Below are 1,153,433 nucleotides of genomic sequence, written 5' to 3'. Positions count from 1 at the left end.
GACTTAATCCCACTGCTGACAGTTGCTAAGGAAAATCACCCAACAGAGAGTAGTACTAACTAAAAACCTACAGCTAATTTTTCAAGGTTCTCAGCACTTCCTTGCTTGTTTCTTCCCTTTTCCCTGCTGTTTACTGCCAGTTTAACAGAGAAACTAGAAGCCATCATGTGCAAATCCTTAGCTTGCAATAGCAAACCTTCTCACCTGCATCTCACAGGTGTTGTCCCCTAGCTTAGCTTCACCTTCCAAGCCACCTATAATATCACCTGTCCTGTGGATGGCTATCTCTGTCCTGTCATTTCTACAACTCTAAGGACAAAGTACCACCATAAACTCAGTGCCATCATGACTGGGAATTATCATCTCACAGCTCTGGAGACTGAAATCTGATTTCAAGGTCTTGGCTGTGGGGACAATCAAGTTTTGTGCCTCTCCCAGGGCTTTTCTAGCACACTGGTAATTTATGATGTTCCTTTGACTGTACATATGCCACTCTACTGTTTACTTCCATTGTCACGTGACATTCTCCCTCTGTGCATGTCTCTGTCAAAATATTTTTTTTAAATCCTATCCCTACTGTAGGAAGTTAAGGCCTACCAACCCAAAAGGAGACAACCTGGAGTCTTCCTTGCACTGTCAGAGGTCCTGGCAGTGCCTAGCCAATGATCCAGGACAAAACCCTCAAAGATTCTGGTAGTTTGGAGATCAGCACTAGATGCCTTCCTCAGCCACTCTCTACCTAGCTTTTAGAAACTTGCTAAATCTCAGGCTCATCATATCAGCTAGGCTAGTTGGATAGTAACCCCCAGGATCCTCCTTGTCACCTCAATCTCAGCCCAGCAATGGAGTTACAGGCAAACACAGCTGCATCAGGCATTTGTATGGGTTATAGGGTTCAAATTCAGGTCCTCAAGCTTGTATAGCAAACACTTGGCCCACTGAGCTATCTCCTAAGCCTTCAAAGGTCTGTAGAAGAGTCTCATAACTTTATATCTCTATATCTCATTCTATTCCTTTATTTGTTTGAATTTTTATTAATTAAATGTATTCTTGACAGTTTTTATATGCAGTTTTATAATGTACTCTAATTATTCTCTTCCTACATCCTCATTAATATCCCTTTTTCCATAATCACACCTCTCCTCCCCCACCAGTCCTTTTCTTGGCTTCATGACTTTTGGGTTGATTTTGTGACCCATTGACTAGGATATGTATGTGAACATTGCAATAGACTACCCATCGGAGCCTTATAGCATCACTATCAAGCACATAACTGAAGGCAAGACTATCCCTCTCCAAGCTCTATCAATAGGCAGCAATTAAGTGGTCACATTCCATTTCCTTCCTATTTCTTTTATTTACTGGAGGTGCAAGGCACCATGCTGTGCATATAGAGGTCAGAGGACAACTTGGAAAAGGTGACTCTCCTTTTTAACTATGTGGATCTCAGGTTTTACACTCAAAATCAATCTTTTTGGCAAGTACTTTTACCCACTCTGCAATCTAATGACCCATGTCTCATTGTGTTCTTAATCCACTCAAATAACACTTCAGTAGTTTTCCAAAAGTTAGTCATGGCTTCCTATAGGCAAGTACAAGGTTTCTTTTAGCCCTTTGTTTATGTGATCCCACAGAAGCCTTTGGTAGCATCAAACATGTTTGTCTTATTGAAATACTCTTTTCCTCTTGGGACATAGCACCACCATGGCTTCACTTTTAGCTTTGTACAAATGTTTACACTTCTTTTGCAAATAAATCACCTTTCATGCAATCAATTGAAGATGGTCGCTTAAAAGAAATCCCAAGCTGGCTCAGAATTGAGAAATAGATGGTTATTTATTTAGGGGTAAACTCACAAGTCAGAGTCCTCTGCTGGAATGGAGATCAGAAACCAAAATCTGCAACCAGAACAGAGAGGCTGGAAAAGAGGCCAGACACATGCTCTGCATCAGCATATATAGTATAAAAGGCCACGCCCCAGTAGGTGGATTACCGCTAGCTGTAAGACTTCCTACAGCAGTCAATAAGCAAAAGAAAAAAAAAACAGCTCATCTCCTCATCTCCTTTTGTAGATTCTGAATTACCTGTCTGGGGGGAAATGTGGTGACTAAGAACCAACTGTCAAAGTATCAGTTGCCAAGAGACTGAAAAAAGAGAAGATAACAAATTGAGGGTTTCTCAACGTGTATTGAAAACTGTCTTAGTCACTTTTCTATTTCTGTGAAGGAGACACCATGACCAAGGCAACTTATAAAAAAATTAATCAGATGTTTATTCTTTTCTTCTTCTTCTTTTTTTATGATCAATTTCTTGAGTACTTTGTATGTCGTTTTGTCTTGTTGACTGTGTCTTTTGCTTTACAGAAGCTTTTCAGTTTCAGGAGGTCCCATTTATTAATTGTTTCTCTCAGTGTCTGTGCTACTGGGGTTATATTTAGAAAGTGGTCTCCTGTGTCAATGAGTTCAAGTGTACTTCCCACTTTCTCTTCTATAAGGTTCAGTGTGGTTGGCTTTATATTGAGGTCTTTAATCCATTTGGACCTGAGTATTTTGTAGATGGTGATAGATATGGGTCTATTTTCTTTCTTCTACATATCGATATCCAGTTATGCTAGCACCATTTGTTAAATATACTTTCTTTTTTTATTTGATTTTTTTTGTTTCTTTGTCAAAAATCAGGTGTTTGAAGGAGTGTGGATTAATATCCAGGTCTTCAATTCAGTTCCACTGGTCCTCCTGTCTGTTTTTATGCCAGTACCAGGCTGTTTTCAGTACTTTAGTTCTGTAGTAGAGTTTGAAGTCAGGGATTGTGATGCTTCCAGAAGTTATTTTACTATACAGGATTGTTTTGGCTATCCTGAGACTTTTCCATATGAAGTTGAGTACCATTCTTTCAAGGTCTGTGAAGAATTTTGCTGGGATTTTGATGGGCATTGCATTGAATCTGTAGATTGCTTTTGGTAAGATTGCCATTTTATTATGTTAATTCTACCTACCTAAGAGCATGGGATATCTTTCCACTTTCTGGTGTCTTCTTCAATTTCTTTCTTCAAAGATTTAAAGTTATTGTCATACAAGTCTTCCACTTGTTTGGTTAGAGTTACTCTAAGGTATCTTATGCTATTGGTGACTATTGTGAATGGGGATGTTTGTTTACATTTTCAGAGTTAGTCTATGACTATCATGGGGGTAAGCACATGAGCAAGCAGTCAGGCATACACTGGAGCACTAGTTAATCTGATCCTAAGCCAATTGTTCATTTTGTTCCCTCTCTGAACCTTCTTAAACCTCCATTGTCCACATTGCACTCAACACTACTGGCTTTCATGGTTCTACTTGGATTTAAGCCCCATGTACAGTATTCAATCACTTTTCTAGTTCAAAGTTCTTGAGTCTTTCACATTCCTCTAAACAATAGCATGATCAGTCTTGCAACAATAATATCTCAGTTCCAGGTGCCATTTTTGTCTTAGTTATGTTTCTATTGCTATGAAGAGACACCATGACTAAGGCAATTTATTTAAAAAAGTATCTAATTGGAGGCTTGTTTACTGTTTAAGACGGTGATTCCATGATTATTATGATGGGGAGCAAGACAGCAGGCAGTAATGACTCTGGAGCCATAGCAGAGAGCTTATTTCTGATCCACAGGCTGGAGACAGAAAGAGAAACTGGGTCTGGCATCACGAATTTTTGAAATGTAAAAACCTACCCCCAATGGCACACCTTCTCCAACAAGGCCATATGTCCTAATCTTTCCTAAACAGTCCACCAAATAGAAACCAAACCCTCAAATATACAAGCCAATGGAGTCATTCTCATTCAAATCACCATAGAAATGCAAAGACAGAGCCAGTCTTGGGCAACAGTAAGTCTCATTTACTGAGGCTATTCATAAGCAAAACTAAGCATAAGTAGACACTAAGCATAAGCCCAGAATGAAACTGGGCTTGCTCAGAAACTACCAACATGGCAAAAGCATTCTGGTTCAGTGATGGGTCCAAACATTCAGTGGATAATCTTATTTTGTGTGTTTTATCCTATAACATACACAAAGAGAGAGAGACATATGTGTGTGTGTATACATGTATATATGTATATATGCATACATGCATATATATGTATATATAAATTGTGTATGTTACAGAGTCACCGTGCAAGCAAGAGTATGGTTCTCACCATCATATCCTATCAAGGGAAGCTAGATTCCAGCAATGTTGAAGGTTTCTATAACATCTTAGATACAAATAACTTGAAAACTGCTATCTCCAGCTCAGAACCCTCCTACATTTCTAGACCTTTCAGTACTACAGCCCACTTGTGTCTTGTTAGTAATATTAAGCTATCTTCATCCTCACGATTCTAAAATCAAATGCATGTCCTTCATGTCATCACCACCATTACTTAGTACAATAGTCCTGCATTCCCAACAGCACTGAACTGAAACGTCCTGCAAACTTACCCACAGCACCATATGCCAAGACCGAATCTTTAACTCCATGTTGTTTTCCACTTATGTTGGTACTAAAAGAACATATAGAGTACCAAGGGACATGACTATTCAAGGTGAAACTTTATTCACACTTAGGAAATTGCAATCTGATTGGAGCAGCATTTAATATAATTAAGATGCATGCAGAACTGTCTATAGTTGCTAATTTCTGTATGTACTCTGTTAAGTATTTTATATTGAAATGCTCATTAACTGTCATAAGTATTCTATGAGGTCATCTTTCCATTTATATTTTACAGATGAAGAAACTGTATTTGGAGAAGCTAATAACTCCCCCTTACAAGCACCTAACTAGCAAATGATGAAGTCTTGCTTCACATCAAGTCAGAATCTGAGCCTTCAGTCACATTACAAAATTTTGATGAGCATCATTTGTAACGGAAATCATTGGAGAAAGCAGAAAAGTGTATTTCTCTTTGATTTGAAGGAACCGTAGAAACTGTGGGTAGATAGAGAAATGAAGAAATAATGCTTTTTGAGCAACAAAGATTGAAATGACCCTGACATATGATGGGGACAGCAGAAATCATTCCAGTAGAGCAGAGTCTCCAGTGGGGACTATTATATAAAGGTGAAGGTACAAACTAGGGTCATGAAATGGGATTTCTTGAATGTCAGGCTGAGAAGTTAAAACTTGAAACTCTGGCCATGTGAAGTCGAGAGCAGAAACAATTTGAAAAGTGTACAGTAAGATGGTGTTTTTATTTCCACTGTCTTTTTTGGTGACATGAAGCCCTCCAGTAGATATTGTCAGTTAATGTTCAGACGTACATTAAGGGCTTTAACTGTGAGAACAAAAACTTCTCCCACCTTGGTTATCGCCTATAACTTGTGAATGAGCACAGAGATGTTATTCTAGAGGTTAAGATATATGAATATATTCAAGATACCAAGAAAAATATCTAGAGCCTTGACTCTGCCATACAAATTATTTATAAAGTATGTTTTAATACCAGTCCTGTCTTGTTTGTATAGGAATGTAACTTTCTCTGTAAAAAAAAAATCTGTACCTGAAAAGACAGCAGGGATGGACACCATCACCATGGTAACACTACTCATAATTACTTATGATAACTGCTCACATTTGGCTTCCGAAATGATTTAGTCTTGACCTCATAGGATGTGTGGGCTCATTCCAATATTATGAATGCCTAAAACTAACCCTAAAGGCTCCAAGGAGCTAAGGGTAAGTAAAACAAAACATGTCTGCTTTCATGAAGTTTCTAGAGTTTGGGGTAAGAGAGATACAAACTGAATCTGGGTACTTGTTGTCGTTTTGGTTTTGTTGTTTTGTTTTTTTGTTGTTATTGCTGTTGATTTTCACTGCTGTGAAAAATGTTTGACAAAAACAATAGAGGGAAGATTTATTTCAGCCCATGCTTTCAGAGGGTGTCAAAGACACTAAGCAGTTTAGTCCATGCTGCTGGAGTGCCTGTGGGCAGCTATTCTCATGTGGACAGGGAGCAAAAAATAGTCATGGAACCAAGGGTAGGCTTAACCTTCAAAGGCATGCCCCTACAACCCACCTACTACTTCTCCCAACTCTTAAAGACTGCATAGCCTTCAAAATAATACCATAAGCTGTGGACCAAGTACTCAAAACATGAACCTGTGGGAACATTCCAGATTTAAACCATTGCACTAACTTAATAACCACATATCTAAACCGATAGTGGTGATGATGTCATGCACAAATTCAGAGGAATTCCCTTCCGTGTTGCAGGTAGATTAAATTAAAAGTCTGTTTTGTTTTTGTATGCCATCGGCCTTGAAATGAAACTCTGAAATCCTTGTGAACATGATCTATGTATTTGCAGCCTCTGGCAAGCTGTTTAATTTGTCTACCTTTCAGTTTTCCCATATGTAAAAATGGGGGTGACAATACATGAGGAATGAGGGAAAGTGAGATAACGTAGCTGGAACACTTAGCATTGTCTCCAAAAAAATTAAATATTAAAATGTGTTGGTTATTGTTAATCCTCCAGCAGTGCCTCATAGGAATCTGCATCTTTCGTGCTAGAGGATACGGCATCTGATTAGTCAAATAGTTCTTAACGACAGCAATGTCAACAATGTTTTGTGATAGCAATAAATGTTTACTAAACACCTCTTGGAGGCAAATCATTGGATAATGCTCTGGAGGTAGGGAAAAAAATGTGGTTTGCAATTTAGTGAGGGAAATAGAAAGATGACTTTGGATCACTGTGGTTACGGGTATACTTACAAGGATGTGAGGTGAGCATTCTGTGTAGAAGTTCCCCTAGGTCTAGAGCAAGAGGAAAGGCTGGATGAAAGCAGAAGAGTGATCCAAGGAACATGGCAATTCCACATCTACCCCTCAGCAGCATTGTTCTGTGTACTCCAGAATAGAATAAAAGGAAACAGACACTAATGTCAGAGTCCTGTTCAGCACGCTCTGACAGTTATCATTCTGGTTGAGGTTACCTTCAAAACATGGTAATCTCAGATATATAAGCAGTCCTGAGTTCCGAGTCTTTAGGATTTCTAGCTGTCATAGCTACTTCAAAGTCTCAGTATGGACTCGAAAGAAGGGTCAGCTGCTGATAACACTTACTGCTCTTCCAGAGAACTGGAGTTCAGCTCCCAGTGCCCATGTTGGGTGGCTGTTGTCGGAGCTCCTTCAGGCAATAGCTTTTAAAATACTAGCCCACTTGGGCGTGGTCTCATACACTGTAAATGCAGTCATGAAGTTTGTTCACGAAGGCTGTCTCTCTTCCAGCTGCTGGCTTTGGTTCCTATTCCTTGTCCATTCAAAAGATGATCTGTGAGTCCCCTAAATAAATAACCCTTTGTTATACTCAATTCTGAGCTAGTTTGGGATTTTTTTTAGCGTCCATCTTCGGGTGACTGAGGATCTGAGGCTGCAGTTACAATAGCTCCAAAGCATCTCTTAGCCTTTCCTCATTCTGCACTGGCCTGTAGTCAGAAGCACAAAGCCACGTGGAGATAAATATACATTTTAATGTAAATATAAAAACTTACATCTTTACAAAAGCCTTCACACAGCTCAGTTTATAATGGGCAAAAGAAAAGAAGCCCCTGAGATGCCCTTGAGCCTATGAGTACAGAAGTAGTAAAGAATATGAACAACAGGGAATAATGGGGGTGCAGAAATCACAAACAACAATGTTCCGCAGAGGAAGAAGTCAGTGAGAAAGGGAAATTCACTATATCCTTGCAGCTATGGGAAACTCTGAAAAAGTGGAGACAGGAAAAGAGCAGTCGTCACTGGAGTTATGGTAAACTGGCTGAACAGATGTAACAAAAGGGATTTATTAAAGCCCTTGAAATTGCTCTTCATGATACTGTAAGAATGGACACATGTCATTCTACATTTGTCAAAACTCAGAAGGCGTGCAATACCAAATGAGAAGCTTAATGTGAATGGTGGCCGTTGGCTAGCGGTGCTGCCTGGACAGCAGTGATGGATTATAATAAATGTCACACTGGTGTGGGGTGTGGGAGAGACTGGAGAAACAAAGGTGCAAGTGGGTGCTCTCTGCCAAATTGATTTATAAACCTAAACCTGCACAAGTAATTACGGTCATTTAATTTCAAAAAAATAAAGTTTTATTGACTGGAAACTGAAGACAGGCAGTGGGGAAAGGAAAGCTTTTCCTTATTTATCCTGTGGATTTCGCATCGCCACACTATTATCTATTTGTGAAACAGCTATTTTTAAGTGTTTAAAGGTAAATTGAGAATCAAAGGTGTTTGTCTGAAGCTTGCAAGGAAGTGAACAATACTAACTGTGTGTGAAGCGCATGACCAGCAATGGAAAGACAGCTTTTAATGAGGATGTCACTTTATCTCCCCGAGAGCAGAAGCGGCTGCACCAGGGGTACACTGTGCACCACATACCCTGTGCTTCCTAGCCCCAAACCTCACCACCGTTTGAGGAACCCTTCATCTGACAGGGAGGATATTCCGCTTTGCTGTCTGTTGCTTCACGAAGCATTAAGGGTAGCAGTTCTATAGGCTGTTCTAATCCCCTACAAAAAGATCAGCACACACATCATGATAAACTACAAAAGCACTGGACTGGCTCAATAGTCTGGGTCCCCTTACAGCCAAAAAATTATAAATGACCTTTCGCTGGCTTCAGCACGGCGTCCCATCCGTATCTTTCCAGCGGGTGAAAGACTTAAAGGGAATGTCACAAAACTCACAGCATGCAGGAGCGTAGCACAGGAGCACCCTTGTAGCAGTCAACAGACTGAGATCCCAGACAAAGTACTAGAATAGGAAAGGTCAGAAACGTAAAGGAAGGCTAATGCTTATGCAGATCAACGTGTGTGATAGTGCTCTAACTATTGTTCAAGCAGTAACTCATTTAGTACCACACACACACACACACACACACACACACACATCTTGAAAGGAAAATTGAGCTCTCGCTCCCATTTTGTAGATGAGAAAATGAATGCACAAGGAGGTTAACTGATTCATCCGGCTCATTCAGAAATTGGTTGAATCCATGAGCTAACTCTCAACAAGCTACATCCACTTACTATAATGCCTTTGCCTGCTCTACCTGAGTGCACTAAGGTTTAATAATAAAGTCATGTGCGTTAGCAGGACTGGGCGAACTGCTTTCAGAAAAGGCCCATGATTTTCAATCTTTCTGGGAAACAGAAGAGGTATGCGGTTCAATTTAGAAGTCCCTTTCTCACTGGCACCCAGTCTGCAGGGCAGTGTGAGCACTGAAAAACTTTCCAACTCCTAGACTCAATGGCTCAGGACGCCACTGCGTAGGAAAACATACTGGTGTCATCATCAGTGACTGAGGGTTCCCAGGCCCAACTATCCAAAGCCAAGGAGATTGTAGGGTGCTCCGCAGAAGAGTGATTCTCCAAATGACTTCCCTGCCATCAGCATTGCTTAAGAACTTGATGGAAGTGTTCTCTGGCTCGATCTCAGACTTGCTGCTCATAGGGCAGGCTCATGGCGGAGCCCACTATGTGTGTCTGCCAGGTGACTCTGACGTAGGCCGGAATTTAAGAACTCCTGCCTTGTAAGGACTCCATATTCAGTTTGCCGTCCTTCTTGATGCTAATATGTGACTTTCTGTGGAGCTTCTGAGCTCTAACTCTGCGGCACATGCGCTTGCGGTAGTGACTTGTGAATGGGTGAGGGAGACCGGGACCTGTGACTTCTGGTTTCTTTTCTGTTTTGGAAGAAAAGAAGAATGCTTTCTCCTCATCTTCCTCCTCTCCCTTCTTTTTATCATATCAGAGGCAAATAGAATTATTGTGTCAAATTCTGTCAAGTGTGGAAAGATGTTTCCTACTCAGACCCCAAGTTGTGGAGCAGCCATGTCTGGCACGGTGAGATGCCCGCTGAATCAAATGAATAAATAATGCCTGCCTAAACTGTCTTCAGCCTGAGCCACTCCCAGAATCCAGCATAGTAACCTCACGGGAACTCCACAACCTTCCCTTCGACTCAGTTCTGCACGAAGAGCGTGTTAGACAGTCATGCAAATGGTTGTTTTCAGGTTCAGGTCCTCCACTGCGCAATGCAAGATGTTGCAGGATGCCGAGTGCCAGCAAGGTTATGGTTTCTGAAGCAGATTCTGATGATTGTGTTCTTCACACCCCCTCTTGTGGCAATTTTGGGTAAAGCAGGCAGGAAGGTCCTCAAATCCCCTTTTTTCTTTCCCCATATTAAAGTTTCTTTGAGAAAATTAAATATCTAATAATCTAAATATTTGGAAAACTCACTTGTCCATAAATTATGTGTGCCTTGGGCCTAGGAGACTCTACTGAGCTGTACTTTTATAATGATTGGGAGCTACGAACCAACTAATGCTCTTCTTCCAGAAAACAACTAAAATATTTGCCTTTTGTTCAAGGTCAACAATGAAGGGAGCGTCACATTACGACTATACAGAAGACATCACGCTGCCCCTTCTGAAGTTGGGTTCACCAGAACAAAACCAAATATAAAAAGAGTTTATGTCATTACAGAGCAGGAAAAAGCAAACTGCTGTGTGTGTGTGCAGGCGTTTGTGTGCGTTTATGTGCGTGCGTGTGTGTGCTGACACGATGCATGTTTAGTGGATCTTGCTCCACCATCACAAATTACTTCCTACTGCTGGTAGATTCTGAAAGTCAATGTTCTTTACTGGATCCTACACTGACCTGGGAAGCTATCAGGAAGCTCTCTGACTAGTCAGAAGGGAATATGAGACTCCCCTCCCCTCAACTTTTGTTCTTCACCTGAAATGTTTTCCTTCTTTCCCATTAAAACTTAGCTCCTGAACACCCCCCCCCCCCGTGTGAGGCCAGCAGGGCTCTTCTACAGCTTCCTTTCTTCTCTTTAGTGACTGCCTAAGGTTATCCATGCCTAATAGACACAAGATCTAATCCACTGTGCGCTCTCGCTAATCACTTCTACAAATAGATATTAATGAAAGTTTGATAATGGGAAGATTCCATGAATTATGCAGTTTTTTGAATTTTATAGAAATAAAAATGGATCAAACGAAGCTAGGCAAAAGTTTTTCAGCACAAAAAAAAAATGCAGAGCTAGGTGAGGGCATAAGCAGCATATGGGATCTGGAGCAGCATGTCTTGGCTTTGACACTGCTGGAGATTTGAGTTGGTCGTTCATCATCGTGGGTTGTTTAGTGAGCTTGTGGTACCCTGTAGCAGCTATGTCTAAGTTGTGGTATTCCCAAGTATTGCAACCAGAAAGTAGAAAATTATTAAAGGGCCTCAGACATCAAAATTACCCCAAATGAGAACCACTGATGGTGGACAGGGTTTCCTAACGTAATCGTTAAACATTACAGTGGATGAACTAAAAAGACAAGGTGAACTTCGGATTCCAGAGCATCATGTATGAAGAAGAGCAGAGAGGATGACTTTGGGGGTTGGCAATAAATACCAAAGCACAAATCACATGATGTGACCCTGTGCCTCATCAATTTATACACGATTGCTGCAGATGTTAAAAAGCACCAATACCAACATAATAGTGGGGAATAAATAGCCTTGTGATAACATTATTATTACTAGTATGTATGTTGTGTGCCAGTCAGTATTTTAGATCATTTATGAACAACATCAGTAGAGTGTGGAGTCTTTCCCTCACCTCCAGAAATTTCCAGAAATAAATAGCATAATATCTTTGGGATTGTATCAAAGATTTCTGTGTGGCAGGTGATGCGTCGAGTGGGAAAAGCTCTGGCCTTGGTGTCTCTAGGAACATTGTCTTGGGCTTTGCCAGCATAGAAAAGCAGCTCAGTTTGCTTAGCTGACACAAAGAGGGTCCACATCAGGCAGCAAAGCAGGTAAATCCATTCAAATGCAGAAATGCCGAGAATCCCTTTTCGGTCTTTTTTTTTCCAACCAGAAAAAAATAAATACTCCTTTTCCATGTGTGGAGTAAAATGTTGTTCCACTTGTCTCAAAAGTAGCCTGTTGGAGAATTTGTAGGATATAGGTAACAACAATGGACATCGAATCTGAAATATGACCCTTCTCAAAATAGTGGGCGTTATGTGTTAACTTCTCCTGATTTCTTCCATGGAAGTCTTAAAGAATTGTGCGGCATCACCTCTATTGTTCTTACTGCCTTCTGAAGCTTAATTAAATTATTTACTTACGTCTTTTATAGATGACTAAAATTTAAAAGATGCATTAAAACCAATTTAAAACACATGTATATTAGCATTTATTATACTTTCACTTTAGCCATTGGAGTATACTTCCTCGGACCGGAGACATTGTTCTTTGGTGAAGAGGGCACACTGCTCTTGTAGAGGACCAAGTACCTATGTTTGTCAGCTCTCCATCATGTGAAACTCCAACTCCTGAAGTTCTGATTCCTTCTTCTGGTCTCCTTGGGCATCTGCACTCATGTACACACACACACACACACACACACATAATTGAAAATAAAACAAAATATTTTTAAATTCTATTGTGTTTCCTGGAAGTTTGAGAAATTACTCAGCATCTAAAAATACTTGCTTCTTTAGCACCTACACTGAGAAATTCATTGCCACCTATAACTCTAATTCTAGATATCCAAAGACCTCTTCTGCCTCCCCAAGTATGAATGTGATGTGTATATTATGGGCTCAAAAATATTTTTAAAAACTCATGCAGGCACAAATATATGCAACAAATAAATGGATAAAAGATAGATAGATGATAAATAGATAGATAGATAGATAGATGGATAGATAATATATTACTTCTCATTACCAAAATATTCTAAGCTGCTCACATTTCTATTTTATCCTAACTTTTAAGAATCCTGGTTCTTAAAAGTAATCCCAGAGCAGGTCTGAAATGTCTGACTCTAAAAACGCTGTCCATTGTCACTGCTTACTGTCACTAATATATTTTAAGTGAATCCATGAGAAATAATCAATGCTTGCCTTTTTTGACCTACAAAAGCATGAGTTCATGTGATTCAAACTAAAACTTGACATTCATGGGGAACCAGTGTTGGAGCTAAGACCCTGGGAAATCAGAGTCCACCTCAGGTGAGCATCTCTGCAGCAATGAAATCTGATATTCTGTAAACATTGACTGATAATTTTATTCACTAATTAATCATTTCTCCTTGACATATTCACTGCTTGGTATTTCATTTCAACTTTCAGATTCTGAAGATTTTGTTAACATAACCAAGCAGTATAGAAATTGTGATTAAAATGAGCAATTTGGTTTATTCCACCAACTAATGTGCTGTATGCAACATATTCAGTAAGGTATTCAACAAATACACAATCATATCATATAGGCCTTGGTTCAAATCATCCATAGCCATACTATACGAAAAATTTAAGCTCTACAATATTAAAAAGTTCAGAAAGCCAAATCATGACTGAACTTGAAGAATCATTTAAAAAACATACCACATTAAAAAATACTGTGTGCCCAGCCAGCACTTTGGAGGGTTCTAGGAGAGCTATAACAGGAAGGGTTAGGGCTCTGGTGACAGGCAGGACCTTGCAGGCCTGTGAAGACAGGGACACTTGTGGGACACTTGCATATGCAGTCAGATGATAATTCAAACCAACACATTCATTTCCCCAACAAAAAAAGGTTTGGAGCCAACTTCCTGCCAGGCCTTCACTAGCAGCTAGGGCAAAATTAAACAGACAGACTCAGATGTTGCCCCATGAACTACACAGGTTAGACTCATGGCAGAATTTGTGGGAAGAATCACCGTTTGGAGAGTTCACTGACAGCTAGAATAACTGGAGAAGTGTTCTTGGATAAGCATGGAACTTAACTTTATTCTTCCTCAAACGGTATAAAATACCATTAAGCTACTCAATTCCCCAACATAGCAGTCACCTATGAGAGAATATAGCATCCTTCCTTTCTTATTTGCTGCAAAAGACATCTAAAGGAAAAATAACTACACTTTTCAATGTATGCTTTCATATGCATATCAACCTTGGCAGTGTTTAAAGATTGGTATTTCTATTTCATTCACTGAAGAAAGTAAAAGCAACATCAAATCTGAAAACACTCCTTACAAGGATTCTGTAAAACTACGTTAAAAAGTCAAAGTCCTGAATGATAGCGAAAACTGAGGTGTTTTCCATTTCCGTTCAAAACTTTGATTTTCAGTCTTAGACTTTTCAATTCCAGGCAGGGGAGTTTGGGCACAGAGAAACCATTCTCCATTACTGTGCAAAAGGAGGGAGCAGGTAGGTAGCCTACTTCCAGAGTACGAGTGCTGACTGTCTTCTTTAAAATGGTTAAGTAAGCAACCCAAAGAAAAATATACTGAGGGTAAATGGCTAAACCAATCGAGATGAAAGACCTGGTTAGGTCAAATTGTCACCCTCCCTGCTCCATTTTCTTTAATAATTGTCCATTCTGTTAGCAAGAAGCCCAGCTACCCTCCCCCAATGAAGAGCCCTCTACAATATAATTTACATGGTATTAGGGATTATCTTTTTATCTGCAAACTAAACAAGATGAAATTATGTCAGCCCAAGTCTCTACAGACAAGGTATGTCAAAAAGATAAATTACATAATTTATATTTGCATTCCTTTGCATTTTTAATATTGTTATATTCTTTGCATTTCTAATTATATTTGCATTTTAAATATTGAATTCATTTTTTAATTTCAGTGGCAAAATGACATGACATAATTAGGAATAGATGGACATGGGACATATTCAGAGCCTGTGCTATGCCTCCGCTGCAATCAAAGACTTCTTTCCTTCCCATGATACCTGAGTATCCAAAAGAGCGGCATAATAAAGCTAAGCTCCTCTGGTTATTAATTTGGTATATTCTAGTGTTGTTTGAAATCTTTCTTCTGCTCTCCCCTGTAAGCAGATTATACACCTCTACCCGTGTGATGCTTTCTTGGAGACAGAATAGGTACTTCTTCTCCACCATTACGCCTCATTATGTTGACAGAGAGGTTGTCCTCGGTCAGTCCAGCCCCTTGCCACGAGAACAGCATGCCCCAGATAGGGGTTGTCGCTGTAGCCAGGATCTAGAAATGAAGTAGGGCTGCAGATGGCCCCCAGCACAAAGCAGATATTTAGCCAGCTCACCGACAGCTTTGTTTCTTTATGTGAGAAATAAAGAAATGATTATACGGTGGATCAAGAAAATTATGAACTGGATAAACAGCAAGTTTACTGATATAATTATCAGGAATTTGTATACTGTTTGATCATCATATACAAGATGGTCTAAGTGAAATACTACCATTTTGTGTCAGCTACATTAGATTTACCAGTACAGTTCTCTAGCGAATTTGTGTGTGTGTGTGTGTGTGTGTGTGTGTGAGAGAGAGAGAGAGAGAGAGAGAGAGAGAGAGAGAGAGAGAGAGAGAGAGAGAGAGAGAGAGAGACAGAGAAGTAGTCATTTATTCATTGTTAGAATACTGCTATGGTTTGAACACCATCTAAATGCCAAAGAGTTAAAGGCCTGGTATTCAGGGTTCTGCTACTGGAAAACATTTTCAAGGTAAAGTCACCAATGGGATGTCCTTACATCACTGTGGTGGACCCTAGAGTAGGATCATCATAACTCCTAAAATTTTTACAAGTAATCAATTAATTCAGCAAAGTAGTAGGATTCAAAGACAATTTCAGAAAAGTCAGTTTCATTTTCTATTTACTCACAGAGGAGATTGGGAAAGCAGTTCTGCTTATAGTAACTTTAAATAGAGTAAAACACTTATTAAACCATGTAGTTTAAAGACTCATACAATAAAAATTACATACTATCGCCAAAAGAAGTCTGAAATCTAAATAGAGGGAAACCCAGGCTTCCAGGATTGGAAGCTTAAAATTGTTAACAGTGTCAATCATTCCCAAAAATTACCTACCAATTTAGTTTGGTTCATTATTATCAAAACCTACTTTTACAAAAAAAAAAAAAAAAAAAAAAAAAAAAAAAAAAAAAAAAAAAAACCTACCATGTAAATTCTCAAGAGATACTGAATTGCCAAAAACAATCTTGAAAAAGGATAAGCGGTGTTGGTGGAGTCATTCTTATTTTAAACTGTATTCCAAAACTAAGTAATCAAAACAGTGTGGTATTAAACTTACATGTGTATGTATGTAAGAGGGGCTGCAGAGACGACTCTGCGGGTAAAGGCACTTGTGGCCAATCTCGGAGAGCTCAGTTCAATACCAGAACCTGAAATAAAGAAGAATATAACCTACTCGAAAGTTATCCTTTGCCCTCCACACATGGACCATGGCATGTAGAATTGATTAATCTGTTAATTAATTAATATTGATTAATTAATCTAAACTAAAAGGCCCTCCAAAATATACTTAATCAGCTTCTAAAGAAATGTCAAAACTTGAAAACTGGAAAGATATTCAGTGGTTAAGAGTCCTGGCTGCTCTTGCAGAGGATCTGGCTTCTATTCACAACACCCATATAGTATCTTATGACAGACTGTAATGCAAGTTTCAGTGAACCAATACCCTCTTCTGACCCCTATTAGTATTGAACATACATGAAATGCATACATACATACAGGCCAAACCCTCATGTATGTAGAATAAATAGATCTAAAAATATTTTTAAGAGTGTAAGAATATTACTCAATGGGAAAAGACCTCGTCTTTCTAGCAAATGGTTTGAGTGTGTGTGTGTGTGTGTGTGTGTGTGTGTGTGTGTGTGTGCATGTGTGTGTGTGTGTGGTGTGTACAAATGAATGAAGTTGGACTCAACTAGCCCCATATACAAGATGCAGCTCATAAAAGGTAAAAACATAAACTGGAGCTTAAAGCTCTAACAACTCTTGAAAGTAAGCATGCCGTAAAAGTCTCAAAACATTATGGAATGATTTCTCAGATTTGATACCAAAGGTGTAGGAACTGAAAGAATAACTGGAGGCCCAGGATTCTAGGATAGTTTTTTAGCTTTTATTTATGTTTTAAGTACCTTATATATGAGTACTGCATTTGCACCATTCTTCCCCTGTCTCCCCCTTGCCCCAGCTCTTCATAGTTGGCCCCATTCCTTCTCAAATTAGATTTGTATGTCAAAAGACATCATGAGAGAGAATAAAGTGGCAGGTAAGATGATGAGATTAAATATTTACAAATCACATATCTGATAGATGATTAATAGTCAAAAAATATAAAGGACTCTTAAAAATAATAACAAAGAAACAACCCAAATTTAAAACAGATGAAAGACTTGAGTAGAATTTTTTTTTCTTTTTGGGTTTTGCAAAACAGAGTTTCTCTATGAAACAGTCTTGGATGTACAGGAACTCACTTTGTAGACCAGGCTGGCCTTGAACTCAAAAAAGATCCACCTGCTTCTGCCTCCCAATTGCTGGGATCAAAAGTGCACCACCACCACCCAACCTGAGTAGACATTTTTCAAACAAGTAAGTATCTAATTAGGACATGAAAAGATGCTCAAAAATATTAATCTTTAGAGAAATATACAATAAAATAAGAAGATTCCACTTCATGTCCATTAGAATGATTGTTAACAACAATAAAAAGTTTTTTAAAAAAGATAAGTATTTCACACTGTTGGGGATCTAAAATAATTGAGACTCTTGGGCCCTGTAGACAAGAATATAAACCAGTGTAACCCCCAAGAAAAAATATAACTATCCTGAAAATAAAATAGCTAACAATTAAAACAATTATTATATGGTCTAGCAATTCCAATTTGGAATGTGTACACAAAAGATTGAGAGAAAGAACTTTAAGAGATATGAGTCTTCAGAGCAGCTTTACAACAGCCAAAGTACAAACACTACTCATAAGTCTACTAATCATGATTGGGTAAGCCAAGTGAAGCATTTGCCTTGAAAAGAAAATTCTGACATATACGATATACATCTTTGAGACATGATGATTGTATACTAATGAGCAAAATGCATCAGTCATGATGAAATGTGACTGTCTGTCCTACTGCAATTAGTGAGTTACTTATAATAGCAAAATCACAGAGACAGAAGGCAAATTGGGGGTTCTTAGAGTCTGGGGAGGAAATGGGAATAGAAAGTAATCATTCAGTAGATGTATTACTCACTTCACAAGGTGAAGTGGTTTCTGTAACATGAGGGGGGCCTGTTTGTTGGGGTTTTTTTTTTGTCCTGTCTGACCCCCCAGCTGTTTAGTCTCAGAGAAAAATCACACAAAGGACTCTGTAAGTTATAAAACTGATTGGCCCATTATGTCAGGCTACTTATTAGCAAATTCTCACATCTTGATTAACCCATTTTTCTGATCTATGTTAGCCATGTGGCTCAGTACCTTTTTCAGTAGGGCAGCTCACATCTTGCTGCTTTGGTGATCTGGGCAGGAGTGGGAGGAATTAACTTCCTCCTTCCCAGAATTCTCCTGCTCTCTTTGCATCATTTTCACTTCCTGTCTGGTTTTTCTGCCTATACCTTCTGCCTGGCCAATCAGCATTTATTTAAAACATGATTGACAGAATACAGGCAATTCTCCCGCATCAGGTTTCTAGGGAACATATACTGGTGAATATGTTCATTGAGGGGATATTTAGTGCCACTGGACTAAATACTGAAAATGGTTAAGATTGTAAATCACAATAAAAACCAAAACTTGTAAAAATAATAAAGATAATGACCTGCTGCATTGAGAAGCAAGTCTTGTTACTAGACACTGACTTGATGAGAAAACCCAGAACATGTTGAGCTGTTGGAACTCACCTAGGGAAATCTTAACGTTCATGATTCAGGATTTCTTTCCAACCAAAACACCAATTGACAAGGAAGGCAAAGAGGCGCAATGATTTTCAAGGCTTTAAAAGCCAAAACCTTATTCCTACAAAGTTCTAAGTAGACATTCAATCTTAAATAAGACAAGAAGTAAATAGAATAATAAAATGAAATAATACGGTCATTTTCAAAGTGTAAATCTAAGTTGGCTACCGCATCTCACATTGCCACTGTTTACTCAGACATAACAATATTGAGAGGAGCATGTGCTTTACAGTTGATTTGAACTTAGGTGTTTTCTGAAAGACATTTTTTTCTTCATTGTATTAGACTTCTGTCTGTGTGTGTGTGTGTGTGTGTGTGTGTGTGTGTGTGTGTGTGTGTGTGGTTTTTTGATTTGTTGCTTTTCGAGACAGGGTTTCTCTGTAGCTTTGGAGTCTATCCCTTCCTTTTTATCCAAAGGACAGGGTATCTTTTAGACATGCTTAAACTAATTTTAAAATATTTTCAATATTTTTATTCGATCCTTGAGAGTGCCATACAATGTATTTGATCATATTCAGCCCTTCCTCCAATTCTTCCCAGATCCACCCCACTTGCCTGCCATTCAATATTGTCTTATATACACACATACATACATGCATACACACATACTTAATCCTTCAAGAACAATTTATGTTACCCAAATATTCTAGGATATATGTTCTTCTTCCAGTTAATTTCAGGCTTACCAGGGGCCATGTTCTAAAAGAAAACTGTCTATCCCTTGCCCTGAAGCTAACAATTGCCGATAGCTCCATAACCTAGGCTAGGATTGTGTGCCCAACTCTACTATCCATGCTGGAACTCAGTCTGACTTGGGCTTGCCCAGGTTTTGTACATGTTGTCACAACCTCTCTAAGTTCATGTGTGCAGCTGCCTACTGTGCCCAGAAGATAATGCTTTCTTGTAATCTAACACTCTTTCTGCCCTACCCCCTTTTCTGCAATGATCCCTGAGCACTGGGGCATTGAGAAGCTATGTATGCTCTTTAGGACTGATCATTCTAAAGTCTCTTATTCCCAGCACCTTGACTAGTTGTGAGTCACTGTGTTAATCACCAGCTACTGCAAATAGAAGCTTTTCAGATAGGGCTGAGAAATTTGTTAATTTATGGGTATAATTGTAAGTCATGAAGAGACAGGTCATAGGCCCTAGAGGAGGACCTACTAACAATTCTTTTAACATTTAAATATAAAATTCTGTATTACTTTTCCAAATTTATCATTTTCCAAAAGATTTCCAAAATTAGTGTGCAATGACCCTTAAAAATAATTAATTTGAGAGTCTGTAAGATGGTGCAGCGAGTGAAATCATGTTCTTTGCCTAAAGACCTAAGCTTAATATTTGGAACCCAACTCTTCAAAATTGTCCTCAGAAATCTATATGCACACAATGGCACATGTGTGCATGCACGCACACACACACACACACACAATATACACACACACCACACACTACACACACACACAAAGAGAGAGAGAGAGAGAGAAGGGATATAGGGGAAATTAAAATAGGAAGACTAAAATGGGAACGGGATCTAGGAGAAAAGAAAATTGACCCTAAAACACTACTCACAATTACGTCTTGTCCTGCCAATTAATGTGATAGTAATAACTGATTTTCATTGGGCCTAGGTTTTTTGTTGTTATTGTTTGGTTGGTTGGTTTTGGGTTTTGATTGTTTTGTTTTCTTTTGTTTTTCAAGACAGGGTTTCTCTGTATCTTTGAAGCCTGTCCTGGAACTAGCTCCTGTAGACCAGACTGGCCTCGAACTCAGAGAGATCCCCCTCTCTCTGCCTCTCCCGAATGATGGGATTAAAGGTGTGCACCACTACTGCCTAGCAGGCCTAGGTTTTTTAACTATACTATTTATTATGTAAAATAACACATGTTCCACAAAATTATCATGATTATTAAATGATAAATTCTACGAAGTAGTTACAATAGTGCCTGACACAATAAGCTAAAGATTCCTGAGACATTGTTTACTGAGTGTGTAGCAACCAATGCACTGCAGCTACTGGAAGAGGACACAGACGCAGCCCTGAGCACACCATACATTCTGTTGAGTGAGTGCCAGGCAGGGGCCTGTTCTTACAAGAAGAGGAAGTGTCATACGCTAAAATAGTTGGTGGTTTTCTTCCTTTCTCGAAAAAGGCGACAGTTCCCCCTCTGGATTCCCTTAGCATCATATCCATGCTTTTAACCTAAAGTTTCAAGCTATAGGGTCTCTGAAGCAAGAATGGTTTCTTGTACAAGTGTGTGATAACAGAGCTAGAAAACATCTGAAGTTTAATAAGATGTCAATAAATATCTTCTAAATTGATAAATTTCAATATTTAAAAAAAAGAAAGTACACTTCGGTAAAGTAATCTTCTGACCAAACTCTACTCTTAAGGGGAGAGAGGATAGCTCTCAGCAACACTGAACAATTTAATTTAAAATAAAGAGGCAGGAGAGGTGTCTGACAGTAATTAGCAATTATTGCTCTTGCAGGGGACCTGTGGTCAGTTTCTAACAGTCACATGGAGCCTCACGATGATCTGCCACTCCAGTTTCAGGCGATCCTATCCATGCCTTTCTCTGGTCTCACCAGACATGGAGACAGCTACATACACATATTGCAGACACTCATATAGACACATAAAAATAAATACATTTTTAAAATAAAATTCAAAGGATCATGATTCCCAAAGTGTCCTCTCATCCCCATATGTGTCACACACACACAAACAAATAAATGCATAAAAATTTAAATAAAAGATGGAAGCTCATGGGGTCTGCATTGTCATTTAGTGAGAGCCTACAGTGAGGAAAGCACAATGTAGCATATATAAACAAAGGAAAATATTTCCCTTGTGAATGTTCATGTTGAGTAAAGAAAATAGATGTTTTTACATAAATTCTTCAAAATCCCACCTGTTAATCTATTTATAATAAACAATTTTACTTTTTTAAAAGGAGGAATTTCTAACTGGAGTGGTAGAGATGTGAAACTTTAAGGAAAGATACTTAAGTTAGGTATTAGATACAGCAGCCACTCAGCGATATGTACATGTTAAGAAAGGATATGCAGTAAGACGGTACATGTGTTGGCATGTTAGGAGACATGGGGTTAGACCACAGAATGAACTAATGAGTAGATGAATGAATGAATGAATGAATGAGTAGATGAATGAATGAGTAGATGAATGAATGAATGAGTAGATGAATGAATGAATGAGTGAGTGAATGAATGAATGAATGAATGAGTAGAAAAGCCAGATTCCGGGCATACTTAGCTCATCTGAGGAAACTGAATGCAAACCTGGCCTTTGTCCCATAATTGAGGGAGATTAATATGCTCTACTGAACACAATGGCCTGACACTAGGAAGAAATGTAGTGTGCACACAGTGGTGGAGATGATTAGTGCCAGAACAAAGAATTAAAAAGATGAGATGTAGATGAAAACATCCACAAGGTCAGGTTGCTAATGTTTGGCAACTGGCTAGATATGTATGTTCAGCAGAGAGAAGGCAGAGTGACTTTTCATCATTAAAAGACAGTTGCCCTTTGGCCAAGAGAAATATCCCTTTCCTGTGACTCATTCTTTACCAGAAGCAAGCCTCTGATTTCCTAGAATTGTTGATAAAATTTCTAAGTTTCTCAATGATGAATGCTTAAACCACAATTGGAGCAGTATCTTGGGGACACAAACTTCCTCTTCCAGCTCTAGACATGCTTCAGACTCAATTAGCTCATGTTGAGTGACCAGTCCTATTTCTAGAGCCTATGAATAACTGCCAACCATTCTGCCAAGTGGCAGTGAATGGACGGTCGGATGAATGGATCCCTATGAAATAAGAGTGCGTGTGTGTGCACACATGTACACAAAAGATCTGCCATGTCACAATATTGGTTAAAAGTCTCCAATACAGGAGTAGAAGAATTGGCACCTGGTTTACTTGGTTAAGTGCTCTAACCCCAGCGCTGAAGGAGCTGAGACAGGAAAAGTGTATACACAGGGGACAGCCTTCTGAACCTAGTGACTTCCAGATTAACCCCGCAAGGCCCTGTCTCGAAACACAAATACAACGAACAAAAACTATCAAAAGGCCTCTACTTGTGTGCCCCACAGACAACTTAAGGTGAACATAACAGGCAGTTACCCATTATCCTTCAGCCCAAACCTGCTTGCTTTCCTACTCCACTTGTCTCAGTCTTAGTTCCACATCTCCATTTTAAAAGTCCTTTTCCAAACATAGCCCAGCAGAAAAGCACTGCATAGCCACTCTACAGCAAGCCTTCCTCTTCAGTCAGTGTCTCCTTAGTCCTCTTGTCTGTTAGTAAGGTTTGTAAAGAATGCTTGCATGGTTCACCTTCTTATTTAGCTTCTCTAGGATCACGAATTATAGGCTCAATGTCCTTTAATTATGGCTAGAATCCACTTATGAGTGAGTACATGCCATATTCCTCTTTTTGGGTCTAGGTTACCCTTGTCCCATAGCCACACTGATGAATATCTTGCATATTACCATAGAACCTTCATCTGGCGATGGATGGAGATAGAGACAGAGACCCACACTGGTGTACTGGACTGAGCTCCCTAGGTCCAAATGAGGAGCAGAAGGAAGGAGAACATGAGCAAGGAAGTCAGGACCACGAGGGTTGCGTCCACCCACTGAGAATGGCGGAACGGAACTAATGGGAGCTCACCAAGGCCAGCTGGACTGGGAGTGATGAAGCATGTGATCAAACTGGACCCTCTGGATGTGGCTGTCAATGAGCGCTGACTGAGAAACCAAGGACAATGGCACTGGGTTTTGATTCTACTCCATGGACTGACTTTGTGGGAGCCTGGTTTGTTTAGATGCTCACCTTTATATACCTGGATGGAGGGGGGAGGACCCTGGACTTCCCACGGGGCAGGGAACCCTGACTGCTCTTAGGACTAGAGAGGGAGGGATAGGTGAGGGGGGGGAGGGAGGCAGGGAAGAGGTGGAAATTTTTAATAAATAAATAAATAAATAAATAGAATGCTTGTATGGAATCTCTGAGCTAGCACTACACAGGTTGCTTGGTCTCCATTCTCAGCCTTCTCACACCCACTCACTATGTTACAACTCTAGCTGTTCCTCTACCGTGGAAATTCAAAGAATATTATTTTACTTTGAATCTTGTCACTGGGTTCTACTTTTAAAATAAAGTCCTGACTCTTTAGTCGCCTGTGACAGTACTCACTACATTGTATTATGTCAGGCTGTTCCTTTCTGTGAGTCCTCTCACATGCTAGAAACTCCTAAATGGTTTTAGGATGAAATAGCATGTTGAATAATTTTATATTATTCAGCTCTTCAAGAACGTTATCAAATAAATGTTGTTTTGCCTATTTTACAGAAAAACATAGGACTCAGGGTGCATAATCTGATTAAATATGACAGAGGCAGGATTGAAGAATCTATCTAACCCCAAAGCACTGTAGCTGAACACTTATTCATATTGCTTTATTTTCTGTTCATTGTTTTTTAATTTTACGAGCTCTCCATGAACCTGTTTTAGGGCTCTAATTTCTACTGGAGAGTGTGCATATGTGGTGGACAAATCACTGAATAACGAGTTTCTGAAATACAAGCCATATTCACTTCCAAGGCCTGGTACCTAGCACAATGCCTTTTATACAAACACACACTTAGTACATTCTGAAAAATGATTTTTTGAATTAAATAAAATGTCACAATGGTGAAGTGATTTTCAAGTACCATTTAAACACTAATACTTATGAGATATATAAAAGATAAAGAAAAATATTGGTTAAATTCATTTATTATTTTTAGCTCATGAATTTTAACTACTAAAAGGGACGGTCTCTCTCTAAATCTTATTTAAATAATAGCTCAATAATTTTTGAACAATTTTTTCCATTTAGATTATTAATAGGATTTCACCTTGCTCTGGGAATCCACTCATGGTTGGCTAATGTCTTTATTGAGTCTTTTCATCAAGAAATCTCTACAGAAAATTTTCTTTGGAGTCGTAACTTCTACCACTAATGGAAACTTCCAGAGCAGATGAAGTTGTAAAATCTAAGGCAAATGACCTCAAAAAAGCTTCCAATTTCTGCTCAGATGACCTTAATTCTACACTTATCAGCTCTGACAGAATGAGCTTAGAGCAGCACACTTTTAAGGCAAAATTTAAATGAGTAAGAGAAGAAACTGAATCGTCTTAGGAATGTTTTCATGTGTTGGAAGAGGCTAGCCTTGCGAGATGCCTTAGTATCCAATGATGACTGAGTATGACTGCTGTGATATGTGTGGAACATCTAGGGAGACCTTCCTGTTCTGTGCTCCTTGTGTATATATTGCTCCTTTTTGTCCACCCTTTTCCATATCCTAGTAGAAAGGCCACCTTCATTCATGACTTAGCATACAGAAACAGTAGGTTTCTCTAAGAGCAGACCTTGATCCCACCAGAGCAATCACCATTCTTTGTAAGAAGTAGGGGAAAATCACATTCCTTTATAATAAGGGAGGAAGGGGTCATAGCAATCTCACTTCTCTTTCTAGAATGGGGAGCCAGTGGAAAAGGATGCCCCTGGCTCCATAAGAGAACTCTGTATTCTTCCAAATAAATTCTTCTTCATGTAGACTAATAAAAGTAGAAAAAATGATATTTTCAAATTAAAACATCCATAATAATACAATTGGGGGCTTCTAAATATGATGGGGTAATGAAGAATTTCATCATTGAAAATTATACAGTTTGATATAGGTAATATACAATATGTGAAAGAACCATATACTTGTTGTATAAGTTCAGGAATATGTTGCTGTGTGAATGCCCTGTTCCTGAAAACTTTACAGCAGAGGCTTGTTTTTGATTGGACAAAGACGTAGTTTAGAAGAATTCTGGTTCCTAGAACTTTGATGAGATAACTTGTAAGGCTCTTTCATGTTGGGGGATATTCAGTCACACTGTGAACCCTGAGTTTGCATTTACATTAATTTAATAAAATTTAGCATGGGTCAGGAGGTTATGTTAACAACTAATTGACAGAAAGTAATCATCAAGCACCAGAGGGCATCAGGGAGAGAGAATAGATAGACACAGGAAGGAGTAGGGTGGGGCTTCGCGTGGCACAGCTTTTTGTGCTTTGGCAAAATCAAAGTAGGGGGTCTTCCATGGATGCCAGCAAGGAGAGAGGGTCTGCTAAGTGCCATTCGGCCTCCTTGAACTGCAGACTGTAGAAGGAGTTCTAATAGATCGTAAGAATAAAAGCCCAGACTCCGATATAGAGGGAAAGGCTGAGAGATCAGAGAAAGGAAGGAGCCAAACCACAGCCGCCTTACCTACTCAACTTCCCAGTCGAAAAGAAACTGAGTTCCTGTCTCCTCCTGCCTTATCACTTCCTCTCTCTGTCCAGCCATATCACTTTCTGCTGTATAGACCTCCAGACTTCTAGGGTTAGCTAGTGGCTCGCTCCAGCCTCTGATCTTCAGGCAAGCTTTATTTGTACCAACAAGATATCACCGTAGCAGATTTCCACCCAACCTTTGAATCTTGAGTTTTATTCATAATTAGAATGATAGAGCTTGATTTAAGTCTACCTTTAGCGGCAGTGACAGGACTGGTACCTGCAGGAGTTGAATTCTTACCAGGCTGCAGTCCGAGCAGCAAGGCCGCTGATAGAGAAGCAGGCCAGTTAACTGTGGGATTGCAATTGCCAACTGAGATAGCAGGCGATTAAGGCACAGCCACTGTGTTAAGTTAAAATAACACTCTCCAACTATGATTTCCAGGAAGTCGTATGAGGATCCACTTTCAATCTCTTGGTCCCTTGGCACATACTTGACATGAAATTAGGACCAACCATCTACTACTGCAGCATCTCTGCTTCCAGCCCTAATAGCTAAGCCCCAAGATTATTTTAAAATCTACTGCTTGGCATAGCCGATATAGTAACTATAAATGTCAAGATGAGGGTGGGAACCAGAAAGGGGATGCTGATCTGATGTGAACAGTCTTGCAGGGGGCAGTGCTGGTAGGTGAATGAACGGGAGGGAAAGACAAAGCAGAGCTGGATAGCTGGGGTGTCTGTGAGTACCCATCAGATCCGAGACAGTATATCAAGCATTCCTGGTGCCCATACAGTGCCTGGCCACGTAACAGAAGCTTAGGAAAGTCACTGGATGAATGGATGGACAGACAGACAAAGGATGAGTAAATGAACAAATGACTGGAGAGAAGAAGCAAATGAGAAATTTATAAAAGAAACTATACGAGATGCCTAAAGACAGAAACTAGAATTAACTGTCAGGGTTAACACAATCAGTGAGAAGAATCCATCTCTCTAAAAGTCTGGATTGTGTACATAGGGTCTAATTTGTGATTTTGACGTTCCTTGTGTTCACTTGGTTTCTAAAGTATGTGTCAGTCTGATCACTGGCATTAATCCCTACTATCTTTCTAGATGTCAGATATATAAACTATGTATCCCCCTTCAGAGCTGCAAACACATTGCCTCACCATAGCTCGCAGCAACCAACTACAGAGAAACTGTTATATCTCTGTCCCTCAACTGGAAGCAAATTCTAAGTGGGCAAAGTAATTTCTGAACTAAACAAGTGGTTTGAAAACAATTCTGATAGGTGGAGATAAGTTAAGGTGCTTAAAGTGCCCATTAAAGTCAGTGAAGAGGTTGAGTCATGCTGGCAACAATATAGAAGTCAGACACTTTGGACTCTGAAATCTCTTGAGTTACATAAGTGACCTAAGAGTGCTGGGAAGAGAAGCCTCCAAGGGCCTTGTTCAGACACCCATCTCCAGCTCAGGTGCTATGAAGATTAGCAACCAATGAGCTGTTCCTTCCCAGCATTCGTTTCTCTCCTTACATCTGATGGTCAGCCTTAGGGACTTAATTTCTTCCATCTTACTCCTCGTACAACCTTGTCTTTCACCTGTCCTTGTCCCTCTTACCTAGTACTGATACTCAGAAGTCTTTCTGCTATGTGCCTCGAGCACTGAAGGCCAATTAGACTGGGAAAACTCATTCCTCTCACCCTGGACAGGAGCATTCTAATTATGTGTTCCTGGCAGTAATTTCCCATATGTTAACTCAGCTCCCTATTTATTTTCTCTTTGACTTTTTTCCTTCAGATATTCCCTTTAAATTGTTTTAGGCCAAACAAGGAAGAATATCTCCAGACAGACTGCCCCATTAGAGTGTTTGCTGCATAACAGTGAGCAAGGACAGTTTGTTTCAAGAACTGAAGGCTTCAAACACTTCCAGTGTAGCTGTATAACTCTCTCTACCCCAGACCTGGATGGATCTGGACTCTAACTATTTGCATGATACCACTTCAGCGTTTCCTCCTCCCATTTCACATGTACTGATGTATGTATTCCTTCATAGACAACCTTGTTCGCAGTTGAGAAACATTTTCACATGTGAACCTTTGGTGGACTCTCGCCACATGCTTTATAACAAGGTAGAAGTTCATAGCTGCTAAACACATTAACTCACAAATCACAGTGATTTCACTGCACTATATTTATTACTAGGTGAGTCCCACTGGGCAGATGGAACTCAAGAGGCTCCAGTGTCCGTACTGCTATTCAGGGGCACAGGCTCCTTCTATGCCACTGCTCTGTGAAAGATTTGATGTCCTCTGTATTACCGTGGAAACCAGTAATAATGGTAGCACATGGAGGAAGAGACCACCCAAAGATCACGTGATGTTTCATAGGCTGGCCTAAGTAGTACTGTCCTTGCTTCTGCCCAGAAACCAATTCCCACAACCCAGTTTGATGACCTTGGGTATTCCAGTGAACAGGACACGGAATAACACTGCGCAAGAAGAACAAAAATGTGAAAGAAAACTAGACAGTCTTTGAAATTCATAACACTGAAGAATAGCAGTGACTCAGCTAATATCTAACATCTCCTGGATGCATTCTTTGGGCCAACCATTGCGACAAGAACTTTAACCTTGTTGGTATATTAACCACTAATCCTCTCAACAAAGGAACCTTGAGAGATGAGCCTGCCCATAAACGAACAGTGTGAGGCTGAGGGGTGGTTTAATCAAAATCAGAATATGGCTAAGATTGAAGTCCAGCTAGTATTTCTGGTGGAATATGCTTCAGTATATTCAAGACTTTTGGTGACCTCAGCCACCTGACCTCCAGACCTCCAGTATGCAGATCCAACTTCAGCCCCAGGACAATGATGTCCCTTGCTTCCTCAGCCATCTCTTCCTGGCTGATCTTTCCAATGTAGGTGAATGAACTAATCATTTCTTCACATGAAAATGGATTTTCAGTGCTAGCAGCTCCCTCTCTAAATGTGTTCATAGCTGATGGAAAATTCTATTGTTTTGTTCTAACTAATAAGACAGATACAATACAGACATAAATATAGCCTATTAATTAATTTTGGATGGAAAGAATGCTCAATCATACCACAAGGGCACTTGCTCAACTATGTCCACAACAACTTTATTTGTAATAGCCAGAACTGGAAACAACCTAGATGCCCCTCAACTGAAGAATAGATAAAGAAAATGTACCACATTTTTGTATTCACACAATGGAGCATTACTCAGCTATTTTTTTAAAAAATGACATCATTATATCATGAAAATTGCAGGCAAATGTATGGAAGTAGAAAAAAATTATCCTGAGTGGGACAACTCAGACCCATAAAGACAAGCATGATATGTACTATGTACTTACTCATAAGTAGCTATTAGCTGTAAAGTAAAGGATAACCAGGCAACAATCCACAGTCCCAGAGAAGCTAGGTAACAAGGAGGGCCCAAAGAGGGATGCATGGATGTCCTTGGGAAGGGGAAAAAGGAGAGATTTCCTGGGTCAACTGGAAGTGGGGCAGGGGCAGGGTTGCCAAAAGGAATATGAAGAAACAGGCTGGGCCGGTTGGGGGCAGTCAGATGAGGAGAGTAATGCAAGAAAAGTCTTGATGGGTACCTGAGCTGGCCATCTCCTATTAGCAGATTGGTGACAACCAATCTAATAAAACAACCCTAATTGTCATCATAGGGCCTTCAGCTAGTAACTGGTGAAAACAGATGCAGAGATCCACAGCCAAAGCACCAGGTGAGCTCCAGGAGAGCTGCTGAAGAGAGGGAGAAAAGATTGTACAAGCCAGGTGGGTCAAGGTCACCACAAGGGAACTCACAGAAACATCTAACCTGGGCTAGGAGGAGCTCAGACTCAGGACCAACAGCTAGGGAGTCTGCATGGGGCCGACATATCCTCTCTGCATCTGGGTGACAGTTGTGTAGCTCAGTTTATTTGTGAGACTCCTAGCAGTAGGATCAGGGCCTGTCCTTGATACTTGAGTTGACTTTTAGGAACCTATTCCTCATACTGGGTTGCCTCTCTCAACCTTAATACAAAGGGAGGACTCAGTTCTACCTCAACTTGATATATCATGCTTTGTTGATACTTATGAGAGGCCTGTTCCTTTCTGAACAGAAACAGAGGAGGAGGGTATGGGGAGGGGGCAGAGGGGAGGAGAGGGAAAACTGATCTAAATGTATCAGAAATGAAAAATGTTAATTACTAATAAAAAATTAATTTTGGTGGGAAAATAGCTTCTGGGCTGTTAGACAACCACAGAAGTCATTCCCCATTGACTGCATATAGTCTCCTTCCTCTAGCCTTTCAGCAGAGATTGCAATGACGTGGCTTCCAGATAAATCCATATCATCAATATTTATATCATTTATTCCTATCAATGTATATCTGTATCATCTATACCTTTCTATCTTTTTTCCTTTCTTCTTCTTTTGCCACAGACAAAACCAAAACTTCCCAGGAAGAGCTGGAGTGTCTTTTTTTTCATTCTCCGAATGCCCTACCCTTACACATTTGGATTACATCACCATACACATGAGAAATAATAAAGAAAGTAATAGGATGATATTAACTCTAACTGCTGTGACCTGGGTTTCCTGGAATGATTCTTAAGTGTTGCACTGGGATGGAACTGAAACTGAATAAAAGACATTAAAGACAAAGGGGGGAAAGTGGTTGGTTGCAGCTTTTGAACTAATTCCCAGTTTCCCATCGTCCTCCAGATAAAGACAGTGCAGCCTGAGGCCATGTGATTTCAAGCCAGCTAAGTGAGCCTGAAGCATCCTTTGCAGAGCACTGAAATTCTCAGCAGGCTCCAGAGAGCCCTTTTAATGGATTCAAGTTTTAGACTCAAATGCAAAGGTGAACTCACAGAGGCTTCTCTCAACCTGAAGCTGTTAAACAGGCGAGAACAAAAGCTCACCCAGCGCCTCTTTCAAGCGGCTCTCAGCAGCAGGAAGGCTTTTCCCCCCACACAGCCATGCTTTTGGAGCAGCAGACAAGGCTCTTCTGTTTAAATGCAGGCAGGATTTGGGCAGGCCCCGTGTTGTGAGAAAACACCAGTCTCATACAGGACATTTTGGTGTTTTTCTTTGCGCCATTGAAGAGGAAGTTGTCTGGCTTGTTGGATCAGAATTGCAGATGGATGTGCTTGTGATGAAAGCATCATAACTGTTTTAAAAGGACGACGCCGTGGTAATGAGGGCAGCTGTGGTACAGTTTGCTGAACAGAGCAAACCGTGAGGAAAGCAAAGCTCAGGAATCTAGTTCTTCCCTGCACATCGGTCTTTGTGAACAGAAACCTCTACAGCTCGGGTATCTCTAACTAGTGTCTCGAGTCCACGCTGCTCTAAAATTAAAGAGGTTTGTAGACCACATGACAACATGACTGGAAAATTCCACAGCTGAGTTCACGTAAAAGGCTGCAGCCAAAACTCAGGTGTACAATAAATTTACACTAAAAAAATACATATACTACAATATAATACAAAATATAGTATATATGTGTTTTACTTGCATGAAATTGGCTTCTGGTCATGTGTATAAGGTTACATAAAGTATATAAATAAAATTTTTATTTGGACTATATCCGCAAGTTATCTCATTATATATGGAAATTTTTCAAAATCTGAAAACATTAGAAATCTGATACACTTGTGCTCCAAGCACTTCTGATAGAAGTCACTCACCCTGTATCCCAAAAAGGACTGAGGAGGTTTTCATAAGAGAACTCAAAAGGTAAAGTATGCAAGCTCAAGTGGGCCTCTAACTGAGGTGGATTTTGTTCTCTGCACACCAGAGGAAGGGGGTCTTCCCAAAGCACCATGGAGACAGAGGAGGTACAAATAAAGAGTCAGAATCAGTTCTGCCCATCGCTATCTGAAGAGGCAAGTCCCTTTACCTCATGGTCTTGATCTGTGAAATGTTAGCAATAATAATAATTACCATGTCATGAATCTATTTTGGGAAAAAAATGTGTATGTGCACCCCATACACACCACTCCCTAACTAATGGAATTAGCAGCTAATATGTGAAGAAAAATAGAATAAAACAGCACTGGCTGAGCTGATGTGAGACTCAGTCTGGCATCCTGGAGACTAAAGAAATGTCCTCAGGATACCAGATACCACATACTGATTACGACTTCTGCTTTGCAAAGGATAACCAACCTATGGTCCACAACTCCAGAGAGGCTATGTAACAAGGGGAACGCTAAGAGAAACATATACAGATCCCCCTGGAAAGGGGAGATAGACAAGATCTCTTGAGAAAATTGGGAGCAAGGGGGTGGGGGAGAAGGGAAGGTGGTAGAGGAGGATGAGAGGAAGAGGGGAGGAAAACATGAGGGAATGGGATGTTCGAGTGGGGGAAGGACAGAGAGGGAAAGCAATGAAAGAGATATCTTGATTGAAAAAGCCGTTATGGGGCTAGCAAGAAACCTGGCTCTAGAGAAATTTTCAGGAATCTGCAAGGATGACCCCAGCTAAGATCCTAGGCAATAATGGAGAGGGTGCCTGATCTGGCTTTGTCCTGTAGTCAGATTGATGACTATCTTAAATGTCACCATAGAACTGATGGAATCCAGCAACTGATGGAAGCAGATGCACAGCAAAGCACTGGTCTGAGCTCCCATGGTTCAGTTGAAGAGAGGGAGGAGCAGTAATATAAGCAAAAAGGTCAAGACCATAATGGGAATTCCCACTGAAACAGCTAACTCCTAATGGGAACTCACTGACTTCTAGACTGACAGCAGGGGAAACAGCATAGGACCAGACTAGTCACTCTGAATGTAGAAGACAGTTGTATGGCTGGGGCAGACTGAGGGGCCACTTGCAGTGGGAACAGGCTTTATTCCTACTGCTTGAACTGACTTTTTGGAGCCCATGCTCTTTGGAGGGATACTTTGCTCAGCCTAGATGTAGTGGGGAAGGCATTGGTCCAGTCTCAAAGCAATGTGCTAGACTTTGTTGACTCCCCATGGAAAGCCTTACCTTCTCTGAGGAGTGGATTGTGGGTGGGGTGGGAAGGTGGAAGGAGCAAAAGGAGAGGAGGGAGTGGGAACTGGGATTGGTATCTAAAATGAGAAAAGATAGCTTTTTAAATAATAAATTAATTTTTTTAAAAAAAGACTTCTGCTTTGCCAAACTGAAAAAAAGTTCCTGGCGTTGATGGCTTGCTTATCTCTACATTTCTAATGCTTAGAATATACTAGAAATAATAAATAAATAAAAAATGCCCAGATATCTGAGTGAATGATTATATCACCATCTCATCCATCTTCTAGCAAATTTAACTCAGTTTGCTCAGCCTTCCCCTCTGCCAGTTTACACTACAGAATGGAAGGCGTGGACTGTCCATCTGTTGTGGTTAAAAGTGAAGCAAATCTGGTAGAAATAAATGACCAGCATATGTCTTGTATTCTGAGTCTCTTTCACAAATACTCTAAACTTCAAAAAACTAAATAAAATAAAAATAACTGCCATTGTGGAGAAAATCTATTGCCTGATAAATCCATAATGCACTTGTTAGCTAACACTTTTTAGATAAATAATGAAAAGACCATTGCTGAATAATTAGTCCCTGTGTATCTAGCTTTCTCTCCAGCCTCCCAAGCCCCCAGGCATGCTAAGGTTGCTCTTCCCTTTGTGTCCTGGAGCAGAGGGATGTGCTGAGCAGAGCTGAACTGTAAACAGGCTCCCTTTGTTGGGGCTCCTCCTCTGCATTCCAAAGCCAAAAGAGATTCGCTGCAAACACAGAGAGCTGCAATGCAGTATTTGCCTCTGCAACTTAGCGGCCATGTTAGAAACGATAGATATATAGGGTAGGCATGTTGTTTTCAGTGCTCAAAGGTGATTAGATGGCAGAACTCTGAAAGGAGGAAGCTCGGGAGCACCTTTAAAGCTGGCCAATCATAACGGTGTATGCTACTGAACTAAATTATTTTAGGTTCTCCTGAAAACTACGTAGCTCATCCCCAGGGGGAAAAAAAATCAGCTGATAATAACTGGAGTCCTATGATACCATTATGACAAGCAAAGCCAGAGTTATTTACCAACAACAGTGTGTCTGAATCTTTCAAAGCCCAGGAAGAAAACTGATGTAGCGTCAGTATGACGTGCAAAGTCAAATCATGGAAAATTCCAAGCTACTCTCCCTCCTAGAGGTCATTTGCCTCTGATCCCATTGATACTAAACATGGGAATTCTGATTTTTTGCTGGGGACTGGGGCTTTGCTCAGCGTTACCCAGGGGTTCTCTCCTGCCTCTGAACACCGTGTCTTCCACAGTCTGCACTGCTGCCTTCCATGTCAGCTTCTTCTTTCTCTGTCTTGCCTGCACTCTCCTTTATAGGCGGCTAAAAACTCCCTAATTTCAATATGGTAAAAATGTCTGTGCTACTTAGTAGAATATACCTCAGCTCCCAATGCCCAAGTTCTGCTTGCAGATATCAGAGGACGATGAAGATGAAGGAGAAGCTCTGCAGCATCAGAGCTCAGTGTCATGGGGGATTATGGAAACGATGGAGGAAAACAACGCAGTGTTTTTTATCCACTTGCTTTCATTTATGGTCTGCTTTAGAGATGGAGTTTGATCCTGCACTTTGGAAGGTAGATATGCAAGAATCCATTAACCCTTCTAACTCCTCAAAAAGGTATAAACCTGGCCTTATAAGTGTGGAAAGGGATGCAAACAGGCTAAGAAGCATAACAAGAACAGCTTAGCAAATAAATGCAGAAAACATGGTGTGTGTGTGTGTGTGTGTGCATGTGTGTGCTACACTGAGTCATTGTTCTATTTTTCTATTATTTTCTTTGTGTCCCCTATTGTTTTTTGTTGTTGTTGTTGTTGTTTGTTTCTCTTTCCTGAACTCTTGAAATGATTTGAGCAAGATACCGTAGTCTATTTTCATTTACACAGATGTTTCTTGCTTCCGTCCGTTGCATGGCCTATGTGTACATAAACACATACAGAATTTTTGTAAGAACTCTGACCTACCATCATCTGCCCGTTTCCAGACAGCCTGCAATCTTTAAAAGAGCAAGAACAGTGTCAAATATGCTTTTCAGGGATAGTCAGCCTTGAATGTCTTGCTTTCTTTTTAAATATATTTCCCTCTCCTGTCAACTCACCTCCCTGTCACTAAGCCAGGTCTATGAAACTGTCATATGGTAAGTTCACATCATCTTGCACTCAGGGTTAAAATGTTAAAGTTTTAATTAATCTGCACCTTTCCTCGGAACAGCTAGACTCTCTCCTTCCTGAATGCTAGATAGTGACTTCTTTTTCTATGCTAGGATCTGTGCAAGTGTTAGGGTTCTGAGGGGAAAGGCATCCTACTGACCTGGAAGTCATGCGATACCTGAAGCTGGGGTGCACTTGAGGGGTGGTCTCCCTCCAGGATGTAGCAATCCTGCTCCTCTCTAAGGGAAAACTGGTACAGCTGTGCTCTTCTCTGTCCCCCTAAAGAAACACCCTAGCATAGGAATCCATTTCTTCTGCTCTGCTCAGTTTCAGTCCAAGATAGTACTTTTTCAGCTTCGCTCTGCTAAAGGGAAAAGCCCTGCAGAAATGTAGCGATCTCCTCGGGCTCCAGTGAAAAGAACCGTTTTCTGTTCTGTTCCCAAGGTAGTTTCCCAGCAGATGCTAACTATTTCTTTTGGTTTTTGTTGTTGTTGTTGTTGTTGTTTTGTTTTGTTTTGTTTTGTTTTTTTTCTGCCCAGCCCTCTGAAAGGAAAGCCTAAACAAAGGTTCTACTCCATGATGGCGAAAGAAGATCTCCACCCAAAACTCTTTTAAGAAAGAGATTTATTTGGGAAAGAAGAGTCCAGGAAAATGTCTGCCTCTGCCAGGATGGGAAAGGATCGCTCACAACTGAACAAGCAGAGGGGCTTATATAGGGCTTCTTAGGGGCGGAGTTTTCCTGGGGAGAAGACTTTCTGCTCAGGGATTGGTTAGTTTTCTCACTCAGAGATTGGTTAGTTTACTTGGTCAGGGGCAGAGTTGGCTCTGGTTTCAGGGCCAAATTGTGTTTCTTTCACTGTCCCTTTTTAGCCTTTCTTGCTCTATTTTCAGGGCTAAGGCATATTTCCCTCACTGGCTCTGTTTCTAGGGCCAAAGTGTGTTTCTTTTGTTCTGGTTTCAGAATCAGGGTTTTTTTGTTTGTTTGTTTGTTTGTTTGTTTGTTTGTTTGTTTGTTTTGGCTCTACCATCAGGGCTAAAATGTTTCTTTCACTGGCTCGAGTTTCAGATCCAGGGTGTGTTTTTTACTGGCTCTGGGTTCAGAGTCAGAGTGGTAAATTTTGTGCTCAAGGATTGGTTGGTTTTTCTGATAGTGGTTTGGTTGGTTTCATGTTCAGCTGGTCAAGGATAGAATTGGCTCTGATTTCAAGACCAAACAATGTTTATTTCACTGGCCCTTTTTAGATTTTTGTCTCTAGTTCTGAGACCAGAGTGTATTTCTTTTATTGGATCTGGTTCAAGGGACAAAGTTTGGCTTTGGTTTCAGAGTCAGGATGTGTTGCTTAGGTTCTGGGTTCAGGCCTAAAGTGTTTCCTTCACTAGCTCTGGTTTCAAGGCCAGGATGGGTTTCTTTGACTAGCTCCGGATTCAGGACCATAATGGCTTTCACTGACTGACCCTTTCCCCTTGTAATCTGAAGAAGATTTTCACAGAAAACTTTTCCAGAGCTCCTAAGTGAAATCTCTGCTCTCCTTTTGTTAAATTGTGCTTCCATGGAACACTTCAAATGACCTTCTCAAGTGCCATATTTGAGCTGATTCACAGGTTCTGTGAGAGCAGCCACATGCAGATATGAGAGAGACCATACAGCTCTTTGGCCCAGGCATCCCATGAATTTAGCAACTGCTTAAACTAAGTGGGCTCTAATAACATTGGCAAGTCTATAGAGTATGTTATGTGCAAGGTAATGACTCTGAAACAGCCATCTTGACTTCTTCCTGCCCCTTAATTCTTTTAGCCTATGATTAGAAGGCAAAGGACTTGAAACTTTTCATCTTACCCTTGGAAGTGAATAAATCATCAGTAGAGAGACTGCAGCAGAGTTCTGGCTGCAGCAGCACCTGGGGTTCCCATAGGTTCTCTGTGGGAATCCTGACATACGCCCTGCTGCCATAGAGTGAAGAGAAACCAAGTATTTACAATGCCATGCATCTGAATTCCTTAGCAGGAACCTGTAGGCTGATAACACCAACCTCCCTCCACCTCTTCGGAGTTCTGATGCTGTGCTCTGCAATTCACCAATCTGTAGCTTAAAGATACGTGGCAGCTTGGAGCACTGCTAGTTCTGCACAATAATTATCCAGTGAAGCCACGTTTCTGGTCCCAGCCGTCCTCGCTTCCACAGAGTCTATGCTTGTTGCCCAGGAAGTCAGAGCTACATCAGCTACATGCTCCCACATCCCATCAATATCCAGATCTTCCTTGCATATTTGTCCTGAGCAGTGTCTTCAGACTTGCTGTTTCCAATGCAGGTTTAATATATCCTGATTCATTTCTGTGCTCTTAGCATTAAGAGATGGCTTTTCTCTCTTTCTTTTGTACATCTAGTACATGTTTTGTGTATACAAGTACATGTATGTATCCAGGTGAGAATATGTGTTCTGGTGGAGGCTTAAGGATTATACCAGGTGCTGTTCTTAAAGAGTCATTCATTTTTTTTTTTTTTTTTGAGGCAATGACTCTAATACCCGAGGCCCACCCTCTGGAAGGCTGCCTAGCCAGTGGAACTCAAATGTCTTCCTATCTCCACTTCCATAACACTGGGATTTTAAGCACATGTCACTAAGCCGGGCTCTCTGCACAGGTGATGGGGATCTAGCACATGTCTTCACAGTTACACCTCAATCACTTCCCCAGCTGAGCTATTACCCCAGCTCCAGTTTTGATTTCTCTACTCATCAAGCACCTGTGCTTGATCAAAAGTGGTCAGACTAAAGGAAGATGGGCCAAAGAAGTCCTTCTAAATAAAAAGCCCTAATTAGCAGAAAGAGATAAAGTTGAGAAATCGGATATGAATACTTTCCCTTTCTTGGGATAGAACTCTAATGAGAGGCAAAACAGAAGCATCCAGAAAATCAGGAGATGCCACCACAAACATTAAGCGAGGTCACATTACCCAGGAAGTCTGACATGCATGAGAGCATTTGGAGGGATTCCTGCAGTCCAGCCTGCACAGGAGCAACAACAGAACACTAGCAGGAGCAATGACTCTTGGAGTGAGAGGCAAGAGTGCCTTCCCCACCACTGCGTTACACAAAGCCCTGTCTCCATTTGCGCCAACAGTGCCATGCGGACTGAGCACTTAATGAAAGTGGTGAGAGGAAACAGCAGAGATCCATGGTTCGCATAAAATAATTTTAGTAAGTGACAACTTTTAACCACTAAAAAGAGCTAGAAGCACAGTATCTAGTTTGGGATACCAACTTAGAGAGATGTCCAGCGCTCAGCAAGCTCAATAGGAGGACAAAAGGTTCTGGCACGTTCCTACCTCTCCTCACTGATGCTTCATAATTAAGCCTCAGAAGTCACCTCAGCAAGGGACAGAGGAAGGAGGTAAAATGTAAAATCTAAAGATCTGTCCTATGATATACAAAATATACTGCTTAAACCAAAAGAGTGTGGTTTATCACCAATCAACCAGCTTATATTTCTCCCATATTGGGGGAGATGTGCATGGGAAGGAGCAGTATCAGGGAAGTGAACTAGGAAAGGTCTTTCTGTATTTAATAAATAAGGCTTAGGATTTGTAAGTGCTATTGCTCTATAGAAACTGAAGGAAAAATCTCTCTCATGAATATAAGAAGACATATAAGTATTTATTTCAGATTTGTCACTGCAAAAAGTTCATATTCAACCAAATGTCCCACAAAAGAAAGCCAAGTGCATCAGTTAGACAAGGAAGTGTGTGCCTGTAATATAAACCTGAGAGAGTACAGAAGGGAGAATCCTAGTTGAAGACAGTGTCTCAAATATAAAATAACTTTAAAAGGAAAGAGAAGAGAAAAAAGAAATGAAGGGAAAAGCCATATATATCATGATAGATGAGTACTATAAACAATATTATGTAAAGAGTTGTAAAATGAACATACACATACCACTAGATCACTTGTATAAACATTAAACATGCAGAACTAGAGAGTAGTTGAAAGTATTTCGTCCGGAGCTTTGCATGTGCCAAGTACTCTTCTAAGGTTTTTCATATACTAAATGGATTCTTCTCTTTAACCTTAAGATAATGGCAATATGAGTACCCCAACTGCTTAAACGTATATTTAGAACTAGATTCTATATAAAGATGTTTAGCGAATTCTGAAGGAATCAGATCTAGTAACTGGGATCCGTGGGATTCAAATCAAGACAGTCTGATTCCAGAGTCTAGCAATTATGCTTGACTCCCTCAATTGCTAACATGTGAAGCTAAAGCAAAGAAACACAAGAAGGTGAAGAATGTGGAATCACAAAGGCAAATATTAAAGCAGATTTAACCTGCGTGGTAAGGACGAACAACTGTGTGGGGCCGGGAGAAAGGGGGGATTTAAGGATGGCTGCCATTTTATTTCCTAGGTGCAATGAGATTCTTCCTATTATCCTTTGTGCTTCAGTGCAATGCATCTGAAACTCATTACTGAAAAATATTAGGTGGCTATGTTTTCTCTCCATACTTCAGTTACAGTATCCTAAACTAAAATGCTTTTATGTATGGCAACATTCTTTTGGTTCTGCTATATTATGAAATCTGCATTCACATCAGGGTAAAATCTAGAAAAAAACTTTTTAATATCAGTGAAGTGAGTAAAAGCGGTCTTGGAGAAGAAAGTCAAACTTCCCTTCAATGGTGGCCCAAAGGACGTGAAGTTCAGGGGCACCATTCAAACCAGATGCAGTATTTGGAAACACGCAGTTTAGAGCAGATGTCACAGGAGGATAGAAATGTCTGTGAGTTCTCCGTGAGATGTATAAGGTTACAGCCCAAGAAGGAACCAAATGAATGGAGCCAGAAGCAATGATTAAGTAAGGTGAGGTCTGAGACATTTCCCCCTATTGCAGACCCCTCAAGCAGTAGGCCACTTCTCCAAGAAGAATCAGTCCCTGTCTCAGATCCAATATCCCTTCTCGTGCAGCTTGGAATATTGGCTTCATCAAATGAAACCCAAAGCATCCATTCAGCAAGAGGGATCTCGGAAATCATAAAGAAGACAGTGACAGGCAGGACCAGTTCTCCCGTTCTCACGGCCCTGGGGCCAGTTCTCCTGCCCTTTACCAGCTGCAGCAACTGGGAGAGTGGGTCATATAGCTCACCTAGGAAAAACAGTAGAGTTGGCCCTGATTGTGTGAACACAGGAGAGCTGGACTGGAGGTCCCGAGCATAGGAGAACTTGCCCCACTCCTTCCTGCCTGTTGCAGTGGATGAACTAGCTGGGACAGTGCTGGGGAGCTCAGGCTAGTGATGGCATTGAGGGAAAGCTGGAAAGTTGACCAATCTAGCTACCACCCAGGCCCAGAAGCAGGGTTATGAGTTAGCCTGCCTCCAATATCCGCCTGAACAGTTGAAGAAGGTGAAGGGGTTAGATCTGCAGTTCCAAAGCCACTGGATCTCCATGACACAGGCTAACCAGGAGAAATCCCAGTGAGGGCCCAATATGAATAGCAGAAGCCAGAGAACTCAAACCAGGCCAATGACTCCTCGCAATGAACATTTACAAATAGAGATGTGTGGTCTAAATGTGTGAGTCACTGTGTACTCACGGGGCCACAGTATAGCTTCTAGGCTGAGGATTTTTGTTGTTGTTGTTGTTGTTTTGTTGTTTTGTTTCTTGGTTTGTTTTAGTTTTGGGCTATACTTTTGAATTCTGTTTTGTTTAGGGGAAGGTCACAAGGGCAGAGGGCAGAGGAGAGGGAATGGGGAGATGAATGGGATCGAGATTCATGATATGAAATCCACAAAGAATCACTAAAAAGTTAATATTAATGATGATGATGATGATGATAACAATAAAAAAAGACATTCAAAGGACAGCCCTGCATTAGCTCATAAAGCCCCAATAGACCTACGGGGGATATCTTTGGGGCCCAGGGTTGAAGACCAAGGTAGAACAGGAAAAAAGACTTAGAGAATGTCTGGCAAGTAGCCACTATATTATCTAGTAGATAAACAATTTTCTCACTTCTTGTGAATAAAAGAAAAATAAAGAAAAATTCATAGTTTTCCAGTTTGGAAAGTTCTGGTAGGAATTTTTTTATTCTCAATTTATGGATGAATCTCAGTAATGCCCCAATTTTCACACAGATTCGAAAACTGTTTTTTATTATGTTCCAAGAAAGTGTAGTACCTACCCAAAACGACAAAAACATTTTAACTAAGTTCCATGCTGCTTTCCAATCTTGGAAATAAGCTCCAGCTCTTTATTGCAGCGTGCAAGGGATGTTTGCTGCCAACCAAAGCACAGAACCAAGGTAAACACAAAGAAAGAAGATAAGAATATAGAGAAAGGAGGAAATGGAGGACATTTTACTGACAATGTAAAATTTCCAAACACTACACTTTTTGTTTTATCAAACATGATTTTTCACACATACATGCAATTGTCTGAGCTCCCCACCCACCCCCACCTTCTTTTCCTCTTGGATAAGTGGATAAAATCTCTAGCCTCTGTCTCAACACTTCTCTGAGTCAACAGTCATGCAGGATCAATGTGGTCCCCATCCTTTCTGACTAGAACTACAGAAAAATGGAAAAGAATACAAAATAAGGAAAGTGGCTTTAATTAAATAAGTGAGAATACAGGAAGGGGGAGGAGTAGAGGAAAAGGGAACATCAGTTTAAAAGGTAGGTAAACCAATGAATAAATTTGCATAAGCAAAAGAAACTGGATAGTTAGTTTACAGATTCTCTGATTTGGGAACTGGTGAGAGGACTGGACCTTCTGTCCTGGAAGCGTGGTTCTCATTTTCCCAGATACTAAGGAACGGTCCTCAACCCAGTTCCATAACAGTCCTCTACAAGGTTCTACAAGATGAGAGCGCTCTAAAACTGAAGGAGATGGAAAAGATTTGCATGGTGGAGGGGACGAAGACTCCAAATAGAGGGGCTGGGTTCTCCCAAAATTTCTACCCCATGTCCACAGCGTTTCTGAGGCTTATAATTTTTCTCATGAGGTCCACTGTGTGTGCACAAGGTGGGCAAGCAAACAGCTCTACCCCTGGGAGCCTTGACCCAAACCCACATGGCTTTCAAAAGTGGAAGTAAAAGCTCAAGAGTCAGCAACATCCAACAGAAATCCCCAGAGTCGAATACAAAGTAGCAATCATGAACCCCAGAACTGAAATTTGATCCCTCCTCTAACCACTGCATCAGTGGTTCACAGAGGGAAGCAACCACTCCCCAATGGTAAATTTTGCAACACCTGGAGACAACTATAGTTGTAGCAAATGGCAGAGAAGAATTCCCACAAAAACAGTAAGCAGTACTTGTGACAATGAAGTTTGTCTGTCAACTTAATTTACAAGGAATCCACTAGGACATACACCTCTGTGGGGTGTCTGGAAGGGTTTTCCTGGAAGAATTAGCTGAAGAGGAAAGACCCTAGCCCAGAGCAGGCAACACATTTTGACAGAATTCCTGCTGTGTAGAGTCTGAGGGGAAAGTAGAGCTGCATTCACCTACTTGCCCGCCTTTACCCCTGCTGGTGAGAGTGCCAACTGTTGCTGCTGCTGTCAGTCGTTCTTGACTGATGCCTGCAGCCTCTCCTGTCTTCTAACATAGGCTGAATACTAGAAATCCTCCAGACCGGCAGAACAAGACCGGTGCTGCCAAACCTGCCCACCTCAAGGACTGAGCAGCTCCTGGGTTCCCTAGCTCCAGCACGCAGACGGCCATTGTTAAACTACACAGCCCATGTTGTAAAAATATGACATAACAAACTCCCCTTTGTGAGATAAAAACAAAATGTTCCAAGGAGAGGAGATGTTGCGATGATAAACCTCGACCTTTGGAACTGGTTTTGAGGAAGAATGTGGGAAATTTTGAAACTTTGGGCTAGAGAAGGTCTTATATTGTAATCACAGCATACGGGACTATTCTAGTGAGATCCTGAAAGACAGGAATGCTGAGGGCAACACCAAGCGTAGAGGCTCAGCTCATGAGGTCTCAACGTTTTATTTGGAAATGATGTAGAGACCAATCTTGCTCTATTCGGACAAAGAATCTGGCTGTCCTGTCTGTCCTGAGAACCTGCAAGAGAGTCAATTAAACAGCAATGAACTAATTTTTTGTTTGTTTTTTATCTTTTTTATTTATTTATTTTTCTACAGAATTCCAATATAGCATTGTAGATGGACTTTTCTTTGCCACTTACCAGTTCTCAAATAATTGACATGGAGTCTTTTTTTTTTTTTCTGAGACTTGGTATAGTTTTTTTAAGGTCACCTTAAAAGGAAATGTTTCATACAAATCACCAGGGAAAAATCACTTTAAAAATTCTAAATAGTTAAATAGTTAGCCAAAACTAAGTTTGGAGGTAGACTATCACTTATTCTCTACCTTAGATAAGACAGCTTCAGCGTGTTTTAGAGAGACAGGTAGGCTACAGGTGTGGCACCAATAAGATAAATGAGTCAAGGAGCCTGGTTGGCCTGGCTGACATAGTAGAGAAGGGGGGGGGGGTCCCTGGGCCTGCTCCTAGCCAGCCCTGCAGCAAAGGCTCCGTATAACTGTCAGTGTCAGGGTCAGTCATATCCCAGAGGTTACCTAGAAACAAGGGACCGGTGCTTGAGCATGATACCAGCTCCCTCCAGGTTTCCATGCACAGTGAGGGCTGCACTGTCACAGCAGAACAACAGGGCCTCTGCCTGGCAGCTCAACTGCAGGATAACCTGCCCTTCAAGGAAGTGGGCACCAGCTCCGTGTCCTGCACAGATATATAAGTCATACTCCTGACATGGAGTCTTAATATTAATTTTAAATTCTCTTCCAGTATCTCAGGCTTATTACTAACTAGCTCTTACGTTTTAAGTTAACCCATTTTCCTTACCTAAGTTTTACCACGTGGCTCATGGCTTGTTGCCGCATTTCGTACATGTCCTGCTTCCTCTGTTTCTTCCTGGCAACTCCTCTGATCCTATCCTTCTTCTTCCCAGCATTCAGTTTGTCTATTCCCCAACCATATCCTGTCCATCTATTGGCCACCCAGATTCTTTATTAAACCAATCACAATGACATATATTCACACAGTGTTAAGGACTATTCCATACAGGATAGCATCTAGGCTGTGACACAGCTACTGCTCAATGCAGTAATTATGATCTTTGGTGAGAGAAAGCAAACAAAGCAAAGTTTTGAGAACAAATTTCTGTGAGCAAGCTGAAAGTCATGAACAAAGAGAGTTAGGATTATACACATCTCTAATCGTTAAAGAGGAACCCCTCATCTTCACTGGAACAATAAGAAAGCAAACGTTCCCTGAAGGCAAGACCCTACCCATCAAAGGCTCCATTTTGTGAAAATGTAAATTTTTGTGAATGCAAATTTCATTCTGAACTTAGAATGCCTCAGAAAGGGTTCCCTGATCAAAAACGACTGCCTAGGAAAGTTATTGTGCAGATTTAGGTACAAGTGTACAGAGACTGAGAGAACCGTAGTCCATACAGGTCAGCACTTGGCAACATCGTCTACATGGTACCAGCATTGCGCATATGAAAGATATAAAATGGAGGGGGGTCATGCAGTCTTACACCTTAGCTCTGGAGAGCTGCTGAGGCAAGGCAATCTGTGGTAGGGCTGAAGTCCCTGAGCTGAAATCGCGTGAATCTGTGAAGGTGAATTTTAAGTTGCAATGGAGATCTCAAGATCCTTGAAACGAAAATCAACATGTGATACCCACCAAGGAGAGTTGTGCAGGGGACCCAGATCAAGAGAGAGGTCACGAGGGCTGCAGTCCACATGGTTCTCTCCTGAGCTCCAGACACCGGACAGGAAGTTGCAGTATTTGGTGTCTGCTCTGCTGCATTTCAGTTTTTCTTTCATCCAATCATTTTTTTACGCACCCACACCTCCATTTCAGGACAGGAATGTTGATTCTGTGCCATTGTATGTTGGAAGCACATGACTGTTTGGTTTGTATTATACAGGGGCTCAGAGTTAAAAAAAAAATCATCGGCATCACAACAGTAACACTTTCAAGATTTGGGTGTTTGTTTCTTTGTTTTGTTTTATTTTATTTTATGTTTATATTTTGCCTGCATATATGCTTATATACCCCCTACATGGCTGGTGCTATGAAGGCTAGAAGAGGGCATCAAGTTCAAGGGAATTCGAGATTACAGATGGTTATGATGTGCCATGTTGGTGCTAAGAACTTAATCCAACTCTTCTTCAAGAGCAATGGGGAAAGCTCGGGGGACTGGGATTGGGGGGAGGGAGGAAGGATGGATATGGGATCAGGGAAGAATATATTTCAACTTAGGGAATCATTTTAGGGTTTACAAGAGACTTGATTATAAATGGGATCCCAGGTCCAAGGAGAGATTCCCAGATTTTTCTCTGGACAGAGGAGAGGGTGCCTGAACCGGCCTTGGCCCATAACCATACTGATGAATATTTTGCTTATCACCATAGAACCTTCATCTGGCGATGGATGGAGATAGAGACAGAGACCCACATTGGAATACTGGACTTAACTCCCTAGGTCCAAATGAGAAGCAGAAGGAAAGAGAACGTGAGCAAAGAAGGCAAGACCAGAGGGAACCTTCATCCGACAATGGATGGCGATACAGACGGAGACCCACATTGGAGCACCGGACTGAGCCCCCCAACGTCCAAATGAGGAGCAGAAGGAGGAAGAACATGAAAAAGGAAATCAGGACCGCGAGGGGTGTGATCACCCACTGATACAAGGGGACTGATCTAATGAGAGTTCACCAAGGCCAGTTGGACTGGGACTGAACGAGGACGTGATCCAACCAGATTCTCTGAATGTGGCCGGATTCTCTGAACGTGGCTGGCCCAGAGTCTTTCTGAAAAGCCATTGACAATGACACTGGGACTTGTTTCCTCTGCATATACTAGATTTTTGGGATCCAGTCTGTTTGGATACTCACCTTCCTGGACCTGTAGGGAGAGGGGAGGAACTTGAACTTCCCACAGGGCAGGAAACCCTGACTGCTCTTAGGGATGGAGAGGGAGGAGGAGAGGGAGTGGGGGAAGTGGGAGGGTGTTGGGAGGAGGGGCGGAAATGGAAACTTTTATAATTTAATAAACTTTGAAAAAAAAAAAGAGCAACAAGTTCTCTTAACCACACAACCATCCCTTCAACCCCAGCACTATCACTTTTAAACAATGTTAGAACTGTTAAAAGAATATGGAGACTTCTGAATTTGTACTGAGTACATTTTTGTATTACGAGATGGCCATGATCCAATGAGGACAAGAGGTAGAAGATGAGTGTTTTATGGTGATTTGCTTGAGTGTCAAGTTGACAAAGGATGGAGCTGCAGCTAATTGTAACTATCAAGTAGATGGGATCCAGAATCACCCAGGAGATACATCTCTGCCAATACCTTAAAGGATGATCAAGATTAGGTAAAATGAAGTAGAAGACTCAAGTATAGCAGACAACAACAGCCTAGTTGGGGGGAGCGGTTCTAAAGGGGCAGCACCATAGGGGTGTGGGGAGTTTTGAGTGGGCAGCACCATCCTGTGGCGGGGGTATGTTCTGGGTGAGCTGCACCATCCTGGGTTGGGGGGGGAGTGTTCTGAGTGGGCATCACCATTCTGTGGCAGGAGATGGGGGGTAGACTTGGACTTAGTAAAAAGGAAAGAAGATGAACAACATCAAAGTTCTGACTGCAGGTGCGTGCGTGTGATTACCACAGGATGCTGCCGGCATGACTACCCCACGATAGAATAAACTAAAATGAACTCTTCTTTAACTGACTTTTGGCAAGTATTTGACATAGCCCGCTCACACTTAACCGAGTATACCTCCACAACATCATGAATTCACGATTCAGATCATCAAAAACACAGCTTAAGTGAGACCCAAGCCAAGTATTAAAACTGTAGAAAAAAAATAAGTGTGTTATATCACATTTGTATTCTTTAAAAACTATGTAACAGATTTGTAGAATACATATGAGAATATAGTTATAAAAATACCTGCAAAAGTATACAAGCTGGGCTTGGTGGTACATGCAGTAGCAGCTCTTTGAGGCATTTCAAGTCCAGTGCTAACATGAAATACACCGTGAGTTCAAGACTGCTCTTGGGAGAAACATGTGAGAACTTGCCTCAACATCTTAAAAATACAGAAACATGTAGTAACACTAATTCTGTGATCTGAAGGAATAAATAACTCCCTAGATATAACGAATGAAACAAATATTTAATTAACTTAAAAAGTATTTGGATGGTTCTTTTTAGGAGAAAATACTTTCATTTGTCTGTGAAAATGTTTTTGCCACCCTTTGAGAGAAATAATGGTTAATATTATAAGCTGTATGAGAAGAAAAACAGGTTTCTATGGCATATTAAATATATTAAAATGTGTCCCTTCATTGAAGTTCTTTAAACTGCTCCAAATCTCATTATTTCTGCTAACTTACTAAACAGAAAAAATAAATTGCCATTTAAACAACAATGTCTGCTAAAACAGCCACTTACTACATAAACACATGTGTCTATTCATTCAGTCAAATTTATCTGAGTGAATTAAACTCTATTTAGGACCGTTAATTAAAGTTTTCATTCTTTATCTCTGTTATAACACATAAGGAATCTTGTTTGAAGCAGAACACTAGTTCAGGTGAGAAGACATGAGGTGAGGGCATCCTTATTTCAGGGAAGAAAAAGAAGGCCAGAGTATCCTTAGTTCAGGTGGCTACTTCAATAGCATTACCTTTTTTTTTGAAGGATGCACATTAATTGAATATTACATTTATTCTCTACTCATATTTTAGTTCACATTTATACCTTTATGTTTTTATAATAAGACCATAGACTGTGAATTAATCTATGTAAATGAAATAGTATTTCACAGAAATGAACATCCTCACAAATCCCAGAACTCCTCACAGAGATGAAAAGACTATGTTTAATAAAACAGTATTGAATTACACAGCACCCGTAATTGTCCTGCTTCCCTCTGCCACTGAGAATGGTAATAAGGAAGGTCTCCTCAGACCAGCGTCCACTGTCTTTCAACATCTGGGCGGGTGGGTTGAACAGCCCTACCGATTCTAATTAAGATGACTAAATCTTGATTTAGAAAAGAGAGAGAAAGAGGTTTTAAAAATACAGCATGCCCTAATCAAATAAGAAGATAATTCAGATGTCTTTATTTTGTCCATGAAAATTACTGCCAGTTGAGACACATAAAAGCAAATTTAATCAAGTTGATATAATCTAATATGTAGGAACTGATTTGAGCTGCATAATATTAAAAGGAAGTTTTCTGTGACCCAGGCATCCAACATATAATGAATATTGTATCAACAGAATCTACACACATTACTGATGTTCTTAATGAATATTTCTAATTATTCTGAATTCCTTCAACGTAGTTGTCTATATTAAGCAAATGGAATAAATAATTATAAATTAGCACAGCAACGACTACATGTTGGCTAGTTTTGTCAATTCAACCCAACCAAGAGTCACCTGGGAAGAGGAAATCTGAAACAGAAGAATTGCCTCCATCAGCTGGTCTGGGAGACTGTCCATGGGCTATTTTCATAGTTGTACATTAGTGTAGGAGGACCTGCACCCAGCAGACAATACATTCTTAAGCAGGTGTTTCTAGGGTACATAAAACAGCCAGCTGAGCATGAGCCTCAGAAAGAGTCAGAAGGCAAACCAGTAAGTGGTCTGCCCCTCAGGATTTCTGCACCAAGTTCCTGCCTTTGAGTCACTGCCCGACCGCCCTCAGTGGTGAACTGTTACCTGACCATGTAACAAGTCCTTTCCTCTCCCATGTTGTTTTGGGTCAGTGTTTTATCATAACAACAGAAAGTAAATTAGGAGAGACTACTTTTAAGAGCCAAAGATTTGGGAATCATGCTATAATAAAGCTCAAAATAAAGGAACCTGGGGGTACTTGGCAGTGGGGTGACACATAGCTCACAGACTAGAGGTGCCTGTTTCAATTTAAGCTAATTGGTTGTTTGATTGACTAGTTGATTGGTTGCCTATTAAATATGTGGATTTAGTGAGAACAAGGAAGAATTTGAGGGTCAGTTCTCATTTTGATCATGGCATAAATTAAGAGAATAAGAGGAAAAAATTGATTCCAGCCTGATGATACCCACCTAAGTGATGTGATGATTCCCAGGTTGGCTAATCAAGTAATCGCCTAAAGAGAGAACTTGAAAGAAGATTGAAGACCACTTGAATCTATTAATCAAGCTGATGACAGAAGCACTGCCTAGACACCGTGTGTGCCCAGACGATGAATATGAAATCATGTTGGGTATCACTTCGCTGTACTTTTGTCAATACTATTTAACCTATTTGTAATCAACATGTAAGCATCAAACTTATGTTCAGAGCCTTCTCTGGAGAGAGAGAGAGAGAAAGAGAGAGAGAAAGAGAGAGAGAAAGAGAGAGAGAAAGAGAGAGAGAAAGAGAGAGAGAAAGAGAGAGAGAAAGAGAGAGAGAGAGAAGAAAAAATTTACTTTCGAAGTGGAAGAAAAGTCAGGCTTCTGTATTTACTAATTTTTGTGGCTGAGAGTATTCCCCAACCTAAAGGACATTGTAGGTGAACAGGCCCAGGGGCACTCACGGAAGGTGAACAGGCTTGAGATGCACAGAACAGAGCCTGAAACAGACTGACATTGAGAAGATGATGGGCCCCAAGACAGGGACCATCAGAGAGGCAAAGATGCTGCATTAGGCCAAAATCTTTAGGCATCTGGAAAGGTTTGCAGATACAGAGCTCACCAGCGGGTTCATATTCAACTGGGAAGGCTTAAAACCAACAGTGGAAAGTGCAGTTAACTGCAAAACGGAACTAGATCCCAGTACCCCAGAATTATTAGACTCCTGAAGAAACAAAACCATGACCAACATTCATGAAAAACACCTGTCCACGAAAACTGATTGCAGTTTTGTACAGATACTGAATTGAAAAGCTGTTGTGGACAAGCTGTTCTCTGATTTCTCAGTCTGTATTGTGTAAAAATGGTTTCAGGCTTTCCGGGCCCATGGTGACCCCTTCACACACAGCGCTTTCCTCCATCCTGAGAGCCAATGTAAGGAAGGAAAACTCTGGTTCTTGGTCACATACATTCTGCCACTTCTCCAACACCATGCATGAGGTCCAGTTGAGAAATAGCTTATTTCTAAAAGCAAGACAAGATGGAACCCTCTAAATCTATCCAAGTATATCAGAGCCATGTAAAGAAAAGCAGACCCAAGAGCTGACCCAATACATAAAGACAAGAGGCCAAAGGCAAGTACAATATCTTTGCCTGGTCACATCTAAAAGGAGGTTAAATAGCACTGTCACAAAGAGAGCACCCATCAACCTTTCATTTGACCACCCAGGATACAACAAGGACTAAATGGTACAAAACTCCCAATTGCCCAGATCTTGAACTTGACCCAGTTGTTCGCAGCTGTTGTGGTCTAACTGAAATGCTCTCTGTCCGTTCACATTTTACCCATCTGGACCCTGCTCTGTACCTTGTCTGTGTGGGCCTATGATCCTGTAGTTTACCTCCAATGCTCTGCTCTGCCCTGTTCAAAACAGAGACCTGAGCTTCTCCAACTGGTTCATTGTCTAAAGACTTCAACGGTTTGTCTCACATCCGTCGGCTCTCTACATCTTCTAAGGCCCTTTGGACACTTTTAAACATAATCCTTTAGAAGTCATTCTGTAAACTACATATACTACATAGACATAATTACTGTTTGATATGTAAAGTGTGACCCGAGGGTTAATGTTAGTAATTAAAATTGGAGTTGTTTGTTTCCAAATGGCCTGTTATTAAAAGAAATTGCTCTACTAGACAACTTGCAGCCAAAAAAAAAAAAAGCAGTTTGTGGGTTTGTTGTTATTCAATAAATTCTGATACTTTGGAAATATACATGCATGTCCATCTATATTTCTGCTATGACATCCATAGCAACATGTCAATGAACCTATTATAAATATATTTGTCTTAACCCAATTTTGCTACTATTACAAAATACATAAGACTGAAATTATTTTCTATTATTAAACAACATCTCACTATGCAGCCCTAGTTATCTTGGAGCTTACTATGCAGATCAAACTGGTCTCAAATTCACAAAGATCCACATGCCTCTGTCTCTTGCGTACAGTGGTTAAAGGTGTGCTGCACCACACCCAGCCCAAGACTGGGTAATTTATAACAGAAATGGGTTTATTCTGACTGAGAGTTACAGGAAATCTAAGATCATGTGGTCATATCTGGGGAGGGCCTTGTGCTGTCTATGACATGGTAGAAGCTAGAAGAGAGTCAGGAAGATGAAGAAGAGAAAGAGGCGCTAGACTTGTTTTATAAGAACACTTTTTCATGAGTAACCCAGGATTGGAGCAAGGCATTGATCTTTGAAGAATCACTACTTACAGGCCCAACTGCCAAGGAAACCACAATGACAATCAAATTACAATATGAATTTCAAAGGAGACATGATCTATTAACCATAAACAATAGGAAATATGCTGGACTAGAAGAAAAATTTCTAGTACTAGGAAGTCGTAACAGAAAGTAAACATTATTTTTTCCAAAAATTATTTCTTAGAGATAAGATGAAAATAACTGAAATTGAAAACAGCCAAATTGACAGGAGTTGACATAAAATAAGAAAGAGGTAAATCATTGTAATTGAAGACAGATCCATATAATGCAGATATCAAAAGACAGACACACAAAATGATTAAAACTGTAATTGTACTTCAAAATACCTAGAGAATGGAGCAGTGGGGCTCAAACAGGCTCAGAGGAATCCCCCGAGGAAAACAAATTTGCAATATCTGAAAATTTTCCAAATCTATTTAAAAACATAATAAATCTCAGAATCTTAATGAATCATAATCAGAAGAAGCACATAGAAAGTCCAGAGGTGTAGCGCACTGGTAGTGATATCTAGTATATAAAAGGCCCTAATTCAATATCTAGCACTGAGTGAGGAAGGATAAACAAAAAAAAATCACTCCTAGGCGTATCATAATTTTATAGATAAAAAGAATGTTCAGCAGTGGTGAAATCAACAGCAGTATGGAAAGCTGAGGTCAGATAAAAAATTTAAGTAAATCAACAGCAGTATAGAAAACTGAGGTCAGATAAAAAAAATTTAAGTAAATCTATAATCAACAATGAGATGGAAACATTACAAGGAATATATCTCCCAAGTAAAACTTTCAAGGCCCAGATGTGTTGATTACTCAGTTCAATCCAAACTATATAAAAAAGGACTAATTCCAGTTCTTCTCAATTTATGGTTAAACTTGGAGAAGAAAGGGTGCTATAAAGTCTCCCTACAAATTCAGCATTAACCTCATATCAAAAACACATAAAAGCACAACAGAACAGAGAGTTGCAGTCTCTTTGATGAAGATGAACACCAAAATATTCTCAATGTTCCATATATATTTGTATGAAAATGTTCCTCTGTAAATAATACCATTTACAATGAATATACACAGTTTAAAACAAAATAGTGAATTAAGAAACAAACTATGAGACAGGAGAAATTTCACTTTAGACCCTACTTATATTAAATAGATAAGAAGTGTATATTAATTTAATATAAATATGTAAAAATAGGTTAAATTAGATTCATTATTTGAAAATCACAAATCTTGAGTAAAGCTGAATTTTAAAGCTCTATAGCACGTTGGAAAGAGGAAACATGGGAGGGCTTAGAAGGAGGACAGGTTATGGGGAAGTTATATAATTATATTTCAATTAAGTATTTTTAAAAAGTTTATACGTATTAAAATTTTTAAGTCAAAAATATATAATAAAACATTTTCACAAAAAAGTTCTAAGCTGCAAAGCTTATTGGTAAACTCTATGTGGCATTAAAAGGAAGATGAAGCTGGGAGGTAGCTCAATGCCAGAGCACTTGCCTCACATGTTTGGGGCCCTAGGTCCCATGCCCAGTAAGTATCAAAACAATAAAGCAAAAACAAATGGAATATTAGAGGAGAAGCACACTCATGAGCACACACACACACAAAAAAAATCCTTCAGAAAACTGTGTAGGACACATTTCAAAGTTCTTCTTATAGGTTACAGTTAACTCCTGATGTGGAACTTCCCTCTGTATACTGTGCTTACCATTAATGGATAAAGAAACTGCTTTGGACCTATAGCTGGGCAGAATTTAGCTAGGCAGGGAAAACTAAACAGAATGCTGGGAGAAAGAAGGGCTGAGAAAGAAGTCTTGGAGCCACTGCCGGAGACAGACATGCTGAAACTTTTCTGGTAGGCTACAACCTCGTGGTGATGCACAGATTAATAGAAATGGGTTAAATTAATATGTAAGAGTTAGCAAATAAGAAGCTAGAGCTAATGGACCAAGCAGTAATTTAAAGAATCTAGTTTCTTTGTGGTTATTTCAGGTCTGAGCTGCCGAGCAGCCGGGAACAAACAACAAACTCCAGCACTGTCATCAGATTGGACTCTAGCCAGAAAGCAAAGCCATAGACCAATATTCCTCATGAACACAGATGAGAACTTTTCAAGTTAGGTTGTGGCTGCTGTGATAAAAGAAGGACAAAACCAGTTAGAGGAAGAATAGGCTTATTTGCCTTGCAGGTTACTATCGGTCATCAGGGGAAGTCAAGGCAAGAACCTGGAAGCAGCTACTGATGCAGAGGCCATGAATGAGTGCTACTTACTGCTTGCTTCCCATGGCTCACTCAGCCTGCTTTCTTATACAGCCCATGCCCATATGCCCAGGGATGATACCCACAGTGAGCTGGGCCCTCCTACATCAACTAGCAATTAAGAAAGTGCTGCATAGATATGCCCACTGGTCAATCTGATGGAGGCAATTCCTCACTTTCTGCCCAGTCTTGCCAAGTGTCTCTAGTTTGTGTCAAGTTGACAGAAACTTACCAGCATAGCAATTTTCCATACAATTTTACAAGCGAAGCAATACACAGAAGGAATTACACATTGATTTATACCAGACATTTTGCAGAATTATAAAACTGAATTAACATTTAAAACACAATCAAGAGGCTGAAGATACGGCTTGGAGATTAAATGTACTTGCTGCTCCTCTAGATGAGTTTAGTTCCTAATACCCACATCCAACACCTGCACTCATGGGCACCCATTTCAAAATAATAAAGCAAATCTTCAAAATGGAATGAAAGTAGATTTATCAGCAACAGAGAGGAAAAGCATACAGTGATCCCAATACAGAGACAGAACACTTGACAGAAACTTGACATTTATTTATGATTTAAAAAATTATCAGCAAAGCAGCACTAAAGGGGCTATTTCTCAGCTTTACAGGCAATATATAATATTTTTAGAAAGTTATAGCTAACAATGCATCTACTGTTAATACTGGGGCTTTCTCTTCTTCTTAGCCTGTGACATGGTTACTGTTTCTTTTAGCATTTTATCAGTGTTCCTACCCAGTACAGTAAGTCAAAAACACAAAAGACATGGGTGTGAAATAACAAAAACTTTAATTTGTAGAGTCCGTGAGCATCTATAGAAAAAAACTACATAATCTACTATAATTGGTAACAGTGATTAGCAATGGTAGAATACAATATGCAAGAAGTAATTGTGTTTATGACTACTAATAAGAAAAAATTCAGCACTGACTAGAAAAGACTATTGCAGCACATCAAATTTGTAAGCAATTTAAGCATAAACCAGCAATGAAAAGGGCTGTATTTTTCCACTGAGAATCTCAACTCCTGAGGAAATCAAAGAACCCTTACTGAAATGTATAGAAATATCTCCTTTTGAATTAAAAGTCTCAATATTGTTAACATGTCAAATATATTCAAGTTGATCAACATAATGAACATCTCAGCAGACACTCACAGACTGGTTTTACAGCTTTGTATGAAATCTCAGAGGAAGTAGAGCAGTCACGAGATCTGGGAAGGAAGAACAAAGTGTAAATCATACAGCATGGATGAAAAGACCTAGCAGAAATTCAGAACTTAACAGCTGGACTGTTATAAAAAGCAAACACGTAACTCAATAAAATACAATGGAGTCCAGAAATAACACACACACACACACACACACACACACACATGACAAAATACCATAGTAATTCTATGGGGCTTGAATAACCATATGCCCAAAATGTCTGCTATTTTTGTCTGGTAGTATTCGAAGTATTTTGACTGGAAATGGGAACTATGGAATTTACTAAGGAACATAAGGAAGGAAAGTGCTGGTGATATTAGCTTGCCAAATATGTCTTTGCAATTTTACCAAAAAAAATGCAGGAATTAAAGGAAGAAATTGATGATTCATATCTCATCAATATTAAAACCTTCTGTTTTTCAAACTTTACACTTAAAAATGTAAAAGCAAAAATCAAAAGCATTTGAAAAATATCTGGTAAAACACACATTGTGCTAGCTAGTTTGGACCTGGATAAGGTGTGGTTTGTTTGTTTTTCTGCTTGTTTGTTGTTGACTTGACACAAGCTATGGTTATCTGGAAAGAGGAAACTTCAACAGAGAAATACCTCCATTGAATTGGCATGTTCCTGATTAATGATTGATGAGAGAGGGCTCAGCCCACAATGGGTACCCTAGAGAGGTTGTTCTGGACTGTACAAAAAAGCAAGCTGAGCAAGCCAGTAAACAGCTATGTTCTTCCATGGTTCTGCTTCAGTCCTACCTCCAAGTTCTTGCATTGAGCTTCTATCCTGATTCCCTTCATGCAGGAGTGTGCAAGCTGAAATAAACCCTTTCTGGGGTTTGATGGGTAGAGCTGGAGCTCAGAATGTGTCTCCAAGGACTAGGGTCTATAGAGCAGGGCCCTCCGAATGGTAACTGCATCGAATGGGAATTCCAACTGGCTGCTCCAGGGTCTCTGGGACTTTGGTGGGTTGAAATGGGCTGTGGGATATTCCTCTGGGGACTGGGGCATAGAGAAAAGGGCCCTCCAGTTGGGAACCCAGACACCAGACACTCACCTCTTGAGGGGCAGTAAGAGCCAAGGCTCCAGTGGTCACAGACGCAATGGGGGATGGTTATGGGGGGGGGGTGAGACTGCTCCAGGGACTTAAGGGTTTGACGGGTGAGGGCGAGGAACAGGTTGAGCCTCTGGGGGCTAAAGCCAAGAAGGTACTTGAAGTTCTAGCTAAAGAAATAAGACAAAAAAAAATAGATTAAGGTGATACAAATTGGAAAGGAAGAAATCAAACTTTCACTATTTGCAGGTGATATAATAGTGCACATAAATGACCCCAAAAAATCTACCAGGGAATTACAGCTGATAAACACCTTCAGTAATGTGGCAGGACACAAGTTTAACTCAAGAAAATCAGTAGCCCTGCTATATACAGATGACAAATGATCTGAGAAAGAAATCAGAGAAACATCACTCATCACAATAGCCACAAGTAATATAAGATAGCTTGGGGTAACTCTAACCAAACAAATAAAACACCTGTTTGACAAAAACTTTAAGTTCAGCAGTCATGTTTCTGTGGATTCTGTATGTCCAATTCATACAGCATAGCATCAAGCAGTCCAAGAAAGGGGAATTTCTTACCCAAATGACTAGCAAACTCCATAAAGGAGCCTCTCTGATGATCATCTTCCTCTTGAAATAGTTGGTGCTGCCAGAGCAGATATGTCTTACTGTTTAAAAAAGTCTAAATTCTTAAAAATCTCTTAAATTCCATATTCTGTAGATCTTTGATGTATTGAAGAGCATCTATCTGACTGAAATATACCTTTATGTAAAAAAACTAACACGACTACAAGTTTGACTATTATAAATAACTCTCTATCAATCTGTAATTTTAATTATACATTTTTAAATGAGCTATTTAAATATAATACTTTAAGCAAGGATAGAAATATACATATAACAAAATTGACCTTAAATCTGTATCAATAAACCAAAATCCATACCAATGTAAAGTATTCATTTCTATAGCAACACACACACACACACACACACACACACACTGTTTAGAAAGAGATTAACTGTGATCATTAGCCATTTATAACCAAACTCTTTCAAGTGAAAACAAACATTTATAAACAATCATTTTGGAAATTTGTGCATTGTTTTCTCAAATCTGCTATCTGCTCTTTGTTGGCCAAAGTATTTTTAGGGTTCATGAAGATCTTTCAGGAAATCTTGTTCCATCAAACTACACTAGTCTGGAAGATATTCAGACTCATATATAGAAATGAGTTCTCATCTACAGAAACAAAAGCAGAACCTCTTTTTCAAAGCAACAAATCCTTAAACTCAAATTTTGAAGTCAAGGTACCCTTAAAATATATATGTTGGTTTAGCTTGGTAGCCCCTAGAATCAAATGTTACTTGTAGTCAAAAAAAATTTTAAAAAACACAATAATATACATAGTGTAGACTCTTTGTGTCTTTTACATATGTTTTTGACCCATGATGCTTATTTTATTTATTTTTCTTTTAAGAACCTCACTTTAATATCCTTAAATTATTTTTATCCATGATTTTGTCTATTTTTTATCCATTCTGTCTTAAGCCCATGCACATTTATCATACTTACTGTGCTGTGTACTTATTTAGAGGCCTTTTTGTCTGAATCTGTCTTCACTGTGTATCTGTGATCATTGCTATAAACTGTTAAGGAGACATGACTAGGACTAGAGGAGCTGCTTTGGCTTCTGCTTCCAGCCTGCTTGGCTTTTCAACATGGCAGAGGTTCATTTACCACCAGCTCTGGGAGCCATGTTTACCATGCCAACTCTGGGAAGTAGCTGACCCATGTCAAGTAACTTCTAGCAGGCTGCCCACAAACCTCATTCATGTGTTCCGTAACAGGACCTCCTGAAAGAGTCAGAGACATTTCTGAAAAAAAAAACACAAAAACATGAACCAGGAGGCTGTATCTTAAGGGAGCTGCACAATTTTTGTTGCTAACTCTGAGTCAGAAAGCCTTGTCTTAAAGGAGCAGCATCTCTGCTCACAGCCAGCAAACAGAATCTATCTGAAAATATGAAGCTCCAATTGACTCCCACTTTTGTGGGTCTAGAAGCTATTTTTTTAAGCTTTTTTAGGCTTTATGTGGATATTCTGGTCCCACAATGGGCACTATTTTTAAAAGAAGACTGTTCTTTCATTTTCTGGCTGCCCAGACCCAAATAACCACACAGAAACTATAATTACAACACTGTTTGGCCAATGAATTAGGAATAGTCCTAAATAGCTTTTACATCTTAAATTAACCATTTCTATTAATCTATGTATTGTCACAAGGCTGTGGCTTACTGGTAAGGTTCCAACATCTTTCTCCTTTGACAAATACATGACATCTCTCTGACTCCACCTTCTTTCTCTCTGCCTTTAGTTTAGTTTTCCTGCCTATATTCTGCCCTGCCATAGGCCAAAGCAACTTCTTTATTAGCCAATGGTAATAAAACATATGCATAGCATAGAGAGAGGAATCCCACATCTCAACCCCATGGTTTCACTATGCTAAGCCCATGCTTTATCACTTAACCATACCGTTAACCTTTTTCCTTTTTATTTCCTATTTAATTGATTAATTGTTCATCTTATTTTGGGGAGCCAAGAGGAAACGCAGTGTTTCCCTTTGCTTGGTATCTGAAGCAATAAGAAATGGAGAAAGCAAAAAGACAGCAGAGATCAATATTTACTCTTTATTAAGTGCACGTATTTGTTTACAAGAAACATGAACCTCTGAAGCTATGATGCAGTAAATTCCCATTAAGATTGAGGAGAAGGGTTTTGCTCTTATCTGTGAATTGTTTTCTACCTCTGGTTTGAATAAGAAAGCCTTAGTATTCTCCACGGTAGGCAATATGTTTGAGATAAGGAAGAATGTGGAAAACTCTGTATGAAAGTGAGAGACATTGGAGAATATGATGGGCAAGAAATATAGAGGCACCACATATTCTCCTCTTCTGCCTCATGTCCTAGACTCTCACTGAAATGCTCAGTGAAATCCTTTGTAAAACTTGGGGAAAAAATCAGTATTTTCTTTCACATCTAATACATTAAACACGTTTCAAAGGAAGACTTTTCTAGGTATGTGTCATGGTATAAATAACCTAAATTTTATTCTAAAGGAGGCGGTTACTTTTGCTCATCTGTTCCATTGAAGAAATGGGGTTTTTTTTTTTGGTTTGGTTTTATTGAGGCAGGGTTTCTCTGTGTAGCTTTGTAACCTCTCCTGAAACTAGCTCTTGTAGTCCAGGCTGGCCTCAAACACACAGAGATACACCTTCTCCTGCCTCCCAAGTACTAGGATTAAAGGTGTGCACCACCACTGCCTGGCTTCAAATAAATAGTTTTTAAAGTTAGTAGTTTCTCATTTTGTCCAGTTTCCCTAATCTGTGTGTTTGAGATGGGAGGGAGCGAGAAGCAGAGAGGCAAGGGGAGAGAAATAGAGAGAGAGGGGAAAAGAAGGAAAGAGGGAGAGAGGCAGGAAGAGGAATAAATATGGAGAAAAAATGATAGAAAGAAACAGAAACAGAGGTAGAGGCAGAGAGACACAGAGAAAAAAATGGCGGAGATATCGAACTTACTATAGACAGGGTTCTGTTACTCCCAACTAAAGAGTGAAAATGAAGAGCATTTCCTGAGAAATGAGGAAAGTTGCAGCAGTAGCTAAAGTCTGAAAGTTTGTCACTTTTAAAATTTATTGTCTAAAAATATTTTCATTGGTGACTGATGAGATGACTCATCAGTTAAGAGCACTGTCTGCTCTTCCACAGAACCCAAGTTCAATTTCCAACACCCACATAGCAGCTTACAACTGTCTGTAACTCCAGTTCCAGGGGACTTGACACCTGTGCAGCAGTACAGATAAAATGAACTATTTAAAAATATATTTTTTCTTTTATGGTGCTGGGGATCATATCCATGACCTCCATAAGCTACAAAACTCAATATCCCAATTCACTGTCATTGGATACTTTTATTCAATGGCTTTCCTATAGTGTCTCAAACATAGAAGCACTCTACATCTCTTTTAGAAATGCTGGTGCATGCCTTTAATCCCAGCACTTGGGAGGCTGAAGCAGGTGGATATCTATGAGTTTGATGCAAGCCTAGCTGCACAACACCTAGGGCTGTAACACAGAGAAACTGTGCTTCAAAAAAGAAAAGAAAAGGAAGGAAGGAAGGAAGGAAGGGAGGGAGGGAGGGAGGGAGGAAGGAAGGAAGGAAAGAAAGAAAGAAAGAAAGAAAGAAAGAAAGAAAGAAAGAAAGAAAGGAAGAAATGCCTGAAACTGTCAATATTCAAAAAACTGGAAACATCACTAGTTTTCACACTCAGATATCTTTCCCTCCTAAAATGGTATCAAAATACCACTTATTATTATTTATTTTCTTTTTTCTTTTTTAAATTTATTTATTTATTAAAAATTTCCCCCTCCCCCCACCTCCTCCCTCTCCAGTCCTAAGAGCCCTCAGGGTTCCCTGCCCCTTGGGAAGTCCAAGGTCCTCCCCGCTCCATCCAGGTCCAGGAAGGTGAGCATCCAAACTAACCAGGCTCCCACAAAGTCAATCCACACAGTAGAATCAAAACCCAGTGCCATTGTCCTTGGCTTCTCTGTCAGCCTTCATTGACAGCCACTTTCAGAGAGTCCAGTTTGATCACATGCTCCATCAGTCCCAGTCCAGCTGGCCTTGGTGAGCTCCCCTTAGATCAGTCCCACCGTCTCAGTGGGTGGACGCACTTGTCGTGGTCCTGACTTCCCTGCTCATGTTCTCCCTCCTTCTGCTCCTCATTTGGACCTTGGGAGCTAAGTCCAGTGCTCCAATGTGGGTCTCTGTCTCTATCTCCATCCATCGCCAGATGAAGGTTCTATGGTGATATGCAAGATATTCATCAGTGTGGCTATGGGACAAGGCCAGTTCAGGCTCCCTCTCCTCTGCTGTCCAGGGAACAAGCTGGGGACATCTCCTTGGTCCTGGGAACCCCTCTAGAGTCAAGTCTCTTGCCAACCCTAAAATGGCTCCCTTAATTAAGATATTTACTTCTCTGCTCCCATATCCACCCTTCCTCCATCTCAACCATCCCATTCCCCCAAGTTCTCCCCAATCCTCCCCTTCTCCCTTCTCTCTACCCATCTCCCCTTACACACACATCCCCATGCACCAAAATTTTGCCTGGCAATCTTGTCTACTTCCAATATCCAGGAGGATAACATTATGATTTTCTTTGGGTTCACCTTCTTATTTAGCTTCTCTAGGATAACAAATTATAGGCTCAATGTCCTTTAATTATGGCTAGAATCCACTTATGAGTGAGTACATATCATATTCATCTTTTTGAGTCTGGGTTATCTCACGCAAAACAACTTTGAGATACCATCTTATACCTGTCAGAATAGCTAAAATCAAAAACACCAATGATAGCCTATGCTGGAGAGGATGTGGAGTAAGGGAAACACTCATCCATTGTTGGTGGGAATGCAAACTTGTGCAGCCACTGTGGAAATCAGTGTAGTGGTTTCTCAGGAAACTGAGAGTCAACCTCCCTCAGGACCCAGCAATTCCACTCTTGGGAATATACCCAAGAGATGCTGGATCATACTACAAAAGCATTTGTTCAACTATGTTCATAACAGCACTGTTTGTAATAGCCAGAACCTGGAAACAACCTAGGTGCCCCTCAATAGAAGAATGGTTAAAGAAGGTGTAGAACATATACACTTTAGAGTTTTACTCAGCGATAAAAAACAATGACATATTGAATTATTTATTTTCTTTTACAAAACAAAAATATATCAGCAAGAGTGGTATGGTTAATGCAACATTAAGAATTTTATATTTGTACATTGGTAATATTTCTATTAAACACATAAATAGAGAGAGAAATAAAAAATCAAGATATAATAAAATTGTATTATCTGTATATAATTTATAAGACAGTAGTAAAGACAGTTAATTTCTCATTATAATAAGAACAACTATTTAGTAAAACTGATAAGCAGATGGCACTGGGCAAGGCATTATGTAACTTGCGGACAGGCATGTCTATCCTTACAAAGAGTAATGTTTGACTAAAAAAAAAATAAACAGTTACAGACATAAATACAAAAGCAGCAATGTGAGAGACACCATAAGGCAAGTCTACAGATGGTACCAGGGGAACCACAATTAAGCAGTGGTGGCTATATGTTGCAAAAGCAGATGTTCTGTGCAATTTATCCCACAGGAAAGATGCAGAAATCACAGCAGTTTTACTTTAATGGGAAACCAGACTCCACCATCTATTAAAATCTTGGGACTCGCATTGCAAACACAAAAACAAAACAGTCTCGTTCATTTATTGTGAGGATTCAACCAAGCAACATAGAACACATCCTGCACATATTGGGTCTGTTGGTTTAAGTTAGAAGATATTCCATTATATTGTCATTGAATATTAAGCACTAACATTGAAACCCTTTTTTTTTCTCAGAACTGAATCCCATTTTCTGGCTGTAGAGAACAGGAGGACTTTCCTAGGCATCTTCATAAGCTTCCTTCATGGTTCTCATCCCTGTTGGCTAGAGATTCACCACAGCTGGTCACGAGGACCTACCTGCTTCTCTGTGCTCTTTGAAACTGTTTTCTAAGATTCGCTTATTCTGATAAGCACATGGGGCATCTTCACTCTAATTATGTATGCAATATGAAGTCCAGCCATCCACTGATTGCCAGTAAACACAGATGCAACACACACACACACAGAGAGAGAGAGAGAGAGAGACAGAGAGAGAGAGAGAGAGAGAGGACTGCTGGATTGAATGAGAATGATTTTAATATCCTCTCTTCAATTTATAGAACTGTCTGAGAAGTATTAGGAGATGTGTTTTCATTGAACGTGGTGTGTCACACAGGTGGGCTCTGAGATTCCAGAGCACGTTTGCCATTTGCATTGTGTCTCTAGATCTTTGTCTACCTCCTACTTATAGAAGAAGATGTGAGCTCTTAACTGCTCCTGCTGCCATTCATGCCTTTTTTCGACCATCATGGACTATACACAGCCCTCTTAAACAATAAGCTATATTAAATACTTTTTTATAGGTCGCCTCGGTCATGGTGTTTTATCACAGCAATACTAACATGTGCGCACACACACACACACACACACACACACGCACATGCGCACACACACATGCACACACATATACAGACACATATGCACACACACACATACGCACGCACACATACTACTAAAGTAATTTCACAGACACTTTGGATGTGGGAGAATCAAAATGAAAAATATTTTCTATAGAAGCCCAATACACATAATTCATTTTGTATCCTATGTCACAGTAACCCATCCCCGTTTTCACTCTTTAACATTTCAGTTTGGCTTACTGGCTCAATTACCTTTTTCCTAAGAGAAAGGACATAATTTCCTGGCATAATGTTTTCAGTTCACTAGATGATGGTTGCTATCAGAAGGAAAAGCAGTACCATTCATGTCTTCTGCACCAAAGGATTGTACTAAGTGTAAGTAAAAACCAAGAAAAACATGATAAAGTGAATTCTGTTTATTTGCTGTCATTTTCAAAGGCATGTAGGAGTATATTTTACTCTTAAACTTTTGAAACATAAATGATATTTCTACATGTATTTCCAGAAACAAGCCTTAGGCATTTACATGCAGCTAAAATACCCTTACTGACTAACCAAACTTTTCAATGCTTAGTGATATGTATATAATTTGTGACTTTTAATAGTTTCCTTACATGTACTAGTGATGTTTCAACTTTTAAGATAATTTCTAAAAATGGTCTATTCTTTATAATACTTTATAATTTTAGGTCATTTTTAAATAAAAAAAATGAGAACTTTACTTTCTTGTTATTTAAAATGAGGAAGCAAGAGCAAAATGAAGGTGCAGATTGGTGCCCTGTGAAGTCTCAAATTCTTTTTTTTAATGTATTATTTTTATTTTTATTGATTTTTATTGAGCTCTACATTTTTCTCTGCTCCCCTCTTTACTTCTCCCCCACCCCTTCAACCCTCCCCCAAGGTCTCCATGCTCCCAATTAACTCAAGAGATCTTGTCTTTATCTACTTCCCATGTAGATTAGAGTCCTCATTGTTGTCTAGGTTCTCTGGGATTATGATTTTTAGGCTGGCTTTCTTTGCTTTATGTTTAAAAACCACCTTTGAGTGAATACATGTGATAATTGTCTTTCTGGGTCTGGGTAACCTCACGAAAATAATGGTTTCTAGCTCCACCTATTTTCCTGTAACATTCAAGATGTCATTATTTTTTCTGCTGTGTAGTACTCCATTGTGTAAATGTACCACATTTTCCTCATCCATTCTTTGGTCAAGGGGCATTTAGGTAGCTTCCAGTTTCTGGCTATGACAAACAATGCTGCTATGAACATAGTTGATCACATGTCCTTGTGTCACAATTGAGCATCCTTTGGATATATACCCAAAAGTGGTATTGCTAGGTCTTGGGGAAAGTTGTTTCCTAATTTTCTGAGAAACCATCACACTGATATCCAAAGGGACTGTACCAACTTGCACTCCCACCAGCAATGCAGAAGTGTTCCCTTTTCCCCACAACCTCTCCAGCATAAATTGTCATCAGTGTTTTTGGTCTTGTCTATTCTTACAGGTGCAAGATGGAATCTCAGAGTTGTTTTGATTTGCATTTCTCTGATGGCTAAGGATGCTGAGCATTTCTTTAGGTGCCTTTCATCCATTTCAGATTCTTCTGTTGAGAGTTCTGTTTAGTTCTGTACTCAATTTTTTTATTGGATTATGTGGTCTTTTGATGACCAATTTCTTGAATTCTTTGTATATTTTGGAAATCAGTCTTCTGTCTGATGTAGGGTTGGTGAAGATCTTTTCCCATTCTGTAGGCTGCCATTTTGTTTTGTTGACATTGTGCTTTGCTTACAGAAACTTCTCAGTTTCAGGAGGTCCCATTTATGAATTGTTTCTCTCAGTGTCTGTGCTACTGGGGTTATATTTAGGAAATGGTCTCCTGTGCCAACACATTCAAGTGTACTTCCCACTTTTTCTTGTGACTTGCAGTGTGATTGTTTTTATGTTAAGGTCTTTGATCCATTTGGATTTGCATTTTGTATATGGCAATAGATATGGATCTATTTTAATTCTTCGACATGTTGATATCCAGTTATGCCAGCACCATTTCTTGGATACACTTTCTTTTTTCCATTGTATGTGTTTTTGCTTCTTTGGCTTGGACATATCATTATTCAAAGTGAATAGTAAGACCTATTAACTTTTGTATCCCACTATGTTCCTATTAAATACCTGTGTTAAATTCTAGGAATAAAGTTAAAATTAATGAATAACTAAAATATAATTATGAAGGCCTTTGTCAAACGGAGTCTGGGGGATACCTACTCTGGTGATACAAATGGTAATAGAAAACTAACTGAGATACAAAGGCTCTAGGATAGAACTCCTGACCTAAGAAACCAAGGAATGCAAACAGGAGTCTCAGTGCAAAAGGCCTATCCCTCTTGTGCCTCTTCTCTTTCTGCATCTTATTTTTAAACTGGCTATACTCTTAGTCTAGTACAACATCTGACCTCCCAAACTTTAATAGTACAAAAAAGTGCCTCATTTTAAACCACTGAGCTTATAGCAATTGTTGCAGTAGCTATAAAAAACTAATACACTTGGACACAAAACTTTGCAATCTTATTTCTTTGGCATTTCAAATATTGTCTTTGTGTAACTCATTCTTCCATTTCACTCTGCTCTAAAAAGGTGAACTCTCATAGCAAGATGCTAGTATATACATGAACACACATGTACACATTTAAAATCAAATGATCACTGGTGCAAAAAAAAATTCAAGAATTTGAAAGCCTAAAGAAATTACAGGCAAGCTACCCTCAACCACATGGCTGACAAATAAACTCAGTAGTGCTCTATAAACATAATAAATTCAAATATCAAACCTATAATATCCTGAATACTATGACTTGAATATTTAAAAAATAGTTATTAACTTAGAAATAAAGTGAACTAACATCCTGTGAAGGGTAAGATGATCAAATGGCATGATAAATATCAATAAACTATTCTGTTATGGTCAGAATTTCCATATTACATGATAAAGCTCAGGTATATTCAAATTATTGTGCTACCTGTTTTTAAAGATTGTGATAGATGCTAATATGATCAAATTCTGCCCTTGATGATTTGCCAAACTTTAGTTAGCATGTACATTTTTGTGGTGATATGTTCTTTATGCTCTAGCAAATTAAGCTTGTCTGGAGATCAGAGTGCAGAGCTAGCCACTAGCTAACCATAAATCTCAATCCTGAACATCTATGTCCCAAATGCAAGAGCATCCATATATGTAATAAAACATTACTAAAGCTTAAATCGTACATCAAACCCAACACACTAATACTAGGAGACTTCAACACCCTATTCTCCCCAAAGGACAGGTCAACTAGACTGAAATTTAACAGAGAAATAAGAGAACTAACATATGTCGTTATTCAAATGAACTTAACAGACATCTATAGAACAATTCACACAAACACAAAAGAAAAACATCTTCTCACCACCTCATGGAATCTTCTAAAACTGACCACAAAGCAAACCTCAACAGACACAAAAAACTTGGAATAACCCCCTGTATATTATTGGTTCACCGTGGTATAAAGCTTGAATCCCACAGCAACACTAACTGCAGAAAGTCCGCAAAATCGTGGGAATTGAATAGTGTGAAATGAAATCACCTCTGGGTCAAAGAAGAAATAAAGAAAAAAATTAAAGACTTTCTCAAAATCAGCAAAAGTGAAGGCACAATATACCCAAACTTATGGGACACTATGAAACCAGTGCTAAGAGGGAAGTTCATAGCACTAAAGTGCCTACATGAAGAAAGTCGAGAAATCTCACATTAGTGACTTACCAGCAAACCTGAAAGCTCTAGAACAAAAAGAAGAAGACTCACCTAGGAGGAATAGATGACATGAAGTAACCAAACTGAGGGCTGAAATCAATAAAATAGAAACAAAGAAAACAATACAAATAATAAGACAAAGAGCTGGTTCTTTGAGAAAATAAAAAAGGTAGACAAACCCTTATCCAAACTAATCAAAAGGCAAAGAGAGAACATCCAAATTAACACAATCAGAAATGAAAAGAGGGACATAACAACAGACAAGGAGGAAATCCAAAGAATCATCAGGTCATACTACAAAAACCTACATTCTACAAAATTGGAAAATGTAAAAGAAATGGGCAATGTTCTGGATAGGTACCACATCCCAAAATTACATCAAGACCAGATGAACAATTTAAATAGACCTATAACTTGCAAGAAAATAGAAACAGTCATCTAAGGCCTTCCAACCAAAGAAAGCCCAGGGCCAGATAGTTTCAGTGCAGAATTCTACTAGAACTTTAAAGAAGAGCTAATACCAATATTCCTCAAGTTGTTCTACAGAATACAAACAAAATGAACATTGCCAAACTCTTTTTATGAGGCTACACTTACACTGATACTCAAACAACACAAAGGCTCAGCCAAAAAAAGATCAGTCTCCCTCATGAACAAAGATGTAAAAGTAGTAAAATTTGGGCAAACCAAATCCAAAAATATATCAGACAAATTATCCACCATAATCAAGTCAGCTTCATCCTAGAGATGCAGGTATGGCTCAACATATAAAAATCTATTGATGTAATCCACCATATAAATAAACAGAAAGAAAAAAACCATATGATAATCTCATTAAATGTTGAAACAACATTTGACAAAATCCAATATCCCTTCATGATAAAGGTCTTGGAGAGAGCAGGGATACAAGGAACATATCTAAACATAATAAAAACAATATACAACAATCCAACAGCCAACATCAAACTAAGTGGAGAGAAACTCAAAGCAATTCCACTAAAATAAGGAACAAGAAAAGGCTGTCCACTCCCTCCATATCTAGTCAATATCATTCTTGAAGTTCTGGCTAGAGCAAGAAGACAATAAAAGGAAGTCAGGGGATGCAAATTGGAAAGGAAGAAGTCACAGTTTTGCTATTTGCTGATGATATGATAGTAAACAAAGTAACCCCAAAAACTCTACCAGGGAACTCCTACAGCTGATAAATACCTTCAGTAATATGTCAGGATACAAAATCAACTCAAAAAAAAAAAACAACTGTATCCCTCCTATATACAAATGATAAAGAATTTGAGAAAGAAATAAGAGAAACATTACTCTAACAATAGCCACAAATAACATAAAATATCTTGGGGCAACATTAACCAAACAAGTGAAACACCTGTTTGACAAGAACCTTAAATCTTTAAAGAAAGAAATTGACAAAGATACCAAGAAAATGGAAAGATCTCCTATGCTCCTGGATAGGTAGGATCAACACAATAAAAATGGCAATCATATAAAACATTGTCTACAAATTCAATGCATTACCCATCAAAATCCCAAAACAATTCTTCACAGACCTTGAAAGAACAATAAAATATATAGTTATATGAAAAAACAAAAAACCCAGGACAGCCAAACCAATCTTGTACAATAAAAGAACTTATGGAGGCATCACCATCCCTGACATCAAACTCTAATATAAAGCTACAGAAATGAAAACGGCCTGGTATTAGCATAAAAACAGATAGGTTGACCAATGTAATCAAATTGAGATCTGGATATTAATCCACACACTTATGAACACTTGATTTTTGACAAAGAAGCTAAAATAATACAATAGAAAAAAGAAAGCATCTTCAACAAATGGTGCTGGCACAACTGGATGTCAACCTGTAGAAGAATGAAAATAGATCCACATCTATCCCATGCACAAAACTCAAGTTCAAATGGATTAAAGCCCTCAATATAAATCTGACTACCTGTACCTAATAGAATAGAAAGTGGGAATTAGCCTTCAATGCACGGGCAAAGGAGATCACTTCCTCAGTAGCACAGATGCTGACAGCAGCAATAAATAAATGAAACCTCTAAAGCTGAGAAGCCTCTGTAAAGCAAAAGACACAATCAATAAGATAAAAAAGGCAGCCCACTGAATGGGAAAAGATCTTAACCAACCCCACATCATACAGAGGACCGATCTCCAAAATATATAAAGAACTCAAGAAATTAGACATCAAAATACCAAATAATCCAATTTAAAAATTGGGGTACAGATCTAAACATAGAATTCTCATCAGAAGAATTTCAAATGGCCAAAAGACACTTAAGGAAATGTTCGACATCCTTAGCCATCAGGAAAATGCAAATCAAAATAACTCTGAGATACCATCTTACACCAGTTAGAATATCTAAGATCAAAAACACCAATAGAAACTTGTGCTGGAGAGGATGCAGAGTAAGGGGAACACTCATCCATTGCTGGTGGGAATGCAAACTTGTACAACCCCTCTGGAAATTAGTATACCAATTTCTCAGAAAATTGGAAATCTACCTACCTCAAGACCTAGCAATACCACTCTTAGACATGTACCCAAAGGATGCTAAATCATAGTACAAGGACACTTGTTCAGCTATGTGCATAGCAGCATTATTTGTAATAGCCAGAGCCTGGAAATAACCTTGATACCACTCAACCAAAGAATGGATAAAGAAAATATGGCACATGTACACAATGAAGTACTATTCAGAGGTAATAAATAAATAAATAAATAAATAAATAACATCTTGAAATTTCCATGCAAATGGATGGAAGTAGAAAAAACACCATCCTGAGTAAGGTAGCCCAGACCCAGAAAGATGAGCATGGTATGGACTCACTCATAAGTGGATACTAGCTCTATAGCAAAGAATATGGAGCCTATATTGTCCATGACACCAGAGAAGTTAACTAATAAGGAGAATCCTAGGAGAAACATATATAAATCCTCGTTGGAAGGGGAAATAGACAAATCTCCTGATAAAATTGAAAGCTTGGGGGTGGGGGAAAAGGGAGTGTGGAAGTGGAGAAGGAGGGAAGAAGGGAATGGGGAGGAGAACTTGAGGGAATGGTGTAGTTGAGATGGGGGAAGGAGAGAGACAGCAAGCAAGGAAAGAGATATCTTGATTAAGGGAGTCACTATAGGGTTATCAAGAAACATGACACTAAAGAAGTTCCCAAGAATCCACAAGAATGACCCCAGCTAAGATCCTAAACAATAGTGGAGAGGGTACTGGAACCAGCCTTGCCCTGTTGTCAGATTGATCACTATCTTAAATGACACCACAGAACCTACATCCAGCAACTGATGGAAGCAGAGGCAAAGAGCCACAGTGGAGCACTGGGTTGAGATCCCAAAGCCCAGTTGAAGAATGGGAGGAGTGAGAATATGAGCAAAGCAGTCAAGGCCATGATGGGGACACCCACTGAAACAGCTTAACTGAGCTAATGGGAGCTCACCAACTCCAGCTGGACAAGGAAGTAATCAGCATAGGACCAAACTAAGCCCCCTAAATGTGGGTGACAGTTGTATGGTTCGAACAGACTGTGGGATCACTGTCTAAGATTGATCCCTACTACTTGTCCTGGCTTTTTGGAACCTATTGTATTTGAAGTAAAAAAAAAAAAAAATCAGCCCACCCTGAAATCTCAGTTTCTCACTTTGAGCATGGAGAGATGTTCAGTGTTTTGTAACATTCCTTGGTACTTCCTTTAGTTCCATCTTGTGGTTCCTTGTTCCTTACAGTTCACGGAGCTTTTATCTAGTCAGAAAGTGGGACAAGGAGAAGATATGAATGGGTAGATTTTATTGATCCAGTAAAGACTTGGGGCACTTGAGTTCTGCTCACATTCCATTGGGCAGAGCTCAATTCTGAAGCACAGATAGCATGGCCTGGGAATATATTAAATGTACCCTTCCAGAGACTGCAACATTCTATGTCTTTCCCCATCCACCCCAGGTTCCATAAATTCAGTGAATTCCACCAGCACATAGAGAAATTAGTATGGTTTATAACTGGGCAAAGACAAACGGCATATAGCTCATTGACTACAATTCAGCTTCCTGGCCACATTAAATCACCAGAAGCCTAAAAGTTCATATTTAATTGAGACCCCTTGAAAGGACATCCCTTTGGCTGCCTCTATGTGGTTTGCTTTAAAGAGAGCTCTTAGCAATCTACGTTTTGAATGAGAAATTTAATGACTCAAAAAAAAGTAAAATGGTGAAGATCTAAAGTAATATAACTAACTCAAAAGCAAGTATTGAGACTAAACTTCAGATTTCATAATAATCCATATCTACTTAATTCACTTTGATTAAATCCATTCAACGTGGTTAGCTCTGCACTCAACATTTTAAAGAGAGGCCTGATAGTTTCACTGTAGGAGTTTGGAATTTATTTTAAGGAAATAATACTTTTTAAAGCATAGAAAATGCATACATTTAAGTAGTCTTTAGAGTAAGTGGCAGATGTGCAACCTCTGCCCAAGTGCTTCATGATACTTCATAGACAAGAGAGATTTATGTGAAATGCGGCCAAGGGCACATTTCTTTCACTGACTTCAGATTCAGTGAGATACAGACAGAGAAGGAAGGGAACTTATTAAAATGACATTGGAGCTGAGAAGAAGCATGAATGAAAACCTTTTGGGAACACAATAAGGGGGATGGGTGGCTCGGGAGAACTGGCATTGGCAATGGTGGCCATGTAACAGAGCATTTGTGACTCCATTCTAGGTGATTCTGAAATCAGAAGCAGTTAGAGCACTATAGTGGGGACTTGAGTCAACCATAGCATGCCGATCTGAGGGTTTAACAAATATTTTTCAGGTGACATTGTGACGGTGTACTGAGCACCTTGAGCAGAGAGAATACCTTTGAAGAAACTGAACATCAAGACACCAAGGGACTAGATTTAGTGGTACAAGAAAGCCCTCCAGAAGAGAGAATACAGGAGAGAATGACCCCAAACCCCAAAATACTGCATTTATAAAACAATACATGAGAGTGTCAGTGTTATTATGGGAGTAATACCCAAGCAAGTAATTTAGGTCAATGTCCCAATATGGTGGCCTGCTTGTCCACGCATCCCTGTCCTGTTTACATTTTCATTGCAAGAGAAATTATATAACCACCTAAATAAGACCCAGTGCTTTTCTTGCAAAACAATAATTTTTTTGGCAAGGACATTAAGTAAAACCACAAGCCTATTAAGAAATGCAAGATTATGCACATTATCTCTTACAGGCAGGCAGCGATGTTGGTAACACATTGCAGAGATATCTTCTCAAAAGAAACAGATGTTCTCAGTTGACAATAGAAATGCAAACAACAGCTTCAGAATTTTTTCGTCATTTGGTCTACCCATCTATTTATATATTGCCTTTGCTAAGAAAATAAATAAAATAGACAAGCTCACAGATATAAAATAAAGCCAGATAAGAAAAAGTAAAAATAGATGATGGAATCAAGACAAAGAATAATAAAGTAGAAAAACAATGTAGCGCAATGAGTAATACCATTGGAGCATTTAAAAAATGTATGCACATACATAATACTAAACACAAAAATATGATGGCAATGCCCTAGATACTACACAGAAGTGAATGTTCCTAAAAACAGTTTGCATAATAAAGTATATAAATTGAATTATTTATTCAGAGAGGGAAAGACCATTTCTGGACCTGAGACCCCTCCCAAGTACTTTCTCTTGAGGACTTTCTACAAAATAAAGATGAAATAGTAAAAAAAAAAATCATTAATATTGTGTATTTCCCAGGTTGACACTACTTTTAAGAGACAAAGCCTGGTATGAGAGACCTTATATCTCTGAGTATGCCTTAAAAGAGCCAGTGGGACCCCCTTTCTTTACCTTTCTTTCTCTCTCTCCTTTTCACCCTTATTCCACCTCTCGTTTTCATTTTTACTCCCTGGCCATGAGGTAACAGTTTTGTTTTCTTTTTTTTTTCCTACACAAACTTGACGTGATGTGCCTTTTGGTGGCCCAGTGCTGACAAGTCAATTAATCATGGATTAGCACCTACATCACTATAAACAAAAGTTAAACTTCTCCCTTTGTGAGTTGATTGATATGAGTTTGAGTGTTTGGTTCCATATGTGCAGGGTTGCATTCATATATGTGTGCAAGGACGCCTGAGGTCAGCCTCTAGTGTCGTTCCTTAAAGGCTCTCCATTTTGTTTCTGAGATAAGGGTCTCACTGAACCCGGAACAAAAAAAATTGGCTAAACTTGCTGGCCAGTGAGTTCCAAAGATCCATCTGTGTCTTTCTTTCCAGTACTGGGATTATAGGGATGCCTCGTGATGAACAGCTTTTTAGCATTTTAGAGCTCAGACTCGGGTCACCGTGCTGACATGGCAAACACTTCCCCAACTGAGTTGTCTCCTCATTTGCAAATACAGGTATTTCCAGCATTGATGAAAAGCTGACTAGCATGGAGCCAGCAGAGTTGGCAAAGGGCAAACTGGTGACAGAGTCTACAGTAATAAGTTTTGTGCATCATTGAGAAGAGAAATGTAAAAATGTTTTTAAGAGAAGATAGAGAAGGGGAATGGAAACCATCATACCAAAATTTTAGACACACCCATCCACACACAACTCACCAACTTTCTGACTGTCCTCAAGTAACCCAAGAGCAGTCACCAAAAGCAACAATGCAGCAAATTCTCCTTCCTGACTTTCCCTCCTGAAGAAACAACCTTGCGAGAATAAGAACTGATCGGTCATAAGGCATCTTTCCCCAGCAAAATCCCCACTGGTTCTGCCACTGGAGTACACAGTCTCCCCAAGTTCCTGTCATTTGTTCTATAGGTTCCTTATCTACTTCTCCAGCAGTATGTACCCTATAGGTATTCATGAAAGAAATCTTGTTTTCAAGTTCTAACCATGGTGGTTTTCTTGCCACAATAACAAACTCTTACTGTAATATTTGAATAGATGATATTAACTCAACCATTAAAGGGAACAGAGTGGCTCAGCATCCCTCAGTGCATCTTTCTAGATTCTAATTCTTTCCAGCAAGCCTTTGACACCAGTGCTTCTGTGAGATTGAGCACAGACATTACGTTTCTCATTAGTGCTCTGTTCTGTGCTCTTTGACACTCAATATGGTAACATCAGGTCAAAGCTGATGCGCTTAATAAGCACAAGTTCCCAAACATAAGAGCACTATTTTCAAAATGAGATCATGCAAAGGAAGACCATAGCCAACGATTGAAATACTCTCACAGAGAAATTTGGGTTTAGATGAAACCAAGGAGAATTAAAACCCAAGGCTACACTGGTTGAATTTTGAAATTATTTAAAAACTTATATTCAGCCTTTCCATTCACTTGGAAATGATTTATACATAATCACTTCAGTTTGTACTGTTTGGGGTTTTGCTTATTTGCCAACAGAGGGCTGGCCTAGGTTGGCAATCTGCTTCCATCCACCTATATCATTAGCTTCCTCATCCAGTATCCGTGGGGTATAGCACTGAGATGAAGACAGAGAACTGAGTGAAGAATGAGCAGTCCCAGGCTTCTGAGAGATAGCAGCCTAATATATTCTAAAGTCAGCTGATGGGCTTCTTGCAATAGATGCAGAGGAGGAGGATTAAGTTTGGGTGAGAAAACACAAGAAACTTCATGGGACTATGTGAAATTGGTTTTAAGCCCCGCACTAAAACCCAGGGTCATTCTAACATGAGACAACTGACTAAGACAGTTTCAGACAGACAGATATCCTTCCGGGACTACATCCACTCACTCCTTGGCATTTGTATCTTTCCTCCCTACAAACTTTAACTTCTGTGCTGCTTTTTGAACTAAATAAGACTCTCAAATGTCCAAACAAAAATTCCCCATGGGGAATCTTGTTGAATCTTCTAGAGTTGGGCATGACTTAATCCAACCCTTATATAAAAGTTGCTCTAGCCAACCCACTTACTACCCTCTTTGTTTAAACTGGGAACCATGGTCCGTGTTCTCTGTTAACAACCACAATACCAGGCTTCCAAACAACACAACTGGATTATTGAAGACAGACATTAACCAACAAGTTGCCCTTTGACACAGCCCATAAGGAAAACTAACAGACATATGTCTAAGGCAAGTTTTGTATGGTGGTAGCTTGAATAGAACCAGACTGTTCATGGATACTATTCAGTGCATAGATGCCATCATTGAGGGGGCGTTCTCCAGTAGATATCTATCACCTCTAAATCTATACTTCACCTGAAGACCCAAAACTTCTCTTCTTTCCTCCTGTCCTAGTCCTTTATCCTAGGATATTCTTTCAAGGACTGGAGACTAAAAAATGTGGCTCACACATTATGGTCAGCACTAGCCAGTTTCAGTCATGACAGAGGCAATCCGTGACTATGAGCTGTACAATACAGTAACCCAACCACACTCCACTATTGACATTTTCAAAGTGGCTAGTACAAATAAAGACCTGGATTTTTGTCATTGTTGGTTTATTTCATTTCAGCTCTGTCTACTATGAGCTAGTGGGTACTCTACCTGATGACACAGGTCTAATCCTTGACCCTTAAAAACTAAGAATTAGTTCCATTTTGTTTTTCCTCCTGATTCTTTCTGATTTTCTCCTAATATTCCTAAGAAAATAAACTTGAAATTGCCTAAATCATGGAAAAATTAGTCTACTAAGATCTATTTGAAGCGTTGTTCTATTAGTAATAAAGGCTCAGGAGTCAAATATTGGCTTAAAAATCTGATAGATCAAGAAAGCAGTAGAGGCCATCTGATCCTTTCTCTCTACCTCCCCAGATTGTAAAAGTCCACAAAACTGTCTAAGCACCCCCACTCTTTCCTGTGCCTCTGTATTATATGCTGGTCCTCCAAATTCCCTATGGCCAATCCCAATCAGTTAGTCATGGACACTGCCATCTGATTCAAGATTTAATGTTGTTAAAAGTCTCAGAGTGTTGAGCATGACCTTAAGTGTGTTTTGGCCATTCGAAGTTCTTCTGTTGAGAATTCTCTTTTCAGTTCAGTACCCCATTTTTTAATTGGGAGGAGAGGAGGAAGTGGAAATTTTTATAAATAAATAAATAAAAAGTCTCAGAGTGTTTCAGTATGATCAAATAATCCTGTGACATCCATTAGTTTACCTGAAAATTTTATGAGTTTATTTTTTCTCTGCAGCTGAGTAATACTCCTTTATATTTATGAACCATGATTTTCTAACCCTTTCAATTGTTGGTTGACATCTACCTTTACTCATTTCTTGACTGTGTTAGTCAGCATTCTCTAAAAGAACAGAATTGATAGAATGCATGGGGTGTGTGTGTGTGTGTGTGTGTGTGTGTATGTGTGTGTGTGTGTTAGGATTTCTGTTGCGGTGAAAAGACACCATGACTACAGCAACTTTTATAAATAGAAACACTCAACTAGGTGGCTTACAAGTCCAGAGGTTTAGTTCATTATCATCATGGTGGGACATGGAAGTGTGCAAGCAGAAGTGCTGGAGAATGAGCTGAGAGTCCTACATCTTGATCCACAGGCAACAGGAAGTGAACTGAAACACTTGGTGTAGCTTGAGCATACATAGGCCTAAAGCCACACACCCCACAGTGACATACTGTCTTCAACAAGGCCATACCAACTGCAAAAAAAAAAATATACCTGCTAATATTGCCACTACCAATAACCTTAGGAGGTCCAATTACATTCAAACTACCATAGTGTGAATGTATGGATGGATGTGTGCTTGATTTATCAGGGTGGTTAGCAGATTGGTCAGCATAGTCCAACAATAACCATCTACTGATGGAAAGGACAGGAGTGCAGCAGTGGTTCAGACCATGAAAACTGGATGCCTCAGAAGTACCAATCTAGTGCTGTAATCTCAGGGGGTTCCTAGAGAACTGTGGATCTTCAGTTTAGATTGGGATATGATGAACTTGCTACCACACACACATATATATATATATATATATATATATATATATATATATATATATATTATCCTGTTGCCCCAGTAACCAAGCTGTTGGTGATGCAGGCCTCATAGTGGTTCTTTGCTAGTACTATTGAAGTCCATGGGACACTCTAGCCTCTGTTCTCCCCTGGGTCAAGGACCACTGCTCTGTAGAGTCTTGGGGCTTAGGAACAAATAACAATAATTATATGGACTTATATCAAGTCCTCCATTTTATTACACTGCTTTTAGGCCAGGGCCATGCATTTTATTTGAAATCAAGTATGATGATAACTCCGGCAGTATTCCTTTTGTTCAGGATTACTTTGGCTAGCCTTGATCTTTTGTGTCTCTCCATATCAATTTTCAGATTCTCTCTCTCTCTCTTTCTCTCTCTCTCTCTCTCTCTCTCTCTCTCTCTCTCTCTCTATCTGTGTGTGTGTGTGTGTGTGTGTTGGTGTGTTGGTGCTGGAAATCTGAACCCCATGTTTGCACAGCAAATACTTTACAGACTGTGCCATCTCTCCAGTCCATATTTCTTATTTTTATTGTTTTTGTTGAACTATATTTTTTACTCTGTTCCCCTTCCTTCTGCCCCCCTTCCACCCTCTCTCACGATCTTCACGCTCCCAATTTACTCAGGCAATCTTGTCTTTTTCTACTCCCCATGTAGATTAAACACATGCATGTCTCTCTTAGAGTCCTCTTTGTTGACTAGGTTCACTGTGATTATGAATTATAAACTAGTTTGGTTTGGGTTGGGGGGTTCCTTATGTCTAAAAGCCACTTAAGAGTGAGAAAATATTATATTTCTTGTGCCCAGACACACGTGTCATGTGTTCTATCTTACATGCGAATCCTAATTTCAAATATTTGGTGTGAGTATCTAATGTTATCTCAAGGCTCTACTGTTGTGATAAAACACCATAACTAAAAATAACTTGGAGAGAAAATTTCAATCCTGCATGAAGGGAATTCAAGGCAGGAATTCAAGGTAGGAAACTTGAAGCAGGAACTGAAGCAGAAGCCTTGGAGAAAGGCTGCTTATTGACCTACTCTTTGTGGTTTACTCAGCCTATTTCATTATAGTTCCCAGTATCACCAGCCCAAGACTTGGCCTTCTCATATCAATCATCAATTAAGAAAATGTACCACAAGATTACTTTCAGACCTGTCTTGTGGGAATATTTTCTCAGCTGAGGTTCCCTCTTCCAGAATTTGATGTGGGACTCCCCACTGTATGCTGTGATTACCATTAATGAATAAATAAAACTGGCTTGGCCTGATAGGGTAGAATAGAGGTAGGCAGAGAAACCTAAGCGGAATGCTGGAAGAAAGAAGGGAAGAATCAGAGAGAAGCCATGTAGCCCCTCCAAAGACAGATGCTGGAACTTTAGCCAGTAAGCCACGGCCATGTGGCCATACACACATTAATAGAAATGAGTTAAATTAATATGTAAAGGTTAACTAATAAGAAGCTAGAGCTAATGGGCCAAGCAATGATTTAATTAATACAGTTTTGTGTGATTGTTTTGGGACTAAGGGACTGGGAACCAACAAGAGGCTGGGAACCGATAAGTGACTCTCTCCTCCTACAAGAATCTCTCTAGCCTGTGTCAAGTTGACATAAAAAACAACCAGCACAAATAACAACAGTCAAAGACCAGCTTTATTAAATGACACTGCTGTGGATTCCAGAACAGACAGATAGCAACAGATGTTTCCTTATCCCTGAAATACAATGAAACCACATGAAGGTAGAAAGCCCACATGGTGGGTGGGGGAGCAATTCTTTAACAATCCCAGAATATTAATCCAAAGAGTTAGAATTTAATATTAGTCACAGAAAAACAAATTATTCTTTACCTAAGTTTAAGAACTATTATATTATTATGAGACATTATTGTGATATATATGTGTGTTCATTTTCTTTTATTCTCCCTAGTGTAAGTGTGAACTACAAAAATTAAACAGGATTTACAATAACCCCCTGCTATTTATAAATCTCCAATAGGCTAAATTAATACATTGAGTCCCATGTATAGCTCCCTGGTTCCCAGCAGGCATAGAAAAAAAAAGAAATAAAGAAAAGACAACAATAAAGCACTATGAAACAATCTACAATGAGCAACAATTATAAATTTTATTTTGACGGGGGAGAAAAAGTACTTCCTTTTTGTTGGATCTCACTTAAGCACAGTTAGGTAGCACTGAAAGATTTAACAGCAATGTGTGCCCATCATTGTTTTCCATCCTAGAACTTTTTGAGTGTGCCAAATTAAACAATTGTTGTCATTAAGCAATCATTCTCACTTTCTTCTCCCAAGTCCCTGTCAATTGTTTTTATAATCCTTGTTCTTAATGATTAGGGTCTTCTAGGTACCTTATAAAAGGGAAATCACACATCTGTTCTCTGTCTTGTTTATTAAACTTAGCATAATGTTTTTAAAGTATATTCATCTTAGGAAATATATGTGTATCTTGTATGTATTTGTAGTGAGATATAGGTGGCATACTGCAAGATAGAAATAAATATATACAAACCTGTTTCCTTTTAACACTGAATAATAATCTACTCTCTATATATACCATAGCTTGTTTTCTCGTGCATATATTAATGGAAACCTAGATTCTTTCAACCCCTTGGCTATTGGGAATAAAGTTGATATAGATTTCTACATATTGGAGTCCCTACTTTTCATTATTTTGAGGCTTATAAACATAACAGAAGGCTGACTCATTCTGTGTGGTGTTGTTGGGGCTTCTGTCCTGCCGGTTCCGACAGTTGTTAAGTCCCAAAGAAATCACACAGAAGTCTACATTAACTATAAACTGATTGTCCCATTAGCTCAGGCTTCTTATTAACTCTTTTTTTAATTAATTAATTTATTTGTTTATAAAAATTTCCACTTCCTCCCCTCCTTATTAACTCTTATAACTTATATTAACCCATTATTCTAGCATATGTTAGCTACATGGCTTGGTACCTTTTTCAGTGGGGCAGGTCACATCTTTCTTCTTCTGTGTCTGGGCAGGACATCAGAGGAATGGGCTTTCTTCTTCCCAGAATTCTCCTGTTCTCATTGTCCCACCTCTACTTCCTGTCTGGTTGTCCCGCCTATACTTTCTTCCTGGCTACTGGCCAATCAGTGTTTATTTCAAATATAATTGACAGAATACAGACCATTCTCCCACACCAGTGTGGTGTCATGGTTTGAAGGGAAAAGCCCCCATAGGTTCATATATTTGAATGTTTGGTCCCAGTTGGTGGAATTGTTTGGGAAGGAGCAAGAGCTATGGCCTTACTAGAGTGGGCACGATCTTTTTGGAGGAGCTGTGTCACTGGTGATAGGTTTTGAAGTTTCAAAAGTCCACACCAGTGACAGTTTCTCCCGCTATCTGCTGCCTGTAGAACAGGATGTAAAGCTCTCAGTCACTGCTCTGGTGTCATGCTGGTCTACCTACCTGTTACCATGTTCCCTGCCATGACATTCATGGACTAACCTTCCAAAACTGTAAGCAAGGCCCCAATTAAGCACTTCCTTTTATATAGGTTACCTTGGTCATGCTGTCTCTTCACAGCAGTAGTAACTAAGATACATGGTAATTCAATTTTCATTTTAAAGGAACAGGCACACTATCATGCAACTATGACATTGTCTGTTTTCACTAGAAACCCGCAAGGGTTCCAATTTCTACACGTAACTACCAACATATTTCCTTTTTAAAAGATGAAGTTTGAGTTATCTCTGGTGTCTTTGGCTGGAACGACATTCTGTGCTTACTGCAGCTGTCCAGTCATACTCACCGCGCTGCCTTTATTAGAGGTCCAGCAAGGGACTCCCCATATCTGTCATTCTCTTCCCATTTCTGTATGCAGTTTTCCTAGCCTGCCTGCCAGTTCCCAGATAACAGATGCAGAGGCTTAATATGAATTATAACTGTTCGGCCAATGGCCTGGGCTTGTTTCTAGCTAATTCTTACATTTAAATTAACCCGTATTTCTTATCTATGCTTTGTCACATGCTGTTGGGAGCCACCTGGAGGCACAGGTGGTCCTGCAGTTTGGAGGTATACCTGCTTAGCCACGTGGGCTGAGCACCCTTGCCTGCACCCTTGCTTGCACATGCTCAGACCAGCAGAATGGCATTAACCAATCAGGACAGTGTTCAAGCCTCTCCACCGTTTAAAAGCAGCTGCCTCGGGGCTCAACTTCCTCTCTCTAAGCTTTCTCTTGTCCCTGCTCTATCTTCCCTTCCCCCAATTTTCCTCAATCAAAGGGCTCCGAATAAAGACGTGACCAGGGAAGGAATTCTCGTTTTTGGTGGCGTTCATTCCTGCTGGTCAGGATGCGCGCCGCAACTGGTGCTCGAAACCTCGGGACGCCGAGGGACCCTGACAACTATGCCGGGGGACCCTGAGCAGGAAGCGCCCAGCAACTGGAGCTAAAAGCCTGGGAAGAAAAAGCCGAAATCAGACACCAGGACACAGAGAGCCGTGAATTTCAGAACTCTGAACACGTGGAGCGGTGAGTGACGTCAGTTAAATCCTCCAGAAAGGGGAGGAAAAAGAATGGAAAAAGTATAGGCCTAAAAAGAAAAGAAAATAGAAAGAATCAAAGTTAAGGTATCTGAAAGAAGGTACAGAAAGCAACGGGGAAGAAAAATCCCTTAAGTTCAGTGCAGGAGGAATGTAAATAAAAACAACAGCAAAAAAGGCGAGGTTTACGGTTGGGAGATCCGCGGCTTCCTCCGTCCGTACTCGCTGTTAGAGACCAGGGCAACAGTCTCGTAGGGAGGCGGGCTTGATCGAGTTCGAAGACTGCCTTTCCTGTTCTTAAAGAGCCACACAGCTTTTGGAGGTGATTTTCGCCTAATTTTGTTAAGAGAGCTCAGTCTCTGGCTCTCACGTACAGAAAACTTTAATTTTGATTGAGGAAGTAGCCGGCGTGGTGGCGCACGCCTTTAATCCCAGCACTTGAGTTCTGAGCACAAACTCTGAACCGCGTTTCCATAGCAACATGGGCGGGCGTCAGCGGGGACACGTGCTGAGTGCTCGTCACTCCCTGGCCCCTGGGAAGGTCTGAGACTGGGGCCCCCCGCGGCCCTAACCGGGCTCTCCCCGAGCGGGGAGGTGAGTTCCCAGAGAACGGGGCTCCGCGCGCGGGCAGACCGGGCAGGAGAGGCTCCCCCCTCGCCGGAGCTTGGAAAAGGCTCATGGCCGGCGGAGTTCTATGCCTGAGGTGAGGCAGGGTGCACAGTTCGCAGGTACGGGATAAACGCAGGTACGGGATAAACGGCGAGCCCGCGCACGGCCCGGGGCGGAGCCATGCCTTTGGGCCATGCGGAGTGCGCCACGGTGGGCCGTGCCTCAGAGGCGGAGCTGCTGCTGCTGCTCACAGCCAAGGTCGCCAAAAATTTAGTCAGATAAAAACATTTATCCCCCAAACATCGTCCCTTTGTCAGCAGGAAGTAGTCAGATTGATGGTCTACGCCCATTTTCCCTCAAAGACCTGGTCCTAATTATCATAATAAAGGCGCGTCAACCTGGTTACCATTACCTATTGCCTCTGACAATGGGTGGAATAAAGCAATGCTACCTAGAGGTTTTTTCATTTGAATGTGGGCCTGGAGAGATGGCTCAGAGGTTAAGAGCACTGCCTGCTCTTCCAAAGGTCATGAGTTCAATTCCCAGTGACAACTGTTTTGGTTTTAGACAATAGAGGGGGACTACCAGTGACAGCTTCCCCCAGAGAAAGGATTTCTCTTGCATTCTTTACATTTAATTTTTAATTCAAAATATTGCTGGAAAAACTGCAACAGACAGACATGCTCTGTTTGAAAGCAATTCCGTTTAATTCTAAGGCCTGCTTTGATGGCACAGACAAACAAGATTTGCTCTTTGAAACGGAGACATGCAAATCTCTAAGTTCAAAACCAGCCTACTTCCAGTACTGATTGTGCTGAATTTTTACACTGAGAGTTTTTAATACTCTTAAATGTTAATTTGGGAGGTAACATTTAATACTCTTAAATGTTAACAAAAATAACATAGTTTTGTTTATGTTTTTCTAGGAATGCTGACATACATCTGGGTGCCAGCGAGACTGACAAGAGAAATAAAGAAGAAAGATGACCCAGTGGATGCTGAGTGTCCTGCTGTGGAAGATTCGTGCAGAGACAGCAGAGATGACCTTCTGGGCGGTGTCAAGAGCAGCTGTTTCACACCATCGACTTGAGCAGCACCCTGTGCAACCTCTTATCTCTTACTCTATTTTGCCTTTTCCTTCCTTAGGAATGGGTGGGAGCAGAGATATTCTTGGCATGCTGTGTCTAGGTGGAAGAGCTGTATGTCTTTGATTGGTGTGCTACCTGCTAGCCCAAGTGAGGTGGGACAAGGTCTTTGTGGCACAGGCCTTGGCAGCCTTGGAATGTGTATCCTCACCCCAGGTTTGGCTCTCAGCCTCAAAAGAGCTCATAGGCAATTAGCCATGCATAGCCTTTGCACCCTCTAGGGACCAGATAGTCCCACAAAGCACGGAGGAAGGTATGCATTGGCAGAGGGTGTGTCTTGCTTTTCTTTTCTTTAATCGGTCCACACATCATGAGGTGGGGACCAGATTGGAAAATAGTTTTGCCTTATTGCTCTTAAAGACAATAATAGGGGGAGCTGTTGGGAGCCACCTGGAGGCACAGGTGGTCCTGCAGTTTGGAGGTATACCTGGCTTAGCCACGTGGGGCTGAGCACCCTTGCCTGCACCCTTGCTTGCACATGCTCAGACCAGCAGAATGGCATTAACCAATCAGGACAGTGTTCAAGCCTCTCCACCGTTTAAAAGCAGCTGCCTCGGGGCTCAACTTCCTCTCTCTAAGCTTTCTCTTGTCCCTGCTCTATCTTCCCTTCCCCCAATTTTCCTCAATCAAAGGGCTCCGAATAAAGACGTGACCAGGGAAGGAATTCTCATTTTTGGTGGCGTTCATTCCTGCTGGTCAGGATGCGCGCCGCAACATGCCCATCTTGTTTCTCTCTGTATCTGCTGTGACTCCTCTCTTTGCCCTTCTTCCCAGCATTCTCAGTTTGGATCTTCTTCCTAACCCACCCTGTCTAGCTATTGGACAGTCAGCTTCTTTATTAAACCAATCACAGCAGCATATATTCGCACAGTATAAAGAGTATTCCACACATCTCCCTGCTTTCACCATTATGACAACGTAGACCAGGGAAGTCTGGAGAATAGTGGAATTCATCTTCAGGGAATCTCAGAATTATATTACCTGCAAACTGAATGTTTTCTCTCTGTCTCTAGCTCAAGGTCTAACAGGCCATTCAGCATGAGTACATCACTCCCCTCCACACTCTAAAACAATGTTTCTCAACCTTCCTAATGCTGTGATCCTTTTAAATTGTTCTACATGTTGTGGTAACCCCCAACTATAAAATTACTTTCTTTGCTACTTCATAACTATAACTTTTGTGAATTGTGACAAAAAGATATAATATTTCTGATGGTGTTAGGGTGTCCCTGTAAAAGTGTTGTTCAATCACAAAGGGGTCACAACCTACAGGTTGAGAACCATTGCTCTGGAAGAACTGGAAAACCCTTAAAATTGGAAACATCAAGTACATGAGTAGGATGCAGAAGAGATGCTCAGTACAAAGGACCCTGCCAAGAACCCAACCTGATAGAAAACTTTAAGCAAGCCACTTCATCTTTCTGGGACTTGATTTTTCACATGTGTACCAGATAAAGTCTTTCAATAAAAAAGTTGGAAGTCTCTGGTTTCACCCATGTAAACAAGTGCATGTAATGAGCAAAGTAAGATAACATCCATTAGTAATAAACTATGTACTCCATTTATAAGGTCTGTGTTATCTGATACGAGAAACCTGTCACAGTAAAATTTGGTGTCCATGTAGACACAAAAGAGAATACCAGAAAGCACAGAAACAGACCCAGGAACACCAGATAAATGCTGAACATCAACTGAGCCTCTGGGCACATGCAGGATATGTGCTTTGTGTATTATTGTTCCTCAGATTATCACTTAATCCCTGTAACATGGTAACTGATATAAAAGGCTAATTCATTGAGAACATAATGATGTCTGTTATTTGTTTTCTCTCCTTGCTTAATACTCCTTGGAACCCAACCAAAAGCAAGCTTTACCTAGTCCCCATCAGGGGAATCAGCAGAGCTGTATTGATAAATTCTAGTCAGAATAACAGTTATCCATACTATAAATGCTGCCTACAAATGGTAAAGCAGAAGAATAGACTACTTTTTAATATATAAATAAAATAACTGTTGCCAAAATTTAAAATTAGGCATGTTTTATGTTTTGTTTTATTTTAAAGATCCAACATTTTTACCTTTTTTGGTAAGCAACTACAAAAACAAACAAAAATTGGACAGCTGGGCACAAAAGGTAGCAGAACAGGTTCTGGGCTGCTTGCTAGGCAGACAGGAGCTCCTTTGATAACTTTATCCTCTGGGAGAGCTGGATAGTGCCCACAGGGACAATGAACACCTAACTTCTCTCCAACCTGAGTGGAGGGTAAGAACCTGTATTTCTCTTAAGCTTTCCTGGAGGAAGTGTCATACAAGACATCCTGGCTTTGACTATTGGCTCATATAGACCTCCAAAATTCATGATGCAAGCAGTTCTTTTATAAGAAAGTGTACTGGAGATTAGAAAAATGGTGGAAGTCTCAAAAACAAGAGTAAGGCTCAATGGTCATCCTGGTTATGATAAACTGACTACTGATGTTCCTGGTTTGGTAACAAGAGCCTATGTAAAACACCAAAATTCTAATCTACCAATCTACTAATGTTATCATCAAAGTTAAAGCACCTTTAGTTCATAAGCAGTTAATAGCAGTTAGCAGTACAGCATAGATAACTCCTCCTGGTTGGACCCTGGCATACTTTTGGACCTTAACTTTCTAGTAATAGTTGTAACTGTTAGGTGTATTTCTTAAGACACAAATAATTCCAATCAGACCAAATTAGACTGAATTAAAGATGTTCATGTTTAATGCAATGCTCCTGGATGGAGCCAGGAAAGCATGGCGAGGGGAAAAGAGCAGAGAAGACCACACAAAGCCCAGAGACCATGTGTTCCTTTTCTGGGTAGCAGCCTAAATAGCCTGTGGGAGTGATCCACTTCTTGGCAGGCTTTTGCAACCCTCCCTGGAAAGGGATCACTGCTTAGTGGGCTTACCTGGAGGTAGAGTCCAGACCAAAGCAACTCCCAGGGGAGGGGACTTGAAATGGAGCTTCCTGCTCCATTTCTGCTCCATTGACACTCTAAGGATGAATGCCAGGGGCTGGGTGATGCTTCCAACCCAAACAGTAACCTCAGAATATACAGCCAATAAAAGTTTGAGTAGCATTGATTTCTCTTGCATTGGAAATGGGAGTCTATGCTTGATGCAGCTCAATGGTGTTGAACACAGAGACTTCAAACAAAGATGATCTATCATAAATTTCATATTCAGCCATAGAAAGAAATGAATAAGATAAAGGAGGCATGGACAATTTTCCTATGGTGGTTACAGCTCAAAACTTACACAAACAATGTTTGAGTTTAAGATCCCATTGTCTAGAATTAAGGTTCTTGCTTTGGGATGATGGAGATAGAGAAAATACAGTAGCCCAAAGGAAACTTCCATCAGAAAAGAAGAATAGCAGACAGTGGAGAAATAGTAACAACCTCTGTCACACAGGACAAATCCTGGTGCCAGCCTCCATTGGGAAAGTCAAATGGCCTTATCCATAGTTGGTACCTATTCAGCCAGGAGGTGGGCATCCATCCAAGAATGGACAGTTGGATACTTCTTCCTAGGAAGCTAAAACTCGAGTGTGGGAGGCAAGGAGGGAAAGCAGCCTCAGAGATTCTATGGTAGAGGGTTGCTGGGGAGTCCACTTGCTGCGGAAGAGGTTGCTGTGCTCCCTTCTCCACTCTGAAAACTATGAACTCCTGCTGCCCCCAACCCTGACTCAAACACTACTGCTGTGTGTTCTACAACCACTCTGCCTCACCACTCCATTTTGGATGTCTTCCTGGTATATTTCCTCTTGCTGTTCTTGGCTACACTCTATGCTCCACCGAGGAACACTAACTGAGCTTCAGCCTGAGGAAACAAAAAGTGACTCAAAGTCAAGGGGCTGGCAAACACTGGCCCTCAACCTCATGTGCAGTGGGATTGGAGCCATGCCATCATAGTGTCCTACTTTCAAAGACATGGGACTCACCTCAGAATTTAGCACTGCATCGTAATCTCTATATGCATAAATTACCTACTGCCACATAGCAAATAGTCCAAATTGCTACATTTCAGATGTCAAACATTTAGTACCTCACAGTATCTGAATTAGACATCTGACACTCAGTTGTTGCCTATGGTGCCTGAGGTAGACAGTTAGCGGTGGCCAAGGCTATTGTCTTCACTGGATGTGTAATCAGGGAAAGGGAGTCTGTTTCCAATTTAGCCGTGTGCTTGTAGGCAACTGTGACTCTGCTGATGGTGGCCTTACTGCAGGGTTGCTTATCACAGGATTTTTGATTTTTCTCCACCTACAGAGCACGAGTAAGAACCCAAGACCTATGTCTCATCTTTTATAGCCCAAGTATAAGATAGTGCCCAATTTCTATAATATCCTGTTTGTTAGACAGGAGTCACTAGAGAAGAGTAAAGATACATCTCTGATTCCAATACTTGGGAGACTGAGGCAAAACTTACAGTAAGTGCCTCCTCTAAAGAATCTCAAACTTCCCTCCCACCTGTTGGAAACAGAAGATTTGATCCATCAAAGCAAAAATCAAAAGAAAAACTATCATTAGTAGACTAGATCTAACAGAAGTAACGATATCAGGACTGGAAGAGAATGCTGAAAAATAATGAAGCATATTCAGATTTCAGTAATGAACAAATAAGACCACAACACTTTTAACACTGGGACAAGATCAGAGGTTCGAATGTAAGCATCCATGGCACAGAAAAAGAAGCTGAGATTTACAAAAGGAAAGAAAGAAGAAAATAAGAGAAGAAACCAAAAACATTAGGAATCCTATTAACTTATGCCAGAAAATTTCTCAAACCTTGGCAAAGTAGATAACCAACCACAAGAGTATTTATGGCCACAAAGAGGCATGGCCAAAGAAGAGCCTGTCCCCACACATAGTCAAAAACCAAGAAATAATATTAAAAATTGGAAAAGGAAAGTGTTACTTCACAAATCAAAACAATATCAGACCTCTCAGCAGAAGCCCAAAGTTCAAAAAAAGCATGGTATGATATATTTCAAGCCCTGAAAGTAAGTAATTGCCAACTAAGGCTGCTGTAATGTACTCAGGAAAGTTATCTTTTAAAATCAAAGGAAAATACAGGCATTTCAAGCCAAACACAAGCTAAGGCAATTTATGACCATGAAACCAGCATTGCAGAAAATCTTTAAGGCAACACAACACAGAGTGAAGAGGGAAAATCCCAATCATAAAAGCATAGGAAAGAACACATTCCATAAGAAATACATGAACAAAAAAGAAATAGGAAAGAATTCATCATATCTAATTTTATAAGCACATAAAACTCTTAATGCAATGAAAAAAGATAGGAAGTATAAACAATAATCAAATAAATCAGGAAAATAACCAACAAAGGTACAGAAATCAGAACATCTCTGTGAACAATGAGGCTAAACATAAAAGAACTTAATTCTCCGATTAAAAGATGCAGACCAGAGCCCTGCGTTGTAATGCATGACTATAAATGCAATCAATCTCTTAGGGGATCAAAAACAAGAGGATTGTTGGAAGTACAGGAGTAGCCTAGTCTATTTAATAAGTTCCAGGCAAGGCAGAGCTACATAGTAAGACTTTGTCTCAAAGAAAGCAAAACAAAAACAAGTTATTATGATAGATATAGAATGAATGATTGGTTTAAAAGCTATTTATTTTATAGAAGAAGCTCACCTCATTAGTGAGGACACATGCAGGCTGACAGTGAAAGGAATGAAATCCATATACCAAACAAATGAAAGCCAAAAAAAGAAGGCAGAATCCCTTTTTGTCTGTTCCAGCAGTCTTCAAGCCAAAATTTGAAGAGATATAGGTCATTCAACATTACTAAAGAGAATAATCAGCTAAGGAGGTGAAAGACTTCTGCTCTGGAAATGCTAAAACAATGAAAAAATTTAAAAAGGTAGAAGATGGAAAGGCCTCTCATGCCCCTACATTGGCAGAACTAACACTGTGAAAGTGATTGCATTCCTAAGAGTGATCTGCAGGGTCATTTCAGTTCCAATCAAAATTCTTAATTCTATGCAGAAAAACTAAAGCTGTGTGTATCAAAACACCTATCATCAAATTATATCATAAAGTCATAGTAGGAAAAACAGCATGCTGCTGTAGACAGACTGAGCAGAATAAAAGAACCAGAAATGAAACACAGCAAAGGAACCAAAACCATACATTGGAGAAAAGGCAGTCTCTGCACTGGAACGTCCTGAAAAACTAAATATCCACATATGGGAGAGGGGAGCTACTTTCAACACCCCTCACAGTAAAAAATCATAAAATTTGAAACTGCTAAGAGAAAACATAAGGAAATACATCAAGCTCTAGACATAGCCAAGGACTTATTGAAAAGAATTCCAATCTCTAGAAATAATAACAGGAATTGAAACGCAGAATTACCCAAAATTTTAAAGTTTCTACATTGCAAAGAAAATATTTAACAGAGTAAGGAGACTGCTTACAAAATGGGCAAAAATGTTTGACAAATATGTATATAACAGGAAAATCATTATTCAGAATATATAAAAGAATCCAAAAATTAAAACACTAAAAGAATCCGATTAATAAATTAGAAAATATATAGTTTTCAAATGAAGTAACACAAATGGTGACTAAATATATAAAAACAATGTTCTACTTCTTTAGCCAATGGGGAGGTATGGATCAAAACTGCTTTAAGATTTCCTCTCTCTCCAATCAGGATTGCAGCTATCAAGAAGAGTAAAGACAAAAATGGTGCTGAAGTGTAAGAAAAATGGAACCCATATAGCTTTATGACTGGATTATGCAGCCACCATGGAACTCAGTCTCCATGTTCTTCACATGAAAACTTAAAATATAACCATATATGGATGTAATCTATCTAGACTACTCCTGTGTGCATGCGTGTGTGTGTGTGTGTGTGTGTGTGTGTGTGTGTGTGTGTGTATCAACCAGCATACCACAGATATACCACTTCCTGTCGATGTTAAACTTCAGTCACATTGTCAAGATGAGGAAGCAGCCTAGAGGCCCACCAACAGAAAAACACGTTTTCAGATGGGTATAGATATATAATGGAGTTTGTTCAGCAGTGAAGAATAAAATTATGACATTTTCAAAATATTGATGTAACTGGACATCATCATGTTTAGTGAAACACTGCCTCTCATGTAGACTCTAGACCTCTCTCTGTGAGCATGTGTGTGTTGTGTGTGTGTGTCTGTGTGTATCTGTGTGTTGTATACATGTCTGTATATGTATTGTGTGTGTATGTGTTTGTGTATGTGTGTATGTGTGTTGTGTGCGTGTCTGTGTGTGTTGTGTGTGCATGTCTGTTGTGTGTGTATGTGTGTTGTGTGTGTGTGTCTGTGTGTGTTGTGTGTGTATCTGTGTGTTGTGTGCATGTCTGTGTGTGTGTCTATGTGTTGTGTGTGGTGTTTGTGCGTGTGTTGTGTGTGCGTGTCTGTGTGTCTCTGTGTGTGTGTGATGTTAAAGCTGAAGAACTATTAGGGAGGAATAAAGGGACCAATAGGTGGGGAAGGTGACCAGTGGTAATAATGCAGACCAAAAGTCAGTAATATATTAAAATGTTCTATGGGACCCATTACTTTTTATATTAATTAAAAAATGAATTTAAAAGATTTTTGAATGCTGTGCATTGCAAATTCATTTATTAAATGTCATCCAATGATAAATTGAAAATATTTCTTCCAAGATCAGGAACAAGACAAAAATGTCCACACTTAGCACTTTCATTCACTTGGAAGAAGAAAGAAAGAAAGAAAGAAAGGAAGGAAGGAAGGAAGGAAGGAAGGAAGGAAGGAAGGAAGGAAGGAAGGAAGGAAGGAAGAAGAAAGAAGAAAAAGAAAAAAGAAAAAGGAAAGAACTCTGACAGAAGCAGACTCAGCTGAATTTGACTGTGGATTAAAGCGATCTGTAAGTGAAATGGCAGGGATTTCAGCCTAGCATTGAGATAAGCCATGCAGAAGGAAAACTAGTGGTGAAGCCCTTGCTTAATGAGCCCAGTGGAAGGGAGTGGAGCCAGTGAAGGGAAATGATGCAATCTCAGACTGTTTGTGGCTGCCATGAGGTGAACAGATTTCCTCTGTCATTAAACACTGTCTGATCATAGCCTGCCGATCAAGAAAACACCCATGAGTCAAAATTCCAGCTCGGCTCTCCTCCTTTGTTGGTTTTCCTGAGCATTTTCACACCGTGATCGAAAGCGGCCTAAAGGATGGCTACTGGAACTGACAATTTCAATGTCAACCTAAGTTTCTCAGGTTTCTGATGTCTCTCCAAACAATTGTGTGGAGCAGACTGTTAAGGCTCCCTGTATTAAACGTCAATACCAAGAACAGATTCCACAAGCATAAAGCCTATCTTAACCTAGAATAAAAAGGATTTTCTTCAGTTGACCGTCGTAATAATAACAAACAGATGCCCTCAAAACCCCTCTTTATAAAACACAAACAAAAAACAAAACTCCTCTAGCCCTTTGGGCATGGGAGCTTGACAGAGAAGAATAGCTAACAACAGATGAAGAGGAATGACACGGGGTCTCTCCCCGTAACCCCCTCCTCCTGTCCTGAGAGGCCATGGAGCTAGAACCAAGTTGAGGGATCTTCTTCAAGCCCACACTAGGCATTACCTCTCGTCATCTCAAAAATAATCCTGTATCAATAATTGGTTTATTGCTTCATCTCCAAAGTCACTCTTCCTCACCTGCTCTGCAAAACTGTGTCTGGGCCTCTTAGTCTTTCTTTACCAGGTAGCAGAACATCAGATTTTATCAGTAAAGGACTCTGGAGAGCTGTCACAGGAAGTGGTCCTCTCTTTTGCTTGGAACACGCTGTCTAGAATGCTACTTAGGCAGCACAGATTGGAAGAGAATGAATCACTCGACAGCCTAGTTCAATCCGGTGACACCAATAGGTTCACTTAATAGGCCAAACTTCCAGTGGTGAGCTAATTCGATTCTTGTGACTGTGGATATACTTAGGAAGGATGGTTCCAAGTTGCAGTTAAGAAAAGTAACTTTTAAATGGAGTTAATACTATGTAGTTCAAAATTGATTTTAAAATAAAAGATCTAAAATGACATCCTGAGGTAACAGACATGTTAACTGGAGCAATTTAATCACTGCCAAATGCATGGGTATGTAATATCATTGCCCTCATGAATTCATACAATTTCTTCAGTCAGTTAAAAAATTGAAAATTGAAAAAAAAAAACAGAAAAATAACCCAGTGGCTGATGAAGTGCAGGTACCTCTTCCTACACCTAAGTTCTTCAGGGCCAACAACAGAGCCCTGATCACACAACAGTTTTCAGCCAGCCAGCGGTTTCCATGTTGTGTCCTCTCCAGGAGAGTTTGCGACAGTCATCATCCTCCACTGAGATGCTTCTGCATCAGCAGCTTTCGAGGACTCCCCTGACATTCAGCAACCTCATCACCCGGCCTTCTCACTCCTGAAGACGGTGAGAGGAGCTCTGCCATGAAAAACTACCCCAGCCCTGGGCAGTCTGTTCCATAGATCTGCCACTCCCATACTCTTTGATTCCGTTGTTTTTAGCCAATCTCTTGAACTTCTAATTCCTACTAATTATTTCAACCTTCTCTGTTGAAATGTCCATGTGAGTTTTTCTCCTGGAAGGACCTAGGTACATCTTAAAAGCAGGCACCCCCTAAAGGGCTTCCATTAGCTTAGTTATCTTGGGCATTTCCCTTTAAGACACGTGAGGAGAGAACATGCAAAGATGCTGTAATTCTCTTTGTGACAGATCACTTTATCTAAGACAAATTAATAGTATTTTTAGAAAGTCAGCTCATTGTAATAAATGAATAATTCCAACCCATTTAACATTTTCTCACAAGGTTTTATTGACTCATTCCACACTTCCCATTGGTCTTTGGGGATCTCCCAAATGTGAGGAGGGACTAGGTGATCTCAGACAACCAGGCACACAGCTGGGTACTTCTGTCACAACGGCCACAGTCTCATAGGTTATAGAAAGTGAGAAACACTTGAATACAAAGACTCAATTAGTGGGCAGGTAGAGGTGCACTCTTTTTCTCATCTGTATTAAAAATAGAAGTGTGCAAACAAGACAGAGAACAAAATACTAAGCAAATGGAAGAGAATCTGGGGGTGGCTGGATAGTTGAAAGGGAAGGACACAAGAGTGAGTGGTCTGTGGAGTTTCCACATCCATGCTCCGTGGCTCTGTTGTTCTGTTTTGTTTTAACATTTCCACTGGCCTTTGAAAATCTCTGACAGACAGACCCCAAGTGCATATTATCCCATCATTTGAGTTAATCCTGTGTTTGCCTTTGTCCAGAAATAAGTCCAGAGAATTCAACACATCAAGGTCATTTTCTGTGGCAAGAGCAATAGAATTTTGCAGCCAATGTAAGTCGACTGGCAGCTGTAATAACATTAAGGCATCTGCAGCCTGCATTTGGAATGCAAATGAAGTAAAACAAAGGTCTAGCGTCAGTTGTGATGCCTTAATGTCTGTCCTTCTTTCACATTGTTCACCTCTGGCTGTGTCTGACTCATTCATTCCTACCTGAAATATGTGGTTCCTGACAATCTGTAGGTACTGACTTAACCAGCAATGGCAGAGGAACCTGCTCTATTCCCTTGATTTCTCGTCAGTTAATATTCCACTCCCTAGTAGATTCACTTGTTTCCCCCAAAGAGCCAGAATCCACGAGCTATTTACCTCTGCATTCTACCAGCCTCCTAAGCATGACAATGATCTCAGTGTGTTTGATGACCCAGTAGCCTCTACAGATTCCTAGCCTAGCAACTCACACCAAAGACTTCATCCAGTTAAGCAGAAGCCTATAGTCACACAACAATTTTTTAAAAAGATCTGTTTCCTTCTTTTTCTTTTCAGTGTTTATCCTAATGTGTCTCATTCATTCCCTCAACCACTTCTTTGTCTAATCAATGGCATTATCTGAGAAATTTTCATATCTTTTCAAATTCTTTAAGAGAATTCGTAACATCTTTCAGGTACTCTGTGTTTGTCTCAATGCTTTCCGTGGATATAAACTGTGAGACCTCACTGATTCTCACGGAAATTCTGGCAATTTGTCTTGCTGCTATCTTCTCAGGTTGTTAAATGAGCCAAGTTGCTGATGAGAGAATGTTCACGTACTGGACAGTACTAGAATCTGGAGAAGGGCGATATCCAGCTCTAGAGCTGTGGATCTAAGAGCAATACCCACTCCAAAAAAGACAGCTCAGTGAAAGATCATCTGTTATCACCACCCAGCACCCAGGAGGAAGGACACTGAAGCCTGGTGGGGACCCTTCTGCTATTTCCACACATCAAATAGATTCATAGTCACCACAGAGACAGCTCCCACAATGCTCTTTTTGCTCAAGTTCAAATCTGCATCTAGTACAAATATACCTAATTATTAGCAGACTGAAGTCACATTCCTGGACTTGAAGGGAACCAAGGAATGTAGGTACTCAAAATTGAAGCTAGAACATTCATGAAAAGAGAACTTGTGTAACTATGACAAACTGCCAAAAGGCAAAGACCCCTTGTGTGCATTTTAATAATAAATAGATTTCTACTATTTATTTTTTAATTAAAATATAATCATTTTTTAATTAAATTTACTTTTTAAATTATTAATATTTTAAAATATATAGCTAAATTATAATCGTTATTTCCCCTCCCACTTTTTCATTCCTGTTTTTTAAAATTCCATCATTAATATCAGCTTTCAAATGGCATATAAGCCCTTTTAATGTCTTTTTCTTTTTTTCTGCCATTATATTACATTTCTGGAAAACTGAAATGCTACCAGATGTACATAAAACAAAACAGAAGCATTAGTGGTTCCCAACTCTGCTCGTAAGTGTATTTTTCTTCCCTGTGTGGAGGTCTTTCTCCTTCCTGCCGTCCAGTCTTGGCCCAGTGTATAAATTATCTACCAAAGCATGGAATGTGACTCAGAATGTAAAACTTACCAAGGAATTCAGCAGGATGAGAGAGAGACAGAAGGAAATGGAATAGAAACATAAGGTCACTATTGGCACCAGCATAAACTGCCGGAGGACCATGTGGACCCAAATGGGGGGTTAATGAAGGTGCTAGGGTTTGAGGGCAGACTCCAGAAAGACTTGGCAGGACATTGTAAAACATCTTGGTGTAAAATGATAGTGCCAGCTGGTACATCTTTTCAACTTTCTTCCCAAGTAAAGAGAAGAACAAAACCTCCATTGCTATCTTTGTTTCAAAGCCTGTTCCTTTAGAACTCAGGTCATAAACTAGCAGTCTAGGGGTGGGGGACACAGCCTACAGCCTACAGACACAATTCATTTAGCTCAAACACTGTTTTTATTAAATTAGAATTAGTTGTCAATATAAAGCAAATAATTTCATGTGACTCTAATCGTGAGCTTCTGTTTAAAGCCTGGAAAATTTGCAGACTGTAAATCTACATGCTTCAGAACATCAATAAGCACAAGGTTAGAGGTAACTGCTCTTTTAAATGGACCCAGACCCCACCTCTCCCTAATTCCCTGAACTCTCACCTGCTTCAGTCTTTTCTATTCACTAGCTTACCCTGTGTGAGTTTTCAATCCTTGCTTTAGAAACATTGAGAGAGCCTTTGGAGGGGTTATATGAAGAACCTGTACTATAGATAGATTATACAAAAATTGGTTCTGAAAGAAGCCCTGCATTACTACAAGGGATACAGAACAGTCTCTGGGTACAAGAGTAGCACAAATGCAGCCTATCTTCATGACCTTGAAGCTCTGGAGATGCCATGAACCCCCTGAGACATAAAATAATTATTTGAATTCCTTATCAGGAAACACTGACCTACACTTCAGTGTCCATAGGCCAAAGAGGCACCAGACAGTTGCCAATGGAAAGGAATTAGATGCTTATCAGAAACCTATATTAACACAGTCATGTTCCAAAAGGGTTGTTTAACTCCAGGAAAGAAAAAGATTGTGAAGAAGATTTCTACAACCGTGAAAAAACATAAAATGGAAATCAAAATTACCTACATGATTTTTAAGTGTTAATACATTCTTGCCAAAGTTTATAAACAATTATAAAACTACACAAAGTGCAGAGTGACATGGGGGTACACAGCAGGTGATAACAAATATTCAGCAAACCAGCCTACCAGATGAGTGATTCCTGATGGATCATTCCTAGGAAACATTCATGGGGTTACTGGCTGTGGAAACCAGTTGATTTTTTCCCATATTTCCCTCATGTGTCACTTCATTTCTTCCCTAACAACTGCATTTCTTCTCTAAGAACAGCTGTGGGTGTATTCCAACTGTTTGTGTGCTTATCTCATGTAAATATTCCCTCTATTGGGCATACATATAGCTGTGGATGGTCAGGAAGATGATTTCTGCTGAACCGTATAATTTTGATGAACAGAGAAAGAATAATAGGATTATTTTACATTTCCCTGATTGCATAGGATTCTCAACCACAAAGACAACCTTTTACACAATTAATTTTAGACTTCAGAATATATTCAGAGAAGACTGCTTGTCCCTGGAGACAAATATCTGGTTGCTCCTAGAGACAAATAAATGATGTCATTTTCCCAGATGCTTTGTTGAATTAAGGTCAGTCTACAACCCACTTTGATAGACATAATTTTCTCAGTAATTGATTTTTTGCATAGTACTAGTCTCAGGCTCAAGGTTCAACCCATTGTTTACTCTCTGGGAACCCTCATCAATTTAGGTTGTGTGCATGGTCAAGCATTACTCACTGGCAGGTCAGTGTAACTTCTCCAGCTTAAGAGAAACTACATAATTTATCTTGTGCTATGAGTATTGGTTGGGACCTAAAAATGTAACATATAATTGTCCAGAATTTGACTGTGGGAAGAGCAGCAGCAGTGTATAGAGAGATGGCTCTGTAGAGCTGTGAAAGAGCTATGCAGAAAGAGAGAGGGGGGAGGGAGGGAGGGAGGGAGGGAGAAAGAGAGAAAGAGAGAGAGAGTTGAGTGAGGGATATAGTTGAATGGGCAGAGAGTGAGTAACTAAAGAGTGAGTGAATGATGTAGAAGAAGCATGTGTGTGTGTGTGTGTGTGTGTGTGTGTGTGTGTGTGTGCAAGAAAGAAAGCTGTGTGAAAGAGCTGCTGTTCTGTAGAGGAGCAGCACTTAGGAACTGTGTAAAGTAATGTATAGTGGAAGAGTTATACAAATGAGATGTATAGCTGTGGCTGTGTGGAGATTTGTAACTGTGTAGAGGCAAGAAAGATGAAAATTGTATTGAAAAAAGATGTAGAAGAGAAATTTATGTAAAAAGAAAGCTGTGAGGCCATATGAAAAGAGATGCAATTGTGTATAGAGATGTAATGTTGTGTGTAAGAGAGATCTAGGTATGTAAAAGAGACGTGTGTGTGTGTGTGTGTGTGTGTGTGTGTGTGTGTAAGAAATATGGCTGTGTGAAGATTAGTGGCTGTGTGGAGACAAAGAGATTCTCAGAGAGGATATTTGAGATTAAATAAAAGAGATAATTACCTCAGAAAGTGTGTGAGTATTTCCTTATTTTTCCCTCTCAGATAGAAAAAGTCTAGCCCTCAGATAGACAAGAATTTTCCTTAAACATTCACCACATTCATGTATTTTTTTGCATACCCTGGGTGCTGACTGCAGGCAGTCTCCCCAAGTCAATCATAGCAAGGATCTAAAATTAACTATATTTACTTTGAAACATAGAGAAGAAGTACCTCCAGGAATAGAACACTAACACAGTAGCATTGTGATTCACAAAACTGACATGAGTACATTTGAGCTATATTCGAGAGATTAAGATGGAGCAGGGTCTAAGAAGAGAAAAGGAGCCAAGAAACTAACCATGAGAAACAGAAAAAAAAAAATGGAGTTAATTTCCAGGCAACAGAAAGCAACAGGAATTTCAATATTCCACAAGTTAGATCAGTAGGCAAGAAAATGGTAAGTTCAATTTTAGACATACTGATTTTGAGATTTCTCAAGGACGTCCAAATTGCTATTCCACGGGAATATGGGTGATAAATGAGGCTTGGGGTTATTATATTTAGAAAAGGTAGAAAATATTTAACCACTGTAAAGAACTGCCAAACAGGTGGCTTCAGAAACACATAGAGCTGGCTGTGTTGCAACCAGATGAGGCTGTTGATGGTTTTATGAGGGTTGCAATCATACTGGCTGTATAGACTAAAGATCCAAGTGCAAAATGAAAATTCAAAGGTCCTTTCCCAAAAACTAGGAAGAAAGAACCACCAAAGATACTAAAATTTACTTCTGACTTCTCCCTAAGTCTCTTCATTGACTTATTCTGGTGTTCTTCTTTGCTAATTAAGTTCCACTGTCTCTGAAATGGGAACATAGGTGAGGAAATTCTGAGGATCTAAGATGCTGACAGCATCACATGTGTATATGATGATCCACCTCACTCAGGGCCAACTTCCCTTCTACACCACACATTCCAACCTAATGTAGACAGCGTAGATGGATGACGCCAGTGACTTATCTAGGGGTGGAAATTGTGGTCCAAGAAGATCGACAGACTCATCCAGGAATTTATGCCTGGTCTCTGCTAGCAGAGGATGAGGGAAGAGGAGATATGAGTGAAAATGGAGGGGACAGGTGCTGGGAATGGAAAGGAATTGGCACCAAAAGAGTCAGATTCAAATAAAACCCCAAGGTTCATACATAGTAGTTAGCATAGTATGTACCCACTACTACCTCTTCAAATACTAAAGATGGGTAAGGGAAAGAGGTATGCAGACTTGTTAATGCACAGAATTATTTCTGAAAAACAAGATTTTATCATAAATTTTCTCTTTGTCAGAGAGACTAGGAGACTAACAATATGGAGTGAGACGGCATATTAGTTTCCAAGTATCCTTCTTTGTGTTTGAATTTTTAAGCATATACGTGTATATTTTTCTAGCTTTGTGGTACTCATAGTGAGAGTTACTGTATTTCTGAATTTTTTTTGCCTGCTCTTGAGACCATTTTCTTCCTATTGGGCTATCTTGTTCAGTCTCCATACAAGAACTTTTGCCTTGTCTTGTTGTATCCTGTTTTGTCTTCTTTGTCTGACATCTTTTGGAGGCCTGCTCTTTTCTGAAGAGGAAACAGAAGGGAGAGGTTATGGGGGAGTAAGAGAGGTAGAAAGAAGGGGAAACTGTGGTTGGGATAAATTGTATGAGATAATCTATTTTCAATTAAAACATAATAAAACAAAGTCATGTGAGATAGCATATACCCATATTCCTGGCACTTAGGAAGTGGAAGCAGGAAGATCATTAAGTTCCACACTAGGCTGTAGTAAGTATCAAAACTATATCTAAATACATACATCAATAAATAAATTAAATGCATGTGTACCTACCTACAATTTGCTAAAGAAAGAAAACAAGTGAATAGCAGGTGTGAAACAAAGCCAAAGGCTCTGGATATACTTGCCGTGATGTGAGTGATTGTAGAGAGTAAGATTGCAGAGATTGTTCCCATTGGCAGCATTTTACTGAATCAGTTACCAGGGGAGAGATGTGTGCATGTGCAGTCTGTGATAGAGGGTAGCCCGGCAGTGCATCCAGCCACACGAGAACTAGAAAATGGAAAACTGAAGTCTTCTGAGGCTTTGAGGTTGGAGGAGGGGTTCTTTGTTTGATCCTTTGCTGTCTTCTCACAAATATCAGATTACTGTGACTGTAGAGGACCTGTGGAAAGCCAACCACTCTTGTTTCCTGTAAAGTTGATAGTGAACCGTGTATATAGACAGAATGAGGAGAACATCTATGCCCCAATACTAAAAGAAGTAGTAAAATGATTGGCCATTGGTGTGTCTAAGACATATTGCATTTGATTCTTTCAATTATTGCACTTTCTCCAAATTTTCTAAAGACTTAAAATATAATTTAATTACACTGGTTCCACTTACCCAGAATTGGACCTTCTGCAGTTTCATTTGTAAGTTGACTGCCATCCACAAGTGGCAAAGGGAAGATTCCACAAACAAACAAATGACAGATTGTCAATCCCACTGCACCTCACATGCATGGGAATGATCCTCCCTAGATCTATGTGAGTAGTGTATGGTACCCAACCTACCAGTCATAGCCATGACTCAGGTATTCATCTGCTGTTTGGATATCACTCTAGTGATAAAGTCAGGTAACCCTTATTTTACTTTTGTCCCCAAAACACTGCAATATAGTAATACAAAGATTTCATCAGATATAAAACATGGAAGGGGAAGAATCATTATGATACGGTGTGATGGTGAGTTAAGGCACATTAAGACAGTATGTTGAGTACCTCAGTGGTAGCAGGTACACATTGCAGGTCTTGGAATGTATCCCAGGAATAAGGAGGATTTCCCAGAGTTTTGGATAAAGTGTATCAGAAATGTAAAGGTGGACAATATTGTTTTCATTTAAGTCTGAATGTCATGCCTGTGAGTTCACACCAGGAAAAAAAATGACCAAGGCCATCTGCTGGGTTAAAAAAAATATATAGTTCATCTCTGTGCTGTCTAGTCTGGTCAACAACGCTTGCTATAGAACCTTCTCCAACACCAATCAGAAAACCTTCCAAAGAAAACTCAGTGGTAGAACACAACATGCAAGAGGCTGTCAATTCAATCCTCAGCATCCCAAAATATAAGGTTCCCTGCAAGCATCAGGGTCAACAGGGAAATGAATTAGAAAGAGGCAAGAAAGAAAACTCAGTTCAGCCCAACTTAGTCAGTGCTGATTCGAACTGCTAGAGAGTCTGACACCAACTGATTTATTTTAAGCATATTTAAACGCATTACAATTTGGGGTAACAAAGCAACCTGGGATAATACAATCCACAGTGCAAAGAAGGCATAATTATATCAAATCTCATTTCAAAATACATGTGACCATGAAGATGGGTTCTATAATTTATGAGCATAGATTATGGTGTTGTCTCTGACCATGACAACCTAGAGGGCAGCAGACTATAAACTACATGTGATGTCTCCCCTACAGATGGATTCTACTGACAAAACTAAAGACAAAGATCTAAGGAGAGAGAGCCTGGGACAAGTATTCTGGGGGATTTATGTGAGGACTGACTCTACATATAGCAAAGGTAAGATAACCAGATCATTAGCAAATGCACCTCTGTGGGACAATGGTCTATACCCTGTCACTTGGATTTTAAATGAGTGCTGATTGGCCAGTAGCCAGGCAGGAAGTATAGACGGGGTAATCAGGCATGAAGGTGTGGCAATGAGAATTATGGGAAGAGGAAAGCTCAGTCTGCAGGAGTCGTGACCCAGCCACAGACGAAGCAAGATGTGACTGCCTCACCAAAAAAGGTACCAAGCCACATGGCTAAAATAGACAAGAAATATAATATGAGCTAATATAAGTTATAAGAATTAGTTCATAAGAAGAGCCTAAAATACTGGGTCAATCAGTTGTAGACCTCTGTGTTTTTCTTAGGGACTGAATGACTACAGGACTGGGCGGGACAGAAACCTTAGTCAACAATCCACATCCAGCCTTCTGGATGGAAAACAGGTATTCATTTCCTCCTTTGAAGAGACAGCCGTACATGATTCACATTCCTGGTTTCCCTAGTGATCTGCAAGCCCCCATGCCTGCTACACTAAAGTGAAAGAGACAAAAAAAGCAAAGGGAAAAATTATGAATACAGTTGAAAGTGTGTCCTTCCACATGATACATCAGAATAGCTTCTCAACAAAGATTTCAGTTCCTGGGAATCCAACCAATCATCTTCCACCTCCCCTGCTAGGTAACCCAGAGAACCCAAGCTCCCTGAGGCTCCCTTCAACCAGGGCGAGTGCCCTCAAAGGAATCGGAGGCTGTGGAAAGAGCGCCCACTTAACAGACAGCTTCCAACAAGAACATATACAGAGATACGCTGAAAATAGAACAAACTTGGTAGCATAGAATAATGAAAGCAGAGAAAGGACTTGCAGTCTTGGGAGTCCTAAGTAGACAGAGCGCTGCAGAAGAACTGCTATCCAGGAAATGTTTGCATTTTTAACTTTTATTGTCTAATTCATATACTCAGGGAACGTTCTGTCATGTTGAGTATGTGACTTCTGTGGTTATTTAGTTCTGTTGGAAGTGAACATCTTGCCCCTCCAACAAAGGTGGGAAATAATCGTTGCATTCTTCTCTAATCTCAGATACTAATTAATCTGAGTTTGTTAATTTACGTCTCAGTTGTCTGAGTTCCTACTGTCATCACACAGTCTTCTCTGTCCAATCTTAAAATCTCTTTGAAATGTTTGGACAGGATGGCCATTCAACAATCATTCCATCTCACACTTCCTTTGCTCGGTCTCAAAACAGAAAAGAGGGCAACAGGGCTGTTGAATTTCTCCTTGAAATTGACAGCAAAAAAAAAAAATTAGTAGTTATGCAATTTAAACAAAAAATAACTTTAAAAGTTATAGGCCCTTTCAAAATTGATTGAATTTTTAGAAAAATGTGTGTCTTCTTATTACCTCTGAACTCAGGGAAACTAAACTGAATAAATGCCTATATTGAACCAAGAATAGCTGTCTATTTAAACCATGTGAAATGGTGCTGATTTTCATGACTCTTAACTAAAAATTCATTTCCCTCACTCTTAAGCCTAAATCACATTCAATTCCCTTACTGTTCGGAATGATTGCGACTTGAAGGCTCACATAATCTGACTTTTGCTGATGACCTGCATCGCGCTAAAAAGCTGAACTGCCTCTTCCCTAAGAGAATTGGCGCTGAGGTTAATCCAGCTCATTCAAAGGGCTGCTAACGTCCTTCCCCATCCAGTGAGGCTTAATTCGGACCACAGTTATAAGCATTTTCAGAGAACCTTTGAAGTGCGGGAGGCTTTAGAGAGCAACCAGAACAGTGGCACATTTGCTTCAGGAATTCCAAATGCTGGTAAAAGACAAACTCTTCTTCTGACTGTAAAACAAGGTGCAAAAGAATAACCTCAGAGAACCTGGAGCGAACAACTGGGTGGGTAGACAGCCATCTTTCCCGACAGCATGTGGGTGGAAGAAGGTACTAACATTTTTGTCCAGTCTTGGAAGTTAAGTTCATGCTTCATTATTGGACTTTAAATATATTTTAAACAAAGTCACAGAAATATTTATAGCACTATAGATAACTATGTGTGTATATATTTTATATGCATATATTCCAGCATATAAAAATATGACAATGTGAATTCACTCTAGGACTTCTCTCAAAGAACAGTGAAAACAGTTTTAAAAATGCTCTACTCTCATCCTAATGGAAAATGTTTCATTTTTAATGTTCAGGTTATAGTAACTTTTTCCTTATCCATATATAAAAATGCCATATGTTAGGGAATTCTCTAGTATTCAGTGTAGAATCATAAAAGATTCATAAGTAGTGTTGGTCAATGTCATAAAAACAGTGTCTTCTCATAAAAGCAATGCTCCTTACCAGAACAGCAGCCTGCCCCCCACCCCACCCATACTCCCTGTGTTCTCTGTGTCTGCTGCTCACCCTCTCATGGGTGAAGTTCCGGGAAATCTGCTGAGCTGCTTCTCTCAGCTACTTGTGCTGGTTTTGATGCTGCCTAAACTCATGGCCTCAAACACCTTCATTAACTGGGAGTTTAAACATATCCAAACTGGAATTATAACCTGAATTTAAACACATGTATTTGATAACAGTCTGATGTCACTGTTGAAATATATTATGGGGTTCCCCGACCTACCTCAGCTTCTCTAACCAGCCAGCAGGCAAGCTCCCTGCAGATAGGCTGCTCCAACATCACCACCCCATCCATTGGACCCTGCAAGCTACAAGTCCCACTCCATCCCCAAACTCTCCTATCCCCCACTACACCCTTCTATCCTCCATGACCTCAGAGGAAAACTGAAGCACAGGCTGTGATGACACAGAGAGGAGCAAGAGGTGAGTGATCACCAACCTAGCTGGACACCCCACTCTCTAGGTCCTTGGTACCAGAGGCAAAACCCTGGGCCCATTCCCCACCTGTTTCACCTTCTCTAGACAACCAGCAGGCAGTCCTGCAGATAGGCTGCTCCAAACTCCCACCCCATCAATTGGACCCTGTAAGCTACAAGTCCCACTCAGCTCCCAAGCCCCCATCCGCCTGCAACATAAAAGGAAATCTGAAACACAGGCTGCAACTACACAGAGAGGATCAAGAGGTGAATGATCACTCACCCAGCCGGGCACATAACTTTCTAGGCCCTCCATACCAGGACAAAACTCTGGGCCCCTCCTCCACCTACCTCAGATTCTCTAGTCAGCCAACAGGCAAGCTTCCTGCAGCTAGGCTGCTCCAACAACCCCACCTCATCAATAGGACCCTATAAGCTACAAGTCCCACTCTGCCTCAAAACCCTCCTATACCCTCTCTGTGACCTGAGAGGAACTCTGAAGCATAGGCTGTGACTACACAGAGAGGGCCAAGAGAGCAAACTAAAAGAGCAGACCAAAGGACTAGACTAAAAGAACAGGCCAAGGGAGACCTCAGCGGCTCCCTGAGACACAGACAGAGACAGCGCAGTGCATACCAAAAACAGTTCCCAAAGACAAAGATAGCAATTGTAAGGATTGGACCAAGAAGCAAAGACACTGCTGGCACAAATTGGAAGAAGAGATGGGTAGGCACCAATGCAAGAATTCATTCAACAACCTAAAAAGCAACATGGTAACACTGAACCCAGTGGTCATACAACAGGAAGACTTGATCATCCTAACCCAAAGAAGCAGAAGAAATCGATTTTAAATGTAACTTTATGCAGATGATGGAGACCTTTAGAGAGGAAATAAAAAAAAATCCCTTAAAGAAATGGAGGAAAATACAAACAAAAAGTAGGAAGATATCAATAAATCTCTTAAGGAAACCCAAGAAAATCAAAAAAAAAAATCAAGCAGGTGAAGCAAATAGTTCAAACAGTTGAGGACTTGAAAACTGAAATAGAAGCAATAAAGAAAATGCAAACTGAGGTAATTCTGGAAATGGAAAATCTGGGTAAATGAATGAGAACCACAGAGGCAAGCATATCCAACAGGATACAAAAAATGGAAGAGAGTGGTGTGGGAGGTCCACGTGGTGGACTAAATCCATGTGAAACCTGAGAAAGCTTGAAAAGAAATTCTAGATACAAAAACACAGAGTTTAACACAGCTTCTTGCTCTTTGTTGGTTGTGTGCCACAGCTCCCTTAAGAAAGGCTTTTATGATTCAACCATGACTATTTTGAGATGCTGGCTTTCTGGGCCTTGCTGCCCGCATGACCTCTGCAGCAGATATGCTGCAAATGCTAAGAGACCATGGATAGAAGCCCAGACTACTATGCCCAACAAAGCTTTCAATCACCATCAATGGGGAAAACAAGATATTCCATGACAAAACTAGATTTAAACAATACCTATCCACAAATCCAGCCCTATAGAAAACACTAGAAGGAAAATTCCAACCTAAGGAAGTTAATTGTACCCTCCAAAACATAGGCAACAGATAATCTCATATCAGCAAACCAAAAGAAGGGAAACACACAAACACTACCACCAAAAAGTAAGAGGAATTAATCAATGGTCATTAATATCTCTTAATATCAATGAATTCAATTCACCTAAGGATAGACACAAGTTAAGAGAATTGATATGAAAGCAAGATCCATCCTTTTGTTGTATACAAGAAACACATCTCGACCTAAAAGACAAACATTACCTCAGAGTAAAGGGTTGGGAAAAAGATTTTCCAATCAAATGGACCTAAGGAACAAGCTGATGTAGCTACCTAATATCTTAAAAAAAAAAAGACTTCAAATTAAAATCAATCGGAAGAGATGAAGACTCGGTACACTTTATACTCATCACAACAAAAATCCAACAAGATGAAGTCTCAATCCTGAATATCTATGTTCCAATTACAAGAGCACCCACATATGTAAAAGAAGCATTACTGAAGTTTAAATCACACATCAAACCCCACACAATAATAATAGGAGACTTCAACACCTCACTCTCACCAATGGACAGGTCAACCAGACAAAAACTTAACAGAGAAATAAGAGAACTAACAGATGTCATGACTCAAATGAACTTAACAGACATCTACAGAATATTCTACCTCAAAACACAAAAGAATATACCTTCTTCTGACCATCTCATGGAACCTTCTCTGAAATTGATCACATACTCAATAACAAAGCAAACCTCAATAGATACAAAAAACCTTGGAGTAACCCCTTGTGTCTTATCAGATCACCATGGTTTAAAGTTAGAATTTAACAACAACACTAATTGCAAAAAGCCTACAAACACAGGGAAATTAAACAGTATTCAACTGAACCACCCCTGGGTCAATGAAGAAATAAAAAAATATTAAAAACTTCCTAGAATTCAGTGAAAATGAAGGCACTATGTACCCAAACCTAAGGCAGTGCTAAGAGGTAAGTTCATAGCACTAAGTGCCTACAGAAAGAAAGTGGAGAAATCTCACACCAATGACTTAACAGCAAACCTGAAAGCTCTAGAATAAAAAGAGGCAGACTCACAGAGGAGGAGTAGATGACAGGAAACAATCAAATTGAGGGCTGAAATCAATAAAATAGAAACAAAGAAAACAATACAAAGAATAAATAAAACAAAGAACTGGTTCTTTGAGAAAATTAAAAAGATAGACAAACCCTTATCCAAATTAATCAAAAGGCATCAAAACAATAAAGCAGAGAACATCCAAATAATAAAACAGAAATGATAAGGGGGGCATAACAACAGAACTGAGGAAATCCAGAGACTCATTAGGTCATACTACAAAAACCTATACTCTACCAAATTGGAAAATGTAAAAGAAATAGACAATCTTCTGCATAGGTACCACATATCAAATTTAAATCAAGACCAGGTAAACAATTTAAATAGACCTATAACCTGCAAGGAAATAGAAACAGTCATCAAAAACCTCCCAACTAAAAAAAGCCCAGGGTCGGAGGGTTTCATTGCAGAATTCTACCAAGACGCCCAAGAAGAATACCTATACTCCTCAAAGTGATCCACACAATAGAAACAGAAAGAACATTTTCAAACTCTTTTTGTGAGGATACACTTACGCAAACCACACAAAGACATTACTAAGAAAGAGAATTACAAACCAATCTCCCTCATGAACATTGAAGCAAAAATATTCAACTAAATATTAGCAAACCACATCCAAGAACACATCAAAAAAAAATCATCCTCCATGATCAAGTAGACTTCATCCCGGAAATGCAGGGATGGTTCCACACACACAAATCTATTAGTGTAATCCACCATATAAATAAACAGAAAAAAAGTCATATAATCATCTCATTAGATACTGAAAAAGCATTTGACAAAATCTAACACCCCTTCATGATAAAGGTCTTGGAGAGATCAAGGGCACAAGGAACATACCTAAACATAATAAAAACAAAATATAGCAAGTCAGCAGCCAACATCAAATCAAATGGAGAGAAACTCAAAGTGATTTCACTAAAATCAGGAACAAGACAAGGCTGTCCACTCCCTTCATATTCATTCAACATAGTTTTTGAAGTTTTAGCTAGAACAGTAAGACAAAAAAAATTAAATTTGGGCTAATCCAAAGAATCAGGATGCCAAGTGTGTCACACACATGAAATTCATTAAAAATTTCAAGAGTGTGGGCAAAGATGCACAGACCAAAGGATATCACTATAATCACAGATTATTCCTGACTTTGTGGTTCAGATGCATCCTTAGAACAAATGAATTCTCCAAGTGAGATGGGTTTGTTTCACACAAGAAGTCTTTCAGGTTAATATTTATACATACAACTAGTCTATGTCCATAAAGTTAGTCGGCACTATTTTCTAGGCTTTTGTATATCCTGAAGAGTCATAATTCTAGGTTTGTTCAGTACACGTTTTCTGAATCCGAAGCATCTGACTAGAACATTATACAGGTAAGAACATCCCTTGACTAACACATTTATAAGGCTGTTCTATATAGTCCCTTCTCTCCTAAACATGCACTTTCTAGTTCACTTTAAGGACAGAGAAAGAAATTAGAAAAAAAATTCTTCTTTGTGGTGTTGACACCTGAGGTAACAGACTAGAAACAATAGTGGCAATTACTATGGAAACATAGTTAGCTATCTGGTGGTCCTTTCAATTTTAATCTTAGACAAATGTAAACAAAATAGCAAACTGTTCCCTGAAATTACTACATAAGATCTTGAGAAAGAGGGACTCTTCAAAGTCAAATATCACAAGTTTTAAATAGCAATACAATGAGCCCAGCATAGTGGTGCATGCCTTTAATCTCAGCACTTGGGAGGTAATGGTAGTTGGCTTTCCATGAGTTCAAGGACAGCCTGGTCTAAAAAGGAAGTTCCTTAACAGTCATGACTGTGTAAAGAGACCCTGTTCTCTGAGAGAGAGAGAGAGAGAGAGAGAGAGAGAGAGAGAGAGAGAGAGAGAGGAGGGAGGGAGGGAAGAAAGAGAGAGAGGGGAAGGAAGGAAGGAAGAAAGGAAAGAAGGAAGGAAGGAAGGAAAGAAGGAAGGGTGAGCAGTATATCCATAAAACATGGTGAAACATAATGTTGACAGTACCAACAATGATTTAATAACACTGCTATTTCTAACTATTTTCTGCAGAATTGTGCTTAAACATATATTGTACCTGTCCTCTGGTTGTTTACTCAAAAAGTCTTGTTGAATGGCCCAAATCTCATGACTCCTTTGAGAATCGTTCAGCTGAATATGGTTATTTGTCAAAACTCTTGCAATGTCAAAATTACCAAATTCCAAGCTGAGTTTAAAAAAAAAAAAAGAGCATGCTACATTCCTGCTTTAGTGTAAGGCACACAGCATACTTTATCTGTTTTTATAAAGTTCTCTCGGGTGCCATAAAAAACAAATTAAATACACAGGTCTTTGTTCCCAAGAAAATTGCAGTTTAGCAGACTCAACAAACTGAAAAATCAGCAAAATGACTGCTACAGCTGCCCATGCTGAACTGTCAAGTGTCACTCAAATGAATGGTGGGACAAGAGCTGGAGTGTTACTGCCTGTTACCCAAGAAGACCAAAAGCTTTGCTCTGCTGAGCTGTGGGCTCGAGCCTGGTCTATGCCTCCTTTGCTGGCTGTCGGCTTCATCATCCGCGAAACTTGTTCTGAACAAGTACAACCAAATTCTAAATTCATGGGGAAAACACGACAAAGAGAATGGTTATACAATGTGTCACTAAGTTCCAAGAACTGAAACTTTCCGGTGCACATTTTGTTTGGAGAAAAATATTTTTCCTTTCAGGTATGAGAATCATGAGTCACTGCATGGAGAAAAAACTTGAAGTATCTTTACCCTGGTGCCTCTCTATGACATAGAAGCTATGATTTGGATATAACTTGTGCCCCAAGAGTTTGAGAACTGGAAGTTTGGCTCCAGAAAATTATTTTGAAATGTGGGGGAAGCTTAAGAAATGAACCTAGTAAGAAGTCACTAGGTACAGTGAAGCCTAATAAGAAGTCATTGGGTACAGTGAAGCCTAGTAAGAAGTCATTGGGTACAGTGAAGCCTAGTAAGAAGTCATGGGGTACAGTGAAGCCTAATAAGAAGTCATGGGGTACAGTGAAGCCTAGTAAGAAGTCATGGGGTACAGTGAAGCCTAATAAGAAGTCATGGGGTACAGTGAAGCCTAGTAAGAAGTCATGGGGTACAGTGAAGCCTAGTAAGAAGTCATGGAGTACAGTGAAGCCTAGTAAGAAGTCATGGGGTACAGTGAAGTCTAGTAAAAAGTCATGGGGTACAGTGAAGCCTAGTAAGAAGTTGACAACAACCTTCCTACAAAAGGTTGTTGCCGACTGCGCAGACGCGGAAGCTTTCGGTCTGGCCTCAGCATGGCTGCCCTGCTTGTGAGAAGCGCGGTGGCTTCGCTCATGGATCCACTTCTGCACCTGAGTCGCCTCGCAGTAAAGCCCCGGGTTTTCTCCTCGTTCCTGCTGGGGACTCTTCCAAGCGCCAGACTCTGCGCAGAGGTGCGCTTGCTTCTCTGGGCCCGCCCCCTGCCGCACCTGCAGCCCTCTCTGGGCTTCAAGACCAAGGGTGTCCTCAAGAAGCGCTGCCGGGACTGCTACATGGTGAAGAGGCGCGGGCGCTGGTTCGTCCTCTGTATGACCAACCCCAGGCATAAGCAGAGGCAGATGTAAGGACGCATGCCCATAGGAAGTTCGTTTCGCCGAATCAGAGAAAAATAAATGTAAGCATTCTGTAATCGAAGATCTGTGGGCCTTGGAGTTTTGTCGAACTCACCCGTTTAACCCAATCATAGCCCAGTTCCTTCAAATCTAGCCAGACCAGAGCTGCAGATGGGAAAGGATTGTTACTGTTCCTCAAACTGTGTTGAGCTGGAGGACAAAAGAAACAAGAATACAAAGCCGACTTTATCTCTTGAGACAAGGTCTGGCTCCATATCCCTGGCTGTCCTGAAACTTGCAGAGAACCTCCTGCCTCTGTCTCCCTGGAGTCATCAAAAGCAGCAGAATGCAAGGTTTAAGAAACCAACTGAGCCGGAAGGCCCCCTTGGGGAGCACAGCAATCCCAGCTTAAAAATAAATGGTGTTGTTGGGTAACAACTATCCCAACCTTTACTCGAGGAAAACCTTGTTTGCATAGAGATGTCTTTCAGAAACCAATTAAAAATGTTTGTCATGACTGCCCTTAAAAAAAAAAAAAAAAAAAAAAGGTTGTTGCCAAGGAGCAGGACGGATCTTGGTGTGATGGTACACACCTGAAGCAAGAAGTGACAAAGTTGTAGCCAGCCTGAGCTACATACACACATAGCTACATAACAAAAACAACAAACAGGAGCAAGACTGTCTCTTTTTCTGTTTCTCTAGTTAACTTCCTGCCTCGTCATGGTTTCTTTCAGCAATGTGATATTACCAATCAAGAAGTGACTCCGCCAAGAGAACGTCCTCACCAGATGGCAAGCATGATGAGCCGTCAGACCTCAAGCAATCAGCCTCCAAAACTATGGATTAATTAAACTTCTTACTTTTTGTGTTGTCCAGCCTCAGGCACTTTGTTGTGGCATCGTCTGATTTTAAGCTTAACAGTTCAGATGGACAGGTGTCCTGGCAGTCGGGGTCAAGGAATACAAAAGAGGCACACTGCACAATAAATCTCACCCAAGAAATTTTCAGGAAGGGGAAAGAACAGGAGGGTGAGTGCCTCTGCATAGGGGAGAAACAGTGAAGAATGAAGCAGAAGGCAGGGTTTATATAGTTTCTTGGGGAAAAGGAGGGGTGGAACTTTTCAGGGTGAAGCTATTCAGGTTGGGGATTGGTGGAATTTCAAGTCCCTGAGTATGGACTTTTTGCTCTTAGAATGGGGGCTGGGTCCAGCTGTTAGGGGAGGCAATTAAAGTGTTCTGGGGATGGAAGCTGGCAGTTAGAGGTCCTCAGGAGAAAGGCGTGGCCACTCATGCACCCAGAGGGGCTTACAGTAGTAAGAATTTCTCCTGTAGTTGGGTAGAAAATAAAAAGAGAGAAGGGATGGAGAGAAAAAGGGGGAAAGAGAAAGAAAAAAGGAAGAAAGAGGAAAGGAAGGAAGGATGAGGAGAGGGAGGAGGAAAGGAGAGAGGAGGCAGGGAGGCATGGGGGTTTTTTGCCAGAAAAGAAAAATAAACCATGACAAACTCTTTAAAAGAGGCACCCAAAATTCTCAGGGCATGCATTCATGCATTCTAGTGGACACTACATTCATGTATCATATCCTAGGGCACACTTCCAACAGAAGCTACGTCAACTTCATAAACCTTTGAAGGTTCATTGTCAGTTTCTCACTCCTGTCACGGAACACTGAAGACCAGGGCAATATGCTTCAATGACAGAAATAATCTCCCTAGCCCTGGTCACAATAAAGAGAATATCACCAAGGAGTTAGAAAACTGGCTCAGCCTATGCTGACTGTAGCAGTTACGTAACTAGCTTTCTGACTCTAAAAATAAAGAGGGGGAAAAATTCCAGCTTAAAAAAATTCCAGCTTAAGCCTTTAAAAAAAATTACTTCATAATGGAAGAAACGTTTGAATTTTTTAACTGGTGCCCAAGCACACGGAAGAAAGCAAGATGGGTAAAGATTTAAATTCAATCCCTTTCTTCTATTGTGTAAGACTACAGCATCAACAACTGGCAATTGAGAATAGAGATACATCATTATACTTATTTATAGCATTAACTACTTTACATTCATCCACACAAGTGAAACTGTAAAAAAAAAAAAAAAAGATAAAGGGAGTGTGTGGTTCTTTCATTAGCTTGTCTGTAATACTGGATTGGTCCATAAATTAATGTGTGTAAGAGGATGAGAGCGAAGAAAGAATTCAAAGTGTTACCATTGTAATTATAGCTCTTTAAATATCAAAAGACACAAAGAAAGATTCCTTTTTGAAAAGACTACCGACTCTCTTGGCAAGACACTATTAATTACTCACATAAATCTGCAGTTTGCACAGCCAGAGCTATGGGTGACATCACATTTGCCAAGTTCTGGGTCCCCGTGGTCACAGAGTGTTTCTTTAAACTCCTGTTTGCCAAATGATCCCTCTGTAAACTCTGGCTTTGTGCGTGAGGAAAGGAGCAGAGAGCTCTGGATCCAAGTAGCTATGAGCCTCTCACATAGGCTGCAAGTCATTCAATTCAATCAGAAAAACTGCAACATGTGAATTACTAAATTATGCTGGCGAACGCCATGAGCAATAATAATATCACAGTCTTATTTAAAAACAATACATATAGCTTCCATAAACAAAGGTTTATGAAAAAACCACACAGGCAGGTAAAATATATGAAGTGGACTCCCAACCTAAATTAAGAGGGATAGCCCCAGAGGAAAGAACACTCTTTCCAACTACATGGGAAGCATTTGCCTCTACATTTTTAGGTTTTATAGGCACACTTAATCAACACTTCTCTTTTGAGCATCCATTGTACAGAAAAGTTAATAGGATTAAAATCTGGCCTGTAGCTCTACATTTTTATAAGAAATACTGGCTCTAGGGAGCATCTTCCAAGTTGCTTCAGAGGAGAGAGGGAGATTGTGTTGCTTGATAAAATAAAAGCCTAAATTCTAAGCAGCATATGTGCCCCCTGCTGTTCCCAAGCACCAAGTTTTGCCTTTAAACATGCACAAGAAATTCTGAAAATTTTGTGGAAAGGAAAATGGACTAAGGACCCAAGGGAACCTGGTCATCTCCTTGGAGAAAGTGAAGCAGACACTGAAGGCAGCAAAACCAAAATCCAAATTTGTGAAGACGCTGGAGTGAGAAGAAAATGGCCGGTGTTCTTCCCAATGTCTACCTGCTGAAAACCACGTCAGACTATTGCCAGGACTGTGTACACTGAGGACATGAAGACTGAGCCAAGAGGTAATCGCACTCACCTACCTGTTAAACTTGATGTGACATCATTGAATAATGCACATGTAGTTGGGCTCCTAATTATTCAATAAGCCAATTAGCTCTGAGTGTTGGCAAACAGCCAAATTCTATCGGCATCAAAAAACTTGGTCATACAGCAGAGTCTGCCTGTGCTGTGAATGCCCTTACAAAAGCTCAACTTTGCGGAATTGAGTCCAGTATTAAGAAGGGCATCAAAGAGGTGACTAAGCCATGTCATGAGAACTTTGTCTTTGAGAATGTGCTGCACATTCATGAATGAGTGCGTAAATGGGGTATCACAAAAGCGGGTCCAATACAAAGCCAGTTTGTTTGTCTTACGGACGCAGCTCTCTCTGTGAGTCTCTCCAGTAGCCGCCATCAAGAGGGAAGGCACCAAGTGCAACCTGTCAGCCTCCAGTATTAAAGGCAGAAAAACACTTACACAAATTACCTACTCTGTGGTGTTCAGTTACAGTAACAGACAATGAATTAAGATACTCCTCTTCACAAACACAACAATGGACAACAGCAAGGTCAAACAAAGAGTTTATTTTGGAATAGCAAAAGGTTGTTGATGGGACTATGTGTTCAGCAGCAGGCCATGGGCCGACGGAGGCAAAGGAAAGCAAAGGTTCTAAAATGTAAAACGAGGAGGGTCATATCAATTTTTGTAACAATTATATTTGATTACAAAAGGTAGTAATAGCAGAGATGCTCTCCACTCACGGACACTCAGTTAGTGGGCCGACATCCCTGTAGAAGGTTTCGCTGCAAGGTTGTAGCATCCATGCTGTGAGGTTACAGTTCTCCATCCATTACTGGGATCACCGGCACCACAGGTCAAGGGCGCATCCTGCTGTGGACTTGTCAGATTCACGAGTGACTTCGTTTGGGTATTGACAATTTTTAAAAACTCCTGTGTTCCTAGTCACGTAGATAAGCACCGGCATGTTCTGAAGTGTGGAGACACGGAGAAGCCTTGACTAGGCACATCCATGTGCCAGAAGGCAAGACAATGTATAGGCAGACCAACCCAACCACAGAGCTGATAAGGAAAACATGGACATTATCTTGTGAAGAACTTGCTGGGAGCATCCAAATGCCACCTGGAGAAACACTGCAAAAATTTTCAACAGATCAATATTCTGTTGATATCCATAGATGAATCCTTTATTTTAATATATTATTTTTAATTTTTAAACACCATACCCTGCTTTATGTATAGTCTACATATTAAATAACACTATGATTAAATGATTTGCAACAGTTTTTAAAACATGAGAGAAATTTCAGGTTGCAAAACTCCTCCCAGGAGAACAAATTTAGAAAAAAAAATCTTTTTTTCTAAGTAGGTCAATGAAACTAATGTATTCAGTGACTAATTATGTCTAATTCCTATTCCACTGATGGTTAAAAGAATTCAAAAGAGAGCCCAACTTTCACAATTACTGACTCAAAGGAGCAATGCATGTTGGATTCTTTTGGTATGCAAAACTGAAACCTTTTACTCATAAGGAAATAAGTAGGGAATGTGTGTCTTACACCTCCCATCACTCCACATCGCCTATATGATATGTTTACTTTTATGATGGTCTCTAATTTCTTTTTCTATTTCATTCAAGTTTTACAAATAATTAAGACTACCAAGATAGCTTCACAGGTAAAGGTACATTCCATGAAGCCCAGTGACCTGAGTCTGATTCCCATTCCCATGCCCCACAGTGAAAGTTGAGCACCAGCTCCCACAAAGTTGTCCTGTGACCTTCACATGCATGCCATGACATTCACGCACAATCACACACACAGACACACACAAAAACTGATAAAAATTTTAATGTAATTAAAAGATATTTAAATGAACTACTCTAATCATCACCCAACCTACTACTATACTAACCTAAACTGATTTTCTTAACTACACTGCTGATCAAAGAACAAGAGGACTATTTGTTGTCTAGTAAAGGAAAAGGAATTATTATGGTACATTCAGCAACTTTAATGTGTTGACCCTGGCTGTTAGTCAGGGTACTTGGCTTGGCAACTTTCCATAACTTTAACAAAATACCTGAGATAAACAACTTGAAAGGAGGCTTGTGGTATTGGAAGTCGTGGTCCAAGCACCTTTTGCCTGGATGTTAGATCTTTGGATAATCTAAGCAGATCATGGCAAGAAAGCACTATACAGGGGGAGACATGCTCACCTCACAGTGGCCAAGAAGAAAATGAAGGAGCTCCAACATCTCCTTCAAGGACATGTCCCCAGTGGTCTAATTTTCTTACACTAGGCCCCATCTCCTGAATCTTCCATGCCTCTGACAGTGCCACAAGCTGAAGATGTGAGCTACAGAGAACAGTGACGATCCAGACAGTACTCTTGGTTTGCACGCTGCCATGCTCTAGAGCCAGATGTATGGTAACAGAATGATGTCATTGGTTCTCTCCTTGCCCAGCTTGAATGAATGAGTAAGAGGTGAATTTCTGCCAACAGCCCTCTCCAAAAAATGACAAGACCTTCAGTAACCTTGCAAAGTTTGGGCCAGTCATGTCTTGTATGCTGATGAAAGCTCACACCATCACTACAAAGCAAGCTCTTATTGGTCATTTTCTCACATGCTATCCCATCAGGATCTGTGTTTACTTCCTTTGTGTACACACATTTGTAGTAGAATGGTACATGGGGGCAGGTGTTAGTCACCTTGTCTTGTTGGAAATAATTCTCAAATTTTAAAACATTTAAATAATTTTATATGCTACCTAGTATAACATTGGTTTTGATCTATTTTATTTATAAAACACAACTAGCGTCCTAAGCAAATTTTTTTATCTGCTCTGTACTAGAAAGATTTATGTCAGTTTGACACAAACTATAGTCACCTGAGAAGTAGAAACCTCGATTAGAAAAACACCTTCATAAGACTGGGTTGCAAGTCAGATTGAATAGTTTCTTAGTTAGTAATCAGTGGTGGAGGGCCTAGCCCATTGTGGATGGGGTCGCCCCTGGGTTAGTGGTCCAGGATTCTATAAGAGAAAAGGCTGAGCAAGCCATGTGAGCATGTCAGTAAGCAGCAACCATCCAGGACTTCTGCATCAGCTCCTGCCTCCAGAATCCTGCCCTGCTTGAGTTCCTCGCCTGACTTCCTTCAATGATGAACAGTGCTTTGGAAGCATAAACTGAATAAACCCTTTCCTCCCCAAGTTTCTTTGGTCATGGTGTTTCATCATAACAATAATAACCTAATCATAACATAATAACCCTAAGACATATTCTTTTACTCAAGTCAAGAAGATAGAGATAATGTATGTGTGTGTGTGTGTGTGTGTGTGTGTGTGCGCGTGCGCAAGTGTGTGTGTGAGAGAGAGAGAGACAGAGAGGGAGAGATGCTGAAAAACAGAGGAGAGGATATTTGATAAGTGTTAAAGAGAACAGAAAACCAAGATAGGTGAAAGACGATGGGGTCAAATTGGAAGAAGGCATGTCTGATGGGAAGGTTTACTAACTATAGTGACCTGTACAAGTTGGTCTTGAGAAGACTCCACGAGGGAGCAATCCATGACAGTATCTGGAAAATGAGAGTCCACCCTCAGGAAATGGGAAGTACAATTGCGTCTATAGGAAAATATGCCGTTTCAGTGTGTGTGTGTGTGTGTGTGTGTGTGTGTGTGTGTGTTCTGGTTATGAAATTTTCATGAGGTTTCCTGTGAGTAAGACACACTCCTGCATATACGTGTCTGTGGTTATAAAACTTAACACTATGAAGAATGCATATTTTGACTTCAAATATTTTCTTTATCATGAACACAGTGTTCTAAGGGTACTATCTTTGGTCACACAGTGAACTAGGCATCAAAACTAGAACGGTCAGCCTACGCTCTCCCTACTCTATCACATTCGCTTGGCTTTCTTTTTGAACTTGAGCAAAACGCATTTACTTTTGATATATAAAGTCATACCCCATCAAATGTTTAAGACACAAATGCTACACAGAAACTTTAAACTTAAAAAAGAAGCCAGTTATGTTGAATTCATAACATTTGAAAATATCAAAAAAAAAAGTATTCTGAGCCCATGGCTCAGTGGGATACGTACACAGAATAGATTCTGCCAGTTGACTGGGGGCAGGTGAGGATGGAAACAGGAGGGACAGGCAGGAAATTAGGAAGGAAAGATATGGGGGGAGAGAGTACTGGGAGAGATGACTTAAACTGGGGGACTTTGGGGGCTGATGTAGAAACCTAGTACAGTAAAAACACCTTGGAATCCATTAGCGTAACCCTAGCAAAATGTCCTGGTAATGAGAGCTATGGAGCCCAAATTTGTCATCCTCTGTAAACAGCAAGGCTCCTAGCAGTGGGACTGGGAAATCAATCCAGACACAAAACCTTCATCCCACAATCTGTCCTGCCTATAAGACATGCTGGAGCAATGTTGCAGAACTTATGTGAGTGGCCAACCCATGACTCGTACAACTTATGGCCATGTTATGAGATGAAGAGGTATTTTGGGAAAGTCTTTTTGTGCACTGTGAAGAAATGTCACTCAGATTGGTTTAATAGAAAGTTAAACTGCCAATAGTTAAGCAGGATTTTCCAGGCAGAGAAAATGCTGGGAAGAGAAAGGCAGAGTCATGAGGAGACACCGGGGCTGCAGAGCAGGCACCATGAACTTTACAAAGTGAACGTAACTGGGCCACATAAAAGAATGTAGATTAAAAGATATGGGTTAATTTGAGTTATACGAACTAGTTAGAAACAAGTCTAAGTTATTGACTGAGCTTTCATAATTAGTAAGAAGTCTTCTTGTGGTTATTTGGGAGCTGGCAGGTGGTACAGAAAAATCTGCCTACAATAGCTGTCATGCCTAACACTGCCTGGATGGCCAGGAACCAGAGTCAGGACAGTCCAGAGATACAGGATAGAACCAAATACAATCAGAAAAAAAAAAAGTCAAAGAAATGATTCCAAATGATATTGGACTATACTCACAGATCAGTGCCTAGCCCAGTTGTCATCAGAGCGGAATCTTCCAGCAATTGATGAGAGCAGATGCAGAGACTGAAGGCCACACAAAAGGCAAAGTCAGGGGAACCCCAGAGAAGAGGGAAAGAAAGGATCGTGAGAACCAAAGGGGTCAAGGACATCAGAATCAATTAAGCAAGGCTCATAGTGTCTCTGTAAGACTGAAGCAATAAACACCAGACATGTATGGGTCTGACTTAGGTCCTCTGAATATAACTTATGGCTGTGTAGCTTGGTGTTCTTGTGGAACTCCCAACAAAGGGAGGAGGGTGCCTCTGACTCTTGTCTGTGTGTAGGACCCTTTTACTTCTATTGGGTTGCCTCATTCAGCCATGATATGAAAGTATGTTAGGTCATGTTTGGTGCATATCCTTGGGAGGTTGCTCTTTTATTTTTTTAAGGGAAACACAAGAGAAGTTGATCTGGGGGAGAGAGGAGGTGAGGGAAGGGATTGGGAGGAGTGGAGGGAGGGAAAACAATGGTCTGGATATAATGCATGAGAGAAGAAGAAAAGTTAATAATGGATAAATATTGGTTTTCATCATGAATACTAAAATCTTAAAATTCAGCCATGGCTGGAACTTAATCACACATTAGACTTCTGCATAGAAGCAGAAAACATCACACTGACCAAGTCCCTCAGCAGGAGATAACAAACACTGAGAGTCTTAGCTCAACCCCTTGGGTTTGAGATGACTAAGCGGGAAGGTGCCAGGCAGAGAAGGAGAATCAACAACAAAATTATTTGAAATTGTTAAACCCTAATTCTGTATATGCCAATTAAAAATAAATGTGACAACCTCCATAACTCCAGTCCCAGGGGACCCAATTCCCTCTTCTGGTCACAAGAGGCATCAAGCACACACATGATACACATACATACATGAAGGCATACACTCATACACATAAAATGAACACAAATAAATCTTAATAGGACATTAAAATAAAATCCTAAAACACCACCAAGCGTCATTAGGTTAACCTAACAGTTAATAGTTACATGTGCTATCGGTATTCAAAAGCTTATAAACTCTTATGAAAAGCAAGACCATAACTTTTTAACTACTGAAAGAAATAAAAAGGCAAGCTTGCTGATATGGCTTGAGAAGTGTCAGAGTTTAATTTGTTTCAGAGTGTGATAAAGGTATTAAGACGACATTAGTTAACATACTGGCCTACAGTCACACTCCGTTATAGTGTTCCGTTGAATTTGTCTTTTAAAGTGTGAAATCCTTACATTTCCCAGAAACTGCTATTGATGTTAACTCAATCAGTACTGTTATGCATGAACAGTCTTGAGAGTGGAACTCCCGTCTGTCTCGGTCACCTCTATATCCCAGAGCAGGTGGAAGAAACGAGATTAAACCTTGCATTTCCCTGGTCTCCTGCTTCTGTCTTGCTATGTGATCTCTCCTCACAGGCCTCTGTCACCGTGGAGCTCTTGGCTGTAAGGGTTTTACCAGGACTGAGCAGGTGGATGCTGTAACTATACATGTGACTAAATGACTTTCTCATTTCATAATCGTCCCAGCTTCAAGTATTTTATTAAAAAATACAACATGGACCAAGAAACTCCCATCAACATAACTGGTGGTGTTTTTTCAGTCTTTACTTTCATCTAGGTATAATTATAAAGCAGTCATTACTGTTTTAGCTAACCATGTGTGTTTCTCAGTGTTTTTATTTTTTGGGATAACTAACAACAGGGGCTGCATTTGAAAACGTTCGAGTAAACATAGGAAATGCCAAGCTATAGCAAACTGAAACCACAGTATCCTGCAAGACTGCTCTGAGCATTAGCGCTGTGAATCAGCTCTGATGCGAGTCTGCAAAGGCTTCCCAGACCTTTTCTAGTGACATGCCGCTGGGGACTCAAAGATTACGGAACCCTCTGTGGAAACAAACTCTAGCCTAGACACTGTGGGAAATGGAGGAACTGAAACAGAGACATCGCTCTTCCAAGCCAATAACCCTGCTGAGCATGTGGAGTTTGAGACAGCAGAGGGTCAGTCTTCCAGGCACCCGGCATCTGGAAAGGCAACTTAGATACAGCAGCAGTATTTACAGCCACACTGAGCCCTGGATACAGTGGTATTTTGAGCTCTCTGGTGTGTATGCGGTGTCTGAAGCTCTGCAGGTACGTACCACACCTCCCAGGGAGATGTGTCTCAGGATATATGTCAAAGGTCCAATAAAGGACTAGGCAAAGAAAATAAGCACCAAGAACTTGACAAATAAAGAAATATAAACTTGTCACAAGAATAAAGTACACTGTCCAACACAGTGGCACACACCTATAAAAATTCTAGCACTCTGGAAGCAGAGACAAAAAGTTTGAGACCAGCCTGAACTACAGGAAAAACAACAGGGATGGAGAGATGGCTCAGAGGTTAGGAGTCCTCACGGTTCTTGTAGAGGACACAGGTTCAGTTCCCAGGACCAATATCAGGTGACCTGCACGTTCCAGCATCTACATCCAGAACTGCCAGTAACTGCTTTCAAGGGCACTGCCACCCTCTCCTGGGTTCCATGGGCACACACACAAACCTACACAGACTCAGGCACACATACACACACATAAAATTAAATAAATTAAAGAGTAAAAGCGTGTGGTCTTCCTTGAGGCAGTGGGGCTTCTGGGATGTCCTCAAGCTCATGTCCTCCCTCACCTTAACCCTTTAGTTCACGGGTGCTTCCCAAATTCAGAGCTCAGGAGCCTTTCCACTCATCTTTGAAATTCTGCCATCGGGGGTAAAACTTTCTAGGCCTTATGTAATTCTTAACTGAATAAGAAAAGTAGCTTTGATCAAGATTCAACATTAACTTTCTGAAGTCCCCACATTTTAGTCAGCACATGGTTCAAAAATCAAATAAAACAGTAAAAATAATATCAAAAATAAAAGTCCCTCAGTAAGCCTGAAAACTCTCTTCTAAAAAGGAAGGAGCATGATGGGATGGTCGATTGGGTAAAGTCCTGAGCTCAGAATCCCAGCACACATATAAAACCGCTGAACCTGGAAGTGCATGTCAGCATCCCCAGTGCTGAGGGACAGAGGCAGAATAGATACCAATAGGTCACCTGGGAGCTTAATGGGCAGCCAGACCAGCCAATCAGCAAGTTCTAGGTTCTTTAAGAGACGAAGGAAGCCACCTGGCAATGACTGCTAGACTTTACACACATGAACACATGCATGTCCACCTGGACACACATCTACACATATGAACACATGTGCACCATACACCAAAACCAGAGGGATGATATAGAGTATGGCTTGCTTACAGTTTGTTCTCTAAAGAAGCAAGGAAACCTTCAACTATGTGGTTGTGCCTGCGTGTCTAAGACAATAAACATTTTACACACCAAATACTACCTTAGTAGCTCTTTCTACACATAGTTAAACTACATTGCATGCATATTTGTTTTTATTTTTAGCGGATGCATTGAGGTTTGCTCACAAAATACAGCAAAAATTATTTAGGCATAGATTTAGAGGTTATTCAAAAGGTTAAAAAACACTGGTCAAACCTTGGTGAAGGGAAAAAAAAACTTTGCTAATATATAATTGAAATTCAAGAAACGAGGTTTTTAATAGCAGAGAGACAACTGATAAAGACCTCATTTCTCCCAGCTGACTAACCTTGGAGCCACAGCAACTGTAGCTGGTTTTCACCATCTTTTCAGAAGACCTTCTGAGGTTGCCATCTGTTGGCATATGACTGATACAGCAATTCAGCAAAGCAGAGAGTGAAGCAAAAACATAGAAAATTGAGGAGACAGATGTGGAAGACACACACACTCATTTGCCTTTGCATTTCACATCTGTTCTCTCTGAAGCCTTCCCAGCAACACAAATCTAATTCCTGGATTCAGATCCTTGAAACATTATGCTATAGAGCAAGCAGCTCGCCTGTGACGTTCCAGCACATCATTTATCTTCTTCTCAACATTGAGAGTCTTGTATTCATAATTCAGTTTCTGTTACCATGGGAGAGTTCACATAGATCTACATATGTATGTGTGAAACTGCATTGATGAATCCATGCTCCACTTGCCTATTTTGTATTTCAATGATCAACCATACATTATACATGCCACTGTAAAATCATGAACACATTTTACTGGCAGTGAAAATAATACAAATATTAACCTACTCCTACATGATGTATAAAACTATTCACCTAAATAGAAAACCCCTTTTCATATTTTGAACATGTTGGACCATGTAATTATAGCACCTATTCAAACAATTCAGTTAAAAATGTTATGAGATTGGTATTTAATTATTTCAAAAGACTTGCTTGACAACACACTGCAGTCAAACCATTTTCTATGACCTTCCCATTGTTTAAGCAATGTTATAAAGGTCAACAATGGACAAGTCATTATTTCTCAATTTGAGACCTATAGATTAGTGGGGTCATCAGTTATATTATTGATAGCATGAATATTACTGGAAGGATATTTGAATTTTCCCATCTCTAGTAGATTAATCACTTTCTGAGAATTAAAAGCATATTTTTTAATCACATGAATAAAAAAACAGATAACTTATTAGGCAAAACGCGGTTTTACCCCTTAAACACATCTTTCCAGAACCAAACATGATGCTACATTCCTGGAATCCTGAATACTTAGGAAGCTGAAGCAGAAGAATTGAAAAAAGCAGGCCTAAATTAGGCTACATGGAAAGACCTTTTCTCATAAAACCAAAAAATAAAGGAAAGAAAGAAAAAACATAAAACAAAAGGTTCTGTCCAAAGGCTAAGTTTAAGTGCCATGGTGCAATGCTTGGCCTGGTATTTATTTTTCTGGATGTGTTGGCACCACATGGTTTTGCATGGAAGGCTTACACGGCACCACAGGAAACAGATTTCTACAGGAAACCTGCTTTCAGCCAGAGGAAGGCCCTCACAACATCCTCAACTGTACCACAAAAGGATTCAGGGGTCCCATAAAGAAAGACTCTAAGGGCATTGGTCTCTGACTGAAATGGGGTTGAAAATCCTGCTGGTCTTGTACCCTTAAATCAGCCCCACAGTGGCAGCATCTCTCCAAACATGTCTACTTGGTCTTCAGATGGCACAAGCCTAACAACATTGAACACAAATAATTTACATACATAACGCAGATACAAGAATTCTTTTTCATGCAAAGAAGCCATTTTATTTATTTGTTTGCTTATTTATTTATTTATGCTAAAGTTCAAGAAAAATCATGCATCAATATGACGATCTTAACAGTGAGACTCGCCGGCCTGAGCTCCTGCAGGCTCTGGCTCTTCCTGGCTGCTTGCTGTAAGGTGAGATACTCGGGCCCTCTAACCCTGTGTCTTCACTGAAAATGAGGACATGCTACCAAGCAGTCTGGGAGCTGGTGAGGTGACTCACGGCACCGAACCTCACTGAGAGCATGAACTCACTGTGGGTTAGCTAAATCTGTTATTCTTTACTCTTCAACATGGCACTCTGAGATCAAACTTACTGAATCCATTCTGCAGGTGAAGAAACAGGGAGGCAAAGAGGTTCCAGAAATTGAGAGAACTGCCATAGTACCATGGCCAGATTCGGGAACCTGCTGTCTTCCCACTAGGTGGCGCTACTATCCAGGAAGCAGCCAGGAACTCTTCGATAGATGACCCTGCTTCTGGCCGCCTTGGCCAGCAGTCCCAGTCGGAACTGCCTTTTTAACTGGAACTGGGATGGGGGCAGCATTCCTCACTACAGTGATAAAAACGTTATGATTATCTTCACAAGAGCAGCTTCCCCAGACAAAGCAGAGGCCACTGACTGCTAATGAGACAAAAGCCGACTCTTTTTCACCTCCTCCTCTGTCTCGCTGAGCAGAAAAGCATCAGGGTCTTATTTCCCTTCAAGAGTGCCATCTGTGGAGAGTCCGAGGTAAGAAGGACTGCGCAGTCGACGCTTGGTATCTTTGTTTCCTGACAGAATTTTCCTACTTACCTAATACAATTGTTCCCAAAAGCAATATAAAAACCAAACAGTCGTGAGATTTCTTTTTCCTGCGAAAGCAAATCCCTTCTACATGATGCTGTGCCCTCAGAATCCCGGAGACGCAAAGGATAAGTTGGGGACATAGGGAATGTGGTGCCCCTCACTTCAGGCTCTACGCTGCCGTCACCATACAACGGGGAGAGAAAATTCTCCACACTATCAAATGTGACTAGTCTGCACGGACAACTAATCCTTCTGATTTCTTGTCATTACGCTGCTCCTCACTGGTATAATATGCAATAACTGCCCACGAAATGGATGCCGTTAGCCTGGCTGTCAGTGATGGGAAGATGGAGGTTTGTGATGTGGAGAGTCCGGTGGTGGTGGTGGTGAAGAAGAAGGTGATGCGGACGTATCATTAAAATGTCTTCTTTCGAGATTGTGACCTAAAAGATCATAACCAGTGAGTGAGCATTTCACAGCTAACCTTTTTAAAGAAACGTGTCTTCGCCCAAATTCTTTCGGATTCCTGTTACATCATGAACACAGGACAGGTCAGTCTCTGCCATGAGCACTCACCTGTGCTCCTGGTGATGTGCAAGAGGCATAGAGACAGGGCAGGGTGATAGAGCCATGTGAGCAGCCCTTGCCCTGCCGTCCTCTTCCCACCCACAGTCTCAGGTTCAACTTTCTTGCACTAACGTTACAGCTTCATAACACATTAGACCAGCGTATAGCCCTCTTGCTGCTTTGGGTGCTAGGGAGGATCTGGGAAAGATGCGACCTCCAAGGAGCTTGTGACCTATTACACTGGCCTCTGCAATACAGCGTAACAGGTGTGACAGGAAGACTGGGCATCTCGCTAAGGAAGGGTAGCAGTGGAGGCTGGAGGGGAGGAGCATGGAGGGAGAGAGAAAGATGAAAACTGAGCAGGAAGGTGAGAGACGAGAAGGCAAAGCCTTAGAAGTGTGAGGATTTGGTCTTCCATCTAAGGATAAAGACGGCTGTCCAAGGTTTCTAAGGAACAGGAGTAACACGGAGAAACCAGTAATTTCGATACTCTCTTCTCGCAGTAGAAAAGAATACAAGCCACTGCTGTGAGACACTCGGTACCCTGGAGGTGGAGGCGGGAAGGGCTTGGGTTTGAGGCCAGGCTGGGCTACATACACGGCAAGACCCTGTCCCCAAAGGGAAGAATACAAAAGTGCTGAAATCAAAGGCCTATTTAGAGGGAAGTACAAAATAGAGAAATGGGTGTTTGAATAGACTTGTTAGCATAGTGATGCACAGGAATTGTCAAATGAGTGTGTGTGTGTGTGTGTGTGTGTGTGTGTGTGTGTGTGTGTCTGTGTGTGTGGTGTTTAGAAAGAAAAGCAATGCCCCTGTGTCTATAGGAGAGGAGAAAGCCAAACCAATCAAGAATGGCTGGGGAATGGGGAACTAAAGGCTAAGCCATACTTGTTACTGTCAAAGAGATTCAAAGAAGCATGTTAGTGAGTAGGCGACAAAGTTACATTTATACAGAAACATGTAGATATTTCTCAGTTGTCTTTTTCTATGACCTGCTCATTTAACTTATCCTTTTAAACTGTAACACTCACTGCTTCCTAGGATACTTAGAAAAAGCTGTGGCCAGTACCATTATCTAAATCCAGAGTACTTTCTTTACTGCAAAAGGAAACCTCATACCTACTAAGCAGATATGCCCCCATCCTTCACTCTTCTAGACCCTGGTAGCCAGCAATCTCTTCTTGACTCTGTATACTTATCGGTCATTCATATAAAAATTTAGGGGGCTACTATATGTAATAATGGTCAAACAAGGACTGTTAATTAACCATGGAAAGAAATAAAATACCCACAATATTATATGGGTAAACCTTAAAAACACTATGCTATATTTATCATAGCCAGAACCTGGAAACAACCTAAATGCCATTGCCATTGCCTGAAAATGGTTAAGGAAAATGTGGTGCATTTACACAATGGAGTACTATACAGCAGAAAAAAGTAAAAATCTTGAGATTTGCAAGCAAATGGATGGATCTAGAAAACATAATATTGAGTGATGTAACTCAAATACAAAAAGACAAATATATGTACTCACTCATAAGTGGTTTTTAATCATAAAGCAAAGAAAACCAGCCTACAATTCACAATCCCAAAGAACCTAGACAATAATGAGGACCCTGAGATAATGAGGACAAAGGTCTAATCTACATGGGAAGTAGAAAAAGACAAGATCTCCTGAGTAACTATGGAACATGGGGACCATGGGGGAGGGTAGAAGGGAAGGAGAGAGAAAGGGGGGAGTAGAGAAAAATACAATATAAACAAATAAAAAAACTATGCTAACTAAAATAAGTCAAGTTATCTTAGGCTGGATGTAGAAGCACACACCTTTTAATCCCAGGACTTGGGAGGCAGACAGAAGAGGATTTCTGTGTGTCCTAGGCCATCCTGCTCTACAAGATGTGTTCCATGCCTAAAAGGGTTACCAGATTTACAGGTTTATAAGGGCAGAGGCTGGTCCCCAAAACCATATTTTTAAATATTTATTTATTGATTGATTTTTTTTTTGAGACAGGGTTTCTCTGTAGCTACGGAGCCTGTCCTGGAACTAGCTCCTGTAGACCAGACTGGCCTCAAACTCACAGAGATCTGCCTGCCTCTGCCTCCCAAGTGCTGGGATTAAAGGCATGAGCCACCACCACCTGGCAAATCATTTATTTTTAATTTTTTTCTTTATTTTATTTTACATAAGCAACCACAGTTTCCCCTTCCTCTTTTTCTCCCATTCCCTCCCCCACACCTTTCTTCTGGTCTCCCATTCACTCCTCCTCTATCTCCATTAAGATGGTGTAAGGTCTTTCTTCCTTGAGAATCAACAAAGCATGGCATATTGAGTTGAGACAGTACCAAGGTCCCCTACATCAAGACTGAACAAGGTATCCCTCCGTAAGGAATAGGTCCAAAGAGCCAGCTCATGCATCAGGGACAGGTTCTGGCCCCATTGCTAGGGTACCCACAAAAGACCAAGCTATATAACTGTCACCCAAATGCAGAGGTCAATCCCATGTCCGTCCAGAGTCTGTGAGCTCCCACTAGCTTAGGTCAGCCAACTCTGTGGGTTTTCCCATAATGATCTTGACCTCCACTTGCTCATATAATCCATCCCCCACTATTCAACTGGACACACAGAGCTTGGCCCAGTGCTTGACTGTGGGTCTCTGCATCTGCTTCCACCAGGTACTGGATGAAGACTCTATGATGACAATTAGGGTAGTCACAATCTGATTTCACGGCAAAGCCAATTCAGACACCTTCTCCACAATTGCTTAGTCTTAGCTGGGGTCATCCTTGTGGGTTCCTTGGACTTCCCCTGGTACCAGATTTCTCCCTAACCCCATAATGACCCCCTCTGTCAAGATATCTCTTCCATTACTCTCCCTCTCTGTCCCAACTTGTTCTCCAACTCGATCATCCTGTTTTCCTGTCTCCCCATCCCCTGCTCTCTAATCCCCCCACCCCCAGTTTACAAAGGACATCTCATCTCTTTCCTCTTCCCAGCGAGATCTATGAGTTCCTCTTAGGGTCTTTCATGTTACCTAGCTTCTCTGGGGCTGAAGACTGTAGCCTGATTATCCTTTGTTTTACATCTAATATCCATTTATGAGTGAATACATACCGTGCTTGTCTTTCTGGGTCTGAGTTTTCTCACTCAGGATGATTTTTTTTCTAGTTCCATGAGAGAGAGAGTTTTTGAGTTTTCTGTTCTCTGTCAGTCTCATAATTCTTCTTTTTCCCTCCCAACCCCACCCCACTGCTCCCTATAAGTAAGTCCCTTCCCAACATTCGGGGTTTTTTGTTTTATGACACACTGAGTTGAGCCACGGTATCTGTGCGACCATAGATTTGAAACATGGTGGGCTCATCAGCTGGTAAACTGAAGACACTATCTGGCACATAGTTCAACAAGGAGGGGTAGGGCCATAAGTTTCCTCCACTTATAAGTGACTATTGGCAGGCCCAGACTTGTATAGATTCATCGCAGGCAGTCACCACTGCTGTGAGATCATGGCTGCAATGACTGAGTCACGCCTGGGAAGTAGCATTTCTCAGCCCACCTTTCTCTCTTCTAGCCCCTACACCTACTATCCCCTTCTCCTTGCTTCCCAGGCCTTTGGAAGGATGGTAAGAATGTCTCTTTCGGGAATGAACTCACTGTAACTTAGTGGCACGCCTTAGTCTCAGCACCTTGAGCAGCCATGTGTCTCTACATGTACTACTATCCATTGCGAAAGAAGCTTCTCTGATTAAAAATGAGAGTAAGGGAGGCTGGAGAGATTGCTCAGTAGTTCAGAGCACTTGCTCTTAGAGGAACCAGTTTCAGTGAGTACCTAGTACACACGTGTTCGCTCACAGCCATGTGTAACTCCAGTTCCAGGAGACACAGTATCCTCTTCTGCCCTCCACAGCCACCTGGTACACTCAGGACACACATCAAAGCAAAACACTCATTCACATAAAATGAAATATTTAAAAGACTGAGAACAGTTGTCTACGGGTATTTGGAAGGCAGCTTGCGGCTGTGTCAATCTAGCTCAACAATAGAAGTAGGTTCCAGCTAGAACCTATGACTTCTCTTGTCAAGGGCTTTTAACCAGGTTTATAGTACCTGGTATGAATTCTTTCCTCTAAAATGAGTCTCATATCCAATCAGAAAGCACTTGGTTACCCCCCCCCCCGCCCCGACAAGAGTACACCACTGCTGTACTAGTGGGTACACCTTGTCAGGCAGGGAAGTATTGCAGTTTGTAGGGTTGTTGACAGGTCAAGAGCCTGATGCCTTCTCTCCTAGAACAGCATGCGTAGCATCTTCTGTCACTAGGACATCTGGCCAGCTACAAGGAAGCTTCCAGCTCAGCTTCAATTTGATTTCTCTGTACCTTATGTAGAAGGCATGTGGTGTCTTCCACAATCGGGTCTCAACACCTGGTGCTGGTAGGTAGCCAAGAGGAATGACAAGAGCCTGTATTGATGTAGGAGCCTTTGAGGCCTCCCTGACCAACAACACATAAGGAAAAATCCCATGCCTAAAACCCACATATTTTAAGATACAATTTCTGTGAATATTCCAAACAGGCCAGTCTATATAGATAGAATAGCAATTTTGCAGTTGCCAGAGACTTTAGATATGGAAGAAGAAGAAATGACCCCATAAGTTGCCAGGGTTTCTGTTTGAAGCAATGAAAATTTTCTAGAACAATATACTGGCTGTACAACATTGTGAATATACTTAATGGCACAGAACTGTTTGCTTGAATGTATAGATTTATCTGACATATATTTTATCATAGAAAAGTAAAAAGAAGGAAAAAGCTGACCTACCCAATCCTCTATGGGACAAGGCTTCTACTTTTGAGTAATGTAGGCATGTTCTGGTAGGTCCTCGGACTCTGGAGACCTGTGTAACCTGGAATCATTGCTCTCCTTTTAAAAAGTGTGGGCCTATGCATGTGTTGCACAACTTTTTCGTGTGTGTGTGTTCCATGTGCCGTGGAGGGACATATGGAGTTCAGTAATCAACACTGTTTTCCTCGGTCTCTCCCCATCTTAGAATCTCTCACAGAACCTGGACTTTGTCAATTCTTCTAAACTAGCTGACCAGGAAGCTCCAGAGATCCTGCTGTCTCCACACACCCAACACTACATTATAGACACATACAGCCACACTCAGATGTCAGTGTGAGGGCTGGGAGTCCAATCTCAAGTCATCATGCTTACCCGGCAATCAGTTTATCACATGAGGTGTCCCTCCAGCCCCAATTACTCAATAAGCCTTCATTTGCTTTCATACTGGGAACTCTGATAGGAATCTAAATGCTGTCAGCAGCCATGTAGAAAACAGTCCAGCAAGATAAACCAGCACAAGTGTGTAGATCAGTGCCTGTTGGATTAAGGTTTCCCACTGAGTGTGGGAAACCTGATAATATATTCTCATTAATTCTCCATTTTATCTTAAATGCTCTCAGTCTTTTAAATTTTTATTTTACATTTGTTCGATGAATTTTGGAACTATAGACTTGTGAGTAGAGAAATTTTTGACTACCGTGACCAACGGGCATTGACGTGGAGATGTCCAGCAGCCTGTGCATACGTGGGCTCAAAGGCAAAACTCCAAGGTAGAAACTTAGAGTAAGAAGTCATTAACCTACAAAAGTAACAAACTTGGCTGAGCACGGCAGTACAAACCTTTAATTCTAGGACTTAGAAGGCAGAAGTAGGCAGATCTTTATGACTTTAAGGATAGCTGGGACTACATAGCTGTGGAGGGCCATAACCACATTCTCCATTACTTTAAGGAGTCAGAGGTAGTTGACCTCTGTGACTTCAGGGTGTGGCAGTACACACCTTTAATCCCAACACAAGGGAAGCAGAGGTAGATTAACCTCTGACTTCAAGGGGCAGAGGCAGATTGACCTCTGTGACCTCAAGGTATGGTAGTACACGCCTTTAATCCCTATGCCTGGGAGGCAGAGACAGATCTCTGTGAGTTCAAGGTGTTGTAGCACACGCCTTTAATAACTTTCCACTGCTGCTGTCCCTGCCTACTCCCGAGGCATCATCTGGGTTGATGGGCAGCGGACCAATCCAAGAATGACACGTCCGAAGCGAGGACTATTTCCTATATAAGGGATGGGTTTCCCTCATTCTGGGTTTCCGCTTTGTAAGCTTATGCTCTCTCTCTCAAGACGCATTAAAGCTTTTCTGCAGAAGGATCCTAAGTGTGCCGCGTTGTTCTTGCTGGCGAGACGGTAGCGCGGGACACATAGCAAATTCTAGGCCAACAAAAGCTACATGGTGAGACATAGTCTGAAAGCAAATAAAAAATGATATTAAGAAAAACGATAACAAACCCATTAGAGTAAGTAGGCCCAACCAGAGAGTTGGTATAGAGTAGGGATATGGGGAGATTTAAAACGAGACTCCATGTAATGAATGTTTGTCAAGTAGACACAAAGAAGGTGAGCTGGAGAGGAGCTGAGAAGAGGGACAGAAAGTTAGGCAGAACAAGGGAGCACGGCACTATGGAACCAAGGGCTGGAGAGCCGTGTGCCCTCGACCCTGAGTGAGTTGGTGTGTACCACCATCCTATTGCCTCAATAAGACAGAAGCACTCACACTACAAAGGCAGGAACATTGGAAAAAGACCACTTAGCAATGCTATAAACAAGAATTATCCTATCAAGAGTCATGTGGTCAAGGGGCCACTTCTCTGGGACAGCTGTGCCAACAACTGGTTAGTGTGATTACACACCCAGAGAACCCAGAGAAACTTGTGCTAAGCCCACTGACTTCCCACTGTCCCCATGATCCAGAGGTGCCCAGCCTTTTGTACCCCAGAGCATCCCCTATGCAAAACAGATGTCCTTTCCAGAGTGTTTCCTAGGGAACCCTTTCCAAGATGTCATCATCAGAAAACCTGACCCTCTGTGGCAGGTGATAAGACAATGTGGGAACCCAGAAAGGGTTGTGTCGACAAGCATCATTAAGGAGGAAAATTTCTAAACGGTACTTTTCAGGTGTTACCTGCTTCACTCCCTGGAGATTAAAATACCAAATCTATAAAGGAGGCAGTGTGTCACAAGTTATGTCCTGGCTGGAGACCCCAATCTATAAAATCAAGAATGGCACTGGTAATAACCCAAGTCATTTTCATAGGTACCAGACTCAAGAGAGACAAGAAGAAACCCAACATGTGAAGGGGGGAAGAACAGGAGGGTTAAAGGCTTTAAGGAGTGTACGGGACACTCACACCACCTGCTAGCCGCACGGCTCAGACCAGATTCCTGCACACCAGGGCCTACATCTGTCTAAAGCAAATGATGACAACACAAGGTGATATTTATACAGTGTGCACACCCTACTGGTGGCCTGACCCTGCTCAAAGTCATCTTCAAAAATTCATGATCTCACTTGTCATTTGGATCCAGGAGAGTTAATCTCATAGAAGTAGGGTCAGAGTTACTGCCTGGCAGAAAATGAGATTCTGTGGCAAAGCAAGGTGAACTAGAGTAAACAAAATGCTCTGTAGATCTCCAGTGAGCTTGAGCAGAGGAAGGAGAACACCACTAGAGAGAAGGGTTCATGGTTTAAGAAGGTGGATATGCTGATCGCTGAGGGGGTCACCCCTTATTGTGTGCAGGAACTCAAGCATCATACCACAGCTCATAAATATGTGCAGGTATTAATGTGTGTCAATCAAAAATGTTAAATGAAAAAATAACAATTACTCTAGGAGCTTAAAAGGTTTTTTTTTTTTTTTTTTTTGGTTAAGGACCTTGGTCTAATTACATGTCCAGAGGAGCTAGAATACCTGCCCAGTTTCATCTCATGGACCCCACTTTCAGCTAACCTGGTACCAAACACCTGCTCAGGGTCACCTTGGCAAGGATCTGCTGATGAACATGAGCCCAAGAGATGGAGTCCGTCACCCTTCCCTGGACCACAGGCTCCTCAGGATGCTTTTCTGTGCTGCCTGTGTTCTCTCTACCACAGCCTTTCCTTTCACACCCTTTAGCTTTGGAGCAGCCCACACACTGTCTAAAGTTCTCCACCACATCTCCCTTCTCCTCAGTTTCTGCTCCAGCTTCCCTCCTTGTTGTATTTATAGTTTGATGGCAAAGGGTCTCAGGGCAGAGACGTCACCGTTCAATATAACCTTATTTATTGTGTAAAGCTATGTATTCTGAGTCACATATAGACTGTAAAATAAACATTACTTAAAAACTAATAACTTCTATCAAAGTTCTGTTTCGTGAGGGGGTGTGTTAAAAGCTCCTGTCCCCATCTCTGGTTCTACCCTAGGGCCTCTCTCCACTCAGGTTTTATCTCTTTTGTTCTGGGTTTTCGAGAAGGTGGACACTGAACCCAGGGCCTTGGCCTGCCAGGCAAGCACTCATCCACTAAGCTAGAAACCCAGTGACTCTTGGCCTCAAACACTTCTTCAGCTCTCCCATGCTATGGGACAATAGTTTTACCCTGTAACGATTTGTTTCTTGTACTTTTTAAATAAAACGCTGATTGGACAGTAGCCAGGCAGGAAGTAGAGGTGGGGCAATGAGAACAAGAGAATTCTGGGACAAGAAAACTCAGTCTAAAACTTCTCTACTCCAGCCACAGAGAAAGCAAGATGTGACTGTCTCGTGGCTAACATAGACAAGATGTGTGTCTATGTGGCTAACATAGACAAGAATAATGGGCTAATTTAAGATGTAAGAATCAATTAATAAGAAGCCTGAGTTACTAGGCTAATCAGTTTATCACAAATGTAGACCTCTTTATGATTCTTTGAGACTTAATGGCTGTGGAACTGTCAACACTTCTACTCCTTCACCTTTTCTGGATCCTATTGTCTTCCTATCAGTAATCACTATCCCCACAAATGTCTCTCCCGCTTCCCTCTGAAGCTTCCCAGATAGGTATCTGGGAAGATATCGTGAGAGGTATTTTATCTGTCACTCCCCAATGCACAGGATACTATGTTCTGGTCTTCCACAACCCCATGACAGCGCCTTCACTTTCATATATATGTCACTAACTACATTATGACTAGAGACTGTCCATTATTTCAGGACATCCTCCCAGTCCTCGTGATGTTAAAAATCTAACTTTGAGGAAGTGGTAAATGGGTAAATGGTAAGGGTAAAATGTTTCTGTTCAAGTTTGTGTGCATAGGTGTGTGGGCAGGATCTGTGCAGCCATGCATGTGTGTGTTGACAGCAGAGGCCTGAACTGCTCTCTCCCTTATTTTTTGAGATTGGATCTTCCACTGAACTCAGAGCTCACTGATTCTCTAGACTGACTGGCCAATGAGCCACCTGGGGACCCGACTGTCTCTGCCTCAGATCACTAAGTGTGCACGGCCATGCCCCGCCTTTTATGTGGGTACAAGTGACCAAACTCGGTTTCTCACACTTGTACAGCAAGTGCTTGCTTAAACAGCCCTAATGTACTTGGATAAATAAAATATTTGCAACTGTAAGTCAGCCCTCAGAAGTTCTTAAAATGTCCACATACATACGTTGGGAAATCATTATTTTAGGAAAATGACTGAGAAAGGACGCCACCCAGGATCAGAAGAATTTAGATCAGGTTACATTGCCAGGTGAGGAGGAAAGGAGCGGCAGGACATGCTATCCCACCCCAAGCAGGAGTCTAGGTAGGGCTCTTGACAGATATAAGCACATGACGACGTCACCAGTTCCACGCTACAGATGGTGAAAGGGAGTTGCACAGCAGCTGGGAAAGCAGTTTGCAGCCATCAACCAGGAATGTGGCACGACTGGAGACAGCAAGTGGACAAGAGTCCTGCTGGCGTAGGAGTTGGTTTCAGAGGTGGTAGGGTTAACTGTTAGGTTCACGACAGAATCTGCCCTATTCTACGGGAAAGACAACTGCATTTTCCTGAGACAGAAGTCTGTCCAAGACAGGGCTGGGGAGTTGGCTTGGTGGTTCAGGGCACCTTTTTGTTTCAAAGGATCCAGGTTTGATTCTCAGGACCCAGATAAAGGCTCACCCCTTGCTTGGACACCAAGCACACACATGTGGTACACAGAGGCACATGCGGTCAAAACACTCAGACACATAAAATAATAAAACTAAATCTAAACCATAAAGATAAAAATCAATCCAAGAGCCTCGGAGAAGAGCCTCACTGAAACCCCCCTCACAGCGCGTCCACACACATCGGTCAGCTGGAAATTCCATCCCCTATCTACCACAGGTTTCTGTTCTGATCTCTGCCACAGAACTTTGTTTCAAGTTATTAGGATTTTTTTTTCTCGTCTTTCTGTTATAATGTAGCTAATGCACTCTGACAGAATAATAATGCTAGTCTGGGAACAAGACTTGTTCTGCATTAGAAAAAAAAATGTTGTAGACAGTTTCCTTTAGATTCTCCAGCATGGCTGACAAAGGATTGGTACACAGAGCATAAAGTTAAAGACCTCAAAGAACAAGGGAAAGAAACACTAATGATTCCCTAGATGGTGGAAAACCTGGTAAGCTTTGGGTTGGACACCTGATGTGGAGTGAAGTGATGCTTCATTCTTTATTTTGATTTTTAAATTGGATATAACCCAAAAATGCTGTCTGTAATGTCACGAAGGCTCAGTAATGGTGGCACTGAAAGACATGCTAACTCTTGTCAGACAGACGACCCAGGTCAGTCTCCTAAGGGTTGGCACAGAGCTAACCCTCTGTAGAATTATGTGTTGGTTTACAATATGGGGTTTTGGTGATAGTGGGGGTTTTGTTTTTAATATGCTGTTTCTGTTTGTCAGGAGGGACATCTACAAAGCCATCAGAGTCTAGGGGTGAAAAGTGAGATCACCTAGCCCAAAATCAGTTTTAAAAAAATAGAAAACGGCATGGGAAATCTAACAATAAATGACAGTCACAGGATAAAACCCAAGTGCCTGTCTCAAGTGTCCCCTTGAGACAATTATCCAAAACTATCTTTCAGACTGTCCTATCAGGATGAGTAGTAACAAGAGGATGTCCATCACTAATTAGAAACTTCATAATTGACTACAGTGATATTTCCACCAAAAAGTCAGCTATGGAAGTAAAGAAAAATAGAGGAATGCTTATTAACGTGCTACTCTAATATCTTTTCCAATTCGTATGTCAATCAGTCTACACATTTTTAACTACAAAATGAAGCAGTCTATAGGAAAATATTTGGATGATTCTTCAGCACTTGTTGGAGGTGGTGTATTGTTATTACATTATTTTCACAAGCTATATCACTATCAAATTTGGATATAGTGTTGAAACATATAATACAATAAACTAATTCAAACTAACTTGGAGAGAACAATCTAATAACATACTGTGCTACTAATATACTGTGCTAGAAAGATGCTTGGCAGTTAGGGCTGGAGAGATGGCCCAGCAGTTAAGATGATGGCTGAGAACAAAACCAAGCTCAATTCATAGACCCCCACCTCAGGTGTACCCAGCTGCCTGCAACTCCAGCTCCAGATAACCTGACACCCTTTTATGGTCTCCCTGGAACTCTACTCAAGTGATGAATCCCCATTCAGACACAGAAAGATACACATAATTAAAACATTACAATTTAATTGTTTTAAAGATGAATGGCAGGCACCACAAAGTTCATACTCTAGAGCAGTGGTTCTCAACCTTCCTAAGGCTGTGACTCCTTAATATGGTTCCTCATGTTGTGGCGACCCCCAACCATAAAATAATTTCATTGTTTTTGCATAACTGTAATTTTTGATACTGTTATTAATTGTCATGTAACCATAATGTAAATATCTGATGTGCAGGAGATCTGATACACAAGCCCCAAAGGGATCGCCCCCCCCCCCACAGGTTGAGACTTGCTGGTCTTGTACAGTGTTACTAGAGCGGTCGGCTTGGGCTTCGTCTGTCTTATAACAGAATAAAAAAAAATAAAAGATTTCTATTTGAAACAGGTCTGTCACACGATGAGTAACATGGTAAAGTCTTTTTAAAATTATTTAACCAGTCTTATAAACACGTCTAGAAATGTATTAAAATCCCACTAATCCAAACCCCTAATAATTCCAAGGTTAAGTTCAATTTTCTCTATGTCTATATGAAGTTCACCTTTCTTTCAAGGCATGCAAAGCTGCGTTTCCATAAACGACAAGCTGAGTGAATGAAATTTAACTATCTAGTCTTTGAAGAGATCAACAGTCGAGACTTTCAAAATCCTACATTGCTGCCATCTGGTGGTAAAATGAAGTTCTCTCTTCTCTTCGAAACTGCCTACAGTTCCCAAACCATTTGAGCTCTACAAATAAGTTCTTCTTCCCATAAAGCATGGTAATAAAAGCAGAGAATCAAGTCATTGTTTTTAAAATGTTCACTTTTATTATATGCAGTTTAAAGACCCAAATAAATGTTCCTTTTGAACATGCTGTCTTCAAATTACTTATTAATTACTGCCCAGAACAAGCTCTTAGCCTAACGAGTTAAACACAAACAATAAGGAACAGTCTTTGCTAAGCCCACCTATGCTATTAGGATAACATGGTTCTTAGTATCTCGTGTGTTTCAGAGCTCCACCTCCATAGGTTATCATCAGACCACAACTTATTAGAGAAGTATCTTTGGACAAGTAACCTAGCTGTTCTATACTCTGTTTCCTTACCTGTGAAGTCAAATTTGTTTGGAAAATTAACTGTGTATGTATATGAATATGTATGTAGTGTCAGTATATGGCATAGGTGGTGTGTGTGTGTGTGATACTTATACTGTCATTAACAGTGGCAGTCATTTATTAGCATTCCTGCCCTAAATAGTATCCCATCTACGAAAGGAGTTGCTCAGCTTGTGTCTGTTCTCTAATCCCAAGTGTCTACCATCCGTCTACCTAAAAATGAATCCATCATGTTTTCTACTCTGTTCCTCCAAAAGTCAAGGGGACTTTCTTTGCCACTGCCCCAACTATGAACATTACCTCTTGAAAGACAAATATTCCCTGCCATTTTCAAAGAAACAAAGACTATGACGACAACAACAAAGACGTCTATTCAAGCATGGCTACAATAAGAAGCACTGGATTCACCCTATGCCTTCAAAAACCTTCTTAAAGGATTAAGTGATAAGCCCGAAGGCTTCCCTCCTATTACTTAGAGACAGTGACATAATGAAATGGGGCATTCTGGGTCACCTGCCTGAGCATTCTGAAATAGAAGATGAAATCGGCCTACCCAGTTGATGCTCACTGCTATGCCCTGTGAGAGGAAACTTGCTGGCTCCCAGGAGCTAACACCAATCCACCAGAAACTGTTTCTACAGTCTTGTTTCTCACAGGACCTGCCTTGGGTGTTGATTCTCAGATGTTAAGCCTCAAATTCATAATTCTGAATTATCACGCTTTGTAGCAAGAAAACCACATTAGAAAAAAAAAACATGTTAGCAGAATAACAATCATGGAACACCATGAGTATGCTGAGTTCCCCACTAGATCTAGTGACAAAGAGTGGCCAGAAACAACAAACCAAAAACATAATTCATTTTTTCAAAGTAAACGATATTTAGCTGGTATGATCTCATAGTGACAAGAGAGAAATAAATCTAAAAATTGCATTAATATAACACAAGGGCAATTCTTTGTAACATGAGAAAGCTGAGAACAGGTGCATAGACATGGCTTCCTCTTTGAGTGGCCCTCACTCAAAATTAGCATGTCTACCTAACACACTATACACTTCTGTCTACCATACAACTTAACCCTAGTCTATCTCTCACAAGGGGTGATAGTCATATCATTTAAAAAATACTTTGTGGATCATCAATTGTGTATATGCGGCCAATATTTTCTGAAGGCAATATTTTATCAGTCATCAATTATGTGCAAGAAACAATTCTGTATAACATTTTGTGCTGTGGCACGCGAACAGAAATTGCTTTATAAACTTGAGTCAATAAGCTTCAAAGAAAACTAGAATGGGATTAATGTGCATTTCAGGTGCATTATAACTAACTCCCAGATGCGAGAGTCTAGACAGGCAATAATAAAGATTAACAGTCTTACCAGGATTATGAGGCATCAAATTATTGGAAAAGATATCTTTGATTTATTATGGTCATCAAAAGAATAATTCCTGGGCTATAGAATAATATGAGCCCAGTTCCAGAGGAGACAAAGAGTCAATTATTAATCATAGAAATGACTTATATTTTGGTATCTCAAAAGTCATTTGAAAACACAGCAAAGAAATTAATTTTGTCTATTTATCTTGGAAAGGACATGAAACTAAGTTATTAGTCTATATTTGGCCTGAATCACATCAGGTCATATCACGTCTTTTGGACAGAACTAATGAAAGAATACCTGAGTAATGAAAGCTTACTTAGACTTTCACAAAACCCTGGGCATTCTTTTAGCACGTATCTGTAAAAGCTTGGTATATTCATGAAGAAGGATGGCATAGCAATGGCAAAGCTGACCCTGGAAATAAATAACAGTGTTGCTGCTTACGATCTTCCTTCCTGAGACCCAAATGCAACATAGAAAATTGCATTTTTTTATATACCTCGCTCATAAATTAAAAGACCCATCTCAGATCACCCCAATTCTCAGAGTGTGTGATACATCATGAAGAAGGAGAAACAGAGGTAAACTGGAAAGAAACTTCTTAAAGTGGTGAAAGAATTCAGAACAGCCGGGTTGTAACACATTGGTAATTTTTCCCAAGAGCTCATTCTCTCTCTCTCTCTCTCTCTCTCTCTCTCTCTCTCTCTCTCTCTCTCTCTCTCTCTCTGTAACTGAGACTGACCTTGAACTTATAAGATTCCTGCCTGAGTCACCAAAGAGGTGGCATTACACATAAGGTCTCTGTTTCTGATAAAGAAGTAGTGTCTTAATTGACCATCACCATGTTATTTCCTGAAGGATGTAATTGGGCTAGAAAACACTTATTCCATCAGGATGATATGTTTCACTGTTGATGGCTCTTTAGCTATTTTATGTATTAGATGTGAGCTCTACTAGGATATGGGTTTTGTGTGTTCCTCTACATGCCACTTGGCATAGTGTTCAACACAGTTGTTGAATGAGTGGTAAACATAACCAATAGACTCACTGATGTAATTTGCTGGCTCTGTATGAGATACATACTTTAAATCAGTAGTTTTTCTCTCTAGTAATAATAAGCACATACAAACCCAAATGGAATATACCCCATTCACAAAATGACAACTATAGTCACAATATAAGAAGGGAGAAATAATTTTAAAAAACAGGAATGTTTTTTAAATGTCTATTATTATTGGGGACTTGGGAGTATAACCCAGAGATAAAAACCTTGTCAAGAATTCTTGAAGCCTTAGGTTTAATTCACAAAACTGCAACAAGTATAAATAAATAAATGGCAATTCTCCCTAAAGTAATAAGCAAATAAATACAATTCTAATTAATGTCCCCCAAAGACTCTTTTATCAGTATAGTTATCTTATACATCATGTAAATAAATATCAAGAGTAGTTCCCAAAGAGTGTTTTTAAGACCTAATGATAAACTGCCACCCACACAGGTGCTGGGACAGTGGTCATCTCATCCCAGAAGTTCTCTTCCAGGACAGAGGGAACCTGCAGTCCCACACACCCTGAGTAAGGAGCTGCTGAAGGACCATTCTGTCATTTTACTTGTCCTCAGTCCTTTCAGTGAGACCTACCCCACGGGTCAGTGATATTCGGATGTTACAGAGTTCTCTCAGGGGGCACTGAATGACTTCAAGCCCATTCAAGGATGTTTGCACAGATGTGAAGTGTTGAAGAACAGTTGTTTTCTGGTCTCTCTGGGCTGCTTTCAAACCCAAACTACTGTGGCTAATGTTGACACATACACGGAGGGACAGATAGATCACCTCAGAACACAGATTTGCATGTATTTGCATACAGGATATTACCAGATGTGAAATGTAGATCATATGGTCTTCCTACTTCTAAACCAGGTAAAGACTTCTGAGCTAAGAAAGGTGTGCTTCATTCTAGACCTGTGGGACTCTTCATACTGGAAACATGAGCAGAGCTATGAACAGAGGAAATTCAAAGTCATAGCCTACACAGACACTCTGCATGTGGGTGGCCTGTCTGTAACCATCCAAGAAAGCTGGAACCAACATTTGTGGAACATAATAGGAGAACATTTGCTGGGGAGATGACTCACAGAGTAAAAGTGTCAGCCATGCAGTTCTGACCACCTGAGCTCAGTACCCAGAAGCCATGTAAAACGTGGGCTGTTGGTGGCATACATCCATAATTCCTGCACTCTCAAGGTGATATAAGAGGTGAATTAATTAGAAGGTCTTGCTTGGCTATTTTGGAATATATATATGCTGTGCAGCCAAAACAAGGAAGACCCTGCCTCAACAAGGTGGAAGAACTGGCCCAATAAAATTATCCTCAGATAATCATGCTCATGGGCATATATGTGCACATTCACGTGTGTCTACATGCTCATGTGTTGACATATAATAAAGTTTTTTTTAAAGTTTTTTTAAGGAGAGGGATGAATGAAGAAAAGCATTAAAACTGGCCTAGCGCCATATTACAAAGCTGATTATAAATCACAAAATGTATTCTGAAAGGAACTGAGAGGTTCTGCAGATGTCAGAATATGCCTTTGGTGAACGCAATGAACAACACTCAAAAGAGGGGGACACCTGGGGACCAAGGTAGAGCTGGGAAATCCTTCAGATAGCCCCCATTTTGACTCCATAAAACTCCAACTGAGCTGCAGGATTTTGAAAACAGTGGACAAGGAAAAGCCTCTACCAGAGGCCTCTCCAGACAGCTAAGGGTTCCTAGGGACAGCATATGGTGATATCAGTGGGAAGGGCTGTGTCAGGGGACTTTGCTGCCCAAAGGATGGCTCGGGTACGAGAAATGGTTTAAGGAACAGAGGAGACTGCTGGTGAAGAACCGACCCCAGCGTCTTCACCGAGCTCATTTGCAGGAGAATGCCATCAATGTGATCAAAGTGGGACTCATTTGAGCATGAAACTACACCCCAGTCACCCTCAAAGAATTCACCCCAAAGAGAAATTTGGTAAATATAATGTGTGTGGTAAAAGTTCCCAGAATAAAATCTAAACCCAGTAAACATCAGAAAGTGCACACGGGAGAGACCTCCTAAGACCATGGTGATTGTGAAAAAACCTTCATTAGCAAATCCTACTCCTCAGTGCTTCACAGAACACACAGTAGGGGGAATCCAGAGCATGTAGTCTATGTGAGAAACCTTTTTGCCAGCTCGCATTGTGCATCAGAGAAAACACACAGAGCAAATACTGCCAGTGTGAAAAATGCAGAATGCCCTTCTGCCAGAAAATATCAGAGGACAGGAGACGACTGAATGGCAGAAAGCATTTGGCCTCCAAAACCACTCTTTTCTATTGCACCCACAGTTGTCCTGTTTCTCAGCTTCCTGTTGCTCTAACGAATGCCATGTAACCAAGTTCAGCCACTGGAATGAGAGGAAAAGAGAAGATGACCACTTCCAAGACTGGCACCAAAGCCACTCCCCCCCTATTCTCCCTGACTTCTCAGTCTGTAAGACTAAAAGGCAGACGCTGTTTGATGGCCTTGGGATCCACGGGTGGAAGGTAGATCGTGACTTTCTGCTGGTTTCAGTAAGAACAGTCTCCACGGGCATGTGTATTTGGATGTTTGGTTCCCAGTTGGTAGACTGTTCAGGAAAAACTAGGAAGTGTGGCCTTGTTAGGGCAGGTGTGTCATCTGGGGTGGCTTTGAGGTTTCAAAGGCCAACCCATGCCAAGCCCAGTCTGGTCCCCTTTGCCTTTTGCCTGTGGATCTGATGTGAGCTCTCAGCTGTGGCTCAGCACCGTACCTACCTGCTGTCATACTTCCCACCATGATGATCATAAACTCGTCCTCTAAAACCACAAGCAAAATTCTTTTTTATAAATTGTCCTGGTTGTGGTGTCTCTCTGCAGGAATAGAACAGTAACTAAGATACCTGAAAAGTGTCAAGTCATTCAACCTCCTCACGATAAGGTCTCTACTTCTACTCTACATGAATGAGAGATAAATAACAATTTTATTTAAAAATTTATTACAGGGGCAAGGGACTATGAAGTCACTGTAACAAAATCTGAATGGTATGGATATAGAAGCAGATTAAAATAATAAATCAGCTGAGGGTGGTGCTGCATGCCTTAATTTGCAGTACTTGGAAGGCAGAGGCAGGTGGGTGTCTGTGAGTTAGAGGCCAACCTGACATAGTGAGTTTCAGGCCAGTCAGAGCTATGCAGTGAGACCTGTCTCAACTGAAATAAAATATCAATATAGTAAATCAGTGCAATAAAATAGAAATCCAGAAACGGATCCCAGGTGTGTGTGGCAAAGGGATATATTAATGTTCTGAATAAGGACTTGGGTACTTAATAAAGTAACTAGCACAGTATTGAAGAGAAAGTGAAGTAGAGCTTTTATTAATGCTTTTATTTAATATATGCAAAACAAACTCCAGGGGTATGATTTAATTCTAAAACCAGATAAAAACAAAAGAAATTGAAAATAGGAAGAAAACGGAAGACTCTACTCATGAAATCCAGATACAGAGAAAAATCTTAACTAAGAAAAACCAAACTTTTAAAGAAAAAAAAAAACCAAGAAATCGGGAGTGCGAAAGAACATAGAAGGAAATGAGGGCAGATATTAAACAATCTTTAACTAGAATGGAAGTATCACCAACAAAATTTATACACAAAATGAACTGTGCTTTGTGGAGCTCACATTGCACATGAGAATATCATCAAATTATTATTTATAACATACAAAAGGCTCTTAGGAAATAATGCCTGACACAGGCAAGGCCTATAAATAGGCAATTCACAGAAGAGCACAGTCAAACAGCCATCAGACACATGAAAAGATGTTCAGATTCATTAGTAGTCAAATAAATGCAAAAAGTAACGATGACAGATCATATTTGACAAAAACGAGAGTGAAATAAAGGACCAACAGTGACAAGAGTGTGGAGAACAAGAGACTGCTACCTGACAGGGCAAAATATCAAGCTAAATGGTTTAGCATCTATTACAAGTTAATGCACTTCACATCCCTAGACCTAGCAGGACTACTACATCACATTTGGCATTACATAAGAACACAGGCATCATAAATAAATATGTATGCAATTGTGTTTACTGCAGCATTGTGGAAAATGGTCAACACTGCAAGTACATGGGTGAGCAACAATGTGTTGGGTTAGTTATAGCATAAAATATTGGGCATTGTTTTTTTAAATTTTTTTTTATCTAAAAGGCTTTTTTCATTGTACATACCAACCAGAACTCTCCCTCTTTTTCCTCCTCTCATTCCTCCCCACACCATCTCCCCCACCCAGCCCTTGATCCACTCCTTAGAATGGTAGGGCCTCCCAAGGGGAGTCTAAGAGTCTAGACTATCAAGTTGAGGCAGAACCAGGGCCCTCTCCCCGTATCTAGGCTGAGCAAGGTATCACCTCATAGAAAATGTGCTCCAAAAAGCCAGTTCATGCACTAGGGAGAAATCCTGGGCCAACTGTCAGTGGCCCCAAAAACTGTCCAAGCCACAGAACTGTCACCCACATTCAGAGGACCTCGTTCGGTCCTCGGGAGGCTCCTCAAGTATCAGTTCAGAGTCAGTGAGCTCCCACTAGCTCAGGTCAGCTGTCTCTGAGGGTTTCCTCATCATGATCTTGACCTTCAGCTCATACTATCTCTCCTTCCCCTCTTCGACCGCTCTTGGCCTTGTGCTTAGTTGTGGGTCTCTACGTCTGCTTCCTTTAGTTACTGGATGAGGGCTCTAAGAAGACAATTAGAGTAGTCACCAATCTGCTTACAGGGGAAGGCCAGTTCAGGCACCCTCTCCACGACAAGATTTTAAGTGGATTCTTCTACAACAGACACTTAAGCAACTTTAGTTCGAAATATTATGGATTTTTGGATTTTGTGATTTTCCTTCCCCTTTCCTCCTGCTATTGTTTGAGGGTGGTCTGTCCCTGAAATTCATGTTGGGACTTAATCTTTAGCATGAAAAGTTTAGATGTAGACCAGCCAATGGCTCTTAAGAATGATGAGGCCTCTGTCCTCACGTTTAGAGTCGTCCCTTTGTGTGATCAAAGGAATCAGGGACACATGCATTGATTTCTGGGTTCTAGAGGGTGAGTCTACTATAAACACCAGCTTGCCCAACTGTCTTTTGCACTCCTGGTCTCCCAATTCAGTGGCCTCAGTATTTTGCTGAAATGAGAAAGATCAGATGTAGTCCACTACTGAAGCAGGACCATGAGCAAAATGAATTTCTTTTCTTTGTAACTGCTTCATCTGTGGTAACTATTGGTGTGGAGGGGGGGCAAGCTAAGGGCTGCTAAGATGGCTAAGCAGGTAAAGGGCTTGTGGCAAAAACCTGATGTTTGATCTCCCAAAGATCCATGGTGGGAAGAGGGATTAGGCTTCTCAAAGCTGTCCTCTCACCTCCACTTAGGCAACATAGCAGGTATGCCTATAATCACATCACACACATATTCACACGGAAGCACGCACATGCACACACAGTAATAATAACGAATAGAAATTTTAAAAATTAAAAGATAAAACCAAGTCACCTCCATAGCTCTTACCTATTTTAGAAGCAGGATCATCCTCTGATCACTTGAGAATGCCATCTACATGGCTCAGAATGGTACCTAACTATGTGAAAACATCATAACCTTATATGTCTATTTCTGAGTTTTTAAAAATTGTGTGGTGTATGTACATGTATGCACATGTGTTTGTGGATGCACTTGCCCACAGAAGCAAGAAGTCAATGTTGGGAGTCGTTTTCTACTTACCTTTATTTTCTTTTCTTGAGAGAGATTCTCCCACTGGACCTATTCCAGCAGGACTAGCTAGGCAATGAGGCCCCAGTAGTAGAGTTACAGATTTATGTAGGTGTGAGGAATCCAAACTCAGGTTTTCATGCATGTACAATAAGCCTTTACCACTTGAGCCACCACCCCAACACTACTTCTTTTAAAGCATTTTATAGCATGTACAAAATTTAGAACAATCTATTCAGTCAGAGGTTTCTCCAAAAACAAAACTGTTCAATCTAATAAAAGCTTGCTTTTTCAAAACAACAAAAGCTTTGATGTCTTGCAAGTAATAAAAAGCTAGAGGTTATGTTTCTTTTTTTAATTGATTTTTATTGCGCTCTACATTTTTCTCTGCTCCCTTCCCTGCCTCTCTCCTCCCCTTTAGCCCTCCCTCAAGGTCCCCATGCTCCCAATTTACTCAGGAGATCTTGTCTTTTTCTACTTTCCATGTAGATTAAATCCATGTTTGTCTCTCTTAGTGTCCTCATTGTTGTCTAGGTTCTCTGGAATTGGGATTTGTAGGTTGGTTTTCTTTATGTTTAAAAACCACTTATGAGTGAGTACATGTGATAATTGTCTTTCTGTGCCGGGGTTACCTCACTCAAAATGATGTTTTCTAGCTCCATCCATTTTCTAGCCTGCAAATTTCAAGATGTTGCTATTTTTTTTTCTGCTGTGTAGTACTATATGGTGTAAATGCACCACATTTTCCTTATCCATTCTTTGGTGGGGGCATTTAGGTTGTTCCTAGGTTCTGGCTATGACAAACAATGCTGCTATGAACATAGTTGAGCACATGTCCTTATGGCACGATTGAGCATTTTTTGGATACAAACCCAAATGTGGTATTGATAGGTCTTGAGGAAGGTTGACCTAAACAGAGAACTCTCAACAGAAGAGTCTAAAATGGCTGAAAGACACTTAAGGAAATGCTCAGCATTTTTGGTCATCAGAGAAATGCAAAACAACTCTGAGATTCTATCTTACACCTGTAAGAATGACCAAGATCAAAAACACTGATGACAACTTATACTGGAGAGGTTGTGGGGAACACTTCTGCATTGCTGGTGGGAATACAAGCTGGTACAGCCCCTTTGGATGTCAGTGTGTAATGCACAAAACAATCCCACACCAGTTAGGTTTTAAAGAGGTATTTATTTTGGAGGGTAAAACTTACAAAACACAAACCATCAGGAAAGGAGCCTAGTCGCTGGAGCAGGAGCAGGAACCAAGCGCCGGAACCAAGAGAGCAAGCCGAGGCTTGCCGCTCTTTTTTAAAGAGAAATATACCACACCCTAGTGGGCTGGTATTTCAGCGGCTATTGGCTGAAGGAGCGGAAGGTACTCCCACAGTACCATTTGCTTATAAATGCTGCAGAATTAATCCAAGATAGATATTTTGATACCTTGACTTCAAAATTGAAGTCAAAAGGTATGTTACTTTGGAGAAGAGAGTTTGCTTTTGTTTCCACAGAAAATGAGAGGCTCTGGGTTTATTCAGAGTTAAGAAAAATCACCTTTGATCAAGGAAGACCACCTGAAAAATCTCTGGTAGCAATAGATGCTCCAGATGTCTAAGTTCTACAAATCCAGAACAGATTCAAGACTGCTGCCTGAGATGATCAAGACTCACAGGATACTTCAGTCAGGACTTGATCATAGCTCTAAATTTTCTTTAGGTCACCATAAGATTTATCAGCACCCCCAACCAGCTGTAAGTAGCCTGGAATACTATGCCCACATTCCCAAAAAAATGGACTATGGATATTTTCCTTTTTTTTTTTTTAAAAAAAAAAAAGAGGGAGAAGTGGTGCGGGAGAATTGTCTGTATTCTGTCAATTATGTTTTAAATAAACGCTGATTGGCCAGGCAGGAAGTATAGGTGGGAAAACCAGACAGGAAGTGGAAATAATGCAAGGAGAGCAGGAGAATTCTGGGGAAGAGGAAGTTGATTCCTCCACTCCTGCCCAGACCACCGAAGCAGCAGGATGTGATCTGCCCCACTGAAAAAGGTACTGAGCCACATGGCTAACATAGATCAGAATAATGGGTTAATATAAGCTACAAGAACTAATAAGAAGCCTGACCTAATGGGCTAATCAGCTTTATAACTTACAGAGTCCTCTGTGTGATTTTTCTCTGAGACTAAACAGCTGGGGTACCGGGCAGGGACAGAAAAACCCCAACTAGCAAGCCCCTCATGTTACAAGTGTGGCAATTTGTCATAAAATTAGGAGGCTATGTTTCTAAGACAAGGAGGCAATTTCTGAAATACATTCCTAAGTCTCAATAATTGTCAAAACACTTAAGAGAAGCCAAAAACCAAAGGATATCAATTTATCAGAAAAAAATCAAGGTCAAAATATTGATTTCTGTCGCCATTTAACAATTTATATTGAAATCAAAACTGTCATCAAAAATCATTAAAAATTAATTACAATGAACATATTTTAAGGTTGTGTATTAGTTGGGCAATGGTGGTGCAGGCCTTTAATCCCAGAACTCAGGAGGCAGGAACAGGCCTGTGAGTTCAAGGCCAGTCTGGTCTAGAAGAGTTAGTTCCAGGACAACTAGGACTGCTACACAGAGATATCCTGTCTCAAAAAAAAAAATATTAAGGTTGTGCATTAGCACATGGTGTCAATCAAGAAAGTATGAATAGTGGTACTGTTAGAGGCTTAGAGAACACTACATGATATATAATACTGACAGAGAGTAAATTGGTAGCATAAAATATTAAACTTGAACTCAGTATAATGCCATTCCAATAATCTCTACCCATTTACATTTTATATTTACCCTTCATCTAGTCATTCAACCAATTAACCTCCCTCATTCTTTTCCACTTTAAGAAGAATAGTAGGCTAGCCCTGAAGTCCTCAGTTAACAGAAATCATAGCTACATTCAGTCCAGACCCTGGTCCATGAGAGGCACTCGGCATATTTAATTCATTTAAGCATAATAGCAAGATAAACTGTGTCTAGACCTAGCAGAAGCTCTAAGAAAACGAGGCTGGAGAGCTGATTTTATATACGAAAAGACCTGAGAATGCGGCTGAAGCTTTGGTTGCTGCTGTTAAACTGACAACGCTATCATTAACATACTCATCAACACCAGAGGTCTGAGAAGGATCAATGTCACTGGAGCAAGCAAGAAATATAAACTAAGCAGCTCCCAATCTATTGAAAACGACAGAGACTTGCCTGCTACCTGCACAATCACCCTACGCGCCTCACCTTGATTCTGTTGGGGACGGAGGTCCTAGGGCAGCATCAATCTTTGTCCGCCAGGCCGAGAAGATCAGGCAGATTTTTCTGGGGAGTACGAACTTGGGGAAACTCACCGACTTTGTCTAGGTAAAGTGGGGTAATAAACTCCCCCATGTTTGTCCATGGTGTTGACAGGGTTCTGGTAGCAGGTAAGTGAGGGGCAGTTTTCACCCTGTGGCAAGTTTTGCCACATTTAAAGCTCCAGGTAGAGATCTGTGTGGCATCCAGATCTTGGGGCTGATGCCAGGAGCAGAAGCTTTCTCTATTAAAGGAAGCTCTTCCTAACTTTTCCTGCTCTTCCCTTCCATTAAACATGTTTGTAACACGAGGGGGCTGGCTTGTTGGGGTTTCTGTCCTGCCCAGTACCCCAACAAGCCAGCAAGTCCCAAGGAAAATCACACACAAGATTCCATAAGGTTATAAACTGATTGGCTCATTAGGTCAGGCTTCTTGTTAACTCTTATAACTTATATTAACCCATTATTCTCATCTATGTTAGCCATAATGGCTCCGTACCTTTCTCTGCTGGACAAGTTACATGCTGCCTCTTCGGTGGTCTGTACAGGAATGGCTGAGGGAGCTCTGCTTCCAGAATACTCCCAGTCTCTTTGCTCCACCCCTACTTCCTGTCTGGCTTTCCCGCCTATACTGCCTGCCTGGCCAATCAGCGTTTTATTAAAATACATGATTGACAGAATACAGATAATTCTCCCGCACCACATGTTAAAAGCCATATTCAACAGATCTCTGAAAAGTTTTAAGGATCATTATCTATTAAATATATCTAAACTAAACAAACTTTGCTTAGTTTTAGCTGCTTATTTTAGGCTTACCTTTGAAAACACACAGAGGAGGCTAAATAAAGCTCGTCCCGAGACTCATTATGTCAGTACCTAGCGTGACTACAAGGATATTTCTGAACAAATTAAAGAATTTAATCATTTAGAAAGAATTTGATCACTATTAGCTTGTCTGTCTTAATTATCTTTAGTAGTTTACAATAAGTTAGTAGCTTTCATAAAATTGGAATTTTTACAGCTTTTTCCTGTTAAGTTTGAGGCTTAAGATTTGAGTTGAAGGTTTAACTGAAGATCTTTTAGCATCAAAATAAGACATAAATTCAGTACGAACATTCTTCTTCTCTGAGACCTCTTGAGCCAGGCCCCCACAGTTCAAATCAAGCTCAGTATCACCATCTTCTATGTTCCTACCAGTATGGTCCATTCGGCAGCACTTAAAGCATTTCACTGCTTTCCTAACACCTAGTCCCAAAGTTCAAATTCCTCCAAACAAAACATGGTCAGGCCAAGAACAACAATATCCCTAGTACCAACTTCTGTCTTAGTCAGGTTTCTAGAGTTGTGAAAAGACACCATGACCACAGCAACTCTTATAAAGGAGAACATTTCATTGAGGTTGGCTTCCAGTTTCAGAGGTTTAGTCCATTGTCGTCATGGCAGCAAGCAGGAAAACATGATGCTGGAGGAGGAGCTGAGAGTTCTACATCTTGATCTGCAGGCAGCAGCAGGAGACTGTGTGCTACACTGGGCATACCTTGAGCATATGAGACCTCAAAGCCTACCCTTACAGTGACACACTTTCTTAAACAAGGTCACACCTCTTACCAGTGCCATTCCCTGTGGGCTACACATTCAGATACCTGAGTCTACGGGGCCATACCTTTTCTACCACTCACCCTAATCCTGAGACTTCTCAGTGAACCCTTTCTTAGGAAAGTTTCCATGTACTTCACAGCCTCTACCAATAGAATATAACCTTATGCTTATTCCAAATCCCTCCTTCTTAGGTCCTTACCCTGAGCACTGCTTATCAGCAATAGATCTCATTCTTATTATAAAGGTCACAAGTGATTCGCTGTCTCACTAGGGAGTTTGTATACAGTTATGCCTAATTAATTCTCTATTGCAAACTTTTTAATGCTTTAACTTTTGTGTAGATTTGAGGATGACTTTAATATTTAGTGTGTGTGTGTGTGTGTGTGTGTGTGTTCACATGCACCATGGCGCACATGTGGAGATCAAAGGACAATCTGAAGAGTCTATTCTTTGCTTCAACTATGTGGGTGCCAGGGATTGAACTCAGATCATTAGTTTTAATGGCACTTTCATGCACTGAGCCATCCCACCAGCTCAAGGGTAGCTTCAATGTGAGAAAAAACCTACATAGTACCCTAGAACTGAAACTATCTCCAAGGAAAGACCAACATTGAACCTCAAGGGTACAGCTAAGTTTTCTGTGAAGAAGATGTAGTTACACCCCTCTGGACAGCAGAGAAGCTTTCTGGTCCACAGTCAAAGCAAGGAAGAAACAACCATATGTAGGTCCTGCTCTTCTACAAGATCTGATCCAGATCCAAGAACCCACATTAGGTAGCTCACAACTGCCTAAAACTCAGGTCCGTAGTATAGGGATCTGCAATCACATGGCATATTCTCACACCAACATGCACAAATGAAAATGAATCTCTCTTAAACAGAAACATAGTTGGACATAGATGGTGGTGCACACTATAACCCCAACACTAGGTATGTGGAAGCAGAAAGACAAGCATTCAAAGTTATTTTTGGCAATGTAGAGGCAATCCTGGGCTGCATGAGATTCTATCTCAAAACAGAAATTACAAGAAAAAAAAACACATGGCAAATGTGAAAAGCACCAAGGAAAAGTATATTACCCCATGGTCTTTCAATGATAAAATACCTAGGTCCCTATCTTAGTTAGGGTTTTACTGCTCTGAAGAGACACTGTAATCATGGCCAATGGTGTGGGAGGTCCTTCTGTCTGTGTTGACTTTATTGGTTAATGAATAAAGGAACTGTTTTGAACCAATAGCAGAGCTATAGGGGAACAAAGCTAGGCAGGGAAAACTAAATGAAATGCTGGGAGGAAGAAGGCAGAGTAAGAGAAAAGCCATGGAGCCACCAGAGACAGATGCTGGGAATTTTACCCAGTAAGCCACAGCCTCGTGGCAATACACAGATTAATAGAAATGGGTTAGATTAATATGTAAGAGTTAGCCAATAAGAAGCTAGAGCTAATGGGTCAGTCAGTGATTTAATTAATATAATTTCTGTGTGATTATTTCGGGTATAAGCTAGCTGGGCAGAGGGGACCAACAAGCGGCCTGCCTCCCACGACAATGGCCATTCTTACAAATGAAAACATTTCAATATGGCTGGCTTACAGTACAGAGGTTTAGCCCATTATCATCATGAAGGAGAGCATGGTGGCACACAGGCAAACATGGTGCAGGAGAGGGAGCTGAGAGTTTTACATCTGGATCCACAGGCAGTAGGAAGCGGCAGTGACTTAATGGCAAGACTTGAGCTTCTCAGACCTCAAAGCTCACCTACCCCATAGTGACACACTTCCTCCAATAAAGCCACACCTACTCCAACAAAGTCACAGCTCCTCACAGTGTTACTCCCTGTATGCCTATGCATTTATATTCAAAGCACCAAAGTCCCATAGTGTCGTCATGAACGTCTACTGTATTAGTTATTTGTTGCTATATAATTATTTCTAGACTTAGTAGCTTACTATTACTTTTATTTCTTTCTGTGTGTGCATCAGAATCTTAGACAAGCCTCACAGCAACTTCAGTATCCCAGCTTCTCCATCAGTATCACAGGCCTCCGTCAAGGTACTGTCTAGGGCTAACTGTCTCACCTGAAGACCCACTTTCAAAAGGATTTGCTCCCAAGATCCCTGAGGTAATTGTTGGCAGGATTAAGTCCCTTAAAACCTGTTGGACTTGAAAGAGCTATTTTGTTGCGTAATGAAGCTGCTAGTAAGTTGTCCAAACTCCTGTAAATAACTGTTCCTGTAAGGAACCCTAAGTAAACTCATTGGTTCACCAAAAAGATGTCAAAGCAGAAAGAGAACTCTCTGGGAAAGGGAAGATATATAATGAATATGTGTTACTAAAATCATTTTTTTTAACAAAATGAACTGTTGGATGAAGGTTAACAGTGTAACTCAAGGGCTTGCCTAGCATCTGAGGTACAAAATAGAGCCTCAGGTGGCTGGGGTTTGCCTTCAGTTCCTTTCTCCCTTAGCCTGTCCTGTCTATTTTCTCAGTATACTCACATGAGAAGACTCAAAGGAAGCACAACAGAAATGCTAGACTTTTAGTCTGCTTCTGCCAACTCTACAGTGTCCCGCTCTTTAGAAGCACAGGGATGTCTAGCACACAGCTAAGCTCACAGGATGAGAAGAGCAGGGACTGGAGCCAAGGTGAGACTGACAGCAGTCATCTGCCACCGTGGCTGCTGCTCTTCATTTTGATCTGGAATAGTATATTTTCAAAGTCAAAATTATGAAGGAAATTATTACAAAAGCAGTACCAAAAGAAGAAAAGCCCTTTACAATTAATACTGGATATGAAATGTTTGAAATGTCTGCAAATTAATTCTATCGGCAGATATGAATAGATATTTGTGTTAGCATCTACTTGGCATCTTTACAAGTTACACATACACATTCCATACAGCCCATCCACAACTTACAGTGGTTTGATTTAGATAGATAGAAAGATAGATAGATAGATAGATAGATAGATAGATAGATAGATAGATAGATATAGATAGATATTTGCTTTTCAATAGTATGAAGGCAATATACATCCAATAGAAGGTAGGAATCAAATTTTAAACTTTGAAATTTTCTCAGTCTAGAAATTCACAGTACAATACTCTCTTGTTATGGTCACTTTTAAATTTCTGGAAGTGTATTATAACTCTGAGCATGTTTAAAGCAGGCTGAATTATGAGTTCAGTAGCCTTGGTGTATTAAATACAATGCTGACTTATGATATAGTCAACTTAGGATGGATTTATTGGTAGATAACTATAACTGTATAATATATTCCCCAATCATATGTATTTATAAATTGTTTCTTGAAGTTTTATATTATGTATTTCTGGGTAACCAAGACACTGTTGCACTACACTACAATGATGAAAAAGTTAAATATTAAGTTATGCCCAGTGCATATAGGACTATATAAGGTCACTCTAGTATCTCACATCACATAAGATTTAAGCCTGATATGACTACACATCTATGGAAGCATGGCAGGACTCTAGTATACCTTTTTAAAAACTTGTTTATCTTTGTGTGTATGTATGTTTCTTGTAAATATATATATAATGTGTGTATGTGAGTGTGTGTGTACCACACGCTTGCAGTGAGTTCCTGTTAAGGCCAGAAGAGAGCATCAGATCCTTTCAAACTAGCATTACAGATGGCTGCTAGCTACCAAGCACCAGGGAAATATTGGAAATAAAAGCTAGTTTGAGCATCAAGTGCACTTAACCACTGAGCAATCTCTCCAAGCTCTGTGGTACAATTTCTTATCTATGCATGGTACCATTCTAAGGCTAAGAGATTGCAGAAATTTATATACTACACTATTGTTAGTTCAACATATTCTTATTAAATGCACGCTGTGTGCCAGTGTACATTTGGCACTGGAAATAGGGAATAAAGTAACAATTGAGACATCCGAACACAAGAAGTCTCTGTACTTGGATGGACAAAAACATATGTAAATTGATCAACAATAAAATCAGTGATTGTGATAATTGCTACAAAGAAAATCAATATGGTTATAAGAACAGTGGTTCTACTATGTTCAGTGTTAACGAAGGATGTTTTTGGGTGAAAGATATATTTGCCCTGAAATCCAAAGAATGTCAATGAACTAGATTTTCAAGGAGGTAGGGCAATACACTCCAAGCAGAAAGGAAGGTAGGTACAAAGGTAGGTGTGCTAAGTTTAAATGAAATTGGTCCCCACAAGTTCACTGAGAGTATCACTATTAAGAGGTGTGGCTTTGTCAGAGTAGGTATGACCTTGTTGGAGGAAGTACGTCAGTGTGGGGGCAGGCTCTGAGGTCTTGTATATGACTAAGTCATACCCAGTGTCTCAGCCCAGTTCTTATTACCTTCTATCAAAATGTAGCCCACACCATGTCTGCCTGCACGCCACCATGCTCCCCATCATGATGATAATGGACTGAACCTCTGAAATTGTAAGCCACCACCTCAATTAAATGTCTTCCTTTCTAAGAGTTGGTGCGGTCATGGTGCCACTGCACAGCAACAGACACCCTGACTATGGCAGACGGTAAGAACACTCTGCAGCAAGGAGTTTGAATGACTGAGAAATGTGAGAGGTGGTGTGTTGGGTGCGTGGTGGCAAAGGAAAAAAAATGTGTAAAATCAGCCTGGGGATGAGGAGCAGAGAGGAGCCTGCGTGTGGGGCCCAGAGCCAGAAAACGGATTTGGAGTTTAGTTATAGAAATGACACAACTAATTCACATGTGTTAAGTCTCTGATTCTGTGCCATGAATGAACAAGTGTCTAAGCTCAGCAGGAACAGCAGGAGCAGCAGGAAAGCTGGATGGGGTAGACAGAAGCTGGGCAGTGATGGCTCCAAGCAGATCTCCAGCAGGGCCATTAGAAAGAAATGGGTGGTTTCAGCAATCATGTCTGAAGGGTTAGACATGAAGAGACAAAACGAAGACTCTTTTTGGAAGGCAGGCATTTGCTGAAGCTAGGCAGAAAGGAAACAGCACCCCATGCCGATGAGGACTTCATAACCAATATGTAACACTTCTTATTCAGCTACGTAGGAGTCATAAAGTTGAACCTCAAGAAACAAAACCTGTTAAAAATACCAATTCTAGTGTAATCAGCAAATAGGTAGCATTTGAAACAAGAGAGCATTATGGCAAAGTTGGAAATGAAGACGTAATGGTGTACAGGAATAAGCCCAATGTATTAAAACAAATGAAGAGCAAATGGGCAAGGACAAGGTGAGACACGGGAGGAGGAATTGGCAGTGAAGATTTAGTAGAAAGGAAAACCAAGTAAATGCGATGTCTGGGAGTTCAGGAGAGGAAAATCTTCGAAGAAAAGGAAACAGCATCAAATGATGCTGACCTAAACACTGAGACACGTCCTTCTCATATGGCAGGTCAGAAGTGTTGACCTTGTGTGGATAGTTTTGAAAAAAAGTACTAGAAACAGATATAGAATCTAAGTATGTTGAATGAGTAAATGCAGCTTAAGATGAAAAAAATAAATGATTTGAGAAATACTGGAATAAAGGGAAACTTAAAGTCAAAAGCATTACTATCTGAGTAATTCACCCAATAAAGCTCTCAGGAACAGTAGATAGATGTCGGTCAATACTTGGGAATGATAAGATAGATCTACTAAATGTACATTTATTAAGTTCTCTATTGAATGTAAATCAGTGATAATACTCTGCAAACTGTTACAATTTCTACCACTTGACAGTCACTTGTCTCTTTAGACATAAAAGATTCAGCCCCTTCCAACACAACATGACATATTCTAGGACAGAGACAGACACATGAACCTGGATGATGGAGGAGGGTCATCTGTCTATGTGTTACTTTCATTGGTTAATACAGAAACTGCCTTGGTCCTTTGATAGGACAGAAAATTAGGTAGGTGGAGTAGACAGAACAGAATGCTGGGAAGAAGGCAATGAGGCAGATGCTATAGCTCTCCTGTCCAAGATGGACGCAGGTTAAGATATTTCCTGGTAAGCCACCACCTCGTGGTGCTACACGGATTATTAGAAATGGGGTGATCAATATGTAAGAGTTAGCCAATAAGAGGCTGGAGGTAATGGGCCAGACAGTGTTTAAAAGAATGCAGTTTCTGTGTAATTATTTCAGGTAAAGCTAGTCGGGCAGCCGGGAGCCCGGGAGCCGGGCTGGTGGTGGGAAGAGGCCCGCCATTCCTTTTACACCTGGACAAAGGACAGCTGTTCAGAGGCATTACCACTATATGGTGGAGCCTAAAGACCAAGATTTAAGCACCTACTATATAGGCCAGACTCGCCTTCAAACACACTGCGGATATACACATATTAATACCTGAAACAGTGAAAAAGAGGTGTTATCATCTCTATTTTACAGACCATGAAATAGAGACACATAATTTAACCCTCCCAAGACCATCCGTCCACCTTCTAGACACTGCCGTCAGGATTCAGAACTGTGTTTAAGACTTCACACCACATCTTAGTCCTCACATCTGAAGGTGTGACCCCAGAGCAGCGGCATTTTCATCACCCGAAAACTTGTGAGAAGTGCACATTTAGGATCTTATAATGGCTCACCAATCTGAAATGGTAGAAAAGACTCTACAGTGCCCCTTTAGTGCCCCTTCCATTGTGATCATGCGGAAGGCGGTGAGCTAATGCAGTACCTCCAAAAGTTATGCAACCTGACAAGTAAACTAAGGTGGTGAAGACATCAGGTGAGCAGCACAAGGGCAAGAACGCACATACGTGGCAGCTGGTAGTCACGAACTGCTCCCCTTTCTGCATCTGCCCTACTTCCAGCCACTGAGCTAGCACTCAGTTCTGCACAGCAGTGGCCTGCTTGGCACAGGCGTGACCTTGTGCATTTGCTGCAGTGGGGGTTCTCTGAAAGCTTGCTATAGGATGCCCCTAGAAATCACCTTGACACCCACACTCCATCTGAACCCACCACCATCCAGCAACAGAGGAGGCAGGATGAATGTTGACAACATAGTGAGACCTCTTTTCCATTCTCTTAGCAGGTAAGTTTGTGGCGGCATGTGTCAGGAATTGGAGTGCTGAGGGAGAATGCCAACCAGAAGGAAACAAACACTTATGGGGCACATATGAGTCATGGAGGCAACAAAGAAGCCTGAAAGCATGGTGCCGAGGACAGCAGAATTCATACTGCTGAATTCAGCTTCACGTAAGCCAGGGGACAGAACATTTCCAGCAGAGAACGCAAGCAACCCTGAAGATTCAAGGAAGGTAAGGACTGCAGAGCATGGATTTGATAACACATGACTGGTAACTGCTGACTCCGTTGAAAGCAGTTTCCATTGCCAACATGAAGGACAACCTACAGGATGCTGAGTCTTTGAAGAACTATGTCTACGGTACAGGAAGAGATAAAGACAGAGGTAGCTGAAAAAAGCAGACAAGAGAAAGGTGCTGATTTCTTATCTTGGGGGAAGGTCAAAAACCTTTATGATCTATTGGGCAAAAAGGAGGCAAAGATAAAAGGCTGAAGAGGGGCAGGGTAAATGACAGGGTAACTTCTCTTAGCAGGGAGGACCCAGCATCCTAGATGGAGGTCATTTAGTAGGGGAAATTCTGGCCTCATTGCCACTAAAAAACAAGAGGGAATGAGAATAGAAGCAGCCACACATGGGTGCAGTGACTGAAAGGTGCCTGGGATGGCAGTCTGGGATTTCTGTGTTCTATATGAAGCAGGAATGACAGCCGTGTGCTGCCGGGGAGTGAGATTGAGTCTCAGGAGATGTGAAGTAGGAGGTGTGAAGAGGGCCGAGTGAAAAGATGGGATAAACTGAGAACAGTGAATCAAGTACCAGAACAGGCCAGCCTGGAGAGGATGCTCTGCTTTAGTCAAATATATCGCTTACTGTTTCCTAAGAATGAACAGAGTGAGCTTATGTAGACTTTCCCCAGATCACAGCAGTGGGAATATGTGACTGTCTCTCACTTGGGATGGGCTCCAGGAAGGAAGGAGTGAACACACTGAGCAGCTGCAAGCCTCTCTCCTGTCACTGCCACCACCATCTGGGTTTTTCACAGAATGTTTATTTTATCTACAGTCCAGCTTCTTGTCCTACAAAACTGGCTCTTAAAGCAGGATAACACAAAGCCCATCCACAGACACAAAGCATGGGGCAGTGCGGGTCTCTCCCCTTGACCCCTTTATCTGGGGGGGCAGATTGGAATTTTTCTTTCTGGGTATGATCATCTCTAGAGGGTGAGGTTGGTTGTCTTGAGGGAGAATCTGGTGGGCAGAGTTTGGAGTGTTAGCAGATGGACACACACATACACACACACTCGGCTCAGGGCGGGACTGGAAAAGTCAAGTGGTAGACGTGGTTTCATAAACTATTTTAAGCAGGATCTGTAAAGTCTGTAGAATCCAAAATTAATATGAATAGAAATTTCTGCAAGTACGCTGCACATGGCTGTGAAGGAAACTCCTGAAAGGAGTCCTCTCTGCAGAGACTGACCACTGATCAGCATTTCACTCCTGGGGAGGGGCTGGCCTGTTGCAGGTCCAGAGGCTAACCACCTTATCTTGGACTAAGTTCAGAACCAGTGGGACAGCCATTGCTTGGCCCACATGTGTCTAATATCTTGATAGCACATAAAATCCTTTTAGAATCTATTGACTTAATAGGCAATTGCCTCCTACCAATCCAAAAGCTTAGAATATCCTCAGATAGCATCTTCAACCTATAGAAAAGCTTTCCTCATTTTGATTACCTGTCTCTCTGATGAACCCACTAATGTAGTGTAAAACTTGTCTTGCTTTATGACTTTCTCTGTTTGTGTCAAGTTAACCTAATACAACATGTGTACTAGAAAACAATCTTTTTCACATGTGCAGACTCAGATGCTTAACCAGGAATTTAGTATTCATGAAAAAAGTGCACTTTTATAATGTACTTTTATAAAAAATTATTTGATCATGTTTTCTAGAAAACTGAAGAAATTCAAGAGAGACTTAAAACAGCAGGGCCACAGGAGAAAATGGAATTAAATAAGAGAGCAGTAAAAAATTAATCTCAGAGGCCAAAATGACCAGCAAGATCTGAGAAAGGGCAGTCCAAATGGAAAGAGAAAGCAAAGGACAAAGCGGAGTTTCTCACACGGAAGGGACACTTTGAACAACAGATGAAAGTAGTAAGTTCTGAGAAGAGTTCGGTCATATGGGTAAATTGGATATAAGCGTCTTTTATCTTTTACAGTATGTCTGGCAATGAACTCAAGACCCTAGGTGGCAACCAAGATCTAAGGAAGCATGCATAGAAGGAGGATAAGAACCCACTTCTGGACAAGCACCCCTAAATGCACCAGCAGAGACACAACAGAAAGGCTAAGGAGCTGCCTGTGAGGGACAGCAGCACAGGTTTCTCCCCTACTCTACAAGACCCCATGGTGTTAATAAGATTACAGCAGTAACTACAGGGGCCAATGCGATAACTCAGTAGGTAAGGGCACTTGCTGCTGAGCCTGATGACCTGACTTCCATGCCTAGGATCTGTGTGGTGGAAGAGAGAACCAATAACAAATGCAAGCTACCCTCTGACCTCTAACCACATGGTAGGGCAGGGGAGCACACATACACATGTGTACACATACTACACACACACACACACACACAATAAAGGACAACGTTTTTAAAAAGACATTAGTAATCACAGAAGGCATACTCTACAACACATATACCTGATCAACTAGAAGTACCCCACTCTTGTCAAACCCACAGAAAAGTTGAACCCTAAGTATGGAATGGAACACATTGAATCAAGCTATCTTAATCACTACCAAAGAAGTAACAGAGGAACTGGAAACATGAAAGTATAAACAGTATCTGTAACAGTCAGGGTTCTTTGGATGAACAGAATGGATACAATGAATATAACATGAAGGGAATTTATTAGATTGGCCTACATGATATTGTCTGGGCACTCCAAAAATGGCTGTCTTATAATAGAAAGTTCAGAAACTCAGCTGCTCAGTTCAGGAGGCTGGTTGTCTCAGCAGTCTCTCTCTGCTGCTGAAGGCCCAAATGATTCCTACAGATATACTAGTCTTCAGTCCACACTGATGGCCTGAAACTGGTTTCTAAAGTCAGCACAGGAATGCAGCAGCTGTAGCGACAGAGTAGCCGATGAACCTATCACAGACAGTGAAAACACGCAGGCAAAGCAGTTTCCCTCATTCATCCTCTTTATCTGAGCTGCAAGTAGAATGTGCAAGAGGACATCTAGGTGGGTCTGCCTATTTCAAACAGTCTGATCAAGAAAACCATTAACAGGGCTGGAAAGGTGGTGGCTCACAATCATCCAACACTCCACCTCCAGAGGCTCTGATGCCTTCTTTTGCCTCCTCGGGCACCAGGTATGCACACATTCAGGCAAAAATGCCATACACATAAATAAGATAAATACATCTAAAAACTTAAATAAAACAAATAAAAGCATTCGCAAGCATGCCCAGTAGTTTGTCTTTTAGATGATTCTAGAACCAGTTGACAACCTAAACATCACAACGCCATCCAAACAGAAGTGAAATGTCAATGTACAAATACAAGAAATGTGAAAATACAAGTGGCAGGACTCTTCCAAAGTATTTGTAATTCTTTAGCAACTGATTCCAAGGTTACTGCAGTAGAAAAATACTTAATAACAAATGATTCTTTCCAAAGATCATCAAATTCTGGAAAAACTTCTGAAAGCCCCAAATACAGGTAATTCCTACCCGTTATGACCTGTTATTGACTTGTCCTGTCCCTTTAAGAGAGAAGCCCCGCCTTCTAGCCTGAGTTCTCTTTTTCTGTCACTCCCCCACCTCTCTCTGCCTCTCTGCTCTTCCCCCTTCCCTTTCCCCTCCACAACCCACTAAATAAATACCCACTTTCTCTGCATGGCTTGCTTATCCATCTGTCTCTCACCCACTTTGGCTCCTCGTGGAACGGGCTGCCCCGCCAACTACCCGCTGAGGTCTCTCACGTGCTGCTTCCCACCTGCCTGGGGCCTACACCCATAGGGAGCCCCTGCTGCCCTTTTGGGAACTGCACCATTTTACTACCCCCATTACACTACCCCCACTAGTTACTAACCATAGAAAGCTAGGAAGATCCTACCACTACCGATGCCACATGCCCTGGTAGTAGATGGAGAAATCAATCTGGAACTCAGAAATTAGTCCCTACAGTGTCCCCCATAGTGTCTAAAGGTGCTATGCAGGCTTCTGAAGGACAGCTTATCAACTGCCTTACTCAGCTGTGGGCCCTGCATGAAACACTACTGACTGGCCAGTCTGGTGCAGTGGTAACATGTCTATCACAGGGGTATCCAACTACTTTGTGATTGAATTTGAGGCTCACTCCACAGGAGGAACGCCTCGCCTGACATTGTGCCCTGGTAAAATACCTGAGGTCACAGAGGTCATAGACAGGAGTTGTTATGATAAGAGTAAAATGCTGTGGATCCCCAAACGGCTGCAGTGGGCAGCGGGCCATGAGACCACACCACAGGTACCCAAGCAGTGGTAGTGAATCCGAGAGCAGCCAGTATCAGGCAGGGATGGCCAGTTCCCCAAATGGCTGCAGTGGGCTAGGAGGGATGAGTCCCAGGCAGGGAGCCGCAAGCCCAGCAGGTAAGACAGAGACAAATAGGCACACCACGCAGAGTGAGGTTAGATCTTTATTTAGTGGGTTATGGAGGGAAAGGGAGAAAAGAGCAGAGAGAAGGGGGGGGAAAGGGAGTAGTGGAGAGAAGGGAGAGACAGAGCTGCCTCTTTGAGAGGAAGACAGAAAGGAAGGGACTCAGACAGGAAGTTGATTCAGACTGGAAGATCAGTTTGCCTCTGCAGAAGTGGGGAAGGAGTAGGCGTGGGTTGTCTCTTAAAGGGACAGGATAGATCAGTACAATTGTCTCCTGCTGTAGTTGATGCATTAGTGAGGATTTACCCCATTGGTTTCCACAATATGGACTATGTAGTCCAACAGTTGCTAAGAATCTGGTAGCTGCCCAATCTACCACAAAGCTGCATGTCTTCTTTTTTTTCCTGTATGTAAAAGTTTGCAAACTGGGACTCTCTGCGTATCCAACATATTGAAGTGATCGGATAGCCCCAAGTTCAGTTGAGGTTGGGTTTTTATAGTAGCAAAGGTAGGGGTGAGGAATTTCTAAAGTTCAGGACCAATAATTGGGTAACATTTGTCTAGGGGTATCCTGGTGAAAAGTGATGGGTGTGTGCTGGGCTAGGACATTTGTTCCTGGGTGGAGCATAGATGGTCTCAGTTTGTGGTTTTTCTTAGAACTAGGTAAATGGAGACTCGCGCCTACCTTGATTTGTCTTAGTAGTACAAATGTGGTGTTGAAGGCCTGGAGGATTCCTGGCACTGGCCTTCAGTTGACATCAGAAGATCAGAGAAGCTGAGTCCTACTGTTAAAAGAAGAAAGGCAGCAGTTGTGAAGTAACAGAGTAGCTACTGTGATTAGCAAGTAGCAAACGCAAAATGGCAGGCCACCATTGTTATTCGACTAATAGACATGGTGTAACCCTCAGACTGCCTTCTAAATTATTCATGCATGCTCATAGATCAGTGCTAATCTCAGCTCTGGTCAGAGAAGCTTCTGTTTTACATTGGACAGCAGTTACTGCAGAGACTTATTAAAATGCTGAGAATAAGAAACTGTTCAACCTTACAAAGGCCATCTAGATCACACTTTTCAAAGTGCAGGGAACATTATGGAAGAAAGGGCAAGAAGAATTTAAGAGCCAGAGAAATAGGAAGAGAAATTGCAAGATGTCATCTGTGTAACCCATGGACCCTCAGGACCTATAATGAACAACCTGGGGATTTAGAGGCAATTATTCCTAGCATCATGGGGAGGAGCACATGAGGCCCCACCCATACCTCTCTGAGAAGCTACTGGCAGTTAATTGGTTGCTGGGGAGGAGACGTATTATTCAATGATGGATCATTATGTTGCCCATGCTCGTGTTAGCAGTTGTAATCAAACTCACTGCTGTCCTTTAATGGTCCTTGACTATCAAAAAGTAAAGGAGGAGGTCCTGCCCACATGTATAAGATCCTTTAATCGGTGGTTTTCACCAGATATGTGGGTCATAATGACAGATACGACTGGTATGGTTTCACTCTAAAATCCTTTTGCCACCATGTGATAAATTGGGAATTCGCAGCCTGTCAGGCGTGATGCTGGGAAGGAGACTTCACTTGCTTTACTACAAGTTACCTCACTTGTTCTCAGGAATATTGAAACCGTTCTTGTGGGGTTGTAAAGGGCTATGTAATGGGCACAGGCCAAGAGAAGTTCTCAACCACAGCTGCTACTTTCCAGCTTTCTGACCCCAGTACCGCAGATCACCCTTTTTCTTTCATCTTAGCTAATTCTCTCTTCGAGCTGAGTCTTCCTCTTTACCATTTCTCTAAGTTCTTTCCTGTTCATCCCAAAGTCAGATCCATGTGATGTGATCGATCACGTTTAGTTTCCATCAGGAACTCAGTTTAAAGAAATTACTTCTGTGGTCCCTACATAAACCACATGTGGGGACCTAAGGAAGCAACTGTGCTATACTCTTTCACCTTTCTGTAGGCTGAGTAAACTCAGCTGAGATGTTCTGCTGAGGGGTCTTTTGGGAGCTGAGACAGGTGTGACTCTATGTACGCAGTGTCATGTGAGCTCAAGCACAGGACAGTCAGATTTACATATATCCAAGTGGGTATCCGTAAGTTACAAGACTGGAAGCTGACAGACACTTTTAAATCTTGGGGTCATTAGGTAAGGTTATCTCATTCACTATCTTCTTCTGGTTACAAGTCCCAAGGCCTCATTCATGTGGAAGATCATCTCTAGTTCCAAAAGTGGGGAAGCAGGCATGATAAAAGATAATGATCATTTTTACTTATCCCAAAAGGTTTAACAAAAAAAAAAAAAAAAAAAAACAGAAAGTACTTCCTACCATATTGGCATATTGACCTTCTTGGCAAAGCCTTTGCCATGGTGATTTGGAAGTGAACTGACCTCTTAGCTGTATAGTGGGCTTCAGCACAAACTGTGTTTCAGTTTTATTAAGGCACACTTTCTTTGACTCCATTTCCCAAGATAACAATCTTAGATATGAAGGAAATTGTACCTTTAATTTGCTCTCAGAGAGACGAGTAAGCAAGGTTTAAAACAAAAGAGGAGACACCAACTGCCACTGGCCTGACTACTGATAAAAAGCAAAGGGTACGGCGTGGGGGGGACGACAAAAAATCTAAAAGCTAACACCAAGCCCATTTTCAGCTCCTTGCTGGGAGGAGGAACTGCAGCAGCAGGCACTGAATTTTTACAGCATCTATTTCTGCCACGCATTTCACTCACCTTGGGGTGGCAGCTTTTCACACCACTGCAGGACTGGGTGCAGGAAGCAAGTCAGAGACGTGAAGCGTGCCAGGTCTGCGAGCTGTAGACCAGAGTGCTTCTCAAGAAGCAGGGGGAACAGCCTGACTGGATTCCTCAACAGAAATGGCAACAAGCAGATACTATCAGGATTGGACAAAAGCCATGGGTAGATTCATGCATTGTTCATTCAGAAATCTGTGTTGAGAAGATTCTGACAGTGGGCAAATGCTGCTACCAATTTCAAAGCGTAGGCATGATAAAAGGCAGCAGTGAGAAGGGCGTCTGCAGAGCGCGGCTGCTAAACCTGCAAGACCAGTCTCCCCGAAGCAGCAGCACGCTGGCCTCTCTGCTGTCTCTCTGGAAGATGAATCCTCACGCCCATAAGTGGCCACAGGAAAAATCAACAAGAGCATGGTTTCTGGACTGGAGAAACATCTTAGCCAGTAAAGGTTCCTGCCACCAAGCCTGAGTTCAAGTCTCAAGACTCACATGGTGGGAGAGCATGGACTCTGACAAGTTGTCCTGAGTTCCACGTGTGTGTCATGTTCTCCGACAGCCAGACACATATACACACAAAACAAAGATAAACAATTGTAAAAGTTTAAAAATCCGGTTTCCTGCTAATTATATTTTTTAAAAGTACATATAGTGTAAACATAAATAACCTGAATGGCTACTGCATTTTCTTTAACTGTTTTCCCAACAGGATGCCTGAAGCCAACATTTAGATTTACCTGAAACCACTAGAGGGCCCTGGGAGACATGTGAGTTGGCTACAGTATCCAGTCATAGACAGGATTGCTTATCTAAGTACTTGACAGAGAGAGAATATGGCTCAGAGTAAATGATACAGAGAAGCCTGAAAAATACTTTCAAAGAAAACATGATGTTTCATATAAGTGTCAAGACCATATGAAGAAAGCAATCACCATGATCAGCGGTTGTGGTTTTTATGGGTATTCCCCCAAAGACCTATCTTAAAGGCCATGTTAAAAGGTGGTAGGATATGTAAACTGGGCCTAGTAAGAGTCCTTGGGTCACTGGAATAAGCCCTTGAGAATATCTTTGTTTCCTGGCCCTTAGGTAAACAATTATGTCCTATTGCATGACCCCTGAGATTACTACTCCTACCAAACACATTCATCAATAGTATCAGTTACTCGATGCTGAGACAGAACAGCATGTGCTGAGACACCAGATGCCAGCCTAGGCAAGACAGAGAAACCCTATCTCAACTAAATCACAACCAGGAATAATGCCAGAGAGCAGCAGACCTTCATAATCCAGATTTACGCAATGTAATCAGCTCATGGCTAAAATTTGGATAAATCTACCATTACTTTCCTGACACCAATTATGGTTATAGAAGTGAAAAGGATGATAACAGGAAAGATGGTAAAAAGCTTTATATTATATATATATATATGTGTATATATATATACAGACAGCAATCCCTCAGTCTTCAAAATGATAAAATTTTCCTGGATATTGATAATTGAGATGATAAAGTTTAAATCAAAACATTGTATTTTGGATAGTAAATATCTATCTATAAGGAAAGTGATTGCCTTGCAAAATGGACAGCAGAGGGAGCTGTTCATCCCTGGAACACATGATAAAGATAAAAAACAACCAAACAAGAAACCATTGCAGCATGTGGTTGCAATTCCACCACTGCAAACACAAACAGATCCCTGAGGCTCCTAGGCAAGCCAACCTAAAAAAAAAAAAGAGGCAAGCAGCAGGCCAATAAGATATTTAAAACGATTAGGCAGACAGATTCTTGTGCAATGATACCAAACCTCCACACACTTTGACTTACACAGGTGCATGCACACAAATCCACATGCCTACACACAAAACTTTTAAAAAGCATATTTTGAAGTAAAAACAAAAAAAATCCAACAAATATTATGAAAAATGCAATCAAGACTCAATAGCTCCCTCTGCTGTCCATTTCTGTAATTGTTGATTTATCTTTTTAAAACTGGAAGCCAGATTAAGCCAATTTAAACAGAGTTCCTGCAATGCCTGACACTTTTTTTGTAGCCTGTTCCTGTATCACTGGTTCATTTCTTTTCCTGTAAGCTAGAGTACAAACGAGGGCTGGCTAGGTTCCTAACGATCAGCGTCTATGCTTAACTTGTATAAACAAATTTGGTCATCGTTGAAGTCACTGGCTGCAAGAAGCATCTGTAGGGTTTATATTTTGATACAGAAAAAGAACAAACAGTAGTGAAGTTCGGGATAACAGAAGTTCTCAGAGGAGCCAGGGCTATTGCTGATCTTCAAGATGCCACCAGGAGTCATTCTTATTAATCCATTTACCAACTTTAAAATCATTGTTTTACAATACATCAGTCATCAACTGAAAATATCTTTTCTTTGAAGAGGGAATTAGAAAGTCTAGCCTTTCAGTCCTGTTGTGGTCACTAGCTGGGAGATAACTGGGGCTGAGGCAAACTCTGTACATGGCTGAACAGTGATCACGTATTTAACTTCACTGGAATGTGCAGCTCAGGAGGCAAATTGCCAAGCTAGTCTTCTTTAACTTACAGATTGTCAAATTGCACAGAACTGCTTAGCTCTTGACATGACTCCTGCCTGGAAATCTATTTCCACAACACCCTAAGCTAGGAAAATGATTTTTATTCTTTTGACCACCGGGTAGTCATTTTTGCTATCAAAGGAAAAGCAAGACTAAAGTAACATCTGCATGTTACTCTCTCACAAAAGTCCTCTCAATATACAAGCAGGACAGCAGGTGTGCACCTGTAAGCCTCAGCTCTTCTCAGAGGCTGAGCCAGGAAGATCATCTGAATCCACGAGGTCAGAGTAAGTCTGAATAACACTGTATATTTCAGAACAGGAAAATCCAAAGTACGTTTGCTTGTTAAACCTTTATGAAGTGTGAGAATGGTAGGTGGTGAGACGGCAGGAAGGGAAAGGGAAATCAGCTATCAAAGCCGACTCCAAGTCCCTTGAAATTGATTCTCTCAGTGAGAAGTGCACCCAATTGGGTGTAGCTAGATCAAGAGGGAGATGGCCAGGGGGCCTGGGTGTGGTGGAGCTTATCCAATAGAACTGCCAAAGAAAATCCATCTACACCGAGCGTGGAAAAAGATCAACTTTTTTTCATTTTAGTATTATTTATTTATTTTGGTTCTTTGAGACAAGGTTTCTCAGTGTATCCCCGACAGTCCTGAAACCAGGCTGGCCTCAAACTCACACGATCTTCGCCACCTCTGCTTGCTGAGTGCTGGGATCAAAGAACCACCACCCAGTTTTGGTTTTTTTTGTTTTTTGTTTTTTGTTTTTTTTTATGTCTGGAAGCCTGGCTACTCCATATTTTGGGAACTGGGGATGTTGGATTTGGGGGTGCAGTCCATGACCAATGTTCTAAAAATGTGTGTATGTGGGTGAATGAGAAAAAGAGATAGTGTGTGTAAAGACTATGCACCAACATACCACCTGGCCAGACAGCCATGCACGCGCGCGCGCATGCACACACACACACACACACACACACAGAAGCAAACAGATGGATACATAATTAACAAAGCTCTCTAAAGGAGACCCAATGCCAGATGGATCAGAAAAGACTCACTGAGCTCCTTCACGTGTTTTCTTTCACGTGACAAGAGATGCTGCAACAGGCTGAATGCAGAAGACAACTGAATTCTACTAAATGAAGCAGTGCTTTACTATTTGTTCTGACTTACAATGTCATAGTGAATGCCAGTACCTAACCCACAGGAAGAAAACATCTTTAGGTTTGCTAGGTGTGTAGAAAGGTCTTGAGATGAGCCAGTTAATATTTAAGAATAATTAACTTTACATCACCACAAGTCATGTAAACAGTACAAATTTGTCACGACTGACACTACCATTAGAAATTATCTGAAGACTCAATTACGAGTGGAGTCTGAGTATGCTGAGCATCAAAGTTACTGAACCAGCAAAGGCAGTGGGCTGACACGCTTGTCTTTTGAAACCTGAATCACCGTGCTATCCAAAATAACTTTTGTCGAATTCTCACTTTCTAACTTTGATTGTTGTGGTGGCTACCCTTGGTTGTCAACTTGACTGCATTTGGAATTAAGTAAAACCCAAATGACTAGGCACACTTGCGAGGGGCTTTGGTTCTTAATTAAATCATTTGAAATGGGAAGACCCACTTTTAATCCAGATTGGTTGAGGTGGAAGACCGAATAATAGCTAACATTTGAGGGCATAAAGCAAGCCCAGGAATAGAACTAAATGCATGATGATATTATCTCATTCAATAATTTTGAAATAAATCTTAGTATCATTATTTTACTATTTGCTCTCTTAACCCACCAGAAAATACAGACTGATTTAGGCAGGATTCTCAGATTCCAGGAACAAGTTTGTTATCCACCTCCAAAGCTAATGCTCTTGGACATTATAATAAAAATCATTTTAGAATGTTCAAAAGAAGTTCATCAACATTATGTCAAGCAAAGCAAGCCAGGCACAGAAAGGCAAATATTGCATGATCTCACATGACCTCTGAGAGCATTAAGACAGTGGTTATCAGAACCTGGGAAGAGTGGGGAAGAGAGGTGGTCTTTCTACAAATGTCCCCTTGATTCTGTCATTTAGGCAAGCCATAAACTCCATTGCCTTATCACACAGTAAAGAAGCTACAACTGACAACAGTTAATGTTAGTTAAGTCAGAATGACAGACATGACAGCTATTTTCACCTGATCGTTACATGTTGTACAAAGATATCACAGAACCACACAAATATGTGCAAATGCTATGCTGATTTTTAAAAGCATATAAAAAAGATTCAATTATAAAAGATGCTACACTATTTCAAACACTTTTTCCTTTTAAAGGAACACACCAGTCCAATTACAGCACACATCTTCTACCTCCAATTTTTCTCCAGCAAAAGCTAAATGACTATCAGTTCCTACTCACACACAATAGCCAGAACCTCCCCATGACCTAACACTTGCTTCGACCCCTTTAGTAGAATCCCTAGTTCTTCATACAGACAATTACACTTGAAATGGGTATGAGGCCTATGAAAATTCCTTTAAAGATCTCTGCTGTTCCCTTGAAAAAGGTAGAGGAAGTGAGGTGATGTATCTTTCTAAAGGGGAAATACTGACATACAAGCTTTCAGCAATTGAGGGTGAATAATTAAGATCCCTATATTTCTGCATAAAATATAGTATACAAATTCTCCACTCAAATGTGGATTGTGGCTTCCTTTGAATACAGAGTAGCAGCCTGCAGGGCATTGTGATGCACATTTGCACTCCTGGTAGAAGGCAAAGGGCAGATGATAACCTGAGGGCAGAATGAGTCACACAAACACCCTATGCTTTAGGTAGACATTTTCTAACACTGTGACCAAATACCTGAGGAAACAAAACATTTCTGCTTCCTTGATTTATCGTGGCAGAGGAGTGACACATCGCAGTGGCCAGGAAATGGAGATGGCTACGCATTCTTTGTCCTTCTCCTTTTATTCCATCTGAGCCCAAGTCCTACCTGGAAAGTCCTCGCTCTCACAGAGGCACCCCAGGGGTGTGCTTCACAACCTCACAAGCTACTTCTCAATTCAAACAATCATACCTTTGTCTCACCAGACAAAGAGAAGCTAATTAGGTCAGCAGTAAAGTACTTTACTAGAATGTGCTAGGCTCTAGGTTTAACTTCAGGCACAGTACACTGTATATAAGAAAGCTGACAAACCCACCTCAGCCAGTCATCAACGTCAACAGCATGTTACTGTATTCAGTCCTGATGTGACAGAAAAAAAAGACAGCCCTCCTCCCTCAAGCTTATAACCCATATAACCAGCCAGATTCCAGAGGAGAAACATTCTATACAGTATCAATCATCATCATTAAACAGAAGCCCAAGAAACCATAACAATCAAGGAGATGTGAAAACTAGAAATGCCATGGTATTCTTGGGGCAATCCTGACAAAAGGAACATTAGGTAAAAACTAAGAAAAATTTTAAAGTGTCATTTAGGAAGTGAAGGGTCTATACTCGCGAATTTCTACGATATCAGAAACTAGGAGAGCTGGGTACAAGGTAGGTAAGAACTCTGAAATCTTTTCACATTTTATGTAAAACTGCTCTAACCTGATTTATGAAAAAAAGATACTGTCAAATGGCAGAAGAAAAAAAAATAGATGTTTTGGGGACATCTGTTCAATATTCTGAATATAATACAAAAAATCATATGGGTGGCCAAACTTACTTTCAAAGAAGAAACATTTGACATTGTTAGACACTATCATAGCCTACAATTTATCAAAATTCTCCAATTAGCTAAATAAATCATGTTACAAAATCTGAGAAATGCATTCCTAGCTGCATTCTATCTGCACACTAATAACAGACTGCTGGCTCAGTGTAGGCCACCAGCTAAATCAAACTCAAGTGATGTATTTCTACATACCCCAGATACAAATCTATCCTGTGTCTCAAAATAAACAGTATGTAAAAAAATCAAACTTTAATATATATTATCTTCATTTTGCATTTTCATGGGGATAGCTTTTCACTTAAATTTAGCTCCAGTGTTACGCAGATAACCAAAATAAAATGAATTTTGGATTTGGAGCACTACTTATGAATAAACTGTACTTAGCCTACTACACTACACTACGGTACCACTGCTACATATCAGTACTACACAAGAATTCTCTGCATCGTTTTAGCAGGAAGAAAATTCTACATTTTGCAATTATATGCTCGTAAGTACTAGATATGTAGAAAGTAAACCACCTTGATCAGTTAACCCTAATAATATCTTAGTTCCTAGAACGGAATTTTCAAATCCAAACAGAGACAACCAGTGAAAAATAATCAGGTTCTAACCGCAGGTGATGAATGACTGACCTCAGCTCTATGTACAATGATGAAATACACACTTTCTCTTGGGGAGATGACCAAATGCAGGCTCCCGCTGCTACTGAGGTGGATGCACCAGACACAGGCAGTCATTTTTGTATACTCACAACCAGTTTTGAGAATAAAAAACTAAAGTTTTGCTTTTCTTACCTGAACAAATGTTTTAAAGAGACCTAACCTAATAACAAACATACCATTCAGAATTACGATGACCAGCCACATAAATTCCTTAATTCTGAAAGATAATGTAAAAATTGTTAGAAAAGAATCCCTTGGGACCAAGGATAAGATAGGTTTTTAGACGGTTGTCATTACTTTCCTATTAAATTTAAAAGGGGAGGGGCCCCTCTCTTCCTCTTTTCTATCGTTAAGTATTAAGAACATGTAAGTCAACAGTTTGCTTACATGAGGTAAAGGGATGTTTCCTGTCTTTAATTCACTTAATTTAAATGACCAATAAAAACGAGTATACACTTGCCAATCAGGAAAACCACAATAGGAAAAAAAAAATAATTCTAGCAAGCAAGACATATTTATAAAGATAGATAAAAAGGAAAGAACACAGATATGAGTGAACAATTTTTATTGAAACCCTCAAAGATTAAAGAGGACCAAATGGTGAGTTCAGTACCATAACAAAAAAAAAAAAATCTCACCTACTGTACCATCATTCACAGGAATGAACAAACCCAAACACGACAAAATTCAAATTCTCATTGATAACTGCTACAAGTGAATGTAAATGAACTAATCATTTCATCATACCCTTCCTTTAATCATATGAAAAGAGAATTTACATGGCATAACAAAAGATATGCAAAACTTAATGAAAACACAATTCTCTTAAAATCTCACAAACTTACTTTTAAAGGATGCAGAATGCACTTGAAATGATTGAATGACTTAAGCTGATTGGATTTTTTTATTGCAAACTGTTTGAACATCAGCTTAACCCTCATGCATAGTACTCAAAAATAACACAGCTTTTCAATTAAAAGATCACATGTTAAAATGAGGAATTAAGCACTAAAAGGCTGAGTTTTTTGTTTGTTTTTAAAGGAATTTTCAAGTACCAATATGTATAGTGAGAGAATACTAATTTTGGTTACACTTTCCCCCTTACTGTTAAATATACAAACTATAATACCTTTAAAAATAAGATACCCACATAAGATAACTTTAATAGAATCATTCAAATGACAAATTGGAAAAATATTAAGCAAGAAATCACGGGACCAATAATGTCTTAATTTAAGATTATTGAAACATTTTATTATAAATCTACCCTTGTAGAGCCCAGGCTCTCTCCCTTTTGGTCCCCGCAGTTAAGAAACATTCCTCTGGTTGTACTCTAGAGACAACCTGTAATGATTTCATTTTATGGAAAAATAATTTTGTAATATACTGACTGACCAAGAAGGAAGAGAAGGTTGGTGCTTTGGGGAATACTTAGGTGAGAAAAACACAAAATTACCACGTGGAAGCTTTTTTCCCAAAGGAATGCTGCACCCATTTCACTTAAGATTAGAAATTCAGGTTAAAGGCACTGGGATGTTCTTCTCACCACGAACAGACTCAGCTACACTGGCCCTGTCTGCGTCTACTGCAATCAGCCTGCTCGTTGGGTATTTCGATGACATTCCTTACATAAAACCTAATGTAAATTAAACAAGACTGAATTAGTTTATAATGTAACTAGTTTTATAAAAATATCCAGAGTTGCTAATAAAGCACCAAGAAAAAGAGAACCTCAGGGGGAGGACTCAGCTCCTTCCGACAAGGTCACCCTTTTACAGTTTTCTCTAGTAGGAGCTCCAGAATGACAGGCGTCATCTTTGAAATGTCCTACCTATACAATCTTAGGGATACAGAACATTGCTGTGCTGGCTATACCCAAATGCCAATTTTCATTATAAATAGTTAAGAGACATGTTACAAGATTTCATGGCTTAGTCTCAAAAAGGTAAAATAGGTGCAATTTTCCTTTATGAAGTTCTCATTCTTTAATATACCATTAACATTTTGATGTTCCCTTCAGTGAACACTGACATAACTACACTGGGACTACCAAGTAACTGTGAAGTAGCTACGGTTATCTACAAATACTGTATTCTAATAGAAAATACAATATTTGTACATTCTAAAACATTGTACAAAAATTATATAAATCAAAGTTTCAAAGAAATATCCATCACGAGGCTTTCGAGTTGAAGTGAGCAAAGACGAGAGCAAATGAAAATCTCTAAACACGATGTAAACATAAATGGAGTAATGCAAACATCAAGGTATTCAAATCTACTGTATTGCTATTTTCACCTTTACCGTATCATTCTACATAGCTGTCTCCTTTCAAAACAGTAAGATAAGGGGCAGGACATTATTTTCATAACCTTATGCCATCAAATCACTCAATACAGATGCACAACACATTGAATTATACAAAATCAATTTGTTTCAAGATACAAAATTAATGTTATGTAATTAATGAAAAAAATAGGACGCTAAAAAGGTAATTATAAGAATAACCAGTTATATGCTGTATTCCCACTTATATAGATCTGATCAATAAAACATCAACACATTCACTTAGATACTGATTTAATTCATGGATCAAGGCCATATTTTCAAAGTACTTTAAGGATGCCAGGACACTGCAAAAGCTGAAGAAGAATTGAGGAACAGTATATGCTTGCTAAACAAGAACTATGTTTATTTAGCTAGTTGAGTACCTAGAGTAATAAATTTTTAATTCATGATAGCAATCCGCTCGCAAACACCCAGAAACAGGATTGAAGGGTTTTAAATATAGTTATAAAGGTCATAAAAAGTCTGATTAGACTGAGGTACATTTACTCAAAATGTTGAGATTCATTAAGTGGTAGAAACAAAATAATTAATCCCTCAAACCAATACACATTCTCAGTGTACATATAATTGGGGAGGGGGTGTGCATTAATTGGTGAAGTCCACCAAGCTGCATATCAATATTCTGTTACACCAAATAGTTTGAAGACAAGGGAAATATTCTAATATAATTTTAGATTATGTTTCTTTTGGCTAAAATAGAGCATAAGGTTGCTTTGCCATATTAAAAGTTTACTACAATAATTTTTCACATAAACATTCAGACTTCAACTCCAGGACTAAATATGGCATGATTATTTTGCTTTTAATCTGTCAAATAGCTAAAAATTGACAATTTAAAAACTACAACAAAGAAAAGGTTGAAGCAGTGAGACTCTTACATCATTGAACCACTTCTAATGGTTAACTGTTAGTACTTAACAAATTCAAAGAGTTAATGAATCCTTGCATTCATTCAGTCTTCTGTGCCTTAGCTAGGATGCATAATTACAAAAGACAGCAGGTACTGGTCAAAGCTTCAGGACAGAAAGTGCTTGATGAAATTACAGTTCTCAAGTGTGTTTGGTGAGAGTATAAGGGCAGATGCGTTGATGAAAACCATTACAAGAAGAGTCAATCTCGTGTTAAAGTGTTCAAAGATGTCACCTTAAGCAGAAAGAAAGCTTTGCTAACTTAGTCTTCTATGACTTCTTAGGCATTTCCAGAGTCTGCATCATTAGTGTTGTCGTTTAACAGGACATCTCCACACAGTGGTTATTGCTTGTTTCTAGTTCTCTCCTGAAAGAAAAAAAAAAAAAAGATATTATGACATAAGACAATCACTATGCAGTGATTTTTAACTAAAGGAACATATACTGCAAATCATCTCTAAACACAGTTCTTCAATTACTAATTATTATCTCTATGTATCACAGTGAGATGATTATTACAAACTTTTAAATAAAGAACTCCAAAAACAAGTCTATTTCAAGATAGTTTATATCCTCTTTACTTCCCTAATTTCCTACAAAGATTTAAGATGAGAATATTATGTGTTTTTTTTTAGTCCTTCCAATGATGTTTAAATAGTGTGGTGTATCAATTTAAAAACTTTTTATTGACTGAGATGGAGACAACATTGCATTCGACTAAAGGTACATTAAGAGTTCGCTACAATTCTGAAATGAGTTTGATTAAAACATGTCCACCATTTATTCTCACATTCCGTACACTATAACTTTCACATCAAGAATAAAGAAGGCCCAAGACTATCTCCCAATGGGGGTTGTTTGCTATTCTAGGGGGAGAAAAAAGGGGGAACAGGAATGAGAGGGAGAGGGGAAGGGGTGACTACATAAGACCACATTGGACAGGAAAGTATGATGACAGGCAATCAGTTACAATGAGAATAATGTACTTTGTAAAAAGAAATAGAATGCTTCAGTTTGAAGTGTAATAAACTTTTTGAAAAAGAATTTATTATGCATACAGTGTTCTACCTGCATAAATGTCTGCAGGCCAGAAAAGGGTACCAGATCTCATTATAGATGGTTGTGAGCCACCATGTGGTTGCTGGGAATTGAACTCAGGACCTCTGGAAGAGCAGCCAGTGCTCTTAACCCTGGGCCTTTTCTCCAGCTCCCGTGATACTTTTAAAGTATCACCAAAATACACAGATTGCATACTTAACTCATTTCTCTTTATAAAGCGTAACTTTCAATTCAGGGGACAGAAAACGAGATAATAAAAGTATAAAAGAAAATATTCCCACTAATCTAATAGATGAGAAGACTTAAAAATCATAGATTAGAAAAGAGGGTGAACATAAATATGCTTACATTTTTATAACATGAATCACCATAAATGTACATTGATCCATGAAAATGAAAACTAAAGAATTTTTAAATCTCATATTACATATTTATGAAAAATAAATCCAAAATACACGGACAAGGAAAAGTTTAAAAACAGCAGAAACATATTACAACATAGAACAAACAATGTCAGACAAAATATTCAATAATCTGAAAAAAAGGCTACTGCTACAGATAGACATTTAAATGGTATAAACAGTACATTCGAGTTTCCAAAAGCTCTAACTATACTAAACACAACTTTACACTAAATAGAATTACAAGAAATAGTAAATTCATGATAGGAGAATATAACATGTTTCTTAGTAAAACAGACAAGTACATCAAAAGTTAAACATAGAAACCACAAAAAAACCTGAATTTAGGCTGTGTATTCTAACTGGGACACCAAGGTGATGACCCCATGGCAGCCCAGAACCCAGAATAAAAGACTGATAATGCCAGGTGAGTTCAGAGTTGTTTTCCTTACTTTGTAAAAACCTTTGCTGGGGGAGGGGGGGGAGAGAAGGGGGTCAGTCAACTTGTGGAATCGCTTTCCTCCTTCCACCTTGTAGGTTCCAGAGTTCAAATCAGCTCATCCCACTTGAGCACCTTCACCTATTGAGCCATTTTGCTGGCCCAAAGAATCAGTTCTGCCTGCCGGTGGTGGGGCACACCTTTAATCCCAGGACTTGGGAGGCAGGAGGATCTCTGTGAGTTCAAGGCCAGCCTGGTCTACAAGTGCTAGTTCCAGGAGAGGCTCCAAAGCCAGAGAAACCCTCTCTCAAAAAAACAACCCAGAGAGAATCAGTTCTATATACACACTCTATTTTCGAGCATCAATTTCAGAAGCAAAATGGACAAGGCGAAACACATTCACATCACACCTGAAATTTCTTACACCTCTCAAACTCTTCAAAAAATACTGTTGTTGGAACATTTTTCTATGAATAAAATGTTAATTATAGCCCAACAAAGAACTAAAAATTTACATGAGTAGAATTTCAAAAACCATTGAAAGCTACGATATAATGTGTTCATTACCCAACACAATAAAACAAAAATAAAAAGTTAATTTTTCCTAACAGTGAATGACTGGTTTGAAATCTGAAATAAAGCCAGTCTTGGTGGCACACCACACACAATCCCTGCACCTGAGGGGCTGAGGCAGAAGGATCATGAGCTCTAAGTGAGACAGAAATAAATAGGAAATCTTGTCTAACAAACAAATAATTAAACAATCATTAAATTGAAATAAAAGAACTAAAAATGCCAGTAAGTTGAGAAGGTTAAGACAAAATGAACAACTTTTAAAAAGGCAGAGTCAGTGAGAAACACTGAACCAATATTTAAAGTGTAGTCTCAAGACTAACTGATGGACTAGATTAAAAGTAAAGAAGTGAAGTATTAAACTGGCAAGACTTCTCAGTGAAGAAAGGAACTTGGAATGAGAAGATTTGAATCTGATCCACAGAACCCACATAAGTTAAGGAGAATCAATTTCTAAGTTGTCCCCCTAACCTCCACAAGCATGTTGTGAAATGCATGTTTCCCTCCCCAATTCTTCATACACAGGAAAACAACAATTATATCTACATGATTTTTTAAAAAGAGAAACAACATAGTACCCTGCCATCTAAAAGATAGAGAAAAAGTAAGGGGCAAGCAAAGAAATAGGGAGTATATTAGATTTAAAATGTTTTCAAATGAGGACTTCAAATAGATATTGAGATAGACGCTCCTGGATACAAAAAGGACCATTCAGCATGGGAATACAATTGGAAATTACCAGTGCATAGTAAATGTCCACCAAGAAAACTTGTCTCCCCAAAAATATATAATCCATTTCATTCAAAACAGTAATAAAGCTGAGAGATGACACAATGGGTAAAGTGTTTGCCTCTCAGACATGAGGACCTGAGTTTTTATCCCTGTATGCACAAAAAGATGGCCAGGAAATATACATCAGTAAACCACATGAGAATTCCTGGAGGCTAGGATAGCACTTGCACTATAACAACCTGAGACTCTGTCTCAAACTGATAAGCATACACACACCTACTCATGACTACACATACACATCACATGAAAGAGCAAGAGACAAAAAGAGAATGAGAGAGAAAGAGAGAACAAAAACTTACATTTACACTACCAAAATAGTCAAAGTATACATTTACAAGAAGGTTTTTGTAGGCTACCAGCTACAGATCAGAAGATGAAACTCAGAAATGATAGACTGCCAATGATCTCATCGACTTGTTATAAAATGAAAATTTACCACACAATTGTTATAAAATGAGAACTTAGCACACAACTGGCATCACAATTACATGTGCTAAAGAAAGTTGAAGGAAATATGATTTACATACAAAGGATCACCATTTAGTGCACTTAGGAAAGGATTATTTATGCAAAAAGTCATTAGACACTTTTTTATGTTATAATCCAAAGTGATTCCAGAAAATTTAATTTTTATTTTAATGGCTGTCACTTTAAAAAATAATATAGGAAAAAATCCTTCTCCCATTTTCCATCAATAGCAAAATACATCCAGTAAGCAGAGACACTGATACAGGAAAGCTCCTGAGTCTTTGAGGAAAACAACCGTGTAGTCTAAGTGGTCTCTACCCCAAGCTAAGCCAAAAACACTGGAGAGATGAAAGACCACCATAGGCCAGGACCAGAAGTATGCCTGAGGAGATTAAACCCTCCGCATATTTACTGTCTTCTATTCTTTTGAAAGGACTAAGACTCCTTCTTTCCACTATCCTAAGGAGGCCCTGCAGCTTCTTTTGTATCATAGACAAATTGCCAATTTTTCTTCTAATGACCTGAAGGCTTATCACCATTAGTATCATTTCCATAACCAGACCTAAATCTGCAAATGAGCCATGAAGGCATTTAAGAAACCATAGCACCCAGCAAAAGAAATGAACAGAAGCTCTCAGCTGAAGGAGGTAGTGAGTGCCTGGAAAAAAAGCAAAGCAAAACACTCAACGTCAAACGCAGCTAACAAGCATATTTTTTGTTAATTTAAGAGATCTAATTTTCATCCCAGAAAAGGTCTCTATGGGTAATCCTGGCTGTCCCAGAACTCACTCTGTAGACCAGATAGGCCTCAAACTCAGACATTTGCTTGATTTTGCCTCCCAAGTGTTAGGATTAAAAGCACAGGTCACCCCTACCCAACAAAATCTAATTTTTTTTTATTTGAAAAGAAAAGCAGCTTGTATATTAAAGGGGTAAGTAATTACTCACTAATAATATCTGAGTTAGGGAAAAAAAACCAGTAAAGTACAAAAAAAGTAAAAAACTTAAACTACTGGATAGATAAAAGAAAACCTAAGAGACACTAACACAAACAAGTAATCTAAACTAAAATCACTAATACTAAGTGATCTATGACAAACAAACACATTTCTGTTACAGCCATGGCAAAATTCATAACTTCAATCTAATGAATGTCTGAAACAAACTGAAATTAAGGGACATTAAAAACAAAACAAAACAAAACAAACAAAAAAAAAAACCTTACTGGCTGGAGAGACTGCTCAATGGTAAGAGCACTGGTTGATTTGATTCTCAGCATACACATGGCATCTAGCAATCATACTGTAACTAACATTCCAGGTAATTTGACAACCTCTTCTGAACTCTATCGCCAGTGCACACACATGGTGCAGTCATACATGTAGGCAAAACGCTCAAACAACATTAACAAAAAACAAACAAACAAAAAAACCCGCAGTCAGTAATCTTTAAAAATACAAGGAGAAACAAGACAGAGAAACTGTAATAGACTGGAGGTAATTGAGACAACATTAACAAAATGCAACTCTGGTATCCAGACAGAGTTTTGAAACAGAGGATAAAAGAAAATATACCAAGATGTAGGAAAAGTCTGTACTAACATTACAATGGACCATGACTGAAGTTAAAATAGCTAATAGACTCAATATTTCAGGAAATTTGCTAACTTATATGAAAAAACATTTGTAATGTGAGAAAAATCTATGCTCCAGGGTTGAACAGGGGATGGGGCTGTGGCCCAATGGGTAAAGGCAAGTATTGCACAAACTGATAACACTCCCAGAATCCATGTGGAAGAACTGCACAAAACTGCCCTCTGACAGGCACATGTGCATTATAATGTGCACAAACTCAATATACACATATGTGTGCACACATGCATGCATGCACGCACACCACACTAAATGGTGTTAAAAGAGTATGTAGGATAAGGACAGTTTCAGTGGATTAACACCCTATCCACTCAGATGTCAGAGCAAGTGTGATAGCCTTTCATCCTCCTCTACAAAACTAACTCTTCTATTAGAAAGCAAAGGACAAGAGAACGTAAAGAAAACAGAACAAGCCTGTAGTAAACAACAAATTCTAGATTATAGTGTCACTAGGAAAAGGGCAATGAGTATGCTTTGAATAAAGAGGTTGTTTGAACTTCCGTTTCTATTATATCACACCTGCTCTTTTTTACGCAGCCACAATATGATCACAATATGAACAGGTCCCAGTGCCTAAATCTACACTTACAAAGTAAGTATTTCAGTGGTTCATGAGATGGCTCATAGGTTTAAAGCACTTACAGGACACATGGCAACTCTCTAAGCCCACAATCCAAGATTCTAAAGTTATCCTGTACACTCTGAAAACACCCTACACTCATGTAAATATTTTTTTAATATTTCAAAACTTGAAAAACAGTCTACTAATATATAAACAAATAATTGCTTGGCAAAGATCAAATAAACTAAATGTGTACTACAGAAACAGGAAAAATGAAGAAGTTAACAGAAAAGGTTTTTTTACGAAGTGTTTCCTGAATGCTGGGCAAGCACCCTACCAAGAAGGTGCTTCTTCAGCCTGGTAAAGTAGCTCATTGTCAAAAAAAAAAAAAAAACAAAAACAAAAACAAAAAAAAAAAACCAAACAAGGTCCAGTAAGCTTTGAACTACATTCTGCCAAAAATGCCATGATTATAAAGCAAATCTTCCACATACCAATTGGATCTTCAGATGAGACTCTAGGCCCAGCTTAGATTGACACTTTGTAACCATCTAAAGCTGAGACTCCATCCAACACCGTGCCCTGATTTCTCCGAAAAAAAAAAAAAAAACTGTGCTAAGTCACTGAGTTTTATGCTATTTGGTAACCAGAGATAACTAATACAGTAAATATTGCGATCCATCAGCAGCAAGATCCTGTGCATGGAATAGCATATATTCAGAACTGAAAGGGGAAAAGAAGTCTTTCTAATTTTATTAGTATTCATTTCATGGGTTAAAATAGACAAGAAATATGCCTAAAGATTGGGGGAAGGGGCACTACTCTAAAATCAAGAACTTTGGTTTAATGCCAAGTCAATTTTTCCTGAGGAATGAAATCACATGTAAATTCCTTCCCATGAAATAAATACTTTGGTGATGTATATCTCAAATCCCAGCATTTGAGAGGCAGAGGCAGGTGGATCTCTGATCCATGCCAGTTTGAACTACAGAGTTCTATGATAACCAGGGCCTACACAAAGAATCCCTGTCTCAAAACAAAAAAGAAAAAAGACTTTGATTAAAAAAATACATCTTACATTTGTTTATTAAATTAAATGGTTTAAGGTACATTCCTATAATGCCACACTTGGAAGGCATAAGCAGAATTAAAAATTAAAAAACAACTAGAGTGAACCAGTGACTTAAAACAACAAAGCCTGCAATACGTATGATCCTCAATTAGCTGTGGAAAGCTATATATGAAATTTTCTTCAGCTTAATAATATGGATTCACAATTAAAGTATGGAAGAAATATCTCCCCGAAGGTCTATGACTAATCTGAACAACCAGAGAGGCCATTAATTCCCTGAAAGCTTCCCTTTTTTTGTTTTTGTTTTTTCGAGACAAGGTTTCGCTGTAGTTTTAGAGCCTGGCCTGGAACTAGCTCTTGTAGACCAGCCTGGTCTCGAACTCAAGAGATCCACCTGTCTCTGCCTCCCGAGTGCTGGGGTTTTTAAGCAACACTGGAATATAAGGTAACCACTACAAGCTGGTGGAGGGAGGGAAGATCAATGTCATAAAATGTTAACCAAAGATATTGTCATGCCAACAAAAACAAAAATAGGCCAGCTATTAAAACTAAAACTTAGAGCTGGAGAGATGCCTCAGTGGTGAAGAGCAAGGGGGGGGGCGAGGTTCCCAAAGGACCTGGGTTCAATTCTAAGCACCCACATGGTAGCTCACAAATCATCTTTAATTCCAGTCCCAAAAGATTTTATCCCTCTTCTGGCCTCCACAGGAACTGCACACATGGTAGACAGACATACACACAGGCAGAACCTCTGAATCCACAAAAAAAGGGTTAAATTAAAAAAAAAAATACACAGGCACACATAAAAAACCCATACCAAATTGTCCATTGACAATAAGAATTTATAAGAGTAAAAATAATATAGGATATAAAAAGCGATTCATTCAACTAAAAAAAACTAAGGATTACCTAGATGCCGGGTTCTCTGAAAAGGAAGGGGCAAAGCCCGACCCTCCTGTCTTTCCCTGAGTGAAAGACCCAGCCCTCCTAAATGGACATGGGGAAACACACCCACTGAGTCTGGAGTCTGTCAAAGCAGGATCTCATTTAATAGTATCAGGCTGGAACTTATATAGGGTTGTGATGGGGTTGAGAAGGTTGGGATGGGTTGAGGCGGAGCAAAGAACACAAGAGCCAATAATATTCTGCCACATTAGTGGTGGCTGGGCAGAGGCAGGCCTAGGTCAAGTAACCAGAGACACATCTCCAAACTCGAGCTAGGCTCAGGAAGTTACACTAGGCCCCACTAATTTCAAGTTAGGCTTAGAAGTTACACTGGGCCTCATGAGGCTCAACACCTAAACAGTCTACTACTGTGAGGATACTAACATTTATACTAGACAAATAGAGTCAGCTCTTCTCTATTTTCCTGTCATGTTCAAGGATTATATTAGCTTTACCAAAGGGGCAACATATACAAATAATTCTGGAAGCAAATCAAGATTGGGCAAGCATGCTTCCATTTTCAGATAAGTTTATCAAAATCAGTGTTACGTATCAGAACTTTAAATAATAAGCCTAAGGCACTAGTCCTTAAATTATCATAATTTGAATAAACTTCAGAAAGATAAAAATGGTCATGTGTCCCCCAATGTTCTACCTAGAACTGAACTTCTATAACTTACTGTTTGCACAAATGGAGAAATCAAATCAATAGGCAGCATTTACTAAATACAACTAACAACCAGTAAAAACTAGAGATTAGACCAGTAAGGAAAAAAATTCTAAGACACTCAAACTCTGAAAAGTCTTTAAAGCACTGGTTCTCAACCTGTGGGGTCACGACCATTTGAAAAGTGCAAGACCCACAGATATGCTCTTCGACCATCAGAAAACAGATATTTACATTATAAATCATAACAGTGGCAAAAATCAGTTACAAATTAACAAGAAACATAATTTTATGGTTATGTAGTAAAGGGTCTCAGCACTGGGAAGGTTGAGAACCATTACTTTTGAGACTCAAATTTACTCACTTGATAGTATCTTAATACGACTGCCTTTGTGAGGGCCCTACTACCTGATACTAAGAAATAAGAGAGCAAACGCTGCTCCTGCTCCTCTCAATCAGCCTCGAAACCTATCAACAAAGATTATCGACAGGTTTTTTTCTTCTTCCCATATTCCTTCCCTCTGCCAAGGATAGTGGTTTCCAATCATAAGCCCATTTTGTTTGCTAGACTCTTTCTGTTCTTGAGTAACAAATATGTTTAACTGAAAATATGTTCAGGATTCCTGTGGAGGGGCATTGTTCCAATATAACCAATAATTAACAGGGATTATCAGCATTTCAATTCTTTTTTTAATTTTGTTGAAATGTCTCTTTCAACCTTTCTTTAAAAAACTATGGAGGCAGCCAGGCAGTGGTGGCACGTGTCTTTAATCCCAGCACTAGGGAGGCTGAGGGAAGTGGATCTCTTAAGACTTGAAGGCCAGCTTGGTATGCAGAACAAGTTCCAGGACAGTCCGAGCTATTACACAGAGAAACCCTGTCTCAAAAACAAAACAAACCAAATAAAAAAACCTATGAAGACTCAGGCTTTACCTACCTGAGGAATGTAATTCTATACTCCCTCTTTGCACTCTGAAATAAGATTTCACTTTTCATTCCTAGGGTCAGAGAGGAGACACTGTTGATTACCCTGCTTATCTTTCCTTTGTAGTATCTTTCATTTAGGAAGTTTTAAATATTTTTCTCCTTTCATGTCTTTTATCATTTCAAACTAGCCTGCTAATCATGTGGGAATCCCATTATTCCACCCGGAAACATGGGTTTAGGAAAGTTTCCTAAAGTATCTTTTACACTGATTGTTTTCTTCCTGCTTCTTAAAAAACACAGACCACTTCTCTTTCCACTGTATCTTTTTCCTTTCCTATTTTCATGTCTATTGCTCTGCATCTGGTTAACTTTTCCAATTTGAACTTCTGAAACTTAAACAAGCTCTAACATGGGAATATAGTCACATTAAACTGCTAACTAACCTACTTTTTTAAACTATGATAATCATATTCTAAGTTTTCAATAACACTTTTTAGTATTCTACTCCAATTATGTAAGAACAGGAATCCTTCCGACAAGGAAAACTGTAACTTTTGTTTTATATGTGTATAATGTATGTGTGTATATATGTATGCATGTATGTATATAGCTGCTTGTTTCTGAAGGATCTCTCTGTATAGCCAGAGCTGTACTGGAAGTCTCAATGAATAACAGACTGGCCACAAACTCAGAAATCGCCTGCCTCTGCCTCTTGAGTGCTGAGATTAAAAGTGTATACAACTACACCTGGCTTCTACATTTTAAACTATCTTTTGTTCCACAAATTATCCAATTTTTTTATCTTGGTCCTTTCATGAAACTTCATTTTACTCAAATATAATGAAAACCGGCTGTTCAAATCTAAAAATGTGTGCACATCAATGAGTTAGTACCTATATAAATACTGATGAAAGATTTTTCTTGCAGCTTCAAATTTCCCTGAAATTTCTCATTCTGAAATAAGAGAACCTGACATGTAAACTTATATGGCAGAAAGGATATGCCAAGTTGGCTCCTCCACAGGAATCTTGTTGACTAGAAAAACAAGCTGGAGAACCCTCATTGCCAAAATAATTATGAGTGGGGAAAACTCAGTAAATAAAATATATATTAGAACATCAAAAATAAAACCAGAACTAAATTTTCAGACTAGGTAGGAAAGGGATGTAAAAAAAATGTACTTGGTGGTAGAAGAAAGAAAAAGCTTCTATGTATTTCTTTGCCATCTTTTCTCCTGGACAATCTTATCTCACTTCAACAGACTCAGCTACAGAAAAACAAAAAGTTCCAAGTCTGATTCCCATGTCTCTCAACTGTCTAAATTAGGAAGGCCCCTACCTGTATTTCTCAAAGATCCTAAAATAAGCATATCCCAAATGACATCTTTACCTATATCACACCATCCACATTCCAAATTGTTCTCCTGATCCACTGTCGTATAATAGCAATTACAATCTGACTATTACTTAACCGATAAGCTAAAAAGACAGCCTGGCAACTTCTGATCCTTATTTTCCTCACTTCCCTCATTTGACTAGGAGAAAATTCTATTTAGCAATTCATTTAAACAGCTCCTACAAAGGTGCAAACAGCAGTCTGAATCACTCCAAAGCCAAGTTTCTAAATGTTCAGCACAGCAAAACTGGCACCAGCATCACCTAGGGTGCTTGTCAGAAATGTAAAGTCCTTACCAAATACAAAAAAGGGGTGACACTCCAATAAATACTTCTGAGTCTAATGGTTTAGAAACCACTACAGATCCTTATCTCAACAGAATTCACTACTGAGTGCTCAATGTTAGCTGAAGAAGTTTTCTCTGCTCCACATATGTAAGAAGTCATATGATATTTGAGTTCATACAAAGAAATGAATCAGTGCTGTGTTTTCATGAAGAAAGAAGTGTGTGCCTTAACATTAAATTTCCCACAAATATTTCCACAGTGGCTAATGTTATTTACTCTTGCTTACTTTCAATAGAAACTTAAGTGTACTAAAATTCATTTCCTACCCTTCCCATTCCCTTTACATTTAAAATCAGGCCCCCCAGTTGATGTTTAGTTCTGAAGAGAAAGCAACTCAAGCCTGTCTTACCTTGGGACCACATTCCAGGCTTATACAAATATATGTAAACTCAGAAAGTCTCCCCAAGTCTCACAGAAAGTGTGCTAACAAGAGAAAATCAAATACTACAGATCGAATTCGAAAGGTCATACCCTTCTAATTTCCCACCCTAATGTCAAATTCTTGCTCTATTTTGTTGGAAATGTTTCGGTTCTATAAATTATATACTATAGTTTTACATAACACACACACATACACCACCTTTCTCTTAAAACAAAGCACTAACAAATACTTGAGAATACAGCAACATAACAGAGCAGGAACTAGAAGGGCTGCAGATAAGAGGTAGATTAGAGTTTTGTTTTTTAAGCTTTTGATTTCTCTCAGAATAAAGTTCATAAACTGTAACATTCAGAGGCATAAAAGAATGTCATCCCATGCACTCCACCCATGAGGATAAATCCTCACACAAAAGATTACTGGATTTGTACTTACCCTTCGCATGGCTTCCTCCTCCTCTTGACGCTTTTCATAATGTGCAAAGTCATCAAAGATTGAGGTGGTATGCTTGAAAGTAGCAATTATTTTAAGCACTTGCTTTGCTTTCTCTAGGGGTACTTCTTGAGTGTCCCTTGAATTGGTTACTGGTTTGTTGTCATTATTTTCTAAGCGAATATGTCGTAATTGGTTATTGGGAACATCTTTGACAAAGATCCATTTAACTTCAAATTTGCCCTTCCACTTATCCTGAGACCAGACACCAGCATATGCATTATAGTCCACAACAGACTTCATTTCAGCCACTCCACAAAAATGTCCACTGCCATTCACACTGAAGAGCAAATAGAGTGGGCCTTTCCCATTCAGGGAACGATAAGCTGCATCCAAACGCTTATTACCATGCTCAGTACTACACCAGATAGAGTACTTAATGGAACGATGTATATCATCCTCAGAATAGCTCTTAATTATAAACACACGTCCATTCTTCAGGTTCCAATCAAAGTCTTTGGGATTATAGTTGTTTATGGCCTTTAGTTTTTCCAGCACTGGATGCACCTCTACACTAGCAGGTGAAGCACTAACAGGTACAACACCTAAACCAAAGTTTTCATTGCCCGCTCCATTATTCTGGTTGAAGCCAGTTCCCCTATTCCGAGGAGCTACCCAGCGATTCTGCAGTTGAGGCTGTTGAGACTGCACTTGGTGAGGCTGGGCCTGTGGCTGAGGTCCTTGTTGCTGCTGTGGTTGTGGTGGCTGAGGCTGCTGTTGAGGCAGTTGGCTTTGCACCAATGGTGGTGGTTGAATTAATGGCTGAGGCTGCTGGATTATAGTTTGAGGAGGCAGAACTGGTTGGGTTGGTGGAGCCTTTACCACTGACCCCTTTTCATCCCAAGTTCCAATATTCATGTTGTGTTTTATAGGAGGTGGTGGCACAGCAGAACCCCCAATGCCCACATTGCCCTTGGGTTTAAGTTTCGGTTGAGGTTTGGCAGGCTTTCTGGCAATAGCAGCCCAAGAAGTTGGTTTAGGTGCTGCACTGCTAACAGGGGGCACATTATTGGTTGCAATGCTAGTCATACCACTGCTGCTCAAGGCTGTACCTACAGTTTTTGTCACTGCAGCCGTCAGGTCACCACCAATTTTCAGTCCAGTCATGCCTTGCTCAATACTACTAATGCCAGGCACCTTACTCAAAGTATCATTGCCAAATCCAGCCTGTCCATCAGTAATAGCTCTCCCAAGAGAACTAGGTGGATAGCCATAACTGCTACTATAAGCAGAATTTTGTGTTGATTGTCCCTGAGATCCACTTGTCCCCCATGTAGAGAAATCAGCATTACCAGGAAAAAAGTTAAATCCATGTTGACCAAGAAATGGAGGGGTATTTCCTAATGCCCCTGGTTGACTAAAAACACCATCTGGTATATAATGATGCTCTCCATTACTCATTTGTCCATAGGTTGTCAGATACGGCATAGGCTGGTCTCCAGCCGTGGACCATGCTGCTTCCCCAAGAGAATATGGAAATCCAATGGATGGAGCATAGTAACTAGGCATATATGGATCTGACATTGGTGGATAGCTGTTATTCTGCAAAACAGAAAACCATAATCAGTAGTGAAATGTACACTTGAGAAGAGAAAAAGGTTATCTGAAATACTGAAAGCAGTTTTAAGTGAATGAAAGAGATGTCCCTAGTCAACATAATTAAAATTTCAAATCAATATTATCAGCAGAAATATTTACAGATGAGTACCATCACCCTTAAGACAGTCTTGCTGCCCAGCTGGACTCAAACTCACTCTACAGAAGACTGGCTTCAATCTCACAATCCTTCTGCTTCTCCTAAGTGCTAGGATTAAGCATATAAAACTATGTCAGTGGTAATTTTGAAATATTACAAAATTATGGCATTTTTAGGCAGAAAATGTAGGAGTAAAATAAAGATTGTGTTTCTGTCACAATTTTAAAATACTGAAATTTTTACAAAATGCTAATAAGCTTTACAGGTACAAAATTAAAATGTACATACAAGATTTAAACAAATTTGGAATATTATGTCAAACAGAGGAATTAAATTGCAGTCTTTATGATGGAATCAAGTACTGCCACTTAAATTTTGTACTTAATTAAGAAAAAAGTGTAAAAATGCTGTATCTGAGAAGAAAAATCAGTATCATGCCTACACCATGAAACACAATTAACTGTTTTACTCTCCTCTACTTTAAAGACAAAATACAATAAAATATACTCTTCATCTTAATGCTGCTCTCAGAAGACACAGATTTTTAAAAGAAAATCCCATTGCCAATAGGGAGACTCCAGAGGCTCTCAAAATAACAGTCTGTTGCTATAGCACTTTGGCTGCCCATCAGAACTAGATGATAAGACCCCACTACTGAAGACAACGTACACTTTCAGTTGCAGTAATCAAGAAGTCAAGAAGGAAATAAATTAGAAGCGTCCTCTCTTCCTCTACTTGATAGCTTGCATAGTGTAAGACGACATTGGATCTTATGGGAGGAAGGCATCAAGTATGGACCCAGCTGTAGACCTTTCAAGTTGCAATACCAACCTGCCAGACAAGATGCCTTCAATGGTACAACACCGGCATGACTGTTATGAGGGGTAACCAACAGCTTGCTGCTCGGGTAGATTTAAAGCCTGTCTGCACCGCATGACATGGCTGGGGAGGTCACAGGCCCTAAAGAAAAACCTACTACTGTTCCTTTTCTGAATAGATATGGTGTCAAAGTATTTATTCTCATAAATTAACAATGCTTTCAGCATTAGTCAGAGAAGCTTGTTTGCAACAGGTAGCAGTTAATACAGAGAATCCATAACTGGTCCAAGTGCTAAGAGGTGATACGTGCTTAGCACTAAATGGGGTATCTGTATCACCCTCTCCAAGGCTCTGGGAATACCATGAATGGAGAATGCAAAGAGTCTAATAGCCAGAGGATAAAAAGTACAGGGGAAAAAAAATCTATCTTCTGGACATGGCATAGCTGTTATACCTAGGAACTCTCAGGAACAGTGGCTATCTAAATAAGATCTGCACAAGAATTAGGCCCAGATCGTTATATCATGGATGGGGAAGGGAACACTCATAAGGTCCCATAACTCTCAAGTGAGTTATAGGAAGATAATGGCTGTTGGGGTACAGGAATCCTCTACCCAAGCTTATACAAGCAATTTTAAATGTCTTATACAGAAAGAAAGGAAGAAGGAGGGGGGAGGTCTTGTTAAGAAGAGACTACACAGGAGAGGAAGGGGATAAGAAGGTAACAAGGAGAACCAAAGTTGTGTGTGTGCGCACGCGCAAGAGAGAGAGAGAAAGAGTGAGAGAGAGAGAGAGAGAGAGAGAAGGGGGGTAACAGGAGCCAAGGGAACAAACACCCATTCAACAAAGACAAAATCAGATTATTAGCACATAGATCTACAATCATCCCAATACCAAAAGGTGTTAGAAGAAAAACTCCAACCTAAGGTTAACTACCACCATGAAAACCATAGGAAATATCAGAACAGCAAAGTCAAAATGGAAACACTCTCTCCCTTATCTCTCTCCACCACAACCACAACAAAAACAAGAAAATAATGGGAAAAACAATTATTTGTCATTAATCTCTCTCATTATCAATGGACTGAATTCCACCAATAAAAACAGACTAACAGAATGGATGAAAAGCAAGACACAACCTTCTGCTGCATCCGAGAAACACACCTGAACATCAAAGATAGACATTACCTCAGGGTAAAGGGTTGGAAAAAGATATACCAAGAAAATGAACCTAAGAGTCAAGCGGGTAGCCATTTTAATATCTAATAAAATAGACTTCAAACCAAAAGTAATCAAAAGAAAGAGGACACTACATAAGCCACCAAGATATAACTGAATTTTTAACATCTATGCCCTAAATACAAGGGTACCCTAATCTGTAAAAGAAACACAATTAGAGCTAAAATCATACATTGACCCTCACACATTGATGTTGGGAGACTTTAATACCTCACTCTAATCCAGATAGAAACAAAGAAATGCTGGAGCTAACGGACTTTCTAAACCAAATGAACCTAGAAGATATCTACAGTCACACAAACACTTTTAAAAGACTACACCTTCTTTTCTGCATCTCAAGGAGCTTATTCAAAACTGACCACTATGTGGGATTCCCCTCTGTATGCTGTGAATACCACTGGTTAATAAAAAAAAACTGCTTTGAGCCTATAGCAGAGCAGGGCAGAAAGAATTAGGTGGAGAAAACTAAACAGAATGCTGGTAGAGAGAAGGCAGAGTCAGAAAAGTCATGTAGCCCCTCCGGAGACAGACACCAGAACTTCACCCAAGTTCCGGTGAGCCACAGTCTCATGGTGATACATAGATTAATGGATATGGGTTTAGTTTAGGATATAGGAGTTAGCCAGAAATACGCTTAAGCCAAATAATATGGTTTCTGTTGATTACTTCAGGGTTGAGCAGCTGGGAACAAACGAGCAGCCTCATACTATAGACCACGTACTCAAGACACAAAGTAAGTCTCAACAGATACAAGAAAACCAAAATGACACCCTCCATCCATTCAGACCACCTTAGATTAAAGCTAGATTTCAACAAAAGAAACAGAAGCTCTACAAACTCATGGAAACCGAACAACTTTCTACTCAAGGAACAATGGGCCAAAACAGAATAAAGACAGACTTTCTAGAATTGAATGAAAAATAGACAAGCCACATGCCTTTAATCCCAGCACTTGGGAGGCAGAGGTTTGCAGATCTCTGTGAGTTCAAAGTCAGTCTGGTCTACAAGAGCTGGTTCCAAGAACTGCTCCAAAGCTACAGAAAAACCCTGTCACAAAAAAACAAAAGAGAGAGAGAGAGACCCAAAAAGAGAAAATTGCAAGTTATGATCAAACTCAGGGCTGAAATCAGTAAAATAAAAACAAAGAGAAAAACACAAAGAATCAAAGAAATGAGTTGATTCTTTGAGAAAAATCAGTAAAACTGACAAACTCTTACCCAAACTAATAAAATCAGAAACAAAAAGGGAGTTACAATAGCAGACACCAAGGAAATCCAGAGAATCATAAGAATATACTTCAAAAACCTATATTGCATCCAAATGGAAAATCAAAAAGAAATGAATCATCTTTTCAATAGATACTGCTTACCACTGGTACAGGAAAAACATTTCTGAACAGACCCCCCTTAGGACAAGCAGTAAAACCAACAATTAAGCAATAGTACCACATGAAACTAAGAAGCTTCTGCATAGCAACGGACCCATTAATATCACAAAATGGCTCCCTACAGAATGAAAATTCACCAACTCCAGAGCTGAAAAGCACTAATATCCAAAATATATAAAGAAGTCAAGAAACTAGATAGATATAAAAAGCCAAAAAAATCCAATTAAAAAATGGGGAACAGATATATACAAAGAATTCTCAATAGAGCAATCTCAAATACACTTAAAATCATTAGCCATCAGGGAAATGCAACTCAAAACTACTTTGAGATTTCATCTCACACCTATCAGAATGGCTAAGATCAGTAACGCAAATGACATCACATGCTGGAGAGAGTGGAGCAAGGCAAACACTCCTCCACTGCTGGTGGGAGCACAAACTTGCACAGTCACTATAAAAATCAATAAGGCAACTCCTCAAAAAGTTTGGAAATGATTTACCTCAAAATTCAGCATACCACTTTTGGGCATATACCCAAAAGACACTCTATCACACTACAAGGACACTGCTGCTCTACTCATAATAGCCAGAAGCTGGAAGGACCTAGACATCCTTCAACAAAAGAATGAATAGAGAAAATGTGGTACTTTTATACAAGGGAGTATTAGTTGTTAAAATGACATGCAATTTGCAAGCAAATGGATGGAAGTAGAAAAAGAAATCACTGAGTGAGGTAACTCACTCAGTATTGACATTAGCCATTAAATAAGTGATAATCAAGCTACAATCCATAGATCCAGAGTGGGCAGGTATTGATGAAGGGTTCAGAGGGAACACATAGATCTCCCGAGAGGGAGAAATACAATGACCTTTACGGGTGGACTGGGACAGGGTTTCACCACATTCCCCTGGCTGACCCAGAACTCACTCCACTAAACAAGGCTGGTTTCAGAGATACTCCTGCCTCTGAGTGTTGGGATTAAAGGTGTCCACTACTACTGCCCAGACAACATATCCATTTCTTAATGTTTTTCTTTTTAATAAATTTTTATTAATTCTCTGACACTTAGGATTTTTTTTAAAGTCATTTGCAGCTGCCTCTCTCAACTCTTCTTAGGTTCAACGCCTTTCTCTTGTTTCAAAATTTAATTTTATGTCTCATTTAAAAATTTTTTTATTCATTATAAAAAGTTACAGACTTATAATTCTCCTTAAGAAAATTAGTTCGTCACTGGATCAGCATTCTCATTTATAAGTAGTATTAAATATCTTATTTTCTTGTAGAAATAAAATTTATAAAAAATGTGCAAAATTCAAGTATACCTATGGAACTGAAACCAGTGTCCAAATATAGACCGTCTTTCACTAAAAATTTTCAGTTCTTAATTTTGTCTTGACCTCCAGGGACATTTTGATGATTCTTTTTCTTTTATGAATCAAGTGTTTAGAGTTATATATATTTATATGGTTATGATTCATGAATATACAACATGGAATGATTATATCAAGGGATTTAAACTATACCCTAAATAGTTTTAATAGTATTTTTATGCTGTGAAAACTTGAAATTTCTACCACTATCAGTTTTGGAATGAACTAGTTATTAACTATATTTATCACACTTTGGCTTCTTTATACATTAAGAGAAGCCATAAGAATCAAGAACCCACTCATCCACACATTCAAGAGTTCTGTAAAAATAAAATGAAAGCTATAATTCATATGTCCATGACCCATGTAGTCCCTGTGCTTGGATCTTCAGTCTTTGGAGTTGATAGGATCCTTGCTCAGTTGACTTAGAAGGCCTTGTTCTCCTGTTGTCCTCAGTTACCACCTACCCTACCTACTCTTCTTGCTCTTCCCCTGAGCTCTGAGGGGAGAGAATTGATGGCAATATACCAATTAAAGCTAGATGTTCTAAGATCTCTCTGGATTATGTCTGACTGTGCGTATTTGTTCCCATGTCTGCAGGAGGACGCCTCCCTGATGATGGCTGAGTAAACGGCTGATCTATGAGTATAGCAAATATCACAGGAGTCATTTTATTGTTACTTTTTGTTGGTGATGCTTAGACTAGTTGTATTTGGTTTTATCAGATCTTTGAACTGTCTGTCTAGTCTCTGGTTCTTGGTCACCTAAGCAGTATGGGTTCCAGCTCATGAATTGGCCTTAAGTCAAATCACATATTTCTTGGTTACTCCCATAAGCTTTGTGCCAACATTGCCCTAGCAAATATTTTAGTTAGGAAGATTGTAAAAATTTCAGATGGGTTGGTTTTTATGTTTCTCTTGGTAACCTGGAGAGTATCTTCCCATACCAAAGACGCTAGAACATGGGGGTAAAGGTTCTTTGTGGACACCAGCTCAAATTCTTCATCGTCAGTGAGTTATGTGGGTGTCGTCATCAATGGGGTCTTGTTGGCAGTTTGTGGAGGGCAGCTTATTATCTTGGCAGCAGCCTGGGTTGTTTGGGGATTTTCATGTGTCTGTTATACCAACTTCAGTTAGATGAAATGCAGTCCTGGTATTGGAAACTTAGTGGTGAGAAGAGATGGCCAGTTGGGACTCGATCTTTCTCATTAGTTGGAAAATTAATGAGAATTGACTACATATGTTAAGGAGTTTTCATTGTCCTAGGTTTCCTTGCTGCTCCTCAAATGCCCCTTACATCTAGTTGCCTCTCCCAACATTCCCTCCCTCAGCTCCTCTTCTGCTCCCCAACTGATCCTTCCATTTCAGCTCTCACCCCCTTTTCCCAGTCCACTCATAAAGTTCATCTTATTTCTCCCTCTCAGGAGATCTATGTGTTCCCCTCTGAACCCTTCATCAATACCTGCCCACTCTGGATCTATGGATTGCAGCTTGATTATCACTTATTTAATGGCTAATGTCTATATAACGTCAATGAGTGAGTTACCTCATTCGGTTTTTTTTTTAAATATTTATTTATTATGTATACAACATTCTGTCTGTGTGTCTGACTGCAGGCCAGAAGAGGGCATCAGATCTCATTTCAGATGGTTGTGAGCCACCATGTGGTTGCTGGGAATTGAACTCAGGACCTCTGGAAGAGCAGGCAGCGCTCTTAACCGCTGAGCCGTCTCTCCAACCCCTCGGTGGTTTTTTTTCTACTTCCATCCATTTGCTTGCAAATTGCATATCATTTTAACAACTGAGTAATACTCCCTTGTATAAAAGTACATTTTCTCTATTCATTCTTTTGTTGAAGGACGTCTAGGTACACACACAAAAAAAGTACTTCAGACTCCCAACTTCCAAGCCCAGAATGGTAGCATGCAAATATGATACTAATACATGTGGAAACTGATGGGCTCAGAGCCAAAGCCAATGTGGGCTACATACATCAAAGCCAATCGCAAACAAACATACACAAACAAAAAAGCTCTCCTGATTTCAGAACCAATGGGTTAGTGATTTTTTCTGTATCTATAATGATTTTATTTACTTTCTTCTATTGGTCATTGCAAAAACTGAGATTTACTGCAAAAGCACTGTCAAGGCAATAATCCCAGTACCTGGGAGGCTTAAGTTTGAAGCCAGCCAGGGCTACAAAATAACACTATCAAAATACAATCATACAGGTGTCGTTGTGTTAAATATAATAAAATCTGTGTTTCACCAACTGCAATTCTTCACTCTGCAATTCTACCAAATAGCCTTAACACATGCACTCACTTAATACTATGTCATGAATCTCTCGTCCCTGCCAAATACCATCATACCAGTGACTAGGGACAGAAAGATGAAGACCTCATTCTTTGCACTGGAATGCTACACAATACAGCAACAAAAACGGACCCTCCAACTTAACTAGCACACCAGCAAAGAGCTAACTCATAAATATAAAACTCCACAGTGTAATGAGTTTGAAGGTTTACATTAAAAAAAAAAAATAAGGTGCTTATTTTTGGTTTTTTGTTTTTAAGAAATCAAAAAAAAAAAAAACCCAATTTCAGAAAACGGCTGTCTTATTTCCCAAGGATGGGCAATGCTGACTAAAGATGAGCTAAAGCATGCAAGTCATTTTAAATGCACTCATATGACAAATACAGCTACTTGTGAAACTCTAGTAGTGGCTTTATGTGTGCTTTATTTTTTGTTTTGATTTTTGTGAGACAATCTTACTATGAAGTGCAGGCTAAATGCAACTTCACTTAGGAAGTTCTAGGAGTACACCATCACATCTGGCAGGTAATTTTTTTTTTATTATTAGTATTGACAATCACAGAATCAGACATGGATTTTGGACTGTGGAGTGTAGTTACTGAAACACCAGTGGAAAAATCACAGCAATACCCAGTCATCGTTAAAATACAGGGCACAATGCCAAAACAGAATAAAACTTAAACATAATTATTTTCTCAAGCCTCCACTGGGAAAGCATAAGGACTGGTTTAGTGTCTTGGGATTCCACTTGGTTTGTGGTATGTACCTACCCCTCTGCTAGTAATATACTTACTATGCACACACTCCTCTCCAATCAATGCAACCAGCAACCTCAGAGCCACACCCACAGAGAGGATATGTTTCTATTCTTCTAACAACAATGAAACGTGGAAAGTTTCTATTCGAAAGTATGCTCAATGCATTCTACTCTGAAGATCAGAGGAGAGATCCAGCCAGGGCTGATCTGGGGTACATGAAGAGTAAAACAAAACTGTATCCTTTTAGGAATTATACTCTTAAATCTACTTTATTCCTATGTATATGACAAAATTAGATGCATATGGAAAGAAATATGCACAATGGAAAAATTATTGTATGACCTAATCAATCAAAATAGAGAACCAAGCAAATTACACCCTTAGCAATCAGCCCATCCTTCCTTTAGACCTTATAAAGAGAGATCTCAGACAGCAACTTGAGATCTTGAATATTTTCACTCATGTACCTGGCTGCTCCCTTGCACCATATGCTAAATTTTTCTACTGCTTTGCTTTAAATAAAATTTCCTTGCTACTTTTGCAAATCAGCATGGGTTTTAATTTCAATTCTGTGAATAAATGGCCAAGAATCTGGAAACATAAAACACCAATAAATAATGTATAACAATAATAATAATAATAATTAATTAATAAATAAATAAATAAATAATGTATTTTCAATTTACATGGCATCTTTACCAAAAGGGCAATTGAAACATGAAACCTGGACTCTATTACCACATTACTCTGAAGATTTACAGGGAACCAATGATCTGTTTCCTTCCTTCTTTAAAAAATAAAACACTATAAAATGGAAGAAGTATAGTGTCAGAGGAGTAAGATCAACATTTTTAACACAATCCTACAGTTAGCCGATATTAATTAGATTTAAGCGCAGAAAACAACTTAAATCACCAGGAGAAATTAAAGCACCTTTCCCACCAGATGATTCATCTTTGTTACTTATACTTTTTAAAATTACATGAAGGGATTAATTTTAAAGGCACAATATGTGGAGCTGGAGAGTTGGCTCAGCAGTTCCTGCTTTTCTGGAGAAGCCATAACTTATGGTGAACAACTCACAACTTATAACTCCCAGGTCCCGGGCTGGAGAGATGGCTGAGAGGTTAAGAGCACTGACTGCTCTTCCAGAGAGGTCCTGAGTTCAATTCCCAACAACCACATGGTGGCTCGTCAACCATCCAAAATGAGATCTGATGCCTTTTTCTGGTGTGTAGGCATACATGGAATGTTGTATACATAACAAATAAATAATCTTAAAAAAATATTAAAAAAAATAACTCCCAGGTCCCAAGGATTTAACACCCTCTTATGGCCTCTCCAGGACACACACACACACACACACACAATATATATTTGCACACATACACATAAAAATAAATCTTAAAAAGAATCTCACAATCTATCCATTTAACTTTAGCTAAATCAGGACTGCAAGAAATTAATTCATTAAATACCTGAACAACTTTATAAAGTTTGTCAATCATGTTTACTTGAGCTATTCCAGCAATACACTTAGTTTCCATTAAACTAGCAATACCCAAGTTACTTTTATAATTCAGCTAAGAAATTCTGATTTAAAATTACATAACTGCCCTTTAAGATTTTAGACAATTTTCCAATTTTTTCCTATACAACAAACCTAGTTTCCTAGTTCTGTATTGTTAATGCTTTCAAATGCACGCCTTGTTAGAGGTAATCCTTTTTGGTCCTGTGGAAAGACACGGTGACATCTTTTCCACCCCTTCCTGCCAAGCACTCACAAATTCTACCACTTGTTTCCACTCCTCCTAATTTATTTACTCCTCTCTGATACACACTAGGAATCTAAGACAGCACACAAAGTAAGGCAGATGAGGGCGACGGAAGCCATCACTTCTCTAAGCTACAAATCAAGTCTACACTCCACAAAGCAGAATCTTTTGTTCAAATTGTCTAACGAATCACTTCTATGGGAATACTTAGTGCCTTTTCCTCTTACGCTTTTAAAAGAATCTAGGTTAAAGTTACAGAGCACATTTTTCAAATATCATTTTACAAGTGGAAGAAACTACTAGAAATTTCATTCCAGAATATTCTCATGAACTGGTAAAGGTTGAAATTTTGTTTTCAAAATTTGATTCTACCAGTGACCCAAATTTGACAATAAACATAACGGCAAAAATTTTATCAAAATGTAAAATATCTTCATTTTATTGCTTCTTAGAATTTAAATTATCCTTATGAACAAATTCTCAGAAGCTACTAGGGGCTAGGCATGTGGCTTAATTGGGGTACATGTCTTAGCATGTACACTATCACAGATTCAAATCCCTGAATTTTGAGTGGGGGGGGGTACTGATGATCTATACTTAATCTCCATGTTCACAATAAGGAAGTATTTGTAAAGTCCTTAATTCTATTCTCTAATACTGCCAAATTAAAAACTGCAATAACTTAATGAAATTCAAATTTGAATATCTTAAAAGAAAATATACTTAACTAAAGTTGTAAGACACAAACTAATCATTATCCAGTGAAAGTTTCCAGCTATTAAGTCTAATCTGCTTTAGTTAAAATATGTGGCTGTAGCAGGCAATAGCAGAGCACTTCTTTAATCTCAGGACTTGGGAGGCAGAGGCAGGTGGATTTCTGAGTTCAAGGCCAGCCTGGTAGACCAAGTGACACAATGGACAGACAAGGCTACACAGAGAAATCCTGTCTTGAGAAGGGGGAGCAAGAGAAGGGGAGGAGAAGAAAGGGGAGGAGAGGGGAGAGGAGCAGAAGGAAAGAGAAGAGAAGGAGAAAAGGAAAGGAAAAAGGAAGAGGAAAAACATGGTTGCAATAGTAAAAGATTAAACCATGTTAATATTCAAAAATTCTAAGCATACTATATAAAAATAATACTCATTTTTAAATATCTTAGAACCTCATTCAGTTACTTATAATCCTAAAAGTAGTCTCCAATGCCATAAACCTTCAAGTGTTTTTCACCACATGGAGGCAAATTTCACACTACACTAATCTTGTATTCAATTAGATGTCTAGTTGGAAAAAAAAAATCAGTAAAAGCTAATAGAAGTTTAACTTCTTAAATCTGAATCTGCAGAAAACTTACCTGATTTGTCTGGCTACTTAAGTATGGCTCAAAATCATCATCATTTACAGCATCTTTTTGATGAATCGAACCATTTTGTACTGAAACTAAAAAACATATTTGTATTAGAAATGTAATCCTTATAAAATTTATAGCACAATGTTAACATTTCAAACACTTTTCAAGCCAACTCTGAAAAAAATAGTACAGAATTTCTTGCTGTTTTATAGATTTAAGAACTCTCTTAAGGATAACCTTTAGAAATAATGTGTGCCAAAGAAAACTTAGAAATCCCATGATCTAAAACCCAATATTATATAAACCATATCTATATACTCTCCTTGATCAAAATCTTAAATATACCAATTTCAAAATTGTAGTAAGCAAAGCAACACAGAAATGTTGGGAAGGCTCCCTAAAATTGTGTATGACTTTAAAATAACTTTAAGTAATAATGTAGATAATATATTTGAGTATGTGACCTAACTTTGTAAAAGTCTATTAATTTGATAAAGGTAAGAAAGTTTTTCTTACCAAAACTGGGTCTTCTTCCTACATTACCAGGCTAACCCTGAATTCTCAATCATCCTACTTCAGCTTGTGAAGCAATGGGAATACAGGCATACATACAACACCACGCTGAGCCTTCAAATAACTATTTATGACCTGAAGTTCCAGTAAATTACTTAAATGTCTCCAAAGTGGTTAAAATTCATGATTATGAAAAATCTAGAAAGGGCTAGGTCTGATGCCACATACTGGGTACCACAGCACTTGAAAAATAGAAGCAAAAGGAGAGCAAGATAAAAACCAGTATGGACTACACAGACTGGGCTATGTAGCAAGACCCTCTCATCAAAAAGGAAAGGCCTTATGTTGTTTTGGTTTGGTTTTTGGCAGTACTGGGGGTGCCAACCCAGGCCTCATGTACATTATGTAAGCACTCTAGTTAAAATCTATAAGACTTTGATTCTCTAATAAATGTGTGTGCACATACCTTGATTCTCAAAGACTAACAACTCACTGGTGAAATTAGCATGCACTGAGGTTTTGTGTTCAAATCTAAACACCAATAAATAAGACTTTCACATGAAAGTAAAACTACAATTAAGACACCAAAGATGATGATGATTACTCATGAAACACATGAGGAAACAAACTAGAATGTAACACTAGTTCAAAACTACTTTATACACTGTAAAAAGACATATTTTGTAGTCAAGAAAAAAATACATTTGGACACTGTCCCAGTAGTGCCTGGGTATAGCATATAAAACCACCTCCTAGATTTCAATTTCAGGTCTACTACCGAGGAGGCGAGTGGTCTCCAGTCATGATTTGAGCTCATTAACCTAATAATAACTCAGGTTATTCAGTGCCTATTTCATTTCATCTTCGTATGAGATTACTATATTAAATAATCTTTTATACTAAATGCTGCAATACCCCAAATAAAACTAAAAATTATTCTAAACCAGAAAAACAGACAAAGGTTACTGGAAAAGTATCTGATACAGTAGCAGTATTTGTTATTGAAACATGAAATAAAAAAGAAAAGGCAATTTGTGAGGGATGTCAATCTCTTAGAACTACTGCTCAAAACTACAATGTCACAATGTATCGCCAAGTAATATGGAGTTAAGTTTACCAGAGCATCAACTCTAATTTTGTCCTAAGTGTACATTACCTAAAATGTAACATTAGTGAGCAGTGGCTTATGAGCAAAGATCTATTAAATCCCTTCATTCTTCATCCAATAATGTTCAGGGATAGCTCAAAAGTAAAACTACTCTGAGCCTGAAGGCTTCAGAGCTGACCTCTATGGCCCAAAGATCAAAAGGATCCTGACTCCACTTAAAGATTTAACAGTGTTTCATAATGACTTCACCAGGGTCAGGTTTGGCTAAATGGGTTCCAGAATTAAAATATATAACAGACTGATACACTTGTTCTTCCCATTGGTTTGACTATTCCTTTATCAACAATAGTGATGAACAGTCTTTTATTTCTTGAAGGCCCCCCCCAAAAAAGTTGCTGATGACTAGAATAGACTATTAAACTAGTATGAATATCAGCCTGAATTTAAAACAATTATTTCTATCTCTTGTATCCATCAGTTCTTGGTTATCTAGTCCGTACTGCTAACATAATCAAAAAAGTATCCATTTAAAGGCTCCTAATAAGATACTAACTAGCCCTTTAATTTCAGAAGCATACTTTCTTTAAACAACTGTTTCATAAGATTTTAGCTGTTGATCATTACTTAAGGACAATCTAATGCCTTAGAGACTGAAAGTCACTGAACATTAATGAAATCTAAGCCACTTCTATATTGTGTAAAAGTCTTCAGGGAAAAAGAACAGATGACTTACATGATTCTTCGCCTGTTTCCTCTGCCCTATGAAGCAAAGTCAAATCAAGATAGAACATGGGCCTTAGAAGCCAGGTGATTCTCTGCTCTGGTCCTGACTACATCAAGTTAGGAAAGTCAACAGATGTGTGCATCATGTTTTCCCACCTACAAAAACAGCGACAATACCATATACCCTCTATCTCCTTACAGGAATGTTGTGAGGATTAATAATAGTATGAAGCCAAAATAATGATAGTATGGTGTTTTGAAATCATTTCTTGGGAGGGACAGAGAGAAGACACAACATCATATTGCTAAAATACACTAATTTTCTGAAACATTCAAACAACCAATTTCAACCTAATTCTTTTAAACTGCAGTTGTATAAAATGATGTACGTGTCCCTCCTACAAAAGGAATAAGGAGGAGGAAAAAGAACCAATTTCCACGTGTTGCTTACTTATATAAACTTAAGGAACAAAAGAAAGGAAGGAGGAAGACCTAAGAGGACATCTGGACACACAAATGAAGACACAGCAAGCAAAAGTTCTTGTTAATAAAGAAAATTATGGACCAACAAGTAATTATTCTTACATTTTAACTATCTTTTGGTATCATCTTGCCAAGTGTAACAAGCAGTTCTGAAATTTTACACAGAAAAGGTTTTTCTTAATTTAAAAAAGGAATATGTAAAAGTAAGTATACCAAAAATTAGGAATTACATTTCAGAAATATTTTTGTCTTTCCAAATAGACTGACAGAACTCCTTTTCATTCTTTTAGTCCAATAAGCCTTAAGGATATGCTTAAAAACACTTTGCAGAAAAAGACACTAAAGCCAGCTCTTAGGCTAACAATGTCAACTAAAGGTAATTCATAAAAGAAGTAGCATCTCGGAATTCATATTAAGTCAACTAGTTTAAAAATCTTAACCAATAGCAACTTCTAAGGAACATAAAGTTCTTAAACTCTGAAACTCAAAATTATTATCTTTACAGTTGTAAAACGAGAATAGTTACAGTTTCTGCTTAATAATAGAACACAGACTTACTATAAGACAATTTCACTAACTTAAAGTAAGTCAGCTAAGACAGAAGTTTTTCTCAAACACACAAAAGCTCCTAACTGCCATGTGTTATCAATCCTGACTTGGCTTGTAATGTATTTGTAAACTTACAATGGTTCCTATCATTTTATAATGGTTCCAACTTACATGATGTTAAGCATACCAATACTTTTGGACCAGCAGAGCTTTTCTTCTCTTCCTCAAAAGAGGATAAAAAAATAATCCAACAGATAGCATCTAGAGCAATAAGCTGTTGTAATTACAATATCTTAACAACACGACTTACAGTCACCCTTCTTTTGTTTATAGAAGAGAATTTTTAAAAAAAAAAGTGCAATGTGCTCAACAAACTTGGTAACTCAGTAGCTACATGTTTAAGAAATCCCAGCCTTCGTCCTAGAATAAAACTATAAATTGAACAAAAAGAGTCAAAGAAAAGCTGGGAGAATAAAGAACAAGAACTATCCAAAAACCACAATGTGTATGTGTAGCTACATATCAAATCAGAAGTGACATTATCAATTAAAAATTCTCATATAAAAATGCAGTCACCAGGTGATGCAGCCTGTGGCTGTCTTCCGTATTTGAGACAATTTATAAGTAACTGGTGTGTGACAACAGGTCACTAGGCCACACCAAAGTGAAGTGATTCCTGAGTAAACCAAACTCATGAAAATCCAGGACAAGCTTACAATACCCAATCTATATGGTGGTCTACATTTCTTATCCAAAAAGAATTTCACATAAGTCACTTACCTTAAAATGCGTAACAAAACACTTAGCACTTCAAATAGCCTTGCATAGTTCTAGGATAAAACAGTTTACACTAGGCAATAATGACCACAGATTTCACAGATGGTCAGATTAGCCAAAAGAGAAAAAGAAATTTCTTTTAAATTTACAAATGTTTAAGAACTATTTTTAAGTTAACCTCTAATTCTGAAGTTTAAAATTATAACTAAAATTCTGTAAGTTAATTCCTAAATGTTTATGTGCTGAAAGAAAACATTAATTAAAGTAAAGCAGTAAGTTTGTTACCTACACACTTCAATGTGTCTGGCATATACAAATTCTTATATAAAATGCAGCATAACATGAAGGAAATTATTCTGTGAAGAACATAATTATTTTCCAATTAACCAGCATTGCCACATAAAAACCCAGGAAAAAAATTTAAAGCATCAAAAGAAACATGAAAGTTACACCTAAAGGGCTACTGCAGATCTTATTTTCTAAGCAGTACTTGGTTACTGGGGAAAAAAACAGGAAGTATAATTGTACTGAGTGTCATTTCCGGCACTGCAAAACGTTATAACTATATACTTCATTGGAATGTTCTTTAATTGGCACCACCCCAAGAAAGGAGTTATTGTCCTATACTAGTATCACATGATTCATGTCATAATGCTTCAATCAGCTGACTACTGAGTTCCACGGGCATAAATACAAACTACATTTCTGTTTTAAATGTTTTACTTTTAATGGTAGTTTTTAAACAGTAAGTCATATAATGCTGGCAATACTGCACAAATAATTTCCTTCTCAGGTCTTTGTAAGACACACCTTGCAGTCAGGGCTATACAATGAGATACTTGTTGTTAGGAGTTAGTTCTGTACTGCTGTTGCCTCTTTGCAAGCAACTTTTATGGATCAGTGATTAACCGTACGATTTTCATTCATGTGACATAGAACGCCATGTGAACTGCAAGTATAAATGTTATCCAGACATTTCAAACAGAATGTCCACTTCAAGAACGTACTTAAAACTAGACACAAATGTAGAAAATTGTGACCTAAGTTATGTAACAAAGATAAAAGAAAACTAATAAAGAAATATCTTACGTTTACTGAAATACAAGCAAGACAGCTGTTTATTCTTGCAGAACTTCGGTTTCTACAAACGTAGCTCCAAACCCAGGAACTACCTAAATGTTAGCTGTCTTAGCTGCGATGGATGTTTTTCTAACCTTTACATTTAAGAAGAAAAGCAAAAACAAGACAGAAGCCGCTGGCGGTTTAAAAATAACATCAGGGCAACATCTGAGAGCAAAAAAAAATAAATAACCAAACTCACCTTTATTTCCTTGCCCTTTAGGTCTCTGGAGCAAGACGAAAGATGTGGTAAAGGGAGGGGGGGAGGAGAGGAAAGAAAAGTGTGTTAATCAGAGACATTCTCGGAGACAAGTTATTCAGAACAATCCGCGTAGGAGTGAACCCCTCCAGCTCCTCCGCAGCCACTCCGCCCGTCCGCCTCCCGCCGCCCCTCCGCAGCGCTGCCAGCGCCCGCCAGCCGCCAGCTCGGGGCCCCGGCGCGGCCACCGGGACATCCGGCCCTCGGAAGGCTCCCGGGCGCCGGCCGCGGGCTCCGTCGCCAGCACGCACGCCGGCCTGGGCGGCAGCCGCTCCGGGCAGCCTCCGCCGCGCCGTTACAGGGCCGCCGGCGGCTAGAGGCGCGCGAGGGTGGAGCTCTGCGGCTCGGGCCTTGGCCGAGCCCGGGCCCTGCTCCCTCACCTGATCCACGCTAGTGGCTGACATTCTTCACCGCAAGCCGAGAGGAGGAGCCGCCGCCGCCGCCGCCTGGGCCTCTCCGCGAGCACTCACAGCAGTCGGCTGCCGCCCTCGTGAAGCTCTGCTCCAGCCGCCGCCGCCGCTCGCGGGGACTCCGGGAAGCGGGCTCGCGCTCGGGAATCGCCGAAGGGGCCCGAGCTCGCCGCCGGCACGCCGCTCGTCCCCGCTCGCCCTCCGCTCCTCGGGCCCACAATGGCGGACCAGCTCCCGAGCCCCACTTCCGCTCCGGGCCGCCCTGACCTTCCGCTATCCAGTCTGACGTCCACGCACACCTCGCAGTTCCTCCCCCACTCCCGCCACGGACCCTGGCTCCGCCCTCGCCGCTCACGTCATCGGACCGGAGGGCGGGGCACGGGGAGGGAGGGGAAAGCTGCCGTACACGAGACGCATGCGTGGGCCGGAGCGCGTCGGGGGGCGGGCGGGCGGACCGGCGGCGTGGGCCTTCGGGTTCCAGCAGGCGGAGCGCAGCGTGGGGTGCTCCGGTGCCGATCCCGCAAAGCCAGCGCGGGGTCCGGGACCGCGCTCTCAACCGCCGCTTTGTTCCTCTCGGCTCGCCGCGGTTTTGGTCTTTATGAATACAGTGGCCCTCCGAGAAAGAGTTGCCAGACTTCCGAGGGGAGAAAAAAAAAATTGTTAAAAATTCCACTAGGAACTAGTACTGTTACTTTCTTACCAGTTGGCAAAAACAAAGGAGGTCGATCATTTAAGCTTTTGATATTTTTATTAAATTCCCTTCCAAGGAAGATTTCTTTACAGGTGCGGCGTGGACTCCTAGTAAAGAACCGATATACATAACTAATCCCATCCTTTCAAAATCACCCAGTTTAAGAGGTAACTTATAAAACAGAAAATTAGAAAAGCACGTACACGTGCTGTCGTGGTTTGACAATATTTAGAAACACTAGGTTAGGTCTGTTTTTCGTGTAAATCCTCAAATGGCATTTTTTGTTTGTTTTTTCGAGACAGGGGTTCTCTGTGTAACAGACCTGGCTGCCCTGGAACTAGCTCTTGTAGACCAGGCTGGCCTCACTCACACTCACAAAAATCCGCCTGCCTCTGCCTCCTGGGTGCTGGGATTGAAGGCGTATGCCACCACTGCCGCCTGACTCGCAAATGCCATTTTTAAGGTGTGGTAAATCCAAATCTCTTCCTCTTCTGTTCTAATCCCAAACTGTGAATCCTTCAATGTCCCAAGGTTTCTCTTTACTCTCCAGTGTTTTGCCTCATCTTCCTCTTCCCAGTTTGAGTTTTCAGCGTTTATTGGAAGAGGCAGTAAGGTGGGAAATTTAAACTACACAAGAGAAAGAGCAGGAAAGCTCCTAAGAAGTTTGTCTTTGGAATCCCATGAATCTCAATTGAATTCTTACCTGGCAATGATTTGTTTATTGCTCCTGTCTGAAAAGCATTGGCTTTGGAATTCCATGAATCTCAGCTTGAATTCTTACCTGGTAATGATTAGTTTATAACCTTGTAAAAGTTACAGAACCTAAACGTGGCTTCAACAAGTATAATCAGTGGCATACCCGAGCTCCCCACAACCGTGGCCTTGTAAAGCTAGTTCTTACTTCCTTTGCTGAGCGAGTCCCAGCATCAAAATTGTAACTTAGTATTCATTAAATGTCAGGCATAGTAATCGATTGAATATTCAGCATATGTTGTATGTTAAGTCCTGTTGTAAAAATTGAAGACCCGATGAGGTACTTAGGAGCCAAAGGCAGGCAGATCTCAGTGAGTTTGAAGATAGTCTGGTCTGCAGAGTGAGTTCCAGGACAACCAGCCAGGGCTATGAAAAGAGACTCTGTCTCAAGAAAAAATAAATAAATAAATAAATAAATAAATAAATAAATAAAATTAAGGTTACAAAATAAATCCAAGGCTAGAAAGATGGCTGGGCAAGTAAGAACTATATGAGTTCTGTATCTGGAACCGATGAGATAGATACAGAAAACCAACCACTTCTAAAAATTTTCCTCTGATCTCCACATGTATATCCACACACATACAAATAAAAAATTAATAAATACATGCATGCATACACACAAATAATGGGCTGAAAAGATGGTTGGTCTATCAGTTAAGTGCAAGTACTGCTTTCACAGAGGCCTGCAGTTCAGTTCCCAGCACCTACCCCTTGTGATTCAGAAACCCCCATAACTCATCTCCAGGGGTTGGGTGTTACCCTCTGGCCTTCACTGGAAGCTACACTGGTGTTCACATACCCACACAGAGACACATGCAGCATCTAGGGATATAAGTAGTGACAGAAGACTTGCCTAGACTGTGAAGGTCGTGGGTTCAAGCTCAGTCCCTAGTACTGCGCAAAGGAAAGGGCAGGGTTCTGGAAAGGATGAGGAATCTCTGATTAGTTTATGTGAGGCACAATTTGAACACAGGTCTAGAGTTTCTATATAACCTTCACGTAATACTGCCTAATAGCATAACATGCTATGTCTTTCTGTTGTCCTTCATTCCTGCCCTTCCAATCAACTCTGTGTCTTCTGACCATGGCCTTTCCTCCTAACAATGAGGTCTGAACTTGATGAGTAGAATGCTCATTTCCTGCTCATAAAATCCACTTAAGTTAATGCAGAGTTTTAGCTGTTACTGGGGATAAAACTCAGCCCTTTGCTTAAGCCAGGAAGTCACTCTGTCTCTGAACTTTGCGCCCAGCCATTCTCAGCGCTTTGAAGTATGTTTAGAAACTAGCTAAAACCACGTCCATTGCTGCCAAGGACCTGTAGATGAACCTGGGGAAATGCTTCTGCAGAATCTAGATGACAGAGAAACTACTCTCTTAGAGGACCATGAGTCCATCAGCCCGATGGTCTTTATAACATAGTACCCACAGCCCAGAAAAGAAGCCTGTTGGCTTGGCTTCGTCACTATGTCTGACCTGGTGCTCTTATGCAGCGAAGTTCCTTTCTGCCTAACTGTAATTTTTGGATGTTTTTTGTGTACATTCAAGTTAGGTTCAATTACAGGCGCCAACAAGTTTAAAGTACCAGGAATTTAAATGGCCGTCTGTGTTTCTTTTCTGTAACTGTGATCCAGAGGTTGGCTGGGACTGAAGCTGCTACTGTGTCAGGTTTTTCTCAACTATGCAGTATGCTAATCAATGAAATGGCAGGTTTTGTGAAGGACCAGAAAGTCAGGTGTGTAGAAAGTAACAAGCCAGTCTCAAACTCACCTCCCTAAGTACAGCATTTAGGGATATTTCTAGAAGAAGCCAGGCAGTCTAAGGCACAGGGAAAGGTGATCCCAGATAAGGAAAAGTGGCGTGTAAACGATGCATGCATGATCTGACTCGGTGGCTCTTTCTGGAGTGTAGGCTCAAAACATGATGTTAGGATGCTCTAGAGGTCACCCACCAGATGCTGAGTTGAGAAAAAAGGGTTAGTTCCTATCATTGATTTGAGCTGCTTTCATAGGCTTGAAAAACAATGCAAACTGTTATTACGTGCATAGGAAGGTTAATAGGAATCATTACGTAGTGCTGTGTACCTTCACATCCCTGTGTTGTAGTACCTAGGAAAACGAAAGAGAACGGATGTACTGTGGCTCGTGTTTTCAGAGGTGTCACCCACAGCTACTTGACCCTATTGCTCCTGCTCCTGGGGAGCGTTGAACAAACCAAAATGACTCACTTCCTGCTGGGCAAGAAGCACAAAGAAAGAAAAGGTCGTGGACAGATGGATAAACTCAGCAAAGATGCACTCACTCCCCTAGTGACCTGTTTTCCCCCATCTAAGCCCCACCTCCTCAGAGTCCATTCTGCCCTGAGTTAATCCCTTATAAGGTTATAGGGCTCCTAAAACAGTCAAAAGCCATCAGCTCCCATCTGCTTTTTGATAAGTGAGCCTTCGGAGGATGTTTTTCGATTCAAACCCAGAGTGGGACACAGTATTTAAAATTTGAAACAAAAGTGACAAAAAGTAAGTTTTCCCCTAGGTTTCACCTCTAGGGCACTAACACTTCCACCAGTGGCCCATGGTGGCTGCTCTGCTTCTGGGCTATCATTATCACATTCCCATCTTGCAAAAGAGAGAGAAAAAAGAAAGAAAAAGAAAAGGTGGGGGAAGGGTAGAGCCCTGTCTAAGGATATTTCATAGCAGTTTTATTTCCCACTTCTACCTCCTAGTAACCGCAACATTTGTTTTCTGAAAATTCTTAGTTGCAGGGAAACTGGAACGTGTATTGTGAAATGGAAGAAACTTAACCACCCAGATGACAAGAGAGATACATAATGAGGGATGAGCTGTGTGCACAGTTCTCCCCTGGTTTCACTCTGTTCATTACTAGTATTTAAACTTTAATTTTGCCCAACATCTACAGGAAAAAAGTTTAAGAACCTGCATTATGTTCAAGTAACACAGTAAGTGAACCAAGCACAGTGAATTCACAGGATTGACGGCTGCATTTCAAAGGTAAGATATCTAAATATTGTACATACAAAGGTAAAATTAATAGTCAAGAGCACTGAATAAGGCGAAAATAAAATAAGGCTGTTTGGAAGCCCGCGTATTTCTCAAACATGCTTGTGGTTATTGAAGGGATATTTACAGTGGCAAGAAAAAGACAGAAGAAAACATGGAGCCTTCAGTTGCCTTTCAGTGATGTTTCTCAAGCGTGACTCTTATCTCTTGGACTAAGTACAGCTTTTCTCAGGAATTTGTTATAAAAGCAGTCTCTAGACCTAGGCTAAATTTACTGTCAAGTTTGGAACAAAGTGTATATTTTTAGAAAGAAAAACAGGTGTCTATTTTGAAGTAATTTTAGATTTCCAGAAGTGTTGCAAAGATGGTACCCACAGTTCCTACACATCTCTTACTCAGCTTCCCCTACTGTTCTTGTCTTATGCAACCACACTACAATTTTAAAAACAAGGAAATTGCCTGCTGGTTAATAGACTCAAGCTATGCATGTCACAGGCTCCAGACCTTAGTAGCCCCTCAGACCTTAGCACAACTGACTTCATGATGGAAGTCTCATTCAGGCTGTGAAAGTCTAGACACCTAGACAGTACCACTAGCTAAAATGGAAACAAAGACCTAATCCATTAAAGCCTCCAACGTACTAACCTTGCTTTTTGGCTTCTGTAGTTCCACTTCTGGCTGTTTGTGTTAACTAAAGTATACCAACCCAAGACATGGTTTTTGTGCTTAAAGCCTCCCACTGAGAAAGGCCCAGGGCTGCACTGGAATCCTGATCACCCCGGAAGTACAGTTGCTATCTTATTAATAAACACTTTCTATTGGCTTAAACCCATGCCTAAGCAGTCTTCTCTGGTGAATACCCGATAATTCACACTGCTGAGTTTTCCCTAGTTTCCACATTCATAGTACTTTCCTGTTCTGGAATACCACGTCACATTTCAATATCATGTTTCCTTCACTTCTTCAGATCCATGACAGTTTCTTCATCTTTCCTTGTCTTGGGACAATGAATACAATTTATCGAAGGGCATTGATTTAAGTAAAGCTCCTTCCTGGGACCCCAAAGTCTATCATAACACTAAAAGTACAAACGGAGCCGTACATACTTACGTTCCTCGTCACCAAACTACTTTTCTTACTTTCAGAAGTCAGGATTAAAGAAAACAAAATTCCTTAGTCTAATTTAATTGACACAATAATGGAACTTTCCTGAGCTTTAGTTTTTTACAGGAATAAAACCAAGCAATATGATTTAACTGAATTTTCTTTCCCTTCTCCTGTTCGTTTCTTTTGAGATGCTGTCTCGCCCAGGCGGAACTCCTCCAAGTAATGGTCTTCCTGCCATAGTCTTCTAAATACTGGGGTTACAAGTGTGTTCTACCACCCCGAACTTCTCTCCCAGTGCTGTACAACCCCACCCCACCCCATTGGTTGGTCTTAGTTCTTGCTTCTGTCAAGTTCTTCTAAACCGTGACGAGGGCAGATGACAACGATGGTTTCCAAGCAAATCAAGCAGTCATATATTCCTCCCTGCCCCGAAGTGAGAAACTTAAACCTCCCAAAGTAGGCATATGTTTTCCTTTCCCATTCCTGGGCTTGTGAGAGGAGAACATTCCCAGAAGAACGAGCATGAAGAGCAAACAGACTGTAACAAGCCAGACAGATGTTTTCGTTCTTCCTGGTGCACACCAAAGCTTACAGGCAACACCCATCTCCCAACATCCTCAACTGAGGCTCGCCCACCTCCCCAGAGAGTCCAACAGCCAGTGTTCATTTCACAATCCCCCTTGCCCTCAGTGCAACCACCGGCTTGATGCCTTGCTGCTGCGATCATCATAAAATAAACACAGCCTTTGGCTAGTCCTCAGTTTGCTGCTATCTGTCTGACTATACAGAAGCAGCCCATCCCTGCTTCCCACTATGGGGTGTGGGAAAGGCCAGCATGCAGTCAAATTAATCCGGAGTGGGCTTGGCTCTAGAGCTACATGGTGACAGGGTCAGTCACGATCTGTGCTGGCTATTTTTATGTCAATTTGAGACAAGCTGAAGTCATCTGAGAGGAGAGGACCTCAGTGAAGAAAATGCCTGTGCAAGCAAACTATAGGCAAGCCTGTGAGGCATTTTCTTAATTGTTGATTGATGTGGGAAGACCCAGCTCCTTATAGGTGGGGTCACCCCAGCACTGATGGCCGTAGGTTCTGTAACAACATGGGCTGAGCAAGCCACATAAGCGGCACTCCTCCATGACCTCTGGGGTTCCTGCTGTTTGAGTTCTTGTCTCCACTTCCTTTGATAATGAACTGTGATGAGGAAATGTAAGCCAAATAAACCCTTTCCTCCCCCAAGTCACTTTGGTGATGGTGTTTCATAACAATAGTCAGTCTTACTAACACATGGAACCTTGACCCTCAGCACCTTGCCTCTTAGGAACTCTTCTAGGCTGCATCTACTCCAGATAGTAGTAGGGGCAAATGTCACCCACCCACCCCTTAGGCTTCGACTTAGCCCAGAAGCTTCTCCAATCTTCTATCCCCCGTGTGTTCTCAGTAGGTCCATTTTCTAAAAGCTGGGGATCCTGTCCCTAATGAACCATCCTGGGTTCATAGCCCTGACCATAGGAAATGTGGCACAGAGAACTTAGGAAATGTGCCAAAGCACAGACCATATGACGTCATTCAGTCTAGGCTCCCCCCCCCCCCCCAGTCTCTGCCCACTAAGTAGGTTCCATGCTGCCACTGCGGCGACTGAAGTTATTTTTATATTATTTTGTCTCCCTTGCCCCTCCTGCCAAGGAAACTCGAATCCCCTGGAGAGAAGGGATTGGGGGAATTAGAGAGGAAACAAGATTGGTCATGAGTTAGTTATTGTTGAGCCTGGGCAAAAGCTTTCTAAGAATGAATTATATTATTCTGTCTACTTACTTATTACAAGCTTTCAACAATAAAAATATTTTTAAAATATTTCAATTATAAAAACAAGTGTTGCTATTCACAAGTTAGATTCTCTATACAGTCAACTCAAATGCTGAGTTAACTATCATAGGACCATTGCTCCCAGGTGTAACACAGGGTTCTATTCCCTCAGGCCTTGAGTCACATTTTCATCAACAGATCATTTACGTAGCCTTGTTTTGCCAATGCTTGCACTTAAAGACATCTTGTTTAATATAAACTGTTGATTCATTAACCTAAACTCAAAGACAACAGCCCAGGGACACCTGTCAGAATGAGGCGAATCTAACACACTTATTTATTCTGTCTGTCTATCACAGTCTCTTGCAGGAGATATACTAAATTTCGGCACTAAATGTGGCAACCATTTTAAACAATGGAATCAGTAAGGCAAAGGTTTGAATGTGTGAAATACACTACCGAAAGGAAGCTCATTTACAAGGTAAGATGTGAAACAAGAGGCCAGAGCATGGCCTGATTCACATCTTCTGGGACCAAACCCTTCTTCCAGCAATTCTTTTGCCACCCTGCACATGCACATGGATGGGACCAAGAATGTACTATCAGGAAGGTTTGGAGCCGACCGACACCTTAGAATTGGTAAGCATGTTATAAATACAATGTTAGCAAACATAGATATATTTAAATTGACACGTTGCGATAATTGAGTGTTCCTTCTCATTGGTGGAGACAATAGTAAATTATTTGGGTTGACTAAAGGGTAACTTATTATCTGCTGACAATTTCATGCAGATGCAATGTATTTTGGCCATTTTCAGCCTCCATTATCTTCTCTCATTCTCTCTCGCTCCCGCTGAACCCTTTCTTTATCCGAACAATTCCCTCTCCCGTTTTCCTATCTTTTGACTGTTGGTTTGTTTTCGTGACTCGCTGAATTTAATTACAGTTGCTAAGAGCAAAGGTGGCGGCTATTTGCTGGAGCTCGGGGAGCTTAATTGTGTCTACACCTGGGAACATCACCATGCCTATATCATTGGGAAATGTGACTCCCCGAAAACCTTAACAGCCAGTACCTCCTCAGAGAAGGGTAGAGTCTCCTGAACCCCTCCTCTCTCCCTGATGGAAATTGGACCAGTCCCATCTTGTGCAGGTGCAGGTAAGCACAGCTGCTGTAGTCCTGAGTAAAGCCACATCATGCCCAGACGGCAGCACTTTACAGCACTTTCCCAGCCTCCGCATCTCCCATTCTTGCTGACTCCTCTTCTGTGATGCTTTCTGGATTTTAGAGGACACGACAGAGATGTCCCATTCAGGGCTGATGATTCAGTAGTCACTTATTCTCGGCACTTTGAGCAGCTGCAGGGTTTGGCATTGGCAGTCACCTACTGTAAAGAGAAACTTTCCTGGCTAAGGTTGAGAGTAGATTTAATCTGTAAGTGTAAGCAGAAATATTTAGCAAACAATTTGGCACCATGTCTGTTTCACAAAACTACAGTAAATTACCCCCTGGGGCCTATGTATCTCCAGATATGAGCATTTGACCAAGTTTATGATATTAAACAGGAATTCCCTCTCATAGAACAGGCCTCACATCCAGTCATAACGCTCTTAGCTACCCCTGTAACGGCCATACTAGTGGGGGCTCTTGCTGTATGGTTGGTAGTATCACTCACAAGGTCCCTGACTGGGTAAAACACTGGAGACTCTTCCTCCTCATTCAGCCCACATAACATCTTCTGGTCCTATGGAAAGCTAGACAGTTTTTCAGGGGTCTCCCTGACCAACAGCTCATAAGGAAGCATGGGTGTTTTCACTTAAAAACCTATGGCTTTTGGGAGCAGATTGTATAGTCACACAGGGTACCTCCATTCAAACTTTTTTTAAAAAAAATCATATTTAATTAACTTACAGACTAGTAGTTTACTGTATAACTTCTCATATATGCTACTATAATTTCTGTCCTTTTTTGCTCTTGTGATAAAATAACACAACGAATACAACTTAAGGAAGCATTTATTTGGGACCTATAGCTCCAGAGGCATGGAGTCTCTCACCATCATGGCGAGGAGCGTGAGAGCAGGGAGGCATAGCACTGGAGCAGTAGCTAAGAGCTCACAACCCTATCTATAAACAGGAAGCAGAGAGAGACACTAGGAACAGCTAAAGTCTCTTGGAACCTCAAAGCCTCTCCGCAGTGACCCATACCCTTTAACAAGACCACAGCTCCTAATCCTCCCCAAATACTTCCACTAACTAGGGACCAAGTATTCAACAGGAGTCTATGGGGGCCATTCAAATGTGAACCACTACACATCCTTAGGTTGGTCAACCCCCTTTCCCATTCCATCCTCTCCTATATGGCCCCACTTCTATCCTCCTTCAAAGATTTCTGCTCCTGGGGATTGGGAGATGGCTCAGCAGTTAAGAGCATTGGCAGCTGTTCTCGAGGTTGTGAGTTCATATTCCCAGCAACAGCATGGTGGCTCACAGCCATCTATAATGGGATCTTAGCCCCTCTTCTGGCATGCAAGTGTACGTGCAGATAAAATACCATATGCATAAAATAAATACATTAAAATATTACAAAAATATTTCTACTTCCAGTATTTTTCTCCTCTACCTTCATATCACATGTATTCTACCATCTTTCTTCCCTGGGGGCTTCTCTCCTTTTTCTCCCAGTGACCTCTTTCTAGCTTTCTGGTCCCTATATTGTCAGGTAAATCCATGAGAGACCACTGCTCTGATGCTCTTAAAACCAACTAGAAAGTCTGTATTGCTAGCCAGAGGCTGCGTTGGGAATTTGCCCAAATCATGCAGCCCAAGCCTTACAGTTTTTTTTTTTTTATTATGCACAAAATCCTTATCCTACTTGGTCCATGTCAATTAGCAAGAACCAAAACTACAAAAGCCAAAGAACAAGGTTAGTACATTCGGAGCATTTGTTTGTTTGTTTGTTTTGTTTTGTTTTGTTTTGTTTTCTTAGAGACTTTCCTGGAACTATGGACTAGGTCTTTGTTCCAATTTGGTAGGTCTTGGGGCCTATGTGCTGGATTTTAAGGTGAGAATGATGTCTCTAACACGGCACCACTTGTGCTAAGGTCTAGGGACCTGTTACATTCCCACCAAATCGGTGGGCATGCGTTAAATCACGGGCTCACCTTGAAGGAGGGGATTATAGCATCTCAGCACTAACAATTTAGTAGAATAGTGATGTATGCATTTGAGCAAGCAGGGTCCTATAGTGAGGGCAAGAATAAAAAGGATTAATGGCTTAGCAATTGCCACAAGTAGAGTAGTTAACCAAGAGAACAAGGATAGTCGGTAGGCTGTCAGATTCTTGGTGTCTCTTCTCTCCTTCATTGAGGTTATTTCTGACCATAGTTAAGCCTTCTCTAATTACCCTGACTGGTTGGCGTAGGAGCCACAAGTTTCTCCCAGTGCCATACAGAGGCCTCCTTATTTCAAGAAAAGGAGACCTGAACCTCTGCGAACCTAAACAACAACCTCCACTAAGGAGTCTACCTGAGCTTCCAGATGGGAAATAGAATTTCCCAGATGGCCTAGATCTTTGTCTTCTTGAGCACTGAGTTCCTTAAGGTTTTTATCCCGCATGATTAATGCTGAAATTTCTACTACATTGGAGCCTACAGCCGGCTTCTATGAACAAGAGAACAAGAACAGAGGTGGCACACCGTGCACAAGGAAGCTCAGAATTTAGATTTAGTTGGGCACTGTCTTCTTCTCCATCATAGATGAACACTGGAATAGCATCCACCAAAGAATGGGGTATCCTACGGTGTAAACAATTCAGAAGAAGCACACTTGGTTAAGCCGATAGTGCCAACCAGTCAGGTCGTGTCTGTAGCCTGGAAATATACTTGACTGCCATTCTGGAGTTAACCTGCTGTGTATGGCTAAAGGTATCTACATAGGAAGAAATATCTGGGGAGTATCTTTGGGACAGTAAGTAAGTCTTCCAGGTTCCCCAGAATAAGTTTAGGATGGTCCCATTTACAATTGTAAGGATTGGAAGTAGAGCATGTTGCCTAATTAATTCTAATCCCAACATAATATGGGGGCTTGGGCCAATGGGCCAGATGACTCTAGGCACAGGGTTTTGAAATAGTAAATTTGGTGGGTCTCTCTTATTTACATGTAACCTGACTCCCCCGGGCTCTACCAGTTTCTCAACAATGACCTTCTGTTTCCTGCCTGGTCTTAATCTTTATAGATAAGGGATTATATTGCCCAAGACCATAAGATGGTTATGATGGTTTCCTGTCTAGGACTATGAAGGAGTCAGAGTGCCTTCCGGTGGAATCAGTTTTGCAACCCCGCTGAGTACAATGGTATCTGCCTGGCTCTTGGCAGATGAAAGGGTGAATCATCTGGGCAGGCACAGATAGATCAAAACCCCCTTTTCTTCAATAGTGGAACCATAGCCCCAGGAACAGATGCAAACTCGGATATCTGTCTGCCTCTACCTCCCAAGTGATGGGATTAAAAGTGTGAACCACCACCACCCACTCTATTCATAAACACTTCTGACTTCTGAAGATTCTGTGTAATATCTGGGACCCTGTGCATAAGAAAAGCAATATTGATTGCTGGTTTCCCTGAATGTTTGGGGCTATAAGCCTAACAAAAGTGTTTCCAGGAAACCAGGGGATGATTCTTTTTTTTGTGGGGGGGGTTTATTTTTTTTATTTTTTATTTTTTTTTTTTTGTTTTTTTTCGAGACAGGGTTTCCCTGCAGTTTTAGAGCCCATCCTGGACCTAGCTCTTGTAGACCAGGCTGGCCTCGAACTCACAGAGATCCACCTGCCTCTGCCTCCCAAGTGCTGGGATTAAAGGCGTGCTCCACCACCGCCCGACAGGGGATGATTCTTAAGGCTACTGTATAACCTCATTCACCATCAACAGATTGGTGGGTTTTCCAGCATCTGCCTTCAATCCTAACTTCTTCTGGCAAAAATTATTCAGAGCATCCTTGCCTTAGTTGGTGTTCAGGTTCCAGTCAGGTTGGACAGAGGGGAAAACTTGCTCTATTCAGGCTGTGTTGTCTGTCCTCAAGTGATTTTCCACCTGGCTGAGGGCACCTTTTCTACACCCAAGCTACATCCTACCCACACCTCAACCATAAGGAAGGTGGCCAAGAACTATTGGCATTCATCCCAGGTCAGCTCATGGGGGTAAAAGACAGTCTTGAGGAGACTAACGAGAGTCTGCCCCCCATTCCCAAAGAACAGTGGTTTCTGAGTTTTCCAGCTATACAAATCATTGGTTGAAAAGAAACCATATATATACCATGAAAGGAGTAGAGGGGAAAACTTAGGCCCACTAGAGCTGCCTCCTTTAGGAGGAGGGCAAGTTTCTTTCAACCTATGGAAATTCCTTCCAGAGCTCCCTCCATAGCCAGAGCCACTTCATGTCTGTGGAGGGAAGAAGAAATCTGGGGTAGAAGAGACTACAGCCCCACTCCCCATGAGCAGGGCAAGGGAAACTGTTTCTCCATCCCCCAGAAATGGACACCACAGCCATCTTCATTGGCAAAACCCTCACTGAAGTGTTTTAACATGCCCTTCTTGGGTCTGTTCACTCTCTTTCCCATTTTAGATCGTTTCCCAAACCAAGAGAACTGGCAGAAACACACAGAGATATATAAAGACAGGCTGCACCACATAGAACTAAACCAGGGGCCTAGTGATCCTGGAAATTTAGGGCCACATCCAATCTTGTTAAGTGTTCTATTCAGAAGACACCATAAGCAGACTTATCTTCAAAGGTGACATATTCAGGAGACATTCTGTAATTATCCATTTTTTTGGCAGAGGCATTGGGAGCCTCTGGGGCACTAGAACTAGAGGCAGGAGAAGTTCATGGGGCCCTAGATCTTCTCGAGGACCTGTCTGTTTTCTGTGCCAGCCAGGACTTCGGAAGAAATCCTAATTCTTGAGTTACCTTAAACGCACTATATGAGAGAAGTCTGTTTGCTTACTTGGCTCCTCCTTCCCACGAAGAAACCGGATACTTAGCCAAAGAACTCTTTATCTGAGCTGTGGAGTGTGACCCATCAGAAGGGAGTTGCCACCTGCTTCACCCCAGCAGTAAGATGAGGTTGTAAGGTGCCCTTTCTCCCTGCAGCTCCAAACCACAGCTCTGCTCTCTTCACCCGGAGGCCAAAGTGGCCCATGGCTTCAGACATGGTGGACCTTGGAGAGAAAGAAGATCAAATACATGGGACTTAGACAACCAGGAGTCAGAGGGACCATGGCATGGAGTGCAGCTGCTTCTGGTTCTGCAAGAGTGGCAATGTACTGGTACAAAGGAAGGCAGTCAATGGATAACTGGCGGTGTCCCCAGGTGGGGACAGAGGATTGAAAACCGTTGGTGGCTATCAAAGGGCATCTGGAAACTCCTTAGCAGTGCCGGTGAAAATGGATGGCGAATGATGGCTGCCACTACTCTGGAAAGAGTCATCTGTACTGGTCCTGATTCTTCCACCCGGCAGTGGCAGCATGCATGAACCTGTTGTCTTATGCAGACTTTGCCATGTCAATGCCCCCTTTTCACCTATTCACATTTTCCCTATTCTTCTAGGCCATCTTTTTTCCTTGAAATGCCTCCTAGGGTTTTATCCACCAAAATTAATTATCTTGCCCTTCTACCCCCCTGAGTACTTTTCAAATAATAAACTATCGTATTGTTCTGACTCATAAATATGATTAATGAGTGCTTGTCATATGGTTGATGTGGGTTGAGCTATTTGCATATGTTAATTAATTTAGGCATACTGCAAGTATACCTTCATTTTACACATGCGACAACTGATATTTGGAAGTATTTAGTAACTGGTGTAATGCCACTTAAGTAGTCATATTAATTTGTTGTGCGTAGATAAACACTCTTACTTTGGTTAGTGTCTTCGTTAGGGTTTCTATTGCTCTAAAGAGGCACCATGACCACAGCAACTTTTATAAAGGAAAGCAAGCTATTGGGCGTGGCTTGCAGTTTTAGAGGTTTAGTACATTATTATTATGTTGAGAAGCATGGTGGCAAGCAGGCAGACATGGTTCTACAGAAGGAGCAGAGCATTCTACATCTTGATCTGCAGGCAGCAGGAGACTGCGTGTCGCTCTGGGCAGAGCTTGATTAGAAGTTGTGGCCTTTTTGGAGGAAGTGTGTCTCTGGGGTTGCAGGGGTGGAATTTGAGGTACCAAAAGCCCATGCCAGACCCAAACACATCTTCTCTCTGCCTGCAATTTGCAGGTCAGATGTGAGCTCTCAGTTACTGCTCCAGCTAGGACCCTGCCTGCCTACCTGCCTGCCTGACACTCTTTTCCCCACCATGTTCGTGGACCCACCCACTGAAGCTGTAAACAAGTCCCCAATTAAATACTTCCTTTTCTAAGTTGCCTTGGTCATGGTATTTCATCACAGCAGTGAAACAGTCACCAAGGCAGTGGTTGTCATGTTCCTTGTTCTGTGCTATTAAAATGTGCCAAAATGTCAAGAGTGCCAGAGTTTCACTAAGGAAGTGTGAGTTCATCTGTTCTGATGCCTTGAGGGCAGTTTCTCCCTCAACAGCTTAGTTCTGGAGTTTGATCACTGCTGCAGCAGTGTTGGCAGGGAACCTAATAGGTGTTTGGGTTTGAGGCAATGCGCCAGCGAAGGTATTAAAGTTATCGTCGCTAGAAGCTGAGTTAGTGATCGTGGAAGCTGAACCGTCTGTCTCTCTTCCACAGAAGAGAGTGGCCTTCTAATCTTCGCCAGAGTTGAAGCAACCCAGGACCTTCATCAGATGCGACTTCCTGATCTTGGACTTTTATGTGCTGTATAAGCTTTTTCTCATTTATAAATTACCCACTACTTCATTTTATAATTTTACATTTTTATTTCATATTTAAAAACTCAAAATTTTCTCATTTTATAAATGATAAATTCATTTAGAAACCCCAACTGTTTTGTTATATAAAAGTGAATTAAGATTTGTGCTAAGTTTTCCTGTGAAGGGCCGCATCCACATTCTCCATTACAAGATGGCGCTGGCATCCGGCTTCACCGCCAGGTGAACGCACATGTGCTCGGTAACTTTCCACTGCTGCGTCCCCGCCTACTCCCGAGGCATCACCTGGGATAATGGGCAGCGGGCCAATCCAAGGGTGACACGTCCGAAGCAAGGACTGTTTCATATATATAGGGATGGGTTCCCTCATATCGAGGTCTCCGCCATGTTGGCTTATGCTCTCTCTCTCAAAGGGCATTAAAAACTTTTCTGCAGAAGGATCCTAAAGTGTCCCTTGTCGTTCTTGCGGGCAAGACGATAGCGCGGGACATTTTCCTTTGAAGTACCTGTATTCAGAACAATAGTTAAACACCCTCATTCCAATATGCTAAATTTTATAATGGAGTAAATGCATAGTTGCAGTTTTGAGGCATAAGTGAGGAATTAGGTCCAGAAGTACTTTGTGGGGCTGGAGAAATGGTTGGAAGTGAAGAGCACTTGCTACTCTTCCCAAGGACTGGGGTTCAGTTCCCAGCACCCAGGCTGGAATTCCATTTCTATGGCTCCCACAGCCATTTCCGGCTTCTGCTGTGACCCACAACCATGCATACAAGGCCCACAAATATGAAAATAAATATAAGAAACCGTACCCTGTGAGGAATGAAATTATAGCTCAGTAGTAGGGTACTTCTCATTATATGTGAGGCTCTGGGTTCAATCCCTACCAACACAACCAGGCACAACAAATTATGAAAATATTATTTTATTAATTCATTATATCAGCAATACTTATTAAGAGTCAATCTTTAAATATTTTGAGCATTATAATAAACTATATAGCAGTAGGCATTTCTAAATCTGAAAGTGTCTAGCTAACAATGAGAAACTGACATATTTACTAATAATTGTATTAGTAAATAAGTTTATAGGAGCACAATTCCTCAATTTATAGAAACTTAACCACTAAATGTTAGTTCATTGTATATAAAAATAACTTGCTTTTTTGGTGATGAGAATTTAGTCTTAAGGTATCTAGAACCTTAAGGGTTTAGTTGTTTCCTGCCTAATGTTGAAATCCAAAGCTGGGGCTGTAACTCAGAGGGAGCATGCAATGCCCTGGCTTGACTCCTCAGCGTCTGGGCTCTGTGCGGGAACCTCTGTGGAGGTGTAGTGCTTAAAAGCTTGGCGTATAAGCTTACTAGGAAGTAGGGTTCTTACCAGTATAATTACTTAAGATGCATTTATACTGGTGTATACTGGGATCTTAAGCCAATATGACTGCTGTCCGTGTAAGAGGAGGAAAACGACACAGACACACATACAGGGAGACAGTCTATGAAACAGGAGGCAATGCAATATGTGAATCACATCAACAAACCTTCTGAAACTCGGAAGGGGAACAGGAGTACTTCAGGTTTCAGCGGCAGTGGAACTGGGAGACAATATGCTTTTTTTTTTTTTGTCTCGAGACAGGGTTTCTCTGTAGCTTTGGAGCCTGTCCTAGAACTTGCTCTGGAGACCAGGCTGGCCTCTAACTCAACAGGGATCCGCTGTCCTCTACCTCCCCCGAGGGCTGGGATTAAAGGCGTGCACCACAACTGTGCAGCAACAGTGTTTCTTATAGATGGTTATTATTTTCCTCATGGGGACCCACAATAGTGAAGGAAAGAGCTAGTGCATCTCCTTCCTGAACATCAGGCTCAGTTCAGAGCTCTACGAGAGTCAGAGAAACTAGTGGAAAGGCGAATGTTTCACCGAATGTTTCTTCAGGTCCTTGCTGAGCTGTCAATATTCAACAGCTCATTGCAATTTCATTTTTTCATCCTATGATAACTGCAGTGTGTGTGTGTGTGCACATGGTTGCCATACTATGATGTGTCTGTGAAGGTTGGAGGACAGCTTTTAAGAGTTGGCCTTCTGTCTGTGTCTTGCATCTCTCTTTAGGGAAGCTAGGAGTACAAACGAGTTCAGCTACATCAGGGTTTTTTAGGATTGCATTACAGATGGCTTTTGCTTGTTACAGGGTGGCCTCTATGTAGTCCTGACTGTCTTGGTACTCCTTATATAGACCAGACTGGCCTAGAACTCACAGAGATCCCCCTGCCTCTGCCTCCAGAGTACTGGGATTAAAGAGTATAACACCATGCCTGGTCCATAGCAAGTGTTTTCGTCACCTCAGCCATCTTGCTGATCCAGTTTTCTCTTTTTAAAAATGCAATCATCACGCCAACTTTACAGGTATTTTCAATACCTGGGAACCAGAGGGAACTCGTCGAATTCCTCTGAGATGATACCAATAGTCGGTCAGTTCAGTGGCATTGTTTCATGTTCTCCCATGAATAATATGCAAATAACCCTACATTCCACTGCGAGTATTTCCTTCAGTTCTTTGTGTTAGTTTATTGTCACTGTGTTATATACCCAACACAAACAGCTTACACAGAAGAAAGGATCATTTTGCTTCACTGTTTAAGGTCATGTTGGTTTAGCTCTGCTGCTCTGGTTATGGCCGAGATAGGGGAGAGGCCATAACAGAGTAGATATACTTACCCCATGGTTTTGCAGGTCAGAGGGAAGCAGGAAGGGGACAGCATGGTCCCAGTGACCGCTTCCTCCAGCTAGTCCCTCCCTCCCCCACACACTTCTCACAGTTTCTATGGTTTTCCAAAGCAAACCTCAGCCCAGACTTCCATGTGCCTGAGAGAGACAGTTCATATTTAGACAACAAGAGTCAAATATAAGTTATATATTTTGGTTTTCAAGACAGAGTTTCTCTGTGTAGCCTTGGCTGTCCTGGAACTCACTCTGTAGACCAGGCTGGCCTCGAACTCAAAGATCCACCTGCCTCTGAGTCCTGGGATTAAAGGTGTATGCCACCACTGCCCAGCACAATGTTTATTTTTGTCTAAATTCATTCTTTCATTTTCATTTTGGTTATTGATATTTTTACAATTTTAACACAAAACCCCGTTCTTCTGTTTTCTCTTGGGAAAGGAATGTAGCTATTGAGAACAAAGCAGGGGTTTCAGTCAGATGGGGCGAAGCTCCCCTTACCTTTTCAGTTTTGGAAAGCAGAGGCCAGAAGAGAAAGCACAGACATTGAGAAATACATAGGAAAGAGAGGAGATAGAAGTAACTATAAAGTTTCTGCTTCCTCTATTTTTTAATCTCTTCCTCTTTTGTATCTGTTTACATTCTGTGCAAAGAAGAGTCCCTCAAGGCCGGGAATTCAGATTCTGGCAGGAGAAGCACGGGGAACCTGTGCAGAAGCTGAACCCGGTGAGCTGAGGGGCTTACCTCCAAGAAGAACTCCACAGTGCAGTGAGCTCCAGGGGCAAGTGCTGCCTTTCTATGTCAGGCAGGTCTGGACAACCTCATTGGAAGTTCTAAAATAGCCCTGAAGAGGAGCAATACTAAGGATCAAATACCTTCTCTCCAATAATGTAGCTCCATGACAAGGAAGGGAGAGGACAAGAATCTGACTGTCCTGACCAAGGCAAAGTTTCTGCCTTGCTCTATAAAGACACCAGAAAATAGAAGTCATGTTAAAATACAGATAATGTTATACTTCTTATACAGGAATTTGCAATTCCTGCCTATTAGAGCTATTTATATTTTTGGCCCATAAAGCTCAATTTATGCCAGGAGCTGTCCTTGACCTCATGGTGCTTACCATCCATCCAGGTGGCAGGTTCTAAAAATATATCACAGATCAAAGAAATATTGCCAAAATGTAATCACATCAGAGCATATCGATAAATTCTCAGCATCATGCTGTGAGGCTCCTTGAGGAAACTAGGCTAAAGCTACAGCCTGCCGTAAGAATCCCCAAGGTGAAATGTCAGCGGTGGAGGAATAGCAAAGGGGAGGAAGTAGAGCCATGTCAGAACTGCGAAAACAGACACTCAGGGTTGGAGATCAAGGGTGAATTTCTGTGACTACAGCCAGGAGGAAGTTTCAACTTTTGATCACTATTATATTTGATGTTATGATATTATTTTAGATACTGGCTTTGCTTCTTTGGATTTTTGTTTGCTTTTACTTTGTGTTCATGTTTTAATACAGGGTTTCTCTGTGTAGTCTTGGCCATCCTGGAACTCACTCTGTAGGCCAGTGGACCTCTGACTCAGAGACCTCCCTGCCTCGGTCTCCCAAGTGCCAGGATTAAAGGCAATCTCATTGTCAGACACTACTATTTCATTTGTTTTTTTAAGCCTGCTGACTCGAAAATAAGATAATGTAGCATATTTAGGTCAAACGCAGAGAGGAAAAGCAGCCATTATTTAAAATAGCATTCTGTCACAAGGCTCCAAATAACTTGCATGACTGAGTTTGGGAGCGAAAATATGTTCACTCCCTGTGCCTATTTCTAGGCGTTGTCTGCAGCTTCCCGTGGTTTTCTGACAAGATTCCTCTCAGTAGTTTAGGGCTCAGGAATTATGTCACTGTCTTTCATAGAGTTTACGGTATTTACAAAAATAAGTGAATGTTGAACTTTAAACCAGTTCTCATTGGAATCCATAAGTTTTCAAGTGGATTAGAAGTTTCCGCAACACATCCACGGTATTATGGTAACTACGTGGCCTGATAATTTAGACGTGCCAGTGCATTCTCCCTTTGAACTAGTACACACAATAGACATATGGCTGTACTGTTGCTAAGCAACTTATTTGGTCCTCTGCTCTTGGATGTCATCACCCCCTGGGGGATCCACCTCATGCTTCTGTTTCTGCTTCCTCTCCCGTGTTTCATGTGCTGCTTTCCCAGGCCTTATCTGTTTTACTTCTGCGGCGCACGCTCTTATTTTCTCACTATTCTCGCGGCTGCGGACTTTTTTCCACCCACATTTCCCGCGTTGGCAGAGTTCCTTGAAGTGCTCTCTGCCATCAGCCCCCTGATACTCAAGTTGGGAATTTTACTTTACTTCTCCCTTAAGATCTGTCCTGGGTGCCTTCTGTCTAGACAGTTGTCTTCAAATTTCACTAAACCTGTAATTCAAAAATAACTTTCAGCCTTCATTATCCTTAGGATACACACCCATACACACACACACACACACACACACACACACACATATATATATTTGTATTGTATGAAACTCTGCTCAAATATCTTTTATCACATAACACAGGCTGACCTCAAATTCACTATGTACTAGACTACCTTGACCTCCTATTCCTCCTCCATCTCAAGTGCCAGGATTATAAGCATACACTACTTTGCCTGGCTGCTATTAAATAGTTAAAATATAAAAACGTAAAAATACATAAAATATCATATAGTGAAAAAATAAAATCAGGAGGAACTATGTTTTACTCACTGCAGAAGACAGACATTAGGCCTCTCTGTTCTGTGAGCCTGTCCCCTCCCCTCCTTCCCCTGAGTCCTGTCAATTCTCCTACTCATGAACTCGTGCCTTCTAGCTGGGATGGATTCTATAGAAGGTTCTCGCGGCACTGCCTTGCCTCTCGACATTGTGCAGGCTGTTCCCTCTGCCTGCACATAGTTTTACACTTCTTTTTTTTTTCTTTTTTTTTAATATTTATTTATTTTATTTGTTTATTATGTATACAATATTCTTTCTGTGTGTATGCCTGAAAGCCAGAAGAGGGCACCAGACCTCATTACAGATGGTTGTGAGCCACCATGTGGTTGCTGGGAATTGAACTCAGGACCTTTGAAAGAGCAGGCAATGCTCTTAACCACTGAGCCATCTCTCCAGCCCATAGTTTTACACTTCTATCTCTGTCACAGACCCTTCCTTAGCTAATTCACAGTTGTTCTTTATGGGGCACATGGGGGTTCTTCTTACAGAGAAACACTAGGAGAACCATGAATGTCAAACACACAGGGCTGTCTCCTCAGACGGAGAGATGTCTAACCTGTTTTCCACCCTGAAAACTGGGTGGAAAAAGCAGATGTAGTTAATAACCCGGTGACCTTTTCATTACCTGTGTGGCTGAGAAATACTCCAGATCATCCACAGGCCTTAATCATGACCTTGTTTTTTTTTTCCCCCCAGCTAATCTACAGAACTTATCTCTCTATCTCTCTGGGGGGGGGGTGTTTCAATGTAGCTTGGGAGCCTGTCCTGGAATTAGCTCTTGTAGACCAGGCTGGCATCGAACTCACAGAGATTTGCCTGCCTCTGCCTCTTGAGTACTGGGATTAAATGGAATTAAAGGTGACGCCCGGCCTTATCTTTATTCTTTATGGAAGAGGTCACATATACTTTAGAAAGGATTTTCTTTCTTTCTTTCTTTCTTTCTTTCTTTCTTTCTTTCTTTCTCTCTCTCTCTCTCTCTCTCTCTCTCTCTCTCTCTCTCTCTTTTTCTTTCTTTCTTTCTTTTCGAGATTGGATTTCTCTGTGTAGCTTTGGAGCCTGTTCTGGAAACTCACTTTTTTGAACAGGCTGGCCTTGAACTCACTGAGATCCGCCTGGCTCTGCCTCTGCCTCCCAAGTGCTGGGATTAAAGGCGTGTAGCACCACTAGGCAACAAAGAATTTTAGTATAGTCATATCTTAAACTTTCTTGTGCACATGGAATTGAGTTGCTTATCACCAGGAAACTTTTCATCAAATTGCGCTGTGATCAAGTATACCTAGAACAAACTGCTGGTGTGAAAGTTCTGAAGTTTAAACCAGCTCCGGTGGATTCTTCCTCTGCTGGCCACGGTGATTGCAGAGACATTCGCCCAATGTGAGTGGTTTAGTCAATGTTCTGCTGCTGTGAAGAAACATCGTGACCACAGAAACTCATAAAAGAAAGGATTTAACTGGAAGGCTCCATATTAAGTTTTGTCCATTAATTTCATGCAGGAAGCACGGTGGTGTGAAGGCAGACATGGTGCTGAAGAGGTAGGAGTTCCGTATCTGGATCAGAAGAGACACTGGACCTAGCTTGAGAATTTGAGATCCCAGAGCCCACCCCTAGTGTCACACATATCCCAACAAGGCCACACCTCCTAACTCCTGCCACTTCATAATGTCAAATATTCACATCTATGAGCCTATGGCGGGGTGGGGCACTTTTTTATTATTAAAATTACCACAGTGGGATTGACTCTCCCAGAAGGTAAGAAAAGTTTTCTTTAAATACAAGTGAAGAAGAGGAGATTGTCCTTTCCCCTAAGAAATCATGACCAAAAGTGAGAGAGTGACATAGAATGGGTTCTTCTCAATCCTCTCAGGCAAACATTTTATACAACTACTGAGATGTCTGTTAAGATCCAGAGGAGCAAAATTTTCCCAGTAACAGCTCTGTTACTTTGTACACGTGTCTGTGAATTTAATCTGTCCTTTTGAGAACTAGGAAACACTGATGTTGAAAATTGGAAACCCATAAGAACTAATGTAAAAAGAGCCCATGCAAAAAAGGAAAAAATCCCTTTCAATCACTTTGCAAATTGTGCTACAGCAATGTATTACTTGGACCTTATGAGGAGGATCATTTAAATAATTTCTCTGCTAGCCACATCGTGGCAGATCCTGGCAGGGCAGGCTGGGTAGACTGAGTCGAGTTCCATGGAGTGGTGGTCAGGGTTCTGCTGCAGTGTGAGCTCCAGGGCTTGGTTGCCCACTGTTTGTTTTTCATTTTCCCTTGAGTATAGATAGATCAATTGCACCTTCAAGGAGAAATATTGCAGCAGACTTGACTTCTAGTATAGGAGCAATTGCAACAAGGACATAAAGAACCTTCAGTTAGTCCTTGGAATTGCCCTATTTCTATAATTCATAAAAAGGCTAAGGATGTATTTCGACTATTACATGATCTCAGGGACATAAATTTTACTATGAAGAAAATGTGGACCCTCCAGCCAGAGCTCCCTCCTCCTACTGTGGTTTCTTAAAGATATTGCATTATACTTGACTCATTATACTTGACACTTTTTTTTTTATTAAAAATTTTCACCTCCTCCCCTCCTCCCATTTCCTTCCCTCTCCTCCCATCCCCCTCTCCCCTCAACCCCCCTCCCCCTCCCTCTCCAGTCCAAAGAGCAGACAGGGTTCCCTGCCCTGTGGGAAGTCCAAGGTCCTCCCCCCTCCATCCAGGTATAGGAAGGTGAGCATCCAAACAGACTAGGCTCCCACAAAGCCAGTCCATGCAGTAGAATCAAAACCCAATGCCATTGTCCTTGGTTTCTCAGTCAGCCCTCATTGTCAGCCACATTCAGTGAGTCTGGTTTGATCACATGCTCCATCACTACCAGTCCAGCTGGCCTTGGTGAGCTCCCATTAGATCAGCTCCATCGTCTCAGTGGGTGGACGCACCCCTCACGGTCCTGACTTCCTTGCTCATGTTCTCCCTCCTTCTGCTCCTCATTTGAACCTTGGGAGCTCAGTCCAGTGCTCCAGTGTGGGTTCTCTGTCTCTATCTCCATCCATTGCCAGATGAAAGTTCTATGGTGACATGCAAGATATTCATCAGTGTGGCTATAGGATAAGGACAGTTCAGGCGCCCTTTCCTCAGCTGCCCAAGGAACAAGCTGGGGACATCTCTTTGGACACCTGGGAACCCCTCTAGAGTCAAGTCTCTTGCCAACCCTAAAATGGTTCCCTTAATTAAGATATCTACTTCCCTGCTCCCATATCCACCCTTCCTCCATCCCACCCATCCCATTCCCCCAAGCTCTCCCCATCCTCCCCTTCTCCCTTCTCTCTCCCCCTCTCCCCTTATCCTCACCCCACCCCACCCCCAAACTCCGAATTTTTGCCTGACAATCTTGTCTACTTTCAATATCCAGGAGGATAACTATATGTTTTTCTTTGGGTTCACCTTGTTATTTAGCTTCTTTAGGATCCGATATTGGCAAGCTGAACATAAACTTAGAGACCGGGGACAGCCAAAGTCATCAAGACACCTGACCCCCAGGAAAGTGGAAAAATCTGAGAGGCAAAAATAGGTCTTCAAAAATGAGATGCTGCTGTCTATGTAAATCCATGTGTCAGTTTATTGAGTGACTGAAGAGAAATTAGACAGAGTCTTTCAGTAATAATGGGTCGTTTTGGAGCCCCAGTTGGCACATCTTCACGTAAAATGACTACCCTAAAGGAAGACTGAGCTTCAACATTAACTGACCTCATGTATAAATTAGCACATAAAGGATCGAGATACATTGAGATGGTAACTGGCCTAATGAGAGAAAAGAAACATTACGGAAGGGTTGTCTGTAGAGAGGGAGTAGTGAAAAAGGATGGAGTCATTTGAGATGAGGTTCTTGAGGATGGCAGGAAGGGTGAGAACCAGTAAGACATGAGTAGCTTGGAGACAGAAATAGAAGGCAGGTTTAGTAGACCCCATCATCAGTTGGGTTTCCTTGCCTGAAAAATAATGATCGGAAAAATAAATCCAGGTCTGCCTAGCAAACCTGGCAGGCTGCTTGCAGACATTCTCCTGTCTCTGTTCTCTCAGACCCAGTCCCTGAGTCTCAATCCTAGAGGGGCTGCAGAGCATCAGCTGGGGTCTTTGCTTACCCCTGCCCTTTGATCCACCCCTGTGGATCCCACAAATCATCCCCTCCCTACCTCCTTCTTGTTGCTTTGTCCCAGACACCAATGCCAGCAGCAGCCCCCTTCCACTAACCCAAGGGCTGCTCCTCCCAGAGCAACAAGCAGGCTGAAGACAGAACCATACCTCCCCTGTGGCTGTAGGCTGTCAAAGCCAACCCCTCTCCCCCCCCACAGTCTTATCTCCCGCTCTGTAACAGAACACCTGCTGTGCCCTCCCATTCCTTTCTGACACTATCCCCAAGGGATCACAAAGTCCATCTTCTCCAATATCCCTCCCCCAACTCACCAGTTACCCAGCCTCCAACATCGGTATGCTCTCCCTGAGAACACACCAGCTGAACAGACCAGGAAACCAGGCAGCACTCAGCCTTCAAAATCACTGAAAATTCAGAGAGGAAACAGAAACCAAGCAATAAACCATTCACCCAACAAAGATTAACCCAGAAATCAGCACCTTTAGTCATCTCAAACCCAAATGCCGAGATGCCAGCATCAAACCACAATCAGCAACAGCCAGGACAAATGTGTCCACGAGAGCCCAGCTCGCCTAGCAAAGCAGGCCCTGATATTTCAGCGCAGCTGAAGAACAAGAAAATGATCCTAAAATAGGTTTTATGAATATGATAGAGATCCTTAAAGAGGAAGTGAATAAATCCCTTAAAGAAATTTGGAAAACACAAACAAATGATGTAAAACATTGAATAAAGTTGTTCAAGACCTGAAATTAGAAATAGACTAATAAAAAAAAAAACCAAACTGAGGGAATTCTGGAAATGAAAATTTTTAGGAATTCGACAGAAGCCACAGAGGCAAGCTTCACCAACAAAATACAAGAGATGGAAGAGAGACTCTCAAGCACAGAAGAAATGATGAAAGAAATGGTTATATTTCTCAAAGAAAATGTTAAATCTAAAAAACTAATGTTACATATTAAAAAAAAACAAAAACTCAGGATATTTGGGACATTATGAAAAGACCAAATCTAAGAAAAATAGGAAGAAGAAGGATAAGAAACCCAGTTAAAAGGCCCAGAAAATATTTTCAGCATCTAGAAGAAAATCTAGAAGAAAACTTTTCTAACTTAAAGGACGAATTTTCTATAAAGGTACAAGAAGCACACAGAACACCAAACAGACTGAACCAAAGAAGAAAGTCTCCTCAGCACATAATAATCAAAACACTAAACATACATAACAAAGATTAAAAGCTACAAGGGGAAAAGACCAAGTAACATAGAAAAAGCAGTCATATTTTTCTTCTCAATAGAGGCTCTGAAAAACAAAAGTACCTGGACAGTTGTGCTTCAGACTCTAAGAGAACAAAGATTATCATACCCAGCAAGACTTTCAATCACCATAAAATAAGATGTTCCATCATAAAGTCAAATTTAAACTATATCTATCTACAAATTCAGCACTATAGAAAGAAATAAAAGAAAAACTCCAACCTAAGGAGGTAACTACAACCATGAAAACACAGGGAATAAATCATCTCACACCAGGAAATCATAAGAATGGAAGTTCATACCCCCACCCACACCACTACAGCCACCACCACAACCAACAGCAAAACACAAGAATCAATAATCGTTGATCATTAATAGCCACCAATATCAATGGTCTCGATTCCCCATTAAGAAGACACAGACTAACACAATGGGTATGAAAACAGGATAATTCTTCTGCTGAATCTAAGAAACACACCTCAATATCGAGAATAGAGGATAGAGGGTTGGAAAAAGATACACCAAGAAAATGAACCTATGAGTCAAGCTGGTGCAGCCATTTTAACAAAATAGACTACAAACCAAAACTAACCAAAGGAAGGGGAAGACACTACATATTCACCACAGGAAAAATTCACCAAGATGACATCTGAATTCTTAATATCTATTCCCCAAACATAAGGACACTCAAGTTTGTAATCATATATTGATGGACACGCGTTGACTAAAGGAGACTTTAACGCCCCACTATCACCAATGGACAGGTCATCCCTCAAAAACTAAACAGAGACATACTGGAGTTAACAGACATTATAAAAGCAAATGGACCTAATAGATATTTACAGAGCATTTCATACACACATACAACAGAATATACCTTCTACACCTCATGAAGCATTCTCAAAAACTGAACACATACTTGGACACCAAAGTAAGTCTAAACAGATAGAAGGAAATTGACATGACTGACTCCCTGCATCCTACCAGACCACCATGGATTTAAACTGGATATCAGAAACAATAGACAGCTTACAAACTCATGAAAACTGAACAACTTTCTACTAAATGAAGAAAACAGCTCAAGACAGAATAAAAAAAGAAATTAAAGACTTTCCAGAATTGAGTGAAAATGAATACACAATAAACACAGTGAAAGTGATGTTTAGAGGAAAGTTCTTAGCACTTCCTAAAAGAATTAGATCTCATACTAGCAACTTAAGAACACAGCTGAAAGTTCTAGAACAAAAAGAAATAATTATACCCAACAGGAGTAGATGGTGAAATAATCAAACTGTGGGATGAAATCAATAAATTAGGGGGGGGGGAAGGAGCAACACAAAGAAAAGCATTCATTCTTTGAGAAAAATCAACAAGACAGACAAACCATTATCCAAACTAACTAAATGACACAGAAAGAATGTGCAAATTAACAAAATTAGAAACAAACCAATGTAAAGGGAGCATAACAAAAGATATCCAGGAAATCTAGAGGCTCATAAGAAAAATGTTAAAAACCTGTACCCACCAAATTAGAAAATCTAAAAGAAATGGATAATTTCTTCAATAGGTATCATTTACCAAAGTTAAATCAGTATCAGATAAAAAATTTATACAGATCTATAATCATTAGCAAAATAGAAACAGCCATTAAAAGACACCAATCAATAAATAAGAAGACAGAATTTTACCAGACTTTCAGAAGAATTAATTCCAATGCTCCTCAAATTATTCCATAAAATAGAAACAGGAAGATACTTGCCATTTCATTTTATGATGTCACAGTCCCATGATGCCCAAGTCACAGAAAGTACCAACAAATAAAGAGAATTAAAAACCAGTTTTCCTTAAGAGCATAGATGTAAAAATACTCCTTAAGATATTTGCAATCAAATACAAAAATATATCAAAAAGATTATCCATCATGATCAAGTAGGCTTCATCCCAGAGATGCAAGGATGGTTCAATATACAAAAATGAGCAAATTTAATCTATCATGCAATCAAACTGAAAGAAAAAATGTCACATGATCATCTCATTAGACATAGAAAAGGCCTTTGACAATATCCAACATGCTTTCATGATAAAAGAATGAAGAGGAACAAACAACATGGAGGAAATCATCATGTCATATTTCAAAAGCCTGTACTCCACAAAATTGAAAAACTTAAAGGAAATGGACAATTTTCTGGATAAATATCACTTACCATAATTAAATCAAGACCAGATAAGCAAATTAAATAGACCTATAACTGCTAAAGATATAGAAACAGTCATCAAAAGTCTTCCAACCAGAAAAAGCACAGCAGCAGATGGTTTCAGCCCTGAATTCTACAAGATTTTCAAACAAGTACTAACACTAATACTCTTCAAATTGTTCCACACAATAGAAATAGAAGGAATAGTGCAAAAACCCTTTTTATGAGGCTACAATTACCCTGATATCCAAACCACACAAAAACATTACTAAGAAAGAGAATTACAGACCAATCTCACTCGTGAACACTGATGAAAAAATACTCAATAAAATACTGGCAAACTGAAACTAAGAACATATCAGAAAAATCATCCACCATGATCAAGTTGGCTTCATCCCAGAAACGCAGGGATGGTTTAACATACAAAATATGTCAATGTAATCCACCATATAAAGAAACTGAGAAAAAAATTAAGAAAAACATGATCATCTCATTAGATACTGAAAAAGTCTTCAGCAAAATACAACATTTTTTTCATGATAAAGGTCTTGAAGAGAGCAGGGATACAAGGAACATACCTAACCATAATAAAGGCAATATACAGCAAGCCAACAGCCAACATCAAACTAAATGGAGAGAAACTCAAAGCAATTCCACTGAAATCAGAAACAAGAAAAGGTTGTCCACTCTTTCCATATCTATTCAATACAGTACTTGAGGTTCTAGTTAGAGCAATACTAAAATAAAAACAGACCAAGGAAATACAAATTGGAAAAGAAGTCAAACTCTCAGTTTACTGATGATATGATAGTTTACATAAGTGACCCAAAAATTCTATCAAGAAACTTCTACAACTCATAAACACTTTTAGTAAAGTAGCAGGATACAAGATTAACTCAAAAAAAAATCAGTAGTCTTCCTATACACAGATGATAAAAGGGCTGGGGAAGAAATCAGAAAAACATCACCCTTCACAATAGCCACAAATGACATAAAATATCTTGAAGTAATACTCATCAAACAAGTGGAACATCTGTATTACAAGAATTTGAAGTCTTTGAAGAAAGAAATTGAAGAAGACACCAGAAAATGGAACGATCTCCCATGCTCTTAGGTAAGAGAATTAACACAGTAAAAATGGCAATCTTACCAAAAGCAATCTATAGATTCAATGAAATGCCCATCAAAATCCCAGCAAAAGTCTTCATAGACCTTGAAAGAACAATACTCAACATCATATGAAAAGCAAAAAGCCCAGGATAGCCAAAACAATCCTGGGCAATAAAAGAACTTCTGAAGGCATCACAATCCCTGACTTCAAACTCTATTACAGAACTACAGTACTGAAAACAGCCTGGTATTGGCATAAAAACAGACAGGAGGACCAATGGTAGTGAATCAAAGACCTGGAAATCAATCCACATGCCTACGAACACCTGAATTTTGACAAAAAAGCAAAAAATATAAAATGGAAAAAGAAAGCATATTCAACAAATGGTGCTGGCATAACTGGATAGCAACATGCAGAAGAATAAAAATAGATCCATATCTATCGCCATGCATAAAACTCAAGTCCAAATGGATCAAAGTCCTCAATATAAAACCAACCACACTGAGCCGGGCCATGATGTGGCACACTGTGGTGCACCATGCCCATTTGTGCTCTATGTGCTATCATACAGTTTGTGAACTGGGAAAGGGGCTGGAGATTGAAACACACAAAGACTCACAGACAGAGAGAGACACAGGTCATCCTTGATGCCAGAATATCCCAAAAATGCCCCCTTATTGTGTCCAGGGGCAGCTTATATAGGGATAGCCATGCCCCAGCCAAACGTACCAGAAACCATTTCCCTGCCATCAGGAACTCCTGAGGGTCTCATGCTCAGAGCAGCAATAGGCATTCAGATCAGGGGAAAACAAATTGTTTACAAGAAATTCAAGATCTGGGAGTTCACAGCTCCCAACAGTACACCTTTAGTCCCAGCACTTGGGAGGCAGAGGCAGGTAGATCTCTGTGAGTTTGAGGCCAACCTGGTCTACAAGAGCTAGTTCCAGGACAGGCTCCAAAAGCTACAGAGAAACCCTGTCTCAGAAAAAAAAAATCAGAAACCCAACAAACCAGCAACCAACCACACTAAACCTCATAGAAGAGAAAGTGGGAAGTACACTTGAATGCATTGGCACAGGGAACCACTTCCTAAATATAAACCCAGTAGCACAGACTCTGAGTAGCAAAGTTAATAATTAGAACTTCCTAAAACTGAGAAGCTTCTATAAAGCAAAGGCCATGGTCAACAAGACAAACCAGCATTTGTATTTTCCCAAATACAGAATGGGAAAAGATCTTCATCAACCCCACATCAAACAGAGGGCTGATCTTCAAAATATGCAAAGAACTCAAGAGAACAAATAGTTCAATAAAAAAAAAATGGAGTAAAGACCTAAACAGAAAACTCTCAACAGATGAATCTAAAATGGCACTTAAGGAAATGTTCAGCATCCTTAGCCATCAATGAAATGCAAATCAAAACAACTCTGAGGTTCTATCTAGCACCTATAAGAATGGTCAAAATAAAAAATACTGATGATAACATGTGCTTGAGAGGATGAGAGGTAAAGGGAACACTCTGTCTTTGCTGGTGGGAGTGAAAATTGGTACAGCCACTTTGGATATAAGTATGGTAAATTATCAGAAAATTAGGAAACAACCTGCATCAAGACCCAGCAATACCACTTTTGGGTATATACCCAAACGATTCTCAATCATACCACAAGGACATGTGCTCAGCTCTGTTCATAGCAGCACTATTTGTCACAACCAGAACCTGGAAAGAACCTAAATGCCCCTTGACCAAAGAATGGATAAGGAAAATGTGGTATATTTACACAATGGAGTACTACACAGCAAAAAAAAATGACATCTTAAAATTTACACACAAATAGATGGATCTAGAAAACATCATATTGAGTAAAGTAACCCAGACCTAGAAAGACAAGTATAATATGTATTTACTCTTAAGTATCATTTAAATACAAATCAAAGATAAAAACAGACTACAATTCACAATCCCAGAGAACCTAGACAACAAAGTAGATATATATGAGACATCCATGGATCTAATCTACATGGTAAGTAGAAAAAGACAAGATCTCCTGAGTAAACTGGAAGCATAGAAGGGGAGAGGAGAGGAAGAGAGAGGAGTGGAGAAAAATATATAGCTCAATGAAAACAATTTTTAAAAAAGTATGAAAAGATTAGGGATACCAGGGACTTACCTAATCAAAATAATGACAATATACAGCAAACCTTTAGACAATATCAAATTAAATAGAAAAAAACCCTCAAAACAATTCCACTAAAATCAAGAACAAGACAAGGCTGTTCCCTCTCTCCATATGTGTTCAACATAGTATGTGAAGTTCTAGCTAGATATATCAGACACCTGAAAGAGATGAAGGGGATATCAATTGGAATGGAAGAAGTCAAAGTATCATTATTTGGGGATGATATAGTTGTTACCCAAAAAAATTCAACTGGGAACTTCTTCTACAGCTGATAAACACTTTCAGTTAAGTTACCAGGTACAAGATTAACTTAAAAAAATAAGAAAATAAGAAAAGCAGTAGCCCTCCTATATACAAATGACAAATGGAGTGAGAAAGGAATCAGGGAACTAAGACTTTGACAACATAGCCTCAAATCATATAGAATATCTTGGGATAGCTGTAACCCAAGAAGTGAAAGACTTGTATGATAAATCTTCAAGTCTTTGAAGAAGAAATTGATGAACATATTAGAAGATGGCTATGCATTGGTAGCATTAACATAGTAAAAATGGCCATCCTACCAAAAGCAATCTACAGATTCAACACAATCCCCATCAAAATGCCAACACAGTTCTTTACAGATCTTGCAAGGAGAGTTTTCAGCTTCATATGGAAAAATAAAAAACCTAGGATAGCTAAAACAAGGACGCATAATAAAAAAAAACTGCTGAAGGTCCCACCATTCCTAATTTCAAGTTGTACTACAGAGGTATAGTAATAAAAACCACACAGCATTGCCCTAACAATAGGCATATTGATCAATGGAATCAAACTGAAGCTCCAGTCAGAATCCACAAACCTATGGATGCCTGATTTTTGATAAATATGCCAGAAACACACACTGGCTAAATAGACAGTATATTCAACAAATGGTGCTAATCAAATTGCATGTTGGCATGAAGAAGAATGCAAATAGATCCATCCAGCATAAAACTCAAGTGCAAATAGATCGAAGACCTTAGCATAAAACCAGATATACTGAGCCTGATAAAAGAGAAATTATGAAATAGTCTTGAACATATTGACACAGGGGACAATTTTGTGGCCAGAACACTGATAGTGCTGGCACTAAGATAAACAGTTAACAGATTGGATGTCAGGAACTGGAAAGATTCTGTAAGGCAAAGGACACCTACAGTATGGGAAAAGACTTTTTATTAATTCCACTTCTGATAAAGGACTAATATTCAAAATATATATAGAATTCAAGAAACTATATATAAAAAAACCTAATTAATACAAGTTAAAAATTGGTAAAAGGTCAAAACTGAAGATTGCCAATAGCAGAATCTCAAGTAGTTGAGATTCTCAACATTAAAGAAATGTTCAACATCCTTAGATATCAGGGAAATTCAACTTAAAAATACTTTGAGATTCCATATTACACCTGCCAAAATGTCTAAGATCAATATCACAAGTGAGAGGTCATGCTGGCAAGAATGTGGAACAAAAGAAATGCTTCTCCATTATTGACAGGAGTGCAAACTAGTACAGGCACCATAGAAATCAGTATGACAATTCCTCAGAAAGTTGGGAATTAATCTACCTCAAGATTCAATTATACCTCTCTTGAGCATATATCCAAAAAACATTTCATCTGCCACAAGGACACTTGCTCAGCAAGTGCTGTTCATAGCAGCTTTCTTTATTCATAATAGACAAAACCTGGAAACAACCTAGATGTTCCCAACAGAAAATGGATAAATAAAATGTGATGCATTTACACAAGGGAGTATTATTCAGCTGTTAAAAATGACATCATGAAATTTGCAGGCAAATGAATGGATCTGGAAAACTCATCCTGAGTGAAGTATTTCAGACCTAGAAAGATATATTCACTTATAAGTGGATATTAGCTACCAAGTAAATGATAGACAAGCTACAAACTGCAAACCCAGAGAGATTAAGTAAAGATTAAGCATTAGGGGGAGATGCAGGGAGGTACAGGAGCTTGGGTTCAGGTTGAGGGGAGATAAGTTGGAGGTAATAACTATGGGGAGAGATGGCTGGAATTTTGGGGGTTGTGAAACCTTAGTACAGTGAAAACTTCCTGGAATCTATCAAGGTGATCCTAATAAGGATTCCAAGTAATGGGGGATAAGGAATATCAATTGACCATCTCTTGTAGTCAGGGAAGGCATTCAGTGGTGTAGCATGAATTCTAATTGGTCTTAATATTAAAAACCCAGAGGCAGATATTAGGGTGTGAAAGTTGAAAGATCACAAAAGCAGAGCAGCCAGGCACTATAGTTTTGATCTCTATTAATTCTCTGACTGAAAAGGACAAGATCCTGTCTCCACAAATCCTTAGAGTGAAGGCTCTGAGCTCCTGTTTCCTCCTGTTTTATATTCCTTTCTCTGCCCATACATATCCATCCTGTCTCCACCTCCTTAGTGCTGAGATTAAAGGCATATGGATCTCAAGTGCTGGGAATAAAAGTGTGTGCCACCACTGCCTGGCCTCTATGGCTAACCAGTGGCTTAGTTCTGCACTCTGATCTTCAGGCAAGTTTTATTTGTTAAATCACAAGCAAAATATCATCATATTTCCCCCCTTTGTATAAAATAAAGCATACGATTATAACTAATATAAGAGAAATATACAAGAAGTATAGTAACTATATACAATATTTACAGTTAATAAATATATCAACAATGTCTAGTCCATAAACATTGAAAAATTCAGAGAAAATACTCAAATAACTATCAGAGACCCACTCATTCTCTTTATAAGGCTAAAGAACATTTTAAGCTTATAAAATATTTTATTATAATATATTTATTAATATGCAATCTTGATAAGTAGGTTACTTTAACAATAACAAGCACCCAGCTCCTTTCTCCCAAGACTTCAGCTGCTTTGTCAACCCTTTTAATATATAAAATCAGACCACAGGCCTTACTCTGTTGTAAATAGAAGTTTACTTTTCTCACAGCCATCCAATCCCAATAAAGCACGCGGAGGCTTATATTCATTATAAACTGTTTGGTCTATTAGCTCAGAATTATTATTAACTAGCTCTTATAACTTAAATTAACCCATAATTCTTGTTTGTGTTAGTCACATAGCTTGGCTCCTTTTATCAGTGAGGCATTCTCATCTTGTCTCTTCTGTTTCTGGGTGGTAACTACAGATTGAGACTTTCCTCTTCCCAGAAGTCTCCTAGTCTGGCTACCCTGCCTATATTTCTTGCCAGGCTACTGATCAATCAATGTTTTATTAAATCTTTACAGGATACAAGATCATTATCCCACAACACTTTCATTTTTTTCTTTTCAAAACAAGAACTCTGAGTCTAATTTCCTTTGTTTAACTTTTTTTCCTGACCATTATCCATAACGACTTGTAACCAACATTCTAAACAAAGACAAACATCCATAATCCATTTTTTGGGGGAATGTGGGCATAATTTTATAGGCTACTTCCTGCTGATTGGGGGTGCTGATTATCTTATGGGAACCTTAAGAAAATTTAGGTTTATAGTAAAGTCCTGACTGGAGTATTGTGTGAGGCTAGATTATCTCAGCCAGAAGTCTTGAAGCTGTTCTTGATGTGGAACTAAGAAGAAACTTCATCAGAGGTGCTCTGAAATGTTGGATCATCTGGGCCATCTGCTCTTACTGGAGATTTTTCAGGAGGTCTTCTTTGATCAAACCAGATTTTCTTAACCAAGAATGAATCCGCCCCTCATTTTCTGTGGAAACAAATCAAAACCTATTCTCCAAAGCAATGTATCTTTTGTCTCAAGAAATTGATCATCAAAAAAATAAATAATTCAATAAAAAATGGGGTACAGACCTAAACAGAGAACTTTCAACAAATGAATCTAAAATGACTAAAAGACACAAAGAAAATGTTCAACATCCTTAGTCGTCAGCAAAATGTAAATCAAAACAGCTCTGAGAGTCCATCTTACACCTGTAAGAATGATCAAGATCAAAAACACTGATGACAACTTATGCTGGAGAGGATGTGGCACAAATGGAACATTCTACCAATCCTGGTGGTCATGAAAACTTAAACAGCCTCTTTGGGTATCAGTATGGCGATTTCTCAAAAATTAAAAAAACAGCCTACCTCAAAATTCAGCAATACCATTTTGGTTATGTACCCAAAAGATCCTCAATCATACCACAAGGTCTGTGTTTAACTATGTTCATAGCAGCATTATTTGTCACAATCAGAACCTGGAAACAACCTAGATGCCTCTCAATCAAAAAAAAAAAAATGGATAAAGAAGTACTCCATTTTCACTCACTGTGTGAGTACTACACAGCATAAAAAAATGACATCTTGAAATTTGTGGGCAAATGGATGGATCTAGAAAGCATCATATCCAGTGAGGTAACCCAGACCCCGAAGGATAAATATAATATGTACTCACTCATAAGTGGCTTTAAAACATAAAGCAAAGAAAAACCAGCCTACAATTCACAATCCCAGAGAACCTAGACAATAAAGAGGACCCTAATAGAGACATACATGGATCTAATCTACGTGGTAAGTAGAAAAAGACAAGATCTCCTGAGTAATTAGAAGCATGGGGATCATGGGAGAGGGCAGAAGGGGAGGCAGGAGGAAGGGAGGGGAGTGGAGAAAAGTATGTAGCTAAATAAAAGAAAAACAAAAAACCAACGAACAAACAAAAAAGAAACTAGGCAGTGCATGCCTTTAATCCCAGGAGTGTGTGCTTTTAATTCCAAAACTAGACAGGATTATAAAACGAGAGGAGTCAGCTCTCAGTCATAGTTTCATTCTGAGGTTTCCTAGATGCAAGACTGCCATTTTTAGACTGAGGTCAAGGGAAGAGCCAGTGACTAGCCACTTTGCTTTTCTGGTCTTCAGGTTGAACTCCAATTTCTCTCTTTGAGTTTTTACTAATTGTGCTTCACTCCATAGAGCTAGACAGAGTTTATTTTATTACCAGACTCCAAAAAAGGGTGATAAATTAAAAAATCAAATTTTAATAAAACTTTTTTTATATTATTTTTCTAGAAAGAATTTCTCTGTGAAACTTTGTAACCTATCTTGAACTCACTCTATAGACCAGGCTGGCTTCGAACTCACAGAGATCTGCCTGCCTCTGCCTCTTGAGTGCTGGGATTAAAGGTGTGCTCGCTGCTGCCTGGTTTCAATGAAACTTTTACTATTCCTTTATTTAAAGGAACTCACTTTGCAGTGACTATGAAAGATTGAATAAGAATTAAAAGGTGTAAAGTTTATTTAAGGCCTGAGAATAGGAAAGTTTAAGTGGTGAGAAATGTTTTAGGGTTTAAGGAGGTGCTTTAAAATGTGCAAATTCATGTTATACTGGTATGAAGACACAAAGGCTTGCCATATTAGGGTCTGAGAAGGAGTTTTGAGATAAATGGTTTCAACTTGAAGGTATAAAAAGATGACATAAGTCTATGAGAAAGGTGTCAGACTTCTTTCCTTTGCTATGCTATTGCTATCCTAAGACTTCAGTAGTTCAGCGTCTTAGCATTCATCAGTGGGTTTGGAGAAATTGTTGACCTAGCTGTGGCAAAGCACCGTCACCATTGAGGCACAAACTTAAGATTTTACATTTCCTTTGGTTATCTTCTAATTATAGAGTTTTGGGCTAAAGTCATGTCTGTCCAATCTACATCTGGCCCTCTGGACAGAGAAAAAGATGTTCGTTTGAATCCAAAGTTAAAGCTTTTGCTAGGCCTGGAAGGCCTAAGTCTGCTTCAGCTGTTTTACAGACAGCAGTTAACTGCCTTTTCTGCAGTATGGATTTCAGTGACAGGGCTAACATCTCTGGAACTTCTGCCTGTCTTTGTAAACTTAAGCAAGCTCCCTGTAAGCTTCAGGGAATTGGCTTGGATCCACTCACAGGTCAACAGCCTGTTTCCCTACCTGTCCATTCCTGTGGGGGTGGGAACTCTTCTCCTTTCCTGTTCTTGTGACTCCCCTTGTCCGCTACCGGGACGGTGGACCTGGAAATTTCAAAGGCACACCTAAGAAAAAAAATTCCACTATAATTTCTTAACTTTGTATCCTACCCCTACTATGTATGTGCTCCACAGTTATCCAAACAATTAAAGACTATAAATTGCTCCAACTGCGGCCTGCACCCCCATAGTGTGGAAGTTCCTACAGAGCCTGGACAGCAAGTAAAACAGCTGCTCTTCCTGGACCTGGTTAACATTCCAGGTTTTTGGGTCCCCAACTACAATGTCCTAGTGTCAATGGGAAGAAGTCATAGATAATTTCATTGTCCTTTATCTTTCATTTATTACCAGCAAAAAGACTGGGCTATTAAATTTCAAAGCCAGGACAAAAAGCTAAGGGGCCTATTTAACATAGCAAAGCTGGACCTGGCCACCAGGTTCTCCAAGCATCCCTCAGCACCCACCTGTTACAGAGTTTGACTTGCAGACCCTGCCCTCTACCCTGAAATACCCAGCTCGGGAGCTGGGCTGCTCTTAAAACAAAGAAGTATTATTAACTGTGTAAATTCTTCCCACAATCCTTTTTATTTATAACCAGACAGCCTCCATATGCACTTTTGCAGCTAATTCTAGACAACCCTGGTATGAGGATGAAATTGAAGGGCTCTAAACTTCTTGACAGTAGAAGGGGAGGGGGACTGGGGGGAAAGGAGAGGAGGGGGCGGGAGCTTATATGATGTTGATTCTATGTAAATGAACGTTGATTCTATGTAAATTAATCTAGATTGGTTGACCAAAATAGTAAGATCCTCTGCGAACTCCAACAATTTGAAGTCCCAATATGTCACTTCCAATGACCCTGCCCCGCTGCTACCCAACCCCTCATCGCCTGACTCTTGACCTTGATAGACCTCATTGTACCCGTCAGAGCCATCCTCGTTGCCTCATGACTTATACAGTTTCTCAAAAAGCAAGTTACTAATATAGCCAAAGTCACAGCCAACCAAGTTTTGGTATACTCTCAAACTATTCCCACAGACTTTACTGACTCGTTTGACGACATGGTCCCATTCTAAAACACAAAGCCGGAGATGTGGGCTCCCAGTTCTGATGAGGGACAGCAGAACATTACCCATACCCTAGACATCAGCAGGAGTGGGGCCGCTTTCTACCCAAATCAGGCTTGGACCCACTCGACTCCACAGAAACAAAGGCCACATCATCTTAGAGTCAGTTAAACTTCCCTTTCCTCGCCAGAGAACTGGCTCCTCAGAAATCACGTGACAGGACTGGCAGTCCGCTAATCTAATGCTTGGAAAGTCCCTGCCTCCACTGCAGCGCTTCCTCCTGCCTGCTTTGGTGTTTGAATTGGTCATTAATCGTTGCCTGACTTGAATCAGGTCTGCATATGCAAATTAGGTGCATTTCCTCCCTTGCTCATTTGTCCTCCCCTGCCCCCTGATTCGAGCTATATAAGCTGGTCTGTTCTTTCAATAAATGAGACATCCTCTGACATCATCTTCAGGATTGTTTATATGTGTCATACTTACCACCGCTCTGCTGAGACCCTGCTCCCCAACTCCTCTTCACCCTGAAACCACTGGGGGACCTACAGAGGGGAACCCACAGGAGTCTAATAAAATGCTAAGCTAACAGGTATAATATATACACAGAAGACCTAGTGTAGAGATGTGTAGGCCCTGTACTTGATGCTTTTAGTCTCTCTGAGCTCTTGTGTCTCTTTTAGTTGATTCAGACGGCCTTGCTCTCTTGGTATCCTCCACTGCCCTGGCTCTTACAAAATTTTGCCCTGTTCTTCTGTAGGATTCCCTGTGCTCTGAGGGGAGAGATTTGATGGAGAAGTTCAATTTATACTCTCCCTCTGCAGTTTTGGGTGTCGGTATCTGCATCTGTTCCCACCTGCTGCTGGAGGAAGCCTCTCTGATGATTAAAGATCAATGAAATGTTTTCTAATGATATTCTGCTAGACTCATAGATCAGTGCCTTATCCAACCATTGGTCTGACATATATGATCAGACTCTGACAATGGAGAAAGGTAGAAGAAGCTCACAAGAGCCTGTCTTCCATTGAAGATTTTACACAGTATTTCAAGTTTCTAGTGCATAGTTAATAGTGGATGGTTTTCACATCAACTTGACATCTCAAACTATGACTGGTTGTGCCAGAGGCCTTTTCTGTTATTAGCTGTAGTGATTTGAATAAGAATGACCCCCCATAGGCTCACATATTTGAATGCTTAAGGAGTGGCATTAGGAGGTGAGGTTGGAGTAGCTGTAGCTTTGTTGGGGTAAGTGTGGCCTTGTTGGAGGAAGTATATCACAAGGGGTGAGTTTTGAGGTTTCAAAAGCTCAAGCCAGACCCAGTGGCTCTTTCCCACTTTTCCCGCTGCCTGCTCACCCAGATGTACACCTCTCAGCTACCTCTCCACGCTTCCTGTCATGATGATAATGGACTGAACCTCTGAATGGAAGCAAGCCCCAATTAAATGTTTTCTTTTATAAAAGGGGTTGCCATGGTGGAGGTTTGGGTGAGCCAGCCCCACCCTAAAGTTGTGAGTATGGCAGAACTCTACCCATTACTCATCTGTCATGTGGTGGCGTGGGTGGAGAACAGAAACCCGCCTTCCCCCCCATCCATCAATGCCAGAAGCAGGCAGGTCTGAGCTAACCCAGAGGTCATAAGAGTGGGAAAGCTGCTACTGTACCCCATCAGATGCAGCACAAGGGAGAACAGGCCCTGCACCTTGTCTGGGCAATGCAATAGAGCCAGCCCCATCTGTAGAGGTGTGGGTGAGTAAGCTCCAAGTTGTGAGCACGGAAGAACTATTCTCATTACTCATCAGCCATGTGGTGGTATGGCTGGGGAAGAGATGCCTTCCCCCACCCCCACCCTCCACCCATCAAGGCCCAAGGCTTGGGGTAAAAACAGGCCCTGAGTCTATAAAGACAAAAGCTGATGCTTCTCATCAGCTGTGGAACTCAGGAAAGTGCCCCTTACCATTTGCCTGGGCAACACAGAAGAGATGTCCCTGAAGGTACAGATGTTGGAGAACTGACCCTGCAGACATGAAGGCAGGAGAGCATGCTCCGACCCTTGCTCATGGCTGCAAGGAACAAACTAGCCAGGGCAAGGCAGGAGAGCAGGTGTGCTGACCAATCCTGCAACTACTCAGGCCCAGAATTAGGGTTAAGAGTTTGCCCACCCCAACATCCACCCAATCTGTGATCTGCTGCAGCATGTGAAGGGACCAATCCTGAAGACGCAAAGCTATAGGATCTTCATGGCACAGGGCAACAGCAGGATAACCAAGAGGAGTCCCAGTGAGGGCCCAGCATGGATAGTGTAGGAGAGACCAGAGACCTCAAACCAAACCAATGACTCTGCAGTGAATGCTTACAAGTGAAGATACAGGGATGAAAGGTCTAGCTGAGTGACTCACCGTGTCACCCTGCAGCTTTCATGACGAGATTGATTTTTTTCTTTTTTCTTTTTTTTTTGTCTTAAATTTTATTTTATGTTTTGGGGAGGCATTGCAAGGGCAGAGGGTGAATACAAAGGGACAGGGAAATAAATGGGATGGAGATGCATGATGTGAATGACAAAGAATAAAAAAAAGTAAGTTAAAAAAAATAAGAGTTGCCCTGGTCTCGGTGTCTCTTCACAGCAATAGAACAATGACGAAGACATCAGTGCATAGAGACCGGTGCCCAGAGTGCACAAGGCCTCTCTCTAACTAGTCCGTTGAAGAACCTGGCCCCAGACATGGCATGGAGTGCTCTGGAAAAATTCCACTGTGTCACATGTGGTACATGACTTTGTCAAATAACTCTTGATGTCTTTCCTTTCGGGGACTCTTATTACAACTAAAGCCTGGTAATGGTCTTGCTTATATGATCAAACAATTTAAAGAGTTTTGCAATTCATGAAATATTAGTCATGGTACTAAAAGCCCTTACGATCCAAAGTGTTATGCTAGTATGGAAGGACACTATCAAATACTTAAATGTCAAATTTTAAAAATAAAAAGGTGTTTTATATACACTCACATAAATCCCCACACACTATACTACATTTAGCCATGCTAACTTTAATTTTTTTCACTTTAAAGGATAATGTTTCCTCTGTTGCCCCACAGCATTTTGTCCTAAAGGAGTCACAGCATAACATATATGTTAAGTGAAAAGATGTAAAAACAAATCAATATAAAGGGACTGATCCTCTTCAAACACTGGGGCAAGATTATGCTTGTATCTTTCCAGAAAATAAACAAAGTACCAGATGGCTCCTACTACTGACCCCAAAATAATGCTATTATATTTATTAGCTTTATTACATGTTAATTCTCAGCTTCTCAGAGCAGTATGAAAATAACTTTTGTCAAGGAGAATAAGAAGCACTCCTATAATAGGAGAGAATATAGTGTTGTTTTACAATGCTGAGAATCATTTTTAGGGATTTTTATTGTCAGTTCTAGGGATGATTACTGGAATACACAGAGAGGCCTGTATGATTAGTAAAACTACTATTATTGCAGTAAAAATTTTTAGCAGAAATTAATCAAGAGATGGGTGAGTTAAGAACTACGGTTTTACAAAATAGAATTACTATAGATTATTTGCTGCTCAAGCACAATCTTGGTTGTCAACAATTTCCACATGGGATTTGAATATGTCAGATTTTTCTCATATCGTCAATGGTCAAATTTATGACCTGCGTAAAGAGATAAACTGTCTCTGCTGGACTGCCCTAAAATCTAGACTCTGACTAAACCCCAGGTCACACCCCTTGCCTCTCTCCCTCTCCTCCCAGAACCAGCAAGGCAGCTGGGCCCTGCCCCCACCTCTAGTGGAACTCCACTGCCCTGATGCAGTCCCCAGCAGCCTGCAAGCAGGTGAGAGACCTGCCTCCAGGCTGCACCTCTACTCCTGTCACCCACTGCACTCTGTCCCTCCAAGCCCCACTCTGCTGCCCAACACTATGCAACTGAACATCCTCCCCATGGAGAGCCTTCCCCTGCAATCCCAGCAGACTACATAGGCACAGGCCACGTGAGTTGGAAGAAAAGATGACTAAACACCAGTGTAAGAATACATTCAATAACTGAAGAAGCATTATGGTACCCCAGAACCCAGTGATTCTACAGCAGCAACACCTGAACATTCCAATGCACATTCCAAAGCAGTTAACACACACACACACACACACACTACACACTTTAAAATTACTTTATGAAGATGATAGAGGTTCTTAAAGAGGAAATAAAAATTCCTTTAAAGAAGTGATGGAGGAGGGTTAACTGTCTATGTGTTACTTTCATTGGTTAATAAAGAAACTGCCTTGGCTTTTGATAGGACAGCAGCTTAGATAGGTGGAGTAGACAGAACAGAATGCTGGGAGGAAGAAGGCAATGAGGCAGACGCCATGACTTTCCTCTTCGAGACAGCCGTAGGTTAGAATCCTCCTGGTAAGCCACCACCTCGTGGGGCTACACAGATTATTAGAAATGGGTTAGATCAATATGTAAGAGTTAGCTAATAAGAGGCAACAGATAATGGGCCAAGCAGTGTTTAAAAGAATACAGTTTCCATGTAATTATTTTAGGGGTAAAGCTAGCTGGGAGGCGGGTGGCAGGAAGTGGTCCACCACTCCTTTTACAAAGAAGTCTAGGGAAAGACAAAAAAATTGGAAGAAATCAACAAGTCCCTTAAAGAAATCAAAGAAAGCCAAGAAAAAAAAAACCAATCAAACAAGTGAAGGAAATGGTTCAAGACTTGAAAATTAAAATAAAAACTAAAGAAAACACAAACCGAGCAAATTCTGGAAATAGAAAATCTGGGAAAGCAAGCAGGAACTAAAGATGCAAACAACACCAACAGAATACAAGAGATAGAAGAGAAAATCTCAGGTGATAAAGATACAATAGAGGAAATAGATTTCCTTAGTCAGAGAAAGTGTTAAATCCAATAAATTCCTAACAAAAAACATACAGGAAATCTGAGACACTATGAAAAAAATCAAACCTAAAAATAATAGCAATGGAAGGAGAACCCCAACTCAAAGGCACAGAAAACATTTTCAGCAAAATCATAGAACAAAACTTTACCGAAGCTTACAGAACACCAAATAGTCTAAACCCCAGAAAAAGTTCCCTCGCTACACTAATCAAAGCACTAAACATAAGTAAAGAACTTTAAGCACTGCCAAGGAAAAAGTCCAAGGAACATATAAAGGCAGACACATCTGAATAACACCTGACTTCTCAATGACTTTAAAAGCCAGAAGGTTCTATGCAGACATTTTACAGACACTAAAGGACCATGGATGCTAGCCCTGACTACTATAGGCAGCAAAACTTTAAACAATATCTGTCTACAAACCCAGCACTACATACAGAAAGTACTAGTTGAGTTCCAACCCAAGGAACTCAGCTACATCCACAAAAACACAAGCAATAGATAATTTCACAGCAGTAAAGCAAATAATAAAATAATAATAATAATAATAATAAAGAAACACACACATCACCACCACCAAAACCAAGAAATAACAGGAATAAAGAATTCCTGCTAAACAACATCTCTAAATATCAATGGACTCAATTTGCCAATAAAAAGACATAGGCTAACAGAATGGATATGAAAGCAGGATCCATCCTTCTGCTCTATACAAGAAACCCATCTCAGCATCAAAGACAGATATTACCTCAGAATAAATAGTTGGAAAAAGATTTTTCAATCAAATGATCCTAAGAAGCAAGCCAGTGTAGCTATCCTAATATCTAATAAAATAGAGTTCAAACTAAAATTAATCAAAAGAGATGGAGAAAGAAATTTCATATTCATCAAAGGAAAAATCCATCAAAATGAAGCCTCAATTCCGAACATCTCTACTCCAAGTGCAAGGGTACTATATCTGTAAAAGAAAATTTTTACATCTGAGTTGATAAACACCTTCAATGATGTGGCTGGGCTAGCTAAAAAAAAAAAAGTCAGTAGCCCTCCTATACGCAAATGATAAATGGGCTGAGAAAGAAATCAAAAAAACAATACCTTTTATAATACTCACAAACAATATAAAATATCTTGGTGTAAGTCAAATCAAGCAAGTGAAAAGTCTGTAAGAATTTTAAATCTTTGAAGAAAGAAATTGGACAAGAGATTAGAAAATGGAAAGATCTCCAAGCTCATGGATTGGTAGGATTAACATAGCAAAAATGATAATCTTACCAAAAGCAATCTACAGATTCAATGCACTCCCCAACAAAATCCCAACACAATTCTTTACAGACCTCAAAAGAATAATACTCAACTTCATATGAAAAAAATACCCAGGAGAGCTAAAATATTCCTGTACAATAAAGGAACTTCTGGAGGAATTACCATCCCTGAGGATTCATGCTCTACTATAGAGCTATAGTAAGACAAACAATTTTGAATTGCCATAAAAACAGACACATGGAAAAATGGAATCATAGCAAAGACCCTGACATAAATCCACACACCAGTAAACAAAGATATTTTTGACAAAGAGGCCAAAAATATACATTGAAAAAAAGACATCTTCAACAAATGGTGCCTGCTGGATGTCAGCATTCTAGAATGCAAATAGACTCATATCTATTTTCCTGCACAAAACTCAACTCCAAGTCAACCAAAGACCTCAACATAGATCCAGTTACACTGAATGTGATAGAAGAAACATCGAGTAGTATTTGTGAATGCATTGGCACAGGAGACTACTTCCTGAGTATAACACCAGTAGTACAGACCCTGAGATCAACAACTAATAGCTGGAACCTCCAGAAACTAAAAAGGCAAGGGACACTGTTAATAAGACAAAATGGCAGTCTACAGAATGAGTAAAAATCTTCACCAGTCCCATAGATGATACTGGAGGATAGTTGTACTAAAGGGCACCAACATTACAGCACATCAGGAATATCAATATAAAACCTTGAGTTTGTCCTGCTTTCTACGATATCCAAGAATGCGGAACATTTTGATTGGAAATCCAAGAGTATGTCCTGTGAATTCACAAGAGGAAAATGCCGCTTCTGTGAAAGACAAATCATCACAGGCATGACAGAATTTGTCCAAGATCATGAGGATGTACAGGAAAAAAACAAAGAATGACCAAACAAAGGAGCAATCTCATTTCATGGGCTCCATGGCTGCTGCACATATGGCAGGAAGTAGTTGTGATGATGATAGAGCGAACTTGCTAGCCTCCTTCTGATACACTGCTGACTATCTGTGTGTCTTCAATGACATCTTCCACTCTAACTGAATAAAGCTTGGACACCTAGGAGTGCCTCCCCAGTTTTCAGGTCTTGAGGAAACCCTGCCAAGCCTCAAGTCCTTGCCCATCTGATTTGTAAAAAGTTGAAAAAAACCTTTTGAACTGAATTTATTTACTATTTTGTTAATTATGGTTATTTGTGTATATGTATGTGACATGTGAGTGGTGTATTCATGCCACAGTGTGTATGTGTGTGTGAGTGTGTGTGTTTCTGCATGCACATATGCTGGATTGCCCCAAGATTTTCTCACATCTCTTGTCTGCACTCTGTAATTTTTCTAACCATGTGTCTTTCTCATCTTAAACAATGCACTGGTTTTGTTTCATGGTGACCCCTCCTGAAATTCCTCCCTACAGTGTAGTCCGTAATCCAGCCTTACTTGACTGAAGTTCCACTAGGGAAGGGGCCTTCTCAAGGTGAGGGTAACAGCTGCATTGTTTCCCTAACACTTGACACCACCAGGACTGCTGTTGGAATAGTGGTGAAATAAACATGGATGTGCATACATTTCTACTGTCAAGTATATATCCTTTAATGACAGAGCTATGAGATTTACCCTAGTGAACCTTTAATGTGTTGTTGGACAAACTCGAGGCTGGTTCCATTTCTCTGCTGTTGTGAATAGAGCAAATATAAACGTGGATGTGCAAGTATCTCCATCCAGGATGTAGAATCCTTTAGATACACGCCCATGAGTGCAACAGCTGGGTCTTATAAAAGTTCTATTTCTTTTGAGAAACCCCCAAACTGGCTTTATCAGCTCACACTCCCTCCAGTTGTGAATAATGACTTCCCTGTCTCCAGCTACAATGATGTTGTATTAGCAGTAGGCGAGGAGCCTATTAAATATACTGAGCAGACTTTTGAGTGAGTCCTGTTTCACTTGACATTTCCATCTTTTTTTTTCTCAAAGTTTATTAAATTATAAAAGTTTCCATTTCCGCCCCTCCTCCCAACACCCTCCCATTCCCCCCACTCCCTCTCCTCCTCCCTCTCCATCCCTAAGAGCAGTCAGGGTTTCCTGCCCTGTGGGAAGTTCAAGTTCCTCCCCCTCCCTCCAGGTCCAGGAAGGTGAGTATCCAAACAGACTGGATCCCAAAAATCCAGTATATGCAGAGGAAACAAGTCCCAGTGTCATTGTCAATGGCTTTTCAGAAAGACCCCGGGCCAGCCACATTCAGAGAATCCGGCCACATTCAGAGAATCTGGTTGGATCACGTGCTCGTTCAGTCCCAGTCCAACTGGCCTTGGTGAACTCTCATTAGATCCGTCCCCTTGTATCAGTGGGTGATCGCACCCCTCGCGGTCCTAATTTCCTTTTTCATGTTCTTCGTCCTTCTGCTCCTCATTTGGATCTTGGGGGGCTCAGTCCGGTGCTCCAATGTGGGTCTCCGTCTGTATCGTCATCCATCGTCGGATGAAGGTTCCCTCTGGTCTTGCCTTCTTTGCTCACGTTCTCTTTCCTTCTGCTTCTCGTTTTGACCTAGGGAGTTAAGTCCAGTGTTCCAATGTGGGTCTCTGTCTCTATCTCCATCCATTGCCAGATGAAGGTTCTGGCACTCTTGTCTATTTCCAATCTCCAGGAGGATAACTACATGATTTTCTTCGAAGTTGACCTATGGAATCGAATAGAAGACCCAGATATTAACCCACAAACCTATGAACACTTGATTTTCGACAAGGGAGCTAAAGGTATGCAATGGAAGAAGGAAAGCATCTTTAACAAATGGTGCTGGCAGAACTGGATGTCAACCTGTAGAAGAATGAAAGTAGATCCATATCTATCACCATGCACAAAAATCAAGTCCAAATGGATTAAAGACCTCAACATTAATCTGACCACTTTGAACCAGATTGAAGAGAAAGTGGGAAGTAGTCTACAAGACATAGGCACAGGAGACCACTTCCTAGGTAGAACCCCAGTAGCACAGACAATAAGCGACTCAATGAATAAATGGGACCTCCTGAAACTGAGAAGCTTCTGTAAAGCAAAGGACATTGTCAGTAACACAAAAAGGCTACCTTCTGACTGGGAGAAGATCTTCACCAACCCCTCATCAGATGAAGGCCTGATCTCCAAAATATACAAAGTACTCAAGAAACTACACACTAAAACTCTAATTAACCCAATTAAAAAATGGGGTGCTGATCTGAACAGAGAATTCTCAACAGAAGAACTTCAAATGGCCAAAAGACACTTAAGGTCATGCTCAACATCCTTAGCGATCAGGGAAATGCAAATCAAAACAACTATGAGATACCATTTTACACCGGTCAGATTAGCTAAAGTCAAAAACACCAATGATAGCCTATGCTGGAGAGAATGTGGAGAGAGGGGAACTCTTATCCATTGCTGGTGGGAATGCAAACTTGTGCAGCCACTATGGAAATCAGTGTGGCGGTTTCTCAGGAAACTGGGAGTCAACCTCCCTCAAGACCCAGCAATTCCACTCTTGGGAATATACCCAAGAGATGCCCTATCATACCACAAAAGCATGTGTTCAACTATGTTCATAGCAGCAGTATTTGTAATAGCCAGAACCTGGAAACAACCTAGGTGCCCCTCAATAGAAGAATGGTTAAAGAAGGTGTGAAACATATACACATTAGAGTTTTACTCAGCGGTAAAAAACAACGACATCTTGAATTTTGCATGCAAATGGAAGGACATAGAAAACGCTTTACTGAGTGAGGTAAGCCAGACCCAAAAAGAGGAACACGGTATGTATTCACTCATAAGTGGATTCTAACCATAATTAAAGGTCTTTGAGCCTATTATTCGTGATCCTAGAGAAGCTAAATAAGAAGGTGAACCTGAAGACATTTCCATCTTTGCAAACTTTTTTTTAAAAACGTGGATTCTTCTAAATGCCCACTAGGTGGCGATAGAGTGAAAAGCATCGACCTCCTCCCTCCCTGACACAACTTTTGTGTGTGTGTGTGTGTGTGTGTGTGTGTGTGTGTGTGTGTGTGCTGTTTAAAAGGCAAGCAAAGGTGTCATTCACAGACCTCACTCATTCTCCTCATTGTAACACTATTATTCACTGAAAAATATCAATTCACTGCAAGTCTTCTGACTTACGGCAGATTTAAAGATTGGCATCCATTAAATACCTTAGAAAATGTATTGATGTATGTTAAATTTAAATAGATATTTTAAGTAAATATAAATATTTAAATTATACACTCTAACACCTAGGGCTGTGGGGCCCTTGGAAAAACTGAAACTATGTGGACCATTTGAAATGAGTCACTCATTTAAAATACGGTACTTTTACAAATTGAGTAATGGGTTAAGCACCATCTTTTCTTAACTTTCAAATATTCAGCTACAGCAATGCAAAATTATGCACGCCGAACTTACTGCCCTGAAATTACTATAAGGGAAGTTGTGATGGAGTACAAGAAAGCAGGGCAAATGAATTTCTTATTGTAGCACTGCACACGGACAGTAGGGTTGGGATTAGGCTTTACACAGGAATACAATGCATGGTGTCTGTAACATGACCAGCACACAGTAGATCTTTAGAAAACATATACCCAACTGACTAAAGCATCACACAGTGGCATATTTGCAAAAATGAATGTCCTTCTACTATAGGGAAAAGTAAATCCTGCATACATCAGTTTGTAAAGATTTGCTCATACATCTTTGAAGTTGCTTGCCTCAGAAGAGCAGGTCATGTATTTCTAAGGACTGTGAGTCTTAAAAACAGAGAAAAACTGTAAGACTTTTACAACAGCTGGAACTCTAGCAATGCTCCTCACAGATAAGTACTATAAGAGCAGGGGAGATTATTTACAGGAACACAGAACACATACTCATTTACAAGTGTTGCACTTCATAACGACATTAGGGCTAAGGTGAGAACAGCGTTAAGGTTAGAACAAGAAAGGGACATGAGAGAAGAGCAGAGAGAAGAGAGTAAGTATCTGTAACTTCAGCAGTACAAGGTACCATCTTCAGGAAACACCCACCCAGGTGACCAAAACATCTCCCAATGGTGTATTTGCAAAAACCAATCTACTTCTACCATAGTACAAACTCAATCCTGTTTATAATAGTTAGGAAGGAATTACCCAGACATCTCTGAAGTTGTTTGCATCAAGAGGCAGAGCATACATTGCTAGGCTTACTGAGTTCTTAAGAAACAGACTGCAAACAGTAGCACTTTCATACAACATCAAGAACTTCATTGTAACAGTGCACCTCCCGCAGAAGTACCCAAGGGTATGGTCATTATTCCCAAGAAAGCACAGCACAGGAGTGATACAACAGAATGTTGGTGCAGTGCATAACGATGTTAGGGTTAGGGTGGCATTATGGTTAGGGCTAGAGTAAGAAAGAATCCTGAGGGGAGAGGATGAGTGTCTGTAACTTTAGCAGCACAATGACCTCTGCAGAAACCACAGGCACCACTGACTAAACCATCACAAGGTGATGCATTTGCAAAAATCAGCGTGCTTCTCCTGAGGTGAAAACTGGCCCTGTTTACAGCAAGGTGGACGATTTTCCTCTTGAGACTCTGAAGTTACTGCACCAGGAGAGTGGTGAGTGCATTTCTAAGTAAAATGAGTTTGCTAGGAATAGAGGGCAAACCGCGGCACTTTGGCAAGAGAAAGAACTTTGTTAAAGCAGCACCACTCTGAAAAATCCCATAAGGGAAGGGGAGCTGTAGAGTAAGAAAGCAGGGCAAAGGAGCTGATTATTGTAGCACAGCACTGTGGCATTTGAGTTGGAGTCATGGCTAGTATAACCAGAAAGGACTGGGAGAGCCCAGAAAGAGTGCCTGCAACATTAACAGTACACAGTACTAGCTTTAGAAAGCACATGCCCCAGTGACTAGAACATCACACAATGGCATATTTGAAAAACTAATGTACCTTTACTGTTACAAAAAAGTAGAAACCAATTGCACAGCAAGATGGACGGTCTTACTCTTATGTCTCTGAAGTTGTTTGCACCTGAGGAGCAGTGTGTGCATCCCTCAGTAAAGCAGGTTGGTTAAGAACACAGTGAAGAACGTGCTACCATTACAACAGAGAGTACTTTGTTCAACGAATTCCCTGCACCAAAATTAGTGGAAGCGAAATTGTGATTGACTTCAAGAAAGCAGGGGAAATGAATTTTTTACTGAAGCACTGCACTGGGACAAGAATAAAGTGCAAGACAAGAGCCGAACATGGTCCCCCCATGTGGGGGTAACATGGTCCCCCCACAGCTGCACTTTAGAAAACACACACACAAGGGACTGAAACATTGCACAGAGGCATGTTTACAAAAATTGCCATTCCACTATAAGAAAAAGTAAATCCAGTATTCATCAGTTTGTAAAGATTTACTCATATATCTCTAAATTTACTTGTGCACTTACAGATAGTTTAATTGACTGAGAAATGTTGGGAATTGACCTTGAGGCCTTGCAGGTATCTGGCAAGAACTGTACCAGTGGGATATCACTGTAGCCCACGGAAGGAGTCTGTGAAATATATGAACCAGTCTTCCTGAGGGTCCTTTGCTTGACATATGAAGCATCGATAAACATACATGGGGTGGTCTGTCTTTCTGGGGATGCTGCAGGAGTGAATTTTCTCCAGTGTCTTTGAGGAATTTTTTCAGTGCCTTTGAAGATCTGAAGTCACACTTTAGTAACTGTTTTTATTTTTATTTTAAGTGAAGTTGAAGATATGAGTAACATCAGCTTTCAGGGGAAACCTCCAGCCTCCCCGAGATTTATTTTAACGATATCAACTTTGGATGTTGTGTTATCATTCTTCCAAAGGTGGTTAAAGCCATCAACTTTTTTTGGAAACTATTAGAGGATTCTAGTGACAACAGCTTTCACTAGCATAAACCGACCAGGGACTAATAAATAGAAGTGTTTTTCTTGATACAGCTAATAAACAAACAAACAAATAAATAGATAAATGATCTTGATGGAATGTATAAGCGAAAAGCATTCTAGCTGATCATGTCCGATACTAAGTGGGGGAGAGTATTCGGGAATGCAGCAGGTGGAGAAGACCTTGAAAGGTTGCTAGCTTGAGGAAGGGAAATATCAGATCTCTGCAGTCTTTCGGGAACAAAACACACCTTTCGAAAAGGCCTAGCATTTGAGCCAAGCTATAAAGTGACCTTCCAGACTGGTCGGCTCGCCCTGCAGTTTTCTAGGAAGAGTCAGTCCCTGCCCCTGTTCACGGGCAGCAGAGCATTTAGCAGAAGTAAGGAAATGATTGCTGACTGGGGGAATGATTGTTATTTCTCACCAGCAGATAGGTCAGGAAAAATGATTGGGCAGTTTACAGCCGAGAGCTGTGAGATTGAACCCAGCAGGGGGTTGGTTCTGTTGGAATCCTGAGGCTGCTTTATTTCCTCTGCCCTGAATCATGAGTGACTGTTCTTGCTGGTGTTCTCTTCCTCACTCTAAATCCTACCCTCAGAGTTCCTTTGCTATTTGCAAAGGTATCGAGACAGCAGCAGACTGAAAACTCAGGCGCTTGGGTGTGGGTCGTGGCGAGAGGACAGTGTTTCATCTGTCCCGTCAGTATGAGAGGTACTTCCAAATTTTAAAGCTGAGATTATTCTGCTCCACTCTCATTCCTGGACAAAAACAGGCCTCTTGTCTGGATCTTTTCTTGTTAACAATTTCTATGAAATCCAGACACTGACATGACTATCAGAATACACATTTCAATGCAAGAGTGTTTAAAGGGCTATTGACATTCCCCCATGGAAAAGAAAAGTACTTTTAAAAAGTCCATCTGTCCACACACAAGTTAATGCTATTACTTTCTTTTCTCCCCTCTCTTTCTTTCTTTCCCACCTTATTCCCCACCCTTTCTTCTTTCATCCCCTCTGGTACAGGAGAATTGTCTGTATTCTGTCAATCATGTTTTAAATAAAACGCTGATTGGCCAGGCAGGAGGTGTAGGCAGGAAAAACAGACAGGAAGTGGAAGTTATGCAAGGAGAGCAGGAGAATTCTGGGGAGAAGGAAGTTGATTCCTCCTACTCCTGCCCAGATCACCGAAGCAGCAGGATGTGATCTGCCAGCTGAAAACGGTACTGAGCCACATGGCTAACATAGGTCAGAAAAAATGGATTAATCAAGATGTGAGAGTTAGCCAGTAAGAAGCCTGACCTAACAGGCCAATGCCAATCAGCATTATAACTTATAGAGATCTCTTGTGTGATTTTATTTTGGGACTAAACAGCTGGGGGGCCAGGCAGGACAGAAATCCGAACAAGCAGGCCCCATCATGTTACATCCCCTCCCTGGTTAAAGCCATAATCTGGTACAAGGCTTGTATGTCTCCTATGAGTTGTCACTTCAATACATTCATTGATGGCTCTGATTAATTTAGGTTAGATCCAATGATATTTAGTAGTGGCTCATTTCTCTGTCTCTCTGTGTGTATCGTGGATATGTGAGCAGAAAGAAAAATCGGTAGATTAGAGATGCTCGACACAACAGGAGTGGCCTGTGGCATTGGTGAGCAGGAGCTCACTTTGCCATGAGTTTATGAGGTATTAGTGGGGAATCGGACTCATGTCAGATTGCTGAGCAGTGTAAACAAACGGGTTCTGGAGTGTAGAATGAGGTTGGTAGGATTTTGATTAATGTATGGATGTGTGATTATGGAATTGGTGATATCCTAGTTTAGTAGAGAAGGTTGTATCTATTAGCTACTTGCTCATCGCTGCTTTCTCTTGTCACCTGAAGTGTGGTGGTTTTCTTCAAGGGGAAAGAGTGCAAGCAATGATATCTATAGTGGCAATGGAAGAAACTGCTACTGAATATGAGCTTTCAAGTGACCCCCTCATCTCATCTTTCTTTTCTCTACCGTGGTCATGCTGCTTACAGACACTTATGCCACCTCCCAAGTCCTAACTATGTTCTCACTGTTGGTCTAGATCTTCTTCCTGCTACCGAAAACCCCCCAAGTTTTGATGACACGGTGCGATCGGTAATTAATGGTCCACCAGACTAGCTTACAAAAGATACAGCTTTAATAAAACAGAAGGAAAACTTACACCAGAATCCCAACCGTCCGGAATGCTGGAGCCAGGTCAGAGAGAGAGAGAGGCGAGAGGCGGGGAAGTGCACCTGCCAGGTTTATAGGTAAACTTTTGCCTTAGGGCAACACGCCCCAAGGACGAAATGTGATTGGCTGAACTCTCCTATCATCTCCCTCTTTTTTCTAAAATAAGACAGAGCAAAACCAAATACCACTATATACAATAGAAACAAATAATAAATATAAAATTACAAACAACAAACAATATTAAGCAAGAAACATACAACAAAAGTTTTGCTAAACATTCTATTTCAAGGAGTCTAAATAATGTAGATGGTAACTACAGCTATCTAATCTTCAACTCCATCAAAGATCTGAGAAGGGAAATAATTTTACTCAAGCAGCCCGGAAGTAAAAGCGAGAAACTTCCGAAATGTGCAACAAATGGAAGAGATAACTGATTACCTGGGCAATCACCCAAAGTCTCGTATGCAATGTTGAGTCAACCAACTTTGGCTAAGGCCTGATGTAACTGACATGTCATTTTTCAAAGGCAAGAAACCTTTTAGGACTCTCTCACCCTGTCTTGGCAAGATAAGACAATCCTGCTTTTATGTCCCTCATCATCCCTCGTGTGTGTGTGTGTGTGTGTGTGTGTGTGTGTGTGTGTGTGTGTGTGTGTATGTGTGTGTATGATGAGTTCTGACTAGAATTATAACTATTTTTATAGAAAATGAAGTTTTAAAAAATATCTTACAATCTTTAGGTAATATAAAACCTTTTCATGTGCCAGACTTAGCAGGGCCTTAATGAGTTGGTGATTGTTAGTCTATATTTGCATAACAGGCAGGGGTGTTTTCTTTTGATTTGAAGGTAGTCACAGTTTAAGTTGTCACTAGTCCTCGAAGGGTTATCATTAAGTGCCATTTCCTCGTAGAGATTTAAAAGCTGTGAGTTATGTCTTGATTTTTTAATATTGAAATGCTTTCTTTCTTTCTTTCTTTCTTTCTTTCTTTCTTTCTTTCTTTCTTTCTTTCTTTCTTTCTACCTTTTCTTCCTCTTCTTTTGTTTGTATTTTTGCTGTTGTTGTTGTTTTGTTTCTTTGAGACAGGGTTTCTCTGTGTAGCCCTGGCTGTCCTTGAACCGTTTCTGCAGAAGAGGTTGACTTCGAACTCACAAGGACTAAAAATGTGTGCACCACCATCACCCAGCAAAATGTTTCTAAAGATGAATAGGCTTTTGCTTCTTATTAGACTTTAGGTTATATAATGAACTTTTAAAAATATAATAATTATATAATAATGACTTTATTATAACATTTTCATACAGGCATATTTTTTATCATATTTGGTTACCTTTCCATTCTTATGCCTCTTACTTTTTCTGATTTTCCCTCTTTTTTTCCTATCTACCCTTCTTCTTGCATTACATTTTAAATTTTAAGGAAAGTTTGGTATTGGAGAACCAATATAGAGAATTAGACCAGATACTTACCCTCTCTACTTTCGAGTCATAACTGCTCCGGCTTTGTGTGTGAGTGTGTGTGTGTGTGTGTGTGCACGCGCGTGTTGGTATCAACCCCCAAACTTCAGGCATGGGGAGCAGGTGTTGGCTTGCTGAGTTACACACAGCTTCTCCCTTAGTGTTCTGTCTTGCATTCGTGAGGCATACTAGTTATAACTGATAGTCCAGCAATGAATTTATTGCCTGCTTAAGTTCCTAGCATTTGTCAGAATGTACCTTGTCCAGTGCTGTGGGTATTGATCTGCTCAGTGCCCATCATTGTAGCACTCTGAAGAACAGCTTCACCAACTGTCACCCCATGTTCTTCATATGTGCATACCCATGACCTCCTACCAGTGTATTCGGTCTCTGTTGTTTGTTTCTTCCAAGGTGTCGTATGGGGTGAAGCCTGTCACAGTGACCCATGCCCCCACTCAATACTGTGTACATATGATTTTTCTGTTTCTTGGCTGGTTATTTTTATTTGCATAATAGTTTCATGAACGTTCCTTAGTGTGTCCATCCGTTGCTTCAACGTTTTGCCCAGTGAGACCGCAGAGTCTGTATGCGCTTGTGCACTGGTGTTTTCTATTGATTCACATTTCAAAAACCATCTTAGTCAAACTTTCACAGGATGATTGCTGAGTCCCATGGTTAGTCCATGTCTGTTTTGCAGAAGACTGCTAACCTCCCCACAGGTGGCTCTGCTAGACCACACGAACACCCACAGTGCACCAGCTCCTTGCTTCACACTTCAAGGTCATTCTACTGTCATCCCTGGCTTTTCGGATTTCAGTCGTGAAGGTTTGGTATGGGTCTTCTGTAGGTCTGGCTTGTTGGGGTTTCTGTCCTGCCTGGTACCCCAACAAGCCAGCAAGCCCCAAGGAAAATCACACACAGGACTTCGTAAGATTATAAACTGATTGGCCCATTAGGTCAGGCTACTTATTAGCTCTTATAACTTTTGTTACCCCATTATCCTTATCTATGTTAGCCACATGGCTCAGTACCTTTCTCAGCTGGGCAGCTTACATCTTTCCTCTCCGGTGGTCTGGGCAGAACTGCAGAGGGAGCTTCCTAGAATACTCCCAGTCTCTTTGCTCCACCCCTACTTCCTGTCTAGCTTTCCCACCTATACTGCCTGCCTGGCCAATCAGCGCTTTATTAAAATATGATTGACAGAATACAGACAATTCCCCCACACCATTTCCCTCTTTTTTTAACAAAGGAAAATACCCATAGTCCATTTGTTGGGAATGTGGGTGTAGTATTTCAGGCTACTTCCTGCTGGTTGGGGGTGCTGATGATCTTATGGGGACCTAAAGAAAATTTAGAGTTATAATCAAGTCCTGACTGGAGTATCCTGTGAGTCTTGATCATCTCAGATAGCAGTCTTGAATCTGTTCTGGATGTAGAACTCTGTCATCTGGGCCATCTGTTCCTATCGGAGATTTCTTGGGTGGTCTTCCTTTTTCGAACCTGATTTTTCTTAACTCAGAATGAATCCACAGCCTCTCATTTTCTGTGGAAACAAAAGCAAAATCTCTTCTCCAAAGTAACATACCTTTTGACTTCAATTTTGAAGCCAAGGTATTTTCAAAATACCTATCTTGGATTAATTCTGCAGCATTTATAAGAAAATGTCTTTTGGCGACTGTTGCTCCTTCCTCAGCATTCAAACAATTAAAAGCAAGCATAATAATATACAGTATCAAGATTCTCTGTGTATTTTCCATCTTTATGCGGCTTTATTTCAACCTCTATTTCTTTTAATTTTACTTTTAACTTTTGGCTTTTTGAGACAGGTTCTCTGTATATATCTTTTTCCTGGAATAACTCTGTAGACCAGCCTGTCCTTGAACTCACAGATTCCTCTGTCTCTGCCTCACCAGTGCTGGGCTCAAAGGTGTATGCTACCACACCTTGAACTCACAGAGACCTGTCTGCTCTGCCTCCCAGGCATTGGGATTAAAGGTGTGTACCACCATACCCTATATCTCCCTTTCTTTCTTTTTTATTTTTAATGACTTTAACCTTTTAGCTTGCATATATTTTTAACACACTGTAAACCATTTAGAGGTTTTCTTCGTCTTTGAATCTCTCTTTACTGTATATCTCTCTTTTTCTGACCACATGAGTCTTTAAGGAGAGGACTAAAGCTGTGGCTTTTATGGCTGGAATTAGCGCATTCCTTAGCTTTCCAGCCTCGTGGCTGAGATACCGCCATAGCCATTTTTATCACCACAAGTCTATGGCGTTTCAAGGTCCCTGCCAACAGGCAAGCTGCAGCATTCTGCTCACAGACCACACTCAGTTGGACCGTCTGCCTGAAAGAGTCAGAATTTGCCCTGGCAGGACGGCCAGCATTTTAAAACAGCACAGTTTTTTTCCTGCTATGGCTGAAAACCGAAAAGCATGCGTTGAACTTTTCCTCAACACAGTTTAAGTGTTTCATGGCAGTACCTCTTAAAAGAGCTGCAAAGTTTTGCAGCTAATGCTGAGTCAGGAAGCCTCTCTTAGATGAGAGTGCTTGCTTGCCTCTAGCAAGCAGAGTAGACCCGAGAAATTGCTGCTACCAAGAAAACATGCTTTACTTTATTCTTTCCCAAACTTTTTCAGGCTTTCTGTGGTGCAGTTAACCTTGTGGGCACCATCTGTAACATTAGGGCTGGCTTGTTGGGGTTTCTGTCCCGCCCAGTACCCCAACAAGTCGGCAAGCCCCAAGGAAAATCACACACAGGACTCCATAAGGTTATAAACTGATTGGCCCATTTGGTCAGGCTACTTATTAGCTCTTATAACATATATTACCCCATTATCCTTATCTATGTTAGCCACATGGCTCAGTACCTTTCTCAGCTGGGCAGGTTACATCCTGCCTCTTCGGTGGTCTGCACAGGAGTGGCGGAGGGAGCTTCCTGTTTTCCCAGAATACTCCCAGTCCCTTTGCTCCACCCCTACTTTCTGTCTGGCTTTTCCCTCCTATACGGCCTGCCTGGCCAATCAGTGTTTTATTAAAATATGATTGACAGAATACAGACAATTCTCCCACACCAGCCTCCTTTCTGTCTTAACTAGAGATTTCATAATCTTGCTGTCTTCATTCTTTAGTTTGCTCTCTGCCTTCTCTCATGAGACATTTATGTCTTTTGCCCACTTTGTAATGGTAGTGTTCATTTTCATTATATTGTTCTACAATCTAGAGTGTAGGTTGTCTTTTAATTCTCTTTACAGTGTCTTTTGCAGAAAGATTTTTATTGATTTTAGTAAATTCCAACTTAGCAGTTTTTTCTTTTCTCTTCTCACCCCCCTTTTTTTTCTTTGAAGGATCATGCTTTTGGCAGTATTCCTGAAAAGTGGTTACTGAACCCAAGGGCACCCAGATTGTCTATATGATATCTTTTAAAATTAGATTGCTTGTTAAGAGAAATCCATATGCATCTGTTTAAGGGGTACCAAGGATTTATTAAGATATAAAAGGGAGGAAATACACTCGCAAATACAGGATTTGGTAAATTCAGTTGCAGAGTCCTTGGAAAGCTGGGGATTGATTACATGCTGCTTCATGCCTGACTTGGTCTTCACCACCCAAGAGAGCACGACCATCCTCTCTCCTTTCTTAAAAGAGGTCACATAGGCAGACAGGAAGTACAACTTCTCTCGGGCCAGATAGCCCAAGGTCATGGGTGGAGTGAATACCCACTACAGTTGAATATATAGAGTTGTTATACCTTTGAGTTGGTTCTTTTTGTGAATGACATTACAGTCTGTGTATCGATCCATTTTATTGTGTGTAGCTATCTAGTTCTAACACTGCTGAAATTATTACCCTTTTTATATTGCGTTATCTTTATTTTCCTTTCAGAGATTAGTTGACTCTGTGTGGGTGATTATGGATTCCTGTCTGTCTAGCCATTGTTTTTTCAATATATCATATTGACTTGATTATTATGGCTTTATGGTTAGTTTTAAGGCTAAGCATCCTTCTCTTCAACACCATGACTTTATTTTCCTTATCTGTATTTTTTGACTATTACATGTCTTTTTTTCTTTCCATAGAAATTTAAAAATCAACTTGTCATTACTTACTAAGTATCTTGTGTAAGTGTTACAGCTCTGAAGGAAAAAGTATCCTGGTAATCATAGGCCAAGGAAAACCTGTATCTCTGAAGGGAAAGGTATTGGGTAGTCATAGTCCAAGGAACCTACAGCTCTGAAGGGAAAGGTATCCAGGCAGTTGGAAGCCAAGGGATTCCTGCAATTGTTACAGCTTTAAAGGGAAAAGTATCCTGGTAGTCTGAGGCCAAGGATTACCTACAGCTCAGAAGAAAAAGGTATCCCAGCAGAAATGTTACAGCTCTGCTGTTGAGGACCAGCTTCAACAAAAAATACTTATTGCAAGGGTAGAGGTGTGGGAAAAATAAAAACACAAACCACAAGACAGTGTTGGGAGGGAGTTTCAGGGATTATTCAGAACCCAAAATCATTTGTGTTTATTTTCCACAGCTTTTATATGAAATGTAAACTGGGGAGAAGAATATTAATCTTTGTCAATTACTTGCTTTAACATCTCTTGTTAATGATCACATGTTGATCACCTGCTGATGTAAAAAATTGCATTGATTTTTGAATGTCAGGTCTGCCCTTTTTATCTGTAATAAGTCTCACATGCTGTGGTATATAATTCATTTGATATATATTATTAGGTTTGCATTTTGTTGAAGATTTTCACATCAATGTTCATTAGAGATATGGATTACATGTTTCCTTGTGACTCTACTTCTTCCTCCAGATCGTTGGTGCATTGGTTCACAAGGAAGGAGGACACAGAAGTGGGGACAGGGTTTAGATAAGCTGTGGATAGGACAGGGATAGCCCTCAGGAAGATGATGTCAGCGAACCAGGCTAACTTTATTCCAGAGTTTAGGGACTAGATAGGATTGGGAAGCCTGGAAACAAGCTCTACTTTGCAATAAGTGGCAAGCCCCGATCATAAGGCTTAGTATGTGACAGCAGGGTCCTAGAGCAAAGTTCCTATTGTAAGTTGTAGTTACCAGATGTGCAGCAGGGGGAAAGCTTCTAGCAGGAAACTGTGCCAAGGGTCATGCTAAAGATAAATCAAGCACCCAGGCCCAGAGACAGCTTTCAGATAAAGTCAATCCTCCAGACGTAGAGACATTCCCCAGGTAAGGGCAGGTAAAGAGCAGGAAGTCTCGGTGAGTTGAGGTGGGAGGAGGGAGTTTGCCATGTTGCCAAGCTTAGAGAAAACTGCCAGGCCATGGTAGACTGCAGCTCTGACCAGTAGGGCCTCCCAACATTTCCTTTCTGATATTACGATAATAATGCTGGCTTCATAGGATGAGTTAGAAAGTAGTCGCAATACTGTTTTCTTTTTTTTTTTTAGAAGGATTTTAGACAATTCTAGTATATTTTTCTTAGATGTTTAGAGGACTTCATCAGGGAAACAAGTAGACTTCTGGTACATTGAGAAGTTATTGATGACTGATTCAACTGTCTCAGTAGAGATAAGTTAATTTTCATATCAAATTTGTTTGTATCTCCCAAGAAATTGCTCTTTGTTCATCTAACTTATCTAATATTTGGATTTAGATTCATTACTATTATTCTTTTGTTACAGTAATATGCACAGGCATAGTTGCTAGGTTGCTTAGATGCTTCTCTCTTATATTTCTGCTCTTTGTAACTTCTTTCTTCCCAACCCTTGAGAGCATAAGCCTGGCTAGAGAAACATCAGTTTTTCTCCAAGAACCAACTTTGGTTTTTGTGTTTGTTGTTTTCATTTTCGTTAACTGTTATCTGAGTATAAGAATAATAGCTTTGTTTTGGATGGCTGTCGATGTGTCTTACTGCCCTCTTTCCAGCTGCCTTTAGGCTCCTTTCGGCTGTCAGTTCTATCGGTTCCTGCCAGCACCCACGACTCATCTGCTCAACTGTATACTGCACATTTTAAATTATCTTTTCCTTTTAACTTATTTTCTTAACAAATCTTTTTTTATTATATAGTTTTTAAAAGGGTGCACTGAGGATCTTAGATACTAAAATTTGGGATTCTGAAAGCTCCAAAGTCTGAAACTTTTGAGGATCAACATGATATCTGGCCTGTGGCCACCACTGATCTGCTTCTCTTTCTGTGGATTTACTTTTCCCAGGAATCTTTCCCCCTGGCCTTTGTGTGTGTGTGCATGTGCACGTGCGTGTGTGTACATGTGCACATGCATGTGTGCCTGTCTGCCTTCTTTCTTTTGGTGTAAACATGTAGCAATTCATTTGTTCGTATTAACATACGTAGCAGTGATTTCCCATTCTCTTGATGGATAGCAATCCACTTAATAGTTTCTCCATAATTTTAGTTTTTTCGAGTTTTTCTATTATGCCCAGAGCTCATTAATATGTATGTATAAGTATTTGTGTTGGTAACCAGCTTAGTCAATAAGTGAAAGTGCTGTTGTTGTTTATATGGTAAGTGATGTTTAGCTTTTTCAGTTGTTCACTATGTACCATTTTGTAGTCCTAACATAACATGTTCCAGTCTTGCTACTTTTGTGGAGTGCAGGCCTTTTATTTTTTGGGGGAGAGTGTCATAATTTCATTTCATTGTTTTCAAGGTCTGACCATTTATTTGTTACTTAAAGACTAGTTTTACTGAACTCATACTTAGAAGTAGAGCTCTCAACAAGGACAGACTGTATTTCTTGATAATCTAGTTCTGGCATTTTTCTTTGGTTTCTTTCATTCTCTTGGTCAAAAGTTGAGCATATTCTGCAATCTTCTCCTTGGCTTTCTTAGTGGATTGTTTCTTCAGACAGCAATACATTGATACTTGGCTTGCAGGATACATGGAGTATCAGGACTCTGAATCTTCAGTGCTTTCGTCCTGGGCTTCTTACCTTCTTTGTTTAAGGGATTTCTGATAACACTTTCGTGGACATCATCTTCTTTGCTGAGATAGAAAAGCTTCTGAATTCTGCTAGTTTTGGGTCTCAACCCACTGAAGCATGGCATTATCTGTTCGTCTAGAAATATCCTTCTATTCCTTTCTCCAATGACCAAAGAAAACTCAGATGGGCTTCCACAATGCATCTGTGAACAGACTTGGGCTTCCTCTAGTTCTTCTTGGTCAAGAATGTCCCTTATTCAACAGTAGATGCATTCTGTCATGTGTCTCAAGACACACATTACTTTATGGGAAAACCTTGCTTGTTGTTCCCACCACTGACTCAGACAAGATAACCCTTCCACTCTTCATCAGCAACTCCGTCTGTGGCTAGGTGTTTCTCATAGAAAGTGTGACGCTTGAGTTCATCATCCATGTCGATGTATTTTTTATAGCCAGTGGCCAGGAAGGATATGCGCTACTTCATCTTCAAACAACAAACTACTTAGAAGGTACCATGCAAAAGAACTGGTCATAGTTTCAAAATTACATAAGAGCCACAAAGTTAGTGTAGTTGCTTCCCAAACTCCTTCTTCTCTTAGGCTAATATATTAATGAACCATGAAACATTTGCATTTATGAAAACTTGGAATGGAAAGCTTCATGTTTATAGAAATGTGTTAGCTAATGCTAGAATTTACTTAGATTCTCTCAGTTTTTCCACTACATCCGTCATGTGTTCCAGGAACCAGTTGAGGACCCGGTGTTGCTTGTAGTTGTCATATCTCTACAGGTTTCTCCAACCTGAGTCTATCCCTTAGTCCTTCCATAATCTTGACATCAGTCCATTGTTTTGGAGAACTCCTAGTTTGGATTTGTGTGAAGCTCGTATCAAAGTTGTATTGAGGTTCTGCATGATTAGGAAGGACACAGAGTTAGTAAATGTGTCTCTGTGCATCATGTCAAGGCTACACAATAGTGGTCTGTCACCAGTCTTGATACCTTGGTTATGTGGTATCTGTCAGAGCTCTCTTGTGTTAACGTATTGTCTCTTTGGAAGACTCTACACACCCCTCGGCTGAATGTGTTAGTTCTTCCTCTGCACTGTTTTGCTTTCTTTGTCTACCATCTGTCTGCCACACAAGCACATAGTACATGGTCTTCCTGGACCTTTACAGTTAGTTTCAAAACCAACTACTGTAGAGAGTCTCCAGTGTTGTTTCTGCTCCACAAAATTGTTTTGTCTCTTGAATACACTTTATATTTCTATACATCTTAAAATCAGTTTGTCAGTTTCTGCTGGGACTCAGGTCCGTGTGCTTGCTCAGTTAGCATTCTTATCCAGGGAGTCACCTCTTCAATACTATTTTTAATTTTTTGAGAGGTGATTTTAGTCTAGGCTAGCCTTGGAGTCTTCCTAGTCTGATTAAGGCTAGCCTTGAACTCTCCATCTTCCTATATCAATCTCCCAAGCGTTGAAATTACAGGGATGTGCCATAACACCTGGCTTATTAATAAGGCATGCTGTGCCAGGAAACAGGGGTAAAAACACTACAGGAAAAGAAGATGCTGCTCCCTTCATCATTTAGGAAATTACAAGGGAAGTAAAGGTTTTGTGCCAGCTGCTAAATGTGACCCAGTGGATATGTTCTTGTTTTTTTTGTGTTTATTTGTTGGTTTTATCATAACATAATGGCATCTCAAAATAGTGTTTAGGGAGTCTTTAAAAAGTCTAAGATGGTGGTGTATTTTCTTGGAAAAGTAGCATTTAAATGTATGATATTTCCAGTGCTGGGAATTGAACTCAGGCCTCACACATGCTCAGCTTGAGCTCTACCACTGAAATGTATTCCCAGCTCTCATGTTTGTTTTTCCTGAGACTTGATGCACTACTATGATGCCAGAACGTGCTAGGTCTCTGTGATTAACTTAACCTTTTGGGAGATGACTTTAGTATTTTGTTCATTTTTTCTTATCTGCATTTTATGTTCACCATCTCCAGAAGTGGACATCTTTTACAGTTCCTTACCTTCACCTATGCTTAATGAAATTTGTCAGCATAATATATAAATTACATTTTTATCTTACAAAATTTGCATAGTAAATGTTTTATCCATATTAATTCAAGATATGAGTTTTCAAATAAATGGAATAATATTTCTTGATATTTATGTTGCATAATTTCTCATTCTTTTTTTTTCCTCTGAACTATTTCCTAACTAGTTGACACTTGCCATTCCTACTTTTTCCTCCATTTTTATTTGATGCATAATGATAGTTCTGGAATCAAAATTATTTACCGGCCCTCTACTGTATACACTTATGAGTATAAATTTGGTCTTTGTTGGCAGTCTACATACCTGCTGTAGCAACAAATCCAATTTTCAGTTAGAGAAGGAATAGAAACCTTTAACGTCATGGGCAAACACCTAGCTTTAAGTTAAAACTGGGAGCAGAATCTTGTGTGACTGTGTAGTTTTACACCTAGCAAGAAAATATGTCTACAGTGCATTTGAGGAAGATTTTATAAGTTCCAAATGCGTCCAAGCCATTCTCGCTGTCATATTTTGTTAGCTTAGTTCTTTTCTTCTTATGGAAAACCTGTATTTTGTAACATTATTTTGAAAAAATATGACACCATTAAAATGGATATTGCAATCAGTGTCTTAAAGCTATGTCTGCGCTAATGAAAAGGTCTGTGAAAGAAGCACAGCAGAAAATGTGCCGTAAGCATTCAGGCAGAATGGACAGTGACTGCCGGTTAGCCCTGTTTGTAATCGCTTCTGACTTTCTAGGGAACAGCAAACTAATTTGGTTTCCTTTCTGAAACATGTTTTACTTGTTTCTTCCCTGGGTAACAGTGAAGCACTTAAGAATAATATTTCTAGAACTCACGCTGACAATGGCCGAGCTTGGTGAAGCAGACGAAGCAGAGTTACAGCGCCTGGTGGCAGCGGAGCAGCAGAAGGCGCAGTTCACTGCGCAGGTGCATCACTTCATGGAACCATGTTGGGATAAGTGTGTTGAGAAGCCAGGAAATCGGCTAGACTCCCGCACTGAAAACTGCCTCTCTAACTGTGTGGACCGCTTCATTGACACTACTCTTGCTATCACCGGTCGGTTTGCCCAGATTGTACAGAAAGGAGGACAGTAGACCATACCTCAGAATGGTGGAAGACCCAAAACTTGATGCTGAGCAGATTGAATGGCCAGTGGAGCAAGAGTGGTCAACGTGTCAGGTTAGCCTCAGGCAGTTACTAAGTCTGTTGGTGCTAAAAAGTAACAGATCAAATGTCCAAAAGTGAAATTTTATTTATTGGAATTCAGTAATTCCAGGTTGTATAACACCAGTTAATAAATGTGAAGTCTCCAATTTTAAAAAAATAATATTTCTAGACAGGCAGTCCAAACTGGAAATTTCATGACTTCATTTTGATTGACCCTTACAGTCTGCCCTTTAATTTTTCATGAGATACTTATATCAGCAGCCTTTTATATTCTTTTATAAACTCGGCCTTATTTATAAAGCCTGGTGTGTAGGATGACGTCATTGTCCTTTAAGCTCTTCTCTACATATTTTTCACATCGAGTGGGCACTAGAGAATTGTCTCCCATGTTCTCTGATGCTTTTTCTAGCTGTCTGCTATTGTTTATCAAATTCCAACTGTTGTGGAAATTTTGGATCATACATTTTATTCACTTTGCTCTTTCTATAATGCTTTTCACAGGTTGACTAAATTGCAAAGATGGTATTAGGTTTTTCCATGGCTACTTAAAATTTTGGGGTAGAAGAAATTTGAACCCTGTGTCATGACATCCATCTTTCCAAGCTTGTGTTTTCTGTGGGTGAGTTGGTGGGAGAAGCCTTCAGTGTTAATGAAACTATTGATACAAACAAGGAAGTATTGGATTTTGATGGACTTTTTGGATGCTTGTTCTATGTCAGTCAGTGCTGTGTACTCTCACAAGAGTCAAGTAATGAAATGAGTGAGTGATATCTTATTTTTTGAAAACAAATCTATATAGCCAGTCTGACTTTGAAGTAATGATTCTCCTGCCTCAGCGTCTCAAGTACTATGGTTACAGGTGTGTGCTACTATGCATGGTTTTGAACCTTGGAACCTTTGATAGAAACTTTGAATGTGGTCAAAGCTGAGCTTTGGAATCCACAGTCTTCCCTCCTTCCCTCCCTCCCTCTCTCCCTCCCTTGTTTTCTTTTTCTTTCTTTCTTTCTTTCTTTCTTTCTTTCTTCCTTCCTTCCTTCCTTCCTTCCTTCCTTCCTTCCTTTCTTTCTTTCTTTCTTTCTTTCTTTCCCTTCCTTCCTTCCTTCCTTCCTTCCTCCTCCTCCTCCTCCTCTTTCTTTCTTTCTTTCTTTCTTTCTTTCTTTCTCTCTCTCTCTCTCTCTTTCTCTCTTTCTCTCTTTCTCTCTTTCTCTCTTTCTCTCTTTCTCTCTTTCTCTCTCTCTTTCTCTCTTTCTCTCTTTCTCTCTTTCTTTCTTTCTTTCTTTCTTTCTTTCTTTCTTTCTTTCTCACCCAGGCTCTACTTTCCCCTTTCTCCTCGCCTCCCAGTCTCTCCCCTGCTCCCCTCAGTTCCCACCCTCCCAACCCACTCCTCCACTGACAGTGTTTTCTTTTTAACTTGAACTGTTACAGGGGAGTCAAGCACAGCAGTGTAGTTCCAATTATTTTCTCACTGGAATTTCTTTCCATTCTGTGAAGGTCAGAGCTCTTTATAACCTTTCTTTGGACACTTTGTATTAGAATGTATATATACACTTTGTATTTTCAACAGGTTTCTACTCACATTTGCAATGCATAGTGTCACATTCACAAACTATAGTGCTATACACATGTGTCTTTTTACAGATTTGCTTTGTTATCAGTAGCTTATACAGTGGAAGACTGAATTATAATTGCAGTTTTCATCATGAGAGACTTTTTCTTTCAGAAGTTGCCTTATATGCATTTGGATTCCCTATCTTTGGTCTCAGCAGCATCTTACATTGTCAATGGTATACCACTCAGTTTCGCTGGACTCCCAGGATCATGCTTCACTGTCACGATAATTCACAAGATGTAAATTCATCCTGGTCTTTCTAGTTAGCCACAGCAAAGGTGGTACATGCTTTCTATGACAAACAGGGGTTGTGTTCTTTATTCTTTCCTTGACATAGAGCAGCTTGGATGTAGTTTTGGAATTTCTTCTTATCCTTGAATGTCTTTTTTCGGAAGCCCTTATTTGAAACAATGTTGTGTGAGTTCTAATTGGTATTAATAACAAAACCCAGAGTCAGATATTAGGGGATAAAAGCTAAAAGATCAGAGAAGCAGAGCAGCCAGTCACTAGAGATCTTAACTTTACAACTCTTAGCCCTAAAAGAGACCGAGTTCCTCTTTCCACACGACCTTTTCACTTCCAGACCTCCAGACCTCTGTGGTTGACTAATGTCTAGCCCCTGCTTCTGATCTTCAGGTAAGCTTTATTTGCTAGAGCACAAACAGAATATCACCACAAAACAATGCTTACATCCCAGTATGGCTTTCTCTCACATCAATTTTCATTCAGTGACTAGTAAGCCATGTTAGATCAGCTATATCAGTTTTTAATGTAAATGAATGAGGAAATAAAAAGAGGGTAAAGTACATGAGGAGGTTGCTGGTGGCTTGTCACACTTGCAACTACTTGTTTTCAGATTTCCTTTAAGTTTGCTGTGGAAAGTTGCATGACCCATACTTTACAGACCACTAGAGGTCAGTGTTGTGCTGATAATCACAGGCCCCTTTCGGTTCTGAACTCTGCATCTTACTGCTGGCAGTCTTGGGGCCTAGGACTTGCATTCTTTAATAAGCTTTTAATTAATGGTGTGTATAGGATGTTTCATAGGCAATTGACAGTGTTAATGGTGACTTCTTAGGTTCACTGCTCACATTAGGCAACATTTGTGGCTATGCTCACAACCCACTACTGATTTTTAGTGGGTTATCCTTTAATTTCAGGGACCAGATCATAGTCCATTCATCATCTGCTGAATTCCTGTAGTAAGCTTTGAATCTCAATTGACCCTGTGTGTTTTAGGTGTCTGAACTGGGGATTCCTGCAGTGGCAAAGCACCCCTTTCCAAATTGAGAAGCATTGTTTAGTATTTTCACCTGAATACCCAGCAGACTTATGGTGCTCAACTTAGCGTTTCATCATTTAGTCTATAATTTACACGGTCCCTATTGCTAGAGGCAGCTCCATTGTATAGCCATTGAGGCCAGAATACTTGTTCTCCTTGAACGCGAGTTATTCTCTTTTCTTTTTCTCTCTATCATGTTTAGGATGCAAATCAGCAGATCAATTGTCTCCTGTGTGTGTCGCTACCATACTTCAGCTCTCGTCATTGTTATTTGGGGTGTTCCAGTGATCTATGCTGCTTTTCCTGCCTTTAGTCTGGTTCCCCCAGTAGACCATCCTCTGTACCTAGATGATTTGCCTGAATTGTAATGCTGTGTAACATGAGAAGGAGCCTGTTTGTTTGGGGGTTTCTGTCCTGCCCGGTCCCCCAGCTGTTTAGTCCCAGAGTAAAATCACACAAGAGATCTCTATAAGTTATAATGCTGATTGGCCCATTAGGTCAGGCTACTTATTAGCTATCTCTCACATCTTGATTAACCCATTTTTCTGATCTATTTTAGCCATGTGGCTCAGTACCTTTTTCAGTGGGGCAGATCACATCCTGCTGCTCAGTGGTATGGGCAGGAATGGGAGGAATCAACTTCCTCCTCCCCAGAATTCTCCTGCTCTCCTTGTATCATTTCCACTTCCTGTCTGGTTTTCCCACCTATACCTCCTGCCTGGCCAATCAGCGTTTATTTAAAACATGATTGACAGAATACAGACAATTCTCCCACACCAATGCTGACCTTGTAATACTCGGTTCACACTCCATTGTCTCACCTTTGCCTCCTTGACATTGAAATTGCTTCACTTCAATGTGAACATTCAAGTACACATTCGAAACATGTTTTTGTGAAAGCATTAATACAAAAAGCACCATTTTAGTTATATATAAGGAGCACTGCCTTTCCCCCCCTCCTTCTTCCCTCCCTCCCACCTCCCTTTCTGTTCTTGTTCTCTTTCCTTTATTTATACATGTTTAAAAGACAGAGTCTTATGCATCATAGACTTGCCTTGAACTTACTATGGTCATCCTATTTTCATCTTCCAAGTGCTGGGATTACAGGTGTTCACCTCCAAGACTGGTTACAAAGGCTTCCTATAGGAAAAACTTGATACGGTTTTAGAGAAAACACTGGATTCAGAAATATTATCAGGCAGAAAAATAGTCTAAGTATGAAAGTTCAAATATCCCTAATATTTTCTGTAGGTGGACTTTTTTGTTTTATCAACTGTAACATGAGGGGGCCTGCTTGTTGGGGTTTTCTGTCCTGCCCGGTTTCCCACAGCTGTTTAGCCCCAAAGAAAATCACACAGAGGTCTCCATAAGTTATAAGCTGATTTGCCCATTAGTTCAGGCTTCTTATTAGCTCTTATGACTTATATTAACCCATTATTCTGATCTATTTTAGCCATATGGCTAGGTACCTTCTTCCTCGGTGGTCTGCGCAGGACTGGGAGGAATCAGCGTCCTCCTTCCCACAATTCTCCTGTTCTCATTGCATCACCTCTACTTCCTGTCTGATTTTCCAGCCTATACCTCCTGCCTGGCCAATCAGCATTTATTTAAAACATGATTGGCAGAATACAGACAATTCTCCCGCACCAGCCAACCAGCTTCCAAATAATCACACATAGACTTATTAATTATAAATGTTTGACTGATAACTTAGGCTTGCTATGAACTGCTCTTAAAACTTAAATTAGCCCATATTTTTTTTAAATCTGTTTTCTACCAGGTGGTGGTACCTATTTTCAGCATGATAAACTCATTTTCTGCTCACTCTATGTCTGACTGATGATCTCATGACTCTACCCTTCTTCCCAGTGTTCTCCCAGTCTGGCTCTCCTGCCTAACCTCTTACTGTCTAGCTTTTTGCCAGTTGGCTCTTTATTAAACCAATGAGAGCAAGACATCTTCACAGTGTACAAAAGGATTCTTCCACAGCAGTTTTAGGATGTGATCTGATCTAAATGAGAGTGATGTGGAATATCCTTCTGTATATGTGGTCTTTTATTGATTGATGGATAAAGGATGTTTAGGCAAATAGCTTAGCAGAGTAAAGCCAAGCAGGAAATCTGAATATATATATATATATATATATATATATATATATATATATATATATATATATATATATATATATAGAGAGAGAGAGAGAGAGAGAGAGAGAGAGAGAAGGTTGAGTCTAAGAGACAATGATGTGGGGTCCTCTCTGTATGCTGTAATTATGTTTTATTGCCATTGGTTAATAAAGAAACTGTTTTTGGCCAATGACTTAACAGAGTAAAGCCAGGTGGAAATCCAAACAGGGATATAGAGGGAAAGAAGGAAGAATCAGGGAGACACCATGTAGCTGCCAAAGGAGACCAATGCCCTGGAACCTTACTGGTAAACCATAAGCCTCATGGTAAAATATAAAATAATAGAAATGGGTTATGGGTTAATTTAAGATGTAAGAGCTAGCTAGAAAAACACTTAAGATATTGGTCAAACAGTATTGCAATTAATATAGTTTCTGTGTGATTATTTCGGGTATAGGCAGCTGGGAAATGAATACTTAAGTAGTCTCTGCCTACAGAATGGCACACCAATGTGTGCTAACTATATCCAAATAAAACCTGAGAGAGTACCCACATTGGAGCACCGGACTGAGCCCCACAAGGTCCAAATGAGGAGCAGAAGGACGAAGAAAATGAAAAAGGAAATAAGGACTGCGAGGGATGATATCACCCACTGATACAAGGGGACGGATCTAATGAGAGTTTACCAAGGCCAGTTGGACGGCGACTGAATGAGGAAGTGATCCAACCAGATTCTCTGAATGTGGCCGGATTCTCTGAATGTGGCTGGCCCGAAGTCTTTCTGAAAAGCCATTGACAATGACACTGGGACTTGTTTCCTCTGCATATACTGGATTTTGGGGATCCAGTCTGTTTGGATACTCACCTTCCTGGACCTGGAGGAAGGGGGGTGGAACTTGAACTTCCCACAGGGCAGGAAACCCTGACTGCCCTTAGGGACGAAGAGGGAGGAGGAGAGGGAGTGGGGAGAGTGGGGGGAGTGGGAGGGTGTTGGGAAGAGGGGCGTAAATGGAAACTTTTATAATTTAATAAAATTACTTTCAAAAAAGAAAAAAAAAACCTGAGAGAGCTTGAAAAGGAATTCTACACACACACACACACACTCAAAGTTTAGCACAACTACTTGGTAGCTGCATTTTTCCAGGTAGGCTCTGTTTGCTGACAGCACAGCTTCTTTAGGAGCCAGCTTCCTGGTTCACCAGGAGGATTGATTCTGACTATTTCAGAAGGTCTGTCTATGGAACATTTAAATGGGGCTTGTGAGTAGAGTGATACAACTTGCTCAATGGCAACAAAGACCCACTGTGTGTCTGGAAATGGGACTGTGAATATGGCTCACAGATTTGATGCTGAACACACCTTCACAATGCTGGGCTGGGCAGAGTTGAAAGGCAAAGCAGCTTTAGTCTTAGCCATGCCACTTAGTATTTTAAGAAGCAAACACTCTCTGGGCAAAAAAGAATTACAGATAAACAATAGGACAGATTCAGACATAAAAGGCCCCTAAACAAGACACAGTGTGCTTAAAAATGTACGTAGGCTTGGGAGAAAGAGGAAAAATAGCATAGTCAGATATAATACAAAAGAATACAGATAATCATAGATTAAAGGAGTAAACATAATAAAATAAATATTAAACATTCAGAAAAATTAATAGAGTAAGAAAAATAGGCCATGCAAAGAGGGAAATACACAAAGAGTCTGGATTATGCATATTATTGTGCTTTTTAATTTTTTTTTTTACTGTGAATGAGCTAAGTACAGACATTTCATTGTACAGGCTGCTAAGCTAAACCAACATGGATATTTTAATGGTATCTTGACTTCAAAATTTGGGTTTAGGGCTATGTTGCTTTGGAAAAGAGGTTCTACTTTCGTTTCCACAGAAGGAAACCTGTGGATTCCTTCCAGGTTAATGTGGTTTGATGGGCCAAGAGCCCCTGAAAGGTTTCCATAAACCCCAGAATTATTTCACCCAACAAAAAGCAGGAAGCGGTTTGGAGAGAACTATGCCCATATTTCCAAATATAGTTATATTTAAATGGGGATATGATACAGAAATGAATATTTTCCATTGGTACAGACTTTGATTTATTGATACGAATTTAAGGTCAATTTTGCTATATATATATATATACATATATGTATATATATACATACATATATGTATGTATATATATATATGCTTTTGATTAAGGTATTGTTTGTGCAGCTCATTTAAAAATGTAATGTATAATTAAGAAATACAGGTTAATAGATAGTCATCTATTAAAGTCAAACTGTAGTCATGTTAGTTAGGTTTTCTAAATGCAGAGCTGTATTTCACATGGATAGATATTCAATGACATACAGAATATGGCATTTAATGTGTTTTAAGAACTTTTGATGACAATGAGACTCATCTGTTCCTGGCAGCACTAATCTACTTCAAGAGAATGATGGGCATCGAAGAGGCTCCTTATGGAGTTTGTTAGCCATTTGGCAAGAAACTGTTCTTGCCTGAACTGCTTGGTGGTATGCTATATAAACTGGACATTTAGGACCCACAGAATAATGACTACTAAAGTTGCCTAAAGAAGGTCAGAAAGTCCTTCAGTTTCCTACTTCATGAAGGAGTCTGCCAGACATTCTTCAGGACACACAAGAAAGTGAATGTCAAACTGCCAATATAGGCAAAACAGTCTTTCAAATTTCCTGCTTCATGGAAAAGTCTGCTGAATACTATGGGCCTTAGACTGAATATGGATGCTGCAATGTTACAGAAAAACTTTGGGTGACTGTCCAGACATCAAGTTTCTGTGTGGTTATTTTGGATCTGGGTAGCTGGGAAACTAACAAGCAGTCTCTGCCTTCAAGATGCCACATAGCCACCAAAGGAAAAGGAAGCCAGAACATTATTGGTTAGCCACAGCCTTGTGGTAATACATAGATTAATATAAATGGGTTAATTTGTGATGTAAGAGCTAGCTAGTAATATGCTGAACCATTGGTCAAACAGTGTTGTAATTAATGTGGTTTCTCTGTGATTATTTGTTTCTGGGCAGCTAGGAAATGAAAGTACAGTCTCTGTCTACAATGGAGAGGCTACTGATATTCCTGCTATGTGAGATGTAGGTAATTAGTTTTGGAGTTTGGACTTGTGCTTCTTTATTCTTCATTCTTAATTTTCATAAACAGTGAACAGGAGCATTAGTTGGGGGAGAGGAGTTTCACTGTGTTAGAATTGAAGTGTTATCAAAAAATAGATTTGATAGAATTGTTATCAAAAAATAAAAAATAGGAAAATGGAGACGTGTTGCTGGGGCTTAGAGCAATAAGAACAAAGTTGAGGAATTCTCAAGGAAGAATGGATATGAGGTGGTAGTTGAAATGAACATTATCCACTGGAAGAATGAACAGGATGAAAAAATGCACTGGTACTAAGTTCTTGCTACTATTATGTGCTTTGTACTCTTTTTCTTATAGCCCAGGCAAAAGGTCAGATATTAGTTAATTGGTGCTGCAGCAGCTCTGAATATTATTAGTAAAGCTGCTTAACCTGTTAAGAAAGAGTTCTGAAAGTCTCTGAGAGGAAATTTTCATAAACTTGAACACCACATTTTCATGATGATATGTGTTGCATTTATTTATATGTGTTTTCTGTCCTCGTCACCTCCTTCTAGTCTCATATATTTTGAAAGATGGTGGTTTGACTGGGTGTCTGAAATTTTAATATCTGAGTATTTATGTGATTGAGTCACATGATTTTGTTTTTACCTGGGCCAGTTTCAGTATGACAGGTTATCTGTGATGGGCCCTCTACAGATGTGGAGAAATTGTGATTGCTTAGACCATAAGCACTGAGCTTCTGGGTTTTAGACTACAACACAAAACCCTGTGACTTCTAGTCAAGGGTTCACTAGTTCAGCATGGTGACTGCCCCAGATGATCTTATACTCCCTTAAATTGATAAGAAAACCCTATGTCAACAACAAAACAATGACACCCAAAACAAAACTATCCAAACAATTTTTTAAAAAAAAGTATAGAAAATCTAAAGCTACTTTCCTAGCTACCTTTTCAATTTGTATGGACTCAGGATTAAATATCAAATATTACTGTGGCTCCTCTGAATGCTTCTACTAACCTGACAGTATCTAATTTATAGTTGTTGTAAAAGGAATGGTGGTTGGGCCCCACTCTGTTGTAAAAGGAATGGTGGGCCACTTCTCCCTGCCCGGTTCCCGCCTAGCTTTACTTGAAATAATTACACAAAAACTGTATTCATTTAAACACTGCCTGGTCCATTAGTTCTAACCTCTTATTGGCTAGCTCTTACGTATTGATTCAACCCATTTCTAATCAACTATATCACCACTTGACTGTGGCTTACCAGCATGAGTCTAACCAGTGTCCGTCTCAGAGAGAAGAGCCATGGCATCTGCGTGAATCTGCTTTCTTTCTCCCAGCATTCTGTTTGGTCTACTCTGCCTATCTAAGCTGCTGTCCTATCAAAAGGCCAAGGCAGTTTCTTTATCTGACCAATGAAAGTAACACATAGACAGAAGATCCTCCTACACCAGATAGTGAATGAACACTAATTTGCTTGGGATTTGATGTCAAGACATACTTATGGAGAACTGTGGCATTGGTGTTCTGAAAGACGATAGAGAAAGAAGGGAGCAAGAAGTCACTCTGCAATTGAATATCTACTCGTTAGAATGGGGAAGCATGGAAGTTCCTCATTCCCTTTGCATCCTAGTTCCTGGGTGCATGATCATTGTAGTAGCTACAATGCAGGTTGCTGCCTCATTGAGACAAGAACCTGCCTGTAGGAAGAACACTCTATTATACTTGAGATCATGAAAGCTGTGTTAAATTGTTTGTGAATGTCTGCTCCAGCTCAATTTGTTGATAAATCCAAATGTCAATGAAAAATGAAGCATCCTGGTTAAAATGCCAAGGGAAATGGGCTGGGCCAAAAATTTGGGAGAAAAATTCTGGCAGAAAATATGGACACAACAGCTGAAAGCAAAATAGTGGCAAAAAGTTCAGAATAAAATGAGGTTGAAAATCCTGATAAAAATGCTGGGTGAAAAAGTTGCTCTAAAGTTTTCATCAAAAATTCAAGCAAATTGTTTGGGCACTGAGGCCACCTGAAAAATTCTGGTAAAAATCCAGGGTGAAAAGTGTGGGTGAACACCATGGGTGAGATATGGAAAGAAAAATATTCAGATAAAAAATACAGGTGCAAAGTTGTGGGTCAAATACCTTTTTAAAATTTATTAATTTATTTAAAAAACAATACTTTCTCATTTTATATACCAATCCTAGTTCCCACTCCCTCCCCTCTTCCCACTTCCTCCACTTTTCTCCCACCCCACTCCCATCCATTCCTCAGAGAAAGGTGAGTTAACAAAGTCTAACCCTTCGTTTTGAGGCAGGACCAAAGCCTTTTATCCCTCCATATCTAGGTTGAGCAAGATATTCTTCTAGAAAGAATGGACTCCAAAAAATCCAGTACAAGCAGTAGGAATAAATCCTGGTTCCACTGCCAGTGGCCCCACAGACTGCCCCAGCCATACAGCCACCAACCACATTCAGATGGCTTAGTTTTGTCCTATGCTGGTTCTCTTGCTTTCAGTCAAGAGTCAATGAGCTCCCATTAGCTCAGGTCAGCTGTTTCATTCGGTATCTCTAGCATGGTCTTGACCCCTTTGCTCACATTATTGTTTCTCTATCTCCTTGGCTGGACTTTGGGCACTTAGCCCAGTGCTTACCTGTGGATCTCTGTATCTGCTTCTGTCAGGTATAGGATGAAGGATCTATGATGACAGGGTAGTCATCAATCTGTTTACAGGAGAAGGCCAATTCAGGCACCCTCTCTACTATTGCTTAGGGTCTTAGCTGGGGTGATCCTTGTGGATTCTGCTAGTGCCAATTTTATTGCTAGCCCCATAGTGGTTCCCCCAATCGAGATATCTCTCTCTTTCATTACTCTCCATCTCTGTTCTTCCCTCATCTCAACCACTCCATTTCCTCATGTTGTCCTTCCCCCTCCCCTTTCCCCTTCTCCTCCTTCTACCCTTCCTTCTCCCCCACCCCTACACTTCCAATTTTCTCAGGAGGTCTTGTCTATTTCGTCTTTTCAGGGTAATCCATGTATGTCCCTCTTAGGGTTCTCCTTACTATCTGGTTTCTCTAGGATCAAGGATTATAGGCTGCTTATCCTTTGCTTTATGTCTGATATCCACTTATGAGTGAGCACATACTGTATTTGTCTTTCTGGGTCTGGAACACCTCACTCAGAATTTTTTTCTAGTTCTATTAATTTCCATGCAAATTTCAAGATGTCTTTGTTTTATACTGTTGAGTAGTACTCTATTGTGTAAATGTGCTACATTTTCTTTATTTGTTCTTTGGTTGGGGGGCATCTAGGTTGTATCCACGTTATGACTATTACAGATAATGCTACTATGAACATAGCTGAGCAAATGTCCTTCTAGTGTGATTGAATATCATTTGGGTATATGCCTAAGAGTGGTATCGCTGGGTGTTGATATAAAGAACTCAAGAAACGAGACATCAAAATACCAAATAATCCAATTTAAAAATGGGGTTCAGATCTAAATAGAGATTCTTCTCAACAAAAAATCTCAAATGGCCTAAATACACTTTAATTAATTGTCCAACATTCTTAGCCATCAGGAAAATGCAAATCAAATTGACTCTGAGATACCATCTTATACCAGTCAGACTGACTAAGACCCACAACGCCGATGATAGCTTATGCTGAAAATGATGTGAAATGAGGGGAACACTCCTTCGTTGCTGGTGGAAATGCAAACTTATACAGCCACTCTGGAAACCAGTATGGCGGTTTCTCAGAACATTGTGGTCAAATTCTAGGCGAAAAACCCAGTGCAAAATCAAGTACAAATGTCAGGTGAACAGGCTCACCACATAGGTCATGCCCACCATCTAGGAGGAAAATTCAGGGAAAACTATGGGCAGAAAATCAGGGATCAAAGTCTAGAAGAAAAGAATGGCACAAAGCCTACTGAAAATCGCTGGTAAAAATGCCAGGTGAAATGCTGAACAAAAAGTCTGAGAAGAAAATTCAAGAGAATCATTCAGGTGAAAAATAATGGAACAATACCAGAGGAAAGTCTGCTCAAATAGTCCAAAAGAAAGGCTGGGTGAAAAGTTGTAGTGAAACTGCCAGATTTAAAGTGTGGGCAAAAAAATTTGGGCCAAAAATTTAGTTGAAAAAGTAAATGGGAAGATCTTCTCCCAGTAAGAAGGTAGCCTTTTTGTCTTAATGACAGTGTCCTTTGACAAAGGTCTGATCTCCAAAATATACAAAGAACTCAAGAAACTAGACACTAAAACTCTAATTAACCCAATTAAAAAAATGGGGGACTGAAATGAACAGAGAATTCTCAACAGAAGAACTTTGAATGGCCAAAAGACACTTAAGGTCATGCTTAACCTCCTTAGCTATCACGGAAATGCAAATCAAAACAACTTTGAGATACCATCTTACACCTGTCAGAATAGCTAAAGTCAAAAACACCAATGATAGCCTATGCTGGAGAGGATGTGGAGTAAGGGGAATACTCATCGATTGTTGGTGGGAATGCAAACTTGTGCAGCCACTTTGGAAATTAGTGTGGCGGTTTCTCAGGAAACTGGGAGTCAACCTACCTCAGGACCCAGCAATTCCACTCTTGGGAATATACCCAAGAGATGCCAAATCATACTACAAAAGCATGTGTTCAACTATGTTCATAGCATTACTATTTGTAATAGCCAGAACCTGGAAACAATCTAGGTGCCCCTCGATAGAAGAATGGTTAAAGAAGTTGTGGGACATATACACATTAGAGTTTTACTCAGCGGTAAAAAACAATGACATCTTGAATTTTGCATGCTAGTTGATGGAAATAGAAAACGCTTTACTGAGTGAGGTAACCCAGACCCAAAAAGAGGAATATGGTATGTATTCACTCATAAGTGGATTCTAGCCATAATTAAAGATCTTTGAGCCTATAATTTGTGAACCTAGAGAAGCTAAATAAGAAGGTGAACCTGAAGAAAATCATAGTTATCCTCCTGGATATTGGAGGTAGACAGGATTGCCAGGCAAGGCTTGGGTGCACGGGGGTGGGGGGTGGGGGTGGAGGATGGATGTAGGGAAAGATGGGTGGAGAGAAGGGAGAAGGGGAGGATTCGGGAAGGCTTGGGGGAATGGGATGGGTGGGATGGAGGAGGGGTGGTTTTGGGAGCAGGGAAGTAAATATCTTAATTAAGGGAGCCATTTTAAGGTTTGCGGGAGACTTGATTCTAGAGGGGTTCCCAGGTCCAAGGAGAGGTCCCCAGATTGTTCCTTGAGCAGCAGAGGAGAGGGTGCCTGAACTGGCCTACTCCCATATCCACACTGATGAATATCTTGCATATCACCATAGAACCTTCATCTGTCGATGGATGGAGATAGAGACAGAGACCCACATTAGAGCACTGGACTTAGCTCCCAAGGTCCAAATGAGGAGCAGAAGGAGGGAGAACATGAGCAAGGAAGTCAGGACCACAAAGGGTGTGTCCACCCACTGAGACGGTGGGACTGATCTAATGGGAGCTCACCAAGGCCAGCTGGACTGGGAGTTATGGAGCACGTGATCAAACTGGACACTCTGAATGTGGCTGGCAATTAAGGCTGACTGAGAGGCCAGGGACAATAGCTCTGGGTTTTGATTCTACTGCATGGACTGACTTTTTGGGAGCCTGGTCTGTTTGGATGCTCACCTTTATAGACCTGGATGGAGTGGGGAAGACCTTGAACTTCCCATGGGGCAGGGAAACTTGACTGCATTTAGGACTAGAGAGGGATGGGGAGGTGAGGAGAGGGAGGGAAAAGGGAGGCGGGGAGGAGATGGAAATCTTATATAAATAAATAAATAGTTTTTTAAAAAAATTAAAAAGAAAAAGTAAATGAGAAATACAAGCAGAAAAGCCGCGAGGAAATCTAAGTCAAAGACTTGTACAGGGTCTGGTGAAATATCCTGGTGAAAATTCCCGGAGAAAAGCTTAGGCCTAAATGGTCAGGCCAAAAATCCAGACTGAAAATGCAGGTGAACAACAGTTTGGAAAGTTCTCCTCATACTCCTCGGAAGTTCACTAGAAGAGCAGATGCCAGCTTCCTTTCACAGCCGTACCATCTTGTTACAGCAACGCGCCACAGGGAAAAGAGCAGGGAGGGAAGTGGCGACTTAGTTTTCAAAAGCAGGGCCCACGGAGCTGATCACTGTAGCTCTGAACTCTGTTTGGGCTAGAGTTCATATTGTTAAAACAAGAAAGGAATGGGGGAGCAAAGTGTGAGTGTCTGTAACATCAGCAGGACAGAGTACCCCCTTTAGAAAACACATGAACATGTGACTAAAACATTGTACAGTGGCATATTTGCAAAAAACCAATGGGCTTCTACTATAGAGAAAATAGAAGTGATTACTGACAACAGTTTGAAAGGTTTTTCTCATACATCTCTGAAGTTATTTGTGTACTTCACATTTCTCAAACAGATCTCACATTTCTGAGTAATGTGAGTTTTTTAAAAAGAGTGAAATCGGTAGAGCTTTTCGAAGAGCAAGAACTCTGTTACACAGTGCACCTTACAGAGAAGTGATTCAAACAGGTGGTGACTATTCATGAGACTGCACAGCACAGAAGATTACTTTTCCTGCCCTGCATAAGGACATTTGTTTATGTTTAATGTTAAGGGTAGGGTTAGAACAAGAAGGAAACATGGTAAAACCTTAAAAGTATCTGTGACTTTAGCAGCACCGAGAATCTTTAGCAAACAAAAATGTAAGTGTCTAATAGATTACACTGTAGAGCATTTACCAAAAGAAATGTATTTCTATGATAGCAAATATAGAATTCTGTTTACAAAAGTAAAATTTGGAAAGGGGTTCCATGCATATTGAACTGGTATGCCTCAGAAGAGCAGAGGCTACATTCCTAAATAAAGAAAGCAGAGGTAAAAGACAGTAGCATTTTACAACCATAAAAAACATATGAAAAGAAATGCACCCAAGGGAAAATCACAGAAAGGGAAGTGGTTATTTGGTATAAGGAGCAGGGCACATGACTTGATTACTGTAGCACTGCACAAGGATGTTTGGGGCAGAGTCATTACTAACTTTATAACAAAAGGGACTGGGAGAGCAGAGTATTAATGTCTGTTACATTAGTAGTGCACATTATCACTTTAAGAAAACACAAGCCCAGGTGACTGAACCGTCACACAAAGGTGTGTTGGCAAAAACCAGTGAATTTTTACTGTATCAAAAACTAAACCCAACATTGTGGACAGGTTTACTCTTACATCTCCAAAGTTGCTTGCATCAGGAGAAAGAACAGACATTGCAAGGTAAAGTGAATTTTAAAAAAGGAAACTAAAAATGTTAAGACTTTTTACAACAGCAGGAATTCTGTTCTAACAACGCTCCTCACTTAGAAGTGCTCTAAGAGGAGTGGAGACTATTTACAGGAACGTACAGGAGCGTACAGCACGTGAATTTACTAATACTGTACTTCATAAGGACATTAGGGCTAAGGAGAGAATAGTGTTAAGGTTAGAACAAGAAAGGGACAGGAGAGAAGTGAGTAAGGATCTGTAACTTCAGCAGTACAAGGTACCATCTTCAGGAAACACACACCCAGGTGACTAAACCACCACACAATGGTATATTTGCAAAAACCAATCTACTTCTACTGTAGTGAAACCTCAATTCTGTTTACAATAGTTAGGAAAGAATTACCCAGACGTCTCTGAAGTTGCTTACATCAGGAGGCAGAGCATACATTGCTAGATTTACTGAGTTCTTTAGAAACAGACTGCAAACAGTAGCACTTTCATACAACATCAAGAACTTCATTGTAACAGTATACCTCCCGCAGAAGTACCCAAGGGTATGGTCATTATTCCCAAGAAAGCACAGCACATGAGTGATACTACAGAATATTGGTGCAATGCATAACGATGTTAGGGTTAGGGTGGCGTTATGGTTAGGGCTAGAGTAAGAAAGAAACCTGAGGGGAGAGGATGAGTGTCCTTAACTTTAGCAGCACAGTGAGCTCTGTAGAAACCACAGACACCATTGACTAAACCATCACAAGGTGGCGCACTTGCAAAAACCAGCGTGCTTCTCCTAAGGTGGAAACAGTCTGTTAATTCTTCAAAATGCTAGACATGAGTTACATAACAAATAAATACAGATCAGACTAATCCCAGTTAACTGAACATCTTCTTGTCCCTTCCCCTTTCCCCTGTAGTCTCTGTTAGCCCTGCAGTGACCTAAAAGAGTATGTGGTATAGTACGTAGGGTCCACAGGCTATCTATGGCGTTCACCATGGGACTCTCCTCCTGCTTCCCCTCTGTCATCCCTCTCCCTGTTGACCTTCTGTTCTCCTCAGCTGGTCCCTACGTTCTTGCCCTTTTCTAAGTATGCAAGTCTTGTGCACGTGGTCAAGGTTGCTCTGTGTTCATGATTGCAACAGCTGTGTCCTATCCAGAGGAGCATTCTTCAAAGCACTCTTCCCCACCCTCCAGGTCTTGACTCTTGCATACCATCTGTCCCCTTGGACTTGGAGAAGGTGGGATAAACAGTCAGTTTAGGGTTCAGCACTCAGCAGCTGCTTATTAGCAACACACTGACCTTTGATGAGTCTCCATGTTGCCAGCATTCATTGCAATAAGGAACTTCCCTAACCAAGGCTTAAATGAGCACAGACATACATGTTAGTACTCAGAAGGCAATTTCTCTTTAAATCAATTTAGCAAGATAAACTGGGCGGTGTTGGTGCACGCCTTTAATCCTAGCACTCAGGAGGCAGAGGCAGGTAGATCTTTCTGTGTTTGAGGCCAGCCTGGTCTACAAGAGCTAATTCTAGGACAGGCCCCAAAACTACAGAGAAATCCTGTTTATTATTATTATTATTAAATTTATTTATTTATTTAAAATTTCCACCTCCTCCCATCCTCCCATTTCCTTCCCACTCCCCTCCCCCCTCCCCCTCCCTCTCCAGTCCTAAGAGAAGTCAGGGTGCCGTGCCTTGTGGGAAGTCCAAGGCCCCCCACCTCCATCCTAGGAAGGTGTGCATCCAAACAGACTAGGCTTCAAAAAAGCCAGTACATGCAGTAGAATAAAAATCCAGTGTCATGATCATTGGCTTCTCAGTCTGCCCTCATTGTCACCCACATTCAGAGTGTCCAGTTTGATCATATGCTCGTTCAGACCCAGTCCAGCTGGCCTTAGTGAGCTCCCACTCAATCAGTTCCACAGTCTCCGTGGGTGGATGCATCCCTCGTGGTCCTGCCTTCGTTTCTTATATTCTCCCTCTTTCTGCTCTTCATCTGGGCTTTGGGAGCTCAGTCCAGTGATCCAATGTGGGTCTCTGTCTCTATCTCCATCCCTTGCCAGATGAAGGTTCTATGGTGATATGGAGGATATTCATCAGTGTTTCTATGGGAGAAGGCCAGTTCAAGCACCCTCTCCTCTGCTGTCCACGGACCTGGTTGGGGAAATCCTTTTGGACACTTGGGAACCCCTCTAGAGCCAAGACTCTAGCCAACCCTAAAATGGCTTCCTTAGTTGAGAGATCTTCTTCCCTGTTCCCATATCCACCCTTCCTCCATCTCAATTATCCCATTCCCCCAAGCTCTCCCCAATCCTCCCCTTCTCCCTTCTCTCTTCCCTTCGCCCCTTCCCCCCAACCCCCTTGCTCCCAGCTTTTGCCCGGCGATCTTGTCTACTTCCAATATCCAGGAGGATAACTATATGTATTTCTTTGGGTTCACCTTCTTATTTAGCTTCTCTAGGATCATGAATTATAGGCTCAATGTCCTTTGTTTATGGCCAGAATCCACTTATGAGTGAGTACATACTATATTCCTCTTTTTAGGTCTAGGTTATCTCACTCAGTAAAGTGTTTTCTATTTTCATCCATTTGCATGCAAAATTCAAGGTGTCATTTTTTTTTAACCGCTGAGTAAAACTCTAAAGTGTATATGTGCCATATCTTCTTTATCCATTCTTCTATTGAGGGGCACCTAGATTGTTTCCAGGTTCTGGCTATTACAAATAGTGATGCTATGAACATAGTCAAACAAATGTTTTTGTAGTATGATTTGGCATCTCTTGGGTATATTCCCAAGAGTGGAATTGCTGGATCCTGAGGTAGGTTGACTCCCAGTTTCCTGAGAAACCGCCACACTAATTTCCAAAGTGGCTGCACAAGTTTGCATTCCCACCAACAATCGATGAGTATTCCCCTTACTCCACATCCTCCCCAGCATAGGCTATCATTGGTGTTTTTGATTTTAGCTATTCTGACAGGTGTAAGATGGTATCTCAAAGTTGTTTTGATTTTTCATTTCCCTGATCGCTAAGGAGGTTGAGCATGACCTTAAGTGTCTTTTGGCCATTTGAACTTCTTCTGTTGAGAATTCTCTGTTCAGTACCCCATTTTTAAAGTGTCTTAATTAGAGTTTTAATGTCAAGTTTCTTGAGTTCTTTATATATTTTGTAGATCAGACCTTTGTCTGAAACGGGATTGGTGAAGATCTTCTCCCATTCAGTAGGTTGCCTTTTTGTCTTAATGACAGTGTCCTTAACTCAGGCTTAAATCAGCACAGATGTACATGTTAGTACTCAGGATGCAATTTCTCTTTAAATCAATTTAGCAACATAAGCTGGGTGGTGGTGGTGCGCATTTTTAATCCCAGAACTCAGGAGGCAGAGGCAGGCTGATCTTTCTGTGTTTGAGGCCAGCCTGATCTACAAGAGCTAGTTTCAGGACAGGCCCCAAAGCTACAGAGAAACCCTGTTTTGAAAAACCAAAAAAAAAAAAACCCCAAAATCTAAAAAATAAAAAAGTGTTCAACATAATCAACTATCATGTAAACGTAAATTAAAAATATGTTGAGATTCCATGCATACCAGTCAGATTGACACTCATCAAAAAAAAAAAAACCAAATAACAGCAAATACTGAAGATGATATAGAGAAAGGAAAACACATTTAGTATTGCCGGGTATGTAAACTATGTAGCCACTGTGGAAATCTATATGTCTATTTCTCTAAAAATAAAAGCTATTCATGATTGAACTATCTCCAAAAGTCTCCATATTGTATGACAGAGATACCTGTCTATGTGTCCCTACTTGCAATAAGTAGGAAATAGAAGCAGCCTAGATGTCCATCAACTAACAAATTGGTGGTGGAAATGTGAACATAAAAGAGGGACCCGTTGGGAAGAACAAGAAGTCAACAGGGAGAGGCATGAGAGGGTAGTGGAGTGTGAGTATCATCGCAATACATCGAATATATGGATGGATTCAATTATTAAAATAAAAAGAGATGCTAATGGAAGACGGGTGAAAGTGTCAATTTGTTTTCCCCTTTCTGGTTAGTTATAGAGAACTTCAGTAGGGAGTCAAGGAAAATTTAAATCAAATTTATAATTTTGATTATTAAATACCACTAAATATTTTATTCTAAGTTAAGCAGATGGCAACATTAAATGACAAAGGAAATGCATTACATGAGAGGGACATGGGAAACATTCCAATGGACAGTTGGAAGTTCAAGTGGGACATAAAAATAAATCTGAATCTTATTGATTAATTTCATAGTCCTTTTTACTCAGTGTGTGGTTTTTACTCAGTGCTCATTGTTTTAGGCAAGCCTTATTGAGGTATAATTCACACAGAGTCTAATCCACATTTACACTATGCAGTCAGATGGATTTAGTACTTCAGTGTTTGATCACTGCCATACAGCCCTCTTGCAGTGTATTTGCCGATTGATTTTAATAATCATTCATTCCCTCTTTCTTCACGATATAGATCCTGGTTTCTTAAGTATCTCTTCTGGCATTTCTGGACAGATGGTAGTTTTATGCTGTGCTTTCATTGTATGAAGTTTGGCACATAACCAGCCTCATGACAAATATTCCCGCTATGGAAACAAAGAACATTCTGACACATGGTTAAATGTCTTCAAAGTAAGAACTTGTCCCTTGTGGGGAAACCACTGAGAGCTCCACCTCTGCCCCTTCCATTCTGTTTTCTATCTATGGTGTATATTAGACACTACTCAACACATAAGTTAAGTATTAGACCCTGTTCAGTACATAACATGGAGGCGTCTTTGGAACTTTGGCTCTCCTAAAACTCTTCTTGAACAGGTTTAAACCATCCCAGGAAGCACTCTGGTCCTTTGCCCTCACAGCTGTGAGGGCAACGACTCCTGGCTGCTGGTTCCTGTCTCTACAGCATCTACGAGCAGGGATTGCACTGCTGTTTTCCAATCAAGAATCAGACACTGATCTGCCAGATCTCCCTTGTAATAGGAGAATTGCATCTGTTCTCTTGGCCAACTCTTTTGAGAAGAAAAAGAGAAGCCCTTACTGAGTCCTACAGAGATAAAGTTTGAATCTCTTCAGAGGCCTCCTCATTACATTGACTTCCCTTCATCTCCATTTTTGGCCTTTCATACTACAAATGAAAATTCATGAAAAGAAGCCATGTTTGCAAACACTGCTTGACTAAACTGTACTGACATGGAAAGGTTGGGACATTGCAGGACCAGAGCCAATTGTCTTATTCTTTGCTAACTTTAGCATCCTGAATAGTAATGCCCTGCTCACTTCTGAGTCATACTAGCATCCAGTGAGTAACAGACAAGACCCTTTGAAATCTGTTAATTTGGCAGACCTCTAGCTTCCGCCAGCCCCAAAGTGAAGACCGTCATCAGATAGCGTTTGAGCCCTACGGAAAAGCTTCCCCAACTTGCTGCAAGGACTTCTCTTGTGTATCCTCCAATGGATTTTATATGTGCCTTAACTTACAGTTTCCTTCATTTTCTAGACCTAGAAACTGTGCCAGGTGGTGGTGGCCCACGTCTTTAATCCTATCACTTAGGAGGCAGAGGCAGGTGAATCACGGTGAGTTTGAGGCCAGCCTGGTCTACAAAGTAAATTCCAGGACAGCCAGGACTGTTACACAGAGAAATCCTGTCTCGAAAAACCAATTAAAACAAACAAACAAACAAACAAAAACAAAACAAAACAAAACAAAACCAAACCAAATACAAGAAAGTGCTGCGTGCTGCAATGTGGAATGTGTAGTAACTTAATTCTTTGTTCCTGGGCCATGGTCGCTCAAAATGCTCAAGAATAAGACATCCCTTTTTCCCTTTAATTTGAGAGCTAAGATTTTGTTGTTGTTGTTGTTGTTGTTTTGGCATCTACAATACCACATTCAGAAGTGAGTTATGAGAAAATGACTTTGATAGTCCTAAGAACAATTTTCGTGTTGTTCAGTATGACAATGTGATATGTAAACACCTTGGAGTGTTCCGTTTTATCTTCCTGTGGGTCTTGATCAGGTTATTTTCCTCTGTCAATTAAAGAATTAAAAGGCAGGAAAGAATTTCAAATGCAGCAGGAAAAATCTTTAGACGCAGCAGAATTTAGACAGAATCAGCTAGCAAAGAAAGACTATTTTAGGGATGAGGCAAGGCGCACACAGTCTGTGCACAGAGAAAGATCCTCTGCAAAGCAGAGAAGTAACTTGGGAGCCCTGAAATCCAATCTCTCCATGAGGCATGGGACTTTTTAAGTTTCTTGAACTGGTCTGTCTGTCTTTCTATCTTCCTTCCTTCCTTCCTTCCTTCCTTCCTTCCTTCCTTCCTTCCTTCCTTTCCTTCCTTCCTTCCTTCCTTCCTTCCTTCCTTCCTTCCTTCCTTCCTTCCTTCTTTCTTTCTTTCTTTCTTTCTTTCTTTCTTTCTTTCTTTCCCAATTCAGGGTTGGTCAGTTTGAACGAGGATAGGGAGGCTTCTAGGTCCACAGGTCTGTGCTAAACACGTTATCCTGTCTGGCCTTGAACTTGTTGGACCAACCCATAAGCAGAAAGTTTTCTAGAGGAAGAAAAACCTCACAAGGCCTTTGTTGAAAGCTGCCAGGCCTTTGTCACAGGTCAGCAGGGTGGGGAGGACCTGCTATTTGTATGTGTACGTATGGCCCCTCTCCCCATCAGTCAGGCAATCTGCTTCTTAGTCTTTCATAGGGTTAAATTATTTATGGTGAATTCCATTTGAGATTATGCAACCATTAAACACTAGCATTTACAGAAATGTTATCAGAATGTGCTGGTTGTAGAGAAGGCCATAGCATTTCCTTGGAATTTTAATATTGAGAATATATTTAAGTCAGGCATGATTGGTGGACACCCTTAACTCAAGAACTTGGGTGGTAGAAACAGGTGTATCTCTGTGAACTCAAGATCAGCTGTGTGTACAAAGAAAATTCTGGGCTAGCCAGGGCTACATAATGGCACCTTGTACAAAAAAAATTTAAAGATAAAGAAAATTAAAAATATATTTCTAGGTAGAAAGAAAAAAATGCATTTAGATAATATTTGTGACAATCTATAGAAGCTAGATTTTTTCTTTTTTAATATCTGTGTATGTTTACATGTGTGTTTACATGTTCACGTTCACGTGAACTCCTGTGAGTGGAGATTAGAGGACAACTCAGGGTGCCCATCCCTGACTTCTGCACTGTCTGACGTAAGGGCTCTTCTGGTTCACTGCTGCTGTTTCTGCCAGGCGAAGTGGCCTGTGAGTTTCTCTAGACTCGATTGTTGCCCAGTTCACTGCAGGAGTTCTGGGATTACAGGTACCCACTACTATGACCTGTTTTCTGTGTGTTCTAAGACAAATCCCTAGGTTTGGTGCCTCACATCAAACAAACAAACAAGCAAAATAACCCCCAAACAACAAATTTTAAAGTAACAGAAATTTGATCACTATTCCATGCTATTTTTGAAAAACAATATAAATAGATTATCACGTAGTCAAGTTTGGATGCAGAGTTTATTTTATCTATGAACACTAACACTAAAAACTTTGAACTTCAGAGAATCCAAGAATGCAAATTATTATCTAAACAATCGATACTTTTTTTTCTAAACTGAACAAAAAAAGAGGCTTGTGAACACTGATCACAGTTTCAAGTTACTAATTGTACATATGACTCCAATCATTGCCGCGTAGTGATCAGTATGAGAAATGATGCTTGTTTTTGAGAAGTGTGGGGGAGCAATTCAGGGTGAGTAACTTCAGAAAGCACCTAACCCCTCTGCATCTGGGACAATAACGCAAAGGAGTCATCAGACAGCAGAACTGTGGAGGAAGCACCCCTAGGCTTTTCTGGGACCACAGAAGTCTTGTAAAATTATACTGGATCTGATGAAAGACCACGGAGTACCCACAAAGTGCCCCTGGGATCCTGCTAGGCCTTTCCAGTTATCTGTGTGCTGTTGTTAGGACTGAAGAGGAGGTGAAGCCCCTTGCTGACCTTGTAGTTTGAAAAGATCTCTTCTGGGCTAGTGTGGTAGTATATGCCTGCATCTCAACATTTGGAGAAAAGGAGGCAGGAGGAGCAGAAATTGGAGGTCAGTTTTGGCTGTTCATTGAGCTAAAAAGCAGCTTGAGAAGCCCATGACTCCAAAATTCCTACGAGCGAAAACAGAACCCAGTGGCAGTGCTTCCTACAGTTTGACCCTCAACCTGTAAAACAAAAGGGGCACTCTTTTTTTTAATTGATTTTTACTGAGCTCTACATTTTTCTCTGCCCTACTCCCTTCTTCTCCCTTCCCCTTCTACCCTCTCCCATGGTCCCCATGCTCACAATTTATTCAGGAGATCTTGTCATTTTTCTACTTCTCACATAGATTGATTCATATATGTCTCTCTTGGGGTCCTCATTGTTGTCTAGGTTCTCTGGGATTGTAAATGCTGCTGCAGAAATACTCGCAGATCAAAGACTAAGTGGATCTTCTTCCTTTCTTGAAAGCTGACCTGAAATCAGCTGGTATGGGATTCTAGGAAATGAAGTTTACAAGGTTCCGGGAGCATACATACCTAAAGTACAAAAGGCACAGATGGGCGTTCAAAGAGAGGCTGGAAGCCTGCAGAGAGGCGGGCAACCTGTAGAAGCCCAGCTGAGTTTGGACTTTAACCATGAAACCAAGAGAAGCTTTCTAGAGGAAAAAAAAACGAGTAAACATTACTGGCTGTCTGCTGGACTTGAGTTTTAAAATAGGAACATGTGAATAAGCCACGGTTCATTTTATTTTCATGTATGACCACTTTCCGTTTACAGCTCACGCATGTGGTATATAGTTTAGGAAAAGCACTTTTTAAAAAGTAAGCATTACATCTTTATTTGTGGGTACCCCTCAAACTTTGAGAGGTCAAAGGACAGCTTGTAAGGATTGGTCTCTTGTAGCATAATGTAGGTCCCAAGAACAGACTCGGAGCCTCAGGCTTTTTCCTTGCTTAAGGCATCCCACCAACCCAGGGAACATTGAAAGTGCCTGTTAAGAATTATGTCCCACTAGTAGAAACCAACATTTGTGACCCTGTATTCCAGACTAGTTTCTATCTCTGATAGATTGCCAACTGCACAGTGCAAAACTTATTTTTGTGCAATTCCCATATCTTTAGGTTTCTTTGTTTGTAAATCCAAACTGCACCACATATTACTTCTACTTTTAAATCCTGGAGAAACTCCTCCCACCCTAAAACACTTCCTGGAGATGGTGGCTGTGTATCGCTACCCCTGTCAATCAAGGCAGTTCTTTGTATGCATTGCTGTAGCTGCTGTGGCCGGATAGCCACTGCTGGCTGCTACTGCTGAGTCTGAGTGTGCCCTGCAGAGATACTTCACACTGGGCTTTCTCCACAGTCACACTCCTAGACCACTCATGCTGACACAGTTTGACCGGCTCCAGCAGGAAGGTGCCTCTTGTCATAGCTGTTAGGGAGTTCCCATGGGGACTTCAGGCTTTAATTGACCTTCAAATATTTAGTGAGCTGAGCAATACATTTTCTTGAATGCAGACCTTTTTTTTTTTCAGGTCTGAGCACCTTCCCTGGGTAAGTCTCTGGGTCGAATTGCATAACCTTCGCGTCAGTGTGCTTGGATTCACATTGCAAATAATCTAGATGGACTTTGCTAATTTAACTCTGCGAAAATATTGATTTCCTAATGACCTAGTCAACAATCTGTTGATATCTCTCTTTTGACCAATTTTAACCTAATGCATTACAAATAACATACCATCATATTTCTTTTGTTATGGTTTATGCAAGTTTCTTAAAGGCAAACAAAGACAATGGTATAAAAATGCCTTCTTGTGGGGCTGATGAGATGGCTCAGTGGTTAAGAGCACTGACTGCTCCTCCAGAGGACCCGGGTTCAATTCCCAGCACCCACATGGCAGCTCACAACTGTCTGTAGCTCCAGTTCAAGAGAATCTGACATCATTATACCAATGCGCATGAAATAGTTAAATAAAGTTTTAAAAAAATGCCTTCTTGAAATATTTAAAAGACTCACAATTTTATGCCGTGAAAACTTACATAGATGCTATTCTGAAGGACTTGGCTAAGAGGACGGGAGTTAATTTTCATAACTGGTCTCCAGAACTAACTGAAAGGGTAAGGCTGAGTAAACACACCAGAGTTGGTCTTTGGATATTTACAACACCAGGAAGTGTATGAAAGGCCACTGCTGAATAAACAGACAGCAGCTGTCACATTGTCCCCAAAACTGTGCTCAGGCACTTCTGCTATTTCTGAAATACAGCAGTCAATAATTTTCACAACAGAGAAAAGCTATGTGTTATTTTATTGCTTGTTTCCCTTTTAGACAGGTTCTGACTCTATAACCCAGCCTGTCCTCAGACATGGACTCCTCCTTTATTGGCCTCCTGAGTGTCACTGCACCTGACTATAGTCATTTAAGTCCTGAAATAAGCTGTTTTAGTTTCATATTACAAAATAAAGTTCCATGCAGCCTTGCACAGGGCCCAGTGAAGGCTCACACATTACAAATATTTATAAAATGAATTAATTATCACTACATATGCTTAGTGTTTAATTTGCTATGTAATAAGTATTGGAGATTTTTGATCTCCCCTTAAGTCAGACTGCCAATCTGTAATACACAAGACACATAAAGTTTGTAGGACTCTCAATGGCACATTATTGGTATGCATGTGTACTTGACATGTGAAACTCCCGTTCAACGTTCTGTGGGCCTTGAGTTACATGTCTCTCCCCTGTTCTGTGGTGCAGGCATGTTGAACTGTAGTGAACATGATTTCCAAAGGCATTGCAGTGGTTGAGTTTGGACTCTCTTTGTTAGTGGTTCGTAATTGTACTATTTATTGTGGCTGCAATATGGTGACTTGGATGATGGACCCATGCTATGAATAAGAGTTCCCAAGAGATTTTGGTATTTTCTTCAGTCTGTTGTGATTGACAAAGGCTGGTGTGTTGATAGTTTTGATGAACTTTAGGGCACCTTTTATCTCAACAGCCCCTGAAAAATCTAGTTACATGTATCTAACATTTTACAAAACAGATATATGGGCCTGTGTGGACAGTATAGAGGCTATGAGACACTATGTTAAGAGATACAGCCATGGCAAGTTAACCCTTAATTACTTCTTTAAACTTAGTAGGAAAGAACTAAAATGACCCACCAAACATATGATTTTCCAGATCTCAGCTAAATAGAATGCAGAAATTCCACTTAACTAATTTCACATTTATGTGTACTTAGGCTTATTAAAAATTAAATATCTGGGGGTAATCTATGGATGAACAATACTACTTAAAGTGCCATAGTATTGCTTTGGTCAACATTCAATCCTCAGACTGTGTTCCCATCCTACAGGCTTGAATTTCGCCGGTGAGGGAGAGTATTATGTTTGATGAATAAAATAGGTTGGATTAAAAAAGTACTATAACTGTGTTGGATTGCCAGCTCATAGTACAAAATGCCATTTCAAGTCTGTTATGCATTTCTTTTGAATTAATATTCCTGGAAGTAGTATGCTTTGTGTAGTGAGCATTGCCAATGTGTGATGTCATAGCTTAGTTGGCAAAGGTTTTGTTTTTATAACACACATAAAATATTCCCACAATGTGTGACAAGTTAGCATCACTGTTTTCCTTAATGCCATTCTAGCTTCTTCATACCTAGATTCCCCTTTTTTGGGGTCACCCTTTATGCCATCTCTGTACATAGCTTCCAGGCAATTGTCGCTCTCTGGTGCATCAAGATGAGTCATTTGTTCAAGCAGCTCATGAAGGAGCTAAGTTACATTGATCCTGAACTCTAAGTTGTCTTTAGAAGTAGTAAAATTACATTATTCTGACATTGAGTTTGTTGATAAGTAGATGGTAGCACCAACTTCTATCTTTCTTCCATATGACCTTTTGGGTTAGCAATTAACCTTTGAGTTTACTTGGGTTAAAAGATTCCAACTTGTAAAAGGAGTAGCAGGCAGCTTCCCACCGCCTGGCTAGCTTTACCTGAAATAATTACATGGAAACTGTATTCATTTAAACACTGCCTGGCCCATTAATTCTAGCCTCTTTTTGGCTAACTTTCACATCTTGATTTCAACCCATTTCTAATCATCTGTATGTCACCACGAGGTTGTGGCTTACCAGGAAAGATTTAGCATGTCTGACCTGACAGCTTCATTGGGGGCGGCTCTCTGACTCTGCCTCCTTTCTCCCAGCATTCTGTTCTGTCTACTCCACCTATCTAAGCTGCTATCCTATCAAAAGCCAAGGCAGTCTCTTTATTTGACCAATGAAAGTAACACATAGACAGAAGGCCCACCTACCCCACCACCTATGTGAAGACTCCATGAAAAAAAGTTTGTCAGTTACTGAAAAGTTTAAACAGAGAAGTACTAAAGCAGCCATAAAGTTCAGTCTTAGTTAAATGTTCAAATGAAATTAAATCTGGACTTTAAATAGGTATTTGTACACCAATGCTCATAATACCATTGTTAGCAGCCAAGAGGAAGAAACAATTCAATTGTGCACAGAGAGATGAACAGATAGAAGTATGGACTGTAAAATGAGCTACATGTGTATAATGTAAAGCTTAGCCATTGTTCTAGTTAGTATCTCTGTTGCTATCTTAAAACACTAACAAAAAGCAACTTGGAGAGAAGAAGGTTTATTTTAGTTCATCTATGAGAGAAATTAAGATTGGAACTCAAGGTAAGAATCTAAAGCCAAGGAAAGACAGAGGAATGTTGTTTATTAGCCTGCTTTCTGGCTTGTGTCCCATTACTTTTTTTTATACATCTCAGACTTACCTACCTAAGGACAGTATTGTACACAGTAGGCTGGGTCCTTATGTATCAATTAGAAACCAAGAAAGTACCATAAACATGCTCAAAGGCCAATCCAATGGAAGCAATTCCTCATTTGAAGTTTCCTCTTCCTATGAATGTTGAATATGACAGTCATATAAATAATGTAATTTTGTATATGCTACATTTATAAACCTCAAAAGTTGTATTAAGGTATAGATGGAAGTTTCTACCCTGCCTAGTCCTGCAGCTGTTCGGTTCCAAAGAAACACACTGAGGCTTATGTTGATTATAAATTGTTTGGCCTACTGCTCAGGCTTATTACTAACTATCTCTTACAATTTAAATTAACCCATAATACTAATCTGTGTTTAACCATGTGGCTTGGTACCTTTTCTTAGTAAGGTATTCTTATCTTGCTTCCTCCGCTTCTGTCAGGTGACTGCATCTCTCTTTTCCTCCTCCCAGAATTCTCCTAGTCTGCCTATATTTCATGTCTGACTACTGGCCAACCAGCATTTTATTAAACTAATACAAATGACACATCTTTACAATGTACAAATTATTATTCCAAATAATTTCCTTTTTTTCTTTTCAAAACAAAAACTCTGAATCTAATCTCCTATGTTTAGCTTTTTTTTCCTGACTGTTATCCATAACAACTTGAAATTAAAACTCTAAACAAAGACAAAAGTCCATAACCCATTTTTTGGGGGGGAGGGATGTGAACATAGTTTTCTAGGTTATTTCCTGTTGATTGGGGTTGTGGTAAACTTTGAGGAACACTGAGAAAATTTAAGATTATTGTCAGATCCTGACTGGAGTATTCTGTGAGGCTGGATTTTCTCAACCAGTCACCTGGAAGATGTTCTGGGTGTGAAACTCAGAGAAAACTGCAACAGAGGTGCTCTGAGATGTTAGATCATCTGGGCCATCTACTCCTATCAGAGAATTTTCAGGGGATCTTCCTGAATCAAACCTTATTTTTCTTAACCCAGAATGAATCCACAGCCTCTCTTTTCCTGTGGAAATAAAAGCAGAACCTCCTTCCCAAAGTAACATATCTTTTGACTTAAATTTTGAAGTCAAGGTATTTTAAAAAGAACTGGCCTTGTCCCATAGCTACACTGATAAATATTTTGCATATCACCATAGAACCTTCATCTGGCGATGGATGGAGATAGGGACAGAGACCCACATTGGAGCACTGGACTGAGTTCCCAAGGTCCAAATGAGGAGCAGAAGGAGGGAGAACATGAGCAAGGAAGTCAGGACCGCGAGGGGTGCGTCCACCCACTGAGACAGTGGGACTGATCTAATGGGAGCTCACCAAGGCGAGCTGGACTGGGACTGATGGAGCATGTGATCAAACCAGACTCTCTGAATGTGGCTGTCAATGAGGGCTGACTGAGAAGCCAAGGACAATGGCATTGGGTTTTGATTCTACTGCATGGACTTTGTGGCTTTTTGGGAACCTGGTTTGTTTGGATGCTCACCTTAATAGACCTGAATGGAGGAGGGAGGACCTTGGACTTCCCACGGGACAGGGAACCCTGACTGCTCTTTGGACTGGAGAGGGAGGGGGAGGGGGAAGGGGGAAAAAAAGGGAGGTGGGGAGGAGGTGGAAATTTTTAATAAATAAATAAATAAATAAAAGGAAAAAAAGATATTTTAAAAATATATAGGATGATTTAGTCTAGCAGTATTTATAATCAAATGTCTTTTTAACAGTTGCTGCTCCTTCCTCTGCAGTCAAATAACTCAAAGCCAACATAATAACATTCAGTATCCAGTCTCTCTATTTATTTTTCATCTTTACATAACTTTTTAAAAAATTATTCCTTTTTTTGGCAGTTCTTCAACTTTATTTGAGATTCAGTAGGTTAGTTCTCATCCACATTGACTGTCTGTAGATTTTTGAATGTGGTAACAGGCACGTAAGTTACCAATGTGTAGAGGTTTGTTTGGTGAGTCCTCATCCTCATTATGTTTTCTGGACAAACGTACCCGGATACGGTATGGAACATTCTTTATTCCTTTGGCCCAGACATCTTTATTGAGCCTGGTATCAATCCGCACATCTGGAGTCCCCATCTCCTTCGTGGCAAATTTCCGGAAACCTTTGAGTGCCCTAGGAGCAGGCTTCTTGAAGCCTAGGCCATGGATGAGCTTGTGAATATTGATGGTGTACTCTCGGGTCACCACCTCGTTAATGGCAGAACGGCCCTTCTTCTCGTCACCCTTCTTTGCTAGAGCCATTTCTGTCGGTCCCAAGCTGGAAAGGACAGGCACGAGGGATTGTGGGAAGGAAAGCCGCCTTAAAAAATTATTCTATTTATTTTTTAAGAACTTTCCCTATCCCTTTTTTTCTCTCCTAAATCTATTTACATTTTTAAACACATGTAAACTATTTAGAGTTTTGTTTTTTCATCTGAATCTGTTTTTACTGTATATTTCTATCTTTTTCTGACCACATGAGTCTTTAAGTTGCTAAGCAACATGGCTAGGATCAAAGCGATACCTGGCTTTGCCCCATTCCTTGGCTTCCTGAGAGTCAAGCTTAATGGCAGAGGTACTGGCAGGAGGCACATTTATTGTCACAACTCTGTGGAGTATCTAGGCTTATGCCACCACCAAGAAGCATGCTGCTGGCTGCGCATAAACACCATTTCTTTTTGGATTTTTTTTTTGAGACAGGTTTTCTCTGTAGTTTTGGCACCTGTCCTGGAACAACTTCCTGTAGACCAGGCTGGCCTCTAACTCACAGATATCCATCTGCCTCTGCCTCCTGAGTGCTGGGATTAAAGACATATTCCACCATTTCCCAGCCAATAAACACCATTTAAATGTCTGGTAGCAGGGTCTCTGAAAAGAGCCTTGCAGTTTTTGCCACCAATGCTGAGTCAGGAAGCCTCTCTTAAAGGAGTTGTGCCTCTGCTTGCCTCTAAAAAACAGAGCCCACCTGAGAAAATGCTGCTACCAAGAAGATGTATTTGACTTTGCTCTTTTGTGTCTAGAATCCCTTCCCAAGTTCTCTCAGGTTTTATGTGGATATAGTTGCTGAACATTGGGTGCCACTTGTTGGTGGAAGTTTCTGTCCTGCCTCATCCCACAGCTGTTCAGTTTCAGATAAACACGCAGAGGCTTATATTAATTATAAACTGTTTGGTCTATTGTTCAGTCTTATTACTAATTAACTCATACAACCTAAATTAACCCATAATTCTTCTCTATATTTAGCCACATGGCTTGGTACATTTTCTCAGTAAGGCATTCTTATCTTGCTTCCTCTGCATCTGGCTTGTGACTGACTCACTGCCTTTCTTCTTCTTAGAATTCTCCAGGTCTGATCACCCTGACTATACTTCCTGCCTGGCAACTGGCCAATCAGCATTTTATTAAACCAATATGAGTGACAAGAGCATTATCCTATAGCATTAAGGATAGTAAGTATCACACAGAGAGACAATACTGCTTTATTCCACTTGTATAAGGTTCTCAGAATAAGTAAATTCATAGAGACAGAAACTAGAATAGAAGCTATCGGGAGCTAGTGAGTACATTGTGGATGAATGGATTTTATCTCAAATATGTAGTTATTAGCTACTAAAGTGATTATATATATAGATTATATACAAAGTGATAATATAAATATTATGTGTTCATATTTTACTGCCAAAAGTAAATGTATGAAGATTATACCATGACTTTATTTCTAGCTTTGCTTCGACATCCCTCACATTTCCTCGGTCAACTTTCCTGTCTACTCTCCTATCTTCCTTCCCTTCTTTTTTCACTTTTTCTTATTATGTTGTTGTTAGCAAGGTATCACTATGTAGCCTTGGCAGACCTGGAATTTTCTATGTAGACCAGGCTGACATAGCACTCTTTAAGATCTACCTGCTTCTGCTTCTCTAGTGCTAGTATTAAAGATGTGCACCACAATTCCTGGCCACTCTCCTTTTTCCCTCACTTTTTAACTGAAGCTGATCCTGAGTTTCCAGGCCTGCTTTGGCCTTCCACATACTGGTATGTGACATATCACAGTGACATATCACTGTGTCTGGCCTTCGTATCCTGGAGCAATATTCATGATACAACATATGTGGCTTGAATGATACTAGCTGTTAAGTCCATTGATATCTGGATTGGAGAGATGAAAGGTGTGAGCAGTGTATAGCAGTGTATTCCTTAGAAGAGATTAAGTTCAAGGACTTGGAATAGACTTGCATGTTAGTACAAGCAAAGACAGAAATCAAAATAGATTTCACTAATAAATAATGAGGCAGATTCATATAAGGACACTCTTAACAAAGCAGTATTTATGAAGCAGAAAATCTAAATTATTAGTCAAATCATGGTTAGTCATAAATCAAGTGTGAGCATTCTGGTGTGTCGAAGTAAGATGCATAGCATGCATGTATCTATCTTAAGGTAAAGCTCTTGAACAAACAGAATAATGCAGTTTATGTACTAAACTTGTATCTGCCTTCAGTTTAATTGATACATTCTCTTTTATTTGACTAAAATACCAACATGAAAGAACAAGAGCAATCCCACATGGAGAAGACACTGAGTCTCCCACAGTCTTTCACCAATGAAAAGCAGAAGCTGGCTCTGGCCCCATATTTGGATGCTAAACAAAAGTCCTTAGGGCTTCATCACAGGAAAGATAGTATTGCCAGTTTTTCTGTTGTATATGAAGTCTTTGGAGATTGGGTTCTGAGTCAGATGAGCCAAGTATGAGTACGTAGATACATTCTGGGGTTCATTTTCAGCTCCAGAGTTTGGTGTAATCAATCATTCACCACTCAGAGGCTGTGTTCAAACCCCTGCAATGTTCTTAAATGGCAGTGACTCACTTATGCCAGGAGCCAGTTTTAAGCATCCTATGAGGCACACAAGAACCGATAAACGTCAGTTCTCTTTCATATACATGTGATAAGTGTGTCTGTGTGAGTTTGTGTGTTTGTGTGTGCAGTGTTTCCAAGGATGGAGCCCCAGACCTCATTTGTACTAAACTAGTGTGCTAACATTTGGTTACACCAACATCACTCACCCTGACACTGTGTTTCAAAGCAATAAGTATTTGAAACTTGACAGTCTCATTTCTAAACAGGGGTAGTTTTACCTACATCACAGCATTATAGTGAATTAAAGATAATGTATACAAAATATTCAATATGATAGCTGACAAAACAGTAAATATTAATAACTTTTAATATATTCAGTCAGTGGTTTTAGTATTTCTCATAATGATGACAATATCTACCTGATCAGTGAATTCTATATGACAGTAATTTGATTTCTATAGCTTAAGTTTATATAAAAAGTATTTATAGATGTGAAGATACATACATCTTGGCGAAAGGTACTGAGTCTGAGGTTTGATACTGAGGTCATGTCTCAGTTGTCAGAGTGCTGAGATTTTATGCATGAGCTCCTAGGCTTAGCTTAGATGTTAATCTTAATTTGACTGATTACTAGCTGTGTGACTTGGGGAAAGCTCCTTAGCCTCGGTTCATCAGTTTCCCTTATAACCATGAGTAATAGAGTCTACTCTGTAGGACTGTAGTGAAAATGAAAGACTTGAAATTAAGCAAAGAAAACCAGCCTACAAATCACAATCCCAGAGAACCTAGACAACAATGAGGACCCTAAGAGAGACATACATGTAGCTAATATACATGGGAAATAGAAAAAGACAAGATCTCCTGAGTAAATTGGGAGCATGTGGATCATGGGAGAGGGCAGAAGGGGAGGGGCAGGAAGGAAGGGGAGTGAAGAAAAGTATGTAGCTAAACAAAAGAAAAACAAAAAACAAACAAACGAACAAACAAAAAAGAATCTGGGCAGTGCATGTCTTTAATCCCAGTGGTCCGTGCCTTTAATTCCAAAACTAGAGAGGATTATAAAATGAAGAGGAGGTAGCTCTCAGTCACAGTCTCATTCTGAGGTTTCCTAGATGCATGATTGCCATTTTCAGACTGAGGTCAAGGGAAGAGCCAGTGGCTAGCCGCTTTGCTTTTCTGGTCGTCAGGTTGAACCCCAATTTTTCTCTCTGAGTTTTTATTAATTGTGCATCACTCCTCCTGAGTTTCTATTCAGAAAAGGGCAGGCCTCCCATGGATATCAACAAAACATGGCATATCAAGTTGAAGGCCAGACAAGGTAACACAATATGAGAAAAAACGATCCCCAAAGCTGGCAAAAGAGTCAGAGACAGCCCCTGTTCCCACTGTTAGTAGTCTCACATGAAGATCAAGCTACAGAAGTCTAACACATAGGCAGAAAGCCTAGGCCAGTCCCATGCAGGCCTCCTGGTTGTTGGTTTAGTCTCTGTGAATTCCTATGAGCACAGATTCATTGATCCTGTAGATTTTCTTGTAATGTCTTTGATCCCCTGGCTCCTATGAATCTCCTTCCTCACTTCAGCAGAATTCCCTGAGCCAGGCCCAATGTTTGGCTGTGGGTCTCTGCATCTGTCAGCCTATTGCTGGATGAAGCTTCTTTGATGACAGTTGAGTTAGGCACCAATCTATGAGCATAGGAGAAAATCATTAGAAATCATTTAATTGCTTTTTTTTTTGGTCAGTTGTATTTGGTTCTATCCTAGGTCTCCAGACTCTGAGCCCTGGCTCTCTAGGCAGTGTCAGGGTGGGTTTTTTCTTGTGGTGAGGGTCTCAAACTGAAGCATTGGTTAGTCACTCCCAGAACTTCTCCACCATCTATATCCCAGCACATCTTGTAGACAGGACACATTATAGACTGAAGGTTATGTGGCTAGATGGGTGTCCCAACCCCTCCACTGGAAGTCTTGTCTGGTTACAGGAGATGGCCCATTCAGACTTTGTATTGCCAGGAGTCTTAGCTAAGGTCACCTTTGTAGATTCCTGGGAATTTCCATTGCACTAAGTTTCTAGTTCATTCCCAAGATGCCCCCCAATTCCAGTTGTCTCTTCCAACACTCTCTCTTCCAATCACCCCTAAACCAATACCTCCTGTTCCCACCTCCACTGTCTCCTTCATCTGTGATGTCTGTTCTATTTCCCCTTCCCAGGTACATTCAAATGGACCCTTGTTCCCTTTTCGTTATATAGCTCCTTTGGATCTATAGATTGTAGCATGATTATCATTTATTTTGCAACTAATATCCACTTATAAATGAGTACATGCTTGTCTTTCTGGATCTGTGTTACCTCATTAAGGATAATTTTTTTCTAGTTCCTCCATTTGCCTGAAAATTTCATGATGTCATTGTTTTTAATAGTTGAGTGCTGCTTCATTGTGTAAACATACCACAATTTCTTTATCTATTCTTGGCTTGAGAGACATTTAGGTTGTTTCCAGTTTCTGGTTGTTATGAATAATGCTGCTATGAACACAGCTGGGCAAACATCCTTGTCGTATGATTGAGAATACTTTGGGTACATGCCCAAGATTGATATTACTGGGTCTTGAAGTAGATAGATTTCCGATTTTCTGAGAAACTGTCATATTGATTTTCAAAATAGCTGCACAAATTTATACTTCCACCAGCAATGGAGGAGTGTTCACCTTACTCCACATCCTCTCCAACATAAACTGTCATCAGTAGTCTTGATGCTGTTTTGACAGGTGTAAGATGGTATCTTAGAGTCATTTTGATTTGCATTTTCCTGATGACTAAGGATGTTGAGCAACTCCTTAAAAGTCTTTCGGCCATTTGAGATTCTTCTGCTGAGAATTCTTTATTTAGATTTGTACCCCATTTTTTCAATAGATTATTTGGTATTTTGATGTCTAGTTTCTTAATTTCTCCATATATTTGGAGATCAGCCCTCTGCCAGATGTGGGATTGGTGAAGCTCTTTTCTCATTCTGCAGTCTGTTGTTCTGTCTTTCTGACCATGTCCTTTGCCTCACAGAAGCTTTTGAGTTTCAGGAGGCCCCATATAATAAATGTCAACCTCTGTGTTTGTGCTACTGTTGTTATATTCAGGAAATAGTCTCCTATGCCAATGCATTCAAGCCTACTTTTACTTTCTCTTCTATCAGGTTTAGTGTAACTAGATTTATGTTGAGGTCCTTGATCCATTTGGACTTGAATTTTGTGCATGGCAATAGATAAGGATCTATTTGCATTCTTCTACATGTTAACATCTAGTTATGCCAACACCATTTTTTGAAGATCTTTTTGTTCCATTGTATAATTTTGGCTTCTTTGTCAAAAATCAGGTGTCCACAGATGGATAGATTTACTTCTGTGTTCTTCAATTTGATTCCATTGATCCACTTGTCTGTTTTTATGTCAATACAATGTAGTTTTTATTACTATACCTCTGTAGTAGTGCTTGAAATCAGGGAAAGTGATACCTCTGGAAGTTCTTTATTTGTACAGGATTGTTTTAGCTACTCTGGGTTTTGTTTTTCTATATGAAGTTGAGGCCTTCTTTTAAGGTATGTAAAGAATAATGTTAGAATTTTGATGCTTGAACTCAATTGTGTTGAATCTGTAGACTGTCTTTAGTAAGATGGGCATTTTTACTATGTTAATCCTACCAATCCATGAGCATGGGAAATCTTTCCATCTTCTGTTATCATCCTCAATTCTTTCTTCAAAGACTTGAAGTTCTTGTCATACAGGTCTTTCATTTGTTTGGTTAGAGTCACATCAAATATTTTATGATATTTGTGGCTATCGTGAAGGGTGTTGGTTTCCTGATTTCATTCTCAGCACATTTATAATTTGTATATTTGAGGGGTTCTAATTATTTTGGTTTAACCTTGTATCCAGCCAGCTCACTTGAAGTTTTTGTCAGTTGTAAGAATTCCTGTAGATTTTTTTTTTTAGTTTCTCATATATACTTTTGTATCATCTGGGAAAATATGTTTTAACTTCTTCCTTTTTAATTTGAATCCCCTTGATCTCCTTTAGTTGTTTTATTGCTCTAGAGAGAAATTAAAGTGCTATATTTAATAGATATGGAGACAGTGGATATCCTTGTCTTGTTTCTGATTTTAGTGATACTGATTTGAGTTTCTAACCATCTAATTTGATGTTGGCTTCAGCTCGCTATATATTGCTTTTATTATGTTTGGAAATATTCCTTGTATCCCTGATCTCTCTAAAACTTTTGTCATGAAGAGGTGTTGGATTTTGTCAAAGGCTTTTTCAGTATCTAATAAGATAATCATGTGGGTTTTTTTTTCATTCAGTTTGTTTATATGGTCGATTACATTGACTATTTTCATTTGTTGAACCATCCCTGAATCTCTGAAATGAAGCCTACTTGATTGTGACTAATGATCTTTTTGAAGTTTTATTGGATTTGGTTTGCAAATATTTTATTGAGTGTTTTTGCATCCATGTTCATGAGGAAAATTGATCTATAAGTCTTTTTCTTTGTTGAGTCTTTGTATGGTTTGGGTATCAGGGCTACTGTGGCCTTATAAAATGAATTTGTCAATGTTCTTTATGTTTCTATTTTGTGGAATAATTTGAGGAGTACTGGTATTAGCTCTTCTTGATAGTCTGGTAGAATTCTGCACTAAAGCCATCTGGTCCTGCTCTTTTTTTATTTTTGGTTGGGAGATTTTTAATGACTGCTTCTTCTTTCTTGAGAATTACAAGTATATTTAAATTGTTTATCTGATCTTAACTTTATTAAGTGGTACATATCAAGAAATTTGTTCATTTCTTTTAGATTTTCCAATTTTATGGAGTTCAAGTTTTTGAAGTATGACCTTATAATTCTTTGTATTTTCTTGGTGTCTATTGTTTTTGTCCCCTTTTCATTCTGATTTTGTTAATCTGGATAATTTCTCTCTACCTTTTGGCTAATTTGGATAAGGATTTGTCATCTTGTTGATTTTCTCAAAGAACTAACTCTTTGTTTCATTGATTCTTTGCATTTTTTTGTTTCTATCTTATTGTTTTCAGCCTCCTTTCATTTACTCCTCCTGGTGAGTTTGCTTCTTTTTGTTCTAAGTCTTTTGAGTGATTACTAATATGGAATCTCTCTAATTTCTTTATGAAGGCACTTAGCACTATGAACTTGCTTCTTAGCACCGATTTCATTGTGTCTCATCTCATAAGTTTTGGTATGATGTGCATTTATTTTCAGTGAATTCTGGGAGGTCTATAGTTTCTTTATTTCTGCCTTGACCCAGTGGTTGGTCATTCAGTAGAAAGTTGATCAATTTCCATGAGTTAGTAGGCTTTCTGTTGTTTTATTGCTTCTATCGTTGTTGAAATCCAGTTTTAATCTGTGGTGGTTTGGTAAAATAGAGGGGGTCACTTAAGTTTTCTTGTGTTTGTTGAGGCCTGCTTAGTGACCAAGATTCTGGCCAATTTTGGAGAAGGTTATGTGAGTTGCTGAGAAGAAGGTATATTCCTTTGTGTTTGGGTAAAATGTTATGTAGTTACCTGTTAGGTCATTTTGTATAGGAAGGTCACCTGTCTATGTGTTTCTTTCATTGGGTAATGAAGATACTGCCTTGGCCTTTGATGGGGCAGCAGCTTAGATAGGCAGAGTAAACAACAGAATGCTGGGAAGAAGGGAAGTGAGGCAGACGCCATGCAACCAGCCGGCAGGTCAGACATGCTGAATCTTTCTCGGTAAGCCACGACCTTGTGGTGGCATACAGATTATTAGATATGGGTTAATCATGATGTGAGAGTTAGCCAATAAGAGGCTGGAGATAATGGGCCAGGCAGTGTTTAAATGAATACAGTTTCCGTGTAATTATTTCAGGGGTAAGCTAGCCGGGATCCAGGTGGGAATGCAGCCCGCTGCTCCTTTGACAATTTTGAGTCATAACATCTTTTAGTTCTATTATTTCTCTGTTTAGTTTCTGTCTGGATGACCTGTCCATTGGTGACTGTGAGGTATTGAAGTCTCCCACTATTAATGTGTGGGGTTCATGTGTGATTTAAGCTTTAGTAATGTTGTTTTAAAAATGTGGGTGCCCTTGCATTCGGGGCATAGATGTTTACAATTGAAATGTCATTTTGGTGGAATTTTCCTTTGATGAATCTGAAGTGTCCTTTCCTATCCCTTTTGATTAATTTTGATTGGAAGTTCATTTTGTTAGATATTTGAATTACTATACCAGCTTGCTTCTTGGGTACATTTTTTCCAACTCTTTATTTTGAGGTAATGTTTGGCTTTTATGTTGAAGTGTGGTTCTTATATGCAACAGAAGGATGAATCCTGTTTTTGCATCTATTCTGTTAGCCTGTGTCTTTTCAATTGGAGAATTGAGTCCACTGGTTTTGAAAGATAGTAATGATCAATGTTTGTTAATTCCTGTTGTTTTGTTGTGTTGGAATATTCAGGGCTTATAGTAGAATAATTGGGTTCTGGTGGTGACATATTACCTTAATTGTTGTTTTTTGTGTTCTTACACTGACTTCTACACATTTGGGTTGGGAGTAATTAAAAGTCTAGGTATTGATGTCTCAATTTGTCCTTATTGATGGGTGTTTTGTTCCTAGGTTTTTGTTTCCCTTCTGTTCTTCTGGTCTATGTGACCTGGGCTTCTCCCAGTCTGTTTAGTTTCTGGTAGTGTCGAAGTCTCTGTCCCAGTTGGAGTCTGGGAAAAGGCAACAAGGAGGGCATAGGACAGGTGACAGTGTGGGTGGGTATGGAGATATTGAGAGAGTGAGAGAGTCTGACCAGCAGGCAGGCTATCTGTACTTCTAGTCTGCTTGCTCTCTAGTAGAGTGGAGAGTCTCCACACCAGTTGGAGATGGGGAAAGGCAACTAAAAGGTGGTGGGACTAGGGGTACAGTGGAGGAGGTGCCAAAATAGTGAGATAATGGAGTAGTTTGAAGGGAGGGCAACTTACCTGAACTTCTTCTAGTCTGAGAGGTCTCTAATAGAGGGCTGAATCTCCACATCAGGTTTGTCTCTGGTGCAACAGGGCCCAGATGAATTCTTAACCAGTGATATGAGAGATATTATTTCTAATGGCTTCTTAGTCCATCTTTGCTACTATAGTGAAATATCTTAGACTCAGTTGAGTAATTTGAGTTATTTGATGTATTTGGCCCCATAAGCTCCTAGGGAATGGCACAATTAAGAGGTGTGACCTCGGTGGAGGAAATGTCATTTTGCTAGGGGAGTCTGGGTGATGTACGCCTTTAATCTAGACCTTGAGGCTTAAGGGAACATTTTAAATCTTCACCACATCTTCTATTGGAAGTGTGTCACTGTGGGGCAGATCTTTTTGAGTTTTTTTTTCTCAAGTTTCCCTTAGTGTGACAGCCAGTGGATTTCCTGTTGCCAGCAAGATGTAGCAGTCTCAGTTCCAGCACCACCTCTGCCTGCACACCACCATAATCTCTACCACGACGATAATTGACTGAACCTCTGAAACTTATTTAAGTGAGTCCCCTCAAAGAAATGTTTTCCTATACAAGAGTTACTGTGGTCATGGTGTCTCTTCACAGCAATAAAAACCAAAACAGAGACCCTCAGCAACAAACTGAAGAAAGTTGTTTATCACAAACATTCTTAAAATGCAGGAACAAGGCTCTGGCAGATTCGGTGACTGAGAATGGTTTGTTCTAAGTTCCAAATGATGTCTTTTGGGGTTGGAGAAATGGCACAGTGGTTAATAGCTCTTTCTACTCTTGCAGAGGACCTGGTCACTTACCAGCACCCACGTCAGGTGGCTTACAATTGCTGATGACTCTAGTTCCAGGGGATTCGACTCTCTCTTTTGGCTTCTGTAGGCACTGACACATATAAACATAAATAAAATAAAATAAATCAATAAAATAAAGCAAAGCAAAACAAAATAAAATAAAAAATGTTTGGTGTCTTTGCTGTGTTCCCTCACAGAAGGCATAAATGTGCCTTAAAATCCCATAAAGGCACTGACTCCATTTAGCATGGGAGGCCCCTCATGATCTAGCCATTTCTTAGAGGCCCCACCCTCACTGCATTTATGAAGAGTTAGTTTCAGGGCTTGTATGTGGGAGACAGCAGCATTCGGACACCACCATGTAGAGTGAACTTTTATTATTTGTGGCCTACGTGATTTTTATTGAAGAGTGACGGGATGGTGTGAAGTCTTCAAAACTGGACAAATAAATGTCTGGTTTACACATCTGAATAAATTCTAGTTATCAAATTGCTGTTTCTGTTTTTTTTACTTTCTTTTTTTAATTGAAAACAATCTTTCATACAATATATTCAGACTGTGGTTCTCCCATCACCCATACCTCTCAGATCCTTGTACTTCCTCACCTTCCAACTCCATGCTCTCTTTCTCTCTTTGAAACCAAATAAAAGGCAAACAAAAAGCAAACCAAAAAGAATAAAAAAATGAAGAGATATTACAAGAAACACATGCACATACACAGAGAGAGTGAGAGATATAAAAAATACAAAATCAGAAACCTTAATATATGAGTAAAATACCAGTAAGACAAAAAGAATACCCAAACAAATTAATATGGGTCAAACACACACACACACACACACACACACACACACACACACACACACACACTAACCATTGAGCTCATTTTGTGTTATCCATCTATTGCTGGGCATAGGGTCTCCATTAAGTGTGGGTAATATGGCCAATGAGACCCATTGGGGAAAACAAATTTTTCCTTTGCAGATGGTATCAGTTGGAGAGAGGCTCCTGGATAGGGATGGAAGCTTGAGCCCTCTTCCCCCTCTAGGCACTGGGATCCCTTCAAACTTGAACCTGCGCAGGCCCTGTCTATTCTGCCACAATCTCTGTAAGTTCATCTGTGTGGCAGTCCTGTTGTGTCTCGAAAGCACTGTGTTCTTGGCGTCATCATCTGTCCCCGTTGGCTCTTACAATCTTTCTGAATCCTCTTCATGAGCCCAGAGGGAAGGGGTTTGATCAAGACCTCCCATTAAGGACCCGGCTGTTCCAACATCTCTCCCGCTCTGCGCATTGTCCAGTTGTGAGTTTGTGTGTTAGTTTCACCATATGTGAGGCTTTTTGGCCGGGAGCAAGTCATGTCCCTTCCAGACACACCCTGCAAGAGTGATTTCAAGTCATAGCAATCCAACAGGAACTTCAGCCATCATTAGCCCCCTACAGTTCTGTGTAGGGGTGGAACCCTCTGAAATTTCCCTCTTCTGTGTTAACATGTCCCTTACTATTGGCATTGTTCCAGTCTTGTTTCTGCAGTCATTTCCAGGACAGACTGTTTCATACAAGACTTCTGGTACACTGGCTCTTACAAGCCTTTCATCACCCATTTCTGTGATGTTCCCCAAGCCACAGATTAAGGAACTATGGTGTGGATGTATCCACTGGAGCTGGTTTCCTCATGATCTGCTGATCTCTGCTGATGCGGGATTTCCCTCTGTATGCTTGAATATCATAAATGAATAAAGAAACTGCTTTGGGCCTGTTGATAGGGCAGAACTTAGGTAGGCAGGGAAGGCAGAACTGAATACTGGGAGAAAAGAAGGGTGGAGTAGAGAGACGCCATGGATCTACTTCAGACAGACGCTGGGAATTTTACCCAGTCTACCACTGCCACGTGGCTATACACAGATTAATAGAAATTGGTTAAATTAAGATGTAAGAATTGGTCAATAAGAAACTAGAGCTAATGCACCAAGCAGTGTTTTAATTAATACAGTTTCTGTGTGGTTATTTTGGGGCTAAACTAGCTGGGTGGCCAGGACGAACAAGCAGCTTGGCTCTCCTTGAAACACTCTGCATTATGTTCAGATGTGGTTTTCTATGACGATTCTCATTTGCTACAAAGAGAGGCTTCTTTGATGAGGTACGGTAGCTACACTTATGTATTAAGGATAAAATCTAGAATGTAGCAAGAAACTATACTGATTTAGCAATAGTAGATTATGTTCTAAGGTTTGTGACTTCACTAGCCATGGGGATCTGGCTAAGTTCCCAGTACCAGACAGGAATTCTTTCCTATTGATTGGATTTTACTTCCAGTTATAGAACTATTGGTTACCCTTGACACGTGGGTGTCACTTACTGTACTTTTATTCGTATCTTGCCATGCTGGTAATTGTCACGGTCCTTTGGCATTACTGATGGAAAGGACAGTTTAACTGCTTCCCTCCCTTGGAAACTTGTGACCTTGATAATCTTAATAGTTTTCTAGTAGTTCTGGACAGAAGTAGCTGGAATAATCAAGTTGGATAATTAGTGTGGTTTAATAAAGGAATTGTTTATAGCACCAAAAAGGTGTGGAATAAAAAATCATTAATACGTGCAGACCTTGTTCTAAGTCAAATACTGTTCTCCTATGGTAATTATCCTTTCTAGGATCTCAGAATGTGGATACATTTGGGAAGAGGGCCTTTGTAGATGTGTTTAAATTTAACTAAGGCCACACTTTGTGAGGTGAGCCCTAATTCAGTATGCCTGGCAGCGTGAAAGTAAAGAACAGAAAATAGACTATAGAAGCCTTCGTAGAGAAAACAAATGCTCATAGAAATTGGTGTGATATGGCTAACTATATGACAAGGGACATCAAACACCTTGACACGGAGTAAAAGACAGGAAGAGTGTAACATATCTCACCCAGAGTCTCCAAAAGAGGAGCAAGGCCCCACAATGCTTGGATTTCAGAGTCGCTTCAGGACTGCAGTGATGAATCTCTGTTGACTAACTCATGATGGCAGCATTTTGTTACAGCAGCTCACACAAACTAATACAGTCTGGAATAGATAAAAGTTAGGTAGTTAAGAATACCTCGAAAGCAAGATCATGGCTATAAGTTAGGCACTATTATGGCATTCAGCAGTGGAGTATATCCAATCTGTGAGTTCATGGTGAAAAACCAAGGGAATGATGCTAACCTCAAATTCTCCAGCTGGTACCCTCTGTTCACCAAAGACAGAGAGGAGCCAGAGGTCAGAAATGCACATTGAGAAAATCAATGAAGGTCAACTTTAGGACTGGGGAGATGGCTCAGTGGGTAGTATGTTTACTAGGCAAGCATGGAACTGAACTTCCCAACACTCACATAAAATGTCAGGACACCTACCTTTAACCCCAGTGGTAGGAGGCAGGGAGACAGGTGGATCCAAGGGACTCAATGCCCAGTTAGCCTTGCTAAATTGGTGAGTTCTAGATTCATGAGAGAACTTGTCTCAAAAAAGAGTGATAGAAATCAGTTAGGGGGAGATACGTGATGCTGACCTCTGGTCTCCATATGTATCCATATGGAAAAGTGCACCCACATCCACTTGCATATAAATGTGCATACACCAAACATCCCCCCCCACACACACATTTGCTCACACATATACCTACACATATGGCTCCATGTTAATGCTGCATATGCCTACCATATCATATCCAGAGAAGAGAGGGCTGAGAAGAGGATGTATCTGAGATGAGAGTGGAGATTGTTACACACTGTTAACACTATTACATGTTAGTCAGTGAGATACTCCTGATTTGCTGTGCCTGTTATATAGAAAACACATGAATTTTAGGGTTGCTAGCAGTGCATTTGCTCTTTCAGAAGACCCACATTTGGTTCCCAGTAGCCACATCAAGCAGCTCATAATTGCCTATAACACTCTTTCCAGGGGATCTGAGGCTTCTGGTCTCCATGGACACTGGAGCAAAAAGAAACAAAACATGAATTTCGTGTTCACACTTGGATTTCATCCCTAAAATAGCTCAGATGTTTGGGTGTGATAGGAATGCCCTCGTCCTGCCAGGGACACTGTGGTGAAAGGGTTGGCACTGTGCAAAGTGGTGAAGTTTCAAGAGAAATCTCCAGGTCACTGGGGATGTGAGACAGTCCTTGGGCAACCCACTGAGTTCTCCCGAGAGTAGTACTAGACAAAGACCAAGTCTGCCCACTGGATCCGCTTTCTCTTTCTGCTCCTGTTTGAGTCACAACACCTTGTTCCTATGTATATTCCTGCTCTTGCGTGGTGCCGTCTGCTGCCCTCTGCTGAGGCAAAGGAAGAGGCAGTGGTTGGGGAGTCACCCATGTTTAGACTTTGATCCTCAAAAACTGAGTTAAATAAACCTTCTTCTTTTGGTAAGTTAGCTACCTGCAGTAATTTTGTTGTAGTATCATTAAGCAGACAAATATAGCAACAAATTTTAAATTCAAAATCCAGAACCACGGGGAGGGGGGAGGAACTTGAACTTTCCACAGGGCAGGAAACCCTGACTGCCCTAAGGGACGAAGAGGGAGGAGGAGAGGGAGTGGGGGGAGTGGGAGGGTGTTGGGAAGAGGGGCGGAAATGGAAACTTTTATAATTTAACAAAATTACTTTCAAAAAAAACAAAAACAAAAAAAAAACAAAACAAAAAAATAAAAACAAAACAAAACAAAAAAACCCAAAATCCAGAACCACTTGTGATTCTATATATTTCATAAAACCCATTTGTCACACAGCTCTTAGACTGGCAGTGTTGAAAGGGGACTGGTATAGGAAAACACTTAGCTGTAGATCCAGGCTCTGACACTACTGTCCTGATATTTGGCATTCTGGCTCACTAAATGGTGTTAGAATTATGTACACATTCAAAGAATCACAATGTGATTCTTCTTTTTAAAAAAAATAACAAAAGTCAGAAAAGCCCTGTCCTATTCATAACACTCTTTAAAAAATGCAGCTGTTAGTCAGGTTTTCTTGGTGGGTACCTGTAGTGTTAGCGATGTGGAAAACTGAGGAAAGATGGTAACTTGAGTTCATAAGTTTGATATCAGTCTAGGTAACATAGTGAGATACATCTCAAAACAAACAAAAAATAAAAAAACAAAAAAGCTGGACATAGTGGTGCATGCTTTTAATTTCAATATAGGGAGACAGAGACAGGGGAACTATCTTAAGTTAAAAGCATCAGCAAACAAACAAGAACAAAACCAACACACACACACACACACACACACACACACCCCAGATTCTCCTTTGTTGGTGGGCCCTGTTAGAGCCAGAATGCTTGTCCATAGAACAAGGAGTAATCGCAGTACTGTATTGCTTATTATCAGCTTATGTGACCCACCAAACTATAGTGTTCATGTTGTAGCAAAATGCTATTAGGTTCTCGTTCAGCGATTCCCAACCTGTCAAATGATTTTTACAGGGGTTGCCTAAGATCCTTGAAAAAGGCATATATTTGTATTATGATTAATACTAGTATCAAAATTATAGTTAAGAAGTAGCAACACAGATAATTTTATGGTTGGGGACCAGTAATAACATGAGGAACTGTACAAAAGGATCCTAGCTTCAGTAAGGCTGAGAACCATCAATCTAGCCCACTATAGAACCCACACCACATATGAACGCAGCCTAAATTCTCCAAACACTTGCTCCTACTGCTTTGTTATCCGTCCCATCACTCCCATCTGAGTCATCATGGAGACACCATTTAAGTAATTAAAAGGAAGAAAGAATCACATGGCAGAGTTTCCAAGTAGGCACACGCTACAGCGGTGTCAGTTGGCTATGGTCAATGATTGCATGACTGTCCTGTTTCATGCTGATTTTTATAGAGTGAGGAAAATCTACCACCGGACATTGTTCAGGAGGTAGAGCTCAGTTATCCGTCTGTTTTATGCTGGAGGACTTCAGGCCCGAATGATATTTTTACTCTGACTTTCAGAAAATGGCCAATGGTGGAGTCAAATGAGGGACTTGAAAGCAGCCGTCCTGGAGAACTGAGTGTCGGGCCAATGATTGAATGTAGCTATACCTCTTGAGTGGGCACGGACTGCGTACTAATGGTGTTTATATTTGTAGTGAACAGGTGGAGTTAAAAGTCCTCCAAGGGCCTTTCCTTTTCAGAGGGTAAAACAACCCTTCCTGGAATTGATCATTCTTCATCTGGACCTGCTCAATGCATCCAATTACAACGTGTGAATTACGGTGGGAAAGTAACATACACGTGGACTCAAAACTCAAAAACATGGGCTTGTTTTTCAACAACTCTTATATGTTTTTCACAGGTTTGCCCTCAATAAAAACTAGCTTTCAACCTTAATGTAGCATTGTTTACTGTAGTCACCCCTGAACCCTTCCCCTTGGTTGCACTGAGTAGCTTTCATTTGGGAGAAGCAGTGACAGGTCCTTAAAACAGTGCTAATATATATGTGCCTACTTTTCTTATAAGACCAGCTTCAGAGAAACCACAATGGGCCTACAAGCAGCCCCCACAGACGCTTTGTCTTCAGTGTGGCCTCCCATACATATTTTCCCTGACTGCAAAATTTGTTGTTTAGCACAGAAGAATAGCAAGGGTCCACACAAAAAGAATCTGCAGTGCCTTTTCTATCCCTACAGTTACAACAGCTGCTGACTCAAAAACCAGTTGTGCTGATTAATATTGAGTCAACTTGGCAGGTTCTAGACTCTCTGGGTATGCCTTTGAAGATTAGATGAGGTAAGCTCCGGAGCAAGCCTGTGAAAGACTTTCAATAAGTTGATTGAGGCTGGAAATCCCTCTCTGGACCTGAGCCAAAGAAAAAGAAAAAGCAAGCTAAGTTTGGGAGTTCATCTCTCTGTGCTTTCTGACCGCGACCTCAAGCTCCTACTGTTTGACTTCCTCACTATGATGGATGGCACCCTTGAACTCTAATTCCAAATAAACCTTTCCTCCCTTCAGTGGCTTTTGTTGGGCCTTTTGTCACAGTAGCAAGAAAGGAACTCATACAGTAGTAAGAACAGAGAAAGAGCAGCCTAACGCTTAGTTCCAGTTCTACCTGGAAGAACATTCTGTTGGTTGGTGAGTTGTTCCAAAGATCTAGAAATAACTTAAACAGGGTCACTACCTACTGCCTCAGCATCCACCATCTACTCAGGAAGCAGCAGTGATCACGTTCCATTCGCTTTAACATCTACTAATCTACTACAGAAATGTTCCCACCTACTAAACTCTGAAGTTTTGGCTTAGAAAATTTGGAGATCTTAATTTCATAAAGGAAAAAAATTCACTGGGGAACACAATAACTTAGTTATTCCAGTAAATAAACTGAAACTTCTAATAGTCAGGTGAAGCTTCTAAATAAACCATTAGAAGAGGGGAGTGATTGTTTGAAATCATAGGAAAGGACTTTCTGTTACACAATAGGGAAAAAAGGCTATGTTTGCGACCAGAAAGTTCCCTTAGGAGTCCTGTGATCTGTGGCAGCAATCTACTGATGCTCTAAACACTAACATCAGGACCACCGCAGGCCCGGAGTTTATAGAAACAAAGGTTTGGACCATCTCTTCAGGTAAAGAATTTTGTGCCACTGAAAGAGAATAAAGGGACCATGGGATGGATAAAAGATGAGGTGACTATTAATATTAACTTAGATAAAAATTAATTCATTACCTATTATCAACACGTTGCAAAACAGGCAACTTCAAAAGGTTTACTGCTTGCGTTTCTGAGCTCAGCCAAGGTTGGCTAACAGACTCTGCTGATCTATCCGGCTCACTCATATGACTAAGAATCACTTGACTGAAATAGCTTCAGTTTGGAACTTGGCTTTGCTGCAGGTATCACCCTGCAATGGACACAGTCTCATGATGATTTCAGAAATTCAGGTGGAGAGTCAACAGACATATTGAGACTCTGCTCAGGATGGCATAGCAATCTTCTCCTACTCTATATTGATAAACACAGGTATAAAGGGAGGATGGAGACCTGACTTGCTTTCTGAGAGTAACTGATAATTCATATAGTGAAAAGTGAAGACTCAGGGTGAGATGGAGAGTATGGGTTGCAGTTGGAGACAGTACCTTCCTAACTATTTGGGTCTCATTGAGTTGTACAATCATTCCTCTCCTTGTTCAAGTGATTTCCATTGTAGTGGACTCTGTTATGTCTTGCCTTCCCTCAGTGATTTCTCTGCCTATACCTGCGAAATAATCCCCTTCTCTAAGCTCCAGTCAACTGGTCCCTTTGGATGTGTTGTCTATTTCCTGCTGTAACCCTAACTGGTACAGTCTTTTGAAGATTGTCAAATGAGTATAAGATGTTAAAAGCATCCATACTGGAGGTAAAGAGATAGTTTAGCAGTTAAGAATGCTAGCTGTTCTTGCAGAGGACCTGGATTCAGTTCTTAGCATCTGCGTGGTGGCTCAAAAGCATCATAAAGTCACATAAAGTCACATAAAGTCACAGGGGTCCAATACCTTTGTCTGGCCACTGAGGACACTGCAAGGACATGGTATAGACATACATGTAGTCAAAGCTATACTTATAATATAAAAAATATTGGTAAAAATTAATATTGTTATATTTTATAAAAAAGTAAAATATTTAAGTAGCTGAAAAATTACCTGAAAGATGGTGATTAGAGACACTGACATACATACACCTAAAGTCTGTAACATTTTTTTTCATTTTATTATTTTGTGTCCATGCCTGTGTATGGGTACCTGTGCGCATGAGCCATAGTGCATATATGGAGGTTAAAGGATAAGTTTCCAGGATCTGAAGTCTGTTCTGTCCTTCTACCATGTGGGTCCTGGAGTCCTATGAACTCAAGGAGTTAGGTTTTCTGGCAGACACCCTTACTTGCTAAACCATCTGCCTGAAACAAACTGTAACTTTTGACTTCCACCTAACCTAACTGTTATCCTGCTGTTTACTGGAAGTCCAAATAATAACAGTTGACTATTACATGCTTAGTATGCTATGGTTACTATATATAAGGGCAACAATATGTAGAAAGTTAGAGATGTGTTCAAGGTCAAACAGACATATTTTAGATAAATGGGTGGTCTTCAAACACTTCAGAGCTCTACAGAATATGGCCATTAAGGCGTTTGAATAACCTAAGGCTTTTCATGACAGTGAGACACATCTGCTCCTGGCAGCACCAAATTACTTCGTAAAAGAATGATGGGTATTGAAACACCTCCACATGGAATTTGCTTTCTTTGTGTAAGAGCTAGCTACTGGGCAAGAATCTGCTCTTGTAGTTGCTGACAACATGCTATCCAAATCAGATGAGAAGGACACAAAAGGTGACTGCCAAATTTTGTCAAGACAATGTAGGAATTCAAAATTCCTGCTTCACAGAAAAGTCTTTCAGGTGTTCTAGACCTGTAGGCCAAAGATAGATGCATCAAATGTTGCAGAGGAACCTTGGGTAACTCTCTAGGCAGCCAGCTGTTTCTGTCATTTCTATAGTTTTAGAATCTGTTTGCTCTGCACTTCCTGTTTACTCAGGTAATATTACATCCTTTTTGGGTCTTTGATGGGGTTGAAGACTAGATAGTTACAGTTTTCCTTGCTACCGAATTCTGAAAAGAAACTCACAAAGGAGGTATGAAGTATATAAGGTTGAGAGACATAAAAACTTAAATTACTTATCTAGGAAAATGTTTTAGGTGTAAAAAGGTAGTTTTGAGTTGGTAATACAAGTTATGATAGTGAATTAGGTACAACACTTTGGACTCACCAAGATAAGGTAGATAATAGAGTAGTTTCTCTGAATTTGCCAAATAGAAATGGACTGGACATTGTGAATGAAACTCTTATGATAATTGTTCTCCTTTTTACTTAGATAAAAGGGAAAGTGTGAGATTTTTTTACATTGTGTGAAATGTATTGCTGTAATTGATGCAATAAAAGTTGAGTGGCCAATAGCTAGGCAGGACATGGGTGGCACTTCTGGGCAGAGAGAGAGAGAGAACACTGGAAGGAAGAGGGCAGATCTCCAGGCAGACATGGAGGAAGCCACCTGAACAGTTCAGAGAGATGAAGTAATAATCCATGTGATAGAACATACATTACAATAAATGGATTAATTCAACTTATAAGAGCTAATGGGACGAGCCCAAACTAAGGCCAAACTTTCATAATTAATAAAAAGCCTCAGCTTATTTTTATTAATAATAATAGGCCAGCCCGAACTATAAAATGAGATCTGTATCTCAAAATGACCAAACAAACAACAATCGTAAACCTTAATGACATATGAGAATCCTGAAGTTTTTATATAGATTCAAGATACATTATTGAAAAATCAGGATGTTTACATTTTCCATTAAGTAATTGATTTTTACTGTAAGAATCCTTCTGTGCATATCTGCTCCACCACCGTTTCTCCAACTCCTCTCTGCCCTAACAGTGTTCCTCAGGTGGCTTAGTTTTCACAGTTCCCCCACCACTTTCTGGTGTGTATTCTGAAACCTTTGCCCCTGCCTGTGGGCTGCCAGTAAGCTCTGTTTATATAACCTTAATAGAATCAATAGGAATAATGTTGTGCGTATAAATTTTACAGATGCATAAATAACAAACACATATAGTGAATTTTCCAAAAAGGATGCAATGTTCGACATGCTTGACCTCTTACTGAACTTTCTTCCCAAGTTCTAAGAAACACATGCTAATATTAGGAACCATCCAGAAGATATTTTTGAAATGAAGTATTTCTTGAAGGAGTAGAAAAACGCTATTCTGTCTTGTTCTAATCTGCTTTTCTGTTGCTGTGATAGAATAATGGCCAACAGAAAATGTTTGGAGAAAGGAGTTTCTTTCACTGTATGCTTCCAGGTAGGAGTCTACCACTGGGAAAAGTCAGGGCAGAAACTCAGGACAGGAACACGGAGGCAGGAACTGAATCAGAGACACTGAGGCGAATTGCCTATTGGCATGCGTTCTGTAACTTGTTGGGCCTGCTTTGTTCCAAAATCTAGCACCCCCTGCCCAGCGTGGCTCCACCCATAATGGGTTGGCTCTCGCAGATAAGTCATTAAGCAGAAAAATGTTCTATAGAGGGACCCAGATACATGATGGAGGTAATTCCTCAACTGCCCAGGTCAGCCTAGTTTGTGTCATGTTGACAAAGAAACTAACCAGCATCTTTGTTAATCTATGATTTATCTCTGTTGTTTTTTTTTACCCCCAAACCACACAGAAATGAAAACCTTTCCAAGGCAAGAGTGTTGTTTTGTTCAGAGGGTGCCACCCAAGAACCACTTCATAATGACTGAAACATCTGACATTCTCGCTCCCTTCTCCCTTCTGAGTTCCTTGAAGGCGAGGGTCTGTTTTCACCCGCAACATCAGCCTTCTGTGAGCATGCGCTGAACATTCAAGAGGAATTAGTTTTATGGATTTTCTTAGGCGAGGGTCTGTTTTCACCCGCAACATCAGCCTTCTGTGAGCATGCGCTGAACATTCAAGAGGAATTAGTTTTATGGATTTTCTTCAGTCTAGGTGGTAGTTCAATTCTACAATAATTGCGATGCATGGAAGTGAAGAAAAAAGTTCTTTCATGCATTTTCAGATTTCCGGGGTCATCTCTTGGCGTCGACTTCTTCACCAAACATACTGATTCCATCACTGAAGAGTTTGGCGGTGAAATCTAGACACATATATTTATGATGTTTAAGAACTTCCCGGCTCCATCCCCACCCCCCTTGTATTTGTATATGAGTCTAACAGAGCTAGATACCAAGATCTGGGAAGTGGTTTCCTGGACAGAAGCAAGGAGGGGGGAGGGGCAATAAGATTGCCAGGGTTGTTTCCTTGAATTGCAGTTTGGAAGGAGTTACAATACTGGAGTTGGCCGGAGCTCACTCAGTCTTAAGGAAGGAGTAGCATGGAGGGCGCCTAGAGTTTCTGCCGCAGGCTTTTCGATAGCCCTTTAAAGGCTGTTTACAGTTTCACAGGAAGGAACAGAGAGAGAGGGCAAAAAGGAAAGGGTGGGAAAGGTCCTCTGGCAGCCTACTCAGAAACATTCCAAGTAACTTCTTGACTTTAACACCAGGACTTTCCTTAACTGGGACTGACTCGGGCTACTATAGAAAGCCCTAAGAATGTGATCAGCACCCAAGGGCACCACGTGGGTTCTTTTAAGAGGGTGCCGTGTCCCTTGCCCCGGCGGGGTGAGAGAGTCCAGGGCTGCCTGGGTGAGTGTGAGTGGGGCGGCGGCCACGGCGAGGGGCGGAGGGTGGCGCTGGGCCCACGCTTTTCCCCGTCGCCCTGGCAGCGGCGGTGGCGCGGCGGGCATGGCAGAGATGCGGTCGGGGCCAGTGGCCGGGCCACAGCTCAACGCGCTCCCCGACCACTCGCCGCTGGTACAACCCGGTTTGAGGGAACTGAGGCGCCGAGCGGAAGAGGCGGGCGTCCCGCAGACCCCACACCCGCTCACAGACGCCTTCTTGCTGCGCTTCCTGCGCGCCCGGGATTTCGATCTGGACCTGGCCTGGCGGGTAAGTGTGCACCGGGCAGGATCCACGGGAGCCGGGCTTGGAGCTGTGGCTGCAGCCCAGAGCCCCGGGTGTCCCTCCTCCCCTCCCCGCAGAAGCTGTGGTTCCGGCCGTCCGGTTGGACCTCTCTCCGTCCAAGACGGTCTCCAGGATTAGGCAAAGTGGAGATGCGAAAACTCAGCTCTAATACACCTGAGTAGATAACTCCAAGAGAGATCAGAGAAGTACGAGTTGGACATCTGAAGGCATCTTGAAAAGGACTATGCTAATAGAGCTAAGTGACAGGGCTGTCAGGCAGTTTGGCATGTCTGGAATTCAGGGCGGGAAGCGCGATTCTCTTGTGGTTCAGGTATTCAGGGCACCCAGGCAAGTCCAGACCCTGGGACTGGAGAGGTGCGACCTTGAGTTTGTCCATCAGGGTCAGAGCTCTTATCTGTTCAGTACCTGTGAGGACAGGACAGTAGTTTCGAGAATTGTACGTTAACCTGTAACTGCTAGAACAAGATGTGCTCAGCCCTGTGCTTGGCACAGAGTAAGCGGTCAGCGGTCAGCGAGAGGATCTGACCATGACCGAGACCTTTCTCCAAGAGAAAACACTAGGGTGCTGAATTCCAACATCTCCAAATTTATTGAAACGAATTTTATTGGATAGTGCTATGTGTGGCAAAAGCAACACAAATAACACAAAATAGTAAAAAGTGCACAGGAACTTCTAAAAAGGAGAAAACTTCCCACCACAAACTTTAGTTAGTAGTTGAGTGCCCAGAAGTAACATTACCTGTTACTTCACGCATGTGGTTTGTGTTCTCTCACACAGGTGCCTGCGTTTTTATTTTTTATTTTGGTTTTCTGAGCCATGATTTTCTGGACTCATGTCATGTGAGCACAAGCATACACATCTTACACTTTTTTGGACTTTACTTTCTCTTAAAATGGAGGTATTACATTAAACATATCTAATAAGCTCCCTGTTTTTGCCTGTGGAGATTGTTACCAGGTGGTGCTACGACCTGTGCTCACTGCTCATGCCTTCACCCAGTGATGGGGACCCCAGTGTCAGCATGCTCACTGCTCATGCCTTCATCCAGTGATGGGGACCCCAGTGTCAGCATGCTCACTGCTCATGCCATCACCCAGTGATGGGGACCCAGCACTGCCATGCTCGCCATTTTGCCCTTCATTTAGTGTTCCTCTTTTTTCTTTCCTTTTTAAAAATAGCTTCATTCTGTTTAGCAGAACAAAAAGTGCCATTGACAGGACGGTGTCTATTTTCTTCTATCACTGACTTTGCATTCTAGTTTGTCTTTATACTTCATACGTAGATAGGAGCTAACCTTGATGCATCCTTATTGCACAAGTTCATCAGTTGCTAAAGCATGACGCTCCTGTTTTCAGTGAGGAGAAATGCAGCAACTTTGCAGGGAGCTTTCTCGTTGTTTGCTACACCAATAAAATGTGCGCTGCATAATGGTGTCTTTTTCTCCATATATGTTTGCTGCCTTACCAAATATGATTCACGCTTGCTAGACTAGAAACAGCTTTTCATTATAACATGCATTCATTTTGTTATAACTGAGGTTAACCACATTTTAGATATCCAAAACTCATTTTCCAGTTATCTTTTTTGTTTTAGCCACTTGTTCTATTTTTTTTTTTTTGCTTCAAAAATAGCTATCTACATCAAAGAAATAAGGTCTTTGTCCCAGTTTATAGCCTTTCTGGTATTTAAACCCTGTTTTTTCTGAAAGAACTAGAATGTTTAAATATGATTAAAAGTATTGACTGTTCTTTTGTTTGCTCTTGGGTTTCTTTGGTGTTTTGTTCTCTGGTGATGTCAGCAGTGCATCAGAAGGAGGCTCCCAAGCTCACTGGGTCATCAACATGACTAAGTCCTGCCATGTGCAGCAGCCATGGAGCTGGGGAAACAAGCTTTCTCCATCCTTCCACAGATACTTGTTTTTATTTATTTATTTTATATACATTTATTTATTTTTGAAGAGCCTTGTGATCTTGATAGACACTGACACTCCTGTAGTGAGTTGTTTTCCACAGGACCAGCATTTTCCTCTTGTGGGACTGAACTCAAGTTTTAGACAGGAAAAACAATCACTATACTACTGTACGACACCCCTACCCTTTGTTTGGGGGACTGTAAAATTATTTTTATTTCTTTTTTGAGCTGGAGATTGAACCCAGGGCCATGTACATAGTAAGACAGTAGTCCATGACTGAGCTGCATCCCCACCCCTTTTATAAATGCTTCTACCAACAATTTCTTTAGAAATGCATAATTGCTCTTCTTTTAATGTTGATTTCAATTTAGTGAGATTATTTTGATGTTGCATGTTAGAAATTAAATAACAGCTGCACTTACTAAATTAAATTCCACTTCACTTCTTTCCCTGTTCTTACTGGGTGTGAAGTTTCTGAACACCGTGATCAATGAATGCACTAGCATGCACTTGGCAGCTACTGAATATTAACACACAGTCCCTGTAGTTGAAAGAAGCCCTTAAAAATACAGAGCGATATCTAATACCTAAATCTTTGAACTGTTGATCTTAGCTGCCTTTTAAATAGTCATGGGTAAGCAGGTAAGGATATAGAATCTGTCTGTAGTCTCCGTGAGAATGTGTACATTTCCTATATTCTGTCTTTTGCTAAATGACTTTCATTGCACAGACCCTTGATGAACTGCCTAGTAGGACGGTGTCTGAGTCCGCTGGACAGAACCCAAGTCTCTGCTTGTGACCTCTTGTCTTGTCTGCCAACTGGAAAAAAAGAGGAAAGGGCAAATGTATGCAACTTTCTATTTTTTCTGAAGTGGTTGTTAGTGTAATCGCTCCTCATGGTATATAAGCTCTAACACTTTGTAGGAAGAAAATTCTAAAATACCCTCAGTTATAATGGAATTTCTTATTATTCTGGTTTTCTAAGTTATGATAAATTAGTATTTTCTAGTCTTAATAGCTTTCAGTACTCACTGTTAAGCTGCAGCACAGTAGAGTAACTAACTCATTGGTACTCACACAACTGTAGAGTAACCGTCAGTCCTCAACAGCTGTAGAGTAACCATTAGTACTCACACAGCTGTAGAGTAACCCGTCAGTACTCACACAACTGTAGAGTAACCCATCAGTCCTCACACAGCTGTAGAATAACTCATCAGTACTCACACAGCTGTAGAGTAACCCATCAGTCCTCACACAGCTGTAGAATAACCCATTAGAACTCACACAACTGTGGAGTAACCATTAGTACTCATACAGCTGTAGAGAAGCCCATCAGTACTCACACAGCTGTAGAGTAACCTATCAGTACTCACTGCTATGCAATGGCATAGTAGAGTAACTCATCAGTACTCATGTAGCTGTTAATCTGTGGCTCAGGACTTTGAATTTGGTTGAAGCACAGGAAAGGCTGTATTACTGGATGGCTTCCCTGGCTCATTCAGGTCAGAACAGTAAGCATGAAAATAGCCTTCATCTGTTTGACAAGAAAACTGTCTTGTTCCTTACATTTCTGTCTTAATCTGGGAGCATTCACAATAGAATACTGATAGTTTTTATAAGAATAAGACTACACACACACACACACACACACATGTATGTATGCATGTATGTATGTATTCCTTGAGTCTTGCCATATAATGCCTGGTGTTTTCTGAGGACTCTACCGGCAAGAAGACCAACAGCGTACATGGTCCACTAGACCTTGGGCCACAACTGTGAGCCAAAATAAACTTCATCTCTTTGTAAGTGGCATCATCTATGTTATTATACTATTAGCAACAAAATAACCCAAAACATGCACAGTGGTACTGTAACCATCTTTATGGTTTCTACCAAGACTTCAAATCTTTTACAATTCTTCTTCTTCCTGACAATTTCCATGAGACTAATATCTTTTTGTGGAGTTTATCATACCATATGTAAATTTTAATTTTCCTTTTTCTTGGTGGATAAACATAATTTCTTAAGGTTTCATTACCTATGTAATAGAATAATGGTAATTACTTATAAGGCAAAACTGAGAAGATGGTACTGTACTTCATAAAAGTGGCATGAATACTTTGTATGTGTGTGTGCATGCGCACGCATTCGTGTGTGTGTGTGTCTGTTGTCTATGTCATGGTTTGAAAACAGACAGAAAATGTAAGAGGATACCCACCATAAACATAACATTTTAAATAGACATTTCTAATTTTTGACTGAAATAGACAGTGTAGTAAGAGAAGCGGCGGCTGTCTAGTTTAGCCCTGAAATAATTACACAGAAACTGTATTCTTTTAAACACTGCCTGGCCCATTAGTTCTAGGCTCTTATTGGCTAACTCTCACATCTTGATTAACCCATTTCCATTAATGTGTATCGCCACTTGACTATGGCTTACTGGCATGAGTCTAACCAGCACCCATCTCAGGAAGGAGGTCTGCCACACTTCCCTTTCTTGCCAGCATTCTGTTCTGTCTACTCCACCCACCCAAGTTCTATCCTATTAAAACACCAAAGCAGTTTTCTTTATTCAACCAATGAAAGCAACACATAGAAAAAAAGCTTTCTACACCAAGACAGCTTTTAGTAGCAACAGTAAAAAATATTTATTTGCAGCTGTTTTTTTTTTGTTGTTGTTGTTACTGTTGCTATGGACTTGAGTTTGGTCTGACAATTGCTTAGTAGCAATTCGTTTTTATTATTAACATTTATGCCAACTGTATTTGTGAATTTGTTTATCAGTGTAGCATAAATGACCAGAGATTTGGATTCTTAGCCTTTGGGAGTTTTAAGTGTCAAGATGCATAGCAGTAATTGTTCATATTTACAGAGATTATTCTTTTCAAGTGTGGGCACAGCTGATGGCTTCACACATTGATCTGTTCTTTTAGTCAACATGTTTTCATCTCCTGAGGCTACAATCTGAAGATATTTGCTGGATGTGCTGCCTCCATTAGAACCACCCTCTCTAGCAAGACACACTTTTACATTCCCAGGATGATAAAACCATTATTCTATATGGTCACCAAGGTGTTGCTTTCAGCATTTACACAGAATACAGATTTAAAGACTTACCTTTGTCTGAGGAAATTGTCAAAATATAACTGAGCATCATAAAATGCTATTGACACTGATTCTGATGCCACCTAGGACAGGAGGAGGAAGGGACATTCATAGTAGTGGACAGAATGAATGCATCAGAGCTACAATGTGCCTCTTGTTCTTGCTGCCTTTGGAAATGTCTATTTAGGTCACCAATTATTTTTGCTGGCAAATTGACTGACTTTCTTCTTTCTTACTTTGCTGCATTTGACTTTTAGCAAGTCTCTTGTTTAAGCTAAGGAGACTTCATTAGATGCAGAGATGACAGAGACAGACAGAAAAAGAAGACGACAACATGAGACTAGGAATAAGGAGAGGAAGGAAAGAGAGAGAAGGGAGGACCACAGAGGCTCTGTCCTGGAGGACTCCGTGGTAATGCTTTTCTCACGGTCCAATTGGCTTTTCTCCAACTCAGTCCCAGCCAGGGACTTATTCCCCAGCTCAGAATTCCCCTTCTGTAAGCTATTATACAGGAGGATTATCTGGATTACCACTGTTTTATGGCTGCAGTTATCATGTTTATGGTAGCAGATTGCAAATATTGAGTTCCTCTGATGAAGATTCCCCAGATTAAGACCCTCAGTCAGTGAAGGACAAGGTTCCGATGCAGTATCTTCCTAGTATTTCCACAAAATGCTTGCCATTTCTTTGCCTTTCACCTAACTGAGGTTTGACATGGCTAAGAGCACCCTTTAAGCATAAAACAATCCAGTGCCAATCTAAGAAATATGACAATGCCAAAAATCAAAAGAAAATTAATTTGTTGACTGGTCAATTATTATGGCACTTCTATGGGTGACACAGCGAGTTTCTTTTACACTATATTTTACCAAGATCTAAGTTGTAGTTATATAGCTGCTTTACTTCTAATTTATTTGATTGGATTTCAATCCTTTTTCCAAAAGTACTAGGGGTAGTATTTTAGTTATCTATTGCTAAGTAGGAAGCCTCCCTTAATGTTTTTGATGTACAGCATGATCCCACACTTGCCTGTGCTCTGTGACTTGGCGAAAGCTCAGTGCAGTGATGCATTTTGGTTCCTCATGGTATTCAGTGATAATCTGACTGAAGTTAGACTATATAGGATAGCCTCTCCACTTCCTGGGCTTCTCTCCATGTGGTCTGCTCCCATCCAGTCATCTTACATATGCCTGGGTCAAACTCAGAAGGCACCAGGCTTTTGTGTCCAGCATAGTTTCATTTCCACAGCTACAGTATTTGACAAAGCAGGGTGTAAGACCAACTCACATCCAAAGCCAATTCCACCTCTTTCAGGAAGGTATACATCACAAGGTCTGGACTTGCTGGTGACTATTTTGGGAGACTATTATGGAGGGCAATTAAAAATGACTGAGTCTTGTGTTCATGGCCAACTCTTGTGGTCTCAAATTCTTAATGAAAGGAGGTCTGTCATCTATAATGAAAAAAACTCTTCCAGATTCTGATATGATAGATGACAACATTCACACACAATATCAAGCCTTTCAACTGTTTTACAAAATGTTTACCATGTAAATCATTTATGGACACATTTAATTTTATTTTTCAGTTACTGAAAAACTATTATAAATGGCGAGCAGAATGCCCAGAATTGAGTGCAGATCTGCGCCCTAGAAGCATCATTGGACTTTTGAAGGCTGGCTACCATGGGGTGTTGAGATCCAGGGATCCCACTGGCAGTAGAGTTCTTATTTACAGAATTGGTAAGTCATATGCAGCTCTGCTCCCTCCTGTTTGTTTTGACTTCTCCCTGTCATTACTCGCTGTTCTGGTATTTCTTTTTGCCAATGTTTTATCTCATCAGGATGCTATAGTATAGTCCCTTAGACTGGTGGCTTAAAACACTGAATTTTAGTTCTTAGCGCTGGAGGCTGTGAAATACAACATCAAAGCATCAGTGATTTTGATCTGATGAGAGACTGTTTTCTGGTACACGGAGCTTTTCTCAGCCTGACATCATATAGTATAAAAAATACAGTAGCCCTTGGGGCTTCTTTAAAATCTCATTCATGATGACTCTACCTTTCTTCCCCAATCATCTTTCCAAATCTACTTCCTCACACCATGAACTACGTTGTTAACATGGCTCAGCAAATAAAAGTGTTTGTTACAAAAGTCTGATGGCCTGAGTACAAACTTTGGAACCCAAAACGAAAGGAAAGACCTGACTTCCTAAAGTTATCCTCTGACTTCTACATGTGCAACTTGGCATGCGCTCTCTCTGTCTATCTTTCTGTCTGTCTGCCTGACTGTCTGTCTGTGTGTCTGTCTCTGACTCTCTCTCTCTCTGTGTGTATGTGAGTGTGTGTGTGTGCATGTATGTGTGTCAGAGGACTGTATGCAGAGCTTAGAGATAGATTTCTAGCATATGACTTTGGAGGAGACATATATTTTCAGATCCGTCACTGGTGACATGTAATCTCTGTCGCATCTTTAGTTCTGTGTGGTTAAAACTTCCAGGTGAGAGTAGAAACTCTCACTCCATCATCTCTGCTCATAGTCCATTTGAAAGAATGCAGCTAACCAACATTTCAGGAGCAGAATTTTCTTGAAATATATTTACAAATATCTATCTCTGTCTGTCTGCCTGACTTAATGGAGTCTCAAAATACTGGTCATGCTGACTTTGACCTTTGAGGTCAGCTGGCTTTGAACTTCTGGGCTCAAGCAATCAACCCACCTCAGCCTCCTACTACTCGGTTTAATTACAGGCAGGTACCACACCTAGTAGCCCTTTCTTTAAAGATTTTAAATGAACATGAATCAGTGTTCACTACTTACCTCTACATAAGACCTCAGCCTTTATCTCAATTGCTTGTTGCTTTGTCAGGAACAAGATACTGTTTTAACTCTTGAAAGTATGATTTAAGTGAGTATCACTGGAGTCTGCATTTTTTTTTGTTCCAGGACAATGTATCACCAACAAGCACACAGTAGTGGCTTTTCTGTCCTTCTGTTGCTCCATGCATTCCAAAGGAAGCTTCTTAGGGATAGGGTGGCCAGCATATATGTTTGAATTAGCAGAGAAACTAACATATTACAAAAACTTAGGGTTTAACAGTAGAATTCAAATTTCAGATGAACCACAAAAAAGTTTTTAGTGTTCCCAGGACAGGCTTATACTAAATCTTGTACCCAGCTTATCTGAGATTCACCTTTAAGTGGTGCTTTTATTTTATGCGACAACTGTGCTTAAGTCCCGAGAGCATAGAAAGTGAAACATCCTGCTGCTTTATTTTAGCCCTCTGCCCCCTTTTAAGTGTCTGGGTTTTGGAGGGCCTGGCTGGGTATTTGTTGTTGTTTGTTTTGTTTTTCTAGTTTAGATACTGAGACAAAATAGGTGAAAACAAACTTTTTACAGTGAGAAAGCCAATATGATTTTTTGATCACTAGTATCTTAGTAGCACATTAACAGGTCTATTGTATAGCCTAAGCTTCTGGAAGTATAGTTACTTAAAAGTGTGTTATTTAAGAGCTGGGATAACAGCTCAGTTGGTAAAAAGCTTGTTATGTAAGCATGAGCACTTGAGTTTAGATTCCCAGAACCCATGTAAAAAGCCAGTGCATGCCCCAGTGTGTGTTTATAATCCTGGTGATGGAGACGGGTAGTTGCCTGGGGCTTGCTGCCCATAAGTCTAGCTGAATCAGTCAGCTCAAGGCTCAAAATAGAAGGTAGAAAATGATAAAGACACTCACCATTGACCTCTGACATCCATGTATAGCCACATGTACATGCTACACACAAACACACACACACACACACACACAGAGACAGAGACACACAGAGAGAGAGGTTCATTGTTTAACTCAAAAATATTTAACCTCAAAGATACATAGGTTTAAGGGAGGTCAGAAAAGAAAGCTATATTATAAGCCTCCTGTGTGTTATGTAATTCTTAGAATGAAAGGAAAAACTTAGAAGTATTTTATGAATAAAATAAAAGGACAGAATAAGATTTTATAAATTTTCACAATTTAATTGAATTGATGGAGTAGCTGCATCTGTGATAAACTTTCCCCCCAGAAGCCCAGTGCAGTAACTTCCCCTCTGTACTGTGTCTGCACGGTAAAAGCAGTGAGAAAATGCAGAGCCCTTCCCTCTATGTTGACTTCTTTCAGCCCCATGACAGAGGATGTAATCTGAAGCCTTTACTACTACTATACTATAGCAGCAAAAAGCAAATTTTAGCAATGAAGATTTAGTTTTAATCATAATTGAGTTATTATGAGTTGAAGCTATGGGGCATGTTGACTTTATTGAAATCTGTAAAGTGCACATAATAAAACCCGATAAACACAGAATTGATGTGAGGATTTCATCTTATTTTATATAGCACATGCATGCACACATATATGTACACACACACATATATATTACATAATAAGAACATTAACTGACACACAATAGTTAATAAATACTAAGTAGATCTAGGGAAGAAATAAAATTCTAATTTCTCATGTCTTTCTTTATGGAGCTTACTTAGCTAGTACCGTGCAATAGAACCCTCAGTGATGACCCTGTTTGACAGTAACTACTAGCCTGCGCATAACTATAGCATACAGGTGGGACTGAAGCTGCTGGGATGAGGAGCTGAACTTTTAATTTACACTCACAGAAGGTGAATACAGGGCAGAACAGGTCTGACAGGTCACTTGGCTCAGAAAATAGTCAGAAACTGTTTTATAGTCTGCAAATCGCCTTTGTGAGCTCACGTTTCATCATTGTGGTTTTCAGTTCTGAACTTCCTCAGGACAATGGCCTCAAACTTCGCTTCACATGCATCTTATTTCTAAAAATTAAAAAGGTTATGTGCATTTGTGCTCATCTGTAGTGTCCTAGTTTTTGAGCTGAATAAATAATTTCCATATTCTTACCAAGAATCTGAGTTGCTGTAAATCACAGGGAAATCTCATGGCCATCTCTTCCCTTTCTAAGTCTTTATCTTTTTCTTCACAGTGTTATAATACCAACTAACATTTAGAACTGTTAAGGCTCAGCCTCTGAAAACAAAACTTGAAAACTTCTCCTTGGTCCCACTCCAGCCCCACATGCCACCTCTGCTCTCAACTTTCCTGCCCTCAGCCAGACTCTTTGTGTTCCTGCCAGTCACCGGACATGGTTCTCAAGATTCTCATGTAAGCCCTGGTCTCATTTCCCTCCCAACTCTCTGAAAGGTCTTTAGGCAACTGTGGTAAGCAATCCTCTTTCCAGCAAATCTGCTCAACAGGCCAAGTTCTATTTGAGTTCTGCAGTAAGCCAGCACTTCTCTCTTGTGAACTCCTGTTCTGTGTCTCTGTTACCATGCATTCCAGGAGGCTTTTCATCATCCAGAGTGGCATTCTTCATTTCTACCACAGAAAATACCTGCTTTCAGCAGCCTTTTAGTTCTGAAATTCCTCGGGACACTGGCCTCAGCCTTCATTTCATGTGTATCTTATTTCTGAAAATTAAGAAAGTTATGTGCATTTGCATATATCTGTAAAGAGGTATGTGCATACGAGTGAAGATGGCCAGAGAGACCAGAGACAGTATGGAGTCCCCTGGAACTGAGTTACAGGAGGTTATGAGATGTTTGTGAGAAATGTGGGTTCTGGGAATGAAATTCAGGTTCTCTGCAAGAATAGAACACTCTTATGTGCTGAGTAATGTCTCCGGCCTATCAGCTTCTCACATGTATAAGAGATAAAGGAGTTGCTTTATCTCTCTCTCCTATAAAGGAGGGAAACAGATCTATTCTAGACAGTCTCTATCATAGGTATTATATAAGCACAAATGATTACCAGAATTGTGTCTTTACCATGTTTTATTCTTTGGGGATTCAGATTAATACAATTGGTTGTCAGTTCTTCTTGCATCCAGTTGGCAGTCTTCTGGTCAACATTGTGGAATGTGTACATACGATCTTTCCACCACCAAACACGATCTCAATAAATAGCACAGCCAACTTGCTTGGAAGCCAAAGCAAGGATATGTGATTTTCTGAGCTTTTTCAATTTCTTTGTTATTAAACTTTTGTTCTTCTTCCTTGTTTTTCTCCCGTCTCCCTTCCCTTTGACAAGATCTCACAGAACCTAGGCTGGCTTTGAACTCAATGTATAGCTGAAGATGACCTTGAACTCCGATTCTCTGGCTCCTACCTTCCAAGAGCTGTGAGTCCCGGTGTGCACCACCACACCTGACCTGAAACATTTTCGGCTTCACATACCCTTTAGGCATTCAGTGGACTCCAGTCTGAATCGCTATGCATTTTTTCAACTAAGGAAAAAAATTTCTATCATTAATGTTCCTTTCTTGTTTCCTGCTTTTTGTTTGTTTGTTTGTTTCTGATTTATTTGGGTTTTGAAATGTCCAGATTCAGCTGCACTGGTCTCAATTTTTGGACACTACCAGATTGTGTTCTTTTATGTGAGATTGGGAAAGAGTCTTCAATTTGACTTTTTAAATCATTATTCTTTGTCTGACTGGCTCTCCGCTGCCACTTAACAAACCCATCAACTGATGTTTTTCAGTTAATTTTTATTTCTAAGATTTCTACTGAATTTTTTTAAATAGCCTCTCTAATAAAAGAACATATTTTTATTTATTCTTTGAGAATTTCATTCATATGTGTATTTTGATCATATCTACCTTGTCAAGCTCCTCACAGACATCACTCCACATCCCCTTTCCTAACTCCTGTCCTTTTTAAATAACCCGTTAAAGTCCAATTAGTGCTGTCGGTATGCAAATGAGTATACAACCCTTCCCTGGAACATGGGCCCCTGAGCAGGGGTTACATTCCTGAGTACAAGTGGCTTTCCCTCTCCCAGAAAGGTCATCTGACAATAGCTTCTGGCCAGGATGGGTGCTCACTGAGTCCTTCCCCTGTTCATGTTGGAATGTTCACTGACTTGATCACAACAACCATTGCTGTTGTGAGGCCGGGAGTTCACCAGCATTGCCACACCCAGAGGACAGGGGTTCCCAGGAGTCCGCACCAACCTCTACTTCTTACAATCTTTCCACTAGGTCTTCTGAGATGTTCCCTGATGTGGGGTGTGTGTGAGTGTGTGTGTGTGTGTGTGTGTGTGTGTGTGTTCTCTCCACTTTGACAGTTTGTAAATGTCAGTGTTAACTGCTATCCACTACAAAAGTTTTTCCAAGGAGGACGGAGAGATGCACTAATCTTGTGTATAAAGACAAGCATTTAGAAGGTAGTTTGGTACTATAACCATTTAGAAAAATTACAGTAATAGGTTCCCCCACAGGGGTTATGACCTTCCTGTCTATAGTCTTGTGACCAGATTTACAACACCAGGTATGTGGCAGGCCTCACATGTAATTGGGAAGGAGTTGCTTTCATCGTGGTTATGCCACTATTACCACAATGGGCAGATCTGGCTGGATCTGTTATTACGGAACCTCTCTGAGTTCACAGATGGGTAAGGGTGTTGATGCCTTTTAACCTGCAGCAGCATATATTACACCTTTCAGCACCGTGAAAGCTAGCTAGCGATGAGGAGGCTTCCAGGTCCTGTGATGATCAAAGTGAGTGGTATCTTCAGCAATATGGTCTTATCACCAAGAATTACCCTCTCCAAAATGTTTCTTTATTTATTGTGTGTATGCTTGTGTGGGTGCCACATGGGCGTCACATCATGGATGAGGTCAGAAGTCTACTTTACTATCAGGAACCAGTTCTTCCCTTCTACCACGCTGCTTCCTGGTATTGAGCTAAGCAGTCAGACTTGGTGGCAAAAGACTACGCCCACTGAACCATCTCCCTGGCCCTATCTATCCTTACAAATAGCTTCTTCTTCATCCCTTACATCTGTGACGCTATTCCTTCTTTTACTTCAGCTTTCTCTTTTAACTGCTTTCTTGATTTTTACTTCTTTATCTATGGAGTTTGGTTCCTGTCTTCTTTTTTTTTTTTAAGATTTATTTATTTATTATGCATACAGTATTCAGTACTCTGCCTGCACTTCTGTCTGCAGGCCAGAAGAGGGCACCAGATCTCATTACAGATGGTTGTGAGCCACCATGTGGTTGCTGGGAATTGAACTCAGGACCTTTGGAAGAGCAGGCAATGCTCTTAACCTCTGAGCCATCTCTCCAGCCCTGGTTCTTGTCTTCTCGTATGTGTATCATATGACAATTTTTAATAAATCTTGATCATTTTTAAAGACAACCTCCTTCCCTGACCATTACTACTATCATTTCCGCTTGCCATGACCTGTCTTAAGGATGGTGGGGAGGGACAGGCTGTGTGGACAAGAATATCAGTACCTCCTCTTACCATAGATACTCTGTTTTCTCTGGGTGTGGCCTTTCCAAGCCAAGCTTCCTGCCCAGGCCTGTAGGGGCATGACTGATCTATGCTGGTCCCTGAGATCTGGCAGACGACCAGCTTGTCTTTCTGCTTTCTGCTTTACAGGCTTTTTCTTTAGCAACCTCTTAGTTAGTCATCTGTCCATCATTGTGACAGGGTTCCTGAGGAAATCAATGTGAGAGGAGGAAAGATTGGCTCCAGATTAAGCCCATCATTAGTTAGTGTCATTACTGTGGGCTAGTGTTGATGCAGAATTCCATACCAGGGAGAACGTGATGGAAGACAGCTGACAAGATTATGGTGACCAGGAGTCAACACCTGAGAACAAGAGACAAAATATCCTCTTCAAGTGAACCCACATAATGACCCACTTCCTCCAGACAGGTCCTACTTCAAAATTCTCAGTACCAGCCGCCTGTCCACTAAGTTATGATTCATAGATGCATTAGTTCACGGATGAGCTTAGGGCCCTCTTGAGCTAGTTCCCTTCAGACAGCATTATCTCTGAACACTGGTGGACTAGGAACCAAACCTGTAGCACATGAGCTGATGGGTAGACTTCAGATCCAAACCACATGCTGCTGCGATCCTTGCTGCTGATTGCAACCCAGGCTCACACTTTTTTCTGATCTTGGAGCACTGTCAGAGGTATTAAATATGCTCGTTTCTAGGCACGAACCTCCCTTGAAGTGATGATGTGACCTCACTTATCAATCACATTTGATCTGCATTCATTCCTAGGTCATGTTCTTAAAATCCATTCATATCCAGAAATTTGAGGAAGCAGGGAGAAGCAGGCACATATTTGGACCTCAGTTCAATCTATTTATTACTTAATTCATCATCCCTTGTTCATGATTTTATTTCTACACATTCTTTAGGCCTTAAAATTATTTGTTCCTTTAAAGAATCTTTCTGATTTTACACACAGTGCTAAGATGCAATGTTTTTTTAATTTATTGTAGCATCCTGGGACCCAAAAGTTTTTACAGCCTATGATGTATTTCGTGTAAGTCTGATCACATCAGAGCTCATTGTACAAGAGGTGGAAACTCAACGGAATGGAGTCAAAGCTATATTTGACCTAGAAGGCTGGCAAATTTCTCATGCTTTCCAGATTACCCCATCTGTAGCCAAAAAGATTGCTGCTGTACTTACAGTGAGTATACATGGTAACTATTAGTATGTATATGTGTGTGTGTGTGTATGTGTGTGTGCGCGTGTGCACACACATAAGTGGGTGAGTGTGTATACATTGTAACTGTTAAACATATAATAGTATTTAATTGTATTTGTACGTTTTTTGAAACTTAAATAATATACGTGGTAGGTATATTTAAAGAATGTCAATAGTAAATATAATTAATTTATCAAAAATGTAACAAACCTCAAAAGCAAATACTTTCAAACTAAGTAAGTGCAGAATATATACGTTTAAATATAAAGTGATTTTATTTTATTTTTGTCATTTAAGTTTTCTTCCTAAGCTAAAATGTTGATTCAAGCCAGGTGTGGTAGAACACATCTGAAATTCCAGCATTTAGCTGGCACAAGCAGGAGGACCAGAAGAGCAGCCTGATGAGACCTGATGTCAGAACAATATTAACAACAGAAGTTGACTCAACAATTGTTGTGGAATAGAATATTTGTTTAACTATGTAAAGATGTGTTATATTTGTTTATGTTGTAGAATATTTTTTAACTATGGAAATATGTATTGTATTTGTTTATGTTGATTATGTTGTATTAGTTTATGTTGATATGTAAATATGTGTTGCTCTTTCACCTTGCCTGCCTTGGTGTGGGAGGTCCTTCTATGTGATGCCTTTATTGGTTAATGAATAAGGATCTGCTTTGAGCCTATGGCAAGGGCAGAACAGAACTAGGTGGGAAAAGCTAGGCTGTATGCCGGGAAAAGATGGCGGAGTTAGAGAGAAGCCATGGAGCTGCCGCCAGAGTCAGACATGCCAAAACTTTGCCAGTAAGCCACAACCATGTGCTGATAAACAGATTGTTAGAAATGGGCTAAATTAATATGTGAGAATTATCCACTAAGAAGCTAGAGCTAATGGGCCAAGCAGTAGTTTGAATAATATAGCTTTTGTGTGTTTATTTTGGGGCTGAGCAGGAATCAACAAGCATCCTCCCTCCAATACTGCCTAAGGCATTTGATTGATCTAATAAGAAGTTGAACAGCCAATAGCCAGGCAGTGGAGGGATAGGTGGGACTGGTGGGCAGAAAAAAAAAGGGGAGCCATCTAGCCAGTCAGTCCAGGCCAAGACAGCCAGACACAGAGGAAGCAGAACAATAGGATGGACAGTACACAGATGAAGTAAAGGAGCCTTGGGGCAGCACATAGATTAATAGAAATGGGTTAATTTAAGTTTAGAAAGCTAGTAGAAACAAGTCTAAGCTAAGGCTGAGCATTCATAATTAATACTAAATCTTACGTCATGGTTTAGGGGCTGGCAGTCTATAAAGCCTGCTACAAAAATATAACAATGATACAATGTCACATGTCTTGTTAGCTATAAATTGATATGCTTTTCTCCAGAAATTAAATCTTTATGTATATACCTGTGTTCTTGTGTGTATACCTACACATGCATGAATGTATGTAAGAAAGCCAGAGGAAAGCCTTAGGTTTTGTTTCTCAGTTGCCATTTACCATATTTTGATATACAATCTCTCATTGGTCTTCACTGATAAGGCTGACTGGCTGGTCAATGAACCTCAGGAGCCTTCTCCATCACTCCAGTGCTAGGATTATAAACATGTACCAACATGCTCAGCTCCTCACAACTCATCAATTTAGGGATCAAACCAAAGTCCTAATGTCTGCATGACAAGCAGATGAGTAACTAAGTCATCTTTCTAGCCCCCAAAGTCTTTTTAAAAAAGCCATTATCTTTAACCTAGTAATACTACTTCTCAGACACAACTAATGAATTATCTTGAATACAGTAAGGACACTGACCTTGTAGCAATAATCATTTACTATGTGCTAGATACTTTCCTAAAGCTTCCAAATGTTTTTCTACTTAATGGCCGTCCTGGGTGATGGCAGATAATGACAACTTCAAATCAGCAGTGACCTAAGGATCCTAGTGCAGGTCTGCAGAGTGTAAAAGCTGTTCTACCATCACCTCTCTTCCTAGACACAGACAGTGCCTTGCAGCATAATGTAGAAGAAAGTTAGATACAACTTACTCGTTCAAATATAAGAAAGTGAGCACTTAAATAATGACATCCATTTGATGGACCATCTCAACAATGTTAAAACTCACAGTGCTCGCCACAAATCATATTACAACAAGGGGACAGTACAGAATGCAAGAAGGCAGTTAAGTTTAAATAAAATTAAACATCGAACCTGGGAAAAACCCAATTAATAATATATCTCAAAATGGCAATGTAAGAGTCTGCACTTCCAATGGATACCCACGTCCGACCCAGGCTGCGCACTTCCTGAACTCGGGCCCACAAGAAGGGACGATTGTCCTGAGGGTTGAAAAAAGAGACACAGACAAAAGAGACTTGGCTCATCTACAAGAGTAAATGGCAACTTTATTAAACTCAAGTCAGATATTTATACCAGTGGGCTAGAAAGACCGAAAATGCAAGGCCTCCTCCCAACCAGGAGCAGTAGGGAAGATTAAAGCCTTCCCGGCACCTCGGGCAAGGTCAGCTAGGGGAGGCAGGCTATCGGCCCACTGCTAAGACCTTGAATACAAGTGGAATCACCATAACAAAGAGAACCAGGTTCTCGCTAAGTTATCCCCTCAAGCCAGAGCTAGTGCAGAGTCTCCAGGAAGTCGGAGGTCACACGGCCCTGCGAATCGCCAGGAGAGAAGGGAAGAAACTTTGGTAGCTACATGGCAAGAAGGGGAAAAATTCTTCATAAAAGATAAAAAAGTATTAACCTCAATTACTAAACTTTTGGGTAAGAAAACTGTGAATGAGTTTATTTTCTTTCAGGTATTAACCTTTCAAGCTTTCTAAGCAGTATATGACTTGGACACTAAAGATATATACCAATGTAAAAAATTTAAAACATGTACCTATTGTGATATTCTTTCAGTTTTCATGGATGCTTGATGTTTTTCTCTAAATTTTTTTTTTGTAAAAATACAAAGTCAAAAATGTCTCAAGTTGTGATTGTTTCCTTAGGTGAAGCTTTATGTGTGACTGGGGAGTAGACTTTCTAATCAAAGTGTGTAGATGGCTATTAAAATAGTTGGCCTAAACTAGGAGGATAAAGCCTTCCTACAGGTCTTTTCTGAGTCCACTGGCAGTGATAGATAAACCAGGCTTTTGTGTTGATGGAATAAACTATTTAAAAATGGAGTCACACTTTACAGTCTGCTGTGTGTGTGTGTGTGTGTGTGTGTGTGTGTGTGTGTGTGTGTGTCTGTATGTGTGCACGCGCACACATGCATGCATAGAGGACAGAGGTTAATGTCTTCTATTGTTCTTCATTTTATTTTATTTTTTGAGACACGGTCTTAAAATCAACCTAGAGCTCATCATTTCTTCCAGGCTGGCTAGAGAAGCGATTGCCTCTGGTCCTTTGTGCTCTGGGGACAGGCACAGCCATAGCAACTGTTTATGTGACTGCCTGTGGTCTGAACTTAGGTCTCCATGCTTGCATAGAATCACTTTATCCAATTGGGCCATCTTCCAGACCATTACCATACACTTATAATGTGTTCGTGGAAGAGACTTATCTTTAGGAATGTAACTGCAGTATTTATGTTGTTATTAAGGTTGATTCTTTTTCCTTTCAAAAGGATTCCTTTCCACTGAAAGTTCGTGGCATCCATTTGATAAATGAGCCAGTCATTTTCCATGCTGTCTTTTCCATGATTAAACCATTTCTCACTGAAAAGATTAAGGGCCGGGTGAGTAAAATATATTCAAGTGATTTCTATCTCCTGAGAACATTCTTATCTCTTCCCATTTAAAGACAGTTTTACTATATTCCCATGTCTTTTGGCCATAAACCATTGGAAAAATAGTGAAAATCTTATCAAACATGTCAAGGACTCTTATAAATTAAAATTTACTTAAAAAATCTAGCATTACTGGCTGTGAGACTCAGGGGACACTGACGTGAATTTATCACTGGAGAGTAAAATATATTCCCTGTAGAGGGCAGTGTGGTAATAGTTATGACAAACTATGTAAGCATTTTTCTGGGAATTCATCAGCTAGATATAGCTATGTACAAACAAAAACATAGATACAGAAAAAGATTAAAACCATCAAGCACTCATCGTGAGGGGTTGGTCGAAGTAACTGATCAATTCACACAAGACTGCAGGGTGTGTTTCAAGGTGAGATGCATTTCATGCAGATCAGTGTTGATATTAGGCAACCTTTTTTTTGGAAAGGGGGAGAGTAAGAACATATTATGTTTGCACCAAAATGTATTTTGTCAGGATAAACAGAAATATGGGTGATTTCCAAATGATCCAGTAAGGGTGGGTGAAAACAGAGTTAGTAACAAAAATCCCTGTATGTGTTTAGTCTTGTTTTGATTTCTAAGTTATGTGAATGTGTTACTTATATAAATAAGAATACATAGTGTCTTAAGTACCAGACACATGTAACTGAAACATATTGTGCCTGGGGAATATGATTTCACGTCTAACAGCTGAAGCAAAGGGGTTGGCCTTCACTAACCTGTCCTGGGGAATATGATTTCATGTCTAACAGCTGAAGTAAAGGGGCTGGCCTTCACTAACCTGTCCTGCTGAGCTTTATGTAGATTTTTTTCTAATTCAAATTTTGTTGTTTATAATGTTTGAAAGGTTTAAAAGTTGTTCTCCACAACAGCAACTGCTTCCCCGCACTGATCCACAGAGGAACATTCTTACAGCTTCCATTCAGGGTACTGTTAAGTTGTCCAGTTTGTCCCTTACTTCTAGGTTCAAGTGACCCTCTCACTCCAGCTTTCTCAGCCGCTGGGGGATGCAAAGCTGTGAACCATTTGCCTGATACAAATGGTTCTGGAAGAACATTGTGACTTAAGCCTAAAAAATATCAGTAGTGATGGCATTTATTATGATGGTATTAATTATAATGCGATACTTAGAAACTTTTATTCCGTCTTTAGAAAGCATAGTATCTTATACCTGGTCAGAATATTATGATCCTATAGAGATTCTTTGCAGTTTAGGTGATCCAGCTGGTATTTCTATTTATTTCCTTAAATTTATTTCCTTATTCATTGACAATTCTAAGCATGTATCTCATCTATTTTGCTCATTCCCCCACCCCTTACCCTTTTCTCAGGCTACCCCACTGCTATTGAACTACTTCTTCCTACCCAGTCCCTCTCCTTCTTTCTTCTATTTTTATTGCCATTTGTGACTTCCAGTGGATATTTCTGTCTTAAAAAATTTGTTCTATTCTTTAGTTATGTGTATGTCTGTGGGGAGGTATGTATCTATGAGTGCAGGTGCCCCTCCAGGCCAGGAGAGAGTGTCAGATCTCTTGGAGCTGGAGTTATATGTGGTTGGGAACCACCTGATACAGGTTTTAGGAACTGAACTCTGGTCCTTTGGAAGAGTTTCAAGCAATCTTATCTCTCCAGGCCAATTTCTTTCTGTCTTCAGAAAAGTCATCCCTAATTGTAAGCTCTAGTGAAGCTTCTGGCTACTTTGCATTTAGTGTTTTATGTAGGCCATTTTGTTGTCCCTTCAGTGTAACTTAGTAACATTGGATACCATCTGATTAATTCTTAAAGTTCTAAGAATAAATATATCTATTTTGGGTTATATTCTGAACAATTTTTAAAAAATGAGAATAACTGAATTTAATGAAAAGAGAAGTCTGAGATACTGGGGCTGGAGAGATGACTCAGTAGTTAAGAGCATTGCCCGCTCTTCCAAAAGTCCTGAGTTCAACTCCTAGCAACCACATGGGGGCTCACAGCCATCTATAAGTGAGAACCGGTGCCCTCTTCTGGCCTGCAGGCATACATGCAGACAGAACACTATACATAATAAATACATACATACATACATACATACATACATACATACATAAAACAAACAAACTCAGATGTTAAGTGAAGTAGCTCGGTGAAAGTTAACTCACATCAGATTTGCCAAGATGGGCAAACAAACTCAGGCACTTTTCCTTCTCAGCTTCTTGGCAACAATATACATGTCGATATTTCTCCTTTCCAGAGAAGATAGGCCTCCTTCTCAGCTGAAAGCATTTTAGTTAGTCTAAAAAAGCCAAGGTGTTGGATTCTGGAGTTACAAACTGCCCAGTGTGGGTGCTGGGAATGAGGCTCACTGAGCTATCTCTCCCTTCCCACCCGTCACTGTTCCTGCAAGCTCTGCAGGGAAATGATCTGCAGAGAGGCAAGAATGAAACTCGGTTCAGTAATGACTTTAGTTAGCCAGGCTGGTTCAAATTTATGGAGACTGACTCCAGGCGGTTTATCTCTTACAGTTAAATACAGTAAAACTTTGGGAAACAAGTTTCCTCCTGACAATTGTCACAACAAAGCTTAAGGCGGTGCTATGTGGAAACTATTTTGCAAACTGTATCTCTTTTGGAAAGCACCAGTGACCCCTTCCACAAGAACGGGTTCTTTTGACTGAGGCGGATAAGGGTCTAGGGAGAAAAGGTTTGTAGTAAGAATAACAGCAAAAAAATAAGCCTCTCTTGCAAAATACGTGGGACTTTTTCCATAAGAATATTTTGTAGTGACTGAGAAACAAGTCTTAGGAGTCTGTGGTATTCAGGTGATGGCTGGCTCAACAGAACAGCTAAAGGTTACCAGGTTGCTAAACAAATCCACTCTAGCCAGATGTCACCCAGATGTCAATTTTGCCCACTGAAGAAAAAATCCTGTGTGTTTAGCAGTTCTTGTTTTTCTAGTGTAAGCCTGGGGACCTCGTGCCCTTCTACACCCTTACCTGTGGGAAAGATATTTTTTGCTTATTTTCTTTAGTAATATCCACTTTTGATTTCAATGGCTTGCTTTATTTTGCCTTTACTGGTATTCTACACTTTTTAAAATTTAAAATGAAAATTTAGGGTTCACAACTGTAATTTCTTGATGGTATTGCATCCATTGCCTGCAATCATATAAATTACTCCTCATAAGCCTAATTGTGAATGCAACTATATGCTTCTATTTACAATGAATTAATATCAGGTGGTAAATTTTATCATCCTTTTGTAAATACACAAATGCAAATCTAAGAAAACAATAAAGTTAATATTTACATCAGCATAATCTAAATACCTAAGTACCATTCCTAGATAGGAAGAGGAATAAAGGGTGCCGTATCTATATGTTCCTGCCAGGCTCAGTGTATCCTGTTTTGTGAGGTTTGTTTTTCCACTGGAAATGCTTCTATGATGGTGAAGTCAAAGACAACACCTTCTAAAACACCGTGGCTCTTTCAGATTCACCTACATGGGAACAATGACAAATCAAGCCTTCTTCAGCACTTCCCAGACATTCTTCCTCTGGAATATGGTGGTGAGGAATTCTCCATGGAGGATGTTTGCCAGGAGTGGACGAATTTTATAATGAAGTCTGAAGATTATCTCAGCAGCATTTCTGAGACCATCCAATGAGAAGTTATTTCCTGGGAATGACTTCCTTATTATAACTTCAAGGATGGGATCCTATCTGGCTACTAAATTCAAGAGCAAACCTTCTAAATGAATTGAAGCTTATCAGACCTTTAAACATGCAACATGAATATCTGGGGAATGTTTTAACTTTACAATGCTCTGTTCCTTTTGAATTAATTAATGTTAGAAGAGATTCCTGTTTACATTCGAAGAACAAACATAGCTCCATCTAAAGTACCTGTTCCCGTGTATCTTTGTACGGTTCAGGTAATTTCATTTTAAGCAAAATTTCATGATCACATTGTTTAATACTAGATTGATGACTAGTCCACTGCAAAGATACTGTGCATATTGAGTGGTGGAGAAACAAACTGTGCTCAGTTGAGGATGGTGTCAGATTAGAATTCAGACTGCAATCTGAATACGGCTTTATGCCGGCAGGATAGTTTATCTCAGGAAAATCCCACGTTAGCATATGAACAGCAGAAGAAACCTTTGAATGTAAGTCTACATGTCTCCGTATTGTATGCAATGAAATCACTATGGTTGATAGAACTGATTTAAAACTTTAGAAAATATTCTGGCCACAGTTAATGCTGTCTTATGCAGTCTTGTGTTTTCAAATAAGTAGAGGATAGGATTGTGCCTTCTGTTGATGTTATACACAGGCTGCTTATACCTGAAAACAGCAGAGCTACACTAAGAAAGAGTTTACACCATGGTTAGCCATCAGCAGTTATAACTAGCACTTTTCAGATTAGTCATAGAAGAATTTGAGTTTTCCTATTATCTCGGAATAGTCTAAGTCCCATGACTCACGTTTAATTTAAACAGTCATAGGTCGGGTGTGCTGTCTATACCACAGTGCGGTTCATTTCTAAGACGTTCATTCATGGGGAAAGATCTAATCTTATCCCATGTTCAGTTCAGTCTTAAATTCCTGAAATAATTTTTATACTCAATGTTGTCTATTAATTTTATTTGAAACTTGAAAGAATACAAAGTAGAGAATTTATTAAATATGTGTTCAGTATTAATCATATATTAGTATCTTTGTGCAAGGATAGTCTTCATTGCACAGGGTGTTTTTCTTTATAAGAAAATGAGTCTAATCAGATGAGCTGATACTTATGATTCTCTGTACATATACTTCTGACAAAATTGAAGAGGTGCAGATGTTCTTCAGAGAACGTGTTTAATTTTGATTTAGCAATTCGAAGCTACCTTTACTATTAATTTTACTAAAGGAAAATCTTGCTTTTTTTCTTAAAATGTTAGTCTTCCTTATTAAATCATAAAATTGTATAAATAAAAGTAATAGACAATCAGTTAAAGGAATAAACAGCAATAAAACACCCTCCAGCTATGAAACTTTTAATCTTAGAGGGAAACTCAGATGTTTCTTATTTACATGTGGCTGTTCAATCACTTGCATGATTCTGTGGCGGGATGGTATATGCCTATAAAGGCTAATGTTGCAAATGTCTTTTTAATGTGTACATTAGTAGTGAAATTTTTATAAAATGCAGCAATTCTATGAGGACCATTGATGAACAATGTGAGTAGACAGCTTTGAATGGTTCTGGGCAAATAACTGGAATTCTTTATGTGCCTTCACTGCAGATGTGCCAGAAGCATTTTCTGGAATGTGAATTCCATAGGTGTTTACTATGGTGCAGAACTTCACAATAATTTGTTTTAATATTGTTAAAAATAAATATTACTATGGTGCAGAACTTCACAATAATTTGTTTTAATATTGTTAAAAATAAATATCTTTCTCATACACCATGGTGTCAATTCTTTTTCATTTAAAATGTAAATGAGGCACTGTTTAAAAAAATGCTTTTTCTTTCAGAAAACAATGAAGACAAACTACTTCTCATTGCCCATTATATGAATGTTGATTGCTTTCTTTCTAAGTCTTAGGTGCGGGCTGCTTTATCCTGACACTGAGCTTGGTGGTGTTTGCTGTGTCAAGTACCGACACTGCGCAACACACTCCAGTTCTGGCCTGGAGTTATCTGTCTTTGGAGTTCATGTGCAGTTTTATATGGAGAGTAAAAAATACCTAAAAAAAATAAAGCCTAGTCAGGAAAAACAAATCATTTGGTTGATACAGTAGCATGCTGATTTGTGTTTTTAGTTTTATTTTCATGTTGCTTAGACTTTTAACTCAAGTGTGCGTGGCTTAGCTTTCTACAGTTAGCTTTGTGGCTCCTTGTATGTATATGCCTGAGGACATGGGTTCTAGTTCCAGCATTTCATAAAACGTAGATAATCTAATTTTAGAACTGTTTCCTACCAACCCAGATCATGATTTTATTGGTTAAACTAGATTTTACTGATAGAAATAGAAATAAAGTTCTTTCGAAATATTCTCTTTACTACTTTCATTAAATATATTGATCAAAAATTAAATTATAGAAAGAAGCCAACTCAGCCGATGAGTGACATTATGCTTTCTAGAACACTCCTCACAGACTATATATGCTGAGTTTTGCCTTTTGTTAGATGGCAGAATTGGGGAAACTAGGAGTTAAAACCTGGAAGCAGAAATGAAGCTAACCATATTAAGACTAGTGGAAACCACTGCTTAACCAAGACACAGACCTACCTACTCTCCCACAGCCTCAGCGCTCCCCCCACAGCCTCAATGCTCTCACACACACAGCCTCAGTGCTCCCCTCCCACAGCCTCAGTGCTCCTCCACACATAGCCTCAGCACTCCCCCCACAGCCTCAGGGCTCTCCCTACACACAGCCTCAGTGCTCCCACACACACACACAGCCTCAGCACTTGACTAATTGCTCTTTTCTTGTCAAGTCAATCATATTGCCTACTTTTTAATTATTACTTTTATTTTCTGCGTATGGTGTTTTGCCTCCATATACTTCCCTGTACCACACATTAGCCTGGTGCCTATACAGGCCAGAAGAGGGTACCAGATCATCTGGAACTGGAGTGACAGATTCCTGAGACCTACCATCTGCTAAGAATTGAACCCAGGTCCTCTGGAAAGGAGCTAGTGTTCTTCACTGCTGAGCCATCTCTCCAGCCTCACATCTTGTTTTTGACAGTACTGTGGATTAAATTCTGTGCTGTGGCATAAAAAAGAATCATGACCAAGGCAACTCTTATAAAAGAAAGTATTTAATTGGGAGCTGGCATGCAGCTTCAGAGGTGAGTCCATTGACATCACGGTTGGGAGCATAGCAGCAGGTAGGCAGGCTTGGTGCAGAAGCAGTAGCTGAGAGCTATACTCCTGATCCACAGACAGCAGGCAGAGAGAGGGAGACTGGGTTGGGCATGCACTTTTGAACCCTTTCTGCAATAAAGCCACATTAACCCTTCTAATCCTCAAACAGTTCTATCCCTGGTTCCACCAAGCATTCAAACATATGAGCCTACGGGAGCCATTCTTATTCAAATCACCACATTCCACTCCCTGTTCTCTATGGGCTAGTAATTGTATCAGAATGCAAAGTGCATTCTGTCTAACTTTGAAGTCCCATAGTCTTTCAGACCCAAGACTGTTTAAAAGTCCCAAAAGCAATCTCTTAACTGCAACCTCATGTCAAAACAAAAGCAAAAAGCAAATCATACGCTTCCAACATAAAATGTAACCGGATATATAGTACCATTCTATAAAGGATGAAGAGGAGCATAGTGGGGAAATGCTGGCCCAAAGCAAGGCCAAAAACCAGGAGAGCAAACTCCAAATTCTGCATTTCATGTCTGATATCAAAGTGCTCTTCGAATCTCCACTTCCTTTCAGCTCTGCAGACTGCACCACTTTTCTCTCTCAAGGTCCAGTTTGAGAACCGGTCTGCAGCTCTGCTTGGCAGGAATCTCATGCCTCTTGTGTCTCCAACATCCAGCGGTCTACAACACAATGCAGGCTTTACCCTCACACTTCACGCAGAGACACCCCTAACACATACCTGGCCTCCGTGGTTTTCCTTCGCTGCAGAGGGAGAGTTAAAACCCCTGTCTTGTATCTTCAGCTTTAAAGCCAGCACCATGTGGCCAAATCTGCCAAGTTCTGTTATTTTGCCTTCAATTACACTTGCAACAGCTTTCTGTTGTTGATGGTTTCCTTCACTGCTTAAGCTTTCTTCCATTTCCTTCTCACAAGTCGGAAGTTTAGCTGGGTGGGGTCTTCCCCGAGGTTGGTATTCCCTTTATTCTACTTAGCATTGGGCTTTTCTTTAAACTTTGTATGTCTTCGAGTGCTGGACTCGGCTCAATATTAAAAGAAAAAATTCTTGTTATTCTTTTTCTCCTCAAACTGTGTGTGTGTGTGTGTGTGTGTGTGTGTGTGTGTGTGTGTGTGTGTATTTGCCCTGCTTGCTCTTTTTCATTTATTATGGACTTTGAGACTATGGGAAAAGACCTCAGACTCAATCCAAATTATGATTGAGTTTATTATTACTGTTAGCAGGGAAACAGCCTCAGAGCCAGATTGAAGGCACACCACCCAGAAGGAGCTACACATGAGATTTTAAAGGTGGAATTTGCAGGTGCTTGAGAAATGGCGTCACACCTCTCAGCTGTGAGGAGTTGTCGCTCTTGCTCACTGCTACACAGTGATAAAGGAGCTGAGCTGTTTCACCCTCGCTTACACAGAGATAAGCAGGTTTACAAAAGCCAGGACAAGTTGCTACCACACAGTAGCCACACCATTCAGGGGAGGGCGCAGGTGGCCAACAGCTCCTAAGGAGAGTACCTGGTACAGAAGACTGCTTTCTTAGCCATCACACACTGCAGATCTGCCTAACAGTGATCCCTGGTCACCACATGCCACCGTCAATCCTAGGCCATCCTGAAATCGCCTCTGCCAATGGCATTAATCCAAAACTCTTCAATTTTGCATCAGGCAGATACTTTAGGGCAAGGGCAAAATGCAACCACATTCTTCACCAAAATAGCACAAGAATGGTTTCCAGGTCAGCAGATCATATTCATCCCCTTTGAAACCTTTGGATTTGGGCTCTCACAATTCACATTGCCCTTAACATTATGATTTCCTATGCTCCTACTGGTATGGGTCTTGAAGCCCTGCTTCTGGTTTTCTAGTCCAAAGTCCCAGAGTCTTCCACATTCTTTAAGCAATCAGCTTGGGCAAGTCTATCATAGCAATACACCACTTCCTGGTACCAACTTCTGTCATATTCACTGTTCTATTGCTGTGAAGAGACATTGTAACCAAGTCAATTCTTGTAAAACATTTAATTGGGGGCAAGTTTCACAGGCAAGTCTATTATCATGGTGGGGAACACGGCAGCAGCAGGCATGGAAGGCACGAAGCTAAAGAAGTAGTTGAGAGTTAGATCCTGATCCACAGGTAGTGGGGGGGGGAGAGAAAGAGGGAGAGGGAGAGGGAGAGAGAGAGAGAGAGAGAGAGAGAGAGACTAGACCTTGCGTAGACTTTCGAAATCTCAAAGCCCACCCCCAGTGATACACTTCCTCCAACAAGGTCACACTTCTAATCCTCATAGTTTCACTCCCTGGAGACTATGAATTCAAAGATATCCATTAAAAACATTAATCAGATATTACTTAGGAGAGAGAACACAGTCTACAGAAATAGTCGGGCAGCAGGAATAGCTGAGAGCTCATATCTTGAAAAGTAAGAGACAAAGAGCATTCAGGGAATGTCATGAGTCTTTTGAAACCTCAAAGCCTGTCCCTAGTGGCACACCTCCTCCAGCAAGATTATACTACCTAATCCTTCCTAATCAGTTTGTTCTACCAACTGGGGAACAAGTATTCAAACATAGGAGCCTGTGGGGCCATTTTCATTCAAGAAAAAACAACATGGGCAAAGACAGAGAGGTGAACAAGTAGGACATTTTTAAGAATACTAAACAGCCATGCATTTTGTCAAGAGGGATGGCATGAGAGAGTGGCTCAGTCATCTTGGAATATGAGAGGCCTTGGATACCAACAGCATTAAATATTATGGATTGTATACATTGTATACAATTTGTATACATTGAGTCAGCGTTAGTTCACAATTCTACATTATATAAGAACACTTTCATACAAGTATTTAAGGACTAAAGTTATGTTCTAAGCTTAAATTATTGTGCTTAAGAGATCTATAAAACAAAAATACGTCTAACCTGTAAGCCCCACTTGCCCAAGGACAGATAAATTCCTGGAATGCTGGAGGCTGTTTATGTAAGATAACAAGCCAGGTGTTTCCACTTCTATAAACAAGCTTCGTTGCCCTAACTGCACAGGATGTACTTGATCATACATAGGCAAGAAGTATGTTAGGATGTATATTTGCTTCCACTGAGTGAAATCAGGAAGAATATAGCCTTGTGGGTTTTGCCTTTAATAAGCACCTAACATAATTTGTGGCCATTCTCTGGGAATCTTGGTATGGACCTGGTTAGTGTCTTTTGTCTTGGCCAGTATTTAATTAAAATTTGCTTCAAATTTGGCTCAAAACTTGTGATAGTGGTCTTATTCTTGCCTAGTGGGATTAATAGTATACATCTCATGCTGAATGTATTCCTCATCTTATTCTTAACTCTTCCCTTTCCCCTTCTCATCTCTTAAGTTCTCTTGGCTTCTTCAGAAAATTTCTACTTCATTCCCTATATACATAAATGATCTTATATATCTTTATAAAGATTAGAAACCACTGGTGTAGGAGGGTCTTCTTTCTATGTGTTGCTTTCATTGGTTGAATAAAGAAAACTGCCTTGGCTTTTTGACAGGGCAAAACTTAGATAGGCGGGGAGATAGAACAGAATGCTGGGAGAAAGAAGGCAGAGTGAGAGAGAGAGAGAGCCGCCACGAAGCTGCCAGGTCAGACATGCTGACTCTTTCCCGGTAAGCCACGACATTGTGGTGACATATAGATTATTAGAAATGGGTTAAATCAAGATGTGAGAGTTAGCCAATAACAGACTAGAACTAATGGTCCAGGCAGTGTTTAAATGAATACAATTTCCATGTGGTTATTTCAGGGGCTAAACTAGCCAGGTGGCCAGGAGCCAGTGTGAAGTGGCCCGCTGCTCCTTTACAACAAACCATACCTGAGAGAAAATATTAAATATTCGCTTTTCTGACTATCTCATCATCACTTAATATGATTATCTCTAGTTGCATCTGTTTTCCTGCAAATGATGTAACTTTGTTCTTTATGGCTGAAAAAATTCCATTGTGTATATATACCACCTCTTCAGTATCTACTCTTTTGTTGCTCCATCTCTAGGTTGGTTACATAATGCACCTATTGTGAACAGTGCTGCAATAAACATAAATATGCAATAATCTCTGTGATATGCTGACTTGGAGTCTCCTGGGTAAATACCCAGGAATGCTATAGCTAGATTTATGATAGATCTATTTTTAACCTAGTTTTAAATTAACTTTTGTACATTTTATTTATTCTGTCTGTGTGGAGTGAGCATGCCCATGCCACAGCGCATATGTGGTCAAAAGATAACTTGAGTGAGTTGATGCTCTGCTTTCAGCGCATGGGTTCTGGGAACTAAACTCAGGTCATCACGTTTGGTGATAGTCACCTTTACCCACTGAAGTTTCTTTTGGTGTTTTGAGACAGGGTTTCTCTGTGTAGTTTTAGAGCCTGTCCTCACTCTTTAGGACAGGCTGGCCTCAGATGAACAGAGATCCGCCTGCCTCTGACTTCTGAGTACTGGGATTAAAGGTGTGTGCCACCACCACCCAACATCCACTGAGATTTTTAAATAGTCCCTCTTTTGTTCTTTGGAAATACTTCCATACTGATCTGTATAGAAGATAAACTACTTTATACTTTAGTCAACAGCACCTTAGTTCCTTTTTGTCCATATCTCACTTAGCATTTGTTATTTCTTTAATGTCATTAATGACTGTCATTCTGATTGATGTGAGATGACATATCAATTTAGTTATAATTCATATTTCTCTGATAGCTAGTGGGTTGAACTTTTTTTCATGTATTTATAAGTTATTTGTGTTTCATCTTTTGAGAACGATTTTATTACTCAAGTTGTTGTTGATTAGGTTGTTTAATTTTTGCTGTTGTATATATTTTTTGATTTTTAAAAAATGTATTCTAGGTATCAGTCCTTGACAGGTGTACAGTTGGTAAAGACTTGGTTCTACTTGGTAGACTATCTCCTCACTTGACTAACACTTTCTCATGCCTGGCAGAAGCCTTTTGATTTCCCAAGGTCTTGGAATGGTTGATCGTCATTGCCAGCTTGATGGGATTTAAAATCACCATGGAACCAGAAGTGTGGTAAATGCTTTCAATCTTGACACTTGGGAGGAAAAGCTCTTTAAGTTACAGGCAAGTCACTAAATGACAACATAACAGGCCCTAAAATGAGAGGATTCTCTTTAATTCCTGGACAGGTGCTTCCGTAAGAGGGAAAGCTTAATGTTAGAGAAGAGATGTTAAAAACATGGTGGCGGGGAAGCCAGAGGAGCTTTCAAAGAAATCCACTGGACATAGGAAGCGCGTGGCTTTCATACTTGAAATATACATCGCATGTACGCACAGCTTTATCTACAGCATTTCATTGTGTAACCTCTTCTGGCCTTGACCTCACAGAGATCCAGCTGCCTCTGCCTTTTGAGTGCTGAGATGAAAGGTGTGCACCACACATCTGACTTTCTTTTTTTATAAATTAGTTTTGATGGTTGGTAGGACGTTTCACATTACTTGATTTGATCCGGGATTACATATGTGACAAAGTGCGCAGAGGAGCCAGGTAGTGGTTGGGCACACAGATTTGGGGCAACTTCTTGACTGCCTGTCTCAGGGAAAGAGCTGCATTGCCTCATTTCTTTAGGCTGTGAGATCTGGCTTTTTAGTGTGAAAAACATCTTTTTTTTTTTTAATTAAATCACTGCTTGGTTCATTAGCTCTAACTTCTTATTGGCTAACTCTTACATATTAATTTAACCCATTCCTATTAATCAGTATATCACCACGAGGTCGTGGCCTACCAACTAAGTCTCAGCACATCTCTCTCCAGCGGCGGGTCCATGGCATCTCCTGACTCTGTTTTCTTCCTCCCAGAATTCAGTTCTGTCTTCTCCGCCTACCTAAGTTCTGCCCTATTAGGCCAAGGCAGTTTCTTTATTCATTAACCAATACAAGCAACACACAGAGAGAACTCCCACATCACCTCCTCTTTTCTGTTTAAATAAAAAGGAAGGTTTTAACTAAAGGGTACGTCTCTGTTCTAATAGAAACTAGCATTTGTTGGTTTCTGGTGAGTCTTGTGGCCAATGCCTTTACAGTTAGCAGAACACATATGGAATTGAAGCGCTGATATGGTAGAAAAGAGGAAGCAGGAGACCCCCAAGGGGCTAGTCTTACTCCATACAGAGTAACACTCCACTCCTACCAGACCAGATCCACACCTCTGAGATAGTATCAGTTGATTTATGAAGGTGGAGTTGGACTGACCTACTTACCTTCCATTAAGCCCCACCTTTTAAAATTTCCATTTCAGCATGGTCTCACTGAGGACAAAGCTTCAAGCATATGTGTGAGGGGAGAAGGGTGCCACATCATAGCAAGGTTATACTGTAGGCACATACTTATATCTGAGAAGTGGTAGATTACAAAATATGTGGCTATCTGACATTACCTAATAGCTTCCTAAAAGAGTTAAAATATCTAGCAATCTACCAGAATTACTAAACTTTATCACGGACCAACCAATTCATTTTCAATACTTCATTTTAAATGTTTTGTGATTTTCATGAGACTGGTTTAAGTGTTTTCTGATGATCATAAGCTGGTTTTATGAACACATCCGACCATCAAAGTTATGAACACACACATACACTTATATTTACCTACCAAAGTCTAGTACTTCACCTTTCCCACTTATCACTTCTCTCTCGAGTTGATTGTTTTGATTAATTGCAGGCAACTGTCCTCCTTTGTGAAGAGTCAATTTCTCCTCCAGCATAGATGCATACTTACAATAGATCCTTATCAACTCAATTAGGCTCAAACCTGTTTGGCATTTTCTCACTATCTTTCACCACACCCTTCGGCAGTATTCTTCCTTTGCAATTCTTTTTCTTGATGCATGCCAGAACTATGCTGTTGTTCTTTCCACAAGTCACGCTCAGCCTTTTTCCTAAAGCATAAGCCTTTTACACAAAGACACCATTTAATAGACCTGCTCATCTTCAATAGGTTTTTCTATTTTAATCTAGAGTCTAACTGAACCTTGATAAAAATAGGAATTCCCGTGCTGCAGGCTATGAACGCATGCATTCTTCCTGTACCTTCAAAATACTTTTGTCAGCCTGAGACTTTAATTGCTTAGCTATTGTTCTTGTCGTTATTTTATATAACTAGTGCGTCTCTGGGATTGGCGCTAACAACGACGCTTATCAAGGACTAGGAATACTTTGAGTGTGGCCTGATCATGCCCTTTTGAGGTAGGTCCCAGGAGTCAGTAATTCTCTTAACCCAGTTCTAAGGCCACTGTGCTCTTCCGTTCCTTCGCCCAAATAAACAGAGGTCAGTAGAATGTCTCCAGGTAGTCATCTCCAGTCCTAACATCGAATGCTGCCAGCACATCTGAGCCAGGGACCTATGCTTTTATGCAGCGGAGTTCTTAGGCGACTTCTAGAACCTCACAGGCCTCCGCTACTTGGTTACCACACAGGGCCAGGCGGGACCCGAGGTCGCCGGCAGGTCCTGGTCTGGTCGCCTCGGTTCGGTGGTTCGGTGTGGGTGACCTCTCCCGGAGACATAACAGTTCACAGGGAGAACACACAGCACGCGGGGGCCAGCGGGGATTCACCCGCTGCGTCTCCACAGTCTCAGCAGCGGTCGCCGGGCGCGTGCAATTCGCGGGGCCGCGGGTCACGGGTCGCGCGCAGGGCGATGGGGCGGCGCCGAGCACGCTCCCTGAGCCGCCGGCCCCCGCCCCGCGGCCGCCGCACGCGCGCACCCGGACTGCATTTCCCATAGGCCTGAGCGGCGCGGCCGTGCGCGCCCTCGAGGCCCAAGCACCGCCCAGGCCTCGGGGCCGCGCCCCCGCCCGGCCCTCCCAGCGCGCGCGCCGCGCCGCAGAACCTTTGAAAGGCGGCCGGAGGCGCGGGCCGGCCAGGGGGCGATGGCGAGCCTAGGCCACCTGCTGTGCTTGCTGGCTTTGCTGCTGTGCGGGCCCTTGAGACCCGGGCTATCCAGACCCCAACAGCGCGGCCCGAAAAAACCCATCATCGGTAAGGAGGCCCGGTACCACGGCTAGGACGCACTCAGGGTGGGGACGGGTGTCAACGAGGGGCAGCCCCAAGTTGTCACTGATCCGGAGAGGTGTGCGGACCCACGACGCCCGCGGCTTCTCATCAAAGGAACTTTGTACTGATCCCTTCGAGAAGTGACGGCGTCTGCGGGGTCCGGATGAAGGCGCAGCTGCACGCCGCCACCGGGCACCCCAAGCAGCCTGGAGTGGTCTTTAGGAAGTACATACAGCTCAGGCACACTCAGGATTTGGGGCTTCCGCTTTTGAGCGTAAAAGAATTTCAGGGAGGGCGAGTTGTGAAGCCGAACTGGGATTTATCAAGAGTGGTAAGAGAGACTGTCAGTGTAAAAATGAAGCACACGAGAGAGCATGGAGTCTACTCAGAAGACTCCACTTCTAATGAGCAAGTGGTCATTGTTCAAGAGGTTTCCACAGGACCTCCCTCTCTATTCCTGTTCTCTTTTTTCATGATGATAATTAAGATTATAAGGAGGATGCAGAGATGTTCTGTGTAGGATAAAACCAGAACTTCAAGAGTTGAGCAGACTGAGGGGTTAGGATATGTCTTACTGCAACTGAAGTGAAATTCCTAGAGAAGTAAAGGTTTACCGCAGGGAAGGGAGAAACACCTTTATAAACGTGAATCCACTCCTAAGTGTTAGCTGGTGGGAGGATTCAACCAGACTCCAGTGTGAGGGGTACTTTTCCTGCTCTGCGTCCCCACCATTTTCCCTGCCTTTCTTGTCCCAGAAATTCTGCACATGGTTAAATTTATTCACATTTTTTTTTGGGTTGAGGACATAAATGAAGATACAATAAATTAAATAGAAAAGTGAAATAGGTAAGGAGTTAAAATGTGACTTGGACTTTGCCGTTCTTGGCATCAAGTAACAACAGTGGTTCTGAGGATTCGAATGTCAGTTCTGTTTGAAAAGTAAAGCATATAGTAGTTTCCAGCATATTTGCATTTCAGATGGTAAAATTGATTTGCAATCATATCAGACATTTGAAAAGCCACCAAGGAGAAATTTTGGTTAAAATTGGACAAAAGATGTTTATGGGTTAACGTATGTAGGATTATGTCATTTGATTGTTGTTACAGGTGAGCACTAAACAGAAACTAGAAAATTAGTTTATGAATTCAGGAATGATCCAGTTTTCAAATGGGTTGCTTACTAACACTTGAAACCCTTCCTCCATAGCTGTTTCCAGTGTCGGTTAGATTCTTCAAGTTTAATCGTGTAACATATGTAGTGAATTGCATTTGTAGGTTTAGGGAAAAGAAAGAAAAAAGAAAAAATGACAGGATTCATTCATTTTGTTTTTTAGAATCAAAGCAACTCTCAGTTAAGTATGGCAAAAAGTATGCTTTTGGCTAACCTGATCAACTGCATTTTTTCTTTTATATTTATAGTTATTTTGCATGTTAGTTATTTTTCTTTTATGTTTATAGTTATCAGCTATATTGCATGCTTATCACATGCACCTGTGAAGGTCAAAAGACAACTTTAGGAGTCAATTCTCTCCTTTCTCCATATGGGTCCTGGGGATTGAACTCAGGTCCTCAGACTCAGGAACCTGTCTACTAGTACCTACTAGTAGCCTGTACCTACTGCTAAGCTATCTGGAAGCCCCCTCTACCCCATCAATTAAGATAATATAGTTGATGGAGCACATACACAAAGGATTCAAGGACAAGACAGCCACAGAAGTTGTGAGATACCCTGAAGTGCACATGGTATTTGGGGCACATGTTGAGAGACAGGGCATACAGTCTGAACTCTTTGCCTAGGAATGGGACAAATGAATGGGCTGGGGTATGATGGTGGGATTGATTTACTGTTGCAGGCACTTGGGTTCCCATGATTCTTCATGCTGTCCTTGTAGCACCTCCCTTCTGCTTTACATCACTCTCTCTCCCAGGGTCCTGCTGTACTCTTCCTAGCCAAATTTCATTGTTCATTGTGAAGACTATCTTATCTGATGGGGAGGAGAGAAACATTCTTACTACATACATTTGGATGTTTGATATTCAGGAGTGATTCATGTCAACTATTGTAAGAAGCCAAGAATACCGATGTGATTGTTCCACTGAGACGGTGCGAGTGACATGCTGACTCACAGAGTCACAGATAGTCAATGAGCAGATGTGATGTTTTTTTCGTTGTTCACTTTTTGGAGGCTAGGGATGGATCCAAGACATTGTACATGTTAAGCATACACGGTCATTCATTGATGTATGTTGGATGTCAGTGTGCTGGACTCGGGTTTTGTTGGTAAGAGGAATTCAGAGAGATGTGAGGGACAGAGCAGGAAGTTGCAGAGCTTCTGAAGTCCAGTAACCTCTGAGGAATATAATGAAGATGGTAGCCCCTGTTGGCCTGCGTATCTCTGTCCCATTAACTCTTGCCTTCTTCCTTTCTCTTACATATTTCCAGTCTGATGGACTTCTTGCAGAGTGACCGGCTAACTCATGACCTTGGCATGGCACTGTTCATTTGCCCTGAATTTCTCTTCTTCCAAATGTGGGTGTATGGTTCATTGCCCCACCTCACTGATGCTTTGGATTAAGCGGCACATTGTATCTTCCCCAGAAGGACTTGCGCCACCTTGCTGAAGACTTGCTCTGCTTTCCCGGGAGGACTTGGCACCCTGTTTAAGAGACACCTTAAATGGGACACCTATTTCTTTGTGTTCCGTCTTGACAGAAGCACCAGCCCTCATAATTGGATCTAAAAAGGATCTCTGTATTGTTTGTCTTAACCTCTTTCCTCTTCCACCCACTACTATTGAAGCCTGTGGGGTAAAGATTTTTCTTTTTTCTTTTTCTTTAATTCTTGTGTCCTTAGCACCTAGTTCAGTGCCTGGCATACAGTGTGGTTAACCAATAGTGAATGGATGAAGGAGTCAGCTTTGTTTCTGTGGGAAACTAAAGCTTGAGGGTTCCTTCAGAAAGAATAAGGACCTTCTAATAGTCTCGATGAGTTTGGTTAATGCTGGTTACCTAGACAGATGGTTTAGAGAGATGGAGATGAAAGGTATTTTCATGTTGACTTTGCTAACAAGTATAGAAATGTGTCTTTGTGGGGCAAGGGGTTGGCACCTTGTAGACTTCGTGAGTTGTCTGAGGTTGTGTGAAGAAAGCTGGGGCTATTGTAAACTTACTTTGGGGACTTCTTTCACATTCCTGGTGAGGTAAGAAACTGCGATCATCCTTCTCCACTGCTTTCCCAGTAGTAGACTTGGAGGAGATGCAGACTGAGAAACCAAAGTAGTGACATTTGCGTTGTGCCACCATTCAGTTTTGAGTAAGAAATAAATCAAATTGCTTGAAATTAATACTTTTTTTTTAAAAAAATTTAGGAATATTAATGCAAAGATGCCGTACCAAGGAGATGAGAAATCTGGGAAAATATTACATTGCTGCATCCTATGTGAAGTACTTAGAGTCCGCAGGTGCAAGAGTTGTACCCATAAGGTATGCTTCTGGGGTTTCCGCCATGGATGTAAAGAGTGGTCTTTTATCTCTAAGATGAATGCCTTCTTTATTATGTTTGCATCATTAAATGAAGTTGCCTTTGATTTCAGCCATAAACTTATTGCCTGTAGGCTCCCATTAAGTTGTTTTTAAAGGTCTGTATGTCTATAATGTCACCGAAAGTATGCTATATGTCTGTTAGCATTGAGAAAGACATGATTGCTTCCGTCACCCCGGAAAAGAGACTCCTCACAGACACTATAAAAATCATAATAGAATCTCCAGTTTAGTCAGCTTTCTGCCAACTACTAGCATAAGGGAACACTTAAGGGATGAAGGACATCATTTAGAAGATGGCTATACATAAACTTCAACATCTGCCCAGAGCTTGTCAGTGATGACTGTATCAGTGTTGCTGCCGTGTAAACGAGAGGTGTTTTAGTTTTAAAGGTGTTCAGTTTGGGATTGGAGACATACCTCAGTGGTTAAGTGCACTTGATCCTCTTCTAGAGGATAAAGGTTTGCTTCCCAGAACCCGTGTAGGGCAGTTCACAACCACTTATAGCTTTAGCTGTGTGGGATCCAACACACATGTAGTGGGCACGCACGCACACACACACACACACACACACACACACACACACACGTACACGTACACTTAAAGAAATATAGTAATAAAAACACTTTTACAAAAGTATTTATTTTATGATATGACTCAGGAAAATAACATGGTTAATCTCCTACTTTCAGCTCAAAGGGGTTGATTGCATCACTCCTTTTTCACTTGAGAAAAGTTAGACAGAAATCTTGTAAGCACTTATTCTGTCAGCTAAAATCTGTGCACGAGAATCTTGTAGAATTCTCATCTAATCTATTGTGAAAATTCATGCCCAAAACACCATTGCAACCTATTGTGCACATAAATGCACTAAGGAGTTATAATCTACATGCTATTCGTATTCAAAGTGCAAATATTAGGATTGAGAGCAGTGGGTCTCACCATTCCTAATGTTATGACTTTTTAATACAGTTCCTCATGTTGTGGTGACCCCTAGCCATTAAATTATTTTCTTTTGCTACTTCATAACAGTAATTTTGCTACTGTTATATGTCCTAATGTAAATTTTTTGGAGATAGAGGTTTACTAAAAGGGTTATGACTCACAGGTTGAGAATCTCAGATTTATGGTTTCAGGAAAAAATAGTCTTTATGTTGAGATTCATAAGAATTGTCTTGTGTCACCTTTCACATTTGATTAACTGTCTTTACCCCGAAGGTTAGTGTTTAATTTGTTTGTGCTGAATCTGATCTCATGTGTAATCATTTACTCAAGTTATAGAGCTGAGTAAGAGGCCCCTGAAAGTCTCCAGCACAGTGTTTCAAAGTTTATGGAAGTTTTACAACACTATTTAAGAGGTTAGTGCAGATGTGGGAGAGACACTGCAGAGCCATCACAGTGGGCAGTCCTGTCCAGAGGCTGCTGAGAGTGTGGGTGTGAAATAAAAGGCTGTGGTTATGAGTTGATAGGTACGTGGCCTTAAAAATCAGTAAAAATGATGACTCATCAAATCCAAGGGTGCAGAGAGAGAAAGAGGTGGGAGTGATGGAAGCTGGGGAGTCTGGAAACCAGATGACTTGTGGAATAGTAGCAGTTATGACGAGAGACTGAAAACCTGATTGTCAGCATGCGGGCTAAACTTCAGCTTTGGCACTAAAGTTGATTTTGAGACTTACTGCTGGAAATTGGGATCATGTGATCCTGTAGTAACTGTAAAGTTTGGGGCAGAGATTCTACGTGTACAATGAAGAGACTTTTTGCAGCGTTACTGTTAGATTGGTTGCTGGGGCCACTTTCTGGTTCAGAGGGGAGAAGAAGGTGGATGGGAGACCCGGGCAGAATTTTGCTGTAGGTGATGCTTGACCTTGGTTTCAGCCTACCCTTTTCTGATTACCTTTCTCAGGACTTGGTACTTTCAGGTTGCCATTTCCAACTGTGGGACTCTTAGAAAAGACAGGGTCCTGAAAGGTTGAACACCACAGCCCAAGCTGGCCCCATCTGTTTTAGAATACGCTCAGTTAGTTCACAAAGCATTTAAAATAGTTTTGAACGTTTATACATCAGAAGACTGAAGTTTTGGCTTTTGAAAATAGTTTCCTAGGTCTTCCTGTCAGTAGGAGAGCTGTTGCCGTCTGGCACTGGTCTCCATGGCTGTTAATGCCACTGAAGCTACACTTGTTCCATCAGTATTGGGTTCATTTTATTGTGGAGACAGGAAGCTATTTCTCATGAACTGTTGAGAAGGTTTTTTAAAATTTCCCTGGCAGTTTCATGCATGTATATCATGCATTATGATTACACACTCATTCCTACTCTTTTAAAAATAATAGTTCAAAGTTTCTTTGAAAATTTCATACATGTATACAATGTATCCTGATCATATTCACCCCCTCCCTCTTCCAACTTCCTGTAGGACTCCCAGCCCACACCAAATACATTTCCCTTTCAACTTCATGTCTGTTGAAACAATACATTTTTCAGCCAGTAAATCCAATTAGGGGCTCATATTCATATCCACTGGAGCATGGACAACCTACCAATATCTCAAAAGAAAAGTGACTCTCCTCTCGCATCAGCCACCAACTGCCATCAGCTCCTTATCTGGGGGTGGGGCCTTGGTAGCCCCTCCCCCATGTGTGCTGGAACATTTAACTGGCTTGATCTTGTGTAAGTTTCGTGCCTGTCACCATAGCTACTGTGAGTTCAGCCATGGGTTTTAACTATATTTACAGTAGCATTCATGAAAGCCCTCTTGTGGGACAGGCTTCAAATTCAAGCAAGGGAATGGTTGTTTATTCTCACAGACAGTCTTGCCACTGTTGTTCCAGTGGGTGCATCTTGCTTGCCAGGTCTGTTATTTCATCATGTAGAATCTAGTGCTAGGTAAGACCGTTGGTGTCTTTCCTCTGCCAGAAGCCGGTGTAGCATCTTTCAGCGCCAGGAAAGCTAGCCAGCGGAAGAACTTCCTGCTCAGTTCAAGACTGATTTCTTTGTGTCCTACGACCAAAGTGTATGATGTCGTAAGCAGCCTTATCTTTTCCTATTCCCTCCCACCCCTGCCAACCACCCTCTCATCCCAGCGAACCCCTTCCCATCTTCATGTCTGTTTTGTTTTTGTTTTGTAATCCTCCTGGTTTAACCAGTGGACATTGTGAGAGTTCTTCCCTGGAGCCTGTGTCGGGATCCATCCCCAACATAAACTCTCTCTCTGGACCGGCCTGGAGGCACAGGAATAAAGACACAACTCACATGGCTTTACCAGGAGGGAGATTCCCAGTGATCCCTCATGAAATCCTGAGTTCACATCCTGAAAATTCCTCTGCATTTATTCTCCAAACAGCCTTATATATCAAAACATAAACCGAGGGGGAAATTCATTAGCGTTCTATTTCCCAGGTAACCAGGTGAATGGCTTTAGTCACGTCCACACCTTTGACCACACCTTTCTATGCTCATTTTGTCATGTCTCCCTATCTTCCTGCTCTGTATGCCAGCTCTGTCATGTAGGCCTGAATTAGCATCTCTATCCCAGGCAACCTCCAAATTACAAAGGCGCAGAACAACATCCTGACCCTTTGTTAGGGTAGCGATAGCCTGTCTGGGAGGGTATGTGACCACCTCAGGTGCCAGCTATGGCTTGAGAGCATGGCTGCCATACCATGTAGAAATATGGGCCTACAAGCCCGGACAACTCAACAGTAGCTAGACCACTGAAGACTTAACCTCCCTTCCCTAGGCAGCCATGACTGCCAGTAGTTCTCAGGGGATGGATGAGGTCCTCTGAGTCCTTTTTCCACACTTGGCGGAACGCTCTTTAGCCCAATCTTGTGCAGGCTCTGTGCAGACACCTGCAGCTGCTGTGAGTTCCTGGATACACAGACTATGTCATATCCAGAAGACAGCATCTTCGAGTCCTCCCTTTTGTCCTGCTCTTAAGTCCTTTAAGTCTCTTCTGCAATGTTCCTTGAACTTTGGAGTGATCCCAGTATCCTGTTTAGAGCTGGGCATTCAACAGTCACTCACTCTCATCACCTTGGTTATGAGTTTCTGCATTAATCACCATTTGCTGTAAAAATGAAGCTTCTCTGCCAAAGGCTGGGGGCAGCAGTGGTCTATAGGTATAAATAAATATTTAGGGAACAGTTTGACAACATGTCCATTTAGTAAAACAGAAGAAGCAGTTTACACTTAGAGCCTGTGATCTCCCCAGCCATGGGCCTTTGCCCACATCCATAGCACCAAGCGTGAACGTCCTTTAGAGTAGCCTCACATTAAACCAGAATGCAGTTGATTATCCCCCAACAGCCATGCCATGACTGCACCAGAGGACACATCCTGCCTGACAGGCTGGTACTGCAGTCTGTAAGATTCTCAACTGAGATGATTTTTTTCTTCTCTAGCTTCCTGCATTCTGCCTTTTGGCACCAGGAAAGCTAACCAGCAGGGAATAAACTTTCAGATTAGTTCAAGCTTGATTTCTTTGTATTGTGCAATTAAAGTATATGGTGTCCTTAGCAATAGGGCCAGTGGGCAACCTGACAAGAATTTTTGTGTTTAGAAACATCTGACAAGAAGCAAATGACCTCATTGTTCAAATCACACCTTGTTTTCCCTGGCATTGTCTTGAGACAGGTATGTTCATGTCACACTCCTCAATCATGTTGCCTATTAATAGTGAGGATCAGGGTTAAAGCATAGTCACAGATGGTGTGGAGGCTACTTGGTTAGCCGACTCAGGGGCTTTTGGTATGCAGCTGGTGGTAGTGACTGCCAATCGTGGTCCATGAGGAAGATTCTGAGATTTGTGGGACAGTCTGAAGAGGTTACTGAGGATACTGTCAGGATACTGAGAACACATGAACTCACATTCTCCCTCCTTATCCACCGCGAGGCACAGTCACCCGTCAGTTAATCATTCTGTAGGAGTTTCACTGATGGCTTTGAGGCTCTGAACCGAAAAGAAGTTTACTGTGACTTTGGAACAACCCACGTGGATTTCAAGAGTTTATTGCGACTTAGAGGAGAGCTGGGAAAGTTTACTGGGAGAGCATAGGCACATGCCAGGAACTACAGCTCACTTAGCAACAACAGGAGTCATGTTCTAAATTCACCCATATCCACCTGTATCTCTTTCCTGGGGTAGAAATGGACCGAATTCTACTGAGGAGTGCAAACGTTTATCACTCTGTGTGTGGACAGGTGTATGGAGAGGTCTTGTAGAAACAGTGTCGGGGAGTTATTGTGTTTCATATACACTTTCTACAGATACCACACTGTGATTTAATTAAAAATGTTTATGGATTAGTTTCTTTAGTTTTTCTCTGGGGAAAAGAAATAAAATCATCAGTAATATGGTGATTGCTAGGAAATCTTGTAAGGATTCTTGATCAAGTATGCTTCAGAATAGCTGAGCCAGTCCCAGAGGTCTGTAAATAGTGTGCCATGAGATCTGGATTGTTCTGGATTTCAAGTAGAGTACTCAGTCCTTTGCAGCTGGTTGGAGGGGATGAGATGTTGGGATTTGGTGTCCATTCATACAGTTTCCATTTCTCCAAGCTACCTGTAGGTAAGGTGTGTGGTAGTAAAGCTTTTTAAAAGATGTATTGTGTGTGTGTGTGTGTGTGTGTGTGTGTGTGTGTGTGTGTATGTGTGTGTCCCGTGTGCACATGCGGGTACTCACAGAGCCCAAAGAGGGTGTAAGAACTGTATCTGCAGTAACACAGTAGCTTGTCACGTGTATGAACAACTGGACTTGGATGTTTTAGAACAGCAGCAAGAACTTTATACTGTTGAACCATTTCTCCAGCCCCATAAAACTTTCAATTTTTTTTTATCTTTATATAAAATGGCTGAATATTTTTAGGTTTCTTGACTAATAGATATTACTAGTGTCCGGTGTTTGATTATATTAGCATCTACTTTAAAATATTGAATTTAATTAATCCCAGAAAAACAGATTAACATTTCTAATTAGCTCCACAGGGTATAATCCTGTGATTTTCATAGCTTGACAAGTTATACCTCTAGTGTAGAAATGCAATACTGTCTGATATTTAGGTAAAAGTGTTGTGGCACTTGCCCTGTATGTTCAAGGCCTTGGGCTCAATCTGCAGTACCTAAAAAGTCTTATTTTTTTATTTAAATGTTTAAAAATTAAGGTGGTGACTTCTTTTTCCTTAGGCTTCAGAAATGACTTCCTTTGTAAAACCGTTTTTATTATTTTCAGGCTCAATCTTCAACATACACAATATACAGAACTTTTCAGATCTATTAATGGGTAAGTTGGCTTGATATGGTATCAAGTCTTAATACAGTGTGTCAGTGTGTACATACTAAAGTTTTGCAACATGTCCGTATAAGTTTTGTATGTTTCTATAGAGCTATCTTAAAGTTTTCTGATAATTTCCCAAGTGCTTTTGTTGAACGTTTTGAAGGGAGATGTAAAGGTGCAGTGAAGAATGAGAGGTAGGACCAGACCTGGAGGCTGAAAGCCTGTACTGTAATCCCAGTGCTCTGGGAGCCCGAGAGAAGAGAGCAGAAAGTTCACCAGTCTGAGAAAGAAAAAGACAAGGGAGCCGAGTGCAGCCCAGTGGTAGAGGACTTGCCTGGTCCGTAAGGTTCAGGGTTAGTCTTAGTACTGGGCAGGAAGCAAGTAGGAATGTGTAATTGTTACTTACAGGACCCATGATTTTTTAACTTAATCTTTGTTTAAATGCCTAAATATTTTGAAATATCCAAGTTTTATGTCTGAGGTTACTGGTTGATCATCTTTCAGAGGTAATTTGAATAGTTCTTAGAAAAATTTCTCTGCTTCACCATAAACTATGTGAGTAGTTAGCCCATAAAATGGGATTTGAAAGCCAATGAAAACTACTCTTTATTGCTTTCAGCTTAAGGAGGTTGTGTTAAGACACCTAGGAAGTTAAGACACTGACCTTCTTCCAGAGACTGACTCCCTCTCCACAGCACAGACTCTGAAAGCTGGGCACTAGATTGGTGAAAATTACACTGAAATAAACAGAAAAAAAAGTATAATAATGTAAGCTCAAAAAATACTTTCCGTGAGGTCACGTGGAGTGAACTTCGCACTGTTTTATGGAAGAACACGTATGAGACAAAGTATGGAGCCTGTGCTCAGGGAGACTGTTATCTGGGGTGTTGGTCCAGTTTTTCTGTGTAAAGAACTGTAAGGTCCCATGAGTTGGGTGTGGTCAGAGGCAGCTTTTAAAATACGGAGTTAATGGGGCTTGGGCTCCTCCAGTCATCCAGGGCTTCCTGCTGTGTTTCAGCACACAGACTTAGTTTCCTGACAATGGAAGCCAGTCTTGTCACAGGCTGACACCAAGCCTGAATCATAGAAGAAGAATGATATATTTCTTCAATGCAAAAATAGCCTCTGTCTGGTAAGAGGGCCTAAGATGTACTTGTCACACAAGCCTAGTGAGCTGAATTCATCCCCACATGTGGAAAGAGAATACGTGTTCTTCTCATACACCTCTCTATCTCTAACACACACACACACACACACACACACACACACACACACACAAATTAAAAATAAAAGACTCCAGCGTAATATTATAAACTCATATTCAAATATTTTTAGAACTTCAATATGTTCAGTCCAACTTTTGTTGGCCAGAAAAGCCAGACCACTTTTGAATAGGTCTTTGTTATCTTAAGGATATATTGAAAATTATTGTTTTTTCAATATAGTGGTTCTTTCAATATGTGTTAAAGAAATAAAACATTTAACATTAATTTAAAAACCTGATATAAAAACATCATAATTTTTTAATATATTTTATTTATTTGGGTAGAATAAAAAGAAATCTAACATTTGTGACTCATCTAAGACTTCTGAGAATGACAATTGTGGATTTTCAGGATTTCCTAATACTTACTATGTTCATTTCTTTCTTTTTGTGTGTGTGAGTTTTGAGACAGGGTTTCTCTGTCTGTCTCAGCCTGTCCTGGAACTATCTCTTGTAGACCAGGCAGGTCTCGAACTCACAGAGATCTCCCTGCCTCTGCTTCCCAAGTGCTGGGATTAAAGGTGTGCACCCCCACTGCCCAGCTCTGTTTATTTCTTAAGAAGTATCAGGATTGTGAAGAAGCAAATTCTTGTAGATATTTAATTTTAATCAAAGTAAATGTTATGATTATTATGTGCTTTGTAGTTTTATTCTCACTTGCGAATTAAAATAGATGTGTATTTATAGATGGCTTGGCCTTGCTCATCACCCTAATTCATAGCCAGCCACACCTGGAGATTTGTTTCTTCATCTCCACCCTCTTCGGTCTCTCTCTCTCTCTCTCTCTCTCTCTCTCTCTCTCTCTCTCTCTCTCTCTTTTTGCTTTCGTTTTGTTCAGATTATATTTTGCTCAATGAGCTTGTTTATTGAAGAAGTTTTAAAAGAGTATGTGCAAAATTATTAACCACAATAGTTTCTGAATGGCTAGATTATAAATATTATATAGTAATAATGTAATAGTAATAATGACATTTATAAATGAAGCATATTTATTTACTTGGTGAATGGAGAAAAATATATCTTAATTGATTTTGTTTCAGAATCCTTTTTCCTGGAGGAAGTGCTAGCATATTACATTCAGAGTATTCCCAAGTGGCCAGAATATTTTACAACAAGGCCATAGAGGTAAATCTGCTATTGCTCATTACTCTAAATGGATTGTCTCTTTTCATAGGATGATTGTCTTTCATAAAGGATATAGTCTTGCTTCCTTTACAGATAGTCCAGCCTTACTCCCCGTAGCAATCAGACACGTGTTGTGCGGGAATCAAGTGTCTGTTTCCACCTGTTATTTTTGTTTCATGTAATTTCGGGATTCTAGGAGTGAGCCACTCCTCACAGCTAGTACACCTCGTCCCTCTCTGTGAGCTGTTCTTTTATGTACCCGTGTGATGCCTGCGCTATTAACTCTCCTCCTCGTGGCTGTTCCATCCAGCGTCACCCTTCTTCCGAGCCACATGCTGACACCAGACACAGCTCATGCCGGAGAGGTTTTATTCTGAGCCAAGTACAAGTCAAAGATAAGAGTTACAGAACAAACGGAGTTTAAAAACTAGTTTGCCAAGTTGATGGTGAGACACTACAGTAGAGCAGGCAGGTCTCTTATGTGAGATTCAGGTGCTAGCTCACAAAAGTTTTAGCTTTAGGGCTGAGGAAGCCAGATATTTGCTACATTCAGCATTATATTTCAAAGACTGTACCTAGTAGTAATAAACATATCAAGTGAGACACAGAGGTTGGTAATAAATGCCTAGTAAAAGAGATTAAAGATAGCTCCAGATAATTCGGGCTCTTAGTCTGCAGCATGCTGTCTTGACACAGGCACAAAGTTCTAGTTAGTCAGTCGAGACTCTGCAAGACAGATGTGGCTTTATCAGAGAACTTCAGTTCACATACGTCAGGCCCTGTGTGTTAGCCATGCAGACCATAGACAGTATGCATGCCTTGCCTTGGACTTGCACTTCTGCTGTGGTGTCTTAGATTCCTGTTTCTCCCTTGACATATTGTTAGCAATTTTTCATTTATTGTTTCTGGCATTCAGATCTTGCCAGCCTCTCCTAAACATTTTCCTCAATAACAACTCTTTTGAGATACATGCTTAATAACTTTTAATAGCTAGACTAAATAACTCATGGCCTTTTAAACTCTTTGGATCAAGACATAATGTGCCCACAACTGCCTTTTTCTAACCTGCCTCAGAGTATTTCTGAAAACAGGTTAAGTATAGCCTACTTACGAATCCCAGAAAATCCTGCAGAAATCTGTGTTGCAGTAATAATAAGCAATATTGTGTGTTGCTTGTTAGAGACAGACGGCAGACAAACACATACCTGCACAGTTTGAATGAACATAGTTTTCTCTTTCATTCTCCCAAAGAGTTATGACGATGGAGACTATTTTCCTGTGTGGGGAACATGCCTTGGATTTGAGGAGCTTGCCTTTCTGGTTAGCGGAGAGAGCTTACTAACGCTCACAAACACTGTCTCGGTGCCATTGCCATTGAACTTCACTGAAGGTAAAAATACACTCCAACTCTTCTAAAAATATTTCTCAACAGGACTAGTAAACACTGAGTATCAAGTCGGAAATGTTTACTAGTCTTTGAATTATTTGGCGACCAAGACCATGAATTCACTCTTACTCATTTGTGGAGATGACAGGAAAGTTTGTCTTTTGATAATATATTGCTTCTATTGGTCTCAGGGTCATGTGGTTAAAAATTCAGAAACCATCAGTTTCTCTTAGTCTCATGTCTTTTCACTGAAAAAGTTTTTACTTCTACAAATTCTTTCTGAGAATTAATCAAAATGATGATTTCCAGTTTGCATGTGTAATACTTAAAGTACAAATCTTATAAGTAGATATTATTGCTCTTATGCCAGAATTCTCTCTTTGTCTACACATGTTGTTTCTGTCTTGAGTGTATTATATTGCAGTTTTATTCTGGCACTAAACACTTGGAATTAGCAAGACTTCACAAATTAAAGGGCTCGGTGCCCAGCAAGACCATTGTGTTTGTGTACTACTGAAAGACAATTGCCAGGCTACACACACACACTCTTGCTAAGTTGCTGCAACTTCACAGAGCTCAGGAAGGTACTTATATTTGCTTATCATCTTGGAACTTCCATGAGCTTGGGTTTCTAGAGTTCCGGAATTTTTATTGACATTTTCTTTCAAAGCATGTTTGAATTATTGTTCAATGGCTGAATTCAGTCTCCTGAACCTCTTCCATTTCCAGAGTTTGGGCTGGTTGAAAGTCCTCTAGTCACTGATTAGTCTATCTGGTAGTCAGCCCCATTCTGGTAATGTAAGAGTTAAGTATTAATCATCTCATAGCATAATATTACTCATGAAATTTCAGTGGTTTAAGACATGCTTAGAAATCTAAAACAAATTCTATTTAAATTCTAGATCATTTTGATTAAGTGCTACCAACTATAGACATTCTCATTAAGGATTTTGGGAGGGAAAGGTAGTGATCATTCATAGAATTCATAGAATGTCCATACATTCAAAAGTCTTATTTTCATTATTTCAATCATTGTAAGAACATTATGGGAAGTATATGTTTAAGGTTGGGCTTTTGGGGTTGCAATATAACAGAAGCTCAGTTTATACACCAAAGCAATTATTCAGGGTGCTTGGGTTCTCAACTGAAGCTGTTGACAAGAATATGAGGCCTGACTTGGTGTCAGCCTTAGACACTTTGGGACTGTGTTTTCACTCCTGTGCTAGTATTCTGATCTTTGTGCCTGACTATAGTCCCGCATGCCTCTCCCATTCCCAGAGGATGGCTACTTCTAAGTTCCCTAGTCACATGGCTAGTCTCTCTGGTAATCAGCCCCATTCTGAGGTGGTCTGTGGAGAAACAGCGCTTCCTTTGTCTGTCTGCGGAGCAGATCTTTTCTTTGGCTTAGCTGGCACTCCTTTCTCCTTGGTTGGTTGCTTAGCCTTTCTTCAGTTGATTAAACTCGTTCTTTGTCAGTTTCATACATGAATATAATGCATATTTATTCTCCCACAGCCTCTCATCTCCCTCTTCTCCCTCCTACCCATTAACTGCCCTCCTCCCTTCTCCTTTTCCTCATGTCTTTTTGATTTTTGTTTTGTGACTCACTGATTTTAACCCCGCCTCTCTGTGTTTTGAAAGGTATTTCACATTCCTCCTGTCTGCTGATCTTTATGCCTTTCCGCCTCCTGCTGCCATGTCCCTTGAACTGTGGAGAAGATGGAATGAATGTTTGTTTAGGACTGAGCATTCTTCTGACCTTTACACCTTTTCCTCCTCCTACTTCCATGTCCCTTGAACTGTAGAGAAGGTGGAATGACTGTCCTGTTTAGGATTGAGCTATCTTCTGACCTTTACATTTTCCTCCTGCTGCTGCCATGTTCCTTGATCTGTAGAGAAGGTGGAATGAATGTTTGTTTAGGACCAAGCATTCTTCTGACCTTTACATTTTCCTCCTGCTGCTACCATGTTCCTTGATCTGTAGAGAAGGTGGAATGAATGTTTGTTTAGGACCAAGCATTCTTCTGACCTTTACACTTTCCTCCTGCTGCTGCCATGTCCCTTGATCTGTAGAGAAGGTGGGATGAATGTCCTGTTTAGGACCGAGCATTCAAGCATCACTTATTCTCATCACTTTGATGAGCCACGAGTCTACATTCATTGCAAAGAGAAAATTCTTTAACTAGCTAGCATTCTTTAAAGGCTAGCATTTGTCTGTAGGTATAAACACAAATATTTAGATTATGGTTTGTCACCCATGTCAGTTTAGCTAAACAGCAGTAGTGAGTTTCCCTTTAGGGCCCGTGATCTTCCCAGCGTCCATGTTAGACATGCATTGGCCCAACCACAGGCGCTTCTCTGGAAACACTGTGTTTTGTTCACCATTTACTCATCCTGATTATGTCGTAATAATGTTTGCTGTTTGGTTGCCGGTCAGTGACTCAGTGGATTTTATTTTTTCATGTATAAGTCATTTCTCCATACTTAAATTATTTTAGGTGTCTGGGTTTTATAGGCCCAGGCATATATTTTCTCCTCTGAAGGCAGCCTTAACTCTAATCTAAGAGAAGTTGCTTTACTCCTGTAGCAATTATGACTCTTATCGTACCTGCTTTTCAGGTTGGCACTGCAGTTAACAGGGTTCACAGTTGGGTTAAGCCATTGTTGCCTTTTCTCCCCCAACAACTTGCACGGCACTTTCTGGTCCTATGCAAGCTCTCCAGCAGGGAGGAAGCTTCCATCCCAGTTCCAGCTGGGTTTCTTCATTTTATGTATTCAAGAGGTGTGGTATCTTCAGCAAGAGGATCTTACTATTTAGTTCTGGGGGCAACTGAGAGGAATGGAAACAATTTATATTGCTTTAGGAGTCTCGTTTTCCTCCCTGGTCAGCAATTCGTAAGGCTGTGTCCCACACCTACCACTGGGATTTGTAGAAGCAGCATTTCCTAGTCATGCAGGGTGTCTCTCTCTTTTTTTTCTTTTTTAAAATGTATACATTTTAAAAGAAAATTTAATTTTATTTCTCTCTTTATCTCTCTCTGTCGTGTGTGTGTGTGTGTGTGTGTGTGTGTAGAGCAGAAGGAGTAGACTCTCCTGAAGCTGGAGTTAGAAGTGATTGTGAGCTGCTGTACATGGATGCTAGGAATTGAGCCTGAATCCTCTGCAAGAGCAGCATGTGTTCTTTACTGCTGAGTCGTCTATCCAGCCCTGCACCTTAAAAGTTTGAATTGGTTTACAAAGCAGTAGGCTCTTTTATGGCCTTTTGTTTTCATTAATCTGTTCTCCGTGTCCTCTCCTTTTAAGTTCTATATACCTTTGAAAATACATTGGAAATGCTACGTCCTTTTCTGGGAACACAAGCATACAGATTTGGAAATTGTTCTTATTTTTCAGAGGTTACTGAGACCCAGAGTTAAGATTCTCTGTTCTTTCATGGCTAGCCTATTTGTAGTTATTAGAAACTTAAAAACAGGGAGTTCCATCTGGAGCATATCATCTTTGTACCCATGTTGGCCAGGCCTTGGCCCGACTGTAGACACTTCATGAAATGTGCTGTGCTCACCATTTACTCATCTTAATTATGTCTTAATAATGACTGCTGTTTGGCTGCAGGTAAGTGACTTAGTAGGTTTTATATTTTTATGTGTTTCAGTCATTTCTCTGTGCTTAAATTATTTTAGGTGCATTACAGGGCAGAATGTTCCGGAATTTTCCTGCCGAGTTATTGGTGTCACTAGCATTAGAGCCTCTGACTGCGAATTTTCACAAGTGGAGCCTCTCTGTGAAGGTATCCCCTGGTTATACAACCAGTAGTATCTCCTTGGGCAACAGAACACATTTAGGGGAACTACAGAATTGACCCCTGTTTTATTCTTATATTTTAGAACTTTACAGAAAATGCGAAGTTAAAGAAGGTTTTCAATATATTAACAACAAATACAGATGGCAATATAGAGTTCATTTCATCCATGGAAGGTATGTGCCACTATAGAGCATAGAGACTTAAAATTTTCTCGTTTTAATTTTATAGACCTCTTTTCTTGGGAGTGAAGTTATGTGACTTTAGAGTTCAAAGACAGAACATCCTGTCCACATTCCAAATCAGTTGAGGCTGACCTGGGGTGATGACGGAGAAGAGTGAGGGTCAAGGAAGGGTGAAGGCTGAGGATGAAGACCAGATGGAGAAAGGCACTCTGTTATCTAAGTCAGCATACATCTGTGTGCCTCATTGTGAATGGTCGGCGAAAACAATTTTTGAGTTAATAAAAAAAAGCATAACAAAATATATACTATATTTTTGTTTGCTTTTTGAGGCAATCTCTCTCTGTAGTGCAGGCTAGCTAGGAACTCTCTGTCTCAGGCTGGCCTCCAGCCTGTAGCAGTCTTCCTGTTTCAGCCTGCTGAGCTCTGTGGCAACAGGTGTGTGCTACCAGGCTTCCTCCTAGATGGTAATATCTATTCGATCTAGTTTTCATCTCTATGATCTTTCAAAACATGATGTCAGGACATATCTATAACTCTTGTTAGTAACTTGGAAATATTTTTCATAGAGGAGACGTACAATTATTACAGTAGTTATTACACCAAAGAGGGGATTTGCAAGTGTTGGTAACACATGGTTGTTTTAGTGTGTGTGGTGGCAAATACGGTTTTTAAGAGATGTTACTTTCCTGACTTTATGTTCTGTCTCTCAGAATGTGTGATGACTGCATGGCTGTAAACTTAAATGGGACCCTCCATGAGAAAAGGCTGATGGGGTATTTGGAGGAGCTGGAAACAGGAAAGGGACCCAGAGACAGAAGACACTTTCTCTGCTTTTGTATCATGTAGACTCTTTGATTTGGTGAGGCTGGAGAGAGCGACCTGAGAGGACAGAGTCCTAGAGAGGAGACTACCACCGAAAGGAGGGGCAGTGATTGTTACTTGGAGATTGGCCTTGCCACTGTGACTTCATCTGTTTTATGTTGCTGTGACTGAATCTCTGAGACTGCATAATCTAAAAGGAATAGAGGTTTATTAATCTCCACTCTTCTGGAGGTTGGTGGGTCCTGGAACATAGTGTTAGCATCTGATGAGGACCTCCTAGCTGTAAAGAGCATCACTGAGTTTCACAGGGCAAATCACGAAGGGATATCAGGGCAGTTTTCCTTCTTACAGAGTCACTAATGTTATTATGGCCTCACCATAATAACCTGTTCTAATCCTAATTCCTACAGGTTCCACTTCTATATACCAGTAACAAGATTTAGGAATTAACTTTCCAGCATCCAAATCTGGGGGAATACTCCTAAATCATAGCTTATTTGTTAAACCAAGAGGTGGAAAAAATATCTATGCAGGAAATCCTGAGAAATGTTGGTCAGCTCAGGGTGAAGTGAGGTTGTTACCTTTCCACCCAGTTGCTAGTATCATCACCTCCCAAACATCTTGCAGTAGAAATCTTGAGTCCACTTTGGCTTCCCTGCCTCATTGTCTGCTTCTAAAAACTTTAGGCTGATTTCTGTTTCCCAAGCCCATCTTGTATAGACTTTCTCCTCTCTACCCAGCTTCCTCCTAACCGCCCATACAGTTACCTTGCACCTAGCATGAAATCTCACTGAGAAACAAGCCTAGAGTTACCTGGTCAGGTAACCCGTACTCTCTGCTGCTTTCCCTGCAGACTGTGTTCCTTTGAGATTTGTACATCCATTTCTGCCCTCTGCAGACAGAGCATTGTTTCCCACCTCTCTTTTCTCCCATATTTTCTCATGTCACCCAAAGCTCCTCATGTCCCTGACGCCTTCTGGTAAGCTCTCTTCTACCTTGAAAAACTCAAGCCAGCTCTGAATGAAGAGAGGCCTTCTTCACCATTCTCCTCTTTATGTCTTGGTGCTCTGTGTGTTTGCTCTGTGCTCCTTGGGAATGTTGCTCTTTACTTGTATTTGTTCAAGCTCTGTCTTTCCCTCTAGACTAAGAGCCCGCTGAGAACTGGAGTTTTGTCTTTCCTTTTTCTGGGGCTTTGGGGAAAACAGAGATAATGAACGAATGGCCATTTAAACAAGAGTATAGGGTTGGTAATTAGAGATTTGAGTTCCTTGGTTCTTCTGATCATGTCATCATACCAGACTCTTGTGAAAATTTCAGAGCCTGATACTTTGATGACAGCCGTGAGTTAGGAGCCCTTGATGCTCCACTTCTTCATATTTTTATCTCACTTTTGATCTTGTTCTAAATTAGTGACGCGGGTTATAATTTCTACAGTTGCAGAAGAATGCCTTTGGGCACTCAATAACCATTTTCTAAAGAGCAAGCCTTACTTGTTTCTGATGTCAGCATTCATATGTCTGTGTGTGCCTGATTATCAGATAAATCCTCCTTTAGACATTTAACCTCAGCCTTGCTTTTGCCTGTGAGTCCTCCCCGAATAGAGAGAGACAGTGCAGCAGCGTGAGAGGGAGAGGAGGCAGGGGGATGTGAGGGGTTTGTGTTTAGAGCTGCTCGCTGGCACTGTTTGCTTCTTGTGCGCTCCAGTAAGGCTGGGTGCAGGGTTTCCTTTCTCTCCACCTGCTGTGCAAGTGGAGAGTCGGAGTGCGGCATGAGAGGATGGCGTTCTTTCTCTGGACGGCTGTGTTCTCCAAGTGCTTTCCGAGAGCCATCGTGGTTTCCATTCTAAAGCACCGATGGGGAGGGGCAGATGTTGCTTTCTATTCAGATGAGGAAAGACACATGTGGATAAAGACTTTTAGAAATATATACCGTCCTAAAAAATGAAACTGCTAAAGCATGTAGGAAAGGTGAGGAAGTGATGCATGACATTTTCTCAGTTCTAACCAGTCAGCATGCAAACGGCCTTTCTCTTATATGACTTTCTCCCCACACTGAACTGTTTTCATCCTAATCTAAAAGTTTAAGTAATTTTACTTAGCTAAGAGTATGTATAATATCTAAGAGTTCTAAACACAATTGACTTACAATCGCTCAGAGTACAGCTGTTTTTAAACTATCAAAGTTTGTTTTAGCAATTGTTTCCCTAAAGTCACTAATCATCTCACAGGCTAAGACAGATTGGTGAATATAAAAATGATGGCATGGTTTGTTCTTACTTCCTTAAGTCATTGTGGAATTAGAAAATGTATGAAGAGGGGCAAGGCGCAGACCTAGAGCCGAGTGTGCACTCAGGCCTGAAGATAGAACTCACTGGTAGAATGTATACTTGGCGTGGGTGTGGCCCTAGATTAGATGCACAGTCAAAGAAACCGTTCACCTTGCTGTTGAACTGGAAGGATTCCCAAGCCAGCTGTTTTACTTCACTCTCATTTCCGGGAAATTACAACTCACATTCATGTTTTAAGAGGATGCAAATCAGTAAGATGTCCTGGCCACAAGCAATGCTTTGTGTGAGCCCATATGTGCAACTTTTATAGTTGTGATTTTGGTGAGTTGTAGTGTTTTATATGGTTTGTACATGGCATGAAACAGTGTAGGAACATTATCATAAACCATTCTTTGTGCTTACTGTTGTGTGTTCTCCACTCAGGATTTAAGTATCCAGTATATGCTGTCCAGTGGCATCCTGAGAAAGCCCCATATGAGTGGAAAAACTTGGACGGTATTTCCCACGCACCAAATGCTGTGAAGACTGCGTTTTACTTGGCAGATTTCCTTGTTTCTGAAGGTAATGTATATGTGGGTGTATGATCTCTTTACTCTATTATGACTTTGGAGGGAAACTGTGTGCCCTTCTCTTGGCTCCTGTATATTTTTTATTCTTTAGCTGTTAAATAAGGTCTACAGATTTAATTAGAAATATTAAATAATGTGAAGGTCTTGAAATTGAGATATTAGGTTGTCATTAAAAGTCAGGGCAACTATATTTAACAGAGCCATCTGTGATCTAGTGGTCTGAATCCTTGAACAGTGATTTAAAGAATGTGGAGTTCTTTTTTTCTCCTTGAATACTTTCAATTCTGATTTTCAAGAACAATGATGTAATTATAATAATTTTGGGGCATTATTTGTTATTTTTTCAAGACAATGATATAAATGGAAGTATATCCTGTCACAGCCTGGGGCTTTATGATTGTCTGTCTGTAAGCAATGGGATACTGAGAAAAGTTATTAGTCTGGATTTTCATGCATTCTATACTTGTGGTTAAAAGGAGAATTTGGGCGTAGGTACGTTGAGTGGTATTGGCGAGAGCGTAGAGGCAGTATGCAGGGGACAGACATCACTGAGGTGACCAGCTGAGGACTCGATGAGCCCAGTGTTCATCTTAGCCCCAGCTTCCCCCCTATGCCTTTTGTCTGCCTTCTTGCTCACATTAGAAATCTAACAAACTCTATCTGGTCTGCGTTTGAAATTATATATAGTTGAATGGAGGAATTTGTGAAAAACATCCAAGTGAGTTTTAAACACAACAAAACCATCCCATGTGTAGTGTTGGCCCAAAGGAGCATCTTCCTCCATGGGCGGGAGTGGACACCTTAGTGGGCAGAGCAGGCTTTGCTATAGCCTAAATCTTATGATGGTTGTTGGATCTATATCTGCCAACATGCTTTATAAAAACATCAGGACCTGTATTGACTCTGACATTATTCTCAAAGCTTAGTTCTCACCCATCTACAAGCCTCTCGCTGGCCTCCTTTGTTGAATAATTCTGCCTTGTTTCCTCTGCTGGCACTCACCTTAGTTTTTCCACTCCTTTAACTTGTGCACCCTCCCAGTGCGGGTGTGCTGTAAAGTCCACCATTTAGTTCTGCATGTCCGCTCAGCTATACTTCCCTGGTAGCGGGTCCATGTCCTGTCCTGTGCACATTTAGCCTTGTAATGAACGGTAGACTGAATGGGGGACGAGAGCTGCTCTAACGACAGCGACTGTGTTTACGTCGGCACAGCTGTATTGGTATTGTATGCATCTCTGAGGCATTTTTCTTCTTGCCCTTTCTTTCCCAGTGAATAGTCCTGATCTCAGGAAGAACTGTTATAAAGTAGTCTTTTGAAAATCTTGTCAACCAATCTTTTTTAAAAAAAATGAACATTATTTTTCTCTTGCAGCTCGGAAGAACAATCACCACTATGAGAATGAATTTGAGGAGATGAAATCCTTGATTTATCAGTTCCAGCCAGTTTATACTGGAAATATTTCTTCATTTCAGCAATGTTACATGTTTGACTGAAAGTCTTCATTTGGTAACAAAGCAACTTGGCGTAATTCAGTGACAGGGATTTCTGTCTACAGATTGAATTGCTAACTCACTGCTCACAGCACTGTGAGAAAGCCACACAGATTCCTTTTCTGTGCCTGCTTCTGATTCTTAACTTAAAATATGATTATTTTTATCAGATTTGATAATTTGACAATGAAAAAGATAAATAGTCATGGTGTCTTTCATAAATAACTTATTGGTGTTTCAGGATTCGAAAAATATAATTTTTTAAAAATATACTTATTGTGTGATTTCTTATTGTTTCCAGGAGTAAAAGCCACCCCACATCTACCTATCTTATTTTGACTAAAGTCTTTTTAAGTTCTACCTCCAGGTCCTTATGACTTGAATGACAGGCGTGTGTGTGAGCGCGTGCATGTATGTGCGCGCACCTGTGTGTACATAAAGGTATATAAGCATTTTTTTCTGCTTTGCTTTAGCTCATGATTAATTTACTGAAATCATAGTCTGTATATTTTAAATTTTATCTGCCATAATACATAACACTACACTGCCTAGAAATACCTGTGGCTACTTGTAAAATGAGAAGTTTCCCCCCATGGAAAATAATTGAAAACCATTCATACATGTATTTCTGGTGCGTTCCAGTCTATTTCTCTTTTGTACTACTCTCCTTAACCACTTGCTATCCCATATACATCCTCAGAAGTCTAAAACATAGGTATTCCTTGGGGACCTGTGAGCTGCTAGGAAATACAGGTTCTTTTTTTTTAAGTTTAAAAAAATATTTAATATGTATATTTTTATGTGTCTCTGTGTGGTGTGTGGGTATGTGTTCGTGAATGAACTATCTAGTGGTGTTGGTTCCCCTGGAGCTAGAATGACAGGTGGCTGGAAGCCACTGACATGGGTGCTTAAAATCTAACTTGGGCCCTTTCTCTGCAAGAACAGTATGTTCTCTTAACCGCCACTCTATCTCCTCAGCCCCAGAAAGAGAGGACTTGATATGTGTCTAATAAATGGCGCTTATAATTTGTTTTCCACTCTCGTTGAAGATGATATGTGGAGGTGGAATTATGCTGGAGGATGTATGAATGATTTTATGTGCAGAAAAGTGAGATAGGTGTAAGTTGTTTTGATTTACATTTCTCTGATGACTAAGGATATTTAGCATTTCCTTGATCTTCTTTCAGCCATTTTAGATTCCTCTGTTGAGAGTTGTCTGTTTAGGTCTGTACTCCATTTTTTTTTATTGGACTATTTGTTCTTTTGATGACCAATTTCTTGAGTTCTTTGTATATTTTGGAGATCAGACCTCTGTCTGATGTGGGGTTAGTGAAGATCTTTTCCCATTCTGTAGGCTGTCGTTTTGTCTTATTGACTGTGTCCTTTGCTTTACAGAAGCTTTACAGGAGGTCCCATTTATTAATTGATTCTCTTGGTGTCTGTGCTACTGGGGTTATATTTAGGAAGTGGTCTCCTCTGCCAATGCATTCAAGTGTAGTTCCCACTTTCTCTTCTATGAGATTCAATGTGGCTGGCTTTATGTTGAAATCTTGAATGGCCAAGATCAAATACATGAATGACAATTTATGCTGGGGAGGTTGTGGGGTAAAGGGAACACTTTTACATTGCTGGTGGGAATGCAAGCTGGTACAGCCCCTTTGGATGTCAGTGTGGTGATATCTCAGAAAATTAGGAAACAACCTTCCTCAAGACCCAGTAATACCACTTTTGGGTATCAATCGTGCCACAAGGACATGTGCTCTACTATGTTCATAGCAGCTTTGTTTATCATAGTCATAACCTGGAAACAACCTAAATGCCCCTCTACTGAAGAATAAATAAGGGAAATGTGGTACATTTACACAATGGAGTACTAAACAGCAGAAAAACATAATGACAAAATGGATGGAGTGAGGTAATCCAGACCCAGAAAGATAGTTATCACATGTATGCATTCATAAGTGTTTTTTTAAACATAAAGCAAAGAAAACGAGCCCACAAACCATAATCCCAGAGAACCTAGACAACAATGAGGACCCTAAGAGAGACTTACATAGATCTAATCTACATGGGAAGTAGAAAAAGACAAGATCTCCTGAGTAAATTGGGAGCATGGGGATCTTGGGAGAGGGATGAAGGTAAGAGGAGAGGCAGGGAGGGGAGCAGAGAAAAATGCAGAGCTCAATAAAAATAAAAAAAAGTAAAAATAGTGATCTGAATATACTATGATAAACCACACTCTCTGGGCAGTGAGAACAAACAGAGCACAGTAATTAAAAGGGATTACAACTTCAGTCAGCCAAACAGAGCTTTGTAGCAGTGTGGTAGGTTTGGTTTCTTTACTGAATATTGTCAAATGTCCTATTCCCAGCCAAGTTCATGTCTCTTGCTACTAAGCAAGAGAGATGTGTATGACGTAGCATTGCAGCAGGGTGGGTCAGAACTTCATAGATCTGCTTGTCTCTGCCAGCAAGCCCTAGGAGCTTCTCCTCTCTTCTGCTTGCTCCAGAGCTGCTCGCTGGTTTGTTGATGGTGACCACAGCTGCATGAACATGTGAATGATCATTTTTCTGCTCATTTTAACTCTGCTAGCTTCCAACTGTGCTTTTTTTTTGGGGGGGGGAAGTCTTTACATTAGGATCTGTTCATTCCAAGTATAGAATCTTGTTTAAAGTTACCCTCATCTACCTTCCGTAGAGCAACACAGGAAGGATAGACAAGGGCTTGACACTACGTTAAAAGCGGGTCCTGTCATCAGTTCTGGCGTCCTTCCATCAGGGGAGCGAGAGACAGGGCATTGGGTGGAAGAGCCCGAGGATACCGCTGAGCCCTGGCCCTGGAAGATGGGCTCTGCTGCTGGTGGCTTGCATGAAACGTGCAACACCCAGAGGGGGAGGACTGCTGCGAGGAAGGGAGCAGAGGCTGAAAAGAAAAGTGAGGTGGTGTGTGTAGACTATAAAAAGTAACCAGAAGAAAGTGCAGAGGAAGGTTGGGGGCCCGGGTCTATAACATGCAATAAACCCTGTTCTCTTAGTGGCCAGCTGATTGAGTCTTTGAAGGCTGTTTAGGGAATGTTCTGTGTATTGTTCTCACTTGCATTTCCCTTTCTCTCATCTGTATAGTATTATATAAATATTATGTAAGTAAAGTGGTGAGGGTGTTCCTAAGGGGCCATTTGTAAACTTATATCTAGTTACTAGATAGTTCTGTGGGCCCACTGTGATGTGGGAATCCCCTCTGTGTGTTACTTATATTGGTCAATGACTAAAGAAACTGCCTTGGCCTGATAGGGCAGAACTTAGGTAGGCAGAGAAGACAGAACTGAATTCTGGAAGGAAGGAAGCAGAGTCAGGAGATGCCATGGATCTGCTGCGGGATATGGATATGCTGAATTTTAACCGGTAAGCCACTGCCACGTGGCAATATACAGATTAATAGAAATGGGTTAAATTAAGATGTAAGAATCAGCCAGTAAGAAACTAGAGCTAAGAGATGGGCCAAGCAGTGATTTAATTAATATAGTTTCTGCGTGGTTATTTTGGGGCTAAGCTAGCCGGGCAGCCGGGACAAACAAGCGGCACCATCCCTTCCAACACAACTGCACCAAATTTCAGGCCTGACACAAGATGTTTCATGGAGGATGTTAAGTATGTCCCTGTTCTGTACTCAAGAGTAGGAGCATCCTAACCTTTGTCATTAGGCCATGGCTCCATAGTTAGGATAGGTATACATCTTTCAAAAGCACAGAGATAACTCACCGGGGACTTTAATTTAATTCCCACCCAAGTTAGCTTTGTCAGTCTGACACAGCCTACAATAATCTTAAAAGAGAGCCATCATTAAGAAGTTGTCTAGATCAGGTTGGCCTGTGGTCATGTCCATGGGAATTGTCTTGATTATTAATTGATGTAGGAAGGTCCAGCCCAATGTGGCCAGTACCATCCCTAGGCAGGTGGTCCTAGGTGGGATAAGTTAACTAAGCATGAGCAAGTAAGCAAGATTGCTTCAAGTTTCCTCTGGATTTCTCTCAATGATGGGCTGTGACCTAGAAGTATAAGCTTAAGAGATCCCTTCCTTCCTTTTAAGTTGCTTTTGATTATGGTGTTTGTCATAGCAATAGAGATCAGACTAAAACAGAAATTGGCACCAGGTAAATAGGAATGTGGCCACAGTGAACCTGACCATGTTGCTTTTTTTTGTGTTTGGACTGCTTTGCTGGAGGGTTCTGGAGGATTTTGAGGCTTTGGGCTAGAAATTGCATCTACTGCTCATAGCTTAATGGGCTGTTGTGGAAGCTTGGGCAATAACGTTGAAAGAAGTGTGGACTGTGGAGTCTGGCTTGTAGTGCTTCAGGAGGAGCAAGGACCTAACTGGAGGAGACACCATTCTTGGGATACTTTGACTAGTAGTTTGTGCTGGTTGGCAATGCTGTGCCTGGGAAGTCAGGTGTGGTTAACAAATTCCACACATTTTAGTGAAAGTTTTTGTCCTGTATCAGGACATTATAGGATGCTGGTCTCCCTGGGTTGAAAGATCACCTGTGGTTAATAAAATGTCAGCATCACTGAGGTGAAATCTGAGCTTAGGAAAGTGTTTCTTCAGGGTTGGCACACGGGGAAGTTTGCTCCACGGGATCCAGAGCTTCATCTCAAGCTGTCAGCTGAAGTTGGAAATGATTAATGTCTTCCCACATGGTACTGGTTTTGAAGACATGAAAACTTCAGGACTGAAGAGGTTGTGGAGTGTGACCGAGGCCTGGATTTTTTCCCCTGGTATTTCTCATAGCAAGAATGCAAACTACAACTGTGCTTGAATATGCCCTCCAGAATTGCATAGAAAATACACCATAGGCAAATATGCCCTCCAGAATTGCATTAGAAAATATACCATAGGTTAATTTTCTTATAGAAGAAAGACTTAAGGCCAGTTCCTACCCAGTGGATGTTTTAAAACACACGAGTTGAAGACATCAAACGATAGAGTGTCCTCATGGGTATGGATTGGTAGGATGAACAGGATGAAGATGGTCATTCTGCCAAAAGCAGTCTGGATTCATGCAGTTCCCATCAAAATTCCGGTTCTTCACAGAAAAACAGAAAAGTTTAAAATTCAAAGGGAAGCACAAAAGATCAGACCTTAACAATTAAAACATTGCTGGAGGCATCACCAGTCCTGATTTCAAATTCTACTACAGAACATAGTAAAAACATACTGCCCTGGCACACACAAAACAGCATGACTGTTGGTAGAATAGAATAGAAGACCCAAATACAGATCCACAGACCTACAGCTACAGGATTTTTGATAGAGGCCCAAAATACATTTTGGAGAAGACAGCATCTTCAACAAATGGTCCTGCAAAACAGAATATATACTTGTGGAAGAACTAAACTTGATCCTTACACCCCACTTGGAACAAAAAGCAATTCTGACTAGATCAAAGACCTCAGAGTTATCCTTGAAACTTTAGAGGAAAGAATAGGGAATGAACCAGGATATAGGCTTGGGTAAAGGCTTTCTGAATAGGATCATGCAGGAAAGAGGAGCAGTAATCAACAAGTGGCTCCCTGTGGAATTAAAGACAAAAAACTTCTGTATTGCAAAAGAGACTTAACTGATGGAAGAGGCATGCTACGTATCACCCCCCCAAAAAACTATAAAGGGAAACAGTCTTTTTAAAAATCTATTTATTTATTTTATATACAAATCTATTTCCCCCTCCCTCCTCCCTTCCCGCTCCCCCTATCATCGCCCCACCCCATGAGGAGCGGGTGGGAACACAGTCTTTATCAGTTATACATCTGAAAGGAGGGGAGTCTAGAATATACACAGAACTAGAACATCTAGTCACCAAGAAAACACAACCCACAAAAAACCTGGGGCTTTACACAGAATTCTCAAAAGAAGAAATGCAAGAGAGGAAAGTTTTATTGATTTTCACTAGTATATTGAATTAAAAAAGTTGAAAATTCAGTATTTTAAAAGTGTTCTTTTACTTAAAGTAGAATGACCAATTCAGAATTCAGTCTGAATTGGACACGGGGTTGCACCACAAATGAGACATCTCATCCAGTGCCCTGACATTGATGTGGTACCCTCTCTCAAAAAATCCTGTAAGGAATTGCTCCTAAGCCCCTTTGAAATGGCAATAATGCAGAAAGCCCATGAACAACTGCCTGTCTACCTGCTTCTCCAAATATAGATTGAAAGTCAATGGGAAATTTGCCTCCTGTGCAACGTCTAAAAAGAAATCCTTAGTTGATGTATCAAATACACACAGGGTTGTTCTTTTACAGAAGGCAAGAACCTGCCCAGGCTACCCAGAGGCCAGCTGCAGTGTTGCAGACTGTGAGAGTGGGCCTCCTTCTCAGCCCAACTGATGTGAAGGAAGGGACTTGAAACGATGTAGACTGCTCAGGCAATGCTGGGGCATACTGAGTCAGCATCCTCAGGGGCCTGGTCTGAGCTGCCCTACGGCTTACTGGCCTTGTCCAGGTTGTTGATGTTGCTTATGAATCCCACCACTGTCACTGCTCAAGACTCTGTCGCAAGAATCCTGAGAGATAGGGTTTCTATTACTTTTCGTCTGCGGGGGAGAGAGTTGTCTTCCTCATTGTCATTTCTTCATCTTGTCCTGGGACATTTGCTCATGGCAGCTTGTGGGGCCATGTTCAAGGGCAGCTAGCAGAGAGATCTGTGCTCTGATGGCTCCTTGGACCTTGGCTCTAGCCACTCATCAGTTAGAGGTGACCAGAAGTGTGTACGCTTCTGCCCTACCTATACCAGGACCACTTCCAGCCCCTGTGTCCCTCTCCTGTGTTGTAGGGAGTTAAGTAATTTTTTTAAGGTATCCAATATCCTTAGTCATCAGGAAAATGCAAATTAAAACCACTTTGAGATTTCATCTTACCCTAATCAAAATCAAATGACAACAAATGGTTTGGATGTAAGGAAAGGGCAACCCTTCTTCACTGTTGCTAAGATGCCAAACTGGTGGAGCTATGAAGAAAATCAGTGTGAAAATTCCTCAAAAGCTAGATATAGAGCTACTATTTAACCCAGCCACTCTTTGGCATAAACCCAGAGGGCTCTATCTGCTGCTACAGATATGCATGAACATCTGTTTTCATTGCTGCTCTATTCAGAGAAGTGAGAAAATGGAAACAACTTAGATGCCCATCAAATACACAATGGATTTTTATTCAGATATAAAGAAGAATGAATTTTTCAGGTCAACCGTTAGAACTGCAGCAGTAACACTGAGTGAAGCAACCCAGATCTCTCTTTTATGGATCCTTGTAGTGAATCTTTAGATTTGTGTGTTTAAATTGGAGTACCATAGAAGCCAACAAGCTAGAGAGGGGCTGTTTATTGGAAGTCAAATGGAGGGATATGAAGTACTAAGGATAGTGGAATACATGTGGTATGAAAGGGTAAAGGAGAATCATGAGAGGCAGGTTTAAGGGGGTAGGAGGATGAAAGGGTAGGCCAGCGGGTGTGTGTGTGTGTGATAACTACTAACACTCAAGATAGTTTTTTAAAGTCTTATGGAGTCCTGCTATTTTACAAGTTTAGTTCGTGTGTGTGTGTATTTGTGTGTGTGTGTGTGTGTGTGAGAGAGAGAGAGAGAGAGAGAGAGACGGACAGACAGACAGACAGAGACAGAGACAGACAGACAGAGAGAGAATAGGGTTACCTCTACATGGGATATAGTACTCCTAACAAAAGTCATGGATTTTTCACATAAAAAGCACAGTGCCAGGTGTAGGCTACCTCCCTTCAGGCATTCCAGATGTTCCCAATTTGATCTATTGAGGTTGTTCTTGGTGCCCCACCAGAACATGACGGTAAGATCATATGGCTAAAGATACCACACATACTGTAGGAGCCATTGACGATAAAAGAAGAAAGTAGCCATGTTGGCTAAGCAGTCTCCTTGAGTATATTTAAATTTGACCACATCTCTTCTGTAACCACTCCTTGCTTAGAGACCTTGAAGGAAGGACAAAAGTGCTGTCATGTTGCTCAGTTGCTGCCAAAATGCTTATGTGAGACCTTATATTCCTCAAGTGTCCTTCTCTCCCACCGCATCTGGACCATCTTTAGAATTCCACCTTAAGGTTTTGAAATAACCAATAAAATTATGTTACTATATATAAGAGAAAAAAGTAAAATAAGAGGCCTCATTTTACTGTATTCATTGCTTAGTTTCTTTATAAACAATAGTTCATTTGAGCCTATGCTTATACATTAAAGCTGTTTTCTGAAGGAAGCCTAGGCATCATGCCTTTGTTCAGAATCCTATAATATTAAAATAAGACTTGAAGAAATCAAGTTGGTATTGATCTGGAAGCTTCCTCCTTGCTTGCTAACTTTCAGGAGCTATACAGGTTGCTGGGGAGAAAATTCACCAATGGTTTTGCCTAGTTCTGAACCCTGCAAGCCAATGTAATGACAAGATATACCGATGCGTACAATAGTGGCATGAATGTTATGGGGGTAACCATCTGTGTTCTGATTGGATTTAAGGCCTACTCTTCAGGAGGAAATTCATGCTTGGCACTGTAACTCTGGCTAAGACCTGGGAAGGTCATAGGCTTTAGAGGGAACCTAAATGGACATAATATCAAACTGCCTTCTAAAGAAGTGTTTCTACCCATAGGCTAGTGTAGCTCTAGGTCCTCATCAGAGAATTTTCTTTTTACAGTGGATGGCAGTTAATACAGAAACTCCAAACTGGCCAAAGTGTAGAGAATAAATATCTCTGGAATACTCCACCGTAACTAGGATGTTTGTATTGCATACCCACCTTAAGGCTCAGGGAACTTGGAAGAGGAATGGGAAGTGTTTAAGAGTCAACAGTTAGGGAGCACTGGGGTGAAGCAGTGTCTTCTGGGTATGACAAGCTAACAGCGGCTGTGATTGCATCCCCTAGAGCTGTATAAGACCAAGTCAGTCAGCATCCCATGTCAGCTGGGGGAGAGGTGCATGATCCCTGTCCTAGACGCTTTGCTAAAGTGGCAGAGCCTAGAGTAATATGAGAAGTGAGCCTCAACTGAGGGTTTGCCCAGATCGGATTGGTCTGTGGGGAACCGCCGGGATTCTTAACTGATGTTGTTCTCACAGTGTGCGGTGCCATTCCCCAAACTGAGTGAACTATCTAAAAAAGCTAACTCAGCACAAGTCCTTGAATAAGTAGCTCCTTCATAACTTCTGCAAGTTCCTGCTTGAATTATTGTCTTCCTTTTCCTCAATAATAGACTAGTGGGGCTGGAGAGATTGCTCTGGGGTTCAGAACACTGGCTGCTCTCTCAGAAGACCCAGATTCGAGTTCCATATTCACATAGCAGCTCACAATCATCTGTAATTCCAGCACTAAGGAATCAAATGCCCTTCTCTGGCCTCTGTGAGCCAGGCACACCTGCGGTGCACAGACACACATGCATGCTGTACTGAGTAGATTTTATATCACACTTGCGGTGCACAGACACACATGCATGCTGTACTGAGTAGATTTTATATCCGTGTGACACAAGCTAGAGTCATCTGAAAGGATGACCCTTTTTTAGCTGAAAATATGCCTTTCATAAGATAAGGCTGTAGGCAACCCTGTAAGGAATTTTCTTAGTTAGTTATTAATGCAAGAGGGTTCAGTCCGTTGTGGGTAGGAATATCCTTGGACTGATGGATGAGAAAGCAGGCTGAATAAGTCATGGGGAGTAAGTCTGTAAACAGTGCTCCTCCATGGCCTCTGCATCAAATCCAGCTTCCTGCCCCAATTTCTCTCAGGGATGTACTGTTCCCTGGAAGTGTAACTGGAATAATCCCCAAGTTGCTTTTGGTCATGGTGTTTTATCACAGCACTCATAACCCCAAGACACCGGCAAAACACCTGCACTCATACAACACATAAATAAAATATTGTTAAAATTTTCTTCTAAAAAATGAGACTGTAACCTGTAAACCGAAGAAATTCTTTTCTCCCTAAGTTGTTTTGGTCCTAGTGTTGTCACAGCAACAGAAAGGAAACTGGACCAAATCTTCATTCCCAGTCAAGGAGATACTGCTTGTTGATGGCTGACTGGGGAGAGACAAAGGCTTTTGGTATGCTCCAGTGGATGGTCTGATACCCATGAGGATATAATTATACCCAGTGGATTGAAAAAAGACAAAGAAGATGGGATATTGGAAGGGAGGATATGCTTGTTAGTTTTATGTCAACTTAACACAAGTTAGAGTCACTGGAGAAGAGTGATCCTCAATATCAGTAAGAAAATGCCTCCATAAAATCAGGCTGCAGGCAAGACATAGGGTATTTTCTTTTCTTTTTTATTTCTTTCTTTTCTATGTTTTCCTTCTTTCTTCCTTCCTTCCTCCCTCCCTTCTTTTCTTTCTTTTGTTCTTTCTTTCCTTCCCAGGATGCAATTTCTCCTTCTTATTCTCCTCCCAGTACCTCCCCACCATCACCACTCTGTCTGTACCCCACAATCCACACCTCCTCCATTTCTGTTCAGGAAAGGGCAGGCCTCCTGTGGTTATCAACAAAGCATGGCAAATCAAGTTGCAGTAAGACTAAGCACCTCCTCATGTATTAAGGCTGGGCTAGGTGATCCAGTATGAGAAATAGGGCCCCAAATGCCAGCAAAAGGGTCAGAGACCTCCCTTGCTCTCACTGTTAGGAGTCACACAGGAAGACCAAGCTACACAACTGTTGTATACACGCAGAGTGCCTAGGTCAGTCCATGCAGACTGGTTGTTGGATCAGTATCTGCGAGCCCCTATGAGCCCAGGTTAGTTGAATCTGTGAGTTTTCTTGTAGTGTCCCTGGCCTCTCTGACTCCTATAATTCTTCCTCCTCATCCTCTGCAGGATTCCCAGATCTCTGCCTAATGTTTGGCTGTAGGTCTGCATCTGTTTCCACCAACAGGTGAATGAAGCTCTCTGATGACAACTGGGCTAGGCACCAATCTATGAGTAAAACAATATTGTTAGACTTCATTTTACATCGGCATCTTTTAATCAGTCATGTTTGGTTCTATCCTAGTTCTCTGAGTCATCCAGTAGGGCATTTTTTTAAATTAGTGATTGATGAGGAATGTCCCATTGTAGGAGGGTCCATCCCTGGTCTGGGGGGTTCTGGGTTCCATAAGAAACCAGGCTGAGCCACTAAGCAACTCTCCTTCACAGTGTTTGCATCAGCTCCTACCTCCTGGTTCCTGTCCTGTTTAAGTTTCTGTCCTGACTTCCTTCCTTTGATGATGAACAGTGGTGTGGAAGGATAAGACAAGTTGTTTCTGACATGGTGTTTTATCAAAGCGGTAGTAACTCTAACTAGGACAGAGGGGGATGTGGGGTGGTTGTCTGGGAGGAGGTGGAGGCAGAGTGGGAGATGAATATGGATCAACTACATTTTATATAAATGTGAAATTCTCAAAGGTAAGTGTAAATTATTATATTAAGAATATTGAATTAGTAAGAAAGAAATAGGAAGGAAGGGAGAGAGAGCGAAAGAAAAATAAAAAGAAAAAAAGAAAGAAAGAGAAAAGAAAACAGAAAGGAAAGTGAAAGGGAGAGAGAGGGAGAGTGTGTGAGTGTTGGAACATGATCAAAAGAATGACGCATGGTGAACAAGGCCTTGAGGACCTGTGAGAAGGCTCCAGAAAAAAGGACAGAGGGCCTTTTACCTCAGGTGCATTTGGTTCCCTGGATTATCCCTGAATTATTCCTGTGTGTGGTTTCATGTCTCCTGTGATAAACATTTGCATTCAGTTCATAAGACATGTTTATTCCTATTGGATGTCAGAATACATCTACAGAACTCAATCTGATGAAAGGATATGTTGAGTGCTGTTCTTAGTGTAACTTCAGTCTGGATATGGCTGCCTGCCTTGCTTTCGTACTTTCCTAAATATAACCTATGGTATGTGCCAGGCATTGTGTTTAAATTCTCTGTCCTACTTGACTGAGCCCCCAAGGTCCAATGAGGAGCAGAAGGAGGGAGAACATGAACAAGGAAGTCAGGACTACGAGGGGTGCATTCACCCACTGATCCAAGGGGACGGATCTAATGAGAGCTCACCAAGGCCAGCTGGACTAGGCCTGAACGAGCATGTGATCAAACCCGATTCTCTGAATGTGGCTGACATGGGGGCTGACTGAGAAGCCATTGACAATGGCACTGGGACTTGTTTCTTCTGCATGTACTGGCTTTTTGGGATCCTGGTCTGTTTGGATGCTCACCTTCCTAGACCTGGAGGGAGGGGGGAGGAACTTGAACTTCCCACAGGGCAGGAAACCTTGATTGCTCTCAGGACTGGAGAGGGAGGAGGAGAGGGAGTGGGGGGAGTGGGGGGAGCGGGAGGGTATTGGGAGAAGGGGAGGAAGTGGAAATTTTTATAAATAAATAAATAAATGAATAAATAAATAAATAAAAACAAATTAAAAAAATTCTCTGTCCTAAGAAAGTTCTGGGGGAAGGGCTGCTTTGTTAATATTTAGTATGTGCTTACTGACATTTATTTACTTGTTTTACTAAACTCAAACAACTGTCTTTAGATCATTACTTTCTTCATTCCATTCATGCATAAAAGTACTGAAACTTACAACATTAGGCTGTGGTCTGCCCCATTCTTTCTAGTCCGTGGACCCCAGGTCCAGCAGACAAGATCTGCTCAAGTTGGTGGAAAAGTCAGCAAGAACAAGGGAGGGAGGGAGGAAGGGAGGAAAGGAGGACGGGAGGGAGGAAGGAACAAGGAAGGGACACTAGCTTAACACATATCTTGTAGGACTACGTGAGAAACACTAGATGTCAGGAGAGAACCGAATCCTCTGGTGTTTAACCAGTTGTTGATTCAAGGAAACTGCTAGAACTCAAACAATAGCTACTGTTCCGTTGTGATTATTTAACTACTTATGGCTGTATAATTGTAGGTTTACCTCTAGTACTGGAAGCTTTCCCATCTTATCTATGAGGAAGCTCTGACTAAGTAAAAGTCAGAAACAAAAGAATTCCAAACATCTATTAAGAGACAGGGCTTTTACACACATAAATAATTGTGTAGATTGTATCTAATATTCAAATTTCACCTAGGCAGAATGATACATGTCTGTAATCCTAGCATCCAGGAGGCAGAAGCAGAAAGATTGCTACCCTTTCAAGGTTAGCTTAGGCTAGAGAGTGAGTTGTAAGGCCAATCAGAGCTCTATAACATGACACTGTCTCAAAACAATCAACCAAAGAAAGCAAAACCCCCAAATGTGTTATTTCCTCTTCCTTTCTTAACTGGGCAAAACTTGGACCCAGGAACGGTTTTCTGGGTAGTATTGCTGCTCCTATGCAATATGCTTCTGGGGATGTGGATGCCTGCAAGGAAGGCTCAGTCAGTCAGGTACCAGGCCTTCAGTTCTATGAAGACATACAAGTGACACTTGAAGCAAACGTGGGCACTCTGTGTTATTCCCCTGGAGGGTAACACTTGTCAACATGCACTGAAGAGCATGTTTTTGCTTCCCTGAGTTTGTGGCGAAGCTCTTTCTGCTTCAGGTTCCTGGTGGGTTTGTTCTCTGCACATATAATTGGCTGGATTTTAGGCTTCGATTTTTTGACATTTGTAGTAATTCTCATCAACTTCAGTTTCATAATGAAACTGATCCTTAGAAATCGCTCTGTCACACTAAATACCTTCAGTTGGAGTTAATTCAACCCAATCCCATCTGAAAGCTGTTCAGGAAGAAACGCAGGAGGGTTAGATAGTCTCAAAATGGAAGAGAACGTTGATTATCCCAGTGAGCACTGGGGACATTTGATCCCCACTAGAGACTCCTAAACAAAATTACCCACATTACCTCTGCATTATAATGAACTGTTCATAAGCTACAGGTGACAGTTCTTTCTTGTCTAAGTCACATGTTGTATCTTATATACTCCCAGAGGGTAAGAGGAAAAGAAAGTACCAGAAGCCAGGGTGACACAGATCATGCTCTATTTCTACCCTTGTCCTAACCGTAGTCTTAGCCTCAGAACTTTATGTTATTCTTGATCCTTTGAAACTGTTCTAAAAGCTTTCAAACTCCTTTTCTGACTTATTTTTTCCTAGTCATGGGGACTAAGCCATATCTACCCCTCTTCTAAGGTCTCAATGACAAACAAAGTTCACTGCCACCAAAGTTCACCCTGGAAAACCATATTGACTTTCTTCTGGAGCCTGGGAGAGGGGTTATGGGTAGCAGGATGGGTGACTCCAAAGCAAACACACTGGAAAATCTGTGCCTAGCATGGGTGATGGCCTCTCAGATGAGTGGATGGTGTGCTCTTCCCCTAGTCCTCCCAACTTATATACTCTAGCCCCTCCTCAAGCCCCCAAGACCCCATGCAGTTAGGGCAGAGTTATTATATACACAAGCTCAGGAATAGTGGCTGGATCCTCAGGTGAGGGTCTTTTAAAACACTCTATCCACCCCTCCTGCTAGCAGGGAATGCTAGTCAACAAGTCCAGCTGTGAGGGTGTTTTGCAAGTAGACCCAGCTGGTCTTCAGAAGATTGCAGTTATTTGACTCAGCACAGTGCTTGCTGTACAACCCCAAATAGAAATTTTTATAGTGTTTGAAAATCTGGGGAAAATCTACTTTCTATAGAGTTAAACAGAAGTTTTTGCCCTGGATCAGAATAGCAATCTGACTTTTTCCATAGAAGAAGCTATTATTTCTCCTCCAACTGTGAAAAGTGAACTGAAGGGAGGAGGGTCATTTGCATTCTTTTTCTTCTCTTGTCAAAGGAATCTAAATTGCTCTTTCCTAGTCTCTATGCAAGGCAAAAGGAGCTTATGCAAATCTACTGGTAAAATTAAAGATAATGAGTGACCCCAATTCTGAGTGAAAGTAGTTGCATAAAATACAGTTTTGAACTATTTTAGAATAGACATTAGAACAATACCAATACAATAATAATAATTTTAAAATATTGAATTAAATGTCACTTTTGTGACTTCCCCTTGATATGTTTACACACAGTTGTACATGAAATTTATTCCCTGTTTCTTTCACTTTTACTAAATCAAAAAAGTTTGTTTTGACATTGTCACACTGCTAGCCTACTGTTCTTTGTGATGATGGGACACTTGAGCTACTGAGCTGTGCAGGTTGAGCTGAGCAGGTTGGATTTAGTCACTGTAGAAAGTAGAAGGGTTCAACCAGTGTTGCAAGGAAGGCTGCCTGTTTGTTCCTTAGCTGCCCAGACTCCCGAAAATAAACACACAGAAACTGTATTAATTAAATCACTGCTTGGCCCATTAGCTCTAGCTAGTTATTGGCTAACTCATACATATTAATTTAACCCATTTCTGTTAATCTGTATATCACCACATGGCAGTGGCTTACCAGCAAAGTTTCAGCATTCCTGTCTCCAACAGGGCTACATGGCTTCTCTCTGACTCTGACTCTCTTCTTCCAGCATTCAGTTTAGTTTTCCCTGCCTATCTAAGTTTTGCCCTATCAACAGGCCAAGGCAGTTTCTTTATTAATCAATGGTATTCACAGCATACAGAGGGGACTCCCCAAATCAAACCAGGGCAGGGACTCTCTTTTACATGGTTCAAAGTCAAGGAATGAGACATATCCAAGTCATAGCACACATGTGGAATCAAAAGTACAAGTGAAAAAAAACTTACTATATCTGGGTCTAACATTTGTTTTATTGGAGATCCCCTAACATGTCTTACATTATCTGAGACTATTGTAAATGGTGTTGTTTCTTTTCCAAACTGTTTGTCATTTGTATGTAGGAGGAAAACTGATTTTTGTTAATTAATTTTACATCTAGCTACTTTGTTGAAAGTGTTTATCAGCGATAGAGTATCCTGATGGAATTTTTTAGGATTATTTGTGTAAACTATCATACCATAAAAGTGTCAAATAAAGATACTTTAAATTCTTTCTTCCAATTTGTATCCCCTTGATTTCCTTTAATTCTCTTATGGCTCGACATGGAATAGGTATGGAAAGAGTGAACAACCTGTCTAGTTCCTGATTTCAGTGGAATTGCTTTGAGTTCTCTCCTTTTAAGTTGATATTGGCTATGGGCTTCCTGTACAATTGCCTTTAATATGTTGAAGAATGTCCCTTATATCTCTAACCTCACTAGGACTTTTATCATGAAGTTGTGTTGGATTTTGTCAAAGGCCTTTTCTGTATGTAATGAAATGATCATGTGGTTTTTGTCTTTCAGTTTGTTTATATGGTGGATTATATTAATTTATTTTCATATACTGAACAATCACTGTATCTGCAGGATAAAGCTTACTTGATCATGGGGGATGATCTGTTTTGATATGTTCCTAAATTGGGTTTGCAAGTATTATTGAGTATTTTTACATCTATGCTCATAAGGGAACTTGGTCTGCAATTTTTCTTTGTTAAGCCTTCATGTGGTTTGGGTATCAGGGTAATTAGCCTCATAAAATGAATTAGACCATGTCCCCTCTGTTTCTCTTTTGTAGAATAATTGGAGGAGTACTGGCATTAATTCATCTTTTGGCACTAAAATCATCTGGCCCCAGGCTTTTATCTTTTGGTTAATAAACATCTATGTACTGTTTTTATTTCTTTGGGATTGTAGGTCTGTTTAAAAGGCTTATCTCATCTTGGCTTAACTTTAATAAGTGTTATACGTCAAGAAAATTATCCATTTCTTTTGGGTTTTCTAGTTTGATGGTGTACAGGATTTAAAGTATGGTCTTGTGATTATCTGGATTTCTTCAGTGTCTGTTGTTTTGTATCCCATTTCATCTCTACTTTTGTTATTTTGGAAATGTACTCTCTGCTGTTCAGTTAATTTTGATAAGGGCTAGGCAATCTTATTGATTTTTTTAAAGAACCAAATCTTTTTCTCATTGATTCTTTGTATTGTTCTTTCTTTGTTTGCTTGTTTGTTTCTACTTTCTTAATTTCAGCCCCAGGTTTGATTTTTCTTGGCATTACTTTGGGAAGTGATTTTTTTCTTGTTCTAGTGCAATGGATCTCAACTTGCAGGCTATGAACTTTTTGGGAGGTGAGTACCAGATATCCTGCTTATCAGATATTACTATTAATAACAATAACAAATTACAGTTATAAAATAGCAACAAAAATAATTTTATGATTGGGAGTCATGACAACATGAGGAATACTAAAGGCTCACAGAATTAGGAAGGCTGAGATTGCTAGTGTGCTAATTTACTAGTATGAGACTGCTCCAACATTTTTGTGTGTAGGCAAAATAAAGTCCATAATGCTATGGACTTGCTTCTTATGAATACTTTCATTGTGTCCCATACATTTGGGTATGTGTGTATTCATTTTAATTCAATTCTAGAAGTCTTTAATTTCTTTCTTAATTTGTATCTTGATCCATATTTTTGTTCTGAAATAAACTGTTCAGTTTCCATGAATTTGGCAGCTTTCTGATGTTGATATCCAGCTTTAATGCATCCACGGTGCTCAGATAGGATACAATGTGTTATCTCAATTTTCTTGTATTTTTTAAGACTTGCTTTGCATCTAAGTATGTAGCCAATTGTTGACGGAGGCTGCTTGTTCATTTCCCGGCTTCCCAAACCCAAAACAATCACACTAAAACTATATTAATCTCAACACTGCTTAGTTAATGACTCTAGCATATTCCTAGATAACTCTTACATCTTAAATTAATCCATTTCTATCAATCTGTGCATTACCACAAGGTTGTCCACTACTGGCAAAGTTCTGGCAGGCTCCAGTAACCGTCTTTCTTTTATGGCTTCTCTCTGACTTCACCTATTTTGTCTCTACATCTCTATTTGGATTTTCTGCCAGGCTTTACTCTGTTAAGACATTGGTTGAAAGCAGCTTCATTATTAACTAACGGCAATAAAACATATTTACAGAATATAGAGGGAAATCCCACATCAGCCAATTTTGGAGAAAATTCCATGAGGTTCTGAGAAGTAGGTATATTCTTTTGTGTTTGTATGAAATGTTCTGTAAATAACCATTAGGCCCATTTGGTTTATAACACCATTTTGCTCCAGCATTATTCTCCTTAGATTTTTCTGGATGTCCCATCTATTGTCGAAAGTGGAGTTATGAACTTTTTCCCTCTCAGTGTATGAGGGTCAACATGTGGTTTAAACTGTAGTAGAGGTTCTTTCATGAACTTGGATGTCCTTGTGTGTGGTGCATAGGTGTTAAAATTACAATGTCTTCTTGGTGGATTTTTTTCTTTGATGATTATTTAGTGTCCTTCCCTAACTTACCTTCTGATTAGTTTTGGTTTGAAGTCTAAAATGACCATATCAGCTTGTTTCTTAAGTCCATTTGCTCAGAATTTCTTTTTCTGTTGTTTTACCCTGAAATAATGTCTATTCTTGATGTTATGTTGTATTCTTGAATACAGCAGAAGGACGGATTTTGCTTTCATATCCATTTTGTTAGGTTGTGTCCTTTTATTGGAGAATTGAGACACTTGCTATTGAGAGATATCAATGAACAGTGTTTGTTGATTCCTGGTATTTTGTGGTTGCTCTCTCTCTCTCTCTCTCTCTCTGTGTGTGTGTGTGTGTGTGTATTTCCCATCTTTTAATTGGTTTGTTTGGGATTATTCATTTCTTGTGTTTTCTTGTGTATGGTTAATCTCTTTAGGTGGAGTTTACCTTCTAGCACCTTCTTTAGGACTAGATTTGCATATAGATATTGCTTAAAAATTGGCTTTGTCTTGGAATATCTTATTTTCTCAATGATGATTGAAAGTTTTGCTTGGCATAGTAGCCTGGGTTGTCATTTGTGTTCTCTTAGAATTTGTACAACACATATCTAGGCCCTTCCATCTTCTAAAGTCTCCATTGAGAAATCAAGTGGTATTCTCATAGTCTGCCCTTGTATGTTACTTCATCTTTTTCCCTTGCACCTTTTGATATTCTTTTATCTTTCTGTATGCTTAGCATATTGGTTATTATGTGTCAAAGGGACCTTATTTCTGGTTCAGTCTATTTGGTGTTCGGTGTACTTCTTGTACCTATATAAGCATCTACTTCTTGATGTTAGGGAAATTATTTTCTATGAACATTGAAAATATTTCTGTGCCTTTGACCTGTGTTTCTTCTCCTTTATTCTTAGATTATGGTTTCAGAATCCTGTTATTCTTAGATTTGGTTTTCAAATAGTGTCTCAGATTTCCTTTAGTTTTTGTGCCAGGATACCCTAGTTATCCAGTTCTTTTATCATGTCTTCAATGCCCGAGTTTCCTCCTGCCATCTCCTGTATTCTTTTGGTGAGGTTTGCCACTGGGATTCATGTTTGAGTTCATAATTTTTCAATTTCCATATTTCTCTCAGCTTGTACTATTTCATTAGGCCCTGTACTATTTCATTCATTTCCTTCTACTGTCTGTTTGTGTTTTCATATATTTCTTTAAGGGATTTATTTATTTTGTATTTAAGGACCACTATCATATTCATAAAGGCTATTTTAAGGTCTTTTTGCTGTGCTTTAACTATGTTGGCTATTATGGTAGGATTGCTAGGCTCTAGTGAAACGTATTATACTATTTGTTATTGTTTGTTTGGGAAGGTTATTATTCTAGGTGATGATATCTGGTCTTATTATTATCTGGTGGGTGTTTTGTTCCTTAGTTTCTGTTGCCCTCTCTGGTTCCTAGAAGGGTGTGGTAGATGTGTTGCCCGGTATGGATTCAGGTATTTTTCCTGGAGTTTCTGGGTAAAAATGTGTTTCTAGGTATTGGAACTTGATACTTAAGGATGGGGAATGGCTGAAGTGGTCCATAGGAGGGAAGAAAACAAGGTATTCCATCAGGATTGTTTACTCAACTAAGAATGGGGAAAAATAGTGAGGAGAAGCCCCAACAGGTAGCGAGAATGAGACCAGAGGACTGGATATGGAGGAGAGGAGGGAGAGTGAAGATCTGAAGCTAGTCCACCTGCTTTGATGTCCTACTTGCTTCTCTGGAAGGCTTGGCTTGCAGGTTACCAGAGAACTCCTGCTAGAGTTGGGTGCTTGGATAAAGTCATGAGTTGGGAGGATGGTTAGAAGAGATCTACCTGATCTGCTGGAGATGGGAGCAAGGAAGGGGGCGAAGCTGCAGTAGCTGGTCTACTATGGAGATGGGGGTGAGGCTTGGGAATTGGATTTGAAAGAGAAAAGGGAGAGGTGAAGATCTGCAGTTAGCCTGAAGCACAATTAATAAAAACTCAGTATCAGAAATTGGGGTTTAACCTAACGATCTGAAAAACAAAACAGCCAGCCACTGGCTCTTACCTCAATCTCAGTTTGAAATGGCAATCCTTCCTCCTGGAAACTCAGAATGAGCCTGTCTGTTGAGAGCTGTTTTCGTCCATTTTATAATCTTCTCTGGGACTGGGGTTAAAGGTGTACACCGCCGTCATTAAAGGCATGCACCGCCCAGTTTCTATGGCAACTAGTGTAGCTACTGGGATTAAAGGTGTGTTTTACCATAACCTCATCTGTAAGGCTGACCAGTGGGACTGTTTTACTCTCAGATCTTCAGGCAGTCTTTATTTATTAAAATACAATTGAAATGCCAGCACATTAGTCTACATGTTTCCCTAGCCCTACTGTCCTTTTAGTTCCCAGGGAATGCCTACTGGAGCTGGGGACTGGAATTAAGCCATGAGTGTGGGGGAGAAATGTTGTGGGGTAAGGTCTGTATGATTCACTGGAGATAAGGGCAGGAAGGGAGGTGAGGACGCAGCAGGAGCTCTGTTACAGAACTAGAGATGAGCCTAGGGATTGGATTTGGAGGAGAGGAAGAAGAGGTGAGATCTGCAGTTAGCCTTTCTGTTTCTCTGGCCTGGAAGGTCATGCCTATTCTATGATTTAAACGAACTTTAGAAATTATTTGTTACAACATTTTTCTGTATATACAAAGTCTGAAACAAATAAAATCAAACAAATAAAATCCAAATGTTAAGGATTTGTAGGATAATAATTTGCCAAAACTCATATACGAAGCTCAAAAAGTATTATTTTGTGTTTTTGTTTGGGTTATATTTTTGAGACGGGTTTTGTTATGCAGCTGTGGTTGGCCTGGCACTCACTAAGATCCACCTGCCTCTGACTCCTGAGTGCTGCAATCCATGTACATGCTCCCATACCCAGGAAAGATTTCATTTGAGGTTGCTTTTATTTCTTTTTATCATTTCTTTTTATCTTTGTAGCCTCTGAAACATAGATGCAACCATTTTCCTCATGTGGCTTTTACATAGTTACGTTCTCAGGGAATGCCTGCTGATGTTGGAGCATGGGATAATGGGATAAGTTGGAGGAAGGAAGGTTGGGTGACCCATTGGAGATGGGAGTTTGAGAGAAAGAGGAAGCTTTAGTAGGTGTTCTTACTAACCTGAGAATAAGACCCTGGTACTAGACTTGGAGGAAGGGAGGGAGAAGAGTTTTAAAGAGCAATTAAATCACGTTGGTTCTTTAGTTCCTTCGTATTTGTACAGGAAGGAAGATAGAATAATGAATCTCCCTCAGAGCTTTGAATGCCTATAAGAGCAAACCACAAAAGTCTTCGATTCATCTTATCATTGTGGCTTCTGCTTAGAGCTATTCTCAAAGTGAGGTCTGTTGTGAATTGCTCTCACTGCATCTTCTTGGACTGAGCTACATTACCAATCTCACAATGCCCCTCGTGTACCTGCACATGCTTTAAGGCTGTCAGGATCTCATTCTTCTAAGGTTAAGATCTTCAAGGCTTGCCCCACTGTCTGTCTTTAGAAAAGGAATGCTAACTTCCAGGGTGTCAGGCAGTATTTCTGATAATTTCATGGTGTAATGACTCATTCCTGTTCCAATTTAATGGTTTCAATCCTTTAGAGAATCCTGCTGTTGTGACCCTTCAATTGTCGAGATATAAACCGTTGAAAAGAAGCTGGACCTTACAAAATGGAAGATCATTAGGCAAACTATTAGCAAGAGGTGAAAGTCTGAAGACCAGGTCTGCCATGGCATTCTTGCTTGTGATGTAAATAAAACAGGTGGGGCAAATGTTGCCTACTACCAGGAAATTCAGCTTGCTGGTTTTCCCAGCATTGGGTGTGGAATCTAGGGCCCTGTGAATACTAAGTGGGTTCTTCAGTCCTGAGCTACATCTGAGCCCTCTTTTATTTATTTTCTTCAACAAATGTCTATCCCTCCTGAAGAACAAATGGCTCAGTGTTCCATTCATCCATGTAAGCAGGATGCTGGGAGCAAAGAGTGTGTGTGGGTCAAGAACCATGATTCTTGGAAAGATGAGTGAATCATTGTATTAAAGGGGAAGAATACCATTTGCTCGTTCTTTCATTCAAACATTAATTCATTTGTTCTTTGAGATAGAGTCACACCCGATAGCTGAAATTGGCTTACTATGTAGCCCAGGATAGCCTCTAGCTTGTCGCAGTACTGCCTCAGTTTCTGGAGAGATAGGGTTTACAGGTGTGAGTCACCACATTTATCTCATATGGACATTCAGCTTCTCAAACTCAGCAACTTGCTAGAAAGAATGGAAAAGCAGTAATGATAAAAGAACCCCAGATATGTGTTTCATGCACAACACAATCCTTGACAGCCAATCGGTGATGGTTATTAGGTGATCATTGGGAGGCCGAGCCTGTAGGGCTCGACACTGCAATAGTGGGGCCTCCGTGCTGCTGAACAACCTGAATGTATTTTCCGAGTCTCTGGCTGTCTCGTTGTTCTAGTAAATTATTCCCCACTCATCCTCCAAAGTTGCAACTACTTTTTTTTCTCTCCCTCCTTTAAGATGATCCATTTGTTCCTATGAACTCAGATGAATCAGAAAGGAAAGAAAAAATGTCTGCAAGCTTCCCTTACTAAGCCGTGCCAGTCTTTACCTGCACATGAGCTGTCTGCTCTCCCTGTATCTTCTTTCAGCATTCACATATTGTGTCTTACTCAATAGCAGGTCCTTCCCATTTCCCACTGTTTGGGAATATCATACTAACCCGCATTTTTCCTACACCACTACTCCTCCCCAGATTCAGAATCACTGTGGGTCATTATGCTCACATATCACCTCAACTTTCAAAAATCCTGTTGACCCAATTCTCTCTATTTTGTTTTTTCAATTATATATATATATATATATATATATATATATATATATATATGTATGTGTGTGTGTGTGTGTGTGTGTGTGTGTGTGTGTGTGTGTGTGTGTCCTGGAACTCAATATAAAGCAGGCTGGCCCAGAACTCATAGACATCTGCCTGTCTCTGCCTCTTGAGTGTTGGGATTAAAGGTGTGCACCACCACTACCCAGCTTGCTTCCATATTCTTGCAGAACCATTTCATTGGGCTTAGATATTTTTTACCCTATTTTTCACCCTCATGTCTCATTATCAAGGTTACCAATACTTTTCACAGGACTAGTATAATATCTCAAATCCCTTTATAACTCTTCTGAAAGAGTTTTGTGTTTTTTCGCTCTTTGGAAAATACAATCTTTACTTAATGTTATAAAAATAAATTAATTTTAAAAATTGTTATAATTTGAAAATGATAATTACATGTATTTATGGAGTACATGGTTATTTGGCTCATAATGGCCACCATAGGCTCATATATTTGAATGTTTAGTCGTCAGAGAATGGCATTATTTAAAAGGATTAGGAGGTGTGGCCTTGTTAGAGTTAGTGTGACCTAATTGGAAGAGGTGTGTCACTGCACCTGAACTTTGAGATTTCAAGAGCCCAAGCCAGGCCCAATGACTCTTGCTCTTCCTGCTGCTTATGGATTGAGAGGTAGGAATCTTAGCTACTTCTCCAGCACCACGTCTGCTTGCATGCCAACATCCTCCCAGCCATGAGGATAATGGAATAAACCTCTGAAACTGTAAGCAAGCCCTGATTAAATGTTTTGTTTACTAAGAGTTGTTGTGGTCATTATATCTCCTCACAGCAATAGTACACTAAGACAGAAGTACAATGTGGTTTTTTGATATATGTATAAAAATATGAGAGATTAAATCAAATAAATTAATGTTATACATCTTTCATTTACTTGTCTGTCATGTGATATTTGATATTTACTCTTTTAGATTTTAAAATACAAATTATTGTTAACTGTAGGCACTCAATTGTACAATAAATCTTAAAAATGTATTCCTGTTGCCAAAGAGAAACTGTTTTCCTTTTGAACCCAAATTTCACGTTTTCTGTTCTTGTTCTTTTGCTTCTAGTAATTCCTATTCTAATTTCTGCTTTTGTGAGTTTGACTTTTTAAAGTTTTAACTAATATTAGTCTTGATTGCCAACTTGACATGACCTCAAATCAGTGAAGAGATACACCTCTAGGTGGCTCTGTGAGGGTATTTATAGGAAGAACTGGTGACTGCGGAGACCTTCCCACAGTAGATGGCACCTTCTGGCAGGTGGCCCAGGTAAAAGGGGTTTGAGGAAGAAACTGTGTGCTTACCCACCTGTCTTCAGCTCTTGCTGTGAACGTGTCATCTGCTCTTTGCTGACATTAGACTTTAGCTTCCGCAGCTGTCCATCAAAAACCCAAGTCCAGCAGCTTTCCAGGAATCTTCTAGGCCTTCTGAAATGGATTTGGACTGATGAGGCATTCAACTTTGTGGACTGAATACTGTTGGCCTCTCAGCATTGCCCAGCAAGCAGATGGCTATTGTTGTACTGCCAAGTCCCTATCAGTTAGCTGTAAGCTCTTCTAGTAAATCCTCTTTTATGATATACACACATTTAATCAATTCCATTCTTCTAGAGAACCTTGTCCAACATGCCATTTGTGAGACCACCATGTATTTGTACTCCCATGCCTGACTTTTACAGTTAGCATAACATCATGCAGGGTATTGTTACAAGCGACAGGATTTCATGTGTTTAATGATGAAGTATTATTCAATTTTCATATATACTACAGTCCCTTTCAGCAAGAGGGCTGTGTCAAAAACCAGCAGCCACATGCTGGGAGTGAGAGAACAGATAAGGTAAATATAAAGAGTACTACAGGCTGAAAAACCACAAACATCAACCAAAACACTTGTTTGTCAATCTAGAAGAGTCACACTCTGGGCGATCTGAGTGAATGTGCAGGTATGAGACAAATCTGTGAATAGAATACCTCCAAAGTGTCACTGATAAGAGACAATTGTCCTCAGATCAGGAACAATCATATAAAGCAATAGCTTATAAAATAAAAATAGCAATAGAAAGAGTAAGTACTGAAAGCCTTAGAAACATCCAGAGAATAATCTCATTTGTGTATTTACAGTCTTGTCCTGTGAAAGAACAACTGAGACCAAAAATCACACTGGACAAGTTTTGTATAATGTGTGTGTACATGTGTGTGAGTGCATTTGCGAGCGCACATGCGCGTGACTGTGTGTATAAATGTCTATTCACTAGGCACGAAGGACACTGATCACAGACAGACCACAGAGAAGATTCCAATCAAATCTAACTTAGCAAGATAATGAATTTGTTGACATTGCTTATATGATTCAGAGTCAGGAGTTGCTTACAGGAAGATAGATGCCTCAAAGGCAAGTGCAACACTGGAGATTCTACTGCTAGTGTGGTTGATGAACTATGAAAGCTGCAACCTTGGAGCTCTCTGGTGACTCACTGCCAGGGTAGCAGGTTGGAGAGTGTCCCTAGCAGTCATTGATGTTTATATAACTCTGGACAAGGATCTTGTGAATCATGTATGTTCTAGGAAATTCCTAAGACTTGTGAGTTGTTTACTTCCTGAATCCCAAGAAGTCTTTAAGATGGAATGTTTCAATTTGGAACAAATTGTTATGCAGCAATAGGACAACAGCGCAGAATCAAAGAGCAGAGAATGTACAGGAAGTGGTTTGTGAATCTGAAAGAAAAGCCAGGGGAGTGGCTGATAGTGTATTGTAAAGCTGAACACAAACAGGGCTAGAGAAAAAAAAATCCTCCTTAGACCATACATTCATGCTTAATGTTTAATTTGTTCTCAATTCTTATTGGAGGAATTACTCCACTGCCCTATAAATATCCTTGGTTCTGACTCATTAGCCACATTCTCACAGCATTTCCTTTTCTTTTGCCACGTACAGATCCTTTATATTACAAGCTATCCCTCTGTGGTCTGTGTGGCATCTACTACTTGACAGAAACACTGCATACTATTATATGAGTGTTGGGTGAGTATAGGGCCTTGTATCACTACAGAAGGGGACTTAACTTCCAGTTTCTTACTTTAAATGATGGGAATGTTGACGAGTAGGTTCAGAGGTCAGCTGGATCTTTCTACAGTAAGAATCTTGCTTTGTGTTAGTCTGTCTGTGTTGCTATAATGAAAAAACTGAGCCTGGGTAACTCATACACAGCATCAATCCTCACAAGTCTGGAAGAGTCTAAGATCAAGGGGTCAGCAAATCTGATGCGGGTCTTCTTGTGACATCTTCACATGGTAGAAGGGCAAGAAGGAGCTGGCAAGTGTGCAGAGGGTCTTGAAGAAGGTGTTGATTATTATATGCTTACTTTGCTTCATAACTTCATCACTAACTAAAAGTCCCAATTCTCCATAGTATTTCTTTGACAATGGAGTTCCAACTAGTTTGTGGATCTATTCAAGCCATAGCAGACCTCTACCACTGAACTCATCTGACTTGACCCTGTGACTCTGCGACAGCTAATTTTGATTGTCAGCTTCACACACCTGTGAAGAGGAATCCCATTGAAGATTTTCCTTACTCAGAGTTGCCTGTGGGGATGTCAGCAGGGGCAATTTCTCTAATTGATGAAGGAGGGTCGCTCTACTGTGGGAGGTATCATGCCATGGCAGGTAGGACTAAGCTATATAAAGTTGTAGCTCAGTGTGATCCTGAAAGCCAGCCAGTAAGCAGCTTTCTCCTATGGTTTCTACTTCTGCTCCTGTCCCGACTTCCCTAGTAGATGGATTGCAATCCGGAAGTGTAAACCAAATTAACCATTTCTTGCCCTAAATTGTTTTGGGTCAATGCTTTATCCGAGAAACAGGAAGTAATGAAGAACATCCGGAGAATGGAGAATTCCATCACCTCTCACCACTGTGGCCATCACTGTGAGGGGAAAGCTACCCTCATCTTTTAGTGGAGAGAATACTGCCTTGCCTTCGCCTCCTCAGCCAAACTTATCTCTGTCTTTCTTCACTTGTCTCTGGTTAGCAAAGGATCCTTCTGTCCCGTTACTCCATTGTCTGAACTCAGCAGCTGATTCCTAGCTCCCTCAGAGTGATGCCTGATTTGTACACTGGCCTGTGAGGTCACAGGGTCTGGTCCTGACCAACTCTTCCATCTCACCTCCATCCAGCACATGCTTCCTCATTCTGTACCCGAGCATCAGCCTTACACACATTTCTGCTCCCTTCCTGCCTGCCTTTCCTGAGCTCTGCGGTAAGTAGCGTCTTTTCTTGGCACTGTTGCTCCCGTCTGCTGCCTCATTTGTCTTCACAGTCTATAAAACTATCCAACATAATTTTATCTACTTGTTCGTATAATTATTTTCTGCCTCCTTACCTGGAATGCAATTTGCATGAAGACAAGGACTTTATTTTGTCCTATATCACTGTCTGCATATGCCTGGTGGCTCGTAAATAAAGGAAGATCTGTGCCAGCCACACTCCTGACTGGCATGAACATGAGAGGACAACCACATTCCTGAGCTCTGTGCTCGAGGGCTGAATTATAGCATCATTAAGGGAATTTTGACTACTTTTAACACTATGTACTCTCTTTACACTTAACCTCTGGGGAGACTCTGACCCCATTCTAAGATGGCATCCAGACTGACTTGTTCATAAAATGAATGACAAGAACCTGGTAACCCGAAGGTGTTCCAAATCTCTCATAATATACGGTAGATAAGTGCTGATGTCAGTGACTCTGAATACCAGGCATACTGAAAAACATACTGGGCTCATGGTCTCAATTTTAACAACTCTGCCACAATAATACAAATCCATTAGCACTTGTAGGGAGAAATGTAAGTCTGACTTTTCTTTTTTTGAAAAAAGAAAGCACCGAAGATTAATGTAGGTGTCTGGATGCTATCTTCATTTTAATTTTAAAAGGTTAAGGAGGGAGCTCTTTCACTGTGAACAATATACCAAGATTTTGTAATCTACTCCCCAAGCATTGTCCTCCAGCTTTCCTCTACCCCACGCCACCTCACCCATGCCACCACATAGTGTATGGGGAAGGAGGCAGAGTGAGCCTTCCTGTTCTCAGAGATAGCTCTCCTGGGCTCCTCAAAACAGGGTCAGCTCTACTCTGTTGCCTGGGTGAGAGGCAGGGCCCACTCTCCTGAGTGCTGCAGTTAGTGAGGGGCAGGACCAGCTCTCCCACCTGCCACAAGCAGTGAGGGGGGGGAGGAGAAATGAGCGCGTTTCTCCCTCACCCACTCCAACACAGGGCAGATGAGGGGTGGGGCCAGCTACTGTCCATCTTCATAGCCTTAAATCACCCAGCCTTCACTCTGCAGCCATTTGGATAAACTCCGAAGGAGGACAGGGGACACACAGCTGACATATCCACGGGGATTATGCAAACAACAGATATCTATGCCATGCCCATCTAATTGAGCCTTAATGGTTTAATCGAAGAGTTACATAGCCGTCTGCTTTCCCTGGGCCCTGATGGGCTAAGCATGTGTGCAACTACTTCCCTTCCCGCCATCAAGGATGGGGATGTACTCATGTAAAACCCAGGTGTGAGAAGTTTCTCACATTCATCAAGCAAACTCTTTACTGTATCCTTAGTCTAGATTTGTCTACTGGTAAAACGTCACAGAATCACTAAAGTTTAATTTAGACCCAGAATGACAAATGTAATGGCTTTAGTTAACACTCCAATGCCAGTGGATTAATTTTGTTATTTCACCTACTTTTGCTTTTTGCTTTGCTGAGCTGTAGCCAAGTTGAAAAAAATGGTAAGAAGGCAGAGTTTGTCCATGAAAAACATTCTAACCTAATGTTTAAAGAAAAAAAAAAACCCTCAATACCCATTTCTATTGAGCACCTAGGAAAGACTCCACTTGGGGTGGAGGGAAGGTAGACCACAGGGCTCCCACACTTCCTGTTGACAGTGCCTTAAGCAAAGTGATGTCAAGGTCATGACCTTTCCCCAAATGTAGCAGTACAAAGGAGTCGCTGCGGCTCTTCTCCAGTGCTCTATGGTAAGGTTCGGGAAATGGTCTTTGAAACCTCTTACTGCTTATGAAATGAACATCAAAACAGGTATTCTGCTTGCTAGAATATGCTTTCATGTGCACTGAGTTCTGTATTCGCAGCCTCTAGTCCTCGGATGCCAAACGGGTGCATGTGTTGAGTGAGGCATGGAAGCGCGTTGTCTTGTGGTTGGCAGGAAAAGAGAACAAAAGGTCATTGAAGGGGTGAGATGGGTGTGGAAACTCTGAGATTTGTGGAGGTCTTCTCCTGATGTCAGGGCCTGTCTTGTCTGCTTTTCATAGATTTTTCTCTCTCTGTAATCAAAGAATATGGTGTTGAGTTTCTATTATAGATCAGAAAACCCAGACTGATAAAAGTCACTTATTTACCAATGGTGTCAAGGAAACAAGTGTAGAATTCACGATTGGTAAGTCTGGAAACTAGAATAACATGGGTTAATAAGAACGGTGACCACAAAATGCAGAAAGCACAGAAGCAGGAGGAAGGAAATGCAGAGAAGAAAAACAAAAGATAGAAAGGAGAACAGAGGGCAAGGGTGGGGCATGAGATGTGGCGTCACTCACTTCTCTCTTCACTGTGCAGCCTGGGCTGCCATTCAAGGAAACCATTCCCATTCCCAGGACACACTGTCCTTAAAGATGTATTCAGTCAGAGTTCTAAAAGGATTGCAGTAACTGGAGGCACGCCATCATCTTCTATTTCTCATCAACAAAATGACAAGGCCAGAATCAAGTACCATTAGTGCCAGGCTTCCTCGTTAGAGACCTTTAATACAACTCTTACAGGAGATGGCAGCTTCATGGGAGAGCCATTGTGAAAGCTCACTTAATGAAGTCACTCTGACACAATTTGGAGGCAGAAATGCCTTCTGTGACTGAATTTCCGTATTGACTAATGTCAAATTCTTATGCATCACTCGGAGATAACCAAGAGTGTCCTTTGTTGTGTGTGTGCCACTGCATCAGTTTGGATCACTTCAGGGAGGAAGATAATTAAATTTAATTTCTGCTTTAGTAAGGGGAAGAATACAGACTCTGTGTCCTTTGCCAAGTATTCTGGTTCCTAAAGGTACATGAGGCAGGATGCCATGGTACTGACTTGTTATTCCTGCTCTGGGAAGCCCAAACGGGAAGATTTCAAGTTGAAGGCCATCTTGAGCTGCAGATGGAGACACTGTCTTAAAAGCAAACAAACAAATAACAAATAAGCAGGAAATAAATTCAAGCCTTAGCATTTACTAGTTTTTTCCCCTGAGTTAACAGGCACTGTTGCAGGTGATTAAATGTGCCCATACGTGGTTAAGACCTAACGCATGGTGTCAGGGAAGAGAGCTGGAATACAACACATGTGTCATGAAAGTGGAAGGGGTATGTCACTTTGAGAGAAGTGAATCTGTGAGATGGGAACATGGAGCATGGGGGAGACAGATAGAGCAAAGTATATAGAACACAAATATACGAAAATGCTATAATGATAGCCACTACCTTGGATGTTAATTTAAATAATAATAATAATAATAATAATAATAATAATAAACTAATCCATTCCAGTGGTTTCTGCAGGACAACCCTTGGCTTCTCGCCACCTGCAAGGCTTCTGAGCTCCTGAGACCTCCTGTTTTTACATCAGGTAGCCTCACCGTTGCTTCTTCCTCAGGTCCAAAGGCATCTTCCTACATTATCTGCATTGCTGGTTGCTCAGTCTTCAGGTCTTAGCTCAGTGGTCCACCCTCAGAGGAAGGTTATGTGGCCACTCTGAATAGGGGGCCTGCCCTCCATCCCACCACACGCCACTGTCACTATCACATCATTCAGTCTCTTTTGTAAATCACTGTCCCACTGAGAACTGATTTTTTTAAAAAAATTCATTTATTCTTTGACCGTTTCAAACATGTGCTGTGTAATACACTCTAGCTGTACTCAACCCTCTACCCTTCCTTACCTCACTGTTACTGTCACAGTAACAAATTTCCATCTCACGGTCAAGTCTTTATTCGGTTGTTGGTTTTGCCCGTCCATACTCAGTATCGTGAAAACCCCATGCAGCTCCTGTGCGCTCATGAGTGCTGTGACTTTGTCACACTCACATGAGAGAATTTCATGGTTTACTACCCCCTTTCCATGATGTTTTCTGAGCCTTGGAAAGGGTGATGCGAGTGGCCCAAAGCGAATGAATTTTAATAAGCTTCCTAATTTGTACCGTTGACATTTTTCTTGGGATTATTTCCCATTTAACTTCTATCACATAATTCCTTTAACTTCTTGATGGCACTTATTATCATCACAGTTCATTTCTATTTATTTATTTTAAACATGGAACATTCCAGGGGAACGGCATACCATTCCCACACAGAGCCATATTAATCTCTCTTGCATTGTTCCAATTTTTAAATCTGACCTACTGAGATGAGCAAAGAAAAATTTTCTTGCCTTTATTGGTTTGTTTCAAGTTTACATTGAAAAATAAATTTGTAGCTGGTATCCCAATGTCTTACCCTCTAAAACAGAAAATCAAAAATTTTCTGTCTGAGTGACTTGAAATGATCCTCCGGCTCAGCACAGTGCCTGGAAAAGTCTGAAGATCTAAACAACTACTTCAAAAATGTTAGCTGCACGGAAGTGCAGGTGGGACCAGTATTCTTAGTGAACTTGGAGAATATTAGAGAAGAGAGAGGTACCAGAAGACAAAATGAGTTATTCTGAAAACGGAAGAAAGAAGATTTTTATAAATTATCACCTATGAATTTAGCGAAAATCCCAAGGAAGATGTTAACATATGAAATATTACAAAGTCAGTGAAAGACTTCAGAGATAGGAGGACAGAACACAGAACACCTTAGACCAGACAGCTAGCATTTTCCTAGCATTAGTGCATTAGCTTCTGCTGGAGAGATCGGAGAGACAATGAGCCCCGGCTTCAGAAGGGCCCTCCACCTAGTGCCATGTACATCCTTATTTGAAGGACTCACTGGGTCCTGCCTGCTGTGAATTATGTGATAGTTTGGTGATAATTATTTATTAGCTTTTTCTGAATATAAAATTTTGAAAATTTTGCAAATGCCATGAGCCTGAGTATAATAATCGGTCAGTTGGTTCTTTAGAAATTAATATTCAGATGTTGTGCATGTTCAGAACTTAGAATGATGTATTGTCTTCATCTGTTTGTACTACTAAAAGAGACTGCTACAGACTATGGAATTTATAAAGTACAGGGATTTATTTCTTATAATTCCTAGAGTTATTTCTTGAGGGTAGCAGCTGGTGAGACCTTGCTGTGTTGTCACGTGATGGATCGTCACCTGTGAGACAGAGCATGCTGGAGTAATACATATTTGACCATGTTGTATTATCCTATATTAACTGCACAAAACAATAGGTTTCATAACAATACTTTCATATATATGTATTTTCTCATATTCGGGGGGGGGCATTGTTCTCCAGCCTTGCCTTTATAATAGATCGCTTCATATTTGTGAAGGCAGACCTCTCATGACCTGACCCAATTACGCAGAAGAGTCACTTCTCAAGATGATGCTATAGGGCTGACTTTTGAGTACATGACTCTTAGGGGACAAGTTAAGTGATTGGAAGAATTATAATCATGTAAGGATGAGAGAGGAGGGTGATGCTGGACAAAATCCAAGCGGGGACCCATGCTGGAATAGGGGAGCAGCAAGAAAGCAGTCCAATCATTCAGGCTGTGCCAGGCCATGGAAGATCTCGGACACCAAACTGAAAAGCTTTAATCAAGTCCTTGTTTCTGTTCCAACATTTTAACTCTATAGGGACTTTCCCCATCCTTTGATGTGAAACTCAGATGACATTGAACTTGTGTTGTTCTTTCTGCCTCATCTTCCCAGAGGCTGTGATCACAGGTGTGTGTCACCATGTTGGACATCTACTCCAGCATTTTAAGAAAACAAAGCTCAGATTTGTTATTTTAGAAATCCAGCATTACTTTGCCACATGCAGAAACATGTGCCTGTCTTCCCACATTCTCTTCCGTCAAAGAATTTAGAGCTAGCCTGAGAAAAAAGTGGCTCTCTCTCTTAAAGTGTGTGTGTGTGTGTGTGTGTGTGTGTGTGTGTGTGTGTGTGTGTGTGTGTGTGATATTCGTAGTAAGGCATTTGGGACACTTGAGCTCCATTAGAAAAGCATTAAATGCAGAGATGATGCGACCCATAGCTGAAAAAGAGGTTGTGGGGTTCGAGAGTAGGAATTAAGAAATGAGTGATACTATTAAAGTTACTTTGACATAGGTAGAAGGTGAAGGAGTGAGAAAATTATGTGTTTGATTGTGGTTTAATCCCATAGCCTTGATAGAGTATAAGAAGAGATAATGTCACATTGTTTCTTCTTCCTCTTCCTCCTCCTCCTCCTCCTCCTCCTCCTCCTCCTCCTCCTCCTCCTCCTCCTCCTCCTCCTCTTCTTCTTCTTCTTCTTCTTCTTCTTCTTCTTCTTCTTCTTCTTCTTCTTCTTCTTCTTTTGCCAAACTAGACACAAGAATTCACATGCTAAGTCAAGGGAAACTCAACATGATAATTTAAATTGGTCTTTACCTTTACTTTGTTTTGGAGTGAATTGGTGCTTTGAGAATAGACTGTATTTTAGTCTTTCATCAATGGAGATGGGGACGTGGTATTTATGAATTTTTGTATTGTTATGTTTATGCTGCTAAGGGAACACCGTTGTGTTAGTCAGCCTTCTGCTATTATAACGAATATCTGAAATAAGCCAGCTGACAAGGAGAGTGGGGTGGCTCTGGCTCACAGTAGTGAGCTCATGACTCATTAGCCTCCTTCCTCTTCCGCTCCTGGTGAGATAAAACATTGTGGTGGAGAGTGGGTGGTGAAACAAAAAGCCAGGAGCTTGCAGTAAAGCAAGAAGAAAGAAGGATCATGTTATCTCCTTCAAGGGAACAATTCCAGTGACACAAGAGCCGCCTTCTCCCAACCAGGTGACATCTCCTACAGTCTCTACTACCTTGCCGTGGTGCACGGGCTGCAGATTGAGCCTTTAACTCATGGATTTTGGGGGACATTTAAGATCCACTCAAGAGCATCACTAGAACAAGCAACATGATGACAGGCAGGGGGGAGGAGGAGAGGCCTGGCCAAGAGAACTCATTATGACTCTCAGCTCACTGGGCCCTGAGGCCTACTTTTAGGCGTTTCTTTCTTGTGCTGCTGTGTTCTACATAGTTACATGGTTAGTATCAAACCTTGGTATACTTAGTTATAAGGCTTTATGCTCACTCTGCATTGAGACTAAAACGATAGCCCTACTTTCTGCTTTGGAGCAGGCAGCCTGAGTGAACTATGGAGGCTGGAGGCTGAGCGGATCATTGGCTGAGAAACAAGCTTAGCTGTATCTAGTGGCAAATCAGCTGAGTGAGTATGCAGTATTTCAAGTCTTCTGGGGCTTCTTGGAAAAGGGACTGGTTTTGTCTGGTCACAAAAGCCACTGTCTTTCATTGCATGTGAAATAGAAGTATAAACGCTTGATCTGAAGAACTCAAGAACACTCAGGATGTACGCTTGTCAAAGCTCCCTTTTACCAATACACGAGAGAGGGGACGCATGCCTCTCTGAGATACTCAGAAACGCAGGTTTTGAATTTTGGAATATTTATATTTTTGCAATGAAATTAAGGAGAAACTCTAAAGCTAAATATATCTTTCCTTTGCTTTCGATGCCTCAGAAGGTAATTTTAACATATGCAGATTACTTATTTGACATGTGAACCACAGTTTCATGGCTTGGAATTCTGGATCTGTGGCATCATGCCAGTGCTCAAAAAAGTTAAATTTTGGATTTGGGGATTCATATTACAAGGAAAAGTATTAAAAATAACATTCACCTTCTATTTCAATGTACATCTTTATTCATGGTTGAAAATAATAGTTTATTACATCTAACTTGTAAACTTATTCAGAATCAATGTGTTCAGAGAGGCATAAAATGTATCTATTTTCTAGTAAATGACAATGTTATGATGACTATAGAATTTAATATACAGGTATATGCACAAAAATGTAAAAAGTAGTTGCGAAAACAAGACCTATTACCAGTGTGTGTAAGAAAAAAGACTCTTTTACTTACAGGTTACCAAATTATACAGGACAGTCCTTGATCAAGTTTCATTATTTTCTTTTAATTCACTTGGTAGCTCAAGATTTGATAGAAAAGACACTAGTATTCAGTGAAGTCACTTCACAGTGATACTTGACAGTAGAAATGCATATTAATACAAAATATCACTTGAGTTTTACATAGAGGTCCAGGGCCAAGTTTGAGAGACATCTTGGTCAGCAAGCAATCCGAGAACTATTAAAGACCGATTATTTAAAACAAACAAACAAACAAACAAACAAACGGATGTTTCTGCTGGTAAAAATGCTGATGGTTTAAAAGCAACTAGAAGTCGACAGAGATGCTGTGATCTGTCATTTTACCAGCAGACACAGAGTGAAACGCTCTGGGTGCTTCCGTTCCTTTCCATAAGATGGCAGACTGGGTGTAGCAAAGGAGAGAGCACATTCATTGTTGGTCACAGCTCCAAAAGAAGGCTTGGAGTTATTCTTGCCTTTTCAATATTGCTATGTGTACTCAGCAACAGTACTAATTGTTCCCAGTTTGTCAGAAACGACAGCAAGGGAACAGCTGTGAGTGTGTGAACCCCCAAGTATACCTGGGTTCACCGGGGACCCTCCTGCTTTGGTTCTCTTACACCTTAGCTGTCCTTGCTGGGTTTCTTTGATGCCCAATCACACAAGGTCCTGTGGCAGCCCTCCAAGGTCATCAGAGCTAACTAGAGGGTATCTGTGTGTGGCTGAGGCAAGTATAACTGTCCAGATTGGTAGGGGCAGTAGAGTGGCCTATTTTAATGACAGCTCAGGAGTGTGGTGCGCTGCCCTTGGCTCATGCGCTGTGGGTGACCGTGGTTCTCAGATCTGTTTCTAGGGTCCCAAAGGACAGGGCGTCTATTTTCAAACGCATGCTCAGATGAGCAGGTGGCTCAGACCTCAGTGTCCTTCCTGAGCATCTCATAGTGAGCAGTGGTGTCTCAGCTGCACTCTGTAAGGGAAGAAATCTGCCAAATCTGCCGGAAGCTGTGAGGATTCCGATAATCAACTTCTCGGGGAGAAATCGGACATTTGATCTGTTTTCATTGCTCCCCCTTGGGCCGAGGGGTTCTTTCATCAGCAGATTCTTAGCAAGTGTTTCCTGAAAGAATCCCAAGGTAGCAAAGGAAGTTTGCATTTGGGCTGGACACCATCTTTGCTCACCAGAGTTTAGAATCTGTGGGAAGGGAAGTCCTCCATACCTCCTGCCAGGGCCCAGATAGTCTAGAACGCTAATTGCTTGAGGTTTTGCCAATGAGTATATCTCCTCGTGATTAGACTGTGTGCTCCCCGTGGACGACTCTGCTATTTCGCTTTATTTCTCTAATACCTGAGCAGCGCCCGCCCCATATGTGAGGGGCTCCGCCCAAATGCTGTGAAGGAACCACAATGGCCACTGCTTGTCACCACAGCCTGCAGGAGGTGACTTGAAGGGGTTCATGGACTCGTGTGTCCCTCAGTGCCAGCTGTTGCGCTGACAAACATGCTAAACATTGCGGTAACCTGCAATAAACTTTCTGCACCAGTCGCAGTTCCTGGGTGCTCAGCTTCACACACCACAGGGCAAATCTGACTCATCCAGGGATGAGAAGTACGCCTCAATGCAGCTGTCAATGGATTTTCTTTATACCAGTTATCGATAGACGAGAACATGGGACAGGAAGCAAGGTTGCTTTCGGTGAATGTAAGCCAGAACTCTTGAATTGCAGGGCAAGTGCACACCAGATCAATGGGGCATGCTTTGGGGGACCTCCACCTTTTCTGTAAGATATCCCCAGGACTTTGAGAAGTCTGTGCCTGAGGAAGCTGGCTATTACACCAAAAGGGACAATTTGGTAACTATCAAGTAAAGAAAAATCTCTTACAGGGATAAGCCTCAGGAACTGGTTTTAGGAACTTAAATCTTGAAAATCAAATTTCCCTCCACTTCAGACACTTTCTTACCATGCCAAGGCTCTTACGTGGGGCATGCAGGGGAGATGCCTGGAGTATTAACTATGTTCTTAATCTAAGTGTCTTTAGCTTAAAATCAGAGACAAAAGTGAGATTTACATGAACCTAGCTGTACCAGAGGATGCTTATAAGCATGGGGCCGCTGCCTACTACGTGCATATTGTGTTGCAAACAGCAATACGACATTCAAGAAGCCTAAACAACGAGGGTCTGTGTGCTCAGCAGTCAAACCTAGTGCATTTTTATACAGATGAGGGCACTAACGATTAGGATGCCAGACCGCTGAGACAGCGCTGTGCTGAGAAAGGCATGCTCGTTCTTAGTTCACACAAGCAGGGTTTTAACTAACATCTGGGCTAACGATCACCGAAATGAAACACTGCGTTGTGGAGCAATGCGCTGCTGCATAAAGACTCTGTGACAGCATTTTTTTTACCCCCAAATGTGTCCACAAACCAGCGACTCAGGTCCTTATGCTATTGTCTTCCTGTGTTCTTTTAGGGGCCGTGCTCTAAACGGTGGCCAGTATTTTTCATATTTTATGCAATAGCTGCTTTTTATGTTTTCTGCTCCTAATCCTAATTATTTTATTAAGATGAATATGAGTTGGGGTTCAATTAAGAGGAGCACATTCTAGGCTGGAAAGCTTCCCCGGGAAGAGTTTCAGAATGTGGAATATAAAAGAACCTACTGGGAGTGGCAGGGACCTTTTGGTCTGTCTTTTGCTCCTTGGCTCTGCTCTGTATGCAGGAGGTTGCTAGGCAGTGGGGCTCGCTCTCCTCATCTGTAAGAAGTCTCTGAAAATCCTATGAAGTCAGAAACCTCTCATTGTTTCCAGCCCTGGAGTTCTCAGTGGGAACTCTCGCCTAGGAGTTCTTATGAGAGGATGAGAAGCTGCTTCGTTATTCGACGGCAGGCATTTTCTCTGAGAACTGATGTCGGTACTAATTCCAATTCTCTCCACTTCAGAGTCTCCCCTGAGGATCGGAAAGTGTTTTGAAGTGCTCACACCCACATTTATCTGGAGTTATGTGAAATGGAAAAAAAAAAAGTGTAACGTCGACATCCTTAACAGAAAGCGAGGCATGTTTTTATTACAATTATTCCTGATGCTAATAACACTCTGGGCTTGTGGCGGCATCTGTGACATGGCAGCCCAGATCCGCAGCAGAGCCTTAACAAAAACCCCATTTTCTTAAAGGTTGTGTGTAATTATTATGCAGCTCCTTAGTTATAGGTATAGAAACGCAAGGTTTGTGTGGAAGGAAATCAAGGAAGGGGGATGGCTACAGGCTCTGAAACAAATGAGAAAAAGAAAGAAACATGACTAGAATCCACTAAAACCACTACCCACGCCTCCTACTTTGCCAGGGATCTAGCCAAAGCAGACGCTGCAGGCCTACAGATACAGGGGACATTTTTTTTCAGCCAGCGGAGAGACTTTGATCTCTGGGTCTATTTCAGGTAGTTTGATATCTGTCATCAATACTTTTCTTTGTGACATTTAAAAGTCTAACAGCCATCAACTGAGTTTTAAATCCATTATGAGAAGCAAGTGGTTTGAGAACAATAAAGCGAATTAACGAGTTCTGCGTTGTCTTCTAGAAACAAGTTAAGTAAGCCACAAGCCTTTTTTGCCCTGAACTCTAGTCTTGCTTGCAGGTTGAGCATTGTGGCACCTGCCTTTAATCCTAGTACTCAGGAGGTAGAGACAGGTGGGGCTCTGGGAGTTCCATGCCATTCAGGGCATGAGACCGCACCTCAAACCAAGATATGTACCTTACTACTTCACACAGTATATTTTGCCTAAAGACCAAGCCCAGAAAATGGTGGAATCTCAAAAGCATGATAAAGATGTAAAGCTACATGAGAACCCAAACAAATGCCTAAATATACTGGATGAACAAATGGATTCATTGATGACAGTTTATAATTATGCACACCCTAGGCAATGCAAAGAGAAGTCTGCAGGCCACGAAGCAGGTGTTGGAGGAAAGTTGGATGATGGCCACAGCAATACCTGTTTCCATCGTCAACACCCGAGTTCAGTAGTAATCACTGTGATTATTGGGCTCTGACATTCACATGAGACTGTAGGTGGCTTTCATACACCACTGTAAAACTTCAGTAAGTGAGTTTGCTTTTTGCTTTGATAGATAGGATGCCAGAAATCAGCCAGCACTCCCCTTTGAGTAAGGAGGTTTATGAGGAATGAAAATGTGAAGCAGGCCAAAAAGTGACTTCAAGCAATTTCTTAGCACGTTCGCTTCCCCAGGACCTGTCCTCCAACTGCTGCAGGTAAGCTATGCCGGCTGGTAAAACACAGTGTCCAGGGTATTTAGAGCCAACAAAACTGTGCTTACGCTACAAGTGAAGAAAGCAGGTACAGTGAGACCAGGCTGCTCTATCTTGTGGAAAGTAAAAAACAGCAACAGGTGGTCTGGGATTTCTGATTTTCCCTGAGAAGACAAACCTGAAATCAAGAAATAAAACAAAAACCCAAGAGAACACAATGTCCTCTTGCTAGTCTCTCTGCAAAAAGAAAAACAGAGATGGGTGGCCAACAGTAGGTGGGCTGCAACCTGAACATGCAGGGTCATGCAGACCCGTGCCAAATGTCACCACAGAACAGCTGACAGAGAAGGCCTGGTCAGTAGGGACTCTACAGAAGAGAGCCATGGCCTGAATGCAGAGGAAACAGGCTAGATTGATTCACCAATCGAAAGGGCACATGGTGACGCCACTGCTCTGAGGAGCCTCAGTGTCCTCCTCGGCAGGGCACAAGGAGACTGCACAGGTCTTTTCAGTGCTGGGTTTAGCTGGTAGAGATAGGACACACTTTTGTGGGGATGTGTACCTGAGTGCAAGTGACTGCGAAGGCCTAAAGAGGGAATCGGATCCTCTGGAGCTGGGATTATAGGCAGTTGGGAGCTGACCAAGGTGGATGCTGGGAATTTAACCTGGGGTCCTTCGCAAGAGCATCAGGCAAGCAGTACACACTTAACCACTGATCCATCTCTTTTGTTTACGTTAAAGATAAATAAATAAATAAGCGGTATCTTGCTGGCCTTAAACTTCCAGGGCCAAGCAGTCTTTCTACCTGAGGCTTCTGAGTACCGAACTCCAGATATCTGACACTCATGCCCAGTTCACCTAGCCATCTTTAAATCATCTGTCACGGTGGTGGGATTTGGAGACATTTTATGCTCAGAGAGACTCTGACTGGCGCTCTTCAGTGACTGAAATCACTTCCTAGAGTATTGCCGAATAAACAGAACTTGGAAGTAGTCCAGGAAGAAGACACACTAAAGTCTAAAGACAAACAATTTTTAATTCTCCCCAATTATAAGTTTCTTAGGAAATAATATATTTTTCAAGAGGAAAAAGTGAAGAGAAAAGCAGCCAGACTTTAAAAAACTGTGTTTTTAATTTTTTAAAATTTTAATTCTTATAGCGCTGGCAATTGAATCTAGGGTCTTGGGTTCAATGATATGTTCCACTGCTGAAGTACCTCTCTAGCTCCCATTTTAATCTTTACACTTCAACAACGACTTTTTTTTCCTTCTTCTTTTGGGCCTTCTCCTCTCTCTCCCTGTTACTCTTCCTCTTCCTTTTCTTCCTCTCCCTCTTTTAAATTTTCTGACAAACTCCTACCAAGCTGCCTTGGCTGTTCTTGAGTTTGTGTTCATTCAGTCTCTGCCTCCCATGCAGTAGAGGTTGTGGGTCTGTGCCACCATGCTGAGCTCAACTTTAAGAGAGAAAACACCAGCATACAAACGATTATATTCTCAGTTGCCTTTCCTCACCTACCTTCCTAAGCACTATGTTCTCTAGGTATTTGCTGAACTAAATAAAATACAATAAAATAAGGACATTATTGATTAGTTCCAAAGAGCTTGTGGAACTAAGTCGGACTATTTCCCAGGGGAAGAGAGACCCTGTTGGTGCTGTTCTGTGTTTACTGAGCCCTGTGTTGGACCAGCTCTTTAATTTAGAGTCATTTCCAAGAGCAGGAAAGTCAAAATGCATCCCGCAGAATTAAGAAAACACAGGACAATCTATTATCATACAGTGTGAGACCAAAACAGGAATAATATACCTTGCAAGTTAATGGGAGACCAAAATAGAAAAAAATATCCCTTGCAGGTTAAGGTTCTGTTTGTAGTTAAGACAGTTAAGAATAAGTTCCTGTTTGTCCTATGCAGGCTTAAAATTTGTTTGTACTTAAAGAGTAAGTTCCTGTGTTAAGTTCTTGCAAGTTAAAGTTTCTATTTGTAATTAAGAATAAGTTCCTGTTTCTTAGACCTGATGTATACTGTCAAACATAGGCTTGCAACCCCATTTACATGATGTAAATTCTTATCTTTGTTCCCTCCCCTTCACTGTTTTTCTAACGATGTGCAACAGCCAACTCTCTTGACCCTGGGAACACCTTATCTCTCCTGTGAAAGGGATCTCAAGAGGCCAGCAGGGGCTTAATCTTGATTCAGGGTAAGACAGCTAGCTTGTCAGTCCTGGGTGCACCCCTAAGTAAAGCATGCTTTAATCATGGATTTGGCCTTTTCTCCTCACTATTCTCAGATTTTACAACGTCAGGTTTTCTTTCTGACTATGCAGACTGGATAAAAAGCAAGAAGTAGAAATTTTTATTCCATGGAGCTGATGAGAACATTTTTTACAATGCTGGAAAGTATATTTATATTTTTATAATCTACAATAATTAAGAAATGAGACCTCCATTTAGCCAGGCAGTGGTGGTGCACACCTTTAATCCCAACACACTTGGGAAGCAGAGGCAGGCGGATCTCTGTGAGTTCGAGGCCAACCTTGTCTACAAGAGCTAGTTCCAGGACAGGCTCCAAAGCTACAGAGAAAAAAAAAAACCGAATTAAAGGAAAAAGAAATTAAGACCTCCATTTTAACAAGATTGTGCTCTTGAAGTGTGTGGTAGAGACTGCTCAATATTCTTCTATGTGTTTACTATTCTTAGTTTTAGATGGTTACAATGCATCCAGAATATAGGCTCTATATAGTCTGCCCAGCTTTCTTTGCAACAATGTTTGGGGTAGAACAGACTTTGACAAACAGTATAAGTAGAAATACTTTACAGTCAGCTTCTGAGACTTGTTCTTAAGGGAAAGAAACATCATTCTTCCTGACTTTACCCCCTGGTTGGCTAGAATTGAAAAAGCAAAAGCAAAGGCATAAGCTTCTACAGCCATGGTGGCCACAAAGGATGAAACTAGGAGAGATGAAGATCTCTAAGAAGCTCACATGCTACTTTCTGTTGGCTGTCTCCAGAGTTTTAGAACGCGAGGAGGAACAGGCAACGGTGTTAGCTAAACCACTGTCTTTTGTTGTTAGTGGTGTTGATGGTAACGGTCACTTATGGTTCAACACGATTCTGTATAAAAGCAAATTCTGTGAGGAAAATCACCTGGACTATCAATTTCTTCAGACCAGTTCTTCACCTCTGAAGAGGGAGGGGAAAGTGTGCTCCTGGTGGAGAAATCACTCATTTGTTTTTGCTCAGTGAAACAAAACCATTTGACCAAGCAAGCAAACGTGAGGTAAGTACCGGCATTGTCCATACCCAAGAGAGGCTTCTTTCCATTTTGATTCTTTCATCACAATTCTCACCCTGCTCTTTTTTTTTGTTCCTTTCCCTCTATTCTTTTATTCTTTTAACTGACCTCTCAAGTTCAAGCCAAAGCCTATTTTGGATTATTGGAATACTTCATTTTTTAAACATTTAACATTTAATAGGATTCATGCCCTTCATATGAATGTAAGTTCAAAGAAAATGATTAATTCTCTGTGGCCAGCATTTCCCCCCACAAATCCCAGTTTTTAAGGAGATTTATACACCTTGTAGAAGTGCCAATTTTTCTAAACTTGTCAGTCAGGAAAGAGATGCTACTCACAAAGACATGCATTTTTTTTCTAGTTTTCCACTTTTGAGAATTTTCCCCAGCTTAAAAAAAATCAATAAGTACTTTTTCTTAATGTTTTAAATGTAATTACTCCTTCTTCCGAATGGCACACTACTTAGTCACAGAAGGAGTGATTTTTGCCATTGGTTTTAATGTGTTATCTTATTTATTACAAATATTTAAACTCGACTTCTGGAAAGTTTAAAAGACTGCTTGACTCTGAAATGTTAGAGGTCTTTTGTATATTGAGGAAATAGTTTTTAAATTAATTAATTTATTAAAAACGCTATTTTCTTATTTTACATTCCTATCCCAGTTTCTACATACTTTCAAAGTTTCAAAATTTAAGGTTTTTACATCTTTAAAACAGGTGGGTAAGTGTGAGCTCAACAATGGTGCCAGAAATTCAACAGTCACTGAAGCCAGAGCCACATCAGAAACCAGAGTGCCGAGGCTAGCAAAGCCAGGTCTCGGGTCAGAGCAGCGCCACCTAGTGGTCATATTCAAAGTCGCACATTTTCTATCTTTTCATTGGGCAGTAGTTTTCTCACAGTTCAGGGCTGGTTCACTACCATATTAAGGCCGCTCTTGAGTTAGTTCATTAACATACACACGCCTGTCTTGGCTTGACTGTAGCTGAGCTGCCTGTGGCCAGTCCATAGCACATTAATCATTTATATTTTTTTCTACTTTATTCAACTACCCCTGGAAAGGAAGGAGACACTGTTTTGATCTAAAATGTCACGTCAGAACACTCAATTCTAATCAACTGAAAAGTTTCTCCAACTTCCTTGTTAAAGTGACTCACAAGTGGTAAATATTTGTTTTAAGGACTTCCCACCCAGGATGTTTTGCCTTGGGATATCATCTCGGGAACGTCATTTCCAAAATTAAGTACAAAATGAAGGTCTGTTTAATCTCGGCAAGATTCTAATTTTTAGAGATAAAAAGTTCAATTTTGTTCTTAATTGTTACTCAGTTTAGCAATCATGATGGTTTCCCTTGTTTTTACAACATTCATTTTATTTGATTCTAATGGAGACAAATTTCTCTTATCAGGAGCGCACTGTTTGTTGCACGAGGCAGGTAGCAGTGCCTTGCCATCTCTTGTCAGGTTCAGCTGCTCAAAGGTAACTCCCTCTCTTATTTATATCTATGGGAACAGCAAGGCTTGGCTTTTTTCCCTGAAAGAATAAGGAAATAAGTTAACATTTTGCTTGAACAAGGTGCCAAGGTTTTTTCAAAACAACCACTTCAAGATTTGGAGAAGTGTGGAGACAAGTTTTTTGCTTTGGAGATACATCCTCCCCCTTCATCCAGCAGTGGAAGGGAGGCTAAGATCCTCAGGGAGCACATTTTCTCAATTTTTCCACGATGGGACTGCTCTATTCACAGGCCTGTTGTGTCTGAGAGTTCTCTAATCATTTCATCCATCTCCTGCCTAAGTTTTGCTGACTTTGGCACATGTTTGGAAGGTAGAGACATTCCAACTTTCTATGTTGCCCCATAATGCAGCAGGAAACCCCAAAGAAACATGGCATTCATTCAAAGGGAGTCACAGTCTACTTTGGGCTGTGACTGGCAAAGCTTGGTGCCAAGATGGTGCAGAGACAAGACTTGGGCTCGGTGTCATTCTTCCACTGTCTGCCACAGTCCTGGGCTCCGGCTCCCTCAGTTGTGGAATTGGAACTTGACGGCGCCATCTTTTCAGGTTCCAAGAGCTCCTTTTCATTCAGAATCCAGATTTAGTCTGTAGGATGGAGCTCAGCGAGTGTTGGCCACAGCTGACTGAAAGGACACAACCTAGGGGACATGAACTTAGAGGCGGTAGGGCAAAGGTGAGTGCATTAAATTTTGACCATTAACAGATGCACAGAATTTATGTACATAAGAGGAAGAAGTGGGAGAAGAGAGACTTCCGCAAACACAAACATTTGCATCAGTTCAGTGGTTTATGGGTGTCTTAGAAATATGTGAGCCACATTGGTTCATCCCTGGATGAACCTCAATGGTGGGCAAACTTCTTTTTCTTGCGTATACCAAAAAAAAAAAAAAAAAAAAAAAAAAAAGCAGATTGGGTTTTCACATGGGAAATGAAGGAGAGACAGAAAAACATTGCCGGGAGACAAGCGCCCGCCTTATCTCACGAGAGGAAAGTTGATCTGTGATGCAGTTAAACCTCAGTCATGAGAACCGACTTGGGTTTTATGTCTCTGTTTGTCCATGTCACTTTGTCCAGATATTTGGTGAAACACAGATGAGATTAGGATTAAAAATCTAAGACAAACTCAGGCACAGGGCAGTTCATAAAGTGGTATGTACTGAGTGTAGACAATGGAAAGGGGGCCCAAGGAAGTTTTCTCCAGTGTCAGACATGTTCTGTGTTTTGGTTGAAGCACTGATTATTCAGTTTGAACATTTCTCAAAATTTCTTACATTGTACTCTTAAAATCTACGCATTTCACCACGTGTGTGTTTTGTCTCAATTTTAAAAAGCCCTACCATTGTTTTGTTTTTTTCAAAATGGATCATTTTTTTTCCCTTAGAAAGTTAGATTTCCCACATAATTTTCTTGGTGACTGGGATGGATGGGAAAATGAAAAATTGATGTAACTCAAACATACATATTTTCTTTACAGGTTTCTACAGAGAATTCCATAGGATTTGAATGTTCTCTCTGGATTCCCTAAAAGTTTCTGACTACAGAATTATGGTTGTGATTTCTAGCCAGCAGCCCCTGAGCTGTATGCTTAGATCTGACATCAGTGTTGCCAGTCAAACAAAGAGCAGAAACTATGAAGCAGAGGGCCAGTCCGGTTCCCTCCGCAGCAGAATGGGCTCCGCCTATTGATTCTTTTTGTACACACAACAATATAACACATACATAACTATGTGTCTCAGAATATTGCAAGAACAAGATATGCATGAATCTGAAAATTTAGATTGCCGTAATATTGTTGTGGAGTCTTCAGAAGTTGAGAACAAGGAACTCCATGTTTTGTCTGTGTCTGGTGCTGTTTAAACAGTGATCTGTGCATAGTGTGAAAGTTGGATCCAGTTCTTGGCAAACTGCCGCAGGTCTACCCTTGTGTCTGGAGCCCACAGTCAATGTCTGTTCACACAAACCCATTAGTTTAGTAGGGTTCAGCAGCACGGATGTCACACCCACCTCAGCAACAGACAGTCTCCTTAAAAATAACTTTGAGAATATTTGCACAGATTTTTTTCATTTTGCATGCCTCAAGTTAAATATTGTAAAAAAAATTAAAAACCATTTTTCTTTCTTTTCTTTTTCTTTTTTTGTTTACAATTTACAAGTGCTCATATGAGAAGAAGATGACTAAAAAAATACCCACCCAAGCACCCAGAACGCATCTAGCAAACAACGCTAATGTTATACAGGCTAAGACCAAAGACCTCGCAGCTCCGTGTTCGCTGGCCCGCAGGGGTTGCAGTGCTGCTGTCTGGGAGGAAGGTGACGCTGTAGGATCCCCAGTGCCAGAGGCCAGTGGTTCTTTGTTCCCTAACTCAGGTCCAGGAGCCGCATTTCAGAGTCAATGTCATTACTTATTTCGACCTGAAAAAGAAAACATGAATAACTTTAAAGAACTGGTAAATGAATGGTATACTGATAATTTAAAAAGCCTGCCCCTTTCTCCAGGCTGCTTGAAATGCAAAGCAGCTTAGGGTGGATCCACTGCTGTCTGACTCGCAGCTGCAGCTAGGTGGGCAGATGGCTCAGCTCCCCTGCTTTTTGATCAGCTTGTAGCAATGGCAATGCGGATGGGGATGTGGCCTGACAGCCACAAGATTGTGGGATGAAGTGGTCTCGCTGTCTCAGAGAGGAAGACAGTATATACACCCCCATTCACTAGCCCTAGCCCGCTAGCCTCATTCTAACCAACTATTAATAGGCGTCTTGGACCTAAATCATGGACCCGACTTCCTCACAAACATCCTATCCTGGGATGTATAACATTAGGTATTCATGTGCCTTGGCCACCGTGCCCAAATATTAGGTTAAAAAAAAATAGCTTATGCCTGGCAGTGTCCTTACGAAGAGATTAATATCTAAATAAAAAGACCAAGTAAATTATATTTTGCCTCACAATGTGGGTGGACATCATGAGATCTGTTGAAAACCTCACCACAGAGGAACAGGGGTTTGTCTCTCCACATCACTGGCAGCATTGACTCATCCCTTCTCTTCCATCTCCCAGCCTCCTGGGCAGATTGTAATTTTCCAGGATCCATTACAATATGAACCAATTTCTTAACAACTCTCTCCTCTTTCCTCCATCCCTTCTCCCCCTCCCTGTTTCACCTTCTCCTTCTTTTTCCTCTCTCTCTCCAGCAGATTCCCTTCATGCCCCCAATGTAAATTTTACTTCGCTGGCAAACAGGAGCACTACACCCTTCTGTGTTGGTCATTCTGCTTCCCCCATTTGGAGCTGGCCGTGTGCATTACTTCTTTTGCCATCTTTGGAATGCGAGCATCTGAATGATGCGTTCATGCACAAAGTCAACTTCAGCACAGCACCTGCGTAGCCAGCACCCAGTAAAAGCTAAACGGGCGGGCGTGTTAGGTCTCTTCATTTCTCTCCTGTGAAGTCTTACCTGATCTAAAACATACTCTCCTTTGACAGATGCATGGAAACTGACGTCAGAGCCCTTCTACTGGTACTCAGAGTTGCTGAGGCGTATTGGGTCACAAGAATTCAGGTGTGCTCTACCATTCCCCGTGTGCAGGTCGTGGCCACTAGTATCACTGGTGACTCTACCCTGCTTCTCTCAGTCGTGTGAGTTTTCCCTTCCAAAATCATCATAACCATTGTAGTAGCAATTCAGGCTGTTTCAACCAATTTCACAACCCTTTCTCTTCCATTAGCTCGATTCAGTGACTGACTCTATGGCTCAGAATGGACTTTTCAGTCATCATTTGAAATAGTTAAAATATCTCCAACTTTCTAAGGTTTTTTTTTTTCCTCCCCTGCACACCCCAGGAGGCCCCTGGTCCTCTAGAGTCACCCTGCAGCATTTACTTCAGGCTTCCGCTTCTCTGGAGTCTGAATGGCAAGCCACTAAAAGTCTGACCCTTTCCCTCTGCATTTTAACAGGGATTTCCATGGAGAGATAAAGAGATGTGATTATAAAATTGGAATTTTATACTTTCACACAATCTTAAGTTAACAGGAAGAGAACAGCTTCTAAAGATTGTTTCTTGTGCACACACAGCGCTGGTCTTGGTGAGGTGAGTATGAACCACTGTATCTAGTATGTGGGCACTAAGGATGCCACTGCATTGCCCTGCCACAGTGGAACAAACCTGACACAAGGGATTACCTGGCCCAGCGACAAAGTGTGGAGGCCAGCACAACCTGCCTGAGTGCACGAATTAGTCTACTGACTTGTCTGCTTGCTTTGACCTTGTCTCCATCAACACAGTTCTTTATAATATTTAATATAGACTTCATATCTGCATTTCTCTAATTGTCTAGAAATGTTTCATTACAGTAGATTCGTTGAGATGATAATTTACGTTATATTTGACCATTATGTCTTATCAAGCTATTTAATTATTAACAATTTCTCATAATTAATTTTTTTACTTTATTATGCACAGCCAGGTTTGACTCATTCTACTACAGTAGTAGATCAAGGTCAGGCCTGGCTTTATCAATGGACACTTTGTAGGTGGTGGTGTGTATTTCTCACATGGTACATCTAAGAACTCAGAATATATGGTAGTACAGTTTTTAATATTTTGAATGATCAATAAGTCTATGCATTCATTTTGAATCCTTGAAATCATGCCACTCCCTCCCACTTTAAATATGTACATAAAGTTCAGCAAGGGCTTGATGAACCCTGTTCCAAAGGCAGAGCGCAAGTCCATCAGAAGACGATGTTGCTAGTTCAAAGTGTCATTGGCTGCATATTCCTGGAAGACTTGCAAGGATTTCTTTTTTTATTTGTTTTCTAAGTTTCTTGGTGATTCAATTGGTGCGTGCGTGCGTGCATGTGTGCGTGTGCGTGTGTATGTGTGTGTGTGTGTGTGTGGTTTGCCCTTTCTTTGTTTTTTCCAATGCCTTTATTTTTGTTTGTTTGTTTGTTTGTTTTACCGCCTTGAAACAGCAAGGGGGATGGGTGGGTCAAGATCCTGGCTGAGAAACCCATGAAGACAGTTGACTTAGACTTCGGGAGCTCACACATTGTAGACTGACAACAGGTGGGGATCCTACATGGGACCTGCACTCTGCATGTGAGCAAGAGTTTTGTAGTCTGATCTGTTTGTGGGACCCCTGACAATGGGATCGGGATCTATCTCTAGTGCATGAGCTGGCTTTTTGAAGCCCATTCCATATGGTGGGATACCTTGCTCAGCCTTGATGGAGGCGGGTTGGTCCTGCCTCAACTGAATGTGCCAGGCAGGTTGGGGGTAGGGTAGAAAGGGAGGAGAGGAGGAGGGGGGAACTATAATTGGTATGTAAAATGAATGAAATGAAATATAAAAAGATCCATTTTGATATGGTTGGAATCCCTGTTTTGATTTACCTGTCAATTAAAAATCATGCCACTCAAAAAGAAAAAGAGAAAGAAATAATATATTTAATGTGAATACAAACCCAGATAGTGAAAGCAGAAGATCCTTACAAACTGTTTTTTGACCTTCATATATCTGCCATATAGCATACACAGCACACACACACATACACACACACATTTTTTAAATTTATTTTTAAATTTTTTTTAAAGCAATTTATTTTTTAAATTGCTTTTAAAAAATAAATGATTGTGTGGCATGAATGGGAACTGTATTCTTGACCTAAAGTCCCTTGTAGATGAATAGAGAAGTTAAAATGACTGTGATTAGAAATCTGAATTTGTATAGTGTTGTATGGTGTTATATTTACAGCAGCACAGTTATTCCTTCAGTTGGCTGATGTGGCGGTTTGAAAGAAAATGGCCCCCAAAGGGAGAGGCACTTCTAGGAGGTGTGGCCTTGTTGGAGGAAGTGTATCAATGTGGGGACAAGTTTTGAGGTCTCTTTTCTCAAGCTTCAATCAATGTGACAGTCAGTTGACTTTCTGTTGCCTGCAAGATGTAGGACTCTCAAGTCCAGCACCACATCAGTCTGTATGCTGCTATGCTCCCTGTCATGATAATAATGGCTGAACCTCTGAAACTGTAAAAGCCCCCTCAATTAAAAGTTTTTTTTTTATAAGAGTTACCATGGTCCTGGTGTCTCTTCACAGTAATATAAGCTAGGTAAGAACTGGATTTTACAAAGTTTTAGTGGCAGAGAATGAGGTTGCATTGTACAATGTCACATGAAAGGTTGAAGGAATCCCCAGGGAGAATAGGATAGTTGACTGACCTTCACTTGTAGTGACCACTTTGAACTCTTTTACATCTGCAGTGTTGGTGACAACCTTCCTGTCCAGTGAGGACGGGAGTTCTTAGCCTACTATAATGATGAAACTGATCTACATCCAAACTCAGCATTTCACACAATGGCCACATATTAGCATATGCTCTTACAATAGTCCTAACCTTCATATAATCAATCAGAAAGTCACCAAATGTCAGTGAGAAGCAATGCACTCCCAAACCAGAGAGAGCAAGGAGCTGGGATGCAGCTGTCTTTGTGCTAATAGGGCATGCATACAGGGAATCCGTGTGAGTGTGCTGCGGTTGTAGTGTTCTTGAAATGGTCCCCAAAGGTTAATCTCTCTCAAAGTGTCTTCCAGTTCCAAGGACTGATGGTGGCTCTCCATGAGTGGGACTTTGTGCTCAGCAATGGGTAGAGTCAGGCTGCTACCACTAGGAGCAGATGTCAGTTAAGAGTATTCTCTGTGTCACAGGGGACAGAGCAAGGAGATTTTACATCGCTCAACACACTCTCTTGGTAAGTATTAAACTATGAAAGCCTATCAGGTATAAACGCAGATAGCATAAGACAGTTATCACTTATTTATCTTTAGTCTATTCTAGACATTATTGCTCAGAGTTATCCTCTTACAGGTTTTCTCTTTTATTATATTTTTATTACTTAAAACAGTTTTAAATTTAAATGTATTATGATCATTTTCTTCCCCTCTCCCAAGTCCTGACAGTTCTTCCCTCCCTCCCTCCCCACCTAATTATAAATACTTTCTCAAACAAAAACCCAATATAACAACAAAACTGCCAAATCAAGAAAGCAAAATAAAACACCCCCAAAAGAGGAAAACAAAAACAACAACAACAACAACAACAAAATCCCAAACAAAACTGTAACCAAACAAAAGCACACAAAACACATTGGAGTCCATTATGTTTTGATCAACGAGTCCTGAACTCGAAGCCTTCCCTGAAGTGCTTGACAAACCCAGTGTCACTCCATTGGAGAAAACTAATTTTCCCTCTCTCAGCAGGTATAAATGTCAGTTCAGCTGTTAACATTTACCCTAGTGGCTATGGCTATGCATTCATTCATTTATTTAAAATATAACAAAATAAAATATAATAAGATAAAATAAAAACTGTCACATCAAATTTGGGCAAGATAAACCAGCAGAAAGAAAAAAGCCCAATATCAGGCACAAGAAGGAGCACTCATCAATACATTCAATAATACCATAAAAACTCTAAACTGGGAGCCACAGTATATACACAGAGAAGCTGGTAGAGATCTGAGCAGACCCTGTGAGTGTTGCTATAGTCTCTGTAAGTTCATAATAGCTTTGTTCATGTTGTGTATAGGGCCTTGTTTTCTTGGTGTCCTCCATCCCCTCTGGCTTTTACACACTTTCTGCCTCCTCTTTTGCAGGGATTCCCAGGGATCTGAGGGTCTCTGTATTTGTTCCCACGTGCTGCAGGAGACAACTTCTCTGATGACGGCTGAACAAGGCACTTATCTATGATTATAGCCGAATGTCATTTTATTGTTACTGTTTTTTTCTTAGAACAACAGTATTTGGTTTTACCCTAGGTAGGTCCCTGGAATATCTAATCTTTGGTTATTGGTGACCCAAGCAGTGTCAGGTATTGATTGATTCCATCTCATGGAATGGGCCTTAAGTCAAATCAGGTATTGTTTGGTTGCTCCTACAAGCTTTGTGCCACCATTGCATGAGCATGCACATCTTGCATGCAGTACACTGTTCTAATGAAGGGTCGGTGGCTGGCTTGGCATTTACATTTACCTTTCGATAGCATGCAGAGAACCTGCTGTACCACTGTCACTGGAAGGCAGGAGTGAAGGTTCCTCCAAGGCATGGACTGGACATCTCCATGTTTAGTGAGTTGTATAGGTGCTATCTTCAATAATGGGGTATTTCTGTCAGTTTGTGAAGAGCAACCTACAGTCTTGTCAACAGCCTGGGTTGTTGGGGAATTCCTGAGGAGTCGCTTAGGAGATCAATTCAACTAGATGTCACCCAATCCCAAGACTGGAAACTTTGTTTGGTGACAAGAGATACCTAGTTGGAGCTCTGTCTCCACCGGTATTGACAATTTCATCTAGATTGCCCTCACATATGTATATAATTCAGGAAGTTTCTATTGTATTAGGGTTTCCATGCTACTCTTCAAATACCCCTGAGTTTTAGCTATCTCCCCCAACATTCCCTTTCACACCCTCTTATCCCCCCTCTCCTCCTTCTCACTTGATACTCCCATTACAGGCCTCCCTTAAACACTTATCTGTCTGTTCTATTTCCACTTTCTAATGAGATCAGTCTGTTCTCTCTGTTCCCTTACTGTACACCTAGCCTCTCTGCCTCTTTGTAGTATAGCTTGGTTAACCCTGACCTAATAGCTAGTATCCAAGTATAAAAGAAAACAATACACACCCTGTTTGTGTTTTTGGGTCTGGGTTACTTCACTCAGGATGATTTCTAGTCCTATCATTTACCTGGAAATAACATGATATCAGTTTTTAACATCTGAGCAATATTCCATTATATAAATATAACTAAATTTCTTTATACATTCTTCTGTTGAAAGACATCTAGGTTGCTCCAATTTTTGGTTCTGATTAATAGAGCAGTACAAACATGGTTGACTGTCCTTGTGGTGGGATGAGGCATCTTTTGGGTATATGCCCAAGAGTGTATTCCCATCTTGCTGTGGAACCAACACACTGATTTCCATATGGCTAAAACAATTTGTGTTCCCACTCACAGTGTAAGAGTGTTCCCCTTACTCCACATCTACTCCAACATGAGTTGCCGCTTGTGTTACTGATCTTAACCATTCTGACAAGTTTAAGATGGAGTCTTCAAGTAGTCTTGATTTGCATTTCCCCGATGCTTAAGGACACTGAACACTTTTTAAAAGTGTTTCTCAGGCATTTGAGTTTCCTCTATTTAGAATTCTCTGTTAAGATCTGTACCCCATTTTCTAATTGGGTAGAAAAATTCTAATTTCTAGTTGTTTTCTTGATATCCAGTTTTTTATTTTTTGGTTATTTATACATTTGGCTTAGCCCTCTAACTGATATGGAGTTAGTATATATCTTTTCCCATTCTATAGGCTGCTGCTTTGTCCAAATGATGGCATCCCTTACTATGAAGACACTTTTCAGTTTCATGAGGTCCATTTACTAATGGTTGATCTTAGTACCTGAACTAATTGTGTTCTGCTCAGAAAGTCTTCTCCTGTGCCAATGAGTTCAAGGGTATTTCCCACTTTGTCTTCTTTCAGATTCAGTATATCTGGTTTTATGTTGAGGTGTTTGATATATTTGGAGTCAAGTGTTATGTAAGGTGTTAAGGGTAGATTTATTTGGATTCTTCTTCATGTAGTCATCTAGTTTGACCGGAATTATTTATTGAAGATGCTTCCTTTTTTCAGCATCTATTTTTGGTCTCTTTATCAAAAATCAAGTGTCCATTGGTATGTGGATTTATGTCTGGGTCTACAATTCAATTCCATTGATTGATGTATCTGTTTTTGTGCCAATACCGTGCTGTTTTATTACTATACCTTTGTAGTACAATTTGAAATCAAGGATGGTGACTACCTCAAGCAGTTCTTTTACTACTGAGGATTGTTTTAGGTATTTTTGGGGTGTTTGTGTGAATGGGTTGTGTTTCCATGTGAAGTTGAAAATTTCCTTTCCAAGTCTCTGAAGAATTGCCTTGGAATTTTGATGGGGATTGCAGTGAATCTCTAAATTACTTTTGGTAGCAATGACCATTTTTACTATGTTCCATCTTCTGATATCTTCTTCAATTTCTTTCTTCAGTGACTTGAAATTTATATCATTCAAGGCTTTTACTTCCTTGATTAGGGATACTCCAAGATATTTTATATTACTTGAGGGCTTTGTGAAAAGTTTGCTTTGTTTCCCCCTGATTTCTTTCTCAAACCATTAGTCATTTGTATATAGAGGGCTACTGATTTTTGGAACTCATTTTATATCCAACTACTTTGCTGAAAGTATATCATCTGTATGAGTTTTCTAGTGAAACTTTTTTGGGTCATGAATGCGTAATATCTTATCATATGCAAATAAAGATATTTTGACTTCTTCCTTTACAATTTTTATTCCCTTGGTCTCCTTCAGTTGTCTTATTGCTTTAGCTAAGGCTTCAAGTACTATATTGAATAAGTATAGAGAGAGTTGACAACCAAGTCTTGTTCCTGATTTTAGTTTCTCTCCTTTTAAGTTGAGGATGGCTATGGGCTTGCTGTAAACTCCCTTAATGTGTTAAGTTATGTCCCTTGTTTTCCTGATCTTTACAGACTTTTATCACAAAGGGACGTTGAATTTTGTCAAAAGTATTTTATTCATCTGAGTTGATAATATGGATTTTGTCTTTTAGTTTGTTTAAAAGATGGATTACATTTAATATTTTACCTACATTAAACCATCCCTGAAGTTCTGAGATGAAACCTACTTGATCTTGGTACATGATCTTTTTTTTTTGATTTACTTTTGGATTGAGTTTGATAATATTTTATTAAGTATTTTTTTAATTTATGTTCATAAGGGAAATTGAATTTCTTTTTTGGGGGGTCTTTGTGTGATTTGGGTATCAGTGGCCCTGTAAAACAAAATGGGCAATGTTCCATTTGTTTCTATTTCCTGGAATAATTCGAGGAGTATTGGCATTAAGTGTCCTTTAAAAATCTGATAGAATTTTTACTTAAAACCTTCTGACCCTGACTTTTTTTTTCCTTTTTGGTTGAGAGACTTTCCATGGCAGCTTTTATTGCACTAGGGGCTATAGGCCTGTTTAAATTACTCATCTGATTTTGTTTCAATTTTGGTAAGTGGTAAGCATTGAGAAAATCATTCATTTCTTTCTGACACTTCAATTTGGTGGAGTACAGGATTTTACACCATGTCTTATAATTTTCTGGATTTTTTCAGTGTCTGTTCTAATGTCTTCCTTTCCATTTTTAATTTTGTTAATTTGAATATTCTTTCTCCCTTTTAGTTAATTTTTATAAGGATTTGTCAGCCTTATTTATTTTCTCAAAGAGTCTCTGTGTTATTGATTCCTTGTATTTTTTTGTGTGTGTTTCTATTTTATTGATTTCAGCCTTAAGTTTGATTTTTTCCTTGTCCTTTCCTCCTTCTTTGTGTGATTTCTCTCTTTTGTTTGAGATCTTTCAGGTGTTCTTTTAAGTTGCTGGTATGAGATTTCTCCAATTTTTTAAAATGTGGGTGCTTGGTTTTATGAGTTTGATCTCTTAGAAACACCTTCGTTGTGTCCCATAAGTTTGAGTATTTGGATATGTTGTATATTCATTTTCTTTCTTTTTTTCAGACAGGTTTTCTCTGTGTAATAGTTGGCTGTTCTCTGTCTTGTTTTGTAGACCAGACTGATCTTGAACTCACAGAGATGTGCCTGTCTCTCCTGAGTGCCGGGTTTAAAGATGTGTGCCACTGTGATCAGCTGTGTAATCTTTTCATTCAATTCTAGAAAGTCTTTGGTTTCTTTCTTAATTTTTATCCCGACCCATTGTTCATTCATTAGGGAGCTGCTCCATTAGTTTGTCAGTTTTCTGCTGTTTTTACTGTTGTGGGGATCTAGCTTTAATCTGTGGTGATCAGATAGGATGAAAGGTGTTACTTCAACTTTCTTATATCTGAAACTTGCTTTGTGTTCAAGGTACATATGATCTGATGTGGGGTTCCACTCTGTATGCTGTGAATATGTTTTATTACCATTTTGGCCAATGACTTAGCAAAGTAAAGGCAGGTAGGAAATCCAAACAGATATATAGAGAGTAAGCAGAGTCAGGAAGGTGCCATGTAGCTGCTGAAGAAGACAGATGCTAAAACCTTACCTGGTAAACTACAGTCTTGTGGTAATACACGGAATAATAAAGTAGGTTAATTTAAGATACAAGAGTTAGCTAAAAATAAGTTATTGACCAAACATTGTTGTAAGTAATATAGTTTTTGTGTGATTATTTGGGTCTGGGTGGCCGGGAATAAAAGAGCAGTCTCAAATTACAATGGCGGAGTTGGTTTATAGCACCAGTTAGCTCCAGTATTAGTTTTTAGTTTAGTTTTTGTCTTGATGACCAGTCTATTGGAGAGAGTTCAACATGTGATTTAAGCTGTAGTAGAGTTTCTTTTATAAACTTGGGTGTCCTTATGTTTGGTGTGTAGATGTTAAAAATTAAAATGTTATTTTAGTAGACTTTTCTTTTGATCAGTATCTATTGTCCTTCTCTGTCTCTTATGATTAGTTTTGGTTTGAAGCCCATTTGTCAGATAGTAATATGACTGCACCAGCATATTTCTTAGGTCTGTCTGATTGGACACCTTTTTCCACATCTTTACCCTGAGATGATGGTTATCTTTAATGTTGAGGTGTATTTCTTGGATGTAGCCAATGGATGGAGCCTATTTTTACAATCATTCTGTTAGTCTGTGTCTTTATTATCAGGTAATTGTGACCCTTGACGTTGAGAGATATCAATAACCAACAGTTGTTAATGCCTGTGATTTTGTTGTTGTTGTTGTTGTTGTGTGTGTGTGTATGTGTATGTGTGTATGTTTCCCTTCTTTTGATTTTTTTTTAGTCTGGGATTGATTATTTATTCCATGAGTTTTCTTGGTTGTATTTAACCTCTTAAGGTTAGAGTTTGCCTTCTAGCATCTTCTGTATGGTGGGTTTTGTAGAAAGATATTGATTAAATTTGGTTTTATCATGGGATGTCTTATTTCTTCATCTATGGTGATTGAAGGTTTTTCTGGGTATAGCATTCTGGGCTGACATCTGTGGTCTCAGAATCTGCAGGACACCAATCCAGGAACTTCTGATGCTTAGAGTTTCCATTGAGAAGTCAGGGGCTATCCTAAGAGTTCTGTCTTTATTTTTTACCTGTTCTCTTTCCATTGCAGTTTTTAATATTCTTTCTTTGTTCTGTACATCAAACCTGTCGGGTATTATGTGCTGAATGGGCTTTTTCTTCTAGTCCATTCTATTGGTGTTCTCTTTGCTTCTTGTACTTTGACAGGCATCTTCTTCTTTAGGTCAGGGAAATTTTCTTTTAGGATTTTGTTGAAAATATTTTGCATACCTTAACCTGTGCTTGTTCTCTGTTCTCTACCTCTGTTATTCTTGGATTTAGTATTTTTACACTGTCCCACAATACCTGGATGTTTTATACCAAAAGTGTTTTAGATGGAACAGCTTCTTTGATCGATGTATCTATTTCATCTCTCATGTCTCCAATGTCTGAGATTCTCCCTTTCATCTCTTGTATTCTCTTGGTGAAGCTTGCCTCTGAGGTTTCTGTTTGTGTTCTTAAATTTTAAATTTTCATATTTCCCTCAATTTGGCATTTTAAAAAATACTGGTTCTACTTCAACTTTCAGGTCTTAATTTGTTTTATTTGTTTTCTTCCGCCATTTGTGTCTTTAAGGGTTTTATTAATTTTCTCTTTAAGGACCTCTGACATATTTATAAAGGTTGGCTTTTATTTGTGTTCAGTTATATTGGAATATTCTGCTGCTGCTTCGGTAGGGTTACGGGGCTCTAGTGGAGACATATTGTCCTGGTTGTTATTGTGTTTTTATGCTGGTAGCTAGACATATGGGATTGGGAAGATTGTAATGCTGGGTGCTGATACTTGGTCTTGCCTTTGTTCGTTGAGTATTTTATTCCTTTGAGTTTTCCCTCTGGATCTTAGGAGAGTGTGGGAACTATGTGTTGACTGTAGGAAAACTTCTGGGGTCTTGATAGGTGGGGCAGTAAAGGGTTCCAGGTAAGAGTTGTTTCTGGATATTAGGACCTGAGACTTAGAAATGAGAAAGCCTGTTGTGGAGGAGGGAGATCCATAAGAGAGAGGAAAGCAGAGTGTTCAATCAGGATCTACTTCATCAATCCCTTGGGAATAATGGGGGCAGAGAGTGAGGATGAAGAGAGGCCACAGTAGAAGGGCTTTTAAGAGCCAGAGTTGAGTCTGGCAGGTTAGACTTAGAAGAAAGGAAGGAGTGTTGAAGATCTGTATTTATCCTACTAGCTTCCCTGGTCCGAGTGGTCTTGGCATCCCGAGGAGCGTCTGCTAGAGTTGGTGGCTTGGGTACCCTAATGAGTGGTGGGAGGAGGCTTGGAGGGGGAGATCTGTGTGATCCACTGGGGATGAATACGTGCAGGGAAGGAAGTTAGGCAGCAGTACGTTCTGCTGCACAGCTAGGGATGAGATGGGGATTGGACTTGGGAAAGTAGAGGGAGAGGTGAAGATCTGCAATTAGCCTGTCTGCTCCCTTGCCCAGAGTGGCCTGTGGGTTCCCAAGAGAATACCTGCTGCAGTTGTTCGGGGTAGGGGTGGGAAAAAGCAAGTGAGTCATGGGAGGGAGATGAAGAGGGAAATATCTGTGGGATCCACTAAAGATGAGGTAGGAGGGTATCATCTGCATGTGTTCTGCTGCAGAGTTGGGATGAGACTGGGGATTTGACTTGGTGGAGTAGAAGGAGAGGTGAAAGTCTGGAGTTAACCTACCTGCTTCCCTGACTGGGGTAGAAACAGTTGTTTTTAAACAAGGATGTGAAAATTCACCGTTCCATTTTCTTACCCATCTACCCCACTCCAGGCCACTTATGATTGTGTACCTGATTTGACTTACTGATTAGAGCTCAATCAAAACTCTAAATACAAAACCATCGTGTATGGAGACAGCTTACAAAAGGGACCATTACTAACACAAAAGTGATGCTCTCAGGAAACAGCAAATAGACATGTTCATTTTGGCATCTGTCCCAAGCCATTATAGGTGAGTTTCTGAGTTTCTTATGAAGCTAGGCACTTCGAAACAAACAAACAAACAAACAAAAGGAAAAGAAATGAAACGAAAAAAAGAAAAAAGAAAAAAAGTCAGGCAAAGAGTGTGTTAACTATATTAGCATGCAGGAGCATTAGACTTAGAGGCAATTGTGACCACTCAATCAGTAGTGGCCACAGAACACGTAGCAATTTTGGTGAAGAAAAATTAATCTCCAGCAAAGCCAATTGAACAAGTCAAGATACTGCAGAGAAGTCAAGCTCTCATTTGGAAGTCTTAGAAAAAGATTGCTTAAAAGTGGCAGGCGAGTTCGGAATCAGCGATCTCATCAGACCTCTCTAAGCTATGGCTGCAGGGTGCCTTCCTCTTGCAGCTCCTCACGGAATCTGATCTAGCCATGCTGTGGCTCTGCAGCTCTGTTCTGGAACTCGACTGCTATCTTTTGTTTGATAGACTGCCTTGGTCTAATTACTTTTATGTGAAGAATTATGGCTACGTGAGACCTAATTTCCTGCTACCCAGATGCTGCTTTTTGAATGGAAATGCATGAGTCATGATTTTGACAAACTTGAATGTAGCCACTCATCTTGTTGTTCTCTGAAATCCCATCTCAACTGTCGTATGTGTTTTACACTCTGCTATTTTCCTTCTCAAAGATAAATTCACTTTTGTTCGCCCTTTCCCCTTGCTTTCGTTATTGCCTGCAATGTGTAAATGTCCCTTCAAAGCCCAGCTGGCCTCTAGAACACTTGGCTTGGTGCTCTTAGGTGAGAACTTGCTCTTTGCTTTCAGGGAAAGTAGAGTCCTTTGTGAGCCATGGTCAGAGAGGTCCAGGTAGAGGTCTCACTGGGAGCGAAAATGCGATTGTTCCCTCATTGTCAGCTATGGCAAGATTATGTTCTCCAACATAAGCCAACTCTGACCTTTGTCCCATATTGGTAGATCACAGTAAGGAGACAACCACTGAAAGTATCTCATGTGTATGTATGTAAGAGGCATGTGTGAATGCATTCATATGTGTGTGTGGGTGCTCATACATATGTATGCATGTTTTAGAACATTAGAGGTCAACATTAAATGTCTTCCTCAATCATCTATCTGTCTATTTGCCTATCTATCCATCCATCCATCTATCTATCTATCTATCTATCTATCTATCTATCTATCTATCTATCTATCTATCTATCTATCATCTCTCTGTAGCAATGCTGGACTTGAATTCACAGAAATTTCCCCCTGCTTTTGCCTCCTTGGTGCTGGGACTAAAGGTATGTGCTACCAAATTTGACCTCTATCTTAATTTTTAAGACGGGGTTCATCATTGAACCTGGAGTTCACTGTTTTACTGAGACTGTATGACCAGGAATCTTGGGGGAACTGCCTGTCTCCACCTTCTCTTCATTAGGGTTAGGGATTGGTCATGCTTCCACGGCTGCCATTTTAAATAGGTGCTAGAGGTCAAACTCAGATATGCATGACTGCATGGCATGTACTTTAATTACTTCCCCTACTGAAAGTATTTTAGACATAGCTGTAGGCATAAAGAGTAGAGCTATTTAGAGAACTGTGACAGAAAGAGTATAATGGAGCAGATAAGGGCAGGTCAATTGCTGAGCTTGCTTGAACCTTGTGAGGAACTGCCAAGATTTCTGCTCCACCAAGACTTCTAGTACCTTCTTCCTTGCAGATTTTCTCATCTTATGTGAGTAGAATGTAAGACACCTGATCAGAGAGTCGTGTAGTTTGTGATATTGTCCTCTAGAGTCCAGATTCTTACACTGTGGGTCACATACATGGGTTACACACATTGTGATGTGTCACTGAATTTTGGGAGTCATAAATAATTTGGTAACAGTAAAAGGATTCTGAATGCACAGTGATCAAAAACTAATTCAACATTGAATGTGTAATGGACGTGGGGGCCTTTCTGGCAGCAATCACCTGGCTTGCATCACAAGACTCATTATGGCCTACCTCTGAAACATATTATGCACACTTTACACTATGCATATGAGCGAGCTATGTAATACCTACAAATGCCGGCTGAAACATGCAGCTCACACTATTGCACACTATGAGTTGCTGTGCTTTTGCGGTACGAGTTTTCTGCTGTCATAAAAACACGTGATTGAACTACAGAAAACAGAGACTTAATATTTTCTTACTGTCATTATCTAGCATGCAAGTGTTAAATTAGCATATCTTTGATAGGGTTGTGTTTGAATGTTTAGCTTTAAAAATTGCTGTTTGAATTTCTGTTTTGCATTTTGTAAAAGGTCATAAAATGAATTTTGATTTTGGATTAAGACAGGATTTCCAGCAATTTCTGCAATGTTTCTAAGCATACTTCTACTATTTTATTATGTATTTAATCAAATTGGTGTATAGGGGAATAGAACTAGGTGGGGAAAACACAATTGGTGTCCTCTGTAGGAATGGATTATAAAATCAAAATACCAATAAACTCTGAAAGATAGTGAAGATTTTCTACATTCTGTGCACTAAAATATTCAGCAAAAATTTAATTACAAATGTAAAAATAAACAAAATGTCCATCTTACTGCTACACAAATTTGTTTCTGTCTTTAATGGTAAAATGATATATGCCAAAAATCTTTTATAACTTTTTACAACTAAGTGTTTAATTTGTATATCTATCTTATGTATCTATAGACTGTGGTGTCATGTGAAATTTTTATTGAATGAAAAATGGTTGGAAGCAAAGAATGTTTAGTAAAACCCTGCTCTAAAGATTTATGGATAATCAAATCAGCTTCCATATGAGGGGCATTCTCCAGCTTCCTCATCCTCCTCTTCTTCTTCCCTCCATCCTCATCTTTTCTTTTATGTTCATGATAAAATTGAGAGAAAGGTCCAGAGATTTTTCATTGTTACGTGACCTTTGCCATTGTCAACTGCCCTAAGAAGGTGGCTGTATTGGTTATAGTTGCTAAACTTACACTGGTATATCACTGTACCTAGAGCTCATACTTTACATTGAAATGTATTTTGTGAATTTGTAAAAAGATATATAATGTCTAGTAACGTCGTATCTTTAGAAACAAGTTCTGTCACCAAAACCTTGTCTAATCTCTATCTCTCCATCTTCTGATCTGTGCACTGTCTTTCATTTTTGATTCCCCTTAGGTCATGTATTCAGACTCAAACACTTCACAAAACCTTTTCTGTCATCTGCCCTCTCTCACTTAACGATATATAATTACATTTTTATGAGTGATAGCCATTTCTCTTGACTGTTGAATACTATTATGCTGCCATTATTTCTGCAGCTTATTCATCCATTTACCTATTATAGGACATCGTGGTTCCTTCCAAGTGTGGGCCATTCTGAGTAAAGTGCCAATAAACATTATTTGCAGATTTTTATGTGGACCGAATTTGTCAACTCCTTTGAGGAAATATCCAAAAGTTGAGCTGGTAGATCATGTGGAAGGAGCATGTTGAGTTTTGTGAGAGACTTCCAGACTGTCTTGCAAAGTGGTAGTCTTTGTTCCTTTTATAAACCCATACCCCCTTCTCTGTGTCCCTTCCCAGGGAAGCCTTTTTATACTAAAGGAACAGCCATTTCCCTTTGGGAGAAACGTTTTGTAAACAGACCCTTAACTTTCATTTCTTGCCGCCCAGACCCTAATAATCACACAGAAACTATATTAATTACAACACTGGTTGGCTGATGGCTCAGGCATATTCCTAGCTAGCTCTTACATCTTAGATCAACCTATTTCTATTAATCTATGCATTGCCACAAGGCTGTGGCTTACCAGTAATATTGTGGCATCTTTCTCCTTTAGCTGCTACATGGCATCTCTTTGACTCTCTCTATACCATTTTCTTGGGGGATATTATTTTCTGTTCACCTTTTAAAAATGTAGGTCTCCTTTCCTGGGTGATCACTTTAGAGGCCAACACTCAGTTATTATTTATCTTTTTATCTCTGGCTCCCAGGAAAGTGAGTGCTTCAGGACATTGTGGTTAGTCAATTAATGATTATAAATTGAATTAAACTTATTAATTAATCAGTGGGACTTGATATCATTACTGTAAAAAGAAAACAAAAAACCAGCTACATATGTAAACTATATCATTCCATCATAACTGGTCTCTGCTATATATGTTCACGAAACTGAGGAAATCGATGCTGATTCATGGAAGTGGTGTTTTCCTGTAGAGTTGTACAGTGTTACCTATGAGCGAGCTGTCTGCTTTTATCAATCCCTCTTCAGTAGAAAGGCACCTGTTCATGTACATGTGTCTGGGAATATGCTGGGATTCTTGATTCCCTCAACAAAGGGCCTTCCTCATGACATCTGGCTTTATACTCCATGTAGACTAAAGAGGCTTAATGGAAGTATAAAATCAGCTGAGCTTTCACTCTCCTTTCACCAATTTCATACAGAAACCTGGCTTTTTCTCCAAGCTGGTGTGTGTGTGTGTGTGTGTGTGTGTGTGTGTGTGTGTGTATGCCCACGTGGTGTGGGAGAATTGTCTGTATTCTGTCAATCATATTTTAATAAAACGCTGATTGGCCAGGCAGGCAGTATAGGCGGAAAATCCAGACAGGAAGTAGGGGTGGAGCAAGACTGGGAGTATTCTGGGACACAGGAAGCTCCTTCCGTCACTCCTGCGCAGACCACCGAAGAGGCAGCATGTAACTTGCCCAGCTGAGAAAGGTATGGAGCCATGTGGCTAATGTAGATAAGGATAATGGGTAACGTAAGTTATAAGAGTTAACAAGAAGTCTGACCTAATGGGCCAATCAGTTTATAATCTTATGGAGTCCTGTGTGTGATTTCTCTTTGGTATTTGCCAGTTGTGGGGTACCGGGTGGGATGGAAACCCCAACAAGCCGGCCCCCTCATGTTACACCCACACACTCACACATACTATGGTATCAATTTAGCTGAGTGCATTGCAGTCTAATATAAAAGGCCTTAGTAAAGGAAATCAAGCATCTGACAGACGCTCTCTGGATCAGTGCTGAAACATTTGCATACTGGGGAGGAACAGATACTGATTTTTTTCAATTGTTCTATGCACAATGATTTCAATTCAGCTTAGTTTGATCTTTCAGATTCCCACTCCACTTCACAAAGGAAAGGCACTCCATATCCACATGACGTGATAATAAGCGTAATGTGTCAAAGTAGAGTCTTGTTCTGTAGCTTTCTGCAGCCTGTAATTTGTGCTGATGCTCTACTCAAGTGGTGCAGGTCCAGGAGTGAATAGGGATGATGAGGAAACCTCATAAGGCGACAGAGGACTTGATCAAAACTGGCTAGGTGATCTTAAGAGGATGTTATGTGTTCTTGATTCACAAAGATGCAGAGAACATAAAAGGAAGTCACTTGCCCCAGAACATGCCACATGCATCTTGAGAGATGAGCAGGCATTTAATAATCCATTCTTTAACATCCCAGATAAAGGAGATTCTATTAACAACATTAATCAATTATAGTTCTTAATAATCCCCCTAATACACTCTCTTACACAGCAGCATTTTTTTTACACTGCAATTTCTCTGTAGAGTTATTTTTTTTATGGTAAGATGAAAGAGTCTATTAATCATCTTCTTATCTTATAACAAGCATATGAAGGTTTTCCCAGTCATCACCAGGCATTGTCCTAATTCTCCTTTCTTCTCCAGTGTTCTCAACATCCTAGTAATTGTCTTAGCCTCTGCCAAGCCACTCCACCCACAAATACCAACTTCTGGAGCACCTCATCTGTGATATTTTAAAAACAAACATAATGAGAGGACACCTGGTCTTGGGATGTTATATAGCTCCATTGGGATTTACATTAAGAACCCTAAACTTATTCAAATGCCTATCAGATGATGGGCAAAGTGCTGACTCGAATGGTGTGTGAGTTACGAGAGCTTTAACTAATTCTTCTTTGCAGGCTACTTAGGACCTCAGCCCCCAGGTCTGAGAAGCCTCCAGGGGAGAAGTGCAGATCTGAGAAGGAACCAACACGCCAATACAGGCTTAGTGAAGTCTTTGCTATGTGGCTGCCCACCAGGGATGGATTCATGGTGTGTATTCTCCATTACTGTGAAATTATGTAAGGTTGGGCTGAATACACAGGAAGTTCATCTGAATTCATCTACTCATTCAGGCTAGGTGACCCCCTCATTACCCAGCGATGAAGCCAGCTCCTCAACTTACTAAGAATGAGACTTCGAGAAAGCTCTTTAATTCAATGTTGAGCTCAGTTTCCTTACTCATAAAATGGGAATATTAATTCATCTATATTAATATACTTTTCATGATAATTAAATGAGACAGTGCAGACAGCATAGTTAGCATACGGCAGCTGCTATTTTGTATGCTTGTCTATTTTCCCCTTAATATTTCCCAAGAGTGAAGTCACTGGGCATCTTTATTTTCTGAGCGTTTTATCAGTCTGGTGACCAAGATTCCTTCTGAATCTGAAACTAGAACAGCCCTAAGGGGGCATTTTGTTGGTCACTTTCCCCATGTATTTGATGAATGTAGAAAACTTATTCCTGAGTTCTTAAAAAATTATAAATAGCACAGAGTGTACATAAAAGTTAGAAGCAACTGTAACAGGGTCACAGACCTTAGTAGGCCCCCAGACCTTAGCAAACTGATTCCATAATTAAAATATCATCCAGGCTGTAAAACTCATCATGTAGACAGCACCACCTGCCAAAACTAAAACAAAGGCCTAACTCATCAAAATTCATAGGGGGAGCATCTATAAATGTACTAACCTTGCGTTTTGGCTGCTGGCTAGCAGTTCTTGTTAACTGAAGTATGTCAATCTAGTACATAATTTTTGTGCTTAAATCTCAACCTGAGAAAGGCTCGGGGGCTACACTGGGTTCCTAAACACACAGCATAGTTGCCAGCACCCTAATAAAATCTTTCTATTGTTTTAAACCCATGTTTGAGCAGTCTTCTCTGGTGAATAGCTCACACCAACAATGGCTCATAGGAACTGTGCTTACTGAAGATGACCCCCTTCACTGATCCATCTTCCTCCCATGAAGCCACAGGAGAGATGATATAAGTCTCACACATAGTAAGGAGGGTACCTGGATTCTGTCCGTCTGGACTCTACTCTGCTGTGCTGAACAGAGACTCATTCAGTCCCCACTTCTGTAGGATAAATAATCATGTTTTCCCAAATGGAATCAATCCACAGCTGATAAGAAAAATTAGACAAGAACATCATTTTAGAAGCACATGTCACATCATCTACAGCAAGTCCTTTCTGGAATGAGGAATAATGACATTGGGTTACATGGGAAAGATTGTTTTAATATGAGTGAAAATTAAAGCCGTGAGGAGCAGAAGGTCCAAAGTACCCCAGGGTAGGTTAGTTTAGTCCAGGTTAGACGGGTTAATATTTTGCACACCATCACGCCTCTACTTACAGGTTTAACAGGCTTTAACTCAACATGATCCTGGTAGTGGGAGTGCGCGTCTAGTCCACCTATGAAGTCAACTGAAATACAGCAGCCCAAGTTGGATCAGTGTGTAAATGAAAATTCATGAAACACTGACTTTCAAAGTAGGCTATGTATGCATAAGACCAAGAAAAATACGATTTCCTACAAAGTGGAAGAAGTGAATATTTCGTATGAATGGTTGCTAAAAACACATTAGGGAGATTTTCAAAAGCACACAAATAACCTGAGCTTCTAGGACCTGAAAAATTACAGTGCTATTGATTCTGGCAAAAAAAAGTGTGGTCATCTGAAGTATTATAAGGTATGAAATAATATGTTTGTCTCCTTATAACTCAAAACACATGCTTTCTCTTTTGGGTAACAAGGCTTGCTTTTCACCTTTCTTCATAAGAACACTCACTCCATCATTAAAAACACCCCGAGGAAGCCTGCAACCTGTCTCCATCCCTCTGTCTTCAAGATGTTCTTAAGAAACAAGCATTTGTCTTTTGCAAAGGACACCATGAGGCTCTGTCTGGAGTCTCTAGAGGCGTGGTGAGTTTTGTAATCATGTTTGAAAATTTTTCTACATTACTCTCCTTTTACCTCAAATTCATTTCTTCTATTTTTTTTTCACTGAAAAATATTACTTTAAACCAGTGGTTTTTAACCCGTGGGTCACAAACCCTTTAGGGACTGAACATTAGATATCCTGTGTATCAGATATTTACATTCTGATTCACAACAGAATTACATTTATGAAGTAGCAACAAAATCATTTTATGGCTGGGGGTCACCACAACATGAGGAACTGTACTAAAGGGTTGCAGCATTAGGAAGGGTGAAAACCACTAAACTAAGGTTTGGTTGTGCAGCAGTGGTTTATTAACAGGTCCAAAGACACAAAAGGGCCCTGGGCTCTCAGGGACAGGAATATGAGGGTGTGTGCACATGCAGTAAGATACACAGTATGCAAACAATATCACATTTCAGTTCAAGACAGGCATTCTGGAACTATGATTGACAGATAGAAGAATTAGCCTAGAGGTTCTACTGAACTCTTCACTAGCTGATAACTGGTGACTTACTCTACTTCCTCTCAAAAAACTGAAGCAAGCCCAGGACAAGCAAATTTTCATCAGCTCAACAAACAAATATGAGCCTGTGGGTGCCTAGCAACTAAATGGCAAGAAGCATCTTTAAGAAGCTCCCTGGTTGACAAGAGAGCCAGAGGCCATCCTTTTTCTGTCAGGTCCACAGGTTAGCTGGACACCACCTTTAGGAGGGAAGTGAAGAGAGGCAGCCTGTATGAGACCCTGAAAACATTTTTTCTCAGAGTGTGAGAAAAGCATTAAAGTGTCAGTTTGGATTAAGCATTATGAGAAAGTTAATAAAATATGTGTCCTCATATCTTTGAATCTGTGTGTAGAATTATAGAAAGAAGAAATTGTGATTAAAATTGAGTGACTGGATGGCTTATAGGGCACTTTTCCAAAGTAAAGAGGGTATGAAAATACACAAAATTTATAAATAACTCTAACAATGTATAAATAATAAAATAGTTTGACTTGAAAACTATATTCAAAATTGAAACATTAGATGGTATATATCTACATACATCAGAGTAAAATCAGATGAAATCTGTATATTGATTTTGACATTACAATATAATATTAAAAGAATCATTATTTTCTATATAAATTTATAATTTTTCATCTGTTCCTTAATCATCTCTGTTGTTGGTATATCATATCATTGATATTTTGAGAAAAAATTTTCAATATTAAATATATGCAATTCTAGTAAATCTATTTACTGTCCTCTCTAAAGTTTCTTTGTAGGATTAGTATGTTTGAATTAAAAATTAAAAACATCTTATTTATATTTTTAAATTTATTTTATATGTATGCGTGTGTGCATCATGTGACAGCAGGAGTCACAGAGGTAAGAAGAGCTGTCTAATCTCCTGGAGTTGGAATTACAGAAGGTGTGTGATGCTATGTGGGTGCTCTGTCCAGAACCAAGGTCCTCTGTAAGAGCAATGAATACCCTTAACTGCTTAGCTGTGTCTCTAGTCACAACATTATATTTTTAAATTTATTTATGTGTGTGTGGTAGTTTGAATAGGTACGTTCCCCCCCACCCCAAAGACTCATGTGTTTGAATGTTTGGCCCATAAGGAGTGGCTCTATTAGAAAGTGTGGCCTTGTTGGAGTAGGTGTGGCCTGGTTGGAGGAAGTGTGTCACTGTTAGGGCAGGTTTTGAGGTCTTATATAGGCGTTTGCTACAACCAGTGGGTATACAGTCTCCTTATGCTTCCTACAGACCAAGATGTGGAACTCTCAGCTCTTTCTACAGCACCATGTCTACCTACATAACATCATGCTTTCTGTCGTGGTGACAATGGACTAAATCTCTCTAACTGTAAGCCAGCCCCAAATAAATGTTTTCCTTTATAAAAGTTGCTGTAGTCATGGTGTCTCATCACAGTAATAACAATACTAAGACAGTGTATATGGGCATACATGTGCTTGACACATATGTGGAGGTTAGAGGACCTGCAGGGGTGGGTCCTCTCCTTCTACCATGTGAGTTCTGGGGATCCAACTCAGGTCATTAGGCTTGTCAGAATGCACCTTTACCTGCTGATCCATCTCACTGGCCAAGGGTTAGTAAACTTGACATTAATACTGAAGTGAATCTGGAAGTCAAAATGATTTTAGTGGGTAAATAGCCTTCTCATACTCTGGGAAATATGTAGCAAACTGGTTAAACTGAAGATATGTGTAAGATATTTTAGTCTAAGCTGGGTGGTGATAGTGCATGCCTTTAACTTCAGCACTCGGGGGGCAGAGGCAGGTGGACCTCTGTGAGTTCTTCCAGGACAGGCTACAAAGCTACAGAGAAACCCTGTAACCCTGTCTCAAAAAACAGAAAAACAAAACAAAACAAAAAGATATTTCAGTCCAAATACTTTTCTAGGATCTGGTTATTGTATCTTTCTCTTAGTATCATGTATATTACATTTTTCTTTGGAAAAAATTTGTAAGACAAAACCATAAATAGTGTCTTCTCATGATGGGTTTTATCTGGTTTATATGGCAATAAATTTTAGGTCTCTGATCAATTTATGTTTATTTTGGTAAAAAATGTAAACTTGGACAACTGAAACAGGAACTTTATCAAAATTATTTTCAAGGCAAAAATATTTCAAAGGGAAATTATAAAAATTAAAATTCCAATCCTGTGTAACACTTGAGCACTTATTAAACCTCTTTAGTTTGGCAAGAACAAAGTTTAATAGTCTTTTCTTATAAGCCTCTAATTATTGCAATTTAATAAAATCTCCAAAAATGAATGCTTGATATTTTGTTTGTTGAATAATCTGTTTTAAAAGTTTAAACTAATTTTCCCTGTAATAAAACTAAAACACAGTCATTTATAAATCAATTCACAACTCTTATATGAGACAGTTTCAATTGCAAGCTTGTTCTCCAAAGTCTGGTCACTGAAGAGAAGGAAGAAGAAAACATTTATTCTTCCATGCTGAAGTTATTTGTGTTTGCAGTGTCTGCCTCATCATAAAAACATAGTAGTATATTTACTTTATGCAAGTGTATAAAATTTGAAAATTAGAAATTTCTTTTTTCATGGGTAAAGTACTACAACTTTATTGTTATAAAGTTATATAGCAGCAGTGAACCTCGATTCTAAATAAACTTTCTGCTTTATAATTGTTTCTTAATTTGGTAAAGAATGCTGTTTTGTGTTTTTACCTATTTATTGTGCTCTACCAAAACTATGAATTTCTATTATTTCCACAACGATAATGCGCCTTTACAATTTTAGTGCTGAGTTATCACAGCATTTAATATACCAGCACTTATCATAATAGTCTTCCAGTTTACTGTGATTCCAAGGATTGAATTGCCAGCCAGACAAACCCCCAAACTGGTGTGTCAACTGCCATGTAAAACTGGTCTCCTTATTTCAACTCTGAGAAATTTCTTCACCAGTGTATCAACATGGACGCTTAAACTTCTGCACTTTCTCCTTGAAGCAAAGCCAGTCTGCTGGAGTGGGCTGAAGCTTGCTAGTAGGGCCTGCGACTTCTGGGCTTCTCCGTTCTATCTTATGGGGGGGGGGTTTGGCTTTCTCCAGCCTCTCTGTCTAAGCATGTGTATTTACAGTCAGCGACTAGCTTAATACTTCCTTGAAAGAAAAACTCCCAGCTATTCTTTACTCTTTAAGCTCTGAAGACAGCGTTATTATTAATTTTCTTACAGACACAGCCATGTGTTTAAAGGAGAATTCTATTTTCTATATATGCATCTCATGTCTCGATGAGACTTTGAGAGAGCTCGGGACTATGGTTCATTTATTCTTCCAAAGACTTAAGACACAATTATCAATACTTATTCAAAAGCTAAAAGAAAATCCAAGACAAAGTTTGTGTTAGGTAAGATGCCAGACCAACAGCAAGCAGGGATTGTTCAAACAAACCAGGATATATGGCTATGCAGTTTACCCAGCTGGGGTACTATTCCGGAGTAATGGAAAACTTTCAAATATCTGAAAAAAGATGTCATAAGCCATAAATAACATGTAACTAGACAAGACTATAAAGAAATCAAGCAAAGAATGAGTTGGAGGTAATGAAGAAGGTGAAAATACTGGGAATTCTTTATGGATGAGTTCTAGCAGTGTGGCTTATGCTTAGTGGTAGCCTACAGGACCACGTGCTTCTGACCCATTCAAAAGTACAAAAGGCAATGAAGGCATTGTAAAGGAGACTTAACAGAAGACTTGGAGATGACTTAGTGGGAAAAACTCCAGCTTTAGAAAAAGTTTGCATAAAGGCTGTTGTGTTCCCCTGCTAAGAATGGAAGGAAAGGATGTGTTCTCAGATGTACTTGGTGAGAGAAAATTTGCAGAACTAGTCTGTAGAAAGGCTGAAACAAGTTTCAGTGAAACAGAATTAAAGAAGCATGACCAGGACTTCAAAGGTATTAAACAAGGAGGATTTGAATGCCAACAACATTGGAAATCTGTAGCCACAATAGCGAAACGCCATCCTGGAACTGTAGGATAGAGGGTGAGCGTGGGTCCAAGGCAGCAGTCAGCCACAGCTTGCCAGGGAGCTGCAGGGCATTGAGACTGAATTTTGGGTACTCTGGTTATTACATCCCAGAAGTGTGACATGCACTTTAGAAATAAATTAGCACAATTAGAGTTGGCATCCACTCTCCAGAAATTCAGAGCATCACTGTCTCTTCCATTCCCAGAAACTGATGCATTGCTATCATGGGTCTCATAGGGAGAGACCAGGACCAGGAAAGGCCAGTGTTTTCAATCCTTCAAATTCACTTCCGGTGCCAATTTTCAATCGCACAGCTAATCACATTCCTGGAAGAACTAATGTTGCTTGTAATTGAATATCTTTGTGGTTACCCTGACGAGATCCTCGCCCAACTGAATGAACTATAGCCCTTTCCCACAGAACCTTATCTCATCGTACGCCCTCACGTTTGTGCTCACGACCAATTGTGACTTCTCTATTCATCTTAAGGCCACTTTAGGTCATGAATGAAGTTCCTATACATGATACTAAGTGAGTCATCTTTGTTCAGCCATTGCAAACTTCACTTACACAGAAGTGAAGAATGTAAACTAGATGCTGTGCATTACTCTCCGTGTTCAGCACAGACTATGTACAAGATATTTGGTAACGAACACAGCAGCTTAGTGTGAGCAATAATTCATTGCATGTCATCTGATAAAGGAAAGCTAGTTCTTCAGGGTTATAGGACAAGTTTTTCCCGGGCTTCTCAGAGGCCATGCACGCACTGATGCTTTTCATTCCTCAGGGAGTAACTTCTGATGCTGTTGATATATGTTTCTTCCTTTCTGAGCCAGAGTCTATTTTTCATTCTATCTGTATCTCTTTGGATTTTCAAATGTCCTCTGAACCAAAAGCCTAGAACATATGTAAAAAGAATTGGGCCACCAGGAACAAGTTTTTCTTTTCTTTTCAAGATATCATGTTAATTGTATTTCTCACTTTATAAAGTATGGCAGTTGGTATTTTAATTCGCTTTTTATGCCTGAGTTTTCCCCCAGAATTTTTATTGGGAGTCATAGAGGAGGGTGCCCCTTTCATCTGTGGAAGCAGTCATAGGTTTCTCAATCATTCTAGGCTTGGGCTTTGGGGTCCTTATCTGGGTGCATTGAGCAAATTCTCGTTATCTTGAACAGACACTGAGTAGTTGAAGAATGTGGCCTGGTTAATCATGGTAGCAAACATGGTGCAGGGACTGCATGAGGGTGTGATTACAGTGATGCTCATATGACTAGTGAGGATCTTATGACTACAGGATCAGCACCAGCTCCTCTGCTTAGACGATTCTCGAGGAAGGTGAAGAGCCTCTTGGCCAGCTTAGTTTCCACAGCCTCATCTCTCAGTTTTAATAAAAGATATGCTTATTTAAGAATTTGAGAAGCTCTTTTTGTTTTCATCTTTGAAAATATATCTATAAATATATATACTTACAATGCCCAGAAAAAATCAATATAAAGGAATAGATTTTTTTGTACTTCCATTAAGTAGATCTTAAAATTAAGCAGCTTGTAAATATTTCAGCGTATTTTACTCAGATTTCTTTTGATTTTAAGAACCACAAGTCACAAAAATGGGTAAAACCCTCACATTATCCTCATGACTTCATTTTACATATTACACTGGCCTTGGTTTGAATTCCAGTTTTGCCACTTTTCCTTTTTAGCTTTGGAACTATGGAGCGTCATTTAACCTCTGAGTGGAGGTATGCTCATATACGGCTGGCTGGTGGTAGTTGCATATTAGTAAGTGATGACATACTCTATAGGATGAGTTTAAAAACATTTGCTCATGATTGACAGCTGGAGCTCAGCAGGAAAGTTCATTTCTGCTCCACTCTGTCTTAGCCAGGGGCTCTGTGCAGGGAGTCAGAGGACCAACTTCTGAGATGACTTATTCACCTGGCTGGGAAGTTGGTCCAGGCTGTTGTTTTGCTTGGCTGAGCTGAGGCTGGGAAATGCATTATTTTCTTCCCTCTTTCCTCCCTTCCCTGTTTTTTATTAATTAATTAGCTTATTTGTTTTCTGTTTTTTTAACACAGGTTTTCTCTGTGTAGCCCTGGCTGTCCTGGAACTCACTCTGTAGACCAGGCTGGCCTTGAACTCAGAGATCTGCCTGCTTCTGCCTCCCGAATATTAGGAATAAAAATGTGTGCCACCACCATCCAGCACTATTTTTCTTTCGTGTGTGTGTGTGTGCGCGAGCATGTGTGAGTGTGTTAACAAATGTAGAACCTAGAACCTCTAGTAAGATAGGAAGCTGCTCTGTCACTATGCTCTACCCAAGTCCCAAATATTTATTCTAACCTTATCTTTTGGTTCATCAGGATTCCTCACTTGCACACATTGCAATTTTTTTGTTCTATGAGGTGATTCACATGAAAGAAAGATGGGTAGGAGCTTGATGCCCATTCAGTTCATGCAAAGAGAATGTGCAGCACCCACCAGGAAGAGGGGCTCTTCGGAGAGACCAGTTATTCCAGAGCCAGGGGCAATGTAACTCTTCTAGTGTTAGCAGGGAACACAGAGCTCTACACTGTCACTAATTTGCCACTGTTGTCTGTCTGATGAATCTGAGCTTCCAAAAGGCACAACTTGCTGTGCAAACCCAAGGTTCTGGGCTTGGCAATCCCAGCACTCCAAGTGCACGCAGGCGCTATGCTGCTGTGTTTGGCTTGTACGGGAACTTGGCAACGCCCTACAACATTGAGGAATTCACAGGCAGTGATGGGATGCTTTGCTGGCTAAAACATTGTGACCTCCTACAAGGCTTGAGATAAGGAAATGACATAATGCCATCTTCATGGCTGTTCCCATTGCTCTCGATATGACTCCGGGAGCTTCTGGTCTTTCACTTCCCAGCAAGCACACAAAACGAAACACAGGAGCACACGGAGCTAATGAAACGTGCCACAGCGCATCAACTCTAGCTGGAAGAGTGTAGGACAGGGTACCAAAAGCTGCCTGTGTCTTGAGCCCAGTATACAATATTATGGCTTCTTGCCACTCCCATTTCATTCCTCTCCACCTCCAGTTCTGATGTGTGCTCTGGTATGGTTCAGCTGCCCTCAGTGGCAGTTTGGTGCAGAGAATCAGGTCGCATCCCTACTCTGGCTGGTATTCTTAGGTCTTCCTTACACTGGGAAATGAGATGAGACAAAGTAAAAGAGAAGTGGTCTTTATAGCAGGGGTGGGGGTTCCCTCAGGTAAATACAGAGTCTTCCCAACAGGGCATACCCCCCCCCCCAAACACACTGGCTTTCTGTTGCTATCACAGAGTATCTGAGACTGAATAATCAATGAAAAAGAATTTTATTTGGTTGACAAACCTGGATGCTTCTGCTAAAGGCTTTTGTATTGCCACATAATCCCCATACAAGAGGAAAGGCCGTGAGAAGATGAGAAAGAAAAGGTGTTAGAGGCAGAACAGGTCTGAAGATGCTGGCTTGTTCTCTAGCCAGCTTCTCTTTTGACAAAGACATTCACTGCTCTTAAGAGCCAGTCTCTACACGTTGACATCCAGCTATGCCAGCACCATTTGTTAAAGATGCTTTCCTTCTTCCATTGTATACCTTTAGCTCCCTTGTCAAAAATCAGGTGTTCATAGGTTTGTGGATTAAGATCTGGGTCTTCGATTCGATTCCATTGGTCAACATCTCTGTTTTTGGGCCAATACCAAGCAGTTTTCATTACTGTAGCTCTGTAATAGAGTTTGAAGTCAGGGATGGTAATGCCTCTGGAAGTACTTTTATTGTATAGGATTGTTTTGGCTATCCTGGGTTTTTTGTTTTGCCATAAAAACTTGATTATTGTTCTTTCAAGGTCTGTGAAGAATTTCGCAGGGATTTTGATGGGCATTGCATTGAATCTATAGATTGCTTTTGGTAAAATTGCCATTTTTACTATGTTGATCCTCCCAATCCAAGAGCAGGGGAGATTTTTTTTCCATTTTCTGGTATCCTCTTCAGTTTCTTTCTTAAAAACCTTAAAGTTCTTGTCAAATAGATCTTTCACTTCCTTGGTTAGAGTTACCCCAAGATACTTTATGCTATTTGTGGCTATCGTGAAAGGTGATGTTTCTCTGATTTCCCTCTCTGTATCTTTGTTCTTTGTGTATAGGAGGGCAACTGATTTTTCGGAGTTGATCTTGTATATTGCCACAGTACTAAAGGTGTTGATCAGCTGTAGGAATTCTTCGGTAGAGTTTTTGGGGTCACTTATGTACACTATCATATCAATAGAAGAATGGTTAAAGAATCTGTGGAACATATACACATTAGAGTTTTACTCAGCAGTAAAAAACAATGACATCTTGAATTTTGCATGCAAATGGATGGAAATAGAAAACGCTTTACTGAGTGAGGTATCCCATACCCAAAAAGAGGAATATGGTATGTACTCACTCATAAGTGGATTCTAGCCATAATTTAAGGACTTTGAGCCTATAATTCGTGATTTTAGAGAAGCTAAATAAGAAGGTGAACCTAAAAAAAATCATATAGTTATCCTCCTGGATATTGGAAGTAGACGAGATTGTCAGGCAAAACTTGGGTGCATGGGGGTGGGGGGTTAGGGGGCAGATGTAAGGGGAGATGGGTAGAGAGAGGGGAGAAGGGGAGGATTGGGGAAAGCTTGGGGGAATGGGATGGGTGTGATGGAGGAAGGGTGGATATGGGAGCAGGGAAGTAAATATCTTAATTAAGGGAGCCATTTTAGGGTTTGCTAGGGACTTCTCTCTAGAGGGGTTCACAGGTCCAAGGAGAGATCCCCAGATTGTTCCTTGGGCAGCAGAGGAGAGGGTGCCTGAACTGGCCTTGTCCCATAGCCACAATGATGAACATTTTGCATATCACCATAGAACCTTCATCTGGCGATGGATGAAGATAGAGACAGAGACCCACATTGGAGCACTGGACTTAGTTCCCAAGGTCCAGATGAGGAGCAGAAGGAGGGATTACAAGAAGGAAGTCAGGATCACGAGGGGTGCATCCATCCACTGAGACAGTGGGACTGATCTAATGGGAGCTCACCAAGGCCAGTTGGACTGGGAGTGTTGGAGCATGTGATCAAAATGAACACTCTGAATGAGACTGGCAATGAAGGCTGACTGAGAAGCCAAGGACAATGGCACTGGATTTTTATTCTACTGCATGGACTGACTTTGTGGGAGCCTGGTTTGTTTGGATGTTCACCTTTATAGACCTGGATGGAGGGGGGAGGACCTTGGACTTCCCAGGGGGCAGGGAACCCTGACTGCTCTTAGTACTAGAGAGGGAGGGGAAGGTGGGGAGGGAGAAGGAAAAAGGAGGCGGGAGGAGGTGGAAATTTTTTAATAATAATAATAAAAAAGGACCCAATCTCAAAGCCCTGTCTTGCAATGGTACTACAGAGGTTATCGGTGTGCTTCTTTTGATAACACACGTTTCTTCCACTATTAATTTATCATATTTCAGAAATTTTCTTTAGCTTGGGGTTACATGAGAATCTGTAAAAGTCACAGCAATGCTCTCTTGTTCCCTTGGGGAAGTCCGTGTCCTGATAGAACCCGCGTTGAGCTTGTGGTTGGACTATTCACGTTTGGAAAGGTGGAAAATCACTTGTCAGTCATGTTTTGATGCCTCGAGCTTTACCTTCTATGAATGGCTTCATTCTGGAAATGGACACTTACTTCCCTTGTAAACTCTGCTCAGGAAATGACAGAACAAAACTCAGTTGGTAAATTTGTGGCCTTGGGTCACCTATGGGAGCTGTGCAGGCTCTCTGCAGGCTGTTGCGGGGGGTGGGGGTGAATGGTATGGAACTTACCAGAGTGTCTATGACATGGCTCCATTCACCTTTCCTTTCCTTTGTCTCTGCTCTTTACTTTCCCCAGTAGCGTGAACTTTGAGGAGCTGAGTGCTCTGTTCTTCCTATTTTATGTGACTCCATGGGATGCTTTTCAGATGAATATGTTCTCTTTGTGTGACACACAGTGACTTTTTCTTAATATTTCCAGTGTTATTCCTTTAGATGCAGGGACATGCTTACTGCCGTTATTCCAGGAGGATCCCCTAGACCTTGAATGATTTAGTATGTCGTCTTTGATTCTTGCGTCTGGGATGCTGCTCAGGGTCTCTGTAAGCTGCTTTAATGATAGCATTTGCTATTCCCTGCCTTTGCTTGCGGCTTTGCTTTGCAAGAGCCCTCTCATCCGAATAAAGATGCCAGTAACACAGCTGCTCACATCTTCCTTATCTCAGGGCAGCACACACACTTTGAGTGTTTAGTTTCTAGTATTTAGAAAAGAACAATTATCTATTTCTTTTCTTTCTCTCTTTGCCCAACAAAGCTTATGTAGACCAGACTAGCCTATGCAGATGAGGGTGACCTTTAGGAGGTGACCCCTGCCTCTGCCTCTCAACTGCTGAGATCATAAGCAAACATGATCCCATCTACTAATAAGTTTTTCCCTCTTCTGCAGTGCTCATTTTTAATGGCAATTCTGTTCTTCTTGAACTTTCTCATCTTTGAGAGCTACACTAGGTGTACTCTGTTTCACAAGGATAGAAATGTCTTTGTCCAGCCAGATAATTTTCAGTAAGCTGCTTAGTAACTAGATGGAATGGGTGCCAATGGCAATGCGTACAGTGTCTTTACTTAAGTCCCTCTCTGAGCTTTTACAATGTGTCAGTTGCTGTCTGTTCATATTTGCTGTTGACCAAAGACAGGCCAGTATTAAAGGCCTCATCAGGAGCAACGTTTTATTTGAGACAAAGCACAATTATAAAAAACAAAACCCACCTTCTCTGTGTTTGGGGCTTCGCTGCATTTTTATTGGTTCTATTTTTGGCTTTTGTTCCCCTTGTGAGTTCAGATTTCTGAAGCAAAGTCTGTCTTGTATTCTTTGCTGACAGTTTCTTTCCATGTTAGAATTTCCTAAGAGTGTGTGATACTTAAATAATGGACTAATAAATTCTAGGACCTCTTTGAGGTCAATGAAGCAGAAAAGAATGGCTGAAAGAAAAAAATATTATTCCAAAAAGTACAAAGCTAAAGACAGTCCCGAAATTTGTTCAACAACTGTAAGTGAATTCTTGTCCCATTGTAAGGTACTTTCTTACAGTTACCCCAGTTTACCCAATCCATTTTTATCATTCTTGCTTATGACTAGCCAGTGTTTTACTTTGTTCTATAAATCAAGTGACAAATACTTGCTGCCTTTGAAGTCTCTCTATAATTCCTTTTTATTGTCTGCTTCTACAATGTTAGATGTTTCTCCTTTGAAACATGATTTTTTTTTCTTTTTTTTATAACCAAATCATTACTTTTGGTTCTCCATTTCCCAGGACAATCTCCATCTAAAGTGCTATTTCTTTACCGAGATTTCTCTTATAAATTCTTTTCTCTGTGAATTACTTTTCTAAGAAAATTGAATCTGACCCCATCATTCTCAAGATTAAATTCCTTTACCACCCCACACCATCCAGCTGAACATCCCAAATAGTAGGGCCTGAGTGGGTGCAGGCGAGACACAATGCTAATTCCCTTACTCTCTGACATATCTGTGTGTCAGTGTATGCGTGGATGTCTGTATATTTGTTAGATGTTTGTGTGTGTACATATGTGTGTGCATGAATATGTATGTGTGTACATTTGTTTGTGTGTACACTCTCATGTATATACACATGCATGTATGTATGTGTCTAAATGTGTTTGTGTGAATGCATGAGTTTGTAAGCATGTGTTGATTTTGTGAGAATTGACCCTTGGAATAGATAGCAACTAGCCCTTTGGGACACCCATTTCTTACTAGGAGAAGAATAGTTTATGCACTGGGTAACTATATGTTTTGACATTCTCTGAGTGCCAAATATGAAAAGGTTTGGAAATTGCTGGAGCAAAAAGACTCCAAGGTCCCTCACAGACTGACCTATCATTCATATTATAAGCTGGACATGCAGAGCTAGCTGTTTATGGCATCCTAAGAGTCAGATTTTCCTCAACTTTCCTGTGTGTGTGTGTGTGTGTTTTTCGTTCAGGATTTTAGCTTAAGAACTATTTTTCCAATTATTTAAAATGTACTTTCTCTGTTCTTTTCCTGATGATGTGGTATCCCATGCACATGGACAAGGCACATGCCCTGCACATCCATGTTTAATTCAGTCACACCACACTCTCTGTTCATTTCTTGGTGTACTTGATTCACTTGCTATAACATCATCTCTTCACTGTTCTGTATGAGCACAGACCTAGCTTACCTATTCGGATGCAAGACCCCCTGGGAAATGGTTAGGTTCTCCCATTCAATGCTATATCTTGTGGCTCACCACACAGATGCCCCTAAATGTCTATTTCTTGAATGAACAGATCAATAAATCCACAAAAGATTAGCTATCTGAGCTAGTTTAGACATCCCAAACTAAATAATATGTTGGGTCCGAACAATAAATGCTTCCACATCTTGACAGATTGATGACCCCCAGGACAAGAAAAGATACTATGAGTTAAATGCAGAAATATCTAACACTGAAATATGTATAACAGTTGGCATCCTACCTAGGAAATGGAAGCAATGCAGAATGCCAGTGGTATGGCTAAATGAATCAAACAGAATGCCAACCAAGTGTGGTCCAGTTAGGCTGGAAGATACTGAAGTGTTTTTAAAGTGGTGGTAATCTAAAATGAAACCCAAAGGGGATTTAAGTAGAGCAAATCTGTTTGTCTCCATCTACTCAAGTCTTGGTGCTCTGGATGTTTTGTTAATCATAGTTGTTGCATGTGGAATGAGAATCCCTCTTGCTTTAGCAAATCTGTAAGTACATACATATACACACATAGACACACATGTATACGCATTATAGGACATAAACATTATTTAAATCTAGTCGTAGAAGGATAGCATTCACTTGCAATTAATTAATTCTGCTTTCCACCTGAGTCCTCCTGAACATAAAGATATGTCAGGTTTTGTGAGCTAGAAGTTGAACAGATAGTGTCTGATAGAGAGAGAGAGAGAGAGAGAGAGAGAGAAATAGAGAGAGAGTAAAACAAGTGTATGTTACAGCATTGGTGTTCTCCTATTAATGCTAAACTGGGATTTATACTAGCTGAGTATGCAAAATAATTGTAACTCTTAAAATAACCTTACAGATTATGTAGATAAGAGAGACACTCCTTTAGAGCCAGTTCATGTTTTAAATTGGATTCTTTTATTCGCAATTTTAGGTTGGGTGGACTTGGAAATATTTCAATAAATTCGTGGGATATATTTTAAAACTTGAAATTTAATTTTTGTATAAGTTTATTTTATTATATTTATTTGCTAGGGCAGCTTTAAAAGCAACAAATAAGCAGTTTTATTAGAAAGAATCTTTTAAAAATCCCCAAATAATGATAACTATGATGATTTCAGGTAAAATGCTAAAAAACTTTTCAGTTGCAAATGAAACAGATTATGTGAATGAATCCAGACTCCAGACTTAAATAGATCAAACAAAACTGAAGTCCGATGGAAAGTCGGATCATTTCTCCATAGTCCTTCTGTTCAGCTCCGGGTCTGAAATGAGGCTATAACCTCATTTATATTTGTGAGTCATCAGCCTGGGTTACTTCTTCGACCCTACGGAGCAGTTTGTGGGGAGCATCCCTGAAGTCACACTTGGTTTGGCTGGAATCTTCTTTCAGGAAGTGATTTCCTTTGTGTTTCCGGTTTCTTCTCTCAGGAAAACTGTTTTTCCGGCTTCCCCTCGCACTTTCCTTTGATCCTTTAAGTCTTAGTTTAAAGCTGTCACCCTAGAGAGCTCTCTGAGTCACACAGGAGAACTCTTGCAGGTTTTTGTTCAGGGATTTCCCCATTGCAAGCACCCCTGGATACTTCTCAGCACCTTGGGCCTCAGAGGTACTCAATATCTTCGTCTTAAATTCCATGGTCAACTTTCCTGTAAGACCCAGGGCACTTGGGCACTAGGGCACCTCTATTTTAAATATGCTGCTCAAAGTATCCATGCCTGTTCATGTCCCACAGTCGAAGGAAAAGACTTTGGAAAGAATCTGGCAGACATTATATAGGGGGAAGGTTTGGAATTCACTTTGTAGAAGTCAGTCACTCAGCTGTGCGAGGCTAAAGCACGCAGTGTAACTGTAGGCCTGGGAGAAGAACAAATTGGTTTAATGGCTAGCTAGGCAGCCTCCGCTACAGCTTGTATAGCTATTAGGAAATTTCTCACGATGGCGTTGAATGAATCACTACAAGTTTGCAGCTGACTGAACTGTGGATGGGACGATGTCCTTGAAATAGACCATTAACTCTAATGTAGACTTTCTGTTCTTACGAGCAGCAAACGAATAAAGAGGGAGAGAAGGAGGGAAAGTCGTGTGTGTGTGTGTGTGTGTATGTGTGTGTGTGTGTGTGTGTGTAGATTTCTAAGTGGGAAATATGGACAAAGTAGAGAAGCTAGTCAGCTGTGCTCCATATGATAATTTACCTGTCTTGTGCCACTCACACAACTTCTATGTTTCTGTCTAAGTCTTATGAACATGCCCTATTGCCTCATTTCAGTTCCAGGTTCAAATATCGCTCCCAGAAGTAGCACTACATATTATTGCTTGTGGTCAGTAAAACACTTACTAGGAAGACGTAAGATTAGCGTTTCATATATGCCTTTTATGGCTAGTTCCTTATATGGCACTTCTTCAAAAGAATTAAATTAGGTCTTTATAAAATCTTAAACATTTAACCTGAGAAAATAGATTCTTAAAACTATTATATGCCATTTTGTTATTGAAAAGGTTCAAATATTTCTTTTATTATTTGGTCTTAAAACATTCTGTTTTATTGCCTGGTTTTAGCATGTATCAGTACAGCATCATGAGCATAAACCATAAACCTATGTCTGAAGGGAGGAAAATCTAGTGAACATTCTAAAAACAATGATAAGCCATCATTTCAAAAGCAGCCAGAACTAGGGCTTCGAATCCTGTATGTAGTAATCCCAAGAAAAAAATTTTTGCTACATTTATAAAGATTTAGAAATGACATTCAAATTGTAAAATATGTACTGCTGAGAAAGAAAGAATTACTTTGAGAAAACTCAGGAAAAAATATACACTGTTGAAAAAGAAAGGATTACTCTGAGAAAACTCAGGAAACAGGATTTCCTAGTAAACTAGAAGAACAGCATTTCCATCAGCTAACAGTGACCATTAATTCTAAGGAACGTGGATGAAAGCTAAGAGACTCTGACAACCAGAAGGTCTCTCTGGCCTTTGGGATAAGGTTTTCATGACAGGAATCCTGATGGCAGCTGACTGGCTGTGAAAAAGGTGGAAAAATTGGGGCTGTCAGTCTGGGAGACACAAGGAAGAGACATGAAAGACAAAGGGTGAATGCAAACGGGGGGGGGGGGGCAGCAGGCACTTCTTTACTTTTTTTTCTTTAAAAAATGTGTGACTTTTTTTTTCAAAGTTTATTAAATTATGAAAGTTTACATTTCCGCCCCTCCTCCCAACACCCTCCCACTCCCTCTCCATCCCTAAGAGCAGTCAGGGCTTCCAGCCCTGTGGGAAGTTCAAGTTCCTCCCCCCTCCCTCCAGGTCCAGGAAGGTGAGTATCCAAACAGACTGGATCCCAAAAATTCAGTATATGCAGAGGAAACAAGTCCCAGTGTCATTGTCAATGACTTTTCAGAAAGGCTCCGGGTCAGCCACATTCAGAGAATCCGGCCACATTCAGAGAATCTGGTTGGAACACATGCTCGTTCAGTCTTTTTAACTGATGAAGGAGGAAAAGCGGAAACAGTGATTGGGAGAGGGGAGAAATGAAGAATAGTAAAAAAGCAACAGGCCTTCATGTTTGGAGGCGTAGAGATAAAAGCCACAAAAACATCCCCTTCCCCCACAGGATGGAGAGAATTTTCCTTTTCTACATCAGGGAGGTCAGAGTTATGGATAGACAGATGGTTCTGAATGCAGAGAGCTCAGGGTGTTTGAGGGTGAGAGCCAACCCATGGGTTTAAATTCCCTCTGTGACAATATTTCCATGATAGTTTTTGCATAGGTATCATAGATGCATATGAGTGTAAGCAGGTGTATACACCTGTGTGGAGGCCAGAGAAGGATGCTATGTGTCCTACTCCATCACTCTCCAATCACTCTCCATCTTATTCCCTTGAGACAGGGATTGTCAATGAATGTGGAGCTAGACTGGAGCCAGCAAGGTCCAATGATCCTACTGTCTATATACACTGCCCGCCCCTGTGCCTGAACACTGAGAGGTAGAGTTACAGGCACAAAGGTCTTTACCCAGCTTTTCACATGGGTAGTGGGATCTAAACTTAGACCTTTATGTTTACTGAGAACTCATTTCTCCCTGGGGAGCCAGCTTTCTAGCCCTCTGTGAGAGTCTTGATGATAAAGGCACTTGAAAGAACAGAAGGGACCACGAATCACATCATTGTTTTGAGTTCATCAGTTTGACTAATCGTCCCTAAGCAGGGATCAGGGACTCTAATATCTCTGAAATGTAGGGTTCTCTAAGGTACCAATAACTCACAGTGTTGATCTGTGCGAGACCTGGAGAAGATGCTGACTAGACACAGATGACAGAATGGTGTGGCAGGTGGCTGGCTCTCCTGGGATGCTGTGCAGCTTTGTCAGGCAACCGCTGTGGTCAACATCACTAAGGATCTCAGAACCAACACAGAGAAAGGAGGGCTCAGTGTGCCCACAGTGCGACTGTCAAAGCTGGGCTGGTGGTTACTCGTCAAAGTAGAGATGGGGTCAGGATTAAGTTTGTTGAAGTCAGATTTAAAAGAGAAATACAGAAATTCTGGCAGAATGTGTCACTTGCTCCAGGTAAATTTTACCACTAATAATCTTACAGTGACTTTCTGCTCATCCTGAATTCCAGGTGTCACGGAGTACAGACAACTTGTCCTTTGTTACCCCATTCTCTTGTGATCACATCTGAGCTGCAAAGTCCCTCATCCTCCATCCTATACCATCTGGACAGCAGAGTCTTCTTTCTTCCCCATTAGCTTAACAAGGCTCTGCACAGCTTGACACTGCCACTGCGCAGGAGCTCCAGGGATACAACTTTTAGGAACTGCCACTCATGCTCCAGTAGGGTTTTCAGTGCTGCAGCTGCCTTTGAATCACCCATGCTCCTGTAGTAACTGCTCACTCATTTCCCTGTAAGGAACGCCGCTATCCAACAGAGGCGCTGTTTCACCAAGCTATACATGGGTGGACTCGCATCCTTAGTCTGCCACCACTACTAAATGTGTGGTGAACAGACATTTGCTCACAGTTAGACAGAGAAAGTCACACAACGGTGTGTTGTAAAGAACGCCCAGTGTGTTAGGAAATGAGGTTGCCGTGGTAAATACCGTGACCGTAGAAAATTAAGGTTGTGTTAAACGTTTCCAAAGAAAACATATCACGTGCCAAGAAAGCATTGGGCTTTACAGGTCCTGGCTCAGGTTGAGCTAAGGAGGAGAGCAGAATGCGACCTGTTTACACATAGTCCAGGCTCGGGTTGAGCTAAGGAAATCTGCACTGAATTGGGCAGCAACTGAGGCTTGGCTTCACTGAGATTTTATCCTTAACTTTGAAAATTGTTGGAAAGAAAGGTTTCTCTATCTTGACCCCATGGAAAATCTTGCTTGGCCTATGCCTTTCAGTGCTTGCGTGCCTATATAGAGAAAAAAAAATAGTCTTATGACATAGCCAGTAACTGGTGTCCTCTGTCTGCCTTTGAACTGTAGCTCAAGCCCTTCTTATGCTGCCCGGCCTTCCCATAGGTCAGTTGACTGAGTTTAGCACCTGCAGATCCCTGATATTTAGCAGTTGCTCAAATCAATGTTCCAGGTGCAATTTGGAAACCAAGATGACAAACAAGACTAGAATAGAATCCTCAGAAAAGCCTGCTAGTACTCACATACACTAGTGGATTCTTTTCAGCATAGTTTGCCTTATCTTCACACTTCCTTGAAATAAAACCTTCCCTGCTGGTAGGTTTGGTAAGACAATAACAAGCTGGTGGGTCACTGCGGCCAGGACTCACAAAGACTTCAACAGGGTTTTATGATTGCAGATCTCAAACATGCCAGTTTCACTGCAGGCGTATTCGTTAAGACTGATAGGTGAATGAAAAAGAAGGAATGAAAAACAGAAGGGAAACACATGTGTTGGCTTTTTCATTAGGTCTAATGTTGAAAGTCCATGAACCCCACCCAGGGCTCTGTCAGCTTTTATCTCTTTGTCTTTGATCTGAAATCATCATCTTCATAAGAAACAACAAGAGGCTGAGAGGTAAGTGGGAAGGTGAGTGGTTGAAAACGAATATTTTATTAAATGTTGATTACTCTTTAGAAACATCCACCTGAATTGATAACTTCACAGACTCTGTAAGCAATGCAACGGAAAGCAGTGAGCTGCTATTAATTTCTAAGGAGCTAGCAGCTTTCATCCTGAGACGAAGGCTTACCTCTGTATTTTGAACAATGTGGAGATGTCATTAGTTCAAATAGGAATCAAGGTAAATGATGAAATATTGGCCAAGATACTGTGTCAGTAAGGTAGCTTTGAAGTCACCTTCCAAAATGAGCTCTCCAGAGGTATACTTAGATACATTGTAAAGTTATTATTGCTGTTTTCTTATTTAGTCTTTAAATTTTTGAAAAACAATTCAAAGAACACATGCTTCACTTTGTATTGGTAATGTCAGATTCAGAGAGTATTACTCTATTGCACCCAGAATTCTACAAAGTGTTGACAGCAGTCGTGATATTCTATGAGATCATGGGAATTGGCACTAAGTTTAATGATGTGGAATTCTCCTCTATATGCTATGAAGATTATTACCATTTATTACCATTTGTTAATAAAGAAGCTTCTTTGGCCTATGACAGGGCAGAATAGATGGGGAAAACTAAACTGGATGTAGGGAGAAAGAAGGCAGAGTCAGGGAGGCACCATGTAGTTGCCAAAGAAGAAAGATGTCAGAACTTAACCAGTAGGCCATAGCCTTATGGTGATACTAGAGTAATAGAAATTGGTTAATTTAAGATGTAAGAGTTAGTTAATAAGAATCCTGAGCTAAAAATTGTGCCACAAGAACATGTGCTCAACTATGTTCATAGCAGCACTGATTGTCATAGCCAGAACCTGGAAACAACCTAAATGCCCTTTGACTAAAGAATGGATAAGGAAAATGTGGTACATTCACACAATGGAGTACTACTCTGTAGAAAAAAAAATAATAACATCTTGAATTTTGCAGGCAAATGGATGGAGCTAGAAAGCATCACTTCTAGTGAGGTAACCCAGACAGAGAAAGACAATTATCACATGTATTTACTCATAAGCGGTTTTTAAACATAAAGCAAAGAAAACCAGCTGACAAATCACAATCCAAGAGAACCTAGACAACAATGAGAACCCTAAGAGAGACATACATAGATCTAATCTACATGGGAAGTAGATAATGACAAGATCTCCTGAGTAAATTGGGGGAAACCAATGCACAGTCTCTGTTTACAAAATGGTGTACACTTTCTGGGGCATGGATCAACATAAGACCTAAAAACATCTTAAGGAAAAAGGAGGACTTCTAGACCCACAAAAAATAGGAGTCAAGTACATTGGTAGCACTTGGTAGGTACATTTTTTTTTTTCTCAAATAGGCTTTGTTTGCAGGCTGCAAGCAGAGGCGTGGCTTCTTTAAGTAATGGCTTCCTGGTTTGTACTGGAAGCATGAATGACTCTTACCCTTTTGGGAGCTTCTTCTACAGAGCACTTAGGGTTTGTGACCAGAGTGCTACAGGTTGCTTAATGACGACATAGACCTGCTATGCCTCTGGAGCTGGGTTGGTGAGCATGGCTCACAGAGGTAGTAAACATACCTCTACCATGTTAGATGGATGAGCCAGCATGCAAAGCCTCAGCATTAATCTTTGCCACGCCTGCTTAGCATTTTTTTTTTAAAAAGCACTCTTGGTGAGAAAATGGCTATATATACACAATAAAGACAGATTCAGACAAAAATAAGCCTCTGAACAGGTCACAGAGTACCTAAAAATGTACGTAGGCTTTAGCGAAAAAAAGAAAATGGTTATAGAAGAAAATAGTTTTAAAAAATAAAGCAAAGTCTTTAAAGAGACAGTACAGTTATAGATTAAAGACTAAAAGAGAGTAAAAAAAAATAAGCCATGTAAAAATGGGATATACACAGGGAGTCTGGATTGTATATATTATCGTGTTTTCTTTGGATTTTTTGACTATTAATGACTTAACTATTAAAAAACATTTGATTGTGGTGGCTGCTAAGCTAAACCAACATAAAGATAGCTTGAATCTAAAATTTGAGTCTAGGGATACGTTACTTTGGAAAAGAGGTTCTGCTTTTGTTTCCTCAGAGGATGGGAACCTGTGGATTCCTTCCAGACTAATGTGGTTTGATGGATCAAGACCCCCTAAAAGGTCTATGTGAACCCTAAAAATATTTCGCCCAACAAACAGCAGGAAGCAGTTTGGAGAAAATTGTGCCCAAATTCCCAAAATGATTGTTTATAAATGTTTGCTTTCATTTAAAGAGACTTGATTATAAGTGGTTAATGGTTACAGTAAATTTCTTTCTAAAGGAAAGGGTGGGATATAATACAGAAATGAATACTTTACATTGGTATGACTTTTGTTTAATTATACAAATTTAAGGTCAATTTTGTTATAGGTATATTTTTACTCTTGTTTAAAGTATTATGCCTAAAAATTACACATTAATAGTCATTTATAATAGTCAAACTTGCAGTCAAGTTAGTTAGGTTTCTAGATATACAGAGATATGTTAGATAGATAATCTTCAACATTTCAAAGACCTACAGAATATGGTATTTAAAAGGTTGTAAGAATTCGCACTTTTCTCGACAATATGACATGTCTGTTTCTGGCAGCAGTAATCTACTTCAAGACAATGATGGGTATAGAAAAGACTTATTATAGAGTTTGCTAGCCATTTGGGCAAGAAATTCCTCTTGCCTGGACTGCCTAATGTTATACTGCATGAACTCAATTTGCAGGACCCACAGAAAAGTGACCACTAAACCTTCCCCCCCCCCAAAAATGGAATGGCCCTTTAGGGTTCCTGCTTCACATAGAAAACTGCCAAATATTCTGCAAGATACAGAAAAAAAGGGACTGGCAAACTGCCAATACAGGCAAAATAGTCTTTCACATTTTCTCCTTCATGGAAAAGTCTGCCAGATACTATGAGCCTGTAGGCTGAAGATGGATGTGTCAACATTACAGAAGAATTTTGGGTGACTAGACAGTAAGATGTCTCTGTCAATTCTAGGGTTTTGGAAGTTACTTACAATGCACTTCCTGTTTACTTAGGTAATATTAAATTCTTCTGGGATCTTTGATGGAGTTGAAGACAGATAGTTATAGTTACAGTTTTCCTTAGTTGTGATAAAAGATAAATTAGATATGAAACTTTAGATTCACAAAGAAAATACATGATAGATATTTTCTTTAATATTGCTAGATGCAAATAGACTAAATATTGTAACTATTATTCTTGCTTGGTAACTGTTTTGTTATATGTAATTTTACTATGTTAAAGTTAAAAACTTTCTTTTCATTTAGACAGAAAAGGGGAGATGATGTGCGATTCCCCTCTGTATGCTATGAATATGTTTTATTAACACTGCTTAATAAAGAAGCTGCTTTGGCTTATGACAAGGCAGAATAGAGCTAGGTAGAGAAAGCTAAACTGAGCACAGGGAAAAAGAAGGTAGAGTAAGGGAGACAGCATGTACCTGTCAAAGGATAAAGATGTCAGAACCTTACCAATAGGTCACAGCCTCTTGGTAATACATAGATTAATTGAAGTAGGCTAATTTAGGATATAAGAGCTAGCTAGGAATATACCTACAGTCATTGGCCAAACGGTGTTATAATTAATACAGTTTCCTTGTAATAATTTGGGTCTGGGTGGCTATGAAAAAAATAACAGTCTCTGCTTGCAATTGTTTCTTTATTTAGTATTTACATTTTTGAAAAACAATTCAGAGAATACATGCTTCTCTTTGGGTTGGTAATGTCATATCCAAAGAGTATTCTATTGCACTCAAAATTCTACAAAGTTTTGGCAGCAGTTTGATATTCTATGAGATCATGGAAATTGGCAGTAAATTAGATTTTTACTCACTTCTGTTTCTGAGGACTCTGGGACAATTTAATTACACCTGTTTCTTAGGTTCTTCTTTCAGTAAAAATGTAAAATTTCTGTCTTGAGAACTTCCAGTCTAAAAGGTTTGCAATTTCTTTTTCACTGTCATCCTTTCTTACATTCGATTATCATGTTAAGTTGGGCAGAAAGACTTTGTATTGAACACCCCAGGCTATTTTTGACTCTAAGTATTATTGGAATTGATGGCAACATAACAATAACATCTGGATGTCACTGAGCAACTTTATGCATGACTCCAATAGCAATCACTAGAATGAAACCATTAATAGACTGGGTTCTGAACAGCTGCTTCAATCTGAGGATGATGACATTTTGTTAGGTGATTCAGTGATTTCTATAGAGAAGTTTCACTTAATTAAAGATATCAAAGTCAATAGGACTACAGTGTCTGTCAGTAGCAATGTAGTCCCTGTACTCTGATAGCATGGCTCTAGAGCTGTGGTTTTCAACCTCCCCAATGCTACGACCCCCAGCCATAAAATTATTTTCTTGTTGCCACTTCACAACTGTAATCTTACTAATTCTAAGAATTATTATGTAAAGATCTGATATGCAACATGTATGAAAAGGTATTTTTCCTCCAAAGGATTGCGGTCCACAGGTTGAAAAAATACTGTTCTAAGGGCAGCTTTAGAGAGGTTTGAAAGTTTCTATCTAGCCTAGGTCAAATTTTTTTGAATGTCACTGTGCTTTTCCTACTTTCACATAAAAATCACAAGACTTGAGGAGATGATTTTATATGTTCATTGTATAATACAAAAGACTAATGGATAGAGTGTCTTTTCTCCTGCAGTGCATCAAGACAGACTATTGGCATCTTTTGAGAGTCTCCAGAGAATTCAGTGAGGAGAAAGAAAAAAGGCCCCATTTTGTGGGTAACGTGTGGGTGAACAGTCCAAAGTACTTCATCAGAAATTCACTACAACTCAACAAATGGTGCTGGCATAACTGGATATCCACATGTAGAAGAATGAAAATAGATTTATATCTATTGCCATGCACAAAACTCAAGTATAAATAGATCAAAGACCTCAACATAAAACCAATCACACTTAACCTCATAGAAAAGAAAGTGTGAAGTACACTTGCATGCATTGGCACAGGAGACCACTTCCTAAATATAACTTCAGTAGCAAAGACACTGAGAGCAATAATTAATAAATGGGACCTCCTAAAACTGAGAGATTTCTGGAGTAAAGGAAATGTCAACAAGACAAAACAGCAGCCTACAGAATGGGAAAAGATCTTCACCAAACCCACATCAGACAGAGGATTGATCTCCAAAACATACAAAGAACTCAAGAAATTGGTCATTAAAAAAATAAATAATCCAATAAAAAAATTGGTACAGACCTAAACAGAGAACTCTCAACAGATGAATCTGAAATGGCCAAAAGACACTTGAGGAAATGCTCAATATCCTTAGCCAATAGAGAAATGCAAATCAAAACAACACTGAGATTCCTATCTTACACCTATAAGAATAACCAAGATCAAAAACATTGATAACAACTTATGTTGGAGAAGATGTAGAGTAAAGGGAACACACTTTTATTGCTGGTGGGAGTGCAAACTTGTATAGCCACTTTGGAGATGAGTACAGTGATTTCTCAGAAAATCAGAAAACAACCTACCTCAAGACTCAGTTAACCACTTTTAGGTATATACCCAGAAGGACATGTGCTCAACTATGTTCATAGCAGCATTATTGGTCATAGCCAAAACCTGGAAACAACATAAATGCCCTTCGACTGAAGAATGGATAAAGAAGATGTTGTGCATTTACACAACGGAGTACTACACAGCGGAAAAAAATAATGATATCTTGAACCTGTGAGCAAATGGATGGATATAAAAAACATCATATTGAGTGAGGTAACCCAGACCCAGAAAGACAAATATCATATATATTTACTCATAAGTGGCTTTTAGACATAAAGCAAAGAAAAATCAGCCTACAGTTCACAATCTCAGAGAACCTAGGCAACAAAGAGGTCCCTAAAAGAGACATACATGGATATAATCTGCATGGGAAATAAAAAAAGACAACATTTCCTGACTAAATTGGGAGCATGGGGATCATAAAAGAAGGCAGAAGGGGAGGGTGGAGGAAGGGAGAGGAGTGGAGAAAAGTTCAATAAAAATAATAAAAATTAATTACAAAGAAAAGAAAGTGGGTCCCAACTCACTACCCAAGCTCTCTGCTTTCTGTCCATGTCAAACTTCTGTCACAGCTGTGAGTCACTTCTGTAGCCATGTCTTTCCCGCTATGATGGACTGCAACCTCTCAAACCAAGAGCCAAAGTCAATTCCTCTTGTGGGCTGCTTCTTGTTAGGTATTTGGTCACAGGAGTGGAGAAAGTAACTACTATAGGATGTAATTGAAGCTTTCAAAAGTAAGTAGTGTTTAGTACAGCCATGCTATCAGATGGGATTATGGGACACACCCCCAAACTCCTTCCTTTCTCTTTGACATCTCAACCAAGAGTTGAATTGAGATGTTCTGCTTAGTCATGTGCTCCTACCGTCCTGTACAGGGCCAAAACAGCAAAACCAACAATCATGAATGAAACAACAAAAACTGTAAACCAAAGTAGAAAAAGACAAGATACCCTGAGTAAATTTGGGGTGTGGTGATCATGGGAGCGGGTAGAAGTGGAGGGAGAGGAAGCGAGGAGACTCGAGAAAAATATATAACTCCATATAAATGTTAAAAAACTGTAAACTCCACCCAAAAGAAATTCGTTACTGCAATTAAAGTATTTATTTAATCCAAATATCAGCTTCTTTGAAGGGTCAGTGCAGATGATATTCATGTTCAACCAATTGTTCCTGGCTATGTGGACTTGTGTGTGTGTGTGTGGGGGGGGTGTATGGGCCTGAATCACTCTGCCGATCTTCTGTACCTAGCTTTGTCAATGTGCAGAACCAAGGAACTCCTGAGCCATCATCCCCTAAGTTCCCCTCCTAGTGAGACAGATTGCTAGGAATTCTTTCCCATTTAACATTAAAAGCAAAATATCCCCCATGTGGGCCCAAAATATGCTGCTAGTGTGTGCCTGCTTTCACCACCTGACACCTTTAACCTCAAAGTCTAGTGTTTTTTGTCATTTGTTGAGTTTAGCTGAAAGGCGATCACATTGTCATGGATTTTGGTTCAGGTGTTACTCCTGCATTTGTTGATGGGACTATTCACCTTGGAACTGATTTTCAAGAGGCCATTGTAAAAGTGAGCTGTACATCCCCATTTTGCTAAATGCTCTATTTTAAGCAGTTTGGATAACAGTGGACATGGGTAGATGTGATTTTCTAAAGTAATTCAACTTTGAAAACTGGTTAACATTTGCTATTGTCTTGTACAAGTACACCAGAGAGCTGTGTGAAAAGTGCTTTCTACATTTGCAGGTGCTCAATAAATAGGATTTATTGACCTGTGCCTCTATAACAGAACCTTGAGTCATGATACAGCTTGTATTTGATGCTAAACCATGGCTTAGCTTCTGAGCATTCTGCAAGTCACTTTTAGTAGCTCTTCATTTTTTTCTTTTATAATTTCACATGAAAGGCTGTAATTTTGTGGTTTCACAAATTTATATGATCCCCATACATGTGAATCTTACAAGGCATTATATTACTATTGTTGTTGGTCAAATTTCAAAACTTGACCAGTAGCACACTCCCAAGTGGTGATGACTAGAAAAGCATTGCTTAGCTCTATGGGGGACTGCGCTCTGACGTGACTGACTGTACCCTCCAGGCTTCTGAGGCTCCCTCATGCTCCTGACTGAGGGTCCCTGTTTACTGCTCCTAGCTTGTATGAGGTTGACTCTGTTGCCTCTGTTTTAACATCACTCTGCCGAGTGCAATCATTTTAGATTTGAAATATGGAAGATTTCCTAGCCTTGGGATGGCTTTTAGGGCTCAGCATCATACCCAGAGGGAACCCCAGGGAGGAATTACAGTACTTACAGGTGTCTTCCTCTTCCATGGAAATGCTGATCACATAACAGGCATACACAAAACCAACCAGCTGGAAAAAAAGTGCATGCTTTTAGAATCTATACCAATATATCAATAACTTCTATAAATGTGTAATACGATAAAATTATACATCTAAACAATAGCTGCTGTTTTTCATTGTTCAGTAACCTAAATAGCTTTCTAAAAAGTAGAAAGAAATGAGAGGTAAAAACTATTTCTGGGTACCTCACTTAGACTCTGATTTAGGATATATACACCATCATAAATTGTTTCATATATATATATTATATTTTACTTTTTTCATATTTATAGAGCCGTTTGTCTTTGTTCATTATTCCTATAACCGTTTTAATGTTTAACAGGCAAAAAAAGGACTCGAAACATGTTGCACATAAATTAAACAGCAATCATCTACTTAATAATTTAAAATGCTGTGAGAATGTAAATTCTATTGAGTACTAAATTGTTCTGTTAATTACACCATAATAAGATACATTAACTTGCTGACGATTAGTTAGTGGTGAAATATGGTAGAAGGAGAGAAAATGTATATGTCAATAAGTGTCTCAAATACCAAACGTAGCACAGAGCAGCCTTGCCGCTTCTCCTGTTTTTTCCTTCATTTCCCTGAATGATGATTTCTGTTGGACACAGTCAGGGACACAACAGTTCTCCAAGGCCAAAACTGTCAATTAATCTCCACTAATCTAAAATTACTCGGTTTCTTCAATAGGGTTAAAAATAGCTGCCTCCTTAGCTCTTGTAATCGGCCATTTCGCCCTTTTCTGTGCGGTCAAAGCGTTTTTTGTTTTTTTTTTTTTTTCCCCTCCTCCTATCCTCATTATAAAATAACACTGGAACGGAAACATTCTGAGAGCCTCAGTGTCAAAAGCTTCGTACTGCAAGGAGTACCTGTGGGATATACATGTGTCCACAACGATTGCTAACACAGGCGTATAACCCTACCGCAGACAACAGAGATAAAGATCCAGAAGCCCTGAGAGACTGAGTGAGAAGGTAGGAAGCCAGGTCTGTGAGTGTCTACAGCGGGGCTTCCTACTGGGGAAGGTGCTCAAAGGAAGAAGGCCGGAACTCTGGATATAGAAGGGGAGTATGCGCATTAAGCCGTCAGTCAGCAAGTGGTGATGCAGAGACACAAGGATGATACAGAGAAATCCTAAAGGGGGAGCGGCCTGAGGTTCTGAGTCACCCACAAGATCTCTCAATGGGGAAATCAGCAGCCTGTAGAAACGGTCATATCCAGGGAGTGTCCTCTGCCAGCTTACTTGTGAGCCAGTCGTGTTCAACCCTTACTCCCTACGTCTTCCATCACTAATATTTCATCTCTAGAATTAACAAGTACGGAGGAGTTGAGACTAAAGCAGCTAGTATGTCTCCTTCTTACTGAATATCCGGGGCTCAAGTCGAGGAGCTGGTGGTTCACATCAACCTGGTTGGGACAATTTAATATCTGGAAGGGAACCCAAAGAAACTGTAAATTCAACCTAAAATATGATCCAAAAGGTGAAATCAAATAATATCTTTGGATGTGCCTGAAGTGGCAGTAGAATGAAGTGGCAGGAAAAACAGAGCTGTTTTTTAATTGGCTTCTACCAACTCCAGCTGATTTGTGCTGGAAATGAGCTCCGTACAGAAAAATGGAGTGACCTGTGATCACCACTACAACAGGGTTGGAGGGTCCCCTCGTGCTCTTGCACAGTCTCCAAGTCACACTCCCATGACCTTGTTAAGACCGAGTCACTCGTGCCTACACAAATATGCACCATTTGAATGTATTATAATGTGCACTATTCTATCATTAAATCATTTTATTATAATTTGTATTGGAATATTAATGTTTTCTATGTATGTTTTTCTACTTCTATATTTTGACTCCTAAGGTAGAATATTACAGTAAAGCAACACTTTTTGTTGTTGTTATTTTTAAAACTATTGACTTGGTTTTTTTTTAGCATGTTTGCTTCATTTCATTCAAAATCACTCCTCCTGGTGTTTTGAAATAGTCAATACAATAAAAACATATAATTATTATGAGTTAGTGAAAAAATAATAAAATCTCTTATTCTACCTCAGTAGTAACTTGTAGCATGAAGGGCTGGCTTGTTGGGGTTTCTGTCCCGCCCAGTACCCCACAACCGGCATTGCCCAAAGAAACTCACACACAGGACTCCATAAAGTTATAAACTGATTGACCCATTAGGTCAGTCTTCTTATTAGTCCTTGTAACTTATATTAATCCATTATCATTATCTATGTTAGCCACACAGCTCAGTACCTTTCTCAGCATGGCAGCTCACATGTTGCCTCTTCGGTGATCTGGGCAGGACTGGCAGAGGGAGCTTCCTGCTTCCCAGAATATTCCTGTTCTCATCGTCCCGCCTCTACTTCCTGTCTTGTTGACCCACCTATACTTCCTGCCTGGCCAATCAGCGTTTTATTAAAATACACAATTGACAGAATACAGACAAATCTCCCACACCAGTAACTGACAGTACTTGTCTCACCACGTCATTGGAAATAGAGGCTATTTGTTCCTAGAAAACACAAATTCATAAAATAAAACACCTTTTCTTGTAACAACTTTACTTCATCTGATACACTTTTAGTTTTTATTAGCCATAGTTAAGTAAATTATATGAAGTTTCTTCGCCTACTTAGGAATTTACATTTTTAGTAATTTTTTTTAAGATTTATCTTTTGTTCATGCATATGTGTGTGCCTACATGAGTGTATGTGTACCACATATGTGCAGATCCCTGTATGTGCTAGAAGAGGGCACTGACTGAATGCCCTGTAACTGGAGGTATAGATGCTTGTGAGCTACCATGTATAATTGGAAACTGAACCTGGGTCCTCTGCAAAGCAGTAAGTGCTCTTAACCATTGGGTAATTTCTCCATACCCTATTCTTACTATTTTTCATGATGTTTTATGGTCTAAAATGTTTGGTAAATGCATTGGGATTTATTTTTTTATTTAAGAAAGTAAAGGTGGCTTCATGACATTGGAACAGTTTTCTTGCTAAATTATATGCTGAGAGACATCTGCCAGTGGACAGGTAGGTGCCTAGCTCTTGTTGGTCTCTCTGCTTGGGAAGTGCACATTGTCTACCTAATTATATACTTACCTTAAACCAGGAACTCTCTTATACTTGTTTTATGTTGTGGGTGTAACAAACTGATATAAATAACAGAAAGTTGTTTTCTTTGTTGAGTCTGAAATAGGCTTCATTGAGCAGGGCTGTAGTCCTACTACAAGGTCTTGTAAAAATCTGTTTCTTTACTTCTACAGCTTCCATAAGCCTTCTGTATTCCTTGGCTGGTGCCACCACCTCTCTTCAATGTCAGCAACCCCAGGACACATTTCTTCTTGTGTTGCTATCATTTTGTCTACCCTACTCTGCTTCCTTGTCACACTTTTCCTGGTGTGGGTCATTGTGTTGAGACCACGTGGACACTCTTGGACAATCTCCACATTGTTAAGCCCATCTGATTATCACACCAGCTTCCATCCATAAACTCAAATTATTTCCCTTTGTGTTGAGTAGTTATTTCATCACAGGCTTTATCCCATAGGATTGGGATGTAGAAACCCTCTGAGAATATTTATTATACATCTGTGAACTTGTGTTTTAAGCCATGGGCAGGCTTCCCATAGAACTTTAACTCTAAGGCATGGCATGAGAGAGTTAACTTTTTGAGGTCTGTTTTGAGCTAGAATGATGGTATTGGATGGGTTGAACAGAGAAGCTATACCTTTATCCATTTCTCTCAGTAAACTCCATTCTGTAACACTGATATAGAAGTAGTTACAAGTGATTGCACATCTTTACATCTGGCTTTATGTCTTTCCAACTTTACTAAAATATGTGTCCTAAGATCAGAACCTAATTGCTTTAAACATCACTCACTTCAAGTGGTTTTACTGACAACTTCAAATTATGGAGTACTATCTTTCATTTTGAGGTAGCATGGCTTTTATTTTGAATTGTTTCTGACAGAGACTACATATATACCAAGAGAATGATGCATGCTCACTCTTACTTAACAAGATACATAATTCACAGATGTATATATAACCAGTTTTACCTTAAAGCCACAGATTGTTGAAGAAGAAGCATTTATAAAACTTGAAATTGTTGAATTTAGAATGTAATTTGTAAATGTGCTGAACCCTGCATGAATTACAGTTAACCTCAGGTTACATGGCTTCCACAGGCAATCTGGTCACAGGGTGTCTCCTACTCTGTCCCTCTCCACATCCCCCTGGGTATTGCTGGAATCTTAGTACCATGTTTCACCAGATGTGTGGACCTGGTGAGGCTACCATTGGGAAATCACAAGTTAGAAGTTAACTTTTCTTAGGTTAAAGATAGAAGCAAATAAGAAAAATGATATATCATTCTTTCCTCATGCTGCATATGTTATTGGTGCATCCTTCAGATACAGGAATTCTGGGTTCTGACTTGGATTATCTTGTGTATCTGTTTGTCCTGTGTGGTAGTGTGATCAAGAATGGCCCCATAGGTTCATATGTTTGAATGCTTAGACACCAGGGAGTGGGATTACTTGAAAGGATTAGAAGGATTAGGAGGTGTGGTCTTGTTGGAGGAAGTGAGTCAACAGGGATGGACTTTGGGGGTTTCAAAGAGTCCACAGCAGTCACAGGTCACAGCATCTCTCTCTTTTTCATTTTCTCTTTCTCTTTCTCTTTCTCTTTCTCTTTCTTTTTCTCTTTCTCTCTGTTTCTCTCTGTTTCTCTCTCTCTCTCTCTCTCTCTCTCTCTCTCTCTCTCTCTCTCTCTCTCTCTCCCCCCCCTTCACTCTTGTCTCTCTCTCTCCCTTCACTGCTGCTTGTAGACTAATACATAAAACTATCAGCTCCAGGACCACACCTGCTTGTATGCTGTCACGATTCTTGCTATGACAATAATTAATGGATTCTAAGATACTGTAAACAAGCCCCCACTTAAATGCTTTCTACGTGTTGCCTTAGTCATGATGGCCATTCAGAGCAACAGAAAAATAACTAAGACATCTGCTTTGGCAGCTGACTTGGATGAGGGGATTTTTGCTTGAACAATAGTTTAATGGGTTCAGGCAACCTGCGTTCAGTAACATAAACATTAATGGATTAGATTTCTTTGGGACCATAAGGGCCTGACCAAGCTGTGTCTAAGCTAGCTACAGGTTTCTTCTTATGGTGATTAAAATGAATGACACCCTGGGTCTGCTCCAGCAGTGTAGAAAAGGAAGGACCCTGATCCTGCTGGGGCAGAAACCAACCTGAACCAGTTGTGTTGTTTAATGACACACAGACAGAAAGTTAGACAACCATTTCGAATTTTGTTATAGAGGTTTCTATATTATATGATAATATTATAGTTTAATTTTCATATAAAACTAAGGCTCTTTAATTCTCACACAATCACCATTTCTCATCTAGATAAGTGACAGGAAATGCTGTGGGGGTGTGTTTGGATGAGTGCATTAGGGGCACTCTGAGGCCAGACTGAGTGAGACTTTTATGATACTCAGTAATATTATGAACATGAATTTCTATTGTTTTGCACTCCTTAAAGAAAATGGGTAGTACCATTATTTACACCTAATTGTTGACTTAAGGTCAGGTGAATTATTATTTTCTTCCTTTTGGGTGCCTTTTGAGCAGGACATCTAAGTATTTATTAAATTATACATTCACATTTTGTGAGTCTTTTTGACAGAGAATATATATTTTGGTGTTTTCTAATATTGCACATTCCATTTGGCACAGCTGGATCCATCAACATTTATTGGTAAGTCCATCAGCATTTACTGGTTGGTCTGTGGGCATTTACTGGAAGAAAGGCCAGAGGATTGATGAGAAGGCCCCTTAGGAGCAAACAGTCTTGCTGAAACACTGCTCTCACATATCGATATGTGGAGTTAATTTGATGGAATTGAGCCTGGTGACTCAACAGGAGACCACTTTGCCTTGAGCACCCCCACCCCACCCCCTTCTCCCTGACAGAGCAACAGAGCAATCTTGACACTCTGGTTTTCCTTCCAGCTGCTAGAACAGGTCTGGAAAGTATTAAGTGGCTCATTGGTAAATCATTTTGATATACATTTATGTACTTAAAGATACAAATGTAAGTGTCCTCCAAGGTACTTTTATACCATAAAATAAAATTTTACTTTTTGCAGGAAACTTTTATATAGTTCTAGTTCAAACCTTCTTCTAGCATCAAAAAAAGGTATATGTTGACCAGATGGTTAACATTAAAGATTAGATGTGAGGTTTATTGCCGTTATTTCCTCATCCAAGTAAGTAAAACTGAAATTGAATAAACACTTTGGGGATGGATGGATAGCCTATGGCAGTAAACAAGTCAGGAGAAACATGGAAGTTCATTATACATGGATGTCTGCAAAAGAAAAACAGCAAGCTTTGGGCTAATATTTTCAGATTAAATTCAATGTAACTTGTATTTCTCCCTGATGGTTTAAGGCTACAGACTCTGAAAAAGTACTAGGTTAGCTGTATTTCATGAAAATATGTACTGTCTATGTGCTGGCCAAATATATTTTTTATTTTTTCAATATTATGTCTTTTGATTGACAGAAAATATTGCCAGATATTTAATCAGAGTGACAGTACACTCCTTATCTAGCAGAACAGTGTTCTTGCCAATGAAATGTGGAAATGCACAGTCCTAAAAGAAAGGAACAATATGGACCAGCAGAGTGTTTGTCAGATCCAATTGTTCACTAATGGACCTTAATACAGCCTTGATAGATGACATAAAAGGAATATTGGCCAGGAAATTGAAATATACAGTTCCATTAGTTAGGAACAATAAGATGAAGATTTACCATGCTAGAAACATTAGCTCACTCTCCAGGCCTTCAGACAGAATTTGCCGGTTATAATATCAATATTATTACAAATGAATTAATTAAAGTAGTTCCTTTTACTTTTGCTTTATTGATAGCCATATTAATAAAATATTTATTCCAGGAATTACTCTTGCTATTGTGATTAACCAAACAGCTGTTTAATTAATAATGTTATGCTCATGAGAGCCTGTCTAGACATCCAGTTAATCACCAAGCTGTAGTTGGTTGGCTTGTGAGCCTCTCAGTTTCCCAGAATATGAGTTGAAATAGTCTCTGTGGCTCTCTGCTGATCTACAAGAAATAAAATGAAATTCATACTTGCCAAGAGAAACACACACACACAAAATAAATAACACCAGGGTGACAGTCCTCAATATTTCACCCCTTTTGTGTTTGGATATTTGAGACAGGGTCCTACTCTGTAGCCCAGGCTACAGAGATAGGCTGTAGCAAAGCTAGCCTCAGATTCATGGACAGCCTTTGCTGCAGTCCCTGAAAATTGAAATTACAGGTAGAAACTATTAACCCAGCAGAGACTTTTTCCTTGCTGTGCTGACTATTGAACCTGGAGTCTCAGATACGCTCATCAAGTGCTGTGACCCTGGCTCCACTTCTAGTCTATATTTGTAATTTTAGCCAAGTTTTGAAAGAGGCAACATATTGCCTCTTCCCTTAAAGCTATCCATGACCATATAGAATTTAAAATTATCCTCTCTGCGAGCTCCTGCAGCATCTTGTAGTCCCTCTAAGAAGACGATGGCCGCAGAAGAACTTCTACCTGGAGGCTTGCTTTGGATGTGGCAAATCCAGCCACACAGCAGAAGACTGTCTTTCACCTCATCAGCTCCCTGACTGAACTGGACAACAGGACACTGGGGGAATCGATCGTTCCATTCTGCCAAGACAGTTGGACCAATCCCTACAGGAGAATCTGTCAGGCCTCCCGGGCTTAGCAGCTAAAGGTAGGTATTGCTTCTGAGACTTGTGTTTGCCAAAGACCACAGAGAGACTTGGGATTGCCTGGGCAGCTGGAAGAACTGTCTGTCTTACCTCTACTCATTTCCTTAGCCCTCTCAGATCTGTCTGATGGTATTTGATGACTTAGGGTACTAGAAACTCATTAGTTTATCTGTTAAGTTTCCTGCTAAAAGTACAGATAGGTGTAACTCTTTCACAGACTTCATAGTGCAAAATTAACAGGTTTCAGATGTAACTTCAGAGGTTCAAAAGTTTCTAATTTCCTCTAATTGTCTTTTAAAATGTTCACGCCTTTAAACCTAAAGTCATAGCCTTTTGCTATGACGCCAAGATGTAAATCTGTTCTAGTTGTTTTGATAACTGCAGGTTCCAGTACAGGTTCACCCTTCCTGCCAGCCTCACCCCGAGTCCACCCACAGAGGGTTCTCCAGATAAGACCATCACCTGCACCAGTTCCTGGGACGTCACCATTGGTACTATCTCTCCAGGCTCAATTGGGCACCTACCCAGCAACTGAAATCTGATTTTAAAGGGCACATCTGCCCTTGTATCTCACTCATCCACCCTTGCCTCTCCCGTACCACCAGGGCACATCTCTGGCCCTTTCATTCTGGTAGTTGTCACCCTTTCCGTGGCTAGTCCCATTCATAGGGTCAATGATAACAATCTATTTATTTTTTTCTCCTAGCAATCTGCCTTCTCAGCTCTCTCAAGGAACAAATGCTTGAGGTCCCTAGGATGGGAGTTAACTGGATGCCTCTCCACCTACACCTCCTACTGAGCATGAGCTCACCAACTCCCAATTCCCCACATTGTCCCATGACCGCAAGAAGTAGCCAGACTTGAACCGGTAACCATATGCCCAAAGAATCTGGAATGTTTGGGTGGAAGCTCCACCCCAAATCATCCTCCTCATCTTTCTCCAAACCCTGCTGCATCTCAGAAAGCCTGCCAAATGATGTCTACTCCCCTAGAAATGCTCAAGATCACCCTTACAGGGTATTTAAACTGACCCCCAGAAAACAGACATGTGGTTTTCCAGCCTTCCTTTCCTGTCTCCTCTCTTGGGGGCTTTAAAATCATTCAGAGGCATTGTATCCATTAAACCTGGGCTTCTTCTAATTTGATTTGATTTGGTCTGATTTGAATTGTTGCATCAGCAGAGAAGCTTATCAGGGAAGCTTATCAGGGTGCAGAAACTTTTCAGGAATGAAACACCACCTTTTACTATAAGGACTTAATACTTGTTTTTAACAGCACCTTTGGTGTAATTAAGGTTAATTACAAATGTAATAAGGGTTAATTCCTTTCCACCATTGGGAACTGACCAGAGGTTTTGATTTGTCCTTTGTATAAGGACTGGCAGGATTTGATTTCAAGCACAGAAACATGAGGATCCCAAGCATGTGTTCTAGTTTCCTAGGGAACCACTTTCGGGTGAAATGTATGAGCGAGACAAGCTCATCTAGGCCAGCAGAGGGGAAAGGTGCTAGGGGAGAGAGCAGGTCAGCAACTTGGTCAGAAGTCAAGCAGGTCTCTCATCAGAAGTAGCTCTAAGAATATCCCCAACTTCTATCATTCATGCCAACTCTGGACAATGTCAAAGTGCTGGTACCTTAAGATTCTAGAATGTTCTCAATTGGTTAATTTTCATCCCTCAAATTCAGATTAACTCTACAAAATTCTTAGCTAAGTCTAAAAATGGGAAATGGACTGAGGCTGGCAATCTGTTTTTGTGGGAAGTTATTGAATATTTGTGAGTATAAAGCTTCAGTATGCAATGTATTTGTCTTACCATATGCTAAGATGTTAAGTTGCTCATTAGAAGAAGCTCTTGATATCACCACTGCCAAGGTTTGGTATTGTTCCTTTACTCACAAGTTAACAGTCTAGCCTATGACTCTTTCAGGGATCCAGGGACAGAGACAAGGCATTGTTCCCCATAAGGATCATTCGCCTCATGTGGACTGCTGTGCCCCTCAGGCTGTGATGGGTGCTCTTACCCCGCAGTGTGCGAAAGGGGAGCTGGGAGCTTTCATCATAGGAAAGAGAAACAAACCAGCTTCTTGTTGGTAAGGCTAAGTGACACAAAGTTACTTCACCACTGAAGTTTGTTTGCTGCAAATGCTACCTAGAGAAATAGCCCAGGCGGGGGACAATTGCATTTACTGTAATTAGATGATGGATGGTGTAGATAGTATTTAAAACCACGTGACTGAATTAGATCACTAAGTGAGTGAAGCCAGGGAAGGATCCCATAATGAGATGCTGAGCGTTATGACATCTGGACACTGAAAGACAGCACAGCAGGGAAGTATGAAGTCACTAATGGGGACAGCCAGCAGCATCTGATCTCTCCCAGGTCTGGACAAGGGGGACTGAATGCTGATCTCTGCACTGGGTCCTGACGTCATAGATGAGTTATGTTTGTGGGGGAACGGAACACCTATTTGACTAGAGTTGAGATCACGGGAAATAGGATGCCAATAATTTTTTCAAAAAATTTTGATGAGAAGATGAGTAGAAGCAGGGATTGTAGCTGGAGAAAGTGTGATGTCAGTGAGTTTGCTCTTCCTCAGTTCCCCCCTCTCTTCCTTTCTCCCTTCCTCTATCCTCCCGACTTCCATGGTGATATAGAGTATTTGCAGTATGATGGGAATAAAGACTTTTAAAACCATGATGTATTGTTTTAAGTACTTAAGAACAAAGATCAGCTTTCCTGTCCGGTGCTCCTGCCCCTATTCCCTGCTGCTTCCCTCTGTAATCTTGACTCCACTGACTGTCAAGGTTTCTCCTGTGTATCTGTGCTCCATCTCCTGAACATGCCTTGGTCTTTGCTATGGTTCTCCCTTACCCTGTTCTCTCATCTCTTCTTGCATAAACACTCTTGTGTTTTTATCCCAGCTGTATATATTTGATTTCTCTAGTTGACCCACTACCAACATAAACTGTCCCAGCACTTTCGTTTCCACACCACAAAGCATAAGTTCCTGCTTTCTATAACAGTTGTGTGCACTTAACATCTTACACTGGGTCCTGGAAGGCAGAGACTGCCCTACGAGGAGCTCTAGCAGAGGCGTCTTGGTTTGATTCTCTCAGGGAGAAAGTCTGTGTCTTCCTATACATTGATTGCTTCAGACTCAGGCCCTTCAAAGACGCACCTCTAAAATGATCGCACCATCTAGTCATTTCTAGACCACTAGGCTCTACCACAGAATCTTCCTTCCTTAGCTCAAGATGGGATTTCTACCACTCGGAACATGGCCTTATGAAAAGCAGGCATTCATCAAAGTCTTGCATGGGAAGCAATCCTGTATGTCTACAGAAAAGTGGAGGAATCTCAGAATTCTGAAAATGTCAGCAATGTCAGGTGCCATATCACTTGACCAGTGTAAAAGTCTCTTCCCTGTGTATACTGGGTTGCTGCATTGATTCAGTAACACAAGGAACGCTTTTGACCCTCTGACCCCTAATCCTGAGGGATGGGAACTGAGCTTTGTCTGATGGCTTCCCTTCAGCTCTGGGTTGGTTATCAGGGCTGTCTGTCACTTTAAGGAGTTTTATATAAAAAGAAGCAAACAAAAATCTCGGGGACTGAAGAAGAGGCAGCAGGTGGACAATTTAATCTTACACTGCTTTGTGGACACATTGCTTTCTTTATTGTTCCCAGGAGGGCCTTTCTGAGCCGCTGCTCCCCAGTCTACCTGTCTTCTCCCACATGCCTAGCACAGCAGAGGCCTGCTGTCCCAGGAACCTCAGGGGAAGAAGTCTCAAGAGTTACTGGCTTGCTGTTTGTTTAGGTTACCAGAGTTGGTGTGCATCTTTGTAATAACTAACCCACTTGTTTTTAGTCAAACTACTTGCACTGCTCTTTCCGGGATCCACGATGAGAATTACATTTATTTATGAAGCTCCAGCGAAGTCTGAAATCACCTGTAGACATTTGGTTCCGTCCTAAGAGGGCCCCTGGCACCTGAACGCCCAATAAATCAATGAGTATGGAAATAAGATGTCCCCTCTACGATGACCATAAAAAGGCACAGAAGGGACAGCACTGAGTTCATCCAGGCCCTGAGGATTTACGCCCTTTATGTGCATGTGGGAAGCACTCTTGTAGACAGCTTCCAAGTGGAAAACATACGATTTGTTGGCTTCCACCAAGTAAGAGCAGACTTTTAACGACCTGCTTTTGTGGTGCAGACACCATACAAACCAGCTAAGCAACATCACAAAGGACATAAGTGCTACTTAAACTCAGAGACAATTCATCCTCGAATTGTGCCGATCAGGTACAGGTTGTTATGTTAAGTGCAGTGTCTCATTGTGCCCTTCAAAGGGTACCCATTTAAGTAGGTAGCTGCATCTAGGGATTTTGAAGATAAATGCTTCTAGCAAGAAAAATTTCATATACTCTCTACCCATTTTACATCCTAAGTATAACTAAAACAGGCTTTAAAACTGTGAGTTTGGGGTTAGGGAGCTGTTTCTGTAACCAAGTCAGATTGGCTAGGTTATGTCTGAGTTTGATATTGATGAGAATGGAGAGATCACTAAGGGTGCTCTGAGGTCTGCTTCCTCGTATCTTTTCTACTCAAGAAGTTTGACCTAGCAAACTGGAATGAAATCTGGGTGAGGTTGGGCATGGTCACACATGACTTCAGTCCAAGCACTACATAACAGGTGGATCTTTGTTACTCTGAGGCCAACCTGGTCTACATAGTGAGTTCCAGGCCAGCCAGGGATGGGGGCAAGGTGCCCTCTGTGTCCATTCAGACAAACTGAAGTGACCCCAGACTTGCTTGTTGGATCTTCTGTTCTGTCTTCCAGTCTTGATCTGTTGACTTCACTCATAGACTCCTCACACCTGGTTCTTAGGAGTTGGCTTTAGAACTGGCTCTGGCTTGTGGACCAGAGAAGGAACACTGGGTCTCAGCAGAGACCCATGATTTAAAAACTGAGGTCCAGGTGTTAAAATCCTGTTCCCAAGCAGCTTGGGGAAGAAGTAATGATCTGACTTGGTGTCTAAGATGGGACCCTCTGTTTATTTCTTGCTATAGAGGAGTTATTTGTAGCCCACACCCTACTAGGGAAGGAGGTATGCATTCCTGAATCCCACATGGCCTGAGAAGACAGTGTCCTTCTTCCTAGTTATTCTTCAGCAGAACCACATGCTATCCACCTAACCACACCTTAAAATACTCATTTCATATTTCACATTCTTAAAATGGTGTCTAAACCTTTAAAACTTTTTTCCTTAAGTATTAAAAGTATAACTTTTAAGTATAATGCATAAAATAGCTGCATTAGGATATTGTGTCTGATTATCCAGTTCTTGTACCTTCCCTTTAGTTTCACTGGGTATGTTTTCAATTCAGTGAGAACCACTACTCATCTCTCTCTTTTTTCAAAATTTATTTATTTATTTATTTATCTTTCATTTTACATACCAATTCTGGTTCCCCCTCCCTCCCCTTCTCTTACCCACTTACCACCGCCATCCCATCTCCCATCCACTCATCATAGGAGGTAAGGCTTCCCTTGGGCAGTCAATAAAGTCTGGCATACCAAGTTGAGGCAGGTCTTTCACATCAAGGCTGAATAAACCCATAGCGAATGGACTCCAAACAGCCAGTTCATGCACACAAAATAAGTCCTGATCTCACTGCCAGGGTCCCCCAGAGAAATCAAGCCACATAACTGTCACCCACATTGAGAGGTACTAGTTCAGTCCCATGCAGTTTCCCCAGGTGACAGTCCAGAGTCCGTGAGCTGCCACTAGCTTGGGTCAGCTGTCTCTGTGGTTTTACCCATCATGATCTTGGCCCCTCTTGCTCATCTGATCCCTCCTCCCTCTCTTCAACTGAAGTCCAAGAGCTTAGCCCAGTGCTTGGCTGTCGATCACTGCATTTGCTTCTATCAGTTACTGGGTATAGGTTCTATGATGACAATTAGGGAAGTCACCAATCTGACTACAGGGAAAGGGCAATTTAGGCACCCTCTCCACTATTGCTAAAAGTTTTAGCTGGGGCCATCCTTGTGGATTTCTGGAAATTCCCTAGTAACAGATTTCTCCTTAACCACATACTGGCTCCCTCTATCAAGATATCTCTTTGAAGTAGGTGGGCCTTCTGCCTATGTTTTATTTTCATTGGTTAATAAAGAGACTGTCTTAGCCCTCTGATAGGACAGAAAATTAGGTAGGCAGAGTAAACAGAACAGAATGCTGGGAAGAGGGCAATGAGGCAGATGCCATGGAGCCAGCCACCAGGTCAGACATGCTGAATCTTTCCCGATAAGCCACCACCTCGTGGTGCTACACAGATTATTAGAAATGGGTTAATCAAGATGTGAGAGTTAGCCAGTAACTAACTCTCTAGAGATAATGGGCCAGGAAGTGTTCAAAAAAATACAATTTCCGTGTAATTATTTCGGGTAAAGCTAGTCAGACGGGCGGTGGGAAGTGGCCCGCCGCTCCTTCTACATCTCTTTCTCTCTCTCTCTCTCTCTCTCTCTCTCTCTCTCTCTCTCTCTCTCTTTCTCTCTCTCCATCCCTCACCCCACTGGCCAATTTCAATCCCTTATGTTCCCATCTCCCACCTCTTCCCTTTTACCCCTTCCCAGTTTTCAGGAGACCTAAACTATTTCCCCCTTTTGGGGCCCTCTATGTGTGCCCCTCTTAGGGTCCTCCTTTTTATCTAGCTTCTCTTCTTAACTTGTGTGTTACCATCAGTAAGAATGCAAAATTTTCTTCCTTTTCTGATACTTATACTCTTATTGTCAAAATTATGAGATTTAGGGTGGTTTGAGAACAATACAGAATTACGTGTCCATATTTCCCTTCAGATAGTAGTACCAAGACAGTCCTGCAGATTCATTATTATTGAAGCTAAATAGATTAACTTTATATTTGGCACAAGATTTATCTAGCTACCATCTCCAAAATGAAGTGAAATCAACTCATAACTCACTTGAAGTGTCCATCTTGGCTTTGAGTCTAACTCCTTTATTGCTTAGACTCCTTAAATTACATGTTCAGTGATTGTGGAGTGGAGGCAGGGAGACTGTTTCATAATTTCGGGAACTTATCTTTTGGGAAAATGAAACAGATGCCTACACCAAAGGAGAAAGCCATAAAAGCGATCTTATTTGCTCTAAAAGTCAGCTGTGATTTCTGGAAGGAGAGCAGCTGCCAGGCTGGATATGCGGCTGCAGTGATGCTTTGATGCTTTGAGTGGAGACACACAGCAGTGTCTGGTCAGCGATAAGCTGTCACAGGCTCTACAGGGAGTGGGTGTGTTTCTGTGGTGCTTGGGCTGGTTCAGCGTCCCTGGTGGGGTCAGACTTGGTTCCTTTAGAGCACACTTTTGACCCAAGTGTCAAACTCTCCCCAAAGAGAAGACTATCCCAAAAGGAGAGACTACAGAATCAGTTTGGGATGTGAAAATATTACCATTCAAAAGAGAAGCTTGGATATTTGATAATGGAATTTTTGAGACAGGGTCTTTTTATACATCCCATACAGATCATAAATTAAATTAATGATCCCCTTTCTCAGCCTCCTGAAACTTATGAAAGAGTTTTAAAACTATTTTTCAACTATCTTTTTGAGAATTAACGTATTATTTTACTCCATGAACCAGGGAAATGATCTAGATAATTTCTCATTTTTGTTTAAAAATCTCCTGTGGACGCATAGTATGGCTCACAAAGTTCTAAAATATTTTGTGTGGTTCTGAGGGAAAAGTACCTCTGTTTTGATTTCATCTCATAAACACAAGAGCCAACTGTGGGGTTGAAAGCTGCCTTCTGGCTTCATTTCTGCCTTCCCTGTTAGATGGGAAGTATTCAGCAGCATGGACAAGCTCGGTAGAGGGCGGGAGGGTTGGCTCAGTTGTAATCAGAAACTGACTTCCTGCTAGGACTTGAAAGGTGGAAACTGTGGGGGAAGAAACTTTGGAGCTGTTTTAACTCAGTGGGAAAGAACGGCGTTCAATGAGCTTTAATGATATGAGTTCTGAAAATGCCATCCGGGTCCCCACGGTGTAGAACCAGCTGCTAAAAGTACATAGTCCCTACTGATGAGCTGGCTCTCAGCTTTCCTTCGTGGCGGGAGCTGAGCTGAGAAATTGTTTGTTATCAGAGCTGTAGAGAAGACACGAAGAGCATTCGTGTCTGGCTCTTACTTCTATCAGCAATCTGATAGTACAGCGCAGGTAACATCTCTCTGTTTTTATGGTGCATATTTGCATTTCTCTAAGGAAGAAGTATTTTTAATGTTGACCTGGTGGTGGGTATCACCGAGCAATTCATCTGTTTCTTGATGACTTGGTTTGTTCGCATTCTATTCCTGCGGCAAACACAATGACCAAAAGCAGCTTGGAGAGGAAAAGGGTGCATTTTATTGTACACTCGTGCTTTACAGTCTGTCGTTGAGAGAGGTGAGGGCGGGAACTCAAGGCAGAACCTGGAGGCGGGAACCGATGCGGAGACTAAAAGAACGCCTCTGACTGACTCGCTCCACGTGACTTGCTGAACCTGCTTTCTCGTGCACCTCAGGACCACTTGTCTGGGGTGACACATCAACAGTGGGCTAAGCCATCAATTAAGCCATCAATTAAGAAAATGCCACAGCAATTAACCCACAGGACAATCTAATGGGGGAATTTTCTCAATTGGTGTTCCCTCTTTCCAAATTACTCTAGTGTGTGTCAAGCTGACAAAAAAATTAACCAGCATAGTAGAAAGTTCAAATTTCACAGCGCATTGGTAAGGTAAATATTTTTGGCTCATTTTTTTTTCTTTTGTGAGAAAGCAGAGATCAGATCAGCTTGCATCATGCCCACAGCTAGTGAACAGTGGAAACAGAGCAAACGCACATATTTTCTTTTCCAAAGATTTCTGTCTCCGGCATAGTGCACAGTATGTCTACATTTACCAGGCAGATCTGAGAGGATGAAGTTTGTTTATTGGAGACTCCCCAGCACCGAGGAACTGGCGGTTCCTGCTGATTTTCCTGCAGCCTTTACTGTTATCTTCCATCTTGCTAACTGACCATGATAGAGACCCTAACCTTGTGCTATTTCTGCATTGTGCTTTCTGCGAACCTGTTCTGGAGTCACAAAGAACAGATCTACAATGCGCAGACCTTGCAAATGATCTTTTACTGCTCAGTTGCCCTGTTGGCCCTCATCTCCGTTCTCAAATTCATCCTTGGCCTCCATGCTGGCCACTGTCTGGCCCTGTGACCCGAACTTGGCAGGTCCTGTCTTTGGTTTAGCTCACGGTCTTCAGGGATTCTGCCAGATAGTGTCAAAACCTGATGTTCACCAGACTCTCGTCCCTTAAGACCATCTTAGGGAATCGGTGTATACCCCTTATTTACAGCCTCCCTTTTCTTCAATGAAAAGGAAACACGAGTAGGTTGTTTTCCCAAGCTCTTTGACTCCATGGAAACCCCTAATCTAACTGAACAGCTTCCTCACATTACTCTGTGTGTGGACGGCTGCTACTGTGAGGGAATCTGCGGCAAGTTGAGCTGGATTTTGTTTCCACTCATTCCTTCACTCACTGTTGGGTCTGAGGAGGGAAGTCCCTCTTCTCACGTGACTTTTGTCTGATATCATCTCTATTTTGGACACTCGAACACCTTCCTTTGCTCCTTGGAGTTTTCTTACAATGTCTCCTGTGCAGAGAATTTTTCCCTCTGCTTTTGGAAATGACCACCTCTACCTTATCTTAAAAAACTGTCACCTGATTCTGTCCTGTATCACAGCTTCTCTCCGCTACCCATGAGGGTCTGAAGTGGGCATTGCCTTTCTTCTACTTGTTCATCTTTCTGTGATTTCCTGTAGTTTGGCTTCTGGCCCTACTTTTCTGCTGAATTTGCTCTCTTAAAGGTTAAGAACCTACATTTTGTCAAATCAAATGGTTATTTTATCATCAAAACTTACATAGGATTGATACATTGCCCCAAGTAGATAGCAAGCACTGGGGAATTCTTTGCATTGTAGCCTGATCTCCGAGGCGGTGCTTATACTGTGGTAAGGAGGCACTTAGAGGATGATGGGTCCAAGCCACAGCAATATCAGTCAATTCTCAACTACCGTAGTAAGGTTTCTGAGACAAACAACTTAAAAGCAGGAAAGCTTCATTTTGGTTTTTTGTTTCAGCCAATGGTCCTTCGGTTTTGGGCTTTGGGGCCTGCTGTGAGGCAGAACTTCAAGGTGGGGGAACACACGGAGTAATGTGCTCACCGTGAGACAGCAGGGAGACAGCATAGACATTTCTACATCCAGGGTCTATACTTAACTTTTTCCCACTAGGTACCATTTTTTTTTTAAAGATTCCTACCCCATAGTGCCCAACAGAGGCCAAGCTTTTATCACAACGCCCTCTGGTGGATTCAATTGGAGCACATAGTTCCTCCCTGGCACTAGTAGCATAGTGCTTTGTGGGATTTATTTTGATTTTCTATTGAACAAAACAGAACAATTAGGGCCAACCCAGCCTTTGCTCAAGCTTAAGGTTGGAAACATTGGCCTGATCTCTAGAAGAGCAGGGTTGAGTCTCAAGAGAAACAAGGTTTTCATTCTCCAAAAGCTTATGCCTATCTGTCTCCATTGCAGCAGGATGCAGAAATGTTGGCGCTGAGAACCTATCCCAAGACTCCTGTCTCCATTGCAGCAGGATGCAGAAATGTTGGCGCTGAGAACCCTATCCTAAGACTCCTGTCTCCATTGCAGCAGGATGCAGAAATGTTGGCTTTGCAGGTGGTTAGGTCACAAAGATGATATCATTACGATGGAAGGACAGGAGGGAGACAATTGTCTCCTTCCTCTGCCACATGAGGCTATGTATAGAAGGCAACTATCTGCAAATCAAGATGGCCCTCTCCAGAAACCGCCATGCAGCACCCTGACCTTGGTTTCCAGTCTTTGAACTATGGCTCGGTTCTGCTCCCCATCAATCCCCCATGTGTTGATGCTGTGTTCTGGAACACTGAAACACCACAGTTGTCCTGACTCAGAAAACAAGGTAAACCAGGTCCTAGGCTTCAGAATCCTTGGTTACAAGCTGTGCGAGGTAGAGGGAAGGGTGAATTCTTGTAATCCTAGCGCTTAAGTCAGAGGCAGTGTATTTGTCACAAATTGAGGCCACCCTGGGCTGTATAGTCAGTCAAGAGAAGATTGCACTATATAACAAGAAGTTGTCTGAACAAAACCAAAGCAAACTGAGGGCTTTTTGAGTAAACTCAGAAACTGGACACACGGTTGGCTTCCTAAGAGAAGCTGGGGGATGCAGGGCAGACTGCTGGAGGTGAAAGCTACTTTCTGTCTAGTTTGGGAGACAGGAGGAGGCAATAAAGAAGGAATTCCTGCTGGAGAAGACTCAAATGTCTGAGTGTTGGTGTAATTAAGAACCTATCAGAAAGTCTGCAGCACCAGGTCACCCTCATACTTATCACAGACACCAGTTTAGGACACGGAATTACTTCAGACTTCAGCACGACTCAGAAAGGGTGCCCAATACAAGCAATAAAGCTTGGCTGTAAGTAACAAGGGCCTTCCAAGGACTCATTGTAATTTTCTGGCTCTTTAAGAGACAAGCCACACCCACTCCCTTCCTCCTTGAAGCCTCTGCCCCACTCTCTTCTCTTCCTGTCCCATCTCTGGGAGAGGCAGCTTCTGCCTCTCTCCCACTTCTCTGTTTCCCGCCTTTTCTGTCTCTCTTCCCTTTCTCTCTTCTCTCTCTCTCTCTCTCTCTCTCTCCCTTTTCCCCTTTTTCCTTCCTCTCCATAAGCCAACCAATAAATATCCAATTCTATTCTGTACGATGTGCCTGTCTATGTGCCTCCCACCCACCGCCTGCTCACACCGGTCTACACAGTTTTCTTAAAGAAACACAGTGTTTTAATTACAGAAAACCAAGACATTTAATGTTTTCCTATCTCTGTTTCTAGCATGCAAGAGTTAGACTGGTCTTTCTTTGGATTGTAGTAAGTTATAATTCTTGACTTAAAAAGGGCTACTTAAATTGCTGCCTCAAATCGCCGACTAAAAGAATTATTAATGAATATTGACTTGAGATTAGGGCACAATTTCAAATAACTTCTGAAATGGCTGTAAACACACTTTTATCATTTTGCATTATGTATTTATACAAAATGAAGATTTTGACATTGATGATTATAAAATATTGGTCAACTGAAAAACATTAAAGATGCTAAAAATCCACTAAGATTTACTACTTTACTTTGAAATAAATCCAGTCGGGAAAACAGGTAGGGTAACTGCAGCTCTTCACCTCTTTCTCCTCTTCTCCAAATCATTTCCATGTCCGTAGCGGAGCACCTGCGGGAGCTTTGGCAGCCTCCGTGCCCTAGTCCCCAGTAGATCATAGAGATCTTTCCCCTCAGCCACACCCCCCATCAGTTCTTTATCCCAACCTCAGCTCCATTGGGAACTCACTACAGGCCAATCAAACATTGAGGACCGAAAGCAGGTAGGTTAACTGCAGATCTTCACCCCACGTGCCTCTCCTCTAAGTTCAATCCCCCAATACCACCTGCACCCCCAAATTGGCAGCAGACACCTGCTGTGACCTCCTTCCCTCAGCTCCTGTCTTCAGCAGATCAAGCAGTTTGCCTCCTAAACCCTCCTACCCACTCATGCTGTTATCACAGCCCTGAACTATAGGAGACATCCCCTGGGGATCCACCAGCCAAGCCTACCAGAACAGTAGACCAGTAACAGAGGTAGGCTAGCTTCAGTTTTTGTTTCTCCCTTCTCTCTTCAAAGTCTAATCCTCCAGTCTCATCCCCAGCTCTGCAGCAGACTACCTGTTCTGGTTACTCCACACCCTGCCGCCAGTCTCAGGGGACTAAGCAGTTCCTGGTAGAAGACCCTGATTTCTTCCCTCCTGTGAACCCATATGCCCACTACCTCCTAGCTCATCCCCATTTCTGAGTATCAGCTCTTAACACCTAGATACACATTTTTATCAGGAAACCCCAGTGACCACAGCTATCAAGATTCCATAAGAATTTTTTAAAAGGCAATATACAGCAATCATACCCTCCTAAGAATCAGAGCAACAGAAAACAAGGAACAAAACTACCACCCCCAAAAAGACAAGACCATGATATCAATACCTAGAATCACAATCTTTCCAAACCTAGATCATTATACCTCAGCAAAAACCTCAATCAATAACAGCCAGGACAGTGTGTGTTCTTCTAGAGTACAGCAATCCTACCATAGCAGGGCCTGAAGAGTCCAACAATTCTACTTTAGCAGGGCATGAAGATTCCAACAATCCTACTAAAGCAGGGTCATAAGATTCCAACACAGCTGAAGCACAAGTAAAGAACTTTAAAACATCCTTTATGAGTAGATAGAAGTCTTTAAGGATGAAATTAACTCTTCCTGAAAGTTCTGGTAGAATTCTGCATTGAAACCATCTGGTCCTGGGCTTTTTTTGGTAGGAAGATTTTTGATAACAGCTTCTAGTTCTTCACGACTAACAGGTCTATTTAGATTGTTCACCTGGTCTTGGTTCAACTTTGGTATATGGTACTTATCTAAAAAAATGTCCATTTCTTTTACATTTTCCAACTTTGTGGCATATAAACTTTCGTAGTAAGATCTAATGATTCTCTGAATTTCCTCTGTGTCTGTGGTTATGTCCCCCTTTTCATTTCTGATCCTATTAATTTGCAAGTTCTCTCTCTGCCGTTTGATTAGTTTGGATAGGGGTTTGTCAATCTTGTTAATTTTCTCCAAGAACCAGCTTTTTGCTCCATTGATTCTTTGAATTGTTTTCTGTGTTTCTATTTTGTTGATTTCAGCCCTCAGTTTGATTATTTCCAGTCTTCTACTCCTCCTGGGTAAATCAGCTTCTTTTTTTTCTAGAGCTTTCAAGTGTGTTGTTAAGTCTCCAATGTGTGCTTTCTCTGTTTTCTTTAGGTGGGCACTTAGTGCTATGAACTTTCCTCTTAGCACTGCTTTCATAGTGTCCCATAGGTTTGAATACGTTGTGTCTTTGTTTTCATTATATTCAAGGAAGACTTTAATTTCTTTCTTTATTTCTTCCTTGACCCAGGGGTGATTTAGTAGTTGACTGTTCAACTTCCATGAGTTTGTTGGCTTCCTGGAAACAGAAGAGTCACTGCCTAACTCCTTTTATGAAGCTACAGTTACCCTAATACCAAAACCACACAAAGACACAACCAAGAAAGAGAATTACAGGCCAATCTCATTCATGAACATCGACGCGAAAATTCTCAATAAAATACTGGCAAACCGAATCCAAGAGCACATTAGAAAAATTATCCATTATGATCAAGTCGGCTTCATTCCAGAGATGCAGGGCTGGTTCAACATACGCAAATCTATCAATGTAATCCATCATATAAATAAACTGAAAGAAAAAAACCATATGATCATCTCACTAGATGCTGAAAAAGCATTTGACAAAATTCAACACCCATTTATGATAAAGGTGTTGGAGAGACTGGGGATACAAGGATCATACCTAAATATAATAAAAGCAATATACAGCAAGCCGACAGCTAACATCAAACTGAATGGAGAGAAACTCAAAGCCTTTCCACTAAAATCAGGAACATGACAAGGCTGTCCACTCTCTCCATACCTCTTCAATATAGTGCTTGAAGTTCTAGCAATAGCAATAAGACAACATAAGGGGATCAAGGGGATTCGAATTGGAAAGGATGAAGTTAAACTTTCGTTATTTGCTGACGATATGATAGTGTACATAAGCGACCCTAAAAACTCTACCAAAGAACTCCTACAGCTGATAAACACCTTTAGTAACGTGGCAGGATACAAGATCAACTCCAAAAAATCAGTGGCCCTCCTATACACAAAGGATAAAGAAGCAGAGAGGGAAATCAGAGAAGCATCACCCTTCATGATAGCCACAAATAGCATAAAATATCTTGGGGTTACTCTAACCAAGGAAGTGAAAGACCTATTTGACAAAAACTTTAAGTCTTTGAAGAAAGAAATTGAGGAGGATACCAGAAAATGGAAAGACCTCCCCTGCTCTTGGATTGGGAGAATCAACATAGTAAAAATGGCAATTCTACCAAAAGCAATCTATAGATTCAATGCAATCCCCATCAAAATCCCATCAAACTTCTTCACAGACCTTGAGAGAACAATAATCAAGTTTATATGGCAAAACAAAAAACCCAGGATAGCCAAAACAATCTTATACAATAAAAGAACTTCTGGAGGCATTACCATCCCTGACTTCAAACTCTATTATAGAGCTACAGTATTGAAAACAGCTTGGTATTGGCATAAGAACAGAGAAGTCGACTTATGGAATCGAATAGAAGACCCAGATATTAACCCACAAACTTATGAACACCTAATTTTCGACAAGGGAGCTAAAGGTATACAATGGAAGAAGGAAAGCATCTTTAACAAATGGTGCTGGCATAACTGGATGTCAACCTGTAAAAAAATGAAAGTAGATCCATATCTATCACCATGCACAAAATCAAGTCCAAATGGATTAAAGACATCATCATTAATCCGTCCACTTTGAACCTGATAGAAGAGAAAGTGGGAAGTAGTCTACAAGATTTAGGCACAGGAGGCCTCTTCCTAAGTAGGACCCCAGCAGCACAGACAATAAGAGAAACAATGAATAAATGGGATCTACTGAAACTGGGAAGCTTCTGTAAAGCAAAGGACACTGTCAGACCCAAAAAGAGGAACACGGTATGTATTCACTCATAAGTGGATTCTAACCATAATTAAAGGTCTTTGAGCCTATTATTCGTGATCCTAGAGAAGCTAAATAAGAAGATGAACCTGATGAAGATTATTTAGCTATCCACCAGGAGGTAGGAAATATACATGAGTCCCAGGTAACCTCGGGTGCATGGGGGGGTGGGAGGGTCGATGGAGGGGGAGAGGACTAGAGAGAAGGGAGTAGGGGAGGAACGGGGAAAGCTTGGTGGCCGGGGATGGGGGGGGGGAGGGAGGTAGGATGAATATGGGATCAGGGAACAATATATTTCAACTAAGGGAGCCATTTTAGGGTTTACAGGAGACTTGATTATATATGGGATCCCAGGTCCAAGGAGAAATCCCCCTGATTGCTCTCTGGACAGAGGAGAGGGTGCCTGAATCGGCCGTAGCCCATGACCATACTGATGTATATTTTGCTTATCACCATAGATCCTTCCTCTGGCGAAGGACGGCTATGCAGTCGGAGGCCCACATTGGAGAACCGGATTGAGCCCCCCGAGGTCCGGAGGGGGAGCGGAAGGAGGAGGAACATGAAAAACGAAATCAGTACTGCGAGGGATGCTATCACCCACTGATACAAGGGAACGGATCTGATGGGAGTTTACCAGGGCCAGCCGGACTGAATCCATGTTGATGTCCATTGTCCATGCTGCAGCCAAGGTCCTGTTGATGTTTGTGGTCTATGATGTTGCTGGAGGCCATGTTGATGTCTATGGACTGTGTTGTCATCCAGTGTTCATGCTCCACGATGCAGCTGAGTACCATATTGACATCAATAGTCTCTACTGCCACTGGAGACCAGGCTGAGGTTTATGGTGAATGCTGACACCAGAGATCATGTGAAAGTCCATGATCCATGCTTCCATGTAGTAGCGTTTCACATGCATTTTAATACATAAGGCTTGCCTGAAGATCAGAGGGTAAAACAGCCCTACTGGTCAGCCTTACAGAGCAGGCAGTGGTGACACACACCTTTAATTCCAGTAGTCACACTAGTTCCCATAGAAACCTGGCTGTGCATGCCTTTAATCCCAGTACATGGACAACACAAAATGGACTTGGTATGCTTTTTCACCTTTTTATTTCTCCTTTTTTTTCTGAAAGGAGGTCTCCAGGGTGGGTGTGGGGGGGTTGGCATGGGAGGACTGGGAAGTGAATGTGATCTAAGATATTCTGAGCAAATAGATTTAAGTAGCAAATTGGGGTAGCCATTGTAAGACTTCAAACCAAAATAGACTTCAAACCAAAATAGTCAAAGGATTAATTAAGGAAGGATACTAACTAATCATCAAAGGAAACATGTATCAAGAAGACATTGGAATTCTTAACATCTATGCACCAAACACCAGGACACTTGAGTTCATAAAAGAAACACTACAAAAAAAAAAAAAAGAAACACTACTACAGCTTGTACCATATATTGACTATCATAAAATGATAGCAGGAGAATTCAATACTCTATTCTCACCAATAGACAGATTATCCAGAGGAAAACGAATCAGAGAAATGCTGGAGTTAAATGACATTATAAACCTAATGGACTAAAAGATATTTACCAGAAATTTTACACAAATACCTCATTGTTGGTAGAGGTTCCTGTCCCTCCTGGTTCCGCAGCCGTTCAGTCCCAAAGAAACACATAGAGGCCTACATTAATCATAAACTGATTGGGCTATTAGCTCAGGCTTCTTATTAACTCTTACATCCTACATTAACCCATAATTCTTATCTGTGTCAGCCACGAGGCTTGGTACCTTTTATCAGTGAGGCATTCTCATCTTGATTCCTCTGTGTCTGGATGATTACTACAGATTGAACCTTTCCTCTTCCCAGAATTCTCCTGTTCTAATCACCCCACCTCTACTTCCTGCCTGGTCGCCCTGCCTATACTTCCTGCCTGGCTACTGGCCAATCAGCATTTTATTAAAACAATACAAGTGACAGGGCACAAGACCATTATCCCACATTGCCTCATGGTGTTTTTCTCTGCATCCCATGAAAATTTCTTCAAATTTGACCACGTACTTGGACTCAAGTATTGTGGAATATTATTTTAACTGGGCAAATATGCATTATATTTGCTTATACTTGTTGTGATATTTTGTTTGTGCTTTAACAAATAAAGCTTGCCTGATGATCAGAATGCAGAGCTAGCCACTGGTTAGCTGCAGTGGCCAGGCAGTGGTGGTATACACCTTTAATCCCAGTACTCAGGAGACAGATGCAGATGGATCTCTGTGAGTTCAAGACCACCCTAGGCTACATAAGATTGATCCAGTCTAACAGAGAATTAAAACCAGGTGGTGGTGGCTCACTCACTTAATCCCAGTATTTGGGAGTTACACGTCCTTAATCCTAGCAGTAGGAAGGTGGAGACAGGAAGGGATATGGGTGGGCAGAGAGAACAGTATAAGGCAGGGCAGACAGGAGATTATGACATTCAGTCTAGAGATTTGTAGAGATAGCATCTTGGCTTTTCAGTCTGAGTATTCAGAGAGGTAAGAACTCTAGTGGCTGACTGCTCTGTTTCTCTGATTTTTCAGCTTCTACCACTTAATATCTGGGGTTTTTTATTTAATAAAACTAATTAGGATTGTGTTACACATGCTATGGAATATCATTTTAACTATGTAAAAGTGTGTTACATTTGTTTTTGCTACATCTATTTTTGCTGCATTTGTTTAATAATGTAAGTTGCTGTTTTACCTTGCCTTCCTAAGGGACCTGATTGGCATTTTAAAAAAATCTGAATGGTCAATAGATAGGCAGTAGAGGGATAGGCAGGGCTGAAAGGCAGAGAAAATAAGGAGGAAGAGGAATCTAGGATGGAGAAGAGAAGAAAGAAGGAGGAAGAAAGAGAGAGAGATGCCCATGGCCAGCCATCTAGGCAGTTACCAGCCAATAGACATAGAGTAGTACATACAAATTGAAAAAAAAGTTAAAATCCCCAAGAGAAAATGGAGATGAAGAGAAACAGATTTTAAGTTATAAGAGCTAGTGGGACAAGCATTATAAAGTAAGGCTAGTCTCAATAACTTCCTACATCCTGTCAGACTACAGCAGATAAAATTTGAATATAAACAACAGAAAGAACAGAAGTATTACAAACTCATGGAAACGGAACAACTTACTACTGAATGAAAAAATGGGTCAATACAGAAATTAAGAAAGAAATGACAGACTTTCAAGAATTAAATGAAAATGAACTCACAACATACTCAAACTTATGAGACACATGGAGGTGGCTCTAAGAGGCAAATTCATAGCACCAAATGTCTAAATCAAAAAACTGAATAGATCTCACAATAGTAACTTAACAGTATATCACAAAGTTTCAGAACATAAAGAAGAAATGACACCCAAAAGGGGAAGACCACAAGAAATAATCAATCTCACAGATGAAATAAATAGAAACAAACAAACAAACACAGCAAAACAATATGAAGAATGAATGAAGCAAAGAGTTGATTCTTTTGAAAAACCAGTAAGATTGACAACCCTTTTCTGAATTAACTAAAAGGTAGAGACAGAATTTTAATAAAATTAGAAATAAAAAGGAGGACATAAAACAGACACCAAGAAAATTCAGAGAATCATAAGGATATATTGTAAAAACCTGTACTCCACCAATTTGCAAAATCTAAACAAAATAGATTATTTTCTTGAAGGTAACATTTTCCAAAGTTAAATCAAGATCAGAAAAGCAATTGAAACAGACCTATAACCTCTAATGATATAGATGCAGTCATTTAGTTTCACAACCAAAAATAAAAACCAAACAAAAACCAAGGGCATATGGTTTTAGTGAAGACTTCAACCAAACTTTCAAAGGAGAGTTAGTGCCAAGAGTCCTCAAATTATTTCACAAAGCAGAAACAGAAGAAACACTGTCCATTTTGTTTTATGCCACAGCTACATTGATACCCAAACCACATAGAGAGCAAGCAAGGAAAAAGAATTACAGACCAGTTTCCCCCATGAACATAGGTGAAAAATTTTTCAATAAAATATCTGAAAACTCAATTTTAAAAAAAAATCAATAATGTGTTCCATCATGATCAAGTAGTCTTCACCCCAAAGATGCAGGGGTGGTTCAATATATGTTATCAGTTAATGTTATCGACCACATAAACAAACTGAAATACAAAAACTATATGATTATCTCACGAGATGCACAAAAATCCTTTAACTAAACCCAACGCTCCTTCATGAAAAAAGTCCTGGTACAATTAGGCATACAGGGGGCGTATGTCAACATAATAGAGGAAGTTTACAGACAGTAAGCCCAGAGCCAATGTCAACTTAAATGGAGAAAACTTCAAAGAAATTGCACTAAAATTAGGAACCAGACAAAGTTGTCCACTCTCTGTACACCTATTCAATATAGTACTTGAAGTCCTAGCTAGAACAATAAGACAACTGAAGATGGGGGATACAAATTGGAAAAGAAGCTAAAGTATCTTTATTTGATACTTTGATGATAGTATACATAAAAGGTCTAAAACAGTTGCACTGGGGAACTTCTACAGTTCATAAATACGTTCAACAGATAGCTGTTGAACAAAACCAACTCACAAAAACCAGTAGCCCTCCTAAATAATAAAACAGTCCAAGAACAAAATCAAGGAAGCAGTACTTTTCACGTTTTCCTCAAACAACATAGACTATTTTTGGGTGACTCTAGTCAAGCAAGTAAAAAAAAAAACAAAAAAAAACTATGTTTGTTGAAATCTTTAAAGCATTGAAGAGAGAAATTGAAGAATATATCAGAAGATGGAAAGATTTCCCATGCTCATAGTTGAGTAGGATTAATATATTAAAAATGCCCTTCCTGTCCAAAGCAATCTGTAAAATTCAATGCAATCTTAATCTAAATTCCAACACAATTCTTCATAGATCTTAAAAGGACAATTTTCAGCTTTAGTTGGAGTTCTGGACAGTTTCATGCCAACTTGATATAAGCTTAAGTCATCTTAAAGGACAGAATCTCAATTAAGAAAATGCTTCTGTAAGATGTAAATGTAAGTAAGCATGTAAGGCGTTTTCTATATTAGTGATTGATTAGAGAGAATCCAGGCCTTTGTGGGTGGTGCCATCTCTGGACTGGTGGTCCTGGGTTCTATAAGAAAACAGGCTGAACAAGCCAGGGAAAGCAAGCCAGTAACCAGGACCCCTCTATGGGCTCTTGCCTCCAGGATCCTGCTGTGCTTGAGTTCCTGCCCTGACTTCATTCTGTGATGAACTACGTACGATGTGGAAATGTAAGCCAAATAGTCCTTTTACTCCCTAACGTGCTTTCTTTTCATGGTGTTTCCTTGTAGCAATAGAAACCCTAATTAAGACAAATGAACGAGAGAGAGAGAGAGAGAGAGAGAGAGAGAGAGAGAGAGAGAGAGAGAGAGAACAACAACAATAAAAACCAGAATAGCTAAAACAACGTGCATAATACAAGAACTGTTAGAAGTATCACTACCTCTGACCTTAAATTATACTATAGACCAATAGTAATAAAAGCACCAGGGTATGGCCCAGAAAAGAACAAGTCAATCAATGGAATCTAACTGAAGACACAGACATGTCCACACATCCATGGAAACCTTATTTTTAATAAAGAGGCCAGAAATTCACACTGGAAAAAAGCATCTTCAGCAAATGGTGCTGGTCAAACGGGATGACTGTATGTAGAATAATCCAGATGGATCCATACTTATTACACTGCACAAAACGTAGCTCCAAATGGATCAAAGACCTCAACGTAAAGTCAGATATACTGAACATGATAGAAGACAAAGTGGGAATAGTCTTGAATGCATTGGGACAGGAGAAGGCTAACTGAGCAGAATACCATTAGCACAGGCATTAAGATCAACAATTAATAAATTGGATTCCATAAAATAGAGGAACTTCTGTAAGGCAAAGGAAACTGTCATTTGGACAGAATGCCAGTCGACAGAATTGAAAATAATTTTTACCAGGTATATATCTGATAGAGATCTCATATACAAAATATATTATAGATACTTGATCTATAATATATACTATATAAAATATATCATAGATACTTGATATATAATATAGTCTACATAAAATATGTAATTTTTTATAAATAAAAGTATAAAAAAGTACATATAAAATAAATTATAAAGAAGCTAGATGCCATGAAAACAAATAACCAAATTTAAAAAATGGTTTATAGATCTGAACAGAGTCAAAAGAGGAAACCCAAGTGGTGGAGAAACACTTAAAGAAATGTTCAACATCCTAAGTCATCGGGAAAATTAAAATTAGAACTACTTTGAGAGTCCATCTTTCACATGTTAAAATGACTAATATCAATAAAACAAATGATAGCTTATGCTGGTGAGGATGTGACATAAGGAGAAAAATCATCCATTGCTGCTGGGAATGTAAAGTACAGACACTATGGACATCAGTGTGGTGGTTCCTCATGAAGATGAGAACTGATCTACTTTAAGATTTGGCTATACCCCTCTTGAACATATATATACCCAATATATCCTACCACATAGATACTTGCTCAACTAAGTTTATTCTGCTGCTCTATTCGTAATATCAAGAAATTGCAAACAATCTAGATATCCTTTATCAGATGAGTAGATAAGGAAAATGTGGTACATTTACACAATGGAGTATTACTCAGCTGTTAAAAAGATGAAATTATTAATTCAAAGGCAAATGGATGTGGCTAACAAAACTAATCCTGAGGAGGTATCCTGGAAACAGAAAGATAAATATGGTATGTATTTGCTTTTATATGAATATTATCTGTTAGATCAATGATTCCAAGCTAAAAGTCATAGAAATACAGATGTTAAAAAAAGAGTAAGGGACCAGAACGGGGAGTTAGACAGATCTCCCAGGAAAAAGGAAACAGAGGGATCAAAAGGATATGATATCTGCTTTTCTTAAAGATGCTTACTGAAAGTACTATACTGCATCTAAGTGTTTACCACTGTCTTGGTCACCATATGAAGGCACTGTAACTCCTTAATAGGAATTAGAGTTTGCATTCAATGACAACATGCACCCTACAGTATCTACAACATACAAGCCAGTGTACTAGATATGAGAAGACTCCATCCCTTATTCCTTTTGTTTTGTTTGCTTGCTTTTTGTTTTGTTGTTTGTCACTTCCTTGCTTCTGATTTTATGTACTGACTTTGTGTACACTAAGCTATATTCACAGTATGTTTAGGGACACATACACACCCATACACTCACACACACACACACACACACACACACACACGCAAACATACAAATGCTCTCACACACACTTTTCAAAAACAAATGCTGGTGTATTATACACTGTGGCTTTTTAAACATTTCCCACTCAAAGCCCCTGTTTGCCTAAGAAACAGCTATGCAACCTCAGATACACTGATATACAAAACAGGCATGCAAATAAAGTATTTACTGAATAAAAGTCATAGGCAAATTTATTTTAAAGCAATTGTATTGATTTACACTATTACACTATTTATTAAAAACAGAAAAATTTGCACACTAATGAGATGTTTATTTCTTTTTTTCAGCTGTCACTACCTCAATTTCATATGTTGAATTTTCCCTGTTATTGAAAATATAATTTTTTTCTTGCAATTATATCCTGATTATTGTTTTTGCTTCCACTGCTTCATCAAGTTCCTCCCCAACTCCCTCCCATCTGAAAACACCCACTTTATGTCTCTCACTTAAAAACAAATAGGCAACTAGGGATAATAATATAATATAAAATGATATAATGTAATATATATGATAAAAATCTAACACATCAGAATAGGACCAATAAACAGAAGGAAAAGAGCCCAAGAAAAGGTCCAAGAAACAGATACAGATTCAGAGGTTTTCCCATTTATACATTTAGGAATCCCCCAAAATACTAAACTGAAGGTCATAATAAATACACAAAGGAGCAAAGCACCTATAAGGTAAAAAGGGAAAATATACATATGGACATACACATAATACAAGCATACATACATACAAACATATATACATATAGATAAAAATAAAAATAAGACAATATCTTTTAATAACGGAAAATCCCTGGCACAACATAAAGAGACAAGGAATCTGAAGAGATCTCATTGAGTTTGGCCATCTACTGTTGGGCATGAGTCTACCCTTTAAGGGTAGCTTGCTTCCCCAACGAAATTCCTTGGTGAAAGTAAAACTTTTATTTGCAAGTGGTTATCAACTGGAGATAGCTTTAGGGTAAGAGATGAGGACATGTGTCCACTTTTCCTTTCAGCCCTAGACCCCATCTGGTGCAGACTCTTGCGGGCACTGTGCATGTTGACTCAGCCTCAGTGAGTTCATGTCTGCATTGATCCTGATGATTTAGAGGGCTTAATTTTCTGATGTCCTTCATCCCCTATAGTTCTCCCACTCTTTCTGCTTCCATGTCAGAAGGATTCCCTGAGCCCTGAGAGATGAGAGTGGATGGAGAAATCACGTTTAGGACTCGGTATTCCTAGGCCTCTCACTCTCTGTATAATGTCTCTGTCAGTCTCTATCTTAGGTCCCATCTACTGCATGAGGAAGCTTCTCTGATGAAGGCTGAACTAGACACTGATCTATGAACATAGCAGAACATCATTAGGAATCATTTTATTGCTACATTTATTTTGGCTTGTTTTTATCACAGAAGTATTTGGTTATACCCTAGGACTCTAGGATCCTAGGACATATAGTCTAGGTTCTAGGTGACCCAAGCAGCCAGAAAGCATCAGGACAAACTCCAGTCATATTTTGTTTGATTCAGAAACATTTTCTCACATCAGTTAATATGAAGGTAGTTTAGAACAATTTTCTGCTTTCTCCCTGCCAAGGTGCTAATGTGACATTAATCAGAGCTGGAGCTTCGCTCAGAACTGAGGGAGATGTTGTGAATGCCTTTCAAATTGTTAACCTGTGTCAGCCTCTGTGAAACCGTGTTAATCTTCAGCAGTGTGCTGCTTCCTTCGCTTTCATTTCTGTTCATTGCTTTCTTCCACCTCATGGAGGGTTTTACCTTCGTAATAACCCAGACCTGATATTCAGAAAATAATTATATAGTATATAACATAGAACTATTAAAGTACATTTAATCCTTGTTAAAATGAACAAAAGTAGCCCCAGGAATCCATTAAGACGTCTAGCTCATGAATATTCATTAGCTCTGGTTTTCTGTTATTTTTATTATTGCAACCAGGGCTGTTTCAACTGTGCACAAAAAAGGGCATTCAAGCCTTCTTTCATTTATGATGGATTGTGGGTAGCTGTCAGCAGGTACTTGCCTAGCATTCTTCTCCACCCATTTATTAAAGATATTTACTGTGTGAAAATGGAAGGGGGCAAGAAACAAGAGTAAAAAGGAGGGGGAGAAAGAATGAATAACATTGTTAAAGCTAAAGACTTACTAGTGAGTTTGGAAGGATTTTAACTATCTCATAGAAACAGCAAAAAAATGGTAAGAGTAAAAGCTTGTCTCTGCTAGAGGCTAAGTCGGAATTGGATTAACCTGAAGCCTTCCTGACTGTGCCTGCGTCCACCATGCCATTCTCTGTTTGCTGTCCTCAGTGAAATCCCGTGTCACCCTATACTCCCACTTTACCCCATCTGTATTTTCTGAGATGCTTTGTTTTTATTAGACATTAAAATCACAGTCACCTCTAAATTCTCAAATGATGAAACATTAAAGAAAGATTTCAATGTAACAATCACAGATGGATAAAGTTTACCGAGTGACCCATTATCTGGGACATGAGAAAGGCCCATCTGGTTATGGGGAAATGGTGTGGATGACAAACATCACACCTAAAAAGAGTGAAGGTGCTGGAAGTTGTCCTTCTGTGTTTGCTAAGAGACCAATGGTAAGAACGTGGACGAGCAAGCACACTTGAGTGAGGAAGAGAAAACTAACACAAAGTCTAGACTGGTAAATCTTTTATGTTCGAATAACTTTCATACCTGTGGACTCTCTATGTACTATATAAGTGAGAAAGGATAATGAATGACTTACCTGGGAGAGAAACTACTTTTCAATTAGGAAAACAACGTTATACAACACACATTGATTGAGGGAAGGACTGAACTGCATAGCAAGTTCTCACAGGCTGGACAGAGGGAAACATCTAATGATGAAACTTCTCATTATTGTTCAAATATTCAAACAACGGGATTGGAAAGACAGAGCTGTCAATCTTACTTGCTAATGAAGGGCATGCTGATGAGCACACATGGATTCGCCCTCAGAGCATAACCATTTTCCATGATGATCTTTGAAGGGCAGGGTTTTAAATGTTAGCCTCCTATCTTTCTAGAAATTTATCAAAACATTTTCATTTGACTTTATCCCAATAAGTTCAAGAATGGTATTGCAGACTTCAAGAGTGAGAACTGTCAGCAAACTTGCGGTACATTCAAGCAAAGAAATTGTTTAAAATAAGGTGCATTTTATGAGTCATATGTGAATTCTGAAGGTGATCATATAATATGAATTAATGTATGCTTTCTCTGTGTTTCATCAAGTAGAATTTTGTTGAAGGAGGCTTTCGAATTTGTTCTTTATGATTCCATGACGGTTTTACATTATGAGACTAGCAACATGCACTTTCCTTGCTTTTGAATGCAAAGTGGATGAGAGTCCTGCTATCTCACCCAGGATCTTAGTTTCTCACAATGACGATACTAATACAGGGGTAGCTGGAAGCCCAGGAGACTGATCTCGTACTCTCAAGCACAGATCCTGTCCCAGCCTCTCACGTTGCCGGGATTACAGGTGTGAGCCACCATGTCCAGCCTTTCTCAGTTTTTAAGAACCATTAAAACCCATCTTCTCCATGGAAGAGTGATTAAAAGCCTTTGTATGTAAAACATCTATATAATGTACTTTCTACTGGTTGCGTGGAAAGTAAAGACTTCTTACTACACGCACAGATTTCAGTGTTTTAGTATCTAATTCTATACTGCACTATCCTGATGACTTTTGAGGTTTCTCTTGAAATTCAGCAGGATTTAAAACAATGTGTAGGCATGTGATATATGTGCTCATGTGTGCACTGCAGACTCCAGAGGAAGACGTCTGCTGTCCTCTATCATTCCCCAACTTATTTTCTTAAGACAAGTTTTCCCAGTTAATTGATAGACTCCGTAAAACTGCAATAAAACACAATCAAGAGTTGCTACATATATCTATCAGATAAATCTGAAGTTTGTGTGGACAGCCGTGAGTCTTGGAATGATATGCAGTGTGTGAAGGAGAACAAAGCCAGAGGACCTTGGGTTCACCAGTGAATTATGCTGAATATTTAGGGAGGGATGAATAATATTTGTTAAGACATGAATTTAAGATATAGTATAAAGCTGTGGTTATGGAATATAGAACAAGCGAAAGAATAGATAGAAATAGTTACAAGCAGAATAGACAGCACAAAAATTTACTACAAAAATATAGTGAACTAATTTTTTTTTTTCAAGATAGGGTTTCTCTGGGGACCCTCCCTACTGTTCTGGAACTCATTCTTAGACCAGGCTGATTCCAGACTCAAAGAGATCCAGCTGTCTCTGCCTCCCAGGTGCTGAAATTAAAGGTGTGCACCAGTGTGGCCACCGCGAATCTGCAACCACGACATCTGCTGGGTTGGGTAACAAATGTGGATGGACACTTAAAAGAAATCCACACTAGCTCAGAATTGCGAAATAGATAGTTATTTATTTAGGGGTAGACTCACAAATCAAAATCCTTTGTTTGAACGGAGATCAGAAAACGAATCACGCAACAGGAACAGAGAGGCTGGAAAAGATGCCGAACATTGGCTCTACGTTGGCATATATACTATAAGAGGCCACACCCCAGTGGGCAGGTAGCCACTAGCTGTAAGACCTCCTACAGCACACCAGCACTACCCAGCTCTTATTTTATATTTAACTAAGAAACAAAGATAATGCAGTGGAACAGAATCAATCTTTTCAACAAATGATCTTGGGAGAACGTCACATCTGTGTGCAAAAATTAAGTATAATTCTCAAATGAGTAACTCAAAATGTTTTGTGCACCTATATGTTGAACACAAAGCTATGAGATTCCTTTAAGACGATATCGAAGAAAATCTAGGTGATCCTATGTATGAAAATGCCTTTTAAAATAACACCACAGGCATCAATCCACAAAGAAATAATTGATAAGGTTGACTTTATGAAAATTAAAACATTCTGTTCTGTCAAAGACAAATTCTAAAGAAAGAGAAGAAAGATCCCAGCCTGGAAGAAAATATTTACAACAATCATATTTGATAAATTACTGTTATCCTTAGTATAAACAGAACTGTTAAAATTCTGCTCTAAGAAAATGAATAGTGAAGTAAAATGGCTTAAAGATCTGAAGACATATCTTCACAAACAAGATATAAAAATAGTAAATAAGTAAATAAAAGGTATTCATAATGTTATTAGGGAATTACAAACTATAAGAATGATATAAGATTAAGCATGTAGTAGAATAGCCAATTCCCAAGTCTTAGTATTTCTGTTGCTGTGAAGAGACAGCAGAGCACCTCTTATAAAAGAAAACATTTAATTGGGTGGATTACAGTTCAGAGGGTTAGTCCATTATCGTCATGGTGGGAATCATGGTGGCACACAGGCAGATACGGTGCTGGAGAGGTAGTTGAGAGTTCTACACCTGAATTGGCAGGCAGTGGGAAGAGAAAGTGACACTGAATCTGGCTTGAGTTTTTGAAACCTGAAAGCCTATACCTCCACCATGGCCACACCTACTAACAGAGTTGTTCGCTATGAGCCTATGGGGACCATTATTATCAAGCCACCATAACTGCAGAACCATGTCAAGACAAATTCGGAGAAATTTTTGCTGAGCACTCTGAGTTCAACAGAAACCCCCATTCATTGCATGTGGTAAAGCAGAAAGGTACAGCGGGTTGGGAGCAGAGCTAAGCAGCTTCTTACAAAATGGAGCACATTCTTTTATATGACTCATAAATCACATCTCTTGGTGTTTATATAATTTCTTACAAAAGAAACTTCTGTTTATATAGATACCCAAGTTTAATGTGTACAGCAAATTTATCCACAATTATTAAAACTTAGAAGTGACCAAGGGAGAGGATAAATAAACCATGGTTTATTTGGACAGCACATTGTTCAGCTTTAAATGAAACTGGACTTAAGTGTGGAAAAAATATGAGGAGTCTATAATGCATATTATTTAGGGAAAGTAGAAAGTTTAGATGGCAACATAATGCATGTGCTTCAGAGCAATGGCTGTACAGCAAGGTGAAACAATGGAGTGCTCAAAGCACCAGCGGCTGCCAGGGGGTGGGGAGGAACACAGGGATTTCAGGACAGTAAGGTATTCTGTATGATACTGTAGTAATGGGTGTAGTCATATATTTGTTGAAAAACTATGGAATCTGTAAAAATAAAAGAAATTTAAATGCAAAGTATAACATTTGGGTTATAGTATTCAAAATAAAATCTTCAGCTATACAACAAATACCCTCCTAGTGTGAGAGTTTTAATTAATATGCTTTATTCTTAACAGCACTATTGGCTCCTCAGCAAAACTGAACAGAAAGTAAAGAGTTCTCGTACACCCCATGGTGTGGCATATTCATACATGGTGAAGGTATCTGTATAAGAGAATAAAGGATACTTGGGAAATCCTTGTAATATCTGATAAACCTTTATGCGGACCAAAATTACTTGTAAATTTAAGGTCTACTGGTAGAAAGATCATTAAAGTGTGCAGATTAGATATACAGGCTGAGCTAAATATAGTTAAGATTTTTAATGCGCCTCTGAATGTGAAACTTATAGTCTTTTGTCTGCACTTTAACTCTTAGTTATTGTTTAGCTACACCTCCTAATTCCTGTATTAAGTAGGTTTTGAGCAGTTAGTTGTCAGGAAGGAAAAGGGTAAAATAGGAGAAGAACCTTTAGTTTGATCCTGAACATCTGTGCCTGTCTTGTTCTCATCCCAGCATAGGGATCTAAATGGGCTGGGGCTGTGCCAATGGTCAGTCTTCCACAACTCCTGTTTGTTGGGTTTAAAGAAAATGGATAACTGTTATCTGTATTTGGGCATAAGATTGCTGAAGAAATCTTCCTCCTTAATTGTAGTCATCGCAAACTCCACTGTAATACACACACACACACACACACACCACATACACACACATTCTTGATTTAGCTTCATGCTAGATGGCTTAATGCAATACTTCTGGGCCCAGGTCTGGAGTACAGAATGTTTCTTTTTTTTTAAATTGATTTTTATTGAACTCTACATTTTTCTCTTCTCCCCTCCCTGCTTCTCTGCTCCCCTTCAACCCTTCTCTTGTCTTTTTCTACTTCCCATGTATATTAGATCCATGTATGTCTCTCTTAGGGTCCTCATTGTTGTCTAGGTTCTCTGGGATTGTGATTGGTAGGCTTTTTTTGCTTTATGTTTAAAAACTGAGTATGAGTGAGTACATATGATATTTGTCTATCTGGGTCTGGGTTACCTCACTCAATATGATGTTTTCTAGATCCATCCATTTGCCTGCAAATTTTAAGATATCATTATTTTTTTCTACTGTGTAGTATTCCATTATATAAATGTACCACATTTTCCTTATCCATTCTTTGGTCAAGGGGCACTTAGGTTGTTTCCTGGTTCTGGCTATCACAAACAATGATGCCGTGAACATAGTTGAGCACATGTCCTTGTGGCATGATTGAGCATTCCTTGGATATATGCTCAAAAGTGGTATTACTGGGTCTTGAGGAATGTTGTTTCCTAATTTTCTGAGAAATTGGCATACTGATAGCCAAAGAGACTGTACTAGCCTGCACTCTTACCAGCAAAACTTATCAAGTGGATAAAAAATAGCATATTGAATAAATGGTGCAGGAAATTTTAAAGACCGTTTAGTCATTTTTTTCTGTGTCCTGTTGAATGTCTTGTAGACATTTATGAACCAGGAACCCCAGGATCATCTCACCTTTAGGCAAGTTCAGCAGTCCTTTCTCTGTGGGTTCTTTGTGTCCAGTTTATGCAACAGTCCAGGCAAGAGCAGTTTCTTGCCCAAATAGGTAACCAACTCCATAAGGAGCTTCTTTGATGCCCATGTCTGCTGGACAATATGGGCCTGTAGGCTAAAGATGGATGCCCCAATGGTAGGGAAGAACTTTGGGTGACTGAACGGGCAGCAAGATGTCTCTGTCATTTCTAGAGTTTTGGAAGTTGTTTACTTCTTGTTTACTTAGGTAATATTATATCCCTGTGGAGTCATTGATGGAGTTAAAGAATAGATAGATAGTTATTGTTTTCCTTTGTTATGATAAAAGATAAAATAAATCTAAATATTGTAATTGTAATTCTTGCTTGATACCTTTTATATGTAATTTTACTATGTTAAAGCTTTCCTTTTTGTTTAAACAGAAAAGGGGAAATAGTGTAGGAGGTCATTCTGTATTTGTGTTGCTTTCATTGGTTATTAAAAAAACTGCCTTGACCTAGTTGATAGGGTGGAACTCAGGTAGGTGGAGTAGACAGAGCAGAATGCTGGGAGGAAGAAGGCATTGAGGCAGTGAGGCATGAAGCTCCAGCCCGAGACAGACGTAGGTTAGAAGCTACAACCTTGTGGTGAACACAGGTTAGTAGAAACAGTTTAGATCAAGATGTAAGAGTTGGCCAATAAAAAATTAGAGCTAATGGCTAGGCAGCAATTTAATTACTACAATTTCTGTGTGATTATTTTGGGTGTAAGCTAGCAGGGTGGCCAGAACAAGGGGCCCCACCTCTCCTCTCATTCCAGTAGACCAGGCTGGCCTTGAACTCACAGAGATCTGCCTGCCTCTGCCTCCTGAGTGCTGGGATTAAAGGCATGCGCCATTACTGCCCAGCTCCAATTACACATCTTCTGCCACTAAATAAAACTAGATGCATTATATTGAGTTTGAGACATTAACAAAAGGGGCCCCATGTAAAACCCCAAACATCTCAGGCTACTGCCAAAGCTATTGGTTACTCTTCACAAACTGATAATATGGCCCTATTGCTGAAGAAACACTGATACATCTCAGTGAATAAAGCGTTCAGCTATTGCTTAATTAGAGCCTTCACCCCTACTCACTAGTATCCATGGTATTGAAAGGTCTGCAATCAAAAGATCTGTGATCTGCAAGCTATCACAGGTAGCTATAAAACCTGCAACCTACAATTCACCTGCGAGATACTCTGGTTCAGTGGTGGCAACAATGTTGTAGGAGTAACCAACCACTCTCTGATTGTATTTAAGGCCCACTCCATGGGATGGAATGCATATCTGACATGCTGGGTGGCCATGAATCTTAAATTAGATGGACCATGGACCTAGGGGTAAACCAAAAATGCTATTGTTTTGCTAAAAGAACACAGCATCAATAACTTCTAATGACATTCTGCTATACCTATAGATTAGCGCATCACTCAGTAGTCATTATAGAAGCTTTCTCTTATAGTAGATGGGAACTGACAAAGAGACCCACAACTGGACAACATGCAGAGAATGAGAAATTTTGATCTTTTACCTGCACATCATGGTTTCTGTTTTGTGTTTTTATGGGTGGTTTTGTGTGTGTGTGTTTTGTGTTCTTTCTTATTTTTTCTTTTTTACACATTTTCCTTCTAAAGAGAGAGAAAGAAGGTGTGGAGTTTGGTGGATGAGGAGGTGAATGGATCTGGTAGGCATTGGGGAAGGGGAAGTAGTGGTCAGAATCAATTGCTGTAAAATATTTTTCATTAAAAACAACATAAAACAGAGAGAACAGAAGGAAATCAGGTGAAATAAAGTCTTTTTTATATTTTAAAACTCTAACTGATAAGGAAAGGATTATTTGATAAATCACATATAATCCCTATGAGGATTTTGTAAGAAGTAGAACTCTTTTACAGAAAGAAATGTAAAATTAACAAAGCAATATATTCTTCAGCAGGGGATCAGCTCACTCCATTACTGAAAACAAACAAAACAAAATAATAACAAAACCAAAATCAAAACAGAAACTTCCTAGCAATTTAAACTACCAGGAAAAAAAAAGAGAGAAAAGCTGGCAGTAAGGAAATTACAGTACATAACTATTGGCTAAAATACAAAGTCTCCTATTTCTTATCTTTGTATCTTTGTTAGATAATCTTATTATTCACAGAAAAATAATCCTTTTTTGTATTCATTTTAAAATTCATAAAATTAACAGATCATGCTGTTATTAAGAAAATATTAGAATTGAGTAAGATTAATGAACATAATTTAGTATTAAAAATATACCTAGGGGGTGAGGAATCTCTCTCCAGGCATAGCTGTAGAAAGGTTTATGCCATTGCCCAGCAGCCCTCCTCTCTTTGACTAGCTGAAATAACCTGAGTACTGCAGGGTCTTAAGGGTACTACAAACAGGGCCTCTGATGCCACCGCCACCTCACTACATACAGTGGGCATATGTCTATCCCTGCCACAGCTTCCTCATCTTCAGATGCCTTTGCTGAGACCACTTTAGTATGGAGTGGGTGGGGCCTGAACACCTGCTTCTTGCTCCATTCCTTTTTCTTCTCTGATTCCCGAGGCCATGAATTGGCAGGTACTCCTCCTTGAGGCCCACTGGGCAGTGAGAGCTTCCCAGCCCTATGCACTTCTGGTTTCCTACTTAAGCTGTCACAGTGAGTAAAGCATGGTTTGTCCTGATGAGTGCACTTGTCATGGAACACTTTTGAGGCCCACTCCTACTTTCCTACATGCCTGCTTCCTAAGTGATACCTACCGTGCCCATAGAGCCATCGCAGGCGTATCCCTTCCTCAATTAGTAAACAAAAGCCCATGCTGGAACCATGTACTCACATCTCACTCCCAAATTCAGTTCCCAGGGCTGGATCCGGGTGGGAGAGATGCACAGAGTGTCTTTGGGCTTGGTCTTTTCTGCTTTGTCTTAATGAGGTAGCCCTGAGGCTGGATACTGTGGTTTATGTATTCTAAACATCACAGGGATCTCTGCCTCTTAGAGTTTTAGGAGTTTAAGTCCTTGACATTTTTTCTATATGTGTTGTGACAACTTTGTTCTGTTCAAATTCCGTCATGGTTTTTTTCACTTCTATATTTTAAAAGTTAGTTGTTATTAATTTCATTCTTACATTAGTTTGCCTTATAGGTACAAAGGAAATAGATGGATAGAAAGATAGAAAGTTAGATGATAGATAGATAATAGATAGATAGATGATAGATAGATAATAGATAATAGATAGATTGATAGATAGATAGATAGATAGATAGATAGATAGATAGATAATAGATAGATAGACAGATGAATCTCTGAGACCTTATCACCTTCCATGAGAAAACTGGTGGGAACAGTAATTTTTGTGAAAAGTTTTGAGTCTGCATTTCTCTTGACAGTTATCTCCTTTTCTTGATTAGTGCCCCGCTCTGCACCTCCTGTTTCTTCATGTATACACTCTCTTGATTATTTCAGTGCATCATATTCTGCACTGAAATGCTAATCCAGGCAAGTCACACCCTCTACATGGCCAGTCTCTGCAAGTGATCAGCAAGGTCATGGATTGTTATTCCTCCAAATATCACAAGCCACTGAGCTACTGACTCAGGTCTTATTGTACCGTGTTCAGTTGCATCTTAGATGTTTGATGTCATCTGCTTTAATTCTTCTAGCTGAATAGAATTTTGCTCAATGAGTTTATTAATAATTTCTCCTGCAGGTTGCCAAACTCTTTTTATGAGGCTACAATTACCCTGATATCCAAACCACACAAAGATATTACTAAGAAAAAGAATTCACCCATGAACACTGATGCAAAAACACTTAACTAAAAGTTGGCAAACACAATTCAAGAACATAATCCATCAGAAAAATCGTCCGCCATGATTAAGTTGGATTCATCCCAGAGATGCAAGGATGATTCAGCATGTGAAAATCTGTCAATGTAATCCTGAAAAACTGAAAAAAAAACAATGCAAAACACATGATCATCTCATTATATGCCGAAATAAGCCTTTGACAATTACAACATTCTTCATGATAAAGATCTTGGAGAAAGCAGGGATACAAAAAACGTACCTAAACATAATAAATGCAATATACGACAAGCCAACATCAATCTAAATGGAGAGAAACTCAATGTGATCCCACTGAAATCAGGAATAAGACAAGGTTGTCCACTCTCTTCATATCCATTCAATATAGTACTTGAGGTTCTAGCTAGAGCAATAAGACAACAAAAGGAGATCAAAGGGATAAAAATCAGAAAAGAAATCAAACTCTCACTATTTGCTGATGATATGATAGCTTACATAAGTCACCCCAAAATTCTACCAAGGAACTTCTACAACTGATGAACACCTTCAGTATTGTAGCAGGATGCAAGATTAACTCAAAAAAGACCAGTAGCCTTTCTTTATACAGATGATAAATGGACTGAGAAAGAAATCATAGACACATCACCCTTCACAATAGCCACAAATAACATAAGATATCTTGGAGTAATTCTAAACAAACAAGTGGAAGACCTGTACAACAAGAACATTAAATCTTTGAAGAGAAAAATTGAAGAAGACAACAGAAAATGGAGAAATTTTTACGCTTTTAGGTAGGTAGACTTAACATAGTAAAAATGGTAATCATACAAAAAATAATCTACAGATTCACTGCAATGCCCATAAAAATCCCAGCAAAATTCTTCACAGATATCAATAGAAAAATATTCAACTTCATATGGAAAAGCAGAAAACTCAATGTAACCAAAACAATCCTATACAATAAAGGAACTTCTGAAGGCATCACAATCTTTGATTTCAAACTCTACTACAGAGCTACAGTACTGAAAACAACCTAGTATTGACATGCAAACAGACAGGCAGACCAGTGGAACCGAAGTGAACACTTGGGTATCACTTTACACACCTATGAACACCTGAATTTTGAAAAAGAAGCAAAAAATATAAAATAAATATAAGAAAGTGTATTCAACAAATGATGCTGGCATAACTACATATCAGCATGTGGAAGAATGAAAATAGACCCATATATATATAACCATGCACAAAACTCAAGTCCAAATTGATCAAAGACCTCAACATAAAGCCAATAGCACTGAACCTCATAGAAGAGAAAGTGCAAAGTACACTTGAACACATTGGCACTGATGATCACTTTCTAAATATATCCCCAGTAGCACAGACACTGAGAGAAATAATTAGTAAATGGACCTCCTGAAACTGAAAAGCTTTTGTAAAGAAAAGGACACAGTCAAGAAGACAAAATGGCAGCCTACAGAATTGGAAAAGATCTTTACCAACCCCACATCCGACAGAGGACTGATCTCCAACATGTACAAAGAACTCAAGCAACTAGTCATCAAAAGAACAAATAATCCAGTAAAATTGGGGCACAGATGTAAGCAGAGAAATCTTAACAGATGAATCTAAAATGGATGAAAGACACTTAAATGAATGCTTAATATCCTTAGTTATCAGAGAAATGAAAACCAAAACAACTCTAAGATTCTGTCTTACACCACCTGTAAGAGTGGCCAAGATCAAGAAACGCTGATGACAACTTATGCTAGAGAAGTTGTATGGTAGTGGGAACACTCCTCCATTGCTGGTAGGAGTGCAGACTGGTACAGCCAATTTGGATAGCAGTATGGCAATTTCTCAGAAAAGTAGAAAACAACCTACCTAAAGATCCAACAAAACCACTTTTTTGTGTATACCCAAAGACTGCTCAATTGAGCCACAAGGGCATGTGCTCAACTATGTTAATAGCAACATTATTTGTTATAGCTAGAACCAAGAAGCAACCTAAATGTCCCTTGACCAAATAATGGATAAGGAAAATGTGGTACATTTACACAATGGAGTACTACACAGCAGAAAAATAATGACATTTTGAAATTTGCGGGCAAGTGGATGGATCCAGAAAACATCATATTGAGTGAGGTAACCCAGACCCAGAAAGACAACTATCATATGTACTCACTCATAAGTGGCTTTTAGACGTAAATCAAAGAAAAATCAGCCTACAATTTATAATCCCAGAGAACCTAGACAACACTGAAGACCCTAAGAGAGACATACATGGATCTAATCTACATGTGAAGTAGAAAAAGACAAGATTCCCTGAATAAATTGATAGCATGAGGGCCTAGAAGAGGGTAGGAGGGGATGGGAGAAAAAGGCAGGGAAGAAGAAGAGAAGGGAGTGGGGAAATATATAGTTCAATAACAACAATAAAAAATCACAAAGAATAAAGCAGTATAAGTTATGAGCTGTAATCTAAGTGCTGGGAACTGAGCACAGGTCCTCTGTGAGAGCAGTGAGTGCCCTTAACTGCTGAGCCATCTCTCCAGCCAAGGTTTTCTTAGGAATTGCAAGAGAAATGTCAATTCTGGAGCTATAAAGATACCTTAACAGCTATAAAAACTGACTGCTCTTCTAGATGACTTGGATTAAATTTCCATCACCAATAACTGCCTGTAGCTCCAGTTCCGGGGGATCTGAACTCCTTACATAGACATTCATACAGGCAAAAGATCAATTACATAAAATAAAGTAAAAAAAAAAAAAGGTCATGGAAGAGGGAAGCTTGCTCTTTCCCTGCCTGCCCTCACCTCGCTGGCAAGTCTGTTATTTCACTGACACGACAGCTCACTTCAGCATTCTGATGTATACTGAAGACTAGCTGAGACACTTAGCCTTGGGAACAACTACTGGATTCTTGAACTTTCTATTGAGAGACAGCCTTTGTTGCAATAGTCAGATCGTAACCTGTAAGCACAGCTTCTTCCACCTTCTTCCAATTTTCTGTCTTTACTGTGAAGGACTGGAAACCAATTCAGCAAATGTCTTCATTCAGCTCTAGAAAGGTAGCTTGGCTGATGTTATTGAGACAGCGTCTGGTGACCGTCCTCCTGGTTGACACTGGAGTACTGAGAAGCTGAGCTTACCAGGTCTTGGAAAGGATAATTGCAGGCAATTTCCCCCAACTAAGCTGTTTAGAATATGCGACGTGAGCAGAGGTATTTAATGAGCACTCTTGTGTATGAAAATGCAGGCACTGTCACAGCGGCCCCCAAAACAGGTTGGACCTAGCTCAAGACATGAATTGCAGTTACAGCACAGCACTGACATCACGTTGTGTGTGTGAAGTCAAGTCATGGCTATGATTAATCCAAGCCAAAGCAATGTTATCTGGAACTTTCTGCTGCTATGACTGTGAATTGTTTCTGCTGGAGTTACTCACTGCCTCTCCGGCCTATTTGCCTTTGCTGTTAAAGTCCTAATTGTAGCAGAAACAAATATCGAGCGAGATAGAGATATAGATAGATAGGCAGACAGACACACACACACACACACACACACACACACACACACACACACATACACACACAGAGAGAGAGAGAAAGAGAGAGAGAGAGAGACAGAGAGAGACAGAGACAGAGAGACACAGAAAGAAACCAAAAGGGAGTGAAAAGAAAAGCTACTTAATGGCTGGGGTGATAAAATTATTTTTGCTTTCACTATAGTTTAGAGCTTTTATGTTACACCAGAGGGTTATTTAGAGTTGGTAGAAGACTCAAATGTTCATAATTTGACTTTTTATTCCAGCGAGCACATCTGCTTCCTTTTCTAAGAGAGATACTTCCTTTTCATTTAAAGATATCTTTCAAACTCCAGGCACACTGGCCTCTTAATGCATTCTAGCTAGATCTCTATATTCTTTGCAGAATGATGTGCAGCCTGGGAACGAGGCTTCCTGTCAGTTCAATGATTTAGTTGCTGATTTGCTGATGTGTTTTAAAGTCACGTATCCCTACACAGTTGTGTGTTATAACTCTATTTGTATGTATTCCTCAATGTGTACATTATTTCACAGATCAAATGAGGGCAAATATCACCAAGATAGGGTTTTTACATATGAAGATATTCTCACTTCTGCATAGTAATACATGGGTTCCAACATTAATTGCTTTTTACCTCTCCCTTAACTTTAGGGACACATGCTGTGGAGGACTGAAGTGTCTAGAATCACCACTATCTTTGTACACACACATATGGATTAGTGCCACTGATGCTTATTGACAAAAATTAATTTTCTATTCATAATCTAGTTATAAGATTAGACATCTGGCTCTCTATATTTAAAGTAATAGCATGACTAGCCTTCCAATATAGATGGCAAAACCAAATTACTACTATTGTTAGAAATAAGAAACTTCCCAAGACGTGATTGTGTTCAAATAGAACATTCTGGAGAGAAAATAGCAATTTGTGAAAAACAAAACAAACATTGAAAGAGAGATGATAGATAGATAGATAGATAGATAGACAGAGAGATAGATAAGCATCAGAATATAGCATAGAATCAAGGAATGAGATTATAGAAATGTCACATGTATATAGGAAATTATGATTCTCTGTGGATGAGAGTGGGTGCAAATCAGAATACTTCAGTAGTTTAAAAGAGAAAAAAGAAGGTAGATTTATTAACAAGGGGATTAGATATATAGAGACACCCTATCTCAAAAAGTTAAAAAAAGATTATTTCATCTATTATTATGGTCATTTGGACAATGCTATTATGACAAAAATCAAGTAAATATAATATCTAATCTTGGACATGTAAGTGGTTGTTCAGTGCTTTAAATTTGTCTTTGACTAAAGAGGTGATTTAAAGGTCAACATTTTTTTTTGCTGTTATTGAAAACAGATTCTTTTCTCACAGAATATATCCTAAATTCTGACTCAGTGTCCTAAAATGGGATTGAGAAAAGGGACGAGGGTCCAAAACACGGAGGTATCAGTGCATCAAGGACATCCATGCTATGAAGCATCAGCCCGTGTATGGAAACAGAGTAAGGGGAAGTACTGGCCTGTTCCCTGTTCCAATGGAAACAGTGGTAGTTGCCACCTCCTAAGTTTGAGCATTGAATGAGATGACAGATACATAGGTGTCGTGACATTTCATTTACTCTAATAAATAAAGCTTGCTTGAGGAGCAGAAAAGTAAAACAGCCACACTGACCAGCCTTACAGACCAGGCAGCAATGACATAAACTTTAATCCCAGTACTCACACTAGCTTGCCATAGAAACCAGGTGGTAGTAGTGCATGCCCTTAATACCAGAACTAGAGAGGAGGACAAAAGGGGAAGAGACGGCTCTCAGTCACAGTCTCATTCTGAGATGCCTGGAGGTAGGACGTTCATTTGAGTCTGAGGTAGCTGTAAGAGCCAGTGTCTGACTGTTTTGCTTTTTTGACCTTCAGGCTGAACCCCAATTTCTGTCTCTGAGTTTTTATTAATTGTGATTCACATAGGTACATAGACAAATATGTAGATGTATGAATAAGAAATGGCAGTTATTCTTGCATTAATATCTGTAAAACACACATATACCCTATTAATGAGTCAGGCATATTTTTCTTCCTGTCTCACATGCCAAATGTGGAAATGTTGCTAGGACAAATACAGTTATATACTGAAAAAAGGCAGGGGAAAAGGCGCTTAAGGGATGGCTTAGTGGGTTTTAAGAGCACTTGCTGCTCTTGCAGAGGACTGGGGTTCAGTTCTCAGGACCCACATGGTGACTTGCAACTGCTGGTAACTCTTCTGGTTCCATGGCATTCTATAATTGTGGTGCATGTACATATATGTAGGCAAAGCACTCATATACATTAAATAAAAATAAATAAATCTTTAAAATAAAGAAAAATAGTGCAGCTAGAAATGTATCACTGAGTATCTAAAACATCACTTCATTTCATGAATGTGACACGGGAGAACCAAGGAGGGAAGTTTGCATGCCAGCGCCTTCATACAGCTTGAGGTAAATGTTTCTTCTTGTATGTTCATACACTTGAGGTTATTTTATAATGTAAAAATGAAGCTGTTGATTTAAGCACATCTACAGTTAAATCATAAAATTACATGTAATATCTAACAATCTAACATTAACTAAATGCCGAACTCCAAGTGACAACGCACTATGCTTTTTCATAATGAATATGCTAATATAATAAAAATTGCAAAATAGCATTAGAATTGTACTGCCTGGAAGGAATGAATATACTCTTTTTTTAAAAAAAATTAAGGCACTGACTGAATTGAGTTTATTTAGAAAATACAGTGAATTCTCAAAAATACTTTGAAAATTACAAATATTTGAAAATTGTATTAAGTTCTGATTCCAATCTAACACATAGCTTCTTAAAGTCACACGACTGAATGACTGGATATGTCTGTGTCAAAAACTGGCAACAGTACAAGGTTTCTGGGTGCATGATGTCTAATTAATCCATCATGCATCATGAATCTGAGGTGCTTCTGTCAGCATCCACCTGTGGTGTATCACATGACACCATGGCAGCCTTGTGTCTGAATACACCACATGCCTTCTCATGATGTCAGCATCATCATGACATGTAATTTCAACAAACACTGCTGGAAATGGGACAGCTCTGTTTCCATTCCATTGCATGTTGTGAACTGTACACAATACTGAACATACCAAATTTTCTGTCCTTACAGAAATGTAACTGTTTAATTATGAATAATAAATAATTCAAATATTTTCTTCTTTTCATTTTTCACTCAACGCATGGAAGTATCAAACCATTATGTTTTTAAATTTTATAGTGCTAGAACATTTGCTTTTTTAAAGATTATTGCTTGAGCTGGTGACTTGAACTTAATAAAAAACAGATATTTTTTTATTTAGGATCAGAACAGAATTCCCCAACGTTTCTGAAATGGTCATCAATTAGTTTTGTCACTTGATACATTGAAGGCAAATGCACATAACTAGAAAAAAAATCATTCTGAGTGAAGTAACCCAGAACCAGAAAGACAAACTTGGTATGTACTCAGTTATAAGTGGATATTAGTTCTAAAGTAAAGGATATTCATTATACAATTCAAAAACTCAGAGAAGTTAAATAACATGGATGGCGTAAGGGAGATGCTAGGACCTCCCTGGGAAGTGGAAACAGAATAGATTTTAAGGGTGGACTGGAGGTAGGTAGGGACAGGAACAGGAGGGATCAGGTGGGGGGAATGGATGGGGAGGGTACTAGAAGAGAAAATTGGGCAACTGGGGCATTTCAGGGACAGGTAGAAACCACGTATAATGGAAGCACCCAGGAGTACACAAGGGTGAACAAATATAAGATTCCTAGCAATAGGGGATACATATCCCAAACTGGCTATCTCCTGTAACCAAGCAAGGCTTCCAGTGGAGGAATTGGGACATCAACCAAGCTACATAACCTTTGACCTATAGTTTTACCTGCCTACATAATGTACTGGAGTAAAGGTGGCCCAGAAATTGTGAGAGGGGCCAACCAGTGTCTGATCCAGCTTGAGACCCATATCATAAAAGCGAGCCCACCCGTGACACTGCCTGGTGCACCAGGACCCAGAGGTTAGATAGCCCAGAGACCTAGGATGGAACCAAGTATGACTGGCAAAAGAATAAAAGTAAAAATGTAGTGATGCTAATAATATTCTGCTATATTCATAGATCCCTCTGCTTAGGAGTGACTTGCCAGGCAAGATGAACAAGAAGATCGATCACACACAACGGATGAACCCAGTTGTATGGAAAGAGTATAGGAGAAACCCTGGAAAAAAAATGAGGTAAGTAATTCAACAACTCTTCACAAATAAAGAAAGTGAATGGGAGAAAATTAAAAGACCTATAAGGAGGCTTCAGAAGAGACGCTTGTTTATGCACAAAGGACAATACTAATAGGATGGCTTATTGTAGAGATGATCAACCTGGCAGGAAACTAAAGAGCAAATGAAGAGGCAATCTGCAGACAGCAACATACCACAACTATCTGTGTAGGGAGATCAAAAGAAGAGCGAACAAGGATAGAAATCTGCATATACAAGGTGTATGCAAAGAGATCAAAGAGGCTAGACTCCATAATAAACCACATTTCATCTACAAAGCTATTCAGTGGATAATTGCCAGACACTCTCCTCAGATTTGGGTGATTAAAGATGGGCAAGGTAGTTTATTAACAGAACCAGGAGAAGTAACACAAAGTTGGAGACAATGTTTTGATATACTTTACAATGACCCTAATGCTGTCAATGTAGACTACAATGAGAAATACTTCTGCAAACACTTAAACCACAAAAGATGATAAAGAAAGATTAAATAATCTCAGGAGCGAGATAGAGGAAGCTAACAAGAGAGTTAAACACAGGAAGGATGACATCATGCTGGAGAAGTTGGAAGTGGCTATAAAAGGCTCACGGGCTGAGACACCTCTCAGACTCTTCAGGGAGATATGGGAACATAAAACGATGCCCACAAAACGGAAGCACTCATTCATAATTCCCATGCACAAGAAGAAGGACAAACTGGACTGCTCAAATTATAGGGGCACTAGTTTGTTATGTTATAACAGAACTTCTCCTCCATTATCCTGCAAAAGATGAAGGGCAGAACAGAGGAAATCCTTGCAGAGGCCCAGTGTGGACTCAGAACTAACAGGAGCACAACTGGTCAGATCTTTACTTTGAGACAACTGGAAGAAAAATACAAAGAATTTGGAAAAGACTTATATGCCATTATATAGACTTCAGGAAGGCATTTAATAGCGTTTGGAGGAAAGGACTTTGGGAAACAATGAAGTTCTGCAGGTACCCAGAGAAAATCATAAGAATACTAGAAAATGTCTATGAAGATACCTTTGCATTAGTCACTGTTTGTGGAGAACTAAGTGATCAGTTTAAGACAGTCTAAGGAGTGTTGCAGAGATGCGTCCTCTCACCATGGCTCTTTAATATATTCCTGGAATTAATAATAGCAAGAGTCCTGGAGGATGAAAAGATAGGTGGTGTATGAATCAATAATTTGAGTTTTGCTGGCAATATAGCATTACTTAGCAATGCGGCTAAATATAGACAAGAATTTATGGGTTAATTTAAGTTGTAAGAGATAGGTAGTAATAAGTCTGAACAATAGGCCAAGCAGTTTATAATTAATATAAGCCTCTGTGTGCTTATTTGGGACTGAGTGGCTGTGGGACCAGGTGGGATAGAAACTTCTGTCTACATCTGGGCTCATAGGGACTCACAGAGACTGAACTGACAACCAGGGATTCTGCATGGGACTGACTTAGGCCCTTTGCATAAATGTATTATAGTTTTATAGCTTTATCTTCTTGTGGGATTTCTAACCTTTGGAGCAAGGGTTATCTCTGACCCTTTTGCAAACTTGTAGGATCATATTCTTCATAATGGGTTGTTTGGTTCAGCCTTAATACAGGAGGAAATACCTAGTCTTACTGAAACTTGATATTCCATGTTTGGGCTACATTGATGGGGCATCTTCCCTTTTCTAAACAGAAGTGGAGCAAGAGCAGATGCTCAGAGGGGTGCAGAGTGGAGATTGGAGGAGGGACTGGGAACAGAGAGGGTGGGGAAACTGCAGTTGGGATGTTAAAAATAATTTAAACAATAAAAAAGAAAAAAATGCCCTACAGACTTAGTTACAGCCTGATCTTATAGAGGCATTTCCTCAACTGAGGCTCCTTCCTCTCTGATGACTTTAGCTTGTGTCAAGTTGACATAAAACTAGCCAGCACAGCCCAGGAGCCCTTATTGGTCCTAAGTCACCTTTAGTAGGTAAGTGGCTTCCTCCCTTACCCATTACCCCATTTCCTCCTACCCCACTCAATTCTGTTGCCATTGCCACACCCATTGGCCTAGCTTCAGATCACGGTCCTTGAACCTTTTGTCTTCAAGAACCACCTTTGACTGCTGAGATGCTCCTTTCTTTTTTCATTATTTTCCTTTGCCTGCTGCCATTTTTGCTCCCACAAGTATAGCTCCAGTCCTGTAGTTTTGGAACCAACTTTCCCTGGTTCAGCTAAATACTTCATCCACCAGCTTAGCCTGGCCTACCTCAGGTCACACATCTTCTCCACTGGCCCAGTCTAAGGAAGGCCAGGTTATTACATCAGACATACAACCAAAGAATGAAGTCCACATGTTTAGGTCAAACTACAAAATCAAAAATAACATGAATGGCCAAGACAGCATGTCTGCTATCAAACCCAGTTTTCATATATATATATATATATATATATATATATATATATATATATTTAAAAATTTTCACCTCCTCCCCTCCTCCTATTTCTTTCCCCCTCCCCTCATTCCCCTCCCCCTCCCTCTCCAGTCCAAAGACCAGTCAGGGTTCCCTGCCCTGTGGGAAGTCCAAGGTCCTCCCCCCTCCATCCAGTTCTAGGAAGGTGAGCATCCAAACAGACTAGGTTCTCACAAAGCCAATACATGCAGTAGAATCAAAACCCAGTGCCATTGTCCTTGGCTTCTCAGTCAGCTCTCCTTGTGAGCCACATTCAGAGATTCTGCAAACCCAGTTTTCCTATAAAAGATTTCCTCAATGAGAACTGCCTAGATTAACACCAGGGCACAGAATTTAAAAGAACAGTCAAAACTTCATTAAAGAATGCAAGGAATTCAAGAAGATACAAATACTTCCTTAAACTTCAAAATGATTTTAAAAATAAATGCTTGAGTGATGTCCAAGAAAATACAAATACTTGACTAAATGAAATAACAAAGATAATTCAGGATTTGACACACCAAATTCAATAATAAGATAGAAAGATTCAAAAGAATACAAGCTGAAGTGAAGGCAGAATTGAAATACTCAATATCCCATTTAAAAAACTCAGAGGAAAACCTTACTCTTAGAAAAAAATTAAGTGGAAGATAGAATATCAATACTTGGAGATAAAGAATCTAGAATAAAAAATTTGAAAAAATTAAAAAGAGAAGGGACACATCATCCAGGAAATATAGAATATTGTCAGAGGAACAGATCTTTAAATTATAGGCAGTGATTAGTGTTAGGTCTCAAACCCACAGCAAATAGCTAAATGAGATACCCATTACCATATTAAGGGTCACTGGTTACCAGGTTCTCTCTGCATCACTCAGTCTCTACTTGTTGTAGGACACTCCTGTTTGGCATACCTCACTCCTTCTGTGAACCCTCCCGCCCAGGTATTAGTCTGGGTTTCCATTCCCTGAGCTCCTCTGATCTCTATATGAGTCAGTCACTTTGGCTATGCCATTCTCTTGGTCAGTCTCTTGGTCAGGCCACCCCTATTGGCTGATAGCTCCTCTCTGATCCTCCACTCTTTCTTCCCCATCTCCTCAAATGGCCCTGCTTAGTCTGGCCAGGTTCACTCTGGACTCTCCCAGATATATCTGTCTCTGTCCATGCTCTCCTTTTTTATCCTTAATAAACCTCCTTCACCATACCTAGGAGCAATCGTATCATTCCTTTTTCTTTTTCTTTCTTTCTTTCTTTCTTTCTTTCTTTCTTTCTTTCTTTCTTTCTTTCTTTCTTTCTTTCTTTCTTTCTTATTCAGTGAGGAGAAGGAGAAGAATTCCATGTTAATGACATAGTCTAGATCATTAACAAGATCATAAAAGAAAAATTACCCAAACTAAGTGGGGGGGAACCCAAACAGATACAAGAAGCACACAATCCCCATATTAGATAAGATAAAAAAAAACCCTCCACAGCATATCATAGTTAAAACACTAGATATACAGAACAAAGAAAAAGTGTTGAAACTGCAAGAGGACAAATAATAGTTACATGTGTCTTAGTGAGAGTTACTGATGTGCTGAAACACCATGACCAAAGGAGTGTGGGGAGAGAAGGGTTTGTTTTACTTATACATGCTAAGTCACAGTCCACTGAAGAAGTCAAAGCAGGAACTCAACTTGGTGGAAACCTAGAGGCAGGAGCTGATGCAGGGACCAAGGAGGATTGCTGCTTACTGTCTTGCAAACAACGGCTTGCTCAACCTTTCCCTTATAAAACCAAGGATCACCAAAGCTGAGTGGTATCATCTATAATGGGCTGGACCTTCCTTCCTCAGTCACTAATTTAAAAAAAAATGCCTTACAGTCTTGCCTTTAGCTTGATCCTATGGAGAAATTTTCTCAGTTGTGGTTTCTTCCTCTCAAATGACTGTAGCCTGTGTGAAGTTGACATAAAACTAGTCAACACATCATATAAAGGTAAATCCATCAGAATAACACCCAATTTCTCATGAAAACTCTGAAAACCAGAAGACCCTGGAGCATTGCACACTAACTTCTAAAAAGAACAACTGCCAACCTAGATATTGTACTCAGCAAGTGTCTGCCATAGTTGGAGAGAAAAGAAGCTTTCAATGTTACAAACAGCCTAAAGAAACTCATATTAAAAAGGGGGTGAGGGGAAATTGTAATCAGTATGTAAAATAAATGAAAAAAATTATTTAATAAAAAGATTGCTATTGACCAAGAAAAAAGTCACTAAGCAGAACTTAAGAAAGGAATATTCACAGCCAAGAGATTCTAGAAAGAAAATTAATTCATAACTCAATGAAGAGCCATAATGTAGAATATTATGCTGCAAAAATATGAAAATATTGGCAATTTACACACATTTTCAATAATAACTCTAAGTATTAATGGCTTTAACTCTCCAATTAAAAGACACAGGGTAGATGAATGGATAAAGAAAACAAAATCCATCTATTTGTTGTCTGCAGCAACCTCATTTCAGCTTTATAAATAGGTATCACTTGAAAAACAAAGGATAGAAAAAAGTATTATAAGCAAATGGGATAAAGAAGCAAGCATTTTTGTCATCCTTGTATCTGACAAAATAGTCTTCAAACTATAATTAATCAGAAGAGATGAAGGGCAATTTATACTAACCAAGAGATAAATTTCGATATAAACACAATAAACTCTAGGGTGCCTAATTTCATAAAAGGAATACTAATGGAATTAAAGACATAAATTAACACTAACCCAGTAATAGTCGGTTATTTCAACACCTCACTTTCTCCAATACAAAGGTCATTTGAACAATAAAACAAACAGCAAAACCTCAGAATTAAATAGCATTTTACATGAAATGGATCTACCTGATATCTACAGAATATTCCGAAACATCAAGCAATTTACATTCTATTCAGTAGTACATGGATACTTCTCTAAAAGAGGCTGTGTGCTGAGAAACAAAACAACCCTTAGCAAATACAGGAAAACTGAAGTAATCCTAGATATTCTGTCTTTCCATTATGCAATAAACCTTAATATTGACATCATACCAAACTCAAGCAAATGTACAAACTCATTCAAATTAAACAACTAGTTAATGAATGAAGAGTGAATCAAAAAGGAAATCAAGAAAGAAATAAAAAATATTCCTGTAACTAAATGAAAACAAAACCTCTAGGGTACATTTAAAGCAGTACAAAGAGGGAAGTCTATAGCCCAAAGTGCCTACACTAAAAAAAACCAGAAACAGCACAAATAAATAACTTAATGATATAACTCAAGAATTTGGAAAAAAAAATAGAGTAAACCAAGACCAAACCCAGAAGAAAGCAAGAATAATACAAATCAAAACAGAAATTAATATAATAGATTCAAAGGAAACAATACAAAGAATCAATGAATTTAAGAATGGTTCATTGAGAAAATAAATAAGATCAAGAGGTCATTCTCCAAACTAGCTAAAAGAAAGAGATACCCACGTTAACTGAGTCAGTCATGAACAGAAAAAGATTTTAAAAGACACCAAAAAAAAAAATCAGAAAATTCTGAGGGAATGTTCTAAAAACCTGTTCTCCATTAAGTTGAAAAATCTACAATAAACGGTTGAATTTCTTGATTCATTCAAACTACTGAAGCTAAATCAAGAAGAAGCTAGTGACCTCAGCAGACTCATAACCAATGAAGAAGGAGATTGAACCAGTAATAAAAAGTCTTAGGCCTACATGAATTCAGAGTATAATTCTACCAGAATTTCAAAGAACAATAACAAATCCTTAAGCTCTTAAAAAAAAACCATAAATGCAAAAGTACTTAACAACATACTAGGAAACTGAATACAAGAAGATCATTGACCATGGTCAAGTTGTCTTTATCCTGCAAATGAGGGATTGGTTCAACATATATAATAATTTAATACATATAATAAATCATATAGATGGACTTAAAGGCAAAAATCACATTTTCATCCCAATAGGTGCAGAAATAGCCTTTGACAAACATCCAATGTGTGTTCATGATAGAAATCCTAGCAATTTACAATTTCAATGCAATACCAATAAAAATACCTCCAAGTTCTTCATAGAAGACAAAAAAAATTCCTAAAATTCACATAGAACTAAAAAAGACCTCATATTGCCAACTCAATCTTGAGATAAAATAAAAAAGAATACTGGTGGCATTGCCACTCCAGACATCAAGACATTTTATAGAGCTATCGTCATAAAAATAATACTGGGCTGAGCTCCCAAAGTCCAGTTGAAGAGGGGGAGGAGTGAGAGTATGAGCAAAGAGGTCAAGACCGTGATGGGGAAACCCACTGTAACAGTTTACCTGAGCTAATGGGAGCTCACCAATTATGGCTGGATAGGGAAGGAACAAGTGGGTGACAGTTGAATGGCTGGGGCAGACTGCGGGGTCACTAGCAATGTCACCAGGATTTAGCCCTATTGCTCATACTGTTTTTTTTTTTAACCCATTCTCTTTGGATGGATATCTTGCCAGCCTAGATATAGTAGGGAGGGCCTTTGATACCTTTCTCAAAGCAATGTGCCTTACCCTCTCTGAGGAGTGGATAAGGGGTGGGATGGGAGTGAAGGTGGAGGGAATAGGAGGAGGGGAAAGAGTGGAAACTGGGATTTTTATGTAAAATAAAAATAAATAGTTGGCTTTCTTTTTTTTAAAAAAAATAAAAAAATATGGTACTTTCACAAAAACACAGACATAGACCAATGAAATAGAAGACTCCAAAATGAGTATTTGTAACTATAGTCATGTGACATTTGAGAAACAGGCAAAAATATACACTTAACAAAAACCAGCACCTTCAACAAATGGTTCTGGTAAAACTGAATATCCTTATACAGAATAATAAAATTAGATGCTAAAATATCACCCTGTAGAAAATTGGATCCAAGAGTATTGAAGACTTCAATTTGGAGTCTGAAACACTAACATTGATATAAGAAAACACAGGCAGGTTCCTAAAAGGATATAGGTGTAGGAAAGGACTTCAGTGGTCAAGGAATTAAGGACAACAAGTAACAAGCCTCAAGAAACAAAAGAGCTTCTGCACAGTTAAAGAAAGCCATTAAATGAAGAAGAATCTCACTGAATGAAGAGAATCTTGGCCAACTGTGCACCTGATAGTGGATGAATATCCAGAATATGCAAAGAGCTGAAATAGTCAGGAAAGCAAAATGACTCACTTAAAAATGGGCTGGGAATCTAGAAGAAATAAATTGGCTGAGCAATATCTCAAACAGTGGCCATCATCCTTAGCAAATAGGGAAACACAAATTACATTGCTATTCCATCTCACCCTAGTCAGAATGGCTGAAATCAATAGAACAAGTAATGCCAAATGCTGGTGAGATGGGCGGGGAAAGAGGAACCCTTGTTCCATGTTGGTGGGCATGCAAGTTGGTGTAGTTACTGCAAATCCTCAAAAGACTGATAATAACTCCACTGTATGTCCCAGCTATATACTCCTTGTCTTTTGTCCAAAGGAGGTGCCATATTCCTCTGCAGATACTTGCTCAGCCATGTTTATTGCTGCTCTACTCACAAGAGCAAGAAAACGGAAAGAACTTAAATGTCCTTAACTACAAATGGATAATGAAAATGTGATACGTATTATACAAAATGGGATACTATTCACCTGTAAAGAAAATTATAAAATTAGCAGGAAAATGAATGAACCTAGAAAAAAATTAAACTGAGTGAGGTAACTTGAACCCAGAAAGAGAAATGCCATTTGTTCTCTCACAGGTGGCTATGAGCTCCAAATACTCAGATCCAAATATACAACATTGAGGAACCACAGAAATCATGAAGATATTAAGTGACTACAAATTGGGAGGCAGGCCTGTGAGGGGGTAGCAGGATATAGGTGATACAGACTGGGAAGTGGAATACTGATGGGAATGGGGCTCCAACCGAGCAGCAGTGAGGAAGGTCGAAAGTGAACAAAGAGGGATGGAGGCAGTTAACACCAAGGTTGTTTGATAAAGCCATAAGAAATAATAACATTATTATTTCCAAATATATATATATATATGTATGTATACACACACACAAACACACACACACACACACACACACACACACACATAATGCTCCCCACCAGAAACATAAACTAATAAGACCCTCAGTCTCCCAGGTGAAGAAAACTTTTTGAATGATTGGTCACGGTAGTTCAAGTGACTTCTGAAACAATATAGACCATCACTTAGTTGTATCTCAGAGTGTTGTAGAATATTAGTTATAGATGTACTACATGTTTACGCTGTGAAACGTTGGTTTAATGAGGTAAAGATGTATTAAATTTTTTGTAACATGTATTTAACTATGTGAAGCTGTATTACTTTGTCTGCCTAAAAACCTAATTGGTCGAATAAAAGCTGAATGGCCAATAACTAGGCAAGAGAAAGGATTGGCGGGACTAGCAGACAGAGAGAATAAATAGAAGGAGAAGAAGAGAAGTGAGAAGAGGAGGAGGTAGAGGCCAGGGGCAACTCCACAGCCCTACAGCCCCACAGCCCTACAGCCCTACAGTCACACAGTCACACAACCACACAGTCACAATCCTCACAGCCACACAGCCACACAGCCACACAGCCACACAACTACACAAACACACAGTCCCATAGCCACACAGCCACTCAGGCACACAGTCCCATAGCCATACAGCCACACAACCACACAACCACACAGTCCCATAGCCACACAGCCAGACATAAGAAGGAAATAAGAATAATAAGGAAAGAAAAGCTATACAGAAAAAGAGAAAGGTAAAAGCCCACAGACAAAAGGTAGATGGGATATTTTGACTTAAGAAAAGCTGATTAGAAATCAGCTAAATCAAGGTAAGAATAAATAAGCCTCCATGTATTTATTCAGGAGTTGGGTGGTGGGCCCCATAAAAAGTAAAGAGTAAAACACAAATTATACCAGAGGTTAAATTTCAGTCCCTGTTACTGAAGACACTGCACACTTTGGACACTGGACTCATGATTCAAGCTGTATCTAATCCAAAAGCCCCACTTTTTCAGAGTCTAGCTTCTATGGTTTCAGAAAATAATATGCAAGCTCAAGCAATTAATAGTACTACTCTTGGGTATGATCGAAAACCCAGCCAACTTTCCGGGCTTAGTGCAGCCATGGACTTTAGACAAGAATCTAGTACTACCACTTTGCTAGATCACCATAACCCCATTATACCCACAGAGATGCATAGAAAACACCTCTCATCAGAGAAACTTCTCTTTACAGAAAATGAAAACAATCATAGGAAACACAACTAGATATAATGTAAAGATTAAAAAAAATGTGGGGAACCCATCCACACTGGATCCATCTACATCACATGCCCATCTCTATGGCCCAGGGAACACCATACAAGAGTGGGCAGAATGGTTGCCAAGAGCCAGAATGCCAGGATGTCAACTGGGAAACATCTCTCCTAGAAGTGGCTGCATCTGTAAGAACAGAACAATTGTAATATCAAGGACATTCTAAAAGGGAAGGGGGAAATTTTCATGGTGTCCCACCAATAAACAAAGACCTATGGCATCTAGTGACTGCTGAGAGGAGAACTAGCTTCTTCCAGAGATGAGCCCACTTACTGGTTACCCAATGGAAAGTGGTTAACCCTGATACTACATACCCACAAACAACACAAATGGACGAAGCAGTTTGTATTTATATATTTGTATGTGCTCACATTGTGCACACACATGTAACAATAATTATCAATAAAAAAGTGGCTATCAATTTAAAATTGGGGGCATGGGAGTGGCTGAGAGGATGAAAGGGAAGCAGAAAGTGATGTAATAATAATTTAAAAAGCAACTTAAAAAGGAAGAAGACAAAAGGGTGTTGCAAATGTGGCTCAGCTAGTAGAGTGCTCTCATAGCATGTATGAAAGCCTGGCTTTGGTGTTGGTTTCCAGTGCCACACACAACAGATGTGGCTCACACTTACACAGGGGGTAGAGGCAGAAGGATCAGAAGTTCAAGATTTTCCTAAACATACTGGGAGATCCAGGCCAGCCCTCACTACTGAGTCTATGTCTCACAAAAGTGAAAAATTATATATAAAAATATAATATATAAATACAAAAACTTAATATTTGTATGGAAATTATTGGATTAGAGAGAGAGAGAGAGGCCAAATTTAGAATGATGTGTGCTTTTAATACATATTTATATTGCTAAAATGACCCAGACTTCAACTTCCAAAGACCTTACCAAGGCAAAGTGGAATGCTTATTTATTTTATTTTTTTTATTTTTCCAAGACAAGGTTTCTCTGTAGCTTTAGTGTCTTTCCTGGAACTAGCTCTTATAGACCAGGTTGTCTTCGACTTCACAGAGATTTGTCTGCCTCTACCTCCCGAGTGCTGGGATTAAAGGTATGCACCACCACTGCCCGGTGGAATTCTTACTTTTTGACATGAGTGTCAAGCTGGTGATGTGACTGGTGCTGTACAGTTTTAAGTGAATGAGTAGAAAAGAAATGTCACTCAATCACTAAATTATGTAATAGTCCAATAGAATTATAGTCAGAAAAGTCTGAAAGACCTGTAGTATTCAAAATGACCACAATACTTCAAAAATAGAGGCTTTTCATGACTCTGAGCAGTGTGTGTCCTTAAGAGTCCCTGTTTTGTGTAAACTGTGGCACATCTGTGCTAATGTTGCAAACCTGGGGTAAACGTGAGGTACTGCTTTTGGATCATGACTTTGGGTAGCATCTGGTAATACTTCCATGGACAAGTATGACTACTTCTCTTCTTGAAGGACAGAATGGATCCTTGTGCATATTTTTTTCATCAAATTCTCCAGCGGAAGCCAGCATTGGTCACAAAAACATACATCCAGCAGATTGAATGCTCAGGCACAGGGATAGAGGCAGGAACAGTTTTGGTTTAAAAGTCCCACTAGATTTTAATTCTGTGTCTTCTGTTTGAAACAACACATTCATTTTGCTTTGCTTAGATCCCCCACCCCCACCCGTGTTTGTGCACCTTCTTGAGACCGGCTGTTGGAGCAATGCAAAATGACCCTGATCTTGTCTGCTGATGCTGTCCAATAATGTAATACTATTTTAGTTAGGGTTTATATTGTTGTGATGAGGCTCGGTGGCCAAAAGCAGTTTGGGGAGAAAAGGATTTATATTGCTTACACTTCTACATTGTAGTTCTCCATTGAAGGAAATCAGGGCAGGGATTCAAACAGGGAGAGGATGTGAAGCCAGGAGCTGCTGCAAAGGCCACGGAAAGGTGTGGTTTACTGGTTTGCTCCACATGAATTTCTCAGCCTGCTTTTCTATGAGGCCAGAGCCACAAGCTCAGGAAAGGCACCGCCCATCAATTGCTAATTAAGAAAACCCCTACAGACTTACCTACAGCCCAATTTTATATAGGCATTTTCTCAACTAAGACTGTCTGAGGGTATCTGTTGCTGTGAAGTGACACTATGAGCATGAACAGGAAAAAAATTGGTTGGCTTACAGTTTCAGTGGTTTAGTCAATTATTATCATGGCAGGCCATAGAGGAATGCAGGCAAACACGGTGCTGGAGAAGGAGCTGAGGGTTCTAAAACTTGATCCACAGGCAACCGGAAGTGAATCGTGTCACTGGGCAGACCTTGAGCATAGGAGACCTCAAGGTCCTCCCCACAGTGAGTGACATATTTCTTCTTACAAGGCCACACCTACTCCAACAAAGCCACACCTCTCAACGGTGTCACTCCCTTTGGAGCCCATTTTCCTTCAAACCACCACAGGTTCTCTCCTTCCAATGACTCCAGCTCATGTTGATTCGACTTAGAAATATCAAGGACAAGGACAAACCCCCAAACTTCAAGAGTCCTAAAGCCATGAGGTACCACATGAGGAACCTACGAGTGATTGTCTCTGCGGTATTTATAATCATTAGTGGGTCTGAAACCTGTTTTGACATTAATTAGAGGTTGTAGTTGGTTGGGGCACTGGGTTCATGGTAGTGTCATCCAGGTCAAGCAAGCTGTTACCTGATCTTGATACCAAACTTTTTGTGTATTTTTTTTTTTTGAGATTTTACTTGTACTTAATGTATGAGTATTTGCCTAAATGTCCTGCTAATATTTAGTGCCCTCATAGGCTAGAACAGAGCAACAGATCTTCTGGAACTAGTTTTACAGACAGTTTGGAGTGATGTACATCCTGGGCATTGAGCCTAGATCTTGTGGAAGAGCAGACAGTGCTCTTAACCACTGGAGCATCTCTCCAGCCCCACATTGCTAGTATTTTATTGGACCTGAAAGAGTCCAACAGAATGAAGTTTCTTCTAACCCACACCCACACTCCACAGTTGCCCTTCCCAGTACTCATGGCAGACTCGATCATATCAAGCCTATATTCCTTATGATCCCAGAGCCCTGGGAATTATTATATCACATCTGTGTGAGAAGTTGTGATCAATCAATAGACAAGTTTGTCATGCATGGCAAGGTGATTTGCCTTAGCTATCTTTAGCCCTCAGCATCATGCCTTCTGCCTGCCCTGAAATGAGGCCAGTCGGCTGGCCCAATTCCACCAAGTTCCAGGGGCCCCACAATGGAAAACTGATGTGAGTGAAAATATTTAGGCTCATGTATTTGCTGTATAAATTAGAAGTGGTTGATTTTTGGTTACAAGCTATGCGCAAGACAGGAGACATTCCATACACCTATCGCAACTGTCACTTCTCACAATCTGACTTAGACTTTAGGGCTCAAGCCATGCCATATTGGAAAAAAGGAGTCCATCTGATAGTGTCATGTCCCCGACACCTGACTTTAAATATGCTGGCAAGAGAATGTCGGGAAGTACTGCTGACTATTTAAATATCACCAGGATTTGAGAAATACCTTGATTAAGAGAAAGAAATAGGAAAAAGTTCTCCACAGTGAATTAATCTTCCTTCACATCTGTTGGGTAGAGTCAGTCTTGTACACTGGTTTTGGGACTAGCTTTTCATGACCCATTATTGTAAATTATTTGTACTGTTAAAATAGAAGCAAGAAAGGGAAGGCATGCTGGCACCCGTAGGTACTGGCACTCTGTATATGCAATGTGATTAATCTTCGCAACAGACCCAAGGGGTGCATGGCATAGTTTCCTTTTACAGGAGAGAAAGGTAAAGCTCAGACTCTGGACTCTGTCTGAGGTCACAAGGAAGGGCAAGAATGAAATTCTATTAGGTCTGCACAGACACTGTTCTCACTTCTACGGTATCTGCTCCTGGCACACTGCATGCCTTGTTGAAAGGAAACAGCTCCTGTCATAGCACACATTTTGCCTCTATGATGTTTTCATGTGTAGTGTGTGTATGTGTTCATGTGTGTTCATGTGCCTGTAGGTATACTAGTATGTGTCTGTAGGGCAAAGATCTAGTATTTTCCTTGATGCCTCTTTTTCTTTTTTCTCTTTCTCCCTCTCTCCCTTCTTTCTTGTTTTGGTTTCTTGAGACAGGGTTTCTCTGTGCAGCTCTGACTGTCCTGGTACTCACTCTGTAGCCTATGCTCGCCTTGAACTCAGAGATTTGCCTGCTTTTGTCTCCCAAATACTGAGATTGAAGGCACACATCACCAGCTCATGGCTCCTTGATTTCTTTCAGTCATATTTTTTGAGACGGGATCTCTCATTGAACCTGGATCTTGCTGATTTAGCTAGATTGACTGGCCAGCAAGCTTACTAAATCTGACTGTCTCTACCTTATCAGTGTTCAAGTTACAAGCACTTGCCACCCCCACCCCCACGTTTTCTCTGAATTCAGGCCCTCATGCTTGTGTGCCTGGTGAGACTGCTGTGGCTTGCGTTTTACTAATTGAACTTTCACTCCTTTCCATCCCCTTACCATTCTCAAATAGCTCACTATTATTGTTAGTGGTCCCTACTTGGTAATCAACATTGATACAGAAAGGCCTCAACTTTTCAATCTATCCATACTTAAGAGTTGCCATTGGCAATAATTTTGACATTTCTGATGTCAAAGAAACTACTTCTTTCAACACAGAGACACAGTCTGGCTCCACAATTCAAAGTGAAAAAGAAAATGGCAACAAATGTCAAGTAGAAGAATGATTATTTCAGACAGAGCACTAAGGGAGCAGAGCTATTAAAATTCCCTTCTCCCTTCCTTTCTTTTTACCTGACTGTATCCTCTTTGTGTGACTGAAGTCCGCGATGTCACAAGCAATGTTTCTCAGTAGCATATAGGACACAAACACTGAGACTATAGCTGTGGATCTACCTACAGAAGACTGTAGAGGATTTGTTCAGTTCTGGGCATGGTAAAGACCGAGGAAACCCCTCACTAGGATTTGTGTATGAAGCAGGAGCAAAGAAATGAAGGTTCTTTGTTACTAAAGTAATTGAAGCTCTTGAATAATTATTTAATTTTGGGGTAAGTAGGACTACCTTTTCACTTGAAGCAAAAGTTCAGAACAAGGTAACTGGAAAGAGAAAAAATTACTTAATAGAAAACTGAACTGGGTTGGGGTACATGCAGCACATGCAAACTCAAAACAGAGACAGAACTGAAGTTTCTTCCAAAAGGAAAAAGGTAGCAAAAAAAGCCTACATTTTATATGCATTTGTCACTGCTCCCGTGGAAGCATAGCAACGTTTGCCACATGCATAAAAATACAGTATCATGCCAGTTCTAAAACATAAACCATCTTGAGATTTATAAAAGAGAAAAGTCCAACCACTGGTTGAACTTCTGTTCTGATAATTTTGTCCTTGTCAGCTACACCTTGATTTCTGAGAACATTCATTCCTCAGATCTCTTCTACTTCACTCTCTCTGTTACAGATTCACCATCTTCTGGATGGGAAGCATGCGGCCTCCTCCCCTGCCCTTCACATGTCAGGATCCTGCTTTTGATATTCATCCTTCATTCTTTTCGGGTAGCTACAGGATCATGTATGGACTCTTAAAAACTCAAGTTCTGAAGAGGACTGTTTTGCCTTGAGGGTAACTGTCAAATGTGTGAAATTTGACAGTCTGAATCTCTCTTCTATCTTCTCAAGTGAACGAAGGTTTTAACACAGAGCTAAGAATTACAAAACAGGCACATTTTACTAAATAATGCAATGAAATACAGAAATCAATGGGGACTACATATTCAGAAAATTTGTATTTACTCTGGCAACACATGGAAGATTCAGGGACTTCAGAGGATTTGTCTGAGCCAAATCTGTCTTGGCATTTTCTGTCCCAACACATTGTCCAATCTGTGCTTGATAATGCCAGTTCCCTTCTGTTTCCTGTCCTGCCTGCCCAGAGATTTGCCTTGTCAGCAGTCTGCTCGCCGGCTGGCCTTACTTTGAATGACTAACATTTTATTTGTGTCTGGTTTATTTCACATGAGCTGGGATAACTGTGATAAGTCACAGAAATGAGAGAAATGCTAATCAGTCCTGCGATGTTTTCCACCCAAATCTGACTTTCTTCTCCCTGGGTTTTACATCTAACCATACCCTGGTCATTACCTCTGCTATATAGAACTTATGTTCAAATTCCAAGAGATGATAATGACAAGAGTGTTAAAGAAGCGCCAAGTCTGTTTTTTATAAAGTTTCTTATTTGGGGAAGCAATGAATAGGTGGCAGAAAGGGTAGTGATATTCATATAGGGCAAGAGGTAAATTCTGCTAGATACAATATTGTTTGCTCTTTCAGTTAACATTCAAACCCACAGATCAATATCAGGCCAAAAAAACTGAACATATGGCACTGTTAAAGCAACCTCAACATGGACATCTGCTTTCTATTAACATTAAAAGGGCCAGAACATGGCAAAATTCTCTTTAATTTTTAATGATATCGAAAGAGGATATGGGTCTAGAACATAGTTTGATGATGATTTATGATTTTATGTTATATTTCCCATTGATAAAACTTGCCCCAGTTTCTCTTAAGATGTGGAACATGACGTGCTAGGTATGCCGAGGCTCTTCTATTGTCAAAGCCTACAGCTTCTTCCTTGTCATAGTCCTAGTACTGATCGTCACCTATGAGACAGCCAATGGGGCAGCTAGTGGGGACAGCCAATGGGGCAGCTAGTGGGGACAGCCAATGGGGCAGCTAGTGGAGACAGTCAATGGGGTAGCCACCAAAATGAGACAAGCACCTTTCACGGCAAATTTTTCATTTTTATCTTTTGCTTCGTGATTCCATTTTACTGGACTTCGGGGGAAATCACATTCAATCATAATTCATCTTCATTTGTATTTATTACTACTAAAATATCACAGATTCAAGGTGTTTATAGTATGATCCAGCTATGAATTAAATCATAGGGAATTTAAAAACATCTTGTGATTGCAGTGGAGTGAAGAGAAAAAGTTTGTGTTCAGCAATAAGGCCTTTCCTGTATTCTTTGCTAAAAAGTTGTTTTAACTTGACTTTGTATTTTGTTGTAAGTACTAACCTAAAGATTAAACTACCAATAATAGCTGTTGATTTGATATGTTCTGACAGGAATATATAATTCTCATCATCTTCAGAGACAGAGAATTTTGTTTTTGAGTGGGCATGGGCACAGATGGTTGATGAGGAGTTGCTTTTCTCTGCAGATGCTCTCGTTTTCTACTCAGTAAAACATTTAATGGCCTGGAGATTTCCTCTGCTGTGCCCTCCATAAATCACAGGATCACCATGTTTAACAGCTCAGGGTAGAAATGCAAATCAATTGGGATGCAGGAACATCTTTAGGGCCAAGGAGGCCCTTTTCTCTGAGACATATCAATGTTCTGTTTGGGGGACCTTTAATGTCTTGGCTCAGCTTGTGTCCCGGCTGTTACTGTTACTGTAATATTAAATCGGCAGGCAAACACTCTTTATCAATGCAGCTGTAAAGAGACTCAAATCAATCTGTCACAATAGATCTGTGGTGCTATGCGTGGCTGTTCTGGGTCCCTATCACTGATAAACTACTTTTATAACTTTCCGAATTTCTTGGTGGCATTTCTTTCGTGTCACCAGGAGAGGTTATAAATTGGTATACACATCAGCAAAGGAGAGAAGTGAGCCACACTACAGTGTGGAATAGACTCAGCAGGATTGTGCACAGAAGTCTCAGAACTTCTACCTTACAGACAAGAAAATCAAAAGCATGAAAACAGCAGTCTGTTTGATATTGCAGCAAATCGTTACAATGTAGTCACCTAAGGACACCATACACTTTGGTTCAAAGACAGAGAGAAATTGACCTCAATCTAACTGGGAAACTTCCTCCGTGCTGCCTAGCTATCATATAGCTGAAAAATGATGAAGCCTTCCTGGGAAAAGATGATATTAGTGGTCTTGTCCAATTCTGGGCTCTTATTCTATAATACCAAAGTGCAACTCTTTTTATTTTTTAACATTTATTTATTTATTTATTTATTTATTTATTTATTTATTTATTTTGAGACAAGGTTTCTCTGTAGCTTTGGTGCCTGTTCCCTGTTCGGGAACTAGCTCTTGTAGATCAGGCTTGCCTCGAACTCACAGAGATCCGTGTGCCTCTGCCTCCCGAGTGCTGGAATTAAAGGCATGCACCACCACCACCCAACCAAAGTGCAACTCTTATGCCAAAGGTTTGATGGGAAGCGTCTCTTTCTTTGACTTGCTCAGCTTCCAGCCAGAATCAGGAAAAGTGTTAGATTCTTAGGTCTCATCTTTAACTAACTTACTCTTTTGCCTCTTTCCTTCAGTGTTAAACTAAAAATTTTTCTGGGTTCCCCCAGGTAAACCACAACACCTCAAAGTCCTTAACCACTGTTCCATCCTCCGAGTATTTTCTCTTAGGCAAGGCAGCATAGTAACAGGTTTTAGGGTGAGAACTAGGTTTCCTGGAGTGTGGTGTGAGCATGGTGGATCCTACCTCCGTGCCTGAAGGCATGTGACTAACCTCTTTCATCTCAAAATCACAGGGAGAAAGAGACACTATACAGCTAGGCTTTTGCTCCTGACTACTGTGGTGAACCACCGTTCAGAATGGCTGGTGTGCCGGCCCAGTCTCAGTGGTGTGATGTGGAACTTTCTGTCTTTCCTTTACCAGCGTTTTATTCTTCCTTCAGATGGGTGAAGTTATTAACCTAAACAATTCTTTACTGGTATTCATTCATTGTCCCCAGTGTAAACTTTAATAAACAGACTTTCTCTCAAGCATGCCATATATTTGATCATGGTTAATTCCCTTCCTCCACCCTCCCTCTGATGTCTTTTCTGATAGTCCCCTTCATTTCCTTAGGCTCCCCTATGCTTTTGTTATATAGACACAAAAATTGGATTGGGTTTTATAAAATATCTAGGATTCATAGGAGAGAAAATGTGATATTTGCCTTTCTGAAGCTGGCTTAGTTTTTGCTTAATATGATGACCTCGGTTCCATGCAGTTTCCAGCAAACAACTCCGTCTCATTCCTCTTTAAGGAACAATTTTTAACATAGCAATGGGAACTGAAAGTATTACTGATATAATTATAGGAAAGGAGCCCAGGAATGTTTGCCTTATTTAGAATTAGAGCATTTATTTATGGGACTTCTTGCATTCTGGATGCACTGTAAGCACTGGGGTAGGAAAAATGCAATCTTTCCTTACCAGAAAGTTTTCTCATTGGTCTCTTCATGGAAGCATTGTCTAACACACAAAATTGAGAGATTTCTTTCTTCTTTGGTTTCCCTTTTTATTGATTTTTTTGATTTATTGATTTTTATTGATTCTCTTTATATGGATTTCCCCCCTATACTCTCAAGATTTAAATAGATCACCACACAAAAAGGAAAACTTACATTAAGATCTTAGGAAGCATGTTGGATATGACTATGTGACTGACACATGCATTGTAAATCCTATTCATAGTCAGCCATGGGTTAAGTCAGTATCTCCTTGGGATTTCTGTTTTCATATCAAGCTGATCACTGGAGGATGGTAGGGGTTAGTGAAGATGTGCTCTGGGAAATGTACTTTTTCCACTCAGTAAATATAACAAAAGTTTCACTCACATTTATAAATAGCCATTTATAAAAAATATTTTGTGTGTTCACTAAGAGCAAAGCTATGGCTAGATTAATTTGAATGTGAATATGTGATCGTGAGAGCTACTTTTACCAATACTCAGTCTAGATTATAACCTAGCGAGAAAATATTTAAATTAATCTGTGACTCAGTGTAGTGAATATATTTTATAAAGTCTGCTCATCTAATTTAGAACCCTCTTTTTGTTTTACACATATAACCAATGCCAAATCATAAAAATGAAGCCTATAAAGCAATTTTATTTATAATTTTAAAAAGCTAACGCACCACTATTTAAGATGTGAATATATTATTTTGCTATAATTTATAAAAGAGATTTGGGGATATTGAAATTCATTTGAAAAAGGTACAAGTGGTAAATATTCCTTCCTATATTTCACTCTGTGTTGTTGTAAAAGTATATTTTAAAAATTTGTATGTGGAAATCAGATATTTAAATTGGCCAATTAAACAACACTGAGATTGTGCTTGAATACGAAAAGTGAAACTGATGACAGATGAAGACTGGAAGGAAGAAGGAACTCGAATGAAATGATACGACGTAGAACAGCATCACCAGATCTGGCTGTAGTAGGGACATGGCAGTGACTATGTTAGCAAGGAATGAAATTATACCAAACACATTCACACTATGTGCTGCTCAGGTGTGGAGTCAAATAACTTTTATTGTCTGAAGAATATTCTAGTATCTATTAAAATTTATCTCCTGATTGTACAAAATTCTCAAAGTTAATAACAATCATTTTCCACTATTAAACTTTCAAGCTATCCTGGTAATTTCCACAAAAGATTATTCTTTCTCATTCTTGTTGAAGGACTTCCAACATGTCCATAGTTTTCTTGGATGTCGGAAACTGGCTTTTCAAACGATAGAAGTTCTTCTTTGTTTTATATCTGTGGTTACTCCATGCTCATTAAAACACACACTAGCTCTGATACCCAATAATTGCATCTTACAAATGCAAAATATGTCCACTTATGTAGGCAGTCACTCCTTGCCGAACAATGCTTTCACCTTTGTCATAAGGTTGAAATTTCTCCAGCTGAGGTCTACACAGATAATATGAGACAACAAAGGATGACTCACACGTCATCCTATTTACAAAGTTTTACTTGATTGCATCTTCTTTTACTAAGGGTCTACTGGATCCACAAGTCTACAATGTCATGCTAATGTTTCTTGGTGTGCATGCATGTGTATGTGTGTGTGTGTGTGTGTGTGTGTGTGAGAGAGAGAGAGAGAGAGAGAGAGAGAGAGAGAGAGAGAGCATGCGTGTGTATTTTTTTTGCCTAACTAGTCCTTCCTTATGTTATTCTGACAAGATTTTAAAATTTTAGAACTTCAATGTAATTGCCCTCATCTTGATAATTCTCATTGGCACTAGGATGTACCTTGAACATGAGAGAAACTGATAAACACAGACTGAACAACTGATCAAATTTCCACCAAGTTTGAGCCCTTCTAGAAGCCAATCCTCAGCTATTGCATATTCATCCCCATGACAACATTTGTGCAGGTAAGGGATACTGGACTGTGTTTAGTTAAGACAAATTGTCCTTGTACATTCAATTCACTTTTAGCATGAGAGATAAAATAAATTATTTAATAATGTTTTATTCTAAGCTAATCTCAAAGCATTCTGGGTTTTGAAAACGTGTGAAGACACGGAAAAAGAAGAAAGCTACAAAGTTTAAGTAAAATTGTTTCTGTCTGAAAAGCATACATTCTGATACTGTGACATGAGACCACATATGCTATGTTGATATGCTGAATATAATCTATTAAAGATAAGATTAAATTTTTACTGGAATTTTTAAGCATCAAAAAAGACTCATTAATTGACTGACAGAATCATGGACTATCTCTTTTTGTCTCTACATAGCTGAATAGCTACCTGTAAATTAATTGTGACCATTATTAAATCATTAATAACTGATTTAAAAAGATGATGAAGTGATGTTTTAATCTTAAATAGGACAATATTACTTTCCTAAGTTCCTGAAGGAGCATAGACTCAATTGACTTCAAGCATTTTAAACAAGTTTTTCAAATTTATAAGGACAGAAAGAAGGTAATATTCATTAAAAAGAAATGCTATCTCATTATCTGCATTGTCATTCACTGGGGAAGACTTGCTAATGTTTTCATTGAACACAAATTGAATAATTTTGAAGGAATGTTAACCAGAGAAAGGACTAGGCATTTAGTTTCTACTCTATGTGTATGTACCAAAAATGACACTTATTTTATTGATGAATGTGTGCATCACATTTCCATTCTTTAGGCAAACTAGGTTAGAGTTTATTTAAACATTGTTTAATTTTTCATAGAGATTCTTATGTTAACTCTCTGAACATTCTAAGTGCTGCCTACGTTCCTGTGTTGACTCCCAGTTCTGTGTTTTAGAAATCTCAATAGTACTTCATACTACGGTATATACAATGTGGAGATGATTTCATCTTCACAAACACCGTGTGGTCAAGTCAGAGATTGAGAAAGAGAGGGAGAGAAAGAGGGGAAAATAGGTGATTTATTTTGATTTTTTTTCTTTCTGTGAAGAATGTTATGAGGATTTACATTGGGATTGCATTGAATCTGTAAATGTCTTTTGGTAGAGTAGTCATTTTTACAATACTAATTCTATCAACCCACAATTGTGGGAAATTTTTCCACCTTCAAGAGTTTTCCTCAAACTCTTCCTTCAGAGATAAAAGATATATTATAGAGTCATCTGTACATTCTTTGTTAGTTTTAGTCCTAGATACTTTTTAAGACTGTTATAGATGGGGCTATTTCTATAATTTTTCTCAGCGTGTTTGTTATTGGTCATTAAAAAGACTACTGATTGTTTAACTTGATTTTGTACCATTACTTTGTTGAATGGATTGATAGTTTCTAGAAGTTCTCTGGTAGAATTTATGGAATCTCTTCTGTACAAAATGGTGCTACTCCATTGTAAAGTCTATCAATAGATCATAATCATGACTAAATTGGAACACTAATTGCAGTGGTTCAATACTGGCAATTTTAACTTGGGGATAACCAATAACTGTCAAGTTGGATGTCAGGTAAACCTAATAGAAGGAAATTTATGCCCGAGACTATAAACCTAGTCAAATATCTGTGTCTACAGAGAGATCATAGTTTCTAGAGAAGTATTTATGGCTGCTGTTTTCCTAAACCAATATAGTTTCTAACTCTTTTTTGGTGTAGGATGTCTTTCTGTATTTGTGCTGCTTTCATTGGTTATTAAAGAAACTCCCTTGGCCTAGTTGATAGGGCAGAACTCAGGTAGGCAGGCAGGACAGAACAGAATTCTGGGAAGAAGGGCAGTGTAACAGATGCCATGGTTCTTCTGTCTCAGACAGATGCTAGATAGACTCATGCTGGTAAGCCACAGTCAAGTGGCGATACACATTAATAGAAATAGGTTAGATCAAGATGTGAGAGTTAGCCAATAGGAGGCTAGAGCTAATGACCAGGCAGTGATTTAATTAATAAAATATCTGTGTGATTATTTCAGGGGTTAAGTTAGCCGGGCGGTGGGATGCAGCTCACTCCCTACAACACTTTTTAAAATACGTACTTTTATACTCATAGATATATGTAGTTTATACTTTTTGTCAAAGAAGCTTCTTTTACAAGAGGTAGAGTCTATTATAGAAGTTTACAACTGGTTAAAATACAGAAAATAAGTGAGTGTGGTTGATATATCTACAATATAACTGTTACACTTAAAACTCATATAAAAATTGAGGAAAAGGGGGCAAAAAAATTGAAAGGCTCAGAGGACAAGGGCCCCTGCTGTTATAGTGTCTTCTCTATGTATGAAAACTATACTTATGAAACTTCAATGATATGGTCACCAAACAATACCTGATTACAAAAGACATTGACTTCCCAGTGTGGATGGGGGAGAAGTTAGAATGCACCTCCCAAAGATGAAGAACAATCAATGGATTCCAAAAGAAGGAGGAGCTGTTTTCTCTAGGGACCACTAGTTTTCTGATAGATTATTTAATCTCAAATGGTTAGTCCTAAGCACAGGTACATACGAACAACACTAAATGGATTCAGTTGGTTATATAATACATATACACACAAACACACACACTTGCACACAGGGAGAGAGAGAGAGAGACAGAGAGAGAGAGAGAGAGAGAGAGAGAGAGAGAGAGAGAGAGAGAGAGCAATAATAATTAAAGAGGAGGTCATGAATTTGTGAGAGTTTGTTGGTGGACAAGGGAAAGGATGTCAGATAGGGGTAGAAATGATATAAGTATTCATTTCATGTATCAAATTCTTACATATTTTAAATGAAAAATGCCTTGTTAATCTTTTTGTCTTGATATCAAGTTAGTCTCAAATTTTTTAAAAAATAATATGTAAATATCCCATATTTAATAAATAAATATCTCAGATATTTTTAAATATATCTGATCTCATTACCATTTAAAAAATCTTTTTGAGAAAGAATCATGTGTTGCCTAGACTGGCCTTGAACTTGCTATGCAGCCAAGAATGGCCTTGCACTCCTGAGTCTCCTGCCCAACCTCATGAGTACTGGTATTACCAGCACGCACCATCTTGTCCAAACATCCCTTAATTTTTGCTGTCCATGTAGAGTGTCTCTCTGTTAAGATTGATTTTGTCTTATAGAACAGATGTTCTGAATGTCTCCATCTGCTTTGCTTGTAGTATTTTTTTCTTCTTCTTTTCTAATTTTCTTAACCCTTACTGCTGGTGACATATGATGTAATTCCTTGGTTTAAATTTTTTCCGTGACATTTTTAAGGAGGGGCTGAAATGGTAAGAGTAATGAAATAGGATAAACAAGAATTTTACAGGCAGTTTGATGAAACTAAGCATCTGGATCTTCAGTTCAGATGTTTCTGACTAAGGTATGGCATAGGATGAGGTTTTGAATTTTTAATTTTTTCTATAGCACTTGAGCCATTCTGACTCATGATGTAGGTGGGTCTTCTGTCGATGTGTGACTTTCATTGGTCAAATAAAGAGACTGCCTTGACCTTTGATAGGACAGCAGCTTAGATAGGCAGAGTAGACAGAACAGAATGCTGTGAGAAAGAAGCAGAGTCAGGCAGAAGCCATGAAGCTCCGGCCCGAGATGGACATGGGTTAAAATCTTCCCAGTAAGCCATGACCCCGTGGTGATACACAGATTACTAGATATGGGTTAATCAAGAGGTGAGAGTTAGCAAGTAAGAGGCTGGAGATAATGGGCCAGGCAGTGTTTAAATGAATACAATTTGTGTATTGTTATTTCGGGGTATAAGCTAGCAAGCCAGGCAGCTGGAGCCAGATTACGGGAAGCGGCTCACAGCTCCTTTTACAGACTCAGGTGGCAGAGATTGACATTCTGAACAACTCTGCCTTAAGTCTGACTGAGTCCCTGACTCTGCGGCCTACTTTTCCATGAAGCGCCCCTCAGTTCTCTAGGTCCTCCATGCTGTAACATGCCTCTTTTTTATCATCAGTCTTATGGGGGGTTTCCTGTCTGTTTATGGTATCTATCTACTGTACAATAAACCTCTTTAGAATGAGTAGCTAGAAAGAGTCATGGGAACTTACTTTGCTCATGAATTTTTCATTTGGCCGAGGGTAATGTGTTGTTTAGTCCCTGACTTGATGTGGCAATAGGGGTGGTGTCTGCAGATTGGACATTCACTACCAACATGGCTCACACACATGGTGGGGAAGCTGGTTATGCATGTTTTCTCATCATATTCTCCATTGAGTGGCTTGGGCTTCCTTACAAAATGGCATTTTAAATGCATTATGATTTTCAAGATGCTAACCAGTGGATTTTAGGAAATAAACTACACAGGAATTTACAATTAAGCAGACATGTTCCTCTCATTGTAGAATTAAATCATACAACAAAACTGACTAGGATAGCCTACTAGGGTCTGCTATGCTGCTCTTGTTTAACCTTTGCTGTTTTCTAGGACTAGGTGCTACAGACTAAGACAGATGAGTAGGTTCATGGAAACTGGATGTGCTTAGTGTGCCTCACATGTAGAGAGATCCTACTTGTTAGTAGCCTTTTGTTACTAATGTCAACAAATAATAAAAACTAATAATGGGTAATGATTTTAGCATAAATACAATTCTACAACATTCATGCAAAGGGACTGAATTCATCAGAATTCAGTACAAGTTATTCTTTAAAGTCACAGACCCTTAGCTTATTTATTTGCAATTTATCATTATTGATCTATTATTTTCCTTTGCCAAAGAGAAATTCAAACACTAGGACCAGTGTAATAGCTTCACTCAAACCTGCCAGATGACAAAGCAATCTCCCATCCCCACTCATAGACCCTGGCAGCTCATTCTAATAAAGAGGAAAGACATTGAAGAGAGTGATGTAAAGCAAAGGAATTTTTTTTTTGTAATTTTATTAAATTATAAAAAGTTTCCATTTATGCCCCTCCTCCCAACAAGCAAAGGAATCTTGCTTCAAAACAAATGACTGTAGTTTACACTGCAATTCAGAATGTCTCAGCTATTTAAGTTCTCTCAGGCTATTCTGTATTCCTAGCTACAGTACAAGGAGAACAATGTATTTCTAATAAATAATGTATAATTAATTAGCATTTCCAAACACATCATACCCTTCACATAAAATTGTCTTCTCCCTACCCAAACAGCAGGTACTAATGAAATCAGGTTTTTGTCTTGGAGCGATCAGAGCCTGTTATTTGGTAATTATGGAGTGTTTAGGGAGTTGAACTCAATTTCTCTAGGTTTATCCATTTAAAATCAACCTTGTTACTACAGAATGGATAGATTTTTTGCATGGGGAATCTTATTTAACAAAGTTAGAGAAAAGGGATTCTCACTCTAAGGAAATTTTAGTATGTACCACCTAAGAGAACTCAATCATCCTGAATTAAACAGAATATAGAAGTCAGAGATGCAGGCTGCATTTTAGAGTAGGGCTTTGTCGGCAATTGTGCTGAACATTAGGTTTACTTGAGGCAGCTTAGATAAATATGTGATTGTTTACCTTCATGGAGTAGAGTTTTAGGGTTTACATGCACATGCATGTTTAGTTGTTAGAAATTATTACTGCAATACTTATTTGTTTATGCCTTCCACATCTTGTTCAATGACCTACTGTTCTTTTAAGAAAGAAATCATTGAAGTGCCATCACTATTACAAGCACGATCACTAAAATTGAGCAGCTAGAGGTTTACAGGTGGCAGCAGGGTAACGACTGAGAGAAAGGTCTGAAGAGAAGTGTGGATTTTGATCTTAGCATGAGCATCTTTTGTAACTTACAATGCGATCTATGTGCATGTAAAACATGTGCTTGCAGTTTCCAAAGCTCCCGGATGCTGCCTTCCATCCTCTTACTCTAGGCTTTCTTGTGACTGACATAGTTGCCTGAAGCTGAGCAGCATCCTGGCCATAAGTCAGGGGGAAACGTCCCTCTTAACATTCAACAACAATGACAATACCGGGATACTCATGAGGGTCCCCTTGGAGCTCTTCTTCATGCACAGCCCTGTGAAACCCATTTCACATCTAGTCATTGAGCAGCTTCAGGTAGGGAGTCACAGGAACCTGGGTCATTCTCATTGTCAATTAGGCTTAGCCACCTAGGTTTCAGTCAGTTTAACTGGTTTAAACTTAGCTGTGCACAAACATAACATAAATACATATCGTATGCATGAAAGGTGAAAACTAAGTAAACCATTGCTTCATTCGGTAGAGTGAATTTCAACTCATAGCAACACATAGTCTATTGGAAGCAGAGTACATAGATTAGAGATAGAACAAAAATACTGTCAGTTCTCCAACAGTTGCTCAGTTGGGTAAACATATCGTGGATTCTCCACAACTACTTGTTGGCTTTACAATAAAGACACACATTAATGTGTGTGTGTTGTATGTATATACATAATATATACATGTATATATGTGTGTGTGTATTTATATATAATATATCTAACATCTGTGTGTATATGTGTATGTGGGTGTGCACAGTCAGGTATGTATGCTGTATTAAAGAAGGGGAATATGGTCTTGCCTCATCACTTATTGACCAGGGTACTGGACAACTTTAGGTAGTCCTGGTAGTCACAGAGGTTCCTAGATTAAAGTAATGGAAAACACCATAATAGTCAGCCATATATTCACTTAAAATGAATAATATTTAGGAATTATAACTAGTATTTTATAAAATTGTTATTTTAGGAGAAATAATCTACTTACCAACATGTACTTCAGTTTTGCTAAACTTGCTAAGTCTGATTGTCATGAACTGTTTAATCGTTGCAGGAGACAATGTGAGGCAGTTGGATGGATGTTCAATTACTTGCTCTCTATCTTAAATCTTTGCTTTATTAGATGGCAGACCATAGGACAAGATTTATTTCCCTGTTCATATCCCACGCTACACCAACTGTCTATGCCCAATATGGGATTCTAAGTCAAGATACCTGCGTGTACTCTCCCAACTCCATTCTGATTCCAGAGAGTTATGGTGGTCCTTGTTGCTGTTACTATTTAGTGAGAGAGACATGATGCCTGTGTAACTGTGTGTGAAATTTAGAATTGAGGAGACAGGGGTAATGAGACTGTCAGGGCACAATTTTTCAGGATGTATGTGGATGGAGAACGGTGGGATCCAGAGTGAGAAGAATCTCAGGGATAAGCAGAGGTCCTAAAGAATGAAAGAGTGGAGATGTCTATGAAAATTAGAAGTTGAAGCTGCTCATCTGCTAGAAAATGAATACCTGTAATAGTCACCCTACAGTGAATATGAAGCTGGAAGAGATGGTTTTGACTGAATGCACAGCGGAAGGCGGCAAGATAAACTGTGGCAGTTCATGAATAGCTTCATTACTCAGTCTGAGAGCTTCATCTTTCCAAAGCAATGCTCTTGCTCTTTCTGAGGTCAGAGGCCCTTTGCCTGGTGCTGGGTTTTAAAATAAGCTTAAGCAATGATTACTTTATTATTATTATGAAAATTTGCTATTAGACTTAAACTCTCTAAAGCATATCTCTGGGTTTATTCCGTTCAACATCATATATATATATATATATATATATATATATATATATATATATAAAATCTAATTTTTTACAAGAGATTCTTCCAATATCCCCATGGACATCAAAACCTGAACAGTCTTCTATAAAGGGTTTTAATATTTGCATATATATGATATACATTTTCTAGTATACTTAAGTCACTTACAGATCACTTACAGCATCTAGTGCTGCATAGTTGTTATGTGAACAGATGTTACTTAGGGAATAATAAAAGGTCTATCAATGTTTAGTTTAGATACACTTTTTCCAAATGTTTTTTATCTAACCCCAGTTGAATCCACATATGCACAACTCACAGGACAAAAAAGGCTTGCTCTTTTTAGCACTATAAAACCAAGGAGGAAATTATCTAAGTTTTTCCTGGATTTGTATGTGTTTTGAAAGAGAAATATCTTCAATGAAGGCTGAAAGCTCCTAGGGATAGTCTCTGAGACTTCCAGGCTTCACACTTAGTACAAACATCAACATAATTTAACACAGTCGCCCCAATATCGGTGGGAAAATGAGGCAGTTGAGAATCATGGTTCAAACATAAGCCTTTCTTAGACTGATCCTATTTAAGTGCATGGACATTAATTGAGACCTGCACACATTCCACCACAGTTCTTTCATACCACCAACCACACAAAATTACCATGTAAAAGTTATTGGCATAGAAGTCGGATGTTAAAATAAAATGCCTTAAATTTGCTTAACATATAACTTGCATCACATTAAGATTTTTATTGAAGAACTCTTACTAAAAGAGCTTTGTTACTGTTTTTATACATTTAAGAAAATGCAAGTTTCTATTGATGCCTTTGCTTAGATCCTTCAAATAGTCTGTCCCCCATTCCAGCCAGAGGAAAGAAATTATGCCATCAAAAAGATAAAATCAGCAATAAACCAACCACTATAGATCAGCTGGTGCCTTTTCCTTTTGACAATATGCTTCATTTTGATAACAGAGGGATTTGGTCACCTTTCTCAACCCAATTCACACTCCATACAGTGTCGTAAATGAGTAACGAGAAACTGAATTTCCACAGTGGTGTCTTGAAGGAAAACCAGTGTAGCTATGGTTATCAACCTCCAGGTAATGGCTTTTTGAAGCAAGACTACAAGAATACAGCTTCAACAAGCACAGAATGTGTGGCTTCCTTTTCCAGTGTGCAGAAAATATAAAACTTACTAGTTTCTCAACAAGCACAGAATGTGTGGCTTCCTTTTCCAGTGTGCAGAAAATATAAAACTTACTAGTTTCTCAAGACTCCTCTTTTGATGACATGCTCTTGTTTTCTAAAACTCATGTCAAATATGAACACAAAAACTTGGAGATGTGGACTTACTAAGAATCTCTCATTTGCCCGGTTCTCCAATTGAGATGGATATGGGAGTTCAGAAAAGGCATATTTAGCAAATCCATATATTATGTTTTATAAACTAAACTAACACTTAATTACCTAGATTAAAGAAGCATCTCAAGGCACATGTATGTACCTTTCACTATATGATACAGAAGTTTATAGTCATTAAAAATGACAATTAAAAATGAACTAAGGAGGTGAATCCAAAGAAAAACATATAGTTATCCTCGTGGATATTGGAAGTAGATTAGATTGCCAGGCAAAAATTGGGATCTTGGGGGTGGGGGTAAGGTGGGGGTAAGGGGACATGGGGAGAGAAAAGTGAGGAGGGGAGGATGGGGAGATCCTGGGGGGAATGGGATGGTTGGGATGGAGGAAGGGTGGATATGGAAGCAGGGAAGAAGATATCTTAATTAAGGGAGCCATTTTAGGATTGGCAATAGACTTGTCTCTAGAGGGGTTCCCAGGTGTCCATGGAGATGTCGCCAGCTAGTTCCTTGGGCAGCTGAGGAGAGGGAGCCTGAAGTGACCCTATTCTATAGCCACACTGATGAGTATCTTGCATATCAACATAGAAGCTTCATCTGGCGTTGGATGGAGATAGAGACAGAGACCCACACTGGAGCACTGGACTCAACTCCCAAGGTCCAAATGAGGAGCAGAAGGAGGGAGGACATGAACAAGGAAGTCAGGACCGCGAGGGGTGCACCCACCCACTGAGACGGTGGGGGCTGATCTAATGGGAATTCATCAAGGTCTGCTGGACTGGGAGTGATGGAGCATGTGGTCAAACCGGACTCTCTGATCGTGGCGGACAATGAGGGCTGACTGAGAAGTCAAGGACAATGGCACTGGATTTTGATCCTACTGCATGTACTGACTTTGTGGGAGCCTAGTCTGTTTGGTTGTGCACCTTCCTGGACCTGGATGGAGGGGGGAGGACCTTGGACTTCCCACAGGGCAGGGAACCCTGACTGCTCTTTGGATTGGAGAGGGAGAGGGAGGTGAGTAACGGGAGGGGGAGGGAAATGGGAGGTAGGGAGGAGGTGGAAATTTTTTAATAATAATAAAAAATGACAATTAAAAATGAATTAAGAATGTTATGCGAATTCTCTTTTTTGTTCAAAAAGTTCTTATTGTTTCTTATTAGAATACCTATTTCACTGATGAGAAATACCTGTGAACAGTCCATGTCCTGTTCCCTTTCTGATGTAGAGAACTTTCATGACAGAACATTTTCCTAATGATGGAAAAGGCACTACTGTTTTTGAGTATTGCTAAGCTTTGGTGTGGAGATAAGACTTCAGACTTGATACGTCGGAGAAAACTGAAGTTCTCCATTTCCCATCTCTCTTATAATGGATGGTGAGCTTGTATACAGATGATCATCTGTTTGACAGTGATATATTTGAGGATGGCTTTGCCAGGCACAAGATAAAAGGAATATTTTTATCAATAAAGAAGTGAAAGATATTCTAATAGAGAATAATTTGTATCATTCCTAACTCTGTTTTCCATTTTATAGAAACCAAGAGCTCAGAGTTTATCTCCGCAAAGATAATTTAGGCTTTTAATTTTGTATGTCTCTCTTGGTAAAATAGAATCAGCATCAGTTAAAGTTCTCTTGCTTCTAATTATGCCTGTTATAGGTTCAGGAGAATATAAATAAGCAGGAAGCAAGTGCTGTGAAGACAAACAAAAAATAAAGGCTTTGTAAGCTCAGATTGCTTCAAGTTACTTAACTGCACATTTGTGTTTGAGCTTACTAGCTGTATAATCTGCCATTCTAACATCACCATGCAGCCTGAATTCTCACCTGTTTCTTTATGCTTCTGTGTGATTCTTTCTTTGTCTCTGCTGACTGACTGCTGGTTACTTATTGACTTTTGAATTCATACATTACTGAATGGGTTCATTTGAGATTGACCTGGTATCTTGTTCTTGTTCCAGTATGTCTAATCTTTACACATTATGACCCAACATCATTATGTGAAAAATTTAAAATTAACACTTTGAGAATGCAAAATCAAATTTAAAAAAAAAAACCTTAGAAATAATATCTCATACTGTTTAACTAAGTTTATCATTTGGCATTGGGCCACATTCACATCTCTCTGCAGTTTATGGAATCTCAGGCTGTAGGCAATAGATTTAACTAACCTAGAGTTCTAAGTTGCTTGGGCATGGTCTCTCTAAACTGCTTCTTGTTTTTTGTTGAGTGAAGTATTTGAAGGTTCACAGAGACCTTTTGGGGGATTTTGGTCCATCAAGCCACTGTAGTCTGTAAGGAATTCATAGCTTCTTATCCTCTGTGAAAACAAAAGTAGAACCTCTTTTCCAAAGTAACTTATCCTTAGACCCAAATTTTGAAGTTAAGATACCTTTAAAATACATATGTTGGTTTAGCTTAGTAACCTGTACGATGAACTGTCTCTCTGTACTTAGGTCATTCACAGTCAAAAAATTCAAAGAAAACATAATAATATACTTAATTCAGACTTTCTATGTATATTCCATATTTTGTGGCTTATTTTTCTTACTCTATTACTTTTTCTACAAGTTTAATATTTATTTTATTATCTTTACTCCTTTGATCTATGATTGTCTGTACTTTTTTATATTATAACTGTCTATACTCTTTTTTTTCTTTCTCTCTCCAATCTATGTAAATTTATCCAACACTGTGACCCATTTAGAGGTCTTTTCCATCTGGATTTGTCTTTATTGTGTGTGTATCTGTAATTATTTTTTGACCAGGAACCCCTTTTCTTTTAATGCTAAGTGGACATGGCTAGGACCACCTCTGCAGCCGTGCCTGTTGGCTCCACCCAGTCCAACATGGTGGAGGCATGTTCACTGCCTCTGAGAGCCATGCACACTGCCCCAGCAGGTCTATGTAACCATTAAGCAATTTGTAACACACCACTCACAGACCCCATTTAGGTGCTAGTCCTCCAGAAAAAGCCAGAGTTGCTTGTGCAGTTAATATGAAACAGGAAGCCGCCATTTTGAAACCACATATTTTCTGCTGCTACTGCTGAATCAGAAAGACCTCTTTTTTTTTATTAAAATATAAAAGTTTCCATTTTTGCCCCTCCTCCCAACACCCTCCCACTCCCCCCACTCCCTCTCCTCTTCCCTCTCCATCCCTAAGAGCAGTCAGGGTTTCCAGCCCTGTGGGAAGTTCAAGTTCCTCCCCGCTCCCTCCAGGTCCAGGAAGGTGAGTATCCAAACAGACTGGATCGCCAAAAGTTCAGAATATGCAGAGGAAACAAGTCCCAGAGTTGTTGTCAATGGCTTTTTAGAAAGACTTTGGGCCAGCCACATTCAGGGAATCCAGCCTCCTCCAGAGAATCTGGTTGGATCAAGCGCTCCTTAAGGGAGTTAAGTCCCCCACTAGACATTTTTGAGTAGAACACACATCATATTCATCTCTGTCTTCCTTAAATGTACTGTAGATTCTGTATTCTCAAACATGATTTATGATATTACTGTCAACTACTGTTATGTATTTTAATAGTGTTTTAGTCAAGAATAAACCAAATAGAAATGGTGATCCCTTAAGAGTACACCAGAACTGAAAAATTCATATCATATAGTATTTTTACTGAATCTTTCCCAAAGCTAGTCATATTTAGATGCACAAATAATTACCATCATATCACAATTGCTTATAATATTCATAATGTTATATGACATGCAGGTTTGTAGCCCAGGGCTAGGAGGCAGTTCCAGCTGGCCTGGCTTATCAGGAATCTCTAGCTTAGTATATGTGTGAAATCAACTGGCAATGCACCTTCATACTGTCTCCCAAGGCGACACAAGGCTGCAAGCTGCTCATCTTCCTCCCACTTCAATGGAGCTTCCAAATCAATCTTCTCAGACAAGGCATTTCCTTGTATACCCAGTGTCAAGGTGTATGTAGGCAATGGATTGTCTCCTATTTAGGTTTCTGCATGTCTGGTTCTCCCCATATACTCTATACTCTATACTCTACACCACTCTGTGAGATCTATGCACAACAAATATAAGTCTTTTGTCTTATTGCAAACCTGTCTTGGTTCTCTTAGCCTGTAAGTTTAAACAAATGTATTAGGACAAATTTGCTAGGAAAAGTCCTTAGTCATGTGGTTCTAAATTAGCCTCCAGTTTTACGCTCTTTCAGGTTTGTGGCTCTAGTTAATCCATGGCTTCATTGAATTCTTCAATACTTTCCCTAACATAGAGATTTTTAAATTTAAATTAGCACTGTTATTCTAACTGGAATAATTTCCCTTTCTATCCTTTTCCAGTATCCAAACTTGCTATATTTTACTTAGTCTCCTAAAACATAAAACATGTAATTTAAAAATAACATCATACAATGCTTTTGCTAGAAAATTTCAAAATATTACTAACATCAAAAGAGTGCACTTAATAATTTATACCTGTTAAAATCAGTCATAAGAGGGGCTGGAGAGATGGCTCAGCAGTTAACAGCCTTGTCTGTTCTTCCAGAGAAGGCTGGTTCAATTCCTAACACTTGTATGGCAGTACAAATTCTCTCTAACTCCAGTTCCAGGGGATCTAATGCCTTCCACTGGCCTCCAACGGCATCTGATACACATATACTCATGAAGACAAGCCACCCATACACATATCAAAAATATCAACTATCAGACTAATAGTAATAATAATGGCGGCAAAATGATCTTTTCCGCAATGACTGTTCTTGAAAAATGAAGCAATCAGCTTTATATAAGTTATGAGAGAAATGTTAAAAGACATAATAAGTTATTTTTACTCATTATGCATGGTTGGAACATAACTGGGATAGAAAAGATATGATCCAGAAGAGGATAACATACTACCGTGATTGAAAAAATTAACCAGCATGCTGTTTGTAACTCATAATAAAATAAAATATAGAGTGGGCTAAATTACCTGAAGTTAAAGTGGTGACTGAGAAATATTTTACTATATAAATCACAAGCATAAACAAACTAGAAAGAATATCCTTGATGACCCCCAGTAAACCAATTTAAACACTTACTAACTTTTTGTCAATTACTATTATCTATTCCCCACATATTAATTTTTGTGGCAAATCCAGTTATCATGACATTTGTGCATACTTCAGTTGTGATCATGGCATAAGTATTTAGCAAAACAATATTACTAATTCAAAAATTAAAAATGCACAATAAAATTAATAATTCCTTAATCTCTTATAAATAGTACTTCATATTTATTTATATATTTATTGCAATTATTATTCTTTGTTAATTCATTACTAGCCTACATTTGTATTTTTTTTGTTGTCTCATGAATGTGTTTTTGTTTCTCTTGAGGATTATTTGTTTGGTAATTACAAAAGGAACCGGTGTTAATAGGACCTTGAGTTCAGAATGTTGCCAGATATGCCATCCTTCTTTATTCTGAATGAAAAATGATGCTTTCAAAAAGATCAGAAGTAAATCTTTCCCAACCAGAGCCCCAGAGATGATCCTGGGAAGGACTTCAGTATGCTGTGTTAGAGTAAAATTCTTCCAATTGTACTCAAAATTTTAATATCACTTTTCTATTTAAGGTTAAATGCAATAGGATTCCGATACATTAAAAACATTTATTTCAAAGAAGTACAGTAAAATATTCTCGAAAGAAAGTGGTGATGATGTCATAGAATTCATTTAGGATGCATCTACATCCTCATGAGCATCAGGCAGAGACAACTCTTTTGGGTTCCAACTTGAAAAGTGTCATGATACCCCCTCTGAACATATTCAGTCTTGTCTTCTATGTCACAGAACACACACTGCTATTTCATGTAGAAAAAATCATTTTCAAAGCACGAGTATATTGTACTTTAGTCAAGTGAAGACTGCAAAATACATCTCATTGATGTGTTTCTTAAGTATTTCTCAATCTGCAACAATTCCTCCAATTCTCTTTTTCTAATTTCCCATTTATTTGCTAAATAAATTAGTCTGTTCATCCCCTAAAATCTTTTCACATTCTGAGACACCCCTTACTTGACTCTTTATGGCATTTGTTCCCTTTACACGTGTTGGAAGTGTGTTGTGGCTTGTGTGTGGAGGCCAAAGGAAAACTTGTGAGTATTGGTACTTGCTTTCCACCTTGTGGGTTCTTGGGATTGAAGCCAAGTTTTCAGGCCTCGTGGAAAAGCACCTTTATCCTTTGAACAATCTTAACAACATCCTACCTAACCTTCTAGGCTTAGCTGTTTTGACATTCAAATATACCATCATGGTTCCCACAGAGTTCCTCTGCTCTGTAGCATAAATCCATAGAACTATCTGGAGTTTTTTGATTGTTTATTGGTCTTCTTTCCTCCCTCCCTCCTTTCTCCCTTCTTTCCTTTCTTCCTTCCTTCCGTTTTAGTTTTCATTTGTTTTAGTGTGTATATGTGTGTGTGTGGATTTCACATCATGCACTCCAACCCCACTTATTTCCATGTTCCTTCCTATCTGTCTTTTGCCCTTGCAACCTCTCCTCAAAAATAAAATTAAGTAAAAATAATCTCATCATGGAAACTGCAGTGTGTCACAGTATCCTTTGGTATATACATCTCTACTTTCAAATGTTCATTGTAGTGTATCACTGGTCTGGTTCAATGCCTTTGGCTTTTGCTACCTTATCAGTATGGGTCCTTGGTTGTTGCCCTGTGTCATGGATCTTCTTCTTTGGATCTGCAGGAGCTTCTCCTTTATGTAATCCAGCCAGCAGTTCACAGATGGGGTGGATGTTGGGGTTGGCGGACGCATAGCCCTGGATCTGGACCTGGGTGGTGGCTGAGTTGGTTAGCCCCCTAGCTTTCCCACATACTGGATAGTGCTCTCGAGCACTGACCAGGCTGGTTCACCTAGTGTCACAGGACCTGTTTTCCTCTTCTCACACCAGAGGCTCACCTGTGCCACATCAACAGGGTCAGCTCTACTGAGCTGCTCAGGTAAAATACAGGGCCCACACTCCTGAGACCTGCAGTTGGTGAGGCCAAGGGTCAGTTCTCCTGCTCCTATGCCCTCCCGGTCACCCCACCAACAGGGTCAGCTCTATTGTGCTGTCCAGGTGAGGTGTATAGCCTGTTCTTCCAAGTGGTGCAGCCAGTGAGGGTGTACGGCCGGCGCAGCTCTTCTGCTCTCATGATCTAAGGGCGGGCTCACCTGTGCCCCTTGCAGGTCCAACCCTACTGCTCAAGTGAGGTGCAGGGGCCCTCTGTCCTGCGTGCTGCAGCCATCAAGCAACAGGGACAGCTCTCCCTATTGTTCCATGCAATGAGGGGCGGGACCAACTCTGTGTAGTCCTTGGATATCAATGTGGTCCCAGGTGGCAATCTAGACCGGAGACATCCTCACGGCCTTTGGTGGTAACCAGGGACATGGACATCAACACAGACCCCTTGCTGCTGCATGTGTACAGACTCAGACATGGCTCTCATGGCCATAGCCATCCTGGACTTCACTATGGCCTCAGGTAGCTTTATAGGCTACTCATATCAGGCTTTCCTTTTGGTCCTCCAGTCTCTAGATCCACCTCTCCGTGTAGGGTTCAAGTTGTTCCAGTTCTCTTTCTTTCCCATCTTTCTGTCGCATACTTGCACATCACAGTGGCTCACGCTGCAGGTGGGCCACGAATTGGGTAGGTCTCTGACTGTTTTCAAATGTTTGTCCAATTCAAATTTAAAGGAAATAAATCTCTGGTCAAAGTTTGACCCAGCATGGTAAAACTATAATTCAATATAGTCTCAGGGACGAACCGCCACCACAACCAAGTAGCCGCCAGTACCATTTTATCCTCTCTCTTTCAATCGATGAAAAGACTCTTGATGACAGGAACTCTATTTACTCACATTTGACCCGGCAGGGTCAGAGGTGGTGCCTGGCCCATAACTGGGTCTTTATAAATTTTTTAAGTCAGTGGTTCTCAATCTTCCTAATGCTGTAACCTTTTAATATAATTCTTTATGTGGTAGTGACTCCCACAACTGTAAATTACTTTCATTGTTACTTCAAAACCATAAGTTTGATACTGTTATGAGTTGTAGTGTGAATAGTTTTGGAGACAGAGGTTTGCCAACCAGGTTGCAAGCCACAGGTCTAGAACCATTGTTCTGAATGATTGAATATATAAACTGTGAGACAGAAGACAAGGCTTACATAAAAGTTGACAAGAGAATGATTAGAAAAGGAGAGAGTAAAATTTAACATTTTCCATGAATCATATAAGATCCCTGTGACTTCACAGCATGTGCCATTTATTTATTGATTTCCAAATGCTACTTAGTTTTTTATAAAATACTCTTTGTACTTTCAAGTTTTACAACTTTCCTTCCTTCCTTTCTATTTTCTCTCTCACTCACTCTCGCTCTCTTCTCCCTCTCTCTCCCTCTCCCTCCCCTTCATCTTTGAGATGGAATAGCCTAGGACGGCCTGGAAACACAGCCCTGCAACTCTTGATGCCCACACAGCAGCCTCTTGGCTGCTAGAATCACAGGTGTAGACCATGTTTGACACATTTTTTTTTTATATATAAACTTCTTATTTTGGTTTCTGAGATTTACTTTTTAATGGCCAAAGAGATAACAGCTCAGCAGTTGAAAGCTCTGCACTGTTCTTGCAGAGGAATGTAAGATTGATTCCTAGCGCTCTTGAACATCATACAAAAGCACCTGTAACTCCAGCTCCAGGGGGATCTGATTCCTCCAATTTCTGGCGGCACACATGTGGCATATGCACAACTGACACACTCACATAAATAAAAAAATTCAACATAAGTAAATATCTAAATATCTTAATTTTTAGTTGTGTGCATATGTGTGTGTGTGTGTGTGTGTGTGTGTGTGTGTGTACATGCAGTTGTGAGCTGCCTAACATGGGCCCTGGGGATTGAACTCAGGTCCTCTGGAAAAGCAGCAGGTGCTCCAGCCTCTAAAGTTTTATTAATCACAGTCTTATAGGAAATTGTAAACATGGTATATTGAGTCATATAAGCACTTAATCTAGTTTCCCCATTGATAACAACTGTAACGTGATACAAATATCAAAAAGTTATAATATAGTTGTAATTGTTCATTTTTACAGATTACCTTGCTTTTTTAAGTTTTTGCATCAGCATGTTGTGTTCGTACATATGTAGGTATAGATTTATGCAATATGCTAAATGAGTTTGTATAGACCTTTGCAATTTGATAGAAGTCTAATTTTGATAGGCAGATACATATTTCAGTGAAAATTTTATGTATCTTAAAGTCAAATGGAAAAATGTGAGTTCTAGGAGAAGTTTTGGCTTAGGTTGTACATTTCTTCTGCTTCCAATATCCAGTTACAAAATATGAGAAGAGACAAAATAAAAGATTGATAGGCTCAAATGGCAAGATGAATTAAATATGAAACACAACCAGAAGCAAGCACGAACGATTTATGCAAAGGGGTCAGATTGGCTGCACTCTGGTGTGGCATCAAGAAGCAACTGTAAAGATTAAAACCACCGAGACAAATGCCACAAATAATGCACCCAGGGTTTCTGAAACCCTTGTCTGCTAGGTAACTTTTGTCCCAAGTCCTAGATTCTAAGGACTTTTCAGAGATCTGGGAGAAGAGAGGATACACACTCATCTCCATGAAGGAGCTGGACCTCGGTGAGTGGTGGGAATGTGTGTGGTCCTCAACATCTCGGGGCAGAGATCTGACAACTGCCTTGAGACCTGGTTCATAAATGAAAGTCTGCAGACTGAGAACAGGAGGCACCAGAGTCCAGCTCCAGATGAGGGCAGGGTCTGAAGATGGGTTGACTGCAAGAGCAGGGACCAAAGGAATTAGACACGGAACACTTCTTAGATTCGTTTTAGGAGAGATGGACAGAGATGAAACACATTTCGATACGGCTTATCCTACTCTGACAACCTGTATCTCTCACAGACTTTATTTATACACAAACCCATTTCCTCTTGCACAGCTTTTAGTCACCACTGATAAATACTGCAGAATAAATTTATCATTTTCAATCATTTTCCCTCAAGTTTTGACATCATCGATATGATCATGGAGACCCCTATTAATTTGTTTCTGTAGAGAAGTAGCAATTTAAAGAAGCTAGCACTCCAAAGGGTAAAGAATCTAGAAGAAAAGAGAGAAAAACAAAAGCCTCTTAAAATCACAGTATCAAATTTTAACACTACATGGAGGGCTCCTGCTTAGAAACATCACTCACAAAGTGAACTAGAACATGAATGTATTTCAGGTTGTAGGCCAAGAGGAGTCTAGCAACAGATGGATGTGTCCTCAACATCCTAAACAAGAGAACCAAAACACTGATTGGAGAAGGCGGGTCAATGAAGATCAGAAGTAACAGTAGAATAGCTAGGTATGAGGAACATTCTTTAGACATTTTAAATAAACAAATAAGCAAACAAAGGTACACACACATGACTGGGGTGAAGAAATGGCTCATTCAGTAAAGTACTTGTACAAACGTGAGAATTTGAGATTGGACACCAGAACCTGTGCTGTGGAGATGCATGCCAGTAATCCCAGCTCTTGGGGAGCAGAGTCCAGCTGGCCTAGCTGAACTGGGAAACTCCATCTTCAGTGATGGAGTTCAGAGATTGTGTTCCCCCAAATTAGGTAGAGAACCAGTTGAGAAAGACATCTGAGAAGATTACAATTTTCTTCTTTATTGCAAAGGACCTTGTTAAGGAAACAAGTACAGACTGAGAAAAAAAATGTACATCCAAAAGAGTACTGGTATCTAGAAAATATGCGGAAATGTCAAAATGCAGCAATAATTAAATAAATAACCCAATTAAAGATGGGCAATAGACATTGTTTAGCCAGCTCTTTGTTACTGTCACAGAACATCTAAGATAGTCCACTTCCAAGAAGAAAGTCCACTTATTTTGGTTTGCAGTTTTGAAGGGTCTAGTTGGGCTCAGTTGACCCATTGGTTTTCGGGCTTCAGTGAGGCAGCACACAAAAGGCAGAGAAGAGCTGTGCCTTTTGTGGTTAGGAACAAAAGGGAAAAAGAGAAGAGATAACTTCCCCCACAATATTCTTTGAGGGTTCACCCTTAGAGATGTCAAACTTTCCACTGAACTTCAATTCTGCAGTGTTTCACCATCTCCTAATAGCTATCATGTACTGTGACAAATGCTATAACACACAGGCCTGAAAAACATTTCACGCTCAAACTGTAGCAGATGGGGTAAGCATTGCACTGTGGAGGCCACACAAACAGCAAAAATAAGCATATGAAACATTTTTCATCCTTATGAGCTATCGGGGAAGTGACAAGTACAAGCTACGACTTAAAGAAGTGACAATACCAAAAGCTGGTGAAGATTCGGAAATGTTAGGCTACTCATATATTGCTTGTCAGGTTGTGCAAAGGCATGACAGCTTGGGAAGAAGTTTGGTAGTTTCTTTCACAATCACATATGCAAATATCTTACTATCAAGCAACAGTCTTGAATGTTGCAAAAAAATAAAAGAAGTACATCTTTTTACTCAAAACCTGGCACATAACTATTGCTAACGGCTTCATTTATAATGGTCCCCAAACTGTAAACAACCTCGATGTCCTGCCACAGGCAATTAGTAAATCAAACCGTGGTGCTGCCTTACCAAGGGACACTCCAGCCTAGAAATGAAAAGGAAAATGTGTCTATTCAAGCATGTGGGTGAAGCCACAGGGACTTATGTTAAATGATTTGCAAGATATATTGCTGCCTGGAACAGTGGAGAAGGTCAATGCATTGATAATTTCCTAGAAATATAAGAAATTGACATTTTCCAGTATTAAAAAGGTTAATTTAGAAAGTAAATCTAAATTAACAGTAGTCTCTAATGAACTGCATATGGAGTTTCTGGGCAATTAGTGAATGCACACGTATTGTCACACACACACACACACACACACACACACATGATAAAGAAGATTGAAAACTTTATCAACTTAGAAGTCAGCAAAAGAGAAAACAAAGCAAGCACCTGTCTATACATCACAAGTACTAAGGAAAAATCAATAAAAAGACCAGTTACCAAATAAATAGAAACACGTTCACTTCACACATTAGAAGACAGATGTCCAGCTTAACATTTTACAAACGAGAAAACTGAAGCCCGTGGGTCTCTGTGGCTTAGAGCCACTCTCAAAGCAAATTCACCCCACAGAGCTGACTGAAACGCAGTCCCTCTCTCGTTCCCATGCTTTCATGCTATAAACACTTTTCTCTCTCCTAGAAATGACCTCCTCCTCCAAATACATCCCATCAGACTTGCTGGCATGTCTTGACGACTCTTCAAATCGTAAAAGAATTGGAATGTGCATGAAAGCTGAATTACATTTTCTTCAGAGTAAAAGCTCATCTGTATTTCAAAGATCATTTGCTTTTCACTTTCCCCATTTTTCAGCTTCTCAATATGTTTTAAGGAACCGACCCTGAATCTAAAATTCATGAGCATGATTGCTCAAGCAAGAAGCTGTGTCCACAACTTTCAGCCTTCCAGAACGGAGTGACTTCCCCAGCTACGGGGCACATCAGGCTGCCTTTGTGAGCTCTGAGTGAAACTTTCCTTTTGGACCTGGCAAGTAATACTATAATCAATTATATGATTATTACATAAATGACCAAAGTCTCTATATACCAATACTGTCTTTTCCTTCAGTCATAAAAGTAAGCAGAGCTAAACTTAAATAGCGTTACAAGAGACTTGATTATAAATGGGATCCCAGGTCCAAGGAGAAATCCCCGGATTGTTCTCTGGACAGAGGAGAGGGTGCCTGAACCGCCTTGGCCCATAACCATACTGATGAATATTTTGCTTATCACCATAGAACCTTCATCTGGCGATGGATGGAGATAGAGACAGAGACCCACATTGGAACACTGGACTTAATTCCCTAGGTCCAAACGAGAAGCAGAAGTAAAGAGAACGTGAGCAAAGAAGGCAAGACCAGAGGGAACCGTCATCCGATGATGGATGGCGATACAGACGGAGACCCACATTGGAGCCCCGGACTGAGCCCCCCAAGGTCCAAATGAGGAGCAGAAGGAGGAAGAACATGAAAAAGGAAATCAGGACCGCGAGGGGTGCGATCACCCACTGATACAAGGGGACTGATTCTAATGAGAGTTCACCAAGGCCAGTTGGACTGGGACTGAATGAGCACGTGATCCAACCAGATTCTCTGAATGAGGCCGATTCTCTGAATGTGGCTGGCCTGGAGTCTTTCTGAAAAGCTTTTGACAATGACACTGGGACTTGTTTCCTCTGCATATACTGGATTTTTTGGGATCCAGTCTGTTTGGATACTCACCTTCCTGGACCTGGAGGGAGGCGGGAGGAACTTGAACTTCCCACAGGGCAGGAAACCCTGACTGCTCTTAGGGATGGAGAGGGAGGAGGAGAGGGAGTGGGGGGAATGGGAGGGTGTTGGGAGGGGGGCGGAAATGGAAACTTTTATAATTTAATAACTTTGGAAAGAAAATGGAAATTACTACTTGATAAGGCAGTAATTCTTCTATCAAGAGGAACTTGGAACCCTTCCCTTAACACACATTGTCAAGGTCAATGCTAGATTTCAGGGTCTTGAACCCCTGATTTCATACCACACCCCAGCTGTTCATTTGCTCCCTGTCTCCCACTTAATCCTATGTGCAATGATAGAGTATAAAAAGTATAGTCTTTTTTCCCAATTAAACTCTGCTGACAGCCATCCTCACTCACCCTCAGATCTCAAGATGGTGTCTGTCTCCTACTTTTCCACCCCCACCCCACCAACTCTACACATCCTCCTTGGGGCCTGAACTAAATACCAGGTCAAGTACTTTTCTCATTCATATGTGTTCCTGTGAGTCTATAAGGTAGCAGTGTGGTTAGTAATAGGAGACAACAGCTATACTCACCACCAGACAATGTACTGATGGAAGTTACTGTCAACCTGGAGGAGCCACTGAGACAACCACCATAAAGTAAAACAGAAAGAAAGACATCCGGGTCAATAAAGAACTATTAAAAATTTCTCAACTTTTTGGTGAGAAAGCTTCTAAATTATAGGCCTCGGGGTGGGATGCTGAATTCAGGGACAAAGGAACAAACAAGTGTGTGCGACCCACAGGAAGAATTCAGCTTGGGAACGCACTAAAGCGACTGGAATCCTGCTTTAAGAAGTGGGTCACTGGCCAGGGTTGGGGGGCAGGCCTTGCAGTTTTATAGATCTGTCCACTTCCTGAGGATTCCCTACTTCCTGACAGTCGTGTATTGTGACTTTCTGTGTTGCTTTCCTGCTGCTCTGCCTTCCTTGATGTGATGCACTGTGCATCTTGAAACTGGGAAGCAAAATCAACTGTGATTCCCCTAAATTTCTTCTTAGTACTTATCTGGGTAAATAAAGCAGAAAACTAATAATACGGGTGTCACGTTGTTTTCATTACAAATGAAGTGAACTGAAAAATTAGATAAAATCAACACAAATAAGACAGAGGTGATCGGAATTAAAGCTATGTAGTTACTATTATCATCAAAAGGAGATAAAAATATGAGTTGAATTTAGAGGTTTAAAATAAAAAAATTATGCAGAAGACTAATCATTGAGAGGCCAGAAAAAAGATGAAATATTCCTCAAATAGCAAAAAAGAAATAAAGACAGAAAAAATATGCATCAATCTCAGAGAAATTAGGAAAGAAAAAAAGCAAGAAAAAGGCATGGGAAGTAAACACAGAAGGATTTTGAAAATCTATATAGATTATAATTCCATTAATAAGACACACAAGAGGAAGGGCATGCATCGGCTCTACGATAACAGCTGCCTCAGAGTAGAATGGCAAAGCATTCTCATTTGTACAGTTTGTACATAGATACCTGGTGTAAGAGCCAGGTATGCTGGGCACACCTCTAATCCCTGTAGAAAAAGTCTGATCAGCCTGGCGGTGGTGGTGCACGCCTTTAATACCAGCACTCGGGAGGCATAGGCAGGTGAATCTCTGTGAGTTCGAGACCAGCTTGTTCTACAAAAGCTAGTTCCAGGACGGGCTCCAAAGCCACAGAGAAACCCTGTCTCGAAAAACAAAACAAAACAAAACAAAAAGGAAAAAGAAAAAGAAAAAGTCCGATGAACTGAGTTCTCTGTATATAAAGGAATAAAAGAATAGCACAGACACACAGCTCAGTTTGGTTGTTTGCAGGATGAGTTTCAAAAGTGTCCCTACAAGATTTCAAGAGCTCAAATTCTCATTTCCCAGTGGCCATTGTGATGTGAAAACAAACACAATGCATTGCTGTGAGAACTCCGCTGAGAACTCCTGTGTCGCTAGTGACATAAACAGTAGTAGAGTACAGCACATAGAAGGTCACCAGCAGGGGAGTTTAATAAACAACTATGTTCCTTTATGGATTTACTATAGTGTAGCTTTTAATGTCTTTTTAGAGTGTGCTTCTATTCATAAGAAATGTAAGAGGAAGACTTAAAGGCTGTTCCACAGCCTCAGGCAGGCCCTGAAGAGGGATTCTAGAGCAAGGCATTATCCTCAAAGATGGAAGCTTCCTGATTCTCCTTGTTACTGAAGACCTTCCAGGGAGGAAGAGGAAGATGGTGATGAGCCTGGTACTGGCCTAGTTTAATGACTGTGTTTTTTTGTAGTATTTATCAAAGACATTGCAAGGGGAGAAAAAGTGATTTAAAATTTTGAAGAACACAAAAATATTAGTAGAATAACTATAAAAGGAAATAAGGTTTGTGTACAAATGTAGTCCATCTTTTAAGCTGTTAGTGGGGAAAAAACAAAAAGTCAGAAACATTAAAAGGTAAAGTAAAATTTAATGCATTATTTTTAAGTATATGAGTGTCTTAGCATTGAGGACAGAGTGTGAATGGATCTGAGTGCAGTGCTGGCAGAAACCAAGAGTAGGGCATAGGCTCCCCCAGAGCTGGAGTTACTGGTGGTTCTGAGATGCCTAATCTTGGTGGTAGCAACTGCCCTCTAGTCCTCTATAGGAGCAGCGAGCACTCTTAAACACCAAGCCCTCTCACCAGCTCCTTAGACTACGACTGAAGGAAGAATTAAAAATGAAATGTGTTGCAAGATAAGTTTGCAGTGTTTTAACCTATACAATCAGGATTCACCAATCGCCCTGGGCTGCAAAAGCCCCCACTCACACTCACTCCCTGATTAATGCAACTGCTTCCAGGCCTGACAGTCTCATTAATTGTCAGGGTCTTACACAGATTTACTGTTAAAAGCAAACAAACAAATGCTGTAACCTCTGAAACCCTAAGTGAGCCCCCTCAACTGCTGTTTTCCTTCTAGGTGACACTGTGGTGGTGGTGTCTTCTCACAGCAATAAAATCCCTGAGACAACTATAATGTAGGGTGAGCAGATAATTCTGGAAGGACAGGCTGTTCCTGTAGTAGTCTAGGCATAAAAGAGGCTGTTGGATTCTGCTTGCTGAAAATCAGGGACTTGCGTGTTTTAGGGAAGTTCTATGTATGATTTCAGAAAGAGTAATCAGTGTGCATTCTGCTAATTGCCCACTCTGTATTCCATGCATCCTCACCATTCCTAGGCCTTCATCCCTGTGTAACCACTTATGGTTTGAATAGGCCCATATGGAGTGACACTATGAGGGGGTGTGGCCTTGTTGGAGGAAGTGTGTCACTAGGGAATGGGCTTTGAGGTCCGGAAAGCTCAAGCCTGGCCAGTGTGTCACTGCCACTTCTTCCCGCCTATGGATTCAGATGTAGAACTCTCAGCGACCTCTCCAGCACCGTGTCTACCTGCATGTTTTCATGCTCCATTCCATGATAATAGACTAAATCTCTGAAACTGTAAGCCAGCCCCAATTGCCTGTTTTCATTTATAAGAGTTGCCATGGTCATGGTATCTCTTCCCAGCAATAAAGGCCTAACTCAGACACTCTTGTGTCATATAATGTAGATAACTGGAAAAAACAAGACATTTTTCTGACTTTTAATTTTTAGACAGGGTCTCACTGTGTAGCTCATGGTGACCTTCAACTCACAATCTTTCTCTCTCAGTCTCCTGAGTAGAGAGATTTCAAGTGTGTGGTCACCGTGCATAGATGTTACTTTATTATTTATTTTTAGGAAGAAAGGACAGCTTTATTTAAACTCACCATAATAAATCAATGGTTGGGGAAATCCCTGAAGTTGCAGACTATATTTTATGATTGACACCACATTTTCAGTCTTATGTAATGGGATTTCCTTCTCCTAGCAATAGATGTGATATTAAAGTGAAATTCAGTTATAGCATGTATATAACTGACGGGGTCACCTTCATTTTCAGTTTTCTTTCATAATCCTACAAGTCTCTGTCACTGTACTTGTCAAAGAACCTCATGGGAATTCCATCTGTGCTGTAACCGGCAGAATCCACTCTTGGCCTAGCAAACATAATAATTAAGATCTGAAGACACAACTCAGTATGTTTAGTATTTCCCTTACAGGCATAAGGGCCCAAGTTTGACTCCTAGAACCACACGAGAAAAACTGTCATGATGTGTAACATGAGGTCCTGCTAGTTTGTGTTTATGTCCTGCCCAGTTCCCCACAGCTAGCTTGTTGGGGTTTTCTGTCCTGCCCATCCCCACAACTGTTTAGTCCCAGAGAAAATCACACAAAGATCTCTATAAATTATAAAGCTGATTGGCCCATTAGCTCTAGCCTCTCACTGGTTAACTCTCACAACTTGATTAACACATTTTTCTGATCTATGTTAGTCATGTGGCTCAGTACCTTCAGCTGGGGCAGATCACATCCTGATGCTTCGGTGGTCTGGGCAGGAGTAGGAGGAATCAACTTCCTCCTCCCTAGAATTCTCCTACTCTCCTAGCATCATTCCACTTCCTGTCTGGTTTTCCTGCCTACACCCCCTGCCTGGCCAATCAGCGTTTATTTAAAACATGATTGACAGAATACAGATAATTCTCCTGCACCAATGATGTTGCATACTTGTAACTCCATTGTTGGTTGGTGGGGGGGGCAGCAGAGCAAACAGATTCCTGGAGCCCACTGACCATAGTTCTAGGCTATTTGGTGAGTCCCAGGTCACTGATAGACCCTGTTTCAAACAGAGAAAGGTAGATGACACTTGAAGAACAACACACAGGGTTGTCTTCTGACCTCCACATGCACATATACAAACACTCCATATACATGATTAGGCACATATACATTTACACGCATGCATGTATATAAAGAGTTATATAGTTGAATGTGAACTGTAACCAATATAGGTAAGAAATACATCCTATCCATTAGTTACCTTTCTTTTATTGCAACAAATATCTGTGATAAATCAGTGTAGGTAATGAGACACAGATCTTAAAGCAATTTAAGTTGTGTGTGATAGTACATGCTTGTAGACTTGGGGAGCTGGGGCAGGAGGCTAATGTGTCTAAAACTAATTTGGTTTACATTGTGAATATTGATAGCCTGTTGTACATATATACATTCTGTGTCAGCTGAAGTTGTTTTGATTTTTAACGAGGAAATATTTATTGTGACTCCTGGTTTGAGATATTTCTGTCCAAACTTGGCTAGTCAGTTTACTTTAACCTATGGTTAGACTGCATATCATAAGAGGAAGGAAATAGAGAAGTAGCAGGGGGTAGGGACAGGGTCCCACTATACTCATTGTGATCATACCCCACAGCCGTCTAACCTTCTTTCATTTGGCCATTCCTCTTAAAGTGTCTACCACTGAATAGCATTCAAGGCCAGGGAGCAAACACTTAACATGTAGACCCTTGAGAGACAGATGTGATTCAAACTATTATTTCCACAGCGTTCTCCTTTGGAAAAGCTCCCCATCTATATATCTCTTCTTCTCAGCATATTCACACGCCACACCCCACCCCAGAACACACACACATACTCAAGTGGCACTGGAAGTCACTGTGCATGCTACCAGCAGAGAAAGTTAAACACCAACTCAACTACAAATCCCTCGCTCTACAATAGTAACCTGCTTGCTTGCTACAGTGCTACTCTAGGAACACAAATACTGCAAGAGTAACTTACCACTCTCTCATTAGATTTAAGGCCCTCTCTGTGAGATAGAACCTGTGTCTGACACTGATTTGGTCAAGAACCAAAGACTAGATAGGCTATGGATCCAGGGGGATAACCAGACACTACTGGTCTGTTAAAGGAACATAGCAACACAAAGAGCCCCCATGACATCCTGTTTTACCCATACGTCACTGTCTGATGCCGCCATCATCAGAGAAACCTCCTGTGGTAGACAGGAGACCTAATTATAGAAACTAACACAGAGACCCACAGCTGAACAAGGCGCAAAGAGGGAGAGACCTTAGAACACTCAGTTCGGGGTGTCTTCAAGGCTCAGAGAGCTATGTGGAAGAGGAGGCAGAAAAATGGTAAGTACCCATGAGGGTGGACACCAAGAAAACAGTTGTTTCAGACACAACAGGGCTGACACACAAATGAACTCTCAGATACTGCAGTGGCATGCATGGGGCCTGCATAGGCCCAAGCCAGATGGGGTCCCAGCACAGGGAAGAAAAGTAGACACAAACTCCCACCTTAACCTGGAATCTCCATTCAACAACTGTTCACAAAGGAAAATGTAGTTTTTTTCCAATGTAGTCTCACTGAGTATACAAACCACACTTAAGGGAGGCCCATATCCAGCAGCCAAAGGCCAACACAAAAGAGACTTTGTGATATTTTGGGAGATCTTTTGTTTAATAATGCTTTGTTTTGACATTTTAATCTTATTTGTCTTTTGTTACCTATTATGATTTCCTTATCTATTGTGTTTTATGGTATGTGTGTCTGTATGTGTGCATGTTTTCCTCTCATGTTTTTTCTTACTTTTTAAAAAATTTGTGTTTCCATTCATTTCTATATTCTTGTCTGTTTATTGGCCTGTTTGTTTTCTAGTGAGAGGAAAGGGAAAGTACGAATGGGTGGCTGTGGAGGTGGTGAGGATCTGGGAGGAAGTGTGAGAGAGAACACTGTAATCGGAATATACTATGTGAAAAAGTGTTTTTTAATTTGTTTTTTTAAAAAACAATCTTTTCTCATTTTAAAAACCAATCCCAGTTTCCACTCTTTCCCTTCCTCTAGTTCCCCCCAAGAGGGTAAGGCTTCCCATAGGGAATCAACAAAGTCTGGCACATCATTTGAGGCAGAACTCAGGCTCTCCCTACTATATCTAGCCTGAGCAATGTATCCCTTCAAAGATAATGGGCTCCAAAAAACCAGTTCATGCACTAGGGATAAATACTGGTCCCATTGCCAGTGATCCCACAGACTGCCCAAGCCATACAACTGTCATCATATTCAGAGGATCTAATTTGGGACTACACAGATTCCCCAGCTGTTAGTCTAGAGTCAGTGAGCTCCCATGAGCTCATGTCAGCTGTTTCTCTGGGTTTCCCCATGGTCTTGACATCTTTGCTTATATTATTACTCCTTTTTCTATTGTACTGGACTCTGAGAGCTCGGCCCAGTGCTTAGTGGTGAATCCCCGCATCTGCTTCCATCACCAACCCCACTTTGGACAGAGGACTGATCTCCAAAATACATAAAAACTCAAGAAAGTAGACAGCAAAATACCAATTTAAAAAGTGGGTTACAGATATAAACAGAGTATTATCAACAAAAGGATCTCAAATGACTGAAAGACACTTAAAGAATTGTTCAACGTCCTTAGCCATCAGGGAATGGAAATCAAAATGACTCTGAGATTCCATCTTATACCAGTCAGAATGGCTAAGATCAAAAACACCAATGACAGCTTATCCTGGAGAGGATGCCGAGTAAGGGAGCACTCCTCCATTGCTCGTGGGAGTGCAAACCTGAAAAAAATATTTTCAATAAAATCATCAAAAAGTACAAGAAATGAAGATGGAAGAAAATGAGTTTGCAAAGCCTCTTGAGAACAAAATCCCTTGCTGACCAACTTTTGAGTTCGGTAAGTCCTCAGCTTAAGAGACACGTTACTGGCTGTATGACCAACTTCAGGTAGAATAGGCAGGAGATGGAGTAGCTTCAGCGTGAAGGACTACTGTTCTGGTAGTTCAGGGATGGTACTGATTTCTGCCTTTGTACGGTGACCACTGACTTATTAATAGCATTAATTAGTGACAGTTGAATGAGACTTCCTTGTGCTTACACCACATTAGATATGTAAAAGTACTTTCCTGTGGTATTTGTCTCATGCTCCATTTGCTATTTATTATAACCAGACAAGATGCTACATATGTCAAAAATAACCACCTCATTATAGGGTCATTGATTGCTAGACAAGACACATGACTTTTTTTTTTTTTTAACAGAAATGGCAGGCTGTGTGAACTGAACTCCCGAGAGTGACAATAGGAAAGCGGATGACAAGATGGTAGAATGGGACAGAAGCTGTCAGTGTTGAAACTCACAGGCTCGCTGGGGCCTTTGGCTTTATGAGAATCCCTTTATCTTAAAGTCAAAGAGCAGATATTAAAGCATATCTAAATTTGAGCGATTAGAAAAGCAATGACTATCAATTATTCCTTGTATTCCCTGGAGGACTCAATCAATAATCGCTGGCATCAGGCTGTTAGGCTTAATCAGTCATTTCCCATCTCAGCCTTGTATCCCAGCACTGATGTGAATTACTCAATGCAGAAATGTCGGGTTTGATGAAGTTAGTGATATTCCGGGTAATGATAATTTGAATGTACACTTTAGATGTTCTAACGGCTACAAACAAAATAAATGTTATTGATTTGGTCTTCTTATAGCTCTAGTACCAGCTCAGGTGCTCACATCAAACTTTAGGGGTGGAGGTGGCAGTAGCCTACAGTGCTTGTCTGCCACATCCTCGTCTCATGAATCGGCAACACCACCACCCATGGCCATTTTATTCCTACAGTCACAGATGATTTTCCTACTGGTTAGCATCAAAGTCAGAAAGGCAGCTGGTGTTTAAACTGGCTGAGTTTTACAGCTAGGTCCCATAAAAAAACAAATGAGCTGTGTGGATATGATCCATTCCACGCCTGTCGTTCTCAGCGGACCAAGAAGGCTGGAGGCAACGGTTATAAGTCAGAGATGTGCTGGGTGTGCCAGGAGTGTGGAGAATATAACTGACAGGGCAGCAACGCCATAGTGAAGTGGGGGTCCTTTCCATTTAACCGGCAATTCAGCAGAGTCCAGTGCTTGTTCTTGGAGTTCCAGGAAAGTTGTTTCCATTTCCCCAACAAGCCACTTTGTCTGAGAGGGTAACTTTTCTCATGGGCAAATATATCCCCTTGACAAACTCATTCCCAAATGCTGTCGAAGACAAAAGCAACATAAGAATCCTGAGACAAAATTTTAAGTATCTGAAATTTAATATTTGAATTTTTTGACCTCCCAAAATGACTGTTTCCTATGGCTAAACCTAACACAGCAGTCATTCCTTCTCCTTGCAGGACACATTTCTGCCTTCTATAAACCCTTTGGATATGCAGAGAACAAGACCATGTTTGGCTACTCTGTACCCCAGTGCCTGGAAGGCACCACATACCCAGCAGCACTTAGGGAGAATGATTCTTTTCCTTTTATGACTCTTGTTCTAAGAGTTTCAATCTTCAAACTCACAAGTAACCTTTGAGCTTCCTCTTTAGGTATTTGTAGATATTTCCACACATGCACATAGAGACGTCTGCTTACAGGTGCACATACAGACAGACACCAGACGCACACACAAATACATGTTTATACAAATATACATGCCAGATAAATGCAATATAGACAGCATGCATGCACGCGGGTGCATACACACACACACACACACACACACACACACACACACACAGCCATGCACTCACTATTCACTGACCATTTGGACTTACTTTCATACCAATATTACAAAAGAAACAAATGCAACAATGATGGCCACATCTGAGGAATTATAATAACATTTTTAAATGCCGAGACAATCATATTCTTTTGCTGAATTTCTTTTTGTTCTGGTTTTGCAAAGGATGTTTCTATTTATCATGTTTAATTAGATATTTCTCTGCCAGAAGCCTGAGATTTCTTTCCCTACCTTTCTCTTTGTAATTTTAACTATTTTCTTTATTTTATTAATAGATGCTTTAGTCCTTTTAATTTTTTCTGTTCTTATTATTTGCTGTCTAAATCTTTTGTGGAGTAGACAAAGATGTAAAATAACCTGCAAAACCATACACAATATATTTTTAATATTTGCTCTTGGACACACACCGCATAAAGAATTGGAATATGCTTATTACTCGAGTTACGCCATTCCATTCAGAGAAAAAAAATGGTTTATTTCCTTAGCCAGTGTGAAGGATGAACATTATGCAGTGCACAAAGACATGAAATCGTCTCAGGGAAAGTGCTTCTTTTTCCTGTCTTCCTTGTTCTCCTCTGGTGTTCATTCTATTCTATGGGCTCATTCTACTTCTCATTCAAGATTATGTTTGCTAATCTGTGGGTTCCATATTACCCTGCTTCAGGTCAGAGCAGGGAGCAGCTGCGGGCACCATAGATCTCTAGGTGAAGCATATGCTCACCCTTGGCCTCAGGAGCATGCCTTAAGCAGTTGCAGTCAGCCTGGGTGCATGTGCCATCCCGGCCAAGCCTTTGACAAATTAAGAAGCAACTAAATCACCATGTTTTCATACTTCACTGACACCATGCACGTTACAGACCTTTCTCAAAGGGTAAAAGCTTATGCTGCTTTCTTTCATTTAGCAATAAATATGTATGGGATTACCAGTCCATTGTAAATGGGCTAACCAAATGCATTCTAATGCAAAATTGCTGGCTGCTTATCTAGGAGTTTGACAAAATGCAATTACAAGACCAATTATTTTTCTCTGCCCTTTTGTTACTACTCCCTGGATCACTAGTGATGGACTCTGAAGGCTTTTTATTTTTTTCCTTCCAGTTTTGCTAAGTAATTTGACATGCATCCTTCTCTAGTAACTGTATAGTGAAACAGAGCTTAGCCAGCCTGGGGGCAGGTGACAATCCCTGAGAAGCACCGGGATGGGCAGGACTTGAAAGATGACACCAGCTGCCCTTCCCCAATATACAAAAGAGGAGGGTGACTTGAAAATCTTGTCTTAGGTGGGAAGAGAACTGTTTAGTAGTACTGTGGGAAGCACAGTTATTTTCATCCCCTTATGTACCTCGCAAAAATATTTAATCACAACTCCAAGTTTTAATTGTAATTTTTGTATCTCTAGCATGAACCTGCCTGGACTGTTAGGGTACACGACCCTCTCTTCATTGCATATACATTTGGAGGGAATAAGTGTCTTTGCTGAGTTTGAAGGCGCTTGAGTTCAGCTCTCTCATCTTTTTAGAGGCTGGTGGTAATGCAGAGACAGAAATGGGAGAGACTGCCTGTCTGCAGGGAGCACCTTCTGCCTCTGATCTCAGCATCCAGCTGCATCAGGGACACTGTGTTGTTCAGTTGTGAGAATACTAAAGTGGGAAGGCAAGGCTCCGAATGGCAATTAAGATGCCCGTGCAAAGTCCTGTTTTTCCCTTGGCTTTCTGAGGAAGATGGTGCATAATTTCATTTCCATTTCCTTGATTCCTTGGTCATTTTTGTACTTTTTTTTTTGTAAGAAGGTTGCATTCTTTATATTCATTGGGTCTCACATGTCTATGTTTCGCTAATGTTAACTAAGATCAGACTTACAATGGAAGGCTTTTACACACTCTATCCATGCATGTATTCTCTGATGCCAAGACCGACCACAGAGAGCTTTCTCACTTTCTCTACATACATGGAGTTTGTCTAGAGTTCTCTTGTGTTGAGTGAGACAGGGCTTGCGGTAGAAAGGTTTCCTGTGTTCTCCTCAGTGATAAGGCTTCTTACTTGTACCAGTTCTTCCGTGTTCAGAGAGGTGTGGTTCGCACTGGAAAGCTTTCCAGTGTTCTTTGCACCCGTCGGGCTTCTCAGTTGCACAAATTCACTGGTACACTATGCGGTGAGGCGACTTCCAGGACAAAGCTTTCCTGTGTACTTTACAGTGATAGGGATTCTTCCCTGTTGGAAGTCACTGGTGTTGAATAGGGGCTGACTTAGAATAGATTTTTTTTTTTACATTCTTTATGCTTCCAACACCACAGGTGTGAGATTCATCTCTTGATATGCTGTGACTTCAGGCAAAATATTTCCATATATGTTTTAAATTCATAGGATTTTGTCTGTCGGTAGCTTTTCTGTTGAACCTTTGGTTTTCAAGCATCTCTTCACTTGATATACTGCTGTTGGAGATTTTCACTTATCAGGAATGCCTCTTGATTTTTCTTGCTAGTCTTGATTGAGGAACTCAGTTTCTGAACAGCTGGAAGGTATTGAGTTAGGGCTTTCATTGCACACCGTATCTCAAATGCGTGCTCATTGCCAACTTCCAAACTAATGCAGCCTTGGTAATGCAGCGTCAATCCCTGGGATCCTGTCCATCCAACATCTTATCATTCCTATGATTCTCCCACACTAGTATACCTCAGGGTAACAGAAATTGTCACAGAATCTCCAGAATCTCCAGATCAGAGACAGAATATGACAAATGAGCCAAGATGGCGGGCTCATTACACTTTTCTGTTTAACTGATGTCTGCTTTCATCTTAATCGTTTCTCTCATTTGCTTAGCTCTAGCGTAAGTTGTTCTTTTTCTATTATTTTTATCCATTTTAAAATTTACATTTGTTGATGTATATGTATGTGTGCCTGTTTGTCTGTATGTGTACCATGTGTATGCAGTACCTGCCAGAGGTCAGAAGAGGTGTTGGATCGCCTGGAACTGGAGGTATAGCCATCGGTGCTGAAAACTGTACCTGGGCCCTTGGGAAGAGCATCAAGTACTCTTAACAACTGAGTCATCTCTCTAGTTAGCCTCATTTTCTAGCCTCTTAACGTTTGAATTTATATTATTTATTTGGAAGCCTTATTTTCTAAAGTGCCACTGTGATTACTATAAACTTACTACATAACTGTTGGCTGTACTCTGCGAATTTTGGTATGCTGTGGTATTGCTTCTGCTCAGTTCAGTTTTCTCATGGTGAAATACCATACCAGAGCCATTTCTAATCAGTGCATCAAGACTTTCCTTGTGGACTGTTTAATGGTCTCTTGGGGGGAAATGTTCTGTAGGCTCTGGGGCAGTATATGCATCCTGCTGCTGGGGATAGAACCAAGTGGAATCACTCTCATCACCATGGCATTAGTGCTGTGCATTTATTATCAGTGTCTTAGGCTATTTTGCCTGCTGTAATCAGATACCATAATTGGGTGGCGCAACAAACCACAGAAACGTTCTTTCATACTTCTAGACTCTGGAGTCCAGGATTATGGTATCACATAATCAAATGCTTCTAAGGACCCTTGAATGGCTTGCATACAAACTGCTGACTTACTCTAACTTCCTGCAGTACGCAGGGATAGTTAATTCTCTGGGTGTAACATTCTTACAAAAACATTGACCCAATTCATGAGAGTAGAGTCATGACTTACTTACCTCCTACACCTCTCCCCTTTTAATATCTCACCTTGTTTTTAGGATGTCAAAAAAGTGAATGAGTATTAGAACAAAAAAGTCTACAGTACTCTATTCATTTGTTTGATAAATTATTCTTGAGTGAAATGTTAAAATATCCAACTATATATTTTTATTTTAAAATTTTATACAAAATAATATTTTATCATATTCTTTCCCTTCACCAACTCCTTTCAGATTCTACACACTTCTGTGTCTGCCCAACTACATGTTTTCATGATGTGTTGTATTTCATACTTTGAAGACTTTTCATTTAGGTCCACATTCCATTTTAAAATCTGGGCTATTTGTTTCCTTGATGTACATTTTTTGAGTGCTTTCCATATTCTAGATACTACCTATCAGATGAAAATTGATAAAGATCTTTTCTCATTTTGTAGGCTGTCACTTTGCTCGAATGATGATGTCCTTTTCTGTATAGAAGGTTTTTAGCTTCCAGATTCCAGATGTCCCATTCATTAATTATTGGTCTTAATACCTACACTATTAGAGTTCTGCCAAGAAAGTCATTTGTTGTGGAATATTACTTTAACTAGGCAAATATATGTTACATTTGTTTATGCTACATTTGTTTAAAGATGGAAAGATGTGTTGGTTTGCCTGGCCAATGCACCTGTTTGTCTAATCAAAAGGTGAACAGCCAATAGCTCGGCAGTAGAGGAATAAGTGGGGCTGGTGGGAAGAAAGAGTAAGCAGGAGGAGGAATCTCTGATTGAAAGAGGAGAAAGAAGAGAATGAGGGAGAAAGAGAGAAATTTCCCAGGGCCACCCCCAGCCAGGCAGCTGCCAGACAGACAGACTAGAAGAAGCAGGAAAGTGAGTCACAGAAAGTGAAAGAAAGGTAAGAGCTCCAAGGCAAAATTTAGACAAAAAAAAATGGGCTAAATTAAGCTACAAGAGCTAGTGGTACAAGTGTAAAGTAAGGCGAGGAATTCATAACAAATATTAAGTCTCCATGTCATAATTTCAGAGCTGCTTTATGGCCCACAAAAATCTGTTACAGTCCTTTCGTGTGCAAAGGAATTCAAGCACATTTATTATTATTATTAATTATTATTATTATTATTATTATTATTTTGGTTTGGTTTTTCAAGACAGGGTTTCTCTGTGTAGCTTTGGAGCCTGTCCTGGCACTCGCTTTGTAGCCCAGGCTGGCCTCAAACTCACAGAAATGCGCCTGCTTGTGGAAAGAAATTGTTAAATGTTGTTTTAGGACTGCAACTTGCATATATAGCTTTTTATATGTTCCTTTATTTTTAATATATTCAGAAACTTCCATGTTTTTTCCATAGTGCATGTGTCTATTTTTTAAGTTTAATTTTGTGATATTAATATAAGATTTATTAATATTGTCTTCTAAATGGAATGTTTTGTGACTTATACTGTGACCATTTACTTTTTCCAATTTGCTTTTTCTTTTCAATATGTTTTCTAAGCTTATTTCTTTGTTTCTTCGTTTATTTTCTCCTGTTGAACAAATATTTCCCCTACTCCCTAGCTAGTGCACCTTCTTGTTTTGAGACAGTTATTATTGTGCTTCCTATGGAGTTGGTGTCTGTTTGCCTTACTTATTATTTTTGTTATTCTGCCCACATTCTTTCCACATTCCTTTGTTAATTTCAAGTGACATTTTAAATTTATTTATTTTGGAATATTTTAAAAATACAATATGTATTTGAATTTTTACAGTCTAATTACTCTGAAAGCTAACACATACTTAATTCTGAAACACTGTAGACTTTTTGCTCTGTTTCATCTTTTTCTTTCTTCTTTTGTCTAATATGATACATCTGAATATACTTCAGATCCTAACAACACATTGGAACAAATATTGTTTCTTTTACAACCTTATATCTTTCAAGTAAATTAGAAAAAGAGAAATAATACATTCATAGAGTCTTTTACGTTTATCTATATATCACTCCTGAACTCTTAATTTTCTTTCTATTTCAACTTATTATTTGATGTTTATTTCTTATATCATTGACATTTCCATCAGTATTTTAAACATGACAGGTAGAGTAGCCACAGAGTTTTCAGTCTTTGTTTATCTTAGAATATCATTACTTCATCTTCAGATTTCATCTCTATATTGTTGGACAGCAAACTGTTGGTTGTCTCTCTTTTCCTTTTTAAATGAACCTTGCATAACTTAACTGATTTGAATGGAAAGTCCTCTGTCAGTTTTATTTTGATTCCCTGAGTCTAGTGCCTTGACTTTCTATTGTTACTTGTGAGTTTAACCATTTGAATTCCAACCATTTGGCTATGGCATAGTGTAGATATGACCATCCATCACTCATCTTTCTTGAAGTACAAAAGTTCCTTGGGTTTAAGGATCATATTTCATCAATGTACTTAATAAGTTGAGGCTCATTCATTCACTGAAACGTTTTTGATTTTAAAATAGCCATGCATACATATTTAATTCTAAAATAGCTGTACATACATGTATACATCAATGTATACACACACACACACACACTCTTTCTAAATTAGCCATATATAAAAATCTTTTCAATGACTAAAATGAGAGATCCACTGAACAGGTTTGATAACTGAATTATAATGACCGAAGAAAGAATTACCAAGAAAAAGAAAAATGAATGAATACATAAATTATCACTTAAACCAACATAACCTCGTATTCAAGGTCTGCTTGGAATGTTAAATCCTTGAATCTAGGATTTACTGCCACGAGCCCAGAAGGCTCTTCTGTTGGGAAATGAAAGTTCTACATTCAAACCTACTGAGTCATGTCATTGTAGAAGCTGGTTATCTTGTGAGTAACACCTACCTGAGAGAAAAATCAATCTTTGATAATGAGGGACACACAGAACAGCAGCAGGCAGGCAGAGATGATCCAGACATGCCCTAACCAGCTCTGCCTCTGACCTTTTCCTGCACTATATATATAAAATAGCTCTGATATGTATATATCATATATGAGATTTCCTGTCACTTAAACTTTGTCATATTTTCTTTTCATTATCTAAATAAATTTTTTAATGTTGAAGGTATTTATAGTTGCTGATCGGATTTTTTTATGTTAAATAGAACATTTTAGCTTGTGTAAAGAAAATTGTATAACTGCCAGGAACCTTGTCTAGTATTCTATTTAGCACTCCCATGTCACCAACATATTTAACTTATTCTCTGCAAAAGATTCCTTGTATAAATTATAGAGTCATGAAGAATGTAGGAAAATGTTTTCTTGTTCTTTCTTCTGTTCATTTAGGGCTTTCTTTCAGGCATATAGTCACCAGCTAGAGGAGATCTTGCATCTCTTCAGTTTGCTATTACACATTTGCAGCCTCCCAGTTCTAGACAATGTAAAATAATCATGGAGGGACGCTACAGCACTATGTCATATAATTTATTTATGATAGGATTGACATTCTCATATTTGCAATTGGTTAAACCCAATTCTGGGTGTTATTCATTCACAAAGGAGAAGGGTTGCATTTTGCAAGGACATGAGTATTAGGCTAAGTTATTGACGGTCAGGATCATTAAACTAGTGAAAGAAATCACTGGGGAGTGTAGTTCCTAGCTAGTCTGTGGTTGAAGACCTGGAGGCATGTTTGGGAAAGTTTTCAGAGTATGACTTAATCTGTAAGCTATTTAGAGGAATTGTGTAAACACGTCATTGTCCAGTGTGATCTAGTGCCCACTGCCACAGTATCTTAGCAGTTTTTGGTCTTATGTTGTGGAGAAACTCCTGGAGTTTGGAGGGAGGCACATAGGGATCAGAGAGTTATCATATTGTAAAGGGAGTCAAATGACTTGCTGAAGTTGTGCTAAGAGGGTGGAAGCCCTGTTTATAGACAATTTGAACAAACCATAATAGATTCCCTAGATTGTCTGGTCACTGTTTAAAAAAATATATCTCATCAATTCATTTTAATATTTTTGTAGTTGAACTATTTGAGTTGAGTAAATAGAATTAACTAGATAATTTAGCATTGTGTAGCTAATACTTTTATTTGTGACTGCTGATTATAATTTTAGTAAGGTACTTGTGGAGTGTGAAGGACTGTAGAATGTCTTAGTGACTGTGAATGTTTTGAAATAAACTCATCACTGTACTGTTTATTCCTTCATAAGTTGTATGTTTGAATAACTGGAGGCACATTCCTATACCCACAGGTCCAGTATGCTCTAATCAGGTTCTGGACTGAACTTTAGAACTTCTCTTATATAAAGTTTTACTAAAAATTTCATTTGTAGTAAGAGGTTTTCTCTAGTTTAGAATAAATATTGTTAGTGTACTAAAATGTAAATCTTATTGATTAATCAAGTGTTTGAAGTTGCAACAAAGATAAATAAAAAATAGTGGTCTTTGACAAAATGTATTTCTAGTTTCAGAGTGTGCTTTTGGTCATTTTATGATATGAAATTAATCTCAGATTTTCACCTGTGAGCTCAGTGAAACGCTGTAATGCAGATTGCTCCAATACTGAGGGGACCTGGGAGCTTGCTCCAATACTGAGAGGAACTGAGAGACAGTCACATAAAGGATTGGACCAAGACGCCAAGACACTGCCTGCCTCATTTGAAGGAAGAGATGGGTAGGCACCAATGCAAGAATTCCTCCAACATCCTAAAAAACACCATGGTAACACCAGAACCCAGCAGACACACAAAAGGAAGACTTGATCATCCTAACCAAGAAGAAGTAAAAGAAAACAACTTTAAATGTAACTTTATGAAAATTATGGAGATCTTTAAAGAGGAAGTGAAAAAGTCCCTTAAAGAAATGAAAGAGAAGACAAACAAAAAGTTAGAAGAAATTAATAAATCCATCAAAGAAACTCAAGAAAACCAAGAAAAAACAATAAAACACGTGTGGAGTAGGGGAGGAACGGGGAAAGCTTGGTGGCCGGGGATGGGGGGGGAGGGAGGTAGGATGAATATGGGATCAGGGAACAATATATTTCAACTAAGGGAGCCTTTTAGGGTTTACAGGAGACTTGATTATATATGGGATCCCAGGTCCAAGGAGAAATCCCCCAGATTGCTCTCTGGACAGAGGAGAGGGTGCCTGAATCGGCCGTGGCCCATGACCATACTGATGTATATTTTGCTTATCACCATAGATCCTTCGTCTGGCGAAGGACGGCTATGCAGTCGGAGGCCCACATTGGAGCAACGGATTGAGCCCCCCCGAGGTCCGGACGGGGAGTGGAAGGAGGAGGAACATGAAAGACGAAATCAGTACTGCGAGGGATGCTATCACCCACTGATACAAGGGAACGGATCTGATGAGAATTTACCAGGGCCAGTCGGACTGGGACTGAACGAGGACGTGATCTAGCCAGATTCTCGGAATTTGGCCGGATTCTCTGACTGTGGCTGGCCCGGGGTCTTTCTGAAAAGCCATTGACTATGACACTGGGACCTGTTTCCTCTGCATATGCTGGATTTTGGGGATCCAGTCTGTTTGGACGCTCGCCTTCCTGGACCTGGAGGGAGGGGGAGGGAGCTGGAGCTTCCCACAGGGCAGGAAACCCTGACTGCCCTGGGGGACGGAGGGGAAGGAGGGGGGGGAGTGGGGGGAGTGGGAGGGTGTTGGGAGGGGGGGCGGAAATGGAAACTTTTATAATTTAATAAAATTTACTAAAAAAAAAACAATAAAACATGTGAAGGAAATAGTTCAAGACTTGAAGATTGAAATAGAGGTAATGAAGAAAACACAAACCAAGGGAAATCTACATATGGAAAATCTGGGTAAACGAACAGGAGCTACAGAGACAAGTATAACCAACAGAATACAAGAGATAGAAGAAAGAAACTCAGGCGCTGAAGATACTATAGAGGAAATAGACTCATTGGTTAAAGAAAATATTAAATACAACAAATTCTTAACAAAAAACATTCAGGAAATCTGGGACACCATGAAAAGACCAAACCTAAGAATAATAGAGGTAGAAGAAAGAGAAGAAATCTAGCTCAAAGGCACAAAAAATACATTGAAAAATATTATAGACGAAAATGTTCTCAACCTAAAGAAGGATATCCCTATAAAGGTAAATGAAGCTAACAGAACACCGAATAGACTGGATCAAAAAAAAATGCCCTCACCATATAATAATCAAAACACAAAACATACAGAACAAAGACAGAATATTAAGAGCTGCAAAGGAAAAAGGTCAAGTGACATATAAAGGTAAACCTATCAGAATTACACCTGACTTCTCAATGGAAACCATGAAATCCAGAAGGTCCTGGATAGATGTGCTGCAGATACTAAAAAACCATGGATGGAAGCCCAGACTACTATACCCAGCAAAGCTTTCATTCACCATCGATAGAGAAAAAAGATATTCCATGACAAAAACAGATTTAAAAAATATGTATCCATAAACCCAGCCTTACAGAAAGTACTAGAAGGAAAACCTCAACCCAAGGAAGCTAACTTTACCCACAATAACATAGATATCTGATAACCACCACCAGCGTAACCCAAAGAAAGAAAACGCACAAACACAACTATCGAAAAATAACTGGAGTTAACAACCACTGGTCATTAATATAGCTTAATATCAATGGACTCAATTCACCTATAAAAAGACACAGGGTACAAGAATGGGTACGAAAACAGGATCCAGCCTTCTGTTGTTTACAAGAAACACATTTTAACCTCAAAGACAGACCGTGGGGGCAGACTGAGGGGCCACTGACAGTGGCACTGAGATTTGCCTCTACTGCATGTACTGGGGATCCAGTTCTCTTTGGATGTGTACCTTGCTGAACCTAGTTGTAGTAGGGAGGGCCATGGACTTGTCACAGGGCAGGGTGCCTTGTCCTCTCTTGGGATTGGAGGGGGAAGAGTGGGAGGGTATATGGAGGGAGTGGGAGGAGAGGAGGGTGGAAATTTGAATTGGTATTTTTTGAGAAATAATAATAATTAATAATAATAATAATAAATCTCAGTTAAGTTTTTGTTTGATGCCAGTGCCCATACACTACAACAAGGATACTCTGAATATATGAATTTGTCAAATATTCAAATAGTAGTCCTTCAGTTTTATTTATTTTTGCAAGAGTTTTGAATTCTGCTTAATCATAAGAGAATGCATCAAGAGCTAGAGTCACTTATTTATAATACGTGAAAGAACTAATCTGTTTTTTTCAATTTCATTTGAGTGGATTTGTAGATTTAAAAATGAATGTTCCCTGTCTTTTGTCACGGGTGCTCATAATAAGGGGCAATCGCTTATCTATCACCAACACAGTCTGTTTCAGTCCCTAGATGTTGGTACAGGCTCTATGTCTTCAAAGCAGGCTCAGAACTGCCATCGTCTTTCAATACTTGTCTTTTTGCTCAGCCAGAGGTCAATGCTATTTTTCATGAAATAACTTAAGGCAAGACACAGCATCTTTGCCAAGTGTCTGTAATGTGTCATTCTCTCCAGGCCATATCTTTCTGGAATAGAGAGAACTCCCCCAGTCTCCAACAGAAGTCTATGCTTTTACTGTGCCATATTGAATAACAACTTTCCTGTAACAAATCAGAAGAGCTGAATGCACATGAGAAGTAGGTTCTCTGTGAAACACAGGAGGCAGAACTAGAGGGAAGTTCCAAAGTGATTAATTGCAGATCAGTTGACAAGATACCATTTTATCACATAGAGGAATCAGTAATAGATGGGTCTGACTAGAGGGTAAACGAGCGTGTGTTTAATCAGGGATTGTATCAACATTTATCAGGGATGTTCTAGACCAGCAGTGTCCAAAAGAAATGTGATGTGAGTGCATAGATAGTTGCAAATTGTCTTATAGAAACATTAAAAGATTTTTTAAAAAGAATATGTGAAACTAATTTTAATAGAAGATTCAATTTAATCCCAGCAGATGCAAACTATTTTTATTCTAATATATAGTTAATCAAGAGATAAATAACCAGGGAATTAGTTTATCTTTCTCTATTTGCATTGTTTTCAAAATGTGTTCCTTATATCTACAGTATGGATCTTTACCTGCTCCATTCTATCTGCCCTAGAGCAACATGCAGCTGAGAGTGTAGGTGGCTGCGAATGGCATTCTGAGATGTAAGAAAATTGAACTAGATTACTTCAAATTTCCTTTAAGAATTCTAAGGCAGAATGTGTGCCTGGCATGTGTGAGGCCCTGGGTTCAATCCTCAGGAACACATATACACTCACACACACTCACACACACACACACACACACACACACACACACACACACACACACACACACACATAGACAGACACAGACAGACAGACAGACAGACAGACAGACAGACACACCAAAGCAAAACAACTCCTTCTCCCGAAAGTCCTATCTTCCTAAGTAAATACAGGAAGTAAGAAATTAAGAGACTGTAGGCATTCAAAAAGTCAATGAGGAAGTGGTCTTGGTAAGAGACACTGTCCCTTAAAGCAAAGTAAACAAGAAAGAGCATTTATTGACTCTAGTGCTGGAAAAGGCCAGAGAAAAGCTGGTTTGGGCATATGTGGATCATTTCTTCCTGCCGACTGCTGTCTCTGTGTGTCCCTCGTTTTCACAGATCGATTTTTCCCTCAGGTAGGTGTTACCCACACCATCTACAATGACATAACTCAATAGACTTGAAAGTCAAAGTAGAACTTTTACTTCCCAACAGAAAAGCCTTCTGGGGTTTGGGCAGTACATCCTAGATATATGGATTTAGCATTTCAAGGAAACCTTGAATGAAAGAAGATTATTTAGGTTTAAAAGAACAGAATTGAGGAGGAGCAGGTCCCAGAGTATGACGTCATGGTCAGAGTGACATCTTGCACAAGCTACGCAAATTCCCCTTTTCACCTACTGTTTCTAACATCACCTCTTAAACTGTAGTCTTCATTCATCATTTGGTTTAGACAAACAGAAACTAGGACATTTTTCTTCCGTAATGATCAAAGAGGATTAAATGGCAATTATATCTCAATAGTTACAGTGAGCTCTGAGAATCTGGAGGTTCAAAATCTTACTCCCGATGCTTGTTAGCTGTGTGTCCTGGGACAATCTACACAGCAAATTCTTGCCTCAGTTTCCTTATTTGGGAAATGCGACTAATTGTAAAATTGATTATACGATTAAATAAGTTGAAAATTCCTCAAAACAATGTGTATACATAGTAGCTTCGTAATAATGTTTTCTTTATTTCTCTATTGTGTGGTAGTCAATAATGACCTGTGGAGAACTGTGTCTACATGGTTTATATCTAATATATTCAGTCACTGAATGCACCTGGTCCCATCTAGGCCAGAGCAAATGTTTAGTCATTATTTGTTGCTGATTACTACTTTAGAAATAAAGCAAACAATGGAGATCCTATTCTCCATTCCAACGTAGTAGTGGAGTAATTACAACATCCATTTGGGGCTTATGTGAAAACTTAATTATTATTTCCAGTTATATTTTAAAATAATATTGAAATAGACTTACTTCAGCGCTAATAATAATTCTACAGAATTAAGTCCTGCACTAAAATAGAATATAAAATATTGAATTCAATATAACACATAAAAGTATTTTACTTAATGGCACATATATGTAATTATATATTGACAGTTTATAGTTGGTGTATATTTAGATGAGTGTGGTTTAAAGTTTTTGCTCATTCTGTTAAATTTAGTAGAAAATAGAATCATCTGCAACTGCAACTGTAAGACACATCTGGAGATTAGTATAATTACATTCTCATTTTAAAGGTATTGAATTTTATTTAAATCTTAATTTTTATTTTTTATCTAGACACGGTTTCTCTGTGCAGCCCTGGCTGGCTATTCTGGAACTTGTGCTACACACCAGGCTGGCCTTGAACTGAGAGATCCACCTGCCTCTGCTTCCCAAGTGAATGTTAAGATTAAAGGTGTGTACCCCCATGCCCACCTAAGGTAGTACATTTTAAATAACTCATCCATTAATACATATAGAACCTATGTAAATATAAAGTTTTACTCAACTTTCGGGGAAGGTTAAAAAGTGAATTTGCCTTGTTTACCCCAGGTAAGAAAGAACAAAAATCAAAACACACTTTCTGATGAGAGGCAGGCAAGTTCTGCCTAGGCAGGTCCTCGCATCATCTGAAAGATGCTGTTGCTAAGAATGTGCTGGGAGGTTAAAAAGAGTCCTGAAAGCAGAGGCAGAGGCTACACTCTTGCTCTCTGTTCTCCTTCTTTGTTCTCTAGGAACTTGAACGAGGCATGATTTCGGGTGTTCTCTTACTACAATATATCTGTGACAAAATATGTGACAGAAGCAGCTGAGTGGAGCAAGGACTTGTTTTGCTTTGTGGTTGCACAGGACATACAGTCCATGGATCTTTGGTCTCCTGCACTTGAGCAATAGATGTCTTTCTTTATCATGGACAGTGTTGACTTCATGGAGGATCAGGAAACAGACAGTGAGCAGAAGAGGTCAGGGATAATATATCCCCATGGACTCACCCCAGTTACCTACTTTCCAGATGGGCTTCAACCCTCACAGTTTCCCAAACTTCTCAAAATAGTGTCACCAACTGCTGGGGCACCACTATCCCAAATATAGATTCAAGGCAGTGTACAACATAGGAAGTACACACACACACACACACACACACACAAGTTTTACTTAAAAGAATTATTTATTATTTTAGATTTCTAATACATGATTAATTTTATCAATGGAAATAGTTTGCAAACATTTTTCACTTTGAAATCTATGCGGGATAAAAAATAATCTCATATAGAAATTTTGACTTACATGAAAGTGCCAAATAAAATTTAAAAATTGACTCTTTAAACCTCAATGTCTTTTCAATACACACATTAATGTAAACATATTTGTATTAATTTTTGTTGCATATATTAGCAAAGCATCCTCAGTGGGTATAGTAGAGAGATATAGAGATAGGACAGATCCAGGTGGGATGTCCCCTCAAATCACTGCCACTGGCTGCAGAGTTGTCCTAGCTTTGTTATAAATACATATATTGGAGATAATAAAGTCCATTTTATATGACTTTGAAGTGAGTGCATGACATCACATCAAGGGAAGATGCCAGACATATAGAATATGTTCAGTAAACGAGCATGAGAATTTATCACTACAATTACTGGCATGAAAGCCTTTTAGAGCCAAATCTTATAGCACAGCTCCCTGTTTGTTTGGATTAGTTTAGCTCATTAATTAAAGGCTGTTGTGTATCCCAAGATTTCAACTGGTTCATGTTTCAATGTTTATAGGGTTTACTATTTATCTTTGCAGCTAAGAAATAATTACACACCGCAAACATTTTCTTGAATTTTACATAAATCAATTTTCAATAGAGGGTATTTACATTAATCAGTTTCTTATTAGTGACTTTGCTTTTGGTCAGATATGGGTGGCTGATGCTACAGCAATTGCTTTTAGCCATTGAAAAATGGCAATTGATTTTGATCCAATGGAATGGTGGGATTATATAACCTGAGAAGCTATTATTTCTACTTCTAGAAGAAACTCCTTTAAGTATACTAAATAAAGACTACTTTTTGTATGGCCTGCAACATTTTTTATTATACAAAATTACTTTTCAAAATACTTTGTGTTTTTGACTTTTTTAGATGAAGAAAAGCTACGAGTAAACAAACATACTAGACCTCATCTCTGTAGCTATCAGCATCCTCTGCTCTGTCACTCAAGGCCAAAGTTTCTTCCTCAAGCCTCCCTTTCCTCCATACATCCTTTCCTCTCTTCCCATGATGAAAAGACATTTCTTTTAATACAGCCACCACCAAGTCAACTTCTGTCTTACATCCTATTTCTTTATTTCTTTATTTATTTTACATTTTCCCCCTTCTCAATTCATTCTCTGAATATTTTAAAAGTCCTAAACACAGATGGTGCTTCTTTCCTGAACTTTCTTCCTCTCCCTCTGCTCTACTCTCTTTCCTCCTCCCTCTTCTCCCTCTTCTCCCTCTTCTTCTTCTTCTTCGTCTTCGTCTTCTTCTTTTTCTCTTCTTCCTCCTCCTTCTCCTCCTTCTTCTTCTCTTCTTCTTTTGACTTTCTGAATCAGGGTCACTCTCTACACATTTGTCCTCATGTTTGAAGACACAATCTCTTCACTGCCAAAACAGCAGGGGTGCATTATAATCTGCAGACCCTGTCTCTTCTTCAGGCCTGTTTCTCACTTTTGATCACTCGTTTGATCATTATCTCAAACCTAGCCACGGAACTCAATATTTGTTTATTCTGGAATATATTTAACATTACTCATTAAATGAGTTCATTCCTGTCTCAAATAGAAAGTCTAACTTTAAAAGAAGTTACCCTGAACAATCTGACAAGCATTGTCTAAAGCACTTTAGTAACCCAAACTGTCTTTTGTCAGGGTAGTTATTTGGAAGAAACCAAGGAAAAATGGTTTCCTTTCTTATAACCTTGTTAGCATAAAGCAAACAAGTTTCAGTAGAAATTCTCTCACACATGCAGAAGTTTGTATCAAATAGCCTAAAGCCTGTCATGAAACTTGATCCGTAGAACCAATAGTCTAGTAGAAAGATGGAGAGACATACATCAAATTAGAATGAAGAAACAGAATCCTAAACTATGTGGGATGGTGAGACCCATGCAGACAGCCACACTCCAGGGTAGGAATACCAGGTTGGTTAATGTAGGATGTTCTGTGCTCATCTACCTTCCAATGTCACTTTCGGTGGTGACCTTTACATCTCTTCAGATAACACCTCAGTTTTGTAAAACTGTGCATAAATCACTGGTGAAACATACTGACTTTCTATTTCAGTCCAAGACACCAAGCTATCTTTGAATTAAAAAAACATCAAAGCCAAATACTTGTATTTTGTATTCTAGATAAAGATACTAAAGAAAATAGAAGTGAATTGACAGTAAGCAATAGTAGGACGTAGTAGGTATAACATCTCATTTTGTACATGCAGCCATGTCCCTGTTTCCACATGGATGTTTCAGAAGTGTTATTGCCTCCTGGCACATGCATAGGTCTTTGAGTGTTAGGGACATTTCTTTCACCATCCTCCTCAAACTAAATTTAAACATTTGCTTAGTTTTATTGGGTGATTTCTTTCTCTTCTCTTCTCTTCTCTTCTCTTCTCTTCTCTTCTCTTCTCTTCTCTTCTCTTCTCTTCTCTTCTCTTCTCTTCTCTTCTCTTCTCTCTCTCTCTCTCTCTCTCTCTCTCTCTCTCTCTCTCTCTCTCTCTCCCTGGGCTATTTGACTTGGAACTCACTATATAGATCTGAGTAAATCTAGAAGTTGCAGTTATCTATCTGACTCTGCTTCGAGAATGCCACCATGCGTGGCTTATGTGCTTTATTTAATCACATAAACTTAAATGAGGTATATTAAATTTCAAGTAATATGAATTCATCATTTCCCTCTTTCCATAAAATTACTAAAATTCTATTTGTCACTTGAAATCAGATCTTATATTTGAGATTTTCATTTCAACTGCTGATTCATCTAATTAATGATCAAATCTGATTTTGCTTCTGTTCAAAATGTCTCTTCAGTTACATTTTACACACACTATTAAGGGCTCTATCTGTTTGTAGGGCTGTCCTCTGAATTCCAAATTGTCTCTTAAAATAAAATTTACAAGATACATAGTTCAACTTTGATGTTGGATTCCCCCTTGTATGCTGTGATATATTTTATTACCATTGGTTAATAAAGAAGCTACTTCGGCCTATGGTAAGACAGAATAGAGCTAGGTGAGAAAACTAAACTGAATGCAGGAAGAAAGAAGGTGGAGTCAGGCAGATGCCATGATGTTGCAAAAGGAGAAAGATGCCGGAAACTTAGACCACAGTCCTGTGGTGATACACAGATTAATAGAAATTGCTTAATTTAAGAAGTAAAAGATAGCTAGAATTATGCCTGAGCCATCGGTCAAATAGTGTTGTACTTAATATAGTTTCTGTGTGATTATTTTGGTCTGGGCAGCCGGAAAATCAACACATAGTCTTCATCTACACAACTTTGTTAACAATTTTTCTGGCTGCCCCATGAAGAAGAAGACTGACAGTCTCTGTCTTTACTAAAAAATATAGATAAGAAATTTAAAGCTCCAATACAAAAGATAAACTTTTTTATATATAAAAGAATCTCTAGAACAACTCATTCCTCAATACTTTTATATAATTTTTATTGTAAGCCATTATACTGAGTATGTTTTCAGAAAAATGAACACAGGCAGAAAAACTGAAATTTTTGAGAACAATCTTGTTATTCTGACTGAAGCTTGTCATTTTTTTCTATATGCTATTTGTTCTGAGAATGTGCCTGACTACTAGTAAAGAATACAATTTTGAAAAACATCATATTAACTCTTAATTGGTTCACAGTTTGCAGAAAAAAATGAGTGTAGTAATTGTGTCTTTACCAAAAATAATGAGGTACCAGAATTTTACAACCGCTGAGGATCTCCAGGAGCAATTTTTATGTGAAGGATTTCCACATCCTTAATAAGGAAAATGCTATTATGTAAAACAATAAAATAAATTTGTGTTCTTAAAATTTCACATTTGTAATCTTGTAGATTCTTTTGGATAAATTTGCCTGTTCTTTTCCCCTCTTCTGAGATGTTTTGGGCAATGAAGAGTCAGAGATGGGGTCAGGGAGAAGATATTAGCATCTTCTTACAGGTCACTAGCGTTACGTATATGCATGCATATTACTGCAGATGACTGGCTTTATGTAGATGCATGCATCTAACTGTATGTGTATGCATGCACTTTCATGTGGGGGACTCTCTTTATGTGTGTGTATATATGTGTGTGTATATATGTGTGTGTGTGTGTATGTATGTATATATATATATATATGCACCTTACTGCTGGTGACTAGCTGCATGTATATACATATACACACATCTTACTGCAGGTGACTAGCTGTATGTATATGCATGTACCTTACTGCTGGTGACCAGCTATATAATATATGCATGCACCTTTCTGCAGATGACAAGCTGTATGTGTGTGCATGAACCTTAGTACAGGTTCATGCATACAGCTGTATGCATATGTGTTCACCTTACAGCTGGTAACTAGTTGCATGTGTATACACACATCTTACTGCAGGTGACTAGCTTTCTGTATATGCACGCATCTAAGATGTCAAGTGCAAGAACAAAGTCCATCTAGACAGTGGTCATTTGCTCTGGCACCCCAGTTCTTTGCCAATATCACCTATCCTGTCCTCCTTTGGCATGCAAGATAAACACTCTTTTGTTCTTCATTTCTTGCAGATTTGTTTGCAAGTCAATGTTTTAGAATTTCTATTTCCACTGATACTTTATTTTTTTAAAAAAATTCTATTGTTTGCCAAACCATTTCTTTGAGTAAGTTTTTTTAGAAATTAAAATTTTTAATTATTCTAAAAATAGTTTTATGGATAAAAAAAACATTAAGAACACTGATTGCTTTTATAGAGGATCTGAGTTTTGTTCCCAGAACTTACCTGACAGCTCACAACCTTCAGCCACTCAAGTTCTAGGGGATTCAACACACACTTTAAGCCTCCATGGGCACTGCATGCATGTGATGTACTTAACTTACATGCATACAAGCTAGACATTTATACACATAAGAATAAATAAATCTTAATATTCTCAAACTTTCATTTTGCATTAAATTCAGACTTACAGTAAATTTGGGAAAAATAGTATAAAGGATTCCTACATATTCTTGAGCCAGATACCTTATACACCTACAGTACAATAAAAAATAACCAGAACTTAATACTGACATAATTCTGTTTTCTAGTATACAAATATATTACAAAATTTTTAAAAATTTTATTTAATCTATTTTTAAATGTGTATACATTTTAATTAAAATAGATTTGTATCACTTTTTCCCCTTCCTTCCCACCTTTCAGCTCCTCCTATGCCAATTCTCAAACGATAGCCTCCTTTTCTTTGATTATTGTTACACACACAACACACACACACACACAAATATATAAATACAATGTGCTGAGAGCACTTTTTTGTTTGGTTATATAAGCTTTCAGGGCTCAGCAGAATGTAGTGGATAACCAGTAAGAGGGCTCTTCCCCGGGAGTGGTTAATTCTCCCTCTCCCAGAAGTCTTTAGTTCTTGCAGGTCTTTGTCATAGGGGAGGACCTCTTGAATCTCCCCTTTCGAGGTTCACATTTCTATTGATACTGCCACTCTTCCACTCTTGTTTATGTGCCCATATACTAGGAGAGACTGTTTCATAGCAACATTTCTGATTTTAATAAAAATTTCAATAAAAGTCTCATTGTGGTCTCTTCTCAGTCTAAGACATAGATTCACTTTTATCGTAGGTGCCTTGTGATGTCTGGTGACTTTTGTTCCCCTAATCTAGAAGAGTTCTTCATTCTGTCTTAATTTTAGGTGACTATTTTTTTTTTCAATAGCAGGAGGTCTTAGAAACTTTAATACTCTGACTTAAGAGTGTATTGTCTCAGCGTGAACAATACACACTACCAAGGACACAAAACCTTATTAACATGGTATTCAAACCGCCTTCATTACAGCCACTCCTTCCTTTCAGCTTTAAGCCACTGTTAAGACCAAGACTACCCACTTTTCTCCTGAAAAGTTTTTGTTTTTATTTTTTTCTTGTAGTAATTTTCTATGTGGAATTCTTTTACATTCATTCTTATCCAAGACAACTTTTGAGCCAAAAAGTAAACATTGCAGCTTCTCTGAATGTTGCTTTCTCCTGTGGTTTCTAATGATTCATAGAAATTAATTTTCTAATTAATCATGTAATGAAATCAATTAATGCTAAGTGTCTAGCATTAATATTCATTTTTTGTCTGAAGTAATTTTATACCTTTCATGATCTTCCACAATAGATCAAAACATATTACAGCAAGGATGACACCAAATTCAAGTTAATACATGTCCAACCTCTTACCCTAAGGTCCCACTATAGTATTTTGTGGAAAGTAGGGAGCTACAATTTTGTTTGAATGAATCAAAGTACTTGTCATTTATAAAGAATACAAACTGTGAAATGACAAATTTTTCTTCATGAAATTTATACAAAATTTTGTTTGCAAGTAAATGCTTTTGTAATCATTTCTCTATTATGAATAGCTACTTTTTCAACCTAATAGTTATTCCAACAAAGAGATAAAGATGAAAGTCTGCCAACTTTCGAATGACATTAAATTACCCTAAGTAAAATGTCAGTAAAATTAAATTTCTTGTCTCTAATACCACTAAAAGCCCATAGCCACAATATTTGTCTTGGTTAATTATTTAACAGATTTTAGATTTTTTATATTAATGGATTATGTGCCAGATAGTGTTTCTAATTAAACTTTGAATTTCTCTGATGAAACTATATTTAAGTCTATAGAATGTCATAACTCACCTTTGCATTTAACAATGTCTAGCAGATCATTTTAAAATAATAAGGTAGTAATAATTCATAAAAACTCACGAGCATGTCTAGGATACCCATGGACGTTGAAGCTTAGGAAAACGAATTTCTTTGTTTGGAAATGACAAGAGAGTTTTGATGGCTGTGAGAGTTGATTAACATGTAGGATAAAATCCTATCTTGTACATTTTATAATGAATAAGATACAAAATAAATCTGATCTTTAAATATTCACATGCTTTAAAGTATTAAAACTCATAAATCCTATACATAACTATGGACAATTTCAATATTATGCTTACACAAGACTAAGCAGTTTGATAAGAACAAAAACCTGTAAATTGGATGTTTCTATTAGATGATACATATTCATAGATAGGTATATGATGGATTGCTGAAATTCCACTGGGAGTTTTATCAGTGGGAAGGTGAATGCTATATAAATTTGAATTATAGTCGTGAAAAATTTGACCCAATATTGTGTGTGTCTATAGTAGGCATAAGAATTAAAATCAAGCATATGATAGAATATTATTCAGCCATAAAGGGAATGAGGTTATAAGCCTTAAAAATGCTGCTAATTGAAAGAAGGCAGGGGAAAGACTTTCCCTGACTTCACATCTGATAGATGACTAAAATCCAAAATAAACAAAGTACTCAAGAAACTAAACATCAACAAACCACACAATATACTTTTTATAAATTATGTACAGACTTAAACAGAGAATTCTTATTAGAGGAATCAGAAATGGCTGAGAAACAGTTAAAGAAATGTTTAACATTTTAAGTTATAAAAAAATACAAATCAAAATTACTTTGAGATTCCATCTTGCAACTCTCAGAAACGCTAGGACAAAATAAAAACCCACAAGTGACAGTTCTTGCAGACGAGGATGTAGAGCAAGGAAACACTTCTCCATCGCTTGTCCTGTTTCTGTAACTCCATAAACACTGAGTTAGCTTTAGTGCTATCTGTGACTGTCACCGTAAAACTGACTCTGAGACCGAAGAGGAGCTATCTCTACAGCCTTTTGGAGACAGAGATTATGCGGGTAGACTAAGATTATTTTACAGCTTATTATATGCAGTTTTAATGAGAAAGGCTGAATGCATCTGATATGGGTGCCTGAGATCAGCAACAGATTAAGATGCGCAAGAGAAAAATAACTTAAAGAATGTGGGGATAACAGAAAACTGGTTCTCAGAACTCTGCCCCCAGTTCCAACCATGAAAACTTGCTTCTAAGATGTGAAGTAATGAGACTCACATCTGTGAAACCTAAGAGAAAATATCTTGATCCCAAGAACTCAAGACAATGTATGCAAAATTAGTTCCAAAGAGAGTTAAAGAGGTCAAACATTCTTTTGACATTCCTGACCATCTTCCAGGTGAGGAATGAACACATGGAACAAGACTGAATGGCCAGGCTTGTGATGAGGAGCTCAGATCATCTCTCAGCTGGACTATAGCCATGGACTCTGATTTCTCTTCTTGACACATTACCTTGAAAAGAGCTTCAGCTCCATGTGCTGACAATTTACAGTAGCCCTGCTGAATGAGGGTGAGAAGAACCTTTGCTCGAGTTTGCACTCTTTGATTCCTGCTTTCAAGAAAGGAGAGCATGTATATTGTAGTGTGTGTGTGTGTGTGTGTGTGTGTGTGTGTGTGTGTGTGTGTGTGTGTGTAGAATCTGGTCCATGACCATCTTTGCTAGCTGTTATTTTTGTCATTTCTATCGAACTTGTACAGTTTTTTTTTTCTGTGAAAGGTTTGACCAGAGACTCCTTTCTCTTACCTCTAAACAATAGCTTAAATGCAAAATTGTTCAGTTCACCAGCAGCGCTATATACCTTGGCAGATCATTCAAACACTTTCCTCTACTTTAGTGAAGAACAGCTGCCCTGAAATCCTTGGAGGCCCTTACCCAATCATCTAGGTGGTCTGGAACAGTATTCCTTTCCTAGGCTCTTTTAGGTGTTTTTATCCATCCAGTAGGTTAGGAACATAACCTTTGGTGTAGCTGAGCCTTCAGGATTCTGTCTCATATCAAAGATGTCTCTCTTGTTTTTTGACTACAGCCTTCCCCACACCTAACAGAGTATTAGCCATTAAATTCAGAATACACAAACAATTTTCTATGATCAGATCGTAATAATGCCCATATTCCACCATGAGAAAGAAAAGAAACATAAAAGTCAACCTCAACAATAAAATGTAATGTAGAAAATAAGTCTCATTTTATCTATAGTTTTGATTGTCTCCATTCAATTTTTATTTAAAACTGTTAAGTAGAATGCTCCAGGAACTAACACTTAAATATTTTAAAATTGTACCTAGTTTTGAGTATTGTTGTGATGAAATCTGTCACTTTTCAACCATCCTTGTACATGAATTATCCCTCTGTCCAGTGTATCCTTGCTCTGTTCACTACCCTTTGTCTGAGATGTTGGGTTGGTAGCCATTATATGGCACTGGCTGTGTACTCATTTCTTTATTTTCATCAATAACTTTCCAGAGAACAACTGCAATGGTTTTGAAAACTCAGAGAAACCAGAAAAGACATAAAGTACTTTCTGTAAGTGGAAAGATGTAGGTTCTTGACTTAAAGTGAGCAAAAATGAATAAAAAACCACATGCTGAGGTTGCTAAGATCTGATGTAAATTCTTACTTTATTACTGCTAGTCTTTTACTGGGCCTAATTAAATTTTATCCATAGATAGGTATATATAGGACGAACAATATGTTATGGGATCCAGGAATATCTGTGGATGACAGACCGTCAGCATGTTGTAGGAATGAGGAATTTGCTAGAGGTCTTCAAGTAGTTCTTGTTGATGGAGAGGGTCTACTATAATTCTATAGCTGTGAAAAATCAGAGTATATTATATTGAAATGTAAAAAGATAAATATGGCATATTTTGTCTTTTAAATGTATTACACAAGAAAGCTCAGAGAGCAATGGCTAATCCATTTATTCCGTAAAGGCTGTATAACAACATAAGAACTAGGAATGCACACTGACAGCTTTGCCTGGTCACTAAAAAAATTAAGAGATTCATTTACAAATGACAAGTGCATTTGGGTGACAACATACATAGCTTATTTAGATTTTCCTTTTGGGTATGCTTTTATGAGGCAGTTCAGCTCCTTCCCAAATATCCTCACCTTGCTCTGCATTTAGGTTGGTGTTACTCTGGGGAAATGGCCTTTTGGTACCTGCATCCTGTCTCATTGTAAACCTTTGGAAAGTATGCTATCATCTCACAAAATGGTTTAGCTATTTACTGTGAACATTTTCAAGTGAAGCTAATTTTTCCACCTATAAGGCTAGACAAGTGTTTGGATTTAAAAAAAATAATAAGAAACTTTAGAATGTTAGTTAAATGGTTGGTTCTTTTGTATTTTAAATGTTTACTTCTTTTGTACTTTAAACCAAACTGAAAAATCATAAGAGAATTTTAGCCTCCAGATTTCTAAAGCAAAGATTTCATCACATACATTTTACTGGTTTCACTTGAAACTACTGATCAAAGAAGGACCAGAGGCTTGGACGACCTTGGTTCTACTGCAATTTAATGTGCCAGGTTTTGTTGACTCCTCATGGGAGACCTTGCCCTTTCTGAGGAGTGAATGGGAGGTGAGTTGGGGGAAAGCAGGAGAAGGGGAGTGGTTTGTATATAAAATGAGTAAAAGTTTTAAAATAAAAAAGGACCAAATGGAAAAAATAAAGACTCATACAATTATTGGGAAAATGATGATATATGATACTTATAGAGCAAGATTGTAAATATCTAAAATAAGCTAAATTCTTGATGGAACTTTAAAAAGAAATCCACTAACAGTGAGATGCCTTTTGTTGTGTCAAATAGTGGCTAGTTCATGTACAAAATAAAGCTGATAATGGTTATATTGTATTTGACTCTTACTAAAAGATTAACTCTTTATTGGGTCTCCAAGACACGCCATACCTATCTGGAAGTGGTAACACAACACTTTAATCTCAACACTTGGGAGGCAGAAGCAGGTTGGTCTGTGAGCTCAAGACCAGTCTGTTCTAACACAGAGTTCCAAGCCAGTCACGAGCGAGATTCTGTCTCAAAAAGAAAGTAAACCACTGTGCATTGTTATTGATGTTACACATTTTAAATAATTCCCCTCCATACAATGGTCAGAATGTAAGTAGGCATCTCATGGAAAGAAATTACCTAACAGAATTCCTAGTACTTAACACTTTCTGTGGCTTAACCAAAGCCAATTCCTCTGTTCCTTCATGGAACTGTGTTGGAACTGTGTCCTAACATAAAATATTAAATGTCCCTTGTGGGTCTTAAATGTTTAAGGAATAATTATTTGAATCATGGGGTACATTATGATCAACAAGCCATTGGACCTGCCTCCATCATTCCTCAGGAACAGAAGCCCATTTGAAGAATGCATTAGCAGTGCAGCTTGCGGTACTTAGTGGATAATGGACCACTTTGGGTGGTGATGATATTATTTCACTGTGTAGTACAGGTTGGGTCTCAAAGTGGAAACCATAGTAACGAATTGGTCCTAAATAAAATGTCTATGTGAAGAAAAATGAGGTATCCAGTTAATATGTATCATTAAAGACACCATGATTACCACTGTTTCTGTTGCTAATGCTTTCCGTGTGCTTATATGAGGCCTTAACTACCAGGTTGCAGATATAAGATGTCAACGAAGAAGACTTTCTAACGGACAATAATCCAAAAGTGAGACTTACAGATAGCAGTATTTGTACAGCACTGTGGATGACCTCCAGGTACTGGAAATCGACGACACAGCCTGTGACTGAGACATATGTGTAGTCATCCATCATGCCATGCGCTGATGGGGGCAGCACTCTCCGGACACAGCCAGGTCCATGTTCTCGCCACCATGACCGGTGTACAGAGATGTTGAATGTCATCAGATCTGTGTCCTACATGACAGTAGACAAGAGAACAAAAGAGACAATCTCATTTACATCATATTTCTGGCTTTGACATTGGAAAGAGTTCAGGACAGGTGAAAGTGCTGAAATGATTTTAATTTCAAATGGAAAAAGAAGAAAATTCAAAGTCAAAGTGGCCTGTTAATATTACATGACTGCACTATTGAGTTATCATTTAATATAGAGATGCAGTCCTTTGGGTAATATTAGGCTCATAAGGTTAGTACAAATCAAAAGTCCAGGGGAAGAGTGCTTTGCTTACATAGATTTTTTGATGCATTTCTTTCTGTAATATCATTGGCATCATCATCCTAAATTCATGTTTACAGAGAGTTTCATTGCATATTAGATGATGTTGTGTGAGAATTTCACACACTATAGCTTTCTTTGAGGAATCTCATAGGGGATTTGTTGAGAATCCTCTGTAGATACCAAATGTAAATGATGCAATATTGCAATATTTATACATAAACTATAGTTATCTTTGCTCAAATCCAATTCATCTCTATATTTTATAATATAATGCCTAATAAAATTAAAATGCAAATTCTGTGTAAGTAGTTGAGGAAATAATGAGAAAATAGTTTGAACATGTTCTGTAAAGACACATTTTGTCTTACCTCACTATTTTCAATCACTGAATGTTAGAATGCATATGAAATCCACTGGTATGAAAATCCATCTAAGCATTATTGTCAACAAAATTATAATTTAATGAATAATTATTCCCTCTAAAATGCATGTTACGTTTCTAGAATCTGTTAATTTTATTTTATATATCAATAATAAAACTTTTCAGATATGATTTAATTAGGGATCCGAGGTCAGGATATTATACTGAAATATCTGAGATTTCCCAGACTATTATCACAGGCACAGGTCTTCCTTCCTTCCTTCCTTCCTTCCTTCCTTCCTTCCTTCCTTCCTTCCTTCCTTCTTTCCTCCCTCCCTCCCTTCCTCCCTCCCTTCCTTTTTTTCTTCTTTTATTCCTATCTTTAAAGCAGTCTCTTACAGCTGAAATTGTCCTCAAATTTGTTAAACATAAAAGATTGACCTGATGATTCTACCATCACTTCCTAAATGTTGAAATTACAGCATGTGTCCACCCTACTTGGGTGTAATCGCATGCAACATAAAAAGGAGGTGAATGGAGATGAAATATTCAGAGAAAGAGAAGTTAATATGACCATAAAGGCAGATATTGGGGTGATACAAGCCACAGCCAAGAAATGCTATGATGACCCGAAAAAGAATGAGGAAATTAAGACATCATTTCCAAACTTAGATTGTGCATAGAACTGCCAGCTCCACAAATTCAACTCAAGAAAATCCCTTTTTTGATTTCTGACTATGGAAATGAGAGAGAAGAAATTTCTGTTGTTTAGACCAACAAATTTGTGATAATTTATTATGGCAGTCATAATAAATTGACATGGACAAAGAAAGTAATTATTGTAGGTAAATTAACTGGCCTAAGTTGGCAAAGAAAGCTAGGTATGGAGTGAGGACTTGGAGCTCTGGAGTCTACTCTTCGTTGTATGCACAGCATCGCATCCTGGGCACTATTTCACATCTCCTCCACTAAACATCTGGTTACACTTCACACCCTGAAGGGAACTCTGTTTCTCTTCCTCAGGCATATGGAGAAAATACTTTCACAGTTGTTCCAAAGGATGAAAAAGACACTCTTCAGTTTTTAAAATTTAAATTTATCAAAGTCTTTAGTGAAGACAACTATGGATTTTTTATCTTCATGAGAAGACTTTTAATGTAGGGTGAATATGTCTAATAGTAAAAACATTCCCTAACTTTCTGATTATCAACAGGAAAGTATCATTGACTTCCTGTGACAGGTTCATGTACATTGAAACTATTGTTACATTTTCAGTCTATGTCTATAAGGAATACATGAAACATACACAGAATTTATAATTAGACTGGGATCTCACAACCAAATTATCTTAGGTATACATAAATACTACAAAAGAACTCAGTAAATCTGAAAAATTTGCCCCAGACACTTTGGATACAAGATTCATTATCTATATTTCTACAATGTCACCTGTGGAAGACAAAGATATTAACATCTGAAATTCTGAGTAAGATGGTAGACAAGAAATTGACTTTGTATGACTTTGTGAAGAGAAAGAATGAGTGAAGATAAAAAAAAAACAAATTCTATTCCAAAGTCAGAAAGATTGCTGGAAATGTACAAAGACCAGTACAGAACTTCTGAAAACTGCAGAGAAAAAAAAAGGATACCATGAGTAGAAATAAGGCAAACACAAGACATCTCCATTTGTGTGACAGAATAGAAAATGAGTTCTCATCCAGAAGTTAACATGACATCCTTGTGAAAGATTTGCTTTAGACAAGCTCACATCCCTGACAAGCTTCAAATCCAGTTGCAAGTTTTGACAAAACTGATGCCTTAGGAAATAGGTCAGTACTGGAGAGGAACCCTGGTGCGGGAGAATTGTCTGTATTCTGTCAATCTGTTAATTTTGAATAAACACTTATTGGCCAGGCAGGAAGTACAGGCAGGTCAACCAGACAGGAAGTAGAGGCAGGACGATGAGAACAGGAGAATGCTATGAAGGAGGAAGCCTATTCCTCCCATTTTTGCCCAGACCACCGAGAAGCAAGATGTAACCTGCCCGGCTGAGAAAGATACTGAGCCATGTGGCTAGCATACATAAGAACAATGGGTTAATATAAGCTACAAGAGTTAATAAGTACCCTGAGTTAAAGGTCCAATCAGTTTTATAACTTATGGAGATCTCTGTGGGATTTTCTTTGGGGCTTGCCGGCTGTGGGGAACTGGGCAGGACATAAACCCTAACAAGCCAGCCCCTTCATGTTACAGAACCCAATTTTGTCACTCTGGCCCAGATAGTACCATCTTGAGAAGAAATCTATTGTTTGAAATTGAATTAACATGTGGGACCAGCAGATGGGAAATAATCACTAATGTGGAGGCTCTACTTAACTAGTTCTAGCACTAAGGTGACAGCTGTAAAAAGTAGCCATGCTGGACAATACCAAACCAAACAAGTGAAAGCAGAAGGGATTTCAGCTCAGGAAGTGAATTGTGTGTGGAAGGGCAGCTCCATCTTCGTGACCTGAAACAGACTGCATCAACTGAGAATAACTGTACACTTTGAAGTTGAGAACTGTGAGCCTGAAGTCAGCACATGGGTCAATCTCTAGAGCCACTCATCTAACATTTACTGCTGTAGACTCTGAAAATTATGTACCTCCAGTAGAAAATTTGTCATCTACATATGTTTCCCCAACAGGATAATTAATACTGGAGAGATCTCCAAAGTGTAATGCCTCTTCTGCCTTTGCAGCATTGTTGTTTTACCTAGCACATTTAGAGTACACCTCTCAGCTAGAATATCAGCACTGCAGAGGATACAATCTGAGGAGCCTTGGTAAGGTGGAGCATCTCTGCAAACTGAGACTGGCTGCTACTATTAATGCCACACGGATGCACATAGAAGGGAATCTACTAGCATCTATGGTTGATACCAAATGCTTCCCCAACATGGGCTAATCCCAACATAAGCCATTGGAAAGAAGAGTCTACAAGTACAACTGACTTTCATCCCTGATCCATGGCCTGCTGAGAGTGTGGATCCCATATCTGTTGGATGAAATATTCTGGAGATACTGGCTGAGTTCACTAGACTAAGTTCTACTTCAACGTAATTTTTAATTTTTTTTTTAAAAAAAATTAGCTAGTATGACCTATTTTCAGTGAGAGGGACTGAGGTGGCTCAAGTAAAGGCATTTGTAAAACAAACCTGGAAACCCGGGTTTTAGCACTAGATCCTTGGCAAAGGTGAAAGGAAGAACTGACTTCACAAGTGGTCCATGAACTCCACATGTTATTCCCACCCCAGTCATCATAATACATATACACAATAGTAATAACAAACAATTTAAAAAGTATGAGGTGGGGGCATGAATGTTACCCATTAATATTATATTAGGATCTGTGTGACCTCTCATGTTCATTGTGTTTGTTTTATAAAAGTGGGAAGCCTAATATTTGTTGTGCAAATATTTATAATCTTTACATAATAATGATAAAATATTCCATTTATTTATATTTCGTGGCCTTCTTTATCTCTTCTGACTATTTTTATTGCATGTCTATTTTTATCAGATATCAGAACAGCTATGCCCTTTTGCTTTTGTTTGCTGACTAGATTGACTTCCGCTCTGTGGCAGTCTTTGTCAAACATTTTGTGGTTAATAACAGTTTAAATTTGATTTCTAACTTAGTAACATGCTCTACATCTGTATCTGTGAGCTAAGTTTTTGTTGATGGTTATTATTGAGGGACGATTACTAGCTTGTATAATTATGTTGGCTGTGTTTTGTTCTTCCAAAGTGTTCTAGTTCTTTTTGTCAACTTGAATCAAGCTAGAGTTATCTAGTAAGAAGAACCTAACTGAGAAAATGGTTCTATCAGATTGGTCTGTAAGCAGGTCTTTGGGGCATTCGTTTTTGAATTATCGGTTGATGTGGGAAGACCTTCCCACTGTGGTTACTGTTGTTTTGAACAGGTGATCCTGGAAGTATAGAAAAGCTGACTGAGTCAAATTAGATAAGGAAAAGCCCATGAGGTCTCAATCCTACACAAAGAATTGTAAGTAAAAGAGAAAAGCGAGTAACTAGAGAAGTGACCTTCCTCAGAGAAGAACACCCTAACTAGTTGATCACTGCCAAATGGTTAACTCTGAAAACAGACATACATGTAACAATATGTGGATACTTCAGTTTATATTTAGCAATATATATGTATGTAAAATACATATATGCATGTAATAACAACCAGTGGCAAAAAAGGCTATGAATTTGAAGGAGAGTAGATAAGGGTGTATTAGAGAGTTTGGAGGAAGGAAAGGAAGAAGCGGTATAATTAAATTACAATATGAAGTAGCCCCCATAAAAATAAGCAGACAGAGCAAGCTAGGGAAAGCAAGTCAATAAGCAGTGTTCCTCCATGGCACATGCTTCAGTTCTTGTGTCTAAGTTTCTACCTTGAGTTCTTGCCCTAACTTCCCTTCATGATGTAAACCAAATAAACAGTAAAGTAAATAAACCCTTCCTTTCCAAGTTGCTTTTTGATATGGTCTTTTTCACAGAAACAGAAATATAACTAGGATACACGTGAAGGATTTCAGTTGCCCACGTGAAGCAGAAGTGATAATGCAGGGCAGGCAGGTGGCACCCAGGCCAAGGCACTGAACAGTTAAGCAGCTTGGAAACTGGATGGTCTCTGGGCTAGATCATTGCTTAACTGGGAATCTGGGTGAGTGGAAGGAAGTCAGACCAGGAGAGAATGCACAGAGGCAGCTGAGAGAGGGGTGGGTGCCCAGGCTAGGGCACTGCATAGCAGGGAAGATGGGGAGGAGAAGCAAGGTCATATTCTGTTGGCTTCACAGCTTCCTCTCCTCCTAAGCAGATCCTGTAGTCATTCCTACATCCTGTAGGCCAGAGACTTTTGCTGGAGCAATTCCATGTATGATCAGAGGTTGTCAGGCAATCGCACATGCTAATAATTGCCCCTCTAGTTACTTTCAGTGCTGTCTGAGGGCAATCTCCACTTCAATAGCTTCTGAAAGTGGGGGTTAAGACTCTGAGAGCATATGCAAACTGGCAGGAAATAGAAAGCTCTTAAACGTACAGATGGGTAACACTGAATGCCACCAGTTTTGAACTCTGTGTTCAGCGGGGAAACTGACCCTTAGAGTCTGCTGCAGAGGATGAGCCAGGAGGTCACAAAGATGCCACAGTGTGTTCTTGGGAAAAACTACTTTATGTGGTTAGATTTTCCTCAACTAAAAGAACACAAAGAACTTTTATGGGCATGCTAAAAATCATACCATAATAAAACATCATATATATATATATATATATATATGCTTGTTGGTTTGCTATTCAATTACCTTTACAGAAATAGTGCTTTATTGACAATAAAACATTTCTCCATTTTTAGGGTCTGTTGATTTGCTACATGAATCATTTGCAGTTACTCTCAGAGGGTAAAATATTACGGAAAAATAATTGCTTTCATTGGTGAATTTGGTTTAATGCGATGAAATTTACCTTCAGGCAAACTGCAGAGATTTGCACCAACTGCTCTATGTTCTGGTCATCAGATTTTAATCTCTTACAGTTAGTCTTGATTAATATAGAAGAAGCTATGTCTTTTTTCTCGTCTTAACAGAAGTCATTAGGTTCAGGATGAATTAACATGATCTCAAAATCCATATACATTTCTCTTTTTTAAACACTCACATCTAGTGACCTTTGCTATTGTGGAATATAAGTTCCTTTCAATATGACTTTGACTAAAATGTATACAAATAAAACACAAATCAATTTATGAGTCAGTCATACATATTTGTTACACTCATAAAACCTCTCAGCATAGCTCTTACTTACCTCTAGAGATAGAGCCACTCGTAAGCCATACTATGCTTTTTCACCAAGAGTATTAAAATTTGACAGTGAACATCAATACCATAAAATTATATTTAAAGTCAGACATGAAAAGTTTGCTATGGAGTTTATTTTAGGCTTGTATCTGTTTTCTATGCCCTTCACTTCTGGATTTCAAACACAAGAAACTGCTAACCACATGGTAACGGAATTTCCTGTACAAGTAAGATCAGACAAAAAGAATGCATAAAATTTAATGTCTTTATATACATAAATAAATACTGGAGGCCATTTATTTTGTTGAAACTCTTAGTAACCAAGTCAAGACCTGTAGTTTTTAAACACAGGTGGATTAACCTGAGACCACAGTTATATTAAAATAATTTTGAATATTTTAAATGTCATTTCTCCTTCTGATTTTGTAATTGGAATAATATGCGATGATTTAAGCTCACCTTGTCAAGAAAGTTGAAAACAGGAGCAACTGGTGCCTTTGAGATACAGGATTAAAAATTAACTAAACAATGGAGTTTTGACTCATGAAAATATAGGTGAGGGTAACAGAATTTGGCATCCCCAAATATGACACTTTGGCATGAAGATTACTTTGAGGTAGAGAAATTTAAAAGAAAAAAAGTTTTATTTTTCTTATTTGCTGAAATCAAGTTCCTATTTACAAAGATGCATTCCTTCAATGCCTGCCAGGAAGGCTAAGTTTGATTATCTAACAGGGCTTTCCTTGTTGCCAGCCCAGAGACAACACAGATGAGTCTACAAGGCAGTGCTTCCTAACCACCATTGTCTATGATTTATTTCTTACACGTAGCCTTCTACACACACTTCTTCTGTGTATATGTGTGAAGGCTGGTATTTGAACCATTTCTTTGAAAATCATCCATTCTGTGGGTGTCTGCAATGTATATATGAAATATACATGCCAATCCTCTTATTTGGTTCTCTGTTATTGTTATTCTATTTCATCATTTGCTAGTCAGTGTCTCAGCAGTAGATTTAGGATAGAAGAACAATTGTATTCTATTTGTAGAGGGTGGTTTGAAGAACAAGAAGGAAAAAAATGAGAGAGGAGAAACCAGAAAATGAAGCAAAGCAGAGAGTAGGAAGAGATGCAGAAATGACCACAAAGCTGTAAGGAGAGCATGTGGTGTCTTTCTTTTGTGGTCATCAGTGAAGGCAATAAAAAAACATGATGGTGATTTTGAGAGAGGTTAAGAAAAATAGCTGTTGATAGATCTACATTCTATGTTTAAGGCCATGTTCTTCAAATATTTGAACTACAGAAAATTGGTTCAAGAACCCTTTGAAATGTTGCTCCTTAATTTCACATATAGACATGCATGCCCACATGTTATTCAGATTGTTTCCAATGTATTGTTTCACATGCAAAAAATCATTTCCATTTTTTATGGTATGTTATTATACAAGTTTTCATTAGCTAAAGAATTAGAATTATTCTCTTCATTCTTTATATCACCTGCTTCTTATTGTGTGTGCTTAATTTGATTTTAGACAATCTGTTTCTAAATACAGATCCAACTAAACAATAATATTTATATTTTTATTTAATCTTAGTTGCAGATCAAAGGGTTGTTGAATTTGCTGTTATGTAGACATCTGTCTTCTTGTCTTTTAACTTTGTTTTTATTAGTTGCCAGCACAACTGGAAGTAAAAAAGATAATATGTTACAGAGAAGTCCATCTGTGCTTAAATAACTTGCTTAGTTTTCAAGAGTTGGGTAGAATTTGTAGTTATACGATAAAATCATGTGAACAAAATACTTGTGCATTTACGAATGTAAATTATAAGAGTAATACATATCTAATGGTCTTCTCTACACTAAACATTTTAGGGAGAATGTAGATTTAAATGAAACACAGAAAGTCAGGCTTCATGGGGGAGATTTAAGTATTTAGATATTTTAAAACAAAGACTAGAAGCCTGCACAATTTAAGAATTGACCTAACTGGGACAGCAGAGGAGGAGATAGGATAGTTAATTTCAGTAAGAGGTGGGGGAGAAGTCTAGGATTTTCATCATCAGGGAGGAAGAAGTTGAGGTTGGTGGTTTGTGCATATATTAATTTTAGGTAAAGGACAATCAGTTATAACACCTGTTCTTGGACTAGAGGAAGGCTTTGCCATTTCTAGGGAAGCCTTTGTCATTTTTATGGGTCTGAGAAACTGAGGTCATTGACGTGGCCATAATCATGCCAATGATACACATTTACTCAGGACTTCATTAATCTTCCACAACTTTTTATTGATTCAATAAAAATTCAATATCAATCTTATTGCTATAGCAGTGATTATATATCCCTTTCCTACAGTAAGTTGAACTGCTAGAAGGGACTACAGAATATTCAAGCTTCCAATAGGGAAAAGCATGTCATTTGTTGATGCTTTTGCAAGTCATTTTGCAAGTCACAACAATAAAATGTGTACCTCTGATGTTGAATATAACAGTTTAAAAGCCTAGGAGTGGAGATACACTTCTGTAATCATGGCACTTGGGAAGCTGAGGCAGGAGGATTGAGGCAATTCAAGGATGATATGGCTCTTAAAAAGACCGTGTGTCCATATACAAACATACATACATACATACATACATACATACATACATACATACATAAATACATACATGCATACATACTTAAAAACCAGTCTTCAAGGTGGGGACTGGTCATTAAGCATTTCTATACTCAATTTGTCATATTTACAGCTGTGTATTGCTGGAGTTTTTCAGTTAACTGACTGTTGGTCAGATACAACCTTTATCACTAAACTGGTGTTTGATGTCATAGTTTCAATCACTTCATGAAGAAATGAAAGCCCATCCATGCATTATGTGATATACATAGTATTTCTAATATTAGCTACGCATTGGGATTTAGAGAGAACATAAGAGTTCTTATCTCTTTTTACTTGGAATGTGTATTGCAGAGGGCAGGTGCCAAGGAAAACACACACATAGCAGTTACATAGTGAAGGAGTAGTTTGCTATCGGTGACTAGGATTGCTTTATATAAGATGCCCAGGATTTGTTTCTCTGAAAGTTGAGTAGATATTTATGTTAAGACTTACAGAAAGGGTGATGGAGAAATGACTTAGTGGTTAAGAGCTCTTGATCTTACACAGGACCAGAGTTTGATTTCCAGAACCCACATAGAGGATCTCAACTTCCTAGAACTACAGTTCCAAGGAATCTGACACCCACTTCTGATCTCCTTAGGCACCAAGCACACACATGGCACAAAGATATACATTTGCAAAAAATACACATAGACATATAATAAAATACGTAAAGAAATCTTAAAGAACTTTTAAAATGATCTATTGAAAAACTAGACAAACTATTATTGGAGGTCGGTATCAGTGAAAAGAGTTTTCAGGTTAACAGATTACACAGGCAGAAACTCTAGATGGTAAAGAAGGTTGAATATTCAGGGAACTAGCAAAGGCTCTAGGGATGGAGGGAATCTAAGATGAGGTTTGGTTAAAGAGATGTTGAATCCATAGGAGACAAAGCTCTGAAAAAAATAAAGACATACCCAAAGTCCGTCTGGGCATCCGAATATTGATATCATTTATTCTGGATTGGCAGAAATTTATACAATGTATGTTATTGGGCAAAAATGGAAAGAAGCTTATCAGATTGTGTCTGTAGTGATAGATGTATAAGATTGTGTAAGGAACAGAATGCTGTGGCACATGGAGACGTTACTGAGTGTTGTGAGAAGTGTGTTGAACACTCAATGTTAAAACAGAAGGAACTAGGTGGTTCTCCTGCTGCCTTCATTGTTTCTCTGGAGCCTTTACAACTAACACTGGGCACGGAAATCTCTGTTGTTGAATAGTTATTGAGTTTTCCTGCCAAGCTACGATCCCACCAGGAATTTATGCTTGTGGCATTCAGCTTTATTCAATGTGATTCTCTTTATCCACAGCTCGAATTTTGAGTGTCAATTTTCTCGTGGTCTCACTTGCCCTATATATTTAAGAGCTGCCCACTCATCTGTTTGTAGTTTTATACATGTTACAAAGTGACACAGTGTGGGGGTGGCACACACCTTTAATCCCAGCACTTGGGAGACAGAAGCAGCAGACCCTCCTCCCTCCCTCCCTCCCTCCCTTAAGGATTTCTCCTATAGACAATAAAGCTAACTACCATTGTAGATTGCATAAGTAAATGGAGCAAGTTTCATTTATCTCTGCAGAGAGGAGTAGCAAAAGCCTGTGGTGTAATCAACAGGAGACGCTGGACTATGCTGTCAAAGACTCATGTCTTTATTTACATAACATTGGGAAATTTCTACAAGTTAGAAGTTAGTAATCAGGATTTTCTAATTTTTCTTATTGTCTCAATCACTTAAGTTAAATATTTAAAAACCTTTCAACTGCTGTATCTGAATCATATATTATAGGGTACAATGTGTATACAATGTGACATGATCACGTCAGCCTGTTATCATTTCCCTCATTTCTTCCTGTTAGAATATTCAAGGTTTTTCTTTAGCCACTTTGGAATGAATAGTGGTTTGTTGTTCACTGTGTTTTGCCTTGGAACACTTGAATTATTCCTTCCTAATTGTATTTAGGTGCTTCATCTTGAACCTCTACTTCGTATCCCTCCATGCTACCCTTTCAGCTTTATGCTTCCTAATGTCAGCGTCCAGTCCATGACAAAACACCAGAGGTAATTAAGTTAGAAATATTTTTGGTTCATGGTCATGGAGGTTTCAATCCATGGTCACCTGACCTATTACTTTAGTCTTATGGCCATGTGAACAGTATGCAATAAATGAAAGGGCAAAAGAAAACTACTCACTTTGAGAAAGTCGAAAGCAAAGACTGACAGACAGACAGATAGATATGGATAGATAGATCATTGGTTTCCCACGATCCCTTTCGAGGGCATATGTCTATTGACTTTATTCATCTCAGGAGCTTCATGTAATGTCTTCACCCTATCCCAGTCAGTTACTGGCAACTAAGCCTTTAACACACATGACTTGGAGGGCACCCTAGATTCAAAGTGTACTCCTTTCTATGCTCAGGTAATGGCTATTTTAGTTTGGTCTATGGGATCACATGTTTTACCTAGTCTCATAGAAGAATAAAGTAAGAATAAAAACATGCCACCTCTCTGTGTCTGACTCACTTTACATTAATCTCCTTCCTGTCCTTGCAGATGAGATTTCATTCATTGTTTATAGCTCAATAATCTCCTATTGAGCATTACCATACTTTCTCTATCAGTAGACCTCTGAGGTGGTTTCACATCTTGGCTGCTGTGACTAGTGCTTTAGAACCTTTCAAGGGTTGAGGAGAAGCACAGTGAGGAGCCATGGACCACCAGCCCTCTGCAAAAAAGTACATCAGTCTTTTAAATGCTATTACGCATCTCCTACCAGTGATTCATTTTTACTTGATCCATTCACATCCACATCTTTGTTCATGTTGTTTCTTCTACTTTTAAGGAATACAAAATCTGTCCGTATGACAAAACCTGGGTGACTTGAATATTGTCTTCCAAAGTCTTCTAATATTTGAATACTGACACATTATGTAAGTGATGTCCCAAATAGTGTTCTTAAACAGACATAATGCACATTCATAAATATATACACTTACAATATACTTATTTTATATATGCATATGTTAACATGTCTTTTCATTTAAGTTTTATTGGAATGATGTACATTTTATTTATAATCAATGAATTTTTAACATCTGTAGTTTACTTAGGTAATTACCAGCTGATGATTCAACACATCTGGCTTCTTTGTCTTTGTGTTAATCAATAATTGTTTGATTACAATATTATGTCTCTTATGCTAATTAGACTTTTGAGACCATGAAATTGTTCTACCTTTGTGCCTCATGCCGGCACTAATGTGTTATATTTATAGTTTAGTGTATTCATAAATCATGAACACATTTGCATGTCTACACACATTCTACTTAATTTGCACAAAGGGAAAATTTCTATTCACGTTTGTTTTTGTTACATTTACCACCTGGAAAGAATATCCTTGCTTGTTTTTCAGTTCAGATTTAAAAAGTCCTTGTTAGAGAGAAAAAATAATGTTCTAATGTGACAGAATTCTTTAAAAGAATGAAATATCATGCAATATTTCAATTGATGTCTTTTAGAAAGCTAATTTGGTAAATAGAATAATACTGCTACTTTTGTACTATGGATGCTGTTAAAATCTCAAGCTAGGAAAGAATATTTTCTTAATTGTTTCTTTTGATTAAATAATTATGAAGCCTGGAAAGAAATCTGATTAAATATAAAATTGCCTGTGTTTAAACCCTATTCTACTGATACTTATCTGTTATCAACTGTCTCCATTGACCGAGTGTCCATCTTGGGTGGCTTGTAGAAGGCATTCTAAAAGATATGGAAGCTTTTGGAACAATAAATCCAATGCAGTTCCTTGGGGTTGATTAGAACTTGGGAACACTGGTTATCTTGCCCTGTTTCCTTTGCCAAAACACAAAGAGTCTTTAAACTGTATAGGTTTGCTCCTTATGAAAAAACTTCACTATAGATAGATCATGATAAACTTAAAAGTGTCAGGAGACTGCAATATCTGAATCATTGTTCTTAATTCAACAAAGTGTGAAATAATTCATGTCCTAACTAACTCTTTATAATCTAAGGTGCGTAATCTTTGTCAGTTAAATGCATTAGAGAATACAAATCAAAACAGCTTGATTCAGAATTATATATCATGTGATTTTTACAAAATTGAAATAGTCTGATGATATGATGCTTAGATCATATTATCAACTAATGATAAGGCCCATTGGTATGCTATTTATTGTTTAAAATAGTCAGCTGGGTCTACTATGAAACATTATAAAGGAACCCAGGTTTGAGGGGAGGGGTGAGAGTCATTAATTTAGTAAGTAGTACATGCCATTTTTTCCAAGGCTATAAGAGCCGATCTATCCTGGGTCAACTCTTTTTCTGTGACTGAGACATTCTGGTACTTTAGAAGTTAATTTAGAGATTTTAAGGAAAAGATCAAGGACAAAATGATAAACGTAAAATTTTCGTTTCTCCCTTTTGAAGGACAGTGCTTTCAGGTGCGTTTGTCTGAAGAAGGCCTCACTGCACTCCAAGGTGGACACTGCACAGCAGGCATGATGAGTGAGACGTAGGCAGCACTTGCTTGGCTTTGTCACCCTATGTCACCATCAGGGAAACAGTAACAGAAAGCTTCTGTGCAGCAGGCCATGCGTTGAGGTTTGTATGTTAAATCAATGGACAATTAAAATACTTGAACTTCTGTCAAGTTATCAATTATCCTTTCTTATTTCTTGGAGGATTTTTATTTCCATTGACCTCTTTAGCATTATCTAGTTTCAGACCAATACCAAATCTCAGCACAGCAACTCTTGAGGCACATTGTGTAAAATTTTGATTTCTATCCTACGGTCTTTCTTTATACTTTAGTACTGAGGAAGTCTCTTATATGAAGTTGCTTGTTCATTCCCAGCCACCCAAACTCCCAAAATAATCACACAGAAACTATATTATTTGCAATACACATATTTCCCCTCTTGGCTTCATGGTGTCTCTTGATTCCGCCTTCTTTCTCCCAGCATTCAGTTTAGTTTTCCCCACCTACCTCTATTCTGCTCTGCACAGGTCCAAGACAGTTTCTTTATTAACCAATGGTATTCACAGCATACAGAGAGAATCCCTTATCATCTCCCCTTTTCTGTTTAAATAAAAAGGAAGGTTTCAACTTTAACACAGAAAAATATAGCTCCACCAGAGACAGATGCTGGATAGAAACTTGCCAGTAGGCCAGTACCATGGGACGTTATACAGATTAATAGAAATGGGTTAATTTAATATGTAAGAGTTTGTTAGAAATATGCTAGAGTCGTTTACCAAGCAGTGTTTTAAATAATATAGTTTCTGTGTGATTATTTTGGAGCTGAGAAATCATGAGCAAGCAAGCAGCCTCCTACAACCGAAGTCTACTTCAAAGATCCATCCTTTATGTAGGGAAAGATATATGCTAAATTAGTGCTGTTTTAAATTGGCTGTTTTTAAAATTGTATGTGTTTCTGTGTATGTGTGTATGTTTGTCTGTGCATGTGGTTGTATGTATGTATATATATATATATGTGTGTGTGTGTGTGTGTGTGTGTGTATTTATGTCTTTGTGTGTGTGTGTGTATGTGAATAATATGTGTATGTGGGTATATGTGCCATAGCATATCTGTGGAGACCAAAGGACCACTTTGGAAGTCAGTTTTCTCTTTTCCTCTTTATGAGGGTTCTTAGGATGGGATTCATGGCACCAGGATTACACAGTAAGCACCTTTACCCTCTGAGACATCTTACTGACACTCCAAAATGAACAATTTTCACACATGATTTTGAAAGGGATATTTTACACTAATACAAAATAAGCCATAGGAAACAGGAATACGTGCCATCAAAGTTATATAAAATATGAGTATTTCTAACTCTCGTCTCCTATGATTCTGCAGTATTATAAATCACAGAAAGCATTATTACATGGTCATCAGTAAAGGTCCAGGAAATAAGGGAAGGGGCAGACACATAATGCACACCAAATTTGTTCAGATAAGTCTAGATGGATATCACATAACCAAAGACATGCAGTTAAATACTTTTTCAAGCTGCAAATAGATCAGTTCCCTTCTGTCATGGGCAAGGTAACCTGAGGAAGAATGAGCCTCTTCCTCTCAACTCTTTTTCATATTTGTTAAGGATTGAAATAGTATTCTCCCAACTCATCAAACCAACAGCAACAACTCAAGTAAGAGATCAGATGAATTATTTGACGGCTTTTTGCCATAATTGACTTTGGAGAGTAATGAGTGGAGAAAAAAGGATAACAGGAAATAAAAACTGTAATTATCAAAGAAAAGATGGATTGGTGTGGAAGAATTTTATGGAGAAATCTCGTAAATCTTGCAGTTGATTGGTCAAGTTTGGACATGATTTACAATTAATAAAGGATGAATTCATTGGTAATTTTGACAGCTAATAATTCCTAGTATTCCATAGTCATTTACTTGATTCATTATGATGAAGTTGTTCTAAAGCTCAAATGCTCAAACAGCCTATAATAGGGTGTATCACATACAATGCATATTTATTTATTAACAGAGAAATAAAGGTGTTCCTGTAATTTAATGGAGATGCATAAATGTGTTAGGGCCATCATTTCATCATAAAATACCAGGAATTATTATAGTAAGCATTCTGGGTCTTTTATATAACCATTCTCACTGTTATAATAGATTCTACTTTGGGACATATAAATAATAGCTTTGTAGCTTGGTTACTCAATTTGGTTATAATTTCACATAAATTGGGTCTCCTAGTTAGTGTCTTTGTCTGATATGTGGTTATTATTATTGGTAGCTAGTGCAATTCTTTTCTTTATATTTATTTAGTTAGTTCTATACATGATTATATTGCCTGCATGTTTATCTGTGCACCATATGCATACTTGGTGCTTGTAGAATACAGAAGAGAGCATCTGATCCTCTGGAATTGGGTTATGGATGGTTGGGAACCACTATTTTGGTGCTGGGAAGCAACCTGGTCTTCTGTAAGAGCACCAAGTGTTTTTAACCCCTGAGCTACTTCTCCAAACCCAAGTAAAATTCATACATCTGATGAAAATGCACACAGAAGATTAGAGGAGCATAGGACATTGGTGTCAGCAAGGGCAGAGACTTATTTGTCTGACAAAGCATGGCACAGATGGATTATGTGCTACTGTTTTTCTGACAATCAATTGAGATAACAGTCAAGTGAATAGTAGAGGAAAGACAAAACATGATCTCAGCTGATTGCTGAACAGTGTTTCACAGGGTCAACTCCTCCCAGAAGTTGCCAAGGGTTCTTAGGATGGGTTGCAATCTTCAAAGCTAGTTTTCAAAAGAAACTAACCAGACTCCTGTTTGACACAAGGAGATGGCAGATAGAAGGAAAGAACACAAGCGGGAAGGACAATGCCCTATTTTAGCAGTGAGGTTGTTGTTGAGGTTCTTAGATTTCTAATGAAGGATCAGACATTTTATATTCTGAAGACCATTTATGCTGAATATTTACCCATGAAGTAGTCAAGACACTCTACTCTAGTCTTTGTATACTTATGAGGTAAGAGTGATTTCACAGATTCAGAGTGTCCCCTAATGCATATGTCTATTGTTCCTGACCTGACCTGGTCATCAACCCTGATCCAGCCTATCCTTATTAATATGCTTCCCTTTGGTCTGATACCATGAGTTCTGATTTGTGCAAATAATAATTCACCTTGAACTCATCAAAATCCTAGTATAGCACGAAGCAGAACACTGGTCTGTAGGGAAACTATCATCACCAGCAGAATTGTGTTCTTTTGACTCCTGGAACTTCCTGTGTCAAACCGTTACTTCTCTCTTTCTTGCCTGTCTTTCTCACTGTTGTTGCACTTACCAAAACCTGACATGAGTTCATCTTTGTGTGCATGTGTATCTGGCAAGCATATGATGGGTTTCATTCAGTTGGTGAATTTTTCTCAATTAAAGTCAATAACATCTACATTTGCTCAAATCTACAATGCTCAAATCCATATATATATCAAAGACTGAATCACAAACTTTAAACTAAAATTGAACATGAGAAAACAGACATGAACATTTAAAGGTGACACTTTATATAAAATAATTAAAAAGAAAGAAAAGAAAAGGACTAAATATAGGTATGCTTGCTTCAGTTGACACTCAAATTAAGTAGGGTTGGTGTCAGAGGATAAAGTCATCTGTTCCATCTTGTTTAATTAAGCTACTTTGTAAAATGGTTCACCAAATCAAATATTTTCAACCACATGCTAAAATGAATAATATTCATGCTAATAACATCATGTTTACACAGACAAATTGGCTTATTGTATTAAGGAAAAACATTAAATGGATTAAGCAACTCATATTAAAATGTGTAAAACTCAACAAATTGATTTGACTGCATTTCTTGGAATTTAGTCAATAAAGCCAGCATTCCTTAGGGATCATTCATGCCAGAGCTAAAGTACCAGAGAGTTACTTAACAGTAATTGCAGGCAGCTTTACAGCTCCAGAAGGGCATGACAAAAAAAAAAAAAGTCCTTCCATTACCACAGCCTCCTTGTTGAGGTTGCTTTACTAAACGAATGCGATGCTTACTGAGAAAATCCATGACCACAGCTGAAAGGGACAAAGAAGCAACCTACAGAAGACCAGCATTGAGAATTTAGGGGCTATATTCTTTCATGCATAATTTTGTATCTGATTTGCTACCGTGAAGGTTTGGAGGTAAACTGTTTTGTTCAATAAATTTCAAAGGTTTGATATTCTATTAATGAAGCTCACTTTTTTATTGATTTTTATTGAGCTCTACATTTTTCTTTGCTCCCCTCCCTGCCTCACCTCTCTCCTTCAGCCCTCTCCCCAGGTCCCAATGCTCCCAATTTACTCAGGAGAGCTTGTCCTTTTCTACTTCCCATGTAGATTAGATCCATGTATATCTCTCTTAGGGTCCTCATTGTTGTCTAGGTTCTCTGGGATTGTGATTTGTGGGTTGGTTTTCTTTGCTTTATGTTTAAAAACATGAAGCTCTCTTTTTATATTCACATAGAAACATATTTGAAACAAATGAAAGCCATACAACTGAATGAGTTGTCATAACTTACACTTCCCATTTTGAATATGGAACTATTTTCAGTCTTGGTTGAATCTGCATTTGTGGTAAAAATCATAGTTGCCTGTATATCATTTTCTGTTTCACCACAGTGAGGTTTGTACATTTTTCTTACCATCCACAATTTCACATATACGTCTCCCGAGCTTGGGGAATTTCATTCCCTCAGTTACCTTTCCTCCTCCCTTCTCCCCCAATGCAGTCCTTCTTAACAAGCTCCTCCTACTTTGATGTTGTTTTTCACCCACTGAGTTCGAATGTGATTGCTTGTTTGAGTATGCAAGAAACATGGAAAATTTATCAGAGGCTACACCTGAGAAAAACCTCTCTTCTCCTCCCAGGACCCAAAACCCACCCATAATCCTTCAGGTCTTCCACAGTAGTTTGTGGGTGCAATGGCCTTGTGATATCCTGAAGATACCGGTTCTTGGCACTCCCCTCCCATCCTTTGGCTTTTATATTTTTTTCCTGACTCTTCTGGGAAGTAGAGTCTTGAAGAGGGTGATGTACATGAGCTATTTTGTTGCTACGTTTCTCTGGCTGCTGTGGTAATTATTGCCTAGCCTTGAAGCCATGGAAGTCCTCCTGCTCAGCTTCCCAAAGCTGGGTTTATAGGTGAGAACCATTATGTAAAGTTCTTTCTTCAGTAATTCTCAAGTAAGCATTGAAATCAGAATAATCCTGCTGTTGCTGTGGACTCCTAATTCATTTACCCAATCAGACACATCTTTGAGGGCAGGATGGTAAATTTTGGTTGGGTTTCTTGAGAAATGATTTCAAACAGCTGTTTTTCTCTGAATCCCAGTTTCCAGGCCAAAGGGAGAAAGTCTCCATGTGTAGATAAACATCCTGACACTGGCTCTTTAGAACAATATTAATCTCTAAGCCACAGACTCATGTATTTTTTAATCTACCTCATGAACAAAAAAATTATAATGGCCCATTAGGAAACATTAAATCCTGATCATTTTTGTTAATGTTCTCGCTAATATGTGTTCCATAAAGTTGTTCACTTTTATAACTATGATACTGGTGTCAAGGGTTAATGAGCCATGCAGCTCCTAATGCTGGACATCTGCCACTAATCCATTACCAGAAAAAGGGTAATCTACCAACCCTGCAGATGGATCGGAGTCCTGTAGGGGTAAATTATCCCCATCCTGTGTTGCTATGTAGTGTCTGGTGATTGTCAGAGCACTTTCACATACATTATCAGATGTGGCTTCTAAAACTATTCTCTGATAAAGATGGGTATGCAGTATGAATCTTCCTTGTTTGTGGACCCTGGCAAAGAACCATGGTATCTGTGTGTCCTTGACCAAAGAGAACTGACAAGTGTTCATTTATGAGGACAGCCACTGTCTGAGTGTGCAATTCTGATAGAAACACACCATAAAAAGAGACCTAGGAAAAAGATGCCATTCAGTCAATTTGACAAAACATCTGGGTAACACTATTCCCATTTTGAGATGAAGAAACAAGATTTTTAACCAAATGGCAGCTCCACAGTAGAGAGTGTACCTAGCCTTTGGCTGTTGCTTGCTCCTTGATTTTTCTGTTAAACCTATGCTGACAAATTCTATATTATATCATACACAAGGGAGGTTGCTGAAAGTCTGTCTTCTCTATGGCCCTGTGTGTTGGAGAGGATGTTGCTGCTCTCAGGTCCTTATGGCCCGTCTATTGACATAAAGGCAACCCTGTTATATTATCTCATGACAATGTTAGGAGAGAAATAAACTCCTGTCATTATAACCATAGAAGAGGAAAATTTGGAATGAAAACCCAAGTTTCTTTATCTGTGTTTATCATTTATTTATCCATTTAGTACTTTTGCTGTAGTAGAGTGAACCTAGGACTTCAAGCACGTTAGGTAATAACCACACCACTGAGCAGTATCTTCAGCCCTCTCTTTTTGTTTCTCCTTTTTATTTTGCATGAGGGTCTCACTAAGTTTTACAGACTGGTCTTGAATTTGCAACCCTTTAGCCCCAGCCTCTTAAATAGTTGAAATTGCAGGACTTTTCAACCATACCTGGATAAATAAGCTTATTCAAATCTGCGAGAACGGCATTATTATTTCCTTCTTGATGTTGTCCTGATAACATAACAACAAAGATGAGAAAGTCATATGTAACACTTCAAGTGGGCCAGCCTCAGTTCTTGACTCTCCATAGATTTTAACTGGCTTAAGGCTCACAACAAACCAAAGGGATCATGTTGACCTCATAAGGTATGATGCTGAGTGTCCTATGCACTGCTCTTTGCTGTGAAGAGACACTATAACCAACGTAACTCTGATAAAAGAAAGAATTGAATTGGCATGCTTACAGTTTCAGAGGGTTCATCCATTTTCATCATGGCAGGGGGCAGATAGGAGCACGAAAGCACTGTAACTGCAGAGAGAGAGAGAGAGAGAGAGAGAGAGAGAGAGAGAGGAAGAAGAAGAAGAGGAAGAGGAGGAAGGGAGGGAGGGAGAGTGAGAGAGAGACAGAAGAAGAAGATGAAGAAGAAGAAGAAGGAGGAGGAGGAGAAGGAGGAGGAAGAGAGAAAGAATATCTCGGTCTGCCGCAGCTTTTGAGACCCCAAAGGTCACTCTCCATGACATACTTCCTTGATCCAAGGCCACACCTACTCCAACAAGGCCAGACCTCTTAATTCTTATAATACTTTCAAACAGTTCCTCTCCTTGGTGACTAAGCATTTAAATATGTGAGTCTACAGGAGCCATTTTTATTTAGACCACTACACTAAGTTATCAAAACACCAAACCTGACAAGGTCCCAGTTTTCATGTTTCTACTTGCAAACTGAGACTACAGTTTCATTGTCCCCAGTTACATTTTAGTATGCTTAGCCCTCATGAGTTTAAATAATTTGCCTTTAATAGTTTATCATCAAGTAAACCTGATTTTTAAAGGCAATCTGATTTGACAAAAAAGAAAATGGGAAAAACCTGGGTCTTTTATGATCTTGTCCAGTAAGCCAGCCTTGAAAACAGTTCTCCCTCTTGAACTTTGAGGTATGAAATGTGATATGCACTGTGTCAGGCGCATTGTGAAGAGTTTCTTTCTGTAACTTTCAACACAATATTTCCAAAGTGATTATTCTTGCACTAACCTTGAAGATAACCACTTGGGTTTGACTTTTGCCTAGTAGTTTTTAGTCATCCTGCTACTTTCCATGCATCCTTCAATATGTAAAATTAGGAGCAATTAATGATCCCAGTTCCATATAGCTAGAGAGGATCTAACGATGCTATAGAGTCTCCCCCCTCCATTTTTAAAGGCTATGAGTGAAGGCTACTCATGGATGCCTGAAATTGCAGAGTTCCTAAAGCTACATTTCCTATGCTTCCCACCTCCATTTGGCTTGTGAGAAGGCAGAAAATGGCTAGAAAGATAAGGAGGATGATTTTCATTCTGGGAAGGACAGAGTGGTGTGAAATTGCATGATGGCCAAAAACACAGTGCCATTTAAAAACTTTAAATTTTCTTATTCTGGAAATTAACACGGGATATTAAATGACAGTAGGCAAATGAAAGTGCAGAAAGGGGAAGCCTATGCAGAGGCAGCCTCTAGAAGTCCTGTCCCCCACCCGCCATACCCATGGAGCTCACCTTCAGTGGGTATTAGCTAATGTGAATGCAATTAGCTGTGATATTTCAATTTGCATTGTTTGGTTTGGTTCTTTTTATGTAGTTGGAATAAAGGTTTAGCATTTCTTTATTGGATTAATTAATGAATAAATGTTAAAGTTGTTTGGCAGATCTTGCTTCCCCAACTTGCCAGATGAATACAGCTCTCAAGCCTCATCAGAGTAGCTTCTTTTGGGGGTAGATGAAGCTTACTATGAGACTTGCTGTTGGTCACAGTACAGTGACTAAGAGAGTAAGGAATGACAAGGCCTTAATGGGACACCTTTTCCTTCACGAGGATCATCAGTGAAGAAGAGGAGGTGGAAGACTGTAAAGTCAGAGGTTGCCGAGAACTACTGTGAATCACTATGTTCTGGTTATGATAGGGCCATTATACACTCGCAGCATTTGAGCCTGCGTGCACAAGACCTACATAAGATCAAAGCACTCAAAATTTCCATGTGAATGGGAAAATTCATGAGACCCCACACATAGCCAAGGAGTTATTTCAGTCATGGCTGCTGGAGGAGGGGAATCATCAGTTTTCTTTAGGGATGCTGTCCCAGGTCTGTTCCCATGTTCTGGTGGGTGATTCTTTACCCATGTGCATGCCATAATCATCAAACTAGTTCAATGCTTTAAAAAAAAAAGCATGTGGAGCAATGGTTTAGAGCTTAAGTATGCTTCCTGATCTTGGAGACAACTCAAGTTTAGATAGCAAAATCCACATATGATCACAATATACTTCTCCCTATGTGTGTACCTGAGCATGTCCACGTGAACATGCAGAGAGACACACACTCATACTTTTAAATAGAAATAAAATAAATCTTAGATATCCAGCATATAGAAGGTATTTAGTAAACAATTATTTTATTTCCACTTAATGAATATATACATATGACAAAAGAATCAAAAAGTGCTAAATACTTATAATCAAAGAAAGGAGTCTTCTCTACTTTTAAATTATGTATACTAGTATATTATTTTATTTAAAAATATGTGTACATTAGTGTAGGTAAAATGGCTCAGAGCAAGTAAAATGTAGTTGCTTGCCAAGCTTGGTGATCTGAATTCAATCCATGGAATCTGCATGATAGAGGAGCAAACAGACTCTTACAGGTTGTGCTCTGATTTCCACATGCATGTCATACACACATGCAATGAATAAATAAAAGTAATATACTTATGTATATTTATTAAATATGCCGCTATATTTTATGTAGAAGTTTGGTTTTCAATAATTCTGTCTGAATCGAAACATCATACTTCGTTTTTTATCAATGAAATACAAAGGTTTACAAAGGAATACCCTATTTTACAAGAAGTAGATTTGCTTATAAAATGGAAAAAGGAAATATCTAAGGTAAATTTTATTGTCTACTGATAAATACATATATATATATATATACTGATACAGATCAAATAGTCAAGTAAAAAGATAAATATCTAATATTATACCACTAGGAAATACTATACTATTTGGAAAAAAACGAAGTCTGATTTATTAAAATCTAGTGGCTTTAGGTATAATTCTGGTTGAAAGATATTAATAACAGTAACCTAATTCTAGCCAAATTTCTAATACATTTTAATTAACTTCTTGCTTCCTTAGAAATCTGATGAAGCTTTCTGCAGAAGTAATAAACTAAAACTACATTTGCATTATTACATTTAAACAAAATGAGATAGTCTACATATCAAAGTTGTGTTTAATGATACACATAAGCTGAATGAATGTTTACTTCGATCCATTATTGATTTGGGAACTAACAAATCTCAACCTATAAACATTCATAAAGAAAACATTCCTACTAAATGAATTATTTGCATTTTACAATAGGCATATTTTGTGATAAAATACAAACAATGATTATTAATAACATTGTGGACCCTCAAAAAGTATTTATTGAATAGATCAGAATGTAGAATAAATACATTGCCCATCTAAATTATTCTGATCTTCATCTTCATATAGATATTATTTAAATTCGCAAGACTATTTACATGCTGCATTAGCAGAAGGAAGAAAGTTGCATTGAGTTTGCTAAATAAAAATGTCTGTACTATGTAATGTACGATCCATTATATATCTTTGATGTATTCAAAGCACCCATCTATTCAGTTCTACAAATACCAGTTTTGTGTCAGCTACATGCAAAACATTGTTAAATGCTGTGGGAGTCAAAAGTGAAAATAATACCATACAGTCTCTTCCCAAGACAGGGCCCTGAAAACATATTCAGTAATTACTTGTAAAAGGATAGAATCCAAAGACAATCACAAGGTGGCTCGAAGAAATGGGTGGAAGAGAACTCACAATTGTAAAAGTTAGGAACAGATGACAGATGGAAAAGCTGTGGGAAACCCAAGTTAAGCTCCCAGAATCACAGAAAGCATCCTCTACTTCTCGAGGATAGAGGGGCTGCTTAGCAACCATCAAACTCTGATATCCTCGTCTCTTTGCTGTTCTGCCTTTCCTTCCCACAAGCCTGGAAATGTGTTCACCAGAGGAAAAAGCAAGCATCTCCACAAGGAGGTACATGCCACAATGATCACACTGGAGTATAATCAGGTCCCAAATAAATACCTAATATAAAAGCCCCAGCTTCTTCTTAGACCCTCCTGCCCCCAGATAACTCTCCTGTAGATAGAAACAGAAATATTCTTTGCTGGGAAATTTGATCTCCTAAATAGTAAGACAAAAGTCCTGACTCCTGCGATTCCCCCAGCAATTTAAAAATGTAGCTCAGAGTTGCAAAGCCCCTCATGTGTACAACAAATCCAATCAGGTTTAAAATCTCTCACTCATAAATTAATTTTAAATATTGAGCTAAGGATGGAAAATTTGTGGGAGGCACTCAAGATAGAGATAGAAACAAATGAACATGCAAAAGTAAGCCATCAGGAGGTTGTATAAGGCAGCAAGAAGAAACCTGATAAACTTTACGCTGGTCACAATGGTGCAAGCTTGGAATTACAGTGCTCAGGACTTAAAGAGGTATCTTTAAACTCAAGGTCATCTTAAGCTAAATATGGGACTTTAGTTCAGTGTCAAAAATATAACAAGATGTTGTCATCAAGAAAGAAAGAAAGACAGACAGATAGAGAGAAAATAAATAAATAAATAAATAAATAAATAAATAAATAAATAAATAAATAAATGATGAATGAATGAATGAATAGGAACAGAAAGGGAAATAGCAAGAGGGACAGAAGGTTAGGAATGAATTAGTAGTGTGCACAAACCCAAAACATGATGCTATCAACACGAAAGATAAAACAAGGATATAAACTTGCAAATAAAAAGATCAACAGGTTTTTGTAGGTATAATATTTACAAATGTAAAAGTAGAGTGGAAAAAAAGCATTAAAAAGTTAGGAAAGCAAAGGTAAGAAATTCAGAATAGTTCAGAATACGCAAGGAAATCTCATTGGAAAGCAAAGACCATAAGTGGAGGAAAATTTTGACAAATGATTAAAGAACAATTTCTAACAAAGACCACGGGGCTCCAGAAAGAGCGTCTGCTAATTGTTCAACACAGGATGTTTATTTCATAAGAATTCCTGTTCCTGAAAACTCAATCACTAGATCCAGTGACGTCTCAAAAGGGCTCTTACAGTAAATACCTTAATAATTATAGCAAGTGTTTTAAGATAAGATGATTATTCAGGGTTTCTGTTTGGATTTTCTTCTCATTAACCTCTCTATACCCCTTGAACCATGAGAGAATAAATTTTAGGATTCTTTGATGATAATGCAATTGAAAAAAAAAACAGCAAAGCAATATAAGGCAAACTCATATGCTTTAATTTTTTCTTATGTTATTTGTTCCTTTGAAGCAGAAGTACCAACCATTGAGTGCATGCGAAGGTCACAAGAAAATAAATGAAGGTCGGAGAACAACTTTCATGAACTGGTTTTCTGTTTCCACCAGGTAAGCACCAACAAAGATCAAACTCAGGCCATAAGTATGGCAGCAAGTGGTTTACCCACTGAGTCATCCAACTAGACTATATTTAACAAAAATAAAAATAAACAAGAGGGAAAATTTGTTCAGGATATTACAGGCTTGCAGAGATTTTAGAATTTTAAACCAAATTACATATCCTGTAGCATAGGATTATTGACATCTATAAAAGTGATGTCTCACGGCTATGAATTGTCCCAGATGTTGTTCATGAGTCAAGAGTGACTCTAAAAGCCTTTCATTACATTGGACCAAATCATTGGTCTCCTCATCAAATAAGCCTTCTCATTGGTTAAGAATCTTCGTCAGGAAGAATAGACTTAAAATCATATTTAGACTTTTTTGTAAAGGACTAGGACTGTAACAAGTATAACTAGTATTTACCTTCTTGCATTTCTCTCATTGCAACCTTTTTAATTTTTTTAATTTACTTTTTTAAACACTATCTTTTCCTCATTTTACATGCTAAATCCATTTTCCACTCCCTCCCCTCCTCCTGATTCCTTCACCTTTGCCCTCCCAGTTCATTATTAAAGCAACCCCTTTTTTGTTTTGCATGTATTTTTAAAGATTTGAGAATTTCATGCATGCATATATCTAGTTAATCCCCCTTTCTGTCTGCTCTAATTCCTCCTGTAATATAAATATATATGTATATATATATATACACACACACATTATGTGTGTGTGTATCACACACATACATATGTGTGTGTGTTTATATTCCTCCTATACTATAATTCTTCTAATTCCTCTGTCTACTCTACTTCTGCCTGTCACTTTTCCTCCAAACTTCAAGTGCTAATTTTTAAAACCCACTGAGTCTACATAGTGATGCCTGTGTGTACATGGGCATAGGGTAATCTTCCATATCCCTGAAGAAAACTGACTCTACCCAGCAACCACCAAGTGTCAATAGATTTCATATAAGGGTGGGATTTCTAAGCCCTTTCCTATCTATGTTGAGATTTTGTTGGCTTTATTTTATGTGTGCAGCCAAAGCTATTCTGAATTCATGTGGTACTTTTCTTACCACAAATACATGTCTACACCTCTGGTTCTTACAGTCCTTCCATCCTCCCCTTCCAGAAGATGGAACATGATATAGCTATCTTATTTGGACCTGAGCACCTATAATCCCAGAGTCTGCATGTTGACCTGTTGTGAGTCTCTGCATTAATTGCCATGCAAAAAGAAGCTTCTCTGATGAGAGTTGCTTGGCACACTGTATCTATGGATACAAAATTAAGAACTTGGAGCATTTTATTATTATGTTAATTTACATGACTAATAGTATTAAATTGTCCCCTAGGCCTATGACCTAGCCAGTCACAGTTTACTTAACCTAAGTGCCAGGCAGGAGTTCTGTCTTGTGGCGTGGACTTTCCATCCAATCAAAAAGTGGCTGGCTGTTCCTATATATTCATGTCACTATTGTACCAATGGGAAAAATCTTACCAGGCCATTGTTAGTGTAGCTTGAATAGCTTGAAGGATTTACAGCTGGGTAAAACTGTTGATTTTTTTTTCCTCCTAGTAACTCATGCTGCACCTTCCAGCATTCTGAAAGCTGGTTGACAAGAAAGTCAAGCCAAGTTTACACCCTGGGTGGAGGAAGTCATAGGACCTGGAGCACAGCAAGCATTAAGGCCTTTAGAGTGTGTCGTGCTCTTCCAGAGGACCCGAACTCTGATCCCAGCACTTCCATTAGCCAGGCTCTCAAGGGCCTGGGCATCTGCCACACTCTTCTGGCTTTTTCCAACGCCCACATGCATATCCCTCTGCATCTCCCCCACATCAATAAAAATAAATTCCTTATTGAAAAATATTTCTTGAAGAGAAAATTTAAGGGAAAGATCACTTTTTGTGGAGCAAAATATTAACATGTAAACAAAGTATTAATTTGAAAGTGTCAGAAAATAGAGAAATATTCCAGAAGTGGGTTTTTTTTGTTTTTGTTGTTGTTGTGGTAAATACGGAAAATAAGAGAAAAAAAAGGAAGATAAGAAAATTAGAGAGACAATCAGGGAAGGTTTGTGCCCAAATGTCTAGAATTGCAAAACAGAATAAGAAAAATTGGATGTCAAATTAATTAGAAAGTTATTTAGTGGGCTCATATGAACCTTTGTTCTCCTCTAGGAGGGACGGTTTTGGGAAGCTGTAGAACTCTATGGACACAGGGACAAACTACTAAAACAGGCCACAGGGGTGGGCCTTGAGGGTTACTCTCATCCTCATACACACCATTGTCTTCTTGATATGCCTATATATCAGCAGCCTCCTCCACATCACATGACCTCGTGTCAAGGACCTGCTCTCCCCTCCATACCTTTTCTATCACGATGGACCAACACTCTTGAATCCCATGAGCAAACCATAGCTTTCCTTCCTTCTGTTAGTTCTGTTTTTTTTTGTCAAATTTAATGAGAAAACTAACCAATACACTTACATAGAATTATCAGTAAATACATATGTATCTAGTATATGTAGGTATTACCATGTTTTATTTAATATATATATATATACATGGACCTACATATGCATAAGTATATGTACTTATATATGTGTGTGTACATATATATGCACACATACACACACACACACATATATATATACATATATAAAATATATACCGCAAAAATATTCTTTCTGGTACACCAAAACTATATTCCACCAAACGAGGTAGTAAGTCAAAAGAGAAGGCATACATTACGGAGATGTTTATTACAAAGGGAAGTCTGGAAAGTGCTGAGTTCATTTAGAAAGGTGAGCTTCCAGGAGAACAGGCAACATGGATTAACAAATCTAGATTATATTTTCTCAATAGACTTGTGGAGCAGGTTCTGAATGAATGAAATTAAAAATTAATTACTTTTAACTACTTTGTGAAATTAGAATAAAATTGACTGAGGAGTTCATGTACTATTTATATATCTTTAAGTCATATTTAGATAATTTGGGGGGAAGTTTGGAGGTAATTTCATGATAAACACATAGTAAATTAAGCAAACAAAATAGAATAGATTATGTCTAAGAATCTCAAAGTTCTTTAGGAAAGAAAAATGTCTATATTTATAGCACATCACAGGTGCCAAGAACATTTCATAGCCTTAGTAAACACTGAATAGTAAAAATGATATAGCAACATAAAATATAAAGTCAAAGTCATCTTATTAATCCGTGAGAATATGAGTCAAATCTATATTTAATGAATCTTTTACTGAAATGTTCTGCTGACCTCTAAAGCCCAAGTTAGAAAAGAATATTGTTAAAATGAAAATTAGAATTTGCTTCAGAGGATAGATAATGACAGGTGTTCAAAATATTATATATTATGAGATTAAATAATTGTATTGCCTAGTTAACTGGCTTTAGGTAATGCATTTTTAATAAATTAAGTAACAAATGTATGTACTTCTTGCAGAGTAGGAACTATCAGATTTAGTGTTGCTGTCATGGAACAACATCCCTGCTTCCTTGTTGCCCATAACGAGCTACTTTGAAATACATTACAGTGATAGTGCTCTTTCTTACCATGCCATAGAACAAAAGAATGAAATGTTAGGGCAAACGGAGGCAATCATTAATGCCGACAGTCGGAATCAGTGCAACAAAGCTCCCGGAGAGTTAAATTCATCCGTTATAATATGGCCTCACTGAAGTTTGCATTGATTTGATGTAGGACACTAATATTTCTAAACGAAAAATCAAAGTTTAACTTGAGAATCAAGATGAAATGTGAATGTGGCAAAATATCTCATAATAGAAACCTGAAAACCAAACCTTAAATTGTGCTAAGTATCTACCAGGTTCCATGACGGAACAATTTCAGTTAACTTTAAAATGGAGCCAAGCAGAAGTAATTTTGTGCATGTGTACACATGCATATGCATGTGCACATGTGTATGAGAAAGGGAGGGAGGGAGATAGAGAGTGAGAACAAGAGCGAGAGAGAGAGAGACAGAGAGACAGAGAGACAGAGAGACAGAGAGACAGAGAGACAGAGAGAAAAGAGTGTGGAGGCTAGAGGTTAATGTCTTGTGTCTTCCTCAGTTGCTCTCCAGAGTCTCTCACTGAGCTGAGAACTCAGTGATTAGCTAGACTGGCTATACAGTAAATCCCAGCAATTCCCTGTCTCTTCCTTTCCAGTGCTTGTTTGATAGAAGTGCCCTTTGTGTCTGACTTATCACCTTTGCTGAGAATCCTAGCTAGATCCTCATGCTGACACAGCAAACACTTAGTAACTAAATCACCTTCTGGGCCTCCAGAATTAAAACAAACCTATTTATAATAGCCAGAACCTGAAAACAACCTAGGTGCCCCTCAATAGAAGAATAGATAAAGAAGGTGTGGCACATATACACTTTAGAGTTTTACTCAGCGGTAAAAAACAACGGCATCTTGAATTTTGCATGCAAATGGGTGGAAACAGAAAACACTTTACTGATTGAGATAACCCAGACCCAAAAAGATGAATATGGTATGTACACACTCATAAGTGGATTCTAGCCATAAATAAAGGACATTGAGCCTATAATTTGTGATCCTAGAGAAGCTAAATAAGAAGTTGAACCGAAAGAAAAACATATAGTTATCCTCCTGGATATTGGAAGTAGACAAGATCGCCAGGCAAAAGTTGGGAGCACGGGGTGGGGGTGAGGGGAGATGGGGAGAGAGAAGGGAGAAGGGAGAAGGGTAAGATTGGGGAGAGCTTGGGGGAATGGGATGGTTGAGATGGAGGAAGGGTGGATATGGGATCAGGGAAGTAGATACCTTAATTAAGGGAGCCATTTTAGGGCTGGCAAGAGACTTGACTCTAGAGGGGTTTCCAGGTGTCCAAGGAGATGTCCCCAGCTTGTTCCTTGGACAGCGGAGGAGAGAGTGTCTGAACTGGCCCTATCCTATAGCCACACTGATGAATATATTGCATATCACCATAGAACCTTTATCAGGCGATGGATGGAGATAGAGACAGAGACCCACATTGGAGCACTGGACTGAGCTCCCAAGGTCCAAATGAGGAGCAGAAGGAGGGAGAACATGAGCAAGGAAGTCAGGACCGCGAGGAGTGCGTACACCCACTAAGACAGTGGGACTGATCTAATGGGAGCTTACCAAGGCCACCTGGACTGGGAGTGATGGAGCATGTGATCAAACCGAACTCTCTGAATGGGGCTGTCGATGAGGGCTGACTGAGAAGCCAAGGGCAATGGCACTGGGTTTTGATTCTACTGCATGGACTGGCTTTGTGGGAGTCTAGTTTGTTTGGATGCTCACCTTCCTGGACCTGGATGGAGGGGGGAGGACCTTGGACTTCCCACAGGGCAGGGAACCCTGACTGCTCTTAGGAATGGAGAGGGAGGGGGGAAGGGAGGGGGTAGGGAAATGGGAGGAGATGAAAATTTTTAATAAACAAATAAACCAACTATACTAAAAAGTCATAGTGAAAATAATAGCATGGTGATGACATCATTTAAAAGAGTCATTAAACAGAGCTCTGGTTCCCTTACTCTGAGTTTCTAATGAGTAACAAAGAGAACGTCACAAAATGATACTTTGTTAGTCATCAATGATTCCTGGGTGACATAAATAAAACTATTAATTAAACAAGGAATCAAATTTTCTAGAAAGATCTTGTCTTTCTGCACACATTATTGGCATATGCATCTAACTTTTGAGATCATAACGAGCAAACATTTGTCTGACTTTCAGTCTGCTTCCATTAAAAAAATTCTATTGTGTATTCTGTTTTAAACTTAATGCTTTCTGAGAGGAACACCACTACAAATCCTGGATTTGAAGTTTATCCCCAATATATATAATACACGGGTACATTCTAATGTTAATGGGCATTCATAGTCACTTCAGAACTGAAAACTGCTTAATTTTATGTGATAGGCCATTTATTTGACCTTTACTGTTTGCCTACGAATACTTAACACTTAATACACCCTGACAAAAACCTATGATGCAGACATGAAGGCAAAAGTGCAACGAACAAAACCATCAAACAAAGAAGAATTAAGACATTTCTCCCTCCCAGACACACATGCCTTCTGTTAGCACTTAGAGACTCTTAAGTAAATTGACAGGACTCTCCTGTGCTGGGGTGGGTGAGATGCCCAGGGAACAAACACTTTGGCATTATGGTTAGTAAGTCAGGGCTCTGAAACTGCATCAGCAAAGTCGGTTCCAAATGGGCTTCTGCAAAGCAATTTCAGGGGAGACTGTTCTTGGACGTTCAGGAGTAGCAGGTAGTTGAGAGGTCTGGAAGTGTAATACAGTTATCACTCTGGCCTATTTTGAAGTGTATCCTTCACACTGTTTTTCTTACTTCACACCACTCTTTCCTACTCTACTGTATTTGACTCCAAAGAGTTTCCCTGCCAACTTCACTGTACACCCAATACTGAGTTCTGCTTTTACTCCAGTATAGTAGCAATAGTTAGTCATTGGACTGCAGGAAGTCTCCTTGACTCATATTTAACTGACTGCCATATTTTTTTGTTTCCTGACCATTTCAAGACCTCTTTATGTTTCTAAAGCCCATAAAATATGAAATAACCAAATCTGACATTTTTCTAATTGAGAGTTAAGAAGCATGACAAATGCATATTTTACCACTATTCACGTCAGGGTGCAGGCTGTTCATTTTCGACAAATGGTTGGCAGCATGCATTCAAAGGTGAGCATCAGGTTCTACACTGAGCTGAGACCTCCTCCAGCATGGTTGGATGCCATGTTTTAAAATGCCCAGATGGCCAAATCCTAACATTTACTGCATTACAGTGGCAGTATTATGAATCAAATTGTGAGAGAAAGATTCTGGGGCCAGAGTGGTTATTGCATGGTGATAAAAAGCTAACTATCTAAGCAACGTACAGGGATTTATAAAAAGGTAAGTCTGGTTGAATTTAATACTGACCTTCAACAAAATCACTTACTTTCTATCAAGGACAGGTGGGTTTATAGGAGGAAAGACTAGCTGTGTATAGCGTTTATGGCTAACCTAAAGGATCAAAATGCAGGCATAATATTTGGAAATAATTTGTTTCTGGCTCACGGTACCATGGGACAGTTCAGGTTCATAAAGTAAGCGGATGGAAGATAATAATATAAATTGTCATATTCCTCAGCTTTGAAAATATGGTCCAGTGATGATGTGTTTTATTTTTTCATACCAGAGAAGATCTAGCTTCACACTGTGGTTATTGTACAAAACAAATAAAATTAAGTCGCTTTTTGAATAAAATGTGTTCCCTAAGATAAATTTATTTTTTAACTAAATAAATAAGATGTGTGCTAAAGACCATGTATTTAAGTTTTTAAAACACGGGATTTATTTTTGTGTCTCCATTTTCTTTAATAAAGTTGATTAATAGGTGATTCAACATTCAAATAATATACATCTTCTAAATTGATTAGTCTCATGAAATTAACGTTCAAATATGGAAAGAGATTACACTTGTGGAAAGCTGCACCAATTTCAAAGTTTAAAATATACTTCCACAAGGAGTGTAATAAGATCTACGTAATTCTAGAAAATAGTGCTTCTTTTTTTTTTTTTAGGTAAGGAAAAGTATTGCTGAGAACTCAACATCCTCACAGCAGAGACACAGCATATAGAACTAGTAAAATCATTCTAATGTCAAAATCGTTGTTTGAGCCCACAAGACTATACAGTGAATGCACAGCTGACAGACCAATAGGCAGATCCACGGGAAGAGTATACGTATACATCCACAGGGAATAACCTGTTTGGTAATCTGCGGGAACACTTGTCTTTTGAAAAAGTCACTGTCATATCTGTAGAAACCTTATGAAGCCTTGATTCTTCCCTTTGAAATGGGATTTATTCCCAAATCACCTCAGCAGTTTGACTTCTACACAGGCAACAGAGTGACCTTGCTCCATTCCCCTACACCAGGAGGCCTTGGAGCATGGCATTCATTCTTTGTTCTAATAGTCAAATTTACATAGCGTCAATTCCACAATTACCTGCTAACAGACCACATAGAAATTTCTGTGGAAGACAGGCACTGAGCAGGAAACAAACCAATCTGGTTGTCCTGAAAGCTGGCTACCACAAAAGAGATTAGCTGAGGAGAATGGGTGAATCAGGATTCAGGGATGTTTAGTAACTTTATCTAATGGTTTAGAATGTCAGGTACTTCTTCTTGAATGCTGGCTCATTTCTAGGTCAGAACACCTGTTCTGGAGTACTGCTTTGTCAGGTTTTACCTGCCCTTTTGTGGTTTTTATATGAATATTATCATTGTCCTTTTCCAAATATGTCTGTAAAAACTAGAAACCTACTGGAGATCAGCGTTTACCCTCTTCTTCTCCTTGCTACTTCTTCTACTTTTCCCCTTACTCTCCTTCTTTCTTCTCCCTATTCTTTACCTTATTCTTATTTTTCTTCTCCCTGCCCTTTCACTTCACTTTCTTCCTCTCACACAAAAAAGAAAGAACATGCAGAGGTAAAATATTTGAGGGTTTTTTTTTTTCCGCCTCAGATCCTCACCTGCCATAGACATCCAATTCTGAGCCTTGAGGGGTTACTGAGGCTGGTACTCAAGGCTCCTGATAGATTATCACTAGCCAGTTACACAAGTGAGCTCTTTAAAACAATCTATGGTTCTGTGCTGGTTTGGATAAGAATGGTCCCCAGAGACTCATGTATTTGAAAGTATTATAAGAATTAGGTGTTGCAGAATATTTGTTTAACTATGCAAGGATGTGCTGCATTTGTTTAATGATGTAAAGCTGTATTGCTGCTTTACTTTGCCTTCCTAAGGCACCTGATTGGTCTAATAAAAAGCTGAACAGCCAAAGAAGGAAATAATAGGTAGAACTTCCAGGCAGGGAGAGTAAGTAGGAAGAAGAATTTAGGTTGGAGGAAGGAAGAAAAGAGAGTTTAGGAAGACACAAGGGCCAGACAGACAGACATGGAGAAAACAGAAAAGTAGGACACACAGAACAAAAGAAAGGTTTAAAATCCTGAGGCAAAATATATATATGAATAGAAACATATTTTATTAAGTTAAAAGAACTAGTGGGGACAAGCCTAAGCTAAGGTTGAGCATTCGTAATTAATAAAAGTTACCCTATCTTTATTCAGAAGCTGGTTGATGGCCCAAAGAAAATTCCAACTACAGTTAGGAAGTATGATCCTGTTGGAATAACTGTAGCCCCATTGGAGAAAGCATGTCCTTGGCGGTGTGCTTAACACAATGGTTCTCACCTTCCTAATGCTTTGACCCTTTAATACATTTCCTTATGTTGCGGTAACTCCCAACAATAAAATGATTTTGTTGCTGCTTTCTAACTGTAATTTTGCTGCTGTTTTGAGTCATAATGCATCTATTTCATACACAGGATATCTGATATGGGCCCCTCTGGTCACAACCCACAGGTTGAAGACCACTGGCCCTGATGTTTTAAAAGCCCTTGCCAGAGACAGTCTCTCTTTCTCTGTCTACAGATCAATACGTAGAACTTCTCCAACACCATGTCTTCCCAAGTGCCACGGTGCAGCATGCCACCATGCTCCTCACCATGATGATAAATGGATTAACTTCTGAAACTATAAGCAAGCCACCAATTAAATACTTTCTTTTATAAGAGTTGCCTTGGCCATGGTGTCTCTTCACAGCAATAGAGCAATGAATAAGGTAGGCTCTAACTAATAATTAATTCAGTTACCTGTGTTTAAGCCTGAGAATACTACATACCTTTGAGTCACATAAAACCCTGTCAATTTACTTCTTGTGTGATTTTATAACAACGTGCATGGTGAAATACTGATCAGACATTAATTAATACATTTTGAATCACCATGGTTAGAGATCTTCCTTTGATCAGACTGGGAGACAGCAAAGGTTGAGTAAAAATAAGGGGAGGATATACATTCTTCAAGGTATGAAACTTGATTTTCCATCCTTCTCTTCTGCCAAAGGAGTGAAAAAAGAAAATGGAAGAAGAAAGGCTATTTAGAAGCATTTGGTATGCAGGTTCCCCCAAGTAAGCACAGTAGTAATCATTTAATCAGATATATTTCAGATTATTGAGAACAGTTTATTTCATTAGCATTAATTTCATTTTGAAGGGCAATGCCATTTAAAGAAGTTTTTAATTGGTCATCATTCATGGTTTAATATGGAGTCTCAATGTAACCGACTTAGAATTAAAAGCATAATTACAGAGAAATCTAGTAGTGTGCTTTATAATCATGGAACATAGTGCACTAATTTCCTTGAACATGTTTGACCTTTTCTAATGAGCTTTTGTGTAGTTTTATCACATTAACTCCTTAGTTTTAAAAAATTAGGCAGAAAAATTATGCATACTTGATATGCATCTTAAAAATATTTCAGAGTAAGTTCATAAGAGAAATTGTGTAACTATCGCAAAGAAGGTCACAGGAAGACATCATATTTAATGATAATAACATGTCAGGATTTTTTTTCTGGGATGGATTTAGCAGAAAGAGAATGTAAAGAAGTATTTTTCTAGTGATAGTTCTCAAATTGGCAAAAATTTAGACAATATTTTTACCTTCACATTAAAAAATCATGTAATTTCAACAAGAGGTAAGTGACTCAGTTGCTATCTAAATCACCCTAACTCAATAACTTATTAATACCTGGAAGCCAATCAGCATGGATACTTTCAGTGGACTGCCAAAGGGTCACATCTCCTCAGCTGTCCTTCTCGGCATTTCTTCAATTAAACTTCTTAGATAATTGGAAAGGTCCCTTAAATTTGTAGTTGATTCTAGGTACTTGATTAGTGAATCTGCTGAATCCAGCTATTCTCAGAAAAGTTGTGCATAGACTAAAATCTCCCTGCTCACTAGTTTGCAAAGTGTCAGGTCTGGCACTTGATTGAGCACAATGTGGAATGTGCGAGGAACTGAACTTGCCAAGGACTGCACAGGACTAATGAATATAGCCTCCAACAGAACAAAGATGCTTATGGCTGAGGTCAGAGAAGCAAAACTTCTGGGAGTGACAGGATGGTAGAGTTCCTCTGGTGAAGGGAGAAAGCTGAAAGTTTATACAGTTCTGGCTGTCACTCTGGGAATCCACTAAAGAAGAAGTAATGTCTGGAGAAAGCTGAACTCATCAAATGCATGAATGCTTTTGTCTTTAAGCAGCTTGTGAGAGACTAAGTCCTTGGGTAGAGCTCAATAGACTCTTTAAATATGCATCAAAGTATGTTATTCACAAGTGGAGTTTAAGGAACGTACTTATCTTTGAAAGTTTAAGGGTATTTATCATTGAAAGCTGTTTTCATACTAAAACTATGTATCTTGTACTGCTGTGTGAAAAATGCAATGTTTTTCTTTTTTTTACATTGTGTATTTTTCAATTTTTAAAATCAGTTTCCCAGTTTTTATTGATAAAATTTGTCATTTTGTATAAAATTTAGAGAAATTATTTTTATTACATAATGTATTCTCTCAAGACTTTCTTTGAAATGTGTGTTGTTTTAATAACATTAAAGTGGTTGAGATTCAATTGGTAATTTATTGATATTGATATTAAGTTTTGATTCTTTCATATATTACCTCTTCATATATTATTTTGAGTCATGTATCTTTAATTAAAATCAAGTATCATTTTAAACAAACTTTGAGCAATAGCAACATATTGGTTTTCTAGCTGTAGAATGCTCTTCTATATAAATTATACCTCTTAGAAAAGTAAAAATATTTAAAAATAAACCAAAACATCCATTAGTCATTTTCAGTCCTTTTTCCTCTAGGCAAATAAATCTTGGTTCAAACATTTTGTTGAGACCTAATATGTTCCTGGTAGATGCTCCACGGAACAGAAAACACAAAGATGCTTTCCCACGAGCAGCAGATGCTGCAGCAGGTGGGATTTCCTAAAGGCTGTTGGATATAAGAACAGAAAGAAGCAAAGAGAATAAGCAAATAGTGAAGTATGACAGAGAAGAGCATATACTGCTCAATGATGCACTTTAGAGTAAGGCAGGCCTTTTACATAGAATGTTATGAAGATGCTGACAGCTATGAGTGTAATGTGAGAAAGGGAATTAGAACTTGCTAAGGCCCTGAGGCAGGAGTGTTCCTTGGAGACTGGTGAGAGAGAAGCAGGTGTGTCTTTGCACACAGTGGGCAAAAAGGGTGACAGACAGGAAAGGAGGGGCTCTATAGGGTATCAGGAACCAGTGGACAATAGCAAGGATTTACCTTTGCTTTCTTTTGGAGTAAGAGACCTGCAGAGTATTGAGGAGAGGACTGGGAGAGGCTGAGATGTGGTTGAAATACACCAGACTTGTGAAGTTTGGCAAACACACTATGGAGAGGCAAATGTGATGATTCAACTCATGTCTCTGATAGGGGAGTTCAGCCAATCACATTCTGTTCATGGGGTGTGTCGCCCTTAGGCAAAAGTTTACCTTTAAACCTGGCGAGTGCGCTCCCCCCCCCTCGCCTGGCTCCTGCATCTGGACTGATCGTTGGGATTCTGGTGTAAGTCTTCCTTCTGTTTATTAAAGCTATATATTTTGTATTAAGCTAGTCTGACGGATCTTTTATTACTGATCGCACCAGGCCCCATCATGTCTCCTCTATTTTCTCCCTAGCAAACAGGAAGCAACTTTACTAACAGTGTCCTTTCATGCCTATTTATTCATGTGTTCTGACTTTTCCTAGGAAAAAGTGTAACCAAGGCAAACAGAGAAATACAGGATCACACTACTGGAAGGAACCTTGAAAACAAACCTATTTTACATTGTCTCAGTTAGCAAACCCCCTAACCAATGACTCAGACACACCTAGTGAAGACTTCAAAGTTTCTTAACATCTATACTCCAAGGCTTTGCAAATACCGCTTTCACAAAGTTCCCCCCTATGCCATATTCTGTAACCTATAATTTATTCTCACCTTTTAAAACAGGGGAATAGAAAGCAAAGGGCATCAGATAGAGAACAAAAAAAAATCCAGATTTTTAATCATTTGGGGTTCTAATCAAATTGACCTACAGTATAACCCTTGTGAAATTATGCTTGTTCTATAAACTATGCCTTAGACATGGACCTTCCCTTTAGCTCCTAGGGAGAAATGAGCTCTTAAGTCCAGATATAATTAGAATCACTGTTGATACTATTCTCTTCTCATTAGAAATGGGCAGTTAATCCAGTTCCTTCCTGGGATCTTAACTCAGCAAGATGGTGCTTGTTGCCTCTAGATATGGAATCTTCGGGGAATAGTAAGTCATTAATTCTGAGTAGGGGAAACCACTCTGAACGCACCAAAGCTTTTAATCCTGATTTAAAGCCATTCCCCTCTACTATAGTGAGTGACCTTTAAGGAGAAATTTCTAAGCATTATTTAAAAGCAGCTGAACAGAGCAGGTCAGCATAGTCTTCTGAATTGTGTGCTTCAGGAGCAATTGTGTCTCACTACCACAGAACTCTAAGTTAAATTAAATGCCATTTTTTACAGCTCTTTGAAGAAGTTGAAGATTATCTATCTATACAGAATATAATTTGTATGTATCTAAAGAACCTGATTAGTCTAACTATAAATATGATGACTATTGATCTATAATTCTTAATACCTTTCTAAGTTAAAGACTAAGACAATAAACAATTGTACAATAAATGAGGACAATGACCTCCAAATGTAAACAATGTATAAGTATCTTGATCAGAGGTAGAAATGTACACTTTAATATGGTAAATATATATCAATACATAATATTTTTAACAGAGGTAGAAGCAGACATGCATACAATAATCAATATAATTTAACTTTATATCAACATACAAGAATCTATATCAATGTAATTGTCCATAAACAATAACTCACAAATACCAATCTATTATCCCATCATCCAATTTCCCCCCTCATATTCCCAATATTGTTTATAACTGTTTGTTTATATATGATATAGGTATGAATAATTTGCATTTGTGTGGATTTTGCTTTATTGATATAAAGTTAAGGTCAATCTTGTCATATGTATATGTCTGCTCTTGATTAAGGTATTATAATTGTGTAATTCATTTAAAAATGTAATGTATAATTTGAAAATACAGGTTGTTAATGGATCATAAATATAGTCAAGCTTGTAGTCTTGTTAGTTAGATTTTCTAGATATATAGAAATATATTTCAGTTAGATAGGCATTCTTCATATCTTTCAAAGACTACAAAATATGGCATTTAAAATTTTTTAATAACTTAGGGCTTTTCATGACTATGTGACACATCTGCTCCTGGCAGCACAAATCTACTTCAAGAGAAAGATGGGCATCAAAGAGGTTCCTTATGGAGTTGGTTAGCCATTTGGGAAAGAAACTGCTCTTGCCTGGACTGTTGCATAAACTGGACACAAAGAACCTGCAGAGAGAGGACTGCTAAACTTGCCTAAAAGTGAGATGATCCTTCAGGGTTCCTGCTTCATGAAAGAATCTGTGAGACATTCTGTAGGATATAAAAAAAGTGACTAAACTATCTTTAAAATTTCCTGCTTCATGAAAATGTCTGCTGGATACTATGGACCTGTAGACTGATGATGGATGCCGTAACAGTACAGAACGTTGGGTGACTGTACAGGCAGTGAGATGTCTCTGTCATTTCTGAAGTTTTGGAAGTTGCTTACTTCTTGTTTTCTTGGGTAATATTATATTCTTCTGAAATCTTTGATGGTATTAAAGAATAGATAGTTATAGTTTTCCATTGTTATGATAAAAAATAAATTAGATCTAAATATTGTAACTGTAATTCTTATTTGATACCTGTTATATATAATTTTACTATGTTAAAGCCTTTCTTTTTAGATTAAACAGAAAAGGGGAAATGGTATAGGAGGTCCTTCTGTTTATGTGTTGCTTTCATTGTTTGAATAAAGAAACTGCCTTGGCATTTTGATAGGGCAGAACTTAGGTAGGCATGGAGAAGATAGAACTAAATGCTGGGAAGGAGGACAGACAGGCAGACACCATGGAGCTCCTGCCTGAGACGAACGCTGGTTAGAATGCTCGTTGTTGGTAAGCCACAGTTATGTGGCAATACACAGATTTAAGAGAAATGGGTTAAATCAAGACATAAGAGTTAGCCAATAAGAAGTTAGCACTAATGGGCCGGGCAGTGTTTGAATGAATACAGCTTCTGTGTGATTATTTCTGGCGTCAGCTAGCTGGGTGGCTGGAACAAGGGGTCCTGCTCCCTGTAGCGGTCACCCAAAGTTCTTCTGTACCATTGGGAATTCATCTTAGGCCTACAGGCCCATAGTATCCAGCAAGCTTTTCCACAAAGTTTTGAAATTGCTAATCATATTGCATTTAAATGATGCAATGGCATTTTTCTGTGCCACATTTAAACTGTTATTTCTATATGTAAAATCCCAAGTTGTATTTATCTTTACCTAATCTGTACTTGGCACAGAATGTACCAGAAAATGGTTCACGACTATCTGATAAATAATGAAAAAGCCAAGATTTAAGAAAGTAAGTGCAGAAAACATCCTAGAGAATGCACTGAAGGTATAGCCACAGGCATGGAAAAACAAGAACTTATTCAGCTAACCCACATTGGTAAAAATTATGAGCTGGAGCAGGAAATTGTCAATGGAGCCAAGAGCACTGTGTATCTCTAAAAATGGAATCCACAGGTCTCAGCAAAAGACCAGATGCATAGGAACAGTTTATAACAAATTAAAACTTGAACTCAAAACCAAAGATGAAGAATTTTACTAAGCAGCCTTGGGGAGCTGGATATGGTATGATCCTATCTCTTGAGAGAAAGAGACTAAAGATTAGGAGTTCAAGCCAGCCAGAGCAATATGAGAATCTGTCTACACACCATTGTACTATACAATCATCAGTTTTAAAGACAAAAGTCAGGATATAGTGAGGCTCTGTAATGACTGATGGTGTCATACATATCTCAGAGCATGTAGGAAGCCACAGTTCAGGCTGAGGTTTGGGCACTGATTTCACTGAAGACAGGATGACACTTGATGTTTTATAAAGTGCTGATTTGTTTCACAGAACCTTAGAATAACTGACTCCAAATATAGGATGTGATATGGGAGATGATGTATTCTGTAAATAAGTTTTATTGCCATTAGTTAATAAAGAAACTGCTTTTAGTCAATGGCTTAACAGAGTAGAGCCAGGCTGAAATAGATATATAGAGTAGCTGCCTACATGTTGTAAGGAGGCCGCTTGTTTGTCCCAGTCTCCCAGAGCAGAAATAATTACATAGAAACCATGGTAATTAAATCATGTCTTGGTCCATTAGCACTAGCTTCTTATTGGTTGATTCTTATATATTAATTTAATCCATTTCTGTTAATCGGTATATTGCCATGTGGCTGTGACTTACCAGTTAAAGTTCTGCCTGGCTCCAGTGGAGCTGCAAGGTTTCTCTCTGACTTCACCTCCTTTCTCCCAGTACTCTGTTTAGTTTTCCCCACCTAGCTCTGTTTTCCCATAGCAGTTTCTTTATTCATTAATGGTATTCACAGCATATAGAGGAAAATCTCACATCAGCTCCCCCTTTCTATCTAAATAAAAAGGAAGTTTTTAACTTCAACATAGTAAAATTACATAAAACAAAACATGTATCAAGCAAGAATTACAGTTATAATATTTATTTCTACTTTATATTTTATTATAAGTAAGGAAAACTATAACTATTAATTCCTCAACTCCATCAAAGACTCCAGAAGAATATAATATTACCTGAGTAAACAAGAAGTGCATTGTAAGCAATTTCAAAACTTTGTGGAAAAGCCTGCTGGATACTATGGGCTTGTAGGCTGAAGATGGATGCCCCAACAGCACAGAGGAACTTTGGGTGACTGTTCAGGCAATGAGATCTCTCTGTTAGTTCTAGAGTTTTGGAAGTTTGTAGGAGGTCTAGGTTGTTTCAATTATTTATTTATTTTTACCTATTATGGCTAGATCAGTAATAACCATGGATAAGAAAGTATTTCTGTGGTAAGACCTCCTGGAACATGAGCTTACATTATATTGGAAGGTGCTATGTGAACTGTGAAGGAAGGAAAACAATCGATAGTTTACCAAACTGTAATACATTCAAACCTCAACAATGACCAGTATGGAATGAGATTCACAATGACAGAGCAGTGGCACTGTTACCTTGGGGGTAACCAACAGTTGTCTAATGAGACCCTCAGAGCATCACCTAGGAAAGACTATAAGAACGAGAGAACCACAATGCCTGCTAGGGGATAATATCTCCTAATTATGTCAGGGAAACTGTGTTTGTGTGTGGGGGTGTACCAGCAAGGAAATGAGCCCTGAAAAGGTGAGAATGATCACTTTACAGCCTGACTTAGCCAGGGTACATCAAACTTCTAGTGTAGTGGTCCCCAACTTTTCTAATGCTGCAACCCTTTAGTACAGTTCCTCGTGCTGTGCTATCTCCCAACCATAAAATTATTTCATTGCTACTTCATAATTGTGATTTTGCTACAGTTATGAATCTTAACATAAATGCCAATATGTGACTCCTATGAAAAGGTTATTTGACCCCCAAAGGGGTCATGACACACAAGTTGAGAATCTCTGTTCTGGAAGAGTCTGATGCCAGGCAGTTTATTGCCAGCATAGTTAAGCACAGTACAATTTGGGAAAAAGTTGTTTGACAATACAGTACCCCATGCTCTGATGTAGGTGGGCCTTCTCTTTATGTGTTATTTTCATTGGTTAATAAAGAGACTGTCTTGGCCCTTTGATAGGACAGAAAATTAGGTAGGCGGAGTAAACAGAACAGAATGCTGGGGAGAGGGCAATGAGGCAGATGCCATGGAGCCAGCCACCAGGTCAGACATACTGAATCTTTCCCAGTAAGCCACCACCTCATGGTGCTACACAGATTATTAGAAATGGGTTAATCAAGATGTGAGAGTTAGCCAGTAACTAACTCTCTAGAGACAATGGGCCAGGCAGTGTTTAAATGAATACAATTTGTGTGTTGTTATTTCTGGGGCTAAGCTAGCTATGTGGGAGCTGGGTGGGATGAAAAGCAGGCCTGCCCACAGCTCCTCACTACAATGCTCAAGGAGGCATAATTACATAGAAATTGAACTCAACGTACATGTCATTTCTCCCAAAAAGTTAGGTTCTAGAGATAGGCTACTTGTATCTCACTTCAGCCATCACTGCTACTGGTTGTGGGAGCACGGGGGACATCCTGACTGGACAGATAATGTAAAGGTCATTGAAGGTCAATAAGGTATCTCTGGTCCTGCTTATGGAAGCTTGGAAAAGACCCTGGCCATGCAGATAATGTAAGGGGCACTTCGATCACTAGGCACCTCCAGTCCTGCTTGTGAGAGCTTGAGAGAGTCTGGCCCAACACATAAGGCAGATCATCAGGCTATTAATCACCCCCAATTCCTAGCTTTCTGGAGGGAAGAGAAGGTTTTATGTACTCTCTTTAAAGAGAACAATCACTCATGGCTAACATTCCTAGTTTCCCTGGATATCTGTGGGCACAAGGACCTTTATCCTCCCAACAAATCTATACCCATGAAACCTCAAAGATAGGGTCATCTAAAAAAGACCTGAGAAATGACAACACAAGTCAGCATGCCAATGGAGGTAGAAGGTATTTCATAGGGTCTCCGTGCTGCATGAAAAGTTATAGGCAATCAGTCTTTTCCAGGGATGAATCCCTAATAGGTTATCCAATCCCAAGTGGTCATCCCTAAGTACTTGTAAATAAAGGCAATAGTAAATGGTCTCAGTAGGGATCTTTTATACATATACATATATGTGTAACAATAGTTATAGAAGAAGAGTTCATGAATTTGATTAGGATTAGGGTGACTCAAGGAGAACTGGATAGAGGAGAGAGAAATCAGGACTTTTGTGAGAAACTAAAAAACAAAACCCAGATAAATATTACTCTTTTAATGGGGTATAAACACTTAGATTTTGGGTGAAGATTAAGCAATGATTCAAAGACATGTGATAGTTTGCTTAGCTGTAAGTTGATGAGAATGTCATGGCATCAGAAAACTTCTCTTTGGAATTATGTCTATCAAATTAAAGAGTCCCTAACCCAGAGCAGCTTATGAGAACATTCTCTTACTAACAATATATGAGGCAATATAATTCAGAGAACCAAGAACCAAGTCAGGAGCTAGGGAAGAAGGAAGGTGCTTGGGATTTTTGAATAGTTGTCAATGGCATTTCAACTAAAAGCAACAAAGAGGGCGAGGCTCGCTGTGAGTTGAACGGAAATATGTGTGTGAAATATATGTGAAATATATCTGCACCCAGGAATCAGTTAGATCAATAAGCCCATGCTCAGGAAAGACTCTCCAAGGTTAGAGATCTAACAGCCTCCAGACTAGCATCAGAGGACATAGCTAAGCAGGTGAGTTGACTGATGGGGAATTTCTGAATGAGGAATCAAGTCTTGTTGGAATGCCAATAAAATAAGACAGGGTGGGCTATAATTAAGGGAGGACAGGAAATAAGAAATAAAGAAAGCAGAAATCTAAAAACCATAAAAATAAGTCCACCAGTGTTAGCGTCACTGACTTCACAGCCAATGGGACTAAAGGTCAGTGTTACAGGTAAACATCCCTTTGCTCCAACTCTAGTTTTCTTTAACTGAACAAAGCACTGATTCTTTAGTGTGGATGGGAGGTCTCCCAGGAAGTTTCTGTCTTAGACTCAGTCAGCCTAGCTGGCTGCACTGAAGAGTAGATAGGTATCCCAGGGCTGGGTAGGAGCTGAGCACCCTGCCAGACACTGCGTGTACAAGCTGACTTGACTGCAGGAGTCTATGTCTTGTCTCTGTCCCTTGTCTCTGTTCCCATCCTATTGCCAGTGCTCTAGGACTACAGACAAACCACTATGGCCACATCTACGTGAGTTCTGTGGTTTCCAACTCATGTCCACACACCCATTCGGTAAGTGTTTGACCCAGTGAGCCATTTCCCCAGTCTGACATTTTCTAACAGTCCATTCTGGGCTTTTTGTCCCATAGAAGCCCAGGGCTAAGACAGAGTGGAAGCTCTCATGACCACTGGAAGCCTAGACTCATAATGAGACAACATCACAGTGTGCGTCTGTTATCTACAGTGAGTCAAGAAGATTCAAGAAATGGATCAACAGCTTCCATTCCTTCAAGAGGGATATTCAAAGTCCTCTTGTAGGGGTGTAGAAACAGGGGTGACATGTGTAATCAAAGCCATTCAGAGAATAAGCAGAACCCAAGTGGCCAAGCCACGCATAGAAATATTGTCAACTAAAAGAAAAAAGAAGTTAAATTACTTGTAAAGGTGAGAACTGCTATTGCATGTGTGTGTGAATGCGTGTGTGCATGTGTGTGTGCAGAGAGAACTGGAGGTTTATGTGAATGAAGATTAAGATGATTCTTGAGGGATTTTTGTTCAAAATTTTAGAATCTAACTTTCTCAATTACAACACATTTCTGTTTCTTTTCTCACTTGGATCAATAAAACAAAACAAAACAAAACAAAAAAAACAAAGCCAACAGCAACAACACACTCCTAGCATGATGTTGAAACACTATGAAATCTTGAAACAATGAGAAATCCACACAAAGGAGCCGAAGAACCATGTCATCTAGCTCTTGCTGGCACACCACAAGGACACCAACCATTGTACTCAGTCCCATCTTCTACCACTCTCCCAGCTCACAAAGCCTTTACTTTGAAGCAGTTCCCACCAGACAACGCATCTCACTGTCTTTCTTGGGGTACATCCCCACACAGCTGCTTAACATCACCCACAGTTCTTTTCTGCCAGCCTCTCTGCAGTGTCAGAGCCACCTGCACAGAGGAGGAGATGGTGAGTGACAAAATGAAGGGGCACTGTTGCTACTTAGCGTCAAGGATTTCTTCCAAGAAAACCACTGAACATCACACTTGAAACGGAGGAAACCTCTAAGATATGCAAATGCTTTGTTGTCGATGGCAAGCATGGTGCACCTGTTATCCCTCTGTACTCTATCAAGGGGACACATTGTCTGCGTAATTTATTCGTTGGTTTCCCGGGGATCTGGAGTGTCAGGCAACACAACGGAAATTGGCGAAGAGGTTAACACACGCAGTGTCTTCCTCCACCTGTGCCGGAATCAGTCACAAAGGCGGTCGCTCAGGCATCTCTCCCGTGTAAATGTGGCACAGTGAGGCTCCCGGAGACTGCACGCGTTCCCAGAGTATCGCTTATCCAGACAAACTCAAGCTGTCGTCTCAGCAGTAGGACGTTTTGCTTGTGTGAAATGTGTGCAGCTGTCAGGGGAAGCTTGATGTGTACTACAAACTGAGAAGCTGGCGAGAAGTGTCTGTCAGAATGCTCTGCTCCTACCTACTCAGCCTCTGGGCAACTGTCTGCTTTGAACTGCTGCCAGCCAGGCTGACTGAGGCTGAGAAAGGGAGGCACTAATGCTGAATACCCCGTTTCTCTGTACCGACTTTGGAGAGCTTCCCAGTTTGTGCATCTGCCTTGGCTTCAGAGCTTGTACTTCAGAGAATGACGCTTTCAAGAGAGACACTGAGAGCAACCGCATCCATTCACAGAGGGAGAGTGACATTTCTTCTTTCTTTGAGGGACAAGTGCCTACCTCGTTACTTTCTGCCCTCGACATTGTAGCTGCTGGTGAATGTGTGGAGACAGGAAACATTTCCTGGCACACAAGTCCTGTGATTAGGGCCTTTGTCCAGCTGGACTGTCCAAAGGAGGCTCTTATGACAGCGGGGAGAGGAGGCTGAGAAAGGAGATGGTGTTATGAATACAGTCAAGCTAAGGAGTACTCTTGGGCTCCTCGCTCCTCTGTTCAACCTGTGGTGTGTTGAACACACACACACACACACACACACACACACACTTTGCATTTGTTTCATTTTCTGTATAGTAGAAAACACCAATGAGCTGTTTTTGATTACAGCTGAAGAAATTGAAATGTAATATATTCTAATTTTCCTTAGGAAATGGACAGACCCCTTTGGTATTTTTCAATACCCTCTGTATCTGTTTGGTGTGCCAATGATCTGACTTCATGATTAAAATGCATATTATATACAAATAAATCAAATATCCAATTTCTAGAGGTTTAAGAAAGAGATGCTGATTGGTGGAGTTAACAGGACTACCAAACATTCTTTAAGATGTGCTCTTCTGATCCACAGTTGTGTAAGAAGTCCTAAGATGCAGTTCTATAAAGGGAAATAGTCACTCAGGATCAAGAATGTCACCATTGAGGCTTTGGAATCTGGATGATCAGAATAAATCTGGTAGATGAACAGACAGATCCATGGAGCCAAGGATCTAAATTGAACCTTTATTTGGAAAATCCTGATGGGGTCAAATCTATGTCTGCTTGAAATGAAAATGTAAGCAGGCAGTGTCCACTTGCACATTTTTCAAATCAGAAGAAAAGGAGTAGAGAAAGGAACTCAGACTGATGGATGGAGAGAGGCGGAATGAACTGTATTCTCTGTAGAGGAGCTAAGGACCAGCTGGGCAGAATGCACAGAGCAGGCTCCCTCCCTCCATAGAAGGGATGGTTCACTTCCTTCTTAGAAGGGCACTTCCCTATAACAACAAATCTGGAGACGCAGCTATTGTCACACAGCCTGTCTTATCACACTCATGAGTTAATGTTGGTTTTACAGAAATAAGTAAGTTCTTTCCAAAGTGGAGTATTATAAAAGTGGTTGCCGGCCCCACCCCCTTGTTTCCCTCCTGCCACATGATTTCTCTTTCAGACTTGCTCATGCACCCCGAATTCCCTTGCTTTCTCATTTCTCTCACTATGTGATGCTCTGTACCTTTGGGGGATGCTGCCACCAAGAAGACCATCAGCAGATTTAAACTGGCATTGGATGAAAACTGTGAACCAAGACAAACCCTTTCCCGTTCTTAGCAATGAAAGGCAGGCTAAACCAAGTAAGAAGGAGCAAGCAGCTTGGAGTCTCTCTCTCTCTCTCTCTCTCTCTCTCTCTCTCTCTCTCTCTACCTCTGTCTCTGTCTCTCTCTCTCTCCTCTGTATATCCCTTTCCTTCTCCCTCTCTCCCATCACCCAGTCCCTCTCTGTCTCCCCTCCCCTCCCTCTCTGTGTACAGGAGAAAGCAGTACACAGATGCCTCCCATTATGTGTGTCTTTTTACCAAATGAATGCTTTCCAGCATATTATTTTTATGTTTGTTAAAGTTAAAGCAATTTTGCATATCCAATATTTTCTTTAAGAAAATACATACATATATTGCTTTTTTTCTTTGCTATGTTACCAGAGTTTATTCCAAATTTTGGAGTAAGATAGGTATTCAATTAATATTTTATGAGACTATGCACAAATGAGTGAGTTCAAATCATTATTGAATATTTTATTTTAGGGTATACCAAATTATCAAATACCTTTCAGGATAAACACTGGGTATTTAAATGTATTATCTCACTTAATCTTCCTTACACTCTAAAACATAGATTTTATCGTCTCCATTTTGCAGATAAAGAAACTGAAGCTTATAGAGAATATCTAGGCTGTATCTGTCTGACATTCAGGTCTATTATTTCATGATGGAAACAGATAGATGTCTACATGCTATATGAATGGACTGTCTGGGAACTGAAAGCATTTTAGAGTGCCCTTGATGAGGAAGTAAATATCTGTCATTGAATTATTGAGTTTGTTTGACCATCTGCCAGGGCCATGTAATAGAGAAGACTGGAAAAGACCTTGAATGTCATCTCTTAAATCTTAATTTATTGTTTAGACACATGCTTAACTGCCAGAACAATGTGGCCCTTCTCTCTTTCTTTTTCTTGGTATTTTCCTTGTTCTCATTTTCTTTAAAGCAGATGGCTGTTCTAGTGCTGACACCCTCAGGAGAAAAACTCTGACCAGCAGTCAGAAATACTCCAATCTTCAACTTTTCTGTTCCAAATCACCAATGCTTTCAAGGGATCCTGGGAGCTTATGGCATATAGACAGAATATGTGAGAGAAACATCTAAGAAGCGAATAAGGTTTTCTGACCAAATATGAGAACATGCTGGTACTTTTGAGATCAGTGGATGAAACATGGAGGAGGAAGTATGCTCGTCACTCCAGACAAAGAGGTACCCTTACCATTTACAGAAGTCGCACAGAGGGGAAGCTGCTTTGAAAATGAAGTGAGGGTCTTGAGAATACTTTACACATCTGTTTTCATGGCAAACCCTGGGGAGATGGATGTCTTTACAGCTCTGAACAAAAGATGAGAAAGAGACATTGCAAAGGCAGAGTGTGGGACTCCCTGACCAGGCAAAGGGCCCAGTATCACTGTACTCACGAATGAGCTTGGAACAGACTGGGAGACGGGGGCACTGGCAGGAGGGCACTGGTCTCGGTCCTGAGGGACCTGTCCCTCCAGAATATCAGCCAGAAGACGTCCTCCCACCAGGCACTGTTGTTGGAAGGAGTTGTAGTGGCACACCACTGTGGCTTTCAAAGTGACCACTGCTTACTTTCAAGGTAAAATTCTTCTATTTTTATGGATATTGATTTAGAGTGGTCTCATGAATTCTGAAGGGAGAAAATTGTAAAAGGGTTTAGGGAGAGAAATATGAATAAGTTTTTCCCAGTCTAATTTATCTGCCAACATCAAATACTTATCCAGGGCTTGAAAGTCTTCCTGTCAGAACAAGTTATTCTGCCCCATCCTACTGTGTAAAAAATCTGAAATGTTCCCATGCAAGGTTGGAGGTACCTGTTTAAATCCCAGTCATGTAAAGCTCTTAGGGCAGTTATTCGAAGGTCATCAATGCCAAAATAACATCTGGGCTAAAACAAAATAAAATTCAGCATTTGATTTAAAAGACTGTAAAGAAAAGGAGGTTGCTGAACTCTCTGTGAGAGGAATGATGAAAACCTTTATGGTTCATTTAATTGATTGTTATTGACAAATTTTCTTCCAAGATGAGAGTAGAAAGCAAGTAGGTTGGAAGTAAAAAGTTATAGCTTATTAAATTCAGTTCATTTACCTGTGAGGATTAGGAAGCTAATGAAAACAAATACAATGGGTTCTATTTTACAAACCAGTGGCTGAAAATGAGGACAGAACATTTTTAATATTATTTCTTTCGAAACAAATTACATAATAATAAGGACTAGATGTTCTCACCCAAGTCTTTGTCTGGGAATCCAATTTGTTCCCCTGAGCTCTGATGAATTTAAGTTATATATTCTCCAGGCAGAGAAAATATTAACAGCCATCTGTCTATTGCTTTGTTGTAAACCTCTCTCAATGGGAAAGTAGGTCTTCTTGGGAGGAACACCACCATTGTGGGAAAAGTCTTGTTCATAACATGCCAACAACATCTTTCAGTGCTTTAGAAGACACGGGGCAAAATGGGATCTTACCCCCTACTGAATTAGCTCACAAGGGCCTCTTTAATACTTAATCCTTAGACAGTTATCTTGATTCGCCATTATTCTCAGAGCTCTGGAGGCTGCATTCCAGGATTCAGGTATAGGTCGAAGGGTTTCTTTAGTGATTTTTCTCTGCTTTCAGGTCATCCTTGTTCTGATTTTCCCATGCAGTATTCCCTCTGTACTTGTCTGTCTTAGCTTTTGTAGAAGGATGTCCCTCATACTAGATTAGGGCCCACCTGGTTTCTCATTTAACTTTGTCTAGTGTCTCCACCTCTAAACACAGTTATAACTATGACTTCATTTATGTGTGTGTGTGTGTTCTTATCATTGTACGTGTGTGTGTGTGTGTGTGTGTGTGTGTGTGTGTGTGTGTGTGTAACTCTGAGAACTTCCAGTGCCATCCCTCAAGTGTTATCTACTTTTTCAGCCATTGCCTTTCACTGACCTGAGGCTCACCACACAGGTTAGACTGACCAGCCAGCGAGCCTCAGGGATCTGGCTTTCTGAGCCTCCCCAGCACTGTGGTTATAGGTGTGAGTTGATACAGCCATGTTCCAACTGTGCTATAAATCAGCACTGAGTGTGGGAAACACTGGTCTGTAACGGTGGACTGCATTTTAATTGGGGATGACATGTACTAATGAAAAGCTATCACTCTCGGCTTTCTTGTGTCTTGTCCCTGATGGGAACTCTAAAAGTCGCATCCATGGAGAATTTGGAAGAGTTATTCCTCATGTACACGGCATTTTAAAACTCATAAAACTTATTTCAGACCTCAGCTGTTACAGGGAATGGTCCTGGTGCATCCAGGAACTAGAAAGGACCCAAGGACAGCTGGTCAGTTTAGGGTTACCCTGTTTCACAATAAACGAAAAGAGGGCTAAAGATGTTCTTTAGTGGTGGAGTTGCCTAGCATGCACAGGGCCCTACATTAAATTCTGTGTTTAGGAAAAAGCAAGAAAAAGTGAAAAACCTCCCCATGAAGCACTAGCTTCTCATTGGACCACCAGCCCACAAATAACGACATTGAGACTTATTATTAATTATGAAAGTTTGACCTTTAGCTTAAGCCAGTTGTCCTCAACTGGTTCCTATAATTTAAATTACCTCATTTATATTAATCTAAGTTCTAACAAGTGGTGTTACTGCTTTTTGATCTTGCACCTCCTGTTTCCGCACCATATCTCTTGGCTTTTCCTGTGTGCCTTTCTCCCACCCCCTCCAGAAGTCCTGCCTAACCTCTTCCTACCTAGCTGTTGGCCATTCAGCTCTTCATTAAACCAATCAGAGTGACATATCTTCACACAGTGTACAAAGACCCCACAACATCACCAGAAGAATATTTTTTTCTTAAATTCTCATCCCCACCTAAAATTCTCAACATACAAGTGTGGACTACAATGTGGTCTTGAGTCTGAAATTTGGTTAAATTAGAGTAAGGTTATTTGTGACTATTATTCATATTTTAAAATTATTGAAAATATGACAGTTACAGCAGAATGGCTGAGAGAACAATTGTGTGTGTTACCAACCTAACATCAGAGTGTCCATGAAGGGTTACATCCACTACTTAGTAATCTCTCCTTACTTCCCTTTTCTACTAAGTATTTTAAAACATTGTAGTTTTTGTGGATTATGAGTCCTCTAATTTTGATGTTACTTGTCATTTGTAGATAAAAATTGGACTGCTCAGTGGGTAAAGTATTTGATGAACAAGCAAGGAAATTACTTCCTATCTTAGAATCCAAATCATGCCAGATGTGGTAGTGAGTATTTTTAATTCCAGTCAGCACTCATATGCTGACATGGGAGTTGGCCAAAGGACAGTCCTTGGAAGCACCTTGGCCTGCTAACCTGTTGGATAATGTAGTGAGGAACAATATTTCAGCACCTTAGGTTTTCTTTGGTGCACCCAAATTTCAGTATCAGCGTCCTGGTCTCTGGGATAACTATTAAGTAATAAATGCTTAGAAACATTGCAGTAACATGGCATTTGCTCTGACAGCTGTGATCTGATTAAACAAGGGACAAGGCCATTTCACAACACAACACGCTCGATGGTGGAAGAAATTTGGTGTGAGATTTGGCTACACTTATCAGGACAGGGCCCAGCTTAAAGACAATAAATTTTTCCTGGAAGTTTTGCTCTTTTTGAATCTCAGCTGGCGAAAGGTAGGGGAAAGCAAGCATAGACTGTAAACCTGAATGAGAGGAAGGAGGTGGCTCTATACTTCAAGTGCTTGTCTGAAGTGCTTTTCCAATGTCACTTCATCTTGCATGATTCTTAGAGGGCGTGATGAGTCAGGTACCTTGATGTAGAGTGACAGTCTTCATTTTAAAGATCAAGGTAAGCTTAAATAACTTCTCAAGATGATAAATTACTGACCATTACAACCAAGATTAAATGTGATAACAGGAATCTGACCGAGTATCGTAGTACCTTAATATAGAACCAAATTAGATCAACTTTCCCTTTGGTGGTGTATGAGTAAGGTTATTAATAGAACAAATACATAACAATGCATGACTTCACGCTGTTACATTTTGAAAATTCATCTCCCTATTACTTTGAATCGAGTGAAAAAATGTCTATGCAGTACGTTTTCCCTTACATCATTCCAAGCACCTTTAATGATTAAGTGTAATTGAAAAGCTAAATGTGAAAGTCAGTGTTTAAGAAGGGAATATGCCAGAATCCCTCCACAGTGATCTTCAGACCCATGGAAACACACCACACCCCCACAAGCTAAAGCCTCAAACAGTAGCAATGCAACTACAAACACAATGTGAAAGCATAGGTACTTTATCCACTTTTAAAATTGTCATTTAGATGAAACATTATTATTGCTGGGAATAATTTACTAGTACTTAAACAGTTCTTCTTATTAAGTAAGATAATTCAGATGAGAAATGTCAAGCTTCCAGATTGAGCAGATAAATAGTTATCAAGAAAGCTTTTCCCCTTTTCTGAAATTGTTCTAATTTTAACTGCATGTAAATAAGATTATGCTAGTTGCCACTATTTCAAAAAGCTTGGAGATCTTGTGTGTGTGTGTGTGTGTATGTGTGTGTGTGCATGTATTTCTGCTCACTCAAAATATTTACTTATTATTACAACTTTCTTCTAAAGTCCAAATTACTATAATTTGAGTCTAAATTAGTTGTAATTGATGACAATTGTCAAGGAAATTTTATACAATTAAACAGACATTTATTAACCAAAAATAATTTACTGTAGAAACTTAGTGCCCTGTTTTTTTGTTTGGTTTTGTAAAGAGACATTAAGCTGTATGTACCCACCAACTCACCCCTCCACACACATGTGTCGAAACAATCAAAACACATATTTTATTGAATTTTTGGGTTCATAATATTAAAAAAGAGATTGTTTCAGAGTTCTTCAATGAAAGCTCCAGGAGATCACTAAGGCCATCCTGCCCCCTCTCTGACTGAGATATTCTGAATTCTCCAGTATTGTGAGAATGTAATATCTTTTCAGCAGTGAAGAAAGGTAAGTGAAAAGGCAGCAACCAAAACTCTTGCTAAGTCGTCCATGTATCCAAAATTACAGGTTTGCTTCCAATACGAGCTTCCTACATCTGCTAAAACAAATTGTTGCAATTTGAGTGACTTAAGAGCGATATTTATTATCCGACAGTTCTGCATGTCAGAGGAGCTGGGATTCTGCTAGACTTCCATGGCATAGCAGCTGGGCCTGCCCCTAACAGGGAGTGCAGATGGAACTTGCTTCTGCTTCTAGTGTCAGGTCTCAGTGCCCTGCAATTGCGGGACACTGGTCCAGCTTCCCTGGTTGACTGCTGGATAGATCTAGTTTTCAGCTTCTACAGAATCTACCTCCTGATGTGCGGCCTTCTTCAGCTTCAGATTCAGGAATGGAGGTCAAATTGCTCTCATTTGTTAATTCATTTGACAAACTGACCTTCTCTGCTTCAGTTAGGCAGCTCTCCAAGCAGAGGACAGTTTCTGCTTTTAAAGTAGTGGTTCTCAACCTGGGGTCATGAATCCTTTGGGGGTCATATATCATATGTTCTGAGTATCAAATATTAACATTAATATCCATAGGAGTAGCAAATTTACCAAGAAGCAATGAACTAATGAATCTTACTGGGGTCACCACAACATGTGGAACTGTATTAAAGGGTTACAGCTTTAGGAAGGTTGACAACCAGTGCTTTAAAGGTTCATGTGTACCCTGTGTGGCATATTTCAAAGTTTCTGATCTTTGTTACAAATGCAAGCTAATGTCATCACATGTCCTTGGGATTAGAGGGTTGTGATCTGTGGGGAAATCCACCTACTTACAACACGGTTAAGAGCTAGCAATGTCTTTGTCTGGTTACCTATCACCTGTACCAGGTACCTCCCCCCACCTCCACCTGCAAACTCTGAGCATTGTTTGCTTCAGAACAGGAAATACATGCTGATCCCTGTCAAAAATGTCCTCCTCCTTCCCAATTTCCAAGTGTTCCATTCTTAGTATTCTCTCAGTTTCTGACACTGCCGCCCTGCAATTCTGGCAGGTGTCTCCTGTGGGGCTCAGTCTGGAACGTGATTGTCTGATGTCCTCTCTACAGGTCCCATACGGACTCATCATCACGGTTTCTAAAGTTGTCAATTCCAACCAAGCCCTTCCAAATGTGCCTTTTTGGAATCTCTCTAGGCTTTCTGTAGCTTCTCTCTGGTTCTGGTTTGAGTAATTATCCTTTAGCACAAGGCTCCACTGCCCTCCAGTCTTGTACTTGTCAAGAGTTTCCACTTGGTATAGAATAGTATGAAAATGCCTTGTGTTCAAGTAATACTTATCAGATGCAGGACATTCCCATCAACTGACTTGAATCCACATATGATGTGATGAAGCACAGTTAAATAAAAAACATTTTTTTTCGAAATTATATATGACTCAGTTAATAGAAAAAAACTAGATAGATAGATAAACAGTTTGCAATAAACTATGTAAGAGTGATATATTATGGTAATAGAATTAATGTACTTGAAATGACAAGGTTCTGAAATATTCACTTTAGTAATTGGATAATTTTAATAAGTGAGATATATTGATGAACTATATTAATATTAAAATATTATGATCAGCCATTTGATGCTAGTTGTAGGGATGGAGTGAGGCAACCATGGGCACCGGGTAGACACTGTCAAAGCTCATGGACTCCTTAAATACTATGATGTCATAAACTAAATTTATAAATAATTATTTAGTATTTACTGGCTTCAGTTCACTTCAAGGCAAATAAGATGGAGTTGGATTCCTCCTTCGAGGCATGAACAACCTTTCAGATGAGGTAGCAGATAAATGAATATCTGGGATTCAAGGAAGAAATAATGTGTGCTGCAGCAAAGACTCACATAAAAACACTGAAGGGATAAAAGCGGAGAAAGTAATTCCACTACTGAGAACCACACACAGCATTTTGTGTAGACACCTTGTAAATGTTATTGACAGTGCTGAGCCTCTCACTTGCGCTGAATCTTCATAGCATCAAACAAGGAGTGAATGTGAAGTGCTTTCAAATGGAGAAATATGAATGGTGTCTCAGGAGCAGCCCCGCTTGCCCGCCTGATACCTTGGCTTCCTGTTGGGCTTACATACTGTTCATCCTGTCATTTCCTAAACATAGAATCCGATCCATCATTAAAGTTTCTCCTGGCGCAATCTATCAAGCTCCCACCATGTTCAATCTTGAAGTTATAGTTATCCACATTTGGCACATTTTAAGTTTGTTTAAATTTTCCCCACACTACATTTGATGTTCTCTCAATTAATAAAGCTAAAACAGATTTCTTGAAGGGTTAGTATATGATGCTTCATTTTATGTCACCAAGATGGTTGAGCAGAAGTAAAGGGCCAGTCATGGTTTAATGAGTAGATTGGTGTCTTAGTCAACGTTATATTCTTGTAAAGGGACAGCGCGACCACAGCAATTCATTTAAAAAATAATTTAATTGGGACTTGCTTATAGTTTTAGAGGCATAGTTCATCATGGTCATTGTGGATGTATAGTAGCATGTAGACAGGCATGGTGCTGGAGAAATACCTGAGAGTACTACATCTCTATCCACAGGCAGCAGGCAGAGAAAGACAGAGCCACTGGCCTGGCTTAGGCTTCTGAGACCTTAAAGCCCACTCCCAGTGACACATTTTCTCCACCAAAACCACACCAACGCCAACATGGCCACATCTCCTAATCCTTCTCAGTAGCTCCACTCTCTGCTCAGTAAGTGGTCAAATATATGAGCCTATGGGGGTCTTTCTTTAAAAAAAAAAATCACAATGACTGCAATTGGTCCTTCCTTTGCAAAATGTTTATTTACTGTTTGCTATTTTCTTGTTGATTGGTTTGTGTGATAATTGTCTCTGCAGATAAGGAGCATGCTTTATTTGCTATTAAAATTTTTTGTTAAATATTTGTCAGGTATTGTATTTGTCACATATTCATACTCCTTACCCAATATAGCAGATGCATAACAAAAGTGAAAACTCAGAAAATAACATCAATGATTTTAAATGCACCACTGCTTAGTTTATTTTAAATACACAACTGGCTTAGTTTATTGATGTCTTATTAATTCTACGCACCATTAAAAAGCCCTCAAAGTATTTATGGGCTTAGTATTTTCAAGGTAACTGTATGGGGACATACATAGCAACTAACTTTTTTTAAGTATATTTACACTTGACATATGGAAAGGTACAGTATTCCCCTTGATTAGTGGCTATGAAGCATGGACATTTTAAAAGTTTTTGTTTAGACTCAGTTCAAAGGTAAAATGATCTGGGTAATTATAACTGCTTACTAACTCCTAAAATTTTCTGGCAAGGTATTTGTCAACATACTCTTCCATTTTCTTCTGTAATGCTCAACAATAAGATGTTCTTCTGTGGTTGAGAATTCACTAAGAAATCTCCAGTATGGCAGAGAATACATACTGGTTATTTATTGTCCACTAGAAGGTGCAGTGACTCTCAGAGAGACTTGGCCTTGAATACTGACTCAGGTAACAGAGGCTGTGGACCCAGGAACAATTTATTCTAATTCTCTCCTAGAAAAAGCACTACTCTATAGGGTTGAGAGAAGGATTAAATGAGATGATTCATGCAGCCAGTAATAACGCTTCCCTTTAAATACATGTCTTGCTATGTGCTAAGACCTTAACCTTACAAAGTTAGAACTACTATTATTATTCTTTTCATAGGGAGAAACATTCTTCTTTCTTCACAACAATCATCTACTTTGAAAAGGTCTCTTCTCTGAAGACTTTGCTGAGCCCACTGGCAATCTTTAAACCAAACTTCCCTTTCTTTTTATTTACACAATTCTGGGATTGCTATTACATTGGTTCTTACCTCACACTAACAAAATTTTTAATTACTAACAAAATATTGCTCTGTGTCAACGGTCACACAGCTGGAAATCTGTAGGGTCACTACTAAGAGCCAGGTGATCTGACTCCAGAGCTGGCGTGAGGAACCTTGCATTTACTTAACATGATCTTCACCTTAGCTCCCAAGGTCTCCAGATTCAAAAGTAAAAGGAAATGAAATCACTAAGGACCTGAGTTCTGGGTTAATTATGCATATTAGTTTCTTGGTGTGACTGCAATTTATCACCACAAGTTACTTGTCTTGAAATGACAGGAATTTGTTCTTTTACCCTCGCTTCAGCCAGTATTCACAACCAAAAAGCATGCTCCTTTCACTCTATAGGATGGGACAACTTTCCTTTCTGTCAGTTTCCAGTTTCAGCCATTCTACTCTTTCTGGCTACGCCCCCTTTAACCTTCAGGGCTATTATGTTCAGTGCCTCCTTGGCTCTGACGCTGTCTTCTCTGCTATGTGTGTCTAGTCTCCTTTTTTCATGTATGCTTTAAGGACGCTTACAGTAACACTTCTGGTCACTTAAATAATCCGGAATAAACTCCCATCTCTACAGTCTTAATTTATCTGCAGATGAAACATTTGACCATGGAAGAAAATCTTCAAGACTTCAGGAACCAGAGACTGGTATCTCTGGGAGGAACTGCTGAGTGCACTCCAGTGGAGCGTGTGAAACTGATGTGTCATTGAGTGCATGGATCTACAGTGATAGAGAGTACTATTTTATACACAATTTGGAGAAAAAAGATAGTATGGGTAATTAATTAACACATATGCCCCTGTCCCAACAACAAACTTTAGATAATATTAAAGAGAAGAAATAAGCAAAAAAAAAAAAATTCCATCACCGTGGATTCTTGGCTATCTTGACTTTGGCAGTAGCAGAGGGAAAAGAGTTTCTGTGAGTTTGGGCACAGATTATGTCTTAGTGTCCTGTCCAGATTCAGTGTTGGAGACATACCTCTGAGGGAAGTGTGATGGCCTAAGGAGGGGACTATGTGTTCAGAGAGGTTCACCTGTGTCCCGCTATGTAGAGGCACAGAAGCATTGGGCAAAGGTGAGATGACTTCAGAATGGGGACTTAGTTAGTACTCATGTGGCTTCCTGGCTACACAGTACATCAACCTTCCTTTCAAAATCGATTGTGGGATTTTGAGGGTTATCACATGCCAAGTAAATTTGTTTCATGAGCCTGGTGAAGTCTGAGGGCACATGAGCAGACTGCAGTGCAAGCAGTCTCTGAACCAGCCTAGGTCTCTGCTCTGTCTCTCTTGGTGCAGGGAACGTGAGGTGAGTTCTGTTCTACGAGCTTTCCTAGGTGGAATAATACAAAGTCCCTATGGTTACACCCCGTCAACAATATGCTGCTCTATGTGGGAGCACAAAAGCCCAGCTTCTTGTTCTGATGGGTGACAGTGAAGGTCTTAGACTGCTTAAGGACTCATTGAAGGGTGATACAGGCATCTACTGCAAGTCTGTCACCTCTCAAAGGGTTTATGCTAACCCTGATGTCATCTTCTTCTTATAGGGACACATCTCAGAAGTCCTTTACCATGCAGTGTCCATCCTCAAGATTGTCTCTTTGTGAATCTGACTTACTGAGTATCTGAAAAATACTAAAACAAGCAAATAAAACAGGATCTCCCAAAGTGTAAAGCCCAAACAGCCTCATGATTTGTCTGGCTGTGCAACGCCTTCAAGGACAGTTATCCCACAGCTGGATTATAAATATATGAAACAAAGCAACTCAGCTACAAAGCCAGACATTTTTTCCTAAGTTTGTAGAGCCAGTGAGTATTTGATTAGACTTCCAAGACAGTCAATTTTCAACCTGTCTTCTGATTTAAGCTACTAACCATGCCACAGGCTTGTATACAAATTTCCACAATTTAGCCCCTCTGATCTCCTGTAATAGGAGACTGGTGTTCCGTAACACTCTCAAGGTGGTTATAACTACTAAGTGAATTATGCTCCACAGAGAAAACCTGCTTAGCATGGAAAAGCATCCAGGCATGTTAACTTTCTCTTCAGTCACCACAGGCTATCCCAAACCCTCCTCTTTTCCTTGTAATCGTCCTCAGAGAAAAATTGCAACAGAAGAACAGGAAATATGCTCTTTCTATGTGTTTACCTTTAAATAATGAAGATACCACATGGAAACAGTATCAAAATGAATTCCCTTTCTTGTAATTTAAAATCAGATTTAAAAGCCAGGCAGTGGTGGCACATGTCTTTAATCCTAGCACTCAGGAGGCAGATGAAAGCAGATCTCTGTGAGTTTGAGGCCAGCCTGTTCTACAGAGCTAGTTCCAGGACAGCTAGGATTGTCATACAGAGAAAGCCTGTCTCAAAACAAAACAAAGCAAAACAAAATAAAACAAAAAGGGCCAATATATGTTCTCTAGAAAGCACAGCTGGTCTGTGTGTAGCCTATACCGTATCCAGGGGGACCTGATGAGTAAAAATGACATATACCTATCTGATCCCATGGGGAGTTACTCATGCTCCTGAGAGTGCAGCCTGTAATGTTGGATGAGGCAGAAAAGAGTCAATGGATGCTTTTTTTTTTTTTTGATACAGGGTTCCCTTTCTTCTTAGTCCATGTTTCAATCTAAGAACCCATGATCTTCAGTGACCAGCACAAAGCTTCTGTAGTATCTGTCTGGAAGCCCTTTGGTCTAGGTACTTATAACATGGCTGCTCCTCCACATTATAAGGGAGGAGAACTGGCCTCCTTTTACTACTTTTAGTTGCTTTCATAAGTTGGGCTATCATAAATTGTAGATTAATTTCTCACTCTTTAGAAGAAAATATGTATATGCTTTGCCAGAATAGAAAGGTCATAAGAAAAAAATATTAACTTCAACTTGCCATAAATTATTCAATTACTTTATTGAATACCCATTGGTATGATTTGAAAATAGGAACGTGAGAGTTGGTAGTTCACAGAGGCTCTAAAATTTAATAAAAGTGACACAATATAGAGGTCTCAATATAGGTAGTAATCCTCCCTTTTTAATTTTACGCCATGTTGAAGTTTACAAAACTCTTTTGCATATATTAGTGGGAATAATAATCCTTTGAGATGTAGGTTACATATCCATAACCTCATTTTGCAAATGATCAAGCTGAAATTCAGAAGCATTAATATGAAAAATAATTAACTGTTGTGTTTCCAGACAAAAGTTGTGCCAGTCCACCCTGTTTTTCCACATTTAGAGGAGGCCTGTGCAAAAGCTGCGTGTGACAGTCAGATACATTGCAGCACAGCCTAGGATTAGTTGAAGAATGTTCAGGGGAGAACCACATACCTAAGCTGCATTCCGCTCCTCCACTACTGTCGCTATCTAGACCTTAATTGGCCGCAGATGTCATGGTAAGGACATTCAATCTGTTCTATAAAGTTAAAACACTAAAGGATGCTCACAGCCTTTCCCTGCTTATCAGTCTCTCAAAGAGATGTCTTCTTGTACAGGAATTTGCAGGCATCTCCACCTCCTGTGTGACTGGTACTAAGATCTAATCTTAACAAATAGTAGTATGGATTCTCCCCATATTAAGCTATTTAGTAACAAAGCCCAAGTCACATAATTTCATTTAAACTGTCAGTTCCTTGATTGTCTATAGGCAAGCACATAATCACGTTGAAGAAAGTCATTTTTCATTTCATTAGGGTAAAATGGGGCTTGTTGGGTTATATAGCAATTTATGAAGTCTAGTATAAATTAGTGCTTCTTAGTTCACTGCTAAGACATCCCTAAGCATAGCAATGTAACACATTCAGATTCATGCTACATTAAACAGTTTATTCCATGTTGAAATACAGTTACACTACTTCACATGTGAAAGACTTCTTACAATGAGATGGGTGAACTTGCATCTTCTAGCTGCAACTCACAGTGGCTACTCAGTGAGGGTGTATATTACTGGGCACATGAGCATTGCCTGTGTGGTATCATTTTCTTCCTTTTCTTTACCTCAAAGACTTCTTTTTGGGATTTGTGTGGTTTTGGAAAAGTTGAGCCTACCATAATTTCATCAATGAAACAAATGATTTACAGAGAGCAGGCAACACACCCATAACCCAATGACTTATGATAGGCATATTATCCATTTTAACAGCCAGACTGAGATCCAGAGTGTCTTAGAATAGTGAAAATGTGGATATCATTCTCTAACTAATTTATAGGTATGACTGTCACACTTCGGATAGATGAAGCCTTTCTTTTGTTTGTTTGTATTGTCTTGTTTTTTTGTTGTCTGTTTCAACAAAACAGTTGAAAGTTATGCAAAAAAAAAAACCTTGGCCATGGGGAATAGAAAAAGTATAATGAAGCACGTACAGACCTTAATATCATTATCTCAAGAATTAATTGTGTCTGAAGTTCAAGCCATACATGTAAATAGATTAGGTTAATAGAGTTGAGATTTCATGTTGCTTATAAAATTAAAGTTTCATATATAAAATATTACTCATAGCATCATTGTAATTTTGGCTTTCTCATTACAAGAGGATGAATAGCCTTGAAAGAAAAACATAAAATTATAGACTATATAGTTTCCCAAAACAATTTTAAATCAGAATTTCCACTTTCATTCTTTCAAGAGGATCTACAAATTAAGCACCTTCCTGATGTTATAAGGCACGTGGGTAGGGTGTCTATAGTGAGAGCAAGTCTCTGTTCTCATAGTATCAAATATTTAGTTTTCAGAAATTAAGTCTGAAACTATTTTCAGGAACACTTGAAAGACAACAGGACATTCTTGGTATGGGTGTTTTTAAAGCTTAAAAGCTGCAGAGTAGCTTCTCCAAACTCGCAATTTTTCAAGGGAAGTAGGATGAGGGGTAGCCTGTCTTCATCCTCCTGATTCACCTTTCAGAGAGATGGAAACATCTCAAGGGTGTGAGAATAAAGAAAATATATAAATTAAAAGCAACAGAAGCCTACAAGAGCAGATGCACATATGGAAGCTACTAGACACACTGCACATAAGAAGCAGGAAAGACTAAATACTTGAGGACTCAGATGAAGATTTTTCCTGGATTTGCTCCTTTGCTTTGTATATGTAGTACATAACATTGTTATTCATATACCAATATATGGATATGATTTCATATACCAATATAATTACAGTACTTAGTTTTAAGAAAGAGAAAGCAACTCATATTTGATGAGTATATGTAGATATGTTTGAAGAAAGGTGGCACATATCAATGCTTATGAGATGCATCATATACGTGCTAGGTTAGAAATACTGTTTTAGAAAGATTAGAAATGAAAGAAGCTACAGAGTAGCAGTAACAAAGCAAGATAAAACAGAAAAGACTCCACCAGCATTACTGAGGTTTAAAGATAATGTGTATTCTTGTGGAAAAATCCTTTTGTATACTGTGAATATGTATTACTCTCATTGCTTAATAAAGAAGCTGAGGCAGGCAGGGAGATTTCTGACCAGCAAGTGGCACTGATCCTGTAGCAGAAGATACAATGGAGGGCCAGGAACCCCTTCCCTTCCTCTCTCCCTTTTTCGGGGCATAAAATCCTCCAACTCAGCCTGTGTGGGCACCGCCAGGACTGGGCGGTGAGTGCAAAAGGGCAGGAGGGAGTTCCTTTGTTTAAATAGCCTGCCTGCAGCAAGGTAAGACTGCAGGCAGGGAAATTTCTGACCAGCAACTGGCACTGCTCCTGTAGCAGAAGACACAAGGGAGGGAACCTTCATCTGGCGAAGGATGGAGATAGAGACAGAGACACATATTGGAACACTGGACTTAACTCCCTAGGTCCAAATGAGAAGCAGAGGGAGGGAGAACGTGAGCAAGAAAAACAGAACCAGAGGGAACCTTCATCCGACGATGGATGGAGATAGAGACGGAGACCCACATTGGAGCACTGGACTGAGCCCCCAAGGTCCAAATGAAGAGCAGAAAGAGGGAGAACATGAGAAAGGAAGTCAGGACCGCAAAGGGTGCATTCACCCACTGATACAAGGGGACTGATCTAATGAGAGCTCACCAAGGCCAGCTGGACTAGGACTGAACATGTGATCAAAGCGGATTCTCTGAATGTGGCTGACATGGGGGCTGACTGAGAAGCCATTGTCAATGGCACTGGGTCTTGTTTCGTTTGCATGTACTGGCTTTTTGGGATCCTGGTCTGTTTGGATGCTCACCTTCCTGGACCTGGAGGGAGAGGGGAGGAACTTGGACTTCCCACAGGGCAGGAAACCCTGACTGCTCCTGGGACTGGTGAGGGAGGAGGAGAGGGAGTGGGGGGAGCGGGAGGGTATTGGGAGGAGGGGAGGAAGTGGAAATTCTTTAAATAAATAAATAAGGGAAAAAAAGAAGCCGACTCATCAATAGCTGGAAAGGACAAGGTTAGGTTGGAGAACAAAATTGAGAATACTGGGAGGAAGAAAGACAAGTCTGGATTTCCCACAAGATTCAGAAAAAAGTAAGATGGGCATACTGTACTAAGAAAAGGTATCAAACCATATTGTAAAGCATAGATAAGAAATATTGGTTAACTTAAATTTAAGAGTTAGCTAGTAAAAAGCCAGAGTTATTGGCATTTATCATTCATATTAAGTTCCTAAGTGATTATTTGGAAGCAGCAAATGGCATAGGAAGCTCCAACTACAGTGTAACATTGCTACTTTCAAGGGTCAAGCTGATTGTTATAAAGCCCCAGAAGAGAATTCTGTTGAACACAGGCTTACTGGTAGCCTTTAGCTTCTTTAGTGGACAGTTGTCCCCAAGTTCTTTTCTGAAGAAGACCATATGCATTACTGGGGTAGGCCACTTCTCAAAGTAATCTGTCCATTCCATAGAGATTACTCCTTAAAAAACAAAACAAAACAAACAAAAAATTCATTTACATTTATACAGCAATAGCCAAAGATCTAGGAAACTCGACTCTGATTCCTGCCTGCTGAAATGGAGAAGAATGTCAATGGAGTTAATTGTGCAAACTGTAAGAATTAGACCAAAACAAAACAAAATAAACAACAAGCTTCTCATCAAGAGAACAGAATGTCTATCATGGGTGGGGACCTAACACTCAAACCCCTGGCCAAGGAACCATCCTTAAGAAGGTTGGATCACCTTAGGCCATACTAAAGAGATGGGAAAAACCTATTTATCCTTTAAAGATAGTGTGTTTTTCCTTCCCAGAATCCCTATCCTTAGCCCAGTGGATTATTGAGCATAGCTATTTTGTAAATCTGACTTTATTCTGAATTATTCGAAAAAATTTAGCTTCTCCCTTCTATTCCCTTTGTAACTATGATTTCCTTACCACTTTATGTTTCCTTCACATTTTTAGATTCCTTACTGTGGTGGTTTGAGTAGGTATGGCCCCCATAGACTCAAGTGTTTGAATACTTGGCCAATAGAGTGGCACTATGAGGCAGTTGTCTTACTGGAGTAGGTGTGGCCTTGTTGGAGGAGGTGTGTCACTGTGGGGTCTCGCTTTGAGGTCTCATGTGCTCAAGCTGCGCCCAGTGTAGGAACACAGTTCACTTCTTGTTGCCTGAGGATCAAGATGTAGAACTCTCAGCACCATGCTGTCATGCTTCTCATCACCATGATAATAGATGAAACCTCTGAAATTATAAGCCCAGCTCGAATTAAATGTTTTTCTTCATAAAAGTTGCCTTTTAAGACATAGATTCTTTTCACAGTAAAGAAACCCTAAGATACCCATTCTCCAAAGCCTTCACATACATTTCAATGCCATGTTCTTGCTTGTCTACCATGTATCTGATATATGCCAGCTTAGATAATATGGCTCTTTTCCTTCTCTCCTTCATTCTCCTTTGAGCAATTGTTAACCTTAAAGTTTGCCTGATCAATTTTTTTTAAAACACCAATAGCCTTGTCCTTGCATTTAGGTCCATTCTTCAGGTTTTTTATTGGTGAGATCAAGAATTCCAAGAGCAAACCCTTACTTTCCTGTATCAGTAGTCTGGCAACTGGTTTCTACATTGTGTCAGAAACTTAAAAGTATAGGTCTAGTAAAATACATCTCAAGGAGAAAGTGTCAACGTTCTGCCTGGTGTATGTCAGTACAAGCATTTCCCAAAAGCAATATCTGTGCAAGATGTTCTTCGCATAGCAGGGCCATACCTGTGGATATCAGACTTGGCCCTTTTTAAAAAAGAAGGGACCTCTTTAACCCCTGAGAAAGAAATGCAAGATACTGTTTTTATGTGTCCACTCTCTCTTTCTTCAACAGCAGTACTCTTTGCTGCTGTTCATGCTATAGATTTGATTCCAAGCGTTAACTTTCCTAATTTGGATTATCTAAGTTCAGCTCAAAAACATACACTTAATTCTTTGATGAATTTTTTTTTAGTACACAGAAACTTTGACAGTTTGCTTCCTTCATAGTTCAGCTGCACAAAGCTGTGGAAGAAAGGACAGTCCACCGTTGTTTTTCAGAGAAAATGATTCCTTAGTTCCTGATTCCCTTAATATGCAGAACACACAGAATAAGAGGCAATCATGCTTTCCTGCAGTAGAGCTATTTGTAAATGTAATGCACTAATGCAATATCTAAATACTCAGTAGGTTTCTGACAGTTCCATCTATCACAATGCAGCGCTCACCATGTCAGGGCCCAGATGAATGGGTACAGAGGCAATGTCATTCTAATGAACTGAGCCAAGGAGAAGAAAGGTGAATAGACTCCAAAGCCACAGTGATCATTGGAATGACTTTGCAATGGGTGTCCTTTGTACCTTACCTTTGTATTTCCTTTCTTTTTTTCCTGTAGATACAATTTTGCACTACAGCATGATTGTACAGTAAGCAGAAAGTCACTTGATGAAATACATTCCCCCACCCATGAAAGAATGAAAGGAGTTTAGAAAATTAGCCATTTTGATTCTCTTGGAAACTGATTCTGAGACAATGTGAGGAGGGTAAGAGTAATGGTTAGTGTTTGTGTTGATGCTTGGAAGGGAAATTGAAATTCTGGAGTTATAAAATCCAGATTAAGTGAATCAACTCTTGAGGACATCACTGGTGCATAGGGTAGACATAAAAGGGCCTGTGCAGTGAGGAGCAGGAAATACTGTTACATTTTCTACATGCCAAATCCTTTAGTCTAATGACTACTCGATATGCTCTGAATAACTGGAAAGCTATAATGGGGCTTCGGGCTTGTAGATAGAAAGTTTAGCCAAGAATCTCTAGCAATATTAAAGAGGAACAAGAGAAAAATCAACTTCCACTTCAAGGGTATTAAGATTGGAATGTTTTGAGCTGGAGAGATGGCTCAGTCAGTGGAAGCATTTGTCAGAAAATCGTGAGGATGTATTTTTGATCCCTTGCACCCAAACAAAATGCCAGGTGTAGAGAATTTTGTAGCACAGTGCTCAAGGTGATGAGACAGGCTGATCCCAGAACTCACTGGCCAGTCACTCTAACTAAAACCATAAGTTCCAGGTTCACTAAGAGATCCTAGTTCAAAATAAATAAATAAATAAATAGATAAATAGATAGATAAATAAATAAATAAATATAAAAACCAAACCAAAGCTCCAGGTTCACTAAGAGATCCTAGCTCAAAACAAAGAAATAAATAAATAAACAAACAAACCAAACCAACCAACAAACAAAACAAACAAAAGTAAAACTACAGTGGATGATGACTGAGGAAGACACCCAACATTAACCTTTGTTTCCCACAGGTACATGTGCACACGTGGACATAAACATAATACACACATGTGTATACACAAACATGCATATATACATCCATCTCTAAATCATATATACACAGGAGCATAAAAAAGTTTGAAATGTTTTATTCCAATGCATGTCAAGCCTACTTGAGCATGTAAATTTCTTAGGAATCTTGTTAGAATCCTGATTCTGATTCAGTTTTGAGGCAAGTCTTGAAATTCTGCATTTCTAACATGCCAGAGCTGACCTAACTCATGGGCACTCAGGTGCATATGCACAAAAGACTCCAAGTCGTACCACAGATAGCTGTACATCCACATCGATTGCTGCACTCCTCATAACAGCTTAGAAACAGAACCAATCTACATGCCTATCAGCACATGAATGCATAAAGACAATGTGGTTCATATACACAACAGAGTTTTACTCAGCTGCAGAAGAAAATGAAATTGTGAGACTTTCAGAAAAAAATGTATAAAACTGGAGTTTATGATGAGTGGAGTAATCCGGATTCAGAAAGATAAATACTGTATGTTTTCTTCCACACGACAACCCTGGATTTTAACTTTTATGCATCTATCTATATATGTGTATGCATTCTGTAAATATAAGTCACAAAATTGGAAAGAGGAATGTGAAATAAGAAGGGAAAGGGAAAAGGTATGTAAGAAAATTCTTGGGAAAGGAAAGAGACTAAGACACAATGTGTAGGAGGACAATGGGTGGGAGAGGCGAGTGAGGGAAGAGAACCATGCAGAATACAGTACAATGAAAATATTCTAAAGAAAGGCATTTCTTTAAATGATAATTAAAAAGTTAATAAAATAAATTTAAAAGGCACCAAGTCACAGAAATAAACTAATTTTGAAATTGATTTATATTTGCACTTGTCTGTGGTGTACATAAGTGTAGGTGCAAGTCCATGTGTGAAGATGTGCATGAACATGTGTGTGTACTTCTATGGAGGCCCCTGGTTGATATTTCGGTGTCTTCTTTCATTGTTCCCCATTTACATATTGAGACAGAGTCTTTCAATTGGACCGAGAACTTGACAACACTGCTAGCAGCTATTCTGACTTACCAACTAGCTCTGGGTATCTGGTGCTTGTGCTTTCTAAGAGTGTTCAAATTACAGTTGGGGCTGGGGAACATGCTATCTAGGAACCTAAGGATCCAATCTCCAGTTCTCCCTCTTCCGTTAAAAGTGCTTTAACCACAGAGCCGTCTCTCCAGCCTGCCACAATATTTTAGAATTATTTCAGGGCTCATGGGATTGCTCATCCTCATCTCCTATAGAGAATACTGCCTATCAATCACTGTATATGGACAGGGAATGCTGCATCCCTGCATTCCTTTGGGCTTTAGAGGTTCATGCTCCAGGGAACATTGTCTGAAAAAGGCAGACAGGAGAAATAATTCTTTTCCAATAAAGACACTTGTAGCAGTGCTTACTAAGTTTGATCACCAGAATCCATGGCAGAGAGGCGGGGAGGGCTGACTCCCAAGTGTTGCCTCTGACCTTCACATGTCCACACATGCACTGTTTCATGAACACTCCAAACACAAAAATACCCCTCACTCATGCACACAACAACAACAATTAAAATCAAGTAACTCAAATAGAGATTACAAACATCACGAGAACCTAGTGGAGATACCGGGTTAAGAGAAGACTTTGGGACTATCATCAGCACAAGAACATCTGCATTGCAAAGTTAGTTATAGATGAGCAAACTGAGCTTCAGGCAACATTAAAATTTCCAGCGGCCTCTTTCATCTGAACTTGCCAATACCACCTAGATGAACCACTCCAGATGAACAGGGAATGCCACATTCCTGGATTCGTTTGAGCCTTAGCTCATGCTCTGGGGAACTTTGTCTGAGAAAGGCTGTTCGGGAGAGATGACTCATCACAGTATCCTGCCAGTTACTGGCTAGGATGTCGGAGGAATGTTAAAGCTTAGAGCTCCAAGAAGAAACAGACCAAGAATGAAAAGGGAGTGAGCCATAGACATAGATAAGAGGCCAAAGAAATCAAGACAGGTTTCATGATTGTCCCTTTCTCCTACAAGGCCATCACAAGAGAAGTTTCTGAGGAGAGCAGGAAAGTAGAGTTGATTTGAATGAGGTGAGAAGTAGAGTAAGGTATATTAGGCATCGAGTATCGTCACTTTTTAAAATTGAATGGAGAAATGGACTCTGGATGAATTTTAAATAGGAGAGTTTAGAAATATTTGGTCATTAGATGAAACAAAATTTTTAATGTATGTTAATCAAAATATTCCAACAGAGAAGACCATCCAATGATTCATATTTGAAAGAATGTAATCTTTACAGTCCTAACCAGAAGACAGATCACCCACTAGGCTAATTATGATCCACTGGAATAATTCAGGAAACAAAGAGAATGAAAGATCTTAGAGAAGGTATTGATTATTAACTCACTATAACAAGAAATAAAGTTGATACTTTGAATCAGTGATTCCTTACTGTTTGCTAAATCATGGACCAGTCTTCTTAAAAGTGGCCATTTAAAGAAACTTTAAGTTCAATATGTGGGCTCAGGTATATGGCCCAGGCATCTATTGAAGATGGTGAAAATATAAGACAAGGAAGATATTGTCACCCTCTGTCGCATTCTTTACTCAATCAGTGAAGCTCATGTAACCCATATCCTCTCGCTTAACTTAAATGCATCCATTCAGCAAATGCTCACACAGGAGGATCTGGTAGGAAATACTTTACATCTGTGATTGGATTCATCCACCGGTAATTGAAAATTTGAAAGTAAAATTCACAGTACCAGTTAAGAACAAGATGAAATTACCTGGGTTCTGATTTCATTATCTTGGCATCAAGGTGAAGATGGATAGCCTTGAAACTTTCAGGCCTGATTTCGCCAATACCTGACAGCTCTAGCATCCAGCATTGGGCAGGAATACACGAAGGAGTCCAATTTGTTATAGTTGAATGACTTGTGATATCTCTTTGCTCAAGCACATGGCCCTCCCAGACATCCTAGCTAGAAAACACCTGGACACTCTGGACCTTCCTCAGCTGCTTACTAAACTAACACACCTATAGTGATGTTCCTTAAATATTTTCATTTTTTTGCCTGTTCCTGTCTCTCATAGCTTACTCTTTGAGTTTCTGAAAGAATTATTGTCATATTGATACTCTGAAGGAGCAATTCCTTACTCTGTTTGTTAAACTACCAGTCTCCTGGAAAGTTGCCATTTATAGAAACTCCAAATTCATTATGATAGTTCTTTACTGTCAGTCTAAGATTTTCCAATTCATTTACTTCTTTTATGTATGAAACTATCTTTTCCTGGGGCTACAAATGGGTACTTGGTCCTGTATGACTGACTTCACTTCCTAGGCCCTAACTTGTTTTCTTCATAATTTCTATATTGCTTATTCACATTTGAAACACAATATAAGCTTATCTTGGCTCATATTTCAAGAATCATCCTTAATTCTGAATTCTACCCAAAGCACTTTTGAATATTTCAAGTAAGAATGAACAGTCATTATTTCTGAATCTCCATATGAGTTAAATTATATAGCCATTACAGTACCCACTTACATTTGTGCAGTAGATAATGTGTGTTTTTCTACCTGATTATACACTTCCTGCATAATAGAAAGAGATGATATTTACTCACCATTGCATTATCTCCCTAACACACTGGCATAATATCTTCTCGAGTGCTTTGTCCAAAGAATTTGTAATGAGTATATCAATCAACCATTAAGTAACTCATAAAAGGTGACAAAGAAAGTTTGAAGTCATTTACTAGATCATAAGTTGTACAGGACAGAAAGTTTTATCAACTTCTGAAAAACATAGAATGTGTTGGTTTGAATATGATTTGCTCCCACCAAACTAATGACAGGGTTGAATCCTTTAATGGAACAGTTGGGAGGTGGGCCCAGTGAAAGATGTCTGCATCATTTAGCAGGAACATTCAAGAATGGGTTAACTTTTTCCCTCACTATTAAGTGAGCTCTCACTCCCAAGGGACTGGAGTGGCAGCCTTAGTAGACTGTCACAAAGCAATGTTTTTTTTGTGTGTGTTTGGTTGTTTCTGCACACATCTGCTACTTCCTGCTTCCTTCCAGAAGGTGAATCAGGAAAAGACTATCACAAAACACAGTTGTTTAATATGCCTTCATAAATGTGCACTCTTCCTTATAAAGCACCTGGGTTATTCTATTATAACAGCAGATAAAGAATCAAGATAAAACAAAAATAACAAAGTAAACTCAACAAGAATTACATAAATGTTGAATTGCATAAATCCTCAACTTCTTAGAACTGTCTTGGGGAGACCAAGAAACAAGGTTGTGACTTCACAGAAATCACCATGAGTTACATGGTGGCTTCTCATTCCTACGCAAGAATTACCAGGGGGTAATGAGAGATGGAAAGTTTAAGAAGAATCTGTTTGGAAAAGCAACCAATGGGGAAATAAGGAGAGTACAAGAAGGGAGGAATAGCTCTTTTAGAAAAGGAGGCTTCATCCTTGGACCATTGCCTTGTAGAAATTGCCTGACCCAAAACAAGTAGGATATGACTAAGCACACACCATTTCCTTGTTGTTTCTGCCCTCGGGAAGCAAAGGCTGGTACAGGGGGATAGATCACCAATAGAAAATAAAAAAAAGAGAAAATTCTTAAACTTTCATTGTAGAAAAAATGGCGGGCTGCTTCCCGCTGCCCACCTGACTAGCTTTACTTGAAATTATTACACGGAAACTGTATTTATTTAAACACTGCCTGGCCCATTACCTCTAGCCTCTTATGGGCTAATTCTCACATCTTGATTAATCCGTTTCTAATAATGTGTATGCCACCACGAGGTCGTGGATTACTGTGAGGATTCTAACCCACATCCATCTTGGGCAGTAGAAGCACGGTGTCTGCCTCATTGCCTTCTTCCCAGCATTCTGCTCTGTCTACTCTGCCTATCTAAACTTCTGTCCTATCAAAAACCAAGGCAGTTTCTTTATTAACCAATGAAAGTAACACATAGACAAATTACTCTCCTACATCATTTAATTAATCCAGCCTATTAAAATCCCCAACAGTGAATCAAGAGTTTGTGAGGCAAGTGAGGAGCTAAATGGTACCTATAGCTCATACATGCAAGGGTATCACTATACTTGTAGCCTAAGGAGAGCTTATATAGTGATAGAGGGTAGAGAGAGGCCAGAGAAGAAGCTTGACCCGCACAGTGGATCTATCTAGTCAGAGAGAATTGCATGTTTCAACTAACTGAACATCGTGTACTTCTACAGTATTCCCCATGCTGCTCTCATGAAAATCTGAAAATGCACTAAAACCTTGTAACGATACTTTGTGTAGCTAAATCCTTTTATTCTACTGCAGACAGTCTGCATCAGCTAGGGCTGGGCAATAAGAGCTGGAGTCCCCTGGTACCCTGGGGAGACCAGTGGATTGATCCAGTGGACCCAAAGTCCACATTTCATCTCTCAGCTGCTCAAGATTCATTTCTAGTCATCTTTTGTTTATCTGAGAGTTGTAGATGTGGAAATGAAAATAGAATCTTGAAAATATGGATTCTCCGAGATTTTAGTGTTTGATTTAGTGTTTGATTTTACCTTAATCACATGTCTACATCCAAAATTGGTTTACGACCTTAAATATCACTTATAACCACCTGTGGCCTGGCTTCTTTATTTATTATTCAAAATTAGTCTTTCTTTGTGAAGTCTCTGGCTGTCTGACCGCTTTTAATCATTTCTCCAGTTAAGACCACCATATGGATCATTCCTCCCATACCATATTCCAGTGGGATCTTCCAAGTCACCATCTCTACTGATATGAGCTGGAGTATAGCTGAATTCTTACTCTTCTTATAGAGGAAAAAAATAAGGTTTAGTTTTTGAATATTAACTTCTAATATAGATACCTCTGTACTTTGCAGACTTAATTATAGATGATTGAACTAATTGTGTGCTCTCTCGAGTTCTCTTTTGAAAGTGCTTTAATCGTATTCTACTCTTCTTCATTACATCTTTGTGAGGTATGACCACAAGATCAATTATTTTCCTTTAATAGAAAGAAGGGGAGGAAAGTGGTTTTCCCAAGGTCACTTACTAAATAATCCCTGGACCAAGTGGCGGAAAGATCAACCCTCAGAAAGAGAAAGAATATGTTTCAGTTATCAATCCAGAAAATTCTGTTGCCTCCCAAACCATGACATGATCTCAGGAGTGATTTCATTTCTGCTTAGCAGCCAGGCCTCCTGCTGAGTTGTTCAGTTATCCAGAAAGGATGCAACAAATGTGTAGACAGAGTTCTTATTCTCCCCTGAGGAGAACACAGCACACATGTCTGATTGGACTACAAGAGATGGAAGGCCGTCATGGTTCTTAATGGAATGAACCATGCTAGAGAAGCTAAATTTTATACATACCTCCTTTTCTGTCACAATGATATTAAAAGCAGAGGTATTCTGTTTGTAATCATCACAGTCTACTAAAGAACAAACAAACAAACACCCCCAAAGAAAGCAGAGACTTTTGTATTTCTTATGCATTATCACTTTTTCAAAAACATCATGAGCTTCCTATAATAATCTTAACACAAAGCTGACAAGAGCCAGAGCTGAATTCTGAATCCAAGGTGCCTCATTTCAATTTTTCTTGATATAAGACACTGAATGGATTTGGGTCTTTATAAAATAGATTGTTGTTCCACAGGGAATGAGAGAGACAGACTTGAGTAAATCACTTTTGGAGGTCAGCTGGGTAGAACACGAAAATGAAGTGGAATAAATGTCCTTCAGGTCACCTATGGGCTGTGGTACTAATTTAGCTTTGTGTTTTTGGGATGGTCATGCCAGCAACAAAGAATTTATATAGAGCTAAAAAGCAATGCCTGACTGTTGTGGACACTTAAAGCATACGAGGTGATGACTTTCCATATGAAAGCAAGCACTCAGGACATGCTCGTCCACTGGATTGGACCTCTCTCTTTCTCCTGTCACTTCATCCTCCTCATTATTGCTCTATTTCAGCAGCCTTGAAAAATCTCTACACTCCAGATATATACTGCTGTGTAAATATGCAGAACATTCTGACACTTAAAAAAATATGTCCAGAGCAAAATAGGACAGGTGAGAATTACAGTGTAGCCTGCAGGCATAAGGGCGAGAAATGAGTAGGCAATACTTCACTTTCTAAAGGATCAAGAGTAGCTTTCCAACCAACTGATAAACAGGGGATGAAATTATTAACCAAACCGACAAATACACAGGCTAGGAAACAAATAAATTATTTCACCAGTATTTTAAAAACCGTGCTTCATTAATGATAAATCACCAAGTGCAAGAGAAGCTATATATTATGTACTTATTTTAAAGACTCAGTATCTTCATGGCATGATACTATTTATTCAAAAGTGAGCCATAATATGTGAATGGATCATTTTCATTTATATATAATATAATGAAGAATGATCAATGTTAATTATAAACAGCTACTGCCTCAATTTTCCAATGATAAACTAAATTAATTTCTGTAAATGGGTAATCAAAATAACCATTTCCAAAGTGAAATGAAGACTCCCACACTGAGCCCTTATTAGAAAATTGGATTTTTACTAAGGGATAGAACACAGTGATTTTGATGTTGCCTTCGTAGTTGACGGAGGTCTGAGAAAGCATCTTCCCTGAATGAGAAAACTAAGACGATCGTAAGTTTTCCCCAAAGCCAGGCTTCAGATAGAGCTGAACCTTCAGACTGTGATTTCAGGGTTTGTAAATCCAAAACCAAGCAGAAGTGCTAGGGTGTTTCATGTCTCAGCTGTCGTTATTGATGCAAATGATTAAAAACCCAAGAGAAACAGAGATACTTGTAGTGCGGAGGTCAACATAGAGGTCTGATCATTTGCAGCTACTGTTTCCCCTTGTGTGAGTTTTCCTGTGTGGATACATACAGAGTTTTCCTAATAGGCGCCACTTAGCATTTACAGAGAACAGAGGAAAGGTAATTTTTTCCCATTTTCTACAGCAAGTTTTCCCAGGATGGAACAAAATCTATTTGGAGTGCTTTTGCTCAAAGGGCTACAAATCCCAGGTTAGAATTCTTTCTGCTAAGTTGTTACCAGAGCAAATTTTACAGGAAGCCATAGATTGTTCAATTTAGCAAGCATGATGCCTACTCAACAGTATTCAAGGTTCAGAAAGTAAAATGATGAACAAGACAAAGACTTTAACTTCTTGATGCTCTGGGGTTGATAACACACAAGGTAAGTCACTCAGTTTTAGTTAATTTTTCTGATTTGTAGTTATAGAAGAAATTAATAGCAATGGCAGAATTTACTTTGGTGAAAGAGGACAAAAAAGTGGTTTTGTAAGAGTCCTGGTTTCCTGTTATTGACATTGGCAGTAGGCATACAGCAGGATGTAATTTGCTTTCTCTATAATACTATGTAAGATGGATCCAAATGGATGTAATTAAGTGTAGAATATTGACTAGCTAATCCACTCAAGTGAATATTATTGAATAAATGTAATCCTGCATTATTACAATTTCTAACAGATTTTGACATTTTGAACATTTTCATTGTGTGCTTATGAAATATTTACAAGATTGTTCAGATAAGCTAATAAATAATAAGAAATTTAAAATATGCTTTGATAGCTACTTTGAAAGAAAAATTTCATATGAGTCTGATGTTTAAATCATATAAAAGTTGAAATTGTTCAAATACTGCTTTTTTCTGGTACAAACAGCATAACTACACTGAAGACAGTTATAAACAGGAAGAACTAACATTGCCTTATCTACTGGAAATTGATCTTTCTAAAGTTTCAGTTTAGAAAACACAGAAGAACTTTTTTATTTTAAAGGGATTCATTTCACACAAACGGATTTTTAATAAAATCTTCAATTATTTGCTACCATGTGGATTTACTGGTCACTTCATTTTTCTTGTCTTGTTTATTGGTTTCTTTATCTCACCTGAACAGTCTTAGCTGGAGGCAGCCTTGGAATTGCAGAGTACCAGCACAGGCTTCCCTTTCAACTAAGAAGAAAATGAATGAGGTAAACTCTGTAGAGGAGCTGCTGGGGAGAATGAGAATTCTGCTTAGTGGGGACTATGGGATGACTGGGTCTACACATAGAGACACCATAAACACATTCTTTCAAATTCACAAACTAGAAGACTAAATTCACTCAGGTTTTAGAAACATATAATTGTAAAATATAATTATAGTCTGTAAAGTAAGGCTTAATTTGTGACACTCATTAATTGCATAAAACGACCAAAAAACTCCAAGCACGATTTTATAATTCTGTGCAACTGTTTTTCACTCCTTTAATCTGCTGAAAGTTTCATGGTATATGAAACAACAGCCATTGGGATTTTAGAAACCACTGCAATTATTCTCCAGTTTAACAGACAATGTCCCAAAGTTTATGGCTAACATTAGAACTCGGTTCTGAGTGGCATTATCTAAACTGGCAAACAGAGTATAAAGGGAATGGCAGAGTGGCAGAGATGTCAGGAAGTCTAGTGACACATGGGTCCAGATACTCCTGAGATGGCCAGTCTATTGTTCAAGGAAGAAATTCCAAGGTCTCTTCTGTACTGCCATGAAGCTGTTGTTCTGCCCTTTTTAGAAGAAAGGCACTTGAGATGTTTTTCACAGGAGAGGACTTTTGTTTAACTTTATTTGTATATTTGAAGGAAATGTGATTATGTGATCTCCACCCCGACATTCCCAAAGCTTCAGTTATTTGGTGTTTACATCAAGAGGTTGCTTATGAGATGCTGTACCATCACTTCATAATGTTCTCCCTATTTTATTGTTTCTTTATAGGTGACCTCCTTTCTACTTAATTTGCTTAGAATGCTGAAAATGCATGCTTCTCTTCCTCCAAAATGACAAATCACATATTCTGCTGCCTGTAAGACATCTCTGTCTGCAACTGCCATGTCTGAAGTGAATGTCTTCCTCTTCCACAATAAGTAAGTTCCACAATCTTATCTTTGTCAGCCTGTGTTTGTATTTGTGCAGTCGACTGCCATCAACACAATCGTATAGAAATCAGAGATATCATTGTCTCTCACCTTACCTCTCTGTGTTTATGTCAGTTCTCCTTGGTTTATTCTGGATGTATTAGCCCTCTCCTCTTTGTGCATTCCTCTATTTACTACCAGAAATTCAGGAGATTAATTATAATGGCTGTACTTCACCACCATAGCCTCCTATATCATTTCAGTGCTTTCTCATCTTACGTCTTTCTAATCTAGTCTCCATCCTGGAGTCAACATCATAATTTAGAATTCAAATCTGATTATGTCAGTTTCCTGTCTAAAATATTTCAATGGCAACCTGAATGTCAGAGTAATGATACTTTTTGTAATATTTTCTGTCAGTGTGTGTGTGTCTGCCACATCTCCCTAGGAAAGATCGGTAACACAATACTAAATAAGTCTTTGTTTTTAGGGGGGATGTGAAGTTTCTGGGATACCCATGACTGGGCTTTGTTTTAATCATCTGTTTCTGAGAGGAGCATTATTTCTTGTTTATGGTAACTTTAATTAAATTCTTCCATATAAACACAAACACACTCATACAAACATGCATATACATGCACACATGTACACACACACACACACACACACACACATTTCCATGTGGCCTTTCAAACATTCTTGGTGTTAATTATCATTCCCTCTAGCTCATTGGTCCTATCATCCTTCCCTCTTCCCACCTATTCTTTTTCCCCCTAAAACATCTCTTGTATTCTACTAACATCCTCCTGCTTAGTCATCTCTATGTAAAATATGTCAGAGGCAGGGCTTGCTCTTGAAGTACAGGAAGTTGCAGTCCCCTCAGGCTCATTGTACTGCACACTTATGTCATCTACAAACATCTGCCTTGTCATCAGAGCTCTGTCTCCACAACCCCTTAGTGGGGCACCAGTTGTCTTTTCCTACCCCAACACTGGCACCTTGTATTTTGGGCTTCATCTGAATTACAAAGTGTGGATATGACATCCTTGCTTTGTTTGACCATAGACTGTCATTCTCCCCAGACTTATCCATGCCTACACATAGCAATACTTCTTGCATCTTATTTCTTTGTAACTGTGAAGAGTCCTGTCATTTACCTCCTGTTTGACAGCTTCTGTTTCCTATTTCTCTTGACTTCCTCTCGCTTATTTGGTGTCACACACTCCTCTGTGTCAGTGTGTGTGAATGTGGGTGGTAAACTTAGAAAGATCTGTGTTTAAAAATGTCCTTATTATATCTCCACTAGACTGATAGTTTGGTTTGGGCAACACTTTAAATGGGAAATCATTTTCTAATTGATTTTTAGCTTTGAGACTTTGCAACATTATCTTTTGAATATGACATATGAAATAGTTCTTAAGTATTAAATGAAATTATTTACCTATCATCAAAGGTGTCAAGCATATGTCTCTCAAATTGCCAATATGAATATTTGGCCCTCTTTCCCCTTGTAGTCCAAACTTACATGCTAAAATCTCAGATCCCATTCTGATGATGGTTTAGGGGGTAAGCCCTTTGGGAAATCTTCATCATTAGACTTGGTTATATCTTGGTCCTGATTTCCCAACCACCATAGCTATGAGAAATTAATATGTTCTCTGTGTAAACCTCCCAGTTCATATTTCACTATAGCAGCCTGAATAGACTAGGATATATCCTCCCACACCCTTGTGGGCGCTTATTTGCCAATAATATTAAAGAGAATGATTACTAAAGAATTATGCAAATTGCACTATGAGAATTGACAATTGTTCCTCCCCTGATTCCTTGGGCGTTTCTCTTGAGCAGTTCAGATCATAAAGAGGTGCTTTTTAAAAGGATGCAAAACCCCTTCATCATGCATATATGAATATAAAATGTGAATAACAATTTAATCATGAATTTGAAAGGAAAAAAAGCAGAGAATGTATTGTGGAAAAAAAAATTTAGCCAGAGTGGCAGGGAGTTTGCTGTGAGGTTGTTCCTCCTACAAATGTTAGTGAAGCTACATACATATAAATCTCATCAACATGGTTCCCTAAACAGGAGGTTAAGAAGAAGAATACCAATAGACATGCTAATATGGAAGAGGGAAAACTCATGAAGCCTGAACTCTAGACAAAGAACTATAGGCAGTGAGGAACAAGTCTGAGGGCGTGGTGTAAATGGGGAGGGTTGAGAAGGAAGAAAGGAAGGGGAAAAGATATAATCACAATCTCAAAAATGTTTTAGAGAATCTTTTACTTCTGAAGGGAAAATATATCGTGAATTCATTGCTTTTCATTTGAAAACTGTTATCTTTTCTTATTTTTCTTAGGAACTGGTGGGCTATTAAAATTACATTCAGAAGAAGGTATGTTTAAATTTAAAATACTTATTTACAATTCATGTAAAAGATTAGAGTATACCAGTGGCAAAATTTGCTGAAGTGTAGATTTATATATTTATATAAAGAAAACACTGTTTTGGTCAATGTAAAATCTTTTGTTGTTTTTATAACAACTTCAGTAGTGTTTACACTATGCTCAAAAACATGTCAGGAATGTGTCACCAACATTGATAATGACTTCCATTTTCACCTCTTCTAGAAAATAATGAGACAAAAAACAAAGCAAGAACAGATAGCTGACCATAGGCTACCATCTGATATACACCAGGCGTGGGCTCTCATGTGGTGTTATTCATAATTATAGAACTCCGTATCTATGTTCAGCATGCTGTATATAATCAGCTATGCAAGGCATCTCTATTTCCTTTTCCTTAACTTCGAGAAAAGACCAACTGAAAACGAGCTTTCCTGGTGTCACTAGAGCTTGTGGCCTTTGAAAATGACATTGAAACTTGATTGCTATTGTGGTGGTGAGGAGTCGGGACGAATGCCTGTCTGGAAGGAGTTCTTCTATCTCTCAGGAACTCTATTGGTTGCTGTAAGAAGAAGCTGTCATGAATGTCCTGTTCACATTACAGTTCCAATTTCTTCTACGAGTGGCTACTGACCAAGCATAGCCTTTACCATGTCCACTGACAGGAGAACACTGCAATCCCTAGCCTCCAGGTCCCATTAGACTTCAACCTGGGAAATTCTGTGTTCTCCAAATGGCTATCTGAAGAACTAATTCCTAGAAGTGATGAGAGCCAAACTGTGCTCATTAGGAGGCACAATTTGAGGGAAGCGGAAGATAACAGAGTACATACATTTCCACAGTCATCGGGGACTCAAGAGGAACCTCACAACACTGAGAGCTGGCTGTACTTTCTGTGAAGCTGTCTAGGTAGTGCAGCACTGGAGACCACCTCTCCTGCCTCTCCAAGTCACTCCAGCTTCTACTGTCATTTGCCTTTAGTGTTCTGCCATTGCACCCTCCACTCCATGAAGTGTGAGGATGTAGCTTTGCTTTATAATGAGTGTTGACTGAGACCCAGGGCCACTTTTCACTACCTTTCACACCTATGATGCCCTTAGGGTTTCTCCTAGGTTACCTGTCTTATCACCCATCCCCCTTCTATGGGGTTCAGGGTGGCTGGCTTCACATTGAGGTCTTTGATCCACTTGGACTGAGATTCCATCTTACACCTGTAAGAGTGACCAAGATCAAAAACAATGACAACAACTTGTGCTGGAGAGGTTGTGGGGTAAAGGGAACACTCCTGCATTGCTGGTGAGAGTGCAAGCTGACACAGCCCCCTTTGGATGTCAGTGTGGTAATTTCTCAGAAAATTAGGAAACAACCTTCCTCAAAACCCAGTAATATCACTTTTGAGTAAATACCCAAAGGATGCTCAATCGTACCACAAGGACATGTGTTCAACTATGTTTATAGCAGCATTGTTTGTCATAGTCAGAATCTGGACAACCTAAATGCCCTTTGACCAAATAATGGATAAGGAAAATGTGGTACATTTACACAATGGAGTACTACACAGTATTAAAAAAAAATGACATCTTGAAATTTGGAGGCAAATGGATGGAGCTAGAAAACATCATATTGAATGAGGTAACCCAGACCCAGAAAGACAATTATCATGTGTACTTACTCATAAGTCATTTTTAAACATAAAGCAAAGAAAAACAGCCTACAAATCACAATCCCAGAGAACACAGACAACAATGAGGACACTAAGAGAGACATACATGGATCTAATCTACATGGGAGGGAGAAAAAGACAAGATCTCCTGAGTAAATTGGGAGCTTGGGGACGTTGGGAGAGGGTTGAAGGGGATGAGAGAGGCGGGGGGGGGGGGAGCAGAGAAAAATGTTGAGCTCTATAAAATAAAAAAAAATTCTCACAGTTTATAAACACCTTTATAAATCAACTTAATTCTTTTCTTTCTCTGTGTATGTCAAGTTCCAGAAAAGCTTTTCTCCAGAATTTTGGATGATTGCTGTGTAAAGTCTTGCCTCCATAGACTCTTGTGGATACTGCTTATGGAATGCAAGGGGTAAGGTCAAAATGAGTTTTAAGGTGTGAACTCTAAGGTAGGTTATATAACTGACTGGTTCTAAGAAATGACAAAACACAGATGATGCAATTTTTATTCTCTGCTTAAAAATCTGTTTCCTTTCTATCATATATTCTGGAGTTGGTAAAATACAGTGTCAAAACTCATTCTTAAAAAAAACAAAAAACAAAAACTCATTCTTTAAGAATTCTCCAAAGTGTCAGGCAGTGGTACCACATGCCTTTAATTCCAGCACTCGGGAGGCAAGGCAGAAGTATCTCTGTAAGTTCGAGGCCAACATGGTCCACAAGAGCTAATTCCAGCCCCCAAACTACAGAGATATCCTGTCTTGCAAAATGAAAAATAAAAAAATTTCCCCAAAGCAATATGCCTTACCCTGTCTGGGGAGTGGATGGGAATTGGGTGGGGGGTTAGGTACAAGAAATTGGAGGAAGGGAGCAAGTGAAAACTGGGTTTGGCACCTAAAATGAAAAAAGATAGTTTGTTTTCTTTTAAAGAATAAACAAAGTGAAAAAAGAGAGAAAATATGTGATAAAAAGAAAAAAAAAGCACTGAGGTGATGGATGGCATATACCTTTGACCCAAAAAGGCAGGCCAATCTTTTAAGTTTTAAGGATACATGATGAGATTGTCTCAAAAAAGGGGGGGAGGAGGAAGAGAAAATTCTGCAAAACAATACATCAAACATAGCTATTCTGAAGTCCAAACCTGCAGAAATACATTTATTTGAGCAAGGTTGACCAGAGCCAGAAAGAAAGGAACAAAAGTAGATGGTAAAATTTACCCCATTACCGAAGATATGCTGTGCTGATGTACAGAAGTCTCATTTTCACCTTCTTGCTCTGTAGTCCTAACTCACAAAGATGTGGTCCTTGCAACTTTCTTCCTACCCCCTTCTCCTGAGTGCTGGAATTACAGGAAACAATTCTGATTACCTTCCTTCAAAGGGACCAAATTTGCCCTAGGTGTAGACTGATCTGCAAGAGGTTCTGAAAAACCTTTTAGTTCTGAAAACTAAAAGCTCCCCAAGCTGCTCCAAGAAAAAATAGCTAACTGCATATCTACCTAACTTACATCCAGCAAATGATGGAAGCAGATGCAGAGATCCACAGTGGAGCACTGGGCTGAGCTCCCAGAGTCCAGTCAAAGAGAGGGAGGAACGATAAGCCAGAGAAACAGCTGACCTGAGATAGTAGAGCTCACAGACTCTGAGCTACCAGTGGGGAACCTACACAGGACCAAACTAGGTCCTCTGAATGTGGGTGACAGGTGTGTGGTTGGGGCAGTCTTTGCAGCCAGTGGCAGTGGGATGAGGATTTATCCTTAGTGCTTGAATTGGCTTTTTGGAGCCCATTCTCTTTGGAGGGATACCTTGCTCAGCCTAAATATGGGGGGAGAGCCTAGTTCCTGCCTCAAAGTGATGTGACAGACTTTGTTGACTCCCCATGGGAATCCTCACCCTCTCTGAGGATTGGAGGGAAGGTTGAGGGAGCAGGAGGAGGGGAGGGAGTAAGAACTGGAATAGGTATGTAACACGAGAAAAGATCATTTAAAAAAATAAATTAATTAAAAAAGAATTAATTACCTGGGGGACATAACAAGAAACACTGAGGAAATCCAGAGAATCATAAGGACAAAAATGTAAAAACCTGTACTTCACTATATTGGAAAATCTAAAAGAAATGGATAATCTTCCCAATAGGTATCACTTACCAAAGCTAAATCAAGATCAGATGAATAATTTAAATAGATATATAACCCCTACTGAAGTAGAAGCAGTCATTAAAAGTCTCCCAATCACACAATAACAAAAAGACAAAAACAAGCAAGCAAACAAACAAACAGAAAACTCAGGGCCAGATGGTTTTAGCTAAGAATTCTACCAAACTTTCAAAGAAAAGTTAATGCCATTATTCCTCAAATTATTTCAGGAATTTGAAACAGAAGGAACATTGCCAAATTCGTTTAACAAGGCTGATTCCCAAACCACATAAAGACTCAACAAAGAAAGATATCATAGACCAATTTCCCTATGAATATTATGTAACAATACTCACCAAAGTACCTGTAAACTGAATCCAAGAACACATAAAAAAAGATCATCTACCATGACCAAGTATGTTTCATCCCAGAGAATGAATGTTCTGATTCAACATACAAAATCAATACTTGCAACCCACTAAATAAACAAACTGAAAGAAAACAAAAACATGATCATTTCATTAGATGCAGAAAACACCTGTGATAAAATTTAACACCCCTGACCCAGGACATGATCAAAGTTCTGGGAAGATCAAGGATATACGGGCCATACCTAAACATAATAGATGCAATTTACAACAGGCCAACAACAAAGCAAGTGGAGAGATCCTTAAAGCAATTCCGCTAGAATCAGAAACAAGGCTATGTTGTTCACTCTCTCCGTATATATTCAATATAGAACTTGAAGATTTAGCTAGAGCACTAAGACAGCAGAAAGAGATCAAAGGCATGCACATTGGAAAGAAAGAAGTCAAAGTATCATTCCCTGCAGATGATATGATAGTATACATAAATAACCCAAACATTCCACCAGGGAACTCTTACAGCTAATACACTGTGTTTGTTTGTTTGTTTACATTCAAGACGGGGTTTCTCTTTATAGCTTTGGAGCCTGTGCTGCCTCTTTGTAGCTTTGGAGCAGTCTTCCCTTGAACTCAGAGATCCACCTTCCTCTGCCTTCCAAGTTCTGGGCTTAAAGGTGTGTACCACAACCGTCTGCTGAATTGATGAACTTTTTCAGTGAAGTGGTTGAATACAGATTAACCAAAGGAAAAAGAAAAGCAAAAAAAGCTGAAAACCAAAACTAAACCAAACCAACCAAATAAACAAACAAAACCCCCCAGTATCCCTCCAATATACATATAACAAATGGAGTAAGAAAGACATCAGGAAAACTACACCCTTTTTCAAAGCCCTCAGATCATATAAAATGCCTTTGGAGTCTATCTCTAACCAGGCAAGTGAAAGACTTATATGATGAAAAATTCAGGTCTTTAAAGAAAGAAATTGAAGAAGATATTAGAAGACGGAAAGATTTCCTATGCTCATAAATTGGTAGGATTAACATAATAAAAATGGCTATCCTACCAAAAACAATCTATAGATTCAATTTAATCACCAGCAAAATTACAATACAATCCTTTACAGACCTTGAAAGGACTTGAAATTCTCGATTTCATATAGAAAAGCTAAAACAATCCTGTCCAACAGAAGAACTACAACAGAAGAGCTGCTAGAGGTATCACAATCACTGAACTCAAGTTGTACTACAGAGTTATAATAATAAAAACCTCATGACATTGAATGAAAAACATAAGCATTAATGAAACACACACATATGGGCACCTGATTTTTAATAAAGAAGCCAGAAATACACACAGGATAAAAGACAGCATCTACAACAAATGATGGCAGTCAAACTGTGTAGCTACATATAGAAGAATGCAAATAGATCAGTATCACATACTGCACAAAACTTAAGTACAAGCAGATTAAAGACCTCCCAGGTAAAATCACATATACTGGGCAGGCAGTGGTGCCTCATAACTTTAATCCCAGTAGTGGGGAGGCAGAGGCACTTGGATCTTTGAGTTCAAGGTCAGCTACACAGAAAGAAACCCTATCTCACAAACTCAATCAAACCACCACTACCACCACCACCACCAACAACAACAATAAAATGACCAAAACAAGGAAAAGATACTCTCCAGTTGATTGAAGAAAAAGTGGGGAATAGCTTTGAAAGAATTGGGACAGAAGACAACTTTTTGAACAGAATACCAATGGCACTGACACTAAGATCAACAATTAATAAATAAGACCTCATGAAACTGAAAAACTCCTGTAAGACAAAGTACACTGTCAGCTGAGCAAAGTGACAGAAACCTTTAAAATGCAATTTTTTCAATTTATCTATCTATTACCAATTCTAAATTTGTCAGAGGACTAATATAAAAAAGACTCAAGAAACCAGATATCAATTTAAAAATATGGTAAGTCAGAGTGGTCCTTGGGACCCTAGGGAACACACTAACCACTAAACCCTTTTTAAGCCTGTCCAAAACCCAAACTGCATCCCGTCATCTGGGCCTTATATCCCAGAATACTACTTTGGAACAATTTTCAATTTTACCAAAGACCAAGACAGATCTAGGGACCCTAACCCCTCTGGGATTTTAGACCTGAAGACATGCTAGTCACCAGAACCCTTGGCCAATTAGTCAAGAAGATCAGAGAAGAAAGAGAAACCAAGGAACAAACTGACTATCTAACAAAGACAAACACAGGAATTAACACCTAGAACTATAATCATGCCAAATTCAGATTCCTAAATGCCAGTGTAAGAAGATAAGCAATAGCAGAAAAGGCAATATGGTATCACTAGAGCACAGCTATCATCTAACTGCAAGACCTGAACAATCCAACACAGCTAAAGCCCAAGAAAATGATCTTAAAAATGATTTTATGAAGATGATAGATGTCCTTAAAGATTATATGAACACATTCTTTATAGAAATTGGGGGGAAAAGAAGCAAAAAAAATGTAGAAATCATTACATCCCCCAAAGAAAGCCAAGAAAACAAACAAACAGATCAAGGAAACTGTTCAAGACTTGAAAATGGAACTAGAAACAATAAAGAAGACACAAATGAAGGAGATTCTAGAAATGGAAAACTTGGGGTGTTCTCAGAAAAACTATCAATAGGTCCCCATTGCTGAGGACAACATCCACATAACTCATTGAACATGAAAAGGTCTAACTGGTGTCTGCATGGTGCCTTCACCGCTAAGTTATAGTCTCTTTGGTGCAGGAAGAATCTTGGTAAGCTATCAAAAAAGAAATGTGTACATCAACCCAGCCACAAAACCTTTAACCTATAATCTGTCCTGCTTGCAAAATTTGCTAGGGCAATCATGGTGCACAACTTGTGGAAGTGGCCACTCAATGTCTGATTTAACAAGCAGAACTAGTCTTAAAAAAAAATCAACGAAATTTTCTACTGATATTCTGCTATGTGTATAGATTGTTACCTTGTTCAGTAGTCCTTAGAAAGGCTTTTTCTGGTACCAGACGGGAAAGGATGCTGTCAAATGTTATGTGAATGAAGAGTCTAAACTAGAGATCTGCATCCAATCCCTCTCCTTGAAGCTCTGGGAATCCCATGATAGAGTAGAAACAATTGCAGGATTCAGAGGGGATGGAGGATACCAGGATAATATGACCCACTGAATCAACTAAGCTGGGCGTATAACAACACACAGAGATTAAATCAACAAGCAAAGGGAACGCAGGAGTCTATACCAAGTCCTCTGTTTATATGTTATGACTATTAGCTTGGTGTTTTTGTGCGACTCCTAATTATGTGACTGGGTATAACTTTGAGTCTTTTGCCTGATATTGAGACTCCTTTCAGTCTGTTGGGTTGCCTTGGCCAGTCTTGATATGAGATCTTTTGCCTTGTCTTATTGTATTTTGTCTTGTCATGTTTTATTGTTTTGTCTTAGAGGCATGCTTTTTTCTGAAGGGAGACAGACATGAAATGAACTGGACAGATGGGAGGTAGAAGGTCTGGGAGGAGTGGAAGAAGGGGAAACTTTGGTCAAGATATATATATATATATATATATATATATATATATATATACCCTTTTCCAATAAAAAAGAATTTATTTCCCAGGAAGTGAGTGAATTAAACATTCATTAAATCTGCTTGCCAGAGAGCTGGGTACATAATTATTTTTGACTCATTTATACCACTTTGAGCTGACACTCCTGATCCTTCCTCAGGTCTCTGCCTTGGATATTATTCTATTGTGTGATGAGCTATATGTGTTATACTGTTTAAAAAATTTTTAAGATTAAGCTTTATTTCATTCATGTGTATACTTGTGTGACTGTGTGTATGTTCTCTCTCTCTCTCTCTTTATGTGTGTGTGTGACTGTGTGTGTGTGTGTGTATGTGCATTTAAGGAGATCAGAAGATCCTCTGGAGCTAGAGGTCTAAGTAGTTGTAGTTTTATTTTATTTTATTAAAAGTGTACAGAAAGACACTTTTTGATTAAAATACTGAAAAAAACAGTCAGTGAGTTTTTATTTATTTTTTATTTATCTCAATGAGTTTTCTAAAGTTGGGTTCATGGAAAAACTCTGCAAGTTTTGATTCAATAGAACTCTTCGTACTACTAATGTCTTAGTGTAAAGTCCTGGCATGTTATCAATAGGGTTGAATGAAGTCTCTTGTTAATTCACATTCTCAGCCTTATTTAAAGCTGTACATTGTGTTTGGGATGGTGGATGGAAGAATCCAGATATTCCATAGACCTGCAAGCAAAAATGTAGCAGTGAACATGTCAGCACACAATTCTCCAGATGATATCTGTCTTAGTATTCAATTGCTGTGAAGAGACACCATGATCAAGGGAACACTGATAAGAGAAAACATTTAATTACAGGTTTTCTTGCAGATTCAGAGGTTTAGTCCATTATGATCACAGGAGAAATCATGCCATCATACAGGTATAGTATTGAACTAGTAGCTGAGAACTAAATTCTAATTTGTAGGTGTGTGGTCAGGGGAGAGACTCTAGGCTTGGCATGAGCTTTTGAAACATTAAAGCCCACTTCCAGTGACATACTTCCTCCAACAAGGCCACACCTTCTAATCCTTTTAATCCTTTCAAATACTGTGACTCCCTGGTGACTAAGCATTCAAATATATGAGCCTAGGAGAGCCATTCTTATTCAAACTACCACAACAAGAAAGTGACACTTTTATGTCATTCTATTATTACAAATCTTATAACATGTACTTCATAGCCAAAGTTTTTTTTATCATATATTCCAATATAATTAATACAATTATTGATTACAAGTTAGCAGAGGGCTTTTAAAAGTAGCAATGTTTTGAGATGAACAAAGTAATACTTTCACGCAAATGAGTCATTAGAGTGACTAGACAATATTTGTAAATATTACTCCCTGTTGAATAACAAATGAAAAATGAGACCCTTAAATGATCTGAGATATAGACCTAGAATAATGATGAGAATAATAACAGAGAGTGGAAGTCCCTTCCCTTATTCTACTTTAGAAAAAAAAATGTCTTCCAGATTTTAGAGAATTTGTCTTTCCTTATAAATTAGGTAATTAATAAAAACTTAAATCTAGTATGATATTAATATATATGTGTGCGGGATAAGCACATGCATGAACTTGAGAGTGTGGGTACACTCTGCTGTGTAGTTAGAGGTTAGAGATCAGCTATGAGTGTCCTCTATTGCTTCTCGTGTATTTTTTGAGACAGTCTCATGGACCATGGATCTTATTGTCTTGGGTAGACTGGATGGCCAGCAAGTCCTGAGAATCTGCCTATTTTTACTCCCCAGAACTGGGTTACAAATATATGCAACCTCATTTAATTTAATGTAGATGCTAGGGTTCTAAACTCTGATTCTTATATTTGTATGGTAAAATGTTTACCCATTGACCCATCTCCTTTGTCTCTGTGATTTTTGACTTTAAGAGGGAGTTGTTAGAAGTTGTACATATTTAGAATTGTATAAACCATATCATTTCTTCCAAATTACTTTTTTTCAAATGTTCTTATTTATTTCTATGTAGAACCTCAGCAAAATTGAGTCCACCCTGCTATTCTTATCCTCTCTGCTTACTGTTATCTTTTTCTTAAAGCCCCCATTTTATTACATACTATCAATAGTTGCTGGATCAGTTCCCAATTCCCTTTCTTATAAAACATACTCACACACACACACACACACACACACACACACACAGACACACACACACACACACACACACACACACACTGGTAGCATTTTTCTTTCCTTAAAAACTTCAAAAAGGGATCAATGGAAAGTTTTGTATAAAGTATGAATATGCAAAATGTTAAAGAATAGAAACTCAGCTTTTCTTTAGAATACTTTCCTTCACTCTGTTCTGTGATCTGAACCCACTAAGGATGGAGTTCGGTGAGCTCATTATTAAAGAGTTATCCAAATCTCTTCCTACACCCTTTTGCTTCTCCTGCCCAGCTGGCTCTTAATTAGTGTTGTAATCAGAGCATCAAGAGATTTCTATGATTCCAGTCAGGTGAGTGATAACCTAATCAAGCAAAGTTAAAGATTCTTCTTACAAGGAATATTTACTGTGTAATTTCCCACTGGGTTTCAGTTTAATCTACGTAATAAGAAAAGGCAACATGGTTCACATTTTCTGGAGATAATGTGACTGTAGATGGCCTGTGTGCATTCAGAGCTACAGAGCAAATGTAGGTAACTACATTAGCAATTAATTATGCAAGCATCTTCATCAGCCAACAACTATTACTCATTTGTGTTTGCTTGAAATTGTTCTAGTTTATGTTGATGACAGAGAACAAAGGTCTTTAAGTTATATTAATGAAGCTCCTGTTGGAGTGTTGGGATCCCCCCTGGTGACTTATTCTTGCTAGGTGAATCCTCTATGAGAGAGCTAAACCTCATCCTGTATAAATTTCTGAGATAGGTATCATTCAAAAACTAATAAACAAAAGTAATAAAGTATTGCTAAAATTAATACTTACAATCATTATGTAGACATTACTGTTAAAGTGACAACAAAAGCAACTATCCATAACTCCTCCCACAAATTTCATTATATCTTTATGTGAGTCATGTAAACTTAAAAAAGCTTCAAAATCTTAAATCTAAATTTTTTAAGAAATTTCTGGGAGATGTATGGATTGCTCATATAAAAAATTAGATGTTTATTCTTTGCATAGTTAAATATGTCATTTTGAAGCATTTCTGCCTCCTGATATTACTACGAATATCAGTCTTGCTATGTTCTTTAGTCAGAATGCTCATCCTGGTGCATTTCTATCTGTGCTGCCAATGGGAAGAACGAGGCATGCAGTTCAGATATTCTTAATTGACAAAGGCATCATTAACAAAAACAGTGAAAAAATCTAGAAGACTATGAATGTTTTAATGAGAAATATCTTCCAAGGTCTCAGTCATTTGAATACTAGCTCTCCAGTTGGTGATGCTGCTTGGGGAATTTTAGGTGGTAAAACCTTGCTAGAGGACTGGCAGTGAGTTTGAGGTTAAAATGCATCACTTACATCGAGGTTGCTTTCTCTACTCCCTTCTCAGCATCTGTCTTCAACCTCCATGCCTGTTAGTTACTGTCATTTAGTCATTAACTCTAATCCTCTGGAACCATGTTTCGAAATAAATTCTTTTATAAGATGCCTTGGTAATGCTATTTTTTTCCAATAACAGAAAAGCAAGTAATATAAATGGTTATATAGGATGGTTCAGGAAGCATCTGTCATCAAGAAAGGCAGCCAAGATGAGGGAAGGTTAAGGGAGGATGTATCATCCAGATCCATGATATGATGTCAGTAGCCCACCAGCCTAATGTTACTGTACAGTCCCTTGCTTCCATAACTTACTGACTCTTCTCATTTGCTAAAACCTACTGGAAACCAGAGGACATGGGATTACATCACTGGAGTCCATCAGAATATAGTCTGGATACTTATGGGAAAGAAAAGTACAAAATAAAATGAGAGCTATCTAGACAATTTTTGTGAGAAACTGTTCATCGCTATGACAACTGCACTAGAATAAGAGGTCTAACAGGCATAGAGGCAGAAGCATTTCTCAGCTAATACTAATCCCATTTAGATATGCTTACTGCGCTGATTAGAAACCTGTCGGTAGATACTGAGTCCCAAAAGAGAAGAACAAATCACCACACACCAGGGCCTCCTGAAGCAGGGCTAACTTGAGCAACAATTGTGCAATCTCTTCAGTCCAGTGCTTTGTGGACAGCACATGGGAATCTGTAAAACTCTTCTATTTAGGAAGAGCCCCTGGCTAGGGATGTGGCGTTAGTAAGGTATGTAACTGGAGTATCACCTACTCCTCTCTCAGGACTGGAGGCAGGGTCCAAGTTGGAAATCATTTGGTACACTTTTGGCCCCGTTCATGCTCCTGTGAGGACTGATTGATAGCATGTAACCAGCTCCTCCTCCTGGTGGGGCAGCCTGAGGAGATTTAGTGTTGCCTAAGATAACCTTCACTCATAGAGGGTACCATTTTGCCACATTCTATTCCCTCTTTCAATATTTAACTCATAGAATAATATTAAATGTACAAGGGGTTAATAAATCTACCTGTAAATTGGTAAAGAACTTGGTAAAGATATTTCCTTGTTTTGCTACAAAATGCCCAAAGCAATTAAGGTCTGGATAAGAGAACTTCGATAGATTCTCTCAATAAGAGACTTCTTTGGTCATTTCTACTGACATTTAGGACATCAAGAAAATGTCTTCAAAACTATACGAAAAACAAAACATTGAAGGTGATTTTTCTGTGCTTAATAATGTGCCAATTCTAATGGGCCATGGTAGCTCACAGTTTTGGAGAGGCAAATAGTCTTGACCACCAGTTCAAGGTTAGCCTCAGAAACATAGTGAGGTCTAGGCCAACCAAGGCTACATAAGTAGACCCTTATCCAACAAAAATATGTAAATAAAATAAAAAGCAAATATATCAACTTCAGAAAGTGCCAAGAAAGTTGTTACAGACTCACTTTTACAGAAAATGAATGCCATTTTAATATTCACTAATAAGCCTTTCTGCTTAGCCACTGCTACCATATGAACTAAATGAGAAAATGGTAACACAGGTTTCTACATTTGTTTCAGTATGGGGAGAAATAAAACCGGTAGGGAAAGCCATGCCTGCTGACTGCATTTTAGTATTTGATTTCTATTTAACAACTTTTGCACAGAATAGAAAAAAAAAAACTTTTTCAGATGGGAAAGGATTAAGAGGATAGCTATTCAAGGAAAGAAATGAACATGATTTTTTTTTTTTTTTGTAGAAAACTGTTAAGATGAGCATTCACTGGGATACATTTATTTTGGCTCATGCACACATATACATACACATCCCAAAATATGTATTAGCTATCTCATTTATTTTTTTGAAAACAATGTCATTATGTTTTCTGGGAAAGAGACAACAGGCCAGGAAATAGGAACTGGATCATCATAACAAGGTTGTCCTTCAATACTACAGCAGTTAGAATTCAGCACCCATATTACCAGCTTCAACTATCTGCCCAGCGCGTGTGAGAATGTGTGCTGATAACAGTGGATCACAGGTCTCTTGGGGAAGAACTACATTGCATTATTGTTTTCTGTGATCAAGTGCCTGAGGCAAGCAATGTGAGAGAAGAGTGGGTTACTTCAGCGCGTGTGAGAATGTGTGCTGATAACAGTGGATCACAGGGCTCTTGGGGAAGAACTACATTGCATTATTGTTTTCTGTGATCAAGTGCCTGAGGCAAGCAATGTGAGAGAAGAGTGGGTTACTTCAGTTCGCCATCCTGGGGATACTGACTACTGGGCGGGAAGCAAAGCTGCGAGAGCAGACCATTTCATGGTGGCGGGTGTGTGCAGCTGAACTGCAGTCTTCTCACATCCCTGTGGACCAGGAAATGGCTAGAAAGGAAGTAGGGGCCCGAAGTCCTCATCTCTAACAGGATCCTCAGCCTAACAAAGCAGTGCCACCAGCTAGGGATCAGCCAAGCCGCTCCAACACATGAGCTTCTGGGGACATTTTCCAGTTCGATCTCTTTGTAGTCTACCGAAACTCACTGCCTTGAGAAATGCAGATGTTCGACACGTCTCAGTTTGGGTTCTTTGTTGCTGTGCAACATGGTCATGCATTGGGGTACTGAGTTCTTTAGGTACACACTGGTTATCTCTGAGTGGATAAAAGTAGGAATAATTTTCTCCAATTATTTTATTAGTTTCTGAACTCTCAACAAAAGACAAAAATCTTATTTCTAAAAGATATTTTTGTTGCTTTTCTGGAGTCCTATTTTTACAAAGTGTAATTGGCTTTTCTGGAATAGTTGTGACTGCATGGTCTGATTTGCTCCATGTGTCTCCCCTGGAGTTTCTTAGCCAGAAGGAAGCATGGAGATCATGAGACTCAGGGAGCTGGTACAGCTTACATGGCTGCGGTGCTCAGAAAATTACAGGTGCTTCAACCTCTTCCAAAGGTTATAAAATCAGTAGATAGTTGCTGAGTAGAGGAGCCTGCAGCATCAGCTGCATGCCTGCATACTGGGCAGGGCGCTCTAGGAACACAGCTTTCCTGAGCAGTCATCCTTGCTGGGATGGAGTTGTACCTGAGCCATCCATATCACTGTAAGGAACCTCAAAATCTCACTGGCTGCTGAGCTAGCCTTGGGTGGGTGAACAGATGTTTGTTCTCATCTCCTGAGAAAAGTCCCACATTACTTGGCAGGACTCATTCTAACCTGCTCCGAACTCCTTATGTGGCGACTCATACTCTTCTGACCAATAAGGTCAATTTGTCCAGTAAAAAGCCTCATCTATGGTTGCTATTCATTTCGATGTGACAGCAAAAACACACTTTGAATTTTTAAAATTGATTTTAACTAAATATATGATAGGATTGAACAGACAGTAAAGCTTTGGTAGATGTTCAAAGGACATAATAGCTTCGTAGTGCACAAAGCAAGCTGTATCTAAATTTCTCTTCCATTTTATTATTATCTTATACAATAGTTCCTTTCTGAGCTTGTATCTTATCTCAGCAGTGTAGTGTGTAAGTTCCTAAGCAGTATTTTAACCAAGAAACAAATCTCTATTTAGGAGGTTTGAGGTAACTTTGGATTACTGTTTTGAATATGCTGTTCTTACTGCTAAGAACCCCAGTTGTCTTTCATGATTCGGAAGTCTACAGAGAGCAAACAGGATACAGAGCGTTGCTGGATTACTGAGCCCATGGTGATTCTGTAATCAGTTTTACCACCATATGGAAGTGGCAACCACCGTTAAACGGAGCTCAGCTCTCCTCATAGTTAATGCGCTTGTTTCTGTTTTGTTTTCTGTTTTTGTTTTATAAAAACTGTGTGCTTAGGGAGAGGGGGAGGATTGGGGATGGCTTGGGGGAATAGGACGGAGGGGAGGGAGAAAGAATGGTTATGGGAGCAGGGAAGTATATATCTCAACTAAGGGAGCCATTTTAGGGTTTGCAAGAGACTTGATTCTGGAGAGATTCCCAGGCCCAAGGAGAGGTCCCCAGATTGTTCCCTGGGCAGCAGAGGAGAGGGTGCCTGAACTTGCCTTGGCCCATAACCATACTGATGAATATTTTGCATATCACCATAGAACCTTCATCTGGCGATGGATGGAGATAGAGACAGAGACACATACTGGAACACTGGATTTAGCTCCCTAGGTCCAGATGAGAAGCAGAGGAAGTGAGAACGTGAGCAAGGAAGGCAGTACCAGAGGGAACCATCATCCGACGATGGATGGAGATAGAGACAGAGACCCACATTGGAGCACTGAACTGAGACCCCAAGGTCCAAATGAAGAGCAGAAGGAGGGAGAACATGAAAAAGGAAGTCAGGACCGTGAGGAGTGCGTTCACCCACTGATACAAGGAGACTGATCTAATGAGAGCTCACCAAGGCCAGCTGGACTGGGACTGAACGAGCATGTGATCAAACCGAATTCTCTGAATGTGGCTGACATGGGGTCTGACTGAGAAGCCATTGGCAATGACACTGGGTCTTGTTTCATCTGCATGGGCTGGTATTTGGGATCCTGGTCTGTTTGGATGCTCACCTTCCTGGACCTGGAGGGAGGGGGGAGGAACTTGGACTTCCCACAGGGCAGGAAACCCTGACTGCTCTTGGGACTGGAGAGGGAGGAGGAGAGGGAGTGGGGAGAATGGGAGGGTATTGGGAGGAGGGGAGGAAGTGGAAATTCTTATAAATAAATAAATAAGTAAATTAAAAGAAAACAAAAAACAACAAAAAATAAAACAACAACAACAAAAAAAACCGTGCTTTCTCTTGTTCATGAACAAAAATCAAAGCAGTGTCATATATTTCTTAAGGAATTCTTTTAGCATGATTAAATGACCTTATTTATAAAGCATTCCTACTGCCTAGCATACTGATTGAGTCTTGGTGGCCTTCAAATCATTACCTCTGCATCTTTTTAAAGGGCAGATTTACATGTGAGGATTATGGAGTGAAGCCATGTGCCTGTAGCTGTTTTCTTTAAAGGATAAGTTCATTATTAATGGCAGATTATAAGTATGTGTTTTAAAATACTATTCTTTATTTAATAAGCCCCCAGGTAACATTGACATTGAAACAAGAGTCTGAAAGAATGAGTGACAATTTTTTTTTCTGTGTCTATGTCTGTTGCTACCATAACACTCACGAGTAGAAGTTATTGATGAAGATGAATTTGAGTACCAAAATTATCTGAAATGGAACTGGCCTGCCTGTTGCTTTTTCCGAAAAAAGAAAAGGTGTTTTAGCAACAAAACACTCATACAGTAGGCGACCAGGTTAGCAAAAGACCACACTAGCAAGAGACCAGATTCAAGAAACAGAAGTGAGATCTAAATGGCTGGGAAGTTGACTCTACCTTCAGGGTATGAAGAGGTTTCTTCCTGAATCCCAGAGTGGGAATCTACTTGGCTGGGAACATGTAATGGAGAGACAGCAACAACAACTATGAACATCTATTAAAGAGTTACAGAGAAATGCTTGTCTTGCGCATAATGTGCAATTTAACCAATGGTATTCAATTATTTGAATGTTTATGTGGTATCTGACTCGCAGAGCACTAAATTATGACCTGGAAGAAGATGCAATGTAGTATATGCATCAGATTCTCCCTTTGAAGAACGTATAAACAAGTTAGAAAGTCATATGTTCATTTCAAAATGTTATTAATAACAAATGGGTATAATTGAGTCAGAGGAGAGTTCTAATATGCTATAGAGAGTTAATAATCCAGCTAACTTATTAATCAAGTATTTCTATATAGACTTTTTAATGCTTTCAGTACAAAGAAATTGAAATTATGTGTCTCAGGTGATGTGCATACTTACTGTCCCGATTTACAAACTGTCATGTGGGTTGAAATGGCACACTACACTGCATAATGTAGTAATTACTATATGTCAATCAAGATATGTATAAATAAACACAATGCTCACAAATATGACAGTATACTCTAGATAGAAAATCAGATTTGGTTGGGTACTAGGCTAGGACTTGTACTGCCATCCCACACTCCCCCTATTCTCCATTCTTCAAGATGTTTACTGATTTTTTTCTTTTTCCCAGTGTCTTTTTCATCATTTTCAGCTGTCTTTCTCTTCATTCTGTTTATTAGAAGTCAACTTATCTGAAAAACCTCTTCAACACCACCCATCACCAAATCAGCTCACACTGTGACTCACAACACCCCACCCTCTCTTTCCTCTTCTTTCTCCACCCTGTTCACGGACCACTTTTTTTTTTTAAAAAAAAAAAATATCTAGTTTACTGAGAGATGCTCCTGGGGTTTTGTAATTTCTTCTCTATCCTTTATAAGATCAACTTACTCCTCTTAGGCCTCTTACCAGGTACTTGCAAACACACTTTGGTACTGTCTAAACTTCTTTTACCTTTCGATGTGAATGGATACAAACCACTGTCTCGTGTATTTGCTGCATAAATCTTCAATTCAGGTCACTTGCACCTCACCTATACTGCACCATGATCTCTGTATTCCAGGCATAGTCAGTGAAACATTTCATTTATTACCCATCCATCAGCATGGAGTTGATTTTGACAAATCAGATGGTCCATTTTCTAACCCCATCTCACAGGAACTTCCTGCAGCATGAACCTGGTGATCACCTGGACTCTCTAGAAAGTCCTCTTCTCTTGGCCTTCTTACCAATATGTTTGTGTGTTCCCTGAAGAATCACTGAAGCTTCTTAATAGTGAAGCCTGTGAATTTTGTCATTTCCAGGGCTCAAACCTCAGCCTCATTCTCCTCTCTGTTTCTCCCCTTCTGTCCAATTCAGCTTCCAGAAGTTTCACTTGATTCATGTATTTTCAATCAACTCAAAGTCAGACTTGGCAGCTCAAGTTACTTGGGAGTGTGGGGCAGGATGACTGGAAGTGTAAGGCTGGCCGGGAGTAGAGAAACAGTACCAGGCCACATAGTGAGATCTTGCCCTAAATAACATGACAAAAAGGAGAAAGTGATAGATCTCTGTGGGCTGTTTGCCCAAATGACACAAAGTTCTCAATTCGGTTCTTTATACTATTACATGAAAGAATGACTGAATGGATGAATGAATAAGTAAACTTAAACTGCATTTTGTGAGCCTTTGAGAATTTCTGTGATTAGGAGGTATGAGAAGATTCCTGATTTAGGACATTGCAGAGAACACAGTGGCAAAAGTCTCCAAGACATTTTTTTTTATCAAATCTTAGAGCTAAACAGTCAGAACTATGGCAGTTTTATTATAACAAAGAAGAGGGCTGACTATATCTGTGGGAAGAACACAGAGCACAAGGGTCGCCCAACACCCTGGTGCGTGTTTTGCATAGGAAAGCTGGGTGGGTTGGAGATGAGGGAACAAAGAGATGACATCTAGCTATGGGATAAGGGTTGAATCAGTAGCATTAGAAATGACTGCCTTTGTTAAGAAAATTGAATTGGGGTGTCTTGATCAAAGAAACAGCAGTAGCGATTTGACTAGGTATTGCCATTTGTGGGATTTAGAATAAGGAAGACTCAGGTATATTCTAGTTCTGCACTTGTCAAATTCTGCTTGTTAAATCAGTCTGTCACGGCATGTAAATTGTAGATCTGAAGCTTAGCTCAGCCATTTAGAGGATGTCCAAACTAGCTGTGGGAGATTTGAAGGGAAGATGCATGCAGTGTCAAAGGTCTAACATAATCTGACTCTAGCTTCATTGGTCTCTTTGCCTCTACCCTAATTTCTATAACATAACTTCATAGTGAAAGAATTAGTATACGACCAAACACTAATAAGAATTGATTAAATTGTTCCATTAAACCAACTTTGCTCTTATTATTACTGCTTTATAAAACACTGGCATGCATGAAAAGTACTTTACTTACTAAGCTATCTCACTTGTTCTTTATTAAAACTTTCCAAGTAGCTTATTAACGGATTTTAATATAAAATGAGTCAAACACTTTTCCTTCATTCCTTCATTCCCTTCTTCCTTTACTTCTTTTGGTAGAATTTTGGGTCAGGTGTCAAATTCTCTGCATAGCTAATTGTGGAGAATTCATATTCAAGACTTACATATTTCCACAAGGCAGAATGCTTTAGGAATCCTCTAAAAGCTATCGTATTGCTGTCTCAAAGCCCTCAACTCTCCTGATGATTCTTTGTAGAATGAGTGAAAAGCTGCGATAAGTGGAATCAAGGCGCAGGATAACTGAAATACTGGTAGCACACTGGGGGAACTCTGTGTTACTTAGTTTTCTGTTCCTATAACCGGAATACTTGAGAGAAAAATGTTAAGGTATAAGTCATTTCAGCTCAGTTTCAAAGGCTCCGTTGTTCGGAGCTTGTGATGAAGTAGAACATCATGACAATGAGAACGTGTGGCACAGGAGGATGGGCACAGAAAGGATGGAAGGTCACCAAGGACAGGACTCAACCCCTACCAATATGTGACCCCAGTGCTCTACTTCCTATAGCTTTCCCTGTCTTCTTAGTTCCTAGAATCATCCAGGACAGCTTAGATGAGGGTGAACCTTTCTATCTGAGACATCTTATGTCCAAACCAGGGCACCCTCCCAAACAGTCTCAGAAATGACTGTCCAACCTGTCCAGGATATATTTTTTAATATGGACCAGGAAGAGAAGGGTCACTGGAAAAACATAAAGTGTTTGAACCTCACAGAAACCAAATCATTACATTTTCTTATGTGTTCTTGCTCCCTTTCTCCCCTCTGGATTCCATTCTTTAGTGTATGACAGGTGGGTCTAGCTCCAGAGTCTCCTGTGCCATCTTATTTGTAGTACTTTGATGACTCTTCACAATGAATTAATGACATTGCCTAGGATTCATAGTACTCCCCCAAAATCAGACCACATAGCCTTTGGAGTCAATTTAGGGTCTTTTACTAGTGGTTTTAAAGGCTGAGGATTGCTGTTGGTAGAATATTGAATACACTTATATTTTTGTTTGTGACCCTAGCCCTTTAATAACCTATCTATCGATGAGCCTGAATTAGCCATCTTCTCTAACCAGGCAAGACTTCTACTAGTGGGACTGGAACTGGAACACCAACCTCACCACAAAACCTTCAGCCAAAAACTTGTCCAACCTGCAAGATGTGCTGAGGCATTGGTGGCTCAGAGCTTGTGGTAGGTGCCAACTAATTACTATTCTAACTTGAGCTACAAGTCATTAGCCCATGCCCAACAGTTTCTGGATGGCCGGGAATGTGAAGCTTGATGACCCAGAGACCTAGGGTAGAACCAAGTATGACTGGCCAAAAAAAGAAAAAGTCAATGAAATGATTCCTAATGATGTTCTGCTATACTCTATTTAGGGGAGCTCTCCGGAATCCTGTCCTAGCCTTTATCCAGGTACACCTTCCTCTCTTCCCCCCTCCCCTCTGGGGCCAAAAGATCTCCCCAGAGCTGCTCCCTTGCACGCTGGGTCTGGACTGTGGGCTCAGGCCAGCAGGGGCATTTCCTTTGCTTTGAGAGCCTGCCTGAGGACAGGCAAGCTCTGTCTCAGCTCAGCCACACTCCTGGCCAGCAAGAGACAGTGATCTTCTAGCAGATATCCATTGGAGGAGGGGTGAGTTTGCTCCTGTCCTGAGGGCTTTGGCTAGGAGGAATTCAGACTTTCCCTGCCCCCCTCAACTTTCTGGTCACCCGGCAGAGGCGGGCCCTCCCTGCGGAGCTCTCCCGAATCCTGTCCCAGCCTATATCCAGGTACACCTTCCTCTCTTCCCCCCTCCCCTCTGGGGCCACAAGATCTCCCCAGAGCTGCTCCCTTGCACACTGGGCCTGGGCTGTGGGCTCAGGCTGGCAGGGGCAGTTCCTTTGCTTTGGGAGCCTGCCTGAGGACACGTAAGCTCTGTCTCACCTCAGCCACACTCCTGCCAGCAAGAGACAGTGATCTTCTAGCAGTCATCCATTGGAGGAGGGGTGAGTTTGCTCCTGTTCCGAGGGCTTTGGCTAGGAGGAATTCAGACTTTCCCCGCCCCCCTCGACTTTCTGGTCACCAGGCAGAGGAGGCTCCTCCCTGCGGAGCTCTCTAGAATCCTGTCCCAGTCTTTATCCAGGCACACCTTCCTCTCTTCTTCCCTTCCCTCTGGGGCCACAAGATCTCCCCAGAGCTGCTCCCTGGCACACTGGGCCTGGGCTGTGAGTGCAACCCGGCAGGAGGGAGTACCTGTGTTTCAATAGACTGCCTGAGGAAACGTAGACCTTCTGTCAGTGAAGTCCCTGCCCAACAAGGGAACCTGACCTGGTACCAGAAGATCCAATAGAGAGCATTTGAAGGAAGAGATGGGCAGACGCCAAGGCAAGACCTCCTCCAACAATCTAAAAAAACAACATGAAAACACCAGATACCAATGACCCTACAATAGAAGGACTTGAACCTCTTAATTCAGAAGAAGCGGGAAAAAATGCCATTATGAAAGCAATAGAGTCCCTTAAACAGGATATGAATAACTCCCTTAAAGAACTGGATGAGAAGTACAACAAAAAGATTGAAGAAATGAGTAAAGAAATGGATGAGAAATATAACAAAAAGTTCGAAGAAATGAGTAAATCCATGAATGATACACTAGGAAACCAAGAAAAAACAATCAAACAGGTATTGGAAACAGTTCAAGAATTGAAAACTGAAATGGAGTCAATGAAGAAAACACAAAACGAGGGCTGGCTGGATATGGAAAATCTAGGTAAACGAACAGAGACTACAGAATCAAGATCAGTATTTAGCCCAATCATCATCAGAGAGGCTTCCTCAAATGGCGAATGGGAGCAGATGCGATCCACAGCCAAACTAGGCAGAACATGGTGAATCCTGAGGAAAAAACTGAGAGAGGATAAGAATTGTAGGAGACAGAGGGATTGAGAACTTAAAGAGAACACAGACCACTGAATCAATTAAGCAGGACTTCTAGGCACTCACAGAGACCAAAGAAGCAATCACAGGGCCCATATGGGATGCACTAGGTCCTCTGAATACATGCTGTGTTTGGGAGGCTTTGGTGGGGATGTATTGTATAAGAGAAGAATTTAAAAAGTAAAATATTTTATACAGATGGAAAGAACATCACCCACCCATTGCTTGGATCCACTAATTTTGTTTCCAGTGTAGGAAATTCCATGTAGAAGAACATCCCATGGGGTTGCCAGTGAGGGACGAACTGAAACTCCTTGTCCCCACAGGCTCCGGTGCACACACAACCCTTTTCTCTTTTCCCCGCATTTCTTTCACAACTTGCTAACGAAAACGAATGTTGCTCTGGACTCTGAGAGCACCCTCAGAGGTGCTCTTTGAAGATGCAAGGCGGTCTAAGTGGCGAGATCTTTTGGATGAACACTGAACTTCATGAGTGAGAGAAAAACAGATGTCTTTCTGATGCAAGTAGATTGTTTCTATAAACTGTCCCACTCATAAGCTTGAAACCATATTTTACCAAAACCATTGGATTGACACCTAAGATCAATCTGATTCTTGCATAATCTTTTAAAAAATGAAGTAAGACGAGGAAGTAAACTCTCTCCAATAAAGAAAGACTTCAATTTTAAATAAGTGTGAGAGCATATTAAGTCCATAATGAAATCAGACTAGCTAGTATTTGTACATTTTCATGTACCAATTTACCATCGCTGATAATATGAACATAAGATCAACAGGGATTTCAGAGTTCTCTAGTGAGATCTTTGAGACAAAATTTATATCATGAACATAATTTCCATGTGTTTAAAATATGAGTTGAAATAAAAAAAATATTTGCATGAGTAATGTCCTGACTTCAAATGCAGGTTTCAGCCTGAAAACCACCCTTGTGTCCCCAGAAAAACACTCTCCTAGAGTTCATAGGATGCACCAGTGCAAGGTCAGTTGTAGAGCACTTTCCATTTGAATTGGTACCTTTTTCATACTTGAGGGGCTTAAACCTACCATAGGCACAGAATTTCAGAATTAACACTGTTCAAAAATATGTCTTTTAAAATATAGTACTTTTTCTCTATTGATATAATTATAATGGAGCTCTTGGTATGTCTAACATATGCAATAAATTTTGTGTGTGTGTGTGTGTGTGTGTGTGTATGTGTGTGTGTGTGTGTGTGTGAGAGAGAGAGAGAGAGAGAGGGAGGGAGAGAGAGAGAGAGAGAGAGCACAGCATAGCTCCAATTTTTGGAAGGTGGAAAAAGGGAAAATGCCTCCTCCTTGAAATTTATCATAAAGCTCTGACATAGAATATCTTGATGCCTTTTAGGTTGGGAAATGAGTCTTATAAATAAATTAAGCACTGTTAGGTTAGAGATTTTGCCTTCTCAGACAATGGTTCTCCACTATTTCTGAAACGACATTATTGAAGTCAGCCATGTGTATTTTTTTTACTTGCCTGTTGAAATTGTCCTGAGCCTGCACCGTATGATTAGAGATCCTTATCCTGTGACTTCATTCTGAGCCTCATGAAACCCTTCTTATGGGTCCTGAACTGGTGATTGTTTGTGTATTCTGCGCAGACTACAGAGTTAGCATGTAGGTATTTTCTCTTCTCCTTTCCCCCACATCATGGTGTGGCTTCTGGTAGCAGTCTATCACTGATTGCCACCATTATAAGATGGCGATGGGAGAATACAAGGGGATTTTCTTTCTATGTCTTCTCAGCATGCTGGGAAAACTTGCTGTAGCCTGGGGCAGTGTGGCTTATAACCAGCAGAAAACCATTCCTCATTATTCCAGAACCAGATGACTCATTTAGTCTTATGTATGCATCCAGTTCCTGGTTCATAGGTGGCTCCCCACCCTGTGCCATTCTGTGGTGGAAAGGGCAAGAGGGAGCTCTCCTCCAGGACTCACAGTCTCCAAAGGTCCTCACTTCTCAGTGCCCTCATTCTGAGGTTAGGATGAAAACACCCTGACCTGGAGAAGTGTGAGCATCCTGATCTCATCGCTTTCCTAAGGAGTTCCCACACAGTAATCTCGTGTGTGGCTGTGCAGTTGGGGAGGAAGACCTTTCTACAAACTTGCCTTCTCAGAATCTTTTAATGTACTCCATATCACAATTTATGAGAACCTCAGGATATCTGAGCATACAATGAGAGAAGCCATAAAAGAAATTTCTGATTTCTTTTAAAAAGAACAATGTCAGGCAAGGAGTTGTATATATAATGCTGTTAGCAGTTGTTTGTTTTGTTTTGTTGATTTTTTGGAGGCGAATTGTTCCCTTTTCTGCTTTACAGTTCTTTACTTTGCTGATCTTTAGTTTATTTATCCTTCATTACTTCATTATTTCAATATAATCTGACCCCTCTGGCAATGCCCATGATTCCTCAAGGCTCTGCACAAGGTTCTTATCCTCTTGTCTGTCCTAGCTCTCATGCCCACACTCTCCTTGTTGAGAGCCACCTGACCTACTAGGTAAATTAGATTCTCAGAGTTTTCTTTGCTAGGACTTGACTTCTGATTTTTTTTCTTTTCTCAGAACTGAGACTCCTATTTAAGAGAGCATCTTGAGTTTTCATCTGTCCCTTCCATTCATTCTCCCCTTTCCCATCATCTTTCATTTTTTCTTTTCCTTTTTCTCCCATCTAAAATAGTGATCTAATGCCACTTAGAGCGTCCCTTCTATTCTTGTTTTGTTTATTTTAAGTAAGAAAGTCCATTTATGAACACATCCCTTCTTTCCCCTCTATCTATAAATGAAAGTGTATAGATATTCTTCTTTCCCTCTTTCCGTCCCCCTCCCCTCCCTCCCTTTCTCCTTCCCTCCATCATTTTCCTCCTTTCTTATTTCCCATAAATCTACATTGGTACGTCTTTGCACGCTCATAGCTCTGCTGTCTTTTCCCTCTAAGATCCTTCTGGTAAGTCTGCACTAGCAGCTGCCCCCTCCTACCTCTATATTTGATCTTGACTGAAAGGTTGAGAAATGATTCAGTCTCTGATAGGCACAACCACTATTTTCTTAAGTCATACCTACACAGGGAAAATCAAAACCGAACAAAAACTACTTCTGCATGTAATTATATTTGTAATTCCTTGGTTTCAAATGTACTAGATTCACAGTCCGCATTTTAACTCTGTACCGGTCCTTTGTATTCAGAGAGTAAGGATCCTACCCCATAAATGCTAAACATTCTGCTGTTGTCTGCACTCTTTACACTTGGCCAGATAGAGAATAGAGACAGGAACAGAGAAATGGGGGATGTAGCCTTGAATACTTCCTACAAAGTGCCTCTTATGAGGAAGCATATACCCTCTCTAGGTGTAGATCCCACCAGTGTTAAGTGATAAGCTCTGTTCTGGGCCACAAGGATCCACTTCTACCTAAAGGCTGAAGTGGGACATGTCTTCCTTTCCTCTTCTCTTACTTCCCCAAGAAGTCAACTCTAGAAACAACTGGTGACTGTAAGCCAAAATGACCAGTCACATTAGTTTTGTGTTTTTTTCTTTTGCAAGAAATGTGAGCTGTAAGTGAGAAGCTAGGACCACAGGGAGCTCTCGTCCAATATCCTAAAGTTATTAAGAGTAACTTTTGTAATGTTCAGGTAGTTCTGATTATATTTGGTAGGATATAGGGTTTGCAAAAAAAAAGTTGCATAGAAAATAAAATGGATAGGGAACTCTATAGTCATAGATACATTTATTATATACATTTTTAAATTTCTCTTTTATTATGAAGTTATTATGTACACATCAGCATTGTGAGTTTCAAATTCATTTTACCTTAATTTATAGATGTAGAACATGATTCTGTGAGAGCTTGGGTTAGTTGTTTAACCCACAACTGAGAGGTCTAAGGGAAGGTGAAATCAAGATTCCATCCCCAACTCTCACCTTGTGCCTCACAGCCTCCCTGTTTTTAGAACCAGAGCTTCCTTAAGATGATGGCTTTAGGATTAGGCACACTTACAAATTTTTCCAGATGAGCAGAGTTCCATTCCCAGCACCCACTCCCATATCATATGGCTCCTAACTGCCTGTAATTTCAGCTACAGGAGATCCCACACTATCTTCTGGCCCACATGAATACTCATAGTTATGGGGGAAATACAGAGAAATACATATATACAAATAAATGGCAAGTAAAAATAAATCTTTTTTTTTAAAAGGAAAGACAGAGAATATTTTTTAATAGGTATCTTGATTCAACTCTGCTCTCCTCTATAGCTACCTGCCTCTTTGTCTCCGTCACCAGGAATCTATTAACCACTTAACCAGGCCAGAAGAGGTCAGAGCCAGGCCTCTGGCAGAGCAGTTTCAGCAGTGACAAACAATGTTGGGACACATCTTCATTATATATTCTCTCATACCGTACACTGAACAATCCTTCAGAGGCCGTTTAATGTAGCTCTTTATTTATTTATTTTTTGAGACAGGGTTTCTCTGTGTAACAGTCCTAGCTCTCCTGGAACTAGCTCTTATAGCCCAGGCTGGCTTCGAATACAGAAAGATCCTCCTGCCTCTACTTTCCTGAGTGTTAGGATTAAAGGCGTGTGCCACCACTGCCTCGTTGCAGATCTTAATTAAAGACCTTTGTCAATAAGCTCTTAGAAGTTTACTATTCAATTGCTTTTCTGAATTCAAATTTAAAATGCTTTGCGTGGAATGGAAAGAAGCAAACAGTCTAATGTTTGCATCAATAGTTGCATATTGTATCTGATATTTTCATTTTATACTCTAGTCAGCATGGCCACTGAAGTACACTTGAACGCATTGGCATAGGAGACCATGTCCTAAATATAACTCCAGTAGCACAGAAACTGAGAGCAATAATTAATAAACGGGACCTCCTGAAACTGAGAAGCTTCTGTAAAGCAAAGGACAAGGTCAACAAGACAAAACGGCAGCCTATAGAATGGGAAAAGATCTTCACCAATCCCACATTGAACAGAGGACTGATCTTCAAAATATGTGAAGAACTCAAGAAACTGGATATCAAAAGAACAAATAATTCAATGAAAAATGAGGTATAGTCCTAAACAGAAAACTTTCAACAAATGAATCTAAAATAGTTCAAAGACACTTAAGGAAATGCTCAGCATCCTTAGCCATCAGAGAAATGCAAATCAAAACAACTTCAAGATTCCATCTTACATCTGTGAGAATGATCAAGATAAAAAATACTGATGACAGCTTATGCTGGCAAGGATGTGGGGTAAAGTTTGCACTGGTGGGAGTGCAAACTTGTATAGGTGCTTTGGAAATCAGTATGACAATTTCTCAGAAAATTTAGAAAACAATCTACTTCAAGACCCAGAAATATCACTTTTGGGTATATACCCAAAGAAAGCACATTCTTACCACAAGGACATGTGCTCAACTATGTTCATGGCAGTATTATGTGTAATATACAGAACCTGGAAACAACCTAGATGATCCTCAACTGAAGAACGGTTAAAGATGTCATACATTTACACAATGGAGTGCTAGTCAGTAGTGAGCAATAATGACATCTTGAAATTTGTGAAGAAATGAATGGATCTAGAGAAAAAATATATTGATTTTGATAAATAATATTTATCCAGAAAGTTGTCCATTTCCTTTAAGTTTTCCAATTTTGTGGAGTATAGGTTCTTGAAATATGACCTGATGATTCTCTGTATTTCCTCCATATATGTTGTTTTGTCTCCTCTTTCATTTATGATTTTGTTAATTTGGATATTCTCTCTCTGCCTTTTGGTCAGTTTGAAAAAAGGTTTGTCTATTTTGTTGATTTTCTCGAAGAACAAACTTTGTCTCATTGTTTCTTTGAGACAAATCTTACATCTGTAAGAATGGCCAAGATCAAAAACACTGATGACAACTTATTCTGGAGAGGTTGTGGGGAAAAAGGAACACTTCTACATTGCTAGTGGGAATGCAAGCTGGTATAGCCCCTTTGGATATCAGTGTGGTGATTTCTCAAAAAATTAGAAAACAGCCTATATGCTGATGGAAGCATGTGGAAGATTCCAAACTACAGTCCGCTTGGAACAGAGGGAATGAAAATCACCTGTGTGGGAAGGTTGAGAAGAAAGGAAGCAGAAAATTTAGTAATTTCCTTCCACAAGGGCCTCTGGGGGAACTTGTTAAGTATTTTGACTCTTCTTTTGAAAGATGCCAGGAACCACTGAAGTATTAAAAATAGAGGATTGACCATATATTTTTTTCAATTTTAAGAAAACTGTGGCAATGGAGGAAGTGGAGGGTGGAAAAAGCATAGACAGATTCTTTATTTACTTTTAGACTGTGAATGAAGATGACCGACAAATGACCAGGATGGGGAGTAGGGATGGAAAAGCAAACCTCTGACTTGTTATGAAGCCATAGTGGAGATACTGGAAAGGAAATGCCCAGGAGTATGGAGTGGAGTCTAAGAACCATCATTTCTTCTGAGAACATGCATTCTGAGAATGTAGCCAAAAATTCCAGTGTTGCAGAAATTTCAATTAAAAAGACCCTGCTAAGTGTAAAATTGGTTGATTGAGCCAGCAAGGAGATGTCACTGGTGACTGTAGAAATCTGTCCCTTTGGAGAGTGAGGGCTCTTCTCTTTGGAGAGCAAATTGGAAGCTTGGAAATACAGGCAACTAGAATAAAGTTGTCCTTCTAGAAATGTGACAACTAAAAGAGGGATCCAGGGCAGGAGCTGCAATAAAGACGCTCTTTTCTAATATTCAAGGGGACACTTGAGGCAAAGATCAGACAGTAAGGTAGATATAGTGGTAAAGTTCCTCCAGAGAGAAAGAGGGCAGGCTGATGGAATCAGCCTCCCATCCTTCTTTTAAATAACAAGCCATATCTGGGAGCTGGCACGTTAGGTAGATCAGAGACTTCTGGGCAAAGTGTGTATTGAGGGTTTGAAGAAAGTGACAGAGAAGCAGGGTCATGGTGGAGGATGTGTGTGTGGTCTTCTGGATGAACACCCCATCACCAGTTCAATGACTCACTAAGTATCTTGAACTATATTTTCAGGACCACAGTTCTTGTCAGCCTATAAGAAGCAAATGTCCTTCAGTGATCACATGGTTATGAAGGGCGACTTTTCAGGAAGTCTTGGTTTCCCAGTACTAATTAGGTTAAATCCTATTGTAATTGTTTTCTCTATGGTTTCCATCTCCATTTCTTGCATCATTAGTATTCTACACTCCATCCTACAATATTCCTGTGTTTAGACTATCTCTTGCTCAAACAACTGTTTAATGAAACTGCATAAAAATTATTAACATACCCCTTTGAAAAGAGTCCAAGATCAGTTACTATTGACTCACAGTTTATATATAAACTCCATAATTGCAAATAAAATGAATTAATTTAAAGTACGCTATTTAATATTTCTCCAGCCTAAAACAGCTTGTGTTGTGGCAAAAGTTTTGAACCCTTCATATTCCGACATGTAAAATACTTTAACTGCCCATAATTTATTTACATTGAACTATTTGTTTTTCACTTTCTCCATAGTAAATATAAAACATTCATTTGCTTATTTCTGTGTGTATCTCTGTAGACTAGTTGAGTATGTAAACATTTCTCTTGATTATTTTGCTAGTAAACTTGACTTGCTGTCACCTTGAGTTTGTATCAATGTATTTAACCAACAACAGACTGATAAATTTTGAAATAAAAATTTTGTCCGTGTTAAAAATGGACTTTAATTTGCAGTATTATTTCTTAAAAAATGTAGTTTAAAAGCTATTGACATGGTGTTTACACTGCACTAGACACTATAAACAATCTAGAGACTGATTAACAGACCACAGGGCAGTGTATGCAAATTATACTCAAATGCTACTCATTTCATACAAGGGGCTTAGACATCCATAGACTTTTGTATCTGGGATTGGGATGTACTGGAATTAATGCCTTAAATAATAAAAAACAGCTCTAATATTCATTTAATGCTCCCATCATCAGTATAAGGAGGAGCCACAGTAGATATAAAACCATAGGACAATGGGTGTTTTTTTTTTTTTTTTTTTTTTTTTTTTTGGTTACTGCATATTCCCACTGTCTGGCACCAAGCAGACTTTCATTCAATAACTAAAACCCTCAGATGAGAAAACAAAGCATAGAGGAGATAAATAATCTTCCTATTTTTTTGGGATAGAATCATCCATTAGATAAACAGGTAAGGGAATGAACAGGATGAATCTGAGTATGTGAGCTATTATGTCAAGATCTGATGTAAAATCGCCCTGTGTACCTGACTGACAAAATTACCAGAACTTTATTTCACTTTGTGTCTCCCTTTGTGTGTAGGTAAGACCTATTCTTTTTCTACTGTCAACTCTAGGACAGTGTCTTATATAATTATTAGTATACAACTAGGTTGAGAGGGAGAAAGTGCTTTCAAATAGAGAAAGTGCTTTCAAATATAAAATTTTGGGAGCCTAATATATTCATTATTTGAATATAACTAAAATGAACTGAACCCATGTATTATTCATTAAAAATATGTGACAAAGATAATTATATCCCACACAGTCCGCCAGAGTTAAAAATATAATGTGTTAAAAGGTTAAGATGAACATTACTGCCTTTAATCGAAGATGATATCTTGGAATGAACATAGATGTCCATTCTATGTCCAAAAGAAGTATCTCTACATTTTTTTCTTTTTTGCAGGAGAAAGAAGTTGTCAGAAATCATGAATTATACATGAGAAATCCATAAAACTTTCTTGACAAAGAACACAAAGTGTAACCATGATTAAAAGTAGGCATTCCATGAAGACATTAAGAACACCGCCTATGTATAGATTTTAGACAAATGAAATGGAGAGGAAAGAAAACTACTCATTAACATGTGGAAAGGTGGAACAGAGAATTACTTACAGTGATTTATCAATGCATAATAAGAAGTAACATTGTATACCTCAACAAAATGAGGCATTTAGATTGGAAATAGGAAAAAAAAATCTGGTACCGATAAAGTTGGTCAGATAATGGTACAATTCATCAAGGAATATTCTAATTTCAAATACAGGGGATGGCAAAATGTGAAAGTCTTGCTATGCAAACAGAGGATTAGCTCAGCAGGAAATCATTATCAAAACAATAATGTATTTTCTTGTGCAGCAACATGTATAAGCATTTTGTTCTGCTTTGAGATAATAACATTTTAGATCTGATGAACATAAACTTTCATTTGAGCATCATTCTCCTTGCAGACCTTTGACTTTTGAGAATTTCAGTGTCTCCAACTGTTGTGGTCTATAACTGTAGGAGGTATGATGGAGGTTTTTAAACTTTTAGATAAGTTCTAGTGGAACCAGGAATGTTAAACACTCAGGGTGTTCCCTCAGTAGAGGGAATACAATCCCTGTTTTTCACCAGAAATCTGGGAATGGATGTTGTTAGTGACCTGTTGACCTTTGCTATCTGTAGAGCCAGGCCTCACCCAAATCCTTCAGAATGTTTATCTCAGACCCTCCCTCATTCAACCTTTATAGAAGGTATATATATATATATATATATATATATATATATATATATATATGTATATATATTCACACACCTTTATATATCCTGAGGAAAGATGTCACATGTACTCCACGGCCTGCTGACCTCTATTCTATCTCAGTCAGAAACCACGTGAAATCCTAGAACCTTAAACTATAGAACCCATTTTCATGGTTACATGTACTTTTCAAAGGTGTTTTTGTGTACCCATGCCTTATGCTTTACTGTGTACATGGAATTGGAATGAGAACTGTCTGGCATCAGACTCCCAAAGTTTGATCAAGCCTGATTAACTCAAGCTGAACCAAGTTTTCATTTTCATCCTTTGCAGTCCATTTTGCTACCAGCCTTTTGACTGCAGGGGATCTTGCACATAATGATGTAAGTCAATATAAATGGAAGCACTAATAATGTTTAACATGTCCTATCATGCTTCCACATATATGTGCACATGTGCATAAGCATGCACACTTGTTAGTGTACATTTGTTCATGTGTATGTGCATTGGGAGGTCATAGGTTGAGTTGGCTAATTTTATGCTAGCTATGTTAACTTGACACAAGATAGAGTCATTTGTTGGTGTAGGAAGACCTTCTGAATATGTGCTGCTTTTATTGGTTAACGAATAAAGAAGCTTTTTAGGCTTGTGACAGGGAAAAATATTGCTAGACATAGAAAACTAAACTGATTGATGTTGGGAGAAAGTAGGCAGGGTCAGAGAAACACTATGTTGCTGCCATAGAAGACAGACACCCTGGAATCTTACCAGTAAAGAACAAGCCTCATGGTAAAATAAAAAAAAATAGAAATGGGTTAATTTAAGATGTAAGAGTTAGTTAGAAATATGTATGAGCTAAGTGACCAAGGAGTGTTGTAATTAATATAGTTTCTGTGTGATTATCTTTGGTCTGGGTGTCTGGGAAATGAATGAGTAGCCTCTGCCTACAAGTTGAGAAAAGGAAAACTCACTTGAAAAAAATGCCTCTACCAGATTGGTATGTGGGTAAGCCTGGTGGACATTTTCTTAATTACTGGTTGGTGGGGGAGAACACAGCCATTACTGATAAAGTAGTCTTGGATGCTGTAAGAAAGCAGGTCAAACATGTCATGAGGAACAAGCCAATAGGCAATACTCCTATATAAGAGAATGTATAACTGGAATGCTAAAGTAAAAAATGGAACACTCTCAGGATTAGACAAATGAGGCAGTTAAAAATGTCTATTGAAGACTCAGATGCTGGATTAATGAAGGAATAACTCCTATGCCCAAGAGTATGGCTGTTGCAGTATCTAGTTAACTTGAAGATTTCAATGATCACTGATAAAATGTCCTGGTTTGGAAACAAAACAACAACAACAAAAAATGAGATGTGTTTTGTTTCCTCTGTGTGTGTGTGTGTGTGTGCTGAGTTCTATTTTCTATGTTTTACATAGCAAATGGTACTGGTGACTACTCTCAAGCACATGTACTATTTTTATAAGACGTGTATGGATGATAACACAGAGGCACAGTTTAGTGACTTGCCCAAGGGCTGGCAGGTGAGGCTGGGATGCACATCCTAACAGTATTTTGCCAAAGTACCTGACTACTGGAATGATACCATTTACCTTCTAAGGGTTTCCTAATTCATTCTGTGAAGCACTGGGGAACTTGGTACTTATGAGGAGGGTAATGAATGCCTAATAGTCTAAAGACAATCATGCCCTCACACCTGCAAAACTTTCTAACCTGTGCTCAATGGACCATATAATGTGTTTGTTCAGTAAGAATCTTCTATGTATTTATTGATTTAAATTTAATCTTCCCTACTCATGGGACTTATCTAGTTCAAACTGAAATGAGAGTCCATTAAAGAATAAAGCAAATCATTCTTTGACTCCCAACTTTTCTTTATAGAAATCATTAAACACTGAGCATCTTTGGAGGGAATATCTACTATGTGTTATTGGGAGAAGCCCAGGTGGAACTATTGGGAGTCCCTCCTGTATATTGTGGTACAGGATGAAACTCTGGTTCTATGGATCTCTTCTTCCAGACTGATACTAATGAATAGAAGGGCACCACAAGGACCAGAAAACTGAAAAATAGAAAGTAATTTGAAGAAACTGCATGAACAACTGTTAGAAACAAATCAGACTTGGTGACATAAACTTTTAATCCCAGCACTTGGGAGATGGGGAAAGGCAGATCTCTATGAATTGGAGAGGCAGGAATGGTCCACTTAGTGAGTTTCAGGTCAGCTAGGGCTACACCATGAGGATTAGAGCCAGAGTCAGATTAATTTATTTAATTTATTTAAAAATAAATCCTCCCATCTTTCCTCCATCCTCATCTCTTACATATAAGTTCCTTCTACATATAGTTATTCATTCATATATATTCTATAAAGGAGATGATTGACAATAATGAATCAAAGGAAAAATTAGGGATATTTCCCTTTTTCTTTTATGGGCATTAGAGTTTGTTTGAAATGTACATCTGTGTAGTATAAGCATGCAGTGCCCACAGAGGACAGAAGAGGGTGGCAGATTTTGTGAAACAGAAAAGTTTCTGTAAGGCAAAGGACAACTTCAATAGGATAAAATGGCAGCCTACAGAATGGAAAAAGATGTTCACCAGCTCCACATTAGATAGAGGGCTAATATCTCAAACCTTTAAAGAACTCAAGAAACTGGATATCAGGAAACTAATCCAATCTCAGTGCTAGGAATCTTACAAACAGACCAGGCTATACAACTGGCGCACACACGCAGATAGCATATGTCGGTCCCATGCAGGCTCCCTAACTGTTGGCCCAGAGTCCATAAGCTCTCACTAACTCAGGTCAGCTGTTTCTGTGGGTTCCTCATCATGACCTTGACCAGCCTAGCTCCTATAAATCTTCTTCCTTTCTTCAGTAGAACTTCTGGAGCTTGGCCCAGTGCTTGGCTGTGAATCTTTGCATCTGTTTTCATTAGTTACTTGATAAAGGCTCTCTGATGACAGTAGGGTAGTTACCAATCTGATTCCAGTAGATGATCAGTTCAGGTGCCCTCTCTATTATTGCCACAAGTTCTAGCTGGGGTCATCCTTATATATTGCTAGGGGTTTCTCTGGCATCAGTTTTCTCCCTAAGCCCAAAATTCTGCAGGCATCAGACACGCATGGTGTACATATATGCATGTTGGCAGACAAACACATAAAATAAAAATAAATAAACCTTTATTTTAAAATTTATTTTGTTTTAATGATTTTACTTTATTTAGAAAAAATTATGAAAAGATACTTCATTCACTTTGAGAACACATGTGCCAGTGACATACAGGGTAAAAAATTGTTATCTAGATCATGCCAGCTTCCATCCAGAGGGCCATCGGAGGGGTGAGTGTGCTTCGGGCCCGCGGCAGGGGCCCGGCGAGGAGGAGCTAGGACTTTCCCCGACCCCATGGACTCCCAGGTCAGCCTGCTCTGCTGGCTCCACCCTGCTAGCGCCTCCGCCAGCCATCCCAGCTTCCATCCAGAGGGCCATCAGAGGGGTGAGTTTGCTTCGGGCCTGTGGCAGGGGCCCGGTGAGGAGGAGCTCGGACTTTCCCCGACCCCATAGGCTCCCAGGCCAGCCTGCACTGCTGGCTCTACCCTGCTAGTGCCCCTGCCAGCCATCCCAGCCTCCAGCCAGTGGGCCATCGGAGGGGTGAGTTTGCTTCAGGCCAGCGGCAGGGGCCCGGCGAGGAGGAGCTAGGACTTTCCCCGACCCCATAGACTCCCAGGTCAACCTGCAGTGCTGGTTCCACCCTGCTAAGCTCTCCCACCTGCCATCCCAGCTTCCATCCCCTCCCACTGGGGCCATAAAATTTCCCCAGCTCAACTGCCTTGAACACTGGGCCTGCTCTGTAGGCACATCCCGGAAAAAGGGAGTGCCTGTGCTTCAATAGCCTGCATGAGGAAAGGTAGGCATTCTATCAGTGAACTCCCTGCCCAACAAGGGAAGCTGACCCGCTACCAGAAGTTCCAATAGAGAGCATTTGAACGAAGAGATGGGCAGACGCCAAGGCAAGACCTCCTCCAACATTCTGAAAAACAACATGAAAACACCAGATCCCAACGACCCTACAACAGAAGGATTTGAACACTCTAACCCAGATGAAGTGGAAAAAAGTGCCATTATGAAAGCAATAGAGTCCCTTAAACAGGATATGAATAACTCCCTTAAGGAACTGGTCGAGAAGTATAACAAAAAGTTTGAAGAAATGAGTATAGAAATGGATGAGAAATATAACAAAAAGTTTGAGAAATAAGTAAATCCGTGAATGATACCCTGAGAAACCAAGAAAAAACAATCAAACAAGTAAAGGAAACAGTCCAAGAATTGAAAACTGAAATGGAGGCAATGAAGAAAACACAAAACGAGAACCGGCTGGATATGGAAAACCTAGGTAAACGAGCGGGGACTACAGAATCAAGCATAACCAATAGAATACAAGAGATAGAAGAACGAATCTCAGATTCTGAAGGTATCTTCATAGATACCTTCATAGAGAAAATAAATGCTCTGGTCAAAGAAAACAGCAAATTCAACAAATTCTCTTCACAAAACATTCAGGAAATCTGGGACACAATAAAAAAACCAAATCTAAGAATAATAGGGATTGAAGAAGTAGAAGAACTGCAGATCAAAGGCCCAGAAAATATATTTAACAAAATTATAGAAGAAAACTTTCCCAATCTAAAGAATGATATTCCTATGAAGGTTCAAGAAGCATACAGAACGCCGAATAGACTGGATCAAAAAAAAAAACGTCCCCTCGCCATATAAAAATCAAAACACAAAACATCCAGATTAAAGAAAGAATATTAAGAGCTGCAAAGGAAAAAGGTCATGTGACTTATAAAGGTAAACCTATCAGGCTTACACCAGACTTCTCTATGGAAACCATGAAAGCCAGAAGATCCTGGATAGAGGTACTGCAGAAACTAAGAGACCATGGATGCAAACCCAGACTACTATACCCAGCCAAGCTATCATTCACTATCAACGGAGAAAACAAAATATTCCAGGATAAAAATAAATTTAAACAATTCGTAGCCACAAATCCAGCCCTGCAGAAAGTAATAGAAGGAAAATCGCAACCCAAGGAATCCAACATTGCCATCACTGCCTACAATAACCCAGACATCTAGCGATCCTTCACAACCACAACTCAAAGAAGAGAAACACACAAACTCTACTACACACACACACAAATAATAAATGGAATCAACAACCACTGGTAATTAATATCAATTAATATTAATGGACTCAACTCACCTATAAAAAGGCACAGACTTAGAGACTGGATAAGAAAACAGGATCCAACATTCTGCTGTTTACAAGAAACACACCTCAACCACAGAGATAGACATCTACTCAGAGTAAAGGATTGGGAAAAGTTTTTCCAAGCAAACGGACCTAAGAAACAAGCTGGTGTGACCATTCTAATATCTAACAAAATTGACTTCAAACTAAAATCAATCAGAAGAGATGGAGATGGACATTTCATACTCTTAACAGGAACAGAAAGTCTCAATCCTGAATATCTACGCCCCTAATATAAAAGCACCCACTTATGTAAAAGAAAAACTTTTAGAACTCAAGGCAATCATCAAACCACACACACTAATAGTAGGAGACTTCAACACACCTCTCTCACCAATGGACAGATCAATCAAACAGAAACTCAACAGAGAAATAAGAGAATTGCTAGATGTAATGAATCAAATGAACTTAACAGATATCTATAGAACATTCTACTCAAAAAGGAAAGACTATACCTTCTTCTCTGCAGCTCATGGAACCTTCTCAAAAATTGACCACATACTCAGTAATAAAGCAAACTTACACAGATACAAAAAAATATTAGTAATCACCTGTGTCTTGTCGGATCACCACGGAATAAAGTTAGAACTCAATAACAATTCGAATTTCAGAAAGCCTACAAATGTGTGGAAGTTGAACAGTCAGCTACTGAATCATCCTTGGGTCAAGGAAGAAATAAAGAAAGAAATTAAAGTCTTCCTTGAATTTAATGAAAATAAAGACACAACATACTCAAACCTATGGGACACAATGAAAGCAGTTCTAAGAGGAAAGTACATAGCGCTAAGTGCCCAATTAAAGAAAACGGAGAAAGCATATATTGGAGACTTAACAGCACACCTAAAAGCTCTGGAAAAAAAAAGAAGCAGACTCTCCCAGGAGGAGTAGAAGATTGGAAATAATCAAACTGAGGGCTGAAATCAACAAAATAGACACACAGAAATCAATCCAAAAAATCAACAAAACAAAAAGTTGGTTCTTGGAGAAAATCAACAAGATTGACAAACCCCTAGCCAAACTAATCAAACGGCAGAGAGAGAACACTCAAATTAATAAGATCAGAAATGAAAAGGGGGACATAACAACAGACACAGTGGAAATTCAGAGAATCATTAGATCTTACTACGAGAGTTTATATGCCACAAAGTTGGAAAATGTACAAGAAATGGATTGGTTTTTAGATAAATACCATTTACCAAAGTTAAATCAAGAGCAAGTGAAAAATCTAAATAGACCTGTTAGTCGCGAAGAATTAGAAGCTGTTATCAAAAACCTCCCCACCAAAAAAAGCCCAGGTCCAGATGGTTTCAATGCAGAATTCTACCAGAACTTCCAGGAAGAGCTAATACCTATACTCCTTAATGTATTTCACAATATAGAAACAGAAGAATCATTGCCAAACTCTTTTTATGAAGCTACAGTTACCCTGACACCAAAACCACACAAAGACACAACCAAGAAAGAGAATTACAGACCAATCTCACTCATGAACATTGACGCCAAAATACTCAATAAAATACTGGCAAACCGAATCCAAGAATACATTAGAAAAATTATCCATTATGATCAAGTGGCCTTCATCCCAAAGATGCAGGTCTGGTTCAACATACGCAAATCTATCAATGTAATCCATCATATAAATAAACTGAAAGAAAAAAACCATATGATCATTTCATTGGATGCTGAAAAAGCATTTGACAAAATTCAACACCCCTCTATGATAAAGGTGTTGGAGAGATTGGGTATACGAGGATCATACCTAAATATAATAAAAGCAATATATAGTAAGTCGACAGCTAACATCAAATTGAACGGAGAGAAACTCAAAGCCATTCCACTAAAATCAGGAACACGACAAGGCTGTCCACTCTCTCCATACCTCTTCAATATAGTGCTTGAAGTCCTAGCAATAGCAATAAGACAACATAAGGGGATCAAGGGAATTCGAATTGGAAAGGATGAAGTTAAACTTTCGTTATTTGCAGACGATATGATAGTGTACATAAGCGACCCCAAAAATTCTACCAAAGAACTCCTACAGCTGATAAACACCTTTAGTAATGTGGCAGGATACAAGATCAACTCCAAAAAATCGGTTGCCCTCCTATACACAAAGGATAAAGAAGCAGAGAGGGAAATCAGAGAAACATCACCTTTCATGATAGCCACAAATAGCATAAAATATCTTGGGGTAACTCTAACCAAGGAAGTGAAAGACCTATTTGACAAGAACTTTAAGTCCTTGAAGAAAGATATTGAGGAGGATACCAGAAAATAGAAAGATCTCCCCTGTTCTTGGATTGGGAGAATCAACATAGTAAAAATGGCAATTCTACCAAAAGCAATCTATAGATTCAACGCAATTCCCACCAAAATTCCGTCAAACTTCTTCACAGACCTTGAGAGAACAATAATCAAGTTTATATCGCAAAACAAAAAACCCAGGATAGCCAAAACAATCTTATACAATAAAGGAACTTCTGGAGGCATTACCATCCCTGACTTCAAACTCTATTACAGAGCAACAGTATTGAAAACAGCTTGGTATTGGCGTAACAACAGAGAAGTCGACCTATGGAATCGAATAGAAGACCCGGGTATTAACCTACAAACATATGAACACCTGATATTTGACAAGGGAGCTAAAGGCATACAATGGAAGAAGGAAAGCATCTTTAACAAATGGTGCTGGCATAACTGGATGTCAACCTGTAGAAGAATGAAAATAGATCCATATCTATCACCATGCACAAAACTCAAGTCCAAATGGATTAAAGACCTCAACATTAATCTGACCACTTTGAATCTGATAGAAGAGAAAGTGGGAAGTAGTCTACAAGATATAGGCACAGGAGACCAGTTCCTAAGCAGAACCCCAGGAGTTCAGACAATAAGAGAAGCAATGAATAAATGGGACCTCCTGAAACTGAGAAGCTTCTGTAAAGCAAAGGACACTGTCAGTAAGACCAAAAGGCTACCTTCTGACTGGGAGAAGATCTTCACAAATCCCTCATCAGACAAAGGTCTGATCTCCAAATTGTACAAAGAACTCAAGAAACTAGACACTAAAACTCTAACTAACCCAATCAAAAAATGGGGTACTGAACTGAACAGAGAATTCACAACAGATGAACTTCGAATGGCCAAAAGGCACTTAAGGTCATGCTCAACCTCCTTAGCGATCAGGGAAATGCAAATCAAAACAACTTTGTGATATCATCTTACACCTGTCAGAATAGCCAAACTCAAAAACACCAATGATAGCCTATGCTGGAGAGGATGTGGAATGAGGGGAACACTCATCCATTATTGGTGGGAATGCAAACTTGTGCAGCCATTGTGGAAATCAGTGTGGCGGTTTCTCAGGAAACTGGAAGTCAACCTCCCTCAGGACCCAGCAATTCCTCTCTTGGGAATATACCCAAGAGATGCCCTATCATACCACAAAAGCATTTGTTCAACTATGTTCATAGCAGCACTATTTGTAATAGCCAGAACCTGGAAACAACCTAGGTGCCCCTCAATAGAAGAATGGTTCATAAAGGTGTGGAACATATACACATTAGAATTCTACTCAGCGGTAAAAAACAATGACATCTTGAATTTTGCATGCAAATGAATGGAAATAGAAAACGCCTTACTGAGTGAGGTAAGCCAGACCCAAAAAGAGGAATATGGTATGTATTCACTCATATGTGGATTCTAACCATAATTAAAGGTCTTTGAGCCTATTATTCGTGATCCTAGAGAAGCTAAATAAGAAGGTGAACCTGTTGAAAATCATGTAGCTATCTGCCTGGAGATTGGAAATAGACAAGAGTCCCAGGTAACCTCGGGTGCATGGGGGGGGGTGGGAGGGTTTTTGGAAGGGGAGAGGGTTAGAGAGAAGGGAGTAGGGAAGGAATGGGGAAAGCTAGGTGGACTGGGATGGGGGGAGGGAGGAAGGATGGATATGAGATCAGGGAAGAATATATCTCAACTAAGGGAGTCATTTTAGGGTTTACAGGAGACTTGATTATAAATGGGATCCCAGGTCCAAGGAGAGATCCCCAGACTGTTCTCTAGACAGAGGAGAAGGTGCCTGAACCGGCCTTGGCCTATAACCATACTGATGAAGATTTTGCTTATCACCATAGATCCTTCATCTGACGATGGATGGCGATACGGATGGAGACCCACATTGGAGCACCGGACTGAGCCCCCCATGGTCCAAATGAGGGGCAGAAAAAGGAAGAACATGAAAAAACTTCATTACCGCGAGGGGTGCGATCACCCACTGATACAAGGGGACTGATCTAATGAGAGTTCACCAAGGCCAGTTGGACTGGGACTGAACGAGCATGTGATCCAACCAGATTTTCTGAATGTGGCCGGATCTCTGAATGTGGCTGGTCCGGAGCCTTTCTGAAAAGTCACTGACAATGACACTGGGACTTGTTTCCTCTGCATATGCTGGATTTTTGGGATCCAGTCTGTTCGGATACTCACCTTCAGGGACCTGGAAGGAGTGGGGGAGGAACTTGAACTTCCCACAGGGCTGGAAGCCTTGACTGCTCTTAGGGATGAAGAGGGAGGAGGAGGGGGAGGGGGGAGTGGGAGGGTGTTGGGCGGAGGGACGGAAATGAAAACTTTCATAATTTAATAAACTTTTAAAAAAAAGAACACTTTTATCTCTTAGAGGCTATATTATATGTATAGTAGAGATGGGTTGGACTGGGAAACAGGCATTGCTCTTCCTATGTTGAATTTTTCTCAACTCCTTTATCATGTAAACTATTTTCAACTTATAAAATCAAATCTTCTCACTGATAAAAGCTCCCAGAATTGATTAAAAACTACATTTTTTCGGTAAAAAAAAAATTGTTATCTAGAACACAAAAAGAACTCCTTAAACTTAAGAGTCAGAGAGAACAACTCCCAAATTTAAAATTGTCAAAATAGATGAATAACCTTTTCTGTAGAAAAGATGTGCAGATGGAAAGTAAATATATAAAAAAGAGATCAACGTATCACTAGAAATTGTAAGTTAAAGCTTCGTAGACACCAGCATCTACTGGTATGGGCTAAACCTTGAAGGATGACAACAGAAATGATAAATGCTGGCAAGGACAAAGAGCAAGAGGAATATTTATTTATTGCTGATGGGAATTCAAATGGCAGAATATGTTGGAAGATAATTTACCAATTTCTTACAAAGCTAATCATAATCGTACCATTGATCACAAGATCATAACCCCCTGTGAGTTTCCTTCATACTTGCTCAAAAAACTTGAAAATTTATGTCCACAGAAAGAGCTGCCCATAAATGTCTATTGCAACATTTTTAAAGCCATCAAAACTTAGAAACAAGAGGTCATTCAGAGTGAATGAGTTGATAGACTGATATATCCATTAAGTATAATGTTATTCAAGATTAAAACAAATTGAGCTATCAAGTCATGAAAACAGACAAGAGACTCAACTGTGACTCATAGGTAAGAAAGAACAAATCAACTGAAAGCTCTATGATTTGCAAAAGTTGCAATTTTGATAGGACACTGTGGGAAGGGCAAAACTTAGAGATAAGAGAATTAGTGGTTCCCAGGAGGTGAAGGAGTAGTGGGCATGAAGGATTAAAAGGAGAAACATGGAGGATTTTTGAGCAAGAAATCTATTTTACTTGCTACTGTAATGGCATTATATCCTTGTAAAACCCATGAAATGTGGAACATCAAGAGTGAACTCTAGTGCAAACTGATTAGAATGAATTCTAATATAAATCAAACAATTAGAATGAACTCTAAATAGAAAATAATCTAATATGAATCATGATTTTTTGGTATAATGACGTGCCTATGTAGGTTTGTCTCTTGTGACAAATACACCCCTATAGTGAAGGCTTCAGTATCGGGGCAGAAAGCACACTCTTATTGACAGAGTACATGCAAATTCTGCAATTTCTACATGTATTTGCCACTTATTGAAATATTCTCTAAAGTTTATTCACAAAATTGTGAGAAAAGTGCTTGCACACAATCAGTTGGAACCTAATTTGTGAGCCCAACTTTTATTTGAATTAACTACCACTCACAATGCACAATCCCAAGAATCCCATGACAACTGCTAAATGAAATAATGGATGCATGAACAAGACATGATGGGTGAACTTGTGCTGAAAGTAGCAAGCCTTGAAATATACGAAAGCAATGCTGATAGCAGTTTTTAAAAATCATGATCTGTGGTATCATTGCAGTGGAATATATTCTGTCCTGAACATTCTGTGCATGAAGCAATGCTTACAGGAGAAATTATAACAGTATATATGCTGCAAAAATATAAATGTTATAAATATAAATAAATCAACTAAGACTAAGTAAAACTCATCACATAGAAGTTGGACATGGGAACCCAACAGATAGGAAAGAGTACCAGGAGATGGCTCAGCTCACAACCAAAAATAAAACTATGAATTTTATAATGGCTGTGTAAACCAATAGCTTAGGACTTAAAATATCTTGAACTGTATAATGCATTCACTAATTATAGTATTGATTTTATCTTACATTACACTATATAGGAACCCCTAGTGTTACTATACTGAAGAATCTAACAACAATATTTATTCCCCAGGACATTTGCTTTTTTAACATTGTTCTTAAAACAGTCATCTAATTATTTGTGATATATTGATCATCCATTTATATATTTAAGAAAATTTACATTATTTCCTCTGACATCACTGCTCTCATAGAACAAATGGGTGAGTAACCGGCCAAATTATGACACAAGCGGAACGTAGGATATTATGTGGCAATAATAAGAAATAAAGTATTGATGACCTTAGACAGGTCATCGGAGAATTGGACTCAATGAAATGAGTTAAAATATGTAAGCCATACACTATGGTATTCCAGCTACAAAACATTTTGGTAATGATAAAAACATGGAAAGCAGACATGGTTTCCTAGTGAACATAAACAGCTGGATGAGAAATATGGGCAGTTATAAAGGGCTAGTCAGATGGTCTCCTCCTGATATACATCCCGCCTTCCTCTTTCAATATATATATTGTCTACACACACACACACACACACACACACACACACACACAAACACACACCTAATTATTGTTGTGTTATGGCTGGGAAACACACTAGATTTTGTAAGATGTTATCATTGAGGAAACTGGGTAAAGACTACATTGGACCTCCTTGTTTAATTTCTTACAACAGTTTACAACTAAGAATCTTAAAAGAAAATGCTTTACAAAAACATTGTCTTTAAAGTGTTTGTCATATAAAAACACTCTTATTATGGTGTTTTAAACATTAATTAGTTTAAGAAGACTATACCTAGTTGGTTTAACGGAAGTATTTCTCTATATATTAATGAATTTATAAATAGAGGTGACAATAATAACTAAGGAAAAAGAGGTCATGAATTTGAAAAGAAGTGAGGTGTGGGGGCATGGGAAGGCTTGGAGGAAGGAGAGGGAAAAGAAATTGATATACTCATACTTTAATTAAGATTATATTTTAAAAATTTGAGCTGCCCCTCCAAAAGAGCTAGTTTATCTTTGAGTGGTAGATGGGAAAAAACAGATTCTGCCTCCCTGAAACAATCTAATATATTTCTCAAGTTTTAGAAGATATTTATATACTGCATTTAAAATTAGTGGCAACAAAACAGATCTGCTTAGGTCATAATCATCCATTTGGCCGGAATCTCTAACTTGAAAACTTTCCAGTGGATTGACAGAAGAAGGGCCTTAATGGACACCTGGTTCTGATATTAAATAAATGATCATTTCCTTCTCTTCAGAAAGAAGGCTTTTATAATTAATGGGCTAATTTAACGGCACATCTTCAAGGCAGTAATATTAATTACGAAGAAGGCATGTAAATGACCTTCTGAAAAGGACTTATCTCTTAATTTGCCCACAAATGAGCACTTGCAATGTCTTCTTAATCGATATCAGGAAGCTGGCAAGAATTAATGCTGGGGTTCTTAATTTCAACCACTCCAAAGAGCTCTCTGGTTTCCCACAATCAGACTAACCCACTATCATCCTTTAATTTACCTGGCCTTTCAGGCAGAAGTGAATTTAAGGCGTTTATGGTTTTGACCTAACTAGCTGACAATTTTCATTACTTTAGTCCTTGACCAAAAAGCTTTGGAAAATGTCAGCCTTTCTTAGGCCATTGTTGAATATGTTAATTATATCATTAACATCTTGCTTAGCAGAGAAAAGGACTCTGCATAAAGAAAGTGGTATGAGACTAGAGTAGAGGGATTGAAGATAATCATACTTTTTTTTAGGGGAAAATTAGGGACTTTTTCTTTACTCTCTTCTCTCCTAGACATAACATGACTACCTATCATGTCTCTAAGAACAGACGCAGATGAAGTACAATTGTCTCAGATGGGAAGATGGGAATATCAGAATATAGCATTAGTCTGTTGGAAAGACATCAGTTCTGAAGTATTCAGAATTATCCCTGGCATCTTTAAATTGTCCAATGAAGATACTACCAGAAAACATCTATATTGGAAGTGGATCCGGACAGAGGTTAATATATTAGCCCAAGAGATAGCAATATGGCATGATAGGTATTTTAAGCTAAACAGATTGCACAGGAGTGAACTCCCCCTGTACCTGGTTATGAAACCTTTATATGAGAGGTGTAGAACCTATCAACTAAGAAAAGAAACACCATTATTTTGGAAGATTCAGGCCCAGAGGATCTGAATGAATTGACTATAATGGCTAATTTAATTATCAAATTGACGCAAGCTAGAATCATTCAGGACGACTCTCAGTTGTAGCTAGCCTATCTAGCAGAGATGAATATACTTTAGACAGAAGCTTATACTCCCATTTGGCTATGAGACTACAGAAAGAATGGGTCCCAAGAAATTAGTATTCCTCCAGGAATTCTCTACTGGGAGAAAAAAAATTGCCTGAAATTCTGAAAGCAACCTAAGGACTTGTCATCTGTAGAAAGATTTAACAATTTGTTAAATGACCTTGTAGGAGAGATTGACTAGGAGCTGAGAAAATGGTGTATAGGGACCATACCTTGACCAGACTGCTTAGTTATGTATCCCTTTTGCTTTCTACTTAAGCCCTGCATCATGTCAGAACCCCAAATAAAGAATAAGGGAGGATAGCTTTGTTCTTCCTGCCAACATGGCTGAGTTGATTAAATGTCCTTTATGTGTTTTTTACTATTAGTTTAGTTCTTCCAAATGACTTATTGGGGTCAGGTGGCTAAAGGTTTTAAGGCGTGGACTTTAACTCCTAAGCCTGATAACACAATGAGGAATGATCTTCGTTAGGTTGACCATGTCTGTGGGAAACTGTTCGACTGAAGTTAACTGATGTGTGAATTCTATGCCCACTGTGGGTGGCATCATCTCCTACACATGATAGATCTTCAGAGTTGGTGGAATGGATAAGCAAAATGTAAATGGTAAATTTACACAATGGAGTACTACACAGCATAAAAAAATAACAACATCTTGAACTTTCCAGGCAAATGGATGGAGCTAGGAAACATCATTTTGAGTGAGGTAACGCAGACCCAGAAAGACAATTATCATATGTCCTCGCTCATAAGTGGTTTTTAAACAAAAAGCAAAGAAAACCAGCCCACAAATCACAATCACCAAGAACCTAGACAACAATGAGGACCCTAAGAGAGACATACATAGAACTAATCTGCATAGGAGTAGAAAAAGACAAGATCTCCTGAGTAAATTGGAAACATGGGAACCTTAGGAGAGGGTTGAGGGGAGGGGAGAGGCAGGGAGAGAAAAAAAAATGTAGAGCTTAACAAAAATCAATAAAAAAGAAAAAGAAAAAATGAATACTAAAAAATTCAACCAACCAACCAACCAACCAAACAAACAAACAAACAAACACAAAGAGTAGAGAAAGCTATCAACTGTGTATGTATGTTTTCAGCTCTTTTTGCTTCTTACTGTGGACGTGATATAGCTCATCGCTTTAAGTTTCCCTCACCTTGACATACATTCTATAATGGACTGGGAATTTTAAGTCAAGTAAATCCTTTCTTCTGTAGGCTGCTTTTGGTCTGGATATTTATCATAACAACAGAAATAAAACTGGAACACTGACTTTGTTATGTAGCCCCTCCCTCCATCATTAGCATTACATCCTACTCCTAGGTCCTTTCTCAGTTCTACGACTTAAAACCTTTTTATCAAACACAGATCTAACTATTTCTTCAGGTCTTTGTTCCCTGACAAAGTTAAACTAAATGCATTTGTATGCTTGTCTCTTAATAAGCTTTCATTGCAGGGGCTCCAGCTAACGAACCAAAACTGGACAGAAGGAATAGTTGTTTTGTCTTTCCCATAATATTTAGCATATTCTCACACCTTCAAATCTGGTCCCCAGTTTATTCATTTTATGTTTCAAATGATGTTTCAAGGATGCAGCTGACTACTTTCTTGGCCATATTAACAAGCATTGCCCTAAAGTGTCAAGAGGTAACATGACTGTTTAAAGTAAAGCATCTCTTCACAACTTCTTCAAGCTGCATAGCCTGTCTCAGGCTTGAACATTTCTATTTCTTCAATACAGAAAGCAAATCCACTTGAAAACTGTCAAATTAAATCCAGTAAAGGTAAATAAATAGATGTACCATGCGGCTGCACAGTGAGAAGTAGGCAAGGACCAGTCTCTTCTTCTCCTGGGACATCATCACCTTCAGAGCACTAGTTATATTAGCCTGATATTTCTACAGGTTTGGAGCCTGGCATCCATCAATCATCACGGCTAAAGTGGGATTAGAATGCTGAGCTCAACAACACCACAACGGAAACAAAATGGAGACCCCTTCCTTCCTTCCTTCCTTCCTTCCTTCCTTCCTTCCTTCCTTCCTTCCTTCCCATCCTTCTTCTTTCTTTTTAATTCTCGTTATTTCCCAACCTCCCTCAGAAAACATAGCAAAATAATAATAAAAAAAAACGAGGAAAAAAAAATCACAATTTAGTGTTTTATGTATGGGAAGTAATCACGTAGGATAACAGTGATTTGCAATCAGAACTTCATAATACAGCAGCATTGAATTGCACTAAATTTAGGATTTGTCTCCTCCTAACTGGCCCTCTGACTTCTATGGGATAGGTTGGATTCTTCTAACCCTGAACTGGCATCACACCCCTGAAACATCCACGAACCTGGGTACATGCATTTAGGGTTAGACTACCTTCTTAGCCATCGTCTTTTATATCTTCACTGAGAAGTTCAATTTCTTAAGTGAAATTTATTCAGATGCAGAATAAAATGAAATGCATTGGCTAGGACCAAATGAGAAAAAGTGGGGGCAGCTACAGTAAGTTGAAGATTCCACGGCAGATTTTGTGCTATGGATGATTAGTGAGTACAGCAAGTGGAGTGGCCAGCATTTCAAAATCTAGTCCTCAAGCTAGGTCAAAGACTTTATGAAATCTGGAAATAGGAGTGATGATTTAGGACAGTCCCCAATGCTTGAATTCACAGGGTGACTATCCTAATCTTCCTACCATCTTTTGTTATGTAGCCTTGGTGCCACATAGTGGAACAAATTTTCGTTTATTCATAAGTCTCTGATACATGAAGCTTTTCTACTGCTTATAGGAGAGAGCAAGCCACATTTGGAGAGGAGAGAAATATATAAAACAGTAATATATCTGTCTAGTTCTGCTTTTTTTCTTTGCATCTTGTGCCTCTCTTATGTAGTACTTGTTAATCATGGAAATGATCTTAGCTTTGGAGAGATCAGTCCAGACTGAACAGTGAATTTTCCAGGTATCGTTTGTGTGACCACGGCAAATTGTTTATCTTCTGCAATACTCTGTTTACTTACTTATGTAACAGGCAAAATGCTTTTTATGCAAGATTGAGAGTCCTCGAATCTGAGTTCCTGTGGCAAACCTGCTTGGCATCCAATAGGACTTCAATGGCCCAATTGCTGTCTTCCTACTTGGTCTAAGTTCTTTGCATCCAGAGATGGTCTCATTCCGGTGTAACCTAAATATCTGCTATCAAGGCGCGCTAGTAATTCAAGATGATATGATTAGTGTGGTATAATTAAAGTGTGTGTGTGTTTGGCATATTATCCCATCCTAGGACAGAGCTTCTATGACCCCAGGGATTTCTGAGTGGCAGTAATTTTTGTTTGTTTGCTTTTGGTTTTTTTTACTTTGCTGTTAATAAGGAGCTCCTTTTAATTATAATTGATTTTGTTACTAAAATGACTTTTGGAAGTAGGATGGGGCTACATAGCTTCCTAATAAGAACTGGTTGTCAGAATAACAAACCACATAACTAGAAAGTTCGACCTGTCAGTCCACACTTGTAGAAAATAAATTCAGCCACTGAAGGCGATTGATTGAACCAATCTTGACTACATAGCAAAACTGAGAATTAATGCCTAGAATATTCAAAGAATTTTAAAAACTCAGTAAGAAATCAATGAAATGAATACACAGGCTAGCAAATTTAGCAAGCACTTCTCAAAAGAAAAAAAACAGAAATTATCAATAAACAAGAAAAATATTTATTCATCAGGGAAATGCCAATCAAAATTGCATCAGATTTACACCTTACCCCAATCAGAAAGGCAGTCATTAACAAAACACTACCAAATGTTGGTGAGAATATAGACAAATGAACATTCTTGTGCAACTGGTTTAAACCATTACAGCTGTAATGGAAGTTGGTCGAGAGGTATTTCAAGAAAAGAAAAGTAGATTTGCTATGTGACTCACCTGCACTACTCCTATGTATGTAACCGAAGAAATCCAAGTTAACGTGCACAGAGATACCTGCATTTTGTTTATGACAGCACTATTCACGATAGCTAAGTTATGAAACCAATAGAAGAATGGGTAAAGAAAGTGTGAGGTTTTTTTCAGCTGTAAAAAAGAATGAAATAATGACATCTACAAGAAAATATGTGCTGCTAAAGTTTAAATAGATGACCTAAAATTATACATGTTCTGGAAAAACTTTTAAAATATTTGAAGAACTCTCAAATAACCTAATTCTGGGAACATGTTACACAGAAAAATGTTAAACTGGTGAGGACATGGAGACCCCCTCTCTCTCCATCTCTCTTTCACATGGTTGTTTCTGCATTGTATCCCTTATAACAAACATGAATAATGACAGTGGTTCTCATTCTTCCTAATACTGCAACCTTTTAATATAATTCCTCATGCTGTGATGACCCCCAACTATAAAATTATTTTTATTGCTACTTTATAACTGTAGTCTTGCTACTGTTATGAACTGTAATATAGACATCTGTTTTCTGAAGATTTTAGGAGATACATGAGAAAGGTTCATTTGACTCCCAAAAAGATTGGGACCCACAGGTTGAAAACCACTGCCTTAAAGTCACTAACTAACCTCCTGTCCTACATTTTTTTTCTTGCCAGCACTTTATAATACATTATATTGTGATTAATTATTTGCATCTCTTCCACTAGAATAAGAGCAAATTCTTTCTATCCCCAAGTTGTACTGTTAGTATGTACAATAACACTATAAGAATAACAGATAGAAACCGGGCAGGCATGGATCTCAAATCAGAAGCTACAGTTCAGGATCTTGTCCTTGACTATAAGTTGTACAGTCCTTGATTCTGTCCTGGTCTGTGACTTCTAGTGCCAGAAATGTTTGAGGTCTCGAGTTTCTACTCTGGCTTCTTGCTCTTTCATTTCCTCTTACACAGGTTGAGCAGCACTTCCTGGAAATTGAATGTGAGGACAAGGCTGAAATTGAGGAGCATGAACACTGTAGGAATGGCTCAACTGCAGCTCATCCTCCCAGGCAGCAACCAAGCAAGGCCTTAGAAACTGTAGACGAGAAGCTTCCAATCCATCTCTTGGGACCTACTTCTGATCTCTCCAAAGTTTTCATCTGTGAAACTATAACTGAATTCTGTTCTAAAATCATGCTCTCTTTTGTCTGTGAAATTTATTATTTGGGTTCAATAGGCAAAGGGTTCAGAAACCACTGGCTCAGGAAGCGTTTGGGGCTCTTTATTTTTATTTTTTCAGAACCTATGTTCCTTACCCCACTCCTGCGCAATGGGTCATCTGAGGTGAAATATTCTTTCTTAGTCTCAAGGAAACCTTCTTTTCCTTAGTAACACCAGTGTTATTAGAACTAATTGCCCAATAAATGGGTTGGACAACTGTTTAGTTTGGGAACTAAGAAAAGAAACGTTTAAGAGAGTTGGAACTCATCTAAAATAAAAATTCTAAAGCGATTTTCTGTAAAAAGCATATAGAAAGTGGACATTTTCCAGCAAACAGCATGCCTTTGGCACATCTACAGCGCCATTATTTCTTACCTTACATACCTGACAAAGTGTTTTGATTGCTGCTGTCATGTTCTGTAAAACACCTAGAGCTACTGGAAGGAAAATACAATATAAATGCAAAAAAATAATACATGGCCTCTGTTTGATGCCCCTAATAAAGAATGTGGAGTTTTCCACGACCCAGTGAAAAATGCAATAGGGAGCTTGTAAGGGTAAAAGCTAGATCAAGTTGAAATCACTACAGGCTGACTCAAGCAGCCAGACAGCCTAGAATGCAAATCAAATCTCTCATGATTTTAGTCATAGAAATTATTTCCTGGTGCTTTCAAGCTTCCTTTCTGAAACAATTAGGAAAATATTTGTTATTTTTATAATAAGGTTTAAAGTAATGGATCTCATTCTTCCAGGTGTTAGTTACAAATGCCCAATACTACATAAAGAACAACATTTAGATCCAAAAGAAGTTGCTTATTAACATTCTAAAGCAACACTTTTAAAATTATCAGGTAAAACAATTTGTATATGATTGATGTGGGAAGAATATTGTGTACCCAACAAGCAAATCCTAAAGACATCCAAGCCACTCTGGATCTGTCACTCTTAAACGTAACGAACTTAAGGTGCTCCATTCATGTAAACTTTTATTGCATTAATATTTAAATTATAATGACACACTTGTGAATTAAGCAAGAATCATAATCTAATATTAACTGTGATTTATTAAGCAGTTCAATGTTTGTCCGTTATTATGATTAATAAACATTTACATTTTGCATTTAATATTTGACATGAGACAGAAATAATTAAACAAATGGTTTTTTTTTCCCTCTTCCCCACCCTCAGTTTTGAGAACAAAATTTTGCGAAGTGATCAGTGCCAACACACAAGAGAGTGACTGCCATTTTGGAAAGGATCTCCTAGACTCAACTGATAAGTTAAAGAACAAATAAGACTGAGCACTTTGTTCTAAATGATAACAAGAGACAATTAGGGAATTGGTAGAAAGGAATTGATTTGGATTATCATTCAGAGAAGCCTTATTGGTAGATTAAAAAATGAAGGGTGCAGGCAACCAGGATGGGTCCCAAAGAAAAAGGTACTTCAGTCCCGAAAGAAAAAGGTACTTCAGTCCCTTGCTGTTTTAAGTTTCTGGAGCATGTAGGAGGTGTTTCAAGACATATGACTTCAGGGATGCCAAACTCACAGATGCAGGAAGTGAAGCCATCCTTGGGTCTGGGTATCAGGGTATCTGGCTTGCTCAGGGCTCTCAGGGGAAGAGAAGGTCTGCAAAATCACAACATGGACATGCTTTCCCTACCAACTCTGCAGGGGAGCCGCCTGATTTCAGAGAGAGATACTACAGCTAGAGGATCTTAACTAGTATGTCTCAGGTTTCAGATTCATTTAATCTGACACAAGCTAGAGTTCTTGACCTCTTTCTCATGGAAAACTAAATTCAGGTTTTTTTTAAAGGACATTGCATAAACAATTTTAGATCATGAAGAGCAGTTACAACTCAGATTTGCAAGATATAATCTTGCTAAAATTCACCAGAAAAAATAATTGAAATCAATGTAAACACTGAGAATAAATTTCAAAGTATACCAAAAGTTTCTTTATGGTAAGCTCCAAAAATGATTCATTACGGGGCCACACTTTGCTGTGTGTAAATTATGACGTGTTGCAGCTCATGAATATTCATCCACCAGCAATCATCCTTCGCCATCCCCAGGGTTACAAATTCTCTGGAGGGTTGACCCTATTTTCAAGCATGAAGAAATTCAATATGAAGAAATTATTTTTACTGACTTAACACCAATGGGGAGAATAAGTGGAAAGAAATTACACTAATAAAAAGGGGATTTTCCTTTAATCATTTTCTTATGAAGAACTGCCAAGAAGGCCCGTGATGGGGGGTGCAAGCAATGATATCCCCCACGATGGCGCAGGATTGAAGAAATATGGACAGTGATTTCTTTTCCAAGAAATAAAAGCTTAACACCTCCCCCTCATAAACGCAGTGCATTAGAACACCTAGCCTGCAAAGGTGCTTAATGGTTCCGAGAGAGAATACATCACCCTTCTGTGACAACGCTCATCTGCATACGCCAGCTAGGCTCACCAGGGGATGTGGGCTCACGGGCCTCCCACGTAGAAATATAGGCATTCTCGGGGAAAAGCATTTCCTCGATAAACTTTATCACCTCATTCCCAACTCCAGCTGTCAGTTTACAGCTTTCCAGATTGACGTCTTAAATCAAGAAAATGCCACACGCATACAGTAACTGGCCTAATCTTTTCTGTAAATTGCTGCCTGTGGTTTTCAAAAACATAGTAAATTGCTGGCAATTGACAGAGCTTCTCTCTGTGCAGCCAACTTCACTGCTGCAGTTAACAAGTCAGTCTCAATTATTCATGCACATCACCCAATGTCTAGGCGCTTTCTGACATCCATTGATTTCAGACATCAGGAAGCCGCCTTTCATGCTGAACTGAAATCCATATTGTGCTCTCCGCATGCAAAATTGTATGCAAGGATAATAACCCCAGTTATTATTATGCCTCAGTATCTCAGTTAATGGTGAGCACAGCTCACTGGACATCTGGTGCTTCTGATGCTGCTTCAAAGCAGGGCAGAATCATTTCTCAAATATCGGGACAGCCTCGGTGCCCTAATATTTCAAATACTCAGGGGAAATGTCTTCTTTATTAATTTTATAATTAGAGGACAAAAGGAAATGGTGAATTGTATCTAGCAAGCAAAGCTTCAGATGGCCCCTTTAGAACTATGTTTTCAAATGGCTGCACTTTGTTCTAGAAAGAGAGTCAATTCCTCTCCTAAAAATTTGCTCAAACAAATTCAATCTTCGTTGCTAAAATGAATGTAGGAAGAGTGCTTGTTCTTAAAGGACTTCTCCGCGGCATTTTTGCTTTCATCATCATGCTTCCTTAAGGGGATTCTGTGGGAACCATATTTGCCTGTTCTTGCAATAGTATTTGAGTCAGTACTGGCTCTGAGCTAAACAGTGGACAGTACGGTGAAGAGTCTTATGTTTGAGGAGTACACTTGTCCGTCTACGCTCAGGAAAATGAACCCCAGTAACATCAAGAGGATCCTGTAGATACAGTTGCCCCTTGTTGTGTCTCAGAAGGCTTTCTTAGGTTACTGACAGGCACAGCACGTAACTTGAGACCTGTATTTTGAACGGATCTCAGCACAATCACCTCTCCAGAGCAGTGACCCCAGTTCTGACCCCTGTAATCCCATGGAGTTCTCCCTGCAGTGTGTACTGACCAAAAGAGAGTGCGAAAAAAGAGTGTGTGCTGAGGTGGAGTGTTTGAAGAAGTCATTAGAGAAAAAAGTTAAAAGTGTGACCTCAAAGCGCTTTTCTGAAGGACCGTGGGTCCAGGCTAACCTCTCTGTGAAGGTCAGGAGGTCACTTGAAATGCTTTTCCTTACAGAGAACAATGTACACCTCAGCTTATTTTCTCTGGGATAGCAGCTGCTGATGCTGGGAAAGACTGTGCTCCCTGCCTGGGTTTGCAGTTTGTCCTCTTTCCATTATCACCCGCCCACTGGCTACATCCTCTTGCTAGTACTCAATGAATGTTTGCCTGTCCTGTTATCCACAGCTTCTAAATGGCACTGCTTACTTATTTCCCCCCTAACTTTCCAAGAGTGTCAAGACTATACAGACTCAGAAGAAATGGTACATTTTGAGTGTTTATCATTATTCTAGTGATACAAAATTAACGTTGAGGGACTCTTGCAAGTTAGGGGGGAAATAAGTAAGCATCTAAATTAACAAGAGGGGCAATGGTGGATACACTGAAGTATATTTTGTGTCTAAGATATGAATTAATTACTTTTCTAATGCTGTGGAGAACATCATAGTCAAGGTAACTTGTAAAAAGAGGGGTTTAGCTTATGGCTCCAGAAGGATAATAGTCCTTCATGATGGGGAACTGGGAATAGAGTGAGTCTTAGAAAGCTCAAAGCCAGTTCCCTATGATGTACTGGACATCCCTGTGATGTTCTTCCTACAGTACATCTTACCCGTCCCGAACAGCACAACCAACTGGAACTGAGGATTGAAATGCCTGTGATGGCGGCGACATCTTGCTCAAACCACCACACAATTTAATAAAAGCAGAAGTTGAGAACACTGTACGCTGAACGCATTCGGAAGATAACACTTGTATGTACTCAAATCTTTGGGCATGGTGCTTAGGAGCCAGTAATCAAGATAAGAGGAACTGTTCACTTCTCTTTGACTGTTGAGGTGATGTTTTTGGCTTATGTATATATTTTAATAGAAAAAAGAACACGGAGGGTTCAGTTCATTGTGATCCACTGTCTAATGCACTGTTGACATTTTCAGGGTCATCACAGGACCAACATGATTGCCATTTCTGTAATAGCAAAAGTAGTAGTCACCAAAGATGTCCATTTCCTCATCTTCAGAATAGGTCAATGTTCTCTTACATGAAGAAGTTGTGCAAATGTGATCGAAACAAGGCTTGCAGATAGAGAGGGATTACCCTGTACAACCAGATGAACCCAGTTTTAATTCCAGGAGTCCTTAAAAGTAGTGGATAATGTCTAGCTGCTGCAGAAAATTGGAGATTTCCTTTTGAGAAGTTCATGACCACCATTTTTGGCTGTGGAGACGAAGGGGTTCATCACTAATCATGTGGCCATCTTGATAGTGTATACATCATTTTCTCTCCAGTCTCTAGAAAGAAATACAGTACAGCCCTACAGACACCTTGATTTTGGCCCTCTGAGACCTATGTATTTCTGACTTACAAAAATAAAAGTGGTAAATCCGAATTGGTTGACTAAGCTTAGAACTGATTTTGATAGCTTTTAAGCAAAAATTCTACTATATTCCATAATATCTCAGCTGCCAGAACTGTGTGTGTATGTGTGTGTGTGTGTGTGTGTGTGTGAGAGAGAGAGAGAGAGAGAGAGAGAGAGAGAGAGACAGAGAGACAGAGAGACAGAGCTAGAGAGCTGAAACTTCAGATAAAAGCAGGATTTTCTTACATTCCTAACCAGCAAATGGACTGGGTACTAAAAGGCAAGCAGAAGCCCTTCCCACCATGGTTAATGAAAGGATGATTAAATGGATGTGGGCATCTAGGAACAGGAAAATGGAAATCTACTATTTATATTTGTAATTTACTATAAAGGGACATTTTCATTTGAATTTTATTGAATTTTAGTCATTTGTCCCTTCTGATGTAGTTTAAATATTCAGGTTCCTTCAAAAAGCTGTCAACAACTTGGAGAGTAAAGTAGGCTACTCTTAAGGTCTCTATTCATGTAATAAAAGTAATCCTTCTTATATAGCTTTATCAGTCTCTCCTCTTCTCACCTCTCTGTACCCCTCTACCTTCAAAAACCATGGTACCACTCTACTTCTGTGTTATCAGCATATTTTAGTTCATACATCTGAGAGACAGCATGTGGGATTTGTCTTCTGGCATTAGCTTTGCTTTGTTTCATATTAGGTTTTGCAGTGACATCCATACAGACACAGATGACATGAGTTAATTATTATTTTAAGAGTATTAGTCCATTGTATATATGCTATATTCTCTTTATCCATTCACCTGTTGCAGAGCACATCAGTTGACTCCATGTCTTGGTTATTTTGAATAGCACTGCAATGAACACAGGCATTCAGGTGTCATTTTAGTAGTCTGAGTTCATTTGTTTGGATATATGCCCAGGGGTGAGTTTTTCTGCTGATTTTGACCTGCACACACACTGCAATTATTCTTAAGACAAATGCGTGCTAAATGACTCCTATATTGCTTCTATTGCTGAGTCAGAAAACAGGGAAAGGTGAGTCAATGATAAGGTTCTCCAAAGGGTACAGAGACATGAACTCAATCCTGACTTAGAACACCTCAGTAGATCCTTTTTCCCTTTTCCTTTCAACTACTGGCCTCCATGTCATGCTCTGTACTGAGTCAGTTCATCTAGTTCTGCCAAATCGGAATAATCTTCACACTAGGTGATTCTTCTCCTTCCTCCTCTCTTGCCAGTCCTCACACAGGGTACAAGAGGGCTAGAATCTCTTATGTTTCCTCACCCCTTCCCTGGGTATGTCCATGTTATAGCTGGCACACCACATTGTCCCACTTGTAGGCAGACACTGGCATGTTAGGATCATTTCAATGACTTAAGGGCTGTCCTTATGCTAGCACCACTTTGAGATAACAAGTCAACAGCAAGAAAACCCATCTTCCTGTTCCATTCTCATATTTGACACTACACTTCTCTGGTAAGTCATTTCTCACACTCCTCCCAATATATATATATGTTTGGTTCCCTCATCATTCTGACATTCTTACATTCTCACACTTATCCTTCCTCAACCTATCCTTCCAGGGATCCACAGTTCTTGTGCTAGGATAGCATGTTGGGAAATATTGGGCCCTTAGTGACTGCTGTAACCAGACAATTAGCCAATCAGGTGCCCAGGTACTTTCAGAGCCATCTGTGTTCATGACACTGGCCCACTTTAGTCTCAAGTCTCAGACCAATAATTCTTCATTGTGTCACAATACCTGCTCATATAGATTCACTGTAAAAAAACAATTTAGTAGACATTATTATTATCTATGATTTTATCTCACCAGGCTATAGAGGAAAAAATGATAAAAGCATTGAAATGATTTGTGATATGTTTCTGCAACATTCCTGGGAGGGGTGTTGTTGAGTGATTGTCAACATGGGCTCCTCTCTCAAGTATAGGGTCATTCTACACACTAAATTCAGCAGAAGACCATATGTATAATTTTATCTTATATGTCTGCCAGTAGTATACACTGTCATTTGTGCTTAGGGAAGTGAGTAAATGTATCTAAATATGTTTACCAGATTTTTTTTTGCAATGTAACCACAGAAAATGTCACATGAAAATCAGTGCCATGATTGTACTCTTAATTGATGGTTAACAGCAAAGAGATTGTGCTCTCTAAACAAACTAATTACCAGCATAAGAAAATCCCTAATCTTAACGGCAATTACATGTGTTGTGTTTGTTTTACACGTTGTTCTTCCAAAGCAATCTCATGTTCAATTGACTGCATCACAAACTCTATACTAGCATCCTAAAATTGCCTTTCAAAGGCAGCAAAGCTACAAAAGCGAGCTCTCTGAGTTACCCAAATATCCAGATCATAATGCATATACAGAATTTCAGCAACTGAGGTCTAAATCAGTGTGGCTTAGGGTTATGTAATAGGTTGCTTTTTTTACCGAAATAATTGCAGATTTTCAAATATCAGCTTATTGAAGATGATCAGATATTTTATCATGTTTAGACATACATCGAGGCAGGTCACTTCATGGGTGGGACAGAGCCATAACTGCCTGAAATAAGAATCACTTGAAACTCCTAGTATCAGTTAAAAACTGGCTTTGTAAAGTACTGACTACTTCCCAATTTCTTTTTCAAGGTGAGAATCAAGAAGGGGGAGGGAAATATTTCTGTATGCATTAGTTCTTTGTGCATCACTGAGAACAAAACTCTTGATATTAACAACTAAATGGAAGATGTTTTATTTTGGCTCGCGGTTTCAGAGGTGTTGACCCATTCTGATGGAAAGGCAAAGAGAAAAGGGCCACATGGTGCCCAAGAAGTCTATAGAAGGAGACCAGAATCATAACAGGAGCAGGGTAATATGACCCCTATCTGTAATCCCAACACACAGGAGGATCCAGAGTTCAGGGCCTGGCCAACATGAGATGTAGTCTCAAAATGGAATAAAATCAAACAATAACAGAGCAAACAAAACAAAACAGGAAAGCAAAAACAAGCAGAACTGTGGAAGGAAAGGTATATGGCTACATAAAGCAGCCTCAGTGACCTATTCTTCCAAGCAGATTCCATTTACCATAGATCCATTAGTCTCTCATAGGCTATAAACATTTGAATCAATGTACGGATTAAACCGTCATTATATCAAAGCCATGATGATCTAATGGAATTTTGACATGCCATTGCAGACACAGTCAGAGTTGTGTTTCTCTTGTTTCCTAGGTGGATCTTTATCCACCCAGGTTCAGACTTAACCTTTGAAAGTTTTAAGAGGTTGGCTTAGGTGAATACTTAAAGGTGATGTTAAAGGACAGATTTAAATCTCCTGTTGCAAGGATGCTAATTTTTCATGTCCATCACTGTTTCACATTTTATTACCCAATTTATTAAAGAATGGGATGGAGATTTGAGACAGGATTTGACCACTTATTTAATCAGCAAAACAAAAACCATTTCATGATTATAAAATGATTTTTAAACAAAAATCATGATATATACTTATCATTCTTTAATATTTTATCTCAGTTATATTTTTAGTAAAAAACAAGAGACAATAAAATACAAAGAACAGAGCTTCAGCATTTCTAGGTAGATTTTCAGAGGTCTGATGGCTCATATCTATAATCATATATGGGTGTTGAATCAGGAGGAAAAGTACATAGGCCTTTTCAATCTAGTGTCTCTAATCAGAAAACATGATCACCAGCTATTATTAAAGATATATTTGAACTTCAATAGAAACACATGAGATTATCACATAAAATTTTAATTTACATTGCCTGATATTACTTGGGATTGCTGTTATCATGTGGAAGTTTGTGATTTCTGCATGTTCTTGTAATACAAACAGCATTAAGTTGATCCTTTAGTGTAAAGATCAAAAGAATGTTGGTATTTGATGAAGTTTATAAAAACACAAGATAACAACTGGGTGGTGGCGACACACGCCTTTAATCTCAGCACTTGGGAGGCAGAAACACGTGGAGTTCTGTGATTTTGAGGCCATCCTGGCCTACAGAGTGAGTTCTAGGACAGCCAGGATTGCTTTCTGCTTCACAGAGAAACTGTCTTGAAAAAAACAATTACAGGACTATGTTCAATCTTGCTTTACTGAAGAAAAGCTCCAGGAAGAATCAGCCCCTCAATGAACACAGGTGCTGGGACGTTGTCTTTAGACATTCCAGGCACTAACTCCCAGACCAAAGAAAGGGTGTGGCTTAAAAATCTTTGGAGTAAGGTACACATAGCTTCTTTTATGTTGGCCTTCTACTTTTAAAGAACAATTGCTTTGCCAGAGATAGAAATGAACATCTTCAAATCTTTATAGCTCAGATTTATTGTCTGAGAGCATGCTGGGATATTTTTAATAGCTGGACAGACACACTACCAGCTCCTGGTGAAGATTAATGATGAAAAATGTTCTTTTAGAGGGGCATGGTTCGTGTGCACTAATATATTAATTCAGAACCAAAGTGTTTTGTTATCAAAGAGAATGAGCATTCATACAGTATCTGTTGTCATGCATACTCCACTTTTGTCAAGATACAGTAAGAGGATTTGCTCCCTGTAGCTACAGAAATACGCTGTTTTGCTAAGAGTCTAGGATTTATTATGAGTTATTTGCCACATACATTGTTTTTGAACACGATATTTAGCATGCAACCTCTAATCCTTTATAAATATGGCTTTTCAAGATCCTTTTCAGCAAATTTTGAGATAGGAAGAGCTCATTAAAAGAAAAGGTGAAACTAAGTTCTAATAAAATCCGTAAAATTAAAATAAAATCTACATGTAAGTAGAAAAGGAAATACACTGTACAGTCTTGATTTACCTTAAAATTGTCATCAGAAAAGAAGTCTATTAGGCAAAAGGAAATAAATAAATCTCAGAAACTGTAAAGCACTAGAACAGACTGAGAGTCCTTTGCCATGCAATGCCTTCTGTGTAGAGATCAGACTTCATTGTCTGATTGTCTTCATTCGGTGTCCCTGCCCAAAGACAAGGTTGCTGGAAGGATTTAACCTTGAAGGGAAACAAGTATTCACCAAGAAAAATAATTTACTAAGTAATTACACAGACAAATCTACTGATGACAATGTGCCTTGAAAAGAATGACTTCACTGCGGCTGCCAGGCTGCTAGCGGGGACTGTGTACATGAAGATTCCACAGAGGACTATCACGAGCAGCCCTGTCAGATTATGTAAAATGAGATCCACAAAGTGCTATTATTGCCTTTGAGAAATAAAGGGCTTACATTTCTTTAAGAACTAAAATACCTACAAGCAGAAAATGTAGGTGTAACAGGACAGAGGAAACAAATGTTTGGGCTTTTTTTGGCGGAGTGGGGATGCAATGTGGTGAGATGGGAGTCATCAGGCCTGACATTCCATTATTGACCACATGCCTTGAGCAAAGCAGCTTCTTCTCTTTGAGGCTCCTTATCTTTAAAATGAAGATGATAATATCTACCCTAGAGTTATGAACACAATAGGAAAGGCAAAATGTAGTACCTGTATGAAGGCCATGATGAGTTAGTTCAATCCTTCCCTTGCAGTGTTTAAGAAGGCTTTTGGTCAAAGTTCATAATTAAGATTGGATAAATTTTCATAGAACTAACTTCTTCTTAAGACTAAATTGATGTTTATATAAAGTAACCCACATTCAAAATTCTATGAAAATGTGATGCATTTGACATTCTCTGAGGTCATCAACATACAGGTCTTACAGATATTTCAAGAAAACTCAGTTAGAATAAATACTAGCCTAGTATTTCTACCATTTAGGAAAAACTTTAAAAGATGTTATTAAAACAGCTATCTAATTTATTTAGAATGAAAAGGTACAACTTAAGTTCTTACTGTAACTTACAACATGCAGTATTTCTAGAGTGAAAAAAAAAAACCTACAAGGAATGAGTGAGATCCTGAGCAAATACATGTTGTTGTCATGGGCACAGAGTGTAAAGGTCCTCAAACCCCCAGTCTCATGGGAATGGCAAGGCCTTCCCTGGGAGAGGCTCAGAGGCATGGCAAAGTCTTCCTTTGGTTCATTTGTGGAGATTAAAAGATTTGTTTTGATCAGATAGAACAGACAGACTTTCTGATGTGTCTGTACTTTCTTCATTCGCTTTCAATTACTAGTCTGGGTTCTGGGACCCAAGTGAAACAAGTATATCATAGAAAATGAGATAGATTTTTGCATTTATGTTCTAAAGATATTCCTAAGGAGAATTTACATTTCAAAGAAGCAGCATGAGGTTATTAATTGTGTACCTATTGAGCTTTTAAAAAATGGCATAAAAAAGACAGAGGCTCTCCAAGATGCTTGAAGTATTTCTAACAGGAACAGCAAGGATACACAAAGAACCTCTCTTCTCATGTAGATCAGGAAGTTGTTTACATGTTGAAGGGAAGGATTTAAGGAACAGCATTGCATCTGGGAAGTTAATGTGCAGTGCTGAGATCCTATCACAAGGGAGTGCTTCACACTTCTCTAAACCACTCAGTCCTACAAATCTCCATTATGGAGCTCTTGCATGCTAAAAACTAATTGCCCCAAAGGATTTGGGGTGAGGATACTAATGTCTATTAATTTATCCCAAAACGATAAAGATGATTAGGGTGACAATAAAGACAGAGACCGTTTGCTGAGCCCTCATGATATGCCATGGAACTTTCTAATCCCTTGTATTATCTCATTTAGTTCTGCCAGCAACTCTATAACATGCTTGCTTTGATTTCCCTGTTTGCAAAAAAGGGAGACAAAGATTAATTAAGGCTCTGGACATGGGGGTAACAGACCCAGAAGCTAGACGAATACTTCTTGAATCTCTAGCTTTTGAAAATGCAAATACCGAATGTAAAAAGATAATTGGGCCTTCAAGATCTAGATCAGCACCTATGGAAGAATGGATAATTTCGTAGGTTTGTACTTATTGTATATAATTTCGCAGTAAACTTAAAACTCTCTTACTTAAACAAAAGGGGGAGATGCTGCTGGAGCTCCTTCCACTCCTTCAGCCAATCGCTGCTGAGTTACCAGCCCATTGGGGCGTGGTCTCTCTCTCTTTAAAAAAAGCAGTGGCTGTCCTCCACTCTCTCTCTGGCTTCATCTGCAAAAATAATTCACCCATCACCTTCAAGTGCAAGAAGATGTGGGAATAATCAATGTATTAAAGATCATAGGGACAGACACTTGCTGCATGGCTAGGTAGCACATAAGATATATGCAAAGGGAACATCGGAAAGCTGCCACCAAAGGCCTTGTAAGAATTTAACTGGGTTTTGAATCATTCGTGAGAGTGTGCACTATCCATTAATACAAGTGGTCAGGCTGAGCTCTGAGATGACCTCAGTTGTCCCTGATTCTTGAGGCTGCATCGATTCCTTTCTGAAAAGACTTGGCTTTTTTCAATCAGTTAAACCTCCAGCCCAGTTCGTGCTCTGCTTTGGCAAAGCAGCAGATGGTGGCTCCAGAAGGGACAATCACATCCTCTCCCACCACACCTTAGTCACGTGAAGCAGATGAATAACAGCTGGGTCCTCTTTCCAGTTTAGTAGTAGCTTTCTGAAAAGGCTGTCACTGCTCCTGGGCCTCTGAATGTTTCTGAACCCCATTCTGTAGCTTCTTGGTTGTCTGAGCCTCTGTCTTTGCATCCTTCTCTCTGCATAGGTGAGGCATATTAAGAGGCCTTTTGTCCAATGGGACCCAGGAATCCAGATAGCCTGGAAAGGCTAATTCACAGAGGAGCCTAGTTTTGAAGCAAAGTATACATTGTTTTTCCAGTTCATTTCTTTTTTTTGATTTTCATCCAGTTTGACTTTCTATCAGTTACTGATTCTGTTACTAAAGATTGATTTCTTTACTAATACAAGTTTTCCCTCATGCATTCTAAATTAATTAAAAATTTAATACAATAAGTATAAAGAAGAAGAGACGTGTGTGTGTGTGTGTGTGTGTGTGTGTGTGTGTGTGTGTTTGAAATACATTTGTTCAAATATAACCCTACAAAGGTAGCCCAGTGAATGTATGAGGTCAAATCACAGAGCAAGGGGATACTGGTTTGTAGATGGGGAATACCTACTACAAAAAGTAATAAAAAAATATAAATTAAACAGTAGTGTGGCAAACATGATAGTATTATAGAAACAGGTATTATAACATTTATTACTTCATAAAAGACACCATAAATCAGTGCCAAGTCTATTCAGTAAACATTAGTTGTACCATGGTAAAACTAGGGAAGGTATTGGTTAGATCATTACCTTGCACAATTCAGAAAAATTAAGCTCCAGAGGATTAAAGACCAAAACATCATGTAGTAGCACAAATGTAAAAGACACAAATTTTAACAAAAAAGTAAAAGAAGTTGGTACTTTATCTTAGTTAGGGTTTCTGTTGCTGTGAAGAGACACCATGATCATGGCACCTCTTATAAATGTAAACATTTAATTGAGGTTCTCACTTGAAGTTTCAGAGGTTCAGTCCATTATCATCATTGTGACCCAAAATACAGTTTTGGTCACCATTCCACAGACATTTTAAGAAAACATACATTTTGTTTTTCTGACTCTAATTTAGTATAATCATTGGTAATATAGGTTGATTGTGTTGTCTAAACTTTTTACTTCTATTGAATTGTTTCTATGTTTTATGTTAATAAATATAAAAGTATTGTTAAGTTTTAATGTTTATTTCCATGTTCCCAATTTCTCTCTTTGTTTTACGTAACTAAACAATTTGAGTTTTAGTATGTTTTAGGATTATTGCATCTGAATGATGAATTAATACTTTTATTACTATTGAACCTTTCTTTTTATCTATATGCTAATATTGAATAGGAGGTTACTTTTTGATATTAATATAACCAGAAAGATTTTCTATTTGTGTTTTCACATCCTATTTCTTACATCTTTTAATATCCTTGAATGTACACATTTAAATATATTTTACATCAATGACACTGAGTCCTCCTTTTTAGAAGTCCAACATTCTAGCACCTATCTTTTACTATCAGGCTTAGCCTACTTATATTTCACATATATTATTGGCATAATTGGTTTTTAAGCCACTGAACTGACCTGTTTATTTTGTTTATATCAAGTGTTTCCTGCCTCCCTATTTGTTCTCGTTGTATCATTACTTCTTTACTAGTTCCAACTAATCACTCATATACCATGGTGAACTGACCCATAGATTCATAGACTCAAAGTGACATTACTCTGGTTTTGCAGAAAGATTGTATTCTATAGCTGTGTCATAGGGAGAGAAACATTCTTTCTTGGAGGGAATGGGAAGACTCAAGAGGCTCATGAAACTTTTAAGAGCAGGAAACTCAGCAAGCGTACAGGACTCACAGAGCCCATCCTACAAATTACCCAAATAGCATGCAATTGCTTAGGAGAAAAAAGACCATAAGGTAGATAACTGCCTTAGACTCATATAGGGAGTTCCAGAGATGCGGTTGTGTGAGCAGTCACTCATGATGGGGTAAGACCTCTTAGTTGTGAAGCAACCATTGTCTTACCTGTCCCCTGTGATCAATTCCCACAAGGGCATTATTTCTTTCATGGTCAATCTTGTCAACTTTGTTGGAACTGGAGTCACTACAAGACACATATCTGTAATTTATTAGGGTTTTTTTTTGAAGAATTAATTTTCGGAGAGACCCTCACTTGGAATGAGCAATGCTTTCTACCAGCAGCTCAGCTGGAAGGAATAGCTGTGGATTTTTACCTTCCCATCTGTGTTCTCGCCTTGCTGACAAGTGCGACTCCTTTGTGACTGCCACGACAGCTGTTTGCCTTTGCTGAGATTGGAGTCTGACTGTTTTGGCTTGTTGATAACTACTGCAGACCAGTGACTCTCAAGAGTGGGACTGCTGGGGCACTCTTTCTTATAGACTGAGCAATTACCATGTTCTCAGCCCCTTCGGCTGGCAGACAGCCACTGTTGGGTTGCCCAACCTGAACAGAGTCAGCCAATATAATAAATCTCTTTGTAGTATATGCCCACCCTAGCCATTCTGTTTATCAGGAAACCCTCGCTGACACAGGTTGATTAAGCTGGACATGGACAGAACTGTTTCTTTAGTTAATTGTTGCTCTCTCTTTCTGGCGCAAATAAACCTTAGGGTACATTTCCCAAGGAAAAGGAACTCTACAGGTTCTTTTCTCCATAATGTATGTCTGGGTGAAACTCACAGTCCAGGGTAGCTTCTGTTAATCTACTAAAGTGGATAATTACAGGAAATGGATTATGAAGTAGCAGGAGATGGAGAACTCTCTAATAAGTTCAGTACATAAATGATCACACAAGGATGTGTGATTTCTTTGAAAACAGAATCCAGCTGGAAGCTTGGCAGGTGTATTTGTTTGTCAAGGGTCTTTAACTTTACTCTTTCAGAATAGTTTTCTGGAGGCTCCATTTGAGATTAAACTGTGGTGAGCCAGAAAGACTATAATAAAAGATCCACAGAAAACAGGACGAATGTTCTTTTTGGAGTCACGCATCTTTTAAACCAAAAGTACATGTTGACAGTTTAATCGATTCTGAATGGGTTAAAAATGAATAACCAAGATGACAAGTTCATCAAAGTGTTGGACTCAGCATGGTTCTGGCTTCATGTTTTTCTAATAATGCTATTCTTTCAAGGAACTCAGACATGAGCAGGGATGCAAATGCAGCCACAGAAAGGCATATGCGGAGGACTCTCGGCATTCCTAAACACATGTATCTGCCCCAGTCCCATTGGGCTTAAACATGTGGATTTGTTCCAGTCCCATATGTCCTAAACACGTGCATCTGCTCCAGCCCCATCCCTCCTAGACATGTGTATCTGCCCAGATCCCATCCTGGTCAAGTCTTGTCTCATACCCTGACAACTATTGTCCAATAAAAGGAGACCAAAACAGAAACAAAAAAAAAAAAAGGAAAATCCTTTGACATACACATTGTGGCTGGAAAAAGAATAACAAAGGACAGCTCATAAATATAATCTGAAGCAGCAATAGGTAATTAGACTTGTGCAGAGCAAAGGACTGCTGATATTTATCTTTATTGCTCCACAGGGTTGTTTTGAAGCTCACGTAGTTACCACATATGATAAGCATGAACGGTGCCATACTGTAAACCAACATTTACTATCACTATTACTGACAAGGCTGGTCCTATTACAATGTTTTTCACAGGCTCTGGGGGGAAGTGATTGGTTCACAGCCCACACTAAATGCTAAATTTGAAATCTGAACTAAATGCTAATTATTGGAACTCAGTATTCCTCAGGGCAAACTTCCTCCATTCTAGCTTATTCCAAATCAATTCACGAGGAAGACAATAAAAGATGATTTTCACGCAGAGAAATGAATAAAACTCATGATTTAAAGTTACCATTCTAGCCATAAGGTAGAAAATTAGGAGCTGAATACTGTGTTTAACTTTAATTCATGATGCTTTTATTCATCAGACTTGCACTTTAAAATGCACAATAATCTGCATTTACAGGCTGCACTACCTGGATGCAGAGTTGAGTCAAACTTTATATCCTGCAAATTAGTGATGATGAACAATCAGCAATGTAAATCATTAAGGAAGCAGCAAGTGCAATGCTTCTCAACCTTCCTAACATTGCGACCCTTTATACAGATCCTGGTTTGGTGCTGACCCCAGCCATAAAGTTCGTGTGCTGCTACTTCACAAAGGTAATTTTGCTACTGTTATAAATCATGTAAATATCTGATATGCAGGATATCTGATCTGAGACCCCCATGGGAGTCACCACCCACAGGTTGAGAACCACTCTGCTCGAACTTGTGTGTGAACCTCAGTAGCAGAAATGTCATTTCTGGCCTCTGAACACTCCGATGGGACAAATGATGACAATTTTAAAGTCATCATACTATAGGAAAAGGAAACTAACCACTTCTGCATGCTCTACTGGATACTCCTCAGTAATATCTACAATAATATCTACAGCAATAATATCCGAATCAGACATGCTTCTTTCGCTACTCACTTCAGTAGAGTTCAAGAGTTCTAAAAGACCTGTGGCTATCATGGTAGAATTTTAAGGTCAGGACCCTAAATGCAAGCAGAGGACTATATGCTGTGTACAACTTCAGATTATCAGAAAACAACAGAAAGATTATCTCAAATTTATTTAATAATAAAAATTATAAAAATAATAAGCTTCCATACACAACTCCCGGAGTTCTACTGCTATGTTTCTTCCTTTCAGTGAAAACTCTGCCAGGTTTCAAGTATTTTCAAGAATAATAATAAGAAATTGAACACACTTTGTTTTCATATTTTAATAACACTCAAAAGACATGTTTTCACGAAGCCAGATAAAAATAACAGCTGTAAAGAGGGAGAAGGACGGAAGTCACCACAAGCATGTGCTTACGCGTTGGTAAATGAGGCTCCGCTGCCCTTTCCGACCACTCTTCTACTGCAAGCACACATGTTCAAAGCCCCTTTTACATTAATATAAGTACAGGCATCACTGTGATGCTATGCATTCATCAATGGGAGTGGAGAATTAACTAGAAGATTAATCTCAACTTTGGTATAACAAACAGAAATTTGAAATTCCTTTATATTAGCATACTATTCCTCCAAATTATTTTCTGATAAATAGAATATAGACAACATTTTTTAAGGTAAGGTCTCATATAGCTGACTCTGAATTTACTATCCAGCTAAGTATGACCTTGAAATTATCCTCATATCTCAACCTCCCAAATGTTGTGATTACAGACACATGACACATGTCAATTTGGACTATTTTTGATTAGTACTATGGCTAACTAGTCTATATTTCTTCACTTAGCTATAATAATACAAATGTATATCATAGTTAATTCATAACTGTCCCCTTTCATAGTGCATTTAAAAGGCATGATAAACTCACCTTAGAGAGGCCACCTACTTCCAAATAAAAGCAGATGATGAACACATTCCAGGTGACCCAGAGGGCAGTCCACACTGTATACTGGATAGCAAAGAGTTGAGAGAAAGAGAGAAAAGAAGTAGAGATGAAAACCACATATTTGAAATAAATCAGTAATAGAAATGTCAGTAATTATGTCTTTTGTGAGAAAACAGGGTACAGCCAGAAAACCCTCTTTTTATGAGGTACCCTAAGATTTAAAAGCTGAAAGTCCAATTACTCCTACTGGTTTTAATGGAAGTCTAGAAACCTAGACTTCAAATACTCTTTTCTGTCTTGAAGGCCCAACTTAAATCTGGGTGATCATGTGATTTCTGTTTTCTGTGCATTACCTTTTCAAAAGAAGACAATGGTACAGTTTTCTGTGAGCCATCAATATACCTATACCCGTCTATGTATCTATGTCCTACCCATAATCTCTCTATCTGCTGCCTACCTGCCTGCCTATCTATCTACATAAATATATCTAATATTCAGAGAGATTAGACAGACAAATCTCCAGTTCATAATCATAAATTGCCTAATTTTAGAGATTTAGTGACAATAGAACCTTCATATCTCTGCATGAAGACTATGAGAATGGATATGTGTTATAAAATTATCCAACTCTCCTCTGTTGTGTTATTTTACTAAGAGTGGAGCGCATGCTCCTGTAATCAAATGGTGAAAGTTTAACCATGTGAAATATCTTTAATCTCTCCTTGTTATTTAGCCTGTATGGGTCTGTGGACCTGAGCGTGATTCTCTTTGACTTTACAGGTAACATCCACTTATAAATGAATATATACAGAAGGGATTAAGCAGGAAAGGTGTGCAAGAATCTCCCCAGGAAGGATTAATAGAACAGATTTCAAGGGGTGTACTGGGGGGCAGTTGGGATTGGGAACAGGAGGATCAAGCAGGGGGACAGAAGGAGAAAATACTGAGAGAAATGATTGGAATTGGAGGAATTGGAGTGCAATGAAAGCCCCATTGAATCTATGAGAGTAACCCTAGCAAAGACTCCTAGAAACAGGGGACACAAAACCTGAATTTGGCCTCTTCTGTAACTAGGCAAGGCCTCAAGTGGAGGGATTGTGACACCATCCCAGCCACAAAACCTTCAACCTACAGTTTGGTCTGTCTGTTCTGAAACAATAGTCTAGCAATATCATCGTCAAAGAGACCAGAGTGACTTCATCCAGAGTGACTTAAGAGTGACTAATGGGAGCAGGGGCAGTGTCCCACAACCAAACATTAGGCAGAGCTCAGGAAGTACTGTGGAGGAGGGTAGGAAGGATTGGAGGAATGAGAAAAGTCAGGAACATCAAGAGAATATGTTCCATAGGATCAACTGACTGGGACTCATGGGGGCTCACAGAGATAAGGGAGCTGTAGGAGTGTGGCCTAGGTCTTCAACATATATATTATGACTGAGTAGCTTAATGTTCTTGTGAGATGCCTAAAAGTGGGAGTGGGGGTGTCTCTGATTCTTGTCTGCATCCGGAACCCTTTTCCTCCTACTGGGCAGCGTCATTTGCTTTAATATGGTAGTATCTGCCTGGCATTATTGTAACATATTATAGCATGTACGGTTGATTTTCCTGGGCAGCTTTCTATTTTCTGAGGGGAGACAGTGAGAGACTCTGGGAGGAGGGAAAGGGGGGAATGTGGGTAGAATGTAATATATGGGAGTAGAATAAAAAAATAATGAATAAAAATGTCTTGAAAAATCTCAGAAATTAATAACTAAGAGAATGAGCAAATAAATAGCAGATTTCTATTATGAAAAATACCTTTCATTCACATCCTGCTGGGAAAGGTCAGGAACAGCATCAGTAAGAGCATTAGTCAAACTGATTTAATATGGTCGAGATTAGAGTCTTCTATGGAGATGCAGGGTCCTAGATAACTGGAGATTGTGTGTGTTGTAAGCATAGCTGACTGGTTAAATTCAATAGTTTGCAAGTTCATCTTAGTGTACTGGAAAAATCGATAAATTCTTGAAATAGGCATGTAAGTCAAATCATTCCTTTCTGTGAGCGATTTCAATCATTGCAGCCTGTTCTTAAAACAACATTTTGAATTTATTTCCCTTATATTGTCTTATCTGGGTCAAATAGCAGAAATATGAACTTTAGGTACTATATTAAACACCGTGATTCTATCAAATGTTTACTAAAAGTGTTTATAAGATTCAAGTTACAGTGCCTTTGTATTTATGATTTTAAAGGGTTTACAAATGATCTCATGCAGATGTGTAGACTGTGTGAATGTATTTGATGTAACATTATTCTTTTCTGGGAGTGTTTTGCCTTTTGAGAAAAAAGATAATAAAATAATTTAGGGGTCCATAGTCACTGTGAATTTATATTAGATCATGTTATAGAGGTCACATGCATAGCGATAAGTTGTGATGGTTAAGGTATTTGTAGCTGTTACCAAAGGCATTCAAACACACTTTTCCAAGCCATGCACTATCCACATGGATACTGAAAAGAGCTTATCTACATCCTTAATGGAATAAATTTATACAACACAACTACAAAAATAAAGATGCTCTGCTAATCAGAGGGCAGCTAGCATGAAGGTACACACCCCAAATTAATTAAAAGTGTCTCAGAGCAGGCCGGCAATGCTGAATATCAAGTCGGGAGGACACATCAGTGAAAATGGATAAGGAAAAGACTTCAGCTGAGGCCAAGACTGAGCCTCAACAGAAGGGGTTTGCTGTTGTTTTTCCTACACTGGAAACTACAGCAGGCTCTTGAAGACTCTAGGCAAGCTCTCTACCATGGGATCACATCCCAAGAAAAACCGTAATTCTTCATCATTACACCCCAACTCTAAATCCCTAAATATTGAGAATGTCCGCAGTGTAACTAAGGTAAAATAAAACAAACCCTTTTCAAAAATCCCAGCACAAACAGTGCCTGAAGGGAACTGAGGATCTTCTGTAAATTGTATTATAGATTCTGATTCTGACCTTTTACAGACACTGATGGTAACCGTCTAGTTCTGAACATTTGGCTGCAACAGAAGCCATTATGACACTTCCTGTGTTCCTAGTATTGCACGAGACACCTTCCAAGGGGCATATCATTCAAGTCCTTGTATTAAGCCCCTGAATAATGGGTCATCCTTTGATACCCTATAGAGTGTCAGGGTTGTCCTATGAAACCTGGCAGTCTGCTTCAGAATCAGCATGCTTAATTTGCTAGTCTTTATTGCAAACCATCTCAGCAAAAGGACTCTATAAATTGACCCTACTCTAAAGTTTCCAGCTCATAAGATGACAAATGAATCAAATGGCCATTTTAATAAAATTTGGTTCATTTATATAAATTCTGTATCAATGCTTTATATTTTGTAATTGATCTGTCACATGTGGCAGGAACATGGCAGGTGTTTGTTTGGGGGGATGGAAAGTTCCTTCTATGCTGCTGGTTGAAAGTGATGACTGCATTCTTGAATTTTGGTTTGCGTAGAATATAAATGACACACTTCATTATAAGATACTGCATGGATCACAGACACGCAAAAGATAACCTTAGCATGACCAATCCATGGATGGACATTTACCCTGTCAGAAACAGTAAGTCATCACCTTCAAGATTGACTGTGCATTCTGCCTTGTCTTTGAAGTGGGTCATTTTAATTAACAATTCAGTTGTCATGATATTTATAGAGCAATATGACTTATTTTTGATAAATACCTTTTGGTTGGTATAGATCATGGCAACAGACTTGTATATCTATGTGGGTTAGATAGAAGTATAAATGACTTGGTTTCTCCATGTTAAAATTAGCTGCATAATCTCTCCCTCCCCTTGGTTTCTTAAGCTTAGTACACATATTGTAAGTCCTGTTCCCACAGAAAATGAGCGAATGGGTTTGTGTGATTTCCTAAACTTTTCCCCATCTGATGAGGATATTTTAGCATTTGGTAACTGAAATAAACACTGTGTAAGTTTTCCAGTCTGCAGTTCCACCGTTGAGCATTAGTCTTTAAAAGGAATTATTTTTACTAAGGCAACATTTGCTCACAATATGCTATGAAACAAATGGGATAAGCTCTTTGCTTTTCCATTCTTCTGCTCTCTCCTGGCATATACTATTTTTCTGAGGAAAAACAAAAGGAAACCTAACATTCTGGTACCTTATTAGTAAGGAAGGCAGGGGGAAGGCAAAATAAAATAATGAATAGTTACAGTTAATCGTGTATCAAGATTCGGTCTAGCTCAGGCCACTCCAAATCTGCCACGTATTTTCTGACTACTAAAACCAATCTATGAATTGTGTTATATAAAGGAGGTCAATATGACAATTATAAAATCAAATCAATGTACCAATGCTTCACAGACAGGAACAAATGAAATAAAGTCACTTCATCTAAAAACCTTAAATTCATTTACTATTTCTTCATCAAACAACGAGCTTGAGCTAGAAGACAGCAGTGGGGGTGGGGTGCAACAGTTCTGCTCTCAGAAGCACATGTTGAACACAGTGTGAAGGACAGGCTGTGATAATTAGGTGGGGCAAAGCAGGAAGTGACCAGAATCTGTGCTAATAGCCGGGACTAGGCCCTTCGTCCCGACTAGGTAAATAGCTTTTACTAAGTGACAGTTTAGCTAAAGGAACGTAAAAACGTTCCCCTCAGGAGGCAAAAGAGCGTGTGGCCCATAGAACACACCAGAGGCAGTTAAGGGGAGGGCAAAATTCACAGAAAAGCAAAGAAACAGTTTTCTCCTGCTTAAATTCATATGTAGGTTTGATGATAGATGTTGGAGAGCTTCTTCTGCGTAGTCATTTAGCTAAACCGTTTTTATAAGGGTGATTAATTCTTTGAGGTCAAGTACGGCAACCCCCATCTGTTGTGAGAAATGGCAGTAACTTAACCCGTGTTGCTATACATGGAGCTCCATTAAACTGTTGCCACAGCAGACACCATATTTTATTAGTTTCCGAGTAAGCACTTGGCGTAAGCACTTGGCACGTACCTGGTGCCCCAAAGCACTTGTTAGTTTGAAGTGGATTAAGTGTAATTGGCACATGAAAGGAAGGAGACACAAAGAATTGCAGATGCGTCTTCGAGATTAAACCTCTTGCAATCTAAATGTGAAACTGTCACTGTGGTACAATTATGGCATATGATAAAAAAGGGAGGACGGCAGTGTGTCCTGGGATGTCTGACGAGGGACTGCAAGAGTCAGGCTCCTTGCAGAAGCACCTGGGAGCTAAAACCTGCTGTGCAAATCCTTAGGCAAGAAGGAATTGGGAGGATTGCTGGGCTGGAATCACCGTACAAGTTCAAACCTGCAGCTGTCATTTAATCTTTAAACACACAGAGACTATTATGCTCCAGTGAGACTAGGTGACTAGAAAAGAAGGCATATAAAAACACCCCATCTTTCCAGGATTGTCTTTCAGCTGAAAGTAAATGACAGACATTTTGAATGAACGGATGAATAAATAAAAGAATGAAGGAAGTTAGGAGAAAAGGGTGGAAAGAAAGAAAGAAGTTAAAGGAAGAGGAAATGAAAGGGGAAAGAAGAGAAGAGGGAAGTAGTTGTGAGATATAAATTTGGTCCAATCTAGGAGGTTTTTGATCTTATCCTTCTATGGAGCTTATGACAGATTTAGTTAACGGTTTGGGAAAGCACAAACAACTCCCAGGGAAAGACAAAGGCTGGAGGACACAGGAAACTTCTTATATAGGGGAAAAACAGCAAAAACTTCAACTAAACACAGGTTGTGTAAAAAGGCATTGTACTAACATTTAGAGAATAAAAATCACCAGAAGTAGACAATGTCTACAACACAGACTCATTCTATTTACACTTTTGACTTTGTAACAATCTGCTAATTGAAGCCTTAGTAGAATAACAATAGCAAAAAGGTAAAGTCATTTGAGACTATTTATTTGTTTATTTATTTATCTAAAGTTCAATAATAACCTACTATTATGAAGACATTAAGGCACTTTATGCCATATTCGATATCTAGGGCATCTCATTCTACTCATCATATAGCAGCCCAAATGATAGTCAAAAGAAGTTGGCTAGGGAATTGCTCAGTCCTACAGCAAATCAAAAGACATCAAATACTCCTCACTCATAAAATCTTACAAAATATTTCATATTTATAGGCCTGATAGCCATTTTACAGAATGTTACTCCTATTTATAACAATATACATTATTATAATACATTATTTCCCATAAGTCTCCTGTACAAGCAGCCTATATTTCTGTATTATTTTTATAGGAAAGACGACTAAATACTGTGAATACCATCAATTACATGTAAACTACTGTGTGCACCTCAAGTGTCCTACAACAGAATTGGCTGACCATGCACGAAATACCTTGAGGGATGGACAAGTGTTTAAAGTGTATCTTGACAAGTGAAATACATTCAATTTTAACAAACAGGCAACAAAAATATGAGAATATACTAAACACTATATATTGTGTTAATGCAGTTATAATGCCCTATGTTAATTAAAATTTTGTGTTATTGTATTCAGTAATCAAATCATTGTGCTAGATAGTTTTGCTTTCTAAGGTTAGTGGGGTGTTACGGAAGAATAATGGAACCTGAATACAATGACAAACCATGCATGTGCACACATGTCATCATAGCATCGTGTGTATCCTGCTGTCCTCTACTCTAACCAAACCTGTCTTAAATCTTCTTGTAAACTTCAAAGTCAAATAGGCCATGAATGACACTGTCATCTCAGACTTAGGAACACGGCTTTGCTCTGGGGGAGCGTTTGTTGTACAATTGAGCATCTCAGAGGTAGAATAGCAATACCATGCCACATCAGAAGGGCTTACAAAGTATTTTATTTTTTTTATAGAAACCTCATAGTGTTTATATGAAGAGATGTGACAATAACACTTACCACCATGATGTAACGTGGTCTATACTGAATGGTTCCAAATAAACCCAATATGACAACTATTATATGCAGGAAATTTCCAAGAATGGGTGCCCACTGGAAGCCAAGGAAGTCGAAGATCTGCCTCTCCAGGGCGGAAAGCTGTAACAAAACAGAAGTAGTTTATTAGTGCTACCCAAGCTCCGTTGCATCTTCTTCACTTCCAGTTACAGAAACCTGCCTATTCAATCTAATCATACTTGTAGAATTTAGCATTTCTACCTTTATTTCTTCCTTTCTTAATTTCTTTCCCCCTTTCTTTCTCTTCCTCCCCTTCCTTCTATTCTCTCTCCCTCCCTCCTTTCTTTCTTTCTTTCTCTCTCTCTCTCTCTCTCTCTCTCTCTTTCTTTCTTTCTTCAATACTGTGCTGGTGATCAAGCTGAAATGGTCGTGTGTTATGGAATAGACTATTTCTTATCTATGTAAAGATGTGTCCAGTTTGTTTGTGTTGCAGAACAATTGGTTACCTATGTAAAGATGTATTGCATTTGTTTATGCCATATTTGTTTAAGTATGGAAAGTTGTGTTGCTTTCATTTATGCTGCATTTGTTTAACTATGTAAAGACGTGTTGCTGTTTCACCTTGCCTGTCTACGAAACCTGATAGAGCTAATCAAAAGCTGAACAGCCAATAACAAGAAAGAGGGTGGATAGGCAAGGCTCACAGACAGAGAGAAAACAGGAGCCAGCCAGTCAGACATGGAGGAAGCAGGATAGCAGGAGAGAGAGTAGATTTGGTAAATGAGCCTCAGGGTAGCACATAGGTTGATAGAAATGGGTTAATTTAAGATATATATATATATATATATATATATATATATATATATATATATATATATATAGCTAGAAACAAGCCTAAGTTCAGACTTGGCATTCATAGTTAATAATCAGTCTCTGTGACATGATTTTGGAGCTGGTGATCCAAAAAAGCCTGCTATTATTGCATATGCTAGACAAGAACTCTATGATTGGTCTACATCATCAGACTTTATCACTAGGAACTATTTAATGAACTGTGTAATGTAGTTTTCCTCAGAAAATATTGTAAAATAACATTGAACATTCTGACTTCAAGTATAGATTTAGAACCTATCTCACCTCATGATCTAGATACATATATTTTGAAAGTCATTGTCTACATTAAAAACCCCAGGCATAGAATATGTCTTAAATAATTTACTACTTTTGATGACGGCACAGAGCAGACCAAGAGGTGAGTGACCAACTTCTCAGATGGAAGATAGTCCAGTGTCTATGCCTCAGGCCCAGGGCAAAACCCCAGGCCCTTCCCCGACCCATGTCAGCTTCACTAGCCTGCTAGAAGACAAGCCACCTCCAGGCAGATAGAAGTAACACCCCCATACAGATCAGACCCTGCAATCTTCAAGTCCTACTCCACCCTCAAACCCACACAACCCTTGACATCTCAGTAGCTCTCTGAGGCACAGACTGGAACTGCACAGAGTAGGCCAGGAGGTGAATGACCAGCTCCTCAGTTGGACAGCCCAGTTTCTAGACCCTAGGCACCAGGCCAAAATCCTGGACCCCTCTCCCACCTACCTCAGGTTCACTAGCGGGCCAGCTGGCAAACCTCCTACAAGCAGGCTGCTCCAACACCCTCTCAATGATCAGATTCTGTAATCAACAAGCCTCACTTCAGCCCCAAACACATCTCCAGAGACCTCAGCAGCTCCCTGAGATACAGACAGTGACTGAACAGAGTGGTCCAAGAGCATCTAAGAAACAGACAACTACTGCAATGATTGGTCCAAGAGAGGATCCCTGAGATACAAACACCGACTGGAAGGATTAGACAAAGAGGCAAAGAAACTACCTGCACCAATCGGAGGAAGAGATGGGTAGGCACCATTGCAAGAATGCATTTAACCACTGAAAAGGAACATGGCAACACCAGAACCCAGTGGTCATACAACAGGAAGACCTGAACGTCCTAACCCAGAAGAAGCAGAAGAAAACAACCTTAAATATAAATTTATGAAGATGGTAGAGACCCTTAAATAGGAAATTAAAAAAATTTCCTTAAAGAAATGGAGGAAAAACAAACAAGAAATAAAAAAAATCAATAAATCTTTTAAAGAAAATCAAGAAAACCGAGAAAAAATCAAACAGGTGAAAAGGATAGTTCACACAGTTCATGATTTAAAAACTGAAAGAAAGGAATAAAGAAAACACAAACGGAGGGAACTCTGGATATGGAAAACTTGGGTAAATGAACAGAACGACAAATGCAGGCATAACTAAAAGATTAGAATTCATGGAAAAAAGAATCTCAGGGGTTGAAGATACTATAGAGAAAATAGATTCATAGGTCGAAGAAACTGTTAAAACCAACAAATTATTAAAAAAAAGTTTCAAGGAAATCTGGGATAGCATGAAAAGGTCAAATCTAAGAATAATAACAGTAGAAGGAGAGCTCCATCTCAAAGTCACAGAAAATATATTCAACAAAATTATAGAAGAAAATTTCTCAACCTAACGTAGGATATGACTATGAAGATACAAGAAGCTTACAAAACACCAAACAAACCGGACTGAAAAAAATTCCCTTAAAACATGTACCAAACAGAGGACTGATCTCCAAAATAAATAAAGAACTCAAGAATTTAGACATCAAAATACCAAACAACCCAATTACAAGTGGGGTACAGATCTAAATAGAGAATTCTAAACCGAAGAATCTCAAATGACTGAAAGTCACTTAAGGAATTGCTCAACATCTTTAGTCATCAAGAAAATGCAAATCAAAATGACTCTGAGATACCAACTTATACCAGTCATAATGGCTAAGACCAAAACTACCAATAATAGCTTAAGTTGGAGAGGATGTGGAGGAAGGGAAACAGTCCTCTATTGCTGGTAGAACTGCAAACTTATGTAGCCACTTTGGAAATCAGTATAGCAGTTTCTCAGAAAATTGGGGATCTATGTACCTCAAGACCCAGCAATACCATTCCTGGGCATATACATAAAGGATGCTCAGTCATACAAGTACAGCCACTCAACTATGTTCATAGCAGCATTGTTTGTAATACCAGAACCTGGAAACATCCTAGATGCCCCTCAACTGAAGAATGGATAAAGAAAATCAGGTACATTTACACAATGGGGCAATAAAAATCATTGACATTTTGAAATTAGTATGCAAATGGATGGAACATGAAAAAAAACTACCCTGAGTGAGATAACCCAGATCCAGAAAGACAAACATGGTATGTAAAGCAAAGGACAACCAGAATTTAGTCAACTACCCAGGAGAAGTTAGGTAACAAGGAGAATTCTAAGACAGACATTCATGGATCCTCCTGAGGAGGGGAAATGGACAAAATCTCCTGAGAAAATTGGGAATTAGTGGGTTAGGGGAGAAGGAAGTACAGAAGGAGAGGAGGAGGGGATAAAGGGAAGCCACAAGGATGACCCCACCTAAGCAATAATGAAGAGGATGCCTAAACTGGCCTTCACCTGTAATAGGATTGATGACTACCTTAACTGTCATCATAAAACCTTCATCCAACCACTGATGAAAGCTGATGCTGATGCTGATACCCACAGCTAAGCACTGGACTGAGCTCCCAAAATCCAGCTGAAGAGAGCGAGGAATGATATTATGAGCAAAGGGTTTATAATATTATGGGGAGACACACTGAAACAGCTAACCTAAGCTAATGCAAGCGCTCTGCCTCTGGACTGACAGTGGGGGAACCAGCATAGAATCAAACTAGCCCCTCTGAATGTGAGTAAAATTTGTGTGGCTTGGGCATCTTGTAGCACCACTGACAGTGGGACCACTGTTTATCCCTAGTGCTTGAACTGGCTTTCTGGAGCCCATTCTTTTAGGAGGGTTACCTTGCTCAGCCTAGATATAGGGGGTAGGGCCTTGATCCTGCCTCAGAGTGATATGCTAGACTTTGTTGACTCCCTGTGGGAAGCCTTACCCTGTCTGAAGAGTGGAGGTGGGGTGAAATATGGGGAAGGTGGAGGAAACAGGAGGGGGTATTGGGGAATGGGATTAGATGTTTTTAGAAAAATAAATAAATAACTTTTAAATAATGACTATTTTCTAACAAGTGATTAGCTTCACACAACATACTTAAGAACAGTAACAGTAGCTTCAGGTTTGCAATAAAATAACTGGTACTGAATTGGAACAAAGAAAAACAAACCCTTACCTTCCTATGTGAATTATATCTTCTATATGAAGAATTGCTCCAAAGATAATATGTTGAAAGCTTGGTGCCCATTCAACAGTGTCAGGATTGGGACAATTAGTAGGTGATGGTTCCTCTAGCAGTGGACTAATTTCATGACAATGGATTATTTGGCAACTCAAGGGGTGAGTTCATGCTATAGCAAGTAGGTTGTTAGGAATTATAATTTTGAAATATTCATTTTATCCTTATCTATTCTTCCTCTTTGGTTCTTGTCTGTCTCGATATGATCAGCTTTATTCCAGCATATACTCCCTCCCCTAGTGCTCAGCCTCATCAGCGGCCTGAGAAAGCAGAACCAATTGGCCATGGACTTCAACATTCAAAGTTCTGAGCAAAATAAAAATTTCTTCCTCTTGTTGATTTTTTTCAGGCCTTTTATCATGATGGAAGAAAACTAGCTAATCTATTATGTTGAATCTATTTGCTCTCATTTGTCTTCACTGGACTTCCAGTAGTAATGCCAACTAAACACTTTCTCAATATGATACCAGGTTATTTAATTATGATAAGACTTTGATCTTAATGTAAAACTGGAATGAAATAGTCCTCTGAATCTTTCTGAAACCACGTACTAATGTTCAGACTAGGTAAAATCCTTTTTGAATAATCTAATAAAAATTATGGCACCATAACAATTTTAGAAATACCATAGAAAATTATATTTGCATTATATATAATTACATTTTAAATTGATTCTCCAATGAGTCAAACTATATACCTAAACGATTTATGATTAAACAATGAATTTCAGAGAATCCAGTGAACACTGGCAATATCATTATCATGTACAAATGGTTTCTTGTATTTTAAATCTAGAAATTTTATAGTCCCACCTGCCATGTTTGAACACTAATCTTACACAATTGAGGTCTTTTTCTAGATATCTTTTGATAAAAAAGTAATTATAATAAAATGATTCAGCAATTAACCATATTGATAGCAGTAGAAACTGAATCTTTAAAATGCAAATGGCACCCCAGGTATTTTTCTACTTCTGCAGCAGGTGTATGCCTGAATAAGTTTAATTTCCTTTTACATAAAGAAAAGTCCTCTATTCAGTAAGTGGAATTTTAGCTGTGGAGGAAAAGAGAGAAGAGCTGATGCTGAAAGACAATCCTACCAGCCACGGGGATGTCACAGGTGCATCTTAACTATGATATGTGCTGTCACCACTTCCTGCATGCACAAATGTGTGGAAATGCCCAAGTACAGAATAAACAGAGCAATGGAAGATGATGAAACGTATTTTCAATCTCTGCTTTTCTCTGCTACTGACTCTAATTAGTTCCCAGGAAACTTCCCCTAAAGGAAACGACATTTTATTTATTGGCCTATCAGAGATATAAATATGCACTGTTTTTATGCTCAAATAGGACGAATCAGCTCAGAATAAAGCAACCCTGAAGAACAGCCACAGGCAATTCATTCTGAAATGGAAGCCCTATTTTAAAGCTGTCATGCATCACAGAAACCTTTAAAGTGAACTTTCAAACAAAGAAAAACTCGTTTCTCTGCTGACAGATAACACATGGTTACTATTCCCTTTTATAATACAAAAAACATAATGAAGGCAGCAAAATTAATGATAATTATTAGAAATATGCTGTCTTCATTCAAGATACCCTATCTCTATTAACATTTATTTTCTGAGCATTTAACTAATGGATTTGAGATGAGTTGAAATAAAAGTACAGGCAAAATCTGTCAAAAATAGGCAGAGGTTGGCGTGGTAGTGTACATCTGTATTTCTATCAGTTAGAAGACTGAGGCTGGAGGGTTGCAAGCTTTAGGTAAGCTTTGGCTACATAGGAAGACCCTGTCTCAAAATACTCAAGAGGACAATCAAAAAGTAGGGGCAGGCTTGTATCAAGAACAAGGGACAGGACTTCTCTGGCAGCTATGTTTACTGTAAAATTGAGATTTGTGTGTATTTAAAATCAATAAGTGTAGCAACAACAGAAAGTACTTTAAAGACAAAATAGCCCCATTTCCTACTTCTAACTACTATCTTTACTATCTAGTTATTTAGTTCAACAACAAAAATTTTCTCTCTGAATGCCATAATCTCTTCAAGCACCTAGGATATGAGAGTAGTGACTCACAGTCACCAAATGAAATGAAATAATATGGACGTCATTTTATTATCTTGGCAAAGTATGAATATGCTCTAGAAGTGGCATTTTCAGTGTGATAATGGAGCCCAAGACTTGGGAATATGTTAACATTTTGCCAATCTGAAGTTACTCAACTCCCGATATCAATTGGGAATTTGGTGTTCACCAGGAAGGAAATATTTACAAAATGGAAATTGTACAATGCAGCCCACAATCGGGGCTTCTTTTATGTTTTGAAAAACTAATTTTAAACATTTACATTCACATCATCATGTTAAAACAACACTTTGGTTTTGACCACTTTGCTCATATTCTGACTCCTCCCACTCTTCAACTGGACTTGGGGAGCTCACTCCAGTACTCTGATGTGGGTCTCTGCTTCTGTTTCCATCAGTTGTTAGATGAAGGTACTATGGTGATATTTAAGACATATTTAAGTCTGACTACAGGGCAAAGCCAAATTGGGCACCTCTCATATATTGATTAAGATCTTAGCTGGGATCATTCTTGTGGATTCCTGGGAAGCTCTCTAGAGCCAGGTTTCTTGCTACCCCCAGAATGACTCCCTCAATCAAGATATCTCATTCCTTGCTCTCATCTCTGCCCTTCTTCCAACTGAACTATCCATTCCCTCAAGTTTTCTTCCCCTTTCCCCTTCTGCTCTTCTCTTCCTCTTCTATCCTATCTTCTCCCCCCACCCCTATGTTCCCAATTTAGTCAAGTGATCTTGTCTATTTTGACTTTTCAGGTGGACCTATACTTGTTTTTCCTAGTGTTCACCTTGTTACTTGATTTCTCTAGGATCACGAACTATAGGCTCAATATCTTTTGTTATAGCTAGTATCCTCTTATGAGTGAGTACATACCATATTCATTTTTTTTGGATCTGGATTACATCACTCAGGATGGTGTTCTCTAGTTCCATCATTTGCATGCAAAATTCAAGATGTCATTATTTTTAACTGCTGAGTAGTACTCCATTGTGTAAACGTACCACATTTTCTTTATTCATTCTATGGATCTATGTTGTTTCCAGGTTCTGGCTATTACAAATAATGCTGCTATGAACATAGTTGAAAAAAATGCTTTTGTAGTATGATTGAGTATCTTTTGGGTATATGCTGAAGAGTTATATTGTTGAATCTTGAGGTAGGTTGATTTGTAATTTTCTGAGAAACAGCCATACTGATTTCCAAAGTAGTTGCACAAGCTTGCATTCCCACCAGTAGACGATGATGGAGACACCCACTGAAACAGTCTACCTGAGCTAATGGGGGCTCACCAACACCTGCTGGACTGGGAAAGAACAAGCATAGGATGAAACTAGTCCCTCTGAATGAGGTTGACAGTTGCATGGCTGGGGCAGACTGTGTGGCCACTGTCAGTGGCAATAGTATTGATCCCTACTGCTTGTACTGGTTTTGTGGAATGCATTCTCTTTGAATAGATACCTTGCTCAGCCTAGATATAGCAGAGAGGGCCTTGGACCTTCCCCCAAAGCACTGTGCCTTACCCTCTCTGAGGAGTAGATTTGGGGATGGCATGTGTGGGGGAGTAAGTGGAAGGAATGGGAGGAGTGGAGGGAGTAGGAACTAGGACTGGGTATATATAATCAAAAAAAGATAGTTTATTTTCTTTTGAAAAAAATAAAAATTAAAAGAATAAATGAAGGAATGATCTATGTAAAGGAGATGTACTCAGATACATGTAAACGATAATTTTGTACAGTTCTTTAAAACATTCAAGATTGTTATAATACAGGTGTCTTAAAAAAAACCAGCACTTTGGAAACTGTGGTTGTGTCTCAGTGGGGAAGGAACAGCTAGACAGCACTTTAAGTACCATGAACAAAAGCAACCCAGTCCACAGGAGAGCATCACAAGGGGTAGGAGCAGCAGGAGGTAGGGGGTGGTCAGGACTCTCTGAAACGTCTAAAACTGCAGCGAAGAAGAGAGGGAATGAGACAAGTGAAAGGCAGGAGAAGGAAGTAAAGGGAAGAAATCAAGGAAGGATAAAGGCAATAAAATCCTTCGGAAGAGCAAAGACAACTACTAGTCAAGCTGAAATAAGGGAGTGACCGCTAGCCCTTGCCCAGTGAACAGAAAACCCAAGTGAACCATTTTTAAGTTAGAGTTACAGTCGGCAGTAACAGGGGACCTGAATAGAGTATAGTTGAAAGTGGGAATGCTTCTTTCCCTAATCAGTTAAAAATTAAAAGCAATCCAAATTGTAATAAAAGACCTTAAGTTCTAGTGTCTTATAGATACACACATTGCCATTAATCCTTCACCTGGTATCTTGAAAATTTTCTTATAATTATGACAATTAATTACAGCCCAGATAATGGGCTGTGAAATCTTCAGAATACCAACAGGTTTCTGGGCATTTTTCTAGGCTGTGTCTTTATAAGATTACATCCAGCAAGAGCACAGAGGAGACTTATTCTTTGCTTCTTTCTTTCTTTCTTTCTTTCTTTCTTTCTTTCTTTCTTTCTTTCTTTCTTCCTTCCTTCCTTCCTTCCTTCCTTTCTTTCTTTCTTTCCTCCCTTTCTTTTTTTTAAAAGAAAACTTTGAGGACTGTAAAATCAAGTTGAAGTTATATTTGACTAGCTTATTTTTTAGCTCATCTTGTTGAATTTAATTGTACCTGTCTAAACGTAAGTTAACACTTAAAAAAAAATCTGGCAGCATTGGTGAATGGGTTTCAGAAGGGAGAGGGTGTTTTATGCCCACTCTCTTTGAAGAGTTTCCCTGCTCACTGAAGACAGATTCAACTGAAAGACTGAAATAGGGTCACATTGCTGCAGAGTCACAAGAAAACACTGAACTAACCACAGACTCACACAAGATTGAATTTAAAGCACATTCTACAGTTGCTACCCAAGCAGGAAGGAAACTTTTCCCTTAAGAATTCTTGGGGGTGAGCACTCTGTAACCACAAAGGATTAAATAGGATTAAATCTTCTCTTAAAGAGATTTAATACCTGCAATTAACATCTTTATTAGTAAAATCCTATCTCTCAGGCTGTGTCAAAGAAGCTATCTATTACTAAAGAATGTTTCTTAATACATGCCACGTCTGTGGCACCCAGCTTCACTAATATGTTCTTTTCTTGAAAATTGTCCATCAACTAAACCATCCAAGAAAATTTCAAGCTCTTTAAGGGTGACCCACAGCTTCTGTGCACATAGATATGGCTTATTCAGTGTGTGGTCACATGTGATAAGCTAGAATTTAGAGATATTTTCCATGTTTGTAAAATTATCAATAACATTTGCACTGATATAACTTCTTAGTGCTGAGTTTTAATTTTTCTTATTTCTTTCAGCATGTGGGTTCTGGGAACCAAACCCAGGTTACCAGGTGAGGTCATAAATAGCTTACCACTGAGATATATTTCCAGTTCTTGGTGCTTTTTTATTTTTACAGTCATATCTTGTAGGCCATCAGTGTTTGTTTGTAATAGCTAGGCAGGGAGGAAGGAGGAGGATCAGAAGAGAATGTTCCTTAAAGATGTGTACTTTTCTGCATTGTTCTTGAACTGGCACTAGTAGGGGAAATATGTGACTCTAGTCTACTTGGAAAGGCTCCTTGGGTTTCAAGTCCCTTTTTCTCAGGAAAGGGAATTGGGTTTTCGCACTCTTATGTAGGAGCAGAGCCCACTTGTTCATCCTGGCCTCCTGGCTATCTTAGCCCCGAAATAACCACACAGAAACTGTATTAATTAAATCACTGCTTGGGCCATTAGCTCTAACTTCTTATTGACTAACTCTTACATATTAGTTTAACCCATTTCTATTAATCTGTATATCACCATGAGTTTGTGGTCTACCAGCAAAGTCTCAAAACGTCTATCTCCAGTGGTGTGTTTATGGCATCTCTCTGACTCTGCTTTCTTCCTCTCAGAGTTCAGTTCTATATTCTCTGTCTACCTAAGTTCTGCCCTATCAAGGGCCCAAAGCAGTTTCTTTAATAACCAATGAAAGCAACACCAAGACAGAAGGACCTCATACACCACTCTTATATTTCCATAATGAAGGATGATGTTTCAAGGAAACAATATAATATCTCACAAAAAGCACATTTGCTGATTGTCATTTTTGTTGTTTGTTTTATTTTGTTATTTTTACTTTCTTTTAGAACAGGGTCTTATTATGTTTTCTTGGCTGGATTAAAACTCACAATGTAGACTCAACTGGTCTTGAATTCACAGAAATATCCCTACCTCTGCCTCCTGAGTGCTGTGATTAAAGGCGTTTGCAGCCATGCCCCATCACAGTAATTTTGGTTTTTCTTCTTTAAAGAAATAAAAAAAACCTTCAACTATAAGATCAAGGAATTTTCCTGTTAAAAGAGAACAGATTTTATCCTTTAGATAGACAAGTTTATGAAGGCAGATGGCAGAGAGTCTGTGAGTAGAATTTGTACATCAGAGATTCACTTAAAAAACTTCTTTGTATGTGTTGTACATTGATGCAATGTTTGAACTGTCAGAGGGACAACCATTTAGCCAGTTTCTCAATATGTTACCAAGCCAATGGATTTGAGTAATGATCCAAAGCTTGAAAACATCAATATTATATATGTGATGTGGTTCAACACTCATTTTATCCATATTTGTTAATCTGCAGTGCTAATAAATGTAGTACAGATAGATCTTTTCTATAAGGTTTTTAAAAAGTGAACATTCAACTAAGTTACATCAAAACTTAGAGTAGCTGCCATCCTCCACCATCTGTGCCACTATGAAATCATGTAGTATATTGTTTAGCAAGGTTAGATGAGATGACTGCAGGATCAGTACAGAAAGTATGGTGGTATCTCACAGTTTAATACTCTTCCTTCTCCTCATTCAGTTCCAGATGGGCTTTTATCTCACTCTTCTTCTTTCAAGGGAGGGAAATATCTTTCAGAAACATCATCTGTACTAATTAACCAACTGCCAGTTTCTTCATCAAAATTAACTCCTAGAAGCCTAGAAATTGTCTCAACAGTTTAAGGTTAGAGTACTGGTGGGGCTGCATTCTTGTGGGTGGTTTCACAATGCATTGCCTTTCTTTGGCTTTCTCAACTCCTAAGAAGATCTTGTCCTCCATCTTCAGAGGCAGTCACAGTGTATAAAGTCTTTGGGTAGTCATGTCCTTACTTATTTCTCAGCCATTCCTCTTTTCTCCACACAATGACATTTATAAACAATTTGGCCTCTCCACTGAAAGGTAATACCCCTCCCTACTGCAAGATCAACTAAATACTTATTTCTACCTACTGGGTTAATTTCTCTTTCTTATTTTAGATAGAATCCATATATTCTAGACATTTATATGTAGGCAATTTTGAGGCACTGATATTCTATTGTACAGGTTATACTTTTTACTCTTTGGTGAGGGTTTTCTGGGGGATACTATATTATTTCCTAGTAAGGATATGTCCATGAAAATTCTAGACCTTTGCTTCACTTTCTCTCAGTTCTAGAAAACCATCTGTGGTAAGGACACGTCAATGCAGCTACTGCTATAATCAGTCTTTACTGAAGTGATCAGGTCTTCTTCCAGATCACTCAACAGAAAATTTTGTTTTAGAAAAAAATAAAGTTAATCTCAGCATTCCGTAGGCAGAGGCAGGCATATCTCTATAACTTTGAACAAGCCTGTATACATGGCAAGTTTCAGATCAACCAGGAGTACATAGTGAGACCTTGTCTGAAAAAAAATATAATTAAGTACCATCATGATTAAAAATTTATAATATAAATATTAGGTAGATTGATGTGAATGAATATGGTCTTAACTGCCCCAAAATATTTAGAAAACTGTCAATAATCAGGAATAAAAGATCTGATCATTCTTCTTCTGCATGTCAGAGTATATATATATATGTTACCATTCTTTTTTAGCTATGCAACTTGCTCTAGGACCCTTGTGGCTACAAAAGCTTGGCTTCTCAATGAGTACATGTAGAATTGCATAGTGTTTGCCTGTAATCTGTACACATCCTACAACTGACATTAGATTCTCTCTAAATTAGCTATAACACCCAGATACTGCACAGATACTTGCTATAATAGTTTGCTTAGACAATAATGACATAATTTGTCTTCCTATATATTCTATTTCAAGCCAGTTGAACCATAGACACAGAAATTAAGGATACTAAGAGGAAACTGTGTATGATACAACCTAGGACTAAGTTCTGAAATAAAAATATCAGTAAATTCTTATTTTTTGCTTTAAGAAAAACGCTTCATATCAATAATTAAAATAATCCTTAGGACTATGTCTAGTTATAGTCAGTGATCAACAGGGACACTTATCACTTATATAGCAAGTTTTATTTGTTTAGTCTATTAATACCAAGAATATCAAGAAAGTGACTATTCCTAGATAACTCAGTTGGGAGAGCAGTTTCAGTTTTTCTCTTGTGTGCAGGGCAGCATGCTTCCTGATGAGAGGTGCTCTAGGTAGTTTTTGCCAAGCTGACATAAACTAGAATCACCTGTGAAGAGGAAATTTCAGTCAAAGAATTGTCTCTATTAGACTGGCCTTTGAGCACATCTGTGGTATATTTTTTTGACCAATGATTGATGTGGGCAGGCCCAGGCTACTGTATACAGTGCCATCCATGGGTATTTGGTCCTGTCATATAAGGAAACAAACTGAGCAAGTCATAGAAGTCAAACCAGTAAGAACATTCTTCCACAGTCTTTGCTTAAGTCTCTGACTTCAGATTCCTTCCTTGACTTTTTGCCTTTTTCAAGGTGTATAGGACTGTAAAGTATAGAATGAAATAAACCCTTCCCTCTCTATGTGGCTTTTTAGTCTGAATATTTTATTACACCCACAGGTAGAAAACTAGAACAGGAGGCATTATAGAAGAAACCTGATATCAACTGATTTTAGGATGTGGAAACAGATGTATACTAAATACTACATAATACATAATTATAGGAATGATGAGTATAATGTGGAATAATTGAGAGGTAAACATCAAGTATTTAAAACTTACTTTGAATACAGCAATTATACTATAATTAGATATTTATTTCCAGACTAGGTTTTATGAACTTAAAACCATGAACATATTTTCCTTGTTTATTCATTTATTCAATGGTGCCATTGGCCACTTGCTATAGAGCTACAGACGTGAACGGCAAAACTGCTGGCCTTGAGTAGCTAACTCTCAGTCTCTAGTGGGAAGGAAAAATACAGATGGAGTAGTTATAATACAACATTGCAAACACTACAGCAGAGGAGGGCTTAGAACAGTAAAGGAGAAAAGAAGAAATCATTGGATCTACTGCCTGACACACCAGAATTTCCTAGACATCTTTGCAAGGAGGTTGTTTTTGTGTGAGATTGTCAAGTTTCTGTTCAGTTTTCTAGTACAGAAGAATTAGGGCAGGAAAGTTCCAGCTATGGGCAAAACATGCCCATTCTAAGAACAAGGAAATGGCCAATGAACCTTTAAGTTCTTTCTTTAAAATGTTCTCTTTTAGAAACACTAAATTATGTTCCATTTCCAGAATTTACCTGATAGTACAAGCTATAAAAACAATATTGTGGATACAGTGTCTGGTGGTGGTCTTTCAGCTAGATTGTTTCAAAATCTAAGTTTTCAATTATTCTAAATTTTGATCTTTTGAGCATTTTTATTTCATTGTATTATTTTATGTATATGAGGGTTTTGCTTGCATATATATGTACTGTATACACCCCACAATGATTTCCTAACCTATGGTGGGCCAAGAATTGTATCATGTAAAATGTTCATGAAGAGCACATACTGTGGAAAGTTACTCATCAAGGAAAACGTGAGGGTAGCTAGCTATGTTTGGCTAAAGACATTGGGATTTTTCACTGTAGGTATTGTGAAAATATTAGAGGATGCAATTCTTGGACATTGGAGTTTCATAGCAACGCTATGTTTTAAGAAATACCTCTGGAGTATGGATGTGTTCTGATCTTACATGTGATAGCAGGAGGAGCTAAGGCATATGAGGAAAGACTTGGACAACAAAGAAGACAACACTGTGAGCACCATTACAGTCATCAGGTAAAAGAAGACGGAACCTAAGCTGTTGTGGGATATTTGGATACCATGTGAATGTGTATTTGCTGTGATTGGTTTAATAAAGAGCTGACTGGCCAACAGCTAGACAGGAATTGGCTAGGTGGGAGCTCCTGGGACAGATAGAAGTCTGGCAAGAAGAAAGGCAGAGACGCCATGAGTCACAGAAGAAGAAGAACAGAACAGAATGCAGATTAATAGAAATGGGTTACTTTAATCTGTAAGATCTATTTAAAAACAAGCCTAAGCTAAGACCAAGCTTTCATAATTAATAATAAGTCTTTATGCTCTTATTTGGGAGCTGACTGGTGGTACAGAGAAAGATTTTTTACAGTAAGCTACAACTGTAGCCAAGGTAGTTTAAGATATGGACAATGAAGAAATATTGAAAAAAATAGTCCTGAAATCTAAATGAGAATTTCCTGTGAGAAGTGAAGTGTAGACCAGGTTAGATCAGCTTGTATCTTCATTCTCCACAAAGCGAACTAGCAGGTAGATTCTGCGGACTCACAGAAGGCAGGAGGAAACGTGTAGCTTTGAAGCTAATGTGCTTGCCTCCCTTATTAAAGATTCTATACAGCACTAGATTCCAGATGCCAACTGAGCTGTCCTTATCCTTTGATTAAAGTCAAGTTAAAACCAAGTGTTGATGATTGACCCGTGGTTTCCACACTTGCAGGGGGCCTTAAGGCAAGCAGCTTTGAACTTTCGCTTTAAACTGAATACTCTGCCTGCAAATCCTCTCCTCCCTGTCTGCCAGTAGGCCACAGCAAAGGCAAGTGGCTTACATGTGAGTTAAGCAAAATGTAATATGAGTGGCTTCAGCAGGCAAGAGTGGACCACCAAATATTCTGAAAAGAAACCTAAAGCCTCATAAACTAACGTTTGGGTTATTCCTAACCAGGGATTCTTTTACTCCCAAACTCTCTGTTACCTATCCAGTTAGTTTAATTAAAAACATGGCGCTTCAAGCTGTGAGGTCTGATTATAGGAAAGGAAGTTCTTACAATTAAGTTAGCTTTAACGTTCTTCCATTTTATAAGTAGGTTGAGGGAATGGTTTTGATACTTGTTTTCTAAGAACTATGAAGTCATAAAACAGGCATAAAACAAAGCATGTCATTAAAACCTAAGGTAGGAAGTCTCCCACCCTGGGTCCCCTACTAGTCAATAGCCTGGATAAGATTCCTTCCAAATTAGTTAATTTCTTAATGTTTGCCCAATGAAAGTCATTTCGTCTCTAAAGATAGTCATTTATAGTATTTGACTCAGCTTCCAAGAACCGTGTCTCTGCTGCAAAATTCCCCACATTCTAAATCTTTCAACTTGAACCCTAATGTCCACACAGAAGTTGTTGACCTTAGGAAATGCAGCTATTGTGTGCGAATAGCTCAAGTCAGAAATAGAGGAACTATTTCAGCAAAAGCCCAGCGCGGCAATTTGTTATAGAACAGTGATCGAAGATTGAATTTCCACCCTTCAGTGGAACCATAATGAACTCGAGAGTACTAACGTTAAACCCCTGGGCTGGCTGACCTATACAATCCTACAAACAGCTGGCAGGACATGCCTACCACGGCATTTAAGACTCCCACGACTGTGTTACATAAATGGCAACCCAGCATGAGCTGGATGAGAGGGTTATGGGCCAGAAGTTTCTTAAAAAGCCCTTTTCTTGTTTTTGTTTGTAGGCGAGACTATTTGCAAGAATTCTGTAACCTTTATTGTCTGCAGTTTCTGAAGAGCTATACACGGCTTTTGAATGAAATTACATTTCCTCTTCAGATACAATGTGGAAAAATGAAAATTTTGATTATGTCAAAATACTTTGCTATAGAGAGGTGATTCTTTTTCTCTTCTAAGTTCATTTTAACAACCGGATCACAGTTTCACCTCCCTCTTCTCTTCCCATTCCATGTCCCTATTTACCCTCTGCCCCACCCCAATTCACACCTCCTCCCTTTCTGTAGAGAGGGGCAGATCTTTCATGCATATCAACAAAACAAGGCATATGCAGTTGTAGTAAGACTAAGAAACTCCCCTTGTATTAAGGCTGGGCAAGTGATTAGAATTTATTCTAATTTTAAAATATAATGTATGATTTATTTTTATCATTTGAGCAATGAAGAATTGATGGTGTTAAAGTGGGCTTTAATTTTTCTGTCCTGTCCTTTTTATTGCTACTTTAAGGTGCCCGTTTCAATATCTTATTTGTGCTCATATAATAGAGGTAAGGTAAGCTTCTAGCAGTTATAGTAAGCCACCAACACCAACAACAAACACACTATGTTCCTGGTTGTAGAACTAGTAGAAACTTCAGAAAACAGTGTGCCTGATCTAACAGGAGCTCACCAATTCCAGCTGGACTCGGACTGAACGAGCATGTGATCAAACCGAACTCTCTGAATGTGGCTGACAATGGGGGCTGACTGAGAAGCCATTGATAATGGCACTGAGACTTGTTTCTACTGCATGTACTGGCTTTTGGGGACTCTAGTGTATTTGGATGCAAAGCTTCCTAGTCCTGGATGTAGGGGGGAGGGCCTTGAACTTCCCACAGGGCAGGGTACCCTGCCATCTCTTAAGACTGGAGGGGGAGGGAGGAGGGGAAGTGGGGGAGTGGGAGGGGAATGGGAGGAGGGGAGGAAGTGGAAATTTTTGAATGGAAAAATAAAAATATATATAATAAAAAAAGAAGAAGAAGAAAGAAAACATTTGGGGTGTTTCTTAGTAACCTTGCAAACCTTGTATTTTACCTTTTTCTCTCCATTCCTTGTTAACTGATGACCAGCTTTGGTACTATAATCCTCATCACTTTGACCTGAGTGCCTTTGCTCTCTAAGCCTTAAAGGAAACACTGACTCTATCTGTCTCATCATGATGATATGTTGGGGCCAGTGAATTGTTTCTCAAACAACCAGGAAAGCTTGATAAAATTCTTAGCTCTCAGGTCTCTAGATTACAGGTATAGAAATAAGATAAATAAGAAAAAAAGTTATTATATGTTCTATTTTCTAGATTCTCTTCTAATGACAGGGGGCCAAGGGTAGCTAACATTAATTTAATGTTTGATAAGTTCGTATATGTCTACATTTTAAAAATCAAATCCAATCTACTCTCCTCCAATGATTCCAATAAACTATCCTCACTTCATGTTCCCCCCTTTTTAAAAACCACAGTGAGTTCATTTGTCTAGTATGTGTGGGGAGTCAAATATCCTGGAAGAAACTTGACTCTCCTTCCCAATAGTTCCATAGCTGTAGGTAGGACTTCATGCGCCTCTACCCTATTCACACTAGAATTTTTAGTGACTTCATTTAGTGATGATTTTGTTCTTTTTACCATGGCCTTTGTTAGTACACATGTGCAACACTTCTGCCATGTCCTAAAAACAATGTTTTGCATCATTGCTTAGCAACCTGTCTCAAACAGTCTTTCTGACCTGTCTCCTGACATAACTCCCAAGTCTTCAGAGGAAAGGATGTCATATGGTTGTTCCATGTAGAACTGAGCACCCCACAATATATTATTCTCTGCTCTCTGACCAGGTATTATTTGCCATCCCTAATATTTCTCTGTTGAGGGCTGAGAGCTGTGCTAATCTCTGTGTATAAAGACAAGCATTTAGAGAACAGTGTTTTACTATGTGCATTTATCAAAATAATGGTAGTTGTTTCTCCCATGCAGCATTTTTACCTAGTCAGTCACGGGCTCGTGGCCCAGTTAACAGTAGTAATACAAGTTCCATCTTTTGAAGTAGACCCAAATCTAATCAGAAAATGATTGGTTCCTGCCATAATATTCATTGCATGGTTGCACTAAAGAGCATATCCTTCCAGGCTAGCTATTGTAGTTATCAGGGTTCACTGTTGGGTAAGATTGTTGATTACCTTACACTTCCTATATTATGTATGTTTGGGGTATAAAAAAAAGAGTTTCAATAGAGTTACTGGGTATAGGAGGATAAAGTATTAATTTTTTAACCCTGATGCAGCTACATTGGTCATAACCTGAGTTTGCATCTCCTGTACTGTTTTTGGAAAAAATAGTAAGCATTAAAAGTTTAATAAAAGGTAACAAATTTAGTAGAAGGCACTATTTTCTGGCATCATTGATGAAATTGTCAATCCCTCTAAAACTTGATATTTTTGCAGTGTTATCTTATTTTTCTGTAAGAGGTTTTGAGACCTTTCTCCCTACCCTATCAAGCCATGTCCATGAGTATCTGGGCAGCTTTAGCCCTGATCTGTCCACTGAAAAGTCTCTTTACACTAGGCCTTTGCTAATGCATTTCTTTTTTTGTTTGATATTTATTATTATTATTATTATTATTATTATTATTACAAGTTTTCACCTCCTCCAATTTCCTTCCCATCTCCCCTCCCCCTCCACCTCCCTCTCCAGTTCAAAGAGCAGTCAGGGTTCCCTGTAGTCTCCATTCCATTGGTATAACCCAATGATGGCCACTTCATATCATATAGCAGGAAAATTAATTAGTATTAATTTTTGAAGGTTAAAATTCTGTGGCTGGTTGGTACAATTTGTTTGAGTGATTTGTAAAATCCTTTACAAGAACAATGTTTCTTTAGAATTTTACACACAGTGACAATTCTTCCTTGCTCTTCAATGGTTCAGCCCAAACAAATTTTTGTATTATAGTAATATATATTCATGATACTATGATACATTTTTGAATTTCATGTTTTGCAAATAAAGAATGTTTTTGAAAATCTGCTTCCATTTCTGGTAAAGGTAGAAGAAAAAGTGAGAGCTATTCTTTCCCCATCACCTCTTTTGTGGTGCACTAGCATTATGAATGATACCTCATTAGTCTTAGGAAACTTATGAAGTTGGCATTTTTATGTGATTTTTATAGATACGCAGGATACACAATTAACAAAAATTGGAAGTGGCATGGGAGTCAACCTTAGTTAAATCTTTACAATCAGATCATTTAGAAAATAGTATGACCTTTTCCTGAAGGCTAAGATTAATTTCCTATTCACTATAGATTTGTAAAAATAGAAATTTGAAAATGTATAACTGACAGGATATCAGGAAAAGAAAATAAAAGATAAAAGTAAAAAACAACAAAAAATCAAAAAGTTTGACTTAGCCTTAATGAAAGAAGAATAATATTAGATGTACACGATCTATATGCTAATTAACAGAAATTAGCAGTTGCTTAAAAACATGACCCTTGTGTATACCACTAACAAAAAATTCACTTCAAATGATATAAATTGATTGAAATAAAAGGATAAGAATAATTGTACTATACAAACAATGAATAAAAGTAGGCATAATGAATATATTAGAATCAAATAAACTATATTATAGCTCAAAGGAGTTGACTAGAGTCACAGGGAGATAGTATGTAATTACAAAAGTGTTAAGCAACAAAGAAGATACATAAGGAAAACCAAGAGTAGAAAATACACAAAAGAAAACATGGCAATTTTGAATGAGACACTTTAACATCCTTCCTTTCATCAAAAATAATCATCAGAAATATACACAAATATATACAAAATGACAATGAAAATCAATACTGTAATGAACAATGGGATCCTTACAGGACACTCGACCCAGAAACAACAGAGTCTCCAATCTTTGCAATTTACTATTGAGCAAAACCCCAGATATACCACATATGGGGTCATAATTAAAGCTCAGTGAATTAAAAATGAACTGAAATTTTTGGAATCAAGTTGTGTTTTTTCTTTAAGATTGTATTCTTTCCATTTGTATTCAGTAAAAATTAAATTAGAAATTAATAACACAAAGATAAGTTTTCTCAAAACTTGGAAACTATGAATTGCCAGCTTTTATTTTCTGCCTTCTGAACTATAACATTTGCTACTACATTTTCTGCCTTTTTTCAAGTATGTTTTGATTTCTTTAAATAGTTATTCAAGATACCATAATAATTGTACAGAAATTATCAATCCCTAAGGTTGTTATTGTTGTTCTTCCTAAATAATACAGGACTCTTGGACCACTATACTCTCCAAAATACGTAGTTCCATTCATGGAATTATATTGGCATTAATGTTCCTATTTATATAAGTTTTTGCATCTAATTTATATACATATTTGACACTTTCTTATTTATCATTTTTTTCATTCTCTTATGTCATCTTTCTGGGTAGGCTTTTTTCCACCTAAAATTTTACTTTTAAATTTGTTAAAATGGGTTCCTTGTCAAGCTCAATTTTCCTTCACTTGACAAGTTCTTATTTCCTTAAATTTTTAAAACATTTTAATGGTTTTTTTTCCCTCCACAATATTAAACAAATGTGATGAGCATGATGCTGATAAGACATTGACTGTCTCTGGAGGGAGTCTATCCACACATTTTACCCTCTACTAGGTCTTTAAATCTCTACATTAGTGTAAAAGGAGTGGTTGGGGCAAGGGAGGATGTCGGCACTTACTGGGAAGAGGTGAGGGGGGAAAGCTTTGGTTAGGATGTAAAAACAAGAAAATAAAAAGATCATTAAAAAGTTTTAAATTATGTTTGTGTGCATGTGTGTGTTAAGTGTGTGTGTGTGTGTGTGTGTGTGTGTGTGTGTGTATAAGTGTGAAAGTCAGAGTATAACTTGTAGAAGTCTATTCTCTTCTTCAACCTTGTGAGTCATTAGGACCTAAATCAGCAAGCTTGGTGTTGAACCATCTTGCTACCGCAAATGTATTTGAACTTTCAAAACTTATATATAATATCTTTATAGGTAGAACTCTTATAATTGTCAATTTATCTTTTTTTTATTTTTATGTCTTAGTTTTCCTTTCCTTTCTGTACTTGTGTCTTAAGCTAAAATTTAAAGTTATGACACAAACTTTTGAATTTTCCGTGGCATCTCCAAACTCTGTGTCATTATACTCTGAATTTGTTTCTAATCATAAATTTAAAAAAAACCTCAGCCATTCAATCTTTAGACATTTATGCTTAGTCCACTGTATTGTCTCCAATTTCTTGCAGGAACACACAATTCTTATAATTTCTGATTTCTTTTCAAACTTCTGTGGGTCTTAATAAATTAATTTTCTAACTTTAGTTTCTTCTTTACACTGTTCTGTTTAACAACTTTAGAAGTTTCAGAAATATTTTTCTATTTGTTATTTCTCTTCCCTTCTTGCATATGTTAAGCCCATATATTGAGTTTAATTTTTTAATTACTTCATTTTAATTTATGTTCATTCCTAGTTCTTTTTAAAAAATGTTATCATTTCCTTTCTTTTCAGACCAATTACCTCTATTATTTTCTTGATAATAAGAACTTATGTTTATTTCACGTGTTTTACCTGACATCATTATAGACTTCATTTTTTTTCTTTCTTTCTTTTTTTCTCCATCTTGTACATATGGCAGCTTTTAGGTTAGTATATTCGGGATAGTTAGCTTTGTGTTTTGTTCCTTGGTCCTTTATGTTTTTAATATTCTGTATACAGTAAAAGTTTGTTATATCATATTTGAATACATATTTAAGTCATAATTTGTTTGAATTGAGGGACTCACATACTCACTTCACAGAGCAGAGTCCAGATTGAACCTGGAGGACATTATTCTAAGTGAACTGAACAAACCAGAGGAAAATGCTGCAAATCACATTTAGATGTTACAACTAAAATAAATATCTAAAATCGAAAATAGAAACAGAGAGTAAATGCTGAGTGGCTCTCTATCAAAGGTAAGGGAGGAGAGGACAGAGAGGTAGGAGTATGGAATGTACAAAGCTGCCATTGTGTAGCAGGAGGCTGGAGATCTCATATACAGCATGCTGACCAGAGTTCATGATAGCTTTCAGGAATTTGGAAATTTATTGTGAAGTTAAAAAACCTTGTTATTTTATTTATACTCTGCGTCTGAAGGTTCATGTGTGCTTGTCAGCTACCAGGAAATAGTAATACCCAGCACCAGTTTTTGTGGTCGTTTTGTTTTGCTTTTCGAGACAGGATTTCTCTGTAGCTTTGGAGCCTGTCTTGGAACTTGGTCTTAAAGACCAGAGTGGCCCCGAACTTATAGAGATCCTCTTGCCTCTGCCTCCTGAGTGCTGGAATTAAAGGCATGCACCTGCACTGTCCAGTTGCCCAGCACTATTTTTAAACATCAAAGTGGGATAAATTAATTTACAGATCCATATGAAATGAAATATTTGTGAATATTAACGATAAACATTTTCCTCTATCATATGGTTTAGGACATACGACTGGTCTTTTGTTATCCAAGAGTTTTAGAAAGTGAAGTTCAAAGTCAGAACCACTTAGTTCCTTGTTAATTCATTTACACCAACTTTCAAAGTCGAACATTCAACGCTCAGAGTATATAGGGATGTTCAGGGGATTATTCTATGATGCTTCCAAAGAATAATTCAAAGAAACTATTCCACAAATTATTGGCTCTATTTTACATCCCTGTGACACAATTACCAAGAAATCTTTCTGTTTTCAGGGAAGCCAGGTTTTTCCTCTGTGGCTTTTTACGGAAATAAACATAAATCTCCTCTATACTTGGAGTTGAACTTGGCAATTATTCCTCTTTACTTTCCTGTAAAGTAATAATGTTGCTTAATGATAAACAGTGGGACAAATGAAAACAGGCACCCCCTATAACAGCAGTGATTAAAATCTGACTGTTCATTAATGAATTACAATACTAGAAAGTTGTAGAATAGAGTGTGTTAACTAGAAGAAGAAATACAACGTGCTCATTTTACCATGTAAATATCAGCAAATACAACTGCTTACTGCCTATGATACACGGTTTTAAAAATCTAGGACCCAGATCATACTCTTAATGACAACGCTTATTTAGTGGTGGTAACAATGGTATTTACAGTATGATTGTACAATGAATATCCACTCTATGATACTTTTCTTCCAACAGAGAAGATAATTTTAAGAGAGCTTGTAACAAAAAATATTTTGTGGGAAACGTTATTTAAAATTATGATTAATTTTGTAAATAAGTAGGCACTAAGGTGAGCTTCATTAAATGCAGGAATGGTTGGTAAGTGATGTAAAAGAAGAAACTCTGAACTTGTGGAAAGCAGAAGAAAAATATGTTGATTTTACTAAGATGCTTCTAAAATAATGTGCAAAATATTAGCCCTAGACTTCTATGAACCCACACACCCTTCTATCTTGAATAGCTTAATTCCATACAATTTTTGCAAGAAAGGAAATTTGGGTCTTTTATTTCATGTCTCCGTCATCACCACCGTGACCATCACCGCATATTTTCTTCTTGTGACTGTCTCTCCATGGCAATACATATTGATTTATCAGCACAATTGCAATTTTACAGCCAACTTGTGTCACCCTGGCCTATCAGCCTGAAATCCAGTAATTTTCTATTTTGACTTCTGGCACCTTGTTTACTTCAGAACCACCTTCTACTGGTTTTATTGACACTTTCGAGCCAAGCATCCAGTGGGGGCTTTGAAGGTTTTAAATGAAAGGTACCTCTTTATCACAGCAGCCATCTCAAGGCCAGGACTTTTCTGGCAGTTCTTTTGTGCAACCTAAGACCTGTTTGGCACCCGATAGTGTGTGTGCTTGTCAATAGAATTAGCTGAGATTGCAACATATCACAGTAGACAATAGCAAAGCCAGGGAACTGACAGCAAGCTTAGAAATTGTTCCTTTCCTTTATGTTTGTTTCAAACAGTAGCAACACTCATAAGGCATTTCATTAAAACTAGCTCAGTTGTGAATAGCAAGACCATAACAACGGAAGGTGTACATGAATTGCCCATCAATGCTGGTCTTCATGCATCTTTATGGTTGAAAATCTTTATGGTTGGAAATGTGGCATTATGACACAATATTCATGTGAATCAATTAATAATCTCTCCATTGACAAGAGATTATAGCAAGTCATGTTGTGAATAGCCTGACAAAATTAGCTAGTATGTTTGTCTAAAGGTTTTGTGGTGGTGTAAGAGTATCCAAGCTGTTCAAAACGTCAGTCCTTCTTTCATTATGGGTTTTGCATCACTGACCATATAAAACATGGCTTGGGTGACAGCTCACTGATTCGTGAAACCTTAAATTCAGTCACCAACACTGCAAAACAAATAAGAAAGCAAAAGCAAAAAATAATGCCACAGTAGCCATGCTTAGTAATGCATATCTATATATCTACATTTATGTACTTAAATACATTTGTGTTTGTTATGTAAATGTATGCTATATATTTTTGAAAACGTAAATGAAATTTCTAAATTTTTAGAATAAGATGAATTTCATAACATTTTCCTGGTAGTACAGGTCACTTAAGAGAGAGGAAAATGTAAGAAGTTAGAAACAGAGAAAAGGGCAGCCGAAGACGGAGGCAAAGAAATGAAATGAATTTCTACCCAGAGGAAAGACGACACTGAATAGGCTGGTCAATAAGGAGTCATGTTGTCAAATTGTTGAGCAGAAATTTTATTTATGTGATGAAAATATAGAATATAAGAGGTATTAGCAGCTACAAAGTAGTTTCTTGTGGTAAAATATTCAGATATAGTAGTTACAGGCAGAAAGATAAAAGGCTTTTTATCTGATTTACTGATTTTAGGTCACAAGTCTAGATTTTTCACATCATGATAACAGAAAGGTTTTTAATTAGAAAAAAATAAACCAACTAAACGATGAAAGAGCCGAACTGAAAGAAATTCAGTAGAGAGCCAATGATTGGGGGTTTCATTATTTTGCATAAGATGAGGAGTGCATGTGAGAAACAATTTTTCATTTTGTAGAGTGAATGCATGAAGAAAAGATATAATGCATGAGGTAGGTGTTCTCTGTCAGGGCCCTGTGAGCTTTGCTAAATTTTAGGAATACTCTAATATTTAAAAGTAAAATAATACAAATAAACGCTTAAAATTCATTTATTTAATACTTCGCTAAGTGTAGTAAAAAAAATCTATCTTTTATTTCTCAAAAGATTTGTAGAGAAAGTTGCTACAGTTAGGCAGACAGAGAAGCAAGAACAATTGCTGATGACTTTGATTCATTATGGATACTTGCAATGGTATGGATTTTCGTATACTGATACAAATTTAAGGTCAATTTCGTTATATGTGTATCTCTTATCATTATTAAGCTATTGTATTTGTGCAGCTTATTTAGAAATGTAATGGATAATTGAGAAATACAGGTTAATAAATAATCATCCATAATAGTCAAGTTCATAGTCATGTTAGTCAGGTTTCCTAGATGTAGAGAGATGTATCTCAGATGGGTATATATTCTTAAGATCTTTCAAAGACTACAGAATATGGAGTTTAAAATATTTTAAAAACTTAGGACTTTTCATGACAGTGAGATACATCTGTTCCTGGCAGCACCAATCTACTTCAAGAGGATGATGGGAATCAAAGAGGGTCTTTATAGAGTTTGTTAGCCATTTGGGCAAGAAACTGTTCTTGGCTGAACTGCTTAACTGGACTTGCAGGCCCCACAGAAAAATGACTATTGAAGCTGCCTAAAGAAGATGAGACAGTGATTTGGGGTTCCTGATTCGTGAAAGAGTCTGCCAGACATTCTACAGGACACAGAAGAAAATGACTGACAAATTGCTAATATAGATGGAACTCTCTTTGAAATTTCCTGCTTTATGGAAAAGTCTGTCAGATACTATGGGCCTGTAGGCTGAAGATGGGTGCACAGCGTGTTACAGAAGAACTTTGGGTCACTGTCCAGGCAGTGAGATGTCTCTGTCAATTCTAGAGTCTTGGAAGTTGCTTACCATGCACAATGTATAATTTTCCTAGCCACCTCTGTTTTTATTTATACCTATACTATATATCTTTATATTCATATATAACTGTTAACACAAAATATATAAATATTTAAAGATATATTTCACTTATTATACATTTTTGAAAATTCTATTGTTGGTATGTGTCTTAGTTACTTTTCTATTGCTGTGATAAAACACCATGATCAGGAAACACATAAACATGCCAGTTGGTGATGGCATATGCTTTTAATCCCAGTACTAAGGAGGCAGAGGCAGGCAGATCTCTGTGAATTCAAGGCCAGCCTGGTATATGGAGCTTGTGCGAGGCCAGGCCAGGCCAGGTTCCAAAGCTATACAGAGAAACTCTGTCTTGAAAAACTAGAAAAAGTAAGAAAAAGAATCCCCCAAAGAAGCCAAAAAGAAAGAAAGGAAGAAAGAAAGAAAGAAAGAAAGAAAGAAAGAAAGAAAAAAGAAAGAAAAATAACATTTAATTTGGAGCTCACAGCTTAGAGAGTTAGAGTCCAAGATGACAGAGAAAAGCGTGGTGAAAGGAACAACTGAAAGTTTGCATCTTGATCCAAGAGTTGGAGGCAGAGAGAGGGAGAGAGAGAAGAAACGAGAGAAGTCTTTTGAGACCTCAAAGCCCACCTTTAGTGACGCACCTCCCCCAACAAGGTCACATCTCCTTATCATCCCAAAACAGTTCCACCAATTGGAGACTAAGTATTTTAATATATAAGTGTATGAGTGCTGTTGTCATTCAGACCATCAGTGTGTGTGTGTGCATGAAGGGGCATATGCCATAGCACACATGTGGAAGTCAGATAATAATGTTGTGGCATTTTTTTCCATCCTTCCATGAATTCTATGGATCATATTCAGGTCACCAGTATTGCATAAGAAATGCCTCTTCATGCTGAGCCATCTCACTAGCACCAACAATATAAATATTTTTAGCGACTGTTTTTACAATTGTTATTTTTTGGGGTATGTGTGATTCTAATTAGTTGAAATGCCATGGTTTTACTTATTTATCTATTTATTTCAATAAAGATGTCTTTGTTTACCATAAGGACACTTATAGATTGCCTGTATTCTGATGCAATATATGACTGGGTGGAATCTGAGTTGTCTTTCAGAGCAGGGTGATGTCCACACACATTCAGGAGGAACTATGGAGCTATGAGATACTAATTCCTGGCTCAAGGAAGGGATGAACTGAGTCCTGGCAGGGCAATAACATGTCAAAAACATTCCAACCCAATGGCCACTATGTCTTCAACACTACTAGTCCTACCAAATCTTGTAGGTATTGCATTTGCTGTCCAGCAAAACGTGGAATGTTTCAAACGATAAAATACTGAATGTTGCTTCATTTATTAATATTCATATTTAGCTCTATTTGCTTATGAAGTCATAAGTAATAAGGTGATCATCAGAAATAAAGGAACAATCTTCCTTATTCCATTGTAGCAACAAAATTTCTTTCATTGGTATTTGGGTAAGAGAGCAGGTGGGTCTTGAGTGGTCAGAGCTGATGCAGAGGATCCCAAATCAACAGAGCTGTGTTTCTATTTCTAGCTGCAAAGTTCTCATTTAGAATATAATTGAGTATTATAAATTGAGTATAAAAAATTGAGTTTTACATACTCAAAGTTTAGCTTGTGGTTTAGCAAAGAGAATCAACTGGAAACAGATGATCAATGCAGAATCTTGAACACTCCACCTGAGTCTGTGTTCAGCATGATCCTCAGATGATTGAATACACATACAGTCTTGAGTCTTAGAGGATGATCTGATATTAATGAAATACTATCTGCATTTATTATGGCAGTGGCAATGGAATCTCTCTTTTACGTACATCCAGTAGTCACCCACCTCCTCACTTCATGTTACTTTCTGGGAACCATTGGAACAAACGTATCATCTTGAGATGAGCACAGAGATCAGGACCAATCCGCATTTTATTTTGTTTTATGTTTGAGGCAGAATTTAATGTGTAGCTGAGGTTCTTTAGAACTTGCTATGTAGCCTTGTCTGGCTTAGAACTACTTGCAGATCCTTCTGCCTCCGCAGCTGAGTGAAGAGATTATGTGCCTGTGCTCCTATCAGGCACCTGTAATGATGCTAAATAATGAGGTTTACACGCTAGTATTTTAAAACAGATTCAGACAATGAAAAACTGAAGATGCACTAGTGTAGAGACTTTTATTTTCTCACCGTCATATTATTTGCTTCTGGATATGTCACTGACTGCAGCTGGAAATAATGCATTAAAACTAATAATCAAGGATTCTTCTCTTTCAATGGGTGTTCTTTTAGTTTCATTTGTTTATGACAAAGATGCCCAAGAGAAACGAATGCCCGAGGGATAGAGAGGAGACAGGGTACTTCACTCCCGAACTAAAAAAGAGCAAGAGCCAGTCAATGGATACCTTTGTGGCACAGGGATGAAGTCACTATCCTGCTAATGTAAGAACATCCAGGCAGCTCTGATAAAACTCAGATCACTAAGGAGACTATCAAGTCATTAAAATGTATTTGATGGTGACAATTGCTGCCTTTAGGGGCACAGTTCTAATTCATTAGCAATCCAATATTAGCATGCCTCCCTCCAGCTAGTCCTTTATTCCTGTTTCAGACACGAGACAACGAGAAAGAAAAAGATTGTCTCTGGTGTAGGCTCAGCTGCACCAGGTCCTCACAAATCCACTTTCCTCCCTGGGGTTACACAAGAGATGATAGAATATTCATTGTTCACATAAAGCCATATGCTACATTGGCACAGGTCCCATTGTTCAATATTTAAAGCACTGCTGAGTCTTCTGGCACCCTCTGTCAGAATCCCCATGACAGCACACTAAGTATATGGCAAGCTTTATACCTCTACAGTTGTGTTTCCCTTTTAAAGCCATTTCATTTAAAGCTTATGTTTAAATAGAAGTGAAATTATATAGAATATTTTATCTAGAAGCAGTAAAGACACTTGTTTTAAACAGTGTCTGGCTCTTCTTCAGGACATGGACTTTCCAAATTCATATAATTATAATGATGAAGACATCAAATGTGAAAATTCTCAGTTGGACTATCTGAAAGAAACAACCATGGATACAACAGAAACACCACAAATTCCCACCTGAATTTTGTTACTTTGAAACCAAAACAAGATGGTAGTTCTGAATACAGGTGCCAGCATGCCAGCCTTTCTTGTCCATTTAGGATCTCATGATGTGCTCTTGAGATCAGAAATGGCAGACAGGTCCACAGCAACCCTGGAACCACTGGTCTTTTAGGTAACCAATGAACCTCCTCAGCTTCACCTATCAAAGTGACTTCCTACTATTCAACCTTACTAGAACTTCCAGAAAAGGAAAGGGGCTGCAATAAAACCATCTGGTTAAAGACTCCTAAATTTCACCCATGAATTATGAAAAAAAAAAAGGCAATGAGGCACTGCTCTAGTCTGTTGTGGACAGAGAGCCAGAGAAAACCCTGGAAGCAATGCATGTTGGGGAAAGTGGTTTTGATCTGCTCTATAGGATGTGAGTATGTGAAGCAAGTTACCCATCAGAAACAGATCAAGGATCCGACTAGAAGTAATCAAACTCAAGAACATGCATACTTAAAGAAGAAAGCACTTTGTTCCTTTCAGATTGGTAAACTAATACCAGAATATTTGGTATTAGTGAGAATATGAAGAAATAGTCATGTTTATGTATTTTGGGTATAACTTACATTGACTTTTTGGAAAGAAACCCAATTTTCATCAGTATTAAATATTCATATGTACCTTGATTAAATATTTCTATTTCTAGAAACGTATATGAAAAAACAGACAATTTACATGCACATGCAAATCGATTTGTGCATGAAGATGCACCCAACTTGTTATTGTGTGGTCATAAAAAGGGGGAAACAACATGGCTGTCAACTGGTGAGCTTTCACATGAATTATTGATCATTAATTTAATTCTATTATTAGAAAGATTAGATAGATTTATATCTTCTGATTCATAAGTGTTCATTTTAATGACCACTTTCAGAACCAAGTTTCAGAGTAAGATCTATGTTTGAACTTTAATTATGTAAGTGATTTTGATGATTGGTGTGTTCAGCCAGTTATTTTATTCTACATTATAGGATAACAGTAGCTCTGGATATTAGAAGAGATATGTTTACAAAAATATTGTGAATGAACAGAAAGTGGTTTATAAAAAAAAGACGAAAGAAGCTTTAAAGAGTATGGGCTTTGGGGAGTTCTAGTAGAATTTGTGATTTTCATCATTATTAAATTACATGTATGTCTGTGTGTATGTGTAGGTAAGTGCAAGTGTCCACGGAAGATAGAAGGATCAGATTTCTTGGCGTTGGTGGTAGAAGTGGCTGTTGGTTGCCTGATGTAAACCCAAACTGAAGATCTCTTAATCACTGACAATCACTCCAGCACATCTATTTATATTGTTAAGTGGCAATTGCTTAATTCTGTAATTTAAAGCAAAGGCCTTATCTGAAAAAAATACAAGATTTTAAAACAGTTATATTCTTTAGATTAAAAAAGTCAATGCATGGACCACATAGGAAATTACAAGTCTATAAAATACTTTGAGCATATCCATCACCTTGTCCTTTCTTGTCTTCATCCTCACCATGTTTCTTTTGTTCCTGCAGGCAATTTTGCTTCTACTTTGTGTTCTTTGAACATAAATGATCATATGAACCTATAAAGTCAAGGCTTCTGGTTTTAAATTTCTTGTACATTTGTCTATTTTCCAGATTTTCATTACTGAATCCATGTTGCTATAATTTGAAAAAGCATACTTTTCAATTTAGCATACCTAATTTGTTTCTGTCATCACAGAAATAATGCAAAATAGTTTGAGAACAGGATACATGTATCACCCTCGTTAAAGTTACTTTGAATAATTCTTTTTTTTTCTGCTTTTGTTTTTTTTCTTTTTTTATTAATTTATAAAAGTTTCCACTTCCGCCCCTCCTCCCAATACCCCCCCATTCCCCCCACTCCCTCTCCTCCCTCTCCAATCATAAGAGCAGTCAGGGTTTCCTGCCCTGTGAGAAGTTCAAGTTCCTCTCCCCTCCCTCCAGGTCTAGGAAGGTGAGCATCCAAACAGACTAGGATCCCAAAAATCCAGTACATGCAGAGGAAACAAGTCCCAGTGCCATTATCAATGACTTCTCAGACAGTCCCCATGCCAGCCACATTCAGAGAATCCGGCCACATTCAGAGAATCCGGTTTGATCACGTGCTTGTTCAGTCCCAGTCCAGCTGGCCTTGGTGAACTCTCATTAGATCAGTTCCCTTGTATCAGTGGGTGAACATACTCCTCACGGTCCTGCCTTCCTTGTTCATGTTCTCCCTCCTTCTGCTCCTCATTTGGACATTGGGGACTCAATCCAGTGCTTCAATGTGGGTCTTTATCTCAATCTCCATCCATCGTCGGATGAAGAACCTGGAAACAACCTAGGTGCCCCTCAATAGAAGAATGGTTAAAGAAGGTGTGGAACATATAAACATTAGAGTTTTACTCAGCGGTGAAAAAACAATGACATCTTGAATTTTGCATGCAAATGGATGGAAATAGAATCGCTTTACTGAGTGAGGTAACCCAGACCCAAAAAGAGGAATATGGTATGTACTCACTCATAAGGCGATTCTAGCCATAATTAAAGATCTTTGAGCCTATTATTCGTGATCATAGAGAAGTTAAATTAGAAGGTGAACCTGAAGAAAATCATGTAGTTATCCTCCTGGATATTGGAAGTAGACAAGAGTGCCAGGCAACCTTGGGTGCATGGGGGGGGTGGAAGTAAGGGGAGAGGGTTAGAGAGAAGGGAGTAGGGGAGGATTGGAGAAAGCTTGGAGGATTGGGATGGGGGGAGGGAGGAAGGATGGATATGGGAGCAGGGAAGTATATATCTCAACTAAGGGAGCCATTTTAGGGTTTACAAGAGACTTGATTCTAGAGGGGTTCCCAGGGCCAAGGAGAGATCCCCAGATTGTTCCCTGGACAGCAGAGGAGAGGGTATCTGAACTGGCCTTGGCCCATAACCACACTGATGAATATTTTGCGTATCACCTTAGAACCTTCATCTGGCGATGGATGGAGATAGAGACAGAGACCCACATTGGAACACTAGACTTAACTCCCTAGGTCCAAATGAGAAGCAGAAGGAGGGAGAATGTGAGCAAGGAAGGCAGGACCAGAGGGAACCTTCACCCGATGATGGATGGAGATTGAGACAGAGACCCACATTGAATAATTCTTTAATGTTTTTATTATTCCATTGTTTTTATATATTTTTCTGTTACAATATTTCACCAAGAAAAGATGAAACAGATGATCAATTGAGAATCATCATAGTTGTGGGGGATTCTAGGTAAACATCTGTGCATTGCCTAACATGTAAAACAGAAGGAATGCTGAAAATGGAAAATAATTAAATTAAAAGCTGCTTTTTGACTTCCCTCTTGGTATGCACCAAAGATTCTATATAGTGGTAAATATTTTACCAAATTGTCAAATAAATGAACGTGTATACAGTATATGATGATTAGAATGTCTGTGGATTAAGTGTGTCATGTTTATAAGGTGTTACATTCTAGTCTAAGATAACAGACAAGATAGGTCATTGTCTATTGACATGGTAGGCCCTTCCCATGCGTGTGCATCCCCAGGGCTGTACAACGTAACTGATCACATCTTCTATGAGAACCTCTAATGTGTCACATCAAAGACATCGAGCATCTTCAGAACAATTTCTAATACATTTAAAAGCTTTGTAAATACTGAATAAATGACCCATAAGAGTGAGCTTTACATTAGTCCCTCATATTACTTTAGGATGGACATTAAAAGAAAATAATGGTTTCTATGGATATCAGATGGGACATCTTTGAGCAAAGTCAACCAATGAAATGTTACTCACAAGACTGGAGTGCTAGGAAAGCTCAGAGAGTGACAAAGGCCTGAAGCATGTCCTGAGTGTGAAGCTGGCTCTTTTAAGGCAAGGCTAATGACATTCTTGGGCAGTAAAAGGGCTTTTCTACATTGGCTACTGTGTGACTTCTGCTAAAACATTTGCCCTTATTATATTATTGATATATTTGCCTTATATTATATAAATATAATTTATCTCATTGATTGAATGTTGGAAAGGAAGATCTTATACTGGCTACTAACATGTAAAATGCTACAACTTGCTAAGGTGCATGCAACTGTGGTGAAATTAAATAAAATAAAAGAAAGAAAATGAGAGCAAATACAAGATATATTACATTTGATTTTTGATACAAGAGTACACACTGTATCACTTTAATATATTTCTATGTAATTTCACGATTGGAGAATTACAGAGTCAAGCAATGTGACCTTGGATGCCTGTCCCATTTTGTGTAGCTTAATGGCTACCTCTTTTAGTTCTACCAGGGGGTTGAATATCTCTTCTCTGGATACTGTAGCTCAGAGAGAACTTAGACTTTGTAACACAAAGCTTAATTAGGACTATAATATTCATAATGGGAACTGGAATATCTCCTGAAAGCCTACAGACCAACATTTTCTAGGATCTTTTCTCAAGAGGGATTTTAGAGCACTTGAACCAAATCAATCTTTGGATTTCTGTTCAGAGCAAAAAAAAAAAAAGCTTCTCCCTAGCATCTTGACAAGATCAAGAGAAAACATGGCCACCATGTTATTCAGGTCTTCCAGAGAATCAGCCTAGCCTGACAGACAGGAAAAATCACAATCAGCAAAGACCAAAGGTTGGGAATTCCATTATGGCTCATTTTTAAACTCGAGAACACAACTATTACCATAGCATACCTTTAAAATGAAAGATGTGAAAATTCAAAAACAGTAGAGAAGAAATGTAGTGTAGGAAGAATAAAATGCAAAAACATCAACGTGGAAGAACACAGACCACACCATTTCTGTCCATGAGGAGAAAAGGAACAGTCTTGTTTACGAAGCAAGAACAGGAAAAACAACACTTTCAACCCAATACTATTGATTGTTTTTGGGTTTTACATCATGTATTCCAATCCCACTTATCCCCCTGTCCCCACAAAACTGCCCTTTGCCCTTACAATATCACCCCAAAACAAAATCAAGTCTAAAAGAATAATCAAAATCATAACAAAAGAAAGAAACATAACCAAAATAAAACTAAGAAATGAGAACAACAATAACAAAAAGAATCTTGCTGTGGAAGTTTTAGTGTGGGCTATGGAGACACACAGTTTAACCTTTCGTCCATTCATTTTTATTTGCAAGTGTTCAATACTATGAGCCATTGTTCTGACTTAAGACCTCTGGTTTTTTTTCCATACAATCAATAGTGGGCTCCGACTGGGACTCCTCTTAGTCATCCTGTTGTCCAGAGTCATGGAGGTTCTCTTCTTTTGGATCTGTAGGTTTGTCCCTTTCACATGTTCCATCTGTTCACACATTTGGTGGATGTTGGGGTGAACCAACTCATAGTCCTGGTTCTGGGACTGGGAGGGAGTTGTGTTGGTCAGTCAGCTAGCTTTTCCTCATCATCACTACACAAATGAGCTCGCCAGCACTGCCTTGGATACCTTGCCCAATGTAGCAGGCAGCAACAATGAGCAGGGCCAGTTCTCCTGCTCTCAGGACTCAGATCTGAGTTCCCCTCATATCATCAGGACCAACTCTACTGGTTTGCCCAGGCAAGGTGCAGGGTCCAGTCCTCTTTGCTGATTGTTCTACGGGCCATATGAGGGGTGACCAGGTTAGCTCTTTTGCCCTCATACCCTCAGTGTTGGCTTACCTTTGGCCCAACAACAGGGTCAGCTCTAGTGTGCTGCCCAGGCAGAGTGCAGAGACCAGCCCTGTTCTATGTGCTGTAGCTACTGTAGTAGAGGACTGGTTCTCTCATCCTTGTGACCTTGGGGCAACTCTCTTGCCCATCACAGACAGCAAGGGGCAGAGGAGAGAGAGTATCTTTGACTCGCCCATGCCAAGTTATAGCAGATGAGGGATGGAGGCAGGGTCATCTCTCCTGTTTTCATGCCCTCAGGGTTGGCTCAGCAGTGTCCCCAACCAGAGGCTCAGCTCTAGTGTGCTTCCCAGATGAGGTGCACACCTATGGTGGGCGGTGGAGCCATCTTTCCCAAGTGTGTGTGGTGAAAGAGGTAAGTTCTCCTCTGAGGGGTAGGACCAGTTTGCCTGCTGCAATATCCAGTGAGGGACAGGACCAGCCATCCCAGGGCCAGTGAAGGGTGGGGCTGTCACAGAACAGCATGGTTCCAATGATCCCTGTGCTAACACTGGCCATGGATATCACCACAGACCCCAGCCTCCATGGGCCATGAACCCAGACTTGACCTTATGAACATATTCCTTGTTGTGAAATGTTTGTTTAACTATGCAAAGATGCATTGCATTTGTTTAAATGTGTAAAGATGTGTTGCATTTGTTTATGTTACAGAATATTTATTTAACTTTGTAAAGACATGTTGTATTTGTGTAATTATATAAAGATGTGTTGATGTTTTACCTTGCCTGCCTAAGGCACCTGATTGGTTTAATAAAAACTGAATGGCCAATAGCAAGGGAGAAATTATAGGTGGGATTTCTGGGAAGGAAGCATAAATAGACTCAGGGTAGAAAGAAAAGGAGATGACAAGTAGGCACCAGGGACCAGCCAGCCAGACACAGAGGATGCAGGAAAGTAGGGCATACAGAATGAAAGAAAGGTAAAAAAACCCCAAGGTAAAACATAGATGAATAGAAACTGGTTAAGTTTAAAAAGGAAGTGTTATACACTGAAGTTAAAGCCTAGTATTTATATTTAATAATAAGTCTCTGTATCTTTATTTGGAAGCTGGTTGGTGGCCCAAAGAAAATTCCAATGACAGGCTCATGCTCACGCATCTCCATGGTTCCAGGTGGCAGCACTGGCCACCCAGATCAGTATGGTCCCAGGGACAGCATGGTCATCAGATACCAGACCCAGACTTTTTGCATGAGAGAGGACTTGACATCAATACAGACCCTGACTTTGGTAGGACCACAGATGTAGTCATGGCTCTAGGCAGCAGACCAGAACAGGAAGCTATCATGGTCCCAGGTGACAGTGAAGGCCAACTGGACCAGCACCGCTCCCAGCATAGCATAGCCCTTAGATAGCAACATGGTCTCAGGTAGTAGCCTAGACCCCTGGTGTCAACATGGTCTTTGATGGTTTCAGGAGCCATAAACATCAACACAGACCCTGGATGTGGCAGGGTCATGAATTTAGACATGGTCCTTAGCCATAGTCCTGGTCCAGATGACATCATGAGCTCAGTTGTCATCCCAAGCCACCCACATCAACATGGCCCCAGCAGCAGCACAACTCTTGACACCAAAATGGTCACAGGTTATGGCCCAGACACTGGGCATCCATGTGGTCACTGGTAGCAACACGGGCCAGGGACATCAACACAGAACCCAGCTATGGCAGGACCATGGACCCAGACATGGTTCTCAGCAGTAACCTAGGCCAGGTTGTCACCATGACCTACAGTGGCTTTATAGACCACCCAGATTGGCATGGCCCCTGTGGCAATATGGTCCTCACACACCAACATGGCCCAATCATAGACACAATCCCCAGTAATGATAGGAGCCATAGACATCAATTTAGGCCCCTCAGCTATTCCAAGGCCCCAGATTAAGTCCCAATCCTTGGTCATAGTCCAGGCCAGACATCTCCCTGGACATGGGTGGTTGGCTGGCCATTAACAACAGTCAGCTCCTCTTCACTGTCACTGCCCTGTATCTGCCTCTCTCCCCAGTCCACAAATCATTCTAACTCTATTCTTCCACCTTCTCATTTTGTACTTTCTCACCACAATGGTTCCCAACCACCCAGCACTAGGACTCGATTGGATCACAGGTGGCACTTGGTTGAACACTGATCACCCCAGCCATAGCGATGATATGAAGCTACTGCCTTTCCTCTCTCCCCTGCCCAGGCTTAGAGACCATGGGCAGTACTTGGAACAATGGTATCTGATTGCCTGGCACCTCCTGGCACCAGTCAGTCTCCTGGGTAATGGTGGCACCACAGTTCCAAAAATCTAGGGAGGGCACTATCTATGTTCATTGCAGATGTGGGCCTGGGGAGAGTTGGTAGCTCCTGAGTGATCATGGCCCATGCAGACTCAAAAGTCTGTGGTGAGGGTGCCATTTGACACTGGGATTCTTATTCCAAAGTTGGAAACAAAAAGTAATAAACCAATAGCTACAATATTTAATAAAATATTAACTTGAATACAAAACTTGTACTTACAAAACTTGCATACGAATGAGAAGTTTTGAAAGTTACATTGTTCATAGTGTTTTTTAGGAACTCTAGTACAAGCATGGTTTGACCATAATAAAGAATAAATCAATATAGAAAACCAACTGGCAGAGTAGAATCTAGCTGTCCCTTTCAGTATTTCAGTAGCTCTGAATTTAAACAACCAATTGACAACTTCATAGGGAGGTATATGGCTAAAGTATCTCACTGGAGTTAATGTTGAACAGAAAGACCCGGGGAGAGTCACAGTCTCTTAGTATCTAGCAGAAGCTCAGAAAACGAGCATCAACTCTGGGCCATCAGCAGTCAGCACATAGAAGAGTAACAGAAAGGAAACTAGAGAGACAGAGCATCATGTAGTCCAGATTAGTCTCACACTCAGTATATAGAGGAGGAACTTCTGATCCTCCTGCCTGTAGAGTGCTGAGATGAAGGGAATATGCTACATGGTAACTACTCTTTGCTTTCCATATTTCTCGACCTCACTTACTTTTGCTTTCCTTCTTTATTATCCTTAAAATAGTTTTGATTTGAGGGAGACATCCTATTTAGGGCTGAGTGTTCCAGGGTCTTTCACTCATCTCAAAATGTCTGGTTGTGGCTCTTTTAATTGTTCCTACCTGCTGCAGAAGGAGCTTCTATGATGATGGTTGAACAAGGCACTGTTCTATGAATATAACACATTAGGAGTCATTTTGTTACTACATGAATAGTTTTTCATATTTTGGACCAGTATTCTTTGGCTTTACCTTAGGTCCCTAGGTTATCTAGTCTCAGTATTGGGTATGGACTCCTTCGCATGGAGTGAGTCTTAAGTCCAATTAGTTATTGGTTGGTCACTCTCACAATTGGTGAAAAATAGATAAAGAATAGAACATAAAGTCTATAAATAAATACACGTAGTTACAAACAACCTATTTTTGATAAAGGTGTCAAAAACAGGCAATAGGTTAGAAACAGTCTTCAACAAGTCAATATTAGATATTTCCAAGTAGAATAATGAAGCAAAATCTCCATATATCAATTTGCAAAACATAATTCAAATTCGATTCACCATGGACCTTCATTAAAGATCTGAAACTTTGAAATCACTAGAGAAACCACTAGAGGAAAACACTTGAGGTAAGTGTGCAGTCAGGAGATTTCTGAAAAGGACAAATAGCTTGGAAAACAACCGAAAGAACTGCAAATAGATTTCTATGAAATTTAAAATCTCTGCACAGTCAAGTGTCATCAGCAGATGTGAAGAAAAGTGTACAGAGTTAGAAAAAAATATTTCCCAACTGGATATTTGGTAAGTGCCTGATATGAAGACTCTGTAAAGAAGCTCCAAAATTAAACATTAACACCTTCCAAGTCATCCAATAATTAAATGGGCAAATGAATTGTGTAAACTGTTCTCAAAAGAATAAATATAAACAACCAAAACTACATTTAAAATGTTAACATACTTATCATTAGGGAACTATAAGTCAAAATTACAACACGATTCCATCTGGGCCTAATAAAAGTAGCAATTATCAAAGAGACAAATAACAACAAATGCTAGTGAGAATTCAGGGAAAGAAAATCCAGTATTCACTGATGCTGAGAATTTAAACTGGTGCAGTCAATATAGAAATCATTATAATATTTTCTGGAAAAAAAAAGCTAAAATTGAAACGATCCTATAATCTACTTGTTCCACTCTGGATATAAACTCAAGGGAGTCTATGTCAATGCACATAGAGTTATGTGTATATCTGTGTCTACAGCAGCATATTCAGAATAGCCAAACATGGCAATGGCTTAGACACTCATAAAGAAAAAATGCATATGTGTGTATGTATAAAATGGAGTTTTATTTAGTTGAAAAGAAGAGTGAAACTATACTATTTATAAGAATATGGATGGAACTTAAAATCTTGTGGGAAAAAATAGATTGGACTCAGAAAGACAAACACTGCATGCTTTCTCTCATATTCAGAATTTACATTTAAAAATTAAATTCACTTTATGTGTTTGTGTGTATCATCACAGCTGGAAAGAATATGTGAGGGGGTAGAAATGCATCAAATTGGGAGGAATGGGGACCCAATGTATGGTAATTCTGGGGGGAAAGGCACGTATCGCATTTTCTCACATAGGCAGATTTTAAATGGAATAGATTTAATCACACTCACATGTACAAATATACAGACACTGTGAATGTTGAAGAGGACCTATCTGAATGGAAGAAGAGGAACAGAAAGAAGAACAGAGGGGAGAAAAGGAGCTGATGATGGGAATATAAGCAAAGAAAAATGGTACGTACTTATGAGAATGTCACAATGAAATCCATTGTTTTATACAGTGACTAAAAGGCTGATTTGAAAGATGGGAAGAGAAGGAAAAGAAGAACAAAGATAGATTTTGGGAGAAAGGAAGATATAAACACCACTGATGAGAATCTACATTAGTCTCCACAGAAAGCAGTGTGGAGATTTTTTAAAAATCTAAACTAGAATTCCCATATTACCTACTCTGTCATTTCTGGAACAAACCTGAAGGAATCATCCATCATACAGCAGAACGGGTCAGAGAGTTACACTTACTATAGCACAATTCAGAAATTCCAACATACTAAATCAGCCTGTGTGCCACCAGTGGGTGAATGGTTTAAGAAAAATGACGCGTATTTACATGATAAAGTATTATTCAACTTCATCATCAACAAAACGTGTCGTTTTTAGGGAAGTGGAAGGAAATGGAGATCACCAAGTTAAGGGAAACAAGCTTGTCTTCATCTGTGTTCTACTGCTGTGAAGAAACACTATGACCATAGCAACTTTTATAAATGAGAGAATTTAACTGAGGATCGCTTACAGTTTCAAATATTTGGTCCATTACTATCATGCCAGAAAGCTTGTTGGCAGGCAGTCAGACATGCTGCTGGAAAAGAACCCGAGAGTTCTACAGCAGGATCACAGAGAGTCGCAGGAGAGAGATAATGGGTTTGTCTTGGGATTTTTTAAACCCCAAAACATCTCCCCCATAATACATTTTCTCCAACAAGGACACTTTTCCTATACCTTCTCATGTCGTGTTACTCTCTGATGGTTGCGAGCTTATGGGGATCATTCTTATTCAAACCACAGATAAATATCACTCTTTTTCTCACATATGAAAATCAAGGAAGAAAAGATTTTAAAAGAAAAGGCAAAGCAAACAGTTGGCTATTTATTGGGAAGATGACTCAATTCAATGCAGGCATTAGAGAGGGAATGGGAAAATACACCCACATGCATTCTATGCAGTCTTAAGAATACGAGAACACCCTTTTATTTTGTACAGTTATTAATCTTGCAATACAATGACCAAATAAAAATGTAACGCCTCATGTCTACTGAGGCACTGTGCTGACAAGCACCTCTGAGCTAGTACTCAGGAAGCTGAGGCAGGAGGATGGTTAGTTTGAAGTATCGGCTACACAATGAGTGCCATGTTCTCCTGAAGTACGTAATTAAACATTGTAAAATAAACTGAAGAGTCCACATAAAAAGGACAAAAATATAAAGCAACAAATGATAAACACATTCAAAATGATTGTGGTAAAACCTCCCCAGAGACTAGAGCCTCTCTACTATGAGCCACTTCACAGGATACAAACCAGATATCTGAGCATAGAGAAGGGGAGGAGAGCTGCTCGAGATTCTTTAGATCCAGTATGGAGCAGGAATCCTTCAAAAGTATTTTGTTGAAAGTCAGTGTTCTAAAGCACCAAATCTGTTGTGCACGCAATAAAGGCAATAAGACACTTAGTTGTTGTCACCAAGTCTGTTGTGCATGCAAGAAGATTTCTCTGTCCTGGAACTAGCTCTTGTAGACCAGGCTGGCCATGAACTCACAGAGATCTGCCTGTCTCTGCCTCCTGAGAACTGGGATTAAAGGCGTGTGCCACCACTGCCTGGCTTGCAAGAAGATTTTTACTTGCTATCCCCAAGTCTAAATTGCATACAATAAGACTCTCACTTGCTTTCAAGTAGCATTTGTTTTCTGTGAGTGCAAAAGCATTATAGCAAGTATTTGTAAAACTACATATTAATGCTGAAATTGAGGATGCGTATCATAATTGAGAGGTGTAGGATGAATAATGTAGTGACACGAGGGGAACAAACTAGAGCATTATGAGATCTAGCCAGGTGCAGTTAGAGAGAAGTGGCTAGTTGCAATGGCAAACTAAGAAAAGAGAACATTCCTGATGAGTAAGGTAGGAAAAGAATTTACTCTTAATGCAAACGATTTTGCTCTTAAGATGTCATTAAAGCATGTTGAGCATTGTCAACAGTGTTAGCACCAGAAGGGAAATGCCAAGATTCCCCAGTAACATGTAATCAAGGAAGACAATTCAAATTCTGCTGATATTCTCAGTAACATCCAGCAATCACAGCTTTATCTTATTTCTAACTATACCTCCGTCTCTGGGCCATCCCCATACAGAAAGTATTGTGCAGCCTCTCTGTAGTTAGTTGCTGACCATTTTTTTTTTAAAAAGTGGTTTATATGTTTAACCACTAGGTCAGTTAGATAGTTTTCTTTACGAAAACTCAGAACTATTTCCAAAAAAAAAAAATATGCTCTGTAAATTGTTTTCTTTTATTTCTGGTTCAGAAATACTTCAGAGCTTAACATAGGAATCCAATGTATAAGCTTACCTTTTCACACATGTGGGTCCTCTTCTTAATGAAAGACAGGCCTCACTTTTGATGATGGCATCCCTGTTTGGGATCACCTCTCTTGTTGGTAAACAGAGATTCTTAGTGACACTGAATGAGTCTAAGCATACCTGATATATTTATTGCTACAAAATAGCTGGATGACTCTTTCAGTTGTGCATAAAAACATATCAACATGGGGAAGTTGAGGGATGCTGGTCATACTGATGATATTTAAATATCATTTCAGAGAATTTAGGCAGTAACCCATCTAACTCTAACTCATTTTGTCAAATATTTTAACTCTAGAGTCAAGAAAGTGCAGCAAGTGTTTCAAGAGCATTTGAGAGGTTCCCTCAGAGACCCATCATGGGCACAGATTTTGTTTCTTTGGCTTTTCATCACAGTGTCCTTAAATACACATGATGTGGGAGGTGATGTCTGCTGTGACTATGTTTTATTGTCATTGGTTAATAAAGGAGTTGTTTTCTATCAATGACTTAACAGAGTAAAGCCAGGCAGAATATCTCAACAGAGATGTAATGAGAGAGTAGGTAGAGCCAGTGAGAAGCCATGTAGTCCTGCTTGAGACAGACCGCCAGATGGAACTTTTCCCGGTAAGCCACAGTCACGTGGTGATACACAGATTAATGGAGATGGGTTAGTTTAGAATATAAGGGTTAGCTAGAAATATGCTTAAGCTATTGGCCAAACAGTAGTGCAAATAATATGGTTTCAGAGGGATTATTTCATGGTCCACGTAGTTGGGAACGAATAGGCGTCATCCTAGTACATATACTGATCAGGGGACAAAGAAACACTTTGCTGTCCAGCAACCAAAGAAAATGCTACTCAATAATTTTATTGGTTGGGATCTTCTTACCCCTTGAAAGAAAGAGCACACATTACTATCATAGGGAAATGTACATTTAGTATACACATCATAGGTTTCCATAATTGTTATATATGATTAATTCTTTAAGTATTTATATTCTAGATTAAGTGGGCAAGCAGCCTATTAACCTTGTCTTTATTGTAAAACTTACCCTCATAAGATGAAAACATTGAGTTAGAAAACATGATTACATTGAAGTATTTATAAGGTGTGTGGTGGTTTAAGTGAGAATGTCCCCCACAGGCTCATGTATTGGACTGTTTGGATCTCAGTTGGTGACTTGCTTAGGAAAGATTAGGAGATGTAGGGTGGACTTTGAGTTTTCAGAAGTTTATGTCAGGCCTAACCCCACTCTCTTCCTCACTGACTGTAACTTACTTATCAAATGTGAGCTCTCAAGCACTGCTCCAGCACCATGCATGCCTGATTGCTGACTGACTTCCGGTTGCCATGCTCCCACCATAAAGGTCATGGACTAATCTGAAACTGTAAGTAAGACCCCAAGTTAAATATTTTCTTTGATAATTTGCCTTAGTCATCGCCAGAACAATAGACTAGTAAATAAGATGATGTGGGACAATGGTCTGTATTCTGTCAATTATATTTTAAATAAATGCTGATTGGCCAGTAGCCAGGCAGGAAGTACAGGCGGGACAACCAGTCAGGAAGTAGAGGCGGGTCAATGACAACAGGAGAATTCTGGGAAGAGGAAAGCTGTATGTGCACTCCTTACATGGCCATAGAAAAAGCAAGATGTGACTGCCTCACTGAGGAGGTACCGAGCCATGTGGCTAACATAGGCAAGAATAATGGGCTAATATAAGTTTTAAAAGTTAATAAGAAGCTTGAGATAATGGGCCAATCATTTTATAACTAATGTAGACTTCTGTGTGATTTCTTTTTGACTTAACGATTGTGGGAACCAGGCAGTAAAGAAAACTCAGTCAACACTAAGACAAGGGGAATCTACTCTTGAGATATAAATACTACTTATTTGTATTGAAATAGCCAATTTGGAGTAACATTCTTTAAATAAAAATATTTCTTACACGCATGTGCATAATATGTATGTATATGAATTAAAACAGGATAGTCAATATCCATCTATGTGATCTTGTACTATGCATGTCTGACAAGCACGCCATATACATAGATGACTAGAACAACACATTGACATATGCTGTGAGTGCTGCCATAAGATAAACAGTGTATGAATTCCACCCCATGCTCATTTGTTAGCTTGGCCAATTTTGAAAGCAAAGAACCACTTAGTGTTGAGCTGAATGGCAGAAATGTCTCCATAAAGACAGTACAATTCCAAGCTTTATAAATAATACTACTCACTAGGAAAGCAAGTATACAAATCAATTTAAATTCTAATTATACATCTGTTGTAGTTAGGGTATTATTTGTCTAGCTATGTTTTGCAAAAAGCTGATTATGAACACTTTCTTTGGGACCATTCTAGGCACTTTGAAAGAGTCAGAAATGTATAAGGAAGAAAAATAATACATGTGATGTTATTATATTCCTACAATAAGGAAAAATGCACTTCTCTGACAGTGAGGATCAGCCATGCAAAGAGGCATCTGGTGGACCAGTCATTCTGAAATGTGGCCCAGGAGCACAGACAAATTCCAACTCTTCTCTACTCTGTTAGGAATGTGAATACCTCTTTTCCCAGCTCACAGAAGGGAAGCTGGCACTGAGGATAGCATTCTGGTGCTGCAAGCCCTTCAGGGAATTCCGTTATGAGCGATATAGAGAACTCACTGTGCTCATTTCTGCATGATAAGGAAAACCTGGTGAGTTATACAGTTTACAAGTAAGACTCATTCTATATTAGCTTAAGGGGAGTGAAATTACAGTTTAATTATGATTGAGGTTACATAATTTCCAATTAATAAATGATGCGTGGATGGATATGACTTGATGGTTTTATCAAATCAGCACTGCAAGTGAAAAGATGCACTCCAGAGTTAGTCCAGCAAGTGAGTTGTTCTGTTTACTAGCAATCTTGTCATCTAGAATTCTTTTAGATAGGTCTACCTATTTCATTCCAACAAGTGAGGTGGTCATTAATCTTCCTACGAATCCACTCACCTCTGCCTCCCCATGGCCACTGTTTCACTGTGACTCAAGTCTCATGCGCATTCTTACTGGACACCATGAATCAGTTTAGAGAGTAGAAGAACTTTCAATGGATTACTACAGGACTTAATGACAACTGTAGATCCAAGGTAGTATAATCATTAGAGAATAGAGAATGACCCAAAAAACTTAGAAGCTGGGCAAAGCTCAACCTGTCTCCTGCTTCACGACTTGGTGATAATGTGACTCATGTCAGGGATAATCAGGCAGGCTCAAGGTATTTAATGCTTCAGTTCTTCATTCCAGTGTTCCATCTTTATTTCATGACTAACACCACAAATAAACATTATTATGATTGTGCTTCATATTCTGAGTGAGAAGCAGTTTAAAATTCCAGGCACATTTTTCCTTTCTGTGAATGCAATTGTACACTTGAACTATTAATTTATACACATGAATTTTATCTTTCTAAGGAACTAACGATTAAGAATGCTAGGAAAGAGTAGAACAATTTTGCAAGTGAAAGATACTTGAAAAATATCTACAAAACAAAAGATATAACCTTTCCTGGAACTTCAAAGTAGAAGGAAACTCAGCCTCCACACTGTAATTTACACTCCCTGAAGGAATTTCTTCTTGCTGAAGCATCTGCAACTCCCAGAGAGGAACCGAGGATGACTACATAAGGGTTAAGTCTGCACAAGGGCAAAGCACAAAATGGAAGAGTCTTTTCTTGTGTTCCTGTAGAGCTTTAGCCTCATTCCCATGATTACAATATTATGTATTTTATGCAATTGATTTATTTTTTAATTTTTCTCCTCCTTGAATGTTTAAAAGTTTCTCTGGTCAACTGTTGTTACACAGAGCACACACTTGTTATGTGACATTTCCCCACAGATTATAACGTATGACTAAAGTGTTATAATACAAGCAGTAATGATGTTATTATATGCATTAATGACAACAATAAACACCTCACCTATGTCATCAACATCCACATCAACAGAAAACGATTTTCTAGCATTCCAGAAATGGTTTATATTTTTAATGTTTCCCCAAGGCATGAAGGTGGTTCAATAACCATCACGTCCTGCCATTTGGAGGTGACAGAGTCCTCAGAGCTTGCTCTTTTTGGAGGAAGTTGGGTCACTGGGGGTATCCCTTGAACTGGATTTTAGCACTTTGGTGTCTTCCTCTTGCTCTTTCCTGAGTAGTGATTTTTCTCCAGTGTTTTGCCACAGAAACAGAGAGTTGACTGAGAATACATTCACATGTTTGTTACATGAATGAAAACAGAAGAATATTTTGTAATGTAATATCTTCTAGGTCTAAATCAATGACAAACCAGTGCTTGACTGCAAAGTGCCGAAGTCAAGAATCATATGGAATGTGGTCTGGAGTTTTTCATTCTAGCACAGCCAATATCACTATTACAGTCAATTTGTAAACTTAGCCTAGCATGAGGGAAAGAATTCAGAAGCTGTTGAGGAAGATATTATAGCCTTACGTAATATTAGTAACCTTTCTCAAAGGGTGAAACTGAAAAGCAGAGCCAATCCATGAATGATTCTAACAATAGGAGCTTTTAATCAGACTACAACAGAAAAATAGTTGCAATGTGGTGTGCATCCAAATATTGCCAAAATGCTGACATACACACATTACATGACCATGTATCATCACAAAGCAAATGCAAAAGGCTGAGTCTGTCTGCCAGGGACACTAATTCTTAAAGAGATTAGCTTTGTAGCTCTGTGAAAACATGGATAATTATAGCATCATGTTTATTATGCTGTTGCTTACAAAGCATGCATTTATTGTAATGCAGTTTTCTCCCCTAGGGCCCTCAGTACAAATATAGATATTATACTTTGCATTAAATGGTGAAGGTGCAAAGCCTTGGCCGTGAAGACTGAATAGAGGGATACGGCTCTAGCTTGCAGTATGCCATAGGCAAACGGCTTTATTTCCCTGTCAGGCCTGTGTATTTTCTACCTTGGGAACTATAGGGTTTCTCCTAACATTTAGAAAGCAGTCCTACTTAGCGTGATGGCAAGATACGTGGCAAATAGTCCCTTCAGTTCTCATGGGCACCACCGACAAAGAACTATTTAATGAAGCCCTCGGGCCCAAATGAGTTTTGGTCAATAACGCAGGCCTTAGTTTAGCAGCTTTGACCAACATAAATGCCAAAGTTAGTCAGACAAACATGACTGTAGCGGCTCACAGGAATACTAAGTGACAGGGCACTTTTCCAGGCATGCAGAGGTGAGGCGCATTAAGCCTGCACTTCATTACTGTCACCCTAGGGAAGCAGCAGTCACAGTAACACTTAATGGGAAGCTGAATATAAGGACACAGTCCAGACTTCCTGTTGTACAGGGGAGAAAAAGGGAAAGAGAGAGAGAGAGAGAGAGGGAGAGAGATTGATTTTGAGCAGCTGTGAGTTGGCCTTCATGCCAGGAGGGTAGGTGACCATGTGGCTACTCAACAGGATAGGGTCTAGTGATTTCATTAAATCTGTCTGTTCATCGCTAATTGAACCAAACTCCATCTTAGCATGAATTGAGGTGAAAGGTGAAATAATCACTGATCAATTATTTACTTTACCCCACCTCTATATAACTGTAAAACAAGCTATGTGTTGATCTAGACTCTTTACTAAACATATTATCTACAAGTAATTAGTGGGCTCTAAACGAAAAGGAAATGTTATTTGTATTCTTGAAACTGCTTGGGAAAAAGATGACATGAGACTAAATCCTTCCAATCCCCCAGAGAGGCTGCTGAAATTGCTATTAAGTAAAAGAAGAAAGAAAGACTGACTGAGAGACACAAAATAAAGCCTTACAATAAAGATTGAGTGTGCTGCAATAACCACTAGATATGAAGAGCAAAGAGAAAGGCATCAAACAATGAGTCCTCATAGTAAAGAAATTGTGTTTTAAATAAAAGAAGAAAAGGAAGGAAGGGAAAGAGACAGATGGAGCAGAGTGCAGAGTAAACAGGAAGTACACGAAAGGAGCAACTAATTACATCTAACTCTTAAACTAGCTATAAAAGCATATAGCTTATGGAACAAGCAGCATTCACGTTACATTTTCAGGACAGAGAAGTAAATTAGTTCTGACCCACAAGGCACACTAGTAAAGGAAGAAGAGTATGTGCGGTGTGTTTATTATCAGTGGAATGGAAAGAAGCAGCAGCTACGTGTTCGTTGCCATGTACAACTAATGACTTGGAAGACATGAGTCACCTTCAGGTCTTCATGGAGTTAGAGACATGACCAGTAGTATTTGCTATTGTGTCCTGAACAGGTTGCACTCAATTGTGTCAGGCCCCATGACATTTTGCTTCGGGTCTCTAACTCTGGTTTTTAGAACTACACCACCAGAGAGAAAAGTTGTTTTAGCAGAGACAGGAAGAATACATGAGCAAGATGCAAAACATGAATCTTTGAGTAGTCCCCTTCCTTTGTAAGAGAATAGATTGTTGTTAGAAACTGATGGGTTTTAAGTAAAATAAACAGACAGAGCAACAAACAAAATTAGAGCAATGGAGTTTAGTGAAAAGCAGCATTCAGTATCATTCACATTTTCTTACTTTTAAGAGGAATTTATTTATAAAGGAAGACAATGAATTTGAAGAGGTCTTTTGACACATTATTCCTTCTTACTCAGCAGTGAGGATAAATATGGCCTGTCTGAATTTATGCGATTCCGGAAACAACTACTGAGGGATGATTTTAAGGAGAAAGAATAAAGATCTCATTTTAAAACTTCTTTTTTCACTCTGCCAGACTATTTAATTGAAATTACATAAAAAATACATACATTGCAGCAGCCTGATAATGATCTGGGGGCTGTGAGACAGAAACAGCAAATGCATGGCAGTGTTTGACTTACCTTTTAGGTCAACCTCATCCTAAAGTCCTAGGGCTCTGGTGTACTAATAAGTCCCTTTAGCCTTGCTCCTGCTGGATTTTTAACTTTATCGCTGCTTCATTTCTTGTCTTTCTTTCTTTTTTTAATTTTATTTTTGAATCAATCTCATTTTATACACCAATCCTGCTTCCCTCTCCCTCCAGTCCTCCTGTTCCCACTTCCACAATCTTTTCCCCACCCCACCTACCATCCACTCCTTAGAGAGGGTAAGGCCTCCCATGGAGAGTCATCAAAGTCTGGCATATCACTTGAGGCAGGACGAAGGTCCTCCCCACTGTATCAAGACTGAGCAAGGTATCTGTCTATAGCGCATAGGCTCCAAAGAGCCAGTTCACACACTAGGGATAAATCCTGGTACCACGGCTAGTGGCCCAATAAACTGCTCAATCCACACAACTGTCAATCATATTCAGAGGACCTAGTTCGGTCTTATACAGGTCCCCCTTAATTGTCATCACAGAAACTTCATCTAGTATCTGATGGAAGAAGATGCAGAGATTCACAGCTAAGCACTGGGCCAAACTCCTGGAGAGCAATCATACAGAGGGAGCAGTAAACTTACTGGTAAAAGGGACAAGACCATGATGGGGAAACTCACAGAAACAGTTGACTCAAGCTGCTCCATTTCTTAGCAGATACATTCTATGACTTTATTTATTGAAGCTGCTTCTGAACTTGTTTCACGTAGCAGTTATATGCAAATCAAAGTGAATCTACTCATTGCAAAGTAACAAAAACAGACTCAACAGCAAAGTCTGTTGAAAGGCAAGGTGGCTCAAAGCCTACTTTCAATGATAGTGTAGTATATTTCCTGTCTGAGAAAAACAGCTCCACCTGATATAATCACCACTCTTACATACTATACGGATCATGAATTCTTATACCTCCAATACATCACAAATGTGCAAACAGACACTTTATGGGGGGGTGATCTTGGATGATTTGTGTTCTTTTAAAAGACTATGATAGACTGGTGGCTTATGAACAACCTATATTTTATTTTCCATATTTCTGAAGGCTAAGAATACTAAGATCCAGGTGTTGGCATACTTATTGCCTGGTGCGGGCTGTCTCTTGCTTCAGAGATATTATTTCTCATTATAACCTTGCACACTGGAAGGGGCTAACAAAGTCTCTAGACTGTATTTAGAAAATCTCCAAAATCCATTTGTAAGATTTTCTACTCTAATAGCCTAATTACCTCCTCCAAACCCACCCACTGATGTCCTCATGTGGGCCATTGGTTTAATATCTGGATATTGGTGGAAGAAAGACATTTAACTTATAAAATGCATAGTGAAGGGGCAAAAATGTGCAGGCATCAGTGAGATTTGTCAGAAATTATTTTATGTTAGTCTACAGCAGGTTTGAACAAAATCCCTTTTTGCCTGGGAAGATAAAGAAATGTCAAGGTTATCCTATAAGACTGACATATTACTTATAATTTTGTCTGTTTTCTGAGGGAGGAAATAAACAGGTTGAGTTATTGGTAGAGACAAGAAATTATACTCCAATCCATGTATTCCCATGGGAATGTGTTTGGAAGTGTATATCTTCTGCTATGCATAACCAAGAAAAGATAGGTTAAGAACTGCTGGTCCAACAGAAGGAAAATGGATTTCCTTTTAGGCAGACCTGATTATAATTCTATTTCTGTCACTATGGCTTCAGACAAGCTACTTACCTACCCTTAGCCTCAGTTTTCTTATATGTATAATTGGAAAAGGCATTTCTACCACTTACAAGATAAAAATGTAGATCTTTGATATTTTACTTTGTTCTGATTCTTCTCCTAAGCTTCATATACAGTGATTGCATAGTTTAACAAGCTTTTTACAAGAAGAATTAAAAATGACATTGACTGTGTGACATGCATTGGTCTGAGAAATGAGCCGTTGTGAAGGGTAATCATTGGGGATGTTGCATCTGCTGTCTAATATGGGTCACCAAGATGCTTGTCTGTCAACTCTGCTTGCAACAGAGGTTGGTGGCCTGTGTCACTCCATGGGGAATGTGGCAGTCTGTGGTTCTCAGGACTAGAGAGAAAGATCATTACTGAAAGTGTAAATTGATAATGTCTTGCAAGCAGTGTAGTTTCCACAGATTTAGTAGCAGATTCGACTAGATACTGCCAGGGAGAATTGTAAGGTATACGATGACACACTGGTACTTAACATGTTTTCTTATGACAACATTTTGTTACTTTGTTGCTGTTACTCCCGAAACCCTTTCTAACTACCTGTCTGAGTCTAAAAAGGATTTATCTACTGGGCGAATTGAGCGACACATGAATCAGGGGCCAGTCACTTTGATAGTCATGTCACTTCCTGGCCTGGAATCCATAACTTTTTATAGGATGGCAACAACAGCTATGATGGAAAAGCAGCTAGCTGTACTTTCCTCCTAATGTCACGTGCATACAGCTGTGTGAGAGTAAACAGCCTTTTCCAGTTCCTTCCTAACAAAACAATTGCTTACTGTTATTAAACCTAAAGATTGATCTAGCAAGAATCCTTAGAATTCGTTACTTTCTTGACATTTCAAACACTTTTATAAATGAGTATGAATATTTCTGATTATCATTGATTATTAGATCCTGGTTGGATTTTACAAGAAGTATATATACTAATACATTTCTAAACCTTTGGTTCTTAACCTGTTCATCAACTCTATTAAAGGACAATTGCCATTTACATTTTACATACGACTAAGTAAGCTGATGTTTTGGACATGTTAAATACCAGATAATCACACAGAATGGTGAGTCCCACACTTTTAGCATAATCTTGGGTCAAACTATGAAAATTTCCATAATCAAATCATTGAATAATCTCCAAAAATTCTTATTTTTATTATACATTCTATTATATTATTATAAATAGACTCTCCAGCCATTCCCTTTTTCATTCTAGTCCTTTAGCCATTCTTTATAGTTCCTGAATCTTTCATCCTACAGCTTGCCCCAAGTGATCTGTTGTGAAATGCCTTTCATAAAATGTGCCAGACACCCGTCCCCTGGTAGAGTCTAGCTCCTATCAGCTAAGTATGAATCCAAATATCAAAGCACAGAAGTCGATTGTATGATGTCCATCCCTTGCAAAGACGTGGTGTACCTTTCAACCTTTTCAAACCCCTGGCCTCTAAAGAAATCACTGCTTGCTTCCAGGCTAAATGTTCAACAAGAGATACATGCTGCTCTGGCTATAGGTAACTAGCATGTCCTCATCAAGTGATTGTTCTTTGAATGTCCCAGAATCCACAAGGAAAAAACATGACTCAGTGTTCTCAAATAACTAACTCAGAATTTTGCAAGTCTATTCAGAAAGGTCAAAAGCAACAATGTGGTCAAAAAACCACAAAAGTTTTAACATACCTTAATAACTTTGAATGTTTTCTATTGAAGCTGATTAAACTCTCTTGGGAATATGTGACTAACTCTAAATATGAATGCTTAAAGGAATAATTTTTAATATCCATGTCCTATATTTTTTGTTTTTATTGTGTGAATTATTTCAAAGATATATAATGTGCTGAATGCTGCATTTCTATCAGAGTACCTATTTTCTGATTTGTTTTTGTTCATGAATATGTGTGAACACCTATGTGAACAAGTTTTATGTATATGGGATATGTATATGGGAATACCTGAGAAGTGCAAAAACAGTGTCACATCCTCTGGAGTTGGAGTTCCTGGTGGTTCTCAGCTACCTAACATAGGTGCTAAGAGTAAACTCCAGTGTACCGCAGGTGCAGAAAGCACTAATCACCACTGAGCCGTTTTCTCTAGCTCCCTGTTTACTTTTTGAAGCATAAGGCATTGTGGACTCAGCTGACATCCAACTCACAGTGCCTCCTGCTTGTGCTCTGCGGAGGCAGGCATGACGTAAAGCTGGGATTCACCATCGCCAAGCCTTCTGTCACTACATATGTTACTGAATGCAAAGTCCACACCATGATTTTTCTTCTATTTCTGATTATATACATATATGTATATATGGAAATTTACATGTATGAATATATATTGCGGTGCTGTGTATATTTCCCCTCTTTCTTTAATGTTATGTTTCTAATTTTGCTCATGCCAATATATGTATACCTGGATAATCACCCATTAAGTCAATCTATGACAAATTGTTAGACGATTATCAGTTTAGTAGCAAACCTTTTGTAGAAAGGTCACTTGATTACATGTGCTGTCCCACGGCTGCAGTAATGCTGTAATTAACAGTCATCATCAAAGCATATGTGGGAGTTTTCATAACATCTATCCTACAGGGTGGAGTAGCTGGATCAGGGCAGAGGCCATGTAACGTACTCAACGCTGCTAGGTTTTGAAAAAATGTTTCTGAAAATACCTGCTCAGAACGTATTTTATATAAAAATCAGAACAAATGGTTCTCTGGTTGAGAAAAACATAAAATATCTAGAATTTTCAACAACCTTATGTATAAGGATAAGAAATGGTCAGTAGATATATTTTTAAAAGATAAACACAAATTCTAAACCTGTTGTGAAATGTTCTCATTGAGGAATATTACAAGAAGGGTGTTTTGAAATGCTCTACTGTTCTTCCTAGTGCAAGGGAAAATGATGATGTCATAGTTGTTCATGGTATGATATAATGCAGTATTTCTTTTAGGTCCCATTGGGAATGTACCATTCTGCAGCTGATAGGAAAGTTATACTTCTTAATATCTTGGTGCATTTCACGTTATACACTTATCTAAACTTTGTAATTGTTGGTATGTTCCTCTTTGCTTTGACCACATACTGAAATATGTCGCTGCTATGATGCAAAACTGAATGGCAGGCTAAAACAGTGATTGCCCCTAGTTTGTTTCCAGCTCATGTTCTCTTGCCAACCAACTTCTTCAGGTGATGTGGTTCATCTAAGTATTTTCCCAAGGCGCTTGTAGTCCCGTTGGAACAAACCAAGGTATATTATGATAAACCAATGAAACAATCAAACAAGTGCCAATGAACATATACTTAAAATGCAGAGAACAGTTTGAGAGCTCAACCCCAGTTGTTACATTCACAGAGCATTCCAACAACTAAGGCTCAGGAACTATCGTAGAAAAGAGGATGGAGAGATTGTAAGCCAGAGGGCAGAAAGTTTGCTGTGGGATTGTGTCTTCTAGTTAGGGCAGGGAAGCTATACTCATCGAGTCTCAACAATATGCCAGTCAAAACAAAGCTTGAACAATGACAATGCCAGATCACATGCTAACTGTATAGGGGGTATCTCGTGAGGCCCACCTTAGATAAAGTGCTTCAAACAATAAATGACTACTGACAGAGAGAGACAATTATTCTTCCTTGGGATGAGCTGCTCCCCATTGTTTATCTAATACTAAGTAGTTCAACCTAAAAGAATATATATGCAAGAAACACTAAGCATACTAAACTGATTTTATTTACATAATTATTTATTTATATACATATAGAGAGGCATATAGGTTTATATGTATAACAATAGTAATTAAAGAATAAGAGGCAATGGATATTAAGAGGGAGAGGGAGGGCCATGAGTGGGAAAGAAGATAATTAGATATTTCTAGTCTCTGAATGTGATATGTTCCCTCTACGTATTGCTGGTGATACAAAAGAAGTAAGTACAACTCCTACTGTGTTTATTTTGTAATTTTGTGTGTTTATACAAGAAAGGGTGATTCTAGGCATGGTGGTGTTCACATTTACTCTCAACCCTGGGTAAGGGAAGGATCTGAGTTCAAGGTCTGTCTAACTATACAGCAAGTTTGAGATGTGACTAAATGATGAAATGTTTACTGAAAGGTAACATTAGGTTGGCTAAATTTTAAAATGTAAGCATGGTGGAAACTCTGACTGAGTAAAGTCCTGAGTAAAGTGCCTTAAGGATGCGGGCTCTGCCATGTCAAGGACACCAGTCTCATAAATATGGTAATGTCTTACTTGGGTGGACCTAAGAGAGATAATAAAGCTTCCTTCAAGGTCTGAGTGTGTACAAAAACAAACAATTCCAGCTTCTTCCTCCTCTGGACATTTAGCCTGAGATTGCTTGCTTACAGAGACCTCCTATGGAAACTAGCTGTTCCCCACCCTCAGCCTGACTGTGCTTATAAAACACGCAAAGGTCAATAGTAGGTGTACTTCTGTCAGAGTCCACAAATAATACCAGAGCTCAGTGCCATACGTCTATGTGTCAGTCCTTTTTCCGCTCCTTCACAGCCCCTAGTCAGAGTTCTCAGACCAAAGCCTCATTCATGGGTTGGTGTAATAAAGAAAAATTTAGCTCCTATTCTAGATACAGCAGTTCAAACTCATGCACAAGCATCTATCAGCTCACAGGAGTACTCTTATAAGTAAGTTACTCAGGGAGTGGAGGTGTCATATCTGTTTCACCACGACCCATTCTAGTGGTTACCAGTTTAGTCCCACTAAAACGAGAGCTCCCTGCCTGGGGGAAAGCCCCAATCCCTTTCAAAGACCTTTCAATGTGCCAAACACAAACACAAGTTAGGAATTTCAGTCTTAACATGATCCCTGGAGAAGCACACTATATCCACGCTTTCCACCTGCCTTTAAGAAGTCGAAACAATGTTATGGTCATCTTCCTTTCTGTCTTCACTTATCCTATATATATAACTGCCAAATGTAATTTTGTTTTTCTACATTCTTATCTCCATTGTCTTGTTTCTTACATTCTTATGTTGTTAACAGTGCTCACAACTATTTTGTACTAAGAGAAAAGAATCTAGTGTAAAAAATAGAAGAGAAGGAAGACATTCTCACATGTCGCTATGCCTTGGCATATTCAACCTAAACAGGGGATGCATCAGATACTCTCCTTTGGTTATGGAATGGTAGCTTCTACCACCACCACCTCCCAAGGCATTAAGGATTAGTTTATTTTAAAATGCCAATTTTAAAAAGGTTAAAATTCACTCTTTAGTATGTATTTGTGCAAGCATTTGAGGAAAAAATTGAATCAGCTCTCATTATTTGTTTTGCTGGCAGGATTGCTACACAGTTATATTGTTAAAAAAACACCATTGTGAGTGTTCTAGATGCCTGACATAAGGAAAAATGAAAGCTATTGTTAAGAAATTTATATGGAGCCGTTTACCTTTTGATGATCTTTCCATATTAGCTCTTATTATATGTAGCCTTTGTGAGGAGCTAAATGATAGAGCAATGGATGTTTATGTGTACGTTCTTAAGAAAGAATACATTGGCAACATTAATTTCTATGTGCAATTAATACATCTTTAATATGATAATACACAACACCAAAGTAAAGCAACTATTAAACTAGAGTACTTCAAGAATTCACTGGAGACTTGTATTCATTTATAAAATGTTAAGATGCACTGAAAAGAGTAAGCAAATAACCAAAATGGATGGACAAAGTGCTTTTAAAAATAAGAGTGGAAACATCACAGCTGTTCAGTATAAAACCTTTGCAAGAAAAGCAAAACAAATTTGAGATATTCTAGACCCTGCCTTGGAGTGTTCCCAGATAGATCAAATAATTAAGGAATGTCACGAGGGTTAATTGATGTCAGTGGAGCCAAGGCTATGGAAAGTACTCACTGCAGGTGGAAGGTGAATAATTGGCTCTGTCCAGGGCTATTTTCTGAGTGACCTATGCTGATTCCTATCAGCAGGCAGAATTAGTTATCTCTGCCAGAGTGTCCCTTCAGGGTCTGTTCATTTTTCATTTCCCTGCCATTCAGTTGAGTTATTCCCTAAATGAATCAATCCCTAATTTGTAATTAGATCCAATGCTGTCATTAGATCTACAGTCAAAAAGTTTGCAGATGACAACATGAACTGTGGGACAAATCAGAAATATTGCCTGTTTGTTTCTCATAAAGGCAATGGAATCTTGACTTCCTTAAACTGATTGTTCACCAAGACATTATTATTCTTTCCTTGTCTTCCATATAAATGTGTATATATATATATATATATATATATATATATATATATATATATATATGCATGCAGCTGATTTTCTAAATTTGTGGATTTATCAGCGGCATTGACAGCCAGTCTTATCTTCTGCTTTCTATAGTAACTACTAAGAATGTAAGATCAAATCATCATCCTTCAGAATCAAAACTAAAGAGTAGGAATTTCTTTCAGCTGTTATGAAACACTATTATATAATGGAATACAGAAGATAAAGGTAGAGAAGCAAGTTGAGTTTCAGCTGTAATCTTTCCCTCTATAAAACTTTAAGGCCCATGACTCCAACGTAGGGCTATTAGAATCATAGTCAGACCTTACTGCGTCCCTTCTTTACTCCACTGTACATCCATAAATAGAGAAGGTTGTGCACAGAAGAAAGAATCTGACTTGCTACTGATGCCTTATTTCCTTGCCCTCTGACAGTATTCAGAGACCTAGTACTTTTATGGCCATAAGACTTCCAAAAAAAAGTCTCCCAACTGTAGCACATCATGGGACTCAAAACATTCTACAGCATATACCCAGCAGTATGAAACTTTCCATTCCTTGCTTTTGCACCAACAATTAAATTACCCAGTCCTCACATATTAATTTCTAATATACAGCAATGATAGGTGGCTAATTAATTACTCCCAGATAACATTGCCTAATACTTCCTCTTTCACTGAGTTCAGTAATATTTTGCACCCAATGGTAAATCACTAGAGAACTTGAGAAAGACAGCATTGAGAAACTCTCCCAGTGTAGCATGATAACCCAAGGGCTAATATTCACCAGCATTTTCTCATCTAGTATAGAATTTAAAAGCAAATGGTTAATGTCTGAATAAGACGATATCAAATCTGAGAGCATATACTAGCATGTTCCCTGTCCTCTTAGCCTATTTTCTTTCTGTGCACTCTCAGGGGAGTTTGGTAACTGGATGATCATAGCTACCATGTCTAAGAAACCCATGCCTAGTCTCAAATATCACAGCAGCAATTACTAGCGCCCTAATTCAAATGTTTCAAAAGGCAGGTATAGCATGTAAGAAGCCAGATTTCTCAACACTAGTAAACAAAAGAAGCTAGAGAAGAGTTTAACTAAATCTTACTCAGGAAAAGATTTTTACAGCATCAGTAGAGATGTTTTCTAATATCAAGAGTCACTGTTTTCCCAAATTGACAGCCCAAAGAATTTATTACTAATGAGTCTTCTGAGGCAAATTGTACATGATCTCCAGGAAAACTGGATATTGCAATCTAGTCGTGAGATGTCCTCTTCATTCATGACTCAGAGGCATTGTGAACAACCAAAGCAATCTAAGGAAATCACCTGGGAATCTAGTTCATGGGCCCACATGTGAACTTAGCTCAACATTAACATGACTTTTGCAACAATAGTCTTTTGCTGATCATTAAAGTGAGAGGTGTGAAGATTTCCCAAAGATAGCTGTGGGATTCTCTGCCTATTGATCATCCTAACGGGTACAGAAACTACTTTAAATCATTCCAGTGCTTTTCCAGAGTTCACAGCTAAGTGATACTTCGGTTCCCAACTTAGTCCAACTCAAGAAAAAAAAAAAACATTAAAAATCTCTGCATCAATAATTATAGAGTCAAAAAGACCAATTTCTCTCCCATCATTTTAATAACAACTGGAAATGTGGCTCATCTATCCACAGGTGATCATTAGAATTACAAGCTCAGAGCAGGAAGAGACCTTGGTATGTTCATGGACGCAGTCCAGGAAGGCCTGCAACTAAGTCATCCAGGCAGAGGCACATTTACCCTAATTTTAAAAGCTATAGGGATAGAGCTCTTGGGGCTTCTTACTGTGAATAGAGAGAAAATCTTTCTCACATTTTAATAATCTCTCCTATTAAAGACCAAATCCATTCATCTTTGCCTGGCTGAGACGGAGGAAAGCTTCTCTTCTGCCGTCACATGCACTTTTCACGTAGACCAAAGTAGGCTTCTTCTTTGAGAACCACATTTTCCCTAGAATTTCAAAGATATTTAAAAATATTTTATGGCATTTATTTTGCTTCTAAACTTTATCTCGTTTTTCTTAGTTCTCAAGCCTATACCTGTCTATTCTTTTCAAGTAGAAGAGAGAAACTCTCCAGGTGTCCTGGATGGTGGGTACTTGCCATAGAGCTCCTTAAGAGGGGCTAGAGGGATCAAGAAAACAAATTTCAAAAATTTTAAATTTTTACTTGATCTGAATTTATATCTAAAAAACAAGCCTTCTGTTTAGTAGGACTTTATATAGGGTTGGAACAACTTAAATTTTTAAATCTTCCTTTTCAATTGTAATTATATAACATAAATAACATGATAATTAAGTAAGATTTAAGTTTATTTCCATTGGATTATCAAAACTTAGAATACTGAAGATGTCGGAAACAGAAGGCGTCATGTACTCTGTATAAGAATAAATTTTAATATGGTCATTCTGGAAAGCAATTGGATAACTCTTGTTCAACTGATCATTCATAGGACCTATGATGTCAGATCCAAACAAGTATACACTTATATATGCTATGTTATTTATTCTAAATGCAATGTCTTACAGAAGTAGGGAAATGCATAATAATACTTATTGATGCATTATTTGCGGCATGGGAGAAACAGTATTTATAGGTGGAGCAATAAAATGTGTATTATTTATGCTCTAAAACTCCAAGCAGGCATGAGAATTAACATTAAAAGACATGAATATCTCAAATAAATCACGTTCAATCATAAGTAGATACTATCTTTTCAATTAAAATATTATGAATTATGTATAGAAAAATAAAAAATTAAAAAAATTGGGTAGAACACTACTAAAAATAAGCCTTTAGCACAATTTTCTTTTCCTTAAATTTGTCATGAGTTTGTGTACTTTGAAATGCACATAAAATATGATTTTGTTATATGAATATGCAAGGAAATCTTCCAGTTTTTTTTAAGATAGGGTCATGGAAGTGAGGAGGAACAAGGTAGTTGTGCTCAGGAATGACTGGGAAAAGACATTTAAATAAATTTTATAACCTCAGGATTACAGCTAACTTAACAATTAATCACACATTCCCACAAATCACTATAGATAGTTTTGGGATGTAAGGGAGAAGAATATAGAAGAGAAAGTGAAATTGAAGTGGAATTTTAAAATATAATGTGAAACGCTGCTTCACGTATGAAGGCTGGTACGTAAGAGAAGGACATGGGGGCTGGTGGTCCAGGTTTTCCATCTTTAATGGACTGGCCTATCTAATAACATTGATGAAATAAAAGTTTATCTATAGTTTTGAATGAGTTGATATCTTTTAAATTACAGAAACTTAAAGGGTGGGTGGTGATGGAGCATTAAAGTTAGTCATTCTATTATGACTGACTTACTTTTTATTGTATTAGAGCCACAATCACCCCCATTTATTTCAATGCATGATGTTAGTGGTAAGGAAATTGCATTCCTAAAGAAATCTCACACTCATTCTCCTTTTAAATCATAAAGTGTCAGTGAAAAACGAGAAAATATAATATGTTATGATTATTATGTTCAAGTTATTCCATTTATTATCTATCTCCCTATGACAAGTTTATACATAATTTCATCTAATTTTGGAGTATTTCTTGATTCTGTTTTTATATATTTTCATTCTTATATATATCTCATAAGAATATGAGGTGAATTATAGAGATACAGAATTCATAAAATTATATAAAAGAATTAAGACAGCAAAAATCCTTCACCAAAATTAGCAGGGGAAACAATTTTACACTTGACAAACAAATTTTAAGAGAATAAAAGAGAATGAACACTAATATAGATGAATTCAAGTCTAATTCACAATCTAATATATTTATAAAAATTAGTCAAACGTTTCATTTGCTGTTCAGAATTGACCATTCTTTATCAATACTGAGCATTTAATACAACAGCAATTGAATTCTTAACTTCATGCCCATACAAAGATAAACTAAACTCAAATATTTCTTGGAAAAATGTCCACAATTCAAGGGTTTATTATGAAAAAAGAAACTAAGATTTACCAACAGTAAATCTTTGGGTAGTGATATAATCAACTCCACACAAATACATCCCCCCTGCACAAATATAATTTGACTGAATTACAGAGTATGCATGTTCTATGGCCTCCCAACATTCATTTGTTGAACACAATACCCTAATACAACAGTGCTGAGAAGGTAGTTAGGCATTTCACTGTTGTTTCCATTACGAATTATCTGCCTGCATATATTGCTTAGTATCTATTTAAGATCCTTGTTTCAGGAATGGCCTAATTATCCTGGGAGTAGAGTCTGGTTAAAAGGATGATTCTTATCTCTCCTTCTCAACCTCCTCTTGTTTCTTCTGTGATGGGATATAAGACATTATCCAACAAAGGGAAACCTTTTGGCCTTAGTCTCAACAACTTTCAGAAACAAATTTCTATTCTTTATCAATTACTCAATCTCAAATATTTTGTTACTGGAACACAAAACAAAGCCTGTGTAACAGTATATCTGTGTGTGTGTGCATATATATATATATATATGTATATATATATATATGTGTGTGTGTGTGTGTGTGTGTGTGTGTCTGTATGTGTGTGTGTGTATGCAATGACAACATTTTAGTTTGATAATACATACTGAAAAAAATGTACTGACAGGTCTGTACTGTTGGGTACTGTGTCTTATATTTAGAAATTCTGGATGAGCAGTTTATGATGAGTATGTGTTAATATGATTGATAAGGCCTTGCAGATATGTGATCTGGACACTTTGTCACATTTATTTGCAGTTATTGGCCTTGTTATATACCTCCCCACAGGTATGAAGTATGTATTACAATTCAGAGCAACAACTTACACAAGGCTAAACAGGTCTGCTGTCTGCTGGAACGCCAATTTAAAACCATAAAAATATTTATTTTCCCAATAATTGGGTAGCTTACTTAACTGGGTAAGTATATATGATGGCGAGCTTACAAATTCTGTTTCTTTTGACTTTTTTTTTCTGAGGCAGATGCTCTGGTTACAGTTGGAAAATTATGTGCTGAACTCATTTACTTCAAGGGTTTCCCACACCCTCCATTGCTACACTATCGATCATTAATTGCATTTGTTTCCAAGCACTTCCTGGGAAGATAACTATTTGTCACTTGCTGCTGATGTACCATCTGTTCACAGAACATGAAAGTCATGAATAAAGAAAGTTTTCCTGAGGAGAAAGGAGAGCGTGTTTGAGAGGAAACCAGGCCTTTACACAAATGTCAGCATGGGCTCGCATACACAGGCTTCCCAGACAGAGAGCATGGCTCTCAGCAGTAACAACAGATTAGAGACACTTTGACTAACTGCTTCAGGAATTTTCCCTGACTGCTGGGAACCAACATCTATTCAACCCATTTGGGTCCCCAAATGTAACGCTTCCTCCCAAGTCCAGCTGTGAGCACTGATGTGCTTATTATTTGGTTTCCTTGCAGAAGCTTTGGTGAGGGGGCTTGACTTACAGGGGCATAGGTGACACCAAAACAGCTAAGTCATATAAAATTCCTGTCCTGGCATGGATGTCAGCGTCTGCAGATCTATACCACTGAAGTCTCAATTCCAGCTGTGTGCTTTCTACCCTCTATATGCTTTATCATCTCTCTAAGGAACCTGTACCTGGGGAAGGCTTTCAAACACCTGGCCAAGAGGTTCAAGAGGGAGTGGTTTGAACTTCTGGTGAGAGTCTAAAAACAAGAACAGTTCTTTCCCTCTACAAATGGTTGTCAAGAGGCCTGATTTTGAGAGTTGCTTTCAATTATTAATTCATTTGTTTTACAGGCCAACGGCAGCCTTTCCTCCTTCCTCTTCTCTCCCTCCCCCTGCACTCCTCTAGCCTCCTCATAATAGCTCAGAGAGGGGCAGGCCTCCAAAGGGCATCAGCATAGCAGGGCATATCGAGCTGCCATAAGACCAAATGCTCCCCTCACCTCCCCGATAGACCGGCTTGGCAAGGCAATCCAACGTGAGGAATAGGTTCCTAATAGCCAGTCCAATCACGTTGGGCAGCTTCAGTTCCCATTGCTGGGAGTCCCATATCCAACAAGCTACAGATCCAACACCAAACATTGGACCATCGTGCTCCGGGAATCCTGCTGAGGAGAGGGAGGAGGGATTGGACGAAACTGGGTCAGGAACATCTCAGGAAAACCCACAGAAACCACCAGCCTGGCTCATGTGAACTCACAGAATTTGAACAAACAACCAGGGAGCCTGGATGAGACCGACCTAGGCCCTCTGCATATATGTGACCGATGAGTAACTTGGTCTATATGTAAGAGTTTCTTACGGATAATCACAGCCGCTCTGATGAAGATGGTAATGGCTGTTATGCTGGGGGTCTGAGTTCCACAACCTTCACGCACAGTGTTCACTGCCCACTGTGCATTTCCCAGCAGCACCAACTGTAGCATCAACACAGTACTTCAGGGGTTGAGTCTGTGGGAGGCCAATCAAGTGCCTGTTCCCCCAAGCAGCTTTCATGAAAAAGACCCAGTAAGGGTTACATTGGAGCTCAAGATCAAGACAGGCATTTTTAGAAGACCTTTAAAAAGCAAAGCAAACACTTTTAAAAAGCCTAAAGCAGAACTGACTACAAAGTAGAGGAGAAGGGTGGGAAATAAACAGTTCTTTAAAACGTGCTAAAACATTGGGGCATTTGGGTTCTTTGGCCTGAGCTCAGGAAGTGAAAATGAGTATATGATTCAGGGTCTTCCTCAATTATTTAGAGGGATAACATGAGTATAAAAAGCAGATTTAAGAGCACCCAACAGAAAGGTAAAAAAGAAAGTACCAGAAAACAGTGAAAGCATTAAGCTTTTCACCAATATAGTCATCCATCAGTAGTTACAAGTTCATTGGTCTCATAAGTCACTCATTAGTTTAGCCTGATATGATCACACATTAATTCAATCAGTTATGCATTTGTAATTTTAGTAATTGCCATGAATAAGAAGTTTTTGAAGTCTTCTCAGCATGATTGTGTTCATTAAGGGTTTAGGCTATATAATAGAAAGTAAATGAATTCTTAATAAAGGTGGTGCCCTTATTAAGCATTGACTACATGCTAGAAAATATGCAAGTGACTGAGATTACTAGCAAGAAACCAGGTATTAACCTAACAGCGACAAAACTTAGTGATTGTCAGGGATTAGTGACTGGAACCTGAATGGGGCTAGGTAGGGAAACTGGATATGAAGACAGAAAATGGAAGGAATCAAAATACAGCCAGGTTGGAGGAATAAATGTAAACACTATAAAGCATAACAGGGTGAAGATAGTAGAGACTTACTCTAGTATCACAAAAAGCTTAAAGGGAAAATCTGAAAGTCTCCAGCAGAGAAAAATAGTTAAGTGTTTGAGTGGGAAAAAATGGTAATTAGACTGATGTGATCATTATACATTGTGCATGCATATTGAAGTATACATATATGGTTATACAATACATTGTGTCCCATTGTAAATATTAAACAAATGAAAGGATGGGAAAGTGAAGAATTACTTTAAGCTGATCCAAGGTGATGAGAATGACAGAGCGAAAGAGAAAGACGAGCCCTTGACAACTCAGCTGTCTCTGAAGAAACATGGGACAAAGTCTCTAGGCTTGTGAGAAAAGCCCTGCATTGTGGATGGCCTTTTTCTGCTGAGCCTTTTTCTGTGCTGTGCTGGCTGTTTCTTTTGTTTGCAAGAAATCCTTCCTCATATAAACTCCTCTTCCCCCTGCATTTTATCCCATATTTATTCTAACTGTACTGCCAGGGTACCCTCCTCCACTGTTCACATGCCCCAAACAACTCAATCTTCAAGGCTATTTGAAGTGTCATTTGCTTTAAGATGAACTCGATCTTCTAGTCTGAAGGAATTACTCTTAATCCCACTGCTCAGCATCCACGTTAATGTCTAAAAATCCTTTTGTACCTTTAAAATCTATTAGTCAGACACCCCATACCTCACCACAGGCTATACCTGCTAGAACACGCAGACCTTAGCTCAGGACTTTCCCCATACTCTAGGTTCCTGCAATGAAACATTTCCTACTGCCACCTTCTACTACCTACAACCACAGACCATGCTGCCCCTGAAGAACTTCTCCACTGTTTCTGCTTCCTCAGGCAGATTCCCCTGCCCAATCACAGGTCACACTTGCTAAGCAAGGCGAGGCTCCACCTGTCGACTTTCTACACTCTCTAGGTTCCCTATATCAAATACTCCTATACAACTACAGGCCCTAAGTCCCAGAAGAAAAAGACCCTGCCTTCTAGATGACCAGATAAGCCACACAGCCTGTCCCCAGTTCCCTCTCCGCTCCTCATCACTATATCCCAGGCACAAGCTCAAAAAGATACTCCCTGCTGGACTAGACTTCACAAAGGTCACCAGAATTAAAGACTCTAACCTAGACAGAGACTTCCTGTTGGATGAGAAACCAAGCAGCCATCCAGAACTTGTGCCTTCAAACTCAGTTGGAGACCTCCTTCTTGAAAAGACACTATGCCATCCACCAGAAATCCAGTCCCCACACAGTAATAGTGGGAGACTTCAATATCCACTCTCACCACTGGACAGGTAGGTATGCCAGACATAAAATTAACAGAGAAAAACAGGAACTTATAGATGTTATGACTCAAATGGACTTAACAGACATCTATAGAACATTTTATCCAAACATAAAAGAATATAATTTCTTTTCAGCACCTCATGGAACCTTCTAAAAAACTGACCACACACTAGGTAACAAAACAAACCTCAACAGATACAAAGCAAAGTTGGAATAACCCCATGTATCTTATTGGATCATTGTGGCTTAAAATTAGAATTAAACAGCAATACGAATTTCAGAAAGCCCACAAACATATGGAAATTAAACAATGCTCACCTGAATCATCAATGAGTCAAGAAAGAAATAAAAGAAGAAATTTGACCACACAGCATACCCAAATTTATTGAACATAATGCAAGCAGTGTTAAGAGCAAAGTTTATAGCACCAAATTCCTACATAAAGAAGCTGGAAAAATCGCACAGCAGTGAGTAACACCTGAAAACTCTAGAACAAAAAGAAGCAAACTCATCCAGGATGACTAGACAGCAGAAAATAATCAAATTCAGAGCTGAAATCAACAAAATAGGCACAAGCAAACTAGCAAACAAAAAACAATACGAAGAATCAATGAGACAAAGATCTGGTTTTTCAAAACAATCAACGAAATAGACAAACCTTTATCTAAACTAACCAAAAGGCAGAGAGAAAATATTCAAATTAACAAAATCAGAAATGAAAAAGGGAACATTAAAAACAGACACAGAGGTATAAATTCTTAACATCTATGCCCAGAATACAAGGGTACCAAATGTTTGAAAAGTTTGCAAAAGAAACATTCTTAAGTTTAAACTACATATTGACCCTCACATATTAACAGGGGTAAATTTCAGTACCCCACTCTCACCAATGGACAAGCATGCAAAAGCTAAACAGAAAAATACTTTAGTGAACAGATGTTATAAACCAAATGGACCTAATAGTTATTTACAGAGCATTTCACCCAAACACAAAAGGATATATCTTCTCTGCAGCTCATGGATCTTTTCCCAAAATTGACCACATACTCAGTCACAAAGCAAATCTCAACAGATTCAAGAAAATTGAAATAACCTCCAGCATCCTCAAAGGTCACCATGGGTTAAAACTGAACTTCAACAACAGAAACAACATACCTATGAGTCTACAAACTCATGGAAACTGAAAATTTTTCTATTAAATGACAGCTGGGGTAAGACAGAAGTAAAGAAATTAAAGACTTCCTAGAATTCAACGAGAATGATTGCACAGCAAACTCATACTTATGGGACACAATGAAAACAATACTAGGAGGAAAGTCCATAGCCCTAAATGCCTTCATAAAAAAATTTGGCAAGATCTCATACTGGCAACATAATGTTATACCTGGAAGTCCTTGAACAATGAGAAGCTAGCATTCCCAAGAAGAGTAAAAGATGGGAAATAATCAAAGGGTAACAAAATCAGAAATGAAAAGGCAGACATACCAGCAAACACTGAGGAAACCCAAAGAATTATTAGGTCATATTTTAAAAACCTGTACTATACAAAATTGGAAAATCTAAAAGAACTGGATAATTTGCTTGACAGATACTTCTTACAAAGGTTGAATCAAGATCAGATAAATAATTATATAGACCTATAAGACCTAAGGAAATAGAAACAGTCACTAAAAATTAAAAAATCTCCAAGCTAAAAAAGAAAGGAAGGAAGGAAGAAAGGAAGAAAAAAGTCAAGAGTCTGATGATTTTAGTGCAAAATTCTACTAGACCTTCAAAGAAGAGTTAATACCAACACTATTCAAATTATTTCACAAAATAGAAACAATAGGATCATTGCCAAATTCATCTTATGAGACCATCCTTACCCTGGTAACAAAACCACAGAATGATTCAGCAAAGAAAGAGAATTACAGGCTGATTTCTCTTATGAACATAGATGAGAAAATAATCAACAAAATATTTGAAAATCTAATTCAAGAACACATCACAAGGTTCATCCATCACGAACAGGTAGGCTTCATTAAAAAGATGCAGGGATGGTTCAACACAAAAAAAGATCAGTAAATGTAATCTACGATATAAACAAACTGAACAAGAAAGCTCACATGATCTTTTGTGATGCTGGAAAGGCAAATCCAACACCCTTTAGGGACATGCAAATCACAAGGACTTTAAGATTCCATCTTATCTTGTCACTATTACCTAAGATCAACAACACAAATGACAGCTCATGCTGGTGAGGATGCGGAGCAATAGGAACAGTCCTCCTTTGCTGCTGAGTGTGAAAACTCCTACAGGCACTATGAAAATAAATATAGTGGTTTCTTCAAAAATTGGGAATTGATATACCTCAAAATCCAGCTGTATCATTCTTTGACATAACCCCCAAATAAACTCCATCATACCTTAAGGACATTTGTCCAACTATGTTCATAGAGGCTTTAATCATTATAGCAGGAAACTGGAAACAACCTAGATGTCCCTCAACTGAAGAACGGATGAATGAAATGTGATATATTTACACAGTGGGGTATTTCTCAGCTGTTTGAGAAAAATGACATCATGAAATTTCAGGCAAATGGGTGGAACTTAAAAAAAAATCCCAAGGGAGGCAATCCAGACCCAGAAAGACAAACATTATATGTACTCACTTATAAGTGGATATTAGGTGTTAAATAAAGGACAATCACACTGAAATTCACAGATCTGGAGAAGCAAGATAAAATGGAGAGGTTTGGGGGGATACCTAGGTCTCCATGGGAAGGGGAAATAGGTAATGAGGTTGGACTGGAGGTGAGTAGGGATGGGGACAGAAAAGATCAGGTGGGGAGGCAGGAAGGAATGTGAAAATAAAGAAGATCACTGCAATAGATGGGCACTGAGGGGGTGATACAGAACCTGGTGCAACTGAAACTTCCAGGAACCCCTAGGGCCTCTAGTAACTGAGAATATGGAACCTGAACTATCCATCTTCTATAACTAAGACTGGCTCTCAGTGGTGGGACTGGGATTCCAATCCAGCCTCAAAAATCTATGACCTACAATCTGCCCTACATGCTAGATGTGCTGGGGTTCAGAGCTTGTGGGTGTGGCTAAGCAAAGACTGGTCTAACCTGAAGAACAAGTCAGGAGAAGGAGCTGACTTTGGATGATGAGCCAGGATCCAGAGGTCAGACTGACAAAAAGACTGACAGAAAGGAAAAAAGTCAATGAAGTGATTCCTAATGATATTCTGCTTTACTTATAGGGTCAGTGCCTAGGCCAATAGTCATCAAAAATTAATAAGAATAAAATCTATATATCTTCATCTTTTGATAGAACTTTGTTTTCTCAAGAACAAGAGTCACGCCCCAAATTGTGTTCCTTTCACATTGCCAACAACAACTTTACCTGTGAGAGGTGTTCTGTTATAATAAGTGTTGCTGGACAGAATAATGAAAGGAAATGTGAAAAAGCATCTCCATTTAAATAAGACTAGCACTAAAATGTGTTTCTGAGACTTACAATAAAGAAAATCATGAGAAGTAGGAAAGACAGAGAAAAGAATACATAGCCATTTTAGACACCTCTTACAGAAAATGGTGTGTTTTGGATTTGTGGCTTGTGTTTCATGGCAATTTAGTTACCATATACTGTCCTGACACTTGTATGCTTTGGAGTTTAGAGATAAGGAGGCAACCACTATTGCATTTTATTGTTCATATATCACCAATGACAACCACAAGGCTGCTTTTGCTAAGTCAGGGACACACAATGTGTACAGGAAAATAAAGGAAGAGAACATGTAGAGGAGAGTCATAATAAAGGCTGCAGATAAAAGGAGACAAGAACAGAGCCACAAATGCCACCAATAAACCACCCCTGCCCCTTGTGGGTTGATAGACTATTAGATGTTTGGTTATTGGAAGACAGCAAAGTAGGCTCTAGGATGTGAATGGGAAAGGGAGTGGAAAGTAAATGACTTCCTCCGACTTGACCAAAGCTTGACTTGATAATGCAATTCCACCTTGTCATCTTCCGCTCTCTGATTGACGTCTGGATTTCTGAATTCATGCTGTTCTTGTAGACACAGGAACAGTTTTTTCACTGTACATCATTTGTATTGGGAAATTTTGATCTTTCAACATCAAAGGCTAATGCCTAAAGAAGAAGTACTAAAGATAAAAAGAGGAAAAACTAAAGCAGACAGATTTACTCGTATATTGAAGGAATAACAAATTTATATAGAGGGAAGTCAATGGTTTCCAAAAAGACCAATATTCAAAAACTTGTTGGCTCATAAGAGCCAGATATGAGAATCAGAGTATTAATGACAGGAAGATTGTATTTTCTGATCTGTGCTTCTTTGACATGGGAGCATAGACTTTGTGAAAATTTCTGTCACTGTGTGAGGATTTGTATATATTTCTTTCTGTATTACATGCTGGTAAATTGTAACTTAGTAAAATGTCCTGAAAAACTCATATGTTTAGTCTGAAAGAAAATTTATCATGAAGTTCACACAAACACAAGGATTTGGCTGAGGGATGACCCAAATTGCCATGTGGAGGCACCTGCAGCATATATATTCTTGTGAATGTATGTGTAAATATGTATGCGTACACATGGAGGTCAAAGGTTGACTTCAAGTGTCTTCCACAGTTGTTTTCCCCTTTACTTTTTGGAGACAGGGTCTCTCATTGAACCTAGAGTAAGCTAATTAAGCCAGAGCAGCTGGCAGGCAACCTCTAGGGATCCATCTGTTTCCACCTTCTCAGCTTTTTCATATAAAAATGAATTTTATAATCTGGCTCAATGTGGTTGCTTGAGATTGAAACTCAGATCTTCATGTCTCTTCAGAAAGCACTTTCATGAGTGAGTCACCTTCCTAGCTTCCAATTGCCCTTTTACAGAATTTCTTCTCATTGATTTAATTGAAGTTTATTCCTAAGGACACATTTATTAAAAGCCTGTCCCTCTGTGCTGTGTCCCTGAAGGGAATATTGGAATATTGCTTTCTTCATCCCTTTCCACTCTTTTTTGTTCCCAGCTATGAGCTGAATGCTCTTGTGACTTTCTATGTTCCTTTTATGATGCAATGAATCACCTAAAAAATAATAGGGCTAACTACTTGTGGACTAGAACCTATAAAACTTCAAGCCAAAACTAACATTTCCTGTTTATAAGGTGATTATCTCCTGTATTTTACATAATAATATGACATATTGGAAGACTACTTTGCACCTGGACAGCCAAGCCAATATAAACTACAGATGGCCCTGGATTTGCAATCGTTCAGCTTTTAGCTTTGCGATGACATGGAAGCTACTTGTGCTCAATAGAAAGTGAGCTACACAGGGGTTTGGTTTCTTTCCAGCATAGTGATAAAAATTTTCTTAAGATGCTCGACTACAAGGTAAATGTAAATGTTGTGAGTAAATTTAAGGTAGTGAGAGGTTGAGTAGATTATATATACTCAATTAATTTTAGACGTACAATATTTTCAAATTAAAGTGAATTTTTCTAAATGTAACCCTATTGGCACTAGAAGTACAACCACATTTTATTCCAGCAAGCCAAATAATTGCATCTAACTGATCCCCAGCAAAATGGAGTTGTATCTGACTTCACCCGGTACTACTATAGAAAACAAACTCAAAGTGACAATTGGTAGGGTTATTGTTACGTACAACAAAGATCCAAAAAGGATCAATCTAGAAAGAAGGGAGTAGAAAAAAGAATGCTGTGATTACTACTGATGAATAAAGAAAACTGGATTGGCCTAATAGGGTAGAACAGAGGTAGGCAAGGAAAACTAAACTGAATACTGGGAGAAAGGAGGTGGAGTCAGAGAGAAGCCATGGAGTTGCTGGAGAGACAGATGCTGAACCTTGCCAGTAAGCCACAATCATGTGGCGATACACAGATTAATGAAAATGAGTTACATTAAGATCTAAGAGTTAGCAAATAAAAAGCTAGAGCTAATGTGATAAGCAGTGATTTAAATAATATAGTTTCTGTGTGATTATTTCGGGAGTCTGAACGGCTGGGAAATGAACAGGCAGATTCCTACAACAACAGTGTATTGTTTTCTCTTAAGAAGTAAAATTACTAACTTATACTAAGACTATAAAACATCACAGTAAGATGTGGGTTAGCAGTTTTTAGTACTTAGGAACTAAAATATTGTACCTTTAGGGCCCCCCACTGTATGAGCTTGTAGAATCTCTCTGAGGGCTGTGTCATGTAGTATCAGCCTGTCTCCTCTTTCGCATCCTTCCCTCAAGCCTTAAGTGTACATCTGGCCCTTGCTGTAAGCCAGAATCATGCAAGCATCATTTCTTTCTACAGATCCCATAAGGAAAGGCTTTTAATCCACTGAATAATTTGTTTCAGCTGTGGACAGGCAAGTACTTTTGGAGCAGGAAAGAAGTGAGAATTATATTCATAATGCCTCCATCTACCATGAGACTCTATTTTTAATAGAGAATAGGGAAAATAATTTCAAAAGACAGAGGGTGGAAATGAAATGGCAGGAGTTTTGTGGTTTTCTGCTCATAATGTATAATTACAGTGTGCCCAGGAAGGCAGTAAAACCTAGCAGAAAGTCTAAATTGCTATTAAAAAGAAGAGTCTGGAAGTGGACTAACTTTTGGAATGAAGAAGGTGGATAATTACAGGATGAGGCTTTATACTGTCACATCTACCATATTTGCTTGATTCAAATTAGATTGAGAAGAAAGAATACAATCAGGCTACTATTGACTAGGAAGAAAAAAACTAAATATGATCCTCTTGTAGAAAATTAAGCATTTATTGAGTGCTTGCTGTGTACAGAAGTAGATATTGCTTAGGTACTGATTATGTTAGTCTTAAATCCCAGCGAAAAACATTCAAGCACATTTTCTTTTGTTTCTCCCACATCCTAGACTCAAATGGACAATCTTCATCAATCTGGCTGCAATCACAATATCTAAAATTACCTCAGTTTTATACAGTGAAACTGATAGATGCATAACATATTTTTCCAACCACACTACTTATGTACTTTGGAAACAATTGAACATTTTCACACAGTAAAATTTTATCCTTTTTTCAGACGATCATGTCAGCACTATGCCTACAATCAAAAGCATTTTACATTCTCAATAAACTCCAATCATTTATGAAAGCACTGACCAGGGTTGGGAAGATGGTTTTGGTTTGTTTGTTGGGTTTTTTTTTTATATATTTGTTTTTTTCTTCTTTTCTTCTTTGTTGGCCTCATTTGCTTATAGTCAAAGAAACTGAAAATCTGCTTTCTTTTTTTAAAAAGAAGTGTTTAATTCTATATTGAGAGAAATGAACAGCCCTCTCCTAGAAAGGGAGGGGTTCTCTGTATTCGTGTAGAGGGAGCAGGATTGAGCTGATTATTCTACACATTCCCTTCTGATTCCAAAGGCTGTTTATAAAAAGCAGATGAAACTTCCTGTCCTAAATCATGTACATACATAGAATCCTACTCAATTATTTCTATATTCTGTGAAAACATAACTTTAATTCCAATTTGATCCTTAAGAAGATATGTATACATTCATAATCATTACTGTAAGATTGACTGTATAGAAAGATGATGATGAAGGTAGACTATTTGCCCAGAAAGGTCCTCATACTGACTCTGACAATCTCTGAATACGTGATTTTGTATACTAAAATAAATTTTGCACATATGATCTTGGTATGGGGTAGTCACCCTGGATTATTCAGATGTTCTTAATCTTTGGAAGGAGACGATTGCTAGCTGCTTTTAGAGAGAGAAGTAACAATGGGATAATAATCAAAGAAGGAAGTCTTATGCTCTGTATTTTAAAATAGGAGAAGAGTACATAATCCAGGAAAGGACTGTGTCTGCTAAGGTTAGAAAAGGCCAGGAAACAGATTCTCCCCAAGTAATTCCATGAAATAATCCAGCCTGCTACTTTCCAGATTTAAATCCAGTTAGAACTATGTTGGACTTCCAACCTAATAAATGTCAAATAATGAAGTTGATTATTTTATGTCATTTATTTTGTAGCAATATTTATAACAGCAATGAGAGTCTAACTCATGTAGGCTAGATGATAAGAGATAATTTGCATTAATATCTCAAATAAATGATCAAAGATATTTTATTTAAATGTTAGTGATACTGTCCCTCATCTTATTTCACAAAAGACTGTCAAATTCATAATAGAGTTCATATATTAATTACTCTCCAGCCATTCTTTATATGTAAAGACATTTTACACTACAACTGTACCACACAAAATTCTCAGTGAAAAATTATGGGGTAGCAGTTAAACTATTGAGTAAATTGCCTCTGATAACTGGGTCAGAGCTCGGTTTGCTTTAGGGCTCCAATAGTTGTCCTCATCACAATGTTGATCTGATTGTTGGGATAAATTACTTTTCTTGTTTATTTTACTATCTTAACTGTATTTCGCTAGCTTTACTGTGTGTACCTTTATTTCTCTCAAAGAACTTAGTATTTGTGGAATAGAATACTTGATATAAAAAAACTATATGAGGCAGAATGCAAAAATAAAAATCCTTAAACAGAGGTTAACTCAATGTCCCTGGAACCAGAAGGAAGTTTGCATGTTGTTCATATAGAAAGGGTATTCCAAAGGGAAAGGATGTCACTGAGCCGAGGACCTTGTTTAGATGACACACACTACTCTAGTATTATTGGAATGAAGCATTTATAAGAGAAGTTGTAGGGAACATAAGGTACCTGGAAAGAGAGTAAAAATGCAATATAATGAGCAAGGCCATCTAAGATTATCAATAATGCTTAGCATTGTAAGTAACAAGGGCATACTGCAATGCCTGAGGAAGACTAACTCAGCTATTGATGAATTTCAGAGAAACAAGATGCAAAAAAAAGCTTTGATGATGTTTGGAGAAATAAGAGGTAACAAATAAAGAAATTAACTTATTATAACAGTGACACACATGACAAATTTTGAGGCATAATAAATAGACATTTGGCAATGTATTGAAAAAAATCTAAGAAAGTAGAATTAATACAACATAAACAGTTATTGACTGTGAAAATGGAATGGAGAGGGAAGGAAATGGCCATGGTATGATGATGTGACAATGAGCAAGATACTGTAGTGGAAAGGACATCACTGAAAAAGGAAATCAACAAAACAGTTCATGGACCAAATGATAACTATCTGCCACATCTTATTTCAGGTCATATATATTCACATTTTTACCTCAGCATAGGGTTTTTCACCTTCATTTTATAAGTGCATAGAAAATGGAATGATCTTCTACAAGGTCCTGTAATAAGTGAGAATCAGAAATCTACAATTTCTCTGGTGAGTATGAAGGTCAGAAACTTTATATTATCCCATATATATGCCTATTTCATTTTGGTTCATGGGTTTAGGTGAGCTGAAGACTATCCACATCTAGCAAGAAATTGCATGTGTTTTGGAGGAGAATAAATGGTGTATATACCACATAGATTTCTCATGGCCCATAGGATTTGTGGCTTGGGAAGTGTCTGAGACTTTTATGGAGAGCACATGAAAGAAGAGAAGTCAAGAATAAAAATTAAGGATACTAAAAATTAAGAAATGAGCAGGAATGAAGTTTCACAGAAGTTGAGGAACAGTGTGACAGGAAGTGAGTGGCCCATTGAAATAGACCCTGAGACTTTATGTGAGGGTAAGGAGTCATTGAGTTTTCACCAAGACATTCTTTATGGGGTTAGAAAGGCAGCATTATGTCAATGTTCAGGCAGTGGCAGACAGATGAAAAGACGGTCACTAGTGAAGATATGAAGCCTCTTCTTTAAGATGCTTAACAATGACAGAAAGAGAGGCAGGATTGAGCAACCAAGGGCCGGGAAGACCCAGGTAGACATTGGTTTCTATACATTTCAATGTCTGTAGCGAGGTTTGATTGGGTAGAAAGAGGAAGTGTAAAAGGAAAGACACAAATGTATGAGAAAGGTACAACTATTCTGATTTTGTAGATGTGCTCATCACTTTTCTCAATGCTGTCACAAAAGACATTATTCAAAGAAAAATCTTCCCACATGATTTGAGGGATACTAGTTGACATGATGGGAGAAAGTATGGTGTTGGAAACTTGCCGACACTACATAGTTCAGGAAAAATAAGCTCTCACCTGATACAGGCCTGAAAGATTTAGCCCATAAAGCTCTACTCTCAAATAATTTTCCTTTGATGTGGGATTCCCCTCTGAATGCTGTGAAAATGCTTTATTTACCATTGGTTAATAAATAAGTTGTTTCGACCAATGACTTAGCATAGTTAAGCCAGTCAGGAAATCCAAACAAACGTAGAGAAAGTAGGTGGAGTCAGAGAGATGCCATGTAGCTGCCAAAGGAGAAAGACACCCAGAATTTTTCTGGTAGGCCACAATCTCATGGTGATACACAGATTAATAGAAATGGGTTAATTTAAGATGTAAGAGCTAGCTAGGAATATGCCTAAGCTATTGGTCAAACATTTTTGCAATTAGTATAGTTTCTGTGTTATTATTGTGTCTGGGTGACAGGGAAATTAACAAGCAGTCTCCATTTGCATGTATGCTTCGATGAGACCCTATATCCTGAAGGTTCCACAATTTCCCCTAATCAGTATCATTTGCTTAGGACCCAGTTTTCAAATGCATGTGCCACATGAGACATTTTAAATTTACACTTCCCAGGTTTTTTGGTGGCACTGTAATGGCTGACCTGCTTTGACCATGTGACCTGTGACATGATGGGCTGTGGAGTGCTCTGTGCAGCTCTCTATCTCATAGGGCCTTGGATGCCAAAAGAGGAGAAAACATGGGACTGGAGTATCAACATTCTTTGCTTTGGAATTTCTTTATACTAGATATCATCTTCTGAGGGTTCCATCACTTTCCATAGAGCTACATTGTGGGCCATTCCATTAACATGTGTGCTTGGGAGGGCATTCTACATCTGAAATGTCAGAGTGGAGACCAAATAACCCTCTATAATCTGAGCAGAATATGGAGTTGGGTTCTGTAGGTATTTCAAATACATCCATTAAGGAAAAATGCTGTATTCTAGAAATGACTCATCAGGTGGCTTTTTTATACTGTTAGCAAATACCAAAGATTGCCACGCAAACTTGTGATTTTGTTTTGCATGCATAAAGCAATTCAGATTTAAATACTTACACACAGGTTCAGTGGCTTATGTTGGCTACCAAAATGTAGTTCCAATTTAAGTAAGCAATTACAGAAAAAAAAACACATTTAGGACAACAGTGAGAGAGTATTTATGAAGGTTGTGGACTGTTTCGTCTAGTACATGCTGTACAGAATTCGCAATAGCAATAACATACATTTTACATAATGGCTAGACATAGAAGCTGAAAAATAGGATACAGCTTGATTTCATAAAAAGAGCAATAGAAACAATAAGAGCTTTGGAATCTGTTGAGAATGAGTTGAGAAAGGATAGATGCAGACAAAGGATAGTGGTTGCAAGGAGGAGGAAACAACTGAATCATCTGTTCTTCATTATTTTGTCCCTGTAAGAACAATTTACAAAGCAAAGAGAAGAGACAGGTACCAGAGGACTTAGCAAGGTTATGAGGATTGGGTTGGGATGGGACTTCCAATGGTTACATCATGGAAAATACCACATGATTTGTTCCTCTATCTCTCAATCTTTCACATACTCACTGTATGTTTATACTGTATTTGTAAAACAATATTAGTAGACATGGGGACAATGTAGTTATTTACTTTCCACAATTCACAATTCAATCCTGTTAGAACTATTTAAAATTATAATGATAATACATAATTAGAGAGGAAGACATACATTAGAATATGTACATGTGACTGTAACACTCATGTGCACACATAATGGACATATACTGAATTTCTTGTTTTGAGAAAATGAAGTGTTTTGCTTTACAGTAAAAATAGGCACAGTAAACTCCAGGATTCCCCCCAGGAACAGTTTGTCAATGATTTCTGCAGCTCCCTGGATGAGCACCAATCCAACCAAGCTTCCCTTTTGGTGCTTTTTAGCTTTGTACCCTTTCTTATTCCTTACGACAAGAACCCTTTTCTGTCCAGAAATGCCCTTGCACTCACTGCATAAAGAGATGTTCGCCACACGGACATCAGATAAAGTTTATTCTTCATGGTCATGGCCTTGATGGAATCCTTTTTACTACCCATATGTGACATTGAGGACAAGTCTCAGTGTTTTCTCTCCCTCTCTTTTCAATATCTCTCTCCCTCTTTACTCCACCATTTCTCTCATTCTCTTTCTTTGTCTAGAATAAGTTTTTTTTTTAAAGATTTATTTATTAATTAAGTATACAGTATTCTTAGTATTCTGCATGTATGCCTGCAGGCCAGAAGAGGGCACCAGATCTCACTACAGATGGTTGTGAGCCACCATGTGGTTGCTGGGAATTGAACTCAGGACCTTTGGAAGAGCAAGCAGAGCTCTTAACCACTGAGCCATCTCTCCAGCCCCTAGAATAAGTTTTGATACTTCCTTTTGATATGTAACACTCTACACAGCACTGTCATTGGATATAGAATACATGCTATAAAATTATACAAAGATTTTATCTTCAGAAATAAATCTCTAAAAAGCTAACTGGATCCAAAGAGCAGAGGTTACAGGTAGAATGGGTTCAAATCCAAGGTAGTGCACCAGATTCCAGTGTTCTCTAACACAACAGACTTCTTCAGTCCTCAGTGATACACACATTCTGACCCATACTCATGAAGTGCAACACTGAAGTTGGTGTCAACCTTGCAACGTCATTTCTCATTTTGCTCTTGAAATAAATCACCAGGGTTTCCTGTCTGTTAAAGGCGTGCTTCAACCATGACAATACATAATAAAAAGAAAGATTAATTGTTGAACTGGAAAATCCTTACAGTGACAAGGACAAATGAAATAAAATGAAAGAGGAAGAGAAAGGAAAAGTGAAAGGGAGAGAAGAGAAAATAAAGGAAAGATACAAGAGAGAATAAACCCTGGCTACTATATTCTTTTGCAATCCCCGTTTAGCTCAAGTTTCAGGGTTCTAGGCCAGGTTTTATCCTTAAAAGTCTATTGCCTAAACTATAAATAAAGGAGAATTTATGAGTCCCATTTGTGTTACTGAGTAGCTTTGATTAAAGCTATGTAGTATGACTTTCAACGGCTTAGGAGACCTGACATTGAATCCTCCATCCTTTATTTCCTTTAACTCACAGGAATACAATTTAATTCCACTTGGAGACCTTCAACAAAACACCCCTGTAATAAATTTGCAATACCATGGAGTATTGTGGAGTTGGTTTTGAGACTGAACTTGCTCAATGTCATTCTCTCCTAAACAGGCTCTGAAAAACAAAAAGACAATTTCTATGTGGAAAGCGTGTGGCCCCCACAGTTACCGTTACCAAGTCTCTCCATGGGCTACAGATGTCTTTCTATTCTACAGTCATGAATTTTGGTGTCTAGTAAAGCGTAGGTGTCATTAAGGTCTCCGTCTTCATTAAGTTTGGACCAGCCTAGAGGACATATACTGATAAAAGTGAGAGAACATGGATTAAAAGGGATTAAAGTCAAGAAGCAATTTACGGTAAAAGGTGGTAGTGAGTGTATTTTCATGCTATTTTAGATAAAAAAAATACTGGAATTGTGGAGAATGGCATCCCAGAAGAAAATAAAGTGATAAGAAAAAACAGAGAAGGAAGACTGTGGAGCAGTGAAGGAAGCCCTGGGTAAATGAAGTCCTGAGTGATGTCAAAAACTCATATGCCTCAGCACCACTGGGGTGACAAAACCTTCCTCAGGTGAGGCTCAGGTTTGGCAATGACTTCTTCTGCTTTCTGAGTATTAATATCATCCTTGTATACAATGTACAGCATTCCTCTCCTCTCTCCACCCTGGTATTTGTGGCCTGACTGATTCCCTAGAGAGACTTCTATCGAGATTAGCTAAACCTGCTCTCTTGATTCTGTGGTACACCACAAATCCTGCCTCTTTATTCAGCTGCATACAACAATTGAATATTCCTGTTTAACTGTAAATAATAAACATACTGAGCTTCCAAGGTGTTTCACTTCTGTATTAGAGATCTTAAGTCATCCAATTGTAGGTGTTCTGTCCTTGTATCTGTGTGTCTATCCTTTCTTTATTCCGTCACAGTCCAAGTCAATTCTAGTTTCTAAAGCCTGCCAGGAAAACTCAACAGAAGTTCTTATCACGAGTGTGATATTTCTGGCTAGGTGTTCAATAGCTCCCTCAACATGGAACTAAGGAAATTCCCAGGCATCCATAAGTATGACCCAGCTAAAACTCTAAACTACAGTGGATAGGATGCCTAAATTGGCCTTCTTTTATAATCAGATTGATGATTACGTTAATTATCATCATAGAACCTTCAACCAACAACTGATGGAAACAGATACAAAGATCTACAGAGAAGCACTGGACCGAGCTACCAGAGCCCAGTGCAAGGGAGGGAGGAGCAATAATATGGGCAAAGGAGTCAAGACCATGATGGTGATACTCACAGAAACAGCTGAATTGAGAGTTAGCAAGAGCTCACTGATAGCAGGGGGAACCTGCATAGACCAAATTAGACCCACCAAATGTGAGGGACAGTTTTGAGGCTTTGGCAATCTGTAACACCACTGGCAGTGGGGCCAGAATTTATCCCTAGTGCTTGAACTGGCTTCTAGAAGCACCTTCTCTTTGGAGGGACATCTTGCTCAGCCTAGATATAGGGAGGAGGGCATTGGACTTGCCTAGAAGTGAAGTGTCAGACTTTGTTGACTCTCCATGGGAAGCTTTAGCCTTTCTGAGTAATGGATGGAGGAAGGGATAAGGGAGAAAGAGAGGGAGTGGAAACAAGGATAATTATGTAAAATGAGAAAAGATTGTATCAATTTTTTTTTGATGATAAAAAGAAAGAGCTGGACGGTGTTGGCACATGCATTTATTTCCAGTACTTGGGAGTCAGAGGCAGGTGGACCTCTGTGAATTCGAGGCCAGAATATTCTACAAAGTGAGTTGCAGGACAGCTAGGGCTGTTACACAGAAAAACCTTGTCTTGAAAAACAACCAACCACAAAATATTTTTAGCCAAGTGGTAGTGGTCCCTGTTTTTTGGAGGGGGGGGGATGTGAATATGGACATTTTATTTCAGGTTACACACTGCATAGAATTTACTATCTTAATAAACTTAACACACGCAGGCCAGAGGCATTAAATACATCTATGGTTACATAATCATTTCCCCTGTATCTATTTCCTCTGTATCTATTGGATGCTAGGCTTCCTCATTCTCCTCCTCATCGACCCCAACAGCATCATGCGACTTTCCCTCTCCATGCGTTTGATCACGCACGTGATGTTCTTCTTGTCAGTGGGATCATGCAGTCTTTGTTCTTTTTTATTATTTATTTATTATTTATTAAAAATTTCCACCTCCTCCTCGCCTCCTGCTTTTAATCCCAGCACTCAGGAGGCAGAAGCAGGTGTATCTTTGTGAGTTGGATGCCAGCCTAGTCTACAAAAACTAGTTCCAGAATAGGCTCCAAAGCTACAGAGAAACCCTGTCTCAAAAACCAATATAAATAAATAAAGAAAGAAAGAAAAAAGAAAAAAGAAAATGGCCTTTCTTTCACAGCAATTACCACATTTATAACTGTAACTGTGTTCAATTTTTTGTGAGGTTTCTTTTTCCCATTTTAAAACTCAAGTGGCTTGAGACTATTCTGCACCTTCCCAGTAAAAGTGAATACAATGTGGATCTTGAAATCTTCAAAAGCTATTATATAGAGATGGCATGTAAGGTGAAACAACACAAAGCTGGATGTGTCCGAAAGTATAAAGTTAAAAGTAGGCAATAAGATGAGGAAAAAGTAGTTAATGGATAGTCTTAATAATAACATGTAATAATTTACATTTCAATAGAGAGCTTGAGGAGAAAACAATGTCTATTGAATAATCTAAACCAGAAACCACACACACACACACACACACACACACACACACACACACAATTGTGTGGTATTCCTACATATATATCATGCTCAATCTTTTCAATATAAAAGTTGTGAAAATTTTGTAATAGTGATGACAGTGTACAGACACAATCTAGATGTACTTGTACCCAGATTTGGCAGTGTTCTAAAACAAAACCCAGAGAAACAAACAAAAAGACACTAAACAATAAAAGAGACCAGAATTTATAAATGCAATGGAGGAGGTTCCAGCCCATTACTCTTTGCCCATTGAGTCCCTTCACTAGTAGGTGTTCTCAGTCTTACTGATTATAACCATGAGTTTTCTCGCTACTCCTCTCATGCTGAAATGAGAAAACTTATTCCTTAAGGCAGGGATCCCAAACAATGATAATTACACAAGATCATAGGGACCATAGAATGTACAGTGTAGCATTGCTCTTCAATTTTAGACTCAAACTCAATGGGCAGCGAGGCTTATGTATGAGATGATTTGAGTTTCTGTTAAATATGTAGGGTCTGCTTCTAATTGGAACTGGTCTGATAGAATGATAAAAAAAATACAGGATGAAAACTTTTGATATACTTCCAATTCAATGTAGCCTATAACCAAACTGGAACTGGTAGGCAAAAGAGATAAAAAAGAAAGATCAAAAAAAAAAAAGCAAATGATTTGCTTTCCCACAAAGTAGAAGCTTATTCTAAATGGAACTGTTTGCAAAGCTATGAGCACATGTGAGATTATGAAGAAAATGGAAGGCAGTCCTAGAACTCAGTGCTATAGATCGCACTCCACCAAACACTGTTTGGGTGACCATCGTTCCATCTATTGCTACGACAATCTCTACTCACTTTTCTGGTCTGAAACAGAGACACTACTATACTTTTCAACAACTTTTATACCTTCTTCCCCTGAAGTAATATATATCTATAACTGAAAACTACTGAATTGCTTATTTGGGTCTTTTTTTTTTTTAAAAAAAGAGCAATCAAAAGAGTTTAGTCAAGGTAAAACTGCAGATTTTAGCCTGAAAACAGAAGAAGTAACTTGTCTTCCAGGTTATTGACACTTTTATGGCAGTTCTATCATTTAGAAAATGTCTTTCCTTTTTTTTTACAGGAAAGACTTTGAAGTCCCTAAGTTTTCTTGTAAGTGAAATCTCTTATGTGTTCAGAGATGACATTGTTCTTCAGAGCTCATAGCCACTAAGCAGATCAAGCGTTGCAATTATTAGAATATCAGAGAATCAGTGCATCAAGAAGAAGACAGCAAAATGCAAGCACATAGAGAGAAATTAAAGCACTCCTGCTAAGAAATGCATCCCACAGATAAAGCAGGCAACTGAGACTTCGGCTCCCCCAACAGAGATCTAAAGACTGCCCTCATGTGACCCAACATTCTCAGTTGTTTCTTTCTAAGAATCATTTAGCAGTCTTTTGAAACTCTCCAAACTCTCTGATGCCTCATTGTATAATATATATCATGCAGTCTGCTGAATAAGTGCATGGCTAAATAAATGAAGGTAGATAGAACTTCAGTCTGTGAGCAAAAACTCAAGCAATTCCCTACTGCACTATTATAGCAACTTTAGGTGATGAAAGGAATCAGGGAAGAAGATAGAAAGGAACAGAATCACTTGCTCTGCAATTCTACAATTGTCTTAGGAGCTCTGACAGTTTTTGAGAACCAGCAAAAACACTCTGAACAAACCCCAGAGAGCTAGTTCTTTCAACGCCTAATGCAGGGATATGGTGCAGATAGAAAAGCATATGTGTTATTAAAGCATCGTTTGCCCACGCAGTAAAGCTCTGGTAGAAATAGAACTATATTAGTTTTACTATGGATTGAAAGCTATGGAATGGGAGCCTCATGAGTAGTCATGTTTAAGTTGATAATTTTTTTGGGAGGACAATCATAGCTATCTGCCTTTATTTTGTTTAGATGTCACAAATACAACATAGCACTGAAAGCTATTCAATTACTAGGGCTTGAGGAATTCAACAAAAGTATCTACATCCTCAATTATTGAACTTAATGCTCCTTACTCATACAAAATACAGTGGCACCAATAAAAGGACCGAGGTGATGGAGCCCCACTGTGCTGTGGGGTGAAAACTGCGCTGAAGTCAGAAGCTGGGCTATTAGTTCATAGAGCTGTTTGAGTATTGAAATAATGAATGTGATTTAGTATTAAAGTTCATAAATGACAGCTAAAAGCATTTTTATTTTTATGTTCATTCCCTAGAATTCAGCTTTCACCATTTTTCACTTGTTACAAACTTTTAATATCCTTAGTCCCCCATAATATTGCTGTACATCATTTTAAATATATCTTCATCATACTCTTTTCCAGGAGAAGATAGAAACTCTGCTCTTGTATCCTTCATAATACTTGCACTATTCACCCAACAGAGTTCTTGAAAAGAGCCAATATTACCCTAGGTGATATTGGCAAAACTGACTTCATAATTTTCAACTATAGTACTTTTTTAAAAAGTAAATTCAACATTCTCTCCTCATTTATTTATTTCTAGTTCTCAACTGTAGGTTTCCATTTCTTTTACCTAGTATCCACTTTTGCAATTTTAATCATAGTTTTATTCTAATCATACTGATCCCATATTCAAAGTTAGTCTTAATTTTTAGTGCAAATATGTTTAATAAAAGTTCATGTAATTGTTATTTAACTGGAACTGACATATTTATACTAGAACTGGTGCAGAAAAAGTAGAATGTTTTAATTACCACTGCTGTGGTCAGATATCAAAAAGGACAATTGTTCCTAAAGAACCTTGTGCACCTGACAAAGGAGGGAAAGATTTCAATAAGATTCAAGACAAGAATCTGTTCTTTCCTCCAAAACCACCACCTACTAATTTGCTGATAGTATTCTCTGTTGTTCACATGCAGCAATAAAGATCATAATTACAAAATCGATGTGAATTGTATTTCTGACATTTTTACAGACTGGGGAAATAATAAGTGAGGGTATGTGAATTATGATATAGTAGATCAATAGTTGGAATATATGTATTTAAATTAAAATTTTAGTCATTTCAAGCAGTAGGGTAACAGCTTGCAACTCATACTATAGCTGTGATAAAAGACTAAAACAATCTAATTTGATAGGACCCAAATAATACATACAGCACCTGGTAAGATGGGAAGGAAAGCAAAACAAAACCAAACTCATTTTGTACCTCAGCTACTAGTTCTGCACAAATGATGTGGGGCTTTGAGCATCTTTTGTTTCAATTTCATAGATCAATCAGGTATACCACCTAAAGGAAGTGGTCTCAAATCTCAGGATGATAGCTGCTAAGTACATACTGACGTCTTCAGGAAAGAAGCTGCTGCTTCATATGTTTCATTGAACACCACCATGAAGTAATAAAATAAGGCTCACTCATATTCTTGACACATTCCTCTTTTTATTCTTTCTGTCTTAATAGAACCTCTTGGAAAAAGTTTGCTACTATTTGTGGTGTCCCTGCTTACCACCATTACAGATTCAAGCTATTGCAATCTGGATTATGTACTCAGGCACCACTGAAACATGGCCATAACAGTCTCCTTATGGCCAATGGTAGTGTCTTGATGAATAACCTAGCAGGTAATTTTAGTTACAATTTTCTTCACATATGTTTTCAACGTGAATTGACATTATTGCCATTACCTGGTTCAAAATACTCACATGCTCCGTGTTCTCTTTTGGCATTCTTTTTGGATATGCCTTTTTCTTCATGCAGATTAATTTCTAGCATTCTCCAAAGAAGCAGACATGTTCTCTGCTCATCCGAGGTTTCTCTTGTTAATGAAGAGTATGTTGATGTTGCTCAGAAATGCTTTCTAACCTAGGTTTTTCCTTCCTACAGTGAGACAAATGAGACACAACTCTGCTCAGCATGGAGTTATCTCAATTACCCTGAGTCTCTTGTAGCATGACACCTTTTCTGTTTCCTCTATTTCTATGCTTTTAAGATTCTTTAACTTTATCTTGGCTACTGCGAATGCTAATGCCTGTGAATGCCAGTGCACATCCAAAAGATGCCATTCTTCTTTGCCTCTGTCAGAAATAAGGGAAGTAAAAGAAGGTAGGGTGAAAATATGGAAATTCTCTTAAATAGCAATTCATATGCAGTGATTTCATAGAGTTTTTATACTTAGAGTCTCCCAAAATGACTCAGTTTATGAAAAAAATGGGAGTATAATTGACTTGTGCAAAAAAGCAAAGCTCACATGGAGAAAGTAAGGATAACCACTGACCATTGGCCTGTAGAATCTATTTATAATATACCTGCAATTTATGGTGTCTGGTAATGATATAAAGAAAGTCATAGAGGTATTTAGGGGATCATTTCTGAGGAGAAAGTTTAATTAGATTTAAAAGCAATATTTATACAGAAATTGAGAGGTTTGATATAATGGCATAATTATTATCTGGCCATTAACTATTCCCCCTTGCTTGTGGAATAATGGATAGGAAAGTGTGTCATAGACACTCTACAGTTAGTAAAGATGATTGTTCATTGATACTGATTCTCACAAAGACATTCAGAAAATGAGAATTGGTAGACAGTTGAAATCTACACTTTCATTGGACATCTCTATTAGCTTTTCTTCTTCTTCGTCTTCTTCTTCTTCTTCTTCTTCTTCTTCTTCTTCTTCTTCTTCTTCTTCTTCTTCTTCTTCCTCCTCCTCCTCCTCCTCCTCCTCCTCCTCCTCCTCCTCCTCCTTTTCCTCCTCTCCTTTTTTGTATTGCTATTGATTTTGAGGCAAGATGTATGTAGTTCTGGCTATTCTGGAACTTACTGTGCAGAGCAGGCAAGTTTTGAACTCTTAGAGATTTTCTATTTCTGACTCCTTTTGCAGGGATTAAAGTTGTCCACTAACACATCTACACTAATTATCTTTGAGATTTGTTTATTTTTATTTAATGTGTATGAGTGTGTTATTTGTCCATACTGCACTACATATGTGAAGTACCCACAGTGTCCAAAAGAGGGCAATGGAATCTCTGGAACTGAAGTCATAAATGGTTGGTTGCAAACAATATAGGTGTTGGGAACTGAATCCAGATACCTTGACAAAGCTGAAAGTGCTCTTACCCACCAAAACATCTCACCAGGGTTGCTTTTCTTTTTATTATGGGAGATACCTAACTGAGTATATAGGAAATCTGAAGTTCATATTGAAAGCTTCAAGACAGGGCAATTTAGAACCCATGGCCAGAGAAGCCTCATCTCTAACTTTTAAGTCTTTCAGCCGAATGAATCAGGGTCAAGTAGATCGAAACAAAATGGTTATAGACTTCTATAATGTTCACATGGTCTATAACTTCAAAAATGTTCCAGCATTTTTCATGCTGAATAGCTATGTACATGACAACACATATAAAACTGACACATCCAATGAGTGTTTATGGATGCTATTTATATTTTAATAAGAACAAAAACATGACAAAATATTTTATTTTAAAATCATGAATATCTGTTGAAAATCTACCCCCAAAGGTTGGATATGCGTTATTTCTATTTATTAAACATAAAGTGAAAGATATGCATTATTTTTATTTATTAAACATAGAGTGAAAGTCAAAATTTATTTTTTATTTAGGGCCCTTTCTAAGACAACAGAGTTGGGTTTGAAAACAGTCTCTTTGCTCTTTGTTCTGGCACACTCTTCACAGAACACTTCCACAGGAACTGTTATTCTTTTTTTTTTTTTTTTTTTGAAATCAGAGTCTCTAGACAATATCTATCTTCAACTAGCAAGGTCACAAAGTTCTGTCTGAGACAAGTTGTTGGCTTATATCAAACTTCACATATTAAGCACTTGGTTTATTGATTGCCTCATTGATATTTGTTATGATTGAAGAACATAATTAAAATAAAGGGCAAACGCAGCTCTTTTAAATGTGCTGTGTTTCTGAGCCAGAAAGCTGACTCAGCAGTTAAGAGCACTCACTGGACCTGGGTTCCATTCGCAGCACCCACGTGGTGTATATATGTTCTGCTCTGTCATCACTTTTAAAATGTGTTATTCCTTAGAGCACACCTACAGTAGAGTTTGACTTTAAAAAGCTCTATTATCCAGACAGAAGCGAGGTACAGCTGTAGAGTCCCACACTCCAAAAGTTACCAGAGACTCTTAGAGTCTTCATTCATTTTCAGACACTTCCTGCAAACCAGCGGTTGCAGTCAAAGTTACCTATAATTTAATAATATACATATTTTAACAAACTAAATCTAAAATTTTTATTTAATGGTATGAATGAACCAACCACTCTGCAACATACCATTGTGCCTTGTACAGGCACATGTTTAGCTTTAAAAAATCAAAGAAAATAGTAACCATCATATGATAAATAGAATAAAAAGAAAAGCCAGTGCTTATTGAACATGAACAAGTGCTTATTTGAACAGAAGACTTGATAGAAATTTACTTGATCCATGTAAATTTATATGGGACCCACAGCTGTAAAAGAGGCTGGTGGCACAAGGCTGCTAAGTATGAGAGCCCCAATGTGAGCCAAGAACTGCTTCCAGGTTCTTAGCTCTCAACGTCACCAGGGAGCTACCTACCTTATATTAAAGCAACCGTCTCTACAGTTATTCTTCTAAGACTCAGACTTTGCAAGTATGTTTGTTTTGTCATGTTCATTCTAATGCCCCTTTACTTTCATTGGGTAGAAGCTCTTCAGACATCTGTACTATTTCTACCAATATCACTCTGCTGACTTCTACAGACAGTTTCCGGGAAATATAAAGTAGAACAGAATGTTCATTAGGCAGTGAGACACCTTATTCAGTATCCCCCAAATTAATTCATTACGTCAGATGGATGGTGAGGAAATGAAGATGAAACAAGAAATAATTTTAGCTTTCAAAGAACTTGCTCCATGTTGAAATAGGGAGCTAAAACAGTTTGTATAAAAGCAGTAAGGCAAATATAGTAATAAAAGATACACATATTATTTAATCAAACCTCAGAATTAGAAAAGGATGAAGGGATATCTTCATGACACAAGGTCACAATACTTTCAAGAGGGCATCAACATGAAGGTGGAGACAGGAGTGCTTTCCGGACACTGAGATTTTCATTGTGCATAAATGAAGAATAGTGCGTAAAGGGGTTTTGTACTTGAGATGTTAGAAGGCTAAGTAAAAACTTATCTTGTCAAATTGAGAATGTGACATTCTCCATAGCCAAAATGATCTAATTTAATAGGGTTTCTGCTTAAAGGTGCAATGTTTATCTCATAAGAACAGAGATTAGATTTTAAGGTAAAAGATGGCCAACAACGAAACAGTCCAATGACCCCACCCCATGACCCAGTTGCTTTCTGAGAGCTATCAAAGGGAAATTCTCACATTCATGGAGACAACCCCAGATCCTGGAGGGATTTACTTTGTCATTTTGATGATGAGCTGCCCCGAAGTCTATTCCCATTTATAAGCCGTAAGCAGCAATGAAACTGGCCTACGTGAAGCTGTCACCAATGGTTGGTGATGCTAAGACATCAAGTGCACGTGTTAGATTCACCAGACACGGGATAGTCATGGGACCAAATAACATGCCTATTAAAAGCTTTTGACAAGTCTCCTTCAAACTGGCTGGAATTCATTTGATTATCACACATTTTGTGATTATATTTGACAACACAAACGTGATACTCGAAGAGAATAAAATTTCAAAAGCAAGAGTCATTCAAATCCTAAAGCAGGATCATAGCTATTGCATCAACATGGAATTCAACCATGGCTATTTTGTCATGACTTCTGTGTTGAGTGTAGCATGACTCAGCGCTGTCTTCACATATTAGAAAAAAATAAAAAAGAGTGTGTTGCCATTTTAGGACCATCCTTAGAAACATCAATGTCTATGTTCTCTTTCTCCTCCCCTCGATGTACAGTCTTTCCCAAGGTAATTCCTCCAGGCGCCATCCAAAAGCAGTGCTGTTCTGCTTCAGTGGGCAGATCCTTGATGACAAAGGAAGCACACATCATCGCAGCTCCTCAGCATACTAATTCCAGTCTGTGACACACGGTGTCTGTCTGGTTAGATGTTTCCAGACTTGTTCAAAGGACTGGAAATAATGTACACGGGAAGCAATGTAGCGGGAAAGTTTTACTAAGAGCAAAACAAAAGTGCAAGTTTTATGTACCCTGCCAGAATAGACAGCAGGCCACGACTGAGAAAGTATTCAGAGGTGCCAGCTACTAATTAGGATTCTCTTTAGGAGGATCAAGAGAGGAGAAGCTGGAGGCTTTAAGCATAGTTTGGGTAATCCACTGTTTGATTGACAGATGAATTATTCAAGTTTTTCTCTGTTCCATGTACCTTTCTACTATTCATATGATTTTTTCCAGATGCATGTCCAGGCATAGATGGTAAATAGTGTGTTCTCTCTAATTCTTCCTAAAGAGTAAATAATTTATCTTTCTGCTAATGCACCCAAAACCAGCCCAGGTCAGACTGGCCGTCTGTTTCAAAACTCCAGACACGTCTCTGAAAGTATGTGGATACCATATATTACTAGGTATTGAGAAACATATTTCTGTTGTTTAAGGCAAAGCAGTAAGTACATAGGCAGTTTGATGCAGGTAATGGGGTAGGAGCTAGTTCGACAACAGGTTGCTAAGTGCATTGTTAAGAAAGGAATGTGTTTAGTGCCCAAGCCAAGTGGATTCCCTAGTCACTAAATTATTCCCTATGCTTACCTGCCTCCGTTTTAAAATCTCAGCCCAGTAAGCCTGCTGTGCCCTCACTACTTCACATACACTAACACGAGTGACTTTTTGAACTGTGCAGGAAGCCAGATCATTTGCCCTTTGGGGCAATTTAAATGTTTCGACTTATGTTTTGATTAGTATGGATTCTGATTAAAGTGCTTAATCACAGTGAAAGGTCTCATCGAAACAAAGAAAAAGATAAAAATGTGAAAAAGTGCCTATGCTTGTGGAGCAAACTTCATCCGCATGAGATGATCACTTGGCAGTGTGCTCATTCCCCGTCCCTTCCACTAGGAGACATTTAAGCAGCACTGAGGCAAAGTTCTGAAGCCTATCATCCTTGTTTTAAGTATCCTATCTCCCCATTTCCTGCTTCTAGTTTAGAGTCTTCCCTAAGAACAATAAAAAACAACAAAGACTGCAGAATGAAACTCTTGCCGGTTTTTGTTAAAAACCCTTAAAACAGCTGCAACCAGTACTATGGAAAACTGCCCTAAAAAGATTAATAACGGTTTTCTTACTCTTCCAATCCACAGGGAATGTTACAAGTTCTCTCTATGTGTATTTAGGAAACTGTAATAAAGATTATTGCTTTTTCCCATTGCCTTAGGTCAAGAATTCAGTGCTGAGAATCAAAGGCGTGTGAGGAAGATGATGATCTATTCACCAGTGATCGCCGTACTAGAGAGGAAACTGTCTGTCTCTCAAGCTGAATTTGAGCACCCTTTGAAATACCATGGGAAAATATTACAGATACCTAACAAATTCACTATTTGAATACAAAATATTTAGATAAAAGAAACATTTTCATTTCAAAACCAATTGATGTGGCTATAAGGAAAACACATGGTGAATTAATCTGTGCGTTGAGACTTCTCGTCTTTGATCTGAACAAGTCACACAAGTTGAGCTCTTTCTCCTTGATCTGATGTCTACTTCCCATTCCTAAGCTCTCTGAGAATGCCCACCCCACCCCACCTCTCTGAATCTCCCCTTACCCTACTCACTCAATCTCCTTCACTGGCTCCTTTTATTATGCATCTTAAACGTTGGGATGCCATCCTTTTCCTGGTCACTTTTCCTTTCTGTTTGATTTTTCTCAGACACCTTTATCTTTGATTAAAGGTTTAATGAGTCACCAACAGTTTCACAAATTGTTTTTCATCTCCAGTCATGATTCTACACCTAAAATAACACTTCAATTTGTGCTGCGTGGACTCAACCCAGAGCTCACCGCTGTTTTCCAATTAACATGGTCTAACTGTCATCTCTCAGAGCAGCCACGCCCATATCTCATACAGCTGTTAATGCATTCACAGTCCTCAGTGCACTCCAGCTGAAACACTTGCCTCAGCTGTCATTAAATCTCTCAAGACGACCTCTGGAATTACTCTCAAGTCCATTCCTTTCTCCCTCTTACCAGGATAATCAGACTGTTTAGATGCAAGTATCTTCTCTGGAAAGGAATCTATGGTTTCTTAACTGGTCTTCTTGGCTTTCTTCCTCCCTCCCTCCCCTACCCTCTGGACTGCCGCTAGTATCACCTCTAGGATACATCTGTCCTCTAAGCTCTGAGGAACCATACTTTCAAAAATTACTAACTTTGAGCTCATAATATTCACAGTTTTGTTTGTTTGTTTGCTTGATTTTCAAGACAGGGTTTCTCTGTAGCTTTGGAGCCTGTCCTGGAATTAGCTCCTGTAGACCAGGCTGGCCTCGAACTCACACTGCCTCTGTCTCCTGCGTGCTGGAATTAAAGGCATGCACCACCACTGCCTAGCCTATCCACAGTTTCTGGTCTAATACCCCTTTTCATATGCAGAAGGATTCCTAAACATAGTGGACTCACAACAAAAACCCACTGAATGAATAAGTGAATAGTTAACTTTTTGCGTGTTTTAGCATGTCTATGTCATAAAATGCTCTTTTCATAACATGTTTAGAATAAATGAAAATCATCTCACACATTTATTCTAAAATTAAACAGAACTCATGTGTCTTCTAAACTCTGCCAATAATAGAAATGACAAACACATATCCTATGATCCACAAAGATTTTCACTTCACAATTACAAATGATTCTCTCTGTTTTATTCACCTGTTACAGGGAAGGGTAATAAAACTTTTAATTCTGCAGTTTGGTTTGTGTTGAGGATACTACATGAAAAACAAAAGAAAGGACAGAACTAATAGGATGTGACCAAGTTTTGTACACACTGTGAAGGAAGACCTAATTTTGGAATAGTCCTAACCATTCTCTCCTGTCCCCTAGGACTGGCAGCTGGGCTTTGTATTCATGGCCAGTTCTTGATTAGTCAAGAGAAATGTAGAATGGGTGTGAAAGACTGTAGGGTTGATCACAACTATACACGGACGTTTCTTTGTCTTGGGTGGATGGGAAAAGCTTTTGCCACCATGTCTACAGTTCAGAGAATTCCTGGCCACAGCTGGACTATGTTTACAGTTTCTATGTTACAGTTGGGGACCTGTAAGAACACTGATGCTGCCATACAAGGCACACACCTAATGTTTGCTGTGACAGTCTGTCCCATGAAGAGCTGTGGGATCCACCGATACAAAAGTTATGGCCGGGGACCTAGTTTCCCACATTTTAGATTCTTTATATAACAAAGTGGAGAGAATAAAGCAGTCAAAACGACAAGGAAGGTAATAGACTTGTGTTTATCCCGAGGGATTATCTGGAGTTCATTTTTCATTTGCTACATAAGTGCTGCAAGATTCTTTCCCTTTTAGTTATCAACTAATACTAGATCAGAAAGTTTGTGAAGAGAGATTTATGGTTTGAACCCAAAAATTCTACCTCAAAGTTTGCATTTTAAAGTATGATGCTGTGCTTTCTTTGTCTTTCTGATACAAATGTTGCTTAGGACAGGATTTGCATAGCGTACACAGAGAGGAGGAAGAAAGAAACTAAATTGGGTGACTTTTCTTCTAATGTTTTACTCTGCCCAGTACATGAAATTCAAATTATCCCAACACCTGTGTGTAAATAGTCTTTAAGATTTTTCTCCATAGGTCGTAATCATTACCATTATCCACGCCACGTACACAAAGAAAGGCATTAAAAAAAAGTACAGCTCACATGCAAACATTTTTAAATCATCTTACTAAAGGCCTACGTAAAGCTGATTAACTAGACAAACCCAGATGTTTGTGTATCTGGTTGAACTTCAGTGTGGTGCAGCTTAAAATCAGCCTAAGTAATAAAAAACTCTGCTGACCCAAGAGCCAGGGGACAATGTGCACTTACGTGCTGGAATTTGCCTCAAAACTGTTTCAGAGTTACCACACAAACATGAAAACCAAAATGTCTATTAGCTTTTCCAAGCTTATATGACAACATACTTCATGTGAACGGATCACTCCTATGCCTCCTCAAGGTGTGGTACCTAACAGTTCTACCTGCACACAGGGTATCCCTGGGTTAGACTCAGCTTACCTACACCCCCACTGTCTCCTTCCTTGAGGAAACTGGACTGCTGAGAGTCTTATGACCAACCATCCTTTTTGCTTTGGACTTGACCCAGGTAGAATAAAGCTCTATATGAAGCTCATTAAATGATGGCTTTCAAATATGCCTTATGTTGTTCAACTGCCTTTGGTTATGGAGAAATAGAACATAAACATCAGAACTTTTTAAAGCACAGAAATGAGTAAGAGGCAATGACAAAGGTAACAGACAACTATGCTCGAATAGAGAAAATCTCTGTGTAGGATCAGAAAATGTCAGTCTAAAGGCAGACAGAGGGAGTTGGAGACTCTTAAGAGGACTTCCCGGCCCTAGAGTATATTTGAGTAAAGAGAACCAGCAAAGACATTTTCTCTAGGGAGAGAAGCTGAGCTGCATTAGGTGTTATAGAAGATTTATTGAGCTGATAGGGTAGTGTGAATGCAAAACCACCACTCATAAAGCAGATATATTCTGTAAATATATTCTATGGTTTAAATGAATGGGGGTTTCAGCTGAATGGAACATAGTACAAATGTACAAATTAGGAGATGTTTATAACAGATGATTTCATCACATCAAGCATTCAATCTCAAATGTGCAGTGGTTTTTGGAATAGCTGACAGGTTGATACATGTTTTGTAGTCAGAGGAACTAATGGTAGAGTTATGGTTAAGACTTGGTCATTTGTACTGATATGTAGACAGCTTTTAAAAGGCTTTCCTGTAAAATTTCCTATTTTTAATCAATAACTAAATCAATAGATATTTACTCAATGATGCCTTGTAACTTTCTCCATTCCAGTCTGTGAAGTATAAATATAAGTATAATCTAGCTCCAACCACCAAGTAAGTTACATATCTAGTTAGTCTCACAGAAATAGTCGGTGTGTGATATGGAAGTTCAACGTACTAGAGATTTTATTTCTGTACTTAATGGATATCTGAAAAAGTTGAAGACTTCTCAATCAAAGCTGCACCTCAAAGATGTCTTAAAACATAAATTAGGAAGCTAGTCAAGAAGAGGTCAGAGACAGAGATGGAGTTCCCAATGCATCCAAATTCTGTAAGCTCAATGGAGTTAATGAACAGATTTAAAAAAAATTAGAAGTGATTTAATCAGTACTGTACATGTATGATTTTTCCCATCACTATTCCCTGAAGAGTCCCATGTAGCATACACACACACACACACACACACACACACACACACACAGAGAGAGAGAGAGAGAGAGAGAGAGAGAGAGAGAGAGAGAGAGAGATAATATTATCTTAGGCATGAAGCTACTTAGAGATGGCACAAAGACTATTTGAATAAAATAAGGCTCACTACAGTGGGAAATCAGGTAATCTCCACCACCACTTAGGTGTCTGTCCATTCTAAAGAAATATCACACAAGAGACAATCTGTCAAATACTTCCTGGCAGATTATGCTCTCCTGGATTGTTCATGGCAGTGCTATTGTGATACAAAAACACAAACCAAAACATCAACATTTTTAAGACCTTTGTGTATTGGGTTCACATGGTTTTCTACACTGGTTGTGCTTACCAGCAGGCTTTGATATTCTAATCCTTCCAGGATTTGATTTAATAATCTCTGCACCATTAACTTATGTAGGTTATTGGATGAAACATGGAGATTTCTTTTTCAACATCTCAAGATGCTTTCAATCTCCTGTTTGATCTGTTTCTTCTCTTAGCACCAATTTCTTACTTTGATCTTGCCATGGTAACTTGTCCCACGGCTTTTTCTTTTTTGTCTTTTCTCTAGTTTACAGTATAGTACTATTTTTGAGCTGCTTTTTAAATTCTCTTTTTTTTTTCTCCCTAAGAAACAACTTCCCTTCTGATAGAACACACAGCAACAAAACACAGGACATTCCTTTTCACCATATCTGTCAATTTCCATATTTTATTGGTCCTGCCAGAAGATACTGCTAGGAATTTTTAGCACTTTTTTGGCTGGGGGATGTGTGCCTCCATTAGGGCCTTTATACATGCACACATTGCAGGTCATATATATATATATATATATATATATATATATATATATATATATATATATATATATATATGATTCTTCAGCCATGATCCTTGATGTCATCTTTTTCCTCAATCTCTGGGCTGTGTCCACAAGCACAATTGCCTAGCTGTTTGATTTCAGTGGGAGTCACAACAATAGCCTTCATTTCTTCCTAGTTTCTCTTTTCCTATTTTTTCTCTATGTTACATTTTAGGTTCTGAAATACATGTCTCCCCCAAGTTCCGTTCATATAACAAAGCAAGCACTCTCATCTAGAAATCCTATATCTGTCAATCAATGAGATATAATATGAGCAAGTATAAAGAAGAGAGCCATACAAGAGCAATCCATAAGAATCCCCCTTGTGAGGGAGTGGTTTCTTGGGCTTTGTATAGCCAAAGAGCACGCACCAATGCTTTTGAGAATCCTGAATCAATAAACAAGTAACCTCTGTGGGTTGGTCCCAGAGGATGAGTCCACAACTGCCCATTCATCCTATTCATCAGACTACCATTTCTCACTCCCTGTGGGGGAAAAAATATGCTGCTGTCCTTAGGAAAAGATGCCATAAGACAGAGGTTGTGTGTCCTTGCACAAACCTGCACAGATGTGTGGATATAGGTAAACATGTCAATGTAAGACTATCCTCATCCTTACTCAGTCATGGTAAGAACACCACACCCTCAGCTGCTTAGCACCACTACTGCTCCCCTTTCTGACTAGAGCTCCTCCTCCTGCTTCCTCCATTTCCCCTGCAGGAGCACTTCCTACACTGATATTATCCTCTTCTCTGGAGACCTCTGAGTTTTCCCTGAGGGCTCCTGTACCTTCCCTGTGTTTTCTCCATCAAAGCTGCATCTGCATCTGTAGTCAAAACACATCTCTTTCTCTCTCGAAGTCACAGTCTTCTCCCTTGCCACTCATTTCCCCGTCTTAATGTAGCAATCCACTTTAAATTTTCTGTAACCCTTTTACATTGTCAAAGAAAAGCAGCACATTATTTCTGAGACAAAAGGCATGGACAAAGAGACAGAAAATGATAACAAATCCCCCACAGAGGCTGCGTGTGAAGAGCACAGTGCTGTGAATTACGATAGAAACAGGCACTAGTGAGGAGACTGCACATGTGTGCTAGAGATATTCCTGAACCGCAAACAACACACGCTTGTGGCCATGGATCCTATGACAATAGTTTAAAAACTAAGCAGACACAACTTTTCAAGTTCAATTTGCGTATAATGAACAATTTACTATCCTGCCACTTCCCAAGGTACATTCATACATCCATTTCCCACTGGCAATTTTCTCTCAAAACAAATGTTCTGGTGCAAAACTTAATCTTTCTTACTCTATGATGGAACAGAACAACAGATTAGTCCAAATTGTTCCTCACACAACCCTGACATTGAAGTCCTTCCTATGAAGTATGAATTGACATGGCAAAGGAATAGAGGTGAATATGATCAAAATTCATTGTAAAAATTATCGAAAGTTAATTAAATGTAGAATATTAAAAAGAAGAATTGATACATATTGAGTACTTACTATGTGCAATTTTTCAAATAATATACACATTTTGTTCACTTTGTTCTCAATACCACCTCCGGAAAAATGTTGCTTCCAAGAGGGACACTGAGCTCCTAAATTTGTAGCAATTTTCCTGAGTTTACAGGAACAGAAAGCTAGTTTGTTACACACATTGGTGTACTTTTTTTTTTAACCCCATCACTCTCTACTTTTTATTAATTAGATTAAATGGGCCATGGATTTAAAGAAGAGTATGAGGGACATATGGGAGGGTTCAGGGGAAATAAAGGGAAGATAGAAATATAAATGAATACAATTTCAAAAATAAACAAAAATGTAAGTATATTTTTTAGAAAGTATTTGACATTTTGAATCACCTGTGTCGTGAAGGTTTCTTAAAATACAAGAGGAAGTCCACTGAAAGCATGTGTTCTGGAGTCCACAGCAAATATATCCTCTGGGGTCAGCATAAGTCCAGGTATACCATTAATTTCAATGTGTTTGTTCTTAGCTCTGCATAATGAGATCCTAATAATCTTCCAAGACCCAATGAAGAGGCAGGTCAACCAGGTTGGGTGCGAGTACAGAATGATTACTGGGGTAGTTGTCAAATGCTAGAGTCCTTAAAAACACCTATAAGAACTAGTTATACACTTGCCTAGCCAAGTGCCAGTTCTCAGCAGCTTTTCTTCTTTGTATTTAGTGTAAACTCCAGGCCCAGGAAATGGTGCCCCCACAATTAAGGTGGGGTTCCCACCTCAGGTAACTTGATCTACATAATCCTTCAGAAGCATTTGAGTAAACAGGAGCTTCGGTATCCTATGTGATTCTAGATCACTGGATTCCATGAATTAGGAGGGGATTTTAAGAAACTAAATTAAATAAAAATGCCTCATTGGTGCACACTTCTTTAAGGATAATGGAATATTCTAAAAGAAGGCGATGACAGTGGCTCAAAATTCCATACATACTCTGAAATGTGCTGGATTAGTTGGTACCTTTAAATGGGTGAAATACCTGGCAGATAATTTGTGCTTCTGTACAATAAAACAACACAAACACAATGAGCACTAGGCAGAGCCGAGCAAGGCTGAAGACTCAAAGAGGCCAGAAGAGGGACAGCAGCTCCTGTAACCAGCCATTACTGCCTTTCCCAGTCACTGTGTAAAGTAAAGTAGTTTATCATAAAATGTTCTACTGAGATATGTATCGTGTGATGATTACTGTTGATCATCACCTTGGCAGGACCTAGAATCACGTAGGAAACAAGACTTCAAACAGATCTGTGGTTATATAGGAAGATTAGACTTAATTGTGGGCACCATTATATGGATTGGGATCCTGGACCGAATAAAAGCAGAAGGTATGCCAAGCACTGGCATCCGTTACTGTTTTCTTCACAGTTGGAGCACAGCATGTCCAGCTCTTTCAAGTTGCCCCTGTCATGGCAAGCTATACCTCTGCACTGTGAGCCACAATAAACCAGTTTTACCTTGAGATTTTTTTTTCTGTTTTAAACTAATTCCCAGAATCAGGATAAGTCACTAAGTCATGCTCTCCTCTTTGATCCTTTTGGTTCTTTTTTCCTTTTCCCTCATTTCTCCATACTATATGAAAATAAGTTCGAACATGAAATGATTGCCATGCAAGCTATGATTCATGATTTCATGCTCATTGCTATAGGATTTCAATAGGCATCCTTATCATGTCATGTTCCATCTTGAGTCAGTATGTATCTTCATATCATACTATAAAATATTTCATACATATTATTTTCTCCATGGTTTCAATGATGCCATATTATTTCCCTTTTGGTAGCAGATATCTTATTTTTTCTGGCTACCAATTACTGAGGCATTTATACCTCTCCAGTGAGCTCTATTTCCTTAATGAATGTTGCCTAGAGAAAGGATTTATAACCAAATATTATGAAGATTGCATTGTGAGCAACCTGAACTCAGCCACAAGAATGGGCCTGTCTTTTTTATGTCACCTGGTCTGCCTTAAGATTTCTTTGTGCTTATAACTCATCAATGTCTGTCAGGAGAGTTTTGCTTTTATATTTGTTTGCAGATCTGCCTAATACAGTAATAAAGATATCTCTGTCCTGCTTCCTCCTGAGAAGAACCCTGGAAACACTTTAATTGTTTACATGAGAAATGGCACAGCAGTAGTAAGATGTTAGGTACAAGTAAATGATGAACACAGTAATTTTATGAAAGACGAAGAATTGTAAGATATAATATATCACCCATTAAGTCTGTATTTTCAATAAATAAGGAGTATATTTTTTGTAAAAGTGCATCCAAGATGTTGCATGATATGGCATCTTCTATTACTCTAATAAATCCATGAGATGAACTAACGGATAAAAATAATCTAGAAACTTTATGTTCATAGACAGTTAAACTTGATACTTTGGAACTAGTTATGATGAAGCATATTATGATAAAGAGTACACAATGGAGCAAAAAACCATTCACCTTCTAGTAGAAAGGAAGGAAAAGAAAAAACAAGAAAAAGGTAATACTCACAATCCACCTCAAACACATGCCTCAGTGACCTAAAGACCTCCCACATCCTAAAGATTCCACCATCTTCCAAGGTACCACAAAGTACAATTAAACTTTAATATATGGCTTTTGGGGGACACTTGAGCATATATAATATACTTAAAATAAATTAACTTGTTCATATGAAATATGAATACAGCTGAATATCCTGTATTTTTATTTGCTGAACTGTGCCTAACAGAAAGAGACAGATAACAGGGTATGGCTAGCTCAAGAGGAATTCAAAGACTGGGGTCCTCCTTATGGAGGAATATGAATGTGTAAAGATTACAAATCAGGTATATGCAGGCTGTTAGCAAGTGAAATGGTCAGAGAGACATCTGAAGTTCAAAATCCCTGAGGATTCGAAGCAGCAATTGCAGAAGAAACACCTTTGTGTTATTGGGGAAGATGAATAGGAAAGACTCTGAAAGTCACTCATTTCAACCCCTTTAAAGGTAACGTAGCAGTAAGAATCAATTTTATGGTTTAGGTCTTCCACGGAGAAGCCCTTTTCAGATTTTATAGGGCTTTTTGCTTCAATAAGATCCCATTTTCCTTTTTATGTTTTTCTTTGGTTTTTTATAGCCCTCCTTTGTTCAGGATAAAAATGATGATGGCTCTAACTTAGGAATGTGCAAGAAATAAGGTTTTCTATTACTGACAAATAAATGAAAACATAGATGGTGTAGAAACAGACAAAGGCCAAACAATCGAGTCTTAGTCATATTGCTCTGAAGCAGCTTGCTGTATTTCAGTACAAATTACAAGTCATCTTCCCAAGCCCTGCTGAAGCTCAGGCCTGCCAAGAGCTAGTTAGCTGCGCTGACAGCGGGAGGATGAGCAACAGAAGGCTCAGTTTTGAAATGATTACGAGGTATTTAATTTGAATAAAAGGAGCATCGGAGAGCAGCAGTGAGCAGGAGTAGCAGCCAGGCAGAGAGTGCACTTGTGCATGCTTATTGGTGTCAGACCCCTCCATGGCAAACGTATACTGGCATAAATGTGTCAGAGTGGAGGACAGCTTCCTGAAGCAAACGGCAGAAGCAGGTGGCTACTCCAGTTGTGTGGAGACTGCTTCCCCTGCAGTGATTGTATTGTGCTTTGGTCCTGAAGTGCCTTTTTGCACTTGTGGTTGGTGTCCAGGGAACGATGGGGGATGCTTGGTGCTCAACGTTATGAATGATTGAATACCAAGCTAACAGACTTTCTCTGATACGCCAACACTTCCTTATGCTACTTCATTGAACGCTCTTACAACTATCACTATGATAATGTTACTCTCATTTTTGACATAAAGAAGACTGAGTATCTTGCCCATTACTCTCACTCAGCTGTGTTGATTCCTCTCTGACTTCTCCAAAGGCTGAGAACACAACAGTGCGTGCATCTTCAGCTCTGGTTTTCTGTGTGGTTTATCCTCACTTCCACTCTAATATGAAAATTTCAAAACCTGGTACTTTCATTCTCACCCAAGGGTTAAATTCTTTATCCGTCTGAGTTGGCAAAACACCAGGATACAGACTGGGTTGCCCTGTCCTGTTTCACATGGGTCACCTACCTGAACGAAAATTCTTCACCACTGACCTCAGTGAGTCACGTAGAAAGCACTGTTTATGTGGGAGTCTGCTGCTATATGGAGAATTGCTTTTTCTTTTTTTCAAAGCCGATTTTTAAAAACTAAACAGAACATCTTCTATAAGAGATGTATGCATCTATAAGGTATCTTTTAAGCATAGGTTTAGCCTTCTCTTGTAGAAGAAATTCTATTTGGATACATCTAGTATTTTTTGTAGCACATACAAGATTTTTCTTTTAAAGACAGCACCAGATAACTTTTGGTATATTTTATGAGGCATTTCAAGTGTAATGTGACATATCCAGGAGAAGGGAAGTCTGTATAATTATCACCAAGGTGGAACAGATGTTAATACATTGCCATTTGATACAGATGCTTTGTTAGAAGAAATAGAAGGTTATATATGTTGCTAGGTTGCAATCCTATCTCTTATCCAGTCTTCTCTCACCATCCACTCTGTTGTAGGTGGTGTGAACTATTCCTATGCATGTTGTGGGACGTCTACGTTCCACCATGGATAACACCTTCAAGTTTTTAAGGTTAATATAGCTGAAATCCTATCACACACCTTTGATAATTTGCTTTTCACCAAATACAATAGATGTCTATGTGGAAGAAGGATGAGCACAGGATAGAGGTATGAGTGTTCATTGAATGGCTGTGCTTTCCAGTAAACACAGGCATTGATAACAACCCAATTGTGCCATGTTCTCACCATTTGATTTATTCATTTAATGTAGTCCCATCAATACTATCTAGCTGTAAAAATAAATCAAGAAGAGCTGCACATAGCTATGGAATTTAAACCATTTTAAAGGCACATAGGCCAAAGAAAACAATGAATATAAAGTGGATTTTGTGTGAGTGTGACAGTAGCTTTTCTGTTTGATTTAAAGAAAGATTAATCAAACTATTGAATGATTCAGTCCATAAATTTCTTAGTGTTCTTATCCAGCGAGTACAGCAATATTGCAGGATAATATATATTTTATCTCACCTCTTCTCTACCTTCAGTTTATATGTTGAATTCTGCAATGCTTTAATGAGAAGATGCAGAGTTTAGTTAGACAATAAATTACATCAACTCATCTGCAAACTATCAGTGAACTTGCTAAAAGCTCGGACAAAGGACAGTATACCCACCTCCAATTTCTGTAAAATGGTTTCCACTTTCCAATCTTGGGTATGGTCTTAGATCTGGAGTGCCTCTGCATCTTGTTTTTTTATTCTTTTGTTGCATCAAGTTAATTCTAAAAAGACTGGATAACTCATCTGTATGCAAACCTGAGTTTCCAAATTGGCAGCTCTACCTACCACAGCTCTCGAACTGCCATCTATAGATGACAGTAAATTACTTTCCATATTACCTTCAGGCTATTAAAGCTACAGTGCACCGGAATAATGCGCGGGCCCATATTGCTACTGTCAGTAGGTACTCAATCAATAAATCAAGATTGCTCAGTATTTCAGCAAAGCACAAGTCGCATAAGGTAATAGTAGCATGAAATATGTTAACAAATTAACTCAGTAAAGCCTTTAGTAGTGAAAAAGCCATTGCTATGAATTTGAGCTGTTAGCATCCCAAGTCCTGGGTTCCTCAGAGATTATACTCTAAAGGAATTGTTGCTGTTGAACCTGGAGAGGAAGTTACATACATGTCAGATAAAAGAAAAATGCTGAGCGACTGATCGAACTAGGCCCTCTGAACATGGTGACAGTTGTATAGCTTGGGTATTCTGTAGAACTGCTGACAGTGAGACTAGGATTTATCTCCAGTGCATGAACTGACTTCTTGGGGTACATTCCCTATAAAGGATATTTTCCTCAGCCGTAACACACTGGTTGGGAAGGGGAGGGGACTTGATCATGATAACTGCCCCCCCCCCAATGCTGAGCTACTCAGTTGTGTTGATGAGCAAAACAACCTTTTTCTTATCTTCCAGAATTGGTGAGAATAGCCTGTCATTTGTTTTTACGGTATATTGTAGATCTTTGGCGGAGCTTGTCAAAACTCTGATTACGCAATTTTTGTAAATATTTTATCAAAGTTTATTTGATCTGCTAGTCTCTAAACTATAGGCAGACTAAACCTTCTTCATTTCATTTTTTTTCAGGGCAAAGAAAGTCCTTCTACTTGGTTTTAAATTGTGTCCCTTTTGAGTAGCATGGTGAAATTTTGTAACCTCCACTCTGTCCCAATTAGGACACGATTAAACTTTGTCCAGTGTGTTCATGTTGTATGCTGCCTCCACCCACTGATCACTGGGAACCCATTTAGTTAACAGATCCACTATCAGGTTAGCACACTGATTCACTTATATAACACTTTTTTGTTACTCAACAATAGCCATAAAGTACAAATTAGTGATAACGATGCTTTGGATAGGAAAATAAGAAGCCACAAAGTGCTCTTTTGAGTTCTAAACAGAAGGAGTGATTAATGCCTTATGTTCAGTTGGCAATATCTACAGTTAGAAAAAAACATGATAAGAACTGTGTTCTCTGTAGTTTTAGAAATATACTTTAAATTAATCTCCATGATTACAAGAAAGACAACTGTAGTAGAAAAATAGGAAGGTAGAAGCATTATTTTTGTTTCTCTGTCTCACCTATGGCCAGTCAGACAGAAGAAAGCAAGCTAGTGAGTTGAGTGCAAAGTAGATAACACAAGTTCAAAAGGGACCATTAGGTCTATTGCTTACCTGCTTACCTGACAGTTTATTCAACTTTCCTAAGCTTTTGTTATTTCAAAACCATAATAAAAATCTGCTGTGAACTATTTTAACGAATGAGAAAACTGCAGGTATAGTATGAAAAAGTTTTATTCAGTACCTGTCTTCTACTATTACTATTATTATTCAAGATTAAAACTTTTGCCGGTGGAATTTGCTGAGTTAACAAAAATCATAGGCACAACACTAAGCCCCAGCTATTAGTACGGGTTAGGAAGGGTTTTCATTTCAGATATGGGAAGTCTCGGAAGGGATCATTAGCTTAACTTAGAAAATAACCTGGCTCATGATTCATGCTCAATAAGGTGAAGTGTATAGAGAGGTTGTTGTTGAAATTTGAGGTTTTCAGGACATGAGCTAGAAAACTAATAGACTAATAGTTCTAGAAGAGGATAACTTTCATTCTTAGGAATAATGCAGAAATCTAATAAATCTTTACTAGGTGCTGACATAAGGACCATTTTATTTAGAATGAGTTGATGCAATTTTTAAAAGCTAGCAATGAGGGAAGAAATAAGCTATAGGCTGGAAAGTCCATTCTGTTGGTACCTATGACTTTCTGAGAGCTTACACAGGAACATAAGAGTGACAAGCAAAATAAAACTCTGAAAGCCATTAGAAATGGGGCATGGCAGTCACACAGGTATGATATATAAACTGAAATTAAATAACCTCAGAGCAGAAACTTCATACATTGCAGAGCTTGGAGTGAGGAACTGTGTGCAATCAGTGAAGATTTAATCTCTGCGATCTGGTACAAGAAATGTCCCAGCATACTCGTTGCCATTGTTGAATCAGATCCTTAGCAGACTGGAGGGCAAAGTCTTTCTTTTCCCCTTGAAAGTTCATATGTGAACTCAGGATGGTTCTCAATACAGCACAACCTCTTCTTCTAAAAAAGCCGTTGTCTCCAGAGATGTGCTCATCATCCCTTACATGGATTAAATCCCTTCGTATTTAGGTAAGAAAAACAGAGTCTTACAGAGACAAATAAAGTTGCCTGCAGAAGAGGACATGTCAGAAAAGTTTTGAGAGAGATCTAAAGTACCCAAATTATCTTACTTTCAAGTGCTGTAAGTTCAAAACTATAAAAATAAGTACAAACCTTGTTCAGTTTCTATAAAAACAAAAAATAAATTTGCAATCAAGACAATCATATTTTGAATCAAGAACTTTTTGCATCTATAGTACACTGGTCAAAGAGAAACACTAAATTATTTCACAATGATCTAAACTGGTTGTAAGAGACGTGGATGACTTTAGCTTTCTTTTTAAAAGATTGCTGATCATAAAGGTAGTTTCATTGATTAGAAGGCATTTAGTGTGAATTTCTCCAACTTCTTTTCTAAGAGTATACTACCTTTTTATTGTGATCATGAGTCCCAGAAATACATAGAAATAATATGAACAAAACTGAATGTGGAAACTGATTTGGGTCAGGTGTGGGGTATGAGAGTAGGGGCCGCTTTCCAAATAGAAGTTAGTAACAACAATATGACCAGAATGCTAGGTGACATTTAGGAGGAACACAGCCTTCCTGTGGTTGTTGCTCTTTAGAATAGGAGAGTAAGGGCAGGGTGGAATGGAAAAAGGAATCAAGTCTTTTGAAGTCTCAAAGCCCTTGTTAGGTGTTGCTTTTGAGTTAAAGTCCAATGGGGGTCATCTGTGAAATTTAGACAGATATATGAATTATCCACTTAACCTTTGAAAGTGAGGGTATTTGCTATTTTGGAGTCAGTGTTAGTCGAATCAAGAGCCAGACTCAGGACTTATATGGATTGCTTCATTGCTGACTCTCTGGCATCGTTCACTTTCATAACACAAACTACGCGCTACAGAATGACTGAGATATTGATTGTGCTTCTGAATGAAGGAGTTCTGAATTCTGAATTCCCTGTCCATGGAACTCAAGAGTCACACTGAAATATATCTAAATACATCAAAATTCGGAGTAGAGAAAAGGTCTTCAAATTGCAATTGGTATTTATAGCTAGGGGTATAATTAGCCCCCCAACATATTTTCTTTTCAAAATTTTGTTTATTCTTTAGTTCTGCAAAAATTCTTGCTTTGTTTAACTATTTTATTTCTGATATCATGCATATATATAAAACTAGGGTAATTAAGTCAAATTATATCAATTTAAAGAAGCAAATTACCAGTAATTATACATTTCCAATATATAATTATATGTAAATCTGATAATGGTATATTATTTACAATGCATACAACAATAGTAATCCAAAATGTTGCCACAGACTTAGGGCCTTAGATGCTATTAAAGAATCCATTCAATTCATTTGAAAATATGTCCATACAGACATGCTGCCATGTGGATAACAGCATAGGGTATAAGGCCTTGTGATGCTAAAGTACATTAAAATAGTGATTTTTACCACCAAATAAGGATAGTAAATTCAGAAAAATTTTTAAATTTTTATTTTCTCTGTGATTTCACTGTGTATTGGTCATGTTTCCATTACATTAACAAATACTTAATCCATAAAGAAAAAGGGTTTCTTTTGCCTTACTCTTCTGGGGTTTTGGTCCAATCTTATAGTACCTCACTGTAAACCAAGTGCTTAGTACACATATCATTGAATGATATTTCAGACATAAACTATGGGACATAGATAATTTATTACTTATATTTATACCAAGGTGTAATAGCTAAATAATATATTTGTGTACTTGAAATGTCATTGTTATTAAAATACTTGTTAGAGTCAGATGTAACTGGAAGGTTCAGTGGGCAATGAACAACAATTTCACTTTCTAAATATATCTATGTATGAGGATCTTCCTGATCTATCACAGAGGATAATTTTTATGCAAAAGCTCCTTATCTGCTAGCTGTAGCTTTAAACTGTACTCCATCTGTATTTACTTTTAAATATTAGAATAATTTGAATATTATAGATATGTTCACTTATATTGGATCTAGTGCTTAGGATATAGACTAGTTTTATACTTCCAAGATACTAAAATTTTGCTGAAAAGAAATAATTCATTTTTTAAATTGACTTCTTGTATCTAATACAATTAATGTCTTCTTTTCCACCATGCTTCTATATGAATCCAAAGACAAACTTTTCTGAATTTGTGATTGAAAATTCTCTTATCAAAAATAATTAGAGCGATGAATAGTTTTCTTAGATGGTAAAGGCTGTAACATGAGGGCCAGCTTGTTGGGGTATCTGTTCCCGCCCAGTACCCCACAACCGGCAAGTCCTAGAGAAAATCAATCACACAGAGATCTCTATAAGTTATAAAGCTGATTGGCCCATTAGCTCAGGCTTCTTGTTAACTCTTATAGCTTATATTAACCCATTATTCTGATCTATGTTAGCTAGGTGGCTTGGTTCCTTTTTCAGCTGTCAGCTTACATCTTTCCTCTTCGGTGGTCTGGGCAGGAATGGCAGAGGAACTTTTCTGCAGCCCAGAATTCTCCTGTCCTCATTGCATCACCTCTACTTCCTGTCTGGTTTTCCTGCCTATACTTCCTGCCTGGCCAATCAGCGTTTTATTAAAATACATGATTGACAGAATACAGATAATTCCGTGGGGTACCAGGCGGGACAGATACCCCAACAAGCCGGCCCTCATGTTACAGGCTCCTCCATGTTACAAAAGGCAGTTACCTCAAAAGCTTAAATACCTAAGTTCAATTTTAAAATCCACAAAAAGGTGAAAGGACAGAAACAACACCACAACATTGTATGCAGAACTTCACATGTGCACTGTGGCATACATGCTCATTCATACACCATGCATACACATGCAATAATAATAATAATAACAGTCATAATTAATAATTCTTTTTACAAACACCAATTACATGACCTTATGATCTTCAGCGACTTCTGCATGTACCAAATCCAAGTATTAATTTGATAACACTTTCAAAACACTGCACCAGCTTCCACTTGCTTTTTAATAAACTTAATTTGGTCACATAAATACATTTGATGAAGAGTTTCATGGATAGGACAAATAGTCCTCACATACTATAACCTAAATTGTTCTTATTTTAACATCTTATAGTATCATATAGTATTCAAAATAAGAAACCACCAACTTGTTCTTCAAAATTGAACTTCACATTTTTATATCATTAGTATTTCTCATAAAATCCTATTTCTAGTCTGGTATATATGCAATTTATAATTAGAAATGTACATAAATATTATACATGTTAATGGAATTTGCATATGCGTTCTTAGGGACAAAGCAAAAGCTTCAGAGACAAAGAGATCCGGTAAAGCAGTAGGAGTTGAGTTAACTTCTAACGCTGTGACATGGTTTTATATACCACAAACCAAAATCCAAAGTGACAAATTTTTATAGCAAGTCAGCATTTAACAGTCCCTTGGTGCATATTAGGATTTCTTTGGGTTTCTGTGTCAGGAATCAGAAAATCCCATGATGTAATATAATGTAGAGTATAATAGAAAATTTTCATATCTCAAATTATTAACACAAACTAAGTGCCTGTGCATTTCAAAATGGTTGAACTTTTGACTTTCAACATTTTAGTAATTATCTGCATTTATTGTTACAAAGCACTGTTCTATGCTTAAAATCCCAAGTTTACTAGTCTCTTCAACTAAGTCATAATAGATTTGGCTCATCCATTTTATATTTTTGCTTTTTCCTCTCAATACCGAAACAGTAGTAACTTTGTGGAATTAGAAAAATGAATTAAAATGTTGGCCATATGCCTACAGTGATGGCTGAGTGGTTAAGAGTACATACTGTTCTTCCAGAGGACTAGAATTTCCTTTCAAGTACCCACATCAGGTAGTTCACAACTGTGAGCTGTAAGTTCAGCTCCAGAGAATCTGTTTGATGCTCTCTTATGGGTTCTCTCTGTCTCTCTCTGTCTCTCTGTCTCTCTCTCTCTCTCTGTGTGTGTGTGTGTGTGTGTGTGTGTGTGTGTGTGTGTGTTCACGTGTGCACATAAATAAAAAATAAAATTAAAAAATTAAATGCTAAGCCTCACTTTAAGGTGCTCAGAATGTAAAAAGAGAGGCAGAAAAATAATGCTAGTCTTATAACTAGGTTAATATGAGAAGTGGAAGGCTTGAGATATTGAGAAAACATGGCTAGGAGGAAGGAGGTAGATTTGGGGGTACTCAGTAACATGGGAGAAAGACACTCATTCTAGGAAGCAAAGATGGTATGTATCAGGTTTGGCAGAGGCTGTAGATGGAGGCATGTGGCCTGTAAAGAAGCCAGTTGCTCTTCAGTGCCAGATAATTGGTTTCCAACTGGTTCTCTTAATCATCTATTCCTCTAAAACTAGGGATTAAACACATTTTCAATTTAAAAGCCTCTTGATTGCTGAATATTTCTTTTAGTGTTGTGAGAACCAAAAATATAACCTCTCGACCAAATTGCCCTATGATCCCAGTTTGTAACTTCTGATCATTTAAAGATAATAAATGTACCCAACAAGAGAAAGTAAAAGAGTATTTTAGAAAATGCTTAATATAATGTGACAGAGGATTAATATTCCAACAGTAGGATCAGTGAACCACAGGAATTTAGCCTAAAGTGCTGACATTCTAAGATATGAAAATGTAAATGAATGTAAAAACTCTCAGAATCAGTCACCAAATAATTAGCACAAAGAGGAAGCCAGTAATACCGTGCTATGCATTGCTAATGCCAATGAAAAGCATCTTAGGCATTCTAAGTTGTATGCCTTGACCCCTGACACAGAAACTGCTAATCATGTCTCTATCTCTATTCTTTCTAAATAGTTCTTTGTCATACTTTATGTTGATAGTCTTGCTTCTAATATAATGGAGAAAAATAGGAGCATGAGACTAGGATTTCCATGGGTTCTTATCACCCATCAACCCTCATTTCTGAACCTCTCCTTCCTTTGCTTAAAATGGACCGTGTATCTATACAAGAACATCTCTCAAGCTTCTCTAGCCAGCCAGCTGGCAAGCTTCCTGCAGGTAAGATGATCCAGCATCTCCACCCCATTGATCAAACCCTGCAAGTTACTAGTCTCGGTTTTGCTCCAAAATCCTTTCTATGACCCGCAAATTCATCGGAACTCTGAAGCACAGGCTGTAACACAGAGATGATCAAGAAAAGAACTCTGAAGGACAGGCTGTGGCTGAACAGACTGAAGAGAGTGAGCCAAAAGAGCAGACCAAGAGAATGGGACCAAGTGAGCAGGCCAAGAGAGAACTCAGCACCCCCAGAGACACAGGCAGAGATAGTACAGAGCAGACCAAGAACAGTTTCCAAAGACACAGACAGCAACTGCAAGGATTGGACCAAGAGGCAAAGACACAGATGACACCTTCTGCTGTGTTTTAAAAAAAATACACATCAACCTCAAAGAGAGACATTATCCAGAGTAAAGGATTGGGAAAAGATTTTCCAATCAAATGTACCTAATAACTAAGCTGGTGTAGCTATCCTAATATCTAATGAAATAGACTTTAAACTGAAATCAATAGGAAGAGATGGAGAAGGACACTTTATACTCATCACAGGATAATCCATCAAGATGAAGTCTCAATCCTAAACATCAATGTACCAAATACAAGAACACCCCCATAAGAGAAACATTACTAAAGATTAAATAACACATAAAATACCACACACTAACAGTGGAAATTTCAACACACCACTCTCCGCAATGGACACGTCAACCAGACAGAAACTTAACAGAGAAAAAAGAGAAATAACAGGTGTCATGACTCAAATGGAGTTAACAGACATCTATAGAACATTCCACCTAAACACAAAAGAACAAACCTTCTTCTCACCACCCCATGCAACCTTCTCTAAAATTGATCACATTACTCGGTAACAAAGCTAACCTCTACAGATACAAAAAGTTTGGAATAACGCCCTGTATCTTATAGCTGACCGTGGTTTAAAGTTAGAATTTAACAGCAACACTAATTGCAGAAAACCTACAAACTCAAGGAAATTGAACAGTGCTCAATTGAACCACCTCTGGGTCAAGAAACAAATAAAGAAAGAAATTAAAGACTTCCTAGAATTCAACAAAAATGAAGGCGCAATGTACCCAAGACTATGGGACACTATGAAAGCAATGCTAAGAGGAAAGCTCATAGCACTAAGTGTCTACATAAAGAAAGTAGAGAAATCTCACACTAGCAACTTAACAGCACACCTAAAAGTTCTAGAACAAGATGAAGAAGGCCACCCAGGAGGAGCAGACATCAGGAAATAATAACCAAATTGAGGGCCAAATTCAATAGAATAGAAACAAAGAAAACAATACAAAGAATCAAAGAATCAAAGAGCTGGTACTTTGAGAAAATCAACAAGATAAACAAACCCTTATCTAAACTAATTGAAAGACAGAGAAAGAATATTCAAAATACCAAATTCAGAAATGAAAAGGGGAGCATAACCACAGACACCTAGGAAATCCAGAGAGTCATTACATCATACTACAAAAACCTGTACTCCACATAAATGGAAAATGAAAAAAAAATGGATAATTTTCTGGGTAGCTACCACACAACGAAATTAAACCAAGATTGGGTGAAAAATTTAAATAGACCTATGACCTGCAAGGAAATAGAAGCAGTCATCAAAAGCCTCCAAACCTGTAGGGAAAATCTTGTTAGCCAATTATCTTTAAGAAGTAGAGTCCAGGTAAGGGATGTTTTTTGTTTTTGTTTGTTTGTTTGTTTTTTGGTTTTTGGTTTTTTTTTTTTTTTTGGTTTCAGTGCAGAATTCTACCAGAACTTCAAAGAGCTAATATCTACACTCCCCAAAGTGTTCCACATAATAGAAATGGAAGGAACATTGCTAAACTCTTTTTATGAGGCTACAGTTTCCCTCTGTATGCTATGGATATATTTTATTACCATTGGTTTTTAAAGAAACCATTTAAATCAATGGTTTAATAGAGTAAAGTCAGGTAGGAGATCTGAGCAGAGCTATAGAGGAAAAGTAGGCAGAGTCAGAGAGACAGGCTGCCAGCCAGAGCCTTACCGATAGGCCACAGCCTAATGGCAATACACAGCTTAGTAGAAATGGGTTAATTTAAGATGTAAGAGTTAGCTAGAAATATGCTTAAGCTATTGCCCAAATAATGCTGTAATTAATATAGTTTCTTTGTGATTATTTCAGGTCTGGGCAGTCGGGAACTGAACGAAGAGTCTCTGCCTACAAAATTACCCTGATAACGAGACCACACAAACACTCAACCAAAAAAGGTCCCGTTTATTCACTGTTGCTCTCAGTGTTTGTGCTACTAGTGTTATATTTAGAAAGTGGTCTCCTCTGCCAATGATTTAAAGGCTACTTCCCACTTTCTTGACTATAAGGTTCAGTGTGGTTGGATTTTCCTTGAGGTCTTTAACCCATTTGGAGTTGAGATTTGTGCTTGAGAATATATATGGATCTATTTTCAATTTTCTACATGTTGACATTGAGTTGTACCAGCACCAGTTGTTGAAGATGCTTTCTTTTCTCCGTTGTATAATTTTAGCTTCTTTGTAAAATATCAGGTATTCACAGGTGTACGGATTAATATCTGGGTCTTCAATTCGATTCCATTGGTCAATCTGTCTGTTCTTATGCCAAAACCAAGCCATTTTTTTTCGTACTGTAGCTCTATAATAGAGCTTGATATCAGGGATGGTGATGCCTCCAGAAGTTCTTTTATTGTATAGGATTGTTTTGGCTGTTCTGTTGCTTTCTGTTTGTTTGTTTGTTTATTGTGGATGGAGTGGGGGAGATAAGTGGAGGGAATAGAAGGAGGGGAGGGAGGGAGTGAGAACTGGGATTGATATGTAAAATGAAAAAAGATAGTTTGTTTTCCGGTTTTTAAAAAAATAAAATAAATAATTAACTCTCTTCTTCCAACATTCTTTAGTGTTCCCCTCTTTAAGAAACAAGTCAATTTAATGTCAAATTATAGTTTTATAGACTAATTCTGCACAAGAAAATAGGAACTACAGTGGAAAAATGAGCATATATATTGCCTTATACAATTATTCATTTGTTTTTCCTACTGTGGCAAGAGTAGTTACGTCTACACATTTAAAAGTTCTAACTCATCACACCTTCATCCGCTAGTTCTCCCCCTCCTTTGCTGAAACTCCGTTCCTGTACTTCTTTCCCTTTTCTTCTAGTCCGTCTCCATTCCTTTGTAACACCTGCTGACTTATAGAACTGCTCTCTTCCGGGGTACCCCAGTGGCTACACTATGCTGGGACTTAATAGGCTACATTTACTGTCCTTCCTGTCCTCAGTTCTGGTCTCTTTGGACTTCTTATTATCCCACTGAAGTCTACGTGAAGGAGCTTCTCCTTTTGTCCCATCTCCATACACTAGGGACTTCACCTCTTTGTGAGAGTGCAGGGTCCACCTAATTATTTCTCAATGACCATGTAGACTGTCCTTCTCTTCCATCTTCATTTATTTGTGATACCCACCAACCAGCAGAAACACTCTCCACAAGAGGCCCCACAACTAACTCCTACACTGATCAAGGAGCCATAGTGAACAAAAGCAATAGAGAAACAGAGTAACTACCCAACATAGACAAGAACAGATATTATAACATGGACGAATTGAAATATCATAATTCTAGATGCCTAGATTTGGCCCCTGCCAAAATATAATCACAAACAATAAAGACAATGTGCTTCCTACAGAAGGAAACCCTACAGTAATAGGCCCTGAGAAAAGCAATTTAGCTGAACCATAAAGTAAGAACTTCAGAATAGCACTTACCAATATGATCCAAGTACACTGCGGATGATATAAATTAATGCCTTAGTGAACACTTAAAGAATTGAGTGAAATAATGAAGGCAATCACAAATATAACAAAGAAATAGACTCAATAAATAAAACCCAAACAGAAATAGAATTGGAAATAAAAAAAAACATAGGATGTCAAATAAAATCAAAGAAGTAAGCCTCATCAACAGAATAAAAGACATGGAAGACAGATTTGGGTTTTTAAGACAAGGTAGAATAAATGGATACCACAGTAAAATAAAATGCTAATCTAAAAAGTTCCGGGTACAAAACACGAGGAAATAATGAACACTATTAGAAGACCAAACTTGTGAATAATAATTATAGAAGAAGAGGAAAACCAAGTCAAAGCCATAAAAATTTTTTAACTAATTTGAGAAAGAAAATTTCCTCAGTTTAAAGAAATAGATACCTATTAAGTTCCGAAATTTTAAAAAAAATAGATAACATCAAATAGGATCAGGAAACAAACTTCTCATGATTTATAATAACAAAAGCACTAAATGTATAGGAAAAATAAACATTAAAAGCTGCAAGGTAGAAAGACAAAAGAGCATCCTCATTAGACTATCGCTGGACTGCTGAGTGGAGACACTGAAAGGCAGAAGGTACTTGAATCGATGTTCGACAAGCTCTGAGAGGCCGTCAATGCCAGCCAAGACTACTGTATCCTGCATAACTGTCAACGACAACTGACAGAGAAAGAAAAATACTCCACAGTAAATTAAATTTAGGCAATGTCTGTTCATCAATCCAATTCTGCATAAGGCAATGCAATGAAAACCTGAGACTGCAGAGAAGTTTACAGATAAGAGTACATGAGCAATTAATAACCCCAGAACAGTAAATCAAATATGGAGGGAAGATTCACAACACGAAAACAAAATGATAGGAAGCCATAAATACTGCAATTCTAATTAGTAACTCTCAATATTAATGTCTCAATTACTCCAACTTAATAAAACATAGGCTAACAAATTATATTAGAAAAGGAGATCTATCTTTTGTTGCATTAAAGAAAAATACCTCACTATCAAGGACAGAAATCACTTTAGAGGAAAAGGATGAAAAAAGGCATCCTAAGCAAATGGACCCAAGTAACAAGGGAAGATAGCAATTTTACTATGTGACAAAGCAGACTTCAACTCAAACCAGTCAGGAATGATAGGGAAGGACGCTGTATACTTACTAAAAAATATAAGCAACAGAAACAGCAGGAAGTATGCAAGCTCATGGAAGACGAACAACTCACTACGGGATGAAGAGTGGGTCAAGACAGAAATCAAGACATAGATTTAAAATTTTAAGAATTAAATGAAAATAAAAATGCAGCCTACTCCAATCTATGAACACAATGAAGGGAGTTCTAAGAGGCAATTCATAGCATTAAGAACAACAACAGCAAAACAAAACCACAACAAAATCAATACAAAGTATCAATAAAAGGAAGAGGTTGTTCTTTGAGGAAATCAACAAAATAGAAAACTCATAGCCAAATTAGTGAAAATTCAGAGAGAGAAGACACAAATTAATAAAATCAGAGATGGAAGGAAAGACTTTACACCAGTCATCAATGAAATTTAGAGAATAGTGCAGGCATAATTTAAAATCTGCGTTCCATCAAAAACTGGAAAACCTAAAATAATTAGGATTGATTTCTTGAGATGCGTATGATGTAAAAAGTTAAACCAATAAGAAATAAACATTTTAAACAGACAAATTACCCTAGTAGAATAGAAGGAGCAATTCAAAGTATCCTGTCCCCAAAAAATCCACAAAAACAAAAACAAAAAAGAAAACAAACAAAACAACAACAGCAACAAAAAAACGTTTAGGCTAGATAGATTGCCACACAGAATTCTACCAGAAATTTGAAAAACTAACTTCAATATCTGAAACAACCTTTCTGATACCATATCACTCAATTTTCTGCTTCATTAAAACCCTTTATTACAATTATTATCAACTAACATTTTGTATTCATTCAGTATCTTCTTCTTTCATTAAAATGTAAACTGTAAAAGAATAATGACTATTTAACATTTCATCCACAGAGTTTAGAATAGCACCTAACCAGCATTTAAACAGGTATTTATTAGATAAATTATTCTTTTTTTCGGTAGAGTAGTGGTCCTCTTCAGACTAACATAACCTGCCTTAGAATTATTTTTATTTGCAAAACCTTTAGAAATTTCAACAGCACTGGGGTGAGCCAGATTTTAACCACAATAAACACAGTCATTAATTCATATGTCCAGATAACCATGGCTGCTCAAGGTGTCAGTAACTCTGAGGACACAGTTCACCAAGGATATCAACACCAGTTTGAATTTATACACCAAATGGCAAGGGAAGCCCTAATAAGAATTTGAAACTTTCAAGATACATCAAGTTGCTTCATGATAGAGTCCTGAGGATGATGAGTTCTGAGTTGGAATCCAGAAGGCTCAAATGTCGTAGACTTTGATAAACTACCTCTCCTCGTGTCACTGAGTCAGAAAATTGACCTTCACCTCATCTGAATGTCTGCTGCTAGAGAATATGTAAGCATTGCGATTCTGCTTCTGCAGACTTAATCCTGTTATGGCCTTCTCAGAAGGGGCACTGTGAACCAAGGAACTGGGTGTTTTCCTGCCTTAGACTGTCAAATGTATAGACACATGTTTTAATAACATTCCAAAGACTTTCTAGGCAACAAATAAATTTTGTTCTATTAATTCAAACTATTACAAGTTTGCCTCAGCTGCCTAAATTTGTCCAAATCAAGCTGGCTAACACGGCATGCTTTCTTGAAGTTCTGCACATTAATGGATAATTCAGAGCCAGGCACTGTTTTACTACAGGCCATTATTCATTCACATGGTTGTAAATTTGGATGATTTGCCTCGCACCGAATAGCACATCACTCTGCAGTATTGGCTGTAGAGCAGACATGTTTATCATCTCAGAGTGGCTCATTCCTTTTATGTGAATATTAGTCCACTTAACATGATGGTTCCATGTGATCTCTGTGACATTTTTCACTCTGTAGGTTTGATAAGTGGGTACTTGTAGAGATAGCACTAGATGGAAGGAATGCAGTAGGCAGGCAGAGATTTATGACATTTACTCTTTCTGAAGCAGCAGCTAAAAAAGAGAGAGAATTAACTCCAACAGTCAGACATGCTGATGCTTAGACAGGAAGCCAATGATACACTTAAAGTCGTCTATAATGATGCTATTATTTTTGTTTCGTGTAGAACTAAAATAAAGCACTAGAAGACAAGATAAAGCTGAATGATACACTACTTAGTAGCCTCATGACCCACTGATAGACATAACACAAACAAAAGTGACAGGAAATCTATAGGTAATCAGTAGCGGGACAGTTAGTTTAGAGGTTCAAATAGCCGTAGCCATAAGATTATTTGAGCAATGTGAAAAAGATTTAGATAGATCTCCATGAATGAAAAATTAATTGAGTAGAAGCAAATGCTAGTGACTACGGTCAGATAAAGTGATTTAAAATACATGACAGAAACAGATTGTTGCTGATTATATTCACATGTGCCTCATTTCGAGTGTAAGAATGTGTGCATTTGAATCTGTGGTAATATTAAATCATGAATTTAGTGAATGTTTTTGATAGTAGTCATCATCCTAGGAAAATAAACTAAATGGTTAAAAGAATGCAAAAATGGCATTATGCTTTTTAAAAGGGAAGATACAAGCTAGAGATCAGATATGGAAGTCTTTGTGGTCTCAATTACTGAAAATCACACAATTGCTTTTACTTGGTGTAGACTTCATGTTTACATGCTATCCTCCAACATACCCAGGGGATCAGTTCTGTCACCTACCTCTGCTAGAGGATTGTCTGATATCTATTTGACACTCTTGGTTTTAGAGAGCATGAACCAGACAACAGAGCTCTGTTTGCTCATGTGTGAATAATCTAATTTATGCTTAAATCTCCCAGAACCAAATCATTATCAGGAGTTTTAACTCAGTCACCAATTGTGTACTCCCCTCCCACAGCAGAATAGCCTAATTTAAAAAGATTGCCTTTTATGTTAGTCTATCAATTTTCTTTTAATTATTTGCAGATGTGCCTCATATTCCGTCCTCCCATGGTATTTTCCTTTTATAGTTCTCAACCAATAACATGAATTTCCTATGTGCATTTTCCAAATTATTCATGAGTTTAAGGTCTAGGTTTGTTAACACAATAAATCCTAAGTATAACTATATGCCAAGCACTCAGGATATACTGATAAATAGAAAGATTCAGTACTTGTATTTGTGGACTTAACATATTCTGAGACAGCAAATACTTTAAGCTAGATTACTTAACAGGCAACAAGTACAGCGAAGGGTAACATTATGAACTTTTATTTTATTTTAATTTATTTTCTTAATTTCATTTTACATTCCATCCACAGTTCTCCCCCTCCTCCCGGCCCCCATCCTACCCTGCCTCAGCCCACCCATCATCCACTCATACCATCCATGGGTAAGGACTCCCATGGAAAGTAAACAAAGTCTGGCACATTAAATTAAGCAGGACCAAGACTCTCCCCAATGCATTAAGGCTGATCAAGGGTTGCACCATGGGGAATGCACTTCAACAGGTTAGCTCATGCACCAGGAATAGATTCTAGTCAATTTTTTAAGTGACATTTATAAAGGATAGTGCCTGGAACTATTCACAAAACCTCCAACATTTTTTTATTAAAGACAGTAAGAATTGTTTATCAGATTTGATCCATCATGATTCTTCCCCCCAACAGGTGTGTGCTTGTATGTATGTGTATGTGTCTTTGTGTGTTTGTGTGTGCATACTGACCACCAAAATAAGTGTCTCATGCCTATAAAGAAATCAGTCTATATGGTCTCATGTTCCTTCCAACTTGTCTAAGTATACAAATTCTGAAGTAACACTACAGTAGGAAATAGTCGTATTAAGGCTTAGAACAGCTACAAAGCCTTTGTACCTTTCACTCACCTACGTTCTCCTAAACCAATGTTACTACTGTGGATAAAACTGAAAGCTAACCCCAAAAGAAATCCTAAGAAACCCCACAGTTCAATGAGACACTGAGCAAGTCATATGAGCAACATCTATAGGATCTGCCAGGATACCTGAAAAAGCCTTTCAGTTCTTCATAAAACATCTATTTTTCTGTGTAATACTTTTAAATTTAGTTTCATTTAATTAAAGTGATATACTTTGATCATATTCACTCAGAATTTTAATTTTATTTTTTTTATTTTTATGAATTCTTTGAGGATTCCATACAATATATCTGATCATATTCAGCCCTCTCTCCACTGCTCCCAGATTCAACTTCCCCTTCCTTACCCACTCAACTAGATGCCCTATTTTCTTAGTTTTAAATTCACTAAGTACAATCAGTGCTGTCAATATACTCTTAAGTGTGTGGCCCTCCAAGAAAGCTTGGTCAACCCATAAGTCTTCTTTTTTTAATCAAATTGATTTTTTTAAAACAATCTTTTCTCATTTTACATACCAATCCCAATTCTCACTCCCTCCCATCCTCCTGTTCCCCCACCTCCCCTCCACTTCACCACCTATCCACTTCTCAGAGAGGGTAAAACTTCTCAAGTAGAGTCGGCAAAGCCTGACACATCCCTTTGAGGCAGGAGGGAGCCCTCCCCCCATACCTAGGCTGAACAAGATATCCCTCCAAAAAAAAAATGGGTTCCAAAATGCCAGTTCAAGCAGTAGGGATAAATCATGTCCCACTGCCTCACAGACTGCCCAAGCCACACAACTGTCACCCACATTTAGTGAGCCGAGGTAGGTCCTATGTAAGTTCCTCCACTGTCAGTCCAGAGTCAGCTGTTTCGGTGGGTATCACCATGATACCCTCAGTGGGTATCATGACCCCAGTGCTCATATTATTGCTCCTCCTTCTCTTGGACTGATCTCCAGAAGCTTGGTTCAGTGTTTAGGTGTGGATCTCTGCATCTGCTTCTATCAGTTGTTGCATGAAGGTTCTATGATGACAATTAAGGTAGTCATCAATCTGATTACAGGGGAAGGTCAGAACTACTGCTAGGGGTCTTAGCTGAGGTCATTCTTGTGGATTCCTGATAATTTTCCTAGTGCCAGGTTTCTTGCTGGACCCATCATGGCTTCCTCAATCAAGATATCTCTTTCTTTGCTCTTCCTCTCTGCCTTCCTCCATCTTAACCATCCCATTCCCTCATGTTCTTCTCCTCCTTTTTCTCCCATTCACCTCCCATTCCACCCTCCCTTCTCTGTCTCAACTCCCATTTTTCTCATGAGATCTTTTCTAATTCCTTTTCCTGGAATGATCATGTATGTCTCTCTTAGGGGTTTCCTTGTTACCTAGCTTGTCTGGGGTCATAGATTATAGGCTGGTTATCCTTTGGTTTATGTCTAATACCCAACTATGTGTGAGTACATACCCTGTTCATCTTTCTGGGTCTAGGTTACCTCACTCAGGATGGTTTATTCTAGTTCCAGCCATTTGCATGTAAATTTTGAGATGTCATTGTTTTTTATCATTGAGGAATATTTCACTGCATAAATTACCACATTTTCTTTATCCATTCTTCAGTTGAGGGGCATCTAGGTGGTTTCCAGATTCTGGCTATGCCTTGTGGTATGGGTGTGCATCTTTTGGGTATATGCCCATAAGTGATATTGCTGGGTCTTGAGGTAGATTGATTCCCAATTTTCTGAGAATCTGCCATAGTGATTTCCAAAGTGGCTGTACAAGTTTGCACTCCTACCAGCAGTGGAAGAGTGTTCCCTACTCTGTAACCTCTCCAGTATAAGCTATTCTCAGTGTTATTGATCTTAGTTATTCTGACAAATGTAAGATGGTATCTCAGAGTCGTTTGATTTGCATTTCCCTGATGGTGATGCAATTCCTTAAGTGTCTTTCGGCCATTTACATTCTTCTGTTGAGAATTTTCTGTTTAGATCTGTACCCAGTTTTTTTTTTGTTTTTTTTTTGTTTTGGATTTGATTATCTGGTATTTTGATGTCCAATTTCTTCACTTATATTAAGTCTTAGGAAAAAAAACTTTGTGCCCAATTTTGCTGTTGCCTCAAATTTGTATTTCATTATAACTGAACATCTCAACTCCATTTTTTTATTCATTTTGTTTTTTGCAAAAGCTGACTGTTGCTTGCATTAACCCATCTCTGGATTGCATGAAGTCTAAATAAAATGCATAACTTCTCAATTTTTGCTTTTATTCTTTAATCGTGACACTTGGCCTTCTATGTCAGAAGTTGTGTTCTTATATTTTCTATGTTGTTAGGTTTTTCTTTATTGTTTTCTTTAAATGATACAAGATGTTTTTGAAATTTATTCTTCTCTTATATATTACAACCCACCTGTGGATTTCCCTCCCCCTGCTCCTCCGTGTACCTCCCACATACTTCCCCTTCCCCTAGATCCACTCCTCCTCCAATTAGAAAGGGTATACACATTATGTACACTGCAGAAAGTTACCCTTAATTATTGTGGGTATAAATTCTGTTTTAATTTACTATTTTTATTCCTTCTTATATTTAATAATAAGAATGTACAAGCAACAGTTGTGAAGTTCTCTCAAACTTTCTTCCTTCATAACTCAATATATCATTTGGGCTGTCTATGTTATTATGGGAAATAAATTTACAGTACATAAATTTGCATTTTATGGATGTTTATTTAGAATTCATCAGCTAAATAACTTTGAGTAGACTCAATATCTCCAGTATTAGATATATATTTATGTTACATGATATATAAAATAGTAACTTTGAAATGTTTTTAAATTAAGTTTTAGTGATGTAATTTTTAAAAAGAAATTGTAATGTTTTTGCTTGAATTATACTAGTGTTTCTAAAAAGGAAAAGTATATGATTTTGAACTGTTTTTAGTTATCACAGGCAACTAAAATTTAAAGATTTATTAGTTGTATAGTTTATTGACTTGTATTTTAGGCAATCTTGAATTATTCTTTATTACACATAAGTAAACATATACAAAAATAATCTGTACTCAGTTTGCAAATGGCTTTCCTGGTATAATTCAATACAGACACCCATGAGAAGAAATAATGCTACATGATTTGCCCAAACTTAACTTCAGAGCACCTTATCATCAGCCTGTTATACCAAGAGAAATTTCTTCCATAAAGTAAAACACAAAATGAAGATCCTCATATTTCCAAATTTGTAATTACGAGTTTTAGACTATTTTAAGGCTTCAACAAATTTGTTAGTTTATTTCATTTTTTCCTCCTATACCAATGCTGAGGGTCATGGGGAAGGCTTAGTTAGCAAAATGCTTACTAAGTCTGTAACTGATGCCTAGGACCCATGTGCTGGGAAGAAGATAATGAATAGCTATCACTGGTTCTCTCATGTGGGATTCTACTCTGAATGCTATGAATATGTTTTATTACCATTGGTTAATAAAGAAGAAGCTGCTTTGGCCTATGGCAGGTCAGAATATAGGTAGGTGCAAAAACCAAATTGAAATACTGACAGTCTATATTGCTCAATCTAAATATATAAATTTTCATGTACAAATATGTATGCTTATAATGTATTATATAATAATATAAACATATATTAAACTGATTTGAATCCAACATCCACATTAAATTGTTTAACCTAACAGAACAAAGAAGCAATATTTACTTCGTATCAAAATAAATGATTGGATATTTTGGTAGTTTGAGAAGAATGTATGAATATTTGTTTTTGATGTCAAATTTTATGACTATCAGATAGAGGAAAAAGTCAACATAAATTTTTTTTGTAAGGTCATATCACTTTGTAAAAGCCCCACATGTTTCACCAGTAGGAAGCAAACAAACAGATCTTTGAGGACATAAATCTCATACATTTCAGTAGTCAAATGCTGCCCTCTCATCTATTGAGATACTTTCCAACAGACCCGTGGGATTCCTGGAACTAGAGACAGCATACACATATGGCTGTAGGGAAGTTTGTACACAGGCATATATGTTGAATGAAGGGATGAAGGGATGGTTTGTGTTCTTGCCTGAAAGTCAGGTGGCACAGCATTTGATCAAACTCCATTAACTTTAAAACATGACTTGCTTATTTCTTTTGTTTTACTCTGGTATTTGTGGGCTGAAATTTAACACACTGAACTTAAACTACTAAAAGCAAAGCCGTAGAAGGTGTTAGACTGGTACCTTCATGTCCCAGGACTGTTACAGCAAGCTCCATAAAGGGAGATGTTTAAAACAGGAGAATGGTTTTCTATGTTCAGATCTTAACACACACATCTTTTAGGTAACTGAAGGGTATAAAATTTTTACACTTTTGATTTGAATTTTCTGAGTTATTTTGAATGAAAATTTGTATATTTAGATTGATCAATTTAGACTGTCAGTATATTAATGTACTTCATGTAAAATAAAATCATTTTTGATAAATTTATTATTATAAATAAATTTTTATTATGTGACCTTATCAGTGGTAATATCTTAAAATTCATGCATTTCCTAAGCTACATATACTTTGTGGTCAAATTTCAAGAATCACAATATTTACTTTATTTATCTAATTGACTTCCTTTCTGGTTAAAGGAACTCAATATCTTATTTAATGAATGTGTATTTAATGAAGTACTAAGCAGTGATAAAAATATTATTATCTAAGTTATATAGATTACACCACACTCTTACTTAAAAGTGTTCTCATAATTAACGAAATATCTGTTTTGTTCTAGACAACAGGTATTTGAGCATAAACCAATGAGTTTGCCTTCAAGTGCCCCACAAAATCACCAGTGGACATAGTAGACCGAATATTTACTCTGGTGTGTATCCTTAGCATGTTTCTATATTTCTCTAACTAAGTGTTCTGCTAGCACTTACAAGAGGCAAATGAGTGCATTGTGCATGTTTAATTCACATTCAGTTCAGTGTCATGTGCTTTGTGTGTCCTGACTTTTAACGCACTCTATCTGATTTGTAACTTTCATGTTCACAGAAACTGACCCTTGTCATTGTCACCAAATGTCTGGATATCCTGTTTTAATATCCCACATGTCATGTGATTTGGTATAATTTAGAATGAAAGTTTTAATAGACCTCAAAAGCTTAAAGTGAATTAAGCATTTATTTTCTAAGAATTTCTATATATAATTTAATGTCACAATCCTCAGAGATAACATAATTACAAATTATATTTACATAAAAATAAAATAGCTTTATTATACTGATATAAGAAAGCAAATGGATAAACAAAACAAATTGAATACAGGAAGGAAGAAGGCGGAGTTAGGCAGACACCATGTAGTTGTTCAAGAATCAAGATGGGAGATAACAAACCATGAGCCTTGTGGTAAAATATATAATAACAAAAATGGGTTAATTTAAGATGTGGGAGCTAGTTAGGAATATGTCTGAGCTGTTGGCCAAACAATGTTGCAATTAATATAGTTTCTGTGTGGTTATTCAGCTCTGGGCACCCAGGAACAAGAAATGCAGGCTCCATTTACAGTTCTCTGATCTCCATACTGGTACCATGACATGGGTGTACCCCTTCCCCTCAAATAAGCAGGTGGGTAAATATAATTGCAATAGTTTCTTTGAAAAAATATCCAAGAATGTTGCTTTTGAATGTATTAAGTTATCTATTTCAAATGTTAGAGGGAGTCAAGCATTCAGTTCTAAGGGTTGTATATAACGATTTCATAGCAGATGTTGGACTAGATCCTCTCATCCATGGCTGTCAGTCAATATGGCCCTGAATAGTCGGCATATGGGAGACTGGTGCCCACTTTTAACTTTCTGGGTGAGCTGGCATTCAGCTAGATAACATAAAGTTCTGACATTAGCTATCAGTACACAAAATTAAGGTGACATGGAGTTGATAGCACACTTACATTTATTTTGACCCAAGTTTGGTTTCAAATATTTTTACACTTTTTAATAACTATCAAATATGTCAATCAAATAGGCTAAAGAGAGAAAAATACTAAAATTGTTCTGGGTCTGGGAAGTTCATATATTGTATTAAGGGTGTAATGAGTGCAGAAAATACATAAAATTTGTGGCTTTAATGAACAAATTCTTATTCATGTTACCTATTAGAATATATGCCATATGAATGTACATCATTTAAAAGGTATATTATAAATTTTGCTTTATCTTTTAAATACCTCACTAGGAAAAATACATCCTTGTAAAAATGACAGTTCGTAGTACATGTAAGTTATTAATGTGTCTGTCTGATTGCTTGATTGTTCATCTAACTGGCAGTTCATGAGTATGCACAGTTTGCATAAACCATCTAAGTATACCTTGAGCACTTAGATTTGGAGAAGTCGTTAAGACTCCTCATTTTTCTCAGTATGTTTGAATGGTTCCTGGACTTTTATGTTAAATAGATATTATAACTTCATTGTACTGTTTTTAAAGGAAATGAGAATACTGAATACTTTTTGTGGGTTATTTGTGTGTGCGTAGGGCAATGCACGTGTGCTTTTGTGCATGTAGAGGCCATAACCTCAGTGCCATTTTATAGGCTCTGCTTACTTTGTTTTTGAAACTGGCCTGAAGCTCACCAGTGAGGTAAGGCTGATTGGACAGCAAGCACTAGGGATTTGCTTATCTCTACTAGCAAGGGAATTACAAGCATGAGCCACCACATGCAGCTTTTTTTTTTTTTAAGAAAAAACATGGTTAAGAGATTGAACCCAGGTTTTTGAGAACATTTAACAAGAATGTTAGTGATTGAACTATCTATCCCCTTCGAGGACTTGTTTTTTAGTTAATTGATTAGTTCCCTATCTACAAAATGGATGAACTATCATTGACCTTCCTTTTCTAGAAAGTTGCAATAAAGTTATCAAAATTATGTCACATCAGGCTACCAATAGGCCACCTCTAGAAGCCATGCGCTACTCCTCTATAATCCTAGTACTCCACGTAGATTACCTCCTTATGAGTTGTTAGTCAGGGAGGTATCTGAGACTTCTTAAAATATGCTATTGTTCTCATCAGAACTAGATAAATTGACTCTGTTGCTGACAAAGACAGCACAGACCTTGGGCATATAACCTAAGGAATCAAATCAGAGCTGAACTGGAAGCAGATTGTTTTGACACTATTCAAGTCAAAAAGCATTCAGATGGACTCATGTAGATAGAATTTATTTCTATTTACCTACTGAAGACATTGAAGCAGATTTAATATGTAGTTTAAGGTATAATTCATCATTTTTCCTATTGTTAATCTGCCTAGCAATACCTTATTTTGACTTCCTTCCCAATAGTACTGCCTACTGCCTTACCTGTACTCTGATATTAGATCATCAACATTAATACATATTTTGGGAATGTTGTAGAAGTTAGGAAAAACTACAAAATAAATACCAATCTATTTTGAATGCTATTTATCAGGAATCAAGTTAAGTCAAGTATCATTCACTGTCTTCCTATGTTTTGCTCAGATAACTATACTAAGTCTAGATGATTTTCTTTCTTCTATTGGTATTGTTAGTTCCTACGTCAGTTTGTAGCAAATAAAACAGTCAGGACTTTTGCTAGTTCACTCACTTACTACAGCAACAAGATGACCTTAGAAGATACTGAAAGTTGCAATACCACTAATAACACAAAGCCATCTTGCTAATTACACTTATGAAGACAGGGAATACAGATTTAGTGGAATTTTTAAAGTACAGTTTGGTACATTGTATAATATTTTTAATTTGATAATAAGTTTTAGCTTAACATTGTTATTTGCAATACTTCAGCATTATCCACTATTTCAAAAATGCCACAATGAAAGTTAACAAATAATTAAGATGAATTCTGAAAGTATTCAAGCAGTTATTAAAAGTATAATAAAATTTTAATATTTTATCATCAAAACTCTGATAAACATTAAATAAAACTCATGTTCAATAGTAATGCATCAATATACATTGAGATTAAAGCATAAATCTCACTTATTACTAAGTCTGTGGTCTTTGATATTGTACATATGTTTCCTTCTAAGACAAATTCTGTCAAAGTCATTTCATAACTGATATTAATTCATATCAATGAACATTGGAAAGCCTTTATTTTATGTGGTGGTTCTCCTTTTGACCCTTGCCAACCTAATATGTTTAATATGGCTGATTGTATTACAACTACCGATAACTCAATGAAAGAAATTCAAGAACATTTGGTACTTCCCCCTCTAGATCATAAAAAGACCTTTCAGCTTTTCAACACTAAAACCTAACTACCTTTCTCAGTCCAGTACATGTGACCTAAAGGCTATAAAAGGAAGAAAAAAGAAACATAACTTCAAATACATTTCAAACTTTGTTAGATTTACAATATAGCCAAATGAAGTATAAGACAGCAGGAATAGCAGCTATATTTGACAGAAATAGGAAAATCTCTTTTAAAAGCCCTAGTATAAGAACATGCCATCACTTTTGACAGTCCTGAACGCTTCCTGGGCTTTAAATATTTTATGCCTTCCTATTTGGTAATGCTTACAGTCAAATACCACGGTAGAGTAGAACGGATCAGGTTGATGGCCTAAGTAGTCAGACATAGATTTACCAGACTATGGAGAGGACCTGGCTTGTAAACAGATTTCCTTTCCTCCAGCCTTTGCAGACCCAAGACAGCATCACTTTGGGGCACCATTTTTTACACTCCAGTGAGGCTTGTCTCATCATAAATAAGATAAGCATGTCGAGGTTTCCGGTGCACTTTAAATAGTCAGCGTTTCTTTCCAAGATCACACAACAGGCTTCCTCACATAGTAATCTATTGAGTTAGCAATACACTACACTGTAGAAGGAAAGAGAAACGCTGCATCTTGGAAATTCTAAAACAACTTTTCCTCTTCAGCAGATGTGAGAAAAGGCAGTCTGCACTAACTGAGGTCTGTGAATGCCAGTGTCAATCCCACTATTCCACGAAGCTGGAAATGCAGCAACACATGGAGTGGAGAATTTTAGTTACATCTAAACCACTACACTACAACAATAAGGTTTATCATGTTAAACATTGGTCTAGACTTAAATCCCTTGACTCTGTAGCATCCTCCAAGATACTTAACAGCAGCAGCCTTCACACCCTTGCACTGGCTTTCAGGAGTGCTTAAGTTGGTTGGTTCAGCTTCCTTCTCAGTGTCTTTCTGAAGGGTCTGTTTCAAATGCTGCCATGAGAACACTGAGGTTTATGAATTAATGGAATAAAATAACAATAAGAATTTTTGTATAAACTAACTACATGAGGTAAACAAGAAGCAAATAGAAAACAGTCTTAGTCTTTATCTACTGTTGTGAAGAGATCAATCCAACTCATAAAATATGGCATTTAATTAGGGACATGCTTGCAGTTTTAGAGGTTAATCCACGAACATCATGTTAGGAAGCAGACAGACATGACCCTGGAGCAGTAGCTGAGAGCTTTACATCCTTATCTACAGGCAACAAGAAGCAATAGAGATAAACCCCAGTCAGGATTGGGCTCTTGAAACCTTAAAGCTGACCCCCAGTGACACACTTCCTCCAACAAGGCCACACCTACCCCCAAAAGACCACAGTTCCAATTCCTTTCCGAATAGTTCTAATAAATTGGGGACGAAACATTCAAACATGTGAGCTTCTGGGAGCCATGTTCAAACTACAACAGAAGTATTCTCTTAAGTATGCTTGGTTTTCCTTTCTTGAATTTTTACATTTTCTGACCAAAAATACACTGCTATTATGGGTATTTTTTTTAATTTTATACATAAACATTATGTCTTGACTTCATTACCATCATCTGTGTCTAAAATTCCTAACGTATATCATTTTGATATCTCTTCCCCTGCCAGACTTGGAAGTAAGCTAAAGGTCTTTTTGACTCTCTTGAGACTCTCTTCCTGCGCAGAAACGCCAGTGTGTTTGCGTGTATTTGTTCTGTCACTGGCCCCATTGGGCTTTTTACAATGTCTATGGCAAGTACATCGTGTTGTATTTCTAAAACTTGAAACTGTCTCAATTCTGGAATTCATCTCAGTCAAATATCGGATCAAGCATCGGAAATATATAGCAATTCTTTTAAAATAAAACATTCCCTATGGCTATAACAGTACACATGATCTGATTACAGTGTAATTCCATAGATAGAATAGATTCTTTATGCCATGATAAATCTTTACCTGTGGCCTAGCTCTCTGCTTCCGGTGTAATCAAGATGTGAACAAACTACAAGCTTACATTAAAAGGAACAAAGCTGCTCTAGACTCCCTAGCTATTCTGTCTCCTCTCACTCTCCCTCCTGACACGTTCTGAAGTAGGAGCCAAAAATGATACGCTTTCCCTTAAGTTTCTTTTGCCAGATATTTATCATGGTTAGCAGAGAAGTAATGAATACACTGGCAATGTTCAGAATGGTAAAACTATTGATCTTGGAAGTAATTGGGAATACTCCAATTATAACAATTATTTCTAATTCCTGTAATCATAGGTATACTTTTTGTCTTAATGTCTTGTTTTTATTGTACATTAAAAGTAGGTTTGTGTTTTCTTTTTTAGTCTACTTTTATAGTTTTAACATTTTAAAGTATTATTTAGAAAATGAAAGCCTATTGCATGTTTATATGCACACTTACATAAATATATATATACTTTAAATATACATATATTTATTTTTATGTTTGATATGTATATATCAAGCACATATATTTGTAAAGAAAAATAAAGAGTTCACTATCTAATTTCTTAAAATGAGGTTCTGAGTATATACAAATTGAGGGGTACCTTTACATAATGTGCATTGTATTCCGTTAACAATAAATCTTCATGAATTCACAGGAAAATTAATTTCACAAGGAATATATTGGATATTAGGTTAAACATCATTTAGGCAAACTATAAAATGAAGTTAGTAATACTGTATATGTTTGACTAAGGGATGAGTGTGTCTTCTTGATTAACACTAGGACAAATGTCACTTAAGCCAAGTTCTTTAAAATGAGATACTGTTGAAATTCCTTTCTAATATGTGAAAGAGAGTAGGATATAGAGTGTCTTTTGCCTGTTTAAGGTATAAGAAGCACAATGGATATAAATGTAGCTAGTGTAAACATAGCATATCTCTGGGTGCTGTGGTTTGGATATGGACTGACCCCTAAAGACTTATGTATTGAGTGAAGGTTTCAACTGTGAAGTTGTGTTCACAGGTGGAGATTTTGGGGAAAGCAATTGGATCATCAATAGTCTGACTTAATATCATTGATTAATCTTTTCTTTTGTTTTGTTTTAGAATTTTTCAAGACAAGGTTTCTCTGCAGCTTTTAACAATCAAAATCTAATGACCTTATGGGAAGGTGGTGAAAACTAGAAATTAGGGCCTAGATGCTGAGACTATGCAACTGGGGATATACTCTTGAAGGGCAGACACTGTCCATATCCTTTCTATTGCTCTCACATTCTCTCTCTCTCTCTCTCTCTCTCTCTCTCGCTCTCGCTCTCGCTCTCTCTCTCTCGCTCTCTCGCTGTTGAACTCTATACCTTTCCTTTTCTTTTCCTTTCTCATTCCCTCTCCTTCGTCATGTATGCACATCCTGAAAGTATAAGATGGAAAAAATATTGCCCTTCTTTTAGTTTTTCTTTCATGTATAATATCACAATAGCAAAACTCACTAATAGACGGGTTTTACATCTCCTGTTCTAAACTGTCAAATAGACATACCCATCTCCATGTCATACTGGAGGAAAACTATTGTATGGTTCTATCTATATGAGGTCCCAACAGAGTAAAATCCTTGGACACTGGAATAGTGGTGATCAGGGATGGTAGGCAGGGAATGAAGTCCTACTGGGGACAGTGTTTTAGTTGGAGATAATGGAAAACTTCTAGTTATAGACAAAAATATGTTTAAACAATCATGCCAATGTATTTAGTGTCATGAAAGTGTACATTAAAATTATTTTGATGGCAAATGTTATGTTCTGCATGTTTGTGAACACAGAACTCATGTGTTTATAATCATCCTTAAAATATTTCTAATTAATTCAACTTATATTTTACTTATAGATGGCAGCTATTCACCCTGAAAGCAGTAAACACCTGCCTGGACCCTACAAGGACTTTAACTGGACTACTTCTGCCTCCAGTATCACAATGATGTCTGTTCACAGAAGCTTCAGATTTCTTCTGGTTGATGTTATTATAATCTAGGAAAGCTCCAGAAATACTTAACATAAATTTAGTCAACTGACTGCCAACTTCATTTTCATTTACACTAACTTATATTACAGTTCTGTTCTGAAGTTAGTAAAGTGTAAATATATGGGGATTTTGACTCTGGCCCCAACGAAAACATTTTGGTATATTTAACTGTTAGTATCACTAAGAAGTTAGTAATTGCTTTTGCTTTGAATTGCCAGTCTGAACTGCACTCACAAAATTTCTTGTATTCATTTATTTTCATAATATTTAATCTATAATTTTCAGGGTTTGTTTATCAGGCACAAATCTTTCTTGTGCTCTCAGTATTATAGAGTCTGCAAATTTTTCTCTTGTGCTGTTTCTTATCATTAGATCCCATTTAAGTTATAGCCCAATAAAACCAACACGTCCTTATGGGCAAGATTCAGATCTTGATCTGTGGGCCATCTTTAATGGACTGGGAAAAACGTTTATGGAAAACCAGGATCCTGGGGAAGAAGAAAACAAAGGGCCCAATCAGTATAGACAGAGGATCTGATCGGTATAGACAGAGGACCCGGTCAGTATAGCCAGAGGACTCAGTCAGTATAGACAGAGGTACATGATGGCCAACCACAATGCTTCCCATGGGGAACTGGCATTTCCAGGTCTGTGTTTTCTGTTTGGTTGTTTTGTTGGTTTGCTATGTTTTAGCTGAAATTTTTGTACCTCTCCTAATTTTCACTTTTATACTCTTCTCTGCATAATTATAAGCAGAATCACCACAAGTGTGCACTTGGGAATCAGAATGTTTAGATTAAAATTGCAGACATAGCATTGACTGTGTAAACTTGCACAACTTACTGAACCTTATGGAAACTCAACTTCCTTATAAGAAAAATGGGTATAATAGCACACCCACTTCAAAGGGTACAATGTGTAGAATATGTACAATGCTTAGGATAACGACAAGCATATTAGAAAAATGTAAATGCTATGAACTATCTTTATGAATGCAATTTCTTCTTCTGTAAGGCTCTTAGTTTTTATGAGATATCAGAATTCTTTCAAACAACCCTGTTAACTTGATTGCTTTTCATCTTTCCATCATTCAATTTACCTGTATATGTTCCCTGAAAATAATACATCTTTATTATATTTCTTGATAGTGTTAGTGGGGTCAAAATGCCGAGATGCAAATTCTAGTTAATGTGAGTGTATAGTTTAACCCAATAAAACCCAATTCCCTAATTGGGAATATGGGAATAGAGCCAATACCTATGTAGTAATATATATTAAAATAATTAGTTCAATGTTTATCAAATCATGCATCAAGAAGTAACATACACATGAGTGTCAGATATTAAGACAGAAAACAATTCTTTGTGTATAAAGGAGAAATAGGAGGCCCAGAAACGATAAAGTTAGAAACATCATCAAGGAGTAAAGAGAAAAGAGTGATAACATAGCTACAATTATAAATGATTTAAAAGAACCTATTGAATATGTGAAGTATGAAAATGTAATGGTTAAAAATGACCCTATTTGATAGTTGATAGCTTCAGATGAATACAATAGAAACAGTCAGTTTTCCTAAAAAGAACTGGGGCCAGGAAAGGCAATAAAAAACAGAGTGATGATACAGCCTTCAGAGGTAATAAAGTATTTGCTAATTCTTCATCTAACAAAGTATCAATATTCAGAATACACAAATAATCAAAAAATTCTAATTTTCAGGGGGGGATATTTAGATGTTACATTATAACACTGAAAAGTGTGCAATAAAGACTGATAAAAATATCCAAAGCAGATATAACCAAATACAATATAAAATAAGAAAATACTATTCACACAAGGAAAAAGATAATATATATAGAACTTATTAAAATTGTGCAAATAATTATAAAATTCTAAATTTTTAGCCTTATTTAATCTATAATAATAAAAGACTCAAATGGATAGTTAGATCATATTTTCTGAGAAACAAACTATATACATTTTACTTCTCAAATGATTTTATAGTGAAGAGTTTGGAGAAGAAACATAGTCATATTTCAAGACACAATGATGAAAAAGAAAGAATTTAAATGCCTCCAGAGTTAGTGGTGAAAAATAAAATGGAGATGAATCATTACCAACAATACTATGTGCTACTATGTCAACAATAATGGAAAGGAAATGGAAAGGAAATAACTCAAGACTGTAGAAGCTGGAGTTATGGATGTACAAAGTTCCAAGCCCAGGAATACACAAAATAAAAGCAAGTAAACCTATTGTAAAAGAAAAAATAGAGAGGCAATAAAAAGCAAGATATTTAAATTAGAGAAATCAATGCAAACCAAGATGAGAGCAAATTGCTACCAAAGGGAGCCTTAGAAATGGGGCAGAAAGAATATTAGCAACTGGTAGGGGTGGAACTTTTAGGACGAATTTAACAGGACAAATGTTAAAATTCATGACAATTGACATGTCAGGACATTTAGAACAATAGTTGCTGTGAGCAAGTATTTTCATATCGCCTCACACTGCATAAATCTTACAAGAACCAAAGCACTAGTTTGCTTGCCTCTATAAACCAAGATGAACATTAAAACAAAATCAAAATAACTTGTATTCATGTCCCCATGTAAGTCATTTCCTTATTGTTTGCAATCTTTACCTTCCTTCTAGGTCTTCTATGATATATGCTAGGTTAGAGTAGGCTGTAATCAGCCAGCGCTCAATGAATCACTGGAACTAGTTCCTACCTGCCATTTGATACTTGCTTTCCGTCCCCACTCTAGCTCCGATAGCCTTTTCCCTTCTTATTTTGCAGGAATTTATATTCTCCTTTCGTATTTTGGAAAAAGTTGGGAGGAGTAAGAAAGGGTAGTTTCTTTCCTGTGGCGGAAAAGGATATTTTCTTTCACTTAGCCTAATGCCCTCTAGTTCTACCCACATAGTAGGATTCATTCTTTTGGTACTTGAAAAATGTCCTCACTGTAGGAATATTTCCACTATTCATCCATCAATAAATATTATAGATTATTTAATAATTTTACAAATGAGATTTATTAGTTATCATGTCCACCTTTGATGTGAATATTTTTGTCTCATCTTATTATATTTTATGTTGTCATGCTTGGTTGTTATCTCTTAGCATCTTGTTCCTTTCTAATGAGAGACAGATGGAGAGTGGATCCAGGTGGCAGGAGAGACAGGAACTTGGAGGAGCAGATGGAGGGGAAACTATAATTAGGATATATTTTATGAAAAAAAAATCTGTTTTCAATAAAAGAGAAAACTCATGCCATTTTTTGCCTATTGTGACTAACACTATTCTGAACATAGGTGAAGCTGTGATGAGCTTTGATGAGCTATGTCTTAGTTGGGGTTTTTATTGCTGTTAAGAGATATCGTGGTCTGAGCAATTCTTGTGAATAAGCATGCTAAATTGAGGAGGTTTGCTTATAGTTTCAAAGGTTCAGTCCATTATCTTCAGGATGGGGAGCATGGTGGCCTTCAGGCAGTTGTGGTGCTGGAGCTGAGAGTCCTACAACCTGGCTCAGAAACAACAGGAAGTCAATTGACATACTGGGCAGTATCCTGAGCATTGGAAACCTCAAAGCCCACACCAACAGTGACATAACTTCCTCCAGCAAGGTCACACCAACTCCAACTAAATAGTGCCACTCTCTATGAGATTATGGGGGCCAATTTTCATTCAAAATATCACAAGTTGCTTTCATTTGATTTAGATATAAACTCAATAATAGGGTAAGTGGATCATATGCAGATATGTTTTCAATAATCTAAGGAGGTTCCATATTTTCTACAGTAGCTATACTAATTTACATTCTCACTAAATATATTATAGTATTTTTCCCTCTGCATTCTCACAAACAGTTGCTATTTTTGAAAATCTTCTTGATAGCAATTGTCTATTGTCCTGCTTTGGTTTCATTCTGTATTGTTCTTTTAGTTTACAATCCCACAATGGCTAGTAATCTTGTATACTCTTCCATGTACTTGAAAATTTTTAAAATGTCTATTTCGGTCACTCATCAATTTTACATTTAATGGTTAGGCTTTTTATTATTTGTGTATTCTGAATGTTGACACGTTACTGAATGGAGAATTTTCAAGTATTTTCTCACCTCTAAAGGCAGCTTCATCACGTTTCACCTTTGCTGTATGGAGGCTGCTTAGTTCACATAATCTTTTTGTATATTTTAACTCTTGCTATCTGATGTGGGATTCTTCTCTGTATGCTGTGAATACCATTGATGAATAAAGAAACCTCCTTAGCCTGTTGATAGGGCAGAACTTAGATAGGCAGGGAAAACTAAACTGAATGCTGGGAGAAAGGAGGCAGAGTCAGAGAGAAGCCATGTAGCCTAGCCGGAGGTAGATGCCAGAAGTTTACCTGGTAAGCCATAGCCACGTCGTGATACATAGATTAATGAAGATGTGTTAAATTAAGATTTAAGAGTTCGCCAGAAATATGCTTAAGCTATTGGCCAAAGGGTACTGAAAATAATATATTTTCTGTGTGATTATTTCTGGAGTCTGGGCAGCTGAGAAACAAACAATAAGCCTCCTCCTACAGTTATCTATGCTTTTGAGCTAAAAAAATCACTATATCAATATCTCAAAATGTTGCCTTTATCCTTTCTTCTAGAAATTTCATTGTTTTAGATCTTACCTTAAAGTAGTTGGATCACTTTGAGTCAACATTTGTCTAGAATGAGAGAAAGGGATCTAGGTTCAGTCATCTGTGTGTGAATATCCAGCTTTTATGACACCACTTACTAAGCTCAGTAGAATTTTATGTACCAGTTATGAGCTTGCCAAGGAGCTTCAATGAATTAGTAAATAAAAATAGACAGCATCTATGAATAATAAAATTAGTATACTGATTTCTATAAGGAACATTTAACATCACTAATAAAGGAGTCTAAGAAGAAACAAAAACTACAAAGGAAAGGCAACTGATGCTCATGACTTGGAAGAATTAATGCATAGTGTCCATCCTGGATAAAGTAATTTTCATCTTCAATGCAATTACTACAAAAATATCAAAGGCATATTCCAAAGAAATAAAAAGAAAATGTAAGTCATATGGACACAAGAAAGTTCCAAACAGGCAAGGTAATATTGAGATGAATATACTAAAGCTGGAGGCATCAAGACACCTGACTCAAGCATGCATAATACTATGGTAACCAAGATACCATGGCACTGGCATAGCAGTCAACAGAAATGGGGAAGAATGAGTGTTCAATAAATAAATCTGCACCTACAAGCAGCTAAAACCAAGACTTGTTAGGAAGTCTCTAAAACCAAATATTTGAGAAAGAGTAAACTCTGGGGTATTTTCTTATTACTCACAAAGCAAGAAAAGCATGCACACATTAGAAGCTATTGAAGAACTGGGAATGCTTGTTGTTTTTCTTATTAAGACTTGAGCACGAAATTAGCCAGGATAAGAGCTTGAATAAAGAAGAGTGATGACAACAAGAGAAGAGACCAAGTTAAATTGAAGACAGTGATGCAGGTCAGAGAAGTGGTCCTTCAATTTCTCAGGCCATGTGGGTGAAAATGATTCTTCTGACATCTGAGCAGGAACAAAGGTTTAAAAGAAAATCCTATTATGAACATTGTTGAGTTGGTTGGAGACTGGTTATTTTTCTTATGAGTCCTCTTTTTGTTCTACTTTCAATGGTAATAAAAAGAAAGACAAATCAATATTAGAAATAATGGTATTTTCCTAATTTAGCAGCTACCATGATCTTGGAATGACATGGGACAGCAAATAAAACATACCTATTAGAGGAGCAAGTCTTGGTTAAAAGAACAAAGCTGATCACAATGAAAAGTTAGCTCCACAATAGCTTTCCATTAATGTTTACACATAAAGTTGCATTTGAGCAAACCTTTTGCACATACTAAAATCTGCTTCTCTATGGATTGAAGAAGTCAATGCTATAAACCCCAATCATTCTTACAGCAACAGTTATTTCTGTGGAGTAAGGTGAAAGCTCCTGTAAACTAAGCACATTCACAGAACTCAAGAGCACACCTCACATTCCGTTGCAATGGCTGTTCTATGCAAATTATCTAAGAAAGCAGAGAGAGAGAGCATCTTTGACAACATCTGCCTGCAAATGTTCAGAACACTTGGCATTTGAGTCCATGTGGCTAAGTACAAATGTTAATGGCTCCGAATTAGATTGGATGGAGTGTTGAGAGTGCCAAGTGTGACATAGAGATCCGCATGAGGGGAGCAATCTGTGTGCTGGACACATTTCTTACTCCGGGTGAATGCGAAAGTGCTGAGACACTCCAAGGAAATACACGCGTTAGCCAAAATGATGCTGGGATTTTTAATTGGCTTTCTTGCTTCCAGGATCAAACACCTGCTAAATTTGTTCATTTTAAGGGCAAAAATCATGGGTTGGCTGGGATAAAAATTTTCCTAACACAAAAAATTGGAATGGCATGACAACTGTCTTAAGAGTCCCTGACAAGTTGTAAAGTGTGACTTGTGCTGAACACGGTTTTCTCTGTTTCTGTAGAGAGTGACCACAGTTGGGCTTTCACCCCTTCTATCTCCTTTCAGCTGTTCCAGCGTGTAAACCATTGCTCACTTTTCACATCAGGGGTTGGTTTTTTTTTTTTTTTTTTTTTTTTTTTTTTTTTTTTTTTTTTTTTTTGCTTGACGTCCCTAAGAACTACCTTAGAGGCACTTGGATAAAGCTAAGCACCCTTAATGTATTGGGTTCTTATCTATTTACCTCTTCATTCCAAGTGTGTACCATGCTCAACTTTCCTGCTATTGTCTCCATTGGTCTCTGTCACTTTCCCCACACCCCATGTCCTTCAGAGCACAGCTCTGAGAAAGAATAAGGAGGCCTGGGTCACATATTGGCATTTTTGTGATACCCACTGCTGACATTGCCCTCTAGAGCAGATTTACCAAGTGGTAGCCAGAGTAGAGGAGAAAAAACTTGGAAAGTGACCAGATGTGATTCTTGGTGACAGGCTGAGTACTGGGCTCAGAGACTTATACGTACAGAGCCTATATGCAATAAGGTATGAATAAAATGCCCCCGGACTTGTGAACACAGGTGACACTTGATTCTAGTAAAATGACTTCTCAAATAGTTATAAGAAGAGAAAATAACTGGGGTCGTCTTTGTGGATTTCTGAGAATTTCTCTAGTGCCAGGTTTATTGCTAGCCTCATAATGGCTCCCTCAATCAAAATATCTCTTTCCTTGCTCTCATCTCTGTCCTTCCTCCATCTCAATTATCCTGTTGCCTCAAGTTCTTCTCTGCCTCTCCTTCTTCCTTTCTCTTCCTCTTCCCTCCTCCATTCTTCCCCCACCTTCACGCTCCCAATTTTGTCAGGCGATCTTGTCTATTTCCCCTTTCTAGGTGAATCTGTGTATGTTTTTCTTAGGGTTCACCTGGTACTTAGTTTCTCTATATCGTTTGTTTAAAAGCTAGTATCCACTTATGAGGGAATACGTGCCATGTTCATCTTTCTGGGTCTGGGTTACATTACTCAGGACGATTTTTTTCTAGTTCTATCCATTTGCGTACAAATTTTAAGATGTCATTGTTCTTTACCACTGAGTAGTACTCCAATGTGTAAATGTGCCACATTTTCTTTATCCATTCTTCAGTTGAGGGTAATCTATATTATTTCCAGGTTTTAGCTATTACAAATAATGCTACTATCAACATAGTTTAACAGATAACAAAGCTGAGGTTTCTAAGGGAGACATTATTCTCCAGGATTTAAAATCATCACTTTGTCATCTACAAAGCACGCTTCAAAAGGAGGGAAGCAGCCAACACTCCTGCCCATGTTTGAAACCTATGATGTGAAACAATGAACAGCAGGCTGTGACAAAACTAAAGGTACAGTAGTTGCACCCAAACCTTGTTAGCAATCAAGACCTCTATAATTTTTAAATCTCTTTCAACAAGAGGGGAATCATGCATTGTACCATAAATATAGATGACTATCCAGGAGGGTGAATTCATGAATTTTGGAGAACCTACAGGTGTCTTTTTACAGCACAATCACCAACTACATTCCAAATATTTGTTCATATAGTGACAGATACATATACTAGTCATCATCTCTCATCAGTAAAACTTCTTTTTGTAACATATAGAGACTACAATAGAAAAACACAACCAATCATAATGCAGAGTTGTGGATCTTAATACCAATAAATACATCTACAAAATACAACTGTCACTCATAAGGCTCAGAAATCACTGGATAGGAGGGGGAAGAAAGAGTCTAACAGTCAGATAAAACTTGAACAGGGAGTTTGCACAGAAATTGCATCTCCCAAGAGGGTCAGAAGCTACACACATAACATGACTTGAACAAGGACAACAACAGCAGACATGCTAATATGTTTGGGAGAAAGGCTAAGAGGCTGCAGTACTACACACAGAACTACATATAGCTGAGGGATACCGAGAGCTGGAGAAATAGTCTCCCCTAAAGATCAGTACCTCAACTGATTATATAACACCAAATGATAAGCCCTGAAAACACGATAAAGTAATATTACACAAACTGAACAAATTGTACTTATATATTTAGGAGTGCACACACACACACACACACACACACACACACACACACAAATGTAACAACAATTAATGAAGAAAAGGCCATGAATTTGAAAAATAGAAAAGGGGAATAGCGGACCATTTGGAGTGATGAAAAGGGAGAGGGAAATGTTGCATTATTTTATAATATCAAAAGATAAAATAAATGATTTTTAAATTATGGAAATGTGTGTCTGGTGATAATTACATAAAATTCCTACATTAATTAAGCTAATGTTCACAGATGCTGACAACAAAGAATGTGATGGCTTTATAATACCTCCTTCTAACTCTGTATTAAATATTGCTAGGTAAATAGAAGATATATGAATAATTTGGAATTTATAAAAACATTATTTTTATATGAAATTCTCAGTCACAAATTTAATTGCACTCAGTAGCTAGCAATATTTCACTCATCAGGTACCTGGATATGTTTGGAATAAATATAAATAAAAGAAGATTTTTAAAAAACTTTATAAGAAGATACTTAAAATATCTAAATTAATTAGTAAAGATGTGGACATACTCTGTCATCCACAAACTTGCTTATAGCCCTGTAAGACACAAATACCTTAAGGCAACTAGGCAATTTACTGTATTATAGTTTTTGGAGTGTTCATAGAGTGTGGCCTAGATATTTACTTTATAAGTTTGGGATATCTATTTTGAGAAAAAACATCTAAGAAAAGACAAGCTATATACATAGACAGTTATTTACTCAAGTGCTTCCCTATGACATTAATATACTGAGAAACAAGAGAAAGTCCAATTATAAATATTGAAGAGTTATAGTCTACTAACACAAAGACAGGGAGCATAGAACATACAATGACTACAGAAAGTAATGTCATTGTATTTTTGGATAAGGAGTACTAACAATTCTTTGCTTTGTGACATAAAATTTGAAAAACCACATATTTGCTTAGATGTATTTCAGCATAAAGATAGTTTGCTGAAATAATTATCACTAAGTATTATTTTTCAGCAGATGGGAGTCTTCGTTAGAGTTCCAATTGCTGTAAAGGGACACCATGACCAAGACAAACCTTATAAATAAAAATACTTAATTAGGGATAACTTACAGTTTAGAGGTTTAGTTCATTGTCATTGTGGTGGGAAGCAGGGGCATGCAGGCAGACATGGTGCTGGGGATGTAACTGAGAGGTCTACATCTGAACTCACAAGCAGCAGGCAGTGACAGTGGATGCACTGGTCAGGTTTGAGCCTCAAAGACCTCATAACCCATCTGCTAATGGCACAATTACTCCAACAAGGCCACACCAACAAATAGTGACACTTCCTTTGGGCCTATGGGGGCCATTTTTATTCAAACTTCGATACTGGGTTTTTAGTTATTTAAGTATCTTTGTACTCCATTTTAAAGTCTATTTAAGTTGATTAAGTACTTTTTAGATTTTATATGAACTATTATTCATCAATCCAACCATTGCCCCACATAATAATCCTCTCATCTTGGAGTAAGGGCACAAATAAAAGAGTGGGAGAAATTTATGCTGTGAATCTGATAATAAGGCTGTAAGAATCATCTTTAACTACTGGGAGTCCAACCCTGAGATACTGATATAAAACTCACAGTTCCAACGTATAAGGTGGTCACCCTTAATAGCAAAGCCAACAGCAACATTTTGAGATCTGAATAGTCTCTTTGCGCAGGTATCAGGGATGTCTGGAAATCTGTCAATTTATTCAAATTCTTCATCTTATTTTTTCCTCCTTTTCTTTTTTCCACTGTTACCCTCTATCTGCTCTACCCTCCAACCTTGAACAAAGCTCAGCATCTACTTGCCTCCTGTCTTCCATCATGAAATGAAGTCTATGTACTGAGCAAAATCCACTGGTGCATCTCAAAATCATCCAGTTTTAGGAGGGTGTTTGTAAAAATCAGAGGTGAAGGAACCAATCAGTCAACTGATTTTGAACTATAGCATCTCTACAATCATCAACACATGTGCCCATGGATAATTTTCAAGAAGACGGTAGGGTTTCCCAATTTAAATATTATGTTAATTGGCAGGAGCTCATGTTCCTCAAGAAACAGCTTTAAGTGCTAGTCTGGCTCTGGTACCATTTCATTATGGGAATCCTGCTAACAATGTGTCAAGTATAGAGACAGAACTAGGGAGAAAGGAGGCAATCCTTTTAATTTCTTCCCCAAAATTGTGTATTTTGGGATCCTGTATATCCTTTAGATAATTCTTGATATGGTAAAGTCTATAACCAGTTCTCCTAAGATGAAGGAAAACAATTATCCTATCATCAGATCTACTCAGCCCTAATAGCCTGTACTCCTTCTTCCTAGCCACCCATAGCATTGCTGCACTCAGGAATTCCTCCCTGTCTGCTCCAAATCTCACCCAATGCTGTTGCTCACTGTTCTCCCTACGTTTCATGTTCTCTTTCTCACCATGTGAAGCTGGAGAGCAGGGACTTTCACTGATTTGTTCTAATAGCACTCGCTGTTCTGAAAAGGAACCTGTCTTACTGTGCATTCATCAGTTGCTATTGTTGGTGCCGCCGTTATGGAAGTCGCCGATGTGGATGCTCCTCAAAAAGTCTATCAACCACATTATCCAGCTACACCACTTTTGGGCATATATCCCTTACTCTAGAGGTACCTGCTAATTCATGTTCAGGGGTGCTTATTCACAATCACCAGGAATCGACAGTAGAAACAATGGAAAATAAGTGTGGGACTTCTAGGACTGAGTGATTACAGTCCAGCTAATCCTGCTGAACTCTGAAACTCAGCCCATATGCCACTTTCTAATGTCCATCGTCTCTGACCTTGCCTGCTTTGTTTGGTGAGTTACTCTGAGTGTATGGTGTTGCGGTGTGGAGTAGTGCCTTGTTACGTCGCTTATGCTGCCCTTGAGCTTTGAATCTACTGCAGTTTTCTGACGTTTCTCAGAAGAGTGTAGCTTCCCTGATAGTCTAGAAAACCTCCTCAGGGCTTATTTTAAGCTGCCAAAGGTTTATTTTATGTGAATTTCTTCATTAGATCTTGTCTAATGCATGTCTGAAAGCTCAGAATCAAACTCAAACAGACTGTAAAGTCCATGCAAACAGGCATTCTCCTTGCTCCCACCCGTGACTGCACAACTATCACAAACTGGAAGAAAATAGAGATCTTCGGGATGAAAGCAGGGAAAACTGAAAAATCAAAGTCAGAGGCTGGCGAAATACTGACACACTGATTATACATGTCTTGCTGAATTTAATATTCACAGGTTAAAGGCTTTCAAAACCAGGTAACAGAGAGAAGACTCAATGATTAGGAATGCACACTGCTCTTGCACCCTAAGTTCATGTCTCGGCACACACACCTTGCAGTTCACAATCAGCAGTAACCATAGTCCAGGAAATCTTATGCCTTCTTTATGCCCTCAAGATCACCTATATTCATGTGGCTGTCTCTCTTCTCTAAATATACATAGTAAAAAAATAATAAAAGATATTTTAAAAAGGATTTCTACTGGACATGTAGTAGGCTTTCTCGGACTGCCAGCGCCCAAATCATGGCACGGTGACGTCTTAAATGCTAGAAATTCTTAACCTTTTCTTATGTCTGCCTCACTAACTCTTACTACTTATTTTAAACTTTTTCTTTTCATCTATATTTTGTCTCAGGGATTTTTACCTTTCTTTCATTCTGTATGTCCTCTTTCTCTGGCTTGTTCTGTGTCTGGCTTGTTGGTTGCTGCCTGACTGGCTAGTCCAGGATGTCTCCCTCTCTTTCTGCCTCATTCTCTCCTCTTGCCTCCTTCTCTCTTACTGAGCCTAGATTCCTCCTACTGCTTACACTTCCACCCTGCTATCCCTGCCTATTTCTCTCCTTCCTGGCTATTGGTCACTCAGTTTTTTATTAGACTGATCAGGTGCCTTAAGCAGGCAAAGAAACACATCTTAACATCATTAAACAAACGCAGTGTAAACAGATGTAACACATCTTTGTTGAATTAAAGTAATATTTCACATCACAGACTAGCTTTTAACTCCTCTCAATTCAACTAAATTAATTTAATTAGAGAAATTTAAGGTAAAAAAAACTACAAATGCGAGACTTGCTTCAGTAAGAACCCCATCATCTGATAAATCATATGGGAATCAAAACTTCCATTTCTGTTTGTCCATTCTACCATTGCTTCATCAGTTAAAACAACTGAGTAAAGATGATTTGAGATTGAAAGTTCAGCATGGCTCTAGACATAGCCTGTAGGCTCCTGTGCGCTTTATAGTGAGTGTCAGATTCAAGGCAAGTGCTCAGATGCCATGATACATCCCAGCCCTAATCCCACATTAAATTCTGCTTTGGGATCAGCAGGACCGATGTAGTGTGAAATGCATGTTGATCTTACACAGTGGTCAGACATCACGGGACATAATAGTCTCTGTTCTTAGACTCACTATTCCAAACCCAGGTCAAAAAAATACAAATGCTCAGAACAAATATGAATCACGCATTCAGACTTTAGTTTACCTGGGCAAAGGGGTTTAACCTTGACTGGATCTTCATTGCCACAGTACATTACACTTTAACTAGGCTATTTCCCCATGACACGACCTCAGAAAAGATCAGAGACAGCCGTGAAGGAAGTTAATGTGCAGTCTTATGACAGGTACCAAATATCATGCCAATGTACATGTCACAGAATAATTTGATGCATAAACCCTCGAGTCACATCGGTATCACAGGGAGTCATCTGAGGCACTCTTCTTAATCATTCTTCAGTCTTCTCTGCTATCACACAAGTCTTTCATTGAATTTATTCTGTAGTTTCAAGGGCATAGTTTCGCTAGAAGAGAGTTCTCTTGGCTTCTTGAAGTTCTTCCAGGCTATTAGAGCTCCAAGGTAAAGAAAGGCAGCATTCAGCTGGGATAATAAAGTCTCTCCGGCAGGACTCAAAATCTCTGGTCATTTCAAACCTACGAACACCCATTCTAAGAATTCCCTCAATACTTTTTGTCAAAAAATATCTGTCCACTTTTATGAATAAGCTCAAGAGATTTGTGCATCTTTAAGGAGAAGAAAATTTAGGAGACCATGAAGAAGAATGGCAATATTAGTAGTTTAGAGGTTAAAAGACATACTTACCTCCTGGATTCCTTATTATGCTGCAATTATTTATTATGTTTCACTAGTAGTGATATTTACACGTCTATATGATATGGGATGACAATGAATGAGTCATAGAAAAATGGGGCAAATGCTGTTTCAGCACAAATTATGCTTTTCCTATTATAATTCTCTATCGGGTCATTCATAGACCATCTCAGATAATTATGTGATTTTTATAGTCCTTTTTTGTATTGATTAGTAATATGATATAGCAGAAAAATAAATCATTTATTTTCAAGTTTCCTTAAAAATTATAAATCCTTTGTTATTTTAGGACAGAAAAAAGTCAATGACTATGGCTCTGATATTTTTAATGTACAAGTCCTGAGTAAGAACAAACACAGTAGTGTTATCTGTTTCCTGTTATTATACTTGGTATATCTATCAAAAGGACCCTCTACCTGAGATAACAACTGCTTCCTCATGACTCACTCTCTATATTTATGATTTAAAATACAGTATTGGTATATATTTGACCATAGACATTTGTCAATTTCCTATAAATTGGTTCTTCCAGAACTCTGGGAAAATAACAATATGATTGACATGGGAATTGTAAATATGAGAAAACTCACCTAACAAAGAGGAAAATGTTTCCCAAATGATAATGATATAAATACAGGACAACATATTTCTAAATCTGTAAGTTTGTTGCCACCCTTTCTTTATAACCAACATCCTCTAAAGTATCCACTTAAATTCTTTCACACCCTAGGTGTATGTATGGTGCTTGCTGGCATTTCAGAGTCTGCAAGAATGCTGCCACATATTCCCCGCTTATCTACATCGACTTCCGAATCCTCCATCCATAGATGCTTCATCAGTGGCTCTTTCCAAAGAAAGTCTGTTCGGCAGTCACACAATTTACAGATCCTGCTTCCATTGGAGAAGGTGGAGCTTTCTTTTTCTGCAATGTTTATTACTTATCAGGGTTGGTATTCCTCATTCATTATTAAAATTTTTCAGTTTAAGCCATTTTAGCTTCATAGTCTAAAATACTTCATATGTGTATACATATATGAATTTTTTTCTTGGCTGCCCTTAAAGATACACTATAGTAGTTCCACAGGGAGGTGACAAGATTGGGACTGTGTACAATGGTACAGTCACACTGAAAAACAAATTTTTCATCCTCAAGTGTTTAAAAGAAGAATATATGATCAAGAAGTACTACTTCTAGGTATATTGCCAAAAGACTTTAAAGCAGGTCCTAAAAGAGATTTATGCTTGTAGAAGAATTAATCCTAAAGGTTGCAAGGTCAAAATCCTAGGCTCCAGTGACATAGGATCAGCATAGCTAAATATAGTATAGTAATAGAACAAGATATTATGATCTACTAAAAAGGAGACATTCTAAAGCATACCCTAAAGTGAAGGAATCTTGCAGAAATTAGAGCAGTGAAACTAGGTAGGATCAAAAAAGAAAAGAAGCTACATTATTATGCATATAAAACATACTTAAAATTACAGAAGGATTGGTGAGATTGCTGAATTTTATTCATGGAATCGGTATAGGGTTACGGGCACCTTAATCGTTGTAAGTGCTTCAGTTTTCTCAGAGTTATGAAAGTGGGTGATATGACTGTGTCACACATTTGACACTGAACTGTACACTTTAAGGGCCAGGGTAGGAGCTGCAAAGATGTCTCAGTAGATACAGCATGTGCCCCCATAAGCAGGGAAATTAGAGTTGGCATTACTGGCATCCACATAAAAATTGGCAGAGGGTTGCAGTCCCCCTATAATCCTGTCTCTGTCCAAAAGATAAAGGCAATGATTCTTGGAGCAATTTGGCTAGCTAGACCAGTGGAATAAAAGAACTTTGGAAACATTTATAGATCCTTCTTCAGTAAGTGGATTGGAGAGAATTTGAGAAAGACATCTGTCATTAACCTTTGACCTCACTCATATACTCACATGTGTGCACTCATAACTATACATATATTTTGCACATACATGTAGACACACATACAATATACATTGCATTGCACAAAATTGTTAATACAATAAAATTTATAATAAAAATATGCATATATAAATATATATTAAAAATAAACTTGAAGATAAAAAATAGGTGCAGGTTACAAGTTAAAATCATGACAGCTTACAAAGACATGCTAGAGCCAGAGATTACATAAAGCCAGAATAAAGGGTCCACATCATAGCCTCAGTCTTTATTCACTAGCATTTATACCATTCAGTTGATCTTCCAGATTTGGAGAGGAGGGCCCTGAACACATGGAGAGTGCCAGCAAATTTAAAAGAATAGAATAACAATGCCAGGTTAGGTTTCTAAAACTTGTGAAGTACTTACATTTCTATCTACAATATTAATAAATTTATATGAAAGCAATATCATTTGCATATAATACCAAAAGTATGTATTTGGTACAGAGATCTGCATCCAGACATTATGCAGAGAATGAGAGACCTCAGAACACTCAGCACTAATCGAGATGTCTACATCAAGTCCCTCCCCTAAGGGCTCAGAGAGTCCTGTGGAGGAGAATTTGGAAAGAGTGTAAGATCCAGAGAGAATGGAGGACAGAAAGAAAACAAGGCCATCTAAATCAACATGATCAAAGTTCATATGAATTCATAAAGATGGAAACAGCGTGCAAAAAGGTCAGCATGGGTCTGCAGCAGGAAGCAGCATGCACACAGGTCAACACAGGTCTGCAGGAGGAAGCAGCATGCAGACAAGTCAGCACGGGCCTGCAGCAGGAAGCAGTATGCACACAGGTCAGCACAGGTGTGCAGCAGGAAGCAGCATGCACACAGGTCAGCACGGGCCTGCAGCAGGAAGCAGCATGCATATGTGTCAGCACAGGTGTGCAGCAGGAAGGAGCATGCACACAAGTCAGCACAGGTCTGCAGCAGGAAGCAGAATGCACACCGGGCAGCACAATCTGCAGCAGGAAGCATCATGCACACAGATCAGCATGGGTCTGCACCAGGAAGCAGCATGTATACGGGTTAGCATGAATCTGCAGCAGGTCTTCTGCACATATATTATGGCTTCCACTTTGGTGTTTTAAGGAATTCCTGAGGAAGGAACAAGGGGTATCTGTTTCTTATGCCTTCTCTTGGGGTATTTTCTTTATGTTTATTTGTTCCGAATGCTGATATGTTAGTTGTTCTTTTATCTTATTACTTTTTTTATTATCCCTCACAGTTCCCTTAGTTTTCTAGTGAGAGACAGAAAGGGTGTAGTTCCAGATGGGAGGGGAAGTGGGGTGTAATTGGGAAGGGTTGAGGAAAGGGGAAACATAATCAGGTTATACAGGAGAGAAAAAAAATCCATTTTCAAAAAAAAGTTTACATATACAAAACAAGCCTGAATTGGAGACATTCCTTCCCTGAGAAAGGATCCAAACTTCCTTCCAACATCAGCTTTGTTGACAGTAACCTGCAAGCAGCTTCAAACACAGACAAAGTGCTTCTATAAGAGTGTTACTTGTACAGGAATTTCATATACAGACAGGCACAATAGTGCATCCCATCATCATAGCACTTAAAAGCTAACGCTGGAGGAGGATGAGTTCCAGTCCCCCTGAGCTACTTTGTGAGAACAAGTCTCTTCCCTCTCTTTCCCTCTCCCTCTAGCTCTCTCCATTCCCCCTCTATCTCTCACACACAGACACACACACATATGAACGCACAAACAAGTCTAATGTATGAGACATACATTATGTTTACAGTATGATATGTGTGTTTCTTATCTATATAACATCTGAGCTAATAGATATGAATGACATTTAATTGCTTCTTGCCAGTTATTAGATTCTGAGAGAAAATCTCAACGTGAATAAATGTTAAAAAGAAGAAAACTGACAGACAAAATGAAAAGCAGGTCAAAATAAACTAAAGTTCAACCATGTTCTATGATACATTTCTGTGACAAGTTAATGCAAGCTTTTTCACTGACAGCTCCTAATCAAGAAGTATGTTCTATCCAACCACATAAAGCAAGCAAAGGGGAAATGGAGTACATTTGTGAAAGCATGGCAGATACACAAAATCCCTCAATAGTAAATTGGTAAGCAGAAGGGCTGCATTGCAAGATAAATGTGTTTTCAAATGTAACATTCCCACAATTCTAATTATTTCCATCTCCATGGCAACAGGTACCAACTATTACTGATATTCCATAAACAAGTCATTGATTTAAAGTGTCATTTGACCACCAAAATGTGTTTCTAAATTTGCATTATATAGTAAATTACAAAGGATCCATAAGTTTGTTGCAGGGGTGCTAGAGAGGATAAAAGCAAGATGCAAGTGATATGGGCTGTAAATTAAAAAAAAATGAAGAAGGGCCTTCAACTCAGGTCAGTGGAGAGAGGTCAATACAGAAAGAGAAAGAGGGATGAGGGACAAAGACTGTTAAGGTTGTTTGATAAACCTCAAGCAATCATATTATCATATCTACCTAAAATTAATTATATACACTATATATAAGTCTTAAGGAATGTTATACCACTTGGACTAACAAGTCTTCAGACAAGAACCACAGATTAATAAAACTCCAGGACAAGGGAAAGGAATCCTCCTTTGAATTGTTGGTCAGGGTAGCCCAAGTGACTCTCAAACCAGTGTCATCAGTGCGGCCTTTCAGTTGCTCTCAATGCTCTACGGTAGGCCTCTGTTGTAGAAGACACTGTATAAGCACACTTAAGATGCAGGACTCAGCTAAAAGTTTCATTTTCTTTTAGACTCTTGAAATTGGAAAATGGTACAAGTAAATCACTGTATGTGACCATTGATATTCACTTGTTTTCTCTATATCTGCTTGTGAATGCCAAGACTTTCGCTTTTGTCTTCAGTGTCTTAAAATTATTGCCATGACATTTCTAATTTCACTAAAATGCTTGTTATTGATCGTGAAAATATAGGTAAAAATTTACAACACTGTGAAATTCTTTTGTATACCTGTGCAATCAATCATGAGTCAAGTCTATTATAGTAGAATGCAAAATGTATGTTTTATTTAGACACATAATTTTATCTTAAAATTAAAGTATCTTACTGCCTGAAACAAAGCACATGTACAAAAATGTCATATTGCTAGAAGATATTGAATATTTTAGACAGACATGAGGCTTTGAGGTAGAGAGTACTAGAGTAAAGAAAAATCACTCAATTACTCAATAAAGGATATGTGAAGAATGCAAGCATCCATTTAAAAATACCTACAGTCTTTATTTGTCAGTTTCCCAAATATCTTTTCTAGATTTAATAAACCTAGTTAAATAAAGTAGAATGTAGAGAAACCAATGATAGTATGGACACAGAAAAGTAATGACAAATAGGTATATCTACTATAACAAAAAGAAGTGCACAACTGCTTGTAAATATGAGAAAGATGGATAAATCAAGTTCAGAAATTAGGCATGTTTATGTGTGTGTGTGCCATGTATAAAGACATAATAAGACATTTCATAGGTATATAAATGGTCATAGATTTCTTTTTAAATGGGAGAGCTATGGGAGATAGAGAACTTGGCAACAATCATAGATATGGGTAAAGGTTTTATTAGAAGATAAATATCATGAGTAAAGGAATGACATCTTCATGCAGAATTAGATAGATAGTCATTGAAATATCAGGCTGTTCTTCCTCATGTTTAACATAAGAAGAATTTTAGTGACTATATTTCTTGCTCCCCTTGCATTATTTAAGTAAATTTACCCAGTGGCTTTTCTGGACTAATATCTATAAAGCAATTAATTAGTATCACATCCATGTTGACTCAGTAATTTTGGTCATGGTAGAGGTACTGTATGAATCATCAGACCTCTCAGATCAATCCTTGAATGACAGCTTCACCTTGGAGCACCTTGTTCTAATATCTGCAAAGAATTTCACACCAATGACAAATTTATTTGGTAAGCTATTAAGATTGCAGGATTATTTTTATAACAACCTATCAAGTATTATCCTAGCTTTGTAATTGTTAAATTTCCATTGTTCAATACAGAATATAAAATATAGTATCAATAAATAGATATTTCACTTTAAGTTATGTACTTAAGGTGGCTGAGATGTTAATGAACTTTTTAAGTCATACATGGGAAATCAATATAAATTTCTGTACTAATAAATTAAGTACTAGCCAATTAAGTGTATCTTCTAAAAACCTTGCCTTGGGTGTATTCTAAGATGTAGTTTTTTGTGGCCAACACTTTAAGGTGGGCCAGTAATGCCCCACACATATGTGAAATAAGGGTGAGAGGGATTTGTGTGACTCATTCACCACTTGTGATTTTCTTAGTCTCCCAAGTAAGGTACTTACAGTCAAATTAAATCTTTCATTAAGTATCAACCAACTGGAAAGTGGGTGTTTGGTTTTCAGACTCTCCGGGGAGTCACTGGCAATTGGATTTTATAATTTTTCTAATCCAGAATATTTTCCATTACCATTGTGTTAGTGTTTTGTGATTGTAACAAGGCAAAATTCAGAATCTTAATGGTTAATTAAAATGTTCATTTGAACAGAATTATTTTTCTAGGATAGATAAAATAATGTTAGCAAAGAATTTTATTAATAGAATTAAAAAACTTTATTAGTCATTTTAATATTTGATTATGTATTTCATCCAATATCAAAAAGATGCATAAATTTATGTTTCTTCTCCTCCAAATAATCTAGCACAGATTTCCTATATTAGACAAAAGATTTAATACTTTCTACATATTGATTGTCTGCATGAGATGAATAAAGTGATCATCATACTCTTTGTAGTCCAACAGTCCTCTAAAATCATGTGATACAAATCCCTACACAGTCTGGCATTTCGGTCAACTACTGTAGAGTGGTAAAGTGGGAGCTCTGACACTTGAACTAGAATTACAGCTTCCCAGTCCATGGAAAACCATATGACTTTGTGATGTTTAGACATTTAATCAATCTATATCTAAAGACTCCTCCAATATGAAACATAGTCCAACTGTCTCATATTCCAAGGTTTCAATGGAGGTTTCATTGTAAAATTATAAAGTATAATCAAATAATTAATTACAGATTCACTTCTAGACAGTGAAGTACTATGTCCTGGTATCCGTTAGAGCTTTGATCTACACACAAGTGAAAAGAGAGAGGTTGCTACAGACAGCCATATCCATTCCAGATAATACAGAACAATGATCTCCACCCCAGGCAGATGATATGTGCACATCTCCAAATAAGTTACTTCCCCTGAAAGCAGAACCATGGGGCAAGATTCTTCTCTTGTACTACTAAAGCACACACTCACTGATACCTTCACTGAGGAATTCTATGTCAGAGAAGGTACAAGGAAATAGGGATTCTCAGAAACTGTCAACAGCAGCACATTTTGATACACATTTAGGGCCTGACTACACAATGGCAGCAAGACAGGTATCTTTGAACAATTTATTCTAACAACACAGTATTCTCCTACCAACTCTACACTGGTGGGCTGGAAGCCTGAGATTAAGAATTGAAAGCACAACAGATGTGCCACTATGTGTAGAACCAGGTAGCTGAGGAGATGGATTTGAAAGAATCATTTTAAACATGCTAAGTTCATTTTTCATGTGATTTCCATATCTAATCATACGCTTAAGGCTGTGGTATCAGAAAGAGATATAAAATGTTTACTACGAAAATAATTTTTCAAACCTAGGCTCATTACTCTGATCCTTATACATGACATGAGCAATAGTGAAATATCAATTACATTTTACAGATGAATTCCTGACTGTGGAATATAAGTTAATTATACAATCTGATCGACCTTATTAAGTCATATGTAACTAGATACAGTGACTCATAAGTTTACCAGGGCAAAAATGTGACCCTTTGCTTAGCAGAATTTATCTGCCTGGCAACTAGGCCTCGGTGGATTCAAAATACATGAGTTACCAATTCTCATAAAAACCTTCTTCATTAGCCAAGTTACTTCTTTCTTCTTACAACAATGACTGATCTGACACCCTACAACGAAACCACAGTAAAGAAAGAACTGTGACTTGGTTGAATGAGGACACATACGTGCTCTCTAAAAGCTAACCGGTGTCACCTGATAGCTGTACTAGCATGCACCCCTAAATATAGTATGAAAGTCAAATGATCTCAATTTTCTTAACATGAACTTTAAGCCTGTCCATTTATTTCATACATAGGTGAAAGAGTCATTGATTATAGAAATGTACATTCTCTTGGCTGGTTAGACACAGAGTTGTAAGCAACTGAAAATAGATTATGTCTGGATTTATGGTACTGTACCAAAAGTATTTTTATCTTTCTGACATATACTAGTGTTTATTGGAAAATACTTTCATTTTGAGATCTGAACACATAAATGAGAAGAAAAATTAGTGGATAACTGCATGCCAGAATTTCATTTTGATTATCCCAGGGCTACTGTAGAGATTGAGCAGGAGAGTCATGATGTCAGATATGATGATTGTGAATACACTCACTCCTGACTTTGTGAAGGACTCATGTACTTTTACCACCACTGAATTATAACCTATCAGTGGCATATGCATTCACTAGGTCCTTCCTGTGTCACTATTACTTAAGGATATGAGTTGATCATTTCTAAATAACTAAGTTACATTAGAACTTCTGAACTCTGTGGAATGGCGATTTCCTTTAACTGAAGGTGGTACCTTCTGTAGCTAGTATATCTTTGTAAGATGTGCCTGAGCTATACATGTGGTGCTGTATGCATTGCCCCACTACCTGTGGCAGAGAAAAAGTAGTAATCATGACCTCAACATGGGATTATCATACAAAGCATCCAGAAGGAACCATCTTAAGCATAGAAGAAATGGCTACTACAAATTACAGAAAGTGGCTAGACAAATTATAAGCTGAAATCTAGTTTCTTGTGAGGATTGATTTTTGTACAGTTACTCAATAGCTGAAATTATAATCCTATGTATTTGTTACCTAGAAAGTTAATTCCTGAAACCAAGCATGGAAAAGTAAGAATTATCCCTTTTATCATCAGTCACAGTTAATATTCTGTAAAATGCATTCCTTCATCCCTTAAACTTAATTCTTATACTAGGGAAAATACTAACATTCCTAAACAGTCTGGAGTTGTAGTTCACAGTGTATCTTAGAAACATACAGCAGTTTAGTGTTGGTTGAAGTGAACATTTATAATGTCAATAAAGAGTCAACATAGCTCCCAAACTGATACAAACAAGAATAATTTTGGTAGCCAAGAGATCCAACAGGTTATCACTCAGTGTTTCCACACCCAGTTCTGAGAGTAATGTAGGAAACACAGTAATATAACCCCAAAACACAAAAGATATTAAATATTATACAACAGGAAAACTAGCATTTACATCTTTCAACTACATAAGTCACTTGGTCCAATCATATGATTGCTCTAAGGTGAGGGAAATTTTCCAGAAATAGTGTAGAAAAGAGATTCCAAATTATGATGGCTGCCTCATGACCAACTACAGTCATTGAGACATAGATGACTTAGTAGTGTCTCTTAAATAAAGCTTTCCAAGGAGTGCAGTTGCCAACATTGTTAAGAAAAGAAAATTCTCTAACATGATTGATTTATTTCACCATTTACAGAGAAAACAATATTTGTTATTTTGTTTTAAGGGCTACAGAAAATGGGGGACCTAAACCCGTTTAGAAAAAATAACTTTGGTGGTGAAAAGAAAATGAAATAGAGAGCAAAAGAGCATAATGTTATACAAAAAATGCACGTATTTCCCTTTCATCTTGACAAAACTAAATATAAGTAGATTCTAAAAGTGTGTTAACCATAAATATCTGGAAGGTAAGGAATAACGCAGGTGTCTTCAAGAATCCCAGAACACTCCACGGAGGTTTAAAACACCTCCTAAAATCAGGGCATAAGAAATGGAAACAAAAAGTGGCAGAAAAGTTATTCATTTCTTAAATATAATAGGTATTAATTCTTAATAAAATAATAATCCTTCTGTGTCATGAAATGAAAAATGTTTCTATAGTTAGATTTATAACATAGAATAATATTTCCTTGAAGAATCGTTGATAATATCAACAAGTGTCTTAATCTAAAGCTGAATCTTGACTTACTTATATATCTTATGACAAAAATCAATAAAATACAGAGAAAGATATATATATGTAGTTAATATTACCATATTTTGCCATTTAAATATTTTTCAAGAATTATAAGCTGAAATATTCAGCTCTGTAACAATTTTTTTCACGGTTGATGATGACAATAATGACCACAATGAGAAAAGTTGGTACTGCAATGGTATCTTAGTACATTCTCACCTACTAAAACTCACATCTATTCTAAGAGCAGCACATATTTTATTTCACTAAGAAACTGAGTTTATACCAAATTTCCTGATTCAAATTTTAGACTCTCTTTCAATGTGTTAAATTACTTCAGTAAACAAATTTGACAATGGACTCTAACTAGTTGAATTTGATTAAAATATATTAAATAAACGAAGTTGTGAGTGATGTGAACTGTTATCATACTCCCTATTTGCAAAACACTCATTCACTGAGCAATACTAAGAACAAAGGAAGAAAAGTCTGGGGCTCAGAGAGAAAACAAAGAACAGACTCACAAGCAGAAATCAAAACAGATCAAGTTATCTAGCATTTGTTCCAAGGCTTGGTAGAACTCTCTGTACTCCAGGCATATGACGGCACACCCCTGAGAGGACAATAAAATAAAAGCCAACATCTTTAAAGTTGCTGGAATATAAAATGAAAGACCCTAAATATTATAAATGTCAATATACTTTAAAAGTATATAAATATTTAATACAATGTGAACAAATGTATAAACAGTTTATTACAAAAGACAAATCTGAGATTGGCTATTTCTTTTCTTAGAATAAGCAAACATAATGAATACATAGAAATCTGTCCATGCCAAACACTATTTTAAGAAAAATCTAAAAAGAAATTTAAATTATAATATGACGTATTCATGAACACTAACTGATGAATAGAAATTTATTTTAAGTATAGGAAAAATAAAAGCATAGATAATCAAATATATTTAAAATGTAAGAATTTCTGTGTGGCAAAATCATCATAAACCCTCAAGCCATCATTCTACGTCCCCACAATCATTAGTTTCTTGTTATCAGCTACTTCAAGAAGAGCACCATCCACCCCAATACTAACAAACAAAAACATGAAGGGATCTTTATTTCTCTTACAGTTGGCTTCAAGTAAGTGTATAAGTTCTGCTTGATGAGATATGAATAGTGTTTTCTTTGAAACGTAAAAAGCTTTAGAATATTAATTCTGCAGCTCCCTCACCGAAGGATTGCACTCCCTTTGCTTGCTTTACTTTGCATGATGCTGTCTTGAGGGTGAATATTGTCGTAGACTACACAGATAGATGAAAATAAATGCTGTAAGGGGGGTTGGAACAGCAAGGAAGGTTCTTGGTGAGATTTGTGAAGAATAATACCACTGCTGAGCATACAGACCACTGCTCAACTCTAGACCTTTCTATTATGGCTAAACAACAGGGCACTCTGAATCTGTGGGTTCAACACCCACGAATTTCATCTCTGCAAAGCACCTTCAATGAACATATATACAAGCATGTTCACTTGTTATTGCTACATAATTAAATACTGTGGCATAAAAATGCATATATGTCATTTGAATGTCTTGTGCACTAAAAGTATCTGGGGATGATTGAAAACACAGAATGGATGTATGTTAACTAAATACTTCATGAGAACTGGAGCACCTGTGGGTTAAGGTACCCATGAAAGTCCTTCATGACAAAAGATAGGACTTCATCTTGCTCTTGTCACAATTTTTGGAAAGTCTAAATAAATTCAGTTGAGTGAATAATTTATTAAAACTTTCACAATTTTAGTGATTCTAAAATGATTATATTGAATTTTATTGACAGTGAATTGGTGCATTCACCTAGAAGGTGACAAAAACACCATCAGTTCAGCTGTTTGGTTTTTTATAGGAAGAAGATCTTTAGATCTACACCTTGAGCAATAAATAATTCTATTTTCCTAAACCGAGGAAAGAAAGCTTGAGTGTCACATAAATTGTATTTGTTAAAATTACATAAAATCATTCACTTTGAATTCATATACATAATTCATATATCACCACAGGTACAAATTCCACTCAGATATAAATTTATCATCTAAAGATAGTGAAAAGTGATGCAAAGAAATAGCATATATGATCTAAATATTTACCAGTTTTAATCATATCAGGTCAATAAACATTTGCTGAGCACACTTGTGTATACTCAGTCAAATTCTAGCTAACTGAAAGAAGAAAATGACTGTGCATCACAACTTCCCTAAAAAAATCATAACAAGATTTTGCTAATTGGGATAAATATGATCACTTCCACACTGTTACAGGACTGGCAGTGTTAGAAAAGATAACATAAATAAGTTGGAATTACCAGTCACGTGTTCAATGAGTAGTACAAGTGCTTCTTAATTAAGAAGTCAAGAAATGGGCTTAAACTTTCCCCCAAAGCAATATGCCTTACCCCCTCTGAAGATTGGATGAGGGGGTGGGGGTAAGGAAAAGTAGAGGGATGGGATGAGGGGAGGGAGTAGGAACTAGGATAGCTATGTAAAATGAGAAAAAATAGTTTGTTTTGCTTTTAAAAAAATAAAATAAAAAAGAAATGGAAAGACATGAGCTAGGATATAAAGAAAGCTTGCCAAACTCTTTTTATGAAGCTACAGTTACCCTGATACCAAAACCACACAAAGACACAACCAAGAAAGAGGATTACAGACCAATCTCACTCATGAACATTGACGCTAAAATACACAATAAAATAGTGGCAAACCGAATCCAAGAATACATTAGAAAAATTATCCATTATGATCAAGTGGGCTTCATCCCAGAGATGCAGGTCTGGTTCAACATACGCAAATCTATCAATGTAATCCATCATATAAATAAACTGAAAGATAAAAACCATAGGATCATTTCACTGGATGCTGAAAGAGCATTGGACAAAATTCAACACCCCTTTATGATAAAGGTGTTGTAGAGATTGGGTATACGAGGATCATACCTAAATATAATAAAAGCAATATATAGTAAGCTGACAGCTAACATCAAATTGAACGGAGAGAAACTCAAAGCCATTCCACTAAAATCAGGAACACGACAAGGCTGTCCACTCTCTCCATACCTCTTCAATATAGTGCTTGAAGTTCTAGCAATAGCAATAAGACAACATAAGGGGATCAAGGGTATTCGAATTGGAAAGGATGAAGTTAAACTTTCGTTATTTGCAGACGATATGATAGTGTACATAAGCGACCCCAAAAACTCTACCAAAGAACTCCTACAGTTAATAAACACCTTTAGTAATGTGGCAGGATACAAGATCAACTCCAAAAAATTGGTTGCCCTCCTATACACAAAGGATAAAGAAGCAGAGAGGGAAATCAGAGAAACATCACCTTTCATGATAGCCACAAATAGCACAAAATATCTTGGGGTAACTCTAACCAAGGAAGTGAAAGACCTATTTGACAAGAACTTTAAGTCTTTGAAGAAAGAAATTGAGGAGGATACCAGAAAATGGAAAGACCTCCCCTGCTCTTGGATTGGGAGAATCAACATAGTAAAAATGGCAATTCTACCAAAAGCAATCTATAGATTCAATGCAATTCCCATCAAAATCCCATCAAACTTCTTCACAGACCTTGAGAGAACAATAATCAAGTTTATATGGCAAAACAAAAAACCCAGGATAGCCAAAACAATCTTATACAATAAAGGAACTTCTGGAGGCATTACCATCCCTGACTTCAAACTCTATTACAGAGCAACAGTATTGAAAACAGCTTGGTATTGGCATAAGAACAGAGAAGTCGACCTATGGAATCGAATAGAAGACCCAGATATTAACCCACAAACCTATGACCACCTGATATTTGACAAGGGAGCTAAAGGTATACAATGGAAGAAGGAAAGCATCTTTAACAAATGGTGCTGGCATAACTGGATGTCAACCTGTAGAAGAATGAAAATGGATCCATATCTATCACCATGCACAAAACTCAGGTCCAAATGGATTAAAGACATCAACATTAATCTGTCCACTTTGAACCTGATAGAAGAGAAAGTGGGAAGTAGTCTACAAGATATAGGCACAGGAGACCACTTCCTAAGCAGAATCCCAGGAGCGCAGACAATAAGAGAAACAATGAATAAATGGGACCTACTGAAACTGAGCAGCTTCTGCAAAGCAAAGGACACTGTCAGTAAGACAAAATGGCTGCCTTCCGACTGGGAGAAGATCTTCACAAACCACTCATCAGACAAAATATCTGATCTCCAAAATATACAAAGAACTCAAGAAACTAGACAGTAAAACTCTAATTAACCCAATTAAAAAATGGGGTACTGAACTGAACAGAAAATTCACAACAGATGAACTTCGAATGGCCAAAAGGCACTTAAGTTCATGTTCAACCTCCTTAGCGATCAGGGAAATGCAAATCAAAACAACTTTGAGATATCATCTTACACCTGTCAGAATAGCCAAACTCAAAAAACACCAATGATAGCCATGCTGGAGAGGATGTGGAATGAGGGGAACACTCATCCATTGTTGGTGGGAATGCAAACTTGTGCAACCACTGTGGAAATCAGTGTGGCGGTTTCTCAGGAAACTGGGAGTCAACCTCCCTCAGGACCCAGCAATTCCACTCTTGGGAATATACCCAAGAGATGCCCTAACATACTACAAAAGCATTTGTTCAGTTATGTTCATAGCAGCACTATTTGTAATAGTTAGAACCTGGAAACAACCTAGGTGCCCCTCTATAGAAGAATGGTTAAAAAAGGTGTGGAACATATACACATTAGAGTTTTACTCAGCGATCAAAAACAATGACATCTTGAATTTTGCATGCAAATGGATGGAAATAGAAAACGCTTTACTGAGTGAGGTAAGCCAGACCCAAAAAGAGGAATATGGTATGTATTCACACATATGTGGATTCTAACCATAATTAAAGGTCTTTGAGCCTATTATTCGTGATCCTAAAGAAGCTAAATAAGAAGGTGAACCTGATGAAAATCATGTAGCTATCTGTCTGGAGATTGGAAATAGACAAGAGTCCCAGGTAACCTCGGGTGCCTGAGGGGGTGAGAGGGTTGTTGGAAGGGGAGAGGGTTAGAGAGAAGGGAGTAGGGGAGGAATGGGGAAAGCTCGGTGGACTGGGATGGGGGGAGGGAGGAAGGATGGATATGGGATCAGGGAAGAATATATTTCAACTAAGGGAATCATTTTAGGGTTTACAGGAGACTTGATTATAAAGGGGATCCCAGGTCCAAGGAGAGATCCCCAGATTGTTCTCTGGACAGAAGAGAGGGTGCCTGAAAAGGTCTAGGCCCATAACCATACTGATGAATATTCTGCTTATCACCATAGAACCTTCATCTGGCGATGGATGGAGATAGAGAGAGAGACCCACATTGGAACACTGGACTTAACTCCCTAGGTCCAAACGAGAAGCAGAAGAAAAGAGAACGTGAGCAAAGAAGGCAAGACCAGAGGGAACTTTCATCTGATGATGGATGGCGATACAGATGGAGACCCACATTGGAGCACCGGATGGAGCCCCCCAAGGTTCAAATGAGGAGCAGAAGGATGAAGAAAATGAAAAAGGAAATAAGGACTGCGAGGGATGCGATCACCCACTGATACAAGGGGACTGATCTAATGAGAGTTTACCAAGGCCAGTTGGACTGGGACTGAACGAGGACGCGATCCAACCGGATTTTCTGAATGTGGCCGGATTCTCTGAATTTTGCTGGCGTGGAGTCTTTCTGAAAAGCCATTGACAAAGACACTGGGACTTGTTTCCTCTGCATATACTGGATTTTGTGGATCCAGTCTGTCTGGACACTCACCTCTCTGGACCTGGAGGGAGTGGGGAGGAACTTGAACTTCCCACAGGGCAGGAAACCCTGACTGCTCTTAGGGATGGAGAGGGAGGAGGAGAAGGAGTGGGGGAGTGGGAGGGTGTTGGGAGGAGGGGCAGAAATGGAAACTTTTATAATTTAATAAAATTTCTTTCAAAAAAAAAAAAAGTGTGACAGATCTCGGCTAGGGCCCTCTTGGTTCTGGCACTGTGCTCCTGCTCCCAGCTCCTGCTCCTGCTCCCAGCTCCTGCTCCAGCGACTAGGCTCCCTTTGTTAGTCTTCTGCTGCCACTTTAAGAACTAACCATGCCCACCCCAGCCACTTTTGGACCTCCCTCACAGCCATCTTCTCTCTCTTTCTGGTGTGTGCATGCGTGTGTGTGTGTGTGTGTGTCTTTGTTTTTTCTGTTTGTCTATGTTTTCCTTTCTTTAAGTAATAAATGTCTAGCTTTATATATAGCCTTATGTCCATTTACTTTGCCGTCCACCGCATCCAGCCGCCTGACTCTGCTGCTCGCTTGGGGACCCTGACTCCCCCTGCCGCATGGCGCTGCCACTTGCAGCTGCTCCGTGAGCTGCCCGGGACATCCCACCATCATACTATTTTTAAAAAGAACAATATTGGTGCCGGGACTGGAGAGATTCACCCGCCAATGGCCAGGGTTCCAGCTTTACCTTTCGTCCGGGACTCTGACCACCAACTTCCGGGATTGAATCAGACTGAGGGCCTTCCTCAACCCTGCCAACTGCCTGGACTCCTTCCTACAAAGAACACCGGCTTCTAATTGTAAGTTTCCTCACTCCAGTCAGCTTATCTGAGCCTTTTTAACCCGGGATTGACCAGTCCTCCTGGTGTTTCTGGGCTGGGGTGGGGGGTACTTCTCCGCCCCATCGCTGGTGTCCATTATGGCTTGCGTCCGCTGCTAAGCCTGTGACTGGGACAGCTGGCCTGGCCAGCTCCCACCATTCCCGTAACTGGGAACCCGGGGTTCCCAGGCTTCTTCCTCTTTATTTCAGTCTTTTCTTCCTTCCTACCTTTCTCGCGAATGTAATTGGCTGATCCAGTTTGGCCTTTAGCATCCCACATGGGCACTCGGATGCCTGGGCACATGGTTTTGGATGTTCAATTTGCATCTCACCTAAACGGGGAGCCGTTCCCCATAGGCTCGAGATGCCATGGTTTTTGCGGGATTTTCACTGTCTTGACCTGGGAAAGCAAGTCGTATCAGCCTAAATATGCCTTAAATTATCTGTTTATGCAGGTTATTCACGATTCAGACTCTGCATAACAACCAGGCGGCCCCGGGCTTTTAAAATTCCCGCGGTCTTTCCATTCAAGCCACAACACGTGACCGCCGCCATGTTCATTGGGGTCAGGTGACTTTATCACTAGATTCACTGAGAGCCAGATCACGCGACCAGGCCCTCCCACTGTTATGTATGTCCCGCTTTCCCCTCCCCCTCCTCAGTGTTCACTGAAATCCTCTCCTTAGCTGTGATTACAGGTGTTTTGCATACTGACATGCTTTCTGATAGGGCCCATCAGAGAGCATGCATTCTGCCTAATTCCTGTTCTCTATGTATAATGATTGTTCATTTCATCTCGTTTCAGACTACAAAATCATAAACTGGTATGTATTTTTAAGCTGTTTTCTACCATTGTCGGTTCTGCCACTAATCTTAATGTTACAAACAGTTTTTTTCTTTCTGTCTGTCTTTTTACAAATGTGGATCTTACCTATTAAGAGTCAATACAGCCAAACTCAAACCCAGTCTTCCAGACAGATTCTATACTGCAGCTATACCTAATAATCAGCCCTCAACTGCTCAGAGATCTGGGAAATGCGATATTTAAATGTTTAATTATTTAAAAAACTTTTCATAACAAAAAGAGACAGGTTGGCTCCTAGCAAGCACTCTGTTTCCTCCGAGAAGACAGAAGACCAACGTCCATCTGCAGTTTGCTTCGACTGCCAAGCGCTGACCATTGGGCAAAAACTGCCTATCACCTAAACTGGAGACCTCCAAACGTGGACAGGATCACTGGAATCGATAGCCTAGCTGCCCAGGGTCAAGGTAGGCCTGTCTTCCTAAAGATTTCTTGGTCCATAGGGTCTTCAAAAGCCTGACTGGTTCTGCACTAAACAACAAAGGTCAAATACAACCTTCAGCGACCAGGGAGGACCAAAGAGTAGCTCTAGGTGCCAACCAAGTAAGTTCTCTGTCATTTTTTAATCAGTAACTCAAGTAAAATCTTATCCTTCTCAAAGATCTCTGACAGTCTGATAGCTGAGAGGTTTTTCCAGGTTGTCTCAACAAATAAAAATACTTTTCATTATAATTTCTGTTTTTACAAACCCAAGGAGTTCTTAATACAATATATATGTCTAAAACTTCTGGTTTTCTTTTAAGTTCCAGGGAGCTGAATTAAAAACCCATCGTAAACAGGTCAGATACAAATCCCTCAATTCCCTGGTCCTAAAAATTTTTTTCTCAATTTAACTTTGTCCTCTGTTCTGCCAACACCCTAACCAGGTACAAGGGACATTTCCAGGCCACAGACACCTGTCCTGCCGGGAGCAGAGACCAACTATGCCAGGATGTGTCCAACACCCAGCTTCTCTCGGATCTCCTTCACCCCCAAACCCCCCAAAGACGACGCCCACAAATCAGCTGGAAGCAGTCTTGAGAATTCGCCGCCCCAATTCCTTCAACCTGTAAAGTCTAACCTTCTACTTTTTATTATAAAAAGGATCCGGGAATGCCATTTTAAGAACTAACCACGCCCACTCCAGCCACTTTTGGACCTCCCCCGCAGCCATCTTCTCTCTCTCTCTCTGGTACACGCGTGTGTGTGTGCGTACATGTGTGTATGTGTGTGTGTCTCTGTTTTTTCTGTTTGTCTATGTTTTCCTTTCTTTAAGTAATAAATGTCTAGCTTTATATATAAAAAAATAAAAAAGTAAAATAAAAAAGAAATGGAAAGACATGAGTTAGCATATAAAGAAAGCTTGTGTCACAAATAATGTGTAGTTTAGGCTTAAGACATGAGCAAAATTGTAGTGTGTAGTAAGAGGGCTACTTGCTTGTTTGCCAGCTACCTACCTAGCAGCTCAGACCCAAAATAAGCACACAAAAACTTTATTAATTAAATCACTGCTTGGCCCATTAGCTCTAGCTTCTTATTGGCTAACTTTTACATATTAATTTAACCTATTTCCTTTATTTTATCTTTTACCTCATGGTCTACCAGCAAAGTTTACTCATGGCCTACCGGCAAGTTTCCAACTAGTAGCTTGAGTCTTTCTCCTCTGGAGGCTCCAGGGCTTTCTCCAAACTGTCTTCCTTCCCCCAGGATTCAGTTTAGTTTTCCCCACCTACCTCTGTTCTGCCCTGCTCAGGTATAGTCTCAAAGCAGTTTCTTTATTCACCAAGGGTATTCACAGCATACAGAAGGGAATTCCACTTCACTGGTAGAGTAAATAGGTGGGAATTGCACCCAGAGAAATATCATAAAAAATGTCTGTGAAATAAGTAGTCATGACACATGGACAAAGAAGCTAGGTTTGGAAGCTTCATAATTTAGAACAACAAAAGGAAGAGTGTGGCCACCCCAAAAGGTCAAATTTTGTTCCAATGTGCTAGGTAAATACATATTAGTAATTTGGTATAATCAAAGAAATCAGTCAAACCTGAGCAAATAGCTAGGACTATAGCAGACACACATAGCTTATTAACAAAAATATATAGCAAGGATTCTGAGTCTTTTTAGGGTCAAAAAATGTTGGAAAATTCACACAAGTCTCCTGTGACCAAACAGAAATTATTTAAATGAGTATTTTAACAATTAGATTCTAAGATCATTGCTGGTTTTCATACAGTCTGGCTTTGCTAGGTCTGGACCACTTGCCGACCGAAGGCTGTCTCTAACTCATGGAGTATAGATATAATAGTGCAGGGGTGTCAAATCTGTGACTGTGATTCACAAACCTGTGACACTTCTCTTACACGAAACTTTTCTTGCTGGCTTTGATAAAGCGAGCAGTCAAGCAGGGTGACTCTGAGCAGACAGCTAGAAACTGTTCCCTTTAGGGGAACAGCTCTGAAGAACTGAAGCTGCCAAAGCTGTACCAGGAGGATGCAGACCAAAGAATGAGACCATATTCCTGGTAACATTGCAATTAAAGTCCTGTGCGATGCAGTAAAGCAAAACCCCAGCCATCTGCTGAAATTCAGAATAGGGTAGGTTGAGTACATTGCTGGTTAATGTTTGTCAACTTGACCCAAACCTGACAGATCTAGGAGGAAGAATCTCAGCTGAGAAGATGTCTCTACCAGACTGCCCTGTGAACGTGCCTGTAGGGTACTTTCTTGATTACTGGTTGATGGGAGAGGCTTCAGCACACGCTAGGCAGTGCTGCCCTGGGGTAGGCAGTTCTGGACTGCGTGGGGAAGGAGAGTGGGCAAGTCATGTAGAGGAAACAAGCAAGCAGAGTTTTCAGTGGTGTGCGCTCCAGTTTCTGCCTCTAGGTTCCTAACCTCAGTTCCTACCCCGCTTCTCTCTGTGATGGACAGTAACCTGCAACCTGAAACAAAGCCTTTCCTCCACAAACTGTTTCTTAGCCGCTGTTTAATTATAACAACAGGGAAGCAAACCGGGACAAGGACTTTGCTCCTCTCAAAACACTTCTGTTATTTTCCAATTTTCTTTTGAGGTTTTGTGGAACGTTTAGCATTTCCAGTTCTCTGGTACTGGACCACATACTTAATGTATCTGTGGGGCAAGAAAATGCGTGTTCCAACTGTGACTCTGGAAGGAGCTACAGGTAAAAGACAGACTAAACCAGTCAGTGCTTGACTTCTTGAGCACTGAGATGACTTTCACTCTATTCCAGATATGCCTCCTCATGAAAGTCGGAATGGGAAGTCCCTTAGTCATCGAGAGTCAGGGTTATAGTGACATTTAAGAAAAAGTCTCCCACCTGTGACTTCTGTTACTCAGTCTGGGATGCATGTGTCGACATAAGAATGACAATGCAGGTAGCTCTTGGGGTACCAATGTCATGTAAAAACTAAAGATCCTACTCATCGGGATTAGAAAAGATCGTTCTCATGGGCTCACAACAAAGTTCTCTGAGAAGTAGACCAGAAGGAGATAACTGATGTTTTTAGATGCTTATCTCATGCCAATTCTCTTAGCACTTTACAAAGACTAACTCATTTGATTACCTTTAAATTGTATAAATACTTCTTTATTTACATTTTATAGATGGGGAAGAGACGATAAATAATTTTCCCAAGTTCAGAAGTAACTAAAGTGGCACAACCAGGAGATAAGCCATGGCGACTGATTTTAAAGCCATAATTTTTCCTCATTAGAAATGAATGTTGTGATTTGTGGGCTGGTTTTCTTTGCTTTATGTTTAAAAACCATGTACGCGTGAGTCCACGTGATAATTGTCTTTCTAGGTCTGGGTTACCTCACATTTGCCTGCAAATCACAATCCCAGAGAACCTCGTAAACAATGAGGACCCTAAGAAAGACATACAGGGATCTACTTTACATGAGCAGCAGAAAAAGAAAAGATCAGCTGGGCGGTGGTGGTGCATGCCTTTAATTCCAGCACTCGGGAGGCAGAGGCAGGCGAATCCCTGTGAGTTCGAGGCGAGCCTGGTCTACAAGAGCTAGTTCCAGGACAGGCACCAAAAACTACAGAGAAACCCTGTCTCGAAAAATCAAAAAAAAAAAAAAAAAGAAAAGAAAAGAAAAGAAAAGAAAAAGAAAAGATCTTCTGAGTAATTTGGGAGCATGGGGAACATGGGAGAGGGTTGAAGGGGAAAAGAGAGGCAGGGAGGGGAGCAGAGAAACATGTAGAGCTCAATAAAAATCAATTTAAAAAAAGAGAAAAGGAAAAGAAATGAATATTGACTAGCTGACGCTGACGGTAAACAAGAATTCCCCACAGGTAGAGTTTTTCGCTGGTAAATGTGATCAAACTTGTTCAGTGTGCTTAAAAGTTTGGTGTAGCAGCTGATCTTCTATAACTGCAAGCATTGTGACAAACAGCATCTTTGCATGATATTTTGAGATCACAATGCAATTAATCACTTCCTTTCCTCCTTCCAAGTTCATGGCTTGATTTTCTAGTGAACATAAACATAGTTCTCTGTGTGTGTGTGTGTGTGTGTGTGTGTGTGTGTGGTGTGTGTGTGTGTGTGTGTGTGCGTGTGTGTGTGTGTGCACGTGTGTGTGTGTGTGTGCACATGCAGATATATTCCTAAATATAACCTGTGCATCTGTATAATGCTATTTTTAGGGATATTTTCAGGGTTGACCATTTGGTATTCAGTAACCAATTGTTGTATTCTGCTCACAGCTTTTCTCGGTTCTTTGGAGTTCTTTGTGTACGGTTGAAGCCTCATTGGGTTTTCTCATCCACTTTGGCATGTTTATTGGTGCTGTCCTTGTTTTCAGCTCATGTTCAGTTAGTCATCTTGGTGAGACTTTATAGCTGTAGCTTCGGGCATTCCTAGGAGACACGATCACATAACAAACAATCTTTCTACACCCATAAAGCCTCAATCTACAAATAACTACTGAGGAAACTGAGGAATGTTGAGAGTGGGTAAAATAGTTGTCTTCCTCGGGGAAAAGTACAGCAACTGATTATCAAATACCAATCCTAGAAGAATATAGAAAAATAACAATATACAGACTAAGTAGGTTATACTTATAAACACACACCTATATAATCTGAAAAATAAAAAAGTAAATAAATTTTAAAAATCTGTTTAGATGAACAAATAGGTAAGTATAAGACATAAAACTGAAATTTCTATAAGTAAAGCTCAGGGGAAATCCTTAAAAACATAATCCTCAGGATGATTTTTTTGATATAATGTCAAAAGCACAGATAACAAAAGCCAAATAGACATGTGGGATTATAGTAAAGGAAGCACTGCATGACAAAGGAGAAAATTAAAGAGAGACAACACCTAGAATGGGTAAAATACTTGTGTTTTCACTTTCTGTTCTGCAGATTACTATAACAGTAAGTGTGTATATATTAGAGATAAGTGCTCACTCACAAGCTCATCCACTTCAAGCCGGAAAATTCATCTTCTGTGGTGCATTTTCAGCATGTTTCACAGTGCCTGGTACATGGTAGAATCATTAAATATTTACTGACTATAGTAATATGAGATAAGATTGACACTGGTCTATTAAATTTTACTGTTTGCAATTTATTCAAATGTCTGTGAGATTCAGCATTGCAAACTGATTCCATATTTATGAGGCTTGTGAAACTCAGTAATATGCAATACTTGTAAATGCCACTTTTCCGTTATTTCCCTTTTAGAGCTATATTCTATTTAATTTGTTTTTTATCTCTCTTATACCGATAATTCCCCAGTGACCTGCTTTTGAAAAACAAAGATGTCCTTGTTTGTACATGAATAATTTATTTATGCCTTGTTCCACCCACCAGTTTTACTGACATTGAAATGTGGCATAATCATGCATATTTTCATTAATATTAAAGCTATGTAAAACTGGGACAGAAATCTATTTTGCATTAATAAAAGTCCTTATCAATGCACAATATTTTCACATTATAAAAATTAGTACTGGAAAAATGCAAATGTGGTTCTCCAAGGGTTCAAAACCTTACTTTCTCTGTAAGGTAGATATTCTTGGGACTCCTATAAGGCTTTGGTTGCATTATACTGATGTGGTAGGTTTGTAAACATTGAAGAAGTCGCTTTATTTCTGTGATAACAGATGTGAAAATTAGTTAATTTATACTAGAAAATATTTATAATTTTTCTTTGTCAATTCTCTGAATAAAAAATTAGCTGGGAGCTATGTATTCAAGTAACATATAATATAATTATGAAGAATAAAGTAACCCAAAGTGCTATTAATATTAGTATTAGGATTGATTTTCACAAAGGATCATAGGTAATGATGAATTTTGGGTTTTGATATACTACTTAGGGTGTCTGTGAAAGATCATTTCTCTCCATATAAATAGCACTATCTCTGGAAGTTCTCGAAACTATTATCTCAAACTTTCAATTATGTCATTCTCTTGGTATTTGGACACCTAGTAGTTCACATGGAATTTGTTAACAGAGTACCAAAAGGACAATATATTCACACAAGTATGGAAACATCTATTTCACCATTTCAATGTTTACAGAGTTTATGGTTTAAATTGTCTCCCTCAGTGATGTATTTTCGCCCTTGATTATGGAAAATTAATTGTAAATATGGAAATCCAGACCTGGATAGATGGTTCAGTGAGTGTCTTAGGGTTTCTATTGCTGTGAAGAGACACCACAACCATGGCAAATCTTGTAAAAGAAAGCATTTAATTGGGGCTGGTTACAGTTTCAGAGGTTTAGACCATTGCCATCACAGCGGGAAGCATGACAACATGCAGACTGATATGGTACCAGAGAGGTAGCTGAGAAACTACATCTTGATCAGTAGGCAGCAGGAAGTGAACTGTGTTCCACACTGGGCATAGCTTGAACCTATGAGACCTCAAAGCCTATACCCACAGAGGTACATTTCCTTCAACAAGACTACCCTATTCCAAAAAGACCACACAATATTAACTATGTAACTGTAACTGTTATTCAGCTCCCATGCATAAATTTCTCTAGTTTCTCTCTGTTTTCCTCTTTATATGCCTTTATATTTTTTTCTACAGTGTCAACAAGTCAGTAGGCACAAAGGATTCTGCAGTCACTTACAATTTAATAGAGAAAAGTAAAACAAGTATAAACCAACAGCTTTATAAATTCATTATAAACCTTGGAAAAGGGAGAGTTAATTATATATCAAATTTATCATTAGTTTTCCAAAGACGATGGAGCATGTGATCCAGTTCACAGAGCTAATTCAGAATCAATCAGGAGATCTAGATCCCATTCTTTTGTTATCCATTTTCCAAGTTTTGTGAACAGTGTGTGTAATCCATGGATGCAGAGCTAACAGGGAGTCAAGAGACCCAGATTCTAACCCAACTCTATGAATAACCCCATTTCAAATGTATGTCCTATAACTTGGATACAGTAATTATTACCTACAGCTCTCTGGAATTCAAAAGATCTAAATGAGTATACAAGTTTGGAGTGGCTGGTACTCCAGATCAAAAAGAAGTGCGTTCTTCAAGGCAGAAATGTCCTGCCGTTAGCACTACAAACAACTTCAGTACATTGCAATACAGCAAAAGGAATTTCTGAATTGTTGGATGCATTTCCATTTCTTTTCTTTGAAAAACTATGCAACAAAAGACACAAATGCAAAGACAAAGTTTCCATTTCTATTCAAATTATATAACAGTACTGGAGCAAGAATCAATGTTTTCACAGCAGCGAGGAAGCCAATAGCATCAGAATAAATGCTAAAACTTAGAGATCAAAGGCAGATTTCACCAATAACAGAAATGCCAGACTTTACATGCTTCATCTACAATGTGCCAAAAAACATCCACAATTACATGTAACTAATATCTAATATTAATATGGACACCATAAAATTGCTAAAAGTTGTATTATTTAATGCCTATTCATGAGAAATCTTGTCTTTCTCTTAATGACACATGCAGGGAGGACAGTTAAGCTTCCCAGTCACATAGCACAGCAAATGTCGTATCAGTCAGCATAATGTTATGCCCTGAAACAAAGTAACATTGAGACAATATATATGAACTCAGAGATTGGGCCATTTTCCCAATGGTGCTCAACATATCACAAGAGCAAAATGAGGGAAAGTCTTGCCCTGGAGTAAAGTGTAAACAAATTTGATTGAGATTCTGTGAAATAGGCACCATTAAGTAGAGGCTGGATGATTAAAGAAATGTCACACATATCAAATTCATTCTTCTGGAAATTAGGAGGACTTCTATCACAAAGGGAAATAAACGAAACTGTCACCCCGAGCATGTTAGCACTTTAATCAGAGGTATATTCAGAAAATCACCTCATCCTTTAAATAAAAGGGATATCTGAAAACACATTCATTTTAAAGGTTTCCTTTTAAATTACATGAATATGTTCATTTGTGTGGGGTATGTACATGTAAGCTTAGATACCTGTGGAGGCCAGAGGCAACGATACCTGTTGGAGCTAAAGTTGCAGGCAGTTAGGAGACATGCAGTTACTGGGAAGCAAACTTGGGTCTTCTCCAGATCTTAAAATGTGTTTATTTGCCGGGTGCTGGTGGTACACATCTTTAATTCCAGCACTCAGGAGGCAGAGACAGGTAGATATCTGTGAGTTCGAGGCCAGCCTGGTCGAAAAGAGCTAGTCCCAGGACAGATGCCAAATCTACACAGAGAAGCCCCATCTCAAAAAACCAAAACAGAAAAAAATGTTCATTTTAAATTCACTTTCATTGCCTTGTTGTGGAAAAAAAAAAGATTTTCATTGAATAACTGCCTTGTCGAACATGATACAATAATGAGAGAATTGGTTTGGACACCAGATCAGAACTCACATATTTAAGGATGGGCTTCTAGTAGTTTGGTTTTGGGAGGAGGAGGGTCATGGATTATCACCTGCAAACATGAAGATATGCATTCAGACTCATGAAAATGACACGGCAGTACACATCTGTAGTTCCAGGGCCATACAAGATGGAAGTCAAAGACAGAAGCTTGGTTCCTTGGCCTAGTACTCACAATAGTAAACAGAAGAGTAGAAGTTGAAGACCAACAACTAATATTCTTTTTTGACCTCCATGCTTTCCTGCTGTCATCAATGCTCACATCATACCTGAGTGTGGTCACACACATACACACACACAAGAGGGAGAGACAAAGAAAGTGATATAGAGAGACAGAGACAGAGAAAGACACAGATCCACCCACATGTATAAAAAATTTACTATATTATAGTGGAATATTATTAAAAATTTCCCTATCAGCACAAATTTCTACTGGTATGTGATTAAAATGACACAATAAAAAATTAAATTTATCTCATTTCTTCAAAAGAAAGCACAATTCTCTAAATCTCATGACTTAAGATCCATGTACAAGCATTAAACCCATTTTTGCATACTAGCAATAACCAACTAGAATATAAAAATAAAAACTGATTTAAAACACCTAACCCCACTGGCAGTCCAATGCATAGGAAATAAGAAAGATGTGCAATGAATGTAGACTGAATATTATGAAATATTGCTGAAAGAAAATTAAGGTCTATCTGAATCAACATATGTATTATTTTGTGAATTTTGTAATGAGGTTAATTTCCCCAAAACTGACAATATATTCTTCATTTCAAATAATATCAGTGTTGTAACTCTCCTATAGAAGTGTTTGGTCAGTTAATGTTAGCCTTTGAACAGGAAGGAAAACAGCTAGGAATAGTTTTAGTGCAAATAGGTGATAAGAAACCTTTGCAAGGGTTCTGCTCTTGTTTTAGCAGGAAAATATTCATCCTCAGAGAGTTGAGGTCTAGATGCCTTGGACATCTAGATGCCTAAAGATTAAAAATAACTATCCAGAGAAAATCAACAAGCAAAGAGAAATCTGACTTATGGAGCTCTATCATCTGCATGGTAAAATTTTTTTATGTGGATATTTATACATCTCTACTTAAAAATCAGAGCTGGCTTTGGAGTTGGACAAAGGCTATACTTCTCTAAATCCAAACATGTTGCTTAAAGGAAAATCCAGAAATTCTGCCTCATGTTAGGGACATTCTGATATGGGATAGAAAGAAAATAAATTTTAAGAAAATATTTTACTTTTCCATGTTCATTTTGTCTATATTGTATCTTTCACTGAATATATGTCTATATGAATAATGTTTAAGTTTTCATTTATAAACAGTAGATTTTCCTTCAGTAATCTTTGAAGCTTCCAGGAAGAAGATAGGGCCCCACAACAACAACTTCACCTGGTTGATATGATATCATTATGGTGATAGCACTACTATGATACCAGTTTTTGGATTCTACTACGGAAATGGTGTACCTCCTTACAGTGTTATGGACAGAACTCAAAATAAGAACTTGAGAAAAACCCTATAGACTTTACAGACCATTTGCAATTATAAAAAACAGCAATCTTGAAACTTAGCCATCATTTTAGTTTTATAGGATCCCATAGAAATAACTTTGCCCACATGAAATTTGGAAGCAATTTTAGAAGACAACATCCCCTCTTTCAACAATTTGTCTTCTGGGATAGGTATACCATTTTGGGATTGATTATTACTTGTATGGTTTTGGGGGTTAGTGTAGAAATTATGTAGGCACAGAGAGCTCAAAAAAAAAACCCTAGGAAAAACTGAACAGGATAATAGATTAGTGTGAACTTATTCACATTAATTATAATAATATTAAGTAATAGATTTAAAACTTGTGAGCTGTTTGTACAATTTACATTGGTATAGATTTTTGTATATTGATACAAGTTCAAATTATATTTGTTATATTCAATATGCTCCTATTTCTGTTTGCTATATTTGTACCCGTATGCATAGTTATTTTGTCAGATTGTATGCATGCATGTTTTTATCTCAGTTTAAGACATTTTGCATATTGGTGCAATTTTAGGATATATTTATCATGCTGCATTATATATTTATACCTCTAATAAAGATGCTTATACATTGTTAAAAAATAAAAAAAAAGAAAAGCAATCAGAGTAGTTGTTGCTTTAGACACCATAAAAACATGCTAATTAAGGAGAACGAGGGCAGGCAGGGCATCAGGGTGGACTCATCAAGTAATGGAGAGGGGCTGTGAGACTACAAACACACCCACAATGGTTGCATTGTAAATCAATTTTCACCATAAGTGCCAAGAAAGGACAAGGGGGCAAAGGCTGTGGTTTCAATGAATAGTCAGCATATAGTAGCCGTATATGTGTTGGCAAATAAAATACTTTGTCCCTTGCTTCAAACCACACATGCATACAAATATAAAGTGTGTCATTAACCTAAGTACATGAGGGGAGAGTCCAAATTTTAGAAGAAAACTTAGGAGGCAATCTTCATGAACTTATGAGAAACTATCTTGGAATATTAATTTATAGCATATTAAAGCACATTGGTTCTTAAGGGGAAAAGTGAGTACACATCATTTTGGTGACCTTTCCTACCTGACATCCCTTTCACCAACATTTTATAGGAACTGTGAAGATACAATTGATGCATGACCTGGAATCCTTGCCGCCTGTCTTCTTTAATCTCTCTCACAAGAGTTCCAGGGTTCTGCATTTGTCACTGTGTAGGTTTGGGCTCTGGTTCTAGTTCACAGATTTGTGAATATGAATTTCAAATATAAAGTATTTTTTTTACTCTTCAGTTACACTTTCTTTTTCCAGTTTATATCTAATCTTCTGCTCTGAAAGATTAGTTGTGATGATGAAAATAAAAGATAACTACCCAAAATAGTTGCTTCTTTGGTCATCCTGTTGCTCAGATAAAGCCCTCCAACAGGTAATCAGGGTTTAAAGTTTCTCCTACTCTATCTATCTTCTTCCCTCCTGTCTAGTAGTTTCAATGGTTTACTGTACTTCTATTTAATGATTCAATGGCAATAACATACTTTCAAACTTTCTTGACAACGTGACCAAGTAGCAAGGTAACTTCCTGCAATTAACCAGAGGCTGCCAAAACAATGCAATATTTTGACTTTTAATTCCTAGTAATAATAAGACACATCTACATTCTTCCATTAAACTTAGAAACTGGCTCTAAATTGACTTTGCTTCACTACAAATGTTATCTTCATAATCACAAATATTATTAATTATTTATACTTTGCACAGTCGTCTTTATATAAGTGCAATATTTTTCCTATAATGCAGACTTATTTATTTTTAAATTATTCTGGACTCAAGTAACAATTAAGCTTTCTGTTTATAAAATAGTTAATACTAAGAATTTTCAGTGCTATACACACTCCAAAATTTCTTATTTTTAATTATATTACATTGCTAAGACCTGATCATGGATTTCATGAGAACATTCACACATTGACTGAATGTTTTGTTATCATGTCTGAAAGAAGCAGTTAGATGCCCAAAGAGAAATGACTACAAGTTGGACAAAATAGCCAAAGCAGCAAGTCACTGTGTGACTCCTGAGGACAAGACTGTGGTTACAATTCTGAACTTGCTAGAGAACCCAGGATCTGCATACATGCACAAACCCAACTTCACATCGCATTATGTGAGACTTTAAGACTTGCCTATCACTTTATGTTCTCAGTCATCTCTCTGAATTATAACTTAAATATTGTCTTCAACCCTTACTCTAATCACTGTTCTATTTTCTCTAAAATTTATTTCATAAATTTTATCTCATAACTTTATTTTGAGTGTGTTTTTTTAGGTTTAAGAATTTATTGTGCTCCCAACATGGTGCCATGCCTGTGTATATTTTCTCTTCTGCCTTCACTATGTCCAAATATCACTTCCTCATTGCATGCTGCCTTCCCTTGTCCTTATCACTTGTCTTTCATCTACCATGTTGTCTTTCATCTAGTTTCTAATTCCTGGCATAATTTCAACAACTCTTCCCTTTTTATTTAATGTTGCCGCATGACATTAACCTTATTTCACAGGATGTTTTTTCTCATCAACCAAATTAATGCCCTTTCTTGTAAATGTGCTTTCTGAAGTCCTATTTCTAACAGACGTAGCCCTTCTCCACAAAATTTACCAGAAAGATTTTGCTCCATAGAGCAACTGAACAAAGCTCCCAGAAGCTAAAGGAAGAAGTTGAACTAATGCACAGAAGACTGCTGCTCCTGGGAGTGCCAGTCCCTGATGAAGCAAGAGAGATAAATCCCACTTTCCTTCCACTGACCAGTGTCCTTATTCTCAAATGCTAACTTATAAGCAACTAAAAACATGGAAAATAGCAATAATTCCACCTTAAAAGAGAGCCGCCCAGACAATTTCCCCAACTGTCCTTCTATGGCCAAACAAGGACACATCTATTTCTCCTCATTTCCCATCTTAACTTGTATGTGTGTGTGTGGTGGTGTATATGTGTGTATGTGAAAGTATATGTATTTGTGTAAGTGAATGAGTGTGTACATGAGTATGTTGCTCTTTGGTTTTTCAGGAGCCAATCATATCTAGAACAAAATGACAGCATTGTGCATGGTTTCTTGATAGCAGCACTCTCTCGGGTGGGCTCTGCTCGCTAGAGGCAAGCACTCTCATTTAAGAAAGGCTTCCTGACTCAGCTTTAGCTGCAAAACCCTGCAGTTCTTTTAAGAGGTCCTGCCACAAACACTTAAATGGTATTGATGAAAAGCTGAATGCATGCTTTTCGGTTTTCAGCCCTAGCAGGAAAAAAAGCTGTGACATTTTAAAATGTCAACTTTCTAGGCTGTCCTGCCAGGGCAAACTCTGACTCTTTCAAGCAGGCAATCTGACTATGAAGCATTTGAGTGTGGTCTGTAAGCAGAATGCTGCAGCTTGCTTGCTGGCAGGGACCTTGAAACACCATAGATTTGTTGCAATAAACAAGGCTACAGTCAGTACCTCCGCCAAGAGGTTGGAATTTCAGAAAGCTAAGGAATGGACTGGATCCAGCCGTCAAAGCCATGGCTTTAATCCTCTCCATACTGCTTAGTAAATTAAAGGATCCTATGGTCATAGAAAGAGAGAGAGATGCAGTAAGGATAGATTCAAAGATGAAGAAAACCTCTAAATGATTTGCTATGTGTTAAAAATATATACAGACTAAAGGTTAAAGTCCTTAAAAACAGAAAGAAAGAGAGTAGTTGGGTATGGTGGTACACACCTTTAACCCCAATGCCTGGGAGGAAATGGCAAACAGATCTCTGTGAGTTCAAGGTGTGGTAGCACACGCCTTTAATCCCAAAGCTTGTAAGGCAGAGGCAGACAGACCTCTGTAAATTCAAGGTGTGGTGGCAGACACCTTTAATCCCAGCACTGGGGAGGCAGAGACAGACAGATCTCTGTGAGTTCAAGGATAGCCTGGTCTACGGAGGGAGTTCCAGGACAAAGATACACAGAGAACCTGTTTCAAAAACCCAAAAGTTAAAAGTAAAAATAAAAGAAATACAGGTTAAAGTATAGCCACATAAAGATGGAAAATACACAGAGAATCTTGATACTGTATGTTATTATGCTCTCTTTGAATTGTTTGAATGCTGAGGAAGGAGCAACAGCTGCTAAAAGATATTTGCTTATAAATGCTGCTGAATTAATCCAAGATAGGTATTTTGAAAATACCTTGGCTTCAAAATTGAAGTCAAAAGGTATGTTACTTTGGAGAAGAAGATTTGCGTTTGTTTCCACAGGAAATGAGAGGCTGTGGATTCATTCTGAGTTAAAAAAAATCAGGTTTGATCAAGGAAGACCACCTGAAAAATCTCCAGTAGGAACAGATGATCCAGATGTCCAAGTTCTACATCCAGAACAGATTCAAGACTGCCACCTGAGATGATCAGGACTCACAGGATACTCCAGTCAGGACTTGATAATAATTCTAAATTTTATTTAGGTCCCCATAAGATCATCAGTGCCCCCAGCTAGCCAGAAGTAGCCTGGAATACTATGCCCATATTCCCAAAAAATGGACTATGGATATTTTCCTTTGTTTTTTTTTTTTTAAAAAAAGAGGGGGAAGTGTTGCAGAATTGTCTGTTTTCTGTTAATCATGTTTTAAATAAACACTGATTGGTCAGGCAAGAAGTATAGGTGGGTCAACCAGAGAGGAAATAGAGGTGGGGTGATGAGAACAGGAGTATTCTGGGAAGCAGGAAGCTCCCTCCACAGTTCTACCCAGAAGAACTGAAGAAGCAAGATGTGAGCTGCCCTGCTGAGAAAGGAACCGAGCCGTGTAGCTTACATAGATAAGAATAATGGGTTAATATAAGGTACAAGAGCTAATAAGTAGCCTGAGCTAATGGGCCAATCAGTTTATAATCTCATGGAGACCCCTGTGTGATTTTCTTTGAAGCTTGCCGGTTGTGGGGCACTGGGCAGGACATAAACCCCAACAAGCAGGCCCCCTTTTGTTGCATTTACTGTTGTTATTCTTCTTGTTGTTGTTGTTAATGGTGGTGGTGGTGTGTCTGTATATCTGGGAACAGGTGCAGGTTCACATATATGCATGCATGTGAAGGACAGAACAATTGGAATGTCAACCTAAGGAAAACTAGCTACCCCTTTTTGTGACAGGGTCTCATTGACTTAAAACATAATTTGTATGGATAGTTCAGAAACAGGACTCAACAATCCCCATCTACACTTTTCCAGCACTGGGAGTAAAAGCATAATCATTGTGGTCAGCTTTAGAAATGGATAAACAAGGATCAAACACTAGTTTTCTCATTCTTGAGGCTTTTGATTTCCTGACTGAATCATTCCTCTTAGTTTCTTATTCTTATTTTTAATCATGAAATAAGACTATGCCTTGATTTTATTCTTTGTCTATTATATTTGGAGGTTGTTAGATTATAATTTGAAAAGGAAAAACAATATAATAGACTTTAAATTAGGAATAATTAGTTTTAAGTTAGTATTTGTGAATGCCTCAGGGATCCTAAAGCAGATTTAAAGAAGCTAATGTACTTCATCGATATGCAACTTTCATAGTAACATTTGGATTGGAAATATAAGTTCACAGGTGGTCAATATAACATTTTTATTTAGTACCATATCAGTAAATGAAAACCTAAAACAAATTAGTGTGAAATATATTTTAATTATTTAAAGATTTTTGGAGGCTGTTTTCTATAGCAGTAATTTACTGGGTTGCCCCACAATGTCATTAATACCTTGAGATCAGCTGCAGAAGTCACAGTTCACAGAGGAGCAAACCTAGGTAGGTTAGATAATAAGCACAAGGCCTCAGTCAGTTCTGTAGCTGGTGAGGAAAGTCTAGTCTGAGACCAAATATCTCTTATCTAAATCAGACAATACATATTCAATAAGGACTTAACCCCTCTCATAAATTTCTTAGATCAGAGCCCATCATAAACTCACCCAGTCATTTACCATTGTTTTTACTGTTCTTACAATTTATTTAAAAATTAAATCCAAAAATTAATTAACCTAAAGTCATACTTTGCCAAATTTGACAATAAGAAACTGACATTTTTAAGGAGACAAAATCATACTTTCCTCAGTTTCCTAATCTTCTTTGATTCCAGATATTCCAACGCTAATAATCACTACAACTTATCAAGAGGCTATGCCTGCTTAGAAGCTATCCATTAAAATAGAATAAGTTTCAAAATAATAAGTTTAGATAAAGTATTATTGGGATCCTACAGAGGCTCATATGAGAGTAGAAAGTGATAAGTAAGTTCTCTGACTTTTTGAAACTAGCAATGTGACTTTGTCTTTCCAGAAGTGAAGCTTGTTATCACCTCCTAACTCTGTCTGAAAGAACTGACTTTCTTTACTCCATGGAACAGTAGGAAATTAGGTGGAAGAAGAGCATGAAATATTATTATGCAGGCAAGAGGGAAGACCCAGGACAAAGCACTTTCCCAGCCAGACTCTTGAGGAAGCTGAGCCATATATGGAGGAGAGGTCACTTAGAGGAAGAGAGATGAGCCTCTCTGGTCATTTACTCTAGGATGAGTATTATCCTAGACTGTTGAATTGGTAAAAATGCAGTAGCTCATATGAACCTCACATATATTATGATGTGTGAAAGCAAACAGTGCAAAAGTCTCAACAGTTTGGATTCTATCACTGGGTCTCTCTGGAAAAGGCAGAAGGGCAGGTGTAAGAAAAACATTAGTAGATACTGGAGGCTGGGGTTATACTGACTACAGAAAGACACTGTGGGAGAGTTCACAGTGCAGTGAGACCAGTCTATATATTGATTGCTACTGTGGCTAAAGAGTACATGTTAGCCAAATCCATACAGCTGTAACCAGGAAATATGAGTGCTATTGAACTCAGTTTTAAAAGTGCTTCCTTATCCCACATGCTAACTTTGGAATTGTATAGAGTGATTGGAGCTGATGGTTGAAAGCCCTAAGCTGTTTGAATTCTTGATCCATTGTTTTTTACCACTGGAATGTTTAAATAGCTATAGTAATTTCTCTAAGTCTTAGTATATAAATAAAGAAAACTCAATTCACCTTAGTTTTTTCTGTCTTTGACATGAGGGAATACTTTTAAGTCTATATACAGAGTAAAGTGAAATGTAACATCACTCAATATGGAGAAAGGACAGTGCCGATGATTTTGGTCATCTCCACAAGAGGGACATTATTTACATTTGTGCCTTCAGAGACGTACTTTTGGAGTTCTAAGTTCTACATTTGGATTGGGATCATATATTTTCCCCAAAGAGCCTCATTTCATGGGTGATCACATTTTAATGATTAAACATTTCCAGAATGAATGAATTCATCATTTAGTATAGGTATCTATAATGTACAGAATAACATCAAATAGATGTCCTATATAATCATTTAGATAATAGTTTCTTGAAAGCATTTTCTATCTATAATGGTAACAGGTGTACCGTTGACATTTTGCTTGATTTGGGATATCCACTCTTAGCCTTCTTGTTATCTCTGAGATCTGTGTGACGGTCCTAAAGGATGATAGGATATCAGTGTATAGCTATTGGTTTTGATGAGTGAAAGCTTTTTTTTAACCATATTTTACTTATGTTTTGTATGTCAAATTCTTCACAACAAGAAAGTCATTGGTTCAGAATTATTTTGGGTGGTTATGAATGAAACTACTAATACAAAGTAATAGATCAGAAGCATTCAATGCAAGCCCTAAATATAGACAGCACTACTTCACTGGAGGGAACAAAGGGGAGTTGTTGAAAACAGACGTTTCTCTGTCCCACCCCATCCTGGAACCACATCCAAATAATCATTCTGAGGCTTATATTAATTATTAATGCTCTACCAATGACTCAGGATTATTGCTAGCTAACTCATAGTTTTAAATTAACTCATATTTCTACCTATGTTTTGCCACTTGGCTCAAGGCTTCTTACCTCATTTTCTATGTATCCAACTTGTTTGGCAGCTGGCTGGCATCTCTCCCTACTCTGCCCCTTCTCTTCTGAGTTCTCAGTTTGATAGTTCTGCCTAATCTTATCCTTCCTGGCTATTGGTCAAACAGGTTTTATTATTAACCAATTAGAGGAATACTTATTCACGGCATACAGAATGACCATCTCACAGCAAGTCTTAGCTTTCCTGTCCTAACAATTGTTTGACTTAGAGTAGATGGCCTTTGTCCAGCACTTTGAAAATGGAAAGGACAACTGGAATGTGCAAGTACAACAATGACAAATACATACAAAGAATTCGTAACTCTAGCAGAACTCATTCTTTTGAATGCACACATTAATAATAACTCATTATCACATACTGGAAAAAATTACCAAGGTAGTTATTAAGAGAAGTGGGCTCTGATATTGATTGCAGACCAAAGTTTCCTTATTCTACAGAGTCATGGACAAGTGGGTCAATTCAATCCAGCTGTTTAGCTAACTATTTTTCCTACTTGGGGAAGTCATAAAGAAATGAATATACATTTGTATTGCTAAATATTACTTCAGTCTCTTGTTCTATGTTACACTAGAGGTGTTAACTTTGTTGAAAGCACTAGCTGGTAAAGTACTTTTAATGTTCGAGAACTAAATGTTTGACTATTGAAGTTTAAACAGAAAACAGGAAAAATACATTCTTTTATAAACTGGTTTATGCATAAGTGATGCTCTGGGCTAAAAATAATTTCAGTTCGAATTTGATTGACAAGATAACAATGTCTTAGTCAATTGCCAAGAACAAAGATTGTCCATATTTTCAAAGTTGCTCATACACAGGAATAATGTTTAACTACAGGAGAAAAGGTCAGTGCCAAGGGGAAAGAAAAGCAAGTTAATTAAAGCTCTACACATTCAGAAATAATAAAAGGTCTGGGTAAGGGTGGAAATGCACTTTATTCACCCGTATGATTCTAGAAAAGTAATATGGAACAAAGCATTGTTAATTTATGATTTTAATTGCAAAACTAAGCCATCAATATTTTTTAAAATGAGTAGATCTCCATGGGTTTTGTTCAATAGGCCCCATAAGAAGTAAATTAGGAAGTCCACATTTGCGCTTCACAGGAGAACACTCCATTACATTTGCTCTTTATTGGCATAATAGTTCTTCGGAGCAGCATACCACCCAGCTTATATTTCACACAGGAAATCTGATTGAATTCGCCTGTTGTGATCTGCCTTAAGTGCCCGCATTTTCAGTCGCAGCGGCAGGCTGCCAGATCGGAGGCTTTTACAATGTTTGAAACTAATGCAGAGAGCTTTTCTTTCTTTTCTTTTTTTTTTTCTTTTTCTTTGTCTCACTTGAATGTTAAAGAGAAATTATTTAAGTTTGGACTGAGGCTTGACAATGGGTAATTTCTTATCTAAGAGATTTGATGAGGCCAGCCTCATGGTCACTTCCCTGTAACAAGGCTTGCCTCAGTTTCAGTACAGGAGCCACCTATCCTTGGTCACTGTCACATTGGCTGACACCTTAGTATATGCTTGCAGTTAGTAGCTGAAGTGACTATGTTGCAGGTGCTCCTCACCAGTGCTAGCAGTGGGCTTGTTTAACAAATCAGGAGACATTGGTATCTAAGAATGTGACACCTGATAGGAGAATGTGATGGGAAAGCCCATTAAATAAAAGGAGCTTTCTATCCAGAGGAGTAAAAACATTTGTACTTACTGCAAAAGAAAGTATCCAGAGGCTCAAGTGGTTACCTTAGCTATCCTGAAACATCACACCAATGTGTCATTTATCTTCTGCAAGCACAAAATATTTACAAGCAAAAAAAAAAAAATGACCTCCTACTCATTAAAACTATGCAAATATTTTTGATCCTTTAGGCAAAATTCTACATAAGCTCCTTCAAGCAAAATTTTAATTGTATGTATATGTGTCTATGTGTGCCTCTGTGCTCATGAATGTGGATGTTCACAGAGGCCGGAAGAGAGTGTTTGATCCTCTGGAACTGGAGTTTGAGTTGCATGTGACTATGAACCACCCAACCTGGGTACTGGAAATGGAACTTGGGCCCTCTGCACGAGCAGTTCCCACTCTCAACCACTGTGCCATGTCTTCAGTCCCAGGAAAGATATCTAGCCCATGATACACATGTTAACGTATTAGTTAAGATAACATTTTACCCACTTAATCTTGCTGCTCAACCAGTTTACCTGTAGACAGTTTCTCTACATATACTAATTTGCTTCTGACAGAGATGATCCACTGTAGCGGGGGTGGTTGATCAATAAATAACCAGACCAATTTTATACAAAAGATTTAGCTATTAATCCAAGGGGAAAAACTTACAAGACCTGAGATCCCACGAACACCAACGGAGCCAGGAACAGAAGAGAGGGAGTGGCCAGGCACTTCAATCTTTGATTTGCTTTGTATAGCCTGAAGGGGCCACATCTTAAGCAGAATGTGATTGGCTGAGATTCCCCATCAGATCCACACAAACTCAATCCCAGTTCTGTGGCCTGTGAGTTTAGCCTAAATGTTGTTTTCCTTATCTGTAATATGGTCATGTAAATGATTTCTGCCACCTAGTATGTTTGAGAAGACAATCTATTTTTCTTTTGGTCTCGGACTTTTGAAAATGCAATATCTCATAACAGCTATATCCTTCCCATTCCTCCTTGCTGCATATGTAGGTTCAGAGTCCGCTAAAGCAAGCCTAAAAGTTAAGGAAAAAATTTGAAGATGTAGCTAACACACCGAGTGTGATTCTGAGTAAAAAAGTCATTTAACAAACAAGCCCTTTGTTATTCTTAAAGTCCTAAGTAAAGAATTTGGTTGCTTTGTTCTGCAGGAAGAATAAAGAAGAATGGAACCCAGACATGTTTACGTGTATGAAAGGATCCTTGTATTTCACTGGATGTGTGTGTGCATATGTGTATAAAACAATATACACTTTAAAGACTGCGTATTTCCAAGAATCAATATTTTTCATACTTAAAATAAAAGTTCTGTGGTAATAAATGCTAATTAGATAGTAAAGTGCATTTTTTACTCTGATAGTTTTCCATTACATTAACCTTCTCATCAAAGCATGTTTATATACTAAGGCTTTCTAACAATTGAACTTCATGAAAAGGGTTTAGAGTGCTTTTCATAAGATGCAGGACTTCCAACAGAGCTATTATTCTGTGTACTATAGAAAAATTTTAAAATGCACATAAAATAAGTATAGAAGTAGATTTTGTGACTTAAGTGTTTTCTAAAAAGGCTTGATTATAGATAGGTTAAATAAAAAATATTGGATAGAAAATTACCAATCTCCACAAAATCATATTTTTGTCTTCCTTTTAAATTGGGTAGAACAGAATTAAAAATTAATGTTCACCTAAAGAAAAAAGTCCAAACATATTAGCACTTCAAAGCCCTTTAAAAAGATCCCTCTTATTCTCCATGTACAATGTTAGCGTTTCTGCAAACTTCTGAGGAAGGTGAGTTTTAGCATGCCTGTGCTCCAGTGCGTCATAGGTTATTCACTGTTCTCCATGACAATACCTCTTTGTCCACCAACATTTATTCTATGGAGGTGGTCAACCAGAAAGTCCTCTTCTTGTTTTTTCTGCCCATTTTGTCTATATCTTCTTTAAGGATCAACACATTCATCACCTTCATAGATCTTCCCATTTGAACCTGGATACATTCTGCATTTTATGACTTCACTGCAGTGATTTGCGACAGTGGCTTAATGTGAGACCCATTCAGGCAGAGGTGATGTCTCCTCTGCTTTTTTTTGTAAGTTCCAGCATCTATCATCATGTTCATTAAAAAGAAGAGAAAAGAAATAAAAGGAAAGGGAAGGGAAGGGAAGGGAAGGAAAGGGAAGGGAAGGGAAGGGAAGGGAAGGAAAGGAAAGGAAAAAGAAGAGGAGAGGAGAGGAGAGGAGAGGAAAGGAGAGGAGAGGAGAGGAGAGGAGAGGAGAGGAGAGGAGAGGAGAGGAGAGGAGAGGAGAGGAGAGGAGAGGAAAGGAAAGGAAAAGATAAGTCAGAACAGTCATGAATAATGAAATGGCCCAGAGTAGCAAAGTAAGATACATAAACCAAAATTTTGACAAAGAAAATTTGAAAAGGTATTATCATTAAACACTCTCAATTCAAATTAAAGGTACTTGTGGGTTCAACATTTTCAGATCTGTTAAATCGCTGTCTGCAATCTGTTGAACTTTGTGCCAAGCAGTCCATCCGGGAAATAGGGTGAGTTCTGTCACCTTACTTGGAAATTTTCACTTTTCATCTCTGATCAATAAATCAAGCATTTAGATTGGTATTTGACAGTCCTTTATTTATCTTTATGGATCAAAACCCTAACTGATGTTCCAAATAACTGAATAAATGGCTGTCTGCCTCATGGCCAAGATGCCTGCACAATGTTGAAATCAGTCATGTGCCTTTTCAAACCTAACCATTTCGTACAGCACATGGCCCAGAAGACAGACCATGCCCCACGGCTTGCAGACAGTAATTTTCTGGGCAGGCCAGGGGCAGGCTTCAATTGTGCTTTCAAAGGTAAATCCCACAGTGTTTATCAATATTGACACATGGCATCTGTCCTGCACTTCAGCCTTTGCAGCCTTCCATAATGGATATTCACATTATGTGAAGAAAACAGGCCTGACCACATTAGTCACACATTATAGGAAACAGATTTGAATCTCTGGGTCTAAATAGCATGCTTACAATCCCGCAGCTGGTGGGCGCGAGAACCAATCATGGTCACGCCAAACCTATCAGGTTGACTTTGAAGGACACAGAGAGCCATCCATTTGCTTCAAAAATGCACCTCCACTAAAGGAGTGATTTAATGTCTGTTGGGAATACAGAGCATTTACACATAAGAACCACCCAAGCTGGAATACTCGAAGGTTAGCAAACTCCCTATTAGGGGGGAAACCTTGGGCAACTATTAGTCTGTATATTTGAGTTTTAATTGTGATTACTTTTCTTGCCATTCCATTTCTCATGTACAAATCACTCACTTCATTTTAAACCCATGGACTAGGCAGATGACATGAAGCAACCATGCTCACTGCTCAGATTAGAAGAGTTCCCTGCCTGTTTGCTGAGTTTCCACTGACTTCAGCTACGCCATGCCCCCATCAAACCCTCTCTCCCCAATATCCTGGATGTTCCAGGATTTCCTTTGGAAGGTAAAAATCATGAGCCTATGAAGAAGTAAAACCATGAAAATCAATTTCATCATGTGCAATTTGCTATTAGGAAACTCTCATGTTATGATCCAAAGTCACACTTGAAAACGGCAATCTTTTAGGAAAGATCTGTCTTCTTGTTTCCTTAAAGTGGCAAATCCTTCATCTAAACCAGACTCCTAAGTCCTCCAGCACCTGATATAGAATATCACTCAGGGAAATCCAGTCCACAGTTTTACCCATTTCTCCAGTTTTGGCTAACTAGACTTGGCATGCAATTTCCAGAAACCATCAACATACTTATACTCAGTAATAGAACATACTTAGTCTCAGTAGAAAGCCTAAATACAATAAAGAAAATAATTTATATACCATTGCAGTGAAAATCACTAGCCAAGAATGATTTCATGCTGAAGATGACCACTGATATTAGTGTTTTGAGAACTGTATTTGCAGGATAACTTTCTGATGTAAGGGAATAGTTCTAAGCCAGTACCCAGCTCACATTTATAACTATTGCAGAGGAAGTGAATGCTCCTCTGATAAGAAAGTGCCTTAGTGATGGACTGTTGCAATTAACTGCAATTTATTTCCTCTGTACAATAAAAATGAAAATTAAATCTTCATTTAATGTTTTGTTCTTACTTTGTTGCCTTCCAGCCGTCCATCAAAGGGCCTACTATTTAGACCATAAAGGTACTATATGGCAAAACAACTGTAAATCTGAAATAATTTATCCTCAAAAGCCTTGGCTTAGAGGAATAGTAAATTTTCAGACTGAGAGAACACACTAAGATTTGGGAACATAAAAAGATCAGTATAATCTCAGCTCTCTTAGTAAGAAGAGGGTGACCCTAACATGCTAGTGGGCTGACAAGATCTCAAATGTTGACTCATATGACCTTCTCCACATTTATGAAATTGTATTAAATCTTAAAATAACATTTGAGGAATTTCAACATAGATTATTTCCATCCCATACTTTTTTAAAAATAATTATTATATAAAATATATATGCCCAGATTTAAATGAGAATGGTCTCCAGAGGCTCGTGTTTAAATGCTTGGTCTCAGTTGTTGCCAATGTTTTGTAAGGATTAGGAAATTCAGTCATATTGTAGGTGATATCACTTGGCCAGGCTTTGCGTTTTCAAGAGCCCCTGTAAAACTGTCACACTCTCTGTCTCTTCTCCTGCTTTTGGATCAGATGTAAAACTCTCTGCTACTGCCCCAGCATCATGCCTGCCTGCTTGCTGCATTGTTTCCTGCCATGATAGTTAGAAATCTACTGTTTGACAATGTAAACAAGCCTTCAGTGAAATGCTTTCTTTTCTAAGTTGCCTGGGTCATGGCATCTCTTCATAGCTGTAGAACAATAAACAATACAATATAAATATTTTCTATCATTTTCCAAGTTTTATCTAAAAATAGAGTAAGCTTACATCCTATGCCCCACTCCCACACAGAAAAGCCCAAGAGTCTTGGGAGCATCCTTCGTATATCTACAACCAGTCCCCAGTGCATCTGCGACCACTTAAACCTTGGCTCTGATTTCCCTTGGGGAAGTGAGTGTCTGAGTTTCCATTTAAAAAGCCCTGATCTCTAGGTCTTAGCCCAAAGAAAGACATCCCATGCCCTACTCCCATGCACCAAAACTCAGAAACCCCAGAGCAGCCTCCCCACAGTCACAACCAGCCCCCATCACATCTGTGATCACCATATCCTTGGCCCTGACTGCCCCTGGAGAGTTGAGTGTCTGGGATCCCATCTGGAGGTCCTTGCTCTCTATGCCCTAGCCCCCAGATGCATACCCAGTAGCCCATACCTACCCACAAAAGGCCCACAGTCCATGAAGCAGCCTCCCCATACCCACAACCATCTCCAACTGCTTCTGTGACCTTACTGCCTTACTGCCCAGGAGAAGTGTCTGGGCTCCTAGCTGGAGGTCTTTGCTCTGTAGGCCTTTACCCCTGGAAGCACACCCTGCAGCCCATCATCATCCAAAAGAGTCACAGAGACACTGGAACAGCCTCTCCACACCTGTAACCATCCCACACTGTATATGCAACCACCAGAGCCTTGCGCCTGATTGCACCTGGAAAGGAGCCTCCAAAGCCACATCAGTGACCACCAGAAACATGGCCTGCCTGAACCTGGAGGAAAAGCCACCGACCACCTAAGCCACAAACACCACCTGCACCTATTGGAGAAAGAGATGAGTAAACAGCGCCTTAAAAATACAATCAACAGCATAATGATTAATATGGCAATACCAGAATCTAGTGGTTCTACACTAGCAAGACCTGAACATTCCAACCTGGTGCAGGAGAATTATCTGTACTCTGTCAATCATGTATTTTAATAAAACGCTGATTGGTCAGGCAGAAAGCATAGGCGGGTGAGCCAGACAGGAAGTAGAGGCGGGGCAATGAGAACAGGACTACTGGAAAAGGTACTGAGGCACATGGCTAACACAGACAAGAAATACGGGTTACCATAAGATATAAGAGTTAGTTATTAAGAAGACTGAGCTAATGGGCCAATCAGTTTATAATCTTATGGAGTCCTGTGTGTGATTTTCTTTGGGGTATGCCAGTTGCGGGGTGCCGGGCGGGACAGAAACCCCAACAAGTCTGCCCCCATGTTACACCAACCCAGATGAAGCAGAAGAAAAATGACCTTTAAAATTATTTTATGAAGATGATAGAGGCTTTTAAAGAGAAAATAAAAAATTCCCTTAAATATATGGAGGAAAAGACAAACAGAAAATTAGAAGAAATCAACAAATCCCCTAAAAAAAAAAAAGCCAAGAAAAAAAAAATAGGTGAAGGAAACCATTAAAGACTTGGAAACTGAAAAAGAGGCAATAAAGAACACACAAACTGAGGAAATTCTGGAAATGGAAAATCAGAATAAACAATCAGGAATGACAGGTGCAAGCATCTCAACTTCAAAGACAGGCATTACCTCAGAATACGGGGTTGAGAAAATATTTTCCAATCAAATTAACCCAAGAAACAAGATATTGTAGTTATCCTACTATCTAACAAAATAGACTTCAAACTGAAATTAATTAAAACAGATAAAGAAAAACATTCATATTCATCACAAGAAAAATTAAGAAATAAAGGAATTATCAGATGTTATGACACAAACGAACTTAATAAATATCTATAGAACATTCCACTAAATAAAAAAAAAATACCTTCTTCTCAGCACCTTATGCAACCTTCTCTAAATTGCCCACATACTCAGTAATGAAGCAAACTTCAACAAATACAAACCAATTGGAATAACTCCCTGTATCTTATCAGATTACCTTGGCTTAAAGTTCTAATTCAACAACAAAACTGACAGCAGAAATCCCACGAACTCATGGAAATTGAGCACTCATGAACTGAATCACCACTGGGTCAAGAAAAAAAATACGGAAAGAAATTAAAGACTTCCTAGAATTTAATGAAAATGAGTATACAATATATGCAAACTTATGGGACACTTTGAAAGCATTGCTAAGAGAAAAGTTCATAACATTAAGCACCTGCATAAAGAAATCCAGACAATCATCAGGTCATACTTAGAAAACCTAAGTTCATAAAATTGGAAAATTTAAATGAAATGCAAAATTTTCTAGGTAGGTACAACATACCAAAATCAAATCAAGACCAGATAAATGATTTAAATAGGACTATAACCTCTAAGGAAATAAAAGCAGTCATCAAAAGTCTCCCAACCAAAAATATCCGAGGGTCAGGTGGTTTCAACACATAATTTCAAAGAAGAGCTAATACCATGCTCCTCAAATTGTTCCACACAGTAGAAACAGAAGGAAAATTGCCAAACTCTTTTTATAATGCTACAGTTACTCTGATACTGAAGCCATACAAAGATGCAACTAAGAAAGAGGATTACATACAGATGAATCTCCCTCATGAACATTGATGCAAGAATACCCAATAAAATACTGGCAAACTAAATTCAAGAAAACATCAGAAAAATCATCCACCATGATCAAATAAGTTTCATTGCAGAGATGCAGGAATGGTTAAACATATGAAAATCTGTTAATATAACCTACCATATAAACAAACTGGAAGAAAAAAACGACCATCTCATCAGATGCTAAAAAAGCTTGTGACACAATCCAACATTCCTTCATGATAAAGATCTTGGCTAGATCATGGATACAAGGTATATACTTAAACATAATAAAGGCAATATAGAGCAAGCCAAGAGTCATTATAAAACTAAATAAAGAAAACATCAAAACAATTCATTAAAATCAGGAACAATACAAGGCTGTCCACTCACTTCATATCTAAGTAACATAGTACTTAAAGTTCTATCTAGAGCAAGAAGACAACAAAAGGAGATCAAGGAGACAGATTGGAAAGAAAGAAGGCAATTTTCATTATTTGCAGGTGATATGGTAGTATACATAAGTGATCCCCAAAATATTACCAGGGAACTCCTACAGCAGAAAACACCTTCAGCAATGAAATAGAAAACAAGATTAACTAAAAAAAAATCAGTAGTTTTCTTATCAACAGATGACAAGTGGGCTGAGAAATAAATCAGATAAACTTCACCATTCACAGTAGCCAAAATTAATATAAAATACATCGGGGTACCGCTAACCAAACAAGTGAAAGAACTGTATAACAAGAACGTTAAGTCTTTGAAGAAATAAATTGAAGAAGATATCAAAAAATGGAAAGTTGCCCCATGATCTATAATATGTAGGATCAACATAGTAAAATGACAATCCTACCAAAAGCAATCTACATAGTCAATACAATCCGAATCAAAACTTCACCCCAATTCTTCATAGACATTAAAAGAAAAATACTCAAGTTCATATGGAAAAATAAAAAACCCAAAATAGCTGAAACAGTTCTGTACAATAAAAAAACTTCTGGAGGCATCTCTATCCCTGATTTCAAGCTCTAATATAGTGATATAGTAATGAAAACAGCTTTGTATTGGCATAAAAACAGACAGGCGGACCAATGGATTTAAATTGAAGACCCCGATTTTAATCCACACACCTATGAAGACTGGATTTTTGACAAAGAAACTAAAATTATACAATGGAATAAAGAAGCATCTTCAATAAATTGTGCTGGCATAATTGGATGTCAGCATCTAGAAGAATACAAATAGATCCCCATGGACAAAACTTAAATCCAAATGGACAGACCTCAACAACCCCACTGAACCTCACAAAAGAGAGAGTTGGAAGTACATTTGAATGTGTTGGCACAGGAGACCATTTCCTGAATATAACACCAGCAGCACAGACCTTGAGAGTAAAACAAGGAATAAGTGAAGACCTCCTAAAACTAAGACACTACTGTAAGGCCAACAACATAGTCAACAAGACAAAATAGCAGCCTACAGAATGGGAAAAATTATTCACCAAACTCGTATCTGACAGAGGACTGATCTACAAATTATACAACAATCTCAAGAAACTAGTCATCAAAATACAAAATAATACAATTTAAAAATGGGGTAGAGATGTGTACAGAGAATTCTCAACAAAGGAATCTCAAATGGCAGAAAGGCACTTAAAGGATTGCTCAACATCCTTAGCCATCAGGGAAATGCAAACCAAAACAAGTCTGAGATGCCATCTTACACTTCTCAGAATGGCTAAGATCAAAAACTCTAATGAGAACTTATGCAGGAAAGGATGCAGAGTGAAAAGAATACTCCCACATTGCAGGTGGGATTGCAAACATGTGCAGCCACTTTGGAAATCAGTATGCCAATTTCTCAGAGAATTGGAAGTCAATATACCACAGCACTTAGTAATACCACTCTGGGTTATATTCCCAAAGGAACAACATTCTTACCACAAGGACATTTGATCAACTATGTTCATAGCAGCATTATTTGTAATATACAGAACCTGGAAACAACCTAGATGCACATCAATCAAAGGATGGATAAAAAAGTGGTACATTTACACAATGAAGTACTTACTACACAGTGGTAAAAAGGAATGATATCTTGAAATATTCAGGCAAATGAATGGAACAAGAAAAAAACCATCCTTAGTGAGATAACCCAGACCCAGAAAGACAAACACAGTATGTACCCACTCATAAGTGGATATTAGACATAAAGCAAGGGATAACCAGCCTAAAGTCTACAACTCCAGAGAAAGATAGGAAACAAGGAGGCCCCTAAGAGAGACATACATGGGAAAAGGAAATAGACAAGATCTCCTGAGTAAAGAGGGAGTGTGGGGGAGGAGGGAAGAGGAATGAGGAGGGGCAGAAGAACATGAGGGATTGGGAACGTCAAGTTTGGAGAAAGCACAGAGAGGGAGAGCAAGGAAAGAGATATCTTACTAGAGGGAGCCATTATGGGGTTAGTGAGAATCATGGCACTAGCGTTTTCCCAAGAATCAACAAGGAAAACCCTAGTTAAGAATGTAAGCAATAGTGGAGAGGGTACCTTTACTGCCTTTCACCTGTAATCAGATATTACTACCTTAGCTGTTGTCATAGAATATTTATCCAGTAATTGATGGAAGCAGATGAGAGATCCACAACTAAATACTGGGCTGAGCTCCTGGAGTCCAGTCATAGAGATTAAGGAGTGATAGACCCACAAAATGTCTAACCAAAGCTAATTGGAGATAACTGACTCAGGACTAACAGGTAAGGAACGTGCATAGGACCAAACCAGGCCCTCTGAATGTGTCTGACAGTTGTGTGGCTTGGGCATTTCGTGGAGCCACTGGCTGTGGAACCAGTATTTATTCCTAATGCATGGACTGGCTTTTTGGAGCCCATTCCTATGGATGGATATATTGCTCATCTGAGATACAGAGAGGAGGGCCGTTGTCCTGCCTCAAGTGATGTGTGGCACCCAACATGTGTCTCTTTTGGCTGGGCAGTTGAGTAGGTAAGATTGTTGTGATTTGATTCCTTTTTCTCTCTTAACTCAGCATTTTCTCCCATATCTAATTTGGTGTGTGTGTGTGTGTGTGTGTGTGTGTGTGTGTGTGTGTGTGTGTTTACTAAGACCTATTAGAACTCATGCTACAGATGTGACAGACTTTGTTGACTCTCCATGGGAAGTCTCACCCTCTCTGAGGAATGCATACAGAGTGAGGTAGAGGGAAGGTTGGGGGAGCAGAAGGATGAGAATGAGAGGGAATTAGAAATGATATGTAAAATAAAATAGACTATTTTTAAAATAATAACAAAAATAAAATTGTAAGCTCTCTTTGGACATTAGTAATAGGTGGAAAGAAGTTTAGCCCCTGTTACAGATTCCAGAACAGTACTCTCATAGGTAGCACCATGCATTCTCCTTTTCTGGTGGTATTTTAGAACAAGCTGATGGGGGATCAAATTAATTGTCTAGAAACAAATTTTTTGATGCAAAACAAATTCACAGATTATGCAATTAAAAATGATTTCATAAGCTTCTTTCTAGAGTGTATTTGTCTTACCAAATACAATAGATAGAAAATGATTGCCAAAACAATAAATGTATATTTGGTTTTAAAATTACGAAAAAGATGAAAAACAAAAATTTTAAAAGAATTATTATAAGGTTAGATGGTAAGGCACACTAAAGACAGAGATGAAACAAAAGCCCTCATCCCATTTATTCTTCTGCTTCTATCATTTTGAAAATGTTTTAATTATAAAGAAAGCAAAGGTAATCCATATCATAAAGATAAAATTTCTATCAAATGAACTAAATTTAGCTAAACTGCAATATTACTTAATTCACCGATGTTAACAGAATTTTCAAGTGATATATGACTAACCAAAAACTTTTGATGTTTTTATGAACATGAAAGACAACCCACGGTTTCATGAAGATATGCTGTTATATCCATCTCTGAATGACTTGTGGGGGAAAAAATAAATGAACAAAGGTAGAAGAAAGAAGAGGAGAAAATCTACAGTGTGATTTACTGTCCCGATCAATGCCAGGAGCTGAATCATTTCTGCAGGTGTTGATGACTTCAGAGTAACTTTTTAAGTCTAATTAGGAATAAAGAAACACACCCTCCATCCCAGCTCTGTGGTCTGTCCATGTCGAGACTATGCTCCTAAGATACAGGATTTTGCATTGGTTGAACTGGGGGAGCTCCCACAAGCTTTTGTATTTACTTAATACTTTAAGTCACATTGGGAAGGCAAACACTTTTCTGGCAGGTGTCATGGGCAATAGAGCCCAACTGAGAAGGAAACTTTAGGCTAGCGGTTTTGGAGATTCAGGACTTTTAATGACCAAATAACATCGTATCTTAAAGACCAGATCAAATCAGTACCCACTTAACTCTTCTTCTTAAGTAGCAGTTCTGGCCTGTTTCTAATTTCTTTCATACAACCACGGGGAGATTCTATTTGTCTAGTCTTCCAAAGTTTATATGGAATCACGGTTAAAAGAAATTTAAGTCATAGCATTTATGTAATATGATACAACCTAATTCATCAAGAAACACTTTGTTAGAATTCATTTTTTCTTCAAACCAATATTAATAAGAAAGCAACAGATACAGTAAATTTATATGCTCTTTGATTTTTGCATTGGCTCTTTTCTTGAGTTGAAGTTCCTTTAAACACATACTTTCCATTAAAAATTTAAGACATAAATACAATAATAAAATCTGTCCATTTTAGCAAAATGTTCCTTGAGTAGAGGGAGATGTAGACACTCAGATAACCTTAAGCAGAGTCACGATGTTGAACACATGTTGTTTCCCCAACTCTCTTCCCTTCAGCACTTTAAACAATTTATCTACAGTGTCTTTTTTTTTTTTACAGAATACCATGGAAATAGAATAATGCAATACTTATTCAACCTTTGTACCCAGCTTCTTTTAATAGGCACAGTTCATTTGGGATTCACACATGTCATTGCTTACATCTTTTATTTGCATTGCTGAATAGTGCTCAAGTGTGTAAACACACCATTTATCCATCCAAAGGCATTTTCATTATAAAATTATATTTTTGCGCTCTTTTTCATGTAAAAAAGATATTTGTAGCAGTCATGGACATGAACATATGGAGTCCCAATAGCTGGGAGGTAAAAACAGAGGGATTCAGAGTCCTAGGTGGGTTTTAGCTACAGAGCAAGACTTAGCCTCAAAAGTTAAAATACCAGGAAAAAGAGCAGAGAAAAATGTATAGCTCAATAAAATCAATAAAAAAAAACTAACGAGGACACAGGCTTCATTAAAAAAGTTAAAATACCACTGCATGAACAAATCTGTATTTTTCAGCCAGTTTTTAAACCTCTTGTCTTCAGATTGTATTCATGCTTTACTTTGAATTTTCTTAATCTTCTGCTATCATTTTTTCCATTCTTTTATTATTAAGAACTGTAAAGTAGACAATAAAGCTATTCACCTTTTTTAAGTTGGCATCTGCATTTCAAGGCAATATTTAGTCAAATGAACACATATATTTCCAATAGAAGAGCATGTCTGAATTTATTATTACTTTATTAAATGAATCAAGGGCCCAGAAATGGGAGGTTATTTGACATCATGGACATGGGTCCATGCAATATGTGGAAGTTTTTCCTTAATAGAGAAGAAAACAGTTATTTTTCTCTGAATTTGCTATTAAAGTTGTCCTTGTGCCATGATTAGAGCAATAATACATGACTTGAAATTTAAATATTTGCACAAATTGGATTTAATAAAATACTAGTATAGCATAATCTTGAGTCTATTACAAAAAGAAGCTTATCTGTGCCTTTATGTGTGTTTTTAGTAAGTACTTCACAAAATTTTGACTTTATAAAGTAATTATTGGTTACCATCCATATAAAATGGCCTGGAAACATGAAAAGGGATTGAAAACAACACTATTCTAAAATTGAAGACAGCATGCAAATAAACATATAAAATTCAAATTCTATCTATCAAAAGGATAAACAGACATAGCCCTTGTTAAATAACTTAAATTTCCAATTGCTTATAACACAAAAGATGCAATGACAACATCTAAAAGCAAATAATTCCTAATATTTGTATTCTGCTGATAGTTTTTGCCTATATTGAAAAGATAATTGCATATTTTGTCAGAAACATGAAAATAAATATGCTAATGCAACAGTTCAGAAAATTTAATAAGCTAAACCTCATACAAATTAAGACAAAAAGTTTTAAGGAAAAAATAATGATATATGGACTCATGTAGCCCAGGCTAGCCTTACACTTTGTTTGTAGCCTAGGATGATCTTCAACTTTTGAACTTCCTACTTTGACTTTCTAAGTGTTGGATTTATATGACTTTACTACTATGCCTGATTTGTTTTAAAAAATTAGATACATCTATTAATAAGAGTATATTAAGTAAAGCTTAAAGAAAAATAGTATCAATTAGCAATGTGACTCATGTACATAAATATTTAAAATATAAAGGTCTACATAATATAAGCTATTCTACTTTTAAGTGAACTCTCAAATAAAAGGCAGATAAGACTCACATGAGTATATACAGTTTGATGAAGTTCCTATTCTAATCTTTTGATTATCTGCCAATCTCAGCAAATCTAATCACAATGAAATTCATTCTACATTGATTAGTTGAAGCAGTACTAAGACATAGATATATAATCAATATTCTTATCATTAAATATTAGAATATATTAGAACAGTGTGACATTTTGACAATTCCTCAGGAAAGATAAATGAAGATTTTAAGAAATAACATAAGGGCGAGGGATAAATAACTCAGCTCAGGAGAAAGGAGACTTTAGTAACTTGCTTTACGTTTTCTCTATGCTGAGAAGAAGAAAGGGATAAACTTAGAGCAGTACTATATAGTAATATGGAATATATAAAACAAGAAATCAAAAATTCTCTCAGAATTCAACAGGAAACCCAAGATACAGCAGTACAAAAACTACTGAAAGTACATAGGGCAGAAAATCATCATCCATCCCAAGGTGGTAGTTGTCCCTAAAGAAAAAATAGGAATTGAAAAAACTATAATAAAAATATGGTGGGTCTTAATCTTTTAATTTAGAAAAATTATGAGAGCTCTTACTATGCATATAGGCAGTAACTTTATTGTAATTCTCTTTGGGAGAATGCTCCTGTACACTGTAAAGACTTATCACTTGCATTTGTTTAATAAGATGCTGATTGGCCAGCAGCCAGGCAGGAAGTATAGGCGGAACAAAGAGACTAGGAGAATTCTCAGAAGAGGAAAGACAGAGACGCTGTCACCAACCTGCTATAGAGGAAGTGAAATGAAAATGCCCCACTGAGAAAAGATACTAAACCATGTTGCTAAATATAGAAAAGAATGGTGAGTTAATTTAATATGTAAGAGCTAGTGAATAACAAGCCTGAACTAAAAGGCCAAACACTTTGTAATTAATATAAGCCTCTGTGTGTTTCTTTGGGACTGATGGCTACTGGCCCAGCCAGGATAGAAACTTCTGCTTACAATTTCCAATAAAAAAACAAAGAAAACAATTAAATATATATATATATATATATATATATATATATTTAGTTTATATAATATAAACTAAATATATATATTTAAAATAAGGATCTTAAAAATAAAAGAAGGAATAAGGAAGAAATATTAAAGGAAGTAGTGATGAGGGGATCAGGACAATAGAGAGAGAGGTTAATGGTGAGACCAGGTGAGTAATATGCAAAGGGAAAAGGCAGAAAGAGAATGAATTTAAAAATAACCACATTTGAATAACAGCAAGAGTAGATGTCTTACATGGATTTGACTTTGCAGGGATGCAAGACTGAAGAAAACATAAGTATCTTTCTGTTGGCAGGGTTCTGAAAACAAAACGGTGACTATGATGATACTTCAGGACAATTACTATTATAGAACTGAGCCTACAGAAGGGTTAGACTGTGACTCAGAGTGAGAGACATAAAGACACATGTGTCTCATGCAGATGCTCATCCAAAAGTGACTCCTGCAATGGAATTCAGTAATCAAGTATATGGGATGTTTCATTCTGTAGACAGTCAGATTCTTGTTATTGACTAATTGGCCCATGAACAAGTCATCACTGTAGCAAAGATGGAGGTTATGCGTGTTCTCGACAAGGTGGGCTTCCATGTACCAATTCTTATGCTGCTGAGGACAAAATGTACAAGACGCCATGGCCATCACTATACCCCTAATATAGCACTATTCACCAAGTGACCAACCAGTGACCATGACAATCCTAGTGACCCACTATGAAATGTTTTCCTTCCTGTCCCATGATGCTATGCTTAGAAGTTTTAGAGGTTTTATTTCTAGAGTGAGGAGTGGTCTTACCAGGAGAGCAATAAACATTCCATTGATCTGAAAGCTAAGAAGCACCCTGGCTATCTTGGGCTTCTGATGTCCTTAAAGTCAACAGAAATAATAGTGTTCAGAGGGGTTATTCATATAGACCACTATATAAATAAAAAAAGCAATTGGACTGCTTTTCCACAATGTGGTTACAGAAGATTAGATTATGTCTGAAAGGCAGGAGATTATTTAGGGAATCTCTTGATGTTATCATGTCCTGAAATTAAGGTTAATGGAAAACTATAACAACCCAATTATAAAAGAACGACAAAGAGCCCAGATTCTTCAGAATTGAAGGAATGGGTTATCCCTCCAGAAAACTAACAAAGATTCACTAAGGTGCTAGGTGATGGCAGAGAAAAGACAGAATAGGCAGCAAAGGAAAGTTATTACAAATATCAGCTAAAGTCATGTGACAAGTTCAAAAATGAGCATTGTAACAGTATAGATATTTTTGTTTTGTTTTTATTAAGAATAGTTTTGTGCATAAGTAAATATATATTTGTGGATATTTGAGTTTTATTTTATCTATTTCTGTATGACACAATTGTACGATTGGCATAATATCAGTGTTGTGGGATAATATAGTTATAAGAAGTTTTCTAACTTATATTATAATATACCATTATCATATATAATTACAATTTCTTAATTATACAACTTATAATGGCAGTAGTTGGTTGGTTATGCTAAAGATTGCCTTGAATTAACATTCTCATCATGTGTGTAAAAGGCAAAATGCATAGAATGGCTTACTGCACTATTTATATTAATAAAGATTAGAAACAACAGAAGTATCCATTTTCCCACACAGAATATTGTATAAAACCAAAATCAGAGTGTAGTAAACCATGTAGACTGCTGGTTAGATCTTTTTATAATGGAAGTCTATCATACAGATTAAAAGTCAGGTCAAATTCAATCTCAGGTCAAGTCCACATCTGGAGTGACAGGGAGCTATATGTCAGGCCAAGTAAAATAGTGAATGAGACCCTTGGTTTCGATTAATTCATCAGAACCAAATTCCAAAATTATACATGCTAAGTTCAACAAGGGGGATTATTTCTACAAAAGTTTCACAATCACCTTTGAGGCATTGCTATAAATCTTGATTTGGTAATTGACTTTTCATATTTTAATAGTCTTGGGTCAATTAACACACACTTTAAGTAGGGCCCTGATTTGTTTCACTGCTTTCATTTAATAGAAATTTAACAGAACATATACAGAAAGCTCATTAGTATGGCTAATAAAAATTCACTTTTCCTAATATGCCAATGGATTTTTAGAGAAAAAGACACATGAGAAAAATTAAACTCACATAGATCTCTACACAGAGAAAATTAAATGAAAAATGCCCTCTGGGTTCCTGTTTCTCATTATTAGAGAACAGCACAATGTCCTACATAGGTTTGATTTTTCTTATTTCTAATCTTTCTGAAAAATAGAAATGGAATAGCTAATTAAAAATTTTCTACTTTCAAACCAGTGTGTCACGTCCTCTGCCTAAAATGGTGAAGCTGCGTCAGTCTTTCAAGCAGAATGAGCTACTGATACGGCAGAGGTCCCAACAATTTTAGATAAACCTTGACCTGCTGAGAAGTTAACTTCTCAAACACACACAAATTAATTTTGCACAAATCATTGCAAATTACCCTAGTGTAAAAGTAATTTTCCATCTATGATATTTAAGTCACTTGTAATATATAGTTTGAGTTTGTAATTTTAGAATAAGGTATTAATCTACCCCAATAATCATCATTTACAATTTCCCACCACATTAGCCCTTGCCATCACAGAGTCAATGGCAGGTTCTTTAGAAAGGAGAACAGCAGCCTGGCCTAAATTTTCATGAAAAACCCTCAAGAGAAGACTTAAGTCAGTGCAGTCCTGGTTCCAGTCACTGCAAAGAGCTGCCTGCTGTTTTCCTACAGAGTCTCAAGTAGTAAGAAATCCAAGTTACGGGTTGTAAAGAGGAAGATACCTTGCAGAAAGAAAGTTTCAGTAACAGGACCCTGGCTCTCACAACATCAGTTCATGATTAAGAGCATACAAACTGCCAGAGGATTTTCAAGGGTGCAGAGAAGCATAGGTGTGGTGCTGGCATCATGAGAGCATCACAGGGGCTTTTCTGATGTCTGCAGAACACAGTTCAATTCTACTTGTTTCATAAGTTTCACTTCAGTCTCCAAATACCTTATCCCTTTCTACAGGGATATTTTGCTGGGTCCTTAGGATACTGTCTTCCACATGGTCATTGCCATCCCTGCACTAAAAGGTTGTCCTTCTATTACCCATGTGCTCTTCTTTACCGTGCCTCTCATTTCCCCCACCCGGGAGCCTCTCCCTGAATTTGGTTAGACGTACAGTGCTCTATCTGTAGCCACTGCTTCTACACTGGTTTGTCACTAAACATTTTCCCGAGGGTTATGATCCATTCTCCTTTGCTACCTACAATTGCAAGTGAAGATTCATAATTATCTAGCATTAGTAGAGAGGCAGAGCTAAGTTCTTAAAAGCGAGTACCCTCATAATAACTGAGTTATACAAGGCAGTCTGAGTTTATTCTGATTCTAGCCTCCTGGTTCTATTCTGTTTTCCTAATACAGGTCCATTTGAAAATAAATCTCAGAGCATGGCCACTTATGAAGCCTTGATGCTCCTTCATTCAATCATCCATTAACTTAGTATTTATTTAAATGGTTTGTTATGGCTCTTCCACAGGGGTTAAAGAAATTCATCACTGTTTGGGGGAGTGGGCCCATGGTTGCAGTGCATCATAAAGGTAACTGGAGCATAACTCAGAAAGTATGCCCATCTTATGGAAGGATCCTTGAGGAAAGACATGGAAGAAAATTTACATAACAAATGGGAACTAACTAAATGAAGGGGAAAGAAATGCAAGTCAACAGTAGGGGAAACCACATACATCAATTCCAGAGCCAAAGTGAAGCAAGCACAATCTGGTCCTTGCCGAAATTGCTAGGAATGATGGAAGGTTTCATTTTTCAGCACTTAAGTCTTCACAGATCACCTTACATCAACTGGTAAAAAATAAGTCATTAACCACACACTTGCACAGAGTATCAGTCACTGAGTATTTTTAATTTAAATAAATCGTAGATCAATGAGGATTTGCAAGAATTAATTTATCTCATCTCCTTAAGTATTTTGAGTTATTAATAGTTTTTTCTGCTTCACAGTATGTAATAAAATAACAGCCTAAATAATCAATATTTTTAACTTCATTAATTCATTTAATAATTATACAAATACTTAACACAGCCATGCTCCTCCTAGCCACTTCTATCATGGTGCTTGTTCCACAACTGAAGAAAGTCAGTGACAACACTAAAACAAGCAAACCGTTAAATCAATTACACAGCACTTCACATAAAATCATCAGAGGCAAAGCAGAGGCAGTGATCCATAAAACTAAGGCCAAGTCCCATAAAATGTCCATTTAGTAAAAATATTCTTTTCAGAATCAAATCAAACACTAATGTTTTCTTCTAACAAATGACATGGGTTATATTTCATTTACCACATCCTAAATAACTGCAAGTCACAGATTAATGATCTTAAATCGGGCAGTTTGTTAGAGATAACTGGAGTATCCGTGACATCTATCGGAACGAGTGTGGTGCCTGAGTTGTGAGATCTGACCATCAAGAGGCCAGACCTTGTCATCCTCTTGCCAGGATTTCAGTCAGTTGTTCAAACTTCTAAGAACACCGCCGCCTCTTTCTTAGTAATAGAAGAAAATGATAATAATAACAAGTGCCAAAACCAGGCTACATTGGAGTTCCCAATGCTTTGGATTCTCTCAAATCTAGTTAATTAACATTGGACTCTTAGGACAGTGCAGTACACTTTCGAAATACACTAGCTATTTGCATTTCACTTCATTAGCAAAAAAAATAACCACTATAAGTTTTATGTACTGGCTCTGCTTTCTTATGCTCTCAACAGCTGTAATAAAAGGGCTATTTATTGCTATGGTACATGGGTTTCAAATAGCAGAAAGTTTATTTCTTTGCAAATCACCCAGTCTTCTTATTTTCTGATTGCAAACTTCTTTAATATAAAAAAATCATACCAGCATTCTCAGAAGAATAATGGCTGTCAGCAAACTCACTAATTAGGACAGATACAGCTTTCCTTCTTCTTTCCCAATATACCTTCTTGGTGGCTTCTATCTGAGAACTTCCCAGGACCTGTGTATATGAACTGAAATTGCTATATGCTCAAGGGAATATCCTGATGTTGTTCAATGATTGGGTTAGGAGCCAACATCACAGCTGATCTGCTTCTGTCTCTCAACCAGGAATGCTAGCAGCAAGCTCCACTGAACTTCTATACAACAAAACAAGACAAACATTTGTATATTCTTGCTGTCTTTAAGACAATACAGGACAATGACAACTACCCTTATTAGTGTACACTGTGAGTAACCCTACCAAAGCCTTCCTGTGTCACTTAAAACAGACTTAACAAGAGTTCATGAGAATAAGCAATAATGGTGTCCCTCCTCTGTCTTCCAGAAAAGACTTTATCTGGCTTTTGCTTCCTCCACAGTGCTCTCCACAGAGAAGAAAGGAGTAACTTGTTGGTGGATAACAGACACTGTCCTTTCTTTTGGGTAGAATATAGGAGATTTTGCTTCATCTGTCTTCCTTTCCTGAACCAGGCACAAGAGGAAACTGAGTGCATGTCTTTGTTGTACTGGGTCTTCTCTTTGAAGTATTGGTTCACCCTCTAGACTGGGAATCACAAAGTGTGAGTTTGTCCATCTCTCAAGTGTTAGAAACGTTGAAATGCACCACCACACCCCATTTATGTGAAGCTGGGACATGAATCCAAGGCAGTATAAACATATTAGGCAAGCAATCTACCAAGTGAGTTTCACCTCTGTATGCAACAAAAAATGAATGACTATTTTCATAAGTCCATTTCCATGTGTCAACTGTTTCTAAACTAAGTAAGTAAAATGAATGGTTTCTTGATATTTTCCAGTATCAACACTTAGTTGTTCAAGACAAAGTAACTTTAAAAGGTAAAAATTTATCTAAAATAGTACTTTGTCAAAGATGCAAAAATTATCTTTAAGGAAAGAGAATCTCCACCAGAATTTACCCTTTCCACTAGTATTTTATGGCTTATAAAATTTGTTGACCTATGTAAATCTACAATGTATAGTCTGGCGTAAATAAGACAATAGATAATAATGGACATAGACAAGTTATTCTTTTGTATTTAGAAGTAAACATGAAAACATACTGACAGAAGCTATATTGAAAAACGTACTTTACAATTTTATAAGTTTTTAGGTTTCCCAGTACTGCAAGTGTCTTTCTCAAGTATCAAATTACAAATCTGTTGTATTTAAGGAGACTAAGATGAAGACATGCTGGCTGCTGGACCCATTTCCCACATATTGTGCTTTCTGTTACTCATATGCAAGAGGAAGTGTCAAATATTTGGAATGAATACCTGAGTATATAAATTGGAACTCATTTATATCCAGAGTTAACATATAATGGATTAAAACTTTTTCATTTGACTTACATAGCATTTTTACCTTATCAACTACCATTAAAATGCATTAAATGATTCTCATAATGATGAGCAATTGGTGCTTCAGCTCTCCACATCATGTATAATGAAAATGAAAACAGCGAAATTATTAAACTACTAATCTCAGGTCTTTTGAGAATATTAATGCACATGCACACACACAAAAAGACATAATTTTTATTAGCTTCAACCCAGTCTTACAGATGTGCGTGCCGTCCCCTGAAAGCATTAATGGCATGAGTCATGTTTTGGCTTTATCTATTTCTCCAGGATATGAACCAATCCCAGGATTGATAAGTCACATACATCTCATACTGCTTTTTCATCCATTATCTTCTGTGTATGAATTACATCAGAGTGAAATCACTGTAGTGATTTCAAACACGTACTGTCAAATACCGATTGAAATTAGAAACTTGGTGTTTAATTTAGTCTTATAAAAAATAAATGCTCTCCTCGAAGAACAAAAGATTTGATAATGTGCACATGTGTTGCAGAAAAAATACTAAGTGTAATGTTGTTACTATCTAAACAAATGTAATAATGAATTTAAATGACAAACATTACTTTTATTACACCTTTAAATATAGAAGGGATTACATATCACTTCCGGAGTAACTTCTACTTCCTTGTCTGTCTGTTTGTGTGCCAGCTCTCTCTCTCTGTCTCTTTCTATTTCTCAATGTGTATGTCTCTGTCTCTCTTATTCTCGCTCTCTCCCTCTCCCTCTTTTACAAGAACTGATAACATTTACCAGAACTTGGGATATGGAGCCCAAGAAAGGTGAGAGGTTAGGTCAAAGAGTAGGGCAGTTCAGGCCATGGAAGAAGAATGTAGGCAACCTTTAAGATTTTGGCATTAGTTTTACAAGCTAAAGTTCTGTCACACGACTTTCACAAATGAGAAACTCCTATCTCATCAAGTATAATTATTTTCTTTATGAAACTCAAATTTTTGAAAGGTATCCTATGTATAGTCTAGAAATTCTAAGAGCCTTTAATATGCAATTGTTTTGAGCATGAAGAATTCTGTGTGTGTGTGTTTACAATTAAAGTTTTTAAGTAAAATACACAACTATGCTCAATTACATGGAAGTCAGAACAGTACATCCAGAGCATCTCTCTATCACTCTGTGCCTCACTGTTGATCTTTTCTCACTGAACCTGTTTTGAGTAGGCAGACAAGCCAAATCACAAGTAAAATCTGCATTTCTCCACCCTAACTAACCCTAGGGTTATAGACACAGCACAGATTGACATGCATAGCATGTGTAGTGAGGATCCAAAATCAGAACATGCTATCCCAGACAGCACTCTTACTTGCTTAGCCATATTACCAGTCCCAACAATAAGAATTTTGAATATAATATTCTATAGAATTTTAAATTTGTATGGGATGCTTTATTAAGAAAAAACTTAGAATTTAACACTGCATAATGTATTTTGAATGTGCTTAAAGAAAGAGGAGCCATGTGGAATCCTACATTGGAGTAATGACACTGCTAAATTCTGATTACTGATAGACATCCTAAATATCATGGGAAGGATGCTATCATGGGAACTATGGAGTTTGTCAAGGTAAGATGAGCTAGTTCAGAACAGAACAAGAGGATTTAGAAGAGGGAGCTCTGATTTTGTTGTCAACTTTACTGAATCAGGATTCAACACAAGCTGCTAGATACTTCCGTGACTATTTTTTTTATCTGATTATTTAAAGTAGAAGCACACATTCCAAATGATGGTAGTGCTTTCTGGTGGCAGCCCAGAAAAAAGAATATGAAAGAAGGAATCACTGCTTTTGACTTCTTGTCTTCAGTCTTTCCGGCAAGCTGTCTACTCTGTTCTGCAGCATTCCTCCACTGATGTTTGAACCAGCATCTTCCAGCTTACAATATAGACTGAAGACAAGTAACACTCCAGGAATTTTTCAAGCCTTCCGCACCAGATTGATTGTGATGAACCCTCTAGGCACATGAACTAAGCAGATATTTAATTCCTAGTCTCTCCAGTGAGACTGCCTCTGTTGGACTGCCTGGACCATATTGAGTAATCCAATCTAATAAATTCTCTTTTAGTATAGCTACACATTCTACCAGCTCTACTCTTTTAGATACTCCTGATCAGTACAGGGCCATAGGTTGTGGATATATTAAGAGACCAAAATGACACAGTAGAACTTGGTATCTTATTTACTGGAAGAATAGATGAAAGAAGCCATCTCCATGTAATGTTGAAGTGATGATGAAGGTTAACGCCAATTATAAAGAAAGAAGAGTGAGAAGGAATTACCTTAAGTAAATATATAAAAACACACAAATTAAAATTCTTTTAATATTCCCAATAACACTGAGACTTTGGTTTAATGTACATTTTTTGTTTTTTTAAATGATAAGGAAACAGAATAAAATGGGAAATTTCTCATCTAAGATAAGTTAATAAAGCTAGGCCAATATCATCTGCATAATCATGTGATTCTCCTCTCCTCCCATAGAAAATATCTCATGGTAGCCAAAGATACAATATAACTTTCTTTTGGAAAGACTGGCTGAATCTCCCATATCTTCCAACTGACTAGCTTAAAGGTCCAGCAGAATGAACAGACCAAAAGGGAGACCAAGAAATGAAAGCTTGCCTTTAGAGTTAGGGTTAGGTTAACATCTCTGCCATAATTAGTGTCATGGAACTCAAAATATTACATGGAAAAAGCTATGGTCACTTCTAACTAGTTCTGACCTACACTTACATGCTCCAGCACCACATGTGGATGTTCATATATGTATATATACATATACGAAATTAATATATATCTTTAATATATAAATGTAATGCTAAAATTTTAAGAAAATTAATGTGAAGATTGAGTAAAGAAGACCCCAAAGCAAACTTCTATCCTCTTATCATACCTATATCCACATGTGAACATACCCACACAAATACACACACACATACAGGCACACACACACAAACACACACGTAGACACACACAAATACACACACAGGCACACACAAATAAACACACAGACCCACACAAACTCTATTAACTTAGATTATCGAAAAACTAGTCCTCTGATATGGGATTCCCCCTCTATGCTATGAATATGTTTTATTATCATTGGTTAATAAAGAATGTGCTTTCAGCCAATGGCTTAACAGAATATAGCCAGGCTGGAAAAAATATGTATAGAGAGTAGAAGGAGCCAAAGAGATGCCATGTAACCATCAGAGGAGAAAGACACGAACCTCCAGCCAGAATTTTCCCGGTAAAGCACGAGCTTCATGATAAAATATAAAATAATAGTCATGGGTTAATTGAAGATGTAAGACTTAGTTAATAAGAAGCCTAAACTAACAGGTCAAGCAGTGTTTTAATTAATATAGTCTCTATGTGATTATTTCAGGTCTGGGCATCTGGGAATGAACAAGTAGCCTCCATCTACAGTCCTCCTTATTGAGAAAATGGGAGGATTAATTTATTTGGCCCACAGGATGTCTTGTCAGATACTTCCATGCATATAACTCAGTCACTTATGTGATCCCAAGAGCCTGGTTGTATAGGAAACACACCAACTGTTTAAACCCTGTCCTGAACATTTTATGTTTACTTCTTCACTTAAAGGGATCAGGATTTCTAAGCACTGAGAAGAAATATTGCTTAATGCTTTCTTTGTTTATGCAGAAGTAACATGGCAGCCTAAAAGAGCCCTTGGCTTTTGGGACCTTCCACAAGTGACATTCTACTATGAGAATTTTCTGTAGACTCTCATACTGTATAAGTCTTGGCAGTGAGGTGCCACCACCCTTTGATTCTTTGTTTTCTAAGTTGTTTTAACAGCCAATAGTCTAGGAAGACAAAGACAGTAGCTCTCTCTAGAGAACAAGGCTGAAATGTTTATTCTGGCACATAGTAACTTACTATCTCCCAGCAGGTGAGAAAGCAGACTTGCCTTTTTACTCATTGGAAAAGGTCCAAGTCCTTAAGTTCAGGATCAATTCAGTGTCCCACTGCCTCTGCATAGGACAGATGCCCATGCCGCTTTTATTTCCTCTAGGAACTGAGACTTAGAGGCAACGTGTTTTAATGCTAACAAAGTGACCACTAAAATCCCAGCGAGCAGTGAACTCTCTTTCACCTCTTACCCAGGAGCCTCATTTATGAAACTGTGACAAGCTAACTTTCTACTTTGAAACTAATGGTAAAAATCTCAGACTCTGCACAGCTCCATTATTATTATTATTATTATTATTATTATTATTATTATTATTCTCTCATATAATAAATACCAACAGCAGCCTTCATTCCCTCCACTCCTCCAAGGCCCCACATTCTCCTCCCTTCTCTCCAGATCCATTGCTCCTCTGTTTACCTTCAGGAAAGAGAAGGCCTCACAGAAATATCAACAAAACACAGCATAAAAAGATGCAGTAAGTAAGACTAAGCACAAATACATCAAGGCTGAACGAGGCAACCCAGTACAAGGAAAACAGTCCCACAAGCAGATGAAAGATTCAGAGACATCCCCACTCCACTGTTATGGGCCCCACAAAACCACAAACTAAACAAGCTTACATATATGCAGAGGATCTAGCTCAGACCATGTTCGATGATGTACACTTCAGTCTTTGAGAGCCCCCATGAGCCCTGCTTAGTTGGTTCTCTGGACCATGTTTTCCTGGTGTCCTTGACCACTCTGGCTCCTATAATTCTTTCTCTGTCTCTTTCAGCTTGCACAGTTTATAAAAATTATTTCACACCTCCCTTTCTTCAATATCATTTGTTGCCTCCCTGACTGGATGATTGTACATAAATTAAGCCATAGAAGGCACAGACCTTTCCTGTGTGACAGTGTAGCTGCTCTTAAAGTTGTGTTTCCTAAACAGTTCCACCTTTCCCTGGTTCTCATCCTAAAAGATAAAGACCTGCTTACATTTCAGGACACAACCTGCTCTATACAGAGCACCCTGCCAAGCATCTCCAGAAGAACTATAATTGCCTCCAACCTCCCCAAGCCTCCAATGATGACTTGGTTCTTTTGAAAACTTCTTTCAAATATAGCTTTAGTTTTGAAATCTTCCCAATACATAAAAATACCTATTAACATTGTAGCTGTAAACTCTCAAAATGGAAAAAAAATAAAATAAAAACTCTCAAAATAGTTTTTCTGTTTTATCTCCAAATTGTTCCTGTTTCATTTCTTACAATATTCAATACAAGAAAACACTAAAACACTACTAGCCCCAGCTAATAAGAAAATTACTCACATTTACAAAAATTTTCTGATCAGAAATGTATTCAATACTAAATATTTATTGTGTTCTTACTGTGTACTAGAATGCAATAAGTTTTATAATACAAAATTAACATATTTTTGATAAAATGTTCTATGATATAGAAGTCTAAAATCTAATAGCATATCTTTTATAGTCTCTATTCCCTTAAAAACTAATAATATACAATTTTTACAGTAATAAAATGCTTTGAATGATAGCTGAATAAAGGAACAGATGAATAATCAATGAGTAAATTCAAATATGCAACCAGAGAAGATACTAGCTTCTCTACCAAGAGTATGCTTTGGAGGCCTGAGGATTTCTGGAATCATTTCAGATGAGTGATGTCAATGAAAATTCATTTCTTTGTAGAACGTAGGATTTAAATTCTAATGCACTAAAATCCTGGGGCTATTGCTACTTATGAAGAATGCACATACAAACTATTAAATTACACTTAAACTAGCTGTTAAGATTGACAATTTTGCCTTTTTTCATGAAGCATTTAAATGTTCACCTGACTGTATGTATTCACTCCTGGGTATCCATAAGCAATTGGTTTAAGGACTTGCTCAGATATGAAAGTCTATGGATGACGTATATAAAATAGCATTTTTGAATTGCTTACAATACTTCATGCCTTGTGAATATTGTATGAATTATTATACTGCATTGTTTAGAGAAATAGAAAAATACTGTGTACTTGTTTAGCACACACAATGATCACATTCAAATGACAGTACACAACTGAGACGGAAGAGAAGTAATGCTCAGGCAGTGGGTGCTGGACAGGGACTGATGGTCTATTCACTGACAGGAAGCTAGAGCAGGACATGCTATATATCACTTCATCTAAAAGGATTTACTGTGATAATGCATATGGCAACCTGACTTTCTGCATTGGTTTTGGAATTTTCTGTCATTTCCCTTGCTCCTACTTTTTAGAAGTACATTTATTTTCCAAGAACGATACATTTTAGAATTACGGTTCTCCAAAGCCAATTTCTCAGTTCTTTCCCAACATTTTAAATAAATAGTTGATTGACTAATGGTTGTAGAAGCCAGGTAGTGACCCCCGTGTCACAGACTTGTTTCTCAGTTTCCTTTACAGATGTCACAGGCCTTTCTGGCACTGGGATGCTCACTCGGGCTTTGTGGTTTGGGGCTTTAAAGGCACACATTACCCTCTACCAGGGAGTGTGAGCTGTTGGTTTCATTGGCTGCTGATCTGACATGCAGGTAGGCAGAGGACAATATTTTCTCTAATACCAACACTCAAGAATGTCTTACTCTACCAAAATCAAGAAGTATGGGCCTTCAAGCTAGAGCAGTCTCTGATATGGGGTGGAGTTGTTGAGCTTCACATCATTGTTAACTCTATAACTGCCTTAGTATACACCCAAGAAGAGTTGTGGGAGACACCCAGAGATGGACAGTTTTGGTCAGTGTAAGACTCTGGCGCGGGGAAGGACGAGTGATGTTATCCTGTGGGTAGGACCTCCTGTGAATTTAGACACTTTGGGATGATGTGATTACATGAGATAACAAATAGTCACTTTCTTTATTCTTCCTCTTCTAGATGAAGTGTTCCTTTAACATCAGCAGAGCTGGAGAAGAGGAACTCAGCTTAGTTCTTTCCTCACTGAGAATCTTCCAAAACCTTAGTGGCTCAAGCACTCCATGGCTGGATGCTAAATGTTGGTTTTCAACTTGACTGTATCTATACTCAGCTAGCGGGTATGCAACTGAGAACAACTCCGAGGCATGTTTCTCATCACTGTGACTGAGGTGGGAAGACCCACTCTAAATGTGAGCCTCGAATTTTATAGGAGACCAGGGAAAGGGAATTCTGAAAAGGAAAGTGTTTATGGTTTTGCCTGTTTGCTTTCACATGGTGCTGGCAAGCTCATCTGCTCTGTCAGCATCTTACTGCTGCCACAGCTGCCATGGCTGTTGCCGTTTTTTGATAGCAGAGATGTGCCAATATCTGTTCGTGCTTCTGCTTTTCATGCTTTTGTGTATATACTCAGAAGTGAGACTGCTGCATCACATAGTCATTTTGTTGGGCTTTCTTGGGAACTACACTATATTTTTCATAGCAGCTGCACCATTTTGCTTTCCCACAAGTCATGAATAGGAGCTTGTGAACCCTACAGAGTCAGTCACAAATATTAATTATTCCAGACAAGTGGGTGTCTCTCCAGATACAACTTTGCATCTCAGAGTAGCAAGGATGTTGTAGGTGAGTCCTTAGGTCCATAGAAAAAGGAAGAGGGCTTCCCCTGGAGAAGGTCATATTGAGTCTACTTTACCCTCTGGAACTAGAAAGGCTGAAAGCTTACCTTCTGGATAGAACTAGTCTGGCAGACCACACTCTCTATTCCTTGCTTAGACTGATCTTGTAGGACTTGTCATTGGTCCTGGCTTGTTTCTTACTTCAGATGAAGCCAGATCTGTTTTCTGTGTGCTGGATTCTCTTAAGTCTCAGACCCACAGCTAATGTCTTCAGTGTTTCTGTCCAGGACAAATTTCAACCTCCTCTCAATCATCGTTTTTCTAACATTTTTTCTCTTTTTCAGCTTTACTTAAATCTTGTGTTTGGAGCCAGTGCTAATCACCAAATGCAACTAAATCACAATCTGTCTCTCTCTCTCTGGTGCCGTATCTAATCTTTATGAGTTTCACTTGGTTTCTGCTTCTAAGATTCCTAAATCCATTCATTGTTTCAAATTTGTCAGTCTGAAACTATGGTCCTGATGGAAATTAATGGCTCATGACAACATTCTCTTGCAGAGTGAAGAAGTAAAGTGCCCCACTGTTATGCTTCCACACAAGGCAACAGGGGTGATGCGTCTGTTGTTCACACAGCTTCAGCAAAGGATATTCTGGCAGTTTGAAGGTAATTGGTCCCATAAGCTCACAGGGAGGGCCACTATTAGGTGAAGTGCCTTTTTGATGTAGGGGTGGCCTTGTTGGAGAAGTATGTCAGTGTGGGATGGCTTTAAGGTCTCATATATGTTCAGACCACACCCAGTGTCTCAGACAACTTCCTGTTGCCTGTGGGTCAAGATATAAGAACTCTCAGCTCCTTCTCCAGCAACATCTCTGCCTGCATGCTGCCTTTCTTTCCACCATGATGATAATGGACTAAACCTCTATACTATAAGTGTTCCACAAAATTAAATGTTTTCCTTTATAAGAGTTACTGCGGTTATGATGTCTTCTCACAGCAATAGAAACACTAACTTAGTCTAGATGTCTAGTAGTCTAGGTAAGATATCCAATATTTTAAACACTTAGATTTTGTTGTCTGTCACACAGATACCTTTTATATGACTACCATGAGTACCTCATACTGTAGACCAAGGTGTGTTTGAATAACTGCTGCTCCAAGTCATGTAACCGGAAAACAAAAGAAGCCATCACCTCTACGAAATTAAAACTGGAGGTATTAAAAAGCTGAAAACTTAAGGCGGGCCTGACAAAGAAAGAGATTGTCATGTTCAGTTCAGACTAAAACAGTTTTAGTCTGTTTTCCACATTTCTTTCTTTATAAAACTGAAATCAAAATATATTAGATCATTTTCCTCTTTCCTTTTCATCTCTCCAAATCCTTGCATACAAGTCCATTTTGCTCTCTCACAAGTTATAGCCTCTGGCCTCCTTTTCATCACTTATTGAAAACATGGACAAATATAATGCAATGTATATAAATTATTTCTAATTATAGTAATACAATATGCTCAGTTCATATAATGGTATACGTGTGTGTGTGTGTGTGTGTGTGTGTGTGTCTGTCTGTGTGTATTTCCAATTTACATTTGGTATTGGAATTCCACCTTGGGGATCCTTTCCTGAAGAAAACTATTTTTTCCTTCTTTCAATGTTTTCTTCCCACACTTTTGTGGTTGTTGCTTTATTTGTTTGGTTTGGTGTGGTTTATTTTTGTTCTGGTTTTGATTTTTAATTTGAGCTATGACTCAAATTATTACTTTCTGCATTTTAACATGCTAAATACTTTCCAAGTTAGTGTTCCCAACAGTTTCAATATGTTCTCTAACACCTTGGTTTTCAGTACACTAAGATAAGAATATGTTGTTTATGAACCCATCTTACAACTCACATTCCAAGAAGGTGGGATGCTCTCGATGAGGCTCCTCTCAGATCTGCCTACACAGAACATCTGTGGGTGTTATGCACTCTTTTCATTAGGTCCCAAATACACTGAGAGTCAACTTTGAACCCTTAGTTTATTTTCCAATGAATGTTATTACTATACAGTCCTCTATCCTATGTATGGTAAATCAGTTTCTCAAAGTATGAATTATCTCATCTATTTGTTTTCATCATAGAAATATATACATATATATATTCATAATGTATTTCAGTAATGTCATTAAATTTATCTTCAGCTCTTTAAAGACTAAATCAAATACAAATAACTGTTTGCTTTGTGTTACTAGCAAACCACTGGGAGGGAGAAAATTGTTCAAGTTGGATGTCTCAATAACCTTATTGAGCTTGTGAGGCCTTTGAGAATGACAAAATGCTTCTCATGGTATGTGTATTCTGTTTACTAACACTTGCCAGGGATTAATAAGCATCAGAATTAATTTTTGACTTTTTCATTTGTTCTTCAATGACGGAAAGTGGGATCAAGCTTGCTTACTTTTGGCAGTCTACCCCACTTAGAAACAAAGAGATTTCTTTTATAAAACAATTATTCACAATGACTCAAAATTTATATCTTCAAACTTGTGTAAATCTTAATAATTCTCCTGTTTGTGGTTTGGATTATTTAACATCAAGTACACTCTTACTTTCTAATCCTCTATCTGAATAATGAAACTGCCTCAAATTAAAGTGCATTCTATTTCTCAGATTAAATGGGTGAGTAGGCGAATATGCCATTCTTGCTATTTGAAAACTCATTCTTTGACTTGTTCCTGTTTTAGCAAGATTGCAAAAACATTCCTTAATTTATTAATCTTAAAATAAAACCCATACACCGTACTGTTCTAGGCATTGTCCTGTCATTATTTATCTATGTTTGCTTGTGTTTTCAGCCTTTTTGAGAAGAGAAGCCCACTTCCTTTGATACTTTCTCTACTTCTACCTCGTGAAAGGTTGATTCATTATAGAGCTCCTTAGATCCTGCAGAAATGGTTCTTTCTGGTCTTCATCAAGATCATCTGTAGCCAGCATTTGCTTTTCAAATCTTCTTTCTGTTTTCAGATAACCTTTCCTTTTATACTTCTGGAAAAAGGATATTTACTTATTTATTTATTTATTTACAAAACTCTCCTGATGTTTTCTCTAAAAGCCAGAATTCTTATCTAGAGATGCCTAGTTCTTTTCTTACAAACTTCAGCACCTGAATTTCTTTACATAGGCTGAAAAACTCTTATCTTGCTTCATAAAATGTGTAATTTTAAGTTGTACAGTATACTGATAACCCAACTATTCTTCTAGTGAATTGAACTTAGAGTAGACACCATCAAGAAATACAGGCAAGCACTGAGTTTTGAGCACAGGTGGTCTTACTGTAGATGCTTCAGCAACAGGACTCACATCCATTCATTCAGTTCTCTGGGTGTCCTTAGTTTCCCTGCCATAAGTTATCACTTATAACACTTGCCTGACAGACTTACAGTTTGGTCACAATGAATGGCAAAGCTGAGACACACTGTCATTCATTTGTTTCTGGCATAAGTAACTGATTTCCTGAACTATTGTGTGAAGGTTCCTGAATTACAGATGTGAGTCACAGAGAACTCATTCTGTATCTCTGTTGAAGAAGCTCCTTTATAGAGGCGCTCAAGTAGGATATCTGTACTCAGATCAGCCTTTCTGGTGGCAAGCAAAGCCTGTAGCATCTACAACTAGAAACTTGGCAGACACAGCCACAGTTAGAACTTCTGTGTCTTCTCACCTAATGTGATGGGATGACTACACTGATACCACTCATCCCATCACACGGGATTATCACTTATTCTGCCTGTGTTTAAGCTCTCGTAATACTTTTCTAGGTAATTGTTCCCAGGGTCAATTTAATGTAAGAAAGGGGTATTTGTTAGTTTGTTTGTTGAATTAAGTTTATAACTTAATATATTCTTGCTTTTATTTTTTTCTATTTTTTTGCGAATACAGTGTGTCTACATTTCCAAATTTGTTTATTCACTAGTGAAGACAGTCTACTATCAATTTAATAATCTGGAAACTGACCTTCGTTCAAAAATAGAGATATCTAAAAGTCTTGTCTCCTGTGAATGAATGTCCATGTTCATGTGTAAATGTTAAGATATCTAAATAAAAAAGCTTAAGTGGATGTGTTCATTGAAAAGAACATCATAAAAGTCCCCATACCAAGATACAGAGATTGGAAACACACTACAAGGCATGACTGTGATAGAAACAAACAAAATAAATGGAGACATCTGTAAAGTCATACAGAGAGAGCATGAATGCAAAATATGTTCATAAATACATAACATACAGGTAATGTAGATTATTGCATGGAGCCACTTGTTTGTTCCGGCCACCCAGAGCTGAAAAAACCACACAGAAACTGTATTAATTAAATCAATGCTTGTCCCATTAGCTCTACCTTCTTATTGTCTAACTCTTACATCTTAGTTTAACCCATTTCTATTAATCTGTATATCACAACGAGGTCGTGGCCTACCAGCAAAGCTTCAGCACATCTGTCTCCGTTGGCTCCATGTCATCTCACTGACTTTGTCCTTCTTCCTCCCAGCTTTTATTCCAGTTTTCACTACCTTCCTAAGTGCTGCCCTATCAACAGGCCAAGGCAGTTTCTTTATTCTGAGTATTGAAGTAGCAAAATCCATAAAACACATAGATACATGAAGAAATTAATAAAGAAAAGAAGATATTCCACGACAAAACCAGATTTCAACAATATCTATTCACAATTCCAGTCTTATAGAAAGTCCTAGAGGAAAAACTCCCAAGGAAGTTATCTGCACTTACAAAAACACAGGCAACAGACAACCTCACACCTCATACAAGCAAATCCCAAAAAAGGGAAACACACAAACACTACCACTGAAAAACAAGAATTAACAATAATTTGTCATTAATATCTTTGAATAGCAATGGACTCAATTCATCTGTAAAGAGACACATGTTAAAAGAATGGGTATAAAAATAGGATCCACTATTCTGCTGCATACAAAAAAACACATCTTAGCCTTAAAGACAGAAATTACCTCAGAATAAATGGTTGGAAAAAATTTTGCAATCAAATGGACCTAAGAACCAAACTGTTGTAGCTATCTTAATATCTAACAAAATAGACTTCAAACTGAAATCAATCAAAAAAGATAGAGAAGTATACTTAATACTCATCACAGGAGAAATCCATCAAGATGAAGTCTCAATTCTGAAAATCTGCTCCAAATACAAAAGCACCCATATAGAAAAATGAAACATTATGAAAGTTTAAATCTCACACCAAACCCCAAACACTATTAGTAGGAGACTTTAACACCCTACTCTCACCAATGGACAGGTCTGTTAGACTAAAACTGAACAGAGAAATAAAGGAAATAACAGATGTCATGACACAAATGGACTTAACAGTCAACAGTAGAACATTCCAACCAAACACAAAAGAATATACCTTCTTCTTAGCACCTCACAGAACCTTCTCTAAAATTGACCACATACTCAGTAAGAAAGCAAACCTCAACAGATAAAGAAAAATTGGAGCAACTCCCTGTATCTTATCAGATAACTTATAGTTAGAATTCAACAATAACATTAACTATTGCCAATTAATTTGTCTCCAAACTTGTAAAGATTGAACAATGTTCAACTGAATCACCCCTGGGTCAAGGAAGAAATAAAAAAAGAAATTAAAGGTTAGAATTCAATGACACTGAATGTACAGCATACCCAAACCTATCATACACAATATCTTTCCCCCATCTTGATCAGCCCATTTTCTCATGTTCTCCTCCTTGCTCCCCTTCTCCCCTCTCCTCTACTGCCCTCCCTTCTCCCTCCTCCACTCTCCCAATTTTCTCAGCAGATCTTGTCTATTTCCCCTTCCAAGGGGTTTTCAGGTAAGTCTCTCCTAAGGTTCTCCTTTTTACCTAGCTTCTGTGGGGTCATGAATAATATTTTTTGTTTTACATCTAATGTCCACTTATGAGTGAGTACATACCATGTTTGTCTTTCTCGGTCTCTGTTACCTCAGGATTTTTTTATCTAGTTCCATCCATTTACAAATTTCAAGGTGTCTTTTTATTGTTTTGTTTTTGTACTCCATTGTGTAAATATACTACATTTTCTTTATCCATTATTTAGCTGAGGGACATATAGGCTGTTTCCCCATTCTGACTATTACAAATAATGCTGCGATGAACACAGGGGAGTAAATGTTCTTGTGCTATGAATGTGGTTCTTTTGTGTATAACCTAAAGGTAGTATTGTTGGATCTTGAGGTAGATTGATTCCCAATTTTCAGAGAACCTGCCATACTGATTTTCGAAGAGGCTGTACAAGTTTGCACTCCCACCAGCAATGAAGTTCCTCTCCAGCATAAGCTATCATCCATGTTTATGGTCTTAGCCATTCTGTGATGTGTAAGATGGAATCTCAGAGTTGTTTTGACTTGCATTTCCCTGATGGCTAAGGATGTTGAGCATTTCCTTAAGTGTCTTTTGGTCATTTCTTTTTTTGTTGAGAATTCTCTGTTTACTTCTGTACCCCATTTTTAATAGGATTATTTGGTATTTAAATATCTAGTTTCTTTAGTTCTTTATGTATTTCGTAGATCAATCCCCTGTGTGATGTAGGGTTGGTGAAGATCTTTAACCATTCTGTAGGCTGTGTTTTGTCTTATTAACTGTATCCTTTGCCTTACAGAAGCTTCTCAGTTTCAGGAGGTCCCCTTTAGATAATTGTTGATCTCAATGTCTGTGCTATGGTGTTATATTTAGGAAGCAGTCTCCTCTGTCATTGCATACAAGACTGCTTCCCAGCTTCTCTTCTGTGAAATTCATTGTGGTTGCATTTATGTTGACGTCTTTGAATCATTTGAACTTGAGTTTTGTGCATGGAGATGGATATGGTTCTATTTTTGCTCTACATGTAGACATCCAGTTATACCAGTACCAATTGTTGAAAAGGCTTTCATTTTTTCATTATTTAATTTTTGGCTTCTTTGTTAAAATTCAGGTGTTCAAAGGTGTGTAGATTAATATCAGTGTTTTCAACTTGATTCCGTTGGTCCTTCTGTCTGTTTTAAGTCCAATATCAAACTGTTGTCATTACTGTAGTTCTATAGTAGAGTCTGAAGTCCTCGGGGATGGTGATGCCTCTGGAAATTCCTTTTTTTGTACAGGAGTTGGTTGTTTTGGCTATCCTGGCCTTTTTGTTTTTCCATATGAAGTTGAGTATAATTCTTTTGAAGTCTGTGAAGAATTGTGCTGCGGATTTTGATGGGGATTGCATTGAAGCTGTAGATTGCTTTTGGTAAGATTGTCATTTTTATTATGTTGATTGTACCCATCCAAGAGCATGGGAGATCTTTCCGGTTTCTGATATCTTCTTCAATTTCTTTCTTCAAAGCCTTAAAGTTCTTTTTGTACAGGTCTTTCACTTGTTTGGTTAGCACAGCCCAAAAATATTCTATGATATCTGTTGCTATTGTAAAGGGTGATGATTCTTTGATTTCTGTCTCCGCCCATTTATCATTTATATATAGGAGGGCTACCAATTTTTTTCAGTTGATCTTGTATCCTGACAGATTACTGAAGATGATTATCAGCTGTAGGAGTTCCCTGGTAGAATTTTTGGAGACACATATTATCTACCATTTTTATTTATCTTCGTGATGTCATGTGGCTTATGGCTGTTACCTCTCCTCCTGTATGTCTCATTTGTTCTCTGTCTCCTGGTGTCTCTCCTGACACCAGGAGATTCCCCTTATTACTTCCTCTCTCTCTCTGCCTGAAGTCCCTTCTATACTTACTGCCTAGCTATTGGCCATTCAGTTCTTTATTAAACTAATCACACCAATGTATCTTCACACAGTGTACAAATATTTCACAACAGTAACATACTTCCAAATTTCCTGAAGGTAACAGAGAAGAAACATGAGCCTATCTCCCCCTTATTTTCCTTTAGCTTGATGATCAAAAAATAAACTCTTCAGGTTTTAAAATTTGACTCAAATTGTAGAGACAAACCTTTATCTTCGCATAACTATTTTTGTACAATCTTTGAAATCCTTTTCCCCCTCTAGGGATAAGTTATCAAGCATTGAATACATTTCTAGTTATGATAGAGTGAACTGAAATTTGTACTGTAAGACGTCAGAGTTTTAGTGTGTTCTGTCAGTGCATTTGCATCTGAATGAGTAACCACTCCGTAGCTCTCTAACAGCATCTTAATGGTGGCTTGTATTATCATTATACACATAAAAGAACAAAGAGAATTAAATGGGATATCAGGAACAATCTAGAGAATAAATGGGTTAACATCCATAGTCCTTCTTCAGATAACACTACAGGTACTAGACACAGTGAGCAAAGGAGCTAAGTCAATCTCAAGAGTATGCCCATAGCTAAGAGAAAGCCTATCAAGTCCTCCTCAGAGACAAGAGTCTGTTTCTGTTTTGTTTTCTGAAAAAAAAATGCAGAAACTATAAATGAAGGCTAAAGGTATTTGAAGTATTCTTGAACAAAGGTAATATCTTTGGGGAGTTAACTCTGTTCAAATAAGTTGCTTTTGATGTTCTAAGTTGACAGAATGACATCTTAGTAGCAATGTGATGTATGTCATAGTAATTATGTCACCTTTAAGGGTTTTGATTAGTTGAACTTCAAATTTCTTCTAACTCTGAAGCTGTGTCAGCTTTAGGATGAACCAAAGAGTCTTCTATAGTACTGAGAAAATTGTGTTCAATTTGTAAGGTCAGATGGTCATACACCGTAACAAAACAACACTGTGGTCAGTACAGCTCACATAAGTAGTAGTGACTCCTAAGATTGTCAAAACGCTGAAAAGAACAAGATTTATATGCAATAGTGGGCCCTGAGATCATATAGCTGAAAATTTTCTGTTTCCTAGTGCATTAGCATCATGCTATAGTGTGTCTTATTAAATGTCTATGTTGCTTGTGGTTTATGTAAACCTACTGTGATGTCAGACATATGAATATAGGATTGGCCACTATGTAAAGCACAAGACTTTACAGCATAACTTGTGGCTATCCCACTGCCTTATGTATTATTTACATTCTACTTTTCATTGGTATTTTATAGTTAGCGTCTTATATAGTTAATAAAATGTTGCCTGTAAACACAAGGTCCTTGTTGTCCATGCCTCACCATGCCATGTCTTCTGAAACACTTGATGATACCTGTTAACTCACTGAGATCATTTGGGTTTGTGCAACTACACTCTATGATATTTACACAACAGAATCATCTAACAACATGTTTCTCAAAACAGACCCCATTGCTATGTGATTATTGACTCAGTATAAATATTTCAAAGTTTCCAAAGCCAGTTTAGTTCTTTAAATGGTTCGGATTAATGGATAGCAAGTGAGTTGTCTGTACGTTCTGTAAATTTTAAAATAAACTACAGAGAACCCTTGCCATAGACGGGAGTAGCTCCAAGGGTAATATAAAAACTCCAAAGGATATAGTTGTAATTTTTAGACAAATAAAAATGTAAGTACTTTAATAGGTAGCACATAAACTATAACCATCAATCTATCATGCTTCATAGCAGCTGTATCTCAAGTCTGTTTTAAAGGATGAAGGCAAAATGGTGAACTGTCTTTGACCAAACTTTCCTCAGGCTCCTATGGCCGCTTCTTAAAAACTCTTCACCTTGGTCCTCTCCAGATTCCAATCTTGTCATGGCTATTGTATACTCTGCTTCGCAAAATTTTTCCAGGAATGGTGAGAGACAATCACCTCACCCCCTACTCTATTATTGTCCTGCTCTGTGGTCTAAGTTGACTTCCCATTGCTGTAACAAATAACTGAGGTAAAGTAATTCAAAGGATTAATTTTGACTCTGCATTTCAGCGATTTTAGGTATGCTCAGCTAATGATGTTAATTTCAGAACATGATGAAGAAGGCCCTTGAGGTAGAAGAACATGGAAGAACAAAGTTCCTTATGTCAACTTGGACAGAAAACAGAGACACAAAGAAGGTCGAAGGGACAGGATATCACTGTAAGGTATAACTCCATAGTCCCACTTCCTTCAAATAGGCCCTGTCTTCTAAAGTTTCTACATTGTTCCAAAATGGTGCCACCATCCAGGGTCTAAACTTTCAACATGATTCTGCTGAGGACATTTGATATTCAAAATAAAATTGCTCCTCATGGCAAAAATTTTGTCACATGCATTCAACAAGCTTCTCCCATTCTAATTCCTGATTTCTGTCAATTTCCCTTTAACCTGGCCCCTTGCTGTTGCTAGGACTCAGAACATGATGTCCCAGAATGCATTGCTTTGCCAGGAATTCAAGGAAGCTAATGGACTTCTGAAGTCTTAAGTAGCTTCCTGAGTAAGTAGCTCATGAAATTCTCTCTGACCTCTCAGGCTCTTTCTCTTTCCCCTATTTCCTTCAAGGAAGGACTACAAAGTAGAACTCCTCTCCCAAAAATAAGTCATAAAAGTCTTCTAGAAATAACACTTCGACTTCATCTTTCTCTGTAGCAGATCTTCAGATGCCAGTGGTCTCACCTGGCCCTGGAGAAAGGATTGCAACTCAAAGAAGGCCAAAGAATTGACACACAGAACTTTCAGGGTTCCTATGTTATGTTACCTGCCTCTAGGGAACACCTTTTCTTATATAATCTCATCTCTGCACGACTATCCATTCTTAATCTACTTAAATGAAAAACAAGTTTTGCCCTGATCTTCAGTGTGAAAGCTCCCATATCATGCAAAACTTTTTGAAATAAAGTTCTCAATGCTTCCTCTTACTAATCTCTGAATGCAGGAGAATCAGCCATGACTTTGAGTAAGTATAAAGAAAGTGACATACTTTTTTGCACCTGTGCTATACTTTCAATTTGTATTTGAGTGTATTCGGTGTTAAATCCCATTTAATTCTTTTACTATTCTCAATACCTATTAAAATAGTCATAAATATAATTTCCCTAATGGGGCCATAAACCAAGCACAAGAAACCTCTTTTCAAATTGTTGGTTAGGAGCATTCAAGAGATTCTCCAAAAACAACATAGGGAATTGCAATTGTGTTTGGTTTTGTCTCCCATAATTTGAAGGTAGATAATAATTTCTTGAAGATACCACATACTTCAGAAACAGAATTGGTAGAATTGAGCTGGAACCCACCTGGATGCCTCTTCTTTGAGGACTATCCTTAATAGAATACAAAGACACAATGTAGGTTGCCAAGGGAGAAAATAAAATCAATAGTCCAACCCAGATGTGACAATTTCAAACTACAACAATAACCAGTTCAACAAGATTTCCACAAAAGTGCCATAGTAAGACTTATATCATGGCAATAACCCACATCTGTCTAATTGGATTTAAGCCCTACTCACTAGAAGGGAATTCAGCCCGGTTACTGTAAACTCAGCCAACCACTTTTGGCTGTAAAGATCATGAAGCCTGGAGGAGAAATTGTTACTGCCACTTTATTAAATAAATATACTCTCTAACTACAATTTAAATACTTACCATTATACCCACAAATAAGTGTACTTCTCATCTGTTGCAGAATATTTATTTAACTATGTAAAGATGTGTTGCTCTTTTTCTTTGCCTGCCTAAGACAACTTATTGGTCCAATAGAAGGCTGAACAGTCAGTAGTGATGGAGGAAGGATAGGCAGAACTTCAAGGCAGGGAAAGTAAGTAGGGGGAAGAATTTAGGCTTGGGAAGAAAAGAGGAGAAAAGAAGATGCCAAGGAGATGCCAGAGAGATGCCAGGGGCCAGACAGTCAGACACAGAGAAAGCAGGAAATTGAGGCATACAGAATGAAAGAAATGTAAAAAGTACTGAGGAAAAATATAGATAACTAGAAACAGGTTAAATTAAGTTGAAAGAGTAGTGACTGGGGCAAGCCTAAGCTAAGGCCAAAACTCATAATTAAAAATAAGTCTCCATGTCTTTATTTGGGAGTGGTTGGCAGCCCAAAGAAAAATCCAATAACACGCACACTCTCAGCAAAACAGTACACTTTAGTAACAGACAGAGACCATTGCAGAAGGCCACAACTGGTCAAAATGCAGACAACTGACAAAGGTGTCCTTTTCCTCAACTGATACATCTACAATACAACCTCTACACCCAAGTCTTAAGAGACATTACAGATAAAAGGGAGAAAAAAATGTAGCAAGAAAATCTATAGGTATCTTCTATACAAGACAGCAAAGATTCACTCATGAAATCTCAACAATATGGTAGCCTAAAAGAGAGTCAAACAATAACATCAATTGATTTACCAATGTGGATGGAGAAATCTCACAAGGCCCCATCTCTCGATGAAGAGCTACAGGAAATTAAGGAAATAGTGTTGAGAGAGGGTGAGTTAGTCTTACTCAGGGATGAATTCCTAATTAGCTATTAATCCTCAGAATATATACATGCAAGTAACACTAAATAGAACCAATAATTTCATATTTCCCTGATGAATCTATCACCAGAACATCACAGCATAATTGTGACTCACAAGGTCCCATGTCTTCTGTTTTTTCCAAAGCATTTATTTCTCACTCTTCAGGTAATGGAATGAAATTACAGTTGTGAAACCAATTTGATAGCCTTTCCAGAATTTTTAGAATTAAAGACAATGGAAAGAATGGAAAATAGCAAATTATGTTGCATGAGTTCCTTTGAAGAACATCGTTTAGTTATATATTTGAATGTGACTGGGTGTATGTATAGGTATGCATGTTTTAAATACATGCGTATATTTGTGCACATGTACATGTCTATTCATAATGTTTTGTGTTACATACTTCTGTTATATGTCACCATGTAAGTCACAGGATGGACAAAAATTGAAATCCATTGCATTTGGTAAGGAAAGGAGATAGAAGTAGGTGCTAGCAATTACATTTTAAAAACAAGCATGAGCCCAATTTCATGCACTGTTGTAAGAGTACTCACATATTTATTCTGTATCTGTCTGATACACTCCATTCTTCCTTGTATGTCATCAATTTTATATGTCCGTTTTCATACTACAACATAAGCTCTTCAAGGATTAAGCATCATATTCTCTCAGATATGGTATTGCTTTAAATAAAGATGACCTTTCCCTGAACAATGCTCACAAAATTCCATCTATCTTCCCTTTCAATCAGAAAGAAGGATTCTATGATTGGATTGATTATTGAAAATGACAGAAGTATCAAGGTCTGCATTTTCTATCTGACCCTCAGGGTGCTGGTAGCTTACACTTTCGGCATCTTGATAATGATTCTTGGAACTTGAGTTTTCATGTATGAAATTGGGCTCCTTTGATAGAGAAAAAGACATAGGGAGGAACCCTGAAATTACCTAAAACAGAACAAAGTCCTCTTGAGCCCACCTGGCTGTCTCCATGAAGGTGAATATGAAATATAAAGACTTCTCTGGTCCTATGGACCAGGCACTGACTGATGATTCACAGGACAGTCACCTATTTCTGTCTTTCAACTCAATGGCACAGCTTACTGACTGTGCCAAACAATATTGAGCACAAAATCTAGAATACTTACTGCAGAGTCACTCATAAATAAGTTTCCTCTGCTCTCATATTGGTGGACTCTTCTCTACGAAGGCCCAAGGATTCAGGCCCATTCCCACCTTGTCTGATAGTCACAGAGTTTGCAGACTTAAAGGTTTAATTGCACCTTCTAACTCAGGAGGTGGTTGCCTGGTCGTTTTGAAGTTCAGATAGCTCGGTGCCATCCTGAGGGTGGGTGGTCAGGATATGCAGATGTGCTTCTGTGCCTTTCTTCTGTAACTATGAGGTCATCTAGGGAAGGGTGGTGTACAATGCATCTGACCTAGAGTATGTGACTTGGGGCACCTTGGTACATAGACAAAAGAATGCTAATGACTGGATGTCTCAAAGTTGACTGTGTTAGTTAACCTTTTGTATCATGTTTAAATCTTTTGTTACCTTCTTCCCAAGTTTGCACTGGGTATAGAAGCTGTGAAAAAATAAACATGGGTGATTTCAGGGTCTGAGTAATCCCTGATATATCTTCCCAATACTGTCTTACGGTTTCTGTCTTGTTTTTTTGGTGCGGGAGAACAAACAAGCAGGCCCGGCCTTCTCATGTTACATTTTTTTTTAATGTATCATCATATTCCTTACTTTAATTTCTTTAATTCTCATGCCCCTACCCTGGCAAAAGTACTTCTGTCAAGGCCGGTCCTTGACATTTCCCCAGTGAACCCCTGATGACCACAGTGGGCAGTATTCAGAGTAATACTCTCTCAGGCAAGGTCAGATTATAATTTTAGGCTACATAAATTATAAAATGGAATAAATGATTTATGTAGGTTACTCACTTATATGCAACAACAAAAACTAGACATAATCACTGGAAGTGTGTCACTTCTCAACATCTGTAACATCTGTTCCTGACTTTAGAAGCAACAGTAGATGGCAAGTGGAAAAGGCTCTTGGGGCCCAAGTAGAAAGAGGACGTCACAAAGACCTGGAAGGAAAGGCCTGACACCAGCTGAACTGTTGTAATGCCTTTCAGGACACATGCTACTGGAAGATGAAGATACAGGATGCTTCATGTGTACTGGCAAAAGTTCTGTCTTGTTTTTGCAAGAAAGAACAGAGAAGTGCAGACAGGAACCTAATGAATTCATAAATCCATCAAGGATGATTAACTAGCAGGATAGAGAAAATAACAATTGGCTTCAGCTGTCTAGGTGAAATATGAGACAAGAGATAAAAATGGAATTCCTGAGATGAGTTTGTGAACAGAACTTAGAGGAAATATGAGGATGCCAAGCTAGTCTAAGTATGAAAAAAATTAATGCTTCCATTTCCTGTCTTGCCCAGAAATTGACCTGTAAGGTCAGAAATTGTTATACTCTGCCCACTGTAGGTAGGCAGCTAGCTGTCTAATAAAATTAAGTGGCTAAGAGTCTCAAGGTGTTTCTTTTCAGGAGTCCTAAGGATATGCCTCTATAAATCTTTAGAGCAAACCTGTTGATCCCTTTCAACAATAATAGTTCTTTATGCTGTGTTCCAATCATACCGAGTTTCACTTCAAGAGATGACAGAGGTCAAGTCAGGAGCAAATGTCTATGATGCTATTCTTTGATAGACATGATTATTATCTGATCCCTTGGAGTACCAAAAAGAATTTTTAATGAGAAAGGAAGATGATTTCAAAAATAGAGTTAAGAATCTTCACAATCGCTGGGCGGTGGTGGCACATGCCTTTAATCCCAGCACTTGGAAGGCAGAGGCAGGCGGATCTCTATGAGTTTGAGTCTAGCCTGGTCTAGCTCGTTCCAGGACAGGCTCCAAAACCACAGAGAAACCCTGTCTCAAAAAAACAAAAACAAAGCAAAATGAAACAAAACAAAACAAAAAGAATCTTCACATCCATTCTCGGGGCACAGGAATGGACTCTATTAAATAAGCTAGTAACTGTCTCTGGTTAGATTTAAAATTATAGAAACAGATGTACTCCCAACCCTCAGCTTCTTCTTCTTGGAGAAGAATGTTTGTCTAGCTTCTGTCTCACCACAGCATATCACATTGAAAGATGATAAATTGTTCCTTTTCACTGCAGGTCTTTAGATGAAGAACAAGCATATTAAAGAGTCTCATCTGCAGACTGAGTTGATTTGTAACACCAGAACCTTCAAGACAATTTTTAAATAGAGTGAGGTTTGAGAATATGAAAAAAAAATGTAAGTGAACTATAACCAAAAGCTGGAAACAGTTTCTCATAGCAAGTATTTTACTTTTCCCCTTAAGTCTGAGGGTTCTCTGTGACTCCACTGACCATAAAAGAAAGTTATGACTATACTGTCTGGATTATGGGGCTCCTCTCTTATGACAGTAGGCATCACTGATTCCTATATCTCCCCAGACTTATTCTTGCAGCATCCAATTGCCAAGTAAGAATTCCTGTAGAGTCATGGGGAAAGGTATCCAGCCCACATAGAGGGTGGAGGAATAAGCAAATCTAATCTGGCAGGGACTGTAGCTATTTCTACTCTCCAGCAGAATCTTTGACAGAATACTGTATATATGTCACAGGGAAGGAATTGTATGGCCAGACCTGGACAAAATATGGACCAAGAAAATCCCAAGATAGATGAGGTATTGTTGTTTGGTGGTAATTTGTTCAGAAGCAATATACAACAAACATATGTCATATTGGTATTGCATAACATTACATTTTCAATATCATCGATTTCAAAGCATTTGAGTTAGGCAATGTATATCTCTGTTGAATTACAAAAAGGGTCTTTGCAAGTAAGAGTAAATTAAGGAAAAATCATACTAATTGTGATGGATCCTGTTCCAAGAACTGGCATCTCTACATGGGTAGCAGGGACTGTAAACACAAAACCACTGGGAAAGCAACTGTGCAAATGAGAACAGAGATGGTAGACAAAGGGCATCAGAAGCCACTGTCTGGTGCGGGAGAATTATCTGTATTCTGTCAATCATTTATTTTAATAAAACGCTGATTGGCCAGGCAGGAAATATAGGCGGGAAAACCAGACAGGAAGTAGAGGCAGAGTAATGAGAATAGGATAAGGCTAGGGAGGAGAAAAGTTCCTCAGCCATTCCTGCGCAGACCACCGAAGAGGCAGCATGTAACGTGCCCAGCTGAGAAAGGTATGGAGCCATTATGCCTAACATAGATGAGAATAATGGGTTAATATAAGTTATAAGAGTTAACAAGAAGCCTGACCTAATGGGCCAATCAGTTTATAACCTTATGGAGTCCTGTGCGTGATTTTCTTTGGGGCCTCTCTGCTGTGGGGTACTGGGCGGGACAGATACCCCAACAAGCCAGTCCCACATACTACAACTGTCAGAAACAGAAGGAATCTTTCACCTGTGCCTAGAGAAGAGACTCACCCTGTGATTTATGAGTTTGGATGCTAGACCTTAGAAATATCCACCCACTGAGACAGTGTGCCTAAGCTAATGGGAGCTCACCAAAGCCAACTAGACAGGGACTGAAGGAGCATGTGATCAAACTGGACTCTCTGAATGTGGCTGACAATTAAGGCTGACTGAGATGCCAATGATAATGGCACTGGGATTTGTCTCTACTGTATGTACTGGATTTTTGGGATCCTAGTCTATTTGAATGCAGACCTTCCTAAGCCTGGATGGAGTGGGGAGGGCCTTGGACTTCCTACAGGTCAGGGAACCCTGCCCTCTCAGGACTGGAGGGAGTGGGGGGAGAGGGGAAGCAGGATGGAAGTGGGAGGAGAGGAGGAAGAGGAAATTTTGATTGGTATTACTTATAAAGTAATAAAAAATATAAAACAGTATAAGTCACTGTTTCTAGTAGAAGAATTTTTCTAGAAAGTATGTCTCCTCAGCAGGGAGAGGATAGCAAAATGTATCTTTATTATTAATGTGGCTGACATCATGCTATTAATCCTGGGGAACAATCTTGACATGATCAACACTATTGACTCCAGGTGTGTAGGCAACATCTTCAGTGTTATCAGTGTTCGCATATGTAATGATGCTATAGTCATCCTTGGTTTCCAGTCCTCCTCGTACTTCAACTCCATGTAATAGAAAATTGACTTTACAGATGGGGGACAGGTAGAGTAAAAATGGACAGGTAAAAAAAAAATTGACAAAACCCAGTGAGTTAAAATCATTACTCACCAGTCATTTGGTGACAGATAACTGTTATGATTCTCTAAAACGAGATTTGGAAACTACCGAAGACATTGGTTATTCATTAAAAAAAATCAGATAATGACACTTGGGCCAAGAGCCATGAATAAAGCATTAATGGTACATATTTATGTTTTCATAAATGTGTAATATTCTAAAAACAGGAAAATTTGTGAAGCTTAAGTTTAGGGAAAGATAATCCACATCTCTAAGTGATAAATCATATCAACACTTAGTACGTCTTCCTCTGAAGGGTGGGGTACACCTGATTCATGAAATGACTGTATAAATGTGACTTCTATGGTGTTCCATCAGGGATTTTGCAGTATTGGTTTTGATACTAAGTCTCACTTAAGAAATATTTGGTCTACACTGAGTCCATAACAATTCATTTATTAATGTTAAAAATGTCTGTCTTATTTCTAGATGATATTCATTTGACCAATGGGACATGTGCTGTAACAAACTAGTAACAAATTCATCTGAGCTATAAAAATAAGTAATAACTACATGATAATCTTTGGATGTACAAAATCATTTAATTCTAGAGTCATATGAAGGTGAAATGACCCACAACCGTAAAATACCTGTGAGTATTCAAGACATAACCTTTTAGAGGTCAGTTGCTATAGCTTTTCACTCAATGAAAAATGTTAATTCCACTAGTGAAAATTAATAATTTTAGCAATTTCTTTATGTAGTATTGATAATGAAAAATATGAAAAGACACCTAAATAGTTTTATATATTTTGCTCTAAACCCTTCTAGAAAGGGTTTTTCTTAAACAAAAAGCAAAACCAGATGTGATGTGACTCTCACCCCTAAAGTATTAGCATTTGGGCGGTAGAGGCAGAAGAATAGAGATTTTAAAACTATATTTAATTATGTAGCAAGTTTAAGGTGAGGGGTAAATAATAGATAGATAGATAGATAGATAGATAGATAGATAGATAGACAGACAGACAGACAGACAGACAGACAGACAGACAGACAGACAGACATTGGATAACAGTTATTGTTCAGCATGGTGTCTTATCACAGTGCTTATGATTATGGATTAACAGAATTTCTTTTTTCACTTTACCTTCTCAGATGATAGTCTCCATATGGATGGGTCAAAAATCACATAACTTTAAAAGCATGGTATGGGTGTTATATCATTCATTAGAATAATTGAAAAAAAAGTCATCCCAAGTTCCTATAGGCTTTCACAAGCATTCTCTATATTTAAGGTTTTTGAACTTAGGTTGTATTTGGTTTGTTCTTATTGTTTTCTGGTGATGAACCTTTATTATAATCAGAATATAAACACATGTATTCCAAAGCCATGGTTTATTAGCAGTGGATATTGAGGGTGCAAATAGCAGGCTTTTGGGTTCAGGTGCATATGCATCCGAGACAGTCTTACTGATCTTTAGCAAAGTCTGCTATTCAGGCTAAGAATGCAAAGCTAGACAAGCAGTTTCTTCCCTGTGATGTATTTATGATTTCGCACTTCTCCTTTTCAAAGTCTTTTTAGAAGCTCTGACATATGCCCCATTGAAGTTTCAGCAGGAGTGTAGACAGGTTGAAGGACACACACGTAGAAAGGTTTGCTGTGAGAATCAAGATGGAAATAAATCATTAATGATTCTCTTCACATTCAGATGCAGGCCATTCGGTTCATGTTGCTACTCAGGCTATCCAGCTGGGGAGGTGCCCCTGGCTTCAAAGAATTCTCCTCTGAGAAAAGGCATCACTCGAATCATTTCTAACAGCAAGGTTAAACATAACAAAATGGGATTTTCAAAAATATATTTTAACGTGCTATTACAAAGCACTCAATTTCTCTTGCACAGAAAAGCACAAAGACACACAATAATCTATTGTTTCTAGTTAGTGCAAATTACTTGTCATCTGTTCAGGTGAGAGATACTTGCTTGATAAAGTCACTTCCCAGTTGATTCAGGATAAAATCAAATTCCTTTCTATTGCTCATGAGAAGCAATTACTTCTTGTCCAGATATCAAAGGTAAAGAATTCTTAATCGCAGGACTTTCTTCTATGTATTATATGCTTCCGTGGGGAAAGGGTGAGATTTTAGAGTGCTCTGTTGGAATATTATCCATACTCTTGTGATATCTCTTTTGTGCCAGAAATTGTGCTGACAGGACCAGGCATAAGAGAAATGGCTACTGCCCTCAAGAAGCTGAAACTGAGGATGACCTTCATGTGTACTCAAAATGGAAAATGACGGGATGAGAGCAAGGTGAGATGGGAATCACAGATACCAGCACCTGTGATCAAGACAAGGCAACAAATAAGCTATCTTCAAAGACAAAAGCAGTTGCCTGGGGAAAGGGGCATCAACACAGTGCATGAGTCAACTGAAGGTGCAACAAAGATGACGGTTGTATTTGATATAACTTTCAACAGAAATTCGAGGGGAAAGGAAGAGGAAGAAAAGGGAAAGAAGGAGAAATGCAGAGAAGAAAGAACAGAGGGAAGGGAAGACCAGATGGCAGGGGATAATAAAGGATTTAGGAAACTGATCTGCATCCAAGCCAAAATGTGGTTTGTCTCCTCAGTGACACAAGACTAGGCAATATTACAAGGCAAGTGGACAGGCAATTCATATTCTTGTTTCATGCATGTGTTTGTTTTCAGTGGGTCCTCTGTAGGTACAGAGTGTGACACACCATCACACAAACGTAGGAAAGAAGTGCCTAAGAGTTTGTTTGTGCCTGGAAAGGAAAGAAGAGAGAATGAAGCTGGAGTATTTTAGACACTTGGCAAAAATAATAAACAGAGTGGTAAGTGAAAGTGAAGTGTGTTTCAAATCCTGATGTGAAATCTGCTGCAAGGCATGGTCAAGAAAACAGCATTAGAGTATAAACACCAGTGGGTTATGTCTAGGTGGCGAAAACAATGCTTTGCTGAGATCACTAATGAGAAACAGTAGTCTGTAAATGAGGCTAGAAGATAGAAATCCACAAGAAAGCAAAGGACGCTGGGCCTTTAGCCACACTATTTAGAACAACTTTCCAGAACTGGATCAAACACACACACACACACACACACACACACACACACCATAGCAAAATTTTCACACCCTCAGCAATGATTCCTTGGCTACAATATAAAAGGCATGCAATACACACATGCAAAATAAAAGAATTGAACATCTTGATGTTTAAAACCTTCTGCATATCAAAGGAACACATCAGCAGAATGAGAATACAATTAAGAGAATGGGAGAACATACTTAAAAATTATGGATTTGGTAGGGAGTTAATATTCAGAAAATATATAGCACTCCCAAGTTCAATAACAATTCTCCAGATTAACAATTAGGCAAAGGACTTGAAAAGACAAAAATGCCAATATGCATGGCCGGGCAGTGGTGGCACACACCTTTAATCTCAGCACTGTGGAGGCAGAGGCAGGTGTATCTCTGTGAGTTCAAGGTCAGTCTGGTCTATGTAAACTAGTTCCAGGACTGGCTCCAAACCTACAGAAAAACCCTGTCTCAAAAAATAAAAAACAAAATACAAACAAACAAAAAAAGCCAACATGCACATGAATAGCATTGTAGCATTATAATCACCAGGAAAACACAAGTTAAAGGCACAAGAAGATGATACACCATGATCATTAGGATGGTTTCTACTGTCAAATGTTTCAGAAAATAATAATCACTAGTGAGCATTAGAAGCCTTATACTTGCTGATGGGAACGTAAATGGTGCAGTCACTGTGGGAAGCAGTATTCAACAATATTCTGAGAAAATAGACAATATTAGTATATGACTTGGAAGTTACTCTCCTGCATACATGCCCCAAAGAACTCAAACAACATCCATGTTTTTCTCATCCTTATGTCAAATGTAGAAGACAGAAGGAATAGTATGGTGTAAACCCTGTTTTAGGAAAACTAAATACATACAATTTTCTTCTTTTAAATAACTCCATTAGAACTCATTTCTACAGGATAGTTGTGATACTCATACTATCACATTTATTACATTTTAATAACTTGTGTGGAAGACAAAACATTAGCAAAGATGCAACCACAAAATTACATATAGATCAATAAAAACAATAAAAAAATTTAAAAAGAGTTTACCTTTAAAACTTAAAACAGGAGCTGGAGAGATGTTCCAGCAGTCAAGAGCACATACTGCTCTTACAGAGCACTGGATCTTAGTTCCCAGCACCACATGGGGTGGCTCACAACTGCCTGACAGTCTATCTAGCTCCAGGGGACTCAACACCCCTTCTGTCTTCTGTGGGAATTGTGCTCAAGTACACATACCTACACGTAGGCACACACACACGTGCGTGCACAGGCGCGCGCGCACACACACACACACATGCGAGTTTATGTGCACACACACATGGGCAATTTAAAATAAATATTTTAAAAAGGAAACAAAGACAACAAAATAATTGGAAAGTAAGGAACTGCAAGATGATTATTTCTTTTCATATTGTATCTTTTCTTCAACATCAGAAAGGGCACGAATGTCCAATAATTCCATACCACAGACAAAAGATAGAACACTTTACTACTTTTGAATAATCAGCAAACTAGAAAGTCACATTTCATTCTCTAGGATAGGATACTGAAACCTACACAAAAAAAAACCTATTATTCTCAAGGATCCCACTGTCCCTACGAGGGAACAGTCAGCACACACTATGTGTTCCTTGTTCTGATGGCTTTTCTGGAATTTACTGCTCTCTTCTGCTGTTCAGCTGAGAAAGTACCTAGCTTTATACTTAAGGTCACTTAAAAAAAACTGATGGCTCAAGTTCCATCCCTCTTTTATAAGAAATAATTCCTGAAAATATTTGCATATGCAAAAGGTTGCTAAAATAGCCTATCATCAAAATAAGCTATTAAATCAGTATATTGTTATGGCTTCAAAATCAAATCAGTCTGGTCTTCAAAATACTGCTACAAAGGTTAATTGGATTGAGAGAGAGTATGACACAGAAAATAATTAATGCAATTTTGATTCTCACAAATATATATTTTAGCTTATAATCTTATTTAAATGTTTCCCTTAAATACCTCTAATGATCCCACTTAATGAAGGTCTATGCTCCATTTCAACAAACTATTTTGTTAAACAATTTTAAGGTTACAAAAATATAACTATAAAGTATGGGAAGCTTTTTTTCATTTTTTAAATTTTGTTTTTTATTCTCTCTCATACATTAATCCTGACTTCAATTTCCCTTCCTTTCCCTCCCCAGAGTCTCTGCCCTCACCTTCCCTTTCTCCCAGATCTCCCACCCACCCATCCTCCTGTATCCCCTTAGAAAAGAGCAGGCCTCTTAGGGACATCAACCAATCACTCCATGACAAGCCACAATAAAAACAGGCACAAACTATCCTATCAATGCCAGAAGCAGGCAAAAGAGTCAGAGAATGCCCCAGCTCCTGCTGTTAGGAACTCACAAGAACACCAAGCTACTTCATCATAATATTTATGCAGGGGACCTAGGTCAGATCCACACAGACTCCCAGATCTCTGCAAGCTCCCATAAGTCCTGGTCATATGATTCTGTGGACTATGGTCTCCTGTTGTCCCTGATACCTCTGGTACCTCTGATCCTTCTCCCCCCTCCTCTGTAGGACTCCTAAATATATGTCTAATGTTTGGCTGTGGCAATCTGCATCTACTCTCATCAGTTGTTGGTTTAAGTCTTTCTGGTCTCTTTGATGATTCTGCTAGGCTCCTGTCTCAGAAAACTCTGTAGGGAAGACAAATTGTAAGTTGAACGTTTTGCGGCTGGGTTGGTGTCCCAATCCCTCCACTTAAGTCTTTGCTATATAAAGACAAACCTATTAGAGTAAAACCTTACTTCTCAACAGAGACTCTATAAGCCAGAAGGGCCTGAGTAGATGCTCTGCAGATTCTAAATGACCACAGATGCCAACACAGCCTACTAATCCAAGGAAATTTTCCATCATCATATATGGAGAAAACAAGATATTCTATGATAAAGTCAAACTTAAACAGTATCTATCCACAAACCCAGCCTACAAAAGGTACCAGAAGGAAAACTCCAACCCAAGGAGGTTCACTACACCTATGAAAACATAGGAAGTAAATAATCTCAGTTCAGCAAAATCAAAAGAAGGAAAACACACATGCACACACAAACTCTACTACTACCACCACCGCCACTACTACTACTATTGCTACCAACAACAACAAAATAATAGGAATTAGCAATCACTGGTTATTAATATCTTTCAATGTCGATGGACTTGATTCCCCAAGGAAAAGACACAGACTAACAGAATGGATAGAAAAGCAGGATCCATCTTTCTGTTGCATGCAAAAAAAACACACATCAACATCAAAGAAAGACCTGTTGAAAAGATTATCTAAATGAAACGATCCAAGAAGCAAGCTGCTATAGTCATTCTAATGTCTAACAAAACAGACTGCAAACCAAAATTAATAAAAAGAGATGGAGAAAGAAAGACATTTCATACTTAATCAAAGGAAAAACCCACCAAGATGATGTTTCAATTCTTACCATCTCTACCCAAATGAAAGTTTCTAGATGCAATTCCCACCTCCACCCTCAGACGTCACTGTTATTGACATCTGGCATGACTGTGGTATATCTGCTAACTTAGTTTTGGCTTTTGGGGAAAGACAGAGTATCAAATCATACAGCCTTTAGAGATTAGCACCACACATTTATGCTTCATCCATGTCCTTCTTTGTCTCTTTATTGTTGAAGAATATCCCGTTACTTGAATGTACCCAAGTTTACTGCACATATCAGTGGAAATTGTGCTTGTTGCTAAGTGGGGAAACATAAATAAAACCCTTTCCAACACTGCATAATTTTGTTGTAGAGAAAAGTTGTCACTTCATCTAAGGAAATAAAGAGGGAATATGGAGAAAAGGTCATGCTACAATGTCCTGATAGCCTTATTACAGACTGCCAGATTTTCTTCCAAAGGGAATGCAGCATTTTTAATACCCACCAACAGTACAGGGGCATTCCTGTTGTGCCCTATCCTCATCAGCTCTGGGAATGGCCAGAGTATAATGCAGCAATGCTTTACTACTGTTTGCTTTTCCTAGTAGTATATGATGTGAGGCATCCTGTCCTATTCTTATTGGCAACCTTAACATACTTGAAGAAGTTACATGTTCTGGTCTTTTTTCTTCTAATATTTAAAAGTTTGTGATATATTTCAGAAACTAATTGTCTCTGAGCTATGTTCTTTAGGGTTTTTTCTTTTCTTTTTTTTTTTTTTTTTTGCCTCCATAGCATGGTAAGGTCTTTTTTACCCCACTTTACCAAGCTGTGTTTTTTACTTAGTCTTAAACAAATGAAACTGAATCTCCATAAGAATGCATACAACCTGAGGAGAAAAATCCAAATGGTTCCATACACGAAGAAGATGAATAAAAATTCTAATAGTAAAACTTTATTTATGCCCGAGATTTTGCATTATCTTTTTTTAAAAAGTAAATTGTCTTAGAACAGTAAGTCCTGTAATAGCTAATTTTAAGATGAATATTGCTACATTTCTAAAGCTCTTCTAGAATACCTGAGTTGAAGTAGGGCTTCTGCTTCAATTTCCTGAGTGGTCCTTCTAAAAATATTTCCATTGGTTCTCTCTTTTATATCTTAGCTGATTTTTTCCATATAATGTATTGTTACTATGGTTACTTCAACTCTTCCAAGATCCTCCTCACTTCCCCACCCACCCAAATCCACATTTTCTTTCTCTCTTTCATTAGGATACAAAGAGTCATATAATAATAATTAATAAATGAAACAAAAACAAACATAAAAAAAGAGCCAGAGAAAAAGTTCAAGAAACACATATAGTTACAGAGACACAGACATTCACCCATTAATCTCAAAATCACAATATATATGCAAAGGACCTATAAGGAAAAAAATCTGGCAAAACATTGTGAGAAATTATGAAACAGAACCTCTGAAAATATTATTGAGTAGTTTGTGTGTGTGTGTGTGTGTTTGTCTTTTATTTTTGAGCATTAATTCGCTTTTAACCTGTATATGACTGTCAAAGGTTAGAACAGTGCCGCACATAAGGCTTACAGAGCACATATTTAAAGATGTCTATTTCATGTGCTTTCCCTTTCTAGTACGAAAACATTTGTGTGTGGTAGGGGTATTTCTGCCATTGTCATAAACAATAAATAAACATACATCAAGATTTTAGTACTTGAACTAATCCAGGAAGTTGATAAACATATACCAATTTCCAAATGTTTAGAACTACCAACCATTTTCCAAAGAGTTACCTGGATGTTAGAAGAGAAAACTCATATTTTGTCTTGACACTCACATGGTAAAGAGAATTATGTTCTAATCTTGCTGCACCAACCAAGATTACCACAGCCCAGCCCATGTCAGTTTTTCTTACCTCTCTGTACCTGCTACTTTCTTTCTTACACCTTAGATACTGAAACAGGGCTGCTCTTTCATCCCAGTGGTCCAAAGAGAGCAGCTTAATAGACTCTCCTCTTTAACCAACTTTACTGAGGAAATATAACCAAAGTGATCACCCAGATAGAGATTTGGAAACATCTCTTCACAATGGGTGCATTGAATCCCTGCAGGTATCCAAGAAATTAGGGTGAAGACATTTGATAGCTGGTTCCAGGGCTGAAAATATAAGCACTAAAATGAACAAAATAAGCATGAAATGAACAAAATAAGCATAGGCAGTAGTGCCACTCATGACATTGGCTTTGCTTGGCAATTTGGGAAACTGACTGTGTAAGAGCTTTATATGAGTTCTATTTGAGATAATCATTTCGATTGCAGCTTCTTCCTAAATAACTGTAATATACAGTGAAGTGGTAACTGCTGCTTAGATACAATGTGCTTTAGCACATTTGGACAGATTTGTTATCCTGTCCCATGATGTCGCTGTCGTAACTTTAATCTATAGAAAGCCTTCTTATATAATGAATTATAGCAAGCACTAGGCTCTTCTAGCTCCCCCAGTGAACTCCTTCCTTCACACTATGCATACTCTTGTATACCAGCAAGCTACACACTTATTCTCTTTTAACTCCTGCAAGTTGGAGATTTAGTTACTTGAAGCAAAGGTGTTATTTTTTATCAAGAAAGAACATTGTAAGATCTACAGGATGAAAGAGTTTGCTTTGAGATTGACTCTCCAAGTAATAACAGAAGCTATACCCATGAAGTCTCACTAAGATGATTACCAAATATGTCCTGAACAAGGATGGACATGCCAACTAGACAGAGATATTCCCATGAGCCAGCAACCCTACACAAAAAATTATAGGCAACAAATGGATGCTGAAGATGGGAAAAGTGGCCTTCTTCAGGGAAAAACACACCAATTGGTTGTCCAATTCCAAAAGATCATTCCTAAAACCAGACATATAGGTAACACTCCACTGACTGAAGAGGTTAAACTGCAGAACATATGTGTAAATGCATATATTATATGCAATAGCAATTAATGAATAAAGAGGCCACCAGCTTGAAAAAGGACATATAATATGGGAGGGCATGAAGCAAGAATAAGTAAATTATAATATCCAAAGTTAAGGTAAGTAAATAAGCAAGAAAAACGAAAGAATTCTGTGTTATGTTCATGATCTCTGTTATGCTGGGGTTTGCAGCTTTAGATAAAGTGCAAAATGTACAATTCTCATATCCACTTCCAAGTAAGTTTGTTTTGATTATTGGCAAATAATACTTAGCAAGACACAACCTTATCAATAGTCAATCCCCACGTGATCAGGTGTAGTAGAAGGCCACTTGTTGGCTCCCAGCCACTCAGACTCCCAAAATAACCACACAGAAACTGAATTAATTAAATCACTGCTTGGCCCATTTGTTCTAACTTCTTATTGGCTAGCCTTTACATCTTAATTTAAACCATTTTTATTATTTTATATTTTATCACGAGGCTCATAGCCTACTGGCAGTGTGCCAGCATGTCTGTCTCCGGTGCTGGCTTCATAATTTCTCTCCTGACTCTGCCTTCCTTCTCCCAATATTCAGTTTAGTTTTACCCACCTAGCTCTGTTCTACACTATCAGGACAAGCCAGTTTCTTTATTAACCAATAGTATTCACAGCATCAGAGAGGAATCCCACATCTAACAGGAGTTTCTTCAGAAAAAAAATTCAGATGCCCAATTCAACAAAAATAAGGGAACTAATTCTCAGATGCAGCTTTCTCCAGGGAAGGAGTATGTGTCATTGTTGATCAAGGCTGTTGGGGGCAGGTAACGACAGCCGACAGGGGAGTCCCCTCCACATGAGAAGATCCACTTACATCCACACATTTAAGCTGTTCTTCAGAGAAACTGATCTGAGATCAAGACAGAAATCTGGTTTCCCTCTCACAACAGATACAAGGACATTTGCTTTGTGCAGTTGGAATGGGCAAAGTAAATACTAGTCAGAAATCTGACTGTGGAACATTCAAATTGTAGTCTCCAGAGCAAGTCAGCAGAATGACAATTGTAGGGTAGGTGTTCTTAGATATTGAAAGAGTTAACATCTATCCAGTAACTGAATGATTTAAATTTTTCATCCTTCTGTGTGTTTTAAATTTAATTAAACGGTGTAATAACTGCACAATACATTAACTCATCCCTTAGCAGAGATGTAATTCGGAGTGTCTGCGTAAAAATTCAAGAGATAATTACTCAAGGGCTGTTGAGATGGGTCAGTGGGTGGTAGAAGCATTTGCTGCCAAACCTGATAATCTGAGTTTGAACCATGTGACCCATACAATAGAAAGGTCAATTTCTACAAGTTATCCTCTGATTTCCACGTGCGCACCATAGCAGGTATACATATATATATGTGTACATATATATATGTATATATATACATACATAAACATGGATGCATATAAAGTAAGTGAAATAACACTTTTGAAGAGATAATTACTCAGAGGATAGAGTCACCTGCAAGAACATACTTATACTGTGTCTAATGTGGGGATTTATAGACATGATAATTTTGAAACTATACTTATAGATTTGCTTCTACTTCCAATCTTCCTCTGAACACAGATAAGAGTCACATTATTTGCAATAATACCTCCGGTTCTTTATACACAGAAGATACTTAATAAATACTATAGAATGGACAAATAACTGTGTGGAAAACATGGTGCATTCAGGGTACAAATATATTTGGTGTGAATATGGACTTGTGGCATCATAAACAGTTGTGCTAATGAATTATATTTATTATAAAATATTGAAATACTTGCAATATTTTATATAATATGAAAAGTGGTGGTCATGTCTTTTGGTACATATGAATGAAATATTTAGAAATTTCTCAAAATAGAACGAACCAGTTTTAGGCATTTACTCCTCTGTCTATTATTCATGACAGTAATGTCTACTTTTCCCCCTCCAGTCTTTGATGATGAACAGCAGCTCCTTCAAATTGCTCACACTTTCACCCTTGAGCCTTGCCTTGCTAGAGAAATAATCTGATGTACATCCTAGGGAGATTTATGAAACAGATGTATCAATTCTCACATAATTATACTCTCTGCAGCTTCCCAGATGGATAGAAAGAAAAGTATGAAATTTTATATATAGTTTTGTAAAAAAAAATTAATGTATTGTTATATAAGGACATAACTTCCTTTTGTAAATGGCTTAGAGCAGTGACTTCACTCCATTCAACCTGCAGAAATTGTTTTCAAAAGAAATTCTCCATCATCTGTTTGATCAATAACAGAGAATGCTTGAATAAAATAGTCTACACAAGCCGATGTTGGGCAGCAGTTTCTGTAATTCAAGTCACAGATGCAGGGCTACTTTGTTACAGGGATATAGACAATAACCTTTGCTTCTTTTCTGGAAATAAGATATAATATTGAGATGAAGACTAAAGCTGCTAACTTAAGCTCTATATTTTTCCATGCATCTATTAGCCTAATGCTCATTTGCTTATGTTCCTCCTCCTGACAACCATCTACTCTTCTCTCTTCTTGAAATCAGGAGTTTGAAATATACATGGTAGCTTATTAAAAAGGAAGTTTGGAATTCAGCCTCAAATATAGTCTTCTTGCAGTAGTTTCTTGAAATTTACAACCTTGAGTTTATAATCCCAGAGCATGTGAATCATCCAAAGCATTTTTTTAATTTTAATTAAAACTGTGAACATATGTTGGGACTAGAAATGGACACACTCTTATACGTTTTTTTCTTTCTTCACTTCCCAACCCTCGTCCTTTGTAGGCTGGTGATAAAAACAATGCCATTCAACTCAGAAGCACAGGAAATGATACAGCCTAACAATATATTTTGCTAAATGTCCATACTCATTGTTATGGTTAAGGTATGAAATATACCTTCAAATATTATATAGTCAAGATTTAGTTTTTAAAGCAGCACTGTGGATAGGAATATAGTGGCATATTATTTGTGTTTTAATAAATTAAACCTGCCTGAAAATCAGAGAGTAAAGCAGCCATACTAGTCAGCCATACAGACCAGGTAGTGGTAGCACATACCTTTAATCCCAGAATTTGGGAGACTGAGGTAAATAGATCTCTGTGAGTTCAAGGCCATCCTGGGCTACACAAGGTTGAATCTGTCTTAAACAGAAACAGAGCTCATGAGAGGGTGATCCCAGCACTTGGGATCATATGACTTTAATACTAGCACTAGGGAGGTGGAAATAAGAGTTATAAGGCTAGGTGGAGAAAGGAATATAAAAGGACGAGACAGGAACTCAATGGATTGTGGAGTGTGGAGCCTGAGGCTGGTGGAGAACATTGCAGGATCACCCCTTTGTTTGAGCTTTGGTAGAGGTAAGATCTCTGTAGTGGCTGGCCTGCTTTGCTTTTCTGATCTTCACCTTGAACACCAATATCTGTCTCTAGTTTTTTATTGGATCATGCTACAAAGAGGTGAGATTTGGGGGAAGCAATCAGATTATGAGGTTTCTGACCTCATCGGCAGAGAGGTCTGTTAATGGAGGCATGACTTGATGAGCTCTGGAGAGGTGACAGAACATTTGGAAGCTGGGAAAATTTGGAGAAAATGGTTCACTTATCGCTTATGTTGTAGGAAGATGTATTTTGTTTTGGTCCTTTTCTCTCACTCTACTTCCTGATGGTCATAAGATAAGGAATGTTGCTCCCCACCATGATGTCATCCTCAGCAGAGACCCATATCAATAGGGGCCAAGTGATCATGAACAGAAATTTCCAAAACTGTGACTTGACAAAATTATTTTTATATTTGTCAGGCACTTTTTTTTATTATAGTCAGGCAAAGTTAACTATTGACCCCTTTATTTACTTCTTCCCAAACCCTCACATAATTTTATATGATTGGCATCTAAAAGATTAAGCAGTTACAAAAGGTGCTGTGTGCATTATCCAACAGAGTCTAAATACGTCTGTCAATAGATACAGTGAATCAAACACAATCTAATGCCAAAGTATATGGCCAAGTACTATTATTAGGTGTCAAAAGTCTTAAGTCCTATTCCTTTCCTTGAATGAACTTGAATACTTCCTTCCCCATAGTGTTTTATTCTCTATAAATTTTTATTTCAAAATTTTGCAATATTCTCAATACTTCTTCAATCAAATTGTTGATAAATAAGGTTTTTTCTGCAATTGTGGACTACTTATCTTCCAAATTATAAAATATTCTCTTAGAAAGTTCTCTTGCCTTGACTTTGACTTCTCAGAAGACCATAATATTGTGGAATTATTAGTGGTCCAGAGGCAAGCCTTTATTTCTCAGGGGAAAAGAATGAAATTTAGAATTCAACGTGGAAAAAGAAGCATACTTCAAAACACAGGTATATTTTAAACATAACACTATATAAAAGATAGTATGAATATCAAGAATCTCATAAACATAAAGCAAAGAAAACCAGCCCACAAATCACAATCCTAGAGAACCTAGACAACAATGAAGACCCTAAGAGAGACATACATAGATCTACTCTACATGGGAAGTAGAAAAAGACAAGATCTCCTGAGTAAATTGGGAGCATGGGGACCTTGAGAGAGGGTTGAAGGGGAGGGGAAAGGCAGGGACGGGAACCGAGTTCAATAAAAATCAATTTAAAAAATCTCATACCAATCTCCTGATGTCTTCATACACAGGAAAGCTTTAAGTGATCTCTACATGCTAGTAGCAGAGCACATAGTCCAATCTGAAATCTACCCTGCTCAAGGCTTGCTAGTACCAAGAATCAAACACAACATTCAGTGACTATTCAAAAGTTCACACCAGCCATAAGTTCTCAAGAAAGCTTGGGAGATAAGGCCATCTGTCCTGCTTCTTATTCTCCATTAAACAAAGCCTTGGGAATTGAGATCCCATGGAGCACGTAGTCAAACAAACATGAGTCTGATAACCTAAGTCTTTGAGACTGAATTTCATCAACTTATAACTGGGGATAATAATGTCTGCCTTTGTTAGGCTTAACTAAAAAACATACTCTTGACCTGTCTATCATGCTTCACATAATGCATTATGCTTCTTTTGACCATTTTCTATCTTCCTCCTTCATTAGGTAAGCCAACATCTTCTTTTATATTTCTTATCTCATTAAGTTGTGTGTGTGTGTGTGTGTGTGTGTGTGTGTGTGTGTCTCACTGGGCATATACAGCAGTTTGTTCTAGGCTCCTTGGTAGATACAAAAAAATCACTGATTTCTGGTGCTTATAACAACCTGTATAATGTTTACATATAGCCTACGCACTTTAAGTCATGTCTAGGTTACTATATCCCCTACTTCAGTATAAATGCTAGGTAAATCAATGTTATATTGAATTATTTGGGGAATAATGACAAGCAAAGACTATATAGATCAGACTCATCCTTTATAAATACGTTTAATATGCAAATTTACCTATGTAAAATAATGAGTAGTCATACTTTTAAACAGATATATCTTTTGCTTAGGAATAAAATAAATAAAAATAATATAAATGGTGCACTTTGTATGTGTGCATATTTCCTTCCTTCCTTCCTTCCTTGCTTTCTTTCTTCTCTCATTGTACACTTTAAATAAACTTTCTAGGACTGTATCTAGGGATGATCTTTCTAAGGATGAGTTTTCAGTTATAACCCAGTAGTGAGCTGAGTCTGAGAGCTGTGTTACATTGTTCACTCTTTATTTTCCTCTTCTTTTAATCCATTCCTCTTCAATTTCCTTTCAAGAAAGAGAAAGCATCCAAAAGACAATAACCAAATATGACAAAACAAGATATGAGAAGACAAGGCAAAAGCTCCCATATTGACGCTGGACAACCCCATAGGAGGAAGAGTCCCAAGAACGGGCAAAAGAATCAGAGACACACCACTTCAACTGATAAAAGTCCCACAAAAACACCAAACTAAAAGCCAAAATATATACACAGATAACCTGGTTCGGGCCCTATGCTTGTTGCTACAGTCTCTGAGGCCATATGAACACTTCTTAGTTGATTCAGTGGGCCATGTTTCCCTGGTATTCTCCATTTCCTCTCACTCCTACCATCTTTCCTCTTTCCTCCCGGTCTTCCATGAGGTTCCCCATTCTCTGAAGGGAGGAACCTTATGGAGACTTTCAATTTAGACCCCTCTATTCTCATAATGTCTGGCTGCGGGTCTCTGTACATACTCCCATCTGCTACCAGAGGAGCCTCTCTGATGATGACTGAACAAGGAACAGACACTAAGTCTCTTAGCACATTCTGCTTGTCAAATGCTCTGAGTATGACTCTGGATTACCTCTGCAGTCCTAAAGAGAGGAGTTGTGAATTGCAGTCTCCACATCCATCCTGTTCTCTCCTCCAAGACTGCCACAGTACTTCATAGAAAAGGGTTCTTTTCCACGATGTGCGAATTAATGTCTGCAATGTTCTTTGTAAGGTTTCAAACACAGCCACGTCTTATATCCTGGCTTCTCTTCCCAACAACAATTAGCTTTCAATGATCATTCCCTGAGATATAATACTTCAAAAAATTAGCAAAATCTTGATTTTGCTTGCATGGAAATTAGTTCAATACTATATTTCCTATTTTTCTAAGTTTTAAAGCAACTTTCTTTCCAATAGATATCACTTACATACTGAAACATGCCTGTAATTTCAGCACTGAAGAAGGTAAAAAGGAAGGTGGAGAGTTTAAAACTACCCTTGGCTAGATAGAAAGAATATAAATAAAATCTTATCCTTTCCATTTATCATGTAGCTTCTCTCACACTGCAGCATTTTATAAGCATCAGTGGAAAGAAGACAATATCAAAGTAAATGACAGCAAATATTATTTTATGAAAGCCACAAATCGCCAGGTCATCCGGCCAACATAGTATCATTAACTATTCTACTTCATGATAAATGTCCTAGCTTTGAATAGCTGTATACAGTCTACGAGTTTTCATACAACACTTTGGAATTTTCTTCATAAATCATAGTTTGTGAAATTAGTTTTTGGTTGTATTAGAAAGTAAATATATGTGTTATGTAAAACATATTTATAAGTAAAGGCATGCATCTATTTCTAAGTAGAATTATGAGAAATAGACAAGTTTCAGGGACATTCTGTCATATCTATTTTATGGTAAGCAGTATACAGATTCTCTGAAACTTTTGGAGATATACTGGTATCAAAATGTTTGATTATATCTATTCTTCCCATAGGTGAAATATAAAAATGACATCTGATCTCATTGAAGCTGAAAGGAGAGTGGTGGCTTCCAAATGAGGAGAGACTAGGGGATGGACATGTAGGGCTAGTAGTACTGTTACTATTACATAGGAACAAAATATTGTAACCGCAGAGTCAGTTGAAACAAAAAAAAATGAGAAGAAAAAATACTTAGGGTTTTCACCATGAAGAAAAAATGTTAATGTTAAGAATAAATGTCAGAAAGCATAGATATCATCTAAGCATTGTACAATGTACTCATGCATAGAATCTCATAAATTGTACAGCTTTTAAGTTTGGTATCAATTAAAAATAAGATTTGATTTAAATGTAATGGTTTCACTATAAACTAACATGTCTATTTTAAACATCTGAGAGTCCTTTCTTGCCCACCAAATTATAACAAAGAAACTTATTGAACTTGAGAATGCTGCATGCCTACATCATCTCCTTACTCGCAGGCCAACCTGGACCCATTCACCTTGTACACAGCCAGACTGGATGAGTGACATGGATACTTGATTTCCTGTATAGTCTCCATTCTTCCAGAAAGTTCAGCTCAGACTGTGCAGCTCATTAAAAATCTTAGCCTAATAAATTAGAACACCTAATAAATTTTTACTGCAATTATAACAGAAGTTTTGAACAATCTCAGTAATGGATATTTAGATAATGTTTTTCCAAATATGTGCGGCATGGGTTCAAAGTCTTACAGTGGTCATGTGTTCTCTAGGACAGCCACCTAAAGTTTGGGGTCTCCATGCACAATTATCAACTAAGTCCTCTACTTTTCTCTTCACCTTTAACTTAGAAACATTTCCTCACCAGCTTCCAAGGTGTTCCCAGACTGAAGGGAAAGATTAGTTTTATGTTTCATCATGGATTAGAATCTAGAGACTTCTGTACCTCTGTGCTTTTCAGATGTATCTGAATGGGACCCATGCACATTATCTGAAATGTTCCAGCAAGACATTTTTTTCTTCTCTGTAAACACAAGATGCTTCTTACAAGCATATGCAACTTAGAAATTCAGAAGAAAATCTATTTTGACAAATTTTTCATGCTATGCTAGAAGTTTTTGAATTGTGACTGAACAATCTTATTTCCATTTGAACATATAACAGATGGGCAAATACTACTACTTTTTTTTTTAAATTCATTTTCACACATGAAAATGAACACTACTTTTGAGAGGGAAACTTTTGTTTGAGTAAAGCTTCATAATATGTGGTTATTTGAAGTGCTGAAATTATGTTTTTTAATAACTCACTGTGCTGTGGGACAGTGGTGTTTTATTCTGTCTTTTGCATTACTTTTAAGAAAATGCCAACTGACCAGTAGCCAGGCAGGAAGTATAGGTGGGATGACCAGGCAAAAAGTAGAGTCAGGGTGACAAGAACAGGAGAATTCTGGGGAGAGGAAAAGTCAGTCTGCAGCCAACACAGAGGAAGCCAGACACAGAGCGAGCAAGATGAGAATGCCTCACTGATAAAGGTACCAAGACACATGGATAACACAGACAAGAATTATGGGCTAATATAAGATTTAAGAGTTAACAAGAAGGCTTAGCTAATAGGTCAGCCAGTTATAATTAATATAGACCTTTCTGTGTTTATTTGGGACTGAAAGGCTAAGGGACCAGATGAGGCAGAAACCCCTGTCAGCCAATGGCACACATTGTGGGGCAATTGCATTCACATAAAGCCTGAGAGAGCTTGGAAAGACAGAAAAGAATAGAATTAAGCCTGGGTTATTGATAACAGCACTTTCTCAGTGGGATCTGTTAGTTGCAAGTGCTCTCATTTAAGAGAGGCTTCTTGATTCAGCTTTAGCTACAAAACCTTGTAGCTCTTTCAAGAGGCCCTGGCACCAAACACTTAAATGGTGTTTATGAATTGCCAAAAGCATGCTTCTTGGTGGTGTCAGGGACCTTGAAATGTCATAGGGTTGTGGCAATAAACATGGCTCTGGCCAGTGCCTTTACCATGAGACTAGACTCTCAGAAAGCTAATGAATGAGCTGGATTCGGTCATCAAAGCCAAGGTTGTAATCCTAGCCATATCACTTAGCAAATTAAAGACTCATGTGGTAAGAAAAAGAGAGATACAGTAAAATAGTTTCAGAAGAAAAAGCCTCTAAACAGTTTACAGTGTATTTAAAAATATATGTAGGTTTGAGAGAAAAAAGAAGGATAGAGTCCGTAAAATAATAAAAGAAAGAGAGTAGTTGGACATGGCGGAACACACCATTAATCCCAACACTTGGGAGGCAGCGGCAGGTGGATCTCTGTGAGTTCAAGGTGTGGTGGCACAAAACTTTAATCCCAACTTTTGGGAGGCAGAACAGTCAGATATCTGTGAATTCAAGGATAATCTGCTAATCCTCCCCAAACAGTTCCATAAGCTGGAGACCAAGCATTCAAATGCATAAACCTATAGGGGCCATTTCCACACAAACCGGCATAACCACCATGCTCCATGACATGCCTTAAAGTCTTCACACTTTTGTATTAACTAACTTCTCATTTCTTCAGCTGTAAATTGCTCTCATGGATCCTTTCATATAGATGCAGGTCTTCTAACCTGTCCACCAACATACATGAACTCACGTACCTCTGTAGTGACAAGTTCTGAATTTAACTTACTCTTTCTGGTTGAGAGTAAGAAAAGAAAGTCTGTATAGCTAAAGACTCTGGGAGATGAACAAACTCTGAGGTAGCTCAGTAGAACACTGGAGGACATCTTCACACACACACACACACACACACACACACACACACACACACACGGAGAGAGAGAGAGAAAGAGAGAGAAAGAGAAAGAGAGAGAGAGAGAGAGAGAGAGAGAGAGAGAGAGAGAGAGAGAAACACACACCATCCTGTAAAATGAGTCAATTAGTAAGATCTTCCTACAGTTATTGGGGGGAAAACTGCTTTTCAGTTTAGCTCTCCCACTAAGCCAACTCGACCAACACTGTAGATCAAGTTCCAAACTTGTTTCTGTGCTCTCCTAACTATAAAGTCTGTGTCTGTAGGAAACCCAAGTCCTGGTGTCTCTGTCATGTCCCACCAGTTCTGTCACATGCCTCTACATACATGCCTTCACTCTGTCCCTAGATTTGATTCTTGTATTCATTCAGTTCTTCATTCAGTCAGTCAGTTCTTCACTCCACACCCTGCAACCACTTACCATACTCAAGGGTACATTACCTAAATCTACCATTGCCTCTTCTCTGCACAGCATGTTGCATAATTTAAACACGACTTTTCACGCTCTGCACAGAAGTTTCTCCTCACATAGTTTCTGAACATTTAATATCACTTCCTAGGACATAAACAGCTGTGCTTCAAGCCCTATGTAATTTTCAATTCACAACAAAACAAACAAAAAAACCCAACGATAAAATAGTGCCTGAACAGAAGAGAAGGAAGGAAATGTTATGCTTTGGGAATTGAACTGGAGTAATGCTGAAAACCAAAAGTGTATTTATGTCTCTGCCGAAGCTTTGCTTTGTTATGAAACAGTTTCACTGTACAACCCAGGCTGCCTAGAATTTTCTGTGAACTGCAGGCTGTCCTTGGACTTACATTCATCCTGCTTCAGTGTTCTAAGTACTAGGGGAGTACAATGGCATGTCACCACATTTGAGTTTATTTCTTCCAGAAAGATTACATGAATTTTATATTCCAATTACTCTACAAAATGTCTGGTACACAAGAGTGTGAGTATGTACACATGCATAAACACACACACACACACCACAAAGAGAGGTAGGGAGAAGACAAATAAATAAGAAAGGGAACAAAGGAAGAGTAAGGTGAGAGAATAAAACAAAGGAGAAGAGAAGATGACAAGGGAGGAGGAAAAGGTGAAGGGCAGGAAAAATGCAGGAAAGAAGTAAAGGAAAAGCTAGTGGAAGCAAAGGAGAAGAGGAGGAAGGAAGAGGAGGTAAATATGTTTCATATCAATTTTTGACGTAATGATCTCTAATGACTTTCAGGAGAAAGAATCTATCTGTACTTAATGTTTATAAGCAGAGATTGAATTCAATTATGAGTGAAAGAAATGATGTTTTTCTATAGGTAAGCTGGCATTTCAGATAGAATCAACTGTGGAGCAGCAATGTGTTGCACAAAGCCTGCTCCATGTAAGCCCAAGTGTCACAGGACAGCAGCAGGCTGTCAGAATCAGTTCCTTGGTTCCATAAGCTCGGGGACATGCTGCTACAAAGAGTGACTTCTCTGGAGGATTTGCAAAGGCCCAAACTCTCACAAATCAAAGTGACAGAGTCGGCACATGTGTACTAAAGACTGACAAGGCCCTGCACAGCTGTGCCCTTGTGGATATATCTCTAGTGATTTCAGACATGATGGCCAGTGGTGTTTAGTAGGTAGGTAACTCAGGGTCTGGGAAGTTTGTTCCGTGCCTTCAAAGGGTAATGGCAAAAGGCTAAGATGATCTGTGTATCTACCCACTCATTCATGATTCACCCTCAACCTTGATTCTGTAATCTTGATCTTTGAATAGAACTCTTAATAATGGCTATGATTCTACTAAAAATGTCAGTGGACCTGACTGTCTTCCTAAATGCCTCACTCATGATTAAGGTTCTAAATATTCCTCTCTACTTGCTTCCCTTCCTCCATCAAAACACTTGTATCACACACACGCACACACACACACACACACACACACACACACACACACACACACAGCCTTCTCTTGACACAATAATTTTAATCTTATGAATATATTTATCCAGTTACTTATCAGGTCCTAGAAACAGTCTTGTTCAAATATCAACACCTTTTCTCTTATTCCGTTTCATTGTAAGATGGTCTATTCTTTGCCCTGTTTTATTTCCAATAATTCTAAATTTTTGGGACATAACACATTAGTGCTTATTCATCTTCTATAGTCAATAAGAATATCAGTGTCCTCATTTTAATAAATCTTTAAAAGTTTTAAAGTTTTTTTTTCTCCACAAGGGTAAAACATTACAGAAGGAAAAAAAACATACAAAATATATAGAGGAATATAGAAAACAATAAGAAAATTGGCAATGGTGTTTAAGTATGGAATCTAATAAACAGTAAGAAAAATGTAGCAGCATTAAACTTATGGATGTAATAAAGTGAATTGTTGACCTTTAAAAGATGAAGAGGTAGTTCAATAGTGTCTGATACAGGAAGGTGTTGGTCCTTCAGGAAGCAGAATTCATGGGAAATGGCAGATTATGAGGCACTTCCTTCCTCTGCCAAATTTGTTGGTGCTCCTCTGAGTGAGTTCAACCTCACTATTCTAGATCTCAAGGAAGTTCAAATTATAGGGAGCAATACAGAAAGCTCATGGCTGTGTTAGACAAGATCTCCATTTTCCAATGACTTGACTAGAATTGAGTCAAGGTTTTCAAACTTCATCTTTTATCCAAGGATGGAAAATATTTATGAACCAAGGAGAATGCGGTTTGAGACTGGCCCTACATTTTGTTCCATCCAAAGCTGCAATGAATCCCATTGTCAAAAAGACTAAATAATACTACAACACTTATATCTCTAGGAGACTTACAGGATTCTGGACAAACATCTTAAAAGAACACAGTGACAGAAGAGTGACTTCTGCAGCCTTTAGAAAGGAAGACTAGCATTGCTTTTTAAGGTAGTGGTTCCTGAATGTAGTTTTTCTTTTCAGTGAAAAGCCAAGAGTCAGTGAGTATTAAAGAAATGCATGAGACCATGTGTGTTCTTTTACAAAAGTTTGCAATGAGATGAGTTTTTAAAGCTGTTGTGTTTTTTTTCAGCAGTTTCTTTTCAAAATTAAGTCTGTATACATTATTGAATTTTCTGACTCAAATTTTATTTTTTCTATTTAAAACTCACTTTCTACAAGGATGATTAGTAATAAATTAGTAATAAAAGCTTTAAAGTAACATTTACTATAAATGTGTTTTATATAATTAAGAGTTAAGTGATATATTAATGAACACAACTGATTAAAGAAGGCCACTGTGTTCCTATTTCACTTCCATGGGGCCCCATGACTGCCTTCACATTTTGTATAAGATAATTAGCTGACCCAGTATCTCAGAGCTATGAGGATTAGGACAGATTTGGTCACATTTTAGCTCCATGTATCTTGCTCTTTCAATATAATAAAGGCTTTCCTAAAAAACAAAATAGAAAAAGAAAAAGGTTTCCTTTTTAATTTTGTTCTGGCCATGCTAGGGTTGAAAGCAGGGTCTCTCACCTGTAAGGCAAGGGCTGCACTACTGAGCCATAACAGTGGTCCTACATCTTCCCACGTTGCTGTGAAAGCAGCTTTTGCTGACTTTTGAACTGTGAGCTGAATATTCACATACCATGGACATGACCCCAAGAGGACAATGCAACTCACATGAAGTCAGAGTAGGAGTTAGCATGTTTGCTAAGCTATCTAGTGGTGTTTGAACTTCAGGCTTATGAACATTTTAAATCATAGACTTTAGACCTCACGGTTTCAGTAATTGCACTTAAACACCTGGCCGGCCAGCAAGAGTTTGAGACTACACGTCCTGGCTCTCTAGTCCTTTCTAACTCATTTCACATGCTTATTGCTGTGGTGTGAATGAGTTCTCGCAAATGACTGCTGAAATTCAACTGTCACTGCAATAGTATTGAGGCAGAAGCTAAGACACCATGAGACTGTGAGAGCCCTGTCATCATGAATGGATTAGAGCCTTTTTCATGGAATCAGGCTAGTTATTGATAAAATAGAATAAACTGGTACAATTTCTCCTCTGTACCTCACTTGCTTGCTTCTCTCCTACCATGTTACAGTACAGCACCAGCCTTTTTCCAGTTCCACTACGATGCTATAGGACCTCCTAACCCCAGAAACATTAATTACAGATTCCTGATTCCTTTTTGAGTTACAGTCTGTGATATTCTGTTACAGCAGCAGATAATGGAGTAAGATACATAATTCTATTTCAATAGTCATGTGAAAATACCTACCTTGACCTAGGATACTTGTAGAAGATTGAATTATTGTGCATAATTGCTTGGGGTACAGTACAAACATAAAGCAAAGTGGAGCACCACAAAGAAATAAGAATATTTCTGTCAAGCTGCACTACCTTCCAGTGGCCTCTGACTGGGGCCGATTGGTCATTATAGTCTCCAGCATCAGCTGTCTTCCTGCTGCTCAGGTCCATCCTGGTGGGTCTCAGCAACCACACATTTGGTAAAATACTCTCACTGCATCCCTTAGGAGGTCTTCCTGTGGTTGGCTAGGCCTGTCCTATTTAACTTTAAGTAAAGAGACAGAGGTCTGTCTGGGATTAATTAGGTCTCCAGGGAAAAGATGAAGTTTAGTTACATTGTCTGCTTTCTTAATCCTCACAACATTATTGTTGTTTCTGCTTTTATCTATCTTGCATACACTACATCCAAACAACAGTTTCCCCTTCCTCCCAAAGCCCACCCACACAACTTCTCTCTTCCCCAGAATCTCTCCTGCTCCATTTCCCTTCAAAAAAGAGCAGACCTCCCAGACTTATCAGCCTAACATGGCATAACAAGTTACACTATGATGAGACCCAAACCCTCTACTCAAGGCTGGAGTAGGCAACACAGTAGGAAAATCTAGGTCCCACGAACACGCATAAAGAATCCCAACTTCCACTATTATAAGCCCCATAAGAACATCCAGCTGCAAAATTCAAGATGCCGTTATTTTTTTCTGCTGTGTAGTACTCCATTGTGTAAATGTACCACATTTTCCTTATCCATTCTTTGGTCGAAGGGCATTTAGGTTGTTTCCAGTTTCTGGCTATGATAAACAAAGCTGCTATGAACATAGTTGAGCACATGTCTTTGTGGCACGGTTGAGCATCCTTTGAATATATACCCAAAAGTGGTAAGTATTACTGGGTCTTGAGAAAGGTTGTTTCCTAATTTTCTGAGAAATCATCACACTGACATCCAAAGGGGCTGCACCAGCTTGCATTGCCACCAGAAATGCAGAAGTGTTCCCTTTACCCCACAACCTCTCCTGTGTAATCTTGAATTTTGCAGGCAAATGGATGGAGCTAGAAAACATTTTGAGTGAGGTAACCCAGACCCAGAAAGACAATTATCACATGTACTCACTCATAAGCGGTTTTTTTTAAAAACATAAAGCAAAGAAAACCAGCCCACAAATCACAATCCCACAGAACCTAGACAACAATGAAGACCCTAAGAGAGACATACATAGATCTAATCGACATGGGAAGTAGAAAAAAACAAGATCTCCTGAGTAAATTGGGAGCATGGGGACCTTGGGAGAGGGTTGAAGGTGAGGGGAAAGGGAGGGAGGGAGCAGAGAAAAATGTAGAGCATAATAATAATAATAATAATAATAATAATAATAATAATAAACACCCAGCTGCACAATGATAACATATATACAGAGGATCTGGCTCAGACCCACCATACAGGGCCCATGTTTGTCATTTCAGTCTCTGTTATCCGCTATAAGCACTGTGTAGTTGATTCTCTGGGTCATATTCCCATGGTGTCCTTGACTCCTCTGGATCTACAATCCTTCCTTTCCCTTTTCTATTGGGTTTCCTGCGTTCCACCTAGTGTTTGGCTGTGGGAATTTGCATGTTCCCATCCGTTGCTGGATGATGCCTTTCTGATTACAACACTAGGCACCAATTTGTGACTATAGCAGAATATCATTAGGAATTATTTTATCGGCTTTCTTCCAGTAATGTTTTGCTTTATCTTAGATCTTTGGGCTACCAATCTCTGGTGCCTGGCCCTCCAGGCAGTGTCAGGCATGGAATCCTTCGCTTGGTACGGATCTCAAGTTGAATGTGTTGTAGGTGGACCATTCCCACAAGTTTGTGCCACCATTATCCCATTCCATCTTGCAGGCAGGAAAATTGTAGGTTGAAGGTTTTGTGGCTGGTTTGTCATCCCAGCCCTGGTCATAGAAGCCTTGCGTTGTTATAGAAGATGGCCAGTTTAGGCCCTAAATTCCTCATTATTGACACTTCTCTAGGGTCACCCTCATTTCAGGGAGTTTCCACTATCCTAGGTTTCCATATTGTTCTCCAAGTTGCAACCAATTTCAGCCATTTCTCCCAGTCCTTTCTCCCTCCACATCCCCTGCCTGATTCCTTCTGGCTGGGTAGCTCTAAGTTGTTTTTAGTTTTTGGCAATATGAATAGCTTCTATGAACACACTTGATCAAGTGTTCTTGTGGTATGACAGAGCGTCCTTTGGGTATTGCCCAAAAATGGTATTCCTGGATCTTGAGGTAGATAGATTCCCAGTTTTATGAGGAATTTCCATATTGATTCCTAGGTAGCTGTACACGTTTGCATTTCCATGAGCAATGGAGGAGTTTTTCCTTGCTCAACACCCTCATCTCCATGAGCTGTCCCTTGTGTTTCTGATCTTAGCCATTCTGACAAGTGTAGGATGTAATCTCAAAGTAATTTTGATTTGATTTGCATTTGAAGGCTAAGGATGTTGGACATGTCTTTAAGTGTTTATCCAACATTTGAGACTGTTCTGTTTTGGATTCCCTGTTTATACCTATACCCTATTTGGTTTTTTTAATGTCTACATTCTTGAGTTCTCTTTATGTTTTGGATATTAGCCGTCTCTCTGATGTGGAGTGGATAAAAATCATTTTTCATTCTGTGGTTTGCTATTTTGTCCTATTGACAGTGTCCTTTGCCTTACAGAAGTTTTTCAGTTTCATGAGAATCCATTTATTAATTATCTTAGTGCCTGTGCCATTGGTGTTCTGTTCAAAAAGTTGTTTCCTGTGCCAAAGCATTCAAGGCTATTTCCCCCTTTCTTTTCTATTAGGTTCAGTGTATCTGATTTTATGATGAAGTCTTTGACCCTACTTGAGTTTTGTGAAGAGTGATAGATATGGATCTGTTTTCATTCTTCCACATTCAGACATCCAGTTAGACCCACAGCATTTGTTAAAGATGCTATCTTTATTTAGATTATATATTTCTGGCTTCTTTATCAAAATACAGGTGTTCATAGATATGTGAAATTGGCATCTGGTCATAGATTCAATTCCATTGATCAATCTGTTTATTTTTATGCCAATACCATGCAGTTTTTATTACTATAGTTCTTTAGTACGGCTTGAAATCAGGGGTGATGATACATCCAAAACTTCCTTTCTTGTTTAAAAGAAAGTCCTAATATTGTTTTGAAAAAAAATTGAAATTTGAAATAGTAGATTAAAAATTCCCTTGGAAATTAGATCTATAGATTATAGCAATTTTAGCAATTGATAATGTGAACCACTTATCTTTATTGTATGCATTTAAGATATTATAACACTAAAAATAAAACACTTGATTATAAGTTTTAGGGGCTGTACTCCTTTTGCAAACTGGGAAATAATTTCAGTGTGTGCTTTAGTTATAAAATTTGAAGAAATGTGCTGGTGTCGAAGTAATCCTATTTTCCAAGTTAAAGTTTTCAAAAAAGATGTATTATATATGATACTGTATAAACATTAACTAAGATGTTTCATGTCCACTTTGAGACAAAAGAAAGTTTAGTACTCGGTGGTGCTTCTTTCTGATACCTTCATACAGCATTCAAATTACATATGCAAATTCTTTTAGCTTATTAACTATAATTCCAAAGAGAGTACTCATTTTAAGGCTATCTCTCTGCAATTATCATGATCTGATTTGGCTAAAGACCGCTTGGGTTCAATGAAGTACAGCAAGATGCTGTCAGCAATCAACTTTTGGGAGAAAAAAAATCTATTTAAAACACAAGAGGTAAGCAATGCCTGGACTAGTAAATTGGATCTTCAGTCTTCAGCGGCTCTTCAAGGGCTAGGTGAGAAACTTGAGCAAATTAGAATGGGAGCTTTATTCACACTGTGGAGCATTTCCAAAGTGCTTAGGCATACCAAAGATCACTCTGCAGTTTCAGGCATTTCATTTTGTCACAGAATTAGTATCCAAAGAGCACAACTGTTACAAAAAGAAACAGTAAATCATCCACGGGAGAGCACACTTCCCAATTCTTCCTGATCATTTGCATTCTAAACCTCACTTTGAATATTGGCAAAGAATCCAAAGCCATGATAGGGAAAAGACGGCTCCTAACTATATACCCCTCCACACCAAGCAGTCTGGAAGCTCCTTAGGAGATCTGCCACATGGACACTACAAACAACTCATCGCCAAGTGTTTGAGTGACATAATGCGGGAAATATTACCAACTCAAACCTCTGGAAAACAATACCGATAAGTGGTGAGCACACAGGAAACATACATCTTTTGACAAATATGCACTAAATCCTGTTCTGTTGATCACTTGATGCCCTCCCATCGCTTGTGTGTGCTTGTTTATGAAGAAAAGATTAACTTTTACCACTTGCTCTGAATATCAGCTATAAGCCACGGACTGCGTAGCAAGGTGGAAAGCAGGATTTTCATGTGTATGTAATTCATAGCCATAGAATGCACTCCACGTGCCTGACATTAGACAAATGCCAGGCATAATTTTAAGACCTCCAACTGGTGTACTAATGTACCTTATGGTCATTGACTTGTCCTAGTCGAACTCCAACAGAGCATGAGGTTAGTCAAAATGATATTTTTAATTAAACTTCCTTTCTTACATTACTATTGTTGTTTTTAAAATTACTTCCCTTTTTATTAAGTCTGCGTCTGAAGAAAAGCTAAAGGGGGAAAAGTTTTATATAATTAATCAATTAATCATGAACTATTGTCCTGAATAGCCCCTAGAAAAGGTGTTTTATCTTTGAAATTGAGCTGTTTTCATGTTCGCGGATGAAAGGTTTTACTAGAGATGTTTGGAACCCATCAGAGGTAAGAGGAAAAACTGTCTTCCTTTGGTGTGATTTGTGGAAATAGAAGAGATTAATGAGCAAGTACGGAGACATCCTTTCTTCCTAATGACCCGTAACACACATGCAGCGCTGGTTTGCCCATATAGCAGAACAGAAATAGAAACAAAGTCCAGTCTCAATCTGGCAATTCTGAGCATGGAAGGGGCAATATGCAAAGAACATGTTCGTGCTTTCAGATGAGATTCAGGGTGGTTTGGCCTCAGACAAAGGAGCGTGTTTATACTCACCACGAATCTTTGTAGGATGATCAGATGTGAGGATGCTTGCTTTGCTAAAGGCACAATGTTTGAGTTCATTGTAGTAAAGCTTGTGGTAACCTCTGACCTAAACCAAGAATGCCCAAGAGACACAAGGGTAGGAGAGCACTTTAGAAGGTTTCTTGAGATGGGGCCTGAAGGTGGAGGCCATATTGACATTTCTATTTGATTTCATCTTTGATGATACGGAGCATAGCACAGCTGCTGAATTTCATTGTCCACACTGCAAAAAGAGTGATTAGTTCATGCTGCAAAATCTACTAATTTTCAACTGGTGGTGTTGCTTTAGTAAAGGTCAGAAGCAGTTACAGAATGTGTGTGTGCGTGTGCATGCAAATATGTGTGAGTATGTGTGTGAGATAGAGAAGGATACACAAAAATAAAGCAATAGAGACATTCAAAAACAAAATTTGAGAAAATTAAAACTTTGAGTATGTTCACATTTCCTCCACTCAAGTTGGCCAGCATAAGCTCTAGTTTAAGTGTGACTTGGTTCTGTTAGGGACTATTGACGTGATAAAACACTGAATATGATCTGATTTTCCACGTCCCTTACTGGGAACTTACCAGAAGGTCAGGCCCTAGGTTGCTTGAGACCCAGACGTGGGAAAAAGCTGTGCAAGCAGCTATTAGACAGCAGGGATGTGCCCCTTTCCTAAGAGCAGGATTCATTCTGTTCCTAATTTGGCTCTGGTGGGTGGACAAAAGCCCAGCCTCCAGGAGAAGGAATGAGACAGAGACTACTAACAACATGGAACACTCTCAGCATTCCAGAAAACCTTTCAGACAGAGGCTGACATCTATGCCATTCTGCCAGGAGAAAACTGGAGTTACATGTCCTCACTGTGATGCTCTTTGGGCTTATTCACTGCAGGATAAGAAACTGAACCATAATACTGAAGCTGCTTGCTTTTTTCCCCCTTAATTGTGCACTCTAGCACATTAGGTTACACAGCAGAAAATGTGTGGGCTCTGGACGTGTGAAGCATCACATGGAAAATGTCAAATGCTCACTAACTAAAGGATTCCTGCTTGCTCAAACCATCCACCTTTCCCTCCAGTGCAGCTTCCCTCTCCTTTCGCTCTCTTCTTTCTGAAAATGAGTATTAAAAGATGTTTATCTTTGCAAAAGCTCATTACTTAGCCTGTTGTGTTTCAAACATGACACAAACATTTTACAGAAGGAAGGACAGAGGGAGGGAAGGAAGGAGAGAGGGAGGGAGGGAGGGAAGGAGAGAAAGAACAAAGACTGAATGCTCTGATACTGAAGGGCGAGTGAATATGTGGGGAATGCACAGCAGTGGCAGTGGTGTCAAAAATGTGTGCTGAGTCTATTGAGCCAGTTCCTCACAGTGTGGGTTTCCACCTTGGCATCACAGGCCTTGCAATATGGGACTGTTTACTTCTCTATATTTATAAAACGAAGTTTTAGAATAGACATTACCAGAACATCTTGTATGGAAGATACTATCTGTGTCAAGAATTTTGTCTGAAAGAGACTCAAGGGTGATAGAAAAGAAATGAAATATGCCAGGGTAAACCTGCCTTGTGTCTCGCACTCTGTGGTCAAGCGGGCACCGTATTATTCCTTTGGGACTCTTAATGACTTCATCCAAATGGCAAGGCTAGAGAGTCTGAGTATACTGAGCCACTAAATCATTTTTACAAGGGGAAAGTTTAAAACCAAGTTCTTTGTAGAAAACAATCACAAGGCACTTAACCATGAATCACACTTCAGAAAGGGTTCTTTAGGAATATCTGTAGCGTGTGCTTCTTCACAATCATTTTTCATATGCAAAGTCATCCGCAATAGATAAACATTGCATAGCTCTCATGTGGCTTGAAATGAGATTCATCTGTGTATTCATTGATTTATTACTCTTTTCTAGTTCGTGAGCCGTAACACCAAGGACAAGCATTACCACAAAGAGAAGGCCAAGTCTATCTTTAGTGAGATCTTGTGGGACAAAAGACACAGATTTATCACTAATAAACCATAGTTTATAACATGTGGTTGGTTGTTGGTGTTTGTGGATATCTCTTATGGTTTTCTGCCTTCCTCTTCATCTAGCAAATCTCTTTGCATCTTTCAGGACTCAGCATGAGCATCATCAGCCTAAGGACCCTTACCGTCCTCTACACCTCTGCACAGTGCTCTGGCATCCTCTTATTTTAAAAAGCCCAGCTATTTTTCCTTTCTCCACATGTCCGGAGTCAGTCCCCAGTCTGCAAAAAAAGTGTTCACAGAGTTTTACTCCACACTGCCTGGCATGTAACGACAACAGTTCCGTCAATGCTGAGTAAACACATTTCAGGGGCTGGAAGTCAACTCTCATGGAAACAGTGTTATGCAAAACTGAGAAAATGCAAAGAAAACTGAGAAATGCTCTATAAAATTCAAACAAGGTCAAAGTTTAAAAAGAATATTTTTTAAAAATCTATGTCACAGTGAGAAAAAAAAATCTGTGCTAAGGCCTAAAGAAGAAGGATCATGGAAGCAAGAGAAGACAAAGTCTATTTAATAAACAAGTTGACATTGAGAAATTAAGTTGACAAAGACAGATTTTAAAACACAGATAAAGCCCAAGTCCAAGGAAAAAGACAGGAGGAAAAGAGATAGAATGTAGATAAAACAGACATATTTAAGAAAGTAAACATGAAGGTCATGTGTGGAAATCAATACTTGAAGCATTATAAATGTCAAAGAATTTGTCTATAATTTATAAAGTACTCCCAATAATCAAATATATATATATATATCCAACAGAAAATTGACAATGGTGCTTTTATTTTCAACTGTCATGTGATATAGAAAATTCACAGTCAGTAAGTAAGACTATATGAAAAGACAATCAGTCATGCTAATAATCAAGGAAAACCATGTTAAAGACAACATTAGGTACCCTGACATCCTAGAAGAAATGAAGGCAAAAGACATACAGATGGTAATTTATTAACAGAGTAAGAGTGAAGAGTGGACAATCCAGCGTGAACATCAATGACATATGAACTTAAAGTGATCTGTCATGATTTGTAATAGTTGCCCCAGGTCATGAAATATATTCTATGCAACAAGAAAATAATATTCCTAAAACTCATAAACATCTAGTCAAACTTTCAGACTGTAACTATAAGAAAATGTTATTTTTATTACACCATTGAAATCTTCAATGCAGATGGATGATTGCATTCACTCAAGGATAGGAAACTGCTGAGCATCTACAGAAGTTGTTAAGGGGACTCAAGTCATTGACATAAACATAGTTAAAATGTTGTTTGATTTAAAGCCAACCCCACAAGATGGATACCTAACAAGATACATAACACTGTTTGAGTGGCCAAGAACTTGAGTCTAGTTAGGCCATGGGCCTAGAAGAAAACAAAATAATATATTTTTTTCTGCTTAAAGAACATAACAGTAAAATGGCTACTAATGATATTCCTATATACCCATAAATAAGTGCCTCACCCAGCCATCATCACAGAACCTTCATCTTGCAGTAGATGGAAACTAACACTAAGATCTACAACTGGACAATGAGAAGAAAATAAAAGGTTTTGGAGCATTCAGTCCTAAATGGGATGTCTCCATCAAACCTTTCTCCTCTAAGGAATCAAGGAATTATTTATGACACTCAGTCCTAAATGGGATGTCTCCATCAAAACCTTCTCCTCTAAGGTTAGGAGTTGAGAAGAAGAGGAGATAAAAATAAGAGTATAAGATCCAGAGGGGATGGATGCCCCCGAAGAAACAGTGTCTTCCAAACACAACAGGACGGATAGACTTATGAGCTCATAGACATGGTGACCACAAACACAGGTTCAAGCCATATGGGGGTCCCAGTTCTGAGATCGGTATTTAAACATGAGCTGATACCCCTAAACAAGTAGTTATCTCCAATCAACAACAGTTTGCAAAGTAAAATCAACTGTTTCCTCCAATAGAGTCTCACTGGGTATATTAATCACACTTAATGGTAGGCTCTATGCCGAGCAGTACACCAAACCCAATGGTGTTTTTGTGGACTTTTTATCTCATAATGGTTTGCTTGAGGTTTCCTTTTCTTCTTATTGAACTTTTCATTGTAGTTTATGGTTTCTGATTTTAGGTTTTAATAATTTTGGGGGTATGTGCATATGCATGTGCTTTGTTATTTTTTCTTTGATATTTTTTAATAGTTTGCTTCCTTTTTGTTTCCTGCTTACTTTTGAGAGGGGCATGGAATTATGTGGACGGGGGTCCGGGAAGAGTTGTAAGCGGGGGAAACCATGATCAGATTCTATTGTATAAAAACCCCTGGGAGGTGGATCCTATGAATAACATTAGAACTTTTTCAAATTCTCAGCAAGCTACATTTCTGGCAAAGGCCATTAAACCGAGCTGTTCTGGCTCCACTGGCTGTGAAACAGCCGTGATACTGCCTTCATCTGACTCCCATCACCAGGGAGCACCGATCCACAGCAAAAAAGTATTTCTAGCAGCATGGGAGAGAGGAGAGGCCTTTTTCTTCTCTGCACTGATCCACATAAGTAATGTGCAAAAACATTTACTTTACAAGAGATAAATAACAAGCCCGAAACATTCTGCCTTGTCCAGAGCTCCATGTTAGTGCACAAACACTGGCAGTTTACAGATATGAAAGAATAATCATTTCCATACTATAGGAGTGCCTTAGAAGTACAATGTAAATATCTCATTTCCAAACTTTCATTCACACACTCATTTATTTATCAAACTCACCTACTTCCAGGAACTGTGAGAAACTACAGAGGGAACAGGGAAAGTCTCCCTGGGATTTGAACATGAGCTAATACACAGGTACAACTTATGCCAGATGTAGGGAGAGGATAGAATCTTACATCCATGTTTATTTTTGTCATGAGCATGGCCATGTCAAGGATCATACTTCCTCAGACTAATGAAAGTGGTAAGGCTTTTTCCTGGTTAAGCTTAAGGAAAAGGTAAAACCAGCCCCCTAGTCTAAGTACAGGTGTTGCCAGTGTATGCACTGTCCGCCTTAGGTCCCTCCTCCTGAATGACTGCCAACTGCTCTCCTACAGAGACATGCTACAGGGATTTTCTAATCAGCCCCCTCTTTCAGCAGTATATACTAAACCTGCTTCCTCATTCTGCTGAAAAGAAAGCTTTCTGATTTTATGGGCTGCTGATGCATCTCCATGAGAGTACATGACCCATCTGATTCCAGATTTTCTATATACATGTTTGTCATTTATTCAATCCCTGTCTCATCAGTCAATAAGGCAATCCTTATACAATAAATGTCATAGTTTAAAAATTAAGGGTTTGAGCTGGTACCACAAATTCAATCTAGAATAATCTCCTTTTCATAATGCTAGTACACTCATCCTTAAAAGAAAGGCAGGGAGCCCAGTACAATCAACCTAGGAGAAATATCAGGTTGGAAGTCTCAAGAAAGAAAGAACATGGGGAACTGTGGAGGGCAGAGAGGTCAGTACAGCTTCAATACACTAAACAATAGGAGATGAAGTACACAATAGGAGAGGGACACAGAGCACAGACTCTACAGTAGACTGAAAAGCAAGCATTATAGCCACTGCAGGGGCAAGCTATTGTCAGAACAGGGATTGCAGTACAATGGAATCAGACCTAAACTCAAACTTGCATGACCTCAATGGCTACCGTGTGGGAAATAAGAGTAAGTGGGGCAGTCTACCTGCCAGGTGATGTCAAGTATACACCAAAAGGCATTTGCTATAGCAGGCTGCCACAGGGGAGATGGATGAACTCAGTCCACAATAAAACTGTTTGGAGATAAGGGCGAAAAGATTTGGGGATGAGACTGGGAAAAATGATGAGGAAGCCAAGGTGGGTAGATTTCTGTAATAAATGCCTGGGTGGATAGTAGGGAAAATGTGAGGTACTGACATACACAGAAGGAAGAGGAAGCAAAGGGCTGTACTCCAGGAACCTTATCTGATAGAAACCAAGGATGAACCAGCAACTGGACACATAGAACAGGAAGTCAGGAGGAAGTCTGGACCACAGAGAAATTGATAAATAAGTGGACACCAAAGGGATATAGTCATTTTCTTCCTTCCTGATGTGAATGAGTTAGATCAACTGTTTTAAAGTAGTTTCACGGTCAAACTGAAAATTTAAGGCTTCAGTCACTTATTATTAATATTTTGGTGATGTTTTGAAGATAATGATTATACTAACTATAAAATACAGGATTTTTTAAATTCCAGAAACCAGGCAATGCCATGATTATGAGATCATGCATTCAGAGATTTTCTTTCAGATGTTAAGTCAGATACTTCTTCAAAATAATGATCATAGTAGAATTTTCAATTTCTACCACATTCAACTTCTTTATAAACTAGCAAACATGTTCTAAAGTCAGCCTTGCAAGCCAGCAGGAGTTCTCTCTAACCTCTAGTCATATTCCAACAGAAACATCCTAGCATTCACTACTTCAATTTCTCCACGAACAGGTACTCATATATCCTTGTGTCTCTATAATTTATTTTTCTGTTCTCCAAGCACAGCAAAGGGTTGTAGCTGTGAGTGGAACGGCATGGATCATAGCAAGCATGAAGAAAGGGTCAACTGACCGAGTGAAAGCCAGACATGTTATTTGAAATGATTTAAAAATATTCTTGAAGATCAAACAAAATGCATAGTAAATTAATTCTCTGATGTTCACATTGGCCTGGGCTAAAGTGGAATGCTTACACTGTTGTGTGAGTACATAGAATTATGATGGTTGTCTTAGTCTGTTTTCTGTTGCTTTAATCAAATGTTACAGAAGGGTAAATAAATTTACACTTTTATAGAAAAAAAAATGTCTGTTCAGCTCATAGTTCTAGAGGCTGACAGGCCCATGATTGAAGAGAAACACCATCTGAAAATTACTTTCTTGTTGTTAGGGACTCTACAAAGTCCCAAGGAAGCCAGGAATATGTCTCAGTGTAAGGGAAACACTGAGGGAACAGAAATGTATGCCCACTGAAATACATGGAAGCTAACCTAGCATTGTTGAATAAAACAGAAAGGTGTAAGCAAATGTCATGAAAACATCTGCTTTTTCCATGACATCCTCATTCTGAGAACAACTTACATATCGATTGATGGAAGGAAGATATATAAGTTGTGTTATTCCTCATTGAAAAGAATGAGTTGCAAATAGGATAATACTTCATTGAGAGAAAGAAGCCATATAGAAACCTGTAGAAGAAAATACAAGAATTCTTCCTGTGTAATAGATTTACATGAACTTTCAGAAAATACTTCATTTTGGTGGTTCCTTGTGAGTGGAAGGTTGTGACTAATGTATCCCTAAAGCAGGACAATGGGGAAGGGACGGGATTTATGACAACCCAGAGTCCACATCATGCAAACAGATTATCTCATTTCAACCTTCCTTCCTCAAGCAATTCATATCTTTGTTCCATTACTGTTTTAATGGAGGACTTAAGAGTGCCATATTTCATTCACTCCCTTGCCTTGTTTTGGGATGTGCATTCACTAAGCCTTTTTTTTAAAAGAAGCACAGCACTACAGAAACAATATATAATTCATTTTATAAAGCAAAATCAAACTACAACAGAATATACGTTTCTGAGTATCTGTAGTCTAAATACGGATAAATACCACAAGGTGATTTCTATTAGCTCTTTGGTGCACCCCTGTAGCTCAATCTTGTACAAACGAACTTGAGTTATCCTGTCCAGAGAACATCACAGATCATGTCCTAAGCCATCCACCCTTAAGGATCAATTCTGACTCTCAGTAATAAGATTTGAAAGTAAGGAATTATTTCTTCAACCAGGAATGACTTCCTATGATACAAGCACCCACTAAGAAATCACAATGTGATACGGCAAGTATGTCAAAAACACTTGTACTGGGAAGTGATGTTTGCCTGGAACCCACTCATTTAAACTGCATAAAGTCTTTTGTGCCAAAGCACAAAACCAGCAGGAAAGTCCTACACAATATTCACAAAAAATTCTATGGAAGAAAATACAGTTCAGGCTCATGTGTTCTAGCTTGGAGTGCAGCACTATAAAATTCATTCATTTAGAAATAATCCCAAATCTCATTTCATACAAATAAAAGTGCCCAAGATATTCCCCACTGTATAATTCTTTTTCTTTCTTTCAGGTTAGGTAAACTAAATTGTATGTTTGTTAATATCCAAGGTAATGCTGGTATATTCTGTTCTGTCAGAAACCAAATACTGAACAGTTTGTTACAAAGGGAATAGGGTGGTAACCTACGGAGCTCAGAGAGACTGAGTAGCCAGCTACAGTCTGTTGTGACTTCTTTCCCGTTCACCATTGTTGGTCTAATTTAAATTCGATTTGATTTGACAAACGTATTAAGTGTTTACAATACAGCAAATACTTGATCAGCCATTTGGATTACAGACACAAGTTGATATATGGTATTTTAAAATAATTATATAATCCATTGTAAGAGATACATCTAATAAATATACCCACATTCATACTATAAAAGATCACTTGTCTGTGAGAAATTTCTGTCTTATTTAAGCTTTTTATTCTAAGAAAGATGCCATACTATAAAAGATCAGTTGTCTATGAGAAAGTTCTGTCTAATTTAAGCTGCTTTTCTAATAAAGCTGTAGATAAAACTGAACTGGTAGATCTCGCAAGATTTTTTAAGGAGTATTGTGGCTGTTTTTAAGCTTTCTTGTCCTAATTTACAATTATAGGCTAACAGTACTGGGCATAAATTCTATAGACTATTAACTACCATTTTTCATCTAGACTTTAGGAGATTATATCAAGAGTGAATGGTGATATAAGAAGCCATATTTGCATAGAGAAACCTGAAAGCCACTTTAATGGGGCAGTAGAAGGCCTAAATCAGAGCCATGATATTAGTTAAGGTCCTCTAGAATATCTGAATTTAAAGAATTAATCTCTCTCTCTGAGAGACAGACAAAAACAGAGACAGACAGACAGACAGACAGACAGACAGACAGACAGACAGAGAGACAGATAGGTGGATCTAATAAATCCCATATTATTAATATATATATATATATACATATATATACATACATATATGTATACATACACACACACATATATATATAAATGTCATGGAGGTTGTGACAGCTAATCCAACAATAGCTACCTATGAATGGAAGGTCCAAAAATCTAATAGTAGTTGATCAGTTCATGAGACTGTGTCTCAGCTAGTCTTTTGTATTCTTTGGAATCCCAAAGAAGTAGTCTCTAATGCCAGTGAAGGAATGGTTGTACTAGTGAGCTAAAGAGTAAGCAGGCAAAGAGAGTGGCTTCCTTCTTTCATGTCCTCTACATAGGCTTCCAGCAAAAGGTCTAGCCCAGATTAGAGGTGGATCTTCCTACCACAAAAGATCTGGATTAAATATAGATTAAAGATCTTCCCACCTCAAAGATTTGGATTAGAAGTGAATCTTCCCACTCCAAATAATTTAATTATCAGAAATCCCTCACAGGTATGCTCAGCCATTTTTAGGTTTCAGTTAATTGCAAATGTAGTCAAGTAGACATCCAAAATAGCCATCAAAGACTGCCATGAAGAAATACCAAAAAGGACATCCCAGGAACCAGAGTTCAGAATCTCTCTTGTGGCTACCCTTTTTCACCTGCTATAGCCTCAGTTTCTGGTTCAGCTTATTCTTCTCTGGCTCCCATGACAAGGATCCCTATAAAGAATATTCTCACTTCTGATTACACATATCATATCAGAATTTTCCACAACAATCAGATTCTCTCTTTTTAGGTGAGTACATGATCCCTCAATTTTTCTCCATCATGAAATTCACAATTCAGTAGAATTAGTTTACCAAGAGTTTATAGCTGGCAACTTCAGATCAATGGTTAAGAGGGCATCCGTTCTCAGTGTTACAGCGACTCTTTCTTGTCTAATGGAAGTTATACTGTGGGATAGAGGGCTAGCGATTATGAAGCCTGAGATACATCAGGGAAAAGATTGAGGGAGAGTTTTTATGATGAGCACAGAAGGACCCAACAACAGGGCCTCTTCATTTTCTAGAAATAGCAATATACTTGAGATAAAATTATAGCCATCTAGTGCACTCCTGAACCTGCACTTTCAGATGTAGCTGTGAGAGCTGATGTTCGGCTCCCCACCAGCATACTCACAGATCATACTGAGGTCACTGAACCCTGATGTCACTGGCCATTCACATGACCTGAATCTAGGAAGCGCTAGTGGCTTCCTTTAATAACCACTGGTTATTTGCATGGGAGAGATGCTACAGGCCTAGAGTTTATTTATGCAATTTATTTAAAGCACATTTCTGTTTTACTCAGTTCTTTCCTTAAGGATCATTTTGTACTGGCTCTCCTTCCTTACTGCTGAGTGTCAAATGAGCTTCACACCCCCCAAAGCTAAGCACCACAGTCTTTTAGCTTCCTCATAAAGATGAGGTCAACACTAATTAAAGCAAGGATACTAAGGCCACCACTGTCACAACTGTCTTTATCCAAGTAGCACCCACAGTATGTATTAGTTACTTGTCTCATCGCTGTAACAAAATGCTTGACAAAAGCAATTTAAAGAAGAAATGATTTTTTTTGGCTTACAATTTAAGGATTAAATTTATCATGTCAATTTATTTATCAGCATAAAATTGAAGCAGCTGGTTACATTGCCTCTGCAGTCAAAAAACATACACAGACGAATTCTAATGTTATGCAGTTCAAAACCCAGGCTATGGAATGGTGCCATTCATATTTAATGTGGGTCTTTGCATCTCCATCAGCTTATTGTAGGTAAACCCTCTCTGGCATGACCAAATACTTGTAGCTTGGTGATCTCATGGGATTCCAAGCAGTGGAAACATGGGCTGTCTCTGACTCTTTTGCCTACTTGTGTGACACGTCTCCTCCTGCTGAGCTGCTTTGTCCAGCATTGATGTAATAGTAGTGCCTGGTCTTGTGGTTGCTTGTTATGTGGTGTTTGGTGGATGCCCCTGAGAGGCAAAGAGGGTAAGAGAGAGAAGGGAGGAGAGCGAGACGAGAGGAGCGAAGGGGTACCGTAGTCACAATATGATATATAAAAGAAGAAAAAAATGATTTCTATCAATGCAAAAAAAATTCTATCATAACACAATGGTTACCAGAGAATAGGATGATCAAAAACAGGCAAAAGTAACACAAACATACTATTCAGCATCTTATGCTCTATTTTTCTATCCCATCTATGTATTCTTTTTTTGGAACTCCAATGTCTTCATAGCCTTCTGGACTGCAAGAAAAATAAAAGAGGTTCATGAAAGACAGAATAGGGACCTTAGTTCAGTGTACTCAAACAATATTTCTGAGCTAATTTCAGCCTTATACTTTTCTGGTCCCATTTAAAAATTGTTTATTAAATCAACACATTATCTAAAAAAAATAGGGCCAGGTATGGTGGAGATCACCTTAATCTCAGAACTGGGAAGGGAGAGGCAAGTAGATCTCTGTGAGTTCAAGGCCTGGTCTACGTAGTAAGTCCCAGAGCAGCAATGGCTGCACAGTTAGATTGTATCTCAAAATAAATAAATAAATACATAAATATATAAATAAATAATTAAAGAACTTTCTGTGTCTTATTTTTCTGTTTACAATACATAAAACATAAAATTTATAAAATAAATATTTTAAATGTCACCAAAATAATCACAAGGACCATACTTTGGGTAGCAGTAACACTGTATAATAAAATGAAGATAAAATTATCAATATTTTTAGTGTATAAATTTGTATCAATTACAAAAGACAAGAGAATCTTCTGACATATTATTAGATTTGAGATGAAAAACACAATATGTTTCAACGTTCAGTGCATAGAAAATATAATGTTAAGTAGACAGGATATCCAGATTAAATACTGAACAGGACACCGCAAGGGTTTAGAGAGCTGCACAATCAAGGATCCCAATGGGAGATGTGGCTCTGCTGATAAGAAAAAAAAAATCCAGTTTAAAATTTCCTGTTACCCTTGATAATAAACTAGCACACATACTCCTGTCTCCATGACAACTTCAGGAAGCTGAAGGATAGTTCTGTGCCCATGGCTAAAGCTAATATATTTAGGGGATGCCACCCAGGAGAGAGTGAGAGTCAGTCAAGACCAACCTGCAGGATGTTTTAGGACAAGTGCAATGACAGCATAAGGAACATGGCAGAGGGAGTTTCTTTCTTATTTTGACCCTTCAAGCTATGGCATTTGTTGTGAGAATTCAGAAAGTGGAGAATGTGCTGCCTTTGCTTTGAATATATGCTTCACATTAAAATGTAATGGAAACTAAGAATGCAAAATGTCTGGATGACACAAGCTCGTACATTTATATACATATCAATAAGCACAAAAGTAGTAAGACTAAATACCAATTATATTATAAAGACAAAGCAATCTAGCCCCTTAACTGGTTAGTCACAATGGATAGGTCTTTTCCTATCTTTATTTTTCCAAATTCTCAAGGAATCTGTTATTTTTGTTATTAAAATGAGTTTTTAAAAATAAGAAATATTTGGAGCTTTCAATCAAACAAATTATTTTCTTGGAAATCTCCTCTGATCTTGGTGTGAATTAGTTTCTGCCTCCCCCCAATAGCACTTTCCATGGCATGGAAGTATCTTTAGGTAGTTATTTTTCTTTATAACCTGATTGCAGGAACCATACTTAGTTTGTAGTTCTCAGCAGAACATAGCATTTTATACAAAGGCCAACTAGTTGCTGGATATAAATACTTTGAGTCATGATTTCAAATTAAGGATTTTGTGACCATAGTCATCTTAACCAGTTACTAAACATGAATGTTAGCAGATTTTGTTTTGTTGTTGTTGTTGTTTTGTAAAATTAAGTAGACAGCATACAGGTAACCCATAGCTGTGATTCCTGCCAAGATCTGATGTTATTAGAATCTGTTGTCACTGAGATCCTTAAGCATATTTAGGCCACAACATTTCTGCCAAACAGTTAACAGTACTAAGCGTTTGAAACTTCCCTAAGGGATATATGTGCTTGTTCCCTGAAACAATAAATCTCAAAATAAAAGAAAATGAAAATCACACCTGGAAGATAGTAGCCTATCTTAGTACCTGATGTATTGTTACAAGGAAGCACCAGTAAAAGGACCACTCATATAAAACAAAAAGATTTAATTGGGGGCTTGATTACAGTTTCGGGGGTTTAGTCCATTATCATTATGGCACGCAGCATGGTGGTGTGCAGGCAGATGCTGGAGCAGTAGTTGGGAGCTACACCCTGCCTCATAGGCTGAGATTGACAGGCTTGTCCTGGCATGAGCTTTAGAACTCTCAATGCCCAGCCACCAGTGCCATACTTCCTCCAACAAGGCCACATCTCCCAGTTCTTCTAATCCTTTCAAATAGTTGCATGTGCTGGTGTCTAAGCATCCAAATATAGGAGCTATGGGAGTCATTCTTATTAAAAACACCACCGCGTCTAATCAGCTATTTTACAACAGTCCAAATGTGCAGAATGGTTAACAAGATGAAGAAATGCTCTCTTCACTACCAAGCCACCCAATGGAAGGAGAAGGTGCAGAGTGATGAGTGTGGCCATCAGGGTGAGCAGCTAGGGAAGGTAATCGGCAGATAAGTCTACCACACTGGAATAATTTGTGTTGAACATGAGACCCCAAAGTGTTCACTTTCACGCCACCACGCTGTGTATTTATGTGGCTACTTATATGCTTTTGATTGAGGGAAGACTCATACCCAAGTGAGACATCAAGGTCTCCCATGATGCTGTAAGTGTGCATAAGTCATTCATACACTCATTAGCTACCAACAAAACTGAAGCAGGAAATTCTTTCAATCTTCGCCACCAGAAACTACCAAAACGATGTGGGCCCTGAAAGTGTACAGACATATATCACACACTAAGAATTCCTGTGTTTTCTTCAACAGGGTTATGTCTGGTTTCTTTCTTCAATGAGGTATTATTTTATCTGTAATTTATTCCTTTTAGTGAGGGATGACACAATTTATATGTCATCTTCCCACTGATAGATATTTAAGTTGTTCATAGCTGGAGGATGTTATGAATAAAGCTTTTATAAAATTGTGTATAATAGTGTAATATTATTTAGCTTTCTAAAAAGCAGTACTAATACTGCAAGTTACAACATGACTGAGCCTGGAAGACTTTAGGTGAAATAAACCAGTTGCAAAAATACAAATATCTATGAACTTATTAATATGTTGACATTAGAAACATTGAACTCATTTGTAGGTTCGAGGGCACTTGTTGGGAAATGCTGGTCACAGCACACAAAATTCCCATTAGAAGGCAGCTCAGCAGATGTAACTGCACAACATGGTGACTGCAGATAATAACTCTCTACCATTTTATTCTTGCAAATTGCTGAGAGTAGATTTTTTAAATGCTCTTATCACAGAAAATAAGGGAAGTAGTCCATATGCTAATTATCTATATTTAGCCATTATGCAACATATACACATTTTAAAAACATGTTGAACATAACAAGCCAATGCATTTTAAACTCCTCAGTCTGAAAATTTTTAAAATATAAAACTGTAAGCATTTTTGTGTTGACTCATTTGCTTTAATTATATAAATACCCGATAGTATAATTATACATAACAGAATTAATATTTGTTTAAATTGCTAAGAAACGGGCAAGTATTCTCAATGGCTGTACCATTTCTTACTCTCCCAACAACAGTAGTGTACTATTCCAGGTCCTCACTACTGCATGACTCAGTCCGTCAGTGTGGGATTCTCCTAAGTACGCAGTGTTTCAATTTATATATATATATATATATATATATATATATATATATATATATATAAACTGGCCTTCTTATCTTTTAATCATTAGTTCTTGAAGTCAGTTAAACACAAGTCCTTTATCAAGGAGCTGGAAGGTGTAATTTTTTTTCTCTGATGCTGAGACTCAAACCCAGCACTTATAGTACTTGGAGGTGATTCTCTACCAGGTAGTTATATCCCAACCAAAAAGACCTTTGATGATGAACACAAGTTTTAAACTTTCATAATTATCTTTTAAAGTACTTTTATTTTATTATAGATAGCTTGCATTGTGTGGGGACCTTCAGAGCCTGGATCATGGTGCTCCTTTTTCCAAGGGCATTAGTGATTATTCCACCAGACAGTTACACTAGTGACAGGATAGCTGGATTGGGAAAGAGAAACAGGGTCAGTTTTATGCTTTATGTGGTAGAGCCATTTTCCTTCATTACTCAGTGCTGACATGTGACCTTGGCTCTCAGGTGTAATGAACCCCTCTCAGCACTGAGGGCATTGATTCCTTTGTTTCACAGAAAGCCGGGACTTCTAGGATCACAGGGTCCATACCTCTCTGGCAGTACACTTTCTGAGTTAGGTCTCATGGAGTTTTGCTTTAAGAAATATGGTCCTTTTCTCCATAGAGAAGAACTCTGATATTCTGAGTGGCTCCTGCTCTCCATTCCCTATATAGATTCTGTCTTTACTTTTCCCACCCACTTCCTGATATCAGAATGACCTCAAATCTTGTCACAGTCCTGACCTCTGTCTGATACACACTGGGAAGGTGCCTGTAGAGTCTCCTTCTCTCAAGTTCAGAGTCCCATATTGTCCAAGCCCACACTGAAAACTGCCTCTTGGTTTGTTTCCTACTGTAGAATTGAATTTTGTTAAATAAAACTCACCCTCAGATAGTTAATTCATCCTTGCCAGATGCATAAATCTAGAGGCAATTAAAGAGGGAATTTTAAAAATGAATAAAGTGAACTTATTCAACAATAAACCCTGAGCTCGTGTTGTCTTAATCTTTCTCATAACAGGAAAATTTTTAATTTCTTTTTTTTAATTTCTCACTAGAAAATGGCTTTGTGTGAGAGAGCATTTCTTAAGCCTCAGAATGCCAAACTATTAGACAGTTTTAGAGGAGATGATAAATGTCCTGTCACAGCATTGATGCTCATAACGGATAACGAGTCATATCTCATCCCAACGAGAGGCTGTAACTATCAAGGCAGGGAAGACATGCCTGCAGCAATACTGGTCAGCCTAGGAGATTGGGAGGGTGGGAGAGAGTTGCCAACAGTCATCGGGAAAGGGGGTCCTCTCCCACTCCTCCACATCTCCACAGGTCTACCCAGGCAGACATATAGTTTTTAAAACCAGGTGCTCAGAAATGCATACCTCCCTCTGTCCACTTACAGACTATGAACTATACAGATTCCTAGTTTCATTTTCAAGTGTGTCTAAAATACTCTAGGTTTACCATAACGAACATCTATTCATTTCCATGGAATTTGTCCTCACCTTTCAATTAAAGTTAGTTTTAGTATATACATAAAAACATAATTTGTGACATCGTTAAAACTGAATCTAATGCCAATTAAACTGTTAATTTACTAAAAATTAATCAAATCATACAAGAAAAGTGCACAAGATAAAGTTCAAATGCAGAGGATGTAGTAAAAATATTGATTACTGAAAAAAATTAAAATTCAGAAAAAGTATCCATTTCACTTTCATTGAAAATAAAGCATAAAAATAGCTCAATAAAATAAATAAAAATGACTTTAAAGCCCTGACTGACATAAACAATTGAAACCACTCCTACTGAAAATAGCATTGACCAGGACCATTCTCATAAATCTAAGCCCAGCTGCCAGTAATTGAAATTTTTGGCTTTTGAAATGTGATCTTTCATTGCACGCTATTAAATATTGCCTGCCTCTATCATCAAAGAAAGAGATATGCAAATAATATGTAAACTTTCCAGGCTAATTAGAAAAAATATTTCAATTAGCAAAACTCAATATGCAGAAAATTCACACTTAACCTGAAGTACTTGGACAGTTCTAGGCATTCCCATCTCAGTTGCTGTGATTGACACAGGACAGAAGTTAGAGTGATCTCAGGCACCAGGACTGCTTTATTTCCAGTTCCTCTCTGAAGTTCAATGGCATTACCTACCAGTGTATTGATGTTTTCGTACAGATTTTCAGTTTGTTTGTTTATTCAATTGTTTCTATTCTTTGGTTTTAAGTTATTTTTGTTTTGTTCTTGTTTTTCCTGCTTTTGATTTTGAGGGAGATAGAGAGAATATAAAATTAATTTCAAGTAGATTAGGAGGTAGGGAGAACCTGTGAGAAGTTGGGGAAGGAGAAAGTACCTGATCAAAATATATTCTATGAAAAAAATTAAAAATTTAAATGATAAAAATAAAAAGAACTGCCTTGATGTAATTATCAGTTAAAATATAAGTAGCAGGACTCACATAATTGACTACACAAGTAACCTCATATGCCTTCATATCTACTTTTTCTAATGGCACAACACTATTCTGAGGTCTTATTCCTTAGTTTTAGCCTGAGAAATACGGAATCTGAACTTTTCACAGCTACATTATAGACCTAATAAGGACATTTTATTTCAACATCTGAGAAATTCTAAGAAGAAAATGAATGGCAGACTTCAAATTTGGATGAGTTAATATTACCCAATATATTACAAGCATTTAAAAATAATTAAGATTAACATTATGATAATAATATTAAAATAATTCTGCCCATAGTATTTTATTACAAAAATATAATATTTCAAGTTTTATAGTTTGATAAATTATACTAAATAACCTGAAATACTTAAATCATTATATTAAGTAATTTAAATTATAAAATTTAAAATACATTCAGGCCAATGGTCTAGATCTGTGGTGGAGCATCTGACTTGCGTTCAGTAGACACTAGCTTTCAAACCCACCACCAAAAAACAATTACTAAGAATTCTTATACCTCTTTAGAAATAGAAATATTTTATTATATTTCATAGTACTCCGTTAGTTCCTTATCAGTTTGTTCTATAGCTGAAAGAGACAGACTGATGAGTATGTTTTAAAGAAACAACAAATATTTGGGATGGATATGAGAGAAAGAGAGGAAGGGAGTAAGGGAGAGGAAGCATGTCTGTGCAAATGGAAGTAGTAATCTTACAACCTGGGAAAAAATGAGAGAGAAAAATTAGAATTACACATTTTATTCTACTTTTAAATCCCAAAATGCTGTAATTGATGCATTAAGGGGCAATTGGATTCTAGAAAAGAGTAAAGTCTATTAATGACAGTTTTATTTAGAGTAGGCAATAAAAACTATATTCTGTAAAAAGCATTTATAGATATTGTCTTCTTAGAATAATCAGTTACTCATTCTCCTTGAATAGTTACTTAGGAGGTCAGGTAGAGGTCAGTATGTCCCAGAATTTCCTGGACACCAAGGTGCCAATGGACAAACAGAGGGTCTCAAAACCAGGCAGGCATTTGATTAGTGATGCTACAATCTCATAGATAGACACCTTCACAAATAGCTTAACAAAGAGAAAAGGTGCAAATCTAAGGAGATTTATCTCTTGTCAGCAAGCTGCAAAAATACTTGAACAAACAGATGGTTAAATAAAAACCTGCTTTATATGACCATTAGTGCATGTGTTGGCTTGACTATAATGGCAAGACAGGAGCTTGTGATAATCAGTCAAGTTCAGTAAAACAACTCTTGTGAGGGAAAAATTATTCTGTGTATGATAGGAGCTTGAGGCCTTGTCATAAATGAATTGATGTTAAGCAAAAACATGTTTATCAAATTAGACCACTGATCATTTCAAACTAAAAACTAGGAATGAAGTATAGGGTATTTTAAGGTATTATATGTACTTATGTTAAAAGATTATATGATTATATGGATTATATGTTTATAAAGAGTATATGAATTACAAAGTATTACATGTTGTTTCTGAAGAAAGCCCTATTTATTTTCCTAGATAATAGAAGAATAAGTAGAAGGCAGAAAGTTCCCCGAGGTGGGAATTGTTGGCTGAAATCAACAAATTAATATGAACAGTCATAATAACCAAAAATTACACTTTAATTTTAATCCAATAAGGTTTTACACATATACCCAGACTAGCAAAATATTTTTCATGAGTCAAACCTATTCTACTATATGTATTTATAAATATAGCCTATTTTAAACACACTTATATCCATTCATTTATGTGTATGTGTGGTCACATTCATGATTGTAAGAATAGTTGATGGCTTGGAAGATAGCTCAGTGGGTAAAGTACCTATTAAGAAAACATAAAACCGTGATTTCAAATCCCCAGCACACATGTTAAAAAAAGAAGGCAGCCATAGCAGGGCATTCCTGTAACACCATTGGAAAGGGTCAAAGATCCTCGATCTCTGAAGTTCCTTGACCATCAGTCTATTACAAACAACACGTTCTAGATTCAGTGAAGACTCACTCTCTAAAACTGTGTGTACTTCTGGCCTCCACAAGCAAGCACACCCACATATATGAACACACATGCCAACAAATACCAGAAAAGGTTACAAAATCTCAGTTATAGAATGACAGAAACTTTGGTTATCAATAGTTCATGTGTAAAAGATTTGGAGTTGTAACTGATAAGCTGATAACAATTTAAAAATCTTAGATGACATTAATTAAACAATAGCAGCTAGTCATTCTGAAGTGTTCCCTCTCCTGTGACCTGTGAAATGATAACTGGGGACTGGTTCAGGTTATACCTCTGCTCACATGACGACAACCTGGACCAGAAGGGAGTAAGATGCGGAAGTTCAGTGGATACCTACAGGAGTAACATGACTACAGTTGACACTTAGTTGACAACTGTCAGTTCCCTTGGAGGGCAAAGATGGAACTCACAGGTATTAATAGGATTTCTGAGCTTCTGATTAAGTACAGGGAAGTCTTTTTTCTGCATGTTATGCTCCTGACAAGATACTCAGTCACTTGATAATATCGCTTTGAAGACTGAACCTTACAGAATCCAGACAAAATCTAGACAGAGGCTTGCTGCTCTGTAGAGTGTTAAGTGGTATCTTAGCCAGGAACCTCTCACTGTATAGGAATTCCTATTTATCAGGACTATGCAGCATTATCATCCTTTTGGAAACCTGAGTGCCAGCACTATATCATGATCTGTGGAATTTTCACTGTGATGAACCAAATGTCCCATGAGGGTCCAGATGTCTTCAGTGTACAGAGTTCAAACTCCAAATGGGTTAAAACATCAAACAGGGATGATCTGATATTGGAATCCAAATCTGAATCAAGAACTTCTACTAACACAATCAACATATGTCAAGTACCATGTGCCTGAGACACATGAATTCATAGTTCATCTACTTTCTCTATTGCTTATCCACCAGATGTACATGTCTTTCTGACCTCCCATGTAAGAAGTGTATCCATCTCCAAAGCCTGTCCCAACCAACACAGACCAGACCTTTGCTCTGGCTCCTTGGGAATTTTGCTTTTGGGTATGTGTGTGTGTGTTACAGGAGAATAAAAAAGAGGATTCAAGTATTTCAAGATTCTAGGGAACCATTTGAAGGGTAATTTGACATAAAACCCAAGCATACACATTATGTGTGTGCGTGCGTGTGTGTGTGTGTAGGGGTATTATTTGCTTGTTCGTTTTTGAGACAAATTTTCACTCTAGGCCCTAGGCTGACCTGAAAGTCCCTATGTAGCCCAGGCAGTCTCTGAAACTATAATAAACCTCCTTCAACAGGCTCCATAATTTCTCTTCTCGGAATAATATGTTTTTATTGGATGTTGTTTAAACTGTTATTTCAACAAATCTGAATAGAAGAAAATGACCCTTTTTTGGCTATCATGCCAATAAAACCCTCATATTCAGAAAGAATTAGAAGAACTCACCCTGGCATGATAACTCTTGTCATCCTTTATTACAAGGACAATACAGCATGAAGAAAGAAATGGTGTACTTTTGAATAAATTATAACCGACATGCTCAGTTTACATGACTTGTAGACGTCCTAACATTGCTATTGCAACATAGATATTGATTTCTGTTGCTCATCACTTTTTTTTATTAAATGTATTCATTAATTTTATATGCTGACCACAATTTCCCCTCCCTCCTCTCCTCTTATTCCCTTCCCCACATCCTCTCTATCCCCCACTCCTGGTTAACTCTTCCTCTGGTTCTGTTCAGAAAGGGTAGACCTCCCATGGGTGGTCTATTCTTTGGAATATCCCATGGGTGATATTCCAAAGCATGGAATATCAAGTTGAAATAGAACTATTCCCCCCTTGTATTAAGGCTGGACAAGGTGACTCAGTAGGAGGAATAGGTTCTCAAAAGCCAACCAAAGCATTTCAGGACAATCCCTGCTGCCACTGCCACTGCCACAAGTAGACTAAGCTACACAAATGTCACATATATGTGGAGGGCATAGGTTGATCCCATGCATGTTCCCTGACTGTCAGTCTAGACTGTCAGTCTGTGTGCTACTATAAGCCCAGGTTAGTTATTTCTTTGGGTTCCCTTATGATGTTCTTGACCCACTGACTGGTACAATCCTCCTTCCCTTTCTTCATCAGGATTCTCTGAACTCAGTCAAGGGCTTGGCTGGGGATCTCTGTATCTGTTTCCATCAGTTACTGGATGAGGGCCCTCTTATGACAATTGGTGTAGTTAACAACCTATGAGTAAAATAGAATATCACTAAGCATCATTGCATTGACTTTTTCCCTCTCCAGTCATGATTGATTCTATCCAAGGTCGCTGGGCTATCTAGACTCTGTGTCCTGGCACTCCAGGCAGTGCCAAGGGTAGGCTCAGTTTTGGTATGGATCTGAGGCTGGACCAGTCATTATGTGACCACTCCCACAATTTCTATGCCACCCTTACCCACTCTCTTCCCATTGCATATCCCATAGGTAGGGCAGAGTGTAGGATGAAGGTTATGTGGCTGGGTTGGTGTCTCAGTCCCTCCACTGCAAGTCTTGCCTGGTTATAGGTGATGGCCAGCATACATGATGCATCCACCATTTCTAGGAGTCTTAGATAGAGTAATTCTTAAAGACCCTTGTGAGTTTCTCTTGCACTGGGTTTCTAACTAACCCCCAAAATGTCCCCCATTTCCAGTCATCTCTTTCAGTACTCTCCCTCTCTATTCTAACCCCCACTTGATCCTTTATGTTCCCATGCCCACCAGTCCCCAGTTCACCCACAAGATCTCTTCTATTTCCCCTTCCTTGGGAAAGCCATGAGTTTCCCACCTTGGACCCTTCTTGTCACGTAGTCTTTCTGGGTCTGTCAATTGTAGCATGGTTATCATTTCCTTTAGAGCTAATATTTACTTATAAGTGAGAATATAACATGTTTGTCTTTCTTGGTCTTAGTTACCTCACTCAGGATGATTTTCTTTTCTAGTTATTTCCATTTGCTTTCAAATTTCATGATTGTTTTTAACAGCTGTGTATCTTGTCTTTTAAGCATACATTGGTATTTTTTAAAAGATACTCTAAATTCTGTTTCTTTCTTCTTAAAATTTTTAATATCTGGGGCTTATCACAAATCTTAATTCCAAAGCTAGCATTAAAAATAGAGCTCATTGCATTAAACTCTTGTTTATGGTCCTATCTTATTTTATAAACTCTTGTTCAAAAATCTGGTTATAGTCAACCATATACATACTGTACTCCAGTCTTAGCCCTAGAAGATACACTTAATGGAAAATCCTGAACCATCCCAATGGAAACTTAAGCATCTTGTGAACACTTCAAAGAACCCTCAAAGAGACAACTCTGTCTTTACCTTTATTTAAATTTGAGGAAGGTGTATGTGTGTTTATTGCGTGATATCTAAAATATATTAGTTGTATTTGTAAAAGCAATTTTAATCTTCCAGAAATTTTGTAAAGAAGAGGAAAAATATATCACTTTTCAGGTCCACCTATAGTTTACCATTACTATTCTTTTCAAATATAGCAAAGTTGATAAAGCAGTATATTTGCAGTATAGAACCTGTAAGTTTTGTGTGATAATATTGTGGGAAGCCCTGCACATGAGAGCAAGGAAATCAGATATTTTTTTATTGTTCATACTTTAACATAAAATATTAGTTTTATTTTCAAAAAAACATGGTAATTGTTAGAAGACAAGTCAACTTATTTTACTACAAGTTTTGTTTTGTTTTTATAATATCTCATGGAATTTTGAATCTGATGAGAATGTTTAATTATGCGTTATATACATGCCAGGGCTTTTCATCCAGAGGCAGAATCACCAGCATTAATGAGCATTATCAAAGGTTGCACAAGTCAGAGTTGCTGACCTTAGATAACATACAGATGAAAATGATTGTTAACATGAGACCACAAGAGTAATAACGCACTTTGAGGTAGACCAAGGCTTGACAAGTGATAAAATTCTTTGAAATACAACATGAAATCTGCATATGTAGGCACTAAAAATCTATATTGTTGAAATGGTTTTTCACTACCCTAGCAAGTCGATACCCAGCATGCCTTAGCTAGAATTGAACATTGTCGGTAAATAATAAATAAATAAATAAACATGACTGAAAATTATTAGGATCCTGGGCTTAGCACAGTAGAAGAATGATAAAAAACACTTGTCTATAGATAGATCATCAACCCAATCACAAAGGCAATTTTCTAGAGATCCAAAGTATGAGAAACTAAGTGATACACAGCAAATTCAGCACAGGGGATGTTTACCAAAATTTATTACAAAGAAATATGTATCAAAAAGTTGGTGACTCGGTACTCTCAGTGGATAAAGACCAAAAAAGTCCAGTGTAAGCCTAGGGGTGCTCGTAGATAGTTTTTCTATCAAAGTTGGGAATGCATGTCCACAATGACATGGAGTTTTGTGGCACAAGTTTTCTAGCATCCAGCATTACAGAAAAGAAATCAGTTTCACACTGGGTCCTACTCCCTGACAAAGGAAAGCCCTTTGACTGCTGGAGAAAAAATGGCAAATATTATACAGGGTCCCCAATTCAGTGAATTAAAAAGATCTATGAGCCAGAAACGCAGTATATTTTTTATTTCAGTGTTAAGATTTTTCTTATTTTCTATGAATAAAATTTATCTTTCAGGCCAGTTTTCCTAGAACAGTTGTTTTCAGGTTTCTGACACCATATATACAAGTATCACCTGACCAGATGATATCAGCAACCAACCTTTGCAACAAAGGAAAGAAAATATGAACCAATATATTCTTGGAGCCTATTAGAAATTCCACTCCAGCTCTGCTTACCTAATGGCGTGCCTTTGGACAAGAGAAGGTGCTAATCTTTTCTGTGTCTCCCTTGGTAAAAAGGAGATAGCACTGGAAATACTTAGTGAAGCTATAGGAAATACAAATAAAAACATGAAACGCCTATTATGGATAGTTATTGCTCAGTGACTGTATTTTCTCAAGTGTTATGTGAACTTCAGACACAATAGAACTTCAGAGAATTGCAGAACAGCCATTCTTCAGGGGATTTTTCTGACAGAACTCTGCAGTAGCGATGCTCCAAGGACTTGGGCATGACAGTGTTGCAGGGATCACGCAGGACAGAGCAAAGAAAACAGTCTACATAAATCACACAGAGACATGTGGAAAGTGTTTTCTTTCCAGATGAAGAGACAGACAGGAGAGGTGAGGCTCTTCCGCATCTGTTCATTTCTTTCTTTAGCTGAGTATTTCCATGTGAAAATGTGAGTTTGGAAATACAGAAGATACACTAAAATGAGTCAGAAGACCAGAACAGCCCTAGAAAGGCTAATGAGACACCTAATATTGCTCAGCAACATTGAATCTCAAACCAGTAACTCTTTCCTTATTGATTTCTTGTGATTTTATTAATGAATACCTAATATCTAAGCTCATGCTACCCAAGCAATCTGTATTATAAAAATTTGTTGTTTAACCAGACAGTGGTAGTGCATGCCTTTAATCCCAGCTCTTAGGAGGCAGAGGTAGACAGATTTCTTTAAATTCATCAGTGAGTTCCAGGATAGTCATTGATACACACACACACACACACACACACACACACACACACACACACACACACACAATTCTTCACAAAGGAAGAAATGCCAAAAATAAAAATAGTTTGGTATAAACACATTCATATTAATGCTGTAGTAATCATCCAAAAAAGCCAAAATGAGGAAAATCATGAACAGCTGATGATATTTGACCAAAAATTAATGAGATTTCAATAAAGTTCACTGATTTTTTTAATAGTCTGCTAAAATTAGGGTATAAGTGATTAAGTTTTCTGTATATGAAAAAAAACATTTTGCAGAAAAATTCAACTAAGTAGCCTCTTCTGCCACACCAATTCTGAACCGTATCTGCTGACAATTTTACTGTGAAAAACAATGTATTTTTTCTATAACTCAGGGACAAGTTATTATGCTACTGAAAATAATACAATGTACTGTAAATGTGCTCGCTTGGAATATGTTTGTACAATAAAGAATGGAGTTTTTTTTTCTTTAACTCTTTCTTGGAGTTTAAGCTGTAATTATTGAGATTTTCCTACCACTTTCCTAAGCCAGTGTCATCCCTAACTTCGCTCTGAATGTATGTCTTTTAAGTACAGATACGTGAGGGCCTTACCCTTCACCAAGGAATCTTCTCTTTGCAGAAGACAGAGATGACTTCAGAAAGCCACACCAATGAAAACGTGGAGTCATGGAGATCAGTCCCTGGGTATTCATCGCCAATTCAAATCCTTCACCTCAGGTTTAGGGGCCATTTTGTAAGAGACATAGAAAAACTTTAAGAGTCAGAGGATCAAGGAGTTTTAGATTGTGTCTCCTAGGAACATTAGAAGCTATACCCATAGTCTCAGCAACTTGACTGCCTAAGCATGAATGGAACTAGGACAACAGACAGCTTAACATGGATGGGAAGAAGCCCAGGAGGCTGCAACCATATACAAGAAATGCTAAAAACTTAGGAATGCAGAGAATGAGAAAAGTCTTCTCTAGGAAAAAAACATGTAATTCATTTTTGGTTATACAATAAGAAATGGCCAGCCCTAAGAACACATATATAAGTAATATAAAAATCGAGCAGTTGTACTTATGTATTTAGAAAATACATAAATGGAAGAGAGACCATGAATTTGAAAGAGAGAAAGGAGGGTGTAGCAGTTTGAAAGGAATTGGCTCTAATAATTTCAGAGGAACAGACATTTTTGGGAGGTTTGGCTTTGTTGGAGTGGAAATAGCCTTTTTGGAGAAATTGTGTCACTGTGGGGGTGGGTTTTGAGGTGTTCTATGCTCAGTATACTGCCCAGTCTCTCAATCAACTTCCTGTTGCCTGAAAGATATTGAACTCTCAGCTGTTCCTACAACACTACATTTGCCTGCATACCACCATGCTCCCCCATCATGATAATAATGGGTTAAACCTCTGAAACTGTAAGGGAGTCCCCTCAGTTAAATGGTTTACTTTCTAAGAGTTGCCATGATCATGGTTTCTCTTCAAATCAATAAAAACCCTAACACAGAAGTTAGCATCAGAGACTGGGGTCTGACTGTAATAGGCATGGGCCATGCTTCTGTTTGGGTGAATTTGGACTTTAGTACTTTAGGGTAGGAAAGCAATGAAATGCTGTAAGCACTTATTAATGGGCTATACTAGTAGGAGCGTCGAAGACAGGTGTGCTAAGAGCTATTTGAACTGTTCAGGTTTCACTCAAAAGGTTTCAGAAGAATTTTAGTATGTTGCCTAGAGATCATCCTTGTGATATTTTGGTGAAGAAAGTAGCTGGCTTTTGCCCATGTCCAAGGAGTCTGCCTGACACTAAAGTGAAGACTTTCAGGTTATTTATGTTGGCAGAGTAAATCTCAAAATAACCTGATATAGACTTTATTATGGGGTTATTAGAATTCGTGCTTTAAAAGGCTTATAATTAAAAGGCAGAAGCTGAGCAGGGAAAATTACAAAATGTAAATTTTGAGAAGACAAAGAGCAGCAGGAAGTGGAATGTAGATAAATTCTGTGTTCAAGAAGATAAATTTAAAAATGGAATACAGGGAGTGGTGACCTCAGTGCAAGATCCCACTCAGCTAAATTTTCAACCTGTGAAAAGGAACTAAAGAAAAGCATAGAAGTGGGTGTGATGGAGCAAACCATTAATCCCAGCAGTAGGAAGGCAGAGGCTGGCAGGTCTCTGAGTGTGAGGCCAGACTAGTGTACAGAGCAAGTTTCAGACCAGCCAATCTCAGGCAGTGAAGAACAGAAAGCTGGTGGTGATGTAACTGAATGAAGGGGGTTTGTTCCAGCTGCAGTAAGCAGCAGAAATTGGCAAATTCAACCATGTGTTTCTGGTTTTAGAGGTAAGGATAGAAGAAATGGTTTATGGAATTTGACTCCATGCTTAAAGAAAGTCGTTGAGGCCAGGCATGTGTACAAGGTGTCCCTGCATAGAAGCCTAGAAAGACCATTGCCTGAAGCTTTGAAGTTTAATCCTGGATTGCCTTGGACAATCCAAGATGATAGAGACATCAGAGTCATGGAATACCTGTCAAGTAAAGCTGATAACAGAAGCCAGCACAAGAGAAAGAACTGTGTTGCAGTCAAAAAAGCTGAACAGAGTTAGAGATCTGAAGAGAATTTTGATGTTAGACATGAAAATAGAGTTTGGTTTGTACAGCTGGTTTTCAGTGATTTGGTTCAGTATTTATTCACTATGCTTTCTTCCCTACATTTTGAAGTGGTAATTTATATCCTGTACCATTATATGTTTGAAGTATTTGATCTACTTTTTCATCTTAATTTTGCAGGGGATTACAGCTACAAGATTGCCAAAAGACTCAGAAGAGACTTTGGACTTTGAAATAAGGCTTTGAGGTTTCCTATGCTCAAGATATTGTCCAGTATCTCAGTCACCTTCCTGTCATCTACAAGATGTGACACTCTCAGCTCTAGCATCACATCTGCCTATACATCGCCATGCTCCCCACCATGATGATAGCAGACTGAACCTCCAAAACTGTAAGAGAGCCTCCTCAATTAAATGTTTTACTTTCTAAAGTTCTCATGGGCATTGGTGTCTCTTCACAGCTTAAAAAAACCATAATAACACAAAGAAAGAAATGATGTAATCATATTATAATCCCAAAAATAAAAGAACTAATAAAAAACACATGACATACAAACTGGTATTATATCACAAATATATCAGTAAAGGTTTTGATAATGCCTATCTAAAATCTAATTTTAATTTCACATATATGCTTATGTAAAAAGATTATTTTAGATCACATCAAGTTATACAGGGAGAAATCTTAATATTTTTAAGTTGAGAAATTCCTATAAAGTTTATACCATGTCCCCACACCCAAATAGTAGTTTTAAGATTCTTTTCCATTCTAAGTTCATTTCCAAATTAATTTCTACATAGAGTCCCATGTCTTGTGAAACATACTTTTTCTTTGTTGTCCCTCTTTTTTGGTTGCCATGTGTATATTTATGTACGAGTATGATGTAAGTATGTGTTTTGTATACATGATGGTGCATGAACCTGTGTGGGTACATACATGCATGCAAATCTCTCTATTTGTGGAGATCACAGAAGGATATCAAGATCCCATTCTATCACTTTCTACTTACTCTTTTGAGACAGGGTCTCTCACTGATGGTAACACTAAGCTGGCAGTCAGTAACCACAGTACTCTCCTCTGTCTCTGCCTTACCCAATGCTGGGGCTATGAGCACTACCAAAACCTGTTACTTATTATATACCTGTTGAGTTCTCCATGTTTAAATAACAAACATTTCTTTTACTACAAAAACTATTCTTTATTTATATTCTTCCTATGCATATGTGTGTGGACCTACATTAAAGTACATCAGCTGCTTGCTAGTGTGCACAGAGGTCAGAAGAAGCATCAGATCCCCTGGAACTAGAGTTACAGATGGTTATGAACCACCAGTTATGAGTTCTGAGAGAACTACAAAAGCAGCAAGTGATTTAAGTATGGAACATCTCTTCAGCCTGAAAACATAGAATATTAACTCACCTGTTTACAATGCAGTGAGCCTCGGGTTTTTGTTTGTTAGTTAGTTTGTTTTCTTTTGTTTTGCAGAAAAAGTCACAAATGGAATTCTGGAGTTCTGTCTCTGGGTCCTCTTTTTATCCCCTCTGAGGATCTGAGGACACTTGATGGGACTCTAAGATTAAGTGAAAGTAGAGTGGACAGAGAAGAAATGGACCAAGGAAAAAAGCACCCATGAGACCTGCTCACTCTGAAGCAAAGCAAAGCTACATTTTAATCAGCCCTTGAGTATGGAATATCTTGAGGTCTATGTCTTGGAGTTGGGGGTGTGCCACCTTCTACATAAATTCACCAACATCCAGCATCTAAATACACAAACTCTGAGTCAAAACTGGGAGGTGAGTGCTGCACAATGTTACAAGCTGACTTGTTTCACAGCTACACAGTGGATGAATCTCACATCCTTTGATGAGAATATCAGCACCCAACATTCATCTAAATTGTGCACCAAACAACAACAACTCTAGGAGTTCACCATACAGAGCTCCACCTATAGCTGAAAACTTATGATAAAAAAGTAACTGACTTATATGCATAAGTAAAGCATAGAATACATTTAATTTTACATTTGAATGCAAATAATTATTTAAATTTACCATAGCAATGAGTAAACATCAAGTCTTTGATTTACAAATAGGAGGAACACTTGTAGGTCTATAAATGCTTATTTCGTGCTGTCACCGATAACAACTGTTTCTCTTTTCCAGGACAAGCAGATCCACTCTGTTTAACTTTTTAGATCACCCTAGAAGTAGTTTCCCAAATCTTCCAGAAGCTACACAACACATCTTGTTCAGAAGGAAGTATTCATAGAATTTCATCATTGCTGTCATTTTGTAGAAAGGATAATTACAAAGTAGTCACCACAATGGATTTACAAGGAGAGAAAAAAAATCAATGGAGTTAGACAGTGGTGCATTTATCAACTCCCAAGCCCCAGGTAGCAATTTTAAATAATTAGATGGGAGGTAGACAATTAATAGGTGATCACTTACACTCTGAATTAATGTCAGACTCTTTTTCTGTAATGGCACTCCTTATGCACCTGTATAATCTGTGACAATCACCACAAGGTATTGGTTTCTGATGTCACTTCTTCTCAAAATTGTCTTTACTAGACATTTCTCAGCCATATGGGAAGGAAACGACAGATTATAAAGCATTGCTCCAGGAAGCCCCTGCGAGTTTTTTTAGAATGTCATACTCAAAAAAAAAATTACATGTGATAAGAGAGAACTTTGGCGAGACACAGTCAGACTGCTACCATGGGAGCCATAGAATTCATGCTATGAATCTCAGTGGACAAGTGGACATATCAAGTCACAGCTGGCAGCTACTGGACTATAACATAGTGTACCTGGTATCAGAATGGACACCTGTGTGTCCTCCTCATTCTTAGCAGGAAAACACTATTCAGAGGCAGGCAGGCAGAGCACAGTGCAAATTTAGCTTCAGGTGTGCCTAAGTACATTTCTATCTGCACCATCCTATAGCATAGAAAGGAATCACTACTTACTAGCAGTCAAGCCTTAGGAGCAGCTAGGAAACCTTGGAAACAATCATAGTAGAGTGAGATGGGGCCCTAGTTTCTTAGTAAGCACTCTTCTCTTATTATTCTTCATTCTTCCTGCTTCTAAAGAAAGGACTTAAGCATATTATTCACAGTCTCAACAGAGTCAGTTTGGTGACAATGAGGTGTTCACTTTCACCTCAGAGCAAGTTCAAACCAGACTGAAGGCCTTCTAGATATAGATCATGAGTTTAAAGCCTTGCAGTCATGTACAAAGTCAGGGACCCAGATGTCCAACCAAGGTTACTAAGAAAAGCATGCCAATTCTTCACTAGTCAGTCTACTTGGGATCTGTGTATTAAAATTGTCATTCGGCACTGTGCCTCCACCACTTGTCTAATCGCAGTTTTGCCTCTATGGCCTTCGACCCTTGTGTTGCCATGGTAAATCACTTAGCCTAAGAATATGCTTCTTACCAATGAGAACTGTTCTTGTAGCTTTTTTTCTTCAAGTTTCCAGGGGAAGGAAGATTTTGGAAAGACTAGAATAGAAGAAGAAGAAGCTAGGAGAAAACACACACCGAACAAATGGATGAAATGAAGAGTAAGATACAGGTTCTTCAAAAAGAATTTGATAAAGATATCAAAATAATGAAGAAAACCAAAACAAACTAAAGTTAGAAATATCAAAATAATGAAGAAAACCAAAACAAACTAAAGTTAGAAATAAATTCAACATAGCAAATAAAAAAGCACAGTAGAAAATTTCACTAACACAATTGATCACACAGAAGCCAGACTATCACTATGGAAAACAATGCAGAAGAATTGGAAATATTTAATCTAATAAAAAGAGATAACTGTAAAAGAAGTTGAAGAACTAAAGACAACAGATATGTGCCCTTGGTTCTGGAAAAACCGGCTTATCAAGTGGGTTGAGTAAGAACTCACAGCATGGGACAGTGGTTCCAGAAGAGAAGGAAACAGATGGAAAGGGGTGAAGGGAATGTTTTCTTGAGTATTCTGACACATTTGCTTAAAATTTTAATAATTCATTATTAATCAATGTCTGAACTCCTTCATTTCCCTTCTTAACTACATATGTTTCCAAACTACTTTTCTGATATATATATATATATATATATATATATATATATATATATATCAGAAACACACACACACATATGTGAGTGTGTATTTCAAAATACTTCACTGTAAGAATTAGAAAGTCAGCACTCCTTTTTGAGAAATTCTTGCTAATTGCTGCATAGGATGCTGACAAATTTGTGATCGAAAATTTGCTGCTTAAAATGCTATATAATTGACTCTTCTTTAGTCTGTAATTTGTTACTGTTCAATCATCACATCTAGGATGTTCTTGTAAAATACTACCACTACCCACGCTGGAGTTTATATGTGAATACATAATGGAATCCAATCCCAAACATCATTTTTCCCAATTACTTGAGAGGCACAGAAATCAGGAAATCTAAATATCTGGGACTTCTACAAATGTTCAATGGCTGTACTCCCTAGGGATGCAGATGAGGCATATTAAATTTGTCCTACTTCACTGCACTCTTTTCATTCATTTTTAGTTCATCCAGACAACCTATTTCTAATGTCAATCTGTTTCTATTATGATATGCCTACTCCTGAACAGTGATATCGTATTCAGATCTGCTCTCTGCTTGTTTAACTTGGAGCACAGTGTTATTTATTGCAAAGGTGGCTTCTGTTGAGCAGGTTGAAGAGTTTGACTTCAACAGTTGACCATCCCTCAGGGTAATTCTTAGACCTATAGAAAAGAAGTGTCTCATTGGTTTCTCTCTTTTTATTTTAATCTCAGAGAAAGCATCTGATGACTCTAAAACTATATTTAGATCACCTCTTAATTGAAAGTTCTTCTGAAGTCCAAAGAATGAAGTTTTATTTACAGAACAGTCAGTCTTCTGAAGGCATTTGAAACTTTTTAATCAGTAAAAAAGCAACTAATCTATATTGTGTAATCAAGTTTCTATGTGACAATTAAAAACTAAAGATGCAAAGTTTATACATCTGAAGTATATTTAAATGTAAGTATCTCTTTAGCTTTGGCACAGTCTTCTATATGTGAAAATGACCTAAATGTACTGTGACAAAATTATCTGAAATAAAATTCATTCTATTTTTTTTCAAATTCCAAGATAGTTTGTCTTCATTATAGAAAGATACACTAAGAAAATCAGCATTCTATACTTTTGGTAGTTCTAAAAGAAAAAGGAAGCTACTCAATAATGATATTTCTTTTTTTTCAGCTTATTTGATAATTTAATAAAATTTACTAAAAAAAAAATAATGATATTTCTTATACTGAAGTCCTCCAAACATCTGCCTTCTAACAAAATTACCATTTGTAGTGAAGGAGTTAAAAATAGTGTGTAAAGACATTCCTGGTCCAGCCAAACAAACACATGAATAATAGATGACCAAGGATCTTCCTTATGATGTAGGGACTGTGAAATGTTATAAAACATTCAGTCTCCTACTTGTGAAATGATTCAAGAAGGCTTACATGGGAAGGATCCCTAAGGACAGCTCCATCTGCTTGCTTCCAACCACAGCTCTCTGTGAGATGAAAAGGCTGTTAGAGGATCTTGGCAGGCCCTTAATGGTTCCAAGCCTTCGTCTAATGCTTCTTTCTAAGAGGCCCCGCATTTAAGCCATCCATTCAATGATGTGGTTACAACATTCCGATTTTTAGCATGTGAGTACTCCAAGGCCAAGTAGGAGTTTCTTGTCAGCCGGCAAAAAGGATTAGTGACTGCAACTCTAAAGAAGAGAAGACACTTGTGAGGACAGATCCCAGTGGGATTAACAGGTTATATCGGGCAGCAAGAAAGCTTGTCAGAAGTGGTTCATCTGCTAGAGAAAATGGAGCGTGCAAAAAGCACAGACAGCTTGTGTTTCAATCTTTTGTTTCAAATGCAACAGGGTACCTCCTGAGAGACCCTAAAAATAGATATCACTAATGAGAAAAGTTACTTTCGACTGAAATTGCAAACAACATAAAAGCTGTTTCCAAGAGTTCAACAGATCTAGTTGGGACTCAAGTCATCTACATCACACTTTAAAAGTCACATTTCCTGTGATGAAATGACCTGCTAAAATAATTACACTTTTTAACATCTTTGGCATTAGACCATTTATTTTAAAGCAGCCATAGCATTCCACAGACTTCTTTTACCACATTTTCTACATATTGTGATATAATTGAAAGCATTATATGCCTTAATCCATTAGAGATGTACACATAAGAAAAATATATCACATCAATATACTCCTTCATTTTTCACATTTCTGTTTTTTCATTTATAAATGACAATATGATAATACCTGCCTCCTGAAGACATCTTAAAGAAGGAAGCAAACAAATTCTGGATGTAAGTGAATGGGGTCCATGTTGTATTAATGACTTCTTTTTAAAATATCAGATATTAAATATTATAAACTAAATACATTTTAGTGTATGTTTACTGCTTCTTGGGATCTCCTTTAAGGTTAAATGTTTACTGTTTAATGTGGAGACAATGGAAAATGGAAGTTCTTTCCAGGCTGAAAAGCCAGATGTGGGTATAAAAAGACATTTGAGTCCTTTTGATGTTGATTCTTTGACATCCTCGTGGGAAGAACTAATTAGGACCAATAGTACAGACAGCTCACTGTGTATTGTGGTTAGTTAGTCCTTACTCGTGGGACCCAGTCAATACAAAATAAGCAGAAATGAGTCTCTCATGGGGAAGAATTCTTGTTTTAGCCATTTGCCTAGAAATAAAACCTGTGAGTCATTTTCAATTCCTGACTTACTTATACATCAGTTAAGTGCAAAATACATGAACATTTCAGAGAAAGATAAACATGATTATTCAGAAGTCAATAACACGATTTTTTAAATATATGCAGAAGTCAATACAGCAACTTTTAAAATAAAATCTTGTCCAGTATATCTCGATAATTTTACAGATGCAGTCAAAAAATAATCAAAATATCTAAATTATACATTATGCTTTCATTACATGAATTAGTTAATGCATTAATTAATTGTATGAAGAATTAATCAAAGGCTTTTTAATAAGTTACCATTGATAGACAGAAAACTGGCCCTCTGATGAAAGACTTCGCCTGTTGGTGAGTTAGTAAATGTTTAATGATGGGCTCTATAAGACAGCAGAGTCTTGTGACATTTGTACACTTGCATATGAAAATACATCATCCATAATAGAATTCTTGCTACCAATTTGATGGCACTAGATGCAAAACGTGGATGAAATGTTCAGTAAATTGCACACTTCTGTATGAAAGCTATACCCAACAGTACTGTAAATGTAAATCAAACCCAGATGGTAAATATGTTGACTTCTGAATATGCGTTACTTTTGTTTCTAAATAATTTAATTATTGCTTATGTAATTAATCTTTAATAAAACTATGTTCAACAATTGGCTCATAAAATTTCTGAAAACCTGATAGTAAACTCTTCCCAGCTGGGACAAGCTGGCTCTAGTGCCCAGGTGCCTTAGCTCACTGTCGGACAGCTAGAAATAAAGCCACGGTGGAGAAAAAGGAAAAACTGAGACAAAATTTCCATTCTAAAAGATGTTTAGGACAGAGATTTCAATGCTGAAAAGGCATATGCATTTCTGTCTTGTAACTAAAGACAAATCTAAAGTATGTTCTTCTCATAAAACACAGTTTGAAAGATTTCCTTCATTAGAAATTTAGGTTTTAGGAGCTCAGTGCATACTTAGAATTCCAATACTCGTAAGGCAGAAGGATCATCACAAATTTGAAGCCAGCCTGGACTACATAAGACTCTATCTGAAAGTGTGTGTGTAGTGTGTGTGTGAGAGAGTGTGTGTGTGTGTGTGTGTGTGTGTATGTGTGCTGTGTATTATAGTTATGTTAATGTCTATGACTAGACAGGCATTTCCATGACAGGACATTCAAAGCCTGTCTCCCATTTATTTGAGAATCTTTGCAAAATAAGTCAAATTTAGAATATATATTAGATTGTTTTATGAGGCATGTTTGTGTTGCCTTAGCATTCACTTCAATCATTGATAAAAAATGATCCTTGAGCCAAGCAATGGTGATAGGCCTTTAATCCCAGCACTCAGGAGGTAGAGGCAGGTGGATTGCAGTCAGTATGAGGCCAGACATATCAACAGAGTGAATTCTAGGAGAGTCAGGGCTACACGGTGAAATCATGTCTTGAAAATCAAAAACAAAACAAAACAAAATAAAAGAATGATCCTTGAGGGAAATATGATAGTCTATTGTGGATGCATGTGTTTTTTTTAACAGTTTAATTTAAGATTAAAACATTTCATTTTACAAGTAAAACTCCCTAAACAGGAAGGTAAAAAATACAAAACAGTTTCAGGTAGTCCCCAAACTGATCAGATTCAATAGGACTTTCCCTGTCACAGTAAACAATAAAAGCTGATGTCCCTCTCCCAGAAAGTGAAGCTGAACTGTAAGGAGGATTCTCAGAAGAGTGGTGTTGACAATCCAGAAGATAAAAGCTGCAATGACTCTGAGCCCAAAACCAAATGCATGGAAGAGATTAGACCAACCGAGGCACCTGGAAAGGACATTCTCCAACCCGCTCAATTGCCTGAAGACTGTACTGTGTGCTCCAAACTCTCAGTTTTGTGAGCTGTCACCTATTCTGTGGTGGGTTTTGGAGATACAGTTGTCTCTGAACCATTTCTGAACCTATAAGTAAAGTCTCACCCGTATTCCTGTAAGTAATCTCAACAAAACATATTGGTTCACCAAACTGGACTTTGGTAGTATCCATACTTTGGTCCTCTTGAGTTCCTTATCTAGGTTGACTAGATGTATGTGTTGCATCTCCCCAGAAAAAGCATAGAGATTTGTAGGCATTAACACAAATACACATTAAGAGGATTAAAACCATGAATCTTTGTTGCACCTAAAATAATGTTCCTTAACCTTGAAGTTTATCAAATTTTCACCAACCAGTATTCCTAAAACTGAAATTCAAAACATGGTTTGAAGGGACACTAGCCCACTCGAACTTGTGGGTCTGGCAGCCCTTTTCCCCTCTACTGTTCCCTCTGATTTGCTGAAAATCATTAGATTACTTTCCTAACACTAACCACCACCGCCCATATCTGGCCACTTCCTCCTCCTGAGGCTGACTACCAAGATCAAGCTATAAAAGTATTAAAGTCCAGCAGTCATCCTTTGGCTACCCCAATTAACATACCCAATTATAATTAAACGCCTTGCCCTGACACAGGGTTTTCTCCTTTACCTTTATGAACTGTCATTTGCATATGTGCCAAGTCTGTCTCCCCTCTATCCAGAAGCAGTCTTTTGTCCCTCTTGGACAAATACCCCTTCCTACATTTCCTTTGCCCCTTTCACCTTCTCCTTTGCCTCCTATCTCCTTTATCACTGCATCCTCGCCCATTCTAACACAGACCTACCTCCCCTTCTCCTCTTAAAAATTACACTTGCAAGGTTGTTTGCTGTCCAAGCTCCCCACATTCTTCACCAACATATCACAGCAATCTTTAGGAAACATTCTAAAATTCTGCTCTGAAACCTCTTGACCCAGGCCCCACAGTTCAGGTCAACCTCAGTACCACTGTCTTCCATGTTCCTACTAATATAGTCAATTAAGCAAGGCTTAAGGTTATCCACTGCTTTCCTAACCCAAACTCCCAAAGTCCAAATTACTCCAAACAAAAGCATGGTCTGGTCTATCACAGCAATACCCCAGTCACTTGTCCCAACTTCTGTTAGGGCTTCTAATGCTATGAAAAACACCATGACCACAGCAATTCTTTTAATGTGAAAACATTTCATTGGGGTGGCTTATATTTTCAGAGGTTCAGTCCACTATCATCATGGCATGACATGGGGGCATATAGGTAGACATGGTGCCTACGAAGGAGCTGTGAGCCCTACATCTTGACTCACAAGCAACAGGAATTAGTCTGAGTGTAACACTGAGTGAAACTTGAGCAAAAAAAGACCTCAGATTCCACCCCCACAGTGACACAGTTCCTCCAAAGAGGCCACGCCTATTCCAACAAAATCACACTTCCTAATAATGCTACTCCCTATGAGCTTATGGGAGTTAATTACATTCAGTTGGAAACAAAACACTCTTTAGGAATCCATCAAATTGACTCCATGGCTTGATAGCCAGTAAGCCTCCAAAAGAAAGCAGCACACATGCAAAGCTTATAGAGACAACACATTCAGTAACCCAGTCAGCCTAGGAGACCCAGCTCGCTTCCCTTTCCCTTCAGAAATGAAGCATCTATCTCCTTGATAGTTTGAAGGAAAGTCCAGAGTCTTTCTAAGTTTTCCCAACCCAGACAACTTTCTTCCCTTGAGTGGTAGTCCATCCAAACCTTGTGCTATTTAGAATATGCAATCATATTGTCCCTCATACGTCCCGTGTGTCACTCTGATATCCAGGTCCAACCACCCCCATGAAGGAGCCACCTGATATAGCACCTCAAGCCCAATCTGCCACAAGAAAGTTTAAAAATAAAAAAACATAAACTTACAGTCTTACAGTTCAGACAGACCAAAGTACATGACCAAGTGTTCAGCGGAGTCAAGGTCCTATGAGACCAGTAGGGAGCATTATGCCTCTTTCTAGCTCCTGGTGGTTTGCATGCAGTTTCTGAGTTTTCTTGCCCTGGGTGGCTCACTGTCATCCCATTTTTCATTAGCGTTCTCTGGGAAACATTCCTTCACCTTCCTCTGTGCTTGTGCATGCTTTTGTACAAATTTCCCTTTTAGAGAGGCATTAGCCATACTGGCCTACAATCTATATTAATTGTTTTATTTAATTACCTTAATAAAGACCCCATCTTCCAATTAGATCCTACCATCAGGTACATCAACCTGTCATTTGTATAAGACATAACTCATATCAGAGAATTCTCATCAGTTACCTACTAGCAGGAGGATCTCTTTACTAGGCTTCATAAAAGCAATCTGCCTTGTAACTTTCCTGGTGATTAAGCAAAGACACAAGGCTCAGCTTAGTGCTGTGCTAAATCAATGAAATTATTAATAATTCCCATGGTATAAAGTATCTCTGTTGTTAAATCATGAAATATGACTCGAAGCCTTTTCATAAAGACTACGATATGAAGTGACTTGGCTTCCAGGAAAAAACCAAAAACAAAAGTATCAATATTCATAAGTGTGTGTGTTTGCGTGTGCTCATGTATGTATATCATATAAAATAATAATAGGTTCTGTGATGGCTAATCTTGGTTATTAACTCAACTGCTTCCTGAACATGACCCAAAAGTGGGATCATATAGGTCGATTTCTGAGTGCTTGTGGGAAAATTCCAAGAAACACAGTCAAGAGTCTTGTGACCTCAGTTTCTTCAAAAAAAAAAAAACCAACCAAACAAACAAACAAACAAAAAAAGTAATCCAAGAACGTAAAACTGTTCTTGGATTAGTTTTTGTCCTTCACCCCACCTCACCCTGTAGCCCCATATTTTGCAACAGCACAGCTCATTCTTCTGTATTTGATGTGTTGGTCAACCTGCAGCCTTGACAAACACAAGGTGATTTCCAGACCAGACAAAATCTCATTATCAGCCAAAAATTAATTTTTTAACCCTTTTTAAGTTTCATAGGATGGAACAGAATATTTAAATAAAGGCAAAAATAAGAATTACATTGCAAGACTGAAGAGATGGCTCAGCAATTAAGAACACTGAATATTCTTCAAGAGGAGAAGAACTCAATTCTCAACACCCTTGTCGCAAGTCAAAACCTTCTGTTACTCCAGTTTCAGGAGGTTGGATGCCCTCTTCCAGTTTCAATAGGCATTGTATGCATGAGGTGCATAGGCATAATACAGACAGAACACCAATATGCCTAAAATAAAATAGTCCTTAAAAGGGAATTATACTGCACAGAATAAAAAGAGCTATTTAAATTAAACCTTGTCAATAAATAAAATTGTTATTATATCTAAATTACAAATGAAAAGTGTTTCCCTATGGAGCAGTATATTTCACAGGGCTTAATTCAGAACTCCCCACAGATAAGTCACCACTATTAATGCAGCAACACACTTATGTGAACATTCGAATATCACAGGTACTCTGCTCACAATATGGCTGGAAGTTGGAATAGAAAGTCTTGAAACTTTGCTTTCACTGACAGCAAGTAAATGCTAATTTTCCTTAACTGGGGAAATTGCTCTCTAAAATAAAACATGCAACCCATCTATATGTTAATAGCTGCTTGTTTAGGCAAATCGCTTAGGGGTTCTGTGACTATAAACATGTCATCTTACTTTTGACTTTTAATGGGCTGATTACTAGCTCTGACAAGAAAGACAGCTCTCGTGGTAAAAGAATACAAAATATAAAAAGTTCTCCAAGTAATGGCATGCCTAGTTTTGTTGAGTCTGATGTCTGTGGTGCTGAAAGATGACTAATACTTTGTGGGAACCAGGCCCGCCTGCCGTAGTGTGTTCAACACTTTCCTGAGGCAGCTCAAAGAAAACGTTTCTGAAATGCCATGTGGCAGTGATGGAAGAATTTAAAACACGCAATTAAGTTTCATTTAAATACAGTGAGTAAAACTGATTTAGCATACATATGACTGAGTGTTCATTTTTGCTCTAGACGCTACACACCTGATAGACAACTTGCTATTATACAAACATTCAGCACCAAAAATGTCCTTGCATAAGATGTATTTAAAAGTTGTTCTCTCTCTTTTTTTTTTTTTTTGCTTTTTTTTAAATTGATTTTTATTGAGCTCTACATTTTTCTCTGCTTCCCTCCCTGCCTCTCCTCTCACCTTCAACTCTCTCCCAAGGTACCCACGCTCCCAATTTACTCAGGAGATCTTGTCCTTGTCTACTTCCCATGTAGATTAGATCTACGTATGCCTCTCTGAGGATCCTCATTGTTGAGGACCCTAAGAGTTCTTTGGTGGCTTGAGAGATGAGTGAACTGGAAACAAACCACCATTCCTAGGAAGAAACACTTTACAAAGTTTCCTGTGCTCCTGTCTGCATTCTTTCCATCTTCTCTTTAATCTGGTCTGGCAAAGTCAGAGCATAAATGTGAATTGTGGGGCAAGCATACAGCACATATGTTTGCTGGGCGAAAGGCAATAATGGAAACCAGGGCAGAAGAAGCGTGGTAGAAGACAGAGTTCACAAATCAAAGTTCATCAACATTAGCCACCGAAAAATGGCAAGCTCTGGCTAGTTAGATTTCGCATGCTGGTTCTTTTCACTCAAAAGGAAAACCCAATGGAGTTCAAGTGAGATGGATTGAGATCACAGAAAACCTGCCATTTTTTTGGCTTTCAGGACCAGCTCTTGCGCTATCCGGGTGTGATGTGTAGCTGACTCTTCTTGTTACTATATGACATCACTGCATCATGTCTGAGCAGCAAAAGGCATCCTTGCTTCGTCCCAGTGCTTGTTATGGTTTTGTAATCTCCATCTTCCAAGAGTGGGAGGGAGTGGAGGAAAACATGTAAGGGACAGGGGAGAATTGTTTTTAGTGGGAAATGTGCCAGGCCTGGGAAGCTGGGGTCCTTTCACAAGGCATGCTGGAATAGGCCAACATGGGCTCAGAGAGTTTATTTCTTAAATTCTCAAGATTTCTGTGAGGCAGTTATCAAAAATAATTACGATTGCAAATTGAATTATCCACATTTAAATGAATCACAATCAAAACAGAAGTGCTAAAATATCTAAAGTGTTGGGAAACTCCACCCAGCCCGGCTACTTTCCTTTCAGGCCTTACCCTTGAGACAGCTCACTCTAGAGGGCATTAAAAGGCCCCTCCCCATGACTTCTTTTAGTGGTTTTCTCCTCTTCCCCTGAGACCATCCAAAATTGCTTTGCTCAGATTCAACCTGGATTTATTAATTTGATTCGATTGGCTTATTATATCAATGGAGGTGGACATCCAATAACCAGGTATTCAAAACATCATAAGTTCATTCCTTTGTAATTATTTTTGGCACATTTTTCTTTATCTGTGCTTTTAAAGTTTTTTATGTCTCTTATTTTGTCTGGATAGTAGAAATATCATGCAAATGTTTGCTATAAGCAGCTGAAGTGGGAGTATTTAAAGTGAAGATATCAGTGTTACAAATTGGGGTGTGACTTATTGCACACTGAGCAAAGGTCTGAACAAATTTGTGAGTAAACATTTCAGTAATGCATGCTGAAACTACAATATGTACTGTCTGTAACCACTGCATTCTCAAACGAAATTCATAAATTATTTTTCAGAGCCTGAAAATTATTATACAGTTCAGAAAAGTGAATCTGGTAATAGTGTTGATGAAATTCCAATATTGTTTCAGTGTCTCTTTTTCCTTAAAGCAAATAAAAACATTAATCAATATTCATGTCAAAACTATGAATTCAACTATGTACTATAAACTCTTAATATTAATAATGCTATTGTGTGTGGTATAATAACACAATAAAAATGTGCTGACTGACTATTTTTGTCAACTTGACACAAACTGACATCATTTGGGAAGAGAAAACCTCAGGTGAGAAAATAACCCTACCAGATTGGCCTGTACATTTTCTTAATTGATGATTGATGTGGGAGTCCCACTCACTCTCGGTGGTATCACTTCTGGCCTGTTGGTACTGAGTATGTATAAAAAAGCAGCTTGAGCAAATCCTCAGGGAGAAACCCGAGAACCTTCATTCCTCATGGCTTCTGCTTCAGTTTCTGCTCCTAGGTCCTGCTTGGAGTTCCCACCCTAATGTTGATCATGGATTTTGATATGGATTGGAAGTTTTCAGTCAGTGTTTTATCATAGCAATAGAAACTCACTCTGAGACAACACGTAAGCTTTCTTTGGTGTAGGATCTAGTTTTCACATGCTTATAATCACCCTTCTGCTTTTACCATAGAACAACAACTTACTTTGGGGGGAAAGAGTTTAATTTTATGAGTTCCTCACAAGCAAATTAGTGAAATGGGTATCTCCCAGAGAGTAACTTCAGGAGTCAAAAGAGATGTTTATGGAGAAACACTATATAGGCAGAATGTAGGCATTGTCATAAATTCAGCAACTATGTTCCCGCTTCTGAGTGCTAAACATTTGTATTGTTTACAAGGAATGACTTTTGATCCTAACTTCATATTGTTTACAATGACTAGACAATCACAGATGTTTCTGTGCATAGATAAAAACTAAGGGTTGACTGAATTTACTCAGCTTTCTAAGTTAAAAGTCAAGTTCATTTCTAAAAATCACTGTGCAAGTTATCCATTGACTTTCCCCCTAAGGTTGAAGAAAAAAAGTTCAAGTGCAGTTTTATATATTTCAAGAAAACACAATAAACACGCTTAGTGCGCGTTTCTCATAGTGCAGAATAGGTTGTCCAACAGGCTTACGAATTTATCTCTTTTGCGTGAATGAAAGAACAATGAGCCCTATAAAATGAAGCTTTAGGGGGAAACTGGCAAACGAGGAACCGTATAAAAGCCTTCAGAAACAAAGACTAACTCATTATTACATCTCTGATTAATGAGCCCTGCTGGAGTTACGGTCGGTAAAGTTCGCGGGAAGCTTCTCCACTAGCGTGACTAAATACCCTAGTTACACCTCTGAGATGTGCGACAAAGCAAACGCAATGCGTTGCAGAGGGCAAGTAAATCTCACTCACAAAAGTCTGGCACCGGAGGTTGCAGCCTTGACTTCTGATAACCATGAAACAGACCAGTGTCAGCCCCTGATAACAAAAGGATCCCTAGTATTTGCCGAGAGCCAGAAAGGTCCTTTTCTTTCCACCCTGGTTTCCAACTTCCGATTCCACGCATTCCATGGGTAAGGCGCCAAACCAAAGAGAAGCCCTGTCCACTCCCCAAGGCTGCTGTCAGCCGGTAGCAGCTCGAACGTGTAACATTTCAAGATAATCAAAAGCAGAAACGAAATGGCAGAGGCTCAACTTGTGCTTCCCAAGCACAGCGGCATCCAGTCCTGGCCTCCTCAACTATCACCTTCCAACTGCTGGAAGAACCATCAGAAAACTGAGGCTCCTGCTCTCTCAGAAGCGCCAGCTTCTAATTAAACATTCTGTCTCCTGAAAACCGTCCAGATAACAGCGAGCCATGAGACCCGCTATAACTTCAGCAGGTTTGCAGAGGGTGCACACGCCAGGTGTCCGACAGGGGGGCGGGGAAGTCACTCTCCCGGAGCGCCACCCCAGCTGCCCTAGGACCGCTTGGCGGCGACGCAGCGCACCGGACCAGAAGTAAGACCGCGCCCTCCTGCGGGCAAGAGCTAGGGGGCTGAAGGTACAGACGTCCTGGATGGGACAGCGAGGGTGGGGATCCCTCCAGTGCTTTCAGCGAGCTCATGGGTCCTTAGCCCTGAGCTGCAGATCAAAGGAGAGACCTCCACTAGCCGGTTCGGGAGGACGGGCTGCTCCCAGAACCCGGACTCAACGGGGCACTTACCAGCTGCAGCGCGCAGAGACAGATGAGCGAGCAGCGCCCGGTGCAGCAGCCCATGGTGTGGCCGGCGTCCCAGCAGCGCCGCTTGAGAGAGATCTGCGAGCTCAGACACCGGTGCCCGTGACTTTTGATCACCCCGCGCTCCGCGCTTGCCGCCTAGGCAGCCTCTGGGCCCCGCGGCCAGCTTTCGACTCGCGGCAGTCGGGTCGGGCTGGGGCTCGCAGCCGCCTTTGTTAATCTGCAGGCAGGGCAGACGGAGGTCAGTGCGGTGCTGGAGTCGCTGCTTTGCCGAGGGTCCTTGCCTCCTAGCGCGCGGGTCTGCTTCTTGGGGAGGGTGAGCAGGACGGGAGGGCGGGGGGACCGAAGAGGCTACAGCTGGTGAGTGGGTGAATGCCTTTTAGGGGAGGGGAGTGTGCTGGAGGTGGGCGTCTGGAAAGTGCGGTGGGCTGTCTGAGAAGGCGTGTGAGCATGTATGCGTGCGAGTCTCTCTCTCTCTCTCTCTCTCTCTCTCTCTCTCTCTCTCTCTCTCTCTCTGTGTGTGTGTGTGTGTGTGTGTGTGTGTGTGTGTGTGTGTGTGTAAGAGAGAGCTACTGGGTAGGATAGCCTTGTCTTGTTAGGAGTCTGGGTAAAGAGAAAGAGATTGTGAGAGAAAGCGAATGAATATAAATGAGTGACAATCTGGGAAGCCCCCAGGGATTTGCGTCCGCGGTGCTAGGAGCAATTACAGGGTCGCAGACCTTGGGGTTTTCCCTCTGGGTGTGAAGAGTGGGTTGGAAGCCTCTGCTAAACAGGGAGCTAGATTTAACCAAGCGGCCTCGAGGAGGTGCAAGTTCAGTTTGGTATTATATGGGGAAGAATGGCCCAGAGACTTGAAGCTCAGTATGAATGCGCTCTACACAACGCAAGGCAAGGTCCAGACAGTGGATGCAGCCACCGCGGAAGGAGGGAAGGAGGGGAGGGGCTATAGGCATGACCATAAGAGGCAGTTCAATAGGGGTTCTGGCACCCAGCTCTGAGTTCAGGTTATGGTACTATTTTCGCGCAGGGCGCCCCTGCTGGAATCTTATAGAAAAAGGTGACTAGGATCACAGCAGAGAATAATGTTCCCCCAGGAGTTCAGAGACCAGAAACACTGTGAAGATTGACTTAAGGATCTAATTCAGAGTGCCCTGGGAATCTTCACTGAGACATTCATTGACAAGCGGAAGGCGAGGGCTGTGCATGGCCTTTTAATAATAATGAGGTATTTCTAGAATAAACGCAAATATGAAGTTGTGCAAAGAGAAATAAATTGAGAAAAGTCTGAGAGTAAAACCTCATTCTAGTTAGTTAAGATACCAGACAAACTCCATGAATTCTAAAGAAACTCTCAGATTCCTCTGCCCACCAACAGAACAGAGTCTGGGAGTTCTTCAGACTTAAATTTCCACAGGGCTCAGCACAAGAAGCTGAAATAACTCTATAAGAACTAGGAATAAAACCCTGACCAATTGTGTCCAAAGAGGCCGATTTCAGAGTAAGACTCCAAACACCGTTTTCCCCACTGCTGCCCTCCTAGTAGGTTCTTGATTTATAGATTAAGGAAAGGTGAAAGCTATGTGGTGTCTCAGGCCTTCAGTCTCAACACTCTGGAGGCATAAGTCAGCTGATCTCTTTGAGCTGAAGTTCAGCCTGGTGTGTAAAGACAGGACAGGTGAGGGATTTTTGTGATATCTTTGCTCCTTATTTGGAGATTTCCCCAACCCATTCAGGCATAAAAGATATTTGGTTTTTGTTTATCTTGTAGTTAAGTGTCCTGTTCTTTCATTTTTTTCAACAGCATTCATTCTTTTTATCTAAATTAGCAATATTGTTTCAAAGAAAAATCTACTCATGATATCCCTGGAATTATAGTAAGAACACACAAGTTATCTCAAATTGCTGTCTAAAAAAGTCAAGAGGGTTTATTGTTGAAAGTCCATTTTTTGTTCATTCTTGTGAGAAGGTGGAAGAGTAGTCAGAAGTCTTTTTATTTATTTTTTTGACCTAACTTTAAGACATCCCTGTTCAAGGACTGTGAGGGAGTGCTGGTTTTATATACATAGAACATATTCATGGCCGTCACTGTTGAGTGACAGCAATAAAGTGATAGACAGTGACAAATAAATAGTTTAGTGTCTGGGGAAAGACTTGAAGAAAGTCTTAAACCACTGACTACTTTAGTGGCTGAAGAAAAGGTTGCAGAAGAGGGAACAGATAAGTCTATGTCTTACATAAACTGTAACTGCCACTTCATATCTTGAGGTTGTGATGAGCCATGAGAATGAAACCAGTGGTCCTTCTCTTCAGCTCACGCCACCATGGATTTTACTTGTGATTTAAGTCATCTAGTCAGGAAGTGCTATACAACAGTTAACGTGCTCCTAAGACTTGTCAAGTGCCAGGCAGCAGCCGCTGTGCATATTCATCCATTTGATCCCCACAATAACCCCACAGAAGTAGATGGATGGACAAGCTGTGGGTACAGAGAAAGTTCTCTGATGACCACATGGAGGCACAGGGATGCAGAGGCAAGTCAATCTGACTTGAAAGCCTCTGGGCATCAGCTCACCTTGCTGTCACTAAAACCTCACCTACCGGGCATGTAGGGACAAGCTGAAGGAGGGTGCTTTCCTAGAGGAAGCTATGGTGATATGTACTGGTCACTGCCCAGAAGCAGTATTAACAGGTAGGATGGTTTTAAAAAACCTGAAGCCTGCTTATACTTCTGACTCATCTCCCAAGAGACCCAGATTGGAATTTTGTCTTTGTATAAGCCAAACAGTTGAAAATGCATTGATTTTAAATGCATTTTCTTTAAAAAAATAGGCAACTTTAATAGCAGTTCAAGAGGTTTATGAAACTTCGCTTTTTGCTGGTTGCATCCTTTATAATTGATCTTTAAATGGTACCAGAAATCCTGAGCTGCTGACATACCTGTTATTAAATATATTAGTGCATTGCAGGGCACTTTGTTGCTGTTCATATGTTTCTTTGTTTCTTTTCCCTCCTGTATCTTATTTATTTATTTGGGAAAGCTCCTTTAAGGATCTTTAATACTTTCTCCCCTAATACTCTGAGATTTACAAATGAAAAAGCCTATAAGGGGAAGAAAACACAGCTAAAATACCAGATCTGAAAGTGCAGATTTCTGGATGTCTTAGTTGAATGGTTATTCAGGGAACTTGGGACCAAAGATATTTTGGAATATTTTCATAAACATAACAAGATAGTTAAGGGATAGGACCCAAGCCTAACCATGAGATTCTGTTATCTTTCCTGTGCATCTAGTCTAAAGGAATTTTCACATATGCTTGAGCCTTGACAACAACATGTAATCATGGGTGAAGTTCCATTCACTCCTGCGGCAGCATTCTGAATTTTCAGAATTTAGAGTGTTTCATTTGAGAAACTGGTTTCCTGTTTCTTCTTAAATAAAGAATCTGGACGTTTCCTTCCGGTTATTTTATGGCCTTCATATTTCTTTTGTAATTTTTCCTTGGGGTCTGAAATATGTAACTAATGCAGAATAATAATGTATAATGTGTGTTGTGTGTTTATCGAAGGCTTTTACAAGTCTAAATCAATCGCTTACGAAAATTATTTTAATTGTCTTCATCACTGTTCTATGGCAGTAAAAAGACACCATGACCAAGGCAACTCTTACAGAGTAAAGCGTTTAATCTGAGAGCTTACTAGGGCTTTTAGAGGATTAGTCCCTGGTCATCATGGCAGGGAGCATGGCAGTCCAAAGGCAGGCATGACCCTGGAGCAGTATATACCCTGAAATATACAGAGAGCTTTATACCCTGGTCCACAGGCTATGGGAGAGAAAGAGAGAGTCTCTAGGCCTGGCCATGGGCTTTTGAAATCTCCAAGTTCACTCCTAGTGACACACCAGCTCTTAATCCTTCCCCAACTGCTTACAAATTGGGGGCTAAGCATGCCAATACATGAACCTAAGGGGAACATTTTCATTCAAACCATCGCAGTTCTCATTTTTTTCCTAGTATTTTAGCATGCACATAAAATCCCGAAGAAATACACAAGTACACAAAACACACTATCTTATTTAAAGGAAACATTAAGTCAAACCTACAGTTCAAAATGAATGCTGTTTTAGTTTTTTCCTGTGTGTTTAAATGTTTGTTTTCCTGATTTGGCATAAGAGGCAGAACACAGGGCTTTGCTCTAGCTCCGTCCATAGTATTTGTTCTGTCCATGATCTGAATCACTCACTGTCCCATTGGGCATTTTCATTCAGGTAATTGAGAAGAGTTTTAAATGACCATTAAACTAGCAAAAAAATGCATAACATCCAATAAATTAGTACCAAGAGAATGAACAATCATTTCTTTAATCTGTACTGTGATACAATAACTAATGACTCCAGAGAGACTAAGAATCAGCCTCTCCCAGAGGCTGTATAATTGGTCATCTAATACAAAATGGTCATCCCTGAAATCACACACACACAAACACAGGGCAGTGTTTCCGATCAGGGTAAATTTATTTGGTTGTGTATTATTATACACATAGATACATATGCAGATACATAGGCTAGCATATATATATATATATGTATGTATATATATATGTAATAATAATCAAAGAAAAAAAGGTTATCGGTTTGAGAATGAGGTTGCATGGAGGGAATTGGAGGGACTTAGGAGGGGCTGGAGAGGGGAAAGTGAAGGAGAAAGTGATGTAATTTTGTTTTATTTAAAAATGTATAAAAATTTTACCCTAGGTAATCCAAAGTTCACAGGAGTCAAAAGAAAGCATCTTTATGAAGGTATTTTTTTATCCTATGTAGCATTTTGCAAACATAAAGCTTGTTTGGACATTTCAAAAATATATTTCTGGGAATGAGAAGTGGCATTTGAAGCTAAACTGTATCTACCAGCTCTTTTTGCATCTGGAGTCCACATGTGTCCTCAGTAATGCTGTAGGTACATCAGAAAGAAGTCTAATTCACCATGAGAGAGCATGTTTCTACTGAGTTTATTTTTTACCAGTGGACTTTCTGTAATGTGCCTATGCTAAGAGAAAATGAGGAAATTATGGATTTTTGGGAGGAAAAGAAAGGTAGAAACACAGATTGGTTTTTTTTTAATTCTCACTCAGTACAAGGATGTATTTATCAAAATAGAATAAAAAGCAAAACTATACCCAAATCCACTGTCCGGTTACAAAATCCCACAGACACTTTCATATAAGTACTCAGGTATGGTCAGACTTCTGCTATTGTAATAGAGAAGAAAACACACAAATTCATATCAACAAACAACAAATCAAGTCAAAGTAACTCCTTAAGGACTTAAGGACTGGGGCGGGTGGAGTTGGGAACAGGAGGGAAAGAGTTCTGGGAGAGATAACTAGAGATGGAGAGGAAGGAGCTCACCTCATCTGTGGTTAAGCTTTGGGAAGGTTCAAACATATAGAATTACACTTCGAAAAATATGGCTAGGGCTGGACAAATGGCCCAGAGTTTAAGAGCACTGGCTGCTCTTCCAAAGGTCCTGAGTTCAATTTCCAGCAACCACATGAAAGCCATCTATAATGAGATTTGGTGCCCTCTTCTGGCGTGCCTACATACATGCAGGCAGAACACTGTATACTACATAATAAAACATTTTTTTTAAATAGAAAATTATTACTAGAAGAAAGGGACCTGTAATTCATGCAGATCGTAAGTGACTGCTCTTGACTGCCAGTCTGTGGAGCCTGAATTCTTGTCTCAATCTGTGTACATTGGAGGTTCACAGTAAAACTTCGCCGAGATACGTGGTTCTAGCCTGCTATCATGTATTCTAGTCCAGTGAGTCCCCAAATCACCCCACACCCCAGAGGTTTAGAACAAGTAACCAACACATTACTGGTAATCTCTATTTCTTTTCCTAACTCCATCTGCCCCTCCCTTTCTTCTCTCTCTCATCACAACCTCATAGCAGTCAGTTATCAGCAAACACATATAAAAATTAAGGAAAGTAGGATTATCAGGTAAAATAAATATCCTGAATTATAGTGACTAAAACTGTGAAAATTTATATCTCAATTATACGAAAATTCTTAGTTGATAAGTACTTTCCATCTGACATGCTAGTGAATTACATCTGTGATCTATATGAACTATAGCTCCACCCTTTCCCTGATGCACTGAAGTGGAGGATAAAGTAATAAAATGTTGCACGTAAGGTTTTGAAGACTAGATATTAAAGAAAATATATCTGGCCATATTAAAGAGTTACAATCACCACCTGACCACAGGCAATTTCAAGGAGACTAGAAAATCTGATTCAGCCACGAATAAGAGGAAAGGGAGTGGATTTCAAGGACAGGTGGATCTAAATATATATTTGCATATATATATATATATATATATATATATATATATATATATATATATATATATATAGCATTTAAATTCATTTTTCTTGTAGTCTTCTTTTCTTAACCTACCCACCCAGGAAAGCATTTTCCAATCATGGTCACTAAGTTTGCATGCTGTGCCCTCTGGAAGAGTCCATGTAGAAGGCATTGTTTTCCTTGTTTCATTTCCACTTCAACTGTACTTATTTTATTGAGTTAATGAACTGTAATGACATCTCTAATATAGTTAGGGTGATGCATAGTGGTGAACAAGCAAGTATTTGTTGAGCTTCTCAGAGAAGATAATTCTTCACTCTTCTGCTAAGACAGATTCTCAAGTGCCACCAAGATGATAATCTTTCAAAGGGTTTGAAACACAAAACAAAAGCAACAACAAAAAAGCAACCAAAGCAACACCTGGATTGCTACACTCAGCACTTGTCCCCAGTTGGTCATGTCTCCTTTCTTTCTCTAGGGGACACAATATACCGCTCACCCATACTGACCTTAGGCTTGCCTGTGTGGCTTAGCTTGGGCCCCAGAAATGTGGACAGATAGATGTTGCGGGCTTGTATTGGTTGTACTCTTTCCTTTTCTCATCACTTCTGTAACCAAATATCTCAGAGAAACAACGGGGAGGATCAATTTGCTTGGGTGTACAGTTGAGAGGATAAATCCATCATGACGAGGAAGACATAATATCTGGACAGGGCTAATCATGCTGCTTTGCCTTTATAGTAGTTACTTTACATATTTACATCAGGAAACAGAAAGTTTGGGCCAAAAGCACAGCTATACTGTCCAGTTAGCCATCTCTATCAGATATACCTTCTAGCCCAAACAATCAACAGCTTCCAAGTGCAGCCTAAACATCTGTAGAACAAGTGTTGAAATACATAAGCCTAGGAGATAATTCACTTTCAAGCCATAATAAGGCCTATAGTATGCTTGTTCCCCTGCTGATATTTATTCTATCTGAACTGAAGACTATAGAGACTAAATCACTGCTGATCTTTCTGGGTTCTAGAAACAGACATGTGGGCAGAATTGAAGTCAAGCCCGCTGATCTTGTTTCATCAGAACACTGTGACCAAAAGCAACTTGAGGGGAGAAAGGACTGACTTTCGCTATGCACTGAGATCACAAACCATCATTAAAGCAAGTAAGGGTCAGAACCCAAACAGAAATTTAAAGCAAAAACCATGGTGAACTGGCTAGCTCACTCCGGTTCGTATTAAGCTAATTATATTATATAGCTCAGGGTCATCTGATCAGGAAACAGTTCTTCCTACAGTGGACTTGGCCCTTCTACCACCAATTAACAATAAAGGCATGCTGATAGGCCAATCTAATCTGGACAATCCCTCAAGTGAGACTTCCTTCTCATGAAATTCTAGGCGATGCTAAGCTGACAATTACAGCTAACTAGGGCGATCACATTAGCCTACCTCCCTTAATCACCCAAGCAGTGATAACAAAAATGTTACACAGTAAATGACATATAGAAAAACATAACAGAAATTTATCTATCAGTGTTCTGGAGGCAGGATAGGCAAAGATAAAAATACCAAGAGATTCAGTGTCTACTGAATGTCCACTCTTCACTGATGGCACCTTCCAACTGTATCACAGCACACTAGCAGAGTTCAAGCTAATAAAGTGGACTAGCAGGTGCTCCAGGGTCCTGTTTGTAAGGCAGTAATCCCAGTGATGAGCCTTCTACCTCCTTTCACTCTTCCAGGCCTCATTCTCTAGCACAACCACTTTGATAATAAGAATGATAAGTAGTATACATATAAGTTTGGAGAAGATGCATCCATACAACAGCATTTCCTAGCTGAGGCACACTCAGTTTCCTTTAAGAGAACTGTGTGATAGCCATTGAGCTATTGATCACTGTTTGATTCAGGGTGCTTCTTCCTGTAGCATGTTGAGGCATGGAAATTTGAATAAAGAATACTTCAAAGTAAACTGAGGCTAAGGCAATTTCCTTTAGGAACTACTGGCCACATTAAATCCATCCTTTATAAGAGGAAAAGTATAGTCAAACCCACAGGACAAACCATTCATAAACCCTTTTTTATTAGTTATTTCCCTACCCAAATGTGTGGGAACCTATAGAAGTGGATTCATTCCTCTTTGGACATAAATGTCAGAGAGTTCAGGTCTATTCTTGTTCCTTCGAGGATATTGAAAGGAGCTTTGACCCAATAAGTGATTATTATCAGGATGTTTTGACCTAGGGTGTGGTTGCTTGATGCTTTGGGTATTTAAGAAGGTGATCACTTTGTTTGTCCCTTGCATTTTGATAAAATGGTCTTTTGTCTTCCCCTTCCTCTTAGGATTGGGGTAAATAAAGTCTATTCACTGGATTGCCGTGCCAACTCTGTCCTGTGTCTCTGTCTATTTCTTTTGTGTCTCTGTTTTTTCTTCTGCCTAAAATTTTGAATCCACACACCCCTACCCTGGAACATATGAACCCATTGAGGCTGGACACCAACAGATGGCACCCGGATGTGATGGAGGAGGATTATCTGTCTATGTGTTACTTTCGTTGGTTAATAAAGAAACTGCTTGGCCTGATAGGTCAGAATGTAGGTGGGTGGAGTAGACAGAACAGAATGCTGGGAAGAAGGAAGTGAGGCAGACGTCATGCAGCCAGATGCCAGGTCAGACATGCTGAATTTTTCCCGGTAAGCCACAACCTTGTGGTGACATACAGATTATTAGAAATGGGTTGAATCACGATGTGAGAGTTAGCCAAGTAGAGGCTACAGATAATGGGCCAGGCAGTGTTTAAATTAATACAGTTTCCATGTAATTATTTCGGCTGTAAACTAGCTGGGAGCTGGGTGGTAGGAATGCAACCCGCCACTCCTTTTACACTGATGTATGACCAGTGGACAGGTGGATCACATTTGGACACCACAGAGGAATAACACACTGCAGGTGTAGAGGTGAAAAGTGAGCACTCAAATAAATATTAAATGTGGGAAAATGGTGATTATATAGCGGTAATAAAAATTGTACATAAAAATTGTAGATATAAGACAAGGAAAGAGTAAATAGTTGTCTGTGCATTTACTTGGATGTATTTTGATAGCCAGAGTGGGGAAGAAACAAATGCAGATATTTTTAAAGTTCGTAGATATTGTAAATATTCTGCTCCAATATTCACGCTGGTGGCACAGTAGTGGCTATTATTGAGCAAGAGAATGATTAAAGGAGAGTGTGGGGTATGAGGTCTGGCAATGGCTGCCAGCCCAGGCCTCAGGAAACAGTCACTGTTTTATGTCTGCTTCTGGGCTCAGAGAAGTAAAAGAGGCATAGCCCAGCCTGTCTGCTGTGGAACTCAGGGTAAGGAAACCCAGGGAAGTGGCTCCTCCCACCTAAGTCTTTGCTGCCGCTAAGTTTACCAGCCATGGCCCCTGGCTATAGCACCTAGCTGTGGAGAGTTTGTTATGCACCCATCCCAGGCCTAATAGGCAATGGAGAACCAGGAGAACCAGTAGGTCCAATAAAGAACCAGGAGGTTCCTGGTAATTTAGCAGAGCTGTGGAGAGCACAATTCCAGCTCTGCCCAGCCAGGAATCTGTGAAAATGTAAATGATTTCTATCAGGTAATGAGAGTTCTTGCTACTTGGATTAGAAAGATAGCTTACAAATTTTAAATGATTTTAGAAATTATTGGGAGATATCCAGTGTCTATGGCCCAATTTAAAATTCTCTACAGAAGGTCTTGAGCTCCTCAGTGAGATTCTTTTTTTTTAATTTATAAAAGTTTATTAATTTATAAAAGTTTTCATTTCCGCCCCTCTTCCCAACACCCTCCCAATCCCCCCACTCTCTCTCCTCCTCCCTCTCCATCCCTAAGAGCAGTCAGGGTTTCCTGCCCTGTGGGAAGTTCAAGTTCCTCCCACCTCCCTCCAGGTCCAGGAAGGTGAGCATGCAAACAGACTGGATCCCAAAAATCCAGTATATGCAGAGGAAACAAGTCCCAGTGTCATTGTCAATGGCTTTTCAGAAAGACCCCGTGCCAGCCACATTCAGAGAATCCGGCCACATTCAGAGAATCTAGTTGGATCACGTGCTCATTCAGTCCCAGTCCAACTGGCCTTGGTGAACTCTCATTAGATCAGTCCCCTTGTATCAGTGGGTGAACACACTCCTCATGGTCCTGCCTTTCTTGTTCCTCAGTGAGATTCTTCAGGGGAGTATTGATCCAGGTTCCTCTGGACATCTTACAGATGCTGCTAGACAGGTACTGGTGTAAGTGAAATATGCAATATAGAATTAGCAGGTACAAGATATTAATTATACTCAACCTAGGCAAGCATATATTTTGCCAACAAGATCTATTCCTTTAGCAGTATTATAGCAAAACTGTCCTCTTTTATGGTTACATCTTCCTGTTTTGCCAGTCAAGGTATTGAACCTTTATTTTGAGGAAGTAGTTTGTTTAGTACAGAAAAGCCAGATAGAATCTAAGCAATATTTTGGTCGAGAATCTAATGTGATTAATTGTTCCTTATACTAAGCAGCAGATTGATTGATTATTTCAAAATAATGATTCTTGGGCAAAATTTATTTGCTCAACTTTTAAGTCAAATTGATAATCATCTTCCAGCTGATCAATTGCTGTACTTTATACAAGTACATTTCTTTATTTTTTCTAAAATTATAATAAAAGATCCCTTAAAGAATGCTATGTTAATTTTTACAGATGGCTGTTATAATAGAAGAAAAACATATCCTGTTGAAGGTCGTACAAACAGGTCTGGCCACAGCTCAAATAGTTCACAGCTCAAACAGCTGTGAGCTGTTGCTGTGATATTGCAGCTTTTTGCAAATAATGCATTTTGTTTGTATACTGACAGTCATTACATTTTTAAAGCTCTTCAGGTTGTAGAAACTATACCCTGCATATGAACTAATAATAGCCAATTTAAAATACTGTTCCAGCAAATTTAAGATGCTATTTATCAAAGAAAATCAACGTGCTTTGTGGGTCATATTAGGGCATATTCAAATCTTCCTGGTCCATTGTCTGAAAGTAATGCATTAGCTGATAAGTTTACTCAGTTGATCACTTTATCTCAGGTCAAGCTTGCTAAGTGATCATGCGCTTTACATCATCAAAAGTTTAAGAAAATAATTTGGATTAACAAGAGAAATTGCTTGTCAGATTGTCAAACACAAATGTGATATATGCCCACAAGACTTCCTTTACCTCATCTGGGAGTAAATCCTCAAGGCCTGTTTCCTAATCACTTATGGCAAATGAATGTTACTCATATTGTAGAATTTGGCAAATTAAGATATATGCATGTGACAATTGATACATATTCAGGTTTCTTAATGGCCATGTCCAAAGTGGGGCATGAGCAATCTGATGCAGCTAGATTTTCCTGTAATGGCACCAGAGTGACCTTCGCTAAAGCAAAATGCAAAGACCCTTGCACTAGATTATGGAAAGGACCCAATTCTGTTTTAACATGGGAAGGAGGGCATGTTTGTGCTTTTTAACAAGAGGAAAATGAAGCTTGATGACTTTCTGAACACTTGGTGTGGTGTGTGGAACAGAAGTATACCAGCCCTGGTGACATATCTGCAGTGAGACTACTGAACCTGTGTTCCTGATCCTCTGATGTTATCATGTCACAGTCTGAGAAGAGAAAGAAATCGTGGTGATGGTTGGTGATTCTCGCATTCCTGATAGACCTCTTACACAGATTTCCAGACATAGTGTCCCCTGTTTACTCTGAAGCCAGGCCAGGAACACTGACTGAATATTTGACTGTGTATTAACAAATTATCTTGGGACACAAAAGTTAGCTTCGTTCAGTCTGCTGTTGAAACAGAGAACCTGATAACTAAGACCTCAGAAATTTCCCTTGTTGGAGAAATAGACTTGTTAAAGCAATAGAACACTGTCATGGAAGCAATGTGTGATTGAAGCCCCTCTTCAGAATATGAGAAGGAGTGCCATCGAAGTTCTTGCTGCTACTCAGAGACTGGTAGAGTTCAAATATATCTTTGGAAGTTGGTAGCAGCAATACAGTTAGATTAGAGGAGAGGAAAGAGACTCACAGCTCACCCCTCACAGAAACATTTTCTTGTGTTTTAATTGGAAGAGCATATGAGAATTCTGAATGGACAAATTCTGTGTTTATAGTTAAATTTCATACTAGAATTATGGTATTGACCATTAATATTTGTAACTGCTTCAGTTCACTATGAAGATGTTACTGGTTAGAGAAGATTAGAGCTTATCTGAGGAAAAATTGACATGATTACAATGAGTCCTTAGATTTGATACGTTTAATAAGATAGATTTGGGTTTTTATGCAGCTAAAAACTGTTTAAAAAATCCTAGACTAACGTAAAAGGGCCATTCCATCTGAGTCATCCTCTGCTCTTTTATTAAAAGATATTGTGATGATACGAACATGTGTATCACAAACATTATCTGTTTGTTTATAATTATCTAGTTAGTTATTTGTGAACTCTCTCAATGGAATGTCGACACAGAGGTGCATGGTGTGCGACTATGCACTCTCTCTTAACCTAAAGGGAGAGTTGGAAGTCAATGACAGGTAAGAGCTTTTTCCCTCCAGGCAATCTAAGACAGGACATGCATGACAGAATGTGTGAACTGATGATGGGTAAGTCTGGAAGGTGGTAAAAGCCAAGCTAAGGCTGGCACAGTTATCTTTCCTGTAGCAGAAGCAAGGCTTTGATAAATAAACAAAAAGGGAAATCTATGGGAGCCCAAAGAAGTAGATTCATTCTACCTTGACTAAATGTTGAAGAGTTCAGATCAACTCTGGCTCCTTCAAGGTTATTGACAGAAGCTTTGACCTAAGGAGTAGCAACCAACAGGGTGTTTTGACTTAGGGTGTGGTTACTTGATGCTTTGTGTATTTGAGAAGATGATCACTTTGCTTGTCCCTTGTATTTTGGTAAAAAAAAAAAAGGTCTTTTGTCTTCCCCTTCCTCTTTGATTGAGGTACATAAAGCCTGTGAAAAAATAAACGGTAGATTCAGTATTCACTGGATTGCCCTGCCAACTCTTTCCTGTGTCTCTGTCAATTTCTTTGGTATCTCTGTTCTTTCTGCTTAACATTTCTAGTCCACTACTCTGGAACATATAAACCTGTTGAGGCAGGACTCTAAAACACATGGAGTATTGTGGCATCCCAGTGGTTGTCAAGTGGCAGACGCACATGAACCCAGAAGCCCCAGGAGGTTGGGAAGGAAACAAACCCTTGATTTAAGAAATGATGAAACCCTCCTACTTTAGTTTGGGCAATACCACTGTATTCATCTATGCAGGGTATGGGTTAATGTATTTTTTACCTTTCATTTTAAATTTATTGCTTTATTTTTAATCCAATTTTTATTATTTTATATATGTAGGTGTTTTGCCTGCACATGTATGTCTACCATGTCTGTACAGTGACAATAGAGTCCAGAAGGAATCTTTGGATCCCCTGGAACTGAAGTTACAAACCATCTGGGCCACCCACAGTGCTGAGAATTGAACACAGGCCCTCTAGAGCCAGTCCACTCAATCACTGAGTCATCTATCCAACCCCAAATTCATTATTTTATTAGAGAATTAAATAGATCTTATTAGAAGAGTTAAATCTCTTAATTAAGAAGTAATATAAGAAGAGGATAAGATAGTTAGCTCAACTATTTAGTTCATAAAAATGAGCATAATAGCTCAGTATGGAAGCACAATTATTAGTCTATGTGCTTATACCTTTGAGCTTGCCCCTATATTTCTGGTGTATATAATCCTAATTTCTAGTCTCAAAATGCTGGAGCAATGTTTGCTAACAAAAGACAAAACAAAAATATTTTGAGATCAAATTTGTATTAGGTGCCTCACGTAATTTTTCTCATCTCCTGTTTTCAGCATTGCTGATGCGATCATAAATTCTCCAGTAACATATGCACTCTGGGTCTGAACAACACTTGAAGACTTGTGGTAGATAATAAAGGACCTGACTCATGACTGCTCCTATGTGTAACAGTATAAGGAGAGACAAAAAAAAACTAGAATTGTGCTATTTCTTTTTTGTATTAGTGAAGGAATGGAGGGGATAAGGGATAAATGTGTTTCAATTTGTCGCTGGAAAAAAAGGAGGAGGGGCTACTGTAAGAACACCAAGAAACTTGATGTATCAATCCACACTGGGAGACTAAAATTCTTTTATTTGTAAACAATTGACAACAATCTTCATTTTAAATACAGAGCTGTAATCAAAAGAACATCCATGTTATATCAGAGGACACCAGGATTCCTTTACAGTTCCTAGACAGTCAGTATTGGCTCATATTATATATCTACCCTACTCTGAACACAGTTTGTGGTATATATAGGGCTTCAATAAATGTTTGTTAAATCAATGTCTATGTTTATGGACAATGGTAAGTGTTCATGTAGAAGTTCTCCCCCCAACCCCCCTTCCTTAGGAGTTGCCTCAGTCCAGCCCCGCAGAGAGCAAACATTTGATTTTCTGGCCTTTCTTTCCTGTCTCCTTTCTGGGGGGGCTGGAAAGTCATTTGGGAGCATTGGTATTCATTAAACCTGGGATTTTCTAATTCGGTTTGATTTGGTCTGAATTGGATTGCATAGCAGAGAGACTTATCACGGTGCAGAAACTTTTTATCCGGAAATTCTATTAAGGCGCTGTTTTTCTCACCAGCCCAGGGCCATGCCACGTGGTGGGAAAACACCTTTCTACCCTGCACCTGCTCTTCACCAGGCTAAAACTGACTTTCAGCTGGGTTAGTTATCCTTTCCAAATCATTGTCTTAGAGGCCCAGGACTTCCTGTGATTTTCAGGTTGTCTGGCCAGAGACGTGGCCTGAGGAAGCCTGTCAAATGATGACCTTTCCCCAATGATGCTTGGAACCACTCCCACAGGGTATTAAACTGCCCCCCCCCCCGTCCAGAGATCAAACACGTGGTTTTCTGGCCTTTCTTTCCCATCACCTCTCGGTGGGGCTGGAAAGTCCTCTGGGAGCGTTGGTATCCATTAAACCTTTTTCTAATTCGGTTTGATTTGGTTTGATTCAGATTATTGCATCAGCAGAGAGGCTTATAGGGGTGCAGAAACTTTTCATCAAGGAACGAATACAAATGAACAAAACTGTCAGAATTATTGAAGATTTTAGCCAAAAGCTATGTACACAATTAAATAGACCTTTTCCACCCATTCCTGGTACTGGAACCTTCATTTGATGACAAGAGATGTCCAATTGGGGTGGATTTCCCCTGTTATTTGGTAATTTCATTTATCTTACTTATCTTATATATAAGTTTTAAAAAACTTCTACCGTATTAGGTATCTATATGACCTCCCAAATGACTTTTAGTCTTGTCTGTCCTTCCCCATTTTCCAAACTGTACCCTTCTTCTCTCCCCATCCCTGTTTGATCCTCTGGGTCCATTTCCTCTGCCCATCCCTATTCATCAACAACTACCTATCCCATTTCCCCTTCCTGGACAGATCCATTATTATAGTTTCCTACTGTATAGTCTGTTGTTACAATTTCTTACATATAGATAATAGATTTTCTATAATCTATTGTTATACTTCCTTAAACCCGAATCCCTCACTCTATACCTAACCTCTGTTTATCTATGGATTGTGGCTTGCTTTTTGATGACTTGGTAGCTAATACCTGAAGTTGTTGATGGAGGGAACAGGCTTGCTTTTTGTCCCAGCCACCCCGCTAGCTTGCACCTGAAATACACATGGAAATACAGTATTTATTTAAATACTGCCTGGACCATTATTTCTAGCCTCTTATTGACTCTCACATATTAGTTTAACCCATCCCCATTAATGTGTATCACCATTTGACAGTGGCTTACCAGCATGAGTCTAACCGGCATCCATCTCAGGCAGAAGAACCATGGCGTCTGCCTGTGTGTCCTTCCCAGCATTTGTTCTGTCTACTCCATCTACCTAATTGCTGCCCTATCAAAAGACCAAGGCAGTTTCTTTATTCAACCAATGAAAGCAACACATAGTCAGAAGAACATCAACATATAAACAAATACATATCAAATTTGTCTTTCTGGGTCTGGGTTACCTGACTCAAGATGAGTTTATGAATTGACCTTTGAATTTTATGATGATTTTTTTAACTTTTGAGTAATGTTCCATTGTAAAATAGTGCAACATTTTCTTTATCTACTTACCCATCAGCAGGTATCATTCTCTTTCCAATTTCTGGCTCTTATGAACAGAACAGCAGTGAACATTGTTGAGCAAGTGTCTCTGTATTAGGATGAAAAGTCTTTGGGTATACTTTTAAGAGTAGTAAAGCTGTTATCTCGAGGTATATCTATTCTCAGTTTCCTGAGGAACTACTGCACTGATTTCTGTAGGAGCTGGACCAGCTTGTATTGTCAGGGTTTCTGTCCTGCCCAGTTCCCACAGTCATTAGGTCCCAAAGAAATCACACAGAAGGCTACATTAGTTATAAACTAGTATAAACTTAGTTATATACTAGCCTAGTATCTCAGGCTTCTTATTAACTCTTACAACTTATATTAGCCCATTATTCTTATCTATGTTAGCCACATGGCTCAGTACCTTATTTGGTGGGGCAGTCATATCTTGCTTCTTCTGTGGCTAGACAAGACTTCAGAGGAATTGGCTTCCTTCTTCCCAGAATTCTCCTGTTCTCATTGACCCGCCTTTACTTCCTATCTGGTTGTCCCACTCATACTTCCTGCCTGGCTACTGTCCAATCAGCATTCATTTAAAATACAAATGACAGAATATAGACCATTCTCCCACACCAAACTTGACCTCCTCCCAACAATGGATGAATGTTCACCTTTCTCTACCTCCTCACCAGCATAAACTGTCATTTGTTTTATTCATTTTAGTTAATCCTCCTGGTGTAAGATGAATTTTTAAAGTAGTTCTGAGTGACATTTCCTTGATTACTAAGGATATTGAACATCCCTTAAGGTATTGCTCAGTCATTTTTGTTTCCTCTATTGAGAATTCCCTGTTTAGACATGTGTGCCACTTTTTAATTAAGTAGTTTGTTTTTGTGATATGCATTTTTGAGTTCTTTATAAATTTTGGATATTAACCCTTTATTGAATATATAGTTTATTATTTTTTCCATTTTATAGTCAACAACTTTGTCCTTTGATAGTGTCATTTACTTTACAGAAGGTTTTCAGTTTCATGAGGTTCCATTTATTAATGTCCATCCTATCAACATTTTGTTCATGATGTCTCTTCCTGGATGATGAGTTCAAGATATTGCCAACTTTCTTTTCATTCAGATTCAGTGTATCAGGCTTTATGATGAAGTTGGGCCCATTTGGAGTTGAGTTTTGTGCAGAATAATAAATATGGATCTATTTGCATTCTTCTATATATGGCTGTCCAGTCTGATGAGCACAATTTGATAAAATAAAATACTGTCCTTTTAACCATTGTGAATTTATGACTTCTTTATAAAAAATCATGTATCCATAAGTGTGTGGACATTTGTCTGGGTCTTCAGTTGATTTCCTTGATCAACTTACCTGTTTTTGTATCAACTCCATGCTAATCTTACAGTAGGACTACTGGTATTACAAATGCGTTCTGCCAAGGTTTGATTTTATGCAAGTTCTGAAGAGCTGAACTCAGGCCTTCACAATTCCACATCAAATGTTTTGCTACCACTGAAAAATCCCTTAGATTTTCTTGTTATGTTTACAGGGATATGAAAATAACTGATACAAAAAGTAAACACAAGAACTAGTCTGTCACCACATCACACTATTTTAAGCATGATCGTGACTGATTAGTCACAAAAAAAGAAATGCAAATGGCTTATTTTTTTTTATAAAAAGAAGTATAGGACATGCTAAGTTTAACCGGGAAAGGCAAATTATACCTCTAAAATACTGCAAGAGTCAAAGCAAACAACAGGTCTCAATCATTTTGTCCTCATATTCCAATGCCTGAATCAGAAGTCTAAGGATTCTATGGGCTCTACAACTGGTAGAAGAAGGTGCTATATGTTCTTGATGGCTAAACTTTGGTTCAAACCTTGGATTTTCATCCTTTGTCCAAAATTGTCATGTAGTTCTCAGAACTAGAACACTGCTAGATGACAAGGTATAGAAAAATTTCACCAGTCAAGGCCTGGTTGAATTTTGTCTTCTCTACGGGAAATCAGTAATCACATTATCTTTATGTCATGTGTTGGGACCCAAGGCCTATTACAGACTGGGCTAAGGGCACTTTTGCCAACACAATTCAGAGATACTTCAGTTAAGGGACAAAGCTTCCCATTCTCTGAAGACACACCAAAAATTCACCTTCTATTGAAATCTATCTGCAATTCTCAAATCAGTACTTACAGAATTTTACAATCATATGCTTATGTATACACGGCACAAAACAATTTTGAGAATCTGATGTACACTTACTTACTCAGATCAAACAAAGGGATGCCTTACCTTTTCAGTTAATAAGATACATAGCTATACATATGACTTAATGTTCTGATCTGCATGCATATTATACAATGATTGAATTAAGTTAAATCAGTCATGACATTCTTTCTTGTCAAAACACCATTTTTGCTCTCAGAAAGTTTCACATGTATAATGATGTATAATCACTGTACTGTGCACTTGCTCTCCAAAATTCATCCTCCTTTTGTAATTGATACTCTGCTCTACTTGACCAGCATCTCCCTGCTCAATCCTTTTTCCTTGGCCTCTGGACTCCATGTTACTTTCTGTTTCTCTAGATCTGAATCTTTAAATTTTACATATACTTGAAGTCATACATCATTTGGTTTCCTGTGCATCCCTTATTTTAAATCACAGAATGCCCCTTAGGTTCTTTCATGTTTTTTTAAATAAAAGGTTTTCCTTTCCTTTCAAAGTAGAATAGTATCCCATAGCATGCAATAGCATACATATTTTTCCTACACATTCATTCCTTAATGTACAGTTGTGCTAAGTTCATGCCTTGGTAATTATGATGACTAATTTTGTGACAAGACCCAGAGTCACGTAGGGTCATACTCTGGGCTTGTCTCTGATTGGTTTTCCAGGGAGCATTAGTTGAGGAGAGGAAGCTGTTTTCTCATGATTTCTTCCAGTATTGTTTTTTGTTTGGGATCGTTAATCCATAACAAGCTGATTTTTATATGGTATGAGATAAGGATGCGATTTGGTTCCTGTGTGTATCTAGCATTTCTGCCATCCTCAGAGTAGGTGGAGCCTCCAGGCAGTGACCCAAGTTTAAGGAAGTGTGTAGACAAAGAACTGTTGTTGCATCTGCTGTCCTCTGCTGACACTGAAATTTAACTTTTTTAGCTTGTCATTCTGGGCTACCAGTGACTCTTCAGGAACCTTCCATGCCATCAGCACCAGACTGGGACTGTGTAAGCATCTAACCATGATAACAATAAAACTGACCTCCACACTTGGTTTTCTTGGTTAGCATTAGTAAAATGCTAACATTTTTAGCATTATTTTTTAATTTTAGTGTTTAGTAGTACTATGTATTTCTTTTTGTTTCTATGTATTAACTATACTGCTGATGTAAGTAGAATTCTTTTTTGAGATAGGGTCTCCCTATGTAGCCACAGCATTGTTTACTCAGTGCCTTCAGCGACAGTTTGTTGATGGTATAAAGAAACCACTGCCATTTGTGTGTTGATTTGTATTCTGCAGCTTCACTGAATTGGTCTATTGCTTTTGATTTTGCTCTGAATATTGGTATTTGTAATATATAGGATCATATTATCTGCAAAGATGCTGCAAATTCCTGCTTTGTGTTCCTTTTACTTTTTAACTTCCCTAATTGTTTTGACAATCACTGCTAGTCCTGAATTAAAAAAAAAATGGTGACAAGATGGATGCTTAGCTGTATTCCAAGTTAAAAGAGATAAACATTAACATAGCTTAATAGCATATTATTGCTCAATAGCAATAGCATATTGCTAATAACATAGCAATAGTCATATATCCACTAATCTACACATCTACACACAATATGAAAATTAGTAAATTATATGAGCACAAAGTGGGACCACATAACAAAATTAAAGAACGTTTGCCTATGAGCATTAAAACTTAATATACATATATGATTTCATTTTCATTGCAAATAATTTTAAACAAGGTATTCTGATGAGAGTTTCATATTCCCCAACTCCCTTGAGCCCTCACTACTTTGCATACACCCCAAACTACACCTCTTCTTTATCTCTTATTATAATACAAACAATATTATATATTAATAATAATATAAATGAAAACAAACAAGAATATGGCAAAACAAACAAAAAGAGGTCAAAAAGAACCAAAGAAAAAAAAGCACAAGAAACACATATTGACACAGAGTCACACATATTTGCACATGCAATAATGCATAAAAACAAAATTGGAAATCATAACATACAAAAAATTTCTGGAAGGGAAGAAAAGTGGAGGGCAAACAAAGAACTGTGAAACAAAAAAATAAACTTTAAAAGTATGGTTGAGTTTGTTTTGTGTCAGCCATTTTTTCTGGGTATGGATCCTGCCTTAAGTGAGTTATGTATATTCAATGAAACTCCCTTGAAGAAAATTAATATTTCAGTGCAAACCACTCCCAACTGGAGAGAGCTTCTAGGTTTGAACTGGGGCTTGTGCCTACTTCCCTCAGCCCTGGGACCCCATCTGGCTTAGACCTGTGAAGCTTTTCTGCATGCCACCACCACCGTCTGTGTGAGGAGATCATATGCACATCAGCCCCATTGCGTTTAGAAGGTCCTGTTTCCTTGATGTCTTCCATCCCAACACTCTTAGAATCCTTCTGGAATCCTTCTGCCTCCTCTTCTGCAGAGTTCCCTGAGTCCTGAGGGGAGGGAGAGGCTTAATGAGCACACCCCACCTGTAACTGAGTGTTCCAAGATTGTCTTTTGTTTCTGAGACAGTGTCTCACTATATAGCTATAACCAGCCCAGAATTTTCTATGTCAACATGGCTGGTCTTGAACTCATAGCGATCTGTCTTTGTCTTTCAAGTGCTAAGTTTAAGATAGATGCCACTATGACCAGCCTGTAGAATTTTATATATTAATACCTTCAAATATTCTCTGTAATCCTCTATATAACCATATAGATATAGAATATATCTATAGAATAGATATATTCTATTGTGATAGAATATATCACAAATGAATGGGTTAGAATAAATATGCATGTTCACATTAACATAGAAAAAAGTTACATAATTTTCCCCATTCCCTTTCATTCTCCAACTTTTCCCCTGAACCCTAACTAGCCTCTTTCAAATTCATGGCCTCTCTTTGATTTTTATCTCATATTATAAGATGCATATACATGTATTACACACACACACACACACATGAGGATGAGTAGTAATTATTTAAAAATGCATGTGGTGAATTGCTCTGCATACAAAAGCAGACAATAATAGCAGGTGGAAATTATCACCCACTTTAGAGTATGTCTATGCTCTTATAGTGAGGGATACGTTAGGATAAGGAAAATATAGAGCTTGTTTACAAATGACGCCCTAGTCCAGTGGTCACTGGGTATAGTATGAGAACAAAGAGCAAACAGTATCTTATGAGTCCATTATGAAGCAGAACCAGAGAATGTGACCAAAAAAACACTACTTCTTGTTAGGAACGCAGACAATTACCAAGAGGAGAGGAGTGCAAATTTACAAGCCTAGATCGGGTTTTTTTTTGTGTAATAGTTATTTAAATACTGGAAATGGAGGAAGATATAAGACATTATCAGAGTCTGGTGGATGAGAACTTCCTTCTGGGTAGTACCCTGGCTTTCCTTTCACCTCTATTTGTCTCTTACCATTTCTCGCTTCTTTCAACTGTGCCCGTTACGACAGACAAGCAGCCCCTGCTTCACGTCTCATCCAGACCATATGGGCAGTAAATCCTGGCAGCTGTTCAGAAGAAGCTGCACAGTGAAATGTGTTTAGTGTTGTAACAGAACCTGACTCATTTCTTCTCCTAGCAGCGCCTGGTTTTAAGACTTGACGTCTATTTATTAGTTAGCAGGCTGCTGAGGACAGCGTTTTGTGACTTCGTTTCCTGGAAATGTAACTAGCTCAACACTCGCCAATCCATCATAGCTTCACAAAAGAGGCAATGAAAAGCAGGCCTGTCTCCTGCACTTAAAATTGAGATTAGCCTGATTGGACTGCACAAGAGACTTCTGGAACCAGCGTTGGTTGATTTCAATGGACCCATATTTGTTCTGCTTGGGCACTTTTTGCCTTATTGGTCTTTTGCTTATTTATTTTCATTTCTTATTTTGTTTTTGTGTCCATGTGTGCATTTTTTATTGTTTACTTATTTTTAAGAGTGTGAGAGAGAAAAAAACATAAGTTGAGTAAGTAGGGATGTGGAGAGGATTTGAGAGGAATTGGGGAAGGAGAAAAAAGCATGATCTTAATATACTGTAGGAAAATAATTTTTCAGAAAAAAATACTGCAGATACTTCAGAGTCTGTCAAAAACAATACCAATAACACGAAGCTATAAATGTTTTTTTTAAATGAAAAGGACTGTTATAGAAGATTTCAACAATTATTGTATTTATGTGATCAAACTCTGTTATTCCATAGCTGGCAATGGTTTGAATATTTCTACTGGTTATCTTTCTGTAACAACATGTAGTAGTGAGTAAAGAAATAAGATAATATTCCTGAAATCTGAAATTCTGTTCGTCATTGGTCCTTTACATTAGTCCTGATACTAAAAATATGTGGAGGCTGGGCCAGGCGACATAGTAGGGTAGTATGAGGGAGGGCCTGGGAAGACAGGACACAGGAAATCAGTGAAAGGGAACAGCAGTCACTTTATGCCAGCAGAGCATTGCTTTTGGAGGGGACTGAGTCAGTGATGCCAGGACAGCTCTAAAAATATTAAGAAAGTATTGAAAATAGCATGGGAGGTGGTATTTATTTATTTGTATGCTTGCTTTTATTTCATGTATGTGAATGTTTTACTTGTACAGTAAGGGTATGCACAATGTCCATATCTGGTACCCATGGAAGACCATATCTGGTACCCATGGAAGCCCATATCTGGTACCCACGGAAGGTGACAGATTCCCGGTTGTTAGCCATTTGGTGGGTGTTGGGGACTGAGCTTGGGTATTCTGCAAAAGAAGCCAGTGCTTTTGGCTTCCAAGCCACCTCTGATTGTATATGATGTGATCCAAGTTTCCACAGTTATTATTAGCTTAAGCCCTTAAAGCACAGTGAGGACTAACAATACAATGCGCACGTTTATCCTCGGAATCATGGCCAGCATCTCTGCTAAGCAGTCTATTTTATAGCTAGTCCTCTAAGGAATGATCTTGAGCTTCTTCTGTTGGTTTTAGTTTATTTCTGTTCTTCTACCACAATATGTCTGCCAACCTGGAAGCATTCTGGCACAGTGTGGTTCCATAAATACCACCCAGCAATATGAGCATCAAGGTTTGCAAACTGATCACCATAAATACATTCTTCCTCTTTTCCTCCTGCTTTCCCTGTTCCTGCCTCTATCCAACTACTCCTTTCCCTATGGAAAATAGACAGCAGTTAATATTGTTTAATATTAATGCATTTATTTGTATATTGTATCTTTTAAGCTGGATAAAATAGTTGCATGTAAGGTCTGTTGATATCAGAATTTAGTTCTTTTCTTCTTTTCATTTCATTTCCTCAGGGGGCTGGAGCTCAGTGATACGAGGCAAAGGTGTTATCATGGATCGAGCACCCGAAGTCATTACTTATTTCCAACATGTTACCTCTGAGTAAAGCAAGTTACTAATCTTCCCCTTGTTTTCCTCCTCCTCCTCCTCCTCCTCCTCCTCCTCCTCCTCCTCCTCCTCCTCCTTCTTCTTCTCTCTCTCTCTCTCTCTCTCTCTCTCTCTCTCTCTCTCTCTCTCTCTCTCTCTTTCTCTTTCTCCCTCACTCTTTCTTTGCTTCTGAAACCAGGGCAGCATACTTCCAATCAGTTACATCTCCAGACCTAAACATTTCTTTTTTTTTTTATTCCATGGGTAATTGTAACAATTTGTCACTCACTTGAACACTGTGAAACAAAGAGAAAATGAGCAACCCATACTAATATCAACCTAAAACTAGCAAACACTGTGACTTACTTACAGAAACACAGAAACAACAAACAAAACACCAAACCAAAGCCAGAGCGTAACTGTGAGACTGGAGAAAGACCAAGAGGGTGTGATGACCAAGGGAAACAATAGAAGATCAGAGAAAATAATTACATCTGCATCTAAAAAATGCAAAGGAATGTTAAGGAATCACATGAGTGTTGATTATAAAATCGCTGTTAGAATGTTAAGGGCAATCAAAAAGTAGTGGGCTGAGTGTAAGTTCAAGAACTAAGGAAGTAAGTCAGAACACAGATTGCCATATTTATGTAAAGAAATCCATCCATTTGGGACAAAAAGGGATTTAGACACTATGAAGAATACTCCAAGGAATTTTCCTTTTCCTCTCTAACACTGTTGGAATTGGAGAACTAATTCTGTGCTCCATGGTACCCCAACTGCACAGTTTTAGAAAGACTCATTCCTTCTTGATTACATCCAGACGAACTATCTCTTCCAGTAGATTTATGATTATTTAGTATTATTTTTATTATTTTATATTTTATATCATTATTTTATTTAATTATATTATTTTATTATTTTAGTAGTTATGATTATTTTTAGTGGATTTATAATTTAGTCACTAGATTTATGAGCATAAAATAATAAATTTTGGCTCCAAGGATGGAATATTGTAAAGCAATAGCCCAACCTCCACTTTAACCATTTATCAAAACATCCCTTTCCTGGAAAGCAAAACATGTAAACCAAGAGAATCCAAATTTACAAGGCAGAGAAGACGATTCTATAAGTCTCATGCTAAATATAACATTGAGAAGAATCATTCCCACCACTTGATTTTCAGACTTATGTTTCTTGATTATTGTGTAATCATTTAATGCAATGGTTACTAATTCAGAGTATAACATATGCCATAAGACAAAATCATAGCTCGGAGTGTGTTGGTTACTAATTGTTTATTAACATTTTCTAATATACATAATTCTATTCTTTCATTTAAGATTCTTCTGGAAAAAGAGAAGGTACAGTAAATTCCCTAACTATATAGATAGGTGCTCACAGCCACATCTTAAGCTCTATGATTTAAATATTTTAGTAAAAAATAATGCTTTATGAGATGCTGCAATGATGAATGTCAATTTGTAGGTTCATTCATCGTGGTTCTGACAAAATGATTGCAAATTCAGAAGATGAATTATATCCAGATTAGGTACCCGTTTCATTGAGGACAAAGTCTGTGGTCTGTAAACTTGCAATTATCTGTAATTGCCTGAGTAGTTACTCTAAAGAAATTGTCCTATTGATAGAAGTCGCCTTACATTGATCCAGATATAACTTGTTCTGAATATCCTCTGTTCTATCACACCATGTCACCTTGGCTGTGATCTCATTAAGCAAGATCTAGGTGACTAAAAACTATGGCACAAGCAATTTGTGCATCTGATTACTGAGACTATTCTGTAGTGGACTTCTATTGGAAAAATGCATTTGGGGCACAAATGCCTTTTTTATCTATTTATATTCATTTCTCTTCTTTGCTTCAGTCTCACCCAGTCTTGTGCTTTTCAACTATAATTATATACCCTAATCTCTCTCTCTCTCTCTCTCTCTCTCTCTCTCTCTCTCTCTCTCACATACACACACACACACACACACACACACACACAGGGGAAAGGGTAAGGGAGGAGAGGAAGAAGTGAGGAGAGGGGAAAGGGTGATGTTAAGATACGAGATATAGCAGAATCAAACTAAAATTGGGAAATTTCTAAGACTCCATGTGAGTGGTGTGACACAAATGGTTCACTGGGACAATTGTGTGATGACTCCTGACTGACACTATCGTGTGATGACCATAAGCTGCAATTTTCTGACGTTTGTTAAAGAAAAACTCAAATATTCATAAAAGCAGCAGTATAGCTATTCTCCACATATTCTATACAACATTAAAAAGTTCTAAGGATGCATGAGCTCACATTTTCAACTGAGGAATAAGAGAACACTAAATATTAGTGTCTCCCCATGTTCGGGGTCTAGGCAACCCTCAAAAGTTCAGGTAGTTATTTTTTCCATAGCAGAACATTGTGTGTACCTCTGTTTATCCTGTAGAGATATTCCTTTGTTTTCTGTATCCTTCTTAGAATACAAGTAGGATACATGAGTTGTATACTTTAGACATCTCTATTCTGGTTCCATCTACATACAGGAAATAAACAGTAGGGGACTGGAAGAAAATGCGAGAGGAGAGCATACGTCTATCCCAAATCTTCTCTCCTCTATAGTGAAAGTACAGGTTGTTGAGACGCTTGTCCGATGCTTTCCCTTCAAAGTTAAAATGCCTCTTGGTTCAGTGAAGGCAAAAATGAATGATCCATTGCTATAAGGCCAGAAGAGTGTGTCTGCTAGTTTATCTGTGCCCACTACACTGTGCTGTAATTAGTCCTTTTGTTAAAATATGATACAATTTGTAATTCCATATAGATAAATAGGTGGTCACCAATCTTGTATGTTCTTAGAATCTATTAGCCTTCCTTGAAGATCACAGAGAGTCAAATGTCCCATTGGCCCTGACATTAGTTATTAGAACTGGTTTTCAAAAGTTATGATGAAAAAAAAAACTTAATTAAAAAGAAAAAATAAAATTATTTTGTAAAATAATGTCTTGGCAAATATTAAAATTTATTATAATTGAAATACTTTAAAATAGTTAAGCTTTGTGATACATTAACAAGCGAATCCAATGAAGAAAAATGGGTTCAACATCAAGGACAAAATCCATTGCTGGGCAGTGGTGGCACATGCCTTTAATCCCAGTACTCAGGAGGCAGAGCAGGCAGATCTCTGTGAGTTCAAGGCCAGCATGGTCTACAAGAGCTAGTTCCAGAACAGCGAGGGCTGTTATCCAGAGAAATCCTGTCTCGAATCATCCCTCACAAAGAACAAGATCCATGAATAAGCAGAACTTGTTGGCCTATAGTTAATGATAAACAATCATGAATGAGTATAAAAACCTTCTTGTTCACTAAAAGAAACTAGAAAGACTGTTTACACAAAAATTAATGCTTAATTTATGCTCTGTCACAAACCTCTCATCTATTTCAATTAAAGACAAACATTAAAACCAAAATTTTAGAATATTGAAAAGCACTTATAGGAAACTAGTAATTTGTTTAATGAATGATTTAATAAGCACATAAACAAAAATACAAAAAATAATTCATACAATAATTTAAACATTTGCATTATCAGTAATGAAGTTTAAATACAAGCAAAAAACTGGATAAAATGCAATTGCAAAATACTTAATTGAAAGAGTATCCATAAGGAATTGCCACTTCCTAATCATAAAGATAAAAATAAATTTAATAGAAAAAAGTAAAAATCTTAGACAATATTCATCTAATCTGACATAAAGGTCAACTATTATAAAAATACAGTTTTAAAACATCAAAACACTGTTTAACAATTTACTGTAAGATCTATTTCTTTCATTCTTTATTTATTTATTTATTTATTTTGAGTTTTCAAGACAGGGTTTCTCTGTGTAACCATCCTTGCTGTTCTGAAACTGGTTCTGTAGACCATACTGACCTCAAACTCACAATGATCCATCGGCTTCCTCCTCCTGAGTGCTGTGATTAGAGGTGTGTGCCACTGCCTGGCTAACATTTTTTTTATATTTTTAAATATGAAAATACAGGATTTTTAAAAGGTTTTAGGAACCAGTAATTCACATTGCTACACAAGCCTTGAATCTGTTACATTAGAGAGTACTTAGGAATGTGTATTACTAAGTCAGAAAATATGTACATATTTATAACAAATTGCCAACAAGTAAATCTTCTTCTTTGAGAAACACATCTGGATAAAAAAAAGGCATGACTGGATGTTTGCGAGGTTGTTCTTGGTAATAGTAAATATTGGAAATGGAAAATGAGGGAATGGAAAAATAAATTAAGATTTGTGCATAGATTGGAAAAACTGTATAGCAATAAAAATTGATGATCTGAGTGTAACAGATCAACTTGGGTATATCTAGAAAGTAAGCTGAGTGAAACTAGAAAATACAAAAATGCAAAATATAATTTTGTGGATAAAAAAAGCACATATTGCAACACAGACTGCTTCTGGCTGCACAGAATGTGGATACAAAGAAACTGAAATATGTCAGGAATTGGATGGAAATAAAGACTTTAATTATATATATAAACTTTACTTTTATATAAAAAATATGCTAAACCAAAATGTTGAATATTTACATTAGAAGAGGTAGGACTGACTTGGCTATTTTACTTTTGGGTTTTTTTTCTGAGTCCTAATTTCTTTTTTTCTTTTTTTTTTTTAAGTAAATTTTATTAAATTATAAAAGTTTCCATTTCCGCCCCTCCTCCCAACACCCTCCCACTCTCCCCACTCCCCCTCCTCCTCCCTCTCCATCCCCCAGGGCAGTCAGGGTTTCCTGCCCTGTGGGAAGTCCAAGCCCCTCCCCCCTCCCTCCAGGTCCAGGAAGGGAGCATCCAAACAGACTGGATCCCCAAAATCCAGCATATGCAGAGAAAACAGGTCCCAGTATCATAGTCAATGGCTTTTCAGAAAGACTCCGGGCCATCCACATTCAGAGAATCCGGCCAAATTCCGAGAATCTGGTTAGAACACGTCCTCGTTCAGTCCCAGTCCAACTGGCCTTGGTAAACTCTCATTAGATCTGTTCCCTTGTATCAGTAGGTGATAGCATCCCTCGCAGTACTGATTTCGTTTTTCATGTTCTTCCTCCTTCTGCTCCTCATCTGGACCTCGGGGGGCTCAGTCCGGTGCTCCAACGTGGGTCTCCGACTGTATCGCCGTCCTTCGCCAGATGAAGACTCTCCTGGTCAGCATCTATGATTTTCTATGAAAGTTGTAACATGAATATTAGCACAATCAAATTTTTTCTTCGTATTTCGCTTCCTTCTTGTTTATTTGGATCTGGACTTTAAGATTTAAATGACTATTATAAACAAACTTGACTGCTTACCAGAATCTCATGTACATAACAGAGAAACCATCTTCCCATCATGGATAGTCAAGAAAGACGTTAGACACTCTTTGGCACATCTTCTCATAGTCCTTGTTCCCTTTCAAGGGGACCCACGCTTCAAGAATAGTCAAAAAATAGAGCTATGAAGTTCTGCAGTTGTTCATGCCATCCCTTTCTGAAGTGAGTTGATAAATTTTGTATTTAATTTATTTTTTAAAAACTATTTATTTTTCATTCAACATACAAATGTATTTCCCACCCCTCCCCTCCTCCTGCTCCATCCACCTTTCCCCCTACCACCCATCCAAGACCCCATTCACTCTTCAGAGAGGGTAAGGCTTCCCATGAGGTGACAACAAAGTCTAGCACATTGCTTTGAGGTAGGACCAAGATTCTCCCCCACTATATCTAGGCTGAGAAAGGTATCCCTCCAGAGAGTATAGGTTCCAAAAAGCCAGAACAAGCAATAAGGACAAGTCCTGGTCTCACTACCAGTGGCTCCACAGTCTGCCCCAGCTATAAAACTGTCACCTGCTTTCAGAGGGCCTAGTTTGGTCCGATGTTGGTTCCCTTGCTCTCAGGTGGAGTTGGAAGGCTTCCATTAGCTTAGGTAAGCAGTTTCAGTGGGTATCCTCATCATGGTCTTGACCTCTGCTCATATTCTCACTCCTCTCTTTCTTCAACAGGAATTTGGGAGCTCAACCCAATGCCTTCTGTGGTTCTCTGGATCTGCTTTCATCATTTGCTGTATGTAGGTTCTATGATGACATTTAAGACAGTTATCAATCTGACTACAAGGAAAGGCCAGTTCTGGCACCCTCTCCGTTATTGCTTAGGGTCTTAGCTGAGGTCATTCTTGTGTATTCCTGCAAATTTCTCTAGTGATAGGTTTCTTGCTCGACCCATATTGGCTCCCTCAATCAAGATCAATTAAGTTCCATTTCTTGCTTCTTCAGACAAGACCATCCATAGGCTATAAATTTGCTGGAGTCTACCTCTCAGTTTTCCACTGTATATCACAACTGAATATTCACACACACAAACACACACACACACTCACACATAAACATATATACACACATGCAAACATATACACAATCAAGGCAATACTCTTATATTTCTGTACACACTCAAATGACTGGCCTTCCTCTTCTCTAGTGTGGGAAGCTGGAAAGTTAATGCTTCATCTGACATACTAATGAAGTTGTCTGAACTCACTCATAAAACTTGAACTCCCTAGTGGAATTTTCTGCCACGGACTCTACCAGCAATGTAATGATGTTTACTTTAACATAACCACTACTAATTGGAATTGCATAATGAATCAGGATTTGTTTATCCTTATTACAGATCAAAGAACTGAGGCTCAGGTTGACTAAGTGACATGCCCAGTGTAGCACAGTGAGATCAGGAAGAAACATTTCTCTTTATTTAAAATGTTACTTGCTTTTGAGAGACCAAGCAGATGGCTAGGAGTCCAGATAGGCAGCCTGGTCACTGAACTCCCCCACTCTCTAGCTCTCTTGGTGTCTGCCCACACCACCACCAGTCCAAGATCCTCCTAGTCTCTGTCCCTGCCTCCAACTGGTGTGGAGACTCCTTGTTCTACCAGACATCACTACTGATGCCAAAGATCAGTTCTCAGCTAGAGTGGAGACTCACTGTTCTACCACATGCGTCCATGACCAGAAGGCCAGAGAGGAAACAGAAACTAAGGATTAAAATACCCATTCAACAACAACAACAAGAAAAACCTCAGAAATCAGCAATTAGATTTAAATCAATAACCACCTTATACCTCTATGCCTAGAGGCCATCGTAAGAACACAGTGAACAATTTCCAAGGTAATATGTGACCTCCATAATCCAGCTATTGTAGCATGGCAAACCTTGAGAGTTCCAACACAGCATACGTACAAGAAAAAGAACTTAAAACTAACTTTATGAAGATGATTGATGTCCTTTGTGGAGGGCCGCAACCACATTCTCCATTGCTTCAAGGGACAAAGGTAGAGATTGACCTCTGTGACCTCAAGGTGTGGTAGTACATGCCTTTGGTCCCAATGCCTGGGAGGCAGAGACAGGCAGATCTCTGTGAGTTCAAGGCGTGTTGTAGCACACGCCTTTAACCCCAGTGCATGTGCTTGGTAACTTTCTACTGCTGCGTCCCTGCCTACTTCCGAGGCATCATCTGGGTTGATGGGCAGCGGACCAATCCAAGAGTGACACGTCCAAAGCGAGGACTGTTTCCTTTATAAGGAACGGGTTCCCTCATTCTGGGTCTCCGCCATGTAAGCTTATGCTCTCCCTCTCAAGACACATTAAAGCTTTGCTGCAGAAGGATCCTAAGTGCCCCGCATTGTTCTTGCAGGGGAGACGGTAGGGCGGGACAGTCCTTAGCAAGGAAATGAATGCACCCCTTAAAGGAATTTAGGAAAACACAAGTCACTAGAGGAAATGAATTATTCCCTTAAAGAAAGTAAAGTTTAACAAACAATTTAAGGAAACAAATACAACTTTCCAAAACCTGAAAATGGAAATAAAAATACTAAAGAAAGCACAAACAGATGTATTTCTAGAGATGAAAAATCTAGGTAAGTGAACAGGAACTATAGACACAAGCATCACCGATAGAATGGAAGCCATGGAAAAGCGAATTCAAATGTTGAGATAATATAGAAGAAAGAGATACATGGGTCAAGGCATTATTAAATCTAAAAATTCCATGACACAAAACATCTAGGAAATCTGGAAACCTTATGAAAAGACCAAGCATATAAATAACAGGAGTAGAAGTAGAAGAATCCCAACTCAAAAGTGCAGAAAATATTTACAAGATAATAACAGAAGAAAATTTGTCTAACCTAAAGAAGGAGATTCCTATAAAGGTACAAGAAGCATAGAGAATGCCAAATAGATTGAGCCAGAAAAAAAGTCTACTCATCACATAATAATCAAAACACTAATGTTAATGACAAAGAATATTACAAGCTGAAAGAGAAAAAGACCAAATACCACATAAAGGCAGACCTATTAGAATCACACCTGACTTCTCAACAGACCCCAAAAGCCAGAAGGGCCTGGGCAGATGTGCTGTACATTTTAAGAGGCCACAGATTCCAACCCAGACTGCTATACCCATGAAAATCTATCTACAAATCTAGCCCTACAGAAGGTACCAGAATGAAAAATCCAACCCAAGGAGGTTAACTGCACCCATGAAAACACAGGAAACATAGGAGCCACAGAGATTCAGGATATCAGGGGTACATGGGCCACCAAATCAACTAAGTAGGACTCATAGGTGCTCATGGAGACTGAAGTGATAATCGTGGAGCCTACAGGGCTCTGTGCTAGGTCCTCTGCATGTCCCTTATGGTTGTTAACTTGGTGTTTTTGTAGGACCCCTAATAGTAGCATTGGAGATTTCTATGAATCCTTTGTTTGCTTTTAGGACCATTTTCTTCCTTTTGAGTTACTTCACCCAGCCTTGGGATGAGGGTTTATGCCTAGTCTTATTGTATCTGTTGGGTTACCTCACCCAACCTTGATATGAGTATTTGCACCTAGTCTTATTGCATTCAGTGTTCAGTGGATATTCCTGGGAGACCTTCTGTTTTCTGAAGGGAAATGGAAGAGGAGTGGATCTGGGGAAGAAGGGAGGTGGGATAAGGGGAATGGGAGGGATGGAGGGAGGAGAAACTACAGCTGCAATATATTGAAAACAAAGGATGAAAATAAATGTTACTTATTTTTAAGTGACACATGTAGTAATCTATTTATGTAGTGCCATTTGTTGATTTAGTACATCTAAAAGTTTCTTGTTATTATTTTAGGTGTATGAATATTTGACTATATTTGTGTATGTGCACCAGGTACATCTCTCATACCTTCAGGCAGAAAAGCATAACAGGTCCTCTGAAGCTGTAGTTACAAATGGTAATAAGCTGACCTGTGGGAACTTAACCTAGGTCCTCTGTAAGATCAACACATGCTTATGGCAGCCCCATTTCTATTCTTTAATTCTCAAATTTGGTTAGGCATATGTCTTAGCTAATGTTTCTGTTGCTGCAGTGAAAAACCATTACCAAAATGTGAGTTGGGGAGCGAAGGGTTTATAAGGCTTACACTTCCATATAGTTGCTCATCACTGAAGGAAGTCAGAATAGGAATTCAAATAGGGTAGGATCCTAGAGGCAGGAGTTGATGAAGAGGCCATGGAGGTGAGCTGCTGAGGTAGGAGGGTCTTCTTTCTATGTGTTGCTTTCATTGGTTAAATAAAGAGACTGCCTTGGCCTTTTGATAGGACAGCAGCTTAGATAAGTGGAGTAGACTGAAGAGAATGGTGGGAGAAAGAAAGCAGAGTCAGGCAGACACCATGGCTCTCCTCTCCAAGACGGATGCTGGTTAGACTCATGTTGGTAATGGCAATATGGATTATTAGAAATGAGTTAGATCAATATGTGAGAGTTAGCCAATAAGAGGCTAGAACTAATGGACCAGGCAGTAATTTAATTAATACAGATCTCCATGTGATTATTTTAGGCATAAGCTAGCTGGGAGCCCAGCAGCCAGAACACAGCCTGAACACAGAAAGAAATTGAGGAGGATACCAGAAAATGGAAAGATCTCCCCTGTTCTTGGATTGGGAGAATCAACATAGTAAAAATGGCAATTCTACCAAAAGCAATCTATAGATTCAATGCAATTCCCATTAAAATTCCATCAAACTTCTTCACAGACCTGGAGAGAACAATAATCAAGTTTATATGGAAAAACAAAAAACCCAGGATAGCCAAAACAATCTTATACAATAAAGGAACTTCTGGAGGCATTACCATCCCTGACTTCAAACTCTATTACAGAACAACAGTATTGAAAACAGCTTGGTATTGGCATAACAACAGAGAAGTCGACCTATGGAATTGAATAGAAGACCCGGGTCTTAACCCACAAACATATGAACACCTGATATTTGACAAGGGAGCTAAAGGCATACAATGGAAGAAGGAAAGCATCTTTAACAAATGGTGCTGGCATAACTGGATGTCAACCTGTAGAAGAATGAAAATAGATCCATATCTATCACCATGCACAAAACTCAAGTCCAAATGGATTAAAGACCTCAACATTAATCTGACCACTTTGAACCTGATAGAAGAGAAAGTGGGAAGTAGTCTACAAGATATAGGCACAGGAGACCACTTCCTAAGCAGAACCCCAGGAGCGCAGACAATAAGAGAAGCAATGAATAAATGGGACCTGCGGAAACTGAGAAGCTTCTGTAAAGCAAAGGACACTGTCAGTAAGACCAAAAGGCTACCTTCCGACTGGGAGAAGATCTTCACAAATCCCTCATCAGACAAAGGTCTGATCTCCAAATTATAGAAAGAACTCAAGAAACTAGACACTAAAACTCTAACTAACCCAATCAAAAAATGGGGTACTGAACTGAACAGAGAATTCACAACAGATGAACTTCGAATGGCCAAAAGGCACTTAAGGTCATGCTCAACCTCCTTAGTGATCAGGGAAATGCAAATCAAAACAACTTTGAGATATCATCTTACACCTGTCAGAATAGTCAAACTCAAAAACACCAATGATAGCCTATGCTGGAGAGGATGTGGAATGAGGGGAACACTCATCCATTGTTGGTGGGAATGCAAACTTGTGCAGCCACTGTGGAAATCAGTGTGGTGGTTTCTCAGGAAACTGGGAGTCAACCTCCCTCAGGACCCAGCAATTCCACTCTTGGGAATATACCCAAGAGATGCCCTATCATACCACAAAAGCATTTGTTCAACTATGTTCATAGCAGCACTATTTGTAATAGTCAGAACCTGGAAACAACCTAGGTGCCCCTCAATAGAAGAATGGTTAAAAAAGGTGTGGAACATATACACATTAGAGTTCTACTCAGTGGTAAAAAATAATGACATCTTGAATTTTGCATGCAAATGCAACTTCTAGTAAGAGGAGCAGTGACAGGCTGTGTTTCCACGCAGTTTTCCCCAGCACTATTCAAGCAGTTGGAATTTACCCCAATACAGAAAGCTCTGACCTCTTGTTCTCTACCCAAGAGGTGTTATAAACTAATGACCTTATATTTTATAAAATACACAAGTCCCTCTCATATTCTGCATGTTTTAAGGCTTGTATATTCAGTAGTAGATAGTTTCTACATTATTCAAAGCATTAAACTGAATCAAGATAATTGGTCAATTTAAAAAATCGTAATTGATCCCCCTCTTCATCTGCCTCTCTCAAATTTTTTCCTTCATCTCTCCTTCTTTCCCTTCCATATAAATATTAATCAGGATTTCTAATATGAAGTGAATGAAACTACTGAATGAAAATGAAGACATTAGTTGCTAAATTTTTATAGTTAAGACTCTATAGGAGTATAATAAACCTAAGCAAACAATCTATAACGAAGATGTAAAAATTTCTTTGAATTTATGTGAGAGTATAATATAAGTTTTCTGAAGCTTACTGCTTATAGTACCTAGCATTATTTTCCACACCTTCTCTTGTCCAAAGTTTCTTAGCTTTTGAAATTGTTTTTTCCAAATACTTCTCTGCAATGCTGGAGTTTTGCTGGAAATTAACTTCCATTTAAAAAGTAAACTCGTTTATCTCGGACACATGGGTAGAAGTCATAGCTCACTCTTGCTACTAATACCTACAAACGAGGAATAGATTCCTAGGAGTAGAGCTGACTTATTCCTGACATCACAGTAGGTAATGGTGGCTACAAGCAGCATGAAGAGTGGAGCCAGAAGTGGTTTCTCCTTTACCAATTCTTTAGAAGCCTTGTCAGCACGCCTAGGATTCCCTTTCTCACTCCTTAGGGCAGATCACTCAGTACAAAGAGTATTTCCTCATTCATCTCTGCCGTCCACTGCCCTAAAGCAGATGTGTCCTGAACAAATCTGTACATAATTGGGTACTTCCTGTCTCCCAGCTCTGACCTTCATGCTTCCCACTCCCTGCACTACAGCTGGATCCTGAGCAGTACTTGGAATAAAAGTCTTGCCATTAATGTTCTGTATCTCTTAAGGGAACCCAGTGACATATCATGATTGTTTCCTGATTGTTGCAATTTAGTGCTTAATCTACTGGAAGGGATTACATCAGGAACATGTGCCCCGTCTGAAGCATTATTACAATTCTTGTTTTTAAACTAGCAAATTCATTTTATATCAAGTAGAAGAAAGAGTAAATTCCCACAAATAAATTCTGATTGTTGTCTCTTTTTGTAGTATGAGGTCTGGCTTGTTGGGGTTTCTGTCCCTCCCAGTACCCCAACAGCCGGCAAGCAACAAAGAAAATCACACACAAGACTCCATAAGGTTATAAACTGATTGGCTCATTAGGTCAGGCTTCTTGTTAACTCTTATAACTTATATTAACCCATTATTCTCATCTATGTTAGCCATAATGGCTCCGTACCTTTCTCTTCTGGGCAAGTTACATGCTGCCTCTTTGGTGGTCTGTACAGGAATGGCTGAGGAACCTCCTTGCTTCCCAGAATTTTCCTGTTCTCATTGCATCATCTCTACTTCCTGTCTGGTTTTCCCACCTATACTGCCTGCCTGGCCAATCAGAGTTTTATTAAAATATGATTGACAGAATACAGACAATTCTCCTGCATCATCTTTTGTTGCGAACTTTTTTAAAAAAATAAAATGAAATCTCCCCACCTAAAAAGTCCTTTCCCTGTAACTGCTAGATCTGGTTTGTGTGACATTAGAATCTTGTGTAGATTATTAAAACCTGTTCCTGGATTAAGCTATACTGCATTGAGACTATCATACAAAAAAACTAACCCAAAGATATTTTAACTTTTGAAAGTAAAATCATCACAAAAAATTAAAACTCATTTCAATACATAAAAGGATATATTAAAAACTAGTCCTAAGACAAACCGGAGAAGGCCAAAGTCACAGGAACCTTTTCTACCCCTACTATGGACCTTGTAAGCCCGGTTTATAGTGGAACTGAAATCAACAGCAATCAATAATAACCCTAATAGTGTGGCCCCATTTCTGCAAAACTATGTCCATAAATTTTCACTTAATGGAATTGAACAGAAAGCGATTTGAAAGCATTCACAGCATACTCTCTGACATGTTGGGACTCAGTGAAAGAAACCGTCCTAATCAACAGATCTCAAGGTTAAGGAGACAAGGCGAATTGTCTGCTTTTGTGTGTCTGATGGTCCTAAAAGCCAGCACTCATGGAAAGTGAAAAACAAGGGTAGAAACCAGCAAAGGCTGCCTCCAGGAACAGCGGACAGAGCATATATTGGAGCAATCTGAAAATGTATTGAAGAGAAAAAGAAAAATAGGCCTTTTCTCTTGCTTGAAATAAATAGAATGAAACAACAAAGTCAGAGTACACACACAATGGCTCGTGTTCACTAATGTGTCTCTTATTACCCACATAGTCCATTGCTGACACACTTCTCTTTGATTCTGTATTCCAGGCAACTGGTTCCGGTTAAAAACGGTAGGATTCAAAAAGAAAGTAAAGGGTTATATTGAGCAGTATGATCCAAACACTAGATAGAAAAGGTGCCAATGCTTATGTTATATTACCACCAGAGATTTCTGAAGACTAGACCTCCATGATCCTCACAAAACTGATGTGGTACACTGAACTGTCTTCTGTGATGTGCTAACAATCTTAAATAATGATTATGCTGAGAAGGCACATAATGTCAGAGGAAGAAGTGCCATTTCCGGAGCTGATCTGGGCCTTGTCTGGTGACATCTCCTGTGTACAGTTTGGCTGCCAATCCTCAAGGAGTATTCTTATACCTGAACTTCAGGGGGACTCAGGGAAGAGTCACTCTTCAAGGCTATGAGCTGCCTATCACCCAGTCTTCTTTCCACTTTAGATCTGCCACTCTTAGCTTTCTGGGGAGATAAAATCAAGAGACAACTGTGCATACCCACACCAAAAATTGACTTAGATACCTAGCCCCCTACATGTGGAAGAGCAAACCTGAGGCATTCAATTTGTCATGATGCAGAATGTTGAAAGATAAAAGCTGTCTGGTTCTCAGTTATCACCCAAACAGATAAATTGCAACTGACTGATGCAGGAGTGTCAGAAGTCTCAACTGTGCTGGGCTGTTTATATCTTCTGCAATGTTCTTAACAGTAAATTAGAAAAGATACTGTAAAGCATTAGAACTGACAGAGCATAGAAACCGGTATCAATAAAATGACTTGGAAATGGAAGGCAGACCCAGCTTTAAACATCGAGTCCAAATTGATCTGTAGACAGAGAAAGACTCCTTCCTAGAGAAATAAAATACAGCCAAAAGCTCATCGATAGAGACAAAAGATGAACTTGGTAAACTCATTACAGTGCCTGTGAAGCTGTCTGATAAACTGCAGGACAGACACAAAGTTTTTTGTTAAAAGAGCCGTCTAAGATCTTGCACTCCATCTGCCAGTTGCTGTCTACAAGAACATCCCTTAGGAAGACATGCGCAAGGCATGAGGAAATGAAGGAATGAGTCAGTGTATGAGACAGACAACTTTGGATCACTCAAAGGCATCGCCTGGAACGTCTCCAATTTGTCTTATACTAACTCCCAATGATGGGGCAAATATTTTCAACCAATGGTTATGAAAAGGTCAACATTTGGTAGAATCAAAACTTAGCTAATCAAAAATCACCTGAGTAAATTGGGAGCGTGGCGACCATGAAAGAGGGTAGAAGGGGAGTGGGGTAAGGGAAGAAGTGGAGAAAAATATACAACTCAATAAAAACAATTTAAAAAATCCTCCATAACTCTGAATGACAGGTGTAGTGGCATTGCATTTGTATTTTAATAAATAAAACTTACCTGAGGATCAGAAATATAAAACAGCCACACTGGTTATAGACCAGGCTTAGGTAACACACACCTTTAATCCCAGTAGCCACATTAGTTGCCATAGAAACCGGATGGTGTATGCCTTTAATACCAGTGATGTATGCCCTTAATCTCAGCCCTAGAGAGCATTATTAAATGGAAGGAGACAGTTCTCAGACACAGTCTCTTTCTGAGATTCCTGGAGGCAGGATCACTGTTTTCCAACAGAGATTGAGGTAAAAGCCAGCGGCTGACTGCTTTGCTTTTTGGGGCTTCATGAACACCAGTTTCACTCTCTGAGTTTTTAGTAATTGCACTTCAGAAAGGTCTGAATGGGCCAAGCCAGTGTCAACGATATTGCTCATTGGTTGTCAGAACAGGAATCTCTTCCTGATTGGCTCAAAGGTACCTTGAATATTTTGCCTCCTTCAGTGCATTTGGGTCTGTATGTGGGATCAAAATACTCAGGTTTATAGATTTATCACTATCTCAGTTAGGGTTTCTATTTCTATGAAAAGACACCATCACCATGCCAACTCTTATAAAGAAAAACATTTAATCAGGGCTGGCTTACAGTTTCAAAGATTAAGTCTATTGTCATCATGGCAGGAAACACGATGGCATGAAGGCAGACAAAGTGCTGTTGTAGGAGCTGAGTTCTACATCCAGATCACCGGCAGCAGGAAGAAGACTGCCAGCTGATTTGGGCTTCTGAAATCTCAAAGCCCACCTTCTAGGGACACACATCCTCTAACATATCCGCAGCCCCTATTCCACTTTCTATGAGTCTATGGGGGTCATTTTTATTCAGACCTCCACAGGCTCTAAAATGATTCCAAATCCTCTCTTTTAGAAAAATTCACCTCAAACTATTTACAGATTTGGAGCTGGAAATGACAGGTAAAGCAATTCAAAATGCAATAGCTACTTTGAAATAGAGAGAGATCTGTGGCCATGGGGACATTCTGCCATCTCCATCGTGAGGATGCCTGTTGAGGACAAGTAGCCTGCAGCTGAGTTCTCCTTAGTTTCTTGTTGTCACAGTTTGCGTGAATAACAAAGCACTAGAGACTTCACACAGGAAGTGAAAAGAAGCATTTTCCTGTGGCATTCCTGTCTACCTGGTGACACTTTCAGAATTGTAACATAAGCTGAGCCCCTTCCTTACTCCCAGATACCCTGCAACAGAGTCATTCTTAGCAAATTTCCTGGTACTTTCCAATATCTTCAAGATATTCAAGTTGTTTTCCAAATTTTAGTAACTTCCTGCTTCAGTTGTGGTACCCAGCATTTGCCACATATCTGGCTCCCTCTTCCTCTTAAAGGACCACATCAATGTTAGAATCTTAAAGCTCTTCTTGACTACTCAAGGCTCCTTCATCTTTATCTCAGGGTATCACTCCATTAAATATATTGCACATCAAAAGTTTCCTTGATAACAACATCTTTAGGGAACTGAGGTAGCAAGAACTTATATCCAAAAATTAAAAATGACTGTCAGACTTTGATTTGACTATCTACAGAGTCTACTTATGAAAAAGTAGGGAGTACTTGATCAAAATGTTTGAGAAGACTTAATAACACATAGCAGAACATTCTGGTTTTTAAGCCATGTGAAATTTCAATAATTTTTATATTTCAATGGGGTCCTAAGTAAAAGGCAAAACTCACTGTATTTCCTTGAGGCATCTAATAACGTCACAGAGGAATCTGTTTTGGTCCATGCATGTTACTGGACCTTGATGAAGGACATCAAAGGATATTCAGAGGGGTGTATGAGAAATACATATTATGCAGAGTTGGAGAAGACTGGGCAAAGGCCCAGATGGGTAAAGTACTTGTTTTGAGGGATACTTACAAATTATTGGCTTTGTACCAGCAGTGAATAAAGCACATTAAATACACTATGCATATAAATACAAAGCCAAGATGTAATCCATCTGACAAGTCTGCAAAAGAGATGACATTCCTCTTGCCAAGCATGAAATAGTCTAAGCTTCGACTGTTGACCTAATTTGACAAGTAGTTAAGATTGTAAAGAACCAGCATCTAAATGAACTTCTGTCATTCACCAAGCTCTTAGAAAACTGCAACTCACATTTTTCTGTCCTTGGAGAATGTTATCAAATTCCATGTGTTAAGTTTCAACAAGCAATATGGCTAGAGAGACACAGGTTCCTTCTATAATGTAAATCACTATTTTCCCAATCAGTCTCAGCCATAGCTTGACACCCAAGAATGCAGAAGACGGACATGGTTTGTTGCCAGTTCTCCAGCACCTCCACAAATGTCTTATTGAAAAGGTTGTCTGTGGGCAGAGCAAACAGCAGGCTAGTCAGGTAGGTTGAGTAAAGAGATCTCATCTCTCCTGGCTTCATCTGCTGCTCAAGAACAATTAGAGACCCTAATGTTCGTATGCCGCACAGTTCAACCTGTGAGAATGGGGAAACTAAAGCTGGTCACCTGGCATTTCAATATGCTATTTTGCTGAGCACCTCTTGGCATTTAGGTCTCTCAATGAATGAGGGAGGCACTGCATCTCAGAAGACAAGGGCACTCCTCAGCACAGAGTGGACTGGTCTTGATTTCAGTTCTAACTGTAGTGTTAGTACCAATGAAATGTAGAAGATTTTGTGTTACCAGTATTCTAACTAATCAAGAACTGGAGATTTTTGACATTCTTTACAAAACTTTAACTAATGTGGCAAGATCTCAAATAAATTTTTTGCTCATTCATAGCCTAGGCATTCAAAATAGCAAGTCTATTAGAGCAGCACAGCCAGTAGATATTTCTGGGAGAATTCTTTCTGCTTTAACAGCCCTGGAATAATTGTACTACTGCTCCCTATAAAAGCATCATTGCCAATTTTCCTTTTATGTTACATTTATGCCTCTTTGTCTTAATTTTCTATTTTTTTTCTTGTCCTGTGAACCTATCTCCCTTTGAAATAGCTTCATTGCGGTCTCTATCATAGGTTTTCCTCTCAGAACACAGACTGTGGTACTTGGTTTAAAATAAGCCAAGAAAATACTTGTGATGGAATTCTAGAAATGAATCTCTCAAGGGCATTTAATGTCAGCTACTGTCTCTGATATACCCAGAATCCCAACTACCACAACATATTTGGAAAATACAAGAGAGAGAAAGTAGAGAGGGCTGAACAGTAGGTCATCCTGGAGTGCGGCGCCCGATGCCCATCTGCATTCTATGTGCCACCATATATTTCGTGAGTCAGACAAGGGGCTGGAGATTGAAACACACAAAGGCACACAAAAACATACAGGCAGAGAGACAGAGACATGGGTCATCCTTCAAACAAGAATGCCCCCTTTACTGTGTCCAGGGGCAGCTTATATAGGGATCCTTAACTGACAGCCACGCCCCAGTCAAACATACCAGAAACCACTCCCCTACCATCAGGAACTCCTGAGGGTCTTGTGCTCAGAGCAGCTGCAGGCACTCAGAGCAGGGGAAACCAAGTTGTTTACCAGAAATTCAGGATCTAGGGTTCACTGCTCCCAACACTGGAGTACTGGAACCTAAACAGTGTGGTTCAGTGGTGACTGTGAAGACTTTGAAATTCAATGAATTTGGCAAATTATCTTGAAAACATTAAACAAAACAAAAATACAAAATCCAACTAATACTAACCCAGGTCTCTAACATTCCATAAATTTTCATGGTAATAGTCAAACATCCATTATAGTCTTTGGTCAAAGAATGAAAAAAAAACAAAAAAGGAAGGCCAGAATTGGATCACAAAGGCAAGAGGTATATGGAGAATCAATATGTAATTTGAAAATACATTATTTACTAGACCAAGGTCCCTTATAAGAATTAATGGCTCTTGGAGACTGGGGATAGAAGAATTGTCTCCACATTGAACAGAGGTACAAGCAAAATTCCCTTTTGACCTATCATTTCTAGAAGGATACTCGCAAAAGATGTGTGATAGAGATATTATCCTCACTGAACTGGAGAGAAAAAGCAGAGACAGTCTTCCACCAAGGTGTCTTCTACTGAAACTGGGGCTGGGTTCCTGCAAGAAAATGGAATTCTGATTGTAAATGCTGTTCTAGGTGCCCTCTAGGGCTAGTAGGAGAGTATGTCTGCAGTGCTCAGATCATGCGGAGCTCTTTGGCAATGTGGTGCCTGATGATGACTGTGAATGAAATATTCTAGCAGCAATAGCCCAAAAGAGCAAAGCAAAGCAGAGAGACTCAGATATGAAGGCCTATGATGTGGGAGGTCCTTCTGTATATATGCGACTTTTATTGGTTAATGAATCAATCTGCTTTAGCCTATGACATTGCAGAATATAGCCAGACTGGTGGAGATAGAGGAGGCAGAGTCAAAGAAATGTGATGTAGCTGCCTAAGGAGAAAGACGCCAGAGGAGAACCTTACCAGGTTAGCCACAGCCTTGAGGTAATACATAGATTAATAGAAATGGGTTCATTTAAGATGTAAGAGTTAGTTAATAGGAAGCCTGAACCATAATATAGTTTCTGTGTGAATATTCTGGTCTGGATGGCTTGGAAATGAATGAGTAATCTCCCTTCACAGGTCTGGGATACTTACTGGGTGAGCAGCTTTGCTATGCAGAATTATTGAGTGAGCAGGAGAAATTTAACAGCACTAGATGAAGAGGGGAAAATAGAGGCTACTTAAGGTTTTGACAGCATGCATGTTAATGCTTATTTCACTAACTTCCCTCAAATAAGCTTTGGGATAAGAACTGCACTGTCTTCACATTGAAAATGCAGTGACAAAATGGATTCAGTAAAGGAGCTTAAACAAACAACCTGGGTTGGGGCAGATGCCACTTGGCATATGCCATCTTCAGCCTCACCCGTGGTGACAGGTGATTTCCAACATATAAAATTCCTCTCCCCTTGCTGTACCACACATAAACACAGTTTGTGTCAATACCTGTGCTTCATAGCTTTCACAGATGCCAACAAGAATGGCTACGTTCATCGGCATAAGCAGCCTGAAACAAACACCCTTGGTGGTGACCTTGAACCAGCAGGAGTAGTGTCAGTGAGAAAGAAACCCCCGGAGTCACGATGGCATTGCTGGGATGGACTCTGTTCATCTCCCAGCAGTTCTGGATGAACTGAGCTCAACTGCCTTTAGCAGTGGAAGCAATCATGTTCACTTATATTGGCTTCTCTCTTTCCTCGGTCCTTTCCTCCCTCTCTAATTTCTGATTTTCAAGATCATCTCTCAGACAAGCTTCCTGCCCTGGAGCCTCTTTGCAGCCTCTACTTTAAGTGGAAGCTAAACTAAAGCACACACAATGAAAATTTCACTTTCTTCCTCCCAACTCAGCGCTTTGACAAACGTGCTTGCTCCTGCTGCAAGGGTAGGCAGGTAACACTCAAGAGAAAGAATATTTATTATTTAGAGCATCTGAGAGTCTCAGTTAGTTGCCAGATTGCAGATTTCTATGGCTTATCAGAATCTTTAGCCTAAACTATGCCAAAAATCCACCATCACAGTCAGATAAGTCATTATGCTATGGGAATTTTTAACATGCACTCAGATAACAAAAAAATCCACTCGTGAGCAAAATTAAAAGCCTTGAAGGAAGTGTATATCACAGACATATAAATTTTCACCTTTCAGAGACCCATCTTTTGCCATAATTAATACCACTTTCGAAGCATTCCAAGTTGTCCCTGGTGAGCTGTCTGTTGCTAGTTTTAATCACCACATTTTAAGAAATGTAAAGTATAAGAGTGTCTAAAGGCTAAGATCAACGAGTCACAAAAAAGCTAAATGGCATGCCTAGACTCCAGGGCCTGGTGCAGCATGGGGAACGTTGATGGGTGCTGTCTTCTTATTGTGTTTAAGTTCAAAAGATTCAAATTGTAATGCCTCTCAAAAAGTTGCTCTTTTCCCCTTTACATGACTCTTGCTGTGCACTAAATGCAAATGGTGTCAAGGACTTCTTTGAATGGGTGATTTGTCCCTACACTGATGGGAGTACTAATCCGTGTCTCTGAGGTTACCAAAGCCTCTAAAGAGTATTTGCTAAATACTTGCTTAAAATAGAAGAAAGTGAAGGTGTGGACCGGAAGTGAGTTGGCAGAAATAGAATAGTACTGCCACCTTGTTCCGAGTCTGTGGCAATCTACAATGAAGGTGCCAGTCTTTCTGCGGGCATAGCTTCTCATTTATACAAATTTCTGAAGACTAACTTTGAGGACTACTATGGGCTGTCAACTTGACAACATCTGGAATTAACAAAAGTCTACACCCAGAGGGTTCACTTGTAAGGAATTTTTGCTTAAATTGAAGTAGGAAGATCACTTCTAATCTGGATCTTGGAGGTAGGAAGATCTTTTGAGCTGGTGAAAGACATGCCTTTAACCTGGATCATGCAGGAAGACACACAGCTTTAATTCACATCTTGAGTCAGAAAGACACACCATTTGTCTGTACCACACCTCCCACTGGTAACTGATATACAGACATGGAAGGGAAGAAGGAAGCTTTGGCTTTTTTCCAGCTTGTTCTCACTTTCCTAACAATTTCATTCCTTCACTGGCATTGGAGCCTACACTTCAAGATTGTAGTGTCTATGAAGACAAGTGGAGACATCCAGCCTTGTGGACTAAGCAACTTCTGAATTCTTGGACTTTCCATTCATAACTACTCATTCTTGGATTAGCTGGACTCCAGCCTCTAGGTCATTCTAACAAATCCCATATATGAATATATGATTCACATGTATAAAATAATAGAGTGCTTATATATTTATACATTTTCTTTCTAGATATAAATAATACATAATTATATGTGAATATATAATAATTCTTTAAATTCTGTTACTCTTTATACTCCTGAGGAAAATAGGAGTGTAAGGAATTTATTCTTTATGTGATACAAAAGTTCCCACAAAATATGATGAAAAGTGACTATGTTATTACATTATATTTTCACATAGACATAATTCTAAGAATTTTAGGTACATCTGTACCCCTGGATAGAGTTTCTTAACTGAGATTAATTAGTGAAGAGCTGAGAACTTTAAAATAAGAGAACTATAATAATGTGTCTAAATTTTCAAAATTTTTAAACAAAACACATAGCTGACTTAAATAGAACAATAAAAAATAAAAGTAAAACCTTGAAATGCATTTTTTAAAAATACAGATTTCAAGATCTCATTATCAATGTCAGAATCAAGATGTTTTAAAATAAACACCCAAGGTTGATGTTTTCAAAGGAACTCCCTCTTCCTATCCATTGATTATAACAGTTTATTTAGGAACTAAGTTCTAAGACTTTGAAGGAAGAAAACTACATGTTGTATTTTTGGTCTATATGTGCTCACAGTAGCAACTTTCAGGACATCTCAAGGTGACTTGTGGAGAAATCTAGGATCGAGGTGATGGCTCAGAAGGTAAATCACTTGCCAGTTAAATGTGAGAACTGGAATTGGCATCTCCAGTACCCTAGTGCAGACAAGCACAGTGATGTGTTTGTAATCTCAAAATTTTGGTGGCCAAAATACAGTAACCATGGAGCAAGCCTGTTACATAGAGTTACTGAATTGCCAAGCTCTTGGCCCAATGAGAGAGCTTGACTCAAAGTAGAGAATGGTTAAGGAAGACACTGTGCAAAACCTATGATGCACGCATGTGTATGCACATGTGTGCGCACACACATACACACAGACACAAATTTATGTACACTACACATGTGTACACATGCAAAAAAATCCCAAAAGTAGGAGTCAATAGCTTCTTGATTCTGAGTCATGTTTCTATGTATCCTTTGAACCTCTTTCTCACAGTTGCTTCTTAGTTAATACTTAAAACCTTGATGTTCTCAAATAATACATCCTCTATCATATGAGGATATCTAAAGTCTACAGTAGCCATAAAATTGATTTATATCTCTTCTACCAGCCTTTTTACTGAGGTTTCTACCACGGATGCTACTTTCTATGATTGTATGATGTGTGCATACTTGGATGCTTTCTATGTTTCACAGAGCCTATAGAACCCTGTTGGGAAATTTTCTTTCTCAACATGTAGAGGGTTCTCACAAACCTCTCTCTTACTTCAATTTTCTTTGGTAACAGGTAATCTTCAGTCTTCTTTCTGTGGTAAGAGGCTGCTTGTTTGTTTCTGAATGCTCAGCCCTGAAATAACCACACAGAAACTATATTATTTAAATCACTGCTTGGTCTATTAGCTCTAGCTTATTATTGGCTAACTCTTACATCTTAATTTAACCCATTTCTAGTATCCTGTGTATCACCACAAGGCTGTGGATTACTGGGTAAACTTTCAGCATCTGTCTCCAACAGTTCTCTCTACATGGCATCTCACTGACTATGCCTTCTTTCTCCCAGCATTTGGTTCAGTTTTCCCTGCCTAGCTAAGTTATGCCTTACTATAGGCCCAAAAGAGTTCCTTTATTCATTAACCAATAAAAGCAAAACATAGAGAGAAGGACCCCCCATATCATCCTTCTATTTTATATAGTTAACAACCTCTTTACAAACCTTCCCACTGAAGTCATTATTATATTTAAAGTATAAATCCAGAATTGACTATCTGAGTACACAGGGATAAAGAAACTAGAATGGCTGAAATTTCTGTTATGATTCTTCCCTGATGAGCAGGATATATAACCTTCTATTTACCTGGGTTAGGGCATTGACCACCTTCTGTTGAAGTGACATTTCTGAAAGGTAAGGAGGATATTGGCTGAGGTCAGAAGATTCAGGTCATAACAGCATGAAAGTGAGATATTATAGAGAATTTTCTGGATTTATGGCTGCGTTGCTTATGGAAAGACACTGCACTATGAGGAAGGACTTGTACAGGAAGTGAGGGCCGACATCTAAGGTTCTTTTGGAAATACGTTCTGCAAACTATATCTTGGTAAAAGCTAAAACCATAGCAGCTTGCTTCTCCTGATAAGATGCCATCATCCATGACTGAAAACTACAGGGCAACTATCTTAATTAGAAGTTCTACTGATAAGAAGAGACACTATGACCACATCAACTCTTAATAAGGAAAACCTTTCATTGGGGCTGGCTTATATTTTTAAAGTTTTAGTCCATTATCATCATGGCAGGAAGCATGACAGGCTTGGTGCTAGGAAAGGAACTAAGAGTTCTACATTTGCATCAGCAGGTACCATGAAGAAACAATGACCCTGGAACTGGCTTGAGCTTCTGAGCCTTCAAAACTTACTCCCAGTGACACACTGATTCCTAGACCACACCTACTCCAACAAGGCTACACTTCCAATAACAGCAGTCCCTATGAATCTGTGGAGGTCATTTTCATTCAAACCATTACAGAAGCAGTCCTTCATCCTTGACCACACTAGAGTGAAGCTGCTATGATGTACTCTCGAGTCAAGCATTCGAATAAGATGGCTATGACCAAGTATAGCAAAGTGTGCTGAAGAACAAAGTTCAGCAAAGTTTGCTGAAGACCTGTGTCTCTATTTTCTGTGTCTTTTTCAAATGATTGACAAAATTCTTTTAAATATTAAGTGATTGCTCACCACTTCTGGCTACCTTTGTGGGGATGAGGTATCAGGAGCTTCCTACATTGCTCTGGACACCATTTCTTTTCATGATTTTTAAAAACTTTGAACATAGTAACTCAAGGCACAAATACTTTCCCCAAGCTGTCATTTGCCATTTGTATGTCACTTTGTGGAAAGTGTTATATTGCCATTTAATATAAAATTTAAAGTGTGTGTAACTTAACTAAACATGTTCCATTAACCTTCTTTGAAGTTTGAGTTTCATTTGGGAAGAGGATTGGGAAAATACTTTTACTGGCTAGTTTTTGTCAATCTGACAGAAACTAGAGTCAGGGAAGTGGGAACCTCAACTGAAGCATTAAAATCATCTGACTGCCCTGTCAGAATATCTTCTTCATTGCCAAGTGATGCAGGAGGGCACAGCCCATTATGAATTATACCATCGTTGAATAGGTGGCTTTGTGCTAGGTAGCTGAACAGGTAGGGGAAAGCAAGTCAATAAGCAGCAATCCTCCTTAGTCTTTGTTTCCATTCCTGTCTTGAGCTCTAGCCTTAGCTTCTTTTGATAATGGATTATAAAGGGAAACATGAAATAAACTCTTTCTTCCCCAAGTGGGTTTTGGTCATTGTAGAAGTTTGAATGAAACTGGTCCAAATAAGCTCATAAGGAGTGGCACTATGGGGAAGTGTGGCATTACTGAAGTGGGTGTGGCCTTGTTGGAGTGTGTGTTACTGTAGGAGCAAGCTTTGAGGTTTCCTCTGCTCACGTTAGGGCTAGTGACATACTTCCTCCAGCAAGACTACACCAATTCTAAAAAGGCAGACCTCCTAATAGTACCATTCTCTACTAGCCTATTGTGGGAGAATTGTCTGTATTCTGTCAATCATGTATTTTAATAAAACACTGATTGGCCAGGCAGAAAGTATAGGTGGGGCGATGAGAACAGGAGAGGAGAAGGCTGGGAAGGAGGAAGTCCCTCCACCACTCCTGCGCAGACCACCGAAGAGGCAACATGTAACTTGCCCAGCTGAGAAAGGTACGGAGCCATGTGACTAATGTAGATAAGGATAATGGGTTAACATAAGTTATAAAAGTTAACAAGAAACCTGACCTAATGGGCCAATCAGTTTATAATCTTATGGAGATTTCTGTGTGATTGATTTTCTTTGGGACTTGCCAGTTGTGGGTTGCCAGGCGGGACAGATATCCCAACAAGCCAGCCGTCATGTTACAGCCTATGGGGGCCATTTTCATTCAAATGACTACATTTTGCTACTTTGCCCTATAAACTTGTAGTCATATCATAATGCATAAATGCATTTAGTCCAACTTCAAAAGTCCCCATAGTCTATCAGTCTGAGCATGTTTACATGTCCGAAGTTCAGTCCCTTCTGGAACTCAAGCAATCTCTTAACTGTAATATGCTGTGAAATCAAAATCAAAAGGCAGATCATGTACTCACAACATAAATGACACAGAATATACATTACTGTTCCAAAAAAGAGAAGAGGGACCACACTGGGGAAATCTGGAAATCAGCTGAGCAAACGCCAAACTCTGTATCTCCAAGTCTGATGTCAAAGCACTCTTCAGATCTATACTCCCTTCTTTTTGTTAACCACAACGTATCTCTTTCTCTTGGGCTTGTTCCACTCCCCAGTAGCAGTTTTTAGCAGGTGTTCCATGGCTCAGACATCTACAAAACTAGGAAGTCTCCAAGACAATTCAGGATTCAGTGTTTGATCATAGCAACAGAAAACAAACTAGGAAAGTTGTTTTTGGAAAGCATCCATTGCTCTTATGCTATGAAATAGATTATTCAACTTCCCTAGTGATTATGTGTATTACTTTTTAGATCTCAGTTTTAATTTAATAAAGTAGGTAAAATGTGAGATATAATTGTCAAATTATCTTGCTTTAAATTGTTATTTAACAATTTAAATTCCATATTTTCCTTGGGAATTTAAGTTTGAAACTAAATCATGTAAATTTTTCCACATATGTGTTTTGTGCTATCTGACTCTGTTCTGTTTAACTGGCAATCAAGAAGGCAGTGTGTGAGTGTGCGTGTATGTGTGTGTGTGTGTGTGTGTGTGTGTGTGTGTGTTCATTTCAACTCAATTGATTACATTTTCCAGTGTACCCAGGATAAATTTTACGGATTCATTTTCTTAATATTAACTTTAAAATTACATTATATAACTTCAGACCTAAAAACACAACAAAATAATCAAATTGGTTGTGGGTGTCACATTAAATACAGACATTAACTTGAATAGTTTTGATTGAATTTTTCCACCCAACCTATATCCAAAATTTTATTGACACAATTTTCCTCATTTCCTATTTAGACTCCTGCTGTATATTGTCAGAATAATTTTTAGATATGTGATTGTTGTTGCTGTTATGAATGATGTTTTGTCTTTCAAAATATTTCTTATCATGATTTTGGTACAGAAAAGTATTGATTTTTACATTTTAATTGTAAATTGCTAAATTATTGATGTTGGTGTTTCTAATTTCTTACTTACTAACTTTAATGTTAAGCTACACTACCACATAATCTATGAAAAAAAATCATCCCCTTCCTTTTAACTTGTATTTCTCAGATTGCTGATTCTTTCTCCGAGGGACTTCCTGCTTTCTCCACCACAATATTAATGATGCTGTAGTTATTTTTGCTTTGTTTCACAGTTTTACTGGCATAGAAAATATGCTTCCTCCTTAATTAAAATTCTGATGTTGTTCTGTCTTTATGTCTCTGAGATAAATCCTACTTAATCATTTTGCATCTTTCAAAATGTATTTCTGACTTAGTTTGTTAATGGCTTCTTTATAGCTTTACATCAATGTTCGTGAGTGGGATTAAGCTGTGATTTAGTCATTCAGACGTTTGTAATTGTTGCAATAATCGCCTGCTTTGAGATCAATTTTATATTAACCATTGTGAAATCCATCTCAAAGCCATTCTCATTAACAAACTCTAGAACGGCTTAAATAGTAATAGCCTGCTTTTTTAATAACAATGCCATTGCTTTGTTGTGTGTTAAATTTTCAGCATATACTCTGGCACACAGCAGATGTAATAAAGTTGTTTAGAATAAGACACATTTTAAAGAGTAAAGTAATATGGGAAAGGAATACAATATGATTTTCTTCTAACTAAGACATGTGGGCCATGTTTCTTATCTTTAAAATATTTTGAAAGTTGTTGCGTTGAGGTGATACCTGTGCTCTCTGATGAAATAAAATCATGATGGTGATTCATTCTTTCTGGATAAGTGTGTTCACACAATCTTCCTGTGCAGAAATAAAAAGGTCAAATTATCATGAAGGAACACCCCTAATGATAGCAAGTGAGATCACAGTAAAACCACGGAGTTAAAAGCCGGACTGTTTCATGGGTAGAAAGAAGAATTTACTAGGGGAACAAATTGCACGTCTGCCTCCAAGAATAGAGGACAGTTACTTGGTGGTAGAACAAGCAGATTTTATGTGATATTCAGTAGGGTGTAATCTTTGAGTTGATTCAGGCTGTTCAGATTTACTAGAAACTAGATACCCTTTCCCAAGGTAGTGGACCACTAGGTTGAGTAAGTCATTTTCTGGGAAAACCATGTTGCCTGAGGAATGTTGAGTTTAGGCTCCTCTTTGCCCAGTTAGTTTGATTACCCAGTCAGAGTCCTTCTGTTTAGGAAAATGTTACTGGCGCTGTCATTTGGGGGTGGGGGGGTGATTCAGACCTGTCAGTGAACACTGGAAGTTTTAAAGTGATCTAGGAGTACCTCATCTCTCATTGAATGTTCAGTGATCAAAATGTTGACTTCCCACAAAAAAAGCATTTTCACTGACAAATTCTTTGTCTAACTAAGCAATTGTGACAGGGATATTTTTCTAAGTCACTTACCATGGTGAAATACTGATGTGTAAGTCATAGAAATAATAAAATGGCAACTGAGTTTAAACTGGTTCCTCCTTGTAAAGAGTTCGAGGTTTTAATTAGTCATCTACAGAAATCTTTAGGAGTTTGCCCAACAGTGTTCTAGATGTGTGTACCTTGGGTATTTGCAATAGTATTTTTTATTCTTTGAAACTTTAAAATGATTCCTGAGAAAATGTCTGAATTATATCCTTCTATTCACATAGTACACTGTCTGTTTATGCAATGCTGTAGGTCCAATACAGGACAGAACCAGGTATGCTGGGCAGGAATTCTTTCCTGATCAAGACATCAGACTCTTATGAAGCTGTGTACATGGCTGCCTATTCCTGCCAAAGGGCATTGAAAATCAAAATCGCTGTTTCCCTCTGTTTCTGGAAATTTCTTGTCAAGACATTTACATGGAGGACTAGTCCTGAGCCAGTTACCTGAGCAAGAGCAGGCCAGAGCCAACAACTTCTGCAGGACCAGACTCAAGCCAGCAACCTCCACTGGAGCAGGCCTGAGCCAATGACCTCTGCTGGAGCAGGTATGAGCAAGTGACCTCTGTGGGAGCAGGCCTGAGCCAGTAACCTTTACCAGAGCAAGTATGAGCAAGTAATCTCTGAGGGAATAGACTAGAGGCAGTGAACTCTGCAGATAACCATCATGTCATACTTCAAAAACTGTAGTCCACAAAATTGGAAAGCTTAAAGGAAATGAACAATTTTCTGGATAAATATCACTTATCAAAATTAAATCAAGACCGGATAAGCAAATTAAACAGACCTATAATTGCTAGAGAAATAGAAACAATCATCAAAAGTCTCCCAAACAAAAATAAAAGCTCCAGACCAGATGGTTTCAGTACAGATGTTTAAAAGATTTTCAAAGAAGAATTAATACCAATACTCCTCAAATTGTTCCACATGATAGAAACAGAAGGAACATTGCCAAACTCTTTTCATGTGGGTAAAATTACTCTAATAACTAAATCACACAAAGACAGTACTAATAAAGAGAATTATAGACTAATATTAATCATGAACATGATGCAAAAAATATTCCATAAAATACTAGCAAATCAAATCCAAATACACATCAGAAAAAATCATCTACAATGACCAAGTAGGTTTCATCCCAGGGATGCAGGGATGGTTCAGAATATGAAAATCTGTCAATGTAATCCACCATATAAACAAACTGAAAAATAAAATCACATGATTGTCTCATTAGATATTGAAAAAGCCTTTAACAACAAAACATAATCGTATTTCATGATAAAGGTCTTAGATAGAGCAGGGATACAAGAAACATACCTAAGCATAATAAAGGCAATCTGTAGCAAGCCAACTGCCAACATCAAACTAAATGGAGAAAAAGTCAAAGCGATCCCATTGAAATTGGGAATAAAACAAGGTTATCCACTCTCTCTATATCTATTCAATATAGTACTTGTGGTTTTAGCTAGAGCAATAAGACAACAAAGGAGATCAAAGAGAGAAAAAAACAAAAACGAAAACATCAAACTCTTACTTTTTGCTGATGATAAGATAGTTTACATATGTGACCCCAAAACCTCTACCAAAAAACTCCTACAACTCACAAACACATTCAGTAATATAGCAGGATACAAGATTAACTCAAAAAATCAGTAGCCCTCATTTATACAGATGAAAAGTGGGCTGAGAAAGAAATCAGAGAAACATCACCCTTCACAATAACCACAAATAACATAAAATATCTTAGAGTAGTTCTAACTAAATAAGTGGAAGACCTATATGATAAGAACATTAAATATTTCAAGAAAGAATTTGAAGAAAACATCAGAAAATGAAAATATCTCTCTTCCTTTAGGTAGGTAGAATTAACGTAGTAAAAATGATACTCTTACCAAAAGCAATCTACAGATGCAATGCAATGCCCACCAAATACCAGAAAAATTTTCACAGACCTTGAAAGAATAATATTCAACTTCATATGGAAAAGCAAATAACCCAGAATAGCCAAAACAATCCTGTAAAATAAAGGAACTTCTGGAGGCATCACAATCCCTGACTTCAAACTCTATTACAGAGTTACAGTACTGAAAACAGCCTGGTTTTTGCATAAAATCAGACAGGAGGACGAATGCAGCTGAATCGAAGACCTGAATATTAATTCACACACCTAAGAACACCTGATTTTTGACAAAGAAGAAAATAATATAAAATGGAAAAAAGAGAACATACTCAACAAATGATGCTGGCATAACTGAATATCAATGTGTAGAAGAATGAAAATAGATCCATATCTACCACCGTATACAAAAATCAAGTTCAAGTGGATCAAAGACCTCAATATAAAACCAACCACATTGGACTTCATAGAAGAGAAAGTGGGAAGTACACTTGAACACATTGACACAGGAGATTACTTTCCAAATATAGCCCCAGTAGCATAGATACTGAAAGCAACAATTAATAAATGGGACCTCCTGAAACTGAGAAGGACCTCAGTAAAGAACCTCATCAACAAGAAAAAATGGCAGTCTACAGAAAGGAAAAAGATCTTCACCAACCTTACATTGGACAAAGCTCTGATTTCCAAATTATGCAAAAAACTCAAGAAACCAGTCATCAAAAGAACAAACAATGCAATAGAAAAGCAGGGTATAGACCTAACAGAGAACTCTTAACAGAGTCAAATCTAAAATGGCTGAAAGGAATGTTCAATATTCTTAGCCATCAGAGAAAGGCAAATCAAAACAACTCTGTGATTCCATTTTATACTTGTCAGAATGGCCAAGATCAAAAACACTGATGACAGCTCATACTGGAGAGGATTTGAGGTACCAGTAATGTTTCTTCATTGTTCGTGGCATACAAATTTATACAGCCACACTGGAAATCAGTATGGCGATTTCTGTGACAATTAGAAATCAACCTATCTCAAGTCCTAGCAATACAAATTTTGAGTATATATCCAAAGGATGCTCCATTTTACTACAAGGACTTGCGCTCTACTATGTTCATAGAAGCACTATTTGTAATAGCCAGAACCTGGACACAACCTAAATGGCCCTCCAGCAAAGAATGGATAAGGAAAATGTGGTACATTTATACAGTGTATTACTACAGAGAGGAAAAAAATAAAATCTTGAAATTTGTGGGCAAATGGACGGATCTAGACAAAACCATACTGAATGAGGTAATCCAGATCCAGAAAGACAAATATAATATGTACTCACCCATAAATGCCTCTTAGAAATAAAGCAAAGAAAAACCAGTCTACAATTCACAACAGTCACAATAGTCTGTAATGGATGAGTGGTGAACTCTTAGGGCTCTTTCTCTTCTTGATGAACAACTGACTGCTTATGGATTGATTCTCAAAGATAGGGATCATTGTCTTCCATTGTAGTCGCTCTGATAAAACTTCCAAGCTCCATTGGGTAGTTTCTAACTCATAGTCACAAGGCAGTCCTACTTAAACCTAACAGGTCACAGAACAAAACAAAATAACAGAACAATGAAAGAGTCTTGAGGAGAGGGAATTTTAAAGGGTTAAAGAGAGTAGGGTGTGAGAGTAATAAGAATGTATTTCATGAATGTGTGAAATTGTCAAAGAACAAATTTAAATAATAACTATACACTTAAATGAAGTAATTATAACATTAACGCATATGCATGATAAGACAGCAAATAGAACCTTGTGAAAATCAAAAAAGATATGAAATAATGTCATAGTTTAGTTCTGAAAAGTCTGTCTAGGCTAATATTTAACATACTTGTAGTTGTGGAGCCTTTAGGAAGTAGAGATGGTCAGCAGAAACAGGTCACTAAGGACAAATCTTTGAAGGTTATACTCACTCCTAATTCTGGTCTCAGGCTCTCTGCTTTTTAATATAATAAAAACAGGTATTGCTGTGTGATCCCATTGCCCCACTTTCACTGCAACAAACTGAAAATTCTGGGGAACTAGGAGCCAAAAGATGCTTTGTTTTGGGAATTCTTGTCTTGCTTGCACATACAAAAAAAAAAAAAAAAAAAAGCTCAAATGCTTAACCGTAGTTGGCCCTATTTTGTAAGACAGATTGAAGGTAAAAAAGTATGGAATCATATTACCTGTTAAAATAATGATTTATGACATGTAAGATATACCACAGATTAGAGAAAAATAGATATAGGAAAGAATATATTGAACTAAAAGGAGTCATTGAAGTGTGATGTCTGTAACTGTATGTAACATCAAATGTTAATCCTGTTGGGAAGGCATATTGATTTTTTTGTTGTTTTTTTGTTTTTTTTTATGAGAAAGTAATTTTATTAAATTATAAAAGTTTCCGCCCCTCCTCCCAACACCCTCCCACTCCCCCCACTCCCTCTCCTCCTCCCTCTCCATCCCTAAGAGCAGTCAGGATTTCCTGCCCTGTGGGAAGTTCAAGTTCCTCCCCCCTCCCTCCAGGTCCAGGAAGGTGAGTATCCAAACAGACTGGATCCCCAAAATCCAGTATATGCAGAGAAAACAAGTCCCACTGTCATTGTCAATGGCTTTTCAGAAAGGCTCCGGGCCAGCCACATTCAGAGAATCCGGCCACATTCAGAGAATCTGGTTGGATTACGTCCTCGTTCAGTTCCAGTCCAACTGGCCTTGGTGAACTCTCATTAGATCAGTCCCCTTGTATCAGTGGGTGATCGCACCCCAGGCATATTGATTTTTAAGGGAGGATGTCTGGAAGATGAAAAACTCACACCATCACTCAGTAGTCTCAGGGACTAGCACAGCTACCAGTGTAACCGAAATCAGGTCTGACGTTCAGCTTTGCTTAAAAAATTCTTTTTCTCTTTTTTATGTCTCATTAAAATTTTTACTCACCCTGACCTATTTAATACTATTTAACAGATTCTTTTGAGAACATGAGTAGCTATGACAATTCCTCTGTGATAACAGTTCTCTGTGAACTTCTGGTCAATCAGCAGTATATCCCTTTACTCAAAAGGTACAACATCTGGGTAAGGATAAAATGCACCTAAGGAGTTAGTTGTGTGCACTGTTTTCTTAGAGAAAAAAAGAGTAAAATCTAAACACTTTATATTTACATATTTTCTATTAAAACTAGTCTGTGTGATTAACTGTGTTTTAAATATGTAACTATACTTTACAACCTTGTAGCTTTCAACATACAAATCATTGTTGACTAGCTCTAAGGTGCTGTAATGTAAAGGTGAACACAGTTCAAGATTTTCTCTTAGGGGACTAACTAGACTTTATGTATGTATCTTTGGGATGTCAACAAGGGTTGAGAGAGGATAGTTTCCAGTGGCAGAGTGTTCAGGGATGGACTGGCGACTGTTGGTGACCCCACTCACTTCTTCTGAAGAGGGATTTGAATTCCAAGTTCATCTTCGCTTACACTAAGAGGAACATGGTTGCTTTGAATCCATTTATTTACCATGTGTGCCTGACTCTTAGGACACTTGATTTAGCACCCCTTTTAAATTCCTATTTTATCTTTATGGATTCTTTTCCCCAAGGTTGCTAGTTCTCCAGTCATTTCTTCAGGGTCCACTCTTGGTCAGTACTAAATAGATGCTCAAGATAAAGGGTAGCATTAATAAAGAATGATGGGTTCTCTGTGGAGTCTTTCCTTCTAACTCATTTGCATTACACCAAGCATCTAATTGATTTTCCTACAAATTTGCAATTAGTTCCAAGAGCATTTTGTCTGGAAGTAGGTTTGGAAAGGTTGAGGTGAGGTAGGATGCTGGGAGTTGTAAGAGGGATTCTTGGAATCACCGTCTTCAAACTTACCCATGTATGACATCCACAGGGGAAATGATACCTGTGTCTTGATGTGAATCAGGAAAGTGCATACATACAGGAGGAGGTTGTGTGCAAGTTCTGGAAGATGACTAAACTTACTCACAGACCTCAAACTTATTGAATTTGAAGCTACAACTTTAAACACTGCTGAGTTGGGGTGAATACATTACATGTTATTTTATGTTAATGGGATGTATAAGGCTATTGTGAATGCCCCCTGAGAACCTCCAGGTTGATCAATATGCTGTGTACAAAGTATATAACGCAGAGATTGTTGGGAAATTATCTCCATTTGCAAGAAAAAGATAAGGTGATATTTTTGTACTTTGTTGTTGTGTAATGGTACAAGGAAGTTGGTTAGAACCAGAAAACATTACTTTTATTTGATTATGTCAACAAAAAATTGTCCAAACACATAGAAAAGCTGGTAATAAAAATTTATCTGACAATGTACTCATTACACAGCATAGAAGGTAAAAAGAATAGTTATACAAGAAAATTTATAGATTTTCTAGGTTGTGAGACTGGATAAGTCTAGCTACTTCAATGAAATGTTTCAGTTTGAGAAAGAAAATGTGAGTGTTTTGATGTTAAGAATGTAGTTGTCTGATAGGCTATTTAATTCCAAGTAATCAATCTTAAACACATATACATGTGAGAAACACTAAATGGACTTAACAGGTTGTGTTTGTATGCACATATAAAGCAATAATGAAGAAGTCATAATCTGAGAAGGAACTGGGGGGACACAGCAATTCCAGGGAAGAATGTGGTGGAAGTGTTGTAAATGCAACACTCACATGTGAAGTTCTCAAAGGATAATAAATAAAAAATTGTGTGAGAGGCAAGGAAAATAAAAGGATGTTTTCACTTCTGCTTTGTTTTATTCTGGCAATTATTGATATATGCCTTGGAAGTCTATGGAAACGCAACCACTACAGTTAGATTACTGAATCAGATATTTGAAATTGCTGTTCAGAGGTGAGTTTGGGTTCCTTACAATTGTTAGTTTTCCTGCTGTAAGCAATAAATGACTTAAGAATTCAGGCAAGTGGGAAGATGAACATGGAGGACATCTTTGAACTCAGATGAGAGACAGGAAGCTGGAGAAAGAAAGCACCAGTGCCTCACAGTTGTGAAAAGCAATGCTTCTTTTCTGTCTTCTATGAAGCCTAACACAATGCTGACTGGGAAGAGAAATGCATCAATTTTAGTTGAATAACAAAGACAGTCCTGCATGCAAAATAAAGTATTGTTGCCTTTTTAAAAAGCTGCAAGATTTAGGATATCACAAAAACAAATTTTTATTGTTTCTCAATGTTTCAGAAAGTATGGAAGTGAGATTCCCAAATCTGAGACACAAGATATGTGTTGGTTTAGAAAGGGGAAATGATATCATAAGAAAATAATACTTAACTTAGCAATGATGAAGTATTAATAACGGCCTGCCATACTGATGTTACTTTTCAAGGAAATCACACTGTGGTAGCAATTAGAAATAAGATGGTATCAGAGAGGTCTATGTGAATCTCTGATTTCTCTCATGTGAAGTGAATTAAGTACAGAACAATAGGTAAGTTTCTATGTACATACCTTGTAAGTTATTTTCATGTCAAAGTCATAAGAAGAGACACTAAACTGTGCATGACTGCTAGGTGAGTATAGGTGTTGTAGTCAGAACAGCTCTTTCTGGTCACCCGGCAGAGGCGGCTCCTCACTGTGGAGCTCTCCCAAATCCCTTCCCAGCCTTTATCCAGGTACACCTTCCTCTCTTCCCCCCTCCCCTCTGGGGCCACAAGATCTCCCCAGAGCTGCTCCCTTGCACACTGGGCCTGGGCTGCGGGCTCAGTCTGGCAGGGGCAGTTCCTGTGCTTTGAGAGCCTGCCTAACGACAGGCAAGCTCTGTCTCAGCTCAGCCATATTCCTGGCCAGCAAGAGAGCGTGAACTTCTAGCAGACATCCATTGGAGGAGGGGTGAGTTTGCTACTGGCCCGAGGGCTTCGGCTAGGAGGAATTCAGACTTTCCCCGGCAGAGGCGGCTCCTCCCTGCCAAACTCTCCTGAATCCAGTCCCAGTCTTTATCCAGGTACACCTTCCTCTCTTCCCCCCTCCCCTCTGGGGCCACAAGATCTCCCCAGAGCAACTCCCTTGCATGCTGGGACAGGGCTGTGAGTGCAATCCGGCAGGAGGGAGTGCCTGTGTTTCAATAGACTGCCTGAGGAAAGGTAGGCCTTCTGTCAGTGAAGTTCCTGCCCAACAAGGGAACCTGACCTGGTACCAGAAGATCCAATAGAGAGCATTTGAAGGAAGAGATGGGGAGACGCCAAGGCAAGAACTACTCCAACAATCTAAAAAACAACATGAAAACACCAGATCCAAATGACCCTACAATAGAAGGACTTGAACCTCTTAATTCAGAAGAAGCAGGAAAAATGTCATTATGAAAGCAATAGAGTCCCTTAAACAGGATATGAATAACTCCCTTAAAGAACTGGATGAGAAATATAACAAAAAGTTCGAAGAAATGAGTAAATCCATGAACGATACACTGGGAAACCAAGAAAAAACAATCAAACAGGTAATGGAAACAGTTCAAGAATCGAAAACTGAAATGGAGGCAATGAAGAAAACACAAAACGAGGGTCGGCTGGATATGGAAAATCTAGGTAAACAAACAGAGACTACAGAATCAAGCATAACCAATAGGATACAAGAGATGGAAGAATGAATCTCAGAGTCTGAAGATACCATAGAGAAAATAAATGCTCTGATCAAAGAAAACAGCAAATCCAACGAATTCTCATTACAAAACATTCAAGAAATCTGGGACAAAATAAAAAAACCAAATCTAAGAATAATAGGGATTGAAGAAGGAGAAGAACTGCAGATCAAAGGACCAGAAAATATATTCAACAAAATTATAGAAGAAAACTTTCCCAACCTAAAGAATGATATTCCTATGAAGGTTCAAGAAGCATACAGAACACCGAATAGACTTGATCAAAAAAAAAATTCCCTCGCCATATAATAATCAAAACACAAAACATACAGATTAAAGAAAGAATATTAAGAGCTGCAAAGGAAAAAGGTCAAGTAACTTATAAAGGTAAACCTATCAGACTTACACCGGACTTCTCTATGGAAACAATGAAAGCCAGAAGGTGCTGGATAGAGGTACTGCAGAAACTAAGAGACCATGGATGCAAACCCAGACTACTATACCCAGCCAAGCTATCGTTCACTATCAATGGAGAAAACAAAATATTCCAGGATAAGAACAAATTTAAACAATTCGTAGCCACAAACCCAGCCTTACAGAAAGTAATAGAAGGAAAATCGCAACCCAAGGAATCCAACATTGCCAACACTGCCTACAATAACTCAGACATCTAGCGACCCTTCACGAGCTTAACTCAAAGAAGGGACACATTCAAACTCTATTAAACAAATAAACAAAAAATAATAATAACCGGAGTCAACAACCACTGGTCATTAATATCACTTAATATTAATGGACTCAATTCACCTATAAAAAGGCACAGACTAAGAGATTGGATACGAAAACAGGATCCAACATTCTGCTGTTTACAGGAAACATACCTCAACTACAAAGACAGACATCTACTCAGAGTAAAGGGTTGGGAAATGGTTTTTAAAGCAAACGGACCTAAGAAACAAGCAGGTGTGGCCATTCTAATTTCCAACAAAATTGACTTCAAACTAAAATCAATCAGAAGAGATGGAGATGGACATTTTATACTCATAACAGGAACAATTCATCAGGAGGAAGACTCAATCCTGAATATCTACGGCCCTAATATAAATCCTCCTACTTATATAAAAAAAACACTTCTAGAACTCAAGGCAGTCATCAAACCACAGACACTAATAGTAGGAGACTTCAACACTCCTTTCTCACCAATGGACAGGTCAATCATACAGAAACCTAACAGAGAAATAAGAGAATTATTGGAAGTATTGAATCAAATGGATTTAACAGACATCTATCGAACGTTCCACCCAAATAGGAAAGAATATACCTTCTTCTCTGCAGCTCATGGAACCTTCTTGAAAATTGACCACATACTAGATAACAAAGGAAACTTCCACAGATACAAGAAAATATTAGTAGCCACCTGTGTCTTGTCAGACCACCATGGATTAAAGTTAGAATTCAACAACAGTGCTACCCTCAGGAAGCCAACAAACTCATGGAAGTTGAACAGTCAACTACTGAAACACCCCTGGGTCAAGGAAGAAATAAAGAAAGAAATTAAAGTCTTCCTTGAATTTAATGAAAATAAAGACACAACATACTCAAACCTATGGGACACTATGAAAGCAGTGCTAAGAGGAAAGTTCATAGCACTAAGTGCCCAATTAAAGAAAACGGAGAAAGCACACATTGGAGACTTAACAGCACACTTGAAAGCTCTAGAAAAAAAAGAAGCTGATTCACAAAGGAGGAGTAGAAGACTGGAAATAATCAAACTGAGGGCTGAAATCAACAAAATAGAAACACAGAAAACAATCCAAAGAATCAATGAATCAAAAAGCTGGTTCTTGGAGAAAATCAACAAGATCGACAAACCCCTATCCAAATTAATCAAACGGCAGAGAGAGAACATGCAAATTAATAAGATCAGTAATGAAAAGGGGGACATAACCACAGACACAGAGGAAATTCAGAGAATCATTAGATCTTACTACGAAAATTTATATGCCACAAAGTTGGAAAATGTAAAAGAAATGGACATTTTTTAAGATAAGTACCATATACTAAAGTTGAACAAAGACCAGGTGAACAATCTAAATAGACCTGTCAGTCGTGAAGAATTAGAAGCTGTTATTAAAAATCTCCCTACCAAAAAAAGCCCAGGACCAGATGGTTTCAATGCAGAATTCTACTGGAACTTCCAGGAAGAGCTAATACCTATACTCCTTAATGTATTTCACAATATAGAAACAGAAGAATCACTGCCAACTCTTTTTATGAAGCTACAGTTACACTGATACCAAAACCACACAAAGACACAACCAAGAAAGAGAATTACAGGCCAATCTCACTCATGAACATCGACGCAAAAATTCTCAATAAAATCCTGGCAAACCGAATCCAGGAACACATTAGAAAAATTATCCATTATGATCAAGTAGGCTTCATCCCAGAGACGCAGGGATGGTTCAACATACGCAAATCTATCAATGTAATCCATCATATAAATAAACTGAAAGAAAAAACCATATGATCATTTCATTGGATGCTGAAAAAGCATTTGACAAAATTCAACACCCATTTATGATAAAGGTGTTGGAGAGACTGGGGATACAAGGATCATACCTAAATATAATAAAAGCAATATACAGCAAGCTGTCAGCTAACATCAAATTGAATGGAGAGAAACTCAAAGCCTTTCCACTAAAATCAGGAACACGACAAGGCTGTCGACTCTCACCATACCTCTTCAATATAGTGCTTGAAGTTCTAGCAATAGCAATAAGACAACATAAGGGGATCAAGAGGATTCGAATTGGAAAAGATGAAATCAAACTTTCGTTATTTGCAGACAATATGATAGTGTACATAAGCGACCCCAAAAACTCTACCAAAGAACTCCTACAGTTGATAAACACCTTTAGTAATGTGGCAGGATACAAGATCAACTCCAAAAAATCAGTAGCCCTCCTATACACAAAGGATAAAGAAGCAGAGAGGGAAATCAGAGAAACATCACCTTTCATGATAGCCACAAATAGCATAAAATATCTTGGGGTAACTCTAACCAAGGAAGTGAAAGACCTATTTGACAAGAACTTTAAGTCCTTGAAGAAAGAAATTGAGGAGGATACCAGAAAATGGAAAGACCTTCCCTGCTCTTGGGTTGGGAGAATCAACATAGTAAAAATGGCAATTCTACCAAAAGTAATCTATAGATTCAATGCAATCCCCATCAAAATCCCATCAAACTTCTTTACAGACCTTGAGAGAACAATAATCAAGTTTATTTGGAAAAACAAAAAACCCAGGATAGCCAAAACAATCTTATACAATAAAGGAACTTCTGGAGGCATTACCATCCCTGACTTCAAACTCTATTACAGAACAACAGTATTGAAAACAGCTTGGTATTGGCATAACAACAGAGAAGTCGACCTATGGAATCGAATAGAAGACCCGGGTATTAACCCAAAAACTTATGAACACCTGATTTTTGACAAGGGAGCTAAAGCTATGCAATGGAAGAAGGATAGCATCTTTAACGAATGGTGCCGACATAACTGGATGTCAACCTGTAGAAGAATGAAAATAGATCCATATCTATCACCATGCACAAAACTCAGGTTCAAATGGATTAAAGACATCAACATTAATCCGACCACTTTGAACCTGATAGAAGAGAAAGTGGGAAGTAGTCTACAAGATATAGGCACAGGAGACCACTTCCTAAGCAGAACCTCAGGAGCGCAGACAATAAGAGAAACAATAAATAAATGGGACCTACTGAAACTGAGAAGCTTCTGTAAAGCAAAGGACACTGTCAGTAAGACAAAAAAGCTACCCTCTGACTGGGAGAAGATCTTCACAAACCCCTCAACAGACAAAGGTCTGATCTCCAAAATATACAAACAACTCAAGAAACTAGACACTAAAACTCTAATTAACCCAATTAAAAAATGGGGTACTGAACTGAACAGAGAATTTGCAACAGATGAACTTCTAATGGCTAAAAAGCACTTAAGGTCATGCTCAACCTCCTTAGCGATCAGGGAAATGCAAATCAAAACCACTTTGAGATACCATCTTACACCTGTCAGAATAGCTAAAGTCAAAAACACCAACGATAGCCTATGCTGGAGAGGATGTGGGGTGAGGGGAACACTCATCCATTGTTGGTGGGAATGCAAACTTGTGCAGCCACTGTGGAAATCAGTGTGGTGGTTTCTCAGGAAACTGGGAGTCAACCTCCCTCAGGACCCAGCAATTCCACTCTTGGGAATATACCCAAGAGATGCCCTAACATACTACAAAAGCATTTGTTCAACTATGTTCATAGCAGCACTATTTGTAATAGCCAGAACCTGGAAACAACCTAGGTGCCCCTCAATAGAAGAATGGTTAAAAAAGGTGTGGAACATATACACATTAGAGTTTTACTCAGCGATCAAAAACAATGACATCTTGAATTTTGCATGCAAATGAATGGAAATAGAAAATGCTTTACTGAGTGAGGTAAACCAGACCCAAAAAGAGGAATATGGTATGTATTCATTCATAAGTGGATTCTAACCATAATTAAAGTTCTTTGAGCCTATTATTCGTGATCCTAGAGAAGCTAAATAAGAAGGTGAACCTGATGAAAATCATGTAGCTATCCTTCTGGAGATTGGAAATAGACAAGAGTGCCAGGTAACCTCGGGTGCATGGGAGGGTGGGGGGGCTGTTGGAAGGGGAGAGGGTTAGAGAGAAGGGAGTAGGGGAGGAATGGGGAAAGATCGGGGGACTGGGATGGAGGGGGAAGGAGGAAGGATGGATATGGGATCAGGGAAGTATATACCTCAACTAAGGGAGTCATTTTAGGGTTTACAAGAGACTTGATTATAAAGGGGTTCCCAGGTTCAAGGAGAGATCCCCAGTTTGTTCTCTGGACAGAGGAGAGGGTGCCTGAACCGGCCTTGGCCCACAACCATACTGATGAATATTTTGCATATCACCATAGAACCCTCATCTGGCGATGAATGGAGATGGAGGCGGAGACCCACGTTGGAACACTGGACCTAGCTCCCTAGGTCCAAATGAGAGGCAGAAGGAAAGAGAACGTGAGCAAAGAAGGCAAGAGCAGAGGAAACCTTCATCCGACGTTGTATGGCGATACAGACGGAGACCCATATTGGAGCACCGGACTGAACCCTCCACAGTCCAAATGAGGAGCAGAAAGGTGAAGAAAATGAAAAAAGAAATCAGGACCGCGAGGGACACGAGCACCCACTGATACAAGGGGACGGATCTAATGCCAGTTCACCAAGGCCAGTTGGACTGGGACTGAACGAGGACGTGATCCAATCAGATTCTCTGAATGTGGCTGGATTCTCTGAATGTGGCTGGCCCGGAGCCTTTCTGAAAAGCCATTGACAATGACACTGGGACTTGCTTCCTCTGCATATACTGGATTTTGGCGATCCAGTCTGTTTGGATTCTCACCTTCCCTGGACCTGGAGGGAGGGGGGAGGAACTTGAACTTCCCACAGGGCAGGAAACCCTGACTGCTCTTAGGGATTGAAAGGGAGGAGGAGAGGGAGTGGGGAGAGTGGGAGGGTGTTGGGAGGAGGGGCGGAAATGGAAACTTTTATAATTTAATAAAATAAAATTTTAAAAAAGAGATCATTTTTGTTTCTTCTTTATCTTATTGATTAGAACATTGAATCTAGGCTATAAAGAGAAATGTCCCACAGAAAAAAATTTGGGTCTTATACTACTGTGGGTAAGAATCAAAGTGTAGACTCAGTTTTCACAAGTACACATGAGGAAATGATGGTTTCTATGTTTGTGTCATCAGTTATAAACATACTAAGGTATTTATAATGCACTGTTAGAGGAAACTGAGTGGGGTCTCTCAGTGTCAGTCTTACATAAAGGAGCAGAAGCTGACATGTGCCACTAGACTGCTGATTTAATCAATGCTTGATACTTTATAACAATACTCAGGATTTTTTGTTTTTATAAAAAAGGCTCGAACAACAGATAAGATTACCAACAGATAAGATACATAAAGAAACAGAATAGAAATATTGTGTCATAAATTTTAAAAAAAACACCATGCATTACCTTATTTAAAGGTTTATTGATAAAAATCTGAATTGACTTCTCTTTTCATCAGGCTTAGAGAAATGTCGAAATCCCCCTGGGAAATTTCCTGTGCCTTCCCCAAAGATGAAGAATACAGTTTTCATATAGATTAATAATCCTAGCAGTCTATCTTCAAAGAAATGTTTAATAGCCTGGTGGATTGTGGTGCAGAGCAAATGACTACTATGAAGTGGTCTTTTAGTTGTTTTCAGGACAGCAGAAAAGGACCTCATGTATTTTTACTCTCCTGTCCTCAGTGTAGCTTCCATTACTCCCTGAGTTTATCAGGAAGAAGAATGATGCCTTGATTAAAAAAGGAACATTTTTGCTGCCATAGTCAGGGCTCACCAAGGGCAGATCTGCACATTTTTCTTTTACTCGCCTCTCCACGAATGTGACAGAAAGCAATGGTAAAATGCATCAGATGATGACAATTGTGCAAACGCTGTTATATTTCTTCTGTTCCTCACGGAGCATTTCTAACTAGTGCCATGAAGAAACCCTTTCATCTTTAATTTTCTTCTTTGAAAAAATAGAACAACATGTTGAAGGACACAGCTCTACCAACCTTCAGCTCATTAGCCTCGAGTGGATGCTTCTTTAGCATGATTCTAGACTTTAAGTAGGGGGCAAATAAGAGTGTTAATGTATTCCATCATTGCTTGTTTACTATTCATCCAGAGCTGCTTTGGCTCTATCTAGTTTTTATTACTGAACCTCCAATGGATTTGCCTGCTTCTGTGTCTTACCTTCAAAATGGTTCTTCACGACATTACAAATGTCAAGCACAGGCTCTCCCCATACCTTCCAAGAGGTTGGCATTCGTTTTGTGTAGTTGTGACCCAAATTTTGAAAAAACACCTAAAGTGGTTTTGCCCAGTTTCAGAGATATCAATCAGAGTGTATGGTTCTTAAATCCACTGTGTCTGTATTCACAATGAAGCAGAACATCGTAGCACCAGGAACACGACTAACAGGAAGCAGAAAATGAAGACAAATCAAGGATGAGATGGAACCTCAAAGACATGTCCCTACCAATCCACTTCTTCCCGCCAAGCCAACTGCTCATCACCTTTCAGAAAGAACCATCAACTTGCAAGCAAAAGTTTAATACATAAAACATTGTGGACATGGGACAGCCCTCTCCTTCTCATCTGCAGTTTCAGCCAACAAGATGTGTTCTTCCTCTGTCAGTCAACCTCCAGTCAACTTTCTTGATATTTGCTCCAAGATTGCTTGGATTTGGACAGATTTGTCTTCCCTTCAGCTTTGACTCTAGGCTTCATGATGTTTCCCATGCACATTTGTGATGTAATGAGATTTCCTCAAAGCTGAAACTTGGTGAGTTTCCAGCTGGTTCAATTTATGTTGTAGAAATTCCACATAAACCTCTACATTAAACTATAGGAATTTCCTCTTGCTTTGCTTGTTAATGGTATTTTCCTACATTATCCAAATGAGATAATTTCTTCTATCTTTTTATTTTAGTTATTTTAAGTGTATAAAACCTAATTTGATTATTGCATAGTACAGCAGGAAAACTTTTGAACACTAGAAGCATTCTCCAATTGTCATAAATCTTTCATTTTATATAACTTTAGTATAAAAAAGATTAGAAATATTGTCTATGCATGCAGTTCCATATGTTGCCTCAAGAGATAGTATGCATGCAGTATTAGTTACATGGGCATGCCACTAATGACATGTATGTGAAAATAGTAACATAGCATTTTGTTATTGGATAAAACAATGGGATTTTATAAATCTATATATATCATTGGCTGCAATTTTACAATTTAAATTGTACAGAAAACTCAATCTCAGTACAAATTAGCTTTGACATCTTTGTGAAATTTTACTTCACCAAAGTAAAATTTTGAATGCCTTTGAGATGAATTCTATCAACATTTGTATTCACTCTATAGAATTAATTAAAATATCTACTATGCCCTAAAGCGGTCATCATCATAGGCATTAATCTGCACACTATCCTTTAGCCAACCATTGTGATCACAACATTTTCCAAATTCAAAATTTTTCAAGTTTTAGGCAAGTGAAAACACAGCATGAGTTATCTACTACAATGTAACCCACCCACCTGGAGGCACTGAGCAAAATTCTGTAAGCATTCACATGGCATTCGTGAAACTCATGTGAAACCTAGGCAGAAGAACATTTATAAATGGTTTCAATCTAAAACAAACCCATGTTTGCAACCAGATGAATCAATGAAATTTTTCCATTACATTTTTATGATAAATACAGATGCAAGACTGTGTGGCTGTGATATTAATGGAAAATTATTAAAAAGCCTCTGATTTTAAAGAACTTACAGAATGTTTATAGCTTAGCTAGATTATACTGATAGGGCTGTTGCCTCCTAGAGTTCACTGATCCTAGATCTCTGGTATTTCCTTTGTCCGTACTCTATAGCCAGCAACTAAGGAAAAAATACCTTACTCCAAAGCTAACCATGAGAGATGGCTGGTATCTGTTTGTGAAGCCTGTATGGATGCTACTTGTCAAATCATAGCGAATAGGTTGGCAAAATAACTCAGTGGTATAGCACTTGCCTGGCATGTGTGAAACTCAAAGTTAAATTTTCAGCATTATAGCAAATAAATAAATGAATACATGAATAAATAATAAATTGCAAAGCAGTCAAGTTTCTGTTTGCAGGAGACCCAGAGACTTTTGACAGAGTGGAAAAAGGTTGGGAGAGCTGAAGTGTGAGTGTCATTTCTGCTTCCACTTTTATGGGTCAGAGGTTTCAGGAAACAGAAAGCCAAAGTGTCTGTTACTCATGAGTTTACTTTGTGCTGTTCCAGATCAAGACAACCTGAACTCAGGAGTGGGAAGAGTCAGAAAGAGGATGTTTCATGATTTCTTAGCATGGCTTTAGTGATGTCGTTTATTGTTGTGTCTCATTTGTGGGACATTCCATGTGTCCTCTTTCCTAAGTTATTTCTAATGCATGTTCTGTGTTAATATAGCATCAGGGTGAGAGACAAGAACTTGACAAAAGTTGCTGTATAGAGAATAATTGCTCTGTCCAAATTCTAACTTCAGTGCTAAATACTTCTTTTTCATTGCAGAATGAGCACAATAATTTTCACTTGATTACAGAAATTTTATAAATTAAATATAACGTGTATTGATAAACTAAACACATAAGACTGTACCTAGTTTATTTTTATTTTATGTGTTATGGACATTTTGTCTGTAGATAGGTAAGAGTGCTACATGTATGTGTGGTGCCCTTGAAAGCAAGAAGAGGGATTCTGAAAAAAATGGGATCACAGAAGGTGGTGAGCACCATGTGCTTGCTGGAAATAGAACCCAGGTCTCCTGAAAAGGTAGCCAGTGTTTTCAACTGCTGAGCCATCTCTCCAGACCCAATTTGATAAAAAATGATATTCCACGGTTTTCTTCTCTTTATCAGGACAGATACCTGTGCCAGTGGATGCACTGATTAACCGTCACCCTGTCTTTTGGTCTAAATGTTAGGTCAATGACCTCAGCAAATGTTAATTGCCATTGCCTCTCTCTCTCTCTCTCTCTCTCTCTCTCTCTCTCTCTCTTCTCTCTCTCTCCCTCTCTCTCTCATAACTATTTTAGGTTTGATTGATGTTAATTTATCAATAAAATAATGTATATCTATTGAGTAAAATGATGTTTTGAAATGTATATACATTATAGAAGGGTTAAATTAAGCTAATTAAAATATCTCTTAATCAGGACTTTTATTGAACTCCCATCTGTGCTAACGAATCCTGAGAAACATTACCATGCATTGAATGAAAATCTGAGTTCTGGAATGTATTCATCTTTATTTACTTTTCTACTTATTGTAAAAATAACATTACTGAATTGAAATTTACACACAACACAATTCACTCATTTGAAGTGATCCTTACAGTTATCTGGAGCTATGCAGCCTTCAGTGTAAACAAGTCCAAAACATTTTCTCATTTTTGAAATAATCTTACTGAGATACCAAGGACAATGAACACTGTGCTTTATTTGATGGTTTGACACAACCTATTTAGCTACCTAATCTGCCTATTACTTCTACATAGTCTACACTTTCCATACATGGATAACATATTTAACCTTTTCATCCCACCTTTTACAAAATTTCTAGAATGCATAAATTAAAAAAAAAATTTCTAGTTGGTGCTATTAGCACCACTATACATTAGGCTTCTATAGAATAATGCAAGGTTTCATAATATTTAACGTTCAGACTCTGGCTTCTTACCTCTCTTTTTCTATGAGTTTAACTAATTTACATTCTGCCCCTCCTCTTGGGAGTGATGTTTCATATTGTGTTGTTATTCCACTTGTCAAACTTCTTGTTCCTACCATGTGATAAAAAGAAAAAGTATTATTTCTTCTTGTACTTAATATTATTTCTGTATTTCTCAAAAATTTAAATATCCCTTAACTAATCAAAGATGATTTAAGCAAATATATATATATATATGTATATATATATACATATATATATATATATTGGCTGCTGTGAATAATGCTACAATAAATATTACAGTTGATATATTTCTTCAGGGTTCTGTTTTCATTTTAGTTATCTATATTTTTAGTAATGAGACAACTGAATTATTCAGGTTTTTAGAAATATATTAAGCAACTTCAGTTGTTTTTTTGATGAACAGGTATAGAAACTTGTTTGAGCTAAAACTACACATGTGTTGCTTTGTCTTTGTATTCTTGCCAATATATGATATCTTGACCTTTTGATAATTCATTCTAAATCTGCACACTTTCATAGGTGAAAAAATAAATTCTATATCTCCTCCAAAATATAAACTCTGTCATGGCTAAAGGAAGGGCAGGAAAAGCCTGTGGCATCAGAGTTTCACTTGGCATGCTGACTAGGAACAGAGATCAGGACAGGAAGGAAAACATAGTTATAAAAGAAAAATACTGTCCCCAGTGACCCAATTCCTAAAGGTTTCAAAACCGTCTGAAAACTCACTTAAGTCTATAGGTATAGATATCATGTAGAGGAGGTTTGAGTATAAGTGGTGCAGTGGAGGTCAATCTATCCATCCCAGACCTTCATGTGATCAGCATGAAAGTCAAACTATGTGTGCCTTCTGGAATAGTCCAGCTGAACACTACTGAGCAACAACAGACAATTTCAAGTACAGAAAATCTCCCAGTGAAGGTCAAGTTTCAATAAACAATAGCACGAACTTTGATTAAATGCATATTGTCTGAAGCTGCCCTACTTTCAGATAATTAGTTTTTTCAGCAAGAGATAATCAGTGCAGACCCTAAGAAACTACATTGAGAAGGACTGAATATTATTTTTGTATTTACATCAGGGGAAGCAATAAATGAGTAAAAACATGGTATCTGGGTTTTTTTTAGGGATAGGAATAAGCACAAATTATAACCAAAGGGGAAAGAAATAATTCCTAGGGTTTTTTTTTGTTTGTTTGTTTTGAGATGGGGTTTTTCTGTAGCTTTGGGGCCTGTTCTGGAACAGGGCCTGTCCTGTAGACCAGGCTAGCCTCGAACTCAGAGATCTCGCTGCCTCTGTCTCCTAAGTGCAGGGATTAAAGGCATGAGCCACCACTACCAGGCTCCTATTTCTTAGTCTATGTAAACAAATAACTTAAAATTGGGAAGTCTATGACTGTTTGTGTAGTAAATATCAGCACCTGCAACCTATGTACTTATCCATCACCAGAAAATCCTTGGAAGTAATGATCACTCTGGATAAATCAGGGAATGGATTTGGGGATAAATTAGCACCTAAAGGGTTGATGATGAGCCTGTGAGATTCAGTCTTCCTTAATAAGTATTCCAACATGCGCTAAAGTTCCTTGACTAGAACCATGCAAGCAAAATTTTTTATGGTATCATCAATGTATAAAAGTTAAATGTCAGTGATGGTGCAGATTCAAACAAGTAACTATGTCAAGGGATTTATAATGAAATGGAGCAGAAGGACGGAAGTAACTTCCATTTATAAAATGAGGTAACAGTGTTTAGCACTTGGAGAACTTCAACTGACTATAGGTTTGAAGGACCTAGTCAAGGAACTCTCTAAATTTAAGATGATAGAAATCAGCCACCAAATGTTCTAGGGCACCAGACAAAAACGAAGGAATAAATCAGATTCAGTTCCATGAAACAATCAAGTGCATCTATGATTTCACACTAAGGCTGTATTGTCCTGAGTCTAAGTCAGTTCAATATTCTCTTAGACTTAAAAGTGACTGGAAATTTATAATGTGGGAGGACAAGCCAATGACCTCAAAATGATCCCAACAGAAGAGCAGACACTAGAATCAGTAATACCAGGTTAGGTGTCTGCAAATTCATAGAGATGTCACTGCTCAAGGTTACAAAGAGGTCTGTTAGAATGTATCTGTGGCCTGATCATCAGGGAATTCTAGTTAACCCCAGTTTACATGCCTTCACACTTGGTCTCTTTTTCCCCTCTAACAAACGGACTTTTGTCACTAAATTCAAGTAAGGAAGTCACTTATGTGTCTTTCAGCTTTCTCAGCTCCAGATGTATTCAGGCTCTATAATACAAAATCATTGAAAAGAAGTTTTTACTGCATATTATTATGAAAAGATTATCTTGCAGATGGTGTCTGTCATAAATATTTGTTACTAAAGAAATACGGAAAATTTCCTCAAGCTTGTCAGCGGAAACAGTTTATTTTCTTCAGGAAAATATTTTCTTAAGCTGCCCCCTTTCTTTCTACCTCAGATGCTGATAAGAAATCTTCATTGCAGCAGCCTTATTGCAACAAGTAAGAGTCGTGAGGATGAACTGGGTACACACTGAAGATGAAAAAGATGAAACAGAAAAATTCATGTCACTGCTGGCATCCAGTTTTCGTATTAATCACGTGTTTCTTTGATAAGAGCATACTAAGTATGTTTAATGAGGTCACAGTTGGGCAGGTCTTCTGAGTGTTGTGGAAGAATTTTCATTATAACTATGTTCCACTAAATACATAATGCAGTCATCTGGAATCTATCTCATTATTCACTGTAGCTGTGTGGAAGGCAATGGCCTTCAAGTTATACATCATAAAAGTATCATGTGTCATTTAGTTTAATATTTATTATTAAAATCGTTCTAACGTTTAAAATAATGTCCAGGCTTGGTAACACATGCGTATAAATCTTAGCACCCAGGAGGCTGAGAAAGAAGGATTGTAAGCTTCCTTGGCTACAGAGTGTGACAATGTCTCAAAAATAAATTTAAAATTTCCACATATTCCACTTGTAAACAGATTAAAAATTGGTTTAAAAGATTTGTTAGTATGCCATTATACTTTACAGCCAAAATACTAACTTGAGTAATTTTATAATTCATTATCTCCAAACTTTCTTGATTCTTCTACATCTTTTCTCGTATCAGTATGATGCAGATTTCTTTTTTTTCTTTTTTTTCAAAGTTTATTAAATTATAAAAGTTTCCATTTCTGCCCCTCCTCCCAACACCCTCCCACTCCCACCACTCCCTCTCCTCCTCCCTCTCCATCCCTAAGAGCAGTCAGGGTTTCTGCAATCCCAATGTGGCTCTTGAGATTTTTTTGGATATGTGTAGAGTGAATCAATTTTTGTAACTTCATTTTGAAAATGTTGCTAAATACATGGTATTAGCAACATCCTCCAGTTTTTCGCCAAGATGTGAAAAAAGTGTAGATTTTTTTCCCTTTGGGGTTTCTTCAAAGTCACTGTCATTCAGTCTGAAAGGCTGTGCTTGGTGGTAGCTGATAATCACACATCTTGTGCAATTTATAAGATCAGTTAAGATAGACATCTTTCCACCAGCAATGAAATGGATATGAAATACATTTTTCTTATGTCTGGTGTTACAGAAGTCAACCCTACAATGAAGGAATTGATTATGGGAGTGCATACAGAAGAAGGGCAAGGAGTGGTAGAATGTGCTCTCAGAAGGGCATTATTTGATAAGGTATAGGCATAGGAGAATAAAACCTAACTACAGAGTCTCCTTTAGATACTAGATCAAGTCTGGACAGAGAATTTTGGATTTAACATGCCAGAGATAGTTCCATTTAGGCAAGAAGAGAATATTTGCCCTCCAACATTTGATATTTTTGACGGAGACTACTGTAGAAAGTAGAGAGTGTGTGGATTCCTATGAGGTGGGGCATGTCCGGTCAAACATATTAGAGAATGTGGTCACTGCTTGAACGTGCCAATCACTTGAACTACCACAAAACATTGAGAATGGCCTGCCCTTCTCAGAATGTAAACATGGAAAAGACACCTAAAGAATCCAACAGTCTATACATTTAACAACCCAGATCCCATTTTCTTCATGTGAAATTCACTCTATCTAAGCACAGTTTCTCCGTGATTCTGACTGGTCATAATTTTGAGGGAAGCTAGTAGTAAGAAGCTTAACGGGGCAAATCATGGCACTGCAGATGTGGTTGATCTGAAGGATACCACCGATATCTGACATCATCTCTCTTCACCAGCAGGTGTTGCCTCCCTTCTTGTCAGTCAGTAGTGCTTAGGTAAGGGTACTTTCTTTATTGTGGTGACTTGAGATGAGGCACTTGTTGGGTTGGAAACAAGGTTTCCACATTGTTATGTGACCATACTTAATCTATTTGCAAAAATTTGGGCCACACTGAGCTTTCAAACTCTACACAGTTTATTCATTAAAGTACTGATCATATACCCTTTTTCTTTTCTTACAGATCATGAACCTTCCTGTAATGATGAGTATCACTTACACATATTCCATTGTGTTCTCCTGTCAAAAATATGAAAACCAAGCTTAGTTATTTTTACATTGAATAGAAATATGACGATTTATTTTTTGTAAGCCAGGATACACAGGAATGTTCAGCCTAAAGTTGTGATATAATTTCATCAAATGGGTTTATCACTCTAATTAATGGTTACTGGTCTGTCCTGTTATTATCTTCAAACTACTGTAGTGTCTGTGTAGACAATGTACCACATAATAACCACTGATTGAAGATTTCTACCTTCCATTGTACAAATGCCATGTCAAAGCTGATACCTCAATTGAAATGTGAAAAAAAGTGTTAGAGTATATTAAGCAGTTTCTCAATAGTGTAAACCCAGGAGATGACATAATTGCAGAAATATCACTGATACCCTCTCTGTTGGAAACTGGGTCCCTAGGTCCATGATAGCATCATGTAACATGTCACATTAGAATTAAAGCATTCTAAAATCCTTTGACAGTTGTGTTACTTAAGAAACTTCAGGCAAGAAATGCACATCTAAATCTATGGTAAACGTCACTTCAATAAGAAAGAAAATTTCTTGCTAAATTATGGACTATACTTAGCATTTTATCTTGACAATTGTGTCTGTGACTAGAAGGCTGAATATTTAACAAAAACAACAGCTTTCTGCTTTGTAAAAGGAGCAAACACAGCTAGCACATTCATAACATCTATCTTATACTAAAGTGGTGACTCTATTGGAGAATTGTTGCTCAAGTCTGGAGCTATCTTATCATGTAGACAGCTTTGGATGTGTTGGATGAATCATTCTATTCATTTGAATGTTTAGCATCTTCTACACTAGATGCTCTCAGGTATGCACTACTTTGTGCTATAATTTCATTTCCAATAGCTCCAGCCAACAGGCAATGTCAAAAATATTTTACATACCTATAGATGCTCCATACACAATCTGGTTTTCTGACAATTTTCTTTTTGATTTAAATTCTCCAAAAACTCAAACACATCATGTCTTATAGACACATATGGATGACGAGGTTTTTTTTGTATTTTGTATAGATTAGGAAATGTAACTGAGCACTTGCTTACTGTCTTTTGGGATATTTGTTTTTGGTATTTTTTTAATTTTGTTAATGGTCAACTCAGGGGTCTAAGCACTCGTCATCATCAGAAAGAGAAATCAGTCTGTAGACAATACTAATGTGGGACACATGCCTATCTATTACCCTCCTTTTCTTAGTCTTCCCTTCAGTCATTTTTTTTTGTTTTTAATGAGCTATATGTTTTTGTCCATACCCCTTCTTTCCTCCCGTCTCTCCTTCTACTCTCTTCTGTGACCCCATGCTCTCAATTGACTCAGGAGATGTTGCCTTTTTCTCCTTCCTATTTAGTTCCATGAACCTCTCTCTTAGGATCCTCTTTGTTATCCAGGTTCTCTGGGATTGTGGACTGAAGGCTGATTTTTCTTTGTTTTATGTCAAAAAGCCACTTATGAGAGAGTACATATTTTATTTGTCTTTCTGGGTCTGGGTTACCCCACTCAATGTTTTTTTTTTTTCTAGATCAATCCGTTTGTCTGCTAATGTCATTCAAGATGTCATTATTTTATACCACTGAGTAATAATTTATTGGGTAAAATGTACGACATTTTCTTTATCCAACCTTCAGTTGCAGGGCATTTAGTTTGTTTCCAGGTTCTGGCTGTTACAAATAATGTTGCTGTGAACATAGCACAAGTCTTTGTAGTATGATTGAGCATCTTTTGGGTATATACCCAAAAGTGGCATTGTTGGGTCTTGAGGTAGATTGTTTCCTAATTTTTTGAGAAATCATCATACTGATTTCTAGAGCAGTTGTACCAGTTTGCACTCCCACCAGCAATGGAAGAGTGTTCCACTTATCTCACATCCATTCCAGCATAAGCTGTCATCAGTGTTTTCTATCTTGGCCATTCTGACATGTGTAAAGTGGAATCACAGTTTTTTTGATTTGCATTTCTCTAATGGCTAAGGATGTTGAGTATTTCCTTAAGTGTCCTCCAGCCATTTTAGATTTGTCTGTTGTGAATTCTCTATTTAGGTCTATACCCCCTATTTTATTAGATTATTTGTTATTTTAAGATTAAGTTTCTTGAGATATTTGTATATTTAGGAGATCAGTCCTCTCTTTAATGTGAGTTTCATTAAGATATTTTCCCATTCTATATACTGCTATTTTGTCTTCTTGACTGTGTCCTTTGCTTTACAGAAGCTTCTCAGTTTCAGTAGGTCCCAGATATTAGTTGTTGTTCTCCATGTCTGTACTACTGGGGTTATATTTAGGAAGTGGTCCCCTGTGCCAATGTGTTCAAGTGTACTTTCCACTTTCTCTTCTGTGAGGTTCAGTGTGGTTGGTTTTATGCTGAGGTCTACAAGTCCTTTGGATTTGTGTTTTCTGCATAGTGATAGATATGGATCTATTTTTATTCTTCTACGTGTTGATATTCAGTTATGCACCATTTGTTGAATATGCTTTCCTTTTTCCACTTTATATGTTTATCCTCCTTGTCAAAAATCATTTGTTCGTAGGTATGTGGATTGATATCCAAGTCTTTGAGTCAATTCCTTTGGTTCTTCTGTCTTTTTATATGCCAATACCAGGATGTCTTTATTACTGTAACTTTATAATAGAGTTTGAAGTTAGAGAAAATGATGCTTCCAGAAGGTCATTTATTGTACTGAATTGTTTTGGCTGTCCTGTTTTTTCTTTTTCCATGTGAAGTTGAGTATTGTTGTTTTGTCATTGTGAAGAATTTTGCTGAGATTTTGATGGGAATTGCATTGAATTTGTAGATTGCTTTTGGTAAGATTGACATTTTTACTATGTTAAGTCTACTTACCTAGAGCATGGGAATTTTTTTCATTTTCTGGTATCTTCCTCAGTTTATTTCTTCAAAGATTTAAAGCTCTTGTCATATAGGTCTTTCACTTGTTTGGTTAGAGTTACATGACACATAGTTTCCTTAAATTGAAATACATAAAAATGTTTTATAATCAACCTATATAACAATAAACAAAAGGAAGAAAATAAAGTTTATTCCTTTGAAAGTGAAATAAACAATATTGACAAGCTGTGGTTTCCTTGGTTTTTTTTTAAGGCATGTAAGTTTGTGTGAGCATACCAAAGTGCAGGAAAAATAAGTAAATGACATAGCACTTGCATGTTCTTTCCTAAGTTGATATCATAGTAATTAAAAGACATCTCTAAATTTACTTCAAATATATGAATTATTAGTACTTTAATAGTCAATTCAAATTATCTAACAGCTTAATTCATTTCTCGTTTTGACTTTGTGGGAGTACATGCCCCCCCATGAAAGTTAAACATTAATCAAATAAGAATTATAGCCATATTTCTTCTTGAATTTTCATCTGAATTTATCTTTATACTCAATGCTAAGTGGCATAATTATAAGTGAAAATGCATTACTTACTTACATAAGTTCTAAATATTTTTTTAGCATTTTCAGTGGTTAGAGAAGCATGTTTCAACACCCTTTACCTTCACTTCACAAGACAGTTTCTCTTTCAGACATTCAATTCTTTGATTATCAACTCTGAAGTACAATATATATAAGGCTTATTTTCTTTTTTTTTGAAAGTAATTTTATTAAATTATAAAAGTTTCCATTTCCGCCCCTCTTCCCAACAACCTCCCACTCCCCCCACTCCCTCTCCTCCTCCCTCTTCATCCCTTAGGGCAGTCAGGGTTTCCTGCCCTGTGGGAAGTTCAAGTTCCTCCCCCCTCCCTCCAGGTCCAGGAAGGTGAGTATCCAAACAGACTGGATCCCCAAAATCCAGTATATGCAGAGGAAATAAGTCCCAGTGTCATAGTCAATGGCTTTTCAGAAAGACTTCGGGCCAGCCACATTCAGAGAATCCGGCCAAATTCTGAGAATCTGGTTAGATCACGTCCTCGTTCAGTCCCAGTCCAACTGGCCTTGGTAAACTCTCATTAGATCCGTCCCCTTGTATCAGTGGGTGAGAGCATTCCTCGCAGTCCTGATTTCCTTTTTCATGTTCTTTCTCCTTCTGCTCCTCATTTGGACCTTGGGGGGCTCAGTCCGGTGCTCCAATGTGGGTCTCCTTCTGTATCGCCATCCATCATCAGATGAAGGATCTATGGTGATAAGCAAAATATTCCTCAGTATGGTTATGGGTCAAGGCCGGTTCAGGCACCCTCTCCTCTGTCCAGAGCACAATCTGGGGATCTCTCCTTGGACCTGGGATTCCATATATAATCAAGTCTCCTGTAAACCCTAAAATGACTCCCTTAGTTGAAATATGTTCGTCCCTGATCCCATATTCATCCTTCCTCCCTCCCCCCATCCCAGACCACCTAGCTTTACCCATTCCTCCCCTACTCCCTTCTCTCTAACCCTCTCCCCTTCCAACAACCCTCTCACCCCTTCATGCACCTGAGATTACCTGGGACTCTTGTCTATTTCCAATCTCCAGACAGATAGCTACATGATTTTCATCAGGTTCACCTTCTTATTTAGCTTCTCTAGGATCACGAATAATAGGCTCAAAGACCTTTAATTATGGTTAGAATCCACATCTGAGTGAATACATACCATATTCCTCTTTTTGGGTCTGGGTTACCTCACTCAGTAAAGCGTTTTCTATTTCCATCCATTTGCATGCAAAATTCAAGATGTCATTGTTTTTTACCGCTGAGTAAAACTCTAGTGTATATATGTTCCACACCTTTTTTAACCATTCTTCTATTGAGGGGCACCTAGGCTGTTTCCAGGTTCTGGCTATTACAAATAGTGCTGCTATGAACATAGTAGAACAAATGCTTTTGTAGTATGTTAGGGAATCTCTAGGGTATATTCCCAAGAGTGGAATTGCTGGGTCCTGAGGGAGGTTGACTCCCAGTTTCCTGAGAAACCACCACACTGATTTCCACAGTGGCTGTACAAGTTTGCATTCCCACCAACAATGGATGAGTGTTCCCCTCACCCCACATCCTCTCCAGCATAGGCTATCATTGGTGTTTTTGACTTTAGCTATTCTGACAGGTGTAAGATGGTATCTCAAAGTGGTTTTGATTTGCATTTTCCTGATCGCTAAGGAGGTTGAGCAAGTCCTTAATTGTCTTCTGGCTATTCGAAGTTCATCTGTTGTGAATTCTCTGTTCAGTTCAGTACCCCATTTTTTAATTGGGTTAATTAGAGTTTTAGTGTCTAGTTTCTTGAGTTCTTTGTATATTTTTGAAATCAGACCTTTGTCTGATGAGGGGTTTGTGAAGATCTTCTCCCAGTCAGAAGGCATATAAGGCTTATTTTCATATCTAGATTTATAGACTTCCTTGCTATAGGTTAGTATGAACTTGGTAAATATCTACAAATATTAATGAAAGTTTATGAGAAGATTCTGAGTCTTATAAATAAGCTTCTGTACACAAACTATTGTGTTGAACACAGTCCTCCAGGTAAGCACACCTATTCAGGACAACATCCTCCTACTCATTTTCCTTACAGTTGTTAAACTTCCTCATCTATAACAGGCATATATTTCACCATTTTTGTCCTTTCTCCTTGTCCAAAAGTTATCTCCTAAATTCATTCTTGTGTTCATGCAAGAAACATATTTCAGGTTCTGGGTATGGAAACAAGCTAGGGGACCCTCAACCAGAAAATAAATAAAGAAAATGTGGTATATTTATATAATGGAGTACTACTCAGTAGTGAAAAAAATGACATCTTTCAATTTGCTTACAAATGGATAAAACTAGAAAAAATCCTCCTGAGTGAGGTAGCACAGATCCAGAGAAACAACCATGGTATGGACCCACTCATAAGTGGATATTAGATATAATGCAAAAGATAATGTGCCTGTATTCCATGATCTCAGAGAAGCTAGGTAATAAGAAGAACCCTAAGAGAAATGTACATGGATTCCTCTGGGAAGGGGAAACTGATGAGATCCTTGAGAAAATTGTAAGAGTTGGGGAGGAAGAATGGAGGGAAGAAAGGGATTGAGAGGGGAGAAGGGAGAGAGGAGAAGAACATGAGAGAATGTTATGCTCAAGAAGGGGGAAGGAAAGAGAGGGAGAGAAAGAAAAGATATCTTGATTGAAGGAGCCATTAAGGGGCTAGTAAGAAACATGGCACTAGGAAAACTCTCAGGAATCTACAAGGATGGCTGATGTGGGATTTCTCTCTCTGTATGCTGTATACTGCTTTGAGCCTATAGTAGAACAGGGAAGAACAGAGGTATGTGGGGAAAACTAAACTGAATTCTGGGAGAAAGAAGGCAGAGTCAAGAAAGAAGCCATGTAATTCTGTCGGAGACAGACACGAGAACTTTACCTGGTAAACCACAGCCTCATGGTGATACACAGATTAATGGAGATGGTTTAATTTAAGAGATGAATTAGTCAGAAATACTCTTAAGTTACTGGCCAAACACTATTGCAAATAATATGGTTCCTGTGTGATTATTTCAGGGTGAACCAGCCGGGAACAAACAAGCAGCCTCATGCTGCAGATGATGACAGCTAAGACTCTAAGCAAGAGCAGAGAAGATGCCTATACTGTCCTTACCTGTAATCAGATTAATGACTACCTTAACTGTCTTCATATAACCTTCATCCAACAACTGATGGAGTGGAAGCAGAGGAAGACATCCACAGTGGAGTACTGCACTGAACTTTTGGGGACCAGTCCAGGAGAGGGATGAACAATAATATAAGCAGGGTTTTCAATGTTTGACATATCTAAATGCTAGTTATATCTTGTGAGTGCTTGGGCTATGGCGCTGGACAATTCTCTATTCTGTTACTTATGTTTTAAATAAATGTTGATTGACCAATAGCCAAGCAGGAAGTATAGGCAGGACAACGAAACAGGAAGTAGAGGCGGGGCAATGAGAACAGGAGAATTCTAGGAAGAAGGAATCTCTTCCTCCAGTCCTGTCCAGACAAGAAAGAAGCAGGTTGTGACCTGTCCTGCTGAAAAAGTACTGAGCCATGTGGCTAACATAGATAAGAATAACAGGTTAATATAATATATAAGAGTTAATAAGAAGCCTGAGCTGATGGGCCAGTCAGTTTATATCTTTTGTAGCCCTCTCCGCGTGATTTTCTTTGGGGCTTACTGGCTGTTGGAACAACTGGACAGGACAGAAACCGCAACTAGCATGGCCCACATGTTACAGGGCTAGATGCTTAAAATCAGACAATGAAAGAAAATGTGAGACCTCTAGAATTTCTAGACTTGATTTAAAAAAGAATATTTGGTGTTTGATGCTGTGCTCTGATAGCTAGCATTCTTAAACAGTCTTGGGGACCACAATTTCAACCACATTTCTGGTAGTAAGTCTTCATACTAAGAGCTGCATAAGATGAGTCTCCATAGCAATAGGTCAAGATGCATCATGTTTTAAATATTCATTAATGGAAGAACAAGGTCATTTTACATATGTGAATATAATCCTCCAACATAAGCTTACCAGTAGAAAGGAAACAAAAGCCCATGTTACGGAAAAGATCACAACATAACTGAGATTTATATTTGAGCCATCTTGAAATAGGTCTGCATTTGGCAAGCTTTGTAGGGCAGAGAAAATTAAGGAAACTCTACACTTAGCAGGGGCACATGCCAGAACTATGATGGTAGATGAGGTGACAGATGAAGACAGATCTTTAAAACTCAAAGAGCAAAGAAAGGACAGTAAGATTTACACATTGGTTCTGTTTGTATCCCTATTCTATCTTCCTCTTTTTTGTAGTCCAGGGTATTTGATACATAATGACTGTGACCTCTGTTTGAATTCTTTTTTTTTTTACTTCGTCATTCATATCTCTTTGAGCCTACACATTGACAAGTCCTCTGCTTCTTTTCTCTGGAATTGAAGTTGTCAGCTTCCTGGAGGCTTTGGACATATTCTAGCTCTCAAGGTTTGGAAAATATGTTAAGTCACTACTCATGGTGCTATAAAAAAGGAAAATAAACTCTCTAAGAAAAGTTGCTTAGAATCTTAGTATGACTAACTTGGTAAATATGGACATTATAACAAGATCCAACCTGGTATGTAAAATAGACAATGATATCAAAGCATGCTAATCTACATGAAAAAAATGACAATTTCAGATCCATGGAAATTTCAGAGCAGTAAACACTTTATAGTATGCTGGGCATTATGTGACAGAATCATATTTGAAGAAATCACCTGATATGAAAGCTGTATGTTAAGAGCTACCCTTCTATAATGAAAACTCAACACATATGTGACAGTTCCTGACTCTGTATGTCCACCAACCTTCAACCTCGTGCATCCTCAAACCTGTACAATTTCAATTACTTTCTTTATTCAAGGAAATTGCATCTGGTGAGAAAATTTATTTGAAAGTTCATAGGAAACAACATCATCTTTTTGTTCTAGCTTCTTTTCATATTACTGATTAAATCCAGTCATTTTGTCAGATGTGTTTATCAAGGAATTATAAGCTATCTCGAGTATAAACTGTCAAGTCCTACCTCTAATAATGCCATTACAGAGTCTGGTGCTCTGATTTTAAGAAATAATTATGCTAATATATAATATATATGATATCATGGACAGATTTTTTTCTAAAAGTAAGTAACTGGGCAATTTTGAATGAAGAAGTATAAACAGTCAAGTCCTACCTCTAATCATGTCATTACAGAGTCAGGTACTCTGATCTTAGGAAATAATTTTATTAGTTGACATGCTGTAGATGACGTCATAGAAAGATAGACTTCTTGTAAAAGCAAGTGACTGAGTGATTTTGGGTGGAGAACCAATTGAGTACTAATTGAGTTGTATCATGGTCAAAATGGAAAAGCTATATAACGTGTAGTTAGCTATGTGAATGCCACGGGCATTATCTAGGAATAAGATTCTTCTAAATATTTGCTCTGTTATAACTAAAGAGGAAGGAGCAAAGGCTTTAACATATTCTTGTTCTTCTTCTGAGATACAGCAGTCTTTAGAGAGAAAAAATACTAGAGTCCCCTTCAAAATAGAACTGCATTTTTATTGTTAGCCCCTGGGAATCTTTTTTAGCAGGCAATACCCATCAACTGCTGCAAGAGGATTGAAAAGTCACACAATATAACTATGGCTTGACATACATCATGGGTTGTTGGATGAGGCAGGCCAAATGCACACTACAGTAGCTCTTGATCACCCTGACTTTTCCTGGAGGAAAATGTCCTCTAACTTCTTTACTAGATTTAGAGGTGTATGGCAAACAGAGACTAAAGCCAGCTGTGGGAAATAATCACATATATAACCTATATGCAAATGATAATGAGCTATTCTGATAATTAGGATCCCATAATCCTGTAGGGGTAGGAATTGGCAACAGTAATTATATTGTAAAGAAGACATTGAGGAAACTAATGGGGGTGATTTGCTTCAGAGAAGGGAAGGATAATTTTTTTGTTAATCAATGATGTGTCACTGGGACATTTTCTGCATACATGGTAGATAATTATGTCAGACGGCAAGTCTTGTTTATACTTATAAGCAACACTACTCAAGAAACAAGACTAAGCTAAGGCCAACATTTTATAATTAGTCTTGTGCCACTAGCTCTTATAACTTAGATTAACTTGCTTCTATTAATCTACATTTTATCATGTGACTTGCTACCGTTCTTTCATTCTGTATGTCTGAAAACCTTCATGTCTCACTGGCCTCTCACTGGCATAATTCACATGTTTATATTCCCCTCCTCTTCCTCTTTCTCCCCAGAAATTCTACCTATCCTCCATGCCTAACTATTGGTCATTCAGCTCTTTATTATACCAATCACTGGAATATATCTTCACAGGGTTGATGTGGTTTCCCTCTGTATGCTGTGAATATGTTTTACTACCATTGGTTAATAAAGAAGCTGCTTTGGGCATGTGGCAGGGTAGAATACAGCTAGACAGGAAAACTAAACTGAATGCTGGGAGAAAGAAGGCAAAGTCAGAGAGATGACATCTAGCTGTTGAAAGAGACAGATGCTGGAGAACCTTCCTGGTAAACCGCTAGCCTCATAGTAAAATATACAATAATAGAAATGCATTAATTTAAGATGTAAGAACTAACTAGAAATATGCTTAAGCTATTGGTCAAACAGTATTGCAATTAATATAGTTCCTGTGTGGTTATTTTAGGTCTGGGAAGCCAGAAAACAAATGAGCAGTCTCTGACAACACAGAGTGTACAACTATCCCACAACACTTGATCTTCCTTCAGCAAAATTTTTGTACAACTATTCTATTCTGTTGAGTAACCCTATACTACATGGCCTGCTGCATGACTCCTGATTGTACAGTCCATAGTTGGATTTAAGAGTGCATATTTTGCTATAAAATGTATATGAAAAACTCCAAATATTTATGGGCCAAGTGAGAGAATAAGCACACTAAAACTAGGTTATACTATTTAAATAGCACTTCTAATATACAATTCTGAGCAAGAAAAACTAAACTTAACTTAGTGGAAATAAAAACATAAGAAAAACTAACGAAACTATGAGAGTAAAAATGATGTAAAATGAAGTTAAATATACAGAAGAACTAGAAATTGTGAAATAAATGCAAAAAGTAAAAGACAAATAATGGGCAATGATAATACACTAAGGTTTAATGCCACAGTATGAGTGCCTATCCTTCTAACCAAGAAACAATGTCTAGATTATAAAAATTTGTTTGTTTATCTATTTATTTGAGACAGGGTTTCTCTGTGCTACCCTGGATGTCCTGGAACTCCCTCTGCAGACCAAGCTGGCCCTGAACTCACAGAGATCTACCTGCCTCTGCCTCCTGAGTGCTGGAATTAAAAGAGTGGGTCACCATCACCCAGTCTCATTTTTATTTGCAACGCAGAAATGAAAACATATCCATGGTGATCTCTTTTGCAGCTGTGGAAGTGGTAAAAACCTGAAAGGCTTCACAGCCCTCTGCATGGTTCAGGCATTGAGGAAATGTATAGGGGAAAGAAAAAAAAGGACTAAGTGAAAGATGGCCAAAATCTTCATGGACCAACCACAACTAATGGCCAATGGCAAAGACTTTTGATTGTTTAACAACCAGTTTCTGTACCATTCCTGAAAATTCTGCAGGTTTTAAATTATACTAAAATAATTTTAAGGAATAACTCTTAAAACTGAAGGAGATTATTGAACTGAAGGAACTTATTAAAAATTAGGTCTGTGGGATGAAAACACATGTAGAGTCATTCAAGGAATTTATAAAAAAATATAATGCAGGATGCAATTTTCAAAGCATAATTATATTTATGTTTGAAATATTTCACCTAGGTTTGAAAAAATGATTTAAAAATAGTTTTGCTAGCTGCAACATTTTGGGGTCACTTTAGTTTTTTGTCTTTTTGTTCTAACTCCAAACTAGCATAAGTTAACATGTCCTGCTCTTCTAAGAAAAGAAAACGTCTTAACAATTACACAGGTGTCCTTCATGGCACCCTTCTCCTTGGCTTAAGTGTGTGCACATGGAATAGCAGGTAAAGTCACCATAGAAATATTTTTCCTACAGAGCAACAGCTACCATCAACTTCTAGAAAATGTCTCTCCTGAACCAGAGAGAACATAGTTGGGCATTCTTGTCAGACTTTTTGTCAACCTCCAGCTCCCAAATAATGGAACAGAGAGTTATTAATTATAAAAGCTTGCCCTTCCTTAGGTTTGTTCACAGCTAGCTCTTATAACTTAAATCAATCTGTTTATATTAATCTACTTTCTGACACGTTGCTTAGTACGTCTCTTCCCTACTGTACACCCAATTTTCTCAATGTTTTGTAATCATCACCCACACACTAGACTCATCCTCTGAGTTCCTCTACTTGCCTGAAAGTTCTGCCTAATCTCTCCTGCCTAGCTATTGGCTATTCAACTTTTTATTAAATCAATCACAAGAAGTGGGCTCTAATGCCATGAAAGAATGGACTTGCCAGCAAGACTGAGGACAAGGAGGAAAGGAGAAAAAGCTTTCTTCCTCTTCCATGTCCTTTATATTGGCTGCCAACAGAATATGTAACCCAGATTAAAGGTGGCTCTTCACCTCAAAAGATGTAGAGTAAAAGTTTTCCCACTTTAAATTATTAGATGTTTTCCTATCCCAGCCCTGAATCTCATATTCATTCCATTATTTTTTTCTATTCTTGTCTATTTTTCATTATTTATTTATTTATTTATTAAAAATTTCCACCTACTCCCTGCCTCTCTTTTCCCTCCCTTTCCTAACCCCCCTCCTTTTCTAGTCCTAAGAGCAGAATTCTAGCAATCGCAATAAGACAGCATAAAGAGATCAAGGGAATTCAAATTGGAAAGGAAGAAGTGAAACTTTCATTATTTGCAGATGATATGATAGTGTACATAAGCGACCACAAAAACTCTACCAGAGAAGTCCTGCAGCTGATAAACACCTTTAGTACTGTGGTAGGATACAAGATCAAGTTCAAAAAATCAGTTGCCGTCCTATACACAAAGAACAAAGATACTGAGAGGGAAATCAGAGAAACATCACCTTTCATGATACCCACAAATAGCATAAAGTATCTTGGGGTAACTCTAACCAAGGAAGTGAAAGATCTATTTGACAAGAACTTTAAGGTTTTGAAGAAAGAAATAGAAGAGGATATCAGAAAATGAAAGAATCTCCCATGCTCTTGGATTGGGAGGATCAACATAGTAAAAATGGCAATTCTACCAAAAACAATCTGTAGATTCAATGCAATCCCCATCAAAATCCCAACAAAATTCTTCACAGACCTTGAGAGAACAATAATCAACTTTATATGGAAAAACAAAAAACCCAGGATAGTCAAAACAATCCTATACAATAAAAGTACTTCTGGAGGCATTAGCATCCCTGACTTCAAACTCTATTACAGAGCTACAGTAATGAAAATTGCTTGGTATTGACACAAAAACAGAGATGTTGACCAATGGAATCGAATCGAAGACCCAGATCTTAACCCACAAACCTATGAACACCTGATTTTCAACAAAGGAGCTAAAACTATACAATGGAAGAAAGAAAACATCTTTAACAAATGGTGCTGGCATAACTGGATGTCAACCTGTAGAATGAAAATAGATCCATATCTATCACCATGCACAAAACTCAAGTCCAAATGGATTAAAGAACTCAATATTAATCTGAACACATTGAATCTGGTAGAAGAGAAAGTGGGAAGTAGTCTACAAGACATGGGCACAGGAGTCCACTTCCTAAGTAGAACCCTAGTAGCACAGACAATAAGAGCAACAATGAATAGATGGGACCTTCTGAATCTGAGAAACTTCTGTAAAGCAAAGGACACTGGCATTAAAACAAAAAGGCAGCCTACTGATTGGGAGAAGATTTTCACCAACCCCTCATCAGACAAAGGTCTGATCTCCAAAATATACAAAGAACTAAAGAAACTAGACACTAAAACCCTAATTAACCCAATTAAAAAATGGGGTACTGAACTGAACAGAGAATTCTCACAGAAGAAGTTCGAATGGCCAAAAGACACTTAAGGTCATGCTCAACCTCTTTAGCGGTCATGGAAACACAAATCAAAACAACTTTGAGTTACCATCCTACACCTGTCA

The 1,153,433-nt window shown here is 38.9% G+C and overlaps 5 protein-coding genes and 3 pseudogenes across 8 annotated transcripts; 5 read left to right on the top strand and 3 right to left on the bottom strand.

Annotated features, from left to right (window-relative positions):
- The first annotated feature begins 82,178 nt into the window (after positions 1-82,178).
- LOC148119583 (Nuclear RNase P) lies at positions 82,179-82,436 on the top strand (annotated as a pseudogene).
- Positions 82,437-110,317: 27,881 nt separating this feature from the next.
- On the top strand, positions 110,318-110,720 carry LOC125391133 (large ribosomal subunit protein bL36m). Its single transcript, XM_048420446.3, has one exon. It carries the CDS (start codon positions 110,342-110,344, stop codon positions 110,648-110,650), a length of 309 nt encoding a protein of 102 aa, XP_048276403.3. The 5' UTR covers positions 110,318-110,341; the 3' UTR covers positions 110,651-110,720.
- Positions 110,721-173,039: 62,319 nt separating this feature from the next.
- On the bottom strand, positions 173,040-206,804 carry Ythdf3 (YTH N6-methyladenosine RNA binding protein F3). 4 transcript variants are annotated; one of them, XM_087897220.1, is made up of 7 exons: positions 206,528-206,804; positions 206,091-206,115; positions 202,971-203,116; positions 200,620-200,705; positions 187,860-189,458; positions 182,187-182,274; positions 173,040-176,113 (listed from the first exon to the last, which is right to left on the bottom strand). In XM_087897220.1, exons 3-6 carry the CDS (start codon positions 203,026-203,028, stop codon positions 182,221-182,223), a joined length of 1,797 nt encoding a protein of 598 aa, XP_087753346.1. In that variant the 5' UTR covers positions 203,029-203,116; positions 206,091-206,115; positions 206,528-206,804; the 3' UTR covers positions 173,040-176,113; positions 182,187-182,220. The 4 variants fall into 4 exon arrangements, with proteins under 4 accessions (XP_087753346.1, XP_087753347.1, XP_087753348.1 ...); XM_087897221.1 differs by lacking the exon at positions 202,971-203,116 and having other exon boundaries at positions 206,528-206,802; XM_087897222.1 differs by lacking the exon at positions 182,187-182,274 and having other exon boundaries at positions 206,528-206,800.
- Positions 206,805-271,744: 64,940 nt separating this feature from the next.
- LOC125391016 (mitochondrial import inner membrane translocase subunit Tim8 B pseudogene) lies at positions 271,745-272,223 on the top strand (annotated as a pseudogene).
- Positions 272,224-302,211: 29,988 nt separating this feature from the next.
- Positions 302,212-302,602, bottom strand: LOC148119582 (large ribosomal subunit protein eL31 pseudogene; annotated as a pseudogene).
- Positions 302,603-325,256: 22,654 nt separating this feature from the next.
- Ttpa (alpha tocopherol transfer protein) lies at positions 325,257-349,274 on the top strand. The gene is made up of 5 exons (XM_048420104.3): positions 325,257-325,475; positions 332,118-332,271; positions 339,846-340,039; positions 343,672-343,782; positions 347,315-349,274. Exons 1-5 carry the CDS (start codon positions 325,272-325,274, stop codon positions 347,486-347,488), a joined length of 837 nt encoding a protein of 278 aa, XP_048276061.1. The 5' UTR covers positions 325,257-325,271; the 3' UTR covers positions 347,489-349,274.
- A 9,281-nt stretch (positions 349,275-358,555) lies between these two features.
- Ggh (gamma-glutamyl hydrolase) lies at positions 358,556-381,745 on the top strand. The gene is made up of 9 exons (XM_085677292.2): positions 358,556-358,717; positions 362,101-362,215; positions 368,500-368,550; positions 370,849-370,933; positions 372,185-372,323; positions 376,001-376,107; positions 376,205-376,295; positions 379,837-379,974; positions 381,355-381,745. Exons 1-9 carry the CDS (start codon positions 358,609-358,611, stop codon positions 381,474-381,476), a joined length of 957 nt encoding a protein of 318 aa, XP_085533418.2. The 5' UTR covers positions 358,556-358,608; the 3' UTR covers positions 381,477-381,745.
- A 40,322-nt stretch (positions 381,746-422,067) lies between these two features.
- Nkain3 (sodium/potassium transporting ATPase interacting 3) lies at positions 422,068-1,064,366 on the bottom strand. Its single transcript, XM_048420376.3, has 6 exons — positions 1,063,521-1,064,366; positions 761,618-761,755; positions 754,691-754,771; positions 604,676-604,873; positions 475,676-475,736; positions 422,068-428,264 (listed from the first exon to the last, which is right to left on the bottom strand). The coding sequence occupies exons 1-6, from the start codon at positions 1,063,572-1,063,574 to the stop codon at positions 428,251-428,253; spliced, it is 546 nt and encodes a 181-aa protein (XP_048276333.3). The 5' UTR covers positions 1,063,575-1,064,366; the 3' UTR covers positions 422,068-428,250.
- Positions 1,064,367-1,153,433: the final 89,067 nt, after the last annotated feature.

The sequence above is a fragment of the Myodes glareolus genome, chromosome 16 (genome assembly GCF_982192425.1).
Source record: "Myodes glareolus chromosome 16, mMyoGla1.1, whole genome shotgun sequence".
Taxonomy (NCBI): Eukaryota; Metazoa; Chordata; class Mammalia; order Rodentia; family Cricetidae; genus Myodes; species Myodes glareolus.
Note: the sequence above shows the minus strand (reverse complement) of the source record. Positions and strands in the feature narration are given on the sequence as shown.

Coding starts and splice junctions, on each gene's coding strand:
- LOC125391133 (XM_048420446.3), top strand. CDS start 110,342: ATGGCTGCCCTGCTTGTGAGAAGCGCGGTGGCTTCGCTCATGGATCCA.
- Ythdf3 (XM_087897220.1), bottom strand. CDS start 203,028: ATGTTCTATCTTGATTTGACTTTGCTTCATAGGGCAGAGGAAACAGGC. Junction 200,706..202,970: donor GGAAACAGGCGAAGAATCAT/GTAAGTCATCTG, acceptor TATGTTTTTTAG/TTTCAGTACAAAATGGTTCG. Junction 189,459..200,619: donor TAAGTAGCCAGACAAATCAG/GTAAGTTTTCTG, acceptor TCTGTTTTGCAG/AATAACAGCTATCCACCAAT.
- Ttpa (XM_048420104.3), top strand. CDS start 325,272: ATGGCAGAGATGCGGTCGGGGCCAGTGGCCGGGCCACAGCTCAACGCG. Junction 325,476..332,117: donor ATCTGGACCTGGCCTGGCGG/GTAAGTGTGCAC, acceptor TTTATTTTTCAG/TTACTGAAAAACTATTATAA. Junction 343,783..347,314: donor CTGAAAAGATTAAGGGCCGG/GTGAGTAAAATA, acceptor TGGCTCTTTCAG/ATTCACCTACATGGGAACAA.
- Ggh (XM_085677292.2), top strand. CDS start 358,609: ATGGCGAGCCTAGGCCACCTGCTGTGCTTGCTGGCTTTGCTGCTGTGC. Junction 368,551..370,848: donor CTTTTCAGATCTATTAATGG/GTAAGTTGGCTT, acceptor ATTTTGTTTCAG/AATCCTTTTTCCTGGAGGAA. Junction 370,934..372,184: donor TTTACAACAAGGCCATAGAG/GTAAATCTGCTA, acceptor ATTCTCCCAAAG/AGTTATGACGATGGAGACTA.
- Nkain3 (XM_048420376.3), bottom strand. CDS start 1,063,574: ATGGGCTGCTGCACCGGGCGCTGCTCGCTCATCTGTCTCTGCGCGCTG. Junction 761,756..1,063,520: donor GTCTCTGCGCGCTGCAGCTG/GTAAGTGCCCCG, acceptor GTTTTGTTACAG/CTTTCCGCCCTGGAGAGGCA. Junction 604,874..754,690: donor AAGTAGGTGGCCTCTCTAAG/GTGAGTTTATCA, acceptor ACTGTCATGTAG/GACACAGATCTGATGACATT.